This window comes from Leptodactylus fuscus, chromosome 6 (genome assembly GCF_031893055.1).
Source record: "Leptodactylus fuscus isolate aLepFus1 chromosome 6, aLepFus1.hap2, whole genome shotgun sequence".
Lineage (NCBI taxonomy): Eukaryota > Metazoa > Chordata > Amphibia > Anura > Leptodactylidae > Leptodactylus > Leptodactylus fuscus.
This window is the reverse complement of record NC_134270.1, coordinates 121,193,465-122,265,237: the sequence shown is the minus strand read 5'-3', so window position 1 is coordinate 122,265,237 and position 1,071,773 is coordinate 121,193,465. Positions and strand designations below refer to the sequence as shown.

The 1,071,773-nt window shown below is 43.4% G+C and overlaps 21 protein-coding genes and 3 long non-coding RNA genes across 36 annotated transcripts; 15 read left to right on the top strand and 9 right to left on the bottom strand.

The window, feature by feature from the left end:
* Positions 1–65,989: 65,989 nt before the first annotated feature.
* On the top strand, positions 65,990–88,487 carry LOC142210039 (NXPE family member 1-like). The gene is made up of 5 exons (XM_075279069.1): positions 65,990–65,998; positions 82,019–82,719; positions 84,782–84,843; positions 86,389–86,607; positions 87,949–88,487. Exons 1-5 carry the CDS (start codon positions 65,990–65,992, stop codon positions 88,485–88,487), a joined length of 1,530 nt encoding a protein of 509 aa, XP_075135170.1.
* Positions 88,488–140,538: 52,051 nt separating this feature from the next.
* On the top strand, positions 140,539–664,203 carry ZNF281 (zinc finger protein 281). The gene is made up of 15 exons (XM_075278252.1): positions 140,539–141,146; positions 151,321–151,449; positions 157,902–158,025; positions 158,836–158,919; positions 161,345–161,463; positions 163,391–165,009; positions 638,467–638,616; positions 648,944–649,044; positions 649,974–650,008; positions 650,150–650,339; positions 654,020–654,106; positions 655,269–655,456; positions 659,714–659,854; positions 660,682–660,904; positions 663,933–664,203. The coding sequence occupies exons 1-15, from the start codon at positions 140,814–140,816 to the stop codon at positions 664,139–664,141; spliced, it is 3,732 nt and encodes a 1,243-aa protein (XP_075134353.1). The 5' UTR covers positions 140,539–140,813; the 3' UTR covers positions 664,142–664,203.
* Positions 191,236–214,374, bottom strand: TMEM98 (transmembrane protein 98). Of its 3 annotated transcripts, none has more exons than XM_075278673.1 (7): positions 214,280–214,374; positions 202,050–202,228; positions 198,564–198,695; positions 197,763–197,796; positions 197,508–197,623; positions 193,014–193,073; positions 191,236–191,855 (listed from the first exon to the last, which is right to left on the bottom strand). In XM_075278673.1, exons 2-7 carry the CDS (start codon positions 202,178–202,180, stop codon positions 191,648–191,650), a joined length of 681 nt encoding a protein of 226 aa, XP_075134774.1. In that variant the 5' UTR covers positions 202,181–202,228; positions 214,280–214,374; the 3' UTR covers positions 191,236–191,647. The 3 variants fall into 3 exon arrangements, with proteins under 3 accessions (XP_075134774.1, XP_075134776.1, XP_075134775.1); XM_075278675.1 differs by lacking the exon at positions 214,280–214,374 and adding an exon at positions 213,416–213,505; XM_075278674.1 differs by lacking the exon at positions 214,280–214,374 and adding an exon at positions 211,387–211,445.
* Positions 291,182–306,100, top strand: LOC142209653 (beta-1,4 N-acetylgalactosaminyltransferase 2-like). The gene is made up of 5 exons (XM_075278676.1): positions 291,182–291,241; positions 294,098–294,285; positions 302,523–302,663; positions 304,040–304,262; positions 305,880–306,100. The coding sequence occupies exons 1-5, from the start codon at positions 291,214–291,216 to the stop codon at positions 306,089–306,091; spliced, it is 792 nt and encodes a 263-aa protein (XP_075134777.1). The 5' UTR covers positions 291,182–291,213; the 3' UTR covers positions 306,092–306,100.
* On the top strand, positions 318,385–456,759 carry LOC142209413 (uncharacterized). Its single transcript, XR_012716940.1, has 3 exons — positions 318,385–318,566; positions 386,143–386,312; positions 456,557–456,759. It is a non-coding gene; the product is annotated as an uncharacterized LOC142209413 (long non-coding RNA).
* Positions 345,337–361,759, top strand: LOC142209651 (uncharacterized). The gene is made up of 3 exons (XR_012716955.1): positions 345,337–345,439; positions 353,816–353,916; positions 361,722–361,759. It is a non-coding gene; the product is annotated as an uncharacterized LOC142209651 (long non-coding RNA).
* On the top strand, positions 365,996–373,844 carry LOC142209650 (beta-1,4 N-acetylgalactosaminyltransferase 2-like). The gene is made up of 5 exons (XM_075278672.1): positions 365,996–366,055; positions 368,915–369,102; positions 370,270–370,410; positions 371,786–372,008; positions 373,624–373,844. Exons 1-5 carry the CDS (start codon positions 366,028–366,030, stop codon positions 373,833–373,835), a joined length of 792 nt encoding a protein of 263 aa, XP_075134773.1. The 5' UTR covers positions 365,996–366,027; the 3' UTR covers positions 373,836–373,844.
* Positions 414,138–430,697, top strand: LOC142209415 (uncharacterized). The gene is made up of 3 exons (XR_012716941.1): positions 414,138–414,257; positions 422,751–422,851; positions 430,660–430,697. It is a non-coding gene; the product is annotated as an uncharacterized LOC142209415 (long non-coding RNA).
* Positions 434,909–444,327, top strand: LOC142209396 (beta-1,4 N-acetylgalactosaminyltransferase 2-like). Its single transcript, XM_075278385.1, has 5 exons — positions 434,909–434,990; positions 437,802–437,989; positions 439,160–439,300; positions 440,676–440,898; positions 444,107–444,327. The coding sequence occupies exons 1-5, from the start codon at positions 434,963–434,965 to the stop codon at positions 444,316–444,318; spliced, it is 792 nt and encodes a 263-aa protein (XP_075134486.1). The 5' UTR covers positions 434,909–434,962; the 3' UTR covers positions 444,319–444,327.
* On the top strand, positions 541,608–581,268 carry LOC142209138 (beta-1,4 N-acetylgalactosaminyltransferase 2-like). Its single transcript, XM_075278074.1, has 10 exons — positions 541,608–541,624; positions 542,001–542,144; positions 547,177–547,277; positions 555,154–555,188; positions 555,308–555,497; positions 561,737–561,823; positions 567,356–567,543; positions 576,908–577,048; positions 579,289–579,511; positions 581,057–581,268. The coding sequence occupies exons 1-10, from the start codon at positions 541,608–541,610 to the stop codon at positions 581,266–581,268; spliced, it is 1,338 nt and encodes a 445-aa protein (XP_075134175.1).
* A 2,853-nt stretch (positions 664,204–667,056) lies between the features above and the next one.
* LOC142209406 (lysozyme C-like) lies at positions 667,057–683,113 on the bottom strand. Its single transcript, XM_075278395.1, has 4 exons — positions 682,981–683,113; positions 682,473–682,622; positions 675,489–675,567; positions 667,057–667,117 (listed from the first exon to the last, which is right to left on the bottom strand). Exons 1-4 carry the CDS (start codon positions 683,111–683,113, stop codon positions 667,057–667,059), a joined length of 423 nt encoding a protein of 140 aa, XP_075134496.1.
* Positions 683,114–698,889: 15,776 nt separating this feature from the next.
* On the bottom strand, positions 698,890–704,167 carry GNGT2 (G protein subunit gamma transducin 2). The gene is made up of 2 exons (XM_075277178.1): positions 703,764–704,167; positions 698,890–699,226 (listed from the first exon to the last, which is right to left on the bottom strand). The coding sequence occupies exons 1-2, from the start codon at positions 703,845–703,847 to the stop codon at positions 699,101–699,103; spliced, it is 210 nt and encodes a 69-aa protein (XP_075133279.1). The 5' UTR covers positions 703,848–704,167; the 3' UTR covers positions 698,890–699,100.
* A 5,889-nt stretch (positions 704,168–710,056) lies between these two features.
* On the top strand, positions 710,057–736,431 carry LOC142210038 (uncharacterized). The gene is made up of 10 exons (XM_075279067.1): positions 710,057–710,243; positions 711,382–711,549; positions 713,714–713,890; positions 717,163–717,248; positions 718,794–718,862; positions 722,173–722,294; positions 723,608–723,718; positions 728,439–728,552; positions 729,919–730,017; positions 736,412–736,431. The coding sequence occupies exons 1-10, from the start codon at positions 710,088–710,090 to the stop codon at positions 736,429–736,431; spliced, it is 1,122 nt and encodes a 373-aa protein (XP_075135168.1). The 5' UTR covers positions 710,057–710,087.
* A 31,787-nt stretch (positions 736,432–768,218) lies between these two features.
* PHOSPHO1 (phosphoethanolamine/phosphocholine phosphatase 1) lies at positions 768,219–776,022 on the bottom strand. The gene is made up of 2 exons (XM_075277176.1): positions 775,955–776,022; positions 768,219–770,581 (listed from the first exon to the last, which is right to left on the bottom strand). The coding sequence occupies exon 2, from the start codon at positions 770,570–770,572 to the stop codon at positions 769,829–769,831; it is 744 nt and encodes a 247-aa protein (XP_075133277.1). The 5' UTR covers positions 770,573–770,581; positions 775,955–776,022; the 3' UTR covers positions 768,219–769,828.
* Positions 776,023–798,182: 22,160 nt separating this feature from the next.
* On the bottom strand, positions 798,183–828,853 carry ZNF652 (zinc finger protein 652). 2 transcript variants are annotated; one of them, XM_075277174.1, is made up of 7 exons: positions 828,655–828,853; positions 814,094–815,178; positions 811,327–811,353; positions 803,453–803,600; positions 802,300–802,415; positions 800,951–801,095; positions 798,183–799,202 (listed from the first exon to the last, which is right to left on the bottom strand). In XM_075277174.1, exons 2-7 carry the CDS (start codon positions 815,033–815,035, stop codon positions 798,688–798,690), a joined length of 1,893 nt encoding a protein of 630 aa, XP_075133275.1. In that variant the 5' UTR covers positions 815,036–815,178; positions 828,655–828,853; the 3' UTR covers positions 798,183–798,687. The 2 variants fall into 2 exon arrangements, with proteins under 2 accessions (XP_075133275.1, XP_075133276.1); XM_075277175.1 differs by lacking the exon at positions 811,327–811,353 and having other exon boundaries at positions 828,655–828,850.
* Positions 828,854–855,307: 26,454 nt separating this feature from the next.
* SLC25A39 (solute carrier family 25 member 39) lies at positions 855,308–867,856 on the top strand. Of its 2 annotated transcripts, XM_075277172.1 has the most exons (13): positions 855,308–855,413; positions 856,090–856,160; positions 856,397–856,523; positions 856,608–856,667; positions 858,142–858,192; positions 858,688–858,797; positions 859,843–859,910; positions 860,983–861,107; positions 861,190–861,363; positions 862,544–862,653; positions 865,098–865,173; positions 865,325–865,408; positions 865,492–867,856. In XM_075277172.1, the coding sequence occupies exons 3-13, from the start codon at positions 856,418–856,420 to the stop codon at positions 865,605–865,607; spliced, it is 1,080 nt and encodes a 359-aa protein (XP_075133273.1). In that variant the 5' UTR covers positions 855,308–855,413; positions 856,090–856,160; positions 856,397–856,417; the 3' UTR covers positions 865,608–867,856. The 2 variants fall into 2 exon arrangements, with proteins under 2 accessions (XP_075133273.1, XP_075133274.1); XM_075277173.1 differs by lacking the exon at positions 858,142–858,192.
* A 7,874-nt stretch (positions 867,857–875,730) lies between these two features.
* On the bottom strand, positions 875,731–890,209 carry RUNDC3A (RUN domain containing 3A). 2 transcript variants are annotated; one of them, XM_075277170.1, is made up of 11 exons: positions 889,916–890,209; positions 887,524–887,639; positions 886,754–886,887; positions 886,266–886,351; positions 885,699–885,788; positions 885,501–885,581; positions 882,823–882,988; positions 880,374–880,531; positions 879,518–879,655; positions 877,794–877,897; positions 875,731–876,491 (listed from the first exon to the last, which is right to left on the bottom strand). In XM_075277170.1, the coding sequence occupies exons 1-11, from the start codon at positions 890,020–890,022 to the stop codon at positions 876,349–876,351; spliced, it is 1,323 nt and encodes a 440-aa protein (XP_075133271.1). In that variant the 5' UTR covers positions 890,023–890,209; the 3' UTR covers positions 875,731–876,348. The 2 variants fall into 2 exon arrangements, with proteins under 2 accessions (XP_075133271.1, XP_075133272.1); XM_075277171.1 differs by lacking the exon at positions 879,518–879,655.
* Positions 890,210–899,359: 9,150 nt separating this feature from the next.
* Positions 899,360–933,035, top strand: SLC4A1 (solute carrier family 4 member 1 (Diego blood group)). Of its 2 annotated transcripts, XM_075278267.1 has the most exons (22): positions 899,360–899,464; positions 903,648–903,729; positions 904,041–904,122; positions 905,398–905,449; positions 905,885–905,982; positions 914,297–914,376; positions 919,101–919,281; positions 919,356–919,491; positions 919,972–920,059; positions 920,904–920,970; positions 921,156–921,340; positions 921,446–921,641; positions 921,826–922,029; positions 922,373–922,521; positions 922,649–922,843; positions 923,807–923,974; positions 924,679–924,768; positions 924,853–925,019; positions 925,798–926,039; positions 929,216–929,385; positions 930,684–930,857; positions 932,056–933,035. In XM_075278267.1, exons 2-22 carry the CDS (start codon positions 903,712–903,714, stop codon positions 932,134–932,136), a joined length of 2,823 nt encoding a protein of 940 aa, XP_075134368.1. In that variant the 5' UTR covers positions 899,360–899,464; positions 903,648–903,711; the 3' UTR covers positions 932,137–933,035. The 2 variants fall into 2 exon arrangements, with proteins under 2 accessions (XP_075134368.1, XP_075134369.1); XM_075278268.1 differs by lacking the exons at positions 905,398–905,449; positions 905,885–905,982.
* A 16,785-nt stretch (positions 933,036–949,820) lies between these two features.
* On the top strand, positions 949,821–963,704 carry UBTF (upstream binding transcription factor). Of its 3 annotated transcripts, none has more exons than XM_075277168.1 (20): positions 949,821–950,013; positions 955,512–955,611; positions 955,709–955,884; positions 956,397–956,480; positions 956,602–956,757; positions 956,889–956,953; positions 957,037–957,157; positions 957,240–957,350; positions 958,813–958,946; positions 959,268–959,409; positions 959,520–959,561; positions 959,647–959,754; positions 959,871–960,002; positions 960,090–960,200; positions 960,686–960,774; positions 961,004–961,193; positions 961,376–961,423; positions 961,516–961,584; positions 961,711–961,860; positions 961,950–963,704. In XM_075277168.1, the coding sequence occupies exons 2-20, from the start codon at positions 955,551–955,553 to the stop codon at positions 962,046–962,048; spliced, it is 2,088 nt and encodes a 695-aa protein (XP_075133269.1). In that variant the 5' UTR covers positions 949,821–950,013; positions 955,512–955,550; the 3' UTR covers positions 962,049–963,704. The 3 variants fall into 3 exon arrangements, with proteins under 3 accessions (XP_075133269.1, XP_075133268.1, XP_075133270.1); XM_075277167.1 differs by lacking the exon at positions 949,821–950,013 and adding an exon at positions 950,091–950,288; XM_075277169.1 differs by lacking the exon at positions 949,821–950,013 and adding an exon at positions 954,065–954,257.
* Positions 963,705–981,536: 17,832 nt separating this feature from the next.
* Positions 981,537–1,000,224, top strand: ATXN7L3 (ataxin 7 like 3). 5 transcript variants are annotated; one of them, XM_075278367.1, is made up of 12 exons: positions 981,537–981,754; positions 982,564–982,681; positions 985,548–985,680; positions 989,076–989,247; positions 989,578–989,696; positions 989,974–989,996; positions 991,601–991,646; positions 991,821–991,852; positions 992,102–992,173; positions 993,512–993,627; positions 994,493–994,626; positions 995,253–1,000,224. In XM_075278367.1, the coding sequence occupies exons 2-12, from the start codon at positions 982,631–982,633 to the stop codon at positions 995,393–995,395; spliced, it is 1,041 nt and encodes a 346-aa protein (XP_075134468.1). In that variant the 5' UTR covers positions 981,537–981,754; positions 982,564–982,630; the 3' UTR covers positions 995,396–1,000,224. The 5 variants fall into 5 exon arrangements, with proteins under 5 accessions (XP_075134468.1, XP_075134471.1, XP_075134470.1 ...); XM_075278370.1 differs by having other exon boundaries at positions 981,537–981,764; positions 989,578–989,675; positions 992,105–992,173; XM_075278369.1 differs by having other exon boundaries at positions 981,537–981,764; positions 989,578–989,675.
* A 3,793-nt stretch (positions 1,000,225–1,004,017) lies between these two features.
* Positions 1,004,018–1,014,633, bottom strand: TMUB2 (transmembrane and ubiquitin like domain containing 2). The gene is made up of 3 exons (XM_075278373.1): positions 1,014,535–1,014,633; positions 1,007,236–1,007,894; positions 1,004,018–1,005,478 (listed from the first exon to the last, which is right to left on the bottom strand). The coding sequence occupies exons 2-3, from the start codon at positions 1,007,883–1,007,885 to the stop codon at positions 1,005,115–1,005,117; spliced, it is 1,014 nt and encodes a 337-aa protein (XP_075134474.1). The 5' UTR covers positions 1,007,886–1,007,894; positions 1,014,535–1,014,633; the 3' UTR covers positions 1,004,018–1,005,114.
* A 46-nt stretch (positions 1,014,634–1,014,679) lies between these two features.
* On the top strand, positions 1,014,680–1,020,983 carry SPRTN (SprT-like N-terminal domain). Its single transcript, XM_075278314.1, has 5 exons — positions 1,014,680–1,015,033; positions 1,015,403–1,015,502; positions 1,016,756–1,016,884; positions 1,017,348–1,017,618; positions 1,020,151–1,020,983. The coding sequence occupies exons 1-5, from the start codon at positions 1,014,762–1,014,764 to the stop codon at positions 1,020,804–1,020,806; spliced, it is 1,428 nt and encodes a 475-aa protein (XP_075134415.1). The 5' UTR covers positions 1,014,680–1,014,761; the 3' UTR covers positions 1,020,807–1,020,983.
* On the bottom strand, positions 1,020,962–1,031,686 carry ASB16 (ankyrin repeat and SOCS box containing 16). Its single transcript, XM_075278317.1, has 5 exons — positions 1,031,329–1,031,686; positions 1,027,789–1,028,056; positions 1,026,445–1,026,937; positions 1,025,760–1,025,873; positions 1,020,962–1,024,770 (listed from the first exon to the last, which is right to left on the bottom strand). The coding sequence occupies exons 1-5, from the start codon at positions 1,031,654–1,031,656 to the stop codon at positions 1,024,585–1,024,587; spliced, it is 1,389 nt and encodes a 462-aa protein (XP_075134418.1). The 5' UTR covers positions 1,031,657–1,031,686; the 3' UTR covers positions 1,020,962–1,024,584.
* An 11,068-nt stretch (positions 1,031,687–1,042,754) lies between these two features.
* HROB (homologous recombination factor with OB-fold) lies at positions 1,042,755–1,055,160 on the bottom strand. The gene is made up of 10 exons (XM_075278288.1): positions 1,055,075–1,055,160; positions 1,052,566–1,052,619; positions 1,050,870–1,051,727; positions 1,048,550–1,048,633; positions 1,048,264–1,048,404; positions 1,048,067–1,048,175; positions 1,047,824–1,047,909; positions 1,046,755–1,046,856; positions 1,045,584–1,045,878; positions 1,042,755–1,044,015 (listed from the first exon to the last, which is right to left on the bottom strand). The coding sequence occupies exons 1-10, from the start codon at positions 1,055,075–1,055,077 to the stop codon at positions 1,043,975–1,043,977; spliced, it is 1,773 nt and encodes a 590-aa protein (XP_075134389.1). The 5' UTR covers positions 1,055,078–1,055,160; the 3' UTR covers positions 1,042,755–1,043,974.
* Between the last annotated feature and the right edge of the window lie 16,613 nt (positions 1,055,161–1,071,773).

Sequence of the window (1,071,773 nt, the reverse complement as noted above, 5' to 3'; positions counted from 1 at the left end):
TTTCTTCTTTCTTCCATATGTAAATGAGTTTTCAGACAGCACATGGGGTGTTCCCCTTTGCTCAAACAGCACAGGAGGCGTGCTGGAGAGAAATATCCTCAGCGGACATGCTGTGTTTTCAAAAGCTGTCTCATTTTTGTCACATTTTTGTAAATCGCATCTCAAATATACCAACATCATTTTCCGTATAGGTATAATTGAAGCAGAGTGTCCACATAGAAAACTTTGCGGACTTTCTGTGAAAATCACTGGTGGAAAAGAAATGTGCATCAAATCGTGAAAAATGAAAATGAAGCTTTTTCACAGATATATGCTATTTCACGCACAGATTGCGGCACTTCAATAGCCAAATCTCCAATTGTTATGCCGTATTTCCTGATATTGGAAAAACCCTACATGTGCCATTGTTTGGAAATACTGAAACTACTAAAGGGTTTAGAAATGGAAGATCACTATGTGCATTTTGGCCCTTTGGCAAATACAGAAGCTCTCAGGTAAAATTTAAGAATTGAATACAAAAATATGACCCCATTTTAGAAATTAGACCCTTAAAGAGTATACCCTGAAGGGAAATAGTGACCATTTTAAGCATAAGAGTGCTTCCCAAGAATTCATGTGTAAAGTGAAAGTTTTACTATATAAAGAAAGTTCAGTGCTTAATATGTCATACTCACTTTGTGTCAACATTAACACGCTCTGCTAAAATTTCAAGGCAGATTATCCCAAGTACAAAAAAGTTGTAGCCATAAACTACTATTTGGGCACACAGCAGGGCTCAGAAGGGAAGAAGGGCTGTAATCGCTTGTTTTTGGAGTGTAGATTTAGAGGGATTGGTTTTTGACACTAGTGTTGAGGGGTCCTGTATGGTAAGAACACAGTAAATTCCAGCCTACTTATTTCCTGACCTAGCTCATTGAATGTGTAAATAATCCAAAGTTCTGACACATGGCTGAAGGGCTGTTGGATCTATGCCATTAGGGTGTAGCTAGAACTTTTTGTTCCCAATTACTAATCCGGTTAAGGATCCCTTTGACCTGTTTTTGTGATTAAGATTGTGCTGGCTTACATAGCTACTCAAGCAGATAACAGCCAATTAAGGAAAAAAAAAATCTGCAGCGGTAGCAGCTGCCATCGGGCCCCCTAATGTACCGCTGCTACCCTGGTAGTCACCAGGGATGCAGTTATCCTTCCAATGTTTGGAGGAAGGGTCCCAACCTGTCTCAATAGAAGAATGGACCTCACAAGAAAAATGTGAACTTAATCAATGTTTTATTCACAGGTATATAGAGTAGAGTTACAGAGTTAACGTTTTCGGTCGTAGGAGACCTTCTTCAGACTCTACATAGGTAAAGAGTGCATAAAGATATAACCCAGTATTAATGCATATAATACAACACTGTGTAAATACAATCAAACAAAATTGTTCACCATTGCCAATATACATATATACAACAAGTAATGTAAGAAATATAAGTTTTGGCAGGTACATACTGTATAACAGGGTATATATTGTGTTCTATGGATCTTAGTCAAGGAATAGTACACTGAAAACAGGAGCATGGACACAAAGTGACATAACTTAAAGGGGTATTCCCATCACGCTTGTTCACCAACCTGCAGGCTGTGTGCTCTCTTCACTTCCTGGTTTTCTTGGCACATTGGTGGGCAGGGTTTCACTTGCTCTGCTATCTGCTATGTTTGCAGTCAGTAATGAGGGATTGGTTGTAAATGAATTACCACAGTATGAAACTGATGAAGAAGCTGATGTAGCAGAGCTGGATTTGGGTCAGTTTGTAATACATACAGAGGTACTGGACTCCCTATCTCAGCCCTTATCAGCCAAATTCAATTAAACCGACTGATAAGTGGAAGAGCAGGAGATAAGAGCCCAGAAATCCCGGAGCTTTTACCCCCTCTTACTCCCTCCCCTATATGAGGACAGGCTCGGACTGGCCCACCAATGTACCGGGGAATCCCCCGGTGGGCCCCCGAGCCCTGACTTAAAGTTTTGATTTTTACCAATGCAGATGCATTGGTCGGGGCCCGATCGGGATGGCCAGGGGCCCCAACCGGGCACCTGGCCAATGCATCTGCCTCCACACACAGGGGCCTCCATTAGCTGATGCTGAAGAAGTACACATCGGAGGACAACATGTGTATCTTCTTCAGCATCATCTAACGGTCGCTCCCTTCACTTACCTGCAGCTGCTATGCTGCTCTCCTGTGAGGTCTCCCCTGCTGCCCGCACTTCCTCCCTCTCTCCCCCTCCCCCCTCCTCCTCACACTGAGTCCTCTACATCGCAGCGTGTGGGGAGGACAGGAGCCGTCTGCTGAGTTCACTACTGCTGGAATAGGTGAGTAAACTCTTTTTGTAAAATCTGTATGTTTAATATGTACATTTGTGTAAAGTATGTGACTTGTATACTGTGTGAGTACTGTATGTTTGTATACAGGTATGTGTGAGTATATACAGTATGCTATAATAATGTGTGTGTGTGTGTATATATAGTATTCATACAAGTATATATATATGACTTATATGGTATATGAATGTATATAAATGTATATGTGCTATAGTATTGTATATATGGTATATGTATGAGGCCTGGTTCACATCTGCATTCGGTGATCTGTTTGGGGAGTCTGTATGGGAACCCCCTCCCCCTTCCCCCCGAACGGATTACCAAACGCATTAGCAAGCGGTGTGCAGTGAAAGTACGCGGACCCCATAGACTATAATGGGGTCCGTGTGCTTTCCACGCGGTGTCCGCATGAGTCATGTGGACAGGAAAGTAGATTGTGAAGTACTTTTCTGTCCGCATGTTCTATGCGGACACCGCACGGAAAGCACATGGACCCCATTATAGTCTATGTGTGCTTTCACTGCACACCGTCTGCTAATGCGTTCGGTAGTCTGTTTGGGAGGGTCCCCATGCGGACTCCCCAAATGCATTACTGAACGCAGTGAGTGCAATCCCATCCACACATTGCAGAAAATCACACACGGCGGACACACTGCAATTTCCAAAACTGTTGCGGTTTTGGAAATTGCAGCATGTCACTTATATCTACAGAAACACCTGCAGTTTCCCTATAGGTATAAGGCTAAGTTCACATGGGGTTTTTTGGTCCGGAACCTGAGGCGGAGGCCGCCTCAGGTTCCGGACCAAAAATCGGGTAGCCGCGACTGAATGCCGGTGCACTGCATCGGCATCCAGTCACACACTCTGCTCCAGATAAGGCCCAATAAATGGGCCTAGATGGGAGGAGGGAGTGTCTTCAGGCTGAATCGCGAGGCGAAATGACCTGAAGAATGAGCACCTCGCTTCTTTTTCTGGGAGCTGGAACAAACTGGCTCCCGGAAAAAAAAGAACTGACCGGCTCCCATTGATTTCAATGGGAGCCGTCTTTTTGGCCAGGATTTTGAGGCAGATACGGCCTCAAAATCCTGACCAAAAATCCCTGTGTGAACTTACCCTAAAGGAAACAAAGTCCTCAGAGGAAACCTCTGCAGAGTTTCTGCAATAAGCACTGCAGGAAAAACTGATGTGTTGCTGCCGGGGTTTTTCCCGCAGCGCTTTTTGCTTTGTCTTGCTACATGGGGCTTTAGGCTGACGCTAGGTTCACACTAGCGTTCGGCAGTCCGTTCTCAGCTTTCCGTCTTCTGCATGTAGAAGACAGAAAGCTGTCAGACCGGGTGCGGCGGTGTGCGTTTTATGCTCTCCGCTGCAAAACCGTTTTTTTTTAAAAATCGGACACAGAGTACTGCGTGTTCGACTCTGTGTCCGATTTTAAAAAATCGGTTTAATGGCGGAGAGCATAAAACGCTCACCGCCGCTCACAGCCGGACATCTTTCTCACCCATTCAAATGAATGGGTGAGGAGCCACCTGCAGGTTTCCATCTCCTGCCTCTGTTTTGTGCAGGAAATGGAAACCTGCAGAACGGAGACCAGGCGCAGATGTGAACGAGCCCTAAGGCTGAGTTCACACGGAGTTGTTTGGTCAGGAATCCACCTCAAAATCATCCTCCAAAAAAGCCTCCCAATAGAACTCTAACCCAATAGAACCAAATTCCTGACCAGAAAACTCTGTGTGAACTCAGCCTTATAGTATAATGCTCAGTCTATTGAGATAATAAGGATGAGGCCCAACAGTGAGACGCGGCTAAAAAAATAGCTGTGGAAAAAAATAGCGGCAAATCTCAATGTATTTTTTCCACAGTGTTTTTTTCCCCCGCACTTTCTCCCATTTGCGCAGCTGAAAGTACCCGGCCATGTTTTTAGAAGCGCTCACATTTTAGAGTTTGCGGCTCTTCCACATCTTTTTTCCTGCAGTGTGCGGATGAGGTAAATTTGATTATATTTCATTCACTTTGCTGTTTTTTTCTGTAGTAGCCGCAGACGTTGTGTTTCTGCAATGTGGGGTTTGAGGTATTTATGGCTTATCCAGAGTATAGGCCATAAAAAATGTTTAACCCTGGAAACCCCTTTAATATGCCCCACATATTTTAACATCCCCCTTCTGCACAATATATTAGCCCCATCACTGCTCCCACACAGTATAATGGCCCCATCACTGTATCCCATACATTATGGGGGACCAGTGAAGTGGCCATAAAATATTTGGCCCAGACAACCCCTTAAAACAGGTTGTCTATAAACTGGAGTGATCACTGCGGTGGCCGCCAGGGAGGTGTAAAAATATATATATATTTTTTTTTTTAAAAGAGCCTTCTCACCTGTCCCCAGCCCCCGTTGTCCCCGCCTGTGTTTGGTCTCATGGCCTCATTTCTGGAGTTCCTGTACCTAATTGGTCTCAGCGATCACATGAGGTGCAGGACTCCCAGCAAGTAGTGCCAGTACGAGACTGAATGGACACTGGCGGCAGACAACGGAGCGCCAAGGACAGATGAGTATTCTTTTTTTATTTATTTGTTTTTTATTTTACACCTCCCTCCCACCACATGAGTTGCTCCAATTCCTGGACAACCACTTTAAAGGATTTATCCATCTTTCTAATATTGATGGTCTGTCCTTAGGATAGGCCATCAATATTACATCTGCGATGATACAACAGCCAGGACCTCTGCAGATCAGCTTTTCCAGGACACTTCAGCTACAGGTAATGGTAACATTTCTAGGAGCCGTGCTGTTCACTTGCCATACAGGCTGTAGCAGTAGGTATATGTAGTGCACATGGTATAGTGCGTGAGTAGCATGGCTCCCAACATGTTATTACCTTTAACCGCCCTGTCTCGGTACCGCTGATCTGCAGGGTCCTGGTGGTGGGCCCCTAGAAACAATTCCACTGGTGGGCCCTAGACATCCCAGTCCGACCCTGTATGAGGAGCTCTGTTGCTTGTCTGTGGCAGAGACATATACAGCTCAGAGCTGCTCCCAGCACTCAGCACCTCCCTCCCCCCTCCCCCCGAGAGCAGGCAGCTACGTCACTTAGGGATTTTGCAGATAAGCTCAGAATGGGCCCCGTGGTTGGTCATGGAGACGCAGTGTAAACAATGAAGTGAATAAATTAAGACAGTTTTGATAAAGCAATGTATTTATAAAAAGTCTTATATCAACATAAACTAGCAGTGTAGATAGGATCCTTGTGATGGGACAGTTAGTCCGGTCAGTAGTGCAGCGCTGGTAGATATGTGCTTTTAACAGCAGTTGAAATGGCGCATGGAGTGACAGACTCCCGCCGCCATTTAAATGTAATTCGTGCAAGCCCGGGGTGGAAGTGGCGATGACCACTTCCGGTGATAGTAAGGGAAAGATACAGAAATAGTATGAGGGCATCTGGAGGGAGCTAGGGCACAGGCAGGGTGGTAAACCGCCGATCGCTGTATCCTGGATAGCGGTGAATACAGCGTATCAGTGTGAGGTCCATTCTTCTGCTGCCACCCTGGTAGTTACACTCTTGCCTGTAAAGGTGAAAAGAGTTTAGAGAAGTGACAGAAGTCAGGTAAAATTAAAATATATCTTATAAATGGGCTCAGCCTATGAGACTGATCATAAATAAAGACAGGAATGCTTTTATGTGTCTTTACCCCTCAAGCACCAAGGAATATTGTGTTACTCCTCCTTGTATTGAATCCGGAGGATAAACTGAGAGGTATTGAAAGAACAACCAAAGAAGATTGCAGAAGAATGGTCAACTGCTTGAGCAGCTCATTGAATGTGTGAATAACCCAAAGTTCTGAAACATGGCTGACAGGCTGCCATGTTATTGGTGCATATCTAAAACTTTTTGTTCCCAATTTCTAATCAGGTTATGGTTCCCCTATTACCTGTTTTGCTCTTGCCATTGACTTATCATCAAATTTGTGGATAAGATTGAGCTCCCATACATAGTTGGAACTGTTATATGGACTTTACTATGTTATTGTTGTGCATTCAGTGTTTTTTTATTATTGATACCTGACCGAAGATCTCTTACCTGCTATTATCTTTTTTTTTTCAGTGGATTTTCAGGCCAACTATTGTTGTGGATTAAGCCTATCTCGTTCCAGGAGAAGGTCGTTTGGGTATAAATAGTACATACTAATTACTAGAGATGAGCGAACAGTGTTCTATCGAACTCATGTTCGATCGGATATTAGGCTGTTCGGCATGTTCGAATCGAATCGAACACCGCGTGGTAAAGTGCGCCATTACTCGATTCCCCTCCCACCTTCCCTGGCGCCTTTTTTGCTCCAATAACAGCACAGGGTAGGTGGGACAGGAACTACGACACCGGTGACGTTGAAAAAAGTAGGCAAAACCCATTGGCTGCCGAAAACATGTGACCTCTAATTTAAAAGAACAGCGCCGCCCAGCTTCGCGTCATTCTGAGCTTGCAATTCACCGAGGACGGAGGTTTCCGTCCAGTTAGCTAGGGGTTAGATTCTGGGTAGGCAGGGACAGGCTAGGATAGGAAGGAGAAGACAACCAACAGCTCTTATAAGAGCTAAATTCCAGGGAGAAGCTTGTCAGTGTAACGTGGCACTGACGGGCTCAATCGCCGCAACCCAGCTTTCCCAGGATCCTGAATGGAATACACTGTCAGTGTATTCCCGTATACCCGATATATACCCCCGATACCCGTTCCAACGGTGTGCCCCCCCACCTTCACCCCAGAAATACCCTGCAAGTCCCCTAGCAATAGGATTGGGGCTATATACACCCACTATTTTGGCTACTGCCATATAGTGCCATTGTCTCACTGGGAATTCAAAGAATATATTGGGCTTACATATAACTTCAATTCCAGGGAGAAGCTTGTCAGTGTAACGTGGCACTGACGGGCTCAATCGCCGCAACCCAGCTTTCCCAGGATCCTGAATGGAACACACTGACAGTGTATTCCCGTATACCCCATATATACACCCCAAATCCCCGTTCCAACGGTGTGCCCCCCCACCTTCACCTCAGAAATACCCTGCAAGTCCCCTAGCAATAGAATTGGGGCTATATACACCCACAATTTTTGCTACTGGTATATAGTGCCATTGTCTGACTGGGAATTCAAAGAATATATTGGGGTGACGTGCACCCACAATTTTTGCTACTGCTATACAGTGCCATTGTCTCACTGGGAATTCAAAGAATATATGGGGGTTATGTGCACCCACAATTTTTAATACTGGTATACAGTGCCATTGTCTGACTGGGAATTCAAAGAATATATGGGGGTTACGTGCACCCACAATTTTTAATACTGCTATACAGTGCCATTGTCTGACTGGGAATTCAAAGAATATATGGGGGTTACGTGCACCCACAATTTTTAATACTGCTATACAGTTCCTTTGTCTCACTGGGAATTCAAAGAATATATGGGGGTTATGTGCACCCACAATTTTTAATACTGGTATACAGTGCCATTGTCTGACTGGGAATTCAAAGAATATATGGGGGTTATGTGCACCCACAATTTTTACTACTGGTATACAGTGCCATTGTCTGACTGGGAATTCAAAGAATATATGGGGGTTATGTGCACCCACAATTTTTAATACTGGTATATAGTGCCATTGTCTGACTGGGAATTCAAAGAATATATGGGGGTTACGTGCACCCACAATTTTTACTACTGGTATACAGTGCCATTGTCTCACTGGGAATTCAAAGAATATATGGGGGTTATGTGCACCCACAATTTTTACTACTGGTATACAGTGCCATTGTCTGACTGGGAATTCAAAGAATATATGGGGGTTATGTGCACCCACAATTTTTAATACTGGTATATAGTGCCATTGTCTGACTGGGAATTCAAAGAATATATGGGGGTTACGTGCACCCACAATTTTTACTACTGGTATACAGTGCCATTGTCTGACTGGGAATTCAAAGAATATATGGGGGTTACGTGCACCCACAATTTTTAATACTGCTATACAGTTCCATTGTCTCACTGGGAATTCAAAGAATATATGGGGGTTATGTGCACCCACAATTTTTAATACTGGTATACAGTGCCATTGTCTGACTGGGAATTCAAAGAATATATGGGGGTTACGTGCACCCACAATTTTTAATACTGCTATACAGTTCCATTGTCTCACTGGGAATTCAAAGAATATATGGGGGTTATGTGCACCCACAATTTTTAATACTGGTATATAGTGCCATTGTCTGACTGGGAATTCAAAGAATATATTGGGGTTATGTGCACCCACAATTTTTAATACTGGTATATAGTGCCATTGTCTGACTGGGAATTCAAAGAATATATGGGGGTTACGTGCACCCACAATTTTTGCTACTGCTATACAGTTCCATTGTCTCACTGGGAATTCAAAGAATATATGGGGGTTATGTGCACCCACAATTTTTAATACTGGTATACAGTGCCATTGTCTGACTGGGAATTCAAAGAATATATGGGGGTTACGTGCACCCACAATTTTTAATACTGCTATACAGTTCCTTTGTCTCACTGGGAATTCAAAGAATATATGGGGGTTATGTGCACCCACAATTTTTAATACTGGTATACAGTGCCATTGTCTGACTGGGAATTCAAAGAATATATGGGGGTTATGTGCACCCACAATTTTTAATACTGGTATACAGTGCCATTGTCTGACTGGGAATTCAAAGAATATATGGGGGTTATGTGCACCCACAATTTTTAATACTGGTATACAGTGCCATTGTCTGACTGGGAATTCAAAGAATATATTGGGGTTATGTGCACCCACAATTTTTACTACTGGTATATAGTGCCATTGTCTGACTGGGAATTCAAAGAATATATGGGGGTTATGTGCACCCACAATTTTTAATACTGGTATACAGTGCCATTGTCTGACTGGGAATTCAAAGAATATATTGGGGTTATGTGCACCCACAATTTTTACTACTGGTATATAGTGCCATTGTCTGACTGGGAATTCAAAGAATATATGGGGGTTATGTGCACCCACAATTTTTAATACTGGTATACAGTGCCATTGTCTGACTGGGAATTCAAAGAATATATTGGGGTTATGTGCACCCACAATTTTTACTACTGGTATATAGTGCCATTGTCTGACTGGGAATTCAAAGAATATATGGGGGTTATGTGCACCCACAATTTTTAATACTGGTATACAGTGCCATTGTCTGACTGGGAATTCAAAGAATATATGGGGGTTACGTGCACCCACAATTTTTAATACTGCTATACAGTTCCTTTGTCTCACTGGGAATTCAAAGAATATATGGGGGTTATGTGCACCCACAATTTTTACTACTGGTATACAGTGCCATTGTCTGACTGGGAATTCAAAGAATATATTGGGGTTATGTGCACCCACAATTTTTACTACTGGTATATAGTGCCATTGTCTGACTGGGAATTCAAAGAATATATGGGGGTTATGTGCACCCACAATTTTTACTACTGGTATACAGTGCCATTGTCTGACTGGGAATTCAAAGAATATATGGGGGTTACGTGCACCCACAATTTTTAATACTGCTATACAGTTCCTTTGTCTCACTGGGAATTCAAAGAATATATGGGGGTTATGTGCACCCACAATTTTTAATACTGGTATACAGTGCCATTGTCTGACTGGGAATTCAAAGAATATATGGGGGTTATGTGCACCCACAATTTTTAATACTGGTATACAGTGCCATTGTCTGACTGGGAATTCAAAGAATATATGGGGGTTATGTGCACCCACAATTTTTAATACTGGTATACAGTGCCATTGTCTGACTGGGAATTCAAAGAATATATTGGGGTTATGTGCACCCACAATTTTTACTACTGGTATATAGTGCCATTGTCTGACTGGGAATTCAAAGAATATATGGGGGTTATGTGCACCCACAATTTTTAATACTGGTATACAGTGCCATTGTCTGACTGGGAATTCAAAGAATATATTGGGGTTATGTGCACCCACAATTTTTACTACTGGTATACAGTGCCATTGTCTGACTGGGAATTCAAAGAATATATGGGGGTTACGTGCACCCACAATTTTTAATACTGCTATACAGTTCCTTTGTCTCACTGGGAATTCAAAGAATATATGGGGGTTATGTGCACCCACAATTTTTACTACTGGTATACAGTGCCATTGTCTGACTGGGAATTCAAAGAATATATTGGGGTTATGTGCACCCACAATTTTTACTACTGGTATACAGTGCCATTGTCTGACTGGGAATTCAAAGAATATATGGGGGTTACGTGCACCCACAATTTTTAATACTGCTATACAGTTCCTTTGTCTCACTGGGAATTCAAAGAATATATGGGGGTTATGTGCACCCACAATTTTTACTACTGGTATACAGTGCCATTGTCTGACTGGGAATTCAAAGAATATATTGGGGTTATGTGCACCCACAATTTTTACTACTGGTATACAGTGCCATTGTCTGACTGGGAATTCAAAGAATATATGGGGGTTACGTGCACCCACAATTTTTAATACTGCTATACAGTTCCTTTGTCTCACTGGGAATTCAAAGAATATATGGGGGTTATGTGCACCCACAATTTTTAATACTGGTATACAGTGCCATTGTCTGACTGGGAATTCAAAGAATATATTGGGGTTATGTGCACCCACAATTTTTAATACTGCTATACAGTTCCTTTGTCTCACTGGGAATTCAAAGAATATATGGGGGTTATGTGCACCCACAATTTTTAATACTGGTATACAGTGCCATTGTCTGACTGGGAATTCAAAGAATATATGGGGGTTATGTGCACCCACAATTTTTAATACTGGTATACAGTGCCATTGTCTCACTGGGAATTCCACAAATAATTTGGGGATTCATTCACCCTACATCTCAGGCTCTTGCCATATTCACCCAGGTTGTCAGTGCTGCACCAGCTCGTTCCCAGACAGCTCGGCCCGAAAAACACGTTACCTATATAGAGGATTTGGACAATGAAGACAACATGTTCTAAATCTAATGTCTGCACCTTCTCCAGAATTAAAATAAAGGCAGCGTTTAACTTTCAGATAGCACTGCACAAAGGAAGAGCTTATCAGCTTGTCTCATGACATGCTACTGAAAAGTTTCATTTGTGTATCTTAATGTAAATATAGTTGTATAAGCTTTTTGGGTTTTAGGCACTGCCAAGTTATTTATTACCACCCGCTCCCTTATAATGATGATGACGCCAAAGTCACTGTGGGTGTTCAGAGCTCACAGCTTTGGGTGACATTTGTCTTGCTCTCTGTCGGTACCAGCTGTCTTTTTGGATACCGTAAAGTTATGTTGACTTTATTAACAGCTATAGAAGCTTTAGCCAGGTTGTGACGGTGTGTAACCCTAACAACACTAAGTGGGATACACATTAATAGTCAGTCTATGTACGCTAAACGTATCACTGAAGTAATTTTTTTTCCCTCTCCCCTAATATAAGAAAGGAACAGACATTAGACCTAGACCGGGGTTCGAGGCTTGAAAAAATCCAGTATTATTTGTTCTTCATGATGTGAAATATGTGTTGAAAAGCAACCCAAGATGAAGTCAGCCATGTGTGCCAGTGTGTTACTTGGCATGCCTTTGCTGGCCCCAACTGTAAGGGTCACTCTCCATTTCCTCCATTTTCCACTCCCCTTCACACCATTTGTGGTGAAGCAATGGGATGCACTGAAGTGCACCCTCTAGCCTCGTGTGGGATAGGGACATCAGATGCCACTCCAACCCCCTCGTCTTCCTCCGCCAGCCAACGGTGCGAAGATGAGAGGAGTGTGCTCTGAATGTTTTCTGCCTAGCAGAGGCTAGTTCTCACTTACGAAAATGGCCCCACTTTGACCTGTATATCAGGCACAATGGTGTAGGTTTCAAAGAAACATGGCACCAACAAGTTGGAAAACGTGGGCCATGCGTGGACCGTGTTTGAGTCTGGCAAGCTCCAGATCTGCTACCAGGTTCCAGCCATTATCACAGGCGCAAAAATGCCAGGCCCCAGGTGTAGCAGGGAAAAAAAAATGCCATCTCAGCCAGGATGGCATCCCTGACCTCGGAGGCACTGTGCTGTCTGTCCCCCAAGCTGATCAGTTTCAGCACGGCCTACTGACATCTCCCCATGCCAGTGTTACAGTGTTTTCCGCTAGTAGCTGGGGTGGAGGTTGCAGCTTCGTAGGGTTTCAGTCTACTCCTGCCATGAATTTTGGCCTGGGAGAGGAGATAGGCCACCCCAGTTTGCACCCGGGGAACAGACTCCACCACATTCACCCTGCCTGTCATTAAAGATAAGCACTGCAGCATCCCTGACCACAGGCGCTTGTCCATGTGTCGGTGGTCAAGTGGACCTTGCAGCAAAGCGCAGAGCTCTGGGCCCGACTGATGTTATGGGACACATGCAGGCGCAAGGCAGAGACAGCACACCAAGAGAAGTAGTAACGGCTAGGCCCAGCATAGGGAGGTGCCCCAGCTGCCATCTGCTGACGGAAGGCCTGGGTCTCCAGAAGCATAAACAAACACCAACATCTCCAGGGCCAGCAGTTTATCGATGAGGCTGTTACAGGCTTGGGCATGGGGGTGGGTTGTATTGTACTTCTGCCTGCAATGAAAAGCTTGGGAAATGTGGAGTGGCTGGGAAGAGGCGCATGATGGTGCAGGCCAAAAGGGCGCATGAGGGTGAACTCCCCAATGTGTCAGAGATAGGTGTGTAGGTGTCCTTGCATCATATACTTGCACCATATTTGGCTTTGGAAGTTAATTTTGTGCCAAAAAGTGGTTAAGACAGCGATCCCTCAGCTACTCCCGTTACACTGTCTATTGAAGTTACCATCTGTGGAAGTGGACCACCATTTCTAAGATCCCAAAGGAAGCAGGCAAGAGATGTGCAGTTCAGAAAAAAAGATGAGAAAATAAGTTTAGGCTGTAGAGCACAGAGGGATCGGAGAGGACAGAGCTGGTGTCGGCCAGGTATTCCCACAACATGCGCCTATACTTGTCCCTCCTGGTGACACTAGGCCCCTGAGTGGCAGTAATTTGTCCAGGGGGGCCATTAACGTGTTCCAGACCTAGGAATAAGTCTTCCAACAGGGTAGAGTTTTGCATGCCTTTGCTTCTACCCACTGTTTTTGCTGCTTAGCTTCCCTCCACATCTACTCTGCTTTCACCCCTAAACATCACCCCAGTTTATGCCTTTGCTTCTACCCAGGTTTTTTGTTGATTTAGCTTCCCTCTACATCTACACTGCTTTAGCCCCTAGACATCACCCCTGTCCATGTGGGGTCGGTGGCCTCGTCATCCACCAACTCCTCTTCCAATTGCGCACTGCCCCCTTACTGCAAACCGCACATGACCACAGCTTGCCTTGATGGCAACTGTGTCTCATGATCCCCACTTAGGTCCAGACAAGTCGGTGGCGGGTCCAAAACCCCAAAATTGGAAGGAAATGGCAGATGCTGCAGTATTTCTAACACCTGTTCCTGGTGCTCGGGCCTGGTCTGTGTTGTACCCTGCACCCTGCTTAACGCATCTGCCATATCCGAAGTTGTGCTGAGCGCATGCTAATGTTTCGTGTCCAGTGCAATGGATGGGATGGGATTTCACATAAGTCTGCCACCCATGGCCACTCATGGTTGAGCAACTGAGGGAGTTGACTTTGACGAACCCGAGGGTTTTGGAGTTGGAACTACATCAAAGGTCTGTGCTGCTCACACACTCTGCTCAACACATGATATGTTTAGTGCCAGCAGTGTGGAGACGTCGCACAACAGCCGTTGTTCCAGCAGGTACAGGCGTTGTAGGAGTGCATAGAGGCTAGCAGCGGCAACTATACACTTTAAAAACTATCCGCACAAGCGCCACACTTTCACCAGTAGCTCAGGAACATTGGGGTACCTTTTTCAAAAGATTAGCAGCAATGAGTTAAAAACGTGGCCCAGGCATGGAATATGTTGCAGGCTGCCAAGCTACAGAGCCAATCCCAGGTTACGGCCATTATCACACATGACAACATGCCTGGGCCCAGGTGCAGTGGCAAAAACCACATTGCCGTCTCATCGAGGATGGCATGACTCACTTTGTAGGCAGTGTGCTGTCTGGCCCCCAAGCTGATGAGCTTCAGCACGGCCCGCTGACGTCTCCCCACACCAGTGTTGCAGCGTTTCCAGCTCGTAGCTGGGGTCAATTTAACAGCGGAGGAGGGTGGTGTTTCAGCCCTCCTCCCAGGAATGTTGTGTGGGGAGACAAGTCAGGCCACCACATTTTGCGACCCGGTCCACGCCTCAACTACATTCAACCACTGTGCCCAAATTGAAAGGTAGCGTCCCTGTCCGCATGCACTTGTCCATTCGTAACTGGTCACATGGAACTTTAGGGCTAAGCGCTGAATTTAGGGACCGCCTCATGTTTGGGGGAAAGTGCTGGTGTGGACGGCACAGTGCGGTGGCGCAGTAGACACTCTGCCCAAAAAGGGCAGAGTGTCCCCCAGCCGGGATTCCAACATCTCCTGGGCCAGATTTCTTGAGATGAGGCCGTTGAAGCCTTGGGCATGTGGGTGGGTTGCGCTGTACTTTAGCATGAAATGAAAGGCTTGGGAGATGGGGAGTTGCTGGGAAGAGGCGCATGATGGCGCGGGCAAAAGGAGAAATGGCAGGAAAAGGTGAGGATAAGGGTGAACTCCCCAAAGTGTCAGAGGCAGATGTGGAGGTGTCCTGGCTCCTGGTCTGGACTGCAGCGCCAGCCCTGTCAACAGTGGAAGAGGCAGTGGCCGCCAGGCCAAACGACGATTATCCTGCGCTTGCTCTCACCCACTGAGCCCAGGGCTTGCCTTCCAAATGATGGCACCCGCAAGAGGTGGTGAGATTCCTCTCCGCAGATCTCCAAACCATCTTGGACTTGCAAATTGCACTAAATTTGTCATGTAACTGACATGTATATGATGAGTCTATCCATTGTCTGTTCATTTTGGTGAAAGTCAGCCTGTCAGCTGACAGACAGCTGTGCTTGTCAGTGATGATGTCACCGGCTGCTTGTACCCCCAGTTTTTGCTGCTTAGCTTGCCTCCACATCCACACTGCTTTTGCCCCTACACATCACCCCTATCCATGCCTGTGCCTCTAGCCATAAGTCTGCCACCCATGGAAACTCATGGTGCAGAAAGTGAGGGAGCTGACTCTGAGGAACCCTTGGGTTTTGTAGCTGGTACTCCATCAAAGGTCTCTGCTGCTCACACACCCTGCTGAACATACGGTATCTAGGGTTAGAGCGTGTGGTGACCTCGCACAACAGTAGGTGCTTCAGGCAGATGTAGGCCTTGCTGGAGTGTATTGCGGCTAGCTCCAGGTACTGTAGACTTGGGAAAGTGGGTGTCCAAGTGCCGCACTTTCACCCTTAGCTCAGCTAATTTGGGGTATGTTTTTAAAAATCATTGCACCACTACATTGAACATGTGGGCCAGGCATGGAACGTGTTGGAGGCTGGCAAGCTCCAGAGCCCTCCAACAAGCTAAAAAACCTGGCCCCAGGGGCAGCGGGGATAAACAAATTGCCATCTCATCCAGGATGGCATCCCTGACCTCAGAGGCAGTGTGCTGTCCGTCTCCCAAGCTGATGAGCTTCAGCCCAGCCTGCTGACGTCTCCCCACACCAGTGTTGCAGCGTTTTCAGCTCGTAGCTGGGGTAAATCTAACAGCGGAGGAGGAGGAGGGTGGTGTTTCAGCCCTCCTCCCAGGAATGTTTTGTGGGGAAACAAGTCAGGAAAATTCTTGAAACGGGAGAGTTTTGCATCTTTGCCCTTGCTGCCTATGGACATCCCTTTGCCTCTAGCCACCATTTTCCCTGCTTTGCTTGCCTCCACATCCACACTGCTTTTGCCCCTAGACATCACCCCAGTCCATGCCTTAGCTTGTACCCCCAGTTTTTCCTGCTTAGCTTGCCTCCACATCCACACTGCTTTTGCCCCTAGACATCACCCCAGTCCATGCCTTAGCTTGTACCCCCAGTTTTTCCTGCTTAGCTTGCCTCCACATCCACACTGCTTTTGCCCCTAGACATCACCCCAGTCCATGCCTTAGCTTGTACCCCCAGTTTTTCCTGCTTAGCTTGCCTCCACATCCACACTGCTTTTGCCCCTAGACATCACCCCAGTCCATGCCTTAGCTTGTATCCCCAGTTTTTCCTGCTTAGCTTGCCTCCACATCCACACTGCTTTTGCCCCTAGACATCACCCCAGTCCATGCCTTAGCTTGTACCCCCAGTTTTTCCTGCTTAGCTTGCCTCCACATCCACACTGCTTTTGCCCCTAGACATCATCCCTATCCATGCCTCTTCCCCTAGCCATAACTCTGCCACCCCTGGAAACTCATGGTGCAGAAACTTTGGTTGCTGACTTTGAGGAACCCTTGGGTTTTGTAGATGGAACTCCATCAAAGGTCTGTGCAGCTCACACACCCTGCTCAAGATATGGTATTGTAGGGTTTCAGCGTGTGTGAATGACGGACAACAGCCTGTGTTTGGACAGATGTAGGCCTTGCTAGAGTGTTTTTAGGCTAGCAGCGACTCCTGTGCACTTGCAAAAGTGGGCGCACAAGCGCCGCATTTTCAACAGTAGCTTCGGTACATTTGGGTATGTTTTTAAAAAACTTTGCACCACTAGGTTAGACGTGGGCCAAACATGGAACGTGTTGGAGGCTGGCAAGCTCCAGAGCCGCTACCAGGTTCCAGCCATTATCACAGGCGTAAAAATGCCAGGCCCCAGGTGTAGCAGGGAAAAAAAAATGCCATCTCAGCCAGGATGGCATCCCTGACCTCGGAGGCACTGTGCTGTCTGTCCCCCAAGCTGATGAGCTTCAGCACCGCCTGCTGACGTCTCCCCACACCAGTGTTTTAGCGTTTGCCGCTAGTAGCTGTGGTGGAGGTTGCAGCGTCGTAGGGTTTCAGTCTACTCCTGCCATGAATTTTGGCCTGGGAGAGGAGATAGGCCACCCCAGTTTGCACCCGGGGAACAGACTCCACCACATTCACCCTGCCTGTCATTAAAGATAAGCACTGCAGCATCCCTGACCACAGGCGCTTGTCCAAGTGTCGGTGGTCAAGTGGACCTTGCAGCAAAGCGCGGAACTAAGGGCCCACCTGATGTTGAGTGACACGTGCTGGTGCAAGGCGGGGACGCCACACCGGGAGAAGTTGAGACGGCTAGGGACGGCATAGTGAGGTGCCACAGTTGCCATCAGGTCCGGGAAGGTGGGAGTTTCAACAAGCCGGAACGCCAACCTCTCCTGGGCCAGCAGTTTAGCGATGTTGGCGTTCTAGGCTTGCGTGGGTGGGTGGTTAGCGGTGTATTTCTGCCGGCGCTCCAATGTCTGAGAGATGGTGGGTTGTTGTAAAGAAGCGCCTGATGGTGCCTTTGATGGTGCAGGAGAAGGAGATAAGACAGAAACAGGGGAGGATGAGGGAGAAGTCAACAAAGTGGCGGAGGCAGATGAAGTGATGTCCTGGCTCGTCCTCTGGAGTGCATCGCCAGCACTGTGAGCAGAGGCAGTGGCATGAACGGCGGGCGACGTTTGTCCTGCCGTTGCTGCCTGCCACTGATTCCATTGCTTGGATTCCAAATGACGGTGCATTGAAGTGGTGGACAGGTTGCTCTTCTCAGGGCCCCTACTCGATTTCGAGAGGCAAATTGTGTAGACGACACTATATCTGTCCTCGGCGCATTCCTTGAAAAAACTCTACACCTTCAAGAAACGTGCCCTCGATGGGGGAGTTTTTCTGGGCTGGGTACAAAAGGGAACATCTTCGGACATTCCGGGTCTGGCCTGGCTTCGGCAAAGCAGCTGACCTCTGCCTCTGGACATGTCTCTGCCTCTAGCTACCCTTTTTGGTGCTGCACCTGCCTCAACATCCACACTACTTTCCCAGCTTGACATCTGCCTTGTCCAGGTGGGGTCGGTGTCCTCGTCGTCCACCACCTCCTCTTCCAACTCCTGTCTCGCCTCCTCCTCCTGCACAATGCGCATGTCAACTGGCTGCCCTGACAGCAACTGCGTCTCATCGTCGTCGATGAGGGTGGGTTTCTGGTCATCCGCCACCAAATCGACCGGAGATGGAATGGAGGAGACTCTAGTGTTTGAGCATCTGGACACAGATACTCGTCTGTTAGGTCCGTGGAATCGCGAAATGGAGGGGCAGGTTGCGGTACAGTCAAAGGAAGGGAGAACAGCTCTGGGGAGCAGGGACAGTTGGGGTTATTGTTCTGAGAAGATTGGGAATTTTGGGTGGAAGGAGGACAAGACTGTTGGGTAAGAGGAGGTAGAGGCTGACTGGCTGGTGGACAATGTGCTTTAAGCGTTATCCGACAGCCATTGCAAGACCTGTTCCTGGTTCTCGGGCCTACTAATCTTTGTACCATTCAGCCTAGTTAATGTGGAACTTTTGTGCAAAGCGCAGAACTTAGGGCCCGCCTGATGTTAAGGGACACACGCTGGTACAAGGCTCAACTCACCCTAAGTGCCAAAAACACTGCTGGTGCAAGGCTCTACTCATGCCAAGGGCCTCAATCTCTGCTGGTAGCTCAGCTTAAGGTCATGTAACTTTGTTTGGAAGGGCTCATGTTAAGGGCTAGAAAAGTGAATTTTGGAAGGTCTTACCACATCACACACACACACACACACACACACACACACACACACACACACACACACACACACACACACACACTCAAAATGACAGTTAAGGGTGAGGGCTTTTGGAATTCCCATTGCCTATTCCATTTGTGGTTGTCATGGGGAACGTGATTTAAAGGGGTGGTTGTTACTGTTTGTTGAGCTTAAATTGGGGTTTGTGTCCATCCATTTGGGGAGTAAAGAAGGTTTCCAGGTATTTTCCCACTTTGATAGAGGTTTTTTTGAATGTGGAAAGTGTGTAGTTGTTAGGCAGTGATGTTGGGGTAATAGAGGGTCTTTGGTGTGTTAGATGCCCCCAGGCATGCTTCCCCTGCTGTCCCAGTGTCATTCCAGAGGTGTTGGCATCATTTCCTGGGGTGTCATAGTGGACTTGGTGACCCTCCAGACACGGATTTGGGTTTCCCCCTTAACGAGTATCTGTTCCCCATAGACTATAATGGGGTTCGAAACCCGTTCGAACACACGAACATTGAGCGGCTGTTCGAATCGAATTTCGAACCTCGAACATTTTAGTGTTCGCTCATCTCTACTAATTACAGCTCTATTTTTACTAACATTATATTAAGATATTAAGTACAATTAACTATAGTACAGCATGGTTTGGAACCATCCTGACAGCAGAATGATTGGATTATTAAATGGGCGACCTAAACTGTTTGCTAGTTGTCACACCTCATCTTTCTGCTAATGCAATTCTTGACGTATCGCTATGACAGGAGACGGTTAAAATAGAAATTATTACCAGCCTACAGAGTTGCTGGTAATATTATTTTACCAAAGGCTCTAGCTTCCAAGGGCAAGAGGTGGTGACAGATGATATTTATTTGTATAAGAAATTCAGATGTTGCAAATGAAGGGCAAAGATAGCTTAAGAGAAGGACCAAGTATCGAAACTTTCCCGCAAGACGCGAGGAATAAAATGCAAGATTAGAATTAGAGATGAGCTAATCAATCTGTAACAAATACTTTGTGAGGAGAGCTGAAACTTTACTGATTCATCTCAGACTAACTAAAATGGCCACATCACATGTAACATAAGGTAGAAGAGCAGAGGAGGATCACATGGTCCCTGTGCCCTAGATGGGTTTCTGGCATCACCAGATAGCCTCTCAGCCAATCATGAGTGGTAGGTGGAGAGGTTGCTGTGGCGATGTCACATTTGAATGTGGGATGTTGCAGAAGAAGACATAGAACCATTTGGTAATACTCAAGCTAGGAGAAAGATGTGTTATAACTAGGGTTGAGTGATCGGGTCGGAAAAGATCGGATTCCGATCGACGATCGAGTAAATTTCACGATCGCGATCGGAATTCCGAACATGATCTTTTTAGGTTGAATCGAGATCGAAGATTATTTCCCACAATGCTTTGCTACTGGCCAAGCATTGTGGGAGAAGCTAACAATGTTAGCTAGGTCCCATAGGAATGAATGGATGGAGCCGACACACAGCCTTAACCCCGTGCGCGCCAGCTGCGTCCATTCATTCTAATGGGAGACTAGCTAAAATCTCTAGTAGCTACTTACCTGCACAGATCGCTGGTCCGGTCCCCGCTGTTCTCGGTCCTCTTCGCTTCGCTGCCCCCGTCTCCCAGGTTAGGGTTCCAAACCTAGGAAGAAGGCGGGGCTTGTTGCTTAGGAGAGTGTGGGCGGGTACTGGGAGGGGAGATGTCACCTGCCCACACTCTCCTAAGCACTCTTCCTAGGTCTGTAACACTAACCTGGGAGGCGGGGGCAGCAAGGCAAAGAGGACTGAGAACAGCGGGGACCGGACCAGCGATCTGTGCAGATAAGTGGACACCAGGGGGGACTAAGTAGCCAGAGGATTAAAAAAAAATCCTCTGGCTACTTAGTGATTTAAAAAAATCACTACACAGCATGGATTCTAACAATTAAAGCGTTCAATTTATAAATTCCATTCTGTGTAGTGAATAGGATCGTTTCTAAAATCCGATCTCCGATTAGTAAAAAAATCCCATAGACAATTTTATACACATAGGCAAAACTCAAAATCTGTAGTAGTCCGCTCTATACAAATCCACAGTTCTTGCCCGATTTGGGTAAAATTTGGCACGCCCCCTCTCCTCCCACAGGAGCAGAAAACTGTGCATGTTACATCTCGCTAGTGTTTCCCCATCATGAGATTGGGGCCCCCGAAGTTAGGCCCTGTACATATAATGGGGAAATTGAAATCTGTAGTAGCCCGCTCTATACAAATCCACAGTTCTCGCCCAATTTGGGTGAAATTTGGCACGCCCCTTGTCCACCCACAGGAGCAGAATACTGCACACATTAAATCTCTCTAGTGTCCCCCTGTCATGAGATTGAGGCCCCCAAAGTTAGGCCCTATACATATAATGGGGAAATGTGAAAGTGCTGAGGGGAAAACAACAGTTGTGACTGACAGGGACGGATTATAGCGATGGTGCCAAAGAGTCGCTGCTAAAGAGGCCGCAGCACCACACACAAACACCATATAAACATCACACAGACAACACACATACACTAACCTACAAGCACAACACCACACAAATGCCAAAACACAACACACCACACAAACACCAGACAACTCTAGACACACACAACACAAACACCATCCCACAAATACCACAACACCACTCCATAAATACCACATGCACACCATACACACGCGCACGCAAGGACCACACGCGCATGCAAACACACTCAGATGGATGCACACTATGCACATGAACAAACAGAGCACATGTGTACTCACACACAACTACCGCACGCATGGATATTTGCACTGCGCAAGCACAAACACATGAATCACATGCACACATACATTTACATGGACCGCACACATGCATGTACATACGCATACATACACATGGATCACATACGTGCACACACACACATACACGCACACTAACAAAACACGTCTGGTATCTTTAGTGGCTGCTTGCACACTACAGTATTTTTCACGGGCCTCCGGGCCATGGATTTGCCGATTCCATAGACTTCTTTGTCCACAAAGCTGTGAATTTTGCAGGCTCCATAGAATTCTATGGAACTGTAGAATCCACGGCCCGGAGACCCGTGAAAAATACTGTAGTGTCCAAGCAGCCTTACTGAGCAGCCATATTGGTCAGATGAAAACTGCCTGATAGTAAGATTGTCATTATTACTTACTATACAGGGAGCTTTCATCACTGAAGCTGCTGAGGTAAAGTGAAAGCTGAACTCTGATTGGTTGCTATGGGCAACTACACAAGTCTGCCCGTGATGTGGTTTTCATTACTGAGATGTGATCTCCTTCAGGTCATAGTAATACTGTGTGAGGGCTGCTCTGTATTACTATTCATCTTATTACATCTCTTATCAGTGTCAGGTGAATACTAAAGGGTCATAATACTAAGGACTGTTTTTTTAAAATGGCGCCCAAAAAATGACTATCCATTGGGCAAGTTCATACAAAAGCTAAGAACGCAAAATTGTGTCAAAGAGCTGAGACAAGTGAACAACGTGACTCGTAGCTTGAAAAGAACAGATGAGACAGGCTAAGGGTTGGTTCACACTAGTGCTTGTATTCTGTCCGCAAGGAGTCCGCATGGAGACCCCCCCGGACGGAATACCAATGCTAATGCAAGCGCTGTGCAGTTAAGCACACGGATCCCATAGACTATAATGGGCTCCGTGTCCTTGCCGCGCACTGCTCACACGAATGAATTGTGCGGGCAGTGCGCGGCAAGCACACGGAGCCCATTACAGTCCATGGACTCCGTGTGCTTAACTGCACAGCGCTTGCATTAGCGTTGGTATTCCGTCCGGGGGGGGGTCTCCATGCGGACTCCTTGCGGACAGAATACAAGCACTAGTGTGAACCAACCCTTAGCCTGTCTCATCTGTTCTTTTCAAGCTACGAGTCACGATGTTCACTTGCATTGGTATTCTGTCCGGGGGGGGGGGGGGTCTCCATGTGGACTCCTTGCGGACGGAGTACAAGCGCTAGTGTGAACCAACCCTAAATGTAAGGCAGCTGAGACATCAGAGCAATGGGAATGTCGTCTTCACAAGAATCGGATAAGGCAGGCTAAAGCAAGGAATATGGAAACATCTGAACAAAAGGATGAACTTTCTGAAAATGACCGCATATGACATATGCAACGTGTGCAAAGATGTAGGCAGGCTGACTTGAGTTTGGCAGCATTTCACTACAACCCAATGCAAGACTATAGGTCACATCAGAAAGTCATAATTGGCAAAATGGACATAATATGCAAACATTGTCAAGCAAAGAAGTTTAACTTGGAATCGCTTGGTATATGCTGCTCAGATGGCAAAGTCAGTTTGCCACCTATAGAGCAACCTGCTGAACCACTTCTTTCATACTTGTCAGGAACAACTCCCGAGTCCAAGCATTTTCTGCAAAATATTAAGAGATACAATTCATCTTTTCAGATGACATCTTTTGGTATGACAGCTGTACTCCAGGAAGCAGGATTTATGCCAACTTTTAAAGGGGCACTGGGAAAAGTAATTTTTAACTAATCACATACATGCATAGGCTTTAGAAATGCTATTTCACACCTACCTATAATATGTAGATTGCCTCAGTGGTTTCTGAATAAGTCTGTTTTTATTCATATGCTAATGAGCTTTGTACATATAATTGAACCAACAAAAACTTATGAAATTGCACGAAGCATCTCTCACTCGTTTTTCACCTCAACTAAGAGACCTTTTCACTATAATAATTACAACCTACGCACCTTCCAATCCCTGTGCGCTTTGGGACAAATACAAAGAATATCTTAGTGAAGATATTCTTAGAGTGCAAAGGAGAGTCAATTCAGACTTAGACTTAAATTTCACTGCTGAAATATTCTACAAAACCCTCTTGATATTAGATGAAAGGTACATATCTATCAATAGTAAAACTCTAATAGAATTTGGTTTACCAGTACCAAATCGACCAGACTTTGATATTATGAGCAGAGATATTCTCCAAGAAAAATTAAAAAATTTAGAAAAATGTAAAGAATTTGTCATATTAAATAAAGCTCTTTTGGTTGATGACCAAAGATGGGCCTATATGGCAATTATGACTCAGATTTCCAGTGGAAATGGGGCAATATTTTTCCTAGATTCACCAGGAGGTACTGGTAAAATATTTTTAATTAATTTGCTGCTTGATATTTACATTGACATTACCTTGGCTGTTGCATCATCTGGGATTGCGACCACTCTTTTAAAAGGAGGACGCACGGCTGATTCAGCACTAGGATTACCCATTAATCTAGCTGTAACATCCCTGCCTGTTCTGGTCTCTGCACCACCCTCTGCTTGCATGCTGCGGCACAGGAGGCGTGTGCAGTTTGATAACTTACTTAGAGTTTTTGGTTGCAGTGTCTGAACATTGTCCTATTCCTTCTCCGTGTTAATTGATTTTCCACCACACCTAAATTACTTCCTAATATCGGCTCAGCCGGATTGTATGCATGCCTGTCCTCTAGCATGTGGGGGTTGTGGGTGATTCATGGAACCAAATAACAAAAACCAGTTAGACAAGTAACCCAGTCGAAGGCTAGTGAGTCTATGTCAGGTGGATTTTATAGGTCAAATATTAGGGCCTTTTCCTGAGAGACTTACATATTTAGGACGTTATTACCACTCCATTCCACCTTTTAATATCTTCTATTATTGGTGGTAGTCAAACGGTGCCACTATTTTTTGGCCTTTTAAAATTACTAATAAAGGTCAAGTTTTAGTGCATTTCATTTTTTGGTTTGTTAGTTCCCAATCCGACTTGCATTTGCTATGACTATAAACAAAGTACAAGGTCAATCACTTAAAGTAGCCACCATTAATTTGAAGAGCCCGTGTTTTCTACATGGACAGTTGTACGTTGCTTGCTCTAGAGTAGGTATCTCCAAAAATCTTTTTATATATGCACCTGAAGGCAGTGGCGTAACTAGGAATGGCGGGGCCCCGTGGCGAACTTTTGACATGGCCCCCCCCCCCCTGACCGACACCGACGCCAAAGACCTCGACCGACCCCCTCCTACGCATTTCTGCGCGTTCTATTATGTCCAATTGTGGCCCCTTAACACAGTATTATCCCCCATAGTCGCCCCTGCACACAGTATTATCCCCCATAGTGGCCCCTGCACACAGTACTATGTCCCACTGTGGACACCCATAAACAATTATTATACTCTGGGGTCTTTTCAGACCCCAGAGTATAATAATCGGAGACCGCGGGGAATAAAAACATAAAAAACTACTGTTACTTACCTGTTCCCCGGCTCCTACGCGGTCTTCTCCGCTGCCTTCTGTGCTGCTGTCCCTGTTCAATTACATCGGACGTCACATGACCTGGGACTCAGACCGGGTTCATGTGACGTCAGAGACGTCAGAAAGGAGGCCTGACAGGATTGTGGAGGGGTAAATAACATGTTTTTTATGTTCCTTACCTCTCCCTGTCCGCCAATCATTATACTCAGGGGTCCGAGTATAATGATTATAATGATAGCAGCGGTAGCGGTTGTCACCGGGCCCCTAATGTCCCGGGCCCTGTGGCAACTGCCTCCGCTGCTATGGCGGTAGTTACGCCACTGCCTGAAGGTAAAACCAGAAGCATTGTTACCAAAAAGCACTGCAATAGATAGTTGTTTAATAGAGATGAGCGAGTAGAGAGTGCAGAGGGATCTACCCTATTCTCATTAGCACAAGGAAGTACAAGAAGCAATGGGATGAAACTAAAGGGAAAGAGATACAGATTAGACATTAGGAAAAACTTTCTGACAGTGAGGGTAGTGAGAGAGTGGAATAGGCTGCCACGGGAGGTGGTGGGCGCTCCATCAATGGAAATCTTCAAGCGGAATCTGGATAAACATATAGCTGGGATGATTTAGGAAAACCTGCACTTGCAGGGGGTTGGACCCGATGGCCCTTGAGGTCCCTTCCAACTCTACCATAAGAAAAAAAAAAAAAAAAGAGTACTGTTCGGATCAGCCGATCCGAACAGCATGCTCGCATAGAAATGAATGGACGTAGCCGGCAAGCGGGGGGTTAAGCAGCCGGTTGCCGTCAAAGCGGAAGTACCAGGTGCATCCATTCATTTCTATGGAGCGTGCTGTTCAGATCAGCTGATCCGAACAGTACTCGCTCATCTCTATTGTTTAACTGTAAACCAATTTTACTCTTTTGTCCGTGAACTACTTATAGATTACACTAGAGGGAGGGGGGAAGGTTTGCATTATGTTGTTAATTGGGTGTAAATGTTTTATACGTTTGTGTAAGGGGTATAAATTTAAATTTTTGATTAAAAAAAAATAGTTAAAAAAATAGTTCTAATAGTTTATACTACATAATATGTATTGAATATGTAAAATCAATAAAAATGTTGAATTAAAAAAAAGTTGTTCACATCAATGTTATGACAAATTAGTAAAATGCCAAAATAATAAAAAAATGTAAGTGGAAAAATGATTTACTGTAGCTCTGAAAATGTCAATTTCAGTGTGACACTGAAAATTTTACTTTAGGTAGCATAACTAACAATTTAACATATTTTCCGTGAGCGAAGCCGCGGGTATTCTACTAGTTAGACATAAGTCTCAGAGAGCTGGCTGTAACTTCCGCTTCCCACTGAATTAGGAGAGTTGGCAATCTAATTCTTTTGGCCGGTTGTACAGGGTTTCTCAAGCATATCGGTACTATTTTATTATCTATATATTTTTAAGACCCTGAATTTCATTACCATGACCTGACATAGTCCCTGTACACTTTAGTCAAGTTTTTAAAGACTTGTGTCATGGATAAGGACTGTTCAGTAACTGACAATTCATTCTCAGAAAATACTGTAGAGGCTTCATCTAGCCACTTGGGGTCAAAATCAGTTGATAAAAAAAACTGCTATTTTAGATTCTGATTATGGGCAGGATTCTCCTAGTAAATTCAGACAACTCTATCAAAGGGAATGTCACTCAAATTTAGATCATCACTGATTAGGAGTAACATAAAACTTAACTTTTAATTCTAAAAAATCTAAAATAGTGCTGATAAATCAAATAAAAACATGATCAATTATAGGGTGAAGACTAAAAAGACTATCACTTCCCTATATATAGGTTAAGGGGATATTGTCACTCCTTAGGGAGAGGCCACCATATAGGCCACCATATAGGTGTATGGAGACTTATTAAGCCATTGGCGCTCCACTGTGAGTGATCATGGGAAGAATATGCAAATCTGTCTCCCATGGTGTTAGTACAGGGAGACAGTGCCTCAGTCATGCAGCCCAATAGAGGGTGATCCCTTTAACATCATGCTCGACCTTCCCAGAGGCCTTGGCTGCAATGATGTGGGATTATTACCAAGTTAGTCTCTCAGCCGAGGACAGCTGTTTCGATCTGTTGGATCTCTTCAGCCCAGCGCAGAGAAGACTAACTTGGCAGAGGTGAGAGGCTTCTAGACCGGGTTAAGGGGATAGTGTCACTCCTTAGGAAGAGACCCCTATTTAGGTGTATGGAGACTTATTAAGCCATTGGCGCTCCACTGTGTTAAAGGGAGTGCCCTCTATTGGGCTGCATGACTAAGGCACTGTCTCCCTATACTAACACCATGGGAGACAGATTTGCATATTCTTCCCATGATCCCTCGCAGTTGCCGATCACGGAGAAAAGAAAGCTAGTGGTCTCCATAGACCACCATTGAAAGGGGCGGATTATGACGTAGATTCCGCTGTCAAAATCCGCCCCTTTAGCCCTGTGTGAACTAACCCTTAGGAGTTCTAGAATGTGTGCACAGCGTGTTTGCTACACATGCTGATATATAGACTTGCCAAAAAAACCACGAAAGTGTTTGTGCATGTGACTCACGGCTTTGAAGTGATGTGCGCAAGCTCAAAGTTACTATACACTCGTTTTCTGTATTGGATACCCTGCATCTGTCCGCGGGTAAACCGCCAGACAGTGTACATTGTCCCCAAACCAGCATCCTAAGTGTAGGGTGTTAATACTATCAGCATCCATTCATTAGTCATATGTATTCATAGCCAGGTGTTATATATTACTTCTATGACGGCTATGTCTTTGGCTTTTAAACTCTGCTGTAGAACAATAGCCTAAGTGGAATGAATAAACATAATTAATGGCATATAAATGTAAATAAAACACACACCCTTACCACAGAAACTAGAGTCATTAGGAAATGTGACAATTACATTCTATTACAGGCAACTCTAATACAAATACATTCTATTAAAAATACTACTATTACTACAATTAAAAATAGTGTAAGTGCTTTTGTAAGTGCTCCATTAATAATGGTTCGAGGTTACCTTTTCTCTTTAAATCCATAACTGTGATTTCAAGCAATTCAGGGTGATGTCCATAGAGCAAATCCCTCCTCTTGGGTCGAACAGGTTTGAGATATACAAATTAAACACACTTACCCCAAGAGGGCTAAATGAAGCCAAAGAGCTTGTCATCAGCCAGTGAACATCCATCTTTGAACATATTCCCGCTTTAAGCTCCCCCCTCTCTCCCCCACTCCCCCTATTTTCTATACCTACCTTCTGATACGTACTATATTAGGCATTCACTAGGGAAACAGCAGTCCTAAATGCAACAGTATAATTTGACACTGGCAAGAATTGTTTTAGGGTCACATACAATTGTATAATTAATGTGGCTCTTTCTTTTCCTAGTTCTTAATCGAGTATTAAGTGGCCATTTTATTTATTTATAACACATTTTATTTAAAACAGCATTTTTATTAGTAGTAATAGTAGTATTTTTAATAGAATGTATTTGTATCAGAGTTCCCTGTAATAGAATTTAATTGTCACATTTCCTAATGACTCTAGTGTCTGTGGTAAGGGTGTGTGTTTTATTTACCCTTATTTGCCGTTAATTATGTTTATTCACCCCACTTAGGCTATTGTTCTACAGCAGAGTTTAAAAGCCAAAGACATAGCCTTCATAGAAGTAAAATATAACACCTGGCTATGAATACATATGACTAATGAATGGATGCTGATAGTGTTAACACACTACGCTTAGGGTGCTGGTTTGGGGACAATGCACTGTCTGGTGGTTTACCCGCGGACAGATGCAGGGTATCCAATACAGAAAACGAGGGTATAGTAACTCTGAGCATGCACACAACACTTCAAAGCCACGAGTCATGTGTACAAGCACTTTCGCAGTCTTTTGGCAAGTCTATATTTCAGCATGTGTAGCAAACATGCTGTGCACACATTCTAGAACTCCTAAAGGTAAGAGAACTACTCCCTGACTCCACTGACATCTAGGGGATTAAAACTTGCTACCATTAAACTGTGGGGTCAGACAAGGATGTAGCCTGAGCCCAACACTCTTCAACATCTACATCAATGAACTGGCTACAGCCCTGGAGGCCTCACCAACCCCAGGCCTCACCCTGAACAACCGAGAGGTGAAGTTCCTGCTATATGTCGACGACCTCCTACTCCTGCCCCCCACCGAGAAAGACCTCCAAGAAAGCCTGTCAGTGCTGGAAAAATTCAGCACCACATGGGCTCTATCCATCAACCACAAGAAGACCAAAGTCATGGTATTTCAGAAGAAAGGGCCACAACAAAACCCCCACCACAATTCACACTGAATGGCTCCACACTGGAGAAAACCAACAGCTACACCTACCTGGGGCTGGAGCTCAGCCAATCAGGAAGCTTCAAAGCAGCAATAGAAACCCTGAAAGCAACAGTTTGCAGAACCTTATACGCCATCAGAAGACAACTGTACCACCTCAAACCACCGGTGAGGGTCTGGCTGAAAATATTTGACGCAGCTATCGCTCCGATCCTTATCTATGGCAGTGAGGTTTGGGCCCATCCACCTACCCAGACCAGCCAAAATGGGACTCTAGCCCAACAGAAATCTTCCACCTGGAGTTCTGCAAATACATGCTCCATGTCCATCACAATCCCTCCAACATGGCCTGCAGAGCAGAGCTAGGCAGACTTTCCCTATGGCTCACCATATAGAAAAGGGCGCTAGCTTTCCAGGAGCACATCCAGGGGAGCAACCCCGACTCCTACCACCACCAAGCATGACTATGCCACCTGAGCAAACCCGACACCCCCCAACCAAACAACAGCCAGCCACCAAACCAAAAACACCAACAGATGATAACCAAGGCCAAAATAAAGGCGACCACAGAGGCAAACAGAGAGCAGTACATTGAAGAATGGAGAAACAAAATAAATAACTCCAAGAAACTCACCATGTACCAATCCCTACAAAGGGACTACACCATGGCCACCTACCTGGAGAGAATACCCCACCCCAAACACAGACAAGCCCTGAGCCGGTACAGACTGAGCGCCCACAACCTAGAGATTGAAATGGGGTGACACAGGCAGATGTACAAGCCACGGGAGAACAGACTGTGCCAGCACTGTGACCAGGGGGTCCTAGAAGACGAGACCCACTTCCTGCTACACTGCACCAAATACTCAGCTGTGAGGGCCGTCTACTACCAAAGACTCTCTGCCCACATCCCAGATGTCACATTTGCAGACGAGAAGAGGAAACTCTACATCCTACTGGGAGAAGAAGAGGCCACTGTGGAGATCGCTGCCCAATAAGTGTCCAGCTGTCACCAAGCAAGAGGAAGATGAGACACATGGACTATCAAACCACCCATCCCCCATGGACTATTAAACCCTTCTAAGCCACCCCATCACCTGTCTACCCCATACCCACTGACACCCAAACGCCCCAAACAAGAACGAGGAGACCCTAAAAGACACTCAAACCCCCAACCCACGAACCCAGTACCCATCCCCCTCCACCACCCCCAACCTTCTTTTTGCTTTGATAATGTTGTTGTTTGTATCTTGTTAAGCCACTATTTGATATCTATTATTTACATAAGAGATAAGGTGAAACACATGTAAATAAGACTAATTAGGCAAAACAATCAGCACAGCCATACATTGAAACAAGAACTGATAAGATAAGATAAGAGAATCCTTTAATAGTCCCACAATGGGGAAATTTCAGTGATACAGTTTCATAGTATATAACAAGAGAGAAACACATACAAGCTCATGGCAGATAGAGAAATCCTAGGAATCATAGCAACTAAAAAGGAAAGAAACACAGACACACTGCAGGATCATTTAGTTCTCTGTGCGGAGTGATGTTAATAATACAGCCGAATGTGGTTGGAGGACACGAGGAGGGGGGTCACAGCATGTAGATATAACAAGCAGAAAAACATTTTGCAGAGGTGGGGGACATATGCAGCTATCATGATAACATGTGGCAGTTCATTTGGTAGGTAGTGAGATCTCATGCTCACAGCTGATAGTTTGGTATCTTGTATCAGCACTATTGTCCATTAACCACAAAAAATACCCCCAAATCTCTTTCATCACAAGCCCTCCTCCACCTCCTCCTCCTCCTCCTCTTCCTTTCTTCTTACCACTGTGCTCTACTGCCCAGAGAGGTCTGAGGCCATCCAGGTAGACAGGGTGCTGCTCTCTTGCCAAGCTACAACATATGCAAAAAAGGCTTAACAGTAAATAAACATCCAAAATTAATTAATAAAAATAATGTCTGAAACAGACAGGATGGTTTTAAATATAATAATAGCTCTTGCCAAGCTTCCATAACTCCTGGGGTAGGTGGGTGATGGTAGGTTCCCAGGTTGTAACAGAGTCCCACATGTCCACAGTAATAAAAAGAAATACCAGTCAGCTGTAGGCATCTTCACACATCAGCAATATACTCCAAAATCATCTCCTTGAAAGAAGAAGTCCGCATTTCCATGTAGGTTCTCCTCCATGCCTCATGGTGTCCATGCTGTCCTTAGCTGGGGGGGATGGTAACAGGCACATGTGTACACACAGAAAACCAGCTGAACCAGGTCTTGAGTCATTGTTCATGCTTTACAATAGAAACAAAATACTCCACAGGGTCTTCCATTCGATTTATAGTTGCTAATTCATAGTGCTAGTTTGCTTCGTTACAGGATTCTTGAAGATACAGACAAAAAGAGTGAGAAAGGAAAGATAAAAGTTGCTCCCAGCTTGGAGCCCTGTATCAGGCAACCAGCCACTCAGGGGGCGGCGCCAGGAAAAATGATGTTTGAACTAGCTTACCCTGTTGTGTGTATATGTTTGTATAGTGTGGAAACTTGTTTCTATCATTGTAAATACACTTTCTACTTACATTTAATGGGAAATACAGATAACAATAGAAACGGCCGCGCTTCTAGAAATTAAATATGAACAAATCCTTTTTTCCACTAGTGGAATGGTATAAACCCATACAACGTTCTATAGTAAGGATGGACGTGATCAGGTTTCTTTCACACCGTCTGGATAAGGCTGCGTTTTCGGTCGTTCGACTCCAGGTCAACTTGAATATAAGAATTTGTAACTAAGGGATATACCCCTAATTTTCGTGACCTACTCCGCGCTCGTTTACGGTGAAATGATGAATCGGTTTAGATATGTTAACCACTATTTTATTATTATTTTATCTGTAATAAAATAGTGGTTAACATATCTAAACCGATTCATCATTTCACTGTAAACGAGCGCGGAGTAGGTCACGAAAATTAGGGGTATATCCCTTAGTTACAAATTCTTATACTTACATTTAATGAAAATGGGGGAATACTGTAAATTTTGACAACAAGCTATAGTTCATCCCTATTTGTACCACATGATTTGTATTAATCCTTTATGCAAAAATATGAATTTTTATGTGAAGTATACTATTCATTGTTTGTATGATTCATTTTAATTTTACTTTTTATGTGTGTTATGTTTGCATTTTCAACTAGATCTGATGAAGGGGTGGTACTTGTGAGGTACCGGAGAACCCCGAAACGCGTCATCTTAAATAAATCTTTTTTATTTCCATACATCAGCGTACCAGAACTTATTTTTACTGAAGGGAGTGTGCTATTGATGTTTCTTGGGGGTATATCCCTCAATCACTGTCCTGTGATATTCTTCCCATGTTTCCTATAAATGTCATAGTCTCTTTCAGTTGCTTTGTGCAAGCCTCTATATGTTGAAAAGAGCACCTGCTGAGAGTAGCAATATACACTTAACAGCTGAGTGTTAGAAAATACTAGGTAAGCAAAACCTTACACATAAAGGTATTTTCTCTCAATGCTCAAAGATCATTAGTGTAAACCTCAATGAGCATAAAATATATAATCTATATATAAAAGCTCACTCTCAAATTCAACCAGTGAGCTCATTAAACATGTTCACCTAGTAGGGAGTGACCTTATTGTGTTCATACAGGGCACTCAAACTCTCAGACACAGTGTATATAATATCTGACACAGCTCTAGTTCCCTCAATGCGTTTCTCCCCCAAAGAACACATTCAGGGGTTCATCAGGAGGAAAGATAAGAGTGATAGGAGCTAGAAAAGGTAAGTATGCAGTTAAAACTGCAGTTCCCATATCCATGATGGTACTTAATTGGAAGCCGCTCTGCGCGGCGTCTACCACTTTCATTTAAACCCTCAGCCATGCTCCTGGTCCCACCCATAATGATGCAGCGCCTGTTGATTGGGTGCACCTCGTCAATTGCTCTTGCAGCGTCCAGGAGTCTCCATAGTAATACTGACATTTTGCTCACTACATCACAGCTCCCTGTGATCAAATGGATATATGACGTCTACGCTCAGTGCTAAAACGCTCCACAATAACAAACAGAAACCTACATATTCACAATTATGCATTAAGCTCCCATGCTAGCAGCAATATTTAGAACATCCCTAAAATTAACACATTCACAAAGGGTTAAAGGAGAAAATGCATCACACAGTTTCTTATGCAATTTGTCCCAGGCACATAAATACCCTACATATGGGTGTAAACTGAATTTTGGGCACTCAGGGGTGCATGGAAGAGAAGGAGCGACACTTGGTATTTGAAAATCAGATTTTTCTGGAATAGTTTTCAGGCGCCATGTCTCATTTGCAGAGCCCCTAGAGAACCAAAACAATGGAAACCCCATAAATTGACCCCATTTTGGAAACTGCACTGTTGACAGAATTTAACAAGGGGTATAGTGAGCATTTTGACCCCACAACTGTTTCACAGATTTTATTAACACTGGGATGTGTAAGTAAAAAATTACTGAAATGTCACTTTATCCCCAAAGTTTTCATTTTCACAAGGGGTTAAAGGAACGAAAGCACCCCACAGTTTGTTAAACAATTGCTCCTGAACACGGCAATACCCTATATGTGGTCCTAATCTGCTGTATGGGTACATGGTGGGCTCAGAATGGATAGAGCATTATTTGGCTTTTGAAGGGCAGATTTTGCTGGAATAGTTTTTGGGTGCCATGTCGCATTTGTAGAGCCCCTAGAGTACCAGAACAATATAAACCCCCAAAAAGTGACCCCATTTTGAAACTACACCTCTCACAGAACATATCAAGGGGTATAGTGAGCATTTTGACCCAACTGCCTTTTCACAGATTTTATTAACATTGGTACATGAAAATGAAAAATGACTTTCTTTCCAATAAACCGTCAGTTTAGCCCCAAATTTTTCATTTTCACAAGAGGATAAAGGAGAAAAGTACACCAAAGTTTGTTACACAATTGCTCCTGAATACAGGAATACTGAATACAATTATGTGGTTGTAAACTGCTGTATGGGTACATGGTGGGGCTCAGAATGGAAAGAGTGCTATTTGGTTTTTGGAGGGCATATTTTACTGGAATAGTTTTCAGGTGCCATGTCGCATTTGCAGAGCCCCTAAAGTACCAATACAATGGAAACCTCTCAAAAGTGACCCCATTTTGGAAATTACACTCCTCAAGGAATTTCTATAGGGGTATGGTGAGCATTTTGACCCTACAGCTGTTTCACAGATTCTATTAGTATTGGGATGTAAAAATAAAAAAATACTTTTTCCCAATAAACTGTCCATTTAGCACCATATTTTTAATTTTTACAAGGTGATAAAGAAGAAAAAACACCCCAGTGTTACACAATTTCTCCTGAACACAGAAATGCCCCATATGCGGTCATCATTTTCTGTATGGGCACATGGTGGGGCTCAGAATGGAAAGAGCACTATTTGGCTTTTGGAGGGCAGATGTGGCTGGAATAGTTTTCAGGTGCCATGTCAGAGCCCCTAAAGTACCAATACAATGGAAACCCCTCAAAAGTTACCCCATTTTAGAAACTAGCATCTAAGGTAACAGCTAACACCCACTCCTGATCACCGTCAAGGGGTCTCTGAAGTGCCGGCCGTATTTTTACTATCGGCCGGTCTTCAGAGACCATGACCAGTTAATGCTCCCCCAATATTTTCATACTGTCCTTCTTTGTAAATTATACCCCTTTATTAAAGGCCCCCTAATACCCAAAGGTCCAGTCTTAAATATAAATCCCACAGCTATAATATGTTTTATCCCACTCTCTATATAAATACCCAAAATGAAATAAGTAAACATGATACTCACCTATCTCCGATACGTCGAGGAGACACCTTTGTCGCTTCTCACTGAAAAAGTAAAATAATGTCTGTGTCATGGGTATCAATTCTTTTTCTAGTCAGCCTTTACTGCAGCTGCAAGTGCTTCTATTCAGTGGCCTACTTTACATGAAGGGGTTGTCCGATTAAAACACACAAACAAACAAACACAGAATAAGGGCAGGACATGAGAGGAAACTAAAAGTTATAAATATACCTGGCCTTTCAAATGTGTCCTGTTCCTGCAACTACATGTTGTTTATAGTGATAGATTACAATTACAGTGTTACAAATTACAGCAGTTGCCTGGCTCTAAATGCTTATAATTCGAGCTATACCTAAAGCTTTCTCATCCTCTACTTGCACTCCATTACCCCCTATTCACCTTATCAAAGGGGACTTTATTGACTGATGGATTACAGTTTCTAAATCTTAAACTGTTAACAGAAATACTTAAAGGTGTTGACCTTAAGGAATATCAATCAAACCAACACATTTCATCTATTTTATTTTGTAGCACTTTTTGTATTAAGTATTTTGATAATCGTGAAACTAGTTGGCACAAGACATTTTCAGCTATAGTTATGAAAGATTCAGTGGAAGAAGCATGGCCATTAGAGATGAGCGAACACTAAAATGTCCGAGGTTCGAAATCCGATTCGAACAGCCACACACTGTTCGAACGGATTTCGAATCCCATTACAGTCTATGGGGGGAAATGCTCATTTCAGGGGTACGCAAAATTCGATAACATTATACTTACCAAGTCCACGAGTGACGGTCGGGCTGGATTCTCCTTGAAGTCTTCTCCTGGTGCAGCGCCCCCCCGCGGCGTCTTCCGGCTGGAATTCACTCTGCCTAGGCATCGGGGCCTAGGCAGAGCCGACTGCGCATGCGCGGTCAGTTCTGCCCGGCCTGACGCCTGAGCAGAGCCGACTGCGCATGCGTGGGCATGCCCACGCATGCTCAGTCGGCTCTGCCTAGGCCGGATGCCTAGGCAGAGTGAATTCCAGCCGGAAGACGCCGCGGGGACGCTGCACGTAGAAGACTTCTAAAGGTAAGAGAAGAACCAGCGTTGATTGGCAGAATGTATAGCATTCTGCCAATCAACGCTGGTTCTGCATCGAACCTTAAACTTCGAACAGCTAGTAGTGTTCGATCGAGTACGAGCATTTCGAATACCGTAGTATTCGATCGAACACCTACTCGATCGAACACTACTCGCTCATCTCTAATGGCCATCCATTTGTAACTCAGAGCTTCTTCAACATGAACGATCATACCTATATCAATGATGAAACTGACAGACTTAGTGGAGGTGCTTACACCATCATTGTCATTGCTTTTTGGGTAACATTTTCGGCCCTTTCCTCTTGATCTGTTCATCAAAAGAATTTTCAGTATTTGCAAAGCCATTGAAAATTTATTTTTAAGAAGTCCAGAAACAAAAGTTATCATAAAATTAGAAAAAAAAACTGAGAAATAAATACTGATGATGAACAATTCAGTGATTTTCACAGACACGTTCAATATCTTGTGGTGAAGGAAATTTTCAGAGAACTTAATGTTGGTGTGATTGATGCTTGACCATAGCCTATGGATCATATAAATACCACCCACCCAAAATTATTATTAAGAGTCAAATCAATCTTTTCCTTTCTTATATTTGTTAAACTATATAGATAATTTACAAGTGCATCTCAATAAATTAGAATATCATCAAAAAGTTATTTGTTTTTTTTTGTAATTCAATTGAAAAAGTGAAACCCATATATTATATTGAGTCATTAAAAACAGAGTGAACTTTCTTATAGCCAAGGAAAACCCAAAAGTCATCTAAGAAAATTAGAATATAATATAAGACCAACTGTAAAAAAAAAATTATTTAACACAGATATGCTGGCCAAATGAAAAGTCTGTCCAGTAAATGCCATTAATAGAGATGAGCGAACAGTGAAATATTTGATATTCGTTATTCGTTTTGAATAGCCCCTCAATATTCGACTATTCAAACGAATATCGAACACCATTATAGTCTATGGGGAAAAAACATTCGTTTCAGGGGAACCCACAATTCAACTTAGGAGGGTCATCAAGTCCACTATGACACCTCAGGAAATGATGCCAACACCTCTGGAATGCAACTGGGACAGCAGGGCAAGCATTCCTGGGGGCATCTAACAAGCTCAAGTCACAGTTTTACCCCACCATCACAGCCTATCAACTACACACTTTCCACACTCAAAAAAACCTCTATGAAAATGGGAAAATACCTGGAAACCTTCTTTCCTCCCCAATTGGATGGACACAAACCCAAATTTTACGTTACAGAAATATTACCAAGCACCCCTTTAAATCACATTGCCCATGACAACCACAGATGGAATAGGCAATGGTAAATCCAACAGTACCCACCCTTAACTGTCATTGTGGATGTGTGTGTGTGTGTGTGTGTGTGTGTGTGATGTGGTAAGGCCTTCAAAAATTCACTTTTCTGGCCTTTAACGTGAGCCCTTCCAAATTAAGTTAGAGGCCCTTAAACTGAGCTACCAGCAGAGATTGAGGCCCTTTAGGTGACTTCAGCCTTTTATCAGCAGAGTTTTAGCCCCTTTAAAATTGTTAGCCCCTAAAACGGTGGTTCCAGAACCACTACTACCGGTATTGGTCCTCTAATATCGGACTCTACATTACCTCTACAGGGTTCTGATCAGGTGTTAATAGTCTAAACAACATGCTCCAGTACTTTAGGTGTAGATCAGTAACCACTTTCCCTTCCGACACCAGATTTAACCAAGCTTCACCATCATCATCCTGCTGAGATGGAGCCACTAAAGGAAACCTTGCCTTCCAAGGCATGTTCTGGAGCTGTGACTGAGCCAAATGTAAACACAGAGTCCTTTGGAACTGAACAAAATTCACCAGCAGTGTTTTTGGCCCTTAGGGTGAGTTGAGCCTTGCACCAGCAAGTGTCCTGTAACATCAGGTGGGCCCTAAGTTCTGCACTTAGCAAAAAGTTCCACTTGACCACCGATGCGTGGACAAGTGCATGCGGCCAGGGACGCTGCATCTCAATCACGGCACACTGGCTGAATGTAGTTGAGGCTGGGACCGGGTTGCACACTGTGGCGGCCTGCCTTGTCTCCCCATCCAATATTCCTGGCAGGAGTGCTGAAACACCACTCTCCTCCTCCTCTACCATTAAATCGACCCCACCTACGAGCTGGAAACGCTGCAACACTGGCGTGGGGAGACATTAGCAAGTTGTGCTGAAGCTCATAAGCTTGGGGGACAGACAGCACACTGCCTCCGAGGTGAGGGATGCCATCCTGGATGATATGGCAATGTGGTTGTCGCTGCTGCACCTGGGCCCAGGTATTGTTTCGTGTGTGATAATGGCCGGAACCTGTTAGCGGCTCTGGAGCTTGCCAGCCTCCAACACGGTCCATGCCTTGCTCACATTTTAACTTATTGGTGTAATGGTTTTTAAAAATGTACCCCAACTTATACGAGCTACTGGTTAAAGTGCGGCGCTTGTGCGCCCACTTTGGCAAGTCTACAGTAGCTGCTGCTAGCCTCAATACACTCCAGCAACGCCTACATCTGTCTGAAGCACCGGCTGTTGTGCGAGGTCACCACACGCTGAAACCCTAGATACCATATGTTGAGCAGGGTGTATGAGCAGCAGAGACCTTTGATGGAGTTCCATCTCCAAAACCCAAGGGTTCATCAAATTCAGCTTCCTCATTTTCTGCACCATGAGTGCCCATGGGTGGCAGACTTATGTGAAATCCTATCCCATCCTTTCCACTGGACACTTTACAAACTCACTAGAACCTCTATGAAAGTGGATAAATAATTGGAAACCTTCTTTCCTCTACATTAATATGGACAGAAACATAACTTTAAACCGAAAGAAACATTAGCATGCCCCTCCTTCCTCCCAACATGCCCAATCTTCCCAACAGAGTCATCCCACCCCTGCCCCCTCCCAGTATCTATTTTCGGGTCCTTCCCGAATCGCAGGAGCTACCAGACAACTTTGTGTGCCCTGATGCCCAAATACTAGAGCATCTGCAAATTCCTACCAATTTTGTGGTTGTGGACCCCGCAAGTGGCATTTCTGGGCCTCAGTGATGATGACGAGACACAGTTGCCATTAGGGCAAGCTGTGGTTATGTGCAGTTTGCAGTAAGAGGAGAGTGAGCAATTGGAAGAGGAGTTGGTGGACGACGAGGCCACCGACCCGACATGGACAGGGGTGATGTCTAGCGGGGAAAGCAGTGTAGATGTGGAGACAAGCGCAGCAGCAAAAAAGGTAGCTAGAGGCAGAGGCATGTCCAGAGGCAGCAAGGCCAAAGATTTTCTGTGTAATAGCCACTCGTGCAAAACTCGCCCATGTTGACAAACTTATGCGAGATCTTGCGTGTTTTTGAGGAGTCCACCAAGAGGGTCAGCTGTGACCACGCATTAGTGACGGTTACAATCCCGCTCCTGTGTGTGATGCAAAAAAACCCTCATCACCATCAGGGATAACACATTGTACGCTGAGGAGTCGGGCATAGGAGCAGAACCATTCCGACAAGGTAGTCAGTGCACAATCCTGTCCGCTTCACAGCGTATATGTAAGGATTGGAGTCAGGGTCAGGCAGTGCAAAGTGACACAGCTGGGAAAGCAACACTGTGCAACTAATGACAAAAGGGGTCGCAGGCCCTGCAGCTATAACTATGCTGTAATATCTGAGATGAGGCAGACCAATACACTTCCTAATTGAAGTGCGCCTACCACGGCTCCTAACCTTCTATCCGGCGGCTAGGATAAGGGGAGAGGAGGCCCTGAAAATCCTAGGGACTGGAGTCACGGGGGTCACACCTAAACAGAAAGCACAGTGTTACTGCAATGCAAAACAAAAGACTAAACAGCATGGAACCAGGGAGGACCACAAGTCCCAGCAAGACACAGAAGAGAAGGCGAGGTCAGACGAGCAAGAGGTCAAGCCAGGAGATATAATAAAGGTACCAAATCAAAAGACAAGGGATAGTCAAAAATACAAGCCGGGTCTAAAAACCAAGAAACATATGGAATACAAACAGACAGGGAATCAGACTGAGCAGGGGGACCAGGAAACACAAAGTGAATGGCTGGCAAGGATCCATGCCTGGGTGGAGTTTAAATAGCAGCAGAGAAACACACCTGATGGCTAACGGCATGGAGACTGAAGGCAAGGAAAAGATTAACCCTTAATGACCTAAGCACACCCAATAGAACTCCTAACACGTCTCCCAGGGAGACGCCGCGCAGCAAGGAGACCGCGGCGACTCCGTATCCTGACAGTATATTGATGAAGGAAGAGGAGAATGACAAAGTGGCAGATGATCTCATTGTCACACAGGAGGCTAGCAGCATCCCCTGGCCAAACTACCACCATTGATAGGCCTAGTGTCACCAGGAGGGACAAGTATAGGCGCATGTTGTGGGAGAACCTGGCCGACCACAGCCCTGTCCTCTGCGCCCTACACTTTGTGGGTCTACAAGTTGGATTTGTGGCTGGAACTTGCGTTATACGCCTTGGAGGTCCTTTTCTGCCCTGTCGCCAGCGTGCTATCAGAAAGGGTCTTCAGTGCAGCTGGTGGCATCATCACGGATAAGGACAGCTGGCTGTCAGCTGACAGTGCTGACCGACTGACTTTCATCAAAAAGAACAGCCAATGGATAGACCCATCATTTACATGTGCACCAGTGTTGAGCATCCCGACATGAAGTTTCATGTGTGTGCTCACCCTCTACAATTCCTCCTCCCCCTCATACTCCTCCACCATGAGCGTTGCACAATTCTGCTCCTACTAGGCTCAATCCATCCTGATTCCCCCCAACTCTGCTGGTTAGAAGCTCATTAGAAGTCATGCCAAGTAACACACTGGCACACATGGCTGACTTGAAGTCAGTGACTTCATGTTTGGTTGCTTTTCAAGAGATAAAGGCATAGTTCACATCATGGAGAACAAACAATACTGGATTTTTGCAATCCTTGACCTCTGGTATAAGTAAATAATCTCATCCTTTGTTCTGGTAGGGGAGAGGAAAAAAAATCACAAAAATGATATGTAGATATGGAGGTAAGCTAACCAGGAAAAAAGGTGGCTAGAGGCAGAGTCATGTCCAGAGGCACAGGACAGCTGCTTCACAGAAGCCAGGCCTGAGGCAACAAGGCCCAAGATGCTCCCTCTACTAGCCACCTGAGAGAAACTCCCCCATCTAGGCCACGTTCCTCGATGGTGTCAAGATTTTTCAATGTATACACAGAGGAAAAATTTAGTGCGGTTTGCACACTTTGCAAGTCTAAACTGAGTAGGGCCTCCGAAAAGAGCAACCTTACCACCTCTTGCATGCTCTTCCATTTGGAAGGCAAGCCCTGGGCTCAGTGGCAGAGAGCAAACACAGGACAATCATCGCCCGGCGTTGCCAACACTGCCTCTTCCACTATTGACAGTGCTGGTGCTGCAGTCCAGACCACCAGCCTGGACACCTCCACATCTGTCTCTGACACTTTGGGGAAAGCCTCTCTGAAAGCTTACTCCTGCGCTGCAACCTCGACCACACCTGCGACCTGTAAGTGCTTCAGCACTGGGGTGTGGAGACATCAGCAGGTCATGCTGAAGCTCATCAGCTTGGCCGACAGAAAAAAACACTTCTCCCCAGGTTAGGGATGCCATCGTCGATGAGACGGCAATGTGGTTTTTACCGCTGCACCTGGGCCCAGGCATGTTTGCGTATGTGATAATGGCCGGAACCTGGTAGCAGATCTGGAGCTTGCCAGACTCAAACACGGTCCACACATGGCCCACGTTTTTAACTTGTTGGTGCAAAGCTTCTTTGAAGCCTACATCTAGATATACTGTACATGTAAAACTGCGGCCATTTTAGTAAGTGAAAGGTAGCCTCTGCTAGGCTGAAAACTTACTGAGCCACTCTTCTACTTGTAACTGCATGATAGAACCTGCGTGTGTATGCTATCTTGAGTTAGAGATAGATTGGGGACCCTACATTTTAAGTTTATGCCCCATTCAGCTTCAGCCCATAAACAGAGATGTTATTTTGTGCCCATTAGTGCCAATTCAGCCGTGCCAACCCCAGGATTAATTCTTTTACCCCTCTTTTGTAGTTGTCACTTGCCCCAGCAGCGTATACCGTGTCAGGCCCACCATTCAACTTCAGCCCATAAACAGAGATGCTATTTTATATTTAGCTGTATACCACTTTTATTTGGGAGTGGAATACAATCAGGAAAGCTGGATTCAGCGTATATATACTGTACACACATTCTCTGTATACCACTTAGGTTTTTTGGGGTACACATCGAGGAAAGCTGGATTGAGCATATATAGCCTGACTTAATTGCTGTGTATCCCAGGTAGGTTTTGGGGGTACACACCATTAAAAATTGGATTGACCTTATATAGCCTGACTGAATTTCTGTGTATCCCACTTAGCTTTTGGGCGTACAGCATTAAAAACTGGTTTGATCATATATGGACTGACTGAATTGCTGTGTAACACACTTAGCTTTTGGGGGGTAGACCCTTAAAAATTGGATTGAGCTTATATAGCCTGACTTAATTGCTTTGTATCCCACTTAGTGTTTGGGGGTACAGCATTAAAAACTGGTTTGAGCATATATGGACTGACTGAATTGTTGTGTACCCCATGTAGGTTTTGGGGTTAAACACCGTGAAAAACTGGATTGAGGGTATATAGCCTGACTGAATTGCTGTGTATCCCACTTAACTTTTGGGGTACAGCATTAAAAACTGGTTTGAGCATATATGGACTGACTGAATTGTTGTGTATCCCAGGTAGGTTTTGGGGTTACACACCGTGAAAAACTGGATTGAGCGTGTATAGCCTGACTGAATTTCTGTGTATCCCACTTAGGTTTTGGGGGTACACACCGTGGATATCTGGATTAAGCGTACATAGCCTGACTGAATTTCTGTGTATCCCACCTACGTTTTGGGGGTACACACCATGGATATCTGGATTGAGCGTACATAGCTGGACCTAATTGCTGTGTATCCCTGTTAGTTTTCGGGGGGACACCCCATGGAAAGCTGGGTTCAGCGTATATAGCCTGACTGAATTGCTGTGTATCCCTGGTAGGTTTTGGGATTATACACCGTGAAACACTGGATTGAGAGTATATAGCCTGACTGAATTGCTGTCTATCCCACTTAGGTTTTGGGGGTACACACCGTGGATAGCTGGATTGAGCGTACATAGCCTGACTGAATTTCTGTCTATCCCACTTAGGTTTTGGGAGTACACACCGTGGATATCTGGATTGAGCGTACATAGCCGGACCTAATTGCTCTGTATACCTGTTAGTTTTCGGGGGGACACCCCATGGAAAGCTGGGTTCAGCGTATATAGCTGGACCTAATTGCTCTGTATCCCTGTTAGTTTTTGGGCTACACCCTGTGGAAAGCTGGGTTGAGCGTATTTAGCCAGACTTAATACTCTGTATCCCTGTTAGGTTTTTGGGGGGACACCGCCTGGAAAGCTGGTTTGAGCTTATATAGCCGGACTTAATGCTCTGTATCCCTGTTAGGTTTTTTGGGGGGACACCGCTTGGAAAGCTGGGTTGCACGTATATAGCCGGACTGAATTGCTCTGTATCCCTGTTAGTTTTTTGGGGGGGACACAATGGAAAGCTGGGTTGAGCGTATATAGCTGGACTGAATTTCTCTGTATGAAAAAAATAAGAAGAGATTGCTTGGCACTCACCAAAAGTAGCGTAAAAAGTTGAAACTTTATTGAAGAAGGTCCATACAAAGTTTAAAAGCGGGAGGAGGCAAGCTCAGCAACCGGGCGACAGCTGTTTCGTATACAAAATATACTTTTTCAAGCTTTTATAGCCGGACTGAATTTCTCTGTATCCCTGTTAGGTGTTTGGGGACACACACAGTGGAAAGCTAGGTTGAGCGTATCTAGCCAGACTGAATTGCTCTGTATCCCTGTTAGGTGTTTGGGAGGACACACAGTAGAAAGCTAGGTTGAGCGTATATAGCCGGTCTGAATTGCTCTGTATCCCTGTTAGGTGTTTGGGGACACATACAGTGGAAAGCTGGGTTGAGCGTATCTAGCCAGACTGAATTGCTCTGTATCCCTGTTAGGTGTTTGGGTACACACACAGTGGAAAGCTAGGTTGAGCATATATAGCCGGTCTGAATTGCTCTGTGTCCCTGTTAGGCGTTTTGGGGGGACACACAGTGGAAAGCTAGGTTGAGCGTATCTAGCCAGACTGAATTGCTCTGTATCCCTGTTAGGTGTTTGGGAGGACATCCCATGGAAAGCTGGGTGGAGCGTATCTAGCCGGACTGAATTGCTCTGTATCCCTGTTAGGTGTTTGGGTACACACACAGTGGAAAGCTAGGTTGAGCATATATAGCCGGTCTGAATTGCTCTGTGTCCCTGTTAGGCGTTTGGGGGGACACACAGTGGAAAGCTAGGTTGAGCGTATCTAGCCAGACTGAATTGCTCTGTATCCCTGTTAGGTGTTTGGGAGGACATCCCATGGAAAGCTGGGTGGAGCGTATCTAGCCGGACTGAATTGCTCTGTATTCCTGTTAGGTGTTTGGGGGGACACCCCGTGGAAAGCTGGGTTGAGCGTATATAGCTGGACCTAATTGCTCTGTAACCCTGTTAGTTTTCGGGGGGACACCCCATGGAAAGTTCGACTTCTCTCCCTGCAGTATAGCTCTGAAAAGAGCTGTTGTTTTTCTTCAGTTTTTCCCTGCCTACTAGAAGCTAATCCCTATCTAGCCCTCAGCAGCACGATTGTCCCTACGTCATCAAGCTGCAAAATGAAACGAAGATGGCGGCCGCTATTCTTATAAATTCAAGGTCACATGTTTTCGGCAGCCAATGGGTTTTTTCAATTCTTTTTCAATGCCTCTGTTGTCGTTGTTCCTGTCCCACCTCCTCTGCACAGTTTAAGGCTGCATTCACACAGAGTAACGCCAGGCGTCATTTGTGTGTAATTTGTGTGTCTTTTACGGCCGTCATAAAACGTTTACATAGAGTTCTATAGGAAAAGACGTCCGTAAATTTACGGCCGTCATTTACGGCCGTCATTACAATGACGGCCGTAAATGACGGCTGTAAATGACGGCCGTCTTTTCCTATAGAACTCTATGTAAACGTTTTATGACGGCCGTAAAAGACACACAAATTACACACAAATGACGCCTGGCGTTACTCTGTGTGAATGCAGCCTTATACTGCGTTTGCCGCGTGATATTCGATTGGAATCGAATACTTCAAATGGCCTGATATTCGATCGAATACCTATTCGATCGTACAGCGTTCGCTCATCTCTAGCCATTAATACTTGGTCGGGGCCCCTTTTGCATGAATGACAGCATCAATGCGGCAATGTGGCATGGAGGGATCAGCCTGTGACACTGCAGAGGTGTTATGGAAGCCCAGGTTGTATGATAGCAGCCTTCAGCTTGGCTGCATTGTTGGGTGTGGGGTCTCATCTTCCTCTTGACAATACCCCATTCTCTATGGGGTTAAGTTCAGGCAAGTTTGCAGGCCAATCAAGCACAGTGATACTGGGGTTATTAAAACAGGTATTGTTACTTTTGGCAGTGTGGACAGGTGCCAAGTCCTGTTAGAAAATGAAAATTCTATCTCCAAAAAGCTTGTTGGCAGAGGGAACTATGAAGTGCTCTAGAATTTCCTAGTAGACGGCTGCACTGACTCTGGTCTTGATAAAACAGTGGACCTACACCAGTAGATGACATGGCTCCCCAAACCATCAGTGATTGTGGAAACTTCACACTAGACCTCAAGCAGCTTGGATTGTGTACAGCAGCCTCTCCACTCTTCCTCCAGACTCTGGGACCTTCCAAATGAAATGCAAAATTTACTCTCATCTGAAAACACCTCTGACCACTGAGCAACAGTCCAGAACTTTTTGATGGTATTCTAATTTATTGAGATGTACTAGTATAAGAGAAAGAGATGAGATGTATTTATTATACAGAATTTATTAAGAAGATCTAATTACAGAAGAACATATATATACTGTATCTCCTACAAAGCTTTTCTCAGAATTGTGTCTGAGTCTGATCTGATCTGGTTATTTCTGGTGACTATATTTATTACAATCATTACCATTATCAGCATTCCTGATTTGTCATTAGCCTTCATTAAGTAGAATATTAACTCCTCCAAGATTGACATAAATCATGAGATGACACATTTTGGCAGCACCTATCTTAAATTTATAAATATTTAAGCAGAATTTAAGTTTATAATGTGTAAGCCGATGGCTGGTCAGGTAATGGAGGGGGTGTACATCTCACCCAGACTACTCAGGTAGGTGAGATGAGAAAACTCCAGAAGGAATGTTTGTTTTCAGCAGACAACTTTCGTCTGCTGAGCATTTTGGTAAATGCTCAGTATTGGGCTGGATTTTTAGGAATGACAGGTAGGTTGGTAGTGGGAACTCCACCCCCCTCCAGTCCACACTTTGGGGATATTCCGGCAGTGACTCAGCTGCAGAGAGTCTCCTCGTCAAGGAGGCTTAAGAAGTCAGCTCCAGCAGCAGATGTTGGCAGAGCTTGGCTGGAGAGCCAACAGAGAGGTCATATTTTTGGAGCTGTGTCTTGAGTGATTCTACTGGTTATTCTAGGTGAGGTAACCTATTCTATGTTTAGTTAGAGCCTAGCCGGGCAGGTATTTATTTTTGTATTGTTTCCTTTTGTTGCTGCACTACCTTTTTGAGTGAAAATAAACTCTACCTTTTATTTTGGACTAAAGATACTGGACTTTTGTGTATATGCCACCCCACCTAGCAACCCCAGAACCTGACAAATGTTATTACGCAATCTTAAAACGTAACTAAACTGTCATACAACTTGTGATTTTCTGGTGGTATTTGTGACATAAATATATTTTGTAATATAACAAATTATGGATCCTTTCTGTGAATCCTTGCATGTTTAACTCTTTTCCTTGCCTTGCCTTTCCTTATATTGAGAGCTGTTTTTGCCTCTCACTGAATGTTACTGCATATGGTGAACAGGCTGGATAAGTAGAAAAAATGATTGTAGGGGACGAACACTTCAAACAGTTATATCTGGGACAGTATAAAAGTTACAAACTTGCTTTTTGGTGCCATATGAAACAGGAGATTATTAGAGATGAGCAAACACAGTTCAATCGAATAGGTATTCGATTGAATAGGTATTTGATCGAATATCAGGTCTTTCAAGGTATTCATTTCCAATTGAATACCACGTGGCATACGCAGTAAAAATCCGTATCCCCTCCCACCTTCCCTGGCGTGTTTTTTGCACCGATAACTGTGCAGGTGAGGTGGGACAGGAACTATGACAACGTAGGCATTGAAATTTTTTTAAAAAAACCCATTGACTGCTGAAAACATGTGACCTCCCATTTATAAGAACAGCGGCCGCCATATTCGTCAGATTTGCGGTGAGAGTTAGGGAGAGAAACATATCTACTGAGGGCTAGAAAGGCATTAGCTTCTAGTAGGCAGGGAAAAACTGAAGAAAAACAACAGAGCTATATAATGCAGGGAGAGGAGTCAAGCTTTCCACGGGCTTTCCCCAAAAACACCTAACGGGGATACCGAGCAATTCAGTGCAGCTACATATGTTCAACACAGCTTTGCAGCTGCTGTCCCCCCAAAACAGGGAGACAGAATAATTCATTGCAGCTATATACATTTAACCCAGCTTTCCAAGCCGTCTCCCCCCCAAACACCTAACAGGGAGACAGAACAATTCAGTGCAGCTATATACGTTCAACCCAGCTTTACAGGCGGTGTGTAACCCCAAAACAGGGAAACAGAAAAAATCAGTGCTTTTCAGGCTGTGTGAAACCCCAAAACAGGGAAACAGAAAAAAATCAGTGCTTTTCGGGCTTCGGTTTTACGGCTTTCACTGTGCAGCCAAAATGACATGTCCCCTGTATTCTGTGTTTCGGTACGATTCCGGGGATACCAAATTTATATGGTTTTATTTACATTTTAACCCCTTAAAAAAATCTAAAACTGTGTTAAAAAATTTTTTTTTCTAAAAGTCGCCATATTCTGACAGCCGTAACTTTCTTATACTTCCGTGTATGGGGATGCATAGGGCGTCTTTTTTTGTGGGGCCGGGTGTACTTTTTAGTTCTGCCATTTTCGGGAAATACTTTTGCTTTGATCACTTTTTATTCAAATTTTTATCAGAATTAAAACAGTGAAAAAATGGCGGTTTGGCACTTTTGACTATTTTTCCCGCTACAGCATTTAACGTATTTTTATAAATTTGTAGAGCGGGCAATTTCGGACACAGGGATACCTAACATCTATGTGTTTCACAGTATTTAACTACTTTTATATGTGTTCTAGGGAAAGGGGGGTGATTTGAATTTTTAATACTTTTTTAAAAAATTTATTTTTTTAACTTTTTTAATTTTTATTTTTTTGTATTTATTAGACCCCCTAGTGGTCTTGAACCCCAGGGGGTCTGATCACTAATGGAATGCATTACAATGCTAATGCATTGCAATGCATTGCAAAAAATCATCATTTCTTTTGCAGGCTGGATAGAGCAGCCTGCAAAAGGAAATCACTGCAGACAAGCCGGGGAGCCTTTACAGGGCTCCTGGATGTCATGAAAACGTGACGTCGGCCCTGGAGCTTGCTCCAGGCGCCAGCGATCACCGGCAAAATGGCAGTGCCCATGCGCCGCCGGAAAATTGGTGCCTTTGGCGCCTTTGACCACGGCGGCAGAGAGGTTAATGCCTCTGATCGGTCCGGGGACTGATCGGAGGCATTACCGCTGGCTGTCTACTGTGTAACAGTAGCTCCCGGGCGGCCGCCATAGTTAAACACCCGACATGTGCCATACTAGTACGGCGGATGTCAGGAAAGAGTTAATATTGATCAATAAAAGTTGAGCTTTATTACAGATATTGATACATCCCTTTGCTTTTTCATTGTTATTTATCCAATTTTGACTACCAATTCATTTTATGTGAAAAAAGCAGTAACAAGCTGGGCTACTTTATTCCCTGGTAAAAAGGGGGGAAAAAATATGAAAAAGTACATATAACTGGCGAAATTATAATTTTTTTTTTAATTGATGGCCAAATTCAGCGAAGATCATTGAAAAGTGGGTTCAAAGTGGTCATATCAGCCCTAAATGAATTACATACGGTGTCTAGTGTAACATTTGTGTCTGTTCAGGTCACTGCGCCACCCTCTGCTCACATGCTGCGGTGCAGGAGATGTGTGTAGTTTAGGTCCTTGCTTAGAGTTTTTGGTTGCACTGTGTGAACACGGCTCTAGTTCTTTAATTGAATTTGCGCCACACCCGTCTTCTGCCCTTGTCTGCCTCTGTCCATGAAGTAGTTAAATTTGGTCTTGTCCTGTGATTGACAGCCTGCCTTCCTGTCAGGTCCAGGGAGGGTTCATCCTCCCCTATTTAGTCTTGGCTCACATTCACACTGGTGCCTGTTATTGCCTCATGCTTGCTGGCTTTCTCTTGCTGTTATTTTACTTGTATTCTTATCCTAACCTTGGCTTTCCCTATTGACTATTCTTTTGGACTTCCATTTGGCACTGCATTGCTCTACTGTTACCGAACCCTGGCTAGCTGACCTCCCTTTGTTGTTGTTTGTCTTGTCTGTATTTAGTGTGTCACATATATAAGAAGGGATCATCTCCAAGTTGCCGCCTATTACATAAGATAGGGCCTGGCAAGAGGAAGGGACAGTGGGGGGCTTCAGCTTAGGGCTCACTGTCTCTTGTGCCCCTTCCTCCAGGGTTCTCCAGCAGCTACTGGGGAATTGTCATCTAAGCAATTCCCTAACATCTAGTTTCCAAAATGGGGTCACTTTGGGGGGTTTCCCACTGTTGTGGTACCTCTTAGGCTCTGCAAATTCAACATGGTGTCTAAAAACTATCCTAAATAAATTGCTGCACCAAAATCCCTAAAGGTGCTCTTTTATTTTTGAGGACTATGTTTGAGTCACATTGCACATAAGGACCACATATGGAATATTTCTACAAACTGCAGAATCAGAGTAATAAATATTATGGTAGGTTTTGCTATTAACCTTCTTCTTTGTTACAGAAAAATCTGGTTTGAAATGGAAAATCTGACAATTTGCTACAATTTGTTTGCTACTAAATTTATAAGCCTTCTAACATCCTAGAAAAGTAAAAGGACATTGAAGAAACAATGCCAATATAAAGTAGACTTATGGTTAATGTTAATTATAAAGAATTTTGTGTGATATGACTGTCTGTGTATTTACCAGAATAACAGAAACTTTCAAAATTGATTGCTTTGGGGTATAACAGTCCGTGGGGTCTCATCTTCCTCTTAGTTGGTGACAGCTATATAAAAAATATATATATGATATATACAGTACAGACCTAAAGTTTGGACACACCTTCTCATTGAAAGAGTTTTCTGTATTTTCATGATTATGAAAATTGTAGATTCACACTGAAGGCATCAAATCTATGAAGTAACACGTGGAATTATATACTTAACAAAAAAGTGTGACACAACTGAAAATATGTCTTATATTCTAGGTTCTTCAAAGTAGCCACCTTTTGCTTTGATTACTGCATCTGAAAATATGATACACCACCATACACCACACCACCACCATATACACCGGTGCAAGACAGGACAATTCTTATGGGGACGCTACACAGACAGAAAATGAAATATGCCCGTGCGTATATATATATATATATATATATATATATATATATATATATATATATATATACACTCACCGGCCACTTTATTAGGTACACCTGTCCAACTGCTCGTTAACACTTAATTTCTAATCAGCCAATTACATGGCGGCAACTCAGTGCATTTAGGCATGTAGACATGGTCAAGACAATCTCCTGCAGTTCAAACCAAGCATCAGTATGGGGAAGAAAGGTGATTTGAGTGCCTTTGAACGTGGCATGGTTGTTGGTGCCAGAAGGGCTGGTCTGAGTATTTCAGAAACTGCTGATCTACTGGGATTTTCACGCACAACCATCTCTAGGGTTTACAGAGAATGGTCCGAAAAAGAAAAAACATCCAGTGAGCGGCAGTTCTGTGGGCGGAAATGCGTTGTTGATGCCAGAGGTCAGAGGAGAATGGCCAGACTGGTTCGAGCTGATAGAAAGGCAACAGTGACTCAAATAGCCACCCGTTACAACCAAGGTAGCCAGAAGAGCATCTCTGAACGCACAGTACGTCGAACTTTGAGGCAGATGGGCTACAGCAGCAGAAGACCACACCGGGTGCCACTCCTTTCAGCTAAGAACAGGAAACTGAGGCTACAATTTGCACAAGCTCATCGAAATTGGACAATTGAAGATTGGAAAAACGTTGCCTGGTCTGATGAGTCTCGATTTCTGCTGCGACATTCGGATGGTAGGGTCAGAATTTGGCGTCAACAACATGAAAGCATGGATCCATCCTGCCTTGTATCAACGGTTCAGGCTGGTGGTGGTGGTGTCATGGTGTGGGGAATATTTTCTTGGCACTCTTTGGGCCCCTTGGTACCAATTGAGCATCGTTGCAACGCCAAAGCCTACCTGAGTATTGTTGCTGACCATGTCCATCCCTTTATGACCACAATGTACCCAACATCTGATGGCTACTTTCAGCAGGATAATGCGCCATGTCATAAAGCTGGAATCATCTCAGACTGGTTTCTTGAACATGACAATGAGTTCACTGTACTCCAATGGCCTCCACAGTCACCAGATCTCAATCCAATAGAGCATCTTTGGGATGTGGTGGAATGGGAGATTCACATCATGGATGTGCAGCCGACAAATCTGCGGCAACTGTGTGATGTCATCATGTCAATATGGACCAAAATCTCTGAGGAATGCTTCCAGCACCTTGTTGAATCTATGCCACGAAGAATTGAGGCAGTTCTGAAGGCAAAAGGGGGTCCAACCCGTTACTAGCATGGTGTACCTAATAAAGTGGCCGGTGAGTGTATATATATATATATATATATATATATATATATATATATATATATATATATATATATATATTGTATTCATTTTTGATTGTTCATCAAATGTCTGGACACTGCATAATTTGTTATTGCTCATCTGATCTATTTTACTTAATATTGTCTAGCTTGTTAAAATTGTATAAGTATATAACAAATCTCTTCATTTATCTTAAGTGGCTGTACCCCTGCTTCACAAGTATATGTATATGTGAATAGTGTGTGTCCCAAAGATAACTTACCCTTTTTGTTATGGGGTCAGGACTTTGATACATTATGGGACTGTTCCATCTCAGCATTATTGTACCATATTTGTTGTACTGCGCTTTTCAAAAATCTTGAAAGAAATGTCCTTTCTAATGGAACTAGAACACATAGAAACCCTATAATTACTAACCTATAATGTACTATAATGAGCACCTCCCTTTCATTATTAATACATCATTCCTTCTATTTGCTTTCATACAGTACCTCTACTCCAGACTGAATACTTCATTCACATCTCATTAATAGGTAAGGGAACAGTTTTAATAGTTACTTATCAGATTATTGATTTATCAGATTATATATTATAGATTTTATGATACCATAACAAATTCTGCTAAATGATAAATTCAGCACTGCTATACTGTTACATTTCGGAACATACTAAAAGGCACGAAGAAAAAGAATGAAGAAAATGAATAACCAAAGTTATTCATTGCTTTAAATAGTAATACGAGTATAATGAATTTCTTGAATTTTGGAGAGATAAAATGGAGAGATTAGAAATGTATTTTATATGTATTTTATACTGGAACAAACACAAATGCCACATATATAGACTTGTAGTAAATCCCCCTGTGCTTTGTAGATGTGGAATGAACAGGTTATATGTTTAGATAATAGTGAAATGAACACATACTCCACATATACAGGCATATTATAAACTCCCTGTGCTTCATAGTTGTGAATTGTCCAGGTTAAATGCTTAGTATACAGAGAAAACAACATTTATTTCACATATACAGGCAAGTAGAAAAGTACCCATACTTTGTAAATGAAGAATGAACAGTATATATGTGTAGGTAATAGTGGAATGAACACATATTCCATATATATATATATATATATATAGTCATGTAGTTAATTCACTGGGAAACGTAGATGCTGAATGAAAAGGATATACTGTATGAAGGGGCGCACCACTAATGAGGCAGGTTGAGGCGGCCACCTCAGGCGGCGCTTTCGCAGGGGAGGCAATTTTACCTTTTTTTCTTTTTTTTTTTTAACTTTCTTTCTAAACTAGCCCAAGACAGGCCGCTCTGAAAACAAAATTGAGCAGACCTGTCCTGGTCTGGCTTAGACCTCTGTGTCTCAGCGAAGATGGTCATGATAACTTTTCAGACCCCGGAGTATAATAATCAGAGACTCAGGGGAGGTGAAGAAACATAAAAAACAACATTACTCATCTCTCCTGGATCTGATATTACTCCTAACAGGATTCGGGCCTTTATGGTAATATCCCAGACGTCACATGGACGGTCCTAAGAAAAGAGCACAGAGTATAAAAATAGTTAATAGGTAGGCTACAGTCTATCGTGCCACTGTGGGGCATAATAGAGGCTGCAGGGGCTGTGGGGCATAATACTGCGTGCAAGGGACAGTTATAAAAGCATTCATTAGGAGACATTATGAATGTCTGTGTTACAAACTTTACAGAGACAAGTCACTTCTGAAAGAAGTGGTCATGGTGGTCCAAAGGGGGAATAGATGGGAAATGTGAGCACATGTCTCCTGTAAGTTACAAAATGTTACTGCACTGGATTCAATGTAATGTTACCACTAGCCTCCCCCCTCCCCACTTCATAGAGGCTAGGTTCACCACAGACTGTATGTGTAGATTAGTGTAATCAACATATGGAATGAAAAGGTTATATGTAGAGATGAGCGAACACTAAAATGTTCGAGGTTCGAAATCCGATTTGAACAGCCGCTTACTGTTCGTGTGTTCGAACGGGTTTCAAACCCCATTATAGTCTATGGGAAACATATACTCGTTAAGGGGGAAACCCAAATCCGTCTCTGGAGGGTCACCAAGTCCACTATGACACCCCAGGAAATGATGCCAACACCTCTGGAATGACACTGGAACAGCAGGGGAAGCATGTCTGGGGGCATCTAACACACCCAAGACCCTCTATTACCCCACTATCACAGCCTAACAACTACACATTTTACACACTCAATACCACCTCTCAGACAGTGGAAAAACACCTTGAAACATGTGTATTTGGCCCTTGGAGTGAGGAGAGCCTGTCACCAGCATTGTATTGGGTACTTGGAGTGAGGAGAGCCTTGCACCAGCAGTGAATTTGGCCCTTGTAGTGAGTTGAGGTTGGCACCAGCATTGATTTTGAAAATCAGGGTGGATTGAGCCTCTAACCAGCAGAGTTGTGGGAAATTCATGGTGGAGGGAGCCTCTAACCAGCAGAGTTTTGGGAAATCAGGCTGGAGGGAGCCTCTAACCAGCACAGTTTTGGAAATTCATGGTGGAGGGAGCCTCTAACCAGCCGAGTTTTGGGAAATTCATGGTGGAGGGAGCCTCTAACCAGCAGAGTTTTGGGAAATCAGGGTGGAGGGAGCCTCTAAGCAGCAGAATTTTGTGAAATTCATGGTGGAGGTAGCCTCCAACCAGCAGAGTTTTGGGAAATTCATGGTGGAGGGAGCCTCTAACCAGCCGAGTTTTGGGAAATTCATGGTGGAGGGAGCCTCTAACCAGCAGAGTTTTGTGAAATTCATGGTGGAGGTAGCCTCCAACCAGCCGTGTTTTGGGAAATTCATGGTGGAGGGAGCCTCTAACCAGCCGAGTTTTGGGAAATCAGGGTGGAGGGAGCCTCTAACCAGCCGAGTTTTGGGAAATTCATGGTGGAGGGAGCCTCTAACCAGCAGAGTTGTGGGAAATCAGGGTGGAGGGAGCCTCTAACCAGCTGAGTTTTGTGAAATTCATGGTGGAGGTAGCCTCTAACCAGCAGAGTTGTGGGAAATTCATGGTGGAGGGAGTCTCTAACCAGCCGAGTTTTGTGAAATTCATGGTGGAGGGAGCCTCTAACCAGCAGAGTTGTGGGAAATCAGGGTGGAGGGACCCTTTAAGCAGCAGAGTTTTGGGAAATTCATGGTGGAGGGAGCCTCTAACCAGCAGAGTTGTGTGAAATCAGGGTGGAGGGAGTCTCTAACCAGCAGAGTTGTGGGAAATCAGGGTGGAGGGAGCCTCTAACCAGCAGAGTTTTGTGAAATTCATGGTGGAGGTAGCCTCCAACCAGCAGAGTTTTGGGAAATTCATGGTGGAGGGAGCCTCTAACCAGCAGACTTGTGGGAAATCAGGGTGGAGGTAGCCTCTAACCAGCAGAGTTTTTGGAAATCAGGGTGGAGGGAGCCTAGTAGGAGCAGAATTGTGCAACGCTTATGGTGGATGAGTATGAGGATGCGGAGGAGGAATTGGAGAGGTTGAGCACAGACATCGACTTTCATGTTGGGGTGCTTTACACAGGTGGGCACAAAAATGAAGGCTCTATCCAGTGGTGGTTCATTTTTATCAAAGTGAGTCGGTCGGCACTCTCAGCTGACAGCCTGCTGCGCTTGTCAGTGATGATGCCACCGGCTGCACTGAACACCCTCTCAGATAGGATGCTGGCGGCAGGACAGGACAGCACCTCCAAGGCATATAAGGTAAGTACAAGCCACCGGTCCAACTTCGACACCCAATATGTGTAGGGCGCAGAGGGATCGGAGAGGACAGGGCTGTGGTTGGAAAGGTATTCCCGCAACATGCGCCCATACTTCTCACGCCTGGTGGCACTATGACCCTCAGTGGCGGTACTTTGGCGAGGGGGTGCCATCAAGGTGTCCCAGACCTTAGACAGTGTGCCCCTTGTTTGTGTGAACCGGTGAGCACTTAGTCGCCTAGTGGAGGAACTGCCCTCCCTGCCGCCAACGTCACATGCTGGAAACATCTCCATCATATTCTGCACCAATTGCTTGTGGCAAGCATTGATGCGATTGGCCCTCCCCTCTACCGGAATAAAAGATGAGATGTTTTTTTTATACCGGGGGTCAAGGATAGCAAAGATCCAGTACTGGTTGTCCTCCATGATTTTGACAATACGCTTGTCAGTTGTAAAGCACCCCAACATGAACTCAGCCATGTCTGCCACAGTGTTAGTTGGCATGACTCCTCTGGCCCCACCGGAAAGTTCAATCTCCATTTCCTTCTCATCCTCCCTTTCTACCCATCCGTGCTGCAACAATGGGACGATTCGAAGTTGCCCGGAAGCCTCCTGTATCACCATCACATCATCGGACAACTCTTCTTCCTCCTCCTCCTCCATTAAACGCGATGAAGCGGACAGATGTGTGGACCTACTCTCCAGCTGTGACGGATCTGATGCTATCCCTGACTCCTCTGCGTGATCTGAGTTATCCCTGATGTCAATGAGGGATTCTCTCAGCACACACAAGAGCGGGATTGTAAGGCTCACCATTGCATCTTCAGAGCTCACCCTCCTTGTGGACTCCTCAAACACCCTTAGTATGTCACAAAGGTCTCTCATCCATGGCCACTCATGACTGAGAAACTGAGGCAGCTGACTTTTTGGCACCCTAGGGTTTTGTAGCTGGTATTCCATCAAAGGTCTCTGCTGCTCAACCACTCTACTCAACATCTGATAAGTTGAGTTCCAGCGTGTGTGGATGTCGCACAAAAGCCGGTGTTGTGGCACATGCAGGCGTTGCTGGAGTGATTTTAAGCTAGCAGCGGCTACTGTCGACTTGCGAAAGTGGGCGCACATGCGCCTTACTTTCACCAGTAGCTCCGGAACATTTGGGTAGCTCTTTAAAAAACGTTGCACCACTAGGTTGAAGATGTGGGCCTGGCATGAAACATGTTGGAGTCTGGCAAGCTCCAGAGCTGCTACCAGGTTCCGGCCGTTATCACAAACGACCATGCCTGGTCGTTCAGCGGCTCAAACCATATTGCCATCTCATCGAGGAGTTCATCCCTTACCTTGGAGGCAGTGTGCTGTCTGTCCCCCAAGCTGATCAGCTTTAGCACGGCCTGCTGACGTCTACCAATGCCAGTGCTGCAACATTTCCAACTCGTAGCTGGGGTCAATCTAACAGCGGTGGAGGAGGCGGTGGAGGGTGTTCTTCCCGTGTCCCTGCCAGGAATGTTAGGCGAGGAGACGAGGTACACCGGGCCAGTTTGGGAAGCAGTCCCAGCCTCAACTACATTCACCCAGTGTGCCGTCAGTGAAATGTAGCATCCCTGTCCGCATGCACTTGTCCACGCGTCAGTGGTCAAGTGGACCTTTGTGCAAAGTGCGGAACTAAGGGCCCGCCTGATGTTGAGTGACACGTGCTGGTGCAAGGCGGGAACGGCACACCGGGAGAAGTAGGGACGGCATAGCGAGGTGCCGCAGTTGCCATCAGGTCCAGGAAGGCAGGAGTTTCAACAAGCGGGAATGCCAACATCTCCTGGGCCAGCAGTTTAGCGATGTTGGCGTTCAAGGCTTGTGCGTGTGGGTGGTTAGCGGTGTATTTCTGCCGCCGCTCCAATGTCTGAGAGATGGTGGATTGTTGTAAAGAAGCGCCTGATGGTGCCTTTGATGGTGCAGGAGAAGAAGGTAAGACAGGAACAGGGGAGGATGAGGGAGAAGTCAACAAAGTGGCGGAGGCAAATGAAGTGGTGTCCTGGCTCGTCCTCTTGAGTGCATCGCCAGCACTGTGAGCAGTGGCAGAGGCGTGAACGGCAGGCGACGTTTGTCCTGCCGTTGCTGTCTGCCACTGATTCCAGTGCTTGGATTCCAAATGACGGCGCATTGAAGTGGTGGACAGGTTGCTCTTCTCAGAGCCCCTACTCAATTTCGAGAGGCAAATTGTGCAGACAACACTATATCTGTCCTCGGCGCATTCCTTGAAAAAACTCCACACCTTTGAGAAACGTGCCCTCGAGGTGGGAGTTTTTCGGGGCTGGGTACAAACTGGAACATCTTGGGAGATTCCGGGTGTGGCCTGGCTTCGCCTAAGCTGCTGACCTCTGCCTCTAGCTACTTTTTGGTGCTGCACCTGCCTCAACATCTACACTACTTTCCCCGCTTGACATCCCCCCTGTCCAGGTGGGGTCAGTGTCCTCGTCATCCACCACCTCCTCTTCCAACTCCTGTCTCACCTCCTCCTCCTGCACAATGCTCATGTCAACTGGCTGCCCTGACGGCAACTGTGTCTCATCGTCATCGATGAGGGTGGGTTGCTGGTCATCCGCCACCAAATCGACAGGAGATGGAGGAGGCTCCAGTGTTTGAGCATCTGGACACAGATACTTGTCTGTTAGCTCCGTGGAATCGCGAAATGGAGGGGCAGGTTGAGGGACAGTGAAAAGAACGGAGAACAGCTCCAGGGAGCTGGGAAAGTTGGGGTTATTGTTCTGGGAAGATTGGGAATTTTGGGAGGAAGGAGGACAAGACTGTTGGGTAGGAGGAGGAGAGGAGGTAGAGGCTGACTGGCTGGTGGACAATGTGCTGTAAGCGTTATCCAACAGTTATTGCAAGACCTGTTCCTGGTTCTCGGGCCTATTAAGGTTTGTACCATGCAGCCTAATTAATGTGGCAAGCAACCCTGGCACTGTGGAGCAGCGCAATGCTTGCTGCCCCACAAGAGTAGGCACAGGACACCCTGTGGCTTCACCGCTAACTTGCTACCCAGAAGCATTCCCCCCGACCTCGCCCACGGCCTCGTCCACGTCCCTTTCCGGGAGCCTTGCGCATTTTAATATGCTCTCCTTGCTTAAACACACTCAGAACCTGGGTGTATATGCCAATACCAATAAATTAAGGGTGTATGTAGGCCCCAATTTATTTGGTGGGATTAACACTCAGAACCTGGGTGTTTATGCGAATATCAACAAATTAAGGGGGGATGCAGGCCCCAATATATTTGGGGAATTAACACTCAAAAACTGGCACTATATGCCAATAGCAACAATTGAGGGTTGTATGAAGGCCCCAATATCTTTTTTGAATTAACAGTCAGAACCTGGCACTATATGCCAATAGCAAAAATTGAGGGTGGTATGAAAGCCCCAATATCTTTTTTGAAGTACCAGTCAGACCCTGGCACTATATGCCAATAGCAAGAATTGAGGGTGGTATGAAAGCCCCAATATATTTTTTCAATTACCAGTCAGACCCTGGCACTATATGCCAATAGCAAGAATTGAGGGTGGTATGAAAGCCTCAATATCTTTTTTGAATTACCAGTCAGACCCTGGCACTATATGCCAATAGCAAGAATTGAGAGTGGTATGAAAGCCCCAATATATTTCAGGAATTACCAGTCAGAACCTGGCACTATATGCCAATAGCAGCAAATGGAGGGTGTATGTAGCCCAAATTTTATTGTTAGGGGAATTACACACAGTGTATTCAAGTTATTTTCAGGGGTGGGGGTGGGGGTGCACACTGTTGGAACGTGGATTGGGGGTATATAGGGTATATGGGAATACACTTTCAGTGTATTCCATTCAGGATCCTCCATACTGTGGAAAGCTGGGTTGCGCAGATTGAACCTGTCAATGCCACGTTACAGTGATGGACACTGACAAGACACTGGAATGTAGCTCTTAAAAGAGCTGGTGGTTTTCTTCTTCTCTTTCCTATCCTATCCTATAAAAATCCAGCACGCCCAATGGTTGAAAATAAAATGTAACTTTTACTTCATAATAGTTAAAAACAGCAGAAGCTCCTTAGAGCATGGATCCAGAATAAAATCAACAGCCTACGCGTTTCGAGACTCATATCCAGGTCTCTTAGTCATGACTAAGAGACCTGGATATGAGTCTCGAAACGTGTAGGCAGTTGATTTTATTCTGGATCCATGCTCTAAGGAGCTTCTGCTGTTTTTAACTATTATGAAGTAAAAGTTACATTTTATTTTCAACCATTGGGCGTGCTGGATTTTTATATCATCTTTTTTCTCAATTGGATTTCATCCTAACGGTCGGATGTTCCATGCACCCCGCACTATACGATACCATCTGAACAACGCCTAGGGTAGAGCGATTTCCGTATTTTTGCATATCCTATCCTATCCTATCCCTGCCTACCAGAATATAATTCCTAACTCTATGGCCGCAGACCTCCGTCTGCGACCAAGTGTAAGCTCAGAATGACGCGAAGCTGGGCGGCGCTGTTCTTATGAATCAGAGGTCACATGTTTTCAGCAGCCAATGGGTTTTTAGTATTTTTTTCAATGTCCCTGTTGTCGTAGTTCCTGTCCCACCTCCCCTGCGCTGTTATTGGAGCAAAATAAGTGCCAGGGAAGGTGGGAGGGGAATCGAGTTTTTGCGCACTTTACCACGCGGTGTTCGATTCGATTCGAACATGGCAAACAGTGTGATATCTGATCGAACATGTGTTCGATAGAACACTGTTCGCTCATCTCTATTTGTCATCAGCTTCCCACCCTTGTCCCCATCAGCATACAAGAGTTTTTTTGTAATGCAGGTGGTGTTTTGCCGCCCTATAATTAAGGGCATCTAACAGTTTCTCTCTCAATTGAGACAATTCTGCCTGGGAAGACAACAGTCTAGATTTTTTGTTTAGGCGCTCAATAGCTGAGATGCAGCCGAAGAGGTCATCAATATTTTGACGTTGCCGTTTTGCCTTAGCTGCTAAGGAAATGAGGATCCCTCTAATATATGCTTTGTGAGTCTCCCAATGGATAAGGATGTAGCACATGGCAACATATCTTTAGACATAAATATATAGTCCAGTCTGTGATACGAACCATTGGGATTGGAAAAAAATGTTTAATCCTTGACTGTAGGATGCTGTAACCTGCAGACATCCACCAAGTTGAGATCCTGTAGAGAAGACTTTATCTTTTTCAGTGCTTTCTGGGAGAAGGACTGGTGGGTAGAAGATGAGTCAAGAGCACAGTTAAGGTGAGATGTTGAGATCACCGCCCAATATAACAGTACCTTCCGCGAAGAGATGCAAAGTCTAAAGTGCAGCCAGTAGCCAAGCAATTTGTCCTTTGTTGTCCTTTGTTATGCGCATATAAGTTGGCCAGTGTGAAAGTTCTAGCTGCTATGGTACCTTTAAGTAACATAATCCTGCCTTCCGAGTCAGAAAACTGCTGTTTACATTTACATTTACAAAGGTATATCCTTGCGTATCATGGTTGTGACTCCCTTGGAAGCAGAAGTTGGGTAAGGGTTGTGAAACCATTGAGAAAACTGCGACTTTGGGAGAGCAGGGATACAAGAGCCTTTGAAATGGGTTTCTTGTTTGTGGAACAACAATAATGTGTGATGTCTCTTCTGAGGGGAATTGAATCCCTTCACATTGAAGGAAGAACAAACCAGTTTGGCCATTGGATTGAGAAGAGGACAAGGGAGAGGAGAGAAGAAGAGAGGAAGGAGAGAAGGAGTACAAAGAGAAAAGAGAAACAGAAACAGAAAATTAAGAACAACAAATATGCACAAGCTTGATAAGCGGGTAACAATCAGTGCAAGAAATGTTAAAAACAACAAAAGCACTGATTATTATCAGTAATAACTAGGCAGCAAGGTCTGTGAACTGCCTAAGTCCCAATCAACTACAATATTTTTGTCAGCGAAGAACACAAATGAAGTAGTACAACAAGGGTGGAGTAGTGTCCAGATCAGCACAAGTCCAGTATTCACCAAAAACATAAACTGAGAGGAACGCATAACATGGTCTAACAGACGTACGTGTTCCTGGCGTGGTATACGTGCAGCCTCATGTATGAGAACAGTGACAAGAACCTATAAGTTCAATATGGATGATACATACACGTGTCTCCCAGGGTCTAACATCTATAAAAAGCAAACTGTATGTCAAATATATAGACAGTGTCCCATAACAACAACAAATTAAGAAAACTGAACTCAGGGACCTGATTCTTGGCGTGGTCTTCCTGATTAGTGAGAAAAAAGAAATCAATAGAGCGAGCCAAATCAAGACAGGCAGACTGGGTACATTCAAGCCATCTTAAACAGAGCTGTCCTAGGTGCTGGAGCGCTCATAGAGCTTGAGTAACATAGTGTTAAACATCTGATGTATAAGTGGGAGCTAGGAGAGGAGAGGGGGGAGCAGCGGTCACCCCGAGGCGTAAATACGTGTTTGGGTGTATGGCTCCAACAAACAAGTACCTCGGTAAATCAGCGACACTCAGAGAGAACCACCTTGTTGGGAGCGCAAAGCCCATAACCGACAGTGCAGCCGCTACCTCCAACTCCCACCCAACAGATCCATTCCCTACAAGAGTGGCAACCCAGAGAAGGCTATAAAACCTCAAATAGTATTGGCTGGATGCGCTGTTATTGCTCCCTAGTCTGAGCCAGCAACATCGTTTTATCCGTCTTTCAAAGCTTAACAGTTCTAATCCCACCAACGCAACAAGAACCAATCAATAAGAAACATAGGAGCTGGGAGGTTTAAGGGCTAGTTCACAAATTACATGTGGCTTATTTTGGTCCTGAAAAAAAAGCTTCCTTATTCAGAAGCTTTTTTTGGACCTTGCTGCGCTTTTAGGAGCTTTTGAAGAAGACTTTGAAGACAGAAGGTTTTCCGAAATGCATCACTTTTATATGAAGTTGTGAATAAACAAGAAATTTTAACTTTTCTTACAACGGCCGTGCTGGATTTCTTTTACTAATGTACTTACCTTTTTACTCCAAGCCGAGGGAAAAACATATCCGGGCAGAGCCAAAGTAAACACTAAAGTGGAAAGCTTGATGGAAAAAAGTAATCTGCAAGTGGGCTGAGTATTTCTTTTCCCTTTTCCCTATGCATGTGTTACTGTAGATCTAAGGCTGCCCGGGCAACTGTTTTCATGGGAACAAGCTTCGTCGAAGCTAGAGTACCAGGAGTGAACGTGGCAATGTAATCTGAGCCAACACACCCTGGGAGCACGGCGGGAGGAGAGAGCAAGGTAAGAAACAAACAGAGTTCAATAGTGTGCATAAATAAAGGGAGGGGGGAGAATGGGGGAATGGGAGAAGAAGAAAGGAAGGGTAGGAAAACATCGGGAAAAGAGAGAGGAGCCTGAAAGGGCAGGAAGACGAACACATAGGGCATGACGAAGACAAGACATTTCCCACCACCGCCAGTGGCCGTTAAGTCCTAAAGAAGACACGTTGGCAGCCATTTTACATCCAAGTAATAGCAGTAAACACCCCACAATACTATCTCAAAGAAAAGCATAATATTGTATAATTGTGTCCCACGAAAAAGTGAATGAAAAAAGTATGATAAGCATCACTAAGATCATAAATGATTCAAAACAGCACTTTAGTTACAAATGGTATATTACTCATGCTGACTACCCTGGTGAGAGGGGAGTGAGATGGCAATAGTAATCAGAAAGTGGTTAGAAACAAAAGAAGAGATGTATAATATGTCAGCATTAGTGATCTTTGGAAGATGTTGATGATTCCATCTGCTTCAGCAAGGATTTCCTTCCTTTAGGAGACTTGTACCTGCCAGGAGTGTGAGGCGAGTCCAGCTTACCGGTGGACATGGTCGGTAAAACAATCGGATCCTCTTGCACTGGCATCCAGGAGGGAAGGTCCATCAGGGGGATATCCAATATTTCCTAGAGGGGGTCCAGGTCCTTAGGGGAGTGAACATTGTACCATCTCCCATTTTTGAGTATAGAAATCCCGAAGGGAAAGAGCCAGGCATATCTCAAACCATTGGCTTTAAGCTGGTCCAGCAAGGGCTTTAGTAGGTGCTGCTTCTGTAATGTGGATGGCGCTAAGTCCTGAAAAATCCAAATTGGACAGCTCTCATATGAAAGGTCAGCACGATCTGTCGCAGCTCTGAGAAGTTCCACAGTATGGGCAGATAATAGAAGAGCACAAACAATGTCCCTCGGAGGTTCTTCAGCACTAGGCTTTGGACGGACAGCATGGTGTGCTCGTTCAATAGTCATTTTAGAGGCCGAGTCCTCTCCAACCAGGGAAGTAAAAATGTCAGAGGCAATTTTTGAAAGAAAGTCTTGGGAGTAAGTCACCAGCAGACCCTTGAAGATTCCTCCATTGGTTACAGTTCTTTGAGGTCCTCTATAACTAGGTAAGTGTTATTGAGGTGTGCTGCATGAGCTTTGATGTGCCCCAGCATAGTGGATGCTGCTTTCAGGGTTGCACTTTGACAGGTCTCAATCGTATCTACCCTGTGGGTAATACTTCTGCAGTCTGCTCGTAGCTCAGCTAGCTCATTCAAAACTGGGGCTAGCGCCTGTGAGAGAGCTTTTTTCCATAAACCCTTCGAGATAGGAGCTGGATTGCAAACCATCAGGGAGCTGTCTCCATCAGAGTCTGCGGCAGCTTCTCTGGCACCACCATTATCCTCCAGTGCCATCTTCTTAGAAAATACGTGTGAACTTGAAAGTTGCTTTTTTAAGAATTTCTGCATCGCTTCTTGCTGATGCAACAATCCCTTGGATTCCGGAGGGTCACTAGACTTGTCCTGTCCAGTTTTAACCATGTTCATGCATATAATTGCTGAAAATTGGTGAATAAGGAGACCCTTGTGACAGAGCTCACAGACTAAGCGTCCATCACATACCTCGGTCAGGCTCTTCCCCTGCAAGTTTTTTCAAGTCCATAATAAGTAGTTATTCATGGTGCAATGTTCCTTGACTAGAGGATGATTGTAGTGATTGTAGAGGATGATTGGAGTGAAAAAGGAAAGATAAAGATCGTTCTTAACTTGTAGCTACAGTAACAGGCTGCTACTCAAGCGGCGCCATCTTGGGAAAAAAATTAACACGCATGTAGTAAATTCCCAGTTCTTCATAAATGTGGAATGAGCAGACTATATTAGAAGTTTACAGTGAAAGCAACATATTCCACATATACAGGCATGTAGTAAATTTCCTGTGTTTTTAGATGCGGAAGTAACTGGTTATATGTGTTGTGTACATCAGAATCAATACATATTCCCCATATACAGGAATGTAGTAAATTCTCTGTGCTTCATAAATGTGAAATTAGCAGATTAAACGAGTAGGTATTCAAGGAAACACATATTCCACACATGTAGGTACATAGTACGTTCCTTGTGCTTCATAGACGTAGAATCAACATGTACGGGATCAGTCAGATTGGGCAATAGTTGGCTGGAGAGGACAGGTCAAAGAACGGTTTCTTAAGTATAGGTGTCACGGTGGCATGTTTGAAGGCAGAAGGGAAGGATCCATTGGTTAGGGATAGGTTGAAGAGATGTGTTAGGGCCGGAATAATGACTTCAGTGAGTTTGGGGATGAGATGTGACTGGATCGGGTCAAGCATGGAGGAGGTGAGGTGGGAAGCAGTTGGGTAGACTTGTTGCCGGTGGTGTAGGGAGAGACTCTCTCTGATGGTGTCAATTTTGCTTTTAAAATAAGAGACAAAGTCACCAGCTGAGATAAGTGACATTGGAGTGGGCACAGGAGGGTAGAATAGGGAGTTTCAGGTAGTGAATAGTTGTTTAGGGTTGCGGGATAGGGCAGATATGAGTGTGATGAAGTAGATCATCTGCCTTAGGGTTATGTTTGACTCAGAACTTCCCTTCACCACCTATATCCAATCACTTGCTTGCTCAAGTCATCTCCACCTCAAAAACATCTCCAGAATCCGCCCTTTCCTTACCACAGAAACATCAAACACAGAAACCACAGAAACACAACTACACATATAACCTGTTCATTCCACATCTACGAAGCACAGGGAGCTTGCTCTATGCCTATGTATATTGAATACGTGTGGATTCCACTGTAAACTACACATACGACCTGTTCATTCCATACCCAGGAATCACAGAAAATTTACTACATGCCTGTATATGTGAAATGTGTGTTCACTTTACTATGAACTACACATATAACCTTTTCATCTACATGGCACAGAAAATGACTATGTGTCTCTATACGTGGCGTATATCTTCAATTCCAGTATAAACTATATGTATAACCTATTCATTTTATGCAACCAGTTCACAAGAAACTCATTATATGAAACAATGAAAGCAATACCGCATGTCTGAACGCCACTTTGGTGTAGTTTGCTATAGAACTGAGCATACTGCTCAGTATACTCAATTCTCTAGCGAACTGCACCAAAATGGCCATTGGACATACACAGTACCACTTTGAACGGAGCGGTACTGCGCATGCAACAGCTGGAGCAAGAATGGAGAAGTCAGGGCGGTATAAGATGTCTGGAGGAGGAGGCCACACAGAGCACAAACAGTGGAGGGGCATTTTCAAAGGTATGACACGGGGAACGCCCAAGGTGCTCCGTGGGGCTGATTTACATATACAACTTTTTAGTTTTTAAACGAAACCTTGGGGTCAGTTGCATATGTTTAGATAAAAATGCATTTTATGAATGATAGAATCCCTTTAAAAAAGATATGCACAGGTCATTCAAAAGGACCACGTAACAAGAAGCAGCCAAAAAACACTGAGACCTTGGCGGAAACGAGTTTTCCTCTGCTGATTTTTTGCCTCTATTATATCTACAGTATATGGAAGATGCCAGTGTTTCCATAGGTATAATTGACATGCTGTGATTTGCAAAAAATTCAAGCATTTTTTAAATTGCAGAATTTCCACTACAGATTTTTTTTCTGCACCATTTTTTTTTAGCCAGAATCCCATCCCCTTTGCTTAATGTAAAATGCAGTGTTTTTTTTTTTTTCCACAGGGTTTCTGCCCTGGCCAAAATACTATGTTTTAGCAACGTGAGGCCCTGACCTAAAAGGAGATTATCTTTGAGCCAGTCAGGGATGTAACTGTGTGGCAGTGGTCACATTTGTTTTGTCTTGCCAGGCGTCCGATTTGGGAACTAACTTAATTTAGTGGACTGAAGTCTAAACTAATGTCGAGATTTGATCTGGGGTCTCATTAATGTAGGGTACAGGTTTGGGGTCTACTGAATATAGGGATTTAATCTGGAGATTAATTTCTTTTTGGGGCCTCATTTAGGGTTTAAATTTCTCTATGGGGTCTAGTATGGGGTGTTAATAAATTTTAAGTCTGGTCTGGAGTCTGAATTTAATTTGGGGTGTAGGGTCTGTTTTAGGGTTCTGGTCTATGCTCTAAATGAATGTAGATTTCTATCGAGCATTAGGATTCTTTACAAGGTCTAGCCTAGAGCCTGAATTTATTAAGGGGTTGGGGTCTGGGTTATGAATTACAGTAATTTAGATGCCTGTGACTACAATAATAGTAGGTTTTGGGTATCAAATTATTCTAGTGATCCAGGGTACGGAAAAATTTAGGGGTCTTGGATCTGAATTAATTTATAAGGCTGAATATAGTTTAGGAGATCATTTGTGGTTTAATATCTCATATGTCCTATACTGCATTTTTCTTACTTATGTGTCTGATGACTCTTGTAACTAACATTCATCTACAGAATTTATTATTAAGATCTAATAACAGAAAAATATATATATGCCTTACAGTGCTACTATGATGATTGATTCTGCGAAGTTCAAGATACTTGTGGGTATTGTATCCCTAACCATCATATTCATACTTTTTCTGATTTCTCGTCAGTTAAAACAGGTACTGTATCTTATTCCTGTCTACAAACCTCATTAAAGTGGTTGTCTGGGGGATCACTGATTATGTAGTGTGTGACAACCCCCAAGTGGCTCCACCCCCATCCTCCTTCCTGTGTTTTACAGGTAATTAATTACCTGTGGTATAGGAGCTGGATGACTATAGAAAAGCCAACCTCTTAACACAGGTAATAACTAGAGATGAGCGAGTAGTATTTGATCGAGTAGGTATTTGATTGAATACTACAGTATTCAAAATACTCGTACTCGATCGAATACTACTAGCTGTTCGAAGTTAAGATTCCATGCAGAACCAGCGTTGATTGGCAGAATGCTATACAATCTGCCAATCAACGCTGGTTCTTCTCTTACCTTTAGAAGTCTTCTCCCTTTGCAGCATTCTCACGTCCTCTTCTGGCTCTGAATTCACTCTGCTTAGGCATCGGGCCTGGGCAGAGCCGACTGTGCATGCCCGTGCTACAAGAAAATGGCTGCTTACACTGTAAGCAGCCATTTTCTTGTAGCGCGGGCATGCGCAGTCGGCTCTGCCCAGGCCCAATGCCTAGCAGAGTGAATTCAAGGCCGGAAGAGGACGCGGGGACGCTGCGCAGGGAGAAGAATCCAGCCCGACCCTCACTCATGGACTTGGTAAGTAGAATTTGATCGAATGTTGCGTACCCCTGAAACGAGCATTTCCCCCATAGACTATAATGGCGTTCGAAACCCATTCGAACAGTCGAATTTCGAACCTCGAACATTTTAGTGTTCGCTCATCTCTAGTAATAACCTGTGAGATTGAGGGAGGAAGGGGCATAGCGACCTGGGTGGAAAGGAAGGGAGGGGAGGGTGGACGCTTCAATCACATGACCCGGTGTAGTGATGTTGCCAGAACCGCTGGGTCTATCATCAGCCTGGGACTAGGTTAGTAAATTAATAAGTGAATATGGACTCAAGACTGTTTACATACATTTTGAGATTTCTACTTTTCAATGGACATGTATTTGCAGCACTTGTCTTGAATTCTTTAATCTTTAAACATCATTACACAATCTTAAAGATGTCAGGTGATGCCACCAGCACAAAGACAACTAACATGCCTCTGGTATCAGTACCATAAAAGTGAGCAGACTGAGTGTTAGAAGAATGCTACTGGACTAATGTCATATATGCACTGTCCCAGCACATAACATGGGGACGACTCTTAGGGTTTAATTTACTTCCACTCCTTCAAACAGGCCACAAATTGAGTATAATTCATATTCCAACGCAGTCTAAGCAACCCAGATACATGCTGCTTACCACCTTTCCACATCCGGGTCAATAGGTGCCCAATGCACAAGAACTCACTGCAATGGATCCATATTCACATACTGAACATAACAATAAAGTAAACACTTTAAAATAAAAGGGATCAGAGCCTGCCAAAATTACAAAAGAAGACAAAATCAACCTATCTACAACAAGCAAACTAATATAAAATAAATGGGAGAAAATAGCAGATGATGTAACTTAGTTCTGATTTGTTGGGGGTAGGAGGAAACGGGAACACACTCAGAGTTGGTTGACACCAATTTTTTGAGGCAGCCAAGTTTTATCATTTCAGCCCTTGGCCCAGGTTTTAGTGCCCTCCCCCACTTCTGAGTCATAAGGGGGCAAGTGCCATGAATATTAACTTATACCTTGTCTCTTAGCTCACCTATCTGTATGGGATAGGGGTGTTTAACTGGGATAGATAGGTAAAATAAAGGGTTGTTTTGTTACATCTCTATGTATTACATGCGGTTCTGTAAGTCAACAATAGAATTTGCCTGTCAAGGTATATATATGTGTATATATATATATATATATATATATATATATATATATATATATAATTTATAGTACTTTCATTACGTGCATGTCTCTCAAAACCAGTGTTCTCAGTGCTATTTCCGCATAAACAATTCTGGTTCAGTATGTCCCCATAAACAGTACTGGTAAAGTAGGCTCAGAGAACCAATATTAGAATACTGAGCTCCCACCAAAACAGAGCTACCGTAGTACCCCATAAACAGTACCAGCAGACTGCCCCTCAAATAATATGGCCAACATAGTGCCCCTAAAAAGAATAGAAAGTAAAAGAACCCCCACAAAACAGTGCCAGTAGACTGTCCTTTAACCCCTTCCCGACATGCGCCGTAATAGTACCTATGGCGACCGCTTTAAGCAGTAGACAGCCGGCTCTAATGCCTCCGATCGGTCCCCGGACCGATTGGAGGCATTAACCCCTCCGGCGCCGCGGTCAAAGGCGCCGGAGGCGCCATTTTCCCGGCGGCGCATGGGCGCCGCCATTTTGGCCGGGATCGCCGGCTCCTGGAGCATGCTCCAGGGCTGACGTCCCGTTGCCATGTCAGCCGGGAGCCTTGTACAGGCTCCCAGGCTTGTCTGCTAATCCTCTCTTTTGCAGGCTGGTCTATGCAGCCTGCAAAAGAAAGGATGCTTTTTTGCAATGCATTGCAATGCATTAGCATTGTAATGCATTGCATTAGTGATCAGACCCCCTGGGGTTCAACACCCCTAGGGGGTCTAATAAATGCAAAAAAAAAAAAAAAAAAGTTAAAAAAAATATTAAAAAATATAAAAAGAATTAAAAGTTCAAATCACCCCCCTTTCCCTAGAACACATATAAAAGTAGTTAAAAACTGTGAAACATATACATGTTAGGTATCCCCGCGTCCGAAATCGCCCGCTCTACAAATCTATAAAAATATTTTTCCTGTTCGGTAAACGCCATAGCGGGAAAAATAGTCGAAATTGCCAAACTGCAGTTTTTTCACTGTTTTGATTCTGATAAAAATTTGAATAAAAAGTGATCAAAGCAATAACATTTCCCGAAAATGGTAGAACTAAAAAGTACACCCGGCCCCACAAAAAAAGACGCCCTATGCATCCCTGTACACTTACGTATAAAAAAGTTACGGCCGTCGGAATATGGCGACTTTTAGAAAAAAAAAAATTTAACACAGTTTTGGAATTTTTTTTAGGGGTCAAAATATAAATAAAACCATATAAATTTGGTATCCCTGGAACCGTACCAAAACACAGAATATAGGGGACATGTCATTTTGGCTGCACAGTGAACGCCGTAAAACCAAAGCCCGTAAGAAAGTCGCAGAAATGCATTTTTTCTTCAAATCCACCCCATTCTGAATTTTTTTCCTGCTTCCCAGTACATTATATAGAATAATTAATGATAGCATCATGAAGAAAAATTTGTCCCGCAAAAATTAAGACCTCATATGGCTCTGGGAGCAGAGAAATAAAAAAGTTATGGGGTTTAGAAGGAGGGGAGTCAAAAACGAAAAACGAAAATCAAAAAATGCCATCGGCGGGAAGGGGTTAAAAGCAATACCACCAGCAGTGCCCCCTTTTAGAACAGTTCCTTCAAGTCGGTGGAAATATATATACCAACTCTAAAATGTTATTATTTTAAATATCAATAACACAATATATTACCGCAATCTATAGTAGCCCATAATTAAGAATAAAAAAATCTTCCATTTCAATTGCTAAATATTATATATCAGTCATTTATGCAGAAGTTACAGCTGGATCTGAAGTTTGGCTCACTAAAACCACAACCCTACTTCATGCAGTTCCAGAATTCAATACAATTCTGACTGGCTGCAAACACTACTAAGGGGGAGTTCACACGGAGTTACGTGCCGCGTGATGTGGCACGTAGACACCGCGGGACCCTTTGCGGGCCGTACACGCTCCCATTGATTTCAATGGGAGCGGGGATCGTATGCGCCGCGCTAGTTTGCGGCCGTGAATAAATGCACGGCCGCAAACTAGTGCGGCGCATACGATCCCCGCTCCCATTGAAAACAATGGGAGCGTGTACGGCCCGCAAAGGGTCCCGCGGCATCTACGTGCCACATCACGCAGCACGTAACTCTGTGTGAACTCCCCCTAAGATGACATATAATGCCTTCAGTTAGAAAATGCCATAACACTAGAGTCCCCCCTCCCCCCATCACGGGTGCGTTGACCTTAGATCACCACATATTCAGTTTAATATACTTTTTAGGGATTGGGCTGTGGACTGTTAAACTAAACTTACCACTAGACTATCATTCACTTACATTGTTGCAACAGAATTTCATCCAAGGGGTATAACATAAAATGCATGCCAAACTTGAGCCTACCTATCGTATATACTCGAGTATAAGCCTAGTTTTCAGCAGAGTTTTTGTGCTGAAAAAGACCCCCTCGGCTTACACTCGAGTGAGGCAAAAAATTATTATTATTTTTTATTTATTTTTTTTTTGGGGGGGGGATGCCTATGACCAGCCACAATAGTGTTGTATAGAATCTCCCATAAAATAGTAAAGAAAAGAAGAAAAAAATAAATAAATAATAAATAAAAGAATATAATAAAATATAATAAAAAATAAAATAAATAAAAGTTCTAAATCCCTCCTTTCCCTAGAATACATATAAAAGTACAAAATGACTGTGAAACATACACATTAGGTATCCCTGTGTCTGAAAGTGCCCGATCTACTGAATATAGGGGATCTGCAGTGCTCCTGTTCTGTCGGGATGGGGTTAATAGGAGCACTGCAGATCCCCTATATTCAGCCAGGCTGAATTCCAAGTGGGGGGAAAAAAACCCAGTCCTCAAGCTTAGGGAAGGGGCAGACAGACAACCAAAACACCCCCTCCCCTTCCCCAGCACCCAGCATCTACTGCACCCAAAAAACTCAAACCATTTTAATTTTTTAAATTTTCCAATAGCTGTTGCATTTCCCCCCTCCTTATACTCGAATCAATAAGTTTCCCCAGTTTTTTGTGGTAAAAATAAGGGCCTCAGCTTTATTCAGGTCGGCTTATACTCGAGTATATACAGCGGATTCAATATTCAGATATATTTTCAGATGTAGTTGGTAACCTCAGTATAATAATAACATATAATCCAACTTCTCTATAAATCAGGGTCGTATATTCACAAATGTACAGCACATTTCCAGAGATGCAGTTATAGGGGCTGGAGTGCTTGCTTTTGGAGTTTGGTGCAAGTACCACTAGCAAAACACTGTTTTTTGTTACCTAGCATTAAAATAGAGAACACAGGCAGTGAAATAATATATTTAGTTATAAGGGTTGTGTCTAATTTATGTGAATACAAATATAATTTGGGTGTAACATCAGAGGTTGGATTATAAGTGTTGAAATTATATTGAAATGTTCCTTGATGTAGGTAGAAGATAGTGATGATTTATCCAAATTGTAGCTGCATTTATAGTCAATTCATTATATCATGTGCAAAATATAGATAGCTGTGGTAGCAGGAGAAAAGCAATGTAACTCCTCAGATATGCCATAAAGGTGGATTCAACTGTAGGTGACACCTAGGATCATACTGAAGGGATGCTAGATGGGGAGAAAAATGGATCCCTTGATTTGGGTTGCTGCAGATGCATTTGGTGGATACTTGAAAAAAAACAAAAATAGTAAAAGGTAAGTAAAACACTCAGCATACCATACAGTACAAATATGCAAAAGATTTATTAATTAAATGACAAAACTACAAAAATAGCTAAAATCACAAATTTCAAAGAAGAATACAGCTGTACAAAAAGTACCAGGGTCAGCAAGAAAAACAGGCGGGCCCAACCATGTCTCCCTAAAAAGTAAGTATGTGTAATTAAACCCATGTGCAAGTAGTCATAGATAGTGATGAACGAACAATGTTCGATCGAATTGATATTTGATCGAATATCAGGCCGTTTGAGGTATTCGATTACAATTGAATACCACGAGGCAAACGTACTAAAAATTTGTAACCCCCCCACCTTCCCTGGTGCTTTTTTTGCACCAATAACTGCGCAGGGGAGGGAGGACAGGAACTACGACAACGGAGACATTGAGAAAAATTGAAAAAACCCATTGGCTGCCGAAATCAGGCGACCTCCAATTTATACGAATAGTGGATTTGTGAACTATGTGACTGTGAGACAGGGATAGATGTACAGGTAGGGTTAGCTAGGGATTACCTTTATTTAGGTGGGAATGTTACTCAAACAGCTCTTTGGGGCTCTATTTCGTCAGGATCCCTGTCAACTTGCGATATGTGGGAGCTTTTTCCCATAGGAAGGCATTGACCAGCGATCGGCCAATCAACGCTGGTTCTGCCGGAGAAGGCGGAGTCTAAGATCAGTTCACAGCTGTCTCCATTCTGGTCCGATCCCAGATGTAGCAGTGTTGAGCGCACAGCTCTGCTACACCGGAGATGTAGCAGAGCTGGCCATGCACTGAGCTCTGCTACATCCAGTGATGTAGCAGAGCTGAGTGTGCGCTGAGCTCTGCTACACTAGAGATATAGCAGAGCTGAGTGCCGGAGGAGGCGGAGTCTAAGATCGGTCCACAGTCCGATCTCAGATGTAGCAGTGTTGAGTAGAGATGAGCGAACAGTGAAATGTTCGAAGTTCGATTCGAGTAGCCACTCAATACTCGACTGTTCAATCGAACATCGAACCCCATTATAGTCTATGGGGAAAAATACTCAATTAGGGGGAAACCAATGTTCGACTCAGGAGGGTCACCAAGTCCACTATGACACCTCAGCAAATGATGACAACACCTCTGGAATGCAACTGGGACAGCAGGAGAAGCATGCCTGGGGACATCTAACAAGGCCAAGTCACAGTTTTACCCCAACATCACAGTCTATCAACTACACACTTTCCACACTCAAAAATCCCACTATGAAAGTGGAAAAAACCTGGAAACCTTTTTTTCTCCCCAATTGGATGGACAGAAACCCAAATTTTACTCTAATGAAACCTTAACAAGCACCCCTTTTAATCACGTTGCCCATGACAACCACAGATGGAATAGGCAATGGGAAATCCAACAGTACCCACCCTTAACTGTCATTGTGGATGTGTGTGTGATGTGGTAAGACCTTCCAAAATTCATTTTTCTGGCCCTTATTGTGAGCCCTTACAAATTAAGTTAGAGGCCCTTAAGCTGAGTTACCAGCAGAGATTGAGGCCCTTTAGGTGACTTCAGCCTCTTACCAGCAGAGTTTTAGGCCCTTTAACTTAGTTGAGCCTTGCACCAGCAGTGTTTTTGGCCCTTGGAATGAGTTGAGCCTCTAACCAGCAGAGTTTGGTGAAATCAGGGTGGATTCAGCCTCTAACCAGCAGAGTTTGGTGAAATCAGGGTTGATTCAGCTTCTACCAAGCAGAGTTTGTGGGACCCAGTCCCAGCCTCAACTACATTCACCCAGTGTGCCGTCAGTGAAATGTAGCGTCCCTGTCCGCATGCACTTGTCCCCGCGTCGGTGGTCAAGTGGACCTTTGTGCAAAGCGTGGAACTTACTGCCCGCCTGATGTTGAGTGACACGTGCTGGTGCAAGGCAGGGACGGCACACTGGCAGAAGTAGTGACGGCTAGGGACGGCATAGCGAGGTGTTGCACTTGCCATCAGGTCCCAGAAGGCCGGAGTTTCCACAAGCCGGAATGCCAACATCTCCTGGGCCAGAAGATTGGAGATGTGCGCGTTCAAGGCTTGCGCATGTGGGTGGTTAGCGCTGTATTTTTGCCTGCACTGAAATGTCTGAGAGACAGTGGGTTGCTTGGAGGAGGCGCATGATGGTGCAGGAGAAGGAGCTGAGACAGGAACAGGGGAGGATGAGGGAGAAGTCCCCAAAGTGGCGGAGCCAGAGGTTGTGGTGTCCTGGCTGGTGTTCTGGACTGCAGTGCCAGCACTGGCAACAGTGGGAGAGGCAGTGGTGGCAACGCCGGACGACGATTGTCCTGTGTTTGCTCTCTCCCACTGAGCCCAGTGCTTGGATTCCAAATGACGGGGCAAGGAAGTGGTCGAAACGTTGCTCTTTTCAGAGCCCCTACTCAGTTTCAAGTGGCAAATTGTGCAAACCGCACTATATTTGTCCTCCGCGCATTCCTTGAAAAATCTCCATACCGTCAAGGACCGTACCTTTGATGAGGAAGTTTTTCTGGGTTGGTTATGATAGGGAACATCTTGGGCCATTCTGGGTGTGGCCTGGCTTCGGCAAAGCAGCTGACCTCTACCTCTGGACATGCCTCTGCCTTTAGCTACCCTCTTTGGTGCTGCACCTCCCTCAACATCGTCACTGCTTTCCCCGCTTGACATCCCCCCTGTCCAGGTCGGGTCAGTGTCCTCCTTCTCCACCATCTCCTCTGCCAATTCCTCTCTCGCCTCCTCCTCCTGCACACCGCACATGGCAACAGGCTGCCCTGATGGCAACTGTGTCTCATCATCGTCACTGAGGGTGGGTTGCTGGTCAACCACCACAAAATCAACAGGAGATGGAGGAGACTCCAGTGCTTGGGCATCTGGACACAGAAAGTCGTCTGGTAGCTCCGTGGAATCGGGAAATGGAGGGACAGGGAGAGGGACAGTTAAAGGACCAGAGAATAACTCCTGGGAGCAAGGAAAGTTGGGATTACTCTTCTGGGAAGATTGTGCATTTTGGGAGGAAGGCTGAACAGAATGTTGTGTAGGAGGAGGAGTTGAGGTAGAGGCTGACTGGATGGTGGATAATGTGGTGGAAGCATTATCCGCCAGCCATTGTAACATATGTTCCTGGTGCTCGGGCCTACTTAGGTTTGCGCCCTGCACCCTACTTAATGTGGCTAGCAAGCCGGGGACTGTGGAGAAGCGCAATGCTTGCTTCCCCTGAGGAGTAGGCACAGAATACGCTGTGGCTTCACTGCGACCTTGTTCCCCAGCAGCATTCCCACACCCTGGCCTCACCCACGGCCTTGCCCACATCCCTACCGGTAGCCTTGCACATTTTTAGATGGTTTTGATGGTTTGGTGGGTACACACCGTGACAACCTGGATGAAGCGTATATAGCCTGAGAATTAAAATGTATATCCCACTGCTTTTTTGTGGGTACACACCGTGACAACCTGGATGAAGTGTATATAGCCTGAGAATTAAAATGTATATCCCACTGCTTTTTGGGGGGTACACACCGTGACAACCTGGATGAAGCGTATATATCCTGAGAATTAGAATGTATATCCCACTGATTTTTGGGGGGTACACACCGTGACAACCTGGATGAAGCGTATATATCCTGAGAATTAGAATGTATATCCCACTGCTTTTTGGGGGGTACACACCGTGACAACCTGGATGAAGCGTATATATCCTGAGAATTAGAATGTATACCCCACTGCTTCTTGGGGGGTACACACCGTGACAACCTGGATGAAGCATATATAGTGTATATGGGCTGAGAATTTCAGTGTATACCCCTTAGTTTCGGGGGGGGGGGGCTGGGTGAAACACACTGTTGAACCCTGGATTAAGCATATATAGGGTATATGGACATACAATTTCAGTGTATCACACTTAGCTTAATCCCCACCGCGGAAAGCTGGGTTGCGCAGATACAGCCTGGCTTAATTGCTGTGAATCCCACTTTAGCGTTTGTGGGTAGACACTGTACCAAGCTTGTTTCAGCTTCTCCCTTTAGTGTAGCTCTTAAAAGGGCTGTTGTGGTTCTTCTTCTTTGCTATTCCTGCCTAGCAGAATCTAAAACCTAACTAGCTCTCAGCAGATGTCTCTCTCTAACTAAGTGCAAGCACAAAATGAATTGGAGCTGATGCTGCCTGTTCATTTGAATCTGAGGTCATTTGTCCTCGGCAGCCATTGGCTTTTTCCTAGTTTTTTCAATGCGTCCATTGTCATAGTTCCTGTCCCTCCCCTGTGTTGTTATTGGTGCAGAAAAACACCAGGGAAGGTGGGAGGGGAATCGAACTTTACGTGCATTTTCAGCATGATGTCTGATCGAACATGTACTCGATCAAACGCTGTTCGCTCGTCTCTAGTGTTGAGCGCACAGCTCTGCTACACCGGGTGTAGCAGAGCTCAGTGCACACTCAGCTCTGCTACATCTCTGGTGTAGCAGAGCTCAGTGGACACTCAGCTCTGCTACATCTTTGGTGTAGTAGAGCTCAGTGCACACTCAGCTCTGTTACATCTCAAGTGTAGCAGAGCTGTGCGCTCAACACTGCTACATCTGAGATCAGACCAGAATGGAGACTGCTGTGGACCGATCTTAGACTCTGCCTCCTCTGGCAGAACCAGCGTTCATTGGCCGAATGCTGTACTCTGTATGGCATCCGGCCGATCAGCCTGGTCAATGCATTCCTATGGGAAAAAGTCAGCTCCCACATATCGCAAGCTGACAGGGATCCCGACGAGATAGTGGCATAATACAGGTACTTGGGCATGTTAGATGCCCCCAGACATGCTTCCCCCGCTGTCCCAGTTGCATTCCAGGGTGTTGGCATCATTTCCTGGGGTGTCATAGTGGACTTGGTGACTCTTATGAATCGAAGTGTGGCTTCCCCTGAAACGAAGCATTTTTCCCCATAGACTATAATGGGGTTTGATATTCGTTTGTATAGTCAAATATTGAGGGGCTATTCGAAACAAATATCGAATCTCGAATATTTCACTGTTCGTTCATCTCTAGTTATAGATATTACTTTATAAAGTGCCCAGATATTGTATGACAGCATATAGCAATAGGACAAGTGCCAATGTATTATAAAGTAAATATATATAAATAAACCCATAGGGCGAGTGCCATTACTATATAAGATAAATATATGTAAATACACCCATACACAAGTAAACCTGAATATCATGTATTCAGGTCTTTAAATCACTATATAGCATCAGATACCATAAGGGCAAAAGTCACAATACAATAGACATCAGATGCTCACATCCAGTCAATGTCTGGTCTACTAAAGCTGTGAGTTAAAGGGATAAGAAGCGTAGTATTACATACCCATAATATAACGCATCTCAGGGGACAGAGGGAAGAGGCAGCGTGCTGATCGCGCCCGACGTGCGTTTCGGCAGGAATCACCTTCGTCTGGGGATGGGGTTGGTGGATACTTGAAATCTCTCTCTAAAGGACAGTCTCTTACTAAATTTCAGTGTACTCTGTCTATTCTGTAGCCCAGCATGGTCAATACTCTGAGAACATGTTGTCAGACTCCACAATAGAGAGCTTTGCTAGCTCAAAAACTTCTCTCCCTGTTTAGGAAGCTTACTCCCTGTCTCAGGGCTGCAGCATAGTTGTAGTGTTCTCAGTAGTAGCTCTGCTCACATACCCAACCTCTAGACAGGGACGGCATTAGGGAGGGGATGGTAAACTGTGCAAATGCCCAGGGCCCCCATCACCACATGGACCCCCTGTGCCCTTCTGGACTTACCATAGAAATTGGTATTTTTTTTTTAGATGGGCAGAGTGGATGGGTGACACAGCAGAGAAAGAGGGAGACAAGCAATGTTCCTCGATCTTCTCTACATTCAGAAGGGAACGCAGAGCTGCTCTTACTCACAATGGTACAGTCATGTAACTGATAAAGCCAATCCCTAGGACTACTGAGAGCTACTTGACTTTGTAACTACATTGAAGAAGTTGCAACTCACTAAAAGCGATTTAAGATAAAATAAGATAATCCTTTAACTCTTTCCCGCCGATGGCACTTTTTGACTTTCTGACCAAGCTCGATTTTTCAAAACTGACATGTGTCACTTTATATGGCAATAACTTTGGAATGCTTTAACTTACCAAAGTGATTTTGAGAATGTTTTTTCGTAACACATTGTATTTCATGTTAGTAGTAAATTTTGGTTGATATGTTTTGTGTTTAGTTATGAAAAAATAGGAAATTTGGTGGAAATTTTGAAAAATATGCATTTTATAAAGTTTGAAATGATGTGCATTGCATACAGATAGTCAGACCGCCAAAATTATATCAAATCTCATGTCCCAGATCTCCGCTTTATGTCGACATCAAACTTTAGTCACCCTTTTATTTTTCACGACATTATAAGGTTTACAAGTGAAACAACGATATTCAAAATTTTCAAGAAATTTCCAAAACCCATTTTTTAAGAGATTAATCCAGTTATGAAGGGGTTTTGAAAGACCCTTGTATTAAACCCCCCCATAAATCACCCCATTTTCAAAACTGCACCCCTTAAATAAGCCAAAACAACATATACCAAGTATTTTAGTCCTATAAGTGCTTAACAGGAATTAAGACAAAATGGAGGTGAAACTTACACATTTGATTTTATTTTACTAATATTTTCGTTTAGCCCTAGAATTTGCAAATTCACAAGGGGTTAAAGGAGAAAACGCATCCCACAATTTATTATGCAAGTTCTCCGGGCTACCATAGTACCCCACTTGTGGGTGTAAACTAATATATGGACGCTCAGCGAGACGCAGAAGGGAAGGCGTGCCAAAGAGCTTTTAGAGGGCAGATCTAGCTGTGATCAGTTTCAGGAACCATGTCGCATTTACAAAGCCCTTGAGGAGTCAAAACAGTGGAAACCTCTAGAAAGTGACCCCATTTTAAAAACCGCACCCCTCAAAGAATTTATCAAGTGATGTAGTGAGCATTAGTAACCCTAGCTCCTATGACAGGGACGGGGAAGATGGGCATTCTGGGGGATCAGCGCCGGTGTCTTCTCTCTCATAAGCTCTAAATATGGGGTGTCCCCTGAAAACGCTCGCACAGCTTACACATTTCCTTCTAGTCGCAGCCACTTATGTCCTAATGAATTGGCGACTTTGGGGGTTTTTGTCTTCAGATTGTACAAGCTAGATTTTTATTTTTATCTTTTGGCAATGTGGCCATATGAGGGCTTGGTGTTTGCAGTATTAGATGTACTTTTCAATGCCACCATTTTGGTGTGCCTGTAACTTATTGACTACTCTTTATTAACTCTTTCTGGGTGGGATGAAAAAGGAAACATCAATTCTGGCATTGCTTTTTAGAATTTATTTTTTTTCCCGTGCAGCGTACAGCATAAGTAACATGTTACCTTTATTCTGCGGGTCGGTACGATTACGGCCATACCTCATTTATATGATTTTTTAATGCGTTGCTATTTGTGCAGAATAAGATTCAATTTAGGGAAAAAAATCAATTATTTTTGCATCGCCAGCTGGTTGAGGGTTTATTTTTTTGCGGGATGATCTCTGCTTTTTATTGGTACCATTTTGGTTTTCATCTGACCATTTGATTTCTTTTTATTGAACATTTTGTAAGGGAAAGGTGATGAATAATCATTATTTAGTTTTTCTCCGTTTTTTTTTTTTTTTTGACGTTCGCCGTTTGGGTTAAATAATGTTTTAATTTTATTGTTTAATTTTACACAGATGCCACACATCTGCTGAAAGTGGACACGTGATTAAGGCTAGGTTCACAACTGTGCCCTTCTCTGTTCGGGGTTTCTGTCTCCGGATCCACTTAAAAAATGTGGAGAGAAAAGTCCTGGAAGCATGGCCTTGTCGTCTGTCGTGTTTTTTTGATAATTTATCAAATTATTGGTCTGCTAAGTAGGCTATTAATAAAGGACAGAGTAAAATGTTACCAAAAAGTCTGGTAGACAACAGTATTTATTTATTTGGTAACAAAGAATACAGGTATACACATACACTTTTCTACTCCCCCCTGCCACACCATTCAGTTTTGTGCACCTTATCACTATACAGGGATTTAATACTGCTGCACGGAAGTAGAAACATCTACTTGACAGTCCACAAGTTACCTGCCAGCTACTAGCACAAATTCCTGTTTCGGGATTTAGATTTAGTTAAATTAAGAATATACAATAATGTGAGATGTTATTTTTCCTTTCGGCTAAATAACCTAAAGCTATAAACTCTTATAATTCTGTATTTTTAGGTTTCCCCAGCTAAAGTGCCTTTACCTAAACAGATCTTGAATTCTAAAGTTAAGCCCATCAACAGAATTATTCTTTCAGAAGATGAGCGTCTTGTCCTCAACAGGATATCTCAGATGATCCATACAGTGACTATTAAGGACACACATTTTGCATCAAGTGCTAAGAAGAGCAGGGCCATTATTCTAAACCCAAAAGAGAAGTACTGCTCTGGAGACAAGTTAATTATCCAAATTGATATGTTTGATTACTTGGGTAATAGGAAGACTTACGGAGGTGACTTCATACTAGCTAGGATATTCGATCCTACATTGAAGGCTGGAACCTCCGGACTGGTTGAAGACTTTAAGAATGGAACTTATTATGTCCACTTTACTTTATTTTGGGAAGGCAAAGTCTACATTTCCTTGTTACTTTACCATTCAAGTGAGGCGGCCTCGGCTCTATGGCGAGCCAGGGATAATGACTATGGTCTCATATATTTTGCTGGGACATTTGTGAATAGAAACAAGTCTGTAAAAAGTGAATGTGGGTTCAAGTTAAACACAGTAAAAGAGGTTTGTGAATACAAATCCATAAAGGATCACGAATCATTTTACTGCATCAAACAAGACAATTTTGACTGTGGTACATTAAGTATTCTCCAGTCCAACAACCGTGCAGACACATTCCTCAGGAGCATAGAGAAGCCGCTGTTTGAAAGGTAAAAAGTTGAAAAACATGTGACATATAGGTACGTACGTATATACGTAGTATATAATAGATTGCTACAGAATTATGAACAGTATGAAAAGTATGAACGAAGTGTTTGTATCCTTTATTTCCACACTTGCCTAAAACATTTTCTAGTTCTGTATGTATACAAAAGAACAGGTTCTGGAATATAAAGGCTGACAGTCCCATACAGTGCACTATATTTGGAAGAAATATGCTTCATTATATATATATGAACGGGACCTAATGTGGACCCCTTCTAGTAACCGTGACTCATTTTCATTAGTGACAAACTTATTCATTCTTGCCTTTCTCCTTTACCCTTGATTCACATCTACGTCAGTAATCCGTTGGTGGGAGTCCGCATGAGGACCCCCCCCCCCCCCCTGAACAGACTACTGAACGCATTTGCAAACAGTGTGCAGTGAAAGCACACGGACCCCATAGATTATAATGGAGTCCGTATGCTTGCCGCGCGTTGCCCACATGGAACATGCAGACAGAAAAGTAGATTGTGTAGTACTTTTCTGTCCGCATGTTCCCTGCGGAGATCTGATGAAAAGCACATGGACCCCATTATAGTCTATGGGGATCCGTGTGATTTCACTGCACACCACTTGTAAAAGCGCTCGGTAGTCCATTCGGGGGGGTCCCAATGTGGACTTTCCTGAACGGGAATGGGGAATTACCGACACAGATGTGAATGAGGCCTAACAGTGCTCCTTTAAGGTTGTTAAATTTGGTTGACTGTCCCTCTTTATTTTCTTAAGTTTAATAACAATGTCAATTTTATAAATTTTAGAATTTTTGGAGTGCTAGAAAAAGCTTTTACATTTGAGCATAAATTTTTGTTTGGGTACATTTTAGGACTGGAGTATAGATTTAGAGGGACTGACTTTTGCACATGGTCTTGTTTTTCCCCAGAAGTGCCAGTAAAGTGCAATTTTCTACGAAGGGATTACATTTTGGAAACTATATGCATCAAGGAATTTATATAGAAGCGTAATGAGCATTTTTATCTTTCAAGTCTTGCACTAATATTGTTTCCAGAAGTGAATTTATAGTGAAATTTAAAAATTGCAATTTTTACAGGTATATTCTATTTTGTTGCCAAATATATTCTATGGCAGTCAGTTCTGGTGTTTTTCCCTCACAAACTCTAAGCCTTGGTTGTACCCTGATGTATGCTTGGACAACTAAGCCCATATAACCTGAGGGGATGATGTTCCTGTGAGAAGAGGAATATCTGACTGAACTGCCTGGAGGGAGATGGTGGCAGAGATACACTCACTCATTTGCTAGAGACAGAATTTACTTAGTAAGGGACCCTTCACACTACGGATACACTGCCTGATTCTGAACGTTAAAACACGGTCAGAATCAGCGCGTATAAAGCAGATCCCATTCATTTCAATGGGAGACGGCATACAAGCGCTCCCCATTGAAATGAATGGGCTGCTTTTTACTCTGCGAGCACTCCCATTGAAGTGAATGGGAAGCGCTCACGTGTACGGCTCGCCGTGTGAAGGGGCCTGGCGCTCGGCTCAATCCGAGCCGTACATGCGTGCGCTTCCCATTCACTTCAATGGGAGTTCTCGCAGAGTAAAAAGCAGCCCATTCATTTCAATGGGGAGCGCTTGTATGCCGGCTCCCATTGAAATGAATGGGATCTGCTTTATACGCGCTGATTCTGACCGTGTTTTAATGTTCAGAATCAGGCAGCGTATCCGTAGTGTGAAGGGGCCCTAACAAGAAATGAACAGCAACCTTGAAACACAGGAGTCCCATAGTGGAACATTTTTCACTAATAATACAGTATAATTTGTAATGAGAGTAATTTACAATTATGAGTCACTGAGAGTTGGTGGCCATACTATATTATACTAACCAAGAACTCCCGTACACAGTATTTAAAAACAGGTTTCTAAACCTGATGATCCCTCTACTTATTACTAATAAAGACAGATATGTATATCCTACTAAATCTGATGTTTACCACAAATACAAAAATATTTTTCCATATAATTTAATATATTTTCTTATGTCTTCAGGGAAAATAGATCTATTGATATTCAAGGAGATTTTGAATACATCAATGTATCCACATGTACAGGTAACTTTTCTTTTACCTATGCTGACTGGTAGATATTAGCAGCAGCTGCAAATTTCCAATGTGGACACATGTAGTATACTAAGGAAATCATTCAAATAAGTGGGCTATGCCTTTAGCAATATGTTATGTATTAATTGTAATAACTCCATTTAATGACAGCTTGTGCAAATATTAATTCACCATACAATTCCACGTATGTCCCATTAGAGCTACTGTAGTAAGCACCGATGACCTAATGACATCATCAAGTCAGCTCATCAGTGACCATTTCACTTGGAACTTGCTGTTCAGCTGGCAGCATCCATTCCCATCCTCCTTATCTAGACCTACAGTAGCATCACTGTTTCACCTTATCCTTGCAATGGCTATCACTCCAGAGTCAATGACTTGATAGGAGGGAGTTTAGCTACATGTCAACGTATGCCTCACATACATAAGGAGGACAGAATAGTCTGAGTCTTTCAAATTTGGTCCCCCTCTTTTCAGATGATTTGGTTAATAGATGGTGGTCTAAAGTATTGTATCTACATGCCCTGATGTGGCACAAGGACATCATATTGAGGCTAGAGAGAGGACTGTCCTAATAGTGCACTTGGCATAGGCTTGCCCTAAACATATCTGAAATGTGTTGTTATCTGAAAGTGCTTTTCAAAAACCATTTTCACATTCTGTTAGAGACTTCTAGGTTGGAGAACGATCTTTTGTTCAGGATTTACATCCCTTCATCAGAGAGGAGAGGTGTTTCAAAGAAAATATCTTGCTCTGGAGGACCTATCCTGTAACACAACAGATATCTGTGCCACTTAAATGATGTGACTACTCCTGAGGGCATTGTCTAAGTGGTCCCCTGGATTTTATCCTTTAACCTCTGTATGTGGATCTGATCTTTGCTGCAAGGAACCCCTAAGTCAATACCTCAGGTGTAGTCTTCATTTAGTAGCAGCTGACCTAGATGGTTAACAAATGGCCAGACATGGACATGGTCAGAGGAAAAGTGAGCAGAGGTCAGTCAAGTGGCATAGGTTCAAATACAAGTTAAAAGGCAAAGGTCAGGAAATGGCAAACTCAAAAAACTACAGTGATGAACCTTTGCAAGGACTAGAAGCCTTACTGCTCAGGCTACTTACCATAAAGATACTGTAGGTGTCCTCATAGAACCCCGAATCATGGGTTAGTAGCCAGGGATTGGTTGCAGGCTGGGTACTCCAGAGTCTTGACCCTTAGGAACTAAATAGGGGTTCGAACAAGGGCACATTTTATGATCATTTTACTGTCAAGGGACCTTTCCAACAAGTAGTGTGACATGAAAAAAAAAATTAACATCAGTACCAAGAAATTACTATAAACTGGATGGCAGGAGCCTAGCCTGGATATCTCTGGCTTTAAAAGCTATAATTGGCCCTTCCACCTAATTACCAACTATTTCCCAAGTTAATATATGTATTGATGAAACCTTGTGTCTATATACACTGTAACACATTTATTGCTAAATATAGAAGAATGTAAAAGACTTTTAATCTGCTGCTGCCTTTTTCATTTCCACAGCTCCACCTGTACCTGTCTTACGTAATTGCACAATTGGAATGCAATATCCATTTCCAAGTGGTTATGTATTACAAAATAAGTGGAGACCTGTTTTCTGCAATATCCCCAACATTACCACCCAAGACCAGATGTATGCTTGTATGAAGGATAAGATGGTCTATTTGTATGGAGACTCAACTGTGCGACAATGGTTTGACTATTTAGCAAATGCACTAAAAGGTAATTTGATCCTATATCATAATCCACCTTTAACACGTTGATGAGTCTGTGCAACAATTTCATGAGCACCCCCACTTTAATTGTTATGATATAGGACAGGTATAGGATAGGCATAGGATCACTACATTCACCCCTGTTTGCCCTAATATGTATGTATTTTAGCTTAAATAGCATCTGAAATAAAGTTGAAAGACTTTCCTTTTTAAAGCACTGGGTTGCTCTTGGAGTGATGTGTGAAAAGACCATAGTATCACAAATAGCAAAACTAAAAGCTAAAGGATTGAAGAAAGCATGTCATGTTTTAGTCTTGTTACTACATACATGGATGTACATATTCACTGCACAAATGGCTGCAAATATACACATGTTCACTACAAACAAGAACACACATATGTGCACGCTCTTCACATACAGCGGCACACATACATGCAGACAAATACATATACACAATCACAATATACTGTACATAAACACACACGTGCACCACATTCCTATAGGCACACATCTAACATACATGGACCTAGATTAGCCTAATCTTAGGGTAAGACATTAATATCTGCTTTATGGAGGACTGACTCCCAGCATTCTTTGCAATAAACTGTATGAAAGAGCCATGACACTCTAGTCAGTGCATTGTTCTCATTCTTGGTGGTACAGACATGGCTGGGTACATTTCTCAGCTGATCTGCAAGGGTGTCAAGCGATGAACCCCAATTGATCAGATATTGATTGTCTATACTATTATTTGTTTGGTGAGTTCACAGAGGATTGAAAATATTAACAGGATCCTATCATTCAGATGGCATTTTTTGTCTCTAACACGTAGGAATAGCCTTAAGAAAGGCTGTCCGTCTCCTACCTTTAGATGTCTTCTCCGCGCCACCATTCTGTAGACATACCGGTTTTCGCCGGTATGCAAATGAGTTCTCTTGCAGCACTTGGGGCGGTCCCCAGCGCTCAAACAGCACTGGGGGCGTCCCTAATGCTGACAGGGAACTCTCCAGCGTCACTTCCATCTTCTTCAGGAACGTCGTCTTCCTGTGTCTTCTTCCGGCGGAGGTGGTGAAACTTGTAGGCCTCGGACCTCGGGCAGAGCTGACTGCGCATGCCCACAGGCCACAAGAAAATGGCCGCTTACTGTGTAGGCTCTGCCCGAGGTCCGAGGTATTTCTACGGAATGGTAGCACGGAGAAGACATCTAAAGGTAGGAGACGAATAGCCTTTCTTAAGGCTATTTCTACGTGTTAGGCACAAAAAATGCTATCTGAATGATAGGATCCCTTTAAGGGTTTAATGTCATCTCAGAAGTTCCCCCTGTTAAAAATTTCCATTTTCTGACAGGATTGAAGACCTTTAATCTCCACCGACCAGGTCTCTCTTCAAAGCTGTTTGCAGCAGATTATAAAAAAAATATTCTGATGTTCTATAAAAAGCACAGTCATCCTTATGTTGCATCGAATTTCTACTTTGTTAAAGATGATTCATATATTACCAACGACATTGACGGTTTAGCTGGAGGATCAGACTATGTGGTTGTCATCTCATTGGGTCAACACTTCAGGCCTTTCCCAATCCAACTCTTCATCCGGAGAGTTTTCAATGTACACAAAGCTGTGGAAAGACTCTTGTTGAGGAGTCCAGATACCAAGGTCATCATCAAAGTTGAGAACACCCGAGAATTGAATGTGGATGCGGAAAGGTTCAGTGACTTTCATGGCTACATCCAAACCTTGATTTTAAAGGAAGTTTTCAAAGATCTACCTGTTGGTACAGTTGATGCATGGGATATGACAATTGCCTTCAATTCATACAGTGTCCATCCATCAGCAACTGTAGTCGGCAGTCAAATATCCATGTTCCTGTCGTATATTTGTTCGTAACTAGAGATGAGCGAACACTAAAATGTTCGAGGTTCGAAATTCGATTCGAACAGCCGCTCACTGTTCGAGTGTTCGAATGGGTTTCGAACCCCATTATAGTCTATGGGGAACATAAACTCGTTAAGGGGGAAACCCAAATTCGTGTCTGGAGGGTCACCAAGTCCACTATGACACCCCAGGAAATGATACCAACACCCTGGAATGACACTGGGACAGCAGGGGAAGCATGTCTGGGGGCATAAAAGTCACTTTATTTCATGGAAATCCCTGTCAGTTTGCGATTTTCGCAAGCTAACTTTTCCCCATAGAAATGCATTGGCCAGTGCTGATTGGCCAGAGTACGGAACTCGACCAATCAGCGCTGGCTCTGCTGGAGGAGGCGGAGTCTAAGATCGCTCCACACCAGTCTCCATTCAGGTCCGACCTTAGACTCCGCCTCCTCCGGCAGAGCCAGCGCTGATTGGCCGAAGGCTGGCCAATGCATTCCTATGCGAATGCAGACTTAGCAGTGCTGAGTCAGTTTTGCTCAACTACACATCTGATGCACACTCGGCACTGCTACATCAGATGTAGCAATCTGATGTAGCAGAGCCGAGGGTGCACTAGAACCCCTGTGCAAACTCAGTTCACGCTAATAGAATGCATTGGCCAGCGCTGATTGGCCAATGCATTCTATTAGCCCGATGAAGTAGAGCTGAATGTGTGTGCTAAGCACACACATTCAGCACTGCTTCATCAAGCCAATACAATGCATTAGCCAGTGCTGATTGGCCAGAGTACGGAATTCGGCCAATCAGCGCTGGCCAATGCATTCTATTAGCCCGATGAAGTAGAGCTGAATGTGTGTGCTAAGCACACACATTCAGCACTGCTTCATCAAGCCAATACAATGCATTAGCCAGTGCTGATTGGCCAGAGTACGGAATTCGGCCAATCAGCGCTGGCTCTGCTGGAGGAGGCGGAGTCTAAGATCGCTCCACACCAGTCTCCATTCAGGTCCGACCTTAGACTCCGCCTCCTCCGGCAGAGCCAGCGCTGATTGGCCGAAGGCTGGCCAATGCATTCCTATGCGAATGCAGACTTAGCAGTGCTGAGTCAGTTTTGCTCAACTACACATCTGATGCACACTCGGCACTGCTACATCAGATGTAGCAATCTGATGTAGCAGAGCCGAGGGTGCACTAGAACCCCTGTGCAAACTCAGTTCACGCTAATAGAATGCATTGGCCAGCGCTGATTGGCCAATGCATTCTATTAGCCCGATGAAGTAGAGCTGAATGTGTGTGCTTAGCACACACATTCAGCACTGCTTCATCAAGCCAATACAATGCATTAGCCAGTGCTGATTGGCCAGAGTACGGAATTCGGCCAATCAGCGCTGGCCAATGCATTCTATTAGCCCGATGAAGTAGAGCTGAATGTGTGTGCTAAGCACACACATTCAGCACTGCTTCATCAAGCCAATACAATGCATTAGCCAGTGCTGATTGGCCAGAGTACGGAATTCGGCCAATCAGCGCTGGCTCTGCTGGAGGAGGCGGAGTCTAAGATCGCTCCACACCAGTCTCCATTCAGGTCCGACCTTAGACTCCGCCTCCTCCGGCAGAGCCAGCGCTGATTGGCCGAAGGCTGGCCAATGCATTCCTATGCGAATGCAGACTTAGCAGTGCTGAGTCAGTTTTGCTCAACTACACATCTGATGCACACTCGGCACTGCTACATCAGATGTAGCAATCTGATGTAGCAGAGCCGAGGGTGCACTAGAACCCCTGTGCAAACTCAGTTCACGCTAATAGAATGCATTGGCCAGCGCTGATTGGCCAATGCATTCTATTAGCCCGATGAAGTAGAGCTGAATGTGTGTGCTAAGCACACACATTCAGCACTGCTTCATCAAGCCAATACAATGCATTAGCCAGTGCTGATTGGCCAGAGTACGGAATTCGGCCAATCAGCGCTGGCCAATGCATTCTATTAGCCCGATGAAGTAGAGCTGAATGTGTGTGCTAAGCACACACATTCAGCACTGCTTCATCAAGCCAATACAATGCATTAGCCAGTGCTGATTGGCCAGAGTACGGAATTCGGCCAATCAGCGCTGGCTCTGCTGGAGGAGGCGGAGTCTAAGATCGCTCCACACCAGTCTCCATTCAGGTCCGACCTTAGACTCCGCCTCCTCCGGCAGAGCCAGCGCTGATTGGCCGAAGGCTGGCCAATGCATTCCTATGCGAATGCAGACTTAGCAGTGCTGAGTCAGTTTTGCTCAACTACACATCTGATGCACACTCGGCACTGCTACATCAGATGTAGCAATCTGATGTAGCAGAGCCGAGGGTGCACTAGAACCCCTGTGCAAACTCAGTTCACGCTAATAGAATGCATTGGCCAGCGCTGATTGGCCAATGCATTCTATTAGCCCGATGAAGTAGAGCTGAATGTGTGTGCTAAGCACACACATTCAGCACTGCTTCATCAAGCCAATACAATGCATTAGCCAGTGCTGATTGGCCAGAGTACGGAATTCGGCCAATCAGCGCTGGCCAATGCATTCTATTAGCCCGATGAAGTAGAGCTGAATGTGTGTGCTAAGCACACACATTCAGCACTGCTTCATCAAGCCAATACAATGCATTAGCCAGTGCTGATTGGCCAGAGTACGGAATTCGGCCAATCAGCGCTGGCTCTGCTGGAGGAGGCGGAGTCTAAGATCGCTCCACACCAGTCTCCATTCAGGTCCGACCTTAGACTCCGCCTCCTCCGGCAGAGCCAGCGCTGATTGGCCGAAGGCTGGCCAATGCATTCCTATGCGAATGCAGACTTAGCAGTGCTGAGTCAGTTTTGCTCAACTACACATCTGATGCACACTCGGCACTGCTACATCAGATGTAGCAATCTGATGTAGCAGAGCCGAGGGTGCACTAGAACCCCTGTGCAAACTCAGTTCACGCTAATAGAATGCATTGGCCAGCGCTGATTGGCCAATGCATTCTATTAGCCCGATGAAGTAGAGCTGAATGTGTGTGCTAAGCACACACATTCAGCACTGCTTCATCAAGCCAATACAATGCATTAGCCAGTGCTGATTGGCCAGAGTACGGAATTCGGCCAATCAGCGCTGGCCAATGCATTCTATTAGCCCGATGAAGTAGAGCTGAATGTGTGTGCTAAGCACACACATTCAGCACTGCTTCATCAAGCCAATACAATGCATTAGCCAGTGCTGATTGGCCAGAGTACGGAATTCGGCCAATCAGCGCTGGCCAATGCATTCTATTAGCCCGATGAAGTAGAGCTGAATGTGTGTGCTAAGCACACACATTCAGCACTGCTTCATCAAGCCAATACAATGCATTAGCCAGTGCTGATTGGCCAGAGTACGGAATTCGGCCAATCAGCGCTGGCTCTGCTGGAGGAGGCGGAGTCTAAGGTCGGACCTGAATGGAGACTGGTGTGGAGCGATCTTAGACTCCGCCTCCTCCAGCAGAGCCAGCGCTGATTGGCCGAATTCCGTACTCTGGCCAATCAGCACTGGCTAATGCATTGTATTGGCGTGATGAAGCAGTGCTGAATGTGTGTGCTTAGCACACACATTCAGCTCTACTTCATCGGGCTAATAGAATGCATTGGCCAGCGCTGATTGGCCGAATTCCGTACTCTGGCCAATCAGTGCTGGCCAATGCATTCTATTAGCCCGATGAAGTAGAGCTGAATGTGTGTGCTTAGCACACACATTCAGCTCTACTTCATCAGGCTAATAAAATACATTGGCCAATCAGCGCTGGCCAATGCATTCTATTAGCTTGATGAAGCAGAGTGTGCACAAGGGTTCAAGCGCACCCTCGGCTCTGATGTAGCAGAGCCGAGGCTGCACAAGGGTTCAAGCGCACCCTCGGCTCTGATGTAGGAGAGCCGAGGGTGCACTTGAACCCTTGTGCAGCCTCGGCTCTGCTACATCAGAGCCAAGGGTGCGCTTGAACCCTTGTGCACACTCTGCTTCATCAAGCTAATAGAATGCATTGGCCAGCGCTGATTGGCCAATGTATTCTATTAGCCTGATGAAGTAGAGCTGAATGTGTGTGCTAAGCACACACATTCAGCTCTACTTCATCGGGCTAATAGAATGCATTGGCCAGCGCTGATTGGCCAGAGTACGGAACTCGACCAATCAGCGCTGGCTCTGCTGGAGGAGGCGGAGTCTAAGATCGCTCCACACCAGTCTCCATTCAGGTCCGACCTTAGACTCCGCCTCCTCCAGCAGAGCCAGCGCTGATTGGCCGAATTCCGTACTCTGGCCAATCAGCACTGGCTAATGCATTGTATTGGCGTGATGAAGCAGTGCTGAATGTGTGTGCTTAGCACACACATTCAGCTCTACTTCATCGGGCTAATAGAATGCATTGGCCAATCAGCGCTGGCCAATGCATTCTATTAGCGTGAACTGAGTTTGCACAGGGGTTCTAGTGCACCCTCGGCTCTGCTACATCAGATTGCTACATCTGATGTAGCAGTGCCGAGTGTGCATCAGATGTGTAGTTGAGCAAAACTGACTCAGCACTGCTAAGTCTCTGCATTCGCATAGGAATGCATTGGCCAGCCTTCGGCCAATCAGCGCTGGCTCTGCCGGAGGAGGCGGAGTCTAAGGTCGGACCTGAATGGAGACTGGTGTGGAGCGATCTTAGACTCCGCCTCCTCCAGCAGAGCCAGCGCTGATTGGTCGAGTTCCGTACTCTGGCCAATCAGCGCTGGCCAATGCATTCTATTAGCCCGATGAAGTAGAGCTGAATGTGTGTGCTTAGCACACACATTCAGCTCTACTTCATCAGGCTAATAGAATACATTGGCCAATCAGCGCTGGCCAATGCATTCTATTAGCTTGATGAAGCAGAGTGTGCACAAGGGTTCAAGCGCACCCTCGGCTCTGATGTAGCAGAGCTGAGGGTGCACAAGGGTTCAAGTGCACCCTCGGCTCTCCTACATCAGAGCCGAGGGTGCGCTTGAACCCTTGTGCAGCCTCGGCTCTGCTACATCAGAGCCGAGGGTGCGCTTGAACCCTTGTGCACACTCTGCTTCATCAAGCTAATAGAATGCATTGGCCAGCACTGATTGGCCAGAGTACGGAATTCGGCCAATCAGCGCTGGCCAATGCATCCCTATGGGAAAAAGTTTATCTCACAAAAATCACAATTACACACCCGATAGAGCCCCAAAAAGTTATTTTTAATAACATTCCCCCCTAAATAAAGGTTATCCCTAGCTATCCCTGCCTGTACAGCTATCCCTGTCTCATAGTCACAAAGTTCACATTCTCATATGACCCGGATTTGAAATCCACTATTCGTCTAAAATGGAGGTCACCTGATTTCGGCAGCCAATGACTTTTTCCAATTTTTTTCAATGCCCCCAGTGTCGTAGTTCCTGTCCCACCTCCCCTGCGCTGTTATTGGTGCAAAAAAGGCGCCAGGGAAGGTGGGAGGGGAATCGAATTTTGGCGCACTTTACCACGTGGTGTTCGATTCGATTCGAACATGGCGAACACCCTGATATCCGATCGAACATGTGTTCGATAGAACACTGTTCGCTCATCTCTATTCGTAACATTTTTAAATGATTTTTCCCAATTAGAAAAATGGATTTGCTTTATTTCCAGAACTATTCTGGTCCTTTTCAACTAAGGATATGTTCATCTTGATACGCCACTAGGATAGGGATACACAGTGCAAGTTCGCTAGTTGCTAACCTGCTATGATATACAGTACCAGTGTAGTGAATGGGATTTAAACAAATCCTATCCACACACTGCAGAAAACAACTCAAAGAGCAAAGTGTCTTGCACCTTGGATTTTGAACCTGCAGCATGTCAATGTTTTTTTCTTCTTACTGGAGATTTTGAAAACTCAGCCAGGACCAAAATACGCCATTCCACGCCCCGTGTGAACGAGGCCTTAGAAGATAAAACAGAATTTATACTGTAGTATTTTTTCTACTTTACTGAAAAAGACCTGTCAGCTCCCCTATCTGTCTCATACATCTGTTCCAGTAAATACTGGTAAAATACTAAAGCTGTGGCATCTTTTTTTTTAAACTCTACAAAATGTGGCTTCCCCTGTAGTTGTTGTTAAAGGGGCTCTATCATTGGGAAAAGTCATTTTTAGCTAAGCACATACTTGCACAGCCTTTAGAAAGGCTATTCCACACCTACCTTTTATATGTAAATTGCCTCAGTAGTTTTTGAATAAGTCTGTTTTTATTTATATGCTAATTAGGCTCCTCCGTGCACTCCGGAAGTGTCTGCGTGCACTGTCTGCTCTATGTATGAGAGCAGAGAGGCTGCTGTGCTGATGACTCATCTCCCTGCTGTCACACACAGACTCTGATCACAGACACTTCCGATGCACGGAGGAGTCTAATTAGCGTATGAATAAAAACGGACTTATTCAGAAACTACTGAGGCAATTTACATACAAAATGTATGTGTAGAATAGCCTTTCTAAAGGCTATGCAAGTATGTGCTTAGCTAAAAATGACTTTTCCCAATGATAGAGCCCATTTAATAGGGTTGTCCAGGTCAGTCAGCGGCCTAAGGAAAGGAAACGGGACATCACTCACATGGACATCCATTTACCTGACATAGATAGGGATTGTCATAGTAGGACAACCATTTCTACCATTCATGGACATATAATTAACAATTCTGGAGTATTTATTCTTATAAAGTTGTGATACTGTGATAAAAAGTTGTGATATGGTTTGATACTCTTCCTTTTACTCTGTTATATTGAAATTTTTAACATTTTACAACTTTGCATCTGAAAATATACAGTATGATAAAAAAGAACAAGTTTCATCTGGATGAGTCATGAGGAACAACATCAGATATTAAATGAATAACTGTGTTACATTTCTCCATGTCAAAAGGGTACGTCAGCAATAATTGGAAAATGCCACACTGTGCAGTAACCCAACCCCAACTACCAACGCTCAATTGTCAGTTTTGCATAATACAGAGCTATAGGAAAATCCACATTGATCGAGCATTGACGGCACATGAAGTTTTTAGCAAAAAAATAAGACGTCAGAAGAGCTGAGAGATTCTCATTAGCTAAGGCCCCATGCAGCTTTTTTTGTTGCAGATTTTGCTGCGTTTTTTTTGAGCCAAAGCCAAGAATGACTTCAATAGGAATGAGAACTATATAGGAAGTTCTTATACTTCTCCATTCTGCTCATTCCACTCCTGGCTTTGGCTCAAAAAACCCCAACAAAATCTTCAACAAAAAAAGCTGTGTTTCCGCCACTGGGCAGAAACACAGAGTTTTTGGGGATTGCAGAAAAAAACACTGTGTTTTACAGTGTCAGCATAGTGAATGCAATTTTGTCTAATCCTACCCCACACTGTGGAAAAAAATGCTGCTGAAAAGCTGCATTTTTCAAAAATGTTTGCGTTTTTGAAAAACGCAGCATGTCAATTATAGTTGCGGAAATGCAGAGTTTCTCCATCCATAGATTTCTATGGAGAGTGTGAAAACCACACCAAAAACGCATCATGATAAATGTGTTGCGGAAGCTCCGCAGAAACGCCGCGGAAAAGCATCAAAATCCACAGACAAAGACTCACTGTTTTGCTTGTTTAAGGCTAAGGCCCCATGGGCCAGAATCACCGCGCTAAAGCGCTGCAGGAAAAACCGCGGTGTGAACGCATTGCGGTTCTTCCCGCAGTGCTTTGAACAGAAAGTTCACAGAGTTTTCCTCCGCGGAATTTCTGTTACAATTATATCTATGGGAAAGCCGCCGGCGTTTCCGTATACAGTCCTATGAAAAAGTTTGGGCACCCCTATTAATCTTAATCATTTTTAGTTCTAAATATTTTGGTATTTGCAACAGCCATTTCAGTTTGATATATCTAATAACTGATGGACACAGTAATATTTCAGGATTGAAATGAGGTTTATTGTACTAACAGAAAATGCGCAATATGCATTAAACCAAAATTTGACCGGTGCAAAAGTATGGGCACCTCAACAGAAAAGTGACATTAATATTTAGTACATCCTCCTTTTGCAAAGATAACAGCCTCTAGTCGCTTCCTGTAGCTTTTAATCAGTTCCTGGATCCTGGATAAAGGTATTTTGGACAAACAATTCAAGTTCAGTTAAGTTTGATGGTCGCCGAGCATGGACAGCCCGCTTCAAATCATCCCACAGATGTTCAATGATATTCAGGTCTGGGGACTGGGATGGCCATTCCAGAACATTGTAATTGTTCCTCTGCATGAATGCCTGAGGATTTGGAGCGGTGTTTTGGATCATTGTCTTGCTGAAATATCCATCCCCGGCGTAACTTCAACTTCGTCACTGATTCTTGAACATTATTCTCAAGAATCTGCTGATACTGAGTGGAATCCATGCGACCCTCAACTTTAACAAGATTCCCGATGCCGGCATTGGCCACACAGCCCCAAAGCATGATGGAACCTCCACCAAATTTTACAGTGGGTAGCAAGTGTTTTTCTTGGAATGCTGTTTCTTTTTGGATGCCATGCATAACGCCTTTTTTTATAACCAAACAACTCAATTTTTGTTTCCAAAATGAAGCTGCCTTGTCCAAATGTGCTTTTTCATACCTCAAGCAACTCTATTTGTGGCGTACGTGCAGAAACGGCTTCTTTCTCATCACTCTCCCATACAGCTTCTATTTGTGCAAAGTGCGCTGTGTAGTTGACCAATGCACAGTGACACCATCTGCAGCAAGATGATGCTGCAGCTCTTTGGAGGTGGTCTGTGGATTGTCCTTGACTGTTCTCACCATTCTTCTTCTCTGCCTTTCTGATATTTTTCTTGGCCTGCCACTTCTGGGCTTAACAAGAACTGTCCCTGTGGTCTTCCATTTCCTTACTATGTTCCTCACAGTGGAAACTGACAGGTTAAATCTCTGAGACAGCTTTTGTATCCTTCCGCTGAACAACTATGTTGAACAATCTTTGTTTTCAGATCATTTGAGAGTTGTTTTGAGTAGCCCATGATGCCACTCTTCAGAGGAGATTCAAATAGTAGAACAACTTGCAATTGGCCACCTTAAATACCTTTTCTCATGATTGGATACACCTGGCTATGAAGTTCAAAGCTCACTGAGGTTACAAAACCAATTTTGTGCTTCAGTAAGTCAGTAAAAAGTAGTTAGGAGTATTCAAATCAATAAAATGATAAGGGTGCCCATACTTTTGCACCGGTCAAATTTTGGTTTAATGCATATTGCGCATTTTCTGTTAGTACAATAAATCTCATTTCAATCCTGAAATATTACTGTGTCCATCAGTTATTAGATATATCAAACTGAAATGGCTGTTGCAAACACCAAAATATTTAGAACTAAAAATGATTAAGATTAATAGGGGTGCCCAAACTTTTTCATAGGACTGTATATAAGTGACATGCTGCGATTTTCAAAACCGCAACGGTTTTGGAAATTGCAGCGTGCCGTCGCCCCGATTTTTTCCACAAAATGGGCATGGGATTCGCATGAATCCCATCCACTTTGCAAGTACTGTAAAACACCACGATTTTTCCCGCGGTGTTTCCGCCACGGCCAAATCGCGGCATTTCTGGCCCGTAGGGCCCTGGCCTAAATAGCAGAGAACCATAATTCCTTAGGATTTTCAACATAGCCTTTCAATTACCTTTATCGCACATGAGAAACTCGAGCAAAAACGTGATGAAAAACTCAACAGAAAACTCATATGAATTTCCACAGCACAAAACAAAAATGCGAGGAAAAACACATGTACATACGCGTTTTTTTCCGTGACAGAAAATGCAGCGTTTTCTCTGCGGTTTTTTATGCTGCAATTTTTTGCTGCGTTTCTGCCCAGTGGGGCTTTAGCCTAAGGCTAAAGACCCAAGATACAGAAATGCTGTATTTTTTCCACCTGTAGAAACATAGGCGAATGAGATTCTGGCTAATTGCATCCACACATTGCATCCCACGCTGTTAATTATACCTGCAGAAACGCTTGCATTTTTTGATACAGGTTTAACAAGGAAAGAAAATCCACAGAGAGAAACGATGCAAAAAAATCTGCTGAAACAAAATGAGATGTGTTTCCTCTCAAAATCTGCAACAAAAAAGCTGCGTTTTCACAATGTGGGGCCTCAGAGTTAGACTAAGGCCCCATGGGCTGAAAATGCCACGCTAAAGCGCTACAAGAACAACCACGGCAGGAACATATTGCAGTACTTCCTGCTGTGCTTTGAACAGAAAGTTCACAGTTTTCCTCCATGGACTTTCTGTTACTATTATATCTATGGGAAAGCTGCCGGCGTTTCCGTAGATATAATTGACATGCTGCGATTTCCAAAAACGTGCCGGTTTTGGAAATCACAGCAGGTACGCTCTGTGGTTTTTCCTGCAATGTGGGCATGGGATTCACATGAATCCCATCAACTCTGCAGATACTGTAAAACGCCATGATTTTTCCACGGCGGCAAATCACAACTTTTCTGGCCCATGGGGTCCTGGCCTTAGGGTAACTTCATACGAGGTTTTATGGTCCGGAACTCCACCTCAGGTTCCGGACCAAAAACCGGGTAGCCGTGACTGAAAGCCAATGCACTGCACCGGCATCCAGCCGCACTCTCCACTCCAGATTAGGCCCAATGAATGGGCCTAGTCAGGAGGAGGGAGTGTCTTCAGGCCGAATCACGAGGTGAAACAGCTTGAAGAATGAGCATCTCGCTTCTTTTTCCGGGAGCCAGAAAAGAATGGCTCTGGGAAACAAGACCTGAGCGGCTGAGTGGCTGAACGTTACGTTATATTCTATGCACTACTCCCTCAAGTGAATAAATTGCTCTTTTTTACATAATTTTTCTTGTTTACGGAGTCTATTATGGATCTCATTTAACAGTTGGGACCAGTGCCGCACCTCCCATGAGGCGACCTGAAGCAAGCGCTTCAGGCGGCGCTATGTCAGGACCCCAGGGAGGGCGGCATTTTTGACTATCTAAGCCAGTCCAGGACAAGCTGTCCTGGACTGGCTTAGCACCGAGCGGTGGTTTGGGGAGGCCACTGAAGCAGCGCTGCTCCAGCAGCCTCCCCTCACACTCAGGCAGAGAGCAGGTCTTCTCCGTGCCTGCTCTCTGCCTGCGAACGGTGCTAAGCCCCGCCCCCTTCGCTCCGCCATGCCCCCTATGCTCCGCCACACCCCTACGGGGGTGGGGGGTGGCTTTCTGTAGTTCGCCTCGGGCGGCGAAAGGGGTAGGTTCACCCCTGGTTGGGACCCTACTCTGTACTAACTGGATGTGCAATCTATACCCTTTCCTAAATAAGTCAAGTACGTTAGACTCTAAAAACGAAACTCTTAGCTGTTATGGTAAGATGAAGTGGCAAAAAAGTAGAAAAACAGGGCACTCACCAGCCAATAGTAAAATTTAACAAACTTTAATTTTCATCCATAAAACAGGATTTTTGACAGCATTCACAATTGGGGATGGGTGAGATGGAATACAAAGGTTAATGAAGCGACGATCGTTTCGTGCTAAATGCACGAAAACTTGGGGGAAGCCCGATGAAGTGCATTTAGCACGAAACGATCGTCGCTTCATTAACCTTTGTATTCCATCTCACCCATCCCTGATTGTGAATGCTGTCAAAGTTCCTGTTTTATGGATGAAAATTTAAGTTTGTTAAATTTTACTATTGGCTGGTGAGTGCCCTATTTTTCTACTTTTTTTGCTATATGGGATTGTCACTAATTCTCTGCAAACAGTAAGCACCACCTGAATGCCTAGGCATCAGACCGGAGATCCATTTAGCCTGTGGTACAGCGTTGCTTGGTGTATGTTCACACTCACAGAACGGTGCCGCTGTTTTTGCACTTTTTTAGAACTGTAAGATGAAGTGTCCCCAAACCTTGCATCATGTTTTTAGCATAATTTAAAGGGCTATAAGGACCAACACAAAACCAAGGATCCCAACCCTATTGACCAGGTACTTGTTATGGCTGACAACCTTATTTTGTCATATAAATAAGAGAATCTCCTCTTTCATACAACACCAAAAAACAAGTTTGTATCTTTTAAAATGTCCCAGATATAACTATTTGCAAAGACCCTCCTCATCTCTTGTATTTTTTCTACATAGACAGCCCAGTACTCCATATGCAGTAACATTCAGTGAGAGACAGAAACGGCTCTCAATATAGAAGCAAGCGAAAGTGTGGAAAAATGCAGGGATTCACAGAAAGGATCTATGGCACAAATAATGGCAGAAAATCACAAGTTGTCTGATAGTTTAATAGCACCTTAAGATTGTGTAATGACATTATATACTTAAATGCTGCTTAAGTATTCATAAATTTAAGATAGGTGCTGCCAAAATGTGTCAGCTCATGATTTATGTCAATCTTGGAGGAGTTAATATTCTACTTAATGAAGGCTAATGACGAATCAGGAAAGTAATGATGGTAATAAATATACTCTACAGAAATAACCAGGTCAGATCAGACTCACATTTGGTATCCCTGTGTCCGAATGCCCCCGGTTCTATTTACATTGGTGAAATATTATATTATTAGGTTATTAAATATTTCACCAATTTTTTTTCCTTAAAATTTTTTTTTCCCTATTTTCCTCCTCTAAAACCTTAGTGCGTCTTATGGTCCGATGCGTCTTATAGTCCGAAAAATACGGTACCTAGATACTGCATCTAGTCCCTGGACGTCAGTAACTTCACTTTTCTGTAAGTGAAACGCAGATTAACTTCACCCACTTTTAATTCCTGACTGTGTGGTAACAGTAAAACCACAGCCAGGAATTAATGGGTGTCACACTTACCCCAAAGTGACAGCACTGGTGCAAGGGGACTGGATTTCGCTATAGTTGCAATGTTGGGCACAGTAATAGTTGGATACACACGTGTAACAGCAAGGCCCAGGCAGCATCCTTGTGCTGTACAGTGAGAGCTCCGCCTCCTGGGCTTTCCTCATCCCTCTCATTGGTGGGCAGAGGGCAGCCAGAATAGGGGGCGCATACTATACCTCAACTCTAGCAGAGAACTGAATAGACGCTCCGTCTTCATTTAATACACAAAGGTCCACTGCTGGCTCCCGTGACAGCAAAATATTCCACGCGTGCCACTCTTGGCAAGCGTGCCAGGGGTTGCCAACCCCTGATCTAGAGTATCTGGCAAGTCATATGAAGTGTTGTTAACTCTGTTACATCTGTATTTTAATGTTGCTTGGCAGATCCTACTCACTATAATGGGGTCTGTCCAGATTCCACCATGGTGTTTGCCATATTACAATATAAAATTTTGCTGAATGATATGCTATTTACATGATGAAATCTACTGATAGCAGTACATGTGAATTACTGATTCATAGTATAAATTATTACTTTTTATACCTTTGTATTTTAAAGTCTTGCTTCTGATTTAATGTTACATTTGTGTGAATTTTTATTGTGTGATTAAACTGTTATTTAGAGTGATATATATATAAGAATTTTATTGCACTTGATCTTGATTTGATAACTAGTTTCTCTTAATGGGTACACAAAACAGTAAATGCATCTATTATGTCAACATTTAATTGTGGTCATTCTGAATAAAACAATTTAAATACACCTTGGTTCAAAAAGCACAAGAGATTTTCCAGATGACTTTTCCTGATGACTTATTAAACAATGCCATCTCATGGTAACAAAGCATATTGCTTCTATGTACAGGGAGCTTGTCTATATGTATAGGATTTTAAGCCTATACAGTATGTTACAGGATCATTCCTAACCTAAACCATTGATGGCCTGCTGTGATTATATATATATATATATATATATATATATATATATATACAGTCCTATGAAAAAGTTTGGGCACCCCTATTAATCTTAATCATTTTTAGTTCTAAGTATTTTGGTGTTTGCAACAGCCATTTCAGTTTGATATATCTAATAACTGATGGACACAGTAATATTTCAGCATTGAAATGAGTTTTATTGTACTAACAGAAAATGCGCAATATGCATTAAACCAAAATTTGACCTGTGCAAAAGTATGGGCACCTCAACAGAAAAGTGACATTAATATTTAGTACATCCTCCTTTTGCCTCTAGTCGCTTCCTGTAGCTTTTCATCAGTTCCTGGATCCTGGATGAAGGTATTTTGGACCATTCCTCTTTACAAAACAATTCAAGTTCAGTTAGGTTTGATGGTCGCCGAGCATGGACAGCCCGCGTCAAATGATCTGAAAACAAAGATTGTTCAACATAGTTGTTCAGGGGAAGGATACAAAAAGTTGTCTCAGATATTTAATCTGTCAGTTTCCACTGTGAGGAACATTGTAAGGAAATGGAAGACCACAGGGACAGTTCTTGTTAAGCCCAGAAGTGGCAGGCCAAGAAAAATATCAGAAAGGCAGAGAAGAAGAATGGTGAGAACAGTCAAGGACAATCCACAGACCACTTCCAAAGAGCTGCAGCATCATCTTGCTGCAGATGGTGTCACTGTGCATCGGTCAACAATACAGCGCACTTTGCACAAGGAGAAGCTGTATGGGAGAATGATGAGAAAGAAGCCGTTTCTGCAAACACACCACAAACAGAGTCGCCTGAGGTATGCAAAAGCACATTTGGACAAGCCAGCTTTATTTTGGAAGAAGGTCCTGTGGACTGATGAAACAAAGATTGAGTTGTTTGGTTATACAAAAAGGCATTATGCATGGCGTTCAAAAAAAAACTGCATTCCAAGAAAAACACTTGCTACCCACTGTAAAATTTGGTGGAGGTTCCATCATGCTTTGGGGCTGTGTGGCCAATGCCGGCACCGGAATCTTGTTAAAGTTGAGGGTTGCATGGATTCCACTCAGTATCAGCAGATTCTTGAGAATAATGTTCAAGAATCAGTGATGAAGTTGAAGTTCCGCTGGGGATGGATATTTCAGCAAGACAATGATCCAAAACACCGCTCCAAATCGACTCAGGCATTCATGAAGAGGAACAATTACAATGTTCTGGAATGGCCATCCCAGTCCCCAGACCTGAATATCATTGAACATCTGTGGGATGATTTGAAGCGGGCTGTCCATGCTCGGCGACCATCTAACTTAACTGAACTTGAATTGTTTTGTAAAGAGGAATGGTCCAAAATACCTTCATCCAGGATCCAGGAACTGATTAAAAGTTACAGGAAGCGACTAGAGCAAAAGGAGGATGTACTAAATATTAATGTCACTTTTCTGTTGAGGTGCCCAGACTTTTGCACCGCTCAAATTTTGGTTTAATGCATATTGCACATTTTCTGTTAGTACAATAAACCTCATTTCAATCCTGAAATATTACTGTGTCCATCAGTTATCAGATATATCAAACTGAAATGGCTGCTGCAAACACCAAAATATTTAGAACTAAAAATAATTAGGATTAATAGGGGTGCCCAAACTTTTTCATAGGACTGTATATATATATATATATATATATATATATACAGTGCCATTCAAAAGTTTAGGGTCACTTAGAAATGTCCTTATTTTTGAAAGAAAAGCAGCTTTTTTCAATGAAGATAACATTAAATAAATCAGAAATACACTCTATACATTGTTAATGTAGTAAATGACTATTCTATTCTATTAGAGATGAGCGAGTAGTGAAATATTCGAGATTCGAGATTCTTTTCGAGTAGAGCCTCAATATTCGACTACTCGATCGAATAATGAATCCCATTATAGTCTACTAGCTGGTACCCGCGACTTCGTCTGCGGTGATTGTAGAAGTGGGTATAGACAGGCGTGGGTAAGGTTTTCGTACTGTGTATAAGGTATGGGATATGAAATGTAACTTTGTATCTTGTTTTTGCTGTAATTCAGAGAATACGTGAGACTTTTGTGTTGAAGTTAGTTTGTATTTGAGCTGCTATATATACGGTGTTGTGAGAAATTGTACATAGTGACTTTGGGACAGAAGTATTTGAAGTTAACCCTTTCCCGCCGATGGCATTTTTTGATTTTGGTTTTTCGTTTTGGACTCCCCTCGTTCTAAACCCCATCACTTTTTTTTTTCTCCACTCCCAGAGCCATATGAGGTCTTAATTTTTCCTGGGACAAATTTTTCTTCATGATGCCACCATTATTTATTCTATATAATGTACTGGGAAGCAGGTAAAAAATTCAGAATGGGGTGGATTTGAAGAAAAAATGCATTTCTGCGACTTTCTTACGGGCTTTGGTTTTACAGCATTCACTGTGCAACCAAAATGACATGTCCCCTGTATTCTGTGTTTCATTACGATTCCAGGGATACCAAATTTATATGGTTTTATTTAGATTTTGACCCCTTAAAAAAAATCCAAAACTGTGTTAAAAAAGTTTTTTTGAAAAGTCGCCATATTCCGACAGCTGTAACTTTTTTATACGTGCGTGTACGGGGATGTATAGGGCGTCTTTTTTTGCGGGACTGGGTGTACTTTGTAGTTCTACCATTTTCGGGAAATGCTATTGCTTTGATCACTTTTTATTCAAATTTTTATCAGAATCAAAACAGTGAAAAAACGGCGGTTTGACCATTTTTCCCGTTACGGCGTTTACCGAACAGGAAAAATATTTGTATAGCTTTGTAGAGCGGGCGATTTCGGACGCGGGAATACCTAACATGTATGTGTTTCACAGTATTTAACTACTTTTATATGTGTTCTAGGGAAAGGGGGGGTGATTTGAATTTTTAATCCTTTTTATTTTTTTTTACTGTTTTTTAAACTATTTTTTTGCATTTATTAGACCGCCTAGGGGTATTGACATGGGTGGGCGGTGTTGCGGATTGTCAGAGCGGTGGGGGTCGGCAAACATGGCTGCTCCGGAGCGTTAAAGAGAGCCTCCTGGAGTATCGTTAAGGTGAGGGGCAAAGTGGTAAAGTATATGTATATGTGATTGTGTGGGGTTAGGGGCGAGGTTGTAGAGGGCAATATGAATTTTGTGGCTTGCTATGGTCCAAAGTGTGTGAGATTGCAGAGATGGTGGTGTGAGTTTGGGTTTTGTGGGGGTCCTGGCACAAACGTATGCGTGCTATTGTGACGAAAAGTAGCCTATTGCGCAATCGCGTGTATTAACTATGTTTGTGGAAACTTTCAGCCAAATCGGTCAAGCGGGTTTTGCGTGAATGAGGAACAAACATCCAAACATCCAAACATCCAAACACACAAACTCAAACCCACAAATAATAGGATGGAAAAAAATGCTCTTTTCAAGGGAAACCACTATTCGACTAAGAAGAGTCACCAAGTCCACGAGTAGCAGGAGGAGAGTGTTTAGGAGGAGCGCTGTGCAGTTAAAGCGCACGGACCCCATTATAGTCTATGGGGACCGTGCGCTTTAACTGCACAGCTGCGCTGATAAAAAGTCAGCTCCCTTGTAACAGCAAGCTGCCAGCTCTCCTGACTAGCAAGGACGAGGCTGCTGCAGAACCAGCGTTGATTTGCCGCAGACTAGTCCTTGCTAGTCAGGAGAGCTGTCAGCTTGCTGTTACGAGCGAGCTTACTTTTTCTCATAGGAATGAATTGACCAGTGTTGATTGGCCAGTGTACAGCATTTGGCCAATCAACGCTGGTTCTGTCGGAGGCTCGTCTGGGAGGAGGCGGAGTCTAAGATCGGACCACAGCAGTCTCCATTGTGGTCCGATTTTAGACTCCACCTCCTCACAGACGAGCCTGCAGCAGGACCAGCGTTGATTGGCCGAATGCTGTACACTGGCCAATCAACACTGGTCAATTCATTCCTATGAGAAAGAGAGTCAGCTCCCTCATAACAGCAAGCTGACAGCTCTCCCAGCTAGCAAAGACGAGCCTGCGGCAAATCAACGCAGATTCTGCAGCAGGCTCATCCTTGCTAGTCGGGAGAGCTGGCAGTTTGCTGTTATGAGGGAGCTGACTCTCTTTCTCATAGGAATGAATTGACCAGCATTGATTGGTCAGCATTCGGCCAATCAATGCTGGTCCTGCTGGAGGCTCGTCTGTGAGGAGGCGGAGTCTAAAATTATACCACAATGGAGACTGCTGTGGTCCGATCTTAGACTCCGCCTCCTCACAGATGAGCCTCCGGCAGAAGCGGCGATGATTGGCCGAATGCCAATCAACACTGGTCTATTCATTCCTATGAGAAAACGTAAGCTTGCTCGTAACAGGAAGCTGACAGCTCTCCCAACTAGCAAGGACGAACCTGCTGCAGAACCAGCATTGATTTGCCGAATGCTATACACTGTATAGCATTCGGCCAATCAACGCTGGCTCTGAATCGAATATTTACTGCAAATAGCTAGTAGTATTCGATCGAGTAGGAATATTTTGAATACTGTAGTATTCGATCGAATACCTACTCGCTCATCTCTAATCTATATAGATGTATAGAGGCCAATTTCCAGCAAACATCACTCCAGTGTTCTAATGGTACATTGTGTTTGCTAACCGTGTAAGAAGGCTAATGGATGTTTAGAAAAACCTTGTGCAAATATGATAGCAAAGCTGAAAACAGTTTTGCTGGTTAGAGATGCTATAAAACTGACCTTCCTTTGAGCTAGTTGAAAATTTGGAGCATTACATTTGTTGGTTCGATTAAACTCTCAAAATGGCCAGAAAAAGAGAACTTTCATGTGAAACTCGACAGTCTATTCTTGAAATGAAGGCTATTCCATGCGAGAAATTGCCAAGAAACTGAAGATTTCCTACAACGGTGTGTACTATTCCCTTCAGAGGACAGTACAAACAGGCTCTGACCAGAGTAGAAAGAGAAGTGGGAGGCCCCGCTGCACAACTGAGCAACAAGGCAAGTACATTAGAGTCTCTAGTTTGAGAAATCGACGCCTTACAGATCCTCAACTGGCAGCTTCATTAAACAGTACCCGCAAAACGCCAGTGTATAGTATAGTATATATAGAGAGCTGGAGTGTAGCTATAGAGAGTGTAGCAGTAGTGGACACTACTGAGCCCTGAACACCGAAGATCCCTCTGCCCCATAGCACATACCACATTTCCAAATAGCACAGTGTTTGTAGGGACCCCATTAGAGATCAAAGTACAGACACATACAGATCACAGTAGGGACATATGCATTCATATGGGCCCAGACACACAATAACATTTTTTGCTGTGTGCCTTTGTCGTATCCAAGGATGCAAATGATGAAGCATGTCCTATATTTGTCCACATGTCACTACAAACAAGTGTAGATGATCCCTGTTTGTGGATGACTGTGAATTTGCAGTATTTGCAAGCAGTAAAAACCACTATGGTCGTGTGCAGTAAACCTTAGGCTTTACCCAATCCAGCTTTTCACCAGAACAGTTTTCCATTTACACAAAACTGTGAAAAGACTATTCCTAAGGGGTCTATATACTAGGGTCACTGACAAACTGGCAAAAATAGTGGTTGTCAAGTGAAACATGAGGAGGAAGCAGAAATCAAGAGAATAACCTGACCTGTGAACCAGACAGGCTTTGCATTAATCTCTTGCATCAGCCTCTCAGATAACCATAAGGAGCTGTGGGTGGAGAGGTCACTGATGATGTCACTATATAAGAATGCCAGTTTATGGAGAAGGTAGAAAGAGCAGAGGACAGCCTTGGCCAACAAGGACAAAAATCAAGAAAAATTGCATTACTACAGATAACCAAGATAGATATAGAAGAGGAGATTGTGGAGAGTGAAGAGAAGCGGATAAATTAAATAGACGTCATTAATTTGGACAGACAGATATTGAGAAAGATGGCAGGAGTCAGTGAAAGTCCAGGGGGCTCTGTCTGTGTAAAAGAAGTGACAATTATGTTACATTGCACAGCACTTTTTTTCTTCCCTTGAGTCATACGTTCTGTGCCAAAGCATTTTTTTTGTATTATCGTGCAGTTAAATGGATCCCATAGACTATGGGATGGTTCACATTAGCGCTTGCCTCTCGTCCGGAAGGAGTCTGCAGGAGGACCCCCCAGAACGGAATATCAGTGGAACTGCAAGAATCATTCGTGCGGGCAGTGCACTGCAAGAACTCTGAGCCCATTATATGCTATGGGGTCCGTGTGCTTAACTGTCCAGCGCTTGCAGTTGGGCTGATATTCCATTCGGGGGGGTCCTTCTGCGGACTCCCGGACGGGAGGTAAGTGCTAATGTGAACTGGCCCTTACTCGTCCTGAAGAACCAGCATTGATTGGCCGAATAATATACAGTATATAGCATTCGGCCAATCAACGCTGGTTCTGCAGCAGGCTCGTCTTTGCTAGTCAGGAGAGCTGGCAGCTTGCGGTTATGCGGGAGCTGACTTTTTCTCATAGGAATGCATTGACCAGCGTTCATTGGCCGAATGCTATACAGTGTATAGCATTCGGCCAATCAACGCTGGTTCTGCCAGAGGCTCGTCTGTGAGGAGGCGGAGTCTAAGATCGGTCCACAATGAAGAGCCTCCGGCAGAACCAGCGTTGATTGGCCGAATGCTGTACACTGTATAGCATTCGGCCAATCAACGATGGTCAATGCATTCCTATGAGAAAAAGTCAGCTCCCGCATAACCGCAAGCTGCCAGCTCTCCCGAATAGCAAAGACGAGCCTGCTGCAGAACCAGCGTTGATTGGCCAAATACTATACAGTTTATAGCATTTGGCCAATCAACGCTGGTTCTGAATCAAATCTTTACTTCGAATAGCAAATAGTATTCGATCGAGTACGAGTATTTCGAATACCATAGTATTCGATCGAATACCTACTCAATCGAATACTACTTGCTCATCTCTATTAACTAGTATCCAAAGCTGCCTACGTGTAGTACTAGATTCAGCCTCATATAAAGGCTAAACCTTCAGACAGCCAGAAAAGAATTAGGAGAGTTTTAAGAGTTAACTTTCCTCCTATATCAATTCCCCTTCGCAAATTCCCCCTCAATCATATTTCACCGATTCCCTCATATACTCATATGATACCATTCAGCTTCATAAGTATGTAACTGTGGTCGGCTAACTGGGGCAATTTGTTCTCTAAGAAGTGGAACTAAAACTCATGCAATACACTTCATGCAAACATACCGCGATCCAGCATTAATCACGGACTAGAACTAGGGACAGCTAAACTGGGGTAATTTTACTAGCTACAGAGCGATTCTATTGCTAAACAGACACACATATGTAACCCCCTCACAGGAGTTACTAATGGTTATTTGGCCATAGAAGTGCCTTACATGTTATGATAGATTGTATGTGTTGTTATGTTTATTCTGTATTCATTTGTGTAATGTTGATAAGCTATTGTTCTCTGGTTTCACTTGTCCTAGTGAGCTGTGGTCTCCATAGCAACACACACTATGGTGAGTGGATCTGTAGCTGGAACAGGAAATAGTCATAGCAGAGAAAGGAAGTAGTATTCTGTGGGCAGCTAGGGAAGGAGAAGGGTGGCAGTGGCCATCTTGTGTTTCAGATACTGTGTTGTGAGGATTGCCACAGCAACAGCAGGACAGAGAAGCTGTGACAGCGCCCCCATCACTATCAGTAAGAGGAGAGGATTACATCAGGCTAAGCAGAGCTATAACCCTGGCAGCCTGCACCGACCTCTACAAGGTAAATGAGCCCCTGCAGTAAACCAGAAGCTGGATCTGCAGACATCTTAGACTCTCTGCTAATACAGGGGAAGGTGTCAGCCAGCTACAAGCCACTGTGCCACAGCTCACTGCTACAGGACAAGTGACCCAGCAGATGCCTGTTACAATAAAGCAGTGAGCACTTCTACTGATCCTGGCCTGGACATTGCCTTCCTTGCAGCTAAGCCCTGGGCTAATGCTCTTTGTTGGAGTAGAGCACTGGCACCCACATCACTATCTCAGCCCAGGGACCAGCGGGTGTCTCAATACTCCAACTGGCGTCACATCTAACTGACTCTGCCTATTTCCCTGTGCACCTCTCCTGGGAGTTCTGGTGCCTATAAGGTCACCGTGACAGTCCAGCCTCCTGCACGGTTCTCCCGGGGTGGTCGCAGTTGGCGTCACGAACAGGATTGCTGTGCCATTGTAAAAAGAAGGGAGGCACTTGAGCTGCTGGCAGGAAAAAGGATCTGTGACTGCGACACTGTGCAGTATCGCCATCTTGGCCCTGCATCGCACGCTATACCTGAATCTACAGCACAGGCAACAGCAGGTGAGCCATGTACTGCCAGTATGTTTAGGAACAAAGAAAAAAGGGATTTTGTCAGTTTTAAACACCAAGGGTTCAGTAATGAGGAAGAGGGGTGTAGTGTTTCAGCCCCCACAGCTGCAGTAATGCCAATCACAATGCCTTATTACCCAGGCGTGCCATGGCTGCCACTCTATGTAGGCGAGCCAAATACCCTAAAGAACTTTAAAGAAAAGATGCAAGCAACTTTCAAAGTTTATCCCCTCACTGCTGAGCAGAATGTTGCTATGTTAATGGGTCAGATGGGAGGACTAGCCCTCCGTGAAGTTAAGTCCTGGGATGTTAAGGAGAAACAAACTGTTAAGCAAATTTTTGATAAACTGCGCGCCATATTTGAAACTAAGACTCTGTCAGAACTAAAAGCTCGGTTCTTTTGCCGCAAGCAGAACGCAGGTGAAAGTCTTAGAGACTATGCTCTGAGCTTGGATGAAGCTCTCCGCCAGGTTGCGCAACTAGATCCTCATGAGCTTCACAATTATGATTGCACGCTGAAGGAGCAATTCATCAAGGGTGCTACACCTGATGCAGTTAAAATGCAACTACGTATGCTTAACTCTCAAGACCCTGACCAACCCTTCAACCTATTTAAAGAGACAGCCATCCAAATCCTTAAAGTGGACACAATGCCAGAGGAGCAGCATAATGTGCCCTCAGCTTCTACAGCACCTCCGCCCTGTGTAATCCAACAACCCATTTCTCAGTGCGCACAGATCCAACCTTCTGACTCCAACCTTGAACTCCAAGGACAAATCGCTGAACTTTCAAAGAATCTAATTAAGCTTTGCAAAAAAGTGGATGACCTTCAGCTGACACCACCGAGGTCTCCCTCATCCCGGCACTGGCAGCGACCTTCGCCACGTCAGTATTCACGCAGACCGTTATTCCGACCCGGTCGCAGGGTCACGGACCAGTTTGATTCATCCGGAAGGCCCATCTGTCGAAGTTGTCATTTACCAGGACATGTTGAACGAGAATGCCAGTCTGTAAAACTAGGCCGTCCTGGGGCAGAGGACCTACCCCCAGGAGACAACCACCACCATGGTCCACTATCACCTGAATGGGGCCGACGTTTCATTGGAGACCGTCCTATCCTTTCCATCAATATGAACAACATCCCACTGACTGCTCTCTTGGATACGGGATCACAGACGACCACCATGCCCCTTGCCCAGTTTGAAAAATATTGGTCTTAAGATCAGCTACAACCATGCAATCCTCATGAGCAGGTGACTCTAATTGCCAGCAATGGACAAGAACTTAAACAGGTAGGATACTTCCTAGCCACCCTTAAGATTGGCAAAACCGAACTGAAGGATCAAGGGATTGTCATTGTGGACGTTGCCAAAGACAGAGACACTCCCTCCATCATCATTGGGACCAATGTCTTAGTTAATTGTTTTGATGAAGCCATTGCTGCCTTGTCTGACACTCTTCAAATAGCCGCTCCAAAAGAGAGACACATCTACCATAAGGCCATTAAGGTTTTGGTACAACAACAACAGGTCCAACTTTCCCAAGGTGAGATCGGAAAAGCTAGGGTGACTGACGCTAGACCCATCATCTTACCACCTGGTCATGTGATGATGGTCTGGTGCCGGGCCAGGTTTGGTGTCAAAGGCAGGGATTACTCCGTGCTCATCGAGTCAATGCCTACGGATCGTACAGTTATTGCTGCCCGTAGTTTGGCTAAGGTGACCCATGGACGAGTCCCTGTACAATTGTTGAATTTTGGGGATTCTAAAGTTACACTACCTCGGTATACAGTGGTTGCCAAATTATCCAGAGTTCAGGATGCCGATTGCCTCCAGAGAGTCCATTGTGAAGTTCAGACCACCAAATCACAACCCACAGATACCCCCACTGGGGAGCAAAAAGAATGGTGGCAAGAGATTCACCTTGGAACCCCTGAGACGCCTTCATCTCAGCTGGAAGGGGTATTGCGGGTAGTTCACGAATACGAACACATTTTCAGCAAGTCCCCTATGGACTTTGGGCATGTCACTGCAGTAGAACACACAATTCAAACTGGTGATCATCCTCCCATCAAGCAAAGACATAGGCCCATTCCCCCAGCACAATACCAACAAGTAAAAGGCTTACTCCAAAACATGAAGGATTCCGGTGTCATAAGGGACAGCCGAAGCCCTTGGGCTGCTCCCTTAGTGCTTGTCAAAAAGAAGGACGGTACTATTCGCCTTTGCGTGGATTACCGCAAATTGAATGATATCACCCACAAGGATGCGTATCCGCTGCCCCGGATAGAGGAGTCCCTTGCAGCTCTTCAGTCTGCAGCCTACTTCTCTGTTCTGGACCTTACCAGTGGATACTGGCAGGTCCCTATGTCCCCAGCTGATGCTGAAAAAACTGCCTTCACAACACCAATGGGTCTGTTTGAATTTGACCGGATGCCATTTGGGTTGTGCAATGCGCCTGCCACATTCCAACGGCTCATGGAGTTCTGTTTAGGTCATCTAAACTTTGAGTCTGTCCTGTTATATCTGGATGATATAATTGTTTACTCCAGGACATATGCAGAGCATTTGGATCACCTTGCGAGAGTGTTTGAGTCTTTGGATCGCTATGGTCTGAAACTCAAGCCTTCCAAATGCCATCTCCTAAAATCTGAAATCCAATACCTGGGACACATTGTGAGCGCTGATGGGGTGTCGCCAGATCCTCAGTACACTGAACGGATACGCGACTGGCCAACTCCTGAAACGGTAAAAGACATCCGTAGATTCCTTGGGTTCGCCGGTTATTACCGCCGATTTGTAAAAAACTTTGCCCGGATTGCTGCACCCTTACAGGCTGTACTGATAGGTCAGTCTACCACCCGATCTGGTAAGAGTCCAACTATCCAATGGACCCCTGAAATGCAAAAAGCATTTGAGGAGTTAAAAGCGGCCTTAGTCGGTCCAAATGTCCTTGCTTACCCTGATTACAGTAAACCGTTCATTCTGCAAACAGACGCAAGTAAAACTGGACTTGGTGCTGTCCTTTCCCAGAAACAAGAAGGTTTGATTAGACCCATTGCATTTGCCAGTCGTTCGCTTCGGGCAACTGAACGTAATGACTCTAACTATAGCTCCTTTAAGTTGGAGTTTCTGGCCTTGGTTTGGGCGGTTACCGAAAAATTCCATCATTATCTCACCGCCACTCCTTTTGTTGCATACACAGATAATAATCCTCTGACCCATCTTAGCACTGCCAAATTGGGAGCAATTGAGCAGCGTTGGGCTTCACGTCTTGCCAATTATCAGTTTACCTTAAAATTCCGTGCAGGGAGGGAGAATGTTAATGCTGACATTTTATCTCGGTTACCCCAAGAGTCAACTAATGACCTAGATGACCCTGACATATGGGAAGAAGTTGAACTCCCTGACTTCTATGACAAAGTCACTCAACGTGTTAACCAAAATGTCCGGACCAAATATTGTAACCTTCAGACCATGCGGGTTGAGTCCCTCCATCATATGGATTGGGAACAAGTCCAAAAACAAGATCCAACATTGCAAAGATTAAAAGACCTTTTAAAAGATTCAAATTCAATAGGTCCAGATAACAATGCAAGCCCTGAACTTCAAAATCTCTGGCGAGAGCGCGGTCGTTTAACCTATCTGCAGGGAAAACTGGTCCGCCGTTATGTAAATCCTCGTACCCATGAGCGAGTGTTTCAGATTGTGATACCAAGACAAGACGCTCCTTTGATCTTGGATGCGTACCATAATCAGTCAGGACATTTCAATGCCCAAAAGACAGAACGAACCATTAAGGATCGTTTCTACTGGGTGGGAATGCGCCCTCAAATTGAACAGTGGTGCCGGGATTGTGCACAATGTGCTTTGCGGAGAGGATCTAACCAACGGGCCCCTCTACAGGGCATTGTCACAGTCAGACCACTAGAGTTAGTAGCGCTTGACCACGTCAAGTTGACTCCAAGTCGGTCAGGTTACACTTATGCACTAACAATGATTGATCATTTTTCAAAATTCATGGTTGTAGTCCCAGTAAAAGATCTCACTGGTAAAACAGCAGCTCGGGAATTCCAAAGACATTTTGGGCGACCCTACGGTTATCCTGAAAAGATCCTTACTGATCAAGGTCCTGCATTTGAGTCAGAGCTTTTTCAAGAGTTCTGCAACCTCTATGGGTGTCAAAAGATCCGCACTACAGCCTACCATCCCCAGGGTAATGGGCTTTGTGAAAAAGCCAATCAAATCATTATCAACATGCTGAGAACAGTTGCCCGTGAAAAACGATCTGAGTGGCCAGAGCTATTGCCAGAGATCACTGAGATCTATAATAACACCAGACAGGATTCCACAGGGTACACTCCTGCATACCTCCTTAGAGGACAGTTAGGACAGCTCCCCGCTGATCACCAAATGGGAGTGATTACAGAGGTTAGGTCCCCACCTTTACCAAATGACACTTGGGTAGCAGAAAGACTAAGGGTTAATAGAGAACTTCAGGAACTTGTGTGTAAATCTCTGGACCAGGCTAGACACAAACAGGCTCTCCAGTATGACAAAGGAGCAAATGCTCAACCATTGCAACCTGGAGATAAGGTCCTAAAAAGGCGACATGTTAGGCATCATAAGTTAGAGGATCGTTGGGAAGACAACGCCTATGTTGTCCAAGAGGCACCACATGATAACTCTAAAGTGTGTAAAATTGTTCCAGAGGATGGAGAAGGTCCATCGCAGTTAGTGTCTCGAGATGATCTCAAAGTCTGTCCCTCCTGTTATACAAGTCCAAGAGTGACCCGTCGGCTACCGGCTACTCCACACGCTCTGTCACAACCAAGACGGATATTACCCTGTATACCCATTCCGGGTCAACATGGTACAGAATTAGGACTTGCTCTGGCTTCCCCTGATTTATACTTCTTTGTGAGACCTACGGTTACACCGTTGCAAAGAGAGACTCCTTCTGTGTCAAGGGAAACAAGTGACTCCATTTCCTTAGAGGACTTTGTATCAGAGACTCCGGATACTCAGGTACTCCCTGTTGAGAGAGAGGAGGCCTCAGAGCCTGAAACAATTTCTCAAAGGAGATCCCAAAGGGTAAACAAGGGTAAACCCTCAGTTCGCTACAGCCCTTAAAGGAGCATGCCAAGATCAGCCATAGTAGACTGTGCATTCCAGCTGATCATCTGCCTTGGAAACTTATCTTCACTTCAACAAATAAGCCATATACCTGGTGCCATAGTGGCGACACCATGCTTGGACTGCCCAAAGTTCTACCTCTATGTTTATTATTTGTTCCTAACCCATTTAACGTTTATTCCATTTACTTTGGACTATGGGATATTTAAGCCATTGACTGTTTTCTGTGTTATTGGTAGCCCGAGGACGTGCTACATTCAAGAAGGGAGGGATGTAACCCCCTCACAGGAGTTACTAATGGTTATTTGGCCATAGAAGTGCCTTACATGTTATGATAGATTGTATGTGTTGTTATGTTTATTCTGTATTCATTTGTGTAATGTTGATAAGCTATTGTTCTCTGGTTTCACTTGTCCTAGTGAGCTGTGGTCTCCATAGCAACACACACTATGGTGAGTGGATCTGTAGCTGGAACAGGAAATAGTCATAGCAAAGAAAGGAAGTAGTATTCTGTAAGAGCCAGGGAAGGAGAAGGGTGGCAGTGGCCATCTTGTGTTTCAGATACTGTGTTGTGAGGATTGCCACAGCAACAGCAGGACAGAGAAGCTGTGACAGCGCCCCCATCACTATCAGTAAGAGGAGAGGATTACATCAGGCTAAGCAGAGCTATAACCCTGGCAGCCTGCACCGACCTCTACAAGGTAAATGAGCCCCTGCAGTAGACCAGAAGCTGGATCTGCAGACATCTTAGACTCTCTGCTAATACAGGGGAAGGTGTCAGCCAGCTACAAGCCACTGTGCCACAGCTCACTGCTACAGGACAAGTGACCAGCAGATGCCTGTTACAATAAAGCAGTGAGCACTTCTACTGATCCTGGCCTGGACATTGCCTTCCTTGCAGCTAAGCCCTGGGCTAATGCTCTTTGTTGGAGTAGAGCACCGGCACCCACATCACCATCTCAGCCCAGGGACCAGCGGGTGTCTCAATACTCCAACTGGCGTCACATCTAACTGACTCTGCCTATTTCCCTGTGCACCTCTCCTGGGAGTTCTGGTGCCTATAAGGTCACCGTGACAGTCCAGCCTCCTGCACGGTTCTCCCGGGGTGGTCGCACATACAGCACACGGCATAGTATTCATCATTGTAACAAAGTTACCTGACGCGTTTCTACTGTATTACAGCTCATCAGAGGCATTAATGAACTTATTATCGGAGCGCAGTCACGGGCCTGGTCGGCTCAAATGGTAAGCCGCGAGTGGCGCTGAAAACAGAGGGAATATAAATACAAAGCTCCTCCCCTTAACATACGTCAGTCAGTGGGCAAGCCCAATGAACTCCGGGCATGTCCTCCGTGACATCACAGCATCCCGCCTCTAGAGGCGTATGGATAATTATGCCTAGTGATGCATAGCATCCTTCTCAACAGTCAGACCGCACATCGCAGAGAATACTGTATACTGGGAGAACTCAAGAAACGGAGGTGAGTATCATCAGGAACTTGTCCATGAGGCCGCTGCCATAATCAAAAAGTTATACCTGAACAACAGCAGTGCATGATGATAAAATCTGCACATGTAAATGATTGTAGGCTAAATAATACTACAGGATGGGTAACATTGTAACCATAATTAGCAGTGTGAAGATGTCAGAATTAATGAGTTCTTCATTGTCCAAAATGTCATTGTCTTACTGGAAGGTGAATCTCCTTCTCACTCTCAAGTCTTTTGCATCCACCAACTTTTCTTACAGGATTTCCCTGTATTTATACAGCAGAGTCCTTGCGCTAATGTCCGCGGTCAGTGCCTGCACTGATTGCGGGTCTCAAGACCTGAGCACCTGGTCACAGTTGAGTGAGGCACCATTTTGCTGCAGAAGACTAGATTTAGAAAAAAATTTTTTTCAAAGTTTTAGATCCTTGTTAAAGGGTTAAAATGTAAATAAAACTATATAAATTTGTTATCAGCGGATTTGTACCGAAACATAGAATACAGGTGGCGTGTCATTTTGGCTGCAGAGTGGTAATGAAGCCATAAGAAAATTGTACAATGTATTTTTTCTTCAATTCTGTCCCATTCTGCTTTTTTCTACTTTCCCAGTACATTGTACAGAATAATAAATGGTACCATTATGAACACAATTTGTCCTGCAAACATTAAGCCTCATATGGCTTTGTGAATGGAAAAAATAAAAAAGTTATGGGGTTTGGAAGACAGGGAGTCAAAAATGAAAATCGAAAAATATCTCCGGAGGGAAGGGGATAAAATATCTACCTATTGTGACAAGGCGACAGCAGAGTCCTGGAGTCCAGATATATCAGCCCCAGATTTCTGACATATTTGTGGTCCAGGGTGGATCTGGAGTAAGCCTCAGCCCAGGTGTAGTCGGCACAGTCTTACCAGTCTTGGGGGTAACAGGTCTGGGAGATGTTTGCAGCAGCTCCTCAGTGGCTCGGTACCGACCCACTAAACACACCAGCTGGTCTGCCATCATAGGTCCCTCTTGTCCAACCCAGTGCTGAAACTTAGGTGGAAGCGATCTGGTGTACTTATCCGAGTGCCCGCATTATCCGCCATATGTAGGGAAGTTAGCTCAGTAGAAGCAGTGGTGTGGACCCAAACAGTCAAGAAAGATACACAAAATATGCAGAAAACTGGTTTATTTGAAAAAAAAAAAAAAAAAAGGAAAATAAGTAAACCTTGACTTCAGACACAAAACAAAATACAGCCTTAACTTTAGGCCAAAAAAAAAAATAAAAAACTTGCTCGTCTGAGCAACTATCTTGACAGAACTGATAACCTAACTATAAGTGTGGCTTACTTCCAGCCACAAAAACAAAACAAGTACAATATTGTCTCACCAGACTCAGGGTTACAGGACAGAACCATACACCTTTTTTCACCTCATGGAATTGCACTGGAATGCAGGATCTGCAGCCTTTTTCTGGCCCCTTCCCATTAACAAGATGTATAGCGGTTGGAGAACAATACTTTCCCCAACCACTATTATGATGGTCTGAGGCCCCGGCCATTTTGGAAACTACACCCCTGAACAAATGTATGCAGGGGTACAGAGAGCATTTTTAACTGCCAAGTTTTAAATTTATTTATTTTACAGAAATGAATAGGAAGAAGATGATGAAAGGTAAAAATAGCAATTTTGCTTGGAATATGTCATTTCCGTACATAACATGTGCCCAGCATGTATCAGAGATGAATGCCCCAAAAGTTGTTGTGCCAGGGATAGCTGCTTAACAGATTTGGACTGTGTGCCTCTGCTAACACAAGCTGGTCACAACATATCCAGCACTGAAATAGTGCATGTAATGTCTCTGCCTGTTCGGGTTCCTTCACCACCCTCCGCTTGCATGCTGCAGCACAGGAGGCATGTTTAGTTATGATTCCTTGCTTTTGGTTCTTATTGCTCTGTCTGAACACTGCCCGATTTCCTCATCTTTGTAATTGATTTTCCACCACACCCATCTTCTTCTCTTTGGTTTCCCTCTGCTCCTCTAATAGTTAATCTTAGCCTTGCCTGTGCGATTGACAGCCTATCTGCCAATCAAGACTGGAGAAGGTTCTGGACTTCCTATAAACAGGTTATCTGCCCACACAGATTTTCTGACTATTGTGACTCTGTCCTGTGACTTTGTCATTGCTCTTATTGTACTGTAATTACTGATTTCTGACCTTTGGTTTCCCTTGTGACTTCTGTTAAGTATTGCGATTTGGTACTGCTGTGTCTCTCTGGCTTTGACCCTTGGCTTGCAACTCCTCTTCTTTGTTGTCCTGTTTCTTGTCCTGTTCTGTGTAACACTTATTCAGTGAAGGGACTGTCACCCAGTTGCCCTGCTACCATCTAGGATAGCTGAGGCAAGTAGGTAGGGATAGGGGGTGGGTCAAGTTTAGGGCTCACTGTCTCTGCCCTTCCTCCCTGGTTTCAGCAGCAGCACTAGGGAATTGCACAACTAGCAATGCCATTACAGCATATCTCTGGAAAAATTGCAATTTTCACTTTTCACTTTAAATTAATGCAACACTCAAGGATTAAAAATGCTTGCTACCACACTTGCTAAATCCCTTCAATCCATATGTGCTAAATCCCTTCAGTGGTGTAGTTTCCAAAACGGGGTCACATGTCTGCATATTCTACTTTACTGGCCATTCATTAGCTCTGAAAAAGTGATGTGACTTCCAAAAACCCAACTGTGCTACAAAAAACAAAATAGCGTCCCTCATGTTATGTGCCCAGTCGTGGCCAAATAGTAGTTTATACCTGTGTATGACGTTGTTAAGTATGCTATCCTGGGCACAACAGTGTCATACATGTGGGCATAAACTGCCATTAGGGCACACAGCAGAATGCAGATATGAAAGAGCGCTATGTGCTTTTGGAGTGCAGACTTAGATTGTTGGTTTTTGAACGCCATGTCATGTTTGTAGAGACCCTAAAATTGCCCCTACAAAATGCGGTCACTTCTTGGGGAATTCCAATTAACTGGCACTTCCTGGGCTCTGCAAAAACAACATAGTGTTTAGAAAAACCCTCTAACATTGTACTCCAAAAGCTTAAAAAGTACAGTGCTCCTTCCCTTCTCAGCTTTACTGTATGTCCAAGGAGCAGTTTACACCCACTTAAAAGTTTTAGAAGTGAATGTCTCTGATGACAGAAATTAGGCACTGAAATGGCATGATTTTATAAAAAGTTAATTTTCTCATTATACATTAATTTTTGGGACGCATTCTTGGGCTCAAAATGATAAAACCCATTGAGAAATTCCTTAAGGGTTTTAGTTTTAGTCACTTTTTGGGGCTTTCCACTGTACTGATACTTTATGGTCTCTGCAAATGCGACATGGCACCTGAAAACTATTCAAGCTGAATCTGCCCTCCGAAAGCTAAATAGACCTTTTTCCATTCTGAGCCCCAACATGTACATACAGCAGTTTACAACCACATATGGGCAATTCCCGTGTTCAGGAGAAATTGTGTAACAAACTGTGTGGAACTTTTTCTCCTTTATCCTCTTGTGAAAATGAGAACATTGAGGATAAAGTGACGTTTTAGTAATTTTTCATTTACACATCCCAATATTAATAAAACCTGTGAAACAGCTGTGGGGTCAAAATTCTTACTATACCCCTTGATAAATTCGGTGAGGGGTGTATTTTCCAAAATAGTGTCACTTTTTGGGGATAACATTATATTGGTACTCTAGGTACTTTGCAAATGAGACATGGCACCTGAAAACTATTCCAGCAAAATCTGGTTTTCAAACATCCAGTGTCGCTACTTCCCTTCCATGCGCTGCTGTGTGCCAAACATTAGTTTGCACCCACATGTATTTATGTGCTTGGGAAAAATTGCATAACAAACTGTCAGATGCATTTTTTTCCTTTAACACCCTGGGAATGTGTTAATTTTAGGGCTAAATAAATATTATGAAAAAAAAATGAAATGTCTAAATTTCACCTTCATATTGTTTCAATTCCTGTGTAATGCATAAAGAGTTAACAAACTTCCAAAATGCTGATCTGAATTATTTGAGGGGTGCAGTTTTGAAAATGGGGTGATTGATGGGGATTTCTAATATACAGGCCTTTATAATCCCTTTCAGAACTGAAGTTGTCCCTAAAAAATCAGCTCGGGGAATTTTCTTGTACATCTGGAAAATCGCTGTTACACTTGTAAGTCTTCTAATGTCCAAAATAAATTAATAGATGATTAATAGATGATGCCAATATAAAGCAGAGATATGGTAGATAATATTTAATAATGTACAGTGTTGGCCAAAAGTATTGGAACCCCTGCAAATCTGTCAGATAATACTCATTTTCTTCTAGAGAATGATTGCAATCACAAACTCTTTGGTATTATTATCTTCATTTAATTTGTCTTCAATGGAAAACTACAAAAAAAATTGTCAAAAAGCCAAATTAGATATAATTCCACACCAAACATTAAAAAGGGGGTGGACAAAAGTATTGGCACTGTTTGAAAAATCATGTGATGCTTCTCTAATTTATGTAATTAGCAGCACCTGTTACTTACCTGAGGCACCTAACAGGTGGTGGCAATAACTAAATCACACTTGCAGCCAGTTGAAATGGATTAAAGTTGACTCAACCTCTGTCCTGTGCCCTTGTGTGTACCACATTGAGCATGGAGAAAAGAAAGAAGACCAAAGAACTGTCTGAGGTCTTGAGAAGCAAAATTGTGAGGAAGCATGAGCAATCTCAAGGCTACAAGTCCATCTCCAAAAGACCTGAATGTTCCTGTGTCTACCGTGCGCAGTGTCATCAAGAAGTTTAAACCCCATGGCACTGTGGCTAACCTCCGTAGATGTGGACAGAAAAGAAAAATTGACGAGAGATTTCAATGCAAGATTGTGAGGATGGTGGATAAAGAACCTCGACTAACATCCAAACAAGTTCAAGCTGCCCTGCAGTCCAAGGGTACATCAGTGTCAACCCGTACTATCCGTCGGCGTCTGAATGAAAAGGGACTGTATGGTAGGAGACCCAGGAAGACCCCACTTCTTATCCAGAGACATAAAAAAGCCAGGCTGGAGTTTGCCAAAACTTACCTGAGAAAACCAAAAACGTTTTGGAAGAATGTTCTCTGGTCAGATGAGACAAAAGTAGAGCTTTTTGGGAAAAGGCATCAACATAGAGTTTACAGGGGGGAAAAAAAGAGGCCTTCAAAGAAAAGAACACGGTCCCTACAGTCAAACATGGCGGAGGTTCCCTGATGTTTTGGGGTTGCTTTGATGCCTCTGGCACTGGACTGCTTGACCGTGTGCATGGCATTATGAAGTCTGAAGATTACCAACAAATTTTGCAGCATAATGTAGGGCCCAGTGTGAGAAAGCTGGGGCTCCCTCAGAGGTCATGGGTCTTCCAGCAGGACAATGACCCAAAACACACTTCAAAAAGCACTAGAAAATGGTTTGAGAGAAAACACTGGAGATTTGTAAAGTGGCCAGCAATGAGTCCAGACCTGAATCCCATAGAACACCTGTGGAGAGATCTCAAAATGGCAGTTTGGAGAAGGCCCCCTTCACATCTCAGGGACCTGGAGCAGTTTGCCAAAGAAGAATGGTCTAAAATTCCAGCAGAGCATTGTAAGAAACTCATTGATGGTTACCGGAAGCGGTTGTTCGCAGTTATTTTGTCTAAAGGTTGTGCTACCAAGTATTAGGCTGAGGGGGCCAATACTTTTGCCCGGCCCATTTTTGGAGTTTTGTGTAAAATGATCAATGATTTGACTTTTTCTTTCATTCTCTTTTGTGTTTTTACATTGCAAAGCAAAATAAATGAAGATATTAATACCAAAGAGTTTGTGCTTGCAATCATTTTCTGGAAGAAAATGAGTATTATCGGACAGAATTGCAGGGGTGCCAATACTTTTGGCCAACACTGTATTTGGGTGGTATGACTATCTGCCTGAAAAGCAAAGCATTTCACATTTTTTCAACAAATTTTCTATTTATTTTTTTTAGAAATAAATATAAAAATATTGTTCAATGTTTACCACTAACATGAAGTACAATGTGTTATGAAAAAAATGAAGCTGTGTTCTTAAGATATTTTTAGGCTGTGCCCCCAAGGGGTCAAAGAAGACTGTCCACCACCTTCATTCCTTCAGTAGGTGCTTCTGTGACAGTTGAAATTTTTCCACTACTCCTCAGTATTCCCAGCCAATTATTTAAGTTTGTTTCAGCCCCACTGGACAGCTCTTCTGAAAACATTTTGTATGTTCTTCCTGTGTTTGTGTGGGTTTCCTTTAGGTACTCCCATATGCCAAAAATATACTGAGAGGTGAACTAACTTCCTGCAAAAGCAAATGATCCTTGTACATATTGGGGATGAGCACCTAAAAGGAAGCAACTAACTCTCCTTTGAGTCATTTGTTTTGTTTTTTTGTAGATTGTAAGCCCCACATAGGGCTCACAATGTACATTTTTCGCTATCAATACGTCTTTGGAATATTGGATGGAAATCGACACAAACACGGGCAGAACATACAAACTCCTTGCAGATGTTTTTTTTTACCCTTGGCGGGGTTTGAACCAGGGGCTCCAGTGCTGCAGTGCTACCCACTGAGCCACCATGCAGCCCCTGCTTTGAGTCATTTGTCTGAGAAAAGAGTGTTACAAATGTTTGTCATTGTCATAGTTTCAGCATAGTTATGCTCTCTGCTGTCTACCCCAACCCCGGACCACACACCTGACAGTAGAGAGCATGACTGTACTAAAACTAATAGGAATCATTGTTTAGGAATGGCAAGAGCTAGAGAAAAAAAACTCCAGCTGTGCTGGAATCAGTGGACTCAGCCTGTTGAAAGCTGCAAAGAGTTGTGTTGGTGGAGGTGGTGAAAGGTTGTAATACACTGGTTGGCCCTGGAGAATGTATATTGGACACCTCACATTTGCCCTCTCTATAGCAATTTTCAATCCACTGCTTGACCCTGGAGGCTGTATACAGTAATCCTCAATCTGTCACAAAAATTGCAACCCACTAGCAGACTTTAGAGATTATCATATCTTACTTGTAATATTATAAATGTGAAAGTTTGTATGTTTGTTACTCAATCACACAAAAACGGCTGAGCAGATTTGAATGAAATTTGGCACATAGATTGTTTGTAACCTCAATTAACACATACAGTAGGCTACTTTGTATCCCGGTAAATGACATAGCTTCACTGCTGTTATGAATTTATGTTCATACTAGCCTCTGCCTGCAACTTCTTCTGCGGATTGTTGGCATTCATGTTCTGCCTATATTCAGCAAATTACTGGCGTCGATGGTTTGCCTGCCCTGGCATTTCGGCAGCTCTCAAGCTGTCCTGCTGCTGAATTTGTTCCTCACACTGTGCCAGTGTGATTGTTCCAGCATGTCAGTAGCTCGCTGGGACGCCATATAACAAGCTGCTCTGGCGTTTTAACAGCTGTGAAGCTGACCTGCCGCTAAACTTGCTCCTTGCTGTCACGAACTGAATACACTGGGTCTTGAACCCATGACTTCCTGGCTATGTTCTGCAGCCTTATCCATTATACTATTTGGAATCCTGTTTGTTCTGTGCCTTGCCTGGTCTGGTCTCTTCTATTGAAGTAAGGGTTTATGAAGATCACCTGTTCTGTGGCCAATCACAGTTTAGCCCATCCTATATAAACTCACAGCTTACTCCATCCTGTGCCTGATTATTCTGGCTGTCTGCTCCTTGTTGCCCTGAACCTCACCACTGCTTTGCTGCTCCTGTGTACCGAACTTTGCAAACGTCTGACTACGGTTGATCTGCTCCTCCTGTGTACCGATTCCTGCAATGTCTGACTACGGCTAATCTACTACTCCTGTGTACCGAACTTTGCAAACGTCTGACTACGGATGATCTACTGCTCCTGTTTACCGATCTCTGCAAATGTCTGACCATGGTTTTTTCTACTTCTGAGGTACTTATTCTACATTCATTACTATTTAAGTACTGTACATTTGCCTCACCATTTGGACTCCAGATCTGATAACCTAGCATCGTTATATAATAATCAGGCACAACATGGAGGCCAGAGGGGCGGAGTCTACTTTGTCACAGCATGCATTCCAGATCTCAGAATTACATAACCTTGTATATAACCTTCAAGGACAATTAAATAAAGTGAAAAGTCAAGTCACTGAATTAGAAGGACAAGTACATGAATTGCGTGCAAATACTGCTGCTGGCAGTGCCACTTCTCAAGTTTACCAGATTCCACTACCAGAAAAATTTGGTGAAAAGAGACACTTGTACCGAGGATTCCTTAATCATTGCCAGATGATTTTTTTTCTACACATTCCTCTCAGTTCTCTACTGATAGGTCCAAAGTTGTGTTCATCATAGCCCTGCTAATGGACAATGCACAAGCATGGGCATCACCTTATTTAGAACAAGATGATGACATTTTGGACAATCTGAAGGACTTTCTTGCAGCAATGAACTTAGTATTTGATGACCCCAATTGTTGCACCACTGCTGAGAGGGCTGTGCGTGATCTTTTTTTTTTTTAATGTACATCATGCACCCCATTAAGGGATCACAATGTATTTTTTTTTTCTTTCCTATCAGTATGTTTTTTTATAGAATGGAAGGAAATCCATGCAAACACAGGGAGAACATACAAACTCCTTGCAGATGTTGGTCCTGGTGGGATTCAAACTCCAGGACTCCAGCACTTCAAGGTTGCAGTGCTAACCACTGGACCACCATGTTGCCCTGGCTCTGCGTGATCTTCGCCAGGGAAGACGCTCTGTTGCAGAATATGCTGCAGAGTTTTGGCACTGGGCTTCTGATGTTTCCTGGAACACCTCTGCACTAAAATGGCGGTTCTATGAAGGACTTTCTGAATCTGTTAAAGATGAACTTGTTAAAGTAGAACTTCCAGCTGACTTTGAGGAGTATATACGATTATGTGTCCGTATTGACCAAAGACTCCTGGAAAGGAAGCGAGAAAGATGAAGTTATTATGATGCAGGCACCTTCTCTCATTTACCAGAGGAACGGTTTCTCCCAAAGATGCAGACACCTTCTCAAATAGGTTCTGCCCCAGAACCTATGCAAGTAGATGTCATCTGGGAACCAATTTCGACCTCTGAAAAACGTTGTCGCCTTGCTGAAAGATTATGCCTTTATTGTGGACAACCTGGACATTATGTTCTTGACTGCCCTAAGAAACCTCAACGGGCACTTGTGGCAACTGAGATTTGACCAAATTTGGAGTCTTGTCCCCACTGTGCTTCTCTTAGTCTGGTGACACAGCCTCTGTTTTCCACCACATCTTGTCCTAACAATATGACATCTAACCGACCTCATTTCACCTTACCAGTTCAGCTTTCATATGGTTCCTACAAGTTGTCCACTACAGCAATGTTGGATTCCGGTGCAACTGGAAATTTTATGGACATTAAGTTTGCATTTGATAATCATATTGAGCACAGTGCAAGATCTTCACCAGTTGAATTAGTAACTGTTGATGGGTCACCTTTAAATTCTGGTCCTGTTACTCATGACACTACTGAACTGGACGTATTGATTGATCCTGGTCATCAGGAGAAGATTTATTTCTAGTTAATCTCTTCACCAAAATTTCCAGTAATTTTGGGCATACCATGGCTCAGCATCCACAATCCTTCAGTAGACTGGAAGGCAGGAAATGCAACTTTCACTTCTGAATATTGTCAACAAAATTGTCAACTGAAGCAGCCTATTCCTTCCCAGGTGGGAGCTACTGAAAGATCCAGCACTATCGCTGTCGAATTACCTGAACCTTATAAGGAATTTAAAGATGTTTGTGACAAAAGGAATGCCAACCAGCTACCTCCTCACCGCACGTATGATTGTCCTATTGAACTTTTACCAGGTGCATCCATACCTTATGGACGCATCTATCCACTTGCAGAGATGGAGCTGAAGGTCCTGGATGAGTACATCAAAGAAAATCTAGCCAAAGGATTTATACGGCATTCCACTTCTCCGGCAGGAGCACCTATATTCTTTGTACCAAAGAAAGACGGCACATTACGTCCTTGTATTGACTATGAGAACTAAATCAAATAACCGTAAAAAGTTGTTATCCTATTCCGCTTATTCCAGAGTTACTCAAGAGGTTAGGGTTAGCAAAGATCTTTACTAAGTTGGATCTACGAGGGGCATACAATCTTGTGCGTATACGAACTGGAGACGAGTGGAAGACAGTATTCCGAACACGCTACGACCATTTTGAATCCCTTGTTATGCCATTTGGACTTTGCGATGCCCCAGCAACTTTTCAACATTTTATTAAAGATGTCTTCCGAGATCTGCTGGATCAATTTGTGGTGGCGTGACATATTAATATACTTTGAGAACCTTGAAGAACATCGTAAGCAGGTTACTATGGTTTTGAGCCGTCTATGTAGTTTCTGACCGAGGGGTACAATTTACCTCAAAGTTCTGGAAGAGTTTTTGTGCCACTCTAGGAATTGAAGTGAACTTATCTTCTGCTTTTCATCCACAATCTAACGGGCAAACTGAGCGTACTAACCAAACCCTTGAACAGTATTTGCGGTGTTACATACTGTAAGTTATCTCCAGGATGATTGGGTTAATTTCCTTCCTACAGCGGAATTTGCTTATAACAACTCCCAGCATTCTTCTACATCACAGAGTTAATTTTATTGCCAATATGGGTTTCCATCCTACATTTATTCCCCATCTTCCAATTTCTTCTTCAGTTCCTGCTGTCACCGACAGACTGTCTACCTTGAAGCAAGTTCAAGAAAAATTGACAAACGCTCTGCATGAAGCTCAAGATCACTATAAGAAGACTGCTGATAGATATTGCAAGTCTTTTCCTTCCTTTGTTATAGGAGATAAGGTATGGCTCTCTACAAGAAACTTGAAGCTCAAGATACCTTCAGCCAAGCTAGGTCAGAAATTTATTGGACCATTTGAAATTGTGGCTCGTGATTGATCCGACATCTCAGCAGCTCGCTGGGATGGCATATAATGAGCGTGTTGTTGGCGCTGATGATCTGCCTGCTCTGGTGTTTCGGCAGCTGTCAAGCTGGCCTGCTGTTGAACTAGTTCCTCGCACTGTGCCTGTGATTGTTCCGGCATGTCAGCAGCTCGCTGGGACGCCATATAATGAGTGTGTTGTTGGAGTCGATGATCCCCCTCAGCTGCGCTTGAGGAGAACTGTGTGACTTCTGGCTAGCTTCATAGCTGTCGTTGTTTGCAACAAATTATATTTTCTTTTTCCAGGCATGTTTAAAATTGGCAAACTGCCAATTTGGATTAAAGGTGTTTGCCCATGTGAGTTTGTCAACATTGCCTGGAGCAGATCAGATAATATGCAAATACATGAACAATGAGGGTTAGCGTGTGTTTACACAGAGAGATAACAGCCCTGGCTTTCTCAGAACCTGAGATAAGAGCAGTGTAATATAGTATGTGAACATAAATTCATAACAGTCGTGCTATGTGTTAATCGAGGTTACAAACTAACTGTGCCAAATTTCATTCAAATCCGTTCAGCTGTTTTTGCGAAAATTGAAGAACAAACACACAAACATCCAAACTTTCACATTTATAATATTAGAAGGATACTATATTAAACTGCTCTTGACAGCAGATAATTGGAGTTTGCTGATAAAGCCAGTCCTGTTATCTTTCTATGTAAACACAAAGATAGCACTGAGTCCATTGTGTACAAGCATTTGCATATTATCTCATCTGCTCTAGTGCTGAGACACTGACATGAGAAAACCTCTTTAATCCAAATAGGTAGTTTGCCCAAGAAAAAGAGAATCTAATTTGTCGCAAAACTCTAAAACAAAGAGAGCTATGAAGGTAGCCAGAAGTCAACAGACTTCTCCGAAAGCACAGCTGATGAGGATTGAGAAAGCTAGGCATCAAGCGGCTCTTAGAGCAGCTGAAACACCGGAGCAGGCAGATTATCAATGCCAACAACACGCTCATTTGCGAGGACCAAGTTCAGCGGCAGGCCAGCTTGAGAGCTGCCGAAATGCTGGAGCAGCTGGATCATCAACGCCAACAACACGCTCATTATATGATGTCCCAGTGAGCTGATGAGATGCCAGAACAATCACAGGCACAGTGCAAGGAACGAGTTCAGTGGCAGGCCAGCTTGACAGCTGCTGGAGAAGGCGGATTACCAATGCCAACAACGCTCTCATTATATGGCATCCCAGCCAGCTGCTGAGATGCTGGAACAATCACAGGCGAGGAACAAGTTCAGCAGCAGGACAGCTTGATTTCTGCCAAAAATATAGGTGGATCATCAACAATAGGCAGATGAAGTCGCCGGCAGAGGCTAGTGTACTATAATACAAGATTATAAGAGATCTTTTCAGCCATATTTGTGGTCACTTAGAAATAATACATCATATCTTGTATGACCTTGTGTCTGTCACTGTCAATTATCTACTCAACTGACAACTGTAATCTGGTGTGCTATGGAGCTGGCAGCTGCAGCGGAACTCTTAGGAAGTTATTATTCAAACCGTCCAATCAGATGCTGCCAACTGGTTTATACCACTGGGTAAACTACTAAGATACGCTTAAGTCAAACCAATTTTTAATTCTTTGTGATTTTATTTAAGTAGCAAGATCTTATATTACATGTGCATATACAAAAAATTATTCTTACAGTTTATAGAATGCCCTAACAACTAGTGATGAGCGAACACCGTTCAATCGAATAGATATTCGATCGAATATCATAGCGTTCGGTGTATTCGTTCACAATCGAATACCAGGCCGCATATGCAGTAAAAATTCGTATCCCCCTCCCACCTATCCTGGCACGTTTTTTGCACCAATAACTGTGAGGAGGTGGGACAGGAACTATGACAATGGAGGCAGTGAAAAAATTTTGAAAAAAACCATTGGCTGCCGAAATCAGGTGACCTCCCATTTATAAGAACGGCCGCTTCCCTATTCGCCATTTTTGCGGCCAGAGATAGGGAGAGAAACATATCTGCTGAGGGCTAGATAGGGTTTAGCTTCAGATAGGCAGGGAAGAAGTAAAGAAGAAAACCAACAGCCCTTCTCAGAGCTATACACTATAAGGACATCAGTCCAGCTTTCCCAGGATGGTGGAAAACAGGGATACAGAACAGTTACAACTTCATATATAGCGGAGAAACAGCTTTCATTTTTGGCTGTCCGCACACAGAATAGTCGGAATCCACAGCAGTAACTAGTTCATATAGAGCTGAAAAAAGCCTTGAATTTTGGGGTGTCCTGAAAAATAGCAGCAATCCACTGCAGTTGCAAGTTCATATAGCTGAAAAAAAACCTTGAATTTTGGGGTGTCCTGAAAAATTTGAGTCTGGCAAGCTCCAGATCTGCTACCAGGTTCCAGCCATTATCACATACGCAAAAATGCCTGGCCCCAGGAGCAGCAGGGAAAAACACATTGCCATCTCAGCCAGGATGGCATCCCTGACCTAGGAGGCAGTGTGCTGTCTGTCCCCCAAGCTGATGAGCTTCAGCACGTCCTGCTGACATCTGCCCACACCGGAGTTACAGCGTTTCCAGCTTGTAGCTGGGGTGGAGGTTGCAGCGCAGTAGGCTTTCAGATAACTCCTGCCATGAATTTTGGGATGGGAGAGGAGATAGGCCACCACAGTTTGCACCCCGGTCCCAGACTCCACTACATTCACCCGGCCTGTCATTAAAGATAAGCAGCATCCCTGACCACAGGCGCTTGTTGATGCCTCTGGGTCAAAAGGCTTGGGCATGTGGATGGCTTGCACTGTACTTCTGCCTGCAATGAAATGCCTGGGAGATGGGGAGTGGCTGGGAAGAGGCGCATGATGGTGCAGGCCAAAAGGGTGGATGAGTGTGAACTCCCCAATGTGTCAGAGACAGATGTGTAGGAGTTCTTGCACCATACTTGGCTGGATTGGACTTTCATTTTGTGCCAAAAAGTGGTCAAGACAGCGATCCCTGAGCTAATCCCGTTACACCGTCCATTGCCAACTGCAGCACTGAAGTTACCATCTCTGGAAGTGGTACAACTTCTTTCTCTGCATTTAGCCATGCTCGATGCTATGCTAGCTGACTACACTTGGTTGCTCCAGGGTTCTCTTAATGCACATCGCAAAGGAGCATCAGATGTGTTTTTCAGCACTGAGGCCACCTCCTCTGAGATCCCAAAGGAACTTCACAAGATTTGTGTATTGCAGAAAAAGAGATGTGAAAATAAGTGTAGGGCACAGAGGGATCGGAGAGGACCGAGCTGGGGTCGGCCAGGTACTCCCACAACATGCGCCTATACTTGTCCCTCCTGGTGACACTAGGCCCCTCAGTAGCAGTAATTTGGCCAGGGGGGGGGGCCATTAACGTGTCCCAGACCTAGGAATAAGTCTTGTAACAGGGTAGAGTTTTGCATGAGTGGCCTTGCTGCCTCTGGACATCTGCCTCTGCTTCTAGCCACCTTTTTAGTTGCTTAGCTTGCCTCCACATCTACACTTTTTTGGCCCTAGACATCACCTCAGTCTATGCCTCTGCTTCTAGCCACCTTTTTTTTGTTGCTTAGCTTGCCTCCACATCTACACTGCTTTCCCCGCTACACATCACCCCTGTCCATGTCGGGTTGGTGGCCTCGTCATCCACCAACTCCTCTTCCAATTGCTCACTGTCCCTTTACTGCAAACCGCACATAACCACAGCTCGGGCCTGGTCTGCGTTGCACCCTGTTAACGCAGCTGCCATATCCGGAATTGTGATGAGCGCATGCTAATGTTTTGTGTCCGGTGGAAAGGATGGGATAGGATTTCACATAAGTCTGCCACCCATGGAAACTCATGGTGCAGATACTGAGGGAGCTGACTTTGATGAACCCTTGGGTTTTGGAGATGGAACTCCATCAAAGGTCTCTGCAGTTCATACTCCCTGCTCAACATATGGTTTCTAGGGTTTCCGCGTGTGGGGACGTCGCACAACAGCTGGTCTTCGGGCAGATGGAGGCGTTGCTGGAATGTTTTGAGGCTAGCAGTGGCTCCTGTAGACTTGCAAAAGTGGGCGCACAAGCGCCGCACTTTCACCAGTGGCTCGTGTACATTTGGGTATGTTTTCAAAAAACGTTGCACCACTAAGTTAGGCGTGAGCCAGGCGTAGAACGTGTTGGAGGCTGGCAAGCTCCAGAGCCGCTACCAGGTTCCTGCTGTTATCACACATGACAAACATGCCTGGCCCCAGGTGCAGCAGGGAAAAACACATTGCCATCTCAGCCAGGATGGCATCCCTGACCTCGGAGGCAGTGTGCTGTCTGTCCCCCAAGCTGATGAGCTTCAGCGCGGCCTGCCGCGTCCGTGGTCAAGTGGAACTTTGTGCAACTTAGCACAGAACTTAGGGCCCGCCTGATGTTACGGGACACGTGCTGGTGCAAGGCTCAACTAACCCGAAGGGCCAAAAACTAAATGTCTGCTGGTTAAAGGCTCAACTCATCCAAAGGGCCTAACATTCTGCTGCTGCAAGGCTCAACTCAATTAAAGCTGCAACATTTAGATGGTTTCTTTCCAAACCGAGGGTGATTCCTTTCGGTAAGATGTGATGGCTGTTTCCAGCCCTGATTATCCTGGTTGATCGTGTTCAGTAATGAGGCCAGCTCAGCATGAGGATCTTGTACATTAGGTTGTCCATGCCCACTAATGTGCATGAAGACTCGATCACAGTAAATGTCCTTATTTTTCTCCAATTCAATCTCTGAATGAACTGCTCTGAAAGATGGCCTAGGCACTGCAATGGCAATCACTGGGTTTTCCTGTTCTGGTTCCAAAGAATCTTGTGTCTTGCTTGAAAAAGAGACCATCTTAGTCTGACTGCTGGTGCTGCAGCATTTGGAGTTGGGTCTGTCAGCCTTGTGATGAACTCCTCATTCTGGATCCCTTTACTTTCAACAGTCTGTAAAGTCTTTTGACACTTTGAATTTTGTTCAGTTCCAAAGAACTCTGTGTTTAGATTTGGCTCAGTCGCAGCTCCAGGACATGCCTTGGAAGGCCAGGTTTCCTTTAGTGGCTCCATCTCAGTAGGAGGATGAGGATGATGATGAAGCTTTGTTAAATCTGGTGTTGGAAGGGAAAGTGGTTTCTGATCTACAGCTAAGGTACTGGAGCATGTTGTTTGGACTATTAACACCTGATCAGAACCCTGTAGAGGTAATGTAGAGTCCCATATTGGGTGTAAATTGAATTTTATTGAAATTTTCAAAAAAGAAACAAAATCACAGGACATTACAAGAATGCAAGATGAAAACGAACCAAGAGCAAATCTAATATCCTGAAAACAACAAAACAGTGCCCAAAGTGGGCTAAACAAGAGGTGCATGTGCCAGCAGCATGCAATTCTAAACAACTAAGAAGGAACATTTACAGACACAGCACGGCCCCAAGACTGAGACCAACACGACACAGAACCAAGGGAGGACAATACACCACAAGGACAGGAAACAATAGAAGAGGAAAACAACAACTGACATAGAAGTAAAAAATGAAAGAAGAAAGGGACAAAAACGCCCACAAACCCCAAAAAGGGGACCATCGGAAAAAAGGTTAAAGGGGTTGTCCCATCACAAGGATCCTATCTATACTGTTTGTTAATGTGGATGTAAGACTTTTCCTAAACACATTGCTTCAGCAAAACTGCTTTGTTTGTCCACTATCTTACTTTATTCAATTATTTATGGCCACAGCCCTGACTTAGCTGCTCATGAGTCAAGTGATGTATCTGCTGCTTGCAGGGGGGAGGGAGGAGGGGCTAAGTGCAGGGAGCGAGCCTGTGTTTCTAGCTATTCCTGTGTCTACACCACGTGACCTAGCTTCCTGTTAGCAGATAGAGGAGAGGAGCTGCTTGCATTTCTTCTGTTCTCCCACTTATCAGGTTAGCTAATTTAATTGTGTTCATTATGGCAGAGACAGGCAGTCTCTGTATGTAACACAGAATGGAGTTGCTGCTGCCTGTACTTCATAGTCCAATATGGGTGGGCGGAGTTACACGCGAATTTGGGGGCAGAGCTAAACGGCAGGTTGCGTGTGAAACCCCGCCCACCAAATGATGCACGAAACCAGGAAGAAAGAAGATTTTACAGCAGTAAAGACTGATGAGTATGTGAGGTGGGAATACCCCTTTAAGGGAAAAGGGAAGAGAACTCAGTCGAATCTTGGAACATGATCCAAGGCCGCCAGAGGGTCTCAAATTTAGATGAATCCACAAGGTCCTCCGCGACTGTAGCTTCCATCCTCCTAATGAGGAGGAATTCCTGGAGCCACTCTGACAAGGAGGGAACCACCGGTTAGCGCCAATGGCGTGGAATGACTGTTCTGGCGGCCGTTAGGAAATAGCGTAATAGGTCACCCTTGACCCTAGAAATCTTACCAGGGATAAGATAGAGGAGGGCCGTAGAGTCCCATATTAGAGGACCATTACCGGTAGTAGTGGTTTCAGCCAATTTTCCACCTTTGCGACCCTCTAAATAAAAGTTACCCCCAGAACTTGATGCCAAAATGTTATCAATTTCACAATCCAAATCAAGGTCAGTGTCTGGGTCTTCAGTCCAATCCACTGCATCAATCCAACACAATGAGAGTGATGGTTCTGGACCACCGTTTTAGGAGCTAAGAATTTTAAAGGGGCTAACATTCTGCTGGTGCAAGGCTCACCTCACCCAAAGGGCCTAAAACTCTGCAGGTAGAAGGCTGAAGTCACCTGAAGGGTCTCAATCTCTGCTGGTAGCTCAGCTTAAGGGCCTCTAACTTAATTTGGAAGTGCTCACGTTAAGGGCCATAAAAGTGAATTTTGGATGGTCTTATTTGTTTGAATAGTCGAATATTGAGCGGCTATTCGAAACGAATATCGAATATTTTACTGTTCGCTCATCTCTACTAACAACTTATCAACTTTAGCTGCTGAAAGTTGTTGTTTTCTTTACAAGTTATGAAGCTTCATTCCTTTCTTAGTCTTTTCATGCCCTACGGCATAAAAGGTTTTTATAGATTGTAGGTAGTTCATGCAAACTGGTGTATTTTTACCTTACAGTTATGATGTAAACACAGGACACATGATTTGTTGATGCTCCCTGTATCATTACCTCTACCAATTCAAGTTCTTAACATCTATGAACAGTAACCACTCCAATGATTCCAACGCAGTTGGAATATTTCTCTAGCCCCTACCATTCCTTAAAGGGGCTATATCACTAGATTTTCATGTTTTTAGCAAAAGATATGCCTGAATAGCCTTTAAATGGGGGAACAAGATCCTGGGGCAGAGATGGGGGGGCAAGATACTGGGGGCAGAGATGAGGGGACAAGATACTGGGGGAAGAGATGGGGGGACATGAATCTGGGGGAAGTGATGGAGGGGACATGAATCTGGGGGCAGAGATGGAGGGGACATGAATCTGGGGGCAGAGATGGGGGGACATGAATCTGGGGGAAGTGATGGAGGGGACATGAATCTGGGGGAAGTGATGGAGGGGACATGAATCTGGGGGAAGAGATGGGGGGACATGAATCTGGGGGAAGAGATGGGGGGGACATTAATCTGGGGGCAGAGATGGGGGACATGAATCTGGGGGCAGAAATGGGGGGACATGAAGCTGGGGCAGAGATGGAGGGAAGAAACTGGGGGCAGAGATGGGGGGGGAAGATACTGGGGGCAGAGATGGGGGACAAGATACTGGGGGCAGAGATGGGGGGGACAAGATACTGGGGGCAGAGATGGGGGGGACAAGATACTGGGGGCAGAGATGGGGGGGACAAGATACTGGGGCAGAGATGGGGGGGACAAGATACTGGGGGCAGGCCCGCTCTGGCCACAAGTAGAGGGGCGTTGGGGCCCACGGCCCGCGCTGCAGGTGGTTTGCGTAGGCATCAGGGGGCCGCCGCCGAAGTCACGGGTTATAACTAGTAAGATAATAATTATCCCACATTGCACATAGCATTTAAAAAAAGATTGTAGAACGTAACCATATATAACATTTGTAGACAATAAAGAATTAATATAAATATAAATCTTTAGAAATTCTGCAGTTTTAAAAATTTTCTCTAAACATCTTAGTGATGACAGCCTTTAGTTTTAATCAGTTGTCAATGTAAACGACCATGAATACAGTAATTCTATAATCTGGCACTTGGCAGAAATCCAGCCATGATTTCCTTATTGTAAACTGGTTATCAAATAGGGACACTACATGTATGAGAAGATAATCTGACCACAGTAAAGAGATCACAGCAGTTTTTTTGACAATCGCCAGTCCATAGAAAGTTCCTGCATAAATGGACGTATCCATTGGCAACCTATCAAAATACTGTCACCACTACAGTTTTGCTGTAGATGCATGGTTCCATGCATGGGGAACCGAGGCAGGCGAGTATATCTTTTATTATTTTTTGTTGCAAACTCTGGGAGACATTATAAATGTAATTTTACATTATAGGTGGAAAAATGGCATATTCTTAATTATATTTTATAATCTGTCATTTGTAATATAATATAACAACTTGCCATTTATAATATGCCACTCACAAAGTACCACATAAAATACCACTTATAATATGGCATTTTATAAGTGGAAAAGTGTTATATTATATTACAAAAGGCAGATTCTAAATTATAATTGATAATATGCCACTTATTGTATATATGACACATAAAATACCACAAATATTTTATTAGTCAGAGATGTCACCTATAAGTAACTAAATGTTTCCTGTCCTGTACTGACTTCTACAGAACCCTATTTACCACTATATGGTCACTGTATAGTGATAGTATTGGAATACCTACATAGGGAGCACACTTGGACAGGTTGGCCCCCACTGTGCTCAACCCTTAGCTACGCCTCTGGTCAAAAAGGATACTGTGTCGCCTTAAGGAAACTCCTTTGCAAGCCACCATGCATGCTCTACCAGCACTTCCGGAAAGGAAGAGAGACCCATCTGCAGTCAATATTGCCAGGTTTCTAGGTGTCGCTCACTGTTCTAGGTGCTATAAAACTGGAAATATAGCTATCTGTAGTGACCCTTCTACCTATTTGAATTAAAGGGGTTGTCGCATACTCGCTAGTCTTCGCTGCAGTAAATTCTTCTGTCTTCCGGCTTTGTTGCGTCATTGGTGGGCGGGGTTACATATGCAAAGCCAGTGGTGAGAAGTCGTTGCTTCTATGCCGCTGGCCCTGCGTGTGCGCTGCCGATGCATTAGGCATCGGGCATACAGCCTTCACAATGTAATACAGACCCGGCATCCGCTGTAATAGAGAGGCTGACGCCTGAGAGTGTAGACGCCGGCACAGGTGAAGCCAGCAGCGGCAGGACCGATGCTGCTATTCCGCTCCTCCGCTCCTCCGCCCCCCCCCCCTCCCCTCCGGAATAGCAGCATCGCTCCTGCCGCTGCTGGCTTCACCTGTGCCGGTGTCTACACTCCCCGGCATCCACCTCTCTATTACAGGGGATGCCGGGTCTGTATTGGTGGCCCCTTCCCTTCCCTTCCCCCAAAGTGTAAACTACCCCCCTCCAGGCTCGCTCCCGTGCACTTAGCCCCTCCTCCCTCCCCCCTCAGAGCAGCAGATACATCACATGACTTATGACCAGATAAGTCAAGGGATGTGTCCCAAAAAAATGAATAAAGTAAGATAGTGGACAAACAAAGCAGTTTTGCTGAAGCAATGTATTTAGGAAAAGTCTTACATTCACATTAACAAGCAGTATAGATAGGATCCTTGTGATGGGACAACCCCTTTAATACTGTTGGTGATGTAGTGATAAAACTACATATAACACAGTCACACATTTTATCATTTATTCTTATTAATACTGCCGGTGACATAGTGATACAACTACATATAATACTAAGTCATGTTATATAATTTATTGCTTTTAATATTGATACTGCTGGTGACATAGTGATACAAATACTTATAATATAGTTACACGGTATATCATTTATAGTTATTAATACTGCCGTGACATACTGATGCAACTACATATAATACAGTCATATTATATTATTTATTGTTATTAATACTGCTGGTGACGTAGTGATACAACTACATATAATATACTAAGTCATGTTATATAATTTATTGTTATTAATGCTCATGACGTGGTGATACAACTACATATAATACAGTCACATTACATCATTTATTGTTATTAATACTGCTGGTGATATAGTGATACAACTACTAGAGATGAGCGAGTACTATTCGAAACTCCCGTTTCGAATAGCACGCACCCATAGGAATGAATGGAAGCGGATGGCACGCAGACTTTGCCGGCGGCCGGCCGCTTAACCCCCTGCTGCGTTCCTTCATTCCTATGGGTGCGTGCTATTCAAAACGGGAGTTTCGAATAGTACTCACTCATCTCTAGCAACTACATATAATACAATCACATTATATCATTTATAGTTATTAATACTGCCGGTGACCTAGTGATACAAATACATACCTCGTATAATGCAGCCATATTATATAATTTATAGTTATTAATACTGCCGTGACATAGTGACACAAATACATGTAATACAGCCACATTATATCATTTATAGTTATTAATACTGCTGGTGACGTAGTGATACTACATATAATACAGTCACATTATATCATTTATTGTTGCTGCATTGTATACTGCTGGTGACGTAGTGATACAACTACATATAATACAGCCACATTATATCATTTATAGTTACTAATACTGCTGGTAACATAGTGATACTACATATAATATAGCCACATTATATCATTTATAGTTATTAATACTGCTGGTGACGTAGTGATACAACTACATATAATACAGTCACATTATATCATTTATTGTTATTAATACTGCTGGTAACATAGTGATACTACATATAATACAGCCACATTATATCATTTATTGTTATTAATACTGGCGTGACATAGTGATACTACATATAATACAGTTACATTATATCATTTATAGTTATTAATACTGCTGGTGACAGTGATACAACTACATATAATACAGTCACATTGTATCATTTATTGTTGCTGCACTGTATACTGCTGGTAACATAGTGATACAACTACATATAATACAGTCACGTTGTATCATTTATTGTTGCTGCATTGTATACTGCTGGTGACATAGTGATACAATTACATATAATACAGCCACATTATATCATTTATAGTTATTAATACTGCTGGTGACATAGTGATACAACTACATATAATACAGTTACATTATATCATTTATAGTTATTAATACTGCTGGTGACGTAATGATACAATTACATATAATACAGCCACATTTTATCATTTATAGTTATTAATACTGCTGGTGACATAGTGATACAACTACATATAATACAGTCACATTATATCATTTATTGTTGCTGCACTGTATACTGCTGGTGACATAGTGATACAATTACATATAATACAGCCACATTATATCATTTATAGTTATTAATACTGCTGGTGACATAGTGATACAACTACATATAATACAGTTACATTATATCATTTATAGTTATTAATACTGCTGGTGACGTAATGATACAATTACATATAATACAGCCACATTTTATCATTTATAGTTATTAATACTGCTGGTGACGTAATGATACAATTACATATAATACAGTTACATTATATCATTTATAGTTATTAATACTGCTGGTAATGTAGTGATACTACATATAATACAGCCACATTATATCATTTATAGTTATTAATACTGCTGGTGACATAATGATACAATTACATATAATACAGCCACATTATATCATTTATTGTCATTAATACTGCTGGTGACGTAGTGATACAACTACATATAATACAATCACATTGTATAAATTATTGTTGCTGCATTGTATACTTCTGTACAAATTCTGGAACCTGGAAATATCTGGTAAAAAAAAAAATGTTTAAGCATTGTCTGTCTAATTTCAGTAAAGAGTTCCCCCAGTAACCTAAGGTGGCAGCTTACAGACAAGAGCGGACTGCACTGAGCTGTACAGCGGATACAAATAACACAGGCTATAGACATGCAGGGTCCCTTTAAATAAAGCCATTCATAAGAAGACGTGACACGCTTGCGCAGATCTATTACCAATACCACACGGCAAGCACAACGATTTGCTGGAACGCGTTTGCGCAATAGTCCCTCAAATAACCACAGTACATGCGTAGTAGGCGTCGTGGAAATAGGCGCATGCGCGTTACAGAGGTTTCTGGGTTCTGGGCAAGCGCTGTGGGATGCTTTCTGATCCTCACGCCTGCGCAGAACGACTCTCCAACCGCTTCTATTGTGGAGCTTTCGGGCGTCGTGTTTCTTCAGTAGGCCGACGGTCAATGACTGTATTGTTTCCCGCCGAGAGCCCCTGGCGACCGGTATTGGGCTCAATGGAAGGAGAGAAGGCGATACTGTGAGAATGTGTGCGTGTGTGAAGACCTAGTCGGCTGCCTGGCCCGGTCCGTTACCTCAGAAGCCCCCGCTCTCTTTCAGCTCTTGTGTTTCACCTTCCCCGGGACACGACGAGCAATGGAGCCGACTTTCCCCCCCAGTATGCTCATGTTCAGCCACCTTCCGCCGGTCACTACCTTCGCCCGGCTAGGCTCAGAACTGCTACCGCCGCCTCCTCCTCCGCCACCACCGCCTCTTCTGCAGACTCCGGCCGACATGATACTGAAGAAAGAGCCAGGCTCGCCCCCTGTTCACACTGCTGACTTCTTGCAGAGCTTGACGGGTATCAAGCAAGAGAAGCTCGGCGAGCACGAACAGTATCATCAGTACTACGGAGAGAGACAGACCGAGATCGTGGAGGTGACGGTGGGAAGCCCGGCAATCCTGCCAGACTTGGGCCTCAGCAGAGAGGTGAGCTATTCTTCTTCTTATTATATAGCAGCCCTGTGATAGCAGCAGCCCCCGCACGGTAAGTCTCCCCGGTAACCCTCCCTCTCCATCCCCGCTCCACTCTGTTTGTAAACACAAAATGGAGGGAGACCTCTGACCATTCAGTGTGTCCTCAGGAACAATGGCCGCGGCACTGGCCGTGGGAAACTGCCCATTACCCAGATCCTTAGGTCAGATAGTCAGTCAGTAGAGCCATGTAAGCAAAGTGTTAGCCTCGTTGTGGTATATGGCTGCCATGTTTAACCAACGTGATCAGATGTTACCACAGTCTCTTACAACCCTACAGTATAGTACTGATCACTATGGGGGGCTTTTACTTCTCTTATACTTAATATTGTTGCACCCACTCCCCTTTTGAGTAGTTTGGACACAAAATATTTAATATTTTTAATAAGAAGCCATTGACACTGTTCCATAGAGTAGATTCCCAGGTAATTTGTGGTTGTAAATAAATGTACCTAGGTTCTGGGCTTTACATTATTATTATCATTAATATTAGTGGAATTTTTAGTGTAAATGATGTTTATTCAGATCAGAAGTACTGCTTGTTTAATGGGAAATCTTATAGATCAGTGATCACAAAAACTTCCTCTCTGAGGTTTGTAAAATTAGAAGTTCTGGTGACTGATGAGAGGAGTGACTTTGTAACCTCTTTGGCCGCATTTATTATTTTATGACCTTTTTTCTTTAGGTTTGTAAACAGTTGTGTCAGAAATTGTCCCACCCACACACCCCTTTCAAAAAGGGAGTGGTGAGGTGGTAGGGGCAGGACCATAGGCCGCTTTTTTTTTTTTGTATATACACCTATTATGTCCCTGATTTTGTTATAACCCTGCATTATGCAGTGAAGACTTCTGGGAAAGTCAGGCCTGATGTTCATGGTGCTTCCCATAGAGGGCGGCATAAGAGGCACTGTCTCCCTGTTTACAGCTTGGGAGACAGATTTGCATATTCTTCCCATGTTCCCTTACAGTGGAGCAACTATGGCTGTATTAGTCTCCACACACCTGAAAAGGTGGTCTCTCCCTAAGGATGGACGTTATCCCATAATAAGATATGATGCTAAAGCTGGCTATACACATAATGTGGTTTTTGGGCTTATAAGATTGGGTACTTAGTATAAGGCTGGATTGACGCCTGCACTCATTGCCCTTCTGTCCATCATTTCACAAAAAATGTAAGCACAACCTATGTTTTTAAGGCGGAAACCCAGCGGACCCCATTATAATATATGGGATTTGTGGGTAACAGCTTTTTTTTTTCTTTTTTTTTTTAAAGTGAATTAGGTTTTTGTTTGTGGGGTTCCCAAGTGGACCCCACAAACAGAAACCTAAACGCAGGTATTAAACCTAGTGTAAGATTGGTGGGGATCTGACCCATACAGATATTTGAAGAGATAGAAGTATATGAACAAGGGCTGCAGTATCATCATTGAAAACCATGAATTATTCCATACATCTTACATCCGCTCCACCCCTTTCTCTTTAATGGGTCTGAACTGATCAGAGATTCAGAAGCAGAATTTTTCTGCTTTACCAAATCCAATTCAAAATTGGAGATCTCAGGTGGAATCCGCCTTGTGATCGAGCAAAAAATGATTTGGAATGAAGTTGGTAGGCCAAACCAGCGACTGCAACTCCTTCCGAAATGACTGACAGCCATGGTCTTCTAGTGATTATATTCCTGTGACAGTATATATTCACCAAACTATTTGTCCAGACAATACATACATTAATATGAATTGTATAATGATTTTATTTTGAAGTTGTCTTTAAGACTAGGTTCACATCTTTGCCAGTCTCTTTATCATTTGGATCCCCCGGAGAGACAGACCACTGTTACACATGGACACTGCCTGACCCCATTGACTCTGATGGGGTCTGCCTCCTCAAAACTGAAACCAGTGCAGAAAAAAAAAATAGTCTTCAGTGCAGAGACTCCGGTCCAAATGTGAACTTAGCCTAACTTCCCATCACCCGAATATAATCTTTTTGGCAGGGCTGGACTATGTGAACAACGTCAAAATCTCAATTAATCGAACATTTGACCTCATTTACAATTAATCCATTTTAGGCCATGCCCCTTTTACGTGCCCCGCCATATAATTTTAGTTTTGGTTATTGATATATCAGCGATCCTGATTGGGTAATGTACAGTGAGTGACCTCCTATAGCTAATGGCTGTGAGAGTCAGGATGGTGTAGGTGCAAAATCATTGAAATTAATGGGGGCCACACGGTGGCTCAGTGGTTAGCACTGCAGCCTTACAGCGCTGGGGTCCTGGTGTTCAAATGTTCTCCCCGTATTTGCGTGGATTTCCATCTCATATTCCAAAAAGACATACTGATAGGGGAAAAAAATGTACATTGTGAACCCTATGTGGGGCTCACAATCTAGAAAAAAAAAAATCAATGAAATTAATAGTAAATAAAATGTGAGAGAGTTCCCATTGATTAATTGAGCCCACTCTTGGGTTTGTTTGTTTTGCCATTCATTGCCCAGCCGTAATTCTTATTAACATAAACACCACTGTTAACATCTTTGCCCATCTAAACAGTTCTTGTTACTCATAGCAGCCATAGACCATGTTTTAGGTTGTAGGCAACTCAGTCTCTGGGGTATTGAGCCAAATGTCTAATAATGTGGGCTGATATGTGTTCTTTATATGCATGTTCTTCATGGCTGCACTGTTTTTATACCATGAACCTGTAATTACCAACTATTATTTTGTCAGTGCAGTTTAGGCCTTAGGCCTACGCTAGCTATCTGTCATAAGACACCAGAAGCATTGCTCTAGGTTTTATGGTGCCTGTTTGAAGTAACAACCTCATTGTCCTCTGTACAGGTTTCAGCACTCAATAGAGATGCAGGATTTCACAGAAAGAAGCCAACATTTGTTAATGTAACTAGTTTTTTTTGTTAATGTGCAAATGTCCTCTTTGGAGCAATGGTGACACCCTCGTTGCTACAAAGAGCTCTTTTGCCTATTGACAACCTCAGTGAAATCCTGGCAACAAATGCACAGATTAAAAGGGGGGAAAAACTGCATTTGCTTCAGGTTGCTCTAATCTATCTGCAGGGCTGGGTTGATGTCTTAGGTTCTAGTTCTAGATCTACATGACGTTTACTTTTAGGGATTCCTGAAAGGTTCTCTCTAAACAAGATTTGTTTTGATTAGACTTATAAGTGGATTTCCCTCTCATGAGACCCCCCTACCCCTTCCCGTATTAGCCTGCGCTCATATATTACTTCATATGTCAAGCACAAATTGATTGTAACTCTTAAGGGTAAGTAATTTTGTCATTTGGTTTCATAAAAGCTATTTATTATGAGTGGTTTGTATGAGAATTATGGAAAACACCTAAGGCGCAGGCAGCCACATTGGCTTGTTTGTGCTTCTAGTTTCAGTGGTGTTTTCTTGTGCAGATAGCCCAGTTTTCATCCTTTATATTGAAGGTAGAAATCTGTGGCCAAACATGCAGCAGTAGTTGCGTGCTGTGTGCGCAAAATCTGCAGCACTCTTTACCTTACAGGGTGTGAATGACATCTGGTGATATCCACTACATGTAACCTTGGCCTAATGGGGTTTTCCAGGATATAGAAGACCTATCCTTGCCTGCCCACATCTGGCTAAATCATCAATCTCTAAAACCTGGAAATCTACTGGTTGGTGAAGCTTAGGTGATATATCCAGTAGCAGTATTTGGACGCTTGCTCTATCTTAGGCTTTGTTTACACACAACAGTTTTCCATGAGCACATGTGCCTCCCTACACTTAGCGGTTATCAGTGTGTGTAAATAGGAAAAAATTTGATGCCAAATGATGAACTTCATCTATAACCACATCTCATCCACTCATAGTGTGTGCATGAAAGGGAACATGTTGCAAGATAATTATTTTTTATTATGTTTTATTCCAGGTATATGCTTAAATATCCTTAAGGGTTTTTTAATAGGGTTCTTTAGTAGGGTTTTTAAAATGTTTCCATCTATGTTAAAAAAAAAAAAAAAAAAGAAGTAATTCTGTAGTTCTGACTAAGCCAATAAGAAGCAGCAGTCACCTCACTTATCAGGACACTGATCACAGATATCATGTATGTATAGATACGACACAGTGTCCACCAGTTACAGCTTATTATAACTTCCCAGTCTGCAGAAGTCACACACGACTCTCCCATAGAAGTCTATAGGGTCTGCTCCAGGTCATTGTGTCAGTGTCTATGGCCCCTGGTCCATCTCCTGGGGACGGGAAGTCACAAAACTGTTTTAGACTTTGTGGCAAGAGTTGAAATTGCAAGACTTTTAGGATTTTAAAATATGCATAACATTGAAAACTAAAAATGTCACCAATAAGTATTTCAAAAAAATAATCATGTTTTTATTTTAATCTCCTGGTGAAGCTTTCCCGTTAGAGGACCTGTTCAGTTTAGGCTAGTTTCACACTATTCATCCTAGAATCAAAACTGACATTTCATGAGCTTTCATGAAAGTTGAAATACATTCAAGGTCATGTTCTATCACTGTAGAAGCTTTCATACGTGGTGTCCTATAATATTTTTTTTCTGGGAGACACTTGGCTGCAACTTTGGAACATTTTTTTCAGGCACAAAGCGACAACAAATTTTAAAAGTGTATTACATGTTGGTCCTGAAATGAGACTAAATTGTCTGAAAAGTTAGTGGCCATTTTGAAGCTACCCGATTGATGGAAACTAACAATTCACTTTCCTCTTATATCCATAGTTGTGGTCTTAAAATGTCTGGTTATAAAACCACTTTCCATAAATGAATAGTACACATAAATATAATGAACTTTGTGCTGTATCTTATTAAAGGAATCTGTTTCCCTCTGCACTTATTAGGCTTCTCACCTCTTAATCTTCAGTCAGGCTTTGTTTACGAAGGAACAGTCTCTGTATTCAGCTCACACTTAGAACTCTATGGAGAGGGGAAGGAGGAGGCAGCAGCTACATAATTGCTTTACTGCCTTGTTCTGTAGTGGCAGCAGTTATCTGTGTGTTTTTTCCAGAAGCCACCTCCTCCCCTTTCCCTCTCCATAGACTAATATATATAAAAAGTGATTAAGCCTCATAAGTGGAGAAAGAAACCTATATTACAAAGTTCCTCATTATTCACCTGGGCAAGCTTGTGTTTTTTTTCTTGTTGTTTTTTTTTTTTTTTTTTTTTAACTGTAGATGTTTTTTTAAGGTAAGGGCTAGTTCACACGGGGACATGGAGGCTGATTTTGACAGCTGATTTTGCTTCAAAATCAGCCTCCATAAAATGTAGCCCTATGTGAATTGCTCACTTTTTTTTTTTCTGCTAGCTTACTGAAAAAATGAATTGGAGTCTATGGGGCGCTGAAAAAACCGCTAGCGGTTTTTGGTCGCTTATTTTTGCAGCTGTTTTGGCAAAAACAGCGACCGAAACCGCTAGCGGTTTTTTATCATGTACTTTTTTGTAGTACAAAAAAAAAAGCTTAAAAAAAACAGCGACCGAAAAAGTGTCAAAAACAGCGTCCAAAAAAAGCAACGCTGAAAAATCAGTGCCAAAATCAGCTAGGCTTTTTTCACTTGTGAACTAAGCCTAAGGAAGTAAACTTGAGAGGGTTATGACACAATAAAAAATGTTTATCCTTTATTCATGGGATAACACGATAAATTGTTAAAATGCTTGTGGTTTGACGATCTTGAGAGCGTTTTACTTTCATTGTAAATGTAGCTGTGGTGGATGCCGGCAGATCCTATCTTTACTTGAATGTGCACTGTGTAATACTTGACGCTCCCTGTATTGATATCAAACACTTACTACCAGAGTTATAGCTGGTTGCTGGGGGTCTCAGCAGGGTAGTGTCTTTACATTAGCTTATTGTCGGGACCCTCCTAACAAAGTAGGCAATCCTTTAATTGGGAAGACACTGGTGTGACAGTAGCATTTATTTGTCACAATAGGCACAGTACTTGGGTGCTGGTAACCATTGGCCAGTGTGAATGAGGGAGAAAACAAAATATAGAACTTTTGTTGCTCTTCATTGTCTGTCCACCTGGTACTGTTGTGCTGCAGATTTTCTGCTTGTGTGGGTGGAAAACCTAAAGTACCAGAAAAATGGATGAGAGAACAAATAATTTCATCCGCAGACTGCTGTGGAAACAAATCTGCAGTGGAACTTGGCCTGTGTTGTACATTTCATAAAGCTACCAAATTTGTCCTTTGCAATGCCTCTAGTGACATCCTCAGTGAGATCTGCACAACATGTGGATTTCGCTGCACATTCGTTGTGTGTTTGCAACAAAATCTGGAAAAGAAAATGTGTAGTGGTGGACATTCTCTAAAAATCTCGGTTGCGATCTCTATGTATAGTTGCTGTTTGTCAGCATTGTTGCCTGTAGCGTCGCTCCTTGTGAGTTGGGCGATGACGATAAGGGATAGCGGATTTAACTGCAATCGCACCTCAGATTCCAAGTATTGAGCAAAATGCGTTGTGGATATTTGGCAGGAGCTTGTGCAGTTTCGCTGAGATATCTGCCCAGTCTTAAGTACTCGCTGCTATACTTGCTGGTAACTTGACGATTTCTGAACGAAACAGCAAACATTTTCTCTGAAAGATCCAAACCTGTACTTCCAGTCCAATTTAATGTTTCTTCTGCAATCTTGAAAGCTGTGACTATACTAATACCGGAAATTCTGGTAAGGACCTGTCTAGAAGTCCAAGGCATAAGATGTATGTGAGTATGGCAAGTGTTATGGTCTTTTGGTTCATCAGCGACCTCCATTTTGTGTAGACAATGAATGTGAGAGATTTGGCACCAGTGACCTCTTGGAGGCAGCCATTTTGTGAGCTAAGCAAATATTCATGAGGCTTGAGCTCACACATTCATTAGAAATGGGTGACACCCACTGAGGCATTCTTTACCACCAGTTCACTTTTGGGAGCAGATGCCTTCTCATTGTTGGCCTGCCTTAAAGGTATTAAAGAGCCTTGAGCTCCCTTATTGTTCCTGCTACTTGTCTGATGTATATGGTTTATTTTGGCCAGTGCTTAGACTGGTCGTAGCACAGAGCTTCTCCCCTGACATTACATGGAAAAAATAATGGGTGCATTTCTCTTAAGCTGCTACCAAAACCACGCTTAGATGTGCGCCATTGTAAGACCTTCATGGTATTGCAAGGGGTATATACTTTTTGTTTAGAACATGGATAGTTGGCCAGTAAAGTATAGAAATACATTTGATACTGATAAAACAGATACCTTTTATTTTATAAACGCCACAGTATAAAAATTTTGTGAAATTCCAGAACATAGTTCCCTTAGGCTAAGGCCCCACGTGGTGTCCTGCAGCAAAAAGGTTTAATTAACATGCTGTGATTTCCAAAACCGTGCTGGTTTTGGAAATCGCGGTTTTCACTGCAAAGTGGCCTAGAGATTTGCTAGAATCTCATCTTCTTTGCTCTGACTGTAAAACGCTACATGGGGCCCCGGCCCGTTTTTTTTTTTTTTTTTTTTTTTTTTTTGTCTCTAAAATATTGATGACCTTTTCTTACGGTAAGCAATCACCATCAGTGATTTGGGGGAATGACTGCTGCAGCGTCTTCACAGCATATCGCTGTAAATTGTCTATTGGCATTGCAGGTCATCTGTAAATAGATCATGTGACTGAAGAACGTGACCCCTGCCACTTCACTCAACTGTGGGGTTCCTGGTGTTCAGACCTCTGTAGATCTAATATTTGTCAACTAATGTAAGGCTAACCTGCATGTTAGAATTGTGGGCTCACCAATTTCAGCGGGACCTGCCAAACCTCCTAGATTCAGGGCTAGTTCACACGAGGGAAGTTGGCAGCGGATTTTGACACGGAATCTGCCTCAAAATCCGCTGCTCCCACTCACTTCATTGGGAGCCGCTCGCTTCTTTTTTCCGCTAGCTAGTAGCGGAAAAAAGAAGCGAACGGTCCTATCTTGCCGTGGATTCCGTGGCTGAATCGGCCGCGGTGCGAGGCTCCGACCCATTCATTTGGGCCTAATTCATCATGGAATGACGCAATGCCAGTGCACTGCATCGGCATCCCGTTGCGGCAGCCGTAACTCCGTGTGAACTAACCCTAAAGTGACTTGTTTCTGTTTATTGCAAGTACTAACATGTAATTATTTCTATGCAAATGGTGAGGCTCTGTAAAGCAATGAATAGGATTCCTTAAAAATGTCATGGTTAAATGAATGCTATGTAGCGTTGGCATGGAAAGTAATGTACTTTTCGGACTCCGTTTTGTAGTCCTTATGGTGTGTGCTTGTCTGAGCCAGTGTTAAACTTTGTCTATAGGAAGTTTTAGCTGCTTCTCCAGTACAAGAATCTGCTCGCATTGCTGCGGGATACACAAATATCCATAGCAGGTGTGACGACATCTGAGAGTCTGGAAGCCATTGAATTATGCTGAGATAAATCTTGCCATCAAGACATTGTCTCTTGGGGCTTCTGCAAGTGAAACAAAGATTTCAATGGCTACCTCAAGCCAGCCCATTGTAAAGTGCCAAAGCTTTGTTCAGTCCATAAATCCCTTTTTTCAATCAGATTTGAGGCAGTCTGCGGCCTCCCACTGTGCTCCTCATAGAGATGGACAGAGTCTTATGTTGTCTGCTCATCACTTGAGAATAAACCCTGGGCATAAAGATATAGGGAAGTGTCACAAAGCACACAACTGTTTAATGACTCAGATTACAGTTTACTGGAAAACCCCTCTAAATTCAGAAGAGATGCAAATTAGAAAGGTCATCAATGTGATCTTTGCAGTCTGATGCTTTTCCTGGCAAAGCCATGTGCACAGACCGTCCTCGTCTTGTGTCAAAACTATAAAGTGAAATTTCTAGTGCAATCCCTAATCTCCAGATTAGAGAATAGGCATTGGAAGTCTCAAGTGCTGGTTCTGAGATTTAAAGGGGAATTCTGGCTAATTGCTTGATGGATATTTTTTTGGGGTGGTTGGTCACTATCCCTAAAACTAAAAAGGGGTATCCCAGTCCCTTGACTCAATCTGAAATGCCCCTACCCATCCTGCCCAAGTAACCATGACATGGAGGAGTGTGAATAGAGTGGCATTCTAGAATAACTTTGCATGCATTTCCAATAGATTACTATCATACGTCTATATGCACATCTGTACATGGACCGCTCTGAACTGTCCTTGTGATTTCTCCTTCATGTAAGCACATTTTCTCTGGGGCTCTGCTTGCATTTATGAAGATGCAGGTACAATGCTAAGGGTGGCTACATGGCTAGGTCTCCTCAACAACATATTGTTTGCCTAAGGTTTGTTCTTTAGGCAGGAGGGGCAGATTCTAGCCTGTAATGGTAAGTGATGTGTAAATAAATAAATAAAATTACTGAAGATTAATGAAAGTATTCTGGACTGTGAAGTAAGTATTGTTAAAGGGTTATCTGGTTTCTAACATTGATGTTATAGGTTATCAATATTAGAGCTGTGGGGCTCCGACACCTGGGAACCCCACAGGTCACTAGTACTGAGACAGAACGGTTTGCGATATTGTTTATAGACTGTGATCCACGTTGCTCACTTGTTATCCAAACTGTATCGATGACTGTGGATATTGCAGGCTGTCCCATTGAAATATTTGCGGCTTCGCTGTGATACACACACTCATTGCTACAGTTTTGTGGTGAGTGAGTGAGTGGCTGCTGGCTCGGTACCAGGACCGTATTGTCTTGGTACCGGTAACCTGACGGACCCCCACACATCTAATATTGATGGCCTATCTTAAACAGGTTGGCCACTTTCAGACCAATATTGACACACAAATGTACAATAAAAAGATATACAATTTTCCAATATGCTTTCTGTATCAATTCCTCACGGTTTTCTAGATCTCTGCTTGCTGTCATTCATTCTGTTACTTCTAGCGGATAAAACTGACCATGGTCAGTTTTAAGTCTCCCTAGTACATAATCTGTATCAGTCTGGTTACTTGTTTATGATTACATGCACCTTGTGTGGATAGTACCTGCTATATAACGTTTGCTCTTCAGGCCCTTCATGATACAACAGACTACATAGCCTTCCTTATACAAGATTATAGCTGTCAGCTCCATCCATATTGTAAGCTAATGGTACCCATATCTTCTCACAGCTTTTAATAAGACCTGAAAAAAATGGCTGCGATCCAAAACATGAAAGTCCATCCATGAAGAAGACAAGGCGTCCAAGCTCAGAAGTTCAGGAAGCAAAATCCAAACGCAGGCGGAGTGACTCCAGTAAAGTAAGAGCCTTTCTGTGCTCGTGTGTGCTTCCAGGATCTTTATTCCTCTTAAGTCGGGTGATACAGGATTGATGGCTCCCGGGTGCCAATGAAGAGATTTTCCTGAGGGTTAGTGAGAGCTGGTGTCATGGTGCCATCCCTCCTGTGTCATTTTAGACCTTCACTGAGACACTGAAGCAGACGGGCATGATTTTCTGATGGCAAAGCTCTAATCGGGGGGGGGGGGGGTTACAATCTTTTTGCTTGTCTGATTTGTGCTGTAAATGATTCTCCACTTTTATATAAAAATGGTGTAACACTGTTTTAGACTGGTCATAAAATGCAGCAGTGCCAAGGTAAATCAGCTCCTGCCCCATATGCTGTTCAATATTTGTCTCTTATTTGCTTGCAGTCTAGGTTTTGACCTCATATGAACTTATACGCTTTATATTTTCGCTTCCTGTCTGGGTCATTGTTCTGCCGGCTGAGAGGGAAGGGAGGGAGCTCAGTGATTGATGGCTGCCTCTTCACTTTACTGCACATGCTCAGTCAGCGTAGGCTCTCAGAGTATGAAATGTAGAGATCTCTTGCAGATTGCCGATCAATAGAAGCAGCCACCTCCACTGTGAGAGGGCAGAGTGCGCAGTGACGTTTTTTGTTTTGTCTTAGGATTTGTATTTTTTATTCAAAGCGCACAGAGCAAGGCTCTATTGCTGTCTCCAGGAGGCTCAGGCCTCTCATCACTGGTAGGTCCAAAAGATGTGATAAAAGTGCTGGAAAAAAAACAAAAGAATTAATGGTTTATTTTTGTCAACTAACAAAATGAAGCGAATGAACAAAAGAAAGATAAAACTAAATCACATCAATATTTGGTGTGACCTTCCTTTGCCTTCAAAATGGCATCAATTCTAGGTATATTTGGACAGTTTTTGCAGGAACTTGGCAGGGAGGGTGTTCCAAACATCTTAGAGATCAAAGCACAGCAGATCTGTGGATAAAGTCTTGCTCCAGTCCCTCTGTCTCCATGTAATCCCATACAGACGCTGTGCTGTCAGGGTTCTGACCACAGCTGGGCTGAGTGAAGGTGTGATTGGTGGTCTACAGCCCATTTTCTTAATTTGGAGCGTAAGAAATAGCCATCGTACTGCTCTGTATCTCTTGCGCTCCTGTTGAAATGATTGGGAGTGCTATCCACTATCAGTCATGCCTTCGTTCAACCTGTCTGTGGTCAGGCTGAATAATGCAGGACAGGGGCAAAGGACCCCCATTCTCAGGATCGTGTGAGTCTCTGCAATTAAACCCCCACCAATTGGGTATTTACCAGAGATGAGCGAATAGTATTTGAAACTCTAGTTTCGAATACCTCACGCCCATAGCAATGAATGGAAGCGGCCGAACACCAAGCGCCGGCTGCTTCCATTCATTCCTATGGAGTGAGTTATTTGAAACTAGAGTTTCAAATACTATTCGCTCATCTCTGGTAAATACCCAATTGGTGGGGGTTTAATTGCAGAGACTCACACGATCCTGAGAATGGGGGTCCTTTGCCCCTGTCCTGCATTATTCAGCCTGACCACAGACAGGTTGAACGAAGGCATGACTGATAGTGGATAGCACTCCCAATCATTTCAACAGGAGAGCAAGAGATACAGAGCAGTATGATGGCTATTTCTTGAAACTAGAGTTTCAAATACTATTTGCTCATCTCTAGTATTTACCCTTTAGCCTTTTTTTTTTCTTTTTGAGACATAGCTTCTATTTTTGCCAGATAATAGAATTAAACTATTAACACTATATTGCACTTTTTTTTCCCCCCTGAAAACTGCATGAATGATTTGGTATGAAAAGTAGAAGCGACCTCTGCCTCACCTATCACCATATATTGTTGTTCTAGTAATCACATGACATATGGTCTAGGCACATATAGACAATTGACATTAGACTTTGTATGTTATAAACATAACTTAGAGTAACAAGTGAAGTGCTTGCATGTTTGGTACCTTGGAGGCTTTATTTTTTGTCCTCTCTGTGATCTCTGTACCCGCAGCCTCAGCTCATGCTGTTTTTTCGTGTCTTAGGAACACTTAATAAATTATAAATTATGGCGATTTGTTGTCACTTAGTCAAGGTAGTCTGCTCCACAATCTTATCTGCTGCTTTGTCAATATTTATCAGCAGCTGATGTAAAGTCTGTGGCAGGAAAAAGCAGAGCACACACTCATGAGGTTTCCTATAGTTTACTTAGTGTTTGATCCCAAACTTTCAAGGTTGGAGTGATCCACAGCAATGTAACAGATGTCTGTACATACAGTGGGTGTCAATGAGCCTGTGTTTGCTATATCTAAAAGTACTTATTAGTAACACGTGCAAGTCCTTTTTGTCATAGGCCATCAAAAATAATTATAATATAAGTAGATGTTTACTTAATCTCATCTTGGGACAATTTTACTAAACTGGCCCCCAGAGGGACTTTCACCTGGCTTTACCAGTCTCCTCAGTAGTAAATATTCCCTAAACTGTAACGTATTCCCTATCTCCAATCTCCGTGACCCCCCCACCAGTCAGAAGTATAGAAGACAGGGTGCATGTCTGACTGCTGATTCATTGACTACTATAGGACCGATGCATTTTCTCTTTGAATGAAATGACTGTGTCCTTGCATGACTGGGGCTTCATTCACTTCTATGGGGCTGCCGGAAATTGAAGTCCTGGTAACCCCATTGCAATAAGTGGGAGCGTCAGTCACACAAGCATACTGGGACTGCTTTCGGCCCACATTCTCCTGATCACTGTTGTCCTGTTGGTAGGACCACCAGTGATTTGACACTTGTTCCTCTAACCTTCGGAAATGTAGAGTTGTTGGAGACTCCTTCCGAAGCTTAAAGACTCCTGCACAAGCAACCAAGTCACCACCCTTTTCTGTCCTTGCTAGACCGGAAGTGGTGACATTCCATTTGTGGTCCGTCACTGGCCTCACTAGTGACCTGTGTACAAACTAAATATGTCTGAGTGGCCTCAGCAGTAATGTCACTATTTTCAGACTGAAAATGGCAGTGACTAGGCTTGCAGTGCTGTTACGGAGAGCCTGTGAAAAGGTGAGTTGTGTTTTGTTTATTTCAGCCCTTCCTTAAAGTTTTTGGAGGAGTATGGAAATCTCTTTAATTTTCCAAACTGTAAGAAAGTAGTATGTGCACTCCTGGTGAGCTGTAATAGGCAGAGACTCTTACCTATAAACTACTGTTCAAAAGTTTGGGGTCACCCAGATAATTTTGTGTTTTCCATGAAAACTCACACTTTTATTTGTCAAATGAGTTGCAAAATGAATAGAAAATATAGTCAAGACTTTGACAAAGTTAGAAATAATGATTTTTAGTTGAAATAATGATTTTGTCCTTTTAAACTTTTACTTTAGTCAAAGAATGTTCCATTTGCAGCCTTGCAAACCTTTGGTATTCTAGCTGTTAATTTGCTCAGGTAATCTGGAAAAACTTCACCCCGTGCTTCCAGAAGCCCCTCCCACAAGTTGGATTGGCTTGATGGGCACTTTTTGCGTACCATACAGTCAAGCTTCTCTCACAACAGCTCAATGGGGTTGGAGATCATTGTCCTGTTGTAGCATGAAATTGGCTCTAACCAAGCACTGTCCACAGGGTATGGCATGGCATTGTAAAATGGAGTGATAGCCTTCCTTATTCAAAATCCCTTTTACCTTGTACAAATCTGCCACTTTACCAGCACCAAAGCAACCCCAGACCATCACATTACCTCCACCATGCTTGACAGATGGCGTCAGGCTCTTCCAGCATCTTTCTAGTTGTTCTGCATCTCACAAATGTTCTTCTGTGTGATCCAAAAACTTTGATTTGTCTGTCCATAACACTTTTTTCCAATCTTCCTCTGTCCAATATTTGTGTTCTTTTGCCCATATTAATCTTTTCCTTTTATTAGCCAGTCTCAGATATGGCTTTTCCTTTTCCACTGCCCTGAAGGCCAGCATCCCTGAGTCGCCTCTTCACTGTACTATACAGAAAAGGACCTATCCAACCAACTTCTACAGAAGTATCAAATGGATAAAAGGATCCGCACTTACCAACCGTAGTTCTTGTTTCATTCGTTTATTAAAGCCTCACACACAACGAGTTTCGAAACCAGAAGCTTCAGGTGTACAAAGGACAGTATTGCATAGATACTGAAACCAGCTTCCGGTTTAGAAACTCGTTGTGTGTGAGGTTTTAATAAACGAATGAAACAAGAACTACTGTTGGTAAGCGTGAATCCTTTTATCCATTTGATACTTCTGTAGAAGTTGGTTGGATAGGTCCTTTTCTGTATAGTACCATGCATACTTGCTTTCACGGTTAAGATCTGCCAGCTACTAGCCATTTTGTCTATGAAGTGATATTTGAGTGCTGTGATCATTTCACAGTGCTTAAAGGTGATTATATGTTGAATAATACTTTGTGGAATCGCTTTAAAAGGGTAATGTACAAGGTGCCGCGCGGTGCTCTCTCTTGTGACCTCTTCACTGTACACACTGGCGTTTTGCGGGTACTATTTAATGAAGCTGCCAGTTGGGGACCTGTGAGGCCTCAATTTCTCAAACTAGAGACTCTAATGTACTTGTCTTGTTGCTCAGTTGTGCAGCGGGGCCTCCCACTTCTTTGTACTCTGGTTAGAGCCTGTTTGTACTGTCCTCTGAAGGGAGTAGTACACACCATTGTAGGAAATCTTCAGTTTCTTGGCAATTTCTTTTGACCTTGGTTCATGCACTTTTTTAATATCCTGATACATAGTTTGCTTGAAATCGGCAATAACCAAAATGCAGATTGTTCCACGTGTAGCTTATCTGCATTGCTCCTCATGTTTGATCGTAGTATTAAATCTAGTGAAGTACTGCAAAACTTAGAATGAATAACAAGACAAAATTAGTCCCAAAACAGTTACATATTTCTGTTAGCTGGAACCCATTGTCTTAGTATTATATCCTTCCCTCTGATTTATTTATTTTATTGTCATGTTCACATATGTACTGGAGCCTCCAATTGGTGACTTTGTCACAGTGTGTGTCCAACATTGGCTGATGAAAAAGTCTTGCATCTTCAGTTTAAAAAAAAAAACTTACACCTGATGGATCCCATTATTGGTGAGACCTGGTTCACATCTGAGTTCGGTATTCAGTTTAGGGAGACTGCTTGGGGCTCCCCAAATGGAATACTGAACACATTAAAAAGCGGTTAGCTAAGAAGCCATACGTACCCCATAGACTATAAGGGGGTCTGTGTGTTTTCCACGTGGTGTCTGCGTGAATCGTGCGGAGAGAAGTATTGCAAGCAGCACTTTTTTTTCTCTGCATGATATGTGCGAAAAACACACGGACCCCGCTATAGTGTATGAGGTCCGTGTGATTTCTTAGCTAACAGCTTTTTAATGGGTTCGGTATTCCGAACGCAAATGTGAACTAGGCCTAACTGGGTCCGTCAGACCCTGTGTATGACCGCTGCTATATCGGTCTGTCTATCTGTTGTTGTGGTCCTGTAATGGATCAGAACAACTGAAAGGCCGACACTAGTGTGACTGTAGCGTCAGATTGGTTATATTTATTGCCGCATTTGCAGTCAGCTGGACGTGATGTTCCTGACAATTAGTCACAGTTGCCCAGAATGCTTAGCGTGACCTGACTCTGGACTGGCTACTTGTATGACTGGTTCAACCTGATGGCCATTTTGCTATTTTTAGATTTCATGACTAAAGAAAGTTGAGCTGTCTGGACAGATGCTTCTTTTAGTACATATGACCATATGCAGCATTGGAGAAAGACAGCAAATGAGGGTCTCAATTGGGGTCATTGAACCCAGGGAAGAGTAGACTACTTTGAATTGTTCATACTGAGTACTGGAATGGCTGTGGACACGGCACATCTTGTACAACCATGTCGTCTGTCTGGCTTTCAGCCCAAAAGCTATTGAATATTGACAGGCACTTTTTAGGGTTCACTGAACCCTATTTAAACTGAAAGAAAAATCAAATTCACGCAGTGATCATGGTGACGGCAGTGGACTGTAGGACTACAGCATGAATAGCTATGTGGACAAACCTTAAGACAAAAGACCATCCTTGAGTGAACTAAGTTTTTGTGTTATAAATAGATGTTTCAGTTCTATATGTGGCTCAGTCTATGACCATAAATAGAATGAAACTGATTCTTGTGGATTTTTTTGTTTCCCGCAGCACAGGCTATATTTTGTGCTCACCATTTTCCAGAGTTTACGGGAACCCTATTCACATGCTAGTGCAGTGTTGGCGGTTATGATGGGGATTATCCTGCAAGTGTGAACCGGTTTCTATAAAGTGTGTAAAGTGTTTTGAGTGTATGGGATGTTGTGACTTAACATTTTCACTCCTGACAGACTGCTTTATTGCTGTTCCTATATCCAAGTATTCAGCATCTAAATCTGCTGGACTTTCTTTTTCAGTCATTAAGTGGCGATGGTGAAGCTGCTAGCGTATCTCCAACTCATAAGCCTCATACATGTGAACACTGCAAATCTGCTTTTCGAAGTTCCTATCATCTGCGCAGACATGTACTCATACATACAGGTATGTCTTGTTGAGGTAAAATGAAAGCCTATATAACTATATTCCAGTCAGGTCTGCAGAGTATGGAATTGTCTGTGAAGTAGACTGTTTGCAGACACAAATTGTTTAAAGTTGCTAGCTTGTCTATTTTTATAACTGCACAAGTCTATGTATAGAAATCTAGTTTAAGCATGTCCGTAATGATCATTGGTAGTTTAATGTCTCAGATCTGTCTCTGCTAAGTCTGTCTGCCCCGCGGGTGTTTAGATAAAGCCTTTAATGGTTATTCAGAAAGGAGTGTGTGGTGCTCTGGCCACATGCAGCACATGGACAGTGAAGTGAGTGTTACTGATCCCTGCTACAACTACATGTGCGCTGGGAGCAGAAAAGATATGTTTGATATATGGAATAAGTGATGGATGGAGCCCTTTATGAATATTTATTTACTTTGCTTACTTATATCGCACCATCATATTCTTCAGATCTTCACAGAGATACTGTTAACACTGTCCCAAGTAAGGCTCACAATCTAAATTCCCTATCAATATGTCTATGGACTGTGGAGGAAACCCACACAAACACTGGGAGAACATACAATCTCCTTGCAGATGTTGTCCTTGGCTGTACAAGGCATCAGAACTAACTGAGCCACCGTGCGTATTTGAACCTCCATTTTCACTATTAAAATTAAAAAAAAACAAAAAAAAAAACCTCAGATAATGCAGGTTGTACTAGTTATACTTTCTGATTTAAAAGATGATCTTTAAGGCAGCAGGTTATGCAACTAAATTTCTGTCATGCAACAATTTTCTCTTTTTTATTTATTTATAGGTGAACGACCATTTCAATGCAGTCAATGCAATATGAGCTTCATACAGAAGTATTTGCTTCAGCGGCATGAAAAAATACATAGCGGTATGTATAATTGGCTGTCTTGTCTCTCTTTTCATTCAAAGCCATGTCTACTTATCAAGTGAGGCAAAAAAATATGTCTAAAACTCATAAAAATAAGTGGGATGCTTGGCATGTCCTGCAGCCTTTGGCACTTCTTGCCTAGCAAATTTCTCCCGCTATGTATTAAAAAGATGACAAGATTCAAATATTTTGTCCAGTTTATAGGTGACAATATATTTCATTCTGCATTAAAACTAAGGGTATGTTCACACTGTTGTATTAAGTAATGACTTTAAGCTAGACTCCGTCTCTAAATCTGCACCAAGTTCACTTCTGGTTTTACCTTGCATTGTATTTAGTTGGAGGCAGAGATCAAAGCAGGACACTGAAAAAAAAAGATGCATGAACTTGCTGCGGATTCTGTTTCTGATCAGCTGCAGAACCCGCTAGGTACTTTGCTGATTTAACCCCAGTTACAGAAAGCCGCCTCAAATTCATGTTCACTTTCTGCTCTGTAATTGTATCTAAAGGGTTCTGTTACACCAGTGATTCCCAATCGGGATGCCACGACAATCCGGTGGGGAGATGGCCGCATGACTAGTTTTAACTACATTGGCATTCTTTAGGGGGCCACTGGAGGGCATTATTTGTCAGGGGGACATTATTAGTTGTCAGGGGGCCACGGAAGAACATTATCACTTAACATTTTTAAAAAGAAAAAAAAACTGCTCTAGCTCTAAAAATGCTGCCATAATGCAGTTTTTGTAGTCATATCCTTTGTAATAAACCTTACGGGAGTCTGTCACCAGGACCTAGCTTGTCACGCATCCCCCATGAATTGGTTGGAGTCCCTGGAATCAGAAAGTGTTTCTCCCCTTATGGATCGGTACCTCTGTTTTCCCAATATTCAAATGAGCTCTTTGGAACAATGAGGGATTTGCAGTTGATCAAGAGAAGTGACAACTTGCTCTGAAATCTGCTTAATCTATCCTGGTCTCTCAAGACTGACTCGGTTCACAGAGGTATCTGATTTTAGTTGCATATAGAAGTTTATGAAGAAGGGAGGGAGAGCAAAGTTAGATGGTAGCATAGATCCAGGCACAGACATCATACTGCAGCTAGTAGTAAGGTTTTTGGGGGTTTTTTTTTCCTGAAGTAAAGTGCTTTATTCAACCACAGTACTGTCCAGTACCTCTGTATAATGTGGTGAAGGGTGTGTGCTAGAGAGCAGAATCTAGGTTTCCTATGGTGAATTCATAGCCGTTAATATCCACCTCCCAGCTTGGTAGGAAAACTGGGAAATGGAAATGGTGTCTAGTCTCCAGGAGAAATTACTGCTAAAAACGCAGAATACAAGTTGCCAGGGCTATGGAGTCCAAGTCAGGACCAATTTTGGGTGGGGCTAGAGAAAATAAAATGATCACATTTTGAAAATATTACACAATTATTATTTTTATACTTATTTAGGTGTATAGTTTTACATATTTATTTCATAAGAATTTAATCACTAGTTTTTTAAATGAATTAGAGACTCTTTACTTCTGATTGACCATTACTGTCAGCCATTCATGGAAGAGTCACTGGTTTGACTTAAAAATCCTACAGTCCTGACAAATTCTATAATAGACAAAAAAAAGTGTTACTCCTGTTTTCACACAGCAGCCTACCCTACATTGTCATCTTGTATTGTAGCTATGCTTTTAGACATCTGGTCACACACAAAATTACTAAAGAAAAACTCCACATCCGTATTGTTAAAATTGAAATCTACAACTCTGCTAGATCTGTAGTGTGACTGATATCAATGGTACCCTAGTGACCCCATTGACTTTCAGTGTAGTCCATTTTGACAACTTGAATAGCTCAGTTTACTGCGCTATTTTTGACACTGAATCTACTGCAGTTTCTGGCAGAGGTTCCAAATTCAACTTCCTGCACAAGTGTGTTCCAGTGCCTTAGCCTCTCCATCTTCACTATTATTATATCTGTGTTTCTTCACATGCAACAGACTGTTAGGGTCAACGCACACAGAGTTTTTTGGTGAGGAAAAAAATCTGCTTCAGGAATTAGGAAATGGATTTTTGGAGGCTTTACTAGTATTCCCCCCCACCCTCCAACACAATGTATGGACCTTTAAAAAAAAAAAAAAAAAAACCTCTCTATGGTGACTTGGGATGGATTCTGATGCAGATTCAGCATCAAAATCCTCACCAAAAAACTGTGTGCATTGACCCTTAGAGGAATTTCTGCCATTGAAAATTTCTTCCTTTAATTTGAATGGTGGGTGATTTTTGGTAGCAAGAATATGCAGGCCCAATTCCGATGAATGGAATGGGTGTCCCATCACAGGAATTTCTATTACTAAAAGCGAAAATGGTAGTATCTCTAATGTGACTGTCGGGAGTTTATTAGGTGAAATAGGATCAAGTTGTATATTTTGTTATAGGTGAGAAACCTTTTACCTGTGATCAGTGCAGCATGAAATTTATTCAGAAATACCACATGGAGCGACACAAGAGGACACACAGTGGGGAAAAGCCATACAAATGCGACACTTGTCAACAGGTATGTTTATAGCTTTTTAGCACCAACAAACTCCTCTAGTGCTGTACATTTTCCATGCGGGTCCAGTCTCTGCCCTCAGGACCATCTAGGGACACACAGGGCTGCTGTTTTACTGTGTTTTTGACGCTGGGGGAAAAAATGTTTTCCAGTTTTAGTAAGGGGGCGTTCACATTACCGTCTGTGTCCGACAGGTAGTGTCCGCTCCTGGTGTCCGCTTAAATCTGGCACGGACATTAGGAGCGGACACTAGCTGTGTCCGTGACACCTGTCATTCATTTAAATGGCGATCGGGTGTGTTCTTTTGCACTCCGTGCCTGTCCTTCACTGTCCGTTTGTAAAGATGTCCAACTTTTCAAGCGGACAGAAAAACCCGACATGTAGGTTTTGGTATGCTTTGGTATGATTCTGGGGATACCCACTTTATATAGTTCTACTGTATTTAAAAAAAAATAAAAAAAATAGAGATATATACAGTGTACAGTATATACTCTAGTATACGCCGAGCTTTTCAGCACAGTTTTTGTGCTGAAAAAGCCCCTTCTGCTTATACTCGAGTAAGCAAAAAAAAAATTTTTTTTTTTTTTTTCTTAGAGGGCCCCCCCTCTGAGAAAAAAAAAAAAAATTTGTGTCTATGACCAGCCGCAATATCAATGTATAGTATCTCCCATAAAAAAGTGGGGGAAAAAAAGCTTTAAAAAAAAAAGTTGTAAATCATTCCTTTCCCTAGAATACATACAAAAGTAGAAAGTTACTGTGAAACACATACACATTAGGTATCTCTGTGTCTGAAAGTGCCCGGTCTACTGAATATAGGGTACTGCAGTGCTCCTGTTCCGTCGGGAAGGGGTTAATCGGAGCATGCAGATACCCTATATTCAGCCAGGCTGAATTCGAAGTGGGGGGGAAAAAAAAACAGTCCTCAAGCTCAGGGTAGGGGCAGACAGACAACCAAAACAACCCTTCCCCTTTCCCAGCATCTACTGCACCCAAAAACTCCGACCATTTTAATTTTTTTAAATTTTCCAGTAGCTGCTGCATTTCCCCACTAGGCTTATACTTGAGTCAATAAATTTTCCCAGTTTTTTGTGGTAAAATTAGGTGTCTCGGCTTTTGCAGAGACAGGTGTACTTTTTAGTTATACCATTTTGGGGAATGTCTGTTGCTTTGATCACCTTTTTATTTAAATTTTTACTAGAGGCGATTCAGCACTTTTTTTTTTTTTTTTTTTGTCCCTGCTACAGCATTCACCATGTGGGAAAACTATTTTTGAGTTTGTAGGCGGCATTTTTGAACATAGGGATACCTAATGTGTGTGTTTCACAGTAAATTTCCGGCTGTCATAGGAACAGGTTGGCTCCTGCAATATCGCAGAGCGGGAGCCACCCTGCAACAACATGGGTATGGGGCCATTTTCTGTCTTTCAGTTGGGGGGGGGGGAGGGTGAAGGTAGTCCTGGCTGGCAGTACCCTCGGTAAGAGTGAATTCTGATTGTGGGCATTCATTCACTGTATTACTACTGTTTTTCTTTTAGGTGTTGCTTATGTTAAAGGGGTATTCCCACGTCGCATACTCACAAGTCTTCGATGCTGTAAATTCTTCTTTCTTCCGGCTTTGTTGCGTCATTGGTGGGCGGGGTTACATATGCAAAGCCAGCAGCGAGAAGTCGTCGCTTCTATGCCGCTGGCCCTGCGTGTGCGCTCCTGATGCAGTTAGGCATCGGACGTACAGCCTTCACAATGCAATACAGACCCGGCATCCGCTGTAATAGAGAGGCGGATGCCGGGGAGTGTAGACGCCGGCACAGGTGCCTGCAACATCGCTACGCTCCTGGAAAAGTCTTACATTCACATTAACAAGCAGTATAGATAGGATCCTTGTGATGGGACAACCCCTTTAATTTAACACAATTGTTTTTGTATTTTGACAGTACTTCTCAAGAACAGACAGGTTGCTGAAGCACAAAAGGACATGTGGTGAAAACATGAATAAAGGATCATTGGATCCTGGGTCATCAAATCCTGGTATGGATGGTTTGTCTGGCAACTTTGATTTATCTCAGGGAAATTCCAATTTTTCGGGGCGCAAAAAAGGCAAGTCAAGAAATGGTCCCTCTCATAAGGAGCATAAGCAAGGCAACAAACTGAATGAGGCTCATTTGGGAGCAAGTCTCGACATTCAGACTTATGCAGTAGATGTTCCAATCGTGTCTTCCAGTAGTGCTTCAGCCAGCACTGGCATTGAAGACTTGGATGCTAAGGGGCCAAAATTGGTGTTCAAGAAGGTCAACAGGAAACAAGTAGAGAAGAACAATCTCTCTTTGGAGTCTCAGTCTGCTAACATGGGTATTCATAAACTTTCAGATAAATCCAACAGTCCTCTGGATATGGTGGGAAATACCAATGTAGACACCCTGAACCTCCTTCAAAGTTCAACTAACAAAGGTTCTACGAGTAGCAACTATGATGACGCAGTACAGTTCCTGAAAAAGAGGAGATACTTACAGGCCTCCAGCAGCAACAATGCCTATTCTGTGAATGTTGGGCATATGGTAGCGCAACAGTCTGTCATTCAGTCTGTAGTTCCCAATGTTATGGACGGTGACAACCCACTAACGCTTATGGATTCCCAGGCACTGAATGTTGAAATCAAGAACTGTCATGACAAGTCTGTCATTCCTGATGAGGTTCTCCAGAGTATTTTGGATCACTACACTCATAAATCGGTTGTCCATCCTGACGTCTCTTTTAACATTGCAGAACATCATGTTGAACTTCAGCCGGCAGCAGACCATAGTGAACTGGTGCAGGAGGATAATGTCTGCTCAGACTCGTCTACACCAAATGATAAAGCAAACATGTTTCAGGAGTATTCTAAACACCTTCAGCAAGCGTTGGAACGAACAAGCCATACAACTTCATTCCCACTGGCAACGAATTTTCAATTTGTGAGCCTATCTTCATCTCTCGCCAATCATTCTCTCTTTCCCGACAAACAGATTTACACTACATCTCCTCTCGAGTGTGGGTTCAGTCAGTCGGTAACCTCAGTATTACCGTCCGCTCTGCCAAAGTCACACTTTGGCATGGTGGTGGGCCCCCAAACTGGCTTTTCCTTATCGCTGGAGACGCAGCAGTTGACTCCTTCACAAGAGTTGGCCGATCAGATAGACTCACAGAAAACCTTAGACACATCCTCCGGTTACCAGATTTCATCTCAGGAATTGAATGGGCAGAAGGATCATCAAAAGGGCCTGGAGTCCTCTTCAGGTTTCCACCTTCAACTTCACGATTTGGCCAGTACTTTAGAACAACACAAAGACGTCAGACATCAAGTCACTTGCCAGATTGAGAACTTTGCACAAGCATTTGGTTCTCAGTTTAAAGTTGGCAACAGGGTGCCAATCTCATTTAACACTAGCACTGATGGGGGAGTGGATCACAGGTTGAGGACTTCAACTCCAGAATTCTCAGGGTACACAAATTTGCTGTCTGACGTAAGTGAAGCAGGTAGTACAAGAGTCAAGACGTCAACTAGTCAAAGCTTCAGGTGAGGCTGTGAGCTTGCCAGACATTCGAGGTCTTTTAAACCATGGTGTATTTTTTATTTTGAGAACACTGCCATTTAGAATGTTTCTACACAATCGTAATAAGATTTATGTAATCTATGCCCTGTCAATGCAATTTTTTTTTTTTTTAAATGAAAAAGTGTTGTGATAGTTCAGCTTGTACCTAAACTTTTAATGAACAATTAGATAGTGGGGGAGGGACGGGGAACAGGGTAGCCAAACAGCGATATTGGGACAACTGCTCGGCAGTCAGTTGTCTTTGGTTCTTTTTTTTTGTTTGTTTGTTTTTTTCTTTTCAGATTTCCAGAGGGAAAGACAAAATGCCCATTGGCAGAGTATGGGGCTAAAAAAAAAAAAAAAGGAAGGTGATTTGCATATTATTGGACTCAGGAATGGGATTTTTGGGCTTAAAGGCACATAACGAATTAAATGAAGATCCCCTTTAAACCGTTTATTACCAGAATGACGTCATAACCTTCAGAATAGGTCACACCTGTAGCCTGTATTCCAATCTATATATTTAATATTCTCGGCAATAGCTTTAAATTAACAGACTTAAATTTACTATTGAGATTTTTTTTTTTTTTTTTGCAAATTATGTATGTACAGTGTTTATTTTTTTTTTTTTCCTTTTTGATATACCTCATTTTTTACTGTTCATGCAGCATTCAGGAACATGTATTTTGCAATATCATTGAAAATAATAAAAAGAAACCATTGTGTTCAAATTGTTTTATAGAAGTGTGCAAAATGTTATAAGTTGAATTTCAACAAAATGTTGCCTTTTGTAATAGACAAGCAAATGGCATTGGCTCAGCCACAACCACGAAAATGACCACGGCTACTCTGTAAGTGCAGAGCAGTTGTATTTCCACAGCCGAAATCCCCTGGTAGTGAAGCGGATAATGTGGCAAAGAGGAACGTACCCTAAGATTACCACGTTCAAGTGGGATCACTGAGCTTCAGACTTTAGTCTTTTACGTTGACTGATCATTTTTAGTGCCACACGCGAAAATTGAATTTCAATTGAAATGTGCCCTGATCTTCTAAAATGGGTGATAACCCTTTAAGAAATGGATTTTGAAAGGAAATTTGATGTCATGTGACCTTGAACTCTCAATAAAAGTGAATGCAAGTGGCTGATCCACTCCCGTAGTTGCTAACCGAGAGATGATGCACATGTATATGTGCGACCATTTACTTTGCTGCTTTCTTAAGCCTCCCAAGTGGCTTACAAGTCTAGAAAGCAGCATGGTACCTTTTTTTTTTTTTTCGTATTGAAATCTGGGAAAACAATCTAGGCTGTGTTGATATGGCCATATGCTTGGATAGAGTCCTTTCCTGTGTTCGTATATTTGAGATTCTCCTTCATCTACCTTGGGGTGGGTTGGCATGAGGGGTAGGCAGTTCTTGAATATGTTAAGGACCAATTTATTTTTTCTTTCTTTTTTTTTTTTGGGGGGGGGGGGGAGGGGGGAGTTGTGTATATGGAAGTGTTAACCTTTTTAGTCATTTTATTCCTGGAACAGTTGCCATGCATTGGGTTAGAAGGGGGCATTTGCTTGTTTACAGGTATTGGTTTACTAATCGGTGATGTTTCCATTCAGATTGCAAGGTGACCTTGACAATTTCTCTAAGTTGACACCTATTGATAAAAGCTGGTTTCGTAAGGCTGACATATGGCGGCCCAAACTTGTTAGGCCATATTGTTAGCTATGAGTATTGTCAGCTTATCTTATTAAATGCAGACTTTAGGTTTCTTGACCCTTTAATCATAACGTTGACCTCAGTATATGGGATCTCTCAGTGACTGACAGTCATTTTTTGTGATGTGAGGATGATACACACTACTACTTCATGGCAGTAGTGCTTGCGTCAGCTCTTAGGACCCCTTCACACGGAGTATACGCTCGCTGATTCTGAACGTGTAACACGTTCCGAATCAGCGGCATTAAAACAGATCCCATTGCTTTCTATGGGAGCCGGCATACGTGCGCTCCCCGTAGAAATGAATGGGCTGCTTTTTTCCCTATTGCTTTCAATGTGATACGCGGTGTTACACGTTCAGAATCAGCGAGTGTATACTCCGTGTGAAGGGGCCCTTACTACTTTCAGTAGTGCTTGTACTAAATTGCCTGCTGAGTTTTGAAGATCCCCAAAGCCTTTGCTTTATAATTAGATTTCTCCTCATGGAAGGTACAAACCTTTTGTCTGCTATTGAATTGGTAACTTTGTTTATCAAAATCTGTAACTTGAACTATTGTGATATTGTAGATGTTAATCTTTTGGGCCAAAACCTGTTTATTGATTTAAAAAAACAAACAAACAAAAAAAAAACACAAAAAAACAAAACTAAAAAAAATAACAAAACACAAAAACAAAAAAAAAATTCCTATTTTAGAACATGACACTGGAATTGGTAACCACTGTAAACAGTAAATGGACCTCAATAAAAAAATAGTTTGGGATTTGTGGAAGTATGTATATTTTTATGCTAAATGGGGTTTACTCACAACGTAATCATATTTACATCTCTTAGCCATTTCAGGCCCAGTTCACATCTGCATTCGGGTTTCTGTTCGGGATGCCCGCTTGGGGACCCCACAAACGGAAACTTATATGCATTAAAAAGCGGTTATCTGGAAAACCCACGGACCCAAAAGACTATATAATGGGGTCTGTGTAGTTTCCGTAAGAAACTTGCAGAGAGTAAAGTGCTTCTTGCACTTTACAGTCTATGTGGTCTGTGGGTTTTCCAGGTAACCGCTTTTTAAAGGGGCTCTATCAGCAAAATTCTGCTAATAGAGCCCCACATATGCGTGAATAGCCTTTTAAAAAGGCTATTCAGGCACCGTAAATGTTACATTAAATCCTGGTCCCGTTTTTAAATAAAAGCATTAAAACATATATGCAAAACTTACCTATCATGCACCATGGGCAGGGATAAACGATGCGACATCAGCTTCGGGCATACCTGCCTCTTCTGTCTTCTTGGAGTGACGCCCTCTGGTTCCGTGTCTTCCGGCTTCTTCTCTTTAAATCCCGTGCCTGCGTAGTAGCGTTTCCCTCCGAAACGCTACTGCGCAGGCTCACTCGCCATTTTACTTAATGGCAGTTCGCGAGTGAGCCTGCGCAGTAGTGCTTCAGAAGGATTTAAAGAGAAGAAGCAAGAAGACACGGAACCAGAGGGCGTTGCTCCAAGAAGACAGAAGAGGCAGGCGAGCCCGAAGCTGACGTCGCATCGTTTATCCCCGCCCATGGTGCATGATAGGTAAGTTTTGCATATATGTTTTAATACTTTTATTTAAAAACGGGACCGGGATTTAATGTAACATTTACGGTGCCTGAATAGCCTTTTTAAAAGGCTATTCACGCATATGTGGGGCTCTATTAGCAGAATTTTGCTGATAGAGCCCCTTTAATGCATATAAGTTTCCGTTCGGGGGTCCTCAAGCAGACTTCTCAAACAGAAACCTGAACGTTGATGGGAACCCAGGCCTAAGTTAAACATTTTTGCTAATTCTAAATATACAAATAAAAATTTTGCAGTTTTCAAGATTGTACCCATGAACATTGTTAGAGCGAATCTGTTGTCCTGATAGGTTGCCTGCGGAAGTAACCATGAATGCAGGAATTTTCTATGGTATGGGACTTGAGAGAAATGAGGCCATGAGTTCCTTATTGTGGCTACGTCATCAGGCAGAGACAGTGCATATATGAGAAAATAACCCGCTCACCGTAGTGGAAGTCCTGCTCGGGTTTCACAGTGTGGAAAATTCTTGCCTATATGGTTGTACCCATTGGCAATTGATTGAGATAAGACTGTTACCAGGGTATGTTTACACCGTGTTTTTTTTTTTTTGCAGGCGGTTTTTGATGTGGAATTTGCCTCAAAATCCTTATGAAAAAAAAAACACCTCCCATTCATTTCAATAGGAGTCTGTAGCAGTTTTTTCCTCTAGCAGATTTTTTTTCAGCTAGCAGGGTAAAAAAAAGCGACATGACCTATTTTCAGGCAGGTTCCACCTTGAAAAACCCATTGAAGTAAAAAAAAAAAAAAAAAAAAAAGTGACAAGTGTTTTTGATGCGTTTTTTTACAAAAACCGCTAGCTTTTTTTCTAGAGAAGTTTGTAGGTCCATACTGTGAGCTGTAGCAAAAAAAGCAACAAAAAAAACCAACACATCATGTCAAAAACCAGTTTCCTAACTTCTGAATCAAATTTTTCAGCCTGCAAAAAACACCATGTGAACAATACCCTAAAATGGTTAAAGAAAATCTTTAAAACTGCAACATTTTTAATTATTTATTTTTGCAGAAAATGTTTGCCTTTTTGTCTATAATTTTAAATATGGAAATGTTCATGGGAAAACTCAGTTAAGACTCAATATACTGGGCAAAGGCATTTGAACTCTGAGGCATATGCTGGTAGGTTATGACTCTAAAACTTCTGTAGGTGCCTGGTAAAAGACCACGTTGCAGAAACTGTCTTTGGCTGTTGCAGAAATGAAAAGAAAACCACATTTTACAGTAAAGGAACCTTCACACCGAGTTTACACTCGCTCATTCTGAAAGTAAAACTCGTTCAGAGTGAGCAGCGTAAAAAACAGATCCCATTGACTTGAATGAGTTTTCTGGGACTGGTAAGCTATCAATATCTGATCAGTGGAGGTCTGGCATGGCTGTGATCAGTCAATTGAAATAGCTGGTGACTAAACAAAGTTTAGCGCTGTACTCTTTAGTGGCTGTTCCTTGCACTTAAAGAGGACCTTTCACCATATCTGGGCACATGCAGTGTTATATACTGCCAGAAAGCTGACAGTGCGCTGAATTCAGCGCACTGTCGGCTTTCCCGATCCGTGCCCGGTGTAAAGCGCTATCGGTCCCGGTACCGTAGCGCTTTACAGTCAGAAGGGCGTTTCTGACCATTAGCCAGGAACGTCCTTCTGCCTCGCGGCGCCAATCGCGCTGTGCTGTGGAGCCGGGAGGAACGCCCCCTCCCTCTCCTGATAATGCTCGTCTACGGACAAGCTGTGTGAGCAGAGGGAGGGGGGAGTTCCTCCCGGCTCCACGGCACAGCGCGATTGGCGCCGCGAGGCAGAAGGACGTTCCTGGCTAATGGTCAGAAACGCCCTTCTGACCATAGAAGAGCTACGGTACCGGGCCGTAAGCTCTTCACACCGGGCACAGATCGGGAAAGCCGACAGTGCGCTGAATTCAGCGCACTGTCAGCTTTCTGGCAGTATATAACACTGCCTGTGCCCAAAAGTGGTGAAAGGTCCTCTTTAACCCTCATGAATTGAAGTGAATGGGGCTGAGCTGCAATGTCTCAGAGCCTGTATAAAATGTATAGAGTTGTGTCTGGTAAACAATGAAGGTTCCATTTAGTTACCTGATCAATGATGGGAAACCCAGAAAACTCCTTTTCAGCTAATCCAGCCATGTGCATGAGCCCTATTATTCACCAGCAAAGTACAGCTGCAATAGTTCAGCTTAAAAGGGTTCTCCATTTCCTTTTCTGAGGAAGTGACATTACATCCTTTGGTCAATATGGTCATGTCACAGCTCTGCACCATTCATTGGACTGAGTGATAATCTGACCGTGAGACCAACAGATATGTTCCTTCCTGAGAAGAGTGTGGAGCGCAGTATCATATCCCTGGATCACTCCTTTAGGCTGAGGCCCCACAGCAGAAACACAGCTTTTTTTCAATTTTTTTCGCTGTTGTGTGTTGCAAATTTTACTGCATTTTTTTTGTATTTGAGCCAAGGCCAAGAATAGCTATAAAAGGAACTGGAAATCTATAGGAAGTTCTTATCCTTCTTCCTTCTGCTCAATCCACTCCTGACTTCAGCTCAAAAAAACGCAACATAAAAGCTAAGTTTCCGCAACGTGGGGTCTTGGCCTAACAATATAAAATGGGTTGTCTGTAGTGCTACAGATTTTAAAAGTAAAGCCTTTGACAGAGTCTGCCTCATTGACGGCACCTTACAGGTTCTTCTAAAGCAGAGAGCTGTAGCAACGTTGCGTCTATTCTCATTGTTTTCTGTATCAAGAAGGAATAAATACGAGTTGGACTTTCCCACTTCTAATGTACCGTAATGTTACATTTTATTGGAGGCTGAAAACTGATCAGTATAGTCATGTAGCTCATTCTTTGTGTACTATATATTAAAGTGCACTTGCCTGTTACACAGTGCTGCACCAAGCATGTCCCCTTTTTTACATGTAGGATGTTCCCACCTAATTAAACTAGAGGGAGATCTTTTGATTCCTTACACTGATCAGGTGTCTGCAAAGCTCTGGTTAGAGGACACTTAATACATTTTTGTGGGGCTAGCTAGTTCTGGTCACCTGAGTGGCACTATACAATTGTTAACTGTATGGGATATATTTTAGTGATATATGCTCCCAGCACACCGAAATAGGGGATTGAAGGGGCTGCTGTACTCCATAGCAGGAGCATATCTGAATATTGTGTAGTGGTACTGCAGCTTTCTTCCATCCAAGTGCATTTTTATTGCCGTTACACAATGTATGGAGCTGGGATTGAAGCAGCTGCAGTGCCCCTACAGCTGAGGGTGTTGGGAGTAGGACCTTTGCTAATCTCATATTCACCTATTCTAAAAGAGCGGACATTAAAAGGATTTCCCAGTCCCTAATGCAAGTTTCAGGTTTCAAGGTGTCAGAAACTACTGGAGTGAATGAGGACGGAAGAACCTCTGCTTTTATTCAAGCAATTTTAGGAGAGCTGTAGCCTCATCCATGCAGCTCTGATCCTATTACTTGAATACAATTGGTCTGAGTTCACGCAGAGTCTTTTGGTCAGGAATCTGCCTCAAAATCAGCCTCCAAAAAAAGCCTCCCAATAGAGTTCTATTAATAGAGAGGCTGATTTTGAGGCAGATTCCTGACCAAAAGACTCTGCGTGAACTCAGCCTAAAGGGTAAGTTCACACAGAGGTTTTTGATCAGAATTTTGAAGCCGTATCCGCCTCAAAATCCTTACCAAAAAGACGGCTTCTATTGCAATCAATGGGAGCCGCTCAGGAGTTTTTTCCAGGAGCCGTTTGTTCCGGCTCCCGGGAAAAAAGAAGCGAGGTGCTCATTCTTCAGGCCGATTTGCCTCGCGATTCGGCCTGAAGACAAACCCTCCTCTGGACTAGGCCTATTCATTGGGCCTAATCCGGAGCAGAGTGTGCGACTGGATACCGGTGCAGTGCACCAACTTTCAGTTCTGGCTACCCCACTTTTGGACCGGAACCTGAGGCGGCCTCCACCTCAGGTTCTGATCCAAAAAACCCTGTCTGAACTTACCCTAACGGTCTATTCACACTGAGGAAAATAGTGAGAAATTTGGTGTGGAATTTCAGCGCTGAAAAAAAAGCCTCCCATTGACTTCAATGGGTTCCTTTTTCTCGCTGGCAGAAAAAGGAACCCATTGAAGTCAATGGGAGGCTTTTTTTTTTCCCCCCCCAGCACTGAAATTCCACACCAAATTCCTCAACATTTTCCTCCGTGTGAATGGAGCCTTTAGGGGCATCTACACAGAGTAAAGTGATAAGACCCATTGACTTCAATAGTTTCCGCGTGTTAAGCGGAACCCATTATAGTCAATGGGAGTCTTTTTTAACAGCGCTGATTCTGCGGCGAGTTATCATGGCAGAATCCACGCCACATTACTCCGTGTGAATGCCCCCTTAGGGAGCATTCACACTACGGAACGCCAGCGTGTATCACAGCCGTACACGCCGGCGTTACAGCAGGGCTGCCGGACACTTCCCATTCATTTCTATGGGAGCCGGCATGCGAGCGCTCCCCATAGAAATGAATGGAAAAAAGCAGTCCATTCATTTCTATGGGGAGCGCTCGCATGCCAGCTCCCATAGAAATGAATGGGAAGTGTCCGGCAGCCCTGCTGTAATGCCGGCGTGTACGGCTGTGATGCACGCTGGCGTTCCGTAGTGTGAATGCACCCTTAGGCTGCTTCCATTGCAGCTTCTGGAGAAGCTGATCTTTACAATGTCTTGGTGTCATACACTCACAGATGAGATACTGATGCCGTAGCTCTGCAGATGGGTCATCAATATGAAACTTGCCTAAGGTCCAGAAAACCTCTTTAATATAAAAGCTTCCCCAAGTCTCTCTTTAAGGATCACAAGACTCTAACGCTTAGAAGAGCTGTGTAAAAGGCAGGTACACCTTAATTCTAATGTCCATTTCAAACGGGTACATCATTTGAATCAGTATTATGGTGAATGTGTCTTTTTTTGTATTTTTGTATATACGTGTGTGAGAACATATGGGTTTGTCGTGCAATAAAACAGTTCAATATATTTTTTTTTTCTCTCCATGCAACAATATGCACAATTTTAACCTTTTTTTTTTTAATTTGTTTTTTCCTTTATTTTACCTGTGTCTACAAATCAGAAGAAAAAAAAATGCCACAATATAAAGCCATTTTATTGTAAGGATGCAAGTTGCTAATTTTAATTATTGCTGCTGCAACAAGTCAGGCCACATTCATACATGGTTGTGTCTTGGTTGTTTCAATTTCAACTTTTTTTTTTTTAATTAGTAAAGCAGCCACCATGTGAGATATGGCCTTGTTCATGTTAAAGATAATTTTCAGATGACTTGACTGTAGGTTTTTTTTGTTTTTTTTTGTTTTTTTCCCCCTCTGGCTTTTTTTATTTTCTTCGACAGTACAATCTTCTACGCAGTTGCGTTCCTTGAAAAAATAAAAAAAAATTGGGGCTGAACTTGTATTGTGTAGAAAACACACATTGTTAAAATAAAAAAAAAAAAAGTATTATTGCCTTTTACCATGATCATTATTTGCCTGTTTAACTTCATGATGTTTCTTTGTATGTAATGTTTATGGTCTATTTATACACTACAACAATGCAATGTGTGTTTTAAAATATCAAGAAAAAAAACTGCAAGTGTGCAAGATGTCTGAAATTTATCTCATCGGCCCGTTTTTATATATATTGATATAAATATATATATAGAGAGAGATGACGTTTACTATTGTTTTGAAAGATTCAGAACTTTGTCCACGTGCGCCAAATTCAAGAAATATTTTAATTGATTTAGCTTTGACTAGAAATACAGCATGGACAAGCAATATGTTACCATTACCTTTTTATTTTTGTTTTTTTAATATTTTAATTTGGACAAAGAAATAGAGAATATGGATTTATCTTCTGCTGTTGGGATTCCACGTTTACATAAAGCTGTTTTTTGGGAGGGAAATAATGAACTTTTTTTTATTATTTTTGAGAGGGGGGGTGTGGATCCTAAGTTAAAATAAAAAAAAAAATACTTTAAAGTTTGCTGTTTGGCTTCATTTTTTATTTTTTTTGCTGAGAAAATGCTCTGTATACAAGGTGATTTTGGAAATGCAGGTGAATGAGATTTATCCGGAATAGAAAACCTTCTCAAGTTTACACTCTCCTCATACTCATTGGGGCAAATTCATCAATCTATGCAGAGGGATGATATTGGGATGCACATTTGGTAAAAGGTCTTTTCTTATCCAAAAGGATAGTAACACATATTACTATCCATCTCACCTGTATGCTCACAACCAGTAAACTAAATGTTTTCAGTTTAATGGCTGTTTGCATACAGGTGAGATACATAGTAAGGGTGCATTCACACTGAGTAAACGCTGACTGATTCTAAAAGTGAAACACGTTCAGAATCAGCGCGTACAAAGCAGATCCCATTCATTTCAATGGCAGCCGGCATACGAGCGCTCCCCATTGAAATGAATGGGCTGCTTTTTTCCCTATTGGTGTCAATGTGATGTGCCCTCATATGGCTACATCACCAGAAAAGTCGCCAAATCATTAGGACACACCTAGCTGCGGCAGGAAAAGTATGTATATATGTATGTATGTTGTGAGAAGGTGACAGGCAGAGTGCTGGAGTCCAGATATATCAGCCCCCAGGTTTCTGACATATATGTGGTCCAGGGCGGATGTGGAGTAGGCCTCAGCCCAGGTGTAGAGCCTTGGCTCATTACTGGGATAGAAAAAGGCTGCAGCTCCTGCTTTACAGTGCAGTTCCCTGAGGCGAAAGGAGGTGAGTCTGTCCTGTAACCCTGAGTTTGGTGAGAGACTATTGCACTTGTTTTGTTCATGTGGCTGGAAGTAAGCCACACGTATAGTTAGCTTATCAGTTGTGTTTCGTTAGATGCTCAGACGAGCAGGTTTTTATTTTATTTTTGCCTGTAGTTAAGGCTGTATTTTGTTTTATTTTGTGCCTGAAGTCAAGGTTTATTTATTTTCCTGTTTGTTTTTTTTTTTCTAAAACCAGTTTGCTCCTTATTTTGTGTCCCTGTCTTGACTGTTTGGGTCTGCACCACTGCTTCTACTGAGCTACTTTACACACAATGGAGATAGATACATGGCTGTACACCATGGATTTAGAGCTTTATGAGGGAAGAGTCACCAGAAGTGACCTACCAATTATAGGAGCTAATGGGATAATTTTGAGAATGGGAAGAAATTCAGTGTTTGCGATGAACTCCGCATAGCTTACATATTCGCTTTTAACCATCTGCTGTGCATTCACATCTGGGATACTGATGCTCACTAAGCCCCTTGATAAATTCTTTGAGGGTTGCGGTTTCATAATGTGGTCACTCCCTATTCCAATTTATCGGCACCTCATAGGTTCGGCAAAGACGACATGGCATCTAATTGCCATAGCTCTAAATCTGTTCTCCAAAAGCCACATAGTAGTCTTTCACATCTGCTCCCTGCTGTGTGCCCAAACTGAAGTTCATGTGCACTTGTATGACTCTGTGGTACCCAGGGTAACATACTTAATGTCATCTGTGGGTGTAAACTGCTGTTTGGGCACAGAAGGGAAGGAGCGCTATTTGGTTTGGGGCACAGTTTTTGGACAGTTTGGTTATTGGACTCCATGAAATTTTGCAGAGCCTCTGAAATGCCAGTAAAGTGGAATATCCTAAAACTTGTCCCAATTACACCCCTGAAGGATTTTATCTGAGGGTACTGTGAACATTAACCCCCAAATGTTGCATTAATTTATTTTTGAGATAAGAATGTGGAAATGCTAATGAAAGATGAAAATAGCAATTCTTCCAATAATACATCTTTGTAGTGCATTACTATGTTGTGCCCAGCTTGTGACGAATACCCACTTAAGGCTGAGGCCTCAGAGCGGAAACGCAACTTCTTTTATTGTAGATTTTGTTGCGGTTTTTTGAGTCAAACCTATGAGTGGATTGAGCAGAAGGGAGAAGTATAAGAACTTCCTATATACTCTCCATTTCTTCTGTAGCCATTTTTGGCTTTGGCTCAAAAAAACGCAACAAAAGAATCTGCGTTTCCACACTGTGGGGCTTCAGCCTAACAGTTTTTAGAGTGTATCTGTTAATACAAGCTGGGTGCAGTTCATTAGGCCCTGAAATAGCGTGTCTCTTGGAAAAATTGCAGTTTTTGTTTTTCAGCTGCACATCTCTGGAAACTGTAATGTAATACTCAAGGGTTAAAAAATGCCTTCTATGTTGCTTGAGAAGTCCTTTGAGGGTTGTAGTTTGCAAAACAGGATCACTTTTTGGGGTTTCCATTGTTTTTATACCACAAATGAGACATATCACTAGAAAACTATTCCAGTAAAATCTGCCCTCAAGCCATGCACCTATACAGTAGATAATGACATATTGGGTATTGCTATGTTCAGAAATTGTGTAACTAAATGTTGGGTGTGATTTTTCTACTTTAACCACTTGTGAAAACAAAAAAATTGGTAACAAAGTTACATTTTAGTGATTTTTATTTTTCACGTCCCAGTGTTAATAAAATCTGTAAAACAGAGGTCAAAATGGTCACTAAACCTCATATAAATTCCTTGAGGGTGTATTTTGCCACTGTACTGCTAGTTTAGGGGCTCTGAAAATGAGACCTGACACCTGAAGACTATGCCAGCAAAATCTTCTTTTCAGATGCTTAGTGGCTCTCCTTCGTCTCTACACGCTGCCGTGTGCCCGAACATCGGTTTATATCCACATGTGGTGTTTTTGTATGCTCGGGAGAATTGCATAACAAATTTTGAGATGCATTTTCTCCTTTAAACTCCTTGTGAATGTAAATTTAACCTCCGTATTGTTTTAATTCCTGTGAAATGCATAAAATGTTAACAAACTTACCAAATGCGGTTTTGAATTATTTGAGGAGTGCAGTTTGGAAAATTTTCTTGTAAATCTGGAAAATTGCTTGTAAGCCTTCTAATCCCCAAAATAAATTAAAGGATTATTAAAAGGGAATGCCAATATATAGCAGATAGAGATGAGCGAACACTGTTCGGATCAGCCGATGCGAACACTGTTCGGATCAGCCGATCCGAACAGCACGCTGCCATAGAAGTGAATGGAAGTACCTGGCACGCAGACTTTGCCGGTGGCCGGTCGCTTAACCCCCCGCGTGCCGGCCGCATCCATTCATTTCTATGGGAGCGTGCTGTTCGGAACGGCTGTTCTGAACAGTGTTCGCTCATCTCTAATAGCAGAGAGATGGTAGACAATATTTGTTCATGTATTTGGTCGGTATGACTGTCTGAGAAGCAAAGCATTTTCACATTACACAGACTTTGTGTCCATGCAACAAAAAAAAAAAAAAAAAAGTTTTTCAGGCAGAGGGGCTGCATACGGACATCGGCGGTCACCTTTAAAAACCCATTCGAAGCTGACCGCCGACAAGCCGTCCCCTGTCCAGTTTTCCTGTGGTTTACGACGGAAACCCCGGTGAAGACAGCGGCAGTAGTGTAAACCCAGCCTAAGAAAGGATGATTTAGATAAATGCTGCTGCACACCATATAACGTGAAAAAGTGAAAAATTTGTTGATACACGTACGCCATGAATCAGCTTGTAAAGCATACAGTAAGCACTAGATCATTGTGGTAAACATATAACGTTTCGGTCATTATAGACCTTCCTCAGATAAGATCTAGGGATGAAATACCGTATTTTGCGGACTATAAGGCGCACCGGACTATAAGGCGCATTACCCATGAGCGCCTTATAGTCCTGCCTAGGTCCATATATAAGGCGCACCGGACTACAAGGCGCAGCGCTGTCCGGTGCGCCTTATATGATTGAAAGCGGCGGCCGGCAGACTTTGCCGACGGCTGCTTAACCCCCCGCGTGCCAGCCGCTTCTATTCATTTCAATGGAAGCGCTCGGCACACAAGGAGTTAAAGGGATTCTACCTTTAAAAGAACTTCCTTCTTGATCACGTCGGAATAGCCTTAAAAGACTATTCGTCTCTTACCTTTTTACCATAGCCAGCGCCGCCTTCTTCCGCAGCTCCGTCTCTGTCTTCTTTGGGCCTCATGGATGACGCATGCGCAGTCGGCTCTAACAGGCTCTCGCAGCCAGAGCCGACTGCGCATGCGTCATCCATGAGGCCCAAAGAAGACGACACGGAAGGCGCGAACACAGCTCAGGGAGAAGGCGGCGCTGGCTATGGGAAAGGTAAGAGACGAATAGCCTTTTTAAGGCTATTCCGACGTGGTTAGGGGGAAGAAGTTCTTTTAATGGTAGAATCTAGAGTTGAGCGAGTACTGTTCGGATGCTCTTGTGGGCTCTTGTGGGCCCTCTAATAGTAATAAAATAACCGGTTAAAATAATAAATTGACTACATATCATCACATTAACCACCTTTATTGGTTATTATGTATAATACCCAGTCATTATGCATACTAAAACATTTAACAAAGTCACATATATATATATATATATATATATATATACACACACACACACTCACCGGCCACTTTATTAGGTACACCATGCTAGTAATGGGTTGGACCCCCTTTTTGCCTTCAGAACTGCCTCAATTCTTCGTGGCATAGATTCAACAAGGTGCTGGAAGCATTCCTCAGAGATTTTGGTCCATATTGACATGATGGCATCACACAGTTGCCGCAGATTTGTCGGCTGCACATCCATGATGCGAATCTCCCGTTCCACCACATCCCAAAGATGCTCTATTGGATTGAGATCTGGTGACTGTGGAGGCCATTGGAGTACAGTGAACTCATTGTCATGTTCAAGAAACCAGTCTGAGATGATTCCAGCTTTATGACATGGCGCATTATCCTGCTGAAAGTAGCCATCAGATGTTGGGTACATTGTGGTCATAAAGGGATGGACATGGTCAGCAACAATACTCAGGTAGGCTTTGGCGTTGCAACGATGCTCAATTGGTACCAAGGGGCCCAAAGAGTGCCAAGAAAATATTCCCCACACCATGACACCACCACCACCAGCCTGAACCGTTGATACAAGGCAGGATGGATCCATGCTTTCATATTGTTGACGCCAAATTCTGACCCTACCATCCGAATGTCGCAGCAGAAATCAAGACTCATCAGACCAGGCAACGTCTTTCCAATCTTCAATTGTCCAATTTCGATGAGCTTGTGCAAATTGTAGCCTCAGTTTCCTGTTCTTAGCTGAAAGGAGTGGCACCCAGTGTGGTCTTCTGCTGCTGTAGCCCATCTGCCTCAAAGTTCGACGTACTGTGCGTTCAGAGATGCTCTTCTGGCTACCTTGGTTGTAACGGGTGGCTATTTGAGTCACTGTTGCCTTTCTATCAGCTCGAACCAGTCTGGCCATTCTCCTCTGACCTCTGGCATCAACAACGCATTTCCGCCCACAGAACTGCCGCTCACTGGATGTTTTTTCTTTTTCGGACCATTCTCTGTAAACCCTAGAGATGGTTGTGCGTGAAAATTCCAGTAGATCAGCAGTTTCTGAAATACTCAGACCAGCCCTTCTGGCACCAACAGCCATTCCACGTTCAAAGGCACTCAAATCACCTTTCTTCCCCATGCTGATGCTTGGTTAGAACTGCAGGAGATTGTCTTGACCATGTCTACATGCCTAAATGCACTGAGTTGCCGCCATGTGATTGGCTGATTAGAAATTAAGTGTGAACGAGCAGTTGGACAGGTGTACCTAATAAAGTGGCCGGTGAGTGTGTGTGTGTATATATATATATATATATATATATATATATATATATATGATATTTATTGGATCTGCTGTAAAAGAACAATGCTAGAAAGTACTAAGTAGCATAAAATGGGTGAAAGTCCCATGTTGCAGAAGCACCACATAAAAAAAAAAAAAAGATGCTGTGTTTTACAGAACTTGCAAAGTTGGATGGGATCCTGGCTAATCCTATCCACACACTTCAGAAAAAATCTGCAGTGGAAAAGCTGTGTTTTCAAAAAAATTCAATCAAAAATGCTGTGGAAAAAATGTAATTAATTTCCACCACATTTTTTTCTGTAGTGTATGGGGTTTTTTTGTGCTTTGAATGTTAGCAGGTCACAGCAAAAAAGCTATGTGGGAAAAACTATTTTTCCTGCATTGCTTTTCACAAAAAGTCAGCAGAGGTTTCCTCTGCAGATGTTCTGCTTTCATTATACCTGTAGAGAAACTGCCAGCATTTGCGTAGGTATACTTGACATGCTGCAATTCCCAAAACTGCAACGGTTTAGGAAATCGCAGCATTTCCGCTATGTGTATTTTTCTGCTATGTGTGATGGGATTTTGCAGTGACTGCAATACGTCACAGTCAAACCGTGGCATTTACATCACATGGGGACCATTCCTAAAAGTTCCAGGTATGATGATCAAATTAGTCCTCAGGAGAAGTGTATTGTTTATTTGATTTAGTACTTTTTGTTTAAGCCATTGAAGACTGCAGCTGCTTTTATCTACCAAAGGGAGGGTCAGTTTGTTTGCTTTTGTTTAAAAAAAAAATGCACAAGCTGTGCATAACAATCTGCAGACTGTGAGAATAGATTCACACATACTGTAATTATACACCAAATTTGCATCAAAGGCCTCACTCGCATCTTCCTTGTTATTCCGTCTGGGGGAATCCGCATGAAGTCAATAGACTATAATGGGGTCTGTGTGCTTGCCACCAGATCTCTGCAGGGATCATGCGGACAGGAAAGTAGGTCACAATCTACTTTCGTGTCCTCATGATTCGTGTGGGCAGCCCGCAGCAAGCACATGGACCCCATTATAGTCTATGGGGTCCGTGTGCTTTCACTGCACACCACTTTCAACTGCATTCGGTATTCTGTTTGGAGAAAATTCCATGTGGACTCCCCGAACGGAATACTGAACACGGATGTGAATGAAGGGTAAGACCATGCTTGATGTGGATTTTACCCTAACAGAAAGACAACTCACAGACCCAGATTTAATAATAAACAGTGCAATCTTAGACAAACAGTGTAAGATGATAAATTATTTTAAAGCTGAGGCCCCACGTATCAGGTCACAGCAAAAAAGGTTTCCTCTGCTGAATTTCTACTTCAATTATACCTATAGAAATAATTGATATGCTGTTATTTCTAAAACTGTGACATTAAAAATACTGCAGTGATGCGCCTGACTTAGCCTCTCAGCCAATAATATTGTAAGTGGAGGGTTTACAGTGCTGATGTCACATACATAAGATGCTAGGGGCAGGAAGCAGAGCCATTTTAGTGATAGACCAGCTCTGGGACAGACGTGTTATACATCACTTCATAATCCAATCCTATTTTATATTTCGAAATCAGCAACAACAGTTGCAAAAGACCTACAGAGTACCAGGAAGAGGAGAAGTATAACAAAATGTAGTTAGATTTTATCAACTACATGCAGATAGATTAGTCATAGGAGTGGAGGAATGGAGAATTTCTGCACTGTGCTGTGAGTCCACAAAATTCTGCAGATATTGTGCTGATAACCCTTTTATTGCCAATATAATTTTGTTAAGCCATTTTTTTAATAGAGCAGTTTGATATGTGACTGTCCACTGAGTGACTTACATTGTTTTTACTGACCATCCTGTAACTGTTAGTGAAAAAAACTTTTGTTAAAGGTTCTTTTTTTTTCGTTTAATACATACAAACTGCCATTCTGTTGGCAAAACATTGATGCAGCCTGTGCTAATCTGAAAAATCAGTAAAAAAAAAAAAAAAAAAAAAAGATACATGCACAGTGTGAGAAATGTTTTCATTCACTTTTTTAATTAAGTAGTGTCCAGTAAAATGATTGGAAAAAAAACAGGGCAGGGGCAAGGCTAAAGGAGGGGGAGGAAACACTCAGGCAAGCACTAACAATGAGAACTTCAGTGGCAACAGCAACACTACTTAGTGACACTGCCAGTAGCTACAGGATTGATGTACTTCCTGAGAATGAAGATGAAACTTTTGATTACTTAGCTCGCTCATCACAGTAACAGGAGAATATTGCATCTGAGAGTCTTGTCAGGCTTCTACATGTTGCTCCTCCTCTAATGTTTTAACACATAATTTACCATCAACCGTGTCGCCTTCATTTTCTTAATTGACATTGAATCCTGATAGTGATTTGGCACTTGCTGAAAAAGTTATTTTTTCTAGCATGAGTCTTCTTTCTCTTTTTGATGAGTTGATTGAGAATAGTCAGATTTTTTTTTTTTTCTAGTAGAGGAGGCAGATGTGAAAGAGAAAAGACATCATTGTTGGGGGTGTGCTACTGATAGTTGTTCTGGAGTTGGCACTAGGGAGAAATCTGAAGGTGGAAATATCAAGATGATAAGTCAGAAAAAAACATAGAAGACATTGCCTATGATTATTCTGTTGTGGATAGGACCTGGCAAACCATTCAGGGTGACATCAGAAGAAGAGGGTGGTGATAATAACAATTCTAGCCCATGTACAGCCGCAACATCCAAAAACCTGTATGAGGCAGACCTAGGGGAAAGCTTGCAGGGTGGGGGAAGTGGCAGACATGTTTCCACTGCTCCTGGTGCTGGCAATTTTTTTGTATATTGCCAAACTATAAATCCATGGCCATGTGCAAGATCTGGAAAGCAAAAACTTAGCTGTGTCCATGCAGGAACAAATGTAGGAACTACACCTCTAAATACTCACGTAAAAAGGCATCAACAGTTTATTTGGCAAAATAGAATTGGCAGAGAAACTGAGGAGACCTTCCTACTTCTGTTCCCTGTGATCTTCCTTATAGGCAGGTCACATCTACACCTCACATATGGTTGTCGTTATCATCATCACCAACTGTTTCTACTCCTCCTCCTCTTCCACACCAATGTCAGTCATCCATAAGGCAATGTGTATCCAGGAAACATCAATATGCACATTGTCATTCAGCAGTTTTGCAACTTTACTCACACCTTGCAAAGCTACTTGCTGTGCAGTCGCTGCTGTAATACTTCACCAGGGCTTCCATATCTCCTTTCTTGTTTCATGGGTGTAAGGTGAAGTGTTGCCATAAAGTTGTACAGCTAATGAGTAGTGTTGAGCGAACCCATCCAAGTTTGGGTTTGATGATTTTGGACGCACTTTGCCCAAAAGTTCACTTAGGGTACCCAAACTTGAAAAGCCTGGAAAAATTACTTTCTTTAAAATGAATTGGGCATGGATTTTCTACACACGACCGAAAAAAATCGGCCACTGTCTTCATTAATCATGTTCCATTTACTGTACTGATGATGCTGCCTGCTACTGCTACACAGCCAGACATCACTTCTTGCAGCCTGGTCCATCACATTATTTCATGCCGTACTTCCACTCATTTTACCACAGCTACCACCACTGCCATCACTCAGCCATACATGTTCTGGGGCCTGGTCCATCATATTAATGCTGCATCCCAGAGTGCTCCTACTTTTATTGTTTGTCTCTTGTGCACTCTGGGTTTTGTTTGTGTGTTCTGTGTACATATATACTGTTTGCAGCTTATTCCATTGTTATTCCCTGTAGTTCCCCCTTATGTTTCAAACTCCACGTTTGGTACAGCCCTGGCCTATCCCAGGCCACTTTTGTCTCCTGGGAAACCGTTAGAGCTCAGTCTAGTTCCTGACTAATCTAGAGTCTAGTGTCCAGTTCCAATAGTGGCAGGTTGCAGAGGAGTCAGTGCAAGAATTGAGCTTCAGCGCTTTCCATATAGCCCCTACAAGGAAGATTCAGCCCAAGGCTCATCTAGAGACAAAATGTAGAACTGTAAATACAGCCCAACTCATGTGTCCTTTAGTATCAACTTCCAATGCAGAAAATGACTGCATGGATCTTCACCCTCCGGCCAAGGGCAACAAAACAGAAGCAAGGGAAAAAGGAAGATCCAGCCATCCAAAAATAAAATTTAACTTTTATTGTTCCCATCCCAAATAAAAAGCGATCAAAGACACAATGTTACATGTCTTCAGAAAATGCAAAAACATCTTACGCGTTTCGGAACAGACTGTTCCTTAGTCATAGCATCCTCTAGAGACAGCCCTGAGCAAAGGAGTTCAGCTGTCAAGAGTTTGGACCTAGTGCCAGAAGGAAATGGCCCAACACCTTATACAAGGTAACCAGATCTCTGCCAGAACTACCCTGCACTACTGCCCCCAGTATTTACTGCTGGGAGGGGTGAAGAGAGGAGTTATAGTGGAGTTTAACCCTAGAGCCTTAAAATCCCTGGGAACCCTCCTAAGATCAAGGCTGGGGAGTTGGACAATGGAGAACTATAACCCCCATTTGGAGGCTGCTTTTTTTTTTTACATGTTGAATTGCTGAGTAAAGTGACACCCTGTTTCATCTGCACATCTGGCTGTCTGAGTCATTCGTGTATTACCATTAGGGCCCTTCTGACTTCCATCACTCCGGATCAGAGTAGAGAGGTCTCCTCTCCAACTAGAAGCATCCCTGGGGAAAAACTACTACCACAACCATAAGATAGTGCTTCAGGAACCCTCTCAGTGGTGTCTGGCCTAGGAGCAGAGCTGGGGAGAGTGGTTGAGTGTGCTGGTGGCACATCATCTGCACTATCACTCCCATCCTCGAGTTTACTCCATCTGGGCTGCGGCATTAAAACCATACTTTACTGCCTGCCACTTGTGGTGCCACAGCTATCACTGCTATGGCTCAGCTAGAGGTGACCTGTGGCCTGCCCCATCACATTGCCCTAAGTTTGATTGAAAAAGGTCCCTATGTCAAAGAAACCTGTGCCATTGCACCATTCAACAGCGCCATTCTGATTTCACTTCTGCTTGCATGAAGGGATCATTATTAATTTTTTTTTGTTTTGGACAGCAAATTTTTCATCACTTTTCAAGTGGCGCACTGCCATAAATTTGTCTCCCAAATAAGAAGCCTGTAGCACTTAGAAGTCAGCTAAATGGGCTAATTTTTATAGAACCATTGTGTTTTCTAACCGCCATCTGTGTCTAAAAAACCATTGGCAAGCAGCTTTTATTAAAAAAAAAAAAAAATTGGTAATTTATGGAGCTTTTTAATTGTTAAAATGCATAAAGCAAGTGGCAGCGCAGTGTATGGTTAAACTAGTAGTTGGTATCCACTACTTACCATCTGTTTTTCCATAGACATACATGTCACTTCACTTTGACATGACTTCAGATGTGTTTGCCTTGAAGAGCTAGAAATTGGATAGATAGGTTCCTAGGATACCTATGTTTTATGCCAATTTAAAGGGGTTGTCCCATCACAGGGATCCTGTCTATACTGCTAGTTTATGTGGATTTAAGACTTTTCCTAAATGCATTGCTTTATCAAAACTGCTTTGTTTGGCCGCTATCTTAATTTAATCACTTCATTGTTTACACTGTGTTTCTATGGCCCTTGGGATTATCTGCTCATTTGTCAAGTGATGTAGCTGCCTGCTCTCCAACCAATCCTGTGCAAGTGAAACCCCGCCCACCTATGTGCCGAGAGAAGCAGGAAATGAAGAAAGCACAACAGCCTGCAGGTTAGTGAACAAGCGTCATGGGAATACCCCTTTAAGGTCTGGTTCGTACCAAACTTATTTTACCTGAAATGAAACAATGAAACAAATCTTGTGAGGTTCACCCATGTCTAGTCATAACCACAGTAGTAAGGGCTGATACATGACCGCGCTGGTACACCTATTAGTTGTTTAACTATCAGTTAAAAAATAGGTTATGTCTGTTTTTCTGGCCTGATGTACCCGATACATGTCTATGGGGTCAGTTTAAAATATCTGTTTTTTGGGTGATGAATCAGTTTCACTAACACTAGGCTCACACCTCCGTTCGGCTTTCTGTTCCTTGAGTCCGCTTGGGGACTCGAGAAGCAGAAACCTAATACACTTAAAGAGCGGTTACCTGCAGACCACATATAATGGAGTCTACCAGCTTTCGAAAAAATGTGTAAAGAAAGGTCCTGCTTGTAGGACATTTTTCTCAGCATTTTTAAAGTGGAATGGGGGACAGAATCACCAAGCACGATTGTGAACCCACACTGATGAGTGGGTTGAGTAGAAAAAAAAGACACTCATCTGTTCTCACTGACAGTTAAAAACTGGTTCAAAATGAATGTAAAAAAACAAACCTGCTGAAAAGTGACAGATGTTGAAAAATGACAATTTCATACATTTTGGATGTCCATTTTTTTCACCTAAGTCTGGACCTTTTTGTGGCTTTTTTTGTGCTGCAATTTTCTGCCTCAAGGCCATGAGTGGAATTAAAAGTAATAGGAAATGTAAAGTGGGACACCACATAGGGGAGACATGCTGCAGATTTTCCAAGTTGAAAATCTCTGGCTATAACATTACCTTATATTTCAAAAGCAAGCAAGACAGAAGAATATGGGAAAATAAACTAATGATGACCTTTGACACACTCCAAGAGGGGGTTAAACCAGTCACACGATTTTATGTCGTTTTACAATAACTAGACACCACGTCACTGATTAAGGGATCATAAAACTCAGAGAACCTTCCTGTGAACTGACATATTTTTTTGGACTTATGTGTTTATTTGCTTGTACTGCTTTCCATCATTTGTGCATCAAACACTGTATTCCTGTATAAATGTGCTTACCTTCAGATATTGTGTTATACCAGCCTGATGAAGGAACCTTATAGCAGTCCCGAAAGCTTGCAATATGTTGTTAAAAAAGGTATCAACTAATGAGGACTCTCAATCTTCACATTATAACATTACCAGCAAAGTGTATATGATTTTATCTCATCCGTGCTGCTGAGAATATACATGTAAACTGACCTGTCCTAGCAATATATTATTGCTGAAAAATCCAACATGGCCTAGAGTCAGTGACTAATAAGAAGGCTCACTCTGCATGAGAACTGCAAGTTTATTACAGAAATATATACTTTACAATGCTGTATAATGTACATTGGAGTCTCTACCACTAATAAATGTAAACCGAGAAGTTACTTTGCCAGAGAGTAAAAGTGCAGATTTTATATATACAGATCCTAGATATAAATGCAGATTCTAAATATGTTTAACCTTAAAGGGGAAATCTGTTTTTATTTTTATATTGTTTATAGAACTTTATAAACTTTAGAACTATAGAAATCATACAATTTTCTAATCTACATGTATTTAAGATTCTGCTCACATACATGTATATCAGTGCAGACTTCTATCCGCACAATAGAATGGTATGGCCCATGAATTGGGATTGTTATTATTTTGTTAATAAAGTTAACAAAAAAAAAAAGTCTCTTGGACAGTTAACGAAATCCCAGGGGTCACATGAATGACGCCATATTTAGTCCATTTTTGTTCTCCAGATGTATTTCAGAGGGCCAAAAATGGACCATACCATTTGTTTTCTTTAGAGACAAACTACTGCATTGATAAAATAAAGATGTGTGAGCAAATTTAAATCTATGTATATTAGGAAAGTGAATGGTATAATGTTCTCTACACAATTTAACTCATAAAAACCAGAATACCGCTTTGAGATTTTAAGACCTTTCGTATTTCGAAGCCACATATTTACAAGACAATGTTAGATAGTAACGTTCATTGATATATAAATAGTTATAAGACGTAATGGTGGAAAAGGGATTGTCTAGAGTTAGAAAAAATGGTCTGCATTTTCTGCCACAAACCATCACTCTTCTTCATTGGCATTGGAGCTCATTGAAATGAAAGAATAATAATAATCTGCAATACCAGATATATTTCTTGTATGTGATCAGACCCTTTTATTACAATTTTGGACAACACCTTAAATTTAGACTAGGTCTACATGAGTACAATATCACAAAAAAGACACCTCTGCTAGTGGCCTGATTGCATTACAATGTCTCATGTAGACCAACAGTACTCTTAAAGGGGTTGTCCAACTCATTTGTATTATTTAATAGTGCTGCTAGTAGGGCAGTAAAAATAACAAACCAGTACTCATCTCTTACCGGACCTGAGCGCAGTTCATCTATTTAAAGGTTCCCTGCTGATATCAACAGTGATGTCCTGTTTGTGCGCCTCATTGGTGCCTTCTTCACAATCATGACCTCTTCACAATCATTATGTGACTGCTGTAAAGAGGTGACTGGCGAGGTGTGCGATTGACTACAGTGGTCGTCTGGCACAAGCAGCTGCTGTTGGAAACACAGGCCTGGCTAGACTTGAGTACTGGTTTCTTAGGGCCCCTTCACATGGCGTAAGTGCTCGGCTTATTCCGAACTGTACACGCGAGCGCTTCTAAACACTTACCATTCACTTCAATGGGAGTGCGCATAAAGCCGGCTTTACGAGCGCTCCCATTGAAGTGAATGGGAAGTGTTTAGAAGCGATCGCGTGTACGGCTCTGAATGAGCCGAGCGTTTACGCCGTGTGAAGGGGCCCTTATGTTAATGGCCCTACTAGCAGCATTGTTAATTAATTAAAAAAAAGTAAGTGAATCCATTTGTAGGGAAACCTAAATAATTATAATGAGAACATTAGCTTTGATTTATTGGGTAGGTTTTCTTTAGGCTAGGTTTACATCTGCTTTGGAGACTCTGCCACAGAATCCGCTGAAAATCAGCCAAGGAAAAATTCCTGAATGGAGGATATTTCTCTCCGCCAGTTTCAGTATAAAAATGGCAGAAACCCAATGGACACCCAGCGGACCCAATAATAAACTATGGGGTCTGTGGGTAACCACTGTTTTAGCGAACGGGCTCTCCGACATTCTGGTCCCCCAGCGGAAGTGTGAACCTAGCCTCACTAGTATAAAGTGATTACCATGGGATTCAGTGTGGGGGGAATGTGCAAACAACCACCCAGATCTACAGGTACTGCGTGGAGAACATTTTGTGAATGCTGGAGAGTATGCAGCTTGAAACATAGAAGGTAGTAAGCTCTGAGGTTCAGAGCTTGAAGGGCATGTACATTTTCACAACCATATATCTATTGCTTCAATACAACTGATAAAGATAAAGCAATGTTCTTGTGGGGTAGACAGCTAAGTAAAATCACTTTGTATGTGGAAATGTAATTAGAGAAGTCCTATTAACCTCACCGATCTCCACTACTCCCATTGCACTCTAGTCCCATGCCAGTCACTGTTTCTGAGCCTCCACCAATGGCATCTCCACACAGACGTGCTGCAGCATTGACTTTAGTGTTGGTGGCAAGCCAATGCTACATATCCACGCCGAGGAAGTACCAAAATTGGAGTGGAAGATCCAGGAACGTTTTTTCTTTTAGAAAATGGTGTAATTCTGAGCTGTGACACTGTCCGCTTCTGATATGACAGTGTCAGAGAACTCAGAATGACACCCTCTTGGCTGCTCCTGCCTGAGACCACCCACTTGCACATCAGACACCAAAAGTAGCTACACTGACTGTTTGACAATGGTAGATGCTAGAGAAAAAATTCCAACTGTGCCGGAAAGGGTGGAGTGCCTATTAACTGCCGAACTAGAGTTGGAGGTGGTGAAAGATCTGTTTTAATTGCTGCCTACTCTGGGCATAACAGCCCAGTGAGCAATTGTACTCGCTAAATGACAGCTATATCTGTATACATTTTGGTGCAAGAAATGCAGTTAGTCACTAATAAGGCAACCCACTGGACTTACAAGTGATATAGTTTTATGAGAAATTATTTGCAACAGGTAAGTATTGGGTATACCAATAGATGACAGTTAAACGCGCTCACTTGGGACAGAGATGATAGTTTAAATCAAAGATGAATGTTTATTATTACAGATATTTCAGATGACGCGTTTCGGGGTATAGGAGTCGCACAGGATGCTCCAACCCTTCATCAGATCTAAAAACATACAGGAAATTACACTAATAACTGCATCAGTATAAATTATTTAAAAATATATAAAATCATTTACTGAATATGAAATCTTAAAAAGACAAAAATGATGATCCATAGTTTCAAAGAGAGGAGGAGGGGGGTCTCTGTTTGTCAACAGTAAGTTATGCGTTAGATAAACATTACATGTTTTCCCTATATACATCTATATTCTATAATATGCAAGGGACATAGAATAGTGCTGATTTCCCTTCCATATTATAGTGTGAGCGCGTTTAACTGTCATCTATTGGTATACCCAATACTTACCTGTTGCATTCCCACCGACCTATGGTCGTCCAAGTGTAATGCTGCCAAACATATTCTGTGTACCAGTAAGGGCATACATATGCTCCTGTGATGTAAGAACCTGCTATTTCAAAGATCCAAGAGAAGCGCGGTTATTCTGGTCTATCCTACCAATACAATGCCATGAGAAATTATTTCGTATTCTTCACTCTGCTTAATAACCTGCGCCCCACAATCTGGATGATGATGTGACAGCTTCCACTTAACCAAGGGTGAACCTACCTGTTTCGCCGCCCGGGGCGGACGACAGAAAGCCACCCCCACCTCCCGGGAGGTGGGGGCGGAGGGGGCAGGGTGGAGTGAAGGGGGCGTGGCGGACAAGCGTTAGCAGGCAGAGAGCAGGCAGGGAGAGGACCTGCTCTCTGCCTGAGCGTGAGGGGAGGCCGCTGGAGCAGCACTGCGTACACAGGGCCTCCCCAATTCACTGCTTGGTGATGGTGACGCTAAGCCAGTCCAGTACAGCTTGTCCTGGACTGGCTTAGGTAAGCAAAAATGCCGCTCTCCCCGGGGCCCTGGCATAGCGCCGCCTGAAGCGGTTGCCTCATGGGAGGTACGGCGTTACATTTAAATACCATCAAAATTATTACTACTAAATTTTCTGCAATGATATATAGTATGGTAGCCAATAACCAACATTTCTGTGTTTGGTGGTGACATCACAGACCATATAAAAGCAGTACTTGGAACAACTTTTCTGAGTACAATATGGCATTTACTATGCTTAAGGATAATCTCAGATGGCGCGGTGCCTTGCCTGGGGGGAGCATTGCATGACCAATGAATCAACGAACACAGAGAAGAAAATCCCTCTGCCAGGCTTCACCCCCACAGGCCATACACTAAACATAACACAGTATATCTGTGCGGCTTGGTATCTATCACACCTACCCTAACAGCCATGGGTAAATATACTGGTCTCTGAATAATATATCCATGGCTGGGTGTCTATGTACTGCTAGCTGCCTGCATGAAGGGAGTATAGAAATGTGGGTAGAAGTAATTTGAGCAACCCCTTTAATTTTCTCCCCCCTTACTTGTCTAGACCAGAGCTATTCCAGCTACTTATATTTTTTAAAAGGACACTTTTCTATTCTCATTAGTCATATACTCTCCCAAAGTCTATGAGAAAGATCTGGATAGCCGAGACTATTGAAGTGAAACAATTGTGAAGTGTCATCCCCTCTCCAGATTACTAGATCGTAGACTGTTCTTGCAGAAAATTGTCTGCTCCTGTGATCACTCGTTCAGGTTCAGTTGCCATTGCAGCTTCTCTGAGAACTTGCATATGTTCCTCCGCTGCCGAAAGAGACTGATCGATCCAATCCATGCCAACCGCCAGATGACAGGCATTTTTTGTCACCAAAACCAGGTGGCTCACTGACAGCAGAAGAGCCGTTGTTCTGAAAATAGAAATACATAGTATGGACAAGTTCTAATAACTTGAGTTTTTGAAGATAATTTCCTCAAAATTGTGAACATAATTGTGATCTCCCATAAAAGGAAGTAAAGTCAATGCGGGGAATTTATGAATACAAAAATGTACATAGTTTTCTGATGTTTGCTTTAATAAATTTCATAGGACAAGATGTGCCAATTTTGCGCCTATAATCCGCCAATTGGGGGGCGGTTTCAGACATTATCAGGTGCAGTAAACACTCTTTATAGTTCCACTGCTGTCATTGTATTTGAAGGGATTCTACCATTAAAACCTTTTTTTTTTTTTTTTTGTGGATAAGATGTAGGAATAGCCTTTATAAAGGCTATTCGTCTCTTACCTTTAGACGTGGTCTCCGCTGCGCTGTTCCTTAGAAATACTGTTTTTTACCGGTATGTAAATGAGTTCTCCCGCAGCGATGGGGGCGGGCCCCACCGCTGCCAGAGAAGTGTCTCCAAGCGCCGCCTCCTTCTTCGTCCGCCGCGTCTTCTTCCGGCACAGGCTCGTAATTTCTAGCAGAGCAGGTGCACAGGCCACGGGAAAATGGCCACTAACAATACTGTGCAAGCGGCCACTTTCCCGTGACCTGTGCGCCTGCGCAGTCTGCTCTGCCCAAGGCCCGAGGCCTAGAAGTTACGAGCCTGCGCCGGAAGAAGACATTGAAGATGACGCTGCGGACGAAGAAGGAGGCGGCGCTTGGAGACACTTCTCTGGCAGCGGTGGGGATGCCCCCATCGCTGTTTGAGTGCTGGGGCCGGACCCCATCGCTGCAAGAGAACTCATTTGCATACCGGTAAAAACCGGTATTTCTAAGGAACGGCGCAGCGGAGACCACGTCCAAAGGTAAGAGACGAATAGCCTTTCTAAAGGCTATTCCGACGTCTTATCCACAAAAAAAAGGTTTTAGTGGTAGAATCCCTTTAACACGCATGCATTGGCATAAGTCTGAGCTCCCTAGGACATGCATTGACGTAAATTTGAATTCCCTTGGAGAAAATCTTCCCCAAACATTCAATAAAATAAGTATATATGACACATTGGAACATATACTTTCATTAAGGAGCCATGTTTTCCTAATCTAGAAATACCTCTTTAAAGATCAAAATATACTGTATATACATACCTTGCATCAAGTAGTTTCGGGTCTAGAGGTGGATACATAGAACGGACCACATCATCAACTCTAAAGGAACATAGCAAAATTAACAGGTTATGTCATTTATGTGTTACAAGCATAAGTCAAGTATTACAAGTATTGGCTTTAAATATATGACTCCTGGAACCATGATACAGTCATAGACACGAGCCTTAGGCCAAGGCCCCACGGGCCAGAAATGCCGCAATTTGCCCGTGGCGGAAACGCCGCGGGAAAAATTGCGGCGTTATACAGTAACTGCAAAGTGGATGGGATTCATGCGAATCCATGGCCACTTTGTGTTTAAAACCACAGCGTGGACATGCTGCGATTTCCAAAATCAGTGTGGTTTTGGAAATCGCAGCATTTCAATTATATCTACGGAAACGCCGGCGGCTTTCCCGTATATATAATTGTAACAGAAAATCCGCGAGGAAAATGCCACAAACTTTCTGTTAAAAGCGCTGTGGGAATAACTGCAATGCTTTTCCGCCATGGCCCATGGGACCTTAGCCTTAACCACTTCCGGACCGCCCATAGACTATATACGTCCGGGAAGTGGTTGCCTAGTTCTGACAGGACGTACCGGTACATCCAGTCAGAACACAGTAGCTGCATGGAGATCGTGCAGCTGCTTTCAATAGGAGCCGGCTGTAACTTCAGCCAGAGCTCCCAGAGAGAAGACAGGGCAGATTTATTACCTCCCCTGCCTTCTCGATCGCTGTGTATACAGCGCTCAATGAGCGCTGTATACACAGCTATGGACGCAGCCATAATTCAGCTGCCCTCTGACCCGGCGGACACGTGATCCGCCAGGATCAGAGTCTTACAAGAGCTGCTGAGTCCTACAGGACCCCAGATCAGCTCTATAAGGTGTGTATACAGTGTGCAGGAGGCTGTATTTCTCCTGTAACTGGGGTTAAATGTACCAGCCTCAGTTATAGGAGAAATCAGCCTCCCTAACAAAGAAATAAGTGATCAGATGTCCCCAAAGGTCTCTTATCACCTTATGGGGACACAATCTGGGAAAAAAATAAAATAAAAATATAATAAAAAAGTTTTTTTAAAAAATGTAAATAAAATAATAATAAAAAATAAATAAATAATATGCTAATAAAACGCCGTTATTAAAGGTTATAGCCGCCCCACCCCCGGCTACCCCATACAAAATAAAAATTACCGTAACGGAGAGGAAAAACTATATTATAAAGTTTTTCAGTGACACTTTGTGTTATTAAATTAAAAAATAAATAAATAAATTGAAAACCAGACACAATTTCCCTCCTATTTTGTTTATATTTTCCTGGATATAAAAAAAATTAAAACACATTCGAAAATAAAGATAACATAAAAATAAAGCCCTATGTGTCCCTGAAAAAAAGACGCAAAAATTAGTTGACTGAGACATACGGGAAAAATGTTACAGACCTCAAAACCGCACATACAAAATAAACCTAAAATGTGTCTGGTCCTGGACCACAAATTGGCCCGGTACTGAAGTGGTTAAAGAGGTATTCCTATGTTATATGCATAAAGTACACTATAAATATCTAATAGATGGGGCACCACCTTGGAGACCTGCATGTATCTCCATGGGGATCTTTCAACCCCTGTCGCTTCCAGGGAGCTGACTACTGTCTACCACATTCAGGTAGAAAATTAATGGAGAGGTGACCATGTGTGCAACTTTCTTTACTTCTATGGGATTTAAAGGGTGTCCTTCAACAGTAAATTCTTTGTAATTCTAATCCCAGTACTTTATACAGGTAATTCTCCAATGACACCCATAGGACACCCATAGAAGTCAATGGAAAGATTTGCTCATTTGCCTGGTCACTCTCCATTCATGCTTTATTGGAATACAGTAGGCAGCGGCTTCCTCACATGGAGTGTTATTAATACATTTTGTAATACACTTTATTAACAGTTTTTTTCCCCTTATTCTTTCTCTTGTTTCTCTATTACTGTGTACAGAGAAGGGGCTTGTGTAAAATGAGGGTGGGGGAGGATCATTTTATACAGTTATATTTCAGGAATTACAAAACGTAAAGACTTGCTTTTGGTGCCATATGAAAGAGGAGATTCTCTCCTTTCATATGACACTATGTTGCTCTATCTGAATTATTTCCATAGATATCACTAGATGAAAACACATTCTAGATTTTCCCATTGTAACTTTTGACCCTGCGCTTTGTCAGGTTTTGTAAGGTGAACTCTATTCAGGTAAATGAGAATGAGCTGTAATGCCTGACACAACCTAAGGACAAGAGTGGTGCTGTTTCTGGGAAAGAAGCAGACTTTTTTCTAAACTTGCACCACCCTTAATTCAAGGGTAGAAATCCGTATTTGCTATGATGTCATACTAAATGTTATAAATATACTGCACAAGTTTGAAATTACGACAATACGTCTTTTTTTTTATCTAGATTGTAATCCCCATATTGTGGCTTCTCTCTTTCATCTATTGTTTGGTAGAGCACACGCCCCAAGTCCATCACTGCAATATTATCCTTTTCAACAGAGTTGGCCAAGCTTTTTAAGTATGGAAACCATTGGAACCAAGTGACGAGGAAAAGGCACATGTGACCCTAGGAAACTTTCCTACAAATTCTTTGCACATTCCTCCTTAAAATGCCCTTTTGCACCATATTTGTGAATATTGCCACTGATAATTACTTTTTGCATTTACCCCACAGTCATGCCTTCATACATGATTGTGCTGCTTCCTTCTCTTCCCTCCTATGAGCTATCTTAGTCCCACCCAAGCTACTGACATGGAATGAGACCCACAAAAACAGACTGAAACCCCAAAGTCATAATCTGCAGTTTACCAATGTGAGATCCACTGGCAGATTACCATCTATTATCTGGCTGTCTCCTCTCCCACATGTATTACTCCACCTATGGCAGCCTGCATGTCTCCTCAAGGCACTAATATTAGCTTATTTACCCAGGGTAAGGTCAATACATCACCGCATTTGGAAAAAAGGAAGGAAGGAATGTGACCCTGTAACAATGGTGACCTCACAGCATGCTAAGAAGTCATGCTGAGAATTCCAGTATCCTCGCGGCAGGATAGAAACAGATTGCTTGTCTAGAAATTGCTCTTTGTTGTATTATATCAGTTTAAGGATTATTATACTGTAGTCATTTGGATCCAACCTATTTTACTGTATAAAAATTCTAATATCTTTATAGTGTTATATCTGTGTGTAGAATTTACATTTACCTAGAAATCCCAGTAGGCTAGGAAGCAGGAACTGTGTTGACTGAGCCACTCTGCATCTGAATAAAGCCTTTTAATTCTCTCAGTGCTGGTGACAATGCTAAGGCATACTGAGGTTTCATTGTGAATTCTCATGCATATTAGAGTAGCACAATAAACAGCCATCTTCATTGGGAGTCTTTGCCAGGTGTTCTGTCTGACTGCTAACACTGTAGAGTAATGGCCTCCAGCTGTTGCAAAACTACAACTTCCAGAATAGTTTGAGATATTCTTTTAAAGGTAATCCTAAAAGCTAAAGATTCTAAAAAAAGGAATTGTTCCATTAGGACAACCTATGCTCATACCTTATATGCCGCAAATGACTATGTAGTGTATGATTGCTACATATACATGGACAAAATTGTTGGTACCCATCATTTAATGAAAAAAAACCCCACAATGGTCACAGAAATAACTTTCTGGGGCTGCTTTGCTGCATCTGGTACAGGGTGTCTTGAATCTGTGCAGGGTACAATGAAATCTCAAGACTATCAAGGGATTCTAGAGAAAAATGTGCTGCCCAGTGTCAGAAAGCTTGGTCTCAGTTGCAGGTCATGGGTCTTGGAACAGGATAATGACCCAAAACACACAGCTAAAAACATCGAAGAATGACTAAGAAAAAAAACATTGGACTATTCTGAAGTGTCCTTCTATGAGCCCCGACCTAAATCCTATTGAGCATCTCTGGAAGGAGCTTAAACATGTCGTCTGGGAAAGGCACCCTTCAATCCCGAGACAGCTGGAGCAGTTTGCTCATGAGGAGTGGCCGAAATACCTGCTGAGAGGTGCAGAAGTCTCATTGACAGTTACAGGACTCATTTGATTCCAGCGATTGTCTTAAAAGGTTGTGCAACAAAATATTAAGTTAAGGGAACCATCATTTCTGTCCGGGCCTGTTTCATTAGTTTTATTTTTTTAAAAAAACAATTCTGTTGAAGCAAAAAGCAATGTCTGACTTTCATTTGCTCATTTTCCTAGAATTTTTTATTTATTATTACATATGTCAAATTCAAGTTATTTCTGTGATATTTCATTAAACGAGGGGTACCAACAATTTTATCCACGTCTGTATACACTTGGGTTCTTTCATAAACAACTCAATAGTAATATACAATATAATCTCTAATATCATGAGTCCCATCCCAGCTTTATTATGTGCCCATACATGGCCAAACAACACTCGAGCACCTGGCCTGACACTCCATAAAATTTCTTACCTTGGACTGATTCTTTTTGCGACTACAATGATGTCATTCAAGCTTGAGGGTGTTTTCATTTTAGCACCTGACCCCATAGTCATAGCAACTAGCTTTTCAGTCAGTGTATGGCATATCTAAAAAGAAAGAAGTCCTATTAAAAGAGTGCTTGTGCAGAACGTCTGTGGCAATTGAGTCCCTAACTGTGGCTTCTGCTTTCATGTTACTAGATTACCATTTAGTTTGGCAATTTTAATAAGGCTTTTGCATACATACCTTTAGAATCGAAATGCAGTGAGACACAAGGCCCCTGTGCAAAACAAAAAGGAAACAAATGTTGATTAAGTGATTCTTTATGAAACAATTTTTTTTAAATATTTTTTGCTTTTGTGGTATAGGGCCTTATATATATGCAGCGGGCCCAAATACGTACTTGAGACCCATTTCGTTAAAGGTGGGCAATGGAAGGTAATATTTCCATATAATTAACAGTTGCAAACTATAGAGAACCTCTCTAAAGTATTACCTAATACAGCCTGTCACACCGTAAATAAAAGTAGTGCGATAAACACATAAAAACACCCAAATAATATTAAGATTAAATAATACCTCCACTGCCATTAGGTACATTAATAACAAACCTCCACAAAAGTGTTCTGGAGAAGTCAATATGAAGGTAGTGTGGAGCAGTAGAGCAGCCTACATGGTGGTTGGTTGGGGCATCTTTTGGCTATGTTATAATTTGACCCTCAGAGTATACCGAGTATATGTAAATAGAAGTATCCTATCCCTATATAAGATGTGGTTATTTGAAAGCACCTACAGTTTTCTTGAGGGAGCTAGATACAACCCTTATTTGGCTCATTTATGCCCATAAATATATTTTCAAAAATTATAGAGAAACCTCCCTGAGACAACTCCCAAAACTGAAAAATGGTCTTTAAAGGAAAATGGTGCTCTTTAAGAAAAGATCAATATACATTAGTCTAGATACCAATTGGTCTTCTCAAAGAAGTAGTTTTTGTGGATGTTTTAGTGTAACTAAATGAATTAGGTTATATTGATTTGTAAACCTACGATGCGTCTTCAATCCAATCTTCATCTTCCAAAATTGCTTCAATTTGTGGGTTTGTGATCACGACATCGTCCAGTTCTAGTTCTGAAGGCTCAGATTGTGTTTCCATTGCTCCAATTAAATCCACAGTTGGCCTTTTAAGAACATAGAAATATATAAATGAATCTGGCTTTGCATTGAATGGATTTTCCAGGATGGTAATTCTTAGGACAGGCTTTTAATATTTTATAGGTGGAGGTCCTGACTCCTGACATCTCAATTGATTATCTGTATATAGACAAGACTAGTAGCTGCCTGTACCTGACATCTGGCCAGGCCCAGATGACTCCAGTGGACACCATATAGGAATGTAATACACTAAATAAATAGTATATAGCGGTGGCCAAAATTGTGAAAATGTTTTGAAATTTGTTACATTTTTCTACAGAATTTATTTCTGATCACAATACAAAAAAATTCAAATGTCTGCAATGAAAAAAAAAATTATAAAGATCGGCATATCGATTAGCTTCAAATCGTTGGTAGTCTGAATAAATGGCTTTACTGGTGTAAGGACTGAGAGGCAGGGGCGGATCCAGGGCCGGGCGAGCCGGGCAACCGCCCGGGGCCCCGCGCTTAGCGGGGCCCCGCGGCCCGGCCCTAACAAAATGGTCCCGGTCAGCCTCGGCATAGTCGGGCAAGTGCCGGGGCCCACAGAGCCTCTGGGGGCCCTGGCACTTGCCTGTCACGATTTCGATGGAATACATACGCGATGCAGGAGCTATGAGATCAGCTCCTGCTTTAAAGCTCCGGCCCGGCTTGCGTATGTAGGCGCAATGACGTCATCACATCACGCTTACACACGCAAGCCGGGCCGGAGCTAAGCAGGAGCTGAGATCACAGCTCCTGCATCGCGTATGTGACTGGAGAGAGGACGTCGGGGGAACGATGGAAGGTGAGTGATAGAAGGTGAGTGTAAGTGTTTGTTTTGTATTACATATTAAGGTGAAACGTAATGAAGGGGGCCCAATGAAACTGGGGGGAAAATGAAGGAAGGGGGCGACCGGCATGACACTGGGGAAGATGAAGGGGGGGGAGAACAGCATGACACTGGGGCAGATGGAGGGGGGAGAACAGCATGACACTGGGGCAGATGGAGGGGGGGAGAACAGCATGACACTGGGGCAGATAGAGGGGGGAGAACGGCATGACACTGGGGCAGATGGAGGGGGGGGAGAACAGCATGACACTGGGGCAGATGGAGGGGGGGAGAACATCATGACACTGGGGCAGATGAAGGGGGGAGAACGGCATGACACTGGGGCAGATGGAGGGGGAGAACGGCATGACACTGGGGCAGATGAAGGGGGGAGAACGGCATGACACTGGGGCAGATGAAGGGGGGAGAACGGCATGATACTGGGGCAGATGAAGGGGGAGAGAACAGCATGACACTGTGGCAAATGAAGGGGGGGAGAACGGCATGACACTGAGGCAGATGAAGGGGGGAGAATAGCATGACACTGGGGTGGATGGAGGGGGGAGAACAGCATGACACTGGGGCAGATGAAGGGGCGAGAACAGCATGACACTGGGGCAAATGAAGGGGGAGAGAACGGCATGACACTGGGGCAGATGAAGGGGGGAGAATGGCATGACACTGGGGCAGAGACGGGGGGGGACATGAAACTGTGGGCAGATAAAGGGGGAGAATGGCATGAAACTGGGGACAGAGATAGAGGGGGGACATGAAACTAGGGGTAGATGAAGGGTGTATATGAAAATGGGGAGAGATGGAGGGGGGACATATAATTTACGGGTGACTGCAGGAGGATTATACTATGTGGAATCACATGAAAAATTAATGAGAATGGGCGGAGTCAACATAAAAGTGGGCAGGGCCTAATTTGCTGCGGCGCACTGCGCGTAGGGCCCCGCCAAAGTCAATTGCCCAGGGCCCCGCAAACCCTGGATCCGCCACTGCTGAGAGGTTTATGAAGAGTCTGCGACTTCTTCAGAAATCTGTCTGATGTCTTTGTGCCACAATGGAAATCTACTCCAGGTAGAAACTGGCATAGATTTTTATTGTAAGTCACACCAGAAAATTGGAATGAGTTATAATATATTGGACATATTGGCCGATCCATGCCTTGCACCTTCCACATGCTCACAATGTGGCGGGTGATGCATGGAACAGGGCTTGAGATGCAAGTTTGGGACCTTCACCAAACCTACGCTTCAATATCATCAAAATACACCATCACTTGATCTTTTCTATGCAGATATTGCAAGGCTGGTTGGTGGGCTATCTGGAGTATAAGGAAATGAGGACACTAAAGAACAAAGTTATTGGGGGTAATGAAAGGAAGACACTCCATTTGATAGTGATGATGATGACGTGAAAACATATGAGCTACATAATATGGGGTAAATTTATTATCCTACCTAAGCCTGTTTTCTGGCATAGATAGGTGATATTGTGGCCCTTTCTTGCACCAAATGTGGAACACATTCTCTTTTCTGTGAATTGATAGCCACTCCTTGAATGTGGGTGAGACAGGGACGCCTCTGCCCAATATATTTATTATAACACATACCAGTAACCTGGCATGAGGAAATCTATGCAAGTTAACTTCTCTTTCAGTTGATACCGTATAGAAACTTTTACAAGTTTTCAATGAGCATGCAAAATTGCAAAATCTAAAAAAGAAGAGTCCACAATATGGACTGTGTAATGTGATCGCAATAAACTTATGTTTGCTGCAAGCTTATGTAGATCTCAACCATCAAATGGCCATCCCTACTGTACTATATTGTAGTTGGTATCCATGTCCAACCACAGTACAATCAGCAAACCCTATCTCCAGAGATATTTTGGTTATAGAAATTTATCTATTATGGAATTGCTTTTTATGCAGTTTCCTATTATGGACAGATGAAGCCTCTTAGCTCAGTGTAGATAGCCCAAACAAGACAAAAAAGGTAGGTGGTACTCCTACCAGACCCTATATAGGAACCAGGCTGTATCAGTATGGATAGTAAACCACTATATCCAGCCAGTGGTGGACAGACAGTAACACGTATTACCTAGCTGCCGGGCAACTAGACCTCAAAACATTTGTGATAGCTGTAGCCATGTATCTCATCTACAGCAGTGTTTTTCATCTGACCTATACTCTATACATAGAGAATAACTAGCCGATCTGTAAGAGTCCGACCACTGAGACTCCCTGTGATCACAAGACCATGGAATCTGCGTGTTCTGTATAAGAGGAAGATCATGCAATTGAGCTACTGTACTATTCATCTGGGAAGAATTGCAATCTTCAGCAGTCCCATAAAACTGAATGGAGTGGCGATGCACATGTTCAACCGGATGCTCCATTCATTTAGGACACACAGGTACCCTGTTCTCAAGATTGCCGACACAATCAAACTTTCACCTCTACTCCATGGACAAGGGACAGTTTGTTATTAACAGAAAACCCCTTTGAGGCTTTCACTCTTACTTGTTATTGTAGTGTGTAAGAAGATTTTTCGTTCGGCAGTAGCGTTGCCTGCAGACCACTACCAAGGCCACAAAGGAAGCCAGGAAAATAGTAGCCAGAACACCAATAGCTACAATTACCACAGTCTCCATCTCTTTGCTGGATGAGTAAGTCAGTCACATGGAATGATGTTCAATCATCTGTAATGTAAGAAAAAGTTATATTACTAAAGTTATCACTGAGCTGACAGCAAGGAAGGGGATAGGGGGCTTGGGATTGTTCAAACCAAAATTAGGAATATATAGGATGTGGAGCTTGTGGTTGGATTGGGGAAGATGATTCTGAAGTCCCACAATCTATTCAGAACATTTGTTGATCCATTTATTATGGTAATCTTTGTTGTTATTGTATACATGGGGCATACCATAAATAAGTAAGTTAGTCTAGTAAGTCTACTCTAGTAAGTTATTTGTGGATTAACCTATAAGAAATAGACCTCCAAATGTGGTTGTCTTCTGCTGAATGTTTTTGGTCCAATATTGTTTCAAGATTGGGGAACACAAAAGTTTCCTTTGTTAGGGAGATCCACATGACGCGGATGGAAAAAAAACAGCACATGTATTGGTTGAATTCCAAATACGGCTCACATGAGCTAACATACTTCAGTTCTGCCAAACCACATTCACGATCTAGCCAATACAGTGTTGGTCAAAAGTATTGGCACCCCTGCAATTCTGTCAGATAATACTCATTTTCATCCAGAAAATGGTTGCAAGCACAAACTCTTTGGTATTAATATCTTCATTTATTTTGCTTGCAATGAAAAAACACAAAAGAGAATGAAAAAAAAGTCAAATCATTGATCATTTTACACAAAACTCCAAAAATGGGCCGGACAAAAAGTATTGGCACCCTCAGCCTAATACTTGGTAGCACAACCTTTAGACAAAATAACTGCGAACAACCACATCATTGAGTTTCTTTATAGAGATGAGCGAACAGTGTTCTATCGAACACATGTTCGATCGGATATCAGGGTGTTCGCCATGTTCGAATCGAATCGAACACCACGTGGTAAAGTGCGCCAAAATTCGATTCCCCTCCCACCTTCCCTGGCGCCTTTTTTGCACCAATAACAGCGCAGGGGAGGTGGGACAGGAACTACGACACTGGGGGCATTGAAAAAAATTGGAAAAAGTCATTGGCTGCCGAAATCAGGTGACCTCCATTTTAGACGAATAGTGGATTTCAAATCCGGGTCATATGAGAATGTGAACTTTGTGACTATGAGACAGGGATAGCTGTACAGGCAGGGATAGCTAGGGATAACCTTTATTTAGGGGGGAATGTTATTAAAAATAACTTTTTGGGGCTCTATCGGGTGTGTAATTGTGATTTTTGTGAGATAAACTTTTTCCCATAGGGATGCATTGGCCAGCGCTGATTGGCCGAATTCCGTACTCTGGCCAATCAGTGCTGGCCAATGCATTCTATTAGCTTGATGAAGCAGAGTGTGCACAAGGGTTCAAGCGCACCCTCGGCTCTGATGTAGCAGAGCCGAGGCTGCACAAGGGTTCAAGCGCACCCTCGGCTCTGATGTAGGAGAGCCGAGGGTGCACTTGAACCCTTGTGCACCCTCAGCTCTGAAACATCAGAGCCGAGGGTGCGCTTGAACCCTTGTGCACACTCTGCTTCATCAAGCTAATAGAATGCATTGGCCAGCGCTGATTGGCCAATGTATTCTATTAGCCTGATGAAGTAGAGCTGAATGTGTGTGCTAAGCACACACATTCAGCTCTACTTCATCGGGCTAATAGAATGCATTGGCCAGCGCTGATTGGCCAGAGTACGGAACTCGACCAATCAGCGCTGGCTCTGCTGGAGGAGGCGGAGTCTAAGATCGCTCCACACCAGTCTCCATTCAGGTCCGACCTTAGACTCCGCCTCCTCCGGCAGAGCCAGCGCTGATTGGCCGAATTCCGTACTCTGGCCAATCAGCACTGGCTAATGCATTGTATTGGCTTGATGAAGCAGTGCTGAATGTGTGTGCTTAGCACACACATTCAGCTCTACTTCATCGGGCTAATAGAATGCATTGGCCAGCGCTGATTGGCCGAATTCCGTACTCTGGCCAATCAGCACTGGCTAATGCATTGTATTGGCTTGATGAAGCAGTGCTGAATGTGTGTGCTTAGCACACACATTCAGCTCTACTTCATCGGGCTAATAGAATGCATTGGCCAATCAGCGCTGGCCAATGCATTCTATTAGCGTGAACTGAGTTTGCACAGGGGTTCTAGTGCACCCTCGGCTCTGCTACATCAGATTGCTACATCTGATGTAGCAGTGCCGAGTGTGCATCAGATGTGTAGTTGAGCAAAACTGACTCAGCACTGCTAAGTCTGCATTCGCATAGGAATGCATTGGCCAGCCTTCGGCCAATCAGCGCTGGCTCTGCCGGAGGAGGCGGAGTCTAAGGTCGGACCTGAATGGAGACTGGTGTGGAGCGATCTTAGACTCCGCCTCCTCCAGCAGAGCCAGCGCTGATTGGCCGAATTCCGTACTCTGGCCAATCAGCACTGGCTAATGCATTGTATTGGCTTGATGAAGCAGTGCTGAATGTGTGTGCTTAGCACACACATTCAGCTCTACTTCATCGGGCTAATAGAATGCATTGGCCAGCGCTGATTGGCCGAATTCCGTACTCTGGCCAATCAGCACTGGCTAATGCATTGTATTGGCTTGATGAAGCAGTGCTGAATGTGTGTGCTTAGCACACACATTCAGCTCTACTTCATCGGGCTAATAGAATGCATTGGCCAATCAGCGCTGGCCAATGCATTCTATTAGCGTGAACTGAGTTTGCACAGGGGTTCTAGTGCACCCTCGGCTCTGCTACATCAGATTGCTACATCTGATGTAGCAGTGCCGAGTGTGCATCAGATGTGTAGTTGAGCAAAACTGACTCAGCACTGCTAAGTCTGCATTCGCATAGGAATGCATTGGCCAGCCTTCGGCCAATCAGCGCTGGCTCTGCCGGAGGAGGCGGAGTCTAAGGTCGGACCTGAATGGAGACTGGTGTGGAGCTATCTTAGACTCCGCCTCCTCCAGCAGAGCCAGCGCTGATTGGTCGAGTTCCGTACTCTGGCCAATCAGCACTGGCCAATGCATTTCTATGGGGAAAAGTTAGCTTGCGAAAATCGCAAACTGACAGGGATTTCCATGAAATAAAGTGACTTTTATGCCCCCAGACATGCTTCCCCTGCTGTCCCAGTGTCATTCCAGGGTGTTGGTATCATTTCCTGGGGTGTCATAGTGGACTTGGTGACCCTCCAGACACGAATTTGGGTTTCCCCCTTAACGAGTTTATGTTCCCCATAGACTATAATGGGGTTCGAAACCCATTCGAACACTCGAACAGTGAGCGGCTGTTCGAATCGAATTTCGAACCTCGAACATTTTAGTGTTCGCTCATCTCTATTTCTTTACAATGCTCTGCTGTAATTTTAGACCATTCTTCTTTGACAAACTGCTCCAGGTCCCTGAGATGTGAAGGGTGCCTTCTCCAAACTGCCATCGAGAGACCTCTCCACAGGTGTTCTATGGGATTCAGGTCTGGACTCATTGCTGACCACTTTAGAAGTCTCTCTCAAACCATTTTCTAGTGCTTTTTGAAGTGTGTTTTGGGTCATTGTCCTGCTGGAAGACCCATGACCTCTGAGGGAGCCCCAGCTTTCTCACACTGGGCCCTACATTATACTGCACAATGTGTTGGTAGTCTTCAGACTTCATAATGCCATGCACATGGTCAAGCAGTCCAGTGCCAGAGGCAGCAAAGCAACCCCAAAACATCAGGGAACCTCCGCCATGTTTGACTGTAGGGACAGTGTTCTTTTCTTTGAAGGCCTCTTTTTTTTCCCTGTAAACTCTATGTTGATGCCTTTTCCCAAAAAGCTCTACTTTTGTCTCATTTGACCAGCGAACATTCTTCCAAAATGTTTTTGGCTTTCTCAGGTAAGTTTTGGCAAACTCCAGCCTGGCTTTTTTATGTCTCTGGGTAAGAAGTGGGGTCGTCCTGGGTATCCTACCATACAGTCCCTTTTCATTCAGACGCCGACGGATAGTACGGGTTGACAGTGTTGTACCCTCGGACTGCAGGGCAGTTTGAACTTGTTTGGATGTTAGTCGAGTTTCTTTATCCACCATCTGCACAATCGTGCGTTGAAATCTCTCGTCAATTTTTCTTTTCCAGCCACATCTAGGGAGGTTAGCCACAGTGCCATGAGCTTTAAACTTCTTGATGACACTGCGCACGGTAGACACAGGAACATTCAGGTCTTTGGAGATGGACTTGTAGCCTTGAGATTGCTCATGCTTCCTCACAATTTTGCTTCTCAAGTCCTCAGACAGTTCTTTGGTCTTCTTTCTTTTCTCCATGCTCAATGTGGTACAAACAAGGACACAGGACAGAGGTTGAGTCAACTTTAATCCATTTCAACTGGATGCAAGTGTGATTTAGCTATTGCCACCACCTGTTAGGTGCCTCAGGTAAGTAACAGGTGCTGTTAATTACTCAAATTAGAGAAGCATCACATGATTTTCAAACAGTGCCAATACTTTTGTCCACCCCCTTTTTATGTTTGGTGTGGAATTATATCCAATTTGGCTTTTTAACAATTCTTTTTGTGGTTTTCCATTGAAGACAAATTAATTGAAGATAATAATACCAAAGAATTTGTGATTGCAATCATTTTCTGTAAGAAAATGAGTATTATCTGACAGAATTGCAGGGGTGCCAATACTTTTGGCCAACACTGTATATGGACCATTTTTCCCAGGTCAAACACATACAATAGTACACCCCAACAGATTTGTCATATTACCATTAGTTTCCTTTCAGAATCAACATTTCCTATAAGATACCATTCTGCAAAATACTCCCACCAATGGGGGTTGTTGATTGCAAACACGATTTCTTGATTTGCTCACACAAATGAGTAATTTACATAACAAATTCACACCTTGTTACACCCCCCAAAAAAAGTCTTAGGAGCAAAACTAAAGTTTAGACTACAAAATTCTAATTATTAAGAATTAAAATAAGTCTAATTATTGATTAAGGAGAGGTACCAAGCAGCCAGTAGAATATAAAATGGTGGAACTTTGCGAAGAAAACCTTATTTAATGCTGTCAGCATTGGCAAAATAATAATAATAATAATAATAATTTCACTACCCAAGAAGGGTGAAGGCTACAAGAAGATCAGCAAAGCTTTACTTATCAGGCAGAATACTGTAGCAAAAGTGATACAAAAATTTAACAAAGGTGGAATTGAAACCATCTCACAGAGACATCCAGGTTGTCCATGGAAGTTAACACCTAAACAGGAGCATCTTCTACTGAGACCGGTTGAAAAAAAATTGCTATCTGAGTTCACTGCAAATATCCAAACTGGGGTTAGTGTTTCCTGTGCCACAATATGGTGTACACTTGTACATAGGAATGGCATGCATGGGTGTCGTCTATGAAGGAAGCCTTTACTAAAGCCCATGCACAGAAAAACCCTTCTGCAATTTTCCAGTACCCATGCTGAAAACTGCTGAGACTCAGGAGTAATGAAGCCAAGATAAATGTTGTGTTCTGCAAATTATACAATAAATCTGATTTACATGTGGATTTGCACTGGCCGCCTTTTCATTTTGAGATATTTCCTCTGCCACATTGCTGATCTCTGTGTACTGTGTCCAGGATTCCTGTGACGTTCATGAGCACCCAGCTGCTGATTTCGTCCTTTGTTGAGACCTATCTTCTATGTTCACTATATGTTGTGGGTACCATAACGTTCAAAGGTGAGAGTACCCCCACCTTTTATTGTGTCCACAATCATTATGCATGATTATGTATCGTTTGGCGCTGTTTTCTTCTTTTCCAAGCATTCCGTGTCTAGACTTAGTGCTATCATTAAAAATCATGGAGGTCAGATAACGTACTACTAGATGTAGTTCTTGGTGTTAAGTTTATTCTTTTTTGCATCCACTAATTAATAAAACTGAAAATCTTGTAATCTGTTATATTATTTATTAACCTTACTTTCATGTTATGGGTTAAACAAATGTTCTATGAAACTCAGTATTGTCAAGGTTTTGGAAATTGTTCTTGTCTTCATTGAGATAATGATTAAAATCTTATTATTCAAGGCTGGTGTACTTATTTATGCTGAGCACTGTACACTTGAAACAGCCCCTAGTCTGTTGGGTGAGTCTGACTCAGATGTGCTTTCTTCTACTCGTGGTGCTAGTGATCTATGCATACTAAATGACAATGACGATAGAGAAAATGTCGCTCATGCCCCTTTGGAGAGCGATCCTTAGACAGGCCTACATAATAATAAATGAGAAACAATAGGGCAGCATCTTGATTTAACCTCCTTCCTTCATGGATTCTTTTGCAGCCCTCCTGGTTGCCTCTAGGCTTGTTGTTAGGCTCGGAGTATGAAAGCCAGAGGCCACATGAATACTGCATTTGACTTGAGCCATATTGTGGCCATTCTGGTAACAATGTACTGATCTCCAACCTTTGACTCTCCAGCCTATTTGCATATGTGACTCCTTGACACAATCAAAGCATTTACAATTCCGAGAACCTTGGAGTGCCACAAGTTGTAGATTACTGTGATATACTGATACTAGCTGTACTATAATAAATAAATACTATTTACTATTAATATGAAGTCATCATTAAAAATACCAAAAAAGCAGATTGAAACACTGTAAACCTCCAAATATGTTAACCCCCCCACCCCACATCTCCTACCTGAAATTTAAAAGTAACATTGGGAAAGTGGGTAGTCAAGGAAAAAATAAGCAAGTAGGGATTGCCCAAAGTAGAGAGCCCTTTATAAGCTTATGCAAGCAACCATATTATAGCACTAAACAACCTCGGAGTTACAAACTGCCCTAATACGCCACCCATAGAAGCCTATAGGATCTGAGGGACATGCCGCCCTAAGCAACATTTCTAGAGGAGAATATCTTTGTAATAGCATATAGCGGTACCATACATTGGTATACTTTGTGCATACAGTCATATACACTGCCTGGCCAAAAAAAAAGTCGCCTTGTGCAACAAGGTACCGTTCCACCCCTGATATAATTATGAACTGTTCATGTGAGGAATTTGCATATATTCTTGAATATATAATTGAGCTGTATCCTGTCAAGTGAAGATCATAATTAAAGGTGTGAAGCGATGTCTACCAACGGAAGAGCTACCAGAGGAAGAGATGTTAGTGCCTTCAAGAAGGGGCAAGTCATTGGATTGCATCAGGCCAACAAATCGACCAAGGAGATAGCCAAAGTAACTGGTATCGGACAGAGAACTGTTCAGTGTATCATACGAGCATGGCGAGATGGTGGAGAACCCCCCTCCAACCGTGGAAAGTGTGGGCGTAAGACTATACTTGAAACTTGAGGTCGTAGGTCCCTAAAGCGACTGGTGAAGAATAACCGCCGGAAAACCACCTTTGAGCTCAAACAGATGTTCAACTCGACGGAGCGACACATTTCGGAGCGAACAATGCGACGAGAACCCAAAGGAATGGGTCTCAACAGTTGTGTCGCCACACGAAAGCCATTGGTGACAGAGACCAACAGACGTCGGCGCCTGTCATTTGCAAGAGACCACAAGGATTGGACCCTAGAGCAGTGGAGAAAGGTCATGTGGTCAGATGAATCACGTTTCACATTGTTCCAGAGTGATGGTCGTGTCCGGGTGCAATGAGAAGCACACGAAACACTGGAATGTGCTGGAAAGGAACCTGCGCTGTCACTCACCACCCCCAACGAATCTGCGTAACCTGGGCTCCCTGATACTCGAGAATTGGATCAAAATCCCTGAGTCTACACTAAAGAACATTATAGACTCCATACCGAGACGGATGTGTGCTGTTATTCGTGCTCATGGTGGCCCAACTAAATATTAACACTAGCGACTTTTTTTTTGGCCAGGCAGTGTAGTGCAGAGCTGCAGGAACTATATATAAGTGCCTACAGCATGTACACAACTCTGCCATATCCATGTGACCTAAGAACATGGTAGCCAAATATTTGATTGTAATATACCAATAAGTAATGTAGATATGCAATAGAGTATGGAAGATAAAGCAAGTATTTTTTATATGAAAGGTAAAACTTACCTTTTATTAATAAATTTAGAAACGTAGGACAAAAGAAGAATGAGACATATAGGATAACAAATATTAGCATGAAGGAAAAGAGTCACTCGTAAAATATTGTCTCTAACTGTGATATATCTGGTACCCTAGATTAATCTATAGAAAAGTGGATTGTATAGATCAAGTACGATCAAATAAAAGAGTCATGTGTCGTGCGTGCGGAGTGGTGCAACAAATGGAAAAACAGGAGGGATCATGATAGATGAAGATTGTATACATCAGTCCTCTACAGTCGTCATGTAGAAAGTCATGGTCATGTCCTGGAGCATAAATATACAGCACGCACTTACCACTGAGATAATAGAGGAAAATACATAGAAATGATCTCATCTCGGCACAAACTATATGAGAGTTAAATAGAGGCTTATGTTGTAGTGTGATATTACTGCAAGAGGTCTCTTGTTATGGCATAGAGTGGTATACAGCCAGCTGTCACTGTACGCCATAAATAGGAGTAATCACACAGGCAGGACTGGGTGCGCTCTAATAAGAGTGTTCACCTAGCTCCGCTCCACACTCACTCACACAGACTTCTCAACTGAACCTTATAGAGATCGGTACAAAAATACTTCCCTTCATGCTAGAAAGAGTTAAAATTAAAAAGGTTCCCTATGCGTTTCACCAGTACCCTCACCAGTACTGGATCATCAGGGGAGAGAGAATCAGTCTGAGAGGTGAATGGCCGTGTTCTAGCCAGGGAGTGTGTCCATAACACGAGACCTCCTGTAGTAATATCACACTACAGCCTCTATTTAGGCATTGCATAGCTCGTGAAGTGAAGTTTTACTTTTTACATAAAAAATACCTGATTTATCTTAAATACTCTATTGCTTTTCTAAATTACTTTGAAGAATTTTTTGATAGAGATTTTGATTTAGGTTTGACCGCCTGCGTATAGATATCTATACAGTCCTTATCAGAGTTATTGATATGCCAATAAACCTGACATATCAATATAAGGCCTCCAGGCTGCTCTCCTACAACAGTGTCCTACAACAGACCACAAGTCTCTTTCCCTGTTCCCACCATTACTAGATCACAATTCTCATTTGCCTTATTTACCTTGTTACTGAGCATTAGCCAATGGCAATTGCGGATAATTTAATAAAATCTGGATTTTCTTACCTAGGTTCCGACATCGAGGCAGCGTTGTATGGATGCTTACTTCCTTGTAGGCCTCACACTGATACATAAGTGGGTAAACATTTCTTGCCTACGTTTGCCTTTTCCTCAATCATTAACAGATTCGGGGAGTGACCATTTACCATTCACGTAATCCATTCCAGCTATCAATTGCTCTCATTCCAGTGCAATATAATTGTAAGGTTCACTGTTCTAGAAAATGATGACTTACCGAGCTGGAAAATCGCCATATGTGGTAATACGCAATATTTTAGATAGCTTTATTGGAATAGGAATAAACTTTCTTATGCTTATTTTAATACATATATTAAAGTCAGTTGACTTTAAAAAAAACTCAGTGGGAAAAAAAGGCGATGCATTTCTGTCGCTGTCTTTTCCACAGCGCTTTTTGGCTGCAGCTCACGACATGAGGATTTAGGATGTATATTCACTAATTCTGAAATAGAAAACGCATAGTAATCAACCTGGAAAAGCTCCTTAAGGATAAGGCCCCACAGGATGTTCTGCTGCGGGAAAAACTGAGGCGGCAATGCATCGCAGTTCTAACAGCAGCGCTTTAGACAGAAAGTTCACAGAGTTTTCCTCCGCGGACTTTCTGTTACCATTATATCTATGGGAAGGTTGTCGGTGTTTCCGTAGATACAATTAACATGCTACGATTTCAAAAACTGCGCCGGTTTTGGAAATCTCAGCATGTTCGTGCTGCGGATTTTAACGCAAAGTGGGCATGGGATTCACATGAATCCCATCCACTTTGCTTTTACTGTATAATGCCGTGATTTTTCCTCCGTGGGTGAATCACGGCATTTCTGGCCGGTGGGGCCTCGGACTGAGTCTGATGCCCCACTTTGTGGAAACGCAGCTTTTTTGTTGCAGATTTTGCTGCGATTTCTTTTGAGCCAAAGCCATGAGTGTCTACAAATGGAATGGGAAATATATAGGAAGCTCTTATACTTCTCCCTTCTGCTCAATCCATTACTGGCCTTGGCTCAAAAAAACGCAGGAAAATCTGCAACAAAAAAAGCTGTGTTTCCGCAATGTGGAACTTCAGCCTAAATCTGCCTCTGATGGTTTTCAATGGGAGGAAGTGAATAATGCTTTTTTATGTACTACAAAAATAAAATATCCAGCCCTAACTTGCCATGGTTTCGGTGCTGGAAAAGACTAAATATTTTTTATAATTCCTGAATTATATTTTGCCAGTGGAAACATACCATAGGCAAAATGACATCTTCCAAAATCAATTTGTCACAGATCACTTTTACTGGAAGTTTCAGTTGTAGTGTATAATACACAGTAGTGTATAGTGTATACACTAATAATAGTGTAGTGTATAATACCATAAAGGGGCTCATTGGGAAAAGTCATTTTTAACTAATCACATATTTGCATAGGCTTTAGAAAGTCTATTCCACACTTATCTGTAGTATGTAGATTGCCTCAGTGGTTTCTGAATAAGTCCTTTTTTATTCATATGCTAATTAGACTGGTGCACGATGCATTGTGCACCCTCTTTGCTATTGTTTCTTTTGCACAGGCTCAGCTTCCTGTTTGCACATGCACATAGGAGATAATAGCAGAGACAAGTGCTGCTGGGAACTTCCTGTGCTGGCTGGAAGCTCATTAGCATTAGAGATGAGCGAACACTGTTCGGATCAGCCGTTCCGAACAGCACGCTCCCATAGAAATGAATGGAAGCACCTGGCACGTACACTTTGCCGGCGGCCGGTCGCTGTGCCAGGTGCTTCCATTCATTTCTATGGGAGCGTGCTGTTCGGAACGGCTGATCCGAACAGTGTTTGCTCATCTCTAATTAGCATATGAATAAAAACAGACTTATTCAGAAACCACTGAGGCAATCTACATACTAAAGGTAAGTGTGGAATAGCATTTCTAAAGGCTATGCAAGTATGTGATTAGTTAAAAATGACTTTTCCCAGTGATAGAGCCCCTTTAACTTTTTCAGAACCTCACAGAACACCCAAATCCTACATAACATCATAATGCACACCTCAGCTGCTGCAGACCTTCTTTTTGAAGTGAAGACTACTTCAAATCAATCCGTGCTGGACAAGAAAATTCCTTCTTCCAAAAGAGGTTCCTGACCAGCTGAGGTGTATACTATAAGGAATTATGTACCACTTACTATAAATTATAAAGAATTTTATGACCTAAATAAATGTATTCTATAGCCTGTCGCTTCATGCATTTATATCATCACAAGTACTCCTTAGTAACATAGAGTATTCTTATTATTTACAATTATGGGGGGGGAATCACATATATAATTCACATCAATTACTTTCCTGTGCTTCAACAAAAAAAAAATCAAAAACAAAAATGTAAAAAAAAAAAATCAATAATAGGATTAAAATTCCTGCTTTTTACAAAAGCTGGATTAGTCGGTCCTATTTTAAAGAGCCCACATTAATTTATGAACTACTTACTAAACATGGGAAAACATGTTTAGAAACTTATGCATCATACATTTGATAGCATTTGGTAAAAGATCGAAAACTGTGTGGGGGGGGGGGAATTATAATTTTCTGAGCAATTATAATGTTGAAATGTTTTGAAATATACCCAATATATAATAAAGTAATAAAAATGGGAAAATTCCAAAAATCGTTTCCCGAGCTTTATAGAACTTCACATATATGAAGTTCAAGAAGGAAAAACCAGACACGGAGAGATAAATCATAGCCCTTCCCCCCCATACCAGGCGTATCAAAGACATTAAACTCCCATTAAAATATCTTATACCTGATATAACATAGAGCATAATGTTCTGACCTTGGGGTATATATAGGGACTACATCTATAGGTAACTTTACTGCAGTGGGGTAATATAGGAAAGGTAGAAAAGAAACTTTACCTTTTGTTCTCAGTTTCCTCCATTCCCACATTCCTGCTCTTATCTGAGACTCTGGGAGTAAGAACACATTCCAGCCTGACAGATTGCAGAGAACCTGGCCCTGTGCATTATGGGATTCATTCGTGCACCCAGAGCGCAGACACACACAAAATGGGAATCATGTCATAAATAAATATACATATGTACATACTATGACATTCTTTTAATATGGTATAAATGGATGTATCAAATTTTTTGGACTATTGGAAGTTACTAGAATAGTATAAAGGATCAGTCTGACTCTCCGAGTTACATAGGCTATAGTTCTGTGCTGGATTATGAAGATTTTTCTATGCTAGGTTACAAGAATTATACTATACTAATATTGTTTGGTGTATGAATGTATGGATAAATAGATTTAGTGTATTGCTAAAAAATAAAGTAAATCTTCTCAACAAATTATGCTTGAGAATGAGGTCAATTATTTAATGCAATAGTCATTTCCAGTATGTTTTGCATTTAGATTTAAAGGGCCTAAGTAGAATTAGAAAAGCGTGGACAATTTTTGCACACCCCACAAACAATGTAGGGTCAGTTGGGGACGAAAATCTTTCATTTTCATAAGGGGTTAACCCCAACTGTAATAGTACGGTGTGGCTGCCTGGGTCTAAAGGCAAAGGCATCTTAGGGTTTTTTTTAATTTAATGCCCCTCATTGGCCCCTTGCGGCGTGTTCAGGGGGTGCCGATATGTATTGTCGGCAGCTTGGGGTCACTGGTGATAGGAGCCAGGAGCCCACATACCTGGTTGAGCCCACAGCAATGATATTGATTGCCATACACGTGTATAGCAGTGTATACTACACTGAACCAGAGCATCACTGGTTCAGATCTACTAGTGGGACATCACAAGAAAGTAAAATAAATAAATGAAGTGTATAAAAAAAAATTAAGAAACGAATAAAGCCCCCAAAATGCCCTCTTTTCTATATAAAATTAATTATATAAACCCCCAAAAAGTAATAAAACAATACATATTTGGTAGCGCCACATCTGTAACAACCAGTACAATAAAACTGAAACATGTGTTTAACCAAAATGTGTTAAAAAAAAAGAAGACATGAATAAAGCCCCCAAAATGCTCCCTTTTCTATATAAAATGAATTATATAAAAAAACACAAAAAATTTATAAAACAATACATATTTGTTATTGCCGCATTCGGAACAACCCTCACAATAATAATAAATAATAATAAATTTTATTTATATAGCGCCAACATATTCCGCAGCGCTGTACAATTTGTAGGGTTCAAATCCAGACAGAAAGATACATTACAAAGAAAGTCATTTCACACAATGGGACTGAGGGCCCTGCTCGCCAGAGCTTACAATCTATAAGGTATAGGGGGTGACACAAGAGGTAGCAGGGGCGGCATTGCTTATACAGAGGTCAGACACTTTTGTAATAGAGGTGACTGTCATTGCATAAACATAAGACTTTATGAGCAGTTGACAGTCGTGTCCTGTAACATGTGGATGGAGCTTGGACAGATAAAGTTCTCCTTAGATGACATCATATCATGTGGGGAAGTGTGGGAGCGGGGGCAGAGGAGGGTTAAGGGTTTATGTTAGACATTGTGATAGGCCTGTCTGAAAAGATGCGTCTTTAGTTTGCGTTTGAAACTGTAGAAATTGGGAGTTAATCTGATTGTCCGGGGTAGAGCATTCCAGAGAAGTGGTACAACTCGGGAGAAGTCTTGTATACGAGCGTGGGAGGTTCTGATAATAGAGGATGTAAGTGTTAGGTCATTGAGTGAACGGAGAACACGGGTTGGGCGGTAGGCAGAGATGAGGGAGGAAATATATGGAGGTGCAGCATTATGGAGAGCCTTGTGGATGAGAGTGATAACTTTATATTTTATTCTATAATGAATAGGCAGCCAGTGTAGTGACCGGCACAGACCAGAGGCATCGCTATAGCGTCTAGACTGATAGATGAGCCTGGCCACTGCATTCAGAATAGATTGTAGAGGGGAGAGTTTAGTGAGGGGAAGACCGATTAGTAAGGAGTTACAGTAGTCAAGGCGAGAATGAATCAGAGAGACAATAAGTGTCTTTAGTGCATCTCTGGTAAGGAAAGGGCATATTCTGGAGATGTTTTTGAGGTGGAGGTGACATGAACGTGCGAGAGATTCTATATGAGGGGTGAAGGAAAGGTCTGCATCAAACACGACCCCGAGGCAGCGGGCCTGCTGCCTAGGAGTTATAGTAAGGCCTGAGACTGCAATGGATATATAAGGGACAGATCTATTAGATGGTGGAAACAGTAGTAGCTCAGTCTTGGAGAGATTTAGTTTCAGATAGAGTGAGGACATGATATTTGAGACAGCAGAGAGACAGTTGCTGGTGTTCTGTATGAGTGCAGGGGTGATGTCCCGGGAAGATGTGTATAATTGGGTGTCATCAGCATAAAGATGGTACCTGAAGCCAAATCTGGCGATGGTTTGTCCAATGGGGGCTGTGTAGAGAGAAAAGAGCAGGGGGCCTAGGACCGAGCCCTGAGGAACCCCAACAGCAAGGGAAAGCGGGGAGGAAACAGAGCCCGCAAATGATACACTGAAAGTGCGGTCTGAGAGATAAGAGGAGAACCAGGAGAGCGCAGTGTCATTGAGGCCAACTGAGCGGAGCATAGTGAGGAGGAGATGATGGTCAACAGTGTCAAAGGCTGCAGAGAGGTCCAGTAGAATAAGAAGAGAGAAGTCACCATTGGATTTAGCCATTAGGAGATCATTGGAGACTTCTGTGAGAGCCGTTTCAGTAGAGTGCAGAGCACGGAAACCAGATTGTAAGGGGTCAAGCAGAGAGTTAGCAGAGAGATAGCGGATTAGACGAGAATAGACCAGGCGTTCCAAGAGTTTAGAGATGAAGGGGAGGTTAGAGACGGGTCGATAGTTAGCAGCACAGGATGGGTCCAGGGAGGGTTTTTTCAACAGCGGAGTAATAACAGCATGCTTGAAGGAGGATGGGAAGATTCCAGAAGAGAGAGAGAGGTTAAATATTTTAGTAAGGTAAGTTGTGACAGCAGGGGACAGAGATTGGAGAAGGTGTGAGGGGAAGGGATCACTACTGCAGGTTGTAGGGCGAGCTGAAGAAAGTAGTTGGGAGACTTCCTCTTCTGTAACAGGTTCAAAAGATGAGAATGGACAGGCTGAAGTGCGGTTCCATTTTGGAAACTATACCCCTGAAAGAATTTATCTAGGGGTATAGTGAGCATTTTTAACCCCCAAGTGTTGGTATAATTTATTTTTCAGACATGAATGTACAGCTGACGGTAAAAGGCAAAAAAATTTTCAGGGATACTTAATTTATGTGTGTAATGTGTTGTGCCCGGCTTGTTTCAGAAACAAATGCTTCAAAAGCTGTTTTGTCCGGGCTACCTACTTAACAGTTTTAGAAGTGGTTAAAGACTAAAAAGCACCCCACAGTTCAGTACACAATTTCCCCTGAACACTGCAATACCCCATATGTGGTTGTAAAAAGTTGTATGGGTACATGGCAGGGCTCAGAATGGAAACAGCGTTGTTTAGCCCTTGGAGGGCAGATTTTGCTGGAATAGTTTTCGATTGCAATGTTGCATTTGCAGAGCTCTGAAGTTACCAGTACAATGGAAAAAACCCCAAAAGTGACCCCATTTAGAAACTACACCCTCAAGGAATTTCTCAAGGGGTATTATCATTTTAAGTCCAAGAGAGCTTCCCAAAAATTAATGTTCAAAGTGAAAATCAGAATTCTTAAAGAAATATGCCACTTCAGTGCCCAATATGTTGTGCCCAGAGAAAAACACTCCTCAAACTTTTAGGTCAAAGCCCCACGTTGCAGAAACACAGCTTTTTTTGTTGCAGATTTTGCCGCGTTTTTTGACTCAAAGTCACGGAGTAAATAAAGCAGAAGCTAGAAGTATAAGAACTTCTTATATATTTCCCAATCCTTTTGCAGCCATTCTTGGCTTTTGTTCAAAAAACAGCAACAAAACCTGCAACAAAAAAAGCTGCGGTTCTGCAACATTGGGCCTCAGCCTTAAGTGGGTTACAGAAAAGTTATATATGTGGGCATAAACTTCTGTCTGGGAGCACAGCAGTACTCAGAAGGTGATGAGATGCACTTTTTAGCTTTTGGAGTATGGATTTAGAGGGACTGGTTTATGGACACGGTATTGTTTTTTAGAAACTACACCCTCAAGGAATTTCTCAAGGGGTATTATCATTTTAAGTCCAAGAGAGCTTCCCAAAAATTAATGTTCAAAGTGAAAATCAGAATTCTTAAAGAAATATGCCACTTCAGTGCCCAATATGTTGTGCCCAGAGAAAAACACTCCTCAAACTTTTAGGTCAAAGCCCCACGTTGCAGAAACACAGCTTTTTTTGTTGCAGATTTTGCCGCGTTTTTTGACTCAAAGTCAGGAGTAAATAAAGCAGAAGCTAGAAGTATAAGAACTTCTTATATATTTCCCAATCCTTTTGCAGCCATTCTTGGCTTTTGTTCAAAAAACAGCAACAAAACCTGCAACAAAAAAAGCTGCGGTTCTGCAACATTGGGCCTCAGCCTTAAGTGGGTTACAGAAAAGTTATATATGTGGGCATAAACTTCTGTCTGGGAGCACAGCAGTACTCAGAAGGTGATGAGATGCACTTTTTAGCTTTTGGAGTATGGATTTAGAGGGACTGGTTTATGGACACGGTATTGTTTTTGCAGAGCCCCAGAGGTGCCCGTAAAATGGAATTTCCCAAGAAGTAAAATTTTGGACTATCAAAAAACAACAATCTAGATCTGTGCTCCACATAGCAGTCCCAGGGATGAACCTACCCCTTTTGCCGCCCGAGGCGAACGACAGAAAGCTGCTCCCCCCCGGGGGTGGCTGAGCGAAGGGGGCGGGGTGAAATGAGGGGGTGGGGCTTAGCACCGTTCGCAGGCAGAGAGCAGGCACGGAGAGTACTTGCTCTCTGCCTGAGCGTGAGGGGAGGCTGCTGGAGCAGCGCTGCTTCAGTGGCCTCCCCAATCCACCGCTCGGTGCTAAGCCAGTCCAGGACAGCTTGTCCTGGACTGGCTTAGGAAAGGAAAAATGCCGCCCTCCCTGGGGCCCTGACATAGCGCTGCCTGAAGCGGTCGCTTCAGGTCGCCTCATGGGAGGTGCGGCGCTGAGCAGTCCTTCACATCTGCACCCTTCTGTGTGCCCAAATAGCAGTTTATGCTCACATGTATGTACCCAGGATAATGTACTTAACTTCATATGTGGGTATAAACAGCTGTTTGGGCACAGCCATGCACAGAGGGGAAGGAGCTCTGTTTGGCTTTTGGACATCATGCCACTTTTGCTTAGAGGCCATTCATCACAGCTGTCCAAGCGGTATGCACCAGTGTCCGCTATAGTGCCTTGAAAATACTGTTATTTATACAGTGGCTAATATGCTTTTACACCTTAGGGTGCTGCCTCTGATGAGCTGTGATCACTTTTACAGCAGAAATACATCAGGTGTGCATGTGGACTTAGTCAGATGTTATGAGGGAGTGCAATGTAAGCTCCTGAGTCAGTCGGTTAGCTAGACTAGTGGGCCGGTCTTTTACTGGCTAGGCAGTCCTAGTTTGTGGTGTTTGTGGGGGTATTTTAGTTATATTTGGGGATAGCGACTGTTTGAGACTAATGTTATTTTAAAGCCTTTTATACCTTACAACTGTTACTCATCCCCTCCCCCTTCCCTTTCTGCCCCTTTTCATCTAAAAAAGAGTGTGGTTGTGATTGTGGAGATATTTACACCTGCCAAAAACAGCTTCTAATGTGAAAAAGCCTCTAGTGTGTATAAACTATTCAGACTGGTTAGACTAGTGGGCCGGTCTTTTACTGGCTAGGCAGTCTCAGTTTGGGGTGTTTGTGGGGGGAATCGAAGTTATATTTGGAGATAGAGGCTGTTTGAGACAAATGTTATTCTAAAGCCTCCTATACCTTATAGCTGTTACTCATCTCCTCCTCCTTTCCTTTTCTGCCCCTTTTCATTATTTAAAAAGGATGTGGTTGTGGAGCTATTTACTGCTGCTAAAAATGGCTTCTAGTGTGAATAAGCCTTTAGTGTGAATAAGCTCCTGTAATTAGGCAATTCCTACTCGGACGTACCAATAAAGCTACTGGGATCTTCAAAGGGCTGTCCTTTCTGTAGGAGTTTGCATTGTCTGTGCCACATGCATAAGCCATTATATTTTTGGCCTATTATTTTTACTTCTTAATTAAAATCATCTATTTTTAAATGAATTATTTAAAGTAAATTTTTAGTGTACTCTGTTATTATTTTTTTTTTGTTTGTTTTTTGGCTTTTCACTTTTGCAGAGCCCCTACATTGGCAGTAAAGCAGAATCCACAGACATGTGACCCCATTTTGGAAACTACACCACTGAAGAGATTTATCAAGCAGCATAACAAACATTTTTAACTATTAAGTGTTGCATTAATTTAGTTTCCAGAAATGAATGCGCTGCTGAAAAGTGAAACCTGCAATTTTTCCAGAAATAAACCATTTTCATGCCTGATATGTAGCGCCCAGCTTGTGCCAGCTTGTGTCAATTGCCATTTTCATCTTTCACCATCAACCACACATACATGACTGAAAAATAAATGAATGCAACATTTGGGGTTAAAAATGTTCAGTGTACCCCTGGATGAATTCATTCAGGGGTGCAGTTTCTAAAATGGGGTCACATGCATCCAGGGAATTCCACTTTGCTGCCATTTCATTTTGCTGTATCTATAAATGAGAGTGTTTCTGCCCCCTCCCCAACCCCTCAACTGTTAGGCCCCACACTCTGAATTCTCTTGTGTACAAACACAGCAGGTAACACATATGTTGTTTGGACATAATATATTTTTTAAAGTGTTTATTAAAATTTAAGTCTTATTTTATCTTTAGTTATTCTCATTTGCCATTTCTGAGACCTATCCTCTACTTACTGGTAGAATTCCTTATACACATTAACTATACCTCTAGGAGAATATTTCGATTCATTAGTAAATGTGTGTTTAATAAAGGGAATTTTAATTTTCGGAAAGTTTTGCTTTACTTTAGAAGCTAGTAATGCAAGTAATGCAGGCTAGCATCCTGGTTTGTTGTCCTGGCTATAATACATGTTTTTACAATAAGAGATTATACAAGTGTAGTCACTCTTTGGATTGGTATTGTTTTTTGTTTTCCGGGTTTTTAATTCTTATCAGGGTATCCGCTATTTGTTTTTCCCTTTCTTTTTTTATATAAGTGCCCAATATTATAAAGGTTTCCCTGATATATATAGAAAAAGTGTTTGCTTCCGGAGTGTCATTAAATTGGAAATATTCTTTCAAATCTAGTTCTATATTTCGGCATGTTGATAGAAATTTGTTCTCCAGATAAAATCATTAGCCTTAGGGTATTGCTCCTTAATAGATATGAAAATTGGGGCAGAATCAGACCATTGTAATAAATCAATAGTAGTATTCTTTATTCTATCAAAGAGTGACATATCAATTATAAATATATCTACTCTAGAATACACATGCTGTCTAGATGCTCGCTGTAATCACTAGAGATGAGCGAGTAGTATTCGATCGAGTAGGTATTTGAACAAATACTACGGTATTCGAAATACTCGTACTCGATCGAATACTACTCCTATTCGCAGTAAAGATTCGATTCAGAACCAGCGTTGATTGGCCAAATACTATAGCATTTGGCCAATCAGCGCTGGTTCTGCAGCAGGCTCGTCTTTCCTAGTCGGGAGAGCTGGCAGCTTGCGTTATGGGGGATCTGACTTTTTCTCATAGGAATGCATTGACCAGCGTTGATTGGCCGAATGCTATACAGTGTACAGCATTCGGCCAATCAACGCTGGTTCTGCCGGAGGCTCGCCTGTGACGAGGCGGAGTCTAAGATCGGACCACAGCAGTCTCCATTGTGTATTCAGTGTATAGCATTCAGCCAATCAATGCTGGTTCTGCAGGAGGAATGCTGCAATACTATCCTGCGGGTCTATCATTCTCCCCGCGCCATGTCCTACTCCTTCCACTTTGCTTTTAGGGCCGGTTCACATTAGCCCTTGCCTCCCGTCCAGAAGGAATCCGCAGGAGGACTGCAAGCGCTGTGCAGTTAAAGCGCACGGACCCCATAGACTATAATGGGGTCCATGTGCTTGCCGCGCACTGCCTGCACAAATCATTTGTGCGGGCAGTGCGCTGCAAGCACACGGACCCCGTTATAGTCTATGGGGTCCATGCGCTTTAACTGCACAGTGCTCCTCCTCAACACTCCTCAATTGCACTTCGCTCCTCCTAAACACTCTCCTCCTGCTACTCATGGACTTGGTGACACTCCTTTAGTCAAATAGTGGTTTACCCTCAAACGAGCATTTTTTCCCATAGACTATAATGGGATTCGATATTCGATCGAGTAGTCGAATATTGAGGCTCTACTCGAAACGAATATTGAATCTCGAATATTTTGCTACTCACTCATCTCTAGTAATCACTAAATATTGAACAAACAATGTTACCATAAAAACGTTTGTACTGTAAGTGGCCGAGTAGTGCCGGAGGAAGTTGAGTCAAGATGGCGATCCGTGATGGTACTAAGATCTCCACACGTGACTAAAGATTCTTTTTGTATTTTTATAACTTTTTTTTTATCAATTTACTCAAGAAATGCTGTTGTTTAGTGTTGGGGGAATATAGATTGATTAGTGTATAGTGCGTATTGTTGATTATGCAGCCTACAATGATATAACCACTTTAAGGATCAACAATTTGATCTTGTATTTGCAGGACTAGTGAACAGTTGAATACGATTAGAGATGAGCGAACACTAAAATGTTCGAGGTTCGAAATTCGATTCGAACAGCCGCTCACTGTTCGAGTGTTCGAATGGGTTTCGAACCCCATTATAGTCTATGGGGAACATAAACTCGTTAAGGGGGAAACCCAAATTCGTGTCTGGAGGGTCACCAAGTCCACTATGACACCCCAGGAAATGATACCAACACCCTGGAATGACACTGGGACAGCAGGGGAAGCATGTCTGGGGGCATAAAAGTCACTTTATTTCATGGAAATCCCTGTCAGTTTGCGATTTTCGCAAGCTAACTTTTCCCCATAGAAATGCATTGGCCAGTGCTGATTGGCCAGAGTACGGAACTCGACCAATCAGCGCTGGCTCTGCTGGAGGAGGCGGAGTCTAAGATCGCTCCACACCAGTCTCCATTCAGGTCCGACCTTAGACTCCGCCTCCTCCCGCAGAGCCAGCGCTGATTGGCCGAAGGCTGGCCAATGCATTCCTATGCGAATGCAGAGACTTAGCAGTGCTGAGTCAGTTTTGCTCAACTACACATCTGATGCACACTCGGCACTGCTACATCAGATGTAGCAATCTGATGTAGCAGAGCCGAGGGTGCACTAGAACCCCTGTGCAATCTCAGTTCACACTAATAGAATGCATTGGCCAGCGCTGATTGGCCAATGCATTCTATTAGCCCGATGAAGTAGAGCTGAATGTGTGTGCTAAGCACACACATTCAGCACTGCTTCATCACGCCAATACAATGCATTAGCCAGTGCTGATTGGCCAGAGTACGGAATTCGGCCAATCAGCGCTGGCTCTGCTGGAGGAGGCGGAGTCTAAGGTCGGACCTGAATGGAGACTGGTGTGGAGCGATCTTAGACTCCGCCTCCTCCAGCAGAGCCAGCGCTGATTGGCCGAATTCCGTACTCTGGCCAATCAGCGCTGGCCAATGCATTCTATTAGCCCGATGAAGTAGAGCTGAATGTGTGTGCTTAGCACACACATTCAGCTCTACTTCATCAGGCTAATAGAATGCATTGGCCAATCAGCGCTGGCCAATGCATTCTATTAGCTTGATGAAGCAGAGTGTGCACAAGGGTTCAAGCGCACCCTCGGCTCTGATGTAGCAGAGCCGAGGGTGCACAAGGGTTCAAGTGCACCCTCGGCTCTCCTACATCAGAGCCGAGGGTGCGCTTGAACCCTTGTGCAGCCTCGGCTCTGCTACATCAGAGCCGAGGGTGCGCTTGAACCCTTGTGCACACTCTGCTTCATCAAGCTAATAGAGTGCATTGGCCAGCGCTGATTGGCCAGAGTACGGAATTCGGCCAATCAGCGCTGGCCAATGCATCCCTATGGGAAAAAGTTTATCTCACAAAAATCATAATTACACACCCGATAGAGCCCCAAAAAGTTATTTTTAATAACATTCCCCCCTAAATAAAGGTTATCCCTAGCTATCCCTGCCTGTACAGCTATCCCTGTCTCATAGTCACAAAGTTCACATTCTCATATGACCCGGATTTGAAATCCACTATTCGTCTAAAATGGAGGTCACCTGATTTCGGCAGCCAATGACTTTTTCCAATTTTTTTCAATGCCCCCGGTGTCGTAGTTCCTGTCCCACCTCCCCTGCGCTGTTATTGGTGCAAAAAAGGCGCCAGGGAAGGTGGGAGGGGAATCGAATTTTGGCGCACTTTACCACGCGGTGTTCGATTCGATTCGAACATGGCGAACACCCTGATATCCGATCGAACATGTGTTCGATAGAACACTGTTCGCTCATCTCTAAATACGATCAGAACTCTTTGCATTTTCTTGTTTAATTGGAAGATAATCACTGTTGAGTAATTTTTGTGTAAAATCTGTGGTGGAGCAGATATATGTCTCCTGGGGACACAATGGGGCACATTTATCAATCCAAGTCCAACACTTTTATGTCTACATTTGCGGCAAAATTCATAGTGCACAGCATTTACACCATATATATGAACAGTGTGCACCAGAAAGAAAATAAAAATGTGACAGGCTAGACATTTTTGAAAAATGTGCACCAGAATGGGCGTGGTTTAGAATGGGTGTGGTTTAGAATTGATGTGGTTTAGAATGGGCGTGGTTTAGAATGGGTGTGGTTTAGAAGTGTCTCACTTTTTGACACATTTATGAAACAGAAAAGAATAAATATGGTGCAGATTTCCTGTATAAAGAAAAGATAAGATATGATAATCCTTTAATAGTCCCACAATGGGAAAATTCAGTGTGATAAAGCATCATGGATAGTACAGTAGTATATAGCAAGAGAGAAACACATACAAGCTCATGGCGGATAGAGAGATACTAGGAGTCATATCAACTAAAAAGAAAGAACAAAAGACACACTGCAGGATCATTTAGTTCTCTGTTCGAAGTGATCTTGGTAATACAGCCAAGTTTAAAGTAGACCAAGTTTAAAATGGTTTAAAGAATTTCTGACAATTTACTTTGTGCAACAAAAGCTCTTGTTGTGCGCCACATTTGTCTTCTCAATAAGTGATAGATGAGTTATGTCTGTTTAAAGAGGACCTTTCATGTCCTCAGGCACATGTGGTTTTATATACCGCTAGAAATCTGACAGTGTGTTGAATTCAATGCACTGTTAGTAGAGATGAGCGAACACTAAAATGTTCGAGGTTCGAAATTCGATTCGAACAGCCGCTCACTGTTCGAGTGTTCGAATGGGTTTCGAACCCCATTATAGTCTATGGGGAACATAAACTCGTTAAGGGGGAAACCCAAATTCGTGTCTGGAGGGTCACCAAGTCCACTATGACACCCCAGGAAATGATACCAACACCCTGGAATGACACTGGGACAGCAGGGGAAGCATGTCTGGGGGCATAAAAGTCACTTTATTTCATGGAAATCCCTGTCAGTTTGCGATTTTCGCAAGCTAACTTTTCCCCATAGAAATGCATTGGCCAGTGCTGATTGGCCAGAGTACGGAACTCGACCAATCAGCGCTGGCTCTGCTGGAGGAGGCGGAGTCTAAGATCGCTCCACACCAGTCTCCATTCAGGTCCGACCTTAGACTCCGCCTCCTCCGGCAGAGCCAGCGCTGATTGGCCGAAGGCTGGCCAATGCATTCCTATGCGAATGCAGAGACTTAGCAGTGCTGAGTCAGTTTTGCTCAACTACACATCTGATGCACACTCGGCACTGCTACATCAGATGTAGCAATCTGATGTAGCAGAGCCGAGGGTGCACTAGAACCCCTGTGCAAACTCAGTTCACGCTAATAGAATGCATTGGCCAGCGCTGATTGGCCAATGCATTCTATTAGCCCGATGAAGTAGAGCTGAATGTGTGTGCTAAGCACACACATTCAGCTCTACTTCATCGGGCTAATAGAATGCATTGGCCAGCGCTGATTGGCCAGAGTACGGAACTCGACCAATCAGTGCTGGCTCTGCTGGAGGAGGCGGAGTCTAAGATCGCTCCACACCAGTCTCCATTCAGGTCCGACCTTAGACTCCGCCTCCTCCAGCAGAGCCAGCGCTGATTGGCCGAATTCCGTACTCTGGCCAATCAGCACTGGCTAATGCATTGTATTGGCGTGATGAAGCAGTGCTGAATGTGTGTGCTTAGCACACACATTCAGCTCTACTTCATCGGGCTAATAGAATGCATTGGCCAATCAGTGCTGGCCAATGCATTCTATTAGCTTGATGAAGCAGAGTGTGCACAAGGGTTCAAGCGCACCCTCGGCTCTGATGTAGCAGAGCCGAGGGTGCACAAGGGTTCAAGTGCACCCTCGGCTCTGCTACATCAGAGCCGAGGGTGCGCTTGAACCCTTGTGCACACTCTGCTTCATCAAGCTAATAGAATGCATTGGCCAGCGCTGATTGGCCAATGCATTCTATTAGCCCGATGAAGTAGAGCTGAATGTGTGTGCTAAGCACACACATTCAGCACTGCTTCATCACGCCAATACAATGCATTAGCCAGTGCTGATTGGCCAGAGTACGGAATTCGGCCAATCAGCGCTGGCTCTGCTGGAGGAGGCGGAGTCTAAGGTCGGACCTGAATGGAGACTGGTGTGGAGCGATCTTAGACTCCGCCTCCTCCAGCAGAGCCAGCGCTGATTGGTCGAGTTCCGTACTCTGGCCAATCAGCGTTGGCCAATGCATCCCTATGGGAAAAAGTTTATCTCACAAAAATCACAATTACACACCCGATAGAGCCCCAAAAAGTTATTTTTAATAACATTCCCCCCTAAATAAAGGTTATCCCTAGCTATCCCTGCCTGTACAGCTATCCCTGTCTCATAGTCACAAAGTTCACATTCTCATATGACCCGGATTTGAAATCCACTATTCGTCTAAAATGGAGGTCACCTGATTTCGGCAGCCAATGACTTTTTCCAATTTTTTTCAATGCCCCCGGTGTCGTAGTTCCTGTCCCACCTCCCCTGCGCTGTTATTGGTGCAAAAAAGGCGCCAGGGAAGGTGGGAGGGGAATCGAATTTTGGCGCACTTTACCACGCGGTGTTCGATTCGATTCGAACATGGCGAACACCCTGATATCCGATCGAACATGTGTTCGATAGAACACTGTTCGCTCATCTCTAACTGTTAGCTTTCCCGTTATGTGCCTCGGTGCTTGAGATACCAGTGCCGTTACCGAATCTGCACCCTGTCAGATGGGCGTTTCTGACAGTCTAGCTGCCCCCCTGACAGTACTCATGTACAGCTCTGTACTGTCAGACAGGGTGTTCCTTACCGCCCAGAGATGACGCTGAGCTGTGAAGAATGCCCCCCTGTACTACTCTATGGACAAGTACAGTCGAGAAGGAGGGGAGCTATTCAGTTATAACTGCACTGATATCTCCAGCTCTGGGACACGTAGCAGGAAAGCCGACTTATTTTGAAGTCCTCTAGTGTTAGTCAAGGTAATTTTAACCACCATTACTATTAGGTGAGTCTGTGCTACAGTATAGAGCTGTAGTTATCACTCTATAATACTTAGTGAGTAGCTTCTTCAGATTGTCCTCATGTCATCATGTACAACAGTAAGTATATTAGAGCATATATGAGTGAAATATGGTATTAATTTAGTCACTGAACTGCAATGTGAAACTTTTTTGGTGTATTTCATATAACAGAAACATCCCATGCGATAATGCCACTTATCTGATTATGTGTTTATTTGCTTGTACTGCTTTCCATCATTTGTGCATCAAACGCTCTATCCCTGTATAAATGTGCTTGCATTCAGCTATTGTGTTATACCAGCCTGATGAAGGGAACTTATAGAAGTTCTGAAAGCTCGCAATATGTCATCATTTTTTGTTAGCCATTAAAAAGGTATCAACTACTGAGGACTCTCAATCTTTACATTTCTAATCCCCATCAGTTTCTTTTTTTCTGGGACCATTCCAGATCCACTCTCCTATGAGATTGAAGGGGTGTAGTAGATTCTTGAGACAGTATTTCTTTTTAGCAGGATAGCAGTACCTCCTTCCCTTCAGCAATGGTGGATATAGGATGAATGTTTCCCACTTTGGTAACCAGAATCTTTGTTGGATAGCCCCATCTGTATGGGATATTATGCTGTCTCAGAAGCGTTGTACTTGGACAGAGATCCCTTCTTACTTGCAGAGTTGCGCTTGATTGATCCATAAGAAGTCTGATATTATTGTACTGAGTTTGTGATGGTTGGAGACTCCTGGATTCCATCACTAGACATTCTTTTTTATGGTAGAATGTATATCTTGATAGTACATCTCTGCGTATGGTGTCTGGAAGACTTTTTGGTTTGAAAATTCTGTGAGCTCTATCAATACAGAATTTTTATGGATATTAGGAAACAGCATTTTTAACTCTTGGATGTAAGTTCTTAATTGGGAAGTAGGTGTATTCCCTGGGATTCCTCTGAATTTTACATTGATCTCTGTCTTCAATATCTATGTCTTTCACTTGTAGCTTTTCACATTTCTCCTCCAAGTTGTTGAGTCCATGAGTTTATGTGCTAATACAAAGAAAGCCATCTTATTTTCAATATCTTTGACCTCAATAATGGACTTTTTCATTGGGAGATTTATTTTAGTAAAGTGTCGTTTAGTACACATACTGCTTTATCTCAGTGGTGAAAGAGGTCCCCCTTCTCGGACTGAAGGAGGAAGGGGGGGGCAGCTGGTGGTAACATTACATTGAATACAGTGCAGTAACATTTTGTGACTTAAAAGTCCTCAGAGTATAATAATAGTGGTAGTTGTTGGGAATCGCGGGCCCTTTCCTGCTCACAGCCACTTTTTCTCTCCTTTTCTGCATCCTATAGCAGAAGGGGAAGTGGAGGGCGGCTATGAGCAGGAACTGGGATAGGTAGGTAAATAGACCGTTACCTGCTGGGGATACTCCAGCAGGTAGTAGCCTATTAAAGAAAAAAAAAAAAGTTATCCTCACCTACCTGCGATCCCTTGATGCAGCTGCCACCAACTCCACTTTCATCGTCCACACATAAGAGGCATGATGACGTCTTAGCATCGCCACCTGAGCCAAGACGCAGAGGTCTAAGCCAGCTCAGGACAAGTCCACTCAACTTTGTTTTCAGAGCGGCCTGTCTTGGGCTGGTTTAGGGAAAAAAAATAGTAATTTTTTTTTTTTTAAAAAAAACTGTAAACATGCCATCCCCGATAGTGCCGCCTCACACCACCTCACTAGAGGTGCACCCTTGGTTGCCGGTTCAGTGTTACTTACCTGTTTATGTTGTTTGTGGACTCTCTCATCTTGGGGCAGAATTTTCAGTTTTTGCTATTGACCAGAGATTTGGATTCTGGGGAAGATATATCCAATGTGGATGTGGAGACCAAGGGGTCTGAAGGTGATTTGGAATGAGTTTGAAGTGGCGGCATGCTACATTCATCCTCTGCAAATTTGTGCATTATCATCCTAATTTCAGTCAGGGCTGAAGATGAAGATTGCCCTCTTGTCTGCACGTCAAAGGTATGAAGGGACATAGATTAATTTTCCTTTGCCAAATCTGTTGTGATTACCGGGGGCAGTTTTGGTTTAGTTACAGAGCACAGTTGTTTGTCTAAGGGGTCGTTCACATCTTCGCCCCGGAAATCAAGAGCTGGTGTGAACCCAGTGTTACCCTGCTTCATTCAGGCCATTAGATGCAGAGAAGTGGTCCTGGTTCAATGCATAATAATATTTAATAGGTTTGCTTGAGGTCTCGTTCACTAATCTCTTCCTGCCCGTGTTTATTACGCTAGGTTCACACCAGCGTTTGGTCTCCGTACTCAGGTTTCCATCTTCTGCCAGCAGAAGACAGAAACCTCAGACCAGCTCCGGCCGTGAAGCGTTTTATACTCTCCGCGGTGAAACCGTTTTTTTAAAACCGGACACAAATTCTTGCATGTCCGACTTTGTGTCCGGTTAACAAAAACGGTTTTGCTGCGGAGAGCATAAAACGCTCACCGGCGATCACGGCCGGACACTTTTCAAACCCATTCAAATTAATGAGCTTGAAAAATGCCAGCAAGTTTTTGTTTCCTGCCCAGTTTCGGGCAGGAAATGGAAACCTGTATAAACGGAGACCGGGTGCAGATGTGAACGAGCCCTTAGGGTTATTCCTGGCATCAGGAACAGGTTTTTGGGTAGTTGCTGACAGGTTTTGCTTGTTCTGTGGGGTTAGTTCAGATGGATCTTTGTGCTCATGCGGCCATTCAGTTAAGCAGACAATTCATGCCCCTCCTTATGGAGATTTCAAAGTGGATTTGGTCATTTAAAAAACTCTTTGTGAATGTATGCACGCTTACTGCTGGACGACTTGACATGGATGTTTCCTAAAGTTTTATTTTTACATTAAAATAGTCACTTGGAAAAAGGAACTGAAAGGTGATATTATCTCACTTGGATGTACAGGCCATGTCTTTTATTAAAATGTTGGTGCACTTCTGCCTCATTAACTTACTTTTTTGTTCATTCATTTGTATGTGGATTATCCATATTCCACTAATAAATGTCATGTTTATATGTGGAAAAATACAATTCTCCAATATAGTTCCTGTATCAACTCCTCATGTTTTTCTAGCTTTGCATGATGTAGTTGTTTACTTCATAGTTTGCTTCCAGTGGATAAAAACCAATTCATGGTGATGTAGTGGGCAGATCATGGCCATGTGATGATCACAAAGGTTCACAGCTTGTTACAACACGGTGGTCTGGTTACTGTGCTGCAACTGTATGCATCTCTATTAGAGATGAGCAAACAGTAAAATGTTTCGAGGTTCGATATTCGTTTCGAGTAGCCCCTCAATATTCGACTACTCGAATCGAATATCGAACCCTATTATAGTCTATGGGGGGAAAATGCTTGTTTCAGGGGTAGGCAACATTCGATCAAATTATACTTACCAAGTCCACGAGTGAGGGTCGGGCTGGATCCTCCGAGCAGTCTTCTCCTTACTCGCTCATCTCTAATCTCTATATCTATTACATGGCTATGGACTGATTTTTATCAATTTGAGGTAAACAATAAATCACAACACAAGCTAAATTACATTATTTATGTACAAAAATTGTAGATAAAGCGTACATGGACATAAATAAAATCGTCTTGATGCACAAGATCTGTCGGAGGGGTCAGACACAGACAGAATGATTCCAGTCTCCTAATCTAGCTCTCACTTCTTAATTAAATAAAGAGATCTTCTCCAGTCCTCCTAAGTACTAAATACTTTTTATACTGCTTTTGAGTCATCTAAGACTTTTGTACTTCAATAGTCCATCTGATTGAAGGCTTGAGGGTAAGACTACCTAAACCCCAAGGTCATGTGACCCCACTTCTTTGCTTTCTCTATGCTTTTACATGGCCGACAACACTTTAAACTGTTTGTGAAAATTGAACTCCAAGAAGCTCAGGTTTGCTCGAATCCAATCTTTTTTGGGGAAAAAAAAAAAAAGGTTAATTCCAAACCTGTTCACTTATGTCTAATCCATGGACTGTCTGATCTGTTAGTGGATTTTAATTCACATCTTGTAATACTTCTTGTAATACTTCTTGTAATACTGTACCCTTTCTCAGGGTACCCACATATTTGACATAACTTCTCAATAGAGATGAGCGAACACCATTCGAAACTCCCGTTTCGAATAGCACGCACCCATAGGAATGAATGGACGTAGCCGGCACAAAGGGGGTTAGGCGGCGGGCCGCCGGAAAGGTCTGCATGCCGGCCGGCTCCATTCATTCCTATGGGTGCGTGCTATTTGAAACGGTCGTTTCAAACAGTGTTCGCTCATCTCTACTTCTCAAGGTACATATAACCTCCTCTTGTACCCCTGGGGAATCTTCCAGCTAAAATTTCTCAACCACTTTAAATCCTTATACAGTCTACAATCATAATCAAATATATATATATATATATATATATGATATATAATAAATATGTTACATTTGTAAGGTGAACTTGTCTTTTCCAACAAATTACAATTTACAATTTTAATTAATATCTTTAAATCTCAAGCTATAGATTAAAGAATTCTCCAAGGGTGTGATAACATACAACAATATAAGGAACTTATCATAACTTTTTTTTATATGCGTAGGGTAAAGGGTTGAACCATTTTTGTAATAGTTTTTATTGGAAAATGTTGCCAATTTTTATCTACCATTTATTGACATCCACTGGTTGTCAGCCCTTAAAAGATGTAGGAGGAATGATGAGATGAGTGGGAGCCAGTGCTACAAGGTCTCTGCAATCTCATACAGCAGATTGGAGATTCCTTAGAGACAGTGGTGAGTTATGACCATGACAACCAAACACCCCTGCGGAGGGATATCCTGGGAGCTGTTTGGTTTCTGTAGTAGCCCGGGGCATTTTGAAGGCTCAGTATCATGTTTCCTCTGGCATGGCCCAAATGTATGAACTAGATTTTAGGGTATAAGATTTTACTCTGTTAGACTTGAGTGCAGGTGGGGACCCCTACTTTAGTTATTAGGAGTCCTACTAGGTTATTAGGAGTTGTGTGTGAGCTGTATTAAGCTGAAGGGCTGAATCTGCTGGACTCTTCTCAACTGAGCAAACCATTGCCAGAAGCTGAACTATTCCTGGGCGAGCAAACAAACTGAACTTTGAATGTGTATAAAGACTTTAAGGGCTTTATGTTTTGCTGCAGAGAGCACATCTATTTTGTTTGGACTCTGTCTGTTGCTGGAAAACCACCCTGTTTAATTTGACTGGCCATGTCACACCATACACTGCTTTACTATGGCATTGCAGTCTATGATATAAGCAATCGGATGAATTCTTGTTCAAGTCCTCCTGGGCTAAAAGAAAAAACAAAAATTCAATCACCATCCTTTCCTCATTAAAAAATAAATAAATAAATAAATAAATAAATAAATAAATAAATATATAAATAAACATTGTATCGCCACATCTGAAAATGCTTGAATTAGTAAAATATAAAAATGTTTCTCTATTTCGCCATTCATACTACAGGTTAAACAAAATCAAATTGCCAATTTTTTGGCAGTTTGCCAATAAAAAGTTTTCAAAACATCATACATTCCCCAAAATGGAATCAACAACTTGTCCTGCAAATAATGACTTACTCATCTCTAGAGAACTCTTCAAGAGTCCTAATTTATTTAATAGTATTGAAGTATGGAAAATACTGTATAAATTTGGCATCACCGTGGAGGTGGAGCAGTGTATCTACTGTCCGGTAAGTTAAACATCTGTGGCATGTAAAATATTTGAAGTTATTTTAAGAGATAGGAGAACTATAGGATATACACAGTATATAGCAACAACTTATGTCATAACTGATAACCAGTATGGATTCACAAAGAAATAGTCATGCCTAGCTCAAATGCTTAGCTTCTATAAGGAGATGAGTGCAAAACTGGATATTGGTCATGCAACTAATATGTTATATAAAGATTTTACAAAAGCACTTGATACTGTATCACACAACAGCCTTGTCTTAAATATTCAGATACAAAGACTAGTGTATGATATATGCACACAGGTAAGGAAGTTCTCAGGATATATACAGTCCTATGAAAAAGTTTGGGCACCCCTATTAATCTTAATCATTTTTAGTTCTAAATATTTTGGTATTTGCAACAGCCATTTCAGTTTGATATATCTAATAACTGATGGACACAGTAATATTTCAGGATTGAAATGAGGTTTATTGTACTAACAGAAAATGTGCAATATGCATTAAACCAAAATTTGACCGGTGCAAAAGTATGGGCACCTCAACAGAAAAGTGACATTAATATTTAGTAGATCCTCCTTTTGCAAAGATAACAGCCTCTAGTCGCTTCCTGTAGCTTTTAATCAGTTCCTGGATCCTGGATAAAGGTATTTTGGACAAACAATTCAAGTTCAGTTAAGTTAGATGGTCGCCGAGCATGGACAGCCCGCTTCCAATCATCCCACAGATGTTCAATGATATTCAGGTCTGGGGACTGGGATGGCCATTCCAGAACATTGTAATTGTTCCTCTGCATGAATGCCTGAGGATTTGGAGCGGTGTTTTGGATCATTGTCTTGCTGAAATATCCATCCCCGGCGTAACTTCAACTTCGTCACTGATTCTTGAACATTATTCTCAAGAATCTGCTGATACTGAGTGGAATCCATGCGACTCTCAACTTTAACAAGATTCCCGATGCCGGCATTGGCCACACAGCCCCAAAGCATGATGGAACCTCCACCAAATTTTACAGTGGGTAGCAAGTGTTTTTCTTGGAATGCTGTTTCTTTTTGGACGCCATGCATAACGCCTTTTTTTATAACCAAACAACTCAATCTTTGTTTCCAAAATGAAGCTGCCTTGTCCAAATGTGCTTTTTCATACCTCAGGCAACTCTATTTGTGGCGTACGTGCAGAAACGGCTTCTTTCTCATCACTCTCCCATACAGCTTCTCCTTGTGCAAAGTGCGCTGTATAGTTGACCGATGCACAGTGACACCATCTGCAGCAAGATGATGCTGCAGCTCTTTGGAGGTGGTCTTTGGATTGTCCTTGACTCTTCTCACCATTCTTCTTCTCTGCCTTTCTGATATTTTTCTTGGCCTGCCACTTCTGGGCTTAACAAGAACTGTCCCTGTGGTCTTCCATTTCCTTACTATGTTCCTCACAGTGGAAACTGACAGGTTAAATCTCTGAGACAACGTTTTGTATCCTTCCCCTGAACAACTATGTTGAACAATCTTTGTTTTCAGATCATTTGAGAGCGGGCTGTCCATGTTCGGCGACCATCTAACTTAACTGAACTTGAATTGTTTTGTAGAAAGAAATGGTCCAAAATACCTTCATCCAGGATCCAGGAACTGATTAAAAGCTACAGGAAGCAACTAGAGGCTGTTATCTTTGCAAAAGGAGGATGTACTAAATATTAATGTCACTTTTCTGTTGAGGTGCCCATATTTTTGCACCGGTCAAATTTTGGTTTAATGCATATTGCGCATTTTCTGTTAGTACAATAAACCTCATTTCAATCCTGAAATATTACTGTGTCCATCAGTTATTAGATATATCAAACTGAAATGGCTGCTGCAAACACCAAAATATTTAGAACTAAAAATGATTAAGATTAATAGGGGTGCCCAAACTTTTTCATAGGACTGTAAATCAAAGAGTAGTTGTAATGGGCTAAAGTCAGAAGTGGGATACCATAAGGATTGGTGTTTGAACCAATTCTCTTTAATTTCCTTATTAATGTCTTTGTGGAATGGGAAAAAAAAGTGTCAGCTTTTGCTGATGATAGAAAACTTTGTAAAATTTTAAAAATGAGCTAGATTATATAAGGGTAAAAAATATGCAAATCTATTCTCCAGGATGTATTTAGGAGAACAGTGCACTCTGTACGCCACCCTCTAGAGGGCAGCATCCTTAACATCATGCATGACTCAGTTATAAAGTCTAATTAACATGATGTGGATTTAATTGCCAAATTAGTATTTCTATTCCAAAAGGAACAGATTCTAGAACTAGATTATATAATATTACAGAAAGACCTTGATAAATAGGCAGTATGGATAAGAAACTGGTAGATGAAATTTAACAAATGTAAAGGAATGCAACAAGACTGCAGTAATCATATCGCCGTGTAGATAGTAAATAGAACGACATGGGGACAACAGAACAAGAGTAGGACTTGGGTGTTCGGATGTGAGATAAGAGGTTGCTCCAGGAATTTATTCTGATTTAGATGCGGGAAGGTATTTATCCCCTAATATGATGTAATTGGTATCTGCCTCATAGGGGTTTTTGTAGGTGCATAGGTTGAACTTTATCAACTTTATTAACTATGTAAATATATTATACTGAACTGCAGAAAAAAAGATAATATGTCATTTTTACCATATATTGAACACCGTAAAAGCAAAACCTGTAAGAAAATGGTGTCATTGAGAAGTAAAATTTGTCCCCAAAATAACAATCAATCCTATAGATCAGGGACTAGAAAAGGAAACATGTCACAGCTTTTGTAATGTGGAGAGTAAACAGCCAAAATGAAAGATGGCCGTGGTGTGAAGGGGTTAAGAAATTGCCTTGGAAGTTTATCCTTAGCAAGTATTAAAAGAGGAAAACCCTCCTTGGTTCTCCTTGTTACTCTGTCTGATACACTGACTTCCAGCGCTGATTCTTGAAAGCTTGACTCACTAGCTTGCAAAATGTACCTAGTTTTTCATGATTTCAACCACACATAACAGGAAATAATCTGAGCTTCACAGCACCATAAGTGAATAAAACTGGACCACACAAGCAAAAGAAAACAGCAGATTGATGAAGCCCAAATCCAACCTGAAAATCTCTACAAACATGTACATTGCACCTTGATAAACTCACGCTGGAGGTCACATGATCACATATTCAGCAGGTCTGGCTCAATAGTAAAAGAGGGCCTATTGTCGCCATCTTGTGGTGAATATAACAAAATGCATCTATGACCCATGAAGAGATCATTGCTCAACTGCTCAGTAAAGTCTGTTTAGATATTAGGCATCAGCCCATCTTTTAATAATAATTAGAAGTCTCAGATGAGCAAATTTCCAAAAAAATTCACTTCAGGTTCAATCAGCTGGAAATTCAGTCCATCTTCTTAAAATTGTCTAATTGCCTTGAAAAGTCCGTCTTGGCACGGTGTTAGCACTAGGATAAATATTATTGAGATTTATCAATCATGGGATGAAAATTAGTGATTGACTATTAATGTAGGATGTATAGTTTCTGCAGCACTGGCTGCCGGTCCCTGTCTAACTAACTTACTGACAGCGACTGACTGTTATTGCTCTACAATATCTATCAATTTATTGTAAATCTAAGTATCTGTCACGACCTGAATTCTGGTAATAAAAATGTGTATTTTTCTGGTGGGGATTTGATCCAGTGTTCTGTGGTCTTTAGGTGATTTCCTTGCCATTAGGCCATCTGTTTGTGCATTTGGTATTGGCCTTCAGAGTATTCTTGAGGTTCTCTGGAGCGAACCTCAGGTGTTGGTTGTTACCATTATCCTATGGGATGATTCTGGGGCCATTATTAGGAGGAGGGCTGGCTTCACTAGTTGCCAATTTTCGTGGTTATCACCACGGATTTGTGGCTCAGGGAGGAAGGATTGTTTTGGTAGTATTACAACTGACTAGGAAGTGGTGTGAGTGTTGCTTTGTGTGTGAGTCTGGTTTGTCCCTCCACACTTCTACTCTACCCTGTCCTTCAGTTCTGTTTGCCTGGCACTATCTGGTTGTTTGTGAGGTTTGGGTTCCAGTTTGTTTTGCCCCAGTCCTGTGTTAACCCTTTCCTCACCTCTCTACTGTCCCTCTCCTCATTTTCTTGTTGCGTATTGTGTTGTGCTGCGTGTCTGTTGTCCAGCACACCCAATCTGTTTGTTTTGTCTGCAGCTGCACCTTGGTTTCTGTATGGGTGACCACCTTAGTATCCCCAGTCCCTAACTCCCTTGTAGCTCTCACCCTATCTATCGGCTAGGCCTTCGTGTTAGAGAGCCAGGAGTTGTCGGGGCCAAGGCTAGCTTCGGAACAGCTGACCCGCACCCGCAGGCAGGGCCTAGCTAGCCGCCGTAGCGTCAGGGAAAGTCTCCTTCCCCTGTTTCCTTAGCGGTGCAATCTGCAATCCAGATTCTGGGTCTGGTCATAGACACGAACGTGAAAGTATCTTGTCAATCACTATAAAACACTCACTGACACTAAATCCACTCTCTACCCAGACCCTGTTTTTTACTATCTCTCAGGGGTGTTGTAATTTGTGGAGGGGCCGAATATAAGGGGGTGTTATACATGTGGGACCAAATAAGAGAAATGTTTGATCTGTGAATGGGGGGTCACGTGCTAATCAGGGAAGCCCCATCACACAACCAATGGGGGGAGCATGTACTTCTAATCAGGGAGACCACTTACATAGCCAAAGGCACCTATCTATAGTTTTCCTCAGGTAGCAAAGACGCTAGGGTCACCCCTGAATGCAATGTAATTAAATCTTGTTGACTTCAATAGGATAAGGATGTACTTACATTGCAAAGCGGCTATAACATAGGTGTAAATACTGAAGGGGTCGCGTTATACTGTATATCAGCAGAAATCCCAATTTTTTTACCCCCACTGATAAATCTCTTTGTTAATCAACCATGGTCCATTGTCCATAATCAACAATGATCCATTGTTTCTCAACAATGGTCCATTGTCTGTAATGAACAATAGACTATTGTTAATCAGCAATGGTCCATTGTCCATAATCAACAATGGTCCTTTAATAATCAACAATAGTCCATTGTCCATAATCAGCTATGGTCCATTGTTAACTAACAATGGTCCATTGTCCGTAATCAACAATGCTCCATTGTTACTCAACAATGGTCCATTGTCCATATTACACAATGGTCCATTGTTAAAAAACAATGGTCCATTAATTATCAACAATGGTCTATTGTTTTTAAGCCACAATGGTCCATCATTACTTAACAATGGTCCATTGTCCATATTCAACAATGGTCCATTGTTAATCAACAATGGTCCATTGTCCATAATCAACAATGGTCCATTGTTATCCAACAATGGTCCATTTTCTGTATTCGACAATGGTCCATTGTTAATCAACAATGGTCTATTGTTCATAATTAACAAGGGTCCATTGTCCGTAATAAACAATGGTCCATTTTCCATAATCAACAATGGTCCATTGTTATTCAACAATGGTCCATTGTTCTTATTCAACAATGGTCCATTGTTCTTATTCAACAACCGTCCATTGTTAATCAACAATAATCCATTGTTCATGCTCAACAATGGTCTATTATCCATAAACAACAACGGTCCATTGCTAATCAACAATGGTCCATTATCAAAAATCAACATAGCCATAGCCGCCGGGTGTCTACTGCTTTAAGCAGTAGACAACCGGCTCTAATGCCTCCGATCGGAGGCATTAACCCCTCCGGCGCCGCGGTCAAAGGCGCCGGAGGCGCCATTTTCCCGGCGGCGCATGGGCGCCGCCATTTTGCCCGAGATCGCTGCCTCCTGGAGCATGCTCCAGGGCCGACGTCCCATTGCCATGACAGCCGGGAGCCTGTACAAGGCTCCCAGGCTTGTCTGCAAATCCTCTCTTTTGCAGGCTGGTCTATGCAGCCTGCAAAAGAGAGGATGATTTTTTGCAATGCATTGCAATGCATTAGCATTGTAATGCATTGCATTAGTGATCAGACCCCCTGGGGTTCAACACCCCTAGGGGGTCTAATAAATGCAAAAAAAAAAAAAAAAAAGTAGAAAAAAATATAAAAAAATATAAAAAGTATTAAAAGTTCAAATCACCCCCCTTTCCCTAGAACACATATAAAAGTAGTTAAAAACTGTGAAACATATACATGTTAGGTATCCCCGCGTCCGAAATCGCCCGCTCTACAAATCTATAAAAATATTTTTCCTGTTTGGTAAACGCCGTAGCGGGAAAAATAGGCGAAAGTGCCAAACCACCGTTTTTTCACTGTTTTGATTCTGATAAAAATTTGAATAAAAAGTGATCAAAGCAATAACATTTCCCGAAAATGGTAGAACTAAAAAGTACACCCGGCCCCGCAAAAAAAAAAAACGCCCTATTCATCCCCGTACACTTACGTATAAAAAAGTTACGGCCATCGGAATATGGCGACTTTTAGAAAAAAATTTTTTTAACACAGTTTTGGAATTTTTTTTAGGGGTCAAAATGTAAATAAAACCATAGAAATTTGGTATCCCTGGAACTGTACCGAAACACAGAATACAGGGAACATGTCATTTTGGCTGCACAGTGAACGCCGTAAAACCAAAGCCCGTAAGAAAGTCGCAGAAATGCATTTTTTCTTCAAATCCACCCCATTCTGAATTTTTTTCCTGCTTCCCAGTACATTATATAGAATAATTAATGGTAGCATCATGAAGAAAAATTTGTCCCGCAAAAATTAAGACCTCATATGGCTCTGGGAGCGGAGAAATAAAAAAGTTATGGGGTTTAGAAGGAGGGGAGTCAAAAACGAAAAACGAAAATCAAAAAATGCCATCGGCGGGAAGGGGTTAATGAACAATGGTCCATTGTTCTTATTCAACAACCGTCCATTGTTAATCAACAATAATCCATTGTTAATCAACAATGGTCCATTAATAAGTAACAATGGTCTATTGTTTATAATCAACAATGGTCCATTGTTACTCAAAAACGATCCATTGTCCATATTCAAAAATGGTCGATTGTTAATCAACAATTGTTTATAATCCACAATGGTAAATAGTTAATTAACAATGGTCTATTGTCCATGGCGAGACAGGATTTTCCTATTTTGCTGCTTGCAGACTCTTGTGCTTGTCTCTTCTTTCTCACTAGTTTCCTTCTCACTTCTCCCTTCTACAAACTTGTATTCTCAGCTGAAACATGACCTTCAGCAGAGATTTCAGAGTGAAATTCAGTTGAACTAGAAGAAAAGAACCGGAGAAAGGAACATGTTCTCTTATAAAACATATTACGATGCTTCTTACTTTCACCTGAACTATTCATGTAAGCAAAGTTTGTAGAACATTTAGGGAGCAAAATAAATGCTGCTACATTGCTTTGTGTCAATCCAAACGAAATATGCTTGCATTTATTGCAGACTTTTCTTGCTGCCCACCAGTGGACATGTGTGTTTGCATGGATGCTAAACACTGTGCCCATAAAACTCTATGGCCCCATACATACACAGAAGGATTGCTTTCACAGACATATCTAAGAGGAAAACAACATTGCTGCTATATTATGGAGTGCATTACTTGCAAGCAGCAGAGATGTCTAATTGGGAGAGACCTCCACATGGGGGACTTGCTAATGGCAGCTCAGACCCCATACAGTAATATTAGACCCACGATATTAGTTACCAGTTAAATAAACTTAATATTTGGGGAATTTGTATTCATCCCCATTTAGGCTTCATATTAATTATTGAGAGAAGAATAGAGGATTTAAGAACAAATACCTTATGCTATCCTAGAAGCACCAGTGGCTCAGTCAGTATGGTTTGCATTTTTATGTCTGTGAGCACCGTGCTGTGAGTGCAAATCCTGCCTCGCCCTGATACAGGTATGCCTTAAGTTGCAGTAAATGTCAAAAAGCTGTCACCCTAGTGATAGTGATCGAGAACAGTGGAACTTACACGTCTGTAAGTGTGGGGAGATGAAGCTTAAAACCACACATAGTGACACACAGTGAAATAAGTACAGTGGAATGTCAAAAAGAAAAAACACTAGAGACACTTGTGAAAGACAACAGAACTTTTCTTCTGCTTGGAACTTAATTTTTATGGGAGCACTAGCCTCTGCCCACGACTTCATCTGCGGGTTGTTGGAGTGCCATCGATGGTTTGCCTGCTCCGGCGTTTCGGCAGCTCTTAAGCTGTCCTGCTGCTGGACTTGTTCCTCGCACCGTGCCTGTGATTCTTCTGGTATCTCAGAAGTTCACTGGGAAGCCATATAATGAGCGTGTTGTTGGCGTTGATGATCCGCATGCTCCAGTGTTTCGGCAGCTCTCAAGCTGGCTTGTCGCTGAATTCATTCCTCGCATCGTGCCCATGATTGTGTTGGCATCTCAGCAGATTGCTGGGAAGCCATATAATGACTGTGTTGTTGACGTTGATGATCTGCCTGCTCCGGTGTTTCGGCAACTCTCAAGTTGGCCTGCCGCTGAACTCATTCCTCGCGCTGTGCCCATGAATGTTGCGGCATCTCAGCACCTCGCTGCAACGCCATGTAATGGGCGTGTTGTTGGCATTGATGATCCACCTGCTCTGGCGTTTCGATAGCTCTCAAGTTGGTCTGGCACTGAAGTTGTGCTTCACGCCGTGCCTGTAATTGCTCCAGCATCTCATCAGCTCGCTGCGACACCATATAATGGATATATATAATGCATGTGTTGTTGGCGTTGATGATCCCCCCCAGTTTTGCTTGAGGAGAAGTTTGTGACAAGCTCTCGTTGTGACAAATTAGATTTTCTTTTTCTCTGCATGTTTAAAATTGACAAACTGCCAATTTGGATTAAAGGTGTTTGCCCATGTCACTTTGTCTGCACTGCCTGGAGCAGATCAGATAATATGCAAATGTGTGTACTCAAACCACTGAGGGTTAGCATGTGTTTACACAGAGAGATAACAGCCCTGGCTGAGATAAGTTGCTGTTGGAGCAGTGTAATATAGTATGTAAACATAAATTCCTAACAGTCATGAAGCCATGTCACTTATCAGAATAAAAAGTAGCCTATGATTTAATCGAGGTTACAAACTATATATGTGCCGAATTTCATTCAAATCCGTTCAGCCGTTTTTGCGTGATTGAAGAACAAACATCCAAACACACAAACTTATTAGTAGGATTAATAGGATAGGATATACTAGCTGCTGCTTTACAGATCAGTGGGGGTTACAGGGGTTACTGAATAATATAGTCATATCCTAGCATTCAGGGGTGTATCTACAGGGGGTGCAGAAGTAGCAATCGCTATTGGGCCCCGTAGCCTCAAGGGACCCAAAAACCTCTCCACAACATAAGAAGACACCAGTATTATAGATAGTACATTACAATTTTTTCACTGGGGCCTAGGTATTAGAGTGGCAGGAGTTGGAGAAGAGAATATAGTCTTTTTTTCCCCATCCCATTAACTGCTATTGGTCATTTTTTTTGTAAATCCTAGATACCCCAGGTAAATCTTTAGTGCATAGGAAAACTTCCCCTGACTGAAACCAGTACTGGGTTATTTTTCATTATTAGGGTACTCATTGCTTAACTGGTATATGTGGAAATGTATGTGAAAGAATCAGAACAATTCCTTGTATACAATGATTCTCATTGCAGCAATCAGTTTTCATGTTCTTACACTGGGTTCACACTAGTGTTCGATCTCCATTTTGTGGTTTCCGACTTCTGAAGACGGAAACCTGTCAGAGCAGGTCCGGCCGTGAGTGGTGGTGAGCGTTTTATGTTCTCTGCCGCGAAACCTGATTTTTTAAATCAGACACAGAGTACTGCATGTCCGACTCTGTGTCCGATTTTAAAAAACAGTTTCGCGGTGGAGAGCATAAAACGCTCACCGCCGCTCACGGCCGGTCAACTTTCAAACCCATTCAAATGAGTGGGTTTGAAAGAGTCCTGCAGGTTTCCGTATCCTGCCTCTGTTTTGTGAAGGAAACGGAAACCTGCAGAACGGAGACCGGGCGCAGATGTGAACGAGCCCTTAGCTGTATATCTGTACTCCTTATCCAATGAATCACTAAGAAGTAAGTAAAATTAAACAACACATCCTATTTACAATGCAGTTGAACATGTTGGAGGTTGAACCTCTGGTGGGCCCAAGGAAACCTTGTGTGAGTTTGCATTTAAGCTGGTCCTTCTTTAAAAAAAAAAAAAAATGTAAAAAACTGAATGTCTGAAGATCTGTTATTGAGGACTACTTTCTTGGTAGTAAATAGATAAACTGGAGCCATAGGGTATTGTGACATATAACTGCCAAAACCTTTCCTATTAAAACGATACAGTCGTGCCTCCGTGCAGAGCATCCTGTTCTTTATTGACATTCCCAGAATCCTTTATCACTTCTTACTGTTCAGGACGAACTTGACAAATCTTAATTCATCTCTGATTATGTTATGTAAGAAGCAATCTGCCTTACTGAATTAATACCAGGCTCCTCAAGGCTCATGGCATTGTACAGCTCAATGTGCTGGAGACTCTTGATTCTGATATGTTCAGCCCAACACGAAACAGACAGGAAATTCTTGACATACTGGTTTGATTAGAATGCTGAAATATATCTTGACGATTGACACATTGACTCACCCACCCAATTATTGTATTTTCTATAACCATGAACATGAAATATCCAAAGTATTCTGTTTAATTGCATAACAATATCTGTAGGCTATAAAAGTTAGTATTCATGTGATTGGCATACATTGTTTTTTTAAATAAACATATATATATATATATATATATATACTAGCTTCTTCCCTCTACTTCATCTGCGTGTTGTTGGAGTTGATGATCCACCTATATTCAGCAAATTACTCCCGTCGATGGTTCACCTGCTCTGGCATTTCGGCAGCTCTCAAGCTGTCCTGCTGCTGAACTCATTCCTTGCACCGTGCCTGTGATTGTTCTGGCAGCTCAGCAGCTCGCTGGGATGTCATATAATGAGCGTGTTGTTCACATTGATAAACTGCCTGCTCCCGCGTTTCGCCAGCTGTCAAACTGGCCTGCCACTGAACTTGCACCTCAAACCATGCCTGTGATTTTTATGGCATTTCAGCAGCTTGCTGGGATGCCATATAATGAGTCTGTTGTTGTCGTCGATGATCACCCTGAGCTCCGCTAGAGGAGAACTCTGTGACTTCTGGATACTTTCATAGCTCTTATTGTTTTAGAATTTTGCAACAAATTAGATTTTCTCCCCCCCCCCCCAGAGTCAGAGTTAGCTGTGACTGACTCAGAGTTAGCTGTGTGTTTACATAGAGAGATAAAAGGCAGCTCTGTTATCAGAAAAAGTGCAATTGGTGAGATAAGCTGCTGCAAGAGCAGTTTAATATAGTATATGAAAAAAATTCATAGCAGTCGTGAAGCCATGTCATATACCGGGATAAAAAGAAGCCTATGTTTTAATCAAGGTTACAAACTATCTATGTGCCAAATTTCATCCAAATCTGTTCAGCCATTTTTGTGTGATCGAGGAACAAACATCCAAATACAGAAATATACAAATATCCTGTTAGGACTGTGTGGCAGCTGTGGCCAAGATATTAGGGTCACGGCCTGTTCCACTGCGCAGTCCAGCATTCATAAGGTTAACTTCCCTTGCAGAAGCTGGGCGTGGTTGACTAGGGGGTGTCGGCTAATGGGCAGCTGGGCTGTTTACTTGGGACCGCCCCTTCCCTATTTAAGGAGGCTGGTCTGGACACCCAGCACTCTAAGATCAAATCTCTTTTGCAAACCTAAATTATATGTGTGTGGGTGCATGGGTTCCAGCCTGAACTATCTTAGTTGGCCTTAGATAGAATTACCCCTGAGATAGTAATATCTCTGTTAGTTTGTTGGCAGCTAGCTGCCTTGTGTGTTGTGTGGAACTGGTAGCACACACTGTTTAGTTGGTCTCTGTCTAGTCCAGGAGTTCTGGCTAGATAGTTTTGTTTGTTGTAACGGCTGCTCTGAGCTGCTCAGGTTTACTCTGTGATTTAACAGAGCATACCCGGTTAATGTAGTTATCTGCCAGTGACACTAACTGCCAGACCGTGTTCACACCAGTGTGTTTCAGCAGTTCAGAGTCCAGTAGGGCTCTGCAGGGTTTTTGTTTATTTAGTTTTTTTTTAATAAACCCTATATAACCATAACACATCTAAACTTTCACATTTATAATATTAGTAGGATATATATCTAATGTGAGAAGGTGACAGGCAAAGTGCTGAAGTAAGTTTCAGCCCCAGGTGTGGGTCATAAGGCTCATTATCGACACATAAAAGGTTGCAGAGCCTACACTTCAGGGTAGATCCAGGAAGTGAGGAGGTGGTTTGGGTCTGTCCTGCTTGTGCTTTTCGTGTGGCTGGAAGTAAGCCACATGCATAGTTAGGTTATAACGTCTGTTTAGTTAGCTGCTCGGATTAGCAGGAATTTGTTTTATATTTGCCTGAAGTTAAGGCTGTATTTTGTTTTGTTGTTTTGTGCCTGAAGTGAAGGTTTATTCATTTTTCCAATTTTTTGTAAATAAACCTGTGTGCTGCCATTTTTATGTCCCTGTTTTGACTGTTTGGGTCCACACCACCACCTCTACCGAGCTACCTTTCCCACATATGGTGCCTCAGATGGAGGACAAACCCAAGTTACACAGTGTTAAAGAGACATAGACTTATTTTTTTTTTGCTTTTCCTATGTTCTGGATGAAAGCTGCAGGAGAGGTTAAAAAAAGAGACCATCAGCAAGGAGGACTTTGTTAAACAGTTTGAGCAGGTCATCCTACAGCAGCAGCAAATGTTTTCACAGCAGCAAAAAGCCCGGATGGAAGCCAAGAGGCAACAACAGCAAATGCAAGCACAGTAACAGGAGATGAGCTTATGACAAATGGAGAAGCCAACACTGCTCAGCCAGGTTTTGGATGACCAGAGGATGGCAGTAGAGAGTACTGGTGTAAGAAAGACCCAGAGAGTACAGGTCGCTGCCCGAGCTGCTGTTCAGAGTACCCTGCAAAAGAGACATCCACTAACGATATGGAGGCATATTTTTGGGTCTTTGAGCTAGTTGCCGAGCAAGAGAAGCTGTCGAGAGATCAGTGGGCTGATGTAGTAGCACCTTTTCTCACTGGGGAGCCTCAGAAGCCTCTGTGAACAGGAGGCTAAGGACCAGTTGCACCATTGAACTTTCTCTGAGAGTCTCCTACCCCAGTTCCAGATGCATGATTTGATTTACCTGGTTAAGAAATAGCTGGAAGCTACTGTAGCACAGTAGCTGAGGAAGCTACTGCAGCACAGATGATGGAGAGGGTGGTACTTGACAAATACAGCAGATCGCAGGGCAATACGGTGGCTCAGTGGTTAGCACTGCAGCCTTGCGGCACTGGAGACCTGGGATCAAATCCTGCAATCAACAACATCTGCAAGTTTGTATGTTCTCCCTGTGTTTGCGTGGATTTCCTCCCATACTCCAAAGACATACTGATAGGAAAAAAATTACATTGTGAGCCCTATATGGAGCTCACAATCTGCATAAAAAAAAAATAATAATAATACACCAGGTCGCTTCCATCTATGGTTCAGCACGGGGTGGGACAAGCGAGACCTACAACAGCTGACCAGTTGGTGTGTTTAATGGAATGATACTGAGCCATTGAGGAGCTACTGCAGGCATCTCCAGGATCTACTAATCCCAAGCCGGGCCGGTTTTAGAAAAAGTGTGGCCCTGGCCAAAACTAAAAGTGGGGCCCCCATATCCTACCAGCACCATCATATTCAGTCATTTCAAAAGTCAAGGCTGCACTTTCAGGAGCAGTGATATAGTTTCGAAAGATCAGGAATACAAAAGAATTGTAAAGATATATATAGTTGTGAAACTGCTATGTGTGTACCGCTATACTGGGGAGAATTATTACCATACTATAAAGATAATTACCAGACAAAACACATCATGTATAGACCAACAACACCTCTGTACAAGGACCAGATAAAACACGACCTCCACAATGTGACGACCTCCAATACACAGCACCGCACCTCCCATAAGGCGACCTGAAACGACCGCTTCAGGCGGCGCTATGTCAGGGCCCCAAGGAGGGCGGCATTTTTGATTACCTAAGCCAATCCAGGACAAGCTGTCCTGGACTGGCTTAGCACCGAGCGGTGGATTGGGGAGGCCGCTGAAGAAGCGCTGCTCCAGCAGCCTCCCCTCATGCTCAGGCAGAGAGCAGGTCCTCTCACTGCCTGCTCTCTGCCTGCAAACGCCGCTAAGCCCCGCCCCTTTGCTTCACCACACCCCCTCGCGCTCCGCCACGCCCCCTCCTCCCAGGGGGACAGCCTTCTGTAGTTCGCCTCGGGCGGCGAAAGGAGCAGGTTCACCCCTGCCAATACATTGCATAGTGAATCAAAGACCATAGTTGTGCACTACACAGACTTCTATCCTAATAAACATCACATCAACTAAAAGGTTTTCTGGCCCCAAATTGATTCTTTTATACTGATAACCGATCCACAGGACAATTCATCTGTATTTCAGAATATAATCTGTCAGAGTTAAAGACCCGAGCCCCACACAGATCAGCTGTACTAGCAGCACCCTTACTAATCAAGTAATAGGAGTAGTGCTGTAATTACCCAGAACCACCACTATACAGAGGATGGCGCTGCTGTGCCAGTCCTATTATTTGAATAGTAGCGGTGCTGCATCCTGTCCACTGTAAGCTATCAGCACATGGAGGCCTCTATAACAGACAGACCCTGACAGTTCACATACTGAGGTCCTATTCTGTGGATCCTGTGGACAGGTTATCAGTATCAAAAATCAGTTTGTGGCTAGAAAACTCCTTTTAAAATAGTGATTTAATAATACTCTTTCCTGGCCTCAGTAATAACAAAACCCTTTTTTGCCCATATGCAATAGAAATCACCACCTTTGTATCGTCTTATGAGTTATTATAGCTCCCCCTTATAAATAATAGTCCCTGCTTATGAATAATAGTTCTACCTTACTAGTAATAGTTTGTTCTTACAAATAATACTCCTCCCCCCAAATCAGGAATAGTTTCCCATTATAAGTAATAAATCCTTCTTAAAAATAGCCCCCCTTATAAATAATAATTTCATTAATATTAATTCCTCCTTATTAACTGTAATTCTCCAGCTGGGCTTATTAATAGTTTCTCCTTATAAATAGCTTCCCTTATATATAATAGTGCCCCTAGTCTTATTAATAATAGTCCCTTCTTTTATATATAGCTCCCTTATTAATATTCCCCCACCCGGCCTTATTATTAATAGTTCCCCCAATAAATAATAGTTATTTATCCCTGTGTCTATCATATCATAGATCTACTGTGCACATGGAGATCTATGATAGAAACAGGGAGCTTCAGCCCCTGCTCTGTGTAGATCACTACTTAGAAGACGACGAAACACCTTGTAGTGACGTCATCACAGAGACAAGCCAATCACAAAGCAGTAGTGATATCATCACAGGTCTTGTGACACTAGCAGGGAAGAGACAGTTAGAGGCAGTGAAACAAAAGCAGGAGGAGGGACTTACAGACAAGAACCAAGAGAGGAGGGCGTGAACAGAGTATGACGTGAGGGGTGCACGGGAACGCCCACAGTGCATGGAGCACTCATTTATATATATGTTTAAAAGGTAATTCATTAAAGGGGTATTCCCACGTCACATACTCACCAGTCTTCACTGCTGTAAAATCTTCTTTCTTCCTGGTTTCTTGCGTCATTTGGTGGGCGGGGTTTCAATGCAACCTGCCGTTTAGCTCCGCCCAAAAATTGACATAAAGCTCCGCCCACTGCATAGCGTGATCCTATGGGGCGGCTGAAGGGCCTGTGATGTCATCAAAGGTCCTCTAACAACACTATATGCACAATATTGAACTATGAAGTACAGGCAGGAGCAATTGAATTAGGTAGCCTGATAACTGGGAGAACAGAAGATGTTCAGAAATGAAAGCAGCTCCTCTCCCCTATCTGATAGCAGGAAGGTCACGTGGTGTAGACACAGGAATAGCTAGATACACAGGCTCGCTCCCTACACTTAGCCCCTCCTCCCTCCCCCCTGAGAGCAGCAGATACATCACTTGACTTTTGAGCAGATAAGTCAAGGGCTGTGTCAACAATGAATTGAATAAAGTAAGATGGTGCACAAACAAAGCAGTTTTGCTGAAGTAGTGTATTTAGGAAAAGTCCTACATCCACATTAACAAGCAGTATAGATAGGATCCTTGTGATGGGACAACCCCTTTAAAATGGAGGAGAGGGGGGTCTTTTAACAAACAATTAGCAGGACTTGAATAGCCTTTTTAAAGGCTATTCAGACATATGTTTATATAAAATAGTGAAAATCCAGTGATAAAGCCTCTTTAAGTCCCAGTTGCATAATGTGATCATGTTGAGGGATATTCCTCTAGTTTGGGATAAGTGGAAAAAGCAGAAGCTGCCATGTCCTGAAAATGTAAATGTTGATAAAATGTTGCCTAAGGTTGATCCTGAATAGAGATGAGCGAGTCGAATACTATGGTATTTGAAATACTCGTACTCGATCGAGTACCACTCGCTGTTCGAATGTTAAAGTTAGATGCAGAACCAGCATTGATTGGCCGAATGCTATACAGTCGGCCAATCAACGCTGGTTCTTCTCCTACCTTTAGAAGTCTTCTCCGTGCAGCGTCCCCGCGGCGTCTTCCGGCTCTTCATTCACTCTGCCAGGCATTGGGCCTGGGCAGAGCCGACTGCGCATGTCCGCTTGTAGTGCGGGCATGAGCAATCGGCTCTGCCCAGGCCCGATGCCTGGCAGAGTGAATGAAGAGCCGGAAGATGCCGCAGGGACGCTGCAAGGAGAAGACTGCTCGGAGGATCCAGCCCGACCCTCACTTGTGGACTTGGTAAGTATAATTTGTTCGAATGTTGCCTACCCCTGAAACGAGCATTTTCCCCCCCCATAGACTATAATAGGGTTCAATATTCGATTCGAGTAGTCGAATATTGAGGGGCTACTCGAAACGAATATCGAACCTCGAACATTTTACTGTTCGCTCATCTCGAATCCTGAACCCTTTGTTCCTGGCAGGAAAACACCAGCTGTAGGGGTGACCCAAGAAGATAATAATTTTCCCCTGTCTGCATTAGCTGGTTTTGCTGAAGGTCAAGTGGGAGTTCCTGAGATGTTGGAGCTCAAGGTGTCCCTTGCCAATTTTAGGTTGATGCGCCATGGAAAAAACGGTATTTAGGTATACATGAAAAATTGATCCAATGTTAAGTAGGGACGTTTCGGTCCAATGACCTTCATCATGCCAGATCAATGTGTGAAGTACAACAAGCCTCCATGGAGGCTAAATACCGTTTTTCCCATGGCGCATCAACCTATGTTATCTTCATAATAAATGTATTTGTTTATTCATCACTAAATCAAGAGTGTGCAGCAGATAATTTCTTTTTTGGATACTGACAGGGTCGGAGGACCCATTTTCTGCTTGCACCTCAATCTAACATATGAGTGTGCGGTTCCATTGTTTTCTTACACCATGCCAATTTTAGGACTGCTCAAATGAGAGTTCCTAATCTGGCTCATGCCAGAGGAAACATAAAGGTGGTAAACGGTGAACCCCAGTATCCAGGGGATGATAAGGAGTTTGTCTATATGTCCATGAATCAGGACCTACTGTATAGGGTGAACCGAATACGGGGAGAAATTGATGAGCAATTGGTGGTGCCCTATCAAAGGACATAAGCATGTGTTAGGAGGACATGTGGGTTACAAAAAGACCAAAGAGCACATTCTACAGCATTTTTATTGACCAGGTATTGATAAGCATATCCAAGAGTATTGTAACTCCTGCCCAGAGTGTCAACTAACTGCTCCTGTGTCACACTTCAAGAGTCCTTTGGTACCCCTACCCATTTTAGAGGTACCATTTGAAAGAGTGGCCATGGCCTTATTAGGTCCTGTTATAAAGTCTGCTAGGTGGTATAAGTATATACTAGTTGTGTTAGATTACACTACACGATACCCTGAGGCCGTACCCTTGAGACATACTTCAGCTAAGTTAATTGCCAAGGAGCTCTTTTATATGTTCTCTCGGACAGGTATACCCAAGGAGATCCTGACTGACCAAGAGATTCCTTTCATGTATAAGGTAATGAAAGAAATGTGTAAACTCTTGCAAATTAAACACCTGCAAACCTCTATATATTACCCCCAGACAGATGGCCTAGGGAAGAGGTTCAATAAAACCCTTAAGGGCATGTTAAAGAGGGTGGTTAGCAATGACGGCAAAGATTGGGATTAACTACTGCCCTATTTAATGTTTGCAGTCTGAGAGGTACCTCAGTCCACCACAGGATTTTCCCCATTTGAATTGGTGTATAGTAGACACCCATGTGGTCGCCTTGACATAGCCAAGGAAACCTGGGAACAAGAGCAAACTCCTTACAGAAGTGTAATTGTGAGAGAAAAATAATAGATTATACAGTCACGTGCAGTTCTAGGCAGGCTAAATAAAAAACTTTGACATGTAGAAACTAGACCAACATCCTAGTAAGATAGTGACGCGCAGACCTAAAATTGCTGAGTAGGGTGGTAAAGTGGTAGTATGCAGATAAAACAGGAATAAAACATGTCATAGGTGATAAAAAAAACACATCCTTTTGCATATTATTATTAGTTACTTACAGACTTTTTGACAATATTCACAGACATCCAACCAAATGGTATCTATGGATGTATGAGCTAGGCTGATTGAGGAATAATTAGAGTATAAGGGCTCAAATACAGAAGGAATGCAAATGTAATAAGAAGTGTAGTCTTACCTCAAACGTAGTGTGCAATATGCATCCATTTACATGCATTTACACATGCATTTACAGTAGAATACTCATAGACCCTGTTTTTGCAAAAATACATATGCACTTGGGGATGCAATCAATTACATTATATGTATCTTTTTAGGCCTAGATATATTTTTATATATATTCTTATAGTTACATGTATTCTTTTTATCTGAACGTCTGTGTTAGAAATTATTTATTGGCCCTTGTTCATCTATTTATTTAATTATTTATTTTAGCTACCTCATTAAATCCATAGGACACCCTTAGGGTGCCTTCACATGGAGTTACACCAGGCTTGTAAAAATCCTCATTCACAGCCGTACACGCGAGCGCTGCGGAAGGCTTCCGAACACTTCCCATTCACTTCATGGGAGCGCTTGTAAAGCCGGCATTACGAGCACTCCCATTGAAGTGAATGGGAAGTGTTCGGGAGCCTTTCGCAGCGCTCGCGTGTACGGCCATGTGAAGGCAGCCTTAGAAAGTTTTTTTTTTTTAATGTAGATTGTGAGCCCCACATAGAGCTCACAATGTACATTTTTTCCCCATCAGTATGTCTTGTCTTGATATGTAGCGTACCTGTCTGCATGCACTTGTCCACGCGTCAGTGGTCAAGTGGACCTTAGTGCAAAGTGCGGAACTAAGGGCATGCTTGATGTTCCGCGACATGTGCTGGTGCAAGGCGGGGACAGCTAGAGACGACATAGTGAGGTGCTGCAGCTGCCATCAGGTCACGGAAGGCCTGAGTCTCCACAAGCCTGACCGGTAACATCTCCAGGGCCAGCAGTTTGGAGATGTGCCCGTTTAAGGTTTGGGCATATGGGTGGGTTGCACTATATTTTTGCCTGCGCTCAAATGCCTGGGAGATGGTGGGTTGCTGGTAAGAGGCACATGATGGTATAGGAGAAGGAGCGGAGGCAGGAAAAGGGGCAGTATACAGCATTCTTATCACCCCTATGGGACAGGTAAATAGAGTATACAAGTGGTGGAGAATTTGAGCCCTAAAAAGGGCTTTTGTGGAATTTCAGGAGCTTAGTGTATATACTAGTGGTGTATATACACTGTTGGAGTAGTTTAGCTCTGAAAAGAGGTGTTGGCAAAATTTTTCCTGCCTACCCAAGCCTAAATCCTCTCTAGCCCTCAGCACAACGTCTCTCCCTATCTAACGCCAAACCGCAAATGACACGAATATGGCTGACACTATTCTTATAAATCAGAGGTCACCTGATTTCACCAGCCAATGACTTTTCCCCATTTTTTTCGATGCCTACATTTTCCTGCTTCCTGTCCCACCTTCCCTGCACAGTTATTGGTGCATAAAAATCTCCAGGTAAGGTGTGAGGGGATTCGAATTTTCACTGCGTTTACCGCGTGGTATTCGATTGGAATTTAATATCTCGAATACCGTAATATTTGATCGAATACCTACTCGATCGAACGGTATTCGCTCATCTCTAAACAGAACCAATTCATCTTAACCATCCACATCGTTTATTCTTATTTTTAAGTTTATTATATCTTTTGCTGCCGTTAGCGCTCTATCAGTTCCTGGGTTTTCTATATATCCTTTCCAGGAGTGTAATTGAACATATTAATCTGATGCAGGACAGAATTGCAGTGGTAATGCCTATTGTTAAGGAAAATATGGAGCAGGTCCAAATGGCCCAGAGCCGAGTCTATAACAAAACGGCTAAACCTAAAAGCTTTAGTCCACGTGATCAGGTGTTGGTGTTGGTTCCCATGGTGGAAAGTAAATGGTAAGGGCCATATGAAATTAATGAAAGAGTATTCCAGCTGGGCGAGAGAAATTTACTAAAACTCTGGAAGCACAGGGAAGTGCTGATATTTGTAGGTACCCCTAGCAAGGTTACTACTGAAGGAGTAGGTTCTTCACCCAAGGTGCAAATAGCAGAGTCCCTGTCTAAGGCACAGAAACAGGAGTCACAAGAGTTGGTATGATGTATTTTCTGAATTGACTGGGCATACCAATGTGTTAGAACATGACATTGTTTATCCTTTACGAGGCACTTTAGCAAACCAGATACTTACAACAAAAACTTGTTTGGTCTGTCCTAGCAGGTTGGCCCTGACTCTCTTTCTCCCTTAGATTCCTCCCCACCCCACCCCCATGTGTTTTCTCCTGATCTCTCCTGACCACAAGATACATATACTGTTATCGATCTATTAATGTATGATATACGTCTTCATCAAGAGACGCCTGTCTTTAACAAATGTTTGTAATATTTCTGATATTATGGTCCTTCATGTGACCTTTTGTTCTCTTGTGTTCTATATTCTTTAAAATGTGACAATGCCGTTTGGTTTACATGGGGCTCCAGCAATGTTCCAGAGGTTGATGGACAGAGTCATTAAACCCCATTGAAGGTATGCTTCAGCTTACCTAGATGTTATTGTCATCTGTAGTCGTACTGGTTAACAGTTAACCCAAAAAAGTGTGCTTTGGGTCTGGAAGAGGCTCAATACCTTTGGTATATAATTGGAAGATTGATGGAATTGTGCACCAAACACCCTATTCCTGTATAAATGTGCTTGCCTTCAGATATTGTGTTATACCATGCCTGATGAAGGGACCTGAGAAGTCTCGAAAACTTGCAATATGTCATCATTTTTTGTTAGCCATTAAAAAAGGTATCAACTACTGAGGACTCTCAATCTTTACTTTTCATATCCACTGGCTTTGGTACAACAATATATTTTTTCTGGTACATTTGCTAGTAATACTGTAAATGTTCTGTGTTCAGTGAGGCTGGAGCACATGGGTGTGTTCTCCGAGCTGTTAGGCATACAAAGCTATTCAACTAGCAAACGTCTTCATACAATACATTAGTTACTTCAGGATCTTCTGAAGGACTCTAGCATTTGGAAAAATGATGGCACCTGGGAAGAAGTGTTTTACCTTTCTGATCATTATGGGAATTATCTTGATTGTGGAGATTTTTCGGCATGATGTTATAGGAAAGTTGTCCATAAGATACAGACAGCAAGAACTGGAGCCCATGGAGGACCTCAACAGGTGTGTGTATTATGTCTGAGTGGGGAAGGGGCTAAAATAAATGAGGCATAGTCTGCGCCCGACAGACAGATGGGGTGCTGGGCAGAAATATGCTGCAATTTTATTTTTGAGAATCTGAGGATTTTGGAATAACCTCTAAGGCTATGGATACACAGGATGGACACATATTCCAACCCCATGTGTTCCTGGATTTAGGGTTATTTTACTTCTCCAAGCTTTGATCTAGTTTTGTACAGGTGATCTTAGGCTAAGGCTAAATGATGACATGGATTGTACAACAAAAACTCCTACAGAAGTCACACAAGTCACACAGCTACTTGCTGTCACAACAATTTTTTAGAGCTGTGATTTGGCTGTAAAAATATAATCAAATCTCAGATATGTTGTATGTGAGTTTCAGGTGCGCACAACTTCCATTGTAATCTTTGGTAAAAAAAAAAAGTCATATGTGGCTTGTAACTTGCTACCAAAATCCAATTGGATTGTCTGTGTCTTTCATTTCACAGTCACATTCCAACCCCATGTGTTCCTGGATTTAGGGTTATTTTACTTCTCCAAGCTTTGATCTAGTTTTGTACAGGTGATCTTAGGCTAAGGCTACATGATGACATGGATTGTACAACAGATAGGAATTTGTGCTTGAGCAATTTTAATGCAACTTAAAGACAAACAACAAAAGTCACATTGTAGCCTTAGGCTTGCGCTGTATCCCGGGGTCCACATCTCATGTACATATGCATTCAGCATTTTTTTCGTGGACGATATATATATCCATTCATTTCCATGTCTACATTCAGATGTCAATTCTTTTTTTTTCATGGACTGTGGGAAAAAACGGGAGCAGGTTTGATTATTTTCACTGATGCAGGTAAATCACATACATGAAAGTCAATGTAAAAAAAAAAAAAAAAAAAAAAAAAAAAAGCTTATGACATCTATATGTCACCAATTACTCATGGACCCAGAGACAATGAAAGTATAGAATCTTGTTTCCTTATTCACACCTACTGATGTTCTGCTTCCTGTTTTATTGCTTTACTTTATATTACCGGTGTGTGCTGGGTTGGCAGTCAGGATTATCAGATTACTGGAAGTTGTGCAACTTTCCAAAATATTTGCTATACCAGTTCCTCACGGTTTTCTAGATTTCTGCTTGGCATCATTCATTCTGCTCACTTCTAGTGAATACAAATCAGCCCATGGTTATGCGATGAACACACAGTTGTGCCTGGTGATGACCTGTAAACCTGTGTGTTCATCACATGACCATGGACAACATTTTATACACTGGAAGTAAGCAGAATTCTGCAGCATTTTTTTCTGCAATGTGTGGACGGGATTAGAAGGAGTCTATCATTCAGACTTTTTTATTTTATTTTTAACTGATCCTATCTTCCTGTAGCCTTAAGGCCGGGTTCACACTGGGTTTTTTGTTCTGGAAACTGAGGCAGAGGCCACCTCAGTTTCCAGACCAAAAAACGGGTAGCTGCGACTTGATGCCAATGCAGTGTTATTAAGGAAGCATGTTATATTGTATTTGCATATGTTATAAGTAGAGATGAGCAAGTCGAAGTTGACGAAGTAAAATTCGATCTGAATTTCAGGAAATCTTTGATTTTCTAAGAAGCTGGATTTCCTCAAATCATTTTTTAAAGGGATCCTGTCTTTCAAACCCTTTTTTTTCTAATTAACACGTTGGAATAGCCTTAAGAAAGGCTATTCTTCTCCGTGCCGCTGTTCGCTTAAAATCCCGTTTTTTGTCGGTATGTAAATGAGTTCTCCCGCAGCACTGGGGGGCGGGCCCCAGCGCTCAAACAATACTGGGGGCGACCCTAATGCTGCCAGAGAACTCTGCAGCTCCGCCTCCATCTTTGTCTGGAGTTCTTCACTGCGTCTTTTTCCGGCAGTGGCTTGTAACTTCTTAGCCTTAGGCCTAGGGCAAGCCGACTATGTAATAATAGCAGAAGAATATTGAAACAGAACATGGTTCATTTGGGGTGGTTGCAACATCGATAATAGCAAAAATTGTACTACACATTGCAGTGCTCACTGCCGCTATACTGCTGCTCATTATTCATACCTGTGTGTTCAAGGTAGAACATTACAAGCCTTTTGCAGTGCAGTAGTGCAAAAACAAAAATGAATTTTTATCCAGTAAACTCTGTAATAATCTGTTATAAACAATGATAAGGACATCATACTAGGCGTTTATTACAGACCACCAGGACAGACAGAAGACATGGATGAGATTTTTTCACAGCAAATGACCACGCTCTCAAAGAAACATGAAATAGTGATCATGGGAGACTTCAATTACCCTGACATTCATTGGGAAACCCACACAGCCAAGAGTAAAGGCTCCATCAAATTTTTATCCTCTCTAGCAGACAACTTCATTGCCCAGCTAGTAGAAGAAAACACGAGAGGAACATCCATTTTGGACTTAGTCCTAACCAACAAAGAGCACATGGTTAAGGGACTACGGGTAGCAGGGACACTGGGATTCAGCGATCATGCTATACTTGAGTTTGGGGTTGCAAGAAGAAGAAGACCTGAGAAGACACAGACTTCAAGGCTCGACTTTAGCAGGGCAGACTTCAAGAGCCTGAAGGCAAGGGTTAGCAGAATTCCATGGTGCAAAATTCTTAAGCACAAAAATGCACATGAAGGGTGGGAAATCTTCCGTAGGGAAATCATTAAAGCACAGGAACTAACAATACCTAGAAGGAAGAAAAATGGGAAGCACCTAAAAATATCAGGATGGATGACCAAAAAATTACATAACCTGCTAAAAAGGAAAAAGGAAACATACAAAAAGTGGAAGATGGGAACTATACCTAAGGAAGAGTACACAGCAGTCTGCAGACTCTGCAAGACAAGCATCAAAGGAGCTAAGGCTGAACACGAATTGAAGCTTGCAAAAGAGGCAAAGAGTAAGGTAAAAGGATTTTGGGGATATGTTAAAAGCAAAAGAAAAGTGAAGGAGACCATTGGAGTCCTGAAGAATGACAAAGGAGAAACAGTTAACATGGTGGAACAGCAGGTGGAGCTACTAAATTCATATTTTGTATCCGTCTTCTCCCAAGAAACTAATGGAAATATCGACATTAATGGTGATGGAGATGAGGGGAAGGAGGACTCCAAGCTGACTATAAGCAAAGGTCTGGTAAGAGAGCACTTAGCCAAGTTACAGGAAACCAAGTCCCCAGGACCAGATGATTTACACCCTAGAGTCCTGAAAGAGATAGCAGAGGAAATAACAGAACCCCTTGCTATAATCTTCAGTAAGTCATGGGAAACAGGAGTGGTCCCTTTAGATTGGAAAAGGGCAAATGTTGTCCCCATCTACAAAAATGGGAAAAGGGACGATCCAGGAAATTAAAGGCCGGTAAGTCTGACTTCGATAGCAGGAAAAATCTTTGAGCAAATTGTCAAGGAACATTTACTTCGGTACCTGGATGGGAAGGCATTAATTAACCAGAGCCAGCACGGCTTTATGACCAATAAATCTTGTCAGACTAACCTGATTTCCTTCTACAACAAAATCACTGAATGGTTGGACCAAGGGAATGCCGTGGACATAGTATATCTTGACTTCAGTAAGGCATTTGATAAAGTATCACACAACCTTCTTATTGAAAAAATGATTAAGTATGGCTTTGACAAAAAATCAGTTAGGTGGATTCACAACTGGCTTAATGATCGGGCACAACGAGTAATACTAAATGGCTACACATCGAACTGGAAGAAAGTCAAAAGCGGGGTGCCGCAGGGCTCTGTTCTGGGCCCAGTACTTTTTAATATCTTTATAAATGATCTGGACGATGGAATTATTGGGGAACTCATAAAATTTGCAGATGATACGAAGATAGGAGGAATAGCCAACACTAGAGAGGAGAGAGAGTGTATTCAAAAGGACTTAGACACACTGGAACAATGGGCTGAGGCCAACAAAATGGTATTTAACAGGGACAAATGCAAAGTTCTACATCTGGGTAACAGAAATGTAAAAAACATATATAGTATGGGAGGAATAGAACTAAGTGATAGCATAGGGGAAAAGGACTTGGGCATAATAGTAGATCACAAATTCAACATGAGCCAACAGTGTGGTGCTGCTGCAAAAAAGGCTAATAAAATTCTGGGATGTATTAAGACAAGCATTGAATCTAGATGAAGAGAGGTCATTATTCCGCTGTACTCTTCCCTGGTCAGACCACACCTGGAATACTGTGTACAGTTCTGGGCGCCTCAATTCAAGAAAGACATCGATATATTGGAGCAAGTCCAGAGAAGAGCAACCAAAATGGTGGAAGGTCTGCAAACCATGTCCTATGAGGAGCGGCTAAAAGAACTGGGATTGTTTAGTTTGCAGAAGAGAAGGCTGAGGGGAGATTTAATAGCAGTCTACAAATATCTGAAAGGTAGTCACAGTGCAGAGGGATCTACCCTATTCTCATTAGCACAAGGAAGTACAAGAAGCAATGGGATGAAACTAAAGGGAAAGAGATACAGATTAGACATTAGGAAAAACTTTCTGACAGTGAGGGTAGTGAGAGAGTGGAATAGGCTGCCACGGGAGGTGGTGGGCGCTCCATCAATGGAAATCTTCAAGCGGAATCTGGATAAACATATAGCTGGGATGATTTAGGAAAACCTGCACTCGCAGGGGGTTGGACCCGATGGCCCTTGAGGTCCCTTCCAACTCTACCAAAAAGAAAAAAAAAAAAAAAATAACACCTTTTTAAAAGCGTTTATTAGTGGGGAAAGAAATAATGGGTTTATTCACCGTTTTCTTGAAAATATAAAATTACAGAGCATTTTACAGTACAGTAGTGGCAAAAAAAACATAATTCTTATCCAGTAATCTCCATGGGATATCCCACAGCAAAAAAGCGCTGCAGAAAAAACCACGGCAGCAACACATTATGGTTCTTCCGTTTATGTCCCATGGGGTCTCAGCCTTAAAGGTGTTTATTAGTAGGGAAACAAATAAGGGGCTTATTTGCTGTTCTCTTGACAGTATAAAATTACAGGCCTTTTTGCCCGTATTAACTTCCTTCGCAATTGCTTTTTTGATCTAAGATTATGTCAGACAGAGAAGTGACAGGCCATAAAAAAAAGAGGGTGCACTCATGGCCTAAATGTTTCTGGTGCAGGCACAGGTCACAGCAGAGTAAGGGGTCATGGCAGCAGGGTCATAAACAGAGGCATGAGCTCCCAGTGTCAGCTAGCAGCGGTGTCTTGACCAGCAACCCAACAGTTGCAGAACGGATGACTCGATCATCCACTTCATCCCAAGTCACATCAGACGCCCCCAGCCAAGAGTCAGTGAGTTCATGAGACACAACCCTTTGTTGGCATGGCCGGGAGCAGGCACTGTACCCTCACATGTCCTCAACCTGCCTCTGTCCTTTTCTGTTCCCTCAGCCAGTGAAGTTCTCTATGCTGTGTACTCAGATCTACTGTACAGTGAGGATGAGCTACTACAGGATAATCAGCAGCTCGTGCCCAGCCAAGATTTGGAGGAGACATCTGCTGCTTCCTCCGATAGGTAGGCAAGTAGAGATGAGGAGAGTGATTTGGGAGCTGGTGTTGCAAGCAGTAAGGCTCCTGGCTCAGAGGCCATTGAGGAGGACTACAGTGACCTGCAGACAGTAGTAGATGACGATGTAGCCAATCACAATTGGGAGCGAGGTGATGAAGGGGCTTCATCATCTTCAGGAAAAAAGGGTGGCAGCTTGCACATGAGGCAGCATCGGAGTCAGCAGGGTGGAGCAGTGGGAGGTCAGGAGCCAAACATGCCCGGAGTTGGCTACCTGCTTCACAGGAGCCTACCTGCCTGGAAAGCAGTGGTGCAGGGCAGTGGCGTAACTAGGAATGGCGGGGCCCTGTGGCGAACTTTTGACATGGCCCCCCCCCCAACCGACACCGAAGACCTCGACCGACCCCCTCCTCCGCACTTTATTATGTCCCTTAGTAAGCCCTGCACACAGTATTATGTCCCTTACTGGCCCCTGCACACAGTATTATCCCCCATAGTGGCCCCTGCAAAGACCCCCGAGTATAATGATAGTATTTGTGGGGCCCAGCCAGGATCGGCAAGTGAATAGGGACCCTAACGGCCTATTTAAAAAAAAAAAAAAAAAAACGCAGCGGTAGCGGCTGTCACCGGGCCTCCTAATGGCCCAGGCCCTGTGGCAGCCGCCTCCGCTGCCTCTATGGTAGTTACGCCCCTGGTGCAGGGGTTCACAGAGGTAGTGGAGGTAGAAGTCAGTTAGAATGTTGGGGGTAAAATTACCTATTCAGCGGTGCGGCAGTTTTTGATAAGGAAGGTGAACATGGCCATATGTGGAATCTGTGAGCAGAAGGTGAAGCATGGTCAGGGTGCCAATGTTGGCACCACTGTAGAGGGATGCAGCTGTGGATTCTAAGTCGTGTAGACGTAGGGTCCCAACCCGTAATCAATCATGTAATGATGGACGTCACAACAGCATGTGCAAAATGATTTTTTCATTTATTTATCACAAGTGCAGTTGTAGTAGAGCAAAATGTTTTTCGCTCATAACGAACTTCCTCAGACTCTACATGAAAATACAGAGTAGGTGACATTACAAATTGTGAAGGAAGTGCACAAACATATATACATATATTTACAGAATGCAGTCATGTCAGGAAAAGCAGGTAATACAACATTATCTTCTTGGAGGTGTACCGCATTTCTTAATCATATTCCTTGCGAGAAAACCAATTGTGATCAGGGTCCAGGGATGTACTGGTAAACATGGTAGGCATATCATCATGATGCATTGCAGGAGATATCTATCCATGCTAAGTTAAGTAAAGTGGCGCACAAAATCACAGAAATGGCAAAATAGTGACAACTTATGCATAAAATTGCATAAAAATTGGATGTGGCTATTTATAGGTACCGTACCTATAAACTACTGGCTATTTTTAGGTACGTCCGTACCTTTAAACTATTTATAGGTACCCATAGGTACCATACCTATAAACAACTGGCTATTTATAGGTACCCATAGGTACCATACCTATAAACAACTGGCTATTCATAGGTACCCATAGGTACCGTACCTATAAACGACTGGCTATTTATAGTTACTAGAGATGAGCGAACACCGTTCGATCGAATACATATTCGATCGAATATCAGGCCGTTTGAGGTATCCGATTACAATCGAATACCACGAGGCAAACGCAGTAAAAATTCGTATCCCCTCCCACCTTCCCTGGCGCGTTTTTTGCACCAATAACTGCGCAGGGGAGGTGGGACAGGAACTATGACAACAGAGGTAGTTAAAAAAAAATTTAAAAACCCATTGGCTGCCGAAATCAGGTGACCTCCAATTTAGACGAATGGTGGATTTAACATTCGATTAATTTGGGACTGTGAACTATGTGACTGTGAGACAGGGACAGATCTACAGGCAGGGTTAGCTAGGGATAACCTTTATTTAGGGGGGAATGTTACTTACCCAGCTCTTTGGGGCTCTATCTGGTCGGGATCCCTGTCAGCTTGCGATATGCGCGAGCTGACATTTTTCCCATAGGAATGCATTGACCAGCGTTGATTGGCCAGTGTACAGCACTCGGCCAATCAACGTTGGTTCTGCCTGAGGAGGCGGAGTCTAAAATCGGTCCACAGCAGTTTCCATTCTGGTCCGATTTTAGACTCCGCCAACAGAGTGTAGAGAAGTAGCAGAGATGAGTGTGCGCTGAGCTCTGTTACACCAGAGATGTGTGTGACAGGAGAAGTAGCTGGAGGGATGGTTGGCAGTAGTGCAGAGCTGTGTGTGTGACAGGAGGAGTAGCTGGAGGGATTGTTGGGTGCAGCAGAGCTGAGCTCTGCTTCATCTCCGGTGTCCAGAGTAGCCAAGCTGAGCGCACGGCTAGCTCTGCTTCATCTCGCCATAGGAATGCATTGATCAGCGTTGATTGGCCAGTGTACAGCATTCGGCCAATGAACACTAGTTCTGCCAGAGGAAGCGGAGTCTAAAATCGGACCAGAATGGAAACTGCTGTGGACCGATTTTAGACTCCGCCTCCTCAGGCAGAACCAGCGTTGATTGGCCGAATGCTGTACACTGGCCAATCAACGCTGGTCAATGCATTCCAGTGGCCTCCTGATGCTGCTGCCACCTCCACACTCTGTCACCAGGTCACTGTATGGCCTCTTAAGACTTCTGCCACATCCCCACTCTTTCACCGGGCCACTGTATGGCCTCCTAAATCTGCTGCTACCTCCACATTATATCACCTTGCTGCTGTCACCTCCACACTCTGTCAGCAGGTCACTGTATGAATTCCTAAGGCTGCTGCTACCTCCACAATATATCACCCAGCCACTTTGTAGCCTCCTCAAGCTGCTGCCACATCCCCACTCTTTCACGGGGCCACTGTATGGCCTCCTAAATCTGCTGCTACTCCCACAATATATCACCTTGCCACTATGTGGCCTCCTCAAGCTGCCGCCACATCCCAACTCTTTCACCGGATCACCGTATGGCCTCCTAAGGCTGCTACTGCCTCCACATTATGTCAATGGGCACTGTATGGCCTCCTTACGCTGCTACCACCTCCAAAATCCATTGCTGGGTACTTTATAGCCTCCTAAAGCTGCTTCAACCTCCACATTATGTCATCTTGACACACTGTGGCCTCCTCACACTGCTGCCACCTCAACATTATGTCATGATGTCTCTATGACACCCTCTCCACTCTGTCAGGGGGCTCTATTTGTATAAGGGTAAGTTCACACGATGTAACGTTGAGCGTGATCTGGCACGTATACGGCGTGTCAGAGTTTGCGCGCCGTAAAAGATCCCATTGATCTCAATGGGAGTTAAGAGCGTATACGCTATTTTACGGCCGCAACAAAATCACGGCCGCAAAATAGCACCGCGTGTACGGTACCGGCTCCCATTGAAAACAATGGGAGCGTATACGGCCCGCAAAAGATCCCGCGGTGTGTACGTACCAAATGACGAGTCACAATACTCCGTGTGAACCCGGCCTAAGAGTTTACTAGAACAGGTTCTGTAGACATTTGTGTGGAATGTGCAGATGAGGAAGTGACTTAGGAGTACATTCTTTCACGCTACAGTAGAATCTTGGGCCTCTGCATGATTCTATATATCTGACACTAACATCGATATGTAAGGCTGAATTTACAATTGAGTTAGTTGGTCAGCTGTGGCCCTGTAACTGGCCAAATAAGTGAAGTGTGCAGTGGGTCTAAGAGCGAAGCCTGTCATGTGCGTGTCATACTGACTTATATGACTGTATTATATAACTACCACAGCAGACTCCCTATGCATCTTACTGCAAGGCACAGTGTTCTACATCACTATACAGGCAGGCTTTCTGCAGCCAGGTAATATCTGTTTTTTAATGCTATTCGCCACAAATTATTTCACATGGAATCAAATCTTTCTGTGAAATCCAGCAAAGCAGCAGAATCAAATTTTTGAAAACTTTGCTCATCTCTAGTTATAACAGACCTGGGCAATGTATGGCCTGAGGGCCACATACGGCCCCCTGACTGCCTCTGTTCGGCCCACAAAGTTTGTGGGATAAAAGTAGATTCTGAATGTAAAGTCGGCCAAAGGACCTGTGATGATGTCATTGTCTTTTAGTTCACTAGGATAGGCTAAGGCTCGTTAGTGAGCGGAGCTACACGGGACAGTATGTTTGCTCTTAGGGAGCGTTCACACTACCGTCGGTGTCCGACAGGTAGTGTCCGCTGCTAATGTCCGTTCAAAATCTTGTGCGGACATTAGGAGCGGACACTAGCTGTCTCTGTGACATTTTTCATTGATTTAAATGGCGATCGGGTGCGTTCTTTTACAGTCCATGTCTGTCCTTAACTGTCCGTTCCCAAAGATATCCGACTTTTCAAGCGGACAGCAAAAACCTACATGTCGGGTTTTGCTAATGTCCGTGCAAGATTTTGAACGGACATTAGCAGCGGACACTACCTGTCGGACACAGACGGTAGTGTGAACACCCCCTTAGGGGGCATTCACACAGAGTAACGCCAGACGTGTATTACAGCCGTACACGCCGGCGTTACGGCAGACTGACGAAAACTTCCCATTCACTTCAATGGGAGCGCTCATAAACGCCGCTGTTACGAGCGTTCCCATTGAAGTGAATGGGCAGTGTTCGGCAGTCTGCCGTAACGCCAGCGTGTACGGCTGTGATACACGTCTGGCGTTACTCCGTGTGAATGCCCCCTTACACAGAAAAAGCAAGCAAGGGAATGGATTGATGGAAGATGAGGAGGACAGAAGATACAGGATGTGTGAGTAAGAGGAGGGAACTGGGGGCAGTTAAACTGAAGGCAGATATAGGGGAGGACATTAAACTGTGGGGGGTAGCTGGAGGGGGACATGTCTGCCTCTAGTTGCCCTCAGTTTAATGAACTTCTCCAGCTATCCCCACTGTTTAATGTTCCCCTCCAGCTGGAGAGGATCTTAATACTGTGGGACATTTGGAAGGGTATAATACATGGGGGCATATATTATTAGAGTGACTGTAGGAGGATTATACTTTGTGGGGCCACAAGGAAAAGTGATTGAGAATGGGCAGAGTTAGAAGTGGGTGGAGCTAAATTTGCCACAGCACGCATTGCCCTCTAGAACCACTTCAATGTCTCATGTGGCCCCATGGGAAAATTAATTGCCCACCCCTGAGTTATAAGGTATGACTTGTCCTGTGTGTTGTTATGGTAAATACATGTCACTTGAACTGGTGCAGGTCCTCTAGTAGTTTTTGCTTTGGAGATTTTTGGAAGCTAATTTGCACAGTGGCTCTTGACATGCAGAACCACAATAAAAAAAAGTGATGAATTCACAAATTACAAGCCCTCACACAACTCTTCTCTCTCTTTTTTTTTTTTTTTTTTCTTTGGCTTGTTTTCTTGTGGCTTTGGCTTGTTGGACTTTTGCACAAGGTTTTGGGGTCAGAATATGGAGAAACACAAGGCAATTTTCTTTATCCAAAGATTGTTTTACAACAGTGAAAAGGATACTATCATTAGAATCCCTTTTTTTCTAACTAGCACGTAGGAATAGCCTTAAGAAAAGCTACTCTGGCAGAGCCAACTGCACCTGTGCGCGGCCATTTTTCTGTGGCCGCTTACTACCGGAGCTCGCGTAAGTGGCCACAAAAAGATGGCCGCGGCCCACTGGCAGAGCCGACTGCACATGCTGTTTAAGCGCTGGGGCCTGCCCCCAGTGCTGCCGGAGAACTCATTTGCATAAAGACGGAAAACAGAATATTTACCGAACGGCGGCGCGGAGAAGACACCTAAAGATAGGAGAAGAATAGCCTTTCTTAAAGGGATTCTACCATAAAAAATCTTTTTTCTGTGGCTAACATGTCGGAATAGCCTTTAGAAAGGCTATTCGTCTCTTACCTTTAGATGGGATCTCCGCCGCGCCATTCCTTAGTAATGCCGGTTTTTACCGGTATGTAAATTAGTTTAGTTTAGTTCCGAGGCCGCAATTGCGCGCATGCGCAGTTGGCTCTACTAGTGTCTCAGTGGCAGAGCCAACTGCGCAGGTGTCAGAAGAAAGACGAAGAAAGAAGGGGAGGATCCAGCAGAAGATAGAGGCGGCGCAGGATCCTGTTCTCAGGCAGCGGTGGGGACTCCCTCATCGCATTTTCAGCGCTGGGGCCCGCCCCCATCGCTGCCAGAGAACTAATTTACATACCGGTAAAAACCGGTATTACTAAGAAACAGCGCGGTGGAGATCCCATCTAAAGGTAAGAGACGAATAGCCTTTCTAAAGGCTATTCCGACGTGTTAGCCACAGAAAAAAAGATTTTTAATGGTAGAATCCCTTTAAGGCTATTCCTACATGTTAGTTAGAAAAAAGGGATTCTAATGATCGATCCCTTTAAACATTCACAATAACTCCATATATTTGGTATTACCATCATACCCTTGTACATCACTGATTGGAAAGACCTAGATTGATCCTCCCAACAAAAGTATCCATTGGATATAAAATATAACCTTTATTGATTCATTAAAAAGGTATCGTACTTTAAAAAAATGCCAAAGGCATCTGTGGTGACTGAACACCACTGAGTAACGGTCAGTGTACTCTGAGACAATTACCTATATGGCAATTGTATCATTAGGGATACATATAGGACTCTGTCCCTTACAAGACCTGTCTCCCTCAACCAGAATAATAAGGGTGTTGCTGTTGCTCGGCTGATAAAACTGTTTTACAAAGGCTTGGGATAAACAAAGCAGTTCCTGCTCCTGGGTCCCCTGAGGATACTGACCTATCGTCACACCAACAGAGGCACACCAAAAACGGAGACTGCAACCAGCCCTATAATATCAGCCAACTTGCGAGTCACAGCAACCACCCCTCTTACTTAAACAGCCCAACGCGTTTCGTCTTTTGGACTCTTCAGGGGCTAGAAAATAGCATTGCGGCACTTAGCCGCTATTTGATGGGAGAAGAACGGTATATATTCTGACCGTCGGCAGGTCTGCATATGATATCAGCCTTGTACAACATAAATTTATGATGTCTTTAACCCTTTGCAAACATTCATCATACTATTATTGGGAAGTCTGGTATTTAAATATTGCAGCTACCATAGCCGTTGGATCTACCCTGTATTATTCCCTGGAGACCTAGCGGCAATGCTTGCGACCAGAGTCCGGAATGATTGCAGGCATTAACCCCCCTAATGCGTTGGTTAAACATGACCGAGGAGTCATTTTGGGGTAGATGGCTTGCCCCAGAACAAGACTCATTATATAAGTTTTATTACAGGTTGCGCTAGATAGCCTGTAATAGAACTATGGCCATTTTACAATGCATTGCATTGTATTAGCCTTGCATTACATTGTATTAGTGATCAGACTCCCTGTGATTCAATACCCCTAGTGTGACTAAAAATAGCAGTAAAAAAAAAGGTAAAACAAAATTAAAAATTCAAATCACGCTTCTTTCCCTAGAATTCATAAATAAAGTTAATACACATTAGGTTTCCCTGTATCCAAAAAGCTCCGGTCTACAAACTTCTTAATTTTTTCCCCATACAGTGAATGCTGTTGCAGGGGAAAAAAAAGTCCAAAGAGCCAAACCATTTTTTAGCTGTTTCGTCTCCAACAAAAATTTGTGAAAAATGTGATCCAAATAATACACATTTCCCATCCCATGCTGATATAAATACAAAGTACATCTGGCCTTGCAAAAAAAAGAGCTCCTATGCATAATATGCAACTCCAAGGATTTATTTTTTAAAAGTTTTAGCTTAATTTTGTAATGTTTTGGATTTTTTAAGTCATTAAAATGTAAGAAAAGCTATATAAATTTGGCATTGCCATAATTGTACCGATCCATAGAATACAGATGGCATGTCATTTTGGCTGCACCGTGAATGCCGTAAAAATACAGCCCGTAAGAATGTTGCGGGCAGGCACTTGTTCTCTAACTCCAACCGATTATGAATTTTTGTTCCAGCTTCCTAGTACATTGTATAGGAAACGACCATTACAAATTACAATTTGTTTTGCAAAAAGTATACCCATAGGCTGAGTTCATTGTTGACACAGCCCTTGACTTATCTGCTCAAAAGTCAAGTGATGTATCTGCCTGCTCTCAGGGGGGAGGGAGGAGGGGCTAAGTGCATGGGAGCGAGCCTGTGTTTCTAGCTATTCCTCTGTCTACACCACGTGACCTAGCTTCCTGCTATCAGATAGGGGAGAGGAGCTGCTTTCATTTCTTTTGTTCTCCCAGTTATCAGGCTAGCTAATTCAATTGTGTTCATTATGGCAGAGACAGGCAGTCTCTGTATGTAACACAGAATAGAGCTGCTGCTGCCTGTACTTCATAGTCCAATATTGGTGGGCGGAGCTACACACTATTTTAGGGGCGGAGCTAAACGGCAGGTTGCATGTGAAACCCCGCCCACCAAATGATGCAAGAAACCAGGAAGAAAGAAGATTTTACAGCAGTGAAGACTGGTGAGTATGCGACGTGGGAATACCCCTTTAATACAGACAGTGCACCCGCCATCTGGTGTCCATCTACATTCACCACCATGTGAAAAACATGTCAGATGCTTTCTTCTGTTATGTTTTAGAGAGCAACTTATACCATAGATACTTCAGGATGGTCAACAAGGTCAGTTTTCAAGTCAGTATTTCCTTAGACTTGGGATGTTCTGTTGTAAGAACATTTCCAAAATGCTCATGGATCATGGTGGACCTATATAGTGACTGGCAACATCTTCTGCATTTCTGAAAGGTCAAATCAGTCTCCAAACATGAAGTACCAACATTGGTGATTAGGGTTGAGTGATCAGGATTGGAAAAGATCGGATCCCGATTGGCGAATTTCATGATCGTGTTTGGATTTAAAAAATGATCCTGAAATCTCAAGATCGGCTCTACCCTAGAATATATAAACTCCTAAATAGGGTTGAGTGATTGGGATCAGGAAAGATCGGATCCCAATCAGTGATCAAGCAAATTTCTCGATTTGGATCGGGTGGAAAATGATCGGAAATCGGATTTTAAAAACGATCCTGAAATCTCAAGTTCGGCTCAACCCTATTGGTGATCCAATGTCAATAATCTACCGATGTCAATAATCTACAAATCTATCAATGTAAATATATACTTTATTTTTCAGGTATAAATTCACCTTCCAGAAGAACAAATGTACATGTCCCTCCAAGTCAAAGGGAGTTCAGAATCTCAAGGAAAATTTGCCAAAGGATGATCTAGATACAGCCCATGCCCGTCGAGAGAAGGAATATCAACAATACAAAAAACGGTAAATCATGGAATGGAGATTATCATCAAAATGTAATTAGAAGGCTTGTATGGGATTAAAAAAATATTACTGCTTTCACACATGGCTACGGATTGTATGAGACATTGTAGCTCATCCACATTCACTTCAATAGAGATGCAGTACCAGGCACAATCAGACAAATTTTCCTAATCTTGTACAATATAACACTTCAAACAATTTTTAATGATATTGTAATCAGAATAGAGGTCTTACTCAGTATAGTGTCAGGCTTAGGTAAACCTAGTGGTGGTCTGGGGGATGAACTTAACCTCTTCCCGACCAACCCATCGGCTGCAGAGCTCATCCTTGTACCTGCAGACAGTTAATTTAAAGGGTTGTCTGGGATAGCTATAAAACTCTACACTAATCTAAACACACTCCCCCACCTACTTTCTAAATTATATAATTAATCAAAAATGTATAGTTGTAAAGTCATGTGACTGCCCCAAGGACATTTTCTGATTCATGAAAAAAGACAAAGTCCAGCAACAGATGGTCCAGGTGAAAATTAAAACTTAGTTTTTAATAAAATTGGTAAAAATCCATAAAGGTGGCACCACCACCATCATGATTAAGAAGCTAAAGCTTTGAAACGCGTAGGTGTTTCCCTTTGTGTGTCTCGTCTCGTGCTGTTCACTACCATCATGTCTCTGTAAGTCTTCTCATCCATACATTTTGTATTTCTGGTGCCACCCTTATAGATTGCTGTGCTGTAGTGTGTGTGTAACCTTGTAGGGCATTTTCTAAACTTTCCAAAGATTCATTTCTTATTGCAGCTCCATTTTTATGAAAATCGCCACTTTATTATTTTGCAAATTAGCTGAAAAGGACTTTCAGGGTATGTCTTTTCCTGCTTGGACTTCCCACCCTTCACTCTAGAGGTTGCCCCTATCTACTGCCCAGCTCTGCCCCAATCACTTGAGAATGTATTTGCAGTAGATTAAGTGCCCCTAAAGCTCTTTAAGCTAATTTTCCTAGGAATAAAACACTGATTTTCATGACAAAGGAACTGCAATTCAGAATAAGAAAGGTATTTTTGGAAAGTGTAGAAGCCGCCCTACAAGGTGTTGTCATTTGTCTGATATTGATTTTCCTGCTGACAGACTCCCTTTAAAGATTTTCGCAAGAATTAAAGCAAAATAGTGTTTTGAATACTTTGAAAGGTGAAGTTTTTGAAATGTAGTGTTGTATGCAAGAATGTCTAATGTTTAGGCCTCCAAAACCAATTCAGAACTGAACTGGTCCTTTGAAAAGCAGGTTTTGTAAATTTTCTTAAAAATGTGAAAAATTGCTGCTAAATTTATAAGCCTTCTAACATCCAAAAAAAAAATAAAAGGCTGTGCAAAAAATGATGCCAACATAAAATAGACATTCGAGATTCGAGTAGCCGCTCAATACTCGACTGTTCGATCGAACATCGAACCCCATTATAGTCTATGGGAAATAAATACTCGTTTAGGGGGAAACCACTATTCGATTCAAGAGGCTCACCAAGTCCACTATGACACCTCAGGAAATGATGTGGACCGATCTTAGACTGCGCCTCCTCCGGCAGAACCAGCGTTGATTGGCCGAATGCTGTACTCTGTGTGGCATTCAGCCAATCAACGCTGGTCAATGCATTCCTATGCTGAGATTTAGCAGTGCTGGCCATGCGCTCAGCTACATCAGAGATGTATCAAGCTGAGCGCACGGCCAGCACTGCTACACCGGAGATGTGAACCCTGCTGCACACTCAGCTCTGCTGCATCAGAGATGTAGCAGAGCTGAGTGTGCGCTGAACCCTGCTGCACACTCAGCTCTGCTGCATCTCAGCAGCAGAGTTCAGCGCACACTCAGCTCTGCTTCATCTCCGGTGTAGCAGTGCTGAGCGCACGGCCAGCACTGCTACATCTCGGCATAGGAATGCATTGACCAGCATTGATTGGCCGAATGCCATACAGAGTACAGTAGTCGGCCAATCAACGCTGGTTCTGCCGGAGGAGGAGGAGTCTAAGATCGGTCCACAGCAGTCTCCATTCTGGTCCGATATTAGACTCCGCCTCCTCACAGATGAGTCTCCGGCAGAACCAGCGTTGATTGGCCGAATGCTGTACTCTGTATGGCATTCAGCCATTCAACGCTGGTCAATGCATTCCTATGGGAAAAAGTCAGCTTGCGCATATCGCAAGCTGACAGGGATCCCGACCAGATAGAGCCCCAAAGAGCTGGGTGAGTGACATTCCCACCTAAATAAAGCTAATTCCTAGCTAACCCTGCCAGTACATCTATCCCTGTCTCACAATCACATAGTTCACAGTCTCATATGAACCGGATATTAAATCCACTATTCGTATAAATTGGAGGTCACCTGATTTAGCTAGCCAATTACTTTTTCCAATTTTTTTTCAATGCCTCCGTTGTCGTAGTTCCTGTCCCACCTCCCCTGCGCAGTTATTGGTGCAAAAAAAAGTGCCAGGGAAGGTGGGAAGGGAATCGAATTTTTAATGAGTTTGCCACCTGGTGTATGACTTGAATTGAACATCTCGAACAGCCTGATATCCAATCGAACATGTACTCGATCGAACACTGTTCGCTCATTTCTAATCATTACCTATTGTATGTGGTTTGACTATCACATAGAATAGTCAAACGCATTTTTCCATTTTTTCTGAAAACTTTGGATATTTTTATAAATATCTTCTAAATGTATTGGTCAGACTTATCACTAACATACACAGAACCCCTGCAGATCAGCTGTATTGACACAGCGTGGCTAGAGGTAACAATGCCATGCTGCTCACCCGCCATACGATGTGTACCACTGCACTACCTAAAATCACCTCTACACTATGTATGACAAGCGAGCAGCGTGGATCCTGGAAACTGTTAACATTAACATGCCCATACAACTATAGTACCCACAACTGCAGTTATCAAGAAATTTGTAAGTGAGCAGCACCCAGCATGGAAACAATACTGGGAGCTTCATGTTCTGGTAAATATGTGATCTGCGGGTTCCTAGCAGTGTAACAGAGCTAAGAGATCAGTGGGAGTCTAACACCCTGAGCCCCTGCTATTAGACTGTTTGAAGGGACCATGATACTTTTGTGAGTAGCCTCACCCCTTCGCTATTTACATTGCACAAATCTGTTTTATAGTGACCGTGCAATGTAATTATAGCCTGTGATAATATCATGTCTACTATAAAACAGATGAGTGTGATGATATAAATAATAAAGGGGCCCGCACAGTGTAACATGCTTCACTGTAGCCCTCACACAGAATAATATGCTCCGTGGTGTCCCACACACAGTATAATATGCTATACAGTGGCCCCCACACAGTATACTATGCTCTACAGTGGTCCCTCACATTATAATATGCTCCACAGTGAGCCCACAAAGTATAATATGCTCCACAGTGGCCCCCACACAATATAATATGCTCCACAGTGGCTCTAACATAGTATAATATACTGCACAGTAGTCTCCACACAGTATAATATGCTCCACAGTGACCCTTCACAGTATAATATGCTCCACAGTGGCTTCCACACAGTAAAATATGCTTTACAGTGTCCCCACAGAGAAAAACATGCTCAACAGTGGCCTCACACAGTGTAATATGCTCCACAGTGCCCCCTCCCCACAGTATAATATGCTCCAACAGTGGCCCCCACACAATATAATGTGATTCGCAGTGGCCCCTACACAGTATAATGTGGATCAATATCTCTCCAGAACTCTTCCAACACCTCGTGGAGTCCATGACTCGTCATCTTGCTGAAGTTATCAGGGCTCGCGGAGGGGCAACCCGCTATTAACAGTGCATCCGGTACCTTCCCATGACTTTTGGTCACTCAGTGTATTAATGGTCCAAAGAATAAGGATAGTATTAAATTATTCTATTCAGACTAATCAATAAACTACCAAAAGGAATAGAAATATATAAAGTTAAAACATAACTTTTAATAAATATACATTAATATTATTAATTCTAAAAGGCCAGGGAGGAAAATCTATGAACCAATGTGTGCTGTGCAAACAATATGAAATTACACAGGCACGGCAGGCTCCATGATAATGAAACCAAAAACACTCACCAGTCAGATGATATTGCGTGTGGGACATAATAGAGCGCGCAGGAATGCGTAGGTGTCAAGAGTTCGCCATGGGGCCCCGCCATTCCTAGTTACGCCACTGTACGTGGGTATACACGTGACAGGGGGATTATTGTAGCAGAAAACATTTAATGCTGTGGTCATGTTTGACTGCAGCCTCTAAGAGGTTAAAAACCCACATTTGGAGCTAAGCTATGACCAGGGGTAAAGCCAGAGCACCACATGGCATAAACGGGAAAAAACAGCGTTTTATAGTCACTGCAAAGTGGATGGGGTTCTAGAGAATCCCATTCTAGATTCTAGAGAATACTAGGATTCTAGAGAATCCCGTCCACACACTGAGGTAAAATACGTTGGAGGACATGCTGCAATTTCCAAAACTGTTGCAGTTTTGGAAATTGCAGAATGTCAATTAAACATACGGAAATGCTGGTGGTTTCCCTATAGGTATAATGAAAGCAGAAAGTCTGTGAAAAGTGCTGCGGTATAAACTGCAATGTGTTGCCGCCTCAATTATTCCCACAGTGCTTTTTTGCTTCACAGCTGTTACAGATGAGGGGTATGCAGTTCCTTTAAGATTTAATGGATGATACGCCATCCTTCACTAAATCGGCTCTGTTCCGCTACTGGGAAAAAAGATTTGGGTGTTTTACTGTTACTCTGCAAGACTGGAATCTGAGAAGTGACACACTCCTCTTTGAAATGTAACAGACATATGGAAACAGCATTGAAAGTGACATTGCGTTGGTATCGTACTCCATCAATTTTACAGTTAGCATACCCCTCAGTTTCTGGGGAGTGTTGGAGGGGATGTGGTGGCAGAGGTACACTATTTCACATATTGTGGCAATACCCTATTTCCTCGTATTGGACCAAGGTGTTTACAGTGCTGTGAGAACTGTTTAACGTGCACGTGCACGTTTCCGGAATGTGGGGCCTTAGCCTAAGACAGTGGATAATAGGAACAGAAAAAAGTGGATAACTCACAAATACAGCCACTGGTCAGGCTTCACTACAAACATACTGTATCTAGGGTCCCAAACCTGGTCCTACCGTGCTTCTCTGAAAAAAAGACAGGGTCTTATTTTATATTTTGCTCAGAAAGATGGGTTAGGGCTAGGGTTGAGGGATCGGAAAAGATCGGATCCCAATCGGCAATCGAGTAAATTTCATGAACGCAATCAGGTTCCGATCCCGCCTAAAAAAGATCTGGAATGGAATTCCGATCCCGATTTCTCAACCATAGTTACCTGCACAGAACCGCTGTCGCTCCCCGGAGCTCCGGGCCGTTGTTCTCTGTCCTCTCCTCTCTCATTCACATGCCGTCAGAGCGCCATGCACGCCCCCTCCTCCCTAGGCTAGTGTTACTGATGCTGGGGGTAGTCGGGGCTTGTTGTGGCTTAGGAGAGTGTGGGTGGGTACAGGTAGGAGAGATGTGAGTGAGGGGTCAAAATGTACCAGCACAGTAGATTTCTTGTTTCTCTGTTTACTGGTACATATGGTACTGTAATGAAGTAAATAGTGAGTGTCTATTCATCTAGGAAAGCCGGATTGTCCAGAATAATCACAATCACCCAGACCCCCTTAGACCCAAGACAGTTAGAATAGTGCCAATGGTGGATGGCTCTCACACACATATCTACATCACTCTTGTAAAAGGCGTGTCACTGTCAGGCCCCTTGCCCTTCCATTCCACTGCAGCTTAGTGTAGAAGTTGGCTCCCCCTGGTGCCTGTAGGGGGAATATGCAAATATGTTTCCCAGGATGTAATTTAAAAAATGTTGAGTCTTCATTAGTTGATACCTTTTTTAATGGCTAACTAAAAATGATGACAGATTACAAGCTTTCAAGGCTCTAGGCCTCTTCCTTAGGCATAGTTTAAAAAGAATTTCTGAAGGACACATATTTATGCAAAAAGAGACACATGGGAATTTTTATATATATATATATATATATATATATATATATATATATATAATTTTTTTTTTTTTTCACATCCACTGGCTAACACGGTACAAAAATATTTTCTCCTTATACAGGCTGTAATTAGGAAAACAGTGCCTCTGTAAGTGACAGCATGCAGCTACAACTCCAAGAGTGGATTGAGAAGAAGGGAGAAGTGCAAGAAGCTTCCTCTAGAATCCTCATTCCTTATACCTATTCTTGGCTTTGGCTCAAAAAACGGAGCAAAATCTGAATTAAAAAAAAGCTGCATTTGCGCAAAGTGGAGCCATAGCCTTACAAATAGAGATGAGTGAATAGCGTTCAATTGAATTGATATTCGATCGAATATCAGGCTGTTCGAGGTGTTCGATTCCAATCGAACACCAGGTGGCAAACTCAATAAAATTAGATTCCCCTCCCACCTTCCGTGGCGCATTTTTTGCACCAATAATTGCGCAGGGGAGGTGGGACAGGAACTACGACAACGGAGGCAGTTAAAAAAAATTGAAAAAACCCATTGGCTGCCGAAAACATGTGACTTCCAATTTAGACGAATGGTGAATTTACCATTCGTTTAATTTGGAGCAGTGAACTATGTGACTGTGAGACAGGGACAGATCTACAGGCAGGGTTAGCTAGGGATAACCTTTATTTAGGGGGGAATGTCACTCACCCAGCTCTTTGGGGCTCTATCTTGTCAGAATCCCTGTCAGCTTGCGATATGCGCGAGCTGACATTTTCCCATAGGAATTCATTGACCAGCGTTGATTGGCCGAATGCCCGTACAGTGGCCAATCAACGCTGGTCAATGCATTTCTATGGCTCGGAACTACTAAAGGAAAACCTGAGCTGAGTGTGTTAGTACTACTAAGGAATAGCCGTGATGAGTGTGCAGTATGGGACAATACTGTGCGAGATTATCCTATTCACTACACAGCATGTACCTCACGCTGTGTAGTGATTAACCCCCCCCCCCACCCCACCGATGTCCGCTTACCTGCAGCTCCCTGCTCTTGGTCCACTTCGGTCCATGGTCCTAGTTTCAGAGCGCCCTGCCCCCCTCTCCCTGACTATTATTATAGAGAAAGCGGGGCTTAGGAGAGTGTGGGTGGGTACTGGGCGGGGATACTCCCCCCCACACTCTCCTAAGGAGAATACACAGAATGTAATCCAAAAATTGTTGGACCCCACACTGTGTAGTGATTAACCCCCTCCCTCCCTGGTGTCTGCTTACCTGCAGCTCTTTGCTCTTGGTCCAGTTCGGTCCATGATCCCGGTTTCAGAGCGCCATGCCCCCCTCTCCCGACTATTATTATAGAGAAGGCAGGGCTTAGGAGAGTGTGGGTGGGGAGACGTCTCCCTGCCCAGTACCCGCCCACACTCTCCTAAGCCCCGCCTTCTCTATAATAATAGTCGGGAGAGGGGGGCAGGGTGCTCTGAAACCGGGATCATGGACCGAACTGGACCAAGAGCAAAGAGCTGCAGGTAAGCGGACACCGGGGAGGGAGGGGATTAATCACTACACAGCATGGGGTCCAACAATTTTTGGACTACATTCTGTGTAGTGTATAGGATCATCTTTAAAATCCCAGCTCTGCTTCATCGCCCACTTAATACTGCACACTCAGCTCAACTATTCCGGATGTAGAAGAGCTGGACTGCTAACATCGGCCAGCTCTGCACTACACCCAACCATCCCTCCATCTACTCCTCCTGTCACACACATCTCGTATGTAGCAAAGCTCAGCACACACTCAGCTCTACTACATCTCTACAACAGAGTGTATAGATGTAGCAGAGCTGAGTGTGTGCTGAGTTCTGTTACACCACAGATGTGTGTGACAGGAGGAGAAGCTGGAGGGATGGTTGGGTGTAGTGCAGAGCTCTTTCATCTCCGGTGTCTGGAGTAGCTGGGCTAACCGCACAGGCTGTGCTATATCTCGCTATAGAAATGCATTGAACAGCGTTGATTGGCCACTGTACGGGCATTCGGCCAATCAACGCTGGTCAATGCATTCCTATGGGAAAAAGTCCGCTCCGGCATATCGCAAGCTGACAGGGGATCCCGACATAATAAAGGTACTTGATGCCCCCAGACATGCTTCCCCTGCTGTCCCAGTTGCATTCCAGGGTGTTGGCATCATTTTCTGGGGTGTCTTAGTGGACTTGGTGACACTCCTGAGTCGAATGGTGGGATCCCCTGTAGCGAAGCATTTTCTCCCATAGACTATAATGGGGTTCGATATTCGTTCGAATAGTCGAATATTGAGATGCTATTCGTAACGAATATCGAATCTCAAACATTTTACTGTTCGCTCATCTCTACTTACAAAGATTTATTTGGTTTGGAGAAACTCCATTTAATATAATACTTCTATATACTTTCTTCATAGAGAACACACTGAGAATATTTTGATAGCACCTCCAAACTCACCATTAGGATACCCCACACATGGAGTTCAAGTTTTGCCGCTTGATACAATAAACTTGCCAGGTGAGACAATTCAATATAAACTCTGCAGTACTGACAATATATTTTCTGTCATATGCATCTTAGGCACCAGGGAAAGTGCTGTAGATAGTGAAAAGCCCCTAGAACAAGTGCAAAACATGGTACAGACACACCAGGACATATTTACTAAAACAGTCTAGACAGCTTTCACCTGCATCAGATTTATCAGTGTCTAATACTCTTTGATAAATCTGGCTTGCAATAAGACTCTGGCTTGAAATTTTGGCAAATTTTAAGACATGTCCACTTTCCGCTGAGCACTGCGTTGGTAAAACACTTGATAAATGTGCCACAAGGCATGTTAGGGTTTTTAGCACTAATAACACCAGAATTCTGGCACGTGGAAACTTTTAGACAGAACACATTAGAAAGTGTTAAACTGCAGCAGATTTATGAAAGTGTCTAACGTTGCATGATAAATCTGGTATATTGTTAGACTGTATATATTACACCACTTATCAGATGGTCTAAAAACTTTTGGCGCATTTTTGGCACATGGTGTCACAACTTAGAACATGTCTTTTTCCAACAAGGCCGTGATCCTTTCCAATAAGTCAGGCCCCTTTCCACATCACAATAAGAGTCTAAAACGCGCTGTCTGTAAAAAGCGCTGTGGGAAAAACAACAAAGCGTTCCACCTTGGTTTTTCGCTCAGTGCATTTACGCTGCGGCCAACTACGTGGGGCCTTAACCTTAGGCTAAGTTCCTACGGGATGTCCCGCAGCAATAAAGCCCTGCGGGAAAAACTGCGGCGGGAACGCATTGCGGTTCTTCCCGCAGCACTTTAAGCAGAGAGTTCACAGAATTTTCCTCCATGGACTTTCTGTTACAATTATACCTATAGGGAATCCATTGTCATTTCCCTAGGTATAATTGACATGCTGCGATTACCAAAACCAAGCCAATTTTGGAGACCACAGCGTGAAACGCACAGCGGTGTTTACTGCAAGATGGGCATGGGATTCACTAGAATCCCATCCACTTTGTCCGTACTGTAAAATGCCTTGATTTTTCCTGTGGTGAACAAATCGCGGTGTTTCCGTCCCATGGGGTCCCAGCCTTAGTCAATTTTTTGGTGTAAGTTACACCAAAATTCTGGTGCATTTTGCTTTATAAAGCCCCCACATTTTGCTTAGTAAATCTGCCCTTACTTGCGACTTATTCCCGTTTTGCGTGGAAGAGGATGTGGTATCTTACCATTCTCTCATCACTTCACTTCCCAAAAACCTGGAATTCACCTTACACAGCTCTGCATGTTGAAATTTTAAAAAAGTACCAATACAATACAGTGGCTCAAATAATTAGCTTTTATTTTTCTGTAGATATTAAAACATGAAAAAGCCAAAAAAAATAATGATTTTGACATCACCATAATCGTAACCTGCAGAATAAGGCTAACGTCATTTTTTGTGCTTGTGAAACCCATAAAAATGAAACCTGTAAGAAAATGGAAGAATTTTTTTTCCGTTTTACTTCCAATGTCGCCCTATTTTGGAATTATTTAGGCTTCTCAGTACATTGTGCAGACTGTGCAGTGGAGTCCAGCTGTTGGAGTGTAAGCATCTCACATCATGAGCTCCTGACTTTCATCAAAGTAAAACCTTGTAATTGAGCTACCTGCAAGACGAAAACCAGGAAATATCGGTTCCATGGAAGACAGAACTAAGGGAGACTAAAAACATCCCAAGAGAAAAATGAAATAAGAACAGAAAAAGGATTTTAAAATACAAGAGAAGATTCCTACAGACTTCAGACTGGCTGAATGCAACAGAGAACATCACATCTGACCCCAGGATCCCACAAGGTAGGGCCATCACTTGGCTAATCCCATAAGCAAGTAGATTATCCTTCAGAAATAAGGAAATCGGGGACACCCTCAGAATTTGGGAACCTGGGAGATTACAATATGGAATTCTTAGATGAACTTGGTATGAGCTCTATAGCTAAGGATAAGACAGAGCCGAGAACAAGATCCCAGCACAGCAGGGGGTCAGTCATCCCAGAAAGTGTGAACGAAGCAATGGAGCCAACAGAAGACATTGACTGTAATGCTAAGTGCACTGTCTCTGTACACAGCGGGGGGCAGGCCACTCTACAGATTACATACACTGATAACATGAGTGCCAATGAAAAGAAAAACACAAAGAAACATCTCCTCAGAGCCCATGCTGAGACCCTGTTTGCTGACTACACATCAAACCAAAGAATGACCAACCTCATTATGCACACCGACCATATAAGAGCCTGGCAGCATGCAATATGTGAGTGCTACAAGAGTACAACAACAGAAGAGGCGACTACAGGCAAATAACAATCAGAATAAAAAACCCACAAGGGGCCGGCGAAGTGATTCTCACAACAACCATATTTTTTAATGGGACTTTAATGTTTCAGGGGAAAGAAGATAAGCTTCACCAGTGTATAGAAAAATTCCCAGAGATCAAGAATCTGGCACAACTAAACAAAAAGGAGACAGACACAGGACCACCCACTGACTCAGGTGAATTACTCGTGACCTCCCCCAACCCAAAAATCTCATCTGCCAGCACACAGACACAAGCCAGCAAGCCCTCCCCCGATCCCTCACACCTCTCACTAGAGTCCCTCACAGAGATTGTATCACGGCTGGAGAGAGATTTTACTATCCATAAACACAATTATAATAGAAACTGTAATGTCAACGAACTGTCCAGCATAAATGGCGACACAAAAGCCATTCACAAACTTATCCAGGAAAATACAAATCTGAAACAAGAGATAGCAGCCTGCCAGCAAGAGAATTCCAAACTATGGGATACAATGGCGCAGTGCCTACAGGAAATCACAGATCTAAAGGAAGAGTTATCAGGCCTGAAACTACAGACACAAGAGATAAGATCTAAGGAAGAGGGGGAGGAAAACAGAACAGACTCTGATCAAGGTATCAATAAGCCAGAAATGCCTCACACATCACAAGAAAGTCCAGAACTGCCCATCATCCCAGACATAGAGCCAGGGCAACCCCAAACAACGAAAACCTCAAACCCAGATATAGTCCTGATCATAGACTCTAATGGCAAGTACATTAATACAAGAAAGCTATTCCCACGGCAAAGAGTCAAGAAAATCCACAGCCCAACCATTGAAAAAGCCAATACCGTCATTTGCAAGCCTTTCTTCACTACCCCGAAACACATTGTCATACACACAGGCACAGAAGATCTCACTGACCAGCACCAACAGACAGCGGACCAACTGGTCCAACTAGCAGAGAAAGCAAAGCAACAGTTCCCAGACTGTAGTATCATCCTGTCATCTCTGCTCCTACGAGAAGACATCTCTGAAGCTACCATCATGGGGATCAACAAAGAGCTGGCGACCAGAATCAGACTAACATCAGGCATCGCCCTGGCACAACACCCCTCCATAGATAAGCGTCACCTATATAATGACAAACACCTCAATAAACATGGCGTCAGCCTTCTAGCAAAGGAATTCAAAGACTTAGTGCTCAACAGAGCCCCCGGGCCTAGACACCAAACAAAACAAAGAACCATGGAAATAATACCCGACAACCGCCAATATCCAAGACAAAACCCCCCAAAGAGGCCACCTATCAAGAAAAAGCCAACCAGAGCAACCCAGAGCACCGACATAGAGACAATAAAGAGAATAGAGCATGCGGTCACTACAATGGCCACAACAGCAATGCACATAAACCAATACCTGGCCACACTGCAACCAACCAAGAATCCAGCCCATCCTCTGCAGGACAGCTCATTACAAGGTTTACACACCGAAGATGAAATCACTAACTATCAGTAGTTGGAACATACAAGGGCTGAACGCCTCAGCCTTTGGATCTAAACCAAAAGATCCAGACTTCATAGACAGACTAAAAAACATAGACATCCAAATCCTCCTAGAGACATGGACCCGGGCAGAAGACGAGTCCCTAACGCCCATGGGCTACAAGGAATTCTCAGTGCCCGCCCAGAAAAATAAAACCACCAAACATGGCCGCCACTCAGGAGGCATACTAATATGGTACAAGGAGGCGCTCAAAGAACACGTAAAAGCTACCAAACGTGGAACTAATCACATGTGGATAAAAATAAGCAGCTCCATCTTCAGCGGCCAGCAGGACATCTATCTCTGTGCAGTATATATGCCCCCACCAGGGTCCCCCTACCACGACCCCGACACTTACGAGGTCCTACAAAGGGAAGCCGCCCATTTCCAACCCAAAGGCAGAGTACTAATATGCGGAGACCTGAATGCAAGGACAGGCACAGAGATAGACTACCTGCCCCCTGACGACAACCCACATACGCACGGTAGTGAGATCCACCACCCAGAACCCACACAGACAAGAAGAAACAGCCAAGATAGAATTGTCAACAAGAGTGGGAGACAACTGCTGAACATGTGCCGAAGCCTAGGACTGTACATAATAAACGCACGTGTCACAGGCGACTGCAGAGGATGCTTCACACTAAACTCTCAAGTGGGCAACAGCCATTACAGACGCAGACTTGTCAGACATTGAAGACTTCACAATCGCACCTGACTCCCATCTATCAGACCACAACCAGATCCTACTATACATGAGATCCATGAACAAAACACCCACACATGAGCCCCAACAGTCCGGCCTCTACAACTTACCAAGACATTTCAAATGGGCCAACCACCAGGCCATAGAATATACCAACGTAATCAACCGACCCGAAATTGACACTGCTCACAAACTTCCATACAAACACCTATCAGCCAGACCAACAGGGAGTCACCAGAGCTGTGAAGGATCTCAAGTACATCCTACAGACCACAGCAGAACTAGCAGGCCTGAAACGAACCAAACCAATAAGACAAACCAACAAACAGTCCCACAAATGGTTCGACAGCGACTGCAGAGCACTACACCATACCCTAGGAACAGCCTCCAACCAAAAACACAGGGACCCCAACAACACGGAGGTGAGGGAAGCCTACAACAATCTATGCAAGCAATACAAGGGCACCCTCAGAGAGAAGAAACAGAGGTACCTCTCCCACAAAATAGAGCAACTAGAGGACTCCCTCCAGGACAGCTCATTCTGGGAAACCTGGTACCACATGGGCACAAAACCCAAGAAAAACTCCCTCCACATCCAAAATGGCAATATCTGGCTCAACTACTTCAGAGGTCTCTACAAAAACATCCCAGAAGAAGAACTAACTCCAGAACAGCAACAGATAATCACCAAACTGAGGGACATGGAGAAAGTCATCAAAGACTTCCAGAACCCTCTGGACTCACCAATCACCATAAAAGATATACAGGAAAGAATTGCCCTGCTGAAAGGCAAAAAGGCCAGTGGCCCTGACGGCATCCTACCAGAGATAATCAAATACAGCCCTCCAGCAATACACGCGGCACTGGCAAAGCTATTCACCCTCGTGCTCAATGCTGGACACTTCCCCGAAGACTGGAACAAAGGGCTCATAACCCCCATCTACAAGAATGGGGACCAATACGACCCCAACAACTACAGAGGGATCTGCGTCAGCAGCACGCTGGGGAAACTGTTCAACAGCATCATCAATAACAGAATCCTCACCTTCCTCACACAACACGGGTTCCTCAGCAAGAGCCAAGCAGGGTTCATGCCTAACCACCGCACCACAGACCATATCTACACCCTGCACAGCCTCATCAAGACGCACGTCCACAACACCAGAAGAGGCAAGATATTCGCCTGCTTCGTAGACTTTAAGAAGGCGTTCGACTCAGTATGGCACCCAGGCCTACTCCTAAAACTCCTAGAGAGTGGAATAGGAGGAAGAACGTACAACGTCATCAAGAGCTCCTACACCGGAAACCAGTGCAGTGTGAAGGTGAATGGGAAAAGGACAGCATACTTCCAACAGGCCCGAGGGGTCAGACAAGGCTGTAGCCTGAGCCCAACGCTCTTCAACATCTACATCAATGAACTGGCTACAGCCCTGGAGGCCTCACCAACCCCAGGCCTCACCCTGAACGACCGGGAGGTGAAGTTCCTGCTATACGCCGACGACCTCCTACTCCTGGCCCCCACCGAGAAAGACCTCCAAGAAAGCCTGTCAGTGCTGGAAAAATTCAGCACCACATGGGCTCTACCCATCAACCACAAGAAGACCAAAGTCATGGTATTTCAGAAGAAGGGCCACAATAAAGCCTCCACCACCCCACAATTCACACTGAACGGCTCCACACTGGAGAAAACCAACAGCTACACCTACCTGGGGCTGGAGCTCAGCCAATCAGGAAGCTTCAAAGCAGCAATAGAAACCCTGAAAGCAAAATCCTGCAGAACCTTCTACGCCATCAGAAGACAACTGTACCACCTCAAACCACCGGTGAGGGTCTGGCTGAAGATATTTGACGCAGTCATCTACCCGATCCTTCTCTATGGCAGCGAGGTCTGGGGCCCAGCCACCTACCCAGACCAGTCAAAGTGGGATTCCAGCCCAACAGAGAACTTCCATCTGGAGTTCTGCAAATACATGCTCCAGGTCCATCGCAACACCTCCAACATGGCCTGCAGGGCAGAGCTAGGCAGACTCCTCCTATGGCTCACCATACAGAAGAGGGCGCTAGCTTTCCAGGCACACATCCAGGGGAGCAAGCCCGACTCCTACCACCACCAAGCATGGCTAAGCCACCTGAGCAAACCAAACACTCACCAACCAAACAGACAACCACCAAACCAAAAACACCAACAGATGATAACCAAGGCCGAAATAAAGGCGACCACAGAGGCAAACAGAGAGTGGTACATTGAAGAATGGAGAAACAAAATAAATAACTCCAAGAAACTCACCGTGTACCAATCCCTACAAAGGGACTACACCATGGCCACCTACCTGGAGAGAATACGCCACCCCAAGCACAGACAGACTCTGAGCCGGTACAGACTGAGCACCCACAACCTAGAGATAGAGACGGGGCGATACAGGCAGACGTACAAGCCACGGGAGAACAGACTGTGCCAGCACTGTGACCAGGGGTCCCTAGAAGACGAGACCCACTTCCTGCTACACTGCACCAAATACTCAGCTGTGAGGGCCGTCTACTACCAAAGACTCTCTGCCCACATCCCAGATTTCATATCTGCAGACGAGAAGAGGAAACTCTACATCCTACTGGGAGAAGAAGAGGCCACTGTGGAGATCGCTGCCCAATACGTGTCCAGCTGTCACCAAACAAGAGGAAGATGAGACTCCACGGACTGTTATATTTATCCCAATACATCCGCCCCACCCCACTCCAACCCCACCTCCAACCCCACCTCCCCATATAGCGGTCACCAACTAAGAGGAAGATGAGACTCCATGGACTGTTATAACCCAAACCACCCCCCCACCCCCCCATACCCACCACTCACCCACCTGAAACCAACTCCCCCCCCCCACCGCCCACTTTGCTAGCTTTGGCAATGCCAAATACCTATTCGGACATGCCAATAAAGCTTTTTTGATTTGATTTGATTTGACTAGTAAATGGTGCTATTATAAAATACAATTTGTCGCACAAAAAAAATAAGCCCTCACACATCTCTGTGAATGGAAAGATAAAAAGGTATTGCTTTTGGAAGGCAGATAGTAAAAAAAAAAAAGAACACAAAAACTGAAAAGCACCATGTCCTCATAGGGTAAAGTAAAACACAGGCCAGTCCTGTTTGGGACTCTTTGTGCAGAGTGTCTCAGTATATCATATACTTATGTTTCCTACCTCTATTTGTGGATAATCTGTATATATAATGGTTCTCTATTTTTTTTTTCAGGACTGCAGGTTAATGCAGATCTGCCAAAATATACGGTACAGTATCCAAAAGTCAAAAAGCAGAACAAAACTATTTGTATTCATCCTTCCATTTATGTGTCACTATAGTATATCTTTCTACATTATTTATCCATCCATGTCTTCCTCTGCTGCAGGTATCTCTTGAGGCATCTCTGGGAATCCTTGACACTCTAGTAAATATAAATGGGACAACAAAATGTCAGGTTCATGGCAAAGGAGCAAAAAATATGACTATAAGTACCAGCAACATCCGTATATTAAATCTCATTCTGAAGTCTATCACGTATACTAGCACAGTGTATGACATTGATAGTCTGGATATTGGTAAGATGTCACTAAAATCTACATCTTTTTGACTTTTAATTACTACTTGACTGCAGTGGCGTAAATAAGGTCTTGTGGGCTCCGATGCAAACTTTTCTCCTTGGCCCGCTACTTCCTCCCTAGAGCGAATTCTTTATAGTGATGGTTATGGGTTCTGCAGCGATATCTCAGATACTTGAAAGAGATACAGCTGTAGTACCTACATCTGCAGTTATCAAGAATACGGTGAGTGAGCAATGCAGCTCCTGGCATGTAAACAATACTAGGATAATATAATTTGCACCCCCACACAGTATTATGTGCTCGAGTGGCCTCCACACAATATTATATGCTCGAGAGTGGCTCCCACACAGTATTATATGGTCCGCAGTGGCCCTCACACAGTATTATGTGCTCCACAGTGGCCCCCACACACAGTATTACATGCTCTGCAGTGGTCCCACACAGTATTATGGGCTCCACAGTGGCCCGTTGCGACTAACTGGCACAGTGGGATAGAAGGCCCTGCCCGCAAGGGCATACAATCCATGAGGGAAGAGGGATACAGACAGAAGGTGAGGGGAGAGACTATTCAGATAGCGGTGTGGTGACAGTAGTGTTATTGGAACTTGGAGACCTTCCTGAATAGGTAAGTCTTCAGGACCTTCTTGAAGCTTGTGTCTTGGTAAGGACTTCCAGAGTATGGGGGATGCACTGGAGAAATCTTAAAGACGGTTGTATGAAGAGCAGATAAGAACAGAGTGGAGTAGAAGGTCTTTGGAAGATCTGAGGTTACGTGTGGGCAGGTAGCGGGAGATTAGGTCAGAGATATATGGAGGGGACAGGTTGTGGATGGCTTTATATGTCACCATTAGTATTTGGAACTCTATTCACTGGGGAATGGCTAACCAGTGAAGGGAATGGCAAAGGGCAGCAGTCAATGAAGAACAGGGATAGAGATGTATTAAGCGAGCAGCACAGTTTAAGGTGGACTGGAGGGGGACAAGAGTATTTGCAGGGAGACAATGGAGAAGGGTGTTACCGTAGTATAAGCGGAAGATAATGAGGGCATGAACTAGCATCTTTGTGGTTTCAGGGGTGAAGAAGGAGCGGATTTGATGGATGTTCTTGAGTTGGAGACGGCAAAAGGTGTTGAGGGTTTCTGTGTGCGATTTGGAGGATAGGTCAGAGTCCAGGGTTATCCCAAGGCAGGGGACCTGTGGGACAGGGGTAAGCGTGGTTGCATTAACTCTGATAGATGGTCAGGTAGGGGGGCCATACGGGGTGGGGCAAAGATGAGGAATTCTGTTTTCTCCATGTTCAGTTTGAGAAAGTGGGAGTGTCATCAGCATAGCAATTGTAGTTGGTGTAGATAGAGAACAAGAGGGGTCCTAGGATGGAAACTTGGGGGACACCTACAGAAAGAGGGCGTGGCGAGGAGGTGGTGCGCGAGTGTGAGATACCGAATGTGCGGTTGGTGAGGTATGAGGAGATCCAGGAAAGGGCCAGGTCTGAGATGCCAAAGGATGAGAGCATTTCTAACAAAAAGGAGTGGTTGACTGTGTCAAAGGCAGACAAGAGGTCAAGGAGGAGGAGGACAGAGGAGTGATGCTAGGCTTTGGCAGTTAGAAGGTCATTAGTGACTTCGGTTAGGGCAGTTTCTGTGGAGTGACGAGGTCTGAAGCCTGTCTGTAGTCTGTCAGAGAGCAAGTTGAACAAGATATAGGAGGATAGTTCAGAGGGAACATGTTGCTCAAGCAGTTTTGAGGCGATAGTTGGCTGGAGAGGACGGGTCGAGGGACAGTTTCTTAAGTATAGGAGTGATGGGGACATGTTTGAAGGCGGAGGGGAAGGATCCATTGGTTAGGGATAGTTGAAGAGATGAGTTAGGGCTGGAAAAATGACTTCAGACCCCAGAGTATAATAAGTAGAGTCTCAGGGGAAGCAATTAGAAATAAGAAACATTTATACTCACCTTGCCTGACCTCTCCTGGGCATCTTTGGTTTGTCCAGCTGTCTTTCCCATCCTCCTTGGTCATCGTCTCTTTGGCAACTGATGTTATGTGCCCCAGACGTCACTGCTGGGGCCTGTGATTAGATCTCAGCGGTCACCTGGGGCGCGCCATCATAATGACATCATCATGCCAATCACAGGCCCCAGAAGTGAGATCAGTCACTGGCCTGAAGAGTGTCAGACAGTATGCTGAGCTCAGGACAAGTGAGTATAAGTGTTTTTTTTTTTATTTATTTTTTGTCACCTTCCCTGGACTGGCATGCTTTGGAAAGGGGACCAGCTGGACCCCTTTCCATTAACAATAGGTAAACACACAAAAATTTCCTCATATTACATAGAGCATACACAACTTCCCAAAGAGAACAAACGGCCAAGACAAGAATAAACACAAAATAGTAAAAATATTATAATATTTATTTGAAAAATATTAAAATTTCATTTAGCAGGATAGATGTAATTAGCCAACATAAAACACAAACAACACCAGAGGACTAAACAGATAAGAATTAGTGTGAGCAATTAGCTAAATATATGAACAAATAGTCTGATCATGTACACAAATTGAATATCATGTACAGCTTCGGGCCCCCGACCAGTGCATCTGCTTTGGCAAAATGAGGACAGTCCGACCATGCGCAAGGGTAGCGGCTGTCGCTGAGCCCCTAATGTCCCGGGCCCTGTGGCAGCCGCTACCCCTGCTATCCCGGTAGTTACGCCACTGTAAGGAAGTATGAGAAACTTATTGTAAAGGAAGTCAGTAGGTCCAAAATATCTCCCAAAATAATACTAGTGCCATGTTGAGGCAGTTAATATTGGCAGATACATGCCACTGTGGCCACAAATTGATGCAAAGATAAGCATCTTTTTATAGATCTGAAAATCAGACTGTGCATGCACTTTGGTCAGGACCTGATTTGTCAAATTTATCTACAGACAACCCTGCTGCAGACAGAACTGAAAATATCAATCACAGTTAAAGGGGGCAATGGACAATTGAGCATTGGATAAAGCTGGTAAATCAGGTCCCACCCCCAGTGCACTTGCAGACTCATTAGCATATCCATAAAAAGATGATTATCTTAGCACTTCATCAGCTTTTGCCCAAAAAGATATGTTTCTTCTTCTATTAAAGGCCCCTACATAGCACATATACACATATATTTGTTTGTGAGGCATTAGGGCTAGTTCACACGGGCACAGAGGGGGCAGAGGAATCCACGTCATAATCAGCTCCCTCACAATGGTGGTCTATGGAGACCGCTAGTTTTCTTTTTTCCTCTAGCGGCATGTTGCCGCTACCAGAAAAAAGAAGCGAGCTGCCCTTTCTTCGGCTGTATTCACACAGAGTAACGCCAGGCTTTTTTTGTGTGTTTTTTGCACATAGTGCCGCGTAGCGCCGCGTATACGCCGCGTTAACGCCGGTCAACGCCACCGCAAAATAGCGCGGCGTTAACGCCGCGTATACGCGGCCTTAACGCGGCGCTACGCGGCCTTAACGCGGTGCTATGTGCAAAAAACACACAAAAAATGCCTGGCGTTACTCTGTGTGAATACAGCCTTCAGGCGGATTCCGCGGCTCATTGTCCCGTGGCGTCCGCTTCGCGGTAGCAACCTCCAGAGCCAGCCCATTCATTTGAGCCTACTCCGGAGGGGGAAACAGCGACTGTCGGAATCCACAACAGTCGTGGCAGGCGTATTTTGGCCAGAGAATGACGTGGCTCCCCACGTCACTCTCGCTGCCAAAATCCACCCTTCCGCTCCCCGTGTGTAGTTAGAGTTTAGCTGTGAATTATACTGAGATGTGGGGGGGGGGGGGGACGGGACAACAATACATAAAATAGGATCACACGTGATAACAGATTACTTCCAGCAGTCTTTAGGAATATATCTTTATGTTTTTGTTCTGCAGTGAAGTTTACTTTGAATGAACACACGGCTCAGATACCAATTTCAATTCGGCAGCCACCAATGCCACGCTTACATGACCCAGGAAAAGGTAATGTACATTAAAAACATAAACGTATTGTTTTTTTTATCAAAATATACCAGGCACCCAAACTGATCCCATCTTTTATGAGGAATACAGTGGATGATATGCCTATACCCCCAATTATCATCTGAATACAATGCATTTTGCATTTCATATTTTTGAAAAGAATAACATGCCATTCAAGGCAAAAATGTAGATGATAATCAAAGATGAATATTATAAACCACAGAAATTGGACTCATCATAAATAAAACAAAGAAAGTTTATTATGATTAATAAAAATATGCACAACAATAATTGACACAATACAAAGACATATAGGGGAACCAATGCTACCTCAAAAAAATGCACGTGGTAAATGTGTATGTGTGTACTAACAAGTGCAAATGACATGAAAAAGCAAAAAGCCGTATGATAGGGTATGGTAATGTAAATAAATAGCGTCAGTAGAGATGCAAAAATTACCATGCATGCAATAATGTGCAATAGAGTCATAGTGACTGAACTCTGCTCAAAAATGTATTGAAGCTAACCATACACCATAAACCTAAACAGCATAAGTTATGACATGTAAAAGACCACGTACCACGTGAAATCGCAATTTGCACTTGTCATTTGCACGTCATTTGCACTTGTTAGTACGCACATACACATTTACCACGTGCATTTTTGTGAGATAGCATTGGTTCCCCTATATGTCTTTGTATTGTGTCAATTTTTGTTGTGCATATTTTTATTAATCATAATAAAATGTCTTTGTTAAATTTATGATGAGTCCAATTTCTGTGGTTATTTCATATTTTTGGAATCAAGTCTGGGATTGGAGAACAAGCTTTGGATGCCTAAGGCTCATGGTGCCACCATCAGTACTTGAACTGAACTATGTGAACTACAGTAGTATGTGAACAATTTGTTTTCCAAATAAAGATTTTCTAGCGATCAGCTGATCATTTTATCTACTGTTATCACTAGAGATGAGCAAAGTTTTCAAAAATTCGATTCTGCTCCTTCGCCGGATTTCACAAAAAAAATTTGATTGTATCCAAATTTATTTCAGCGAATAGCATTAAGAAACAGCTATTTCCTGGATGCAAAGTGCCTGTATAGTGGTGTAGAACACCAAACCTTGCAGAACACACAAGGGGAGTCTGCTGTGGTAGTCAAACAATACAGTGAGTCAGTATGACACACATATGACAGACAGAGTGGGGAGTTGTGTGGCATAAATAGTACCCGCTCACGATGGTGGCTGTAGGAAGGAGCACTTGGCATCAGATGGGTGGCAGCATCAGAATAGTAACTGAGGCAGGTAGCCAGAAGAAACCTGTCTCTTTTGTCAAGGTTTGGGTGAGGCAGCATGAATTATTTAATCTGATGTATCAGGCATTGGTGGGTGGAAATCCTGGCTGGTTCACCTTCACAAAGGTCAAGTTTTGGGTGGACAGGCGAGTTCTTCTTAAGATAACTATGGCCCCCACCGCAATAAACATCCACTCCGATGCCACACTACTGGCCAGGAAGGACAGTTTTTCCGTGAGCAAACTCGGCCAGTTGCGGCCAGAAATGATGAGTGACAGGGTGTACTCCAAGTATTGCCACCACTTGCAGGTTCAGGTTCTGTCGTATGTCTAGCTGTTGGTGAGTAGTTTCTTCACTATGTGGGTGAAGAACGTTGCTCATCAGTGACTCTAAGCTCAGGCTGGTGCTGATGGACCTGGTACTGCTCCTGTCCCCCCCCCCACACACACACACACACACACACAGCTGCCATGGCAGTTCAAGGTGAGTGCTCAGGGACCCCCGGGTCGGACAAGCGAGAGGATGGATGATGGCGCATATAGGTAGCGGCCAACTTTCTACATAGGATGTCTCTATTGTAGTTCAGCTTGTTCTCTCTCTCAGCGGGTGCAAAAAAAAGACCCTCATTTTGACCAGTAGCGAGGGTCTAACATGGCGGAGAGCCAGTAGTCATCCCTCTTCCGAATGGTGACAATTCGACTGTCACTACACAAGCAAGTGAGCATGCATCGGGCCATTTGCTCAAGTAACTTGGAGGGACTCCCTGCATCGATCTTCACTGCATACTGCCACGGTGTGTCTTCCTCATCTCCCTCTTGCTGTTTCAGTTGCTTCTGCTCCTCCTCTCCTGTCAGCCATGTAGAAAAACCACCCATTTTGTTACACATTACTTATGCTCCAATGTCCTCCTTCTCTTCTTCCAGTTCAGCCCCCACAGGGCTCATGTGGCCGTGAGATGTAGGCGCCACATCTCCAGTCCCCTGAACAGACAGATTTAAAAGCATCTTTTCCAGGATATGAATCAGTGGAAAAATGTTGTTCTTCTTCTCGTCCTGGTGACTGACTAATAAAGTGGCCTCGTACTGACCCACAGAATACAGATAACATGTCACTTTTGCCACACAGTGAATGCTTTAACAGTTAAATCCATAAGAATTTGGAGCAAATGTATTTTTTTTTCCAATTCCACCTCATTCAGAATTTTTTTTCCATATTCCCAGTACATTGTATAGGATATTGAATGGTGCCATTACAAAGTACAATTGGTTTTGCAAACAATAAGCCATCATGTGACTCTTGGACTAAAAATTTTAAAAATTATGGCTCTTGGAATGGGGAGAGAGAAAAACGGAAATGCAAAAATGAAAATTAGCAGAGGCATGAAAGGGTTAATGTACCCAGCCCAATAACTGTACCACTCTTGTCTATGGATTGTGTCTTATACTACAGCTCTTCCTTATTGAGGAAAAGTGCTTACAAAGCTACTGTAATCTAGACAAGGGGATGTCCTGGTGAACCTACCTGTACACATAATGTTATATAACCTGATGCTTCTGTTTACAGAAAACAACATTAGTGACCTGGTCACCATCACCACCAAGACGTTTCTGCGCTACGACAAGCTGCGGGTTTTGTTAAAGAGCATACGTCAATATTATCCTGACATGAAGGTCATTGTGGCTGATGACAATGATACGCCTGAGAAGATTGACGACCCCAATGTAGAGCAATATATTATGCCATTTGCAAAGGTTTGTTCACATGCGGCCACTTATACATGTAATGATGTAGCTATAAAGTGCACAGATATAACATTCTTATCTGACTCCTGATCATATGTTTAAGGTATAGTTTGGACTTATATAGTCTGAAAGGAAATATTTCTCAGGTGAACAAATAACCTTGTCGTGATATTATAATGCGTGGGGCCACTGTGGAGCATATCATACTGTGTGGGGGCCACTGTACAGTATATCATATTGTGTGGGAGCCACTGTGGAGCATATTATTCCTTGTGGGGGATACAGTGAAGCATATTACAATTTTATAGCAGAAATGTAATCTTATCACAGGCTGTAATTACAATGCATGTTCAATATTAAGAAGATCTGTGCAGTGTAAACAGCAAAAGAGTGAAGATGCTCACAAAAGCACCATAGTCCCTTCAAACAGTTGATCAGCAGGTGCCCAGGGTGCTAGATCTACACTTAGCCCTTAGATCTGTTACACTGCTAGGACCCTGCAGATCAGATGTTTACCAGAACATGCAGCTCCCAGCATTGTTTCCATGCTGGGTGCTGCTGACTCACCTTATTTTTGATAACGGCAGTTGTGTGTACTATAGTTGCATGGGCCATGTTAATGTTAACAATTCTAGGAGCCACGATATTCGCTTGCCATACATAGTGTAGTGGTGGGTTTAGGTAGTGCAGTGGAGCACATCATATGGTGGTTGAGCAGCAGGGCATTGTTATTACCTGTAGCCTGTGTCGGTACAGCTGATTTGTATGGGTTCTGGCAATGGGCCCCTAGAGACAATTTTACTGGTGGGCCCTAGACATCCCAGTTCGACATTGGATCTACAACATGTAGTTATAGTCAGTGCTCTTGAGAAATGATAACTTCCAGCAGGCCCAGTGGCAGACACCCATGGAGCTACCTTTACATTCTTCATATGGGGTAACTCTTTTGTTATCACTGAGAACTGTTAGGTTCAGGCTATAAAAAATAACCAATAGATAGGATAAAAGACAAACAAATGTTAGATGAGATTTTCATCTATTGGTTCTGAATGTTCTATTCACTATATCCACAGATATCAGATATTATTTACTATATAAAATATATTTTGTATTTGACAAAGAGGGGCACAAAATGCTACCTTTAAACACACGAATTCTAACTAGCATAAAATATAACTTTTATTTTGATTAGCTAAAAATAATATAGCCAGGGCTATTAAAACAAACAAATAACAAACACACCAGCAGACGTGATTAGGACAACTCCCAATACACTCTTTCAGTATGTGTCCCCACAGACTGCTGGCGCAATTATATTGATTTAAATGAGCATCCAGGGAATAGTAAACTAACTCTCTGGCACATGCTAGTAAACACCACTTTATAGGTTCAAGAATAAGAGGTTGTTACTCTAGCTGCTGCCGTAGCTGTATAGGATAATCATCCCCCCATTACCCTGCTCTAATATCTTGCATAGAGCCCTGGAGCCTATTGACACTCATGCACACTTACACACATGCCACCCTATGTAAGCTAGGTGTGGCTTTTTTACAGATTAAGTGTGCATACCAAATGCTGGTCTTAGTAATTTACTGACATTTATGCTCTTTCACTATGTCCCTGCCTGTTCAAAATAAACTACAGGTATCCAGGTTTAAGATGCGCATAATAAAATCTCTCAACGCGTTTCAAAGTTAAACTTATCATCAGGAGAGGATGTAACAATCAAAAAAATAATAAAGATGTAGTTGCGGTTAAAACCGCATTTCCCGGTCCCTGATGGTGGGAGCCGGTACGGAGTGTCTGACGCTGACTGCTGCAGCGCTGGGGTTTAAATAGAGCCCAGACTGCTTCTAAGGATACGCCCCCTCGACATCATTCGGGTCTCCGCCAATCAGATTGCAGAGTCTCCGTGCGGAGGATAGCTCCTCCTTCTGTGGGCGTATGTTTGCCTCCGAAGCGTCCAAAATAAACAGCGCTGTTACTGTCTATGGAAGAGGAACCCGAAGGTAGGTATATATCATATCTGACAGATATTGGGAATGAATCGCTCCACACCAAAACCCTTTATTGCCATTGATACGCAAACACACAACTCCCTGCATTTATTGGCAGGTGAAAAAGATCGTGTAGCATATAGATAGGTCTGAAAAGTGGGCAATACCCTGCGTTTATTGACGGGTAAAACTACCCGTCTAGCATACATATTCATTTAGCGGAAGTTCAAAAGGAACCATGATAGGGGGACATTTCTGAGAATCAGTCCCATCATCACTTCAGTACACTATCGATGCGAATAAAAAATAAAAAATGTTTAATCTAATCATTTACAAGATTACTGCTACGGTAAAAGGACTTAATATGGAGTTAACCCTATCCCTACCATAGTGTACTAAGAAGAGCTATAGTGAAAGGACTTAATATGGAGTTAACCCTATCCTTACCATAGTGTACTAAGAGGGACAAGTGCCTCAAGACATGCCTTTCCCTCATTGTTCCTATTTCCTGGGTTTTTATAGGTTAGAGAAGATATCAAAATTAGTGGAGTATATCCAGCCCTACTGTCTATTTAGTCTCAAATAAATGGGGCAAAGGAAATTTGATCGTTAAGACCTTTTGGTCTTACACATTGGAATTTAAAGATCCACCTCGCCTCGTGTTGTAACAAAAGGCGATCCCAGTCACCTCCCCTTGTGGGTTCGGGTACATGTTCAATACCCTGAAACTTCAAAGTTTCAGGGTTGCCACCATGGTACTGCCACACGTGGTTCGATAAAGTTTTATCCTCTTTCCTGTTGATATAACCAATATGTTCCAACACTCTCTTTTTGAACTCACGTCGGGTCTTTCCGACATAGTTGAGTGGACACGGACATGTGACACAGTAGATCACTCCTGCCGTCCGGCAGTTGATAAATTGTCTCGTATCATAATGGATGTTAGTCGTTACGCACAGTACTTGATTCCCTTTCTGTATGTGTTCACATGCCTTACATGTACCACACTTGAATGTGCCGTGTGGAATACTGCGATTTAACCACGTTTTCTCAGGTGCAGCAGGTCTAAGATGGCTATGTATTAATAGGTCACGTAGGTTCCTGCCTCTCCTGTACGTGACACTAGGTCTTTCACTCACAAGGGGTCTAACCTCTGAATCCATTGTGAGAATGTCCCAATATGATCTTAAGATATCCAGTACATTCTTATATCCCCGGTCATAATTGCCTATTAATCTGACAATTTTATTGTCACTAATCGAACGTTGTTTTGGTGTAAGTAGTTCTGTTCTATCTCTACTCTTTGCATCTTTTCTTGCTTTGAGTAGTAATGGGTTAGGGTAACCTCGTTGCCTAAATCTGGCTCCTAATTCTTCTGATTTTTCTTCAAAGTCCTCCAGGTCCGAACAATTCCTGCGAACGCGCAGAAACTGTCCCTTGGGTATGCCTCTCCTCAGGGGTGCTGGGTGATAACTATCCCACCTGAGGAGAGAATTGGTCGCTGTATCTTTACGAAATAGGTTGGTTTTCAACTTGCCAGATTCGTCGACTGTGACAGTGATGTCTAGAAAGGTGATGGTGACCGGGTCTATAGTCGAGGTGAATCTCATGTTGATGTCATTATCATTCAACTTTTCCACAAAAGTGTTAAAGCTCTCCACTGTACCTGTCCACAGAATCAGCACGTCATCAATATAACGTAGCCAGAGCGAGATATATGGAGTCCATTGTTCGTGCTCTTCTGTAAAGACGAGGCGCTCCTCCCACCAGCCCAAAAATAAATTAGCATAAGTCGGGGCTGCAGAGCTCCCCATAGCGGTCCCCCGCTGCTGGTGGAAGAAGCGCCCGTCAAACGTAAAGTAGTTTCTAGTCAGCACGAATTCTAGGAGCTCCAAAATAAACTCGCCATGGTCTGTTAGCTGAGTTCTCCTACTCTGTAGGAAGTATCTAATCGCCGCACACCCCTTGTCATGCGGGATCGAACTATATAATGCTTCAACGTCTAGAGACGCTAGAAACGAACCTGGTGGAAGATGGACGTCCTGTAATTGTCTCAGGACGTCCATCGTGTCTTGGGCATAGGAGGAAAGAGATGACACGAAAGGGCGAAGCACCCTATCTAAATAGATGCCCGCCCCCTGCGTCAGTCCCCCTATGCCCGAGACAATGGGTCTTCCTTTAAGGGGAGATACCCCTTTGTGGAGCTTCGGAAGGCTGTAGAAAGTAGGCACAAGGGGCCTACTTTTATCAAGGGGTCCCCCGATCACACAGTATTTTTTACGGGGTCGGGGAGAACCAAATCCACCTCAGAAATAATAAAGAGCAATCCCCTTTGTGAAACACTAAATAGAACTAACGAAATGCAGGTGGTTAATCTTTCAAGCCATGAATTAACATCGGAGGAACATAATGTACTCAAAAAAGGCCTGTCATTTGTGCCAACAGTGCAATTTGACTTATTTTCATGGGTAAAGGACATTTCATTATTCACACGAAAGCTAAAATGGATGAAATACATGAACGCAATTAATAAGAAAAAATGTGAGGAGTTGGGGATAGACCCTGAGGATTTTGAAAATCTTAAACTGTTGGAAGAACTATGGAGGGAGGGGGAGGGCATAGAGGAGACAAAGTCACTCACAAGCCTCCAACCAAAGAGTACTAGCGCACCCCCGGTCTTTGAAAATAGCTCCATTGAAATCTTTGAACAGTTGGTGATCAGGGACCTGACTAGGGTAGAAACATCTGACCTAATGAAAGGCAACAACCTGACACGTACAGAAATGATGGCTCTAAAGGATCTATCAAATAACGATAAAATTGTTATTAAACCGTCAGATAAAGGCGGGAACGTTATATTGATGGATAGAGATACATACGTGAAAATGTGTTTGTCACTGTTAGAAGATCAAGAGACTTATCGAGTCCTTGATAGCAACCCTACAAGTATTTTCAAAAGGGAATTAGACTCCATCCTCAAAAGGGCCCTTGAAATTGGCCTCATTGACAAAAAAGAACTGGCGTTCATGGAAAATAGAACTCCCACTGTGCCTACTTTCTACAGCCTTCCGAAGCTCCACAAAGGGGTATCTCCCCTTAAAGGAAGACCCATTGTCTCGGGCATAGGGGGACTGACGCAGGGGGCGGGCATCTATTTAGATAGGGTGCTTCGCCCTTTCGTGTCATCTCTTTCCTCCTATGCCCGAGACACGATGGACGTCCTGAGACAATTACAGGACGTCCATCTTCCACCAGGTTCGTTTCTAGCGTCTCTAGACGTTGAAGCATTATATAGTTCGATCCCGCATGACAAGGGGTGTGCGGCGATTAGATACTTCCTACAGAGTAGGAGAACTCAGCTAACAGACCATGGCGAGTTTATTTTGGAGCTCCTAGAATTCGTGCTGACTAGAAACTACTTTACGTTTGACGGGCGCTTCTTCCACCAGCAGCGGGGGACCGCTATGGGGAGCTCTGCAGCCCCGACTTATGCTAATTTATTTTTGGGCTGGTGGGAGGAGCGCCTCGTCTTTACAGAAGAGCACGAACAATGGACTCCATATATCTCGCTCTGGCTACGTTATATTGATGACGTGCTGATTCTGTGGACAGGTACAGTGGAGAGCTTTAACACTTTTGTGGAAAAGTTGAATGATAATGACATCAACATGAGATTCACCTCGACTATAGACCCGGTCACCATCACCTTTCTAGACATCACTGTCACAGTCGACGAATCTGGCAAGTTGAAAACCAACCTATTTCGTAAAGATACAGCGACCAATTCTCTCCTCAGGTGGGATAGTTATCACCCAGCACCCCTGAGGAGAGGCATACCCAAGGGACAGTTTCTGCGCGTTCGCAGGAATTGTTCGGACCTGGAGGACTTTGAAGAAAAATCAGAAGAATTAGGAGCCAGATTTAGGCAACGAGGTTACCCTAACCCATTACTACTCAAAGCAAGAAAAGATGCAAAGAGTAGAGATAGAACAGAACTACTTACACCAAAACAACGTTCGATTAGTGACAATAAAATTGTCAGATTAATAGGCAATTATGACCGGGGATATAAGAATGTACTGGATATCTTAAGATCATATTGGGACATTCTCACAATGGATTCAGAGGTTAGACCCCTTGTGAGTGAAAGACCTAGTGTCACGTACAGGAGAGGCAGGAACCTACGTGACCTATTAATACATAGCCATCTTAGACCTGCTGCACCTGAGAAAACGTGGTTAAATCGCAGTATTCCACACGGCACATTCAAGTGTGGTACATGTAAGGCATGTGAACACATACAGAAAGGGAATCAAGTACTGTGCGTAACGACTAACATCCATTATGATACGAGACAATTTATCAACTGCCGGACGGCAGGAATGATCTACTGTGTCACATGTCCGTGTCCACTCAACTATGTCGGAAAGACCCGACGTGAGTTCAAAAAGAGAGTGTTGGAACATATTGGTTATATCAACAGGAAAGAGGATAAAACTTTATCGAACCACGTGTGGCAGTACCATGGTGGCAACCATTGAACATGTACCCGAACCCACAAGGGGAGGTGACTGGGATCGCCTTTTGTTACAACACGAGGCGAGGTGGATCTTTAAATTCCAATGTGTAAGACCAAAAGGTCTTAACGATCAAATTTCCTTTGCCCCATTTATTTGAGACTAAATAGACAGTAGGGCTGGATATACTCCACTAATTTTGATATCTTCTCTAACCTATAAAAACCCAGGAAATAGGAACAATGAGGGAAAGGCATGTCTTGAGGCACTTGTCCCTCTTAGTACACTATGGTAAGGATAGGGTTAACTCCATATTAAGTCCTTTCACTATAGCTCTTCTTAGTACACTATGGTAGGGATAGGGTTAACTCCATATTAAGTCCTTTCACTATAGCTCTTCTTAGTACACTATGGTAGGGATAGGGTTAACTCCATATTAAGTCCTTTTACCGTAGCAGTAATCTTGTAAATGATTAGATTAAACATTTTTTTATTTTTTATTCGCATCGATAGTGTACTGAAGTGATGATGGGACTGATTCTCAGAAATGTCCCCCTATCATGGTTCCTTTTGAACTTCCGCTAAATGAATATGTATGCTAGACGGGTATTTTTACCCGTCAATAAACGCAGGGTATTGCCCACTTTTCAGACCTATCTATATGCTACACGATCTTTTTCACCTGCCAATAAATGCAGGGAGTTGTGTGTTTGCGTATCAATGGCAATAAAGGGTTTTGGTGTGGAGCGATTCATTCCCAATATCTGTCAGATATGATATATACCTACCTTCGGGTTCCTCTTCCATAGACAGTAACAGCGCTGTTTATTTTGGACGCTTCGGAGGCAAACATACGCCCACAGAAGGAGGAGCTATCCTCCGCACGGAGACTCTGCAATCTGATTGGCGGAGACCCGAATGATGTCGAGGGGGCGTATCCTTAGAAGCAGTCTGGGCTCTATTTAAACCCCAGCGCTGCAGTAGTCAGCGTCAGACACTCCGTACCGGCTCCCACCATCAGGGACCGGGAAATGCGGTTTTAACCGCAACTACATCTTTATTATTTTTTTGATTGTTACATCCTCTCCTGATGATAAGTTTAACTTTGAAACGCGTTGAGAGATTTTATTATGCGCATCTTAAACCTGGATACCTGTAGTTTATTTTGAACAGGCAGGGACATAGTGAAAGAGCATAAATGTCAGTAAATTACTAAGACCAGCATTTGGTATGCACACTTAATCTGTAAAAAAGCCGCACCTAGCTTACATAGGGTGGCATGTGTGTAAGTGTGCATGAGTGTCAATAGGCTCCAGGGCTCTATGCAAGATATCAGAGCAGGGTAATGGGGGGATGATTATCCTATACAGCTACGGCAGCAGCTAGAGTAACAACCTCTTATTCTTGAACCTATAAAGTGGTGTTTACTAGCATGTGCCAGAGAGTTAGTTTACTATTCCCTGGATGCTCATTTAAATCAATATAATTGCGCCAGCAGTCTGTGGGGACACATACTGAAAGAGTGTATTGGGAGTTGTCCTAATCACGTCTGCTGGTGTGTTTGTTATTTGTTTGTTTTAATAGCCCTGGCTATATTATTTTTAGCTGATCAAAATAAAAGTTATATTTTATGCTAGTTAGAATTCGTGAAAATATATTTTGTACCATTTATGGAAAAACTGCTGGGTTCTGAAGTACAAAATGTAGTAACATTGACTATCTTCTTATGTAGGGATGGTTTGCAGGCAGGAATCTTGCTGTGTCTCAGGTGACAACCAAGTATTTCCTCTGGGTGGATGACGATTTTGTCTTTACCAATGAAACTATAATTGAAAAAATGGTGGATGTGCTTGAAGCAACTGACCTGGATCTGGTAAGAAGCTGAGAAACCTCTTCTAGGGTTTACAAATAACACGGCAATCAATGTAATAAAGACTACCTGAAGGGGGATGGACATACCGCACCGCCACCGATCAGCTGTATTCTGCATATTGATGACCAAGTGCAGCTGTTGTGTCCCTTATTTTTTTTTCTATTGTTTATGGACAGCTACACTAGAAATACAGGCTGAATACAGATCAGATCTCCCTAACAACACTTGTCAGTTCTGATAAATTAAAGTAAAAAACGTTAAAGGGGTTGTCCCATTACAAGGATCCTATCTATACTGCTTGTTAATGTGGATGTAAGACTTTTCCTAAATACATTGCTTCAGCAAAACTGCTTTGTTTGTCCACTATCTTACTTTATTCTTTTTTTTTTTTTTGACACATCCCTTGACTTATCTGGTCATAAGTCAAGTGATGTATCTGCTACTCTCAGGGGGGAGGGAGGAGGGGCTAAGTGCACGGGAGCGAGCCTGTGTATCTAGCTATTCCTGTGTCTGCAACACGTGACCTAGCTTCCTGTTAGCAGATAGAGGAGAGGAGCTGCTTTCATTTCTTCTGTTCTCCCAGTTATCAGGCTAGCTAATTCAGTTGTGTTCATTATGGCAGAGACAGGCAGTCTCTGTATGTAACACAGAATGGAGTTGCTGCTGCCTGTACTTCATAGTCCAATATGGGTGGGCGGAGCTACACATGAATTTGGGGGTGGAGCTAAACTGCAGGTTGCATGTGAAACCCCGCCCACCAAATGATGCAAGAAACCAGGAAGAAAGAAGATTTTACAGCAGTGAAGACTGGTGAGTATGCGAGGTGGGAATACCCCTTTAATAAAGTATATTTAAAAACTGTTCAGCGCACCCCTTACTACAGAATAGTTAAAGTTACACTTTAAGGATTGGTCATCATTAATATAAATGTTGGTTCTTTTTCTGAAATTAGTTACATTTTCTTGGTAGATCACTGCCTGTACACTGTTTTTTGCATCAATATTAGTGTGATTGGGGTCTGACTCCTGATGCCCACATTGCTCAGCTGACTGCTGTATCCCCCTCATTATTTACCAGACACAGCACCATATATTTGGTGAGGACTGTGTCTGATTGCAGTTAAACAATGAAAGGGAAACAGCGCCTCCAGTCTGTTAAATAATTGCAGTGTCTTCAGTCGGACCACCCACTCATCAGATATTGATGATCTACCCTAAGGATAAGTAATAAGTCTTATAGTGGCAGATAAGCCCCTTAGTTCTCACTACCAGTTGTGATGTTTCATGTCTCCCCCTCCATATTCCTATTTCCCCATATGTTACAAATCCTCAGCATGTTGCACTGACTAATGTTCATTCTGGTTGTCTTTTATGCAGGTGGGAGGTAATGTTGCCGGAAACTATTTTAGCTTTACGCTCCTTCTTAAAGAAGGGGGAAAGGATGGTGATTGTTTACACTGGAAGAAAGGAACTTACTATACAATCCCAGGCTTCCCTAACTGCGGCACGGCTGCTGGAGTAGTCAACTTCTTTCTAGCCCACACAGACCGAATTCTAGGTGTTGGATTTGACCCAAAACTAAGCCGAGTAGCACATACTGGTAATGGTCATATTTTATATACAATTAAGTATAACTCTAAGCACTAGAACACCCAGAAGGTGAACTGCAGTTTTTGGAGGCATCCATCTTATCACCAAGGGCACACCTATAGGAAGTGGAGGGGAAGGTTAAATTCAGGCCCTGACACCTGTAAAAGGCAAAAAGATCTATCAAATAAGAAGATTAGTATTGTAATAGTCACATAATAGGTGGAAGCCCTTTTTCAGATTTTTGAACTGGAGCCAAGAAACTTTACAAACTACCTCATACAGCCAAATGCATTACAGAATATCCTGCAGTATTCTCAGAGAAAACTGGTTACCATTAGTGGATAAATCACTATTTTCAAAAAAAAATATATATATATATATATATATATATATATATATATATATATATATATATATATATATATATTTTGATCCCATAGGAGTACACTGAAGAAGAATAGTCTGTACAGATTACCCAAATTGCTGGGCCAACTACATAAAAACATTAACTTAGTAACCTCTAGTCCTGAAAGTAGAATTCTAGCTATCCCAAATGCCTCTGCACTGGTAGGACACCTCACCATTTCTGATTTTAGCTACTTGGAAGGGCTCCCGTCCTATAAATACCAACATGATGTTGGACTGGGAAGTCTAGTGCCCACCAGTAAAATATATTCCAGGGGCCCCGATACAGTTGCATGCATATATTCCCTGACACTCATCTGCAAATTCCAAAAATGTCACCAATATAGATGTATTTTTCGGTAGTATATTGTGGTAAAGCCCTTTCCTCTGATTGTTTCTCTCCTGAGGTCCTGTCAGTAGCCAGCTGCCTTGCTTTTGCCTTGAACTAGATCCATTTTAGCATTTTGAGCGGGGACATATTCCCACACAACTGCAGACCTCAGTCAGCAGCAAGACTGTGCAAGAAAGGGGCCCCTACAGTGTGATGGAGAAGATGGGGCCCAGGGAGACCTAACTCTGCACCAAGATGTCATCTCAGTTATTCGGTGTTTCAGCCATATATGAAAATAAACTTCGTAGTTCGTTAAATAATATACACAATTGAGATGTTGTACAATGAATATCTGTATGAAGTATAGTTTGCCTAGTTGCCAATCCAGGGTGTGCTGGTGGCCCACCTGGCTCAGGGACCCTCTAAGGGATTTGACTCTTCAACTGTGGACCAGTCAGAGCCAGTACCCACCATTAGCTTCATAGATTTAACTTGCCAACACCGTACCTTTTAGATATTATTTGTATACTGCTACTAGACCTTTGGGGCCCATTACTATATTGGCCGCTGAGACATCTGGAGAATCCACTAGTTTTCTTGTCTTTTAAACCAGCCCTATTTGTAAATCCAACTGCAAATGGTCTATTCAGTGGTTTCTCCAACAATCAGAGTAGAAATAATCTTAACAGGTCTGGGTAAATATTAATGGGAATGGTCTTCAACCACTTGATTTTTTTTTAATCCTTCAAATATAATTCAATGCTTTAAAGTCCCATTAAGAAGTGAAATTACTAGATTATCCCACCACCACCACAAGGTCACGTGTGTTTTGCCTATTTCATTGCTTGGCATCCTATTGCCTTAATTTCTGTAATATTTTCGCACTTCCAGAGTTCTTCATAGATGGATTGGGACGCTTGAGAGTTGGAATCTGTAGTGATATTATTATTGGACACCAGCGTAAGGAAAAGCCAAAGGATAAAGAGTTACTGGAAAAATATAATAAGTACAAATTTTTCCGGAAAGGTAATGCTGACCAAGTGAGGTTTAAGCTAGGTCTGCTATACTTCAAGAATCGACTGAGCTGTTTCATCAAGGAATAAGGTCCCAACAAGAAGCATCTTCTTTGTGAATTTCTTATGTAATGATTATTCCGGAATCCTCCATAATTACTGCTTTCGGACATCTACTTGCTGTATACTGGCAGGCTTTCATGTATGTAGATATGTCAGTACCAGGGAATAGAGCAGTGATATGAAAACTTACTTCGTTCACTATGAAGGTTTAGACATCAATCATGGTACTGTGACGAGTGATGGTTTGATTCTGATAAACCATCTAATGCCTTTCTTTTTCCATACACCATTTGCAAATGTTAAAATGTGATAGTTACTATGATACTATTAAATTACATTAATAGATAAACTAGTAATTTATTTGAGTATTTGAACAATTCTTTTATATAGTTTATATTGGATTCTTACTACATACTGGTTATATGAAACATGTAAATGCACTTGTATATGTTTTTCTTACTGTGTTCTACTCTTTACTATGCCAAATATACATTTTGGTTCTAGATTGTATATTGACATCTGTTCCAGGGGAGGAGGAGGGAGGGAAGACGGTCAGCCTAAGCAACACAAACAACTCTCAATACAGAAACAAGGGAAAATAAATAAAAATACAGGATTTGACAGAAAGGATCCAAAATGCTTTAATAAAGTATATTACGAAATTTATTAAAGGGATCTTATCATTAAAACACATTTTTTTCTGGATAACACGTAGGAATAGCCTTAAGAAAGGCTATTCGTCTCCTACCTTTAGATGTCTTCTCCGCGCCGCTGTTCCGTAGAAATCGACAGTGACGGAGAATGCAGCGGAGTCGGGAGATAGGTAAGTAACAGTAGTTTGTTATGTTTGTATCCCTCTGGGTCTCCGATTATTATACTCTGGGGTCTGAAAAGACTTCAGAGTATAATAATTGTTCATGTGTGTCCATAATGGGACATAATACTGTGTACTGGGGCCAGTATGGGGACATAATACTGTGTACTGGGGCCAGTATGGGGACATAATACTGAGTGCAGGGGCAACAATGGGACATAATACTGTGTACTGGGGCCAGTATGGGGACATAATACTGTGTGCAGGGGCCAATATGGGGTATTATAGTGTGCGCGGAAATGCGCATGGGGGGGGGGGGCGTTAGGGGTCAGTTGGTCGAGGTCTTCAGCGTCGGTCGGGGGGGGGGGGGCATGTCAAAAGTTCGCCACGGGGCCCTGCTATTCCTAGTTACACCACTGACTAGGAATATTAACAATAAAACCTCCTTAAACTCCCCTTATATATATAGCCCCCTCCCCTTATAAGTTACCCTGAAATTTTTAAAAATAAACCCTGTTAGTAAATATCTGCCCCCCTTATCAGTAATAAAGTCATTTATTTTCTCAGAAAAATGATAAAGTTTTACTCACTTTCCCAGGCTCCCTGCTGCGTCCTGATGCTGAAGCCTCTCCCTGCTTGTAGACTCCAGAGAAGGATCTGTGATGACGTCACCACAGGCCCTTCTCTGTCTTCTATGTAGTGACGTCTATGTAGAGCAGGGACTACAGCGCCCTGTTCTATCACAGATGTCGATGGCCACAGTATTGTAACTAGGGCTCTCCTGATCCGGAGCACCAGACCAAACATGAGTGGGTAAGACTGCACCTACTACTGTGGGGGTTAGAAAGGTTGTGAGGGGATGATGCTCAGAGGGGGAAGAGGCAGCTGGGACTGTTAACTGTTAAGCCCAGGTCTCAGAATAGAGACTCATACTCAGTGGCGTAACTAGGAATGGCGGGGCCCCGTGGCGAACCTTTGACATGCCCCCCCCCCCAATAAACACGGACGCCGAAGACCTCGACCGACCCCCTCCTCTGCACTCTATTATGTCCCTTAGTAAGCCCTGCACACAGTATTATGTCCATTAGTGGCCCCTGCACACAGTATTATGTCCCTTAGTGGCCCCTGCACACAGTATTATCCCCCATAGTGGCCCCTGCACACAGTATTATCCCCCATAGTCGCCCCTGCACACAGTATTATGTCCCACTGTGGACACCCATAAACAATTATTATACTCTGGGGTCTTTTCAGACCCTAGAGTATAATAATCGGAGACCCGGGGGAATAAAAACATTAAAAAAAACAGTTGCTTACCTGTTCCCTGGCTCCTATGCTGTCTGCCGCCGCTCTCGTCCTAGACCGGGTTCATGTGACGTCAGAGACGTCAGACAAGTATGAAGGAGGACTGGCAGGATCGTGGAGAGGTAAGTAACAGTATTTTTTACGTTCCCTTACCTCTCCTAGTCCGCCGATCACTATACTCGGGGGTCTGCAAAGACCCCCGAGTATAATGATAGTGTTTGTGGGGCCCACAGTGTCACTTGCCGATCCCGTCCCTGCCAGGATCGGCAAGTAAATAGGGCCCGTAATAGCCTATTAAAAAAAAAAAACGCAGCGGTAGCGGCTGTCACCGGGCCCCCTAATGGCCTGGGCCCTGTGGCAGCCGCCTCCGCTGCCTCTACGCTAGTTATGCCTCTGCTCATACTGCCTCAGTTGTTGGCGGTGTCATGAACTGGGTCACGTTGCTGCATACTGTCCCCTGCAACCAGGTGGGTTTCCCTGTTTGTCCAACCCACTTGTTCGGCAGAAACTGCGATCGAACCACAGATGTGTACTGTGACTGTGGCAGGGCATGTTGTACTGGCTGTCTTTGACTCTGGGATCCTAGTAACCTTGGTGCACCATGATTTGGTCGAACCTGCACTGTACAATGGACAAACTATTGGGGTCTTGTGTATACGTGGTGAGACCAGAGAGAATCCTGTTACAGAGGTCACTATATAACTACCTCTGGCACCGCCTCCCACAAAGTGGGCATGGTTAAGTCTCTGTGGCATGATGTGATTATGGGGAGGGATTTTCCTCTATTTTGGGATATGTAGAAAAAGCAGAAGCTACTATTAGAGTTAGGCTTTAACTTTTGACAAGTTACCTGAGTAAACAGCAGTGTCTGTTAATTTCTTAGTTTAATGTCTATAAAAACAATGACAGGATACTGTGTAATACTGGTGATTCTCGGAATATTTGTGAAGCAACCTGTCCTTATAAAATTATATGCTGGGAAAAGAGGAATATAACTGTTTACCTGCCACTTCGCACATATGACAAATAACCGCAAACCTTGTGCATCCATATTTGGCTTATTTTGATATAACTTCATGTGACGTATGTATCCCGCATTCTGAGTGAATAAAGATTTGGTTCAGAGAGCCTACTCTAAGCCATTTTGAAACCCAACCTGTGTGTTTCTCTTTGCTCTCCGGCCGTGATACTGAGAGGAGTCTAGAATTCAGTTGGGGTAATTAGAAAAACCCTAACAGATTTTGGAGGCACTGCTGAGATCCCTGAAATCCTTCCTTATTTGACAACATCAGGAGCTTTCTGGAGGAAAGAGAAATTTCAAATCCATGTGGTAAGTAAGTGCATTAACCTGCTTTCTTTCTCTTTCTTGTATGAGAGCATCTTGGATCAAAGTGGAAAGAGACTAGTAAGGGAATCTCGAATTCTAAAGTCCTTCTCTGTTTGTTTGTTCGTGTGTGTTTGCACTTGTATTTCTGTAAAGTAGATTAAAAAAAGTGATTTGATTTAATTTATTGGAAATAGATAAGGATCACTTGGTGTGATGATTTGTGAACATTGTATGTGCACAGTATCTTTGGATCAGACCCCCTTTTGGGTGGTATACCACAAGAATTAAACCTATATTCTGACTTTCTATTCTGTCATGTTGATGTGATCAGAATAAACACAGCGAGTAGGCTGTGGTTGCTTTTAAAAAAAAGAAGTGTAGAACTTCCGTAAAAGTATGTGACAGTTTAATGATTAGATGCCTTGTTCATATGTTCAGTAACCCTTTTACTTCATGGGAGATCAAATAAGAGGGGATAATGGTATATGGATTTAGTTGTGGAAAACACAGCTCAGGGGTTAGCATGATGGGGCCAACATTGGAGGATATTTAATTGTCACGCAATACCTGGCAAAAGAACCAGAGGTAAACAGTGGTCACACATTTTATATTTTAAGTAAAAAAAATTGTACTATCCGCGGGACAGAAATGTATATCACAGTCCCTCATTCATTTACCCTTGAGCATGAGCACTGTGCATCTTGTTTGGAGCTCTTGGTTGGCTGCAGTTTCTGTTTTCTGTAGTGTTTTAAGTTTAATCTCCCTCTATTTCTGGTACATTTGCACTGATCCAAGGTGTAGGATAAGACATAGAGCTCCTCAAGAGAATTCTATAACTAGTCAGCCGTTCAGACTACAGGAGCTAGGTGCACTCCAGAGTAGAGAATTGCAGGATTATGGGTGCCCATAGGAGTAGGGACATGGCAAAGTGTGCAGTAGCCATGTATGTACCCTAAGAGGCTAGTTATGGAAAGGGAGGAGGAGTTTTCAATCGTAGGTGTTAAAAAGGTCTTTATGAAGGCAGGTAAGCTGAAAACAGGAGCCCTGGACTTAGTGAAGTGGGAGGAGTTTTAGAAGAATAATTAACATTGGATCAGGGCAAAGGGACTTGAGGCACAAGTTGATGCCTGGGTGTGAGTAGCAAGGGAGGTTGTGGCAGAGGAGGAGTAGGCGTTTCAAAGGAGGGTGCCATGGCTCAAACAAAATCCCCACGCATTCCCTCCTTTTCTATCTTCCTTCTTAGGGTCCATTCACACAGAGGAAAATGTTGAGGAATGAGGATTCTTTTGAAATTGTAGAAGACCATGTGACAAAAGTCAGAGAGCTTCAGGAACAAACCCGAAAAATAGCTAAGAATGCCTGGAATCCATTTAAAGCTTTGAGAATCAATTTTGGAGGTTGGGTATCAGGGCTCCTATTGCTATTAGTGCAGATCGTTGTAGGCATTATAATTTTGGCATTGCTTATTAAAATTGATACCCTTGAGACATACTTCAGCTAAGTTAATTGCCAAGGAGCTCTTTTATATGTTCTCTCGGACAGGTATACCCAAGGAGATCCTGACTGACCAAGGGACTCCTTTTAAATCCAAGGTAATGAAAGAAAGGTGTAAGCTCCTGCAAATTAAACACCTACGAACTTCTGTATATCACCCCCAGACAGATGGCCTAGGGGAGAGGTTCAATAGAACCCTTAAGGGCATATTAAAGAGGGTGGCTAGTAATGACGTCAAAGATTGGGATTACCTACTGCCCTATTTAATGTTTGCAATGCGGGAGGTACCTCAGTCCACCACAGGATTTTCCCCATTTCAATTGGTGTATAGTAGACACCCACGTGGTGTCTTGACATGACCAAGGAAACCTGGGAACAAGAGCAAACTCCTTACAGAAGTGTAATTGAACATATTACCCTGATGTAGGACAGAATTGCAGCGGTAGTGCGTATTGTTAAGAAACATGTTGGTGTTGGTTCCCACGGTGGAAAGTAAATTATTGGCCAAATGGAAAGGGCCATATGAAATTATTGAAAGAGTGGGAAAAATGAACTATAAGGTATACCAGCCAGGCTAGAGGAAACATGAACAAATATACCATAAAAATTTACTAAAATCCTGGAAGCACAGGGAAGTGCTGATGTTTGTAGGTACCCCTAGCAAGGTTACTACTGAAGGAGTAGGTTCTTCACCCCAGGTGCAAATAGCAGAGTCCCTGTCTAAGGCACAGAAACAGGAGTCACAAGAGTTGGCACAGAAAAATAATTATGTATTTTCTGAATTGCCTGGACATACCAATGTGTTAGAACATGACATTGTTTACCCTTTACAAGGCACTCGACGACACCGGACACTTACAACAAAAGCTTGTTTGGTCTGCCTATCAGGTTGGCCCTGATTCTCTTTCTCCCTTAGATTCCTCCCCACCCCACTACACTCCCATGTGTTTTTTTCTTACCTTTCCTGACCGCAAGATACGTATACTGTTATCGATTCACTAATGTATGATATACGTCTTCATTGAGAGATGCCTGTCTGTAACATTTCTGATACTGTGGTCGTTCTTGTGACCTTTTGTTCTGTTGTGTTCTATAATCTTTGAAAAATTCAATAACAATTAATGAAAAGAACATGACATTGTCACCGAGTCGCAGGTACGGGTTAATCTAAAACTGTACAGGGTACCTAAAGCTCGTAGACAAGCGATATGTGAGGAGGTCAAAGATATGTTGGCACTTGGGGCAATTCAGAAGTCCAAGAGTGACTGGTCTAATCCCATTATTTTGATTCCTATGCCAGATGGTACCATAAGGTTCTGTAATGAATTCTGTAAATTGAATGGTGTCAAAATTTGATGCCTACCTGATGCCCAGTTTCGATGAGATACATGCCAGGTATTTCTACACCCTCAAATTAACCAAAGGGTACTGGCTCACTAAAGAGGCCAGAGAAAAAACTGCATTTGTCACCCAGAGGGCTTGTTGCAATATCTGACAATGCCGTTTGGGTTACATGGGGCTCCAGCAACGTTCCAGAGGTTGATGGAAAGAGTCCTTAAAGCCCCATTGAAGGTATGCTTCAGCTTACCTAGATGACATTGTCATCTTTAGTCGTACTGGTTAACAGCCAACCCAAACAAGTGTGCTTTGGGTCTGGAAGAGGCCCGATACCTTTGGTATGTAATTGGAAGAGGGGTGATAAAACCCCAAGTTAACAAAGTGAAGGCCATTCAAAATTGGCCTTGGCCCTTTAATAAAAAACAAGAGCTTTTCTGGGAATTGTTGTCTATTACCATAGGTTCATTCCAAATTTTTCTACTATTGCAGCCCTGCTGACAGACATTACTAAGGGGACTAAGTCTGTCATGGTCAAATGGAGTGAAGAGGCTGAGGGGGCATTCCAAGAGTTGAAGACCATCCTCTGTAAACAGCCGCTTTTGGTCACACCTGACTTTACTAAGGAGTTTGTGGTTCAAACTAACACCTCTGATGTAGCGTTAGGCACAGTGCTGTCCCAAATGGTGGGTGGTGAAGAATACAAAGTCTCCTACCTAAGTAGGAAGCTTGCACCATCTGAAAGAAATTATAGCATTGTGGAGAGGGAGTGCTTAGCCATTAAGTGGGCCCTGGAATCTTTAAAGTACTATTTACTGGGCTGACACTTTAAATTGGTCACTGATCACTCCCCTCTTACTTGGATGTGCTGCGCGAAAGAGAGAGACGCCAGAGTTACCAGGTGGTTTCTGACGTTACAAAATTTTAAGTTCACAGTGGAACACAGGGCAGGCAAGCTGCAGGGAAATGCCAATGCTCTATCCAGGACCCATTGTATGTGGGATAAAAGTGTTCACACCTACAGGTCTGAACAAAGGGGGGGTATGTGAGAAGGTGACAGGTTATGTACTGGAGTCCCCCTATATCAGCCCCAGATTCCTGACTTATGTATAGTCCAGTAGGTTTCTGAAATAGGTTTCAGCCCCAGATGTGGGTCCTAAGGCTCATTACTGGCCCATAAAAGGTTGCAGAGCCTGCACTTCAGGGCAGATGCAAGAAGTGAGGAGATGGCTGGGTCTGTCCTGTAACCCTGAGTCCAGTGAGACTAATTTGTGCAGTGCGAGCCATGGATGCCGCAGCTGACTCAGTTGTGGAATCTGCATGAAGATAGGGCATGCCGCTTTTTTTTCCCGCTTTCCCATCGAAAGGAATGCGAGACGTTTTTGCAGGCAGATTTTGAAGCGGATTCCGTGTCAAAATCCACCTGCAAAATACTCCTTGTGAACATATCCTTTGTGTCCCTGTCTTGACTGTTTGAGTCCGCAGCAGTGCTTCTACCGAGCTACCTTCCCCACTCCATTTAAAGTGACATATGTTAGTTTTTAAAAATGAGGCCTCATCCTTTAGGGTCCATTCACACTGAGTTTTTTGGCGAGGATTTTGATGAGGAAAAAATCTGCTTCAGAATTAGGAAATGGCTTTTTCCTCCATCACAGTGTATAGACCTTGAAAAACCCGCTAGTGGTTTTTACCAATTCGGCACCCAAATCCGCAATGTGGATTTCCCGCCTCCCATTGACTGCGTTGGTTTTTGCAGGGGGAATCCACATGAAGGAAACTATATTTTCCGCTAGTGGAAAAAAAAAGCTAGCGGAACCCATAGGACTTTATGGGGAGGCATTTATTCCACATTGATTCTGACACAGATTCAGTGCCAAATTCCTCACCAAAAACTCAGTGTGTATGGCCCTTAGGGCTAGTTCACATGGGTTTTCCATATGTACACATTCCGTCGTGGCTGCCTTGACGGCAGTGCACTGGCATCCCTTCGTGGCATTCTGTGATGGATTAGGTCCAAATGAATGGGCCGGAGCCTTGCGCCGCGGATGACGAGATAGGGCAGCTCGCTTCTTTTTTCCACTACTAGCTAGTGTAAAAAAGAAGCAAGCAGCTCCCATTGAAGTCAATAGGAACAGCGATTTTTGAGGTGGATTCCATGTCAAAATCCGCTGCCAACTTGCCCCATGTGAACTAGCCCTAAGGCACTTTTGGGCCCAAACCTAACGGGCTTAAAGAACCACACCTAATGCATCATGCATTTTGGAAAAATATCAAAGATCCAAGAAGCACACCATGAGGCTACGGCCCCACAGGAACAATCATTGCGTGAACACATCGCAGTTCTTCCCGCAACGCTTTGAACAGAAAGTTCACAATGTTTTCTTCCGCGGACTTTCTGTTACAATTATATCTACGGGGAAGTCGCTGGCGTTTCCGTAGATATAATTGACATGCTGCGATTTTCAAAACCGCAACGGTTTTGGAAATTGCAGCATGTCTGCGCTGTGATTTTTTCCGCAAAGTGGGGATGGGATTCGCATGAATCCCATCCACTTTGCAAGTAGTGTAAAACGCCGCGATTGCTTCCGCCATGGACAAATTGCAGCGATTCTGGCCCATGGGGCTCTGGCCTGACTATGGAAAACTAGCGCTTTTAAAAACATGTTGTTTTTTTGTTTTGTTTTTTAAAAAGCATCATTTTAATTTAAGTTGTGGAATTACAAGCACTTTTCCTATATATTTAATAGCACGAGAACCCAATGAGAAATGATGCAGAACAAAAATTTACATATTTTTGCTAACTTTGCTGGGGTATTTTTTCTAAAAATACTATCGAAACCACCTATGAGGCAGTTTTTGCGACAATTTTTTCATGCATAAATACAAAACATAAGAATATGTTTACCCACGTGGCATATTCTGCTGACAGCCAAAAGTCAGTTTCAGGAAAATGTCCCCCGTATCGAAATACAGAAAAAACTGCAGTGGAAAAAATCTGCAAGACTTGTATGTGTCAATAATTATCATTTATTGCATCATTGTCTTATTCAATAAAATCCTGTTGTGACCTGAGAGCGCCGTCTTTCCATTTCATTGAAAACGCTAATAATTATCATTTGATTGTTCCAAAAATACATTAAGTCCTCGGAAAACACTGGCTCTCCTTCATAGGGCTTACCATGATATTTATTTTTTTATTTTTTTTTAACATTAAAGTTTATTGAAATTTTTCAAACAAATTTTAACACAATACACAAAAAGAAAAAGGCAAAAAACAAAAGGAAGAGGGGGGAGCACGGGGAATAGGTGAGAGGGCGCTGAAACGGAACAAGTCTCTGAGATGGGGAAAAAAAAAAAAAAAAAAGTCCAAAAGGCCGTTAACAGAAGCTGGGGAAGGAGAAGGGACCTAGAAGGGGGAAAGGAAGGTGCAGGACGGCTCTGGCACAGCAGAACCAATATATCAGTGCAAATAATACATCAGAACAAAGTGTGAGAGTCTGACGCAGCAGACTCAACAACTCAAAAACAAAAACAAAACAATAAAAAACAATACAATTTAAGAATAGAAGACAGAGCATAAACAATAAAAGATGTGAGTAATATTCCAGAACAATGAAAAACAAACAAAACAAACAAAGAGACATCAGACAGGAGACACAGAGGGAAAGAGGGAGCGGAAGTCAGCAGAATAATAGAAATGGTTCCAAAGGAGACAGGTCTGATGATGCCTGGAATCCTCTGGATGCAGTTCAGCAATCAAAGTCTCCATCGTGTGGATCGACAGAACCTAATTCAGCCAGGCGAGAAGGGAAGGGGGGGATGTGGACTTCCACAGCCTAGGGATAACCGAGCGAGCCGCCACTAACAAAAAGCCTAGGAGTCTGCAGGTAGGCTTGCGGAATTTCCTGGAAAATATGGAGAGGAGCAACGGAACTGGGTCATCCGCCAGATCGATACCTGTAACCTGCAAGATAACACTTCTGACTCCAGTCCAGAAGAGACGCAAAAGGGGACAGCCCCACCATATGTGGGCCATCACTCTAATTGTCTTGGATTGATGCAGTGGATTGGACTGAGGACCCAGACATTGACCTTGATTTTGATTGGGAAATTGATAACATTTTGGCATCAAGTCCTGGGGGTAACTTTTATTTAGAGGACCGCAAAGGTGGAGAATTGGCTGCAACCACTACTACCGGTAATGGTCCTCTAATATCGGACTCTACATTACCTCGGTGTTAATAGTCCAAACAACATGTACAGTACTTTAGCTGTAGATCAGAAACCACTTTCCCTTCCTACACCACATTTAACCAAGCTTCATCATCATCATCATCATCATCCTGCTGATATGGAGCCACTAAAGGAAACCTTGCCTTACAAGGCATGTTCTGGAGCTGTGACTGAGCCAAATCTAAACACAGAGTCCTTTGGAACTGAACAAAATTCACCAGCTGTGCTTTTGGCCCTTGGGGTGAGTTGAGCCTTGCACCAGCAGTGTTTTTGGCCCTTGGGGTGAGTTGAGCCTTGCACCAGCACGTGTCCCCTAACATCAGGCTGGCCCTAAGTTCTGCGCTTTGCACAAAGTTCCACTTGACCACTGACGCGTGGACAAGTGCATGCGGCTAGGGACGGTACATCTCAATCACGGCACACTGGCTGAATGTAGTTGAGGCTGGGACCGGGTCGCAAACTCTGGCGGCCTGCCTTGTCTCCCCATCCAATATTCCTGGCAGGAGTGCTGAAACACCATCCTCCTCCTCCTCCGCTGTTAAATCGACGCCAGCTACGAGCTGGAAATGTTGCAACACTGGTATGGGGAGACGTCAGAAGGCCGTGCTGAAGCTCATCAGCTTGGGGGACAGACAGCACACTGCCTCCGAGGTGAGGGATGCCATCCTGGATGATATTGCAATGTGGTTTTCGCCGCTGCAAATGGGCCCAGGCATTTTTTCGTGTGTGATAATGACCGGAACCTGGTAGCGGCTCTGGAGCTTGCCAGCCTCCAACACGATCCATGCCTGGCCCACGTTTTCAACTTATTGGTGCAACGGTTTTTAAAAACGTACCCCAATTTACACGAGCTACTGGTTAAAATGCGGTTCTTGTGCGCCCACTTTGGCAAGTCTACAGTAGCTGCTGCTAGCCTCAATACACTCCAGCAATGCCTACATCTGCCTGAAGCACTGGCTGTTGTGCGAGGTCACCACACGCTGAAACCCTAGATAACGTATGTTGAACAGGGTGTGTGAGCAGCAGAGACCTTTGATGGAGTTCCATCTCCAAAACCCAAAAGTTCATCAAAGTCAGCTCCTTCAGTTTCTGCACCATGAGTGCCCATGGGTGGAAGACTTATGTGAAATCTTATCCCATCCTTTCCACTGGACACTTTACAAACTCACTACAACCTGTATGAAAGTGGATAAATAATTGGAAACCTTCTTTCCGCTACATTAATAAGGACAGAAACATAACTTTAAACCGAAAGAAACATTAGCATGCGCTCATCACAATTCCTGATATGACAGTTGCGTTAAGCAGGGTGCAGGGTACAACGCAGACCAGGCCCGAGCACCAGGAACAGGTGTTATAATGGCTAGCAGATAATGCTTCCAGCTGCTTTTCTACCAGCCAGTCAGCCACTACCTGCAGTCGTGTTCATACCCAAGAGTCTGCCCCTCCTTCCTCTCAACATGCCCAATCTTCCAAACAGAGTCATCCCACCCTTGACCCCCCCCCAAGGATCTTTTACTGTCTCTCCCTCTGTTGAACCACTTCCTGAATCGCAGGAGCTACCAGACGACTTTGTGTGTCCTGATGCCCAAATACTGGAGCATCTGCCATTTCCTACCAATTTTGTGGTTGTGGACCCGCAACCGGCGTTTCTCGGCCTCAGTGATGATGATGAGACACTGTTGCTATCAGGGCAAGCTGTGGTTCCGTGCGGTTTGCAGTAAGAGGAGAGTGAGCAATTGGAAGAGGAGTTGGTGGACGATGAGGCCACCGACCCGACATGGACAGGGGTGATGTCTAGCGGGGAAAAGCGTAGATGTGGAGGCAAGCTAAGCAGGAAAAAAGGTGGATAGAGGCAGAGGCATGGGCAGGGGTGATGTCTAGGAGGGAAAGCAGTGTAGATGTGGAGGCAAGCTAAGCAGGAAAAAAGGTGGCTAGAGGCAGAGGCATGGACAGGGGTGATGTCTAGGGGAGAAATCAGTGTAGATGTGGAGGTAAATTCAGCAGCAAAAAAGGTGGCTAGAGGCAGAGGCATGTCCAGAGGCAGCAAGACCAAAGATTTTCTGCGTACTAGCCACTCGCCCATGTTGTCAGACTTATGCGAGATCTCTCAGTGTCTTTGAGGAGTCCACCAAGAGTGTCAGCTGTGATGACGCATTAGTGAGTGTAACAATCCCGCTCCTGTGTGTGATGCAAGAATCCCTCATCGCCATCAGGGATAACGCATTGTATGCTGAGGTATGCTATAGTCAGTGCACACTCCTGTCCGCTTCACAGCGTATATTGATGGAGGAAGAGGAGGAAGATGACGAAGCAGCAGATGATCTCATTGTCACACAGGAGGCTAGTGGCATCCCCTGGCCAAACTACCACCACTGAGGGGCCTAGTGTCACCAGGAGGGACAAGTATAGGCGCATTTTGCAGGAGTACCTGGCTGACCACAGCCCTGTCCTCTCTGATCCCTCTGCACCCTACAATTATTGAGTCTCCAAGTTGGATTTGTGGCTGGAACTTGCGCTATACACCTTGGAGGTCTTTTCCTGCCCTGCCGCCAGTGTGCTATCGGAAAGGGTCTTCAGTGCAGCCGGTCACATCTTCACAGATAAGCACAGTCGGCTGTCAGCTGACAGTGCTGACCGGCTGACTTTCATGAAAATGAACAGCCAATGGATAGACCAATCATTTTCATGTCCACCAGTGTTAAGCACCCCAACATGAAGTTTCATGTGTGTGCTCACCCTCTACAATTCCTCCTCCTCCTCACACTCCTCCACCATCAGCGTTGCACAATTCTGCTCCTACTAGGCTCAATCCACCCTGATTCCCCCCAACTCTGCTGGTTAGAAGCTCATTAGAAGTCATGCCAAGTAACACACTGGCACACATGGCTGACTTCATGTTGGGTTGCTTATCAAGAGACAAAGGCATAGTTCACATCATGGAGAGCAAACAATACTGGATTTTTGCAATCCTCGACCCCCGATATAAGTAAAAAAATCTCGTCCTTTGTTCTGGTAGGGGAGAGGAAAAAAAATCGCAAAAATGATAGGTAGATATGGAGGCAAGCTAAGCAGGAAAAAAGGTGGGTAGAAGCAGAGGCATGTCCAGAGGCACAGGACAGCTGTTTCACAGAAGCCAGGCCTGAGGCAGCAAGGCCCAAGATGTTCCCTCTTCTAGCCACCCGAGAGAAACTCCCCCATCGAGGCCATGTTCCTCGATGGTGTTAAGATTTTTCAATATATACACGGAGGACAAATTTAGTACACTTTGCAAGTCTAAACTGAGTAGGGGCTCTGAAAAGAGCAACCTTACCACTTCTTGCGTGCGCTTGGAAGGCAAGCCCTGGGCTCAGTGGGAGAGAGCAAACGCAGGACAATCGTCGCCCGGCGTTGCCGACACTGCCTCTTCCACTGTTTACAGTGCTGGTGCTGCAGTCCAGACCACCAGCCTGGACACCTCCACATCTGTCTCTGACACTTCAGAGAAAGCCTCTCAAAGCCTACTCCTGCGCTACAACTTCGACCACACCTGCAACCTGTAAGTGCTTCAGCACTGGGGTGTGGAGACGTCAGCAGTTCTTGCTGAAGCTCATCAGCTTGGCCGACAAAAAAACCACTTCCCCCGAGGTTAGGGATGCCATCGTCGATGAGACGATGTGGTTTTCCCCGCTGCACCTGGGCCTAGGCATGTTTGTGTATGTGATAATGACCGGAACCTGGTAGCAGATCTGGAGCTTGCCAGAATCAAACACAGTCCAACCATGGCCCACGTTTTTAACTTGTTGGTGCAAAGCTTCTTTGAAACCTACACCATTGTGCCTGATATACTGGTAAAAGTGCGTAAGTGAAAAGTAGCCTCTACTAGGATGAAAACTTACTGAGCCACTCTTCTACTTGTAACTGCATGATAGAACCTGCATGTGTATGTTCTCTTGAATTAGAGATAGATTGGGGCCCCTGCATTTTAAGTTTATGCCCCATTCAGCTTCAGCCCATAAACAGAGATGTTATTTTGTGCCCATTAGTGCCAATTCAGCCGTGCCACCCCAGGATTAATTCTTTTACCCCTCTTTTGTAGTTGTAACTTGCCCCAGCAGCGTATACCGTGTCAGGCCCACCATTCAGTTTCAGCCCATAAACAGAGATGCTATTTTATATTTAGCTATATTCCACTTATTTGGGAATACAACCAGGAAAGCTGGATTCAGCTTATATATACTGTACACAGATTTTCTGTATACCACTTAGGTTTTTGGGGGGTACACACCGAGGAAAGCTGGATTGAGCATATATAGCCTGACTTAATTGCTGTGTATCCCAGGTAGGTTTAAAAACTGGATTGAACGTATATAGCTTGACTGAATTGCTGTGTATCCCACTTATGTTTTTTGGGGGTACAGCATTAAAAACTGGATTGAGCTTATATGGACTGACGGATTTGCTGTATACTACTTAGCTTTTGGGGGGTACAGCCTTAAAAACTAGATTGACCGTATGTAGCCTGACTGAATTGCTGTGTATCACACTCAGGTTTTGGGGGGGATAGACCCTTAAAAACTGGATTGAGCGTATATAGCCTGAATGAATTGCTGTGTATCCCACTTAGCTTTTGGGGGGTACAGCATTAAAAACTGGATTGAGCGTATATAGCCTGACTGAATTGCTGTGTAACCCACTTTGGCGTTTGAGGGTAGACACTGTGGAAAGCTGGGTTGAGCGTATATAGCCTGACAATTGCTGTGTATCCCACTTTGGTGTTTGGGGGGACACACCGTACAAAGCTGGATTGAGCAAACATCGACTCCTCTCCCTGCAGTTGTTCTTCAGTTTTTCCCTGCCTAGCTGAAGCTAATCCCTATCTAGCCCTCAGCAGCACAACTGTCCCTACGTCTCCAAGCCACAAATTGAAACGAAGATGGCGGCCGCTTTTCTTATAAATCCGAGGTCACATGTTTTCGGCAGCCAATGGGTTTTTTCAATTTTTCTTCAATGCCTACGTTGTCGTAGTTCCTGTCCCACCTCGCCTGCACAGTTATTGGTGCAAAAAACGCGCCAAGGAAGGTGGGAGGGGATACGAATTTTTACTTCATTTGCCGCATGGTATTCGATTGGAATCGAATACCTCGAACAGCCTGATATTCGATCGAATACCAATTCGAATGAACGGCGTTCACTCATCTCTAATTATGACAATGGGGCGGGTTTTTGCACGCCGTTTGGCAGCTGCTACGCCAAGTGTGTCGGTTTTGACATGCTACATCAGGTTGGGAAAAGAGTTGAAGGGGGATTTGCAAGTTTGGGACTCCTTTTTGGATAGGTATAATGGTAGGTCTTTGTGGATGGAGGAGGTGGTAGAAGCTTATGATTGCGAACTGTATACAGATGCAGCAGGGAGTGGGGGATTCGGGCCTATTGTCAGGGAGTTGGTGTGTGGGGTCCTGGTCGGTGGAGTGGTTGACGGAGGGTTTTGTTCGCAATCTAGCATTGTTTGAATTGTTTCCAATTTTGGTGTCTGTTGTGTTGTGGGGGTGGACCTTTTCAGGAATAGGCGGATACGTTTTAACTGTGATAACTTGGGGGTGGTGATGGCCATCAATAAGTTGTCCACCTCTTCCCCCCGGTTGTTAGGGATTTGCAGAGATTAGTGTTGGAGTACTTATCTTTAAACGCGTGTGTTTTGGCTAAACATCTGCCAGGTGAAGCAAAATGATATAGCGGATTCACTTTCTCGTTCGCAGTGGGACTGTTTTCGACTGTTGGCGCCAGATGAGGATGAGGTGGGGAGACCGTGACCAAAGGAATTGTGGAGGCTTCTGTTCGTGCACTAGACGGTTTGGTTAGGTCATCACTGGTGCAGGGGACGTGGTCGGCGTATGAATCGGCTTGGGGGTTGTAGGAGGACTGCTTGGGGTTTTGGGGTGAAGGGATTGAGGATATGGAGATGGCGTTATTGTTGTGGGTTGGGCACTGTAGCGAATTGGGTTGATCAGTGGCAAGAATGAATAGATGCATGGCTGGGATAGCTTTTGCGTTTAGGAGTAGGGGGTGAGGGACGTTACTAAATGCTTTCTGGTGTGTCAGTCCTTAAGGGCTGGCATAGGGGCGGGAGCTTGGAGGACACACGTAGGCCGGTTTCGTTTCAACTGCTGTGTGACCTTGGGGAGGAGGTTTGTCTGTTTAGGGCAGCTTTTTCCCTGGGATTTTTTTGGGCCTTGCAAATTGGGGAATTGGCCCTCTCTTGATTCATGCAGTTGGGTCTTATTTGTCCCTTATTCAATTTGTTAGTGTATTCCGTTTATGTATGTGGTCTTTGGGGGTGGTGGATTCTGATTATAGTGGACATCCCTTCAGGATTGGTGCCGCTACAGAGATGGTTCGTAGAGGTTTGGGGTACGACATTTTCTTTCAGATGTGGAGCCTTGTTTAATATAGGTGATGGGTTATTCATTTTCTGGGGAGCTTTGAGGGTGGAGGTGCGGCTGGATGGGAGGCAGATAGGACTGGCACAGGAGGTTGCATCGGTCCATTGGTTGGGCCTCCGAGGTATGATGGGGAAGCAGTTGTTGCCGTAGTTTACCATTTTGTGAGATTGGACAGATCGCCTGATATTTTAGTGCTTCACCTTGTAAGCAACGACCTTGGGGTTAGGTCTTTTCGTGAATTGGTGGCGGATATCAAACATGATTGTCTTAGGCTTTGGGCGCTATGCCCGGGTATGATTACGGTCTGATATGATATAGTGCCGAGAAAATTTTGGAGGGATGCTCGTTCTGTAGAGCATCTCAATAAGGCTCATATTAAAGATAATCGGGCGATTGGGAGGTTTATGTTCAGGAATGGTCAGATGGTGGTGCGGCATGTGGAGAAAGGTGAGGGATCACCAGCGATCGTCATGACGGGGGGGGGTCTACGAAGATGGTGGAACAGGAAATTGATTGTGGTGGGGAGGGCCCCGTGGGAGGGGCTGGACTCCTCAGGACATTACGGATTGGTGGATGATTTGGTCTGGGGTTCTAAAAGGAAATTGAGCACCAAGGAACATTAACAATCTGCTGTCCCCGAGTTTTTACAACCGCTGAGGGCAATTGTCCTGGTACTAGTGGGATTAATGTATTTTGTTACAAAGGTTTGATGGATTATGGGCTTCGAGGACCTCCTACGTCGGTTATATGGATATGTTTACTGGAGGTTTAACGGGTTGGCAAGTTTAGTGCCTATGGGGTTAATTAGGGTTTAGTTATGGTTGGCACTTTAAAAGGTTCAATATATGGTAATTTATGTTAATGTAGGTTTACATAATAAAATGGCTGCTGTGGCCAATTAAATTCATTTCTGTCTCTTGTGTTTATTGCAAAGAACGATTTGCACATGCTCAAGTCAGGTGTATATTATATAGCAGTACTATGTATGTGTATGGTATAGTGATATAGTTACATTTTATGGGCAGAAATTATATTTTTGTTGAATTCTAGGTTTGTGTGTGTGTACCAATAAGGAAGGGAAATCACACTGAAAACGGAAGAAATGCCTAGCTACATTTATAGTATCTTTCTATACCATCTCACGTCTCTGTGTACTTTGTCCTACAAAAATGGTACAATTACTAGTAATAAATGTTTCGTGTTCAATCAGTCTGGGGCACATGGGTGTGTTCTCCGAGCTATCAGGCTTACAAAGCAATTGAACTAGCAAACGTCTTCACTATACATTAATTCCTTCAGGATCTTTGGAAGGATTCTAGCATTTGGAAAAATGAAGGCAATTAAGAAGAAGTTGTGTTTTACCTTTCTGATCATGATGGGAATTATCTTGATTGTAGTGATTTTTCAGCATGGTTTTACAGGGAAGTTCTCCATAAGATACAGCCAGCAAGACCAACCACCAATGTTATATGACGAGAGGAATGAAATGGAGCTGGAGGACCTCAGCAGGTGTGTGAATTATGTCTGAGTGGGGAAGGGGTTAAAATAAATGAGAAATAGTCTGCACCAGACAGACAGATGGGGTGCTGGGCAGAAATATGTTAAAATGTTATTTTGGAGAATCTCCTGTGCATTAAATTATGCAGGGAGTGGCGGGACTCTAATGAAACCTTTGCACTAGACTCACCAATGTACTAAAAAGGCCCTAGATGTGTTTGGTCTGTGGTCCATAAGTTTTTTACATCTGTAAAAAACAAATCAACTCTTTTGATTAAAGAAAAAAATTCTATATTTTTCAATGCTTTGGATCTGTGAAAAATAGGCAACGTTTTACACCCACTCAGGCTGGCTGTGTTGTGAAGTCACGTCAAGAAAAAAAACAAAAAACAAAACAAAACAAAAAAAAACAAAAAAAAAAAAAACACAGAGGCTGAATGGTGGCTCAGTGGTTAGCACTGCAGCCTTACAGCACTGGAATCCTGAGTTCAAATCTTGCCTAGGGCAACATCTGCAAGGAGTTTTTATGTTCTTCCAGTGTTTGCGTGGGTTTCCTCCTACACAAGACATACACCCACTGATAGTGAGGAAAAAAACCCCACAGTTAATGATTAGAGATGAGCGAGTAGTACTCGATCGAGTAGGTATTCGATCGAATACTACAGTATTCGAAATACTCGTACTCGATCGAGTACCACTCGCTGTTCGAATGTAAAAGTTCGATGCAGAACCAGCATTGATTGGCCGAATGCTATACAGTCGGCCAATCAATGCTAGTTCTTCTCCTACCTTTAGAAGTCTTCTCCGTACAGCTTCCCCACGGTGACTTCCGGCTCTTCATTCACTCTGCCAGGCATCGGGCCTGGGCAGAGCCGACTGCGCAAGTCTGCTTGTAGTGCGGGCATGCGCCGTCGGCTCTGCCCAGGCCCGATGGCAGAGTGAATGACGAGCCAGAAGATGTCACGGGGACATTGCAAGGAGAAGACTTCTCGGAGGATCCAGCCCGACCCTCACTCGTGGACTTGGTAAGTGTAATTTGTTCGAACGTTGCCTACCCCTGAAACAAGCATTTTCCCCCCATAGACTATAATAGGGTTCGATATTTGATTCGAGTAGTCGAATATTGAGGGGCTACTCGAAACGAATATCGAACCTCGAACATTTTACTGTTCGCTCATCTCTAGTAATGATCACACACAGTCGGCAGGCATCACTCCTGTTTTCACATGTAGCAGCTACTCCCTGTGATGATACAGACTGACTAATTTAGAAGACTTGCCACATCGACTGCCCAAACAGGTGTGAAATCCAGTGTTAGGCCAGTGTTAGGCTGGGGCCCCATGGACCAGAAATGCCGCAATTTCCCCGCAGCGGAGACGCTGCGGGAAAAATCGTGGCGTTGTACAGTGCAGGCAAAATGGATGGGATTCATGCGAATCCCATCCTCACTTTGTAGAAAAGATTGCAGCACGGACAAGCTGCTATTTGCAAAGCCATTGCGGCTTTGCAAATCACAGCATGTCAATTATATCTATGGAAACGCCGGTGGCAAAAAGACACGTGTTATACGAATATGCCAATGAACTCAATGGCTAACTACATTTTACACGTGTATTTTTACACGTGTAAGATGGACAGAATACACCGAGCGCATACAGAATATATGGGCGTAAACTCCGTGTGAAGGGGCCCTTAGAAGTGTAGGGAAGGGATAGGGAGGTATTTACAGAAGAATATTGAAGCAGAACATGGTTCATTTGGGGTGGCTGCAATGTCGGTAATAGCAAAAATTGTACTACACATTGTAGTGCTCACTGCCGCTATACTGCTGCTCATTATTCATACCTGTGTGCACAAGGTAGAACATTACAAGCATTTTGCAGTGCAGTACAGCAAATAACCTGAATTCTTATCCAGTAAACTCTGTAGTAATCTGTTATAACTAGGGTTGAGCGATCGGGATTGGAAATGTTCGGATTCCGATCAGTGATTGAGTAAATTTCACGATCGCGATCGGAATTCCGATGCCGATCTTTTCGGGCGGGATCGAGATCGGTGGTTATTTCCCACAATGCTTGTCTACTGGCCAATCATTGTGGGAAAAGCTTAGTACCCATAGGAATGAATGGAAGCGGCCGGCCGCTTAACCCCCTGTGTGCCGGCTGCGTCCATTCATTCCTATGGATTTACCGCAGCCTGCCATTGTTCTGCTTCGTCCCTGTTTTACCGTATACTCAGCTGAATATATGGTAAATCAGGGATGAAGCAGAAGAGTGGCAGGCTGCGGTAAATCACTGTGTACTGCGCTGCTGTGAGGATAACAATGCAAGTTCACGAATAGATAGATACTACTGTACATTGATTTGTCTATCTACTAGACAAGTCAATGTACAGTAGTATCTATCTACTCGTGAACTTCACTCAACTTACCTGCACAGAAGTGCTGCCGCTGCCCTCTTCTAGTCTGGTCCTCTCTCCTTCACATGCCTTCAGAGCGCCCCGCGCCCCTCCGCCTTCCTAGACTAGTATTATAGAGATGCTGGGAGACGGCGGGGCTTGTGGCTTAGGAGAGTGTACTGGGAGGGCGGGTACTGGGAGGGGAGACGTGAGTGATGCACTCACGTGTCCTCCTAAGCCACAACAAGCCCCACTTATTCCCATCATCTCTAACACTAGCCTAGGGAGGTGGCGGCGCTCTGAAGGCCTGTGAAGGAGAGACCGGACCGGAACAAGAAGAACTGGGAGCGGCAGTGGATCTGTGCAGGTAAGCGGACACCAGGGGGGATTTTTTTAATCACTACTCAGCTTGGAGTCCAAATATTGAAACAATTTTTGGACTCCATGCTGTGTAGTGAATAGGATGGTTTTTAAAATCCGATCTTCAATTATTAAAAAAATCCCATTGACTTGCATTGGGATCGGAATTGGGATCGGTTTCGAATGGAAAATAATCGGAAATCGGATTTTAAAAACGATCCTGAAATTTCAAGATCGGCTCAACCCTAGTTATAACTCCTATTTAAAAGAGTTTATTAGTGGGGAAAGAAATAATGAGTTTATTTGCCATTCTCTTGAAAATATAAAATTACAGGCCATTTTACAGTACAGTAGTGGCAAAAAAAACTATAATTCTTATCCAGTAATCTTCAGTTATCTGTTGTAATGCTTTTTGAGACTAAAGCCCTACGGGAAAAAGTGCTGCGGGAAAAACCGCAACGGCAGCACATTCTTCCCACAGCGCTTTAGACAGAAAGTTTGCGAAGTTCTCCTCTGCAGACTTTCTGTTACAATTATCTATGGGGAAACCGTCAGCATTTCGTAGGTATAATTGACATGCTGTGATTTACTAAACCGCGCCAGTTTTGGAAATCGTGGTGTGCTTGCACAGCAGTTTTTACCTCAAAGTGGGCATGGGATACACTAGAAATTGGAAGCAATTTGCCCTTACTGTAAAATGCTTCGATTTTTTCTGCGACGTTTCAACGGTGGGCAAATTGTGCCATTTACATCCCGTGGGGTCCCGGCCTTAAAGGTGTTTATTAGTAGGGAAACAAATAAGGGGCTTATTCGCTGTTCTCTTGACAGTATAAAATTACAGGCCTTTTTGCCCGTATTAACTTCCTTCGCAATTGCTTTTTTGATCTAAGATTATGTCAGACAGAGAAGTGACAGGCCATAAAAAAGTGAGGGTGCACTCATGGCCTAAATGTTTCTGTTGCAGGCACAGGTCACAGCAGAGTAAGCGGTCATGGCAGCAGGGTCATAAACAGAGACATGAGCTCCCAGTGTCAGCTAGCGGCGGTGTCTTGACCAGCAACCCAACAGTGGCAGAATGGTTGACTCGGTCATCCACTTCATCCCAAGTCACATCAGACGCCCCCAGCCAAGAGTCAGTGGGTTCATGAGACACAACCCTTTGTTGGCATGGCCGGGAGCAGGCACTGTACCCTCACATGTGCTCAACCTGCCTCTGTCCTTTTCTGTTCCCTCAGCCAGTGAAGTTCTCTATGCTGTGGACTCAGATCTACTGTACAGTGAGGGTGAGCTACTACAGGATAATCAGCAGCTCGTGCCCAGCCAAGATTTGGAGGAGACATCTGCTGCTTCCTCCGATAGGTAGGCAAGTAGAGATGAGGAGAGTGATTTGGGAGCTGGTGTAAGCAGTAAGGCTCCTGGCTCAGAGGCCATTGAGGAGGACTACAGTGACCTGCAGACAGCAGTAGATGATGATGTAGTCAATCGCAATTGGGAGCGAGGTGATGAAGGGGCTTCATCATCATCAGGAAAAGAGGTTGGCAGCTTGCACATGAGGCAGTGCTAGGAGTCAGCAGGGAGGAAGCAGTGGGAGGTCAGGAGCCAAACATGCCCGGAGTAGAATACCTGCTTCACAGGAGCCAAACATGCCCGGAAAGCAGTGGTGCAGGAATTCACAGAGGCAGTGGAAGTAGCAGTCAGTTAGTGTAGTGAATTGGGGGTAAAATTACTTATTCAGCGGTGCGGCAGTTTTTGGTAAGGGAGGTGAACATGGCCATGTGTGGAAAATGTGAGCAGAAGGTGAAGCATGGTCAGGGTGCCAATGTTGGCACCACTGTAGAGGGATGCAGCTGTGGATTCTAAGACATGTAGATGTAGGGTCCCAAACCTTAATCAATCATGTAATGATGGACGTCAAACCAGGATGTGCAAAATGATTTTTCCGTTTATTTATCACAAGTGCATTTGTAGTAGAGCAAAACGTTTTTCGGTCATAACGACCTTCCTCAGACTCTACATGAAAATACAGAATAGGTGACATTACAAATTGTGAAGGAAGTGCACAAACATATATACATATATTTACAGAATGCAGTCATGTCAGGAAAAGCAGGTAATACAACATTATCTTCTTGGAGGTGTACCACATTTCTTAATCTTATTCCTTGCGAGAAAACCAATTGTGATCAGGGTCCAGGGATGTACTGGTAAACATGGTAGGCATATCATTATGATGCATTGCAGGAGATATCTATCCATGCTAAGTTAAGTAAAGTATCGCACAAAATCACAGAAATGACAAAATAGTGACAACTCATGCATAAAATTGCATAACAAATATACATCTGGAGCATGTGAGGAATCAAATCAAAATTAAGATGGAGTAGAACAAGCAAAATTATCATACTATAGAATAGCGCCCAGCATCACCTCTTCCATCTCCGCCCATCTCCAGTTAGCAGTATCATCCCACCCGACTCTAAGCTGCTCCAAAACTGCTGATGCAAAATATTTTTTGACATCTGGGACTCCCACTCCCCCTTGAGACCAGGGCCTAGACATGACCTGAAATCGGACTCTGGACCTTTTGCCTTTAGACAGCATAGGCTTAGCAAAATTGGCTAAGAGGGAGAACACCTTAGACAACAGCAGAGAGTAGTTTACAGAGAACAAATTGGAGCTAGGGGACGTCAGGGTGATGCCTAGATATGTAATACAGTCGCCCTTCCACTGGTAAGGGAAGTTAAGTCGGAGGTCATCTCATAGGGAGGGTGGAATGAGAATAGGCAGAATTTGTGATTTGGAAGGATTTACTTTATAATAAGATACTTTTCCAAATTTTTCAAGGATGGTAGTAGCAGCCCGCAGAGAGGAAGCAGGGGAGGTCAGTGCTAAAATGACATCGTCTGCGTACAAACCTATTTTATGTTGTCTCTGGCCCACAGTGATGCCTCTGATGTCCCCATCCATTCTAATGAATTCCGCCAGCGGTTCCATCACTAAGGTGAAGATAATGGGGAAAGGGAGCAACCTTGGCGAGTGCCATTAAAAAAAGTGGAAGGATTCGGACAGGAAACCCGAGGACAGCACACGAGCAGATGAGTAGGAATATAAGGCCAATATTGCAAACTTAAAGGCAGGGCCTATGCCAAACTTATCTAGTAGGCTGTCCAGGTATTGCCAGTGAACCCTATCAAATGCCTTTTCAGTATCTAAGGCAAGGAGCAGGGACGGTGCCCCATCATGCTCCGCTTTTTGAATGAGGTCAATGAATCTGCGTGTGCCGTCCAGGGCCTACCCAAAACAAACCCCACCTGGTCAGGTTGAATCAGCTGAGGAAGGGGGTGCAGCAGGCGTTCAGCCAAGATTTTGGCATATATCTTAACATCCACATTCAATAGTGAAATAGGATGAAAGCTAACGGGTGTGGTAGGGGACTTGCCTGGTTTTGGGAGAGTAACAATAGAGGTAGTAAGTATCTCTTCTGGAAACCGCTGGTCCTCCGCGGCTCTCCTGAACACTCCCAAGGGATAGATGGATAAAATGTCAGAGAATTTCTTATAATAGATCCCGGAAAAACCATCGGGGCCCGGGGATTTTAATGGCTTCAATACAGAGATAGCCTCTTGCACTTCCAGTAAAGTGATGGTCGAAGCCAGAGACTGAGACTGCTCAGGAGAGAGGCGGGGAAGAGCCACTGATTGCAGAAACTCATCAATCTCCACTCTAGTGGGCTGATATGTTCCGGAGTCACTTCTAAGGTTATATAGGGAGGTGTAATAAGAACGAAACTGTTCAGCAATAAGATATGAGTCAATGACTTTATCTCCATGTTCATTCAACAGATAGGCTATGCGTGTCTTGGGCTGAATCTGTTTAATTCTCCTGGCCAGGAAAGCACTAGCCTTGTTGTTGTGCACATATGCATGGCACTGAAACCTTTTAAAAGCCAAATCCTGTTGGTAAGCCAGTAAAGGCCTCGTTCACACGGTGTAACGTGCCGCGTGATGTGGCACGTGTACGCCGCGTGACCCTTTGCGTGCTGTACACGCTCCCATTCATTTCAATGGGAGCAGGGATCGTATGCACCGCGCTAGTTTGCGGCCGTGAATAAATGCAGGAGCCGTCTGCTGAGTTCACTACTGCTGGAATAGGTGAGTAAACTCTTTTTGTAAAATCTGTATGTTTAATATGTATATATGTACATTTGTGTAAAGTATGTGACTTGTATACTGTGTGAGTACTGTATGTTTGTATACAGGTATGTGTGAGTATATACTGTATGCTATAATAATGTGTATGTATATATGTGTGTGTGTGTGTATATATAGTATTCATACAAGTATATATATGACTTATATGGTATATGAATGTATATAAATGTATATGTGCTATAGTATTGTATATATGTGAGTATATATGGTATATGTATAAGGCCTGGTTCACATCTGCGTTCGGTGATCTGTTTGGGGAGTCTGCATGGGAACCCCCTCCCCCTTCCCCCCGAACGGATTACCAAACGCATTAGCAAGCGGTGTGCAGTGAAAGTACGCGGACCCCATAGACTATAATGGGGTCCGTGTGCTTTCCACGCGGTGTCCGCATGAGTCATGTGGACAGGAAAGTAGATTGTAAAGTACTTTTCTGTCCGCATGTTCTATGCGGACACCGCACGGAAAGCACATGGACCCCATTATAGTCTATGTGTGCTTTCACTGCACACCGCTTGCTAATGCGTTCGGTAGTCTGTTTGGGAGGGTCTCCATGCGGACTCCCCGAATGCATTACTGAACGCAGTGAGTGCAATCCCATCCACACATTGCAGAAAAACACACATGGCGGACACACTGCAATTTCCAAAACTGTTGCGGTTTTGGAAATTGCAGCATGTCACTTATATCTACAGAAACACCTGCAGTTTCCCTATAGGAATAAGGCTAAGTTCACACGGGGTTTTTTGGTCCGGAACCTGAGGCGGAGGCCGCCTCAGGTTCCGGACCAAAAATCGGGTAGCCGCGACTGAATGCCGGTGCACTGCACCGGCCTCCAGTCACGCACTCTGCTCCAGATTAGGCCCAATAAATGGGCCTAGATGGGAGGAGGGAGTGTCTTCAGGCTGAATCGCGAGGCGAAACGACCTGAAGAACGAGCACCTCGCTTCTTTTTCTGGGAGTTGGAACAAACCGGCTCCCGGAAAAAAAAGAACTGACCGGCTCCCATTGATTTCAGTGGGAGCCGTCTTTTTGGTCAGGATTTTGAGGCAGATACGGCCTCAAAATCCTGACCAAAAATCCCAGCGTGAACTTACCCTAAAGGAAACAAAGTCCTCAGAGGAAACCTCTGCGGAGTTTCTGCAATAAGCACTGCAGGAAAAACTGATGTGTTGCTGCCGGGGTTTTTCCCGCAGCGCTTTTTGCTTTGTCTTGCTACATGGGGCTTTAGGCTGACGCTAGGTTCACACTAGCGTTCGGCAGTCCGTTCTCAGCTTTCCATCTTCTGCATGTAGAAGACAGAAAGCTGTCAGACCGGGTGCGGCGGTGTGCGTTTTATGCTCTCCGCCGCAAAACCGTTTTTTTTTTTAAATCGGACACAGAGTACTGCGTGTTCGACTCTGTGTCCGATTTTAAAAAATCGGTTTAATGGCGGAGAGCATAAAACGCTCACCGCCGCTCACCGCCGGACATCTTTCTCACCCATTCAAATGAATGGGTGAGGAGCCACCTGCAGGTTTCCATCTCCTGCCTCTGTTTTGTGCAGGAAATGGAAACCTGCAGAACGGAGACCAGGCGCAGATGTGAACGAGCCCTAAGGCTGAGTTCACACGGAGTTGTTTGCTCAGGAATCCACCTCAAAATCAGCCTCCAAAAAAGCCTCCCAATAGAACTCTAACCCAATAGAACCAAATTCCTGACCAGAAAACTCTGTGTGAACTCAGCCTTATAGTATAATGCTCAGTCTATTGAGATAATAAGGATGAGGCCCAACAGTGAGACGCGGCTAAAAAAAATAGCTGTGGAAAAAAATAGCGGCGAATCTCAATTTATTTTTTCCACAGTGTTTTTTTCCCCGCACTTTCTCCCAATTGCGCAGCTGAAAGTAACCGGCCATGTTTTTAGAAGCGCTCACATTTTAGAGTTTGTGGCTGTTCCACATCTTTTTTCCTGCAGTGTGCGGATGAGGTAAATTTGATTATATTTCATTCACTTTGCTGTTTTTTTCTGTAGTAGCCAAAGACGTTGTGTTTCTGCAATGTGGGGTTTGAGGTATTTATGGCTTATCCAGAGTATAAGCCATAAAAAAAGTTTAACCCTGGAAACCCCTTTAATATGCCCCACATATTTTAACATCCCCCTTCTGCACAATATATTAGCCCCATCACTGCTCCCACACAGTATAATGGCCCCATCACTGTATCCCATACATTATGGGGGACCAGTGAAGTGGCCATAAAATATTTGGCCCAGACAACCCCTTAAAACAGGTTGTCTATAAACTGGAGTGATCACTGTGGTGGCCGCCAGGGAGGTGTAAAAATATATATATATATTTTTTTTTTTTTAAAAAGAGCCTTCTCACCTGTCCCCAGCCCCCGTTGTCCCCGCCTGTGTTTGGTCTCATGGCCTCATTTCTGGAGTTCCTGTACCTAATTGGTCTCAGCGATCACATGAGGTGCAGGACTCCCAGCAAGTAGTGCCAGTACGAGACTGAATGGACACTGGTGGCGGACAACGGAGCACCAAGGACAGATGAGTATTCTTTTTTTATTTATTTGTTTTTTATTTTACACCTCCCTCCCACCACATGAGTTGCTCCAATTCCTGAACAACCACTTTAAAGGATTTATCCATCTTTATAATATTGATGGTCTGTCCTTAGGATAGGCCATCAATATTACATCTGCGATGATACAACAGCCAGGACCTCTGCAGATCAGCTTTTCCAGGACACTTCAGCTACGGGTAATGGTAACATTTCTAGGAGCCATGCTGTTCACTTGCCATACAGGCTGTAGCAGTAGGTATATGTAGTGCGCATGGTATAGGGGGTGAGTAGCATGGCTCCCAACATGTCATTACCTTTAACCGCCCTGTCTCGGTACCGCTGATCTGCAGGGTCCTGGCGGTGGGCCCCTAGAAACAATTCCACTGGTGGGCCCTAGACATCCCAGTCCGACCCTGACCAGGCAGTTAAAATCCCCCCCCAATGACTAGCATCCCTATAGCAAAAGTACGTATCTTAGTGAGTACAGACCTCCAGTATGACATTTTGGAATGGTTGGGGTTGGGGAGATACACTGTGACCAGGGTATACTTAACATTATTGACCGAGCAATTAATGCCAAGATATCGGCCTTTAGGGGCTCGCAGAACAGATTCCAATGTAAAGGCTGCCGAGTCTCGGATAGCTATAAGCACTCATTTACGTTTGGCAGTACAAGAAGCTTGGAAAATGTGAGGAAATTAGGAGTTTTTAAATTTGGAAGTGGGTTTCTTGGAGCATGAGGACATCGCATCGGAGATGACGTGCCTCCGTCTAGACCGAACTCCTTTTGTAGGGGCTATTCAAACCCCTAACGTTCAGGGAAGAGATGTGAAGTACCATTTTTAAAACTTAGAAAGGATAAAGCGGTACAGTGTAGCAGATACACATAAACCAATAGAGCCCTAGAGTCATGCAGAAATACAGAATCAAACTGAGCAGTATGCCAAATAGCATGTAAATACAGACAAAATAAGTAATACAAACTGAACATCTTGGTGTCAAAAACACTGAATAAGCTATGTAAGGGGAGAAAAGAATCAAACATCAGCTTATGCAATAGGAACACATGCAAATATGGTAAACAAATCACCCGGGCATGTCAACAGAGAAATCTGAGGGGCCTTGAATTTTCTCCATCAGCGTGGGCTAAGCCCTGGCTGTGAGCCGCCTGCAATCTGCCAGTCCTTGGACACATGTGAGAGATGGGCAGAATTCCCCACCTCAGGAGAGGGAGGGTTGTCAGAGATCAGGCGCCACTTACGCAGCAGAGACATCCCTGCGTCCACTGAAGGTATCGAGTTGATTGCTCCATCCTAGGGTACTAGAAGCTTGGTGGGGAAACTCCAGCGGTACCTGATGCCTTTGTCCCTAAGGATCCTGGTGATAGGTGCGAGGTCACGCCGTGCCTGCATGGTAGCTGCTGACAGGTCTGGATACAGAGAGATTGCTGAGAATGGAGCAAGGAGTGTACCACTCCTCCGAGCCTCTGTAAGGATAGAGTCCTTAAAGGGGCTCTATCAGCAAAATCATGCTGATAGAGCCCCACATATGCGTGAATAGCCTTTAAAAAGGCTATTCAGGCACCGCTAAAGCTATATTAAACTACCCCCTTCCCCCCCATTTTAAAATAAAACCCTAAAAAAGAATGTGATCTACTTACGCATTGTGCACGGTGGGCGGGCATTCAGGGTCCGCCGTCTTCTTCATCCACACCTCCTCTTCCTCCGATGTCCTCGGGTCCCGTCCTCCTCCGGCGCTCGTGAACTGACATTGATATAAAAAAAATGGCCTGGGCGCATGCGCAGTAGCATGCGGCTTCTGCTACGGCTACTATCCTGCTATCTCTGTCCCTCTCTTATCTGTGGTGCTGAAGAATGGGCACTGTGCTACTGAGTATGAGATGTATTGTGACACTCACAATTTCCATCTCATTTGGAAGCTAAATGTCTGAGCTTCAAAGTAAGGTAACATCTAGTGATCACATCGTTCCTATCTGCATAGAAACTGTCCTTACCTGTGTAAAGTGAGGAGCCCAGGAAGCAGTGTCACTAAGCACTTCCACCACATTCACTTATACTAACAGAATACCATTTATACACATACATATCCATTCACTTACACTAACAGAATACCATTTATACACGTACATACCCCTTTTTAAAATTCTTAGCACCTTACCCCTGTCCCTGATATACCGACCCCATTCCCCTTCTATTATCCAAACCCCCTATTTCCTATAACGTCTTTAAGTTAAGGGATTCTTCTTTAAATTTAAGCAATTATATACTGTTAAAAGTTAGTATTGCGTAGTGCACAAAGAACTCCACTTTGACAGTTTCCTGTATATATAGTTCAAACTGTCTCAGAGATTTAGTCTCAAAGCTGAACTTTTGTGTAATTTTTGCAAAAAATCAATGTTTGATAAAAAGTTGCATGAAGGTGTCTGTGAGTATAATAAGCTAGATCAGACCTGGGCAAAGTCCGGCCCTATCCAGCCCTCTGACTGATTCAGTCCGGCCCGCACAGCTCTGACTAGGGAGGCGTGTCTCGGGGGGCATGTCTAGGGGGCGTGTCTTAGTGCCGGCCGAAGATGGAGATGTGGAGCATGTCATAAAGTACTGAGAGATATAAGGTGAGCTGCAGGGTGGAGAGAGAGAGTGTGTGTGTGTCTATATGTGTGTCTGTCTATATGTGTGTCTGTCTGTCTATATGTGTGTCTGTCTATGTCTGTCTGTCTATGTGTCTGTCTATATGTGTGTGTGTGTGTGTGTGTGTGTGTGTGTGTGTGTGTGTGTGTGTCTATATGTGTCTGTCTATCTGTATGTGTGTGTCTCAGCAACCTAGGGGCAGAGATGGAAGGGGAATGGTATACTAGGGCAGAGATGGCAGATGGAGGGGGGGGACATGAAACTGGGGGAGAGATGGAGGGGGGGACATGAAATGGGGAAAATAAAGGGGGATATGAAACTGAGGGAGAAATGGAGGGGGGGGGCATGAAACTGGGGGTAGATGAAGAGGGCACTTAGACTGGGGGGACATTAAACCGTGGAGGAAGCTGTAGGGGGACCTGTCTGCCTCTAGTTGTCCCCAGTTTAATGTCACCCTCCAGCTACCCCTACGGTTTAATGTTTGCTTCCAGCTTCCCGATTTTAATGTCCCCCTCTAGTTGCCCCCAGTTTCATGTCCCGCTCCAGCTGTCAATTTATTGCCCCCCTCCAACTACCCCCACTGTTTAATGTCCCCCCTCCAGCTGCTCCAGTTTCATGTCCCCTCTAGTTTCCCCCAGTTTATACTGAGGCACCAGGTGAGGGACTTAGTACTGTGGGGCAGTTGGAAGGGAACATTACAATGTGGGGGCATATAGTGTACGGGTGACTGTAGGAGGATTATACTGTGTGGGGGCGCATGGAAAGATGATTGGGAATGGGCAGAGTCAAAGTAGAAGTGGGTGGAGCTAAATTTGCCGTGGCACGGCCCTCTAGCATAGTTTCAATTTCTTATGCGGCCCCATGGGAAAATTAATTGCCCACCCCTGAGCTAGATGGTATTTTTATGATCGTCAGGGTGTCTGCTGTTTGGAACTATATAGGTTTATGGGGTTTAGTCATTGATTGTAATGTCTATGGCATGTTTTATTCATGCTACTATTTTTTTTCACATTTAAGGCCAAAATCAAGATTTTAAGGTGCACTTTTTTAGGGTCTTAAAGGGAGTTCAGTCACATATATGTAGTATTGATGAAGTAAAGGCATCTTAGACTTTAGTATACTAAAGAAATTATGTCAGTATATCCCTGCATGTGGTAGAGTTTAGGTCAGAAATTTGGAATTTTGGATTTTTTTTTTTAAATAAAACTTTAACTCAAATGTATACAAGTATAATGTAGCATTCCAAGATAGAACTGTTCAAGCTATATTCCCCTGGCTCCCTGCTTTCAGAAAATATATTGGTATGGGGGTCTTTGACAAATATTTAATTTAGAAATATGCGTTTTATTCAGACATGTCAAAACTGCTCTGGCTACTGGAGATGCAAAATTTACAGAGACCCTTGGCAACGAAAAGGTTAAGTATACCACCCATGTGCAAGACATGCTAAAAATGGCAAGGAAACTTTGCATGCACTTCAGCCACTCGTACACTGCCAAGCACACCCTCCTTGGCTGCAGCGGCAAAACGGCCTCACATAGGATAGAGTGATAAGATAGGCTGATATGCGATGTTTCCACCTGTTGGAATTCAACCCTCCATATGTTCGACTGACCACCTAAAAAGATTGTGTTCGGAATTCCAATCGCGATCGTGAAATTTTCTCGATCGCCGATCGGAATCCGATCGCTCAACCCTAGTAGTTATGTATAGAAGCAAATACAGATAGATAGATAGATAGATAGGAGATAGATAGATAGATAGATAGGAGATAGATAGATAGATAGATAGATAGATAGATAGATAGGAGATAGATAGATAGATAGATAGGCTGCAAAATAACGGCCGCAAAATAACGCAGCATTTACGATCCACGCTCCCATTGAAATCAATGGGAGAGTATACGGCCCGCAAAATCTCACACGGCGTATACGTGCCACATCACGCGGCACGTTACTCCATGTGAACTCCCCCTTACAAGAGCTGCTGGGTCCTACAGGACCCAGATCAGCTCAGTAAGCTGCTGTGTATACAGTGTGCAGGAGGTTGGATTCCTCCTGCATCTTTGGTTAAATGTAGCAGCCTCAGTTATAGGAGAAATCAGCCTCCAGTACAAAAAAAAAAAAGTGATCAGATGTCCCCAAAGGTCTCTTATCACCTTATGGGGACACAATCTGAAAAAAAAATATATATATATATATATATAATAAAAAAGTTTTTTTAAAAAAAAGTAAATAAAATAATAATTAAAAAAAATTAATAATACGCTAATAAAACGCCGTTATTAAAGGTTATAGCCCCCCTCCCTACGACAACATACAAAATAAAAATTACCGTAACGGAGAGGAAAAACTATATTATAAAGTTTTTCAGTGATACTTTGTGTTATTAAATAAAAAAAAAAAAAAAAAAATTGAAAACCAGACACAATTTCCCTCCTATTTTGTTTATATTTTCCCCGATATAAAAAAAATTAAAACACATTTGAAAATAAAAACAACATAAAAATAAAGCCCTATGTGTCCCCGAAAAAAGTTGCAAAAATTAGTTGACTGTGACATACGAGAAAAATGTTACAGCCCTCAAAACCGCACATATAAAAAAAAAACGAAAATGTGTCTGGCCCTGGACCACAAATTTGCCCAATACTGAAGTGGTTAAGGAGCCTATTAAGGAAAAAAAAAACCGCAGGGGTAGCGGCTGTTGCCAGGCCCCTAATGTCCCGGGCCCTATGGTAGCTGCTACCACTGCTACCATGGTAGTTACGCCACTGACCTCCACATTATGTCAACAGGCACTGTATGGCCTCCTTACGCTGCTGCCACCTCCAAACTCTGTCGCTGGGCCCTATATACTCTCCTAAAGCTACTGCAACCTCCACATTATCTCATCTTGCCACACAATGGACTCCTCTGCTGCCACCTCAACATTATGTCATTATGTCACTATGACACCCTCTCCACTCTGTCAGGGGGCTCTACTTGTACAAGAGTTTACTAGAACAGGTTCTGTAGACATTTGTGTGGAATGTGCAGATGAGGAAGTGACTTAGGAATACATTCTTTCACGCTACAGTAGAATCTTGGGCCTCTGCATGATTCTATATATCTGACACTAACATTGATGTGTAAGGCTGAATTTACAATTGAGTTAGTTGGTCAGCTGTGGCCCTGTAACTGGCCAAATAAGTGAAGTGTGCAGTGGCTCTAAGAGCGAAGCCTGTCATGTGCGTGTCATACTGACTTACTGTATTATATAACTACCACAGCAGACTCCCTATGCATCTTACTGCAAGGCACAGTGTTCTACATCACTATACAGGCAGGCTTTCTGCAGCCAGGTAATATCTGTTTTTTAATGCTATTCGCCACAAATTATTTCACATGGAATCAAATCTTTCTGTGAAATCCAGCAAAGCAGCAGAATCAAATTTTTGAAAACTTTGCTCATCTCTAGTTATAACAGACCTGGGCAATGTATGGCCTGAGGGCCACATACGGCCCCCTGACTGCCTCTGTTCGGCCCACAAAGTTTGTGGGATAAAAGTAGATTCTGAATGTAAAGTCGGCCAAAGGACCTGTGATGATGTCATTGTCTTTTAGTTCACTAGGATAGGCTAAGGCTCGTTAGTGAGCGGAGCTACACGGGACAGTATGTTTGCTCTTAGGGAGCGTTCACACTACCGTCGGTGTCCGACAGGTAGTGTCCGCTGCTAATGTCCGTTCAAAATCTTGTGCGGACATTAGGAGCGGACACTAGCTGTCTCTGTGACATTTTTCATTGATTTAAATGGCGATCGGGTGCGTTCTTTTACAGTCCATGTCTGTCCTTAACTGTCCGTTCCCAAAGATATCCGACTTTTCAAGCGGACAGCAAAAACCTACATGTCGGGTTTTGCTAATGTCCGTGCAAGATTTTGAACGGACATTAGCAGCGGACACTACCTGTCGGACACAGACGGTAGTGTGAACACCCCCTTAGGGGGCATTCACACAGAGTAACGTCAGACGTGTATTACAGCCGTACACGCCGGCGTTACGGCAGACTGACGAAAACTTCCCATTCACTTCAATGGGAGCGCTCATAAACGCCGCTGTTACGAGCGTTCCCATTGAAGTGAATGGGCAGTGTTCGGCAGTCTGCCGTAACGTCAGCGTGTACGGCTGTGATACACGTCTGGCGTTACTCCGTGTGAATGCCCCCTTACACAGAAAAAGCAAGCAAGGGAATGGATTGATGGAAGATGAGGAGGACAGAAGATACAGGATGTGTGAGTAAGAGGAGGGAACTGGGGGCAGTTAAACTGAAGGCAGATATAGGGGAGGACATTAAACTGTGGGGGGTAGCTGGAGGGGGACATGTCTGCCTCTAGTTGCCCTCAGTTTAATGAACTTCTCCAGCTATCCCCACTGTTTAATGTTCCCCTCCAGCTGGAGAGGATCTTAATACTGTGGGACATTTGAAAGGGTATAATACATGGGGGCATATATTATTAGAGTGACTGTAGGAGGATTATACTTTGTGGGGCCACAAGGAAAAGTGATTGAGAATGGGCAGAGTTAGAAGTGGGTGGAGCTAAATTTGCCACAGCACGCATTGCCCTCTAGAACCACTTCAATGTCTCATGTGGCCCCATGGGAAAATTAATTGCCCACCCCTGAGTTATAAGGTATGACTTGTCCTGTGTGTTGTTATGGTAAATACATGTCACTTGAACTGGTGCAGGTCCTCTAGTAGTTTTTGCTTTGGAGATTTTTGGAAGCTAATTTGCACAGTGGCTCTTGACATGCAGAACCACAATAAAAAAAAGTGATGAATTCACAAATTACAAGCCCTCACACAACTCTTCTCTCTCTTTTTTTTTTTTTTTTTTTTTCTTTGGCTTGTTTTCTTGTGGCTTTGGCTTGTTGGACTTTTGCACAAGGTTTTGGGGTCAGAATATGGAGAAACACAAGGCAATTTTCTTTATCCAAAGATTGTTTTACAACAGTGAAAAGGATACTATCATTAGAATCCCTTTTTTTCTAACTAGCACGTAGGAATAGCCTTAAGAAAAGCTACTCTGGCAGAGCCAACTGCACCTGTGCGCGGCCATTTTTCTGTGGCCGCTTACTACCGGAGCTCGCGTAAGTGGCCACAAAAAGATGGCCGCGGCCCACTGGCAGAGCCGACTGCACATGCTGTTTAAGCGCTGGGGCCTGCCCCCAGTGCTGCCGGAGAACTCATTTGCATAAAGACGGAAAACAGAATATTTACCGAACGGCGGCGCGGAGAAGACACCTAAAGATAGGAGAAGAATAGCCTTTCTTAAAGGGATTCTACCATAAAAAATCTTTTTTCTGTGGCTAACACGTCGGAATAGCCTTTAGAAAGGCTATTCGTCTCTTACCTTTAGATGGGATCTCCGCCGCGCCATTCCTTAGTAATGCCGGTTTTTACCGGTATGTAAATTAGTTTAGTTTAGTTCCGAGGCCGCAATTGCGCGCATGCGCAGTTGGCTCTACTAGTGTCTCAGTGGCAGAGCCAACTGCGCAGGTGTCAGAAGAAAGACGAAGAAAGAAGGGGAGGATCCAGCAGAAGATAGAGGCGGCGCAGGATCCTGTTCTCAGGCAGCGGTGGGGACGCCCTCATCGCATTTTCAGCGCTGGGGCCCGCCCCCATCGCTGCCAGAGAACTAATTTACATACCGGTAAAAAACGGTATTACTAAGAAACAGCGCGGTGGAGATCCCATCTAAAGGTAAGAGACGAATAGCCTTTCTAAAGGCTATTCCGACGTGTTAGCCACAGAAAAAAAGATTTTTAATGGTAGAATCCCTTTAAGGCTATTCCTACATGTTAGTTAGAAAAAAGGGATTCTAATGATCGATCCCTTTAAACATTCACAATAACTCCATATATTTGGTATTACCATCATACCCTTGTACATCACTGATTGGAAAGACCTAGATTGATCCTCCCAACAAAAGTATCCATTGGATATAAAATATAACCTTTATTGATTCATTAAAAAGGTATCGTACTTTAAAAAAATGCCAAAGGCATCTGTGGTGACTGAACACCACTGAGTAACGGTCAGTGTACTCTGAGACAATTACCTATATGGCAATTGTATCATTAGGGATACATATAGGACTCTGTCCCTTACAAGACCTGTCTCCCTCAACCAGAATAATAAGGGTGTTGCTGTTGCTCGGCTGATAAAACTGTTTTACAAAGGCTTGGGATAAACAAAGCAGTTCCTGCTCCTGGGTCCCCTGAGGATACTGACCTATCGTCACACCAACAGAGGCACACCAAAAACGGAGACTGCAACCAGCCCTATAATATCAGCCAACTTGCGAGTCACAGCAACCACCCCTCTTACTTAAACAGCCCAACGCGTTTCGTCTTTTGGACTCTTCAGGGGCTAGAAAATAGCATTGCGGCACTTAGCCGCTATTTGATGGGAGAAGAACGGTATATATTCTGACCGTCGGCAGGTCCGCATATGATATCAGCCTTGTACAACATAAATTTATGATGTCTTTAACCCTTTGCAAACATTCATCATACTATTATTGGGAAGTCTGGTATTTAAATATTGCAGCTACCATAGCCGTTGGATCTACCCTGTATTATTCCCTGGAGACCTAGCGGCAATGCTTGCGACCAGAGTCCGGAATGATTGCAGGCATTAACCCCCCTAATGCGTTGGTTAAACATGACCGAGGAGTCATTTTGGGGTAGATGGCTTGCCCCAGAACAAGACTCATTATATAAGTTTTATTACAGGTTGCGCTAGATAGCCTGTAATAGAACTATGGCCATTTTACAATGCATTGCATTGTATTAGCCTTGCATTACATTGTATTAGTGATCAGACTCCCTGTGATTCAATACCCCTAGTGTGACTAAAAATAGCAGTAAAAAAAAAAGGTAAAACAAAATTAAAAATTCAAATCACGCTTCTTTCCCTAGAATTCATAAATAAAGTTAATACACATTAGGTTTCCCTGTATCCAAAAAGCTCCGGTCTACAAACTTCTTAATTTTTTCCCCATACAGTGAATGCTGTTGCAGGGGAAAAAAAAGTCCAAAGAGCCAAACCATTTTTTAGCTGTTTCGTCTCCAACAAAAATTTGTGAAAAATGTGATCCAAATAATACACATTTCCCATCCCATGCTGATATAAATACAAAGTACATCTGGCCTTGCAAAAAAAAGAGCTCCTATGCATAATATGCAACTCCAAGGATTTATTTTTTAAAAGTTTTAGCTTAATTTTGTAATGTTTTGGATTTTTTAAGTCATTAAAATGTAAGAAAAGCTATATAAATTTGTCATTGCCATAATTGTACCGATCCATAGAATACAGATGACATGTCATTTTGGCTGCACCGTGAATGCCGTAAAAATACAGCCCGTAAGAATGTTGCGGGCAGGCACTTGTTCTCTAATTCCAACCGATTATGAATTTTTGTTCCAGCTTCCTAGTGCATTGTATAGGAAACGACCATTACAAATTACAATTTGTTTTGCAAAAAGTATACCCATAGGCTGAGTTCATTGTTGACACAGCCCTTGACTTATCTGCTCAAAAGTCAAGTGATGTATCTGCCTGCTCTCAGGGGGGAGGGAGGAGGGGCTAAGTGCATGGGAGCGAGCCTGTGTTTCTAGCTATTCCTCTGTCTACACCACGTGACCTAGCTTCCTGCTATCAGATAGGGGAGAGGAGCTGCTTTAATTTCTTTTGTTCTCCCAGTTATCAGGCTAGCTAATTCAATTGTGTTCATTATGGCAGAGACAGGCAGTCTCTGTATGTAACACAGAATAGAGCTGCTGCTGCCTGTACTTCATAGTCCAATATGGGTGGGCGGAGCTACACACTATTTTAGGGGCGGAGCTAAACGGCAGGTTGCATGTGAAACCCCGCCCACCAAATGATGCAAGAAACCAGGAAGAAAGAAGATTTTACAGCAGTGAAGACTGGTGAGTATGCGACGTGGGAATACCCCTTTAATACAGACAGTGCACCCGCCATCTGGTGTCCATCTACATTCACCACCATGTGAAAAACATGTCAGATGCTTTCTTCTGTTATGTTTTAGAGAGCAACTTATACCATAGATACTTCAGGATGGTCAACAAGGTCAGTTTTCAAGTCAGTATTTCCTTAGACTTGGGATGTTCTGTTGTAAGAACATTTCCAAAATGCTCATGGATCATGGTGGACCTATATAGTGACTGGCAACATCTTCTGCATTTCTGAAAGGTCAAATCAGTCTCCAAACATGAAGTACCAACATTGGTGATTAGGGTTGAGTGATCAGGATTGGAAAAGATCGGATCCCGATTGGCGAATTTCATGATCGTGTTTGGATTTAAAAAATGATCCTGAAATCTCAAGATCGGCTCTACCCTAGAATATATAAACTCCTAAATAGGGTTGAGTGATTGGGATCAGGAAAGATCGGATCCCAATCAGTGATCAAGCAAATTTCTCGATTTGGATCGGGTGGAAAATGATCGGAAATCGGATTTTAAAAACGATCCTGAAATCTCAAGTTCGGCTCAACCCTATTGGTGATCCAATGTCAATAATCTACCGATGTCAATAATCTACAAATCTATCAATGTAAATATATACTTTATTTTTCAGGTATAAATTCACCTTCCAGAAGAACAAATGTACATGTCCCTCCAAGTCAAAGGGAGTTCAGAATCTCAAGGAAAATTTGCCAAAGGATGATCTAGATACAGCCCATGCCCGTCGAGAGAAGGAATATCAACAATACAAAAAACGGTAAATCATGGAATGGAGATTATCATCAAAATGTAATTAGAAGGCTTGTATGGGATTAAAAAAATATTACTGCTTTCACACATGGCTACGGATTGTATGAGACATTGTAGCTCATCCACATTCACTTCAATAGAGATGCAGTACCAGGCACAATCAGACAAATTTTCCTAATCTTGTACAATATAACACTTCAAACAATTTTTAATGACATTGTAATCAGAATAGAGGTCTTACTCAGTATAGTGTCAGGCTTAGGTAAACCTAGTGGTGGTCTGGGGGATGAACTTAACCTCTTCCCGACCAACCCATCGGCTGCAGAGCTCATCCTTGTACCTGCAGACAGTTAATTTAAAGGGTTGTCTGGGATAGCTATAAAACTCTACACTAATCTAAACACACTCCCCCACCTACTTTCTAAATTATATAATTAATCAAAAATGTATAGTTGTAAAGTCATGTGACTGCCCCAAGGACATTTTCTGATTCATGAAAAAAGACAAAGTCCAGCAACAGATGGTCCAGGTGAAAATTAAAACTTAGTTTTTAATAAAATTGGTAAAAATCCATAAAGGTGGCACCACCACCATCATGATTAAGAAGCTAAAGCTTTGAAACGCGTAGGTGTTTCCCTTTGTGTGTCTCGTCTCGTGCTGTTCACTACCATCATGTCTCTGTAAGTCTTCTCATCCATACATTTTGTATTTCTGGTGCCACCCTTATAGATTGCTGTGCTGTAGTGTGTGTGTAACCTTGTAGGGCATTTTCTAAACTTTCCAAAGATTCATTTCTTATTGCAGCTCCATTTTTATGAAAATCGCCACTTTATTATTTTGCAAATTAGCTGAAAAGGACTTTCAGGGTATGTCTTTTCCTGCTTGGACTTCCCACCCTTCACTCTAGAGTTTGCCCCTATCTACTGCCCAGCTCTGCCCCAATCACTTGAGAATGTATTTGCAGTAGATTAAGTGCCCCTAAAGCTCTTTAAGCTAATTTTCCTAGGAATAAAACACTGATTTTCATGACAAAGGAACTGCAATTCAGAATAAGAAAGGTATTTTTGGAAAGTGTAGAAGCCGCCCTACAAGGTGTTGTCATTTGTCTGATATTGATTTTCCTGCTGACAGACTCCCTTTAAAGATTTTCGCAAGAATTAAAGCAAAATAGTGTTTTGAATAGTTTGAAAGGTGAAGTTTTTGAAATGTAGTGTTGTATGCAAGAATGTCTAATGTTTAGGCCTCCAAAACCAATTCAGAACTGAACTGGTCCTTTGAAAAGCAGGTTTTGTAAATTTTCTTAAAAATGTGAAAAATTGCTGCTAAATTTATAAGCCTTCTAACATCCAAAAAAAAAATAAAAGGCTGTGCAAAAAATGATGCCAACATAAAATAGACATTCGAGATTCGAGTAGCCGCTCAATACTCGACTGTTCGATCGAACATCGAACCCCATTATAGTCTATGGGAAATAAATACTCGTTTAGGGGGAAACCACTATTCGACTCAAGAGGCTCACCAAGTCCACTATGACACCTCAGGAAATGATGTGGACCGATCTTAGACTGCGCCTCCTCCGGCAGAACCAGCGTTGATTGGCCGAATGCTGTACTCTGTGTGGCATTCAGCCAATCAACGCTGGTCAATGCATTCCTATGCTGAGATTTAGCAGTGCTGGCCATGCGCTCAGCTACATCAGAGATGTATCAAGTTGAGCGCACGGCCAGCACTGCTACACCGGAGATGTGAACCCTGCTGCACACTCAGCTCTGCTGCATCAGAGATGTAGCAGAGCTGAGTGTGCGCTGAACCCTGCTGCACACTCAGCTCTGCTGCATCTCAGCAGCAGAGTTCAGCGCACACTCAGCTCTGCTTCATCTCCGGTGTAGCAGTGCTGAGCGCACGGCCAGCACTGCTACATCTCGGCATAGGAATGCATTGACCAGCATTGATTGGCCGAATGCCATACAGAGTACAGTAGTCGGCCAATCAACGCTGGTTCTGCCGGAGGAGGAGGAGTCTAAGATCGGTCCACAGCAGTCTCCATTCTGGTCCGATATTAGACTCCGCCTCCTCACAGATGAGTCTCCGGCAGAACCAGCGTTGATTGGCCGAATGCTGTACTCTGTATGGCATTCAGCCATTCAACGCTGGTCAATGCATTCCTATGGGAAAAAGTCAGCTTGCGCATATCGCAAGCTGACAGGGATCCCGACCAGATAGAGCCCCAAAGAGCTGGGTGAGTGACATTCCCACCTAAATAAAGCTAATTCCTAGCTAACCCTGCCAGTACATCTATCCCTGTCTCACAATCACATAGTTCACAGTCTCATATGAACCGGATATTAAATCCACTATTCGTATAAATTGGAGGTCACCTGATTTAGCTAGCCAATTACTTTTTCCAATTTTTTTTCAATGCCTCCGTTGTCGTAGTTCCTGTCCCACCTCCCCTGCGCAGTTATTGGTGCAAAAAAAAGTGCCAGGGAAGGTGGGAGGGGAATCGAATTTTTAATGAGTTTGCCACCTGGTGTATGACTTGAATTGAACATCTCGAACAGCCTGATATCCAATCGAACATGTACTCGATCGAACACTGTTCGCTCATTTCTAATCATTACCTATTGTATGTGGTTTGACTATCACATAGAATAGTCAAACGCATTTTTCCATTTTTTCTGAAAACTTTGGATATTTTTATAAATATCTTCTAAATGTATTGGTCAGACTTATCACTAACATACACAGAACCCCTGCAGATCAGCTGTATTGACACAGCGTGGCTAGAGGTAACAATGCCATGCTGCTCACCCGCCATACGATGTGCACCACTGCACTACTTAAAATCACCTCTACACTATGTATGACAAGCGAGCAGCGTGGATCCTGGAAACTGTTAACATTAACATGCCCATACAACTATAGTACCCACAACTGCAGTTATCAAGAAATTTGTAAGTGAGCAGCACCCAGCATGGAAACAATACTGGGAGCTTCATGTTCTGGTAAATATGTGATCTGCGGGTTCCTAGCAGTGTAACAGAGCTAAGAGATCAGTGGGAGTCTAACACCCTGAGCCCCTGCTATTAGACTGTTTGAAGGGACCATGATACTTTTGTGAGTAGCCTCACCCCTTCGCTATTTACATTGCACAAATCTGTTTTATAGTGACCGTGCAATGTAATTATAGCCTGTGATAATATCATGTCTACTATAAAACAGATGAGTGTGATAATATAAATAATAAAGGGGCCCGCACAGTGTAACATGCTTCACTGTAGCCCTCACACAGAATAATATGCTCCGTGGTGTCCCACACACAGTATAATATGCTATACAGTGGCCCCCACACAGTATACTATGCTCTACAGTGGTCCCTCACATTATAATATGCTCCACAGTGAGCCCACAAAGTATAATATGCTCCACAGTGGCCCCCACACAATATAATATGCTCCACAGTGGCTCTAACATAGTATAATATACTGCACAGTAGTCTCCACACAGTATAATATGCTCCACAGTGACCCTTCACAGTATAATATGCTCCACAGTGGCTTCCACACAGTAAAATATGCTTTACAGTGTCCCCACAGAGAAAAACATGCTCAACAGTGGCCTCACACAGTGTAATATGCTCCACAGTGCCCCCTCCCCACAGTATAATATGCTCCAACAGTGGCCCCCACACAATATAATGTGATTCGCAGTGGCCCCTACACAGTATAATGTGGATCAATATCCCTCCAGAACTCTTCCAACACCTCGTGGAGTCCATGACTCGTCATCTTGCTGAAGTTATCAGGGCTCGCGGAGGGGCAACCCGCTATTAACAGTGCATCCGGTACCTTCCCATGACTTTTGGTCACTCAGTGTATTAATGGTCCAAAGAATAAGGATAGTATTAAATTATTCTATTCAGACTAATCAATAAACTACCAAAAGGAATAGAAATATATAAAGTTAAAACATAACTTTTAATAAATATACATTAATATTATTAATTCTAAAAGGCCAGGGAGGAAAATCTATGAACCAATGTGTGCTGTGCAAACAATATGAAATTACACAGGCACGGCAGGCTCCATGATAATGAAACCAAAAACACTCACCAGTCAGATGATATTGCGTGTGGGACATAATAGAGCGCGCAGGAATGCGTAGGTGTCAAGAGTTCGCCATGGGGCCCCGCTATTCCTAGTTACGCCACTGTACGTGGGTATACACGTGACAGGGGGATTATTGTAGCAGAAACCATTTAATGCTGTGGTCATGTTTGACTGCAGCCTCTAAGAGGTTAAAAACCCACATTTGGAGCTAAGCTACGACCAGGGGTAAAGCCAGAGCACCACATGGCATAAACGGGAAAAAACAGCGTTTTATAGTCACTGCAAAGTGGATGGGGTTCTAGAGAATCCCATTCTAGATTCTAGAGAATACTAGGATTCTAGAGAATCCCGTCCACACACTGAGGTAAAATACGTTGGAGGACATGCTGCAATTTCCAAAACTGTTGCAGTTTTGGAAATTGCAGAATGTCAATTAAACATACGGAAATGCTGGTGGTTTCCCTATAGGTATAATGAAAGCAGAAAGTCTGTGAAAAGTGCTGCGGTATAAACTGCAATGTGTTGCCGCCTCAATTATTCCCACAGTGCTTTTTTGCTTCACAGCTGTTACAGATGAGGGGTATGCAGTTCCTTTAAGATTTAATGGATGATACGCCATCCTTCACTAAATCGGCTCTGTTCCGCTACTGGGAAAAAAGATTTGGGTGTTTTACTGTTACTCTGCAAGACTGGAATCTGAGAAGTGACACACTCCTCTTTGAAATGTAACAGACATATGGAAACAGCATTGAAAGTGACATTGCGTTGGTATCGTACTCCATCAATTTTACAGTTAGCATACCCCTCAGTTTCTGGGGAGTGTTGGAGGGGATGTGGTGGCAGAGGTACACTATTTCACATATTGTGGCAATACCCTATTTCCTCGTATTGGACCAAGGTGTTTACAGTGCTGTGAGAACTGTTTAACGTGCACGTGCACGTTTCCGGAATGTGGGGCCTTAGCCTAAGACAGTGGATAATAGGAACAGAAAAAAGTGGATAACTCACAAATACAGCCACTGGTCAGGCTTCACTACAAACATACTGTATCTAGGGTCCCAAACCTGGTCCTACCGTGCTTCTCTGAAAAAAAGACAGGGTCTTATTTTATATTTTGCTCAGAAAGATGGGTTAGGGCTAGGGTTGAGGGATCGGAAAAGATCGGATCCCAATCGGCAATCGAGTAAATTTCATGAACGCAATCAGGTTCCGATCCCGCCTAAAAAAGATCTGGAATGGAATTCCGATCCCGATTTCTCAACCATAGTTACCTGCACAGAACCGCTGTCGCTCCCCGGAGCTCCGGGCCGTTGTTCTCTGTCCTCTCCTCTCTCATTCACATGCCGTCAGAGCGCCATGCACGCCCCCTCCTCCCTAGGCTAGTGTTACTGATGCTGGGGGTAGTCGGGGCTTGTTGTGGCTTAGGAGAGTGTGGGTGGGTACAGGTAGGAGAGATGTGAGTGAGGGGTCAAAATGTACCAGCACAGTAGATTTCTTGTTTCTCTGTTTACTGGTACATATGGTACTGTAATGAAGTAAATAGTGAGTGTCTATTCATCTAGGAAAGCCGGATTGTCCAGAATAATCACAATCACCCAGACCCCCTTAGACCCAAGACAGTTAGAATAGTGCCAATGGTGGATGGCTCTCACACACATATCTACATCACTCTTGTAAAAGGCGTGTCACTGTCAGGCCCCTTGCCCTTCCATTCCACTGCAGCTTAGTGTAGAAGTTGGCTCCCCCTGGTGCCTGTAGGGGGAATATGCAAATATGTTTCCCAGGATGTAATTTAAAAAATGTTGAGAGTCTTCATTAGTTGATACCTTTTTTAATGGCTAACTAAAAATGATGACAGATTACAAGCTTTCAAGGCTCTAGGCCTCTTCCTTAGGCATAGTTTAAAAAGAATTTCTGAAGGACACATATTTATGCAAAAAGAGACACATGGGAATTTATATATATATATATATATATATATATATATATATATATATATATATATATATATATAATTTTTTTTTTTTTTCACATCCACTGGCTAACACGGTACAAAAATATTTTCTCCTTATACAGGCTGTAATTAGGAAAACAGTGCCTCTGTAAGTGACAGCATGCAGCTACAACTCCAAGAGTGGATTGAGAAGAAGGGAGAAGTGCAAGAAGCTTCCTCTAGAATCCTCATTCCTTATACCTATTCTTGGCTTTGGCTCAAAAAACGGAGCAAAATCTGAATTAAAAAAAAGCTGCATTTGCGCAAAGTGGAGCCATAGCCTTACAAATAGAGATGAGTGAATGGCGTTCAATTGAATTGATATTCGATCGAATATCAGGCTGTTCGAGGTGTTCGATTCCAATCGAACACCAGGTGGCAAACTCAATAAAATTAGATTCCCCTCCCACCTTCCGTGGCGCATTTTTTGCACCAATAATTGCGCAGGGGAGGTGGGACAGGAACTACGACAACGGAGGCAGTTAAAAAAAATTGAAAAAACCCATTGGCTGCCGAAAACATGTGACTTCCAATTTAGACGAATGGTGAATTTACCATTCGTTTAATTTGGAGCAGTGAACTATGTGACTGTGAGACAGGGACAGATCTACAGGCAGGGTTAGCTAGGGATAACCTTTATTTATTTATTTACCTTTATTTCTATGGCTCGGAACTACTAAAGGAAAACCTGAGCTGAGTGTGTTAGTACTACTAAGGAATAGCCGTGATGAGTGTGCAGTATGGGACAATACTGTGCGAGATTATCCTATTCACTACACAGCATGTACCTCACGCTGTGTAGTGATTAACCCCCCCCCCACCCCACCGATGTCCGCTTACCTGCAGCTCCCTGCTCTTGGTCCACTTCGGTCCATGGTCCTAGTTTCAGAGCGCCCTGCCCCCCTCTCCCTGACTATTATTATAGAGAAAGCGGGGCTTAGGAGAGTGTGGGTGGGTACTGGGCGGAGATACTCCCCCCCACACTCTCCTAAGCCCCGTCTTCTCTATAATACTAGTCGGGAGAGGGGTGGGGCTTAGGAGAATACACAGAATGTAATCCAAAAATTGTTGGACCCCACACTGTGTAGTGATTAACCCCCTCCCTCCCTGGTGTCTGCTTACCTGCAGCTCTTTGCTCTTGGTCCAGTTCGGTCCATGATCCCGGTTTCAGAGCGCCCTGCCCCCCTCTCCCGACTATTATTATAGAGAAGGCAGGGCTTAGGAGAGTGTGGGTGGGGAGACGTCTCCCTGCCCAGTACCCGCCCACACTCTCCTAAGCCCCGCCTTCTCTATAATAATAGTCGGGAGAGGGGGGCAGGGTGCTCTGAAACCGGGATCATGGACCGAACTGGACCAAGAGCAAAGAGCTGCAGGTAAGCGGACACCGGGGAGGGAGGGGATTAATCACTACACAGCATGGGGTCCAACAATTTTTGGACTACATTCTGTGTAGTGTATAGGATCGTCTTTAAAATCCCAGCTCTGCTTCATCGCCCACTTAATACTGCACACTCAGCTCAACTATTCCGGATGTAGAAGAGCTGGACTGCTAACATCGGCCAGCTCTGCACTACACCCAACCATCCCTCCATCTACTCCTCCTGTCACACACATCTCGTATGTAGCAAAGCTCAGCACACACTCAGCTCTACTACATCTCTACAACAGAGTGTATAGATGTAGCAGAGCTGAGTGTGTGCTGAGTTCTGTTACACCACAGATGTGTGTGACAGGAGGAGGAGCTAGAGGGATGGTTGGGTGTAGTGCAGAGCTCTTTCATCTCCGGTGTCTGGAGTAGCTGGGCTAACCGCACAGGCTGTGCTATATCTCGCTATAGAAATGCATTGAACAGCGTTGATTGGCCACTGTACGGGCATTCGGCCAATCAACGCTGGTCAATGCATTCCTATGGGAAAAAGTCCGCTCCGGCATATCGCAAGCTGACAGGGGATCCCGACATAATAAAGGTACTTGATGCCCCCAGACATGCTTCCCCTGCTGTCCCAGTTGCATTCCAGGGTGTTGGCATCATTTTCTGGGGTGTCTTAGTGGACTTGGTGACACTCCTGAGTCGAATGGTGGGATCCCCTGTAGCGAAGCATTTTCTCCCATAGACTATAATGGGGTTCGATATTCGTTCGAATAGTCGAATATTGAGATGCTATTCGTAACGAATATCGAATCTCAAACATTTTACTGTTCGCTCATCTCTACTTACAAAGATTTATTTGGTTTGGAGAAACTCCATTTAATATGATACTTCTATATACTTTCTTCATAGAGAACACACTGAGAATATTTTGATAGCACCTCCAAACTCACCATTAGGATACCCCACACATGGAGTTCAAGTTTTGCCGCTTGATACAATAAACTTGCCAGGTGAGACAATTCAATATAAACTCTGCAGTACTGACAATATATTTTCTGTCATATGCATCTTAGGCACCAGGGAAAGTGCTGTAGATAGTGAAAAGCCCCTAGAACAAGTGCAAAACATGGTACAGACACACCAGGACATATTTACTAAAACAGTCTAGACAGCTTTCACCTGCATCAGATTTATCAGTGTCTAATACTCTTTGATAAATCTGGCTTGCAATAAGACTCTGGCTTGAAATTTTGGCAAATTTTAAGACATGTCCACTTTCCGCTGAGCACTGCGTTGGTAAAACACTTGATAAATGTGCCACAAGGCATGTTAGGGTTTTTAGCACTAATAACACCAGAATTCTGGCACGTGGAAACTTTTAGACAGAACACATTAGAAAGTGTTAAACTGCAGCAGATTTATGAAAGTGTCTAACGTTGCATGATAAATCTGGTATATTGTTAGACTGTATATATTACACCACTTATCAGATGGTCTAAAAACTTTTGGCGCATTTTTGGCACATGGTGTCACAACTTAGAACATGTCTTTTTCCAACAAGGCCGTGATCCTTTCCAATAAGTCAGGCCCCTTTCCACATCACAATAAGAGTCTAAAACGCGCTGTCTGTAAAAAGCGCTGTGGGAAAAACAACAAAGCGTTTCCACCTTGGTTTTTCGCTCAGTGCATTTACGCTGCGGCCAACTACGTGGGGCCTTAACCTTAGGCTAAGTTCCTACGGGATGTCCCGCAGCAATAAAGCCCTGCGGGAAAAACTGCGGCGGGAACGCATTGCGGTTCTTCCCGCAGCACTTTAAGCGGAGAGTTCACAGAATTTTCCTCCATGGACTTTCTGTTACAATTATACCTATAGGGAATCCATTGTCATTTCCCTAGGTATAATTGACATGCTGCGATTACCAAAACCAAGCCAATTTTGGAGACCACAGCGTGAAACGCACAGCGGTGTTTACTGCAAGATGGGCATGGGATTCACTAGAATCCCATCCACTTTGTCCGTACTGTAAAATGCCTTGATTTTTCCTGTGGTGAACAAATCGCGGTGTTTCCGTCCCATGGGGTCCCAGCCTTAGTCAATTTTTTGGTGTAAGTTACACCAAAATTCTGGTGCATTTTGCTTTATAAAGCCCCCACATTTTGCTTAGTAAATCTGCCCTTACTTGCGACTTATTCCCGTTTTGCGTGGAAGAGGATGTGGTATCTTACCATTCTCTCATCACTTCACTTCCCAAAAACCTGGAATTCACCTTACACAGCTCTGCATGTTGAAATTTTAAAAAAGTACCAATACAATACAGTGGCTCAAATAATTAGCTTTTATTTTTCTGTAGATATTAAAACATGAAAAAGCCAAAAAAAATAATGATTTTGACATCACCATAATCGTAACCTGCAGAATAAGGCTAACGTCATTTTTTGTGCTTGTGAAACCCATAAAAATGAAACCTGTAAGAAAATGGAAGAATTTTTTTTCCGTTTTACTTCCAATGTCGCCCTATTTTGGAATTATTTAGGCTTCTCAGTACATTGTGCAGACTGTGCAGTGGAGTCCAGCTGTTGGAGTGTAAGCATCTCACATCATGAGCTCCTGACTTTCATCAAAGTAAAACCTTGTAATTGAGCTACCTGCAAGACGAAAACCAGGAAATATCGGTTCCATGGAAGACAGAACTAAGGGAGACTAAAAACATCCCAAGAGAAAAATGAAATAAGAACAGAAAAAGGATTTTAAAATACAAGAGAAGATTCCTACAGACTTCAGACTGGCTGAATGCAACAGAGAACATCACATCTGACCCCAGGATCCCACAAGGTAGGGCCATCACTTGGCTAATCCCATAAGCAAGTAGATTATCCTTCAGAAATAAGGAAATCGGGGACACCCTCAGAATTTGGGAACCTGGGAGATTACAATATGGAATTCTTAGATGAACTTGGTATGAGCTCTATAGCTAAGGATAAGACAGAGCCGAGAACAAGATCCCAGCACAGCAGGGGGTCAGTCATCCCAGAAAGTGTGAACGAAGCAATGGAGCCAACAGAAGACATTGACTGTAATGCTAAGTGCACTGTCTCTGTACACAGCGGGGGGCAGGCCACTCTACAGATTACATACACTGATAACATGAGTGCCAATGAAAAGAAAAACACAAAGAAACATCTCCTCAAAGCCCATGCTGAGACCCTGTTTGCTGACTACACATCAAACCAAAGAATGACCAACCTCATTATGCACACCGACCATATAAGAGCCTGGCAGCATGCAATATGTGAGTGCTACAAGAGTACAACAACAGAAGAGGCGACTACAGGCAAATAACAATCAGAATAAAAAAACCCACAAGGGGCCGGCGAAGTGATTCTCACAACAACCATATTTTTTAATGGGACTTTAATGTTTCAGGGGAAAGAAGATAAGCTTCACCAGTGTATAGAAAAATTCCCAGAGATCAAGAATCTGGCACAACTAAACAAAAAGGAGACAGACACAGGACCACCCACTGACTCAGGTGAATTACTCGTGACCTCCCCCAACCCAAAAATCTCATCTGCCAGCACACAGACACAAGCCAGCAAGCCCTCCCCCGATCCCTCACACCTCTCACTAGAGTCCCTCACAGAGATTGTATCACGGCTGGAGAGAGATTTTACTATCCATAAACACAATTATAATAGAAACTGTAATGTCAACGAACTGTCCAGCATAAATGGCGACACAAAAGCCATTCACAAACTTATCCAGGAAAATACAAATCTGAAACAAGAGATAGCAGCCTGCCAGCAAGAGAATTCCAAACTATGGGATACAATGGCGCAGTGCCTACAGGAAATCACAGATCTAAAGGAAGAGTTATCAGGCCTGAAACTACAGACACAAGAGATAAGATCTAAGGAAGAGGGGGAGGAAAACAGAACAGACTCTGATCAAGGTATCAATAAGCCAGAAATGCCTCACACATCACAAGAAAGTCCAGAACTGCCCATCATCCCAGACATAGAGCCAGGGCAACCTCAAACAACGAAAACCTCAAACCCAGATATAGTCCTGATCATAGACTCTAATGGCAAGTACATTAATACAAGAAAGCTATTCCCACGGCAAAGAGTCAAGAAAATCCACAGCCCAACCATTGAAAAAGCCAATACCGTCATTTGCAAGCCTTTCTTCACTACCCCGAAACACATTGTCATACACACAGGCACAGAAGATCTCACTGACCAGCACCAACAGACAGCGGACCAACTGGTCCAACTAGCAGAGAAAGCAAAGCAACAGTTCCCAGACTGTAGTATCATCCTGTCATCTCTGCTCCTACGAGAAGACATCTCTGAAGCTACCATCATGGGGATCAACAAAGAGCTGGCGACCAGAATCAGACTAACATCAGGCATCGCCCTGGCACAACACCCCTCCATAGATAAGCGTCACCTATATAATGACAAACACCTCAATAAACATGGCGTCAGCCTTCTAGCAAAGGAATTCAAAGACTTAGTGCTCAACAGAGCCCCCGGGCCTAGACACCAAACAAAACAAAGAACCATGGAAATAATACCCGACAACCGCCAATATCCAAGACAAAACCCCCCAAAGAGGCCACCTATCAAGAAAAAGCCAACCAGAGCAACCCAGAGCACCGACATAGAGACAATAAAGAGAATAGAGCATGCGGTCACTACAATGGCCACAACAGCAATGCACATAAACCAATACCTGGCCACACTGCAACCAACCAAGAATCCAGCCCATCCTCTGCAGGACAGCTCATTACAAGGTTTACACACCGAAGATGAAATCACTAACTATCAGTAGTTGGAACATACAAGGGCTGAACGCCTCAGCCTTTGGATCTAAACCAAAAGATCCAGACTTCATAGACAGACTAAAAAACATAGACATCCAAATCCTCCTAGAGACATGGACCCGGGCAGAAGACGAGTCCCTAACGCCCATGGGCTACAAGGAATTCTCATTGCCCGCCCAGAAAAATAAAACCACCAAACATGGCCGCCACTCAGGAGGCATAGTAATATGGTACAAGGAGGCGCTCAAAGAACACGTAAAAGCTACCAAACGTGGAACTAATCACATGTGGATAAAAATAAGCAGCTCCATCTTCAGCGGCCAGCAGGACATCTATCTCTGTGCAGTATATATGCCCCCACCAGGGTCCCCCTACCACGACCCCGACACTTACGAGGTCCTACAAAGGGAAGCCGCCCATTTCCAACCCAAAGGCAGAGTACTAATATGCGGAGACCTGAATGCAAGGACAGGCACAGAGATAGACTACCTGCCCCCTGACGACAACCCACATACGCACGGTAGTGAGATCCACCACCCAGAACCCACACAGACAAGAAGAAACAGCCAAGATAGAATTGTCAACAAGAGTGGGAGACAACTGCTGAACATGTGCTGAAGCCTAGGACTGTACATAATAAACGGACGTGTCACAGGCGACTGCAGAGGATGCTTCACACTAAACTCTCAAGTGGGCAACAGCCATTACAGACGCAGACCTGTCAGACATTGAAGACTTCACAATCGCACCTGACTCCCATCTATCAGACCACAACCAGATCCTACTATACATGAGATCCATGAACAAAACACCCACACATGAGCCCCAACAGTCCGGCCTCTACAACTTACCAAGACATTTCAAATGGGCCAACCACCAGGCCATAGAATATACCAACGTAATCAACCGACCCGAAATTGACACTGCTCACAAACTTCCATACAAACACCTATCAGCCAGACCAACAGGGAGTCACCAGAGCTGTGAAGGATCTCAAGTACATCCTACAGACCACACCAGAACTAGCAGGCCTGAAACGAACCAAACCAATAAGACAAACCAACAAACAGTCCCACAAATGGTTCGACAGCGACTGCAGAGCACTACACCATACCCTAGGAACAGCCTCCAACCAAAAACACAGGGACCCCAACAACACGGAGGTGAGGGAAGCCTACAACAATCTATGCAAGCAATACAAGGGCACCCTCAGAGAGAAGAAACAGAGGTACCTCTCCCACAAAATAGAGCAACTAGAGGACTCCCTCCAGGACAGCTCATTCTGGGAAACCTGGTACCACATGGGCACAAAACCCAAGAAAAACTCCCTCCACATCCAAAATGGCAATATCTGGCTCAACTACTTCAGAGGTCTCTACAAAAACATCCCAGAAGAAGAACTAACTCCAGAACAGCAACAGATAATCACCAAACTGAGGGACATGGAGAAAGTCATCAAAGACTTCCAGAACCCTCTGGACTCACCAATCACCATAAAAGATATACAGGAAAGAATTGCCCTGCTGAAAGGCAAAAAGGCCAGTGGCCCTGACGGCATCCTACCAGAGATAATCAAATACAGCCCTCCAGCAATACACGCGGCACTGGCAAAGCTATTCACCCTCGTGCTCAATGCTGGACACTTCCCCGAAGACTGGAACAAAGGGCTCATAACCCCCATCTACAAGAATGGGGACCAATACGACCCCAACAACTACAGATGGATCTGCGTCAGCAGCACGCTGGGGAAACTGTTCAACAGCATCATCAATAACAGAATCCTCACCTTCCTCACACAACACGGGTTCCTCAGCAAGAGCCAAGCAGGGTTCATGCCTAACCACCGCACCACAGACCATATCTACACCCTGCACAGCCTCATCAAGACGCACGTCCACAACACCAGAAGAGGCAAGATATTCGCCTGCTTCGTAGACTTTAAGAAGGCGTTCGACTCAGTATGGCACCCAGGCCTACTCCTAAAACTCCTAGAGAGTGGAATAGGAGGAAGAACGTACAACGTCATCAAGAGCTCCTACACCGGAAACCAGTGCAGTGTGAAGGTGAATGGGAAAAGGACAGCATACTTCCAACAGGCCCGAGGGGTCAGACAAGGCTGTAGCCTGAGCCCAACGCTCTTCAACATCTACATCAATGAACTGGCTACAGCCCTGGAGGCCTCACCAACCCCAGGCCTCACCCTGAACGACCGGGAGGTGAAGTTCCTGCTATACGCCGATGACCTCCTACTCCTGGCCCCCACCGAGAAAGACCTCCAAGAAAGCCTGTCAGTGCTGGAAAAATTCAGCACCACATGGGCTCTACCCATCAACCACAAGAAGACCAAAGTCATGGTATTTCAGAAGAAGGGCCACAATAAAGCCTCCACCACCCCACAATTCACACTGAACGGCTCCACACTGGAGAAAACCAACAGCTACACCTACCTGGGGCTGGAGCTCAGCCAATCAGGAAGCTTCAAAGCAGCAATAGAAACCCTGAAAGCAAAATCCTGCAGAACCTTCTACGCCATCAGAAGACAACTGTACCACCTCAAACCACCGGTGAGGGTCTGGCTGAAGATATTTGACGCAGTCATCTACCCGATCCTTCTCTATGGCAGCGAGGTCTGGGGCCCAGCCACCTACCCAGACCAGTCAAAGTGGGATTCCAGCCCAACAGAGAACTTCCATCTGGAGTTCTGCAAATACATGCTCCAGGTCCATCGCAACACCTCCAACATGGCCTGCAGGGCAGAGCTAGGCAGACTCCTCCTATGGCTCACCATACAGAAGAGGGCGCTAGCTTTCCAGGCACACATCCAGGGGAGCAAGCCCGACTCCTACCACCACCAAGCATGGCTAAGCCACCTGAGCAAACCAAACACTCACCAACCAAACAGACAACCACCAAACCAAAAACACCAACAGATGATAACCAAGGCCGAAATAAAGGCGACCACAGAGGCAAACAGAGAGTGGTACATTGAAGAATGGAGAAACAAAATAAATAACTCCAAGAAACTCACCGTGTACCAATCCCTACAAAGGGACTACACCATGGCCACCTACCTGGAGAGAATACGCCACCCCAAGCACAGACAGACTCTGAGCCGGTACAGACTGAGCACCCACAACCTAGAGATAGAGACGGGGCGATACAGGCAGACGTACAAGCCACGGGAGAACAGACTGTGCCAGCACTGTGACCAGGGGTCCCTAGAAGACGAGACCCACTTCCTGCTACACTGCACCAAATACTCAGCTGTGAGGGCCGTCTACTACCAAAGACTCTCTGCCCACATCCCAGATTTCATATCTGCAGACGAGAAGAGGAAACTCTACATCCTACTGGGAGAAGAAGAGGCCACTGTGGAGATCGCTGCCCAATACGTGTCCAGCTGTCACCAAACAAGAGGAAGATGAGACTCCACGGACTGTTATATTTATCCCAATACATCCGCCCCACCCCACTCCAACCCCACCTCCAACCCCACCTCCCCATATAGCGGTCACCAACTAAGAGGAAGATGAGACTCCATGGACTGTTATAACCCAAACCACCCCCCCACCCCCCCATACCCACCACTCACCCACCTGAAACCAACTCCCCCCCCCCACCGCCCACTTTACTAGCTTTGGCAATGCCAAATACCTATTCGGACATGCCAATAAAGCTTTTTTGATTTGATTTGATTTGACTAGTAAATGGTGCTATTATAAAATACAATTTGTCGCACAAAAAAAATAAGCCCTCACACATCTCTGTGAATGGAAAGATAAAAAGGTATTGCTTTTGGAAGGCAGGGAGTAAAAAAAAAAGAACACAAAAACTGAAAAGCACCATGTCCTCATAGGGTAAAGTAAAACACAGGCCAGTCCTGTTTGGGACTCTTTGTGCAGAGTGTCTCAGTATATCATATACTTATGTTTCCTACCTCTATTTGTGGATAATCTGTGTATATAATGGTTCTCTATTTTTTTTTTCAGGACTGCAGGTTAATGCAGATCTGCCAAAATATACGGTACAGTATCCAAAAGTCAAAAAGCAGAACAAAACTATTTGTATTCATCCTTCCATTTATGTGTCACTATAGTATATCTTTCTACATTATTTATCCATCCATGTCTTCCTCTGCTGCAGGTATCTCTTGAGGCATCTCTGGGAATCCTTGACACTCTAGTAAATATAAATGGGACAACAAAATGTCAGGTTCATGGCAAAGGAGCAAAAAATATGACTATAAGTACCAGCAACATCCGTATATTAAATCTCATTCTGAAGTCTATCACGTATACTAGCACAGTGTATGACATTGATAGTCTGGATATTGGTAAGATGTCACTAAAATCTACATCTTTTTGACTTTTAATTACTACTTGACTGCAGTGGCGTAAATAAGGTCTTGTGGGCTCCGATGCAAACTTTTCTCCTTGGCCCGCTACTTCCTCCCTAGAGCGAATTCTTTATAGTGATGGTTATGGGTTCTGCAGCGATATCTCAGATACTTGAAAGAGATACAGCTGTAGTACCTACATCTGCAGTTATCAAGAATACGGTGAGTGAGCAATGCAGCTCCTGGCATGTAAACAATACTAGGATAATATAATTTGCACCCCCACACAGTATTATGTGCTCGAGTGGCCTCCACACAATATTATATGCTCGAGAGTGTCTCCCACACAGTATTATATGGTCCGCAGTGGCCCTCACACAGTATTATGTGCTCCACAGTGGCCCCCACACACAGTATTACATGCTCTGCAGTGGTCCCACACAGTATTATGGGCTCCACAGTGGCCCGTTGCGACTAACTGGCACAGTGGGATAGAAGGCCCTGCCCGCAAGGGCATACAATCCATGAGGGAAGAGGGATACAGACAGAAGGTGAGGGGAGAGACTATTCAGATAGCGGTGTGGTGACAGTAGTGTTATTGGAACTTGGAGACCTTCCTGAATAGGTAAGTCTTCAGGACCTTCTTGAAGCTTGTGTCTTGGTAAGGAGTTCCAGAGTATGGGGGATGCACTGGAGAAATCTTAAAGACGGTTGTATGAAGAGCAGATAAGAACAGAGTGGAGTAGAAGGTCTTTGGAAGATCTGAGGTTACGTGTGGGCAGGTAGCGGGAGATTAGGTCAGAGATATATGGAGGGGACAGGTTGTGGATGGCTTTATATGTCACCATTAGTATTTGGAACTCTATTCACTGGGGAATGGCTAACCAGTGAAGGGAATGGCAAAGGGCAGCAGTCAATGAAGAACAGGGATAGAGATGTATTAAGCGAGCAGCACAGTTTAAGGTGGACTGGAGGGGGACAAGAGTATTTGCAGGGAGACAATGGAGAAGGGTGTTACCGTAGTATAAGCGGAAGATAATGAGGGCATGAACTAGCATCTTTGTGGTTTCAGGGGTGAAGAAGGAGCGGATTTGATGGATGTTCTTGAGTTGGAGACGGCAAAAGGTGTTGAGGGTTTCTGTGTGCGATTTGGAGGATAGGTCAGAGTTCAGGGTTATCCCAAGGCAGGGGACCTGTGGGACAGGGGTAAGCGTGGTTGCATTAACTCTGATAGATGGTCAGGTAGGGGGGCCATACGGGGTGGGGCAAAGATGAGGAATTCTGTTTTCTCCATGTTCAGTTTGAGAAAGTGGGAGTGTCATCAGCATAGCAATTGTAGTTGGTGTAGATAGAGAACAAGAGGGGTCCTAGGATGGAAACTTGGGGGACACCTACAGAAAGAGGGCGTGGCGAGGAGGTGGTGCGCGAGTGTGAGATACCGAATGTGCGGTTGGTGAGGTATGAGGAGATCCAGGAAAGGGCCAGGTCTGAGATGCCAAAGGATGAGAGCATTTCTAACAAAAAGGAGTGGTTGACTGTGTCAAAGGCAGACAAGAGGTCAAGGAGGAGGAGGACAGAGGAGTGATGCTAGGCTTTGGCAGTTAGAAGGTCATTAGTGACTTCGGTTAGGGCAGTTTCTGTGGAGTGACGAGGTCTGAAGCCTGTCTGTAGTCTGTCAGAGAGCAAGTTGAACAAGATATAGGAGGATAGTTCAGAGGGAACATGTTGCTCAAGCAGTTTTGAGGCGATAGTTGGCTGGAGAGGACGGGTCGAGGGACAGTTTCTTAAGTATAGGAGTGATGGGGACATGTTTGAAGGCGGAGGGGAAGGATCCATTGGTTAGGGATAGTTGAAGAGATGAGTTAGGGCTGGAAAAATGACTTCAGACCCCAGAGTATAATAAGTAGAGTCTCAGGGGAAGCAATTAGAAATAAGAAACATTTATACTCACCTTGCCTGACCTCTCCTGGGCATCTTTGGTTTGTCCAGCTGTCTTTCCCATCCTCCTTGGTCATCGTCTCTTTGGCAACTGATGTTATGTGCCCCAGACGTCACTGCTGGGGCCTGTGATTAGATCTCAGCGGTCACCTGGGGCGCGCCATCATAATGACATCATCATGCCAATCACAGGCCCCAGAAGTGAGATCAGTCACTGGCCTGAAGAGTGTCAGACAGTATGCTGAGCTCAGGACAAGTGAGTATAAGTGTTTTTTTTTTATTTATTTTTTGTCACCTTCCCTGGACTGGCATGCTTTGGAAAGGGGACCAGCTGGACCCCTTTCCATTAACAATAGGTAAACACACAAAAATTTCCTCATATTACATAGAGCATACACAACTTCCCAAAGAGAACAAACGGCCAAGACAAGAATAAACACAAAATAGTAAAAATATTATAATATTTATTTGAAAAATATTAAAATTTCATTTAGCAGGATAGATGTAATTAGCCAACATAAAACACAAACAACACCAGAGGACTAAACAGATAAGAATTAGTGTGAGCAATTAGCTAAATATATGAACAAATAGTCTGATCATGTACACAAATTGAATATCATGTACAGCTTCGGGCCCCCGACCAGTGCATCTGCTTTGGCAAAATGAGGACAGTCCGACCATGCGCAAGGGTAGCGGCTGTCGCTGAGCCCCTAATGTCCCGGGCCCTGTGGCAGCCGCTACCCCTGCTATCCCGGTAGTTACGCCACTGTAAGGAAGTATGAGAAACTTATTGTAAAGGAAGTCAGTAGGTCCAAAATATCTCCCAAAATAATACTAGTGCCATGTTGAGGCAGTTAATATTGGCAGATACATGCCACTGTGGCCACAAATTGATGCAAAGATAAGCATCTTTTTATAGATCTGAAAATCAGACTGTGCATGCACTTTGGTCAGGACCTGATTTGTCAAATTTATCTACAGACAACCCTGCTGCAGACAGAACTGAAAATATCAATCACAGTTAAAGGGGGCAATGGACAATTGAGCATTGGATAAAGCTGGTAAATCAGGTCCCACCCCCAGTGCACTTGCAGACTCATTAGCATATCCATAAAAAGATGATTATCTTAGCACTTCATCAGCTTTTGCCCAAAAAGATATGTTTCTTCTTCTATTAAAGGCCCCTACATAGCACATATACACATATATTTGTTTGTGAGGCATTAGGGCTAGTTCACACGGGCACAGAGGGGGCAGAGGAATCCACGTCATAATCAGCTCCCTCACAATGGTGGTCTATGGAGACCGCTAGTTTTCTTTTTTCCTCTAGCGGCATGTTGCCGCTACCAGAAAAAAGAAGCGAGCTGCCCTTTCTTCGGCTGTATTCACACAGAGTAACGCCAGGCTTTTTTTGTGTGTTTTTTGCACATAGTGCCGCGTAGCGCCGCGTATACGCCGCGTTAACGCCGGTCAACGCCACCGCAAAATAGCGCGGCGTTAACGCCGCGTATACGCGGCCTTAACGCGGCGCTACGCGGCCTTAACGCGGTGCTATGTGCAAAAAACACACAAAAAATGCCTGGCGTTACTCTGTGTGAATACAGCCTTCAGGCGGATTCCGCGGCTCATTGTCCCGTGGCGTCCGCTTCGCGGTAGCAACCTCCAGAGCCAGCCCATTCATTTGAGCCTACTCCGGAGGGGGAAACAGCGACTGTCGGAATCCACAACAGTCGTGGCAGGCGTATTTTGGCCAGAGAATGACGTGGCTCCCCACGTCACTCTCGCTGCCAAAATCCACCCTTCCGCTCCCCGTGTGTAGTTAGAGTTTAGCTGTGAATTATACTGAGATGTGGGGGGGGGGGGGGGGGGGGGACAACAATACATAAAATAGGATCACACGTGATAACAGATTACTTCCAGCAGTCTTTAGGAATATATCTTTATGTTTTTGTTCTGCAGTGAAGTTTACTTTGAATGAACACACGGCTCAGATACCAATTTCAATTCGGCAGCCACCAATGCCACGCTTACATGACCCAGGAAAAGGTAATGTACATTAAAAACATAAACGTATTGTTTTTTTTATCAAAATATACCAGGCACCCAAACTGATCCCATCTTTTATGAGGAATACAGTGGATGATATGCCTATACCCCCAATTATCATCTGAATACAATGCATTTTGCATTTCATATTTTTGAAAAGAATAACATGCCATTCAAGGCAAAAATGTAGATGATAATCAAAGATGAATATTATAAACCACAGAAATTGGACTCATCATAAATAAAACAAAGAAAGTTTATTATGATTAATAAAAATATGCACAACAATAATTGACACAATACAAAGACATATAGGGGAACCAATGCTACCTCAAAAAAATGCACGTGGTAAATGTGTATGTGTGTACTAACAAGTGCAAATGACATGAAAAAGCAAAAAGCCGTATGATAGGGTATGGTAATGTAAATAAATAGCGTCAGTAGAGATGCAAAAATTACCATGCATGCAATAATGTGCAATAGAGTCATAGTGACTGAACTCTGCTCAAAAATGTATTGAAGCTAACCATACACCATAAACCTAAACAGCATAAGTTATGACATGTAAAAGACCACGTACCACGTGAAATCGCAATTTGCACTTGTCATTTGCACGTCATTTGCACTTGTTAGTACGCACATACACATTTACCACGTGCATTTTTGTGAGATAGCATTGGTTCCCCTATATGTCTTTGTATTGTGTCAATTTTTGTTGTGCATATTTTTATTAATCATAATAAAATGTCTTTGTTAAATTTATGATGAGTCCAATTTCTGTGGTTATTTCATATTTTTGGAATCAAGTCTGGGATTGGAGAACAAGCTTTGGATGCCTAAGGCTCATGGTGCCACCATCAGTACTTGAACTGAACTATGTGAACTACAGTAGTATGTGAACAATTTGTTTTCCAAATAAAGATTTTCTAGCGATCAGCTGATCATTTGTTCAATATCTACTGTTATCACTAGAGATGAGCAAAGTTTTCAAAAATTCGATTCTGCTCCTTCGCCGGATTTCACAAAAAAAATTTGATTGTATCCAAATTTATTTCAGCGAATAGCATTAAGAAACAGCTATTTCCTGGATGCAAAGTGCCTGTATAGTGGTGTAGAACACCAAACCTTGCAGAACACACAAGGGGAGTCTGCTGTGGTAGTCAAACAATACAGTGAGTCAGTATGACACACATATGACAGACAGAGTGGGGAGTTGTGTGGCATAAATAGTACCCGCTCACGATGGTGGCTGTAGGAAGGAGCACTTGGCATCAGATGGGTGGCAGCATCAGAATAGTAACTGAGGCAGGTAGCCAGAAGAAACCTGTCTCTTTTGTCAAGGTTTGGGTGAGGCAGCATGAATTATTTAATCTGATGTATCAGGCATTGGTGGGTGGAAATCCTGGCTGGTTCACCTTCACAAAGGTCAAGTTTTGGGTGGACAGGCGAGTTCTTCTTAAGATAACTATGGCCCCCACCGCAATAAACATCCACTCCGATGCCACACTACTGGCCAGGAAGGACAGTTTTTCCGTGAGCAAACTCGGCCAGTTGCGGCCAGAAATGATGAGTGACAGGGTGTACTCCAAGTATTGCCACCACTTGCAGGTTCAGGTTCTGTCGTATGTCTAGCTGTTGGTGAGTAGTTTCTTCACTATGTGGGTGAAGAACGTTGCTCATCAGTGACTCTAAGCTCAGGCTGGTGCTGATGGACCTGGTACTGCTCCTGTCCCCCCCCCCCCCCACACACACACACACACAGCTGCCATGGCAGTTCAAGGTGAGTGCTCAGGGACCCCCGGGTCGGACAAGCGAGAGGATGGATGATGGCGCATATAGGTAGCGGCCAACTTTCTACATAGGATGTCTCTATTGTAGTTCAGCTTGTTCTCTCTCTCAGCGGGTGCAAAAAAAAGACCCTCATTTTGACCAGTAGCGAGGGTCTAACATGGCGGAGAGCCAGTAGTCATCCCTCTTCCGAATGGTGACAATTCGACTGTCACTACACAAGCAAGTGAGCATGCATCGGGCCATTTGCTCAAGTAACTTGGAGGGACTCCCTGCATCGATCTTCACTGCATACTGCCACGGTGTGTCTTCCTCATCTCCCTCTTGTTGTTCAGGTTGCTCCTGCTCCTCCTCTCCTGTCAGCCATGTAGAAAAACCACCCATTTTGTTACACATTACTTATGCTCCAATGTCCTCCTCCTCTTCTTCCAGTTCAGCCCCCACAGGGCTCATGTGGCCGTGAGATGTAGGCGCCACATCTCCAGTCCCCTGAACAGACAGATTTAAAAGCATCTTTTCCAGGATATGAATCAGTGGAAAAATGTTGTTCTTCTTCTCGTCCTGGCGACTGACTAATAAAGTGGCCTCGTACTGACCCACAGAATACAGATAACATGTCACTTTTACCACACAGTGAATGCTTTAACAGTTAAATCCATAAGAATTTGGAGCAAATGTATTTTTTTTTCCAATTCCACCTCATTCAGAATTTTTTTTCCATATTCCCAGTACATTGTATAGGATATTGAATGGTGCCATTACGAAGTACAATTGGTTTTGCAAACAATAAGCCATCATGTGACTCTGGACTAAAAATTTTAAAAATTATGGCTCTTGGAATGGGGAGAGAGAAAAACGGAAATGCAAAAATGAAAATTAGCAGAGGCATGAAAGGGTTAATGTACCCAGCCCAATAACTGTACCACTCTTGTCTATGGATTGTGTCTTATACTACAGCTCTTCCTTATTGAGGAAAAGTGCTTACAAAGCTACTGTAATCTAGACAAGGGGATGTCCTGGTGAACCTACCTGTACACATAATGTTATATAACCTGATGCTTCTGTTTACAGAAAACAACATTAGTGACCTGGTCACCATCACCACCAAGACGTTTCTGCGCTACGACAAGCTGCGGGTTTTGTTAAAGAGCATACGTCAATATTATCCTGACATGAAGGTCATTGTGGCTGATGACAATGATACGCCTGAGAAGATTGACGACCCCAATGTAGAGCAATATATTATGCCATTTGCAAAGGTTTGTTCACATGCGGCCACTTATACATGTAATGATGTAGCTATAAAGTGCACAGATATAACATTCTTATCTGACTCCTGATCATATGTTTAAGGTATAGTTTGGACGTATATAGTCTGAAAGGAAATATTTCTCAGGTGAACAAATAACCTTGTCGTGATAGTATAATGTGTGGGGCCACTGTGGAGCATATCATACTGTGTGGGGGCCACTGTACAGTATATCATATTGTGTGGGAGCCACTGTGGAGCATATTATTCCTTGTGGGGGATACAGTGAAGCATATTACAATTTTATAGCAGAAATGTAATCTTATCACAGGCTGTAATTACAATGCATGTTCAATATTAAGAAGATCTGTGCAGTGTAAACAGCAAAAGAGTGAAGATGCTCACAAAAGCACCATAGTCCCTTCAAACAGTTGATCAGCAGGTGCCCAGGGTGCTAGATCTACACTTAGCCCTTAGATCTGTTACACTGCTAGGACCCTGCAGATCAGATGTTTACCAGAACATGCAGCTCCCAGCATTGTTTCCATGCTGGGTGCTGACTCACCTTATTTTTGATAACGGCAGTTGTGTGTACTATAGTTGCATGGGCCATGTTAATGTTAACAATTCTAGGAGCCACGATATTCGCTTGCCATACATAGTGTAGTGGTGGGTTTAGGTAGTGCAGTGGAGCACATCATATGGTGGTTGAGCAGCAGGGCATTGTTATTACCTGTAGCCTGTGTCGGTACAGCTGATTTGTATGGGTTCTGGCAATGGGCCCCTAGAGACAATTTTACTGGTGGGCCCTAGACATCCCAGTTCGACATTGGATCTACAACATGTAGTTATAGTCAGTGCTCTTGAGAAATGATAACTTCCAGCAGGCCCAGTGGCAGACACCCATGGAGTTACCTTTACATTCTTCATATGGGGTAACTCTTTTGTTATCACTGAGAACTGTTAGGTTCAGGCTATAAAAAATAACCAATAGATAGGATAAAAGACAAACAAATGTTAGATGAGATTTTCATCTATTGGTTCTGAATGTTCTATTCACTATATCCACAGATATCAGATATTATTTACTATATAAAATATATTTTGTACCATTTATGGAAAAACTGCTGGGTTCTGAAGTACAGAATGTAGTAACATTGACTATCTTCTTATGTAGGGATGGTTTGCAGGCAGGAATCTTGCTGTGTCTCAGGTGACAACCAAGTATTTCCTCTGGGTGGATGACGATTTTGTCTTTACCAATGAAACTATAATTGAAAAAATGGTGGATGTGCTTGAAGCAACTGACCTGGATCTGGTAAGAAGCTGAGAAACCTCTTCTAGGGTTTACAAATAACACGGCAATCAATGTAATAAAGACTACCTGAAGGGGGATGGACATACCGCACCGCCACCGATCAGCTGTATTCTGCATATTGATGACCAAGTGCAGCTGTTGTGTCCCTTATTTTTTTTTCTATTGTTTATGGACAGCTACACTAGAAATACAGGCTGAATACAGATCAGATCTCCCTAACAACACTTGTCAGTTCTGATAAATTAAAGTAAAAAACGTTAAAGGGGTTGTCCCATTACAAGGATCCTATCTATACTGCTTGTTAATGTGGATGTAAGACTTTTCCTAAATACATTGCTTCAGCAAAACTGCTTTGTTTGTCCACTATCTTACTTTATTCTTTTTTTTTTTTTGACACATCCCTTGACTTATCTGGTCATAAGTCAAGTGATGTATCTGCTACTCTCAGGGGGGAGGGAGGAGGGGCTAAGTGCACGGGAGCGAGCCTGTGTATCTAGCTATTCCTGTGTCTGCAACACGTGACCTAGCTTCCTGTTAGCAGATAGAGGAGAGGAGCTGCTTTCATTTCTTCTGTTCTCCCAGTTATCAGGCTAGCTAATTCAGTTGTGTTCATTATGGCAGAGACAGGCAGTCTCTGTATGTAACACAGAATGGAGTTGCTGCTGCCTGTACTTCATAGTCCAATATGGGTGGGCGGAGCTACACATGAATTTGGGGGCGGAGCTAAACTGCAGGTTGCATGTGAAACCCCGCCCACCAAATGATGCAAGAAACCAGGAAGAAAGAAGATTTTACAGCAGTGAAGACTGGTGAGTATGCGAGGTGGGAATACCCCTTTAATAAAGTATATTTAAAAACTGTTCAGCGCACCCCTTACTACAGAATAGTTAAAGTTACACTTTAAGGATTGGTCATCATTAATATAAATGTTGGTTCTTTTTCTGAAATTAGTTACATTTTCTTGGTAGATCACTGCCTGTACACTGTTTTTTGCATCAATATTAGTGTGATTGGGGTCTGACTCCTGATGCCCACATTGCTCAGCTGACTGCTGTATCCCCCTCATTATTTACCAGACACAGCACCATATATTTGGTGAGGACTGTGTCTGATTGCAGTTAAACAATGAAAGGGAAACAGCGCCTCCAGTCTGTTAAATAATTGCAGTGTCTTCAGTCGGACCACCCACTCATCAGATATTGATGATCTACCCTAAGGATAAGTAATAAGTCTTATAGTGGCAGATAAGCCCCTTAGTTCTCACTACCAGTTGTGATGTTTCATGTCTCCCCCTCCATATTCCTATTTCCCCATATGTTACAAATCCTCAGCATGTTGCACTGACTAATGTTCATTCTGGTTGTCTTTTATGCAGGTGGGAGGTAATGTTGCCGGAAACTATTTTAGCTTTACGCTCCTTCTTAAAGAAGGGGGAAAGGATGGTGATTGTTTACACTGGAAGAAAGGAACTTACTATACAATCCCAGGCTTCCCTAACTGCGGCACGGCTGCTGGAGTAGTCAACTTCTTTCTAGCCCACACAGACCGAATTCTAGGTGTTGGATTTGACCCAAAACTAAGCCGAGTAGCACATACTGGTAATGGTCATATTTTATATACAATTAAGTATAACTCTAAGCACTAGAACACCCAGAAGGTGAACTGCAGTTTTTGGAGGCATCCATCTTATCACCAAGGGCACACCTATAGGAAGTGGAGGGGAAGGTTAAATTCAGGCCCTGACACCTGTAAAAGGCAAAAAGATCTATCAAATAAGAAGATTAGTGTTGTAATAGTCACATAATAGGTGGAAGCCCTTTTTCAGATTTTTGAACTGGAGCCAAGAAACTTTACAAACTACCTCATACAGCCAAATGCATTACAGAATATCCTGCAGTATTTTCAGAGAAAACTGGTTACCATTAGTGGATAAATCACTATTTTCAAAAAAAAAAAAAAAAAATTATATATATATATATATATATATATATATATATATATATATATATATATTTTGATCCCATAGGAGTACACTGAAGAAGAATAGTCTGTACAGATTACCCAAATTGCTGGGCCAACTACATAAAAACATTAACTTAGTAACCTCTAGTCCTGAAAGTAGAATTCTAGCTATCCCAAATGCCTCTGCACTGGTAGGACACCTCACCATTTCTGATTTTAGCTACTTGGAAGGGCTCCCGTCCTATAAATACCAACATGATGTTGGACTGGGAAGTCTAGTGCCCACCAGTAAAATATATTCCAGGGGCCCCGATACAGTTGCATGCATATATTCCCTGACACTCATCTGCAAATTCCAAAAATGTCACCAATATAGATGTATTTTTCGGTAGTATATTGTGGTAAAGCCCTTTCCTCTGATTGTTTCTCTCCTGAGGTCCTGTCAGTAGCCAGCTGCCTTGCTTTTGCCTTGAACTAGATCCATTTTAGCATTTTGAGTGGGGACATATTCCCACACAACTGCAGACCTCAGTCAGCAGCAAGACTGTGCAAGAAAGGGGCCCCTACAGTGTGATGGAGAAGATGGGGCCCAGGGAGACCTAACTCTGCACCAAGATGTCATCTCAGTTATTCGGTGTTTCAGCCATATATGAAAATAAACTTCGTAGTTCGTTAAATAATATACACAATTGAGATGTTGTACAATGAATATCTGTATGAAGTATAGTTTGCCTAGTTGCCAATCCAGGGTGTGCTGGTGGCCCACCTGGCTCAGGGACCCTCTAAGGGATTTGACTCTTCAACTGTGGACCAGTCAGAGCCAGTACCCACCATTAGCTTCATGGATTTAACTTGCCAACACCGTACCTTTTAGATATTATTTGTATACTGCTACTAGACCTTTGGGGCCCATTACTATATTGGCCGCTGAGACATCTGGAGAATCCACTAGTTTTCTTGTCTTTTAGTCCAGCCCTATTTGTAAATCCAACTGCAAATGGTCTATTCAGTGGTTTCTCCAACAATCAGAGTAGAAATAATCTTAACAGGTCTGGGTAAATATTAATGGGAATGGTCTTCAACCACTTGATTTTTTTTTAATCCTTCAAATATAATTCAATGCTTTAAAGTCCCATTAAGAAGTGAAATTACTAGATTATCCCACCACCACCACAAGGTCACGTGTGTTTTGCCTATTTCATTGCTTGGCATCCTATTGCCTTAATTTCTGTAATATTTTCGCACTTCCAGAGTTCTTCATAGATGGATTGGGACGCTTGAGAGTTGGAATCTGTAGTGATATTATTATTGGACACCAGCGTAAGGAAAAGCCAAAGGATAAAGAGTTACTGGAAAAATATAATAAGTACAAATTTTTCCGGAAAGGTAATGCTGACCAAGTGAGGTTTAAGCTAGGTCTGCTATACTTCAAGAATCGACTGAGCTGTTTCATCAAGGAATAAGGTCCCAACAAGAAGCATCTTCTTTGTGCATTTCTTATGTAATGATTATTCCGGTATGATAACTCCATAATTACTGCTTTCGGACATCTACTTGCTGTATACTGGCAGGCTTTCATGTATGTAGATATGTCAGTACCAGGGAATAGAGCAGTGATATGAAAACTTACTTCGTTCACTATGAAGGTTTAGACATCAATCATGGTACTGTGACGAGTGATGGTTTGATTCTGATAAACCATCTAATGCCTTTCTTTTTCCATACACCATTTGCAAATGTTAAAATGTGATAGTTACTATGATACTATTAAATTACATTAATAGATAAACTAGTAATTTATTTGAGTATTTGAACAATTCTTTTATATAGTTTATATTGGATTCTTACTACATACTGGTTATATGAAACATGTAAATGCACTTGTATATGTTTTTCTTACTGTGTTCTACTCTTTACTATGCCAAATGTACATTTTGGTTCTAGATTGTATATTGACATCTGTTCCAGGGGAGGAGGAGGGAGGGAAGACGGTCAGCCTAAGCAACACAAACAACTCTCAATACAGAAACAAGGGAAAATAAATAAAAATACAGGATTTGACAGAAAGGATCCAAAATGCTTTAATAAAGTATATTACGAAATTTATTAAAGGGATCTTATCATTAAAACACATTTTTTTCTGGATAACACGTAGGAATAGCCTTAAGAAAGGCTATTCGTCTCCTACCTTTAGATGTCTTCTCCGCGCCGCTGTTCCGTAGAAATCGACAGTGACGGAGAATGCAGCGGAGTCGGGAGATAGGTAAGTAACAGTAGTTTGTTATGTTTGTATCCCTCTGGGTCTCCGATTATTATACTCTGGGGTCTGAAAAGACTTCAGAGTATAATAATTGTTCATGTGTGTCCATAATGGGACATAATACTGTGTACTGGGGCCAGTATGGGGACATAATACTGTGTACTGGGGCCAGTATGGGGACATAATACTGAGTGCAGGGGCAACAATGGGACATAATACTGTGTACTGGGGCCAGTATGGGGACATAATACTGTGTGCAGGGGCCAATATGGGGTATTATAGTGTGCGCGGAAATGCGCATGGGGGGGGGGGCGTTAGGGGTCAGTTGGTCGAGGTCTTCAGCGTCGGTCGGGGGGGGGGCATGTCAAAAGTTCGCCACGGGGCCCTGCTATTCCTAGTTACACCACTGACTAGGAATATTAACAATAAAACCTCCTTAAACTCCCCTTATATATATAGCCCCCTCCCCTTATAAATTACCCTGAAATTTTTAAAAATAAACCCTGTTAGTAAATATCTGCCCCCCTTATCAGTAATAAAGTCATTTATTTTCTCAGAAAAATGATAAAGTTTTACTCACTTTCCCAGGCTCCCTGCTGCGTCCTGATGCTGAAGCCTCTCCCTGCTTGTAGACTCCAGAGAAGGACCTATGATGACGTCACCACAGGCCCTTCTCTGTCTTCTATGTAGTGACGTCTATGTAGAGCAGGGACTACAGCGCCCTGTTCTATCACAGATGTCGATGGCCACAGTATTGTAACTAGGGCTCTCCTGATCCGGAGCACCAGACCAAACATGAGTGAGTAAGACTGCACCTACTACTGTGGGGGTTAGAAAGGTTGTGAGGGGATGATGCTCAGAGGGGGAAGAGGCAGCTGGGACTGTTAAGTGTTAAGCCCAGGTCTCAGAATAGAGACTCATACTCAGTGGCGTAACTAGGAATGGCGGGGCCCCGTGGCGAACTTTTGACATGCCCCCCCCCCCCCCAATAAACACGGACGCCGAAGACCTCGACCGACCCCCTCCTCTGCACTCTATTATGTCCCTTAGTAAGCCCTGCACACAGTATTATGTCCATTAGTGGCCCCTGCACACAGTATTATGTCCCTTAGTGGCCCCTGCACACAGTATTATCCCCCATAGTGGCCCCTGCACACAGTATTATCCCCCATAGTCGCCCATGCACACAGTATTATGTCCCACTGTGGACACCCATAAACAATTATTATACTCTGGGGTCTTTTCAGACCCTAGAGTATAATAATCGGAGACCCGGGGGAATAAAAACATTAAAAAAAACAGTTGCTTACCTGTTCCCCGGCTCCTATGCTGTCTGCCGCCGCTCTCGTCATAGACCGGGTTCATGTGACGTCAGAGACGTCAGACAAGTATGAAGGAGGACTGGCAGGATCGTGGAGAGGTAAGTAACAGTATTTTTTACGTTCCCTTACCTCTCCTAGTCCGCCGATCACTATACTCGGGGGTCTGCAAAGACCCCCGAGTATAATGATAGTGTTTGTGGGGCCCACGGTGTCACTTGCCGATCCCGTCCCTGCCAGGATCGGCAAGTAAATAGGGCCCGTAATAGCCTATTAAAAAAAAAAAAACGCAGCGGTAGCGGCTGTCACCGGGCCCCCTTATGGCCTGGGCCCTGTGGCAGCCGCCTCCGCTGCCTCTACGCTAGTTACGCCTCTGCTCATACTGCCTCAGTTGTTGGCGGTGTCATGAACTGGGTCACGTTGCTGCATACTGTCCCCTGCAACCAGGTGGGTTTCCCTGTTTGTCCAACCCACTTGTTCGGCAGAAACTGCGATGGAACCACAGATGTGTACTGTGACTGTGGCAGGGCATGTTGTACTGGCTGTCTTTGACTCTGGGATCCTAGTAACCTTGGTGCACCATGATTTGGTCGAACCTGCACTGTACAATGGACAAACTATTGGGGTCTTGTGTATACGTGGTGAGACCAGAGAGAATCCTGTTACAGAGGTCACTATATAACTACCTCTGGCACCGCCTCCCACAAAGTGGGCATGGTTAAGTCTCTGTGGCATGATGTGATTATGGGGAGGGATTTTCCTCTATTTTGGGATATGTAGAAAAAGCAGAAGCTACTATTAGAGTTAGGCTTTAACTTTTGACAAGTTACCTGAGTAAACAGCAGTGTCTGTTAATTTCTTAGTTTAATGTCTATAAAAACAATGACAGGATACTGTGTAATACTGGTGATTCTCGGAATATTTGTGAAGCAACCTGTCCTTATAAAATTATATGCTGGGAAAAGAGGAATATAACTGTTTATCTGCCACTTCGCACATATGACAAATAACCGCAAACCTTGTGCATCCATATTTGGCTTATTTTGATATAACTTCATGTGACGTATGTATCCCGCATTCTGAGTGAATAAAGATTTGGTTCAGAGAGCCTACTCTAAGCCATTTTGAAACCCAACCTGTGTGTTTCTCTTTGCTCTCCGGCCGTGATACTGAGAGGAGTCTAGAATTCAGTTGGGGTAATTAGAAAAACCCTAACAGATTTTGGAGGCACTGCTGAGATCCCTGAAATCCTTCCTTATTTGACAACATCAGGAGCTTTCTGGAGGAAAGAGAAATTTCAAATCCATGTGGTAAGTAAGTGCATTAACCTGCTTTCTTTCTCTTTCTTGTATGAGAGCATCTTGGATCAAAGTGGAAAGAGACTAGTAAGGGAATCTCGAATTCTAAAGTCCTTCTCTGTTTGTTTGTTCGTGTGTGTTTGCACTTGTATTTCTGTAAAGTAGATTAAAAAAAGTGATTTGATTTAATTTATTGGAAATAGATAAGGATCACTTGGTATGATGATTTGTGAACATTGTATGTGCACAGTATCTTTGGATCAGACCCCCTTTTGGGTGGTATACCACAAGAATTAAACCTATATTCTGACTTTCTATTCTGTCATGTTGATGTGATCAGAATAAACACAGCGAGTAGGCTGTGGTTGCTTTTAAAAAAAAGAAGTGTAGAACTTCCGTAAAAGTATGTGACAGTTTAATGATTAGATGCCTTGTTCATATGTTCAGTAACCCTTTTACTTCATGGGAGATCAAATAAGAGGGGATAATGGTATATGGATTCAGTTGTGGAAAACGCAGCTCAGGGGTTAGCATGATGGGGCCAACATTGGAGGATATTTAATTGTCACGCAATACCTGGCAAAAGAACCAGAGGTAAACAGTGGTCACACATTTTATATTTTAAGTAAAAAAAATTGTACTATCCGCGGGACAGAAATGTATATCACAGTCCCTCATTCATTTACCATTGAGCATGAGCACTGTGCATCTTGTTTGGAGCTCTTGGTTGGCTGCAGTTTCTGTTTTCTGTAGTGTTTTAAGTTTAATCTCCCTCTATTTCTGGTACATTTGCACTGATCCAAGGTGTAGGATAAGACATAGAGCTCCTCAAGAGAATTCTATAACTAGTCAGCAGTTCAGACTACAGGAGCTAGGTGCACTCCAGAGTAGAGAATTGCAGGATTATGGGTGCCCATAGGAGTAGGGACATGGCAAAGTGTGCAGTAGCCATGTATGTACCCTAAGAGGCTAGTTATGGAAAGGGAGGAGGAGTTTTCAATCGTAGGTGTTAAAAAGGTCTTTATGAAGGCAGGTAAGCTGAAAACAGGAGCCCTGGACTTAGTGAAGTGGGAGGAGTTTTAGAAGAATAATTAACATTGGATCAGGGCAAAGGGACTTGAGGCACAAGTTGATGCCTGGGTGTGAGTAGCAAGGGAGGTTGTGGCAGAGGAGGAGTAGGCGTTTCAAAGGAGGGTGCCATGGCTCAAACAAAATCCCCACGCATTCCCTCCTTTTCTATCTTCCTTCTTAGGGTCCATTCACACAGAGGAAAATGTTGAGGAATGAGGATTCTTTTGAAATTGTAGAAGACCATGTGACAAAAGTCAGAGAGCTTCAGGAACAAACCCGAAAAATAGCTAAGAATGCCTGGAATCCATTTAAAGCTTTGAGAATCAATTTTGGAGGTTGGGTATCAGGGCTCCTATTGCTATTAGTGCAGATCGTTGTAGGCATTATAATTTTGGCATTGCTTATTAAAATTGATACCCTTGAGACATACTTCAGCTAAGTTAATTGCCAAGGAGCTCTTTTATATGTTCTCTCGGACAGGTATACCCAAGGAGATCCTGACTGACCAAGGGACTCCTTTTAAATCCAAGGTAATGAAAGAAAGGTGTAAGCTCCTGCAAATTAAACACCTACGAACTTCTGTATATCACCCCCAGACAGATGGCCTAGGGGAGAGGTTCAATAGAACCCTTAAGGGCATATTAAAGAGGGTGGCTAGTAATGACGTCAAAGATTGGGATTACCTACTGCCCTATTTAATGTTTGCAATCCGGGAGGTACCTCAGTCCACCACAGGATTTTCCCCATTTCAATTGGTGTATAGTAGACACCCACGTGGTGTCTTGACATGACCAAGGAAACCTGGGAACAAGAGCAAACTCCTTACAGAAGTGTAATTGAACATATTACCCTGATGTAGGACAGAATTGCAGCGGTAGTGCGTATTGTTAAGAAACATGTTGGTGTTGGTTCCCACGGTGGAAAGTAAATTATTGGCCAAATGGAAAGGGCCATATGAAATTATTGAAAGAGTGGGAAAAATGAACTATAAGGTATACCAGCCAGGCTAGAGGAAACATGAACAAATATACCATAAAAATTTACTAAAATCCTGGAAGCACAGGGAAGTGCTGATGTTTGTAGGTACCCCTAGCAAGGTTACTACTGAAGGAGTAGGTTCTTCACCCCAGGTGCAAATAGCAGAGTCCCTGTCTAAGGCACAGAAACAGGAGTCACAAGAGTTGGCACAGAAAAATAATTATGTATTTTCTGAATTGCCTGGACATACCAATGTGTTAGAACATGACATTGTTTACCCTTTACAAGGCACTCGACGACACCGGACACTTACAACAAAAGCTTGTTTGGTCTGCCTATCAGGTTGGCCCTGATTCTCTTTCTCCCTTAGATTCCTCCCCACCCCACTACACTCCCATGTGTTTTTTTCTTACCTTTCCTGACCGCAAGATACGTATACTGTTATCGATTCACTAATGTATGATATACGTCTTAATTGAGAGATGCCTGTCTGTAACATTTCTGATACTGTGGTCGTTCTTGTGACCTTTTGTTCTGTTGTGTTCTATAATCTTTGAAAAATTCAATAACAATTAATGAAAAGAACATGACATTGTCACCGAGTCGCAGGTACGGGTTAATCTAAAACTGTACAGGGTACCTAAAGCTCGTAGACAAGCGATATGTGAGGAGGTCAAAGATATGTTGGCACTTGGGGCAATTCAGAAGTCCAAGAGTGACTGGTCTAATCCCATTATTTTGATTCCTATGCCAGATGGTACCATAAGGTTCTGTAATGAATTCTGTAAATTGAATGGTGTCAAAATTTGATGCCTACCTGATGCCCAGTTTCGATGAGATACATGCCAGGTATTTCTACACCCTCAAATTAACCAAAGGGTACTGGCTCACTAAAGAGGCCAGAGAAAAAACTGCATTTGTCACCCAGAGGGCTTGTTGCAATATCTGACAATGCCGTTTGGGTTACATGGGGCTCCAGCAACGTTCCAGAGGTTGATGGAAAGAGTCCTTAAAGCCCCATTGAAGGTATGCTTCAGCTTACCTAGATGACATTGTCATCTTTAGTCATACTGGTTAACAGCCAACCCAAACAAGTGTGCTTTGGGTCTGGAAGAGGCCCGATACGTTTGGTATGTAACTGGAAGAGGGGTGATAAAACCCCAAGTTAACAAAGTGAAGGCCATTCAAAATTGGCCTTGGCCCTTTAATAAAAAACAAGAGCTTTTCTGGGAATTGTTGTCTATTACCATAGGTTCATTCCAAATTTTTCTACTATTGCAGCCCTGCTGACAGACATTACTAAGGGGACTAAGTCTGTCATGGTCAAATGGAGTGAAGAGGCTGAGGGGGCATTCCAAGAGTTGAAGACCATCCTCTGTAAACAGCCGCTTTTGGTCACACCTGACTTTACTAAGGAGTTTGTGGTTCAAACTAACACCTCTGATGTAGCGTTAGGCACAGTGCTGTCCCAAATGGTGGGTGGTGAAGAACACAAAGTCTCCTACCTAAGTAGGAAGCTTGCACCATCTGAAAGAAATTATAGCATTGTGGAGAGGGAGTGCTTAGCCATTAAGTGGGCCCTGGAATCTTTAAAGTACTATTTACTGGGCTGACACTTTAAATTGGTCACTGATCACTCCCCTCTTACTTGGATGTGCTGCGCGAAAGAGAGAGACGCCAGAGTTACCAGGTGGTTTCTGACGTTACAAAATTTTAAGTTCACAGTGGAACACAGGGCAGGCAAGCTGCAGGGAAATGCCAATGCTCTATCCAGGACCCATTGTATGTGGGATAAAAGTGTTCACACCTACAGGTCTGAACAAAGGGGGGGTATGTGAGAAGGTGACAGGTTATGTACTGGAGTCCCCCTATATCAGCCCCAGATTCCTGACTTATGTATAGTCCAGTAGGTTTCTGAAATAGGTTTCAGCCCCAGATGTGGGTCCTAAGGCTCATTACTGGCCCATAAAAGGTTGCAGAGCCTGCACTTCAGGGCAGATGCAAGAAGTGAGGAGATGGCTGGGTCTGTCCTGTAACCCTGAGTCCAGTGAGACTAATTTGTGCAGTGCGAGCCATGGATGCCGCAGCTGACTCAGTTGTGGAATCTGCATGAAGATAGGGCATGCCGCTTTTTTTTCCCGCTTTCCCATCGAAAGGAATGCGAGACGTTTTTGCAGGCAGATTTTGAAGCGGATTCCGTGTCAAAATCCACCTGCAAAATACTCCTTGTGAACATATCCTTTGTGTCCCTGTCTTGACTGTTTGAGTCCGCAGCAGTGCTTCTACCGAGCTACCTTCCCCACTCCATTTAAAGTGACATATGTTAGTTTTTAAAAATGAGGCCTCATCCTTTAGGGTCCATTCACACTGAGTTTTTTGGCGAGGATTTTGATGAGGAAAAAATCTGCTTCAGAATTAGGAAATGGCTTTTTCCTCCATCACAGTGTATAGACCTTGAAAAACCCGCTAGTGGTTTTTACCAATTCGGCACCCAAATCCGCAATGTGGATTTCCCGCCTCCCATTGACTGCGTTGGTTTTTGCAGGCGGAATCCACATGAAGGAAACTATATTTTCCGCTAGTGGGAAAAAAAAGCTAGCGGAACCCATAGGACTTTATGGGGAGGCATTTATTCCACATTGATTCTGACACAGATTCAGTGCCAAATTCCTCACCAAAAACTCAGTGTGTATGGCCCTTAGGGCTAGTTCACATGGGTTTTCCATATGTACACATTCCGTCGTGGCTGCCTTGACGGCAGTGCACTGGCATCCCTTCGTGGCATTCTGTGATGGATTAGGTCCAAATGAATGGGCCGGAGCCTTGCGCCGCGGATGACGAGATAGGGCAGCTCGCTTCTTTTTTCCACTACTAGCTAGTGTAAAAAAGAAGCAAGCAGCTCCCATTGAAGTCAATAGGAACAGCGATTTTTGAGGTGGATTCCATGTCAAAATCCGCTGCCAACTTGCCCCATGTGAACTAGCCCTAAGGCACTTTTGGGCCCAAACCTAACGGGCTTAAAGAACCACACCTAATGCATCATGCATTTTGGAAAAATATCAAAGATCCAAGAAGCACACCATGAGGCTACGGCCCCACAGGAACAATCATTGCGTGAACACATCGCAGTTCTTCCCGCAACGCTTTGAACAGAAAGTTCACAATGTTTTCTTCCGCGGACTTTCTGTTACAATTATATCTACGGGGAAGCCGCTGGCGTTTCCGTAGATATAACTGACATGCTGCGATTTTCAAAACCGCAACGGTTTTGGAAATTGCAGCATGTCTGCGCTGTGATTTTTTCCGCAAAGTGGGGATGGGATTCGCATGAATCCCATCCACTTTGCAAGTAGTGTAAAACGCCGCGATTGCTTCCGCCATGGACAAATTGCAGCGATTCTGGCCCATGGGGCTCTGGCCTGACTATGGAAAACTAGCGCTTTTAAAAACGTGTTGTTTTTTTGTTTTGTTTTTTAAAAAGCATCATTTTAATTTAAGTTGTGGAATTACAAGCACTTTTCCTATATATTTAATAGCACGAGAACCCAATGAGAAATGATGCAGAACAAAAATTTACATATTTTTGCTAACTTTGCTGGGGTATTTTTTCTAAAAATACTATCGAAACCACCTATGAGGCAGTTTTTGCGACAATTTTTTCATGCATAAATACAAAACATAAGAATATGTTTACCCACGTGGCATATTCTGCTGACAGCCAAAAGTCAGTTTCAGGAAAATGTCCCCCGTATCGAAATACAGAAAAAACTGCAGTGGAAAAAATCTGCAAGACTTGTATGTGTCAATAATTATCATTTATTGCATCATTGTCTTATTCAATAAAATCCTGTTGTGACCTGAGAGCGCCGTCTTTCCATTTCATTGAAAACGCTAATAATTATCATTTGATTGTTCCAAAAATACATTAAGTCCTCGGAAAACACTGGCTCTCCTTCATAGGGCTTACCATGATATTTATTTATTTTTTTTTTTTTAACATTAAAGTTTATTGAAATTTTTCAAACAAATTTTAACACAATACACAAAAAGAAAAAGGCAAAAAACAAAAGGAAGAGGGGGGAGCACGGGGAATAGGTGAGAGGGCGCTGAAACGGAACAAGTCTCTGAGATGGGGAAAAAAAAAAAAAAAAAGTCCAAAAGGCCGTTAACAGAAGCTGGGGAAGGAGAAGGGACCTAGAAGGGGGAAAGGAAGGTGCAGGACGGCTCTGGCACAGCAGAACCAATATATCAGTGCAAATAATACATCAGAACAAAGTGTGAGAGTCTGACGCAGCAGACTCAACAACTCAAAAACAAAAACAAAACAATAAAAAACAATACAATTTAAGAATAGAAGACAGAGCATAAACAATAAAAGATGTGAGTAATATTCCAGAACAATGAAAAACAAACAAAACAAACAAAGAGACATCAGACAGGAGACACAGAGGGAAAGAGGGAGCGGAAGTCAGCAGAATAATAGAAATGGTTCCAAAGGAGACAGGTCTGATGATGCCTGGAATCCTCTGGATGCAGTTCAGCAATCAAAGTCTCCATCGTGTGGATCGACAGAACCTAATTCAGCCAGGCGAGAAGGGAAGGGGGGGATGTGGACTTCCACAGCCTAGGGATAACCGAGCGAGCCGCCACTAACAAAAAGCCTAGGAGTCTGCAGGTAGGCTTGCGGAATTTCCTGGAAAATATGGAGAGGAGCAACGGAACTGGGTCATCCGCCAGATCGATACCTGTAACCTGCAAGATAACACTTCTGACTCCAGTCCAGAAGAGACGCAAAAGGGGACAGCCCCACCATATGTGGGCCATCACTCTAATTGTCTTGGATTGATGCAGTGGATTGGACTGAGGACCCAGACATTGACCTTGATTTTGATTGGGAAATTGATAACATTTTGGCATCAAGTCCTGGGGGTAACTTTTATTTAGAGGACCGCAAAGGTGGAGAATTGGCTGCAACCACTACTACCGGTAATGGTCCTCTAATATCGGACTCTACATTACCTCGGTGTTAATAGTCCAAACAACATGTACAGTACTTTAGCTGTAGATCAGAAACCACTTTCCCTTCCTACACCACATTTAACCAAGTTTCATCATCATCATCATCATCATCCTGCTGATATGGAGCCACTAAAGGAAACCTTGCCTTACAAGGCATGTTCTGGAGCTGTGACTGAGCCAAATCTAAACACAGAGTCCTTTGGAACTGAACAAAATTCACCAGCTGTGCTTTTGGCCCTTGGGGTGAGTTGAGCCTTGCACCAGCAGTGTTTTTGGCCCTTGGGGTGAGTTGAGCCTTGCACCAGCACGTGTCCCCTAACATCAGGCTGGCCCTAAGTTCTGCGCTTTGCACAAAGTTCCACTTGACCACTGACGCGTGGACAAGTGCATGCGGCTAGGGACGGTACATCTCAATCACGGCACACTGGCTGAATGTAGTTGAGGCTGGGACCGGGTCGCAAACTCTGGCGGCCTGCCTTGTCTCCCCATCCAATATTCCTGGCAGGAGTGCTGAAACACCATCCTCCTCCTCCTCCGCTGTTAAATCGACCCCAGCTACGAGCTGGAAATGTTGCAACACTGGTATGGGGAGACGTCAGAAGGCCGTGCTGAAGCTCATCAGCTTGGGGGACAGACAGCACACTGCCTCCGAGGTGAGGGATGCCATCCTGGATGATATTGCAATGTGGTTTTCGCCGCTGCAAATGGGCCCAGGCATTTTTTCGTGTGTGATAATGACCGGAACCTGGTAGCGGCTCTGGAGCTTGCCAGCCTCCAACACGATCCATGCCTGGCCCACGTTTTCAACTTATTGGTGCAACGGTTTTTAAAAACGTACCCCAATTTACACGAGCTACTGGTTAAAATGCGGTTCTTGTGCGCCCACTTTGGCAAGTCTACAGTAGCTGCTGCTAGCCTCAATACACTCCAGCAATGCCTACATCTGCCTGAAGCACTGGCTGTTGTGCGAGGTCACCACACACTGAAACCCTAGATAACGTATGTTGAACAGGGTGTGTGAGCAGCAGAGACCTTTGATGGAGTTCCATCTCCAAAACCCAAAAGTTCATCAAAGTCAGCTCCCTCAGTTTCTGCACCATGAGTGCCCATGGGTGGAAGACTTATGTGAAATCTTATCCCATCCTTTCCACTGGACACTTTACAAACTCACTACAACCTGTATGAAAGTAGATAAATAATTGGAAACCTTCTTTCCGCTACATTAATAAGGACAGAAACATAACTTTAAACCGAAAGAAACATTAGCATGCGCTCATCACAATTCCTGATATGACAGTTGCGTTAAGCAGGGTGCAGGGTACAACGCAGACCAGGCCCGAGCACCAGGAACAGGTGTTATAATGGCTAGCAGATAATGCTTCCAGCTGCTTTTCTACCAGCCAGTCAGCCACTACCTGCAGTCGTGTTCATACCCAAGAGTCTGCCCCTCCTTCCTCTCAACATGCCCAATCTTCCAAACAGAGTCATCCCACCCTTGACCCCCCCCAAGGATCTTTTACTGTCTCTCCCTCTGTTGAACCACTTCCTGAATCGCAGGAGCTACCAGACGACTTTGTGTGTCCTGATGCCCAAATACTGGAGCATCTGCCATTTCCTACCAATTTTGTGGTTGTGGACCCGCAACCGGCGTTTCTCGGCCTCAGTGATGATGATGAGACACTGTTGCTATCAGGGCAAGCTGTGGTTCCGTGCGGTTTGCAGTAAGAGGAGAGTGAGCAATTGGAAGAGGAGTTGGTGGACGATGAGGCCACCGACCCGACATGGACAGGGGTGATGTCTAGCGGGGAAAAGCGTAGATGTGGAGGCAAGCTAAGCAGGAAAAAAGGTGGATAGAGGCAGAGGCATGGGCAGGGGTGATGTCTAGGAGGGAAAGCAGTGTAGATGTGGAGGCAAGCTAAGCAGGAAAAAAGGTGGCTAGAGGCAGAGGCATGGACAGGGGTGATGTCTAGGGGAGAAATCAGTGTAGATGTGGAGGTAAATTCAGCAGCAAAAAAGGTGGCTAGAGGCAGAGGCATGTCCAGAGGCAGCAAGACCAAAGATTTTCTGCGTACTAGCCACTCGCCCATGTTGTCAGACTTATGCGAGATCTCTCAGTGTCTTTGAGGAGTCCACCAAGAGTGTCAGCTGTGATGACGCATTAGTGAGTGTAACAATCCCGCTCCTGTGTGTGATGCAAGAATCCCTCATCGCCATCAGGGATAACGCATTGTATGCTGAGGTATGCTATAGTCAGTGCACACTCCTGTCCGCTTCACAGCGTATATTGATGGAGGAAGAGGAGGAAGATGACGAAGCAGCAGATGATCTCATTGTCACACAGGAGGCTAGTGGCATCCCCTGGCCAAACTACCACCACTGAGGGGCCTAGTGTCACCAGGAGGGACAAGTATAGGCGCATGTTGCAGGAGTACCTGGCTGACCACATCCCTGTCCTCTCTGATCCCTCTGCGCCCTACACTTATTGAGTCTCCAAGTTGGATTTGTGGCTGGAACTTGCGCTATACACCTTGGAGGTCTTTTCCTGCCCTGCCGCCAGTGTGCTATCGGAAAGGGTCTTCAGTGCAGCCGGTCACATCTTCACAGATAAGCACAGTCGGCTGTCAGCTGACAGTGCTGACCGGCTGACTTTCATGAAAATGAACAGCCAATGGATAGACCAATCATTTTCATGTCCACCAGTGTTAAGCACCCCAACATGAAGTTTCATGTGTGTGCTCACCCTCTACAATTCCTCCTCCTCCTCACACTCCTCCACCATCAGCGTTGCACAATTCTGCTCCTACTAGGCTCAATCCACCCTGATTCCCCCCAACTCTGCTGGTTAGAAGCTCATTAGAAGTCATGCCAAGTAACACACTGGCACACATGGCTGACTTCATGTTGGGTTGCTTTTCAAGAGACAAAGGCATAGTTCACATCATGGAGAGCAAACAATACTGGATTTTTGCAATCCTCGACCCCCGATATAAGTAAAAAAATCTCGTCCTTTGTTCTGGTAGGGGAGAGGAAAAAAAATCGCAAAAATGATAGGTAGATATGGAGGCAAGCTAAGCAGGAAAAAAGGTGGGTAGAAGCAGAGGCATGTCCAGAGGCACAGGACAGCTGTTTCACAGAAGCCAGGCCTGAGGCAGCAAGGCCCAAGATGTTCCCTCTTCTAGCCACCCGAGAGAAACTCCCCCATCGAGGCCACGTTCCTCGATGGTGTTGAGATTTTTCAATATATACACGGAGGACAAATTTAGTACACTTTGCAAGTCTAAACTGAGTAGGGGCTCTGAAAAGAGCAACCTTACCACTTCTTGCGTGCGCTTGGAAGGCAAGCCCTGGGCTCAGTGGGAGAGAGCAAACGCAGGACAATCGTCGCCCGGCATTGCCGACACTGCCTCTTCCACTGTTTACAGTGCTGGTGCTGCAGTCCAGACCACCAGCCTGGACACCTCCACATCTGTCTCTGACACTTCAGAGAAAGCCTCTCAAAGCCTACTCCTGCGCTACAACTTCGACCACACCTGCAACCTGTAAGTGCTTCAGCACTGGGGTGTGGAGACGTCAGCAGGTCTTGCTGAAGCTCATCAGCTTGGCCGACAAAAAAACCACTTCCCCCGAGGTTAGGGATGCCATCGTCGATGAGACGATGTGGTTTTCCCCGCTGCACCTGGGCCTAGGCATGTTTGTGTATGTGATAATGGCCGGAACCTGGTAGCAGATCTGGAGCTTGCCAGAATCAAACACAGTCCAACCATGGCCCACGTTTTTAACTTGTTGGTGCAAAGCTTCTTTGAAACCTACACCATTGTGCCTGATATACTGGTAAAAGTGCGTAAGTGAAAAGTAGCCTCTGCTAGGCTGAAAACTTACTGAGCCACTCTTCTACTTGTAACTGCATGATAGAACCTGCATGTGTATGTTCTCTTGAATTAGAGATAGATTGGGGCCCCTGCATTTTAAGTTTATGCCCCATTCAGCTTCAGCCCATAAACAGAGATGTTATTTTGTGCCCATTAGTGCCAATTCAGCCGTGCCACCCCAGGATTAATTCTTTTACCCCTCTTTTGTAGTTGTAACTTGCCCCAGCAGCGTATACCGTGTCAGGCCCACCATTCAGTTTCAGCCCATAAACAGAGATGCTATTTTATATTTAGCTATATTCCACTTATTTGGGAATACAACCAGGAAAGCTGGATTCAGCTTATATATACTGTACACAGATTTTCTGTATACCACTTAGGTTTTTGGGGGGTACACACCGAGGAAAGCTGGATTGAGCATATATAGCCTGACTTAATTGCTGTGTATCCCAGGTAGGTTTAAAAACTGGATTGAACGTATATAGCTTGACTGAATTGCTGTGTATCCCACTTATGTTTTTTGGGGGTACAGCATTAAAAACTGGATTGAGCTTATATGGACTGACGGATTTGCTGTATACTACTTAGCTTTTGGGGGGTATAGCCTTAAAAACTAGATTGACCGTATGTAGCCTGACTGAATTGCTGTGTATCACACTCAGGTTTTGGGGGGGTAGACCCTTAAAAACTGGATTGAGCGTATATAGCCTGAATGAATTGCTGTGTATCCCACTTAGCTTTTGGGGGGTACAGCATTAAAAACTGGATTGAGCGTATATAGCCTGACTGAATTGCTGTGTATCCCACTTTGGCGTTTGAGGGTAGACACTGTGGAAAGCTGGGTTGAGCGTATATAGCCTGACAATTGCTGTGTATCCCACTTTGGTGTTTGGGGGGACACACCGTACAAAGCTGGATTGAGCAAACATCGACTCCTCTCCCTGCAGTTGTTCTTCAGTTTTTCCCTGCCTAGCTGAAGCTAATCCCTATCTAGCCCTCAGCAGCACAACTGTCCCTACGTCTCCAAGCCACAAATTGAAACGAAGATGGCGGCCGCTTTTCTTATAAATCCGAGGTCACATGTTTTCGGCAGCCAATGGGTTTTTTCAATTTTTCTTCAATGCCTACGTTGTCGTAGTTCCTGTCCCACCTCGCCTGCACAGTTATTGGTGCAAAAAACGCGCCAAGGAAGGTGGGAGGGGATACGAATTTTTACTTCATTTGCCGCATGGTATTCGATTGGAATCGAATACCTCGAACAGCCTGATATTCGATCGAATACCAATTCGAATGAACGGCGTTCACTCATCTCTAATTATGACAATGGGGCGGGTTTTTGCACGCCGTTTGGCAGCTGCTACGCCAAGTGTGTCGGTTTTGACATGCTACATCAGGTTGGGAAAAGAGTTGAAGGGGGATTTGCAAGTTTGGGACTCCTTTTTGGATAGGTATAATGGTAGGTCTTTGTGGATGGAGGAGGTGGTAGAAGCTTATGATTGCGAACTGTATACAGATGCAGCAGGGAGTGGGGGATTCGGGCCTATTGTCAGGGAGTTGGTGTGTGGGGTCCTGGTCGGTGGAGTGGTTGACGGAGGGTTTTGTTCGCAATCTAGCATTGTTTGAATTGTTTCCAATTTTGGTGTCTGTTGTGTTGTGGGGGTGGACCTTTTCAGGAATAGGCGGATACGTTTTAACTGTGATAACTTGGGGGTGGTGATGGCCATCAATAAGTTGTCCACCTCTTCCCCCCGGTTGTTAGGGATTTGCAGAGATTAGTGTTGGAGTACTTATCTTTAAACGCGTGTGTTTTGGCTAAACATCTGCCAGGTGAAGCAAAATGATATAGCGGATTCACTTTCTCGTTCGCAGTGGGACTGTTTTCGACTGTTGGCGCCAGATGAGGATGAGGTGGGGAGACCGTGACCAAAGGAATTGTGGAGGCTTCTGTTCGTGCACTAGACGGTTTGGTTAGGTCATCACTGGTGCAGGGGACGTGGTCGGCGTATGAATCGGCTTGGGGGTTGTAGGAGGACTGCTTGGGGTTTTGGGGTGAAGGGATTGAGGATATGGAGATGGCGTTATTGTTGTGGGTTGGGCACTGTAGCGAATTGGGTTGATCAGTGGCAAGAATGAATAGATGCATGGCTGGGATAGCTTTTGCGTTTAGGAGTAGGGGGTGAGGGACGTTACTAAATGCTTTCTGGTGTGTCAGTCCTTAAGGGCTGGCATAGGGGCGGGATCTGGGAGGACACACGTAGGCCGGTTTCGTTTCAACTGCTGTGTGACCTTGGGGAGGAGGTTTGTCTGTTTAGGGCAGCTTTTTCCCTGGGATTTTTTGGGGCCTTGCAAATTGGGGAATTGGCCCTCTCTTGATTCATGCAGTTGGGTCTTATTTGTCCCTTATTCAATTTGTTAGTGTATTCCGTTTATGTATGTGGTCTTTGGGGGTGGTGGATTCTGATTATAGTGGACATCCCTTCAGGATTGGTGCCGCTACAGAGATGGTTCGTAGAGGTTTGGGGTACGACATTTTCTTTCAGATGTGGAGCCTTGTTTAATATAGGTGATGGGTTATTCATTTTCTGGGGAGCTTTGAGGGTGGAGGTGCGGCTGGATGGGAGGCAGATAGGACTGGCACAGGAGGTTGCATCGGTCCATTGGTTGGGCCTCCGAGGTATGATGGGGAAGCAGTTGTTGCCGTAGTTTACCATTTTGTGAGATTGGACAGATCGCCTGATATTTTAGTGCTTCACCTTGTAAGCAACGACCTTGGGGTTAGGTCTTTTCGTGAATTGGTGGCGGATATCAAACATGATTGTCTTAGGCTTTGGGCGCTATGCCCGGGTATGATTACGGTCTGATATGATATAGTGCCGAGAAAATTTTGGAGGGATGCTCGTTCTGTAGAGCATCTCAATAAGGCTCATATTAAAGATAATCGGGCGATTGGGAGGTTTATGTTCAGGAATGGTCAGATGGTGGTGCGGCATGTGGAGAAAGGTGAGGGATCACCAGCGATCGTCATGACGGGGGGGGGTCTACGAAGATGGTGGAACAGGAAATTGATTGTGGTGGGGAGGGCCCCGTGTGAGGGGCTGGACTCCTCAGGACATTACGGATTGGTGGATGATTTGGTCTGGGGTCCTAAAAGGAAATTGAGCACCAAGGAACATTAACAATCTGCTGTCCCCGAGTTTTTACAACCGCTGAGGGCAATTGTCCTGGTACTAGTGGGATTAATGTATTTTGTTACAAAGGTTTGATGGATTATGGGCTTCGAGGACCTCCTACGTCGGTTATATGGATATGTTTACTGGAGGTTTAACGGGTTGGCAAGTTTAGTGCCTATGGGGTTAATTGGGGTTTAGTTATGGTTGGCACTTTAAAAGGTTCAATATATGGTAATTTATGTTAATGTATGTTTACATAATAAAATGGCTGCTGTGGCCAATTAAATTCATTTCTGTCTCTTGTGTTTATTGCAAAGAACGATTTGCACATGCTCAAGTCAGGTGTATATTATATAGCAGTACTATGTATGTGTATGGTATAGTGATATAGTTACATTTTATGGGCAGAAATTATATTTTTGTTGAATTCTAGGTTTGTGTGTGTGTACCAATAAGGAAGGGAAATCACACTGAAAACGGAAGAAATGCCTAGCTACATTTATGGTATCTTTCTATACCATCTCACGTCTCTGTGTACTTTGTCCTACAAAAATGGTACAATTACTAGTAATAAATGTTTCGTGTTCAATCAGTCTGGGGCACATGGGTGTGTTCTCCGAGCTATCAGGCTTACAAAGCAATTGAACTAGCAAACGTCTTCACTATACATTAATTCCTTCAGGATCTTTGGAAGGATTCTAGCATTTGGAAAAATGAAGGCAATTAAGAAGAAGTTGTGTTTTACCTTTCTGATCATGATGGGAATTATCTTGATTGTAGTGATTTTTCAGCATGGTTTTACAGGGAAGTTCTCCATAAGATACAGCCAGCAAGACCAACCACCAATGTTATATGACGAGAGGAATGAAATGGAGCTGGAGGACCTCAGCAGGTGTGTGAATTATGTCTGAGTGGGGAAGGGGTTAAAATAAATGAGACATAGTCTGCACCAGACAGACAGATGGGGTGCTGGGCAGAAATATGTTAAAATGTTATTTTGGAGAATCTCCTGTGCATTAAATTATGCAGGGAGTGGCGGGACTCTAATGAAACCTTTGCACTAGACTCACCAATGTACTAAAAAGGCCCTAGATGTGTTTGGTCTGTGGTCCATAAGTTTTTTACATCTGTAAAAAACAAATCAACTCTTTTGATTAAAGAAAAAAATTCTATATTTTTCAATGCTTTGGATCTGTGAAAAATAGGCAACGTTTTACACCCACTCAGGCTGGCTGTGTTGTGAAGTCACGTCAAGAAAAAAAACAAAAAAAAAAAACAAAACAAAAAAAAAAAAAAAAAAAAAAAAAAAAACACAGAGGCTGAATGGTGGCTCAGTGGTTAGCACTGCAGCCTTACAGCACTGGAATCCTGAGTTCAAATCTTGCCTAGCGCAACATCTGCAAGGAGTTTTTATGTTCTTCCAGTGTTTGCGTGGGTTTCCTCCTACACAAGACATACACCCACTGATAGTGAGGAAAAAAACCCCACAGTTAATGATTAGAGATGAGCGAGTAGTACTCGATCGAGTAGGTATTCGATCGAATACTACAGTATTCGAAATACTCGTACTCGATCGAGTACCACTCGCTGTTCGAATGTAAAAGTTCGATGCAGAACCAGCATTGATTGGCCGAATGCTATACAGTCGGCCAATCAATGCTGGTTCTTCTCCTACCTTTAGAAGTCTTCTCCGTACAGCTTCCCCACGGTGACTTCCGGCTCTTCATTCACTCTGCCAGGCATCGGGCCTGGGCAGAGCCGACTGCGCAAGTCTGCTTGTAGTGCGGGCATGCGCCGTCGGCTCTGCCCAGGCCCGATGGCAGAGTGAATGACGAGCCGGAAGATGTCACGGGGACATTGCAAGGAGAAGACTTCTCGGAGGATCCAGCCCGACCCTCACTCGTGGACTTGGTAAGTGTAATTTGTTCGAACGTTGCCTACCCCTGAAACAAGCATTTTCCCCCCATAGACTATAATAGGGTTCGATATTTGATTCGAGTAGTCGAATATTGAGGGGCTACTCGAAACGAATATCGAACCTCGAACATTTTACTGTTCGCTCATCTCTAGTAATGATCACACACAGTCGGCAGGCATCACTCCTGTTTTCACATGTAGCAGCTACTCCCTGTGATGATACAGACTGACTAATTTAGAAGACTTGCCACATCGACTGCCCAAACAGGTGTGAAATCCAGTGTTAGGCCAGTGTTAGGCTGGGGCCCCATGGACCAGAAATGCCGCGATTTCCCCGCAGCGGAGACGCTGCGGGAAAAATCGTGGCGTTGTACAGTGCAGGCAAAATGGATGGGATTCATGCGAATCCCATCCTCACTTTGTAGAAAAGATTGCAGCACGGACAAGCTGCTATTTGCAAAGCCATTGCGGCTTTGCAAATCACAGCATGTCAATTATATCTATGGAAACGCCGGTGGCAAAAAGACACGTGTTATACGAATATGCCATTGAACTCAATGGCTAACTACATTTTACACGTGTATTTTTACACGTGTAAGATGGACAGAATACACCGAGTGCATACAGAATATATGGGCGTAAACTCCGTGTGAAGGGGCCCTTAGAAGTGTAGGGAAGGGATAGGGAGGTATTTACAGAAGAATATTGAAGCAGAACATGGTTCATTTGGGGTGGCTGCAATGTCGGTAATAGCAAAAATTGTACTACACATTGTAGTGCTCACTGCCGCTATACTGCTGCTCATTATTCATACCTGTGTGCACAAGGTAGAACATTACAAGCATTTTGCAGTGCAGTACAGCAAATAACCTGAATTCTTATCCAGTAAACTCTGTAGTAATCTGTTATAACTAGGGTTGAGCGATCGGGATTGGAAATGTTCGGATTCCGATCAGTGATTGAGTAAATTTCACGATCGCGATCGGAATTCCGATGCCGATCTTTTCGGGCGGGATCGAGATCGGTGGTTATTTCCCACAATGCTTGTCTACTGGCCAATCATTGTGGGAAAAGCTTAGTACCCATAGGAATGAATGGAAGCGGCCGGCCGCTTAACCCCCTGTGTGCCGGCTGCGTCCATTCATTCCTATGGATTTACCGCAGCCTGCCATTGTTCTGCTTCGTCCCTGTTTTACCGTATACTCAGCTGAATATATGGTAAATCAGGGATGAAGCAGAAGAGTGGCAGGCTGCGGTAAATCACTGTGTACTGCGCTGCTGTGAGGATAACAATGCAAGTTCACGAATAGATAGATACTACTGTACATTGATTTGTCTATCTACTAGACAAGTCAATGTACAGTAGTATCTATCTACTCGTGAACTTCACTCAACTTACCTGCACAGAAGTGCTGCCGCTGCCCTCTTCTAGTCTGGTCCTCTCTCCTTCACATGCCTTCAGAGCGCCCCGCGCCCCTCCGCCTTCCTAGACTAGTATTATAGAGATGCTGGGAGACGGCGGGGCTTGTGGCTTAGGAGAGTGTACTGGGAGGGCGGGTACTGGGAGGGGAGACGTGAGTGATGCACTCACGTGTCCTCCTAAGCCACAACAAGCCCCACTTATTCCCATCATCTCTAACACTAGCCTAGGGAGGTGGCGGCGCTCTGAAGACCTGTGAAGGAGAGACCGGACCGGAACAAGAAGAACTGGGAGCGGCAGTGGATCTGTGCAGGTAAGCGGACACCAGGGGGGATTTTTTTAATCACTACTCAGCTTGGAGTCCAAATATTGAAACAATTTTTGGACTCCATGCTGTGTAGTGAATAGGATGGTTTTTAAAATCCGATCTTCAATTATTAAAAAAATCCCATTGACTTGCATTGGGATCGGAATTGGGATCGGTTTCGAATGGAAAATAATCGGAAATCGGATTTTAAAAACGATCCTGAAATTTCAAGATCGGCTCAACCCTAGTTATAACTCCTATTTAAAAGAGTTTATTAGTGGGGAAAGAAATAATGAGTTTATTTGCCATTCTCTTGAAAATATAAAATTACAGGCCATTTTACAGTACAGTAGTGGCAAAAAAAACTATAATTCTTATCCAGTAATCTTCAGTTATCTGTTGTAATGCTTTTTGAGACTAAAGCCCTACGGGAAAAAGTGCTGCGGGAAAAACCGCAACGGCAGCACATTCTTCCCACAGCGCTTTAGACAGAAAGTTTGCGAAGTTCTCCTCTGCAGACTTTCTGTTACAATTATCTATGGGGAAACCGTCAGCATTTCGTAGGTATAATTGACATGCTGTGATTTACTAAACCGCGCCAGTTTTGGAAATCGTGGTGTGCTTGCACAGCAGTTTTTACCTCAAAGTGGGCATGGGATACACTAGAAATTGGAAGCAATTTGCCCTTACTGTAAAATGCTTCGATTTTTTCTGCGACGTTTCAACGGTGGGCAAATTGTGCCATTTACATCCCGTGGGGTCCCGGCCTTAAAGGTGTTTATTAGTAGGGAAACAAATAAGGGGCTTATTCGCTGTTCTCTTGACAGTATAAAATTACAGGCCTTTTTGCCCGTATTAACTTCCTTCGCAATTGCTTTTTTGATCTAAGATTATGTCAGACAGAGAAGTGACAGGCCATAAAAAAGTGAGGGTGCACTCATGGCCTAAATGTTTCTGTTGCAGGCACAGGTCACAGCAGAGTAAGCGGTCATGGCAGCAGGGTCATAAACAGAGACATGAGCTCCCAGTGTCAGCTAGCGGCGGTGTCTTGACCAGCAACCCAACAGTGGCAGAATGGTTGACTCGGTCATCCACTTCATCCCAAGTCACATCAGACGCCCCCAGCCAAGAGTCAGTGGGTTCATGAGACACAACCCTTTGTTGGCATGGCCGGGAGCAGGCACTGTACCCTCACATGTGCTCAACCTGCCTCTGTCCTTTTCTGTTCCCTCAGCCAGTGAAGTTCTCTATGCTGTGGACTCAGATCTACTGTACAGTGAGGGTGAGCTACTACAGGATAATCAGCAGCTCGTGCCCAGCCAAGATTTGGAGGAGACATCTGCTGCTTCCTCCGATAGGTAGGCAAGTAGAGATGAGGAGAGTGATTTGGGAGCTGGTGTAAGCAGTAAGGCTCCTGGCTCAGAGGCCATTGAGGAGGACTACAGTGACCTGCAGACAGCAGTAGATGATGATGTAGTCAATCGCAATTGGGAGCGAGGTGATGAAGGGGCTTCATCATCATCAGGAAAAGAGGTTGGCAGCTTGCACATGAGGCAGTGCTAGGAGTCAGCAGGGAGGAAGCAGTGGGAGGTCAGGAGCCAAACATGCCCGGAGTAGAATACCTGCTTCACAGGAGCCAAACATGCCCGGAAAGCAGTGGTGCAGGAATTCACAGAGGCAGTGGAAGTAGCAGTCAGTTAGTGTAGTGAATTGGGGGTAAAATTACTTATTCAGCGGTGCGGCAGTTTTTGGTAAGGGAGGTGAACATGGCCATGTGTGGAAAATGTGAGCAGAAGGTGAAGCATGGTCAGGGTGCCAATGTTGGCACCACTGTAGAGGGATGCAGCTGTGGATTCTAAGACATGTAGATGTAGGGTCCCAAACCTTAATCAATCATGTAATGATGGACGTCAAACCAGGATGTGCAAAATGATTTTTCCGTTTATTTATCACAAGTGCATTTGTAGTAGAGCAAAACGTTTTTCGGTCATAACGACCTTCCTCAGACTCTACATGAAAATACAGAATAGGTGACATTACAAATTGTGAAGGAAGTGCACAAACATATATACATATATTTACAGAATGCAGTCATGTCAGGAAAAGCAGGTAATACAACATTATCTTCTTGGAGGTGTACCACATTTCTTAATCTTATTCCTTGCGAGAAAACCAATTGTGATCAGGGTCCAGGGATGTACTGGTAAACATGGTAGGCATATCATTATGATGCATTGCAGGAGATATCTATCCATGCTAAGTTAAGTAAAGTATCGCACAAAATCACAGAAATGACAAAATAGTGACAACTCATGCATAAAATTGCATAACAAATATACATCTGGAGCATGTGAGGAATCAAATCAAAATTAAGATGGAGTAGAACAAGCAAAATTATCATACTATAGAATAGCGCCCAGCATCACCTCTTCCATCTCCGCCCATCTCCAGTTAGCAGTATCATCCCACCCGACTCTAAGCTGCTCCAAAACTGCTGATGCAAAATATTTTTTGACATCTGGGACTCCCACTCCCCCTTGAGACCAGGGCCTAGACATGACCTGAAATCGGACTCTGGACCTTTTGCCTTTAGACAGCATAGGCTTAGCAAAATTGGCTAAGAGGGAGAACACCTTAGACAACAGCAGAGAGTAGTTTACAGAGAACAAATTGGAGCTAGGGGACGTCAGGGTGATGCCTAGATATGTAATACAGTCGCCCTTCCACTGGTAAGGGAAGTTAAGTCGGAGGTCATCTCATAGGGAGGGTGGAATGAGAATAGGCAGAATTTGTGATTTGGAAGGATTTACTTTATAATAAGATACTTTTCCAAATTTTTCAAGGATGGTAGTAGCAGCCCGCAGAGAGGAAGCAGGGGAGGTCAGTGCTAAAATGACATCGTCTGCGTACAAACCTATTTTATGTTGTCTCTGGCCCACAGTGATGCCTCTGATGTCCCCATCCATTCTAATGAATTCCGCCAGCGGTTCCATCACTAAGGCGAAGATAATGGGGAAAGGGAGCAACCTTGGCGAGTGCCATTAAAAAAAGTGGAAGGATTCGGACAGGAAACCCGAGGACAGCACACGAGCAGATGAGTAGGAATATAAGGCCAATATTGCAAACTTAAAGGCAGGGCCTATGCCGAACTTATCTAGTAGGCTGTCCAGGTATTGCCAGTGAACCCTATCAAATGCCTTTTCAGTATCTAAGGCAAGGAGCAGGGACGGTGCCCCATCATGCTCCGCTTTTTGAATGAGGTCAATGAATCTGCGTGTGCCGTCCAGGGCCTACCCAAAACAAACCCCACCTGGTCAGGTTGAATCAGCTGAGGAAGGGGGTGCAGCAGGCGTTCAGCCAAGATTTTGGCATATATCTTAACATCCACATTCAATAGTGAAATAGGATGAAAGCTAGCGGGTGTGGTAGGGGACTTGCCTGGTTTTGGGAGAGTAACAATAGAGGTAGTAAGTATCTCTTCTGGAAACCGCTGGTCCTCCGCGGCTCTCCTGAACACTCCCAAGGGATAGATGGATAAAATGTCAGAGAATTTCTTATAATAGATCCCAGAAAAACCATCGGGGCCCGGGGATTTTAATGGCTTCAATACAGAGATAGCCTCTTGCACTTCCAGTAAAGTGATGGTCGAAGCCAGAGACTGAGACTGCTCAGGAGAGAGGCGGGGAAGAGCCACTGATTGCAGAAACTCATCAATCTCCACTCTAGTGGGCTGATATGTTCCGGAGTCACTTCTAAGGTTATATAGGGAGGTGTAATAAGAACAAAACTGTTCAGCAATAAGATGTGAGTCAATGACTTTATCTCCATGTTCATTCAACAGATAGGCTATGCGTGTCTTGGGCTGAATCTGTTTAATTCTCCTGGCCAGGAAAGCACTAGCTTTGTTGTTGTGCACATATGCATGGCACTGAAACCTTTTAAAAGCCAAATCCTGTTGGTAAGCCAGTAAAGGCCTCGTTCACACGGTGTAACGTGCCGCGTGATGTGGCACGTGTACGCCGCGTGACCCTTTGCGTGCTGTACACGCTCCCATTCATTTCAATGGGAGCAGGGATCGTATGCGCCGCGCTAGTTTGCGGCCGTGAATAAATGCACGGCCGCAAACTAGCGTGGCGCATACGATCCCCGCTCCCATTGAAATGAATGGGAGCGTGTACGGCACGCAAAGGGTCACGCGGCGTACACGTGCCACATCACGCGGCACGTTACACCGTGTGAACGAGGCCAAACTTTGCAACCATAGCTGGCATTTTCTAATCTCAGCGGAAGTGGCGGGAGTAGGATTGGAATTATTAGTCGCAGACAGAGAGGCCAAAGAATGGAGTAAAGCATTAACCTCTTTGGACCGCTCCTTCTTAGCTCTCGCACAGGCCTGTATAAGCACTCCTTGCATGTATGCCTTATGAGCGTTCCACAGGGTATGTAGGTCTGTAGCAGAGGGGGCATTAAGGGAAAAGTATTCCACTAGGGCCTCCCGAATGCGGCTACTGTAGGAAGGGTGATCTAGAATATATTCATTCAGACTCCACCAGGAAGGTAGTGCTGTAGTAAACTGTTCGCGGAGAGCCAGGGACACCGGGGCATGGTCTGACCAGGAGATCAGCCCAATGGAGGATGACTCCACCTGCATAAGACCAATTTTATCTGTCAAGAAGAAATCTATCCTGGAGTATGAGGAGGAGGAGGAGAAAAAGCTATAGTCCCTCTCGCTCCCATGCTGACACTTCCAGACATCATATAGCTCTTGTTCAAGCAGAGAGGAAGCTAGGGTAGGGGAATGTCTGCAGGGATTAGAAGTGTCCAGAGATATATCTACCAGGCACAGGCTCGGACTGGCCCACCGGTGTACCGGGGAATACCCCGGTGGGCCCCCGAGCCCTGACTTAAAGTTTTGATTTTTACCAATGCAGATGCATTGGTCGGGGCCCGATCGGGATGGCCAGGGGCCCCAACCGGGCACCTGGCCAATGCATCTGCCTCCACACACAGGGGCCCCATTAGCCGATGCTGAAGAAGTACACATTGGAGGACAACGTGTCTTTCTTCAGCATCAGCTAACGGTGGCTCCCTTCACTTACCTGCAGCTGCTATGCTGCTCTCCTGTGAGATCTCCCCTGCTGCCCGCACGCACTTCCTCCCCCTCCCCCTCACACTGAGTCCTCTTACATCGCAGCGTGTGGGGAGGACAGGAGCCGTCTGCTGAGTTCACTACTGCTGGAATAGGTGAGTAAACTCTTTTTGTAAAATCTGTATGTTTAATATGTATATATGTACATTTGTGTAAAGTATGTGACTTGTATACTGTGTGAGTACTGTATGTTTGTATACAGGTATGTGTGAGTATATACTGTATGCTATAATAATGTGTATGTATATATGTGTGTGTGTGTGTATATATAGTATTCATACAAGTATATATATGACTTATATGGTATATGAATGTATATAAATGTATATGTGCTATAGTATTGTATATATGTGAGTATATATGGTATATGTATAAGGCCTGGTTCACATCTGCATTCGGTGATCTGTTTGGGGAGTCTGCATGGGAACCCCCTCCCCCTTCCCCCCGAACGGATTACCAAACGCATTAGCAAGCGGTGTGCAGTGAAAGTACGCGGACCCCATAGACTATAATGGGGTCCGTGTGCTTTCCACGCGGTGTCCGCATGAGTCATGTGGACAGGAAAGTAGATTGTAAAGTACTTTTCTGTCCGCATGTTCTATGCGGACACCGCACGGAAAGCACATGGACCCCATTATAGTCTATGTGTGCTTTCACTGCACACCGCTTGCTAATGCGTTCGGTAGTCTGTTTGGGAGGGTCCCCATGCGGACTCCCCGAATGCATTACTGAACGCAGTGAGTGCAATCCCATCCACACATTGCAGAAAAACACACATGGCGGACACACTGCAATTTCCAAAACTGTTGCGGTTTTGGAAATTGCAGCATGTCACTTATATCTACAGAAACACCTGCAGTTTCCCTATAGGAATAAGGCTAAGTTCACACGGGGTTTTTTGGTCCGGAACCTGAGGCGGAGGCCGCCTCAGGTTCCGGACCAAAAATCGGGTAGCCGCGACTGAATGCCGGTGCACTGCACCGGCCTCCAGTCACGCACTCTGCTCCAGATAAGGCCCAATAAATGGGCCTAGATGGGAGGAGGGAGTGTCTTCAGGCTGAATCGCGAGGCGAAACGACCTGAAGAACGAGCACCTCGCTTCTTTTTCTGGGAGTTGGAACAAACCGGCTCCCGGAAAAAAAAGAACTGACCGGCTCCCATTGATTTCAGTGGGAGCCGTCTTTTTGGTCAGGATTTTGAGGCAGATACGGCCTCAAAATCCTGACCAAAAATCCCAGCGTGAACTTACCCTAAAGGAAACAAAGTCCTCAGAGGAAACCTCTGCGGAGTTTCTGCAATAAGCACTGCAGGAAAAACTGATGTGTTGCTGCCGGGGTTTTTCCCGCAGCGCTTTTTGCTTTGTCTTGCTACATGGGGCTTTAGGCTGACGCTAGGTTCACACTAGCGTTCGGCAGTCCGTTCTCAGCTTTCCGTCTTCTGCATGTAGAAGACAGAAAGCTGTCAGACCGGGTGCGGCGGTGTGCGTTTTATGCTCTCCGCCGCAAAACCGTTTTTTTTTTTAAATCGGACACAGAGTACTGCGTGTTCGACTCTGTGTCCGATTTTAAAAAATCGGTTTAATGGCGGAGAGCATAAAACGCTCACCGCCGCTCACCGCCGGACATCTTTCTCACCCATTCAAATGAATGGGTGAGGAGCCACCTGCAGGTTTCCATCTCCTGCCTCTGTTTTGTGCAGGAAATGGAAACCTGCAGAACGGAGACCAGGCGCAGATGTGAACGAGCCCTAAGGCTGAGTTCACACGGAGTTGTTTGCTCAGGAATCCACCTCAAAATCAGCCTCCAAAAAAGCCTCCCAATAGAACTCTAACCCAATAGAACCAAATTCCTGACCAGAAAACTCTGTGTGAACTCAGCCTTATAGTATAATGCTCAGTCTATTGAGATAATAAGGATGAGGCCCAACAGTGAGACGCGGCTAAAAAAAAATAGCTGTGGAAAAAAATAGCGGCGAATCTCAATTTATTTTTTCCACAGTGTTTTTTTCCCCGCACTTTCTCCCAATTGCGCAGCTGAAAGTAACCGGCCATGTTTTTAGAAGCGCTCACATTTTAGAGTTTGTGGCTGTTCCACATCTTTTTTCCTGCAGTGTGCGGATGAGGTAAATTTGATTATATTTCATTCACTTTGCTGTTTTTTTCTGTAGTAGCCAAAGACGTTGTGTTTCTGCAATGTGGGGTTTGAGGTATTTATGGCTTATCCAGAGTATAAGCCATAAAAAAAGTTTAACCCTGGAAACCCCTTTAATATGCCCCACATATTTTAACATCCCCCTTCTGCACAATATATTAGCCCCATCACTGCTCCCACACAGTATAATGGCCCCATCACTGTATCCCATACATTATGGGGGACCAGTGAAGTGGCCATAAAATATTTGGCCCAGACAACCCCTTAAAACAGGTTGTCTATAAACTGGAGTGATCACTGTGGTGGCCGCCAGGGAGGTGTAAAAATATATATATATATATTTTTTTTTTTAAAAAAGAGCCTTCTCACCTGTCCCCAGCCCCCGTTGTCCCCGCCTGTGTTTGGTCTCATGGCCTCATTTCTGGAGTTCCTGTACCTAATTGGTCTCAGCGATCACATGAGGTGCAGGACTCCCAGCAAGTAGTGCCAGTACGAGACTGAATGGACACTGGTGGCGGACAACGGAGCACCAAGGACAGATGAGTATTCTTTTTTTATTTATTTGTTTTTTATTTTACACCTCCCTCCCACCACATGAGTTGCTCCAATTCCTGAACAACCACTTTAAAGGATTTATCCATCTTTATAATATTGATGGTCTGTCCTTAGGATAGGCCATCAATATTACATCTGCGATGATACAACAGCCAGGACCTCTGCAGATCAGCTTTTCCAGGACACTTCAGCTACGGGTAATGGTAACATTTCTAGGAGCCATGCTGTTCACTTGCCATACAGGCTGTAGCAGTAGGTATATGTAGTGCGCATGGTATAGGGGGTGAGTAGCATGGCTCCCAACATGTTATTACCTTTAACCGCCCTGTCTCGGTACCGCTGATCTGCAGGGTCCTGGCGGTGGGCCCCTAGAAACAATTCCACTGGTGGGCCCTAGACATCCCAGTCCGACCCTGACCAGGCAGTTAAAATCCCCCCCCAATGACTAGCATCCCTATAGCAAAAGTACGTATCTTAGTGAGTACAGACCTCCAGTATGACATTTTGGAATGGTTGGGGTTGGGGAGATACACTGTGACCAGGGTATACTTAACATTATTGACCGAGCAATTAATGCCAAGATATCGGCCTTTAGGGGCTCGCAGAACAGATTCCAATGTAAAGGCTGCCGAGTCTCATTTACGTTTGGCAGTACAAGAAGCTTGGAAAATGTGAGGAAATTAGGAGTTTTTACATTTGGAAGTGGGTTTCTTGGAGCATGAGGACATCGCATCGGAGATGACGTGCCTCCGTCTAGACCGAACTCCTTTTGTAGGGGCTATTCAAACCCCTAACGTTCAGGGAAGAGATGTGAAGTACCATTTTTAAAACTTAGAAAGGATAAAGCGGTACAGTGTAGCAGATACACATAAACCAATAGAGCCCTAGAGTCATGCAGAAATACAGAATCAAACTGAGCAGTATGCCAAATAGCATGTAAATACAGACAAAATAAGTAATACAAACTGAACATCTTGGTGTCAAAAACACTGAATAAGCTATGTAAGGGGAGAAAAGAATCAAACATCAGCTTATGCAATAGGAACACATGCAAATATGGTAAACAAATCACCCGGGCATGTCAACAGAGAAATCTGAGGGGCCTTGAATTTTCTCCATCAGCATGGGCTAAGCCCTGGCTGTGAGCCGCCTGCAATCTGCCAGTCCTTGGACACATGTGAGAAATGGGCAGAATTCCCCACCTCAGGAGAGGGAGGGTTGTCAGAGATCAGGCGCCACTTACGCAGCAGAGACATCCCTGCGTCCACTGAAGGTATCGAGTTGATTACTCCATTCTAGGGCACTAGAAGCTTGGTGGGGAAACTCCAGCGGTACCTGATGCCTTTGTCCCTAAGGATCCTGGTGATAGGTGCGAGGTCACGCCGTGCCTGCATGGTAGCTGCTGACAGGTCTGGATACAGAGAGATTGCTGAGAATGGAGCAAGGAGTGTACCACTCCTCCGAGCCTCTATAAGGATAGAGTCCTTAAAGGGGCTCTATCAGCAAAATCATGCTGATAGAGCCCCACATATGCGTGAATAGCCTTTAAAAAGGCTATTCAGGCACCGCTAAAGCTATATTAAACTACCCCCCCCCCCCCCCGTTTTAAAATAAAACCCTAAAAAAGAATGTGATCTACTTACGCATTGTGCACGGTGGGCGGGCATTCAGGGTCCGCCGTCTTCTTCATCCACAGCTCCTCTTCCTCCGATGTCCTCGGGTCCCGTCCTCCTCCGGCGCTCGTGAACTGACATTGATATAAAAAAAATGGCCTGGGCGCATGCGCAGTAGCATGCGGCTTCTGCTACGGCTACTATCCTGCTATCTCTGTCCCTCTCTTATCTGTGGTGCTGAAGAATGGGCACTGTGCTACTGAGTATGAGATGTATTGTGACACTCACAATTTCCATCTCATTTGGAAGCTAAATGTCTGAGCTTCAAAGTAAGGTAACATCTAGTGATCACATCGTTCCTATCTGCATAGAAACTGTCCTTACCTGTGTAAAGTGAGGAGCCCAGGAAGCAGTGTCACTAAGCACTTCCACCACATTCACTTATACTAACAGAATACCATTTATACACATACATATCCATTCACTTACACTAACAGAATACCATTTATACACGTACATACCCCTTTTTAAAATTCTTAGCACCTTACCCCTGTCCCTGATATACCGACCCCACTCCCCTTCTATTATCCAAACCCCCTATTTCCTATAACGTCTTTAAGTTAAGGGATTCTTCTTTAAATTTAAGCAATTATATACTGTTAAAAGTTAGTATTGCGTAGTGCACAAAGAACTCCACTTTGACAGTTTCCTGTATATATAGTTCAAACTGTCTCAGAGATTTAGTCTCAAAGCTGAACTTTTGTGTAATTTTTGCAAAAAATCAATGTTTGATAAAAAGTTGCATGAAGGTGTCTGTGAGTATAATAAGCTAGATCAGACCTGGGCAAAGTCCGGCCCCCGGGCCATATCCAGCCCTCTGACTGATTCAGTCCGGCCCGCACAGCTCTGACTAGGGAGGTGTGTCTCGGGGGGCATGTCTAGGGGGCGTGTCTTAGTGCCGGCCGAAGATGGAGATGTGGAGCATGTCATAAAGTACTGAGAGATATAAGGTGAGCTGCAGGGTGGAGAGAGAAAGTGTGTGTGTGTCTATATGTGTGTGTCTATATGTGTGTGTGTCTATATGTGTGTCTGTCTATATGTGTGTCTGTCTGTCTATATGTGTGTCTGTCTATGTCTGTCTGTCTATGTGTCTGTCTATATGTGTGTGTGTGTGTGTGTGTGTGTGTGTGTGTGTCTATATGTGTCTGTCTATCTGTATGTGTGTGTCTCAGCAACCTAGGGGCAGAGATGGAAGGGGAATGGTATACTAGGGCAGAGATGGCAGATGGAGGGGGGGGACATGAAACTGGGGGAGAGATGGAGGGGGGGACATGAAATGGGGAAAATAAAGGGGGATATGAAACTGAGGGAGAAATGGAGGGGGGGGGCATAAAACTGGGGGTAGATGAAGAGGGCACTTAGACTGGGGGGACATTAAACCGTGGAGGAAGCTGTAGGGGGCCTGTCTGCCTCTAGTTGTCCCCAGTTTAATGTCACCCTCCAGCTACCCCTACGGTTTAATGTTTGCTTCCAGCTTCCCGATTTTAATGTCCCCCTCTAGTTGCCCCCAGTTTCATGTCCCGCTCCAGCTGTCAATTTATTGCCCCCCTCCAACTACCCCCACTGTTTAATGTCCCCCCTCCAGCTGCTCCAGTTTCATGTCCCCTCTAGTTTCCCCCAGTTTATACTGAGGCACCAGGTGAGGGACTTAGTACTGTGGGGCAGTTGGAAGGGAACATTACAATGTGGGGGCATATAGTGTACGGGTGACTGTAGGAGGATTATACTGTGTGGGGGCGCATGGAAAGATGATTGGGAATGGGCAGAGTCAAAGTAGAAGTGGGTGGAGCTAAATTTGCCGTGGCACGGCCCTCTAGCATAGTTTCAATTTCTTATGCGGCCCCATGGGAAAATTAATTGCCCACCCCTGAGCTAGATGGTATTTTTATGATCGTCAGGGTGTCTGCTGTTTGGAACTATATAGGTTTATGGGGTTTAGTCATTGATTGTAATGTCTATGGCATGTTTTATTCATGCTACTATTTTTTTTCACATTTAAGGCCAAAATCAAGATTTTAAGGTGCACTTTTTTAGGGTCTTAAAGGGAGTTCAGTCACATATATGTAGTATTGATGAAGTAAAGGCATCTTAGACTTTAGTATACTAAAGAAATTATGTCAGTATATCCCTGCATGTGGTAGAGTTTAGGTCAGAAATTTGGAATTTTGGATTTTTTTTTTTAAATAAAACTTTAACTCAAATGTATACAAGTATAATGTAGCATTCCAAGATAGAACTGTTCAAGCTATATTCCCCTGGCTCCCTGCTTTCAGAAAATATATTGGTATGGGGGTCTTTGACAAATATTTAATTTAGAAATATGCGTTTTATTCAGACATGTCAAAACTGCTCTGGCTACTGGAGATGCAAAATTTACAGAGACCCTTGGCAACGAAAAGGTTAAGTATACCACCCATGTGCAAGACATGCTAAAAATGGCAAGGAAACTTTGCATGCACTTCAGCCACTCGTACACTGCCAAGCACACCCTCCTTGGCTGCAGCGGCAAAACGGCCTCACATAGGATAGAGTGATAAGATAGGCTGATATGCGATGTTTCCACCTGTTGGAATTCAACCCTCCATATGTTCGACTGACCACCTAAAAAGATTGTGTTCGGAATTCCAATCGCGATCGTGAAATTTTCTCGATCGCCGATCGGAATCCGATCGCTCAACCCTAGTAGTTATGTATAGAAGCAAATACAGATAGATAGATAGATAGATAGATAGGAGATAGATAGATAGATAGATAGATAGATAGATAGGCTGCAAAATAACGGCCGCAAAATAACGCAGCATTTACGATCCACGCTCCCATTGAAATCAATGGGAGAGTATACGGCCCGCAAAATCTCACACGGCGTATACGTGCCACATCACGCGGCACGTTACTCCATGTGAACTCCCCCTTACAAGAGCTGCTGGGTCCTACAGGACCCAGATCAGCTCAGTAAGCTGCTGTGTATACAGTGTGCAGGAGGTTGGATTCCTCCTGCATCTTTGGTTAAATGTAGCAGCCTCAGTTATAGGAGAAATCAGCCTCCAGTACAAAAAAAAAAAAGTGATCAGATGTCCCCAAAGGTCTCTTATCACCTTATGGGGACACAATCTGAAAAAAAAAATATATATATATATATATATATATAATAAAAAAGTTTTTAAAAAAAAGTAAATAAAATAATAATTAAAAAAATTAATAATACGCTAATAAAACGCCGTTATTAAAGGTTATAGCCCCCCTCCCTACGACAACATACAAAATAAAAATTACCGTAACGGAGAGGAAAAACTATATTATAAAGTTTTTCAGTGATACTTTGTGTTATTAAATAAAAAAAAAAAAAAAAAAATTGAAAACCAGACACAATTTCCCTCCTATTTTGTTTATATTTTCCCCGATATAAAAAAAATTAAAACACATTTGAAAATAAAAACAACATAAAAATAAAGCCCTATGTGTCCCCGAAAAAAGTTGCAAAAATTAGTTGACTGTGACATACGAGAAAAATGTTACAGCCCTCAAAACCGCACATATAAAAAAAAAACGAAAATGTGTCTGGCCCTGGACCACAAATTTGCCCAATACTGAAGTGGTTAAGGAGCCTATTAAGGAAAAAAAAAACCGCAGGGGTAGCGGCTGTTGCCAGGCCCCTAATGTCCCGGGCCCTATGGTAGCTGCTACCACTGCTACCATGGTAGTTACGCCACTGACCTCCACATTATGTCAACAGGCACTGTATGGCCTCCTTACGCTGCTGCCACCTCCAAACTCCGTCGCTGGGCCCTATATACTCTCCTAAAGCTACTGCAACCTCCACATTATCTCATCTTGCCACACAATGGACTCCTCTGCTGCCACCTCAACATTATGTCATTATGTCACTATGACACCCTCTCCACTCTGTCAGGGGGCTCTACTTGTACAAGAGTTTACTAGAACAGGTTCTGTAGACATTTGTGTGGAATGTGCAGATGAGGAAGTGACTTAGGAATACATTCTTTCACGCTACAGTAGAATCTTGGGCTTCTGCATGGTTCTATATATCTGACACTAAGACACTAACATCGATATGTAAGGCTGAATTTACAATTGAGTTAGTTGGTCAGCTGTGGCCCTGTAACTGGCCAAATAAGTGAAGTGTGCAGTGGCTCTAAGAGCGAAGCCTGTCATGTGCGTGTCATACTGACTTACTGTATTATATAACTACCACAGCAGACTCCCTATGCATCTTACTGCAAGGCACAGTGTTCTACATCACTATACAGGCAGGCTTTCTGCAGCCAGGTAATATCTGTTTTTTAATGCTATTCGCCACAAATTATTTCACATGGAATCAAATCTTTCTGTGAAATCCAGCAAAGCAGCAGAATCAAATTTTTGAAAACTTTGCTCATCTCTAGTTATAACAGACCTGGGCAATGTATGGCCTGAGGGCCACATACGGCCCCCTGACTGCCTCTGTTCGGCCCACAAAGTTTGTAGGATAAAAGTAGATTCTGAATGTAAAGTCGGCCAAAGGACCTGTGATGATGTCATTGTCTTTTAGTTCACTAGGATAGGCTAAGGCTCGTTAGTGAGCGGAGCTACACGGGACAGTATGTTTGCTCTTAGGGAGCGTTCACACTACCGTCGGTGTCCGACAGGTAGTGTCCGCTGCTAATGTCCGTTCAAAATCTTGTGCGGACATTAGGAGCGGACACTAGCTGTCTCTGTGACATTTTTCATTGATTTAAATGGCGATCGGGTGCGTTCTTTTACAGTCCATGTCTGTCCTTAACTGTCCGTTCCCAAAGATATCCGACTTTTCAAGCGGACAGCAAAAACCTACATGTCGGGTTTTGCTAATGTCCGTGCAAGATTTTGAACGGACATTAGCAGCGGACACTACCTGTCGGACACAGACGGTAGTGTGAACACCCCCTTAGGGGGCATTCACACAGAGTAACGTCAGACGTGTATTACAGCCGTACACGCCGGCGTTACGGCAGACTGACGAAAACTTCCCATTCACTTCAATGGGAGCGCTCATAAACGCCGCTGTTACGAGCGTTCCCATTGAAGTGAATGGGCAGTGTTCGGCAGTCTGCCGTAACGCCAGCGTGTACGGCTGTGATACACGTCTGGCGTTACTCCGTGTGAATGCCCCCTTACACAGAAAAAGCAAGCAAGGGAATGGATTGATGGAAGATGAGGAGGACAGAAGATACAGGATGTGTGAGTAAGAGGAGGGAACTGGGGGCAGTTAAACTGAAGGCAGATATAGGGGAGGACATTAAACTGTGGGGGGTAGCTGGAGGGGGACATGTCTGCCTCTAGTTGCCCTCAGTTTAATGAACTTCTCCAGCTATCCCCACTGTTTAATGTTCCCCTCCAGCTGGAGAGGATCTTAATACTGTGGGACATTTGGAAGGGTATAATACATGGGGGCATATATTATTAGAGTGACTGTAGGAGGATTATACTTTGTGGGGCCACAAGGAAAAGTGATTGAGAATGGGCAGAGTTAGAAGTGGGTGGAGCTAAATTTGCCACAGCACGCATTGCCCTCTAGAACCACTTCAATGTCTCATGTGGCCCCATGGGAAAATTAATTGCCCACCCCTGAGTTATAAGGTATGACTTGTCCTGTGTGTTGTTATGGTAAATACATGTCACTTGAACTGGTGCAGGTCCTCTAGTAGTTTTTGCTTTGGAGATTTTTGGAAGCTAATTTGCACAGTGGCTCTTGACATGCAGAACCACAATAAAAAAAAGTGATGAATTCACAAATTACAAGCCCTCACACAACTCTTCTCTCTCTTTTTTTTTTTTTTTTTTTTCTTTGGCTTGTTTTCTTGTGGCTTTGGCTTGTTGGACTTTTGCACAAGGTTTTGGGGTCAGAATATGGAGAAACACAAGGCAATTTTCTTTATCCAAAGATTGTTTTACAACAGTGAAAAGGATACTATCATTAGAATCCCTTTTTTTCTAACTAGCACGTAGGAATAGCCTTAAGAAAAGCTACTCTGGCAGAGCCAACTGCACCTGTGCGCGGCCATTTTTCTGTGGCCGCTTACTACCGGAGCTCGCGTAAGTGGCCACAAAAAGATGGCCGCGGCCCACTGGCAGAGCCGACTGCACATGCTGTTTAAGCGCTGGGGCCTGCCCCCAGTGCTGCCGGAGAACTCATTTGCATAAAGACGGAAAACAGAATATTTACCGAACGGCGGCGCGGAGAAGACACCTAAAGATAGGAGAAGAATAGCCTTTCTTAAAGGGATTCTACCATAAAAAATCTTTTTTCTGTGGCTAACACGTCGGAATAGCCTTTAGAAAGGCTATTCGTCTCTTACCTTTAGATGGGATCTCCGCCGCGCCATTCCTTAGTAATGCCGGTTTTTACCGGTATGTAAATTAGTTTAGTTTAGTTCCGAGGCCGCAATTGCGCGCATGCGCAGTTGGCTCTACTAGTGTCTCAGTGGCAGAGCCAACTGCGCAGGTGTCAGAAGAAAGACGAAGAAAGAAGGGGAGGATCCAGCAGAAGATAGAGGCGGCGCAGGATCCTGTTCTCAGGCAGCGGTGGGGATGCCCTCATCGCATTTTCAGCGCTGGGGCCCGCCCCCATCGCTGCCAGAGAACTAATTTACATACCGGTAAAAACCGGTATTACTAAGAAACAGCGCGGTGGAGATCCCATCTAAAGGTAAGAGACGAATAGCCTTTCTAAAGGCTATTCCGACGTGTTAGCCACAGAAAAAAAGATTTTTAATGGTAGAATCCCTTTAAGGCTATTCCTACATGTTAGTTAGAAAAAAGGGATTCTAATGATCGATCCCTTTAAACATTCACAATAACTCCATATATTTGGTATTACCATCATACCCTTGTACATCACTGATTGGAAAGACCTAGATTGATCCTCCCAACAAAAGTATCCATTGGATATAAAATATAACCTTTATTGATTCATTAAAAAGGTATCGTACTTTAAAAAAATGCCAAAGGCATCTGTGGTGACTGAACACCACTGAGTAACGGTCAGTGTACTCTGAGACAATTACCTATATGGCAATTGTATCATTAGGGATACATATAGGACTCTGTCCCTTACAAGACCTGTCTCCCTCAACCAGAATAATAAGGGTGTTGCTGTTGCTCGGCTGATAAAACTGTTTTACAAAGGCTTGGGATAAACAAAGCAGTTCCTGCTCCTGGGTCCCCTGAGGATACTGACCTATCGTCACACCAACAGAGGCACACCAAAAACGGAGACTGCAACCAGCCCTATAATATCAGCCAACTTGCGAGTCACAGCAACCACCCCTCTTACTTAAACAGCCCAACGCGTTTCGTCTTTTGGACTCTTCAGGGGCTAGAAAATAGCATTGCGGCACTTAGCCGCTATTTGATGGGAGAAGAACGGTATATATTCTGACCGTCGGCAGGTCCGCATATGATATCAGCCTTGTACAACATAAATTTATGATGTCTTTAACCCTTTGCAAACATTCATCATACTATTATTGGGAAGTCTGGTATTTAAATATTGCAGCTACCATAGCCGTTGGATCTACCCTGTATTATTCCCTGGAGACCTAGCGGCAATGCTTGCGACCAGAGTCCGGAATGATTGCAGGCATTAACCCCCCTAATGCGTTGGTTAAACATGACCGAGGAGTCATTTTGGGGTAGATGGCTTGCCCCAGAACAAGACTCATTATATAAGTTTTATTACAGGTTGCGCTAGATAGCCTGTAATAGAACTATGGCCATTTTACAATGCATTGCATTGTATTAGCCTTGCATTACATTGTATTAGTGATCAGACTCCCTGTGATTCAATACCCCTAGTGTGACTAAAAATAGCAGTAAAAAAAAAAGGTAAAACAAAATTAAAAATTCAAATCACGCTTCTTTCCCTAGAATTCATAAATAAAGTTAATACACATTAGGTTTCCCTGTATCCAAAAAGCTCCGGTCTACAAACTTCTTAATTTTTTCCCCATACAGTGAATGCTGTTGCAGGGGAAAAAAAAGTCCAAAGAGCCAAACCATTTTTTAGCTGTTTCGTCTCCAACAAAAATTTGTGAAAAATGTGATCCAAATAATACACATTTCCCATCCCATGCTGATATAAATACAAAGTACATCTGGCCTTGCAAAAAAAAGAGCTCCTATGCATAATATGCAACTCCAAGGATTTATTTTTTAAAAGTTTTAGCTTAATTTTGTAATGTTTTGGATTTTTTAAGTCATTAAAATGTAAGAAAAGCTATATAAATTTGGCATTGCCATAATTGTACCGATCCATAGAATACAGATGACATGTCATTTTGGCTGCACCGTGAATGCCGTAAAAATACAGCCCGTAAGAATGTTGCGGGCAGGCACTTGTTCTCTAATTCCAACCGATTATGAATTTTTGTTCCAGCTTCCTAGTGCATTGTATAGGAAACGACCATTACAAATTACAATTTGTTTTGCAAAAAGTATACCCATAGGCTGAGTTCATTGTTGACACAGCCCTTGACTTATCTGCTCAAAAGTCAAGTGATGTATCTGCCTGCTCTCAGGGGGGAGGGAGGAGGGGCTAAGTGCATGGGAGCGAGCCTGTGTTTCTAGCTATTCCTCTGTCTACACCACGTGACCTAGCTTCCTGCTATCAGATAGGGGAGAGGAGCTGCTTTCATTTCTTTTGTTCTCCCAGTTATCAGGCTAGCTAATTCAATTGTGTTCATTATGGCAGAGACAGGCAGTCTCTGTATGTAACACAGAATAGAGCTGCTGCTGCCTGTACTTCATAGTCCAATATTGGTGGGCGGAGCTACACACTATTTTAGGGGCGGAGCTAAACGGCAGGTTGCATGTGAAACCCCGCCCACCAAATGATGCAAGAAACCAGGAAGAAAGAAGATTTTACAGCAGTGAAGACTGGTGAGTATGCGACGTGGGAATACCCCTTTAATACAGACAGTGCACCCGCCATCTGGTGTCCATCTACATTCACCACCATGTGAAAAACATGTCAGATGCTTTCTTCTGTTATGTTTTAGAGAGCAACTTATACCATAGATACTTCAGGATGGTCAACAAGGTCAGTTTTCAAGTCAGTATTTCCTTAGACTTGGGATGTTCTGTTGTAAGAACATTTCCAAAATGCTCATGGATCATGGTGGACCTATATAGTGACTGGCAACATCTTCTGCATTTCTGAAAGGTCAAATCAGTCTCCAAACATGAAGTACCAACATTGGTGATTAGGGTTGAGTGATCAGGATTGGAAAAGATCGGATCCCGATTGGCGAATTTCATGATCGTGTTTGGATTTAAAAAATGATCCTGAAATCTCAAGATCGGCTCTACCCTAGAATATATAAACTCCTAAATAGGGTTGAGTGATTGGGATCAGGAAAGATCGGATCCCAATCAGTGATCAAGCAAATTTCTCGATTTGGATCGGGTGGAAAATGATCGGAAATCGGATTTTAAAAACGATCCTGAAATCTCAAGTTCGGCTCAACCCTATTGGTGATCCAATGTCAATAATCTACCGATGTCAATAATCTACAAATCTATCAATGTAAATATATACTTTATTTTTCAGGTATAAATTCACCTTCCAGAAGAACAAATGTACATGTCCCTCCAAGTCAAAGGGAGTTCAGAATCTCAAGGAAAATTTGCCAAAGGATGATCTAGATACAGCCCATGCCCGTCGAGAGAAGGAATATCAACAATACAAAAAACGGTAAATCATGGAATGGAGATTATCATCAAAATGTAATTAGAAGGCTTGTATGGGATTAAAAAAATATTACTGCTTTCACACATGGCTACGGATTGTATGAGACATTGTAGCTCATCCACATTCACTTCAATAGAGATGCAGTACCAGGCACAATCAGACAAATTTTCCTAATCTTGTACAATATAACACTTCAAACAATTTTTAATGACATTGTAATCAGAATAGAGGTCTTACTCAGTATAGTGTCAGGCTTAGGTAAACCTAGTGGTGGTCTGGGGGATGAACTTAACCTCTTCCCGACCAACCCATCGGCTGCAGAGCTCATCCTTGTACCTGCAGACAGTTAATTTAAAGGGTTGTCTGGGATAGCTATAAAACTCTACACTAATCTAAACACACTCCCCCACCTACTTTCTAAATTATATAATTAATCAAAAATGTATAGTTGTAAAGTCATGTGACTGCCCCAAGGACATTTTCTGATTCATGAAAAAAGACAAAGTCCAGCAACAGATGGTCCAGGTGAAAATTAAAACTTAGTTTTTAATAAAATTGGTAAAAATCCATAAAGGTGGCACCACCACCATCATGATTAAGAAGCTAAAGCTTTGAAACGCGTAGGTGTTTCCCTTTGTGTGTCTCGTCTCGTGCTGTTCACTACCATCATGTGTCTGTAAGTCTTCTCATCCATACATTTTGTATTTCTGGTGCCACCCTTATAGATTGCTGTGCTGTAGTGTGTGTGTAACCTTGTAGGGCATTTTCTAAACTTTCCAAAGATTCATTTCTTATTGCAGCTCCATTTTTATGAAAATCGCCACTTTATTATTTTGCAAATTAGCTGAAAAGGACTTTCAGGGTATGTCTTTTCCTGCTTGGACTTCCCACCCTTCACTCTAGAGTTTGCCCCTATCTACTGCCCAGCTCTGCCCCAATCACTTGAGAATGTATTTGCAGTAGATTAAGTGCCCCTAAAGCTCTTTAAGCTAATTTTCCTAGGAATAAAACACTGATTTTCATGACAAAGGAACTGCAATTCAGAATAAGAAAGGTATTTTTGGAAAGTGTAGAAGCCGCCCTACAAGGTGTTGTCATTTGTCTGATATTGATTTTCCTGCTGACAGACTCCCTTTAAAGATTTTCGCAAGAATTAAAGCAAAATAGTGTTTTGAATACTTTGAAAGGTGAAGTTTTTGAAATGTAGTGTTGTATGCAAGAATGTCTAATGTTTAGGCCTCCAAAACCAATTCAGAACTGAACTGGTCCTTTGAAAAGCAGGTTTTGTAAATTTTCTTAAAAATGTGAAAAATTGCTGCTAAATTTATAAGCCTTCTAACATCCAAAAAAAAAATAAAAGGCTGTGCAAAAAATGATGCCAACATAAAATAGACATTCGAGATTCGAGTAGCCGCTCAATACTCGACTGTTCGATCGAACATCGAACCCCATTATAGTCTATGGGAAATAAATACTCGTTTAGGGGGAAACCACTATTCGACTCAAGAGGCTCACCAAGTCCACTATGACACCTCAGGAAATGATGTGGACCGATCTTAGACTGCGCCTCCTCCGGCAGAACCAGTGTTGATTGGCCGAATGCTGTACTCTGTGTGGCATTCAGCCAATCAACGCTGGTCAATGCATTCCTATGCTGAGATTTAGCAGTGCTGGCCATGCGCTCAGCTACATCAGAGATGTATCAAGCTGAGCGCACGGCCAGCACTGCTACACCGGAGATGTGAACCCTGCTGCACACTCAGCTCTGCTGCATCAGAGATGTAGCAGAGCTGAGTGTGCGCTGAACCCTGCTGCACACTCAGCTCTGCTGCATCTCAGCAGCAGAGTTCAGCGCACACTCAGCTCTGCTTCATCTCCGGTGTAGCAGTGCTGAGCGCACGGCCAGCACTGCTACATCTCGGCATAGGAATGCATTGACCAGCATTGATTGGCCGAATGCCATACAGAGTACAGTAGTCGGCCAATCAACGCTGGTTCTGCCGGAGGAGGAGGAGTCTAAGATCGGTCCACAGCAGTCTCCATTCTGGTCCGATATTAGGCTCCGCCTCCTCACAGATGAGTCTCCGGCAGAACCAGCGTTGATTGGCCGAATGCTGTACTCTGTATGGCATTCAGCCATTCAACGCTGGTCAATGCATTCCTATGGGAAAAAGTCAGCTTGCGCATATCGCAAGCTGACAGGGATCCCGACCAGATAGAGCCCCAAAGAGCTGGGTGAGTGACATTCCCACCTAAATAAAGCTAATTCCTAGCTAACCCTGCCAGTACATCTATCCCTGTCTCACAATCACATAGTTCACAGTCTCATATGAACCGGATATTAAATCCACTATTCGTATAAATTGGAGGTCACCTGATTTAGCTAGCCAATTACTTTTTCCAATTTTTTTTCAATGCCTCCGTTGTCGTAGTTCCTGTCCCACCTCCCCTGCGCAGTTATTGGTGCAAAAAAAAGTGCCAGGGAAGGTGGGAGGGGAATCGAATTTTTAATGAGTTTGCCACCTGGTGTATGACTTGAATTGAACATCTCGAACAGCCTGATATCCAATCGAACATGTACTCGATCGAACACTGTTCGCTCATTTCTAATCATTACCTATTGTATGTGGTTTGACTATCACATAGAATAGTCAAACGCATTTTTCCATTTTTTCTGAAAACTTTGGATATTTTTATAAATATCTTCTAAATGTATTTGTCAGACTTATCACTAACATACACAGAACCCCTGCAGATCAGCTGTATTGACACAGCGTGGCTAGAGGTAACAATGCCATGCTGCTCACCCGCCATACGATGTGTACCACTGCACTACCTAAAATCACCTCTACACTATGTATGACAAGCGAGCAGCGTGGATCCTGGAAACTGTTAACATTAACATGCCCATACAACTATAGTACCCACAACTGCAGTTATCAATAAATTTGTAAGTGAGCAGCACCCAGCATGGAAACAATACTGGGAGCTTCATGTTCTGGTAAATATGTGATCTGCGGGTTCCTAGCAGTGTAACAGAGCTAAGAGATCAGTGGGAGTCTAACACCCTGAGCCCCTGCTATTAGACTGTTTGAAGGGACCATGATACTTTTGTGAGTAGCCTCACCCCTTCGCTATTTACATTGCACAAATCTGTTTTATAGTGACCGTGCAATGTAATTGTAGCCTGTGATAATATCATGTCTACTATAAAACAGATGAGTGTGATAATATAAATAATAAAGGGGCCCGCACAGTGTAACATGCTTCACTGTAGCCCTCACACAGAATAATATGCTCCGTGGTGTCCCACACACAGTATAATATGCTATACAGTGGCCCCCACACAGTATACTATGCTCTACAGTGGTCCCTCACATTATAATATGCTCCACAGTGAGCCCACAAAGTATAATATGCTCCACAGTGGCCCCCACACAATATAATATGCTCCACAGTGGCTCTAACATAGTATAATATACTGCACAGTAGTCTCCACACAGTATAATATGCTCCACAGTGACCCTCCACAGTGGCTTCCACACAGTAAAATATGCTTTACAGTGTCCCCACAGAGAAAAACATGCTCAACAGTGGCCTCACACAGTGTAATATGCTCCACAGTGCCCCCTCCCCACAGTATAATATGCTCCAACAGTGGCCCCCACACAATATAATGTGATTCGCAGTGGCCCCTACACAGTATAATGTGGATCAATATCCCTCCAGAACTCTTCCAACACCTCGTGGAGTCCATGACTCGTCATCTTGCTGAAGTTATCAGGGCTCGCGGAGGGGCAACCCGCTATTAACAGTGCATCCGGTACCTTCCCATGACTTTTGGTCACTCAGTGTATTAATGGTCCAAAGAATAAGGATAGTATTAAATTATTCTATTCAGACTAATCAATAAACTACCAAAAGGAATAGAAATATATAAAGTTAAAACATAACTTTTAATAAATATACATTAATATTATTAATTCTAAAAGGCCAGGGAGGAAAATCTATGAACCAATGTGTGCTGTGCAAACAATATGAAATTACACAGGCACGGCAGGCTCCATGATAATGAAACCAAAAACACTCACCAGTCAGATGATATTGCGTGTGGGACATAATAGAGCGCGCAGGAATGCGTAGGTGTCAAGAGTTCGCCATGGGGCCCCGCCATTCCTAGTTACGCCACTGTACGTGGGTATACACGTGACAGGGGGATTATTGTAGCAGAAACCATTTAATGCTGTGGTCATGTTTGACTGCAGCCTCTAAGAGGTTAAAAACCCACATTTGGAGCTAAGCTACGACCAGGGGTAAAGCCAGAGCACCACATTGCATAAACGGGAAAAAACAGCGTTTTATAGTCACTGCAAAGTGGATGGGGTTCTAGAGAATCCCATTCTAGATTCTAGAGAATACTAGGATTCTAGAGAATCCCGTCCACACACTGAGGTAAAATACGTTGGAGGACATGCTGCAATTTCCAAAACTGTTGCAGTTTTGGAAATTGCAGAATGTCAATTAAACATACGGAAATGCTGGTGGTTTCCCTATAGGTATAATGAAAGCAGAAAGTCTGTGAAAAGTGCTGCGGTATAAACTGCAATGTGTTGCCGCCTCAATTATTCCCACAGTGCTTTTTTGCTTCACAGCTGTTACAGATGAGGGGTATGCAGTTCCTTTAAGATTTAATGGATGATACGCCATCCTTCACTAAATCGGCTCTGTTCCGCTACTGGGAAAAAAGATTTGGGTGTTTTACTGTTACTCTGCAAGACTGGAATCTGAGAAGTGACACACTCCTCTTTGAAATGTAACAGACATATGGAAACAGCATTGAAAGTGACATTGCGTTGGTATCGTACTCCATCAATTTTACAGTTAGCATACCCCTCAGTTTCTGGGGAGTGTTGGAGGGGATGTGGTGGCAGAGGTACACTATTTCACATATTGTGGCAATACCCTATTTCCTCGTATTGGACCAAGGTGTTTACAGTGCTGTGAGAACTGTTTAACGTGCACGTTTCCGGAATGTGGGGCCTTAGCCTAAGACAGTGGATAATAGGAACAGAAAAAAGTGGATAACTCACAAATACAGCCACTGGTCAGGCTTCACTACAAACATACTGTATCTAGGGTCCCAAACCTGGTCCTACTGTGCTTCTCTGAAAAAAAGACAGGGTCTTATTTTATATTTTGCTCAGAAAGATGGGTTAGGGCTAGGGTTGAGGGATCGGAAAAGATCGGATCCCAATCGGCAATCGAGTAAATTTCATGAACGCAATCAGGTTCCGATCCCGCCTAAAAAAGATCTGGAATGGAATTCCGATCCCGATTTCTCAACCATAGTTACCTGCACAGAACCGCTGTCGCTCCCCGGAGCTCCGGGCCGTTGTTCTCTGTCCTCTCCTCTCTCATTCACATGCCGTCAGAGCGCCATGCACGCCCCCTCCTCCCTAGGCTAGTGTTACTGATGCTGGGGGTAGTCGGGGCTTGTTGTGGCTTAGGAGAGTGTGGGTGGGTACAGGTAGGAGAGATGTGAGTGAGGGGTCAAAATGTACCAGCACAGTAGATTTCTTGTTTCTCTGTTTACTGGTACATATGGTACTGTAATGAAGTAAATAGTGAGTGTCTATTCATCTAGGAAAGCCGGATTGTCCAGAATAATCACAATCACCCAGACCCCCTTAGACCCAAGACAGTTAGAATAGTGCCAATGGTGGATGGCTCTCACACACATATCTACATCACTCTTGTAAAAGGCGTGTCACTGTCAGGCCCCTTGCCCTTCCATTCCACTGCAGCTTAGTGTAGAAGTTGGCTCCCCCTGGTGCCTGTAGGGGGAATATGCAAATATGTTTCCCAGGATGTAATTTAAAAAATGTTGAGAGTCTTCATTAGTTGATACCTTTTTTAATGGCTAACTAAAAATGATGACAGATTACAAGCTTTCAAGGCTCTAGGCCTCTTCCTTAGGCATAGTTTAAAAAGAATTTCTGAAGGACACATATTTATGCAAAAAGAGACACATGGGAATTTATATATATATATATATATATATATATATATATATATATATATATTTTTTTTTTTTTTTTTTTTTTTTTTCACATCCACTGGCTAACACGGTACAAAAATATTTTCTCCTTATACAGGCTGTAATTAGGAAAACAGTGCCTCTGTAAGTGACAGCATGCAGCTACAACTCCAAGAGTGGATTGAGAAGAAGGGAGAAGTGCAAGAAGCTTCCTCTAGAATCCTCATTCCTTATACCTATTCTTGGCTTTGGCTCAAAAAACGGAGCAAAATCTGAATTAAAAAAAAGCTGCATTTGCGCAAAGTGGAGCCATAGCCTTACAAATAGAGATGAGTGAATGGCGTTCAATTGAATTGATATTCGATCGAATATCAGGCTGTTCGAGGTGTTCGATTCCAATCGAACACCAGGTGGCAAACTCAATAAAATTAGATTCCCCTCCCACCTTCCGTGGCGCATTTTTTGCACCAATAATTGCGCAGGGGAGGTGGGACAGGAACTACGACAACGGAGGCAGTTAAAAAAAATTGAAAAAACCCATTGGCTGCCGAAAACATGTGACTTCCAATTTAGACGAATGGTGAATTTACCATTCGTTTAATTTGGAGCAGTGAATTATGTGACTGTGAGACAGGGACAGATCTACAGGCAGGGTTAGCTAGGGATAACCTTTATTTAGGGGGGAATGTCACTCACCCAGCTCTTTGGGGCTCTATCTTGTCAGAATCCCTGTCAGCTTGCGATATGCGCGAGCTGACATTTTCCCATAGGAATTCATTGACCAGCGTTGATTGGCCGAATGCCCGTACAGTGGCCAATCAACGCTGGTCAATGCATTTCTATGGCTCGGAACTACTAAAGGAAAACCTGAGCTGAGTGTGTTAGTACTACTAAGGAATAGCCGTGATGAGTGTGCAGTATGGGACAATACTGTGCGAGATTATCCTATTCACTACACAGCATGTACCTCACGCTGTGTAGTGATTAACCCCCCCCCACCCCACCGATGTCCGCTTACCTGCAGCTCCCTGCTCTTGGTCCACTTCGGTCCATGGTCCTAGTTTCAGAGCGCCCTGCCCCCCTCTCCCTGACTATTATTATAGAGAAAGCGGGGCTTAGGAGAGTGTGGGTGGGTACTGGGCGGGGATACTCCCCCCCACACTCTCCTAAGCCCTGTCTTCTCTATAATACTAGTCGGGAGAGGGGTGGGGCTTAGGAGAATACACAGAATGTAATCCAAAAATTGTTGGACCCCACACTGTGTAGTGATTAACCCCCTCCCTCCCTGGTGTCTGCTTACCTGCAGCTCTTTGCTCTTGGTCCAGTTCGGTCCATGATCCCGGTTTCAGAGCGCCCTGCCCCCCTCTCCCGACTATTATTATAGAGAAGGCAGGGCTTAGGAGAGTGTGGGTGGGGAGACGTCTCCCTGCCCAGTACCCGCCCACACTCTCCTAAGCCCCGCCTTCTCTATAATAATAGTCGGGAGAGGGGGGCAGGGTGCTCTGAAACCGGGATCATGGACCGAACTGGACCAAGAGCAAAGAGCTGCAGGTAAGCGGACACCGGGGAGGGAGGGGATTAATCACTACACAGCATGGGGTCCAACAATTTTTGGACTACATTCTGTGTAGTGTATAGGATCGTCTTTAAAATCCCAGCTCTGCTTCATCGCCCACTTAATACTGCACACTCAGCTCAACTATTCCGGATGTAGAAGAGCTGGACTGCTAACATCGGCCAGCTCTGCACTACACCCAACCATCCCTCCATCTACTCCTCCTGTCACACACATCTCGTATGTAGCAAAGCTCAGCACACACTCAGCTCTACTACATCTCTACAACAGAGTGTATAGATGTAGCAGAGCTGAGTGTGTGCTGAGTTCTGTTACACCACAGATGTGTGTGACAGGAGGAGGAGCTGGAGGGATGGTTGGGTGTAGTGCAGAGCTCTTTCATCTCCGGTGTCTGGAGTAGCTGGGCTAACCGCACAGGCTGTGCTATATCTCGCTATAGAAATGCATTGAACAGCGTTGATTGGCCACTGTACGGGCATTCGGCCAATCAACGCTGGTCAATGCATTCCTATGGGAAAAAGTCCGCTCCGGCATATCGCAAGCTGACAGGGGATCCCGACATAATAAAGGTACTTGATGCCCCCAGACATGCTTCCCCTGCTGTCCCAGTTGCATTCCAGGGTCTTGGCATCATTTTCTGGGGTGTCTTAGTGGACTTGGTGACACTCCTGAGTCGAATGGTGGGATCCCCTGTAGCGAAGCATTTTCTCCCATAGACTATAATGGGGTTCGATATTCGTTCGAATAGTCGAATATTGAGATGCTATTCGTAACGAATATCGAATCTCAAACATTTTACTGTTCGCTCATCTCTACTTACAAAGATTTATTTGGTTTGGAGAAACTCCATTTAATATGATACTTCTATATACTTTCTTCATAGAGAACACACTGAGAATATTTTGATAGCACCTCCAAACTCACCATTAGGATACCCCACACATGGAGTTCAAGTTTTGCCGCTTGATACAATAAACTTGCCAGGTGAGACAATTCAATATAAACTCTGCAGTACTGACAATATATTTTCTGTCATATGCATCTTAGGCACCAGGGAAAGTGCTGTAGATAGTGAAAAGCCCCTAGAACAAGTGCAAAACATGGTACAGACACACCAGGACATATTTACTAAAACAGTCTAGACAGCTTTCACCTGCATCAGATTTATCAGTGTCTAATACTCTTTGATAAATCTGGCTTGCAATAAGACTCTGGCTTGAAATTTTGGCAAATTTTAAGACATGTCCACTTTCCGCTGAGCACTGCGTTGGTAAAACACTTGATAAATGTGCCACAAGGCATGTTAGGGTTTTTAGCACTAATAACACCAGAATTCTGGCACGTGGAAACTTTTAGACAGAACACATTAGAAAGTGTTAAACTGCAGCAGATTTATGAAAGTGTCTAACGTTGCATGATAAATCTGGTATATTGTTAGACTGTATATATTACACCACTTATCAGATGGTCTAAAAACTTTTGGCGCATTTTTGGCACATGGTGTCACAACTTAGAACATGTCTTTTTCCAACAAGGCCGTGATCCTTTCCAATAAGTCAGGCCCCTTTCCACATCACAATAAGAGTCTAAAACGCGCTGTCTGTAAAAAGCGCTGTGGGAAAAACAACAAAGCGTTTCCACCTTGGTTTTTCGCTCAGTGCATTTACGCTGCGGCCAACTACGTGGGGCCTTAACCTTAGGCTAAGTTCCTACGGGATGTCCCGCAGCAATAAAGCCCTGCGGGAAAAACTGCGGCGGGAACGCATTGCGGTTCTTCCCGCAGCACTTTAAGCAGAGAGTTCACAGAATTTTCCTCCATGGACTTTCTGTTACAATTATACCTATAGGGAATCCATTGTCATTTCCCTAGGTATAATTGACATGCTGCGATTACCAAAACCAAGACAATTTTGGAGACCACAGCGTGAAACGCACAGCGGTGTTTACTGCAAGATGGGCATGGGATTCACTAGAATCCCATCCACTTTGTCCGTACTGTAAAATGCCTTGATTTTTCCTGTGGTGAACAAATCGCGGTGTTTCCGTCCCATGGGGTCCCAGCCTTAGTCAATTTTTTGGTGTAAGTTACACCAAAATTCTGGTGCATTTTGCTTTATAAAGCCCCCACATTTTGCTTAGTAAATCTGCCCTTACTTGCGACTTATTCCCGTTTTGCGTGGAAGAGGATGTGGTATCTTACCATTCTCTCATCACTTCACTTCCCAAAAACCTGGAATTCACCTTACACAGCTCTGCATGTTGAAATTTTAAAAAAGTACCAATACAATACAGTGGCTCAAATAATTAGCTTTTATTTTTCTGTAGATATTAAAACATGAAAAAGCCAAAAAAATAATGATTTTGACATCACCATAATCGTAACCTGCAGAATAAGGCTAACGTCATTTTTTGTGCTTGTGAAACCCATAAAAATGAAACCTGTAAGAAAATGGAAGAATTTTTTTTCCGTTTTACTTCCAATGTCGCCCTATTTTGGAATTATTTAGGCTTCTCAGTACATTGTGCAGACTGTGCAGTGGAGTCCAGCTGTTGGAGTGTAAGCATCTCACATCATGAGCTCCTGACTTTCATCAAAGTAAAACCTTGTAATTGAGCTACCTGCAAGACGAAAACCAGGAAATATCGGTTCCATGGAAGACAGAACTAAGGGAGACTAAAAACATCCCAAGAGAAAAATGAAATAAGAACAGAAAAAGGATTTTAAAATACAAGAGAAGATTCCTACAGACTTCAGACTGGCTGAATGCAACAGAGAACATCACATCTGACCCCAGGATCCCACAAGGTAGGGCCATCACTTGGCTAATCCCATAAGCAAGTAGATTATCCTTCAGAAATAAGGAAATCGGGGACACCCTCAGAATTTGGGAACCTGGGAGATTACAATATGGAATTCTTAGATGAACTTGGTATGAGCTCTATAGCTAAGGATAAGACAGAGCCGAGAACAAGATCCCAGCACAGCAGGGGGTCAGTCATCCCAGAAAGTGTGAACGAAGCAATGGAGCCAACAGAAGACATTGACTGTAATGCTAAGTGCACTGTCTCTGTACACAGCGGGGGGCAGGCCACTCTACAGATTACATACACTGATAACATGAGTGCCAATGAAAAGAAAAACACAAAGAAACATCTCCTCAGAGCCCATGCTGAGACCCTGTTTGCTGACTACACATCAAACCAAAGAATGACCAACCTCATTATGCACACCGACCATATAAGAGCCTGGCAGCATGCAATATGTGAGTGCTACAAGAGTACAACAACAGAAGAGGCGACTACAGGCAAATAACAATCAGAATAAAAAACCCACAAGGGGCCGGCGAAGTGATTCTCACAACAACCATATTTTTTAATGGGACTTTAATGTTTCAGGGGAAAGAAGATAAGCTTCACCAGTGTATAGAAAAATTCCCAGAGATCAAGAATCTGGCACAACTAAACAAAAAGGAGACAGACACAGGACCACCCACTGACTCAGGTGAATTACTCGTGACCTCCCCCAACCCAAAAATCTCATCTGCCAGCACACAGACACAAGCCAGCAAGCCCTCCCCCGATCCCTCACACCTCTCACTAGAGTCCCTCACAGAGATTGTATCACGGCTGGAGAGAGATTTTACTATCCATAAACACAATTATAATAGAAACTGTAATGTCAACGAACTGTCCAGCATAAATGGCGACACAAAAGCCATTCACAAACTTATCCAGGAAAATACAAATCTGAAACAAGAGATAGCAGCCTGCCAGCAAGAGAATTCCAAACTATGGGATACAATGGCGCAGTGCCTACAGGAAATCACAGATCTAAAGGAAGAGTTATCAGGCCTGAAACTACAGACACAAGAGATAAGATCTAAGGAAGAGGGGGAGGAAAACAGAACAGACTCTGATCAAGGTATCAATAAGCCAGAAATGCCTCACACATCACAAGAAAGTCCAGAACTGCCCATCATCCCAGACATAGAGCCAGGGCAACCCCAAACAACGAAAACCTCAAACCCAGATATAGTCCTGATCATAGACTCTAATGGCAAGTACATTAATACAAGAAAGCTATTCCCACGGCAAAGAGTCAAGAAAATCCACAGCCCAACCATTGAAAAAGCCAATACCGTCATTTGCAAGCCTTTCTTCACTACCCCGAAACACATTGTCATACACACAGGCACAGAAGATCTCACTGACCAGCACCAACAGACAGCGGACCAACTGGTCCAACTAGCAGAGAAAGCAAAGCAACAGTTCCCAGACTGTAGTATCATCCTGTCATCTCTGCTCCTACGAGAAGACATCTCTGAAGCTACCATCATGGGGATCAACAAAGAGCTGGCGACCAGAATCAGACTAACATCAGGCATCGCCCTGGCACAACACCCCTCCATAGATAAGCGTCACCTATATAATGACAAACACCTCAATAAACATGGCGTCAGCCTTCTAGCAAAGGAATTCAAAGACTTAGTGCTCAACAGAGCCCCCGGGCCTAGACACCAAACAAAACAAAGAACCATGGAAATAATACCCGACAACCGCCAATATCCAAGACAAAACCCCCCAAAGAGGCCACCTATCAAGAAAAAGCCAACCAGAGCAACCCAGAGCACCGACATAGAGACAATAAAGAGAATAGAGCATGCGGTCACTACAATGGCCACAACAGCAATGCACATAAACCAATACCTGGCCACACTGCAACCAACCAAGAATCTAGCCCATCCTCTGCAGGACAGCTCATTACAAGGTTTACACACCGAAGATGAAATCACTAACTATCAGTAGTTGGAACATACAAGGGCTGAACGCCTCAGCCTTTGGATCTAAACCAAAAGATCCAGACTTCATAGACAGACTAAAAAACATAGACATCCAAATCCTCCTAGAGACATGGACCCGGGCAGAAGACGAGTCCCTAACGCCCATGGGCTACAAGGAATTCTCAGTGCCCGCCCAGAAAAATAAAACCACCAAACATGGCCGCCACTCAGGAGGCATACTAATATGGTACAAGGAGGCGCTCAAAGAACACGTAAAAGCTACCAAACGTGGAACTAATCACATGTGGATAAAAATAAGCAGCTCCATCTTCAGCGGCCAGCAGGACATCTATCTCTGTGCAGTATATATGCCCCCACCAGGGTCCCCCTACCACGACCCCGACACTTACGAGGTCCTACAAAGGGAAGCCGCCCATTTCCAACCCAAAGGCAGAGTACTAATATGCGGAGACCTGAATGCAAGGACAGGCACAGAGATAGACTACCTGCCCCCTGACGACAACCCACATACGCACGGTAGTGAGATCCACCACCCAGAACCCACACAGACAAGAAGAAACTGCCAAGATAGAATTGTCAACAAGAGTGGGAGACAACTGCTGAACATGTGCCGAAGCCTAGGACTGTACATAATAAACGGACGTGTCACAGGCGACTGCAGAGGATGCTTCACACTAAACTCTCAAGTGGGCAACAGCCATTACAGACGCAGACCTGTCAGACATTGAAGACTTCACAATCGCACCTGACTCCCATCTATCAGACCACAACCAGATCCTACTATACATGAGATCCATGAACAAAACACCCACACATGAGCCCCAACAGTCCGGCCTCTACAACTTACCAAGACATTTCAAATGGGCCAACCACCAGGCCATAGAATATACCAACGTAATCAACCGACCCGAAATTGACACTGCTCACAAACTTCCATACAAACACCTATCAGCCAGACCAACAGGGAGTCACCAGAGCTGTGAAGGATCTCAAGTACATCCTACAGACCACAGCAGAACTAGCAGGCCTGAAACGAACCAAACCAATAAGACAAACCAACAAACAGTCCCACAAATGGTTCGACAGCGACTGCAGAGCACTACACCATACCCTAGGAACAGCCTCCAACCAAAAACACAGGGACCCCAACAACACGGAGGTGAGGGAAGCCTACAACAATCTATGCAAGCAATACAAGGGCACCCTCAGAGAGAAGAAACAGAGGTACCTCTCCCACAAAATAGAGCAACTAGAGGACTCCCTCCAGGACAGCTCATTCTGGGAAACCTGGTACCACATGGGCACAAAACCCAAGAAAAACTCCCTCCACATCCAAAATGGCAATATCTGGCTCAACTACTTCAGAGGTCTCTACAAAAACATCCCAGAAGAAGAACTAACTCCAGAACAGCAACAGATAATCACCAAACTGAGGGACATGGAGAAAGTCATCAAAGACTTCCAGAACCCTCTGGACTCACCAATCACCATAAAAGATATACAGGAAAGAATTGCCCTGCTGAAAGGCAAAAAGGCCAGTGGCCCTGACGGCATCCTACCAGAGATAATCAAATACAGCCCTCCAGCAATACACGCGGCACTGGCAAAGCTATTCACCCTCGTGCTCAATGCTGGACACTTCCCCGAAAACTGGAACAAAGGGCTCATAACCCCCATCTACAAGAATGGGGACCAATACGACCCCAACAACTACAGAGGGATCTGCGTCAGCAGCACGCTGGGGAAACTGTTCAACAGCATCATCAATAACAGAATCCTCACCTTCCTCACACAACACGGGTTCCTCAGCAAGAGCCAAGCAGGGTTCATGCCTAACCACCGCACCACAGACCATATCTACACCCTGCACAGCCTCATCAAGACGCACGTCCACAACACCAGAAGAGGCAAGATATTCGCCTGCTTCGTAGACTTTAAGAAGGCGTTCGACTCAGTATGGCACCCAGGCCTACTCCTAAAACTCCTAGAGAGTGGAATAGGAGGAAGAACGTACAACGTCATCAAGAGCTCCTACACCGGAAACCAGTGCAGTGTGAAGGTGAATGGGAAAAGGACAGCATACTTCCAACAGGCCCGAGGGGTCAGACAAGGCTGTAGCCTGAGCCCAACGCTCTTCAACATCTACATCAATGAACTGGCTACAGCCCTGGAGGCCTCACCAACCCCAGGCCTCACCCTGAACGACCGGGAGGTGAAGTTCCTGCTATACGCCGACGACCTCCTACTCCTGGCCCCCACCGAGAAAGACCTCCAAGAAAGCCTGTCAGTGCTGGAAAAATTCAGCACCACATGGGCTCTACCCATCAACCACAAGAAGACCAAAGTCATGGTATTTCAGAAGAAGGGCCACAATAAAGCCTCCACCACCCCACAATTCACACTGAACGGCTCCACACTGGAGAAAACCAACAGCTACACCTACCTGGGGCTGGAGCTCAGCCAATCAGGAAGCTTCAAAGCAGCAATAGAAACCCTGAAAGCAAAATCCTGCAGAACCTTCTACGCCATCAGAAGACAACTGTACCACCTCAAACCACCGGTGAGGGTCTGGCTGAAGATATTTGACGCAGTCATCTACCCGATCCTTCTCTATGGCAGCGAGGTCTGGGGCCCAGCCAACTACCCAGACCAGTCAAAGTGGGATTCCAGCCCAACAGAGAACTTCCATCTGGAGTTCTGCAAATACATGCTCCAGGTCCATCGCAACACCTCCAACATGGCCTGCAGGGCAGAGCTAGGCAGACTCCTCCTATGGCTCACCATACAGAAGAGGGCGCTAGCTTTCCAGGCACACATCCAGGGGAGCAAGCCCGACTCCTACCACCACCAAGCATGGCTAAGCCACCTGAGCAAACCAAACACTCACCAACCAAACAGACAACCACCAAACCAAAAACACCAACAGATGATAACCAAGGCCGAAATAAAGGCGACCACAGAGGCAAACAGAGAGTGGTACATTGAAGAATGGAGAAACAAAATAAATAACTCCAAGAAACTCACCGTGTACCAATCCCTACAAAGGGACTACACCATGGCCACCTACCTGGAGAGAATACGCCACCCCAAGCACAGACAGACTCTGAGCCGGTACAGACTGAGCACCCACAACCTAGAGATAGAGACGGGGCGATACAGGCAGACGTACAAGCCACGGGAGAACAGACTGTGCCAGCACTGTGACCAGGGGTCCCTAGAAGACGAGACCCACTTCCTGCTACACTGCACCAAATACTCAGCTGTGAGGGCCGTCTACTACCAAAGACTCTCTGCCCACATCCCAGATTTCATATCTGCAGACGAGAAGAGGAAACTCTACATCCTACTGGGAGAAGAAGAGGCCACTGTGGAGATCGCTGCCCAATACGTGTCCAGCTGTCACCAAACAAGAGGAAGATGAGACTCCACGGACTGTTATATTTATCCCAATACATCCGCCCCACCCCACTCCAACCCCACCTCCAACCCCACCTCCCCATATAGCGGTCACCAACTAAGAGGAAGATGAGACTCCATGGACTGTTATAACCCAAACCACCCCCCCCCCCACCCCCCCATACCCACCACTCACCCACCTGAAACCAACTCCCCCCCCCACCGCCCACTTTACTAGCTTTGGCAATGCCAAATACCTATTCGGACATGCCAATAAAGCTTTTTTGATTTGATTTGATTTGACTAGTAAATGGTGCTATTATAAAATACAATTTGTCGCACAAAAAAAATAAGCCCTCACACATCTCTGTGAATGGAAAGATAAAAAGGTATTGCTTTTGGAAGGCAGGGAGTAAAAAAAAAAAAGAACACAAAAACTGAAAAGCACCATGTCCTCATAGGGTAAAGTAAAACACAGGCCAGTCCTGTTTGGGACTCTTTGTGCAGAGTGTCTCAGTATATCATATACTTATGTTTCCTACCTCTATTTGTGGATAATCTGTATATATAATGGTTCTCTATTTTTTTTTTCAGGACTGCAGGTTAATGCAGATCTGCCAAAATATACGGTACAGTATCCAAAAGTCAAAAAGCAGAACAAAACTATTTGTATTCATCCTTCCATTTATGTGTCACTATAGTATATCTTTCTACATTATTTATCCATCCATGTCTTCCTCTGCTGCAGGTATCTCTTGAGGCATCTCTGGGAATCCTTGACACTCTAGTAAATATAAATGGGACAACAAAATGTCAGGTTCATGGCAAAGGAGCAAAAAATATGACTATAAGTACCAGCAACATCCGTATATTAAATCTCATTCTGAAGTCTATCACGTATACTAGCACAGTGTATGACATTGATAGTCTGGATATTGGTAAGATGTCACTAAAATCTACATCTTTTTGACTTTTAATTACTACTTGACTGCAGTGGCGTAAATAAGGTCTTGTGGGCTCCGATGCAAACTTTTCTCCTTGGCCCGCTACTTCCTCCCTAGAGCGAATTCTTTATAGTGATGGTTATGGGTTCTGCAGCGATATCTCAGATACTTGAAAGAGATACAGCTGTAGTACCTACATCTGCAGTTATCAAGAATACGGTGAGTGAGCAATGCAGCTCCTGGCATGTAAATACTAGGATAATATAATTTGCACCCCCACACAGTATTATGTGCTCGAGTGGCCTCCACACAATATTATATGCTCGAGAGTGGCTCCCACACAGTATTATATGGTCCGCAGTGGCCCTCACACAGTATTATGTGCTCCACAGTGGCCCCCACACACAGTATTACATGCTCTGCAGTGGTCCCACACAGTATTATGGGCTCCACAGTGGCCCGTTGCGACTAACTGGCACAGTGGGATAGAAGGCCCTGCCCGCAAGGGCATACAATCCATGAGGGAAGAGGGATACAGACAGAAGGTGAGGGGAGAGACTATTCAGATAGCGGTGTGGTGACAGTAGTGTTATTGGAACTTGGAGACCTTCCTGAATAGGTAAGTCTTCAGGACCTTCTTGAAGCTTGTGTCTTGGTAAGGACTTCCAGAGTATGGGGGATGCACTGGAGAAATCTTAAAGATGGTTGTATGAAGAGCAGATAAGAACAGAGTGGAGTAGAAGGTCTTTGGAAGATCTGAGGTTACGTGTGGGCAGGTAGCGGGAGATTAGGTCAGAGATATATGGAGGGGACAGGTTGTGGATGGCTTTATATGTCACCATTAGTATTTGGAACTCTATTCACTGGGGAATGGCTAACCAGTGAAGGGAATGGCAAAGGGCAGCAGTCAATGAAGAACAGGGATAGAGATGTATTAAGCGAGCAGCACAGTTTAAGGTGGACTGGAGGGGGACAAGAGTATTTGTAGGGAGACAATGGAGAAGGGTGTTACCGTAGTATAAGCGGAAGATAATGAGGGCATGAACTAGCATCTTTGTGGTTTCAGGGGTGAAGAAGGAGCGGATTTGATGGATGTTCTTGAGTTGGAGACGGCAAAAGGTGTTGAGGGTTTCTGTGTGCGATTTGGAGGATAGGTCAGAGTCCAGGGTTATCCCAAGGCAGGGGACCTGTGGGACAGGGGTAAGCGTGGTTGCATTAACTCTGATAGATGGTCAGGTAGGGGGGCCATACGGGGTGGGGCAAAGATGAGGAATTCTGTTTTCTCCATGTTCAGTTTGAGAAAGTGGGAGTGTCATCAGCATAGCAATTGTAGTTGGTGTAGATAGAGAACAAGAGGGGTCCTAGGATGGAAACTTGGGGGACACCTACAGAAAGAGGGCGTTGCGAGGAGGTGGTGCGCGAGTGTGAGATACCGAATGTGCAGTTGGTGAGGTATGAGGAGATCCAGGAAAGGGCCAGGTCTGAGATGCCAAAGGATGAGAGCATTTCTAACAAAAAGGAGTGGTTGACTGTGTCAAAGGCAGACAAGAGGTCAAGGAGGAGGAGGACAGAGGAGTGATGCTAGGCTTTGGCAGTTAGAAGGTCATTAGTGACTTCGGTTAGGGCAGTTTCTGTGGAGTGACGAGGTCTGAAGCCTGTCTGTAGTCTGTCAGAGAGCAAGTTGAACAAGATATAGGAGGATAGTTCAGAGGGAACATGCTGCTCAAGCAGTTTTGAGGCGATAGTTGGCTGGAGAGGACGGGTCGAGGGACAGTTTCTTAAGTATAGGAGTGATGGGGACATGTTTGAAGGCGGAGGGGAAGGATCCATTGGTTAGGGATAGTTGAAGAGATGAGTTAGGGCTGGAAAAATGACTTCAGACCCCAGAGTATAATAAGTAGAGTCTCAGGGGAAGCAATTAGAAATAAGAAACATTTATACTCACCTTGCCTGACCTCTCCTGGGCATCTTTGGTTTGTCCAGCTGTCTTTCCCATCCTCCTTGGTCATCGTCTCTTTGGCAACTGATGTTATGTGCCCCAGACGTCACTGCTGGGGCCTGTGATTAGATCTCAGCGGTCACCTGGGGCGCGCCATCATAATGACATCATCATGCCAATCACAGGCCCCAGAAGTGAGATCAGTCACTGGCCTGAAGAGTGTCAGACAGTATGCTGAGCTCAGGACAAGTGAGTATAAGTGTTTTTTTTTTTTATTTATTTTTTGTCACCTTCCCTGGACTGGCATGCTTTGGAAAGTGGACCAGCTGGACCCCTTTCCATTAACAATAGGTAAACACACAAAAATTTCCTCATATTACATAGAGCATACACAACTTCCCAAAGAGAACAAACGGCCAAGACAAGAATAAACACAAAATAGTAAAAATATTGTAATATTTATTTGAAAAATATTAAAATTTCATTTAGCAGGATAGATGTAATTAGCCAACATAAAACACAAACAACACCAGAGGACTAAACAGATAAGAATTAGTGTGAGCAATTAGCTAAATACATGAACAAATAGTCTGATCATGTACACAAATTGAATATCATGTACAGCTTCGGGCCCCCGACCAGTGCATCTGCTTTGGCAAAATGAGGACAGTCCGACCATGCGCAAGGGTAGCGGCTGTCGCTGAGCCCCTAATGTCCCGGGCCCTGTGGCAGCCGCTACCCCTGCTATCCCGGTAGTTACGCCACTGTAAGGAAGTATGAGAAACTTATTGTAAAGGAAGTCAGTAGGTCCAAAATATCTCCCAAAATAATACTAGTGCCATGTTGAGGCAGTTAATATTGGCAGATACATGCCACTGTGGCCACAAATTGATGCAAAGATAAGCATCTTTTTATAGATCTGAAAATCAGACTGTGCATGCACTTTGGTCAGGACCTGATTTGTCAAATTTATCTACAGACAACCCTGCTGCAGACAGAACTGAAAATATCAATCACAGTTAAAGGGGGCAATGGACAATTGAGCATTGGATAAAGCTGGTAAATCAGGTCCCACCCCCAGTGCACTTGCAGACTCATTAGCATATCCATAAAAAGATGATTATCTTAGCACTTCATCAGCTTTTGCCCAAAAAGATATGTTTCTTCTTCTATTAAAGGCCCCTACATAGCACATATACACATATATTTGTTTGTGAGGCATTAGGGCTAGTTCACACGGGCACAGAGGGGGCAGAGGAATCCACGTCATAATCAGCTCCCTCACAATGGTGGTCTATGGAGACCGCTAGTTTTCTTTTTTCCTCTAGCGGCATGTTGCCGCTACCAGAAAAAAGAAGCGAGCTGCCCTTTCTTCGGCTGTATTCACACAGAGTAACGCCAGGCTTTTTTTGTGTGTTTTTTGCACATAGTGCCGCGTAGCGCCGCGTATACGCCGCGTTAACGCCGGTCAACGCCACCGCAAAATAGCGCGGCGTTAACGCCGCGTATACGCGGCCTTAACGCGGCGCTACGCGGCCTTAACGCGGTGCTATGTGCAAAAAACACACAAAAAATGCCTGGCGTTACTCTGTGTGAATACAGCCTTCAGGCGGATTCCGCGGCTCATTGTCCCGTGGCGTCCGCTTCGCGGTAGCAACCTCCAGAGCCAGCCCATTCATTTGAGCCTACTCCGGAGGGGGAAACAGCGACTGTCGGAATCCACAACAGTCGTGGCAGGCGTATTTTGGCCAGAGAATGACGTGGCTCCCCACGTCACTCTCGCTGCCAAAATCCACCCTTCCGCTCCCCGTGTGTAGTTAGAGTTTAGCTGTGAATTATACTGAGATGTGTGTGGGGGGGGGGGGGGGACAACAATACATAAAATAGGATCACACGTGATAACAGATTACTTCCAGCAGTCTTTAGGAATATATCTTTATGTTTTTGTTCTGCAGTGAAGTTTACTTTGAATGAACACACGGCTCAGATACCAATTTCAATTCGGCAGCCACCAATGCCACGCTTACATGACCCAGGAAAAGGTAATGTACATTAAAAACATAAACGTATTGTTTTTTTTATCAAAATATACCAGGCACCCAAACTGATCCCATCTTTTTTGAGGAATACAGTGGATGATATGCCTATACCCCCAATTATCATCTGAATACAATGCATTTTGCATTTCATATTTTTGAAAAGAATAACATGCCATTCAAGGCAAAAATGTAGATGATAATCAAAAATGAATATTATAAACCACAGAAATTGGACTCATCATAAATAAAACAAAGAAAGTTTATTATGATTAATAAAAATATGCACAACAATAATTGACACAATACAAAGACATATAGGGGAACCAATGCTACCTCAAAAAAATGCACGTGGTAAATGTGTATGTGTGTACTAACAAGTGCAAATGACATGAAAAAGCAAAAAGCCGTATGATAGGGTATGGTAATGTAAATAAATAGCGTCAGTAGAGATGCAAAAATTACCATGCATGCAATAATGTGCAATAGAGTCATAGTGACTGAACTCTGCTCAAAAATGTATTGAAGCTAACCATACACCATAAACCTAAACAGCATAAGTTATGACATGTAAAAGACCACGTACCACGTGAAATCGCAATTTGCACTTGTCATTTGCACATGTCATTTGCACTTGTTAGTACGCACATACACATTTACCACGTGCATTTTTGTGAGATAGCATTGGTTCCCCTATATGTCTTTGTATTGTGTCAATTTTTGTTGTGCATATTTTTATTAATCATAATAAAATGTCTTTGTTAAATTTATGATGAGTCCAATTTCTGTGGTTATTTCATATTTTTGGAATCAAGTCTGGGATTGGAGAACAAGCTTTGGATGCCTAAGGCTCATGGTGCCACCATCAGTACTTGAACTGAACTATGTGAACTACAGTAGTATGTGAACAATTTGTTTTCCAAATAAAGATTTTCTAGCGATCAGCTGATCATTTGTTCAATATCTACTGTTATCACTAGAGATGAGCAAAGTTTTCAAAAATTCGATTCTGCTCCTTCGCCAGATTTCACAAAAAAAATTTGATTGTATCCAAATTTATTTCAGCGAATAGCATTAAGAAACAGCTATTTCCTGGATGCAAAGTGCCTGTATAGTGGTGTAGAACACCAAACCTTGCAGAACACACAAGGGGAGTCTGCTGTGGTAGTCAAACAATACAGTGAGTCAGTATGACACACATATGACAGACAGAGTGGGGAGTTGTGTGGCATAAATAGTACCCGCTCACGATGGTGGCTGTAGGAAGGAGCACTTGGCATCAGATGGGTGGCAGCATCAGAATAGTAACTGAGGCAGGTAGCCAGAAGAAACCTGTCTCTTTTGTCAAGGTTTGGGTGAGGCAGCATGAATTATTTAATCTGATGTATCAGGCATTGGTGGGTGGAAATCCTGGCTGGTTCACCTTCACAAAGGTCAAGTTTTGGGTGGACAGGCGAGTTCTTCTTAAGATAACTATGGCCCCCACCGCAATAAACATCCACTCCGATGCCACACTACTGGCCAGGAAGGACAGTTTTTCCGTGAGCAAACTCGGCCAGTTGCGGCCAGTAATGATGAGTGACAGGGTGTACTCCAAGTATTGCCACCACTTGCAGGTTCAGGTTCTGTCGTATGTCTAGCTGTTGGTGAGTAGTTTCTTCACTATGTGGGTGAAGAACGTTGCTCATCAGTGACTCTAGGCTCAGGCTGGTGCGGATGGACCTGGTACTGCTCCTGTCCCCCCCCCCCCCCCACACACACACACACAGCTGCCATGGCAGTTCAAGGTGAGTGCTCAGGGACCCCCGGGTCGGACAAGCGAGAGGATGGATGATGGCGCATATAGGTAGCGGCCAACTTTCTACATAGGATGTCTCTATTGTAGTTCAGCTTGTTCTCTCTCTCAGCGGGTGCAAAAAAAAGACCCTCATTTTGACCAGTAGCGACAATTCGACTGTCACTACACAAGCAAGTGAGCATGCATCGGGCCATTTGCTCAAGTAACTTGGAGGGACTCCCTGCATCGATCTTCACTGCATACTGCCACGGTGTGTCTTCCTCATCTCCCTCTTGCTGTTTCAGTTGCTTCTGCTCCTCCTCTCCTGTCAGCCATGTAGAAAAACCACCCATTTTGTTACACATTACTTATGCTCCAATGTCCTCCTTCTCTTCTTCCAGTTCAGCCCCCACAGGGCTCATGTGGCCGTGAGATGTAGGCGCCACATCTCCAGTCCCCTGAACAGACAGATTTAAAAGCATCTTTTCCAGGATATGAATCAGTGGAAAAATGTTGTTCTTCTTCTCGTCCTGGCGACTGACTAATAAAGTGGCCTCGTACTGACCCACAGAATACAGATAACATGTCACTTTTACCACACAGTGAATGCTTTAACAGTTAAATCCATAAGAATTTGGAGCAAATGTATTTTTTTTTCCAATTCCACCTCATTCAGAATTTTTTTTCCATATTCCCAGTACATTGTATAGGATATTGAATGGTGCCATTACGAAGTACAATTGGTTTTGCAAACAATAAGCCATCATGTGACTCTGGACTAAAAATTTTAAAAATTATGGCTCTTGGAATGGGGAGAGAGAAAAACGGAAATGCAAAAATGAAAATTAGCAGAGGCATGAAAGGGTTAATGTACCCAGCCCAATAACTGTACCACTCTTGTCTATGGATTGTGTCTTATACTACAGCTCTTCCTTATTGAGGAAAAGTGCTTACAAAGCTACTGTAATCTAGACAAGGGGATGTCCTGGTGAACCTACCTGTACACATAATGTTATATAACCTGATGCTTCTGTTTACAGAAAACAACATTAGTGACCTGGTCACCATCACCACCAAGACGTTTCTGCGCTACGACAAGCTGCGGGTTTTGTTAAAGAGCATACGTCAATATTATCCTGACATGAAGGTCATTGTGGCTGATGACAATGATACGCCTGAGAAGATTGACGACCCCAATGTAGAGCAATATATTATGCCATTTGCAAAGGTTTGTTCACATGCGGCCACTTATACATGTAATGATGTAGCTATAAAGTGCACAGATATAACATTCTTATCTGACTCCTGATCATATGTTTAAGGTATAGTTTGGACTTATATAGTCTGAAAGGAAATATTTCTCAGGTGAACAAATAACCTTGTCGTGATATTATAATGCGTGGGGCCACTGTGGAGCATATCATACTGTGTGGGGGCCACTGTACAGTATATCATATTGTGTGGGAGCCACTGTGGAGCATATTATTCCTTGTGGGGGATACAGTGAAGCATATTACAATTTTATAGCAGAAATGTAATCTTATCACAGGCTGTAATTACAATGCATGTTCAATATTAAGAAGATCTGTGCAGTGTAAACAGCAAAAGAGTGAAGATGCTCACAAAAGCACCATAGTCCCTTCAAACAGTTGATCAGCAGGTGCCCAGGGTGCTAGATCTACACTTAGCCCTTAGATCTGTTACACTGCTAGGACCCTGCAGATCAGATGTTTACCAGAACATGCAGCTCCCAGCATTGTTTCCATGCTGGGTGCTGCTGACTCACCTTATTTTTGATAACGGCAGTTGTGTGTACTATAGTTGCATGGGCCATGTTAATGTTAACAATTCTAGGAGCCACGATATTCGCTTGCCATACATAGTGTAGTGGTGGGTTTAGGTAGTGCAGTGGAGCACATCATATGGTGGTTGAGCAGCAGGGCATTGTTATTACCTGTAGCCTGTGTCGGTACAGCTGATTTGTATGGGTTCTGGCAATGGGCCCCTAGAGACAATTTTACTGGTGGGCCCTAGACATCCCAGTTCGACATTGGATCTACAACATGTAGTTATAGTCAGTGCTCTTGAGAAATGATAACTTCCAGCAGGCCCAGTGGCAGACACCCATGGAGCTACCTTTACATTCTTCATATGGGGTAACTCTTTTGTTATCACTGAGAACTGTTAGGTTCAGGCTATAAAAAATAACCAATAGATAGGATAAAAGACAAACAAATGTTAGATGAGATTTTCATCTATTGGTTCTGAATGTTCTATTCACTATATCCACAGATATCAGATATTATTTACTATATAAAATATATTTTGTACCATTTATGGAAAAACTGCTGGGTTCTGAAGTACAGAATGTAGTAACATTGACTATCTTCTTATGTAGGGATGGTTTGCAGGCAGGAATCTTGCTGTGTCTCAGGTGACAACCAAGTATTTCCTCTGGGTGGATGACGATTTTGTCTTTACCAATGAAACTATAATTGAAAAAATGGTGGATGTGCTTGAAGCAACTGACCTGGATCTGGTAAGAAGCTGAGAAACCTCTTCTAGGGTTTACAAATAACACGGCAATCAATGTAATAAAGACTACCTGAAGGGGGATGGACATACCGCACCGCCACCGATCAGCTGTATTCTGCATATTGATGACCAAGTGCAGCTGTTGTGTCCCTTATTTTTTTTTCTATTGTTTATGGACAGCTACACTAGAAATACAGGCTGAATACAGATCAGATCTCCCTAACAACACTTGTCAGTTCTGATAAATTAAAGTAAAAAACGTTAAAGGGGTTGTCCCATTACAAGGATCCTATCTATACTGCTTGTTAATGTGGATGTAAGACTTTTCCTAAATACATTGCTTCAGCAAAACTGCTTTGTTTGTCCACTATCTTACTTTATTCTTTTTTTTTTTTTGACACATCCCTTGACTTATCTGGTCATAAGTCAAGTGATGTATCTGCTACTCTCAGGGGGGAGGGAGGAGGGGCTAAGTGCACGGGAGCGAGCCTGTGTATCTAGCTATTCCTGTGTCTGCAACACGTGACCTAGCTTCCTGTTAGCAGATAGAGGAGAGGAGCTGCTTTCATTTCTTCTGTTCTCCCAGTTATCAGGCTAGCTAATTCAGTTGTGTTCATTATGGCAGAGACAGGCAGTCTCTGTATGTAACACAGAATGGAGTTGCTGCTGCCTGTACTTCATAGTCCAATATGGGTGGGCGGAGCTACACATGAATTTGGGGGCGGAGCTAAACTGCAGGTTGCATGTGAAACCCCGCCCACCAAATGATGCAAGAAACCAGGAAGAAAGAAGATTTTACAGCAGTGAAGACTGGTGAGTATGCGAGGTGGGAATACCCCTTTAATAAAGTATATTTAAAAACTGTTCAGCGCACCCCTTACTACAGAATAGTTAAAGTTACACTTTAAGGATTGGTCATCATTAATATAAATGTTGGTTCTTTTTCTGAAATTAGTTACATTTTCTTGGTAGATCACTGCCTGTACACTGTTTTTTGCATCAATATTAGTGTGATTGGGGTCTGACTCCTGATGCCCACATTGCTCAGCTGACTGCTGTATCCCCCTCATTATTTACCAGACACAGCACCATATATTTGGTGAGGACTGTGTCTGATTGCAGTTAAACAATGAAAGGGAAACAGCGCCTCCAGTCTGTTAAATAATTGCAGTGTCTTCAGTCGGACCACCCACTCATCAGATATTGATGATCTACCCTAAGGATAAGTAATAAGTCTTATAGTGGCAGATAAGCCCCTTAGTTCTCACTACCAGTTGTGATGTTTCATGTCTCCCCCTCCATATTCCTATTTCCCCATATGTTACAAATCCTCAGCATGTTGCACTGACTAATGTTCATTCTGGTTGTCTTTTATGCAGGTGGGAGGTAATGTTGCCGGAAACTATTTTAGCTTTACGCTCCTTCTTAAAGAAGGGGGAAAGGATGGTGATTGTTTACACTGGAAGAAAGGAACTTACTATACAATCCCAGGCTTCCCTAACTGCGGCACGGCTGCTGGAGTAGTCAACTTCTTTCTAGCCCACACAGACCGAATTCTAGGTGTTGGATTTGACCCAAAACTAAGCCGAGTAGCACATACTGGTAATGGTCATATTTTATATACAATTAAGTATAACTCTAAGCACTAGAACACCCAGAAGGTGAACTGCAGTTTTTGGAGGCATCCATCTTATCACCAAGGGCACACCTATAGGAAGTGGAGGGGAAGGTTAAATTCAGGCCCTGACACCTGTAAAAGGCAAAAAGATCTATCAAATAAGAAGATTAGTGTTGTAATAGTCACATAATAGGTGGAAGCCCTTTTTCAGATTTTTGAACTGGAGCCAAGAAACTTTACAAACTACCTCATACAGCCAAATGCATTACAGAATATCCTGCAGTATTCTCAGAGAAAACTGGTTACCATTAGTGGATAAATCACTATTTTAAAAAAAAAAAAAAAAAAAATTATATATATATATATATATATATATATATATATATATATATACAGTCCTATGAAAAAGTTTGGGCACCCCTATTAATCTTAATCATTTTTAGTTCTAAATATTTTGGTGTTTGCAACAGCCATTTCAGTTTGATATATCTAATAACTGATGGACACAGTAATATTTCAGGATTGAAATGAGGTTTATTGTACTAACAGAAAATGCGCAATATGCATTAAACCAAAATTTGACCGGTGCAAAAATATGGGCACCTCAACAGAAAAGTGACATTAATATTTAGTACATCCTCCTTTTGCAAAGATAACAGCCTCTAGTCGCTTCCTGTAGCTTTTAATCAGTTCCTGGATCCTGGATGAAGGTATTTTGGACCATTTCTTTCTACAAAACAATTCAAGTTCAGTTAAGTTTGATGGTCGCCGAACATGGACAGCCCGCTCTCAAATGATCTGAAAACAAAGATTGTTCAACATAGTTGTTCAGGGGAAGGATACAAAACGTTGTCTCAGAGATTTAACCTGTCAGTTTCCACTGTGAGGAACATAGTAAGGAAATGGAAGACCACAGGGACAGTTCTTGTTAAGCCCAGAAGTGGCAGGCCAAGAAAAATATCAGAAAGGCAGAGAAGAAGAATGGTGAGAACAGTCAAGGACAATCCACAGACCACCTCCAAAGAGCTGCAGCATCATCTTGCTGCAGATGGTGTCACTGTGCATCGGTCAACTATACAGCGCACTTTGCACAAATAGAAGCTGTATGGGAGAGTGATGAGAAAGAAGCCGTTTCTGCACGTGCGCCACAAATAGAGTTGCCTGAGGTATGAAAAAGCACATTTGGACAAGGCAGCTTCATTTTGGAAACAAAAATTGAGTTGTTTGGTTATAAAAAAAGGCGTTATGCATGGCGTCCAAAAAGAAACAGCATTCCAAGAAAAACACATGCTACCCACTGTAAAATTTGGTGGAGGTTCCATCATGCTTTGGGGCTGTGTGGCCAATGCCGGCATCGGGAATCTTGTTAAAGTTGAGGGTTGCATGGATTCCACTCAGTATCAGCAGATTCTTGAGAATAATGTTCAAGAATCAGTGACGAAGTTGAAGTTACGCCGGGGATGGATATTTCAGCAAGACAATGATCCAAAACACCGCTCCAAATCCTCAGGCATTCATGCAGAGGAACAATTACAATGTTCTGGAATGGCCATCCCAGTCCCCAGACCTGAATATCATTGAACATCTGTGGGATGATTTGAAGCGGGCTGTCCATGCTCGGCGACCATCTAACTTAACTGAACTTGAATTGTTTGTCCAAAATACCTTTATCCAGGATCCAGGAACTGATTAAAAGCTACAGGAAGCGACTAGAGGCTGTTATCTTTGCAAAAGGAGGATGTACTAAATATTAATGTCACTTTTCTGTTGAGGTGCCCATACTTTTGCACCGGTCAAATTTTGGTTTAATGCATATTGCGCATTTTCTGTTAGTACAATAAACCTCATTTCAATCCTGAAATATTACTGTGTCCATCAGTTATTAGATATATCAAACTGAAATGGCTGTTGCAAATACCAAAATATTTAGAACTAAAAATGATTAAGATTAATAGGGGTGCCCAAACTTTTTCATAGGACTGTATATATATATTTTGATCCCATAGGAGTACACTGAAGAAGAATAGTCTGTACAGATTACCCAAATTGCTGGGCCAACTACATAAAAACATTAACTTAGTAACCTCTAGTCCTGAAAGTAGAATTCTAGCTATCCCAAATGCCTCTGCACTGGTAGGACACCTCACCATTTCTGATTTTAGCTACTTGGAAGGGCTCCCGTCCTATAAATACCAACATGATGTTGGACTGGGAAGTCTAGTGCCCACCAGTAAAATATATTCCAGGGGCCCCGATACAGTTGCATGCATATATTCCCTGACACTCATCTGCAAATCCAAAAAATGTCACCAATATAGATGTATTTTTCGGTAGTATATTGTGGTAAAGCCCTTTCCTCTGATTGTTTCTCTCCTGAGGTCCTGTCAGTAGCCAGCTGCCTTGCTTTTGCCTTGAACTAGATCCATTTTAGCATTTTGAGTGGGGACATATTCCCACACAACTGCAGACCTCAGTCAGCAGCAAGACTGTGCAAGAAAGGGGCCCCTACAGTGTGATGGAGAAGATGGGGCCAGGGAGACCTAACTCTGCACCAAGATGTCATCTCAGTTATTCGGTGTTTCAGCCATATATGAAAATAAACTTCGTAGTTCGTTAAATAATATACACAATTGAGATGTTGTACAATGAATATCTGTATGAAGTATAGTTTGCCTAGTTGCCAATCCAGGGTGTGCTGGTGGCCCACCTGGCTCAGGGACCCTCTAAGGGATTTGACTCTTCAACTGTGGACCAGTCAGAGCCAGTACCCTCTATTAGCTTCAAGGATTTTACTTTCCAACACCGTACCTTTTAGATATTATTTGTATACTGCTACTAGACCTTTGGGGCCCATTACTATATTGGCCGCTGAGACATCTGGAGAATCCACTAGTTTTCTTGTCTTTTAGTCCAGCTCTATTTGTAAATCCAACTGCAAATGGTCTATTCAGTGGTTTCTCCAACAATCAGAGTAGAAATAATCTTAACAGGTCTGGGTAAATATTAATGGGAATGGTCTTCAACCACTTGTTTTTTTTTTAATCCTTCAAATATAATTCAATGCTTTAAAGTCCCATTAAGAAGTGAAATTACTAGATTATCCCACCACCACCACAAGGTCACGTGTGTTTTGCCTATTTCATTGCTTGGCATCCTATTGCCTTAATTTCTGTAATATTTTCGCACTTCCAGAGTTCTTCATAGATGGATTGGGACGCTTGAGAGTTGGAATCTGTAGTGATATTATTATTGGACACCAGCGTAAGGAAAAGCCAAAGGATAAAGAGTTACTGGAAAAATATAATAAGTACAAATTTTTCCGGAAAGGTAATGCTGACCAAGTGAGGTTTAAGCTAGGTCTGCTATACTTCAAGAATCGACTGAGCTGTTTCATCAAGGAATAAGGTCCCAACAAGAAGCATCTTCTTTGTGAATTTCTTATGTAATGATTATTCCGGAATCCTCCATAATTACTGCTTTCGGACATCTACTTGCTGTATACTGGCAGGCTTTCATGTATGTAGATATGTCAGTACCAGGGAATAGAGCAGTGATATGAAAACTTACTTCGTTCACTATGAAGGTTTAGACATCAATCATGGTACTGTGACGAGTGATGGTTTGATTCTGATAAACCATCTAATGCCTTTCTTTTTCCATACACCATTTGCAAATGTTAAAATGTGATAGTTACTATGATACTATTAAATTACATTAATAGATAAACTAGTAATTTATTTGAGTATTTGAACAATTCTTTTATATAGTTTATATTGGATTCTTACTACATACTGGTTATATGAAACATGTAAATGCACTTGTATATGTTTTTCTTACTGTGTTCTACTCTTTACTATGCCAAATGTACATTTTGGTTCTAGATTGTATATTGACATCTGTTCCAGGGGAGGAGGAGGGAGGGAAGACGGTCAGCCTAAGCAACACAAACAACTCTCAATACAGAAACAAGGGAAAATAAATAAAAATACAGGATTTGACAGAAAGGATCCAAAATGCTTTAATAAAGTATATTACGAAATTTATTAAAGGGATCTTATCATTAAAACACATTTTTTTCTGGATAACACGTAGGAATAGCCTTAAGAAAGGCTATTCGTCTCCTACCTTTAGATGTCTTCTCCGCGCCGCTGTTCCGTAGAAATCGACAGTGACGGAGAATGCAGCGGAGTCGGGAGATAGGTAAGTAACAGTAGTTTGTTATGTTTGTATCCCTCTGGGTCTCCGATTATTATACTCTGGGGTCTGAAAAGACTTCAGAGTATAATAATTGTTCGTGTGTGTCCATAATGGGACATAATACTGTGTACTGGGGCCAGTATGGGGACATAATACTGTGTACTGGGGCCAGTATGGGGACATAATACTGAGTGCAGGGGCAACAATGGGACATAATACTGTGTACTGGGGCCAGTATGGGGACATAATACTGTGTGCAGGGGCCAATATGGGGTATTATAGTGTGCGCGGAAATGCGCATGGGGGGGGGGGGGGCGTTAGGGGTCAGTTGGTCGAGGTCTTCAGCGTCGGTCGGGGGGGGGGGCATGTCAAAAGTTCGCCACGGGGCCCTGCTATTCCTAGTTACACCACTGACTAGGAATATTAACAATAAAACCTCCTTAAACTCCCCTTATATATATAGCCCCCTCCCCTTATAAGTTACCCTGAAATTTTTAAAAATAAACCCTGTTAGTAAATATCTGCCCCCCTTATCAGTAATAAAGTCATTTATTTTCTCAGAAAAATGATAAAGTTTTACTCACTTTCCCAGGCTCCCTGCTGCGTCCTGATGCTGAAGCCTCTCCCTGCTTGTAGACTCCAGAGAAGGATCTGTGATGACGTCACCACAGGCCCTTCTCTGTCTTCTATGTAGTGACGTCTATGTAGAGCAGGGACTACAGCGCCCTGTTCTATCACAGATGTCGATGGCCACAGTATTGTAACTAGGGCTCTCCTGATCCGGAGCACCAGACCAAACATGAGTGGGTAAGACTGCACCTACTACTGTGGGGGTTAGAAAGGTTGTGAGGGGATGATGCTCAGAGGGGGAAGAGGCAGCTGGGACTGTTAACTGTTAAGCCCAGGTCTCAGAATAGAGACTCATACTCAGTGGCGTAACTAGGAATGGCGGGGCCCCGTGGCGAACTTTTGACATGCCCCCCCCCCCCCATAAACACGGACGCCGAAGACCTCGACCGACCCCCTCCTCTGCACTCTATTATGTCCCTTAGTAAGCCCTGCACACAGTATTATGTCCATTAGTGGCCCCTGCACACAGTATTATGTCCCTTAGTGGCCCCTGCACACAGTATTATGTCCCACTGTGGACACCCATAAACAATTATTATACTCTGGGGTCTTTTCAGACCCTAGAGTATAATAATCGGAGACCCGGGGGAATAAAAACATTAAAAAAAACAGTTGCTTACCTGTTCCCCGGCTCCTATGCTGTCTGCCGCCGCTTTCGTCCTAGACCGGGTTCATGTGACGTCAGAGACGTCAGACAAGTATGAAGGAGGACTGGCAGGATCGTGGAGAGGTAAGTAACAGTATTTTTTACGTTCCCTTACCTCTCCTAGTCCGCCGATCACTATACTCGGGGGTCTGCAAAGACCCCCGAGTATAATGATAGTGTTTGTGGGGCCCACAGTGTCACTTGCCGATCCCGTCCCTGCCAGGATCGGCAAGTAAATAGGGCCCGTAATAGCCTATTAAAAAAAAAAAACACAGCGGTAGCGGCTGTCACCGGGCCCCCTAATGGCCTGGGCCCTGTGGCAGCCGCCTCCGCTGCCTCTACGCTAGTTATGCCTCTGCTCATACTGCCTCAGTTGTTGGCGGTGTCATGAACTGGGTCACGTTGCTGCATACTGTCCCCTGCAACCAGGTGGGTTTCCCTGTTTGTCCAACCCACTTGTTCGGCAGAAACTGCGATGGAACCACAGATGTGTACTGTGACTGTGGCAGGGCATGTTGTACTGGCTGTCTTTGACTCTGGGATCCTAGTAACCTTGGTGCACCATGATTTGGTCGAACCTGCACTGTACAATGGACAAACTATTGGGGTCTTGTGTATACGTGGTGAGACCAGAGAGAATCCTGTTACAGAGGTCACTATATAACTACCTCTGGCACCGCCTCCCACAAAGTGGGCATGGTTAAGTCTCTGTGGCATGATGTGATTATGGGGAGGGATTTTCCTCTATTTTGGGATATGTAGAAAAAGCAGAAGCTACTATTAGAGTTAGGCTTTAACTTTTGACAAGTTACCTGAGTAAACAGCAGTGTCTGTTAATTTCTTAGTTTAATGTCTATAAAAACAATGACAGGATACTGTGTAATACTGGTGATTCTCGGAATATTTGTGAAGCAACCTGTCCTTATAAAATTATATGCTGGGAAAAGAGGAATATAACTGTTTACCTGCCACTTCGCACATATGACAAATAACCGCAAACCTTGTGCATCCATATTTGGCTTATTTTGATATAACTTCATGTGACGTATGTATCCCGCATTCTGAGTGAATAAAGATTTGGTTCAGAGAGCCTACTCTAAGCCATTTTGAAACCCAACCTGTGTGTTTCTCTTTGCTCTCCGGCCGTGATACTGAGAGGAGTCTAGAATTCAGTTGGGGTAATTAGAAAAACCCTAACAGATTTTGGAGGCACTGCTGAGATCCCTGAAATCCTTCCTTATTTGACAACATCAGGAGCTTTCTGGAGGAAAGAGAAATTTCAAATCCATGTGGTAAGTAAGTGCATTAACCTGCTTTCTTTCTCTTTCTTGTATGAGAGCATCTTGGATCAAAGTGGAAAGAGACTAGTAAGGGAATCTCGAATTCTAAAGTCCTTCTCTGTTTGTTTGTTCGTGTGTGTTTGCACTTGTATTTCTGTAAAGTAGATTAAAAAAAGTGATTTGATTTAATTTATTGGAAATAGATAAGGATCACTTGGTGTGATGATTTGTGAACATTGTATGTGCACAGTATCTTTGGATCAGACCCCCTTTTGGGTGGTATACCACAAGAATTAAACCTATATTCTGACTTTCTATTCTGTCATGTTGATGTGATCAGAATAAACACAGCGAGTAGGCTGTGGTTGCTTTTAAAAAAAAGAAGTGTAGAACTTCCGTAAAAGTATGTGACAGTTTAATGATTAGATGCCTTGTTCATATGTTCAGTAACCCTTTTACTTCATGGGAGATCAAATAAGAGGGGATAATGGTATATGGATTCAGTTGTGGAAAACACAGCTCAGGGGTTAGCATGATGGGGCCAACATTGGAGGATATTTAATTGTCACGCAATACCTGGCAAAAGAACCAGAGGTAAACAGTGGTCACACATTTTATATTTTAAGTAAAAAAAATTGTACTATCCGCGGGACAGAAATGTATATCACAGTCCCTCATTCATTTACCCTTGAGCATGAGCACTGTGCATCTTGTTTGGAGCTCTTGGTTGGCTGCAGTTTCTGTTTTCTGTAGTGTTTTAAGTTTAATCTCCCTCTATTTCTGGTACATTTGCACTGATCCAAGGTGTAGGATAAGACATAGAGCTCCTCAAGAGAATTCTATAACTAGTCAGCAGTTCAGACTACAGGAGCTAGGTGCACTCCAGAGTAGAGAATTGCAGGATTATGGGTGCCCATAGGAGTAGGGACATGGCAAAGTGTGCAGTAGCCATGTATGTACCCTAAGAGGCTAGTTATGGAAAGGGAGGAGGAGTTTTCAATCGTAGGTGTTAAAAAGGTCTTTATGAAGGCAGGTAAGCTGAAAACAGGAGCCCTGGACTTAGTGAAGTGGGAGGAGTTTTAGAAGAATAATTAACATTGGATCAGGGCAAAGGGACTTGAGGCACAAGTTGATGCCTGGGTGTGAGTAGCAAGGGAGGTTGTGGCAGAGGAGGAGTAGGCGTTTCAAAGGAGGGTGCCATGGCTCAAACAAAATCCCCACGCATTCCCTCCTTTTCTATCTTCCTTCTTAGGGTCCATTCACACAGAGGAAAATGTTGAGGAATGAGGATTCTTTTGAAATTGTAGAAGACCATGTGACAAAAGTCAGAGAGCTTCAGGAACAAACCCGAAAAATAGCTAAGAATGCCTGGAATCCATTTAAAGCTTTGAGAATCAATTTTGGAGGTTGGGTATCAGGGCTCCTATTGCTATTAGTGCAGATCGTTGTAGGCATTATAATTTTGGCATTGCTTATTAAAATTGATACCCTTGAGACATACTTCAGCTAAGTTAATTGCCAAGGAGCTCTTTTATATGTTCTCTCGGACAGGTATACCCAAGGAGATCCTGACTGACCAAGGGACTCCTTTTAAATCCAAGGTAATGAAAGAAAGGTGTAAGCTCCTGCAAATTAAACACCTACGAACTTCTGTATATCACCCCCAGACAGATGGCCTAGGGGAGAGGTTCAATAGAACCCTTAAGGGCATATTAAAGAGGGTGGCTAGTAATGACGTCAAAGATTGGGATTACCTACTGCCCTATTTAATGTTTGCAATCCGGGAGGTACCTCAGTCCACCACAGGATTTTCCCCATTTCAATTGGTGTATAGTAGACACCCACGTGGTGTCTTGACATGACCAAGGAAACCTGGGAACAAGAGCAAACTCCTTACAGAAGTGTAATTGAACATATTACCCTGATGTAGGACAGAATTGCAGCGGTAGTGCGTATTGTTAAGAAACATGTTGGTGTTGGTTCCCACGGTGGAAAGTAAATTATTGGCCAAATGGAAAGGGCCATATGAAATTATTGAAAGAGTGGGAAAAATGAACTATAAGGTATACCAGCCAGGCTAGAGGAAACATGAACAAATATACCATAAAAATTTACTAAAATCCTGGAAGCACAGGGAAGTGCTGATGTTTGTAGGTACCCCTAGCAAGGTTACTACTGAAGGAGTAGGTTCTTCACCCCAGGTGCAAATAGCAGAGTCCCTGTCTAAGGCACAGAAACAGGAGTCACAAGAGTTGGCACAGAAAAATAATTATGTATTTTCTGAATTGCCTGGACATACCAATGTGTTAGAACATGACATTGTTTACCCTTTACAAGGCACTCGACGACACCGGACACTTACAACAAAAGCTTGTTTGGTCTGCCTATCAGGTTGGCCCTGATTCTCTTTCTCCCTTAGATTCCTCCCCACCCCACTACACTCCCATGTGTTTTTTTCTTACCTTTCCTGACCGCAAGATACGTATACTGTTATCGATTCACTAATGTATGATATACGTCTTCATTGAGAGATGCCTGTCTGTAACATTTCTGATACTGTGGTCGTTCTTGTGACCTTTTGTTCTGTTGTGTTCTATAATCTTTGAAAAATTCAATAACAATTAATGAAAAGAACATGACATTGTCACCGAGTCGCAGGTACGGGTTAATCTAAAACTGTACAGGGTACCTAAAGCTCGTAGACAAGCGATATGTGAGGAGGTCAAAGATATGTTGGCACTTGGAGCAATTCAGAAGTCCAAGAGTGACTGGTCTAATCCCATTATTTTGATTCCTATGCCAGATGGTACCATAAGGTTCTGTAATGAATTCTGTAAATTGAATGGTGTCAAAATTTGATGCCTACCTGATGCCCAGTTTCGATGAGATACATGCCAGGTATTTCTACACCCTCAAATTAACCAAAGGGTACTGGCTCACTAAAGAGGCCAGAGAAAAAACTGCATTTGTCACCCAGAGGGCTTGTTGCAATATCTGACAATGCCGTTTGGGTTACATGGGGCTCCAGCAACGTTCCAGAGGTTGATGGAAAGAGTCCTTAAAGCCCCATTGAAGGTATGCTTCAGCTTACCTAGATGACATTGTCATCTTTAGTCGTACTGGTTAACAGCCAACCCAAACAAGTGTGCTTTGGGTCTGGAAGAGGCCCGATACCTTTGGTATGTAACTGGAAGAGGGGTGATAAAACCCCAAGTTAACAAAGTGAAGGCCATTCAAAATTGGCCTTGGCCCTTTAATAAAAAACAAGAGCTTTTCTGGGAATTGTTGTCTATTACCATAGGTTCATTCCAAATTTTTCTACTATTGCAGCCCTGCTGACAGACATTACTAAGGGGACTAAGTCTGTCATGGTCAAATGGAGTGAAGAGGCTGAGGGGGCATTCCAAGAGTTGAAGACCATCCTCTGTAAACAGCCGCTTTTGGTCACACCTGACTTTACTAAGGAGTTTGTGGTTCAAACTAACACCTCTGATGTAGCGTTAGGCACAGTGCTGTCCCAAATGGTGGGTGGTGAAGAACACAAAGTCTCCTACCTAAGTAGGAAGCTTGCACCATCTGAAAGAAATTATAGCATTGTGGAGAGGGAGTGCTTAGCCATTAAGTGGGCCCTGGAATCTTTAAAGTACTATTTACTGGGCTGACACTTTAAATTGGTCACTGATCACTCCCCTCTTACTTGGATGTGCTGCGCGAAAGAGAGAGACGCCAGAGTTACCAGGTGGTTTCTGACGTTACAAAATTTTAAGTTCACAGTGGAACACAGGGCAGGCAAGCTGCAGGGAAATGCCAATGCTCTATCCAGGACCCATTGTATGTGGGATAAAAGTGTTCACACCTACAGGTCTGAACAAAGGGGGGGTATGTGAGAAGGTGACAGGTTATGTACTGGAGTCCCCCTATATCAGCCCCAGATTCCTGACTTATGTATAGTCCAGTAGGTTTCTGAAATAGGTTTCAGCCCCAGATGTGGGTCCTAAGGCTCATTACTGGCCCATAAAAGGTTGCAGAGCCTGCACTTCAGGGCAGATGCAAGAAGTGAGGAGATGGCTGGGTCTGTCCTGTAACCCTGAGTCCAGTGAGACTAATTTGTGCAGTGCGAGCCATGGATGCCGCAGCTGACTCAGTTGTGGAATCTGCAAGAAGATAGGGCATGCCGCTTTTTTTTCCCGCTTTCCCATCGAAAGGAATGCGAGACGTTTTTGCAGGCAGATTTTGAAGCGGATTCCGTGTCAAAATCCACCTGCAAAATACTCCTTGTGAACATATCCTTTGTGTCCCTGTCTTGACTGTTTGAGTCCGCAGCAGTGCTTCTACCGAGCTACCTTCCCCACTCCATTTAAAGTGACATATGTTAGTTTTTAAAAATGAGGCCTCATCCTTTAGGGTCCATTCACACTGAGTTTTTTGGCGAGGATTTTGATGAGGAAAAAATCTGCTTCAGAATTAGGAAATGGCTTTTTCCTCCATCACAGTGTATAGACCTTGAAAAACCCGCTAGTGGTTTTTACCAATTCGGCACCCAAATCCGCAATGTGGATTTCCCGCCTCCCATTGACTGCGTTGGTTTTTGCAGGGGGAATCCACATGAAGGAAACTATATTTTCCGCTAGTGGAAAAAAAAAGCTAGCGGAACCCATGGGACTTTATGGGGAGGCATTTATTCCACATTGATTCTGACACAGATTCAGTGCCAAATTCCTCACCAAAAACTCAGTGTGTATGGCCCTTAGGGCTAGTTCACATGGGTTTTCCATATGTACACATTCCGTCGTGGCTGCCTTGACGGCAGTGCACTGGCATCCCTTCGTGGCATTCTGTGATGGATTAGGTCCAAATGAATGGGCCGGAGCCTTGCGCCGCGGATGACGAGATAGGGCAGCTCGCTTCTTTTTTCCACTACTAGCTAGTGTAAAAAAGAAGCAAGCAGCTCCCATTGAAGTCAATAGGAACAGCGATTTTTGAGGTGGATTCCATGTCAAAATCCGCTGCCAACTTGCCCCATGTGAACTAGCCCTAAGGCACTTTTGGGCCCAAACCTAACGGGCTTAAAGAACCACACCTAATGCATCATGCATTTTGGAAAAATATCAAAGATCCAAGAAGCACACCATGAGGCTACGGCCCCACAGGAACAATCATTGCGTGAACACATCGCAGTTCTTCCCGCAACGCTTTGAACAGAAAGTTCACAATGTTTTCTTCCGCGGACTTTCTGTTACAATTATATCTACGGGGAAGCCGCTGGCGTTTCCGTAGATATAATTGACATGCTGCGATTTTCAAAACCGCAACGGTTTTGGAAATTGCAGCATGTCTGCGCTGTGATTTTTTCCGCAAAGTGGGGATGGGATTCGCATGAATCCCATCCACTTTGCAAGTAGTGTAAAACGCCGCGATTGCTTCCGCCATGGACAAATTACAGCGATTCTGGCCCATGGGGCTCTGGCCTGACTATGGAAAACTAGCGCTTTTAAAAACGTGTTGTTTTTTTGTTTTGTTTTTTAAAAAGCATCATTTTAATTTAAGTTGTGGAATTACAAGCACTTTTCCTATATATTTAATAGCACGAGAACCCAATGAGAAATGATGCAGAACAAAAATTTACATATTTTTGCTAACTTTGCTGGGGTATTTTTTCTAAAAATACTATCGAAACCACCTATGAGGCAGTTTTTGCGACAATTTTTTCATGCATAAATACAAAACATAAGAATATGTTTACCCACGTGGCATATTCTGCTGACAGCCAAAAGTCAGTTTCAGGAAAATGTCCCCCGTATCGAAATACAGAAAAAACTGCAGTGAAAAAAATCTGCAAGACTTGTATGTGTCAATAATTATCATTTATTGCATCATTGTCTTATTCAATAAAATCCTGTTGTGACCTGAGAGCGCCGTCTTTCCATTTCATTGAAAACGCTAATAATTATCATTTGATTGTTCCAAAAATACATTAAGTCCTCGGAAAACACTGGCTCTCCTTCATAGGGCTTACCATGATATTTATTTATTTATTTTTTTTTTAACATTAAAGTTTATTGAAATTTTTCAAACAAATTTTAACACAATACACAAAAAGAAAAAGGCAAAAAACAAAAGGAAGAGGGGGGAGCACGGGGAATAGGTGAGAGGGCGCTGAAACGGAACAAGTCTCTGAGATGGGGAAAAAAAAAAAAAAAAAAAGTCCAAAAGGCCGTTAACAGAAGCTGGGGAAGGAGAAGGGACCTAGAAGGGGGAAAGGAAGGTGCAGGACGGCTCTGGCACAGCAGAACCAATATATCAGTGCAAATAATACATCAGAACAAAGTGTGAGAGTCTGACGCAGCAGACTCAACAACTCAAAAACAAAAACAAAACAATAAAAAACAATACAATTTAAGAATAGAAGACAGAGCATAAACAATAAAAGATGTGAGTAATATTCCAGAACAATGAAAAACAAACAAAACAAACAAAGAGACATCAGACAGGAGACACAGAGGGAAAGAGGGAGCGGAAGTCAGCAGAATAATAGAAATGGTTCCAAAGGAGACAGGTCTGATGATGCCTGGAATCCTCTGGATGCAGTTCAGCAATCAAAGTCTCCATCGTGTGGATCGACAGAACCTAATTCAGCCAGGCGAGAAGGGAAGGGGGGGATGTGGACTTCCACAGCCTAGGGATAACCGAGCGAGCCGCCACTAACAAAAAGCCTAGGAGTCTGCAGGTAGGCTTGCGGAATTTCCTGGAAAATATGGAGAGGAGCAACGGAACTGGGTCATCCGCCAGATCGATACCTGTAACCTGCAAGATAACACTTCTGACTCGGGTCCAGAAGAGACGCAAAAGGGGACAGCCCCACCATATGTGGGCCATCACTCTAATTGTCTTGGATTGATGCAGTGGATTGGACTGAGGACCCAGACATTGACCTTGATTTTGATTGGGAAATTGATAACATTTTGGCATCAAGTCCTGGGGGTAACTTTTATTTAGAGGACCGCAAAGGTGGAGAATTGGCTGCAACCACTACTACCGGTAATGGTCCTCTAATATCGGACTCTACATTACCTCGGTGTTAATAGTCCAAACAACATGTACAGTACTTTAGCTGTAGATCAGAAACCACTTTCCCTTCCTACACCACATTTAACCAAGCTTCATCATCATCATCATCATCATCCTGCTGATATGGAGCCACTAAAGGAAACCTTGCCTTACAAGGCATGTTCTGGAGCTGTGACTGAGCCAAATCTAAACACAGAGTCCTTTGGAACTGAACAAAATTCACCAGCTGTGCTTTTGGCCCTTGGGGTGAGTTGAGCCTTGCACCAGCAGTGTTTTTGGCCCTTGGGGTGAGTTGAGCCTTGCACCAGCACGTGTCCCCTAACATCAGGCTGGCCCTAAGTTCTGCGCTTTGCACAAAGTTCCACTTGACCACTGACGCGTGGACAAGTGCATGCGGCTAGGGACGGTACATCTCAATCACGGCACACTGGCTGAATGTAGTTGAGGCTGGGACCGGGTCGCAAACTCTGGCGGCCTGCCTTGTCTCCCCATCCAATATTCCTGGCAGGAGTGCTGAAACACCATCCTCCTCCTCCTCCGCTGTTAAATCGACCCCAGCTACGAGCTGGAAATGTTGCAACACTGGTATGGGGAGACGTCAGAAGGCCATGCTGAAGCTCATCAGCTTGGGGGACAGACAGCACACTGCCTCCGAGGTGAGGGATGCCATCCTGGATGATATTGCAATGTGGTTTTCGCCGCTGCAAATGGGCCCAGGCATTTTTTCGTGTGTGATAATGACCGGAACCTGGTAGCGGCTCTGGAGCTTGCCAGCCTCCAACACGATCCATGCCTGGCCCACGTTTTCAACTTATTGGTGCAACGGTTTTTAAAAACGTACCCCAATTTACACGAGCTACTGGTTAAAATGCGGTTCTTGTGCGCCCACTTTGGCAAGTCTACAGTAGCTGCTGCTAGCCTCAATACACTCCAGCAATGCCTACATCTGCCTGAAGCACTGGCTGTTGTGCGAGGTCACCACACGCTGAAACCCTAGATAACGTATGTTGAACAGGGTGTGTGAGCAGCAGAGACCTTTGATGGAGTTCCATCTCCAAAACCCAAAAGTTCATCAAAGTCAGCTCCCTCAGTTTCTGCACCATGAGTGCCCATGGGTGGAAGACTTATGTGAAATCTTATCCCATCCTTTCCACTGGACACTTTACAAACTCACTACAACCTGTATGAAAGTGGATAAATAATTGGAAACCTTCTTTCCGCTACATTAATAAGGACAGAAACATAACTTTAAACCGAAAGAAACATTAGCATGCGCTCATCACAATTCCTGATATGACAGTTGCGTTAAGCAGGGTGCAGGGTACAACGCAGACCAGGCCCGAGCACCAGGAACAGGTGTTATAATGGCTAGCAGATAATGCTTCCAGCTGCTTTTCTACCAGCCAGTCAGCCACTACCTGCAGTCGTGTTCATACCCAAGAGTCTGCCCCTCCTTCCTCTCAACATGCCCAATCTTCCAAACAGAGTCATCCCACCCTTGACCCCCCCCAAGGATCTTTTACTGTCTCTCCCTCTGTTGAACCACTTCCTGAATCGCAGGAGCTACCAGACGACTTTGTGTGTCCTGATGTCCTGAGCATCTGCCATTTCCTACCAATTTTGTGGTTGTGGACCCGCAACCGGCGTTTCTCGGCCTCAGTGATGATGATGAGACACTGTTGCTATCAGGGCAAGCTGTGGTTCCGTGCGGTTTGCAGTAAGAGGAGAGTGAGCAATTGGAAGAGGAGTTGGTGGACGATGAGGCCACCGACCCGACATGGACAGGGGTGATGTCTAGCGGGGAAAAGCGTAGATGTGGAGGCAAGCTAAGCAGGAAAAAAGGTGGATAGAGGCAGAGGCATGGGCAGGGGTGATGTCTAGGAGGGAAAGCAGTGTAGATGTGGAGGCAAGCTAAGCAGGAAAAAAGGTGGCTAGAGGCAGAGGCATGGACAGGGGTGATGTCTAGGGGAGAAATCAGTGTAGATGTGGAGGTAAATTCAGCAGCAAAAAAGGTGGCTAGAGGCAGAGGCATGTCCAGAGGCAGCAAGACCAAAGATTTTCTGAGTACTAGCCACTCGCCCATGTTGTCAGACTTATGCGAGATCTCTCAGTGTCTTTGAGGAGTCCACCAAGAGTGTCAGCTGTGATGACGCATTAGTGAGTGTAACAATCCCGCTCCTGTGTGTGATGCAAGAATCCCTCATCGCCATCAGGGATAACGCATTGTATGCTGAGGTATGCTATAGTCAGTGCACACTCCTGTCCGCTTCACAGCGTATATTGATGGAGGAAGAGGAGGAAGATGACGAAGCAGCAGATGATCTCATTGTCACACAGGAGGCTAGTGGCATCCCCTGGCCAAACTACCACCACTGAGGGGCCTAGTGTCACCAGGAGGGACAAGTATAGGCGCATGTTGCAGGAGTACCTGGCTGACCACAGCCCTGTCCTCTCTGATCCCTCTGCGCCCTACACTTATTGAGTCTCCAAGTTGGATTTGTGGCTGGAACTTGCGCTATACACCTTGGAGGTCTTTTCCTGCCCTGCCGCCAGTGTGCTATCGGAAAGGGTCTTCAGTGCAGCCGGTCACATCTTCACAGATAAGCACAGTCGGCTGTCAGCTGACAGTGCTGACCGGCTGACTTTCATGAAAATGAACAGCCAATGGATAGACCAATCATTTTCATGTCCACCAGTGTTAAGCACCCCAACATGAAGTTTCATGTGTGTGCTCACCCTCTACAATTCCTCCTCCTCCTCACACTCCTCCACCATCAGCGTTGCACAATTCTGCTCCTACTAGGCTCAATCCACCCTGATTCCCCCCAACTCTGCTGGTTAGAAGCTCATTAGAAGTCATGCCAAGTAACACACTGGCACACATGGCTGACTTCATGTTGGGTTGCTTTTCAAGAGACAAAGGCATAGTTCACATCATGGAGAGCAAACAATACTGGATTTTTGCAATCCTCGACCCCCGATATAAGTAAAAAAATCTCGTCCTTTGTTCTGGTAGGGGAGAGGAAAAAAAATCGCAAAAATGATAGGTAGATATGGAGGCAAGCTAAGCAGGAAAAAAGGTGGGTAGAAGCAGAGGCATGTCCAGAGGCACAGGACAGCTGTTTCACAGAAGCCAGGCCTGAGGCAGCAAGGCCCAAGATGTTCCCTCTTCTAGCCACCCGAGAGAAACTCCCCCATCGAGGCCACGTTCCTCGATGGTGTTGAGATTTTTCAATATATACACGGAGGACAAATTTAGTACACTTTGCAAGTCTAAACTGAGTAGGGGCTCTGAAAAGAGCAACCTTACCACTTCTTGCATGCGCTTGGAAGGCAAGCCCTGGGCTCAGTGGGAGAGAGCAAACGCAGGACAATCGTTGCCCGGCGTTGCCGACACTGCCTCTTCCACTGTTTACAGTGCTGGTGCTGCAGTCCAGACCACCAGCCTGGACACCTCCACATCTGTCTCTGACACTTCAGAGAAAGCCTCTCAAAGCCTACTCCTGCGCTACAACTTCGACCACACCTGCAACCTGTAAGTGCTTCAGCACTGGGGTGTGGAGACGTCAGCAGGTCTTGCTGAAGCTCATCAGCTTGGCCGACAAAAAAACCACTTCCCCCGAGGTTAGGGATGCCATCGTCGATGAGACGATGTGGTTTTCCCCGCTGCACCTGGGCCTAGGCATGTTTGTGTATGTGATAATGGCCGGAACCTGGTAGCAGATCTGGAGCTTGCCAGAATCAAACACAGTCCAACCATGGCCCACGTTTTTAACTTGTTGGTGCAAAGCTTCTTTGAAACCTACACCATTGTGCCTGATATACTGGTAAAAGTGCGTAAGTGAAAAGTAGCCTCTACTAGGATGAAAACTTACTGAGCCACTCTTCTACTTGTAACTGCATGATAGAACCTGCATGTGTATGTTCTCTTGAATTAGAGATAGATTGGGGCCCCTGCATTTTAAGTTTATGCCCCATTCAGCTTCAGCCCATAAACAGAGATGTTATTTTGTGCCCATTAGTGCCAATTCAGCCGTGCCACCCCAGGATTAATTCTTTTACCCCTCTTTTGTAGTTGTAACTTGCCCCAGCAGCGTATACCGTGTCAGGCCCACCATTCAGTTTCAGCCCATAAACAGAGATGCTATTTTATATTTAGCTATATTCCACTTATTTGGGAATACAACCAGGAAAGCTGGATTCAGCTTATATATACTGTACACAGATTTTCTGTATACCACTTAGGTTTTTGGGGGGTACACACCGAGGAAAGCTGGATTGAGCATATATAGCCTGACTTAATTGCTGTGTATCCCAGGTAGGTTTAAAAACTGGATTGAACGTATATAGCTTGACTGAATTGCTGTGTATCCCACTTATGTTTTTTGGGGGTACAGCATTAAAAACTGGATTGAGCTTATATGGACTGACGGATTTGCTGTATACTACTTAGCTTTTGGGGGGTACAGCCTTAAAAACTAGATTGACCGTATGTAGCCTGACTGAATTGCTGTGTATCACACTCAGGTTTTGGGGGGGTAGACCCTTAAAAACTGGATTGAGCGTATATAGCCTGAATGAATTGCTGTGTATCCCACTTAGCTTTTGGGGGGTACAGCATTAAAAACTGGATTGAGCGTATATAGCCTGACTGAATTGCTGTGTATCCCACTTTGGCGTTTGAGGGTAGACACTGTGGAAAGCTGGGTTGAGCGTATATAGCCTGACAATTGCTGTGTATCCCACTTTGGTGTTTGGGGGGACACACCGTACAAAGCTGGATTGAGCAAACATCGACTCCTCTCCCTGCAGTTGTTCTTCAGTTTTTCCCTGCCTAGCTGAAGCTAATCCCTATCTAGCCCTCAGCAGCACAACTGTCCCTACGTCTCCAAGCCACAAATTGAAACGAAGATGGCGGCCGCTTTTCTTATAAATCCGAGGTCACATGTTTTCGGCAGCCAATGGGTTTTTTCAATTTTTCTTCAATGCCTACGTTGTCGTAGTTCCTGTCCCACCTCGCCTGCACAGTTATTGGTGCAAAAAACGCGCCAAGGAAGGTGGGAGGGGATACGAATTTTTACTTCATTTGCCGCATGGTATTCGATTGGAATCGAATACCTCGAACAGCCTGATATTCGATCGAATACCAATTCGAATGAACGGCGTTCACTCATCTCTAATTATGACAATGGGGCGGGTTTTTGCACGCCGTTTGGCAGCTGCTACGCCAAGTGTGTCGGTTTTGACATGCTACATCAGGTTGGGAAAAGAGTTGAAGGGGGATTTGCAAGTTTGGGACTCCTTTTTGGATAGGTATAATGGTAGGTCTTTGTGGATGGAGGAGGTGGTAGAAGCTTATGATTGCGAACTGTATACAGATGCAGCAGGGAGTGGGGGATTCGGGCCTATTGTCAGGGAGTTGGTGTGTGGGGTCCTGGTCGGTGGAGTGGTTGACGGAGGGTTTTGTTCGCAATCTAGCATTGTTTGAATTGTTTCCAATTTTGGTGTCTGTTGTGTTGTGGGGGTGGACCTTTTCAGGAATAGGCGGATACGTTTTAACTGTGATAACTTGGGGGTGGTGATGGCCATCAATAAGTTGTCCACCTCTTCCCCCCGGTTGTTAGGGATTTGCAGAGATTAGTGTTGGAGTACTTATCTTTAAACGCGTGTGTTTTGGCTAAACATCTGCCAGGTGAAGCAAAATGATATAGCGGATTCACTTTCTCGTTCGCAGTGGGACTGTTTTCGACTGTTGGCGCCAGATGAGGATGAGGTGGGGAGACCGTGACCAAAGGAATTGTGGAGGCTTCTGTTCGTGCACTAGACGGTTTGGTTAGGTCATCACTGGTGCAGGGGACGTGGTCGGCGTATGAATCGGCTTGGGGGTTGTAGGAGGACTGCTTGGGGTTTTGGGGTGAAGGGATTGAGGATATGGAGATGGCGTTATTGTTGTGGGTTGGGCACTGTAGCGAATTGGGTTGATCAGTGGCAAGAATGAATAGATGCATGGCTGGGATAGCTTTTGCGTTTAGGAGTAGGGGGTGAGGGACGTTACTAAATGCTTTCTGGTGTGTCAGTCCTTAAGGGCTGGCATAGGGGCGGGAGCTTGGAGGACACACGTAGGCCGGTTTCGTTTCAACTGCTGTGTGACCTTGGGGAGGAGGTTTGTCTGTTTAGGGCAGCTTTTTCCCTGGGATTTTTTGGGGCCTTGCAAATTGGGGAATTGGCCCTCTCTTGATTCATGCAGTTGGGTCTTATTTGTCCCTTATTCAATTTGTTAGTGTATTCCGTTTATGTATGTGGTCTTTGGGGGTGGTGGATTCTGATTATAGTGGACATCCCTTCAGGATTGGTGCCGCTACAGAGATGGTTCGTAGAGGTTTGGGGTACGACATTTTCTTTCAGATGTGGAGCCTTGTTTAATATAGGTGATGGGTTATTCATTTTCTGGGGAGCTTTGAGGGTGGAGGTGCGGCTGGATGGGAGGCAGATAGGACTGGCACAGGAGGTTGCATCGGTCCATTGGTTGGGCCTCCGAGGTATGATGGGGAAGCAGTTGTTGCCGTAGTTTACCATTTTGTGAGATTGGACAGATCGCCTGATATTTTAGTGCTTCACCTTGTAAGCAACGACCTTGGGGTTAGGTCTTTTCGTGAATTGGTGGCGGATATCAAACATGATTGTCTTAGGCTTTGGGCGCTATGCCCGGGTATGATTACGGTCTGATATGATATAGTGCCGAGAAAATTTTGGAGGGATGCTCGTTCTGTAGAGCATCTCAATAAGGCTCATATTAAAGATAATCGGGCGATTGGGAGGTTTATGTTCAGGAATGGTCAGATGGTGGTGCGGCATGTGGAGAAAGGTGAGGGATCACCAGCGATCGTCATGACGGGGGGGGGTCTACGAAGATGGTGGAACAGGAAATTGATTGTGGTGGGGAGGGCCCCGTGGGAGGGGCTGGACTCCTCAGGACATTACGGATTGGTGGATGATTTGGTCTGGGGTTCTAAAAGGAAATTGAGCACCAAGGAACATTAACAATCTGCTGTCCCCGAGTTTTTACAACCGCTGAGGGCAATTGTCCTGGTACTAGTGGGATTAATGTATTTTGTTACAAAGGTTTGATGGATTATGGGCTTCGAGGACCTCCTACGTCGGTTATATGGATATGTTTACTGGAGGTTTAACGGGTTGGCAAGTTTAGTGCCTATGGGGTTAATTGGGGTTTAGTTATGGTTGGCACTTTAAAAGGTTCAATATATGGTAATTTATGTTAATGTATGTTTACATAATAAAATGGCTGCTGTGGCCAATTAAATTCATTTCTGTCTCTTGTGTTTATTGCAAAGAACGATTTGCACATGCTCAAGTCAGGTGTATATTATATAGCAGTACTATGTATGTGTATGGTATAGTGATATAGTTACATTTTATGGGCAGAAATTATATTTTTGTTGAATTCTAGGTTTGTGTGTGTGTACCAATAAGGAAGGGAAATCACACTGAAAACGGAAGAAATGCCTAGCTACATTTATAGTATCTTTCTATACCATCTCACGTCTCTGTGTACTTTGTCCTACAAAAATGGTACAATTACTAGTAATAAATGTTTCGTGTTCAATCAGTCTGGGGCACATGGGTGTGTTCTCCGAGCTATCAGGCTTACAAAGCAATTGAACTAGCAAACGTCTTCACTATACATTAATTCCTTCAGGATCTTTGGAAGGATTCTAGCATTTGGAAAAATGAAGGCAATTAAGAAGAAGTTGTGTTTTACCTTTCTGATCATGATGGGAATTATCTTGATTGTAGTGATTTTTCAGCATGGTTTTACAGGGAAGTTCTCCATAAGATACAGCCAGCAAGACCAACCACCAATGTTATATGACGAGAGGAATGAAATGGAGCTGGAGGACCTCAGCAGGTGTGTGAATTATGTCTGAGTGGGGAAGGGGTTAAAATAAATGAGAAATAGTCTGCACCAGACAGACAGATGGGGTGCTGGGCAGAAATATGTTAAAATGTTATTTTGGAGAATCTCCTGTGCATTAAATTATGCAGGGAGTGGCGGGACTCTAATGAAACCTTTGCACTAGACTCACCAATGTACTAAAAAGGCCCTAGATGTGTTTGGTCTGTGGTCCATAAGTTTTTTACATCTGTAAAAAACAAATCAACTCTTTTGATTAAAGAAAAAAATTCTATATTTTTCAATGCTTTGGATCTGTGAAAAATAGGCAACGTTTTACACCCACTCAGGCTGGCTGTGTTGTGAAGTCACGTCAAGAAAAAAAACAAAAAAAAAAAACAAAACAAAAAAAAACAAAAAAAAAAACACAGAGGCTGAATGGTGGCTCAGTGGTTAGCACTGCAGCCTTACAGCACTGGAATCCTGAGTTCAAATCTTGCCTAGGGCAACATCTGCAAGGAGTTTTTATGTTCTTCCAGTGTTTGCGTGGGTTTCCTCCTACACAAGACATACACCCACTGATAGTGAGGAAAAAAACCCCACAGTTAATGATTAGAGATGAGCGAGTAGTACTCGATCGAGTAGGTATTCGATCGAATACTACAGTATTCGAAATACTCGTACTCGATCGAGTACCACTCGCTGTTCGAATGTAAAAGTTCGATGCAGAACCAGCATTGATTGGCCAAATGCTATACAGTCGGCCAATCAATGCTAGTTCTTCTCCTACCTTTAGAAGTCTTCTCCGTACAGCTTCCCCACGGTGACTTCCGGCTCTTCATTCACTCTGCCAGGCATCGGGCCTGGGCAGAGCCGACTGCGCAAGTCTGCTTGTAGTGCGGGCATGCGCCGTCGGCTCTGCCCAGGCCCGATGGCAGAGTGAATGACGAGCCGGAAGATGTCACGGGGACATTGCAAGGAGAAGACTTCTCGGAGGATCCAGCCCGACCCTCACTCGTGGACTTGGTAAGTGTAATTTGTTCGAACGTTGCCTACCCCTGAAACAAGCATTTTCCCCCCATAGACTATAATAGGGTTCGATATTTGATTCGAGTAGTCGAATATTGAGGGGCTACTCGAAACGAATATCGAACCTCGAACATTTTACTGTTCGCTCATCTCTAGTAATGATCACACACAGTCGGCAGGCATCACTCCTGTTTTCACATGTAGCAGCTACTCCCTGTGATGATACAGACTGACTAATTTAGAAGACTTGCCACATCGACTGCCCAAACAGGTGTGAAATCCAGTGTTAGGCCAGTGTTAGGCTGGGGCCCCATGGACCAGAAATGCCGCGATTTCCCCGCAGCGGAGACGCTGCGGGAAAAATCGTGGCGTTGTACAGTGCAGGCAAAATGGATGGGATTCATGCGAATCCCATCCTCACTTTGTAGAAAAGATTGCAGCACGGACAAGCTGCTATTTGCAAAGCCATTGCGGCTTTGCAAATCACAGCATGTCAATTATATCTATGGAAATGCCGGTGGCAAAAAGACACGTGTTATACGAATATTCCATTGAACTCAATGGCTAACTACATTTTACACGTGTATTTTTACACGTGTAAGATGGACAGAATACACCGAGTGCATACAGAATATATGGGCGTAAACTCCGTGTGAAGGGGCCCTTAGAAGTGTAGGGAAGGGATAGGGAGGTATTTACAGAAGAATATTGAAGCAGAACATGGTTCATTTGGGGTGGCTGCAATGTCGGTAATAGCAAAAATTGTACTACACATTGTAGTGCTCACTGCCGCTATACTGCTGCTCATTATTCATACCTGTGTGCACAAGGTAGAACATTACAAGCATTTTGCAGTGCAGTACAGCAAATAACCTGAATTCTTATCCAGTAAACTCTGTAGTAATCTGTTATAACTAGGGTTGAGCGATCGGGATTGGAAATGTTCGGATTCCGATCGGTGATTGAGTAAATTTCACGATCGCGATCGGAATTCCGATGCCGATCTTTTCGGGCGGGATCGAGATCGGTGGTTATTTCCCACAATGCTTGTCTACTGGCCAATCATTGTGGGAAAAGCTTAGTACCCATAGGAATGAATGGAAGCAGCCGGCCGCTTAACCCCCTGTGTGCCGGCTGCGTCCATTCATTCCTATGGATTTACCGCAGCCTGCCATTGTTCTGCTTCGTCCCTGTTTTACCGTATACTCAGCTGAATATATGGTAAATCAGGGATGAAGCAGAAGAGTGGCAGGCTGCGGTAAATCACTGTGTACTGCGCTGCTGTGAGGATAACAATGCAAGTTCCCGAATAGATAGATACTAGAGATGAGCGAACAGTGTTCTATCGAACACATGTTCGATCGTATATCAGGGTGTTCGCCATGTTCGAATCGAATCGAACACCACGTGGTAAAGTGCGCCAAAATTCGATTCCCCTCCCACCTTCCCTGGCGCCTTTTTTGCACCAATAACAGCGCAGGGGAGGTGGGACAGGAACTACGACACCGGGGGCATTGAAAAAAATTGGAAAAAGTCATTGGCTGCCGAAATCAGGTGACCTCCATTTTAGACGAATAGTGGATTTCAAATCCGGGTCATATGAGAATGTGAACTTTGTGACTATGAGACAGGGATAGCTGTACAGGCAGGGATAGCTAGGGATAACCTTTATTTAGGGGGGAATGTTATTAAAAATAACTTTTTGGGGCTCTATCGGGTGTGTAATTGTGATTTTTGTGAGATAAACTTTTTCCCATAGGGATGCATTGGCCAGCGCTGATTGGCCGAATTCCGTACTCTGGCCAATCAGTGCTGGCCAATGCATTCTATTAGCTTGATGAAGCAGAGTGTGCACAAGGGTTCAAGCGCACCCTCGGCTCTGATGTAGCAGAGCCGAGGGTGCACAAGGGTTCAAGTGCACCCTCGGCTCTCCTACATCAGAGCCGAGGGTGCGCTTGAACCCTTGTGCAGCCTCGGCTCTGCTACATCAGAGCCGAGGGTGCGCTTGAACCCTTGTGCACACTCTGCTTCATCAAGCTAATAGAATGCATTGGCCAGCGCTGATTGGCCAATGTATTCTATTAGCCTGATGAAGTAGAGCTGAATGTGTGTGCTAAGCACACACATTCAGCTCTACTTCATCGGGCTAATAGAATGCATTGGCCAGCGCTGATTGGCCAGAGTACGGAACTCGACCAATCAGCGCTGGCTCTGCTGGAGGAGGCGGAGTCTAAGATCGCTCCACACCAGTCTCCATTCAGGTCCGACCTTAGACTCCGCCTCCTCCGGCAGAGCCAGCGCTGATTGGCCGAAGGCTGGCCAATGCATTCCTATGCGAATGCAGAGACTTAGCAGTGCTGAGTCAGTTTTGCTCAACTACACATCTGATGCACACTCAGCACTGCTACATCAGATGTAGCAATCTGATGTAGCAGAGCCGAGGGTGCACTAGAACCCCTGTGCAAACTCAGTTCACGCTAATAGAATGCATTGGCCAGCGCTGATTGGCCAATGCATTCTATTAGCCCGATGAAGTAGAGCTGAATGTGTGTGCTAAGCACACACATTCAGCACTGCTTCATCACGCCAATACAATGCATTAGCCAGTGCTGATTGGCCAGAGTACGGAATTCGGCCAATCAGCGCTGGCTCTGCTGGAGGAGGCGGAGTCTAAGGTCGGACCTGAATGGAGACTGGTGTGGAGCGATCTTAGACTCCGCCTCCTCCAGCAGAGCCAGCGCTGATTGGTCGAGTTCCGTACTCTGGCCAATCAGCGCTGGCCAATGCATTCTATTAGCCCGATGAAGTAGAGCTGAATGTGTGTGCTTAGCACACACATTCAGCTCTACTTCATCAGGCTAATAGAATGCGCTGGCCAATGCATTCTATTAGCTTGATGAAGCAGAGTGTGCACAAGGGTTCAAGCGCACCCTCGGCTCTGATGTAGCAGAGCTGAGGGTGCACAAGGGTTCAAGTGCACCCTCGGCTCTCCTACATCAGAGCCGAGGGTGCGCTTGAACCCTTGTGCACACTCTGCTTCATCAAGCTAATAGAATGCATTGGCCAGCACTGATTGGCCAGAGTACGGAATTCGGCCAATCAGCGCTGGCCAATGCATTCTATTAGCCCGATGAAGTAGAGCTGAATGTGTGTGCTAAGCACACACATTCAGCACTGCTTCATCACGCCAATACAATGCATTAGCCAGTGCTGATTGGCCAGAGTACGGAATTCGGCCAATCAGCGCTGGCTCTGCTGGAGGAGGCGGAGTCTAAGATCGCTCCACACCAGTCTCCATTCAGGTCCGACCTTAGACTCCGCCTCCTCCAGCAGAGCCAGCGCTGATTGGCCGAATTCCGTACTCTGGCCAATCAGCACTGGCTAATGCATTGTATTGGCGTGATGAAGCAGTGCTGAATGAGTGTGCTTAGCACACACATTCAGCTCTACTTCATCGGGCTAATAGAATGCATTGGCCAATCAGCGCTGGCCAATGCATTCTATTAGCGTGAACTGAGTTTGCACAGGGGTTCTAGTGCACCCTCGGCTCTGCTACATCAGATTGCTACATCTGATGTAGCAGTGCCGAGTGTGCATCAGATGTGTAGTTGAGCAAAACTGACTCAGCACTGCTAAGTCTGCATTCGCATAGGAATGCAGTGGCCAGCCTTCGGCCAATCAGCGCTGGCTCTGCCGGAGGAGGCGGAGTCTAAGGTCGGACCTGAATGGAGACTGGTGTGGAGCGATCTTAGACTCCGCCTCCTCCAGCAGAGCCAGCGCTGATTGGTCGAGTTCCGTACTCTGGCCAATCAGCACTGGCCAATGCATTTCTATGGGGAAAAGTTAGCTTGCGAAAATCGCAAACTGACAGGGATTTCCATGAAATAAAGTGACTTTTATGCCCCCAGACATGCTTCCCCTGCTGTCCCAGTGTCATTCCAGGGTGTTGGTATCATTTCCTGGGGTGTCATAGTGGACTTGGTGACCCTCCAGACACGAATTTGGGTTTCCCCCTTAACGAGTTTATGTTCCCCATAGACTATAATGGGGTTCGAAACCCATTCGAACACTCGAACAGTGAGCGGCTGTTCGAATCGAATTTCGAACCTCGAACATTTTAGTGTTCGCTCATCTCTAATAGATACTACTGTACATTGATTTGTCTATCTACTAGACAAGTCAATGTACAGTAGTATCTATCTACTCGTGAACTTCACTCAACTTACCTGCACAGAAGTGCTGCCGCTGCCCTCTTCTAGTCTGGTCCTCTCTCCTTCACATGCCTTCAGAGCGCCCCGCGCCCCTCCGCCTCCCTAGACTAGTATTATAGAGATGCTGGGAGACGGCGGGGCTTGTGGCTTAGGAGAGTGTACTGGGAGGGCGGGTACTGGGAGGGGAGACGTGAGTGATGCACTCACGTGTCCTCCTAAGCCACAACAAGCCCCACTTATTCCCATCATCTCTAACACTAGCCTAGGGAGGTGGCGGCGCTCTGAAGGCCTGTGAAGGAGAGACCGGACCGGAACAAGAAGAACTGGGAGCGGCAGTGGATCTGTGCAGGTAAGCGGACACCAGGGGGGATTTTTTTAATCACTACTCAGCTTGGAGTCCAAATATTGAAACAATTTTTGGACTCCATGCTGTGTAGTGAATAGGATGGTTTTTTAAGATCCGATCTTCAATTATTAAAAAAATCCCATTGACTTGCATTGGGATCGGAATTGGGATCGGTTTCGAATGGAAAATAATCGGAAATCGGATTTTAAAAACGATCCTGAAATTTCAAGATCGGCACAACCCTAGTTATAACTCCTATTTAAAAGAGTTTATTAGTGGGGAAAGAAATAATGAGTTTATTTGCCATTCTCTTGAAAATATAAAATTACAGGCCATTTTACAGTACAGTAGTGGCAAAAAAAACTATAATTCTTATTCAGTTATCTGTTGTAATGCTTTTTGAGACTAAAGCCCTACGGGAAAAAGTGCTGCGGGAAAAACCGCAACGGCAGCACATTCTTCCCACAGCGCTTTAGACAGAAAGTTTGCGAAGTTCTCCTCTGCAGACTTTCTGTTACAATTATCTATGGGGAAACCGTCAGCATTTCGTAGGTATAATTGACATGCTGTGATTTACTAAACCGCGCCAGTTTTGGAAATCGTGGTGTGCTTGCACAGCAGTTTTTACCTCAAAGTGGGCATGGGATACACTAGAAATTGGAAGCAATTTGCCCTTACTGTAAAATGCTTCGATTTTTTCTGCGACGTTTCAACGGTGGGCAAATTGTGCCATTTACATCCCGTGGGGTCCCGGCCTTAAAGGTGTTTATTAGTAGGGAAACAAATAAGGGGCTTATTCGCTGTTCTCTTGACAGTATAAAATTACAGGCCTTTTTGCCCGTATTAACTTCCTTCGCAATTGCTTTTTTGATCTAAGATTATGTCAGACAGAGAAGTGACAGGCCATAAAAAAGTGAGGGTGCACTCATGGCCTAAATGTTTCTGTTGCAGGCACAGGTCACAGCAGAGTAAGCGGTCATGGCAGCAGGGTCATAAACAGAGACATGAGCTCCCAGTGTCAGCTAGCGGCGGTGTCTTGACCAGCAACCCAACAGTGGCAGAATGGTTGACTCGGTCATCCACTTCATCCCAAGTCACATCAGACGCCCCCAGCCAAGAGTCAGTGGGTTCATGAGACACAACCCTTTGTTGGCATGGCCGGGAGCAGGCACTGTACCCTCACATGTGCTCAACCTGCCTCTGTCCTTTTCTGTTCCCTCAGCCAGTGAAGTTCTCTATGCTGTGGACTCAGATCTACTGTACAGTGAGGGTGAGCTACTACAGGATAATCAGCAGCTCGTGCCCAGCCAAGATTTGGAGGAGACATCTGCTGCTTCCTCCGATAGGTAGGCAAGTAGAGATGAGGAGAGTGATTTGGGAGCTGGTGTAAGCAGTAAGGCTCCTGGCTCAGAGGCCATTGAGGAGGACTACAGTGACCTGCAGACAGCAGTAGATGATGATGTAGTCAATCGCAATTGGGAGCGAGGTGATGAAGGGGCTTCATCATCATCAGGAAAAGAGGTTGGCAGCTTGCACATGAGGCAGTGCTAGGAGTCAGCAGGGAGGAAGCAGTGGGAGGTCAGGAGTCAAACATGCCCAGAGTAGAATACCTGCTTCACAGGAGCCAAACATGCCCGGAAAGCAGTGGTGCAGGAATTCACAGAGGCAGTGGAAGTAGCAGTCAGTTAGTGTAGTGAATTGGGGGTAAAATTACTTATTCAGCGGTGCGGCAGTTTTTGGTAAGGGAGGTGAACATGGCCATGTGTGGAAAATGTGAGCAGAAGGTGAAGCATGGTCAGGGTGCCAATGTTGGCACCACTGTAGAGGGATGCAGCTGTGGATTCTAAGACATGTAGATGTAGGGTCCCAAACCTTAATCAATCATGTAATGATGGACGTCAAACCAGGATGTGCAAAATGATTTTTCCGTTTATTTATCACAAGTGCATTTGTAGTAGAGCAAAACGTTTTTCGGTCATAACGACCTTCCTCAGACTCTACATGAAAATACAGAATAGGTGACATTACAAATTGTGAAGGAAGTGCACAAACATATATACATATATTTACAGAATGCAGTCATGTCAGGAAAAGCAGGTAATACAACATTATCTTCTTGGAGGTGTACCACATTTCTTAATCTTATTCCTTGCGAGAAAACCAATTGTGATCAGGGTCCAGGGATGTACTGGTAAACATGGTAGGCATATCATTATGATGCATTGCAGGAGATATCTATCCATGCTAAGTTAAGTAAAGTATCGCACAAAATCACAGAAATGACAAAATAGTGACAACTCATGCATAAAATTGCATAACAAATATACATCTGGAGCATGTGAGGAATCAAATCAAAATTAAGATGGAGTAGAACAAGCAAAATTATCAAACTATAGAATAGCGCCCAGCATCACCTCTTCCATCTCCGCCCATCTCCAGTTAGCAGTATCATCCCACCCGACTCTAAGCTGCTCCAAAACTGCTGATGCAAAATATTTTTTGACATCTGGGACTCCCACTCCCCCTTGAGACCAGGGCCTAGACATGACCTGAAATCGGACTCTGGACCTTTTGCCTTTAGACAGCATAGGCTTAGCAAAATTGGCTAAGAGGGAGAACACCTTAGACAACAGCAGAGAGTAGTTTACAGAGAACAAATTGGAGCTAGGGGACGTCAGGGTGATGCCTAGATATGTAATACAGTCGCCCTTCCACTGGTAAGGGAAGTTGTCGGAGGTCATCTCATAGGGAGGGTGGAATGAGAATAGGCAGAATTTGTGATTTGGAAGGATTTACTTTATAATAAGATACTTTTCCAAATTTTTCAAGGATGGTAGTAGCAGCCCGCAGAGAGGAAGCAGGGGAGGTCAGTGCTAAAATGACATTGTCTGCGTACAAACCTATTTTATGTTGTCTCTGGCCCACAGTGATGCCTCTGATGTCCCCATCCATTCTAATGAATTCCGCCAGCGGTTCCATCACTAAGGCGAAGATAATGGGGAAAGGGAGCAACCTTGGCGAGTGCCATTAAAAAAAGTGGAAGGATTCGGACAGGAAACCCGAGGACAGCACACGAGCAGATGAGTAGGAATATAAGGCCAATATTGCAAACTTAAAGGCAGGGCCTATGCCGAACTTATCTAGTAGGCTGTCCAGGTATTGCCAGTGAACCCTATCAAATGCCTTTTCAGTATCTAAGGCAAGGAGCAGGGACGGTGCCCCATCATGCTCCGCTTTTTGAATGAGGTCAATGAATCTGCGTGTGCCGTCCAGGGCCTACCCAAAACAAACCCCACCTGGTCAGGTTGAATCAGCTGAGGAAGGGGGTGCAGCAGGCGTTCAGCCAAGATTTTGGCATATATCTTAACATCCACATTCAATAGTGAAATAGGATGAAAGCTAACGGGTGTGGTAGGGGACTTGCCTGGTTTTGGGAGAGTAACAATAGAGGTAGTAAGTATCTCTTCTGGAAACCGCTGGTCCTCCGCGGCTCTCCTGAACACTCCCAAGGGATAGATGGATAAAATGTCAGAGAATTTCTTATAATAGATCCCGGAAAAACCATCGGGGCCCGGGGATTTTAATGGCTTCAATACAGAGATAGCCTCTTGCACTTCCAGTAAAGTGATGGTCGAAGCCAGAGACTGAGACTGCTCAGGAGAGAGGCGGGGAAGAGCCACTGATTGCAGAAACTCATCAATCTCCACTCTAGTGGGCTGATATGTTCCGGAGTCACTTCTAAGGTTATATAGGGAGGTGTAATAAGAACGAAACTGTTCAGCAATAAGATGTGAGTCAATGACTTTATCTCCATGTTCATTCAACAGATAGGCTATGCGTGTCTTGGGCTGAATCTGTTTAATTCTCCTGGCCAGGAAAGCACTAGCTTTGTTGTTGTGCACATATGCATGGCACTGAAACCTTTTAAAAGCCAAATCCTGTTGGTAAGCCAGTAAAGGCCTCGTTCACACGGTGTAACGTGCCGCGTGATGTGGCACGTGTACACCGCGTGACCCTTTGCGTGCTGTACACGCTCCCATTCATTTCAATGGGAGCAGGGATCGTATGCTCCGCGCTAGTTTGCGGCCGTGAATAAATGCACGGCCGCAAACTAGCGTGGCGCATACGATCCCCGCTCCCATTGAAATGAATGGGAGCGTGTACGGCACGCAAAGGGTCACGCGGCGTACACGTGCCACATCACGCGGCACGTTACACCGTGTGAACGAGGCCAAACTTTGCAACCATAGCTGGCATTTTCTAATCTCAGCGGAAGTGGCGGGAGTAGGATTGGAATTATTAGTCGCAGACAGAGAGGCCAAAGAATGGAGTAAAGCATTAACCTCTTTGGACCGCTCCTTCTTAGCTCTCGCACAGGCCTGTATAAGCACTCCTTGCATGTATGCCTTATGAGCGTTCCACAGGGTATGTAGGTCTGTAGCAGAGGGGGCATTAAGGGAAAAGTATTCCACTAGGGCCTCCCGAATGCGGCTACTGTAGGAAGGGTGATCTAGAATATATTCATTCAGACTCCACCAGGAAGGTAGTGCTGTAGTAAACTGTTCGCGGAGAGCCAGGGACACCGGGGCATGGTCTGACCAGGAGATCAGCCCAATGGAGGATGACTCCACCTGCATAAGACCAATTTTATCTGTCAAGAAGAAATCTATCCTGGAGTATGAGGAGGAGGAGGAGAAAAAGCTATAGTCCCTCTCGCTCCCATGCTGACACTTCCAGACATCATATAGCTCTTGCTCAAGCAGAGAGGAAGCTAGGGTAGGGGAATGTCTGCAGGGATTAGAAGTGTCCAGAGATATATCTACCAGGCACAGGCTCGGACTGGCCCACCGGTGTACCGGGGAATACCCCGGTGGGCCCCCGAGCCCTGACTTAAAGTTTTGATTTTTACCAATGCAGATGCATTGGTCGGGGCCCGATCGGGATGGCCAGGGGCCCCAACCGGGCACCTGGCCAATGCATCTGCCTCCACACACAGGGGCCCCATTAGCCGATGCTGAAGAAGTACACATTGGAGGACAACGTGTCTTTCTTCAGCATCAGCTAACGGTGGCTCCCTTCACTTACCTGCAGCTGCTATGCTGCTCTCCTGTGAGATCTCCCCTGCTGCCCGCACGCACTTCCTCCCCCTCCCCCTCACACTGAGTCCTCTTACATCGCAGCGTGTGGGGAGGACAGGAGCCGTCTGCTGAGTTCACTACTGCTGGAATAGGTGAGTAAACTCTTTTTGTAAAATCTGTATGTTTAATATGTATATATGTACATTTGTGTAAAGTATGTGACTTGTATACTGTGTGAGTACTGTATGTTTGTATACAGGTATGTGTGAGTATATACTGTATGCTATAATAATGTGTATGTATATATGTGTGTGTGTGTGTGTATATATAGTATTCATACAAGTATATATATGACTTATATGGTATATGAATGTATATAAATGTATATGTGCTATAGTATTGTATATATGTGAGTATATATGGTATATGTATAAGGCCTGGTTCACATCTTTGTTCGGTGATCTGTTTGGGGAGTCTGCATGGGAACCCCCTCCCCCTTCCCCCCGAACGGATTACCAAACGCATTAGCAAGCGGTGTGCAGTGAAAGTACGCGGACCCCATAGACTATAATGGGGTCCGTGTGCTTTCCACGCGGTGTCCGCATGAGTCATGTGGACAGGAAAGTAGATTGTAAAGTACTTTTCTGTCCGCATGTTCTATGCGGACACCGCACGGAAAGCACATGGACCCCATTATAGTCTATGTGTGCTTTCACTGCACACCGCTTGCTAATGCGTTCGGTAGTCTGTTTGGGAGGGTCTCCATGCGGACTCCCCGAATGCATTACTGAACGCAGTGAGTGCAATCCCATCCACACATTGCAGAAAAACACACATGGCGGACACACTGCAATTTCCAAAACTGTTGCGGTTTTGGAAATTGCAGCATGTCACTTATATCTACAGAAACACCTGCAGTTTCCCTATAGGAATAAGGCTAAGTTCACACGGGGTTTTTTGGTCCGGAACCTGAGGCGGAGGCCGCCTCAGGTTCCGGACCAAAAATCGGGTAGCCGCGACTGAATGCCGGTGCACTGCACCGGCCTCCAGTCACGCACTCTGCTCCAGATTAGGCCCAATAAATGGGCCTAGATGGGAGGAGGGAGTGTCTTCAGGCTGAATCGCGAGGCGAAACGACCTGAAGAACGAGCACCTCGCTTCTTTTTCTGGGAGTTGGAACAAACCGGCTCCCGGAAAAAAAAGAACTGACCGGCTCCCATTGATTTCAGTGGGAGCCGTCTTTTTGGTCAGGATTTTGAGGCAGATACGGCCTCAAAATCCTGACCAAAAATCCCTGTGTGAACTTACCCTAAAGGAAACAAAGTCCTCAGAGGAAACCTCTGCAGAGTTTCTGCAATAAGCACTGCAGGAAAAACTGATGTGTTGCTGCCGGGGTTTTTCCCGCAGCGCTTTTTGCTTTGTCTTGCTACATGGGGCTTTAGGCTGACGCTAGGTTCACACTAGCGTTCGGCAGTCCGTTCTCAGCTTTCCGTCTTCTGCATGTAGAAGACAGAAAGCTGTCAGACCGGGTGCGGCGGTGTGCGTTTTATGCTCTCCGCCGCAAAACCGTTTTTTTTTTTAAATCGGACACAGAGTACTGCGTGTTCGACTCTGTGTCCGATTTTAAAAAATCGGTTTAATGGCGGAGAGCATAAAACGCTCACCGCCGCTCACTGCCGGACATCTTTCTCACCCATTCAAATGAATGGGTGAGGAGCCACCTGCAGGTTTCCATCTCCTGCCTCTGTTTTGTGCAGGAAATGGAAACCTGCAGAACGGAGACCAGGTGCAGATGTGAACGAGCCCTAAGGCTGAGTTCACACGGAGTTGTTTGCTCAGGAATCCACCTCAAAATCAGCCTCCAAAAAAGCCTCCCAATAGAACTCTAACCCAATAGAACCAAATTCCTGACCAGAAAACTCTGTGTGAACTCAGCCTTATAGTATAATGCTCAGTCTATTGAGATAATAAGGATGAGGCCCAACAGTGAGACGCGGCTAAAAAAAATAGCTGTGGAAAAAAATAGCGGCGAATCTCAATTTATTTTTTCCACAGTGTTTTTTTCCCCGCACTTTCTCCCAATTGCGCAGCTGAAAGTAACCGGCCATGTTTTTAGAAGCGCTCACATTTTAGAGTTTGTGGCTGTTCCACATCTTTTTTCCTGCAGTGTGCGGATGAGGTAAATTTGATTATATTTCATTCACTTTGCTGTTTTTTTCTGTAGTAGCCAAAGACGTTGTGTTTCTGCAATGTGGGGTTTGAGGTATTTATGGCTTATCCAGAGTATAAGCCATAAAAAAAGTTTAACCCTGGAAACCCCTTTAATATGCCCCACATATTTTAACATCCCCCTTCTGCACAATATATTAGCCCCATCACTGCTCCCACACAGTATAATGGCCCCATCACTGTATCCCATACATTATGGGGGACCAGTGAAGTGGCCATAAAATATTTGGCCCAGACAACCCCTTAAAACAGGTTGTCTATAAACTGGAGTGATCACTGTGGTGGCCGCCAGGGAGGTGTAAAAATATATATATATTTTTTTTTTTAAAAAAAAAGAGCCTTCTCACCTGTCCCCAGCCCCCGTTGTCCCCGCCTGTGTTTGGTCTCATGGCCTCATTTCTGGAGTTCCTGTACCTAATTGGTCTCAGCGATCACATGAGGTGCAGGACTCCCAGCAAGTAGTGCCAGTACGAGACTGAATGGACACTGGCGGCAGACAACGGAGCGCCAAGGACAGATGAGTATTCTTTTTTTATTTATTTGTTTTTTATTTTACACCTCCCTCCCACCACATGAGTTGCTCCAATTCCTGAACAACCACTTTAAAGGATTTATCCATCTTTATAATATTGATGGTCTGTCCTTAGGATAGGCCATCAATATTACATCTGCGATGATACAACAGCCAGGACCTCTGCAGATCAGCTTTTCCAGGACACTTCAGCTACGGGTAATGGTAACATTTCTAGGAGCCATGCTGTTCACTTGCCATACAGGCTGTAGCAGTAGGTATATGTAGTGCGCATGGTATAGGGGGTGAGTAGCATGGCTCCCAACATGTTATTACCTTTAACCGCCCTGTCTCGGTACCGCTGATCTGCAGGGTCCTGGCGGTGGGCCCCTAGAAACAATTCCACTGGTGGGCCCTAGACATCCCAGTCCGACCCTGACCAGGCAGTTAAAATCCCCCCCCCCAATGACTAGCATCCCTATAGCAAAAGTACGTATCTTAGTGAGTACAGACCTCCAGTATGACATTTTGGAATGGTTGGGGTTGGGGAGATACACTGTGACCAGGGTATACTTAACATTATTGACCGAGCAATTAATGCCAAGATATCGGCCTTTAGGGGCTCGCAGAACAGATTCCAATGTAAAGGCTGCCGAGTCTCGGATAGCTATAAGCACTCATTTACGTTTGGCAGTACAAGAAGCTTGGAAAATGTGAGGAAATTAGGAGTTTTTAAATTTGGAAGTGGGTTTCTTGGAGCATGAGGACATCGCATCGGAGATGACGTGCCTCCGTCTAGACCGAACTCCTTTTGTAGGGGCTATTCAAACCCCTAACGTTCAGGGAAGAGATGTGAAGTACCATTTTTAAAACTTAGAAAGGATAAAGCGGTACAGTGTAGCAGATACACATAAACCAATAGAGCCCTAGAGTCATGCAGAAATACAGAATCAAACTGAGCAGTATGCCAAATAGCATGTAAATACAGACAAAATAAGTAATACAAACTGAACATCTTGGTGTCAAAAACACTGAATAAGCTATGTAAGGGGAGAAAAGAATCAAACATCAGCTTATGCAATAGGAACACATGCAAATATGGTAAACAAATCACCCGGGCATGTCAACAGAGAAATCTGAGGGGCCTTGAATTTTCTCCATCAGCGTGGGCTAAGCCCTGGCTGTGAGCCGCCTGCAATCTGCCAGTCCTTGGACACATGTGAGAGATGGGCAGAATTCCCCACCTCAGGAGAGGGAGGGTTGTCAGAGATCAGGCGCCACTTACGCAGCAGAGACATCCCTGCGTCCACTGAAGGTATCGAGTTGATTACTCCATTCTAGGGCACTAGAAGCTTGGTGGGGAAACTCCAGCGGTACCTGATGCCTTTGTCCCTAAGGATCCTGGTGATAGGTGCGAGGTCACGCCGTGCCTGCATGGTAGCTGCTGACAGGTCTGGATACAGAGAGATTGCTGAGAATGGAGCAAGGAGTGTACCACTCCTCCGAGCCTCTGTAAGGATAGAGTCCTTAAAGGGGCTCTATCAGCAAAATCATGCTGATAGAGCCCCACATATGCGTGAATAGCCTTTAAAAAGGCTATTCAGGCACCGCTAAAGCTATATTAAACTACCCCCCCCCCCCCATTTTAAAATAAAACCCTAAAAAAGAATGTGATCTACTTACGCATTGTGCACGGTGGGCGGGCATTCAGGGTCCGCCGTCTTCTTCATCCACACCTCCTCTTCCTCCGATGTCCTCGGGTCCCGTCCTCCTCCGGCGCTCGTGAACTGACATTGATATAAAAAAAATGGCCTGGGCGCATGCGCAGTAGCATGCGGCTTCTGCTACGGCTACTATCCTGCTATCTCTGTCCCTCTCTTATCTGTGGTGCTGAAGAATGGGCACTGTGCTACTGAGTATGAGATGTATTGTGACACTCACAATTTCCATCTCATTTGGAAGCTAAATGTCTGAGCTTCAAAGTAAGGTAACATCTAGTGATCACATCGTTCCTATCTGCATAGAAACTGTCCTTACCTGTGTAAAGTGAGGAGCCCAGGAAGCAGTGTCACTAAGCACTTCCACCACATTCACTTATACTAACAGAATACCATTTATACACATACATATCCATTCACTTACACTAACAGAATACCATTTATACACGTACATACCCCTTTTTAAAATTCTTAGCACCTTACCCCTGTCCCTGATATACCGACCCCACTCCCCTTCTATTATCCAAACCCCCTATTTCCTATAACGTCTTTAAGTTAAGGGATTCTTCTTTAAATTTAAGCAATTATATACTGTTAAAAGTTAGTATTGCGTAGTGCACAAAGAACTCCACTTTGACAGTTTCCTGTATATATAGTTCAAACTGTCTCAGAGATTTAGTCTCAAAGCTGAACTTTTGTGTAATTTTTGCAAAAAATCAATGTTTGATAAAAAGTTGCATGAAGGTGTCTGTGAGTATAATAAGCTAGATCAGACCTGGGCAAAGTCCGGCCCCCGGGCCATATCCAGCCCTCTGACTGATTCAGTCCGGCCCGCACAGCTCTGACTAGGGAGGCGTGTCTCGGGGGGGGCATGTCTAGGGGGCGTGTCTTAGTGCCGGCCGAAGATGGAGATGTGGAGCATGTCATAAAGTACTGAGAGATATAAGGTGAGCTGCAGGGTGGAGAGAGAGAGTGTGTGTGTGTCTATATGTGTGTCTGTCTATATGTGTGTCTGTCTGTCTATATGTGTGTCTGTCTATGTCTGTCTGTCTATGTGTCTGTCTATATGTGTGTGTGTGTGTGTGTGTGTGTGTGTGTCTATATGTGTCTGTCTATCTGTATGTGTGTGTCTCAGCAACCTAGGGGCAGAGATGGAAGGGGAATGGTATACTAGGGCAGAGATGGCAGATGGAGGGGGGGGACATGAAACTGGGGGAGAGATGGAGGGGGGGACATGAAATGGGGAAAATAAAGGGGGATATGAAACTGAGGGAGAAATGGAGGGGGGGGGCATGAAACTGGGGGTAGATGAAGAGGGCACTTAGACTGGGGGGACATTAAACCATGGAGGAAGCTGTAGGGGGACCTGTCTGCCTCTAGTTGTCCCCAGTTTAATGTCACCCTCCAGCTACCCCTACGGTTTAATGTTTGCTTCCAGCTTCCCGATTTTAATGTCCCCCTCTAGTTGCCCCCAGTTTCATGTCCCGCTCCAGCTGTCAATTTATTGCCCCCCTCCAACTACCCCCACTGTTTAATGTCCCCCCTCCAGCTGCTCCAGTTTCATGTCCCCTCTAGTTTCCCCCAGTTTATACTGAGGCACCAGGTGAGGGACTTAGTACTGTGGGGCAGTTGGAAGGGAACATTACAATGTGGGGGCATATAGTGTACGGGTGACTGTAGGAGGATTATACTGTGTGGGGGCGCATGGAAAGATGATTGGGAATGGGCAGAGTCAAAGTAGAAGTGGGTGGAGCTAAATTTGCTGTGGCACGGCCCTCTAGCATAGTTTCAATTTCTTATGCGGCCCCATGGGAAAATTAATTGCCCACCCCTGAGCTAGATGATATTTTTATGATCGTCAGGGTGTCTGCTGTTTGGAACTATATAGGTTTATGGGGTTTAGTCATTGATTGTAATGTCTATGGCATGTTTTATTCATGCTACTATTTTTTTTCACATTTAAGGCCAAAATCAAGATTTTAAGGTGCACTTTTTTAGGGTCTTAAAGGGAGTTCAGTCACATATATGTAGTATTGATGAAGTAAAGGCATCTTAGACTTTAGTATACTAAAGAAATTATGTCAGTATATCCCTGCATGTGGTAGAGTTTAGGTCAGAAATTTGGAATTTTGGATTTTTTTTTTTTAAATAAAACTTTAACTCAAATGTATACAAGTATAATGTAGCATTCCAAGATAGAACTGTTCAAGCTATATTCCCCTGGCTCCCTGCTTTCAGAAAATATATTGGTATGGGGGTCTTTGACAAATATTTAATTTAGAAATATGCGTTTTATTCAGACATGTCAAAACTGCTCTGGCTACTGGAGATGCAAAATTTACAGAGACCCTTGGCAACGAAAAGGTTAAGTATACCACCCATGTGCAAGACATGCTAAAAATGGCAAGGAAACTTTGCATGCACTTCAGCCACTCGTACACTGCCAAGCACACCCTCCTTGGCTGCAGCGGCAAAACGGCCTCACATAGGATAGAGTGATAAGATAGGCTGATATGCGATGTTTCCACCTGTTGGAATTCAACCCTCCATATGTTCGACTGACCACCTAAAAAGATTGTGTTCGGAATTCCAATCGCAATCGTGAAATTTTCTCGATCGCCGATCGGAATCCGATCGCTCAACCCTAGTAGTTATGTATAGAAGCAAATACAGATAGATAGATAGATAGATAGATAGATAGATAGATAGATAGATAGATAGATAGGAGATAGATAGATAGATAGATAGATAGATAGATAGATAGATAGGCTGCAAAATAACGGCCGCAAAATAACGCAGCATTTACGATCCACGCTCCCATTGAAATCAATGGGAGAGTATACGGCCCGCAAAATCTCACACGGCGTATACGTGCCACATCACGCGGCACGTTACTCCATGTGAACTCCCCCTTACAAGAGCTGCTGGGTCCTACAGGACCCAGATCAGCTCAGTAAGCTGCTGTGTATACAGTGTGCAGGAGGTTGGATTCCTCCTGCATCTTTGGTTAAATGTAGCAGCCTCAGTTATAGGAGAAATCAGCCTCCAGTACAAAAAAAAAAAGTGATCAGATGTCCCCAAAGGTCTCTTATCACCTTATGGGGACACAATCTGAAAAAAAAAAAATATATATATAATAAAAAAGTTTTTAAAAAAAGTAAATAAAATAATAATTAAAAAAATTAATAATACGCTAATAAAACGCCGTTATTAAAGGTTATAGCCCCCCTCCCTACGACAACATACAAAATAAAAATTACCGTAACGGAGAGGAAAAACTATATTATAAAGTTTTTCAGTGATGCTTTGTGTTATTAAATAAAAAAAAAAAAAAAAAAAAAAAATTGAAAACCAGACACAATTTCCCTCCTATTTTGTTTATATTTTCCCCGATATAAAAAAAATTAAAACACATTTGAAAATAAAAACAACATAAAAATAAAGCCCTATGTGTCCCCGAAAAAAGTTGCAAAAATTAGTTGACTGTGACATACGAGAAAAATGTTACAGCCCTCAAAACCGCACATATAAAAAAAAAACGAAAATGTGTCTGGCCCTGGACCACAAATTTGCCCAATACTGAAGTGGTTAAGGAGCCTATTAAGGAAAAAAAAAACCGCAGGGGTAGCGGCTGTTGCCAGGCCCCTAATGTCCCGGGCCCTATGGTAGCTGCTACCACTGCTACCATGGTAGTTACGCCACTGACCTCCACATTATGTCAACAGGCACTGTATGGCCTCCTTACGCTGCTGCCACCTCCAAACTCCGTCGCTGGGCCCTATATACTCTCCTAAAGCTACTGCAACCTCCACATTATCTCATCTTGCCACACAATGGACTCCTCTGCTGCCACCTCAACATTATGTCATTATTAGAGATGAGCGAACAGTGTTCTATCGAACACATGTTCGATCGGATATCAGGGTGTTCGCCATGTTCGAATCGAATCGAACACCACGTGGTAAAGTGCGCCAAAATTTGATTCCCCTCCCACCTTCCCTGGCGCCTTTTTTGCACCAATAACAGCGCAGGGGAGGTGGGACAGGAACTACGACACTGGGGGCATTGAAAAAAATTGGAAAAAGTCATTGGCTGCCGAAATCAGGTGACCTCCATTTTAGACGAATAGTGGATTTCAAATCCGGGTCATATGAGAATGTGAACTTTGTGACTATGAGACAGGGATAGCTGTACAGGCAGGGATAGCTAGGGATAACCTTTATTTAGGGGGGAATGTTATTAAAAATAACTTTTTGGGGCTCTATCGGGTGTGTAATTGTGATTTTTGTGAGATAAACTTTTTCCCATAGGGATGCATTGGCCAGCGCTGATTGGCCGAATTCCGTACTCTGGCCAATCAGTGCTGGCCAATGCATTCTATTAGCTTGATGAAGCAGAGTGTGCACAAGGGTTCAAGCGCACCCTCGGCTCTGATGTAGCAGAGCCGAGGCTGCACAAGGGTTCAAGCGCACCCTCGGCTCTGATGTAGGAGAGCCGAGGGTGCACTTGAACCCTTGTGCACCCTCAGCTCTGCTACATCAGAGCCGAGGGTGCGCTTGAACCCTTGTGCACACTCTGCTTCATCAAGCTAATAGAATGCATTGGCCAGCGCTGATTGGCCAATGTATTCTGTTAGCCTGATGAAGTAGAGCTGAATGTGTGTGCTAAGCACACACATTCAGCTCTACTTCATCGGGCTAATAGAATGCATTGGCCAGCGCTGATTGGCCAGAGTACGGAACTCGACCAATCAGCGCTGGCTCTGCTGGAGGAGGCGGAGTCTAAGATCGCTCCACACCAGTCTCCATTCAGGTCCGACCTTAGACTCCGCCTCCTCCGGCAGAGCCAGCGCTGATTGGCCGAAGGCTGGCCAATGCATTCCTATGCGAATGCAGAGACTTAGCAGTGCTGAGTCAGTTTTGCTCAACTACACATCTGATGCACACTCGGCACTGCTACATCAGATGTAGCAATCTGATGTAGCAGAGCCGAGGGTGCACTAGAACCCCTGTGCAAACTCAGTTCACGCTAATAGAATGCATTGGCCAGCGCTGATTGGCCAATGCATTCTATTAGCCCGATGAAGTAGAGCTGAATGTGTGTGCTAAGCACACACATTCAGCACTGCTTCATCACGCCAATACAATGCATTAGCCAGTGCTGATTGGCCAGAGTACGGAATTCGGCCAATCAGCGCTGGCTCTGCTGGAGGAGGCGGAGTCTAAGGTCGGACCTGAATGGAGACTGGTGTGGAGCGATCTTAGACTCCGCCTCCTCCAGCAGAGCCAGCGCTGATTGGTCGAGTTCCGTACTCTGGCCAATCAGCGCTGGCCAATGCATTCTATTAGCCCGATGAAGTAGAGCTGAATGTGTGTGCTTAGCACACACATTCAGCTCTACTTCATCAGGCTAATAGAATACATTGGCCAATCAGCGCTGGCCAATGCATTCTATTAGCTTGATGAAGCAGAGTGTGCACAAGGGTTCAAGCGCACCCTCGGCTCTGATGTAGCAGAGCCGAGGCTGCACAAGGGTTCAAGTGCACCCTCGGCTCTCCTACATCAGAGCCGAGGGTGCGCTTGAACCCTTGTGCAGCCTCGGCTCTGCTACATCAGAGCCGAGGGTGCGCTTGAACCCTTGTGCACACTCTGCTTCATCAAGCTAATAGAATGCATTGGCCAGCACTGATTGGCCAGAGTACGGAATTCGGCCAATCAGCGCTGGCCAATGCATTCTATTAGCCCGATGAAGTAGAGCTGAATGTGTGTGCTAAGCACACACATTCAGCACTGCTTCATCACGCCAATACAATGCATTAGCCAGTGCTGATTGGCCAGAGTACGGAATTCGGCCAATCAGCGCTGGCTCTGCTGGAGGAGGCGGAGTCTAAGATCGCTCCACACCAGTCTCCATTCAGGTCCGACCTTAGACTCCGCCTCCTCCAGCAGAGCCAGCGCTGATTGGCCGAATTCCGTACTCTGGCCAATCAGCACTGGCTAATGCATTGTATTGGCTTGATGAAGCAGTGCTGAATGTGTGTGCTTAGCACACACATTCAGCTCTACTTCATCGGGCTAATAGAATGCATTGGCCAGCGCTGATTGGCCGAATTCCGTACTCTGGCCAATCAGCACTGGCTAATGCATTGTATTGGCTTGATGAAGCAGTGCTGAATGTGTGTGCTTAGCACACACATTCAGCTCTACTTCATCGGGCTAATAGAATGCATTGGCCAATCAGCGCTGGCCAATGCATTCTATTAGCGTGAACTGAGTTTGCACAGGGGTTCTAGTGCACCCTCGGCTCTGCTACATCAGATTGCTACATCTGATGTAGCAGTGCCGAGTGTGCATCAGATGTGTAGTTGAGCAAAACTGACTCAGCACTGCTAAGTCTGCATTCGCATAGGAATGCATTGGCCAGCCTTCGGCCAATCAGCGCTGGCTCTGCCGGAGGAGGCGGAGTCTAAGGTCGGACCTGAATGGAGACTGGTGTGGAGCTATCTTAGACTCCGCCTCCTCCAGCAGAGCCAGCGCTGATTGGTCGAGTTCCGTACTCTGGCCAATCAGCACTGGCCAATGCATTTCTATGGGGAAAAGTTAGCTTGCGAAAATCGCAAACTGACAGGGATTTCCATGAAATAAAGTGACTTTTATGCCCCCAGACATGCTTCCCCTGCTGTCCCAGTGTCATTCCAGGGTGTTGGTATCATTTCCTGGGGTGTCATAGTGGACTTGGTGACCCTCCAGACACGAATTTGGGTTTCCCCCTTAACGAGTTTATGTTCCCCATAGACTATAATGGGGTTCGAAACCCATTCGAACACTCGAACAGTGAGCGGCTGTTCGAATCGAATTTCGAACCTCGAACATTTTAGTGTTCGCTCATCTCTAGTCATTATGTCACTATGACACCCTCTCCACTCTGTCAGGGGGCTCTACTTGTACAAGAGTTTACTAGAACAGGTTCTGTAGACATCTGTGTGGAATGTGCAGATGAGGAAGTGACTTAGGAATACATTCTTTCACGCTACAGTAGAATCTTGGGCTTCTGCATGATTCTATATATCTGACACTAACATTGATGTGTAAGGCTGAATTTACAATTGAGTTAGTTGGTCAGTTGTGGCCCTGTAACTGGCCAAATAAGTGAAGTGTGCAGTGGTTCTAAGAGCGAAGCCTGTCATGTGCGTGTCATACTGACTTACTGTATTATTTAACTACCACAGCAGACTCCCTATGCATCTTACTGCAAGGCACAGTGTTCTACATCACTATACAGGCAGGCTTTCTGCAGCCAGGTAATATCTGTTTTTTAACCCCTTCCCGCCAATGGCATTTTTTGATTTTCGTTTTCATTTTTTGACTCCCCTCCTTCCAAATCCCATAACTTTTTATTTCCCCACTCTCAAAGCCATATGAGGTCTTAATGTTTGCAGGCCAAATTTTTCTTCATGATGCTACCATTAATTATTCTGTACAATGTACTTGGAAGCTGGAAAAAAATTCAGAATGGGGGGATTTTAAGAAAAAGTGCATTTGTGTGATTTTCTTACTGGATTAGTTGTTACGGCGTTCACTGTCCAGGGAAAATGACATGTCATCTGTATTCTATGTTTCGGTACAATTCTGGGGATACCAAATTTATATGGTTTTATTTACATTTTAACTCCTTGTAAGCCGATGGCTGGTCAGGTAATGGAGGGGGTGTACATCTCACCCAGACTACTAAGATGGGTGAGATGAGAAAACTCCAGAAAGAACATTTCTAGGATTGGGAGGATTGGTAGTGGGACCTGTCATTCCACCCCCCTCCAGTCCACATTTTGGGGATGTTCTGGCAGCGACTCAGCTGCAGAGAGTCTCCTCGTCAAGGAGGCTTAAGAAGTTGCTCCAGCAGCAACACTTTGGCAGAGCTTGGCTGGAGAGCCAACAGAGAGGTCATATTTTTGGAGCTGTGTCCTGAATGATTCTACTGGCTTTTGGATTTCTGTTATTCTAGGGGAGGTAACCTATTCTATGTTTAGTTAGAGCCTAGCCGGGCAGGTATTTATTTTTTTATTGTTTCCTTTTGTTGCTGCACTACCTTTTTTGAGTGAAAATAGACTCTACCTTTGTTTTGGACTAAAGAAACTGGACTTGTGTATCTATGCCACCCCATCTAGCAACCCCAGACCCTGACACCCTTAACAAAAATCCAAAACTGTGCCAATTTTTTTTTTTCTAAAAGTTGCCATATTCTGACAGCCGTAACTTTTTTATACTTGCGTGTAAGGGTGTCTTTTTTTGCGGGGCCGGGTGTACTTTTTAGTTATAGCATTTTGTGGAATTGTTATTGCTTTGATCACTTTTTATTCAAATTTTTTATCAGAGGCAAAACAGTGAAAAAATGGTGGTTTGGCACTTTTGACTTTTTTTCCTGCTACAGCGTTTACCGTACAGAAAAAATATTTTTATAGATTTGTAGAGCGGGGTTTTTTGGACACAGGGATACCTAATATGTATGTTTTTCACAGTATTTAACTACTTTTATATGTGTTCTAGGGAAAGGTGGGGTCATTTGAATTTTTAATACTTTTCAATTTTTTTTTTTTTTTTTCATTTATTAGACCCCCTAGGGCAGGGGTGCCCAATACGTCGATCGCGATCTACTGGTAGATCGCAAAGGACTTATGGGTCGATCGCGGGATGCAGGGATCCCCGGTGTCTGCTTGTTCACAGTGCAGGCTGAGAGTCATCTCCGGACACTGGCAGGTGGGGCTGCCGCAGCCCCAACCTGCCAATGTCCCGAGATAATCTCAGCCTGCGCTGTGAACAAACAGACACTGGGGAACCCTGGGCGGCCACAGAACGCCGCTGTCTCCTGCTCTCACGATCTGCCCAGCCCTGCCCACATGCCCGGCCCCACCCACAGACACACCCACCCTGCCCACAAGCCCGCCCGGTCCCACCCATAGGCCCGTCCCGGCCCCGCACACAGGCCTGCCCCCGGCCCCGCCCTAGTAGATCTTTTGCCTTGGTCAGCTAATAAAGTAGCTCACACGCTGAAAAAGTGTGAGCACCCCTGCCCAAGGTAGTCTTGAACCCCAGGGGGTTTGATCACTAATCTAATGCAGTAAATTGCTATTGCATTGCAATAAATCACTGCAGACAGGCCTGGGAGCCTTTACAAGGCTCCCGGCTATCATGTCAACGTGACTTCAGCCCTGGAGCTTGCCCATGCTCACCCATGCGCTGCCGGGAAAATGGCGCCTCAGTCAGCTGTGACCGAGGCACCCGAAGGGTTAATGCCCACGGTCGGTGTGGGCATTAGCACATGGTGTCTGCTGTATGTTATAGAAGACACCAGGCGGCTGTGATGGCCGCTGGACTCTCAGGCGGCCACCATAGTTGACAGCCGGCATCTGCCGTACTAGCAAGGTGGATGTCAGGAAGGGGTTAATGCTATTCGCCACAAATTATTTCACATAGAATCATATCTTTTTGTGAAATCCGGCAAAGCAACAGAATCGAATTTTTGAAAACTTTGCTCATCTCTAGTTATAAGGTATGACTTGCACTTGGGTGTTGCTTTGGTAAATACTAGAGATGAGCGAACACTAAAATGTTCGAGGTTCGAAATTCGATTCGAACAGCCGCTCACTGTTCGAGTGTTCGAATGGGTTTCGAACCCCATTATAGTCTATGGGGAACATAAACTCGTTAAGGGGGAAACCCAAATTCGTGTCTGGAGGGTCACCAAGTCCACTATGACACCCCAGGAAATGATACCAACACCCTGGAATGACACTGGGACAGCAGGGGAAGCATGTCTGGGGGCATAAAAGTCACTTTATTTCATGGAAATCCCTGTCAGTTTGCGATTTTCGCAAGCTAACTTTTCCCCATAGAAATGCATTGGCCAGTGCTGATTGGCCAGAGTACGGAACTCGACCAATCAGCGCTGGAGGAGGCGGAGTCTAAGATAGCTCCACACCAGTCTCCATTCAGGTCCGACCTTAGACTCCGCCTCCTCCGGCAGAGCCAGCGCTGATTGGCCGAAGGCTGGCCAATGCATTCCTATGCGAATGCAGACTTAGCAGTGCTGAGTCAGTTTTGCTCAACTACACATCTGATGCACACTCGGCACTGCTACATCAGATGTAGCAATCTGATGTAGCAGAGCCGAGGGTGCACTAGAACCCCTGTGCAAACTCAGTTCACGCTAATAGAATGCATTGGCCAGCGCTGATTGGCCAATGCATTCTATTAGCCCGATGAAGTAGAGCTGAATGTGTGTGCTAAGCACACACATTCAGCACTGCTTCATCAAGCCAATACAATGCATTAGCCAGTGCTGATTGGCCAGAGTACGGAATTCGGCCAATCAGCGCTGGCCAATGCATTCTATTAGCCCGATGAAGTAGAGCTGAATGTGTGTGCTAAGCACACACATTCAGCACTGCTTCATCAAGCCAATACAATGCATTAGCCAGTGCTGATTGGCCAGAGTACGGAATTCGGCCAATCAGCGCTGGCTCTGCTGGAGGAGGCGGAGTCTAAGATCGCTCCACACCAGTCTCCATTCAGGTCCGACCTTAGACTCCGCCTCCTCCGGCAGAGCCAGCGCTGATTGGCTGAAGGCTGGCCAATGCATTCCTATGCGAATGCAGACTTAGCAGTGCTGAGTCAGTTTTGCTCAACTACACATCTGATGCACACTCGGCACTGCTACATCAGATGTAGCAATCTGATGTAGCAGAGCCGAGGGTGCACTAGAACCCCTGTGCAAACTCAGTTCACGCTAATAGAATGCATTGGCCAGCGCTGATTGGCCAATGCATTCTATTAGCCCGATGAAGTAGAGCTGAATGTGTGTGCTAAGCACACACATTCAGCACTGCTTCATCAAGCCAATACAATGCATTAGCCAGTGCTGATTGGCCAGAGTACGGAATTCGGCCAATCAGCGCTGGCCAATGCATTCTATTAGCCCGATGAAGTAGAGCTGAATGTGTGTGCTAAGCACACACATTCAGCACTGCTTCATCAAGCCAATACAATGCATTAGCCAGTGCTGATTGGCCAGAGTACGGAATTCGGCCAATCAGCGCTGGCTCTGCTGGAGGAGGCGGAGTCTAAGGTCGGACCTGAATGGAGACTGGTGTGGAGCGATCTTAGACTCCGCCTCCTCCAGCAGAGCCAGCGCTGATTGGCCGAATTCCGTACTCTGGCCAATCAGCACTGGCTAATGCATTGTATTGGCGTGATGAAGCAGTGCTGAATGTGTGTGCTTAGCACACACATTCAGCTCTACTTCATCGGGCTAATAGAATGCATTGGCCAGCGCTGATTGGCCGAATTCCGTACTCTGGCCAATCAGTGCTGGCCAATGCATTCTATTAGCTTGATGAAGCAGAGTGTGCACAAGGGTTCAAGCGCACCCTCGGCTCTGATGTAGCAGAGCCGAGGCTGCACAAGGGTTCAAGCGCACCCTCGGCTCTGATGTAGGAGAGCCGAGGGTGCACTTGAACCCTTGTGCAGCCTCGGCTCTGCTACATCAGAGCCGAGGGTGCGCTTGAACCCTTGTGCACACTCTGCTTCATCAAGCTAATAGAATGCATTGGCCAGCGCTGATTGGCCAATGTATTCTATTAGCCTGATGAAGTAGAGCTGAATGTGTGTGCTAAGCACACACATTCAGCTCTACTTCATCGGGCTAATAGAATGCATTGGCCAGCGCTGATTGGCCAGAGTACGGAACTCGACCAATCAGCGCTGGCTCCGCTGGAGGAGGCGGAGTCTAAGATCGCTCCACACCAGTCTCCATTCAGGTCCGACCTTAGACTCCGCCTCCTCCAGCAGAGCCAGCGCTGATTGGCCGAATTCCGTACTCTGGCCAATCAGCACTGGCTAATGCATTGTATTGGCGTGATGAAGCAGTGCTGAATGTGTGTGCTTAGCACACACATTCAGCTCTACTTCATCGGGCTAATAGAATGCATTGGCCAATCAGCGCTGGCCAATGCATTCTATTAGCGTGAACTGAGTTTGCACAGGGGTTCTAGTGCACCCTCGGCTCTGCTACATCAGATTGCTACATCTGATGTAGCAGTGCCGAGTGTGCATCAGATGTGTAGTTGAGCAAAACTGACTCAGCACTGCTAAGTCTCTGCATTCGCATAGGAATGCATTGGCCAGCCTTCGGCCAATCAGCGCTGGCTCTGCCGGAGGAGGCGGAGTCTAAGGTCGGACCTGAATGGAGACTGGTGTGGAGCGATCTTAGACTCCGCCTCCTCCAGCAGAGCCAGCGCTGATTGGTCGAGTTCCGTACTCTGGCCAATCAGCGCTGGCCAATGCATTCTATTAGCCCGATGAAGTAGAGCTGAATGTGTGTGCTTAGCACACACATTCAGCTCTACTTCATCAGGCTAATAGAATACATTGGCCAATCAGCGCTGGCCAATGCATTCTATTAGCTTGATGAAGCAGAGTGTGCACAAGGGTTCAAGCGCACCCTCGGCTCTGATGTAGCAGAGCTGAGGGTGCACAAGGGTTCAAGTGCACCCTCGGCTCTCCTACATCAGAGCCGAGGGTGCGCTTGAACCCTTGTGCAGCCTCGGCTCTGCTACATCAGAGCCGAGGGTGTGCTTGAACCCTTGTGCACACTCTGCTTCATCAAGCTAATAGAATGCATTGGCCAGCACTGATTGGCCAGAGTACGGAATTCGGCCAATCAGCGCTGGCCAATGCATCCCTATGGGAAAAAGTTTATCTCACAAAAATCACAATTACACACCCGATAGAGCCCCAAAAAGTTATTTTTAATAACATTCCCCCCTAAATAAAGGTTATCCCTAGCTATCCCTGCCTGTACAGCTATCCCTGTCTCATAGTCACAAAGTTCACATTCTCATATGACCCGGATTTGAAATCCACTATTCGTCTAAAATGGAGGTCACCTGATTTCGGCAGCCAATGACTTTTTCCAATTTTTTTCAATGCCCCCAGTGTCGTAGTTCCTGTCCCACCTCCCCTGCGCTGTTATTGGTGCAAAAAAGGCGCCAGGGAAGGTGGGAGGGGAATCGAATTTTGGCGCACTTTACCACGTGGTGTTCGATTCGATTCGAACATGGCGAACACCCTGATATCCGATCGAACATGTGTTCGATAGAACACTGTTCGCTCATCTCTAGTAAATACATGTCACTTTAACTGGTGCAGGTCCTCTGTAGGTTTTGCTTTGGAGATTTTTGGAAGCTAATTTGCACAGTCGCTCTTGACATGCAGGACCACAATAAAAAAAAAACGTTTTACAATATAAATTTATGATGTCTTTAACCTTTTCCCAACATTCGGCATTCTATTATGGGGAAGGCTGGTATTTAAATATTGCAGCTGCCATAACCGTTAGGTCTACGCTGTATTATACCCGAGTCCGGAATGATTGCAGGCATTAGCCCCCTAATGCGTCGGTTAAACATGACCGAGGAGCCATTTTGGGGTAGATGGCTGGTAGATAGAACAAGACTCAGGGGTGATGATCCATTGTTGTGACAGCTGGAAAGTACAGATGAGCGAACACCGTTTGATCGAATAGGTATTTGATCGAATATCAGGCCATTCGATTCCAATCGAATACCAGGCCACAAACGCACTAAAAATTTGTATCCCCTCCCACCTTCCCTGGTGCTTTTTTTGCACCAATAACTGCACAGGGGAGGTGGGACAGGAACTACGACAACGTAGGAATTGAAAAAAAATTGGAAAACCCCATTGGCTGCCGAAAACATGTGACCTTTGATTCATAAGAATAGTGTCGGCCATCTTCGTCTCATTTTCGTTTTGGAGTGATAGGGAGAGCTTGGTCTCAGGGCGATACAGTGCTTTTAGCTTTGACTAGGCAGGAAAAATCAGCTCTTTTCAGAGCTACACATACAGTGAAACTGCAAATCATGCAGCAGGGTAGCAGCAGGGGACGTGGGTGAGGCTATCCAGCTGGGTATCCAGTACACAGTCCAGGTACTGGAGTGGGGCTGCCAGCAGTGCCCCTCGACAGTATGAGCAGGAGACATGGGCGAGGACATGTATATCCAGCTGGGTATCCAGTCCACAGTCGAGGTACTGGAGAGGGGCTGCCAGCAGTGCCCCTCGACAGTAGCAGCAGGGGACATGGGCACAGACGTGGATATCCAGCTGGGTATCCAGTCCACAGTCCAGGTACTGGAGAGGGGCTTCCAGCAGTGCCCCTCGACAGTATGAGCAGGAGACGTGGGCGAGGACGTGTATATCCAGCTGGGTATCCAGTCCACAGTTGAGGTACTGGAGAGGGGCTTCCAGCAGTGCCCCTCAACAGTATGAGCAGGGGACGTGGGCTAGGACGTGGAAGTGAATATCCAGCTGTGTATACACTCCACAGTCCAGGTACTGGAGAGGGGCTGCCAGCAGGGGATGTGGGCTAGGACGTGGAACTGGATATCCAGCTGTGAGCTGTGTATCCACTCTACAGTCCAGGTACTTGAGAGGGGCTGCCAGCAGGGGACCTCCTCCTCCCACAATCTCAGCCCCTTCTCCGTTATGTACTAATAGTCAAAAAACCTTAATTTTTTTTTTAATTTCAATTAATTTTTCATGGATACCACCCAAGGGCCTGCAAATTAATTTTTTAGGGCTCCAGCCCAAGGGCCTGCAAAATAATTTTTTAGGGCTCCCCCCAAAGGCCTGAAAATTAATGTTTTAGGGCTCACCCCCAAGGGCCTGAAATCTAATTTTTTAGGGGTCACCCCAAGGGCCAAAAAATAAAACACTACTGGTGCATGGCTCTAGTCACCCCAAGGGCCAAAAAATAAAACACTGCTGCTACAAGGCTCTAGTCACCCCAAGGGCCAAAAAAGAAAACACTGCTGCTACAAGGCTTTAGTCACCTGAAGGTCAAAAAACACTGTTTAAAGGCTTAACTCACCTCAACGGCCAAAAACACTGTATTTTAAAGGCTCTACTCACACCAAGGGACAAAAACACTACTTTTTAAAGGCTCTACTCACACCACGGGCCAAAAACTCTGCTGGCGCAAGGCTCTACTCACTCCAAGGGCCAATAACACTGCTGGTGCAAGGCTCTACTCACTCCAAGGGCCAAAAGCACTGCTTTTTAACCCCTTCCCGCCGATGGCATTTTTTGATTTTCGTTTTTCGTTTTTGACTCCCCTCCTTCTAAACCCCATAACTTTTTTATTTCTCCGCTCCCAGAGCCATATGAGGTTTTAATTTTTGCAGGACAAATTTTTCTTTATGATGCCACCATTAATTATTCTATATAATGTACTGGGAAGCAGGAAAAAAATTCAGAATAGGGTGGATTTGAAGAAAAAATGCATTTCTGCGACTTTCTTACGGGCTTTGGTTTTACGGCGTTCACTGCGCCCATGCGCCGCCAGGAAAATGGCATCTCCGGCGCCTTTGACCGTGGCGCCGGAGGGATTAATGCCTCCGATCGGTCCCCGGACCGATCGGAGGCATTAGATCCGGTTGTCTACTGCTTAAAGCAGTAGACACCTGGCGGCTATGGCGGCCGCCCGGCTCCCGGGCGGTCACCATAGTTACAGACCCGACACGCGCCGTACTATTACAGCGCATGTCGGGAAGGGGTTAAAGGCTCTATTCACCCCAAGGGCCAAAAAATAAAACACTGCTGCTACAAGGCTCTAGTCACCCCAAGGGCCAAAAATTAAAACACTGCTGCTACATTGCTCTAGTCACCTGAAGGTCAAAAACACTGTTTAAAGGCTTAACTCACCTCAAGGGCCAAAAACACTGTATTTTAAAGGCTCGACTCACAACAAAGGACAAAAACACTGCTTTTTAAAGGCTCTACTCACTCCAAGGGCCAAAAACTAAATCTCTGCTGTTTAAAGGCTCAACTCACCCAAAGGACCAACAAATCTCTGCTGGTGCAGGGCTGAATTAAGTTAAAGGGCCTAAAACTCTGCAGGTAAAAGGCTGAAGTCTCCTAAAGGGCCTCAATCTCTGCTGGTAGCTCAGCTTAAGGGCCTCTAACTTAATTTGGAAGGGCTCACGTTAAGGGCCATAAAAGTGAATTTTTGAAGGCCTTACCACATCACACACACACACACACACACACACACACACACACATACACAATGACAGTTCAGGGTGGGTACTGATGGATTTCCCATTGCCTATTCCATCTGTGGTTGTCATGGGCAACGTGATTTAAAGGGGTGCTTGGTAATGTTTGTTGAGCTTAAATTTGGGTTTGTGTCCATCCATTTGGGGAAGAAAGAAAGTTTCTAGGTATTCTCCCACTTTGATAGAGGTTTTTTGATTGTGGAAAGTGTGTAGTTGATAGGCTGTGATGTTGGGGTAAAACATTGACTTGGGCTTGTTAGATGCCCCCAGACATGCTTCCCCTGCTGTCCCAGTTGCTTTACAGGGTGTTGGCATCATTTCCTGGGGTGTGATAGTGGACTTGGTGACCCTCCTGAGTCGAATGGTAGGATCCCCTGAAACGAAGCTGTCACGGGATGGTTAGAGTCTATACTATAGGCAATGTGTAATATATATTTCATGTGGAATGTATTCTCTAACCTGTTGTATACATCAATGTGTAGTTGGCTGATTAGGGTCTAGTGTGTTAGCACATTGTATGCAAATACCTCTAACTAGTGAGGACAATGGGTGGAGATAATCTGATCGGTGTCTCCAAGAAGATGTTGGACGGTGCATTGTCCATAGTAGACAGGGAGTCTGCTCTCCTTGGTATAGGTGAGGGGGGAAGGATCTGTGACTCAGCCCTTCCCACCCACAGATATAGGAAGTAACAGTTTAGTATATAGATATAGCTAGCAGTTAGTATGAGTTAGCCGGCCTGTGCACAGCTCTGTAGAGAGCCAGGATTTAGTTACAGGACCAAGGAACCAAAGTTATCATTGGATTGTGACTTCTGTGGACTTATTGTTATTACGGTTGATGTGACCGCCGCCGGCTACTAACTTTGTGGATTACAATAAATTGCTGTTGTCTCCCGACCTCTTGCGTCCGTGTTGATTCAAAAGACCTTCCGGAGGAAGGACGTATACCTTTGCTCCGTTACAACTGGTTGGCAGCGGTGGGATCAACAGAGGACAGCGAGATGGACTACAGCAGCCCAGCGATTAATGGAGCCACAACCTCAGAATACAGGAACTGGACTATGGCAAGTCTAAAATTAAGGGCCCGGGAACTAAACCTGAGTTACCAGGGAAGAACGAAAGAGCAACTGATCGAGGCACTGGAGGAGATGACCCTGCATAGCGACCATGAGGAGGGCTGCCCCCAGGAGACTGGAGAGATACAGGAGTGGCAGGTACAGACCCAAAAGAGCAGATGGGTTGTTTTGTATGAGGAGGAATTGGCAGTGCTGGGGCTAGAAGCAACTGCAGAGCAAAGGAGTAGAGCATTACAGAGGGCTCAGGAAACGGAGAAGGAGGAACAGAGAATGGCGCATGAAAAGGAAAGAATGGCGCATGAAATGCGAATGGCTGAGATAACTATGAGGATTTATAATCAAACGTCGACCCCCAGCCCAACAGTGAGAGAACCACCATATGTCTCCCATAAACACTTCAAGACCTTTGAGGAAGCGGCTGGGGATGTTGATGGATATTTTCAGGACTTCGAACACCAGTGCCGCCTGATGGAAGTCCCAGAGAAGGATTGGGTCCGGTATCTGGTGGGGCACCTACGAGATGGGGCTGCGGAAGCTCTCAGAGCCATGGACCCTAGTGATCAGCGGGACTATGAGGCCATTAAAAGAGCGGTGCAGAAGTATTATGCAGTCACTCCAGAGACCTACCGAGTTCAGTTCCGCTCTTTATCTTACAATGGGGGAAGCTCCTTCCACATGTTCGCCCACAAGTTGAAGCAAGCATGCAAGCGCTGGCTAGAAGGAGAGGAGGCTGTCACAGTCGATAAGATCCTCCAAGTCATACTTAAGGAACAGTTCTTTTCCCAGTGCCCCGCTGAGATCCGTGAGTGGGTGCTGGAACGGAACCCAGCCACAGTGGAGCAAGCTGCTTCTCTTGCAGATGAGGGCCTGACCATCAAGCCGCAGTGGAAAAGGTTGTTTGCAGAGGAGCGGAAAACTACCACAATCCGCCAGACACCCTTCAGCCAGCCACCCACCTTTCGTGCCCGGCCTCAGGATTACAATTCCCCCTCTACCCTTGCCCCAGCCCATCGGCCTCCAGCTATGAACAACCCTGTCCCTAGACAACGACCTACTGGAAGAATGCTAGAGCGCAGATGTTTTGGTTGCGGGCGGCCTGGACATTTGCAAGCTAGTTGCCCTGTTAACATGGGGGCACGGGCCACCGTGGCATCTCGGCCTATTCACTACCTGGGAACCACCCCTAGGACAGAAAGTTTGGCCCCATTTCCAGATGACTCCATGAATGACCCATCTGTTCCACCTCCAGGGGTCTATGGGATTCAGCCTTCCGCCACACATCCTGCAAACCTTCAGCGGAAGCACTTGCAGGAGGTCCTACTGGATGGCCGAACAGTTGTTGGATTCCGGGACTTGGGAGCTTTCCTAACGGTAGCGGACCCCCGAGTTGTGCGACCCGAGGCCCTAGAGGAGGGCCCTGGCATTTCTATCAAGTTGGCAGGGGGTACTCAAAGACGTATTCCTAAAGCTACCGTGGAACTCGACTATGGTTATGGACCAAAACGATGCACAATTGGTGTGATGAGCGGGCTGCCGGCCGATGTTCTGTTAGGCAACGATGTTGGAAATCTACAGTGCCACTTTGTGGGAGCAGTAACCCGAAGCCAAGCTCAGAGAGATGCCAACATGGATCCACCGGATTTTCTGACAGATGCCAGCCCTTCAACCCTACAACTTTACCATTCAGTACCGCCGAGGGAGCCAACACCAGAACGCAGATGGGTTATCCCGGCAGGAGGACATATGACCTATAGAGACTGATGTGCATTCCCCAATTTACCTGTGTAGGCCAATTGTGTCATGCACATGTTTTGAGAGGGGGAGGGGTTGTCACGGGATGGTTAGAGTCTATACTATAGGCAATGTGTGATATATATTTCATGTGGAATGTATTCTCTAACCTGTTGTATACATCAATGTGTAGTTGGCTGATTAGGGTCTAGTGTGTTAGCACATTGTATGCAAATACCTCTAACTAGTGAGGACAATGGGTGGAGATAATCTGATCGGTGTCTCCAAGAAGATGTTGGACGGTGCATTGTCCATAGTAGACAGGGAGTCTGCTCTCCTTGGTATAGGTGAGGGGGGAAGGATCTGTGACTCAGCCCTTCCCACCCACAGATATAGGAAGTAACAGTTTAGTATATAGATATAGCTAGCAGTTAGTATGAGTTAGCCGGCCTGTGCACAGCTCTGTAGAGAGCCAGGATTTAGTTACAGGACCAAGGAACCAAAGCTATCATTGGATTGTGACTTCTGTGGACTTATTGTTATTACGGTTGATGTGACCGCCGCCGGCTACTAACTTTGTGGATTACAATAAATTGCTGTTGTCTCCCGACCTCTTGCGTCCGTGTTGATTCAAAAGACCTTCCGGAGGAAGGACGTATACCTTTGCTCCGTTACAGAAGCATTTTCTCCCATAGACTATAATGGGGTTCAATATTCATTTGAATAGTCGAATATTGAACGGCTATTCGAAACGAATATCGAATATTTTACTGTTCGCTCATCCCTACTGGAAACCTATTGAAGATTCCTAGCTTGTCATTATATAAGATTTATTACAGGTTGCACTAGATAGCCTGTAATAGTACTATGGCAATTTTACAATGTATTGCACTGTATTAGCCTTGCATTACGTTGTATTAGTGGTCAGACTTTCTGTGATTCAATACCCCTAGTGGGTCTAAAAATAGCAGTAAAAAAAAAAAAAAAGGGGGTAAAACAAAATTAAAAATTCAAATCACGCTTCTTTCCCTAGAATACATAAATAAAGTTAATACACATTAGGTTTTCCTGTATCCAAAAAGGTCCCGTCTACAAACTTCTAAATATTTTCCCCATACAGTGAATGATGTTGCAGGAAAAAAAAAAAGTCAAAAGAGTCAAACCATTTTTTAGCTGTTTTTTTTGTCTCCAACAAAAATTTGTGAAAAAAGTGATCCAAATAATACACATTTCCCATGTTGATATAAATACAAAGTACATCTGGCCTTGCAAAAAAAGATGCACAATATGCAACTCCAAGGATTTATTTTTTTTATAAGTTTTAGCTTAATTTTGTAACTTTTTGGATTTTTTAAGGCGTTAAAATGTAAGAAAAGCTATAGAAATTTGGCATTGCCATAATTGTACCGACCCATAGAATACCATAGAGTAAACCCATAGAATACCATAGAGTAAAGCTGTATCTAATCCTTCCCCGTGTAGTACTGTGTTTAGACTCAAGTATCTAATCCTTGTTGGTGTGGTACTGTGTGCAGATGCACATATCTAATCTTCCGGCGTGTGGTACTGTGTGCAGATGTGTGTATCTAATCCTCCCCCGTGTCGTATTGTGTGAAGAGGCATGTATCTAATCCTCTGGTAAGTGAAACTGTGTGCAGACGTGCATATCTAATCCTCTGGTGTGAGGTACTGCGTGCAGATGCGCGTATCTAATCCTCCCCAGTGTGGTACTGTGTGCTGAGACGTGTATCTAATTATCTGGCATGTGGTACTGTGTGCAGACGCACGTATCTAATCCTCCCCTGTGTGGTATTGTGTGAAGAGGCACGTATCTAATTCTACGGCATGTGGAACTGTGTGTAGACGCGCATATCTAATCCTACAGCATGTGGTACTGTATGCAGACGCGTGTATCTAATCCTATGGCGTGTATAAGGGTGCATTCACACTACGGAACGCCAGCGTGTATCAGAGCCGTACACGCCGGCGTTACAGCAGGGCTGCCGGACACTTCCCATTCATTTCTATGGGAGCCGGCATGCGAGCGCTCCCCATAGAAATGAATGGAAAAAAGCAGTCCATTCATTTCTATGGGGAGCGCTCGCATGCCGGCTCCCATAGAAATGAATGGGAAGTGTCCGGCAGCCCTGCTGTAACGCCGGCGTGTACGGCTCTGATACACGCTGGCGTTCCGTAGTGTGAATGCACCCTAACTGTGTGAAGACATGCGTATCTCATCGTCTCGCATGTGGAACTGTAAGCAGATGCACATATCTAATCCTACGGCATGTGGTACTGTGTGCAGACGTGCTTATCTAATCCTCTGGTGTGTGGAACTGTGTGCAGATGCGCGTATCTAATCCTCCCTTGTGTGGTATTGTGTGTAGACGCGCGTATCTAATCCTACGGCATGTGGTACAGTGTGCAGATGCGCATATCTAATCCTCTGGCGTGTGGTACTGTGTGCAGACGTGCAAATCTAATCCTCCCTGTGTGGTACTGTGTGCTGAGATGCATATCTAATTCTCTGGCTTGTGGTACTGTGTGCAGAGGCATGTATCTAATTTTCCAAAGTGTGGTACTGTATGCAGGCACACGTATCTAATCCTCCCCTGTGTGGTATTGTGTGAAGAGGCGTGTATCTAATCCTATGAAGTGTGGAACTGTGTTTAGACGCGTGTATCTAATCCTACGGCATGTGGTACTGTGTGCAGATGCGCGTATCTAATCCTCTGGCATGTGGTACTGTGTGCAGATGCGCGTATCTAATCCTCCCCCGTGTGGTACTGTGTGCTGAGAAGCGTATCTAATTCTCTGACTTGTGGTACTGTGTGCAGACACACATATCTAATCCTCCCCTGTGTGGTATTGTGTGAAGAGGCGCGTAGCTAATCCTATGGTGTGTGGAACTGTGTGTAGATGCACGTATCTAATCCTACGGCATGTGGTACTGTGTGCAGACGTGCATATCTTATGCTATGGTGTGTGGAACTGTATGCAGATGCGTGTATCCAATCCTTTGGCATGTGGTATTGTGTGCAGACGCATGTATCCAATCCCCCGGCGTGCGGTACTTTGTGCAGACGCGTGTATCAAATCCTTCAGTGTGTGGAACTGTGTGCAGAAGCGCGTATTTAATCCTCTGGTGTGTGGGACTCTGTGCGGACGCATGTATCTAATCCTCTGTGATACTGTGTGATACTGTGTGCTGATCTGTGTATCTAATCCTCTGATGCGTGTATCTCAGTTTGGATATCAGTGTTATATTGTGTATGTGGAGTGACCGTGTGTATTGCAGTTGGAATATGAGTGAAAGACTTGCAGGTTTGTATTGACTAAGGGGGGGGGGGGCACTGTGTTTGGAATGCTGTATCTCAGCAACACTACGTCCGAGTGAGTTGGAGTCTTGTCTTAAACCTTCCCAGATACCTGAAGTATCTCTGTACCAAATTTGGTGAAGATCGGTCCAGTCGTTTGGTTCGCATTAGAGAACAGACAGACAGACGGACAGACAGACAGACAGACAGAAATTCATAAATATACAACATACTATTATATATATAACTAGAGGGAGGACCCGGCTTCGCACAGGTATATTACATGTTATGTTTGTGCAGTGGCCCCATAAGAATTGTCCAGTTTTGCACTGGTGTATTTTGTATGTGGTTTGTGTGTATGTCCATAAGCGTCATGTGATTATGTGTATCTCATTTTGGATATCAGTGAAAAACCTGACGCGCATATTCAGGGTAGGGCGCATATACATGTGCGCACATAAATATGTGCGCGCATAAAAATGTGCGCACACATACAGAGTAGGGCGCATAAATATGTGCGCGCATAAATATGTGCGTGAATATACAGCGTAGTGCGCATAAATATATGCGCGCAAAAAATATGCGCGCATATACAGGGTAGGGCGCATAAATATGTGCGCGCATATACAGGGTAGGGCGCATAAATATGTGCGTGCATAAATATGTGCACGCATAAATATATATGTGCGCGCATACAGGTTAGGGCGCATATATATGTGCGTGCATAAATATGTGCACGCATATACAGGGTAGTGCGCATAAATATGTGCACGCATAAATATGTGCGCGCATAAATACGCACGCGCATATACAGGGTAGGGCGCATAAATATGTGCGCGGATAAATATGTGCGTGCATATACAGGGTAGGGCGCATAAATATGTGCGCGCATAAATATGTGCGCTCATATACAGGGTAGGGCAGATAAATATGTGCGCACATAAATATGTGCACGCATAAATATGTGCACGCATGTACAGGGTAGGGCGCATATACAGGGTAGGGCGCATATACAGGGTAGGGCGCATATATATGTGCGTGCATATACAAGGTAGTGCGCATAAATATGCGCGCGCATATACAGGGTAGGGCGCATAAATATGTGAGCGCATATACAGGGTAGGGCGCATAAATATGTGCATGCATAAATATGTGCACGCATAAATATATATGTGCGCGCATACAGGTTAGGGCGCATATATGTGAGCGCGCATAAATATGTGTGCGCGTATTCAGGGTAGGGCGCATATTCAGGGTAGGGCGCATATATATGTGCGCGCATAAATATGTGCACGCATATACAGGGTAGGGCGCATAAATATGTACGCGCATATACAGGTTAGGGCGCATAAATATGTGCATGCATAGATATGTGCACGCATAAATATATATGTGCGCGCATACAGGTTAGGGTGCATATATATGTGCGCGCATAAATATGTGTGCGCGTATTCAGGGTAGGGCACATATTCAGGGTAGGGCGCATATATATGTGCGCACATAAATATGTGTACGCATAAATATGTGCGCGCATAAATATGTACGCGCATATACAGGGTAGGGCGCATAAATATGTGCGCGCATAAATATGTGCGCGCATAAATATGTGCGCGCATATACAGGTTAGGGCGCATAAATATGTGCATGCATAGATATGTGCACGCATAAATATATATGTGCGCGCATACAGGTTAGGGCGCATAAATATGTGCACGCATAAATATGTGCACGCATGTACAGGGTAGGGCGCATATACAGGGTAGGGCGCATATATATGTGCGCGCATAAATATAAATGTGTGTGCGCATATACAGGGTAGGGCGCATAAATATGTGCACGCATAAATATGTGCGCGCATAAAAATGTGCGCACATATACAGAGTAGGGCGCATAAATATGTGCGTGCATATACAGGGTAGTGCGCATAAATATGTGCATGCATAAATATGTGCACGCATAAATATATATGTGCGCGCATACAGGTTAGGGCGCATATATATATGTGCGCACATAAACATGTCTGCGCGTATTCAGGGTAGGGCGCATATTCAGGGTAGGGCGCAGATATATGTGCACGCATAAATATGTGCACGCATATACAGGGTAGTGCGCATAAATATGTACGCGCATAAATATGCGCGCGCATATACAGGGTAGGGCGCATAAATATGTGCATGCATAAATATGTGCACGCATAAAAATATATGTGCGCGCATACAGGTTAGGGTGCATATATATGTGCGCGCATAAATATGTGTGCGCGTATTCAGGGTAGGGCACATATTCAGGGTAGGGCGCATATATATGTGCGCGCATAAATATGTGTACGCATAAATATGTGCGCGCATAAATATGTACGCGCATATACAGAGTAGGGCGCATAAATATGTGCGCGCATAAATATGTGCGCGCATAAATATGTGCGCGCATATACAGGGTAGGGCGCATAAATATGTGCGCGCATATACAGGGTAGGGCGCATAAATATGTGCGCGCATATACAGGGTAGGGCGCATATATTTGCGCACATAAATATGTGTGCGGATAAATATGCGCGCGCATATACAGGGTAGGGCGCATAAATATGTACGCGCATATACAGGTTAGGGCGCATAAATATGTGCATGCATAGATATGTGCACGCATAAATATATATGTGCGCGCATACAGGTTAGGGTGCATATATATGTGCGCGCATAAATATGTGTGCGCATATTCAGGGTAGGGCACATATTCAGGGTAGGGCGCATATATATGTGCGCACATAAATATGTGTACGCATAAATATGTGCGCGCATAAATATGTACGCGCATATACAGGGTAGGGCGCATAAATATGTGCGCGCATAAATATGTGCACGCATAAATATGTGCACGCATGTACAGGGTAGGGCGCATATACAGGGTAGGGCGCATATATATGTGCGCGCATAAATATAAATGTGTGTGCGCATATACAGGGTAGGGCGCATAAATATGTGCACGCATAAATATGTGCGCGCATAAAAATGTGCGCACATATACAGAGTAGGGCGCATAAATATGTGCGTGCATATACAGGGTAGTGCGCATAAATATGTGCATGCATAAATATGTGCACGCATAAATATATATGTGCGCGCATACAGGTTAGGGCGCATATATGTGAGCGCGCATAAATATGTGTGCGCGTATTCAGGGTAGGGCGCATATTCAGGGTAGGGCGCATATATATGTGCGCGCATAAATATGTGCACGCATATACAGGGTAGGGCGCATAAATATGTACGCGCATATACAGGTTAGGGCGCATAAATATGTGCATGCATAGATATGTGCACGCATAAATATATATGTGCGCGCATACAGGTTAGGGTGCATATATATGTGCGCGCATAAATATGTGTGCGCGTATTCAGGGTAGGGCACATATTCAGGGTAGGGCGCATATATATGTGCGCACATAAATATGTGTACGCATAAATATGTGCGCGCATAAATATGTACGCGCATATACAGGGTAGGGCGCATAAATATGTGCGCGCATAAATATGTGCGCGCATAAATATGTGCGCGCATATACAGGTTAGGGCGCATAAATATGTGCATGCATAGATATGTGCACGCATAAATATATATGTGCGCGCATACAGGTTAGGGCGCATAAATATGTGCACGCATAAATATGTGCACGCATGTACAGGGTAGGGCGCATATACAGGGTAGGGCGCATATATATGTGCGCGCATAAATATAAATGTGTGTGCGCATATACAGGGTAGGGCGCATAAATATGTGCACGCATAAATATGTGCGCGCATAAAAATGTGCGCACATATACAGAGTAGGGCGCATAAATATGTGCGTGCATATACAGGGTAGTGCGCATAAATATGTGCATGCATAAATATGTGCACGCATAAATATATATGTGCGCGCATACAGGTTAGGGCGCATATATATATGTGCGCACATAAACATGTCTGCGCGTATTCAGGGTAGGGCGCATATTCAGGGTAGGGCGCAGATATATGTGCACGCATAAATATGTGCACGCATATACAGGGTAGTGCGCATAAATATGTACGCGCATAAATATGCGCGCGCATATACAGGGTAGGGCGCATAAATATGTGCATGCATAAATATGTGCACGCATAAAAATATATGTGCGCGCATACAGGTTAGGGTGCATATATATGTGCGCGCATAAATATGTGTGCGCGTATTCAGGGTAGGGCACATATTCAGGGTAGGGCGCATATATATGTGCGCGCATAAATATGTGTACGCATAAATATGTGCGCGCATAAATATGTACGCGCATATACAGGGTAGGGCGCATAAATATGTGCGCGCATAAATATGTGCGCGCATAAATATGTGCGCGCATATACAGGGTAGGGCGCATAAATATGTGCGCGCATATACAGGGTAGGGCGCATAAATATGTGCGCGCATATACAGGGTAGGGCGCATATATTTGCGCACATAAATATGTGTGCGGATAAATATGCGCGCGCATATACAGGGTAGGGCGCATAAATATGTACGCGCATATACAGGTTAGGGCGCATAAATATGTGCATGCATAGATATGTGCACGCATAAATATATATGTGCGCGCATACAGGTTAGGGTGCATATATATGTGCGCGCATAAATATGTGTGCGCATATTCAGGGTAGGGCACATATTCAGGGTAGGGCGCATATATATGTGCGCACATAAATATGTGTACGCATAAATATGTGCGCGCATAAATATGTACGCGCATATACAGGGTAGGGCGCATAAATATGTGCGCGCATAAATATGTGCACGCATAAATATGTGCACGCATGTACAGGGTAGGGCGCATATACAGGGTAGGGCGCATATATATGTGCGCGCATAAATATAAATGTGTGTGCGCATATACAGGGTAGGGCGCATAAATATGTGCACGCATAAATATGTGCGCGCATAAAAATGTGCGCACATATACAGAGTAGGGCGCATAAATATGTGCGTGCATATACAGGGTAGTGCGCATAAATATGTGCATGCATAAATATGTGCACGCATAAATATATATGTGCGCGCATACAGGTTAGGGCGCATATATATATGTGCGCGCATAAACATGTGTGCGCGTATTCAGGGTAGGGCGCATATTCAGGGTAGGGCGCAGATATATGTGCACGCATAAATATGTGCACGCATATACAGGGTAGTGCGCATAAATATGTACGCGCATAAATATGCGCGCGCATATACAGGGTAGGGCGCATAAATATGTGCATGCATAAATATGTGCACGCATAAAAATATATGTGCGCGCATACAGGTTAGGGTGCATATATATGTGCGCGCATAAATATGTGTGCGCGTATTCAGGGTAGGGCACATATTCAGGGTAGGGCGCATATATATGTGCGCGCATAAATATGTGCACGCATAAATATGTGCGCGCATAAATATGTACGCGCATATACAGGGTAGGGCGCATAAATATGTGCGCGCATAAATATGTGCGCGCATAAATATGTGCGCGCATATACAGGGTAGGGCGCATAAATATGTGCGCGCATATACAGGGTAGGGCGCATAAATATGTGCGCGCATATACAGGGTAGGGCGCATAAATATGTGCATGCATAAATATGTGCACGCATAAATATATATGTGCGCGCATACAGGTTAGGGCGCATATATGTCTGCGCGCATAAATATGTGTGCGCGTATTCAGGGTAGGGCGCATATTCAGGGTAGGGCGCATATATATGTGCGCGCATAAATATGTGCACGCATATACAGGGTAGTGCGCATAAATATGTACGCGCGTATACAGGTTAGGGCGCATAAATATGTGCATGCATATACAGGGTAGGGCGCATAAATATGTGCATGCATAAATATGTGCACGCATAAATATAAATGTGCGCGCATACAGGTTAGGGCGCATATATGTGTGCGATATATGTGTGCGCGCATAAATATGTGCATGCATATACAGGGTAGGGCGCATAAATATGTAAGCGCATATACAGGTTAGGGCGCATAAATATGTGCATGCATATACAGGTTAGTGCGCATAAATATGTACGCGCATAAATATGTGCGCAAATATACAGGGTAGGGCGCATAAATATGTAAGCGCATATACAGGTTAGGGCGCATAAATATGTGCATGCATATACAGGGTAGGGCGCATAAATATGTGCATGCATAAATATGTGCACGCTAAAAATATAAATGTGCGCGCATACAGGTTAGGGCGCATATATGTGTGCGATATATGTGTGCGCGCATAAATATGTGCACGCATATACAGGGTAGGGCGCATAAATATGTGCGCGCATATACAGGGTAGGGCGCATAAATATGTACATGCATAAATATGTGCACGCATAAAAATATATGTGCGCACATACAGGTTAGGGTGCATATATATGTGCACGCATAAATATGTGTGCGCGTATTCAGGGTAGGGAACATATTCAGGGTAGGGCGCATATATATGTGCGCGCATAAATATGTGTACGCATAAATATGTGCGCGCATAAATATGTACGCGCATATACAGGGTAGTGCGCATAAATTTGTGTGCGCATAAATATGCATGCACATATACAGGGTAGGGCGCATAAATATGTGCGCGCATATACAGGGTAGGGCGCATATATTTGCGCACATAAATATGAGTGCGGATAAATATGCGCGCGCATATACAGGGTAGGGCGCATAAATATGTGCGCGCATAGACAGGGTAGGGCGCATAAATATGTGCATGCATAAATATGTGCACGCATATACAGGGTAGTGCGCATAAATATGTACGCGCATATACAGGTTAGGGCGCATAAATATGTGCATGCATATACAGGGTAGGGCGCATAAATATGTGCATGCATAAATATGTGCACGCATAAATATAAATGTGCGCGCATACAGGTTAGGGCGCATATATGTGTGCGATATATGTGTGCGCGCATAAATATGTGCATGCATATACAGGGTAGGGCGCATAAATATGTAAGCGCATATACAGGTTAGGGCGCATAAATATGTGCATGCATATACAGGTTAGTGCGCATAAATATGTACGCGCATAAATATGTGCGCAAATATACAGGGTAGGGCGCATAAATATGTAAGCGCATATACAGGTTAGGGCGCATAAATATGTGCATGCATATACAGGGTAGGGCGCATAAATATGTGCATGCATAAATATGTGCACGCATAAATATAAATGTGCGCGCATACAGGTTAGGGCGCATATATGTGTGCGATATATGTGTGCGCGCATAAATATGTGCACGCATATACAGGGTAGGGCGCATAAATATGTGCGCGCATATACAGGGTAGGGCGCATAAATATGTACATGCATAAATATGTGCACGCATAAAAATATATGTGCGCACATACAGGTTAGGGTGCATATATATGTGCACGCATAAATATGTGTGCGCGTATTCAGGGTAGGGAACATATTCAGGGTAGGGCGCATATATATGTGCGCGCATAAATATGTGTACGCATAAATATGTGCGCGCATAAATATGTACGCGCATATACAGGGTAGTGCGCATAAATTTGTGTGCGCATAAATATGCATGCACATATACAGGGTAGGGCGCATAAATATGTGCGCGCATATACAGGGTAGGGCGCATATATTTGCGCACATAAATATGAGTGCGGATAAATATGCGCGCGCATATACAGGGTAGGGCGCATAAATATGTGCGCGCATAGACAGGGTAGGGCGCATAAATATGTGCATGCATAAATATGTGCACGCATAAATATATATGTGCGCGCATACAGGTTAGGGCGCATATATGTCTGCGCGCATAAATATGTGTGCGCGTTTTCAGGGTAGGGCGCATATTCAGGGTAGGGCGCATATATATGTGCGCGCATAAATATGCGCGCGCATATACAGGGTAGAGCGCATAAATATGTACGCGCATATACAGGTTAGGGCGCATAAATATGTGCATGCATATACAGGGTAGGGCGCATAAATATGTGCATGCATAAATATGTGCACGCATAAATATAAATGTGCGTGCATACAGGTTAGGGCGCATATATGTGTGCGATATATGTGTGCGCGCATAAATATGTGTTGCGCGTATTCAGGGTAGGGCGCATATTCAGGGTAGGGCGCATATATATGTGCGCGCATAAATATGTGTACGCATAAATATGTGCGCGCATAAATATGTGCACGCATAAATATGTGCACGCATGTACAGTGTAGGGCGCATATATATGTGCGCGCATAAATATGTGCGCGCATAAATATAAATGTGTGCGCATATACAGGGTAGGGCGCATAAATATGTGCACGCATAAATATGTGCACGCATAAAAATGTGCGCACATATACAGAGTAGGGCGCATAAATATGTGCGTGCATATACAGGGTAGGGCGCATAAATATGTGCATGCATAAATATGTGCACGCATAAATATATATGTGCGCGCATACAGGTTAGGGCGCATATATATGTGCGCGCATAAATATGTGTGCGCGTATTCAGAGTAGAGTGCATATTCAGGGTAGGGCGCAGATATATGTGCGCGCATAAATATGTGCACGCATATACAGGGTAGTGCGCATAAATATGTACGCGCATAAATATGCGCGCGCATATACAGGGTAGGGCGCATAAATATGTGCACACATATACAGGGTAGGGCGCATAAATATGTGCATGCATAAATATGTGCATGCATAAATATATATGTGCACGCATACAGGTTAGGGTGCATATATATGGGCGCGCATAAATATGTGTGCGCGTATTCAGATTAGGGCACATATTCAGGGTAGGGCGCATATATATGTGCGCGCATAAATATGTGTATGCATAAATATGTGCGCGCATAAATATGTACGCGCATATACAGGGTAGGGCGCATAAATATGTACGCGCATAAATATGTGCGCGCATATACAGGGTAGTGCGCATAAATTTGTGCGCGCATAAATATGTGTGCGCATAAATATGCATGCGCATATACAGGGTAGGGCGCATAAAAATGTGCGCGCATATACAGGGTAGGGCGCATATATTTGCGCACATAAATATGTGTGCGGATAAATATGTGCGCGCATATACAGGGTAGGGCGCATAAATATGTGCGCGCAAAAGTATGTGCGTGCATATACAGGGTAGGGCGCATAAATATGTGCACGCATAAATATTTGCGCTCATATACAGGGTAGGGCAGATAAATATGTGCGCGCATAAATATGTGCACGCATGTACAGGGTAGGGCGCATATACAGGGTAGGGCACATATATATGTGCGCGTATAAATATGTGCGCGCATAAATATAAATGTGTGTGCGCATATACAGAGTAGGGCGCATAAATATGAGCGCGCATAAACATGTGCGCGCATAAACATGTGGGCGCATAAACATGTGCGCGCAAAAGTATGTGTGTGCATATACAGGGTAGGGCGCATAAATTTGTGCACGCATAAATATTTGCGCTCATATACAGGGTAGGGCAGATAAATATGTGCGCGCATAAATATGTGCACGCATAAATATGTGCACGCATGTACAGGGTAGGGCGCATATACAGGGTAGGGCACATATATATGTGCGCATAAATATGTGCGCGCATAAATATAAATGTGTGTGCGCATATACAGAGTAGGGCGCATAAATATGAGCGCGCATAAATATGAGCGCACATAAACATGTGCGCGCATAAACATGTGCGCGCATAAACATGTGCGCGCATAAACATGTGCGCGCAAAAATATGTGCGCGCATATACAGAGTAGGGCGCATAAATATGTGTGTGCATATACAGGGTAGTGCGAAAAAATATGTGCGCGCATAAATATGTGCGCGCATAAATATGTGCGCACATATACAGAGTAGGGCGCATAAATATGTGCGTGCATATACAGGGTAGGGCGCATAAAAATGTGCGCATATTCAGGGTAGGGCGCATAAATATGTGCATGCATAAATATGTGCACGCATAAATATATATGTGCGCGCATACAGGTTAGGGCGCATATATATGTGCGCGCATAAATATGCGCGCGCATATACAGGGTAGGTCGCATAAATATGTGCGCGCATATAGAGGGTAGGGCGCATTAATATGTGCATGCATAAATATGTGCACGCATAAATATATATGTGCGCGCATACAGGTTAGGGCGCATATATATGTGCGCGCATAAATATGTTTGCGCGTATTCAGGGTAGGGCGCATATTCAGGGTAGGGCGCAGATATATAGGCGCGCATAAATATGTGCACGCATATACAGGGTAGTGCGCATAAATATGTACGCGCATTAATATGCGCGCGCATATACAGGATAGGGCGCATAAATATGTGCGCGCATATACAGGGTAGGGCGCATAAATATGTGCATGCATTAATATGTGCACGCATAAATATATATGTGCGCACATACAGGTTAGGGTGCATATATATGGGCGCGCATAAATATGTGTGCGCGTATTCAGGGTAGGGCACATATTCAGGGTAGGGCGCATATATATGTGCGAGCATAAATATGTGTATGCATAAATATGTGCGCGCATAAATATGTACGCGCATATACGGGGTAGGGCGCATAAATATGTGCGCGCATAAATATGTGCGCGCATATACAGGGTAGGGCGCATAAATATGTGCGCGCATAAATATGTGCGCGCATATACAGGGTAGTGCGCATAAATTTGTGCGTGCATAAATATGTGTGCGCATAAATATGCATGCGCCTATACAGGGTAGGGCGCATAAATATTTGCGCGCATATACAGGGTAGGGCGCATAAATATGTGCGCGCATAAATATGTGCGCTCATATACAGGGTAGGGCACATAAATGTGTGCGCGCATGAATGTGTGCGCGCATAAATATGTGCGCGCATAAATATAAATGTACGCGCATACAGGGTTGGGTGCATATATATGTGCGTGCATATACAGCGTAGGGCACATAAATATGTGCGCATATACAGGGTAGTGCGCATAAATATGTGCGCGCAAAAATATGTGCGTGCATATACAAGGTAGGGCGCATAAATATGTGCACGCATAAATATGTGCGCTCATATACAGGGTAGGGCAGATAAATATGTGCGCGCATAAATATGTGCACGCATAAATATGTGCACGCATGTACAGGGTATGGCGCATATACAGGGTAGGGCGCATATATATGTGCGCGCATAAATATGTGCGTGCATAAATATAAATGTGTGTGCGCATGTACAGGGTAGGGCGCATAAATATGTGCGCGCATAAATATGTGCACGCATAAATATGTGCGTGCATAAATATGTGCGCGCATATACAGAGTAGGGCGCATAAATATGTGCGTGCATATACAGGGTAGTGCGCATAAATATGTGCGCGCATAAATATGTGCGCGCATAAAAATGTGCGCACATATACAGAGTAGGGCGCATAAATATGTGCGTGCATATACAGAGTAGGGCGCATAAATATGTGCGCATATTCAGGGTAGGGCGCATAAATATGTGCATGCATAAATATGTGTGCACGTACTCAGGGTAGGGCGCATATTCAGGGTAGGGCGCATATATATGTGCGCGCATAAATATGTGCACGCATATACAGGGTAGTGCGCATAAATATGTACGCGAATAAAAATGCGCGCGCATATACAGGGTAGGGCGCATAAATATGTGCGCATATTCAGGGTAGGGCGCATAAATATGTGCATGCATAAATATGTGCACGCATAAATATATATGTGCGCGCATACAGGTTAGGGTGCATATATATGGGCGCGCATAAATATGTGTGCGCGTATTCAGGGTAGGGCACATATTCAGGGTAGGGCGCATATATATGTGCGCGCATAAATATGTGCGCGGATAAATATGTACGCGCATATACAGGGTAGGGCGCATAAATATGTGCGTGCATAAATATGTACGCGCATAAATATGTGCACATATACAGGGTAGGGCACATAAATATGTGCGCGCATAAATATGTGCGCGCATATACAGGGTAGTGCGCATTAATTTGTGCACGCATAAATATGTGTGCGCATAAATATGCATGCGCATATACAGGGTAGGGCGCATAAATATGTGCGCGCATAAATATGTGCGCTCATATACAGGGTACGGCACATAAATGTGTGCGCGCATGAATGTGTGCGCGAATAAAAATGTGCGCGCATACAGTGTTGGGCGCATATATATGTGCGCGCATAAATATGTGTGCGTGTATATAGGGTAGTGCACATAAATATGTGCGCGCAAAAATATGTGCGTGCATATACAGGGTAGGGCGCATAAATATGTGCGCGCATAAATATGTGCACGCATATAAAGGGTAGGGCGCATAAATATGTGCACGCATATACAGGGTAGGGCGCATAAATATGTGTGCTCATAAATATGTGCGCTCATATACAGGGTAGGGCACACAAATGTGTGCGCGCATAAATATGTGCGCGCATAAATATAAATGTGCGCGCATACAGGGTAGGGCGCATATATATGTGCGCGCATAAATATGTGTTCGCGTATATAGGGTAGTGCGCATAAATATGCGCGCGCATAAATATGTGCATGCATGTACAGGGTAGTGCTCATAAATATGTGCGCGCATAAATATGCGCGCGCATATACAGGGTAGGTCGCATAAATATGTGCGCACATATACAGCGTAGAGCACATAAATATGTGCGCAAATACAGGGTAATGCGCATAAGTATGTGCGCGCAAAAATATGTGCGTGAATGTACAGGGTAGTGCGCATAAATATGCGCGCGCATATACAGGGTAGGGCGCATAAATATGTGCGCGCATAAATATGTGCACGCATATACAGGGTAGGGTGCATAAATATGTGCACGCATATACAGGGAAGGGCGCATAAATATGTGCGCGCATATACAGGGTAGGGCGCATAAATATGTGCGCGCATAAATATCTGCGTGAATACAGGGTAGAGCGCATAAATATGTGCGCGCATATACAGGGTAGAGCGCATAAATATGTGCGCACAAAAATATGTGCGCGCATATACAGCATAGGGCACATTAATATGTGTGCATATACAGGGTAGTGCGCATAAATATGTGCGCGCAAAAATATATGCGTGCATATACAGGGTAGGGCGCATATACAGGGTAGGGCGCATAAATATGTGCGCGCATATACAGGGTAGGGCACATAAATATGTGCGCGCATATACAGGGTAGTGCGCATAAATTTGTGCACACATAAATATGTGCGCGCATAAATATGCATGCGCATATACAGGGTAGGGTGCATAAATATGTGCGCACATAATTATGTGCACGCATATACAGGGTAGGGCGCATAAATATGTGCGCGCATATACAGGGTAGGGCGCATATATTTGCGCACATAAATATGTGTGCGGATAAATATGTGCGCGCATATACAGGGTAGGGCGCATAAATATGTGCGCGCATAAATATGTGCGCTCATACACAGGGTAGGGCACATAAATGTATGCGCGCATGAATGTGTGCGCGCATAAATATATGCGCGCATAAATATAAATGTGAGCGCATACAGGGTTGGGCGCATATATATGTGCGCGCATAAATATGTGTGCGTGTATACAGGGTAGTGCGCATAAATATATGCGAGCATAAATATGTGCGTGCATGTACAGGGTAGTGCGCATAAATATGTGCGCGCATAAATATGTGCGCGCATACAGGGTAGGGCGCATATATATGTGCGCGCATAAATATGTGTGCGCGTATACAGGGTAGTGCTCATAAATATGTGCGCGCAAAAATATGTGCGTGCATATACAGCGTAGGGCACATAAATATGTGCGCATATACAGGGTAGTGCGCATAAATATGTGCGCGCATAAATATGTGCGCTCATATACAGGGTAGGGCAGATAAATATGTGCGCGCATAAATATGTGCACGCATAAATATGTGCACGCATGTACAGGGTAGGGCACATATACAGGGTAGGACGCATATATATGTGCGTGCATAAATATGTGCGCGCATAAATGTACAGTCCTATGAAAAAGTTTGGGCACCCCTATTAATCTTAATCATTTTTAGTTCTAAATATTTTGGTGTTTGCAACAGCCATTTCAGTTTGATATATCTAATAACTGATGGACACAGTAATATTTCAGGATTGAAATGAGGTTTATTGTACTAACAGAAAATGTGCAATATGCATTAAACCAAAATTTGACCGGTGCAAAAGTATAGGCACCTCAACAGAAAAGTGACATTAATATTTAGTAGATCATAAATATGCGCGCGCATATACAGGGTAGGGCGCATAAATATGTGCATGCATAAATATGTGCACGCATAAATATATATGTGCGCGCATACAGGGTAGGGCGCATATATATGTGCGCGCATAAATAAGTGTGCGCGTATTCAGGGTAGGGCGCATATTCAGGGTAGGGCGCAGATATATGTGCGCGCATAAATATGTGCGTGCATATACAGGGTAGGGCGCATAAATATGTGCATGCATAAATATGTGCACGCATAAATATATATGTGCGCGCATACAGGTTAGGGCGCATATATATGTGCGCGCATAAATATGTGTGCGCGTATTCAGGGTAGGGCGCATATTCAGTGTAGGGCTCAGATATATGTGCGCGCATAAATATGTGCACGCATATACAGGGTAGTGCGCATAAATATGTACGCGCATAAATATGCGCGCGCATATACAGGGTAGGGCGCATAAATATGTGCACGCATATACAGGGTAGGGCGCATAAATATGTGCATGCATAAATATGTGCATGCATAAATATATATGTGCACGCATACAGGTTAGGGTGCATATATATGGGCGCGCATAAATATGTGTGCGCGTATTCAGGGTAGGGCACATATTCAGGGTAGGGCGCATATATATGTGCGCGCATAAATATGTGTACGCATAAATATGTGCGCGCATAAATATGTACGCGCATATACAGGGTAGGGCGCATAAATATGTACGCGCATAAATATGTGCGCGCATATACAGGGTAGTGCGCATAAATTTGTGCGCGCATAAATATTTGTGCGCATAAATATGCATGCGCATATACAGGGTAGGGCGCATAAAAATGTGCGCGCATATACAGGGTAGGGCGCATATATTTGCGCACATAAATATGTGTGCGGATAAATATGTGCGCGCATATACAGGGTAGGGCGCATAAATATGTGCGCGCATAAATATGTGCACGCATGTACAGTGTAGGGCGCATATATATGTGCGCGCATAAATATGTGTGTGCATAAATATAAATGTGTGTGCGCATACACAGGGTAGGGCGCATAAATATGTGCACGCATAAATATGTGCGCGCATAAAAATGTGCGCACATACAGGGTGGGGCGCATATATATGTGCGCGCATAAATATGTGTGCGCGTATTCAGGGTAGGGCGCATATTCAGGGTAGGGCGCAGATATATGTGCGCGCATAAATATGTGCGTGCATATACAGGGTAGTGCGCATAAATATGCGCGCGCATAAATATGCGCGCGCATAAATATGCGCGCGCATAAATATGCGCGCGCATAAATATGCGCGCGCATAAATATGCGCGCGCATATACAGGGTAGGGCGCATAAATATGTGCATGCATAAATATGTGCACGCATAAATATATATGTGCGCGCATACAGGTTAGGGCGCATATATATGTGCGCGCATAAATATGTGTGCGCGTATTCAGGGTAGGGCGCATATTCAGGGTAGGGCGCAGATATATGTGCGCGCATAAATATGTGCACGCATATACAGGGTAGTGCGCATAAATATGTACGCGCATAAATATGCGCGCGCATATACAGGGTAGGGCGCATAAATATGTGTACGCATATACAGGGTAGGGCGCATAAATATGTGCATGCATAAATATGTGCATGCATAAATATATATGTGCACGCATACAGGTTAGGGTGCATATATATGGGCGCGCATAAATATGTGTGCGCGTATTCAGGGTAGGGTACATATTCAGGGTAGGGCGCATATATATGTGCGCGCATAAATATGTGTACGCATAAATATGTGCGCGCATAAATATGTACGCGCATATACAGGGTAGGGCGCATAAATATGTACGCGCATAAATTTGTGCGCGCATAAATATGTGCGCGCATATACAGGGTAGTGCGCATAAATTTGTGCGCGCATAAATATGTGTGCGCATAAATATGAATGCGCATATACAGGGTAGGGCGCATAAAAATGTGCGCGCATATACAGGGTAGGGCGCATATATTTGCGCACATAAATATGTGTGCGGATAAATATGTGCGCGCATATACAGGGTAGGGCGCATAAATATGTGCGTGCATAAATATGAGCGCTCATATACAGGGTAGGGCACATAAATGTGTGCGCGCAAAAATATGTGCGCGCATAAATATAAATGTGCGCGCATACAGGGTTGGGCGCATATATATGTGCGCGCATTAATATGTGCGTGCATAAACAGCGTAGGGCACATAAATATGTGCGCATATACAGGGTAGTGCGCATAAATATGTGCGCGCAAAAGTATGTGCGTGCATATACAGGGTAGGGCGCATAAATATGTGCACGCATAAATATTTGCGCTCATATACAGGGTAGGGCAGATAAATATGTGCGCGCATAAATATGTGCAAGCATAAATATGTGCACGCATGTACAGGGTAGGGCGCATATACAAGGTAGGGCACATATATATGTGCGCGCATAAATATGTGCACGCATAAATATAAATGTGTGTGCGCATATACAGGGTAGGGCGCATAAACATGTGCGCGCATAAACATGTGCGCGCATAAACATGTGCGCGCATAAACATGTGCGCGCATATACAGAGTAGGGCGCATAAATATGTGCGTGCATATACAGGGTAGTGCGAAAAAATATGTGCGCGCATAAATATGTGCGTGCATAAATATGTGCGCTCATAAATATGTGCGCGCATAAATATGTGCGCACATATACAGAGTAGGGCGTATAAATATGTGCGTGCATATACAGGGTAGGGCGCATAAATATGTGCGCATATTCAGGGTAGGGCGCATAAATATGTGAATGCATAAATATGTGCACGCATAAATATATATGTGCGCGCATACAGGTTAGGGCGCGTATATATGTGCGTGCATAAATATGTGTGCACGTACTCAGGGTAGGGCGCATATTCAGGGTAGGGCGCATATATATGTGCGCGCATAAATATGTGCACGCATATACAGGGTAGTGCTCATAAATATGTGCGCGCATAAATATGCGCGCGCATATACAGGGTAGGGCGCATAAATATGTGCGCGCATATACAGGGTAGGGCGCATTAATATGTGCATGCATAAATATGTGCACGCATAAATATATATGTGCGCGCATACAGGTTAGGGCGCATATATATGTGCGCGCATAAATATGTGTGCGCGTATTCAGGGTAGGGCGCATATTCAGGGTAGGGCGCAGATATATAGCCGCGCATAAATATGTGCACGCATATACAGGGTAGTGCGCATAAATATTTACGCGCATAAATATGTACGCGCATATACAGGGTAGGGCGCATAAATATGTGCATGCATAAATATGTGCACGCATAAATATATATGTGCGAGCATACAGGTTAGGGTGCATATATATGGGCGCGCATAAATATGTGTGCGCGTATTCAGGGTAGGGCACATATTCAGGGTAGGGCGCATATATATGTGCGAGCATAAATATGTGTACACATAAATATGTGCGCACATAAATATGTACGCGCATATACAGGGTAGGGCGCATAAATATGTGCGCACATAAATATGTGCGCGCATATACAGGGTAGGGCGCATAAATATGTGCGCGCATAAATATGTGCGCGCATATACAGGGTAGTGCGCAGAAATTTGTCCGTGCATAAATATGTGTGCGCATAAATATGCATGCGCCTATACAGGGTAGGGCGCATAAATATGTGCGCGCATATACAGGGTAGGGCGCATAAATATGTGCGCGCATAAATATGTGCGCTCATATACAGGGTAGGGCACATAAATGTGTGCGCGCATAAATATGTGCGCGCATAAATATAAATGTACGCGCATACAGGGTTGGGTGCATATATATGTGCGCGCATATACAGCGTAGGGCACATAAATATGTGCGCATATACAGGGTAGTGCGCATAAATATGTGCGCGCAAAAATATGTGCGTGCATATACAAGGTAGGGCGCATAACTATGTGCACGCATAAATATGTGCGCTCATATACAGGGTAGGGCAGATAAATATGTGCGCGCATAAATATGTGCACGCATAAATATGTGCACGCATGTACAAGGTAGGGCGCATATACAGGGTAGGGCGCATATATATGTGCGCGCATAAATATGTGCGCGCATAAATATAAATGTGTGTGCGCATATACAGGGTAGGGTGCATAAATATGTGCGCGCATAAATATGTGCGCGCGTAAATATGTGCGCGCATAAATATGTGCGCGCATAAATATGTGCGCGCATAAATATGTGCGCGCATAAATATGTGCGCGCATATACAGAGTAGGGCGCATAAATATGTGCGTGGATATACAGGGTAGTGCGCATAAATATGTGCGCGCATAAATATGTGCGCACATATACAGAGTAGGGCGCATAAATATGTGCGTGCATATACAGGGTAGTGCGCATAAATATGCGCGCGCATAAATATGTGCGCGCATATACAGGGTAGGGCGCATAAATATATGCATGCATAAATAAGTGCACGCATAAATATATATGTGCGCGCATACAGGTTAGGGCGCATATATATGTGCGCGCATAAATATTTGTGCGCGTATTCAGGGTAGGGCGCATATTCAGGGTAGGGCGCAGATATATGTGCGCGCATAAATATGTGCACGCATATACAGGGTAGTGCGCATAAATATGTACGCACATAAATATGCGCGCGCATATACAGGGTAGGGCGCATAAATATGTGCATGCATAAATATGTGCATGCATAAATATATATGTGCACGCATACAGGTTAGGGTGCATATATATGGGCGCGCATAAATATGTGTGCGCGTATTTAGGGTAGGGCACATATTCAGGGTAGGGCGCATATATATGTGCGCGCATAAATATGTGTATGTATAAATATGTGCGCGCATAAATATGTACGCGCATATACAGGGTAGGGCGCATAAATATGTACGCGCATAAATATGTGCGCGCATAAATATGTGCGCGCATATACAGGGTAGTGCGCATAAATTTGTGCGCGCATAAATATGTGTGCGCATAAATATGCATGCGCATATACAAGGTAGGGCGCATAAATATGTGCGCGCATAAATATGTGCGCTCATATACAGGGTAAGGCACATAAATGTGTACGCGCAAAAATATGTGCGCGCATAAATATAAACGTGCGCGCATACAGGGTTGGGTGCATATATATGTGCGCGCATTAATATGTGCGTGCATATACAGCGTAGGGCACATAAATATGTGCGCATATACAGGTTAGTGCGCATAAATATGTGCGCGCAAAAGTATGTGCGTGCATATACAGGGTAGGGCGCATAAATATGTGCACGCATAAATATTTGCGCTCATATACAGGGTAGGGCAGATAAATATGTGCGCGCATAAATATGTGCACGCATAAATATGTGCACGCATGTACAGGGTAGGGCGCATATACAGGGTAGGGCACATATATATGTGCGCGCATAAATATGTGCGCGCATAAATATAAATGTGTGTGCGCATATACAGGGTAGGGCGCATAAACATGTGCGCGCATAAACATGTGCGCGCATAAACATGTGCGCGCATATACAGAGTAGGGCTTATAAATATGTGCGTGCATATACAGGGTAGGGCGCATAAATATGTGCGCATATTCAGGGTAGGGCGCATAAATATGTGAATGCATAAATATGTGCACGCATAAATATATATGTGCGCGCATACAGGTTAGGGCGCGTATATATGTGCGTGCATAAATATGTGTGCACGTACTCAGGGTAGGGCGCATATTCAGGATATGGCGCATATATATGTGCTCGCATAAATATGTGCACGCATATACAGGGTAGTGCTCATAAATATGTGCGCGCATAAATATGTGCGCGCATAAATATAAATGTGTGTGCGCATATACAGGGTAGGGCGCATAAATATGAGCGCGCATAAACATGTGCGCGCATAAACATGTGCGCGCATAAACATGTGCGCACATATACAGAGTAGGGCTTATAAATATGTGCGTGCATATACAGGGTAGGGCGCATAAATATGTGCGCATATTCAGGGTAGGGCGCATAAATATGTGAATGCATAAATATGTGCACGCATAAATATATATGTGCGCGCATACAGGTTAGGGCGCGTATATATGTGCGTGCATAAATATGTGTGCACGTACTCAGGGTAGGGCGCATATTCAGGATATGGCGCATATATATGTGCTCGCATAAATATGTGCACGCATATACAGGGTAGTGCTCATAAATATGTGCGCGCATAAATATGCGCGCGCATATACAGGGTAGGGCGCATAAATATGTGCGCGCATATACAGGGTAGGGCGCATTAATATGTGCATGCATAAATACAGTCCTATGAAAAAGTTTGGGCACCCCTATTAATCTTAATCATTTTTAGTTCTAAATATTTTGGTGTTTATAACAGCCATTTCCGTTTGATATATCTAATAACTGATGGACACAGTAATATTTCAGGATTGAAATGAGGTTTATTGTACTAACAGAAAATGTGCAATATGCATTAAACCAAAATTTGACCGGTGCAAAAGTATGGGCACCTCAACAGAAAAGTGACATTAATATTTAGTAGATCCTCCTTTTGCAAAGATAACAGCCTCTAGTCGCTTCCTGTAGCTTTTAATCAGTTCCTGGATCCTGGATAAAGGTATTTTGGACAAACAATTCAAGTTCAGTTAAGTTAGATGGTCGCCGAGCATGGACAGCCCGCTTCAAATCATCCCACAGATGTTCAATGATATTCAGGTCTGGGGACTGGGATGGCCATTCCAGAACATTGTAATTGTTCCTCTGCATGAATGCCTGAGGATTTGGAGCGGTGTTTTGGATCATTGTCTTGCTGAAATATCCATCCCCGGCGTAACTTCAACTTCGTCACTGATTCTTGAACATTATTCTCAAGAATCTGCTGATACTGAGTGGAATCCATGCGACTCTCAACTTTAACAAGATTCCCGATGCCGGCATTGGCCACACAGCCCCAAAGCATGATGGAACCTCCACCAAATTTTACAGTGGGTAGCATGTGTTTTTCTTGGAATGCTGTTTCTTTTTGGACGCCATGCATAACGCCTTTTTTTTTATAACCAAACAACTCAATTTTTGTTTCCAAAATGAAGCTGCCTTGCCCAAATGTGCTTTTTCATACCTCAGGCAACTCTATTTGTGGCGTACGTGCAGAAACGGCTTCTTTCTCATCACTCTCCCATACAGCTTCTATTTGTGCAAAGTGCGCTGTATAGTTGACCGATGCACAGTGACACCATCTGCAGCAAGATGATGCTGCAGCTCTTTGGAGGTGGTCTGTGGATTGTCCTTGACTGTTCTCACCATTCTTCTTCTCTGCCTTTCTGATATTTTTCTTGGCCTGCCACTTCTGGGCTTAACAAGAACTGTCCCTGTGGTCTTCCATTTCCTTACTATGTTCCTCACAGTGGAAACTGACAGGTTAAATCTCTGAGACAACTTTTTGTATCCTTCCCCTGAACAACTATGTTGAACAATCTTTGTTTTCAGATCATTTGAGAGTTGTTTTGAGTAGCCCATGATGCCACTCTTCAGAGGAGATTCAAATAGGAGATCAACTTGCAATTGGCCACCTTAAATACCTTTTCTTATGATTGGATACATCTGGCTATGAAGTTCAAAGCTCACTGAGGTTACAAAACCAATTTTGTGCTTCAGTAAGTCAGTAAAAAGTAGTTAGGGGAATTCAAATCAATAAAATGATAAGGGTGCCCATACTTTTGCACCGGTCAAATTTTGGTTTAATGCATATTGCACATTTTCTGTTAGTACAATAAACCTCATTTCAATCCTGAAATATTACTGTGTCCATCAGTTATTAGATATATCAAACTGAAATGGCTGTTGCAAACACCAAAATATTTAGAACAAAAAATGATTAAGATTAATAGGGGTGCCCAAACTTTTTCATAGGACTGTATGTGCACGCATAAATATATATGTGCGCGCATACAGGTTAGGGCGCATATATATGTGCGCGCATAAATATGTGTGCGCGTATTCAGGGTAGGGCGCATATTCAGGGTAGGGCGCAGATATATAGGCGCGCATAAATATGTGCACGCATATACAGGGTAGTGCGCATAAATATTTACGCGCATAAATATGTGCGCGCATATACAGGGTAGGGCGCATAAATATGTGCATGCATAAATATGTGCACGCATAAATATATATGTGCGAGCATACAGGTTAGGGTGCATATATATGGGCGCGCAAAAATATGTGTGCGCGTATTCAGGGTAGGGCACATATTCAGGGTAGGGCGCATATATATGTGCGAGCATAAATATGTGTACACATAAATATGTGCGCGCATAAATATGTACGCGCATATACAGGGTAGGGCGCATAAATATGTGCGCGCATAAATATGTGCGCGCATATACAGGGTAGGGCGCATAAATATGTGCGCGCATAAATATGTGCGCGCATATACAGGGTAGTGCGCATAAATTTGTCCGTGCATAAATATGTGTGCGCATAAATATACATGCGCCTATACAGGGTAGGGCGCATAAATATGTGCGCGCATATACAGGGTAGGGCGCATAAATATGTGCGCGCATAAATATGTGCGCTCATATACAGGGTAGGGCACATAAATGTGTGCGCGCATAAATATGTGCGCGCATAAATATAAATATACGCGCATACAGGGTTGGGCGCATATATATGTGCGCGCATATACAGCGTAGGGCACATAAATATGTGCGCATATACAGGGTAGTGCGCATAAATATGTGCGCGCAAAAATATGTGCGTGCATATACAAGGTAGGGCGCATAACTATGTGCACGCATAAATATGTGCGCTCATATACAGGGTAGGGCAGATAAATATGTGCGCGCATAAATACGTGCACGCATAAATATGTGCACGCATGTACAAGGTAGGGCGCATATACAGGGTAGGGCGCATATATATGTGCGCGCATAAATATGTGCGCGCATAAATATAAATGTGTGTGCGCATATACAGGGTAGGGTGCATAAATATGTGCGCGCATAAATATGTGCGCGCATAAATATGTGCGCGCATAAATATGTGCGCGCATAAATATGTGCGCGCATAAATATGTGCGCGCATAAATATGTGCGCGCATAAATATGTGCGCGCATAAATATGTGCGCGCATAAATATGTGCGCGCATATACAGAGTAGGGCGCATAAATATGTGCGTGGATATACAGGGTAGTGCGCATAAATATGTGCGCGCATAAATATGTGCGCGCATAAATATGTGCGCGCATAAAAATGTGCGCACATATACAGAGTAGGGCGCATAAATATGTGCGTGCATATACAGGGTAGTGCGCATAAATATGCGCGCGCATAAATATGTGCGCGCATATACAGGGTAGGGCGCATAAATATATGCATGCATAAATATGTGCACGCATAAATATATATGTGCGCGCATACAGGTTAGGGCGCATATATATGTGCGCGCATAAATATTTGTGCGCGTATTCAGGGTAGGGCGCATATTCAGGGTAGGGCGCAGATATATGTGCGCGCATAAATATGTGCACGCATATACAGGGTAGTGCGCATAAATATGTACGCACATAAATATGCGCGCGCATATACAGGGTAGGGCGCATAAATATGTGCACGCATATACAGGGTAGGGCGCATAAATATGTGCATGCATAAATATGTGCATGCATAAATATATATGTGCACGCATACAGGTTAGGGTGCATATATATGGGCGCGCATAAATATGTGTGCGCGTATTTAGGGTAGGGCACATATTCAGGGTAGGGCGTATATATATGTGCGCGCATAAATATGTGTACGCATGAATATGTGCGCGCATAAATATGTACGCGCATATACAGGGTAGGGCGCATAAATATGTGCGCGCATAAATATGTGCGCGCATATACAGGGTAGTGCGCATAAATTTGTGCGCGCATAAATATGTGTGCGCATAAATATGCATGCGCATATACAGGGTAGGGCGCATAAAAATCTGCGCGCATATACAGGGTAGGGCGCATATATTTGCGCACATAACTATGTGTGCGAATAAATATGTGCGCGCATATACAGGGTAGGGCGCATAAATATGTGCGCGCATAAATATGTGCGCTCATATACAGGGTAGGGCACATAAATGTGTACGCGCAAAAATATGTGCGCGCATAAATATAAACGTGCGCGCATACAGGGTTGGGCGCATATATATGTGCGCGCATTAATATGTGCGTGCATATACAGCGTAGGGCACATAAATATGTGCGCATATACAGGGTAGTGCGCATAAATATGTGCGCGCAAAAGTATGTGCGTGCATATACAGGGTAGGGCGCATAAATATGTGCACGCATAAATATTTGCGCTCATATACAGGGTAGGGCAGATAAATATGTGCGCGCATAAATATGTGCACGCATAAATATGTGCACGCATGTACAGGGTAGGGCGCATATACAGGGTAGGGCGCATAAATATGAGCGCGCATAAACATGTGCGCGCATAAACATGTGCGCGCATAAACATGTGCGCGCATAAACATGTGCGTGCATAAACATGTGCGCGCATAAACATGTGCGCGCATATACAGAGTAGGGCGCATAAATATGCGCGTGCATATACAGGGTAGTGCGAAAAAATATGTGCGCGCATATACAGGGTAGGGCGCATAAATATATGTATGCATAAATATGTGCACGCATAAATATATATGTGCGCGCATACAGGTTAGGGCGCATATATATGTGCGCGCATAAATATTTGTGCGCGTATTCAGGGTAGGGCGCATATTCAGGGTAGGGCGCAGATATATGTGCGCGCATAAATATGTGCACGCATATACAGGGTAGTGCGCATAAATATGTACGCACATAAATATGCGCGCGCATATACAGGGTAGGGCGCATAAATATGTGCACGCATATACAGGGTAGGGCGCATAAATATGTGCATGCATAAATATGTGCACGCATAAATATATATGTGCGCGCATACAGGTTAGGGCGCATATATATGTGCGCGCATAAATATTTGTGCGCGTATTCAGGGTAGGGTGCATATTCAGGGTAGGGCGCAGATATATGTGCGCGCATAAATATGTGCACGCATATACAGGGTAGTGCGCATAAATATGTACGCACATAAATATGCGCGCGCATATACAGGGTAGGGCGCATAAATATGTGCACGCATATACAGGGTAGGGCGCATAAATATGTGCATGCATAAATATGTGCATGCATAAATATATATGTGCACGCATACAGGTTAGGGTTCATATATATGGGCGCGCATAAATATGTGTGCGCGTATTTAGGGTAGGGCACATATTCAGGGTAGGGCGCATATATATGTGCGCGCATAAATATGTGTACGCATCAATATGTGCGCGCATAAATATGTACGCGCATATACAGGGTAGGGCGCATAAATATGTACGCGCATAAATATGTGCGCGCATAAATATGTGCGCGCATATACAGGGTAGTGCGCATAAATTTGTGCGCGCATAAATATGTGTGCGCATAAATATGCATGCGCATATACAGGGTAGGGCGCATAAAAATCTGCGCGCATATACAGGGTAGGGCGCATATATTTGCGCACATAACTATGTGTGCGAATAAATATGTGCGCGCATATACAGGGTAGGGCGCATAAATATGTGCGCGCATAAATATGTGCGCTCATATACAGGGTAGGGCACATAAATGTGTACGCGCAAAAATATGTGCGCGCATAAATATAAACGTGCGCGCATACAGGGTTGGGCGCATATATATGTGCGCGCATTAATATGTGCGTGCATATACAGCGTAGGGCGCATAAATATGTGCACGCATAAATATTTGCGCTCATATACAGGGTAGGGCAGATAAATATGTGCGCGCATAAATATGTGCACGCATAAATATGTGCACGCATGTACAGGGTAGGGCGCATATACAGGGTAGGGCGCATAAATATGAGCGCGCATAAACATGTGCGCGCATAAACATGTGCGCGCATAAACATGTGCGCGCATAAACATGTGCGTGCATAAACATGTGCGCGCATAAACATGTGCGCGCATATACAGAGTAGGGCGCATAAATATGTGCGTGCATATACAGGGTAGTGCGAAAAAATATGTGCGCGCATAAATATGTGCGCGCATAAATATGTGCGCGCATAAATATGTGCGCGCATAAATATGTGCGCACATATACAGAGTAGGGCGCATAAATATGTGCGTGCATATACAGGGTAGGGCGCATAAATATGTGCGCATATTCAAGGTAGGGCGCATAAATATGTGCATGCATAAATATGTGCACGCATAAATATATATGTGTGCGCATACAGGTTAGGGCGCATATATATGTGCGTGCATAAATATGTGTGCACGTACTCAGGGTAGGGCGCATATTCAGGGTAGGGCGCATATATATGTGCGCGCATAAATATGTGCACGCATATACAGGGTAGTGCTCATAAATATGTGCGCGCATAAATATGCGCGCGCATATACAGGGTAGGGCGCATAAATATGTGCGCGCATATACAGGGTAGGGCGCATTAATATGTGCATGCATAAATATGTGCACGCATAAATATATATGTGCGCGCATACAGGTTAGGGCGCATATATATGTGCGCGCATAAATATGTCTGCGCGTATTCAGGGGAGGGCGCATATTCAGGGTAGGGTGCAGATATATAGGCGCGCATAAATATGTGCACGCATATACAGGGTAGTGCGCATAAATATGTACGTGCATAAATTTGCGCGCGCATATACAGGGTAGGGCGCATAAATATGTGCGCGCATATACAGGGTAGGGCGCATAAATATGTGCATGCATAAATATGTGCACGCATAAATATATATGTGCGCGCATACAGGTTAGGGTGCATATATATGGGCGCGCATAAATATGTGTGCGCGTATTCAGGGTAGGGCACATTTTCAGGGTAGGGCGCATATATATGTGCGAGCATAAATATGTCTACGCATAAATATGTGCGCGCATAAATATGTACGCGCATATACAGGGTAGGGCGCATAAATATGTGCGCGCATAAATATGTGCGCGCAAATACAGGGTAGTGCGCATAAATTTGTGCGTGCATAAATATGTGTGCGCATAAATATGCATGCGCCTATACAGGGTAGGGCACATAAATATGTGCGCGCATATACAGGGTAGGGCGCATAAATATGTGCGCGCATAAATATGTGCGCTCATACACAGGGTAGGGTACATAAATGTGTGCGCGCATGAATGTGTGCGCGCATAAATATGTGCGCGCATAAATATGTGCACGCATATACAGAGTAGGGCGCATAAATATGTGCGTGCATATACAGGGTAGTGCGCATAAATATGTGCGCGCATAAATATGTGCGCGCAAAAATATGTGCGCGCATAAAAATGTGCGCACATATACAGAGTAGGGCGCATAAATATGTGCGTGCATTTACAGGGTAGGGCACATAAATATGTGCGCGCATATACAGGGTAGGGCGCATAAATATGTGCGCGCATATACAGGGTAGGGCGCATAAATATGTGCATACATAAATATGTGCACGCATAAATATATATGTGCGCGCATACAGGTTAGGGTGCATATATATGGGCGCGCATAAATATGTGTGCGCGTATTCAGGGTAGGGCACATTTTCAGGGTAGGGCGCATATATATGTGCGAGCATAAATATGTCTACGCATAAATATGTGCGCGCATAAATATGTACGCGCATATACAGGGTAGGGCGCATAAATATGTGCGCGCATAAATATGTACGCGCATATACAGGGTAGGGCGCATAAATATGTGCGCGCATAATTATGTGCGCGCATATACAGGGTAGTGCGCATAAATTTGTGCGTGCATAAATATGTGTGCGCATAAATATGCATGCGCCTATACAGGGTAGGGCACATAAATATGTGCGCGCATATACAGGGTAGGGCGCATAAATATGTGCGCGCATATATATGTGCGCTCATATACAGGGTAGGGCACATAAATGTGTGCGCGCATGAATGTCTGCGCGCATAAATATGTGCGCGCATAAATATAAATGTACGCGCATACAGGGTTGGGCGCATATATATGTGCGCGCATATACAGCGTAGGGCACATAAATATGTGCGCATATACAGGGTAGTGCGCATAAATATGTGCGCGCAAAAATATGTGCGTGCATATACAAGGTAGGGCGCATAAATATGTGCACGCATAAATATGTGCGCTCATACAGGGTAGGGCAGATAAATATGTGCGCGCATAAATATGTGCACACATAAATATGTGCACGCATGTACAGGATAGGGCGCATATACGGGGTAGGGCGCATATATATGTGCGCGCATAAATATGTGCGCGCATAAATATAAATGTGTGTGCGCATATACAGGGTAGGGCGCATAAATATGTGCGCGCATAAATATGTGCGCGCATAAATATGTGCGTGCATAAATATGTGCGCGCATATACAGAGTAGGGCGCATAAATATGTGCGTGCATATACAGGGTAGTGCGCATAAATATGTGCGCGCATAAATATGTGCGCGCATAAATATGTGCGCGCATAAAAATGTGCGCACATATACAGAGTAGGGCGCATAAATATGTGCGTGCATATACAGGGTAGGGCGCATAAATATGTGCGCATATTCAGGGTAGGGCGCATAAATATGTGCATGCATAAATATGTGCATGCATAAATATATATGTGCGCGCATACAGGTTAGGGCGCATATATATGTGCGTGCATAAATATGTGTGCACATACTCAGGGTAGGGCGCATATTCAGGGTAGGGCGCATATATATGTGCGCGCATAAATATGTGCACGCATATACAGGGTAAGGCTCATAAATATGTGCGCGCATATACAGGGTAGGGCGCATAAATATGTGCATGCATAAATATGTGCACACATAAATATATATGTGCGCGCATACAGGTTAGGGTGCATATATATGGGCGCGCATAAATATGTGTGCGCGTATTCAGGGTAGGGCACATATTCAGGGTAGGGCGCATATATATGTGCGCGCATAAATATGTGTTCGCATAAATATGTGCGCGGATAAATATGTGCGCGCATATACAGGGTAGGGCGCATAAATATGTACGCGCATAAATATGTACGCGCATATACAGGGTAGGGCACATAAATATGTGCGCGCATAAATATGTGCGCGCATATACAGGGTAGTGCGCATTAATTTGTGCGCGCATAAATATGTGTGCGCATAAATATGCATGCGCATATACAGGGTAGGGCGCATAAATATGTGCGCGCATATACAGGGTAGGGCGCATATATTTGCGCACAAAAATATGTGTGCGGATAAATATGTGCGCGCATATACAGGGTAGGGCGCATGAATATGTGCGCGCATAAATATGTGCGCTCATATACAGGGTACGGCACATAAATGTGTGCGCGCATGAATGTGTGCGCGCATAAAAATGTGCGCGCATACAGGGTTAGGTGCATATATATGTGCGCGCATAAATATGTGTGCGTGTATATAGGGTAGTGCACATAAATATGTGCGCGCAAAAATATGTGCGTGCATATACAGGGTAGGGCGCATAAATATGTGCGCGCATAAATATGTGCACGCATATAAAGGGTAGGGCGCATAAATATGTGCACGCATATACAGGGTAGGGCGCATAAATATGTGTGCGCATAAATATGTGCGCTCATATACAGGGTAGGGCACACAAATGTGTGCGCGCATAAATATGTGCGCGCATAAATATAAATGTGCGCGCATACAGGGTAGGGCGCATATATATGTGCGCGCATAAATATGTGTGCGCGTATATAGGGTAGTGCGCATAAACATGCGCGCGCATAAATATGTGCATGCATGTACAGGGTAGTGCGCATAAATATGTGCGCGCATAAATATGCGCGCGCATATACAGGGTAGGTCGCATAAATATGTGCGCGCATATACAGCGTAGAGCACATAAATATGTGCGCAAATACAGGGTAATGCGCATAAATATGTGCGCGCAAAAATATGTGCGTGAATGTACAGGGTAGTGCGCATAAATATGCGCGCGCATATACAGGGTAGGGCGCATAAATATGTGCGCGCATAAATATGTGCATGCATATACAGGGTAGGGTGCATAAATATGTACACGCATATACAGGGTAGGGCGCATAAATATGTGCGCGCATATACAGGGTAGGGCGCATAAATATGTGCACGCATAAATATGTGCGCGAATACATGGTAGAGCGCATAAATATGTGCGCGCATATACAGGGTAGAGCGCATAAATATGTGCGCACAAAAATATGTGCGCGCATATACAGCGTAGGGCACATAAATATGTGTGCATATACAGGGTAGTGCGCATAAATATGTGCGCACAAAAATATGTGCGTGCATATACAGGGTAGGGTGCATATACAGGGTAGGGCGCATAAATATGTGCGCGCATATACAGGGTAGGGCGCATAAATATGTGCGCGCATATACAGGGTAGTGCGCATAAATTTGTGCACACATAAATATGTGCGCGCATAAATATGCATGCGCATATACAGGGTAGGGTGCATAAAAATGTGCGCACATAATTATGTGCACGCATATACAGGGTAGGGCGCATATATTTGCGCACATAAATATGTGTGCGGATAAATATGTGCGCTTATACACAGGGTAGGGCACATAAATGTATGCGCGCATGAATGTGTGCGCGCATAAATATATGCGCGCATAAATATAAATGTGAGCGCATACAGGGTTGGGCGCATATATATGTGCGCGCATAAATATGTGTGCGTGTATACAGGGTAGTGCGCATAAATATATGCGAGCATAAATATGTGCGTGCATGTACAGGGTAGTGCGCATAAATATGTGCGCGCATAAATATGCGCGCATATACAGGGTAGGGCGCATAAATATGTGCGCGCATAAATATGTGCGCGCATACAGGGTTGGGCGCATATATATGTGCGTGGATATACAGCGTAGGGCACATAAATATGTGCGCATATACAGGGTAGCGCACATAAATATGTGCGCGCAAAAATATGTGCGTGCATATACAGGGTAGGGCGCATAAATATGTGCGCGCATAAATATGTGCACGCATATACAGGGTAGGGCGCATAAATATGTGCGCGCATAAATATGTGCGCACATAAACATAAATGTGCGCGCATACAGGGTAGGGCGCATATATATGTGCGCGCATAAATATGTGTGCGCGTATACAGGGAAGTGCGCATAAATATGTGCGCGCATAAATATGTGAGTGCATGTACAGGGTAGTGCGCATAAATATGTGCGCGCATATACAGGGTAGGGCGCATAAATATGTGCGCGCATATACAGCGTAGAGCACATAAATATGTGCGCAAATACAGGGTAATGCGCATAAATATGTGCGCGCAAAATTATGCGAACGCATATACAGGGTAGGGCGCATAAATATGTGCGCGCATAAATATGTGCACGCATATACAGGGTAGGGCGCATAAATATGTGCGCGCATATACAGGGTAGGGCACATAAATATGTGCGCGCATAAATATGTGCGCGCATATACAGGTTAGAGCGCAGAAATATGTGCGCGCATATACAGGGTAGGGCGCATAAATATGTGCGCACAAAAATATATTAGCGCATATACAGCGTAGGGCACATAAATATGTGTGCATATACAGGGTAGTACGCATAAATATGTGCGTGCATATACAGGGTAGGGCGCGTATACAGGGTAGGGCGCATAAATATGTGCGCGCATATACAGGGTAGGGCGCATAAATATGTGCGCGCATATACAGGGTAGTGCGCATAAATTTGTGCGCGCATAAATATGTGCGCGCATCAATATGCATGCGCATATACAGGGTAGGGCGCATAAATATGTGCGCACATAATTATGTGCACGCATATACAGGGTAGGGCGCATAAATATGTGCGCGCATATACAGGGTAGGGCGCATATATTTGCGCACATAAATATGTGTGCGGAGAAATATGTGCGCGCATATACAGGGTAGGGCGCATAAATATGTGCGCGCATAAATATGTGCGCTCATATACAGGGTAGGGCACATAAATATGTGCGCGCATGAATATATATGTGCTTGCATAAATATGTGTGCGTTTATACAGGGTAGTGCGCATAAATATATGCGCACATAAATATGTGCGTGCATGTACAGGGTAGTGCGCATAAATATGTGCACGCATAAATATGCGCGCGCATATACAGGGTAGGGCGCATAAATATGTGCGTGCATATACAGCGTAGGGCACATAAATATGTGTGCGCATAAATATGTGCGCTCATATACAGGGTAGGGCACATAAATGTGTGCGCGCATACAGGATAGGGCGCATATATATGTGCGCGCATAAATATGTGTGCGCGTATACAGGGTAGTGCGCATAAATATGTGCGCGCATATACAGCATAGGGCACATAAATATGTGCGCATATATAGGGTAGTGCGCATAAATATGTGCGCGCAAAAATATGTGCGTGCATATACAGGGTAGGGCGCATAAATATGTGCGCGCATAAATATGTGCGCTCATATACAGGGTAGGGCAGATAAATATGTGCGCGCATAAATATGTGCACGCATAAATATGTGCACGCATGTACAGGGTAGGGCACATATACAGGGTAGGGCGCATATATATGTGCGTGCATAAATATGTGCGCACATAAATATAAATGTGTGTGCGCATATACAGGGTAGGGCGCATAAATATGTGCGCGCATAAATATGTGCGTGCATATACAGAGTAGGGCGCATAAATATGTGCGCTCATATACAGGGTAGGGCACATATATATGTGCGCGCATAAATATGTGTGCGCGTATACAGGGTAGTGCGCATAGATATGTGCGCGCATAAATATTTGCGTGCATGTACAGGGTAGTGCGCATAAATATGTGCGCGCATAAATATGCGCGCGCATATACAGGGTAGGGCGCATAAATATGTGCGCGCATATACAGCGTAGAGCACATAAATATGTGCGCAAATACAGGGTAATGCGCATAAATATGTGCGCGCAAAAATATGTGCGTGCATGTAAAGGGTAGTGCGCATAAATATGTGCGCGCATAAATATGCGCGCGCATATACAGGGTAGGGCGCATAAATATGTGCGCGCATAAATATCTGCACGCATATACAGGGTAGGGTGCATAAATATGTGCACGCATATACAGGGTAGGGTGCATAAATATGTGCGCGCAAAAAATATGTGCGCGCATATACAGGGTAGGGCGCATAAATATGTGCGCGCATATAAAGGGTAGGGCGCATAAATATGTGCGAACAAAAATATGTGCGCGCATATACAGCGTAGGGCACATAAATATGTGTTCATATACAGGGTAGTGCGCATAAATATGTGCGCGCAAAAATATGTGCGTGCATATACAGGGTAGGGCGCATATACAGGGTAGGGCGCATAAATATGTGCACGCAAATACAGGGTAGGGCGCATAAATATGTGCGCGCATAAACAGGGTAGTGCGCATAAATTTGTGCGCGCATAAATATGTGCGCGCATAAATATGCATGCGCATTTACAGGTTAGGGCGCATAAATGTGTGCGCGCATGAATGTGTGCGTGCATAAATATGTGCGCGCATAAATATAAATGTGAGCGCATACAGGGTTGGGCGCATATATATGTGCGCGCATAAATATGTGCGTGCATGTACAGGGTAGTGCGCATAAATATGTGCGCGCATAAATATGCGCGAGCATATACAGGGTAGGGCGCATAAATATGTGCGCGCATATACAGCGTAGGGCACATAAATATGTGCGCACATAAATATGTGCGCTCATATACAGGGTAGGGCACATAAATGTGTGCGCGCATAAATATGTGCGCGCATAAATATTAATGTGCGCGCATACAGGGTAGGGCGCATATATATGTGCGCGCATAAATATGTGTGCGCGTATACAGGGTAGTGCGCATAAATATGTGCGCGCATATACAGCGTAGGGCACATAAATATGTGTGCATATACAGGGTAGTGCGCATAAATATGTGCGCGCAAAAATATGTGCGTGCATATACAGGGTAGGGCGCATAAATATGTGCACGCATAAATATGTGCGCTCATATACAGGGTAGGGCAGATAAATATGTGCGCGCATAAATATGTGCACGCATAAATATGTGCACGCATGTACAGGGTAGGGCACATATACAGGGTAGGGTGCATATATATGTGCGTGCATAAATATGTGCGCGCATAAATATAAATGTGTGTGTGCATATACAGGGTAGGTCGCATAAATATGTGCGCGCATAAATATGTGCGCGCATAAAAATGTGCGCACATATACAGAGTAGGGCGCATAAATATGTGCGTGCATATACAGGGTAGTGCGCATAAATATGTGCGCGCATAAATATGTGCGCGCATAAATATGTGCGCGCATAAATATAAATGTGCGCGCATACAGGTTAGGGCGTATATATACGTGCGCGCATAAATATGTGTGCGCGTATACAGGGTAGTGCGCATAAATATGTGCGCGCATAAATATGTGCGTGCATGTACAGGGTAGTGCGCATAAATATGTGCGTGCATAAATATGCGTGCGCATATACAGGGTAGGGCGCATAAATATGTGCGCGCATAAATATGTGCACGCATATACGGGGTAGGGCGCATAAATATGTGCATGCATATACAGGGTAGGGTGCATAAATATGTGCACGCATATACAGGGTAGGGCGCATAAATATGTGCGCGCATATACAGGTTAGGGCGCATAAATATGTGCGCGCATAAATATGTGCACGCATATACAGGGTAGGGCGCATAAATATGTGCATGCATATACAGGGTAGGGTGCATAAATCTGTGCGCGCATATACAGGGTAGGGCGCATAAATATGTGCGCCCATATACAGGGTAGGGCACATAAATGTGTGCGCGCATAAATATGTGCGCGCATAAATATAAATGCGCGCATACAGTGTAGGGCACATATATATGTGTGCGCATAAATATGTGTGCGCGTATACAGGGTAGTGCGCATAAATATGTGCGCGCATAAATAAGCGCGCGCATATACAGGGTAGGGCGCATAAATATGTGCGCGCATATGTAGCCTAGGGCACATAAATATGTGCGCATATACAGGGTAATGCGCATAAATATGTGCGCGCAAAAATATGTGCATGCATATACAGGGTAGGGTGCATAAATATGTGCGCGCATATACAGGGTAGGGCGCATAAATATGTGCGTGCATATACAGGGTAGGGCGCATAAATATGTGCACGCATATACAGGGTAGGGCGCATAAATATGTGCGCACAAAGATATGTGCGCGCATATACAGTGTAGGGCACATAAATATGTGTGCATATACAGGGTAGTGCGCATAAATATGTGCGCGCAAAAATATGTGTGTGCATATACAGGGTAGGGCACATATGCAGGGTAGGGCGCATAAATATGTGCGTCCATAAATATGTGCGCGCATAAATATGTGTGCGAATATATAGGGTAGGGTGCATAAATATGTGCGCGCATAAATATGTGCACGCATAAATATGTGCACGCATATACAGGGTTGGGCACATATATGTGCGCGCATAAATATGTGCGCGCATATACAGGGTAGGACGCATAAATATGTGCGCGCATAAATATGTGCGCGCATATACAGGGTAGGACGCATAAATATGTGCGCGCATAAATATGTGCGCGCATATACAGGGTAGTGCGCATAAATTTGTGCGTGCATAAATATGTGCGCACCTAAATATACATGCGCATATACAGGGTAGGGCGCATAAATATGTGCGCACATAATTATGTGCACGCATATACAGGGTAAGGCGCATAAATATGTGCGCGCATATACAGGGTAGGGCGCATATATTTGCGCACATAAATATGTGTGCGGATAAATATGTGCACGCATATACAGGGTAGGGCGCATAAATATGTGCGCGCATAAATATGTGCGCTCATATACAGGGTAGGGCACATAAATGTGTGCGCGCATGAATGTGTGCGCGCATAAATATGTGCGCGCATAAATATAAATGTGCGCGCATACAGGGTAGGGCGCATATATATGTGCGCGCATAAATATGTGTGCGCGTATACAGGGTAGTGCACATAAGTATATGCACGCATAAATATGTGCGTGCATGTACAGGGTAGTACGCATAAATATGTGCGCGCATAAATATGCGCGCGCATATACAGGGTAGGGCGCATAAATATGTGCGTGCATATAGAGCGTAAGGCACATAAATATGTGCGCATATACAGGGTAGTGCGCATAAATATGTGCGTGCAAAAATATGTGCGTGCATATACAGGGTAGGGCGCATAAATATGTGCGCGCATAAATATGTGCACGCATATACAGGGTAGGGCGCATAAATATGTGCACGCTTATACAGGGTAGGGTGCATAAATGTGTGCGCGCATAAATATGTGCACGCATAAATATAAATGTGCGTGCATACAGGGTAGGGCGCATATATATGTGCGCGCATAAATATGTGTGCGCATATACAGGGTAGTGTGCATAAATATGTGCGCGCATAAATGTGCGTGCATGTACAGGGTAGTGCGCATAAATATGTGCGCGCATATGCAGCGTAGGGCACATAAATATGTGCGCATATATAGGGTAATGCGCATAAATATGTGTGTGCAAAAATATGTGCGTGCATGTACAGGGTAGTGCGCATAAATATGTGCGCGCATAAATATGCGCGCGCATATACAGGGTAGGGCGCATAAATATGTGCGCGCATATACACGTAGGGCACATAAATATGTGCGCATATACAGGGTAATGCGCATAAATATGTGCGCGCAAAAATATGTGCGCGCATATACAGGGTAGGGCACATAAATATGTGCGCGCATAAATGTGTGCACGCATATACAGGGTAGGGCGCATAAATATGTGTGCGCATATACAGGGTAGGGCGCATAAATATGTGCGCACAAAAATATGTGCGTGCATGTACAGGGTAGGGCGCATATACAGGGTAGGGTGCATAAATATGTGCGCGCATAAATATGTGCACGCATAAATATGCGCGCGCATATACAGGGTAGTGCGCATAAATATGTGCGTGCAAAAATATGTGCGTGCATATACAGGGTAGGGCGCATAAATATGTGCGCGCATAAATATGTGCACGCATATACAGGGTAGGGCGCATAAATATGTGCACGCAGATACAGGGTAGGGCGCATAAATATGTGCGCGCATAAATATAAATGTGCGCGCATACAGGGTAGGGCGCATAAATATGTGCGCGCATAAATATGTGCACGCATATACGGGGTAGGGCGCATAAATATGTGCATGCATATACAGGGTAGGGTGCATAAATATGTGCACGCATATACAGGGTAGGGCGCATAAATATGTGCGCGCATATACAGGTTAGGGCGCATAAATATGTGCGCGCATAAATATGTGCACGCATATACAGGGTAGGGCGCATAAATATGTGCATGCATATACAGGGTAGGGTGCATAAATCTGTGCGCGCATATACAGGGTAGGGCGCATAAATATGTGCGCCCATATACAGGGTAGGGCACATAAATGTGTGCGCGCATAAATATGTGCGCGCATAAATATAAATGCGCGCATACAGTGTAGGGCACATATATATGTGTGCGCATAAATATGTGTGCGCGTATACAGGGTAGTGCGCATAAATATGTGCGCGCATAAATAAGCGCGCGCATATACAGGGTAGGGCGCATAAATATGTGCGCGCATATGTAGCCTAGGGCACATAAATATGTGCGCATATACAGGGTAATGCGCATAAATATGTGCGCGCAAAAATATGTGCATGCATATACAGGGTAGGGTGCATAAATATGTGCGCGCATATACAGGGTAGGGCGCATAAATATGTGCGTGCATATACAGGGTAGGGCGCATAAATATGTGCACGCATATACAGGGTAGGGCGCATAAATATGTGCGCACAAAGATATGTGCGCGCATATACAGTGTAGGGCACATAAATATGTGTGCATATACAGGGTAGTGCGCATAAATATGTGCGCGCAAAAATATGTGTGTGCATATACAGGGTAGGGCACATATGCAGGGTAGGGCGCATAAATATGTGCGTCCATAAATATGTGCGCGCATAAATATGTGTGCGAATATATAGGGTAGGGTGCATAAATATGTGCGCGCATAAATATGTGCACGCATAAATATGTGCACGCATATACAGGGTTGGGCACATATATGTGCGCGCATAAATATGTGCGCGCATATACAGGGTAGGACGCATAAATATGTGCGCGCATAAATATGTGCGCGCATATACAGGGTAGGACGCATAAATATGTGCGCGCATAAATATGTGCGCGCATATACAGGGTAGTGCGCATAAATTTGTGCGTGCATAAATATGTGCGCACCTAAATATACATGCGCATATACAGGGTAGGGCGCATAAATATGTGCGCACATAATTATGTGCACGCATATACAGGGTAAGGCGCATAAATATGTGCGCGCATATACAGGGTAGGGCGCATATATTTGCGCACATAAATATGTGTGCGGATAAATATGTGCACGCATATACAGGGTAGGGCGCATAAATATGTGCGCGCATAAATATGTGCGCTCATATACAGGGTAGGGCACATAAATGTGTGCGCGCATGAATGTGTGCGCGCATAAATATGTGCGCGCATAAATATAAATGTGCGCGCATACAGGGTAGGGCGCATATATATGTGCGCGCATAAATATGTGTGCGCGTATACAGGGTAGTGCACATAAGTATATGCACGCATAAATATGTGCGTGCATGTACAGGGTAGTACGCATAAATATGTGCGCGCATAAATATGCGCGCGCATATACAGGGTAGGGCGCATAAATATGTGCGTGCATATAGAGCGTAAGGCACATAAATATGTGCGCATATACAGGGTAGTGCGCATAAATATGTGCGTGCAAAAATATGTGCGTGCATATACAGGGTAGGGCGCATAAATATGTGCGCGCATAAATATGTGCACGCATATACAGGGTAGGGCGCATAAATATGTGCACGCTTATACAGGGTAGGGTGCATAAATGTGTGCGCGCATAAATATGTGCACGCATAAATATAAATGTGCGTGCATACAGGGTAGGGCGCATATATATGTGCGCGCATAAATATGTGTGCGCATATACAGGGTAGTGTGCATAAATATGTGCGCGCATAAATGTGCGTGCATGTACAGGGTAGTGCGCATAAATATGTGCGCGCATATGCAGCGTAGGGCACATAAATATGTGCGCATATATAGGGTAATGCGCATAAATATGTGTGTGCAAAAATATGTGCGTGCATGTACAGGGTAGTGCGCATAAATATGTGCGCGCATAAATATGCGCGCGCATATACAGGGTAGGGCGCATAAATATGTGCGCGCATATACACGTAGGGCACATAAATATGTGCGCATATACAGGGTAATGCGCATAAATATGTGCGCGCAAAAATATGTGCGCGCATATACAGGGTAGGGCACATAAATATGTGCGCGCATAAATGTGTGCACGCATATACAGGGTAGGGCGCATAAATATGTGTGCGCATATACAGGGTAGGGCGCATAAATATGTGCGCACAAAAATATGTGCGTGCATGTACAGGGTAGGGCGCATATACAGGGTAGGGTGCATAAATATGTGCGCGCATAAATATGTGCACGCATAAATATGCGCGCGCATATACAGGGTAGTGCGCATAAATATGTGCGTGCAAAAATATGTGCGTGCATATACAGGGTAGGGCGCATAAATATGTGCGCGCATAAATATGTGCACGCATATACAGGGTAGGGCGCATAAATATGTGCACGCAGATACAGGGTAGGGCGCATAAATATGTGCGCGCATAAATATGTGCGCTCATATACAGGGTAGGGCACATAAATGTGTGCGCGCATAAATATGTGCACGCATAAATATAAATGTGCGCGCATACAGGGTAGGGCGCATATATATGTGCGCGCATAAATATGTGTGCGCGTATACAGGGTAGTGCGCATAAATATGTGCGTGCATATACAGGGTAGGGCGCATAAATATGTTCGCGCATATGCAGCATAGGGCACATAAATATGTGCGCATATACAGGGTAATGCGCATAAATATGTGTGTGCAAAAATATGTGCGTGCATGTACAGGGTAGTGCGCATAAATATGTGCGCGCATAAATATGTGCGCGCATATACAGGGTAGGGCGCATAAATATGTGCGCGCATGTACACATAGGGCACATAAATATGTGCACATATACAAGGTAATGCGCATAAATATGTGCGTGCAAAAATATGTGCGTGCATATACAGGGTAGGGCGCATAAATATGTGCGCGCATAAATGTGTGCACGCATATACAGGGTAGGGCGCATAAAAATGTGCGCGCATATACAGGGTAGGGCGCATAAATATGTGCGCACAAAAATATGTGCGTGCATATACAGGGTAGGGCGCATATACAGCGTAGGGCGCATAAATATGTGCGCGCATAAATATGTGCGCTCATATACAGGGTAGGGCACATAAATGTGTACGCGCAAAAATATTTGCGCGCATAAATATAAACGTGCGCGCATACAGGGTTGGGCGCATATATATGTGCGCGCATTAATATATATTAATATATATATATATTAATATATTAATAATGAAGGAAACTTCTACTTTTTAGTTTCAGGTCCACAGTCCTTTTATCCTTTTCAATGGTCTTTTTATTGAATTGTAAAACAAGAAATAAAGTATTGCATTCACCTAGTCAAGTTAATCTAGGAAAAGGCAGCTGGCATTATACAGGCAATGAACTGAAAAGCCATTCTTCAGGAAAGTAAAACACTTTACTTAATAACTGATCACTTGAGATTGTTTCAACTTTTCCAGTTTTATGTCGAGAGCAAGGGTAGGTTCACACCATGTTATTACTGTCCATGATAGGATAAGAGCAATGGACATTAATTAATACAGACAGCGCACCTGCCATCTGGTGTCCATCTACATTCACCCCATGTGAAAAACATGTCAGATGCTTTCTTCTGTTATGTTTTAGAGAGCAAATTATACCATAGATACTTCAGGATGGTCAACAAATCAGTTTTCAAGTCAGTATTTCCTTAGACTTGGGATGTTCTGTTGTAAGAACATTTCCAAAATGCTCATGGATCATGGTGGACCTATATCGTGACTGGCAACATCTTCTGCATTTCTGAAAGGTCAAATCAGTCTCCAAACATGAAGTACCAACATTGGTGATTGATAGGGTTGAGCGATCAGGATTGGAAAAGATCAGATCCCGATTGGTGAATTTCACAATCGGGATCAGTTGGAAAATGATCGGAAATTGGATTTTAAAAATGATCCTGAAATCTCAAGATCGGCTCAACCGTAGAATACATAAACTCCTAAATAGGGTTGAGCGATCGGGATCGGGAAAGATCGGATCCCGATCAGCGATCAAGAAAATTTCACGATCGGGATCGGCTGGAAAATGAATGGAAATCGGATTTTAAAAACGATCCTGAAATCTCAAGATCGGCTCAACCCTATTGGTGGTCCAATGTCAATAATCTACCGATGTCAATAATCTACAAATCTACAAATGAAAATATATACTTTATTTTTCAGGTATGAATTCACCTTCCAGAAGAACAAATGTTCATGTTCCTCCAAGTCAAAGAGAGTTCAGAATCTCAAGGAAAATTTGCCAAAGGATGATCTAGATACAGCCCATGCCCGTCGAGAGAAGGAATATCAACAATACAAAAAACGGTAAATCATGGAATGGAGATTATCATCAAAATGTAATTAGAAGGCTTGTATGGGATCAAGAAAATATTACTGCTTTCACACATGGCCACAGATTGTATGAGACATTGTAGCTCATCCACATTCACTTCAATGGAGATGCAGTACCAGGCACAATCAGACAAATTTTCCTAATTTTGTACAATATAACACTTCAAACAATTTTTAATGACATTGTAATCAGAATAGAGGTCTTACTCAGTATAGTGTCAGGCTTAGGTAGGTCTAGTGGAAGTCTGGGGGATGAACTTAACCTCTTCCTGACCAACCCATTGGCTGCAGAGCTCATCCTTGTGCCTGCAGACCGTTAATTTAAAGGGGTTGTCCGGGATAGCTATAAAACCCTACACTAATATAAACACCCTCCCCCGCCTACTTTCTAAATTACATAATTAATCAAAAGTATGTAGTTGTAAAGTCATGTGACTGCCCCAAGGACATTTTCTGATCCGGTAACGACCTGTTTCTCCATTTCGGAAGCGGATCATCACTACTACTCCTCTCCACTCCATCATTCTTATCTATCTTCTTTCTGTCTAGCCTTCCTTCTCCATGAAAGGCTTCTCTTCCTTCCTTGTCGTTGGCACGCTCATGTTGGACAGAGCCAGAGTTCTGGCTTAGAGCTGAAGCCGACAGTACATCTCTATTGCGCAAGCTGGGAGCCTACTCAATAGAGATGAATTGAAGGCTATGGCACAGTGCTGCGCATTTCCTGCAGAAGGGAAACAGAAAGAAGACAGGTATAGTATAATAGGGTATGGGGGTGGACTGATTGAGCTGGGAAGGGATAGTAGTGTGAGGAATAGTTGGGGAAACAGGGAGGGGGTGTTAGAGAGGGAGGGGGAGGAATGAGAAGGAGATGAGTGACAGCCTACAACTACCAGAATGCATTGCAGCAGGAAACTACAACATGTAGACAAATGCAGAAGATGCTAGGCACACCCAGAAAAACCTAGAAATCACTCAAAACACTGTTAAAGTTATATGCGTGCACTTATTAACCCATTAATAGCACTAGCAGACCTTTAAAAAAATAATAAGAATTATTAAATATAATTGTTTTGCCCAGAAAACCCCTTTAAGGGCTGTTAGTAAATTGCATAGAAAGATAAGGATTGCTGTGCTGTAGTGTGTGTAACCTTGTAGGGCATTTTCTAAACTTTCCAAAAATTCCTTTCTTATTCTGCATTGCAGCTCCATTTTTATGAAAATCGCCACTTTATTCTTTCAGGGTATGTCTTCTCCTGCTTGGACTTCCCACCCTTCACTCTAGAGTTCGCCACTATCTACTGCCTAGCTCAGCCCCAATCACTTGAGTGACATCTACCACTTTATCACACTTTATCTGCAGTTAGGGTTGATAATCTAGAGCAGAGAGCAAAGTCTTTGCAGTAGATTAAGTGCCCCTAAAGCTCTTTCAGCTAATTTTCCTAAGAATAAAAAAAACTAACTTTTCATGACAAAGGAACTGCAATTTAGAATAAGAAAGGTATTTTTGGAAAGTGTAGAAGCCGCCCTACAAGGTGTTGTCATTTGTCTGATATTGATTTTCCTGCTACCAGACTCCCTTTAAGGATTTTCGCAAGAATTAAAGCAAAGTATTCATAAAAATGGTGTTTTGAATACTTTGAAAGGTGAAGTTTTTGAAATGTAGAGTTGTATGTAAGAATGTCTAATGTTTAGGCCTCCAAAACCAATTCAGAACTGAACTGGTCCTTTGAAAAGCAGGATTTGTAAATTTTCTTAAAAATTTGAAAAATTGTTGCTAAGTGTATGAGCCTTCTAACATCTGAAAAAAAAATAAAAGGCTGTGCAAAAATGATGGCAACATAAAATAGACATGTGATATTCTTTAATCATTACCTATTGTATGTGGTTTGACTATCACATAGAATAGTCAAACTAATGTTTCCATTTTTTCAGAAAACTTTGGATATTTTTATAAATATTTTCTAAATGTATTGGTCAGCACTAGAGATGAGCGAACACTAAAATGTTCGAGGTTCGAAATTCGATTCGAACAGCCGCTCACTGTTCGAGTGTTCGAATGGGTTTCGAACCCCATTATAGTCTATGGGGAACATAAACTCGTTAAGGGGGAAACCCAAATTCGTGTCTGGAGGGTCACCAAGTCCACTATGACACCCCAGGAAATGATACCAACACCCTGGAATGACACTGGGACAGCAGGGGAAGCATGTCTGGGGGCATAAAAGTCACTTTATTTCATGGAAATCCCTGTCAGTTTGCGATTTTCGCAAGCTAACTTTTCCCCATAGAAATGCATTGGCCAGTGCTGATTGGCCAGAGTACGGAACTCGACCAATCAGCGCTGGCTCTGCTGGAGGAGGCGGAGTCTAAGATAGCTCCACACCAGTCTCCATTCAGGTCCGACCTTAGACTCCGCCTCCTCCGGCAGAGCCAGCGCTGATTGGCCGAAGGCTGGCCAATGCATTCCTATGCGAATGCAGACTTAGCAGTGCTGAGTCAGTTTTGCTCAACTACACATCTGATGCACACTCGGCACTGCTACATCAGATGTAGCAATCTGATGTAGCAGAGCCGAGGGTGCACTAGAACCCCTGTGCAAACTCAGTTCACGCTAATAGAATGCATTGGCCAGCGCTGATTGGCCAATGCATTCTATTAGCCCGATGAAGTAGAGCTGAATGTGTGTGCTAAGCACACACATTCAGCACTGCTTCATCAAGCCAATACAATGCATTAGCCAGTGCTGATTGGCCAGAGTACGGAATTCGGCCAATCAGCGCTGGCTCTGCTGGAGGAGGCGGAGTCTAAGATCGCTCCACACCAGTCTCCATTCAGGTCCGACCTTAGACTCCGCCTCCTCCGGCAGAGCCAGCGCTGATTGGCCGAAGGCTGGCCAATGCATTCCTATGCGAATGCAGACTTAGCAGTGCTGAGTCAGTTTTGCTCAACTACACATCTGATGCACACTCAGCACTGCTACATCAGATGTAGCAATCTGATGTAGCAGAGCCGAGGGTGCACTAGAACCCCTGTGCAAACTCAGTTCACGCTAATAGAATGCATTGGCCAGCGCTGATTGGCCAATGCATTCTATTAGCCCGATGAAGTAGAGCTGAATGTGTGTGCTAAGCACACACATTCAGCACTGCTTCATCACGCCAATACAATGCATTAGCCAGTGCTGATTAGCCAGAGTACGGAATTCGGCCAATCAGCGCTGGCTCTGCTGGAGGAGGCGGAGTCTAAGGTCGGACCTGAATGGAGACTGGTGTGGAGCGATCTTAGACTCCGCCTCCTCCAGCAGAGCCAGCGCTGATTGGCCGAATTCCGTACTCTGGCCAATCAGCACTGGCTAATGCATTGTATTGGCGTGATGAAGCAGTGCTGAATGTGTGTGCTTAGCACACACATTCAGCTCTACTTCATCGGGCTAATAGAATGCATTGGCCAATCAGCGCTGGCCAATGCATTCTATTAGCGTGAACTGAGTTTGCACAGGGGTTCTAGTGCACCCTCGGCTCTGCTACATCAGATTGCTACATCTGATGTAGCAGTGCCGAGTGTGCATCAGATGTGTAGTTGAGCAAAACTGACTCAGCACTGCTAAGTCTCTGCATTCGCATAGGAATGCATTGGCCAGCCTTCGGCCAATCAGCGCTGGCTCTGCCGGAGGAGGCGGAGTCTAAGGTCGGACCTGAATGGAGACTGGTGTGGAGCGATCTTAGACTCCGCCTCCTCCAGCAGAGCCAGCGCTGATTGGTCGAGTTCCGTACTCTGGCCAATCAGCGCTGGCCAATGCATTCTATTAGCCCGATGAAGTAGAGCTGAATGTGTGTGCTTAGCACACACATTCAGCTCTACTTCATCAGGCTAATAGAATACATTGGCCAATCAGCGCTGGCCAATGCATTCTATTAGCTTGATGAAGCAGAGTGTGCACAAGGGTTCAAGCGCACCCTCGGCTCTGATGTAGCAGAGCTGAGGGTGCACAAGGGTTCAAGTGCACCCTCGGCTCTCCTACATCAGAGCCGAGGGTGCGCTTGAACCCTTGTGCAGCCTCGGCTCTGCTACATCAGAGCCGAGGGTGCGCTTGAACCCTTGTGCACACTCTGCTTCATCAAGCTAATAGAATGCATTGGCCAGCACTGATTGGCCAGAGTACGGAATTCGGCCAATCAGCGCTGGCCAATGCATCCCTATGGGAAAAAGTTTATCTCACAAAAATCACAATTACACACCCGATAGAGCCCCAAAAAGTTATTTTTAATAACATTCCCCCCTAAATAAAGGTTATCCCTAGCTATCCCTGCCTGTACAGCTATCCCTGTCTCATAGTCACAAAGTTCACATTCTCATATGACCCGGATTTGAAATCCACTATTCGTCTAAAATGGAGGTCACCTGATTTCGGCAGCCAATGACTTTTTCCAATTTTTTTCAATGCCCCCGGTGTCGTAGTTCCTGTCCCACCTCCCCTGCGCTGTTATTGGTGCAAAAAAGGCGCCAGGGAAGGTGGGAGGGGAATCGAATTTTGGCGCACTTTACCACGTGGTGTTCGATTCGATTCGAACATGGCGAACACCCTGATATCCGATCGAACATGTGTTCGATAGAACACTGTTCGCTCATCTCTAGTCAGCACTTATCACTTACATAACCAGAACCCCTACAGATCAGCTGTATCGACACAGCATGGCTAGAGGTAACAAAGCCGTGCTGCTCACCCGCCATACGATGTGCACCACTGCACTACTTAAAACCACCTCTACACTATGTATGGCAAGTGTGGATCCTGGATTTGTTAACATTAACATGCCCATACAACTATAGTACCCACAACATCCACAACTGCAGTTTTAAAGAAAATGGTGAGTGAGCAGCACCCAGCATGGAAACAATACTGGGATCTGCATGTTCTGGTAAAGTGGAGCCATAGCCTTACAAAGATTTATTTGGTTTGGAGAAACTCCATTTAATATGATACTTCTATATACTTTCTTCATAGAGAACACACTGAGAATATTTTGATAGCACCTCCAAACTTACCATTAGGATACCCCACACATGGAGTTCAAGTTTTGCCGCTTGATACAATAAACTTGCCAGGTGAGACAATTCAATATAAACTCTTCAGTACTGACAATATATTTTCCCTAGGTTTCTCTCATATGCATAGACACCAGGGAATCTGTTGTAGATAGTGAAAAGCCCGAGTGCAAAACATGGTACAGACACACCGGGGCAGATTTATTAAAACAGTCTAGACAGCATTCACCTGCATCAGATATCATTGTCTAATGCTCTTTGATAAATCTGGCTTGCAATAAGCCTCTGGCTTGCAATTTTGGCAAATTTTAAAGGGATTCTACCATTAAAAAACTTTTTTCTGTGGCTAACACGTCGGAATAGCCTTTAGAAAGGCTATTCGTCTCCTACCTTTAGATGGAGTCTCCACCGCGCCGTTCCTTAGTAATACCATTTTTTACTGGTATGTAAATTAGTTCTCTGGCAGCGATTAGGGCGTCCCCACCGCTGCACAAGAACAGGATCCTGCGCCGCCTCTGTCTTCTGCTGGATCCTCCCCTTCTTTCTTCAGCAGCGTCCCTCAGCGTCCCCCCATTATTTTTGAATTCCATCCTATTTTGGAATTATTTAGGCTTCCCAGTACATTGTACAGACTAGTTAAGGGTGCTATTTTAACCCCTTAACGACCGGCCCATAGTAAAATTACGTCGGCACTGACAGGTCCTTCCTGACTGCACTATAGTAAAATTACGTTGGGCAGTCAGGGAAGGATTCCCTGTCAGTGCCGACGTAATTGGAGCGGATCTTAGCTGTATCTGACAGCTAAGACCCAGCTCCGTAACCCCCCATCGGAGGGGGGCTCCGATGTTTTTTTTTTTAAAACCCCTTCAGTTCCATGATCAAACATGATCACGGAACTGAAGGGGTTCCGCTATGTTGCCGGTCAGATCAGCACCCCCCATAGCTTGATCGGGGGTGCCGATATGTAAAACATGCAGCCTGGGGTCTGGCCAGTGACCCCAGGCTGCCTAAACCCCCCCATTACCTGGTTGATCCTCCAGGTACTAAGGTAGCCAAGCGATGCCTCTGCATTGCTTGACTTCCTGTTACAGACTGGAGACACATGCATGCTGTGTCTCCAGTCTGTAACATTGATTCAGCAATAAAATCATTGCTGAATCAAGTGTCCTAAAAGGGACACATAAAAAAGTGAAAAAAAAATTAAAATAAATAAAGTGTTTGAAAAAAATGAATAGTTATAAAGCCCCAAAAATTCCCTTTTTTCTATAGAAAATGAATTATATTAAAAAAAAAACTAAAAATTAATAAAAACAATGCATATTTGGTATTGTTGCATCTGTAACAATCTGTACAATAAAACTGAAACAATATTTAATGTACACAGTGAACGTTGAAAAAAAAAATGGAAAAAACCGCCAGAAGTAGTGATTTTTCGCCATCTCACCTTAGAAAATCTCTCTATCTCTCTATATTATAAAAATGAATTCTTGTCTGTCTGTCTGTCTGTCCGTCTGTCTGTTCTCTAATGCAAACCAAATGACTGCACCGATCTTCACCAAATTTGGTACAGAGATACTTCAGGTATCCGGGAAGGTTTAAGACAAGACTCCAACTCGCTCGGACGTACTGTTGCTGAGATACAGCATTCCAAACACAATGCCCCCCCCCTCTAGCCAATACAAACCTGCAAGTCTTTCACTCATATTCCAACTGCAATACACACGGTCACTCCACATGCACAATACAACATTGATATCCAAACTGAGATACACGCATCAGAGGATTAGATAGACAGATCAGCACACAGTATCACATGCCAGAGGATTAGATACACGCGTCTGCACACAGTCCCACGCACCAGAGGATTAAATATGCGCTTCTTCACACAGTGCCACACACTGAAGGATTAGATACGTGCGTCTGCACACAGTACCACATGCCGTAGAATTAGATACGTGTGTCTACAGTTCCACATGCCAAAGAATTAGATACACACGTCTGCACACAGTACCAAATGCCGTAGGATTAGATACGCGCGTCTACACACAGTTCCACATGCTGTAAGATTAGATACGCACCTCTTCACACCTGCACACAGTACCACATGACCAAGGGTTAGATATGCGCGTCTGCACACAGTTACACACGCTGAAGGATTAGACACGTGTGTCTGCACAAAGTACCACATGGGGGAGGATTAGATATGCACCTCTTCACACAATACCACACAGGGAAGGATTAGATACGCACATCTGCACACAGTTCAACACGCTGGAGGATTAGATATGCATGTCTTCACATAGTACCACTGTCAGAGGATTAGATATGCACCTCTTCACACAATACCACACAGGGGAGGATTAGATATGCATATCTGCACACAGTTCAACACGCTGGAGGATTAGATACGCATGTCTTCACATAGTAACACCGCCAGAGGATTAGATACGCGCATCTACACACAGTATCATACAGGGGAGGATTAGATACGCACATCTGCACACAGTACCACACACCAGAGGATTGGATATGCACATCTACACACAGTTCCATACGCCAGAGGATTAGAAATGCACGTCTGCACACAGTACCACATGCCGTAGTATTAGATATGTGTGTCTGCACACAGTTTCACATGCTGGAGGATTAGATACGCACGTCTGCACACAGTTCCATATGCCAGAGGATTAGAAACGCACGTCTGCACACAGTACCATACGCTGGGGGATTGGATACGTGCATCTGCACACAGTTCCACACACCAGAGGATTAGATAAGCATGTCTGCACACAGTACCACATGCCGTAGAATTAGATAGGCAGGTCTGCTTACAGTTCCACACGCCATAGGATTAGATACACGTGTCTGCATACAGTACCACATGCTGCAGGATTAGATACGTGTGTCTACACACAGTTCCACATGCCGTAGGATTAGATACGCACCTCTTCACACAATACCACACAGGGGAGGATTAGATACGTGCGTCTGAACACTGTACCACACTTTGGAGGATTAGATACATGCCTCTACACACAGTACCACACGCCGAAGGATTAGATACGCGTCTCAGCACACAGTACCACACAGGGGAGAATTAGATACATGCCTCTGCACACAGTACCACACACCATAGGATTAGATACGCACGTCTGCACACAGTACCACATGCCGTAAGATTAGATATGCACGTCTGCACACAGTTCCACACACCATAGGATTAGATACGTGCCTCTTCACACGATACCACACGGGGGAGGATTAGATACACACATCTGCACACAGTACCACACGCCGGAGGATTAGATATGTGCATCTGCACACAGTACCACACCAACAAGGATTACATATTTGCGTCTAAACACAGTACTACATGGGGAAGGATTAGATACAGCTTTACTCAAGGTATCTATAAAAACTGATCACAGATTTTTCACTGATATTCAAAATGAGATACACATAATCACATGACGCTTATGGACATACACACAAACCACATACAAAATACACCAGTGCAAAATTGGACAATTCTTATGGGGCCACTACACAAACATAAAATGTAATATACCCGTGCGAAGCCGGGTCCTCCCTCTAGTATTACAAAAATGAATTCTTGTCTGACTGTCTGTCCGTCTGTCTGTTCTCTAATGCAAACCAAACGACTGTACCGATCTTCACCAAATTTGGTACAGAGATACTTCAGGTATCCGGGAAGGTTTAAGATGAGACTCCAACTCACTCAGACTGTAAGGATTGGAGTCAGGGTCAGGCAGTGCAAAGTGACACAGCTGGTAAAGCAACACTGTGCAACTAATGACAAAAGGGGTCGCAGGCCCTGCAGCTATAACTATGCTGTAATATCTGAGATGAGGCAGACCAATGCACTTCCTAATTGAAGTGCGCCTACCGCGACTCCTACACTTCTATCCGGCGGCTAGGATAAGGGGAGAGGAGGCCCTGAAAGTGCTAGGGACTGGAGTCACGGGGTCACACCTAAACAGAAAGCACAGTGTAAATGCAATGCCAAACAAAAGACTAAACAGCATGGAACCAGGGAGGACCACAAATCCCAGCAAGACACAGAAGAGAAGGCGAGGTCAGACGAGCAAGAGGTCAAGCCAGGAGATATAATAAAAGGTACCAAATCAAAAGACAAGGGATAGTCAAAAATACAAGCCGGGTATAAAAACCAAGAAATATATAGAATACAAACAGACAGGGAATCAGACTGAGCAGGGGGACCAGGAAACACAAGTGAATGGCTGGCAAGGATCCATGCCTGGGTGGGGATTAAATAGCAGCAGAAAAACACACCTGATGGCTAATGGCATGGAGACTGAAGACAAGGAAAAGATTAACCCTTAATGACCTAAGCACACCCAATAGAACTCCTAACACGCCTCCCAGGGAGACACCGCACAGCAAGAAGACCGCGGCGACTCCGTATCCTGACACAGACGTACTGTTGCTGAGATACAGCATTCCAAACACAATGCCCCCCATTAGCCAATACAAACCTGCAAGTCTTTCACTCATATTCCAACTGCAATACACACGGTCACTCCACATGCACAATCCAATACTGATATCCAAACTGAGATACACACATCAGAGGATTAGATACACATATCAGCACACAGTCCCACACACCAGAGGATTAAATATGCGCTTTTGCACACAGTTCCACACAATGAAGGATAAGATACATGCGTCTGCACACGGTTCCACATGCCGAAGGATTAGATACATGCATCTGCACACAGTACCACACGCCTGGGGATTGGATACATGAGTCTGCACACAGTACCTTATGCTAAAGGATTGGATACACGCTTCTGCACACAGTTCCACACACCAGAGCATAAGATATGCACGTCTGCACACAGTACCACATGCCGTAGGATGAGATACGCGTGTCTACACACAGTTCCACACTCCATAGGATTAGATACGTGCATCTGCACACAGTTGTACATGCCATAGGATTAGATACACGCGTCTACACACACTACCACATGCCGTAGGATTAGATGCGCGCATCTACACACAATTCCACATGCCGTAGGATTAGATACGCGCCTCTTCACACAATACCACACATGGGAGGATTAGATATGTGTGTCTGCACACAGTACCACACTTTGGAGGATTAGATACATGCCTCTGCACACAGTACCACAAGTCAGAGAATTAGATACGGGTCTCAGCACACAGTACCACACGGAGGAGGATTAGATACGCGCGTCTACACACAGTACCATATGCCAGAGGATTAGATACGCGCGTCTGCACACAGTACCACACGCTGTAGGATTAGATACGCGTGTCTACACACAGTTCCACACACCGTAGGATTAGATACGCGCCTCTTCACACAATACCACACAGGGGGGGATTAGATACGTGCATCTGCACACAGTACCACACAACCGAGGGTTAGATATGCGCGTCTGCACACAGTTCCACACACTGAAGGATTAGATACATGTGTCTGCACAAAGTACCACACGGGGAGGATTAGATACGCACCTCTTCACACAATACCACACAGTGGAGGATTAGATACGCACATCTGCACACAGTTCAACACGCTGGAGCATTAGATACGCATGTCTTCACATAGTACCACAGCCAAAGGGATTAGATACGCGCATCTACACACAGTACCACATGGGGAGGATTAGATACACACATCTGCACACAGTACCACTTGCCAGAGGATTGGATATGCACATCTGCACACAGTACCACATGCCATAGTATTAGATACATGCGTCTGCACACAGTACCATAGGCTGGGGGATTGGATTCATGCGTCTGCACACAATACTACATGCCAGAGGATTGGATACGTGCATCTGCACACAGTTCCACACACCAGAGGATTAGAGAAGCACGTCTGCACACAGTACCACATGCCATAGGATTATATACGCGCGTCTGCTTACAGTTCCACACGCCAGAGGATTAGATACGCACGTCTGCACAAAGTTGTACACACCATAGGATTAGATACACGCGTCTGCACACAGTACCACATGCTGTAGGATTAGATATGCACGTCTACACACAGTTCCACACGCCGTAGGATTAGATACACGCCTCTTCAAACAATAGCACACAGGGGAGGATTAGATATGTGCATCTGAACACAGTACCACACTTTGGAGGATTAGATATATGCCTCTGCACACAGTACCACACGCCAGAGAATTAGATACACGCCTCAGCACACAGTACCACAAAGAAGAGGATTAGATACGCGCATCTGCACACAGTACCACATGCCAGAGGATTACATACACTCATCTGCACACAGTTCTACACGCCAGAGGATTAGATACATGCGTCTTCACACAATACCACACACCGGAGGATTAGATACATACCACTGCACACAATACCACACAGGGGAGGATTAGATATGTGCCTCTGCACACAGTACTACATGCCAGAGTATTAGATACGCGCCACTGCACACAATACCACGTAGGTGAGGATTAGATACCTGCATCTGCACCCAGTACCACATGGGGCAGGATTAGATACATGCCTCTGCACACAATACCACACGCCAGAGAATTACATACGCATCTCAGCACACAGTACCACACAGGGGAGGATTATATACGCGTGTCTGCACCCAGTACCACACGCCAGAGGATTAGATACATGCATCTGCACATAGTACCACATGCCATAAAATTAGATACGTACGTCTGCACACAGTTTCCCTTGCGGGAGGATTAGATATGCGCCTCTTCACACAATACCACACCGGGGAGGATTAGATACGTGCATCTGCACACAGTACCACATGCTGGAGGATTAGATACACGCATCTGCACACAGTACCACATGCCAGAGGATTGGATATGCACATCTGCACACAGTTCCATACGCCAGAGGATTAGAAACGCACGTCTGCACCCAGTACCACATGCCGTAGTATTAGATATGTGTGTCTGCACACAGTTTCACACGCCGGAGGATTAGATATGCGCGTCTGCACACAGTACCATACGCCGGGGGATTGGATACATGCGTCTGCACACAATACCACATGCCAGAGGATTGGATATGCGCATCTTCACACAGTTGAACACACCAGAGGATTAAAAGAAGTGGGGTGTTATATATTTTGGGGTGTGTTTCTTCTTTTTGATGTGTTGTGTGCAAAATATCTTCCTTTAAAATGAAACATATTTGAAGAAAATGAAAAAAAAATTTTTTTCGTCATTTGTAATAATTCTTGCAAAACAATATTTGTTTGATCAAAATGCTCACTATACCCCTCAAAGAATACCTGAAGGGGTCTAGTTTTCCAAATTGGGTCATTTAATTGGAGTTTCTATCATTATGCCACCTATTCCTGTCTGCAAACATAGCTTGGTACAGGAAAAAATCACATACTCAAACTTTCCAAAATTTGCTTATAAACTTGATAAACTTCTAAATTGTCTAAATTACTCAAATATGCTAAAAGTATTTCAAATATGCTTGAAACACAAAAGGAACATTTTGAAATATATAACTACTAACTTTTTTGCCCTGTATTATTGTGTATATGTGAGATATCGCAGCTGAAAAACATTTGCGAGTTTTTTAATAAATTTACGCAAGTTATATCAGTCTAATTTTACCTTCTCAGTAAAGTACAACATATCACGAAAAAACAATATCAGAATCATTTTGATGTGCTATACTGTTACAGAATTATTCACTGATAAAGTCACACATGGCAAATTTCCAGGGAGTAAAAAAAACAACACAAAAACTGAAAAGTGCCTTGTTCTCATAGGGATAAAATAAAACACAGGCCAGTCCTGTTTGGAACTCTTTGTGCAGAGTGTCTCAGTATATCATATACTTATTTTTCCTACCTCTAATTGTGGATAATCTGTATATATAATGGTTCTCTATTTTTGTTTTTCAGGACTGCAGGTTAATGCAGATCTGCCAAAATATACGGTACAGTATCCAAAAGTCAAAAAGCAGAACAAAACTATTTGTATTCATCCTTCCATTTATGTGTCACTATAGTATATCTTTCTACAGTATTTATCCATCCATGTCTTCCTCTGCTGCAGGTATCTCTTGAGGCATCTTTGGGAATCCTTGACATTCTAGTAAATATATCTGGGATAACGAAATGTCAGGTTTATAGCAAAGGAGAAAAAAATCTGACTATAAGTACCAGCAACATTCGTATATTAAATCTCATTCTGAAGTCTATCACGTATACTAGCACAGTGTATGACATTGATAGTCTGGATATTGGTAAGATGTCACTAAAATCTACACTCATCGGCCACTTTATTAGGTACACCTGTCCAACTGCTCGTTAACACTTAATTTCTAATCAGCCAATCACATGGCGGCAACTCAGTGCATTTAGGCATGTAGACATGGTCAAGACAATCTCCTGCAGTTCAAACCGAGCATCAGTATGGGGAAGAAAGGTGATTTGAGTGCCTTTGAACGTGGCATGGTTGTTGGTGCCAGAAGGGCTGGTCTGAGTATTTCAGAAACTGCTGATCTACTGGGATTTTCACGCACAACCATCTCTAGGGTTTACAGAGAATGGTCCGAAAAAGAAAAAACATCCAGTGAGCGGCAGTTCTGTGGGCGGAAATGCGTTGTTGATGCCAGAGGTCAGAGGAGAATGGCCAGACTGGTTCGAGCTGATAGAAAGGCAACAGTGACTCAAATAGCCACCCGTTACAACCAAGGTAGCCAGAAGAGCATCTCTGAACGCACAGTACGTCGAACTTTGAGGCAGATGGGCTACAGCAGCAGAAGACCACACCAGGTGCCACTCCTTTCAGCTAAGAACAGGAAACTGAGGCTACAATTTGCACAAGCTCATCGAAATTGGACAATTGAAGATTGGAAAAACGTTGCCTGGTCTGATGAGTCTCGATTTCTGCTGCGACATTCGGATGGTAGGGTCAGAATTTGGCGTCAACAACATGAAAGCATGGATCCATCCTGCCTTGTATCAACGGTTCAGGCTGGTGGTGGTGGTGTCATGGTGTGGGGAATATTTTCTTGGCACTCTTTGGGCCCCTTGGTACCAATTGAGCATTGTTGCAACGCCAAAGCCTACCTGAGTATTGTTGCTGACCATGTCCATCCCTTTATGACCACAATGTACCCAACATCTGATGGCTACTTTCAGCAGGATAATGCACCATGTCATAAAGCTGGAATCATCTCAGACTGGTTTCTTGAACATGACAATGAGTTCACTGTACTCCAATGGCCTCCACAGTCACCAGATCTCAATCCAATAGAGCATCTTTGGGATGTGGTGGAACGGGAGATTCGCATCATGGATGTGCAGCCGACAAATCTGCGGTAACTGTGTGATGCCATCATGTCAATATGGACCAAAATCTCTGAGGAATGCTTCCAGCACCTTGTTGAATCTATGCCACAAAGAATTGAGGCAGTTCTGAAGGCAAAAGGGGGTCCAACCCGTTACTAGCATGGTGTACCTAATAAAGTGGCTGGTGAGTGTACATCTCTTTGACTTTTAATTACTACTTGGCTGCAGTGGCGTAACTAAGGTCTTGTGGGCTCCGGTGCAAACTTTTCTCCTTGGCCCGCTACTCCCTCCCTAGAGCGAATTCTTTATAGTGATGGTTATGGGTTCTGCAGTGATATCTCAGATACTTGAAAGAGATACAGCTGTAGTACCTACATCTGCAGTTATCAATAATACAGTGAGTGAGCAATGTAAACAATACTGGAATAATATAATATGCACCCCCACACAGTATTATGTGCTCCGCAGTGGCCCCTCACACAGTATTATCTGCTCCAGAGTGGCCCGTTGCGACTAACTGGCACAGTGGGATAGAAGGCCCTGCCCACAAGGGCTTGCAATCCATGAGGGAAGAGGGATAGAGACAGAAGGTGAGGGGAGAGGCTGTTCAGATAGTGGTCTGGTGACAGTAGTGTTATTGGAGTTTGGAGGCCTTCCTGAATAGGTGAGTCTTCAGGGTCTTCTTGAAACCTGTGATTGTGGGGGTCAGTCTTATGTGTCTTGGTAAGGAGTTCCAGAGTATGGGGGATGCACGGGAGAAATCTTAAAGACGGTTGTATGAAGAGCAGACAAGAACAGAGTGGAGTAGGAGGTCTTAGGAAGATCTGAGGTTACGTGTTGGCAGGTAGCAAGAGATCAGGTCAGAGATATATGGAGGGGACAGGTTGTGGATGGCTTTATATGTCAACGTTAGTATTTTGAACTCTATTCGCTTGGCAGTGGGCAACCAGTGAAGGGATTGGCAAAGGGAAGCAGCTGATGAAGAACGAGGGGAGAGGTGTATTAAGCGAACAGCACAGTTTAAGGTGGACTGGAGGGGGGCAAGAGTATTTGCAGGGAGGCCATGGAGAAAGGTGTTACAGTAGTGTAAGCGGGAGATAATGAGGGCATGAACTAGAAACTTTGTGGTTTCAGGGGTGAGAAAGGACCAGATTCGATGGATGTTCTTGAGTTGGAGGCAGCAAAAGGTGTTGAGGGTTTCTGTATGTGATTTGGAGGATAGGTCAGAGTCCAAAGTTATCCCAAGGCAGTGGAACTGTGGGACAGGGGTAAGGGTGGTTGCATTAACTCTGATAGATGGTCAGGTAGGGGGGCCATATGGGGTGGGGAAAAGATGACGAACTCTGTTTTCTCCATGTTCAGTTTGAGAAAGTGGGAGGAGAGAAAGGAGGCTACGGCCACTAGGCACTTTGGAACTTTGGCCAACAGAGAGGTAACCTCTGGTCCAGAGAGATATATTTGAGTGTCATCAGCATAGCAATGGTAGATGGTGTAGATGGAGAACAAGAGGGGTCCTAGGATGGAGCCTTGGGAGACACCTACAGAAAGAGGGCGTGGCGAGGAGGTGGTGCACGAGTGGGAGACACTGAATGTGTGCTTGGTGAGGCATGAGGAGATCCAGGAAAGGGCCAGGTCTGAAGTTCTGAAATGCCAAAGGATGAGAGCATTTCTAACAAAAGGGAGTGGTTGACTGTGTGAAAGGCACACGAGAGGTCAAGATGGAGGACAGAGTAGTGATGCTAGGCTTTGGCAGTTAGAAGGTCATTAGTGACTTCGGTTAGGGCAGTTTCTGTGGAGTGACGAGGTCTGTAGACTGTCTGTAGTCTGTTAGAGAGTAAGTTGGACTAGATATAGGAGGATAGTTCGGATTGGACATGTTGGTCAAGCAGTTTTGAGGTGATAGTTGGCTGGAGAGGACGGGTCGAGGGAGTGATGGAAGTATAGGAGTGATGTTGGCATGTTTGAAGGCAGAGGGGAAGGATCCATTGGTTAGGGATGGATGAAGAGATGAGTTAAGGTGGAAAAATGACTTCAGACCCCAGAGTATAATAACTGGAGTCTCAGGGGAAGCAATTAAAAATAAGGAACATTTATACTCACCTTGCCTGACCTCTCCTGGGCATCTTTGGTTTGTCCAGCTGTCTCCCATCCTCCTTGGTCATCGTCTCTTTGGCAACTGATGTTATGTGCCCCAAACATCACTGCTGGAGCTTGTGATTGGATCTCAGCGGTCACCTGGGGTGCGCCACCTGGGGCACGCCATCATAATGACGTCATCGCGCCAATCACAGGCCGCAGCAGTGAGGTCAGTCACCGGCCTGAAGAGTGTCCGAGAGTTTGCTGAGCTCAGGACGGGTGAGTATAAGTGTTTTTTTTTTTTTTTTCTGTCACCTTCCCTGGACTGGCATGCTTTGGAAATGGGACCAGCTGATATACAGTGGACAGAGCTTTCTGCTTCTGGCCCCGTATTGTGTACAGGACTGGTGCCAGAAGTAGCTCCATACAGCTGATCGGTCAGAGGGCTGGGTGTGGGCCCCCTACAGATCAGGCATTTATAGCCTATCCTGACGATAAACCATAGACAATTATGCCTGGACAACCCCTTTAACTTCCCCCCCAAATGCCTCAAACTTTAAAGAGGTTGTCCTGGGAGGTGAAAAACAAAGTACACATTAAAAAAAAAACAAAAAAAAAAACACACTCATCTGTTCCCAGTGCTCCGGTACTGCAGTTCTGCTGGTAGTTACATGCCGGACTGGACCTCGCTGGGAGACACTGAGAAAGGCAGACTTCCCCCTGCACACTCCGATCAGCAGTGTGCTTAAAAAAATAGAAAGTGTTTTTAAGGGCTCGTTCACATCTGCACCCGGGGTCTCCACTTTCAGGTTTCCATTTCCTGCCCGAAACTGAACAGGAGATGGAAACCTGCAGGCATTTTTCAAACCCATTCAAATGAATGGGTTTAAAAAGTGTGCGTCCGTAAGCGCTTGTGAGCGTTTTGTGCTCCCCACGGCAAATTTTTTTTTTTTTAACCAGACACAGAGTCGGACATGCAGGACTTTGTGTCTGGTTTAAAAAAAAAAAACAGTTTCGCCGCAGAGAGCATAAAACGCTCACCGGCGCTCACACCCGGACTCGAACCGACAGGTTTCGGTCTTCTGCATGCAATCTGCATGAAACCTCAGAATGGAGACCGGACGCTGGTGTGAACCCAGCGTTAGCTGTGTTTTGCTCAGTAGGGCCTAATCCTTAGTGGCCCCTGCACACAGTATGATGCCCCATAGTGGCCCCTGCACACAGTATTATGCCCCATAGTGGCCCCTGCACACAGTATTATGTCCCTCAGTGGCCCCTGCACACAGTATTATGTCCCTCAGTAGCCCCTGCACTCAGTATTATAACCCAGAGTGGCTCCTGCACACAGTATTATGCGCCATAGTAGCCCCTGCAAACAGTATTATGTCCCTCAGTGGCCCCTGCACACAGTATTATGTCCTTCAGTGGCCCCTGCACACAGTATTATCCCCCAGAGTGGCCCCTGCACACAGTATTATGCCCCATAGTGGCCCTTGCACACAGTATTATGTTATGTCCCATAGTGGCCCCTGCACACAGTATTATCCCCCATAGTGGCCCCTGCACACAGTATTATCCCCCATAGTGGCCCCTGCACCCAGTATTATCCCCCATAGTGGCCCCTGCACACAGTATTATGTCCCACTGTGGACACCCATAAACAATTATTATACTCTGGGGTCTTTTCAGACCCCAGAGTATAATAATCAGAGACCCAGGGGGAGAAAAACATTAAAAATAACTCTGTTACTCACCTATCTCCCGTCTCCTGCGCTGTCGGCCTCCGAAGTAGTCGCTCTTCAATGATGTCAGACGTCACATGACCCGGGACGCAGGCCCGGCTCATGTGACATTGGACGACTAGGCCTAAGCCTGCACGGATCGTGGAGAGGTAAGTAACAGTGTTTTTTATGTTTCTTACATCTCCCGGGCTGCCGATCATTATACTCGGGGGTCCGAATAGACCCCCCGAGTATAATGATAGCAGCGGTAGCGGCTGTCGCCGGGCCCCTAATGTCCCGGGCACTGTGGCAGATGCCTCCGCTGCTATGGCGGTAGTTATGACACTGCCTATACACATTAAAAAGCGGTGAGCAATGAAACCACACGGACCCCATAGACTATAATGGGATCCATGTGTTTACCATGCAGTGTCCGCATGAATCGTGTGGTGAAAAAAGTGCTGCAAGCAATACTTTTCTCTCCGCGTGATTCGTGTGGACACCGCGCCGAAAACACAAGGACCCCATTATTGTCTATGAGGTCCGTGTGGTTTCATTGTTCACTGCTTTTTAATGTGTATAGGTTTCTGTCCCGGGGGACCCCAAGCGGACTCCCCGAAAAGGAATACCAAACACAGACGTGAATCGGGCCTAATACATATAACATACATTTACACACATACATTCATATACATACACACACACACACCAATCTACAAACATACAGGACTCACACAGTATATCAGACACTTTACACAAATATACACACGTTAAATATACATATTTTACCCAAAAAATGTACTTACATTTAGCTGGATGCACTGGGTATGGAGCCTCATGTGCAGCTCCATCCTGTCTGGAGGTGAAAGCTCTGCTTCATTTACAGCAGCCGGCACACTTCCCCCTGCACACTCCGATCTGTGTGGGGGAGGGGCAGCACAGGTCCTGCTACATGATGGCAGGGAGCAGACACACACTCCCAGGGGCCCATTTTGGAACAGTCAGGATCCCGATCGGGCCCCTGAAGATCCCGATCGGGCCCCTGACAAATGCATTTAGATAAAACTAATAGTCAGGCTTGAGGCCCACTGGGGAATTCCCCAGTTCCCCGGCAGGCCAGTCCGACCCTGTTTCTGCTTCTATTAAAGGCCCCTATATAACACTAGCACATATATTTGTTTGTGAGGCATTACAAACCGGACAATATCCCTTTTAATGATGTGAAGCCTTAAGTATAGAAGATCCCCACCCCCTTCTGCGTAGTTATAGTTTAGCTGTGAATTATACTGAGATGGGAAGGGGGAGAACAACAATACATAAAATAGGATCACAAGTGATAACAGATTATTTTCGGCAGTCTTTAGGAATATATCTTTGTTTTTGTTCTACAGTGAAGTTTACTCTGAATGAACACACGGCTCAGATACCAATTTCAATTCGGCAGCCACCAATGCCACGCTTACATGACCCAGGAAAAGGTAATGTACATCAAAAACATAAACGTATTGTTTCTTTATCAAACTATACCAGGCACCCAAACTGATCCTATATTTTATGAGGAATAAGGTGAATGATATGCCTATACCCCCAATTATCATCTGCATACAGTGGATCTTGCATTTCATATTTTTGGAATCAAGTCTGGGATTGGAGAACAAGCTTTGGATGCCCAAGGCTTATGGTGCCACCTTCAGTACTTATCACAACAGACTGCATCCTATGTGAACAACGTGTTTTCCAAATAAAGATTCTCTAGCGATCAGCTGACCATTTGTTCAATATCCACTATTATCACTAGAGATGAGTGAAGTTTTCAAAAATTCGATTCTGCCCCTTCGCCGGATTTTTTAAAAAAAATGTGATTCTATCCGAACTAATAGCATTAAAAAACAGCTATTTCCTGGCTTCAAAGTGCCCGTATAGTGGTGTAGAACACCAAACCTTGCAGAACGCGTATGGGGAGTCTGCTGTGGTAGTCAAACAATACAGTGAGTCAGTATGACACACATGACAGGCTTCGCTCTTAGAACCACTGCACACTTCAAAATGGGGAGGTGGGTGGCACAAACAGTACCCGCTCACGATGGTGGCTGTAGGAAGGAGCACTTGGCATCCGATGTGTGGCATCCAGGGTTGCACTGGCCTGCCGGGGAACCGGGGAATTCCCTGGTAGGCCCTGGGCCCCGACTGTAAAATCCTCATTTTACTAATGCAGATACATTGGTCGGGGCCCCCAATCGAGCACCTGACCAATGCATCTGCATTTGCCTCAGCACACATGGCCTCCATTAGCTGATGCTGAAGCTCTACATGCTGTCCTCCCAATATATAGGGAAAGTATATATCGGAGGACAGCATGTGCAGCTTCAGCATCAGCTATAATGGCTGCTCGGAATCCTCTCACTGACCTGCTGCTCTCCTGTGAGGACCTGCTGTGCTGTCCGGACTTCCTTCCTTCCTCCCTCCCCCTCCCCCTCACAGTGAGTCGTCTCTCACATCGGAGCGTGTGGGGAAGACAGGAGCCGTCTGCTGCAATGGTGTGCTCTTCTGGAAAATGTAAGTATATTATGTTGGTAAAATCTGTCTATTTAATATGTATATACACTCACCGGCCACTTTATTAGGTACACCTGTCCAACTGCTCGTTAAACACTTAATTTCTAATCAGCCAATCACATGGCGGCAACTCAGTGCATTTAGGCATGTAGACATAGTCAAGACAATCTCCTGCAGTTCAAACCGAGCATCAGTATGGGGAAGAAAGGTGATTTGAGTGCCTTTGAACGTGGCATGGTTGTTGGTGCCAGAAGGGCTGGTCTGAGTATTTCAGAAACTGCTGATCTACTGGGATTTTCACGCACAACCATCTCTAGGGTTTACAGAGAATGGTCCGAAAAAGAAAAAACATCCAGTGAGCGGCAGTTCTGTGGGCGGAAATGCGTTGTTGATGCCAGAGGTCAGAGGAGAATGGCCAGACTGGTTCGAGCTGATAGAAAGGCAACAGTGACTCAAATAGCCACCCGTTACAACCAAGGTAGCCAGAAGAGCATCTCTGAACGCACAGTACGTCGAACTTTGAGGCAGATGGGCTACAGCAGCAGAAGACCACACTGGGTGCCACTCCTTTCAGCTAAGAACAGGAAACTGAGGCTACAATTTGCACAAGCTCATCGAAATTGGACAATTGAAGATTGGAAAAACGTTGCCTGGTCTGATGAGTCTCGATTTCTGCTGCGACATTCGGATGGTAGGGTCAGAATTTGGAATCAACAACATGAAAGCATGGATCCATCCTGCCTTGTATCAACGGTTCAGGCTGGTGGTGGTGGTGTCATGGTGTGGGGAATATTTTCTTGGCACTCTTTGGGCCCCTTGGTACCAATTGAGCATCGTTGCAACGCCAAAGCCTACCTGAGTATTGTTGCTGACCATGTCCATCCCTTTATGACCACAATGTACCCAACATCTGATGGCTACTTTCAGCAGGATAATGCGCCATGTCATAAAGCTGGAATCATCTCAGACTGGTTTCTTGAACATGACAATGAGTTCACTGTACTCCAATGGCCTCCACAGTCACCAGATCTCAATCCAATAGAGCATCTTTGGGATGTGGTGGAACGGGAGATTCGCATCATGGATGTGCAGCTGACAAATCTGCGGCAACTGTGTGATGCCATCATGTCAATATGGACCAAAATCTCTGAGGAATGCTTCCAGCACCTTGTTGAATTTATGCCACGAAGAATTGAGGCAGTTCTGAAGGCAAAAGGGGGTCCAACCCGTTACTAGCATGGTGTACCTAATAAAGTGGCCGGTGAGTGTATGTGTACATTTGTTTACTGTATGTGTCTTGTATATTGTGTGAGTACTGTATGTATGTATACAGGTATGTATACAGTATACTATAATAATATGTAGGAGTGAGTGTATGTATATATGTGAGTATATATAGTATTCATACATTCATATAAGTATATATATGACATATATGGTATATGAATGTATATGTGTGTATATATGCTATAATAATGTATATATGGTATATGTATAAGGCCTGGTTCACATCTGCGTTTGGTAATCAGTTCGGGGAGTCCGCATGGGGCCCCCCCGAATGAACTACGAATGCATTAGCAAGCGGTGTGCATTGAAAGCACATGGACCCCATAGATTATAATGGAGTCCATGTGCTTTCCGTGCGGTCTCTGTACAGAACATGTGGACAGGAAAGTAGATCATGAAGTACTTTTCTGTCCGCATGTTCCGTGTGGACACCGTACGGAAAGCACACAGACTCCATTATAATCTATGGGGTCCATGTGCTTTCACTGCACACAGCTTGCTAATGCGTTCAGTAGTCTGTTCGGGGGTCACCATGCGGACTCCCCAAATGGATTACTGAACGCAGATGTGAACCATGCCTGAGTGTGTAGGTATATAGTGTGTGCAGTCCCATCCACACATTGCAGAAAAATACACGCAGTAGAGGCATAAAAATAAAAAAACAAAAAAAAGTATACTCACCTGTCCCCAGCACCCCGTTGTCCCCCCGCCTGTGTCTGTTCGGTCTCACGGTCTCATTTCTGAAAATTCTTTACCTAACTAGTCTCAGCGATCACATGAGGTGCAGGACTCCCAGCAAGGAGGCGCCAGCACGAGACCGGTGACACTGGCAGCGCACAACGGAGCACTGGGGACAGGTGAGTATGCTTTTTTTATTTATTTGTTTTTATTTTACACTTCCCACCCGGGACATGAGTTGCTCCAATTCCTGGACAACCACTTTAAGGGCTAGTTCACACGGGGGAAGTTGGCAGCGGATTTTGAGGTGGAATCCGCCTCAAAATCCGCTGCCAAAAATGACTCCCAATGACTTCAATGGGAGCTGCTCGCTTCTTTTTTCCACTAATAGCTGCCCTATCTTGCGGCAGATTCCGCAGCTGAATCAGTCTCAGCATCTGCGGCACGAGGCTCCGGCCCATTCATTTGGGCCTTATCCGGAGCGGAATGCCACGACGGGATGCCTGGCATCTGCGACAGAATGTTCACATGCAGAGTTCATGTATCTCCGTGTGAACCAGCCCAAGGATTTATTCATCGTTCTAATATTGATGGTCTGTCCTTAGGATAAGCCATCAATATTACATCTGCGATGATACAACAGCCAGGACCTCTGCAGATCAGCCTTTTCCAGGACCAAGCAGCTACAGGGAATAGTAGCATTTCTAGGAGCCGCGCTGTTCACTTGTCATACAAGGTGTAGCAATACATTTAGGTAGTGCACATGGTATAGTGGGTGAGCAGCATGGCGCCCGACATGTTATTACCTTTAGCCGTCGTGTTTTGGTACCGCTCATCTGCAGGGTCCTGGCGGTGGGCCGCTAGAAACAATTCCACTGGTGGGCCCTAGACACCCCAGTCCGACCCTGGTGGCATCAGATGGGTGGCAGCATCAGAATAGTAACTGAGGCAGGTAGCCAGAAGAAACCTGTCTCTTTTGTCAAGATTTGGGTGAGGCAGCATGAATTATTTAATCTGATGTATCAGGCATTGGTGGAAATCCTGGCTGATCCATGCCTGATTCACCTTCACAAAGGTCAAATTTTGGGTGGACAGGCGTGTTCTTCTTGAGATAACTATGGCTCCCACTGCAATAAACACCCATTCTGATGCCACACTACTGGCCAGGAAGGACAGTTTTTCCAGGGCAAACTTGGCCAGTTGCAGCCACAAATGATGAGTGAAAGGGTGTACTCCAAGTATTACCACCACTTGCAGGTTCAGGTTCTGTTGTATGTCTAGCTGTTGGTGAGTAGTTTCTTCACTATGTGGGTGAAGAACGTTGCTCATCAGTGACTCTAGGCTCAGGCTGCTGCTGATGGACCTGATACTGCTCCTGCCACCCCCACCCCCCACAGCTGCCAGGTGAGTGCTCAGAGACCCCCTGGTCAGACAAGCGAGAGGATGGACGATGGCGCATGTAGGCAGTGGCCAACTTGCTACATAGGATGTCTCTACTGTAGTTCAGCTTGTTCTCTTCCTCTCAACGGGTGTAGAAAAGGCCCACATTTTGACCAGTTTGAGGGTCTAACATGGTGCAGAGCCAGTAGTCATCCCTCTTCCTAATGGTGACAATTCGGCTGTCATTACACAAGCAAGTGATCATGCATCGGGCACAAGTGACTTGGAAGGACTCCCTGCATCGATCTTCACTGCATACTGCAACGGTGTGTCTGGGTCATCTGCCTCATCTTCCTCATCTCCCTCTTGTTGTTCAGGTTGCTCCTGCTCCTCCTCTCCTGTCAGCCATGTAGAAAAACCACCCATTTTATTACACATTACTTATGCTCCAATGTCCTCCTCCTCTTCTTCCAGTTCAGCCCCCACAGGGCTCATGTGGCCGTGAGATGTAGGCGCCACATCTCCAGTCCCCTGAACAGACAGATTTAAAAGCATCTTTTCCAGGATATGAATCAGTGGAATAACGTTGTTCTTCTCGTCCTGGTGACTGACTAATAAAGTGGCCTCGTACTGACCCACAGAATACAGATAACATGTCACTTTTACCACACAGTGAATGCTTTGACAGTTGAATCCATAAGGATTTGGAGCAAATGCGTTTTTTTTCCAATTCCACCTCATTCAGAATTTTTTTTCCATATTCCCAGTACATTGTACAGGATATTGAATGGTGCCATTACAAAGTATAACTGGTTTTGCAAACAATAAGCCATTATGTGACTCTAGACTTAAAATTGAATAAATTATGGCTCTTGGAATGGGGAGAGGGAATAACGGAAATGCAAAAATGAAAATTTGCAAAGGCATGAAAGGGTTAATGTACCCAGCCCAATAACTGTACCACTCTTGTCTATGGATTGTGTCTTATACTGCAGCTCTTCCTTATTGAGGAAAAGTGCTTACAAAGCTACTGTAATCTAGACAAGGGGATGTCCTGGTGAACCTACCTGTACACATAATGTTATGTAACCTGATGCTTCTGTTTACAGAAAACAACATTAGTGACCTGGTCACCATCACCACCAAGACGTTTCTGCGCTACGACAAGCTGCGGGTTTTGTTAAAGAGCATACGTCAATATTATCCTGACATGAAGGTCATTGTGGCTGATGACAATGATACGCCTGAGAAGATTGACGACCCCAATGTAGAGCAATATATTATGCCATTTGCAAAGGTTTGTTCACATGCGGCCACTTATACATATAATGATGTAGCTATAGTAGGTGCAGGTGTAGTAATCTTATCTGACTCCCAATCGGAGGGGACCATGTGTTTAAGTTTTAGTTTGGACGTATATAGTCTGAAAGGAAATACTTCTCATACCAAAGAACAACCGCCAGGCGAGCAAATAAACATGTTGTGGGCCAGCGCTCTTATTGATATTATAATATGTGGGGCCACTTTGGAGCATATCATACTGTGTGGGAGCCACTGTACAGCATATCATACTGTGTGGGAGCCACTGTGGAGCATATCATACTGTGTGGGAGCCACTGCGGAGCATAACATACTGTGTAGGGGCCACTGTATAGCATATCATACTGTGTGAGAGCCACTGTACAGCATATCATACTGTGTGGGAACCACTGTGGAGCATATCATACTGTGTGGGAGCCACTGTACAGCATATCATACTGTGTGGGGGCCACTGTGGAGCATATCATACTGTGTGGGAGCCACTGTGGAGCATATCATACTGTGTGGGGGCCACTGTACAGCATATCATACCATAAATAATGTCGTGTATAAAGGCATTACAATCCCAATCGCAGTGTGTGAACTCACGGCAAATGGATCAATGGTGAATTTCAACCACAATTTCAACCGTAGGTACCTTGCATTAGATTTCTAAGATTGATAGACCTATTAATGTAAAAAGTGCTTTCCAATATTACCTGTACATATAATTATTCGTCACAGGTTTACAATTGAAAAAGCCCTTTATCTCATAGGGGCTTTGTGTGTTTGTGTCGGCCACATGTGGCCTTTCACGTGGTGCAGTATGTAAGTTTGCACTTAAGACCACATCTTTTTCCAACACAAACACACAAAGCCCCTATGAGATAAAGCGCTTTTTCAATTGTAACAGTAATTTCATTGTGTATGCCATTAAATGCACATCATGTGTTCACATGATGTGCATTTAATGGCATACACAATGAAATTATTGTATATAGTGTGTGTGTATTGTACATAGTGTACATAGTGTGTGTATATAAGTATTGTATATAGGCTGCACTATCCGCAACGTCAAAATACGCATAGCAGAGCACTTGTCTGATTGTTCAAAAGCAATTAATGACAATATGTCGGGAGTGTCAAAGCATTTTATTTTATGTCATCAAGGCAATACCTCATCTTTCAGATTTTTTGTTATAGATCAGGTAGATGCTAATATTAGGGGAGGTGATAGGAGGAAGCACCTCCTACGCCAAGAAGCATATTGGATCTGGAAACTCAATACCAGGTACCCGAATGGTCTTAACATTCGTCAGGACTTGTCATTGATTTATTGATTTTTCACCTTTATACCTGCTATGCATTTATACTTTGTGGTTGTGTATGCAACATATGATGTTTTTTAACATGTATCTGACTTGGAATCAAGAGAAAGAATTCATTAATAATTGTGTATAGTTAATACATGTATGGGAAATTGTGGAAAAAGCGCTCTTCATAATAAGTAACCTGCCAGATTTAGGAATCTAATGAAAGGCACACAATACCGTTACATAAGATGGAATCCATTGTTTACTCATTTGGACATATTCACATGTTGCGATTGGGGATATATGTTTTTACATGTCATGTTTTTCATGATATATACTTACCTTGGATTCTGGTACAGGTTGGTCCACTTATGCATTAAAGGGGCTCTATCAGCAAAATCATGCTGCTAGAGCCCCACATATGCGTGGATAGCCTTTAACCCCTTCCCGCCGATGGCACTTTTTGACTTCCTGACCAAGCTCGATTTTTCAAAACTGACATGTGTCACTTTATGTGGCAATAACTTTGGAACGCTTTAACTTACCAAAGTGATTTTGAGATTGTTTTTTCGTAACACATTGTACTTCATGTTAGTGGTAAATTTTGGTAGATATGTTTTGTGTTTAGTTATGAAAAAATAGGAAATTTGGTGGAAATTTTGAAAAATATGCATTTTATAAAGTTTGAAATGATGTGCATTGCATACAGATAGTCAGACCGCCAAAATTATATCATAAATCTCATGTCCCAGATCTCCGCTTTATGTCGGCATCGAACTATAGTCACCTTTTTATTTTTTACGGACATTAGAAGATTTACAAGTGAAACAACAATATTAAAAATTTTCAAGAAATTTCCAAAACCCATTTTTTAAGGGACTAATCCAGTTATGAAGGTTTTTTGAAAGACCCTTGTATTAAAGCCCCCCATAAATCACCCCATTTTCAAAACTGCACCCCTTAAATAAGCCAAAACAACATATACCTATTATTTTAACCCTATAAGTGCTTAGCAGGAATTAATACAAATTGGAGGTGAAATTTTCAAATTTGATTTTATTTCACTAATATTTTCGTTTAGCCCTAGAATTTGCACATTCACAAGGGGTTAAAGGAGAAAACGCATCCCACAATTTGTTAGGCAAGTTTTCCCGACTACCATAGTACCCCACTTGTGGGTGTAAACTAATATATGGACGCACAGCAAGACGCAGAAGGGAAGGCGCGCCAAAGAGCTTTTAGAGGGCAGATCTGGCTGTGATCAGTTTCAGGAACCATGTCGCATTTACAAAGCCCTTGAGGTGTCAAAACAGTGGAAACCTCTAGAAAGTGACCCCATTTTGAAAACCGCACCCCTCAAAGTATTTATCAAGTGATGTAGTAGCATTAGTAACCCCGAAGTGAATATGTAAGCTGTGCGGAGTAAATTGGGCACGCCAAATCCCATTCTATTTTCCCACTAGCTCCTATGACATGGATGGGGAAGAGGGGCATTCTGGGGATCAGCGCTGGTGTATTATCTCTCATAAGCTCTAAATATGGGGTGTCCCCTGAAAATGCTCGCACCGATTACACGTTTCCTTCTAGTCGCATCCACTTACGTTCTAATGATTTGACGACTTTTGGGGTTTTTGTCTTCACATTGTACAAGGTAGATTTTTATTTTTATTTTCTGGCAATGTGGCCATGTGAGGGCTTGGTGTTTGCGGTATTAGATGTACTTCTCAATGCCACCATTTTGGGGCCTGTAACTTATTGACTACATTTTATTAACTCTTTCTGGGTGGGATGTAAAAGAAAACATCAATTCTGGCATTGCTTTCTAGCATTTATTTTTTTCCCCGTGCAGAGTACAGCATAAGTAACATGTTACCTTTATTCTGCGGGTCGATGCCTCATTTATTTGATTTTTTAATGCGTTGCTATTCTGCAGAATACACTCTCACCAGAAAACGGTAAACTAACTGGATACTAAACTAGGGTAAAATATAACTTTTATTAGGGATATTAAAATATAAACTTTAAAATATTTTCTTTAAGGCTTCCCACATTGGACAAATGAGGATATAAATGTGACAGCTAGGAATGGGTTAAAGTTGCTAAACCCAGATGGAGTATACAGATGACTACCTCCCCTCTGGGATAACAAACTACCACCACGATGTCTATCCCCTCCGTTGATATTGTAGCAAACACCAGCAGCCAGCCTGGTAATGAATAGTATGAAACCAAGTATGAATGAATTTGGTTTCCCATTATTTAGATCCCGGAGAGGAGGGAAGAGATGGAAAGTCTGACAGTTCAGCTTGTGCCACATTTCTCACCCCGGGTTCAGGATATGCCAGGAAACTGAAGCGAGCACTATAAATATGGCAAGATCAGGGACCTCACAGACACCACCCACAATCCAGGCTACTGGCAAAAGCCTGTCCCTGGAGACCCGCTGTCAGAAAGAAACATACAGTATACGGTTACAGGTGGGGGAGCAAAATATTATAATCTGCAGATCTACAAGTGCTGGATGGTCCATCCCTATCAGTCAAATAACACACAAACATACACTGCAAAAAAAAATATTTCATAGATGGAGTCATGCCACACAAATAGCAACAAGGTTTAGGTTACAACTCCCCAGCAGGGTAAACACAGGAGGACGTTTCCAATGCTACATGCAGGGTGAAGATTGTGGTGATCAGGTAGGTGTTATCTTAGTTGGATCCTACCCGTATATTCTCATTCACCTCCCGCCCTCTCTGCTGGCTGCTCCTGGCTCTCCTATTAAACAATGCTGCTGAAGTGTTTGTTGTTCACACAGAATAAAATTCAATTTAGGGAAAAAAATCAATTATTTTTGCATCACCATCTTCTGAAAGGCGTAGCATTTTTATTTTTCGGTAGACAGAGCTGGTTGAGGGCTTATTTTTTGCGGGATGACCTCTGCTTTTTATTGGTACCATTTTGGTTTTCATCTGACCATTTGATTACTTTTTATTGAACATTTTGTAAGGGAAAGGTGGTGAATAATCATTTTGTGCGTTTTTCTACTTTTTTTTTTTACGCCATTCGCCATTCGGGTTAAATAATGTTTTAATTTGATTGTTCATGTTATTACGGACGCGGCGATACCAAATATGTAATGTTTTTTTCTATTTTTCTTTATTTTACATAGTAAAACATTTTATATGGGGAAAAAGGGATTTTTGGGGCTTTATTTATTTCTAATTTATTTTAAACTTATCTAAACTTTTTTATTTTTACTTTTTTATCACTTTTTTTTTCTGTCCCCATGGGGGGATTGAAGCAGTGATCGGCTGATCACTGCTTCACTATATGTATCTGCAATACACGTGTTACACGTGTATTGCAGAACACAGGAAGCTGTCAGCCGTCAGGTTCTGTGTGCGCACCATGCAGCCACAGTAATAATGTCCCGGCTGCGCCGTACTATAACTGACGATGTCGGGAAGGGGTTAAAAAGGCTATTCAGGCACCGTAAAAGTTATATTAAACTACCCCCCCCCCCCATTTTAAAATAAAACCCTAAAACAGAATGTGATAAACTTACCCATCGTGTACGGTGGGCGGGCATTCAGGGTGCGCCGTCCTCTTCATCCACGCCTCTTCTTCCTGCGATGTCCTCGGGTCCCGTCTTCCTCCGGCGCTCGCGAACTGACATTGCTAAAAAAAAAATGGCCTGGGCGCATGTGCAGTAGCCGTAGTAGAAGCAGCATGCTAATGCGCATGCGCCCAGGCCATTTTTTTTTTAGCAAAGCCCGCCCACCGTGCACAATGGGTAAGTTTATCACATTCTGTTTTAGGGTTTTATTTTAAAACGGGGGGGTAGTTTAATATAACATTTACGGTGCCTGAATAGCCTTTTCAAAGGCTATTCACTAGAGATGAGCGAACAGCGTTCTATCGAACACATGTTCGATCGGATATCAGGCTGTTCGAGATGTTCGATTCCATACGGACACCACGTGGCAAACTCCAAAAAATTTTTATTCCCCTCCCACCTTCCCTGGCGCTTTTTTTGCACCAATAACAGCGCAGGGGAGGTGGGACAGGAACTACGACAACGGGGGCATTGAAAAAAATCGGAAAAAGTCATTGGCTGCCGAAATCAGGTGACCCCCATTTTAGACGAATAGTGGATTTCAAATCCGGGTCATAGGAGACTGTGAACTTTGTGACTATGAGACAGGGATAGATGTACAGGCAGGGATAGCTAGGGATAATCTTTATTTATGTGGGAATGTTATTAAAAATAACTTTTTGGGGCTCTATCAGGTGTGTAATTGTGTTTTTTGTGAGATAAACTTTTTTCCCGTAGGAATGCATTGAGCAGCGTTGATTGGCCGAATGAGATACAGAAGACGTGCAGAGACTCAGCAGTGTTGAGCCAGTTCTGCTCAACTACACCGTGTGCCGGTCGGCTCTGCTGTGCGAGCTCGGCACACACTCAGCTCTGCATCACCGCTGGCATTGGCCAGCGTTGATTGGCCAGTATACAGAATCAGTATACAGAATCAGCAGAGCTGAGTGTGTGCCGAGCTCGCACAGCAGAGCCGACCGGCACACGGTGTAGTTGAGCAGAACTGGCTCAACACTGCTGAGTCTCTGCACAGCAGAGGTGAGTGTGTGCACTCGCTCAGCACGGCTGCATCACCGCATACCCATAGGAATGCATTGGCCAGCGTTGATTGGCCAGTCTCCAGCCAATCAGCGCTGGCTCTGCCAGAGGAGGTGGAGTCTAAGGTCGGACCTGAATGGAGACTGGTGTGGAGCGATCTTAGACTCCGCCTGCTCCGGCAGAGCCAGCGCTGATTGGCCGAACACTCGAACAGTGAGCGGCTGTTTGAATCGGATTTCGAACTTCGAACATTTGGGTGTTCGCTCATCTCTGCTATTCACGCATATGTGGGGCTCTAGCAGCATGATTTTGCTGATAGAGCCCCTTTAATATGGGTATTTCCATGCATATAAAATGGGTTAATTTAATCCTGGATTGGAGGACAGTTATTTTACAGACGAATAATTATATGTACAGGTAATAGTGGAAAGCGCTTTTTACATTAATAGGTCTAGCAATCTTAGTAATCTAATGCAGGGTACCTACGGTTGAAATAGTGGTTGAATTTCACCATTGAACCATTTGCCGTGAGTTCACACACTGCGATTAGGATTGTAATGCCTTTATACACAACATTATTTATGGTACGTACTTGCCTTGAATCCTATGAAAGATTGTCCATTTATATATTGTGCAAAGAACAAAGTAGTCAGCGGCACTACTGCAACAGCGCTCGTATTCACAATCTTGTTTCAGTATTGGCAAATCTTCCAGCTGTAACAGCCAAAAAACCATGGAATAAATAAAATCCCAGGGTGGTGCTCACTGTGAAAAAACCTAGACAGGCAGTGACATATGTGAAATGTAGAAAACAGGGCACTCACCCGGGTGAGTGCCCTGTTTTCTACATTTCACATTTATATATTGTTATAAGTATTTTTATGTAGATATGGCGTACTGTTTTACCTTTAGTTCGCTAAATGTATTTGTACATTTCCAGGATAGTTCCATATTATGACCACATAGTGGTGTAACATAAGGATGTTGACTACACGGTCTCAGTACCTTAGGTAGATGTATTTGCATATGTAATTGTTAACCCACTTCAGGTGTATTTGCTTTGCAATAGTATATAATGGTATCTTTATTTGTACTTTGCACGCTATGACTAAGGGATCATTCTTTAACGCCCGAAACGTGTAAGCTGTGCTTTTTTATGTCTGGATCCATGTTTGTGTAGAGGTTTTTAACTACTCTGTAAAAGTTAATTTTTATCTATTTTTGGCATGCTGGAGTAAATCTTTTTTTATGAGCATTGTCTTACCCCATATAGCAGTCCGGGGGTTTCTCCGTGCAGCTGTTCAAGATGTTCTATTCACTGGAAGATTTTTTCCTATGGTAGTATCAGCACATTCTTGTATTATTTCTACATATTTTTCCATGTGGGGGTTACAGTGAAGCATATTACAATGTGTGGGGCCGCTTCATTTTTTACATCACACCCTCATCTATTTTATAGCAGAAATGTAATATTATCACAGGCTGTAATTACAATTCATGCTGACTAGGGTTCAGCCGATCTTGAGATTTCAGGATTGTTTTTAAAATCCGATTTCTGATCATTTTCCATTCGTACCCAATCCCGATCCTAATGCAAGTCAATGGGATTTTTTTAATCGAAGATCGGTATTTTTAAAACAATCCTATTCACTACACAGCATGGAGTCCAAAAATTGTACGCTTTAATTTTTAGACTCCACGCTGTGTAGTGATTAAAATAAATTCTCTGGCTACTTAGTCCCCCCCTGGTGTCCACTTACCTGCACAGATCGCTGCCGCTCCCTGTTGTTCTCGCTCCTCTTCTCTCTCATTTACAGGCCTTCAGAGCGCCATGCGTGCTCCCACCTCCCTAGGCTAGTGTTAGAGATACTGGGAGTAGGCGGGGCTTGTTGTGGTTTAGGAGAGTGTGGGCGGGTACTGGGCGGGAAGATGTGAGTGCATCACTCACGTCTCCCCTCCCAGTACCTGCCCACACTTTAATAAACCACAAGCCCTGCCTTCTTCCTAGGACTGTAACACTAACCTGGGAGGCAGGGGTGCGCACGGCGCACTGAAGGCCTGTAAATGAGAGAGAACCGGACCGAGAAGAACGGGGAGCGGCAGCGGATCTGTGCAGGTAAGTGGACTATTTCGTTTCTAGTGGACTATACTATTCTGTTTCCTCCCTGCTGTGCCAGGAGGAAACAGAATAGTAGATACTATCTACTCTACATCTACATCTATCTACTGCTACATTCCCATTACTGTACATTGTAGTAGTAGTAGTAGATAGAGATGAGCGAGAACTATTCGAAACTGCCATTTCGAATAGCACGCTGTCATAGGAAAGAATGGACGCAGCTGGCGTGCAGGGAGTTAAGCGGCCGGACGCCAGTACAGGCTGTGTGCTGGCTGCATCCATTCATTCCTATGGGACCTAGCTAACATTGTTAGCTTTTCCCACAATGCTTGGCCAGTAGCAAAGCATTGTGTGAAATAACCTCCGACCTCGATCCCGCCTAAAAAGATTGGGATTGGAATTCCAATCGCGATCATGAAATTTACTCGATCGCCATTCGGAATCCGATCTTTTTGGATCCCGATTGCTCAACCCTAATGTTCACTATAAAGCAGATCTGTACAATGTAAATAGCAAAGGAGTGAAGATGCTCACAAAAGCACCGTAGTTCCTTCAAACAGTTGATCAGCAGGGACCCAGGGTGCTAGATACACACTTAGCTCTTAGATCTGTTACACTGGTAGGACCCCGCAGATCAGATGTTTACCAGAACATGCAGCTCCATGCTGGGTGATGCTGACTCACCTTATTTTTGATAACGGCAGTTGTGTGTACTATAGTTGCATGGGCCATGTTAATGTTAACAATTCCAGGAGCCACGATATTCGCTTGCCATACATAGTGTAGAGGTGGGTTTTGGAAGTGCAATTGTGCACATCATATGATGGGTGAGCAGCAGGGCATTGTTATTACCTGTAGCCTGTGTCGGTACAGCTGATTTGTATGGGTTCTGGCGATGGGCCCCTAGAGACAATTTTACTGGTGGGCCCTAGACATCCCAGTGCGATATTGGATCTACAACATGTAGTTATAGTCAGTGCTCTTGAGAAATGATAACTTCCAGCAGGCCCAGTGGCAGACACCCATGGAGTTACCTTTACATTCTTCATATGGGGTAACTCTTTTGTTATCACTGAGAACTGTTAGGTTCAGGCTATAAAAAATAACCGATAGGATAAAAGACAAATAAATGTTAGATGAGATTCTCATTTATTGGTTCTGAATGTTCTATTCACTATATCCACATATATCAGATATTATTATTTACTATATATAAAATATATTTTGTACCATTTATGGAAAAACTGCTGGGTTCTGAAGTACAGAATGTAGTAACATTGACTATCTTCTTATGTAGGGATGGTTTGCAGGCAGGAATCTTGCTGTGTCTCAGGTGACAACCAAGTATTTCCTCTGGGTGGATGACGATTTTGTCTTTACCAATGAAACTATAATTGAAAAAATGGTGGATGTGCTTGAAGCAACTGACCTGGATCTGGTAAGAAGCTGAGAAACCTCTTCTAGGCTTTACAAATAACACTGCAATCAATGTAATAAAGACTACTTGAAAGGGAAGGGACATACCGCACCGCCGCCGATCAGCTGTATTCTGCATATTGATGACCTATTTTCAAGTGCAGCTGTTGTGTCCCTTTTTTTTTCCTATTGTGTATGGACAGCTACACTAGAAATACAGGCTGAATACAGGACAGATCTCCCTAACAACACTTAGTTCTGATAAATGAAAGTATAAAACATTAATAACGTATATTTCAAAAATGTACACTGTTTTTTGCATCAATATTAGTGTGATTGGTGATTCCCACATTGCTCAGCTGACTGCTGTATCCCCCTCATTATTTACCAGACACAGCACCATATATTTGGTGAGGACTGTGCCTGGTGTGGCAGTTAAACAATGAAAGGGAAACAGCGCCTCCAGTCTGTTAAATAATTGCAGTGTCTTCAGTCGGACCACCCACTCATCAGATATTGATGATCTACCCTAAGGATAAGTAATAAGATAAGATAATCCTTTAATAGTCCCACCTTGGGGAAATTTCAGCGTGTTACAGCAGCATAGTAATACAGATACAGGATAATACAGAGTAATATGTTACAGACGTAGACACAGATAAGCTGAGAAGAGAAGATATACTAGGAGTCCATGGCAGCTAAGGAAAAACAGAAGAGAAAGAGGAAGACCTCATGGTCATCCTCATAATCATTAGTTCTCTGTGCGGAGAGCTCTTCGTTTGGTCTGATGTAGATTATACAGCCTGGTCGCGGTTGGAAGGAAGGACCTGCGATAGCGCTCCTTCTCACACTTGGGGTGAAGCAGACGGTCGCTTACAGTGCTGCCAAGTCCCATCAGGGTCCCATACATGGGGTGGGATTTGTTCTCCCGCATGGAGGTCACCACAGACAGTATCCTTCTGTCACCCACCACCTGTACTGGGTCCAAGGGGCTCCCCAGGACAGAGCTGGCCCTCCTGATCAGCCTGTCAAGTCTATTTCTGTCCCTGGTTGATATACTGCTTCCCCAGCAGGCCACACCGAAAAAGATGGCTGAGGCAACCACAGAGTTGAAGAAGGCCCTAAGAAGTGTCCCCTGGACTCCGAAGGCCCTCAGCCTCCTGAGCAGGTAGAGTCTGCTGTGGCCCTTTCTGTGCAGCGCCTCCAGGTGATCAGCCCAGTCTAGTTTATTATTGAGGAGCACGCCCAGATACTTATAGGTCCTGACTATCTCAATACATGTTCCTTGGATCTCCACCGGGGTCGGAGCACCTCTCCGTTTACTAAAGTCCACCACCATCTCCTTGGTCTTCCCAGCATTAATCCTGAGCTGGTTCTGCTGGCACCATTCAACAAAATCCCGGTTTAAGTCTCTGTATTCCCTATCATCGCCATCAGTGATAAGGCCGACTATAGCAGAGTCATCGGAGTACTTCTGTAAGTAACAGCTGGATGAGTTGTGCCTGAAGTCAGCAGTGTACAGTGTGAAGAGGAATGGGGCAAGAACTGTACCTTGAGGTGCCCCCGTATTACAGATCACAGTGTCAGACACACAGTCCTGGGCTCTCACATACTGAGGGCGGTTTGTCAGGTAGTCTAGGATCCAGTTGGACAGGTGATGGTCCACACCACCAAGGTTCAGCTTCTCCCTCAGTAGCCCTGGCTGAATGGTGTTGAACGCACTGGAGAAATCAAAGAACATTATTCTCACAGTGTTCCCGGGTTTCTCCAGGTGAGAGAGAGCTCTGTGAAGAAGGTGGATGATGGCGTCATCTACCCCAATGCCTGGCCGGTAGGCAAACTGGAGGGGGTCCAGAGCGGAGCTCACTAGGGGGCGTAGGTGTGTCAGGACCAGTCTCTCTAGGACCTTCATTAGGTGTGATGTCAGTGCGACAGGTCGGTAGTCATTGTAGCCCATCGGGTTGGGTTTCTTCGGGACTGGTACCACGCAAGATGTTTTCCACAGTTGAGGTACCACCCCCAGCTTCAGGCTCATATTGTACATGTGCGTTATAATACCACACAGCTGGTCACTGCACATTTTAAGAACTCTTGCGCTTATACCATACCATAATAAGTGTTATAGTGGCAGATAAGCCCCTTAGTTCGCACTACCAGTTGTGATGTTTCATGTCTCCCCCTCCATATTCCTATTTCCCCATTTGTTACCAATCCTCAGCATGTTGCACTGACTAATCTTCATTCTGGTTGTCTTTTATGCAGGTGGGAGGTAATGTTGCCGGAAACTATTTTAGCTTTACACTCTTTCTTAAAGAAGGTGGAAAGGATGGTGATTGTTTACACTGGAGGAAAGGAACTTACTATACAATCCCAGGCTTCCCTAACTGCGGCACGGCTGCTGGAGTAGTCAACTTCTTTCTAGCCCACACAGACCGAATTCTAGGTGTTGGATTTGACCCAAAATTAAGCCGAGTAGCACATACTGGTAATTGTCACATTTTATATACAATTAAGTATAACTTGAAGCACTAGAACACCCAGAAGGTGAACTGCAGTTTTTGAAGGCATCCATCTTATCACCAAGGGCACACCTATAGGCAGTGGAGGGGAAGGTTAAATTCAGTCCCTGACACCTGTACAAGGCAAAAAGATCTATCAAATAAGAAGATTAGTATTGTAATAGTCACATAATAGGTGGAGGACCTTTTTCAGATTTTGAACTGGAGCCAAGAAACTTTACAAACTACCTCATACAGCCAAATGCATTACAGAATATCCTCCAGTATTTTCAGAGAAAACTGGTCACCATTAGTGGCTAAATCACAATGTTTGATCCCATAGTAGTACACTGAAGAAGAATAGTCTGTACAGATTACCCAAATTGCTGGGCCAACTACACAAAAACATTAACTTAGTAACCTCTAGTCCTGAAAGTAGAATTCTAGCTATCCCAAATGCCTCTGCACTGGTAGGACACCTCACCATTTCTGATTTTAGCTACTTGGAAGGGCTCCCGTCCTATAAATACCAACACGATGTTGGATTAGGGAGTCTAGTGCCCACCAGTAAAATATATTCCAGGGACCCAGATACAGTTGCATGCATATATTGCCTGACACTCATCTGCAAATTCCAAAAAATGTCACCAATATAGATGTATTTTTCGGTAGTATATTGTGGTAAAGCCCTTGCCTCCGATTGTTTCTCTCCTGAGGTCCTGTCAGTAGCCAGCTGCCTTGCTTTTGCCTTGAACTAGATCCATTTTAGCATTTTGAGCGGGGACATATTCCCACACAGCTGCAGACCTCAGTCAGCAGTAAGACTGTGCAAGAATGGGGCCCCTACAGTGTGATGTAGAAGATGGGGCCCAGGAAGACCTAACTCTGCACCAAGATGTCATCTCAGTTATTCGGTGTTTCAGCCATATATGAAAATAAACTTCATAGTTCGTTAAATAATATACACAGTTGGGATGTTGTACAATGAGTATCTGTATGAAGTATAGTTTGCCTAGTTGCCAATCCAGGGTGTGCTGGTGGCCCACTTGGCTCAGGGACCCTCTAAGGGATTTGACTCTTCAACTGTGGACCAGTCAGAGCCAGTACCCACCATTAGCTTCATGGATTTAACTTGCCAACACCGTACCTTTTAGATATTATTTGTATACTGCTACTAGACCTTTGGGGCCCATTACTATATTGGCCGCTGAGACATCTGGAGAATCCACTAGTTTTCTTATCTTTTAGTCCAGCCCTATTTGTAAATCCAACTGCAAATGGTCTATTCAGTGGTTTCTCCAACAATCAGAGTAGAAATAATCTTAACAGGTCTTGGTAAATATTAATGGGAATGGTCTTCAACCACTTGATATTTTTTTTAATCCTTCAAATATAATTCAGTGCTTCAAAGTCCCATTAAGAAGTGAAATTACTAGATTATTCCACCACCCCCACAAGGTCACCTGTGTTTTGCTTATTTTATTGCTTGGTACCCTATTGACTTAATTTCTGTAATATTTTCGCACTTCCAGAGTTCTTCATAGATGGATTGGGACGCTTGAGAGTTGGAATCTGTAGTGATATTATTATTGGACACCAGCGTAAGGTAAAGCCAAAGGATAAAGAGTTACCGGAAAAATTTAATAAGTACAAATTTTTCCGGAAAAGTAATGCTGACCAAGTGAGGTTTAAGCTAGGTCTGCTATACTTCAAGAATCGACTGAGCTGTTTTATCAAGGAATAAGGTCCCAACAAGAAGCATCTTCTTTGTGAATTTCTTATCTAATGATTATTCAGGAATCCTCCATAATTACTGCTTTTGGACTTCTACTTGCTGTATACCAGCAGGCTTTCATGTATGTAGATATGTCAGTACCAGGGAATAGAGCAGTGATATGAAAACTTCCTTCATTCACTATGTAGGTTTATGGGAAGAATATGCAAATCTGTCTCCCAAGATGTAAACAGGGAGACAGTGCCTCTGTTATGCTGCCCTCTATGGTAGCATAACATAGGCACTGTCTCCCTGTTTACATCTTGGGAGACAGATTTGCATATTCTTCCCATGTTCCCATGACATTCCAATGTTCCCGTGACATTATCCCCATATGTAGGTTTAGACATCAACCATGGTACTGTGACGAATGATGGTTTGATTCTGATAAACCATCTAATGCCTTTCTTTTTCCATACACCATTTGCAAATGTTAAAATGTGATGGTTACTATAATACTATTAAATTACCACATTAATAGATAAACTAGTAATTTATTGCACTTTTTGAACAATTCTTTTACATAGTTTATATGGGATTCTTACTACATACTGGTTATATGAAGGTATGAAACATGTGAAACATGCATATACACTTGTGTATGTTTTTCTTACTGTGCATTTTGGTCCTAAGCAACAGAAACAGCTCTCAATATAGAAACAAGGGAAAAGAAATAATAATAAAGGATTTGACAGAAAGGATCCAAAATGCTTTAATAAAGCAAAATGTATTAATGGCATAAATGCTGTCAGAAAATTACAACTTATCCAAAAGCTTAGTTACACTTTAAGGCTGAGGCCCCACATTGCAGAAATGCAGCTTTTTTTGTTGCAGATTTTGTTGCGTTTTTTTTTAGCCAAAGCCAAGAATGGCTACAAATGGAATTGGAAATATATAGGAAGTTCTTATACTTCTAACTTCTGCTCAATCTAGTCCTGGTTTTGGCTCAAAAAAACGCAACAAAAAAAGCTGCATTTCCACAAGGTGGGGCCCTGGCCTAAGACTGGCTTTGTGTAATTCACTCTGCCATCTGCTGGACTAGAAAGAACATTGCATGGATGTATAGCACAGCAGTCAGCTTCCATTTATCTTATGAACAGACTAGCATCTGCCCGCGACTTCGCCAGAGGTTTAGAGTTGGTTATGATCCGCCGTGTGCCGCTACGTCCACTCCTGCGTGCGCCTGTCCCATTTGTTCCTCGCCTGTCCCCGTGGACTTTTTACCTACCGGCTGCTCCTGGCTCCCCGCAGCCACCCTCATCGCCCGCGCTCATGCCCCTTCACGCCCCGGCTGCCCTCTCTCTCCCATGGCCCCGGCCACACCCCTGCGGCACCCCCTGCGCCCCTATCCTTTCTGCGTCCCCCCTCCCCCACAGCACCCCAGACCCCCTCTCCCTCAGCACTTGGCACCCTGGGTCAACCTTCCCACCCCCCCTTTTTCTGCAGACCCCCCCTTCTATGGCCCCCACTTGTCGGGCACCCCCCAAAAAAAAAACCTGATTAGCCCCCTCCGCAAAATCCCTTAACTCCCCTGCCGGCACATGCACTGTCCCACTGCCGAATGACACGGTGTACTTACCATAGCTAAGCTGGAGGGTCGGGATGGCGCAAGACCAGTAAGCTGAGTGCGACATCGGGGACTGCGCGGGCTGCCGAGGACTTCCGGCGCTGCGGCCTAGGCTACAGCCGCAAAGTGGTGGCATCCTGGAAGATGTTGTGTACATCGGCAACGTGCGCATGAGCCTGCAAATACAGTGTAGTTGCTGTGGCAGACCAGGCGGTATCGCGGATCCTGATTGTGCTGGTTTTCGGCAAAGATGCCAGGTCCGGAGCATGGATGAGGTAGGCCGCTGGAGTAACCTTAACGTGAGCGGGGAAGTGTGAAAGCATATGTAAATATTATTGCCTGGGGTTAGGGGCTAGCCCGGAGGCGGCAGTAGGGAGTTTGTGGCTTGCTATGCTAAGAAGAGTGTGGGATTGCAGACCTGTTGCTATGAGTTCTGGTTTTCAGCAGCCCCTGCCAAGAACATATGTCCGTGATTGTTCCCGAAAAGTAGCCTTTCAATCCTGCCTATGAACTATGTTTGTGGAAAATTTCACGCGAATCGGTTGAGCGTTTTTTGCGTGATTGAGGAACAAACATCCAAACACACAATCGTCTAAACACACAAACTTTCACCTTTATAATATTAGTAGGATACAGATGAAGTCTTTCCGCACATATGTATTCTACAATGAAAACCGTCCCTTCTGTCGAGTTTCCATTTTGTTCAGAAAGAAAAAAATAATGCAGTTTACAGTGCCACTGGTGGGCCCTAGACATCCCAGTCTGACACTGTGGAGGGGTCACTCTGGTATAACATATTGCAACATAAGATCACAGGCTTCAGGAAGGCCCTGAAGACTCACCTATTCAGGAAGGCCTACAACCTCCAATAACACTATCACCGCACCGCCATCTGTACAGTCTCCCCCTCTCCTTCTGTCTCTACCCCCCTTCCCTCGTAGATTGTAAGCCCTCGCGGGCAGGACCCTCTACCCCACTGTGCCAGTCGGTCATTGTTAGCATTGTATCTACCTGTATAGTCTGTGTATTGTATGTAACCCCCAAATGTAAAGCACCATGGAATTAATGGTGCTATATAAATAAACAATAATAATAATAATAATAATAATAATTCTTTCATTATGGCATTTCATCTTCCACAAGAACAAAAGCTAGAGACTATCAAATTTCAACATGCCCGATCCTATTTTCCATAATGTCCACCATAGGCAGATGGTATAAATGCCCCTATACATATTAGATTGTCAGGCAATCCCACCAGTTAACTACATTATAGTAATAAGACCAAAGCACAGAGACCTGGGCTGCTAATACAGGACCTGGTAATAATTCTGATAACTTTACCAACATTCAGAGATCATTTGGATTTAGTCTGACAGCATGTATAACATGGAGATAACACATGCAAGTGGTCCGCAATACTCTGGTCCAGTTAAAATTTAACTTTTATTTTTCTTTAAAAGTCCATATCCATGTCCATAGTGCAATAACAAAAAATAGACAAAACAAAAACGCCAACGCGTTTCGAGGTACCCTCACCCCTCAGTCATGGCATGCCATGACTAAGGGGTGAGGGTACCTCGAAACGCGTTGGCGTTTTTTGTTTTGTCTATTTTTTGTTATTGCACTATGGACAAGGATATGGACTTTTAAAGAAAAATAAAAGTTAAATTTTAACTGGACCAGAGTATTGCGGACCACTTGCATGTGTTATCTCCATTGGAAGCTTTCTCCTTGAAGTCCGGGGAATCATCAGGTCGTGCACCCTTTGGTAACCGGGTTATGGTGAGTGGCAATGTGCACGTTTGTAATTTTTGTTATGTATAACATGGGACCTATATATTGGACATAAATATATTTAGGATACATGTCACAGGTGGGATGTTGTGTAGGTTAGGCTGACTTTCATCTGATGTGTATGACTAGTTAAGATGGTAGAGAGTATAGCTGCAGTATATAAACACCACAAAAGCATATGGCAGGTGTAACACTAAGGGTTTATTTACAAAACCGTGAAAAATGCTAAACTGACATGCACTATATTTGTCCATGAAAATGGCCATAGATGGTGGCATGTGAAAGATCCAAAGAAAATCATGGGGTTCTATAATGGCCATGTGAGACTGCCATCCCATGGCTATTATTTACTGCCAGGGTCTACAATCACAGCTATCCAATAGTCCTCCCATTGTTTGTTGCACATAAGCAACAAGGTAAGCAGCTTGCCATGTTCTGCCTTGGTGCTGTTATGGATGGATTGGGAAAAGGTCCGTTGAGGAGGAACTGGAAGAGATGTAGTCAAAGTATCAATAGTTTGGAATACACAATGTATATCACTACACAACAATAAAAAAACTTTCCACGGATATCTTGCTATAAATAATCGATCTTAGTCAATTTGAACATGCTGATTTTGAATATGCAAACCGTTTTTCTCTATGACCCTCCTTTCTTGAAATATCCACGATCTTAAATTTTATATTTCAATTACTTAAAAACATAAATGTAATTTTTGTGCAAAAACTTGTATTTTAAAAGTTATTGCTACATGAATTTTAAACATAAACATGAACGTGGCTATAGCTACTGATTTTATATATAAAATACATAATTATATGATAAAAAAATTCAGTTTGAAGTCTAATATCTGTAAAATATGTGGGTGGCATGCTCATTATGCTTTATCTTACTACAACTGAGTGCACTTTTGGGTTTCTGCTATAGGGCGGCTATAACTATAGGGTGAGGTTCCAGTCAGACCAATAGTCATTAGGGAATTGGTTCTGAATTAGGTACATAGTGTCTTAACAGCAATACCCACGGTCTAGTATTCCTCCTGACTCATTATTTGCATACCTCCCTCTAAATCTTACGTGTGTGGCCTTCTTCCTTGGGTCAAACCTTTTTGAGTGGTCCAGTTTATTACAAGCGACCTCCTGTACTTCTCACAACATCATCTGACTGGTGAGTTTAATGGTTTATTTTTCTTGGAGGCCACCATGCCTGTGTAATAGTTGTGTATTCTTACCACACACTGGGCCACTTGTTTCCCCTCCCCGCATTTTTTATATTGGTATTTATATTACATTTGTCTTTTAACTTATATTTATTAAAAGTTATGTTTTATTATTTAATAACTTCTATTCCAATTGGTGGTCTGCCTTAAAATAGTGTGAATAGTACTTGAGTGAACAGGTACCTTGATATCTATTGGATTTCATTCTGTAAAATATGTGCAAAAATTCGTTAAACATGTTCATGGTTTAAATTTATTGGCTGTGGACTTCCGCTTATACTGATGAGTTGACAAATCACACTGAAGCGTCCAACAGTAGTCTGCCAACATCACTTCACTCCACCAACCCTGATAGCGTGACTCCATCACCGAAATGCGCTTGCCATGTTTTGCCATACAAAAATAATCTGTTGAGTGATTGCTTTGCTCACGCCATATCATAGAAACTCCAAATGCCATGTGATTGCTTTTCTTTGCCTTCCTGATCCAACCATGCAAGATGCACGAACAAATCAAACAGATGAACTTTGGTGCCCACGACTTACCACAATCCACCTTCGATTCAAAGTACAGTTTGTATGCTTTCTTTACTAACAGCATGAAAGTCTTCCAACGTGACTTGTCTGTTAGAAAGACGCACACATAGCAAAAATGATCAGATGAATTTACGCATCTTCTGGTCGCCATATTTTTAACAAATCACCACATTAAAGGGGCTCTATCATTATGAAAAGTTCTTTTTAGCAAATCACATCCTTGCATAGCCTTTAGAAAGGCTATTCCACACCTACCTTTTGTATGTAAATATATATATATATATATATATATATATATATATATATACACTAGCTTTTACCCGCGACTTCGTCTGCGGTGATTTGAGAATTTGTCGGACACAGACGTGTGAAACTGTAAAAGTGCTTTAAAAAGTTTGGTGGGCTAGCAAATGTGGTGTGATGTGCAGTGCCGCACCTCCCATGAGGCGACCTGAAGCGAGCGCTTCAGGCGGCACTATGCCAGGGCCTCAGGGAGGGCGGCATTTTTGCTAATCTAAGCCAGTCCAGGACAACCTGTCCTGGACTGGCTTAGCACGGAGCAGTGGTTTGAGGAGGCCGCTGGAGCAGCGCTGCTCCAGCAGCCTCCCCACACGCTCAGGCAGAGCGCAGGCAGTCTCCGGGCCTGCTCTCTGCCGGCGAACGGCGCTAAGCCCCACCCCTCTGTTAAGCCACGCCCCTCCGCTAAGCCACGCCCTCGCTCCGCCCCCTCCCCGGAGGGGGGGGCGGCTTTCTGCACTTAGCCTCGGGCGGCGAAAGGGGAAGGATCACCCCTGGTGATGTGTTATATTGTGTATGTAGTGATACAGTCAATGTGATGTGTTGCATTGTGTATGTAGTGATACAGACAATGTGATGTGTTGTATTGTGTATGTAGTGATACAGACAATGTGATGTGTTGTATTGTGTATGTAGTGATACAGACAATGTGATGTGTTGTATTGTGTATGTAGTGATACAGACAATGTGATGTGTTGTATTGTGTATGTCGTGATACAGACAATGTGATGTGTTGTATTGTGTATGTCGTGATACAGACAATGTGATGTGTTGTATTGTGTATGTCGTGATACAGACAATGTGATGTGTTGTATTGTGTATGTCGTGATACAGACAATGTGATGTGTTGTATTGTGTATGTAGTGATACAGACAATGTGATGTGTTGTATTGTGTATGTAGTGATACAGACAATGTGATGTGTTGTATTGTGTATGTAGTGATACAGACAATGTGATGTGAGTAAGTAGAGTGAGGGCTACTCCTGAGGTGACAGTAAGGAGTGTGCAGGCAGGTTGAGGCAGGAAATGCCAGGCAGTGTGTGTGAGTCTATAGCTGGGGCTAGGAGTCCTGCTTTTGTGAGTCTCCTGCTAGGAAACCATGTTGTTTAGTGGCACCAAAAGTAGCCTGTGACTCAATCCTAAGGGAAAACTATGTTTGTGGAAAATTGCACGCAAATCCGTCCAGGCGTTTTAGTGTGATTGAGGAACAAACATCCAAACTCACAAACATCCAAACACACAAACTTTCACACTTGTAATATTAGTAGGATATATATATATATATATATATATATATATATATACACACACATACATACATACACACACATATACACACACACACACACATATAATAAATATATATATTATGTAATTCTGTATACTGTCAGAAGCTTGCAGTCCCATTTAAGCAAAATAAAAACATTTATTTGTCAATATCTTAACAATTTGACTTGATAGAGAAAAACTGTTTTCAGATTTGAAATCATCATAAAAAACTGCTTAAGAAACAGTTAATGACATTTTAGATATCCAGAGCGTGTTTTCCTGTGTATTTAACTATAAATTAGTCTTAAGGAAAATGGGAAATTTATTCAAACAATTCCTGCATATAATACAGCAGTCTTTTATATTGTGTCATACAGGGAAATGCCCAGCATGTATCTAATGATTAATGAAATGTAATTTCCCAGTTTATTATATGAGACAGTGCTATTCCAGTAACTTATCCAAGGTACTTTATAATTAACAATAATTTCATATTTTATTTTGATTTACATTAGTCAAAACTGGACATATTACTAATCTTGCCTTATCTGAAAATCTGAAAGAAGCTATCACCTTCTGCAAAATGGCCTTAGGTTGGCAACTTTCTTAGGCCCTTACTCAAGATTGGGCTGTGTAAATTGTTTTGTATATTTACTTGTGCTTTGTGCATCTTGTCATGCATGTGAAGATGTGTATCGAATATGCAGATGACCTTTTGTAGAGTAGGAAATAAGGTTAGGCTCCATTCAGATTAATTATTATTATTATTATTATTTTTACATCCAATTAGCAGATCCATTTAATAAATGCAAAAAAACAGCCTGTAAATGATTGGTCATCAGTTTAGATTTAAAAAAAAAAAACGTTATCGACTTCTGCTTGTGTTTAGATCATCTGTTAGCGTCCTTGTTTAGCATCCGCTAAATGGATTTGCTAATCGAATGTAAAAGATGTGACTTGGTGCAGATGAGAACCCAGCCTAGGGCTAAGTTCAGGCGGAGTATTTTGGACTGGAATCTGAGGCGGAGGCCGCCTCAGGTTCCAGTCCAAAATATGGGGTAGCCGTGACTGTCTGCTGGTGCACTGCACCGTCATCCAGTCGCGGCACTGCAATCCGGATTAGGCCCGAATGAATGGGCCTAGTTGGGAGTGTTTTAAGGCGGATTTGCGAGGCGCAATCCGCCTGAAGAATGAGCATGTCCAATCTTTTTTCCGGGAGCCAGAACAAACCGCTCCAGGAAAAAAGAAATGATTTCAATGGGAGCAGTCTTTTTGGTCAAGATTTTGAGGCAAATTCGACCTCAAAATCCTGACCAAAAAACTCCATTTGAACTCAGCCTTAGTTTGTTTTTTAAAATAAGGTGGCACAATGATTCTCCAAATGGGTGAAACCTAGTTGCTCGTATTGATTGTGCAGCAGGCAGTGCCCCTTTGTTGCCACTCAATATACGGTCTTCATGGGCTACTTTATGATGCCTTGTATCATTTTGCGTGAGAGCACGCTCATGTAAAGGGGACACTTTCCTACACCCCTGTTGCTACTGCTCCGACTATCCATCCACACGGTGCCATGCTACAGCCAAGTCTGTTATATTGATTAAAATTTACTCACCAAAATATTCATTGCCTGGAGTCGGTAAGCAGCACAATTAATTACACAAGGGTTTTAACCCCCCTAGGTACAACCAGAGAGACAGGTCCAGGAAATGAAGACTGGTGTCACAAATTCATTATGACCCTGACACCTGGTTACTGTAACTGTAGAGGGTTAGTGTAGCAAACTTAATTTTTGCCCCAGTTGCAAGAAAGTCTAGCTCCAGGTTTGAGTAAGGTAGTCTAAGTTTTTGGAGCTATATACAGGAATATTCTAGCTTTGGTCTCATTTTTCTTATTGGTTGTATGGTTTAACGTTGAGCATTTTTTAATTAATTTTTTCTAAAATAAACTGTTTAGCTTTTATAAACTGCCAATAAAATTCTCCCCGTCTGTTTATCCCAGACACTACAGCAGAAAAAAAATAAATAAATAAAAAATACAGATAGTAGTAGTCAGTGGCGTAACTAGGAATGGCGGGGCCCCGTGGCGAACTTTTGACATCCCCCCCCCCCCATCCCAACTGACGCCGAAGACCTCGACCGACCCCCTCCTCCGCACTCTATTATGTCCCTTACTGGCCCCTGCACACAGTATTAACCCCAATAGTGTCTCCTGCACACAGTATTAACCCCAATAGTGTCCCCTGCACACAGTATTAACCCCAATAGTGGCCCCTGCACACAGTATTAACCCCAATAGTGTCCCCTGCACACAGTATTAACCCCAATAGTGTCCCCTGCACACAGTATTAACCCCAATAGTGTCCCTCTGTGGACATCCATAAACAATTATTATACTCTGGGGTCTTTTCAGACCCCAGAGTATAATAATCGGAGACCCGGGGAATAAAAACATTTTTAAAAAAACCCACTGTTGCTTCTTACCTGTTCCCCGGCTCCTGTGCTGTGCTATCCTCCTGTGCTGACCAGCGCTCGCGTCCTTCGTTAATGACGTCGGACGTCACATAACCCGGGAAGCATGCCGGGTTCATGTGACGTCAGAGACGTCAGACAACAGTAGGACGGAGGCCTGGCAGGATCGCGGAGAGGTAAGTAACAGTTTTTTTATGTTTATTACCTCTCCCGATCCGCCGGTCATTATACTCGGGGGACTGCAAAGACCCCCGAGTATAATGATAGCCCCTGTGGGGCCCACGGTGTCACTTGCCGATCCCGGCCCAGCCAGGATCGGCAAGTGAATAGGGCCCGTAACAGCCTATTTAAAAAAAAAAAACGCAGCGGTAGCGGCTGTCACCGGGCCCCCTAATGGCCCGGGCCCTGTGGCAGCTGCTACTGCTGCTACCACAGTAGTTACGCCACTGGTAGTAGTGTCTAAAAATAGTGAGTGACGGCAGTGGCCTGCACTGCGGAACTATTCCATAGAATGCAGCATAATCATATTATTCTCTAATTTCTATCAGGAACTGTAAGTAACAAAGACCAGACATATCAGACAGCGAAATACCATTAATAAATTTTATTTTCTAATAATACCTGTTCTAACATTGAATAATGCATGCATTACTAGTAATAATCTAACCTGATTTTTATTGCAGATTCAAAGTTTCAACTATGCATATTTAATGTGAACAATCCTTCAGTAGTAGTGACGATCCATTTCTGGAAATGGGGACACTGGACAATCACAAAATATATACATTTTTTATTAATTAGGTTATTGGTTATGAGGTATTTTGTTGCATCATGACCCATTTTAGCCATGTCCCCTTTTTTCTTAGAGAATTCATCCATATTTATCATGTTCGAGGGGCCACTCAGTGGTCAACCTTGCAGCGCTGGAGTCCTGGTGTTCAAATCCCGCCAAGGGCAAAAAAAACATCTGCAAGGAGTTTGTATGTTCTCCCCGTGTTTGCATGGATTTCCATCCCATATTCCAAAAAGACATACTGATAGGGAAAAAAATGTACATTGTGAGCTCTATGTAGGGCTCACAATCTACATTAAAGAAAAAAAAATATTTAGCATGTTCAAAACTTTTATTCCAAAATAGATGTGCCAAGATGCACCATAAATGTGCTGCATTGCACCAAAGATGTGCCATGTTTACGCCTGTGTCTACTCCATAACCATAATAGTAAATCTGGGCTAGTATATCCATTTTAGCCAGTGTACAGTTATTAATAGGGTTGAGCCGATCTTGAGATTTCAGGATCGATTTTAAAACCCGATTTCCAATCATTTTCCATTCGAACCCGATCCCCATCCAAATTACAATCCTAATGTAAGTCAATGGGATTTTTTATTGATCAAAAATCAGATTTTAAAAGCGATCCTGTTCACTACACAGCGTGGAGTCCAAAAATGTTGGACTCTACGCTGTGTAGTGATTAAAAAATCCACCGGCAACTTAGTTCCCCCAAACACTTACCTGCACAGAACCGCTGCTGCCTCCTTTCCTGGTGTACGCCGCTCCCTGGAGCTCCAGGCGCTCCTAGTTTTGGCTAAAGAGAGTGTAGATGGGTACAGGGTACAGTGCATCACTCATGTATCCCCTCCCAGTACCCGCCCACGCTCTAAGCCACAAGCCCCGCCATCTTGCTAGGTCTGTAACACTAACCTGGGAGTTAGGGGCGTGCACGGACAGAGAAGAATGGGGAGCGACAGTGGATCTGTGCAGGTAAGTGGACTCTTCTGTTTCCTCTTTGCTGTGCCATATACTGGACTCTGCTACATCTGCATTACTGTACATTGACTTGTCTATCTACTCTTCTGCTTTGTCCCTGCTTTACCATATTCTCAGCTCTGCTACATCTGAGATCTACATTGCAGATCTCATATGTAGCAGACCTGAGTATACGGTAAAGCAGGGATAAAGCAGAAGAGTAGATAGACAAGTCAATTTACAGTAATGCACATGAAGCAGAGTCCAGTATACTCTTCTGTTTCCTCCCTGCTATGCTGTAGGAATGAATGGACGCAACCAGCGCGCAGGGGGGTTAAGCGGCCAGACGCCAACACAGGCTGTGTGCAGGCTGCATCCATTCATTCCTATGGGAGCGTGATATTTGAAAAGGCAGTTTCGAATAGTACTCGCTCATCTCTAGTAGCTAACATTGTTAGCTTTTCCCACCATACATGGCCAATAGCAAAGCATTGTGGGAAATAACCTCTGACCTCGATCCCGCCTAAAAATCCCTCAACCCTAGTTATTAACCTAAATATTAGATAGACCAAAAAAATCAATAATATAATGATAATATTAATATAAAATAGGATGAAATATAACCTCCAAGAGTATACTTCTTATAGCCAATAAGATTGCCTTTTCTGAAAGTCTGTACCAGGGTGCATTTATCTATTGGTAAGTATGGATATGCCAAACAGTCAGTATCAGGATGGTAAGGATCTTCATAGTCTAAACTTTGTATTATTTCTATATTCACACTGCGAAGGCTATGAGTCACTTCAGTTGTTGACTAATGACCAAAATATAAAGTTGCTACAAATTTCCATCCTTGTATTAAATACTGAATAAATTCATGTACTTCATGTATTTGTCACCAGACAAAGAATCAGCTGTATTGTGTGGGAAGAGGATCTCAGTAGCGGGTTTTAGATAGGACCATTTATTACCAGCACTGTCCTTTGATGAAATCCCTAGTTACAGAAATGACTTAATAACTTGGATTACAGGGGTTATTCAGGATTAGAAAAACATGGCTGATGTCCAGCTACATACATGTATCTAACATTGTAGCTCAATACCAGTGAAACAAATGTAGAGATTTGCTTCAAATTAGTATCCACACCCAACATAGTGGAGAATAAAGCTAGGTTCAGTTGGTGCAATTCTGTAACATTTTTGATTATTACTGTAACTTCATAGCAAGCATAATAAAACTTAAAAGGATCCTATCATTCAAACGCATTTTTTTATTACTAACACGTCAGAATAACCTTAAATTCTATGGAGTTCAGAGGGTACTGCGCCTGCTCACGTAAGCGGCCACAAAAAAATGGCCACCCGCATGTGAAGTCGACTCTGCCCGCAGCCCGCTGGCAGAACCGACTTGTGCAGGTTCTGAATTTTGACCAACCACGCGCCAGAAGAAGAAGATGAAGAGGCCATTGCAAACGAAGATGTAGGCGGCGCAGAAGAGAGTTCTCTCGCAGCATCGGGGACTCCTGAGTGCTGGGGCCCGCTCCCAGTGCTGCGAGAGAACTCATTTGCATACCGATTTCCTCCATCTGGGTTGTGTCACTAGGCCAGACTATATCCCTCTAGGCCATAATGTTATTGTTTCACTGGTTCTAACCCTGTCTCTAATTTGTTGAGAAGAGTGCAGATTTTTTTTTTTTTTTTTTTATTATACTGAGACAAAACTGCTGCTGCTTCCTCTTGTTGGAAAGTAAAGTACAGTGCTTACATAGAAACAAAAGCGTGGTAACCAGGGGTAACACTATTTAGGCTGGCTGGGTATGTAGGGTCACGTGGCAGATTATATACAGCCCTAGTGTTACTGGTGTCCCACAAACCTAAATTCCTCTGGAATACCCATGTGCGATGTGCAGGCCAATGACTTCTGGACACAAGGTTAGAGTCAACCTGGAAACAGTTCTTTACTGAAGGGTTGTGCATTAAACAACTGTAATCCAGACATAGATGTGCAGAGGAAAAGTGACTTCAGATGTAAGCACAGTCAGTGGTGCAGAAATTAAAGATACAGGTAAAAGGATTTTTTAAATGTGGACAAGCCAAGTGTCAAGTGTGCAAGTACGTAGAAAAAACTAAAAACATTCACCAGCACAAAAGAACGATAAAACATATTCCATCAATACACTACTCAATTGTAAGTCAGACTATGCAGTATATATGGTATCCTGTAATGCTTGCAGGGTTAAATATGTAGGCTGTACATCAAGGATGTTAAGGACCGGAATCTCAGAACACATCTATAGTAGCAGCAATGAAAGTTCAGTTAAAGTAACAGGAGTTTCTAAGCATTTCAGGGATACACATGGTGGAAATTTATTTTCGTTCAGCTTTTGTGCCATTGAACAGGTGATAAAACCTATCAGAGGTGGTAACTGGCAACATAAACTATATAGGAGAGAGGCTTATTGGATATTGCTATTAGGCACGAGATATCCTATGGGTATGAATCTCGAGACAGACCTACCATATTTGTATTAAAAGGTCTTGTTCTTAGATGAGGTATATGTTAAGTCTTGCATTGAATTCATAGCAGATGATAACGGAGATAAATGAAACAAGGAGTTTCTTAATACATTTAATTAAATAAACATTATCTGACTGCATTGTTTATATTGTATTATGTGATAATTAGAGATGAGCGAAAACTAGAGATGAGCGAGTAGTACTCGATCGAACACTACGGTATTCGAAATACTCGTACTTGATCGAGTACCACTCGCTATTCAAAAGTAAAAGTTCGATGCAGAACCAGCATTGATTGGCCGAATGCTATACAGTCGGCCAATCAACGCTGGTTCTTCTCCTACCTTTAGAAGTCTTCTCCGTGCAGCGTCCCCACGGCATCTTCCGGCTCTGAATTCACTCTGCCAGGCATCGGGCCAGGGCAGAGCGCAGTCGGCTCTGCCCAGGCATCGGGCCAGGGCAGAGCGCAGTCGGCTCTGCCCAGGCCCGATGCCTGGCAGAGTGAATTCAGAGCCGGAAGATGCCGTGGGGACGCTGCAAGGAGAAGACTTCTCGGAGGATCCAGCCCGACCCTCACTCGTGGACTTGGTAAGTATAATTTGATCGAATGTTGCCTACCCCTGAAACGAACATTTTCCCCCCATAGACTATAATAGGGTTCGATATTCGATTCAAGTAGTCGAATATTGAGTGGCTACTCGAAACGAATATCGAACATTTTACTGTTTGCTCATCTCTAGCGAATACCATTCGATTGAGTCGGTATTCGATCGAATATTACGGTATTCAAGATATTCGATTCCAATTGAATACCACGCGGTAAAGGCAGTAAAAATTTGAATCCCTCCCACCTTCCCTGGTGCTTTTTTTTGCGCCAATAACTGTGCAGGAAAGGTGGGACAGGATGCAGGAAAAAGTAGGCATCGAAAAAAAAATAGGAAAAAGTCATTGGCTGGCTAAATCAGGTGACCTCGGATTTATAAGAATAGTGTCAGCCATATTCGTGTCAGATGCAGTTTGGCGAGATAGGGAGAGACATCGTGATCAGGGTCAGAGAGAGATTTTAGCTTCTGCTAGGCAGGAAAACTGAAAACCAACAGCTTTTTTCAGAGCTAAAACTAGATAAAATGAATAGTCGAATATTGAGGGTCTACTCGAAACGAATATCAAATATTTCACTACTCACTCATCTCTAGTAATAATGAATATACTCCAGGGGGTGTATAATTTACATGTGGACAGAGGGTTATTATAGGTCTGAGCCCCTGTGTCATAAACACGTTTTCATCTTTAAATAATTTTTTTTTTTTTTTTTTTTTTAATAAATGTTAGATACAGTGTTGGCCAAAAGTATTGGCACCCCTGCAATTCTGTCAGATAATACTCATTTTCTTCAAGAGAATGAAAAAAAAAAAGTCAAATCATTGATCATTTTACGCAAAACTCCAAAAATGGGCCGGACAAAAGTATTGGCACCCTCAGTATCGGCACCCTCAGACCATTTTTCTTTGGCATACTGCTCCAGGTCCCTGAGATTTGAAGGGGGCCTTCTCCAAACTGCCATTTTGAGATCTCTCCACAGGTGTTCTATGGGATTCAGGTCTGGACTCATTGCTGGCCACTTTAGAAGTCTCCAGTGCTTTCTCTCAAACCATTTTCTAGTGCATTTTGAAGTGTGTTTTGGGTCATTGTCCTGCTGGAAGACCCATGACCTCTGAGGGAGACCCAGCTTTCTCACACTGGGCCCTACATTATGTTGCAAAATTTGTTAGTAGTCTTCAGACTTCATAATGCCATGCACACGGTCAAGCAGTCCAGTGCCAGAGGCAGCAACACAACCCCAAAGCCCCATGTTTGACTGTAGGGACCGTGTTCTTTTCATTGAAGGCCTCTTTTTTTCCCTGTAAACTCTGTGTTGATGCCTTTTCCTACTTTTGTCTCATCTGACCAGAGAACATTCTTCCAAAACGTTAGTTTTGGCAAACTCCAGCCTGGCTTTTTTATGTCTCTGGGTAAGAAGTGGGGTCTTCCTGGGTATCCTACCATACAGTCCCTTTTCATTCAGACGCTGACGGATAGTATGGGTTGACACTGTTGTACCCTCGGACTGCAGGGCAGCTTGAATTTGTTTGGATGTTAGTCGAGGTTCTTTATTCACCATCCGCACAATCTTGCGTTGAAATCTCTCGTCAATTTTTCTTTTCCGTCCACATCTAGGGAGGTTAGCCACAGTGCCATGGGCTTTAAACTTCTTTATGACACTGCGCACAGTAGACACAGGAACATTCAGTTCTTTGGAGATGGACTTGTAGCCTTGAGATTGCTCATGCTTCCTCACAATTTTGCTTCTCAAGTCCTCAGACAGTTCTTTGGTCTTCTTTCTTTTCTCCATGCTCAATGTGGTACACACAAGGACACAGGACAGAGGTTGAGTCAACTTTAATCCATTTCAACTGACTGCAAGTGTGATTTAGTTATTGCCACCACCTGTTAGGTGCCTCAGGTAAGTAACAGGTGCTGTTAATTACACAAATTAGAGAAGCATCACATGATTTTTCAAACAGTGCCAATACTTTTGTCCACCCCCTTTTCTATGTTTGGTGTGGAATTATATCCAAGTTGGCTTTTTGACAATTCTTTTTGTGGTTTTCCATTGAAGACAAATTAAATGAAGATAATAATACCATAGAATTTGTGATTGCAATCATTTTCTGGAAGAAAATGAGTATTATCTGACAGAATTGCAAGGGTTCCAATACTTTTGGCCAACACTGTATGTGTTTTCCATGTTTAGTTTTACCCTCTGGAGAATAGACATATCACATTAAAGACAAACTTTTTTCTTTTTAAAAAAACAGTTTTTCATCCGCAGTTTATGGTTTTTATTTAATGATCTTTATTCAAATTATATTTGTTTGTTGACCATTAAGATTATACATGAATTGGCTTGTACTGTATATATATGGTTTGTTTTTGCTCATTATATACATTATCTAGCATTGAGTTCTTTTAACAACTAACTGTAATTTCAATGTCCTCATATGACAGTTATTACTGTTTACCTGTATGCCAGCTGGTATCTGATCTGCGAGTAAATGCATGGAATCTCTTCTTTTATATCGATACATTCTTTCACTGCGCATGTGCACATTGTTTACACTATGCACAGGGTGCCATCTTAGTTAAGGGCATACAGGATATACAATGCATGCGCAGTCTAATGAATGGTGATCATCTTGAATACGGGCCATTAGTGGTGTCACACAATAATAAATAGTGGTGTGCAGCCATCTTTGTTTAGGTTTACTTACCCAACTCAAAAACGGTTATGTTGTTTTGATTGCTATGTTTGATATGTTTTTTATTGATATGATCTCTTTTTGTTTCAGGCAGATAATGAGATAATTATTTTGTTTAATCAGATTTGTGCAGGTGCAGTCTTTATTTTTAAACTTTAAGTAGCGCATTAGGAGTTCAGTTTGTTAGCTATGAGTAAGTGGAGTAAGTCCCTGAAACACGTAAGCTGCTCCTTTCCCCTGCATTTTATGGGATGATTTTTCTATGAACTTTGAAATCTTATCAAGTTGCACGCATGAAATAAAAGTTACTTTTTTTTTTATACTCAAAGTTGATGGCATGCTGGATTTTTATTTCTTTTTCCAAATGATTTTGCCCTAAGCTGAAAGGGTTTGTGCCATCTGTGCATCTATTGCTTTGATATACTGCAATGTCCATGGTTTTTCAGCAAGATTGCGTCTGGATACTGTGAGTAGGGTGTTCAGTACATTTTTTCCTTCAACTATTGAGGATGGTCATAGACCAGTCTCAATAGTAATATTCCTATGACAAGTCTGGGATCCTTGATAAGGCTCTTGACTGTCACAGAAACAGGTCTTCCAGAGAGCCACAGGGTGGCTCAGTGGTTAGCACTGCAGCTCTGCAGCGCTGGAGTCCTGGTGTTCAAATCCCACCATGGGCAAAAAAAAACATCTGCAAGGAGTTTGTATGTTCTCCCTGTGTTTCCATGGATTTCCATCCCATATTCAAAAAAAAAAAAAAAAAAAAGTGAAAAAATGTACATTGTGAAAAAAAGAAACAGGTCTGCCACTGCGATCTCACCACAAAGGAACTGGCCTGGAACTTGAATGCCCCCAATGCCAGCTTTTACACTCTAGGGGGGGCTTTGAAGTAGTAATTCCCGCGATCAGAGTGGATAAAATATGGTATATCTTTAATAAAGGTTGTGGCCAAAAGTTATTTTACCACCAGCCAAGTCCATGTCTTGTGTATTATAAAGGGTTAAGTTTTAGTTAAGTTGGGAAGTGTATCATAATCCCATGGTGCTCTTTACTTTCTAATGATATATAAGATAAGATACTCCTTTAATAGTCCCACAGTGGGGAAATTTCAGCATGTTACAGCAGCAAAGTAATACAGATACAGGATAATACACAGTAATATATTACAGACGTAGACACACATCTGCTGAGAAGAGAAGATATACTAGGAGTCCATAGCAGCTAAGGAACAGAAGAAAGAAGGAAGACTTCATAGTCATAATCATTAGTTCTCTGTGCGGAGTGATCTTCGCTTGATCTGATGTAGATTATACAGCCTGGTCGCGGTTGGAAGGAAGGACCTGTGATAGCGCTCCTTCTCATACTTGGGGTGAAGCAAACGGTCACTTACAGTGCTGCCAAGTGCCATCAAGGTCCCATACATGGGGTGGGATTTGTTCTCCCGCATGGAGGTCACCACGGGCAGTATTTTTCTATCACCCACCACGTGTACTGGGTCCAGGGGGCTCCCCAGGACAGAGCTGGCCCTCCTGATCAGCCTGTCAAGTCTATTTCTGTCCATGGTTGATATACTGCTCCCCCAGCAGGCCACACCGAAAAAGATGGCAGAAGCAACCACAGAGTTGAAAAGGGCTCTAAGAAGTGTCCCCTGGACTCCGAAGGCCCTCAGCCTTCTGAGCAGGTAGAGTCTGCTGTGGCTCTTTCTGTGCAGCGCCTCCAGGTGATCAGCCCAGTCTAGTTTATTATTGAGGAGCACACCCAGATACTTATAAGTCCTGACTATCTCAATACATGTCCCTTGGATTTCCACCGGGGTAGTAGCACTTCTCCATTTGCTAAAGTCCACCACCATCTCCTTGGTCTTCCCAGCATTAATCCTGAGGTGATTCTGCTGGCACCATTCAAATGAAAAAATTATTTTGTTTAGTATAAGGTTATGCACCAAAGTGAAACAAAATAAAGGTTGAAAAAGGTGCACTAAAATATAACTTTCATTGGTAAACTTAAAAGCCAAATAACCACACGATAAAATGGTCATGTATATGTAGGGCAATTGGGGATCTGTGTGTGAATGCTGCCCGAATTGCTCAAAACAATCTAGTGCAAATCCCTGATTGATAAGGTTGTGTCCCTCCGGACTTCTACCTCAGTAATAATTCTATTGCCAGAACCTACACTGAGGGGAACCTCTACACCTCCTTAATAGGATTCACACAGAAAAGACAAAGCACTCCTATACTGGATCAGCAGCTGCCTGATCCAGCACTAAAGCAATTAAGCCAGAGATGGTAATTAACTGGTTAAAATAACACACACACATCCATTAACACATCATGTACTAGCATGTATGGTCTATTGGAAACTGCCTGACGTGTTTCACCTGTTCTTGCCGGTTCTTCAGAGGCTACTAGATTCCCTAAATGACCTAATGCAGTGTCACCCAACTCATGGGTTAACACTGCGATAGCAGGTACGCTCCTAGTTAAGTTTGAGCGTCCGGCCGGCTGTGATGTATAGTGCTGTACTGTGTGAGCGGGGATGAACGCCCCCTCCCTCTGTTCACAGTATTCGTCCATAGACGAGTATTATCAGAAGGGGAGGGAGGCGTTCCTCCCCGGTCTCAGAGCACAGCGGTATTGGTGCTGCTTGTACAGAAGGACAGTCCTGACAGAGTGTCAGAAACACCCTTCTGACAGTGAAGAGCTACGGTACCGGAACCAATAGTTCTTTACCCGGGGCACAGATCGGGAAAGCCGACAGTGCGCTGAATTCAGCGCACTGTCGGCTTTCCAGCAGTATATAGAACTGCCTGGGCCCCAAACCATGAAAGGTCCTCTTTAACATTGGGGCAGCAAAATTAACAAAAAACATTTTTATTTTTTTTTTGTAACCCATCAAATTAGCCCCAAATTTCTCACTTTTACAAAAGGTTAAAAGAGAAAAAAAAAAACACCAAAATTCATTAGAAAATTTCTCCTGAACATGGGAATACCCCATATGTGATTGTAAACTGCTGTATGGGTATATGGCGACACTCAGAATGGAAAGAGCTCCATTTGGCTTTTGGAGGGCAGATTTGCTGGAACAGTTTTCAGGTACCACGTTGCATTTGCAGAGACCCTAAAGTTCTAGTACAATGGAAACCCCTCAAAAGTGACTCCATCTTAGAAACTACATCACTCAAGGAATTTCTTAAGGGGTATTATCATTTTGAGCCTAAGGCTAAAGCCTCACTTTATGGAAACGCAGCTTTTTTGTTTCAGATTTTGTTGCCTTTTTTTGAGCCAAGGCCAGCAGTGGATTGAGCAGAAGGGAGACGTATAAAAACTTCCTATATATTTTGCATTCCTTTTGTAGCTATTCTTGGCTTTGGCTCAAAAAACCGCAACAAAATCTGCAACAAAAAAAAAGGTGCGTTTCCGCAAGATGGGGCTTTAGGCTAAGGTCCCACGGGCCGGAAACGCTGCGCTAAAGCGCTGTGGGAACAACCGCAGCGTGAACGCAGTTCTTCCCGCAGCTCTTTGAACAGAAAGTTCACAGAGTTTTCCTCCGCGGCTTTCTGTTACAATTATATCTACGGGAAAGCTGCCGGCATTTCCATAGATATAATTGACATGCAGCGATTTTCAAAACCGCAACAGTTTTGGAAATTGAAGCATGTCCGTGCTGCGATTTTTTCCGCAAAGTGGGCATGGGATTTGCATGAATCCCATCCACTTTGCAAGTACTGTAAAACACCGAGATTTTTCCCGTGGCGTTTCTGCCGCGGGCAAATCACGGCGTTTCCGGCCTGTGGGACCCCAGCCTTAGCCTAAGGGTGTTTCAAAAAAATTAACATACAAAGCAAAAATTTACATTTTTAAAGAAATTTTGTAGGGGCAGTTTCAGGTCACTGCAAACATGATCTAGTGTCAAAAAAGCAACAATCTAAATCTGCGCTCCAAAAGTACATAATACTCCCCAACATTTGCACCATGCTGTGTGCTCAAACTGTAGTTTATGCTGCAGTTTGCCCGCAGTGGAAACACAGAGGAAAAAAAAAAAATCTGTGTTTTACAGTCACGGCAGTGCGGAAAAATACACCCTGCGCTATTATATCCAAAATCATTGTGGTTTTAGAAACTGCAGCATGTCAAATCTACTAAAACACCGGTGGTTTCCCTATAGGTATAACTGAAGCAGAAAGCATTGTAGGAAAAAATGCATGCATTGTCGCCTCATTTTTTGGACACTATGTGGGGCTTTAGCCTGAGACAGTTTTTGTGACAGTTTTTTCATGCAGAAATAGAAAACATAACAATTAGAGATGAACGAGTACTGTTCGGATCAGCCGATCCGAACAGCACGCACGCATTGAAATGAATGGACGTAGCCGGCACGCGGGTGGTTAAGCGGCCGGCCGGCGTCAAAGCGGAAGTACCAGGTGCTTCCATTCATTTCAATGCGTGCGTGCTGTTCGGATCGGCTGATCCGAACAGTACTCGCTCATCTCTAATAACAATATGTTCACACACGTGACATATTCTGTTGACAGCCAAAAGTCAGTTTCACTTTTATGGAGCGGGCCACCAAAACAACTCTACTAAGATGAATGAAATTAAATTTACTTTGCCGAAATCTGTTTCATGTGAAAGAACCCTGAGGCTAAGGCCTCGTTCCCACAGAGTAACGCGCCGCTCATTTAGACACGTAAACACGTGTCAGAGCGAGGCGCTTCAAAACAGAACCCATTGACTTCAATGGGTGCCAGCTTACGCGCACTACACTTTGAAATCAATGGGAGGCTTTATAACCCATTGATTTCAATTTATAGCACGCTTAAGTCGGCACCCATTAAAGTCAATGAGATCTGTTTTGAAGCACCTGTTTTGAAGTCGCCTCGCGATTCGGCCTGAAGACACTCCCTCCTCTGGACTAGGCCCATTCATTGGGCCTAATCTGGAGGAGAGTTCGCGGCTGGATACAGGTACAGTGCACCAGCTTTCAGTCGTAGCTACCCGGCTTTTGGTCCGGAACCCTGCAGGAAAAAAAATGTTGCAAAATTCTAGAGGTTTTTGCTCTTAGAATTATTTATTGAGTTCATTGAGCTGCATTTTGGGGGTAAGGTCTTATATTTTCTTTAAGAGAAAAAACAGGTATACTTTACTGCTGCTTCATTCAAATTCCTCTTCAGCACAGTGTGGTGACCCAGTGACAATTAGGGGTCCCAGAATTGGGGCCCTCATGAATCAGACATATACTACCTATTCTGTGGATATGTGACAATTGTAAATAGTGGGAAAACTATTTCCCATTACAACAGCTGGAACTTCTAAAAGGATCTTGTAGCCAGCTACATCTCTGGTCTGTGGTTGTTCCTTATATATCATCTCAGTGTACTTTGTCCTACAAAATGCTGGTACAATTGCTAGTAATAAATGTGTGTTCAGTGAGGCTGGAGCACATGGGTGTGTTCTCCGAGCTGTCAGGTATCAAAAGCAATTGAACTAACAAACGTCTTCATACAATACATTACTTCCTTCCTTTTGAAGATTTCTAGCATTTGGAAAAATTATGGCATCTTGGAAGAAGTTGTGTTTTACCTTTCTGATCACGATGGGAATGATCTTGATTGTAGTGATGTTTCAGCATGGCTTTACAGGAAAGTTCTCTACAAGACACAGCCAGCAAGACCAACCACCAATGTTATATGACGAGATGAGTGAGCTGGAGAACCTCAGCAGGTGTGTGAATTATGTCTGAGTGGGGAAGGATGTAAAGTAAATGAGACATAGTCTGCACCTGAAATAGAGATGCAGTACTGGGCAGAAATATAAAGCGATAATTTCATTTAGTAAAATCTGAGGATTTTGGATTTACCTCTAAGGTTATGGACACATAGGATGTGTCTGCTGTGGAGTCCACCCCATGTGTTCCTGTCTTTAGGGTTATTTTACATCTCCAAGCTTTGATTTAGTTTTATACAGGTGAACTTAGACTAAGGCTGCCTGACGACATGGGTTGCACAACAAAATGTCACACAAAAGTCACGCAGCTAACAGTTACTTCCTGCCACAAAAGTTTTTAGAGCTTTGATTTGGCTGAGATTTTTCTTATATTTTTACAGACATGTATGCGAGTTGCAGGTTATGTGGCATTCACACTTGTGCCTTCAAACTATTAGGTTGGGATGTTGTTCTTGAATAGCAAAGATTTTTTACATTCACAAAATGCAAACATGTACACCGTGAGGCTAAAGTCTGCGGAAAAGCGGCTAAACCGGTCTTTGCGCTGGATTGGTAGGCTTTCTGCCTTATAAGATTAATGGAATTTTATTTGATGTATTTTACATATTTGAGAGAGATCTTTTTCATCTTTTTTGAATATAGGCTTCTATAACACAAATGTAGTTTTATTCTGGTGGGATTTTTTGTTAATTTTTAAAGGGGATGTCCAGTTTCAGGCTCTATAATGAAAAATTATACAATTTTGAGATATACTTTCTGTTTCAACACCTCCTTCTTTAGATTTATGCTTGCCGTCATTAATTCTGCTCACTTCTAGTGGATAAAAATAAGTCCATGGTCGTGCGATGAACACACGATTGTGCAACTCATTACAGTCACAGCACAATAATCTGCCATTTAATGAGCTGTGCACCTGTGTGTTCATCGCATGACTATGGATTGTATATCACATGACTATGGATTGTATATCACATGACTATGGATTGATTATCACATGACCATGGATTGTTTATCACATAACCATGGATTGTATATCACATAACCATGGATTGTATATCATATAACCATGGATTGATTATCACATGACCATGGATTGTATATCACATGACGATGGACTGCTTTTTATACACTGGAAATAAGTAAAATTCTACAGATTTTTTTTCCCCACAATGTGTGGATGAGATTAACAAAAATCTTATTGACTTTGCTGCTACAGTAAAACGCTTAGTTTTTACTGCTGCATTTTTACAACGTGGGGCCTTGGCTTCAGGTAGCGGCCCCAGGTAGCAAACTGCAGATAAAATACTCAGCAGAAATGCATCACATTTTTTTTCCACAGCAATCTTCATTGTGTTTTTGATGCGTTTTCTCTCTGAGGCTTTTTTTCATCTAATAAATCTATATAAAACAGAAGGTAAAATTGACATACTGCCTTTTTGAAAAACTTTTTGCTTTTTTTCTGCAATGTGTGGATGGGATTGGCCAGAATCTCATTCACTTTCCTGGTACTGTAAAATGCTAATTCATTTTTTACTTCTGCTTTAATGTAATAGTGTAATGGAGCTTTTCACTGTAACAGAAGGATGGAAAGATGCAATTAAAAGCTTAATAAAAATGCCAGAGAAGCTGTGTACATGGAAATGACCTTCTGGACTGTGAGTGTGCATGCACACAGAGTAAAGCTCTGCTCATTCAAACACGTAAACACGTGTCAGAGTGACCGCTGTAAAACAGAATCCCATTGATTTCAATGGGTTCGTTCTTATGCACGCTACCCATTGAACTCAATGGGAGGCTTTTTTATCTATTGCTTTCAATGTGATATGCGCGTATCCAATGGGATTCTGTTTTACTGTGCTCACTCTGAAACGTGTTTACGTGTCAGAATGAGCAGCGTATTACTCCGTGTGAAAGCAGCTTGTCATTGACTTGTCATTTAGTCCCTTAGGGAGCATTCACACTACGTAACGCCAGCGTGTATCACAGCCGTACACGCCGGCGTTACAGCAGGGCTGCCGAACACTTCCCATTCATTTATATGGGAGCCGGCATGCGAGCGCTCCCCATAGAAATTAATGGGCTGCTTCTTTCACTGCGAGCAGTCCCATTGAAGTGAATGGGAAGTGCCGGCGTATACGGCAAGCTCTGCTCATGCTGAGCCGTACACGCCGGCACTTCCCATTCACTTCAATGGGACTGCTCGCAGTGAAAGAAGAAGCCCATTCATTTCTATGGGGAGCGCTCGTATGCCGGCTCCCATAGAAATGAATGGAGCTGCTTTATACGCCGCTTATTCTGAACGTGTTTTACATTCAGAATAAGCTTCAGTATACGTAGTGTGAATGCCCCCTTAGATGCCTCTGGCACCCCAGTAACAGCTTTTCCTTGTTGCTGAATCCAGTTCTAGCCTTAGATCAAAAGATTGCATTGGCCTTTTTCCCCAAAGAATTCTGTGTATGCAACCACCCTAAGGGTAAGTTCACACAGGTTTTTTTGGACCAGTCCAAAATAAGGGTAGCCGCAACTGAATGGCGGTGCACTGCACCAGCATCCAGACGCGCACTACACTCCGGATTAGGCCCAATGAAAATCAAAGGGAGACGGTCAGTTCTTTTTTCCAGGAGCTGGAACAAACGGCATCCCGGAAAAAGTAGTATTGAAATGCTTATTCTTTCAGAAGGATTCGCTTTGCGAGATCCACCTGAAGACACTCCCTCCCGACTAGGCCCATTCATTTGGGCCTAATCCGGAGTGGAGTGTGCAACTGGATGCCGGGGCACTGCACCGGCATCCAGTCGCAGCTACCCGTATTTTGGTCCAGAACCTGAGGAGGCCTCCACTTCAGGTTCCGGACCAAAAAACCCTGTGTGAACTTACACTTAAAATTTATGGTTCAGTGAAAAAAACAGACAGCGTGCAAACTCAATGCAAAGTATAGCAGGTTTTTGCCAAAAATGGTTGATTTGTTTGTGATTTTAAAAATGTGAAACATGAATGGACCAGATGGACCTCTGACACAACACACCCAGAAAATCAATATGTCTGTCAAGATTTGGTCCCAAGCCATGTAACTTTTAGCAGCTATTAGAGATGAGCGAACAGTGTTCTATCGAACTCATGTTCGATCGGATATTAGACTGTTCGGCATGTTCGAATCGAATCGAACATCGCGTGGTAAAGTGCGCCATTACTCGATTCCCCTCCCACCTTCCCTGGCGCCTTTTTTGCTCCAATAACAGCGCAGGGTAGGTGGGACAGGAACTACGACGCCGGTGACGTTGAAAAAAGTAGGCAAAACCCATTGGCTGCCGAAAACATGTGACCTCTAATTTAAAAGAACAGCGACGCCCAGCTTCGCGTCATTCTGAGCTTGCAATTCACCGGGGACGGAGGTTTCCGTTCAGTTAGCTAGGGCTTAGATTCTGGGTAGGCAGGGACAGGCTAGGATAGGAAGGAGAAGACAACCAACAGCTCTTATAAGAGCTAAATTCCAGGGAGAAGCTTGTCAGTGTAACGTGGCACTGACGGGCTCAATCGCCGCAACCCAGCTTTCCCAGGATCCTGAATGGAATACACTGACAGTGTATTCCTGTATACCCTATATATACCCCCGATACCCGTTCCAACGGTGTGCCCCCCCACCTTCACCCCAGAAATACACTGCAAGTCCCCTAGCAATAGAATTGGGGCTATATACACCCACTATTTTTGCTACTGCCATATAGTGCCAGTTTCTGACTGGTAATTCAAAGAATATATTGGGGTTATAAATACCCTCATTTCTTGCTACTGCCATATAGTGCCAGTTTCTGACTGGTAATTCAAAGAATATATTGGGGTTACGTGCACCCACAATTTTTGCTACTGGTATATAGTGCCATTGTCTGACTGGGAATTCAAAGAATATATTGGGGTTATAAATACCCTCATTTCTTGCTACTGGTATATAGTGCCATTGTCTGACTGGGAATTCAAAGAATATATTGGGGTTACAAATACCCTCATTTCTTGCTACTGGTATATAGTGCCATTGTCTGACTGGGAATTCAAAGAATATATTGGGGTTACAAATACCCTCATTTCTTGCTACTGGTATATAGTGCCAATGTCTGACTGGGAATTCAAAGAATATATTGGGGTTATAAATACCCTCATTTCTTGCTACTGGTATATAGTGCCATTGTCTGACTGGGAATTCAAAGAATATATTGGGGTTACAAATACCCTCATTTCTTGCTACTGGTATATAGTGCCATTGTCTGACTGGGAATTCAAAGAATATATTGGGGTTACAAATACCCTCATTTCTTGCTACTGGTATATAGTGCCATTGTCTGACTGGGAATTCAAAGAATATATTGGGGTTACAAATACCCTCATTTCTTGCTACTGGTATATAGTGCCATTGTCTGACTGGGAATTCAAAGAATATATTGGGGTTACAAATACCCTCATTTCTTGCTACTGGTATATAGTGCCATTGTCTGACTGGGAATTCAAAGAATATATTGGGGTTACAAATACCCTCATTTCTTGCTACTGCCATATAGTGCCAGTTTCTGACTGGTAATTCAAAGAATATATTGGGGTTATAAATACCCTCATTTCTTGCTACTGGTATATAGTGCCATTGTCTGACTGGGAATTCAAAGAATATATTGGGGTTATAAATACCCTCATTTCTTGCTACTGGTATATAGTGCCATTGTCTGACTGGGAATTCAAAGAATATATTGGGGTTACAAATACCCTCATTTCTTGCTACTGCCATATAGTGCCAGTTTCTGACTGGTAATTCAAAGAATATATTGGGGTTACGTGCACCCACAATTTTTGCTACTGGTATATAGTGCCATTGTCTGACTGGGAATTCAAAGAATATATTGGGGTTACAAATACCCTCATTTCTTGCTACTTGTATATAGTGCCAGTTTCTGACTGGTAATTCAAAGAATATATTGGGGTTACGTGCACCCACAATTTTTGCTACTGATATACAGTCCTATGAAAAAGTTTGGGCACCCCTATTAATCTTAATCATTTTTAGTTCTAAATATTTTGGTGTTTGCAACAGCCATTTCAGTTTGATATATCTAATAACTGATGGACACAGTAATATTTCAGGATTGAAATGAGGTTTATTGTACTAACAGAAAATGCGCAATATGCATTAAACCAAAATTTGACCGGTGCAAAAATATGGGCACCTCAACAGAAAAGTGACATTAATATTTAGTACATCCTCCTTTTGCAAAGATAACAGCCTCTAGTCGCTTCCTGTAGCTTTTAATCAGTTCCTGGATCCTGGATGAAGGTATTTTGGACCATTTCTTTCTACAAAACAATTCAAGTTCAGTTAAGTTTGATGGTCGCCGAACATGGACAGCCCGCTCTCAAATGATCTGAAAACAAAGATTGTTCAACATAGTTGTTCAGGGGAAGGATACAAAACGTTGTCTCAGAGATTTAACCTGTCAGTTTCCACTGTGAGGAACATAGTAAGGAAATGGAAGACCACAGGGACAGTTCTTGTTAAGCCCAGAAGTGGCAGGCCAAGAAAAATATCAGAAAGGCAGAGAAGAAGAATGGTGAGAACAGTCAAGGACAATCCACAGACCACCTCCAAAGAGCTGCAGCATCATCTTGCTGCAGATGGTGTCACTGTGCATCGGTCAACTATACAGCGCACTTTGCACAAATAGAAGCTGTATGGGAGAATGATGAGAAAGAAGCCGTTTCTGCACGTACGCCACAAATAGAGTTGCCTGAGGTATGAAAAAGCACATTTGGACAAGGCAGCTTCATTTTGGAAACAAAAATTGAGTTGTTTGGTTATAAAAAAAAAGGCGTTATGCATGGCGTCCAAAAAGAAACAGCATTCCAAGAAAAACACATGCTACCCACTGTAAAATTTGGTAGAGGTTCCATCATGCTTTGGGGCTGTGTGGCCAATGCCGGCATCGGGAATCTTGTTAAAGTTGAGGGTCGCATGGATTCCACTCAGTATCAGCAGATTCTTGAGAATAATGTTCAAGAATCAGTGACGAAGTTGAAGTTACGCCGGGGATGGATATTTCAGCAAGACAATGATCCAAAACAACGCTCCAAATCCTCAGGCATTCATGCAGAGGAACAATTACAATGTTCTGGAATGGCCATCCCAGTCCCCAGACCTGAATATCATTGAACATCTGTGGGATGATTTGAAGCGGGCTGTCCATGCTCGGCGACCATCAAACTTAACTGAACTTGAATTGTTTGTCCAAAATACCTTTATCCAGGATCCAGGAACTGATTAAAAGCTACAGGAAGCGACTAGAGGCTGTTATCTTTGCAAAAGGAGGATGTACTAAATATTAATGTCACTTTTCTGTTGAGGTGCCCATACTTTTGCACCGGTCAAATTTTGGTTTAATGCATATTGCGCATTTTCTGTTAGTACAATAAACCTCATTTCAATCCTGAAATATTACTGTGTCCATCAGTTATTAGATATATCAAACTGAAATGGCTGTTGCAAATACCAAAATATTTAGAACTAAAAATGATTAAGATTAATAGGGGTGCCCAAACTTTTTCATAGGACTGTATAGTGCCATTGTCTGACTGGGAATTCAAAGAATATATTGGGGTTACAAATACCCTCATTTCTTGCTACTGCCATATAGTGCCAGTTTCTGACTGGTAATTCAAAGAATATATTGGGGTTACGTGCACCCACAATTTTTGCTACTGGTATATAGTGCCATTGTCTGACTGGGAATTCAAAGAATATATTGGGGTTACAAATACCCTCATTTCTTGCTACTGCCATATAGTGCCAGTTTCTGACTGGTAATTCAAAGAATATATTGGGGTTACGTGCACCCACAATTTTTGCTACTGGTATATAGTGCCATTGTCTGACTGGGAATTCAAAGAATATATTGGGGTTATAAATACCCTCATTTCTTGCTACTGCCATATAGTGCCAGTTTCTGACTGGTAATTCAAAGAATATATTGGGGTTACGTGCACCCACAATTTTTGCTACTGGTATATAGTGCCATTGTCTGACTGGGAATTCAAAGAATATATTGGGGTTACAAATACCCTCATTTCTTGCTACTGCCATATAGTGCCAGTTTCTGACTGGTAATTCAAAGAATATATTGGGGTTATAAATACCCTCATTTCTTGCTACTGCCATATAGTGCCAGTTTCTGACTGGTAATTCAAAGAATATATTGGGGTTACGTGCACCCACAATTTTTGCTACTGGTATATAGTGCCATTGTCTGACTGGGAATTCAAAGAATATATTGGGGTTACAAATACCCTCATTTCTTGCTACTGCCATATAGTGCCAGTTTCTGACTGGTAATTCAAAGAATATATTGGGGTTACGTGCACCCACAATTTTTGCTACTGGTATATAGTGCCATTGTCTGACTGGGAATTAAAAGAATATATTGGGGTTACAAATACCCTCATTTCTTGCTACTGCCATATAGTGCCAGTTTCTGACTGGTAATTCAAAGAATATATTGGGGTTATAAATACCCTCATTTCTTGCTACTGCCATATAGTGCCAGTTTCTGACTGGTAATTCAAAGAATATATTGGGGTTACGTGCACCCACAATTTTTGCTACTGGTATATAGTGCCATTGTCTGACTGGGAATTCAAAGAATATATTGGGGTTACAAATACCCTCATTTCTTGCTACTGCCATATAGTGCCAGTTTCTGACTGGTAATTCAAAGAATATATTGGGGTTACGTTCACCCACAATTTTTGCTACTGGTATATAGTGCCATTGTCTGACTGGGAATTCAAAGAATATATTGGGGTTACAAATACCCTCATTTCTTGCTACTGCCATATAGTGCCAGTTTCTGACTGGTAATTCAAAGAATATATTGGGGTTATAAATACCCTCATTTCTTGCTACTGCCATATAGTGCCAGTTTCTGACTGGTAATTCAAAGAATATATTGGGGTTACGTGCACCCACAATTTTTGCTACTGGTATATAGTGCCATTGTCTGACTGGGAATTCAAAGAATATATTGGGGTTACAAATACCCTCATTTCTTGCTACTGCCATATAGTGCCAGTTTCTGACTGGTAATTCAAAGAATATATTGGGGTTACGTGCACCCACAATTTTTGCTACTGGTATATAGTGCCATTGTCTGACTGGGAATTCAAAGAATATATTGGGGTTACAAATATCCTCATTTCTTGCTACTGCCATATAGTGCCAGTTTCTGACTGGTAATTCAAAGAATATATTGGGGTTACGTGCACCCACAATTTTTGCTACTGGTATATAGTGCCATTGTCTGACTGGGAATTCAAAGAATATATTGGGGTTACAAATACCCTCATTTCTTGCTACTGCCATATAGTGCCAGTTTCTGACTGGTAATTCAAAGAATATATTGGGGTTACGTGCACCCACAATTTTTGCTACTGGTATATAGTGCCATTGTCTGACTGGGAATTCAAAGAATATATTGGGGTTACAAATACCCTCATTTCTTGCTACTGCCATATAGTGCCAGTTTCTGACTGGTAATTCAAAGAATATATTGGGGTTATAAATAGAGATGAGCGAACAGTGTTCTATCGAACTCATGTTCGACCGGATATTAGGCTGTTCGGCATGTTCGAATCGAATCGAACACCGCGTGGTAAAGTGCGCCATTACTCGATTCCCCTCCCACCTTCCCTGGCGCCTTTTTTGCTCCAATAACAGCGCAGGGTAGGTGGGACAGGAACTACGACACCGGTGACGTTGAGAAAAGTAGGCAAAACCCATTGGCTGCCGAAAACATGTGACCTCTAATTTAAAAGAACAGCGCCGCCCAGGTTCGCGTCATTCTGAGCTTGCAATTCACCGAGGACGGAGGTTTCCGTCCAGCTAGCTAGGGCTTAGATTCTGGGTAGGCAGGGACAGGCTAGGATAGGAAGGAGAAGACAACCAACAGCTCTTATAAGAGCTAAATTCCAGGGAGAAGCTTGTCAGTGTAACGTGGCACTGACGGGCTCAATCGCCGCAACCCAGCTTTCCCAGGATCCTGAATGGAATACACTGTCAGTGTATTCCCGTATACCCGATATATACCCCGATACCCGTTCCAACGGTGTGCCCCCCCACCTTCACCCCAGAAATACCCTGCAAGTCCCCTAGCAATAGAATTGGGGCTATATACACCCACAATTTTTACTACTGGTATACAGTGCCATTGTCTGACTGGGAATTCAAAGAATATATTGGGGTTATAAATACCCTCATTTCTTGCTACTGCCATATAGTGCCAGTTTCTGACTGGTAATTCAAAGAATATATTGGGGTTACGTGCACTCACAATTTTTACTACTGGTATACAGTGCCATTGTCTGACTGGGAATTCAAAGAATATATTGGGAATACAAATACCCTCATTTCTTGCTACTGCCATATAGTGCCAGTTTCTGACTGGTAATTCAAAGAATATATTGTGGTTACGTGCACCCACAATTTTTACTACTGGTATACAGTGCCATTGTCTGACTGGGAATTCAAAGAATATTTTGGGAATACAAATACCCTCATTTCTTGCTACTGCCATATAGTGCCAGTTTCTGACTGGTAATTCAAAGAATATATTGGGGTTACAAATACCCTCATTTCTTGCTACTGCCATATAGTGCCAGTTTCTGACTGGTAATTCAAAGAATATATTGGGGTTACGTGCACCCACAATTTTTGCTACTGGTATATAGTGCCATTGTCTGACTGGGAATTCAAAGAATATATTGGGGTTATAAATACCCTCATTTCTTGCTACTGCCATATAGTGCCAGTTTCTGACTGGTAATTCAAAGAATATATTGGGGTTACGTGCACCCACAATTTTTGCTACTGGTATATAGTGCCATTGTCTGACTGGGAATTCAAAGAATATATTGGGGTTACAAATACCCTCATTTCTTGCTACTGCCATATAGTGCCAGTTTCTGACTGGTAATTCAAAGAATATATTGGGGTTATAAATACCCTCATTTCTTGCTACTGCCATATAGTGCCAGTTTCTGACTGGTAATTCAAAGAATATATTGGGGTTACGTGCACCCACAATTTTTGCTACTGGTATATAGTGCCATTGTCTGACTGGGAATTCAAAGAATATATTGGGGTTACAAATACCCTCATTTCTTGCTACTGCCATATAGTGCCAGTTTCTGACTGGTAATTCAAAGAATATATTGGGGTTACGTGCACCCACAATTTTTGCTACTGGTATATAGTGCCATTGTCTGACTGGGAATTAAAAGAATATATTGGGGTTACAAATACCCTCATTTCTTGCTACTGCCATATAGTGCCAGTTTCTGACTGGTAATTCAAAGAATATATTGGGGTTATAAATACCCTCATTTCTTGCTACTGCCATATAGTGCCAGTTTCTGACTGGTAATTCAAAGAATATATTGGGGTTACGTGCACCCACAATTTTTGCTACTGGTATATAGTGCCATTGTCTGACTGGGAATTCAAAGAATATATTGGGGTTACAAATACCCTCATTTCTTGCTACTGCCATATAGTGCCAGTTTCTGACTGGTAATTCAAAGAATATATTGGGGTTACGTTCACCCACAATTTTTGCTACTGGTATATAGTGCCATTGTCTGACTGGGAATTCAAAGAATATATTGGGGTTACAAATACCCTCATTTCTTGCTACTGCCATATAGTGCCAGTTTCTGACTGGTAATTCAAAGAATATATTGGGGTTATAAATACCCTCATTTCTTGCTACTGCCATATAGTGCCAGTTTCTGACTGGTAATTCAAAGAATATATTGGGGTTACGTGCACCCACAATTTTTGCTACTGGTATATAGTGCCATTGTCTGACTGGGAATTCAAAGAATATATTGGGGTTACAAATACCCTCATTTCTTGCTACTGCCATATAGTGCCAGTTTCTGACTGGTAATTCAAAGAATATATTGGGGTTACGTGCACCCACAATTTTTGCTACTGGTATATAGTGCCATTGTCTGACTGGGAATTCAAAGAATATATTGGGGTTACAAATATCCTCATTTCTTGCTACTGCCATATAGTGCCAGTTTCTGACTGGTAATTCAAAGAATATATTGGGGTTACGTGCACCCACAATTTTTGCTACTGGTATATAGTGCCATTGTCTGACTGGGAATTCAAAGAATATATTGGGGTTACAAATACCCTCATTTCTTGCTACTGCCATATAGTGCCAGTTTCTGACTGGTAATTCAAAGAATATATTGGGGTTACGTGCACCCACAATTTTTGCTACTGGTATATAGTGCCATTGTCTGACTGGGAATTCAAAGAATATATTGGGGTTACAAATACCCTCATTTCTTGCTACTGCCATATAGTGCCAGTTTCTGACTGGTAATTCAAAGAATATATTGGGGTTACGTGCACCCACAATTTTTGCTACTGGTATATAGTGCCATTGTCTGACTGGAAATTCAAAGAATATATTGGGGTTACAAATACCCTCATTTCTTGCTACTGCCATATAGTGCCAGTTTCTGACTGGTAATTCAAAGAATATATTGGGGTTATAAATAGAGATGAGCGAACAGTGTTCTATCGAACTCATGTTCGATCGGATATTAGGCTGTTCGGCATGTTCGAATCGAATCGAACACCGCGTGGTAAAGTGCGCCATTACTCGATTCCCCTCCCACCTTCCCTGGCGCCTTTTTTGCTCCAATAACAGCGCAGGGTAGGTGGGACAGGAACTACGACACCGGTGACGTTGAGAAAAGTAGGCAAAACCCATTGGCTGCCGAAAACATGTGACCTCTAATTTAAAAGAACAGCGCCGCCCAGGTTCGCGTCATTCTGAGCTTGCAATTCACCGAGGACGGAGGTTTCCGTCCAGCTAGCTAGGGCTTAGATTCTGGGTAGGCAGGGACAGGCTAGGATAGGAAGGAGAAGACAACCAACAGCTCTTATAAGAGCTAAATTCCAGGGAGAAGCTTGTCAGTGTAACGTGGCACTGACGGGCTCAATCGCCGCAACCCAGCTTTCCCAGGATCCTGAATGGAATACACTGTCAGTGTATTCCCGTATACCCGATATATACCCCGATACCCGTTCCAACGGTGTGCCCCCCCACCTTCACCCCAGAAATACCCTGCAAGTCCCCTAGCAATAGAATTGGGGCTATATACACCCACAATTTTTACTACTGGTATACAGTGCCATTGTCTGACTGGGAATTCAAAGAATATATTGGGGTTATAAATACCCTCATTTCTTGCTACTGCCATATAGTGCCAGTTTCTGACTGGTAATTCAAAGAATATATTGGGGTTACGTGCACTCACAATTTTTACTACTGGTATACAGTGCCATTGTCTGACTGGGAATTCAAAGAATATATTGGGAATACAAATACCCTCATTTCTTGCTACTGCCATATAGTGCCAGTTTCTGACTGGTAATTCAAAGAATATATTGTGGTTACGTGCACCCACAATTTTTACTACTGGTATACAGTGCCATTGTCTGACTGGGAATTCAAAGAATATTTTGGGAATACAAATACCCTCATTTCTTGCTACTGCCATATAGTGCCAGTTTCTGACTGGTAATTCAAAGAATATATTGGGGTTACGTGCACCCACAATTTTTACTACTGGTATACAGTGCCATTGTCTGACTGGGAATTCAAAGAATATATTGGGAATACAAATACCCTCATTTCTTGCTACTGCCATATAGTGCCAGTGTCTGACTGGTAATTCAAAGAATATATTGTGGTTACGTGCACCCACAATTTTTACTACTGGTATACAGTGCCATTGTCTGACTGGGAATTCAAAGAATATATTGGGAATACAAATACCCTCATTTCTTGCTACTGCCATATAGTGCCAGTTTCTGACTGGTAATTCAAAGAATATATTGGGGTTACGTGCACCCACAATTTTTACTACTGGTATACAGTGCCATTGTCTGACTGGGAATTCAAAGAATATATTGGGGTTATAAATACCCTCATTTCTTGCTACTGCCATATAGTGCCAGTTTCTGACTGGTAATTCAAAGAATATATTGGGGTTACGTGCACCCACAATTTTTACTACTGGTATACAGTGCCATTGTCTGACTGGGAATTCAAAGAATATATTGGGGTTATAAATACCCTCATTTCTTGCTACTGCCATATAGTGCCAGTTTCTGACTGGTAATTCAAAGAATATATTGGGGTTACGTGCACCCACAATTTTTACTACTGGTATACAGTGCCATTGTCTGACTGGGAATTCAAAGAATATATTGGGAATACAAATACCCTCATTTCTTGCTACTGCCATATAGTGCCAGTTTCTGACTGGTAATTCAAAGAATATATTGGGGTTACGTGCACCCACAATTTTTACTACTGGTATACAGTGCCATTGTCTGACTGGGAATTCAAAGAATATATTGGGAATACAAATACCCTCATTTCTTGCTACTGCCATATAGTGCCAGTTTCTGACTGGTAATTCAAAGAATATATTGGGGTTACGTGCACCCACAATTTTTACTACTGGTATACAGTGCCATTGTCTGACTGGGAATTCAAAGAATATATTGGGAATACAAATACCCTCATTTCTTGCTACTGCCATATAGTGCCAGTTTCTGACTGGTAATTCAAAGAATATATTGTGGTTACGTGCACCCACAATTTTTACTACTGGTATACAGTGCCATTGTCTGACTGGGAATTCAAAGAATATATTGGGAATACAAATACCCTCATTTCTTGCTACTGCCATATAGTGCCAGTTTCTGACTGGTAATTCAAAGAATATATTGGGGTTACGTGCACCCACAATTTTTACTACTGGTATACAGTGCCATTGTCTGACTGGGAATTCAAAGAATATATTGGGAATACAAATACCCTCATTTCTTGCTACTGCCATATAGTGCCAGTTTCTGACTGGTAATTCAAAGAATATATTGGGGTTACGTGCACCCACAATTTTTACTACTGGTATACAGTGCCATTGTCTGACTGGGAATTCAAAGAATATATTGGGAATACAAATACCCTCATTTCTTGCTACTGCCATATAGTGCCAGTGTCTGACTGGGAATTCAAAGAATATATTGGGGTTACGTGCACCCACGATTTTTACTACTGGTATACAGTGCCATTGTCTGACTGGGAATTCAAAGAATATATTGGGAATACAAATACCCTCATTTCTTGCTACTGCCATATAGTGCCAGTGTCTGACTGGGAATTCAAAGAATATATTGGGGTTACGTGCACCCACAATTTTTACTACTGGTATACAGTGCCATTGTCTGACTGGGAATTCAAAGAATATATTGGGGTTATAAATACCCTCATTTCTTGCTAGCCATATAGTGCCAGTTTCTGACTGGTAATTCAAAGAATATATTGGGGTTACGTGCACCCACAATTTTTACGACTGGTATACAGTGCCATTGTCTGACTGGGAATTCAAAGAATATATTGGGAATACAAATACCCTCATTTCTTGCTACTGCCATATAGTGCCAGTGTCTGACTGGGAATTCAAAGAATATATTGGGATTACGTGCACCCACAATTTTTACTACTGTTATACAGTGCCATTGTCTGACTGGGAATTCAAAGAATATATTGGGAATACAAATACCCTCATTTCTTGCTACTGCCATATAGTGCCAGTGTCTGACTGGGAATTCAAAGAATATATTGGGATTACGTGCACCCACAATTTTTACTACTGGTATACAGTGCCATTGTCTGACTGGGAATTCAAAGAATATATTGGGAATACAAATACCCTCATTTCTTGCTACTGCCATATAGTGCCAGTTTCTGACTGGTAATTCAAAGAATATATTGGGGTTACGTGCACCCACAATTTTTACTACTGGTATACAGTGCTATTGTCTGACTGGGAATTCAAAGAATATATTGGGAATACAAATACCCTCATTTCTTGCTACTGCCATATAGTGCCTGTGTCTGACTGGGAATTCAAAGAATATATTGGGGTTACGTGCACCCACAATTTTTACTACTGGTATACAGTGCCAATTTCTAACTAGGAATTCAAAATGCGCAAGGCTCCCGGAAAGGGACGTGGACGAGGCCGTGGGCGAGGTCGGGGGAATGGTTCTGGGGAGCAAGGTAGCAGTGAAGCCACAGGGCGTCCCGTGCCTACTCCTGTGGGGCAGCAAGCATTGCGCCACTCCACAGTGCCAGGGTTGCTTGCCACATTAACTAAACTGCAGGGTACAAACCTTAGTAGGCCCGAGAACCAGGAACAGGTCTTGCAATGGCTGTCAGAGAACGCTTACAGCACATTGTCCAGCAGCCAGTCAGACTCTGCCTCCTCTCCTCCTATTACCCAACAGTCTTGTCTTCCTTCCTCCCAAAATTCCGAAGCTTTACAGAACAATAACCCAAACTGTCCCTGCTCCTCAGAGCTGTTCTCCGCTCCTTTCATTGTCCCTCAACCTGCCTCTCCACGTCACGATTCCACGAACCTAACAGAGGAGCATCTGTGTCCAGATGCTCAAACACTAGAGTCTCCTCCATCTCCGTTCGATTTGGTGGTGGATGACCAGCAACCCACCCTCATCGACGATGATGTGACGCAGTTGCCGTCAGGGCATCCAGTTGACCGGCGCATTGTGCGGGAGGAGGAGATGAGACAGGAGTTGGAAGAGGAAGTGGTGGATGATGAGGACACTGACCCGACCTGGACAGGGGGGATGTCAAGCGGGGAAAGTAGTGTGGATGTTGAGGCAGGTGCAGCACCAAAAAGGGTAGCTAGAGGCAGAGGCAGAGGTCAGCAGCTTAGGCGAAGCCAGGCCACACCCGGAATCTCCCAAGATGTTCCAGTTCGTACCCAGCCCCGAAAAACTCCCACCTCGAGGGCACGTTTCTCGAAGGTGTGGAGTTTTTTCAAGGAATGCGCCGAGGACAGATATAGTGTTGTCTGCACAATTTGCCTCTCGAAATTGATTAGGGGCTCTGAGAAGAGCAACCTGTCCACCACTTCAATGCGCCGTCATTTGGAATCCAAGCACTGGAATCAGTGGCAGGCAGCAACGGCAGGACAAAGGCCGCCTGCCGTTCACGCCACTGCCACTGCCTCTGCCACTGCCTCTGCCTCTGCCACTGCCACTGCTGACTGTGCTGGCGATGCACTTCAGAGGACGAGCCAGGACACCACTTCATCTGCCTCCGCCACTTTGTTGACTTCTACCTCATCCTCCCCTGGTCCTGTCTTATCTCCTTCTCCTGCACCATCAAAGGCACCATCAGGCGTTTCTTTACAACAACCCACCATCTCTCAGACATTGGAGCGGCGGCAGAAATACACTGCTAACCACCCACACGTGCAAGCCTTGAACGCCAACATCGCTAAACTGCTGGCCCAGGAGATGTTGGCGTTCCGGCTTGTTGAAACTCCCGCCTTCCTGGACCTGATGGCAACTGCGGCACCTCGCTATGCCGTCCCTAGCCGTCACTACTTCTCCTGGTGTGCCGTCCCCGCCTTGCACCAGCACGTGTCACTCAACATCAGGCGGGCCCTTAGTTCCGCGCTTTGCACAAAGGTCCACTTGACCACCGACGCGTGGACAAGTGCATGCGGACAGGGACGCTACATTTCACTGACGGCACACTGGGTGAATGTAGTTGAGGCTGGGACTGCTTCCCAAACTGGCCCGGTGTACCTCGTCTCCCCGCCTAACATTCCTGGCAGGGACACGAGAAGAACACCCCCCTCCTCCTCCTCCTCTACCGCCTCCTCCTCCGCCACCGCCTCCTCCTCCGCCACCGCCTCCTCCTCCGCTGTTAGATTGACCCCAGCTACGAGTTGGAAACGTTGCAGCACTGGCGTTGGTAGACGTCAGCAGGCTGTGCTGAAGCTGATCAGCTTGGGGGACAGACAGCACACTGCCTCCGAGGTGAGGGATGCCCTCCTCGATGAGACGGCAATATGGTTTGAGCCGCTGCACCTGGGCCCAGGCATGGTCGTTTGTGATAACGGCCGGAACCTGGTAGCAGCTCTGGAGCTTGCCGGACTCCAACATGTTCCATGCCTGGCCCACGTCTTCAACCTAGTGGTGCAACGTTTCCTAAAGAGCTACCCCAATGTTCCAGAGCTACTGGTGAAAGTGCGGCGCATGTGCGCCCACTTTCGCAAGTCGACAGTAGCCGCTGCTAGCTTAAAATCTCTCCAGCAACGCCTGCATGTGCCACAACACCGGCTTTTGTGCGACGTCCCCACACGCTGGAACTCAACGTTTCAGATGTTGAATAGAGTGGTTGAGCAGCAGAGACCTTTGATGGAATACCAGCTACAAAACCCTAGGGTGCCACAAAGTCAGCTGCCTCAGTTTCACATCCATGAGTGGCCATGGATGAGAGACCTTTGTGACATCCTACGGGTCTTTGAGGAGTCCACAAGGAGGGTGAGCTCTGAGGATGCGATGGTGAGCCTTACAATCCCGCTCTTGTGTGTTCTGAGAGAATCCCTGATTGACATCAGGGATAACTCAGATCACACAGAGGAGTTAGGGATAGCATCCGATCCGTCACAGCTGGAGAGTAGGTCCACACATCTGTCCGCTTCACTGCGTTTAATGGAGGAGGAGGAGGAGGAGGAGGAGGAAGAAGAGTTGTCCGATGATGTGATGGTGATACAGGAGGCTTCCGGGCAACTTCGAATCGTCCCATTGTTGCAGCGCGGATGGGTAGACATGGAGGATGAGGAGGAAATGGAGATTGAACTTTCCGGTGGGGCCAGAGGAGTCATGCCAACTAACACTGTGGCAGACATGGCTGAGTTCATGTTGGGGTGCTTTACAACCGACAAGCGTATTGTCAAAATCATGGAGGACAACCAGTACTGGATCTTTGCTATCCTTGACCCCCGGTATAAAAACAACATCTCGTCTTTTATTCCGGTAGAGGGGAGGGCCAATCGCATCAATGCTTGCCACAGGCAATTGGTGCAGAATATGATGGAGATGTTTCCAGCATGTGACGTTGGCGGCAGGGAGGGCAGTTCCTCCAGTAGGCAACCAAATTCTCACCGGTCCACACAAACGAGGGGCACACTGTCTAAGGTCTGGGACACCTTGATGGCACCCCCTCGCCAAAGTGCCGCCACGGAGGGTCCTAGTGTCACCAGGCGTGAGAAGTATAGGCGCATGTTGCGGGAATACCTTTCCGACCACAGCCCTGTCCTCTCCGACCCCTCTGCGCCCTACACGTATTGGGTGTCGAAGTTGGACCTGTGGCTTGAACTTGCCCTATATGCCTTGGAGGTGCTGTCCTGTCCTGCCGCCAGCGTCCTATCTGAGAGGGTGTTCAGTGCAGCCGGTGGCATCATCACTGACAAGCGCACCCGTCTGTCAGCTGAGAGTGCCGACCGGCTCACTTTGATAAAAATGAACCACCACTGGGTAGAGCCGTCATTTTTGTGCCCACCTGTGTAAAGCACCCCAACATGAAACTCCATGTCTGTACTCAACCTCTCCAATTCCTCCGCATCCTCATACTCATCCACCATAAGCGTTGCACAATTCTGCTAATACTAGGCTCCCTCCACCCTGATTTCCCCCAACTCTGCTGGTTAGAGGCTCCCTCCACCCTGATTTCCACCAACTCTGCTGGTTAGAGGCTCCCTCCACCATGAATTTGCCCAAACTGGGCTGGTTAGAGGCTCCCTCCACCATGAATTGGTCCAAACTGGGTTTTTTAGAGGCTCCCTCCACCATGAATTTGCCCAAACTGGGCTGGTTAGAGGCTCCCTCCACCATGAATTGGTCCAAACTGGGTTTTTTAGAGGCTCCCTCCACCATGAATTTGCCCAAACTGGGCTGGTTAGAGGCTCCCTCCACCATGAATTGGTCCAAACTGGGTTTTTTAGAGGCTCCCTCCACCATGAATTTGCCCACACTGGGCTGGTTAGAGGCTCCCTCCACCATGAATTGGTCCAAACTGGGGTTTTTAGAGGCTCCCTCCACCATGAATTTGCCCAAACTGGGGTGTTTAGAGGCTCCCTCCACCATGAATTTGCCCAAACTCTGCTGGTTAGAGGCTCAATCCACCCTGATTTTCAAAACAAATGTTGGTGCCAACCTCAACTTACTACAAGGGCCAAATTCACTGCTGGTGACAAGCTCTCCTCACTGCAAGTGCCAAATACACATGTTTCAAGGTGTTTTCCTACTGTCAGAGAGGTGGTATTGAGTGTGTAAAGTGTGTAGTTGTTAGGCTGTGATGTTGGGGTAATAGAGGGTCTTTGGTGTGTTAGATGCCCCCAGACATGCTTCCCCTGCTGTCCCAGTGTCATTCCAGAGGTGTTGGCATCATTTCCTGGGGTGTCATAGTGGACTTGGTGACCCTCCAGACACGGATTTGGGTTTCCCCCTTAACGAGTATCTGTTCCCCATAGACTATAATGGGGTTCGAAACCCGTTCGAACACATGAACATTGAGCGGCTGTTCGAATCGAATTTCGAACCTCGAACATTTTAGTGTTCGCTCATCTCTAGTTATAAATACCCTCATTTCTTGCTACTGCCATATAGTGCCAGTTTCTGACTGGTAATTCAAAGAATATATTGGGGTTATAAATACCCTCATTTCTTGCTACTGCCATATAGTGCCAGTTTCTGACTGGTAATTCAAAGAATATATTGGGGTTACGTGCACCCACAATTTTTGCTACTGGTATATAGTGCCATTGTCTGACTGGGAATTCAAAGAATATATTGGGGTTACAAATACCCTCATTTCTTGCTACTGCCATTTAGTGCCAGTTTCTGACTGGTAATTCAAAGAATATATTGGGGTTACGTGCACCCACAATTTTTGCTACTGGTATATAGTGCCATTGTCTGACTGGGAATTCAAAGAATATATTGGGGTTACAAATACCCTCATTTCTTGCTACTGCCATATAGTGCCAGTTTCTGACTGGTAATTCAAAGAATATATTGGGGTTATAAATACCCTCATTTCTTGCTACTGCCATATAGTGCCAGTTTCTGACTGGTAATTCAAAGAATATATTGGGGTTACGTGCACCCACAATTTTTGCTACTGGTATATAGTGCCATTGTCTGACTGGGAATTCAAAGAATATATTGGGGTTACAAATACCCTCATTTCTTGCTACTGCCATATAGTGCCAGTTTCTGACTGGTAATTCAAAGAATATATTGGGGTTACGTGCACCCACAATTTTTGCTACTGGTATATAGTGCCATTGTCTGACTGGGAATTCAAAGAATATATTGGGGTTACAAATACCCTCATTTCTTGCTACTGCCATATAGTGCCAGTTTCTGACTGGTAATTCAAAGAATATATTGGGGTTACGTGCACCCACAATTTTTGCTACTGGTATATAGTGCCAGTTTCTAACTGGGAATTCAAAATGCGCAAGGCTCCCAGAAAGGGACGTGGACGAGGCCGTGGGCGAGGTCAGGGGAATGGTTCTGGGGAGCAAGGTAGCAGTGAAGCCACAGGGCGTCCCGTGCCTACTCCTGTGGGGCAGCAAGCATTGCGCCACTCCACAGTGCCAGGGTTGCTTGCCACATTAACTAAACTGCAGGGTACAAACCTTAGTAGGCCCGAGAACCAGGAACAGGTCTTGCAATGGCTGTCAGAGAACGCTTACAGCACATTGTCCAGCAGCCAGTCAGACTCTGCCTCCTCTCCTCCTATTACCCAACAGTCTTGTCCTCCTTCCTCCCAAATTTCCCAAGCTTCACAGAACAATAACCCCAACTGTCCCTGCTCCTAAGAGCTGTTCTCCGCTCCTTTCATTGTCCCTCAACCTGCCCCTCCACGTCACGATTCCACGAACCTAACAGAGGAGCATCTGTGTCCAGATGCTCAAACACTAGAGTCTCCTCCATCTCCGTTCAATTTGGTGGTGGATGACCAGCAACCCACCCTCATCGACGATGATGTGACGCAGTTGCCGTCAGGGCATCCAGTTGACCGGCGCATTGTGCGGGAGGAGGAGATGAGACAGGAGTTGGAAGAGGAAGTGGTGGATGATGAGGACACTGACCCGACCTGGACAGGGGGGATGTCAAGTGGGGAAAGTAGTGTGGATGTTGAGGCAGGTGCAGCACCAAAAAGGGTAGCTAGAGGCAGAGGTCAGCAGCTTAGGCGAAGCCAGGCCACACCCGGAATCTCCCAAGATGTTCCAGTTCGTACCCAGCCCCGAAAAACTCCCACCTCGAGGGCACGTTTCTCGAAGGTGTGGAGTTTTTTCAAGGAATGCGCCGAGGACAGATATAGTGTTGTCTGCACAATTTGCCTCTCGAAATTGATTAGGGGCTCTGAGAAGAGCAACCTGTCCACCACTTCAATGCGCCGTCATTTGGAATCCAAGCACTGGAATCAGTGGCAGGCAGCAACGGCAGGACAAAGGCCACCTGCCGTTCACGCCACTGCCACTGCCTCTGCCTCTGCCACTGCCACTGCTGACTGTGCTGGCGATGCACTCCAGAGGACGAGCCAGGACACCACTTCATCTGCCTTCGCCACTTTGTTGACTTCTTCCTCATCCTCCCCTGTTCCTGTCTTATCTCCTTCTCCTGCACCATCAAAGGCACCATCAGGCGCTTCTTTACAACAACCCACCATCTCTCAGACATTGGAGCGGCGGCAGAAATACACTGCTAACCACCCACATGCGCAAGCCTTGAATGCCAACATCGCTAAACTGCTGGCCCAGGAGATGTTGGCGTTCCGGCTTGTTGAAACTCCCGCCTTCCTGGACCTGAAGGCAACTGCGGCACCTCGCTATGCCGTCCCTAGCCGTCACTACTTCTCCCGGTGTGCCGTCCCCGCCTTGCACCAGCACGTGTCACTCAACATCAGGCGGGCCCTTAGTTCCGCGCTTTGCACAAAGGTCCATTTGACCACCGACGCGTGGACAAGTGCATGCGGACAGGGACGCTACATTTCACTGACGGCACACTGGGTGAATGTAGTTGAGGCTGGGACTGCTTCCCAAACTGGCCCGGTGTACCTCGTCTCCCCGCCTAACATTCCTGGCAGGGACACGAGAAGAACACCCTCCTCCTCTACCGCCTCCTCCTCCGCCACCGCCTCCTCCTCCGCCACCGCCTCCTCCTCCGCTGTTAGATTGACCCCAGCTACGAGTTGGAAACGTTGCAGCACTGGCGTTGGTAGACGTCAGCAGGCTGTGCTGAAGCTGATCAGCTTGGGGGACAGACAGCACACTGCCTCCGAGGTGAGGGATGCCCTCCTCGATGAGACGGCAATATGGTTTGAGCCGCTGCACCTGGGCCCAGGCATGGTCGTTTGTGATAACGGCCGGAACCTGGTAGCAGCTCTGGAGCTTGCCGGACTCCAACATGTTCCATGCCGGGCCCACGTCTTCAACCTAGTGGTGCAACGTTTCCTAAAGAGCTACCCCAATGTTCCAGAGCTACTGGTGAAAGTGCGGCGCATGTGCGCCCACTTTCGCAAGTCGACAGTAGCCGCTGCTAGCTTAAAATCTCTCCAGCAACGCCTGCATGTGCCACAACACCGGCTTTTGTGCGACGTCCCCACACGCTGGAACTCAACGTTTCAGATGTTGAATAGAGTGGTTGAGCAGCAGAGACCTTTGATGGAATACCAGCTACAAAGCCCTAGGGTGCCACAAAGTCAGCTGCCTCAGTTTCACATCCATGAGTGGCCATGGATGAGAGACCTTTGTGACATCCTACGGGTGTTTGAGGAGTCCACAAGGAGGGTGAGCTCTGAGGATGCGATGGTGAGCCTTACAATCCCGCTCTTGTGTGTTCTGAGAGAATCCCTGATTGACATCAGGGATAACTCAGATCACACAGAGGAGTCAGGGATAGCATCCGATCCGTCACAGCTGGAGAGTAGGTCCACACATCTGTCCGCTTCATCGCGTTTAATGGAGGAGGAGGAGGAGGAGGAGGAAGAAGAGTTGTCCGATGATGTGATGGTGATACAGGAGGCTTCCGGGCAACTTCGAATCGTCCCATTGTTGCAGCGCGGATGGGTAGACATGGAGGATGAGGAGGAAATGGAGATTGAACTTTCCGGTGGGGCCAGAGGAGTCATGCCAACTAACACTGTGGCAGACATGGCTGAGTTCATGTTGGGGTGCTTTACAACCGACAAGCGTATTGTCAAAATCATGGAGGACAACCAGTACTGGATCTTTGCTATCCTTGACCCCCGGTATAAAAACAACATCTCGTCTTTTATTCCGGTAGAGGGAAGGGCCAATCGCATCAATGCTTGCCACAGGCAATTGGTGCAGAATATGATGGAGATGTTTCCAGCATGTGACGTTGGCGGCAGGGAGGGCAGTTCCTCCAGTAGGCGACCAAGTTCTCACCGGTCCACACAAACGAGGGGCACACTGTCTAAGGTCTGGGACACCTTGATGGCACCCCCTCGCCAAAGTGCCGCCACGGAGGGTCCTAGTGTCACCAGGCGTGAGAAGTATAGGCGCATGTTGCGGGAATACCTTTCCGACCACAGCCCTGTCCTCTCCGACCCCTCTGCGCCCTACACGTATTGGGTGTCGAAGTTGGACCTGTGGCTTGAACTTGCCCTATATGCCTTGGAGGTGCTGTCCTGTCCTGCCGCCAGCGTCCTATCTGAGAGGGTGTTCAGTGCAGCCGGTGGTATCATCACTGACAAGCGCACCCGTCTGTCAGCTGAGAGTGCCGACCGGCTCACTTTGATAAAAATGAACCACCACTGGATAGAGCCTTCATTTTTGTGCCCACCTGTGTAAAGCACCCCAATATGAAACTCCATGTCTGTACTCAACCTTTCCAATTCCTCCGCATCCTCATACTCATCCACCATAAGCGTTGCACAATTCTGCTAATACTAGGCTCCCTCCACCCTGATTTCCCCCAACTCTGCTGGTTAGAGGCTCCCTCCACCCTGATTTCCACCAACTCTGCTGGTTAGAGGCTCCCTCCACCCTGCTTTCCCACAACTCTGCTGGTTAGAGGCTCCCTCCACCATGAATTGGTCCAAACTGGGTTTTTTAGAGGCTCCCTCCACCATGAATTTGCCCAAACTGGGCTGTTTAGAGGCTCCCTCCACCATGAATTGGTCCAAATTGGGGTTTTTAGAGGCTCCCTCCACCATGAATTTGCCCAAACTGGGCTGTTTAGAGGCTCCCTCCACCATGAATTGGTCCAAACTGGGCTGGTTAGAGGCTCCCTCCACCATGAATTGGTCCAAACTGGGTTTTTTAGAGGCTCCCTCCACCATGAATTGGTCCAAACTGGGGTTTTTAGAGGCTCCCTCCACCATGAATTTGTCCAAACTGGGGTTTTTAGAGGCTCCCTCCACCATGAATTGGTCCAAACTGGGGTTTTTAGAGGCTCCCTCCACCATGAATTTGCCCAAACTGGGCTGTTTAGAGGCTCCCTCCACCATGAATTGGTCCAAACTGGGTTTTTTAGAGGCTCCCTCCACCATGAATTGGTCCAAACTGGGGTTTTTAGAGGCTCCCTCCACCATGAATTTGCCCAAACTGGGCTGTTTAGAGGCTCCCTCCACCATGAATTGGTCCAAACTGGGTTTTTTAGAGGCTCCCTCCACCATGAATTTGCCCAAACTGGGCTGTTTAGAGGCTCCCTCCACCATGAATTGGTCCAAATTGGGGTTTTTAGAGGCTCCCTCCACCATGAATTTGCCCAAACTGGGCTGTTTAGAGGCTCCCTCCACCATGAATTTGCCCAAATTGGGGTTTTTAGAGGCTCCCTCCACCATGAATTGGTCCAAACTGGGGTTTTTAGAGGCTCCCTCCACCATGAATTGGTCCAAACTGGGGTTTTTAGAGGCTCCCTCCACCATGAATTTGCCCAAACTGGGCTGTTTAGAGGCTCCCTCCACCATGAATTTGCCCAAACTGGGCTGTTTAGAGGCTCCCTCCACCATGAATTGGTCCAAACTGGGTTTTTTAGAGGCTCCCTCCACCATGAATTGATCCAAACTGGGGTTTTTAGAGGCTCCCTCCACCATGAATTGGTCCAAACTGGGGTTTTTAGAGGCTCCCTCCACCATGAATTTGCCCAAACTGGGCTGTTTAGAGGCTCCCTCCACCATGAATTTGCCCAAACTGGGCTGTTTAGAGGCTCCCTCCACCATGAATTTGCCCAAACTGGGCTGTTTAGAGGCTCCCTCCACCATGAATTGGTCCAAACTGGGTTTTTTAGAGGCTCCCTCCACCATGAATTGGTCCAAACTGGGGTTTTTAGAGGCTCCCTCCACCATGAATTGGTCCAAACTGGGGTTTTTAGAGGCTCCCTCCACCATGAATTGGTCCAAACTGGGGTTTTTAGAGGCTCCCTCCACCATGAATTTGCCCAAACTGGGCTGTTTAGAGGCTCCCTCCACCATGAATTGGTCCAAACTGGGTTTTTTAGAGGCTCCCTCCACCATGAATTGGTCCAAACTGGGGTTTTTAGAGGCTCCCTCCACCATGAATTTGCCCAAACTGGGCTGTTTAGAGGCTCCCTCCACCATGAATTGGTCCAAACTGGGTTTTTTAGAGGCTCCCTCCACCATGAATTTGCCCAAACTGGGCTGTTTAGAGGCTCCCTCCACCATGAATTGGTCCAAATTGGGGTTTTTAGAGGCTCCCTCCACCATGAATTTGCCCAAACTGGGCTGTTTAGAGGCTCCCTCCACCATGAATTTGCCCAAATTGGGGTTTTTAGAGGCTCCCTCCACCATGAATTGGTCCAAACTGGGGTTTTTAGAGGCTCCCTCCACCATGAATTGGTCCAAACTGGGGTTTTTAGAGGCTCCCTCCACCATGAATTTGCCCAAACTGGGCTGTTTAGAGGCTCCCTCCACCATGAATTTGCCCAAACTGGGCTGTTTAGAGGCTCCCTCCACCATGAATTGGTCCAAACTGGGTTTTTTAGAGGCTCCCTCCACCATGAATTGATCCAAACTGGGGTTTTTAGAGGCTCCCTCCACCATGAATTGGTCCAAACTGGGGTTTTTAGAGGCTCCCTCCACCATGAATTTGCCCAAACTGGGCTGTTTAGAGGCTCCCTCCACCATGAATTTGCCCAAACTGGGCTGTTTAGAGGCTCCCTCCACCATGAATTTGCCCAAACTGGGCTGTTTAGAGGCTCCCTCCACCATGAATTGGTCCAAACTGGGTTTTTTAGAGGCTCCCTCCACCATGAATTGGTCCAAACTGGGGTTTTTAGAGGCTCCCTCCACCATGAATTTGCCCAAACTGGGCTGTTTAGAGGCTCCCTCCACCATGAATTGGTCCAAACTGGGTTTTTTAGAGGCTCCCTCCACCATGAATTTGCCCAAACTGGGCTGTTTAGAGGCTCCCTCCACCATGAATTGGTCCAAATTGGGGGTTTTAGAGGCTCCCTCCACCATGAATTTGCCCAAACTGGGCTGTTTAGAGGCTCCCTCCACCATGAATTTGCCCAAACTGGGCTGTTTAGAGGCTCCCTCCACCATGAATTGGTCCAAACTGGGTTTTTTAGAGGCTCCCTCCACCATGAATTGATCCAAACTGGGGTTTTTAGAGGCTCCCTCCACCATGAATTGGTCCAAACTGGGGTTTTTAGAGGCTCCCTCCACCATGAATTTGCCCAAACTGGGCTGTTTAGAGGCTCCCTCCACCATGAATTTGCCCAAACTGGGCTGTTTAGAGGCTCCCTCCACCATGAATTGGTCCAAACTGGGTTTTTTAGAGGCTCCCTCCACCATGAATTGGTCCAAACTGGGGTTTTTAGAGGCTCCCTCCACCATGAATTTGCCCAAACTGGGCTGTTTAGAGGCTCCCTCCACCATGAATTGGTCCAAACTGGGTTTTTTAGAGGCTCCCTCCACCATGAATTTGCCCAAACTGGGCTGTTTAGAGGCTCCCTCCACCATGAATTGGTCCAAATTGGGGTTTTTAGAGGCTCCCTCCACCATGAATTTGCCCAAACTGGGCTGTTTAGAGGCTCCCTCCACCATGAATTGGTCCAAATTGGGGTTTTTAGAGGCTCCCTCCACCATGAATTGGTCCAAACTGGGGTTTTTAGAGGCTCCCTCCACCATGAATTGGTCCAAACTGGGGTTTTTAGAGGCTCCCTCCACCATGAATTTGCCCAAACTGGGCTGTTTAGAGGCTCCCTCCACCATGAATTTGCCCAAACTGGGCTGTTTAGAGGCTCCCTCCACCATGAATTGGTCCAAACTGGGTTTTTTAGAGGCTCCCTCCACCATGAATTGGTCCAAACTGGGGTTTTTAGAGGCTCCCTCCACCATGAATTTGCCCAAACTGGGCTGTTTAGAGGCTCCCTCCACCATGAATTGGTCCAAATTGGGGTTTTTAGAGGCTCCCTCCACCATGAATTTGCCCAAACTGGGCTGTTTAAAGGCTCCCTCCACCATGAATTGGTCCAAACTGGGTTTTTTAGAGGCTCCCTCCACCATGAATTGGTCCAAACTGGGGTTTTTAGAGGCTCCCTCCACCATGAATTTGCCCAAACTGGGCTGTTTAGAGGCTCCCTCCACCATGAATTGGTCCAAACTGGGTTTTTTAGAGGCTCCCTCCACCATGAATTTCCCAAAACTTGGCTGTTTAGGGGCTCCCTCCACCATTAATTGGTCCAAACTGGGGTTTTAGAGGCTCCCTCCACCATGAATTGGTCCAAACTGGGTTTTTTAGAGGCTCCCTCCACCATGAATTTGCCCAAACTGGGCTGTTTAGAGGCTCCCTCCACCATGAATTGGTCCAAATTGGGGGTTTTAGAGGCTCCCTCCATCATGAATTTGCCCAAACTGGGCTGTTTAGAGGCTCCCTCCACCATGAATTGGTCCAAACTGAGGTTTTTAGAGCCTCCCTCCACCATGAATTGGTCCAAACTGGGGTTTTTAGAGGCTCCCTCCACCATGAATTTGCCCAAACTGGGGTGTTTAGAGGCTCCCTCCACCATGAATTTGCCCAAACTCTGCTGGTTAGAGGCTCAATCCACCCTGATTTTCAAAACAAATGTTGGTGCCAACCTCAACTTACTACAAGGGCCAAATTCACTGCTGGTGACAGGCTCTCCTCACTGCAAGTGCCAAATACACATGTTTCAAGGTGTTTTCCTACTGTCAGAGAGGTGGTATTGAGTGTGTAAAGTGTGTAGTTGTTAGGCTGTGATGTTGGGGTAATAGAGGGTCTTTGGTGTGTTAGATGCCCCCAGACATGCTTCCCCTGCTGTCCCAGTGTCATTCCAGAGGTGTTGGCATCATTTCCTGTGGTGTCATAGTGGACTTGGTGACCCTCCAGACACGGATTTGGGTTTCCACCTTAACGAGTATATGTTCCCCATAGACTATAATGGGGTTCGAAACCCGTTCGAACACACGAACATTGAGCGGCTGTTCGAATCGAATTTCGAACCTCGAACATTTTAGTGTTCGCTCATCTCTAGCAGCTATCACTGAACTTTAAGCCTTAATACTTAACTATTACTAACATTAGAAATAGCAAACTTGGGCCAAAGTACTGATCAACTAATAAAGTAAATAAGTGGAAAAGCCAGGTATGGTGGCAGACCTATTGAGGGGCTTATTCACATATCAGTGATTTTCATTTGTGTTCTGTACATGTTTTCCATGGACAGCATATCGTGATGGAGCGCAGAGGGTGCTGTGCACCTAAGGCCCAGAAATCTTGTGGAAATTGCTGATTGGTGGGGGTCTAACTGTTGAGACCCCCCGCAGACACTGAGAACATGGAGTATTGTGAATGCAGCCGAGATGAAGGTAGCCAAACCCTTTGTGAATGCAGATATGCCCTCGCTTCCATTCACTTTAATAGATACATCAGAGATAGCCTAGAGACAACTGTCCATTCTTCTGAATCTTTGGAAGAATATACAGTATAGTGCTGTGCAAAAGTTTTAGGCATGACTGGGAAGAATACTGCAAAGTAAGAACATACAGTATTTAAAAATAAAAGTGTTAATAGTTTATTTTTGTCTACTAATAAAATAAATTAAATGAACAAAAGAGAAATCTCTTTTGTTTTGACCTTTGCCCTTTGGAGGAGGAGTCATGGAAGTAATGATGTCACCCCCACAGATATAGCCCTGATCTCAGGATCATCCAGTCTGTCTGGGATGACATGAAGAGATAGAAGGATTGGAGGAAGCCTATATCCATAAAAGATCTTTGCTTAGTTCTCCAATAGGGTTGAGCCGATCTTCAGATTTCAGGATTGTTTTTAAAATCCGATTTCTGATCATTTTCCATCTGAACCCGATCCCAATTCTGATCTTAATGCAATTCAATGGGATTTTTTTTAATGATAGAAGATCGGATTTTAAAAACGATCTTATTCACTACACAGCATGATGTCCAAAAATCGAATGCTTTTGAACGCTTTTAGGCACCATAGTGTTGATTATTGTTATGTTTTTCATCCAGACAGTGAATGACCATGAAATAGCCTTCCTTCAGAATATATTCCTTCAGAAAACACCATATACAGGACTCAGGCTTAAAAATGAATCCATTACAGAACTGGAAATTGACCCTTTGTACATCTTTATGGATTTTCCATGATTTTCACCCATGTTTCTTAAGTATTGCTGTGATGTTTCATTTTTTTTCTATTTCCATATACAGGGTAATAAGAAGGACCCTGATTTCCAAAGGTGACTATTGCTGTTATCTCTTGCACCACCAAGGCAATATAAATCATGTGGTGTCTACGGTATAACTCCATATACAGGGGAGATATTGTACGTACAGTAGAAGCATTTAGAAGAATCTTCATCACCTGTGTAGATATTCCATGACCAGACCATTTTCTCTGGTTCATGACTGGACATATTTAGGGTTTTCTAAGTTCCTGCTCTTTTGAAAGCTATAACTTTTTTATTTGTTCGGGAGTTTGGATCATTTTTTGCTTTATTTTGATTTGATTCTAATTTATTTATTTATTTATTTTAATATTTGTTAAAATGTAACAAAAATTGTAAAAGGGATAGTATCTGTTTTTCACATTTTCCAGTTATTTTAATAGCACAGAGTACTATTAAAGTATTTTTTTAAAATAGTATTTCCTGTCTTTTTTTAACACATTGTGCCCCCTACTCCCTTCCCATTTCCACATATTTTTTTTTTGCTGATCTCCCTTGTAACTGAGGATGATAAAGCCTCCTAGCACTCACTGCAGAGCCGATCTGGGTCCTATACGATGCAGTTCTTGCAGTTCCCCAATATCTGTCAATCACATGAGCACCAGGCGGGTTTCAGGAATCACAGGATCAGATTCAGGTTTCAGGGTTCACAGGATGCCTTGCTCAGGTTTTAGGTTGCACAAGATACAGGTAGGACATAAGTCATACCTCCCCATTTTCAAAGAAAAGAAAGAGGGACAAAATGTGCAAAGCTTCAAGTTTATCTCCACCCACTTTTACGTTAACTCCACTCATTCACATCCATTTTTCTTTGTGCCCCCACACAACATAATGCACCTACAGTCACCCTAACATGATATGCCCCCACATTATAATGTTCGACTCCAATTTCCCCACAGTATGAAGTTCTTCTACTTGTGCCCCAGCTTAAACTGAGGGCAAATACAGTCCTATGAAAAAGTTTGGGCACCCCTATTAATCTTAATCATTTTTAGTTCTAAATATTTTGGTATTTGCAACAGCCATTTCAGTTTGATATATCTAATAACTGATGGACACAGTAATATTTCAGGATTGAAATGAGGTTTATTGTACTAACAGAAAATGCGCAATATGCATTAAACCAAAATTTGACCGGTGCAAAAATATGAGCACCTCAACAGAAAAGTGACATTAATATTTAGTACATCCTCCTTTTGCAAAGATAACAGCCTCTAGTCGCTTCCTGTAGCTTTTAATCAGTTCCTGGATCCTGGATAAAGGTATTTTGGACAAACAATTCAAGTTCAGTTAAGTTTGATGGTCGCCGAGCATGGACAGCCCGCTTCAAATCATCCCACAGATGTTCAATGATATTCAGGTCTGGGGACTGGGATGGCCATTCCAGAACATTGTAATTGTTCCTCTGCATGAATGCCTGAGGATTTGGAGCGTTGTTTTGGATCATTGTCTTGCTGAAATATCCATCCCCGGCGTAACTTCAACTTCGTCACTGATTCTTGAACATTATTCTCAAGAATCTGCTGATACTGAGTGGAATCCATGCGACCCTCAACTTTAACAAGATTCCCGATGCCGGCATTGGCCACACAGCCTCAAAGCATGATGGAACCTCCACCAAATTTTACAGTGGGTAGCATGTGTTTTTCTTGGAATGCTGTTTCTTTTTGGACGCCATGCATAACGCCTTTTTTTATAACCAAACAACTCAATTTTTGTTTCCAAAATGAAGCTGCCTTGTCCAAATGTGCTTTTTCATACCTCAGGCAACTCTATTTGTGGCGTACGTGCAGAAACGGCTTCTTTCTCATCACTCTCCCATACAGCTTCTATTTGTGCAAAGTGCGCTGTATAGTTGACCGATGCACAGTGACACCATCTGCAGCAAGATGATGCTGCAGCTCTTTGGAGGTGGTCTGTGGATTGTCCTTGACTGTTCTCACCATTCTTCTTCTCTGCCTTTCTGATATTTTTCTTGACCTGCCACTTCTGGGCTTAACAAGAACTGTCCATGTGGTCTTCCATTTCCTTACTATGTTCCTCACAGTGGAAACTGACAGGTTAAATCTCTGAGACAACGTTTTGTATCCTTCCCCTGAACAACTATGTTGAACAATCTTTGTTTTCAGATCATTTGAGAGCGGGCTGTCCATGTTCGGCGACCATCAAACTTAACTGAACTTGAATTGTTTTGTAGAAAGAAATGGTCCAAAATACCTTCATCCAGGATCCAGGAACTGATTAAAAGCTACAGGAAGCGACTAGAGGCTGTTATCTTTGCAAAAGGAGGATGTACTAAATATTAATGTCACTTTTCTGTTGAGGTGCCCATATTTTTGCACCGGTCAAATTTTGGTTTAATGCATATTGCGCATTTTCTGTTAGTACAATAAACCTCATTTCAATCCTGAAATATTACTGTGTCCATCAGTTATTAGATATATCAAACTGAAATGGCTGTTGCAAACACCAAAATATTTAGAACTAAAAATGATTAAGATTAATAGGGGTGCCCAAACTTTTTCATAGGACTGTAGAGGGAGACATTAGGGAATAGAGGGAGTTTAGCCAAGAGGGTATGATCTTTGTTGCCACAGTTCATAGTAATGCTAGGTTCACACTAGCATTCACCTGTCTGTTCTGAGCTTTCCGTCTTCTGCATGCCAGAAGTCGGAAAGCTCAGACCGGATCCGGCTGTGGGCGGCGGTGAGCGTTTTATGCTCTCCGCCGCGAAACCGGATTTTTTAATCCGGACACAGAGTACTGCATGTCCGACTCTGTGTCTGGATTAAAAAACCCGGTTTCGCGGCGGAGAGCGCAAAACGCTCACTGCCGCTCACGGCCGGACAGCTTTCTCACCCATTCAAATGAATGGGTGAGAAAGACTCCTGCAAGTTTCCGTCTCCTGCCTCTGTTTTAGGCAGGAAACGGAAACCTGAACTACAGAGAGGAGAACGCTGATGTGAACGAGCCCTAACACTGGTGAGTATATAGTAGGAGGCGTTGCACCATGTGATTTGTTAAGTCTCTCAAATCCACCCAGGCCACCATCAACTAACGAACAGTTGAGAGGGAGGAATAGATCGCTAGGCGAGGCGTAAGGGATTGAATTTTAATTCTCTGAGCCCGTTCCCTAGCTACCCTATCCTTTTTTAAAGTTGTTGCCAAAACAATACAATGCGCTCGAATGATGGCCTTGTGTGCCTCCCATAAAACCGCGTCTAAAAAAACAGATTCCTTGGGGTTTTTTTGTAGCTGGTTAGAGAGGCACATCGAGGATTTGGGCATTTTAGGAAGAAGGCCTTTTAAGTAGGTACCCATTAAAGGGGTTGTCCAGTCACAATTATCCTATCTATAATGCTTGATAATGTGGATGTAAGACTTTTCCTAAATACACTGCTTCAGGAAAATTGCTTTGTTTGGCCACTATCTTACTTTATTTTTTTTCTGGCCACAGCCCTGACCTAGCTGCTCCTGAGTCAAGTGATGTTTCAGGATTCTCTCAGGGGGAGGGAGGAGGGGCTAAGTGCACGGGAGCGAGCCTGGAGGGGGGGGGGGTAGTTTACCCTTTGGGGGAAGGGGCCGCCAATGCAGGGTTAGATGCCGGCACAGGTGAAGCCAGCAACATCGCTATGCTTCTGCCCTGCATGAAGCCAGCAGCGGCAGAAGCGATGCTGCTATTCCGGGGGGGGGGGGGGGGGCAGAAGCATAGCGATGTTGCTGGCTTCACCTGTGCCGGCGTCTAACACTCCCTGGCATCCGCTGTAATAGAGAGGCGGATGCCGGGGACAGTTAGACGCCGGCACAGGTGAAGCCAGCAACATCGCTATGCTTCTGCCCTGCATGAAGCCAGCAGCGGCAGAAGCAATGCTGTTATTCCGCTCCGGGGTCACATATGCAAAGCCAAGCGGCGAGATGCCGCCGGCCCTGCGTGCGCGCTCATACACCAGTCTAGCCTTCACAATGCGAATACAGACCCGACACCCTGTCGGGTCTGTATTTGCACTGTGAAGGCTAGACTGGTGTATGAGCGCGCACGCAGGGCCGGCGGCATCTCGCCGCTTGGCTTTGCATATGTGACCCCGCCCACCAATGACGAAACAAAGCCGGAAGACAGAAGAATTCACAGAAACGAAGACTGGTAAGTATGCGACGTGGGACAACCCCTTTAACTCACCAGTGGCAACATCTGTGTGGGACGGGGACGCCAGAGAAGGCAGACTATCACTGAGGTGTGGTCCAACCAGAAAATAAGATGCCCCTCCACTCTGGTGACTAAGTGGAGGGTTAGAGTATTGCCAAAAAATAATCAATTGGATGAGAGAAAAACATGTAAGAACGAGTGTGAGGTTGTCCACTCGCCACAACTCATATAACGTATGAGATCTGATCACGCAGCGGAACTCTTTAGAAAGCTTAGGCTGAGAACCCTGTGGAGGTCTATCATCAAGGGATAGCCGGTCCACCCGTTTTGAGAAAATCATATTGAAATCTCTGTCTAATAACAAGGCCACATTAGAGTATGACCACAGCTGCTCAGGGCTCGGCGTAAAAGGACACTTGGTGGGTGTACAAGAGCTAGACATTGCAAACAATATCTGGCATGCCATGGAGAAGGTCCTCTAATATAATAAACCTGCCGTGAGGGTCTAGGTAGAAAGCAGTAACCGTAATGGAACAGGAAAATAGGATGGATACACCATCTGATAGTGAGGAGCAGAATAAGCAGTGGAGTATTACTGTCAGGCGAATTGTAAAGTACCTGATTGATCAAAGTGGGTTTCCTGGAGGAAGGCCACATCTGCCTGAAGGGACCGCAGTTCTAGCAAGAGGAGTCATCTTTTAATTTTGGAGCTCAGGTCCTTCACATTCAGTCTTCTGCATTTTTAAAAGGTCAAATCAGTCTCTAAAGATGGATTGCCAACATTGGTGATCCAATGTCAATAATCTACCAATGTCAATAATCTACAAAATCTACCATTGTAAATATATGATTTATTTTTCAGGTATGAATTCACTTTCCAAAAGAACAAATGTAAATGCCCCTCCAAGCCAAAGGGAGTAACTGTTCATAATCTCAAGGAATATTTGGCAAAGGATGATCTGGAAACAGCCCAAGCCCGTCGGGAGAAGGAGTATGAACACTACAAAAAACGGTAAATCATGGAACTGGATATTATATCACCAAAAAGTAATTAGAAGGCTTGTATGGGATTAAGAAAATATTACTACTTTCACACGTGGCCACAGATTGTATGAGACTGTAGCTCACCCTATTCACTTCAATGGAAATGCAATACCAGGCACAATCAACCAAATTTTCTAATTTTGTACAATATAACACTTCAGCCTATTTTTATTGACATTATAAATCGATTGATGGTCTTATTTGGTATAGGGTCAGGCCTAGGCAGGAGTGGTCTAGGGCAGGGGTCGGCAACCCCTGGCACGCGTGCCAAGAGTGGCACGTGAGGCATATTTTGCTGGCACGGCAGCCAGCCCGCAACTTTCATACACTAAATTGAGAGAGAACGTCCTTTCAGTGCTCTGGTAGAGCTGCGGTGTAGGACATGCCCCCTTCTCTCCCTGCCCACCAATCAGAGATGAGCCTCTCACTGCACAGGATAAGGGCTCCCTGGACCTGCTGTTACACGTGAGGAGGAGCTCCTGCCGTCTACAGCCCTGAGGAGGAGAGGAAGCTCCGGGGAGCAAAGTGAAAGCAAACACAACACCAGGTATGTGTGTGTTACTGACTATTCTTATTACTGTCAGGCATTTGGGGTTATTACTTTAGTTTTAGTAACTCCATGTGCCTCACATTAATAGCAGTTAACCCCATCATGTTCCTCACATTAACCCCTGTGTTGCTCACATAAGTGTTACTGATATGTGAGACATATGGAGGTACTAATAAAGGACCTATATAATGAAGATATTCACTTATTACCTCCATATGTCTCACATATCAGTGTCAATTATGTAAAGCACACAGGGGGTTAATGTGAGGGACATGATGGGGTTAACTGCTATTAATATGAGGCACATTGAGTTAACCTGCAATGCACATGACCAGACTCTTTATCTACAACTGTGGATAAAAGTACAGACCTATATATTTCAATTGACCCATATATACAGCCATTCTTTTTGTGGCAGTGTATCTGGGCCAAATTGAAGAGTTGAAAACTATTGAGCAGGTCCTATATCAGTCCTATGCGTCCCCTATATCTGTCCTATACAGCCCCTATATCTGTCTGCAATTCCAGCCCTGTCAATTCATTTTTAATGTATAGGTCAGTGAAAACCACATGCGTGCCACTTGTATGCAGGAGGCGTAAGGTTGAGGTCCCACGTTGCAAAAATGCAGCATTTTTGTTGCAGATTTTGATGCGGTTTATTTAAACCAAAGCTAAAAATGGCTACAGAAGGAATGGGAAATATATAGGGAGCTTCTTATACGTTTCCCTTCTGCTTAATCTACTCCTGGCTCAGGCTCAGAAGAACACAGCAAAATATGTAACAAAAAAGGCTGTGTTCCAACAACGTGGGGGCCTTAGGCTAAAGCCCCACGTTGCAGAAACAGCTTTTTTTCGTTGCAGATTTTGCTGTTTTTTTTGAGCCAAAGCCAGGAGTAGATTGAGCAGAAGGGAGACATATAAGAAGCTTCCTATATATTTCCCATTCGTTTTCTAGCCATTCTTGGCTTTGAAGGAAAAAACAACGCAGCTAAATCTGCAATAAAAAAGCTGCATTTTTGTAATGTGGGGCCTCAGTCTTAGTGAGATTCTATTGGGTGGTGACACTGTAACTAGATGCAATTATAGCCAAATCCAGTTCCTGGGCACCAGTGCATTCACTTTGTTGAAAGTGTGACACCCATTAATTCCTGGCTGGGGTTTTGCTGTTACTGCACCGCCAGGAACTAAAAGTGACAAATTAATCTGCGTTTCACTTAGGGAGCGTTCACACTACCGTCGGTGTCCGACAGCTAGTGTCCACTGCTAATGTCTGTTCAAAATCTTGTGTGAACATTAGCAGCGGACACTAGCTGTGTCTGTGACATTTTGCATTGATTTAAATGGACATCGGGTGCGTTCGTTTACTGTTCGTGGGTGTCCTTAAGTGTCCGTTCCCAAAGATGTCCGACTTTTCAAGCGGACAGAAAAACCTACATGTCGGGTTTTGCTGTCCGCTTGAAAAGTCGGACATCTTTGAGAACGGACAGTTAAGGACACCCACAGACAGTAAAAGAACGCACCCGGTGTCCGTTTAAATCAATGCAAAATGTCACGGACACAGCTAGTGTCCGATACTAATATCCGCACAAGATTTTGAACGGACATTAGCAGTGGACTCTAGCTGTCGGACACCGACGGTAGTGTGAACGCTCCCTTACAGAAAACTGAAGTTACTAACGGCCAAGGACTGGATGGAGCATCCAGGTACATTGTGTGTCAGCGCTCTACAGGTATGACCTTACTCTGCTCCCAGTCACATACATTACCACTAATTGTGGGTTACGCATGTACTTACATTGCTTCTAATGGAAAAGAACGTGTGTATCCAGGCAAATAGTGGTAAGTGCATGTGGCTGGGAGCGCAGTATGACAGCTCCCCTATGTTGTGGTTTGTGCTATATGACTTTAGTGTAGGTGTCGTCAGCTTTACAATTATTGACCGGCACTCCGAGGACCTCATCTTTGATTTTTTAATTTAAATCGGCACACCGAACAAAAAAGGTTGCCTACCCCTGGTCTAGGGGATGAATTTAACTGCTTCCTGTTCAACCCACATAAATTCACGGGCTACAAAGCTGAACCTTGTGTCTTCAGCCCATTAATTTAAGGGCTGCCCTAAAGCTGAACATTGCAACCTTAGTATTTGAGAGAAAATCATTGGGACCAGATGATGCTTGTAACTTTATATTTCCTCTCTCTCTGTCACATCTTCTCCTGGCACAGAGAGATATAGAATGCTGTGCTGAAAGTGCTCAAATAAGCCACTCCTAATCACCCCCCATAAAAAGCGTAGTGTAGGAAGGCATTTTTAGCTTATTTGAGGTATTTACTCTGTTGACCCCTAAAAGGAGTCTGTCAGCAAGAAAATTGGTATCAAACTAATGGCAGTACCTTGTAGGGCAGCTAATGAACTTTCCAAAGCTGCCATTCTTATTCTGTATTGCAGCTCAATTTTCATGAAAATTCACCATTTTATTCTTAGAAGAAGCTGCCCAACAAGGTGCTGTCTCTAGTCTGATTTGGATTTTACTGCTGACAGACTCCTTTTCTGTTCTTCACAACAGTTAAAACAAACTTTTTAAAGAGTGTTTGGAATACTTTTTGAAATGAAGTTTGTATGCGACAGTTTCTAATGTTTAGCCCTCCAACACCACTTCAGAACTGAATTGATACCTTAAAAAACAGGATTTTAAACAATTTTAACATTTTTTGCCAAACATACATCATAAATATAAGGCTGTGCAAAAAAACTATGTCTATTCTATTAAAGGATAAATATGTAAATTTTTAAATTTGGTAAATTATGTTAAACATCCTTACTTTACCAACACTGCAATGTTGATAAATATATATATATATATATATATATATATATATATATATATATATATATATATAGTAATATGAAGTGCAGGTAATTGTGGCTGTATTTGTGAGCTATACACTTGGTCATAAACTGTGTCATGTGACCGAACCTCAGATTCTTCAATTGACAGCATATTCCTGAATGTGTGTACAGTAAATCAATAGAGGGAGATTTTGCAATTGTTTAACAGATAAACTGTATTTTTGCCCTTTTAAGCCTTTTTTATTTTAAAATAAAATAGCATGCTTAAAAAATGTAAAGCTGGGATGAGATGGACAACAAAGACAGTTTTTCTATTGGACAGTTTCAGACAGTTTTTTGTTGGTCACATGACACAGCTGAGGAACAGAAAAAAGTGGATAACAAATACAGCCAGTTGTAAGGCAATTACCTTCACTACAGTTTACGACATACAACTTTCCGAGAATAGAAATTTCTTTGTGAGTTCTTCTGTAAAAAGAATCTTTCAACAAATATGGAGTCACTAAATTACCAATATGTCCTAAAGCAAACCTGATACTATGTATCCCAGCCATTTCTATGTTTAACCTCTTAACGACCGGCCCATAGGGAATCTACGTCGGCACTGACAGGTCCTTCCTGACTGCCCTATAGGAAAACTACGTCGGGCAGTCAGGGAAGGATTCCCTGTCAGTGCCGACGTAGTTGGAGCAAGTCTTAGCTATATCTTATAGCTAAGACCTTGCTCCATAACCCCCCATCGGAGGGGGCTCCGATGTTCTTTTTTTTAACCCCTTCAGTTCCGTGATCAAACATGATCACGGAACTGAAGCGGTTCCGTGATGGTGCCGGTCAGATCGGCACCCCCTGCAGCGAGATCGGGGGGTGCCGATATACAAAACATGCAGTCTGGGGTCTGGCCAGTGACCCCAGACTGCCTGAGCCCCCGTTACCTGGTTGATCCTGTCCCCAGTACTCAGGAAGCCAAGCGATGCGTCTACATCGCTTGGCTTCCTGTTACAGACTGGAGACACGTGCAGCCTGTCTCCTGTGTCTCCAGCCTGTAATACTGATTCAGCAATGAAATCATTGCTGAATCAAGTGTCCTAAAAGAGACACATAAAAAAGTGAAATAAAAAGTGAAAAATAAATAAAGCTTTTGAAAAAAATGAATAAAGTTATAAAGCCCCAAAAATCTCCTTTTTTCTATAGAAAATGAGTTATGTAAAAAAAAACAACTAAAAATTAATAAAAACAATACATATTTGGTATCGCCATGTCCGTAACAATCTGTACAATAAAACTGAAATAATATTTAATGTATACGGTAAACGTCGGGGGAAAAAAATGGAAAAAACCCGCCGGAAGTAGTGATTTTTTGCCATCTCACCTTAGAAAATATGCTATAAAAAGTGATCAAAAACTCATATGCACCCCACAATAGTACCAATAAAAAGCGCAGGTTGTCCCGCAAAAAATAAGCCCTCAACCAACACTGTCAACTGAGAAATAAAAATGTTACGCCTCTCAGAAGATGGCGATGCAAAAATCACTGATTTATGTCCCCAAATGTGTTTTTGTTCTGCAGACTTAGTATCGCATAAAAAAATACTATAAATGAGGTATCGCCGTAACCGTACTGACCCGCAGAATAAAGGACACATGTTACTTTTACTGTACGCTGCATGGCGCAAAATTTAAAAGGGAAAATTCAATGCCAGAATTGATTTTATTTTTTTAAATCCAGCAGAAAAAGAGTTAATAAAATGTATTCAATAGATTGTAGGCACCCAAAAATGGTGTCATTACAAAATACACCTCATCCCGCAAACAACAAGCCCTTATATGGCCACATCACCAGAAAAATAAAGAAAATATAGCATCTAACAATGTGAAGACAAAAACCCGCAAAAATCGCCAAATCATTAGAACACGACTGGCTGCGTCAGGAAGGGAATATATAAGCTGTGCGAGCGAATATCAGGGGACACCCCAGATTTACAGCTTATGAGGGAACAGACACCAGAAGTGACCCCCAAAGTGACTCCCCCAACCATAGGAGCTACTGGGACATAGTAGGGAATTTGGTGTCTGCAATGTCCTCTGCACAGCTTATATATTCACTCTTCGCCATCCGCTGTGCAGTCATGTCTGGGATACCAATACTCACTACACCCCCTGAGAAATTCTTTGAGTGCAGTTTCAAAATGGGGTCACTCCTTTGGGGAATCCACTTTTCTGGTACCTTACAGGCTCTACAAACATGACATGGCATCCAGATACCAAACATCTGAATCTGTACTCCAAAAGCCGCATCGCGCTCCTTCCCTTCTGCGCCCTGCTGTGTGCCCAAACTGCAGTTTATGCCACAGGTATGACACATGTATGACACTGGTGTACCCGTTATATCGGACGTAATGTCATATGTGGGTATTAACTGATATTAGGGCACAGCCGGGAACAGAAGGGAAGAAGGGTTATTGGGTTTTTGGAGCACAGACGGTTTGGTTTTTGGATGCCATGACACTTTTGTAGAGCTGAAACGCCAGTAAAGTGGAATCCCCTGATATGAGACCTTATTTTGGAAACTACACCCCTGAAGGATTTATTCAGGGGTACAAAGAGCATTTTTAACCCCCAAGTGTTGCTGTTAGAGTTAAGTCCTCCATCTTTGTATTTTGGCAGCCATCTTATACTCTTTCACATATAAACTGATTTTTCTGCTTAAGTCAAGGAGGCCCTTTGTTAGACTTTAAGGAATGTGATAATGAACGTTAATGCAGAGGTTGCTAATCCTTATCTCTCAAGGGCCTCATTTTGAGAAGATGCAGCTGACTTTGTATATCTCTTACCTCCTTTACATGATGTATGGACACATAACCGACAAAAGTATTAATTTTATGGTATCTGGGCACTCTGTCATATTTTATGGTTTATGAAGGTCACTTAGAGTTTGTATAGACAGGATCTATGTAGCTTATTGTTAATTAAGTTGGAACATGTCATCTTATCTCTTTTGCCATGATATACACATATAGACAGTCTGGGATGTTAGCTCACACATAAGTAGTTCAAATCCTTCTTTGTTTCATGGGAAAGTCCATCCCAGTGTGGAAAATTATAATGAGCCTCAGCCAATAGCCATGTGCCAGGCTTGTCTTATATCTCTATAACCAATTATGTTGTACCTGATTAGAATAGCCAAGCCAGCTCTTTGTCTGTAATGTATTTAAACTACCTTTTTCTTATAATAAAGCAGAACTCTTTTGATACACTACCATCTTGTGTTTAATCAGTTCTCCAGGCTTAATGAAAATGGCTGCAGGCCATCTAGGCCTGTTAATTAATTATCTAATTTGGAACTCTGCAACATACTCTTATGAGGACACTTTAATGTCCCCAACAGTTGCTATAACTTATTATCCATAAATGAATACGAAGCTGATTGTGAGAAGTGAAAATGACAATTTTTCCAGGAATCGGTCATTTCAGTGCGTAATATGTTGTGTCCGACTCGTATCAGAGATGAACACTCTGAAAACTGTTGTGTCCGGGATACCCTCTTACCAGTTTTTGGAGTGTCTCTGCTGACAGAAGTTGGGCACAACATATTGGGCACTAAAATGGCGAATCTCTGGAAAAATTTCATTTTTAACTTCTCATTATCATTTGCGATTTCATTTCTGGAAACTAAATAAATCCAACACTCAAGGGTTAAAAACGCTCGCTACGCCACTTGATAAATCCCATCAGTGGGCTAGTGTCCAAAATGGGGTGACGTCTGCGGATTCCACTTTATTGGCAATTCAGGGTCTTTGCAAAAGTGACGTCCAAAAACCAAACTGTGCTCCAAAAACCAAAATAGCGCTCCTTCCCTTCTGTCCCCGGCTGTGCCCAAACAGCCATTTCTACTCACATATGACATTAAGTACGTTATCCGGGGTACACCAGTGTCATACATGTCGGCATACACTGCCATTTGGGCACACAGCAGGGCGCAGATGTGAAGGAGCGATATGTGCTTTTGGAGTGCAGATTTAGGTTGTTGGTGTTTGGACACCGTATCACATTTGCAGAGACCCTAAAATTGCCCCTACAAAATGGGGTCACTTCTTAGGGAATTCCAGTTTACTGGAACCTCCAGGGCTCTGCAAAAACATCATGGTGCCCAGAGGGTCCCTCTACATCTGTACCCCAAAAGCTAAAAAGCGCAGTGCTCCTTCCCTTCTGAGCCCTGCTGAGTGCCCAAGCAGCAGTTTACACCCACATATATAATTTTTGCCCCATCGGGATGGCCCACTTAATAGTTTCAGGAGTGCAGGTCTCTGACAACACAAAGTGGGTGCAACGTATTGGGCACCGAAATGGCAGATTTCTTTCAAAATTTCAATTTTCATTTTGTACATTAATTTTTGGGAAGCATTTTTAGGCTCAAAATGATAATACCCCTTGATACATTCTTTGATGGGTGTAGTTTTTAAAATGGGGTCACTTTTGAGGGGTTTGCATTGTATTGATACTTTAGGGGCTCAGCAAATGCGACATGGCCCCTGAAAACTATTCCAGCAAAATCTGCTCTCCAAAACCCAAATAGCGCTCTTTCCATTCTGAGCCCCACCGTGTCCCCATACAGCAGATTATGGCCAAATATGAGGTATTGCCGTGTTCAGGAGAAATTGTGTAACAAACTGTGGAGGGCTTTTTCTCTTTTAACCCCTTGTGAAAATGAAAACTTTGGGGATAAAGGGACAGTTTAGTAATTTTTAACCTACACATCCCAAGGTTAGTAAAATCTGTGAAACGGCTATAAGGTCAAACTACTCACTATACCCCTCAATGAATACCTTAAGGGGTCTAGTTTATAAAATGGGGTCATTTATGGGGGGTTTTCAATTGTTTTGGTATTAAATCTTGTTTGAATGTGCAATGGGCCTGAAATATCTGCAAGCAAAATTTGTGTCTTGAAATTCAGTTGGTGCTCCCATCTCTTTGGGCCCTACCGTGCGTCCGTACATAAGATTAAGGCCACAAAGTGTACATTTTTGAACACGGGAGAAATGGGGCCATCTATTTTGGGGTGTTTTTCTTTATTTTCATGCCTTGTGTGTAAAAAAAAACTACCTTTAAAATGACTCTTTTGTGTAAAAAATATGAGAATTTTTTGTTTGACACAAATTCTTTTAAAACCTATGGGGTCAAAATACTCACTATACCCCTCAATGAATACCTCAAGGGGTCCAGTTTATAAAATGGTGTCATTTATGGGGGGGTTTCAATTGTTTAGGTAACTCAAATCTTGTTTGAATGCGCAATGGGCCTGAAACATTTAGAAGCAAAAATTGTGTCTTGAAATCCAGCTGGTGCTCCCTTCTTTTTGGGCCCTACCGTGCGTCTGTACATAGAATTAAGGCCACAAAGTGTACGTTTTTGAACACAGGAGAAATGGAGTAATCTACTTTGGAGTGTTTTTCTTCATTTTCATGTGTTATTTCCAAAAAAAAACTGCCTATAAAATGACACTTTTGTGTAAAAAAATATGATTTTTTTTTTGTTTGACGCAACATTTCTAAAAACTTATGGGGTAAAAGTACTCACTATACCCCTCAATGAATACCTTAAGGGGTCTAGTTTATAAAATGGGGTCATTTATGGGGGTTTTCAATTGCTTTGGTAACTGAAATCTTGTTCAAATGTGCAATGGGCCTAAAATATCTGCAAGTAAAATTTGTGTTTTGAAATCCATTTGGCCCTCCCTACCTCTTGGGCCCTACTGTATGTGCGTACATAGGACTAAGGCCACAAAGTGTACATTATTTAACACGGGAGAAGTAGGGTGATATATTTTGGGGTGTGTTTCTTCTTTTTGATGTGTTGTGTGCAAAAAAACTGGCTTTAAAATGACACATATTTGAAGAAAATTAAAATGTAATTTTTTTCATCATTTGTAATAATTCTTGCAAAATAATATTTGTTTGATCAAAATGCTCACTAAACCCCTCAAAGAATACCTGAAGGGGTCTAGTTTTACAAATTGGGTCATTTAATGGGAGTTTCTGTCATTATGCCACCAATTCCTGTCTGCAAACATTGCATGGTATAGGAAAAAATCACATACTCCAAATTTCCAAAATTTGCTTATAAACTTGATAAACTTGTAAATTGTCTAAGTTACTCAAATATGTTAAAATTATTTCAAATATGCTTGAAACACAAAAAGAACATTCGGAAGTATATAACTACTAATTTTTTTGCCCTGTATTATTATGCATATGTCAGATATCGCAGCTGAAAATGGAAAACATTTGAAAAAATTTCAAAATTTTCAGCATTTGCGAGTTTTTTAATAAATTTACACAAGTTATATCAGCCTAATTTTACCTTCTCAGTAAAGTACAACATGTCACGAAAAAACAATATCAAAATCGCTTGGATGCGCTATACTGTTACAGAATTATTCACTGATAAAATCACACAGGGCAAATTTCCAAAATTTGGCTTGGTCATTAAGGTCCAAAATAGGCTGGTCACTAAGGGGTTAATGATGGTTTAGTTGCAGGACTCCAGGACTGAACTCCAAGGGTGCATTCACATGGAGGAAAATGTTGAGGAATTTGGTGTGGAATTTTCCATGTGGAAAAAAAAGCCTCCTTTTGATTTCAATGGGTTCTGCTAGCTTTTTTTATTCCACTAGTGGCATTTGGTTTGTGCTGTAGTAGCTTAGAACAGTGCAGTGTAATCCTGTAACTTATTTGTACCTATTATTCTAATTACTACTATTAGCTATTAAAATGTTTGAGAGTTGTGGCTTGTAATCCCCTACAGAATAAAAGACTAAATAAACTCCTATATCTTTTTCAAGTTTTATTTGGTTTGGAGAAACTCCATTTAATATGATACTTCTATATACTTTCTTCATAGAGAACACACTGAGAATATTTTGATAGCACTTCCAAACTCACCATTAGGATACCCCACACACGGAGTTCAAGTTTTGCCGCTTGATACAATAAATTTGCCAGGTGAGACAACTCAATATTAACTGTTCAGTATTGACAATATATTTTCCCTAGGTTTATCTCATATGCATCTTAGGCACCAGGGAATGTGTGGTAGATAGTGAAAAGCTCGAGTGCAAAACATGGTACAGACACACCAGGACAGATTGACTAAAATAGACTAGACAGCATTCAACTACACCAGTGTCTAATGTTCTTTGATAAATCTGGCTTGGTTACACTGCCTAGTCTAACTTTACACCTACAGACTTTACTTATTACTTGTCTTAGACTAGGAGAAAAAAATGAGCCAAAATATTGGTGGATTTTCAGACATGTCCAATTTCCAATAAACACCACCCTTATTTGTAAAACACTCGATAAATGAGCTCACCCAAACAGGATTTCTTTCTGTTGTGCCAAAGAATGTTTGCGTTTATTTACAGACTTTAACCCCTTGCGGCATGCGCTGTACTATTATGGCGGATGTCAGGACTTTGCTGTTTTACAAGGAGAGATCACCTTCTGAAGGCTCCTAGACCTGCCCAAGTAATATATCTATTGTGACTTGTGGCAGGCTTCAATAATTATGCAGGGATTTTTCTACAGACTGCTACAGACTGCACTATGGTAGTTTTGCATTATATGGTGCAATGAATCTAATGACCTTAGGCTCAAGTTCCCTATAGAGGGCTAAAAAAAATTTAAATTTTATTATCAATTTGCCCTAAATTAAATATAAATATAGATAAACATAATACACTAGGCATCCCCAACCCCTTGAACTATTAATATATAAAACAATTATTCCATACAATTAACACCAACGCCAATATGTGTGTGTGTGTGTGTGTGTGTGTGTGTGTGTGTGTGTGTGTGTGTGTGTGTGTGATTATGTGTGTATATAATGTAATAATGTTTTATCTATTTCTGTCTCTCTTTTATTTTTTCAGGACTGCAGGTTAATGCAGATCTGCCAAAATATACGGTACAGTATCGAAAAGTCAAAAAGCAGAACAAAACTATCTGTCCTCACCCTATCTATATTCATCCTCCATCCTTCTATTTATGTGTCACTATAGTATCTCTTGCTACAGTATTTATCCATCCATGTCTTCCTCTGCTGCAGGTATCTCTTGAGGCATCTTTGGGAACCATGGACTTCCTTGTAAAAATATCTGGGACAACGAAATGTCAGGTTCATGGAAAAGGAGAAAAACATCTGACTATAAGTACCAGTAACATCCGTATATTAAATCTCATTCTGAAGTCTATCACGTATACTAGCACAGTGTATGACATTGATAGTCTGGATATTGGTAAGATGTCACTAAAAATCTACTATTTGACTTTATTAAGGTCTCAGTGACTTTTACTTACTACTTGTCTGGTTTGCACAGTAGTGTAGGAGACAGGGGCTGACCACATGGAATAGTAGAAGAAAGGCACTAATATGTGTCACCAGATAATCTTGGCACGTATTTAGAGAACTATGTATCTATCATTGATATACACTCACCGGCCACTTTATTAGGTACACCATGCTAGTAACGGGTTGGACCCCCTTTTGCCTTCAGAACTGCCTCAATTCTTCGTGGCATAGATTCAACAAGGTGCTGGAAGCATTCCTCAGAGATTTTGGTCCATATTGACATGATGGCATCACACAGTTGCCGCAGATTTGTCGGCTGCACATCCATGATGCGAATCTCCCGTTCCACCACATCCCAAAGATGCTCTATTGGATTGAGATCTGGTGACTGTGGAGGCCATTGGAGTACAGTGAACTCATTGTCATGTTCAAGAAACCAGTCTGAGATGATTCCAGCTTTATGACATGGCGCATTATCCTGCTGAAAGTAGCCATCAGATGTTGGGTACATTGTGGTCATAAAGGGATGGACATGGTCAGCAACAATACTCAGGTAGGCTTTGGCGTTGCAACGATGCTCAATTGGTACCAAGGGGCCCAAAGAGTGCCAAGAAAATATTCCCCACACCATGACACCACCACCACCAGCCTGAACCGTTGATACAAGGCAGGATGGATCCATGCTTTCATGTTGTTGACGCCAAATTCTGACCCTACCATCCGAATGTCGCAGCAGAAATCGAGACTCATCAGACCAGGCAACGTTTTTCCAATCTTCAATTGTCCAATTTCGATGAGCTTGTGCAAATTGTAGCCTCAGTTTCCTGTTCTTAGCTGAAAGGAGTGGCACCCGGTGTGGTCTTCTGCTGCTGTAGCCCATCTGCCTCAAAGTTGGACGTACTGTGCGTTCAGAGATGCTCTTCTGGCTACCTTGGTTGTAACGGGTGGCTATTTGAGTCACTGTTGCCTTTCTATCAGCTCGAACCAGTCTGGCCATTCTCCTCTGACCTCTGGCATCAACAACGCATTTCCGCCCACAGAACTGCCGCTCACTGGATGTTTTTTCTTTTTCGGACCATTCTCTGTAAACCCTAGAGATGGTTGTGCGTGAAAATCCCAGTAGATCAGCAGTTTCTGAAATACTCAGACCAGCCCTTCTGGCACCAACAACCATGCCACGTTCAAAGGCACTCAAATCACCTTTCTTCCCCATACTGATCCTCGGTTTGAACTGCAGGAGATTGTCTTGACCATGTCTACATGCCTAAATGCACTGAGTTGCCGCCATGTGATTGGCTGATTAGAAATTAAGTGTTAACGAGCAGTTGGACAGGTGTACCTAATAAAGTGGCCGGTGAGTGTAGTTAATGAATTATTAGAAACTTTGTAAAGGGAGTTTCCATGATGAGACAGTTAACCCCTTCCTACTCTGTGCCACAGTATTAGGGGGCATTCACAGTACCGTCAGTGTCCGACAGGTAGTGTCCGCTCCTAGTCTCTGTTCAAAATCTCGCACGGACATTAGGAGTGGACACTAGCTGTGTCCGTGACACTTTTCATTCATTTAAATGGCGATCGGGTGCGTTCTTTTAATGAATGAAAAGTGTCACGGACACAGCTAGTGTCCGCTCCTAATGTCCGTGCGAGATTTTGAACGGACACTAGGAGCGGACACTTACCTGTCGGACACTGACGGTAGTGTGAACGCTCCCTTACATCACGCTGACTGTGTAGTTAACATTCAGCACCGTAATAGTACAACACTGTAAATCTGGTAAATCAGGCCCAACCCCCAATGCACTTTCAGACTGATTAGCATATCTATAAAAAGATCATTATCTTTACATCATTTCATCACCTTGTGCCCACTGAGATATGTTTTTACTCCTATTAATGACATATATATTTGTTTGTGAGGCATTTCAGACCTGACAGTATCCCTTTAATGATATGAAGCCTTAAGTGTAGCAGATAGAAGGAGCTGATCCCCACCCTCCTCTGTGCAGTTCTAGTTTACATTGTTACATACTTAGTATGGTTGAAAAAAGACATATGTCTGTCAAGTTCAACCAGAGGATGCGAAGAGGCATGGCATTTTATACATTTCCATAAGCATCAATGCTATTTTGCTATAAAAAGGCATCTAATCCTCTAATGAAGCTGTTTGCTGTTGATGCTGTGACCAGCTCCTGGGGTAGGCTATTCCACAGATTCAAATTCCTTACACTGAAGGATCCTTGTCTGCTCTTTGGATTAAACATATTTTTCTTCAAACGGAGGGAGTGTCCCCTTGATTTTTGAATAGATTTTAAATGGAACACCTTTTTCCCATATTTCCTATATGGGCCATTTATAAATTTATAAAGTTTTATCACATCCCCCCCGTAAATGCCTGTTTTCCAGGATAAACAGATTTAACCCCCTTAGGCTGAGGCCATACGTTATGGAAATGTAGCTTTTTTTGTTGCAGATTTTGTTGCGGTTTTTTGAGCCAGAGCCAAGAATGACTTCTAAAGGAATGAACAATATATAGGAAGCTCTTATACTTCTGTCTTCTGCTCAATCCATTCCTGGCTTTGGCTCAAAAAACTGCAACAAAATCTGCAACAAAAAAAGCTGCACTTCCGCAACGTGGGTCCTTAGCCTAGGTTTCTCCTTATAACTGAGGTCCTCCATGACCATTATCAGTTTTGTGGCCCTCCATTGAAACTTTTCCAACTCTAAGACATCCTTTCTATGAACTGGTGCCAGAACTGAACTGCATAATCCAGGTGGGGTCATACCAATGACTTATAAAATGGTAATATTACAATCCTGTCCCATGAGTCCATACCCCTTATAATATATAACAATATCCTGCTGGCCTTAGAAACTGCTGACTGACATTGCATGCTGTAATTTAACCTATGGTCTGTAAGTACTCTCAGGTCCTTCTCCACCAGTGACTCTCCCAGATTTACTCCCCCATGGAAATATATCAGATTCACAGAAGGGAAAAGAGAACCTTAATCCATTAGGAAACTTGATAACACTTTAGCTTTATTTGTATTATTACAATAAGATACCAAAGATGGGAATGGTAAAGATTGGTGTTGTTTAGCCCTATTGACATATCATTCTACCATGTTTTGGCTTAGGGAGTGAGCTGAATATTGTAGGGAAAATCAGCCTGCATTATATCCTTCCTAATGCCACAATTCTCACAAGTATTTGAATAGTATAAATACAGTATTGTGGTGTGGTCTATACAGACACGTGCATTTTACTTACATCTTTGGTATTTTATTGTAATTCAAATAAAAGTGAAGTTTTATCAAGTTTCCTAATGTGTTAAGGTTCTTTTTTCCCTTCTGTGAATCTGTTGTTAATTAGGGACAAAGTATTGTTCTTTGAGCAGTGAATTGTAGGAAATATATCGTATGCAGATTATTTTTACCCAGATTTATCCACATTGAACCTCATTTGACACATGGATGCCCAAACACTCAGCCTGTCTAAATCTGTTTTTGAATTATACTGAGATGGAGGGGGGGTAGATGAACAACAAAACATAAAATAAGGTCACAAGTGATAACAGATTACTTCCGGCAGTCTTTAGGAATATATCTTTATGTTTTTGTTCTGCAGTGAAGTTTACTCTGAATGAACACACGGCTCAGATACCAATTTCAATTCGGCAGCCACCAATGCCACGCTTACATGACCCAGGAAAAGGTAATGTACCTTAAAAACATAAAAATGTGTTGTTTCTGTATCAAAATATACCAGGCACCCAAACTGATCCTATCTTTTATCAGGAATAATGTGGATGATATGCCTATAACCTCAATAATTATCTGAATACAGTACATCTTGCTTTCCATATTTTTGGAATCAAGTCTGGGATTGGATAACAAGCTGTGGATTTCCAGGTTCATGGTGGCCCCTTCAGTAGTGATAACCACAGTTTGCATCCCTCCAAAGCTGACCCTGCCATTCCTTCAGGAGTTTTCCCATGTGGACAAACCCACTAATTTATCACAAAGTGCCAACACAGCAATTTTACCTTAATGCTCTGTGGATCCACAATTGCGGACAATTACACACCCAAAAATATGGTCAGGTGAATGGAGCTTTACAGAACTTTCAATCATACAAGCATTTGGTAAAATTTTGAACAATTAATGTTCTCTATTTACATTGCACAGAATCTGTTTCATAGTGACCGTGCAGTGTTATTACAGCCTGTACTAATATCACTTGTCTTCTATAAAATAGATACTGTGTGATATAAATAATCAAGGACCGCCACTCAGTCTAATCTTCTTCACAGTGGTCCCCACACAGTATAAGCTGCTCCACAGTGGCCCCCACACATTATAATCTGCTGCAAAGTGACCCCCACACAGTACAATTTGCTCTACAGTGGCACCCACACAGTATAATCTGTTCCACAGATGGGTTCCCACAGAGAGGACTCTGAGTGCCACCTCTGGCATCCGTGCCATAGGTTCGCCATCACGGTCCTATAACATCCACTATAGAAGAAATATTGAATTACATGTTTTGCTTTCAATTGAATGTATGACCATGGTTGATCTGTGAATCCTCAAAGTAGGAGCTTCTGTTTGTAGTGCCTTTTCACGTTGAAAGAACCCAGTTTCTTAGGATATATTCAGGAATTGTGCTAATAAGACAACCCTTTAAAAATTGATCCATTAATATAGCTACTTCTTATCCAGTAATTGTGCCACTCTTGTCCATAGATTGTGTCTTATACTGCAGATCTTCCCTATTAATGAAAGAATGTACTAAGCTACTGTAGTCTAGTCAATGGAATGTCCTGCTGAACCACCTTCAAACTTAATATTATATAACCAGAAGCCTCTATTTACAGAACGGAAAATTAGTGACCTGGTCACCATCACCACCAAAACGTTTCTGCGCTATGACAAGCTGAGGATTTTGTTAAAGAGCATACGTCAATATTATCCTGACATGAAGGTCATTGTGGCTGATGACAATGATACGCCTGAGAAGATTGACGACCCCAATGTAGAGCAATATATTATGCCATTTGCAAAGGTTTGTTCATTTGCAGCTACTTATGCATGTAATGATATAGCTATAGTGGCAGGAGCATAACTATCGGTGTAGCAGCGGTAGCATAGAGTAACTCCAGCAGGTAGCGGGCCCTTTTTACTTACCGATCCTTGCTCCTGCTTATGGCTGCTGGAACTCCCCCTTCTGTGGAGGCGGCTGTGAGCTGGAATCGGTAAGTGAGACCCCTGAATATAATGATCGGAGTGCCAGGCTTCAGGCTACTTGGGTGACGTTCTAGACGTCCTTATGCGTCGTGTCGCAAGCCCCAGCTCAAGTGACTTCTAGTCCATCGTTGAAGATGGCTGACATCAACGGGGAGTGCACCGGAAACCAGGAGAGGTAAGTACAGTCCTATGAAAAAGTTTGGGCACCCCTATTAATCTTAATCATTTTTTGTTCTAAATATTTTGGTGTTTGCAACAGCCATTTCAGTTTGATATATCTAATAACTGATGGACACAGTAATATTTCAGGATTGAAATGAGGTTTATTGTACTAACAGAAAATGTGCAATATGCATTAAACCAAAATTTGACCGGTGCAAAAGTATGGGCACCCTTATCATTTTATTGATTTGAATTCCCCTAACTACTTTTTACTGACTTACTGAAGCACAAAATTGGTTTTGTAACCTCAGTGAGCTTTGAACTTCATAGCCAGATGTATCCAATCATAAGAAAAGGTATTTAAGGTGGCCAATTGCAAGTTGATCTCCTATTTGAATCTCCTCTGAAGAGTGGCATCATGGGCTACTCAAAACAACTCTCAAATGATCTGAAAACAAAGATTGTTCAACATAGTTGTTCAGGGGAATGATACAAAAAGTTGTCTCAGAGATTTAACCTGTCAGTTTCCACTGTGAGGAACATAGTAAGGAAATGGAAGACCACAGGGACAGTTCTTGTTAAGCCCAGAAGTGGCAGGCCAAGAAAAATATCAGAAAGGCAGAGAAGAAGAATGGTGAGAACAGTCAAGGACAATCCACAGACCACCTCCAAAGAGCTGCAGCATCATCTTGCTGCAGATGGTGTCACTGTGCATCGGTCAACTATACAGCGCACTTTGCACAAATAGAAGCTATATGGGAGAGTGATGAGAAAGAAGCCGTTTCTGCACGTACGCCACAAATAGAGTTGCCTGAGGTATGAAAAAGCACATTTGGACAAGTCAGCTTCATTTTGGAAACAAAAATTGAGTTGTTTGGTTATAAAAAAAGGCGTTATGCATGGCGTCCAAAAAGAAACAGCATTCCAAGAAAAACACATGCTACCCACTGTAAAATTTGGTGGAGGTTCCATCATGCTTTGGGGCTGTGTGGCCAATGCCGGCATCGGGAATCTTGTTAAAGTTGAGAGTCGCATGGATTCCACTCAGTATCAGCAGATTCTTGAGAATAATGTTCAAGAATCAGTGACGAAGTTGAAGTTACGCCGGGGATGGATATTTCAGCAAGACAATGATCCAAAACACCGCTCCAAATCCTCAGGCATTCATGCAGAGGAACAATTACAATGTTCTGGAATGGCCATCCCAGTCCCCAGACCTGAATATCATTGAACATCTGTGGGATGATTTGAAGCGGGCTGTCCATGCTCGGCGACCATCTAACTTAACTGAACTTGAATTGTTTGTCCAAAATACCTTTATCCAGGATCCAGGAACTGATTAAAAGCTACAGGAAGCGACTAGAGGCTGTTATCTTTGCAAAAGGAGGATCTACTAAATATTAATGTCACTTTTCTGTTGAGGTGCCCATACTTTTGCACCAGTCAAATTTTGGTTTAATGCATATTGCACATTTTCTGTTAGTACAATAAACCTCATTTCAATCCTGAAATATTACTGTGTCCATCAGTTATTAGATATATCAAACTGAAATGGCTGTTATAAACACCAAAATATTTAGAACTAAAAATGATTAAGATTAATAGGGGTGCCCAAACTTTTTCATAGGACTGTAAGGGCTCGTTCACATCTGCGTCGTCGGTCCTTATTGCAGGTTTCCGTTTCCTGCATAAAACAGATGCAGGAGACGGAAGCCTGCAGGAGACTTTCTCACCAATTCATTTGAATGGGTGAGAAAGCTGTCCGGCCGTGCGCGGCAGTGAGCGTTTTGCGCTCTCCGCCGCGAAACCGGGTTTTATAATCCGGACACAGAGTCGGACATGCAGTACTCTGTGTCCGGATAAAAAAATCCGGTTTCGCGGCGGAGAGCCTAAAACGCTCACCGCCGCGCACGGCCGGACCCGATCTATGGTTTCCGTCTTCTGCCATGCAGAAGACGGAAACCATAGTACGGAGACCCCAGACGCAGGTGTGAACCCAGCGTAACATTGTTTTTTATGTTTGTATCCTCCCTTGGGTCTCAGATTATTATACTCTGGGGTCAGTCAGTGGGCCTCATTTCAAAAGTTCACCACGAAGCCCTGCCATTCCTAGTTATGTCACTGTATAGTGGGCACAGATATAACAGTCTTATCTGACTCCTTATCAAAGGGGCCCATGGGACCATATGTTTCCATAGGGAACAACTGCCCTGTGTGTGGAGAAACACTGATTTATCTTGCACGCTTCTCTTATGAACCAGAAAAATAAATTACCAGAAAAGATGTATTAAATGTTTTTTTTCATACAGGATATTACACATATCTAGGACATTTGAATTGCAAAATGTACAGTATATAGGACTCCTTTGATCATGTCTTGAAATGAATACCTACTTTAGACCAAATTTCCTAAGAAAATACTGACCCTAGCACCCCAAAAAGAAATACAGACCCCAGACGGCCCCTCAAAATGCATACATAGGGAACCCAAGGAGACATAGATACTCAGCCCTTTGTTTTGTGCAGCCTGCTGTCCTTCTCACTGTCAAGTGTCCTGACACTGGCATCACAAGTCCTGAAGTGAAGAGGACCGCAGGAATAAGGAGAGATGAGTATTAAAGGGAACTGGTCATCAACATTTTCACCACTAAACAGACAGCAGTATCAGTTAGGGTATGACATATCCTTTTTAGCTTTCCCACAGTTATGTTAACATTACCTATATAAAATCACCTCAGAACCAGGGATACCAGCAGTTAAAGGAAGAATTGGGAATGGAGAACTGCAGATACAGCTTACATTCCTGGCTGTGTCTTTAACTGCCGATATATCCAGTTTTATAGCAACTAGAAGTACATCTTTAAAACAACACCAGGACCAAGGTTCTAGTTGTTATCGTGTCTTTTTCATAGAAAAATGGACAATTTTTAACATAAGGAGAAAATAATATTTCATATACTACTTGACAGTAGAGAAGAGTGAATACTATTCGATGGAATACCTCCCATGCATAGTTATTGGTGTACTCGGTTGAATACCACGTGGTAAACGTGGGAAATATTCGATTCCCCTCCAACCTTCCCTGGTGCTTTTTTTTTTACACCAATAACTATGCAGGGGAGGTATTCGATCAAAACTACTCGCTCATCTCTACTTGACAGTAATGTGGCTGTGGGTTTAGTCCAAGTATGGCACCTGGCATTCTAGATAAGATTCTGAAAGATTTGGTAAGTCTGTGCTATATGGACTTTTCCCAATATAATAGTAAATAAGTGAATGTTATCTTGTATATAGATCCTGTACAGCAAGTTGTAATCTGTTTGGTTTGCATTTAAGGGCTTGTTCACATCTGCGCCCGGTCTCCGTTCTGCAGGTTTCCGTGTCCTGCAAAAAACAGAGGCAGGATACGGAAACCTGCAGGACTCTTTCATACCCATTCATTTGAATGGGTTTGAAAGATGTGCGGCGGTGAGTGTTTTTTAAAAAAGTCGGACATGCAGTACTCTGTGTCCGGTTTTAAAAAAACGGTTTCGTGACAGAGCACATAAAACGCTCACCTCCGCTCACGGCCGGACTCGGTCAGTGGTTTCCGTCTTCTTGCATGCAGAAGACGGAAACCACAGAACGGAGTGCCGAACACTAGTGTGAACCTAGCGTTAGAAATACTTTTTATACCAAAGCACAAGAGCATTAGGATGTTTTAATAGATGTGTACAGTATATGGGATGAAGAGGGTCTTATTTGGGCCCCTCTGCCATATAAGAAAACAAAGATGAGATTCTCATTTATTGGTTCTGAATGTTCTATTCACTATATCCACAGATATCAGATATTATTTACTATATATAAAATATATTTTGTACCATTTATGGAAAAACTGCAATGTAGTAACATTGACTATCTTCTTATGTAGGGATGGTTTGCAGGCAGGAATCTTGCTGTGTCTCAGGTGACCACCAAGTATTTCCTCTGGGTGGATGACGATTTTGTCTTTACCAATGAAACTATAATTGAAAAAATGGTGGATGTGCTTGAAGCAACTGACCTGGATCTGGTAAGAAGCTGAGAAACCTCTTCTAGGGTTTACAAATAACATGGCAATCAATGTAATAAAGACTACCTGAAGGGGGATGGACATACCGCACCGCCACCGATCAGCTGTATTCTGCATATTGATGACCAAAATTTGTTTTCTTCTATTGTTAAGGGATAGCAACACTAGCAATACGGGGTGAATGCAGGATAGATCTCCCTAATAACACTTAGTTCTGATAAATGAAAGTATAAAACATTAATAAAGTATATTTCAAAAAAATGTTCAGTGCAGCCCTTACTACAGAATAGTTACAGTTACACTTTAAGGATTGGTCATTAATATAAACTTTGGTCCTTTTTCTGAAGTGAGTTACATTTTCTTGGTAGATCACTGCCTATACACTGTTTTTTGCATCAATATTAGTGTGATTGTGGTCTGACTCCTGATGCCCACATTGCTCAGCTGACTGCTGTATCCCCCTCATTATTTACCAGACACAGCACCATATATTTGGTGAGGACTGTGCCTAGAGTTGCAGTTAAACAATGAAATGGAAACAGCACCTTGAAGTCAATGGGAGGCTTTTTTCCTCAGCGCTGAAGTTTCACACCAAATTCCTCACCATTTTCCTCCATGTGAATGGACCCTTAGTCTGTCGAATAATTGCAGTGTCTTCAGTCGGACCACCCACTCATCAGATATTGATAGTGGCAGATAAGCCCCTTAGTTCGCACTACCAGTTGTGATGTTTCATGTCTCCCCCTCCATATTCCTATTTCCCCATATGTTAGTAATCCTCAGCATGTTGCACTGACTGATGTTCATTCTGGTTGTCTTTTATGCAGGTGGGAGGTGATGTTGCCGGAAACCATTTCAGCTTTACACTCATTTTTGAAGAAGGGGGAAAGGATGGTGATTGTTTACACTGGAAGAAAGGAACTTATCATACAATCCCAGGTTTCCCTCACTGCAGCATGTCTGGTGGAGTAGTCAACTTCTTTCTAGCCCACACAGACCGAATTTTAGGCGTTGGATTTGACCCAAAATTAAGCCGAGTAGCACATACTGGTAATTGTCACATTTTATATACAATTAGACCCAAAAGATGAACTGCAGTTTCTGGAGGCATCCACCTTATTACCAAGGGCACAGTTATAGCCTTCCTCCCAATTTTCAAAGGACACAAGGATGGAATATGTGGCACATATAGCAGACTGCAGCAAATTTAGCCTCACCCACTTCAACTTTGGTTCTGCCCCTTTATTATAATGTTTCTCTCTAATTTCTCCTACAGTATAACGTTCCTCTCCTGGTGCACCCACAGTTTAATGTCCCCTTCATCTTCCTCTAGCTGCCCTCACAATATTATGTCCCTATCCTGGTACCGACTAAATATAAAAAAACACCTGGAGGCTTCAGGGAGTCGCAAGCGCGATGTGAGTGACGTCATCACATTGTGCCTACAGCCCCTGGAGCACACATGGGCTGACAGCTCTTTGCTTCAACCTTGCATTCAACTGGAATATACAAGCCAGAATATACCTCCCACCAACCAGGACAGGACCCAGAATTCAAGATTATCCCACTGAATTTGAGACGGTTGGGAGGTATACTATAGGGAATGGAGAGATAGGTTGCATTCAGGTCCTGGTACCTTTGGAAACAAAAAGACCTGTCAACATAAGAACATCTGTCAAATAAGAACATTGGTATTAAAAAAGTTACATGATAGGAGGGGGCACTGTTTCAGATTTCAAACTGGAGTCAAGAAACTTTAGGAGTATTTAAATGCATTATAGAATATCCTCCAGTGTTCTAAGAGACAATTGGTTACCATTAGTGGATAAATCATCATCTTCCAAAAAATATATATAATCCCAAAGGAGTACACTGAGGAAGAAGGGTCTCTTCACACTCTATTCAGTGTGTCAACAGTATGTAGGAATAAACTGGGTAGTTTTTTCAATAATATACGCAGTTGAGATGCTGCACGATAAGTATCTATATGAAGTAAAGTTTGTCTAGTTTGCCATGCCAGGGTTAGCTGGTGGCCAACCTAGTTTAAAGGGATTCTACCATTAAAACATGTTTTTTCTAATGACCACGTTGGAATAGCCTTAAGAAAGGTAGGCTATCTCCTACCTTTTGATGTGGTCTCCGCCACGCCGGTCATCCGAAATACCGGTTTTTCCCGGTATGCTATTGAGTGTCCGGCAGCTGGAACAGTGTCCCCACTGTTGCTGGAACTGGGCAATCCAGCCACGCCTTCTTCCTGATCTCCCTCCTCCCCTTCTGTGTCCTCTTCTTTCGTCATCATGGGTGACGCATGCGCAGTCGGCTCTGGCAGCGAGACCCTGTTAGAGCGACTTTGCATACCGGCCGGCGGCCATATTTGCGAGGATGCAATTGCGCGCATGCGCAGTACATTCGGCTAAGTATTTGCCGAACAGAGTGTACTGCGCATGCTCAGTAAGGTCCGTACAGCCCTCTGACGCGCGAGTGAACTCATCCAGGCGTCAGAGGGCTGTACAGACCTTACTGAGCATGCGCAGTACACTCTGTTCGGCAAATACTTCACAGAGCGTACTGCGCATGCGCGCAATTGCAGCCTCGCAAATATGGCCGCTGGCCAGTATGCACAGTCGGCTCTAACAGGGTCTCGCTGCCAGAGCCGACTGCGCATGCGTCACCCATGACGACGAAAGAAGAGGACACCAAAGGGGAGGAGGAAGATCAGGAAGAAGGCGTGGCTGGATTGCCCAGTTCCAGCAACAGTGGGGACGCCTCCATCGGCGTATGAGCGCTGGGGCCCGCCTTCATTGCTGCCGGACACTCATTACATTAGCATACCGGGAAAAAACGGTATTTCTTAAGGCTTTTCCGACTTTGCCATTAGAAAAAAAACATGTTTTAATGGTAGAATCCCTTTAAGGACCGTCTGAGGGATTCGCCTGTTCACCTGTGGACCAGTCTGAGGTGGTACTCACTGTTACCCCTGTCCAACACACCTTTGGACAAAGGTATCATGAAATTATTTGTATAATGCTGCTAGAATTTTAGGGACCGTTACTGTGTTGGACATTGAAACAACAGAGGAATCCACTAATTTTCTTGTGGGTTAGTCCAGCCCTATTTGTAAATCCAACTGCAAATGGTATATTCAATGGTTTCTCCAATGATCAGAATAGAAAAATTCTTAATAGCTCTTGAAAAATATTAATGGGAATGGTCTTCAACTACCGTATATACTCGAGTGTAAGCCCAATTTTTCAGCCCAGTTTTTGTGCTGAAAAAGTCCCCCTCGGTTTATACTCGAGTCAGCAAAAAAAAAAAATTATTTATTTATTTATTTTTTTTAGGTGGGGGGGGGGGGAGTTATGACCAGCCACAATATGAATGTACAGAATTTCCCATAAAATAGTGCAAAAAAAAAAAATAGAAGTTCTAAATCACTCCTTTCCCTAAAATACATATAAAAGTAGAAAATGACTGTGAAACACATAGACACATACACATTAGGTATACCTGTGTCTGAAAGTGCCCAGTCTACTGAATATAAGGTATCTGCAGTGCTCCTGTTCCATTGGGAAGGGGTTAATAGAAGCACTGCAGATACCCTACATTCAGCCAGGCTGAATTCCAAGTGGGGGGAAGAAAAACCCCAGTCCTCAAGCTCAGGGAAGGGGCAGACAGACAACCAAAACACCCCCTCCCCTTTCCCAGCACCCAGCAACTACTGCACCCAAAAACTCCGACCATTTTAATTTTTGAAATTTTCCAGTAGCTACTGCATTTCCCCCCTAGGCTTATACTCGAGTCAATAAGTTTTCCCAGTTTTTTGTGGTAAAATTAGGGGCCTTGGCTTATATTCGGGTCGGCTTATACTCGAGTATATACGGTACTTGTTTTTTAAATCCTTCAAATGTAATTCAGTGCTCTAAAATCTCATTTAATCTCCAGCTACTCTAAATTACTACATATTATTTCCAATGACTAGATTATGCCACCACCAGCACCACTACTTCACCTGTATTTTGCTTATTTCATTGCTTGTTACTCTATTGCCTTCATTTCTGTAATATTTTCGCACTTCCAGAGTTTTTCATAGATGCATTGGGACGCTTGAGAATTGGATCCTGTAGTGATGTTACTGTTGGACACCAGAGTAAGAAAATACCAAAGGATAAAGAGTTACTGGAAAAATTTAATAAGTACAAATCTTTCCGGGAAAATACCGCTGACCAAGTGAGGTTTAAGCTAGGTCTGCTGTACTTCAAGAATCGACTGAGCTGTTTCATCAGGTGATAAGGTCCCAACAAGAAGCATCTTCTTTGCGAATTTCTTAGATTAAAATTCTAATCTAAAAATTATTCCAGAATCCTCCATAATTACTGCTTTTGGACATCTATCTGCAGTATACCATCAGGCTTTCCTGTTTGTAGATATGTCAGTACCAGGGAATGGATCAGTGATGTGAAAACTTCCTTCATTCGCTATGAAGGTTTAAACATCAACCATGGTACTGTGACGAGTGAAGGCTTGATCCTGATAACCCATCTAATGCCTTTCTTTTTCCATACACCATGTACAAATATTAAAGAATGATAGGTACTATGATACCATTTAAACATATTAAATTATAATAGAAATAGATAAATTAATAAATTTAGAAAAAATTTCACTTTTTGAACAATTGTTTTATATAGTTTATATGGGATTCTTAGGCGCTTACTACATACAGTTTATGTGAAAGATTATACTTCTAGGGAAATAGTTTTGTGAAATGTCTATAATGTATATGCACTTGTATGTGTTGTTTGTTTCTTACTATGTTCTGCTCTTTATTATACCTAATGTACATTTTGATTTTAGATTGTATATTGGCTCCTGTCCTGGGGGAAGACAGAGGGTCTCCTCTTAGCACTGACCCCTGTTTTGGTACATTGCAAAACTGACAAGCAAAGAGTAAAATAATTATTAACTTTCTTTCTTTGTTTATGAAACCCGGTCCAGAAGTTGGCACGTTTCTTAATAAATCTCCGGACTCCCCATTGTTATAACAGACAGTCACTTTAAAAATGAGAGATATTTTCCAATGATATGAAAAAGGATCTGGGATTCTAACAAGTGGGCATCTTCTACACCTAGAGGAAAGAAAGATTTTTCCAATAACATCGGAAGGGGTTCTTTACTATAAATCAGCAGAGAAGGAACTTTTTTCCCAGCAAATATTGGGGAATTTGCCGCCATGTTATTTTACTGTCCTGTATATATAAGAAAAAGAAAACCTATCCCAATATACGCTATCTATTATAATCTTACACCAATCCTGTGTAATATAATCAATTTACCCACCAAGAAGAAGCAAATACATAGAATAAGTGAAAAAACATTAATATATCTTTAGTTCATCTACCATAAAATACCCAAACCTTAGACACAGATGAGAAGACTAGAGATGAGCGAGTAGTGAAATATTTGAGATTCGATATTCGTTTTGAGTAGAGCCTCAATATTCGACTACTCGATCAAATATCAAATCCCATTATAGTCTATGGGAAAAAATGCTCGTTTCAAGGGAAACCACTATTCAAATAAAGGAGAGTCACCAAGTCCATGAGTAGCAGGAGGAGAGTGTTTAGGAGGAGCAAAGTGCAGTTAAAGCTCACGGAACCCATAGACTATGGGCCGGTTCACATTAGCGCTTGCCTTCCATCCGGAAGGAGTCCGCAGGAGGACCCTCCCGAACGGAATATCAGTGCAACTGCAAGCGCTGGACAGTTAAGCACACAGACCCCATAGCATATAATGGGCTCTGTGTGCTTGCAGCGCACTGCCCGCATGAATGATTCATGCAGGCAGTGTGCGGCAAGCACACGGAGCCCATTATATAATAATATAATTATATATATTATATATATTATCAGTGTTACTTTTCTGCCACACATCACATATAGTGCTTTGCATTTAGGCCAAAAAGGCCTGATCCTGCGGGTCCTATAAGATATCGTAACAGAGCATCAGAAGAGCCTCAGCTGTACATTCGACTATAAGCATAAGGCCTCAGTCTTCTATATTTGGTAGAACCAAAGACCATTGCTAGTCCTCTGACTTTTATTTCAATCATTTGTACCCCTTGTTTGCATCACAGGGAGCTGATAGAAGGAGCCCTGTCCCTTAAGAAACCATTTATATTCACTTCATTCATACATGTTTAGCAATCTGCGGCATCACCTTCCTGCTTATAACATGCAGGCACATGAAATATCTTACCCTGGCTCTACAATGCTCTGTCCCAGCTAAGTGTTATCATTTCGCCTGAGGTGGCAAAATAGAAACTCGCCATTCTATACCTGCTGCCATAATAACCTGCAGCCCCAGTCAGTGTTCTTATCATGGGTTCACACTATCTGTGTATGTTATTCATGTTCATTGGCGGTGGCTCATTACTCAATTGTTATGAATAGAGATGAGCGAGTAGTTTTTGATCAAATACCTCCCCTGCATAGTTATTGGTGTACTCAGTCAAATACCACGTGATAAACGCAGTAAAAATTCAATTCCCCTCCCACCTTTCCTGGCGCTTTTTTACACCAATAACTATGCAGGGGAAGTATTCGATTGAATACTACTCGCTCATCTCTAGTTCTGAACAGTTTAGGCTTCTTGTTCGGACTACTGGATGACAACAGAAGATCTCCAGAAATTACTCTAGGGTCTCTCACTCATGACGCAACCTCTTTCCTAAACAAAATATCCCCAGTGGCAAGTTGATCTTGAAACCCCCATGTTTGATGGGCAGGTAAAGCTGATTCTCCATGGGAACAGAAATAAGAGTGGCCGACCATGTAATATATGGAGAGACTAGGTCAACTAGTGGAAGATGTGCTATCGTTTAGAGGCTGTAGACTAAGCTGTAGGATGCGCGCTTTTAATATTCATATGACCAAAAAGGACATATAGGCACAACTTGTTTATATATGGTAACCCCTTTATGGCATCGTATTACTGAGAAGTTCTTATTAATGTAGCATCCAATGGAATATGGTAATAAACTGTCCAACACTATATGAATGCGGAAGAAAAACAACCTGTATGTCTCCATATAAAGTCAAAGGCACACAGTGTACAATTAGACTGCATAGACTACAGTAGGTAGTATTATTCTGTATACCTTTATTTTTAACACAGAAATTTATCACATCTTACACTTGTGATCACTAACATCCACTGGTAAATTTACTGTTATCTTTGCCTTCACATTTTGTTGGCCAGGCATACCTGAAATTCAAAAAAGAACAAAAATAAGTACAATAAAGAAGTCATTTTATGCAGTTCTAGACAAACTTATAGTGGTTAGTGCTTTAGATCATTTTTTCTTAAGCTGTGTTTGGAGAGAGTTGAATAGAGACATCTGGAGGAAGGGGAGTACAAGCATTCACTGATATTCTGACTGTGCAGCACTGCTGTCTGGATAGGGCTGGTCTGTTTTCCAGGATGTAATTAGGAAAACCTCTTTTTGCTACCTCTAGGATAGCCCCCTTAAACATCAGGCATGGCTTTTTCAGACAGCCTTATACCATGATGCAGGATTATTGCCAAACTATATCTATTCCAAAAGGAACAGACTCCCAACTGTGGACAGCGCTGTTTCGATCTGGTTGGATCTTGTCAGCACAGCGTAGGGAAACTAGTTTGGCTAGGTGAGAGACTAGTTTCCCAGGCTTTCCCCAACTACTATCATGGTGGTCTGAGGCCCTGGCCAGGCTTCACTCCCTGCGACCGCGATTGTTACACCACAGTTCCCTGTCGTCCTCAACAGCGGCACAATGTGGGGTATTTCTGCCCCTGTGTGCTGGTAGGACAGGCGGATATTTAATTAGCCAATCAAATGCGTGGCAGGCCCTATAAGAGGGCACAAGAACCTCCCCTCTGCGTGTTTTTTTCTGTCCTGTGTGGACAGAGGACAGGTGGGAGGACTTGTGTCCTCTTAGAGAAGCTCAGCAGGATCACTCACCTCCTGAGCGGTTGTTTTCTTCTTGTCACCTTCTGTGCCCTGCGGGGAGAAGGTGCTTGTTAGCCATGTGTGGCTACCCCCCTCCCCCCCTCTCCTCCGCTTCCCCCGCTCCTTGTGACTTACCTGACATTTTGGTGAGAGTCCGGGGACTCCGCATGCCGCCTCTGGTGGCCGCTGTAAGCGCGCACTTCCGGTTTCGCCGGAAGTATCATGGCGCCATGGCAACGGCCTGGCGCTGGCGGCCGCTCACTCAGGGGAGATTCAAGCCTTATTAAAGGCCGGAAAAGACGGGGAGATGTGGGGGTAAGTGCCTGGGTTAAGGGCCTCTTGGTGGGGGGGAATATATATCTTTGCAGACCCCTGATTACAGGAGTAGTTGTCTGGGCAGGTTGCCTCACCTGCTTTGATTGTGGCTCCGCCCACTTCCAGCCAGCCAGAATTAAGAGGCTGGCTGGCTTGGTGTCAGAGACCTTCCTGCAGTATGTGCTGAAGGCGTGCGATTGTGGTGTTCATTGATCTTGAACTCTTTGCCAGTTTGCAAACTTTATTCGGATACGTCACCTCGCTGTCCGGTCTACAAGACCTGGTAAGATCTACCCTTTTTTAAAGTTGGTATGATGTCATGGTGACAGTGCTGCATGGTCTATTATCTCTCTCTGTAGGATATGTCATCCTCTACTACCCCTCCTGGGGATGGTAGGAGGAAAACCTCTTCCAAGAGGAAACATCTTTCCTGCTTCGATTGCGACACACCACTCCCTGATGGTAGGTAGTGGCTTGAAAGGTTGTGCCCTGCGGGGTACTACTGGTCCTATAACTTGCCTATTTTCAGCTATGAGTGGGCCCGTTGTCGCTCTGTGGAGCCCTCTCCCAGAGATATGATGGCCTGGGTCAAGGAGATGGTGAGTTTGGGCATCGCTTGGGTAAATAGTTTTTCCCTTGCTTGTACTCTCCTTTTTGTTTTGCAGGATGATTCCCTCAAAGGGATCCATTGCACCTTGTCTCAGCTCACCAAGAGACCATGCTCTGAGCACCGTTCCTCGTCTCTTCCCCCCTTGGGACACCTGCGGGTGGCAGAGGATGATTCCTCCGAGGACGACTCAGTCATTTCCAGCAGACCTGCGTTCCATTATGAACAAACGGGCAGGCTGCTGAAGTCCATCCGGTCTACAGTGGGCTGAGATGTTGACGGGGAAGCCTCCACGTCTGCCTCTGGGGGACATATTGCCTTCCATGCGGACGCCACGCTGACCGACCTTATGGCGCAGCAGTGGAAACAGCCAGAGAAAGGACATTTGCTTTCCAGGATCTTCAAGAGTTTGTTTCCTGTTAACACTACCCAGTGGGATTCCTGGGGGCCTCCCCCGAAGGTGGATTTGGCCGTAGCAAAGCTGTCCCGCAGAACCCTGGTGCCCTTGGAAGATGATTCAAATCTTCAGGACCCTCTGGACCGTAGGGCGGACTCCGTTCTGAAGAAGGTCTACTCAGCTTCCTCCGCGCAAGCCTCTGTGGCCATAGCCTCCTCTACGGTTGGTGACTTTTTGCGCAACCGCTTAGCCGCCTTGGAGCGGGATATAGACTCGGGTGTAGACAGAGATGAGATTCTGGCCTCTATGAAAAGAGTTCATAGGGCTGCAGATTATTTGGCGGAATCCTCCCGCCATCAATTAAAAATCTCCGCCAAATCTATGGCGTTGTCTACTGCGGCCTGTAGACCCCTTTGGCTAAAGCCTTGGCGGGCAGATTTTGCGTCTAAAGCAGCTCTCTGTGCGCTCCCCTTTGAGCCGGGAAGGGTGTTTGGCCAAAGCTTAGACGCCATTATGGAGGGATTAGCTGAAGGTAGGGGAAGGTCCCTACCTCAAGCATCCAGGGGCAGACGTGCTCCCTCTAGAGGCAGAGGTTCTTCCTCTAATTATAGACACCCTTCCCAACAACGGCGTTCTAGATATCGCCCTAGGGGAGCTGGTCGTGGCGCTTCCAAGGAGGACACCAAGAGGAAGCCTGAGTTTTGACGTGGGGCAGCTCCCTGTGGCCCCCTTCCTGTGGGAGGACGTCTTTTCTCCTTTTCCAGAGCATGGTTCACCCATATCCAAGACCCATGGGTGTTGAAGATCATACAGCACGGGTATCACATCGACTTTCATCTTCCACCTCCAGATCGGTTCGTTTCCACCCAAACTCTTCCACCTTCTCAGCAGGCCAGTCTAGAAGCCTCGGTTGCCGAATATGTTACCAAGGGCGCCCTGGAGAAGGTACCAGCCTCAGACCACGGTCTGGGAGTCTACTCCCCCGTCTTTCTGGTCCCCAAGTTCACCGGGGGCTGGAGGATGATAATAGATCTGAGGTACCTCAATCGGTTTATCAGGAAGAGGTCATTTCGAATGGAAACCGTGGATTCCGTGGCTGTGTTTCTTCAGCCAGGAGAGGTGATGGTTACTCTCGATTTGAAGGACGCCTATCTACATGTCCCCATTGCTCATTTCCACAGGAAGTTCCTCAGGATTGCCGTCACTATGGCCGGCCACAGGGAGCACTATCAATTCACAGCTCTGCCATTCGGCATCACATCCGCCCCACTGGTATTCACCAAGGTGATTGCTCCGGTCGCTGCGGCCCTCAGACTTCAGGGTCTTTTCATCGTCCCTTATCTAGACGACTGGCTACTGAAAGCTCAGTCTCCTGCTGCCCTCCTCCAGCAGCTCAACCTTGCCATCAACTTCCTACAGGAGTTAGGATTATCAATTGGGAGAAGTCCGAAATCGTTCCATCCACCCGAAGAAAATTTCTCGGATTTATAGTGGATGCAGAAGCGATGCAGATCTTCCTCTCCAGTCCAAGGAAGGAAAGAATCCAAGCCAGTGCACGATTCCTATTGCGCACTCGGCAGGTAACCATGCGGATGGATCCGCCATGAGAGTCCTGGGCCTGATGTCATCCTCGGCCAGGGCGGTCCCTTGGGCTTTATGGCATTTGCATCCCCTGCAGATGGAAGTGTTGAGAACCTGGAACAGGTCTCCACGGGGATTGCACAAGAAGATCTGCCTTTCTCCCGCTACCCGTCTTTCCCTCAGATGGTGGATACACCTGAAAGACGGAAGGTCCACGGTCCCGACAGTGTGGACCCTGTTGACAACAGATGCATCCCAGTGGGGATGGGGAGCCCATTGTCAAGACAAAACTGTACAAGGACGATGGAGATGTCCGGAGCTGGGGTCATCCAATCTCAAGGAACTCAGAGCAGTGTACCTGGCCCTAGTACACTTTGCCCCAGAATTGAAAGGCAAGTCTGTCAAAATCCGGTCAGACAATATGACGATGGTAGTCTATATAAACAAACAAGGGGACACCAGGTCACCAACCTTGCTGAGAGAGACGAATCTCATATTTGCCTGGGCGGAGAAGAATCTGGTCCAGTTATCCGCTGTTCACATAAAGGGCTCCCTGAACATAGTAGCGGATCAGCTGAGTCGGGGTATTACCGTATCAGGAGAATGGTCTCTCAATCCAGACGTATTTCAACAGATCATCCAGAGATGGGGTCTCCCGGAGGTCGATCTTATGGCTACCCGACTCAACGCCAAGGTGGGGACCTTCTGCTCTCTGTACCAGGAGGACAATCCCTTGGCGGTGGATGCCCTGTCCATCCCATGGAGGTTCAGGCTGTTTTACATATTCCCTCCAATTCCAATCATACCGAAGGTATTGATAAAAATAAGACAGGACCAAGCCTCGGGAATAGCCATAATCCCGTTCTGGCCAAAAAGGGCTTGGTTTGCTCAGCTCATACAAATGAGTCAGGGCATATATTGGAGGCTTCCCCCACTCCCAGACCTGGCAACCCAAGGAGAGCTGAGATGCCAGGATCTGAGGAGACTCAACCTGACAGCCTGGAGGTTGACCAGTCCCTATTGAGAAATAGAGGACTGTCACAAGCCGTCTTGAAGACCCTATCCAGCGCCAGAGCAGATTCGACTAACAGGAACTACCGTCGAATAGGTAACATCTTTAATGCCTGGTGTCTGCAACATCAAGTGGACTCCACCGATCCCCCTACGGAGACGATCCTGGACTTCCTTCAAGACGGACTAGACAGAGGTCTTGCTGCGGCCACACTCAAGGTACACGTAGCGGCCCTGTCCGCCTATCTGGGGAGGCGTTTGTCTCAGGATTCCTTAGTGAGCACCTTTATTAAAGGGGCAACTAGGCTGAGACCGGTGGTAAACACCCCTGTCCACCAATGGGACCTTATTCCGGTCCTGAACGCCCTATGTGGCCAGCCATTTGAACCTCTGGAAGAGGTCTCCCTCAAGTCGTTAACCGGCAAAATGGCGCTGCTATTGGCAGTCACAACTGCCAAACGCGTTAGTGAACTACAAGCTTTGTCCGCTGAGGAGCCATATACCACCTTTTTCTCTGACCATGTACAGCTTAGGTTCCTCCCTGGGTTTCGTCCCAAGGTGCCATCTGCTGTAAACAGGAACCAACTGATTTCCCTTCCAGTATTTTTTCCGTTCCCTTCTTCTGCTGAAGAAGAAAGATGGCACAAGCTGGATGTGGTTAGATGCCTGCAGATCTACTTGCAGCGCACTCGCCCCTTTAGGTGGACTGAAAAACCTGTTGGTCAGCTACACAGGGAAAAACAAGGGCGCCAAAGCCGCCAAAGCTACAATATCCCGGTGGGTTACCGAGACTATTAGAGTCGCCTATACCGCCCAAGGGCTGTCGGCTCCATCTTTCCTTCATGCCCATTCAACCAGGGCAGTGTCCACTTCACGGGCAGAAAGAAGTGCTTTGTCTGTGGACCAAATATGTGCAGCTGCCTCTTGGGCATCTGAATCCACCTTCCATTCGGCATTACCGCCTGAAGGACCAAGTGGCAGATTCCACTGCCTTTGCCCAGACCGTTTTAAGTTCGGTCATGGGTTTGTCCCACCCATCTTGGGGACCTGCTTGCTATATCCCCACATTGTGCCGCTGTTGAGGACGACAGGGAACGAGTGATTATGAAGATAATCTTGTTTCCCTTAGTCCTAACAGCGGCACAAGATTTCCCACCCTGGGAATCATATCTTATGTATAAAACTGTATATAAATGTTATGGAGGTACTTTTGTATTTACACGCAGAGGGGAGGTTCTTGTGCCCTCTTATAGGGCCTGCCACGCATTTGATTGGCTAATTAAATATCCGCCTGTCCTACCAGCACACAGGGGCAGAAATACCCCACATTGTGCCGCTGTTAGGACTAAGGGAAACAAGATTATCTTCATAATCACTCGTTTCCTCGTGGACAGAAGCTAGCATACACTTTCTGGATGATCTTTACTACCATGATGACAGATCTAACGAGGAAATCCACAAAGAGGAATTTTGCAAATAAGAACATTTTTCAACTTACTGGTTTGAGTAACAGCTTTTCTAGGTAACTAAATAAATGTTTTGAATGTGATATTTTCCTCTAAAAACTCTCCTGCTATACCTACTCATGTACTTTAAAGGGAAAAAGATCTGAATACATTCTACCTAATACCCAACTCAACTACATGCTCAAACCACCAGGAGCTATATTTTAAAATAACTTAATGTGTATTTTGATCAATCTTAAATAGTTCACACGTGAAAAAAGCCTAGCTGATTTTGGCACTGGTTTTTCAGCGTCGCTTTTTTGGACACTGTTTTTTGCATTGGACGCTGTTTTTGACGCTGTTTTTGACACTGTTTTTGACGCTTTTTCGGTCACTGTTTTTTTGAAGCTTTTTTTTGCACTACAAAAAAGTACATGATAAAAAAACGCTAGCAGTTTCAGTCGCTGTTTTTGCCAAAACAGCTGCAAAAATAAGCGACCAAAAACCGCTAGCGTTTTTTTCAGCGCCCCATAGACTCCAATTCATTTTTTTCAGGCGTTAAACGCCTGAAGAAAGGTCATGTCGCTTCTTTTTCTGCTAGCAAGCTAGCAGAAAAAAAAAAAGCTGGCAATTCACATAGGGCTACATTTTATGGAGGCTGGTTTGGCCGCGAAATCAGCTGTCAAAATCAGCATCCATGTCCCCGTGTGAACTAGCCCAATTTTATTTTACTTTTGTTTAACATTTCATGACTTTTTTTCCAAATATTGTATACTCTATGTATTGTGTTTTTTCAGGCATTTCTTTAAAAAAAAATGCCATGGAAAAACTATGCGAGAAGGTAGTCTGCTCTCCTGTCTCCCCTCCACATTCCGGTTTCAAGGACAAGTTGGTGGGCTTAGTCTATATGATGTACAGGTCAGGCCAGAAGTATGCTCTAAGACTGTGCTTGTTTTGAATTGCACCCTGTTATTTCTGGATTTGCATACAGAGATGACAGAAACTCTGATCAAGCACTGTTTTAACCCTTATCAGGGTTCAGCAGCTAAGTGCACTTTGCAGAGCTGACAGAAACTCCATTAGCCAAAGAATTGCAGTGAAGAGAAGAGAATACAGGTGGCTTGGAAAGGGACTGATGTCACCAGCACAGTCACTGCTACCAGATAGCAGAGGCGCTCTGAAACCTAGGCAACAAGCTGTAAACACTGAGTAGACATATTCTGCAGTATCTGACAAATGTAGAAATATAGATAAAGCAATACATTGCGTAAAACACTTCAGTTAGCTTAAGCTACAACTTTCAAGATGATCCTGGAGGTATGACTGCTTTAATCATATTACGTTCTGGCATGAGATGATCAGAATAAGGGCCCTCTCACAATATCTACTTTTCTGTCCATGTGCTATCTGTGAGATAAACGGACAACACACGGACCCATTACAGTCAATTGGGCCTTTAGCACGTCTGTTGTTATTCAAGGACAGAGACACCCTGAGATAAAGAAAATTGTGACATGCACTATTGTTTTCTCATTTCACCAATCATCCTGGTCATTCATGTCTATGGGTCAGTTAAAAAAAAAAACAAAAAAAACAGACAGTGCACACATGTCATGCGTGTACTGTTCAGTTTTTACAGATACATTGCTAGAGTTATAGCAGGGACCATTAGGCAGGCTCTCTCCCATTAATTCAGGAGTACCCTGCCACTTCAAATAGATTGCAGGCAGTGCCTGATGTGAATGCAGAAGCTGCTCAGATATTTATATGCATAGCCAGCAGCTCCTGTTCCTCTGTACCCCTACCTAACACTTCAAGCTGATGGGGTTACTCAGTCACATTGACAGTAGGACTACTACTGTATGTAGCATTGGGTCGATATGCTGGTTCAGACTCCCTTTAATAACTCCTCAACAGGGCTGAAAAAGTGGCACATCTTTGGTACTAACAATGTCCAGAGGTGGCAGCTCTCATAGCGCAGGACTGTGTTGATGCTTATGAAGCAGTTTCATGGCTGAATGAACATCGGACACTTCATACAAGTGAGGATTATGCCAAGAATAAGTTAGGTGATGAGGCCATGTTTCAGACAACTCATACACAAAATTTCTGCTTATTCATGGAAGTATGGAAGCCAACACAGTAGTAGAGCTTGTGATGGTAACAATAGAAAAGGACAAAACACAAAAAAAGCATCAAGAGCTCCCCTGTTCCTGTTGCATGACTTGACTTGAATATTTTTTTCCACTGGTAAGTAGAAAATGTTATATATGCTGATATTATTTACATACCAAGCGGAAATTCCATCGGGATTCTTCAAAATCCTTGCAAAGCACTGTATGTCATCGATTAGGTTTTCGTCCAAAAGCTCTGAATTAAGGAGAAGAAACATTTTGTTATTGTAGTACATTTAAAAAATATATATTTAGGTTAGAATACGTTCAGTTCACGTTTTGGATGTAGCCAAAAGGAAGGCCAAAACATGATCTAAAAAAAAACCCTTTGAGGCTGGGGCCTAACGGGCCGGAAACTCTGCGATTTTACAGTATCTGCAAAGTGGATGGGATTCATGCGAATCCCATGCCCACGTTGCGTTTGAAACCACAGCACAGACACGCTGCAATTTCCAAAACCAGCATGGTCTAGGAAATCGCAGCATGTCAATTAGATCTATGGAAACGCCAGCGGCTTTTCCGTAGATATAATGGTAACAGAAAGTCCATTGAGGAAATCTCAGTGAACTTTCTGTTCAAAGCGCAGCGAGAAGAACGGCGATGCATTGCTTTACCGCTTTAGCACTGCGTATCATCCCGTGGGGCCTTAGCCTAACTCATTCAAGGACAGACCAAATGTCTGGGGAATCATCTCCCTTAAAGAGGTCAAGTCCTTGGGCACATGTGGTTTTATATATTGCTAGAAAGCAGGCAGTGAGCTGAATTCAGTGCACCGTTGACTTTCTCGTTATGTGCCCCAGGGCTGGAGATATCCTTGCCGTTATAATGGCAACAATCTCAGCCCACTGTCAGAAGGACATTCCTGACAGTCTAGCTGGGCTAGAATGGATCAGTTAAAAAAATAGACACATTAACATTAGTTAGTGAACATTGATGTCTACATTTTATTTTTAACGGACACCTTCATAACAGAATCCAACGGTAGTGTAAACACTGCCTAAGTTTGCAGACCCTGTAGCAGCTGCTATGACTGCTATGGTAGATCTCCTCCTCTAGCTATTGTACTGTACATTAACCGGTTAAGGACCAGGCCCAAAAGTATGTTAAAGACCAGGCCTTTTTTTTCAAAACTGACATGTGTCACTTTAAATGGCAATAACTTTGAGACGGTTTAACTTACACAAATGATTTTGAGATTGTTTTTTTCGTAACACATTATACTTCATGTTAGTGGTAAATATTAATCAATATTTTTGTATTTATTTATAAAAAAAAACTAGGAAATTTGATGGAAATTTGGAAAAAATTGCAGTTTTCAAAATGTGAAATTCTCTGCTTTTCAGGCAGATAGTCATACCACCCAAATACATGAATAAATATTATCTCCCATATCTCTGCTTTATATCGGCATCATCTTTTGATTGTCTTTTAATTTATTTTGGACGTTACAAGGCTTACAAGTGTAACAGCGATTTTCTAGATTTGCAAGAAAATTCTCCAAACCAATTTTTTAGGGACCGCTTCAGTTCTGTAAGGAATTATAAAGGCCTATATAATAGAAACCCCCATAAATCACCCCATTTTCAAAACTACACCCCTCAAATTATTCAAAACAGCATTTGGGATGTTTGTTAACCCTTTAAGTTTTTCATAAGAATAAACATAATTTTAGGTGCCATGTCGCATTAGCAGAGCCCCTAGAGTACCAATACAGTGGAAACCCCCTAAAAGTGACCCCATTTTGGAAACTACACCCCCCACAGAACATATGAAAGGGTATAGTGAGCATTTTGACCCTACAGCTGTTTCACAGATTTTATTAACATTGGGGCATGAAAATGAAAAATTACTTTTTTTCCAATAAACTGTCAATTTAGCCCCAAATTTTTCATTTTCACAAGAGGATAAAGGGGAAAAAGCTCCATAAAGTTCGTTAAACAATTTCTCCTGAACACGGAAATGCCCCATATGTGGTAATAATCTGCTGTATGGGAACATGGCGGGGCTCAGAATGGAAAGAGCGCTATTTGGCTTTTGAAGGACAGATTTTGCTGGAATATTTTTCAAGTCCCATGTCGCATTTGCAGAGCCCCTAAAATATCAATATAGTGGAAACCCCCTAAAAGTGACCCCATTTTGGAAACTACACCCCTCATAGAATTTATCTAGGGGTTTGGTGAGCATTTTGGCCTCACAGCTGTTTCACAGATTTTATTAACATTGGGACGTAAAAATGAAAAATTACTTTTTTTTCACAATGTATCGTCCATTTAGCGCCATATTTTTAATTTTGCAAGTAGTTAAAGAATTAAAAGCCCCCCACAGTTTGTTACAAATTTTCTCCTGAACACGGCAATACCCCATATGTGGCCATAATCTGCTGTATGGGTACATGGTGAGGCTCAGAATGGAAAGAGAGGTATTTGGATTTTGGAGGGCAGATGTGGCTGGAATAGTTTTGAGGGGCCATGTCACATTTGCTGAGCCCCTAAAGTACCAATACAATGGAAACCCCTCAAAAGTGACCCCATTTTATAAACTACACCTGTCATGGAATGAATCAAGGGGTATTATCATTTTGTGCCTAAAATGCTTCCAAAAAATGAATGTCCAAAATGAAAATTGAAATTTTGAAAGAAATATGCCATTTCGGTGCCCAATACGTTGCACCCACTTTGTGTTGTCAGAGACCTGCACTCCTAAAACTATTAAGGGGCCATCCCGAGGGGCAAAAAAATATATATGTGGGTGTAAACTGCTGCTTGGGTACACAGCAGGGCTCAGAAGGGAAGGAGCACTGCGCTTTTTAGCTTTTGGGGTACAGATTTAGAGGGACTTTCTGGGGGCCATGTTCCTTTTGGAGAGACCTGGAGGTAACTGTAAACCCCATTTTGTAGGGGCAAGTTTAGCGTCTCTGCAAAAGTGTCATGGCATCCAAAAACCAAACCATCTGTGCTCCAAAAACCCAATAACCCTTCTGTGTCCGTCTGTGCCCTAATATCAGTTTATAACCACTTATGACATTACGTACGTTATCCCGGGTACACCAGTGTCATACATGTGTCATAAACTGTAGTTTGGGCACACAGCAGGGCCCAGAAGGGAAGGAGCGCTATTTTGGTTTCTGGAGCACAGTTTGGTTTTTGGACGTCACTTTTGCAAAGCCCCTGAATTGTCAATAAAGCGGAATCCGCAGACATGTCACCCTATTTTGGACACTAGCCCACTGATGGGATTTATCAAATGGAGTAGCGAGAATTTTTAACCCTTGAGTGTTGCATTTATTTAGTTTCCAGAAATGAAATCGCAACTGATAATGAGAAGTTAAAAATGAAAAATTTCCAGAGATTCGCCATTTCAGTACCCGATATGTTGTGCCCAACTTATGTCAGCAGAGACACTCCAAAAACTGGTAAGCGGGTGGTATCCCGGGCACAACAGCTTTCAGAGCGTTCATCTCTGATACAAGTCGGACACAACATATTACGCACTGAAATGACGGGTTCCTGGAAAAATGGTCATTTTCACCTCTCACAATCAGCTTCGTATTCATTTATGGATAATAAGTTATAGCAAAACTTGGGGGTTAAAAATGCTGTCTGTACCCCTGGATAAATCCTTCAGGGGTGTAGTTTCCAAAATAGGGTCTCATATCAGGGGATTCCACTTTACTGGCGTTTCAGCTGTGCAAAAGTGTCATGGCATCCAAAAACCAAACCGTCTGCGCTCCAAAAACCCAATAACCCTTCTGTGTCTGGCTGTGCCCTAATATCAGTTTATTCCCACATATGACATTATGTCCGTTATCCGGTGTACACCAGTGTCATACATGTGGCATACATGTGGCATAAACTGCAGTTTGGGCGCACAGCAGGGCGCAGAAGGGAAGGAGCGCGATGAGGCTTTTGGAGTACAGATTCAGATGTTTGGTATCTGGACGCCATGTCATGTTTGTAGAGCCTGTAAGGTACCAGAAAAGTGGATTCCCCAAAGGAGTGACCCCATTTTGAAAACTGCACCCCTCAAAGAATTTCTCAGGGGGTGTAGTGAGTATTAGTATCCGGACGTGACTGCACAGCGGATGGCGAAGAGGGAATGTATAAGCGGTGCGGAAAACATTGCAGACACCAAATTCCCTACTATGTCCCAGTAGCTCCTATGATTGGGGGAGTCACTCTGGGGGTCACTTCTGGTGTCTGTTCCCTCATAAGCTGTAAATCTGGGGTGTCCCCTGATATTCGCTCACACTGCTTATACATTCCCTTCCTGACGCCGCCAGTTGTATTCTAATAATTTGGCGATTTTGGGGTTTTTTGTCTTCACATTGGTAGATGCTATATTTTCTTTATTCTTTTGGTGACGTGGCCATATAAGGGCTTGTTGTTTGCGGGATGAGATGTATTTTGTAATGACACCATTTTTGGGTGCCTACAACATACTGAATACATTTTATTAACTCTTTCTTGCTGGATTTAAAAAAAAAAAAAAAAAAAAAATCAGTCCTGGCATTGAGTTGTACCCTTTAAATTTTGCGCCATGCAAAATACAAGTATAAGTATACATGTAGCCTTTATTCTGCGGGTCAGTACGGTTACGGCGATACCTCATTTATAGTATTTTTTTATGCGATACTAATTCTGCAGAACAAAAACACATTTGGGGACATAAATCAGTGATTTTTGCATCGCCATCTTCTGAGAGGCGTAACATTTTTATTTTTCTGTTGACAGTGTTGGTTGAGGGCTTATTTTTTGCGGGACAACCTGCGCTTTTTATTGGTACTGTTGTGGGGTGCATATGATTTTTTGATCACTTTTTATAGCATATTTTGTAAGGTGATATGGTGAAAAATCATTACTTCCGGCGGGTTTTTTCTGTTTTTTTTTTTCAGATGTACACCGTATACATTAAATATTATTTCAGTTTTATTGTACAGGTAGTTACGGACGCGGCGATACCAAATATGCATTGTTTTTATAAATTTTTAGTACCTTTTTTTATATAATTCATTTTGTATAGAGAAAAAGGGATTTTTGGGCTTTATAACTTTATTACTTTTTTCATACACTTTTTTTTAACTTTTTTTTTTTTTAACTTTTTCATGTGTCCATTTAGGACACTTGAATCAGTTGATGCTTTGATGAAAGCACCAACTGATTCTGTATAGTAGCTTGCAAGACACGAGCAGGACATGAGCCTGCTCGTGTCCTGCAAGCAGCAGCGGAAGTGAGACACATCGCTCACTTCCTCCATCGGTCGGCAGGATCAACCAGGTATGTGGGGGCTCCGGTAGTCTGGGGTCACTGGCCAGACCCCAGACTACCTTCTACTGACATCGGCACCCCCCGATCTCGCCGCGGGGGGTGCCGATCAGCTTCAATCTGCGGCGGATCCCTTTCGATCGCGCCGTGATGTTTCACGGCAGGATCGAAAGGGTTAAAGCGTTCAGTCGGAACTGAGTCCGACTGAACGTTGTTGAGGGGGTGGTTAGGTGTCAGTAACACCTAACTCCTGCCCTCCCCCCGCCCACATTAACATTAGTTAGTGAACATTGATGTCTACATTTTATTTTTAACGGACACCTTCATAACAGAATCCAACGGTAGTGTAAACACTGCCTAAGTTTGCAGACCCTGTAGCAGCTGCTATGACTGCTATGGTAGATCTCCTCCTCTAGCTATTGTACTGTACATTAAGACGGGCTTTATGTATTTCACTCTGCCATCTGCTGGTGCAGCAAGAACATTACATGGATGTATAGCACAGCAGTCAGCTTCCATTTCCCTTATGAACAGATAATAGAGGAAGTCTTTCTGCTTGTATCAATCTTACAATGAAAACAGTTAGTCTCTTCTGTTGCGTTTCATTTTCATCAGTTGCGGGCTACAGTACCATTTTTTTCTGCCCAATAAAAGAAAATACAAAACCGAAAAAAATATATAATTTGCTGAATATATTTCTACATATAAATCATTGTGTTAAATTCAATGCTATCCCTAAGGCTGAAGCCCCACATGGCGTAAACCAGTGGTGGCGAACCTTTTTTGAGACCGAGTGCCCAAACTGTAACCCAAAACCCAATAAATTATCGCAGCGTGCCAACATGGCAATTTAACCTTAACACTCTGTGGATCCACAATTGCAGAACCCACAAATTAGTCGTGTGAATGGGGCTTTACAGAGCTTGTACTGAGAGGTAAAGGTCTGTATACAGTTCAATCTGCCCCGCAGTGGCCCCCACACACAGTGCAATCTGCCCCACATTGGCCCCCACACACAGTACAATCTGCCCCACAGTGGCCCCCATAAAGGATTATACTTGTATACTCTACAGCAGCCTCCCTCCCCACACAGCATGAAATGGTCCACAGTAGTCTCCTTTCCACACAGCATGAAATGGTCCACAGTAGTCCCCCTCCCCACACAGCATGAAATGGCCCTCAGTAGTCTCCTTTCCACACAGCATGAAATGGTCCACAGTAGCCCCCTTCTCAGACAGTAAACACACAAATATACTTACCTGAAGGGCTGCCGGGCATCCTTTCTCCTATTCACTGCGGGCGCTGATGACTTACGTCATCACGCCTGAGCTGGTGCAGAGGTCACACTCTGTAGTCAGTGTAGGCCGTGCATACCGTGCGGCCTACTCTGACAGCTTTCAGCTGGATGTGCATTTGCACAACCAGCTGAAAGCAGCGATCGCGCACTAGCTGGAAATCATGTACCGGATTCCCGTTAGTCAGCGATCTGGGCGACCGCACGCGTGCCAGCAGAAGGGGCTCTGCGTGCCCTCCCTGGCACGCGTGCCATAGGTTCGCCATCACTGGCGTAAACAGTCACTGCAAAGTGATACTATCCACACACTGCGGAAACATACACACAGTGGGTATGATGCGATTTCCAAAAACATTACGGTTTTGGGAATCACAGTATGTCAATTATACCTGGTAGATTCCCTATAGGTATAATGGAAGCAGAAAGGTTCCCTCTGCAGACTTTTTGTGAAAAGTGCAGCGTTTTTGCTGCAGCACTTTTTCGCTGTGACCACAGTCCTTTGCCAAAATTATATTTTCTCCCTACTTATCAGTAGTGAGCGCTTACCTGAGCATTGAACTCCACACAGATTCTTTCGTCCCACCGTTTTATTATCATCACACCAGTGGAGGCAGTTTATTTGGAATATGCCATACTCGGAAGCGCTTACATGAAGTGAATTGTCATAGCCACTAATGGCATTGATCAAGCACAGATCTGGAAGTAAAGGGTAAGTGCAGGGTCAATGCGCCATTACACAGAAAACACAGATCAACTGACTACCTGGTGAGCCTGTGGTGGGATTGTGCTGAGAAACGGGAGCCAATCTGAATAGTCAGAGCTCTGATGAGACAGAAGGTAGGTTTCAGGGCTGTAATTGTATCAAGGTAAGTGACTAAAGGTAGTTGTCCAAAGAATTCAAAGTGGATGACAATGGTTGCAACTTCATTCTCTCATTTCAACTGAGTAAAACAGCTTTGGAACATAAATTGCTGCTTCACATATGACACAGATTTATATAACAAGCATACTGTAATATAAAAGTAATTTATTGATCAGAAATAATAGTACTTACAGTCACCAAGCGTATAGTTCTTTATACCAACCACTCCTGCATTGTTTAATTCCTGGATCAGTTTACATTTGTCATAAATACAGTCACAGCCTAAGACGAACAGAGAGAATATGAAAACTCGCTGCATTCCCATGATGTTCTATGAGGAGGTTTGTGCCAGGAAGAAGCTACATGTATTTATATGCCATCTACAATTGAGCAACGTAAGGTGGAGCCAAGATGTTTCTCGTAAGGAGAATTATATTAATAATGCTCAGACTTATAATACCTTGCTATTTTAAGAATATAGTATGTGCAAATAATTATATGCTATATGTTACAATGTCTCATATGCTTACTGTACTAAACCATAACTCTATTAAAAACCTTGTATCTGCTGTAAAACCAGAATGATTTCTGCCCACAATTCCCCTTACATTCACAGGAGTCCTTGTACCTCAGATATAGGCAGCTGTTTGACAGGTTCAGGAACATTGGTTATCACTATTTTGACTCCTTGACCCATCACATTTTTTTCCGTAACATTTTTCATTTCATATTCCTCAGTGGACTTTCTGCCCTTATTATACCTATATGGAAAAGCCCAGTGTTTCCGCAGTATAATGGGCATGCCACGATTTTCAAAAACGTGGGAATTTCTGAAAACACACCTTTTCCACTGCAGATTTTTTTAATGGTTAAAGAGGTTGTGCATTTATGGCCTAAGTATGTAATGGATCAGGAGGGGGCCACACGGTGGCTCAGTGGTTAGTACTGCAGTCTTGCAGCGCTGGAGTCCTGGGTTCAAATCCTGCCAAGGGCAAAAAACCATCTGCAAGGAGTTTGTATGTTCTCCCTGTGTTTGTGTGGATTTCCACCCCATATTTCAAAGACATACTGATAGGGAAAAATGTACATTGTGAGCCCTATGTGGGGCTCATAACCTACATTTACAAAAAAAAAAAAAAAAAAAAAGTATGTAGTTGATAAGATCATCTGTTTCATGCCACTTCAGACACCGGTACTATACACTGCACAGAGTCAGAAGCTCTGTTTCCTGTATAGCGGCCCCGCAGCTTTACTGTGGCTCTGGTAACAATTGACTTCAATGGGAGCTGAGCTGCAGTACCAGCACCTTTTCACTATACAGGGCACAGACTTATCGGCTAATGGCTCCCTGGAGTGTATAGTATGGGAGTTGGAAGTAGCACAGATGAGATGATCCATGCCGGGCACAACTATTGGGCCCCCACCAATCAGATGATACATAAAAGTATCAGGACAATAACTTTAATATGCCGGTTGGCATTAAAAGCACTAGTGATAAAAGGGGATTATTTGTATTCCCCATATAGAGGCCTGGAGGTATCTCTGACACTAGTGGAGTGGGTGACATTATGAGGGGCACATTGAACAATAACAGGAGCTACATGGTGATTATACTGTTGGGGCATGGGGAAATCTATCTTGTAGTAAGGGACTGATTTGACCATATTGGGACCTGATATTTAATAATTCTATATGTGTAGAAATAATTTTTGTGCTGGGAAGGACATTTGTCCTGTTGCTTGTGCCAATGATCTTTAAAGTCCCCAGAAATGCCCCTGGAAATGCCAAAGATCAGCAGTACAGTGCACTGGATTGACAGAATGTGACAGTGTTGTAGGTGCAAAATGTTACCATTTGGGGCCCTACTTTTTAATTTTTAAAGTTAGCAATTATTGTCCACTTTTGACTTAATGTAAATCATCAAGCAAGTAAATCTTATTCAGATAAGATATGAAATAAATTATGGTTAATTACAAAGCACCTTGAATAGGTTATAGGCACTGACTCATATAATAAACTGGGGCATTTCCCTGTATGACACAATATAGTAACATAGGAGTGAATTATTTGCATAAATTTCCCATTTCCCATAAGACTCAATGATAGTTAAATATAAGTTGTGTATTACAAACCATTGACTCTTTAACCACATGTCTCTTCCAATTCATCCTCATTGGACATCTTCCCAATCCCGTCCACAACATCACCAAGGCAGAACATGGCTTACCTTGTTGCTTAGGTGCAATAAGCAAAGGGATGACTATTGGATAGCTGTGATGGTAGACGCTTTCTATAAAGGTAAAATAGGGGGTTTATAGGCCTCATGTATTGATATGCAGCAAAAAAAACAAAAAAAAATACTGCTGAAAACAATGATATTTTTTTTCCACAGTGGTTTTTATGGCATTTTTGCAGTTTACCTCTGCAGACTTTCTGCTCCTGTTAAGAATGGAAATGAATGCTTACATGAACATGACATGGTCAGAATCCTCCTGAAAATCAGCAGCAGATTCTGCCATGTTTACGTGCCTTAAGTAGGGACCGCGGGCATGCGCATTTGGCTTTGCCCTAGGCCTAGAAGTTTGAAGCCAACCCCCGGAAGAAGACGTGTCAAGACCCCGTTCCTGAAGAAGATAGAGGCGGCGCTGGAGAGCTCTCTTGAGGTATTGGGGAAGCCCCCAGTGCTATTTGATCACCGGGGCCCGCTCCCAGTGCTGCGAGAGAACTCATTTGCATACCGTCGGAAAACGGTATTTTAACCAAACGGCAGGGCGGTGAAGACAACGAAAGGTAGGAGATGAATAGCCTTTCTTAAGGCTATTCTGATGTTTTAGGGAGAAAAAAAAAAGTTTGTAATGGTAGAATCCCTTTAAGTTAAAAGTAGAGTTAGATAGACATCAAACCAACAACACACAGACGTATACTGTAAAGGACAAGCTTAGAATTTGTCACCATTTTTTTTATCCATGACCTTTCTTCTGATTCCTGGAAGTGGCATGTATTTGTCCAATATATCTGGTAGTTATTAGAGCTGCGAGGACAAGGACAATAATGGTCTTCATCTTGATGTGTCTTGGAGACAGATCAGGTCTATGTAATGTCCATAAAATAGACGTCACTACCTGTTCACACTATCAGTAAATGTAAACCCCTGATGCATGTGATGCTTATACTTTATTGTTTGGATTGTTTTAGCCTAGATTTAGGCTTCTTTTTGTTCTCACATAATCTAACAGGTCTTGCTTCAAAATTGGCAAAGGTTATATAGTATAAGTGTCCCAAAAAAGTTGTCGACGCTCCTACCTAATGGTGCTATGGATTTAGTGGTGAATATCCTGGCGTCAGGTTTCCGTTAAATAGTTGGTATGAGATGACAGAACATGGGAGTGAGACGTAACACCACACATGGTGTATAGACAAGAATGATGCTGTTCCTGGAGAAATGCTGAAGTAACACAATACAGCCATTATTACAGCCCCTATACATTTCATCCTTTGTATCTAGTCAGGAAATCTATTGTTGTGGTCTAGAAATTGTCAGAATGGGAGAACCTGGACCTTCTAGTGTGATATCCATTGGTCACCTTCCTGAGGTAATTAGATTTGGAGGGAAATGTTGTGTTGTGTATCTGGGCAGATGTTTGGTTGCAGTGACGGTCTGTGATTGGCTGCCACTGCAGCCAATGTCTAATAAGTCTCAGGGAAGGTTTTACCTAGTAACAGGTCATGATTGGCTGCCGGGGTCATTGAGGTGATATTAGTAGCTTTGCAAGCAAGCAAAAGTCTTCTCAAGCCCAAGTGTTTCTTCTTTCCATGTATCTGGTGACCTGATGGACTTCTTTGGTAGGCACAACTTTCTGCCACATGTGGTTCAACTCTATTGCTGGAGTTATGAATGGAATTGTATTGCAACCCTGAGGGTGCCACGACCATCACAAAAAATTTGAGCAATGTTCAACCTTTTTGAGATTAGAAGTCACAGTCAAGGCACCCACAAGGTTGTAATGCGACCCCATTCTCTAACATGAGTTAGTTACTGTGTGGCGCTTACAATAGCACAGGTCTGCAAAAGTTTTTGTCCTTTTTTTAAGAATCACATACTTCAAATCCCCAGATTATTTTTTTCATTAAATTTTTGGATGTGTACATTGTCACTTTATTGGGAAACACTGAAATAAAGATCGTCACTAGAGATGAGCGAACAGTATTCAATATTCAATATTCAGTATTCAATATTCGTTTCGAAGAGCCGCTCAATATTCGACTATTCGAACGAATATCAAACCCCATTATAGTCTATGGGGAAAAATGCTTCGCTTCAGGGGATCCCACCATTCAACTCAGGAGAGTCACCAAGTCCACTATCACACCTCAGCAAATGATGCCAACACCCTGGAAAGCAACTGGGACAGCAGGGGACATCTAACAAGGCCAAGTCATTTTGTTATGTTGGGATCCCTGTCAGCTTGCGATATGCGCAAGCTGACTTTTTCCCATAGGAATGCATTGACCAGAGTTGATTGGCCAGTGTACAGCATTCAGCCAATCAACGCTGGTTCTGCTGGAGGAGGCGGAGTCTAAGATCCGTTCACAGCAGTTTCTATTGTGGTCCGATCTCAGATGTAGCAGTGCTGACACAGTACTGTACATCGGAGATGAAGCAGGCTGGGCGTGCACTCTGCTTGGCTGCATCTCCGGAGTAGTTGAGCTGAGCGCACGGCCCAATGCATCAGAGCTGGCCGATGTAGCAGTCCGATGCAGCAGAATTGAGTGTGACGCACTCAGCTCTGCTGCATCGGACTGCTACATCGGCCAGTTCTGCTACATCTGCCAGCTCTTCTACATCGGGCCGTGCGCTCAGCTCAACTACTCCGTAGATGCAGCCAAGCAGAGCGCACGCCCAGCTTTGCTTCATCTCCGATGTACAGTACTGTGTCAGCACTGCTACATCTGAGATCGGACCACAATGGAAACTGCTTCACAGCAGCACCTATTTAATGGAATACCATGTTGGGATCTAGGGATGAGATCATGACCATGATCATGCTGGAGACAATAATTTAAAGGGATGCTATTTAAAGGGAACCATGCTGAGAACCACGATGTCTGTTTTATTAGTCCGAGGCTAGGCCTGGTTCTGTGTAATATGCTGAACCATCTTTATTTTGGGGAGCTGTATATGTTTGCTGACTGCATTAGACACTTTAACCTGTAGTCTATATACTTTTTCTTTCAGAGGATGGCCCCTATAAAAAATAAAAAAAAATAAAAAAAAAACATTTTCTGTGCAAATTTGGCTAGTTGGTCCTTTTTTGGTTTTTAAACCCTTTAAAAAACTTAATCAGAAAATACCCGTACATGCCATTTATCATTTCTCATCATCTGCTTATCTGTAGTTTGGATATTTGCCTAAACATTCCACATTTGTAACATGGGAGCGGAGCCAGGTCATAAATGCAGGACATTAATCTGCTTTATAGTAATTAGGTGAATTAGTCTACATGGACTTGGAACAGAAACAAGAGTAGGAGGGGACAAAGAAAGTGACACAATGCCATTGCAGGTGATATATAAGAAGCCTAAAGAATTGGTCTGCTTTTACAGCACCACTCTTGTCTACTGGTTATGTCTGGTATGGCAAATTAAAAAAAAAAAAAAAGCAGAATACATTTCCAATCTTGATAACCGCTTTATGGTCAAGAGTTGGGATAGAATTAGGCTTGGTTAAGGGGGTTGATTCTCCATTCACGATAGGTACATAGCTCTCCTATAGCAGCACTATAGGAGGAGAGAGCTGTAAGAAGGTTCAAGCCACTATACTCTCCTACAGGAGTTGCAAGAGGGGAGATGAGACAACCAGTATTAAGATAGGTAAGGTGGGGGAGGCTTCAATATATTTTATGTGGGTTAGCGTTCTTTCTATATGTGTGTGGGTTTCCTCTATTTTCTGGTTTCCTCCTCACTGCAAGTATATACTGGTAGCTTTAACCTAATAGGTTAAGTGTGTGTATTTCTGTGTTTCTATAAATAATACATATATTTCATATAGTGCACACTTATATTTTATATACAGACCGCTTCATGTCCTGGCCAAACTGCAGCAATCTGATGATGAATTCATATCGCACACCTACAAGTGCTTGTGCCTATAGCCCTGAATTTACTGAAACAACCAGCAAAGTAAAGAATGTGAGGAAGTAACACATGAATGCAGACTCAGTCTAGACTTATATGTGATTTGTAGCATATACAGGAAAACATAGGAACTGTAGACACAAAATCATGGCGATATTTAGGTAAAACTGTTTGGAAAGATGGGGTTTTTTTTCGTTTTTTTTAGATTCATCAGAAAACCAGAAATAGTTCTTATTTGATGTGATCTTTACATGTTACATGATATGGTATGATTATGTCTTTAGTATGTCATTGTATAGCTAGATATGTACCGTAATACTGTAATGTCTTATAAATGTAGTATACCTTAAGAAATCTAATCTGTGCATCCAGAAGGGGCTAACCCATACCTCCCAGCATGCATTAGATCATGACCCTTCACCTTAGGTAATTCGGTCATTAAGTGGTGACAGTAGACCAAGAGATAATACCTGTTAATTCAGTGCAAATGCAGAAATACAAGGAGATATTGCTCTGTTTTATTATAGATACCTTAAAAAAATCCAATTGTAAGTTAATTAGGGTTGATTGACATTCCCACTACACATCCCATCATCCTCGACTTTAATCCAATTATCAGAGTAGTCTCATTTTTTAGAATCTTACACACAAGCACAATTTACTCTATTGACTACAGCAGGATAAGTAAAGTTCATTGACTGGTTCCAGGGATCCGGTTCAGTGTGAGTGTCAGGACACAGAGCAGCCACCCTTCTCTTTAAAGGGGTTTTTATCTTCTGGTACACCTTTAATTAAGGGATCTTCTGTTGCTAGAGATTCAACATAGTTCTTCATTTCCTGGGCAGATTTAGAGATCTTCAAAGAAAGAAGAAAATAATTATTTTTCCAAATACAGGCCATGTCCATAAAATTACCATCCACCATTGAACCACAGTGGTCCATATGAACTGTCCTCAAAGACCACAAAGCCCAGACCACAGCACCTAGACCTGATCTCTCGGACCCCTGTACAGCAACCACTAATCTAAAACCTCAGATGGTGTTACCATTTACCCAAAGCCAAGATTAATGCCTTCTTTGACTGCCCATGCTTGAGATTATAAATTAGTGTACCGTCAGAAAGTCAGAGAAGGCCACCATGCCAAAAAATATCCTACTGTTGCAGAAAACCATATTGCCTTAATTTCTTCAAGAGTCGCTGAATATTTAAAGTGGTTGGCTAGGATTTTTTTAATTTAAATATCTGATCCTGTGGAGGTGGAGGACAACGGGCAGCCCCTGCACAGATCAATTCTATGACACAACTTCTGACATCTGTACTATAACACAACACAGACCCAGAAGCAGGTGGCTCCAGTTCTCGCATAGTTGCCAGGAGCCAGTACTGCAGCCCCGATCCAGTTTATTTCAGCCACTATACAGTGCATGGAGCCAGCTGCAGGTGTCGCAAGAATCCTTTAATGAGAGAAGGCAAACAAAAGCCATATTAGTTCTAGATAATAGTATCCCCTATATTGGCAGAGGGTGTGCATCATTTGTGAGGAAGCACCTACAGTACCTCTTCATAAATCAGGCATACCCTCCACTTGTCCGTGAGCCTGCACTGAAATTTACACCAGATTTCAGGGATCATGTACACCAGGCATAATAAACCCTGCCCTGATCACAGCATGCGCCTCGCCATGACTTCTTCCAAGAAAGTGATGAGGGCAGTGCAAATCTGCACAAATAAACATATCTGTGCAAGAAAACCAGTTTACAAGGCATGATAAATCTCCCTCAAGGTGTTATGTGCAGGGCGTAATCAGATGCTACATGACATATTAAAATTGTGAACTGACGTACTGACTTCCATAAGACTTATCTGATTTATAGTGACCTATATGATTGCAAAAGGTCTGTATTGAGGTCATAATGTTGCAAAACTGGAATATATGCCGGATACATGAATCCTTAAATGAGACTTACATTACACAATACACACTAAACATTAGGACTTTGGCTGTTACCCATTGCTTTACATATCTGTGTGACATGCACTAAGGTCACTGTCCTGGGAGGGGGGAGGAGGAGTTGTCGCCATCATATTTTATCAATGGTATGATCCCTATAACATGCAATGTAACCTTTCATTGTGATCTTGCCCTCTAATAATAATAATGAGACAATTGCTGGCCTTGCGCTATTGTCCACACCAGTGTGATAACTGCAATATTTCTTTTCACATAGATAGTGACATAGAAGATACACAAAGCCTGAGTAACACAAAATAGCAAGTAGGAAGTCAATCTCCTAGAGATTAAAAAAAAAAGTTGCCAAGTATGCTTAAAGGGATTCTACCATTAAACTACTTTTTTTTTTTCTAATTACCAGGTCAGAATAGCCTTAAGAAAGGCTATTCATCTCCTACCTTTAGACGTGGTCTCCGCAGCGCCGTTCCGTAGAAATACCGGTTTTAACCGGTATGCAAATGAGCTCTCCGCAGCAATGAGGGCGGTCCCCAGCGCTGAAAGGCCGATGAGCGCATCCCCATTGCTGCCCGAGAGCTCTTTCCTGCGCCACCTCCTTCTTCTTAGCAACTCCGCCTCTTCTGGCTTCTCTTGCTCTTGTAGTTCTATACAGGAGCATAGAGAGGCCACCCCAAAATGGCCGCCGGCTCCTGTATTGAACTGCAAGAGCGGCTACCCAAAAATGGCCGCCGGTGTGCCCTCATTGCTGCGGAGAGCTCATTTGCATACTGGTTAAAACCGTTATTTCTACGAAACGGCGTGGCGGAGACCACGTCTAAAGGTAGGTAGCCTTTCTTAAGGCTATTCCGACGTGGTGATTAGAAAAAAAAGTAGTTTAATGGTAGAATCCCTTTAAGTTCTCTACTTTAGATTTAGCTTTTTTTAACCCCCTTCTGGAAGTAGATCTGGAAGTAGAAATTGAGAAATTAGATAAAGAAATTCAGACTACTAAAGCAAAAAAATTCTCTCGAGATATAGAGGATTTTAAAAATAACAAGATATATCGGTGGCATAGAAATAATCAGACCAGACCTAGTAGATCTAATTCACGATCTATTTCCAGGTCAAATTCTGTTTCCTCTTTACTCTCTGACACAGAATGCAGTGGTTCATCTTTTTTAGGTGCTCGGGCGGGCCAAGGAGATATACAAACTTTAGGCGGAACATCCGAAAGCCCCCGAGCCCATACGTTCAAACGAAAAGTTCTGTCGAATTACACGAAAGACAAAAGAAGGAAGTACTAAAAGTTATTAACCTTTCTCGACATGAACTGAGTACATCTCAAATTGAAGTACTACAAAAAGGGTTAACGTTTGCACCAACAGGTAAATTTGATTGTTTTACAGCAATTAAAGATACTGAATTGTTTGCGCGTAGAGTATTATGGAAGAAGTTTTTTTGTCATAGCAATCGTAATCATATGCTTGATGGTAATCAATCTAATGATACTATGCTAAGTTATAGGAACGTTGCTTTAGAGAATAGGAATGCTACTTTGGAGAGTAGCGGTTTTTTGGGTAACGATGATATCGAGAGACAAGCCGCCTTTGATTTGGAATATCTCTTGGGCGAACAAAGTGATAATGTTGATCTTGATACACGGGAGAAACAGGCGATTGCGGATCTTGAGATGCTTTTAGATGAACAAAATGACAGTAAATTTGATACAGATAGTCATTTTGGTTCTGGTACCCTATCAAATATGGCTGTCTCTTTTGACACTGTTGAGCCTCCTCTGCATCTGCGTCGGCGCTCGCAACGTTCCCTCCCTTTGTCTTTTTGTCCTGCAGTAGAAATTTTCGTAAAATTAGTAAAAAAAGATCTTACTGATATACCGGAAGACATTCCGGAGCCAAATTTAAATTATCGACAAAGACAAGCGCTGCGAGAATTGCGTGAAATGAAGGATATTGTTATTAAACCTGCAGACAAGGGGGGGAACGTTGTGATCTGGCCGACGCGGATGTACGAGCATGAGGCATTTAGGCAGCTGAATAATAAAGTATGTTATAAGCGTCTTTCGGCTGATCCAACATCACGTTTTAAAACAGAGTTGGATCAAATACTTAATGATGCATGTGCCCAAGGCATTATTAGTGCTGAAATTATGCAGGGATTGGTGGTTGATTTTCCAAAGACAGCTACTCTATATCTTTTACCAAAGATACACAAAAATTGTGAAACTCCACCCGGGCGCCCGATTGTGTCCGGGATTGGAAGTCTATGTGAAAACATTTGTAGGTTTGTAGACCACTACTTACAAAGATGTGTTGAGACGTTGCCATCGTTTATTCGTGATACATCAGACATGTTACGTCATTTGGATGGGTTACATCTTGATCCAGATGCCGTTATGGTCACATGCGACGTCGAGTCCCTGTATACGTCGATATGCCACGACCACGGAGTGCGGGCATCTAGATTTTTTCTTAGTACATCTAATTTGGATCATTCTTTGGTTAATTTTATTTTGGAATTATTATCATTTGCCCTTACCCATAATTATTTTCTATTTAAGGACCGCCCCTTCCTGCAGCTCCAGGGAACCGCTATGGGGGCGACTTGCGCCCCCTCTTACGCCAATTTGTTCCTGGGGCTGTGGGAACGGGAGGTCCTCCCTTTTATTCCTGGTTTTGATGCCGTGCTCCAGTGGTCGAGGTATATCGACGATATATTTTTCATCTGGCAGGGCTCGACGTCGCAGTTGGAGGAGTTTTTGCACTCTTTGAATTCAAATGATTTGAACATTGGACTTACATGGGAATATAGTAGGAGTAAAGTTAACTTTCTAGATTTGACTATCACCTGTGACTCTGATGGTATCGTCTCTACCAACATTTTTAGGAAAAAAACATCGACGAACGCCCTCCTCCATGCCACTTCGTCTCATTATCATAAAATCAAGCAGGCAATTCCAACTGGTCAATTTTTGCGGCTGAAACGAATCTGCTCCAATGATGTTCAATTTGAAGAACAGGCCGCGGACCTGAAAAACCGTTTTAGAGATAGAGGGTACAGCAATAAAATCATTAAGAAGGGATACTTACGAGCCAAAAGTACATCGCGCAGCTCATTACTGGTAAGTAGGAGGGCTATGAAAGATAAAAATGAACAGGGTGGTCCACAATTACGTTTTATCACATCATATAATTCAAGATGGCGTGAGGTTCAGAATGTGGTGCAAAAACATTGGCCAATTTTATTGGCTGATGAGGATTTAGCATCACAACTAACAAAATATCCAAGCATTACTTGGAAACGATCACGGAATCTACGAGATATCCTCACAAATAGCCACTACATTCCACCCCCTGTTAATCTATTTGGATCCCGTGGACCGCGTAATGGTTTCTTTCCCTGTGGTAACTGCACAATGTGCATATATATGGTTAGAGCAGTTGAATTCTTTGACTCAAAACAAATGAGAAGCTATAAAATCAGACATTATATTTCGTGCAGTACTACTTCAGTTATCTATAAGGCCACGTGTCCATGTGGACTGATGTATATTGGGATGACTTCTAGGGCCCTTAAGGTCCGTATTTCAGAACATGTAAGTCGAATCCGAGCTGCGGCTTCAGCTCCTGAATTGGAAAAGCTACAAAGTGTTCCTAGACACTTTAAAGAACATCATGGTTGTAACCCTTGCGGTTTTAAGGTCAGTGGGATAGATCACGTGTCTTTGGGATCTAGGGGTGGTAATCTTAAAAAAGCTCTCTTACAAAGAGAAACACGTTGGATTGTTAACCTAAACACTATGTCCCCCTATGGACTAAATGAAGAACTAAATTTTGGATCTTTTTTATAAAATAATATACTGATAGGTAGTCGTTTTTTACGGCAGTTGTTGTTTTGTGTTTTATGATTGTTTTTTGTTTATGTTCTTATATTATTTTGTTTTTTTACAGTATGGTGAACAACAAAATTTTTTCTAGTTTCATCTTGAGTAGCCGATTTGATGGACTCTATATGGCCATTCAGCATATGGGAATTTCTCATTATGAACATCGACTATATTCCATCTATTATGACGATCGGTGTTTTTGAGCTCTTCCTGTACGATTCATATGGGGACTTTCATTTATCTCTATGCATCAATATGATGCCAATTGAGTAATGTGCTTTATATGATACGTGATACGTTATGTATTTGTGTATTTTATGTATATATATAAAAAAAATTTTTTACTATATTCTCCATTTTCATGCAATCATTTTTGGTAATAAATGAGTTATACATGGATGATATCTTATTTACTATGTACACATTAGAATATGAGCGATATGTTACTCATTTTACACATGACACAATTTTTAATTTTATATATATATTTATCACATATTTCACTTTTTACATTAAAAAAAAAAAAAAAAAAAAAAAAAAAAAAAACCTTTTTTCACATATATATTTTATTTGTAGTGATGCTTCTTTATTTTACTTTATCACTGCTAGTTTATTTGGTTATTCACTGTCTTAATTGGGTTATCCCTCTTAACACTGTTTTATTACATCTTGGTGTTTTAAATTTATGATAATGATGTTTGCACATATATATTGTGGCTGATCTGTGTGTTACTAGTATTCTTTTCTCATGTCTTCTTTGGATATGGGTGTAATTTTCATGTATACTTATGTATCCATATTATGTCATTTTGAATACATACCTTATTAATTACACCATCATTTTTGTTGATTGATGTATTCAGAACTATATTTCATTTCCAAAATGGTTTAGTTAGTTCCCTATGAAGTAAAATATAACATCTGTATAGTAATTATACTCCATATATGTAGTCAGCCTGAGGCTCCATTTAAGTCTTAACAAAATCCTGTTCACCTTGCCTTTTCTTTTCTTTTGTCTTTGTATCGCTACACTTACCTATTTTGATGAGGTGCGCGCTCCAGCTGCGCTCTGGTCTCCCGATCATGTGACCTGGTCCGTTGTGTGTGTCATGTGACCGGCACGTCATTGACGTTGCCGGCGCATGCGCACTGACGTTTTCCGGCTCCTCGGGACACCATCGCAGCTGCGGCGCGCCGATATTACTCATCACAGGTATATAAAGACGCTATCTGCCTTACAGTACTGTCACCTCCTGAGGAAGCCACAGTAGTGGTGAAACGCGTAGGGGTGGTCCGTCTACCTATCTGTTAGTATTCTATCGTGGCTGCTAGCTGACCTTTATTTGGAGACATGACTTCAGGTATTTGGCTGATTGCCTTATAGGAGCTATTTGTATTTTGTATGTATATAGCTTTGGCTGCATTGTAGTGTGATCACATACGTAATCTATATTCCCTATTGATGAGATTTATATTTATATAGTTTACCTCACACTTTATATACTGTAGCTGTCTCCTCCTATATGTCCTCAGATATTTATGCTATAATTACAAAATACTAGTCTACATTTATAGGGACATATTTTTGGATGGGTGCTTTTTGCCAACAGTATTTTTTGGTTGGCACTAATGTAGTTCTGCTATATTTATACTAGTGTTATTTTTGCTACTATACTTACCTTTATTTATCTTACATGGTCTAGCATAAGAACCCACGTTCTTTATTCTATGTGTCTATTTGTGTATGTCTTTGGCTTTAATTCAATCTGCCCTGCTGTACATTATTGTTTTTAATAATATGTTATTTAATGTGTAATAAAATATTTGATATTTTTTATATATATTGGTTGATTATTGTCTTCTTGTATTAGCTTGTGCTTTTTCCATGTGATATAGCCCTGTTGTAGAAAGGCTTTCCTTCTTCCAAGGAAAAGATTACATTCAGCGCCCTAGCCCAGTATGTATCTTCCTCACCAAGCCAAAGTGGCTTGTTGCACCCCCTGATATTTCCCAGTAAATCTCCTCTAGCTATGTCCCTCGCTTATACAGTATTGTCGCCCTTTGGTTTGCATTGGCTTACCATCTATAATATTTATAGCCGTTATAAGGTGCCCACTTTGGGTAAAACCATTGGAAGGTCCCCAAACTCATAAACTCATCACGGTATATCGTTCTGATTGGGCCTCAACAATTAGCTGCTATCTGGGGAACCTACAGTAGCAGCAATGCCCAGTTTTCCTGCAGCGCCACCACATGAAAAAGGAAACATTACACAGTAACAAATCAACTTAAAGGGAACCTGTCAGGCAAATTGGGGAACTACCAGGTTCTTATGGACTGGTAGTATTATAAATATCTCCATCTAAATCCTGAGCCTGAGGTGTACTGTCCCAGTTTCGTTGCAGAACTGTGCATATGCCAGGTGCACCATAGATAAGTCTGATGAGACTCATCAAACACATCTAAGTATAAAGACTTTTTTATCCTGGGCACAGACAGGCCTTCTATGGGGAATTTTGGGAAACAAAATCAATCAAAATCAATTTAAGTTGCCATACCAGACACAACCAGAGACAAATTTTTAGGGCTGTGTGAGCACCACACACCCTTCATTCTGCCGACCAGGGGGTTATGAATTAGGACTACCAGAAACAAATATTACATAAAAAAAAACACATATTTGCATAAAACTATTTGAATTCTGACTGATCCCATCCATATATCGCAGAAAAATATCCACAGCGGATATGCTGTGATTTCAAAAACGATTGCGTCAATTATACCATTTCAATTATAACTACAGAAATTTTCTGTATATGCGCAAAAAGCACTACAGAATGCAATGGGTTTCTGCCGTGGTCTTTTCCGCAGCAATTTTTGACTCCGGCTCGCTACGTGTGCCTTAGCCTTAGGCTCTGTAGTGTGAGGAGGGCGGTGTCAGACAGGAGCAGACAAGGGGGGTGATTCTGAGCTCTGACACTGGCTGTTTCTGATTGGTGATCTGAATCACACCTCCTGCCTGACGCCGCCCTTCTGACATTACAGAACTTAAATAGCACATCAGGCATCACAACTACTTGGCGCTTATTGCTCGGGAATGGTGGGGCTAGAGAGGAAATTCCAACTGTTCTGAAATCAGTTGAACGGAGCCTATTAAGAGATTCTAAGCACTAGAATTGGTGGAAGAGGTGAAAGGTCCTCCTTAATAGCAAGCTAACTTTATTTTATAAGTTAGAATGATCATGGCAAGACCAGAAATTTTTAACTACCTTTGCTGAATAAAACCAACCATGTAATACATATTATATATAGATAATAGCTTCTGTATAGTATATACCGTTTTTATATTCAAAAGTTTAATCTTTTATAGTCTATGTCATTAGGTCACACTGGTTTCCACAACATCTGAAGTGATTGACATAAATCTTAAAGTCTGTGGCAGCCAAGCTAAGAAGCCCCGATGAGATTACTTGAGACTTGTAGTTTAATATCAGGGTATCAGGACTTAGCCTGAGAAGTCCGTCTTAACCGAGTGATTAGTGACAGGGACTGTTCAATCCTCCCGTGACACAAGGAGAAATAAAAAAAGATCATGTAATCTCTGACATACTGAAACAAATTTACTGAAACAACCAGCAAAGTAAAGAATGTGAGGAAGTAACACATGAATGCAGACTCAGTCTAGACTTATATGTGATTTGTAGCATATACAGGAAAACATAGGAACTGTAGACACAAAATCATGGCGATATTTAGGTAAAACTGTTTGGAAAGATGGGTTTTTTTTTCGTTTTTTTTAGATTCATCAGAAAACCAGAAATAGTTCTTATTTGATGTGATCTTTACATGTTACATGATATGGTATGATTATGTCTTTAGTATGTCATTGTATAGCTAGATATGTACCGTAATACTGTAATGTCTTATAAATGTAGTATACCTTAAGAAATCTAATCTGTGCATCCAGAAGGGGCTAACCCATACCTCCCAGCATGCATTAGATCATGACCCTTCACCTTAGGTAATTCGGTCATTAAGTGGTGACAGTAGACCAAGAGATAATACCTGTTAATTCAGTGCAAATGCAGAAATACAAGGAGATATTGCTCTGTTTTATTATAGATACCTTAAAAAAATCCAATTGTAAGTTAATTAGGGTTGATTGACATTCCCACTACACATCCCATCATCCTCGACTTTAATCCAATTATCAGAGTAGTCTCATTTTTTAGAATCTTACACACAAGCACAATTTACTCTATTGACTACAGCAGGATAAGTAAAGTTCATTGACTGGTTCCAGGGATCCGGTTCAGTGTGAGTGTCAGGACACAGAGCAGCCACCCTTCTCTTTAAAGGGGTTTTTATCTTCTGGTACACCTTTAATTAAGGGATCTTCTGTTGCTAGAGATTCAACATAGTTCTTCATTTCCTGGGCAGATTTAGAGATCTTCAAAGAAAGAAGAAAATAATTATTTTTCCAAATACAGGCCATGTCCATAAAATTACCATCCACCATTGAACCACAGTGGTCCATATGAACTGTCCTCAAAGACCACAAAGCCCAGACCACAGCACCTAGACCTGATCTCTCGGACCCCTGTACAGCAACCACTAATCTAAAACCTCAGATGGTGTTACCATTTACCCAAAGCCAAGATTAATGCCTTCTTTGACTGCCCATGCTTGAGATTATAAATTAGTGTACCGTCAGAAAGTCAGAGAAGGCCACCATGCCAAAAAATATCCTACTGTTGCAGAAAACCATATTGCCTTAATTTCTTCAAGAGTCGCTGAATATTTAAAGTGGTTGGCTAGGATTTTTTTAATTTAAATATCTGATCCTGTGGAGGTGGAGGACAACGGGCAGCCCCTGCACAGATCAATTCTATGACACAACTTCTGACATCTGTACTATAACACAACACAGACCCAGAAGCAGGTGGCTCCAGTTCTCGCATAGTTGCCAGGAGCCAGTACTGCAGCCCCGATCCAGTTTATTTCAGCCACTATACAGTGCATGGAGCCAGCTGCAGGTGTCGCAAGAATCCTTTAATGAGAGAAGGCAAACAAAAGCCATATTAGTTCTAGATAATAGTATCCCCTATATTGGCAGAGGGTGTGCATCATTTGTGAGGAAGCACCTACAGTACCTCTTCATAAATCAGGCATACCCTCCACTTGTCCGTGAGCCTGCACTGAAATTTACACCAGATTTCAGGGATCATGTACACCAGGCATAATAAACCCTGCCCTGATCACAGCATGCGCCTCGCCATGACTTCTTCCAAGAAAGTGATGAGGGCAGTGCAAATCTGCACAAATAAACATATCTGTGCAAGAAAACCAGTTTACAAGGCATGATAAATCTCCCTCAAGGTGTTATGTGCAGGGCGTAATCAGATGCTACATGACATATTAAAATTGTGAACTGACGTACTGACTTCCATAAGACTTATCTGATTTATAGTGACCTATATGATTGCAAAAGGTCTGTATTGAGGTCATAATGTTGCAAAACTGGAATATATGCCGGATACATGAATCCTTAAATGAGACTTACATTACACAATACACACTAAACATTAGGACTTTGGCTGTTACCCATTGCTTTACATATCTGTGTGACATGCACTAAGGTCACTGTCCTGGGAGGGGGGAGGAGGAGTTGTCGCCATCATATTTTATCAATGGTATGATCCCTATAACATGCAATGTAACCTTTCATTGTGATCTTGCCCTCTAATAATAATAATGAGACAATTGCTGGCCTTGCGCTATTGTCCACACCAGTGTGATAACTGCAATATTTCTTTTCACATAGATAGTGACATAGAAGATACACAAAGCCTGAGTAACACAAAATAGCAAGTAGGAAGTCAATCTCCTAGAGATCTCAGCTTTAAAAAAAAGTTGCCAAGTATGCTTAAAGGGATTCTACCATTAAACTACTTTTTTTTTTTCTAATTACCAGGTCAGAATAGCCTTAAGAAAGGCTATTCATCTCCTACCTTTAGACGTGGTCTCCGCAGCGCCGTTCCGTAGAAATACCGGTTTTAACCGGTATGCAAATGAGCTCTCCGCAGCAATGAGGGCGGTCCCCAGCGCTGAAAGGCCGATGAGCGCATCCCCATTGCTGCCCGAGAGCTCTTTCCTGCGCCACCTCCTTCTTCTTAGCAACTCCGCCTCTTCTGGCTTCTCTTGCTCTTGTAGTTCTATACAGGAGCATAGAGAGGCCACCCCAAAATGGCCGCCGGCTCCTGTATTGAACTGCAAGAGCGGCTACCCAAAAATGGCCGCCGGTGTGCCCTCATTGCTGCGGAGAGCTCATTTGCATACTGGTTAAAACCGTTATTTCTACGAAACGGCGTGGCGGAGACCACGTCTAAAGGTAGGTAGCCTTTCTTAAGGCTATTCCGACGTGGTGATTAGAAAAAAAAGTAGTTTAATGGTAGAATCCCTTTAAGTTCTCTACTTTAGATTTAGCTTTTTTTAACCCCCTTCCTGACATCTACTCTACATGCACAGTGAATGTTGGGTGCTTATATATGGCTAAGACAGTATCATAGCCATTGGGTACACAGCACAGCAAAAATCCAAAAAGTCTATGAATGACAATGACTCTGATGTTAAATATCATCAAAATGTTGTATATACCCCAGAAAGGAACCAACAAACTACATAAAAAGCTCTTACACAACTTCATGCACAGGATGATATAAAAAAATGAATTTCAGAATATGACAATGCAAAGCAAATTCTTGCGAAGATTTTTTTTATATTTTCTTTAGAAATAGTAAAGCATAAAAAAATTCTATAAATTTGATATTACTGGAATCAACATTTTGACCCCAAAGTGAACGGTGTAAAAAAAAAAACTATACCAAGTAACAATAATAATTTTTTCGCCATTTTGCATTTGCCATTTTGTTATATCGAAAATGATAAAATGGAAAGTGGCTGTTGCAGGAAAGAGTTAGTCTATACTTCTCCCTTCTGCTCAATCCACTCCTGACTTTGCCTCAAAAAACCTCAATAAAATCTGCAACAAAAAAGCAGCTTTTCCACAATATGGGGCCTTAGTCTTAAAGAGAATGTATCACCTACTGACATATTCTTTTACTTTCTGTTTTAATTTTATGATACTTTTTTTTTCTATTTGATATTGCAGAAGTTTCTGTTAACAGCATTCAGAGACATACTTTACAGCATATGGACATAGGAAACTAGTGTATACAGAGGACTATAGCAGCCTGGAGACTGCAGACTGGAGCAGGACTGGAATAACCCAGCAGGTAACAGGCCCTATCTAGTTACTGATCACGGCCGCCTCTGCTTCCCCTTCTGCATCCCATATGACGTCACTGTGGCCCCTGGAGAGCCAAAGGAGAAGCAGATGTTGGATGAACCACAACAAATACTGCTATATTATACCATGGGGTCTGAAAAGACCCCAGAGTATAATCGGAAGCCACGAGGAGGTGAGTGAACATAAAAACAAGTATTACTCACCTCTCATGCACTCTGACATGACTCCCTGTAATTTTTGGGCTTCTTTTCTTCTGACATTGAAGCAGGCCGAAAGCAGCAGGGAGTAAGCCGGTAACCAGGAGAGGTAAGTATAATAAAAGTTTGTGGGTGGTCTACTCTGGGATATAATACTGTGTAGAGGAGCCAAAGTGGGACATAATACTGAGTGAAGGGGCCACTATGGGACATAATATTGTGTGGAAGGGCCACTATGGGACATTATGCTGTGTGTAGGGGCTGCTATGGGACATACAGTCTGGAGGCCACTTTGGGACATTATAGGGTGCTATACTATGTGGGGGCCAAGAAAGAGGGTGTTATGCAGTGGGGGGGAGGCCCAAGTCAAACATTTGCTGTGGAGCCCAGTTTTTGCTAGTTACGCAACTGCCCAGGGAAGAAGGTTTAATTCACTGTATAATGGTGCCCCCAGGGTACTGCAACCCTGTTCTTAATTAATAAGGAACAGAGCTGCTCCTGGCTCCATCCATCGCTATAGCTTGCGGTGCCCATAGGCAGCCAAATTAGCTGATCAGTGCGGAGTCTCGGTGTCAGAACATTTAATTTAGACAATATGTGATTTTATGAGGATACATAACCTCAATAAGCCTGTAAATTCCATATACAGTCTATTGTTTTTATTTTTTCACTTTTGCTGCCAATCAAGGTAAAACATGTGGAAATAAAAAGGCTTTTACTTCTAATACACCTTTGTCTATAGACATGTATAAGTGTATCAAAAATAATAATAATAATAATAATAATAATAATAATAGTCAGAACTGAGTTAGGCAAAGGAAAACATATATCAAGGTAGTTAGTGATACTCTGAAATACTCTGCGTTGCATAAATAATTTCTCACGTCATACTTCTACCTAAAACAACATTCAGTTATGCAATAAGGTATACAATCAGATATTCAGATACAATAAATAACAACATATGCAACAACAGAATTTATAAGACAAGAGAACATACAATTAAAAAGGGAAAATACAAAAGAACATACAAAATTACAAAATATGAGAGAACATACACCTACACAAAAAGTAACACACAAAAGGTCTTAATACACAAGATTTTACAAGAAACGAGATCATACAAGAGATATTCAGTACTGTACTAAAAACATACAGGTATATAAAATATCATAACACAAACATGCAACTATGAAAGGAACATAGAGCTAGAAAACATATAACTATACAAAAAAATACAACTGCACAAGAGAACATCACACAAGAGAACATATAGCTGCACAGGAGAATACAACACATGAATACATAACTGCATGCGAGAACAACTACACAATGCATATAATGTAAGAGCATACAACTACACAACATAAGATAATGGAGCGTACACATACACACACAGACCTAAAGACCTTACATATAAATTAGGAGATAGCTTCAATCGGAAATCATTTTGATGGGAAAAAAAAAATGTGATACGTTACCATCACTCTTTCCGTTTTGACCTCCTTCCGTAACTGCTCAACTTCCATCTTCAGAAGGTCTTTTTCTGTCATTTCCTGGGCCATTTCCTAATGCTATAAAAGCAACACAGAATATATAGTCCCCGATTTATATATGTATAAAAAAGGAACTATTGGTATTCACAACAGATCCCTGAGACTGTAACCTGTGATTGATGTTTGTGTAGTAGTCCCAATATAGGTCAGCACCCTATGATGTTCTTCAGAAGGTCTGTGTGAGGAAAACTCATGGATGCTTCTCAGAATATGGCATGTTGCAGTCCATCTAAATGTATGGAAATAATGTGGTTATCTGTATATAGAGAGGGTGCTTAGCCAGGCCCTACTATCTCCTCTCATGTCTCATCCCTCTCATTCAGGCGATATGGAGGACCACAGATGGAAGATCCAGTTTAATCCTAATCTGATAAAGGGCTTAGCATCTAACCTGCTTACAGCTCTGTGGGTATATACAGTATATACATCTATGTGTCAGATGAAGAAAAGAATTCTTGATGTCTATCATAGCCAAAGAGGTGTTCAGTAAAAAAACATTATTATTCATATGGGCCTTTCTCCGATATAGGTTATACATTTATTGGTAACATACGAGAGGCTATTTGTATCCCTTTATCCATCACAATTAATTGTATCCGCTCAGTTTCTGCTCATTAAACAAGCTGAAGCCATGTCTAGTCTGCTAAGCATTATTGTCTCTCTCCCCATTTAACAAGTATAATAACTAAGAACTGGGCCAAGGAGAATGGTGCCATTATTGTTATAGGCAGATTACTGATTGAGAAGATTTGATATCATTACTAGGTCATTAAAACATTGACAGGAGCTGATGTAAATCATATATTGACCTGGGAGCCAGGGAAGCTTTGAAATTCACCCAACTCCGCTTACCCATCAGTATTGTCAACCTGTGCAAGGCTCCTGGTTCCTCCTCTATCTTAGTACTGAAAGATAAGTTTAAAAAGTGTAAAGGACCATGGAATTAATGGTGCTATATAAATAAACAATAATAATTTAAAAAAAAGTATATAGTACCCTTCAACTCTACATGGCATGCACTTGAGATAAATAAATATTGGGTTATGCTTCCTAAGGTTAAAGGAGCGAGAACCAGGAGGTTATACTATACTGACATACAAGACCATCCATGACCTATACGTCCATACATCTCTGGCCTAATCTCCTGCCACCTCCTCACACGTAATCTATGATCCTCACAAGACCTTCTTTGCTCTTATCCACTCTTAACAAAACCACCTGTGCATTGCTATAGGCCTTGCTACCATGATGCATAAGACTGCCCCTCACAATCACAACCTTGAGGAGCAGCCTAAATATCCCACTTCTTTGGGAAAGCTTATAACCTACCATAACCCTGTTACATAGTTACATAGTAGATGAGGTTGGATAAAGATGTCAGCCCATCAAGTCCAACCTACAACCCATTACACATTCATTTGGATAGCTTGACCAACACCCGCTGTCCCTTTCGTTGTAAATGTTATGTTCTTGTCAACACCAACCTTCTTCCCATTGTACCAGTTGGTCACTTAGTTTATTGCGATAGTTTTTGTATTATGTATGAAAACCCTTTTCATATGTACAGTAATATGAAATTATTGATACTCCAAAAATAAATAATTCACATTTTTGATAAGGCTTGTAGGGCTGGGCAATTAATCGAAAAATAACCAAAATCAAAGGATATGTCACTAATAGAGATGAGCGAGTAGTGAAATATTCGAGATTCGATATTCGTTTCGAGTAGAGCCTCAATATTCGACTACTCGATCGAATATCAAATCCCATTATAGTCTATGGGAAAAAATGCTTGTTTCAGGGGAGACCACTATTGGACTAAAGGAGAGTCACCAAGTCCACGAGTAGCAGGAGGAGAGTATTTAGGAGGAGTAAAGTGCAGTTAAAGCGCCCGGACCCCATAGACTATAATGGATCTGTGTGCTTTAACTGCACAGCGCTTGCAGTTGCGCTGAGATTCCATTCGGGGGGGGGGGGGGTCTTCCTGCAGACTCCTTCCGGACGGGAGGCAAGCGCTAATGTGAACTTACTCGTCCTGCAGAACCAGCATTGATTGGCCGAATGCTATACAGTATATAGCATTCAGCCAATCAACGCTGGTTCTGCAGCAGGCTCTTCTTTGCTAGTCGGGAGAGCTGGCAGCTTGCGTTATGCAGGAGCTGACGTTTTCTCATAGGAATGCATTGACCAGTGTTGATTGGCCGAATGCTATACAGTGTACAGCATTCAGCCAATCAACGCTGGTTCTGCCAGGGGCTCGTTTGTGAGGAGGTGGAGTCTAAGATCGGTCCACAATGGAGACTGCTGTGGTCCAATCTTAGACTCCTCCTCCTCACAGACGAGCCGCCAGCAGAACCAGCATTGATTGGCTGAATGCTGTACACTGGCCAATCAACACTGGTCAATGCATTCCTATGAGAAAAAGTCATCTCCCGCATAACCACAAGCTGCCAGCTCTCCCGACTAGCAAAGTAGAGCCTGCTGCAGAACCAGCGTTGATTGGCCGAATGCTATACACTGTAAAGCATTCGGCCAATCAATGCTGGTTCTGAATCGAATCTTTACTGCAAATAGGGGTAGTATTCGAATGAGTACGAGTATTTCGAATACCATAGTATTCTATAGAATACCTACTCGATCGAATACTACTCGCTCATCTCTAGTCACTAACTGTACTTTATCTAATCAGGCTTTTGTGTATGTGAATATCCAAAGCCAATATTCAGTGGTGTGGCATATAAGTAGAGAACATGGCATGTAAAAAGTGGAGCATCCAAAAATATTTGTTCACTCTGTCAGTGACCAAATGCTTCATCCTTAGTGTGAGAAGAAGCGCTATCGGAAGTCTTTCCTCCCGCTGCGGTTAGGCTGTACAACCAACTCCAGGCTAAGCACAGATCACTCCATACAGAGAACTGAAAGATCCTGAAGTTTTGATATCCCTTCCACTATCTTCGTCCTTTATCTTTTTTTTATCTGAGCTTTTTGTATGTTGAATTCTTGTATTTTATTGTATTATCCATGCTGCTGTAACACATTGAATTTCCCCATGGTGGGACTATTAATGGATTTTCTTATCTTATTCTTCATAATCAAGGTAAAATGTTCAATTAATCATGATTTTTTATTTAAGTCATAATTGCCCAGCCCTAGGTAAGGGGTTATTGGCTATGTACATCCATGAAAGAGACAGAGGTCATCAGACCCTTCAATAGACATGGGCTCAATAATGGGTCTCAAAGGTCACAGAAAACATCCATGTTGGAAATAACTTGGATCCAATCACTTACCACTAGGCACTGTTTCTTATAGGATCCTTCACAAACAACCTATTTGTCACCATAACCCAGCATAGTAATACAGCCCTGCAAATAGATAGTTTATGTTCACCTGGTGTTTCCTTTTGTGAATCGCTGCCTCTGTTACAGAGATATCTCAGGTTTTATCAATATAGAAATTATGTCTTTTTTCTATGTTTTCTGGTCCTCGCATCCTGCGTCTGCATTCCACAATTCTGGAAATGAATGGAGCCTGTTCTCTCTTTTCCAGGATTCTTATGGTTGATGAGTTTATGTCCATGAAGAACCTCACACCTATACTGTACGACACAACTGAAGCATTCAATAATACATGATTGTATTGATTGGAGTTCCAACATTGTGGAGAGTACCAGTCGCTTCTTGGTTCTACGGCTCCTCCATGGGGTCAGGAAAATGCATTATGATTTCTATGGTTATAGATCCATCAATTACAGTTCTATGAAAAAGTTTGGGCACCCCTATTAATCTTAATCATTTTTAGTTCTAAATATTTTGGTGTTTGCAACAGCCATTTCAGTTTGATATATCTAATAACTGATGGACACAGTAATATTTCAGGATTGAAATGAGGTTTATTGTACTAACAGAAAATATGCAATATACATTAAACCAAAATTTGACCGGTGCAAAAGTATGGGCACCTCAACAGAAAAGTGACATTAATATTTAGTAGATCCTCCTTTTGCAAAGATAACAGCCTCTAGTCGCTTCCTGTAGCTTTTAATCAGTTCCTGGATCCTGGATGAAGGCATTTTGGACCATTCCTCATTACAGAACAATTCAAGTTTAGTTAAGTTTGATGGTCGCCGAGCATGGACAGCCCGCTTCATCCCACAGATGTTCAATGATATTCAGGTCTGGGGACTGGGATGGCCATTCCAGAACATTGTAATTGTTCCTCTGCATGAATGCCTGAGGATTTGGAGCGGTGTTTTGGATCATTGTCTTGCTAAAATATCCATCCCCGGCGTAACTTCAACTTCGTCACTGATTCTTGAACATTATTCGCAAGAATCTGCTGATACTGAGTGGAATCCATGCAACCCTCAACTTTAACAAGACTCCTGGTGCCGACATTGGCCACACAGCCCCAAGCATGATGGAACCTCCACCAAATTTTACAGTGGGTAGCAGGTGTTTTTCTTGGAATGCTGCTTTTTTTGGACGCCATGCATAACGCCTTTTTGTATGACCAAACAACTCAATCTTTGTTTCATCAGTCCACAGGACCTACTTCCAAAATGAAGCTGGCTTGTCCAAATGTACTTTTGCATACCTCAGGCGACTCTGTTTGTGGTGTACTTGCAGAAACGGCTTCTTTCTCATCACTCTCCCATACAGCTTCTCCTTATGCAAAGTGTGCTGTATTGTTGACCGATACACAGTGACACCATTTGCAGCAAGATGATGCTGCAGCTCTTTGGAGGTGGTCTGTGGATTGTCCTTGACTGTTCTCACCATTCTTCTTCTCTGCATTTCTGATATTTTTCTTGGCCTGCCACTTCTGGGCTTAACAAGAACTATCCCTGTGGTCTTCCATTTCCTTACTATGTTCCTCACAGTGGAAACTGACAGGTTAAATCTCTGAGACAACTTTTTGTATCCTTCCCCTGAACAACTATGTTGAACAATCTTTGTTTTCAGATCATTTGAGAGTGGGCTGTCCATGCTTGTCGACCATCAAACTTAACTGAACTTGAATTGTTTTGTAAAGAGGAATGGTCCAAAATACCTTCATCCAGGATCCAGGAACTGATTAAGAGCTACAGGAAGCGACTAGAGGCTGTTATCTTTGCAAAAGGAGGATGTACTAAATATTAATGTCACTTTTCTGTTGAGGTGCCCATGCTTTTGCACCGGTCAAATTTTGGTTTAATGCATATTGCGCATTTTCTGTTAGTACAATAAACCTCATTTCAATCCTGAAATATTACTGTGTCCATCAGTTATTAGATATATCAAACTGAAATGGCTGCTGCAAACACCAAAATATTTAGAACTAAAAATGATTAAGATTAATAGGGGTGCCCAAACTTTTTCATAGAACTGTATTTTCTGTTCCCCTCTGACAAGCCTCAGCTATGTGGTGTACCTGGGATGGCTATGGCCATTATCGGGGAGCCCAGACAATGCGGATAACAGGGCCGCCATCCAAAATCACATTCATTTATTTGATCCCTACGTCCCCCCTTTTTTTTCTTTCTTCTTCTTTCCTCCCTCTTCTTCTCTACCCCCTCTAACATCTCACTACACCTTTATAGAAAAGAGACTGAAAACTTGTCAGATTATAATAATATGAATTTCTTTAAGATCAAAATTAAAGAGCAGAGAATTGTTGGCGTTGTAGAAGCAAACAATATTTCATTACAACTTCTTTAAAAGTATGTTTAAAATTTTAGATGAAGAAGTTCTAGTCTTCTGCAACTAGCACATATAATGGAGACCAGTTAGTACACAACTTACCAATAGGACCTTTGGACCACTAAAGACTAAGTGGGTCTCAATATTAAAGACGCATCATTCCTTTTACTCCTAGCATATCATCTGTAAGGAAAAAAAACATGTGATCCAAGCCTGTCATCCATGGGAAAACTTTCAGTAGAAGCACAAGTGGTTGTAGAACATTGTCACACTAGCTTCCTATGGGTGGGTAGTTTTGACTTTTACTTCTCCATTCAAAGAAAGAACTAGTTCTCAAATGTAGACAATATCTATGTTGCAAAAGTAAAAACAATTCTGACCTATGAAATTTTGCTCTGTGAACATGTAACAAGAGCATGAAGCAATGACAGAAGAGAATGACATATACAAAGACTTTCGTGCAGGCGACACAGCATATTGTGGTTTCAAGTGAGGAAGTGTCTCAGAGGCACCGTCTGTTGTTCTCAGACTCACTGTTAAGATGCTTTGAAGGAGCTACAGTTGCAGCATGGCTGATTTGAAGAATAAGACTCCAGATGTCTCTACCTCAAGACATGAAATGGAAGACATCTACAGAGAGGTGTCTACAGCAAGGCAAGCCTTGAGGGACAGCTACCAGAACCTGCAAAATGTTGCTGATTACTGTGAGAAGAATTACATGGAGGTAGGAGGACAACAGATAATCATTGAATCCAGGGTTAAAGCCTAGGTTGGCACGAGGGTTTGAGTATGTTCAACAGATCAGGCTTGAAAAGTCTCTAGATCTTAGTGGTTTTACTGTGTATGGCTAGAAGAATCCAAGGGAAGAACTTGCAAGTTTATGGTTCTAGTTTCACTAATGCTGGTGTATGGGACAGAGTACACAGTGCATTACAAAATATTTCCATTCTAAAATTTTGAGGCACTTGTAGCTGCTGTAAATCTAAACCATTTCAAGATTATTGGGTACCATTCACTTTGTAGTAGAAAAACTAAAAAAAAATATTAAGTGCTGCAAGATATTGATTTATGTTGCAATTAAAAAATTTTGACCAAACAAAACAAAAATTTGCATCACAGAATGGCATTTTGTATCACAATATTTTATTCTGCACCATTACAAATGTTTTTACATTCCAGATCACTGTCTTATAAAGGTAATAGACTTCTTTAGAACATAAGGTGATTCGGAATGGACCTCACTAGTTATCTGATGTAAATGTGTCACTGTATAAGATCAATATGAGCTTAGCATATAGGTCGGGAAAGGGAAGATTCCAAACAATACGGTATAGATAAGCATGGTATTAGGTATATTAATCCAACATTTCCTGACATTTGGAGTAATATTTTGTAGAGGTCACTAATCTTTAGGTTTAGCATACCCTCCATATACACTTTTAAGAGATTTATTAGATGTGACAGCTACTAACACAGTATTACCATGCTGGCTCCATTATCTACAAAACCACCTGCCTTCTGTAGTCACCATTCATTTAGTAATTGTCTCCGTGTTAGTGATAAGCTGATCATAGGGATCCTTAGCGATTATTTGTAATTTGTGAAAAAAACCTAACTGCAAGTGTTCAACTTCCCTGCAGCTCCCCCAAAGGGCAAATAAAGAATTGCATAGGTCCCATTGAAAACAATAAGCTGCCAATGTAATGTGGAGATAGAGAAAGAGATATTTTTTGTAGCTGCTCTTCACATGTTTACTAATGATAAAGAAAGGTGACACATTGGGCTATATCCAACATATTCAAATTGTTATATTTTTTTGTTGAAACTTCACAAAACACTAATCTTATATTTTTTCCCTTCAGGCTCCTGACAAGCGTAAAGCTCTAGAGAGCACCATGTCCCTAGTCACACAGACACTGGCCAGTGTGGCTTGTCAAGTAGGAGTGGCTGCCCGCCATGTGTCAGACTTGTTGGAGGTTCAGAGTCTGATGTTGCAGAAGGAGGAAGTAAAAGTCCGATATATCTCACAGGTCAGTGACCATTAAAATAAATTTTAAAAAAATTAAAATATGATGTATGATGCTAAAACCATTTCTGCTTATTTTTAGTAATTATGCCTAATACATACCAGAGTGCAAGGGAGAGTGTCAGGATTGCCCACTTCTCTGCTGCAGGCTTCTAGTTCTTGAGGCTTGGTTCACATCTGCATTCGGTAGCCCATTCGGGAAGTCCGCTTGGGGATATAGTCTATGGGGTCTGTATGGTTTCTTAGCTAACCACTTTTTAATGCGCTCGGTATTCCATTCGGGGAGTCTCCAAGCGGACTCACCGAACGGAATACTGAACACAGATGTGAGCCAGGCCTGAGTCCTGCTGAACCACAATACATGGTAAAGAAGTGATGCACTCATGTCATCACAAATCCTTTAGCCCCTTTAGGTACAGATACTGCACTAAATACAGGGTGACCTTATAAGGGAAGTTTCTGTTTTGTGATCCCCATTTTGAGCAGCACTGTTTTATGATATTAGCAGATGCTACAGTAACTGGGCACACTTAGAGATGACTGATTTGTAAGTATCTCAGTGCCGGCTGCAGCATCAAATAATATCCTAAACTGACAGAGAGACAGGACTGGCATCTTCTTATTCACAATCTGTACTGCACATAAGGCATATGCCCCATCTGCTCCCTTGTAGATGTGTATATAAAAATGTAAAACATGTTCTAATAAAGCTCCATCAATTCATTACCATTTCAAAGATCTCTCCTTATTTCACTGAATGGGAGTTCATGTTATTTACCTTTCAGAGGCTAAGGCCCCACGTTGCAGAAACACGTTTTTTTTGTTGCATATTTAGTGCTGTTTTTGAGTCAAAGTCAGAACTGGATATAACAAAATGGAAATCTCAGGTAATTTTTTTAATATTTTTTATTCCTTCTCAAGCCACTCTTGACTTTGGATCAACAAACCACAGCAAAATCTACAACAAAAGCACTGCATTTCCGCAACACGGGACCTTAGCCAAAAGATGAAGGTCTGTCCTGGTCATTTGAAGATCACACAGAATGACAGGTTATCACAGTTTTTAGAGATCTCTCTTGTAAGGGTCCAGTCACACAGAGGAAAATGGCACTTTATTTGGAGCTGAATGGACCCTTACAAGAATTACGCATCGGCTACTATGTAGAATACTCCCCCCACTGATGAAAAGAGGGAAGTTATTCATAGGACATCAGAAATTTTAGTGTTACTATACAAGCACTGATACAAAGATAATAAAACTTAACAAAAACCCTTAAAAATGCTAAGAGGATATTTTCACCTGGAGCATCAATAATACAATCCCACAGGTTCAAAACAGGGGACCAGAATACATCACATTACCACTTAGTACACCACGGTAAGTAAAAAATGGTTCAATGTTACCCGTTCAGTGGTCTTAATATCAGTGTATCCCCCAAGTGGAAGTAGAGGAGACACAGGGCCTGGATGTCCCTAGGTGACTGCCCTATATCCCAATGACTCCCACCCTAACAAGGGCAGTCCCAAGCTGAACCTATGACGGAAACCCTAGCAGTCCCTACGCGGCGTTTCAGGGTGCCTTCACACCCATCATCAGGGGGACCTACCTCACCTTATGCTACTGGGGTTTACCAAAGCATATATATGTACCTTCTGTAGCACACCTATGCTTTCAGAGAAAGTTACTAACCTCTGGCACAGTGGTGCACAGAAGTACCGGGATCACAAATAGCAAAGTTTCTCTTTTTCTAACTAAACAATTTGTGGCAGTGGAACAGAGCGCGTAAACTCTGTGTGAAGCCTCCCTAATAGTGCTAAAGTACCAATATATTCATTTTGATAGTTATTTTGTTATTTTTACTGAACACTAAAAAATAACTGAAAAACAAAACTCAAAATCTATCATGAAATAGCTTTTTTCTGCACCCCCCACCTCTCTTATTCCCCAAAATATGACTAAACAACACTAATGCAAGCCTTTCCTCAAATAAAACAAGCACTCATGTGGAAAAGTAAAAAAAAAAAAAAAAAATTAGAATATAAAAATAAAAAAAAACTTTAAAAAGAAGTGATTGGTTTTTAAGGTTTAAAACAGCCCAGTCCTTAAGGGGTTAAAGGGAGGCACAAAGTCATTATTAATATAGAAATCTATTGCTTTATGTCTGCAGTTACTAGAAATCCATGTGGAGAAAGTAGCTCGCCAGAAGATTGGGAAGTTGACAACATCCAAGAAATTTCAGCACACTCAGAAAATCCAAAATGGGCAGAACAATAGACGCTTGGCCTCTTACACCAGAATGCCCATTAACTTCACATCTCTGGATAATACTGGTCATGGGTTCATGGTAAGAATTCTACTATACTACAAACTATTAGGAGAGGGGGCAAATGTTAAATGTGAACATGTGTCATATGACTGCAGGAGTCAATGGCTACAAAAAGAGTTCATGTTGGTCTGAGTGACACATTGTCAATGGCTGACCTCCGCAGTCAGATGATGTGATCATTGTAGCGAGCAGGTATTCTAATAAAAACTTACATTTTATATGGATGATACATGGCAAGTTGTAAAGTGGGTGTAAACTTGGCCAGTACCCCAATTTCATAGGGAACCAAACAAGCCCTCAAATATTTCCTACATTCATCATCTACTCCATTACTGCCATAGACCACCAGGGAATTTACAGCTATTCCTATCACTACACTAGACCACCATGGATTCTAGAATTACCAACTACCTAAAATGGTGAGGAGACCATTGTATATTTCAATATGAAGGCTAGTTCATACATTTCGCTTGGTCTTCAGCTTGTTTCACAGAATCTAGTATATAAACAATAGATAACGGATACATTTCCACGTATGTAGAGATACATACTTCATCCATGACTGCCATCAATTGGTTTCATAACTAAAAGAAACAGGCTCCATAAATTGATATAAATTGTGTAATACAATCTTACATCTATGGGAAACAGACAATATATCAGTGTCAGCGGTACAAATAGGCGCCATCCAGACCACAGCAGAAGCATTGAGTAATAGTGAAAAGGAGAAGTGGTTATAAAAAATATTTCCCAGCATTGAGTCTCAGACTTAAGACTCCCAAGTCAACATGAAAGGAACATTGGTGGGGTTGTTATCTGAAATGGTGCTAAGAAAAAGAAGCATACATAAAGGTTTCAAGCAGGTCATCACTTTTAATCATCCATATCACCATGCAATATACCTGGCACATGCAGGATCAGGCGGATAGGTAGCTGCTAGGGTTGAGCCAATCTTGAGATTTCAGGATCGTTTTTAAAATCCGATTTTTGATCATTTTCCAGCCGATCGCGATCGTGAAATTTGCTCGATCGCTGATTGGGATCCGACCTTTTCCGATCCTGATCACTCAACCCTAATATTAGCTTTTCCCACAATAATTGGCCACTAGCTAAGCATTGTGGGAAATAACCTCCGACGTCGATCCCGCCAGAAAAGATCGGGATTGGAATTCCGATCACGATCGTGAAATTTACTCGATCACTGATCGTAATCCCATCTTTTCTGATCCCGATCGCTCAACCCTAGTAGTTGCCTAAAGCACCATTATAGGCGTGTTAATAAAAATAAAAAAAAACAGTGCTTTATCTTTATATTGCTTTCTACAGCCAAACAGACAGTGGACACATGGACCTTATTTGTACCAAAGGTGTTTCCCCTATTGATGCTATGCCCAGTGAGGTGCCCAGTTTATTGAGAGCCGTCCATGCATTATAGGGATTCTCCATACTAGACATTTCCTTTTATTAGCTGCTCACAGGTTGTCTTGCTGCTGGGACTCACAGCAATAAACTGCAATGTGTGGAGTAACCAGCAGCAAGCATTCAGTTCCCCTGCAGTGCCACCATAGGGGAAATGAGTGCTACACACGTTATTTAAGTCAATGGATTATCCATATAACATGCAGACATTATGGCTCCTCCAGAGCATGAAATACTCTTTGGAGTTATACTCTTTACTCTATGGAAGATGGTCCTAAAATATCTATTAGAGAAGGAATGCTGTCACAAAAGTAACTGTAAAAGTGTCAGAGCGCATTTGTCCCAACCAACATTGCACTTCCCTAAATGCCCTGTAGTGTAAAATACACTTGTATTTTTGTCACTTGTATGCAGGCTTTTCTGCCTTTTAGCTAAGATCAAGTATAGTATCTGTTTTTAGTGGTTAGAAATCATCCCAACTAGTGGAAGAAGTATTGTGGACATATAGGTTCCCTCTTCTCCTGCAGCCCCAGTCCAACCTCTTCTTCTATGGAGGGTGATGCAATCAGTTGTTGGCTTCTTGGTCTACACTGGGGTAGAACCCAGGAGCAAGTATGGTTTCCCCGCGTTCCAACGAGAGAACATAGTCTATCTTCAATATTCTTAGGGCCCTTTGGCTCAGTTGGTTGGGTGGTTTGCTTTTAAGAGAAGGCTTGTGATAGGCAAAGTTCTTGTGCACTTCTTTGTATGGCACACCTACACTTTTGCCACTGGGGTGAGAGAAAGCATGATGGCAGGCTTTCAATAAATATAAATTATGTAGAAACAGATGGTTGGTGATAGTATGTTTCTTCATCCTGGTTTAGAGCAGTTCCTGCTGGCAGGAGGATCTCAGCATAAACTAGGCCATGGCTGCTGTAATCTGCAGACTCCTTCCAGACCAAAAGAAACTTAACACATCGCTTTTGATTTCTTTTGATCACAAGTTACTCAAAAGTCTTTTGCATTAAAGGAGTTGTATAACATTACAGAACCATGACGGCACTTTTTAGAAGCAATGTCAATTGGTTGTTTATGGCATTACATCTTCACTCACTTTAATGCTGGAAATGTTCTTGAAATACACATTGATATAGATCCAGTTTTCTTAGGGAGCATTCACACGGCGTAACGTCCCGCGAGATTTGGCACGTGTACGCCGCATGACCCTTTGCATGCCGTACACGCTCCCATTCATTTCAATGGGAGCGGGGAGCGTATGCGCTGCGCTAGTTTGCGGCCGTGCATTTATGGCTAGCATACAGACCAATTCATTTCTATGCTTCTATACACACATCCTTAGTTTTCATGAATCTGTGTGGTGCCATAATAACAAGCTGCAAAATATGGAGCAGGCCCAATTCCTTTTTTTTTTTTTTGTTTTTTTTTAATAATAATGGATCTCCTGTACTGAACATATACATTATTTGGAAAATGTTTAGTTCCTGGACTCAAGAATGTACACCAACCAAATATCAGAAGTAGGGGTCTTCTGAAGGAAGCCTCTGAGGATTCAAGGGGTATACAAAGAAGAGAATAGACTCCACAGCAAGAAGGAAATACTCCCCCTCAGTGTTGGTCATGCCACCATGTCCTCTTGGTAACAACCTCTTACCCATACCTTAGATAGATTCATAATCAAGATAACAATTCCTATGCGGAAGTTTAGTTGAGTTCTTCATGAGCCCCATAGAAGTTTCTGTGTTATATATTTGCACCAGGGCACATGAGGTTCAGGTTGTGTCTTTGGTGCCAGGGTTTAGGACTCCTGTTACGGTTTTATCACTGATTGTTCATACTATGAGTGACTTCTATTTCTTCTACTACTACAGGATTCTGACTCACAGTTATCTAGAACTGGAACTATGTCCCGCAAGATTAGCGTGAAAAACATGGGCCAGACACAGAGTACACTAGGGTAAGTAGGGTATGGCAAAGGCATCAATATCTATACATGAGAAATGTTATAGTGCATGCAGATGTATTATACTTAGTAATAGTAACATACAAATATTACAAAAGGGCCATACCTGGAGGAAACTGGCATCAGAAGCGGGAATTGTGGCAATATATTATGACATATGGACATCATAAAAAGGAAAGGAAATCCCACTCAACAGCCCTGTCTGTTAGGGTAGCTGCACTCAACCGAGTTTCACCCATGAATCTCAGTGCGTGTGAAGCGGCGTTCACACTGCCGCTGTTGTCCGCACCGGGGCGTCTGTGGTAAACCCCGGGGAAACCGGACAGCAGACGGCTTGCGAGCAGTCTGCTTTAAAACCCATTCAGTTTTCAAAGGTGACCGCCCGTGCGTGTTTTCAGCCTCTCCGTCTACTGTCCAGATTCCCCGGGGTTTACCACGGACGCCCCGGGGTGGACAGCAGTGGCAGTGTGAACACCGCTTAACACGGACTGAGATTCATGGGTGAAACTCGGTTGAGTGCAGCTACCCTAACAGACAGGGCTGTTGAGTCGGATTTTCTTTCCTTTTTATGATGTCCATATGTCATAATAGATTATAATACACCCCGGGTTGGACAGCAGCGGCATTGTGAACGCCACTTTAGTTAGATTTACCGGCTTGAACTTTATGCTGGGAGAGGAACTCCTAGCAGTATAGTTATGCAAGATGCCTTACTGTCCTCTACTGTAATTGGTACAAGACAGTATGTTACTGGGAGGCAGAGACTCCTACCATCAAGGATAAATAGAATGCTAGGAGTCCCACTCCCAGCATGAAGTTCAAGTAAGTAAATCTAGCTCGTTCACATCTGCACCCGGGGTCTCTGCTTTCCATTTCCTGCCCGAAACTGGGCAGGAGACGGAAACCTGCCGGCATTTTCAAACCCATTCATTTGAATGGGTTTGAAAAGTGTCTGGCCATGAGCACTGGTGAGCGTTTTGAGCTCTCCGTGGCAAAACTTTTTTTTTTTAACTGGACACAAAGTCGGACATGCAGGACTTTGTGTCTGGTTTAAAAAACCGGTTTCGCCGTGGAGAGCTCAAAACGCTCACCGGCGCTGACGGCAGGACACGGTCGCTGGTGTGAACCCAGTGTCACAAATGGACAGAGATTCAGGGATGAAACTCAGTCGTGTGTAGCTACCCTAACAGACAGGGTGAGGATCCACTGGAAGGAACATGTGGTATAATTTATGGCACTATAGAGCATACAATGGATAACTTACACACTATTGTTGGTACATATAATAGGTATTATTATGGCTGTATGTTATTGACAATGTTATGCTGCTGGCACAATTATAAACCTACTATTCCTTGAGCAAGTTCATATGAATCCAATTATATAGACACTATACTAGGAAAATATACTATGGGTATCTTCATGTGATTGAAACTATTATATCACCCCTATCATGACTGATGGCTGAAAAGAAGATAGTAACAAACAAGATTCAGTAATATAATTAGAATTCGGTAAATGAGGTTTCCCTTTTTACAGGAGAAGTTCTCGATCTAGGGAGCCCATAGCTCCTCCAATGGTTCCAGCAGAAAAGTTTCCTTGTCCAGTGTAAGTATAGAACATAGGCATAGCTCAAATCTGCACCATGGAATATCCATCTGAAATTGGTAGACAAAACAGTCCTGCACAGAAGACTTTTTCCTTTGCTAGTTTCAGTTACCTTCCCCTATATCTCCTCCTATTACTCCATATAACCTCTCTATATCTCCTCCTATTACTCCATATAATCTCTCCCTATATCTCCTCCTATTACTCCATATAACCTCTCTATATCTCCTCCTATTACTCCATATAACCTCTCTATATCTCCTCCTATTACTCCATATAACCTCTCTATATCTCCTCCTATTACTCCATATAACCTCTCTATATCTCCTCCTATTACTCCATATAACCTCTCTATATCTCCTCCTATTACTCCATATAACCTCTCTATATCTCCTCCTATTACTCCATATAACCTCTCCTTATATATCCTCTTATTAATCCATATAACCTCTCCCTATATCTCCTCCTATTACTCCATATAACCTCTCCCTATATCTCCCCCTATTACTCCATATAACCTCCCCCTATATCTCCTCCTATTACTCCATATATCCTCTCCCTATATCTCCTCCTATTACTCCATATATCCTCTCCCTATATCTCCTCCTATTACTCCATATATCCTCTCCCTATATCTCCTCCTATTACTCCATATATCCTCTCCCTATATCTCCTCCTATTACTCCATATAACCTCTCCCTATATCTCCTCCTATTACTCCATATATCCTCTCCCTATATCTCCCCCTATTACTCCATATAACCTCTCCCTATATCTCCTCCTATTACTCCATATAACCTCTCTCTATATCTCCTCCTATTACTCCATATAACCTCTCCCTATATCTCCTCCTATTACTCCATATAACCTCTCCCTATATCTCCTCCTATTACTCCATATAACCTCTCCCTATATCTCCTCCTATTACTCCATATAACCTCCCCCTATATCTCCCCTATTACTCCATATAACCTCTCTCTATATCTCCTCCTATTACTCCATATAACCTCTCCCTATATCTCCTCCTATTACTCCATATAACCTCTCCCTATATCTCCTCCTATTACTCCATATAACCTCCCCCTATATCTCCCCTATTACTCCATATAACCTCTCCCTATATCTCCTCCTATTACTCCATATAACCTCTCCCTATATCTCCTCCTATTACTCCATATAACCTCTCCCTATATCTCCCCCTATTACTCCATATACCCTCTCCCTATATCTCCTCCTATTACTCCATATAACCTCTCCCTATATCTCCCCCTATTACTCCATATAACCTATCCCTATAACTCCTCCTATTACTGCATATAACCTCTCTCTATATCTCCTCCTATTACTCCATATAACCTCTCCCTATATCTCCTCCTATTACTCCATATAACCTCTCCCTATATCTCCTCCTATTACTCCATATAACCTCTCCCTATATCTCCTCCTATTACTCCATATAACCTCCCCCTATATCTCCTCCTATTACTCCATATAACCTCTCCCTATATCTCCTCCTATTACTCCATATAACCTCCCCCTATATCTCCTCCTATTACTCCATATAACCTCTCCCTATATCTCCTCCTATTACTCCATATAACCTCTCCCTATATCTCCTCCTATCACTCCATATAACCTCTCCCTATATCTCCTCCTATTACTCCATATAACCTCTCCCTATATCTCCTCCTATTACTCCATATATCCTCTCCCTATATCTCCTCCTATTACTCCATATAACCTCTCCCTATAGCTCCTACTATTACTCCATATAACCTCTCCCTATATCTCCTCCTATTACTCCATATAACCTCTCTATATATCTCCTCCTATTACTCCATATAACCTCTCCCTATATCTCCTCCTATTACTCCATATAACCTCTCCCTATATCTCCTCCTGTTACTCCATATAACATCTCTATATCTCCTCCTATTACTCCATATAACCTCTCCCTATATCTCCCCCTATTACTCCATATAAACTTTCCCTATATCTCCCCCTATTACTCCATATAACATCTCCTTATATCTCCTCCTATTACTCCATATAACATCTCCCTATATCTCCTCCTATTACTCCATATAACCTCTCCCTATATCTCCTCCTATTACTCCATATAACCTCTCCCTATATCTCCTCCTATTACTCCATATATCCCCTCCCTATATCTCCTCCTATTACTCCATATAACCTCTCCCTATATCTCCTCCTATTACTCCATATAACCTCTCCCTATATCTCCTCCTATTACTCCATATAACCTCTCCCTATATCTCCTCCTATTACTCCATATAACCTCTCCTTATGTCTCCTCCTATTACTCCATATAACTTCTCCCTATATCTCCTCCTATTACTCCATATATCCTCTCCCTATATCTTCCCCTATTACTCCATATAACCTCTCCTTATGTCTCCTCCTATTACTCCATATAACCTCTCCCTATATCTCCTCCTATTACTCCATATAACCTCTCCCTATATCTCCTCCTATTACTCCATATATCCTCTCCCTATATCTCCTCCTATTACTCCATATAACCTCTCCCTATATCTCCTCCTATTACTCCATATAACCTCTCCCTATATCTCCTCCTATTACTCCATATAACCTCCCCCTATATCTCCTCCTATTACTCCATATAACCTCTCCCTATATCTCCTCCTATTACTCCATATAACCTCTCTCTATATCTCCTCCTATTACTCCATATAACCTCTCCCTATATCTCCTCCTATTACTCCATATAACCTCTCCCTATATCTCCTCCTATTACTCCATATAACCTCTCCCTATATCTCCTCCTATTACTCCATATAACCTCTCTCTCTATCTCCCCCTATTACTCCATATAACCCCTCCCTATGTCTCCCCCTATTACTCCATATAACCTCTCCCTATATCTCCTCCTATTACTCCATATAACATCTCCCTATATCTCCTCCTATTACTCCATATAACCTCTCCCTATATCTCCTCCTATTACTCCATATAACCTCTCCCTATATCTCCTCCTATCACTCCATATAACCTCTCCCTATATCTCCTCCTATTACTCCATATAACCTCTCCCTATATCTCCTCCTATTACTCCATATATCCTCTCCCTATATCTCCTCCTATTACTCCATATAACCTCTCCCTATATCTCCTCCTATTACTCCATATAACCTCTCTATATATCTCCTCCTATTACTCCATATAACCTCTCCCTATATCTTCTCCTATTACTCCATATAACCTCACCAAGAAAAATGTTTGTAACTATGTAAGCGACATACCATATATATTTCCTGTGCTACTACAGAACTCCAGGTACGACCTTCCCCAGTCCCCCTCATCCTGCTAGAATGAATGGTGAGACCCCTTTGTCCACACCAGAGGGATCGGCTCCTTCTCTCCTTCTGACACAACAATCGCTAGATACAGGTGAGTGGTGTATTAAAATATGTCATGTTACAACCATGTAAAATTGGTTTTAAAGATTCACTTTAGCAAAAAAGTTATTATTAAAAATAAAGTTGAGTCTATTATGCGCCATTTATAGATTATCTGCCATTGTGATTCCTTCTTTCCTTCTACTTTGATTCCCCTATAGCTTTCTCATAATACCTCTCATTATGCAGAGACAAACAGGGGAGAGTCAATTCACACTGCACTTGCTCTGTGACCTCTAAATAGAGGAAATGATAGAACAGTGACAGTAACCATTTGTCCTGTAACTTACACGGCATAACCTCAGCACTATTCGTACTCCTACTCCCTTACATTAGGCCGGATTAATATCTTCAGCAGGACTCTCTGCATTGGGGTGCACATTGAGAAACCACATGGTTAGGACTGGATGGGGAGGGGTCTGAAGGTTGCCAGAAGAGACTTGTTAGGGTCCATTCACACGGAGTGAACACACGCTCATTTTGGCTAAATACACGTGTAAAAATAAGACTCCCATTGACTTCAATGACATTTTTTTACACGTGTAAAAAAACACGTCAAAACACACGTCCAAAAAAACGTCAAAATACACGTGAAAAATGTCATTGAAGTCAATGGGAGTCTTATTTTTACACGTGTAATCTTTACACGTGTATTTTGCCAAAATGAGCTTGTGTTTACTCCGTGTGAATGGACCCTAAGTTGATCACACTGTAGTTTGAAGGAAGTCCTTGAAAGGGTTATCCAGGATATACAGTTTTGATCAAGGAGGCTGGGGAAGGTAAAAAAAATAAATAAATACTCCACCAGTCCCCTGCAGTCCAGTCCTGCTGCTCTCAGGATTTTGTTCTGGTCACCGGCAGATGTCTTCGCCGTCACGTGACCACTGAGACTAATCAGCAGCCTAAGGAATGGACACAGGACATCACAGGTGACGTATGTGAGTGATGTCTCGCTTCATTTCTTTAGGCCGCTGAGGCCAGTCACATGAGTCGGGGACTTCTGTTGGCCTCTAGACTTGGACAGTGTCAGGGGACACCAGAGCACAAGGGACAGGTGAGAATTTTTTTTATTATTATTACTTTTCACCTACCCTGGCCTTCATGTGAAAAACTGTATATCGTGGACAACCCTTTAATTTACTACTGGTACCCTACTGCCTCTCAGTATTTCAGTGTATCCACCTACAACCCAGAAACAGCATAAATACATGTATTGCCTGACTGTACTTATTGCTGTGTTTGTTTCAGTTACTATTTATTGCTATAAATATTTTTTATTTGACTTTCATTTCCTCCATTGTTCAGGCTCCAACTTCCCTGACCTGTATTCTCCGCCTTGCAATGACCTTCCTCCTCCTCCTCCTCCAGAGTGTGACTTGAATGGTTCACTGTGGCTCCCTGCTCCCATTATACAAGGTGTTTTAGCAACTTTCTTGTTTTATAAACTTACTAGTAGAATACCTGTGGCTTCGCTCGCGGAAAATATGTTAAATTATTGGTTGCGCTAAAGTAAAATTTTCAGTGTCACACTGAAATTGACATTTTCAGAGCTACAGTAAATATTTTTTTTCCACTTTAAATTTTTATTATTTTGGCATTTTACTAATTTGTCGTAACATTGATGTGAACTTTTTTTTTTTTTCATTTCAACATTTTTATTGATTTTACATATTCAATACATATTATGTAGTATAAACTATTACAACTATTTTTTAAACTATTTTTTATCAAAAATTTAAATTTATGCCCCTTACACAAACATATAAAACATTTACACCAGGGGTGTAACTACCGGGGTAGCAGCGGTAGCTGGGTAGCCCAGGACATTAAGGGGCCCAGCGACAGCCACTACTGCTGCGTTTTTGTTTTTTTTTTCTTAATAAGCCGTTACTGGCTGGAGTTACTCCAGACGGTAATAGGCCAAATTTACTTACCGATCCTAGCAGCGCCCGGAATCGGTAAGTGACACCGTGGGCTCCACAAACACTATTATTATACTCGAGGGTCTGAAAAGGAAATAGGTAAGGAAACATAAAAAACTGTGCTACCTCTCCGGGCAGGCTTCGGGCCTACTTGTGTGACATCCCTGACTGCACATGACCAGGGCCTGCGTCCTTTGCGTTCCGACACAGGCCCCCTGAGTCACGTGACGTCCCAGATGTCATTGAAGATGGCCGCCATCAGCACGAAACACAGCAAAACCAGGGATAGGTAAGTATCCCTCCTGGGTCTCCAATTATTATATTCTGGGGTCTGAGAAGTTTTATATATATATATATATATAAATAGCTTCCCATACAAAAACTGAGAAGCAATACTGAATACTATAAGGAAGAGAATTCAACAAAACCTAAGCTCTTCTAGCTGAGCTCTTCTATGGGAGCCTGCACACAGAGTTTACGCTCGCTCATTCTGAACGTAAAACTCGTTCAGAGTGAGCGGCGTAAAAAACAGATCCCATTGACTTGAATGGGAGCCGGCTAGGGTTGAGCCGATCTTGACTTTTCAGGATCGATTTTGAAATCCGATTTCTGATCATTTTTCATTCGAACCCGATCTCGATCCCAATGCAAGTCAATGGGATTTTTTTACTAATCGGAGATCGGATTTTAAAAACAATCCTATTCACTATACAGCATGGAATCTAACAATTGAACGCTTTAATTGTTAGAATCCACGCTGTGTAGTGATTTTTTTTATCACTAAGTAGCCAGAGGATTTTTTTTTAATCCTCTGGCTACTTAGTCCCCCCTGGTGTCCACTTACCTGCAGACATGGCTGGTCCTGGTGCCCGGTGTTCTCGTTCTTCTTCGCCTCGCTGCCCCCTGCCTCTCAGGTTAGGAGAGTGGGGGCAGGTACTGGGAGGGGAGATGTCACGTCTCCCCACCCTGTACCCGCCCACACTTTAAGCCACAAGGGCAGTGAGGCAAAGAAGAACAAGAACACCGGGCACTGGACCAGCCATCTCTGCAGGTAAGTAGCTACAAGAAATGTTAGAAAATGGAAAAATGGCAGCGCTCCAATATTTAGAAAAAGTGTGGATTTATTCCAAGCAGCGACGTTTCGGTTCTTATCTGAACCTTTCTCAAGCCTGAGAAAGGTTCAGATAAGAACCGAAACGTCGCTGCTTGGAATAAATCCACACTTTTTCTAAATATTGGAGTGCTGCCATTTTTCCATTTTCTATATAAAGTTGAAGATTAGCCACCTTCCAGTTTGGCTTTGCACCAGGTTTGTATGCTATGCTGCTTCTGCATTTTTTTCTACTACAAGAGATGTTAGCTAGTCTCCCATTAGAATGAATGGACGCAGCCGGCGCGCAGGGGGCTGAGGCTGTGTGCCGGCTACTTCCATTCATTCCTATGGAACTGCAGCGGAGCCTTCACACTGAGTATACATTCAGCTCAGAATGAGTAGAGCGTATACTCAGTGTGAAGGCTAACATTGTTAGCTTTTCCCACAATGCTTGGCCAGTAGCAAAGCATTGTGGGAAATAATCACCGATCTCGATCCCACTCGATCGTGTTCAGAATTCCAATCGCAATCGTGAAATTTTCTCAGTCGACGATCGGAATCCGATCTTTTCCGAACACGATTGCTCAACCCTAGTGCCGGAATACGCGCGTATCCCATTGAAAGCAAAAGGTAAAAAAGCCTCCCGTTGATTTCAATGGGGAGTACACGTATGCCGGCACTCATTCAAATCAATGGGATCTGTTTTCTACGCCGCTCACTCTGAATGAGTTTTACCTTCAGAATGAGCAAGCGTAAACTCCGTGTGCAGGCTCCCTGTTATGTGCAGCATTGTACTATTTCCGTGGAATGGCGCCATCTAGTGGAGAAATTATATATAACAGAACTCTTCATGATCATTGTATACAAATTGAAATAACTTGCAAAGTTTGCCACAGATTTTACCCAATGCATTGCAAAGGCTGAAATCTGTAGTGAAAATCCATAACACAAATTGATATGCTGATAATTTAACCCTTTCCCATCACAGCTATTTTTCAATCTTTGATTTTTGTTTTTTACTCTTCACCTTCCAAAAGCCATAACTTTTAAAATGTTTCCATTCATAGAACTGTTGAGGATCTACTTTTTGAAGGACAGATTGTACTTTATGGTGGAAAGATTTAATATTCTGTATGATGTACAGTGAAGCTGCAAACATTTCAGAATTCTGCGATTTCAGGGTTTTTATGGCATTCAATATGCAGCTAAAATGACATATTACCTATATTCTTCGGATTGCTACAATTATTTTGAGACCAAATTTATATAGTTTTTCTTATTTTCTTTAGATTTTCTTAAACATCAGCATTCCTTTTTTTTGAGTTCCCCTAGGGGATTTGAACCTGTGATCAATGAATCCTTTGTATCATAGACTGCAATAATGCTATATTGCAGTCTATGGGGAAACTGCTATTTCTTGCAGGTGGAACAGACTTTACCGCATTACCACTGGATCTCCACTGTATAAAACTCTACTTTTGAGCAGGAGCCATATTTAGAGATTCAACATCTGCCATAACAGTATAATGGGTGTTAGGAAGGGGTTAAAATCTATGCCACAGGTCAATAACTGGGGAACTTCCATACAAGTTATTCTTCCCTAAACCCAGCCGAAACAAAATTTGCAGAGTACTCACAATGTGTGAACATATCCAAAAATAGTCATACTAGCTTCTGCCCACGACCTCGTCTGCGGGTTGTTGTTGGCGATGAGGCGCTAATAATTAGCCAAATGTGGTTGGTGGTGATCCACCTGTGTCCGCGTGTCAGTTCTCCTACATCTGTGCATATGCCAAGCAGCCCCAGCTGTATGCATATCCGTATGGAGAGCAGAGCAAGCTGTGGTACCGCGCTGCCTCAGCTCGGCTACATCTGGAAATTTGGATCACAGGGGTTGTGTTGTGTGAGTGTCCTAGTAGCGTCTGTGTTAACAGTGTATACAGTAGTATATAGTGGTATATAGAATACATAGAGTGTATACAGTAGTACATAGTGGTATATAGTAGTATATACTGTAGAGTATATACAGTGTAAACTGCAGCATATAGTGGTATATAGAGTACATACAGTGTATACAGCAGTATATAGTGGTATATAGAGAACATACAGTCAGGGGTGAGCCTGCACCTTTCGCCGCCCGAGGCTAACTGCAGAAAGCCAACACACCCACCCCCCCACACCCCCGCCGGGAAGAGGGGGCGGAGCGGGGGCGTGGTCGAGCGGGTCGGGGCGTGGCCGAGTGAAGGGGCGGGGCTTAGCGCCGTTCGCCGGCAGAGAGTAGGCCCGGAGACTGCCTGCTCTCTGCCTGAGCGTGAGGGGAGGCTGCTGGAGCAGCGCTGTCTCCAGTGGCCTCCCCAAACCACCGCTCGGTGATAAGCCAGTCCAGGACAGCTTGTCCTGGACTGGCTTAGGTAATCAAAAATGCCGCCCTCCCTGAGGCCCTGGCATAGTGCCGCCTGAAGCGCTCGCTTCAGGTCGCCTCATGGGAGGTGCGGCACTGCATACAGTGTATACAGTAGTATATAGTGGTATATAGAGTACATACAGTGTATACAGCAGTATATTGTAGTATATAGAGTACATACAGTGTATACATTAGTATATAGAGTACATATGTGTACTCTGCCTGTGTGCTGGTAGGACAGATGGAATTTTTAATTTAAATACTTAATAGAACAGGCACACCCCTCTGTTATAAATAGGAGACCTATTTTTTCTACAGCTTTTTTTCTGCTGCTTTTCGCTAGGTTAAGGCCCCTTAATTGACAGACTCCCCTTAATCCATTTTCCCTTAATCCTAACATCAGCACCAGCTGCCCTCCCTATCATTTTTTTACAGTCTTTATAATTAACAGAGTGGGGGAGGTCTCTCTTCCCTATTTATAACAGAGGGGGATGTTTGTTTAATTATTTAAATTACAAATTCCATCTGTCCTATCAGCAGGCAGGGTTAGAAATTCCCCATTATTGTGCTGCTGGTTGGACTAAAGGAAAACAGATTCACAACGTAAATCATCACTTTTGAATGCAGTTAGCAATTTCAACACTTGATGGCAGTACAGACTTTTGTTTATTTATTTATTTGGTTGGTAATGCTGATTATGATAATTATCTTTTTTAGACAGCCCTAGTCTCAATAGTAAATTTCTAGAAGATACTGATGAATGTTTGCCGCCACCACCACCACCGGACATTGACAATGAAGAAAAACATTCATTATGGCCAATAGGAAATGGTATGGTATTAGAACTTTGATCTGGTCTCCTCTGGGTCCCAAAGATTAAGTGAATACACAATTTTATGCACAAATTGAGAATGTCACACTCGTTTTTATTATAGGACTAATGTAGTTTAGAACATTGGGGCACATTTTTTACCATGTCTAATAGAAAAACTGTCTTTGTTGCCGTAACCAGACTGAAGGTAAAGTTGTCACTTGGAGGAGACACTCCAATTCATTGCAATGGAGCGCTATAAATAGCTGATATGAAGCACCCAGCTACTGTATCTCCAGCACACCCATTGAAGTGAATGCGAACACAGGTTCATAGGTTTTCCAAGAGACACTTTTATATTCAGCCTCTGACTGCTAAACCCCCCAAGGATCCTGAAAATTGGGGGTGTCTTACTCCCTGAATGCAGCCACCGGAAAGACATGCTCTGCTCCCATTTACTTTAATGGGAGCCCCAGAGATGGCCAAAGTACATTACTCAGCTATCTCTGGTTCTCCCATTATAATGAATGAGAGTGAAGGCGTCTGTGTTAACTAGGGGGTCAGATGCTTTATCCAAAGCTGCATTGACATCAGGGGAAAAAGACCCCCATTCTCAGGATTGATGGGGTTCTCAACCCTCCACCCGATCAGTCATTTTTCCTCTATTCTGCGAACAGACATGCAGCTAGCATGGCTCTGACTGCTTTCTTATTATTCAGTTCATTGAGGCTGAAGTCACTGACTAATGAAGTAGGAGGGCAATAGCTAGGATCCTGCACCAGGGCGCACAGTGAGTGAGTAATAGGGCTCGAACCAATCCACCACAGCTCTAATGGAGCTGTGACCGGCCCCTGATGGCAGAACTGCATTGATGGCGGCCCGAATAGAGGATAAATATTGCTTGTGACTTAACCCCTCTAACCACTGAGAACTTACCCATATGGAGCTGGAGCCTTGTGTGGTGTAAATGCCGCAGTTTGTCCATCTAGCGAATCCCATCCACACATTGCAGAAGAATACGCACAGCGGAAATGCTGCGATTTTCAAAACCGCTTTTGGAAATTAAAGAATGTCAATTATTCCTATGCGTTGCGAGAAAAACTGCGATGTGTTTCCGCCATGGTTTTACCTGCAACACTTTTTCACTGTGGCCCGCTATGTGGGGACTTAGCCTAAAGGATTTTTCTGAAACACTGGTTATATTTAATGTGTATTTCAAAGGATTGTCCTATCATAACAATTTAACTCCTAAGCACAGAATTGGTGATATTGTGTCCTGGTGTTAGAACCCCCAACGAACTAATATTGGATATGTCATCAATATTTAATTATTATTATTATTATTTATTATGTATATAATTTATGACTGCATTTGTTCACTTGCAGGTTTTTCATCCTCAGTGCGCACACAACAGTCTGCTGACGACCTCCCACCTCCTCCTCCAGACTGTGAAATGTCACATGCATTTTGCCCAGTGGAGAATGGTAAGCCAAACATATATGCCAATATTTTAATTCAATATTGTATATAAATGAATGTTTGTGTCACCACTTATTGCAAATATGTTTATCTAATTTTTCATTTTTGCAAACAAATCTAATATACACAACTCTTGAAAATATGTATTGGGGCCACTAGATGTCAGTATAAGAATAGCAGTATCCAAGACACCTTTAGGTCAGTTGTCCTCAACCAGTAGTTCAGAAGCCACATATGGCTCAGGACCCCTATCGGTATGGCTCAAATGGAAGCCCTTATTTATGACTGGTTAAAATATGGTATAAATGCTGGCAATATTTATGTATCCAAACCTAATAACAGTGCCTATTTAGATAGCATAATATAATACCACTAGTATAATTACATGAAAATATCTGCAAATATTTGCAATTTGGTAATTTAGAACAAAAAGATGTTAAAATAGACATTCCTGGGTTTTATAATGGCCATGTGAATAAGGCCTTACTGTGGAATGATGTGACATGGCTGTTTTTCACAGACATTAGGCACTGTCATGTGAATCAGGTGTAAGGCTGCATTCAGGTGAACAGTTTAAACTGGGATTAGTCCGGAAGAATTGGTTTTATGTAATAGCATCCCTTCCAACCAACCCAGATTCAGCAGGACAGTCCCAGATTCCAGGACCTGTCCCACTGTCCTGGTCAGCAGGAAGTATGTCCCAGCTTCAACTCATCTGCGTCCGGAGGATACAGATGAGTTGAACACAATGGTGAAGCAGGAACCGTCCGCCCCCTGTTTCACCCCTCTGCCTCCTGTGTGTTCTGGCTGCAGGAGCTGTATTATGACGTTAGTCACATTGCGTCTGCAGATCCCTGAAGATTCTGGGAGCAGAAACTTCTACAGAGAAGCAGGGGAGCGAGGAGAGGCGAGTGTTTTTTTGTGAAACCTTGGGAACAGATGGGATATTAAACCGGGGGGGGGGGAGATGAAGAGGGATATTAAACTGGGGGGCAGATGGAGGAGGATATTAAACGGGGGGGGATGAAGAGGGATATTAAACTGGGGGGGCAGATGGAGAGGGACAATAAACTTTAGGGGCTGATGGATGGGGAACCTTAAACTGGGGGGGTACATGAATAGGGAAATTAATCTGAGAGGGAAGCTGGAGGGGGACATAAAACTGTGGGGTCGTTGGACAGGGCCATTAAACTGGGGGCAACTAGAGGGACCATTAAACTCTGGGGGTAGCTGGAGGGGGACATTAAACTGGAGTTTCTGGAGGAGGACATTACCACCTTCCTCCATAGACCCCATTGCTTTATATTAGTGTCTGATAGCGTTACATAGAGGTGTCTGTCACTTTGATGGGAAGAATAGTGTTGCATTATTCCAAATAAATCTGACCTGGTGACATTTATGCCCAATCACTGCATTGAGGTTACTTGGTTGAAACTTTTTTCACCAGGGATACTTCATTGAAAAATGTTGACAAATGCAAAATACATCCATAATTTTATCATACAATTCTATGATTGTGTAAAGTTAGTCATAGATTTAAGGCACTGTAACAGAACAGAAGAGCACGGACCCCTCCTGACACTTACAGGGTATCAGATACATTTTGTAATCAGATATTTTTTTATTGAGCAAAACCACCAACCAGTTTTCCATTTTCTGAGAAAGACATACATAACACACAGACATTAAAAAAAAAAAACGCAGTACAAATCAGAATACATAGTACATATTGGGTATAGTACCAGCTCATATACATATTCCCAATATATCAAACTTAACCAAGAACAGCAGACCCACTCGCCCCCACACTCAGATGTAGACATAGTGACCAACTGGAAGGTCACTGACCACAAGCTAAAATAGCAGAATCGAGTTGGACAAATTACAGGTATCATTCAATCCAGGACAACCCTATGGTATAACACACTTTCTGTCAGGAACACAGAACAGTTCAACAAACATACAGCTTGAAATAGATAATACCAGGTTATTATCATGGAACACCAAACATGGCCACCACTCCCAGTGGGAAGATCCGATCCCTCAGCAACACTTCTGTGGGGAGTCCCAGGGTACCCAGCCATACTCTCCACATGTCTTCATACTTGTGAGAGGCATTGCATTTAAGGTACAACCCTCGCTACAGGCATGTAATGATGTTCAACTATTTATCAATTTTTTAACCTTAGATGGACCAGGGTCTAACCAGTGTAGGACCAGCAATTTCCTGGCTTGATATAATATTCAGGAGATACCCAAATATCCCTGAGCCTCCATATCTACATCATCACCTAGTGGACCAAGGATTGTATTTAGTATACCCTATGAATGAGTTGCAATACTCTATTCCAATAAATGCCGATGACAGAAAAGTCCTACATCATAAGTAACAAATGGGCATCATTATGCTCACACCTTGGACATTTAGCATCTGTTCAGACTCCTATTTGGTAAAGCAGACAAGGGGTTTTATAGACTCTATGCAATAAATATAAATGGAAAAGTCTCTGGGCTTCAAGCCAAGGGGTCAAATCCAAGATGTCCTGCCATCGATCGTTTGGCCCCCACATCCCTAATCCATTTATTGCAGGATCTGTCAGAAAAAAAAAGTTTGTAGATAAACAGAAAGCAAATGTTGGTATATCAGGGAAATGAGACCCTTAGTTGTACTCTCAGACAGTACTGAATCAAGGGCAATATGAGAGCTTACCGATATCCCAGAGAGCCTGAGCTGCATAGTATACACATGACAGAGTGGTAGATATTACTTAAACCATCTATGGGGGTAAAGAGATCTCTGTATGGAGCTGCTCAAATATCTTAAACTCTTCCTGAACCAAATGCTTCACCAAGGGTATTCCTTTCACACACACACACCCCACCACCACCACCACTACCACCCCCCCCCCAACCTTGAAAGCCTGTGAGTTAATATAGGCTGGTGCCAGATCTGTGTATACTTATTACAACTAGTCGTCTCCAATAGGGTCTTTCCCTCGTCACAGACCTTATATAGTAATGCCAATGCATGAGGCACTGGACCTACATTTGGGCATCTCTCCACTTCCAATAAATACCCTGGGTATTTCCACCCAGCAACCTGGGCACATAACTTGCTCTCATTAACTTCATCGGTACCAATGACTCATTCAGTACCATGCTGAAATTATTTGATGGCAAAGGGGGGTTAGTAATTCACTTTTTTATGCCTAAAAATTGAAAATGTCTTGTCCCATTCCTGCCCTTTACCCGTGTTCTGTCTTGGGAGGTGCCCAGGGACCAGCGCCGCACCTCCCATGAGGCGACCTGAAGCGAGCGCTTCAGGCGGCGCTATGTCAGGACCCCAGGGAGGGCGGCATTTTTGATTGGCTTAGCACCAAGCGGTGGTTTGGGGAGGCCACTGGAGCAGCGCTGCTCCAGCAGCCTCCCCTCACGCTCAGGCAGAGAGCAGGTCCTCTCCGTGCCTGCTCTCTGCCTGCGAACGGCGCTAATCCCCGCACCGTTCGCTCGGCCACGCCCCTTCACGCGGCCACGCTCCTTCGCTCCGCCCCCTCCTCCGGGGGGCGGCTTTCTGTAGTTCGCCTCGGGCGGCGAAAGGGGTAGGTTCACCCCTGCCAGGGACATAGCTATAGGAAGAGCAAAGGAGACCCCAAAGGTCACTCTCCGAATAAAATAATCTACTATTCTAAATTGCACAAGATAGGCAGGTTACCCTTCACAGATTTCGCACTGGGGCCCAGGAGCTCCAAGTTATGCCTCTGAAGGTTCCACTTAGACATTCTCAGATGTAAAATATTAAGGTGTACTTTGTTCTAGTGATCTGCAGGGATCATAGCAGTTGATTCCACAAAACCCCTTTAACAACCAAGAGCATTAGAGCACAAATTTACCTTGAAAGTTAATTCATCCTATAGCATAAGGCCTTGTTCTGCATCGGTAATCCGTTTGGGGGAGTCCGCATGGGGACCCTCCAAAAAACACTATCGAACGCATTTGCAAGCACTGTGCAGAGAAAGCACACGGATCCCCATAGACTATAATGGAGTCCGTGTGCTTGCTGCGAGATCTCTGCAAGGAACATGTGGACAGGAAAGTACTTCACAATCTACTTTCCTGTCCGCATGAATCGTGGGGTCCGTGTGCTTTCACTGCACACCGTTTGTAAATGCGTTCGGTAGTCTGTTCGGGGGGTCCCCATGCGGACTCCCCTGTACCGAATACAAACGGAGATGTGAACCAAGAGTAACCTACTGATCAGAGCCTTTTTCCAGGCCATTACTACTTTCTGTAATACTGTAGCTGGGTTCAGATTTCTGTGTACGTGGTTAGTGAGACTATTCTCACTTTTGCAGAGTAATAGAGAGGAATGCATAGACTTACAGTATAGGCAGCGAAGATCATATTTCTAAGAAAAGTCATCAGGTTCTTCTTATGTAAAGTAACCCTGTGCACGTGACTTGTAGGAAACTGTCATAGAATGGAATATAATAAATAGTATCCAAATATAACTATCCAATAAAACTATATAGTGCCCACTTAACAACGTCACATATTTCCTGCCATTGAATACTCAAATGATAAGATACAGTGTTCACATAATACCACCGTGTAGTGCCATAATAATACTGCCACATATAGCAAGTACAATGGGAAACTGTTTTACTTATAATCTGTCAGGTGCCATACTACTACTACTACTAATAATAATAATACCTTCATTTTTTTTCTGTGTAATTTTACAGTTGATCTCATGAAGAGCTCTATTTCCTTGGATGATCTCCCTCCACCTCCTTCTGACTTGTAGACAACAGGCCTACTCAAAACTACAATGTAATGGTGGTACACACTGCAATTTTCCTGTTTTTGTAATGTCCCACCCAACTGCTTATCCATTGAATGGAGCTGCGACACAGACCTGGTTGTGTAGTCGTGTCAGACGCAAAATCACAAGACACTCTTATATACCGGAACCAAAATTTACTAATCTTGATTGGAAGTACACAAGCGATCAGCACAAAAGGTAAAGCGCACATTACCAAGTAACATCAGATACCTGGAGCTCACACATAGGAGTCAATGGGCATCACTCCTGTGGCCATTACAAGCACCACTTCTGTTCCCATAGAACGCTCCCTACACGCAGACTAAGCCTCTGGTTCCTTGCAATTTGATAGCTGCATCCTGGGACAGACTCTGCATACATACTGCTATCCACACCTTCTGAGTCCGGAAAAGCATGAAGGCTGCTTTTACAGAGGTTAGCATCACCACAACATAATCCTTTTGTCACACAGCATTGAGTACAGGATCATACCATGGGAGGCGTCCAAAACAACTCTTCACGTGATACTACACCTAGACGTAACCAATGTTCTACCACTCTACTTTGCATTACCAAGATGGATACAGTATATCTGGAGTCTGTCTTGTGTATGGCCATCCACTGTCTCCCACCTAAGGTTGATTTAACTAATAATGTTCACCTTCACATCTCTACAACCCATGTATGTGTCTGAAGATTTCCTCGCTGATAAAATATAACACGTTATATAACTGGGTGGTTGTTTCCATTATTAAGATCATATTATGGTGACTTACACAAATACAAACCTGCCTATTAGAGATGAGCGAACAGTAAAATATTCGATATTCGTTTCTAATAGCCCCTCAATATTCGACTATTCAAACGAATATCGAACCCCATTATAGTCTATGGGGAAAAAATGCTTGTTTCAGGGGATCCCACTCTTCGACTCAGGAGAGTCACCAAGTCCACTATCACACCCCAGGAAATGATGCCAACACCCTGGAATGCAACTGGGACAGCAGGGGAAGCATGCCTGGGGGCATCTAACATGCCCAAGTCACTGTATTACGTCGGGATCCCTGTCAGCTTGTGATATGCGGGAGCTGACTTTTTCCCATAGGAATGCATTGACCAGTGTTGATTGATTGATCAGCTCGGCTACACCAGAAATGCAGCCGAGCTGAGCGCACAGCCAGCACTGCTACACTGGGGATGAAGCAGAGCTGGCCGTGCGCTCAGCTCGGCTACTCCGGAGATGCAGCCGAGCTGAGCGCATGGCCAGCACTGCTACACCGGAGAACAGCTGAACCCTGCTGCACATTCAGCTCTGCTGCTATACACAATTCATATCCAGAAATGAGAATCAGACCTAGATTTCAACATGTTCAATTTTTTGGAAAATAAGATATTGCCTGAAACCCTGTTATTCTTTCTGACTCCACAGTAACATGCAGGAACTGTGCATGTTTATTGTGATGGGAGGAGAGAATACCCTGCTGCAGACCACTCCCGCAGTGGCTTATCATATCACCTGCAGAAACAAATGGGATGAGGCCTTCTGAAAATACCTAATTCCTCTGTCTCCCCAACAGGTTGGCAGTCAAGCACCTAAGGAAAGGACATATGATGTCACAGATGATGTGTGCGAGTGATGTCCCAGTTCCTTTACTTAGGCTGCTGAGGTTGCTGATTGGTCTTAGCGGTGACTTCTGCCAAAATAATACACCATAGCAGTAGGATAGGACTAAGGTGGGAGGCCTCAGAAACAGGTGAGTATGTATTTTTCACCTTCCCTGGCCTCATATAAAAAACAGGTTATTCTAGACAACCCCTTTAAGTTCAAATTCCCAACTGTGTTTTTAACTAGTGATATCTCATGATATATTTTATAGCTAGAACTCATTCTTGGCAGCATATCAAATTCTTTTTTAGGTGGTATATAATCAGAGGTGCAACTCTGCATATTTATAATAAAAATGTGTATGGACCTTCCCTAGTAACAGCTCTGTGGCTGGCTCATATTTTCAGCATCCTTCTTCAATCCTTGCTTACCATTGAAAACAATGGAAAACACATCCAGGACAGAATTTGGCACTGATTTTGAGATGGAATCCGCCTCAAATTCAAGGCCAAATTCTCACATGTCAACTGGTTCTAATTCTACTACCTCATCATTACAAATGGGCATAGACCTCAGCACAAGAAGAAATGGAAGAAGCCAATGCAAGAACTCATCTCAGTCTTTGAGATTGATTAGAAAGACAACAGGCCTCCAAAACAGCAATGTGCATAGTAATCCTCTAAACTGGGGGTATCTAAGGAAAGTCACGATGATGAAATCTGAGGACCTCATATCTAATATTAGACTTTCACTCATTGGTGAGCACTTCTCAGCATAGACTTCTTTATAAGTAACATTAATGATGTCTTTATGGAGCCAGTCCTCCACCATATGTGACTAGATGTACCTTACTAATAGGGGCATGCGTTGGGGCCGGCATAGATTAGTGTTCATTAGGCATGTGACAGAAGTGTATAGTTGGTCTTGCACTAGTCAGCATGGAATGAAAGCGTTTACACAAGACTTAAGGTGTGTTATATCAGAGCTAAGAACTGCCGGAGGCTCCAAATCCTGGGATGTTGTGTAACTGACTTGTATTCTGTAAAAGTGCTGAGCTGCTCAACTTTTTTTCCCCACTTGCTAATTATACTGCTTTTTCATCGTTATCTAACCAGTGACTCTGTATTGTCTTGGCATGCTGATGACTATGCATAGTGCTGTCACCTTGTGGCACTGAGGCTAGGGGGCAAATCCAACCAACACAACCATCTGTAGATTCTGCTTATATTGTTATACATAACACCCTTAATCCAAGCTTAGTTCTCTGTGTACTCTTTCTCATTGAGAGTCAATGATGTCCCCTTCCCCCTATTCCCATTAACAGCATGTACCATATAGCTGTATAGCCCACTGCAGAAACAGAAGTTTCCGATGACAATAAGTTAATCATATGATGATCGGCTGCCTCCAGTGATCACCTATGACCTGTGGGAAAACCATCAGCAGCTGGTCAGTTTCCCTGCAGGTCTACCATAGGGGAAATGAAGTATTACACAGTTCCCATCAAATCAATGGATTGTCCATTTAATATATAGATTTATCTAATCCTCAGTGAGATGAAGACCCCCGAATAGGGGACCTTCCACCATCAAATAGCAATCCCACATTTATTTTGCATGTAATATTCTAGATTTTGGAGATCTGCATTGCAGAGGAGTCTCCGAAGGTATTAGTTTATCCTACATATGATAAGTAGAGATGAGCAAATAGTAAAATATTTAATATTCGATTCGAATAGCCCCTCAATATTCGACTATTCGATCGAATATCGAATCCCGTTATAGTCTATGGGGAAAAAATATTAGTTTCAGGGGAAACCAATATTCGACTAAGGTGAGTCACCAAGTCCACAATGACACCCCAGGAAATGATGCTTTTTATTCAAATTTTTATCAGAATTAAAACAGTGAAAAAACGGCGGTTTGGCACTTTTGACTATTTTTCCTGCTACGGCGTTTACCGAACAGGAAAAATATTTTTATAGATTTGTAGAGCGGGCGATTTCGGACGTGGGGATACCTAACATGTATATGTTTCACAGTTTTTAACTACTTTTATATGTGTTCTAGGGAAAGGGGGGTGATTTGAACTTTTAATACTTTTTATATTTTTTTATATATTTTTTTATTTTTTTTTTATTTTTTTTTTGCATTTATTAGACCCCCTAGGGGTGTTGAACCCCAGGGGGTCTGATCACTAATGCAATGCATTACAATGCTAATGCATTGCAATGCATTGCAAAAAATCATCATCTCTTTTGCAGGCTGTATACACCAGCCTGCAAAAGAGAGAATTTGCAGACTGGCTGGGAGCCCTTAACAAGGCTCCCGGCTGTCATGGCAACGGGGGGTCGGCCCTGGAGCATGCTCCAGGAGCCGGCGATCTCTGCCAAAATGGCGGCGCCCATGCGCCGCCGGGAAGATGGCGCCTCCGGCGCCTTTGACAGCAGCGCCGGAGGGGTTAATGCCTCCGATCGGTCCGGGGACCGATCGGAGGCATTAAAGCCGGTTGTCTACTGCTTAAAGCAGTAGACACCCGGCGGCTATGACGGCCGCCCGGCTCCCGGGCGGTCGCCATAGTTACAGACCCGACACGCGCCGTACTATTACGGCGCATGTCGGGAAGGGGTTAACTGTCATTGTGTGTGTGATGTGGTGAGACCTCCAAAAATTACTTTTGTGGCCCTTGAGGTGAGAACTTCCAAATTAAGTTAGAGGCCCTTAAGTTGAAGCATACAAAAATTTACTTTTCAGGCCCTTGGAGTGAGCCCTCCCAAACTTAGCTTCAGGCCCTTGGGGTGAGGTGAGCCTTGTAACAGCAGAGTATTAGGCCCTCGAGGTGAGTTGAGCCTGGTAGGAGCAGAGTTTTAGGCCCTTGAGGTGAGTTGCGCACAAACCAGTATGTATACAAGCATACTGTATGGCAAGTATACACCGTATATATTTAGAGCGTATAGCAAGTATGGTATATACTGTATGGCAAGTATACACCTTGCTTCACACCCGTATAAGGACAGGTATATTGGGTGCACAAACCGATGTATACAAGTGTACTGTATGGCAAATATACACGGTATATACTGTATAGCAAGTACTGTATGTACTGTATACAAGTATATAAGGTGGTATGGAACTGGAGTCCTAAAAAGGGCTTTTGTGAAAATAATCTGTAAGAAGACTGTGTATACCGATGGTGTATATACACTCTTCAAGCAGTTTAGCTTTTATAAGAGATGTTGTTTTAATATTTCCTGCCTAACTGAAGCTATTTGCTAGCTAACCCTGAACAGAAGTCTCTCCCTGTCTAAATCCAAGTCGCATCTGAAACGAATCTCACAGCCACTATTCTTATAAATCGGAGGTCACCTGATTTCGCCAGCCGATGACTTTTTTCTTTTTTTTTTCGATGCCTACATTTTCCTACTTCCTTTCCCACCTCCCCTGCACAGTTATTGGTGCAAAAAAAGCACCAGGTAAGGTGGGAGGGGAATCGAAAATTTACATATTTTGAATACCTTAGTATTCGATCAAATACTATTTGCTCATCTCTAATGATAAATATATATACATCTACCCGTCAGGTTTGCTATTTCTTGGCAGTACACACAATATTTTCCACTAGTCACTCTCAGTTAGTGTTTTTAGATTGGTATTCACCGCGCCCAGGCTTAGGTGGAGGGTGCGCTGACGTAGTGTGAGATATACTGTAATGTAATGCCTGTGGAGTGAAGATAAGGGCAATAGATGTAGAGCATAAGAAGTCAACTTATTGGAGGAGAAAAAGCAATACCACAGATATCCTAATGACAAGAGTGGTGCTATTTCTGAAAGAAATGAGGCATGTTTTTCTAGTCACATATAGCCCTTAAATTACATTCACACACAATGAATAATGGCGGTATCAAATTCAATGTCAGTGAATGGGGCTATCTACATAGCTGTTATTTTGATGGTCCTTTGTCACAGACCATTGAAATATAAGCCATGTCCTAGTTTTACACATTTTCACAAATCACTAGATACACATGATTCGTGAAAATGGGTGTCCCTCAGGTATAAGACAACCGTGAAAAACTGGTTTGCACCTCAGTCATCTGAATGTAGCCTTACACTAAGTCAAGGCATGTAATGGTAAAGAAGCAAGAAGACGAAGGGCCAAGAATTCAGGATCACTGTTTTGGCAGCACATCTATAATATGGAATTAACACAAATTGGCGCACAATAGGGAATGTAATGGGTATCATCTATACTAGTGTATTGAGAAATTGTAGGTTTGTCATCTATAATATGGACTGGCATCATTCTGTCTATACTTGTATATTAGAATTGCATGAAAAGTAATTGTGTACTTGTAAGTAATAGAGCATGTACAGTATATACTGTCCTGGAGAAGGCAGGATAAGATGATATCAGACAAATCTCCTAGGGAAACAAATTACCAACCATATTAAAACCAATCATGTCCAAACTTGTGGCTGCCTCCATAGAAACTCATTGACGAAAAAATAATGAACTGAGCAAGAATTGAATTTTAAGTGTGACGCTTAGTTCACATCTGCGCTCAGGAAATCCGTTCCCCATTACACTTCATAAATGCAGGAAGAAAACAGCAGAAAACATGGCAGACCTCATTATAGTCTATTGGGTCCGTGGGTTTCAGTGGGTAATCACTTTTAACCCCTTAGCGACCCTTGACGTAACTGTACGTCATGGGTCGCATGGGGATGTATGGAGCGAGCTCACACGCTGAGCTCGCTCCATACAGGGCAGATGCCGGCTGTATCATACAGCCAGGACCTGCCAATAACAGCAGCGGTCGGTGCCCGAGCCGATCGCTGCTGTTAACCCTTTACACACTGCGGTCAAACGTGAACGTCACAAGAGGGCGGTGATCGGTTGCTATGACAGCCGGAAGCCTATTGAAGGCTTCCAGGCTTGTCTCTGCACTAGATCTATTAGACGATGCCAGAGGCATCGTCTAATAGAAGTGCTGCGATTTTCCTATTCACTGCAATACTGTAGTATTGCAGTGAATAGTATGAGCGATCAGACCCCCTAGGTTTCAAGGTACCTAAGGGGTCTGATCATAAATGTAACAGAAGAAAAAAAAAAGTTTTTAAAAGTATTAAAAAAATTAAAAAAATATAAAAGTTCAAATCACCCCCCTTTCCCTAGATTAGCTATAAAAGTAAATAAAGAACATTAAACATAAACATATTAGGTATCCCCGCGCTCCAAAATGCCCGAACTATTAGAATATTAAAACATTTATCCCGTACTGCGAACGGCGTAGCGGCAAAAAAAATAAAAACAGCCAAAAAGCGTTTTTTTCAACACTTTGCCTCCTATAAAAAATTGAATCAAAAGTGATCAAACCATCAGATCTTTCCCCAAATGGTATCAATAGAAACATCATCTTGTCCCACATAAAAAGACACCACAACCAGCTCCATACATGGAAATATGAAAAAGTTACAGGTGTTAGAACATGATGACACAAATTTTTTTTTCTATTTTGCAAAGTTTATCATTTTTTTTAAAAGTATCAAAACATTTCAAATACTATATAAATTTGGTATCACCGCGTTTGTACTGACACGTAGAACACAGGTAACATGTCATTTGTACCAAACAGTGAACGCTGTAAAAATTAAACCCATAAGAAAATGGACAAGTGCATTTTTTCTCCAATTGCACCTCATTCTGAATTTTTTTCCAGCTTCCCAGTACATTGCACAGCATATTGAATGATGCCATTACAAAGTACAATTTGTCCCGCAAACAATAAGCTATCATGTGACTCTGTGGACTGAAAAATGAAAAAGTTATGGCTCTTGAAATGTGAGGAGGGAAAAACGAAAATGCGAAACCAAAAAATGGCCTGGTCCTTAAGGGGTTAAAGTGGATTAGGCTTTCTATGTGGACCCAAAAAATGGAAACTCAAGTGCAGATGTGAACCTAACCTGAATGTAATGATAATATACCATATTAGACCAAGAAGTCACATCACATCAGCAGTTGGGCAGTGTATTGCTCCACAGCAGAAATAGGACTAAAATGCTCTATGCAAGGTCTCCATACTCGAGCCCAATTATTATCAGAACCTGGATATGTAGCAAACGATGATACAGTTCCAATAAGTAGCTGTCCAGGTTTCATATTCATGACATTACTGCAAATGAAGGCAACAGTTTCTGGCTGCCAATATCAAGACATGTAATGGGTGGCTTGACACTAAATTTCATTATGATAAGCATCTGGAAATGTTTCCAGCAGAAACAGGGGTGTATAATGAAGATTCCAGCTGCGTCTGGATGGCGGAGAAGCAAACTGTGAGAGCTGCTCAAATGGTCCTCTTTACTGAGGGTCTGATTTGACCGTCTGGAGTCTGTATGCCATGTGTGCATGCCCTCACATAACCCCCACACCTAACACCTTCTAAGGCCGGTTACAGCCAACTGTATTGCAATCGAGCTGTGAATTAAAAGCATGGACTTCACACGGGGAACACAGGGATGTCCCCGTGTGCTGCTCGTGCATGGACCGTGTTTCCTTGAAGCAACCTCGAAAGGGGACATGCTACTGTAGAGGCAATGTAGACAGGGACATTATAATATTTAAATCTATATATAACTCAAAATCTGTAGTAGTCTGCTCTATACAAATCCAGAGTTCTCGCCCGATTTGGGTGAAATTTGGCATGCCCCCTCTCCACCCACAGGAGCAGAATACTGCACACGTTACATCTCGCTAGCGTCCCCCCGTCATGAGATTGGGGCCCCTAAATTTAGGCCCTATGCATATAATGAGGAAAAGTGAAAGTGAAAGCGCTGAGGGGAAAACAGTTGTGACTGACAGGGACGGATTATAGCGATGGCGCCAAAGAGTCGCTGCTAAAGGGGCCGCACCACCACACACATCACACAAACATTTCCCCAAACACCATATAAACATCACATAGACAGCACACATGCACCAACCCACAAGCACAACACTACACAAATACCACAACACACCACATAAATACCACATGTACACCACACACGCACGAAAACACGCTCAGATGGATGCACACTACACACAAGGACGAACAGAGCATATGCGTACTCACACACAACTACCGCACACGTGGACACTTGCTCTGTGCACGCAGAAGCAGATGGATAACACGCGCACATACACACATACATATACACGGACCATACACGTACATTCACACACGCATACGTACACATGGATCACACACATGTACACACATGAATGAACTGACAAAACATGTCTAGTATCCTTAGTGGCTGCTTGCATATTGCAATATTTTTCACGGGCCTCCAGGCCATGGATTTGGCAGTTCCATAGACTTCTTTGTGCACAAAGCTGTGAATTTTGCAGGCTCCATAGAAGTCTATGGAGATGTAGAAACCACAGCCCGGCTGTAGTGTTACTGTAGTGTGCAAGCAGCCTTATTGAGCAGCAATATTGGTCAGGCGAAAACTGCCTGATAGTAAGATTGTCATTATTGCTTACTATACAGGGAGCTTTCATCACTGAAGCCCGACACTAGATAGTTGTGTAACTGTAAACCAATTTTACTTTTTTGTCCATGAACTACTTATAAATTACACTGGAGGGAGGGGGAAGGGTCACACTATGTTGTAAATTGGGTGTAAATCAGTGGCATAACTAGGAATGATGGGGCCAGGTGGCTAACTTTTGACATGCCCCCCCCATGCTGAAGACCCCAACTGACCCACCCGCATTCCTGCGATTATACCCCATAGTGGCCCCTGCACACAGTATTATACCCCATAGTGGCCCTGCACAAAGTATTATGCCCTATAGTAGCCCCTGCACACAGTATTATGCCTCATAATGGCCCCTTCACCCAGCATTATGCCCCATTGTGGCCCCTTCACCCAAGATTATGCCCCATTGTGGCCCCTTCACCCAGCATTATGCTCCACTGTGGACACCCATGAACAATTATTATTCTCTGGGGGCATTTCAGAACCCAGAGCATAATAATCGGAGACCCAGGAGGGATACAAACATAAAAAACACCGTTACTTACCTATCCCTGGCTTCGATGTACTTCCCTTTGATGGCGGCCATCTTCAATGACGTCCGGGACATCACGTAACCCAACGCAACACAAAGGACGCAGGCCCCGGTCATGTGAAGTCAGGGATATCACACAAGTAGGCAAGTGTGAGGTAAGAGGTAAGTAACATAGTTTTTTATGTTCTCTTACCTCTCCTGGGGCCTCCAGTCATTATACTCAGGGGTCTTTTCAGACCCTCAAGTATAATAATACTGTTTGTGGGGCCCGTGGTGACACTTACCAATCCCAGCCACTACCAGGATCGGTAAGTAAATAGGGCCTGTTACTGTCTGGAGTAACTCCAGCCAGTAACGGTCTATTAAAAAAAAAAAACGCAGCGGTAGTGGCTGTCACTGGGCCCCCTAATGGCCCGGGCCCTGTAGCAGTTGCTACCGCTGCTATCCCGGTAGTTACACCCCTGGTGTACATATTTTATATGTTTGTGTAATAGGCATGAATTTTAATTTTTGATAAAAAATAGTTCAAAAAAATAGTTGTAATAGTTTATACTACATAATATGTATTGAATACCGTATTTTTCGGACTATAAGACGCACTTTTTTTCCCCAAAATTTGGGGGGAAAAGAAGGGTGTGTCTTATAGTCCGAATGTGGCGCCTGGCATCCGCTGTAATAGAGAGGCGGAAGCCGGCAAGTGATAGACGCCGGCACAGGTTCCGAGGCCTGAGACATCGCTGCGCTGCCCTGCATGAAGCCAGCAGCGGGAGGAGTGCTGCTATTCCGCTCCTCCGTCCCCCCGCCGCTGGCTTCATGCAGGGCAGCGATGTCTCAGGCCCCGGCACCTGTGATGGCGTCTATCCCTCGCCGGAATCCGCCTCTCTAGTACAGCGTACAGCGGATGCCGGGTCTGGATTGGCGGCGCCTTCTCCCCCGGGGCCGGTCCCCACCGGCCCCGTACCTGTGAAGCTGCAGGCCGGCTCCTGCGCGGCGATATCGCAGGAGCCGACCTGTTCGGGTGACAGCCGGGAGCCTAATGAGGCTCCCGGGCCTGTCACTGCTATATTAGTATTGCGGCTGGGTCTGTGACCAGCCGTAATACTAATATACAGAATGTCCCATAGACGGCAATACAGTTGTATTGCCGTCTATGGGACTTGCAATCAAGTGACTGCAGGTTCAAGCCCCCGGGGGGGAATAAAATAGTAAAAAAAAAAAAAAAAGCTTTAAAAATATATAATAAAAATATGAAATAAATAAAAGTTCTAAATCACCTCCTGTCCCTAGAATATATATATAAAAGTAGAAAATGATATATCATAAACCACCGGGTTTTTTTTCAATAAAAGGTGATCTAAGAAATAGATATTCCCCAAAATGGTATAACTAAAAAGTACCTCTGGCCCCGCAAAAAAAAACACTCTATGCATCCCCGTACAGCTGCAGGGTCACCTGTCAATGTGGCCTTGCAGCTGTTGCAAAACTACAACTCCCATATATTAAATATTTTATTAGTTTTTGCTTCAAAATTTTTTTTCCCTATTTTCCTCCTCTAAAACCTAGGTGCGTCTTATAGTCCGACAAATATATATAAATATATATATAAAATAAATAAAAATGTTGAAACGAAAAAAAAAGTTGTTCACATCAATGTTACGACAAATTAGTAAAATGCCAAAATAATAAAAACTTAAAGTGGAAAAAAAGATTTACTGTAGCACTCTGAAGATGTCAATTTCAGTGTGACACTGAAAATTTTACTTTAGCTAGCATAACCAATAATTTAACATATTTTCTGTGAGCGAAGCCACAGGTATTCTACTAGTATCATATAAAATGTCACAGCTTCACAAAAAAGATTAGATGATTTTACAGGAAAATAGCATTGGTGTGCATGGAAATGTATAGTATGTCGTGCCCTCTACCATCCCCTTGTTGAACTTTATGGACATATGTCTTTTATTCAACTCTGCTTACTATATAACAATGTCTGAGGGGCCATCAGGGTGGGACAGGTTAATGTCTAATGACTCTTCAGAGGCATTTGACTGTGTGATGGGTCATTGTATTACATTGCAGCGGCATTATATTGCCCATATTGAACCCGTTCAGGCTAGGGTCCCACATAGCAGGCCACATTGATAAAGCACTGTGGGAAGCACCAGTGAAAGAACACTGTGGGATTTTCCTGCGATGCTTTTCACAGAAAGTCCTGCCTCAGTTATATCTATTGGGTTTCTGTAGGTATAAATGACATGCTGCGATTTCCAAATATGTGATGGTTTCCACTGCACTATTTTCTGCAATGTGTGGATGAAAGCCTATGCCTATGGGGCCCTGGCCCTGGCCTCAAGGTGGCCCGGTTAGATATTTCCATCTGACCATATTATGCATTCTTCAGACTGATATCCTCCAGAATCATAGTTGGCTTTTACAATGTCCTATGCCACTCTCGCATAATGCTTGCATTGTCATAATTTCAGCCTGCGACATAACATGTCATAAGGTTACCCAAAATAATTACTTCTAGTTTGGAAGTCATAAGGGGAAAAACATTACAATCTGATATGTGAAGATGAAAGATTAATTAAAAAAAAAAAAATACAACAAAGTCACCATTGTCGTCCTCTATTCCCTTATAATGTATCTGTAAAATTCATATTAGCCTATTAATATTCCAGTTCTTGGTTAGTATTTTACAATGTAGAATCAAACATGACATAGTGATGGTCACTTCTGCGTTAGAATCATAGGTGCAGAGGTAGCAGTTGTGCTCAGGTCCTGGTACCTAAAGGGATCCTCTGCTACATAAGGAAGACATGAGTATTATAACTGATACATGATAAGTACAGGCAGTGACAGATTTTACATTGGGGCCACCAGAGCACCTGTTCTCGTGTGTGGTCACCATCCATTGGAACCTATCAATCTTTATGTTAGGAGGTATTGCTAGATGGCAACAACAGGTAAAAACAAGTACACTGGCAGATGTGGCTCTACCCCATAACATTTGTGTACTGACTGGTAGAGAAATAAGATGAGTCCAATGAGCAGGGTGGGGGCTAGAGCCACAAATGGTCAATAAGAACTCAATTACTATCTAACATATTGCAACTAGTTTTATATTAGCCAAAATTATCAAGGCAAATGTCCTCTCCCAACTGAATGTTTATTTACCAGAAATCGACATTTAAGATAAGATAAGATATTCCTTTAATAGTCCCACAATGGGGAAATTTCAGTGATACAGTTTCATAGATGGTACAGTAGTATATAACAAGAGAGAAACACATAGAAGCTCATGGCAGATAGAGAAATCCTAGGAATCATAGCAACTAAAAAAGAAAGAAACACAGACACACTGCAGGATCATTTAGTTCTCTGTGCGGAGTGATGTTAATAATAATAATTATAATAATAATAATAATACAGCCGACTTGGTTGTAGGACACGAGGAGGGGGGTCACAGCATGTGGATATAACAAGCAGAAATTTTATGGTCCTATCATGAGATTAGATGAAACAGAAACAACTCCACTCACATCCATTGGCTGTACATGGTATTGCAGCTCAAACGTATTCACTTGAATAGGGCTAATCTGCAATACCAGTAATACCACAACATCATTGTGAGCAATTTTTTCTGGGGAAAAAACTGAGCAAAACTATTTGTATAATCTTTAACAAGACCACAAAAATGCACAGTTTGCCGTGAGAAGTCAATTAAAAGAAGAAAGTCACACATTCCACGTATCTTATTCCTATTAGGTGTCACCACACCCTGTTTAGTGAGTGCATTCTCAGAGGTTCTTTTATCCATCTTCATATGCACAGGTAACAGCCCCAAGAATCACTCACGCACCGGCATCAAAAGCAAGAAAGATCAGTCAAGTTCACTTTATGTTTTGAGTGTAAAGATTCTAGAGAAAACCAACAGCTACATCTACCTGGGGCTGGAGCTCAGCCAATCAGGAAGCTTCAAAGCAGCAGTAGAAACCCTGAAAGTAAAAGCCTGCAGAACCTTCTACGCCATCAGAAGACAACTGTACCACCTCAAACCACCGGTGAAGGTCTGGCTGAAGATATTTGACGCAGTCATCGCTCCAATCCTTCTCTATGGCAGTGAGGTTTGGGCCCATCCACCTACCCAGACCAGCCATAATGGGACTCTAACCCAACAGAGACCTTCCACCTGGAGTTCTGCAAATACCTGCTCCATGTCCACCGCAACACCCCCAACATGGCCTGCAGGGCAGAGCTAAGCAGACTTACCCTTTGGCTCACCATACAAAAGAGGGCGCTAGCTCTCCAGGTGCACATTCAGGGAAGCAACCCCGACTCCTACCACCACCAAGCCTGGCTGAGCCACAGAGACCTGAGCAAGCCAGACACCCTCCAAACAAACAACAGCCAACCACCAAACCAAAAACACCAGCAGATGTAACCAAGGCCAAAATAAAGGCGACCACAGAGGCAAACAGAGAGCAGTACATCGAAGAATGGAGAAACAAAATAAATAACTCCGAGAAACTCACTGTATACCAATGCCTACAAAGGGACTACACCATGGCCACCTACCTAGAGAGAATCCAAACAAACAAGTGCAATACACAGCCAGACTCTTGTAATAATATAATGGAGGCTCTGCAGCTGCACGGACACCGTCCTCCAGGCAAGGACAAAACTGCAAAAATATCCAAGTGTAAGGGCCCCTTCACACGGCACATACGCTCACTGCTTTGGAGCGTGTAAACGTTCCGTAGCAGCGGCGTCTAAAGCAGTTCCCATTGTTTTCTATGGGAGCCAGCATACGTGTGCTCCCCATAGAAATGAATGGAAAAAGCAGCCCATTCATTTCTATGGCGAGCGCGCGTCTGCCGGCTCCCATAGAAAACAATGCGATCTGCTTTTAGACGCCGCTGCTACGGAACGTTTACACGCTCCAAAGCAGTGAGCGTATCCGCCGTGTGAAGGGGCCCTAAAACTTGTATCCAGCATGAAGTGGTAAAGCCTCTAAAACATAACTTTTATTTCAGTAACAAATTGTCCATAAAACTTTGCTCACAACACGACATTTAAGCATAAAAATAAAGTCCAAGAGACATACCAAAAATGAGACGAAACACTCTCAACACGACATGAAGAACCGCTTACGCGTTTCAGGGTAACATTTTCCTCTCTGATCATACACCTGGCACTCTTAGCCTACATCTCCCCACTAAACACCCCAACTGTTGTAGAATTAATGAATTGCTCTTGCGTGATGCTCAACGTCTGGAATGGAATGCTAGCCAGGTCACAATAGTACTCATCTGGTGAAACTACCACCTGTTACACCCTTTCTGGCATGAAGTTCGTAGAGTCATCAAAACAGTCATTGGTGTTACGCTGCAGGATGACCCAGCCCCTCTCCTTCTCTCTATTTTTCTCCAAAAAATTCAAAAGAACATTGATAAACTGATTGGCTTCTTGCTAGTAGAGACCAGATCCTTCATACCCAGTTTGTGGAATTCCACTTCAACCCCGGCCATGTCAGATTGGCTCCAAGAGATTCTATATATAAATGGAGGATATGGTCGCGGAACTCAGGCTGGATGAGAGTGCTCACCAAAAAGTGTGATCTCTTGTGGAACATTTTTTATTACTCTGACACCATCCAGACATCATTCCTCACCCCTTCTTCCTAACCCCTCCTTTCCTGCCTTATTAGCTTACCTCTTATCATTCACACTCTGATTTCCACCCTACTACCTCCCTCATACGTGTCTCCATTTCCCCACCAGTAGCCTGTTTGTACTTTCTTGTCTGATGGCAGACATGCTCTAATGTTGGTTCCATCGCCTTATAGACCAATAACAGAACCTAGAATAGTGCTACCCGTAGAAAACTTAATTACCAAGAGTTTAGGACATGAAAAGACTTGTTAAAAGAACTCTCCAGTTTCCGTGAGGGGACCTTGTATGACTAAGGGATTCACAACAGTGAATGAAGACAAGAATTGTCCCCTTAGGCTCCGCAGTAGACATATTTCAAGTACTTATGCGTTATTCCTCTTATTCTCACTCTTCAAGAGGAGATTAACATGTAAAATGTCTCTCAATGATTCTGGTGCACCTTACGCCAGCGGGGGGAATTGATTATGACTGGCATAGGAAACACCTGTCTTATTAAATTCCTCCTACAGAGTTCATTTGTAGCCTTTAACCACGAAGACATATGCATAGAAGTATATACTAAACAGTATTAGGGTGCATTCACACTAAGTATACGCTGAGCTGATTCTGAACGTAAAACACGTTCAGAATCAGCGCGTATAAAGCAGATCCCATTCATTTCAATGAGAGCCGGCATACAAGCGCTCCCCATTGAAATGAATGGGCTGCTTTTTCCCCTATCGGTTTCAATGTGATACGTGCGTATGCCAGCTCCCATTTAAATAAATGGGATCTGCTTTGTACGCGCTGATTCTGAATGTGTTTTACGTTCAGAATCAGCTCAGCGTATACTTAGTGTGAATGCACCCTTAGATTATTATTCATGATAGTTTGTAAAATATATTTGATTTTTTGATATGCTGAAACAATAGACAAAACTTTACTTAGAAGTGTATTTCTTTATTGTACCAGTGTCAAGCAGGGAGTAATGTTATCAAATATGTCTAAAAAACCAAACTGTTCAGGCTATGGTTGGTTGTTCGTGTATATTGAAACCTGTAACTAGAGCAGCAGAGAGACAAAATATTAATGGGGTTGTTCTAGTTAAGGCATCCTCTTCTTCTAACTGCTTGGCATCCATATATTCTCCTGCAGTATTTAATGGTAGCCAGTCAAATTACTTGGCAACTGTGTTTTCCATGCAGGGCCAGGACAAGGCATTCTAGTTCCTCAGGCAGATAATGTAAACTTTACTCCATACTTTTTTATAATAGAATTATTTCAGAACAATAGTGACTGGGTCAGGGCGGGTTCACACCTGCGCCCAGTCTCCGCTTTGCTGGTTTCCGTCTTCTGCCCAAGAAACTGGACAGAAGACGGAAGCCAGCAGTCAGTTTTCAAACCCATTGACTTGAATGGGTTTGCAAAGTGACCGCCCATGAGCATTTTGTGCCTGTCCGCGGCGAAGCCGTTTTTTTTAACCGGACACAAAGTCGGAGATGCGGGACTTTATGTCCGGTTAAAAAAAATGGTTTTGCCGTGGAGAGGCAGAATACGCTCACGGGTGGACACTGACTGCTGGGTTTCCATCTCCTGTCCAGTTTCTCGGGCAAAAGACGGAAACCCACAAAGCGGAGACTGGGCGCAGGTGTGAACTCGCCCTCACTGGTAGAGAAGAGAAGGCATTTCTGAGTTCACCTAGTGCCCACTGTCCAGTAGTTTCACTCTCCTCCTCAGGCTCCAGCGCTGCCCACAGGCAGAAGCTGAGAAAGCAAGGATTCGGCCATATGGAATGACAGAGGTAGATTATACTGAATAGAAACTTAAAATTACATCCAGCATAAAGAACACAATGAGGGGGTGTTCACAATTGCGCCCGTTTCCACCTGAACGGTCTCCGTCTTATTTCCTTGCGAAACTGTACAGGGGAGGGCTACCCAGCGGTAAGCCGTTCCCTATGCAGTTTCTCCAGAGATTAGGACGGAAACCCCAAGGGCAGACACAGGTGCAAAGTGTGCACTGGCCATATATACAGAAAACACAGCTATTAGGAATCACATATCCAGCACATAAAACTATAGGAGTGGTACTGTGCACCACCCATATATACAAAATAACAGCAAATACTAAGAATTACACCCAGCATGCAGAACTAGAAAAGTGGCATTGTGCACCACTCATATATAATGAACAAGGGTAGGGAAACTTAATGATAATTATATATACAGGACAAATATAGAAACATAGAAGATTGATGGCAGAAAAGATCAACTGCCCCCATATTATTTCCTCTTCATCTTAGGATAGACCATTGTTTATTCCAGACATGAAAACATTTCCCATCCATATCCAATTGTAATCTGTTCTTAGACTCAACTACTCTTCACCACCACCCAACTAATTTCAGATTGTACCCCCTTGTTCTTTTGTATAGGTTTTTTATTATTTTATTTGTATTACATATACTTCCCTACTAAACCTTATCTATATCTTTTACATATTTAAAGGTTTCAATCATGTCCCCCTTCCCTTCTTTCCTCAACGAAATACAGATTCAATTCTTTAAATCTTTCCTTATAGGATTTCAGACTCTCCATCATTTTTATAGTGAGTCTAAAATACAGAACAAGTATAATTGTGCCTGGTCCATACAAACAAGGGTATTTCATGCTAGTGCCATACCTCCCAACTTTCAAAGGACAGAAAGAGGGACAAAATGTGTGAGGTGCATAGCAAAGAAGCTGCAATTTTAGCTCTACCCACTTCTAAATTGACTCCTCCCATTTTGAGCCATTTCTCTTTATGCTCCCCACACAATAACCCTAATATTATATGCCCTACATTATAATGTTCTCCTCAAATTGACCTGACAGTATGACGTTTCTCTCCTGATGCACCCACAGTTTAATGTCCCTTCCATCTGCCCCCACGGTTTAATGGGGACAACTAGAGGGGGACGTTAAACTGTGAAGTTAGCTGGTGGGGGACATTAAAGTGGAGCAACCGGAGGGGGATATTAAACCGTGGGGGCATCTGGAGGGGGACATTAAACTGTGGGGTTAGCTGGTGGGGGACATTAAATTGGGGCAACCAGAGGGGAACATTAAGCCGTGGGGGCAGCCGGAGGTGGACATTAAACTAGGGGTGACTAGAGGGGGACATTAACATGTTTCCCTCCAGTTGAACCAATTTAATTTCCCCCACCAGCTAGCCTCACAGTTTAATGACCCCCCTGTGGTTACCCTCAGTTTAATGTCCTCCTCCAGTTACCCCCATTTTAATGTTCTCCTCTAGCTTCCCCCTGGGTTTAATGTTCCCCTCCAGTTTCCCCCAGTTTAAGGACCCTGCCCTCCATCAGATGCCAGCAGAACCCAAAAGATCCTGTCTCCCTTGGTGCCAACGTCACCCCTATCCCACCTTAAACATCAATCCAATCCCCCAGACCCTCAAAGATACAGTCCCGTGTAAATACATTACTCCCCCCTCAGCCTCCTCCAACATGCAGTCCCATGCTAAACAATCCTCTGACTCCCCTTCCATCCTGCAGTCCCACAAAACATCTCACTGCTTTCTGCTTTCTGTTCTTTCATAGTACAGCACAGAGCTGTGATGGAAGAGACCCCGCCCTTCTCGCAGAGGCCCCACCACTTCCTGTGACATCACACCTATCCGAGTAGCTCCATCTAGACACATGGAGCACGCAGGGACACAGTGGTGAGGTTCGAGCTGTCTTCTCCTGCTTCACTACTGTATTCAACTCATCTGCGTCCTCTCCGGGACACACCTCCCCCCGACCGGGACTGCACGATATGACCCTGAATCCGTGACGGTTGGGAAGTATGCTAGTGTTGTGTAGACAAGCGTACCTCCCAACTTTCAAAGAACAGAAAGAGGGACAAAATGTGCAGCATGCTATGCACGCTGCAGCAAATTTATCTCTGCCCACCTTTACGTTGACTACGCTTATTTTTATTCATTTTTCATGTGCCCACACACAGTATAATTCTCCTACAGTCACCCGTACATTATATGTCCCCACATTATAATGTTCCCTTCCATGTGCCCCACAGTATTAAGTCCCTCTCCTGGTGCCCTAGTTTAAACTGGAGGAAACTAGAGGGGGACATGAAACTGGAGCAGCTGGAGGGTTTCATTAAATAGTCGGGGTAGTTGGAGGGGGACAATAACTTAATGGCAGCTGAAGTGGGACATTAAACTGGGGGCAACTAGAGGGGGACATTAAACTCAGGCAACTGGGATATTAAACCGTAGGGATAGCTGGAGGACGACATTAAAGTGGGGGCAACTAGAGGCAGACAGGTCCCCATCCAGCTACTCCCGCGATTTAATGCCCCCCCCTGAGTTGTCCCCAGTTTAATGTCCCCCTTAATATCCCACCAGTTTAAATGCCCCCTTCATCTACCCCCAGTGTCATGTCCCCCCTCCATCTCTGCCCCTAGTTTGATGCCCCCCCTTCATCTGCCCGTAGTTTCATCTGCCCCATTCATTATGTTCCCCCTCAATTTTCCCTCAAGGTTTAACACAAAAAACACTAATACTCACCATTCACTCGCTCCCCTGCCACTGTCTGCAGTCTTACTCATGAAGTTGTAGGCGCGATGTGATGACATCACTTACATCACACCTACAACTCCAGGAGCCACTCGCCTGTGTATCCAACTCATCTGTGTCCTCCGAACGCAGATGATTTCAAACCAGGACATACCTCCCGCCGAGCGGGACTGCAGGACACAACCCAGAATCCTGGACAGTTGGGAGGTATGCCACAAGAACATGGCCAGTGGACAGGAAACAGGGACACAGACGCTGGAACACACTCAAGTCTGGAGTTTATTCACTTTAGGTGCATAAACACAAACCTTGCCGGCTGAGAACTATTATACAAAAACGGTCCCTACCTATACAAGTGCCTGGCTGCCAGACTACTGCTCTGGTTAGTCAAATGGGTGGCACAGTTACATTGTTTGCAGGTACAGTTCACAAAGGACATCTTTCTCAGTGTACTGCCATACCATCTAGTTCTGAGACGCAGCCTATATCAAACCTTAATTAGTCACCTGACCTCCCTGCTGTGGGCTTCTACCACCACACCCTTTAACTGCCTGGCTGGAACATACCTGTTTTCCCAAACCACACCCTTCACTTTCTCACAATACATATACAATTTATTATTTTATGTATTATTTGAAAAATAAAAATTAGATAGCTGGCAGTCCGACTCCAATGATCACAAGAATGAGGAGATCCCTGACACCCCTTGCATGAATGGACCAGTAGTTCTCATAGGTGACCACTAGAGATGAGCGAGTAGTATTCCATCAAATACCTCCCCGGCATAGGCTTCCGTGTAAGCGACTGAACACCAAGGGGTTAAGCGCATTGAATATTGACAGGGAACCCCAGGAGGCTGCCTCAGGTTCCGATCCAAAAACTGGTTAGCCACGTCTGAAAGCCGGTGCACTGCACTGGCATCTAGCCGTGTACTCTGCTCCGGGTAGGCGCAATGAATGGGCCTAGTCCAGAGGAGGGAGTGTCTTCAGGCTGAATCGAGAGGCGACTCGGCCTGAAGAATGAGCATTTCACTTCACCTGAGCGGCTCCCATTGATTTCAATGGGAACCGTCTTTTTGGTCAGGGTTTTGAGGCGGATACGGAGAGTGAACTTACCCCTTACCTTACTGTGGATTTCCTATCTAGCCAACCTCTGATCTAAATGAGGACTTGTTGGTGAAGAGCTTATGGTCTTGGATCTGGCAGCTCAACGCCAGCAACTACCTGTTATCACTGGGGAGGTTGTGACCTTATCAGGACATGAGGTATTACATGGCCCTATTTTAAATAAATGGGTTCTGCTGAGTCTTTCAGAGCATAAGCTGCTTTTATCAGATGTCTCTGCTTTGGCTTAGAGATGAAGGTCTCAGTCTGCAGAATTTCCTCTATAATGTCCATATGGTTAATAGGGCATTTGGACTGAGAGAGTGGTCGAGTTGATACAACCCTCAACTCGAGGCTTGAGGCTCTTTTATTTAGTAGTTTTCCAAATAATGTGGAAAAAGAAAGCATTTTCTAACAACAACCTGTCTACTATAGTTCTCTGTTATCAGCTCTTCGTTCTATTAGATCAGGCTTATCTGGAATCCCATTCTGAAATTTTGTATATAGAGCAGTAGGTGACATTTAAAAGGTATATACCCATCTCCTGGATCATATTTAACGTTAAAGCTAACTAAAGTGTTTTACCCAATATATTGCTATATCTCTGATTATGTATCCTATATCTCCAGTTTATTGCGTAGGTTTTAGCCAATCTAGAAGCTGTGTCTGGGCTGGTGACATCAGTCATTATTCCTGGCCATTTCCATTATCTTCTCTGTATTATGATTAATGGGTATTGGTTTTGTCTGTTCTGTAAAGTGCAATTATGCAATTAGTCCCTAGAAAGGACTAGGCCAGTGCTAGATCAGAACCCCTGTTATCTCTGTATGTAAATACAGAGATAACAGTATGTAGTTAAACAAGTATAGTCTCAAAGTATGTGACTGGCCTGACCTATACATCACACATGTCTATAAAATTGTCATTGAGAAAGGAAAGTGGAGGGAAGAGGAGACAGGAAAGCAGGTGAAATCTTTGGATGGGAAAACCCTTTTAAAGAGGACCTTTCACCATATCCGGGCACAGGCAGTTCTATATACTGCCAGAAAGCTGACAGTGCGCTGAATTCAGCGCACTGTCGGCTTTCCCGATCCGTGCCCGGTGTAAAGCGCTATCGGTCCCGGTACCATAGCGCTTTACAGTCAGAAGGGCGTTTCTGACCATTAGCCAGAGACGTCCTTCTGCCTCGCGGCGCCAATCACGCTGTACTGTGGAGCGGGGAGGAACTCCCCCCTCCCGCTCCTGATAATGCTAGTCTATGGACGAGCTGTGTGAGCAGAGGGAGGGGGGCGTTCCTCCCCGCTCCACAGCACAGCGCGATTGGCGCCGCGAGGCAGAAGGACGTCTCTGGCTGATGGTCAGAAACGCCCTTCTGACCATAGAAGAGCTACGGTACCGGGCCGTAAGCTCTTCACACCGGGCACAGATCGGGAAAGCCGACAGTGCGCTGAATTCAGCGCACTGTCAGCTTTCTGGCAGTATATAGAACTGCCTGTGCCCGGATATGGTGAAAGGTCCTCTTTAAATATGTGTTAATACCTAGACAAGAACTAGTACCCAGATGTAGAAAATATGGATATAGTAAAAGAAAGTCCGGTTATCCAAATTATGATTGGTGGAGTGTTGACTGGTTGACAGCAGGTCCCAGGTCATTACCCTGGTCCCAGTGTACCAAGAACATTTCTCTTCTGTGAAATCTAGTCCAGAAAAAATTCTCATGTGTTATTCTAATCTCTTATGCAGAACGAACTCCAACATGTTTCCCCAGCCTGCTATAGACTGGCTCATCAGGGAGTATATGGCACGTGCTCACAGCGGTGGCTAAATGACAGCGGCACTCCACATTACCGCTCTGTGTGAATTACTGATGACAGGATGCCTGCCCTGCTCAAGGGGCCTACCTCATGCTATGGATCAAGGAGTAACTGATGGTCTTTGGGGTGGGCCCAATACTTCTCCACGCTAGATCTAGCCACTGGCTACTGGCAGGTGTTTGTCACCAAACAGAATCAGGCATGCCTTGACACTTATACTGATCCTGCTACCACACTAGATCGTGTCTGATGAAGGTCTAAGGACCGAAACGTCATATCCAATTGATCTAGCCTGTCTTTCTATGCCAATATTTTGCATTGTGTCAAAAGGCGTTAACTATATTGTAAAATAAATCTCTATATTCCTTTGATCACAAAATAGTGTGTGCAGCAAAATCTATTTCCACAGCAAATAACTGACACATATCAATTGTACAAGCAAGTACAGTCATACTTAAGATTGCTCCTATATTTCAGCAGATAACTTTGACCCCAGGGAATTTTGGGCCAACAGGTTAGAGCAGTAGAAAGAGCTGACCCAGTTTGCCGTAGGAGATTTATCCTGTGTTGCAGCTAAAGAAATTACTGCAAACACAGTCTCATTGACTTAAATCAAAGCCTGCAGATGATTGGTCGCCATTAACCCACTTCCTACAATGTAGTCATGGGTTGTGTAGAGAATTATGTAGTCGGGCAATTTGATGGTCAGACAAAAACTTTTATAGTCTTGTCAAAATGACCCTCTTGTCTCATAGCGGCTCTGTGGAATCCTCTGCTGGTAGCAATGTACAATGACCCCACCTTGTCTCTTTTACGGGTCAGGTTAACCCATGTGGACTACTCCTTGAACTATGACTTAGCCAACTGCAAGTCCATTTTATGTGTCTCACCCTTGGGGATCCAACCACATTGATCCCTTCTGCTCCCACAACTCTTCCTATGGCACCTCTTGTGAGGGCAGCAACCTGCCGTAGTCTTTTCCTGCCAGATGCCTAGAACGGATATATTTGACATCGAGGTTGTAGACATCTGATGGCATAACTAGATGTCATTCCAGGTAAGATCCACAATGCATGTTAATGCCAATCCCTTTTGTAGGCTTGAGCCAATTCTCCCGCAGTCATCAACATTTCAGCCATGCTTCTCCTCCATATCAAGCAATACTGTATAAGCGGCCATTTTCTTGTGGCCGGCGGGCATGCGCAGTCGACTTTTCCCTAGGCCCGAGGTCTACAAGTTTGAAGCCACCGCCGGATGAAAACTCGAAGAAGACCCGTTCCTGAAGAAGATGGAGGCGGCGCTGGAGAATTCTCTCACAGCATTGAGGACGCCCCCAGTGCTGTTTGAGCGCTGGGGCCCACCCCCAGTGCTGCAAGAGAACTAATTTGCATACTGATGAAAACTGGATTATATGTCGAATGATGTCACAGAGAAGAAATCTAAAGGTAGGAGAAGAATAGCCTTTCTTAAGGCTATTCCAACGTGGTAGGCAGAAAAAAAATCCCTTTAACAATATTACCCCTTCTTTTTGCCCCAAAACAGTAATAACAAGCTCTTCTGTTTCCTCCACACAATAAAAATGCCTATCTTTATTATTTTCCAGGGGACCCATAGGTGGGCATGTTTACTGTGTAGTGAGCCCCAAACAGTTCATTATGATGGTGTTGGGATAGAAAGGAAGTATTATTACGGTATAGAGATGGTGTATACCAATTCTGTGCGGTAACTGTACATCTTACTCACCACACATGAAAGATATTATCCTAAAAAGCGAAACTTTGCTTCTACATTCCCTTCCAAGTCACCTATCTCCTAGGCTACACAAGAGTGAAGCAGCCTTGGACAATCATACATTCACGCAAATAGCTGTCGCCACGTACCACTCATGGTAGATGAGACACTAAGACACACCAAACCACACACAAATAGCAAACAAAAGTGTAACAAGTTTGAGTGAATAAGCTCGTCAGACTTGCGGTAGCAGAGCCAAGGAAAATCTTATCAAATTTAAGATTTAATACACACAAAAACGTACAGTGCTTAACAAAAGATGTAAAAAGAACTCTATGACTAAAGAATAACTGAATTCATGTACATCATTGCTTTTTATGGATCTCTCACCCCAACCTACTTCCTGCAACCTCTCACCTGTGACTGGGATGTCATAATGACAATGTATGAAAGGGGTTTTCTAAAAAAACACTGCTTAAAATTATCAGCCGAACATTTTACAAGCATAAATAATTCCCAATTGTGCAGATTTAATGCTAGAAGTCTTTTCTCTTGATGAGTTGCCAATGGATATGACCATGAATGCAGAAATTTTCTATGGTCTGAGTCTTTTTTATTTTTGTGTGTTCATCAGCTGTTTCTTTTTATAAGACTTGCAGTTATTATTAAAGATAAAGTCTTTTCAGTGCTTGTCTGAAACACAGCCATGATTTTTTATTTGTGGCTGGGTTATCTTCTTATACATGTAATGTCCCTACCCGATAACCGGTCTGCAATAAGTAAAATCATGGCTGGGTTTCTGGCTAGTCCCAGGCCATAGAAAGTTCTTGCATTCATGGTTTTATCCTTCGGCAACCTATGAACATAAAACACTGTCAACCATAAGATGGTTAGAGGAAATCTTTAAAACTCTGTAAAATATTTAATTATTTATATATGCAAAAATGTTTAGCTTTTAATTGTCTACAAATATAAATATGGTTATGTTCATGGGAAAACCCCTTTAAACCCAGAGAGATAAGACAATTTTTACCCCATAACTGTTGGGGGTTACCACATATACGTATGAGATGTCTGTCAAGTGATGCCAAATGGTTTTAGAAATCCAGACATGCGAAACATGCAGATTGAATTATACTCTGTTCCCCAGATACATAAATTGTCCCACTTATTAATATTCCACATTGAGACTGTTAACGCCACTGCTGATTTAGGGGTCTCTGTCCATCTATGGCGCATGGATGATCATAAAATATAAATAGTCACATAGTTACATAGTGGATGAGGTTGGATGAAGACATCAGTGGCAGAAATGTCCTTAATTAATCAGGTTTTAATCAATCATGCTTTTAGACTGACCTCTGGAGTCGCAATGTCTGCCTCACTCCATCCACACTGCTTCGCTAATTAGATTGAGCACAAATGAATTAGCACCTAGGACTTCACCCTCTATAGATGGAGCCGTAGATTGCGCATTATAATTACTATTCAAATTACACAGGTGCCGGGCTGATACATTGTAGGAAAATCCTAGTACAATTATTAACACAAAGTTATAACATAACTAAACACATCTCATAACATGATATTATTTATCACAGGTGGTCTATTGCGGGAGCGTGCCCACATAAGTGTGCCACTATAAAGATGACCACTTAGTATTAAGTGACTGTAAAGACTCTTTTTATAGCCACTGATCAACATTCAAGTATCCCTGTTATAAACCTCTTCTTGCTTGGAATAGAGTTGCATGCTCTAAATGGCCTCATAGGGAATTGTCTTGATGCCCTAAAAAGAGCAATCCCCAATATTTAGACCAATATGAATTCCTACACTCTCTAAATATCCCCTAAATAGTGCTCTATGTTTCGCCAACTATTGCAATTCTCTTCAAGGAGCATTAGAATTAGCAAGAAGCTGGCGTGATGCATCATACAGTTAGGGTCAGAAATATTTGGACAGTGACACAAGTTTTGTTATTTTAGCTGTTTACTAAAACATGTTCAGAAATACAATTATATATATAATATGGGCTGAAAGTGCACACTCCCAGCTGCAATATGAGAGTTTCCACATCCACATCGGAGAAAGGGTTTAGGAATCATAGCTCTGTAATGCATAGCCTTCTCTTTTTCAAGGGACCAAAAGTAATTGGACAATGGACTCTAAGGGCTGCAATTAACTCTGAAGGCGTCTCCCTCGTAAACCTGTAATCAATGAAGTAGTTAAAAGGTCTGGGGTTGATTTCAGGTGTGTGGTTTTGCATTTGGAAGCTGTTGCTGTGACCAGACAACATGCGGTCAAAGGAACTCTCAATTGAGGTGAAGCAGAACATCCTGAGGCTGAAAAAAAAGAAAAAATCCATCAGAGAGATAGCAGACATGCTTGGAGTAGCAAAATCAACAGTTGGGTACATTCTAAGAAAAAAGGAATTGACTGGTGAGCTTGGGAACTCAAAAAGGCCTGGGCGTCCACGGATGACAACAGTGGTGGATGATCGCCGCATACTTTCTTTGGTCAAGAAGAACCCGTTCACAACATCAACTGAAGTCCAGAACACTCTCAGTGAAGTAGGTGTATCTGTCTCTAAGTCAACAGTAAAGAGAAGACTCCATGAAAATAAATACAAAGGGTTCACATCTAGATGCAAACCATTCATCAATTCCAAAAATAGACAGGCCAGAGTTAAATTTGCTGAAAAACACCTCAAGAAGCCAGCTCAGTTCTGGAAAAGTATTCTATGGACAGATGAGACAAAGATCAACCTGTACCAGAATGATGGGAAGAAAAAAGTTTGGAGAAGAAAGGGAACGGCACATGATCCAAGGCACACCACATCCTCTGTAAAACATGGTGGAGGCAACGTGATGGCATGGGCATGCATGGCTTTCAATGGCACTGGGTCACTTGTGTTTATTGATGACATAACAGCAGACAAGAGTAGCCGGATGAATTCTGAAGTGTACCGGGATATACTTTCAGCCCAGATTCAGCCAAATGCTGCCAATTTGATCGGACGGCGCTTCATAGTACAGATGGACAATGACCCCAAGCATACAGCCAAAGCTACCCAGGAGTTCATGAGTGCAAAAAAGTGGAACATTCTGCAATGGCCAAGTCAATCACCAGATCTTAACCCAATTGAGCATGCATTTCACTTGCTCAAATCCAGACTTAAGGCGGAAAGACCCACAAACAAGCAAGACCTGAAGGCTGCGGCTGTAAAGGCCTGGCAAAGCATTAAGAAGGAGGAAACCCAGCATTTGGTGATGTCCAGTGGCGTAACTACCACCATAGCAGCGGTAGCAGCTGCCACAGGGCCCGGGACATCAGGGGCCCGGTGACAGCTGCTACCGCTGCTATCATTATTCTCGGAGGTCTTTTCGGACCCCCGAGTATAATGATCGGGGCCCCCTGTTGGTGGAATACTTTCCACCAACAGGGGGCCCCGAAGCTTCAGCAACGGCTGAGACACAGGAGCTGCAGCTCTGGCTCCTGTCAGCGCTTCAGGATGCTCCCCCTCTCTCCCCCCCTCCCTTTCTCTGCTGTCCTCTGCCCACCAATGAGAGGAGGAGGCGGGGCTTATCCCTGCCGAGCTCCTGCCGTCTGCACTGGAGGAAGAAAGGAAGAAGGAAAGTGAAACTAAAGCTACACAGGTACGTACTGGGGTTACTTATTAATGTCAGGCATATGGGGTGATTACTTGTGTTTTAGTAACTCCATGTGCCTCATATTAATAGCAGTTAACCCCATCATCTCCCTCACATTAACCCCTGTTTGCCTCACCATAAGAGTTACTGATATGTGAGACATATGGGGGTAATAATAATGAAGATACTTTATTATTACCTCCATGTCTCTCACATATCAGTAACTCTTATGGTGAGGCTTACAGGGGTTAATGTGAGGGAGATGATGGGGTTAACTGCTATTAATATGAGGCACATGGAGTTACTAAATTGTAATGCACAGGGCCAGATTTTTTATCCACAATTTGTCCTGGTATAGCGGTCAGCGGGTGACGTGACAGTATTTAGTCCTGTAGGGGCCACTAAGGGACATAATACTGTGTGCAGTGGCCACTATTGGGTATAATACTGTGTGCAGGGGCCACTATTGGGTATAATACTGTGTGCAGGGGTCACTATGGGACATAATACTGTGTGCAGGGGCCACTATGGGGCATAATACTGTGTGCAGGGGCCACTATTGGGTATAATACTGTGTGCAGGGGCCACTATGGGACATAATACTGTGTGCAGGGGCCACTATTGGGTATAATACTGTGTGCAGGGGCCACTATGGAACATAATAGAGCGCGCAGGAATGCGTAGGAGGGACTCGGTCGAGATCTTCGGTGTCGGGGGGGCCCCATGTCAAAAGTTCGCCACGGGGCCCCGCCATTCCTAGTTACGCCACTGGTGATGTCCATGGGTTCCAGACTTAAGGCAGTGATTGCCTCCAAAGGATTCGCAACAAAATATTGAAAATAAAAATATTTTGTTTGGGTTATGTTTATTTGTCCAATTACTTTTGAGCTCCTAAAATGTGGAGTGTTTGTAAAGAAATGTGTACAATTCCTACATTTTCTATCAGATATTTTTGTTCAACCCTTCAAATTAAACGTTACAATCTGCACTTGAATTCTGTTGTAGAGGTTTCATTTCCAAACCAATGTGGTGGCATGCAGAGCCCAACTCGCGAAAATTGTGTCACTGTCCAAATATTTCTGGCCCTAACTGTACATCTGTGTATGTGAGGATCGCTGTACATTACAATTTGTCCCCACATACATAGATGTATAAGCGCTGTGCTGAAGGACAAGACTGAAGGCTAAATTGCAGTCTGAGGCTTCTGTAATAGATGGTCACCCCCTGACTACACCCCCTCTTTTTTCACGTGATGGCACTGCAGGTGCTTTCCTACCTCTACTTACCCCATCTGCCCTTTCCTACCCCTCATCGTGGCCCTGATTTAATTGTCTGCCAGATTGGAGTGTGTATTGTGTCGAAATTTGTCCATTATGACACAAGGACACAGGTTTTTGAGTTGGAACTACATATTTATCAGGATCAAAAAGTTTTGACAAGACCAAACCTTCTACTGGAACACAGGAATGACCAGTCTGAAGCTCTATATACATCTACCGTATATACTCGAGTATAAGCCGACCCAAATATAAGCCGAGGCTCCTAATTTTACCACAAAAAAACTGGGAAAACTTATTGACTTGAGTATAAGCCTAGGGGGAGAAATGCAGCAGCTACTGGAAAATTTCAAAAATTAAAATGTTCAGAGTTTTTGGGTGCAGTAGTTGCTGGGAAAGGGGAAGGGGGTGTTTTGGTTGTCTATCTGCCCCTTTCTTCAGCTTGAGGACTGTTTTTTCTTCCCCCACTTGGAATTCAGTCTGGCTGAATATAGGGTATCTGCAGTGCTTCTATTAACCCCTTCCTGAACAGGAGCACTGCAGATCCCCTATATTCAGTAGACTGGGCACTTTCAGACACAGGGATACCTAATGTGTATGTGTTTCACAGTCATTTTCTACTTTTATATGTATTCTAGGGAAAGGCGTGATTTACAACTTTTATTTATTTTTATTTTTTTTTTTAATCTTCTTTTATGCACTATTTTATGGGAGATTCTATACATTAATATTGTGGCTGGTCATAGACCCCCCCTCTCCTCCTAAAAAAAATAAAATAAAAATTTGTTTTTGCTGACTCGAGTATAAGCCAAGGGGGGCTTTTTCAGCTCAAAAACTGGGCTGAAAAATTCGGCTTATACTCGAGTATATACTTGCTGACTGTCTCCAATTTGATGGGATTGTGGTGAAACTTCTTAAATAAACTCAACAAATTCTGCTTGTCTCAAGTAAAATCTGTCAGAAACAGACAGGGTTTATGTAAACCCCACCCAAAACCAGGCTTAATGTGCTGACTAAAAGGCAAATCAAAGAAAGTACAACCATCAACAAGATGGGTTTAGATGAGTTCACAAAAATTATACGTATTGAGGGCCAAAAGATAAAGATAAGTCACTGTGCAAGTACTGGGTCTGTGGTCACAGCGGTCACTTCACTTTCGTCACAATTCCAAGGATCTCCAAGTGAATGGGTGATAAGACGTAAGATGCAGAAAGAGCCGGAGCTCAGAATAATTAGCCCCTTGAGGAAATTATGGCTGACAGGAAATTAGTCTTAGACAGCTACATCCTGCTCCACAAACCGAAGGTGAATGCAGAGTACAAAGAGTACAGGAGAGAGTTCACACACAGTTACTGCACATGGGAATACAAAGGTGAAGTCTATTTTGGTTAGAGAAACTCCCAGAAGACGAAAAAGAAACTTTTTAGAGAAAATCGCTCTCCAGATGTTTATTACATCCTAGTCGTCCATGTTACATGCTGAAATATACTTATACATATCTGTTATTTGTATACAGTCACATCACTTGTGAGAAAAGAGTTCATATGGCTTAAAGTACCGAAAAAAGGAAATCCCGGTGTTCTCCGTTATTGGACATTAGATGGAGTGAAGACAGACAGCAAATTATCACAAAAAACTAAAAGTTATAGGGACAGATCATATAGAGCTATAGTGGATCTCAGAAAAGATTCAATGGAGAAATAGGAGAAGATATAGGGAGAGGTTATATGGAGTAATAGGAGGAGATATAGGGAGAGGATATATGGAGTAATAGGAGGAGATATAGGGAGAGATTATATGGAGTAATAGGAGGAGATATAGGGAGAGGTTATATGGAGTAATAGGGGGAGATATAGGGAGAGGTTATATGGAGTAATAGAAGGAGATATAGGGAGAGGTTATATGGAGTAATAGGAGGAGATATAGGGAGAGGTTATATGGAGTAAGAGGAGGAGATATAAGGAGAGGTTATATGGAGTAATAGGAGGAGATATAGGGAGAGGTTATATGGAGTAATAGGAGGAGATATAGGGAGATGTTATATGGAGTAATAGCAGGAGATATAGGGAGAGGTTATATGGAGTAATAGGAGGAGATATAGGGAGAGGTTATATGGAGTAATAGGAGGAGATATAGGGAGAGGTTATATGGAGTAATAGGAGGAGATATAGGGAGAGGTTATATGGAGTAATAGGAGGAGATATAGGGAGAGGTTATATGGAGTAATAGGGGGAGATATAGGGAGAGGTTATATGGAGTAATAGGAGGAGATATAGGGAGAGGTTATATGGAGTAATAGGAGGAGATATAGGGAGAGGTTATATGGAGTAATAGGAGGAGATATAGGGAGAGGTTATATGGAGTAATAGGAGGAGATATAGGGAGAGGTTATATGGAGTAATAGAAGGAGATATAGGGAGAGGTTATATGGAGTAATAGGAGGAGATATAGGGAGAGGTTATATGGAGTAAGAGGAGGAGATATAAGGAGAGGTTATATGGAGTAATAGGAGGAGATATAGGGAGAGGTTATATGGAGTAATAGGAGGAGATATAGGGAGATGTTATATGGAGTAATAGGAGGAGATATAGGGAGAGTTTATATGGAGTAATAGGAGGAGATATAGGGAGAGGTTATATGGAGTAATAGGAGGAGATATAGGGAGATGTTATATGGAGTAATAGGAGGAGATATAGGGAGAGGTTATATGGAGTAATAGGAGGAGATATAGGGAGAGGTTATATGGAGTAATAGGGGGAGATTTAGAGAGAGGTTATATGGAGTAATAGGGGAGATTTAGAGAGAGGTTATATGAATGAATCCCTATTAATAAGCAATGTAACATATAGGGAGATGTTATATGGAGTAATAGGAGGAGATATAGGGAGAGGTTATATGGAGTAATAGGAGGAGATATAGGGAGAGGTTATATGGAGTAATAGGAGGAGATATAGGGAGAGGTTATATGGAGTAATAGGAGGAGATATAGGGAGAGGTTATATGGAGTAATAGGAGGAGATATAGGGAGAGGTTATATGGAGTAATAGGGGGAGATTTAGAGAGAGGTTATATGGAGTAATAGGGGAGATTTAGAGAGAGGTTATATGAATGAATCCCTATTAATAAGCAATGTAACATATAAACAGAAAATCTGAGCAAATTCTCCATGACTAGAATGTTTGGAATAAATACACTTATAGATTATTACATTTCCTGAGGACCATACACATCTTAAAACTTTACAACACACTTATATACTCAGGGAATAACTTCCTATAATGTTTTTGTGCCTTGGAAGTATTCAGTTGCTATTGTGGAGGAAATAGATGCATACCATGGTTGTCTTCATCGTGTACTTGTTGAGTGAATGAATATTTAGTGAATGATATCATTTTGTGCTTGTTGTATGTATAATGGCAGTGTACTTGTTTTAAGATGATAGTGCAAAATACTGCTGCACCCCTTCTTCCATATGCCGTAATAGGGCATATAAGGCAGACGTAACCCTTAAGGCAAAGTTTAAGAAACATTAACTTTGCTATGATTCTGGTAGTCATTTTAGTGTTGGATAATGATAAAGATGCTTATGCTTTATGATTCTGATGAACACAAGGCCATATTTGAATATCAATAAGTATAAGGCCCCATGCATAACTGAGTGTGCTTCCGACATGGGGTCAACTTTGCAGCTGAATGCACTCAAATGACATTCGGAGTGACATCTGAGTGCATTCCGTTATGCAATCACCTCTATGGGGGCTTCTGATCCATTGTGTTCCGATGCATGGATGGTTCTATCCTGCTCATTGTCATCGAATGGAAGCCCACATAGAGGTGAGGGCATCCGGTAATACACTCAGATGTCACTGTGATTATCATCAAAGTGCATTCCAATGCAAACTTGCCCCAACATCAAAAGCACACTCAATTGTGGGTATGGGGGGGGGCTTAAAAGTCTCATAAAGAAGTCATTATACCATCAGCTATCTTCCAATGGAGCACACTTTTTCGTCTTCTATTTGTACCATCCCATCTGTTTCACTTCTATTTGGAACCAAGTATTGGGGCCAAGACTTTTAGGGAAACTGGTGCCCCCTCAATAATAACAGCTCATACAATCTGGCTAAGGCCAGGCCTGATTACATAGGTAGCAAGTGACTGCCCCATCACCATTCTCCTTCAGAAGCCATCCCCTACTGCATTTTCCCATGGTCTACTTGGCTGTGTAGTTCTTTGTACCCGATTTACAGCTTTACTTGAACCAGGCTGAGTTGCAGTACCAGGCACAGCCCATAGATAATAATGGTGCCTTTTTTAGATTGTCTGGTAATCTCAGATAACCATTTTAATCACTTTTACTGAAACAGATACAATTTTACAAAAAAAGAGGTGTAAAAGTGTTTACTGTGCTCCCATAGGAGAGGCTCCTAGAATATATGCTGTAGTGACTATATTCTATGACTCTACTGTATATATAAGAAAATATTTATCTCTATGTAAGGCGACAATCTGTTGGAGAACCATTCAGTTCTACATTCTTAATCATGAATCCTGAAATTTAATAGTAAAATAATCTATTGCTTCTATGTCTTGTTCTATAATTATTGAGGGTGTTATCCCGTGATAAACGGATCACAATGTCCTGCGATCAGCCGGGATCTGTGGGTTAAATGTGGAGGAAGTGTCGAGTTTCCCTGCTGTGCCACCACATTACATCGCCCATTCCTGTCATTGTGGACTATCTGTGAAATTACAGACATGATGGGTCCTCCCAAGCCAGAGATACTCAATGTAGCTAATCTCTGCTCTAGATTATAGATGAAGGTAATGAATTTAGGACCCCTCCTCAGAATTCTTTATTATGGTATAGAAACCAGACAACCCCTTTGAACATTTGATCCATATTAAAATAACAAGAGCATATCTATTTAATGTGGAGTTCCAATGATACCTTAAAAAGGATAAAGCATAATCTACTCCTACTACATGCTGCTAAATCCAAATCTATTTCTGCTACGCTAATTCTTCCTATGATCCTGTAATGGATGTTGGCCTCATTGACCTATGGAAGAACTTCACACGAAATGATATCCAGAGTAGCATGTGCCTATCAATGGCTCCAGCTCATTTCCCCTACTGAGTCACCCCAGTGAGACAGCAGAACTTGACATATTTCCCTTCTTTGTCACAATTTTGAACATCCTTCTTGAATAGATTTGAGAGGTATATAGAAAATGCATTTTCATGCTTTAGCAATGCGCGAAAATGTTAAGACATCAAAAAATTATTTGTCTTTGTTCTTCAGAGAAGACAAATACATAGATAAGTCTCTCTACTGATAAGTGTACGAAAGAACAGTCCATAGTTCCTTGAGAAAACATTAGCATTATTGAACACTGGCATGTGAGGGACAACTCAAAAACCCTATGGAAGGGTTGTTGGAAGTTGACATAACTGCATAGTAGGACAGACTGTAGATACAAAGACACATCACAGTGCTCAGAGTCTTTGTTCTAACATAAAATGTTCTTCTTAGGACTTGTTCAGAAGCGCTTGTAGATACTGTGCAACCACATCAGCTGATTCCCAAGGAACTACTTTAGCTTTGAATGATCCTTTCTGTTTTTCTTCCATCTTTCTGATGAGTTTGTGCATTGGATAACTCTTTCTGGGGAAAGCAACATCAGTGGAAGAAAATATAACAGTTGGGCAAAAATCATTGGCTCCATCACCAACATATAAAAGGTTCTCGAACTTGACTCCTTCTTGGGCTCGTTCATTGAGGTATTCTGTCACTATCTTCCTCTTGCACATATTTGCCGGGCACTGAGGACAAGTATGGGAGTGATAAGGTCCTAGAGTCAAATATCCGCTCTTTTCTACACTGGTAGGGTTGCTAATAACCCTGCGGAAGAGAGAATGATGGCCATTCCTTTTTAAATTGCTTTCTATGCCGAACATATTAGCATCAGAAATAAGGATGATCTCAAACCGGTCTTGGTTCTTGGCTAAGAAGCGGAAAAGTGCAGGCATTCCGGGTGACAGGGGGATTTTTTCATACACAGTTTTGAGGTCGCTCACCTTCACTCCATTATCTCCAAGATATTTAAGCACTCTTTGCATGTACTGGTTATAATAGCCATCTTGGAAAGTTTCCCGTAACCAGTCCGGAAGCTCCTGTTCAGGTGCAACCTGCACCACTGAATCATCACTGTTCTCATTAACAATTGTCTCATCAAAGTCAAAAATAAGGAGGTACCTGTGGTTGGATGCCATCTTTGTTTCCTACAAGACAATGTCATAGTCAGTTAATTACATATGCAGAAACACAAAATATCAGACTGGCCCATCAGAGTACCAGGAGATTCTCCAGGGGCATAGACACTGACAAAATAATAGAACCAAAGTCAGGACATTAACCCTAACTGTAGGTGACTTTAGAGAGAATCATTTGTCACTATGGTGCTTCTTATACTTACAAATAACCTACAAGACCTTATTGAAAACACAGTTCTGTGTGTGTAATGACAGCTATACAGATTGCAAAGCATTTAATAGTTGTTGTACACATGTTCTGTATAAATAGAGGGAGGGATCCAGGGCCAATGGGGTATTTTCACTAGGTCCTACGGTAGTGGGGGCCCCCTTGGAACAATGGGACAGACCTTCAATCCCGGGCAGTGGATCCAGGCTGACCCAACTCCAACTCATCCATATCTGGAGGACACTGATGAGTTGAATACAATGGTTTCGGCCCATATCACTGCTCCCATTGTATCAATAGCAATATATGCAAGGTAGTGATGTCAATTACATCACTTCTAGTTGCTCTGTGAAGATTCTGAGGTGAACCAGACACAAAAGAAAGCAGCGGAATGCAGTAAGGTGAGTATTACGGGTTTTTTTCTTCATTATTTGTTTGATTCAATGAACTGGAGGTCAACTGGAGGGAGACAATGTATATTATGGGGGCATCTGGAGGGGAAAATTATACACTGACAGGGACAAGAAACTGTGGGGGCAACTAGAGGGGGACAATATGTACTGTGGGGGCAACTAAAGGGGTCACCCTAATATTATATAAAGTTTGGGGAGCCATTTAGGGGGACACGTTAATGTCTGAGGGGCCATAGGAGGACAGGTTAATGTCTGAAGTGCCCCTTGGGAGGAACAGGTTAATGTCTGAGGAGCCATGTTTGTGTACAGGTTAATGTTTGAAGGGCCACTGGGGGGACAGGTTAATGTGTGATGGACATTATATTATATGGAGCCACTATAGGGGCATTTGACTGCATGATGGGCCACTGAGAAACATTATGTTGTAAAGAGCCACTGAGCAGGCATTATATTATGTGGGAACCATTGAGGGAGCATTATAATTTGGGAGGGTCAGGCATGAAGTGGTGGTGATGGAGGGCATCCATTTACGAAACCTTTGCATTGGAACCACCAATGTGTTAAAATGGCCCTGGTGGGACCTCCAAATTGTCTCAGCTGCTGGAGACCAGGAACCTCAGATGGATACTGGTTGAATGTCATTTGTAAATGCAACTAGTAATAAGATACACAGAGGCACTCAGCCAGTCAATGTGACGGGAACAAGGTCACACATGCTGACAGTAAGCAGGTTCAATATTGCCTCTTTAAGCTTTGTAGTGATTGAATTCCTTTAGCATTGCTACATATTTAATACATGTGTTATATAACAAGTGCATCTGATGTGGTCTACTTTTGCAGTTGAAGTGATGCATTATGGTTAAAACTGGAGCTTCAAAGCAATCTATATAGGCACTAGTAGCAGTGCATGACATTACTGACACATGAAAGCACATTGCTGATATTGGTGAAGTCTGGCATCTCAAACATCGTGTGTTTCCAGAATGAAAAACTATTTGTGATGTTACAAACCTAACACAACAACCTTTGCTGTCTATAGTTATATATATATATATATATATATATATATATATATATATATATATATATATATAGTTATATGTGTATAGATACCTATATTGGCATTAATAAATGCAGAGCAGTTAAGTCCACCCACAAGCAGACCCAAACCTGCCTGGGAATGTCAACTTTAGGGCTAAAGTTTTATGAACCCCAGCCATTTTTGGGACAGTCTTTGTCTTTGGAAATCTGGGACAATCCCGGCTAATTTGGGACTTTTGGTAAGTGTGCATTTGGTGTCAGATTTTGAGCAATAGAAATCTCCAAGCATGCCACGTGGGTTCTTCAATATCAACTTCTTACATGTATCTATGCCATATCAGAAGTTTGTTATGACTGGATTGTGGGTTACAGGTTTAGGGTGCATTCACACTGAGTAAACGCTAGCTTATTCTGAACGTAAAACACGTTCAGAATAAGCGGCGTCTAAAGCAGCTCCATTCATTTCTATGGGAGCGGGGATACAAGCGCTCCCCATAGAAATGAATGGGCTGCTTCTTTCACTCCGTGCAGTCCCATTGAAGTGAATGGGGAGTGCCGGCGTATACGGCAAGCTCTGCTCATGCCGGAGCGTACACGCCGGCACTCCCCATTCACTTCAATGGGACTGCTCGCAGTGAAAGAAGCAGCCCATTCATTTCTATGGGGAGCGCTCGTATCCCCGCTCCCATAGAAATGAATGGAGCTGCTTTAGACGCCGCTTATTCTGAACGTGTTTTACGTTCAGAATAAGCTAGCGTTTACTCAGTGTGAATTCACCCTTAGAAACATGGTTCTTTCTTACAAAAACAGCACTGCACCTGTCCACAGGTTTTGTGTGATATTGCAACTAAGGCTTGGTTCACACATCAGTATGCCATCCATCCGTTTGAATTCAGTTTGAGACTTTAAAACGGACTGATGCACATACTGATTGGTTACTGACACCTTTTTATGCTGATAGCATTTATTATACGTCCTTATCTCTACTCTGTTTACAATTGTCTACTTTTAATCCCCTTATCTGTCCTCGGACAGTGTTTGCTATCAGCATAAAAAGGTGTCAGTATACAATCAGTATGTGCATCAGTCCAATTTTAGTCTCAAACTGAATTCAAACGGACAGATGGCATACTGATGTGTGAACCAAGCATAAGTCCCATTCCCTGCCAAAGGAGCTGATTTGCAAAGTCAGACATGACCTATGGACATTCATGATTATTTTGTTATCCTGAGCATGAAATGGAAGATATTGCATTTATTAAATGATGGATTAAAGGAATGTTATTATATACATTTTGGGACTTTTTAGGTGATTTTAATCGACGCTACCAGTGCTCCCAGCTATAGAGAAGTGTACATTTAGATTAACATTGTTCCAGAGAGCTAAATATAAGTTAATCGTATGCATGGACTGATGGGGTAATTATAGATCCAATAGTAAAAACAAGCAGAAACCTAGTCCGCAAGTTGCTGGGCAGAGCAGATGGGGATGCTAATGTAAAAATATGGGGCATTCATATCAATCACAACCTACTATAGCTTTATCAATCTTCCTTCTATCTCCAACATAGTTTTATGCATTTGTATATTTATTGTATTTGGTTAGCTTTTAGACAGATTCTACCAGCAGCAATGCAATGTCTATGACTGGTTCCATAGATTCAGGGTTGTATCGGATTACAAAAAAGAGTGAGGATTTTTCGCAGTAACAATAACCCTTGTAAATGAGTTACCGTATGTCAGAAATTTTTATCTCAACCCCACTTAAAGGGAATTTGTGTTCAGAAGCTCAATATCAACCAACCATAGTGCATTGCAGGGAAGCTAATGCTGAACACTACCAATACCTTTAGATAGTGTAATAGATGCATCATTCCTATGAAAAAGCCATTTTAAGAAATGTAAAAATGAGGCTCTAGTGCCATGGGCCGTGCCAGAGCATTCAAAGACTCTGTATTCAGGTTGATGTGTCCCAATTGTATTCATTGCTTCATCTGAATATGTATCTATTGGACTACTTAAAGGTAGCATAATGTTCCCCACAATGTACTGTGGTTGGATTGCTATATTATTGTCTGGTGACAGACTCTCTTGAATAAGACTGATAAATACCATACACAGCCCATGTACAATGATGGCACTCTTCCTGTAAAACAGACTTTTTTTCTAATCTAGCACAACCATTTTAGCGGACCATACACATTAAGTATCTGTATTCGATTTCATCAGGATCCTATGAGACTCTAATGCCAAAGGGGGCTTATCCAATGTATAAATTTAAGGGTATATCAAATATTTAATTTCACTTGTTAGTATATAATGCCACGAGGAATGACTGCATTAGTGTATATTTAGTGGTCATTACTCCCCTTTCTAACAATCCTAACTTGTTATGTAGCTAGGTGAACTATGTTCCCCCAAGTTCTGCATTTCCTATAATCAAGTATATATTGGACAGGTTGCTTCCTGACAATTCTATAGGCTCCCCTAAGCAATAGAATATGTTAACTCTCTTCTCTCACATCTCCCACTAGAGAATATTACACATACACCAATCAACACAGTGTATCCTTTTTCAGCAATTTGCACTAAAATAGCTCCTATGTAAGATGGAGCCAGTGGCGTTAGCCTTCACTCCCCATGCACATCACTGAGCCTTGGGCATCCATGACCATCTTGGCAGTTCACCAATTGTCCTTCCTTGGGTGACCATTGGTAGGGATACATCACTGCATACCACAAACTCCCCACAACACCTGCCATCTCAGAGATGATCTGACCCTGTTACTATTATGGCTGATCAGTGCATATATTCTGCCCAGTATCAGTAATGGAGCATCAATACAGGAGATGCAATAGAGCAGACTGGAGCTAGACGATCCCCCAGCTGGAGTCACCCATGTCCTCTAGTGCCTGCAGTGCTATTACTGCTTCCTAACATCTTGCCTGCTGCTGCTGCTGCTAGAAGGCAATTTTGGCTGCCTACCAACCCCATCCCCACCCCCCAAACCTATATTTAAAGGACACCCTACAGACTATAATTTTATACTCTTCCATACAATTCTTGGATGCTGATGGGATAAACCTCATGGTAAATGTATAAAAAAAAAAAAAAAAAAAACTATCACAAAGCCAAAGTAAATTTTAGAGCAATGACAGATGTAAATTCTAAGTTATTTTAACCCAAAATCTCTATGTGTATAGCTTCTAACAGCAATGTCCACTTCAAGGAGTAAAGGTAGGAAGGAGATAAAGTAATGGGGAAGGAGCAGGTCAGGAGATATTAACCAGTCCTGAGAAACCTGACAACAAACTTTGCTACAATGTTACATTTATGACAGTGTATAAAGTATCTGATCTGTAAACCCATTCCTATACAGCAGCTATGGTTATCATATGGTTGCACTCTATTCTCATTATACTAATTACTAAGGTCACAGCAATGCCGGCATCCTCCTCATGGACAAGTGTCACACACTAGAAACCATACTACACCCGCTGCAACTGCTCCTAATAAACAGGGCTTTTCCATCATAACATCCCTTATAAATTTAATGTACAATATTATCCCCCCCCCTCGAGTGGTTGCTCCCACTCCTTGCTTTGCCCTCTACAAGTTAACCCCCTTGCTACCCCCAGTGGTATCTCCCCTATCGGTGAATAACACGGGATGTCAGGACAGTCCATGTCACGCATGGGGAGGTTGCAGGATTATCTTACGTTGTTTTCTTGCCGGCTCGTCTCCTCGGTGGGTGGTTGGCTGATGTTCTCTCTGCTATCTCCTCCGATATTTTATATGAAGAGGAGAAGTGGCTGCATCGCATCGCATCGCGTCACATAGGAAGTAGCCAATAGGATGTCTAAGCGGCGATCAGAGGACGCCGCAAGAGGGAGGGGAGTCAGGCACCTCACGGCAACTAACCCCGCCCATTTCCATTCATAAGCGGCCATGTGGGCGGGAAGGGATGCGCCAAGGAACGCACACGTCTGATGGTCACGCCCATAATGTTAAGTAACCTTGAAGAACTGCTTATCTCCATGCTTCATGGATTCTTGGCTTATTTAAGGTTCTGTGTGTTTGTGATAGAGAATGCAAGTAAAAAAGTGACAGTAATGAAACACTGGGGCAGATGTCTTAGGACTGGTGACAGTATTACGCTATTGTATACCGGATTCTGTACTGACGTGGGATTCGCCAAATTAGAAAACGAATATTGCTTAATAAACTTTGTGTGTTGCCCGGGTACCAGAATCTGATGTCTGTGCCAGGTAGGAGCTGGCGTATGTGTCCAGTGTTATTTGTGGCAGTTTTATGCTGTTAGTCACAGTAAGGGTGCGTTCACACAGAGTTTTTTTGCAGGCAGATTTTGAGGCGGAATCCACCTCAAAATCCGCCTGCAAAAATGGCTTCCATTGACTTCAATGGGAGGCATTCGCTTTTTTTTTACCGCTAGCTAGTAGCAGAAAAGGAAGCAACATGAACTATCTTGTCACGGATTCCGCAGCTGAGTCAGCCACAGCATTGGCCTAATTCAATTCAGTCAGCCATTCATTCATTCGGGCCCAATCAGGAGAGGGATGCCACAACGGAATGCGGCTAGCCACTCCAAAAAACCACATGGCGGAAAAATTTTCCGTTGTATGAACATTTCTAGCGGTATATAAAACCGCATGTGCCCCAACTGATGAAAGGTCCTCTTTAAAGGGATTCTACCATTAAAACCCTTGTTTGTGGATAACACGTTGGAATAGCCTTTAGAAAGGCTATTTGTCTCTTACCTTTAGACGTGGTCTCCGCTGCACCGTTCCTTAGAAATACCGTTTTTTACCGGTATGCAAATGAATTCTCTCGCAGTGATGGAGGGCATCCCCACCGCTGCCAGAGAAGTGTCTCCAAGCGCCGCCTCCTTCTTCCTCCACAGCGTCATCTTCAATGTCTTTTTCCGGCGCAGGCTCGTAACTTCTAGGCCACGGGAAAATGGCCGCTAACAATACTGTGCAAGCGGCCATTTTCCCGTGATGTGTGTGCCTGCGCAGTCTGCTGTGCCTGAAGCCTAGAAGTTACGAGCCTGCGTCGGAAAAAGACACTGAAGATGACGCTGTGGAGATAGAAGGAGGCGGCGCTTGGAGACACTTCTCTGGCAGCGGTGGGGAAGCCCCCATCGCTGCGAAAGAACTCATTTGTATATCGGTAAAAACCGGTATTTCTAAGGAACAGCGCAGCAGAGACCACATCTACAGGTAAGAGATGAATAGCCTTTCTAAAGGCTATTCCGACATCTTATCCACAAAAAAAAGGGTTTTAATGGTAGAATCTCTTTAATGTTCATTAGACGTATGAAGACTGATCAGGTTTCTTCCTGTCTGGAGCAGGTTTTCCTGTTCATCTGCCCTCCCCCTCCAGGGCAGTGATCTGCAGAGATCTATGGTGACAGGCTCTCCAGGGCAGTGATCTTAAGGGATCTATGGTGACAGGCTCTTCAGGGCAGTGATCTTAAAGGATCTATGGTGACAGGCTCTCTTCCTTGCTCCTGTATAAAATGTGCATAGTCATTGTACAAGTGGCATCTGTGATATATATTGCTATCCGCAGACATGGCCTCAGATGATGTCAACACAACTAATTATTCTGTGCCTTGATTCCGTACCCAAGGTGATAGTAGGTATTGTATACCCATAGGAATGCTGTGACCCCTCTGCTCATCTTACAGGTTTCAAGATAATTATACTCCAAGTTTCACATGGCTACTAGAGAACAGCCGTTCCGAACAGCACGCTCACAGCACGCTCCCATAGAAATGAATGGAAGCGGCCGGCACGTGGGGGGTTAAGCGGCCAGCCGCTGGCAAAGCATGCGTGCCAGGTGCTTCCATTCATTTCTATGGGAGCGTGCTGTTCGGATCGGCTGATCCGAACAGTGTTCGCTCATCTCTAATGGCTGCCCATAACTCTGGGGCCCCTGCAGATGTACTGAACTGAAAGGGCTTTATGGTAATCTTGGTTTAGCACAATCACTGCAGGGTGGTGTGCCTCTAAGAGTTGCAGCCATAAAATAGGTCTTAAAGGGGTTATCCAGGCAAAAATGGACAACCCTTTTAATGTTTAAATCAGCTGGGGGAAGTGAAAAAAAAAAAAATCATACCTGTCCCCTTTGCTTCGGTGTTCTCCCGCGCATCCGCTTCTTCTGCTCTAGCGTCTTCTCCTGGGTCTCTTCTGGAGTTCTGCAGAAGCCACTGATTGGCGTCAGAGAGAGCACCCGTGATATCACAGGTAGTGAGATCATTGCAGTCCCTTTGCTGATTGGCCTCAGCAGTTACGTGACCATTGAGGCCAATCAGCAGCTTTAGTGGCACTGCGGAGGACGCTGCCAGAGCAGAAGAACTGGAACACGTGGAAGGACACTGGAGCAACGGGGACAGGTGAGTATGCTTTTTTTTTCCTGCCCCCAAGCTGATTTAAACGCTAAAAGGGTTGTCCATTTTTTCCTGAACAACCCCTTTAAGTCTGACATATTACAACCTAAAGGTGAGCAGGAATAGGCTCAAATTTGGCTGTGATTATAAAGATGTTAAATATCTTGACCGACAAAAACTCTTCTCAAAGTCCTGCAACCTTCTTCCTCACCGTTTAATTTAGTGCCACTCGATATCTGTCAAGTATTCCGTCAGTATTTTCCTCTCCCACGCTCCGTAAACATACTTAGCTTAATTGGCTTCCTATGAAATTAGCCCTAGAGCGTGTGTGTCTTAGATACAGAAGTCATGCCAGGAGCTGCACTGGGACTTACGTGACTTATGTGCACGCTAGATACTACATAGCAAACCATCATCTATCCACACTGGAGAAAAGGCCATAGCAGCCATGTGTACACAGGACAGGGGACAATAATAAAAATGTCCCCCCTTCAAAAGCAGCTTAGCAAAAGGACACCCCTCGCCAGTCTGTATGGCTACTGCTATTCCACCGTGATCTACAAGTAGTGCTATGAATGAGAATTAAACAAATCTCCTCCACGTGCTGGAGCTAAAACCTGCAACACAAAGCAACTTGCTTGGTTTTTTAATTAGGCCAGGGCTACACGCTGACTGTGCCCGAAACTCCTGGGGTTGCATTTTGACCTCGAAGGTGCTGCGACTTCAAGTTGCAAAAAAGTCAAGCAATGTCGACTTGAAGTTACAGTTGTAGCACCCTTGGGGTCACACTGCAAATACATTCACTACAATAGAATATTCTTTCAGCAAGTATTCTTGGACCTAGAAGATATATTGATTGTCAGTTGCATGGGCTATACTACTCAAAACAGGGGTCGGTAACCCCCAGCGCCAGGGTCGGCACCTCAGACATAATTTCCTGCCGCAGGACTCTGTCTGCTTTTATTTGCTGCTTAGACAGCAATCTCAATCTAATGGACTGCGTTTTTTTTTTCAGCTGAAAGCCATGGCCAGCGGAAAAGGTGGTCAGTGATAAGGCTCATACTGAAGTGTAAGAATATCAACTAAATAATTGCTTCGCATTATGGGTTACAGTATATAACTTTCAAGTAGCGGATCAACATCCTTACAAGTATTGCATGCTGCACTGTGGGGGCCACTGTAGAGCAAATTGTACTGTGTGTGTGGGAGGGGGGCACGGTGGAGCAAATTGTACTGTGTGGGGGCCCCTTCACTATTTATATCACACAGTATCTGTTTTATAGCAGACGTGATATTATTACAGGCTGTAATAACATTCACCTGTGTAACATGAAGATACTGCTGCATATTCATAGCGGTTCCCACTGATAGTCAAAGTGGTGAAATCCCTGCTATATAATTGACAAGGTTGAGGCATAAACAAATTAAGAAAATTTAGAAGTCAATGTTGAGGCAATTTTTTAGGAGTCAAAGGTTGAGGCAATGTCTGCTGCATGTGGTGCCCCTTGTACAATCTCATTGATTCGTCTGTTACTGCTGATTCCATACAAAGGTAAAATCCAGTTTTTCTGCCCAGTCACCTGTAGGCTATATTGTCAAAGCATCTTTTTTCGTTACAGATTTTAATGCCAAAATTAGCATGTAAACTGTGAGAAATCCACATCTCATTGACATCAATGGTGGATCACATTGCCATTCATATGCTTGCAGAGATTTCCATTGTAGATTTGATGTGAATGTCAAACAAGAAAAGGAAATGACTTGTAATTCTTTGAATTGGAATTCATGCTGGGTAGTCACATGTAGATTAGTCCTATTGAATGTAGATGACCCATGTGCCAAATGTGCCACATGATAAACTGCAATTGTGTAGCAGAAATGTGCTGCTTACCTTGAAAGGGGTAATCCAGATTTCACAATGGAGCACCACTGCAGTTCCCATAACCACTGCTACTAAAGGTATGCACACCCAAGGAAACAGATCACCCCAAATTATTTCTGGCACTCCATTATCAGGTCCCAATCCAGTTTCCATCATGTGCCAGGGCTCGCAGGGCCAGAACATTGCTGGTAAGGAACTGGTGATATATGTTACTGAGTGACGTCACCAATCTCTGTCCAGCAACCACTGAGGCAACTCAGCTTTGCCCTTTTAGCTATAATTTGTTCTCTTTGGAGACACCAGCAGAGTGATGTATGGATCCATAGAAAGAATCTATAGTCCGTAGTTTGCTCCACTTATGTCTCAGTGGAGAGTTAAAGGGCTTGTCCAGGGTTAGGCTATTTATTGCCCATCCTCAGGGGATGATCAGCTATATGGAGCTGCTTCCAACGCTCATTGAGTATAGACCATAAAAATACCAGATTGGTGAGGGACCGTTGTAACTACCAGGATAGCAGCGATAGCCGCTGCCACAGGGCCCGGAATATTAGGGGGCCCAGTGGGCCCCTGATGTGTTGTTTTTTGTTTATAGGTAAGCCATTACCTGCTGTAGTAACCCTAGCAGGTAATGGACCCTATTTACTTACCGATCCTCGCCCCTGCTCATGGCTGACTGCACTTCCCCTTCTGCGGATATGGCTGTGAACAGGACCGGGGATCAGTAAGTAAGGCCATGGGTCCACGAACCCCACATACACTGCTATCACTATACTCCAGGGTCTTTTCAGAATGATTACTGGGCTAAGCGAAGTGAGGGAACATAAAAAAACACTGTTACTTACCTCTCCTGGGGTCCAGATGACTTCAGGTCTGTGACCCAGGCCAGCGTCATTATGTGTCGGGACGCTGGCTTGGGTCTGGTGAAGTCTGGTCCAATGTTGAAGAGACGTACGTGGAGTGTGCCGGAGCCCAAGAGAGGTAAGTAACAGTGTTTTTTATGTTTGTATCCTCCCCTGGGTCTATGTTTATTATACTCTGGGGTAAATTCATGGGTAGTCCACAATGGGGCATAATACTGTGTTCAGGGGCTACTATTGTATATAATACTGTGTGTTATAGGGGCACTATGGGGCATGCAGGAATGCGGTTTGTGCGGTGGCCCATGTCAAATGTTCACCTTGGGACCCCACCATTCATAGTTAGTGTTTGCTGTGGCCTCTTCACCATTTACCAAGCACAACACCAAACATTGCATAGTGGCTTTGTTTGGTAATTAAACCCAGCCACACTCATCTGAATGGCAGTAGCAGCATGGCCATGTGACATCACTAGCCTGAGCTGTAGCTCACCAAAGTTCTGCAAGCTCTGGAAACAGCTGATCAGCAGGGTGCCTGAGTGGTAGATTTTACCAGTATAATACTGACGGTCTATCCTAGCTTATAGTCCCATGAATTCCATTAATTCTGTTTAGTAGAACTGAGCAGGACAGCCAGTACCTGGGTCCAAATTCTGAGGTCATTTAATAGTTATTCCTTAATTGGTTCTCTCTGCTCTTTCTTCTGCCTCTGGTTTTGTAAACTTCCATATTATATTGTGAAACCGTGATGTAAACAATTGGTGTTAAATAATGAGATATAAGATATCAGATTGATATCAGAGTGCTAGGACACATAAGCTTCATCTGTGACATTAATCTATACATCTTGCCCGTTACCCCCTATCTCTTATAGTGAAGCCGATATAATTTGACTTTTTCTCGACAATCATCAGATTTCGACTAAGGCTACATGGCAACTTTGTGCTAATGCAAGTGAATGTGGTTACTCCGCAATACAAAGGGTCCATAAACATTTTACAGTCACAACATGACCACACACATATGCTGAAATCTTTGGCTGCTCACTGGGTGTCACAGCCAATGTCACCGTGTAACTGTCGCCTTAAACACAGCTTAACTATTTCCATTTACACCAACTACAAAATGAATTATTGAAAGCATACTGTAGGTATTTACAGGGGCATATGGCACCAATTCCAGTCTCGAGTCGACATCCATGTGGTGTTAACACGTTCACATTTACAAACACTGCAAATTTTCCCCTTTCTTCTTTGCAAACTTCTACATGCACACCATGCCATTTTTCTTGGTAAAACATGAAAAAGTCCTAGTGTTGTGCAAATCCTTTTTATAGCCTCTGTTTTATGTGGGGTCTGCTGCTATTTGTGCTAGTATGGAATCAGGAGGGTAAATTATAGCACTGAGCATATTATTCTAGACCAGAAGGATCAGCTCGTCCTCACAAATCAGAGGGTGCGCCATGAAGAGTAGTGTACACAGAACCACCGACAGGGTAATGACAGGGAGCCCTGTGGTCACAGACAACCTGCCCCTCCATATCCACAGGAGTTATTTCAGTTACATCGGAGCTGGGGATCATTATATTGTCTGTAATTAGGATACAACCATGTGCCACATGGAGAGCAGGCAGTGAACCTAAAATAGTGTACGACGTGTGCACCGCCTCCCTATGGAAACATGCTTAAAGGGGGGTTTACAGGATTAGAAAACCATGGCCGCTTCTGCCAGAAACAGAGCCACTTCTGTCCAGTGTGACTAGTATTGCAGCCTAGTCTTATTAAAAATCACTGTATGTGGGATGCACTACTACACACAACCTGTGTACAGAGGTGGTGCACTACTTGGAAGAAAGTAGCACCCTTTGTATTTTAATTTTGGACAACCCCTTTAAACCATCAATTTAGTTTCATGTGACAACTGATAAAGATAGGAGGACCATACCAGACATCCCTATCTTCATGTATTCTATGGGCATGTCATAAATGTGACAATGGAAGGCCCAATATACTATGGAGTAGTGTTTATGTTTCCATTGTCTGAATAGTATGCTGTTCACCATGCCCTTTCTCCTGCTGATCTGCCTCAGTGTCAGTCTTCACTGCAGCTGTTATTATAAACTTGAGAGTCGTCAGTAGTTGATACCTTTTTTAATGGCTAACTAATAATGATGACAGATTACAACGTTTTGAAGCTCTCGGCTTCTTCTTCAGGTGATTTCTCAGATATACCTGAAGAAGAAGCCGAGAGCTTGATACCTTAAAAAAGGTATCAACTACTGAAGACTCAAGTTTTTTTTTGTGTTTTTTTTTAATATTTCCTACCCACTGGCTAACACAGTACAAAAACAAACATTTTCCTTATACTAAATGGCTGTTATTATAGTCATAAACCCATAATATCAGGATTAGCTGGTGACGCTGTGCTATGGTGTATTAATAATTAGAAAGCAATGCTCGGTCTATGGGTGTTATATATGTAGTTTCCTAGAAGAACTCTTCGACCCTGGAAGAAGTGACGTCATTGTCTCAGCACACAATAGGTAGTTGTTAGTGGAGATATGCAATCTTTGCTAAAGACACAATAGAGTACAAAAAAACATGAGTGGATTATGCAGAGAGCAGATCACTTCCAGGAGAAGAATGCTTCATAACCTTGGTATTCAGAGAAGTCTTCTGTTAGAGGATTATACAATCTTATTTATTTAGTCAGTGGTCTCCACCTTGTGGCTTTCAGGTGCTATAAACCTACCTGCATGCTGGGACAAGGAGCTACAGGCTGGGGAGGCCACACTGGGGTATATTATGGTGGTCATATAGGATGAGATGCGTTCACATGATCCTGGTACAGATATAGTGGAGTTACCCAAATTTCTGCAATTGGCTCCACTGTGCAGGATCTAAGACAATATTGGGTTTTATTGCCTTCTCTGATAAGACATCACAAAGCAGCAGCTTAACCAATTGTAGAAGTTCATTCTGTACTTTCTTTATGTACATTCTTCTAGGACAAACTTAGGTCTTTCTCATACCAGCCAAACCCATAAGAGGAGACACTGCGAGTCTGACATCTCATCAGTATGGCACCTTTTATTCCTGGTGTCTTGTGTATCTGTCATGTATGTTAAACTGGATTAACATTTTGTTCACAACCAGGGGCGTAACTACCGGGGTAGCAGCTGCCACAGGGCCCGGGACACTAGCATACCTCCCAACTTTTGAAGAACTGAAATTTAGCCCCGCCCACTTTTGTGTTGACTCTGCCCACTCGCTAATTTTTCATGTGCCCGCACAGTATAATCCTCCTACAGTCACCCGTAAATTATATGTCCCCCCTCTTTCTCTCCCCCAGTTTCATATACACCCTTCACCTGCCCCCAGTTTCATGTCCCCCTTCCATCTCTGCCCCCAATTTCATGTCCCCTCCATCTCTGCCCCCAGTGTCATGCCGTCCTCTCCATCTCTGCCCCCAGTGTCATGCCGTCCTCTCCATCTCTGCCCCCAGTGTCATGCTGTCCTCTCCTTCATCTGCCCCCAGTGTCATGCCGTCCTCTCCTTCATCTGCCCCCAGATTCACGTTCCACCTCCACATTAAACTTACCTTCTCCTCCACTCCCTCGACACTCTCTGCGTGTCTCTCTCGCTGACACATATACGCCGCTGCCGCCGGCTCCTGGCTTGTAGACGTGTCCTCTGGACGCAGATCTGAGTTGAAATTGGGACATACCTCCCTCCAACCGGGACCGCGGGACATGTCACCCAAATCGTGAATGTCCCGCGGAAATCGGGACGGTTGGGAGGTATGCACTAGGGGGCCAGTGACAGCTGCTATCGCTACAGATTTTTTGATTTTTTTTTTTAAATAGGCCATTACCGGCTGGTGTAACTCCAGCATGTAACAGGCCCTATTTACTGTAGCGCCGGGGGCTGCCTGAAGATGGAGAGGAGCTGCCTCCTCCACAGTCCATCTTTTAACAGTAGTAAAGCTAGCAATTGCTGCCTTTACTACTGCACCCAAGCAGGGGCCGCCTGCTGTCCGGGCCCCTGCTGCCTCCCAGCACTTGCATAGTGACAGCGGGCAGGAGAAACTTTTGTCTCCTGCCCTGTCCCAAGCCCTGTGCCAGCATCTATACTAGTAGATTGAAGGACCTGAGACATGACGTCATCATGACATCATCAAAGGTCCTTTAATCTACTAACATACACTCACCGGCCACTTTATTAGGTACACCTGTCCAACTGCTCGTTAACACTTAATTTCTAATCAGCCAATCACATGGCGGCAACTCAGTGCATTTAGGCATGTAGACATGGTCAAGACAATCTCCTGCAGTTCAAACCGAGCCTCAGTATGGGGAAGAAAGGTGATTTGAGTGTCTTTGAACGTGGCATGGTTGTTGGTGCCAGAAGGGCTGGTCTGAGTATTTCAGAAACTGCTGATCTACTGGGATTTTCACGCACAACCATCTCTAGGGTTTACAGAGAATGGTCCGAAAAAGAAAAAACATCCAGTGAGCGGCAGTTCTGTGGGCGGAAATGCGTTGTTGATGCCAGAGGTCAGAGGAGAATGGCCAGACTGGTTCGAGCTGATAGAAAGGCAACAGTGACTCAAATAGCCACCCGTTACAACCAAGGTAGCCAGAAGAGCATCTCTGAACGCACAGTACGTCGAACTTTGAGGCAGATGGGCTACAGCAGCAGAAGACCACACCGGGTGCCACTCCTTTCAGCTAAGAACAGGAAACTGAGGCTACAATTTGCACAAGCTCATCGAAATTGGACAATTGAAGATTGGAAAAACGTTGCCTGGTCTGATGAGTCTCGATTTCTGCTGCGACATTCGGATGGTAGGGTCAGAATTTGGCGTCAACAACATGAAAGCATGGATCCATCCTGCCTTGTATCAACGGTTCAGGCTGGTGGTGGTGGTGTCATGGTGTGGGGAATATTTTCTTGGCACTCTTTGGGCCCCTTGGTACCAATTGAGCATCGTTGCAACGCCAAAGCCTACCTGAGTATTGTTGCTGACCATGTTCATCCCTTTATGACCACAATGTACCCAACATCTGATGGCTACTTTCAGCAGGATAATGCGCCATGTCATAAAGCTGGAATCATCTCAGACTGGTTTCTTGAACATGACAATGAGTTCACTGTACTCCAATGGCCTCCACAGTCACCAGATCTCAATCCAATAGAGCATCTTTGGGATGTGGTGGAACGGGAGATTCGCATCATGGATGTGCAGCCGACAAATCTGCGGCAACTGTGTGATGCCATCATGTCAATATGGAGCAAAATCTCTGAGGAATGCTTCCAGCACCTTGTTGAATCTATGCCACGAAGAATTGAGGCAGTTCTGAAGGCAAAAAGGGGTCCAACCCGTTACTAGCATGGTGTACCTAATAAAGTGGCCGGTGAGTGTAGACTCAGTGTCTTTTGTGGCCGGAGCTACCCGGTTTGTACAGGTCAGTGTACAATGGGGGGAATGGGTTATAGGCTGTGAGAAAGAGGGGTACATGGGTGTGCAGGCTGTGTGTGAGAAAGTCTGCACCCCCATTCCATCAAGCACATAGAAACACAGTCCACAGCCTCTGCTCCCAAAAAGATTCACAACTGCACGCATATCGTCTTCCGGGCAAGGACACAAATCATGAACGAATCATATGCAAAAAAAAAGGGAGGAGGGGGGGTATCCAGCACGATGTAGTCTTGCATTTAAAATATAACTTTTATTAAAGGAATAAATAGTCCATAAAAACTAATTCTTCACAGATCTGAGTTGAAACTGGGACATACCTCCCTCCAACCGGGACGCGGGACAGGACACCGAAATCGTGAATGTCCCACGGAAATCAGGATGGTTGGGAGGTATGCCATTCCTTCCTTTCTCACATACAGCCTGCACACCCATGTACCCCTCTTACTCACAGTCTGCACCCCCCCATTCCGCCCTATGTGAGCAAGAGGAGGGAATGGGCGTGCAGGCTGTGTGTGAGCAAAGAGGGTGACCTGGGGGCGCAGGCTGTGTGTGAGAAAGAAGGGGGAATGGGGGTGCAGGCTGTGGGTGAGCAAGAGTGTGGTGGAATGGGGGGTTCCCCCCTCTAGATCACCCTCTTGCTCACACATAGCTTGCACCACCATTTCCCCTCTTGCTTATACACACCCTGCACCCCACATCACCCTATAATTCACAAACAGCCTGCACACCCATGTACCCCTCTTGGAGGGGGCTCCATGTCAAAAGTTCACCACGGGGCCCCGCCATTCCTAGTTACGCCACTGTTCACAACCATTAGCCGACAATAATCTATTAATAAAATGTCAGAATGTTCAGTGTGTGACGCCTTCTATAAAGTGAACAGAGGCATCCAGTCTATTTCATGCTCGGTGCAACTAGCAATTTCATGGGAGAGGGAGTGGTGAGCCACCTAATGGATATTTACCACGAGCAAATGCTTCAGGCAGCGTAGGTCTCCTTTATATAGAATATAATTTCCCTACTCAAAAAAAGTTAACATGAATAATATTGTAAAATATAGTCATGAGAAAAACCAAGTACACCCATCTCTGAATTCTACAATTTTACTTATCAGGACATAATAATTTATAGAAAAGGAAACTGGTCTTTACAAGGTCTTAAAATTAGGTAAATTCAAGATAAACAACAAGTCATAGCAGATTCCACCATCTCTTTATTTAACCCCTTAACAACCAGACCATAGTAAAATTACACCGGGCAGTCAGGATAGGTTTTAACCCTATCAGTGCCGAAATTCACCGAGTTTTCAGCTAACTATGTTAGCTGACAACCTGGTGAACATCCGTGGGCCAGCCATTACCCGACCCCAGTCCGGCAATCGTCACTATTCATTGAATAGTGACGGCTGCCATCTTGGAAGGCCTTGCGGCCGGAGGAGAGAAGGACCTTGCTGTCAACTGCCTCAACCCCCCCCCCCCCCCCCCCCCCCCGTGACGCAAAACCTGTGACGCCCCCAGTGCTGCAAGAGAACTCATTTGCATACAGACAAAAACCGAGATTTCTACCAAATGGCAGCGCGGAGAAGAATCTAAAGGTAGAAGAATAGCCTTTCTTAAAGAGGAACGTTTATCAGTTGGGCACATGCGGTTTTATATACCGCTGGAAAGCCGACAGGGCGCTGAATGCAGCGCACTATCAGCTTTCACCATCTGTGCCCCCAGTGAAGAGCTGTCTGTGCCGATACTGCAGCTTTTCACTGTCAGAAGGGCGTTCCTGACAGTCAGTCTATAGCGTAGTACTGTGAGAGCGGTGAGGAACGCCCCCTCCCCTCCTGATAGTACTCGTCCATAGACGAGTACTGGAGGGGGGTCTTCCCCCCCGCTCACACAGTACTGCACTATAGACTGACTGTCAGGAACGCCCTTCTGACAGTGAAAAGCTGCAGCGCTATTGAGCAAGGGAGAAGTGGGGTGATATATTTTGGGGTGTGTTTCTTCATTTTTATGTGATATGTGCAAAAAAACTGCCTTTAAAATGACAATTTTGTGTAAAAAAAAATATGAACATTTTTTGTTTGAGGCAAATTTTTTGAAAACCTATGTGGTCAAAATACTCACTATACCCCATAATGAATACTTTAAGGAGTCTAGTTTATAAAATGGTGTCATTTATGGGGGGGGGGGGTTAGTTGTTTTGATAACTCAAGGACATAGGATTAAGGCCACAATGTGTACATTTTTGAACACGGGAGAAATGGGGTCATCTATTTTGGGGTGTTTTTCTTCATTTTCATGTGTTATGTACAAAAAAAAAACTGCCTATAAAATGACACTGTGTAAAAAAAATTTTTTATTTTTTTGTTTGATGGAAATTTTCTCAAAACCTATGTGGTCAAAATACTCAGTATACCCCTCAATGAATACCTTAAGGGGTCTAAACTATAAAATGGTGTCATTTATGGCAGTTTTCAAATGCTTTGGTAACTCAAATCTTATTCGAATGTGCAATGGGCCTAAAATATCTGCAAGCAAAATTTGCGTTTTGCAATCCAGTCGGCGCCCCAGCCTAATGTTTTCCATTTGTAAAAAACAGTAGAATGATGGACTTCAAATAGTTTGGAAGAGGCCTTATAACCCTTTTCAGATTGATGGGCAGGAACAATTGATTTTCTGAGATTACTATTGGTGTCTTTCCTCTTTGACATTGTGTTAACACGTGGGTGAATGGTCCAGACCAGCAAACTGCTAGGACTTCTGTTGTCATTCATGTGGTCAACACTTACCGATTACCAGCTTAGGCTCCATATACAGGAATGCTCTTGTGCAAGGAGCCAACATACCCAATATTGTTTATAAGTTTAACCAGGCAGAAGAATGTTGTGGGAGAATTTAAGGCTTTAAGAGTATAGGTGGCTACAGACAGCCAGCGGCTGTTGCCCAAACACTATTCCTCCCGACATTCCCATACCTGTGCATGCTCAGCTCAGGTAAGAGTGTATGTCGTCTCAGTGAGGAAAGGGGAAGAAGCTTCTGTCAGTTTTGAGACCAAATCCCAATGTTCCCTGAGATTTGCCAACAAACTACAACACAACAGATCATCTAGTTGCACCAAAATTTGTAGATTCCTTCGTGTAATGTGTATGTTCTTTTTAAGGCATACCTTCTTAGGGTCCATTTCTATGCGAGCGTGCTGTTCGGATCGGCTGATCCGAACAGTACTCGCTCATCTCTAACTGTAAACACTGCGTTTTTTGCCACAGAGTTTCCATAGCAGCATAAGCGCTGTGTTGTTGTAATGTGGGGCTTCAGCCGTAAAATATTTAAGCGGCTGATAAATTTGCCCCAAGTACAGGATGAATGCAGCTTACTAGTACACATTGCAGAGCTGATCTGGGTCTTCTGTGTGTCAACTGTTCCTAAGCCAGCAAGGCCTAAGTTAATGGAGAAAGGAAAAAGAACAAAAAAAAAAAAAAATCAAACTATACAAAACCTGTGATGTCCTAGGTTTGTGTAGGTCCTTACTATTGGTCATAAGGATACCCAATTTCAGTGTATTGCATGTCACTTCATATGATTTAACACCATGAATTTGAAATGCTAAATCTGTAGAAATATATAACTGGCTAATACAAGAAATATGGAGAGAAAAAAAAAAAAAAGCGCTGTTTCATGTAAAATGTCCTTAAAAGACAAGATGACATTCCTTGTATCTGGAGGAGAAAAGCAATCAAATATGATGGCTTCTTCATTGTAAGGACTGTAAATCTGTGGAATAGCCTACCCCAGGAGCTGGTCACTGCAGCAACAGCATCAAAAACAACATAGACGCCTTTGCATAGAATGCTTATTTCTTTCACTCATTCCTTAAGTCATGGTCTTTCCCATCCCTTGGCTGAAATTGGACACATGTCCTTTTTTAATTGTATTAACTATAATTAGTAATGATGAAGTGATGAAGGATTGATCAGCATGGCAAGGCGGAGGTTCCAACTTGTCAAAACTTCCAAAAAAAACAACAAAAAAACCACACACACAACAAAAAACCTCCCCATCACCCTTCATTTTTCATGACAAGTAGAGATGAGCGAATACCGTTCCATCGAATAGGTATTCAATCGAATAGTAAGGTATTTGTGATATTCGATTCCAATACACTATGCACTAAAATTTTTTATCCCCTCCCACCTTCCCTGGCGCTTTTTTTGCACCAATAACTGTGCAGGGGAGGTGGGACAGGAAGCAGGAAAACGTAGGCATCGAAAAAAAATAGGAAAAAGTCATTGGCTGGCTAAATCAGGTGACCTCGGATTCATAAGAATAGTGTCAGCCATATTTGTCTCAGTTGGAGAGATGGGGACAGAGATCTGCTGAGGGTCAGATAGCGATTAGCTTCTGTTAGGCAGGAAAACTGAACAACAACAGCTCTTTTCAGAGCTATACTGCAGGGAGAGGAGATATACACCTCTAGTATATTGATTCAACCTGCCAAAATATCCCAAAAGCCCTTTTTCCCCAACCACTGGTATACAGTATATACTGGTCCCATAAGGGTAAGCAGAAACCTGTATACTCACATAGGGTATATAGGATCCCATATACGCTCAATCCAGCTTTCCTTGGTGTATACCCCCCAAAAACCCAAAGTGGTATACAGCAAATCCATCAGGCCATATAATGTACGCTCAATCCAGCTTTCCTCGGTGTATACACCATAAAATTAGCATTAATACACATCTCAAAATGCGTAAGCTAGTGCAAAGGGACGAGGACGGGGGCGTGGAAATGCGTCTGGGGAGCAAGGTAGCGGTCAAGCTACAGCACATCCCGTGCCTACTCCTCAGGGGAAGCAAGCATTGCGTTTCTCCACAATCCCCGGCTTGATGGCAACATTAAGCAGGGTGCAGGGTACCACACTAACCAGGCCCGAGCACCAGGTGTTACAATGGCTAGTGGATAATGCTTTCAGCACCTTATCCACCAGCCAGTCAGCCACTACCTCAAGTCCTCCTCCTACCCAAGTCTGGTCCTCCTTCCTCCCAACATGCACAATCTTGGAGCCTAACATTCTGCTGGTTAAAGACTCTACTCACCCAAAGGGCCTAACATTCTGCTGCTGCAAGGCTCAACTCAAGTAAAGCTGCAACATTTAGATGGCTTCTTTCCAAACCGAGGGTGATTCCTTTCGGTAAGATGTGATGGCGGTTTCCAGCCCTGATTATCCTGGTTGATCGTGTTCAGTAATGAGGCCAGCTCAGCATGAGGATCTTGTACATTAGGTTGTCCATGCCCACTAATATATATGAAGATTCGATCACAGTAAATGTCCTTATTTTTCTCCAATTCAATCTCTGAATGAACTGCTTTGAAGGATGGCCTAGGCACTGCAATGGCAATCACTGGGTTTTCCTCTTCTGGTTCCAAAGAATCTTGTGTCTTACTTGAAAAAGAGACCATCTTAGTCTGACTGCTGGTTGCTGGTGCTGCAGCATTTGGAGTTGGGTCTGTCAGCCTTGTGATGAATTACACACATCCACAATGACAGGTCAGGGTGGGTACTGTTGGATTTCCTATTGCCAATTCCATCTGTGGTTGTCATGGGCAACGTGATTTAAAGGGGTGCTTGGTAATGTGTCTTTAGCTTAAAATTTGAATTTCTGTCCATACAATTGGGGAGGAAAGAAGGTTTCCAGGTATTTTCCCACTTTGATAGAGGTTTTTTTGAGTGTGTAAAGTGTGTAGTTGTTAGGCTGTGATGTTGGGGTAATACAGTGACTTGGGCTTGTTAGATGCCCCCAGACATGCTTCCCCTGCTGTCCCAGTTGCATTCCAGAGGTTTTTTCATAATTTCCTGAGGTGTGATAGTGGACTTGGTGACTCTCCTGAATCAAATAGTGGTTTCCCCTGAAACGAACATTTTTTTTCCCCCCATAGACTATAATGGGGTTCGATATTGGTTCGAATAGTCGAATATTTCACTGTTCGCTCATCTCTAATGACAAGAATCAATACATGTTTCACAAGGTGAATGCTTTATAATGAATAGTATAAATACATGTATTAGAGCTTCTCTAATGATGTACATATCATGTACATAGCAAGAACGTTATACAGAATTACCAAAACATTTTCTTTTAAAGTCTGACCAAACTTTCCAACAACTTTAGCTTTTTCAGGCATTGTTTGTGTTAATAAAGTATATTACAAATTGTATTAACACATTTTGGCTCCTTTCTGTAAAATCCTGCATTTCTTTATTCTTCCATTTGCTTCTGCATTGAGAGGTGTATATGGCTTCTCGCTGTGTACAGCGTACATGCTTGTGTGTAGTGGAGAAAATGAGAGGAGGGGGTAATAGTTTTCTCAACCAGTGCTATCTCTGGAAACATAGAATCCCCTCATAGAAGCTTTATGAGCCCCTCCACCAGCCTAATCTTCTCTTCATTACACACAACCCCTTACACAGCGAGAGGCAGCGGACATCTCCCAATACAGAAACAAGGGAAAAAATAAAGAAATGGAGGAAGGAACAAAAAGGGATTAAAAGCATATTTTACAAGATGAATTTATGATAACAATACTGCCAGAAAGCCAAATGTAGTTAGAAAGTTTAGATACACTTTAGTGTGTTTAGATACACTACAGTGAAAATTGAATGCTAAAAAAAATATAGTTGTCCTCGCTGTTGATCATAACTGAGAAGCAGGGCTTAAAGGGGTTGTCCACTTTTAGACCAATATTGAAGGATCTATGTGTTATTGTGTGCATAATAAAAAGTTGTACAATTTTCCAATATACTTTCTGTATCAATTCCCCCATTTGTAAGATTTATGCTTGCTGTCAATCACTCTTACTTCCATTGAAAGCAAATCAGTCCATAGTCATGTGATGTACACAGAGGTGCCGTCACAGCACAATAATAGACATCTGCCTGACAAGGAGCTGTGCACCGGTGTGTCCATCACATGACCATGGACCGTATATATCACATGACCAACACCTGATTTTTATCCATTGGGTGTAAGCAGAATGATTGACAGCAAGCAGAGGTCTAGAAAACTGAGGAATTGTTACAGAAAGTATATTGGAAAATTGTACATTATACACACTATAACATTGGTCTCTCAATATTGGTATAAAAGTGGTCAACCCCTTTAAGGAACAATCTTTTTACCCAATTGCAGACAAAAAGGACATCAGGGAGGGTTAAGGGCTGGCCAGTTGTTCCCATCCAGATGCCAGAAGTGAGGGGAGGGAGGGGGGAAGAAGAGGAGCACCTTGGCCGAGCTCCTGAAACACAAACAGATTGAGGCTGCGTTCACATGGAATTTGTTCAGGAATCTGCCTCAAAATTCTGACCAAAAAACGTCTCACTATACAGTCCTATGTCTTTTTCTTTTCTGCTAGTGGATTTTCTGTTAGCAGAAATAAGAAGCGACGTCCATTCTTCAGGCGGATTCTGCCTCAGGAAATCAATACATGTTAATGGAAGGCAGAAAAACCACTAGCGTTTTTTGGCGTGTTTTTGGCCAAAAAAACACCTCCCATTGACTTTAAATGATTTTTTTCAGGCAGAAACACCTGAAGACGCTTAAAAAAAACCTCAAACATGCATCATATATTTTCATGAAGCGGATTTTTCCTGACCAAAAAACTCAGTGTGAACACAGCCTGACATATTTCTCTAGTTTAATTGTAATAGACAAAAAGACTGATCAAGGAAAGAGATGAAGGAAGGAAGCATTTGAGGTGGTTTTTTTTTTTTTGTGCTTTGCCATTGTTTCTTCTCTGTAACAGTAACATAAACTTGATTTGGGCAGTGGTTGGAAGAGCCAAACAGCATATATCCAACCGGAATGCCAGTCACTCTCATACCCCCCCCCATTAAGTAAACAGGATGGCCAGAAATAAGGGGCTACTTTATTTTCCAGAGACATAAAGCTGGACACAGCTCATGGACAAGGGCGCTGCTGCCTACAGAAAGCAAGTACGTCCCTTTTGTGAATAGGTTATTGAAAGACTATTTTATTTGGATACCTCAACAGTGGAGTCTGTTCTGCCTGAGCTTTCAGGCGATGTCACACTGTAAGGTTACAACATAGTGAGGATTGTGAGCTTTATATGCAGCAGGTAATCTTGGTTGCATTTTGATATCACACCAGAACCACTATGTAAGTAGTAAAGAAAAAATATTTAGAGATACAGCTATTTTAAGTGACCCCTGAAAACTATTTTATTAAAAAAAAAAATAAAAAAAAAAAATGAAACAACAAATCACAAGAAACCTAATCCATATGCTGAAGGAAAACTTCATTCACAGTGGTGCAGAACTGAAATCCACAAGTTAAATTTTGCTGCAAATTTCCACCTCAGGCAGAATCCAGAGGTTTTTCGATTTTAGGCAGTGGGGGATGCACAGTATAAAAAGAAATACCCCTCCTCTAATAAGATAAAAATGCCAGATAAGTGCTTTGGCGGAGAAGCTGTCCAAAATTAGACTCACACTTTATAATGCTGTGATTTATAACACAAAGAACTCTCTTTAGGCTGAGGCCCCACATTGCAGCTTCTTTTGTTGCAGATTTTGCGTCGGTTTTTTTTAAGCCAGTCAGGACTGGATTGAGAAGAAGGGAGAAGTATAAGAGATTCTATATATTTCTCATTCCTTTTGTAACCACTCCTAGGTTTGGCTTAAAAAAGCGCAGCAAAATCTGCAACAAAAGAAGCTACGTTTCTGCAGCATAGGTCCTCACTAAGCCTTAGGGCTCCACGTTGCAGATTCTGCTGTGGTTTTTTGAGCCAAAGCCAAGAATAGCTACAAAAGGAAAGGGACATATATAGGAAGCTCTTATACTTCTACCTGCTGCTCAGTACACTGCTGCTTTCGGCTCAAAAAAAAAAAAAAACACAGCAAATTCTGCAACAATAAAATGACTGTCAATGAGATGACTGTATTCTTCTAGGGAAGGGGGAATCCATTTCCACATTCAGTTGCAACAATGAGCTGAAAAAGGATTCCTCGTGCCAAGTATTACCGTATTTTTCGGACTATAAGACGCACCTAGGTTTTAGAGGAGTAAAATAGGGGAAAAAAATTTTGAAGCAAAAAATGGTAAAATATTTAATAAATGGGAGTTGTAGTTTTGCAACAGCTGCAAGGCCACATTGACAGGTGACCCTGCAGCTGTACGGGGACGCATAGAGCGTTTTTTTTGCGGGGTCAGATGTACTTTTTAGTTATACGATTTTGGGGAATGTCTATTGCTTAGATCACCTTTTATTTAAATCAGAGGCAAAACGGTGAAAAAAAACCTGGCGGTTTGGCACTTTTGATTTTGACGTTCACTGTACAGGAAAACTATTAGTAGACCAGGCATTTTCGGACACAGGGATACCTAATGTGTAGGTGTTTGACATATGATTTTCTACTTTTAGAAAAGCCCCGGGGGCTTGAACCTGCAGTCATTTGATTGCAAGTCCCATATTACTATTATGGCTGGTCATAGACTAGCTGCAATGGTAATATAGCAATGACAGGCCTGGGAGCCTTCAGTAGGCTCCCGGCTGTCACCCGAACAGGTCAGCTTCTGCAATATCGCCACACAGGAGCCGGCCTGCAACTTTACAGGTATGGGGCCAATACAGACCCGGCATCCGCTGTAATAGAAAGGTGGATGCCAGTGAGGGTTAGACGCCGACACAGGTGCCGGGGCCTGCGACATAGCTACGCTCCTGCCCTGCAGGAATCCAGCAGCGGCAGGAGCGATGCTGCTATTCCAGGGGGCGGAATAGCAGCATCGCTCCTGCCACTGCTGGCTTCTTGCAGGGTAGGAGCGTAGCGATGTTGCAGGCCCCGGCACCTGTGTTGGTGTCTAACCCTCACTGGCATCCACCTTTCTATTACAGCGGATGCCGGGTCTGTATTGGCAGCCACATTCGGACTATAAGATGCCCCCTTCTTTTCCCCCCAAATTTGGGGAAAAAAAGCACGTCTTATAATCCGAAAAATACAGTATTCCGTTTGGCTGGATTTTAGACCTCAACCCCAACGAAAGGTGACTTCTTACTCTATTGTGAGGCATGACAACTTTAGAAAACAAATGTGGTTTAAATCAGATTATTGCACGAGCGAATGAGTAAAAATTATACTCCATCTCCACTATTAAGCCCTTTATTATCAATGCTGCAATATTGCCTGATAACTAATATATTAGAATAGAAATTCACACAATCCAGTTCATACCACCCGTGAGAAACAACAACTTCAACCAGCCCGGGGTGTTGTCTGGCCCTGGGTCATTTGTATTCTTCCCAAATGTATGCCAGTACTTTACTACGTATACCTCACTTATCAAAAAACAGAGAGGTAAACTGTCCTTGCTTCCCACCACAACCAAACAGAGCCTAGCTTTCATCTATAAAAATGTAGAAAAATGAAACCTCTGCTGTGATTGGTTGCTACAGAAAAAAAAAGACCAGGGATTTTTCCTATAAATAAAGCCCAGGTTGTGACAGGACAAAACCCACAAATCCATCCCGATAAGTCTTGTAACTACAACTTCATATTATCATGGGACCTGTTCACTTATGTAACAGCAAGGAGAAATTGGATTCTCCCATTAAAGTGCTTGGTACATTAGAGTTTTATTTAAACACATATTTATCAGTGGTCATTGAAGACAAGTGGAAAGGAAGGATTTTATTAGAAAACTGTTGATTTTTAACATTGACTAAAAGGGAAAAAATAAAAAAAACTTTAAAGGTGCAGTGTCACTTTGCCAACATAGGTGCACAGTCAATGAACGTGTAATGTAATATAGGCATGAAACCAATGTGCCAACCAGAAAAAAAAAAACATGAAAAATAATTATAATTTAGACAAAATGGCAGAATATGAAGAAAAGGGAAAGGATAAATGTACAGGTACAAAAAAGTTTACTATAGGAACCTAGCAAACTGAACTGCACCTTTAAAGGTTAAAAAAAGAAAAAAAAAAAAAGAAAAAAAAACCCTAAATGCACACCACTTTTACAAGTTGGGACGGGAAGGCATATGAAATTTCTCCTCCTTGGAAGATTATTTAAAAAAAAAAAGAAAAAGAAAAAAAAAAAAAGGTGGGAGATATTGGGCATAACTACACAAAATAAAAATTACACATTTTTGTTGAAATACATTAGACTAGGTTCAGCCTATACAAAAAAAAATCCTCTAAAATAATCCTGGTAGTAAAATAATACATATGGGAGTGCCATCTAAGCTCTCAGATGTGACGGCATACCTTCCTGCTTAACATGAAGAGTGAAAGGAGCAAAAAAAAAAATTTATTTTTTTTAATGCTTTAAGGAAATTGTCAGTTTCAGACATTAGTATACAATAGGGAAAGAAAATACCCTAAAGTTCCTTCTCCTCCTTCCCAGAGTCGTTTGGATTCCATCACTCTGGGCAATTTATCTCGGTCAGAGTCAAGTTAAATTTCTTAACTTGTTTAAGCCTGCCAGGTAGAGTGCCCAAAAGGCTCTCCTCCTCTGTGGTGCCACCTGGAGGGTCAGGCTGTAGATGCGGTCATGACAATTTATAGGTTAAAATAATGCTTGAGCTGTGGTGAATGAGTCAGCCACCCCCAATGGGACAACACTGCTCTATGCTACAGTCAGTTCCCAAAAACAGGGCAGCGCTCCGTTTTTGTTTCTTGTGACAGCACTCCAGCAGTTTACAAGGGCCACGCACGTTGCTGCAGCCTAGCCAAGTTCTGTTCACATCAGACCTACGATGGGGCTCCAACCCCAGGTTAGGCTGGCACTGCTACTTGGAGCCTGCCACTGGCATTAATGATGTTGAGTAGCGCTGGTCTTCTCTGCCAGGTGCCGTAGGAAACTATCATCGGTCTGTCCACGGTGGTTCAATGCCTCGCTTTTAAAGAGAGCCGGGGGTGGAGGAAGATGTGGAACAGGAGGTACTGCCAGGTGATGTGTATGGGAGTGCGGATGCAAATGGAGATGGGAAAATGGATGAGGGATGGGTCGAGGAGGCAAGGAACTCAAGGTATTAAGGTTAAGAGGTGGTGTTGGACTGCTGGGTGGCACATGGGCTGTAGCGAGGTTGGTGACACCTTGTGAGGGGTTGTTAAGAGCAATCTGCAAGGCTGGTGGAACACCCACTGGACTGGTGACCCTGAAGCACTTCTCTTTGTGAGCCTTAAGCATGTTGGAGAAACGGAAGCGCATACCACACACATCACATGGGTAAGGCTTTTCTCCCGTGTGGGTCCTACGATGACGCTTCATATTTGGGCGGCTGGTAAAGCTCTTGCCACAGATTTCACAGATAAAGGGTTTCTCTCCTACAAGAAAAGTAAACATCAGTTAACAACCATACAATGGGCATTATGCACACATTAAGCTCCCCCTGGTGGTGACTACAGGCGGTGTTATTGTCTGAAGGATTTGGAACACTACATTAGAAAAACTGAGCCTGAATAGTTACAAAGTTACATTAATAAATTAATCTTCATGTAGCATGTGCACGTGGTATGGCATGTCAGCTAAAGGTTGCCTCAGCAGTTCAGGGTGAAGGAGGATCTCTCCATCTCTATAGCCTCTTCTCCATTACACGTCTTATACATATATTGCCCTTGACATAATGACAGTGGCTGTACAGTTCATCTATGCTGTGACAAACACTTTAATATCCTGATAACACAAGAACTGCTATAATATGCTCAAATATACTGACAGATACATGAAGAAAAGCAGACAAGAACAAATAGACAGCTCCAAGGAACACTGCAGAGACTTATATTATAATATCCCATGAAGTGGTTGAACATTTCAATTTATTTTTTTTAATATATACTTAAAGGGGCTCTATCATTGGGAAAACACATTTTTAACTGAGCACATATTTGCATAGCCTTTAGAAAGGCTGTTCCAGAGATACCTTTTATTTGTTAATCCTCTCAGCCATTTTTTGAATTAGCCCGCTTTTATAGATATCCCAATTAGCCTCCAGGGTGCACTGCGGAAGTTCACTGAGCATTGTGAGTTGGGTGTTATCAGTGGGAAGTGAGGGCAGAGAAGGCTACTGCTGACTCATCAGTCTTCTCCTGCCCTCACCTCTCCCTGCACACAATGCTCACAGAACTTCCGGTGCTTGTTGCTGGCTAATTAGCATATCAATAAAAGCTAATTCAAAAACGGTTGGGAGGATTAATAAATAAAAGGCATGTCTGGAATAGCCTTTCTAAAGGCTATGCAAATATATGCTTAGTTAAAAATGAGTTTTCTCAATGATAGAATCCCTTTAATACTACTGTCAGTGGGGCCATAAACATAAAACAGTACTTTCCCTCATCCCCCATTTTCCAGCACTGTCAGCCCTGTTTGTCTGTATGCAGGTATGTTGCTGATATCACCCGTGACCACCTGTTTGTGCGAGGGCACCTCTGCAGCCAATCACAGGCCTCAGTGGTGACCTCTTCATAAACACCACTTGACTGCATTGATGTGCTGTTTGTGAAGAGGTCACTCATGATGCCTATGACTGTGCCAGGTGACTGCTGCAGCAAACAGCTCAGGGACCTGGATACAGATGAATGGAGCTGCACTGCCGGTTTGTCATGTTTTTCACCCCACTAACAGCAATATTTATAATAATTTAAAAAAAAAATGAAACAGAGAACCCTTTTAACATTTGATGTGGGGAAAATAAGTCCGCACTTGCTCTAATGAAGAATTGCACTGAATTTACACAATGGGTCTCTTAGTTCAGATTGATAAAGGGGATTCTCTGCCTTCTAACAATATACACTTACAGAGCACTAATAATGTGGACTGGTATAAAAAGAGAACCCAGTAAACAGGTTTTCCTGATAAACATTCATTATAAGAACCTGATCACTAGGACACCCCAAATCACAAGAATGCTCCATTCACTTCTACAGAACTGATGAGAAGCTACAGTCTGCTGTGTCCATCAGTCCCACAGAAGAGAATTATGTGGCGGTCACACATACATACTACTGCTTTAGCCTCATGATTGGTGGGTCATGAAAAAAAACACAGAGAGCACAAGAGTGAAATGGGTACATACCAGTGTGCGTCTTCATGTGCTCATCAAAATACTGCTTCATGTTGAAGTCTTTACCACACCATTGGCACATGAACTGCTTGTGTCCAATATGGATGCTCATGTGTGAACGCAACTGGTACTTGTACTGGAACCGCTCGTCACAGTTCTAGAAACAGGAGAGAGGGCTGCTGACTTAGAGGTTAACAATAGAGTACAGTGCACATTGCTTCTAATGTGTGGAGAAGGTTTTAACTGCAAGTCACAGTGGGGCAGATAAATTAATAAAAATGCAGCATAATTCTGGTATATGCTCCAAAAATCTGGTACATACACTTGACCCCTGATATTCATGTGTGTTTTAGGCACTTTGTGTGGCCCAATCAACAGGTGAGCAGGGTTAGCTGGAAAGGGACGTTATTTAAGATCCAACGCCTTCCATCAAAAAATGAGTCAACATCTTGGTGCTTTTTTTGGTTGGAAATTAAGTCAACTAGTAAGTGATACAAAGTTAGACTAAAAAGTCCAAAAGAATTAAAAGGGGGCTCTATCATTGGGAAAAGTCATTTTTAGCTAAGCATATACTTGCATAGCCTTTAGAAAGGCTATTTCACATATACAGTACATTTTGTATGTAAATTGCCTCAGTGGTTTTTGAATGAGCACCAGAAGTGTCTGTGAGCACGGTCTGCTATTCTCTGCTATGTGTGTGAGAGTAGAGAGGCTGCTGCTGCTGAGGAATCATCTCCCTGCTCTCACACACATAGAGAATAGCAGACGGTGATCACAGACACTTCCGGAGTGGGCGCTGGAGCCTAATTAGCATATCAATAAAAACGGGCTCATTCAAAAACTACGGCAATTTACATACAATAGGTATGTGTGGAATAGCCTTTCTAAAGGCTATGCAAATATGTGCTTAGCTAAAAGTGACTTTTCCAATAATAGAGCCCCTTTAACAGTATTAGGACTCTAGGGAATATCTAGCACAGTTTAAGACCGACTAGTCTAAGTGTCTAAGTTAGACAGTATACGTTTATCTGCCCCAGCATCTTGCTAGGTAATTGGGCAACACCATATGAAAATACATTTGTTAACAATACTGCCTATCGATTAACCTTATTGTGCTATATGTCCAAATGACAACTATAAGTGACTCTGCACGCATAACAATAGGGACCTAAATGACAGCAAAGCTAGTGCTACACAATGATGTTCTCTGCACCACATTAAGATTGCAAATGCTGCAGCACTAGTCGCAACTATATATACTAAATGCAGTTGTGCAGGAATAAAGCAGTAGTAGTGAGATGCTGTAATCTTATGCTGTGTGACTGTGTAGTCACAGGCTGCACTGAATCTGTATTTCTCACCTCACATCTGAATGGCTTCTCTCCAGAGTGCTGTAGAGAGTGAACCTTTAAAGACATGCTTCTCTTGAATGACTTGCCGCACGTTTCACAGGTGAATGGCATATCTTTCGTGTGAGCTGTGTGTAAAGGAGAGAAATTAGATAAAGATGTAAATCTTGAAACGGCTCAATGAGTGTTTTTCTATATATAAGAAAAAAATTGCATCTTATAATTAAAAAAAAAAAAATGATGGCTGCCTGGGCCTTGCAGTAGTGAAATGTTTCAGTCTGCATTATATTACGATTGAATGAATATGGCTTTGGCCAAGTTATGTATTGTCCGGGGTCTAACTTAGCAGTAAACCCATTAAAATAACCTCGATGTAGTGTGTTAATAGTCACAAAGAGCTTTCAGTGACAGCACACAAATCATCTGATACAATCCGTGCAACGTGGCACATGCTGGCATCTGCTCTGAATAGCTCAAGCATGCTGCATCTGTATCAACTGCATCTTTATTAGCTGTAGCCATCGCCACCTAGTGGTCCACATATAATCTGCAAGCTTTAAGTCATTTTTCTTTTGCTGTATTGATTAGACTAGTATTTCACAACCTTTTCATTCAGGACAACTCTGGAAAATAAAAATTCCTCAGGGTACCCCAGGCTAACAGCTTATAAAAGTAGAAAACCTCACCAAATACCACATCACAGCGGCATACAGATTATTAAATGCAGTTAAATAGCTAAATGTAAACTATCCTATAATACACACTGAACCCTCCCACCCACCATAGAAAATCTTTCACCACAACCCATCCTCATGTCATCTTAGTAGCCTATCACTTAGTATAATGCTCTCCTCCGGTGGTCCCCACACAAGTAAGAAAGTAAGATTTTCCACAAGGCTCTGTACAAATCTTCAGCTCCATACAGCAGGCCCAGTACTAGCCACAGCATGGATGATCTAGCAGGAAGATGAAGACTTCTTGCTTCACCCTAGTAGTGCACTTTGTGTCCTGAGGACACAGACAGAACCGACATTGAGACATGTGGTTATCTTACCACTGGAGTGCCATGGAAATCCTGGCAAGTTTTCGCTGCACCCAAGATGGGAAAGGCTGAATTAGAAGATGCAATCTATTTTAAGAGGCGTGTGGACGTTCTAGAACCTACCAACAAGATGCTTGCGGACGTGTGCCATTGTGTAGAATTTCTTCTCACAGATCTCACAGGAGAATTTCTTTTCAGCGTAGCCATGGACGATCTTGATGTGCTCATGGAGGGACCAGAGCTTCTTAAACGTTTTGTTACATGTGATGCACTGTGGAGAAGAGGAGAAATGTGAATGACTGTAGGTCCAGGACTGTCCTATATACAACATTTAGTACAGAGAAGGTAAGAAAAGCAGCAACATTGAGACATTATATAAGTGTATATATATATATATATATATATATATATATATATATATATATATATACACACACACACACACACACACACACATATCCTTTAGACTGGGGTCACACATGAATTCACGGCAGGTTAGCCGCAAATCGCTGGACCTGTTAGACTGCAAAATACTGTAAAATTTAAACCAATCAATAGACAATAGAATTTATATAATCCATGCACACAGAGTGGAATAAAACCCACAGCATAAAGTGTTTTTCACTGAGAGTTTGGAACCGGTCAGCTATTGCAGTGGATTCTGCAGCAGTTTTCATTCTTTGCAATGCCAAAATTATAAACTGCTTGAGCTGCAGGGACGTCCCACAGCAGACAGCCTTAAATGATATGGATTTTGCTTTATATGAAACCCATTATTAACCCATCAAAGGGAACCTCATGACTCTAGCACTGTAAATGATAGAGGTGGAGGGCTACTGTAAATGGCCTTGTTTTGTAAAAGATAGAGAGCACGGCTGTGAAATTCATCATATTCATTCAATGTATTCGCCATTTCAAAGAATTGGGATTCAGATGTTATCACACTTGTGAAATTGCTGCTATCTCTGCTATGGAGTCTGATATATTCCATGCAGGCTTTGTCCTGCTGCTGTGACCACGACTAACAGTTTCTTCTTCACTATAGGTAATAGTTGGATGGTAGGACGAGGAAGCTGGCATCACATATATCGAATTCTTCTCACTGGGCCGGCTAACTAAACTTTTTTTTTAGTTTCTTTAACATATTACAATCGAGATTAAAATCAAGACTCACTCTTAAACCTAACAAAAAATGAGATTTAATGCCACAAATTCCCAGGACCTAGAAGTGAGTAAAGATGTCAGAGGTAACACTGCATGGTGCCCTTGGCTATCAGCTGTCATCTGCAGGGAATCCTGGAAGAAATTGTTCCATTTCACTTGCAGCTCACAGAAACCTCCACTGATCAGATGGAAAGGAAAAGCTTGTGGATGATCCTGCTTATAGTCATAGGACCCTCCTAATAGATAAAGGATAATTCCAAGTGGATAAGCACAATAAGGAGGACCTTTCACTATCCCGTAATAGGCGCCACGCCACTGATTCTGATGCAGTAAGATATGTTTCTCTAGCTCCCACTATACCTGAGCACTGACTGCTCACTCAGAACAGCGGGGTCTAGAGTATACATTCCAACTGTACCGGAATTATGAGGGTGGCGCCTATTAAGGTGGTAAAGGTCCGCTAAAGTATACCAACCTTTCAACAAACTATGCATTAGTCAATAATACACTAACAGCAATAATAGGAACACTATTTTTGCCCAATATATGGCTTATATGCTACTTTAGCCGATTTCCTCTAGGGCATATGCTCTATTATGTTCTGTAACCCAGTCAGAAAACACAGACTGTCCATAAAGTACCTGCCATTTACCTGAATAGCAGTAAGATAATGCTACATTTCCCTTACAATGGATGCTGTCGGGGAAATGCCTGGTCATAAATGACTTACTCTGGGTTGTCTTTATTAGATAAGCCCTGTACAACTATGAGGCATCCACCACTGATAAGTTTGCCCATGAATAAAAATTCTCTCCACTCACAGGAAAAAGGGATAAGTAGTGGAGTGGTGAGGGCCTGTCTCATGGTACACCCACTGATCAGGGGTTCAAGGGACATCCAATCATCATGACTGGTAGGGGTCCCAGCCGCTAGACTGCCATTTATCAACACTACATCTGCCACCCAGCAGACAGGTAGTAAGTTGTAATCGTGGGCAAACCGTTTAACACATCAGTGATCTATGGCTTAGAAGAGGTTTCTGATCTCAGAATCAATAGCTCCTGGAAATTACAGCCAGCTGGAGAAGGATACCTACGAGTACATATCGGACTACTACAGGGCAATACTAAAGTATACAGCAGAATTGGTTAATCCATCATAGGATCACTAGAACAGATTAAATAATAATACAGACCTGTCTAACAATGGAGAACAAAAGATTCTTAGAGACCCCACTGACTATATAGGGGTCTGTTGGGTTTCCATTTCTTTCTCACAGACAACTCCGGAGTCAGACTTGTGGGACCTTTTACATCAGCGATTTCACACAGACTCTGCATAGGACAGACTCTGACGCAGATGTGAAGATAGTCTGTTATAAATGCACTACATAGAAGTAATGTATTTGGACCATTAACCACTCCTCGACACCTGCCGTACCATTTCAGCAGATGTCTGGTCTTTAAAGATGATGGCAAAGCGGCCACCATAGCTACTGGTTCTCCGCTAAATTCTACAGCAGAGGTCCGAAGCGAATTCCCATAAACATTTGAATAAACAGTGATCAAAACATCAGACATTCCCCAAAACTGTAAATAACTAAAAAGTACATCTAGACATCTAGACCCGCAAAAAAAAAAAATCCTTGGAATCGTACGGGAGACCCGTCATGCCGTAAAAACCAAGCTCATAAGAAAGTTGCATAAACGCAATTTTCTTCAATTTCACTCCATTCTAATAATTTTTTTCCAGTTTCCCAGGAATTCCTACAGAATAATAAATAATACCATTATGAAGGACAACATGTCCCTCAAACATTAAGCCGTCATATGGCTCTGTAAACGGAAAAATAAGTTATGAAGTTTGAAAGGTGGAGAGTCAAAAAAGAAAATCAAAAAATGCCTGCAGCGGGGTAGGGGTTAACCTGCAACATATTATGACATTACTATAATTCTTCAATAAATAAAAAAAAATTCATACAGAATGCTATCAGATTACCTATTTTCAAGCACCACTTTATTCTATAGGCGGTCTCTGGTACTACAAGTCAGACCTATTTACTTTGCTTTAAACTACAAGAAAATGACTGGACAAAATAGGCGTTTATTCCTAATCTAACACTACTGGATGTAACCTGTGCAAGTCCTGAGGAGTCTAAGGGCTAGTTCACACGTGGGGCAAGAGGGGGCGGTTTTTGCATAATCCGCCTCAAAATCCACTCCCTCGCAACAGAGGTCTATGTAGACTGCTAGTGTTCTTTTTCCCGCTAGCGGTTTGTTCCCGCGAGCTGCCCTTTCTTCAGGCAGATTCCGTGGCTGATTCAGCGACCGGCAGCCGCGACGGAATGGGCACATGCGGAATCCCCGTGTGAACTAGCCCTAATACTGAGGCTGCATGTTGAAGAAAAGCTGGGGTTTTTTGTTGCAGATTTTGTGGCTTTCTTTCAGCCAAAGCCAAGAGAGGATTGGCCAGAAGAAGGAAGAGTTATTTGCTTCCTTTGCATTTCCCATTACTTTGCCTCAAAGGAAAGGAAAAAAAAAGAAAAAAAGCAGCAATATCCAGATAAAAAAAGCCGCTTTTCCAGAACATGTAGCCTAAATTAGTGGTCCAAAAGCTCCATCCTAGAGGCCACACAGAATTACGAGATCTCTACACAAACACCAAGTATAAAACAGCAAAAGTCATTCTCTTAGAGAAAACTTGCTAACAAGCATCCAATTACCAAGGTCCCACAGGAATAAGTTAATGGTCCATGTCTGCCATTTATCTAAGCACTTTCTCAGGGACTATGCAGTTACATAAATACCTTGTCAGCAGACACTTAAATAATAGGGAGCTATACTACAGATGTGCGCTTACAGAGTCTGCTTAAAACACAACCTCACTAGATCCTTATACATCCAATTTAAGTTGGGGAAGCCTAGGGATTTTTAGCAGGGCTGGACACTCAATTGAATTTTTTTTATTTTTACCTTTACCTCTGCAAGGAGCTAAAGGGGATGTCAGGCCCGAATTGATTATTCGTACTGATTATCTATCCACAGATCAATTTTTGATCTGTGGGGATGTGATAACCAAAGCCCACACAGATCAGCTGCTCTGGCAGCCTCTAGTCATGGGAAGCTGCTAGTGCATGCAGCCTGTTTCTATTCAAGTAACAGGAGCCTTGCTGCAATTCCCCAGAACCACCACTATGCAGTGCATGAGGCTGCTGTGAAACTCCTGTTACTTGTATAGTCCCATCCACTAGCAGCTGGCAGAACAGCTGATTTGTGCAGGTCAAAGAGGAGGAGTTGGCTGTTACACATCACAAAGCGTTTGTGTCAGCAGCTCCAAAGAGTCATGTAGTGCCATATAACATGGACTGCGAGTGCGCAATCCATATTATACTGTGCAAGGGGCCACTTTGTAACATATACTTTGTGGGGGCCACTGTGGAACATTTACTGTTCATGGACCACTGTGGAGCATATTATACTGTGCGGGGGCCACTGTGGAGCATATTATATTGTTCGCGAGCCACTGTGGAGCATATTATACTGTTCGCGGGCCACTGTGGAGCATATTATACTGTATGGGCTCCACTATGGAATGTATTATACTTTGTGGGGGTCACTGTGGAGCATATTATACTGTTCGCGGGCCACTGTGGAGCATATTATACTGTGCGAGCTCCACTATGGAATGTATTATACTTTGTGGGGGCCACTGTAGAACATATTATACAGTTCACGGGCCATTGTGAAGCACATTAAACTGCTCATGGGCCACTGTGGAGCACATTATACGGATTTCACAGAGGTGGATTGACTTGGAGTTGTGTTGTTTAAGTCTTCCTTTTATTTTTTTGAGCAGTATATATATACCAAATGCCAAAAAAAACATGAAGAATTCATTGTTGTCTTGAAGCTTTCTCTGTGTGACTGTAATGATGACATACAGAAGTGATTACAATATTACAGACAAAGGAGAAGGTTACTGACTGAGTGAGGACTATGATTCTAAAGATAGCTGCTGAAGGTGTCGTGGGCAGGCTAGCTACAAAAACAGGGAAGGGGAGTGTGTGAGAGAGGGAGGTGGTGTGAATCAGCTCCGAGTAAAGCACAATGCATCAATAATCATAAGAAAACAGATTAGGAAGATCTCCATGTAAATAAATGCAGAATATGCAAGGAGCTCAGAGGGAAACCCAGAAGTCACTCAAAACACTGCTATATGTATTTGGTTGCACTTAATACCCTGTTAATAACACTAACAGACCTTTTTGAAAAAATATTTTTTGCCTGGAAAATCCCTTTAAGCAGTTATTTTAATGGAAAACATGTAATGCCTGGTGGTGGAGCTGCAAGGAAACAGAACACTTGCTGTCAGGTGGCCCTTACAACCGATCATGACAAGGTAAATAAGGGGCCAGCCAGCCAGATGTATAGTAACCTCTATGTCCCGCAGTCTCTTTACCTGGTAAAAGCCCAAAGTCAAAAAGTATAGCAAATGGGTTGTGCCATCAATACAAATGACATCAACTAAATTATATATGCATTTTACAGTAACTTTGTAAAGTATCAATTACAAACCATTTCTGAAACAATAGAATTGTCTGCTCAAAATGTCAAGGTATGTCATGGTAGTGAGGCTTTGTTAGTCACACGTGCACAGTACAATACAGTACAGCTTCTGCTGTATCCTAAGTAAGAGAAGCAGAGATATAATTTATTAGGCTGGATACAGACTATCCCATGCTTTTCAGTGAAAAAGCACACATCCTGATATAGACTCCAAGCAGTCAGGAGAAAAAAAAAATAGATAAGCACCCACCTTTCTGTGCTGCTCTTCCACTTATCAAGAACAAGACAAGAATGAAGGTTCAGGATGGACTAGCTTTTCCCTAATTGTTTGAAGTCTATATCAGGATATCTACATTTACATTACTGCTGCCCATGCTGGAGTTTCTTTCAAAGATGCCTAGCCTAAGGCCGGTCTTACACTACCGTAATGATTTTACGCTCCGTAAGTTTCTGATCACCAACATAGACACTGCAGATGCCTGTAAACTGCCGCACTGCCATCATTCACGGCCATTACGGACATGTTCTATAAATTGAGGACCACGGTTGCGGCTCGGCCACACCACAGATAAAATATCCGTGTATTGGTGTAAGAGGCTGCATTGACAATAATGTGTCCGCAATTGAAAACCCTCAATTGCGGACCATTTGCGGACTTACATTACGGCCGTGTAAGACCAGCCTAAATTATATCCATGCTTCTTTTACTGACGAAACAACATGAACTGTACTGTAGTCTTCTGTAGTGTGTGATACCAGCTCACCCACAAAAACCGCTCCAGGTGATGGACGACAATAATCTCAAATCTATGCATGGAATTAGAAACTTCAGACTCCAAGTAAACACAATAATAGAATAGATAATAACAATAGATGGAAGATCCAGCGTGGCAGCCAATACAGTTGACTTTAAAAAAAAATTTTAACCACTTCAGTACCAGGCCAATTTGTGGTCCAGGACCAGACACATTTTAGGTTTATTATGTATGTGCGGTTTTGAGGTCTGTAAAATTTTTCTCGTATGTCTCAGTCAACTAATTTTTGCGTCTTTTTTCGGGGACACATAGGGCTTTATTTTTATGTTATTTTTATTTTCAAATGTGTTTTAATTTTTTTTATATCCGGGAAAATATAAACAAAATAGGAGGGAAATTGTGTCTGGTTTTCAATTTATTATTTTTTTTATTTAATAACACAAAGGGTCACTGAAAAACTTTATAAAATAGTTTTTCCTCTCTGTTACAGTAATTTTTATTTTGTATGGTGTTGTCGGGGGTGGGGCTACAACCTTTAATAACGGCGTTTTATTAGCGTATTAATTATTTTTTTATTTTATTTACGTTTTTTTAAAAACTTTTTTATTATATTTTTATTTTATTTTTTTTCCAGATTGTGTCCCCATAAGGTGATAAGAGACCTTTGGGGACATCTGATCACTTATTTTTTTGTACTTGAGGCTGATTTCTCCTATAACTGGGGCTGGTACATTTAACCCCAGATGCAGTTGGAATCCAGCCTCCTGCACACTGTATATACAGCTTACTGAGCTGATCTGGGGTCCTGTAGGACCCAGCAGCTTTTGCAAGACTCTGCTCCCGGCGGATCACGGATCACCTGTCTGCTGGGTCAGAGGGCAGCTGAATTATGGCAGCGTCCATAGCTGTGTATACAGTATACAGCGCTCATTGAGCGCTGTACAGGATCGAGATAGCAGGGGAGGTAATAAATCTTCCCTGCCATCTCTCTGGGAGCTCTGGCTGAAGTTACAGCTGGCTCCCATTGAAATCAGCTGCATGATCTCCGTGCAGCTGCTGTGTTCTGACTGGACGTACAGGTACGTCCTGTCAGAACAAGGCAACCACTTCCCGGACGTATATAGTCTATGGGCGGTCAGGAAGTGGTTAAAAAAAAGGCACAGCCAAGAACGGCACACGCAGAACTCTTTTACCACCAGGATGAGTGATAGCACAAAGAAAAATTGATTATTTTGCAGTATTTTTTTTATTTTTTTTTTTAACATCAATACTTTACTAAGTTTCTCTAAAATGCATATTCAATTTATTGCCATTTGTATCAATAGACAAGCCTCTTTAATAACATGGTTATCTGAAATTCAGCAGCCATTTACAAATCGTTTATAACATCCCATTGAAACGTACAGGAAAAGTATCTCATAAGATCAGGAAATGGTGAACTGTTAAAATAAGAGTAAATGCAAATGAATATCCTGGTGGTCCCCCGCGGCCATCTCCATGCGCCATTACTCACCATCTTTTTGGCCATATTACAGGAACCCTGTTTGAAGGAAAGAAGTTTTACATATGCAGTTGTGGGAATGACCTTAACATAAATAAATATCTGCGATGAAGGTTAGTGAGTCACATGTTCAAGATCATATATAAAATGTATCACAATACGATTAGAAAACAACAACACCCTTTAACAGGAACCAGTCTATTTTACAGGTCCCAAACATATAAGTTACAGTTTACATACAGAATTTCTCCCTCTGTAATAACATTACGTATCCCATACTGGTCATGAGCTTATAGTCCATACACACATTCACAGTTCTGCTGGCTGTCATGGGAAACAGGTAAGACAGTCGGCCCTCACAGTACATGTGTGTGACTTAATCTTTACTTGGGATAGTGTTATTTGCTCAAATGCAAATAACTAAGACAAGCCCCATGCAGACCCTAAGTCAGCAAGGAATGCTAGAAGACCTGAGCACTGAAGCCAGCTGAACTGTAAATGCAGCTCTGGAGTAGTAGGGCTACTTACAGAGTTACTGAAATTTCTATGTACAATAATTTTACATGTAAACAGTAACATGGTGAACATTCACTTAAGGCTCTGTTTATACCATATTTTTGTACACAACACGTGAGTAGTATACGTCAACATATACCTCCAATCTGTCCAAAGATCCGTTTCTACCCAGTGTACGTCAAAAGAGTTTACATAAGAATAGCATTTTTTAGTCAAAGAATATTAAAAGTGTAGTCTAACACAGTTTCCCATGCAGGGGACAGCATAAAGGTTATTTTCCATTATTTACAGTGGGAGCAAATATTGACGTACTGTAGAATACATCAGAGTTCCCAATAGAGGTATACATCTAGCGAGCCTCTTAACACACACATCTGGCATAGACTGAAGTTGGCAAGTGACAGAACCTTAAATTCTAATTCCATTTTTTCTTTTGCTATCGTGTTGGGGAGTTTGTTGAAGAGGTTTGTAAAATACTTAATTAAGCTAACTTTCTTCTAATAGAAAACAGGCTGTAAAGTTCCCACTATAAATGCCCTACCTAGTTAATCCCTGCCAGAGAATACCACCGGTACTCAATACAACATGTAGAGCTGTAGCCAACGGGGTGTGTGTGGGGGTCATTTCAAATGGCCTAGGTATCACCTGAACACTGAGATTCTCAGCGTTCATATGTCATATGCTGTCAAGACTGCAGCTCTATGTAGAAGAAAAACGGAGATACCATTAGTTAAAAACAATGTCGGGAATGTGATTTTTATATGCAGGAAGAACTGCTGTATATAAAGCTTAAATTCTTGACCGTGTTTTTAACTAGTAATAAGTAAGCAGAGAGAGTGCTATTTGAAGTGACCATTCCCATCTTTGGCAATATAAATGTGTACTGATTTTCTCTGGTAGCAGTTCAGTTAAAGAGTGGCTAGGGAGAATTTTAGAGCTGGTTTTCTATTAAAGAGGACCTTTCATGGTTTGGGGCACAGGCAGTTCTATATACTGCTGGAAAGCCGACAGTGCACTGAATTCAGCGCACTGTCGGCTTTCCCGATCTGTGCCCCGGGTAAAGAACTATCGGTCCCGGTACCCTAGCTCCTTACAGTCAGAAGGGCGTTCCTGACAATCTGTCAGGTACGTCCTTCTTCAAAGCAGCGCCTATCGCGCGGTGCTGTGTGAGCGGGGAGGAACTCCCCCTCCATCTGCTCACAGTGCTCGTCCATCGACGAGTATTATCAGAAGGGGAGGGGGCATTCCTCCCCGCTCACACAGCACCGCGCGATAGGCGCTGCTTTGAAGAAGGACGTACCTGACAGATTGTCAGGAACGCTCTTCTGACTGTAAGGAGCTACGGTACCGGGTACCGATAGCTCTTTACCCGGGGCACAGATCGGGAAAACCGACAGTGAATTCAGCGCACTGTCAGCTTTCCAGCAGTATATAGAACTGCATGTGCCCCAAACCATGAAAGGTCCTCTTTAAACGTTTCATAGGTTAATTAAGTATCTTGTAAAAATGTTCATCAAAAAACCACCCCCAAAACAAAAAAAATCTGAAATAAAATTGGAGTTACACTTTAATGAGAGCTACTGCAGACCTGTGCTCATTCCAGTGCTGTCAAGAGTCACGTGTCAGATTCCCACCAAAGTGATATTGATGGCCTATCATAAGGTCCGATGGCATTTCATCACAAGGATACATGCAAACAAGAATGAATCTGAGACACATTTTCTAGATGGGTTTTGCTGCATTTCCGCAACAAAATCCACTTGTGTTACAGACAGATTTTGTTGCAGATTTGACAAAAAATCTATATGGTCATACATGCAAAAATTTTGAACTAAGGACTAAAGTCTGATCGTTCAGTGAAATATTGGTCCAGGTTGTAAATACTGGCTCCACTGCCTGCATGAGAGATTGAAGCAAACTACAATGTTGAACAGCTCATCCAGGATATAGAAGCATGGGCATCAAATCAACTGAATTTCTTTTACCACTTGCTCAAGTCGCCCGAACAGAGTGATAGGAAAATTCTTGTATAATTTATATGCCAAGAAAATCTCCTATCGGAACAGAAGATGCCATTTGGACAAGTTACAAAACGTCATAGAAATTTCCAGTTGATTTTGGCTTCCCACCATTGCTTCATCTGCTCTAAAATGACCTTCGTTCTTCTGTAGCTCTACAAAAAAAAAGCCTTAAGTAAAGCCCTAACGGCAGGCTACAGCGCAAGCATTAGTCGTGTAAATATGTCACGTTATAGGAGACATACCTGAATGTTCTTCTCACAGTCCGTCTGAAGATGAAGCGACAACTCGCTCTCTAAGACAAACTTCTTGCCACACTTATCACAAATCTGCATCCGCCGATGTGTAACATTCATGTGCTTTTCCAAATACCATCGTGTGTTGAATACACGTGGACATTTGTCACAAGTAAGGGTCTCCTTCTCCTCACTCTTTCCCTTGTCTGTGGGAGATTTAGGCTCTTTGGGTGTTTTCTTCTTCCGTTTTGGAGCTTCACCACTTGTAACTTGTTCATTATTAGGATTGTTGGCCAGCGCAGCTCCATCACTGACCAACATGTTGGAGTTCTCAGTTTTTTGGTCCTGGTTAACATGTTCCATATTGGTCGGATCACCAGCAGGACGAGATTCGTTTTCGTCATCCTCATTGCTGTCCTGGTCGTCGTCCCCAGAGTCACCTGCATCCTCATCACTACTAGTCTTCATGTGTGAAGGGTCCTTGCCAACACCTTTTTCTCCTTTGGAGACATTTAAGGTTTGGTTATTAAGGTTCACCTCTACAATTATTTGCTCTCTTTTGTAATTCACATCATCCTCATCTTCTTCCTCATCATCGTCGTCATCATCATCGTCGTCGTCATCATCGTCATCCTCTGATTCTCCAGAATTTTGTCTTTCACCTTTAACAGGTCGAACCTCGTTGGCTGGTTTACTATCCCGGAAAAAGGGTTGCTGCTCAGGTTTAGTGTCCATCATAACAGGATAAGGTCCACTTGTTTCTCTTTTGAATTGCTTATTTGATAAGTCAAGTTCTTGACTTGTATGGTAAAATGGAGGTGGAACACTAACTCGCAATGGATCATCTAGTCCCATCCCAGTAACATCAGCAGGGCGAACGTCCAGTAATTTTTGGCAGGAGTTGGCGGCTTGACCCATTGGGTCAGGCTGAAGGTTTGAAGGACGCAACATATCTTAATATTGAAAGGATTACTGTAAAGTTTATGAAAAGATGTTCATAAGACACTGAGTAGTTTTTATCTTTTGTTTTTATTTTTTAGTATTCCAGGGATACAGGGTCACAACTACATCTTAAGATCCACTGAAAGGTTTGCCTGAAAATATAAAAAATAGTATTTAATAGAGTTTAGATTCAATAAAGAACAATTCACTTTTAAAAGTCACAATGTAGTTCAAATGTTTTCCCAAAAAAGGTGGAGGTCTGTTTCTGTTTGGGTTTTTTTACCCCCAAAAAACTACTGTCGTCCACAATATGCATCTGGTATATATGCAGTAATATGTTCAAGCAGTTGATCTTTGGGGGTCCTGGGTGTCAGAGCCATACTCATATTGTTGACCTATGGAAAGAACAGGTCATCAATATTTAAGTCTTGGAAAACCCCTTTAAGAGCAGACAGAATAAGACCAGAGAAGTTAAAGGGAGTCTGTCAGCAACGAAAAAAATTATTAAACCAGACCCAGTACCTTAAAGAGTTCGCAGAACTGTGAGCTCAGTGATAGAATTTGTTTATAGAACATATTCTCAATTTTAACAAAAAACATTAGTTTTTTTTTTAATCCCATGCAGATGAAATAAAAAGTGCATGTTCTGGGCCAGGGCATGTTCTGGGGCAGATAAGCATTGCAGCAAGCTCTTCCTTAAGCTTAATACCCCTCCCAGCAACAGTGCCGTAGTCTAAACTTTCCCCTGCATGCTCCAAATGCACTCTTAGCTCACTTGCAGAAGAATAAAAAGATTTTTGTCAAAATTAAGCGGCCATTATAGACACAAATTATAGGGCTGGTGTAAATGTTTTTGTGCTAACAGACTCTCTTTAAGCTTCTTTTTCCTGGCTACTCAATGAACTGCCAAGTCATTGCAGAATATTGACAATGGCATCATGGTATCTGGCTCTTGTAAGACCTTCTTCTGTCACATCACATTATTCTCATGATTTCTCCCATGCACCACCATCATCTAGAAGTCACTATCCCAGCACATCAAACTCTCTCCCGCTACCCAAACTTTCAAAAGAAGCTTAACAAGACATCTTTTGAGAAACACTTGCATCCTGCAGTAAGACAACCCTGCCTTCACTATATAACATAGAACAGGCTTCTAACCGCAGATACTGCTCTTTTCTCATCATGGGCAGGGCTCCCTCTCCTTGTGTATCAGTCTCATTTAATAAGTCCAGGTTGCTTTATAGTTTATTGATGTAAAGTATATAGGCTACCTGTACATCATTTAATGGCCTCCAAACTCTCTATTGTTCCTCGCTGCATGACCACATAGGAGGAGGAATGGAGCAGTGGTCAAGCATGTGCGGTGTCTCTCCGTTTGTTCTTGTTTTACATAGATGTCTATGTAAACAAATGGCCGTCTGTTTTCTGCACCCATTTTGTGCATCCGTTAAAAGGATGTGCTCTATGGATGAAAAAAACCCATCAACTATACTAACACTAGGGCTGTGCATTTGAAGAAAATCCATCAGGGCGATTACGACACTAAACCATCCACAGGTCCTTATGGAACGCGAGTTTAGTGTGTACTTCCTTGGTTTCAATGAAGACCTGCGCAGACGCCAGGAGCACCAGAGAAGAGTCCGGTGAGAGTCAGCAGACTCATCTCTGGGCAAATATAAGGAATTTTTTTTCTTCCTAAATTACAGATGGATGTAAAATAGGGCAATTTGGACCACTAAACCCAAGGTCTATGACAGATGTATTTCAATGGGCTTTTTAGACCTGGTGACAGGTGTCCATTAACGCTGAATACATGGGTCAAGGGATGCCGACAATTCTGACCACCTTGCAGAATTCTGTACATATTTCCAGTCACTACCCCATTAAACCTGTAGACAATCATTTGGCATCTCTGAAGGTTATGACAGGATCATTTATCACTCGCTACTCATGAATGTACATTTGCTGATTTATGCTACTGTGCAACTGCAGAACTGGCAGCTGTAGCGGGAAAGGGGGCTGGGTGCATCAGTCTGTGAAAAAGCTGATTATTAAGAAAAAATATCACAAAAGAAGCAGTCATTCTTCACAGAAACGCTATCAGTCCATGGAGACAAGTCATGTGAGAGAAACCAGCCTATAGCAGGCAGGGTGAGCATCCCTCGGCCTGGTAAGACCCAGATTGATAAATGCAGCTGTATGAACAAGGCAGGCTTATGTGGTGATGTAGCCCTACCACATATCTTTATTAAGAATATACGCGCTCTCTCTCTCTCTCTCATACTCTATATACGATATAGATCTATCACACACACACACCCCCAGTGTAGTACTAATGGACTATCCTTAGGATACGACATCAAATATTAGCTCTGTGTTGTTTCTGAACAAAGCAGCTCCTAGTCATTGTTACATGCCAGTAGCCCCGCTGACCACTAGCTGAATATACACCAGTACTGCAGATATATCGGATCATCATATCTATCTATTCTTACAGCATCAGCGCATCATAAGGTCTGTCAGTATAGATACAATATTACTACTGCATCTTATGTCTCTCAGTACATTTACTATATTACTACACCATCAAGTCATGTCAGTTTATAAACAGTATTCCTACAGCATCATCTCTGTCAATGAACATATAGTATTACCACATTATGTCTGCCACTGTATATAGACCCTTATTTACAATGGTACCTCACGATCAGGTCTATCAGAGTGTATACAGTATTACTACAGCATCATATCACATGAGTACAGTATTACCACACCATCAAGTGTCTTTATATAGTCTTTTAATACATTAGTATCTCACCATCGTGTCTCTGTGCATATATACATTATTACTGTCACTATTACATCACCATGAATGTTAACGTATACACAGTATACAGCATCATCCCGTTATCATTTCTATTAGTATATACAGTATTTCTAAAGCATCATGTCTGTTGGTGTATTCACACTATTGGAAAAACCATCATCATCTAAATCATCAACATACTTGTCAGATTATATACAGTGTTATTACAGCATCATCTCATCAGGTCTGTTGTGCTACACGCACACGAACAAAGTCCATAGGAAAGCGGCACAAGGAAGATATGCCACTAAAGACATTGATTTCATGCAGTGAGCCCAGGCCGCAAAACGGACAGGAATTGAACCTGTTCTGTTTTTAGCTCTGAGGCTCACATCCCCATACACGTATGAGAGCAGCAGTATTTTAAATACAAGTAAAATGGAAAATTGTATGATTTTCCATTCTACAGACAAATAAATGAACCACCGAGCTGCCACTGTATGGATGCCACGCAGCTAAAATCTTCACCAACACGCAGTTCTGACCAAGAAACTGCATAGTTTCAAAGTGAATGCCAACAACCACACAGTTCTGCAGGTAAGTTACAGGTAAAGCATCCCTTAAAAAAAGGATATTCCTAAACTATCATGCACACTTATTTGCATGTTCGGCATCCTCCATTATATGATATAGGTCCAAGAAGCCTGGCACTAACACCACAGCCAAAATGTTCCACTGGCTGTGAGGACAATAATTACTGGTGAGCATTATCTAGAACTGTCATCACGAAATATCATATTTAAAAGAAACAACAACAAAAAAAAAAAAAACAACAACAACATAACTGTTCCATGTAACAAACATAACTGCCTGGCAACTTGTGCAGCCACACTCTGGAAGGAGAAGAATGAGGATATATTCACACAGGAAGATTCATTGCAGCTGAATCCGAATAGGGACTGCGCATCTTTACAAACATTGCACAAACAATTTTTTTGCAAAGATTTCTGCAACAAATCTGTTGTGTGCTAACTTGTGTATTTTGCATGAATCCTGTGCAGCTTATTTGCCACACAAAGGAAGCATTGGGTGACGTGATTCGATGGGTTGGAGACTCACTTTGATGAACTGATGTGAAGAGGTAAATGGATTTTCTTATTGGGTTCTGTGGACAAGACAGGCACGTCGATTCATTTATCTCTAGACAATCTATCAAATTACCCACCCATACACCACGTACTGCTCAGAACCTGCCAATGTATGAGGAGATATTCAAATCTTCAGAGGTGCACAGTATCACTAAAATTAGGTGATCTAAGGTTTCTCGTTGCTCAAAAAAAGGAGTAACACAAACTTGTAGCTGTAGTATTGATAAGACGTTCTTGTGATGTATCTAAGTCGCATCTTAGTGTATGTGGTCAGCAAGACAAAGGAGTATTACAGGACTTCTATTCCTTAGGAAATGCCTTCAATATCTGACTGGTGAGGGTCAGTCTCCCATTAGGTGAACTACACGGCAGCCATTATCCAGGCACAGCCCTGACTGGTATTATACCTCAGAATTGGATATTTCACAGCACTCAACTAAATGACGGAGTGGACGCTTTCAGCTTCACTGAAGAACTGCACCGTCCCAGGAGCACCAGTGAAGAGTCTGAGACTGACCTCTAGGTAAGACATGGGGATTTAGTGTCCCAAAGTGCCCAGTTTAAATCCATCCATTTTCTAAGCACATATGAATGGTTTATTGTCTTAAATTGGTTCTCAAGTGCTGTAGAACGTCCTATACTAATGTTCATCTGTGAAATTTCGTTTTCTGATACCAAATTACACCACGGACTGCTGAACATCCCAAACGTGCATGTTATTGCAGCTCACTTCTATTTACAAGAAGGACCATATGGGAAAAATTGCACCTAAGCCCTCATACGTGGCAGGACCAAGGGGCCGTTCACACTACCGTCATTGTCCGACAGGTAGTGTCCGCTGCTAGTGTCCATTCAAAATCTTGCACGGACACTAGCAGCGGACACTAGCTGTGTCCGTGACATTTTTCATTCATTTAAATGGCGATCGGGTGCGTTCTTTTGCACTCCGTGCCTGTCCTTAACTGTCCGTTCGTAAAGATGCCCGACTTTTCAAGCGGACAGCAAAACCCGACTATCATTTTAGTTTTTCTTTTTATTCCAGTGTTTATACCTGTGTCACAGGGGGAGAAGACTTTATAACTGAATGCAAAAGTTACAAAGGTTGTGTGCCAAGGGGAATTAACCAAGAAATATACACTGCTGCCTTATACTAAAGATCTGGAAAGGAACTATAAGCAAATGTATGGGATTGCTGGAGTGTTAGCTCCTCTCATCCTGAGTACAGTACATGGAAGATTTAGAGCCTTGATAAGACGGTGAAAGATGAAGCTTTCTGTATTCTTCACCTTTTTGATTTGGTTGGCTGTAAGTGCAGATGTGAAGCTGGTGTCCAAAAGCAAATCAGAAACCCCAGTTCATTGCACTTGAGAAAGGGCAATCGTATGCCTGAAACGTGTTGTGTGTCCGAACTAATAAACGATTGAAATTTATTGGACGAGTGGAGCGCAGATCCTTCTTTTGGTCCATCTATTTATTGTTCTCAACCATGGGTGACGGAATATCTGCTGCTATTATCCACCCAGGGAGGGAGCCCCCTGTGATTGGTTCCTAGGCGCTTTAAGTAGTTGTGAATTTCTCACAACTTCTCCAGGTGAGAGTCCCATGCACTACCAAATTGTCATCTCTCACCTGTAATACTATACCACACTAGATACGGCTCGGTGCTGTTCTTTCTTTCTTTTTGTTTCAAGATAATAAAGTCAGGCAGATACCGGCCCTACTGCATATTACCTAACTAGGCCACGAACACAGTAGCTGATACGTTCCTGCTTAGAAGACGCTTCCACTTCCACCTTGCAACGTATCCTTCATCTATTACACACATGGTTGGTAACCTGCATCCTCCCCTCTTTGTCCTACAAAAGATTCGTTATTTACACATTCCTGGCCAAAGTATTGCAGGACACGGAGACCTGAAATAGCTCTGCACATTTATAGAAAAACTGAAAATACACACCTGAGACTTACAATTATCCCCAACCATTGGCACAGGTGTCACACGGACAATAAGGCTTTTGTGCAAATGCTGAAAACAGCATGGTTGGGACAGGTATAGGTATATATTATTACCTCCTCCAAGCACAAAGAGATTTACAATAAAAACATCTACAGCCACCCAAAACGCACTGGAAACTTCAGAATCTGTACAGCAAGGCAATTGTGCCTGCAAAATGGAACCCAACCTCAATATATTCAGATTACCATCAATTGCTACAGTGGGCAACAGGGCTGTATTGCTCCGGACTTTTTGGCCCCACATAGCGAAAAAGTTGCCGCAAAAACAGCAGTCTGTTACAGTACCTGCAAAGTGGACGGTACTCTGGCTAACCCCATGCGAACATGGCAGAAAAATATCTGCAGCAGACATGCCAAGATTCCAAAAACCGGCCCATTTTCTGCAGGAAAAACTGCAGCAAGAAGCCACAGCTAAAACCACCTGAAATCAGATGGGGTTTTTTGCTGCTCACTTTTAGGTTTTTCTGCAGCCCTCCTATGTCTTTTAAGCTGTACACTGCATTGGGGGAAATCATCAGAAATAAGTGACATGCTGCATTTTTTTTACAATCTACAGCACAACGTACTTTGGCTAGGTTCACACATGGGTATGGTAACTCAAAAGAGACCCTGTCAGCTTAAAAGGCCTATGGACCCCATATACTATAATGTGGTCTACCAGGTTTTTGCCGATTTTAGGCAGAATCTGCAGAGAAGTCTCCTACGGAGACTCTAACGCAGATGTAAATCCAGCCTTACCTAAATCCCATCAGCAGCGCTGCTACAGTACAGTAACCTCTCTGAACCAACCCCCAAAGTTTGCACACAAAAATTGTTTTTTTCCGTTAGTTTTTTTATTTACAGGGGTGGTCCTCTCAAAGAAAAAAAGTATACACAATACAGAATAAAAGGGGCTAATGGGAGTCAGGAGACAGGTATCACATCAGGATATCACACAGTACCACGTATCACATCAGGATATCACACAGTACCAGGTATCACATCAGGATATCACATAGTACCCCAAATCGACCCCACCACCACCACTCCCCCCCCCCCCCCCCCCACACACACACACACATTACTAGCTTTGGCAATGCCAAATATCTATTCGGACGTGCCAATAAAGCCTGTTTGATTTGATCTATACCTTGTATCACATCAGGATATCACACAGTACCAGGTATCACATCAGGATATCACACAGTACCAGGTATCACATCAGGATATCACACAGTACCAGGTATCACATCAGGATATCACACAGTACCACGTATCACATCAGGATATCATACAGAACCACGTATCACATCAGGATATCACACAGAACCAGGTATCACATCAGGATATCACACAGAACCAGGTATCACATCAGGATATCACACAGTACCAGGTATCACAGCAGGATATCACACAGTACCAGGTATCACATCAGGATATCACACAGTACCAGGTATCACATCAGGATATCACACAGAACCAGGTATCACATCAGGATATCACACAGTACCAGGTATCACATCAGGATATTACACAGTACCAGGTATCACAGCAGGATATCACACAGTACCAGGTATCACAGCAGGATATCACACAGTACCAGGTATCACATCAGGATATCACACAGTACCAGGTATCACATCAGGATATCACACAGTACCAGGTATCACATCAGGATATCACACAGTACCAGGTATCACAGCAGTATATTACACAGTACCAGGTATCACAGAAGTATATTATACAGTAAAAAGTAGCAGCAGTCACCGATGTCCGCTCCAACTCAATCAAACTCTCTGGGACTGCCAAGTATAGCAAAGCACAGTGTTCAGCAATCTCTAGCAAACCCAAAGAGTTGAATAGGGGGCATCAGACATGCAATACCGCTGTTCCATTCAGGTGGGGTGGGGGAGACACACAGTTCTGTTCCTGAAAACTGTGCAGGTCTCTGCAGTTGGGCCCCCAGCTAGCAAGCATTTATTATCCATTAAATGGATGGATAGGTGATAAATGTTGTTCATGGGAGGAAAAAAAAACAAAACAGGCCCTAAACAAAAAAAAAATAAAAATCAGGAATTACCTTGAGTTTACAAATGGACAAAACATTCCACAAGCTGATGTGTTCAATGACCCAGTAATAAACCCTTCACATACATCAGTAGTGTCACATTTCTACTCTTGTCAAATATACAATTAATCTGAAACTGCATCCCAAAAAACTATAGAGGAGTCATGAGCTCAGGAAAGAAGGCAAATGTATGGAGCTGAGCTGCAATACCAGGTAAAACCCTCTGACAAGGCGGCGCTCCTTACGGTCTTCATTCCTGATCTCTCTCACTAACACAGACTAGAAGTGCCATCCAATAATTGAGATGGATATGACTGCCATCACTACTTGCATTGAAACATGGCCAACATCTTCTGAAGAGGCAGCCCCTGCAAGCGGAGGACTCAACTTCATGCTGTAAATGTTTCATTTCCAAAAGGAATCAAACTTCATGTCTATCTACATGTTATCAGTGTGAATATAAACCTAACTATGCAGACATCTATTTTTTTCTAGCACTACATGTAATAAGACCCAGAAGACAAGGTAAAACTACCTGAGGAAAGGGAGGTGGCGATGGATCTCTGGGGTTACAAATAAACAAAATAACTCCTCAGACACACACACAAAGTACAAAGACCGTTTTGTGAACCATTCGTTTTACATGGCTTATAAACAGATATGTATTCTTTACACAAGAAAATTCCAGTTATGAGAAAAGTCACCAAAAACTTGGAGTGTAAAGAAGAAAGCTTTAAAGCAGTGTATTAAGAATGAGAGATAAGAGACAGACTGCTGTGTCAATGCCTTGTGCAGCACAGGCCATGCTGGGACATACAGTGCACTTTATACAACTACAGTGCAGGTGGCATTCACATGTGACATGATGAACAAATGACCTCCAACAGAATGTATTTTAGAAGCCAGAGTTGGTCACTTTGGACTCAGCCCTGCATGACAGAGAACAAGATTTCCTCCAAAACCAGTATAAGCCTCTATATAAGCTGCGGATAGTATTGTGCCTTTAGTGGGTGCGATTGCTAGAAGTGCTGCACTGTAATTACACTTAGGGTCGGTTCACACAGCAGACGTTTTTCCACCTCAGCTTTCTCTCAAAATTATGGCTATGTGGAATCTACAAGGGAAAGCTTAGGCAGAGCTTCAGCGTTCCGCTGCGGGCATGCTCTCCGATTATCCTCAGACACAATGGGTCAGCTACAAAATCCATGGCAAGATCAAGCCAGGAAATTCCTTATTCAGCGCCTGTCACTGGCTGGAACTCACCATAAAATCAGCTCCAAATTCCTGTGCGTGATCCTAAAGAACACTGAGCACACATTATAGGGGCTTATTACACATTCTTTATTGAATATTTATTTGTCCAAATGGTCATCTTTCAAGCAAAAAAAAAAAGTCATGACAAAAGCAATTTCCTGTTCTGGGGCTCCCCAGATACCAGTGGCCCCTCCACACTCCACATGACACACCAGAAATGGCTGCTTAGCCAATCATTGGCCATGGAGGGTCAAGTATACGGTTTCTGATGAACTCAATGGGCAATAATTGCACATCCAGGGGGACCTGGAATTACAGACACCAGCGGGAATCTGGAAAGTGTCAGAATACGTGATGGGGGGGATTGGGAATCAGTGAGGTGTTACTTCATTTTGTTATGCCAATATAAGCCATTTAAAAAATTTACCAGTGGGACAATCCCTACAAAGGGGCCCGTTTTGTGATAAATTCCCTTTAAAAGTAAGGCCACTCATACAGACAAGGCTGTGGATTTTACTCTCAGATTTGCAGGCAGAAAATCCACTGTGAAATACAGTTTCAGCAAAATAGATGCAATTTCATGGGAAACAGAGGGAAATAAAGGTTATCTATCTCATCTTCATTTTTACATGGTAAGAGAGAAACTGAGGCAGAAAAGTTCCTCTTCAGCACACTTTGACATTAATATTCTTTTTGTTTCATAGGATAGGGGACAAGTATCAGATTACTGGAGGGGTTCAACCACGGGGTCACCCAGGAATCAGAAGAATGGGTGAATGAGAGTCTCCCATGCCTCGTCCTTATGAATGTAGTGCCAGTGGGCTTGTGCAATCAGCACTCCATTTACTGCCACGTACACAAGCAGTGACGTTCCACTGATTATCGGTCCCCCGTTCTCCTGATCACAAGGGAACCAGGCGGTTAGAACCCCAATGATCCAACATTTGCCCAATATCTTGTGGATACCCCTTTGCAATGCCTGTATACAGAGAAAGGTAAACCCAACACACTGATTTCAATTGGACCAGCTGAGAAAATCTACAGTTTATAGGGGTATGACAATTCTCCTCAACAGCAGATGTTAAGGGAAAAACATTTTGTTCCCATAAGAAGCAGGCTCAATAGGAATGGCTGTTTGCCCAGGGAGCTACAGAGGGTTTGGATGAGGGTGGTTGAAGTTGCAAGAGAGGCTTTGTAGGTTTACTGGTCCTTTAATACATACAAGAAACTGAATACTATGTAAAAGTTAAACATCTTGTCGGAAAGAAGGAGTGTCTAGTATTTGTTTCCAATGTTTTTCCATATCCTTCTTATGGCTCCTACAGACAGTACATCTCTAGATGTTGTCGCTCCTTGACATCTAATGCCAGCATTATAACCGTGAGAGACAACGGAGAGCAGACTATGAAGGACACATTTATTCCTATAGTTGTTTAGCAGCATCATAAATAGGTAGAGGTGAAGCATGAATACATATACAGCTCCTCACCTGTAATTCCAGGCCGGACTGCAATGCAAACATATGTAAATACCAGGGCTGAGCATGTATTGTGTACGCAGATTTACTGCCTTGATGAAAATACAGGTCCAGTATGCACTGACCTACCTCTAAAATTAAAGGAACACTGGGCAGAACTTCTACACAACCTGAGGGAGTAGCCCAAAAGTGTCTCTTTTGAGTTCTTTGCATCTCTGTGTCACCAGGAATATCACAGTGTCAGTTTTGCCTGAGTTTCTAAATAATACGGAAAAAAAAAGACACTTCAACTGCACACACCTACCAATGTAATAGTGACCTACTAATGTAATAGTGACCTACCAATGCAATAGTGACCTACCAATGCAATAGTGACCTACCAATGTAATAATGAATACATGGGGCAACTGAATGACTCTTCTCCTTACACTGGGTTCACACCAGTGCCCGATCTACGTTTTCAGTTTTCCGTCTTCTGCCGGTAGAAGACGCAAACCTGTCAGACAGTGTCCGGCCGTGAGCGTATTGTGCTCTCTGCGGCGAAACCGGTTATTTTTTAACCGGATACAAAGTCCTGCATGTCCGACTTTATGTCCGGTTAAAAAGAAACTGGTTTCACCGCGGAGAGCACAAAACACTCACCGGCGCCCATGGCCGGACACTTTTCAAACCCATTCAAATGAATGGGTTTGAAAAATGACTGCAGGTTTCCGTCTCCTGATCAGTTTCGGCCAGGAAACGGAAACCTGCATAATGGAGAGCCTGGGCGCAGATGTGAACGAGCCCTTACTGGGCTACATGCAGCTCCTGCATACTTCCATCAACATACAGTATTCAAAATCTGTGGGCACCATTTTGGGGGGCAGTACAGTGGGTATGAGTGTACCCACTATTTACATGTTAGAAGGACATCTTAAAGTACAAGCTGCATATTTTCTGTCCGCAAACTTGTGCAAAAGATGGCTTGTGCATTACGTTGTCAGCTAAACATTTTTCACACTCCACAGAAAAAAAAAAAACATACGCAAAGGAAATCAACCTTCAGGGCAGAATCTAAATCCACAGCATGTCAATTTATACTGCAGATTTTTACCCTTGAAATGTATTGTTTGAATGCACCTAAAATCCACAGAAAAATCTATGATAAGTCCCATGTAAGTCCTGATTCACATCTGCGTTCAGGCCACTCCGTTTACCTATCCACATGAAAGCTGCACTTTTCTCTCCGCATTTTTCATGCAGAAACCACACGGACCCCATTATAGTCTATGAGGTCCGCAGGTATCCTTGGGTAGCCTTTATTTATGCAGAGGTTTCCCGAATGCAGATGTGAATCGGGCCTGACACAAGGGGGGGGGGTCGGAACCTTGCAGATGGAGCGGTCTTCTAAAATGAAATCAAGTCATTTACAAGCCTCATAGCTTTCTTCTGGCATTTATTTGGTCCATGTGACCAATGAATATTTCATGAACAGTCTAACCTGTGATTGTGCTCCGTTCAAAGAAAATGACGCTGGTCATTCTGGTGTACAGTAAAGTGACAATTAGTACATAGGATATAATTAAAGGATCATATACAGACAGGAGAAAAGCTAATGACAAATAATCTGAATATTAAAATTCAATTACAATTCTGGGCATTGTTGACACTTCTTCATTACACTCAAATTGTAATTTGCACAGTCTTGTTTTACAGTCATTTCTACCAATGGTCTGCAAGCTGTGGGAAAACTACAAGGTCCAGAATGCTCTGCCATTGAAGGACTGTCAATGTATGCTGGAGGTTATAGTCCTACCAGAGACAGCTACAGGAAATAAACTGTAGATTCCTATACACTACACAAAGGAGCAGTAGGGACACAACACTATACACTAGCATTTAGGGTAACAGAGCTATGATCCCAAGCTTGTATTATTTCTGTTGCTCTGTTTCATCATAGGCGAGAAACACCGAAAATAACAGACCCCCACTGTCTATAATAGTATCAGTCATTTCAATTTGCTTTGCTATATTTACTGGCATCTTTGAGGGACGCTACTAATGCCTATATGAACAAAGCCTAAGACTGGAAATGCTCATGAGATATTTACCGGCATATCCAGCTTATTTTAGAAGCATATTAAGGGTATGATTGGATTCTCGGCAGATTTTACTGTATCCAGCTAGATCTGCAGATAAATATCTGATGTGTATGGTCAGTTTTAGTCAGGAATGAGCCTGCGCCATCAGTCAATAAGTGGATCTACCACGATTATCTATTACAAGTAGATAGCAGCCACTTTTTAAATCGCTGGCAAGATCACAAACCAGATAGTTCCCAAATAAGCGCCCCCTCCCATGTAAAAGTGACAGCCCATAATTTAGACATAGTACGCAAACTGACTAGTAGCGCGCCATTCTTTACACCTAAAAATGGCACACAAATGACAACAAGACACATAGTTGTGTCATGTCCAGTATGGTCACACTGATAACAAAAACACACATGTGAAATAATAGTACAAGGGGTAGGGGTCTGCAATGATAAATGTATCAGGCACAACTTCTCACCAGATAAATTGTTATTATCCCTATAGTTAATATGAGGAGGTGGGCTAGATAAGTGATGGCAGAAAGCAGCTATGAATTGCCCCTCCCTAGGCCACGGCCTGCTAGAGATGTGAGCCCTCACATTAGTAATGCACAGCACTCCTGGCCACCATGGCCTGCAGATTTTGATATCATACACACTTATTGTGGCCTAGCCCCTCAGGCCTGCTCTGTGCAGTCACTTTCCAATCACTATCTGGCTCTGTCTAGGCCTCGGCCTGAGGTTTCCACCTCACATAATACACTAGGCCTGCATTTCCCGCCCGGCTCCTTCTCTGTCTCACTCACCCTCCCTCCCGGGTTGTCTCGGTCCATGGCTCCCGGGAAGCTTCCTTCCTGTCCTCCTCCTCCTCCGCCGTTCACGTCACAACACCGAGCGCCCCCTTCTGTGCGCGCTCCCGGTGTCGCGCAGCTACGTGGCCGCTGCCCGCTCCGTGTCGGGGGCGCGCCTTGCCTTGGCTCAGGACCAAGGAAAAACTCTACGCATGCGCGCCGAGAGGGGGGCGTTACACAGTGCGCATGTCCTCAGCCTAGGACGAAGCCAAAGACACTTGCGCTGAGTTTGATAAGCAGATAACGCGCATGCGCTTCTCATGCACGCGCCTGGTAGAGTTAAGTTCACGCATGCGCTACATGGCTACAATGGAAAACGCATGCGTGTGCCGGGTCAGTGGGTTGAGTGATATGACCGTACTATAGATCACCGGTGATAAAATATTTCTTGAACCCCGTCTCTACTCATGGATCCATTTTGGGTTAGCACAATAATATGTTACACGCTATCGTTTATGGTCTTCAAGAAGATGGCCGCAATTGTAAACGATTGGGAGCGAAGTCGTGACTGAGTCAATGAAGTGCACTTCACATACAATGTTTAAAGCATGCGCAGAGAAAGCAACATCACACAATGGATACAGGGACGTATAGGCACCTTTGTCATTAGTGACCAGTAGAGCGCATGCGTTAAGGAGAGGCGGGCTTTAGTTCTGAATCTAGAGCCCTGTTTAACCCTTTGTGTGAAAACTGGAACTTAAAGAGACAGCGGCAATACAGATATGGAACAAATATTTTATTTTAGGATTCTTAAACTCTAAATATTCCGTGCTGATATATCTTTATAGACATCACAGATTCCTATTAACACAACAAAGCTATAATTATATATTATAATAATCTGCCAGAAATACACTAGAGGGAGCTCAAGAGCATGTCATTTATTGCTGTTTTTCATACAAGCTGTATGCAACCTTATACCACGAGCTCCACCTAGTGGTGGCTGCTGCCAGGAAGAATTTTTTAAATGTAAAACAACATGACCTGTACATGATCACAGTCATCTCTATGAGGCTAAGGCTAGGCACCTCGGGGGCACCAATATAATTCTTTATTGCAAACTCCATCATATAGCTCAGGAAAAAAATGTGCAGCATGGTGGAAAAATGACACACCGTATTATGACGAACACTGAGGTCTGTTGGTGTCTCTCAGTTGATGCATCTAGCCAGGGGTGCCATTAGAAATTTTGAGACCCAAACACAACAAAACCAATTATGGCCCTGGGGAGGCGGATTGGGGCTAGGACCATTGGGGATGGTTTGTTATTATTACGGTTACATTTATAGCGCCATCATATTTTGCAGCACTTTTACAGACTATCATTACTTTCCACTAAAATCTTGCAGAATTACTGTGTGGAAAATTTGTAGCATTTTGCAGCAGCAGCAAAGCGTCATTCACATTCCCGTGATTTCAATGGTCCGGAACAAAAATAGAGAAGATATGGGCAGTATAGGATGTCTGGAGGAGGAGGGCATACGGATTACAAGTAATGGAGGGGTGTTTCTGAGGTATGATGTGGGGGTGCTCAGAGGCCCTGGGGAACGCCCAGGGTGCTCGGTGAGCCTCATTTACATATACTATTTCTTCGTTTTTCCAAGAAACCAGGGGGTCATTTACAGGACTAGGTGTAGCACCTGAACAGCCTTTTTAAAGGCTATTCAGGCACATGTTTAACTGAAAAGGGTTTTCTGAATGATAGAATTCCTTTCACTAACCTAAGGCCCATGCAAAATTAAGTTTATGACATGAACTAGGCCCATGTTCACAAATCATAAATATGGGCTAATTTATTTTATCAGTGACCATGCACAGCCTTCTATAAGTAACAATGGGAAGTAGAATCTTTTTATCATGTTTGGACCAGGCCCCTTAGAGCAGTACCATCTGTACTATCCTGATGGCGGCCTCGGACCTGGCATTGACATCATTTTTAGTTTTCTGTCCCTATGATAGATTAGAAAATTGGAAGTATGACCAGAAAGGAGGATCATTTATCTAGATTTCAGTGGGTGCCATGTAATACCGCCAATGACATTCTAGTGTAATCCTCCTATATGATTGCCTACGTCATTGACAGCGCCGCACCTCCCATGAGGCGACCTGAAGCAACCGCTTCAGGCGGCGCTATGTCAGGACCCCAGGGAGGGCGGCATTTTTGATTACCTAAGCCAGTCCAGGACAAGCTGTCCTGGACTGGCTTAGCACCGAGCGGTGGATTGGGGAGGCCGCTGGAGCAGCGCTGCTCCAGCAGCCTCCCCTTACGCTCAGGCAGAGAGCAGGTCCTCTTCGTGCCTGCTCTCTGCCTGTGAACGGCACTAAGCCCCACCCCCTTCGTTTCACCACGCCCCCTTCAATCCGCCACGCCCCCTCCTCGGAGGGGGGGGGGCGGCTTTCTGTAGTTCGCCTCGGGCGGCGAAAGGGGTAGGTTCACCCCTGGTCATTGAATATATGTGTAGTTAGGATACATTTACATGTCCGCTGCTGATTATCCAGCTCCTGAGTAGTCCTGAGATTCCTGGACAACCACTTTAAATATATTAGAAACTAGACAATAGTGACATGGTGAATGTGATCATTTGTGCTTGAAACTCTTTTAATATTCAATATTTTATATGACACCTAAACCATTGATACAATTTTGCAGAGCAACCTTTCCCCCAACCCTGACCCAGTTTCCCTGCTTTATTAGAGCCCATGCATTGTACTCCAGTCAGAAGCCAATGGGAGAATCAATGCAAAGAAATACATAAGGGACAGAAAAAGGATTTCAGCGCAGTATTTCATGGAAAGGGGCCAGAATCTGTTAATAAAGTATATTACAACAGTTATTGCTTTCACAAAATCTACCAGAAAAACCTTGTTTGAAAGTTTAGTTACACTTTAAATACATCTCATCCACTTTGCTGCTATTGTACATCAGACTAGTTCAGGGTCGCTTTAACCATAGGGCCAATAGTGCACTTGCATCAGGCCCTATGGTAGCGGGGGCTCTTTTGGACAGCGGGACAGTCCTACATTTGCTGTCCAGGGCAGTGGGTCCAAGCTACCTCAACTCATCAGCATCTTCTGGACGCCGATGAGTTGAAGCCAGTGATGAAGTCGGGAGCTGTCCATTACCTGCTTCATCATCGGTGTTCTGGGAGCAGAAGGCGCGATGTAGTGATGTCACTTATATCGCACCTGTTGTTCCTAGAAGACTCTAGGACCAAAGAGGTGTGAACGGGGGTGGGGGGGGGGGGGGTGGGCAGGGAACGGTGAGTATTAAAGTTGTTTATTTTTTTCTATACACACTGCTCAAAAAAATAAAGAGAACACTCAAATAACACATCCCAGCTCTGTATAAATTAAATATTCTCATTGAATACTTCGTTCTGTAGAAAGTTGAATGTGATGACAAAATCACACAAAAATCATCAATGGAAATCAAATTTATTAACCAATAGAGGCCTGGATTTGGAGTCACCCCCAAAATTAAAGTGGAAAACACACTACAGGCTGATCCAACTTTGATGTAATGTCTTTATAACATGTCAAAATGAGGCTCAATAGTGTGTATGGCCTCCACGTCCCTGTATGACCTCCCTACAATGCCTGGGCATGCTCCTGATGAGGTTGCACATGGTCTCCTTAGGGATCTCCTCCCAGACCTGGACTAAAGCAACTGCCAACTCCTGGACAGTCTATGGTGCAACGTGACGTTGGAGGATGGAGTGATGTCGTATTACGCAAGGAAACCACCTCAGGATAGCGAGTAGTGTAATCTAAGACAACCAGAATATATTGGTGACCTCTAGCTGACTTGACTGTTGGACCGACCAAGTCCATACCAATCCTTTCAAAAGGCACTTCAATGATGGGCAGGGGAACCAAGGGACTACGGAAATGTGGGGCTGGGGCATGTACCTGACAGGACGCACAGTAGTCCTTCACTTCCCTGTACATGCCTGGCCAATAAAATCTTTGGAGAATCCTCTGCTGTGTTTTCTCCGCCCCTAGGTGTCCCCCAAACACATGATTATGGGCCATATCAAGTACCATACGGCAGTATGGCTTTGGTATAAGAAGCTGCTCCACAATTTCCCCATTACTTTTTGCAACCCGATGCAAGAGGTCATTATTCATAGCAAAATGTGGAAATTGGTGGTCAGCATCAGGTTCCTGAGGCACATTGTTAACAACTGTCACATTATCACGAGCATTAGCAAGAGTGAAATCTCTCAACTGTGCAGTACCAAAATTGTCTGGTGAAATTTCTAATTCAGGTATATTGGGCTCAGGAGCTGGAGAAGAGGCATCATCTTCCTCTCCAGCTAGGACCTGTAATGGAAAGGTGTCTCCCTCCTCATGCACTTTGGGCGTAGGCAGGGTTTCCACATTTGGCTGTGTGGTTGTACCTTTTCCCCACAAATCCCAAAATCACATTATGCATAAGTCTTTTTACAACACCCACTTCATAATAAACAGATCCTACTATAGTTTCTATTGTGACCTTGGATATGGGGTAGTCCTTAGTATCCCCATGGATGCAAATAACACTCATATGTTTGTCCAAGGTAAATTCCCCAGCTATCAAGCTGACATGCACCAGAGTGACCAGGCTACCAGAGTCCAACAACGCCTGGACAGAATGGCCATTCACCACAACTTGGCAGACCTGAGGCCCAGTCTCTAGTCCCGGTGCCGCAGTACAGACAGGTCTGGCAAATAATGATTGATGCCTACCAGCGTCACAGTCCATTGGCTCAGAGGTGAATGGGCACTGGGCAGCAATATGTCCCCGCTCATGGCATCTCCAACATTGTACCAGCCCTGGTTTCTCCAGCAGAGAGTCCCTTCTTGAGCTGGTGGACTGCCTAGAAAACACATCTCGAGCTCTTTTCCCTCCGCCCTCAAATATCGGAACAGTCTTACCGAGAGGTGCCCTCCACCGGGTTTTCCTGGGGGATGGTCGCACTGTAGGGTAATCATGGAGTTCAGTCGCCAGGTACTTCTCCAGAACGCTGACGAGCTGGTTGGCATCTTTGGGGTCTCCATGTCCAACCCAGTGCTGCAAAGCAGGAGGAAGAGCTCTGGTAAACCAGTCTAGGACCACCTTCTCCACCATCTTTGCAGGGGTACAGGTGTCTGGTTACAGCCACTTTTTCACCAGGTGAATCAGGTTGTACATCTGGGATCTGGCAGGCTTGTCCATCTGGTAGCTCCATGTATGTACCGGCCGGGCACAGACAACAGTGGTTACCACCAGCTGAGCAAGAATTTCCGCCTTTCGTTTTCATAGTCCTGGACATCTTGCTGGTAGAGGTCATAATAGGCCTTCTGGGGTTCACCGGTCAAATAGGATGCAATGACATCTTCCCAGTCAGAAGCTAGCAGTTTCTCCCGTGAGGCCACTCTCTCAAACACAGTCAGAAAGGCCTCCACATCATCATCTGGGGTCATCTTTTGCAAAGCTCTTTGCACAGCCGGCTTCTCATCTCTGTGCTCCACAGGTCTTTGCGGGCTAGTGACAGCAGTCTCTTTAAGCAAATGATTCATTTGTTGTTGCTGCACATTGGACTGTACAAGATGCTTCAGTATCTCCTGCATAGTCTGGGTCTGTATAGCGGCAGCAGCTTTCACCCAGGACATGAAAAATTTTTTTTTCTCCAGCAAGGAGTGGACGTGTTGCTGCCCCTAGCAACCACTGTATGCCCGCATCCTCCCCCAATTGTCAGGGTCTGGGGTTGCTAGGTGGGGTGGCATAGACACAAAAGTCCAGTTTCTTTAGTCCAAAACAAAAGTAGAGTTTATTTTCACTTAAAAAGGTAGTGCAGCAACAAAAGGAAACAATACAAAAATAAATACCTGCCCGGCTAGGCTCTAACTAAACATAGAATAGGTTACCTCACCTAGAATAACAGAAATCCAAAAGCCAGTAGAATCATTCAGGACACAGCTCCAAAAATATGACCTCTCTGTCAGATCTCCAGCCAAGCTCTGCCAACGTCTGCTGCTGGAGCTGACTTCTTAAGCCTCCCTTGATGAGCAGACTCTCTGCAGCTGAGTCGCTGCCAGAACATCCCCAAAGTGTGGACTGGAGGGGGGTGGAATGACAGGTCCCACCACCAACCTACCTGTCATTCCTAAAAATCCAGCCCAGTAACCAGAACTCTGAAATAACCCTTAGCAAACAATAGTTATCTGCTGAGAAACATTCTTTCTGGAGTTTTCTCATCTCATCCACCTGAGCAGTCTGGGTGAGATGTACACCCCCTCCATTACCTGACCAGCCATCGGCTTACAATTGCTTCAGGAATTCTGTGTCAAATCCCACATTAAATTCCGCATTAGCCAGGTGGTATTTTTCTGCTTTCCATGCACTTCAATCAGACTTTTCAGGGTGAATCCACCTGACGATTCAGCATGATGCTTAATATTTGCACTAGCTGAAAAAATCACTTTCAAAGGACAGGAAGAGGAATGGAATGTGCGGAACGCATAGCGCACCGTAGCACATTTAACTCTACCCACTTCTACTTCAATCCGTCCATTCCTATTCATTTCTGTTTATGCCTTAACACAGTATAATGCCCATACAGTCAAATAACATGATATGCGCTCACATTATAATGTACCCCTTCAATTGCCCCTACAGTATAAAGTTCCTTTTCTGGTGCACCCCCAGTTTAATGTCACCCTCCAGCTACCCCCACAGTTTAACGTACCCATCCTGTTTCTTGTAAAAAAATTCCTTTTATCCCCATGCAAATAAGCAGAAAAGGGCTTTAGTGGCGTTGCTTTCCATCAATAGACTTCATTATCTGCTGCTGCTAACTGCTGCTCAGCTCAACCCTGTACATCTCTAATGATGTCACACTGCACCCAGAAGTGAAGGAAGCTTTCTTCAGATGGGGTCAGTGTATCATCATCAGACGTGCTCAGTACAGTTAGTGGGCGTTGTTGATCAGCAGTTAGCAGCAGGAGATACCGTGTTTCCCCGAAAGTAAGACAGTGTCTTACATTCTTTTTACCCCGAAAGTCCCACTATGTCTTACTTTCGGGTACGTCTTAGCCGACCTCCCTAAAACCCCTGCTACGTCTTACTATCGGGGGTGTCTTACTATCGGGGAAACATGGTAGTAAAACCCATTGATGGAAAGCAACACTCCTGAAGCCCTTTTCTGTTCATCTGCATAAGGATAAAAGGATGATTTTAAAAAGAATAGTGCAGCAGTCCTGAGTAAGAAATACAGAATTGAAAACTGTGCTGACATCCCTACAAGATGTGGTTAAACTGTGATTAGTTTATATCTCAATTTTGTGCTGACAGACTCCCTTTAATGTCTCCATTCAGCTTTCACCACTGTTTAACCCTCTTCCTGCTCAGCACCATGCTATTACATCGCGCTAAGCATTAAGTTAACACTCAGCATCGTAATAGAGCTGTGCCCATGGCATTATTCTCGGCTCTTGGCTCTGTTACACAGCTGAGAGCCGGGTACAGCTACCCCATTAACCCTCAGTCAGAGTTCCACTCAGATTGAAGGTTTTAACTCCTTGGATGCTGTGGTCAAATATGGCCGCGGCATTCAAGGGGTTGCGCAATAATAATGGCACCCCCCACAGCAAGATCGGGAGCTGACGATATCTATTATTTGAAGCCCGGGGTCTAGCCAGTGACCCCAGGCTGCCTGGATCCACCAATACCTGATTGATCCTGCCGAGATGCAGGAAGTCAACCTATGTGCCTGCATAGGCTGATTTCCTCTATAGACTGCAATACATGTGTATGCTCAAGTATTGCCGTCTATAGTAGTGAACCAGCGATTAGTGCATCGCTGGTTCAGGTGTCCTAGTGGAAAATATGAAAAAAGTTTTTTTAAAAAGTGCAAAAAAAATTGAATAAAGTATGTGAATTAAATAAATAAATCAATAAAGCCCCAAAATGCCCATTTCCAATGAATTATATAAAAACAACCTAAAAATGTATAAAAACAATGTATATTTGGTATCGCTGCATCTGTAACAATCTGTACAATAACCTACACAGTGAATGTCGGGAAAAAAAAAAAAAAAAAAAAACCCACCAGAAGTAATGATTTCTCGCCGTCTCACCCTACATAATATGCTATAAAAAGTGATCAAAAAGTCATTTGTATTTCAAAACAGTACCAATAAAAAGCACAGGTTGTCTTACAAAAATAAGCCCTAAATCAATGCTGTAAACCAAAAAATAAAAATGTTACGCCTCTCAGAAGATTATGATGCAAAAATAATTGATTTATTTCCCCAAACGGACCTTTGTTCTGTAAAATTAGTGACACATAAAAAAAACAATATACACATGTGGACAAAATTGTTGGCCCCCTCATTTAATGAAAGAAACCCACAATGGTGACAGAAATAACTTGTATCTGGCAAAAGTAATAATAACTAAAAACTCTATGAAACTGAACAAATGAAAGTCAGACATTGCTTTTTGCTTCAACAGAATTTTTAAAAAAATAAAACTTATGAAACAGGCCCGGACAGAAATGATGGTTCCCTTAACTTAATATTTTGTTGCACAACCTTTTGAGGCAATTGCTGCGATCAAACGATTCCTGTAACTGTCAATGAGACTTCTGCCCCTCTCAGCAGGTATTTTGGCCCACTGCTCATGAGCAAACTGTTCCAGTTGTCTCGGGTATGAAAGGTACCTTTTCCAGACGCCATGTTTCAGCTCCTTCCAAAGATGCTCAATAGGATTTAGGTCAGGGCTCATAGAAGGACACTTCAGAATAGTCTAATGTTTTCCTCTTAGCCATTCTTGGGTGTTCTTAGCTGTGTGGTTTTGGGTCATTATCCTGTTGTAAAACCCATACCTGCAACTGAGACCAAGCTTTCTGACACTGGGCAGCACATTTCTCTCTAGAATCCATTGATTGTCTTAAGATTTCATTGTACCCTGCACAGATTCAAGACACAATGTGCCAGATGTAGCAAAGCAGCCCCAGGACATAACAGAGCCTCCTCCATGTTTCACAGTAGGGACAATGTTCTTTTCAAGATATTCTTCATTTCTTCTGTCTGGGAACATAGAATTGATGTGCCTTGCCAAAAAGTTTGATTTTTGTCTCATCTGTCCATAGAACATTCTCCCAGAAGCTCTGTGGCTTGTCAACAATTTGTAATTACCGTAACTATTATTTTTGTCAGATTCAAGTTATTTCTGTGACCATTGTGTGTTTTTCTTTCATAAATGAGGGGTACCAACAATTTTGTCCATGTGTGTAAATGAGGTATCACCGTAATCATCCCGACCCACAGGTTAAGGGAGCCTTCACACGGAGTAACGCCAAGCTCATTGTGTGCTTATGCGAGGGTGGCGTTTACGTCGCGTTTACGCAGTGTTTTTTTTTTACTATGAGCGTATACGCCATAGTAAAGAATTGTGTTTTTTTGGTATGTTTTCTTTTTTTAATCCACCAAAAAAATTAACAAAATTAATTCTATAAGTTATAGGCACCCAAAAATGTGCCCTGCTGTGTGCACAATCTGCAGTTTATGCCACATGTATGACACTGGTGTACCCAGGATAAAGTACTTAATGTCATATGAGGGTATAAACTGATAATTAGGCACACAACCAGGTACAGAAGGAAAGGAGCGCTATTTGGTTTTTTGGAGTACAGATTTAGACGGTTTGGTTTTTAGATGCCATGACACTTTTGCAGAGCTCCTGAAATGTCAATAAAGTGGAATCCCTTGACATATGACCCCATTTTGGAAACTACAACCCTTAAGGGATTTATACAGAGGTACAGTGATCATTTTAACCCCTAAGTATTACTATACTTTATTTTCCAGAAATGAATACGCAGACGCTGGTGAAAGGTGAAAATGGCTATTTTTCCAGGAACACTTTATTTAGTTGCGTATTATGTTGTGCTCAACTTGTATCAGAGACAAATGCTCCATAAGCTGTTACGCTCGGGATACCCACTTAACAGTTTTTTGGAGTGTGTGTCTCTGCTGACAGAAGCTGGGCAATACATGTCGAGCACTGAAATGGTGTACCTATGGAAAAATTGAAGTTTTCACTTTTCATTATCAGCTGCACATTTATTTCTGTAAATTAAATTAATGCAACACTCAAGGGTTAAAAATGCTCACTACTGCTCTTGATAAATCCTTTCAGTGCTGTAGTTTCCAAAATAGGGTGACATGTCTGCGGATTCCACTTTACTAGCAATTCAGTGGCTCTGCAAAAGTAGCATAACGGCCAAAAACCAAACTGTGTTCCAAAAACCTTTCCTTCTCTTCTGTGCTGGCTGTGCCCAAACAGCTGTTTATACCAAACACAAAACAAAATGGCGTCCTGAAAGTCCCGCTAAATCTTTACTCCAAAAGCTAAAAAAAAGCAGTTCTCCATTCCTTCTGAGCTCTGCTGTGTGCCCAAGCAGCAGTTTACGTCCACATATACAACTTTTTAGTACATGGGATAGCCCACTTAATAGTTTTACAAGTATGTGTCTCTGATGGCAAAAAGTGGGCCTAATGTCGGGCACTGAAATAACATATATGATTCGAAAATTGCAATTCTCCTTCTGTACCATTTGCTGTGCAGTACCATTTGTGGAAAAGCCTAGTGAGTCAAAATGCTCACTGTACCCCTAGACGAATACCTTAAAGACGACCTTTCACCATATCTGGGCACAGGCAGTGTTATATACTGCCAGAAAGCTGACAGTGCGCTGAATTCAGCGCACTGTCGGCTTTCCCGATCTGTGCCCAGTGTAAAGCGCTATCGGTCCCGGTACCGTAGCGCTTTACAGTCAGAAGGGCGTTTCTGACCATTAGCCAGGAACGTCCTTCTGCCTCGCGGCGCCAATCGCGCTGTACTGTGGAGCGGGGAGGAACTCCCCCCTCCCTCCCTGATAATGCTAGTCTACGGACAAGCTGTGTGAGCAGAGGGAGGGGGCGTTCCTCCCGGCTCCACAGCACAGTGCGATAGGCGCCGCGAGGCAGAAGGACGTCTCTGGCTAATGGTCAGAAACGCCCTTCTGACCATAGAAGAGCTACGGTACCGGGCCGTAAGCTCTTCACACCGGGCACAGATCGGGAAAGCCGACAGTGCGCTAAATTCAGCGCACTGTCAGCTTTCCAGCAGTATATAACACTGCATGTGCCCGGATATGGTGAAAGGTCCTCTTTAAGGGATAGCGTATTTAAAATAGGGTAACTTCTTTGGGGTCTCAACTGTACTGGTACCTCAGGGGCATTACCTACATTCCTTAGTGGAAATGCATTTCTGCTGCCAAATCCATGGTCCTTTGTAAGTGAAACACTGCCCACCTATGTGCCGAGAAAAGCAGGAAGTGAAGTGAGCACAACAACCTGCAGGTTAGTGAACAAGCATCATGGAAATACCCCTTTAAGTTTTGTTTTGCCCTGTGATTGACAGCCTGCCTTTCTGTCAGGTTCAGGGCGGGTTCTTCCTCCCTATTTATTCTTGGTTCGCATTCACATTGTTGCTTGCTATTTCCTCGTGCTTGCTGGCATTTTCTCTTGCTGTTTTGTTACTTGTATTCTTAATCCTGACCTCTGGCTTTCCCTATTGACTATTCTTTTGGACTTCGATTTGGCACCTCATTTCTCTACTGTTACCGAACCCTAGCTAGTTGACCTCCCTTTGTTGTTGTTTGTCTTGTCTGCGTTTTGTGTGTCACATATATAGGAAAGGAACGTCTTCTAGTTGCTGCCTATTACATAGGATAGGGCCTGGCAAGAGGAAGGGACAGTGGGGGGCTTCAGCTTAGGGCTCACTGTCTCTTGAACCCCTTCCTCCAGGGTTCTCCAGCAGCTACTCGGGAACTGTCATCTACGCACTGGGGAACTTCTGTCTGCATTTCCCTAACATCTAGTTTCCAAAATGAGATCACTTTGGGGGGTTTTCCACTGTTGTAGTACCTCTAAGGCTCTGCAAATGTGACATGGTACCTTTAAACCATTCCAGTAAAATCAGAGCGCCAAAAGACAAATAAAGCTCCTTTGCTTCTGAGCCCTCCTCTGTGCCCAAACAGCTGTTCTTGACCACATTTGGGGCTTGGCTGTACTCAGGAAAAATTGTGTAACACGATAGGCTACATTATTTCCTGGTAAAAGGGAAAAAAATTATTAAAAAGTACATATAACTGGAGAAATTATCATTTTTTCCAATTGATTCAGATACGTGGACCAGTTAGAGACAGACAGGTGGTCTGTCCCAAGAGAACTGGAATCCAAAATGGACTTGGTTAAGCTCAGTGTGAGCCAGACTGGTGAGAAGAAACCTCAGTAGAGTATCTTGCCTCATTAGATTAGTGAGCGTTCAAGAAGTGAGGTATTGCCCTGTGTGGGGGCTAGGCTGTTTGTTATTTTCTGTTCCTGTTATAAGCTGAATAAAGCCACTTATTTTGGATTGCATCACCTGATTTGCTGTTTATTTGGCACCCAGCGCCACCAACACCTCTGTAAATCCAGGAACACTGCTACCTTTGATGCTAAATTACCCCCAATTGTCACAGTGTTTAAACAATATCCTAATGAAATCACTGCACCAAAATCTATCAAGGTGCTCTTTCATGTTTGAGTCAAGTTTCAAGGAAGGGCCACATAAGGGATATTTCTACAAACTGCAAAATCAGATTAATAACAATTATGGTAGGTTTTGCTGTTAACCCCGTCTTTGTTAACAGCAGAGAGATGTCAACTGGTCTTGGGTAGGAACTCTACTTACGGTATAACCACTTATGGATCCCCACTTAGGGTTGCTTACCAAAATGGTTAACCTTCACCTTCTAACAAATAGGCAGTAATACCAACTCTCCTCACTTTCAGGCTCGTCTTCACATCCAGGCGCAGTGGGATCTTTCAAAGTCTGTATTGTAGTTCGGCTTCACTGGCACCCCACATTATGTGTGCTAACCTGGGGACACATCCCTTTGACAATTGTTTCTTGTTTAAATTTGTCATGCGACTAAAACAAATGTGAATTGTTTAACCTGAATAAAATTTCTTAGGCTGCCAGTGTGGTGATGGAAGGCTGTTATAAGTTTGGAAAATAGTCCAGGGTCAATGGTCTACTTAAAAGAGTTGTCCCTGATTTCTTTATTTACGGACAATCCTTATGATAGTCCCAAAAGAGCTGATCAGTGAAGGGCCAACAGCCATCCCCAGCATGGTGTTTGGAGGTGCGTCTAACGTATCCTATTAAAATTATAAATGTGAAAGTTTGTGTGTTTGGATGTTTGTTCCTCAATCACACAAAAAAGGCTGAATGGATTTGAATGAAATTTGGCACACAGATAGTTTGTAACCTCAATTAACACCAAGGCTACTTTTTATCCTAGTAAATGACATGGCTTCACGACTGTTATGAATTTATGTTCACATACTATATTACTCTGCTCTTGGCAGCACCTTATCACAGGTTCTGATAAAGCCAGGTCTGTTATTTCTCTCTGTAAACACTCAGCTAACCCTCAGTGCATTCTGTACATGCATTTGCATATTATCTGATCGGCTCCAGGCAACATGCTGACACACTGGATGGGAAAACATCTGTAATCCAAATTGACAGTTTGCTACTTTTGAACATGCCAGGAAAAAGAAAATCTAATTTGTTGCAAAATTCTAAAACAACGACAGCTATGAAGGTAGCCACAAGTCACAGAGCTCTCCTCAAGCAGAGCTGAGGGGGATCATCAATTTGACGAATTGCCTGTAATGAAGGTTCTTGTGACCTAGGAAATCTTGGCAGCAAAAACATGAGGTTAAACAAGAGACCTTGGTCCTTTCTATAGTACAGGAGTGCCCAATACGTCGATCGCGATCTACCAGTAGATCGCAATGGACGTATGGGTCGATCGTGGCTTGCAGCCAGGGATCCCCAGTGTCTGCTTGTTCACAGTGCAGGCTGAGAGTCGACTCTCAGCCTGTGCTGTGCACAGGCACTCCCAACACTTGCAGGCCACTCTTAGGGATGGAGGGGGCCGGGGTGCTGCTTGTTCACAGCGCAGGCTGAGAGTCATCTACGGACACTGGTAGGCGGGGCTGCCGCAGCCCCAGCCTGCCAGTGTCCAGAGATAACTCAGCCTGCGCTGTGAGCAAGCAGACAGCGGGGATGCCTATGCGGCCACAGAACTCCGCTGTCTCCTGCTCTCACGCTCCGCAAGGCCCCGCCCACATGCCCGGCCCCACCCACAGAACGCCCCATCCTGCCCACAGGTCCGCTCGGCCCCGCCCACTGGCCCACCCCGGCCACGCCCACAAGAAGTGGGTAGTAGATCTTTCAACTTGGTCATGTAATACAGTAGCTCACACACTGACAAAGTGTGAGCACCCCTGCTATAGTACTATGAATTATCACACAGCAATACACTTTCATTTTGTTTTTATAGCCCTTTTTGTATATAGCAGATACCAGAGGGCAAACACACACAGTGATCAGAGTCTGGGGCCCAGGCAGACTACCAGGAGAAAGGATTGTTTGATTCACTGACAAGCAAGAGCAACTCCCACATTTACCTTGTGCACTATCTAGACGCAGGTGACATCATCAAGACACACCCCTGTCTCTGTCTGGAACATTCCAAGTGCTTAAAGGAATTCAATCATTAAAATGCAATTTTTCTCCCTAGCACGTAGGAATAGCCTTAAAGGGGTATTCCCATCTACATAATTAGTTTTTAATTTGTAGATGATTAAAAGTTAAACATTTTTGCAAATGTAAATAATTAAAAATTCTGCAGAGTTTTAAAGATTTTCTCTAACTTTCTTAGTGGTGACAGTCTGTTATCTTGATTGGTTGCCATGGATACGACCACTAATGCAGAAACTTTCTAAGGTCAGAAAATCAGCCATGATGTCCTTATTGTGGCCGGGATATGTTCTCATACATGTAGTGTCCCCTGCCTGATAACCCGGCTACAATAAGAAAATCATAGCTGGGTTCCTGACAAGTCCTAGACCATAGGTCGTATCCATGGCAACCGATCAAGACAAAAAAACTGTCACCCCTAAGAAAGTTAGAGAAAATCTTTAAAACTCTGCAGAATTTTTAATTTTGTTATATTTGCAAAAATGTTTAATTTTTAATTATCTACAAATATAGATGTGATTATGTACATGGGAATACCCCTTTAAGAAAGGCTATTCTTCTCCTACCATGAGATGTCTTCTCGGTGCCGCCATTCAGTTGAAATCCCAGTTTTCTTCAGTATGCAAATGAGTTCTCTCGCAGAACTGAGGTCTGTCCCCAGCACTCAAACAGCACTGGGGGCGTCCCTAATGCTGCGAGAGAAAGCTCCAGTGACGCCTCTATCTTTGCGCGGAACAGCCTCTCTCTGCGTCTTCTTCCGGCGCTGGCTTCAAACTTCTAGGCATGCGCGGTCGGCTCTGCCATTGGGCCTTGGGCAGAGCCGACTGTGCATGCCCGTGGTGTAAGCGGCCATTTTCTTGTAGCTGCTTACACAGTATAAGCGGTCATAAGAAAATGGCCGCGGGCACCCGCAGTCGGCTCTGCCTGAGGCCCGACGGTAGAGCCAACTGTGCATACCTTGAAGTTTGAAGCCAGTGTCGGAAGAAGACGCAGGGAGAGGCTGTTCCAGGCGAAGATAGAAGCAGCGCTGGAGATTTCTCTCACAGCATTGCGGACGCTTTAAGGTCTGTTTGAGCACTGGGGACCACCCCCAGTGCTGCGAAAGAACTTAATTATTATTAATAACTAGCTGGTACCCGCGACTTCGTCTCCGGTGATTGTAGAAGTGGGTATATACAGGAGCGGGTAAGGTTTTCGTACTGTGTATAAGGTATGGGATATGAAATGTAACTTTGTATGTTGTTGTTGCTGTAATTCAGAGAATACGTGAGACTTTTGTGTTGGATGTAATTTGTATTTGAGCTGCTATACGGTGTTGGTATAAACTGTACATAGTGTGTTTGGGACAGAGGTATTTGAAGTTAATATACTTCGATATACGACATTGTATGCTTTGTTATTTTCTGCCAGTAGTGTGTTGACATTTTTTTGTTTGTAAAAGTTGCCATATTCTGACAGCAGTCACTTTTTTATTTGTCTGTGTCGGGGGATGTGTTTTTTTGCGGGGCCGGGTGTAGTTTTTAGTTGTTGCATTTTTGGGAAATGCTATTGGTTTGATCACTTTTGATTGATATTTGTATGATAATGAAAATAGTGAAAAAACAGCGGTTTTGGACTTTTCAGTATGTTTGCTGCTACGGTGTTAAGCGTCCAGGCAAAATATTTGTATAGCTTTGTAGAGCAGGCGATTTCGGACACAGGGATACCTAACATGTATGTGTTTCACAGTATTTAACTACTTTTATATGTGTTCTAGGGAAAGGGGGGTGATTTGAATTTGTAATACTTTTTATTTTTTATTTTATTTTTTTTTCCATTTTTTTTGTTTTTGTTTTTGCATTTATTAGACGGCCTAGGGGTATTGACATGGGTGGGCGGTTTCGCGGATTGTCAGAGCGGTGGAGGTCGGCAAACATGGCTGCTCCGGAGCGTTAAAGAGAGCCTCCTGGAGTATCGTTAAGGTGAGGGGCAAAGTGGTAAAGTATATGTATATGAGATTGTGTGGGGTTAGGGGTGAGGCTGTAGAGGGTAATATGAATTTTGGGACTTGCTATGGTCCAAAGTGTGTGAGATTGCAGAGATGGTGGTGTGAGTTTGGGTTTTGTGGGGGTCCTGGCACAAATGTATGTGCGCTATTGTAACGAAAAGTAGCCTATTGCGCAATCGGGTGTATTAACTATGTTTGTGGAAACTTTCAGCCAAATTGGTCGAGCGGGTTTTGCGTGATTGAGGAACAAACATCCGAACATCCAAACTCACAAACTAATAAATTTTATTTATATAGCACCAACATATTCCGCAGCGCTGTACAATTTGTAGGGTTCAAATACAGACAGAAAGATACATTACAAAGAAAGACATTTCACACAATGGGACTGAGGGCCCTGCTCACAAGAGCTTACAATCTATGAGTTAGAGGGGGTGACACAAGGGGTAGCAGGGGCGGCATTGCTTATACAGAGGTCAGACACTTTTGTAATAGAGGTTATTGTCATTACATAAACATAAGACTTTATGAGCCGTCAATTGCATACAGAAGAAAACTGTGATTTCTACCGAACAGCGGCGCGGAAAAGACAAAAGATAGGAGAAGAATAGCCTTTCTTAAGTGTGTGTTGAGGAGAAAAAAAATGCATTTTAATGATTGAATCCCTTTAACAGACAAAAATGTGGTGTCACAACGACCATTATACGTCTTGCCATTAACACTCATCTTCATTTGCACTGGAGCCATATCATCTTTAGTGCGGAATCCCGGTTCTGTTTGAGATCCAGTTACTTCCGGGTTTGAACATGGAGATTTAGTGATGAGCACTTTAATATTGGCTTTGATGTGGCAACAAGAATTTTTCAGCAGGTTAATGCTTTCCCAGGGGTGAACATAGCCTCTCTGCTGCCTGTGCCGAACTATAGAAAGGCCCCCCCCCAAAAAAATAAATAAAAAGATACGCAACCCCAGCCATCTTTGGTTGCATGATGGGGCCCCTTAATTAGGACACCCCCCCACTGGCAAATCAAGAAGTCCCCCACTTAGTATAACACCCCCACACGGTTTATGACCACTTTTTAAATCCCATATGCGGCATATGACCCCTTTTTTGACATCCCAGCCACCCAGTTTATGACAGGGCTTTTCTTTATGCGTATTTTAAGTGGAATGGGGGCCAGAGACCCCGAACACTAGTGTGAACTGACCGTAAATTGAATGATTTTCCACACTAAACTTATCTTTTTGCTCTAATATTTTATTCACATATATATATATATATATATATATATATATATATATATATATATATATCATCATTATAAATATATACATAAAGTTTCACTAGATTCAACTGCTTCTCGGTGAGTGATTTTTTTTTTGTCATTGAGTAGAAGTATATATATCTATATATAATGTTACTCACGTCTCTTATGTGATTAGAGCTCAAAACATTAGAATGCACAAAACATTATATTATTGTAGGTAACATGTCTATTAACTTGTTAACATACTGTACTGTATATCAGTGCACTTTACTTCTGTGAGGAAGCTGCTTCTTATTTCTCATCCACCACCAGGGGGAGACTGAGCCTTCTACACACTAAGCAATAGTTGATACTTTTTTGTCACAGAGGCCCAAGTATTTTAGTTACGATACCTTTATTGACTAACACGCTACTACACTATTATTCCCTGCACACACTAAGTAAAAGCAGCTTCCACTTAATTCACAAATCTATAAGGATATTCTTTGCAAGGAATGTACAACCCCAATAACAAAAAAGTTGGGACTCTGTGTAAAATGTAAAGAAAAGAATAAGGAAATGATTTGGAAATCTCCTCTACCCATGTTTTACTCACAATACAGCACGGAACACATATCTGAAGGTCAATATTAGGACGGCTGGGGCCTCCACTGTCCAGTACCGGGATTTCTGCTTCTTTGGCGCTGGGGTAGGTCGGAGGCCTCCGCTTGAGTGTGCAGAGATTCTGGTTTCCCCCTAGCGCTGGAACCGGCACTTCCGGGGTCAGGGGGGGTCAGTGGCAGGCCTGAGGCTATTTAGGCTTCATTTTGGTTTCGGACCGTTGCTGCTTATTCGTTTTCCCTGCGGTATCAGCTCCCCTAGCAACGAGCCCTCCAGTTCCGTCTCCTTTCCTGCTACCTCCTGCCTCTTTTCCTGCACCTGGATTTCCTTGGATGTGTATGACCCGGCTTGCTTTACAGACCTCTCCTCCGTGATCCTGATTTTGGCACCTTCCTGACCTACTGTGACCTTTGGCTTCCTCCTGACCTCCCTTTTGGATCCTGATTTGGCTACTCCGTTGACCTCCTATGACCTGGCTTCCCTGACTACGCTTCTGCCTCTGCCTTCTGCTACCACATGACCTCCAGTTATCAACTCGGCTTGTTTGATCACGCATTTGCTCCTTGGGTATCTGCACGTATTCCCTGGATTACCCTCCTGCGCATCTGAACTCCAGTCCATCCCGCTCATTTGGACTTCACTCGAAGGTTGGTGTCTGGGTTCTTCTGAGTCCTCTTACTTGGGGTTCGCTGGGTGTGGTGCTGTCTGGGAGGTTGCGGATCTGGGCCTCAGACTTTTACCAAGTCCAACTCCACCATCAGGAGCTCTGGTGAAGAACTCCGGGGCCTGGTTCCTCTCCAGTTAGGAGAGCGTAGAACACCCAGAACCGTTTTTGCCTCAGCACTTGAGGATTCTAGTTGCCCAGGACTTACGCCCAGGACTTACAGAGTTATTTGTTGCATCAGGTTCCTAACAGTCAAAGTTAGACATTTAGAAATTAATGGCAACAACGCATCTCAAAAAAGTTGCAATGGGGTTAATAAAAGGCTGAAAAACTAAGTGGAACTTTCCCGTAATGTGCCCCCCGAGGTGGAGATATCGTTGCTGTTACCGATCTCAGCCCACTGTCAGAAGAACCTTCCTTTCAGTTGTTAGGGACATCAAGTAGTCCTCATAATAGAGTATGTTGCACAGTTCCAAATTAGATATCAGGCCTGGACAAGTCACACACACAACTGATGGTGTATCAAGTGAGTTCTAATTTAATGGTGCAAAAAGGTAGTTTAAATACAGTACAGACAAAAGCAAGTTGGACTATTCTAATAACATAACATGGTTGGCATAACATGATTGGTTGTAGAGTTATAACATAAACCTGGCACATGATTATTGACTAAGGCCTAATGTAATCTGCATCTCATTATTACTTTCCAAACTGGGATGGACTTTGTCCTTAAAGAATGAAAGATTATGTATGATAATTAGAGATGAGCAAACACTGTTCAGATCAGCCGATCTGAACAGCACGCTCCTATAGAAATGAATGGAAGCACCTGTGACGCCGGCCGGCCGCCGGCAAAGTCAGCGTCACAGGTGCTTCCATTCATTTCTATGGGAGCGTGCTGTTCGGATCGGCTGATTTGAACAGTGTTCGCTCATCTCTAATGATAATCTGTTTTCCCTTAGCCCAAACAGCAGCACAACTGGGGTACTCCTGCCCCTATGAGCTGTTAGGACAGGTGGAACTTTTAATTACCTAACAGCTTTTGACCCCTATAAGAGGCCGGAAGACCTACTCCCCCTTGTGTTAGTAGCAAGTATAATAAATAAGTACAAGTTATGCAAATAACACAGATAGTACAATAGTACAATAATACAGCATAGGGAGGGAGCCTTGGGCTAAGGGAAATCAGATTATCATACATAATCTTTCATTCCCCCTATGCCCAACAGCAGCTCAACTGGGGATTTAGCAAGTATAGCTTTACCCTAGGGTGGGTGATCCTGGCAGGCTGATGCTAAGAGTGTCCAAACACTGTAGAGTCCGCCGTCCGCCAGTCCGAGACCCTGTAGAACCGTAGCTAGGTCCCACGTAGGGATAGGAGGCTGCACTTGAGGGCAAAGCCTAGCAGCCCCTCTTAGAAATTGTTTGATTAGAGGATCTAGTGATAACCTGTTCTCCAGGAGAGTGGACAGAGCTGCAACTTGAACCTTCAGGGTAGCGGGTGCCAGCCCTCTTTCCAGGCCGTCTTGTAGAAATTCCAAGACTGCATCCCTGTTAGGGTCAGGCTGGTTACTCGTACACCAGTTTCGGAATATTCAGGCGACCCTCTGGTAGCTCTGGTTAGTTGATTCTGCTCTTGAGTGCGCCAGCGTCCTTAGCACTCTCTGAGACAATCCTCTTTTGCCCCCTATAGGCTGGTTAACCTCCAGGCAGTTAGGTTGAATTTGTCCAGGCCTTGGCAAGGCCGACTGTTCCGGATTACCAGCTTCTGCACTGGTGGAAGCCTCCAGTAGTTCCCCCGACTCATAGGAATGAAGTCGGCGAACCATGCCCTTTTTGGCCAGAACGGCATGTTCCCTATTGCCGATGTCTGGTCCTGCCTGGGTTTCGTCAATACCTTCGGATTCATCGGAATGGGAGAAAAAACATTTACCAGTTTGAGCCTCAAATGTATTGACAGGGCATCCAACGCCAAAGGGTTGTCCTCCCGGTACAGGGAGCGAAACCTTTCTACTCTGGCGTTGTAATAGGTGGCCATCAGATCCACCTCGGGGAGACCCCACCTCTTGAAGAGATAGTGAAAGGTACTCTGGTGTAGGGACCATTCGCCTGAGGTAGCCAACCTTTTGCTGAGTTGGTCCACTAGGATGTTTAGGCAACCTGGGATCTGAACCGCCGACAGCTGGGAGATATTCTGCTCTGTCCAGGCGAAAATCCAAATGATGACTTGTAGAAGGGAGGGGAACCTGGTTTCCCCCTGTTTGATGATGTGGCAGACTGTCGTCAGGTTGTCCGTCCGACCCTTGACCGTCTTCTTCCACGGAAGTGATGCAAGTGTCAGAAGTGCCCAGCAAACTGCCATAAGCTCTCGCCAGCTGGATGAGCGCGTTCTCTCCAGGTAATTCCAGGTGCCTTGTACCGGGGTCTCCCCCAGATGAGCTCCCCATCCAGTGAGGGAGGCATCTGTTGTCAACAGGGTCCAGGTAAACGGGCCCACTGGGCTAGTGATTGCCGGGTGCTGATGGTTACCTGGAAAGGCTTTTATAGTCCTGAAGGACAGTGATTCCAGACTCTCAAGATCTCATTGTGTAGTGAGCCCTTGCGCCACCGGGCCCAGGGAACTTCTTCTTTGGGGGCGGACATCAAACCTAGGGCCTTCATGGCTCTCGTGACCGTGACCTTCCTGGTAACGGAGAGATGATGAACCGCACACGCAATCTTCCCCTGCAAGGGGTGGGCCAAAAGATCATCATGGTGAGAGAGTCCTTGGTAAATCCCCGGAACTGGATCCGTGCTGGTGGAATCACCCCTAGCTTTGGAAAGACTATTAGCCAGCCAAGCTGGCTCAACCAAGCAACTACGGTCTGAACCTGCGTGGTAAGGACCTCCTTGGATTGGGCTCTGAGAAGCTAGTCGTCCAGATAAGGGACTCTGAAGATTCCTTGAAGGCGAAGGGTGGTAGTGACCGGAGCTATTACCTTTAAGAAGGTATGGTGGGCTGAAGATTTGCCGCATGGGAGGGTGGAGCATTGAAGATGCCACATATTTCCGTCTAGATGTACAGCCACTCATAGAAACTTCCTGTGCGCAATGAAGTTGGGAGCGTGCAGATCTGTGTCTCTCAAGTCCAGAGTGATAAAAAGATCTCCGGGCCCTAGAAGGGCTAACACTGACTTGATGGCTTCCATGCGGACCTGAATTCAGTGGATGAGCTGATTCAGGCTTCTCAGATCGGTGATCATTCGCCATCTGTCTAGTGTCCTGGGTACCAAGAAGAACGGAAAACCGAAACCCTGGCACTGTACTGCTTGAGGGACGGGCTCTAGGTCGGCTCCTTCTAGATGAAGTTGTTTGGTGCCCTGAAAAGGGCGAGTTGTTACACAATTGCTCGCGGGGGGGGCGGGGGGGGGGGGCAGTGAAATCTATTCCGTACCTGCTCTGGATAGCTGAGATGACCCAGAGATCTTGCATGAACTGGCGTCGGGCATCTAGATGATGAGGAGGACGCCCGCCTACCACTGGAGGACCTGAGACGTGGGGGGCTTAGTCAGAGGCCCTTCTTGCGTTTGCAGGAGATGCCCCGCCCCCTACCTCTGGACTGGGGACCAGCGCGCCTCTGACCTCTAAGGCCCCTAGAGGAGGATTCGCGGCCTCGAAAGGAAGCCCTTCTCCTTTTGGGCAGCAGTGGGAGATTTTTTATTTTTGTGTCGGCCAGGTTTTCCATAATTTTATCAAGCTCCCTGCCGAAGAGCCTCCTCGGCTCGAATGGAAGCGCACAGAGCCCAAATTTTGAGGTATTGTCCACCCTCCACGGCTTCAGCCATAATGGATGCCTGGCTACTGTGGAGAGGGCCATCGCCTTTGAAGCTAGCCTTGTCTACATCCGTGAGGCCTCTGCTAGGTGGTCCACCATTAAATTTATGTCGGACATAGCCGACAAGAGGTCGTCACAGTGGACCCGTGTCTATATCCCTAGATAGGGACACCAGCTCAGCCCGCAGGCCTGAGACCACCTCATTGGCTGCAATAGCTACTGAGGCCTGAGAGGAGGCAGTGGAGTATGCCAGTCTTAGGGACCCCTCCACACGGCGGTCCAATGGGTCCCGCAGGCTTGAGCCATCCTCTGGGGGAAGTACTGTTCGGCGGCACAGTATCGCCACTGCGATGTCCACTTTGGGTGGCGGACCCCAGATACCTTGCTGGGACTCTGTTACCGGGAAGAGTGCTCTAAAGTGGGCAGATGGTGCAAAGGCTCTCTCTGGGGGCCTCCAGTCTCCTTCCATGACGCGGACCAAGTCCGAATTGGTTCTAAACGTCTTCGACCTGCGGCTAGGTCCCTCGCTGGCTTCACGGTCTCTGGGCCTAATGGCCTTAAAGAGCCTACTCATTTTTTCCAGAGGAAAAATCTCTTTTTCTGTCTCCTCTATGTCCTCGTCCGAGGACTCCAACTCCACCGATATGTAATCTTTCTAAGGAGGGGAGGGGAGGGAGGGCTCGGCCACATCTAGCCGGGGCCTCTTTACCAGATGAGAAAGGGTGTCATCCACCTTTCTCATGGACTGGGAGACAAAGTCATTAACTCATGAGACTACCTCTCTAATAGGGGTAGCCTCCGAGGGGGGCCTACAGCCTTGACAGAATCTGTACTCGCAGGCATCTGGGAGGGGGATTCTGCATTTGGCGCAGGCCAGATATTTTCTTTTTGAAGTGGTCTTCCTTCGCGGCAGGGCTGCAAGAAAAAGAGCACAGTGAGTGGAGTCCAGGCTGTGGAAAGGCCCCCAATTCTTAGCCCTTTCACCCTCTGTTCTGGGTTTAGGACTGCATATTCGCTCCCCTTTCCAGGTGACGACGAGGAAGACATACTGAAAAAGAGGAGAGAACACACACAGATGCAATAAGGAAGGTCCTCTTATTCCTAGAAGTAACCCCCCCAGCCCCTCCCCCTCCACCAAACCTTTTACAGAAGGGAAATCCAAACTTGACAGAGGATCAGGCTTCTGAGGCGCAGCTCTCAGAAACAATGCCTGCAACCGAAGCGACAAGCAAAGCTAACTGGTGGAGGGAGGTTTAAATAGGGGACTTGTGGAAGTGGGGAGGACCTGTATACACCCTCATGCAGACTCCTCTGTTTGATAAAGAAACGGTGCTCCCCTCCGATCTACCCACCGGAGGGGGCACTCTGATATGGGAAAGACTCTCCGTTTTCTTCCATTCTTTTTTTTTCTTCAAACACTCGCAGCCACGGCCAGACTGGACACGCGGTCTGCGCATGTGCGGCAAACCCGAAAGTGGTCCTCGGCGCGGCCAGAACCCTGCTACCGCAGAGTGGTTCCTAGGGCCGCCCTGGGGAAGTAAAGTTCCCCACAGCATCCGGCGCCCAGCAGTGCCGAGCGCTGACCGATCAAATGCCCGAGAGACGTCCCTGCCCGTCACCAGGAGGAGAAGGCAGCCATCTCAGCCCTGGCCAGCGCAGCAGGAGGAGAGGATCAGCCACGCATCCAGTAGGTAAGTAGAGGGGGGCAGAGGGGAGCACCTCTCCCCCAACCACCTGTCCTGTCCCACAGGACAGAAAAAAACACAAGGGGGAGTAGGTCTTCTGGGGTCTTATAGAGGTCAAAAGCTGTTAGGTAATTAAAAATTCCACCTGTCCTAACAGCTCATAGGGGCAGGAATACACCAGTTGTGCTGCTGTTGGGCATAGGGGGAAAGAAAGCTTCAAAATACTTAGGTGTAAACTAACATCTCACACTATGTCTATATGTATATATCATGGCAAGATAGATAAGATTACATGCTGGTGCCAATCAACTCCAACCTTGAACATAACGAATAATAGGCTACATAAACTCCGTCTACACACTCTACACACTTTAAGTGTACACATAAAGGAGATAAGAGATATACAAATAGCCAACTGCATCTTGAAAAGATGAGACCCTTGAGATAGAGAGAGATAAGAATTCGTCCACACAGCACTCCTTACCACCCAAAGGGGCCTCTTAGACTTTAAACAGACATACTTATACAGTTTATATGAAAAAGGTTACAAGATGGCTGACAAAATACAAAGATGTTGGACTTAACTCTAACACAGTCTAGCTGGGCTGTGAGGACCCCCCCCCCCCCCCCCCCCCATAGTACTTGTCTGTAGCTTTGAACTGTTAGAGGGGGCATTCTTTACTGCCAAGTAAGAAGGGTGAGCTGTGAGGAATGCACCCCCCCACACAATAGTACTCGTCCATAGCTCTCTGTATTGTAAAAGGCCTGTTCCTTACCACCCAGCGATGATGGTGAGCTGCAAGGAATACCCCCCCCCCCAGTACTAATCTATGGACGAGTACAGTCAGAGGGGGCGTTCTTCACAACTTAGTGTCATCGCTGCGTGGTAAGGAATGGCCCTTTGACAGTGAGCAGACAACGGTAATGGCACCGGCCCCAGGGCACATAACGGGAAAGCCAACAGTATGCTGAATTTGGCGCACTGTCGGTTTTCTAGCGGTATATAAAACCGCATATGTTCTACTGTGAATGAAATATGCTTGGCTTAGTTCACAGGCAATTACATGAGTGCATATTCCGTTGCGGCTGCCGCGACGGAATGTCGGTGCAGTGCATGGCATCCCATCGCGGCTTTCTGCTCCGGATTAGGCCCAAATGAATGGGCCCAGTGCGGAGGGGGCTGTCGCGAGGCGCCTAAAGAAATGGCAGCTCGTTTCTTCTTTCTGCTAGTGGCAACATGCCGCTAGTGAAAAAAAGAACGCTAGCCGCCTATATAGACCAGCATTGTGAGGCGGCGGATTATGACGTGGATTCTGCGCCAAAACCCGCCCCCTCTTGCTCCATGTGAATGGGGCCTGATATCAGATTTCTAAATCTCTTTTTTTTTTTTTACATTTCACAACTCTTTGGACTTGGGGTTGTATATAAGTCATTTCTAGTATTTCAATAGGATTAGGCCCACATTTGGCAATAAGTATACCAGTCTTTATACACAGGAACAGCCATAGGTCACAGTTGTGTTGTATTTTTTTACTGCATTTCCATGAAAGTCTCAATATGGCTGCCACGTGTGACTAGAGCCGTATGATTCATGCACTGCAGCTGGCACAGGGGACACCGCAGCTGGCAGTGATGCCATGGTGACTGGCAGTGGGAGCTGTAATGTACATAGTAGTGCTATAAGTGTGTCCCTTCATGCTGTTCCAGTAATGGGGATAGTGACCTCATTTGTTCTCCTCATCTCTCCATTTGCAGACATGCCCGGCTCTGCCCATGACTCTATGTGCAGTCACTGAGAACTAGGTGAAAGGTGACGTCGTCTCCCTGTGGCCTCCAGTCGCTTCTCCTCTCTCGGTGCATGCTGGGAAGGCCTCGGCGAGGAGTGGGCGTGGCTTATACTTGATTGACACGCTCTCCTGCCTGCTGCGTATTAGTAGCTCCATTGCTCCGCCCAGATGGGCGCGGCTTAGTCTGAGTGACATGTTGTTGTGCTCAGAAACCGGTTTGGCCCAGTAGGGAGCTGGTGGATTGCGGGATGTGGCTCCTAAGATGCTGGGATCTGGGACCCCAACGTGGAAGGGGCCGCAGGTGAGACCTTAGTGGATCATGTGTGTGTCTATGGTGTGCTGTCATCACAGACGCGTGTGTAGAAGTTTAAGGTGAGATCATGTATGATCGCCGCTGTCCACATGTGTCCTGTCAACATCCTGTCTATAGCAGGAGCGGTGTCTGTGCTGTATATGTGAGCTGTACATGTGAGCTGTATATCTGGGGGCCTGTAGCTGGGGTAAAGCTAGTCTCCCAGCATTGACTGACAGCTGTCAGGGCATGCTGGGAGTTATAGTTCCACACAAGACAGGTTGAGTCATTGAGTTTTGTATATTGTTATCATTGGTATATATTTCAGGAACATAGAATGTAGTTAAGCAAAGTACAATATTTGGTTGTATATATATATATATATATATATATATATATATATATATATATATATGTGTGTATGTATATGTTTAGTATATTCGCAGATGTATAATATATATAGCATATTCCATGTGGTTACGCACTGTGTGGCCGTGTGGTTTATGTAAAATTACAATTTTTGTAACCTATTACATATATACAGTAAATTATGTGATTATCTAACCAGTCCCATGTAACATGCTCAGAAAAGCGGATTAATGGCGGCACGCCTACGCATGTATGTCTTTATGTAAGGTGTTTATACAACGATTAACATGCATCAATGAACATGTGTTCCCTACAGTCACTGTGAAGATGCTGCTTATCGTTTATCCTCCAGCAGGGGGAGACTGTGAGCCTCCCATCAGGCACCAGGTAAGTGGAGCCAGTATTACTGGGGTGTAAGTACTAGAGAATAGATTGCCAGTTCAGCTCCGTTATCAGTGCAGTGTAATGGTGGTCACGCCTGCCCCAGGGTGTGAACAGATAAGGGAGAGGCGGGGAAGCGGCATTGAAGGTTCTGGGTACAGGAGAATGTAATTTATTTCTTCTGCTTTCTCTCCTTTTTTTTTTCTTTACATATTCATTTACTTTTTAAAAATTTCTTCTAGGTTCCCCCTGAAGTCTAAATCATGGCAGGGATGGCAGTGGAGGACGCCAACATCCTCCGATGTGGGATCACCCCACTGCAGCAAATCATGGCCTCAGGAACTGGCGCTCTTCTCACCTCACTTTTTGGTATAGTCCACCTGTGATGTAATAGTGGTCATGGATGGTGGTGACTTGTGATTGCCCCAACTCATATACTTTGTCATCTTGTAGTGACACCCCTTGATGTTGTGAAGATCCGGCTGCAGACACAGAAGAAACCATTCTCTAAAGGTAGTGTCCCCTCCATGTTCTGATTTGACTTTGCTCTTACTAACCTGCCATGAATAGTTGTATACTAATGCTACATGTGCTTCTAATGCTTTCTAATGGAATAATCCTCTTTATACATTTTCTGCAGTCACTCAAGGCAGGGACTGGGCATAATACAAAGCAATAGATACAATAGGAAGTGACCACAAGATAGTATGTGTCCTTATAGAGGTGCTTCAGTCACAAAAAGTTACCCCCTATCCACATAGGTGGGGATCAGTGTACTTTTGGCTACCACTGAACAGGGAAGTGCATTTTCAACCACCAACTTTGTTCAAATTGGGGTACAAAACACCCCAGTTTTTATGATTGAATAATTAAAGGGGCTGTCTGATGTCATAACTGTCACTTGTTGAAGGTCTCTCAGACTGAGACATCAGGGATTCTGTGCCGACCTCACTAGGGCTACAAGGGATACCATAGTCTCAATACAAGCATTGCAGGAATCTTCCAGTTTTCCATAAATAGGAAAAAAGAATCTTCCCAGTAATAACAGTTAGCTCCAATCTACAGCTGATAAATGTTTGAAGTGGAGAGGTGGTCCAAAAACTGGAACCCCCCACTGATTGTGAAAAAGGGAGGCAGCTCAACCCCATTTTTACTTTGGAATAGGACTGATCTGCAAACATGGCACGTGATGTATTAGACCCCACTGATAAGATATTGATGACCTAAAGATAGATCATTAATGCATAACTCCCAGAAAATGCCTTTAAGATCCTTTGCAAGCGGACTTTGCACAGATGTCAGTTCAGCATGGTCAGACAAGTTTCTATCTTCTGATAGGTCATCAATAGTAGATCAGCAAGGATCCAACACCCTGGATCCCTGCAGATCGGCAGCACGGCTCCTAGTAATGTTTACATACTGGGGGCCACGCTTCTTACTTGCCATACAATGTGTAGCGGTGGCTTTAGGTATTGCAGCACTACCCCATACAAGTCTATGGGACAGCGCTTCCATTATATCTTCCACAGTATTTAAAGAAAAAAAACCTTTATACATTCCCTATACCTGTACTTCTGCAAGTATAAAGGTTTGTTTTTTACTGCAGGGAAGGGTAAGATTATAATGGCGCTGTATACCCGTGGGATATATACCTGACAGGTTCCCTTTAAAGGAGCACTACAAGTTAGTTGGATCCAAGTTTTGCTCACATGTCTTGCATTACCTTTTCACTACTTGCTTTACCTTCACTACTAATATGCGGCTGCCCTGCCAATAACATAGCTACATAACATACGTATATGTTATATTAACACGTTGAGCTGTTCTGCATTGTCATGAGACTTCCTGAGCTTCCTCCTGCCCTTGTCACAGCTATTACTGCACTCCTTGTGAGCACTATGTATGTCTGTATGTATTTGTAGCCACGGAATACAAATCACATATACAGTTGTGTTCTGATTCCTCATATGTTCCTCTTGTGTTGCAGTAATGTCTGTAAAGTCTCTTCCCCGGGCACCCCCCTTGCGCCACCCCACATGTGAGTACACAAAGCTTGACCCTGTAGCTCTGGGTAAATTTTCGTGGGTTTTTTTTCAGTTGCTCTTTGGACGTTTACTTTGAGAATTTGTGTTCTGCATGTTGTTGGCCTCAGTGTATTCCCTAAGTCATAGTTATGGGATGGTAGATGTTTGATGTGCTCCTATTTTGCTTTTGGATGAGTTTACATTAGCCCCCCTGTATGCCTGAGATACATGTAAATCTGCTATTTCATATGTACTGTCCCTGTCATCTCAGTATTTGGGGACTGAAATGTAACAGTCATATTTACTTATGGTGTACAACCCCTAACTAGTCATGATGGGGTTACCCTTCTCATGTGCCTGCTTATGGCTCTGCTCATCTTTGCCATGTGCACTAAAACTGCTTAAAAGCTTTAGCCCATTTACTAACACATTGTGTTCCGTCAGTATAGCATGCATTGTTCTGTTATTCTCCACGTGTCTTACCCAGATCCTTTTTGTAATCCACTCAGGGCGCTGTTTCCTGTACTGTAATGGTCTAATGGATCATCTATTTGTGTGCCAGCATGCTACAGCTTGTAGTACCTGGTATCGAGCACCAACCCACTTCCATGGCACACTGGTAGGTGTCAAAATAGGGTATGGCTATTGTATTGAAACTAAACTATACTGTGAACGATACTGTAAATTGTTCATGATGACCCTATCTATAGCTGGCTATACGGCTCCATCAGATCTCATATCTTATGCCTGGTTCACCTCTACGTTTGCGGTCTGCTCACCTCTTGTCAATGTGTTCGGTATTCCGTTCGGGGGGTCTCCATGCAGACCCCCAACTGGATTACCAAACGCAGATGTGAACCAGGTATTAACCATTATACAGTTATGTCCTAAACTGCTAGTTGTATTCATTTGAAGAGCTCAACGGAAAAATGGCCTAAGTCCACATTTTGTCATATTTCAAATTATTACCTAGAAAGCTTCTTTGTACCTCGTTCTATGCATTGGGTTTACAAGGTACCTAGGATTAATGACCTAAGTCCATATATTTCAATGCAGAAGAATTTACATTCAATGGAATAATGGCCTAAGTCCAATACAAACTTACTTACTTCACTCTCGTTGGTCATTTTTTCATTGAAATCGTGACTTCCGGTCTGTTGTTTATATTAGTGTAAAAACTTTGTCTTATTGTTTAAAAGGCTCTAAATCGACTTTTGCACATATTTAGCGCCGAAAAGGGAGGCAGGTAATTATTATTCTTCATTGTTTAATAATAGTAGTAATTAATTAATAATATTAAATAAATAATATTTATACATGAAGCTGCAATTTTTTTAATAAATAATACAATTTATGATTAGGATTAACGGTGTTCATTAGCTGATTACATTGGATAGATATATTCCACAATAATGCCCGTTTGCTTTAGGCTAAAACTTTAAACTTCATTTTTCTCACAATATTGATTTTTGGACTTAGGCCATTTTTCCGTTGAGCTCTTCATTTCTATTGAATCCCAAACAGCAGGAGAGGCAAGAAAAATCCATTGTCACTGAAGTCGCCTCTTATCTGTACTTTCCATCAACTAGTCTCAGTTCTGGTCTATATCATTGATATATAATTAATATATAGTTAATATTTATATAATTTTTTTTTCTTTTCAGGACGCTTTTGTGAAGATAACCCGTTATGAGGGTTTAACATCACTATGGAGTGGCCTCCCACCTACATTGTAAGTACAAGGTTTACTTTGGGTCAGACCTATACACTGTTTTATGTGTAGTGTACAGTCTGACAGGTAGTTTGATCATCATCATCATCATCAAGTAGAGGATCCCTGTGTCATATTCTGCCCTATCAGGCCTGTACTAGGCATAACACAGTGGCCCAGATTTACTAATAGTTAATCAATGTACCTTCAGATAGGTAATCTGAAAATGAACCAGATTTATCACAGTAGCTGATGCAGCATGATAAATCCAGTGTACCTTCAGGGGGCGTTCAGGCAACTGATATGATCGTCTGTAGCTGTCACCTGTCATAGTATGTGAGTAATGAACATTAAGGGTATTAGAGTGACAAATCCAGAGTGAGCCCCCTCCATCTGCATCCATGCCCATTATAATCCGAATTCGAGTCCGAATTTTACAATGCAATTTGGGAGCATTTAATCCACGTGTCCTTTTTCCAAAAAAGCTTACCCACATGGATAGAAAGTCATAAAAAATTTAGCTTAAACTAGATGTTTAAAATTATTGTCAGTGTCTGGTCGTACCAACAAGAGTAAATGTGGGCCAGTTTTTCAGTTTTGCCTTGTGTATTCCTTTGTTGCACATGAATCTGTACTTAAACTAAAAGCCTAGAACTAAACCATTATGGAATAGCAGGAATGTACGATGTACAGAGGTCTGTAAGTTATCTCCTATAGGATTTTTCCATTGGCTTCACTTATAATATTGATTGACATTGTAAATCATTTGTGAAAATAAACGTTCTTGTGAGCAAAGTACTTTCTCCAAGTACAATGTATTTAATTGTATAAGTATAGATAATAAATATCAATTAAGACTCCTTATTGCCATTAGTCTCTTGAGTAATAAAAGTGTCATGATAAACAGTGCATTGTGTATAAACACTTTGTATCTCAGATCTGAGTATGTGCCATGTTATATGACTTGCATTATTTCTGCTGGCAACAGGAAAAGACACTTTGTCCCTGTGGACCATATGTACAGTGTTTTTCTGCAGTCATATCTTGCAGGTAATATATCCCCAGGTGACACTCTCTCTGTCTCCCTCTACAGGGTGATGGCTGTGCCTGCAACCATTATTTACTTCACCTGTTACGATCAGCTAAGGGATTTTCTCTGTTACAACATGGGATACAGCGGCAGTCACATCCCTCTTATTGCTGGAGCACTTGCTCGCTGTAAGTTACCTTACTTTAGATTTGTTTTGTTTGTTTTTTAATCTTGATATTTCATGTGATAACTTTGTATCATCTGTTCTAGTGGGTGCAGTGACAGTCATCAGTCCTTTGGAGCTGATCCGCACAAAACTGCAATCTCGACAGCTTTCGTACATTGAGCTAGGAGCCTGTCTGCGATCTGCTGTGTCTCAGGGTGGATGGCTGTCACTTTGGAAGGGATGGGGACCTACAGTGCTGAGAGATGTCCCATTTTCAGGTAACCTACAGAAAAACAAACAAACCCTATCACTCCATGTAACCTTTCTTTATATTTCCTCCTATTACTCCATATAACCTCTCCCTATATCTCCTCCTATTACTCCATATAACCTCTCCCTATATCCCCTCCTATTACTCCATATAACCTCTCCCTATATCTCCTCCTATTACTCCATATACCCTCTCCCTATATCCCCTCCTATTACTCCATATAACCTCTCCCTATATCTCCTGCTATTACTCCATATATCCTCTCCCTATATCTCCTCCTATTACTCCATATAACATCTCCCTATATCTCCTCCTATTACTCCATATAACCTCTGCCTATATCTTCTCCTATTACTCCATATAACCTCTCCCTATATATCCTCCTATTACACCATATAACCTCTCCCTATATCTCCTCCTATTACTCCATATAACATCTCCCTATATCTCCTCCTATTACTCCATATAACCTCTCCCTATATCTCCTCCTATTACTCCATATAACCTCTCCCTATATCTCATCCTATTACTCCATATAACCCCTCCCTATATCTCCTCCTATTACTCCATATAACCTCTCCCTATATCTCATCCTATTACTCCATATAACCTCTATATCTCCTCCTATTACTCCATATATCCTCTCCCTATATCTCCTCCTATTACTCCATATAACCTGTCCCTATATCTCCTCCTATTACACCATATAACCTCTCCCTATATATCCTCCTATTACACCATATAACCTCTCCCTATATCTCCTCATATTACTCCATATACCCTCTCCCTATATATCGTCCTATTACTCCATATAACCTCTCCCTATATCTCCTCCTATTACCCCATATATCCTCTCCCTATATCTCCTCCTATTATTCCATATAATCTCTCCCTATATCTCCTCCTATTACTCCATATAACCTCTCCCTATATCTCCTCCTATTACCCCATATATCCTCTCCCTATATCTCCCTCTATTACTCCATATAACCTCTCCCTATATCTCTTCCTATTACTCCATATACCCTCTCCCTATATCTCCTCCTATTACTCCATATAACCTCTCCCTATATCTCCTCCTATTACCCCATATATCCTCTCCCTATATATCCACCTATTATAACCTCTGCTTATATCTCCCCATATTTATCCATATGTACATATAAAGTATATTCTTTTCTCCGTAGCCCTGTATTGGTTTAATTATGAGCTTGTGAAGAAGAAGCTCAATGACACTTGGGGGACATCAGAGGGCCAGTTTCTGATCAGCTTCACATCAGGGGCCTTATCTGGAGCTGTAAGTTATTATTCTCTTTTTTTTGTTCCTGTCAGTGATGTGTATTATCATTCCCACACATATGGCCTGACTATTATGCTACTTGCCAAATTAAAGTGTACCTCTGGTTATTAAACAACTTTCAAGTCACTGTAGGGCTGTATAATTGTTTGTTTAGTCTTATCTCTATCTCTCCTTTTCCTCAAGCAATCTCTGTCTCATGAATCACCAGAGTAAGTCATGGCAGGACAACCCCTACAATTGTATTGTGCGACCCATGATAGAACTGGTAGCAGGCCAGTCCATACAGTGAAGTGTAGTCCAGTAGGGCAAGATTTCTGTGAAGAAGCATAATCCTGAGACTAAGATAGATGAATGACTTTCCAGGCTATATTTACATATCACATAGTATCCTTCAGAAGGGCTGGCCGCAGTCTCAGCTTCTCTCTTTTATAGGGATCCTTCTCTGTATCAATTGAAGTGCTATACTTAGCCAGGCTACAGCAGTTCTTCCAGGGTTCCTCTTGATCTCACTGGGCAGGGCATCTTCTTTCTGTATCCTTTACGGTCCTGGCCTCAGCTTTAGCTGCCATTCAGGTTTACATCCAGGGCTATTTCTTCATACATCTGCATGGTCCTTTGGTTGGGCGACAATTTGGGTAGATTCTAGATTTCCTCTGAGAAGAGAAGGATGCAAACCCCACAGGGATCATCTCCAGCACATTCACAATTAGACACACATGTAAAGCCAAGAAGTGTTAAAAGCTTCATCTTCTAATCTCGAAGGGGGTTCACTTAGAGCAACCAAGCTAGGGTGTAGATAAGCAAAGTAAGGGGAGTTCACACAGAGTTACGTGCCGCGAGATTTGGCACGTGTACGCCGCGTGACGCTTTGCGTGCCGTACACGCTCCCGTTCATTTCAATGGGAGCGGGGATCGTATGCGCCGCGCTAGTTTGCGGCCGTGCATTTATTCACGGCCGCAATCTAGCGCGGCACATACGATCCCCGCTCCCATTGAAATGAATGGGAGCGTGTACGGCACGCAAAGGGTCACGCGGCGTACACGTGCCAAATCTCGCGGCACGTAACTCCGTGTGAACTCCCCCTAAGATTTAATTACCTTCCCCCGTTGTGTTACATTCCAGGCTGTGCTCATCAAATACTACAGGCTCTTCATCCAGCTAATTGTGAGGGTCCAAGTTGTTAGACCCCACTGATCACATACGGATGACCTAATCTAAAGATAGGTCGTCAATAAGTAAGTCCCGGAAAATCCCTTTAAGACTGAAGCCCCAAGATGCAGAAACACAGTTTGTTTTTTTTTGTTTTGTTTTTTGCTACTGAATTTGCTGCATTTTTTTTTTTTTGTGCCAAAGCCAGGAGTGGATTGTGAAGAAAAGAAAAGTGTAAGAACTTCCTATTTATATTTCCCATTCCTATTGAAGTCATTCTTGGCTTTAGCTCAAAAAACCCACAGCCAAATCTGCAACAAAAAAAAGCTGTGTTTTTGCATTGTGGGGCCTCAGCCTAATGGTGCTTTGCAGGCTAAAAATATTACCAACCTCTCCTAAGCTTAGTTGCATTGACGTTCAGCCGCTACACAGAAAACTGAGACACCTGCTTCCTGTTCCATTTGCATCAGTTGCAGAGAACAGATGATAGGTGGCGGTCCCTGGGCATTGGACCCTCACAGTCTGATATTTATGACCGGTCTTAAAGTTAGGTAGTTAATAATTTTAGCCCAGAAAACCCCTTTAAGTGAGACTTGATCTGTCTGTGAGGCTGAATGCAGATTCTGTTAGTCAGTAGTGAAAGGGGTTGTCCGCGTCTAAAAAAAAATAAATATATTTTTAATTAGACCCGGGGAGGTGAGAAAAAAAAACCCATCATGCCTGTCCCTGGTGCTCTGTCCTTCCAGTATGTCCACTTCTGTTACTCGGCTGTCTTCTGCGGAAGTTCATGCCTGCTGTGACGTCCCACTCCCTTCCACCGATGGGCCTTAGTGGGCACGTGACTGCTACGGCCAAGCAGCGGTCTAAGGATGGGACCTGGCGACATCACAGCCGGCATGGACTTCCGCAAAAGCAGAAGACAGCTGAGCAGTAGGACCAGACAGCGGGGACTTCTGCTGGAAGAAACCAACAGAGCTGCAGGGCCAGACCGCACTGGGGACAGGTGAGTAGGGTTTTTTTTTCCAACCTCACCCAGCCTAATTAAATTTTTTAACTTTAGCCTGGACAGCCCCTTTAAGGTGACTAGTGTCCTCATTTAAGAGATATAAGATATATTCCAACATTTCTTCTATTGACTTGTATTACTCATTTATGGGAAGTTTTTCTTTTTTTGCTTGGGCTACACATTAAGCATGTGAGGTTTATATGTATGACCTATGTGTTATTCTGTGCAGTTCTTACCGTACTGCAATTTTCCTGTCCACTATTACATTGTCTTCTCTTGTCATAGGTGGCAGCCATCCTCACTCTGCCATTTGATGTAGTGAAAACTCACAGACAGATTGAACTTGGAGACTTAGAAATAGGTAAGAGATGGTAAAGTAACTAGCGAAATGTGACTGTCATTTAATAACCTAAGGGGCGGAAGTTTAACCCGAGCCTAGTCCCTTCTTATAGTAGTATTCATCCCAATTTATTCTTGTTAAACTTTAATATTACCTCTCATAACTTGCATAGGACCATCAAAGCGACAGAGATCTTCCACTTGGCGGGCCATGCGCACCATAAAGGCAGAATCTGGAACCCGTGGACTGTTTGCAGGTGACCTACATCAATCCAATGAACCACTTTTATTTCTTCTCATTTCTTTCTCATAAGATGTTCTTTAATCTTTCCTTCCATAGGGTTCATGCCAAGAGTCATCAAGGTTGCCCCGGCATGCGCTATAATGATCAGCTCTTATGAATTTGGGAAGAATTTTTTCCAAAAGAGGAACCAGGAAAAATTTCAAAGTCTGTGAAGTTCTTACAAAATCACAGCCAAACAAATTCTTGCTCTTAACTTTTAGCACCTAAGTCCGAATTTAGGAGTACCATAGAATATGCGGTGGACCATACCCAGGCTGATTTTGTGGACCACAAAGTACCTATCTACAATCCAAGATTAGTTATTGCTCCACTTAAACCAGGATAAGTGTAAGCTGAAAACCTACCATGGTAAAGTCTTAACCACTTGCTTTTTCTCACAACTAGCTAAGAACATGGATAGCATCTGTCACATGTATTTTGTATGTTCATTAGAGGGATGGGCAATGGACCTCATGCTCTCTAATGTTCTGAACACATAGATGTCATTTCATAGGCCCTAAGTACACCCAAGTTTTATGATCTTCCCATTGAAATGGCTATTAGTTTGAGCTTTTTCAGATCTATATCATTGGGGACACGTCACTATGGTCGTGTCCTGTGAAGAACCTTCAGATGTGGATTAGTACAAACCTAGTTGTAATTCGTAGAGCCAATGATATATCCACTGGCCTGCTTTAATGCATATCTGAAGCTTTTTGAGTTTTGTTCTTCCAGGCGATGGGAATATTCCTTTTTAAAAGGGACTCCAAGGCTTATTATTAGGTTCTCTTCACTTTTAAGTGTCTGTCAAGCACCAGGATAGATTTCACAGCCACCCTTGATAGCAATCCCTCTGAAAATGGGTCATGTCGTACTATACCAAAGATCATACCCTAGACCTCAAGCCTTGATATGTTCATTTTGAGCAGCACTGTATTCGTCATGTGACCATGAAGGATCAAGCATTGACCTTTGAGCCCTTAAAGGTATGTAGGTGGAACCTGGTGCCTACAAACCACCTAATTTGAGACTTGGACCCACCATTGTGTGCTAAGATCAGGTGGATGATGCTTAAAGCATGGATAAGCCTGGAGGACCAGGCAGAAGAAGACTTTGGTTTGCTGTACAAGAATGGGTGCAGCAGCTATATGTTTTGAGAGGGAGCTGAAAGCAGAGATGTTGGACTGTAAGTTTAGAAGGAGACTTGAAATCAGAGACTGAAACATTGGACCTGACATAAAATAGCTCTGTTTGAAAGTCTTCTTAAGTCTAAGCTTGTTCCTTGGTCACCTCCTCAAGAAACCCCTGCCCCGTCGTGAATGGCACTGGAGCAACACATACATGGAGATGTCCTCTGAAGTGCCTATACACCTGTAAGAAGTTTTCTTCAGTTGGTGCTGCCCCATCTTGAAGGTAGCGGAACAAGAGAGGGGCTTCTCGTTCTTTCATCATGGTTGGACTTCTTTGTTTTTCCTGTTTGTCGTTTTAGTATATTTTTGTACTGTACCTGTGCAGTCTTCATGGATAGAAATGCGTTGTTGCTTTTGTTTTTTGTTTTTTTTTCTTTAGTGTTTTTTTTACAATAGCTAAAGTTGCAGTCTATGTTGTCATCCTTGGTGACCACTATGTTAACTTGAGAGGTGTTTTTCCTTACCCCAGGAGCTTTTTAGAACATTTATCATAGTCAACAGTTGCCAATTAGAAAGGGTTATTGGGTCCAAGTCAAGTCCCAGTAGTTGTCCCCAATATCAATGCACTTGACAACTACGTAAAAGCTTTAGATTCCGTTTTGTTGTAATGGACTGTATTCTCATGGTTGCTGGTTCATCCTCTAAGGTTAGGGAGGTTGTTTGGGGAGTTAAATTTACTTCCCTTTGGCAGTTTCTTCATCGTGGACCTGGAGGGTTCAGACTGGTTCCAATCCCTGGTCACATAATCGGAACCAGCAACCGTCGCTTGGGTTGCACTGCCCTCTCTCCTGTCTGCACAGGTAGTTATCTGTACTATAGGGGGTGGCAGATGGTAGTAAAGCCAACCCCCATAGCACAAGGAATTACCTGTACATACAGGAGAGGAGGGCTGGCCTGGAGTGATTCAGGGGGCAGGGTCGGTTCTAATCATGTGACCCTGGGTCCAGCACGAAGAAACTGAGGAAGGAAAGTAAAATTATTTCACCAGACAAACCCTTTAACATCTCTGGTCTCCATTGCATCACGGTAAAAGTAGAACAAATGGAATGTGAGGTTTTAGTGTGTTTTCACACAGAGTTTTACAGGAAAATGTTACCATTTTTGAGCTATAACAAGAAGTGGATCCAACCGGAAGAAAAAGAACTTTGTATTCCCTTCCCTTTGAATCCACTTACGGAAAAGTGCCAGAAAAACTAGAGCTTTTTTTTTTTTTTTCCCAAAAAAATGTTGTCTAGGGGCCCCTTCACACGGCGTAAGCGCTCGGCTCATTCCAAGCCGTACACGCGAGCGCTTCTAAACATTTCCCATTCACTTCAACGGGAGCGTGCATAAAGCCGGCTTTACGAGCGCTCCCATTGAAGTGAATGGGAAGTGTTTAGAAGCGCTCGCGTGTACGGCTCGGAATGAGCCGAGCGCTTACGCCGTGTGAAGGGGCCCTGAAACCACCTTTATAGTGAGAGAATCCAATGTCACATTGGGAATATTGGTTACTGCTGCTTGAATATTTGCTCCATTATAGACTTCTGCATTATGACTTATAAAGATGAATTGACTGTTTGGCTGAGGGTTCATGAGGGGGGAAGGTGACATTGATGACGTTTGAGTCACAATAAAATTGTGGGATGACTGCAGAACAAGCTCAGTGATTCCCTATGGGAAATTAAGTCAGGCATGACCATAGGTAAAGGTCTGATCTGAGCAACTAAAATGTTGTTGTGCAGCCCTGACTTACGTTGGTCCTGTCAGCTCTCATAACATGTCTGTATTAATAAATGATTGCATTCTCCAATCCTGGAACATCTCGTCTTGGAACACTTCATTGTGCCACACCTCTGTCATTGCTATTGTAGACCTATGGATAAAGTGACAGCTGGGCGTTACCACGCATTTTACCAAAGTGGCGTGTCCCTATACACTAACACCATGTGATCAGTGCAGACTATAGAAGACTATTGGGGCATGCCTTGTTGACTAAGGAAATGGTCACCTCTAGCTGTTACTGTAGTTGTACATTCCAGGAGGAATAACAGAGGAATAAGACAATGTAGAGTTCTAAGAAAAGATACTTCAGCGTTATTTATTGGGAAATTCAAGTCTTTATTTCAACATGTTAGGAGAGGAAATACATGAAAATGGAGCAATGAATGACTTTCCAAGCCCGTCAGTGGTTCTAGGAACAAAATGGACTGCAACTTTACTTAAAGGGAAATCTAACCCTTTCACTGCCAACATTGCAGGCATGTACGGCAAAGAAAGGTCTGAACTGCTGAGCGGTTGTTACTTATATACACCACCATATGGTTGTTCCTGTGGTATGGCAAGGAATGGGTTACAGCATCAGTTACAGATACTCAGGGGGTCATCTCAAGCAACAAACCACATTCTATTTCAGGTAGGAGTTGCAGTGGATTCAGTCATTTTATTGGCTCGGTCATCCCCTGCCGCTAGGATTTTTGGTAAGACCTCATTCAGGTGGATGTAGTATGGTCACTAGACCTGGCCTGACCACAGACCTAAGTGACCCAAACTGACAGCATTCTTATCTAGGTTTATTAGATTCAAGGATGAGCTTTATGGCCATGGTCATCTGAATGAGGCTGTACCCTCAGTGGTGTTAGTATGTTTTAAGGCAACAAGATGGCTACCCCGCTGGCTTAAATAGGACCTCTCGCCAACTCTTCTAAGTCCAGCCCTTAGTATAATTTAAATGGGTGCTTCTCCATTGATTCCAGAACAGTTGGAATTCATTTTCTTGACCCCTCCGTTCCTGAGCAATCTCAGGAATAGTGGGAGGGAGAGGAAAAAAATTCCAACTGTGCCGGAATGAGTAGAGCGGAGCCTGTTAACAGATGCCAAGAACTGGAGATGGTGGAGGTGGCGAAAGGTCCTCTTTAGCATTAACCTCTGGTCAGTTTGTTTTTTTGTCTGTTGGTTTCTATGTAAGATTTAGCTAAGGTAGAATTTGCTCCTTTAACACATTGAGTCGTGATATATATTTACCTGGTTAGGGGAATACATTCTCTTCTTCTCCTTTATTTTCTGAAGTAGCATTGCACAGAGAGTAGGAGAGTAAATATATAGATTTTCCTATTCATTTCTGGTTGTACAATAAATTATGCATAGGGTCAAATAATGTGTGCGCTGGGGTTATATAGGAGCAAATGATATATTAGCTATAGGTAGGCATTGGTTTCATTACAGAATCTTTCCTTGGCTCACTATATAAATTGCTAGACCACTGTTTTGTTCCACAGGAGTTCAGACGCAAGATGCGATGGTGTGTAGTCATGATATACACTGTTAATAAACTGCATTTGATGCATGAATTTCACTTTGTGGCATCATCATTGTGCAAGCATGACATAAAAACACAAAAGATGTTATTTTTACCAATGTTTTCTTCACCAATCCTCTTTTGAGGCTTCCCAGTTTCCTTCTCTAAATCCTATTTCCTCTTGAAACACAATGGGGCAAATGTATTAAGATTGGCGTATCGTGCAAACAGCCCAACTGGTCCAGAGACCTGAGAGATTTATGAAGAGCTGCAGCTTCTTCATGAAATTGGTCAGAAGGCCCAGCCCCAGAATGGAAATCTATGCCAGGAACGAACTAGTCTAGATTCCCATCCTAAACAATGCCAGAAACCGATTTTAATGAATTAGCCAGGCCGAGGCATTCCTGACTCACAACGCCCATATTTGCAGAATGGGCCAAGTGAGAACCTGCTCAAGGCTAAGGCCTATGTGGCGACCCGCAGCATAAAAAGAAATGGCTTCTGACAAAGTTCAGAGTTTTCACAGACTTTCTGCTTCAATCATACCTATAGAAATCACCAGCGTTTTGTTAGCCCTCGTTCACATCTACTTTTGTATTCTGTCCGGGGAAAGTCCGCATGGAGACTCCCTGACCTGAATACAAATGCAATTGCAAGCGTTGTGCTGTAAAAGCACACGGACTATAATGGGGTCCGTGTGCTGACTGCACAAATCATGTGGACAGGAAAGTAGATGGCGAACTAGTTTCCTGTCCGCACGATGCCTGTGGAGATCTGGCGGTAAGCAAACAGACCCCATTATAGTCTATTGGGTCCGTGTGCTTTTACTGCACCAGCGCTTGCACTTGTGTTTGGTATTCCGTTCGGGGGGCTCCCCTAGGCGGAATTCAAACGCAGATGTGAACGAACCCTGAGGGATAACTGATATAGGATGAGATAATCCTTTAATAATCCCACCATGGGGAAATTCAGTGTGTTACAGCAGCATGGATAATACAGTTATATATTACAAGAAAGAACACATACAAGCTCATAGTAGATAGAGAAGATAATAAGGCTCCGTTCCCACGGAGTAATGTGCCGCTCATTCTGACACGTAAACAGGTGTCAGAGTGAGGGCTGTAAAACAGAATCCCATAGACGTCAATGGGTGCGGTTTTACACGTGCTACAGACTGAAATCAATGGGTTAAAAAGCCTCCCATTGATTTCAATGTGTAGCGCGCGTAAGACAGCACCCATTGAAGTCAATGGGATTCTGTTTTACAGCCCTCACTCTGACACGTGTCAGAGTGAGCAACGCGTTACTCCGTGGGAACAGAGCCTAAGAGTCATAGTAACTAATAAGTAAAGACTTTAGAATCATTTAGTTCTCTGTGCGGAGTGATCTTCGCTTAGCCTGATGTTGATTATATAGTCTGATCGCGGTTCGGAGAAAAGACCTTCAATAACTCTTCCTTCTCACACTTGGGATGAAGCACTCAGTCGCTGACAGTACTGCCCAGTGCCATCACGGTCTCATACATGGGGTGGGATTTGTTCTCCAGCATGGAGCTCACCACGGACAGTATCCTTCTGTCACCCACCACCTGTACTGGGTCCAGAGGGCTCCCTAGAACATAGCTGGCCCTTCTAACCAGTCTGTCGCTGCCTGTTCCCAGTGTATAAGTCGGGCTAGGATTTGCTAGAGGAAAACTCTGCGAACTTTCTGAGAAAAGCGGCACAGGAAAAAAAATAGCAATGCTGAATTTACTGAAACAGTGTGGGTCTTGACTCTGAAAAGAGTTTGTATGTACTCTGGTTTCCTCCCACACTCCAAATACAAACTGAAGGTGAATTTACATTTAGTCCTACATGAGACAGTGTTAACAATCTCTCTAAAGTGCTGCAAAACATGATGACGCTATATAAGCTAAATAAATATTGATGCTCTATCCTAATAATAACCTCCATTTAGCAGCAGATGTGAAAAAACAATAGATACCCACAGACCGCACACTGTCCACAAATAAGCAGGGAGGAGCGCTGTTAGTGATCATCGTGAACAACGCGTGTCTGCAAAATATGGACACGTGAATGAAGCCTGACATACACATTAGATTTTAGACTGCCATTGCTTGTCTGAAATAAACTGTGGTTTGTTGTTCATAAGGCCAATTGTTCCAAACACTTGTACAACCAGGAATCTTCCAAGGAGCGTTCCCAGACACTTGGAAAATTAACAGATGAAAGTCATGCCAGTGAAGTACTGAAAACAGGAAAAGACGGACACTTTTTAGGTGTGTTAAGGCCCCGTTCACACGGGGCAAGAGGGGGTGGATTTTGGTGCGGAATCCATGTCATAATCCGCCCCCTCACAATGGTGGTCTATGTAGACCGCTAGCATTCTGCCCAAGCTGCCCTTTCTTCAGGCGGATTCCGCGTCTATGCCGTGGTGTCCACTTCGCGACAGCACCCTCCGGACTAGGCCCATTCATTTGTGCCTAATCCAGAGTGTAAAGCCACGACAGGATGCCATGCACTGCACCGGCAACCCGTTGCGGCAGCCACGACGGAATATGCCACGCGTATTTGCGTGTGAACTTAGCCTAATAGTACAAACTCATTCTCACAATAGAAAAATCTTCTATAGGTCTGTCAGCCTAGACCATACACATCAGATAGATTAAAAAAATAATAATAATTGAATGACAGGTTTTACCAAACTTTTTTCCAGCTTATTTCTTCATAAGAGGTTGTTGCTAGTGCTGGGCACCATGCTTTAAACTGCAGCCTTACTTGTACGTATTAGATGTTGTATAGAAGCCCATTGGGAAGTCAGTCTTAAGAGCATCAAGAAGAATTTACTATATCGCCATTGTTTTTTTTAAAGCCAGATAGTGAAATAACACTTTTTTATGTTTTATTCTATTTTTTGTACATTATTTTATATTGGCGGAGCTTCTCACAATATTTAGGGACATGTTTTACAGCACAGTCATGGCCATAGGCAGGCCTAAACTGGAGCAGACGCTGTATAGGAGAGTTTTCTTGACACCAGGTGGCGTAATTATCGCGGTTGCAGGGAATGACAAACTGATAATGGAAAGGGGCTCTGGCATATTGCTGGGCCCCTTTCCAATGGATGCCAGCCCAGGGGAGGAGACTTAAAATAATAACTCCTTATATTCACCTCTCCTGAGCTCAGCATCCTCTCCGACGCTCTTCCATCATGTGACTGAGGCCTGTGATTAGGCTCCAGCGGTCACCTGGGGTGCGGCGGTGTAATGACGTCAGTGTGCCCCACGTGATTGCTGAGGCCCACTTACAGGCCTCAGCAGTGAAGTCTGAAGTGGGCCGAAGGTGCTGTGACAGCAGGATGGAGCCAGGATGCCCAGGAAAGGTGAGTATAAGTTTTTGTTATTTTTAATTACCCTTCCTGGGCCTCCGATTATTATACTCTGGGATCTGCTGAAAGTCTTTGTAGAGTTTATATGTCAGTTTTAGCAAATGACACATTTGACAACTTATCATTGCTTTCTTTGTTCTGCTATCAGCTAGTTTACACTTACAGAAAGATAACAGGGAACATAGACTCTGCTGTTTCAACAGGCACAGGATGTGTAAAGGGCATGCACAATTGTGAAATCATTCCTGCTGATAGAGCCTGCAGGTCCAATAACAGAAGCAAATATTGAATCGGCTTTATATGTAGTTTTCTTATCTACAAGAATTGGCTGGATAGGATGTACACCTAACACACAGAGGGAAGAAAACTGTCTCTGCACTGCCACCTATAGCAGACGACCAGGAATGTCAATCTCAATGGAGTCTACTGTATTCCAGAGTCACACGTTTAGTGGAGCCAGAAGGAAGTTATTATTAATAATTATTATCAAGAACTCTATGAATCCCTTCATGCACTTCCTTTTAAAGGGGTTGTCCCATGGAAAAAAAGAAAAACCTTGCTGAACCCCCACATGTTTTTTTTTTACTTAACACAGATGAACTCTCACATTTCCTGAGTGTTGGGAGAGACCAGGAACCATCAGGACATTAGTGAGGTATTGCTTTTCTTTAGAAATTTTGTTATGTCACACTAATATATTTTTTTGTTTTTTTGCTTTAAACAAAATTATCTTCTATAGAATCCTTGTAGAGTATTTTCACATTATGACAAAAGATACAGCTCATATAATTACGGCAGTTATCTTTGTCGTGGAGCCTTCTCTAGAAGGTTGAGGCCCCACGTTGCAGAAACGCAGCTTTATTTGTTGCAGATCTTAGGGTGCATTCACACGGAGTAAAATGGAGTGTAATTTGGAGCGTTTACGGAGCATATACGGAGCGTTTACGGAGCGTTTACGTAAACGCTCCATATACGCTCCGTAAACGCTCCAAATTACACTCAATTTTACTTCGTGTGAATGCACCCTTACTGCGTTTTTTTTTTAGCCAAAGTCAGGAGTGAATTGAGCAGAAGGTAAAAGGAGAACTATATATTTCCCGTTCCTTTTGCAGCCATTCTTGACTTTGGCTCAAAAGAACGCAGCAAAATCTGTGTTTCTGCAATGTGGGGCTTTAACCTAAAACGGAGGTCTACACATTCAGTGTGTGGCCCCACTGCAGTTTCAGGGCTGTTTTTGGCACAAGTAGGATAGAGTAGGAACCTTTGTTCCCATGAACTGGGAGAAAAAAATTGATACCGACTTCCATTGTAATCAATATTATAATCAAAATGTTTGCACCAAAGATTAACAAAACCTAAAGCTGTGCCATCAGCTCCATTTCTAGAGGACCACTCATACACAGTATATAGACGTTATACTAAGTGGAGAATAGGCTGAGCTGCCAGACCTACTGCAGCCTGAAGTTTGGAAGAGGACCACAATATAAAAGAGTGATGTGTAAGGACATAGGGGTTTAGAGTTAGCAGTTGTACCTGGGTTTTGGTATCTGCGGGGGCACAACTTCTCCTTACCCCATAGTCGCAGACATTGCATAGTTATTGTCTGAGTATGCAGCATTTATGGCCTGTCTACAGCCCTGTGTACACTGATGTATTGTGGCTTCAGTGCTCATTAGAGATTTATATTTAGCATCAATTAGTGCTTGGATCTTGTCAGAGTAATGAAATAGAAGGAACTGGTTTAGTGTGGTTCTCTAAATGTATAGGCTGCATACACAGCTATGATATAAAAGGTGTGACTTATGTCTTAGATCACTGCACGGTGGCTCAGTGGTTAGCACTGCAGCCTTGCAGCACTGGAGTCCTGGTTTCAAATCCTGCCAAGAACAATATCTGCAAGGAGTTTGTATGTTCTCCCCGTGTTTGTGTGGGTTTCCTCCGGGTACTCCGGTTTCCTCCCACACTTCAAAGACATACTGGTAGGGAATGTAAATTGTGAGCCCTATATGGGACAGTAACTGTCATTGTCTGTAAAGCGCTGCGGAATATGATGGCGCTATAAAAATAAGCGTAATAAATAAATAAATTCTCCTAAACCTGTGCTCTCCAGCTGATGTAAAACTACAACTCCCAGTAATAAGTTGGACTCCTGTCTGTGCTTGGATTTCCATTTTTCTGTTCTGGTAGAGAATATACACCATCATGGTCGAATGGACCTCATTGACTATAATGGGAGCCATCAGTTTGGTATCTGCCTATAGTTTGTTTCGCCCTATACAATGGAATCGGCAATGCAGACTCCTTACAATGCCTCCGATATAGGTTCTGTCCCAATAGTCACAGCTTTGTATATTTGTACACCATATCTTGTAAATGGCCCACCCATAATTGTATGACGTGATCTGTATACTTGACCATAATCCTACCACTTAGGTTCAACCCCAAAACACCAACTAACTTCAAAGACACAGTTTATCAGTTTAATGAACAGAGTTGCACAGCATCCTCTGGAAAAGGCAGTTTTCATGACAACCACAGTTTTGTACCAGTGGTACGATACACAACATATGATGAATGTCGAAGATGAAGGAACCAAACCAACTTCTGCCCTCATGGGGTTCATGAGTTGAAGGTCTCCAACTGGTCCATGAGAGTGAGGGAGAAATTTTGGGGTCAAACATTTTCTAGAAGGTTGAGCAGTGGATAAAGTTATGGAAGTTGTATCATATTGGTGCCAAACTTATAAAATTATTGGATTTACAGAGTCTCCATCCAGGTTGTGATAGGTCAAGACTCAAGTTGTCTCAAGGAAAGGTGCAAAGAAATGGACATCCTTGAATATATTCATCTTCTGTTGGCTTGTGGATTAGGAGTTGTGTGCTATTCTATAGGTCCTTCTTATACGATTAATATTCATTTTCAGAAAGTGGCATGATAAAGGTTGGAGGTCCTAGCTGAGCCCGTGCGTATACATGGGAACATGTAATGGTATATTGAATCTGACTTGGGCTTCTTATCTTGTGGCCGGTTAATAATGTGATAGAAATGTCTAGCAGGAAAGTCTCAGCTGGGGCTCCCAGCAGGACTTGTCTCGCTGCTATTACTGACAAGGCATTCATTGGATTTCAGGCTTGGCAAAGATTTACAGCTGGGAATAGATGCCAAAGATCCGCAGAGACCCAACATTGATGGGGTGGGGTCCTTACCTGAGGACAAAAAGCTTGAGTTAGTCAAACATCTATAATGTCTCCAGAGACAGCAGCGTATAGTTCATATAAGCGTACTTGACACCAAAATGCAAATCAATTAGCATTGGGGGGTACTGTGACAATGAAGCCTTTGTCGTGGGTGAAAAGTGGTAGTACAACCACTAAAGTTTGAAGGTCAGACCCTTCAGAGCTCATTCACATGACCGGACCGATTTCTTGGGCCGAGTACTAGCCATTGTACTAATGGCCAACGGGCAGCACCATAGACTTTAAAGGATCTACAGTATTTACAAGATGTTTAAGATCCAAGGAAAAAAACTGACACTTATTTTTTTCAGGCCAAATCCACAGATCCTCCTATAAACTCATGTCTACAAGGAATCTGTGAAATAGGATTACCGTAACCCGTGAAAAAGTACTTAGCCGAGTGGAGGGCCTTATCATCTTGCTTAGTAAATTACCTTTAATTAAAATTTATTTCCCTTCCCAGACTACTTTACTTATCCCTGGCAATAGAAGATATGTTAATCTCCCAGCAATGGCAAAATACTAACTCAATAGTAATACCCAACAATCCTGCCAGGCATGCTGGTAAGTGTAGTTTTATAAAGGCTTGAGAACCAAAGGCTTGGAGAATGCTGCCCGAGATGGACAGTAACCATGCTGTGCCTATTAGATAGCCTGTGAAACAATCTTGGGGCTTCTATGGAACATAACACTATTGTTACCTGAATGGAGTTATACAAGATATTGCTTTAACCACCAGTATAGAGAAATACATCCTCCTCAGGATGAAAATGGAATATTACGTCATACTAGATGGTATACTTTTGCTATGCGAGGAGCACACTGGGAATTTGCTCAGTTAGATGGAACTATATTTTGTCCAAGTGCCAATAATGGCAGTATGTAAACACAGGGTTAACTTAAAGCTCCCATGTCCTGATGCAAAATCCATAGCAGAGCCCCAGAAAAAGTCACCAATCAGTCATAGTACTAGTGTCCTCAGATGAGTCAGAGGTGCTAGGATGTGACTGCAACCTGTACACCCCTATAGCAGTGTTCTCTAACCTGTGCCTAGACAGCTGTTGCAAACCTACAACTCCTATGCCCCAGGTTGTGGCTGTCATGGCATGCTGGGAATTATACAGTAATATTGCAACAGACGAAGAAGCACAGATTGGAGAACAATGCTTTATAGAAACACTCGGTGTATATATCTGCATTACTTAGACTTACAGTGGACTGTTGCATAAGCACCATTGGCCATATTTCTCAGAAGACTATAACACTTCTTACCAATAGGACCCCAGGGTTCTCCATCCTGTTTTGCTTCTCCCCTTTGGGACTCAGAGCTCAGACTGAGCTCAGCAGACAGATGTTCTGTGCTCAGGTAGCTGTGCCTGCAGAGAAGAATATACACAATGTCAGCCTCGGACATAGTTATTGTAATGCAGACAGTGGGCAGGTGGCTAAGCGGAGGTCACTCTGCACAGAAAACTAAATGATCCTGATGTCTTTCTTTTCCTTTACTTTCTATGACACCGAGTATCTTTTTTATCTGCTATGAGCTTGTATGTGTTCTTTCTTGTAACATATTACTGTATTATCATGTTGCTGTAACACACTGAATTTCCCCATGGTGGAACTATTAAAGGATTATCTCATCTCATCTTCACACTTGGTAGAGTTTACACTTGTGTATCCTGCAGTCTCTGTTCCCGAACATTAAGGATTGTCCAGTTTGGACAACCATTTTTCAAACAGTAGGTCCTCTGCAGACAATCTGATATCATAGAGATCCTGTGACAGGGTGAGACAGGGCATCATGAGAGGAGGTAGTAAAGGGGTGGCTTTTTTTTATTCCATAAACATACCAGCGCTTTCCACAGGTTAAGAGTAGAGAAGAAAAAAAAGTAAATAGCCATATTTTATCTAATCTTGCACAACACCTTTAATTTTCTCTCCTTTATCACTGAACTTGGTAAGGTCGGATCATTTTAAGGATGCTTCAGATTTACAAATGTCAGCTAGAAGGCTCAGTGAGTTCAGAGCATTCTTCACATGTAGTATGAATTTTCTGTACCACCACATCCTCCTTCCACAGAGAACAGATGTTAAATGGAGAAGCTGTACTCTACTAACTTTACCAGTCTCACAGCATTGAAAGGACCGCCATTCTATTCAAACAAGGAGGATGCAGGACCCCATATTCAATGGAGCACGCAATGGTCAGACCTCCACCAATAAGACACTTTGTCACAATCCTGTGGATAGGGGATCAGTTTTGTTTGCGATACAACCCCTTTAAATAGTCTCTCATGATCCCTTGCAAAAGCAGCAAAGCTTTGAATCCATCAGTGGACTTAAAGCGAACAAAGAAGATGGAGTGAGATTTATTGCAGAAGACTAGGAGTAGATACGCCAGTCAAGGAAGCTACTAAAAGGGGCGAGACCATGGAAACCTCTCACTCATTATATTGAAGTTGTTTGTGACTACTGCAGATCCCAAACAGTATCTTTTTATGTATAGCAGCTACCGAGCTATTCTGATATAGGACATTGACATTTCCGTAAGCTGCAGCATAAATATCTATTAGATGGGGTCCCAGAATGGTAAGTAATGGTAACTGCATTGATACCCCTTCTGCTTTTCATGGGCATCATTATTTGTTAGCTTGATATGATATGGTTCATGGAGCAACCATTTTTCCAATAAGTCATTCATGTTGTACCCAAATCTGTAAATACTATTGATCAGGATGCTCTTTTAAGTATCTGATCCTAAAAGCCAGTAAAATAAATGTCCAATAATACAAACATCTAAGTAAGGTTTGATCCCACATAAATATGGTCTACAGCATTGAGACAAGTCACAAAACGACAAACAGAAAAGGCAATGTAAAAGTGGAAGATTCCTTTAAATGAGTCAGTTTGTGATGCGTTAACATCAGGACATGAGAAATATGGTGCATACTTAACGAACGTTCAGACTAAAGATGTCTTGTGGTGTTGTGTCTTACCTCCTGTACAGCGAGGGCTTAACAGATGTCTCGTTATCATTAAGGGTGCCCAGGGAGGGCCACTGGTTTACCAGAGGGGCCCCAATGCTTGAGTTGAACTGTTTGATGGGGGCATTTTCAGAAGGGAGTAGCCCAGTGCTGGAATTACAGGGAAAGAATGCTCTAGTTATGAAATGCCACAGTGTATGATAGGTATGTCTGGTAGGGACTGGCAAATGTTGCCTTTATCCAAGTGTAGACCCTACATCATTAGGTGCCCTCTGTCAGTATGCCCATATTAGTTATGACTTCCCACAATGTTATGTATATGCCCCCTTCCCCTTTGGGAAGAATCCATATCAAACTTACTTATTTCCTATAGGAGATTCCATTGTCATGGTTGATGTGATGTTTTTGGAAGGTTTTTATTACAAAGCAACATTCAATGCTTCAAGTGTGTGCACTTTATTTTTCCATGCCCCTGTGTATAGTCACGGTGTGTGGATAAAGATGGGATGTCCATTGGGGGTTTAGTGGTAGGTTTGGATGTACACAGATATTAGTTTGTGGTAGATAGGCATGTCGTCCTTATTATGAACTTGTGCTGGACCCCTGAGCCCAGATATCACAACAGTTCAGTCTGTGCCATCTTAGGGCTCAGTGTGCTATGAATATGTCCCACGGACAAGGGTCTTTCTGACACACATGGCTTAGGAAAAAAGTGCCATGCGAGATGTTGGATGACTTTAGATTAGACAGGACATGTGGTCAATGTATGGTTTCTTTGAAGAGCATCTGGCCAGGGCTAAGGTCACAACTCATGGTTAGATATTCACTCCTCACTAATACAATGAGGTCCATGTGCTTTCTCACTCACAGCTGTTCCTGCAGTTCGAGGATGACTCCCTCCAGCTGGTGCTTTTCTTGAAGACTTTGTTCCGCTTGCTCGGTGAGTCTCTGAGTCAGCCTCTTATTCTCAGCTTCTAGATTCTTTAGCTGAGACTCTCGCAAACGGACGAGCTCCTCCAGATACCCCTGTGGAGATAACACAACAAGGAGGATATAATACATACTTTGAATTTGCGCTAGAATGACTAAATAATCCTTTTGGAAAATTTTCCTGCCCAATAGAAAAATGGGCAAAAAGTCCAAAAGACATCATGAATCCAGTTGTATTCACAAGCTAAATCAACCTTTGCCCACCTAACCTATCCTGACAAGCTCCTTTAAGTGTACCACTGCTGAGAGTACAAGCTGCACTGAAAGGAGTTTGTCAATCACGTTAGGTGGATTGTCAGGTTGAGATGGAGTTTAACTCCTGAATGCACTGGACTTATGAGTTCTTCTACTCTCTGTATCAGTATTTCTCCCAACTATGTTAAACTCCTGAGACTCCTATCAAATATTTTTTCACCAAGAGTAAAAAAAAGCGATCTAAGGATGCAGATCATGTTTCATGAAGGTATGCTGTCATCTTCCGAACCAGAGTTTTGCATCCCCCTGGCAGGTTTCCAAAGCACGTATGTTGGGAATTGCTGCTCTTGATGGTTTCATAAAATTCTTACATTAAAACAGGTTTATAGTGAATAAAACATTGATGACCTATCCTAAGATAGGCTACGACTAAGGAATACTACTTCCGAAACGCGTCAACCAGGATGCTCTTCTTATTCAATGGGGATCACTTTTGCCATCTGAACATATCTTTGTCTAATTTTTAAATGGACTAAATAAAATTTGGATTTTTATATTCATGGTTGCTGTACTCTGCTTCGACTTTGCTATTTTGGATACATTCTGGGCCGTCAGAACTCCTCTAGTCCGTGCACCCGGTTTCACTGCATGGATTGTGAGTTTTTCTCAAGAATTATACATATTTTTTAACTTTTTTTTGCAAGTGGACTGTGTTTTTCCCTCTGTCCTTACCCCTCAGCTGTTGATATCCTAAGATAGGTCATCAATATCAGATTGGCATGGAACTGACACCCAGGACCCCTACAGATCAGCTGAGGAAAGTGGCAGTGGTGCTCCTTAAGTGTGGCTTCCATATCATAGACCATATGATACCACATGGCCTGTTTGTAGTGTAGTGTAGTGTAGTATTATACAACGTACAGCACTGTGCTTGTCAAGTAGTATAGAGGCTGTTCTCATCTGAATGCTGTCAAACCCCACGGATCTGATAATAATCACCTATCGTAAACACTTTTACACGGAGTCTGTCAGTAGGAAAACATTGGTTGTAAATTAAACCCTTAGTGTTGGATGCTTCAGATTGTTCGTAACAATCCTTCTTTATGGGCATCTGATGCTCATAGTTTGAGAAGTTCTGCTTTTTATAAATATGAACAGAATTTCCAAGTGCTACTATGGCCATTTCTTCAGATGCAAGTGCCCATAAGCAGTGGCACAGCCTGGGAAGCTAGTGCTGCTCTTGCCTTATATGAGAACATAGGGTTTATGGAGTGAGCACATATTACAATGGAGTCATGACTATAAACTGGAAAATATCATCACATCATTGACTACTTCTGTGCAAGGGGTACATAAAAACCCTCACTTCATTATCTTCAAGGAAAATCAACCAATCTACCTCCCACCTCCCAGACGTATATACATAAGAAGACATTAGTCATCCTCATCTGCTGATGCACTTCCAGTAATGTGAGAACACACTCATTAGATCATCTACCTCATACAGGACACTGTACATCAGTCATCACTACACAGCGCTTTATAGCAGGTTCTTCTCATTGATTTGTCTTCAGATTAACTAAAGTCTCTATTGATCATATAATGAGATGGAAAAGTAAAAGTGTTACAGATCAGAAGGCTGCTTCCCGAGTACAACCGTAACGGAAGGAAGAAGAAAATCCATAAACACGAAAAGCAAAAAACTCCAATATTCCAGGCATATGTTCACCAGAAAATGCCATTTTAAAGATGCATTAACAAATTGGGAAATACCTGCTCAGCAATTTGCTTATTCAGTTCACAGTTTCTATGTACACTACACACTAACCTAAAATATGAAAAAAATACATTAAATTGATATCTGACAGTCGGCTGTCACTGTGGCTCTGGCTTCAGCCACCAGTTATTACTGCCAGGGCAAGTTGCATGCAGGCATAGATTTATCCTGCAGCATGAAAATTGTACAATGGGCCAAGTCCATCAATGCAAGAACTGCTCTTGTTTAGTGGATATTCACTCTAAGATTTGGGTTCAACATGAGTGATCCCCCTCTATTATATCAATGTCCTAAAGGGGCATATGGAACACGGAAGGGGAGGGGGGTATCACTGATTATATTTTACATCACCTACCTTTTGTGCATAGACAATACGAAATTTCTGTTCCATCTTACGCCATTTGCTATACCAACTCTCCTCATCTGTGAGAAGTGGCAAATAGGGATGTTCTGGAGAGCTATCTTCACTGCTACTGCCACCCACACTCTCTCGATCTTCTTCTTCACTCAGGTAGTCATAGCTGGGAAGAGAAGGGTAAGTAAGAGTGGGACCAAGAAGAAACTTCATTTCAGTTGAATAAAAAGTCTTTCAGCTATAGACAAGAACTTATAGACCTCACAATGTGATCAATGCAGCAGCGACTTAGAGGGATTGTCCACAGATCATTTATAAAGGCTTAGAGTGGCATAAAAACCCAAAAGCGGTAATACTCACCTTTATCTATCCTCTGACGCTGCCAGGGTCCTCACCAGTCTCTGCTTCACGATCTCTCTGTACACAATAATTACTGAGCATCCAATTAATGGCTGAGGCTGGTGACTGCTGTGGTCATTGACTGGTGGAACAGACCTTTTCTGTACATTGACCAGGAGAGTGTCAACAGTGGGGGATTGGTGGAGGTAAACAGGACTGTATTTATGCCACTCTGAGCCTTTTTTAACAATTTATTCATGGCACCTTTGGAGACTGCTTAATGGTAATGGTTCATCCACTGCCAACCTCCATTCTCAGATCACAAGAACAGAGTGTTCCATTCACAACAACAAAAGTCTTATCATTACATGTCCATTGGAATCATGGCAATGACACATTTCCATCTCATTAAAATGGATGGGACTGAGCTGCAGCATGGTCATGTGACCAACCAACATGAGACTGCGGTCACTTCCTGAGAAGAAGAAAGCAGCCATATTTTTGAAGTCCTGTAAAGCCCTAAACTTAATGGGACTGCTGACCACCACTCAGTCCTATGAAGTGTGATTAGAGAACAAGGGTCCCAGTGATTAGACCCCTAGGGATCAGTGACCTGCAGACAGTTTAATTTATGGGAAAACCCCTTTAATAAATCTGAGACATGAAACCTGCAGAATGTAGGGAATCATTAATAAATTGTCATATTGCATGTTTGGTGAACAGTCAAAGATCACAAAGGATTCTTGCAGAAAACGATGAGTGGCAAATGGATAGACTGGATAGATTGCTTCTGCTGCTTCACTGTGTATAGGTAAAACTAATTTAGAGGGATTGTATACTAATCATGGTTGCTGTCTTGTCCATGGGTTGTGTAAGTCAATGGGGTCAACTGGGCTCCATGTGTAATTGCTATTACAGCGGTCAGACTGTTGTTCTGGTCTTCTGACTGACTAGAACAATAGGAAAGAGATGCTAGTGTGACTGTCAGTGGAAATCTGCAAATGGTGTCTCCCAGCACGAGTACAGACTCTGAAGTTGTTCTTAATAAAACTTAGCTTTTATTATTTTTTTTAGCATACAGCTGGTTAAAATTACATTAGTGGCGGTGGGGTCGGTAGACCAAAGCTTTTGTCTACCGACCCCACCACCACTAATGTAATTTTAACCAGCTGTATGCTAAAAAATAATAAATGCTACGTTTTATTAAGAACAACTTCGGAGTCTGTACTTGTGCTGGGAGACACCATTTGCAGTTTTCCATTGAGGACAAGTTATCTACGGGGATAACATCCCTTGCGTCAGCGACTCCTGGGTGACGCTCACCGTTTCAAGACTACGGGGTATGTAAGTGTTTTTTGGTCTCATTTTGGATTGCAAGCACTGCATTCATATTTTTTTGGGCTGTCTGTCCTTGTTTTGTATTGTCAGTGGAAATGCCTAACATGGCCCACATATACCAATGTTACCTATAACACAACAGTTATTCGAGCCCCACTCAACCAAGACTACATTTGGCAGGTTCACAACTTGAAAGTCTCAAGATCATTTTGGTATCACTAAGGAATAATGCACAAAGTGATGCCACAATACAGAAATAATACAAATAGGAATGCCACAGTAAAAATGATCATATTTACATTATTATCACCATAATGAGATAATATACACAGCTACCTCACAGTCCAAGAATAGTGCACACAGTGATGTCACACAATAGTGTGTCATAGTACAGAGATAATGTACATGGTGAGGTCAAAGCACATACTGACGCCCCAATGATAGTGGGATAACATGTGGTGGTCCCAAAGCAATGATTGATCACTTAGTTGTAGAGCCACATAGCAGCTTTAATGCCCATGTAAGAGTAATGCCATTTTTGGACAACAGTAGCCAGGCCTTTCAATCGCATACAACCCATTTAAAGGGAACCAGTCATATGGAAAATACTGTTCAATGTGCAGGCAGCATGTTATAGAGCAGGAACAGAACAGATGTGCAGCTTTTAGGAAATAGATTCAGTATAACTTGTCATTTATCCATTGAAATATCTGCTTCTCTAGGTTACAAAGTAAAGGAGGTGATCCTTTCAGTGACTGACATATATTCACAGTCATAGAGTGTGGGCTGTCAATCACTGATAGGATTGGTTCCTTGAAGTCTCAACCTAGAAAGAACAAAGAGTTCAACAGACATGACAAGTTATATTGTAAGTTTTTTTCTGCAAAACTCTATAATCAACTTCTGCGGATTGAACAACATTTTCATGTCAAGTTCCCTTTAAATCAGCAGACGTACATATTTGCACAACCGCATCCAACAAGTCTGCCCTTTACACTCACCTCTGTGTGAACTTCAAGTATGGGGTATAGTCTATGACTGCTGGAGTCTTTCCATCAATGCCTTCTCCCTTCAAACAAAAGCTGCAAGGTAGTATAAGATCCAAGTTAGACTTTGTATTCAGAAAGGCTTTTGAAATGAATGGGAAGAATATTTTACCCTTAGAAGGTTTTCCAGGTTCCCTTAGATGGTATTTTTACCTGAAGTCAATGGCACTCAGGCCTATCAGCATCCCTGTGAGTACCGACGACTCTTCACGCAGTAAGATGGCTCCATCGTCATAAAATCTCCTGAAAAAGTAAGTGTCCCTGTCACTTGCCTGACTGGTCATCCAAGGTCACAATTCAATGTCATCTGGTTTATTACAGAGGGTCTACATTATGAAGGCCAGTGTACTGTCCCTTTAAAATATGAATTTTCTTTTCTAATGTGCATTGAAATAATATGGATGCAGTCTAGTAAAACAAAAATATGAAGTTGGCTTTTCCAGCTTTAGAAGTAGTAGAGACCATATCAACTAAGAGTCATAAGACAGAGTTATCCCATAATTATCTATAGCACATGGAAAGAGACCTATGTGGAGATCTTGTATTGAAGGGGCTTCAGGTAACGCCCCCTGTAGTAACCCTGAATTATGATGTTATGCGTGCCTTAGGTATCCATAAACTTAAAAGCAATTTTTACAGCCTGACATCAAAACATGGTATTCCATTGTATTTATTTCTTTAAATAAAGTACAGTTATTATAAAATGAGTTTGTTGCTCACCTGGTGGTCCTGGTGTCTCTTAATGCTGTCACTATGTACTCTGAAAGTCTCTTCTCCATAAGTGCCAGACGGATCCAAGCTCGTCCCTACAATAAAACATAGCATAAACAGAAACTGCCAAAAGTGATTGTGCACCTTTATCAGCCCCTCCTTACTACACAGTGTATTTATACATTTCTGCCTAATCTAGGGCAGAAGGAGTTTAGTGACCCACTTTGGTCATCAATATATTAGCATTGTGTGTGCAGATTCTCCGGTGTACTTCTATGAGATGCATGCTCTTTCTGCCTCCTGCTTGTAAGAAATAATAGGAAGAAACCTATCACAAGCAAAGAAAACAGGCTGAAGCTGCATCACATAGGATGCCCAGAGACTCTGGGACAGTGTAGGACTCAGAAAAAAGCAAGTACAGTATTATGAGACTCCATCTCCTCTGTCTGGAACCAAGGGGTATAACATTACATGTACATTCTTACACCACTACTGACCTTTGCTCTTGATGTGCTAATGTTCTCCATATTCTCAATACTGCTGATGCAGTTATTGGGTACTTTACTGCAAGCAATGCGGATATAATCCCAGAATCCTCTTTGCCCATCTGTGCTAAACCAGCTAACATGGCCTATAAATGAACAAATATGTTATCAATACAACATTGTACATAGTTTACACTAAATATGCACAGGGCAAAAAATGTTGTACACAAGCACCACAAAGAGAAAAAAAAGTCTGCCTTGTTTAGTATTGCACAATAGTGTCTAAACTTGGATAATACCTTTAAGTCAGGGTGTAGTTATAAGTTATAAGGGGTGCAGAAGTAGCAATTGCTAAAAGGCCCAGGTGACTGAGCGGGCTCATTAGCCCTTCTGCTTCTTAGGGCAACTAGATATTATTATATGTGGCACATGATAGGTAGGGCCCTGTTACAGACTATGCATTGAGAACCAAGAACCTTAAGCTATTGGCATTTGCCTTCAAGGCTAGAAAGTCCACAGTTCGTGAGCCATGCCACAACTTCAGTGTTCCATTTGGGTATTCAAAGTAACCTTGAAAACACTGCAAAAAGTCCAGTTGTTGGATTTTGTTTCATAGTTGCAATGTAGCTTGTTCAAAAGTGACACTTAAGATTCCATAAAGTAAAATACGGGCCAGCCAATAGTCACTAAGTAGGAGCAAGTCATTGGGATAAACAACAGTTATATGACTGACCGCTATTGAACGTCTATGGGCAGCTTTCTTCTCTTTCCTCAGCTCTCACCTTTGAAGCGGTGACTTAGGATATGTTCCAAAATTGCAGCAAAGTTCACAAACTCTTCGGAGGAATCATCAATAGGTTCTGCTGTATATTTCTCCAGGAGAGTCTTCACTGAGAACCTGGGTGAACAGGTATAAAATAATAGGGTTAATAATAAGTGGGCAATGGCAGCAGAATTATTACATTATCAGGATGATGCAAAGTCACATAATTAGAGGAAATTTGCCACTAAAATATAGCAGAAGGGGCACAAGCACTCTCCCAACAGCACTGCCACTTCATTCTACAGCAATGGTGGGCAGGAGATCCTTACAGTAGAATATCCAATAAATAGACATTGATGGCCTATCACAATAACAAGCCATCAAGTTCATAAAAGAAGCCTACCACCTCCTCCAAACATATTCAACAGCCACCACCATTTTACAGAGCATATTACAGTGATATTAAACATAGCTCCTATGTATGCACCTTTTTGTAGGTTTGTAGAAACACAACTTTGAAGTCTGATGTAAATGAGGCAATTGGTGCACTGGAAGTAGGCCTTCAGTTTCCAGGAGGCAGTTGGTGCAGTGGAGGTGGGCCTTCAGCTTCCAGGAGGCAGTTGTACACTGGAGGTAGGCCTTCAGCTTCCTGGAGGCAGTTGTACACTGGAGGTAGGCCTTCAGCTTCCTGGAGGCAGTTGTACACTGGAGGTAGGCCTTTAGGTTCCTGGAGGCAGTTGGTGCAGTGGAGGTGGGCCTTCAGCTTCCAGGAGGCAGTTGTACACTGGAGGTAGGCCTTCAGCTTCCTGGAGGCAGTTGGTGCACTGGAGGTGGGCCTTCAGCTTCCTGAAGGCAGTTGGTGCACTGGAGGTGGGCCTTCAGGTTCCTGAAGGCAGTTGGTGCACTGGAGGTGGGCCTTCAGATTCCTGGAGACAGTTGGTGAACTGGAGGTGGGCCTACAGCTTCCTGGAGGCAGTTGGTGCACTGGAGGTGGGCCTTCAGCTTCCTGGAGGCAGTTGGTGCATGGGATATGGATTTGGGGGGGTGAGGGGAATGGTCTCCTATCCCAGGGACTGCTGCTCAAGCATGATGGGTGCATCCTACTTGAGAATTGTCCCAGGGATAAAAACCCACCCTCCTCTCCATTGTACCAACCTCATTTGCAAATTACTTCAATGTTGTTTTACTCCAAATCTACAAAAAGAGACCTAAATAACAAAGGCATATTGTAATTTATCTGTAATACAGCTGAATATGTTTGGAGAGGTGGTAGATTCCCTTTAAGTCACATGGTAACTTCAAAAGGGAGTCTACCACTGCTATGGTCTCCTAACCTACAGGGTACAAATGTACTCTCTGGGAACACTTCAACTCATTCAAAAGAACCAGAAGTGGGGTCCTTTAAGACTGTTTCCACTACTTTGCTTAGGAAAACTGTCCCTGGGAAAAATAAATAAGTGACCATTATTTAAAGTATACCCAAAATTATACAGGTATATACTGAACTAAAGAACTGCACAGAGATAGAGGTACAAACTACCGCACACATGAGAAGCGATTCCTATAGAAGGTCATTGGCTCAATCCATAGAAATAAGCACACGATATGCACACAAAGCTGTTTGCTCTGGAATTTTTGTATTAAAATCCACATGTCGGGTTCTCCAATCCAAAGTACAGGGGTCTGTGACATATTCCTGAGATCCAGCTAGAACAGACAGCGGACAATGCGGTGCGAGGCGATTTGAGACCCACACGCTCCATTTAGATCTTAATGTACAATCGATACTAAGAATATGTAGTTGCATAACCAAAGCGATTTGATAGTCATTAAAGGTGTATATTTTATATTAAAGGTGTATGTTCTGTATTTAATGTTCACCATTGTTGTATATACCGGAATTGTAGTGATATTGAATACAAGTATATTAGACAATCACTAAGAATGCAATTGCTTAACATACATGTGACAGTGTTCCAGATATGCGGAGTCAGTGCATGTTCTAGCATAGGGTTAATGACTACTTCCTCCATTTTCACACCCTATAAATATCCATATACTCTAAATCTGGCAGCACAGCTTATCATTAAGTCACTCAATATGTAGTTGTGATGTCACTTCCTGTTACCGTTGTACATGCATTCCCATACACCGCCAGCCTCTGTCCTTCCCTTCAATGATGATATCCTGTGAAAATTGTTGCAACCACATTTCATTAACCCTCTATTATCCTCACTCCTCCAATCCCATCTACTAATATGAATCACAAAGCTGGTCTCTGCAGGACCCTTCCTCTATTCACTCACACTTACTAGTGCCAATACCCCATCCAGGGTTCTCAATACCAAAAGCCATTTTTACTATCCTTTAACCCTCCACCCCTTGCTGGCCTACTAATTTAAATGTCATACCTGCACACAGTGAGAAGATTCTTTCTCTCCACAGCAATGTTCCTTGAAGAAGCCTTCTTAGATGGCAAGCCTAAAGCCATGGCCGACTGAATGAAGCTCGGTTCCATGCAAAGCTGAAGAACCAGGCTCTCAATCCCCACAAAGGCTGCTCCCAACCACCGGCAGGCCTGCAGGCTTCTCCCTACCAGCCTGGACCCCTCCCCACCTCCTCCTGCAGGCCTGTGGCTCTCTGCCCCCTCCTATGGGCTAGCAGGATGGATGGAGCAGAGCTCAGGAAGGCTGGGGAGAGGCTGCTCTCCGTGGTGCTGAAGCTGAGGCTGCCAGTGACGTCACCAGGCCTGGAAAAAAGGAGGGGGAGGGGGAGTTCAGGTTATAGTGATGGAGGGGAGGACACAATGGAGCCAGCAATGACAGGAGAGAGCACCGCACAGAAGACATGTGGACGAAGGCCATATAACAAGAGTATTTCTGATGGAGGACAGAGGACTGTATACATCACTGAAGGAGAGATTCTATGGAGTAATAGGAAGAGATATAAAGAGATGTAATAAAATAATAAAAATTATAATAATACATTTTATTTATATAGAGCTAACATATTCCGCAGAGCTGTACAATTCGTAGGCTTCAAATACAGACAAAAAGATACATTACAGAGAAATGGGACTGAGAGCCCTGCTCGCAAGAGCTTACAATCTAAGAGGTAGAGGGGGTGACAGATGAGGTAGCAGGGGCGGCAATGCAGGTTATATGGAGATATAGGGGCAGGTTATATAGAATAATAGGAGGAGATATAGGGAGATGTTATATGGAGTAATAGGAGGAGATATAGAGAGAGGTTATACGGAGTAATAGGAGGAGATATAGGGAGAGGTTATATGGAGTAATAGGAGGAGATATAGGGAGATGTTATATGGAGTAATAGGAGGAGATATAAGGAGATGTTATATGGAGTAATAGGAGGAGATATAGGGAGAGGTTATATGGAGTAATAGGAGGAGATATAGGGAGAGGTTATATGGAGTAATAGGAGGAGATATAGGGAGATGTTATATGGAGTAATAGGAGGAGATATAGGGAGAGGTTATATGGAGTAATAGGAGGAGATATAGGGAGATGTTATATGGAGTAATAGGAGGAGATATAGGGAGAGGTTATATGGAGTAATAGGAGGAGATATAGGGAGTGGTTATATGGAGTAATAGGAGGAGATATAGGGAGAAGTTATATGGAGTAATTGGGGAAGGTATAGGGAGAGGTTATATGGAGTAATAGGAGGAGATATAGGGAGAGGATATATGGAGTAATAGGAGGAGATATATACAGAGATGTTATATGGAGTAATAGGAAGAGCTATAGGGACAGGTTATCATATAATAGACATGTAACACATAGTTAATAACAGTAAGTACTTTAGAGCTATTTCACTGCTTTCGATAATTCTGCAGGCAGGAGCTGATGCTGGGTACGCCCTTGGGCCAGCTGGCTGACCTTGATAACATACAGACATAGCATTTTGAGCATCCAATGGGGATTTCTAGTTGGTGTTTAAACCTACCAATTACTGTACAGCCAACCACTGGACAGTATTCAGACTATTACGGATCTCTGTGTTACATAACAGTTTTTCACATTTGTACGTCAATTTTACAAGAACTACCTGGAGATCAGCTATACATAATGGGATGTTTGCTGTAACGTCTAATGACCTTGGAGTACCATAAAAATGCATAAAGAATTGTGCAGAAAAGCATAATACATTTTCTGTCTCTGCTAAACTTTCCTCTTGTACAGCTTTTAGTACAACCAGCCTGACCTCAATCAAGGCTTTTTCAAGATTAAAAAAAAAATAAAAAATCTGTGTCACCCTAGTTCTGCTATAGCATCTCAGAATAATATGCATGAACATTGCAATACCAGTTGTGGCCTAGGGACAAGAATGGCACTATTTTCTTTTCCCCTAATCTGACACGGCTCTTATAGGATGTGACTTTTTTATCCATATTGTCCTTTGATTGGTCTTTTCATTCTCCTACATAAACCCCAATACTGCCGACAACTGGATATACAGCAAGTGGGTTTCTTAGCAAAAAGAGATTAAAAATTTTGACAAACATGCACTGGAGGGGGAGGGGAAGGCATGCATTTACAACTAACCAGTACATTAAAATGATCCCCCCCATACAGTGGCTGGCCCTCCATCTCTGCCCTCATACAGAGGCAATTATTAGTACCGTACTTCCCTCACTGCCCTCGTCGCACCTCTGTGAAGGTATGGGAGGTATTGGCAAGAGGCAAGTACTGCACCTACCATTCACACAGGATTAATGTGACCTGCGGCCTACAAGTCAGAAAGTGGTAGGGCAGGAAGCCTATGGCTTCCAACTCCGTCAGTTTCAGAATCAAGTCGGAGTCCCTCTACTCCCTGTCTGGTCTTTTTAAACCAGCAAACCAGCAGGACCAGGGGTAACCCACAAGCCGCAGGCGACAGCCTCGGGGGCTTTGTGTTTGAGACCCCTACTTTAAGCCACCGTGGGTGACGGCACATCTGTAGGAGCTACAGTACTTCTTATAATGTCAGATAATTGTCTGCAGGGAATGTGCTCAGCAATTTCTTTGCCGGGTGATGACTGGGAGGGGTAGCACATACTGAAGCAGCAGAAATAGCTTAGTCACTTAACAGCGCTAGGTTCTTTAGTGTTAATATCAGCACATGACAGATGCCGACAGCTACGTTCAATACCAACATGCTGCATGAAGCAGGAGGAGGAAGGTGCTGTTGGATATAGCGTTTACCCACAATGTCAGCGTATACAGATACACTAATAGTGCTGTATCCAATCCCCCTCAGTTCTACAGTCTAAGTATATACAAACATCACTATCTGTCGGCCGCAAAATTACGGGCGCGAAATAACGCGGCGTATACGCTCGTAACTGCCATTGAAATCAATGGGATCTTTTTGAGCGCGCAAAATGCTGACACACGTAGACGTGCCAGCTTGCGCTCCATTTTACATTGTGTGAACGCACCCTGACTTTGGTTTCGACAGTGTTCATGCAATCAAAGATCTGTGTGTTGCTTTGCAAATTCTTTATGTCTGTAAGCGAATACAGTTCCATTGTGACCTAAATGGTGCTTCGGCTGTGACTACTTGTGATAAGAAAAAAAAATCTAGCAGTCCTACATTTCTTTGCAACTTGAAGACGCAGTCACAGCACCCTTAAGGTTGCATTTGGACTCTATGCACTTACAAGTCATGGCCAAAGTCACCATGTAGCTCTAGGCTAAAAGTGCACCTGTTGCCTGTATTTTCTTAATAGTTTTTTTTTCTTTTTCACTTAATATTAGCCACACCAGTTTATTTGGACAATAATATCCAAGAATTAGCTGTATATTATGTAGAAGGCAAACAATAACTCAGCTGTAAGCTAGGCTGGCTTGGAATCAAACAGCTTGTGGAAAAGCTCAAAGCAATATCGCCAATTTAAGGTCAGTATTTTTATCCTCACTATACTGGGGGCCAAAATAAGGGGGGTGCCACATGATATACTGGATACAGCTATAGCCACCTCTAGTCCCTATTGGGGGTCAGACATGATTTATGCAAAATGAGCTGAAAATGTCCTTTACGGCTAAAGGGGAGACCTTAGGCACCAATTCCAGAGACTAGCTGGAGTATTTGCAACTGTTTGTAGAAAAATAAGGCCCCACCCCTGATGCACGAGCAGACTGATTTACATATCCATAAAATGATTATCTTTGCATTGCTTCATTGGATTGTAGTCCCAAAATTATTTTCCTTCTATTAAAAGGCCACTACATGGCACAATTATTGATTTTGGGGGTATATTGGACCTAACAGACTCCCTTTATGGCCAATTGCAGGTGAATTGAATAACATGTGATTTGCCAGGGGGGGGGGGTCTTCAGTAGTAGGATTTTTTTTCTGGCTGCAATTATCAGGACATATCCCAGATAGGGATCATTAGTGCCAGATTAGTGAGGATTTGACACCCAACACCCCCACTACTTAGCAGCTGATACATAGAGAATGGAGCAGAGAGCAGACCGCTCTGTTCTCTACACAGTGAGCACAGGTTGACGAATGGAAACTTATCTGCAGTTATTCAGTCTCACCACTTCACTATTATTTAGGGACATTGAGCACCCTCAAGTCTGATTATCTTTTGCCCCCCCAAAAAAACACCCAAAAGTGGTCCAAGGAAGGACAACTGGTGAACTGGCAACAGGGTCTTTGGCATCCAAGACCCACTAATGCACCTGGAGCAAAGCCCATCAGGTCCAATCCCACGGACATGTTACTGAAGCTCAATTGCTTTAATAAAGGTAATTCTGGCTAGGATAGAAGTCAGAAAACACATGGGCAGATTAAATCCAGATATCTTAAAATTACTAATATAACCGATAGTTCCGCTATATAGTACAAATGGTTCCACCATATACCCTAAACAGTGCAAATGAAAAAATGTCAATATGCATAGGGTATAAATATATGTTTTTTTACAAGTGAAGGATAAGTAGTAAGTGTATGGTAACCCTTCAGGTACACACAATATATAACAAATCTGCCATTGCGCTCATTGTGAATTTGCTGTGAATGTGCTGCTGTTATCTCCTTCTGCATTGTAAAGGCTGTAAGAAGCTTTAACAGAAATCCATGACATAGGTCAGTTCTTTATTTTACAGAGTAAATGAATGAGATCTGTTTAAGTCTCATCCACTTTGCTGGTACTGTACAATTCGGTGGATTAGTCACCAGCAAACCCTGGGTGGTTAATCTGCTGTATGTGCTTATCCGGATGCGCTGCAGATTTTCCATCCACATTTGCTCGATAGAAAATCTGCAACATATTGCCGTAGTTATAAAACGGTTGAGTTTCAACAGAAGCTATGCATATACTGCATGGGAATTTACTAAACCATATATGCCTGTTTTCATGCGTAGATAGATGTAGATCTGGTACATTTTAGCACATGGCTCTTTCTCATGCCAAAGATGGACCACATTTTTCCTTCTGCCCCCCACTCACCACAGAGTGCCTCAGCTCTACAGAAAGCTGGCACAAGTTGGATGTGAACTGACTGCAAATTTGTCTGGATTTTGCAGCGAAATCTGTTTTGGAAAATTGAAGGTGTGGGGGTACCATTACTGCAGTAACCAGATGAAGAAGACAATAACATGGACAGGATTGGGCATACATAAAATCTCGATAGATTGATGCAAAATAGATGGACACAAAAACATACATTTGTGTTTTAGTAGATATTAGGAGTTTTTAGCACAAGCCATGAGGTTTTGCAAATTGAGGAAGTAGCAGGTATCACCAAGATCTGCAAATGATAGCATTTTCAAGCACTTAGCTCCAATCTTTGGCATGTCTGAGGGGCATAAAAGCCAGACTGAAAGCATAGTATTTTTTAGCCACATGAAACCACAAAAAATGGATCAAGGGGTGCATCCCATTCATCATCATATCAGTTATCACATATTGCTGCAAACTGAGAAGGACAGAATCCTTGAATAAAGAGACCTTGATTTATCGCTTTATATTCCTAGGCCAGGATGTGACCACTATTCGATGTTCCGGTGGTTGGGAGAACAAAGCTGAACTGGAATGACAAGAGGTGCCCAGACCGATTATTGTCTGATTGGAAGAATGGCACCTAGATATCCACTCTGTACTGCAAGTGAAATTGGACATCACATCCAAAACTCTAAGGTATTATACAGTGTCTACACAAAATCAGAAGGCAATTGCACAACATTGGGTTACGAACCAGACATCCAACTAAAGGTGATCCGTTGATCTCACACCACCACTCTTAAAGGCTATCATGGTGCACAGAAAGAGGCTGGAAAGGAAGTCTATCCTCTTCAGAGAGGAGAATCTTATGCAATGATGGCTGGAGATTGGTCTGGAAATGTTGTGTACAATGCCATGAAGAGGCCATCACAAATTATCATCACACTGATCCTGCTCCTGAAATTATGGTGTGGGGTGCTTAATATATTTGGAACTGGACACCTCTAGTCTTCAATTCAAGTATACAAACAGCTTGGCATTACATTGATTTGGTCATGGAACCAGTGGTACTGCCATTTTTTCAAAGTGTCCCAGGAGTCATTGTTTAACAGGGAAATGAGAGGCCACATGTTGTCTGTACTACTGTGAGTAGCCTGTGTCGACATGGCAAGGACACACGAGGAATTTACCACAGATTTGGGGATTCATCTTCATTTTCCACCGTATAAGCTTACCCTAAATGTGCTACCCATGGCTTGCAGAGTCTCCGCTCTTGACCTCCCAGATGTGTTTGATGAGAAATATTGGTCAGCAATTGCAAAAGGGATTTCCAGCAGACAGACAATCTTGAGGATTTGTTTGCCTAAGTGCATTTAGAGCACCATTAATAATCATTCCTCACACAACCATTAATCTCATTAATAGTATGCCAAGGCATGAGTTTCTGCGTGTGGGGCTCATACTCAATACTGAATAAACTGATACATATTGTTTCCTTTTGTAAATTATTTGCATCATTAACTTGTCCGGCGATTTCTATAATTCCAGAACATTTCCTTATTAGTGTTACAATTTCAATGTTGAGAAATATAACAATTTCCTACTAGATTACATTATAAGGAGAATTTCAGTCCAGTGTGGCAACTATACATTTATAAATTATTAAACATGACTCTTTGCAGAAATATGATAAAACATGGCATGGACACCATTCTAAGGATGAAGAAGTACACAGCGGCAATGTGGAGCTGAGGAGACATTGCAGGATGCCGGTTAGTAGACATTGAAGCCGTTTTGGTTTGCTTTCCTTTGGTTCTTTTTACTATGTATATAAATGGCCATAGTCTTTGCATGGTATTCTAACATTCAGACTCAACAGGACACAATTATTAAAGGGGCTCTATCATTGGGAAAAGTCATTTTTAACTAAGCACATACTTGCATAGCATTTAGAAGGGCTATTCCACACATATCTTTTGTATGTAAATCGCCTCAGTAGTTTTTGAATGAGCCGTTTTTATTCATATGCTAATTAGCCTCCAGCATGCACCCGGAAGTCTCATTGTGCACCCTCTGCTATTCTCTCCTATGGGTGTGTACAGCACAGGCTTCAGCAGCTGCTGATAACTCATCTCCCTGCTCGCACATACGCATAGGAGAGAATAGCAGAGAGGGTGCACGATGAGAACTTCTTGTGCTGGCTGGAAGCTAATTAGCATATGAATAAAAACAGGCTCATTCAAAAATTACTGAGGGGATTAACATACTAAAGGTTGGTGTGAAATAGCCTTTCTAAAGGCTATACAAGTATGTGCTTAAAAATGACTTTTCCCAATGATAGAGCCCCTTTAAGTTACTTCTGCCTTTTTTTGGCCTGAATTTCGTCTTTTTGCAGTATTTTTCTACCCTTGCTTTGTTTATGAAGCATTTGCGCCTTTTTTTCCAGATGTTACGCTACCCTCGCCACTTTTGCTTTTTGTTGGAAAAGGGGGACATGGCCTAAATGGAGATCCTATTCACCGTGTATTTATGTCCTACGTATTTTTAAAGAGGATCTATCACCTTCTGGGGCACATATGGTGTAATACACCACTAGAAAGCAGACAGTGCGCTGAGTGGACGAGTACTGTCAGGAGGGGAGGGAGGCGTTCCTCCCCGCTCACACAATACAGCGCAATAGACGCTACTGTGAGGAAGGGCGTTCCTGACAGACTGTCAAAAACGCCCTTCTGACAGTGAAGAGCTACGGTACCGGCACCGATAGCAGACTTTTTATAATCCTGGACATCCCCTTTAAGTCGAAGAAATACCTAGTATTTTATGAATTCTTGGAGAATAGAACAGCTGTCGAGAAGTGGATGTATTAAAAGAACAACTTACCATATCTCATGTTCTTTTAGGATTGCTGCACCCTGTATTACTATATGTGTTGTAGCATCCATGTTCAGATAGTATAACATACAATATTCTATGGAAAACTATTAACTATTGGTTACAATACACTGGTTCCTATTCCCAGTAATACATGAATAGAGGTTCTATAGATCATCTGATCTTCCATTTGGCAATCAAGATTCTCCATGACATACTCTAAATTTTCAATAGAGCATAAAGAATTCCCCTTTACTTTCTTCCATTGTGTTATTGGTTGACCTACTCTTTCATATTGTTCATAGTTGCCATCTTGCCTCCATCTTTCTTATTGCTCTGGGCCTCCATCCATCTAGTTGCTGGTTGTTCCTCTCACTCCATTTTGCTTGTCAATGTTCTCTCCATTGTTTCCATTTCTCTTCTTGCTGGTTACCACCTTATCTCCATCCATCTTGTTTCTGCTTTCCCAATGGTCTTCATACCTCATCTTGGTTTCCACCTTGTCTCCATTCCTGTTGTTACTAATAGGCCCCAAATCTCCATCTGGTTACTCCCTTGGCACTAAGAAGAATTATTCTGGTTACTTGTGTTTCATGTAACAGACTTGGGCTTGACAAGCAACACTTTTCTCTCCGCATTTTTAGTGCGGAATCCGAAACTAAGCCACACGGACCCCATTATAGTCTAAGGGGTCTGCGGGCTTCCTAAGGTAACCACTTTTTTTTTTAAAGGGGATTAGGTTAGAAACCCAGATGCAGATATGAACCTAGCCTAAGTTTGATTTGACCAAAGGTCCAATCGTTTGAACCTCTTAGTATCATTAACACTGAAAATACTTGTGAAAGTGATCCAGCTCTATTATTTCTATGGAGTGTGCAGAAGGAGGACGTGTGCACAGGTGATCACAGACAATGCCTAGATCTATAATTCATGGGCTGTTTTAGTAGAAAGATCCTAAATGTTGAAGGTTCAGCTCCGTTTCATCACAAGGCCTATGAAGATGGAGTGCAAGTATGTGAAGAAAACAGGGATAAATATTGATCCAGAGGGACAAATTTTAAGGGGTAATAGAGGTTGTTGGAGATGAAATGTATTTCTTCATCTAATTGTATGGTAGTCAGCAAAAACTTCTGAGAAATCAGTTTTGAAGATTGAATTAAACAGACTTTAAGGAACTTAAGGTATGAATTGAAGACATTAAGATAAAAATATACTTAGGACATATCTTATGCCCACATAAAAGCATACTTGGCCAACACTATATATTAACCAGATGATGCAGAACTTGCATTTATGCCCCTTTAAGTTTTCTAGTATTATTGGTCAGTAAAGTCCATAACCGTCCAACTAGATCTCCAGAGCCTCTCAAAATTACATACTTCCCTGAGGGCAAAAAAATTGCCGATAGTGCCTCAAATTTAAGTAGCGGCCATTGGGGAACAGAGCACAGAAGAGGAGGGGCAGAAAGGTGGAGGTTTGAGGGAGCTGTATGTATGTGGAGATAAGGCTCACTTTTGGCCGAGGGAGGAGGCTTAGTGACTTTGGTGACTCAGGGTTTTGGAACAAACAGTTGGTCCCAGGAGAGCAAGACCCGAAGTGGGACAGGAACCTGCAAAGACTGGAGATCCAGGTAGGCTCCATAGGGTGGGGGTATTGGGCCATCAGGAAATATAGGGGTGGAAATGATCGACCACACTATTAGAAAGTCTAAAAATATAATAGATAAAGGTGATGTATTAATATATGATATGGTCGGTGGGGTCAGTTGTAAATATGCACAATGCAGTTAAAGAAACATTAAAATCTACATGTTTCTTGACCAGATCTCCTTAAAAACTGGTCAGACTTTCATTCTATATAGCATATTGTAGGTATATTTCTTGTCAAAAATGTGAGAGAATCCAGTAAGAGTAGAGAAGTGACTAAACTGCAAGGTCTGGGGTAGGATCAAACATTCACAATCTGTGGCATACATTTGTGTCCATGGTTTCTTGTGTATTTTCTTGGTTGTTCTATAACAATCATCTAAAACTTGTTATTAATGGTGTAGATAATTTATAGCATGTCTGATAACTCCAACCATCTGTACAAATTTCCAATGGTGGGATCTGTTCTTCTAGTACAAGACTAATCACTGCTATTAATGGGTTTTCCCACCAGAAGCACTGATGAAATTATAGTTAGGATGGGTCACTGACCAATGGGACCCTCATAATGCTTAGAACTCAGATGTGTGTCAATTTACTGTGTCTGGCGGTCTGCAATACCGCCTCTACATTCTAGGAATTAGAGATGGTCGCAACAGTTGGACCTTAAGAGTCTAATGTTGGGAAACCACTTTAAATAATAGTCTCATTGACATATCATATAATCTGATAAAGACATTTATAATATTTATATATCCATATGTAAGATCTAAGGTAATGTAAATTATTATCCTCCTGCCGCACACGTCACTGAGAAGGTTTGCCGCTCTAATTTAAATGATGCGCCGATCATACATTGGACTCTTCTCTCCACCCAGATAAGCTGACCTTGCTAACTGCACATAGACTCTGCTTAGTGACTTAGTCAGATATAGTGGTGTGCAAAGTCTGGGACCCGGTGATAGCAGCCAAGATCTATGCATATGTAAGATTTTGGCTGGTATAGTGCTGATGGGCTAGAATATTAACAATGACTAGAGAATGAAGAGCATGCAAAAGTTCTCCATTGACTCTTCAACCATACTGGCTGTGAGTCTAAGGGCCCGTTCCCACGGAGTAACGCTGCGCTCATTCTGACTCGTAAACACGTGCCAGAGTGACCACTTCTAAACAAAATCTCATTGACTTCAATGGGTTCTGTTTAACGTGCGTAACACATTGAAATCAATGGGTTAAAATGTGTAATGCGCGCATAAGACGGAACCCATTGAAGTCAATGGGATTCTGTTTTGAAGCGCTCACTCTGACACGTGTCAGAGTGAGCGCAGCGTTACTCCGTGGGAACAGACCCTTAAATGATACCTTGCTGGCGGGCAGCTTTAAAACCTATACATTTGAATGGGTTTTTAAAGGTGACCACCGGTGTCCATATGCAGCCTCTCTGCCTGGAAACCATCTTTTTTTTCCATGTACACAAAGTCATGCATGCAGGACTTTGTGTCCACCCCCCCCCCCCCCCCCCAAAAAAAAAAAAAAAAAAAAAAAAAAAAGTTTCCAGCTGGAGAGGCTGCATATGGACACCGGCGGTCACCGTTAAAAACCCATTCAAATGAATAGGTTTTGAAGCTGACCGCCGGCAAGCCATCCCCTGTCCAGTTTCCCTGGGGTTTAGTAGGGAGACCCTGGGGCGGACAGCGGCGGTAGTGTGAACACCCCTTTACAAATTAGATTCTTGCTTAAAGGGTTATCCTGTGTTCTCATGTACGTAATCATATCAATTTTTGTAGAATTAAAAGTTAAGCATTTTTGCAAATATCAGTAGTCAAAAATTCTGTCAAGTTTTAAAGATTTTCCCTATCTTAGTGGTGACATCTGCTGTCTTGATCAGTTGCCAATGGATATGGCCACGAATGCAGAAACTTTCTGTGGTCTGGGACTTGTCAGGAACCCAGCCATGATTTTCTTATTGTATCTGGGTTATCAGGCAGGGACACTACATGTATGAGAAGATATCCCGGCCACAATAAGGAAATCATGGCTGATTTTTTGACCTTAGAAAGTTCCTGCATTCATGGTCGTATCCACTGGCAACTGATCAAGACAACAAGACTGTGACCACAAGATGTTTAGAGAAAAGCTTGAAAAGTCTGCAAAATGTTGTATTACTTATATTTGCAAATATTATTAACTTTTAATTATCTAGAAATTTATAAATGGTTATGTTCGTGGGCATACCCCTTTAACTCCAAATTAACTTAACAGTTGTGTGAAAGATATTGTAAAAAAAACTATGTTTTTTTTTCCCTGCCAGAAACAGTGCCCCTTGTGCTTGCAGGCCAAGTCAGGTATTACAGCTTAGTCTTATTAAAGCCCCATGAAGGGAGTTGTGGAAAAAGTACCCCTTTCTATAACCCTGTCAGTACTATCATCATCAAGCATAAAATTCTATAGAATTAAGACTGGTTGTTTGGTTTCGCTACCTTAGTCATGTTTCTTATTGCCTTGTGCCTACATTTCTTTGAACTAGGCTTGAATCAAAAATTTAAAAAAACTTTTTTTCTTTATGTCTCATCCTAGATGTGGCTAGGGATTTTGTGCTAATTTTACATGTAATACATTCAATCACTAGGGTCCATATAATGGGTTCAGGAAACTGTACACATTCTATTAGATCTGACCATTTTAGGGTTCTACGGTAATCTAGGTTGGGTTTCGTAGAACCAAGAGTGAGTTTTAGTGTCTCTTTGTGCCCAAAGAGAATTAAGCTTCACATGACAGTGAATATTGGCTATGCAATGTCCATTTTTTTAACAAATGTCACATGGCGGCCTTAAATTCAGTGTCAGTGAATGCGGACTAGTAACACAACAGCTATTTTGCCATTCGATTGTCACGGACCATCAAAATATAGATCATATCCATTTTGTCAGTTTTCACAGATCCCACTATACTATGGAGGATCGTGAAAATGGCTGCCCTTCAGTGGTCTGAATGTAGTCTTGGTCCTCCCTTGTGACAACCAAATAAATCGCCCAAAAGGGTCCATATGAGCTGTTGAGGTGGTTACCTATGACCTCATACCTTGTACCACAGCTAGACATCTTAATTCAGATGATGACTAAAGGGGAAAATTGGATAAGGCAATGCTAGTGTTGACGTGAGAGTTGGGTGTGGCGGGGATTCCTTCTCCATCCATATCTTTAGTGCCACGTAGTAGGGAGTTCCCCATTACTAGAATGTCTTATCAGCTATAACAGAGAAGGGTCTTGAGAATCCAGTGCTGAATATGAAGCAAACATTTATGAAAAAAAACATAAGTGTCGCATGAGAAAATATTCATGACATCAGGAATCCCTTAGAATATAGGGCCAAGATGAACCAAGGCAGAAATAACAGGAACTAAATGTATGCAAGTTCTAAAACTTCTACATAGAATTTACTTACAGATTATTACTATTATCTGTTATATTTTACATCCAAAAATTTTTCTTATACTGAAAATAAGTCATAGGCTGTTTAATGCTTCAGAGCTACATTCATAATTCTGCAGCATCCATCACGGATATCTCTCTACACCTCTTGTTATATGAACGTCTGTCTAAAGTTTGTTCTATATCAGGAGTAGGCAACCTTCGGCACTCCAACTGTTGTAAGACTACAACTCCCAGCAGGCATACTTGCTCTACTGTTCTTGGGACGCCTATGAAAGTGAATGGAGCATGTTGGGAGTTGTAGTTTCACAGCACCTGGAGTGCTGAAGGTTGCTGATTTATGTTCTATACAGTTATACATTTTGGAAAGCACTCACTTTACACCAGACTACTTAGCCTTACTCTAAAACAGGGTTCAAAGATAGAAATACCCTTTAGCCCAGAAAAAAATTGTGGTGTATTACAGTGCATTAGTATCAGCCACAGGTGTGAATGGCGCCCATCCATATCCCAAAGGATATTTCAGAGAAGAGCAAGAACAGAGACAGAGACACCATAGTCAAGCTGCACTAAGAACTAAGTCTGATAGATAAACATATAGTCAAAAATAATCATTACTGGGTGGTAAATCCTATTTGATAAAGCTAAAGCTATTATTTTGAGTAAAGGTTAATTAAGGGTTCAGGAAAACATATCGGGCTTATAGCTTGTTATTACTATTGCCCTTTCTGTCCAGGTCTCAGTCCTTGTGTTATGGTCACCAGTCCCTGGAGCAGGCAGGGAATTAACCATTGGACAACATGACATCTAAAGGAGAGGTAAGATCAATATAATGTAATGATACACACCAAAAAATACATACAGGCACCAGAGAAGTATATCTATAAAGGGGGACCAAAGGACCCACCGATTTCAAGCCACCCCTTTGTGCACCACGACAGCCTTATCTTATACCCTACATTGACCAATGAGTGGTCTACTGAATTCAGCCTCAGAACATTTCACATTGACACAGTAACCATTTATCTTTCCATACCTAACCCAACCCAAGGCTCTGGCCTGTAATACAGGGGATATTCTAAAAAGGAATTATTTGGTTAACACTTTTTATTCTGCCATTTTCTTAAAGTTCAACTATGATAAAGACTTGGAAGAAGCCCTGGATACTACAGGCTTTGAGGATCTAGAGGAAACCATAGGTAGCGGTGACCGTAAGTAGCAAGTCCACATAGAATAACATACAGACAAAATAGAAATTAAACGTCTGGGCTTTAAGAGAACTAAAAGTTATTGCACAGCATTGGCTGCCAATTATTATTATTTTTTATCTAAATAGGTTCTGTACCAATTCATTTCTTTATATATCTTTACAGTGTTTGGAGCTCTGATTTTTTTTTCTAATAAAATTCTGACTGTTTGCTGTTACCACTGGGGAAGGGGGGAAGGGAAGGGCGATTACCGGTAACGGTTTAATTTTGCATTCTATTGTATTAACTTATGCAGTAGGCTCTTAGGCTCCCCCTAGTGCTGACTACTGGTAACTAGAATTTAAAAATAAATACACCCCTGACTTTAGCTCAAAAAATGCAGCAAAATCTGCAACAAAGGAAGCAGCTTTTCTGCAAAGTGCAACTTCAGAGTGAGAATATGCCAGAAATCTCTAAGGGAGGAAGACCTTTTCAAATATTGAAGTTGCATGTAAGTCGTAAGGGTTACAACAAAATTTAGGCTTGATTCACATCTACGTATGGGTTTCCATTTGGGGGGGGGGGGGGGGGGGGTTGCATGTAGTGTTTGGTAATGCAGATCAGCCCCACTCTGCAATACCAAATACAACCTGTGTGTGCCTGTGCAAAGGGGGTGTTTTGAGATGGTAAGCAAAATTCATAATTTCGTAATAGCAACAAAATTTTCTTTATACTTTGCTGCAAGATAAACTGAACAGTTAGGGTATGTTCACACAGTGGTAAATGAAGAGGAAATTCCTCTTCATTTTCCGCCGCCGGCATTTTCACATTGGTTAGCCGCGACGGGATGCCGATGTAGTGCCTCAGCATTCTGTTGCGGCATCCCACTCCTGATTAGGCCTGGATGAATGAGCCTAATCAGGAGGAGTCTCGAGCCGCGGAATCTGCCACAAGATTGAGAAGGACGCTTCTTTTTTCCGCATCCTGCTGTGATGTCTGCCTCCCATTGAAAACAATGGGAGATGAATTCCAGGAGGAATCTGCCCTGGATTTGGGAGTAAAATCTGCCCCCAAATCCGCAGAAAATTCCTCCGTGTGAACACAGCCTATTAAGTTTTCTGAAATGCGGGTTTTACATCATATGACTATATAGTCATTGTTAGTGGAGATAGACTCAGGTACCACCCTGACAGTTAGCTCTCCTACCTGGATTCGTATACTTGAGTGTTGCCCAGACACATTTCTGTCACTGGTTCTCAGGATCAGGACTTAATATAGTATAGTCTTTGCTTTATGTAGGACAAAGGCATGAAATGGAGAAGAGGATGTCAAAACTTTACAAATATCTTAGGTGAGTTGGCACGTCATTGTAAAAATAGTAATACAAAAACATCCATCCAGTTGGTGGCCTTGGAAACTAAAACAGGAAAGTCTAATCTACAATAGTTACTAGGGCCCCCTCGCCTGGACTTCATGTTTGTCTACCAAGATTGCCACATAATCCTCCCTTTTTCCCAAAAAAATTATCACTGACAGAATTTCATAACGCTCTTCGTATGTTTGACCTAACCGGTCATCCATAGTCACCACAACCAGTGGAAATACAATACTTCTTAGTACCCCGTTTTTCTTAACCCTATTGCAGGCATAATTTTTAGACTTTGTAGAGAGTATTACTAGTTACATTAAATATTGTATAATTCCCATAAAATAGATGGGTGTGGGGGGGAAGCCAAATACGAGATATTACAATCTCCCGCTCTCCTTCTGCGAGTCTGTTTTTCAGACAGTCGACAGATTGGAGGATCCGTGGATCATATGATCTGGAAAGGAGGAGGCAGATGGAAGACAGAGGGAAGGGAGGAAGATACCATGGGAGAAGAAGTAGGTGGCTTCCATCATTTGGTTCTATATCCGCAGTGCAGGTTAAAGGGGTTTCTCGCAAATATAAGCATATTTAAATTCATAGGCAATTAAAAGTTAAAGGGGTTGCGCCATTGTAGATGTCGTCCTTTGGATAAGGGATAAGTGTCCAATCATTGGGTTCCCCACTGATCAAAAGGAAAGTCTCCCTAAGGCCTCCCTGTGATTGGAGCACCAGTGCACTTCCAAGACAGGAGCCCTATTCACTTCTATGGGGCTGTGAGCAGTTAATGGAGCATTGGTGGCTTTACAGGGACATGTGGTTCCCTGTCTTCCCGAACATTGTCGAGTCAGTGATTCCACACTTATTCCCTATTCTGTAAATAAAGTAAATACAAATTTTGCAGCCTTCGCTAAGGCCCCACGTTGCCTGATCGCATTGCAGTTCTTTCCGCAGCACTTTTAAGAGAAAGTTCACGGAGTTTTCCTCTGCGGACTTTCTCTTAACATTATATCTACGGGAAAGCCGCTGGCGTTTCCGTAGATATAATTGACATGCTGCGATTTGCAAAGCCGCAACGGCTTGCAAATCGCAGCGTGTTCACGCTGCGATTTCTTCCGCAAAGTGGGGATGGGATTCGTATGAATCCCATCGACTTTGCCTGCACAGTACAACGCCACGATTTTTCCCGCAGTGTCTCCGCTGCGGGCAAATCGCGGCATTTACGTCCCGTGGGGCCTCGGTCTTATAAAGATTTTCGCTAACCATCTTGGTGATGAAAGTCTGTGGTCCTGGTCAGTTGGTAATGGATATGACTATGGATTCCTTATTGTCAACAGATTTTCAGGCAGGGACAAAGCTCATCTGTGGGAAAAGAAACCTTGTGACAATAAGGAAATCATGGCAAATGCCAGACCACAAAAAGTTCCTGAATTCATGGTTGTATCCATTGTCACCACACAGGATTAGAAAGGGAAATTAAAAAAAATCTTTAAAATTATACAAAATTCTTAATTATATTTGAAAAATGTTTAACTTTTAATGGTCTACAAAAGTAAAATGGTTATGTTTATGGTAAAAAAAAAACAACCCTCTTTACGTCTCTCCCGAGCCTCAGCTTCCTTTGCATTATATTAGTAGATGGTGTTTGTTATAGGTTCATAGTTAAATTGTAAATGCCACCACATTAAACAGTGTTGCCCCAACAAGCTTTGAGCTATAATCCTATTAAAATAGGAACTCAATGTTAGAAGTTACAGGTACCTGAGCCCATGCCATTACTATTGCAGGTATAACGTTACATTATCAAGATATAGCAATAAATTAGTTTAGATGAACTAGTCAGGTGGACCCAAAAATCACAGCAAAATGCCAAATACATGACCTGGCATTACATGGTTGCTCTTTATCTAGGTGGATTACCTAAAAACTGGCCAAAAACCCAATGCCAATATATAGGCTCAGTAAACTTTACCAGAACCCAGACTGGCGTAGATTTCCATACTGGCATTCATGAGTGAGCCTGAAATATTAAGAGACCTGACATTTATGCACAGGTTATGCTGGATGGCGTAGAAACTACCAGTCTTAAGGCTAAGACCCCACGTGGCATCCAACAGCAAAAAAGTGCTGCAGGAAAAACTGCGGCAACAACGCATCGCGGTTCCTCCTGCAGCGCTTTAGACAAAGTTTTCAGAGGTTTCTTCTGCGATCTTTGTGTTTCAATTATACCTATAGGGAAACTGCCAGCATTTCTTTAAGTACAATTGACATGCTGCGATTTCCTACACCGCGCCGATTTTGGAAATCGCTACATGTCCACACTGCAGTTTTTACTGCAAAGTGGGCGAGGGATTTACTAGAATCCCATCTACTTTGCTCTGACTGAAAAACACCGCATTTCTTTCCATTTACACCATGTGGGGCCCCAGCCTAATACGTTCGCCCCATAGTTTTTACGCAGATTCCATATAGATCGGCTGAATAAAAGCTTATATATATAGTAGAATAGATGGTTATACGATACAAGAATAAATACATTATAAGAATAGTTCATATCTATCCCTTAAAGGATGAATGGCAGCACAAACATTCCCTCTGGCCCTGGTTATCAGATCTATGAATAGTATATAAATACACCACATCAAGCGTGCTTTCCTTCTTATATACTGTATGTGTATACACAAAGCCTGTTTATACAGAGGACATACACTACAGTCCAATGATTTTACAAGCTGTCTTCAGGTAACAGGACAGGTAATGGATGGCCAGGGCAAAGCTCAGGTGAATCATTTACACTAGCATTCGGCTTTCCATTCTTCGGGTCCGCTTGGGAACCCAAAAAACGGAAAGCTAGTCCGATTATCCAAGCTTCTCCCAACCCTATTATATCAGCAGCTCTATAAGGTAATCCATATGTATGCAGGCAGCGATAGGTGCAGGCATTAGGTTTGCTCCACACAATTGGGATGTCGTATGTACATCTGTTATGTTGCAGCTAATGTAGGAGGTGGAGCAGGCAAATGTATTCAATGCATATCATCCCCTGTTATTGCAAGGGTTAAAGGTCCTTTGACTGCCTATTTTAGCCTTCTGCCTTTTCATTATTATCTACCGGGTTCTACAGTAATAATAATAGTAATAGTGCAGTAATAATGTGACTTGCGAAGCATGCAGATTGTAATGGGGTAGACTGAATACTCTGTATGTATCTATGAGCAGTGCAAGCTTAACATGTATTACCTAGATTCAAACTGGATTCCTAAGGTGTATTTGTATTTAGGTTTTGAGGTGCAATTTTTGAAGTATAGAGATGCTCTTTTTCCACTTCACTCCTGGTTTTGGCTTCAAAAACCTGAATGTGAAAACACGCCCTTAACCGTCATTGGCTCCATCGTCAAAAATGGCCAAGTGACAACCATTATACGGACATTTTTTAAGAATACATTGATTATAACGGGGATATTCGCACAGCTGCATTTTAATAGTCCATTTTAATGGAACTTCAAAAACTAGAACATCCCATATTCGTTCATTTTCATGGATCCTAAATAGACAAGTCTATGAGGGATCTGTGAAAACAGTTGCCCAACAGATACCAAATTTTCATGAAAAAACAAAAACTGTTTCATCCATTTTTATCCACAATCGAATGTGGCTTTATAGCCATAACATACATGAGTTCAGTTTTGCCAGATGTATTCAACATAAGAAAATAACACATATCCCTATTCATTTCTTGAAGTGAGCCAGGACATGAAATGGACCTGTTCTAAAATTTGGCTCTGGGCTTTTGAACCCCTATATGGGGCTGACAGAAATAACATGTCGGTGATCTAGTCATTAAAGAAAATGGCTATCACACGGGCAAAGTCCACAGTTGTTTGCATGGAGCCTAAATTATCAGAGGCTCCAGGTGGGTAATTACAGGGTCTACTGAGATTTTAGCCACACCTAAGCCCTGGAGCCAGAGGGTCCCAAGATTTCCTCCTGACCAATAAGAGGAGACCAATACTGTGAAAGACACCTGAAGCTTGGAGGCCTGGTTACAGATTTTGCAGTGGGGTCCAAGAGTTTCAAGTTGTTACAAGCACCAATGTAGTCTCCATTGTCGTGCTGCACCCCACTGTGCCATTCCAACATTCAGAAGGGTTGCAAATAGAGAAAAAAAAAAGCATCACATACCTTAGAAATTAGTATCTATATGATCCCTGAGTATTCAACTCAACTAGACCTACAGAGAATCTTCTGGCTGAAACGCTGTCTGGTTCCATGCATAGCGATGGGTGGAGTGAAGGTTTGTAGTCCTTGGTGTCCTTAATTAATGCAGTTTATTAAAGATGCAAAATTGTGGGGCATGTTCACATGTTCAGGTTTTTAATTCAGTTTTTGAAAGCAAACTCGGGAGTGGTGTTTAAAAAAAAAAAAAAAAAAAAAAAAAAAAAAGTAGCATCTGTCCTTTATTTTTCTCCTTTTGTACCTGATTTTGGCATTAACTGCAATATAAAGCCCAAAATAGAACCTGCATGTGTGAACACAAGCTATTGCTTTCTCTTACACATTGAAATGTTTCCTTTGAGGCGCATCAAATAACTACATCAAAAATTGCATCTAACCCATATTCCAAAGACATACTGATAGGGAAAAATGTACATTGTGAGTTATATGTGGGGCTCACAATCTACATTTAAAAAACAAAACAAAAAAAGCCTTCATCTAACAATGGCATGCAGATTTACCTTGATTTTGCAATGCTATATATTTTACAGGTGGAACACTTCTGTTTTCTTGGAAAAATCATGCGGGCAATATCACAAAACCGTTGCAGCCTTAACAGCAATATCTGAACACACCCTAAGGCCTATGCCCCACATTGCGGAAATGTAGCTTCTTTTTGTTACAGATTTTTCTGTGTTTAAGCCAAGGCCAGGAGTGGATTGAGTAGAAGGCAGAAGTATAAGAGCTTTCTATATATTTCCCAGGTCTTTTGTAGCCATTCTTGGCTTTGGGTCAGAAAACGCAGCAAAATCTGCAACAAAAAAAAAGCTGCAACGTGGGGCCTAAGGCTAAGGTCTCATGCAGCAAATAGCTGACAAATAAAAAAAAAAAAAAAAAAAAAAAAAAACTGTGGAAATGGTTTTTCGCAGAAAGTCCACAGAATTTTCCACCGTTTCTGTAGGTATAACTGACCTGCTGTGATTTGTAGGAACCACAAATGTTTTTGAAATTGCAGCATTTCCACTGCACTTTTTTTTTTTTTTTTTTTTTTTTTTCTTCCTGCAATGTGTGGGGAATAGCCAGAATCCCATTTACTTTAAGTAATGCAAAATGCAATGTCTTTCAACACCACTTGCTTGCAAAGTTGGAACCCGGTCTTATGTATCACTAACCTTTGCCTGCACTTCGTCTGTGGGTTGTTGGCGTCGATGATCCACCTATATTCAGCAAATTGCTGCAGTTGATGGTTTGCCTGCACCGCCATTTCGGCAGCTCTTAAGCTGTCCTGCTGCTGAACTTGTTCCTCATACCATGCCTGTGATTGTTTCGGCAGCTCAATGGGACACCATATAATGAGCGTATTGTTGGCGTTGATGATCTGCCTACTCCGGTGTTTTGGCAGCTCTCATGCTGTCCTGCTGCTGACCTCATTCCTCGTGCTGTGCCCGTGATAATTCTGGCAGCTCGCTGGGACGCCATATAATGAGCGTGTTATTGGTATCAATGATATGCCTGCTTTGGCGTTTTGGCAGCTATTAAGATGGCCTACTGCTGAACTCATTCCTTGCGTGGTGCCCGTGATTGTTCCAGCATCTCAGCAACTCACTGGGAAGCCATGTAATGAGTGGGTTGTTGGCGTCGATGATCCCCCTGAGCTCCACTTGAGGAGAACTGTGTGACTTCTGGCTTCCTTCATAGCTCTCATTGTTTAAGAATTTTGCAACATACTAGATTTTCTTTTTCCCGCCATGTTTAAAAGTAGCAAACTACCAATTTGTATTAAAGGTGTTTTCCCATCCAGTGTTTCAGCACTGCCTGGAGCAGATCAGATAATATGCATATTCACAATCCACTGAGGGTTAGCGAGTGTTACATAGAGAGATAACAGACCTGACTGTATCAGAACCCGAGTTAAGCCGCTGCAAGAGCAGCATAATATAGTATGTGAACATAAATTTATAAGTCATGAAGCCATGTTTAGTGGGATAAAAAGTAGCCTATGTGTTACTCAAGGTTACAAACTATCTATGTGCCAAATTTCATCCAAATCCATTCAGCCGTTTTTGCATGATTGAAGAGCAAACATCCTTTATAATATTAGTAGGATACACCACTACCATAGACATATCATTATGATAGAAACCATGATAGCACTTAAAGAGGACCTATCACCACCTGGGGCACATGCGGTTTTATATACCACTAGAAAGCCGACAGTGTGTTGAATTTAGCACACTGTCGGCTTTCACGATCTGTGCCCCCGATGAAGAGCTATCAGTGCCGGTACAGTAGCTCTTCACCGTCTGAAGGGCGTTTGATAGTCTGTCAGGAACGCCTTCCCTCACAGCAGCGCCTATTGCGCTGTACTTAGAGAGCGGTGAGGCCCCTCCCTCTGCTTACAGTACTTGACCATAGACTAGTACGGGGGGCATTCCTCCCCGCTCCCACAGCACAGTGCTATAGGCGCTGCTGTGAGGTTGGGCGTTCCTGACTGTCAGAAACGCCCTTCTGACGATGAAGAGCTTCGGTACTGACACTTATAGCTCTTCACTGGGGGCACAGATCGTGAAAGCCGACAGTGCACTGAATTCAGCGCACTGTCGGCTTTCTAGCGGTATATAAAACCGCATGTGACCCAAATGATGAAAGGTCCTCTTTAAGGGTTAACAACCAACGAAAGTCTACTTGGCAATTTATACATGTGTGCATGCCCCCAAAATATTGCCCAATATTGAATATTTCTGCTATCACAGGTAGCGATCCGCATGTAGTATTTGACTATGGAGCCCACTGTGGTCTGGTGCAGTATTTTGCAATAGCTACAAGGTTCTTCCAACTTTATTTTCCCCCATAGACTATATGAATGTTGTGGTAGTCCCAAGATTGTACATTGTCATTTTTGGGTGTTCCCCATAATGCTCTTGTCATAAGTTAATACTACATTAACCAAGTATTACGATTTTCCATTGACCCACAGTGTAATTTTACAGTTCAATATTTTATATTCCCAATGTCATGTTGTAGAGGTAACAGAATAGAAGAAACAGTGCCACTCATGTCCATTGGTTGTGTCTGGTATTGCAGAGCAGTATCCTACAAGTGCCTGATATGCAAAGCCATAAGGCAATGATTTAGTGCACTAAATTTATTTGCAGAGCTATGTAAAACCTCTCATGATGTGTGATGGATTGGTGGATCAGCAGTGCCAAATGACAAACTCCGCACTCCTACATCTGCGATATATAGCACTGCTCTATCTATCTATCTATCTATCTATCTATCTATCCTAAAGGAGGCTCAAGATTTAACTTATCAGTCAAGTAGGGCTTTGTATGAAGGGTGAAAGAGTGAAACTCATCCACTTTACCTTAAGTGTTTACAGTCAGCAGAGGTGAATTGCTGGGTAATTTAGTGTAAATACAGGCGGGATGAGTGGCAGCATAACCTGGTTATTGGAACAACTCAGAGATATCTACCGATTGGTCAGGACTTTGCAGAAGAATGGGTGTCCCCAAATAAAAGATGCAAAGTGTCACCCTGTCTTCTTCGTCGCATCTCCTCTGAAGATGCTGGACAGGTGAGATGAGGGGATTCGTTTCTTTCTCTAGAGCGAGCTATTTATCTATCATCTATATATCTATATATCGATCTCATTGAATCCTTGTAGGATGAGTTGACTAAATTTTAGATTTACCAGACAAAACCAAAGCAATTTTTTTTCTTTCCAGAAGTCTAGATTGACCTATTGAATACCTTGTAAAATCTGCCCATAAATTCCAGTGCCATCTGGTTTAAGTCTTGAAGCCCCGTGGATAATATTTTCCAGAGTACCGTCCACCTTTTTGTTCTTCAGTTTTTTTACTGCCATCTTCAAGATTATATAATTCCATCCACCTTGTTCATGTTTGTCCTCACTGTGACTGTAGATGAGATAAATATTATCTAATCTCAATGGTTTTCTACATTACTAGTTATTGGTCAACCCCAACCACTTTAAGAAGTTAGAGCAGTTTCCATTTTTTTTCTCCATCATGGTAAAATACAAAGTTATAGTAGTCAATGGAGACAATGTTTTATAAAGGGACCCCATTCTAGTGACTGGTTGGGGCCCCACCATTTGGATCCCCACAATCATCCATCCATCCATCGATTGGGTAATAAATGCCATCAATGGCGAAATTCCAGCTTAGCATTTTTAGGCATACCTACAGAACGCCTCTGGGACCCTCACCTGTCAGGAGAACAGAGGTCTCTTAATGCCTATTTTCCAAGCGGAGACAATAGTGCCGCCACATAAAGGCACTGTGGAGAGTAGTTAGCTACGGTTGGTTTATGCCAAGCATTTCAGGAGACCCCAATAGCTGAGGATCCTAGTTGTTCTCTCCTTTTCTTTTACATGAAGGTCACTTTGATGATTAACAAACCAACCAGTCCTCAACCTATGAGACTTCTTCTCCCAGCACGCTGTTACCTTTTTATCCTTACAATGTAACATTTGCTTAAAAGAATCTTCTGTCCATGTTGGATTCTGAATTTTGCTTTAGTTTGTGGTCAAATGTTGAAGAAATTGTGAGTTTTGTGAAAAGGCATCTAATCCAAGAATTGTATCTCTTCTAGATTCACCTCCTGAAACTCCCATCGAGCTCTTTCCTCTTGCGGCTCCATCCTTTATCCCACCCAGTCGAGGAGCAGACGAGGTAAGACTTTCAGATACACTCATCCCTTTATGGCTGACGTCTATCATTGTGTCTATAGATTAATGTGAATAACACAATTCTATGTATTTAGCCTAAAGAAGTGTAAAATTTTGTGTTGACTTATTTCTTGATATAACATAGACCTCCGACTGCCCGGCCCTGACATAGTTAAAGTGAGAACTTAGAATACTAGTTAGAGTGGTGATACAAAAGGTACTTGAGGCAGCTCTAGTCGCATCCGGTTCATGGCCATCGGTGCTTTCACCTCTCTAAGTGAAATACAGATTAATTCCAGCTGTACATAACCACTTTCCAGAGAGTAACCGCAAAACCAAAATGTAATGAGTTTACAACGTGAAAACATGAGCGGCCTAGGGACTGGATGCAGCTATAGTGACATCTCGGTACATTGAGCATCACCAACCTTACAACAGAAGATCAATGAATAAAAACTGTACATTAAGTTCCTAAACTCGTTCTTGCATTTGCTCCAGGCCTGCAGTTCATAAGTTTACCTAATCTGGCCAGACAACCAACTCTGCTCTCTCCATCTAACAAACCTGTGAAAACCATCATGTCTAAATCCTTGTCTCGTAATACTTTTATGCGTTGCTATAACCTTTCTGTCATCCCTCTCCGTCACCTTTATGTAGGGTGTGTGTAGGAATGGCAATATGTTTACAGATAACACAGCTCCTTGTAGAGTCGTTCATCTTCTTTAGACAAGAGCCAGACCAGGCCGCCTGACTTCTGCAGGCACCAGCAGTTCTAGAGGAGTTAATTCTCTCCAGTAAGGCAGTTCCTACTTGCAGAAGCCTGGATGTCTTTGTCCTTTTAAAAATCTAGAAAGATGTAGCAGTGCCGGGTTTAGGACAAATTACGTAACAATGTCACATCAGTAATTTTCCATAGGACTGCAAGTTAACCTACTGTTACCTTCACCCAGAGTTACCACTGAACACACAAGAAACTTTTCAAGGTGAAAGCCAACTATAAATGATCTGGCTTGAATTCTCATTGGATTCTAGTATAAATTAGCTGTGCGATCCTAGAGCGCACCAGAGCACCTTGGACACCCCACAGACACTTCAGTAACTGGACTCTATCATAGAGAATTCTATGTAAAACTCCACTGATCTATGGCCCTCTTATTGGGGATGATTTAGAGGGGTATCCCCCTTAAATCACAAATCCAGCACTATGGCTGACCTATTTTTTTGTGGGGCAGTAAGGTTGACACATGAGATCTTTCTGCTGGTAAGAGCTTGGTACTCAAGAACAGATCTCAGGCTCTGCAGCCGATGTGTTTCTAAAAATAAGCTGCAAACATTGACACCAACGCATAGGATTGAGACAGTTTCCTATGGAAACTGTCAGCACATCGACTCTGCCTAAACTTATTAGAAGTGCAATTCACCTTTAAATTTTAGCATATGCTCAATCGGACCATAAGGGTCACAACAGCAGGAGATGAGTGTTCTGACTCTGTTGGCGAAAGTGACCTGTTCCAATGTGAGACTGCCTTATCAGGGGGTACACAAAGTAACCGTAGTAAAAACACCTCACCCCTAAATATTCTAGAAGTATAAGGGACTATGAATTACCTGGCAGACAGATCCTTGGACAAATGAGGAATAGGAGTGAACTTCAAGTCACCTCCTCTTTGTTTCTGTCTTTAGCAATAAATTTAATCCATAGTTAGCATGGATCAAGATTCTGTTCGTGTCAAATCTGTAATAGTCCCATATCTGCCATGTGCCCTTTATATTACTGCTGTCGGGCATCGCTACCTCTGCTCACCCTATATCTGCCGCTACCACTTTGTATTCTTGTATCACGGATACACATAGACCCAAGTCACTAGACCGTCCTGTGACGTGTTTCTTGGGACATCTGTTTTAAATTTCTGCTTACATTTCACATCTAGTTTACCTTGTGGAACTGTGAAAATATCAGAATACTTAGGTCGAAACTCATAGAAACCTGACCCACTGACTACTAACCAGTCTATTCAGTACATCGCTGTTTTACATTACATGTGCCCCCTGGCCAGAAAAATATGCCAAGGTCAAAAACCCTGTGCCCTGTATTGGGTCAATTAAAGTAAAAGTCGACCTTCAATCTGAGTCAAATCGATGCCATAACATGAATTGTCCATCTTTAAAGTAGACCATCCAACAGTTCTGTCACTTTTTTTTTTTTTTTTACTGATGTCCGCTCACTCCAATGTAGATCCTCAGACAATTCTATTAGTTTTATATATGTCCCCCCCCCACACCACCACCATTGCTGACACTGCAGCACATTTGGATGTGGAGGACTGTACTGTTCACCCAGATCTTCCTGGTGGAAGCATAGAATACTAGAGTTAGAAGACAATTATAATGCAATGTGCTCAGGTTTCCTCTGGTATTGCAACGTTGACACAAATGAGCATGAGCTGCGATACTGGACACTAGAGGAGCATCGCTTCTGCTGCCAATGGCGCACATCCCTTTAAGATCTCTATTAGTGATTGATTGTGTGCTGAATATTCAGCATTTTCACAGAAGGCAAAGATATGTCATCACAATAAAATTTCCAGTAAATGTGACCTTGATTTGTCCTCTTCTATTGGGTTGTAAAATTCCACAACGCTATGTTTTTTGCAACCCCTATGGGAACTGTAATTGTCACCTAACTTTCCCAGAAAAAGGTCAATTTTAGGCAGAATTCTATTAATTTCATGTCACCTTTGTCATACTATGTCATATGATCCTTAAAGGGGCTGTTTGCTTTAAGAGGCAGATTTTCAAATCCCCCTATGAGGTAAAAAACAAACAAACCCTGTCATTTGGGATCATTAAGATTTACTGGAGGAGAGAACAACTACCCTGACTCTGGAGGACCCAATGCGTTATATGGATGACCCACTGACTTCAATAGGCACCATGTAATGCTTCACTTCCACCATGGTGGCGCTGCAAGTGAACACTTGCTTTTATGTTTTCCTGCAAATTACATCTGATGAAGGGGGGGGGGGGGGTCCTATTGGCAAGGTAACTGGGGTTCATTTTATTTTCAGAGGACCCCTCTAACATAAAGGGATTGTTAAAAGTGAAGAACCCCTTAATAGAAACAATTTAGTAGAGTTGTAGTGTATGACACCGCTGTACACCTCACACCACCCGCATTACCACACATATAGGATAGTACGAACACATTGATTTTCAGGTTTAGCCAGAAAATCTGTGCACACTTACAACCTTCCTTCCCCCTGTCCTTTTCCAACACCACTTTGAATCTTGCATTAAAACACTAGTTATCTTACCAAGAATTTGCAGGGCACAGACTTTCTTCCCAATCTCTCTATTCTGATTCTCAAGGATCTATGGGTAAGATATGCAATGATGGAAGGGGATGAGGGGGGTGGAATGCTAAAGTGTGCGTAGCGTGTGCCATAATGACTTTATATAGACAAGTCATGTTTATATATACACAATTGATGGGGATGTTTATAGTAGTTATATGTATTGTCTATATACAGATATAAAAGCTTGGCGCGTAGTGTATGTACAATAAACAGTCATTGAATGATTCCTTATCATGTAGATCTATATCATTTAGGTTTGTAAATTACCTATTTTACTCATAATTTAATGTAAAGACACTAATATATATATATATATATATATATATATATATATATATTATTCAGATGTAGCAGAGCTAAATTTACATTGGTATGTATCGGATAGTTTATTAGTTGTACATTATGTCTTATGGAAATCTACAGAGTACACCCCCTAATAGCAAAAATGAGCTGTCAAACACAACACCAGTTCAGCACTGCTACATCTGTAAGTAGATACAGTTATGTCCGTATATTAGGAGATAAGCTGAGAAGAGGTGATCTGGATGCTTCTTTTCTTCATGTTCTTGTCAGGTTATTTTCTAAGACAAGGGTCCATAACTTTCTTGATCATCGTTCTCTCTAGTTTTTCTAGGTATGTGTTATGACCTGTGTGGAGGGTATTGTACTAAGGTCAGGATAATCTGTGAAATGACCTATTGGGATGTTGTATTCATGTATGTGTGTATATATATATATATATATATATATATATATATATATATATATATATATATATATTATTCTTAAATCTATAATTATAGGGATCCCTATGATTATTAAAACCTAATATTTATTGTTATAGTTAAAATATTAAGATATTAGCCCTGTAATTACCCTAGGCCCCAAAGCAAAACTCCCGCCTTAACAAATATGATCCGACAACTGTCCCTATTGACCCCCACTTAATTTTCCTCCAGACAGATGTTTCGTACCCATTTAGTGGTTGCTCTTCAGGGATTTGTTGGAGACAAGAAACACTGATAGTCCTGGCAGTGAACAGCTCAAATCTGATGTCAGGAGGAGCTTTGTGTCGTCTCACAGTCTCCAACAAATTCCCTGAACAGCACCTACTAACTGGGTATGAAACGCGTCAGGTTAGAATTAAATGGGGTTTAAGAGGGACAGCTGTGGAACTGTCCTTGTTATGTCTTGCTTTAGAGGCTGAACCTATACTTTGGTAAATGCCATTAAATTGTCTTCCTGGTCTATCTAGAGGATGAATGACTTTTCCATCCCCACTTCATAGCTATACCTTTTTCACTGTAACATGAATAGTATTATCCTTTTTAGATACAGAATGTGCAAATTTTTGACCTACTCTTTTCATTAGACTTACGTGGAGTTACAAGAGTTGGTCATGGATAACACCAATGAACTGCACTGGGTGGAGGCAGCCCGTTGGCTGAAGAATGAAGAAGACTACCAACAAGACTTAAAGCAATGGGGAAAACCCCATCTGTCCTACCTCACCTTTAATAGTCTTCTGGAGCTACGTCAGACCTTGAAAAATGGTGAGGGCTTATCCACTATTGAACTTTGAATAACAATGAATTGTACTCTCTCCTAAACACAGTTTTCTTTGCAGGAACCGTGATTCTTGACCTTGCTGAAAAGACTCTTCCAGGAATCGCTAGCCAAGTCGTTGACCAGTTGATTTATGAAGGGCATGTTAAGCCTGACAACAGAGAAGAAGTCCTGAGAGCTCTTCTACTTAGACACAGGTAATATTAAACACAGCCGATGCCATAATTCCTTCATGTATCATAGTGTCTCAATATATTGGATGGAAGGAGTAATTGTCAAGTTTAGTAAAAGATTCACATCAGCCTCATCTAACCAAGTCACATCTTATGTGAAATTGTGTAATTTTAAATTCTACCAAACCTCATGATAGAAAAGTCCCCTAAATAATGTCCTTAATGTATTACATTTAATGTACAAATAAAGAAGTAAGGAAAGGGCAACATGATGGCTCAGTGGTTAGCACTAGAGCCTTGCAGTGCTGGAGTCCTGGGTTCAAATCCTGCCAGAGACATCTGCAAGGAGTTCGTATGTTCTCCCCATGTTTGCGTGGATTTTCCTCCCATATTCTAAAGACTTACTGATAGGAAAAAATGTACATTGTGAGCCCTATATGGGGCTCACAATCTATAAATAAAATAAACAAGGATTTTAAGTGATAAGCGTCTCATTTTATTCAGCCGTCCTGATGAAGATGGATCTAAGGGAGACCCTGAAAGTGGACAAGCTCTTATGCATCAAGTAGAGATGAAAACTCTTTCAGAGAAGGTAAGAAAAGGTCACAGAGATCTGAAACATCACTCCAATAACTGGGCTTCAATGTAAAATATGTAGCCGGGCCCAAAACTCCATGTATTATTTATATTAAAGGGAGTCTACCACCTTTACCAAGCATTGTTAACGGGGAACACCGTATTACAGGGCGCATTATAGTAACAAACAACATACCTTTGTTATGTGTGTCTCTTTTGTAGATTTGGAGAAAGACAACTTTGAAATGTTATAGCCGAAGCTAACAAAACAATAGCCACCTACAGCTTTTATAGTACCCTTGGGTAGAGTGAGCTGCAGACATGGTCAACTTGTAACATGACCATTTACGGTACAAGAATTTGAAGAAATTCTTATCTACTGAGCAATAGACATACATCCAGACAAAACTACAGCTTGACCCTCCTGCAGTGTACAAGAAACATATAGAACCATGTCTTATCACATCAATAAGACACTATGATTTCATGCATGAACGAACATGTCCTATTATAGAGATAGACTCTCTTTAATGGTGTCTTATGTGGAAAAGAACCTTTGAATGGAAATAGAAGGGGTTTAAAGGGTGAACCAAATGACAGGTCTTGGTAAACCAGGTAAAAGGTTTTCTTCTATGTATGCCACTGAGCTCATCCCATTATCAGTTTACATTATCTGTCCTATTACAACATGTGCCCCCACACCTACATATTATGTTATATAATCTAGTGTCATCTAGATTGGAAAATTCATTTTCTTCTCATGAAGCCAATAGGGTTTTATATGAAAAAGATACAGTAACGCTTGTATTTCTACATTGAGCAAAATATATTTTTTTATTTTGTATCCTCAAACTTGATAGGAACCCCTAAAAGGACATTTGACAGAACAAGTACCAGAAAATGCAGAAGCCTCTGTGGTTATGATGGGTAAGTACATGTGCCGAGATGGATTCCCCTGTACATACGACTCAATAAATGGATTTGTAGACGTTTTGATTTCACTTACTATGTGGTTAATTGTTGGTTTTCTTTCTCTTTTTCACCACTTCCATGTACATAATACCATTCCTTCTTCAAGCTTCCTCTCATCCATACTCATTTCAACTCCACAGGTAGCGCTCCTTTCTTGGAAACTCCAACACTCTGTTTTGTGCGCCTCAAAGAAGCTGTTCTCCTTGAATCAGTCCTTGAAGTTTCCTTGCCTGTTAGGTTCCTCTTCATTATCCTTGGCCCTAAAGATAGCTACAAGAGCTACCATGAAGTTGGAAGGGCGGTGTCCACTATGATGGCTGAAAGGGTATGTAGTACTATAGGAGATGCTTATTTTGAGGCTGTCTCTAAGAACTGGCATTGGCTATTTACTTCTACTTACTGATCTTGGGTTCCTTATTTGGTTCCTCAGGTCTTCCGAACTGAAATGTACTTGGCTGGTGGGCGCCAAGATATCTTGCATGCTTTGGATGAGTTCTTAGATTGTAGTATCGTCTTGCCTCCCAGTGACTCTACCAATGAGCAGTTACTTAAGGAACTGCTACCGGTCCAACAAAATCTGCTGAGAAGGAGATATCAGGAAATTAAGGTGGTGCCAGGGCACAAAGGTAAGGGTCACATGTTGCACCTATAACATCACTAAATATCTGATTAAAGGAAAGTGAGTTGTCCACTTTAAATCTTTTCTTCATTTCCGATTTGTGTTCCTTTAATCAGAAGATACATTTTGCTTTTCCATTGGAGGAAATTTAAGTTGTTTGTTACTGATCTATCATCTCATGTATTCCATAGATGACAAACCAAAAGCAGAACCACCTGAAGATCCTTTGAAAAGAACCGGCAAGCCATTTGGGGGTCTTGTGCGTGACATCAAAAGGCGTTATCCAAAGTATCTCAGCGATATCAAAGATGCTCTTAACCCCCAGTGCCTGGCCGCTGTCATCTTCATCTACTTTGCTGCCCTTTCTCCTGCTATCACGTTTGGTGGCCTTATGGGTGAGTATATGTACTAACACCACAAAGTGCATATTCTACATTACCAGTTGAAGAGGGTTTTCTGGTTAGATATATTGAGGACATATTATAAGGATAAGTCATCAATATCATATTGGTGAGGGTCTTACACCTGGTATCTCCACCACTCAGATTTTCACATTACCCTCTATTATGGAAATCAACAGAGAGAACAGAGGTGGAACTATATTCTTAGTAGTTGAGAGAAGTCCCTTCAGCTCCACTCCCTTTCAAGTGATCCAGAGTTGTGGTTTTGTAGCTTCTCTATTAGTTCAGCTAGCAGTAAAGGCTTCACTATATAACATGTACTTTTTTTTTTTCTCAGCTCAGAAGACCAAATACTGGATGGGAGTTCCCGAACTTATGGTCTCCACAGCCATCCAAGGCATTGTCTTTTGTCTTCTGGGTGCTCAGCCTTTGCTCATTCTTGGATTCTCAGGACCTCTCCTTGTGTTTGAAGAATCTTTCTTTAATGTAAGTTTTGATTTCCATCCTTGGATGTTAGTATACAGTTATACAATTTTGGAAAACACCTATGCCATCCACCAACAAATTTGTATAAGTTTCTTTAGAGAGAAAGTTATATTATCTTGTCTTTCAGTTCTGTGAAGGTCAAGGCATCGAATACATTGTGGCACGTGTTTGGATTGGATTCTGGTTGATTCTCATTGTTGTCCTGGTGGTGGCCTTTGAAGGCAGTTTCCTGGTCCGTTTCATATCCCGATATACACAGGAGATCTTCGCCTTTCTTATCTCGCTTATCTTCATTTACGAGACATTTTCTAATTTGGCCAAGGTAAGTATTGATGATGATGGAAAGCCAAGCAAATCTGCAGTAGGTTTTATAAATGATCAGATACATGGAGCTAACTTCCATTGGTCCATCATAATTTGATGTTACTTTGGACATGGATTGATTCCCAGTAGATAGGGCCTAGTTAGACTAATAGTATGATCTATGTCCAGTTCACCATATTAGGGCTCAGTGGTCCTGGCTGGGAGGCTACTTGCTAATCATTTTACAATGAAGACCAAGGAGTAGTAAGCTCTGTCATTAAATCAAGCTCCTTCCCTTTTGGTATCTCACCTGAAAATGGAGCTAACCAAGTGGTAAAAGACCGTTTGTCTGCTAGATTTCTGCAATACTAATGACAATGGTCTATGGCTTTAACAAAATGTTTTAATAACTAGTAATTAAAATGGTGTCCTCTATGAATAAGACCTCTTTTTTTACAAGGGTCCCTGGATGATTTATTTGATCATATATTGTATCCCTGCCAGGACCACCAATATTGAGCTGTGACATGCACTCGGACAGCAAGTGTTTAGTTCTCCTGCAATGCCACCTCAGGTGGAATGAGACATAATGTCCATTATAGAGGACCTCTCACCAGTTCTCAAAAGCATGTCTCATCTCATGAGCATTTTGATGGTTTACTTTAGCCAAATACCAGCAACTGCTTATGTAAGTTAGGGTATATTAGCCAAATGGGCAGTAACATTGTGATTTCCCTAAGGGCAGTGCCTCTGTGCGCTGGGTGTCATGTAGTGTTATCGTTCATTCGGCTTGCATAACCTAATCTGCATCAACATTAAGAGCTTATACCTCTGGATTGACTGAACCACCAAAATGCCAAGAGTGACAGCACCTATGAGGTGGGGCTTATTACTATTTATTATATTACCATCATCATATGGGCACTCTGTTTCTTTAGGGTGTGTGTGTATATATTTATATTGTATTTGCATTTTATTTCAGATTTTCTTCGCTCATCCACTCAAGGCTCATTACAATGAATCGACTGTTCATATTCCAAGTGAACCCCAGCCGAACACTGCTCTCCTGTCATTGGTGCTGATGTCTGGAGCTTTCTTCATTGCTTACTTCCTGCGTCAGTTCAAGAACAGCAGCTTCTTCCCTGGAAAAGTAAAAATTTTTGTTGTCCTGATAAATTTTGTATAATATGTCAAGGGCTTTCACAGAAGGAGACCTATATATAAAATTGAAAATGGTCAGAAATGTGACTCTTCTCAATCGGGAATACAAGGGTCTTTTGTTCTTGTGATTGTGGGAACCCCAGTGCGCCCCCCCCCCAAATTTGATAAGTTGTAAATTCGTTCCACCCCTTTAACTCAAAGTATGATAGAGATGTGGTAAGTCCTTTATTCTAGATAGGCTTGCTAGAATTTTTCTCAAACTGTTTTCAGAAGGTGGAAATGTAATTCATTGTTATAGCTATGGATCTAACTGCCCTATGAGTTGTTCGCAGCTTCACTTACATTTAGGGCCCAGGTGACCCACCATCATTCCCTTAGCTATTGCCTCTATGGAGGCTGTCACTCAGGGAGGCAAGTTTCCTCCCTTTGTTTTCTAAAGTCACTTTGCCACTTTATGGTACCAGGGCTGCTCTTTTCAGAGTGGGTGTTCAGCTATATATACTTATGTTAGAGGCAAGCACAAAACTAAGCTATTCCATAATATAAATATGCCTCCCTTTATTGATATATAGGGTACTACAATATACTGTACATTCTGAGTGGATGTCATCATTAGGACATTCCAGATGAGACCCACATGAAAGTCACTGGCCACACTCATTCCACTGCTAACCTTCAATATTCACTTTACAGCTTCGTCGTATCATTGGAGATTTCGGTGTCCCTATAGCAATCCTCATCATGGTGACAATTGACTTTTTAATCAAAGATACATACACAAAGGTCAGTTGACTCTCATCACTATAACAGATTATATATAACCTCTTCATACACACTACTTACATATTTGTTTTTATTGATTTTCAGAAACTTGCCCTCCCCAAAGGTATTAGTGTCTCCCGTCCTGCAGACCGTGATTGGTTCATCTCACCCATGGGGCTACGTAATCCTTTCCCTATCGGGATGATGTTTGGCTGTGGTATCCCAGCAGTACTAGTCTTCATCCTGATCTTTATGGAATCTCAGATTACCACGTAAGCATTTTTCATAACTATACATGTCTGGTTTTTCTGTCCGCTTGAAAAGTCGGACATCTTTACATGCGGACAGTAAAGGAAGGACACGGAGTGCAAAAGAACGCACCCAATCGCCATTTAAATGAATGACAGGTGTCACGGACACAGCTAGTGCCAGATTTTGAGCGGACACTACCTGTCGGACACAGACGGTAGTGTGAATGCCCCCTAATTCTTTATATAAACCCATATTTTTGTATCATGTTCTGTATTGTCAGTGGTCAATGCCAAATAAATGACTGTGACCAGTGTTGTACCTAAAATCTTGAGGGCCCCTGTGCAATCTTTTGTCCAGGCCCCCTACCTCATTGCTACAGTGAATTCTTGATAGTGATGGTTATGGGTGCTAAGGAATTTAAGCAACCTTAGTGTGGTTAGGGTAATCTGTGGGTCTCCTTGGATTATGGGCCAGATGGAAGATGCAATGTCAATACTGATGCCAGTGTTTATGGGTCCCTTAAGGCTCCTGGGCCCTGGTGCAACTGCACCCCCTCTAGTTATCCCCTAACTGTGACAAAATTTTGTTCATAATTGAAGGGTTTTGCTTTGTGTCATGGGCTATGTCTCCTATTACAGCTTAGTCCCATTCACTTCACACAAGTTCTAGATTTACACTGCTGCTGGTCAAAACTACCATAGATCCTTGAATAGTATTTATGCATACAGAAAGGTTATCATCTTTTCTACAGTATGTATAATACACTTGTTCAGTTTCTGACTTTGCTTTATTTTTCAGGCTTATCGTCAGCAAACCGGAAAGAAAAGCCGTGAAAGGTTCTGGATTCCACTTGGATCTTCTGCTGATTGTGGGCATGGGGGGCATATGTGCACTTTTTGGAATGCCCTGGCTAAGTGCCACCACAGTCCGTACAGTCAGCCATGCCAATGCTCTTACTGTCATGTCCAAGGGAGGAAAACCTGAAATAGAGCGGGTTATTGAGCAACGTATCAGTGGTCTGCTGGTGGCTGTTCTTGTTGGTATGTATGTTTCTGTCCATATGAATATTTATATGCTCCAAATACATAATTCTTCAGCTGAGAGGTCAGAGATGGAGCAATGGTCTTAGTGGAGCTCTAAGAAGATGTCACAGTTGAATAGATATAGTTATTGAACACTGGCTCACACATTTTTTTTTTTTTAGAACAAAAGTCTAGATCCTCTATACAACAGGGGTGCCATCTCTTTAAGGATTGCCCTAATATCTGGAAGCAAGAGTACAATAACACTTATTACATGAAATGTTTGGGTTGGTAAAGTAGAGGCTCTGTAGTCCTAAGCCTTACTTCCTCCTCGCTACTAAGGCTGGGTTCACACTGCTGTAGGTGGCCGACAGCTAGTGTCCATAGCTAATGTCCGCTCAAGATTTTAGTAACGGACACTAGCTGTCGGCCACCTGGGGTAAATCTCTTGCTGGTTGGGTGCACACTCTGAGCAGGCTTCAGGAGTCTCATAGCATTAAAGGCAGTAACTCTGCACACAAAGCCTACTTCCTATTGGTGATAAAACTTATTATTACACTGAGAATATACAAACCCCATATAGATGTCGCTCTGGACTGGCTTTGAGCCTAGAATAACAGCAGTGCATGCCAACAGTGCTAATAACCACCATTAGTGCCACCATGCTGCCCACACAGAAGAGACATAGGACTCATGGAGAAACACAAGCTGCAGGGCATTAGCACAGGAGCAGTGATGGTTCTCCATTCGAAAGGTCTATGTACCCCCCCCCCCTCCCCCAACCACTACCACCAACTGTTACAAGTAGGTGTAGCAATCAGAGGTCTTGAAACCCTCGAGCTTCTGGTAAAGTATATAACAGGGCCCCATACCTATTATGTGCCATTTTTAATATTGTTACATGGAGCATAGGGGCCTTCATGTCCCTCTTGGGCATCAGGGCTGAATGTGGCTGCTATCCCTGAGTGGCCTTACTAAAATAATGCTTTTCTCTATAAGTAAGGAAGTGTCCACATCTTTGTTGTGTAATCTCTTATTCTGGTCAGTTGTAGGAGTAGAAGGATGGATTAAATATCTAATCATGGATAACAAAGGATCTTGAGGGACGCCTGTTCAGTATCTGCTGTAAAATAGTTTGTTGGGTACCCACAATTTTAGATGGACTCTGTGGCAGACAGACTCATATGTGAGTGTAGCCATTGGTCAATACCCCATGTAATAAAAATAACACTTAATGGGTTGTCTCAATAAGACAACTACTTTCCAGGTACCCTGTTAGTTCATTTGGATGTTGGAAGCCCCTATCTGGGGCATCCCCCTCTATTAGCCAGGGACTAGCTTTATAAAGGTGTTTTTAAGGGTTTGGACTTGGGTCTTTACAGCCAGCAGGGAAACTCATTCATCTAACTAAAAATGCCCTTGCCATCAATGACCAAGCAATTGGGGACATGTGCCAAATGCCAAGGAGTGCCGACAAGCCACTCTGTCTTGACTAGGGTATTTAACCAAAGATTTTAAGTCATAAGATGTGTACCCAAAACTGAAAATAATTCAAAATTGAATGGGTTTAGTACTCTTAAAAAATAACTCTTATTAATCTCAATTTAAAAACTTGAGACAAACACCTCTAACAATAGGTGCTTTTAACATAACTGGGCTACATAGGACGACGGTTGCAAAAGACAAGGTGTAGTGCGGTGTAAAATAGACCACTAAAGGTAAACCCCTTCCTACCCGTCTAGTCCTGACCTCACACCACCTATATATGAGCTAGGTGGATACCATCAACTCAACCAAAGTTTCTAAGCACTATGGTCCTTAATCACAAGCTCCAGATGTCTGAATTCTGAGTGGCTGTTGTAGGCAGCAAGACCGCCGCTTGTAATACATGTACATGTATATAAATGAAGTGCACACTACAAGCATATGAGCGAAATATCTGTAGTCCTGTGTATATAACATCTACATATCCTTACCCACATGTGTGCACTACCCAGCAGTATCCACTTTCTGTACCATCCTCATAATGTCATAAATCACATCCTGTCCATTGCTACAAAGCAGTGACCTCCTGTCCTCACATTTCATTGCCTCTGACAACAAACAAGATGAGCCGGCATTGACCCTGGGGGTAAATATAGTGGAAATATAGCAACAAGGATGGGGGAGGATAGAGAAAAATGGGTCAGACACTGAAATGAAGGACAGAGAATATGAGATGCATACAGGAGGAAGGCCATAGCCACACATACATAGAATGATGAACAAAACTTGCTGTTACTTCGAGTAATGTAATACAGCGTAATATAAGAACATTTTTTTTAATAAAAATCTTGTGTAAAAAAAAATGCACTGATATTTCAGAGATAAATATAACAATTTTTAAGATTATAGTCTACAAATTCCGACATTCAAATAAAAAGCTATGGCCAGCAAGACACACTAGCCAATATACAGTATGCACCCTTGTGTTATACCCGACATATGTATACATGTATCAGCTGATCAAAGTCTATGGCAGAACTGTTCAGGAATTGTATATCCGCATTTGTCCATTTGATGATGCTATATCTGGTTCTGATATGTATGAGGTGCTTAGCCTTTCATTTAGACCTCCTTCCAGTTTTAAGCCTCCTGCACACAACCATGTGCATTGTCAGTATACTAGACATGGGTTTCACAGCTAGCAAACTGACCCATTCATCTCTATGGCCCCATAAACACAAAAGTGTATTTTTACAGGCCAGTGTATGGGGCCGTGAGCCTGGGGTAAAACTCAGCACAGGTCCTATTCCTGTCTGTTTTGCGGCCTGTGCTCACTGACATCAGTGAATAGGCCAGTGGAGGCATGGGTGGTATACAGATGTCATCCATGTGCCGTTTCATTATGGCCTGGCTACACAGTCATGTACATATGGCCTAAGATGTGACATGTACATATGTTGTATGTATTGGTATTTTCTGCATGGTTGCACTCAGTACATGACTCCATATATAACAAAAACTAATAGAATGTAACTTATCATTGTAAAATATTTACATAATGTGATATAAAGTAACAAAATGGAATATACTGTAACTGTCAGGTTCAGACTGGCCTTATCCCCGAGTACTAGAGGATCTATCTGGTGAGTTGTAATACTGCTGCCATACTGAGCAATTCTCATCTGTTTTTTGTTTTTTTTTCTCTACAGGTGTCTCCATACTGATGGAACCAGTTCTGTCTCTTATTCCACTGGCTGTTTTGTTTGGTATTTTCTTATACATGGGTGTCACCTCACTTAATGGAATACAACTTTTCGATCGCGTCCTACTCACCTTAAAACCACCAAAATATCACCCCAAAGAACCCTATGTAACACGGGTGAGTGATGGCGGGAGAACATTTTCTAGACTTGTATAGTGGATAATCCCCTCTATATGAAAATACCAGTATTCCCAGGGGACATGATAAATAGGGGTGGGGCTCTGTTACAGACTTTTCATTAGATAGCTTCACAATATGCATCTGACCATGGATGGTGATCAAAATTGCTAATGGCAGTAGACAAAGGCATAACAATGAAGCAGGGAATAGAATCTCTTTAATGAAATCTCCCAATTGTCTATCATTGGGAAAACTCAATTTAACTAAGCATATATTTACATAGCTTTTAGAAAGGCTATTCCAGACATACCTTTTATTTGTTAATCATCTCATCTGTTTTTGAATTAGCCTGTGTTTATTGATATGCCAACAACGAGCCCCAGAAGTTCAGTGAGCACTGTCTGCTGTGTGTAAACAGGGGGGAGGATTCTGCTGCTGATGAGAACTCATCAGCCTCCCTGCTCTCACCTCCCCCCGTGTACAAATATCACTCAGTGCTCACTGAGACTTCTAGTGCTCCGAGGTGGCTAATTAGCAGATCAATAAAAGCAGGCTAATTCAAAAACAGTTGAGAGGATTAACAAATAAAAGGTATGTGTGTAATAGCCTTTCTAAAGGCTATGCAAATATATGCTTAGGTAAAAATTAGTTTTCCTAATAATAGAATACCTTTAAGGCTGGTATTTTAGGAACCAGTCTAAATTGAGGAACATCCAGTGTCAATGGGAGAACGGATTAAGAAGCTCTGGATCAGCCTCAGATGTTTTGGTTCCTGCCCCTCGGTCGGTAAACGTGGCAAGTAAGGCGTAGATAGATCAATGTGATGCATTTATGGCACAAGGTGCACCACAACTACTCTCATCTAAACCAATATTTTTTTTTTAATGTAGACTGTGAGCCCCATATAGGGATCACAATGTACATCCCCCCCCCCCCCAAATTTAAGTATGTCTTTGTAGAAAGGGAGGAAATGCATGCAAACACGGGAAGAACATACAAACTCCTTGCAGATGTTGTTCCTGGCAGGTTCGAACCTAGGACTCCAGCGCTACAAGGCTGTGCTAACCACTGAGCCACCGTTTTGCCCCTTAAACCAATTTTCTAGCAGACGGAATAGAAAATTTCTCCCAATAAGTAAAAATATAGAAGGTGGTTGGACATCATATGTAACATTGGCGATTAAAGGGGATGTTTCTTTTTTCCCCCCAGAGGCACCACTAGAGGGGAAAGAGAGTTTAGCACCATGCTGCTGTATGGACAGTGGTAATGATATGCTTTATTTTTTTTTTTTGCAGGTTAAGACTTGGCGTATGCACGTATTCACACTGATTCAGGTGATATGCCTGGCTGCTTTGTTTGTTATTATGTTCACTCCTGCATCACTGGCTCTTCCTTTTGTCCTCATCCTCACCGTACCAGTCCGCATCTATATCCTGCCTCGTATCTTCACAAGCTTGGAGCTCAAATGTGTAAGTATTCAAGGACGTCTAAATTGTATAATGAGCAAAAGGTATTAAAAGTATTCACCTTTTTCGTCACCGAGTAACACTGTGTCTATAGTTGGGGTTACGCATGTCTTTTAGAATTACATTATATAATTTTGACCACAACCACACAGCACTATAACCATCTTTGTGAGCAGCTTTGTGTTGTGGCTCTCCACAATGGCAAAATACAAAACTGTTCAGTATAGTCATGATATGGATTCTTCTTGGCGCCATTGTTAGTAGTCTTCACTGCCACCTTTACATTACACATGGTGAAACAATACTGATTTACATACATAGAGGCTAAAAACAGAGGAGAGCATTTTCACCTATGTCAACATCATAGTTTGCCTGTAGCCAAAACTTGCCTTGGTCATATGTATATGCTTAGCACCAGCAAAAACTATCAGGTTTATGTATCCCTGTTGACATGCTTAGAGACCAAAGGGACATTCACTGGGCCACCATATGTTGGTGTACTGGGGGGAAAAGTATGAAATAGCATAAATGTTATTTAATACACCAGTATCTAGTAATGAAACATTTTACTGTGCAGTATGTTTTTTAGCAGCTATTTGAGAGCCTGATGCCATTGTATGACACCCATGATACATATATGATATCGGGTATATGTTGGGAGCTTTCCTCAGCATTCACTATATTTCCCAGAAGCGTATGCAGGTGTAAGGAGGGTTCAACCAGATATTATGCGCAGATATGTGTATGGCTGGCTTAAGCCATGCGTCTGTAGACTCCCATCCTATCTTCTATTGACCCAACTTTATCTCTGAAGATTATACAAAATTACAACAGCAAGATGGATGTTGTTGTCCTTAGCATATAGATGCAAGCACATCTACATGTAGATGGATAAATTGAAGCTTCTTGGCCCTAATGCAAAATTTGAGCCCCCCACTTACTATGTACCAAGTATAATACTGGTGTCGGGTTGTAGAGAGGCCCTTGGATCCCTTCAAGATCCAGAGCTTACTAGTATTTGCTAGGTTTTGCACCCCCTATTCCTTTGCCTAAATGGCCTTGTAGTTGTTGATGCAGGTTTACTCACCGTTTAGCCTCAGAAATCTCAAAATCGTCTGTGACCATTGACTTATATTCTGCTTATATATGAATGCTTACCATCACGGTCACTGTACTCATACGTGCCTTTAATATCCTTTAGCTTGACGCAGATGGTGCATCAGTAAGTCTGGAAGAAGAAGAAGGCCAAGACGTCTACGATGAAGTTCAGATGCCTGTTTAACCCAGCCGAATATCTAGAAATTTAGAACATACATAATGCTGCCATTATAAATAACATATTATAGGAACATAGTCTTTTGCTAAAAGACCAGCTGTAGAACCAATGGGATCATGTGATACAAGTATTGAGAACCTCCGCGTTCTCCTGCCATAACTATGCAACTTATTTTCTGACCATGAATGTTTTTTAAGATGTTTTTTAGTGCACTGTTTTCCAAAGAAAATAGTTTTAGCTTTTTACAAATTCCTTTTTATCACTTTCTTATTGAAAATACTCTTATTAACTTAGAGGCCTTACGAGATTAGAAAAAACATGGCTGCTTTGTCTGAAACCGCTCCTGTATTGTCAATAGGATGCTTCCAGTTTTGCAACGGACATAAGTTTCTAGAAAAACATGGCCATTAAAAAAAAAAAAAAAAAAAAAAATCTATTTAGTTATAATTTTACCTTTTCAGTCATTTCTCTGCTTTTAGTTTTAACTTAAAGGAACAACGTGCAAAAAAAAAAATTAAAAAAAAATCCACTGTTATGCCTAATACAGGGTGTCTAGGGTTAGGGCATGACACAGGGAGACCAAAAAAGAAACTTTATGCTCCACCCCCCTCGATGCCCAATACCAGGCATAACACAGTAGTTCAGTTCTGTCTAGAGATTTCCTTTAAGGCTAATTCGCTTTGCTTTATGAAAAATAAAAATAAAAATCTGTAAATATGCTTAAAAATAATATATTAGGTATAATTAATAATATTTTCCTCTCCAGAACAAAGCCTGTTTAATAATGAACTGAAGATAACAAAGTATTTTAAAAATGATCGCAAAAAAACACACACAAAAAAACCCAGAATCTTTATTTGAACGTAAGGAATGTGGTGTTTGAATAAATTGAATCATCCATTTTGTATTTTGTTTATGTGTTTTTCGTAAGAGAAATGTTTTATTGGCAATTTGATGCTTTGCAGAACTGGATATTATAATATCTGAAAAATTATTTTATATAAATAATTAAATATATTACTAAAACCTCTATGTTCTTTCTCTTTTTATTTATTTTTTTTAACCCATTCCCGCCGATGGCATTTTTTTGATTTTCGTTTTTGACTCCCCTCCTTCTAAACCCCATAACTTTTTTTATTTCTCCGCTCCCAGAGCCATATGAGGTCTTAATTTTTGCGGGACAAATTTTTCTTCATGATGCCACCATTAGTTATTCTATATAATGTACTGGGAAGCTGGAAAAAAATTCAGAATGGGGTGGATTTGAAGAAAAAATGCAATTCTGCGACTTTCTTACGGGCTTTGGTTTTACGGCGTTCACTGTGCAGCCAAAATGACAAGTCCCCTGTATTCTGTGTTTCGGTACGGTTCCAGGGATACCAAATTTATATGGTTTTATTTACATTTTGACCCCTTAAAAAAAAAAATCCAAAACTGTTAAAAAATTTTTTCTAAAAGTCGCCATATTCCGACAGCTGTAACTTTTTTTTTATACGTCAGTATATGGGGATGCATAGGGCGTCTTTTTTGGCGGGGCCGGGTGTATTTTTTAGTTCTACCATATTCGGGAAATGTTATTGCTTTGATCACTTTTTATTAAAATTATCAGAATCAAAACAGTGAAAAAACGGCGGTTTGGCACTTTTGACTATTTTTCCCGCTATGGTGTTTACCGAACAGGAAAAATATTTTTATAGATTTGTAGAGTGGGCGATTTCGGACATGGGGATACCTAACATGTATGTGTTTCACAGTTTTTAACTACTTTTATGTGTTCTAGGTAAAGGGGGGTGATTTGAATATTTATTTTTTTGCATTTATTAGACCCCCTAGGTCTAGGTCATAGACCAGCCTGCAAAAGAAGGAACTTGCAGACAAGCCTGGGAGCCTTGTAAAGGATCCCGGCTGTCATGCCAACGTGACGTCTGCCCTGGAGCATGCTCCAGGAGCCGGCGATCACTGGCAAAATGGCGGTGCCCATGCACCGCCGGGAAAATGGTGCCTCCGGCGCCTTTGACCGTGCGCCAGAGGGATTAATGCCTCCGATCGGTCCGGGGACCGATCGGAGGCATTAGAGCTGGTTGTCTACTGCTTAAAGCTGCAAGACTCAAGCTGCAAACTGAGCATAAATTACACCCTGCAACACAGTCCAGATACCCCAGATACATGCTGCGAATATCCATTGTGTTTTAGACCAGCTGGTACCCAACGCAAAACCACGGTCTGGTTCTAGCACTCAGAAGGCCAAACGCACTTTAAACAACAATGGCTCCATAGAGCATACAGGGATTAACATTAAAGTAAACATTTCAAAGTAAACAGTGTTAACTTTTACAAGTTCAGTGCGTACAAAAACTTACCGTATATACTCGAGTATAAGCCGACCCGAATATAAGCCGAGGTCTCTAATTTTACCACAATAAACTGGGAAAACTTATTGACTCGAGTATAAGCCGGGAGGTGGGATGGTCGGAGTTTTTGGGTGCAGTAGATGCTTGGGATGGGGAGGGGGATGTTTTGGTTGTCTGTCTGCCCCTTCCCTGAGCTTGAGGACTAACCCCCCCACCCCCCACTTGGAACTCAGTCTGGCTGAATATAGGGTATCTATCCCGACGGAACAGGAGCACTGCAGATACCCTATATTCAGTAGACCAGGCACTTTCAGACACAGGGATACCTAATGTGTATATGTTTCATAGTAATTTTCTACTTTTGTGTGTATTCTAGGGAAAGGAGTGATTTTACAACTTTAAAAAAAAAATATATATATATATATATATATTAAAGCTGCTTTTTTTCCCCACTATTTTATGGGAGATTCTATACATTGATATTGCGGCTGGTCATAGACCCCCCCCCCCCCCCCCTCCAAAAAAAAGTTTTTTTTTTTTGTTTTTTTTTTCTGACTCGAGTATAAGCCAAGGGGGGCTTTTTCAGCTGAAAAATTCGGCTTATACTCGAGTATATACATAATACATATGACTACACAAGCAAATGTACAGGCTACAGTCCTTTTGATTCCCTAGAGGCCTGAAGGAAACCAGGTGCCCACACTCAGATTTGGTTGACCCTCACTCTGGTTTCAGAGTTACCCTTCTGGTTCATTATTCTAATCCTTTCTTAATAAGAATAGATTAATAAGGGGGTGTCCCATGAATATTAAGGGGGTTGTCTGGGATAAAATGAAATTTTACAGTGTTGGTCAAAAGTATTGGCACCCCTGCAATTCTGTCAGATTATACTCGTGTTCTTACAGAAAATGATTGCAAGCACAAACTCTTTGGTATTAATATCTTCATTTATTTTGCTTGCAATAAAAAAAAAAAACACAAAAGAGAATGGAAAAAAAATGTCAAATCATTGATCACTTTACACAAAACTCCAAAAATGGGCCGGACAAAAGTATTGGCACCCTCAGCCTAATACTTGGTAGCACAACCTTTAGACAAAATAACTGCGACAACCGCTTCTGGTAACCATCAATGAGTTTCTTACAATGCTCTGCTGGAATTTTAGACCATTCTTCTTTGGCAAACTGCTGCAGGTCCCTGAGATGTGAAGGGGGCCTTCTCCAAACTGCCATCAAGAGATCTCTCCACAGGTGTGCTATGGGATTCAGGGCTGGACTCATTGCTGGCCACTTTACAAGTCTCCAGTGCTTTCTCTCAAACCATTTTCTAATGCTTTTTGAACTGTGTTTTGGGTCATTGTCCTGCTGGAAGACCCATGACCTCTGAGGGAGACCCAGCTTTCTCACACTGGGCCCTACATTATGCTGCATAATTTGTTGGTAGTCTTCAGACTTCATAATGCCATGCACACGGTCAAGCAGTCCAGTGCCAGAGGCAGCAAAGCAACCCCAAAACATCAGGGAACCTCCGCCATGTTTGACTGTAGGGACCGTGTTCTTTTCTTTGAAGGCCTCTTTTTTTTTTTTCCTGTAAACTCTATGTTGATGCCTTTTCCCAAAAAGCTCTAAAGAAAATGAGAATTATCTGACAGAATTGCTGGGGTGCCAATACTTTTGACCAACACTGTACCCTTAACTATAGAACCTCCCCCCGCCTAACTTCTAACTTTAAAAAAAAAAAAAGTATAATTATCGAGATTGCCTGGGAGGTCATGTGACCATCCTAGGTACATTTTCTGGTGACATTCCGTTTCCTGTTTTTGGAAAAAGAACGTCACAATAATACACATGCTAAACACAATGCTCTATGACTGCCTTACTATCCTCAATGTCAATGTCCCCTGTGCAAGCCAAAATGCCATCAATATCCTCATTCCAGTCATAATGCCCCAAAATCTTTTATCCTGGCTACTACTTAATGCCCCATAACAAGAAAAATGCATCACGACTGCCAAATCCTCTCCACGGCAGCCTTAAATCTCTTCATGCACAAATATGAGAACAGGTCCCACATGCAAAACATCCTCATGACAGCTGAAATTTCACAGACATATGCAAGCCATAATGCCCCCACGACAAGTATAATGCTGTATGGCAACCACAATATCCTAAATGCCGCTAAGCCAGCCACAATGTCTTTATGGTCTGTAAGTAAATCATGTCAATGACCTCATGCTGATAACATAGCAATTTGCTAGTCAGAATGCACTTAGTGCCCCCATACAAACCACAATTCTTCCATGCCAGTCACAACACCTCAATGACAAACACAAAGGTCTATAAAAACAACAATGGGGCAGAGTTCATAACCCCAAAGGCGGCAGAGGGTACGTCTCATATCTGACACAAGTGAAAGAAGTTTATAGCTGTTGTAGATTTCCCACATCATTTACTCCAGATTTCTACACACCCTCTGTTATGCCCTCATCATTTCCCTTTTTGTGCCTTGTATGCCAAAAAACTGTTTTCCATACTGCTCAAAATACCACGTTTCCAGCAACAATTGATATGCATCACAATACCCCATAAAAGCTACAATACTGCATGACACCTAAAACTGCCCTCACTGCTCCTAATGTTACAATGATTTGATACCTGGAGAGGCAACCACAATGACAACATTGTCCCGATGCCTGTCACAATGCCCTCAGAGCCCACTATGCCTACTACAATTCTTGCACACTAAGCACAATATCACTAATGGCAGCAAAGCAACCCCAAAACATCAGGGAATCTCCGCCATGTTTGACTGTAGGGACTGTGTTCTTTTCTTTGAAGGCCTCCTTTTTTTTTCCTGTAAACTATATGTTGATGTCTTTTCCTACTTTTGTATCATCTGACCAGAGAACATTCTTCCAAAACGTTTTTGGCTTTCTAAGGTAAGTTTTGGCAAACTCCAGCCTGGCTTTTTTATGTCTCTGGATAAGAAGTGGGGTCTTCCTGGGTCTCCTACCATACAGTCCCTTTTCATTTAGACGCCGACGGATAGTACGGGTTGACACTGTTGTACCCTCGGACTGCAGGGCAGCTTGAACTTGTTTGGATGTCAGTCGAGGTTCTTTATCCACCATCCGCACAATCTTGTGTTGAAATCTCTTGTCAATTTTTCTTTTCCAGCCACATCTAGGGAGGTTAGCCATAGTGTCATGGGCTTTAAACTTCTTGATGACACTGCACATGGTAGGCACAGGAACATTCAGGTCTTTGGAGATGGACTTGTAGCCTTGAGATTGCTCATGCTTCCTCACAATTTTGCTTCTCAAGTCCTCAGACAATTCTTTGGTCTTCTTTCTTTTCTCCATGCTCAATGTGGTACACACAAGGACACAGGATAGAGGTTGAGTCAACTTTAATCCTTTTCAATTGGCTGCAAGTGTGATTTAGTTATTGCCACCACCTGTTAGGTGCTTCAGGTAAGTAACAGGTGCTGTTAATTACACAAATTAGAGAAAACTCACATGATTTTTCAAACAGTGCCAATACTTTTGTCCACCCCCTTTTTTATGTTTGGTGTGGAATTATATCCAATTTGGCTTTTTGACAATTCTTTTTGTGGTTTTCCATTGAAGACAAATTAAATGAAGATAATACCAAAGAATTTGTGATTGCAATCATTTTCTTGAAGAAAATGAGTATTATCTGACAGAATTGCAGGGGTGCCAATACTTTTGGCCAACACTGTACCAACCCCAAAGTCCTCATACTACTCTCAATGATTTCATGACTTCTACAATGCCTTAAATATCCCACTTTAAGTCTTCATTACTCAATGCTGTCAAAAGCACTTATACCAGTGACAATATCCCTATACCAAACACAAATGCCTATGACAATATCGATGTACCCAGTGCTCTTTATGACCAGCCAAAATGCTCTCAAAAACCCAGTGGCAGTCATAATGCCCCCCCCCTCCACCAACAGGCCCAATGCCTATTTTGCCACACAATGCCCTATTTCACCCACAATGCTCTCCATGCCAGTCTTTTCTCACCCAATGCTCTAAATGTCAATCGTAATGCCTCCATAACAAGAACAGTTCCCTCGTGCAAAATGCATTCATGACAAACCACAATTCCAACAACAGTTCATATGCATGCCACAATTTCGTATGACAGTTACAATATTGCAGGACATCCACAATGCCTTCAGTGACTATAAGTCTACCACAATTCCTTCTTGACCTGAAAGCAAACCATAATTTCCTATTAAACCTACAATATCCGCAATACCCACCTCTAGGACCCCATGTCAACAACTTAGCCTCCTTGCCACTTACAATGTACGTATGTCAAGCGTATGTCAGGCACAATATCATATATGCCAGTTACAATGCCCCTAAAACATTCTCTATGCTACAATATACCCATGCCACCCTAATAGCCTATAAGACAATCACATTGTTATTAATCCCAACATGCCACCTACAACACCTCAAGGCTATAATGACTATATGTCCCTATCACAATTCCCCACACCAGCCATATTACACCAGCCATACTCTTCACCATACCACTCATATTACTACATTTCCATAAACAGTTCATATGTAAACTACAATGCCTCTATGATAGCTACAATGATGTTTGACATCCAAAATGCCTTTATGCCTTGTATGCCAACCCTAATTTCCCATTACAGTTTGTATGACCTTAATGCCTACCATATTCACTCTATGATGACAACACTACCCCCATCCCTATCACAATGCACTCACTGTCTCATATATCAATGACAGTACTTCCATGTCAGTCAGCACCTCAATGACAGCCACAGAGTAACTGGAATGTCCTCAATGTTCCTATGCCAGTAATAATAACTCCATCTCAGCCATGTCTCGCCATTTTACTTAATGGCAGTTCGCGGGTGAGCCTGCGCAGTAGCGCTTCGGAGGGAAGCACTACTACGCAGGCGCGGGATTTGAAGAGAAGAAGTCGAAAGAAGACACGGAACCAGAGGGCGTCACTACAAGAAGACAGAAGAGGGAGGCATGCCCGAAGCTGACGTCACATCGTGCATCCCCGCCCATGGTGCATGTTCGGTAAGTTTTGCATATATGTTTTTATGCTTTTATTTAAAAACGGGACTGGGAGTTAATATAACATTTACAGTGCATTTAAAGGCTATTCACACATATGTGGGGCTCTATTAGCATAATTTTGCTGATAGAGCCCCTTTAAGAAAGTAGAAATCCTTTTTGATTACTACATTGAAGGCTGAAACTGATGATATGATTGCTGGGGAAGGGCAGGGGCTAGAGAAACAATTCCCAGTGTAGTGGCACCCATTAAAGGGTGCAAATAGTTCCAGTTGCTAGACGAGGTGAAATGTCCTTTTTAAGCTATGGCCCTTTCTGGCATAACATACCCATTTCCCTGTTAAACCATGGCTCTTCTCAGGTGGGGAGGAAAAAGTGTCTAAAACAAATAATAAATGTGTCGTATAATGTGTTGGTTGGGTTTATTAGGTTTTTGCCACAAATTAAGCCAGAATTTTGACACATTTCACTTAGTAAATCTACCCCAGTTTTTTTTTATGTGAAATATATGTAACCTAATCATGTCTCTACATTACATACATTAGCAAGATGTGTGTGCACAACAACCTAAAAAATTAATCTACTGTGGCTTCATACGTCATATGTGCATACACATAGATACAGTATAATATAACCAGTTCTGAACATATGTACAATATATTGATTATTATCATTACATGGTGACCGTATAGTGGTACATATCAGCTCTACACAAGGCTCTGCAGACGATTTAGGTGAATACGGGGTAGTAACATTCAGTGACTTACCAGTGACCTCTCTGACTAGTTGTTCACATTTCCTGCCTCTTTCATCTGGACCGCCATGACCACATCTTCCAGTCTCTGTAAAGTTTGCAGCACACACATTTTAAGCTCCTCACTTTTCCAGGCACCTGACCCACATTGTCCTTACCTGCACACCCATCCTAATGCTACCCCCAATTATAAACTATAATACCCCATAATGAATAATATGCCCAAGTGCATCTTTAAATTAATAACTTCCCTGTGTACCCCCTGTAAATACTGCCCCTTATTAGTAATGCTCCAGACATTTCCTAATTAAAAGATAAACAAACTGTAAAAAAAATTAGTAGGGTTCCAATACCCGGAACCCCCAGGATCAGCTGTTTGAAGGAACTGTGATACTTGTGTAAGTGCCGTGACCGCTTCTCTGTTTACATAGTGTTATTCATTTCATAGTGGCCATGTCATGTAACTACAGCCTCGTCCTATACATGTCTATGTGACAAGACTGTAATTACATCACACGGTCACTATAAACAGACAGCGTGTGATATAAACAGGTGCCATAGCCCCTCATACAGCTGAGCAGTGGGGAGTCACTGATCTCTTATTGATGATTTATTCTGAGGATAGATCATAAATAAAAATGAGTTGGAAAATTCCTTTACGCCGGGGCCCCACATGGAGCAAAAAAGCGCTGCAGGGAAAACTGCGGCAGTGACACATCGCATTTCTTCCCGTAGCCCTTTGAACAGAAAGTCTTCAGATTTCCTCTGCGGACTTTCTGCTTCAATTATATCAAAACTGACGGCGTTTCCATAGGTATGCTGCGATTTCCAAACCCGCAACTGTGTGTAAATTACCACAAAATGGGGATGGGGCCCAATGTAGCGAAAACAATACGGGAAAAAAACCTGGCATTTTACAGTTCTAACAAATCCTATCCACACATTATGGAAAAATACTTGCAGCAGACACACTGCGACTTGCAAAACCTTTGCGATTTTGGAAATCGCATCATGCCAATTATACCTACAAAAAACTGGTGGTTTCCCTATAGGTATAATGGAAACAGAAAGTCTGCAGAGGAAACCTCTTCTGACCTTCTGTGAAAAGCGTGGAGGGAAAAACCACAATGCGTTACTGCCGCGGTTTTTCCTGCAGCGCTTTTTTTGCTGTGGCCTGCTACTTGGGGCCTTAGTCTTAATAAAGCCCAAGTGTCACCTTAATTAAATTAATTGCCCGTTCATACTATGCCCCTGATTCTCCATGACATAAATACTGCACCCCCTTATATAAAGGACCACCCCCTTATGTTCATAATGCCTCCTAATATAAACAATGCCCCCCTTATGAGCCCTAATATAAATAACCTCCCCCCTTGTACTCATAATGCCTCCTAATAACCCTTATATAAATGAACCCCCTTATGTTCATATTTCCCCCTCCTAACCACCCCTTATACTATTAATATACTCACAACTAAAACAAACTGCGCATTATACCAAGACGAGATTACTCCTCTAACCCCAGGGCAAAAAGCAAGCAGTGAGGAAGGTTTCAGAAAATCCGTCAGAAGAGCCTGTGTCTGAGCTCCAGTGGTGTGTTAACAGAGTCTCAGCCACTAAAATCACTAGGGCTGTGGGGTGTCAGACCCCCACCAATCTGATATTGATGACCTATTCTACGGAAAGCCCATGAAGAATTTTTTCTGGATTGCATGTAAACAGACGCCAGGTGGATCTCTGGATCACTGGGACAGGTGAATATGCATCGGTTTTACTTTTATGCTGTTTGCAGGTTTTTAAGAAACTGAACTATCCATTTTGGACCCCCTAAGACTCAGGTGCTAATGAACCCCTCAAGTTGCGCTTCAGGTCAAAAGTCACTTCTCCTATGCAACTCTACGAGAACCTGGATGTAATGTTCTCAAAGACTTACATAGACTTGCATGATTTCTTGTTTCTTTGTGAATAGGTAGGTCAGTCTACAGATCACATGACCAGCCAGGGGACCCTTTCTGAGGCTGAATACAGTGAGTTATATGCCAGGTTAGTGAACTCACACATCCTGTACTAAATTAGAAATAATATTCTCCTGAGTCGTGCGTAAGTTATCAATGTATTATACTGAGGGATTTCTCAGTATTATTCTTCTTTTACCAGAGTTGAAGCCAAACTTTTTTTTCCTCAGAGTAGGGTTCGGTTCACTGCTTTTACTCTATATCTGAATACATAAAAGTGGATTTTGGCGCTGTCCTGAAAACCGCAAACTATGCCCCAGTTGCATCCATCTAGCTATGCCCCTGCTTTTACAAGGAATTTACTAGTAACAATAGCAGAGCACACAAATCCACAAGTAGCTATGATGTCAAGTTTGTATGAAATCATTTGAGGGCTGAAAGAAATGGTTTATGGAGCAGGGATTCTATGACTACAGGTTACCCATTTTTGCAAGTAACACCTTTTCACTGGCTCTTAAATTGGTTTTCTAGACATTTGGTATTGATGACCTTCCCTAAGAATAAGTCATCAATATCAAATATTAGGGTGATTTAGCGAGACCCTGGCACTGGGACTATATTGGAAGAAGACAGCTCTGTACACTGTATAATTGTAGTTCCATGTTACAACATCTCAACTCCTTTTCACTCGAGTAGAATCTGGGCTGCACAGTGTAGGGAGCTTTCTGCTTCTAGCTACATAGATAGCATAGCAATGAAAATAAGGCTGCAATCAACCTTGAATAGGATTTATACCTACTCTCAGTCCCAACCAAGACTGGGCAGAATGAATATTAATTTAAGGCCGGGGGCCCCACATAGCGTAAACTCTGTGGATTGGCCGTGGTGAAAACACTACAGTCCCTGGAAAGTGCAGCGGAAATGCTGAGATTTCCAAAACCATTGTGGTGTAATTGAAACAGAAATTCAGCAGGAGAAACCTATCCAGACTTTCTTAGAAAAGCGTTGCAGGAAAAAATGCAAAGCATTGCAGTCGCTGTTTTTACTGCAACACTATATGCTGTGGCCCGCCATGTGGGGCATTAGCCTAAAGGGGTTTTCTAATCACAATTTCAGTTGCCGGGACCACACAGTGGCTCATTAGTTAGCACTGCAGCCTTGCAGTGCTGGAGTCCTGGTGTTCAAATCCCACCAAGGGCAAAAAAACATGTGCAAGGAGTTTGTATGTTCTTCCCGTGTTTGCTTGGATTTCCATCCCATATTCCAAAGACATACTGATAGGGAAAAATGTACATTGTGAGCTCTGTGTGGGGCTCACTATCTACATAAAAAAAATTTTTAAAAAAGGATTTCCGTTGCCCTCTTATCTCCTCTCCCTCCACTTCCTGATTTTCAGCTCATTCTAGCAAGGATTATAGAGCCAGCATCTGCCGTGTATGGAGAAGTCTCATCTCCATACACCTGCGCATGAATAATCATGTACGTTATCTGAGTTTGTGTCAAGGGGCCATTCATTCTGATGGCCTACTATGCAACTAAATGCAAATATTACCTTCCTACCATTCATTAATTCATAAAACTGCACTCTTTTTTTCAGTCTTAGTCTGTTACCTAGCCCTGCCCATTTCTGTCCCGTAGCTTAAACAAAATAATAAAATAGATTTTAACAAATATACGTCTGGAGGAGCGCAGTTCATCTACTACTCATACCCCATCTGGATTTGGACCCGGTCCTTTCTACATTTCTATCCCGTGGCCCTCTCAGTAGCCTGCAGAACCACTCTTGCATTAAATTAGGGCCCCCTTAACTCTGTTTAGAAGATGATTGGTGATAATAAGTAGATGAGGCCAAGGAGGAAGGATGGTGATTGGCGTGCCTCTGTGCGGAGATGTCATCTTAGCCACCCAATACATCAATATATGGGTAGTTTGTCAGATATTCTGCCTACTTTATTATAAAGGAACAAAGGCTGTATGTAGTGCAGTGAGTGTACTGCGCCATGCACCACTCTTGCAGGAGTTAGGGGTCTAGGGGCGCACTAACCTCTTTGGGTCAGGGTACCACCAGGGGACTCACCTGTCCATCCGTGGGCCAGTTCAAGTCTTTGTACTAGCACAGTAGATGAGATTTTACAAAATTGCATCCACATACTCAAATTACAGGGTTCCAACTCATGCCATGTCAATTTATGATGTGCATTTACCTTGTGGTTTTCAACCTTTTTAACAAACATAAGCACCATCTCTTCATTCAGAGTCACAGGTCAGCATCACCCCCCAACTCACTGAGAGGTATCCACATTTGGAGCCGGCTTCTTTATTAATATCCATTTGCCGATTGCTCCACCGCGGTGAATGCACAGTAATGTCTCTGTGCTCGGCGTGTCATCCTCTAAAGTACAGTACTAGTCCCTCTACTCGCTGAATATGGCAACAGTATTGCACTGCATACTCTTTGTTTTCTCTGGCATCATGGGTTCTGGTTTTACAGGATCTGTGATGATTTATACACCTGTCAAGTTTATACTTTATTTACTTCACTCATTTTTCTGAGGATTGCGCAAGGGCGGTAGCATTGAAAGAAGCCAAGCTGGAATAGCAGGGAATTTCCTGTCTGTGCCACGATTTAAATTTTTAGGGCCCTTTTAAACAAATTATTCTTCTGCCTTAGTGTAGGCGGCACACAGACCTATTAACGTGAATTGAGTCATTCACACATCCGTTCTTTTTAGGAGCAATGTAAAAAAAAAATCAAGGTGTGCACTGATTTTTTTCTACTTTCAAATCTATGGATGCAAATCTATGGATCCATGAAAAAAATCCAACAGCAAACAGATGTCACCCATGTGCTGTCCATATTGCATTCACATTCACAGATTCATTGCTAGGAGATGTTGAGAAATAAAGAAGACAGCAGCTATTTTATTTTTGTATCTGACAGTGGCACATGGATCAGACTCAGATCAAAATGGAAATACACCGGGATGTACAACGTCCATTTTTTTAATAGCCAGCAAAAAAAATCTTTTGTGTGAAAGCAGCCTTATTCTCATGACACAGTTGTTAAGAATAGGGCCAGAGCCTCCGCAACGCTATGAGGAGGTTGCCGACCCTCTCTTTCCTGCGCTCCTGAGTCCCCTGCTTCCAGGTCTCAGGAGGCAGGCCGGAATCTCCGCAGCGATGTTGTGCAGGAGTTGCTGGTCTCCTCTTCAGCCAGACAGGGGACTTCTGGTTTTCAGGCTAGCGGTAGGCCGAAGCCTTTTGTCAGGGTCTGGGGTTGCTAGGTGGGGTGGCATAGACACACAAGTCCACTTTATTTAGTCCAAAACAAAGGTAGAGTTTATTTTCACTCAAAAAGACAGGGCAGCAACAAAAGGAAACAATACAAAAATAAATCCCTGCCCGGCTAGGCTCTAACTAAACATAGACTAGGTTACCTCACCTAGAATAACAGAAATCAAAAGCCAGTTGAGTCATTCAGGACACAGCTCCAAAAATATGACCTCTCTCTCTTTCCCTCTCCAGCCAAGCTCTGCCCCCATTCTGCTGCTGGAGCTGACTTCTTAAGCTCCCTTAATGAGCAGACTCTCTGCAGCTGAGTTGCTGCCGGAACATCCCCAAAGTGTGGACTGGAGGGGGTGGAATGACAGGTCTCACTACCAACCTACCTGCCATTCCTAAAAATCCTGCCCAGTACTGAGCATTTACCAAACTGCTCAGCAGACGAAAGTTGTCTGCTGAGAACAAACATTCCTTCTGGAGTTTTCTCATCTCACCCACCTGTGAAGGATCTCGCCTGGCCAAAGCCACTTTGACCCAGCCTCTAACTCTTTGACAGTCTCCTACAGAGTCAGCTTGTCTGCTAAAAGGTGATAGCAAGGCTCTCAGTCCACTGATCCCAGACACCCCCTGTTAAGAATAACAAAGTTAGCACAATCATGACAATGCCCAGGTTGAGACAAAGGGATGAGCCAAGCTACCTCCAGGGATGAATTAGGCTTGGACAATTGGACACTATCTCTGGAATCTTGCTAATCAGGTCTAGTAAATTAACAGGGTAAAAGGGAAATATATCTGAGAAGGCAGTGAAACAAAACCCATAACTCTGGGCCATTCATCACACCACCTTAATAGTCTGGGTGAGATGTACACCCCCTCCATTACCTGACCAGCCATCGGCTTACACTTTATAAGGATGGCTTCAGACCGCTGCTGGCTATTCAGTGTTCCTTATGTCCTGATAGTAAGCGTTTCTCCTGTTCTTATTACCTGTACTCTGACCCCTTGCCTTGACATCTGACTCTGCCTTTTGCCTCCTGATTTATATACTGTGACTGCTCCTGTTTATGACCCTGGCTTGCCTTTAGACCCCTGCTTCATGAACACTGTTTTTGTACTGCTCTACCGCTCCTGTTACCAACTCGGCCTGCCTGACCTTCCCTTTGGATTTCCCACTGTACTGCGCTGCCCTCATGTTCACGACCTGGACCGTTTGACTACGCTTGACTCTCTGCTACCACCTGCCGCTGCCTTCTGGTTCCTTGGCACTGTACTGCTTCCAGAAATATCTGCTGGTAAGAGTCTCGGTGTCTGGTTCTACTGTGATTTGTGGTGCTCTGTGTGTTTGACGTTTCCTGACCCGTAACGCTCTGCCCATCAGTACCACCAAGTCCATCCCCACCATCTAGGGCTCTGGTGAACACCACTGTGGGGTTGGAGTTGGTGTGGTGCAGGGGGTGTTGGGACACACACCACCGTGTTAACCATTTTGATCAATGTATCTAGTGCTGGTTCTCACTCAGAACTGCATCTCCTACTTAACAACAGTAAGGCTAGTTTTACACTTGTCACTTTGCCAATCCGTATAAGAAAATAACAGATTGGTGAAAACACGGATGCAAAGGGTTACAGAGCACATTCCATGGTCTTTTTTGACAGATAAGTCAATGGGTGTCCATCAAAAAAACTGTCTGTTTTTAACAAATTTGTTTTTTTCACCCTTTTTCATTCTGTGCAGAGAATAAAGAAGGAAAGACAGAATGCAAAACTATCAAAATCTACCAGCGGATATTAATCTGGTTGTATTTTGTATAAACCTCAATGTTAAAAAAAATGGATTTGTATCCTTATTTTTTTCTCCATCCAAAAGAGCAGATACCCAAGGAAAATGGTACAAACGCACACCTGAGGATGGTTTTGAAAACCCATTGAATTCAATGTGTTTTCTAATGAATCCTTCCAAATCAGTTTTTGAGCATTTTTAGACGGTTACGAAAACTGATTTCATTGGGAGAGCCAATGCTGATGTGAATCCAGCCTAACTTGTTTTACTTGGTGGAATAATGTGAATGCCCTGCAGATGGCGCTGCACAAGTAGACTAGTGTGCTTTTGTATGGGCTGGACTTGTAGAGCAACAGATAGAACATTGGCTGCTAGAGATAGATGTTTGTATACAGTATACACTGGGTATGATCAGGGGGTGGAGAGCTGCAAGCGGAGGGGGGGGGAGAGCTATAAATTATGGGCTGACAGGAAAGACACATGAGCAGGATTATAGACACAGTATATACCTACAAAAACAAACATTTTCCTTATATACCTACAGAGATAGTATACATATGTTTATTGGATTATCCTTTACAATCCCACTGTCACAGACCAGAAAAGTGATGTATCTTCACTGGCATACTCCATACAGCACTAGGGGCTTAGCAATGCAAAAGCTGTAACTGGCATCTTGTTATGTGGCAGAGAAATCTTTGTGCCACCACAGGTACCAGGGTTACCTCTGCACCCCTATAGTTGATACCAGTGCATGGATTGTATTCGCTATTAAATTTTGGGAAGAGTAAGAGTCACCCACAACAATTGTAGGAGGATTCTGAAAGTGGTTACTAGATGCAGATGATGCCTCTTATCACATGGAAAACGTTATGATCAGACCTAAACGTAAGCTTCGCCCTGCTAGGGCATGTTGGCAGGAACTAGGTTCCTTTGCCTGGTCTGGAGTGTGGTGATGCCCTACAGATGGCCAGGGTGGCACTTTTACTGTTAGGATTATTAGAGTTGTGGCTGGCACTGCTGTTAGGGGCAACTGTTTGGTTGTTATATCCTGGCACTGATGCTGACACGAATATTGGAATATTGAAGTAGACACTTATGGGAGAACTATAGCTGCCACTTTGGGACTGACACTGATACCAGGGCACTGATATTGGCACACAGAAGGGACAATAGTAGGCACATAACAGCGCACTGAAGCTAATACCTTTATGGGGACACTGTTTCTGCTACTGACGTTGAGACATTGAAGCTGACACTGTTAGGGGAGATTTGATGGAACTTATGTCCTGGCACTGATGCTGACACTCTGATGAGTGAAATAAATTTGGGACTCTGAAGTTGACACTGTTATGAGAACACAATAGCTGGCACTGAAGAAGACAGTTATACGGGCTGGCACTGGTTCAACAGCACTTTGGTTTGCTCAGACATTGGGGCACTGAAGTTGGCAAATAGTGGCACACTAAAGCAAATAGTGCAAGTGGGGACTGCGACTGATTCAGCCATTGAAGCTGATGCATGTAATAGGCTACTGAGGGTGACACTGATATACACTTATACTATAACACTTATTGGGGTGCTGTGGTTGAGCCATTGAAGCTGATGCATGTAATAGGCTACTGAGGGTGACACTGATATACACAGCACTGTTATGGGGGCGCTATGACTGCAACTGATTCATCCATTGAAGCTGATGCATGTAATAGGCTACTGAGGGTGACTGATATACACAGCACTGTTACAGGCACTTTGGCTGCTACTGATTGAGACATTAAAGCTGATGTTTTATTAGGATGCGGAGACTGACACTGATATTTGACACAACACTTATTGGGGTGCTGATCTGTGGCTGGTATTGAGTAAGATAATAAAGTTTTATTAGGATTCTGAGGCTGACACTGACATTTGACACAGCAATGTCATAGGGGTAATTAAGAGTCATGGTCTGCACCCGGTACTATAGTAGGGAAGGGGGTGCAGTGCAGGCTGATGTGGGTGGCAGGGGCACAGAATCATCACTGTCGTTACAGCGCCCTCATCTGTCATCGTCTCCTCCCGTCACCGCCTCTCTGACGCTTCCAGTAGTAAAGGTGGAGCCGAGACCGAGCAGAAGGAATAAGAAGCAACCGGAGCCGGCGGCTGATAGTGCCCGCCATGACATAATAAACCAGTTTACCCCCGGTGCTGTGTATGATCCCCGGCTCCGCGCCCCGTGTCTGCCCCTGTCATGGAGCCGGGTGTGCGCCCAGGTTCCGCGCCCCGTCTTATGTGTGCAGTGATTCGGGTCCCCAGCTGGACATGCAGCCGGGTGTTGTGGATGTGATGCCCGGCTCCATGCCCAGTGTGTGCCCCGTCCTGTGTGTGCAGTGATCCGGGGTCTCCCTCTATACATGGCGGCTGCCTGGATGGATGGATGACTGTGAGGCGGGCGGTGAGAGGGAGGGAGGGAGCTGGGCAGCAGCTGGAGCCTGTGACGGGGCGAGGACGGAGGGCGCCCGACTGATTGGAAGGCAGTGCAGGCACGGAGAGCAGTGGAGGCGGGGGAAGTGCGAGCTCTCTGCGGGGACTGAGACGAGTCCACGCCCGGGGCCAGCGCTGCAGATCTGGCCGTCATTCAAACGCCGCTCCTCGGTATTCGAACAGGAGGACTCGCATAGCGCACAGGTGAGAACCGGACACCCCCCTCCTCGGAGCCTGCGGGGCCCCCCTGCCGGGCAGTGTGAGGGAGACGCGGCTGCAGCGTGAGGAGGAGGCGGCTCCCCGCTCTCTGTCTGCCCGCTCCTGCTGCAGCGACGCTGGGCGGGGAGAAGGAGCAGGCAGCGCCCCCCCTCCCCCGGAGCTCTCGCCATTACCCAGGGGCTGCTGCAGCTGCTTTGTCTCCGAGAGTCGGACGCTGAGATCCGGCTGCACCTTTTGTCCTTGTAGGAAGATAGGAGCGGGTAAGTGTTGGGGGCGACACCGGCATTCGGATACTGGGAACCGGTGAGAGCTGAACGGATGAACCGGAGGACACAACGAGCTCATGGGGTTCTCCGCACATGGCGGGGTGGGGTGACCGCTGCTGGGAGCCGCGAAGCTGTGATCATCGAGGTCACCTCCAGGGACCGGGCGTAGCCGCCTGCTCGTACCCGGGTCTCATGCACCTTTTCCGGGCACGCTTCCCGCCTTGCCCCGGTCCCGATCACACGCTGAATTTTTGCGTGGATCGGGCGATTTGCGTAATTATATCGCTTAAGGGAAACATATTACTTTTTTTTTTTTATTTTTTTTCTATAATTTTCGAACGGTTTTCTGAGTGGGAGTAGCGGGGACCGGATTGTCTATAGTAGTGCGGCTGGGTAGGGCTGATCGGTCGCCGCAGAGCTCGGCTGTGGTCGGGCACAGTCGGCGGCTCCCCTCCTCCTCCTGCAGCTGCTGCCCCGGGAGCCTCTTGTTTTTCTCGGCCAGCCTGCTAGTTCCGCGCTGGGTCTGGTGAGGTCGCTCTCCTCCGAGTGTCTGGCGGCTCCTCCTCCTCCCTGCGGCCGGAAGGTGAGGCTAGCAGCTCGTGGAGAACAAGAAGGTCGGTGGAGCCGCAGCTCAGAGCCAGTAGCCGCGTTACCTAAGAACAGTCAGCAGCTCCAGGCGGGAGGAAGGGAGACCGGCACCACGTGGTCACACAGCCCGGGCTGCAGTGCAGGAGAGCTGGGGAGACGCGAGGGGGCGTCCAGTGCAGGGAACCGGAGGAGACACGTGGTGTGCTGCGGGAGACATTGTAGGCAGCAGGGTTACTGGTGAGTGCTGGGGAAGACCGGGAACAATGTTCTAGTGAACAGGCGCTGGTTTTGGGGTGACTGTCTAACGGGCTCCGGTGCTTTGAATCTATGGCCGGAGTGACTGCCGATGACTTGGAGCCACGTGGGGTAAGGTAGGACGATGCGGAGACGATGGGAAGTGTCCGCTGCTCAGGTACCGGGGATACATCCAGGACCCCGGGGTCATAATGCTGATCTCTACTGAGGCTGGAGGCCTCAATCAGGTCATCGGGCGACTGAGGGGACCGACAGTAACACGGTATACAGCAGCTCGATGCGGGTGGTCACGGGGAGACTTAGACGATCTGCGACGCACCGTACCCGGTCAGGAGACTGGAGATCCGCCCTGCACTGCTGTGTTCCGGATCCCGTCTCCTCCCGGTGCGGGGCGGGTACTAAGGCTAGAGAAGGCGGCGGCGGGGGCCCCCTGCAGGCGGAGGCTCACTGACCTCGGCCTGCCCTTGTACAGAGAGGGGGGTCCCCGGGAAATGTACGGCGACCGCACTGCATAGGACTGGAACAGGGGCACATTGCTATAGCTCACTGTATATTATACTGTAGCAGGAGCACTTATAGATCACTGTATAGTAACCTGGAGTAGGGGGGTACATACCTATAGCTCACTGTATAGTAACCTAGAGTAGGGGGGGCACATACATATAGATCACTGTATAGTAACCTGGAGTAGGGGGGTACATACCTATAGCTCACTGTATAGTAACCTAGAGTAGGGGGGGGCACATACATATAGCTCACTGTATAGTAACCTGGAGTAGGGGGGTACATACATATAGCTTACTGTATATTATGCTGGAGTAGGGGGCACATACATATAGCTCACTGTATATTATATTGGAGTAGGGGGCACATACATATAGATCACTGTATTATAGTGGAGCAGGGGGGAACATACATATAGCTCACGGTATATTATACTGGAGCAGGGGGCACTTATAGTTCACTGTATTATACGGGAGTAGGGGGGCACATACATATAGATCACTGTATTATACTGGAGTAGAGGTGCACATATATATATAGATCACTGTATATTATACTGGAGTAGGGGGCACATATATATAGATCACTGTATATTATATTGGAGTAGGGCGGCACATACATATAGATCACTATTATATTGGAGTAGGGGGCACATACATATGGCTCGCTTTATTATACTGGGGCGGGGGACACATACATATAGATCACTGTAGTAATAATAATATACTGGAGCAGGAGGCACATACATATAGATTACTGTATATTATACTGGAGTAGGGGGCACTTACATATAGATCACTGTATATTATACTGGAGCAGGAGGCACATACATATAGATCACTGTATATTATACTGGAGCAGGAGGCACATACATATAGATCACTGTATATTATACTGGAGTAGGGGGCACTTACATATAGATCACTGTATATTATACTGGAGCAGGAGGCACATACATATAGATCACTGTATATTATACTGGAGTAGGGGGCACTTACATATAGATCACTGTATATTATACTGGAGCAGGAGGCACATACATATAGATTACTGTATATTATACTGGAGTAGGGGGCACATACATATAGATCACTGTATATTATACTGGAGTAGGGGGCACTTACATATAGATCACTGTATATTATACTGGAGCAGGGGGCACATACATATAGATCACTGTATATTATACTGGAGTAGGGGGCACTTACATATAGATCACTGTATATTATACTGGAGTAGAGGTGCACACATATATATAGATCACTGTATATTTATACTAGGGCAGGGTGCACTGATAGCTCACTGTATATTATACTGGAGCAGGGGGCACATACATATAGATCACTATATTATACTGGAGTAGGGGGCACATACATATAGATCACTGTATATTATACTGGAGTAGGGGGCACATACATATAGATCACTGTAGTAATAATAATATACTGGAGTAGGGGGCACATACATATAGATCACTGTATATTATACTGGAGTAGGGGGCACATACATATAGATCACTGTATATTATACTGGAGTAGGGGGCACTTACATATAGATCACTGTATATTATACTGGAGCAGGGGGCACATACATATAGATCACTGTATATTGTACTGGAGTAGGGGGCACTTACATATAGATCACTGTATATTATACTGGAGTAGAGGTGCACACATATATATAGATCACTGTATATTTATACTAGGGCAGGGTGCACTGATAGCTCACTGTATATTATACTGGAGCAGGGGGCACATACATATAGATCACTATATTATACTGGAGTAGGGGGCACATACATATAGATCACTGTATATTATACTGGAGTAGGGGGCACATACATATAGATCACTGTAGTAATAATAATATACTGGAGTAGGGGGCACATACATATAGATCACTGTATATTATACTGGAGTAGGGGGCACATACATATAGATCACTGTATATTATACTGGAGTAGGGGGCACTTACATATAGATCACTGTATATTATACTGGAGCAAGGGGCACATACATATAGATCACTGTATATTATACTGGAGCAGGGGGCACATACATATAGATCACTGTATATTATACTGGAGTAGGGGGCACATACATATAGATCACTGTATATTATACTGGAGTAGGGGGCACATACATATAGATCACTGTATATTATACTGGAGTAGGGGGCACATACATATAGATCACTGTATACTATTCTGGAGCAGGGGGCACATACATATAGATCACTATTATATCGGAGTAGGGGGCATATACATATAGATCACTGTATACTATTCTGGAGCAGGGGGCACATACATATAGATCACTATTATATCGGAGTAGGGGGCATATACATATGGCTCGGTTTATTATACAGGGGCGGGGGGCGCACACTTAGAGTGGGAGGTGAGGCTAGCAGCGCGTGGATCAGTCGCAGCTCAGAGCCAGTAGCCGCGTTACCTAAGAACAGTCAGCAGCTCCAGGCGGGAGGAAGGGAGACCGGCACCACGTGGTCACACAGCCCGGGCTGCAGTGCAGGAGAGCTGGAGAGAGGGGGCGTCCAGTGCAGGGAAACGGAGGAGACACGTGGTGTGCTGCGGGGACATTGTGGGCAGCAGGGTTACTGGTGAGTGGCGAGGAAGACTGATGACATTATTCCGATGGAACAGGCGCTAGTTTGGGGATGGTTTTCTAACAGGCTCCGCTGTATTGGATCTATGGCCGGAGTGATTGCCGATGACTTCCAGCCACGTGGTGTAAAGTAACTTATCTATTAGGAAAAACATCCTGTAGCGCCACCTAGTGTGGATAGCGTCTTATTATTCCATATTCAATGTTGGGACATATACTTAGAGCTGACTTTGTATTTTGCTGGAACATAGGGGCACATATACACAGCTCAGTGTGTATCACACTTAGATTACACCCACTGTATACAATATAGATACCAGACACAGTAAGGTAAATGCATGTGCGCCCAGCTTTCAGCAGACCCCTGCCTAGTATATAGGGATCCAGGGCAATGTATATTATATAGATGCTTGGTCTGTGGGAGCAAGGGGCACATACCTATATATATATATATATATATATATATATATATATATATATATATCCTCGAATCGCTTCTAGTCACTTAAATGTGGACAGTTGATAAACTTTTCTTTTTTTTCTTTTTTTTTTTTTTGCAATACTTGCCATGCAAGTCCATTCACTCATATGAGTGAATGAATAACCGGATGGCTCAGGAATCCTTCATTATACATCGGGTGTCATGGCCAATATTGCCGTATAGGCCTAGTCTAAAGGCCTGATATCAAAAGTTTAGCTTTGTGGTTTGGTCTTGGTAACTGGATATAAAACAACTCTTGACGGAAAGTTATATAAATGTCTGCGCACGACTTGTAGCTTTCCACTGATTGTCCACCATACAATGCCAGATAGGTCTGGTTTTCTGATTTATCTTTTTTTAATACCTTTGTTCCCAGAAAGATAAGAGGCGCCAGAGTATTGTAGCCTTATTGTCATGGGTGTGAATACCTGGGCTTATAACTGTTCGCCACGTTGTCTGATGTGCACCTATTGTAGGGCATGTTTTCTGTTCTCCAACAAGCTGGCACAGCAGGGGGTATGAGGTTTCCTTGTAGAATATTAAGCTTATCTTTCTGTATTGGTTGAAAATTTAATACTATAAATAGTACCTAAGAATCCACCTACACACTATAATACATAGCAACACATACCCTTATTGTACCTGTATAGGGAGCTGCACCTCAGGGGTAGGGGTATAACGGGCTCCATATTACTTATGTTCTTAATGGAAGATAGCATCATGATATGCCTTTATTTCCCTTCTAACTTGGAAACTGCCATCTTACAGAGTCTCCTGGCCTGGTGATAAGGATTTGCCTCCTAGATAATGAACGGATCAGCTGGCGACGAACAAATCAACACCAGTATGACTGCCCCAAGTGATCAAGGTAAGAAGAGGGGGCTTTGGCTATGACCTTCAGCTCTTCTTTCAGGAAGACTTTTTCTTTCCAACCTCATACCATTCTTTGTCTCAATTTCTTGCAGATCAATGGTCTCAGGATGACATGCTCACTCTCCTGGAAACCATGAAGTCCATCCTGCCTAGTCAGGACAGCTCTAAGTTCAAAACCACGGAGTCTCATCTGGACTGGAACAAGCTGGCTTTCAAGAGTTATACCGGACCCATGTGTCGTCAAAAATGGACCGAGATATCAAATGAGGTAAGATGTACAGCTGATGTAATTCATAGTCTACACTTGCCATACTATGGCTAATGCCAATTGGCATGTAATCTGAAATTTATAACAACATGGAGATTACTAGTATCCTGGATTATGATGGACCCATATTTGGAACCGTTTAGAATCTTAAAGTTGTTATGCTATTAGATGCCACCGAGAGACGATTATATTTCACTATAGAGTAAATTTGACACAGCACTCCAGCAGAGGGCAGCCTTGTACTCTCTACATGACCTTGCGTGATACCAGTGATGTGGCCAAAAAAATAGTTTGACACGGTGGTGAAACCATGCTATTATCAAGAAAATGGCCAAAATAAAGTAGATAATGAAAATAAAACGCAACATTTATTATGAGAATTAAATCCTAGACATATATCCATCTTGGCCATTTTCTTGACATTATTACTTTTCTAGTGGAGTCTACTTGTTATGATGGACGATACGCTCTGCAGTTGACTACCCAACGTTGCTAACTCTGTATCTCTTTAGGTCAGGAAGTTTCGCACTCTCACAGAAATTATCCTAGATGCAGAAGAACATGTGAAGAATCCATATAAAGGAAAGAAATTGAAGGTCCGTAATGGTATAGGTCATCAAACTCTGGACTGATGTTGATTTGTCCAAATGCCATGTGACATGGCTCTTGTAGTCATATTAACCAGCTTGTTGTCCTTCCTTTAATATCACTTTACAGAAACATCCAGAATTTCCCAAGAAGCCCCTCACACCATATTTTCGCTTCTTCATGGAGAAGAGGGCCAAATACGCTAAGTTGCATCCGGAGATGAGCAATCTTGATCTTACCAAGATCCTGTCCAAAAAGTATAAAGAATTACCAGACAAAAAGAAGGTATTTTGAGGTTCCTAAATGGGGGCAGTTGAGTGGACAGGGTAGATAAACCTCACAGAACTGAGAGGAAAAACAATAATATATGGTTTCTCTGTGGTTTGACCTAAATGTCTATCCTATTCCCTTTCCAGACAAAATATATCCTGGATTTCCAAAAGGAAAAACAGGATTTTGAGAGGAACCTCGCAAAATTTAGGTGAGTTATGTGGACATATCTCCTAATAGTTAAAGATTTTTTTCCATCAATTGCTTGTATCTGATCCTCCCTAATGTTCACAGAGAGGAGCATCCAGACCTCATGCAGGCTACAAAGAAATCTGATGTCCCTGAAAAACCCAAGACTCCCCAACAGCTGTGGTACAATCATGAGAGAAAGGTCTACCTTAAAATTAAGCCTGATGTAAGTACAAGAGCTTAAAGCATGTTTTCCATTTTTAGGGACATTAGTATGTTAGATAGTTACACTACTGCTGTCTTTCCAGGCCAGTACAAAAGACGTGAAGGACGCCCTGGGAAAACAGTGGTCGCAACTCTCAGATAAGAAGCGTCTCAAGTGGATCCATAAAGCGCTGGAACATCGCAAGCAATATGAGGTGATGGGTCCCACACTCCTAGCATAGCTAATTCCTAATGTTCAGATGACTCTGAAAGGTATCTTGTAATAAATCAGGGGACTCCCAAATGCTCACATAATGCTACTGCCCCTCCACTATGGGTTCACATAATGCAATTCATTGAAGCTCTAGTTTCATATAGTATCATATAGTTATCATTTAGTATCACATAGTTTCATCTAGTATCATATATGTAAGGCTGAAGGGTCACATGGTGAGTATTTCAAAGTTTCACAGTAACGTCCAATATTCTAGCTTCAAGAATCAGGGTCAGGGAAAACTTGGCTGCTTCCTTCTAAAACAATATCGCACATACCCATGGCTTGTATGTGCCATTGCAGCTGAACTGACAAAACCAAAAATTGGAAAGTCCTATACCCATAGGCAAAAGGTAAGTATTAATAGAGTAAACTTTATTATTCACTAGTTTAAAAGAGGTAAATAATCCAAATAATTGCTCTTAAAATAAATATACTGTGCGCATATTAACTTCTCCCAATTTCCCATCTCTTGAGACAAAGCAGTTTTATTATATTTTGTTAATCACTACTTGTCTGGATGGTAATGGGATATAGTGCTCAAGCCCCACTTCACATCAATTGTCCCATAGACTTGGAGACTTTGTATAGCCTGTTTCAAAGACCAATATTCTCCAAAGCTACATCACACTTTCCTCCCTATCTGTTCCAATCTTAACTAGGGTGATTGTGGTAGACTGAGGCAATCTTATCTATGAGTAAACTAGCTCCAATCTCCCTGCTATCAGCATTAGGATCTCCCTCAAACAATAAGAGAGGTCCCTTCCAGTGTGCAGGAGATAGAAAACAAACAGGTTTCCAGGTTATACTATCTATAACCACCATTCATCAGAGGTGTGAATTAGCTTCATGTTCAAGCATTTAGAAGACCTATTTTGTTTGTTTCCCCCTTGGCACTAGCATTGTGAGACATACAGAGATAACTGGTTCTGATCAAGCACTGTCCTCATCAGGGCTCAGCACCTGAGTGCACTTTGCAGAGCTGACAGAAGGATCCATTAGTTGTCAGCCACAATGAAAATAATAGAGTTGAACAGGGCCTGATGTCACAAGCTTGACCACCTCTGCAGTCTAACAGCAATGGTGGTCTAAAACCTATGCAACAAGCTGTAATCACCGAGAAGACATAATCTGGCAAATGGGGCAAAATAGAGAAGGCAATGTATTGGATGAAATAATTCAGTTAGCTTAAGCTAAAACTTTAAATCTGATTCTGAAGATGCGAATATTCCCTTTAAAGTGAAAAGAACAATCTTTGGACAAGTGTGGTTAGGTTTTTTGGGGAGGGGGGGTGCCATGGTTTTCAACTCCCAAAGATGGATTCATATGGAAATAGAATGATGATAGTATTATATCCACGTTCCTCTTCTCTGTTTTCTAACATCTCATGTAACCCCCAACAGCACATAATGCGGGAGTATATACAGAAACATCCTGAAATGAACCTTTCTGAGGAGGGCATGACACGCTCCACCCTCACTAAAGCCGAGCGCCAGCTTAAAGACAAGTTTGATGGACGGCCAACCAAGCCACCCCCGTAAGTTGTGTCTCAGCTTATTTATTGGAGTGTCTGGAGGTGCCTTCAGATACGATGGCGTTTATGTAATAAGAAAAACTCTGCTACTTCCAGAAACCGTACTGCTATTGTCCACAGGCCTGGTCTCATATTGAAGGCCTAACACCTGAACTGCACCACCAAACATAGCCTATGTACAAGAGTGACGTTGTTTGTGGATAACTTAAATTATTTTGTAGATTATATTATTGGAATTTTGCCCAAAAATAGAAACTTTGCATATCGATTAAGTTAGTTGTGTCTGACTGTCGTCCCTAACTTATTGATGATTGTAACCCTCAGAAACAGCTACTCCATGTACTGTGCAGAACTAATGGCCAACATGAAGGATGTTCCCAGCACAGAGCGCATGGTCATTTGTAGTCAGCGGTGGAAGCTTCTCTCGCAAAAGGAAAAGGATGCTTACCACAAAAAATGCGAACAGGTACCAATCATGTTAGCTATGATCTATAGAAGCTGCTCTAGCCATCTCTAATCTCTGCAGCTATATTTATCTACTATGATATCCAACCTTTCTTAATATAATTTTTGCAGAAAAAGAAAGAATATGAAGTCGAGTTAATGCGTTTTCTTGAGGTGAGTCTTGTACTAGTGATGATAAATAATAGATAGGGCATGCCGGTGGAGCAAGCAGCTGATCTTCTTCATCTTACTTGTCTAGAGCCTCCCAGAAGAGGAACAGAAGAGGGTTCTCTCAGAAGAAAAGATGGTGGGCATGAACAAAAAAAGTAACCAGGCATCGAAGGGGACTGCACAGGATGCTTCTAAGGTGGGCTTATCTCTTACCTCTCCTCAGCACCTTTAGCTTGCTCTGGTTAGTTATCGCTACATGATCTTTTCACTCTTAACCTTTTCAATGAGTTACAAATATGACTTCCTTGGCAGGCAAAGAGCAAATCTAGCCAAGCAGAAAAGAAGAAGGCAGCAGATGAACGAGGAAAACTCCCAGAAACTCCAAAAACCGCTGAAGAAATCTGGCAACAAAGTGTGATTGGTGACTACCTTGCCCGGTTTAAGGTAAGGAGAGAAGCTGGTCAAAGTGTTTGTCTGGTTACTGTGATGGGCTGTTTGTTCTTACCATGTGGGCTTTACATTACTCTTTAGAATGACAGAGCTAAAGCTCTCAAGTGCATGGAATCCACATGGATGAACATGGAGAAGAAGGAAAAGATTATGTGGATTAAAAAAGCAGCAGAAGATCAGAAACGATACGAGGTAACTTAAAAAAAAACCAAACTCATATAGCCTGTAGATGATGAAAGATTGACTATACTAGACCCCTTCCTATAGATCTGCTTATGGTGGTAAAGTTTAGGGGAGTTGTAAAATATTGCTGCTATAGAGATTATATATGGTATTGCAGCTCTGCTCCATGCACTTTAATGGTCCACATAAAACCAGGTGTGGAGCCGTCTATAACCCTGGGCAACCCTTTAAATAGGATATCAATGTAAAGGAAAAAAAAAATTAAAAACCTCTTTAAGCCGGGTCCACACATTGCAGAAAATCTACTTTGTCAAATTTTGCTTTTTGGGGTTTTCTTTTCTTTTGTTTTTGTGACTGAACGAATAAATCTGCAAGAAATCTGTGTAGCTTTTCTGCACCGTGATCTCAGCCTCCAAGCTTGTGTGCTTTTATGCCAGCTGCTAGTTAGACTGCCATATCTGGATTATCTGTCAATGCTTTGCTTTCCTTTTCAGAGAGAGCTAAGTGACATGAGATCTCCAGCTCCTACAGCAGGTCCTTTAAAGAAGATGAAGTTCCAAGGAGAGCCTAAGAAAGCCCCAATGTAAGTGTGTAAGCCACAAGTTCTCAACCACAGATAAAAACTTCTGGTTCACTTTTTGCTGCTGCTCTACTCTGCCAAGTTTCCAGTATTGTGTGTTTGGTTAACCTGGTTGGGCCCAGAGCCACATCTGGTGTGACTACAGATGTCCACAAGCGTCCACTGTAGTCATGCAGTCACATGACTAAGTTTTCTTCTATGCTCATACATATTGTGGTTTTTTTATATCTAGGAATGGTTACCAGAAGTTCTCACAAGAGCTCCTCTCAAATGGAGAGCTAAATCATCTCCCACTAAAAGAACGCATGGTAGAGATTGGCAGCCGCTGGCAGCGGATTTCGCCCAGTCAGAAGGAATATTACAAGAAGCTGGCAGAAGATCAGCAGAGAGTCTACCGTATGCAACTTGAAACATGGATGAAGGTGAATTGCTAATATTACTAAAGATTTGTACTCTTGACTCTCTATGTTAGGACCACACCCTGTGATGCCATGTACTTGCATGATCAAGGGGTTCTCTTCCCCATCACCTCTGGATAGTGCTGGGTTGTTGCCTTTTTATGCACGTCTTCCTGGTTATAATTTTGTTCTCTTTTGCTTTCTAGGGTCTATCATCTCAGGACCGGGCTGCTTACAGAGAGCAGACATCAAATGTAAGTTTCACTTTATCATCTAGATAGGTTTTTCTTTTGGGTTGTGAATGGTTTGGCAATGATTAAGCGATTTCTTCATATTTGTCTTACAGAAGCGCAAGAGTACAACAAAACTCAAGGCTCCCAGTCCGAAATCCAAAGCAACAGCACAGAGCAAATCTGTAAGTGACCATTATTATACTGTCACTCTTAACTTAGGTCATGTAGACTTCAGGTAGATCTTTGGCCAAATGCTGGAAGAATTTATGACCAGTTTAACTTGAGCTGCTTTTCATCCTTTCTTCCAGGATGATGATGAGGATGACGATGATGATGATGACGATGACGACGATGATGATGAGGAGGAGGAAGATGATGACGAAGACAAAGAAGAGTCCTCTGATGGTGATTCCTCTGAATCTAGCAGTGAAGAAGACAGTGAAGAAGAAGGAGAAGAAGTAAGTTCAACCATGCATGATTGTTTGAAGACGTGCCTGTGTCCAACCAGCCCATTTATCTTCATGTCCCTTCCCTTGTACTCTTTCAGAATGAAGATGAGGAGGAGGATGATGAAGATGATAATGAATCAGGATCCAGTTCGTCGTCTTCGTCTTCGGCAGACTCTTCAGATTCTGACTCTAACTGAAGTCCAACTGCCAGCTGTGAAAATGGGTGATAACAATGCAGAGCTGACATTTTATGGGCGCCTGCCCCAAATATTTGACTCGATGCATTTTTTTTTTCTTTTTCTCTTTACAATTTATGAGGAAACTGACTTCACGGATACTCAAAGTTAAGGCAGCCATTTTATTCCCCAAAGCACTATTCATAAAGCTCCTGGGCGTTACGTTGATGGACTACTTTGTATTTGGTTAGGTCTACAAAAAGGCTGCCTTTTCTGTGCATGGGGTAATAACTTTTTCAGGGCTGTAATGGTCTCATAGGGCAACTTGTTAGCGAGTGACTCGTCACCATATATAGGCTATGCTGTACAGTCGGTATTAGTACCGTGAACCTTTTTATGGCCATGTTTTGACTTAGGGGGGAAAAACGCAGTGCTTTCCCAGACTGACGTTTTTTGTTTTTTTTTTCAGGTTTTTTTTTGTTGTTGTTGTTGTTAAACTCCCTGTTACACCATCTGCCCACTTGCTTTTCTGCTGTATGCAGCCTGTTTCGTCTTATACTGTATTGCCCCCATTACCTATACTGGTAAACACTGGGCTGTGTAATAGTTTATCCTCCTCCATTTAGATGTCTTAGGCCTGCAAGTGTAAATGGAGACCGAGGCCGATGTGCTTCCATGGTAACAGACTATAGACATTCTCTATGTATTCTGATCCTGCGTTCATACTCCTTTCCATCTGTCTCTGACTCCTTGATGACGTATATTTAGTAGATGACCGTGAAGTAGGCGGCAGATGTAGGGGCTAAGACTGCAGGATCGGACTACACAGGGCTTCTTGCCATGGAGACACAGCTCTGCATAGTGGCTTCAGATACAAAATGGTAGAACAATAATGAAGACTATTCACAAAGGTTCTTCATCTTGTTGTGAAGGTATACATGTCCTTAAATTTGTTTTAGGTTGTGACTCTTGAAATTCAATGGCGGCAATGCACACCTCAAGAGAGATGGGGGTGCATCCCAACCAACCGTTGCCTTTAGTCATCCAATCTGTCTCCGACTCTTCATCCTAGAACCCGTTTTTGGTTTATTATATGCTTCGGTTCACAGCAGGAAAGCAAGGGGTTATGAGATGCCAAATACATGCTGTAAAGTGCAACTGTTGTCTACAGGTTGTTTGGCCATTTTGATCCTAATAATTTTGAGGCATCATAAAACAAAATGGCTGCTTCGAAGTATGTTCGTGAAGACAAAGACATATTCCAACTTCATTCTCACACTTGGAATAGTAAATATGCTTTGTTTTTGTTTTTTTGTTTTTTTTTTTACATTTTTAATTCAGCTTATTTTAGTGTGTTGTTAACTTAGCCATTTTTTTTTTCTCCCTCCGTTTAAGTGGGAGTCTGTCTTATGAAACAAACAAAAAAAAAAGCCCTATGAGTAACTTTGTATTACTTTTTTTTTTTTTTTCTTCTTTTGCAAAAGTTTCTTTTTTGGGGGGGAAATGTAGATTCTTACTGTGTGCGGTAGACGCATGGTGAGAGGCAAAACGCTTAGTGCATTTTTAGCACTATAAAACAAAATAGGATGATGATGCGTTACACAAAAATAAAAAAAAGACATAAAACAAATTAAGACCTTTTTTCCTATATGGACAATGTTTAAACACAGATGCTTTTTGTAGGTTAAATTGAAAATAAGAAAAAAAATGTGTTTTGTAACAGATTCATTGGTTTAGTGTAGACAGTTTAAAAGAAATAATGTGCGTTCTCATTATTTTTGTTTTGTACAAAACGGGGAGGGGGGGGCAGTTTTCTGTTTACTCTGGAAAAAATAAAACTAAAATTTAGGGATTAGTGTGTTTGAATTCTTTTTATTTTTAATAAAATGTTCATGTATTTTGGTATCGTATTCCCTGTAGTATATTCATAGCATCCTCCTAGAAAACTACAGACTGCAGTCGTGTCCAAAGCGGTCTGAATTCCAAAGCTATATTGATTCAAAATGATACGAATAGTCTTCACAGCCTGCTTACTATCTCTACCTGCAACATTTATATATGCCAGAAATTGTGATGATTCATATTTACTACTTACTTACAATATCTGATTGATGGGGATCCTACTCCTGCCACAACTGTGCTCAGATCAACCAAGTTAGCCTAGATGCGCACAAAAGAGGAGCAAACGACCGTGAAAAAAAAATTCACCTTTCATTCTTGTACCCATTTTCACAGTTTCAGTGTATGGAAGTATGTGTGTGAAAATGGTTAAAAATAGAAAATTACCAATACTTTGACAGTCTGTGGGAACAGACCGTCGTGTGAATAGCCCTCGTTCCCTGACTGAACTTACTGCTGCCAGTATTCACTGTTTGAATGTATCCAAAAAAAGAAAAAGACATGGCCCGCACATCCCAATCTTATACATTGATCTAGTGCTTCTCAGAAAATTCTACAATACTGAACATGAGGTTCTTAGTATACATATTGATCAAGGTGTATAAGCCCACTAGCCACTTCATGGCGACCTCTTTATAGTGGATCCCTACTCTACCGGGTGCGGTGCTGTACAGCAACCGCCATAACCGAAACCTAGTGGTTCAGCAACACCCCTGCCACCAGACCAAGCCCCCAGGCTCTGGGTCGCATCACCCCACGGGCACAGCACCACATGAGCAGCAGACACCATGTGAACAGCGCCGCATCCAGTAGACTAGGGACCCACTATAAGGAGGTCGCCGTGAAGTGGCTAGTGGGCTTGTACACTTTGATCAGTATGTATACCAAGAACCTCATGTTCAGTATTGTAGAATTTGCTGAAGAAGCACTAGATCAATGTATAAGATTAGAATGTGCGGTCCATGCCTTTTTCTTTTTTTGAATACATACTATTTGAATGTAGCTTTATACTTGGCAACAATGAAATAAGGAAAGGATCACCAGGATATGACCTATTGTTTAAATCCCATTTTTATATTAAACAAATTTTTAAGAATTTTTGGAAATAACTTGTGATGATTCTAATTTCATATATCTATATTTAGAAAGGAAAAAAAAATCCTAAATATCTTGCAATTCCAAATCTTGCCACTAACTCTAAAATAGTTTGTAACTTCTTTTCTCCTATACACAGACCATGGGCTGGAGAAGACCCTATAGACCAGGGGTCAGCAATAGAGATCAGTGAGTAGTATTCGATCAAATTCCTCGCTCCCACAGGAATGCGTGTAAGCGGCCGAACAGCAAGGGGTTAAGCGCAGTGAACATTCACTGCGCTTAACCCCTTGCTGTTCGGCCGCTTACACGCATTCCTGTGGCAGCGAGGAATTCGATCGAATACTACTCGCTCGTCTCTAGTCGGCAACCTTCGGCACTCCAGTTGGTGTGAAACTGCAACTCCCAACATGCTCCATTCACTTTCATGGGAGTTCCAAGAACAGCAAAGCAAGTATGCATGCTGGGAGTTGTAATTTTACAATAGCTGGAGTGTTTACCTATCCCTGCTATAGACTTTCATGGGAGAGTTTTCCAGGCATGGTCTGAGACCTCTGTAAAGGAACCCTCAGCATATTATCCAGCCTAGTGCAGAATTTCTAGGCTTTTTTTATTATTTAAATAACGTTGGAAACATTTAAAAATCTCACCAAAGATTATTTAAAAATATTTTTGACATAATAAAAAAATAAATAAATAAAAAAGGTCACTTTTTGGTGACTCATTCTCTTAAATCCCACACTAGGAATATCCACCACATTTCGTGGACTGATTCCTGGGATTGTCATTTGGCATATAAATGAAAGGGTCTCTATGTTGTCTACTAGTGCAGTTGGTTGTGGCCATGGCTGATTTGGTGTGAATTGCAGTATGAGGTACAGCCACATGATATATAGCACTGTGCTTGGGTAAATAACCTAGTGCAACTGTAAAATACCAGAATATCAAGATTGAGGAAAGCTATTAGGCTATGGCATAAAACGCTCACCAGCGCACACGGCCGGAGACTTTTAAAGCCTATTCAAATGAATGGGTTTGAAAGATGCCGGCAGGTTTCCATCTACTGCCCCTGTTTTGTGCAGGAATCGGAAACCTGCAGAACAGAGTACAGGCGCAGATGTGAAGGATCCCTTACAGTGTGGAGACTTAACGGGTGTTATTACATGGTCTTTCTGCCACAGCATGGCTGCATTCAGTGCCCGGTGCCTTCACTTAAGTAAGAAACCCTGATTAATTATGGACTATTTCCACTAAGTGGCCGCACGGTAAGAGACTGACCTCAGTCTGTAATGAGAAATAGCTCATAATTAATCAGGGTTTCACTTCTGTGGCTCACATAGCGCTTTTTTTTTTTTTTTTTTTTTTTTTCTCTGCTCCTATTCAAGTAATGGCGGTGGTGCCAGGGAACTGCAGCCCTGCTCCTATTACATGAATAAGAGCAAACTGTTTCCTCTCCTCGTCCATTGCAGTAGCTTCCATTGTCGACCGGAACAGCTGATATGTGCAGAGTCCAGACATCAGACCCCCATGGATCAAATACTGATGACCTATCCTGCGGATATGGCTTGAATATGAAGCATACATTGGGGTACAGAAAAATCTGGCATTCAGTAAAAAAGTGCTAGGTAAACCTAAGTGAAACTGGGGGCAGCCATAGCACTGACTTCAGCTTTTGACTTCCTGACACCTGGAGATGGTCCATGGGTCATAGACACAATAGTCTAGGGCAGACCCTATTGACTTCTATGGGAGAGTTTTTGCTAGACATGTTTTGGGACCTCTGTAGAGGTCACTGCACAGAGAGGGGTTAGGTCTTTTGCTGCCATGGTAAATCTGTACCTTATATCTAACTGCTTTGATGACGCAATTGCATGTAAGAGGTTAAATTGCCTGGATCGGTGTTATTGCTGATCGTAGCAGTTGCAGCAGGAGCCCAAGTGTGTGTAATTGGCCGCCTGCTGCTGACCTTGCAGGTACAGTGGTAGGACTTGTGCTATCCCCATGATAGATGTATCAGTCATTCAGCACTTACTGCCCCTCGATCTTGATGGACATATTAATCATGGAGCAATAAGGGGTTAAATAAATCAAAACACAAATTTATTAGGGAGAGCTCATTTTGGTGCCTTTGGATTCAAGGAAAGAAAAAAAAGAGCCTTCCTTATCCTACAGGCAGTACACAATTGGATTTCAGAAATAATGGGGGTAACCGTAAGCTGTAACTGCACTAGATCGCACTTGTCTGAGATAAATCCAATATTGGCAAGACCAGGACCAGGTTTCTGCCTTGCAAGGAGTATGTTTCAAGTCATAACAGTAAATGATAGTATTCTTAATCCTTCTAGCTAAGGAGGCCTTGCTACCCTTCTGGTCCTTTCCAGAGCCTTTGAATGGAAGTTTACTGATCCTCCTGTTAGAATTCCTAAGTTTATCCAAAGAATATGCAAATCTGTTTACCATGATGTTAATATAGGGAGACAGTGCCTCAGTCATGCAGCCCACTAGGGGGCACTCCCTTTAACATCATGCCCAACCTTCCCAGAGGCCTTTGCTGCAATGATATGGGATTTTACCAAGTCAGTCTCTCAGCCGAGGATAGCTGTTTCGATCTGTTTGGATCTCTTCAGCCCGGCACAAAGACTGACTTGGCAGAGGTGAGAGGCTTCTAGACCAGGTTAAGGGGATATTGTCACTCCTTAGGGAGAGACCACCGTATAGGTGTGTGGAGACTTATTAAGCCATGTGCGCTCCACTGTGAGGGATCATGGGAAGAATATGCAAATCTGCCTCTCATGATGTTAGTCTTCTCTGAGCCAGGCTGAAGAGATCCAAACAGATCGAATCAGTCAATCAATCAATCAATCTTTCCTCGGCTGAAAGACTGACTTAGTAAAAGCTCACATCATTGCAGCAAAGGCCTCTGGGAAGGTCGAGCATAATGTTAAAGGAAGTGCCCCCTAGTGGGCTGCATGACTGAGGTACTGTCTCCCTATATTAACATCATGGGAGACAGATTTGTGTATTCTTCCCATGATCCCTCACAGTGGAGTACAAATGGCTTAATAAGTCTCCACACACCTACAGTGTTGGCCAAAAGTATTGGCACCCCTGCAATTCTGTCAGATAATACTCATTTTCTTCCAGAAAATAATTGCAATCACAAATTCTTTGGTATTATTATCTTCATTTAATTTGTCTTCAATGAAAAACCACAAAAAAAATTGTCAAAAAGCTTGTTACCCAACCAAGATCGGGAACAAAGGGGAGAGCTGAATCGGGGAAAAGCAGCCTACACACACGTATAGTTTTTTTTTTCTTTTAAATGTAGATTGTGAGCCCCACATAGAGCTCACAATGTATATTTTTTTTCCCTATCAGTATGTCTTTTTGGAACATGGGATGGAAATCCATGCAAACACAGGGAGAACATACAAATTCCTTGCAGATGGTTTTTTTTTGCCCTTGGTGGGATTTGAACACCAGGACTGCAGCGCTGCAAGGCTGCAGTGCTAACCACTGAGCCACCGTGTGGCCCCTACTATACAACAACTTTAAGAAACCAGGGGGAATATGAATAGGCTTAGCCTGAAGAAGGTACAACAGGTGAGGCATTACGTTCATCTTATAAATAATGCAGTGCCCAAACCATGTGTACCTGGGCAATGTCCGGCCTGGGGGCCACATCCAGCCCTCTGACTGCTTCTATGCGGCCTGCATAGCCAGTTGAAGTTTTTTCAAGGACCTGTGATGATGTGATCACAGCCTATCACCAGGATAGGCTATGACTCATTAGTGGGCAGAGCCACACGGGACTGTGTGCTTTCTGCAAGCTGCCGACAATGGAGGCTGCTGGATGATAAAGAGAGAAGAGACAGCATGTGTGAGCAAGAGGGGGAAACTAGGGGCAGATGTAGGGGGGCAGTTAAACTGAATGCACATGGAGAGGAGACATTAAACTAGTAGGGGGAAGATGTTCAAGGACCTGTGACAATGTCATCACAGCCTATCACCAGGATAGGCTATGACTCGTTAGTGGGCATCGGGACTGTGTGATTGATGCAAGCTGACAGCAATGGAGGCTGCTGGATGATAAAGAGAGAAGAGACAGCATGTGTGAGCAAGAGAGAGGAACTAGGGGCAGATGTAGGGGGGCAGTTAAACTGAATGCACATGGAGGGGCGACATTAAACTAGTGGGCAGATGGAGGGTGAAATTAAACTGGGGCAGCTGGAGGAGGATATTAAACCGTGGGGGGTAGCTGGAGGGGGACATGTCTGCCTCTAGTTGCCACCAGTTTAATGTCCCCCTCCAGCTGCCCCAGTTTAATGTCCCCTCTAGTTTCTGCTAGTTTATACTGGGGCACCAGGAGAGGGACTTAAAGGGGTATTCCCACGTTGCATACTCACCAGTCTTCGTTGCTGTACAATCTTCTGTCTTCCTGCGTTGTTGCATCATTGGTGGACGGGGTTACGTATGCAAAGCCAGCGGCGAGATGCCGCTGGCCCTGCGTGCACGCTCATAGACCAGTCTAGCCTTCACAATGCGAATACAGACCCGGCATCCGTCTCTCTCTATTACAGCGGATGCCGGGTCTGTATTGGCATTGTGAAGGCTAGACTGGTCTCACCATCTATGAGCGTGCACGAAGGACCAGAAGCATCTCACAGCTAACTTTGCATATATGAATACAGACCGGGCATCTACTGTAATAGAGAGGCGGATGCCGGGGACGGTTAGACGCCGGCACAGATGACAGATGCCTGGAGCATCGCTATGCTCCTGCCCTGCATGAAGCCGCCAGCAGCGGCAGGAGCGATGCTGCTATTCCGCTCCATAATAATTGTCCAGGGCCAAGGACACGCCTGCATGCTCAATTGCTTACGCAGTGACAGCCAAATTGTCACTATTCGGCAGAGGGATGAATACTGGATCTCCACCATGTTAGACCTTCACTACCAGGCAGTGGCGTAACTAGGAATGGCGGGGCCCCGTGGCGAACTTTGACATGGGCCCCCCCCCCCAACCGACGCCGAAGACCTGGACTGACCCCCTCCTCCGCACTCTATTATGTCCCTTAGTAAGCCCTGCACACAGTATTATGTCCCTTAGTGGCCCCTGCACACAGTATTATGTCCCTTAGTGGCCCCTGCACACAGTATTATGTCCCTTAGTGGCCCCTGCACACAGTATTATGTCCCATAGTGGCCCTGCACACAGTATTATAGCCCATAGTGGCCCCTGTACACAATATTATAGCCCATAGTGGCCCCTGCACACAGTATTATGTCCCATAGTGGCCCTGCACACAGTATTATAGCCCATAGTGTCCCCTGTACACAGTATTATAGCCCATAGTGGCCCCTGCACACAGTATTATAGCCCATAGTGTCCCCTGCACATACTAGTATGCCCCACAGTGGCCCCTACACACAGTATTATCCCACATAGTGGCCCCTGCACACAGTATTATAGCCCATAGTGGACACCCATAAACAATTATTATACTCTGGGGTCTTTTCAGACCCCAGAGTATAATAATCGGAGACCCAGGGGAATAAAAACATAAAAAATTACTGTTACTTACCTGTCCCCTGGCTCCTACGCTGTCCTGTCCGCTGTCGGCCCTCTTCTATGACGTCGGACGTCACATGACCCGGGAAGCAGGCCAGGTTCATGTGATGTCAGAGACGTCAGACAAGTAGGATGAAGGCCTGGCAGGATCGTGGAGAGATAACAGTGATTTTTACGTTCCCTTACCTCTCCCGGGCCTCCGGTCATTATACCCGGGGGTCTGCAAAGACCCCCGAGTATAATGATAGTCTTTGTGGGGCCCGCGGTGTCACTTACCGATCCCGGCCCAGACAGGATCTGCAAGTAAATAGGGCCCGTAACAGCCTATTAAAAAAAAAAAAAAACACAGCGGTAGCGGCTGTCACCGGGCCCCCTAATGGCCCGGGCCCTGTGGCAGCCGCCTCCGCTGCCTCTATGGTAGTTACGCCACTGCTACCAGGGAAAAATGGGGGCCTTTTTTACACCCGCTGAGTTGGAAGACAAACTGAACTACTATAGGGACATGCTATGTAGCAAGTTGGCCGCTGCCTATCTGCACCATCGTCCATCCTCTCGCATGTCTGACCGGGGGGCTCTGAGCACTCAACTTACCCTGGCATAGCAGCTGTGGGAGGGGGTGGCGGTGTCAGAAGCAGAAAGGGCTCCATCAGTAGCAGCCTGAGCCTAGTGTCGCTGATGAGCAGCTTTCTTCACCCACATAGTGAAGAAGCTGCAAATCAGCAGAACTAGTATGGTTGAAATGTCAAAGTACATGCAAATACATAACATATTGATACAAACTATGGCATACGGGTTGAAATGACGACACACGAAAATGGAGACAAAACAAAGGTACCTGGGGTGATATGAGCAATTATCAAAGAGTTATTTACCTGAGAATCCACCGTAAATGGATCCATTGTGCACAAAAGTCGCCAGACTGCTGAACAAGAGCAGGTCAGGATCACCGAACTGTCACAGCATCACAGAAGATTTGCGCATGGGTTGTAACTATGTAGTGACATCATTTTTTGGGGGGTAGGGGGTGTGTGTTGTTTTTTGCGGATCCGCAGAAAAACAGGTGCACACGGAGCCACACGGATGCACTTTGTGGATGGGCACGGCTGTCTGCGGAATGAGTTTTTACAGTGAAATTTGTGTTGCGGATCTGCAAATTGCAGACCGTAAAAACCACTACGGTCGTGTAAGACCAGCCTAAGCTCAACTTAGGTTCCAATTGCATATTCATGGTTTATCTAGAACTGTTTTATTGGATGATAACATGTCCGCCATGCATTTATAATTAAAAATTGTACAGCATCAAATAAAAGAACAGCCCCTGTAAGAATTGGCATCAAGCTATGCACGGCTCGCTGCGTCTCTCTCGGTGTCAAAACCCGCGCGGGCAGTTCACGTGTGAACTAGCCCTTAGACGCACCTAGGTTTTAGAGGAGGAAAATAGGGGGAAAAAAATTTGAAGCAAAAAATGGTAAAATATTTAATATATGGGAGTTGTAGTTTTGCAACAGCTGCAAGGCCACATTGACAGGTGACCCTGCAGCTGTACGGGGACGCATAGAGTGTTTGTTTTGCGCGGCCAGATGTACTTTTTAGTTATACCATTTTGAGGAATGTCTATTGCTTAGATCACCTTTTATTTAAGTCAGAGGCAAAACGGTGAAAAAAACCCCAGCGGTTTGGACTTTTGATTTTGACGTTCACCGTACAGGAAAACTATTAGTAGACCGGGCATTTTCGGACACAGGGATACCTAATGTGTATGTGTTTGACATGATTTTCTACTTTTATATGTATTCTAGGGAGAGGAGGTGATTTAGAACTTTTATTTATTTCATTTTTTAACTATATATCTTTAAAGCTTTTTTTTAACTATTTCATTAGCCCCCCCCCCCTCCCTCAGTCATGAACCTGCAGTCATTTGATTGCAAATCCCACAGCCATTTTCTGTCTAAGACTGATAGAGTAAGGCCGGGGGCCCCGGGGGCTGGAAGCGCAACTGTTTTACAGTAACTGCAAAGTGGATGGGATTCTTGCAAATCCCATGCCCACTTTGCAGTAAAAACCGCAACACGGACATGCTGCGATTTCCAAAGCCGGTGCTGTTTTGGAAATCGCAGCATGTCAATTATATCTATGGAAACGGCGGCGGTTTCCCCGTAGATATACCGTATTTTTCGGACTATAAGACGCACTTTTTTCCCCAAAAATTTTGGGGGAAAAGAAGGGTGTGTCTTATAGTCCGAATGTGGCCGCAATACAGACCCAGCATCCGCTGTATTGCCGTCTATGGGACATTCTGTATATTACTATTACAGCTGGTCAGAGACTAACCGCAATGGTAATATAGCAATGACAGGCCTGGGAGCCTTCAGTAGGCTGCCGGCTGTCATGCGAACAGGTCGGCTCCTGCCATATTGCCACGTAGGAGCCGGCCTGCAACTTTACAGGTATAGGGCTGGTGGGGACCAGCCCCGGGGGGGGGGGGTAGTTTACACTTTGAGGGGAAGAGGCCGCCAATACAGACCCGGCATCCGCTGTAATAGAAAGGCGGATGCCGGGGAGGGTTAGACGCCGGCACATGTACCGGGGCCTGCAACATCGCTATGCTCCTGCCCTGCAGGAAGCCAGCAGTGGCAGGAGCGATGCTGCTATTCCGGGGGGGAGGCGACGACGGAGGAGCAGAATAGCAGCATCGCTCCTGCCGCTGCTGGCTTCCTGCAGGGCAGGAGTGTAGCGATGTTGCAGGCCCCGGTACATGTGCCGGCATCTAACCCTCCCCAGCATCCACCTTTCTATTACAGCGGATGCCGAGTCTGTATTGCGGCCACATTCGGACTATAAGACGCACCCTTCTTTTCCCCCCAAATTTTGGGGGAAAAAAGTGCGTCTTATAGTCCGAAAAATACGGTATATCTACGGGGAAGCCGCCGCCGTTTCCATAGATATAATTGACATGCTGCAATTTCCAAAACAGCACCGGCTTTGGAAATCGCAGCATGCCTGTGTTGCGGTTTTTACTGCAAAGTGGGCATGGGATTTGCAAGAATCCCATCCACTTTGCAGTTACTGTACAACAGTTGCGCTTCCAGCCCCTGGGGCTCCCCGCCTTACTCTATCAGTCTCAGATAGAAAATGGCTTAAAGAGAACCTGCCGACATAAAAATTAAGTCTAATCTGCAGACATCATGTTCTAGAGCAGCAGGAGCTGACATTGTGGGATTCAGTATAACCTGTCACATATTCATTTACAGTCCTATGAAAATGTTTGGGCACCCCTATTAATGTTAATCATTTTTAGTTCTAAATATTTTGGTATTTGCAACAGCCATTTCAGTTTGATATATCTAATAACTGATGGACACAGTAATATTTCAGGATTGAAATGAGGTTTATTGTACTAACAGAAAATGCGCAATATGCATTAAACCAAAATTTGATCGGTGCAAAAGTATGCGCACCTCAACAGAAAAGTGACATTAATATTTAGTAGATCCTCCTTTTGCAAAGATAACAGCCTCTGGTCGCTTCCTGTAGCTTTTAAACAGTTCCTGGATCCTGGATAAAGGTATTTTGGACAAACAATTCAAGTTCAGTTAAGTTAGATGGTCGCCGAGCATGGACAGCCCGCTTCAAATCATCCCACAGATGTTCAATGATATTCAGGTCTGGGGACTGGGATGGCCATTCCAGAACATTGTAATTGTTCCTCTGCATGAATGCCTGAGGATTTGGAGCGGTGTTTTGGATCATTGTCTTGCTGAAATATCCATCCCCGGCGTAACTTCAACTTCGTCACTGATTCTTGAACATTATTCTCAAGAATCTGCTGATACTGAGTGGAATCCATGCGACCCTCAACTTTAACAAGATTCCCGATGCCGGCATTGGCCACACAGCCCCAAAGCATGATGGAACCTCCACCAAATTTTACAGTGGGTAGCATGTGTTTTTCTTGGAATGCTGTTTCTTTTTGGACGCCATGCATAACGCCTTTTTTTATAACCAAACAACTCAATTTTTGTTTCCAAAATGAATCTGCCTTGTCCAAATGTGCTTTTTCATACCTCAGGCAACTCTATTTGTGGCGTACGTGCAGAAACGGCTTCTTTCTCATCACTCTCCCATACAGCTTCTATTTGTGCAAAGTGCGCTGTATAGTTGACCGATGCACAGTGACACCATCTGCAGCAAGATGATGCTGCAGCTCTTTGGAGGTGGTCTGTGGATTGTCCTTGACTGTTCTCACCATTCTTCTTCTCTGCCTTTCTGATATTTTTCTTGGCCTGCCACTTCTGGGCTTAACAAGAACTGTCCCTGTGGTCTTCCATTTCCTTACTATGTTCCTCACAGTGGAAACTGACAGGTTAAATCTCTGAGACAGCTTTTTGTATCCTTCCGCTGAACAACTATGTTGAACAATCTTTGTTTTCAGATCATTTGAGAGTTGTTTTGAGTAGCCCATGATGCCACTCTTCAGAGGAGATTCAAATAGTAGAACAACTTGCAATTGGCCACCTTAAATACCTTTTCTCATGATTGGATACATCTGGCTATGAAGTTCAAAGCTCACTGAGGTTACAAAACCAATTTTGTGCTTCAGTAAGTCAGTAAAAAGTAGTTAGGAGTATTCAAATCAATAAAATGATAAGGGTGCCCATACTTTTGCACCGGTCAAATTTTGGTTTAATGCATATTGCGCATTTTCTGTTAGTACAATTAACCTCATTTCAATCCTGAAATATTACTGTGTCCATCAGTTATTAGATATATCAAACTGAAATGGCTGTTGCAAACACCAAAATATTTAGAACTAAAAATGATTAAGATTAATAGGGGTGCCCAAACTTTTTCATAGGACTGTATATCTCTGCTCTTTCTATATTTAGAAACAAGACCGCCTCCTATCAATGAATATCTCTGTATGCAAAGTCATAGTGGGAAGGTTGTCAATCATTCACTGGATTCAATGGGGCAGATTTACGAAGATTGGCATTATCAACTGTGCGCCTGGAGGGAAACTTATGCCAGCTCATAGTTGGTGTAGATTTCCAGCATCATTTATTTTAGTTTTTGGGGAAAGTGGTGAGGGCGGCACAAAAAAGATTGCAAATGTTTTGAGCAATAAATAATAAATCTGCCCCTATTACTCCTTCTAAGGCTGCATTCACACTGAGTAACGCTGGCGTTTTTTGTGCTTATTTTTGCACATAGCTCCGCGTTAACGCCGCGTATACGCCGCGTTAATGCGGCGCTATGTGCAAAAATAAGCACAAAAAACGCCAGCGTTACTCAGTGTGAATGCAGCCTAAGTATATAAAGTACAGTGCTATAAATGGATAAGTGACAGGTCATACTGAATCCTATCCCAGAAACCTATACATTAATATGCTCAGCACCTTCAGCTTTCTAACACGCTACCTGCAGATTGTACAAGTTTCATGGTGACAGATTTCTTTCCATTCTAGATGGAAATCTCCAATAGTCACATCTAGAAAAAGTCCATAAGTGCCGAAACCATACCCTGCACAGCCAGAATGGAAAGATGACCACAGCTGATATGTTTTTGTCTATGATCTTCATAACCACATGCATTATGAGAGGAATGGGTCGAAAAACATACACAAATATATCACGCAGCACTTTCCGAACAACACTTCGGGTTGATCTGTCAGATTGAAGGAGCAAAATCTGTTGCGTTTGACAATTTAGGCTATGGACATCACGTCCATCTGTTCTGAAAGCATCAACAAGGTGGTATTTTCCTGTCTTCCATTCACATCAATGGGGGTTATCAGGAAGAATCCACCTGAAGATCGAGAATGATGCTTATATTTTTGCACTAGCATTAGCTGAAAACATGAGAATCTGCCTCCCATTGAAATGAATGGGGGATGATTGTAGGCAGAACTTGGAGCTGATTTTGAAACGGAATCCACCTCAAATTCAGCCATGTAGACATATACTAATAATTATCAACAGAATTTCCTAAGGATAGTCCATCAATATCATCGTACCAGTTTACTCAACACCATTATGGCCAACATGATAGGGACTCGGTAGTGATGAATGAGCCCCTTCACATCATCCTCTTGGATACTCTGAATTTAATCAGCGACATAGTTCAGGTGCCTATCTAGAAGCCTAAAACCAGAAGAGATTGAAATTGAAATATTGTGGACGTGTGAATGAGGCCTAACTGCGTAGGTACATACCTTTGTTGTTTCAAAGTACTTTGTTAAGCATGATGCACATGGCTGTGTCTGTCTGATAGTAACTAATGACCATGTGATGCCCGCTTTTGAAATGGCCATACAAAGCCATTATAGAACCCATGAATTTCATAGCATCTATTCACATTGTACTTTGCCATTTTGACAGACAAAGATAGTGCATTTCAGTTATTATGAAGGCCATGAAAAACAGACCGTCATAAAAACAGCCATGTGAACATACAGATTCAATTCAATGTGTTGTCAAAATGGCTGCATGGCGAATGTTGGAAAAACGATTGTCACAAGGCCGTTTTTCGTGATTGTGTGAATAGGCCCTTAAAGGGGTTTTCCCATCTCCCTGTTTCAGCAGCTTTGCCTGCTGTCTCTTATTCTCACTTCTTGTATCCCACCACAACTCCCAGCTTGCTGAACAGGATACTATGAAGTATCACAACACTTATGGTTAATAGAAATCTAATATAAATGCAGATCAGATAATATGCACATGCTTGTAGAGAACAGACTTAGTGTTATCTGTGTGTATACATAGAGAGATAACAGACATGGCTTTATAAGCAAACTGCAATTAGCTGAACTGATTGTCCTGCAGGCAGAGATGTAGATAACAGTGAGAGTAGTGAGTGACATCACTTTTCCTGGAGAAACTTGTGAACTTGGAGGAATAAGTTCACATAGCAGGAAAACAAAGCAGCATTGCAAAACCAATATTTTTTAGGAAAAATCTTTCATTTTCATAAGCTACCAGTATAGATTCCTTGAGATGGCAATACCCCATTAAGATACAAATTAATTGTTCAGTGTACCCAGGATCCGGCCTAGCCTGCTAAATCGCCGTTTTCTTTGTTTTTTGATACAATCGTTTCTGTTAAGATTTTAGATATACAAACGTGCTATGTAAAACAAATATTACAGCAATAATGATACAGTAGATTGTACTTATACATATCCATTGTACTGTGTAGTCAAATAGTTTAAATGAAAAAGACAAAATGGAAAGAAATTATTATTAGGTATAGTAACTCACTATGGAGGTATTGGCTTCATTGTGCTATTAGAAACAGACAATACTATAAGTCATAAGATAATCCTTTAATAGTCCCACCATGGTGATACTCAGTGTGTTACTGGATAATACAGTAATATATTACAGGACATTACACATACAAGCTCATAGCAGATAGATAACATACCAGGAGTCATAACAACTAAGAAGAGAAGAAAGACTCCAGGATCATTTAGTTCTCTGTGTGGAGTGATCTTCGCTTGGCCTGATGTAGATTATACAGCCTGACCGCGATTGGGAGGAAGGACCTCCGATAGCTCCTTCTCACACTTGGGGTGAAGCAGTCGGTCACTGACAGTACTGCCCAGTGCTATCACCGTCTCATACATGGGGTGGGAGTTGTTCTCCAGCATGGAGCTCACCACGGACAGTATCCTTCTGTCACCCACCACCTGTACTGGGTCCAGAGGGCTCCGCAGGACAGAGCTGGCCCTTCTAATCAGTCTGTCAGGTCTATTTCTGTCCCTGGCCACTACCTCCCCAGCAGGCCACACTGAAGAAGATGAAAAGGGCCATAAAAAGTGGCTCCTGGGTTCCAAAGGCCCTCAGCCTCCTGAGCAGGTAGAGTTTGCTGTGACCCTTTCTGTGCAACACATTCAGGTGATCTAATGATGCTCCGTTATATTAACCCCTGGTACTAATAATGCCCCTAATAGCCCTTATATAAATACATTATTATGGTGAGCTGCTGAAAGGGCTGGAATGACGTCATCCCAGGTCCTACAGCGTGCCAGGTCCTGCAGCGAATTGAACCGTGAGAAGCACCAGGTACGGGAGTGAATTGCAGTGGTGTACGGGAATTCTATGTAGCCTATCGTTCAATCTGGGACCCAAGGTATGTATGTGTGCATTTTCAGACAAATCCGTTCGCCCGTGTAGGTGTGATTGAGGAACAAACATCCAAACACACAAACATCCAAATACTTATAATATTAGTAGGATTAGTAGGATCTACTGCCTCCATAGACATAAAGTCCTATGAAAAAGTTTGGGCACCCCTATTAATCTTAATCATTTTTTGTTCTAAATATTTTGGTGTTTGCAACAGCCATTTCAGTTTGATATATCTAATAACTGATGGACACAGTAATATTTCAGGATTGAAATGAGGTTTATTGTACTAACAGAAAATGTGCAATATGCATTAAACCAAAATTTGACCGGTGCAAAAGTATGGGCACCCTTATCATTTTATTGATTTGAATTCCCCTAACTACTTTTTACTGACTTACTGAAGCACAAAATTGGTTTTGTAACCTCAGTGAGCTTTGAACTTCATAGCCAGATGTATCCAATCATAAGAAAAGGTATTTAAGGTGGCCAATTGCAAGTTGATCTCCTATTTGAATCTCCTCTGAAGAGTGGCATCATGGGCTACTCAAAACAACTCTCAAATGATCTGAAAACAAAGATTGTTCAACATAGTTGTTCAGGGGAAGGATACAAAAGGTTGTCTCAGAGATTTAACCTGTCAGTTTCCACTGTGAGGAACATAGTAAGGAAATGGAAGACCACAGGGACAATTCTTGTTAAGCCCAGAAGTGGCAGGCCAAGAAAAATATCAGAAAGGCAGAGAAGAAGAATGGTGAGAACAGTCAAGGACAATCCACAGACCACCTCCAAAGAGCTGCAGCATCATCTTGCTGCAGATGGTGTCACTGTGCATCGGTCAACTATACAGCGCACTTTGCACAAATAGAGGCTGTATGGGAGAGTGATGAGAAAGAAGCCGTTTCTGCACGTACGCCACAAATAGAGTTGCCTGAGGTATGAAAAAGCACATTTGGACAAGGCAGCTTCATTTTGGAAACAAAAATTGAGTTGTTTGGTTATAAAAAAAAGGCGTTATGCATGGCGTCCAAAAAGAAACAGCATTCCAAGAAAAACACATGCTACCCACTGTAAAATTTGGTGGAGGTTCCATCATGCTTTGGGGCTGTGTGGCCAATGCCGGCATCGGGAATCTTGTTAAAGTTGAGAGTCGCATGGATTCCACTCAGTATCAGCAGATTCTTGAGAATAATGTTCAAGAATCAGTGACGAAGTTGAAGTTACGCCGGGGATGGATATTTCAGCAAGACAATGATCCAAAACACCGCTCCAAATCGACTCAGGCATTCATGCAGAGGAACAATTACAATGTTCTGGAATGGCCATCCCAGTCCCCAGACCTGAATATCATTGAACATCTGTGGGATGATTTGAAGCGGGCTGTCCATGCTCGGCGACCATCTAACTTAACTGAACTTGAATTGTTTGTCCAAAATACCTTTATCCAGGATCCAGGAACTGATTAAAAGCTACAGGAAGCGACTAGAGGCTGTTATCTTTGCAAAAGGAGGATGTACTAAATATTAATGTCACTTTTCTGTTGAGGTGCCCATACTTTTGCACCGGTCAAATTTTGGTTTAATGCATATTGCGCATTTTCTGTTAGTACAATAAACCTCATTTCAATCCTGAAATATTACTGTGTCCATCAGTTATTAGATATATCAAACTGAAATGGCTGTTATAAATACCAAAATATTTAGAACTAAAAATGATTAAGATTAATAGGGGTGCCCAAACTTTTTCATAGGACTGTACATAGTGGCTCTGCTGTTACATACAGTCTCTTGCCCCCATAGACATACATAGTGGCTCTGCTGTTACATACAGTCTCTTGCCCCCATAGACATACATAGTGGCTCTGCCCATACATAGCCAAGGACAACATCTGTAAGGGGTTTGTATGTTCCTGGTTTGTGTACGTTTCTTCTGGGTGCTCCAGTTTCCTCCCACATTTCAAAGAAATACTGATAGGGAATGTATTGTGAACCCTATATGGAACAGTGACCGCCGATGTTTGTAAATTGTTGTGGGATGGCACTATATATACGTCAGGGCTTGGTAACACCAGCACTTGTACTCCGTACAGGGATTCCGTTCCCCTCTCCGCATTTTCGCTGCAAGCAGCACTTTTCTCTCCACATTTTCTTTTCTCTCCGCATTTTTCGCCCTCTTTGGACGGATAATGAACGGAAACCACACGGACCCCATTATAGTCTATGGGGTCTGTGGGTTTCTGTGGCTAACTTCTTTTTTTAAGCGGATTAGGTTTCCATTTGGAGTGTCCCCAAGCGGACTCCCCGAACAGAAACCCAAACGCTGATGTGAACCTGGCCAATGTCTGTTTGGGGATTCTGTACCCCATTCTTCCCTCCAGCGCCCCCTGGGGCTCTGGCGCACTCCTACTCTGCTCCGATTTCTACTGTCACGAGGTTGTCTCAGGAGCTCTGGGGTCCTAACGACCACAGATGACATCCACAGGGGCCACATGTGACCTGTTTGTTTGAGACCTCAGTTGGAGACAGATTTGCTTTTCAGGAATCTAGAAAAGCTGAGTGGCAACATCTAAGGAGGCTTTAATGCCATATTAGCAGTCACCCACCAGTAATACAAAGACAAGGCTAAAGAGAACTGCCAGAACTTTACTGGTAACTTCTAGATTCCAGGTGAAGAGATTTAAAGGAACAGCTCATGGACAAGCGCCTGTGTGACCATTACCACACTGAGTGCCCCTGTCAGTCTCAATGCCCTGTCTCCATGACAACACCCCATCACCACCGCCCCCTTCTGCCTCCTACCCCGACACTTCCCCGCACTCGGATTGGTTGGCTCACTTTCTCCCTAGTGCTGCAGTTTCCTCCCGCAGTGGATGGATCGCCGAACATGGATGTTGATGCTGCTGTTTACGGTCACGCCCAGAGGGGCGTGGCTTCTCGCTCGATGCGCTCAGCCGGTGATTGAGTCCGCCTGGTAAGGTAAAATGGCGGATGGTGCTATTAGGTGCTGAGGAGACCGGACAGACGAGGCAGACGGGGGTAATGCTGGGTATGAACAATGAGATGGCTGCTAGCGACACGTCGTATACATGGCTCTCAGCTGCGGCTGTATGTGTGATGGCTGTAGGCTGCTGTGTATGTGAGGAGTGAGTGCTCTACTTCCATAGCAGTGTGTATTGTGCAATGCCCTGGTATTTAGCGGTTACTGGTCTATAGACTGGCAGCACAGGGACATGGAGGATAGCCCAGCATGGGAGTTAGCCATCAGCTTGAACCATGTGCCATTTACATAGTCTATCACATTGCAGGAGGACTGCAAAGCCCAGCCAGTCATGATAGTTGTTTGCTGAGATTTGTAGTTCCATAGCCTCTGAATAGCAACCTAGTGGCAGCCTCTGTGGCTTCGTCTGGTAGCCCTGTGACTACTCGCTGACCCAAGTCACATGTTGGCATTTCTGTCACATGGTTGTCAGGGTTTTATACCTTTTGGAAGTCAATGGGATTGTACTGGAACTAAAATCTGGTCTGTGGCAAATTGTGTGAGTGATGTTTATTGTCCTCTATGTACATGTTGCTGAATCTATCAAAATGGAGAACACTGTGTAAAACATTTGTCGCAACGAATGGCATACTGGACGCGCTCCTGTTCTTTATGCGACCTCATGACCATTGTCCGTCGCAGCGAGATGTTTAGCCCGGACCGTTTAATGCATAATTTATTCAGATCTATCATATATGGCGTACTTATTTATTTATTTTGGGGAAGGGAGGTTGGGGTGTTTATAATTGTGTCTCAGAGGACTCTACCTTGTGATCACTATATCCTCTTTGTTTTTATTGTATTACAGATAGGGGGCAGCCTCTGCCCGTCTTCTGCCTGGCCAGGCATCATCATCCCCTAAGTTCTGGACGCAAATGAGAATGGAAGACATGTCTCTGTCTGGCCTGGATAACAGTAAACTGGAGGTGAGTAGGGTTCAGGAAAACGCGTTTTGTCTCACACAACCGTTGAATTCCGTTATGAAGGTGTCAGATCTTAATGTGTCTGATTTTTTTTTTTTTTTTTTTTAACTCATCCATTTAATGAAAAAAGGACACAATAGCGGCAGTTACTGTCAGTGTCCTTTTTTTTTTGTTTGTTTCTGCTTTCTGAGCATGCGCAGAAAAAAACGGACACAATGTTGAAAAAATAACGAACTCTTGCTGTCCATCAAGAATCCACTTTTTCAAACTGACACAAAAGTCCTGCATGTAGGATTTTTAGGATTTCTGACAGATTGGGTGTAAATGGACACAAGGTAAAATCCCATTGAAATGAATGGATGTTTTACTGGATTACTGACGGTTCAGCTAGTGTCCGTTGCTAAAATCTTGTAATGACAATAGCTACGGACACTGCTGACGGTCACCAACGGCAGTATGAACGCCTCATAAGCCTGTTATTGGAGGCATATGTCAGGATGATCTCTCAATATTTACCTCCAACATAAAACCCTATATTCACTGTTAAAAATAGGGTCTGCACTGTATATGTTTTTTTAGCAATAGCTCTCGGTATAGGAATGTACAATGTGCTCTACATTTCTATAGAAATGCTAAAAAGGTATGCTGATTGATACCACCAGAGGCCAAAAAGAACACACTGTTGTCCTTTATTAGGTGTATAGATCCCTGTGTTACAACAGATACATTGAGCTTTTTATGGTGTATACACATACGTTAGGCTCAAACGAATGTGCACACAATCCAACACTTAATGGGTGGAGGTTTATCAAGACTGACTTTTTTTTTTTTTTTACCATCCTATCCTTCCTATCCTCCTATTGTTTGGATGTTTGTTACTCTTTCACCGAAAAACGGCTGAACGGATTTGGATGAAATTTGGCACATAGATAGTTTGTAGCCTCGATTAAAACTTAGGCTTCTTTTTATCCTGATAAATGACATGGCTTCACGAATGACATGGCTTCACGACTGTGAACATAAATTCATAGCAGTCGTGAAACCATGTCATTTATCGGGATAAAAAGTAGCCTATGGTTTAATCGAGGTTAAAATCTATCTATGTGCCAAATTTCATCCAAATACAGAAAGTCAGAAGCAGACTCTGGAGGCAGCATGTTCGGACACTGACTTGGGAAATCATCTTTAATACAAATTGGCAGTTTCCCAATTTGAAACATGTCACAGAAACGAAAATCTAATTTGTTGCAAATTTCCAAAAAAAAACAGAGCTATGAAGGTAGCCAGAAGTCAACAGACTTCTGCTCAAGCGGCTGAGGAGGATTCAGCAAGCTAGGCGTCAAGAGGTTCTTAGAGCAGCCGAAACGCTGGAGCAGACGGATCATCGACCCCCAACAACACGCTCACTATATGGCATCCCAGCGAGATGCCGAAACAATCACAGGCACGACGCAAGGAACATGTTGAGCGGCAGACCAGCTTGAGAGCTGCTGAAACGCCAGAGCAGACAGATTATCGACTCCAACAATACGCTCGTTATATGGTGTCCCAGCGTGCTGCTGAGATGCCAGAACAATCACAGACACTGCACCAGGAACAAGTTCAGCGGCAGGACACCTTGACAGCTGCTGAAACACCGGTGCAGGCGGATCATCGACGGCAGCAATTTGCTGAATATAGGCGGGTCATCAATGCCAACAACACACAGACGAAGTCGTGGGCAGAGGCTAGTATCTTGCTAATCCCTCTGCTGCTAGAGGATTAGCCTGATTCATGGCAAAGCACAGGCCTCGTCATAAATCATGCCGGACAATACACATACATCACTCGTAGCTGTCGCCAAAGTGGTGTAATTGATAATGAATATGGTGGCATTGATGGCCCCGGTTTCACATGCCATAGTCTTTAGTTGCTTTATGAATCTGCACCACTGGGTGTAACCTGGGGGCTACATACTAGCAGGATTTTATACAAGCTATCATGACCCGGTGAGCTAACTATTCCATTATTATCAATGGAAACCTACCTAAAATATAATATACACAGTGGTGCACACCTACTGCTGTGGTTGCCCTTCATGAGTTACAGTAAGCACAGTGTTGTAACCACTGTTCACTTATGTGGTACCCAAATTGGTTGATACCCAGATATAACTATAATCGAGAAGCGACTGAACATTTCCCACCACCTTACAACAATTCTGCGTGGTGTCTTATTGGTTATTATGGGCGCTTGGTTTGCAGGTTAAGACTAATTTTACTGGTGCAATCATTAACAATCAGATGTAATATATTGAATTGCAGGAATATCACATGTTGGCGTATTTACAACCAGAATGTCCTGCTATTGTCACTGTCCAACAAAGCCTCTATGCAGACTTGCACTTGCTAATTCTGTGGGGGTCTTACTTTCTGCAGTGACTTCATTTCCATCACAAACAAGACAGACAGTCTCACAGATGACTCCCATTGTGACCAGTGATTGCATCTACTACTGACAATAGATGATGTCACAGCTTGTCTCCTCCCCCTCCCCGTATAACCAATATCTAGAAAACTCTCCAATAGACCTCAATGAGTCGACTATAAGTCTATTGTTATTTATGGCCATGATTATGCCATAAAGCACATCACTAAATGCTGTTCACAGAGCAAATGACAAGCTCAGGCAAGATGGCAACCCACATAATCATGTACAGAAGATGGAATTAAAAAATCTATAATTACAAAATAAAACCAGATTTAAAAAATGTCACTGGGTACGCCTTCTGAACCACCAGGCCTCTGCAGGGAGATATATTATTATCTATATGTACCTGGCTTCTATACTTATGTGCTTCTTACTCCTACTCATTCATGGTCTTTCTTAGGCTCTGGCTCATGACATATACACAGATCTGGTGGAGGACACATGTCTCGGGCTGAGTTTTGAAGTCCATAGAGCTGTAAAGTGTGGCTACTTCTTACTGGATGAGACCGACCCTGAAAGTATGAAGGATTTTGGTATGTAATTGCTTTCTCTGTGTATGTATTATATATGTCTTATCTGCATTACTATTAAAAGGCCTTTCCCAGATGGGACATTTATTTCATAGCCAAAGGATATGTCATGAATAACTGATAGGTGTGTCTCCCAGAGGTGGGACTTGCACCTACCTGTCTCATGGCTGATATGCTATGACAGAGGTGGTCATACATGTATGTTTCTCTCCATTCACTTCTATGGGAAATAAAAAAAAAAAAAAAAAAATCTTCTACACTGGAATCTGTTTTGTGCCGTGGTTGAAAGTTCCTATTCTCAAGGTAGTTTACATTCACTGTGGTTGGACTTGCATTTAGTTTACATGTATGGTATATTAAGAGAATATCCCACCAGATATTTTTAGATTAGGGATCCTGTTTTTCTTAGCCGGATCAGGGGTCCTAGGCAAACAGTAGCCTTTGCTTTACATAGGCTGTAATTATTATCAGTCAGCCTCCTGTAAAGCAAAGGCTACTATTTGCCTAGGACCCCTAATCTTAACATACCATACATGTAAACTAAATGCATATCCATTTATTTCATGGTTGACTATTCATTTTTGTGTGTGACCTAACATTACATTTCTCCTGCAACAGCTGCCTAAAGCTTTCCTTGGTGAATACAAGTGATACCTGGGAGTGTCAGCGACTAGACCTGCAGAAGTGATTTGACCTAGGGCAGGTCTAGACTTTGGATGTATTCTCATGTTTATTTGTTATTTATTTATTTTTTTCTTTATCCAGCAAAATAACTATTTCCTCTCTCAAATAGTGGTATGGAAGAGTCCTAATGCCTTTGACTTGTCCGTGGGTGCTATTCTAGCTTTTTAATGGTGCGGCTAAATTGAGAAGGTTGCTGGGAGTTATAGCATGCTATGTATAGGAGACAAAGCAGTAGTTCAAGAAGCCGATCAGTAGCTTCTGATGTGTTGTACCGACAATTGTCATTTAACCCTTTCCCTGCTGAGGACGTCAGCTCTACGTCCTCCCAGGGTAGCACTTCGGTAGCGGAGGACGTAGATAATACGTTCTCCCCACTAATGCCGATATCTCTGGACTGCCTAAACATATCTTGATGCTTTGAAATTCAAATTAAAGATGAGAATCATGATAGAATTTAGTTTTGGAGCAATTTTCTGTTGAAAACGCTATTTGGCATTGGGATCCAACTGCAGATCTCAATTCCCGACTGCATTTCAACAGTGAATCACTCCAAAACTTTAAGTTCTATCATCAAGTTCTTGGTATCATTTTAAAGATGAGATTTTCCTCTTTAAAAAGAATTTTAAAGCATCAAGATATCTTAATTCAGCCCAGAGATATAGGGCTTTAAATTGTGTCCCCCCCCCCTCCTGTCTCTGAAGCATTAGTGAACTGTAGCAGAAGGGGAGGGGAGAGGAGCAGCTTGCAGTGTGCACAGTGATAATGAATGATCTTCATTGTCTGTGCTAACCTGTATGTGACACCAGGACTCTTCTGTCTCTATTAACCCTTCTCCTGCCAATCAGAGTGCATACTATACTTTTGCTCTCTGAATGTCACATACAAGAGCTTTACTAGTGGGGTATTCTTATGTAATACCCTCTAAACCTAACCAGAAAGTTTATTGGTGCTGTGACCCAGACGTTTACCATTGTCCAGGTTGCAGCGCCAAAAAAAAGTCGCACCAAACACATACACAACACATACAAAGTCATGAATAAAGTTTACATTTCACCCAATCCCTGTCCTGTCCATACCTGAGATTTCTGCAGTAAAATACATCTCTAGTGATGTCCGTTACACGCTAAAATAATACTAATAATGATTATCGCTAGAGATGAACATATAGGTTGCTAAAATTTTTATACAGGGATGGAAAATAATATTTTTATGTAAAGTCCTATTTAATTTGGATGCACAAAATGGGATGGCGCATTTCTGCGATTTTGGCGATTCTTTAACACCCGCCCCTGTAAATATATACATGTGTGGTATGTATGAAATCCTCACATATTGCAGTTTTATGGATAGTACATTTTGTTTGCAGAAAGGCATTACTTGAGCCGCACTTTAGTGGCAAATTTGAATTTTTGTGCAATTTTTGCTTGTAATCTCTGTTTGCATGAAGGTGGTTGTATATATGAACTATTAAATTGTGTTTTTATATACGGTATGCTGTGTAATATGAAAAATGTTAGATTTTGGTATCACAGTCACAGTTTGGTAGGTGCAGTATAGATTTTTAACATATTAGTGAATAACAGCAAAATCCTGCTTGTCTTCTGTATCAGTGTTTTTGGGAGTCCGAGCTCTTGTTGTAGTTGATGTTTGCGGTACATATCGTATATATACACATTGTATACACCATAAGCTATTATTTTAAATGCATTTTGTATATGAATGTGAGATTGAACATGAGTTTTAGGTGCAAATATGTGTTTTAGCGCATTTTTTCAAAAAATTTATTGTGTTTGTCATAAAGTTGCATGAAGGTGGATGTGGCTATTACTGACCCATTAAGACATTTGTAATCTTCAGGTTGTCTACTTTCAAAAAATATATAGGGTTTAGGGATTCACTTACTTTTCATGGTGTGTAATCCCTACATTTTATAGGATGATACTTTTTTTTTTTTTTTTAATATTTCCAGCTTCAAAGCAGATTTTTGTTCCTTCTAGTTCTGGTGATTTTCTGAAGACTCGTGCATGCGGGTGTAGGCCTTAGTGATATGAATGACCTCTGCACATGTTGAACTCTTATTTTTAGGAGGTTTGGTGCATATAATTTTTTGTTTGGTTTCCGCTTTTAACAACTAATATACATTTATTTGCATTTTTTCATAAAACATTCACTTTAAATCAAAAGTGCATGACGGTGCCTGTTCATGTACAGTGCCAAGTGGCATTCTGACAATGCTGCAGGTGTCTACTTTAAGAAAATATATAGGTATGGGGGGTTGGATGATTTTTTTAATGTTGCAATTTAGGTTTGATTTGTCCATCTCAAAACTGTGAAAATTGCTCTGGCTACTGGAGGTGCAAAATTTCCAGAGACCCTTGGCTGTGAAAGGGTTAAGTAGGTGTTTTCTAGGACTAGTACATTGATGACCTATTCTCATTAGTATATAGGTCCTGGAAAAACCATTCATTGGGCCCCAAAGAATCTGTTTGAGGCAGTGTCCTAATAATAAAGCCTCCAACAAAGAATAGAAAGTCTCTAGTACAGAAAGAGAAATTCTGAAGCAATTGAAAATGGAGGACTATATAATGGATTTTCCTGTTCATGTAATATATGCACGGCTAGTGTGAACATCTTTCCTATATACTATATTCCAGTAGACCGGCCTCTGCCTTTGTTGATTTGTTTTCAGTTGCTCCTTTCCTTTATTCTTGCAGAAATCATTGATCAGCCGGGTGTGGACATCTTTGGCCAGGTCTACAATCAATGGAAGAGCAAAGAATGTGTATGCCCCAATTGTAATCGGAGTATAGCAGCCTCCCGCTTCGCCCCCCACCTAGAGAAATGTTTAGGAATGGGCAGAAACAGCAGTCGCATTGCTAATCGAAGGTGAGTGGCACAAAGAGGGGGGTGTTGTTTTTTTTTTTCTCTTCATTTCACACAGTTCCCTCCACCATGCACATTGAGAAGCAGGGAACGCTCTGAAAAGAGAAGCAAGGGAAACAGTAAAAAAAATAATGCAGGATTTCACAGAAAGGGGCAAATACTTTGCTAATAAAGTATATTACAGAATTTATTAATACCACAAATCCTGCCAGAAAATCCAAAGGAGTCTGAATAGTTCCACTTTAATGGCAGAAATAGGAGCTTGTACCTCCAGGGTAGGTCTCCTTTTAATGACTATAGATTAATGATGATATATCTGTAACTGATTTCCAGGATTGCAAGCAGCAACAATATGAATAAGTCCGAGAGCGACCAGGAAGACAATGATGATGTCAATGATAATGACTGGTCATATGGATCAGAGAAGAAAGGTGCGTTTAGTCAGTCCGGAGGTAACTAATGTGCTGTGTTTTATTACTATACTGCTTTTCTGTGTCTCATTTATTGGCCTAAATTAAATATTATCATCTTTTTCTCCTCCTTTTTTTTTTTTTTTTTTTTTTTCTTCTCTCTCATATTTTCATTCCATCTGTCTTCCCTTGTATTGTTTCACCTGCTAAATCTTTCTACTCCATTCACATTGCTCTTCTTTCATGCACTGTTCTATTCTACTTCCCTGCCTTATTCTGCACCACTACTTTATTCTTTTATATCTGTTTCCATCTGTAGCAAAGAAGAGAAAATCAGAAAAGGTAAGAGATGATCCTCCTCTGTATCACTTTTAACTATCTTATTAAATATTTAATCTTGAGTAGGAGGAAATGGACACGCCATACAAATCCTATACGCTGTATTATGCCTAGTGCATGGCCTGAGGGTGCGAAGCATAAGAATTCAGAACCTTTGTGTTATGCTTCACCCCCTTATACATGGATATTGACTTGGCTTTGCCTGGAGTGTTCCTTTAAAGGATTTATTGATATTGATGAGGTGTCATGATGAGATGGGTGGGGCTCTGACACGCAGTAGAATGCTTATCAATCCGCTGTTTGCAGCAGCCTCCAGCATTGGGGCTATACAGTGTGCAGAGCCAGAAGCATAAGGCTTGACCCCTGGCCGCGCTGGAGTACTGCAGCTCACTTGAATTTTAATGTCTTGTGGTTTTGCTATGGCAGTTTGCAGAGGAACACTCTGCAGCATATTCCTGAGAAAATCTGTACTGTACTCATCCTGTGGTGTCAAGTTCCTAAAGTGCATTTAAAGGGGCTCTATCACTGGGAAAAGTCATTTTTAACTAATCACATCCTTGCATAGCCTTTAGAAAGTCTATTCCACACCTACTTTTAGTAGTAAAAGCAATATATGTTTCATTACTGGTTCCCCCAGCTATCATCATAACAGTGGTCCCCAAGTTCTGGTGAGGCATGTGCGCACATGATTCACTATTATGGGATGATGGAGCACTGCACTCTGCTATCTCTATCAGTCCCATAGAAGTGAATAGAGTGGCAGTGCACTACCACTCCATTCACCTAGGACTCTGCAACCTCCCTTCACGTGTTTGCCGCAATCTAAAACTTAAAAGTCTTCTTCAGGATAGAGAATAAGTTTTGTTAGTGGAAAATCCCTTGAGGCCGGGGCCCCACATAGCATAAATGCCACGATTGTGCCACAGCAAAAAAACACAGTCTCTGCAAAGTGGATGGGATTCTGGCTAATCCTATCCACACGTTGCCGAAAATAATCTACAGCAGAAATGCTCCCATTTTTGCAAATCGCAGCATCTCAATTATGTCTACGAAAACACTGGCAGTTTACCTATCTGTATAATGGAAGCAGATCGTCTGCAAAGCTTTCCTTTCTGTGAAAAGTGCTGCGGAAAAAAATGCAATACGTTTCTGCTGCAGTTTTTCTCGCAGCCCGCTGTATGGGGCCTTAGATTTAAACCGGTTTGCAGTATAAGGGGGAGTTCACACGGAGTTACGTGCCACGTGATGTGGCACGTAGACGCCGCGGGACCCTTTGCAGGCCGTACACGCTCCCATTGATTTCAATGGGAGCGGGGATCGTATGCGCCGCGCTAGTTTGCGGCCGTGCATTTATTCACGGCCGCAAACTAGCGCGGCGCATACGATCTTTGCTCCCATTGAAATCAATAGGCGCGTGTACGGCCCGCAAAGGGTCCCGCGGCGTCTACGTGCCACATCACGCGGCACGTAACTCCGTGTGAACTCCCCCTAAGAATCTGTTACTCTTCAGCCAACGATCCCCATTCAATGACTTATTTATTGGTGTGTAAGATAGACGTTGCTGTTGATACTCCATTAATATAGCCATCATTTCATTGATTTTCCAGAATCCAAACTCTCCTCGAAGGTCAAAATCTATAAAACACAAAAATGGTAAGTTGTACATTTAGAAGACGCAAGAACCATTGCCTTTGCCATGTTATACGAGTCTTGGTGTTTCAGTGTGTTTATATTCCTGGGGTGGGGAGGGGGTGATATTTATTTCCTGTGGATGCAGCATAGTGTTTGTTATGATCTGTTCACTTCATTCTCTTCCAATTCTTCTAGGAGACCTTTCTGTACCCACGGACCCATTTAAGGTATGTTTGTATGATTCCTGGAAAACAAAATTTGTAGACTCTGCCACTCATTTTATCTATCTATCTATCTATCTATCTATCTATCTATCTATCTATCTATCTATCTATCTGTCTGTCTGTCTGTCTGTCTGTCTGTCTGTCTATCTATCTACTAATCCATTCTTTTTATGAATTGGCATCTGCCAAAATGACCTGAGATCTCATAGCAGAGTATTGTTCCGATGGTCATATATGTTGTTATCTCCACAGCAGTACAGTAGTAGTTCAGGAATTAGCTACGAAAATCTGGGTCCAGAAGAATTACATACACTTCTAACTACGGTAAGTGTATCAACCCCTTTATCTGCCTCTCCTCTCCTTTGTTTTCCTTTGTTTTACAATGCCTGCTATACATAGTGTTACTACACATCTGTTGGCATATGTAATGTATAACATCCTGTAAAGTAGCATTATTTAAAGAGGGCCTGTCACGGCTCCTAGTTTAAGTTTTAGTAAATTCTTGTGTTGCCCATGAAATAACATAACATCTTTTCTTAGAATTCCGTGTTCTGTGGTTCCTCCGTTATTCTTCATGGAAACATGAATAAGCTGGTGTTGACATTGCCCTTATTAAAGGGATGTGTCCCTTCATAGTCTATGATCAGCACTGATTGGATAGTTTCATAGTGTTAAGAGAGAGCTGGAATCACCCAGTTGTTCACTTATGCAAACATTTTCAGGAAGAATAACAGAGGAACAGCACAACACAGAGTTTTAAGAAAGGAATACTTCATAATAGTAAAAGTATAGGGTATATAAGTATTTATGAAGACAAATCAGAGGAGCAGGTTGAAAGCACGTTCCTGTTACTATGTTGTGTACAGGGCTTTGCGTGCTTTTTATCAAGTGGTTTCCACATAGGTCTGTTCAATTAGGAGAGGGACATCTACAGTAGTCTGTTCTCTCCCACTTTCTGATATAATAAGGGTTTTTGGCTTTCAGGAATTCAGCAGAAGTGTTCACCTTCCTTCCAAGACAGCTAAATTGTCCTCCATATGAATGAGGCTTTATAGAACGACAGCAGACTTGCTTTGTTAGATATTCCCAGTATTATTACGGTTGGCTGTAGCTTAAGCATCATATACTGTTGACGCTGGGTTTACACTAGTGCCTGGACTCCATTCTGTGCTTTCCGTCTTCTGCATGCAGAAGACGGAAACCTGTCAGTGCAGGTCCAGACATGAGCGCCGGTGAGTGTTTTATGCTCTCCACCACAAAACCTTTCTTTTTTAAATCGGACACAGAGTACTGCATGTCCGACTCTGACCAGTTTAAAAAAAACCCGGTTTCGCGGTGGAGAGCATAAAACGCTCACGGCCGGACACCTTTCAAACCCATTCAAATGAATGGGTATGAAAGAGTCCTGCAGATTTCCATCTCCTGCTCTGTTTTGTGCAGGAAACAGAAACTTGTATGAACGGAGACCGGGCGCAGATGTGAACGAGCCCTGAGCGGCAAACCTGAGGCCACCTTTTACTGCTTGTTACTAAGACAAGCGTTGGGTGTGGCACTACAAGCAAAATCATGCCCAACTCTTGTTCTTCAAGAATACAGAAAACACAAGTGTGTAGCCACCATCAACAATCTTATCAACACTGTGTATCTTCTTTTCCCTCTTAGCAATGTGGTGTAATATCCGAACATACCAAAAAGATGTGCACCAGGTCTTTACGCTGCCCCCAACACACTGATGACCAGCGGAGGGCAGTCAGGGTTTACCTCCTTGGATCCTCAGCGTAAGTGATTCTGTATGGACCTGCAATAAAATGGTTAAAATTGTCCATAATCCTAGTATGACTGGAGAGGGAAAATGAAGAAAGAATGGTTTGTTTTAGGTCCTTACCGTGCTCCGTAGTTTCATGTTGCAGTTGCTCCTAGCACTGTTGGGCGGCCTCACACCCATCTCTGAGGCCTTCCTTGACATTAGGCTTTGTTCACATGACATTTGGACTATACACTTAAAGATGAAAAAATCCTTTGTAATATTATAGGGTTTTACTCCTGAACATTGCCATAATTAAATTTGTAGACAATTCAAAAGTAACCATTTTTGGAAATAGAAATAACTTTACATTTTTCAGCGTTTTAAAGATTTTTTTTCTCTCATCATGTTAGTGGTGGTTGTCGTCTTTGGCCTTGATGGGTTGCCAGTGGATATGACCATGAACGCAGGAATAGCAGGATAGATTGAATCAGCAGCTCTGTAAATGCAATGTCTGGCACAGCAACATCCGTATACACATGGCTGTATGTGGTAATGCAACTCAGGACTGTTCACATGAATGGGTTTAGCTGCAGTACCAGGTACAGACTTCTCTGTGCCAGATACAACAGTGACTCTTTTGATTGTGGGGCCCGAACTCCTAATACATAGATGACCTATCTAAGTTTAAGTAATAATAATACTTCTGTGCATTATAGTTGTGCATGTTACAGAAGACATCATCTCTGGATACCACACACATGCTCCCAAACCTGTGCCTTAGTAGTACTGTAGTGTGGGGATTTATCATATATAGACAGATCAGAGCTATGCCCCTTATATGATGCGTACAGAGCCTTGGACCACTGATCACATCCTTCTCATCCTTTGTAACGCAGTTCTCTCCCAGAGCCTGACGGCAGTACAGATAATGACAGCTTTGACGTGGTGGAAGGACAGGCGCTGATGAGTCGATTGCCGTGGGATGGATCATCTGATATCTCTCCATCTGATTCCGCCTCCTCCAAAGCCAGTAAGAGGTTTATTCAGTAGGCCAAGTGACATGTGTGAGCAGATATCAGCTTAAAGGAATACTCTACTTTTAACAAACAATTTATACTGTACACATTTTAATACTGATGAATTTCTTTAACAACATTTACTCTATCCCTTAAATGTAGAGTAGACCTAGGGCTAAACTTTGCTGCTCTTGTTTTATACTGGTCTTGAGTTATAAGATTGTTTGTCTCCTCTTCTCAGTTCATGCATAAAGCAAAATTAATGATTTTGCTGGCTTCCTGTTCCTAGGAAGCTCCAATGTAAGGTATACATATCTAAGATGTAATGTCACATGACTGACAGCATAGTGGAGACAGACTGCTGACTGTTTCCAAAGGCAACCAGTAGAAATGCTATGAATGAAAACGACATGAAATGACTCAATCAGCACAAAATCAATAAAGCAAAATACATAGATACAAATAGAGAGAGATAGTGATATATATTAGTAATGTTAGAGTAAGTGAGATCTTGATAGAAGATGTGAGGGATTATAATGGATTACTTCGCTACTTTCAGAAACTCTGCACACTCCTCTCTATTCCTGGGTTGTGTGTGATATTACAACTCTGTTCTTTGTCCTTCTTATCTCACACTTAGGTACAAATAACTCTGATACACGGAAACCCAAGAAGAAAAAGCCAAGTCACATAAACATCAGTAGTGCAGGGGGAGCCAGCAAAAAGAAGAAACCCAAAGCCCCTGCACCCCTAACACCAGGAATGTACAGTGAACTCAACTGAACACAAGAGACGTTACCGTGTCATGGATCCAATGGCTGTGGACCTGTGTCTACATGGGCTGTTACCTCTGCCTGCTTAGCCCACTGGCTGCAAATGGTTAATACCAGGCTCATTCCTCCCCACCCCCCGGTGAATAACCCTCTTACTGTGAAAAAAAACAAACAAAACCTGTTCTATATCAATAAGAAACGTAATGCCTTATCTGAGGCAGTTTACTCCTTCCCACCATTTCTGGCGTCTTTGCGTGCTGCCATGTTCTGTATGCTGCATCTGTGCTGCCTGGCTGCCAATGATGTCATGTGTGGTGTCAGAACTATAATAGGAGTGTGTGGGCGGGGAGGGGGCTTCACAACCATTGGGAGGATAAAATGGAGTCCTTGCCGAGACTACAATTCTGCCTATTCCTGAAGTGTTAGACCCCTGCTGCTGAGTTGACTAGAAACTCGGGGTCTTTCAGTGGATAACTGGACTTTGCGTAACACAACGGGACTTCAGCTTGCCCGTGCTAGAACTCTCATCTCTGGAACTTTCTGGAATGTGAGACCGTAAACTTGAAGATTTTTCAAAGAAACAAAAAAAAGAGAAAAAAAAACAAACATGACATTAAAAAAAAAAAACCACGTGTGACCTCATCACTTCTGAGACAAAGAAGTGCTTTAGGTGTTTGGGTGCAGGCCCCAACACAACCCCAAGGGGGCGACCAAGTGTTTCTGCCTCTGGCAGGTGAAGGGTAGAAGGATATCTTGCACGTATTAAAAATTCACACTAAGTATTTCCTTGCAAGCAGATCTGCTTCATTGTAAATGTATATATAGTGGGAGCATTTGTCACATTACTGTGTTTGGGTTAAGAGCGTCAGGTAAGGGCACAGGGACTTCAGGACAGCAGCAGGTTTGTTCCTCAGGTGAAGCAGATGCGTGTCAGGTGACAGTGTTCACACAGGAGATTATATTGCACTTGTACTCAGTGTTGTTTTGGCGGCAGCACAGGAAGTCTCTGGAACTGGTACACAACATTTGTGTGATGGGGAGGAGGTGGCCATTGTGCTGTCAGTCATTGTATCCATGAGTGTTCACGTCAATCCTAGCAGGCAGCTGAGACGTCATTGTCTGACATAACCTGACGGCTAGAGGCTCAGCCATATACAGTAAAGCTGTTCTCAATCCCGACCTGTTAGAAAAGTCCCTTATCAATAATGTGATCACTGTAGTACAGGACATGACCTCCAGAGCAAGAGCCACTCTATATCTCATTATATAAAAATCCTGAACGGCATCCCCACACACCTCTGCTACCTAATCTGAAAATGTTGGTTTGGTTTTTTTTTAAATATTATATATAGGCCAGAGATTACTTTTAACTCTCTTTTTGCTTTTTTTAATGGACACATGGTCCCCATAGTGTTAAGAAAACAAGAGTCTGGTAACTTCCATAGACAATAGTTTATCTTTGGGCTGTGTAGAGACCTGTCTAATGGTCTGCTTACAGGGGTTTTCTAGGACTATGATATTTTAGCTCCACTTCCTCTGCTGAGGTGATGACATAATGTCTATTGGATGAATGGTCATGCTGCTTGGTAAGTAGTAAAGAGGCCACTGCAATCAATGTCATAGTCCTGGAAAATCCCTTTAAACATGACCTTTCACCCCTCCACTTTGCATCCTTTAATAAGTAGCGATCCACTGATTCCGGCACACTTGGGCTTTATATGCCGATTAGGCCCTGTACTGTCAATTTAGTGGAAGCCGGCTCTCTAGACCGGGTCAGGGCTCGCTCCCAAGCCCTATGCCTGCCCCGTCTGAGACCACCTACCTGACAGTAAGACCACCTGGTATACTGGACAGCATAGCCACGTACACCCATTCCATAGGGAATAACTGGGGCTGTAGAATCCACTTACTGGATTAGCGCTTATTAATGGATGCACAGGACTAAAGTTGGTGGAGATGGTGAAAGGTCCTCTTTAAAGAAGGCCTGCTCAATTTTAAAAAGCCCCTTTTGGAGAAAGATGCTGCACTATTGGGTGACACTGATGAAAACCTTTCCTGATCCGATTTTTATTTTAATCAGGTTTTATCCTATAGCTTTGTTGACTAAACTCGCTATATCAATGTCTCCATCCTAGTGCGCCTGTAAATGTAACTATGGGTGGAAATAATGATCTGATAAATGACATCAGCACAGGAAATGTCCTCTGAACTCATCAGTAGTGCAGCCTCCATCTGGTTGTAGTACTGGCCAGGACTATATCCATACAGATCACTACTCCCCATGTAGTCCAGCATCCGCCCACAACTAACAATACTATTAATCCTTACAAGATAAGTGCCGACATCTGCCCCTTGTACCCCTGCCCCCATTACTTTGGCTGCAGGTGGCTAATAGTGGACCATGACTGGTTGCCATGGGAACTACTCCATATGTCCCTTGGGGTAGTATTGATAAATGTCCCTACAGGGTCAGGAACCTGCATGATGCTCGCATTCATCGCACATTCAGTGATGCAACCCAGAGCAATCCTGTCCTCATGCCAACGTGGAAGAGGATATTCCTGAGCCTTCTAAAATGTAGATGTCCTTAGTGCACACTGTGCCCTGGCATGAGAATGGTACAGTGTAAGCCAGGCGGCCCTATAATATGCTCCTGCGTGACTGTGCCCAGTATCTGCTCTCCAGCTGAATGGGATATACAAGCATGGCTGTGTACTCAGCTGTCCGGTTCAGTGGAGCTATGCTAGTGCCTGCTAGGTTAACCCTTTGTGTTTAAAGTGAACTTGTCTCTTACTGGGTCCACTTTACATGGTTAAGCTGTGTGTTGATGTATTATGTGCCAAAATTAGAATCCGGTCCTATTGGAAGGAAGCCGACTATATGGTTGCAGCCATATGTCATCCTTTGGCTGATACATCCATATTTTCATGTGATTATGGCTATGGGCTTCAGTGCTGCAATATTTGACTTCTTTAAAGGAAATGTTCACCCATAGACAATTTTAATTTTTAATATTCTGCACTGAACAATTTCCTGGATTTTAAGAGCTGTATTTCTTCAATGAGCTCCGCATCCCCTGCATAGACATAGACCAGGTGTCAGCAACCCCTCTGGCACTCTAGCTGCTATGAAACTACAACTCCTATCATGCTCCATTCACTTCCATGGGAGTTTCAAGAACAGCAGAGCAAGTATGCATGCTGGGAGTTGTTGTTTTACAAAAGCTGGAGTGCCAAAGGTTGCCTACCCCTGCCATAGAGAAAGTGTAATATAATTCTGTTGTCTACATCTTGCCCATGACGCAGTAGCACTCCCTCTAGTGGTGGCTGCAGATAGACAATGCTCCCACCTAGTACTTTGTGCTGAGGATTTGGAACTCTGTATAACGGAAAAATGATCCAAAAACTATATTAAAAAAAGAATAGGCCAGAATTATAGTCCTAAAAACTTAAGACAGTATATAGGGAAATGTATACAATTTTTGCACTATGTGTTTGCCCACAACACTTTTTGGAAACTCCTTTTAAAATGTTGATGGTGAGCAGTTCCTATAATGTGTTATGTTACAAGAGGCTGGTATAGACACTGCAGCCTATGGCATCTTACATATGTGTAGGTAGCAGGTAATGCTCATCATCCATATAAACCCTATGTCCACCATTTATTCTTCATATATAGAATTCAGCTCCATAGAGGAGTGAAGAGCCTATCTTTACCCCCGGAGCTGTATTCACAATTCTGCTGGTTGATAACTTGTCAGACACCCCTTACCTCTTGGGTGAGTACCGATAGTGCAATGTTTTATCCTGTACTGCATTTTGGGAGTGTTTTATTAGGTGCCTGGTGTCTCCACAGTAAGCTCTGACCCAGAACGGAATTGAAACTCCAGTTGACTTTGATGTAGATTAATGTGTAAAGCTTTAGGAGGGGTTGTCCAGCAGGAAAAAAGTAAAATGGGCTCACAATGGGTTTAAAAACAAAAAATATATACTTTGCCAGCCCCTACTTTGTGGTCTTATCACACAGCAAGTGGTTCTTGAGGTGGTCACTGTTACGGGCAGGCATTTCCTGTGTGACAAGTGCCAGGTGAATAGGATAAGGGGAGTATCGCTACCTTTATGTCTTTAACCCCTTGATAGCCTATTTTTAACAACATTTTCCCCACTTTAGAACTCCTTTACTACATTATATATGCTGTAGTTCTTATGTTATAAATGAAAATGTGCCTTTAAAAGGACAGTGAGCTACATGTATAAAATATACAGCCAGAACTGGTATCCTGTGCTCCTATCTACCCCATCCGAGCTGGCATAGGCCATGTTTACCAAGGTCACCACGAGCTGCCACCTGCTTCAGTTCAACTGGAGGATGCAGATGGAAAATATCTTGTTACTGCTGGCAACCAGGTTTAGTAAAATATAGCCGGCTTCTTCCATAAACCACATCTCGCATACAACTCTTGAATAGGTGTGAAGCAGTTTCTGGAAGAAGGTAGCCATGTTTTTCTACTTTTTTTTTTATTTTATTTTTTAACACATTTAAAATAGGAAAACTGAATTTTGCCCCCTGACAGCCTGCAACAAAAATGGACTCAGTGCATATAGTGCCACAATGGCTTGCATTAAATCTGGGCATGCACAGTGGCCACTTGTTTCTTCTGTGGAACTGACAGCTGGTTCTAACCAATAGGACATGTTTGCAGGTCATTATACGTGGTTATCAGACTGTAAGATATAATTCATGTACTGTATATAAGGGGATCCATTCACCTATCCTGCACCTCCTGAGGAATAGGATGATGCATATATGACTCTGTAAATTGTATGTGTAATAAAACAGTGTGACAATTCTCTGCTAGTATTACCATTTCTTTTCTATTATTGACTATACCACATGTAGCTTGTACTAGCACTGAAGGATATTGGTTTGGCGTCTTTACCTCTCTCATGTTCAGTCCTTGAATTCCCTTGTCCTTTCTCCTCCAGATTCAGGATCCGTACACCGTGCTTTACCAATATACATTTTGGAAAAGGTCTTTGACCAGACACTAAGTTCTCATAAAAGCAATGCCAGAGAGGTTTTATTGAGAGCTGTTATATGCAGGGTTGTCTATACAGAGCCAATTCCAAGTAAACCAGAAGGGTTGCCACTTTGGATGAGACTGGGATAGAAAATGACTAGAACAAAAGATCCCTACAAGTTAGTTAAAGTTATGCATTTTAGTGTCATGTGAAGTGTAACACAGTGGAAGATATAGGGGCAACAGACTACTGACGAATATCGGGTCAGTAGTTTTTCTCCATATATAGGTCCCAGTATAGTCGCTTTATATATGACAATCATATGACTGACAACTTAAATGAATAATCAGAAGAGCTTCTCTAATAGCTGGAAAACCTCCTGGCACTGGTCAGATTTTAGTGACCGTTACATGTGGCACTTTGAAGGAGCTCTACGATTGGGAAAAGTCATTTTTAGCTAAGCACATACATGCATAGCCTTTAGAAAGGCTATTCCACACCTACATTTTGTATGCTAATTTGCCTCCTCTGTGCATCCGGAAGTGTCTGTGATCACTGTCTGCTAGTCTCTGTGTATGAGAGCAGAGAGATGAGGCATCAGCACAGCAGCCTGTGCTGTACACACACATAGAGAATAGCAGAGAAGAGTGCACGGTGAGACTTCCGGTGCACGGAGAAGGCTAATTCGCATGTGAATAAAAACTGACTTATTCAAACACTACTGAGGCGATTTACATACAAAAGATGTGTGTGAAATAGGCTCTCAAGTATGTGCTTAGCTATAAATGACTCTTCCCAAAGATAGAGCCCCTTTAAGATGAAAGGTCATCTTTCCTGTTAATAGCTACTGCTCCTCCGATTCCAGCACAATCTCTCTTCTGAACACAGACCTGAAGTTCTTTACCAAAATTTTGTACAAAAGATTGAAATGCTTGGCTTTGTCCCCTGCCGCCAAGGCTGCAATAATACCAGAAGGGCTGTGGACCTGGTGGAGGTGGCCAAAAACTCATTCACCCCAGCCCTTAACTTAAGTCTAGACGCTGAGAAGGCTTTTGACCGTTTGGACTGGTCATTTATTCAGGCCACTTTGTTCGTGTTTGGGTTCTCGGGTCCATTCCTCACTGCTATTAGAGCCCTTTATTCCTCCCCCTCGGCAGCGGTCAAGCTCCCTCACACTTCCTCTCCCTCCTTCCCCATCCGTAACGGTACCAGTCAGGGATGCCCCCTCTCTCCCCTGATTTTCGCCTTGTGCATAGAGCCACTGGCGGCTAAGATCCACCAGGATCCAGACGTTAAGGGTATACTGGTTCGGGATAAGGAATTCAAAGTATCTCTCTTTGCGGATGATGTCCTTTCTCTTTCTTTCCCCCATACCACTCTCCCTAATCTTCTGCGTCAGCTTCATACCTTTAGCGACTTCTCTGGTTATAAGGTGAACCCCTCTAAGACTGAGGTCCTCTCTCTCAATATTCCTACACCCACTCTCTCACTACTCCAGGCTAATTTTGAATTCCAGTGGTGGTGTTCTTTTATCCGCTATCTGGGGGTCCAGATTACCTCCTCCTATTCAGCTCTCTACTTGGCGAATTACCCGCGCCTATTCCGCGACCTTAGATCCCTTCTCGATAAATGGCGAACCCTCCCCGTATACCTGTTGGGTAGGATCGCCACTGTCAAGATGACCCTTCTCCCAAAACTCATTATTTTGAGACCCGTCCCGATTGCTGAACTTCGTGGTTTGCAGAAGGCCATCTTCCACTTCATGGGGCAGGCTAGGTGTCATTGTATCCCGCACTTGGTTATGCTGGCAGGCAGGGAGTGTGGGGGTCTGACTGCCCCAGACCTGTTGCACTACTATTGGGCTTCCCATCTGTGTTGTATCCCATTTTGGGCCACTGTCCTGGCTTACACCAGGTGGGTAGAGACTGAAAAACTCTGGTTGGCTCCCATGCATCCCAATGCTTTCCTCTGGGTGGCCTTCCCCCTCTCCTTACTTATTGGGCCCCATCCGTTTTACCTGCTCCGTCTGGTCGGCCTGAAAGACCAGATTTTCTCTAATGTCTCTGCGGTCATTGATGGTCTCCATTCTCTATAACCCCCTTCTACCCACTAGCTTGTCTTCCGATATGGTCCGGGTGTGGTCTAAGGCGGGTACATTCTGCATTGCTGATATGATAGATCTGGTGTCCTTGGAGCTCAGGCCCTTTGATTACTTTGTGGCTAATGTAGGTCGCCCCAAGGCCGAATGGTTCCACTATTTTCAGGTTGTTCACTTCGTCCGATCTCTCCATAAATCCTCCAGGGTCTTTCTTCCCACAGCCTTCGAGAAAATTTGCAGGGCAGGCACCTCTACTGCAGCCTTTATCTCCTCTGTTTACCGGCTTCTCTCTAGTCAGGTGCTTGGCTCCCCCATCCGACATCGTTATATGTCTAAATGGGAGGATACTTTGGGTGTAATTATTGCCCCGGGACAGTGGCAGATTGTTTGGTCGCGAGCTCAGAAATCCTCCCAGTATGTTAACTTCAGGGAATCGCAATTTAAACTTTTGATGCATTGGTACCACACGCCAGCTCTCCTCCATTCGCTGAACCCTGCTCTTCCCATGGGGTTCTGGCGCCACAGTACTGCTGTGTACACCCTGTATCACATTTTTTGGACTTGCCCCCTCATACTGGGCTTTTGGCAAGAAGTTAGAGTGTTGACAGACTCCCTTTTCCTTCAAGGAGTTCCCATAGACCCCCCCCTCACTTATATTTTGAATCTCCCGCCCAGGCACCTTGGCCGCAAGACCTCCAGATTGTTTCTATACCTCTGCACCGCAGCTAAGACCCTTATTGCTAAGCATTGGAGGAACCCCACTCCCCCCACTGGTACAGAACTCTTGGCCTGCATCAAGGATGTACAAAGTCTTGAATTTCTGACGGCCAGCCTCAATAACACATTGGAGACCTTTGACTTCATTTGGTCCCCTTGGGATGCCTATTGCGCCCTGCAAGGCATGTGACCTAGTATTCCCCCTCATCCCTCCTTTCTTCCCCTCCATCTTTATGCATCTGTGTCCCCCAGTATTCTTGTTTTTTTACAGCTTCTTCCTAATACGGTTCTTTATGTTGGTACCTGATGCGGGATTGGTGATGTGGCCTCTCCCTTTTCTTTGTATTCTCCTTTGCAATTGTTTTCTTATTTGTCATGTTAAAAAAAATTCAATAATAATACAGTTAAATAAAAAAAAAAAAAGACTAATATAGAAAACACCTTAATAAATTCCTTCCATATATTGTAGACCAGGAGTCCTCAAACTGCGGCCCGTGGGCCACATGCGGCCCGCCAAGCACTTCTGTCTGGCCCCGCCGGCAGGCGTGCATTTATAATGAAGCTCCTGGAGAGCTCAGGCCAGGCCATGGAGCGCACTTCACTTTACCTATTGGAGGGCACCGCTCCCGATGTCTGTGCGACCTGCTCTGCCTCCGGCCCACTGTTTAAAAAGTTTGAGGACCCCTGTTGTAGACACTCACTTAGTACAGGAACTGTAGGTCAACAAAAGAATGCCCAAGCAAGACAACCCAGGTAAATAAGGCTCTCGACCCTCAAATCCAGTATATGATGAAGCAAAATTATTTTATTCATTCATATATTAACCCTGTAAATTTAGATTTAAAATAGGATGGAAGGAATCAAACCCGTTCCCCTCCGCCCTTGTCCTCCCCTCCATAGAATCAGTTACTGTAGGGGATGACGCAACCATCTAAAAAGTAAAGCTCTCATTTCTTGTCTTTCGTGGAAACATCTACAGGTCTCCCCTTTGTGTCACTCCATCAACAATACAGCACAGATAAATAAAGTACAAGATCGGATTGTAAGACGATTCAAAGACAAACTCCAGATCGTGATACTAAAAATCACAAAGCTTTAAAGACGACCCCAACCAATGTGCAGATAATCCCTGAAGGACATGTGGTACGTCAACCGATGACGATTACCAGGGGGTGTAGAGCCTTATAGTTGACATATTCTCCCATATTTTGTAAAAAGTACTCTCAATGAGATGAGGTGCAGATAGATACTGCTAAAATAAAGAGTGTGGCTCCTAAAAGAGTGCATCACGACATGCACACAATTCCCTAAATCTGTGGTTTGCCCAACTTCAACATGCATCATCCGAATTTCATACAATATGTGGAAAAGAACAAGATCTTCTGAGAGATCAAGTGTGAGGGCCATATATTATAGTCTAAACTTGACTCTTAAGGTGGCACATTAGAATAGACGGTATAAATATTGCTTTATGACCAGCATTCCACCTTTACAGGAGCTGTAGATTTACTAGAATATGACCCCTTCCTTCTGGAGCTGGTATCATGAATGGTTCCATATTCTAAGGGACAATGTCTGCTAGATAGAAAACCTTGCTCCTTTCTCTATAGCACAACGATGACCTCAATGCCTGCATTGCGTCTTAAAGGTTTTGGGGTGATGCTGTATGGCATAATATGGACCGGTTAAGGTCTATAGGGATACATCGGGGCACCATGACGACAACAGGCGTATCTGATACCGCACAATAATTTTATACTGCATAAAATCATACTCAGTACTGCCGGATTAAGTCTGATTAAGGTACTGATACAGAATACATAGCAGAGGCATTCTTGGTTTGTCCCACCTACCCAATAGTCCAATCTTCCTGTACCCTCACTGCACAGTCTCTTATCGTCCATACATGCCAAAGACCAAAAAGCTGAAGAATACAGTGACCCCCACCAAAGAGACAGTGGCTGGAGCCGTGAAAAACTGACGATAGTTGATCCGGAAATACCATATCAGTGCCAACATGACCACAAAGACTGGGATCATCAGGTTCCCAATGGGTGGTGAGAGGCCACCATGCTCCTGGGAAGTCCCTCCTGATTCAGGTCCTACTGGGGAGGAGGACACTGTGGCCTGAGAACGGTGGCAGTGGATAACACAGTTGTCTGTGATGTGGAGGGAGCGCAAGGTCTGGGTGGAATCATGAAGAAGTTGTCCCTGGAAGATGAGCTTCATCTGGGGCTCCTGACCAGGGAAGTATTTACTGATGAGAGAAGACGGACACGTTTAAGAAAAAAGTAGAACACATTATTCAACATACAAAACAAGGTCCTCTACATCTTCACTGTGCCCTGATCAGACCGGTTATCATAGTTTTGCTGTAGGGCCAAACGACACAGATGCATGTTTGGCCTTATAGGTAACCTCAGGTTGTGTCGTGCCCCACCCCATAGGTAAAGATGCGTAAGCTGTGCCCATCCTCTTCACCAGCCATTAAAGCAGACCACCACTTTCTATGTATTTACACCAGGTTTCTTTTGCCATACTTTTCTAGTACTCATCTAATTTTTCAGTTGTCTCATCCGCTCCCTCAAACCTCCCTGGTAAGCACAGCAGTACTCATCCTTACCCAGTTATGGAAGCCCCCCCACAAGTACTAAGTAGACACAGCAGATCCCTCCCACCCCCAGTAGTCAAAGCAGTATAACCATCTGCTACCACTCAGTAGTCACCCCACCTTTCCATTCCCCTGGAGTTATAACAATGCCTAGTAGGACTAACAGCATGCCCCTCCTGACTGTGGTCACAACATCCCCAGAGTGGTCAGTCACAGTTGTCCCCCTCACCTTCTCTCACAGCCAATGTGTCTCACACTTCACTCATACTCCATGATGCACCTTTTTTGCCAACTAGCCAATGGTGGAAGGGCACAATCTCTAAAGCTTTTAACATCTGCAGTCTGGCTACTGGAGTTTGTCCAGGCCCGATTTAACCCGAGCCATCTTCACAAGTAAAGACTCACACCTTTATCTGGATGCCTTTCATAACATCTGGTCTGACAACATTTTTCAGACGTCAGCAGGAAACTTGCACCTCTACAACAAACCTACATATCTATATAGTAAAGATACAGTGAAAACATGACAATAATGGCTTTGCCAGTCTACCATAAAAACAAAGGGACATGATGTAACCAGCTCACCATGCATTGTGAAGACCACAAGATGACCACATACATGTGACCCTTTAAAGAGGCGGTGAAGGTCCACAGTTTACAGTGACATCTTCTGGCAACATCTTTTTGCTGTAGCAGACACTAAATGCCACTTATACAAGAACTAAATGCCTCCAGCCAATCCTGGCTGTTAACCCTTTACACCATAGCATGATAAAAAGGTACTTCTCCCTTTGATCAGATCACTGGGCTTCCCAAGAACCCAACTGGAGACTAGAGGGATCTAGATGGACCTCCAAACACCACTGAAGAAAAAAAAAAATTCAATTACCCCACATAAAGCAAGGCTTCATAGTGCCATGTCAATAAACGACTACATATAGGGTTTAGTTAGTTTGCCTCACATTTCAGCAACCCCATCTTGTCATGAGGGGGGTTGTCTCACTAAAGACAATAAGATGGGGAAAAGTGTCAGACTGATTGGACTCCCAGGAATCACAAGAACAGGGACCTGCAAGTTTCACTGTAATGTGAGTGTCTGGCTACCACAGCAATCTCTAGTAGCCGTATAGATGTAACTGGGGCTATGAATGTGCCCCACCAATCTATTCAAAAGAGCCCTTAGGAGAAGCTGTAGGTAACCACATTTAAGGTGGTTTGGGGCCTGGTCATTAATCACTTAAGAAAGCAAATTATTATTTATCCCTAACTACATGTCCAACCTATTTCTCGCCAACCGTTGCACAACCTCCCCCTCCATAACATGAAAACTGTCAGAACATACTAGGAGTTGTGGTTATGCAAAAGCAGAGGTGTACTTTAAGAACCAGACAAGATTTTCTCACCTTTTCAATGTCCCAATGGTGTCATCAGGCCTCACCAAAGCCAGTTCTTCAGTTTCATTCAGAAACTTGAGCCTCACGGTGATCATTCCTTCTTCAGGCTGGGTCTGCTCCGGAACTGTGGCAGACTTTTTCCTCCATTCATGATCTCTGCCTATGCTTCGCTGCCTGATAAGATTACCCTGCGCTTTATCTTCATCTTCTTCTGGACTTTTACTTTGAGCTACTCCCTGAGAACTGTCCTGAGCTGCAGCATCATCTTCTCCCTGCACTTCCTCCTCCTCCTCACCCACAGGGGGCACCGGCTGACCACGCTTAGGCACTCCTTGGATATCCAGCATCTGATCAAGGGTGGAATTCTCAGAGTCTGTATCTTGCTCACCTCCTTGGCCTTGCTCCCCTTCTTCTGGTTTCTCCACTTGAGGCTCCACAGGCCTAGGCGGTTCTGGACTTGGGGGCACAGGATTACTAAGTCCTATAAGAGGTTCTCTACGTCCGGCGGGTATCAGACTACCGAGTAGAGGGTCATTGCCTTCAGCTACATACGTGGACAGCCATGCCAAAATCAGTGCTAGGAGTAAAATAAAAATTCCCACTACAACAGTCACCTCATCGCCAAGCCCCTCTATCATGGTGGGCGGGGGCGACTCCATGCCCGTGTCCTATGGAGAAAAGAGAAAATTATTAGTATTGAATCAAACCTTTTATTTAACATTTACATCAGAAAACTCCAGATTACCTTAAAGTCAATCTTTAACATTATACAGGCACCATGCCACATTTGCATATAGTCAGCTGGGACACGTATCCAAACCTTAAACTAGTTCCATTGGTGCCAAAATGCCATTCAAGCCACGTCACATTCTTACTGCCCAAGGAGCTTCCAGAATCAGCGTTCATCATAGACAAGCCAAGGACAATGATGGACACCCATTGAAATTAATAAGTCTCCAATGATTTTTTTTGGCTATTTGCAGTTCTTCAGGCTCTATCTACTGGACTCTTCTACCCAATACGGCGTGGTAAAGGGGGTTGTATACTTTTTTTTTTTTTTTTTTTTAAATCAGAAACAGAACTCTTCTTGTTCATAAGATACATATTGCAAGCTGGTATATCTTATACATCAGATAAGTTACAAGAGTCTGACCTCTGAAGGCTCCAGGAGCAACAATTAAGAAAGCCATTAAGATGTATGGGACTGATGCAGACACTGGAGCACTGCTCTCAGTCACTGTCGTAGCTATAGGAGGTGCAGAGGTAACAATTGCTACTGCAGCCTGAGGGGGTGGAAAGACCTCTCTTCAACACCTTTATCATCATTAGCCCATGGCACATGGGGGCCCCATGCCAGGTTTTACATTGGGACCCAGGAGCTTCAAGTCACGTCTCTGCACTTGGCTAACTTTAGCAATCTCAATGTCAATAGAGCAGTGGTGTACATTCATGATCATTGCTTCATTCCAATAAGAAATACGGGACCCCTGTTCTCTTCATGGGTGGGAGGGGAATTGATCCCACATTCCTGATCACGCGCCCCTAGGGGCATCTAAACACTACAAAAGGCAAAGCATGCACTTGTGAAATTTTCCCCTCTCACACAGCGGCTGCTGAACGTGGCACATAATGTAGGTCAGAGTAACCTACTCAATGAAGTCAGAGCTATTATTTCTTTATGAGGAGGCAGATAACATCACAGACAGTCCTGGCACTGATAAACAGTGCACCTCACATAACCCCACACATCGGGCCAGTCACAACATGCTATGGAAATAGCCCTATACTGGATTAGCAGCAATTTACAAGATGCTGTTTCTTTTGGTTTTGGTATTTTTTAAAGCAGTAGGTCCACAGGCTTTATTCCATAGCATAGGGGTGTCAAAACATGAGCACCATTATCACAAATGCCAGTTCTGGTACATACATAAACTACATGGAGAAAAGAATCATCTTCAAATGTAGGTGTTTCAGTCCGTGGCAGTGCCACAGATATATAAAATCCAGCACCTAGCCATAACATAAGCGTTTGGGAAAGAATGATTTGTTCTAAAGATCTCACTTGTAGTAGGAGGTCACCACTGCTACAAGACCATTAGTGAAGTTATTTCCCTTCTATCCTACCATTATGTGTGGTATGTATGCCCCCTATGGTGAGCCCATGCCACCTATTCTGAGAATACCCCCGGCATCAGGTCAAAATTCAGATCTATTCCATTAACCCCAAATTCTTCCCTTCTTAATCTCACAACTTTCAGTATGGGGAATAAATCATTCCAACTTCTTCTCCATATCCTAGTTAATTTCATCTTTCACCTTCCCATGCTGCAATGCTAAAATAACATGGACAACCCCTTTAAGGGTTCTCAAAAATAAGGAGGGGTGGAGTGCATATTCCATAGACACAGTCACAAGTAAGCCAGCAGAGCTCAGTACAAGCAGTTATTGGATGACATGGGGCAAGAGAGACCTTGGCCTAAATCGCTTAAAATGGACAAGGACTCTGCATGCATATGGAAAAGGAACATCAATTCAGGCCCAAAGTGGTAGAGCATGTACCGTGTCAGGGTTAGGCTGCCAAGTGCATAAAAGTCACCAACATTCTGCCGACAAATTGAGTGCCAAAACGCCTCTTACAACAACATCAGCACAGAAACTACGCGCCAGCAGCTTCATGTAAACCTTACATCAACAAGTACAATGCCAGGCATCGGTTGGAATGGTCTGAAGCAGCGAAAACAAGTCTGTGGAGTGAAGTATTACAATTCACTCTCTGGCAATCCAATGGATCAGGCCGATTTGGCAAATGCCAGGAGAAAGTTACCTGCCTAACTGTATTGTGCCAACTGTCATTTGGTAGAGGAGAGATATTGCTTGGGGTTGTTTTTCAGGGGGTTGTCCTTAACTCCTTCCCTTAGTAAAGACAAATCTTAATGCTTAATGGAGTGGTCCAAGAAAACAAAAAACAAAACACACACACACACCTTTAACTTTCACAACAGTAGGGGGAAGGGGATTTCATACTCGCCTGTCCCCGATGTGCCAGTGTCCTCCCAGTTCTTCTACTCTGACAGTTTCATCCAGGTCTCTTCCCGAGCTCTGCTGAAGATGGTAACTGGCCTCAGTGGTCACATGACCAGAGCATTGGGGACAGGAGAGTAGGATACAAACACACACACACTTCTTTCTTTTCCCCACTGCCCCCAGCAGATTTAAAAGTTAAAAGTGGTTGTCCATTCTTTTCCCCCTGGACAACCCCTTTAAAGCATACCATGAAGACATCTTGGACAACTGTATGCTTTCAACAATGCGGGAACAGTTTGGGAAAGGGCATTTTCTGTTCCAGCATGACTGTGCCCCAGAGCACAAAGCAGGGTTCACAAAAGCATGGTTGGACAAGTTTAGTGTGCGAGAATTTGTCTGCCCCGCACACAGCCCTGACCTCAACTTCAAAAACTTTGGGATGAACCAGGACAGGGAGTGAGCCGGACCCTCTCCTAACATGTTCATCACATAACCATGAAGAGAGAGTGTATATATATATATATATATATATATATATATATATATATATATATATATATATATATATATATTATATACACACACACTAATAATGTCTATCTATATCACAGAGCTATGGTAACTATGCCTGAGGAAGAGGCCTAGAAGTCTTGAAAGCTTGCAATCTGTCATCATTTTAGTTAGCCATAGAAAAAAAAAAAAAAAAAAGCTACTTAACATTTTGAATACTTCATATCCACTGGCTAACACAGTACAAAGATATTTTTCCTTATAGGACTATGGACTGATTTTTACCCTTTGAAAGTAAACAAAGAATGACAACAAGCAGATGTCTAGACAATCACAATGACTCGGTACAGAGTGTATACTGGAAATTCTTTTTCATTATACAGACGACAAAACATTTATATGCTGAAACTTGAAAAATCCTTTAACAACCTTGTACGGATCTAATATATCTATAACCAGCCAGCATGGTGACTCCACTGGGTTCTGGGTTGTTTGCATGGGATTCCTGCAGGTACTCCAATTGCCTCCAACTCCTATCACAACACATCCAATTGTTATTTTACTGACTTCTATAACGCCATCATATTCCACAGCACTTTACAGATATCATCAACACTGTCCCATATAGGATTCAATCTAAATTCCCTATCAGTAGGTCTTTGGAGTATGGCAGGAAACCCACACATACACAGGGAGAATAGAAACTCCTTGTAGATGTCCTCAGCTGGATATAAACCTATGACTCAGTCGCTGCAAGGCAACAGTGCGGAGCCAAAATAGTCAACCTTGGACTCCATCTGACCCGTTTTTTGTTCATTTCCATCTTTTATGCTGCAAAGAATAGTAGTTGCCCAGGTAGAGAAGCTACAGTGTATAATGTTTTTGGCTAGGGTCACATCTGCACTCGTTGCACGGTCGCGGTGGGGGGAGGACTTTAGATGCAGAGAGAAAAGCCCTGCAAGGAAACTGGCCAAAAAGCCGGCGGACCCCTCCTACTCCCCAATTTAGTCTATGCAGTCTCCGGGTAACCACTTTTTAAGCAGATTGGGTTTCTATTTTTCAGACACCCAAACTGCAGGTGTGAACCTAGCATTAGCAGGACTACTTTAGTTTGGGGACACATCAACTCAGACTCCAACTCCTGCTCTGACCAACTAATTCATTTAAAAGAATAAAAATAAATAACTAGTATAAACCACCACACACCCCTGAATTTCTATTAAGTAAATACGTAACAAACAGCATCTAATTCAATTCTAATTTTTTTTTATTTTTTTTATTTATTTTTTTTTTTTTGGGGGGGGGGGGGGGGGGCACTTCTTCACACCACCCAAAATTGGTGCTGAGTTCAACTCCACAGCCCTACAGCTGCCCAGAAAATGTCTGAAAGCCACATTTTATATACAACTCATAACATGGCAGATGGGGAATGATGGGTTTTGGATCTTCACACTAACTGTGGTACCCCCCTACAGGCAAAGATTCCTGTATACACATTGACAACAAAAAACACACCCGAAGAGTTGTTGGTAACGAATGAAACATCATTACATTCACTAGTGATTGCAATATTAGCACAAGGAGGCTCCAGTACCCTGCTGAGCCACTTCTAACTTGGATACAAGATGAAATAGTTAGGCATAATGACATGAATTTTCCCCACACATATTGCAGTTGGGCTTGTAGAACCTGCACACTTGTAGCCCGTGGAGACTGGCGCTCCAACTGGTCTACAGTGTTCAATCTAGTGACTGGGAAGGGCCAAGGAAGTGTTGCAATCTGCCAGGCACATTCCTGTGAAACCCTTCATGTGTGTGGACGAGCATTATCCTGCCGAGAAATGCCAGTTAGAAGCTCTACCATGACGGGTAACACTTCTCACCACAGGATATCCTGTACATATCGCTGAGGGTGTCCTTCATATCACTACAGTCACAAGATGGCTCCCCAGATCATCAGACCAGTACTTGGGGCAATGTGACACTCCACAGCAAAGACCAGATTGAAGCGCTCACCATCAGGGCTCCATACTTGAACCTGAATCACCAGATTCCAAACACAACCTGAATTCTTTGCTGAAGGCGATACAGTTTCACGCCATAGCAGCATAGCTTTATTGAACCAAACACCACGCAAATAAAGGCAATGGAGGCTGGCCGACAACGACAGGACACAAAGTGGGCACCATGACACCACATTTCCTTCTGCTAAAAGGGGTATTCTGGCAAAAATATATAAAGGTTTGCTAGTGTTATTAATGGGTTATCCTTAGCAGTATTTTGAGTGATTTCTGGGTTTCTCTGAGAGTACCTAGCATCTTCTGCATTTGTTTACTGGGGTGTGTAGCTTCTTGCTGCAATGCATTCTGGTAGTTGTAGGCTCTCACTATCTCCAGCTCACTCACCCCCACCCACCAACCCTTCCTAGATATTCCTCACACTGCTAGCCTTCCCTAACTCACTCAGCCCACCCCACTCACACTATTATACTTTACCTGTCTCCTTTCAGTCTTCCTTCTGCTGGGAACATACAGCGATGTGCCCATAGCCTTCAATACTTCTCTATTGCACATGCCTCCAGCTTGCACAATAGAGATACATTGCCAGCTTCAGCAATATCAATACACGTGCCGATGTCATTGGAGGAGGAGTCGTACCCCAACTAAGGAAACCCAGACAGGAAGAAGATGGGTAAGTGTGATGGAGAGGGAGTAGTAGTGACAATCCATTTCCAGAAATGGGGAAACGGATAGTCAAAAAAAAAAAATGCCCTTTGGCGTGGTCAAATGACCGCCCCAGGAATATGGGTAAACAGGCATTTTTAATTAATAATGTAATTAAAAAGTAGGAGGGTGTTTAGATTAGTGTGGAGTTTTAGGGTTATCCCGGACAGTCCCTTTAAGCATCTGGAAGTGGTCTGGGCAGAGACAGTCATCTAATGAAGGTGCCACCCGTGTCTGGATGGTGGACAAGAAAACAGTGGGAACTGCTTGTGTTTGTTGGTGGATCAAACAATCCTCTGTATTGGCAATTTATGTGGTCCTTCTGGAGTTTGTCACCTTGCATGAATGCTCTTAAGTAGTCACAGCGCCAAACAGTCTGGATAGTGAGCCATTCCTTGAAACAACCACCTGGCTTCTCCAAGTCCAGTAATAGCCCCTAATCTAAGGCAATCAACTAGGCAAAACCTCTGTAAGTGCATTGTAGAGGCACCTCTAGCTGTCAACAATATCTCACCAAGAGGTACACTACCCAAAAGGAGCCTTTTGCCAGCACTGTTACTCCCTGTTGTGGCACAACTCATTGTCTATTAAAACTAATGCAACCCAACATTTTAGGGTTTTTTTAGCCTATAAGTGTATATTGATGACGTCCTCAACAATGGATGGAAACCACTGACGGATTATTGGGGTGCTCTATGTCCATGCCACTATATGTAATAATATGCCAGTGATCATCCCTGCCACAGCAATAACATATGGAATAAGGATTCTAAGAAAGCAGAAAACCAACAAAACACATTTCTATTGGTCACTTGCAGACACCACAGGTGAAACACTTGTCTATAAGCTCCATAGCCCCCATTAGGGCTGTCCGTGTACTGAGCCTCCCCCGTACAGCGCCATATAAACTACGGAGCCCTGTATATTTGTATTAGCGGGGCTCCACGGCACACAGCGCCATGTTTACTATGACATAAGAGCCGCTGACACGTCCTCACAGCACAGCTATGAAGTCATCCGCACACTCCTCATAACAAAATGACGTCACTCACCGCCGGCCACCGCTGGGGTCCTGACAGTCCCAATCCAGACCACCCGACACAGGAAGGCGTGGCGTCAGCTAGACTGCGACCGAGAGGGCGTGTCTACGTGACATCACCAGTGAGAGCCGGAAGTTATCAAGCGCTGTCCCGGGGTCATGTGACCAGAGAGGGCGGGGCGAGCGGCTCCCGTCAATCAATGCTGAAGCCGTTGTGGAGTTTGTTATGGCGGATGAATAATGGACGCGGATTTGCTTCTGGCTATACAGCTGCAGGAGCAGTATGACCGGGAAGAGGCCGGGGAGAGGCGGCGGGATCAGGGCTCCAGGGACAAGGCGTCCAGCAGTCATGGCAGCACCGCCCAACCCCCCCTTATGGCAGTGGTGGACCCGTCCTGGGAGCTGCTGGACCCCAATCCTAATATCCATGAGTTATTCCTACAGTTCAATGAGATGTTCTTCTGGGGGAAGCTGATGGGGGTGGAGGTGAAGTGGAGTCACAGGATGACACTGTAAGATCTATAGTCTCTACATCTCCCTGAATGCAATGCAGCCCTATGTCTCTCTGTATAGTAGATGTCTCTGTGTATAGTAGACGCGGATTTGCTGTAGATGTCTCTGTAGATGTTTCTGTGTATAATAGATGTCTCTGTGTACTGTATAGTAGTTGTCTCTCTGTATATTAGATGGCTCCTTGTATAGTAGATGTCTCTGTGTATAGCAGCTGTCTCTGTATAGTAGATGACATGGCGCTTTTTCCTATACTCCAGGGATTATACATCAGTTCCCGGAGCCCCTGTTAACCTGTTCCTGCCTATTCTTCATATTACACTGCACTGACTAAGTGGTGACGTGTAACGTGTCCTGTATCTTCTCTCCAGATGTGCCGGAGTCTGTTCTTATGAAGGACGTGGAGGCTTATGCTCTATACGGCTCAGTAAACCTCTCCTGATGCTCCGACCCAGGAAAGATCTTGTAGAAGTAAGTGTCCTGATGGTACTCTGTTATCAGGTCCTGTGTACAGATCTTCTAGTCATTGTGATTGACATCTAGCGATATAGTGATCCGCTGGACCCACACAATAACATACGTAGCCAAATTGCCGCCAAGACTGACTCGGATCAGTGGATCTCCTTACAGACTGGATAGATAAGTGTATGCTGTGACTACTTTACTTACTAATCCCTGGAGTTCTAAATCTTCTGTTCCTCCGCACCACATATCTGTGGTAACAAAAAGTCTTAATGGAGCGGCGGTGAAATATGTGTCCACGTGAGTGTTCCTATTAGTTGCATGGACTTTGAATAGAACTACAGCATGCGTGGTAAAGTAGGTAATGTAAAATGGTGAAGAAAAAACTTACTTACCGACATCTGGTCCTTCCTTCGAATGACGTGTCTCACTATTCCCTCCAGGGCCAGAAGTGCTAAGGCTCACTTGACTTCTGCGGCTTCAGTGGTCACATAGAGTACCGTTGTCGTTACTGCTGATAAGCCTCGGCACTTACGGGGCAGCCAGTAGTGATATTCACTTACAACCTGGGTTTTATACCACCCATGATTTGTATGCTGGAAAACCCCTTTAAGGCCAAGCCCCATATTGCTGAAAAGCTGCTTTTTTTGCTGTGGTTATTTTGAGCCAAAGACAGGTGTGGATTGAGTAGAAAGGAGAAGGAGAACAACTTCCTATATAGGTCCCATTCTTTTGGTAGCCACACCTGGGTTTGGCTTGAAAAAACACAACAAATCCTGCAACAAAAATCAACTTTTTTGCAGTGTGGGGCCTCAGCCTAAAAGTTTTTTCTACTGGTCTGGACTTTCCTGGTATATTAGGATATGTTTATGGTGATTCCAATTTGGAATCTGCCTCCTTGTGGTTTCCACAACAAATATACACATCCATGTGTCATCCATGATTTTCACTGACTCATAACAATCACAAGTATAAAACCTACTCTATATTTTTCAGCTCATTTCTACTTCCTGGACAGATCTTTGTATGGGGCCATAGATATGTATGGGTCTGTACGTTTATCCGCAATTGCGGATAAAAAAAATACGGTCGTGTGCACGAGGCTTTAGAATTTCTTCAGTTTCAGTGTACTATCCAGTAACGTAGAATATTCCAGCCACTAGTGCTAAGGGAATAGAACAATTCTATTTACAATGGGAGTTATGTATCAGTAAGGCACTAATGTTGATGATTTTTTTTTCCGGCTTCCTTTTCCATCGCAGACGCTGCTCCATGAGATGATTCACGCCCTTCTATTTGTTACCGACAATAATAAAGACCATGATGGGCATGGGCCAGAGTTCCACAAACACATGAATCGTATAAATGGCCTAACTGGTGCTAAAATATCGGTAAGCATGTCAGTACTCCCTCTGAAAGGTGGATTATAGATAAGAAATCGGGGTATACAAAAGGAAGTGATGGTTAAAGCTGTTTCCCTTTGGTCCTCAGTCTTCTGAAGTAGCATTAACCACCCCAGACTGCCATAGATGTACCTGTTAATCACTTTAATACTCAATACCAGCACAGATTATACCGTTACACTCTGCTGCCACTATTGTGTATGCGTGGCACTCAACTGGTACTGTTTATTTTACTGACTATGATTGGTGCAGTTACTGGGAACCTTCCGATGGTGCTGTCATCTGGGGTACTCTGGCTAATTTAGTAGGTGTCGTATATAGGCTATAGGTATTTAGGATCTTTTGACATCTCCCCTAGTGATTTCTCTTGTTTTGCACGTTTAGGACAGCAATGGCGCTAAGCATACCTCATTAACCATATATAAATGTTATATTTGTTCTGTGTGACCAGGTATTTCACAGTTTTCATGATGAGGTAGAAGAATACAGAAAACATTGGTGGTTATGTAATGGACCCTGTCGGCAAAGGCCTCCTTATTATGGCTATGTGAAGCGTGCAATGAACAGAGCTCCATCCAAGCTTGATCCATGGTGGGCCGACCATCAGAGGTCATGTGGAGGCACATATATAAAAGTGAAGGAGCCAGAGAAGAAACCTGGTAAAGACAAGAAGACGGAGGATTCTTCTGAAGTGCTGACTAGTAATATCCCACAAATAAAAGGTATTGCAGCATCCTATTAATATTATAAATGTGAAAGTTTGTGAGTTTGGATGTTTGTGGGTTTGTGTGTTCGGATGTTTGTTAGTCAATCACGCAAAACCCGCTTGACCGATTTGGCTGAAATTTTCCACAAACATAGTTAATACACCCCATTGTGCAATAGGCTACTTTTCGTCACAATAGCGCACATACGTTTTTCCCAGGACCCCCACAAACCCCAAACTCACATCACTATCTCTGCAATCTCACACACTTTGGACCCCGATTTGGCTGAAATTTTCCACAAACATAGTCCCTACACTCGATTGCGCAATAGGCTACTTTTCGTCACAATAGCGCACATACGTTTTTCCCAGGACCCCCACAAATCCCAAACTCACATCACTATCTCTGCAATCTCACACACTTTGGACCATAGCAAGCCACAAAATTCATATTACCCCCTACAGCAGAGGTCAGCAACCCCTGGCACACATGCCAAGAGTGGCACTCCTGCCATATTTCACTGGCACGCCAGCAGCACAGGACCTGCAAGAGTTAAATGAAGTCTCTGCTAGAGCTGAGGCATAAGGACACTCCCCTTTGAGAGATGTGCAGGAAACCCAGGGGGTGGAGCTTAGTCGCTCAAGTCTCTGCCTGCTATAGTGATAGCTCCTGCCGAAGCTGCTAGCAAACTGAAAGTAAGAAACACACAGCTCCCTTCCTTTACTTCCTATTCTCATTAATGTCAGGCATGGGGTTATTAGTTTAGTGTTAGTAACTCCATGTACCTCACATTAATAGGAATAAACCCCATCATGTCCCTCATATTAACCCCTGTGTGCCCCATATAAAGGTTACTAATATGTGAGACATATGGAGGTACTAATAAAAGACCTCAGTAATGAAGATACTTAATTATTACCTCCAAGTCTCTCACATATCAGTAACTAGAGATGAGCGAGTACTGTTGGGATCAGCCAATCTGAACAGCACGCTCCATAGAAATGAATGGATGCACCTGGTACTTCCGCTTGGACGTAGCCAGCGCGCTTAACCCCCCGCGTGCCGGCTACGTCCATTCATTTCTATGCGAGCGTGCTGTTCGGATCGGCTGATCCCCACAGTACTCGCTCATCTCTATCAGTAACTCTTACACAGGGGTTAATGTGAATTACAGCAACAACAAGATACACAGTTACATTACATATCCCATACCTTATACACAGTACGAAAACCTTATCCGCGCCTGTATATACACACTGCTACAATCACCGCAGACGAAGTCGCGGGTACCAGCTAGTACATCATAAAAGCAAAAATGAGTACTTGCTCCCTTTAGTCTTGCGTCATCCTTTTTTTTTTTTTTTTTTTTTACTGTCCTTTCCTATCCAAGTGGCCTAACACACCACTAAATTTACACTCCCTTTTCCTTTTAATTTCTCCTCTTCTCATTCTGATTTAAATAGGATCTTTCATATCTTCATGCATATGCAACTTTATATACCGTTAGAAAACCGACAGTTTGCTGAATTCAAGTGCACCGTCGGCTGTCCTGGTATGGGCTGGAGATATTGGTGCCGTTAATTTCAGCACCAATCTCTCCCCACTGTCAGATGGGTGCTCCTGACAATCTAGTGTCATCTCTGGGCTGTGAGGAATACATCCCTCCTGACTATACTCTTCCATAGTCTTATACTGGGGAAGGTGTCCCCCAGAGTTCAGCGCCATCACTGGGTAGTAAGGAACACCCCGTCTCACAGTACAAGGCTATTTTAGAGTATTGTAAGGGGGATGCTTGCCTCACAGCCCAGAGATGACAATAGAGTGTCAGGAAAGCACCAGTATCTCCAGCCCTGGGACACATAGCGGGAAAGCCGACAATGTGCTGAAATGCGCACTATCCGCTTTTTAGCGGTATATAAAGCCACATATACTTGAGGACATAAAAAGTCCTCTTTAAAGGGACTTTGTTTCCAGAACCCACCATATCAATCCAGCCTGACAGGTAGTTTAGGGTCATCTGAATCAAGCAGTGTTTTCTCCTATCTATCTGCAGGCTGGGTTGATATGCTGAGTTCTGATGGTCGACTCCCTTTAAATGTGTGAATGAGGCAGAATATTTCTGGGCTTTTGCATAGCAACAGTCCAGGACTATGCTATATGACCAGCACATATCTCCATAGCCACAAGTATTTTGCTGTGCCAGTAGACGATGTCTGGCTATTGCCATGCAGTGATCTCTGCTTCTCCCTGCAGTGGGTTGGAGTTTACATACTGACTGTGACATACATACAACAATGTAGTGCATTGTCTGCAGGCTCTCCTAGACCTTTCTCTAACAACTGTCTCACATTTTGGAAAGATTCTATAGCTTTTGATGTAATCTCACCACATGTGACGCCTAAGCAAGGCCTTAAGGCATATGTGTTTAATATATTTTTGATTTGAGGTGGCCATGTCATGGTGGTGTATCAGTAAGGGTGGATCTTGGTCTTTTGATGAATGTACTTATTATATATGTCATGTAGCATAATATTTTCCTTTCTCCAGGAAAACCAAATGGAGGCGACATACGTTCGTTTTTCCCATTTAGTGGCACCGGTCACAGGCTTGGCGAGTCCAGTCAAGTATCTGTCCTGATGAAGGTCCATAATGTCCCTCCATCCTCCAGTAAAGCCTTCTCAAACTCTCATATAAAGCCAGCTCATACCATCAGTGCCTTGTCCTCCATTACCAACAAGGGCATCAACCCAAGATCCAAACTGCCCAAAGTTTCTGTGGCAAACACCAAAGCATACAAGAACATCGATGGATCCCCAATAAGACTGCCTGTAAATGGCAAAAACATGCCTAAACCATCAGGATCAAATCTTGGTCCTCTTGTTGGCTTTACCCAGAAGCGGCTCTCATTTACAGTACCCACCTCCTCTCAAGGTGCACCATCTACCTCACAGGGATCTAGTCATGATGAAAGTCAAGACCGACCTCCAAAAAGACCACGGCTGGACACCAAAACCCTGAAGGACAATATCCCAGGAGGCAACTCCTTTAGGGAAGAACCAGTCATAGTTATAGATAGTTCTTCATCAGCTAACCCCACAGCCAACCAGAACAGTCAGGGTAAGATGGTGAACTGCCCTGTTTGTGGGGTAAAGGTTCTAGAAGCCAAAATCAACGACCATCTGGACAGGTGCTTAAATAGCTAATATTGAGGAGTTCTGTTACCACTTATCGTGAGGGTGTCCTGTGTTTTCTTCCTCTTTCCTTGATAATCTCAGGGATATTCAGGCCATTTCCACACTACTGCTACTTAATACCGTAATGTTGTCTATATCTTGGACCACTGAAAAAGTGCCGGAAATAACAAGTGGGGAGGATTTTATTGACCCTTTATTGTACAGTTGTTATTAATAGCTTTGTATTATTCATGTTACATATAAAAACCAATAAGCTTGCCAAGTATCGACACTACAGTGTGCATAAATTGCACAGAATCCAAGTCCTTGAGTCATCGACCCTATCTGTCAGATCTCACAAATCAGCCATTTATTACTTGTGACTGACAATGAATATGGCTGCCATGAAAGGTTGAACAGGATTAGAAAAACATGGCTGCTTTCTTGCAGAAGTAGCTTCATACTTTTCTACAGGTTATGTGTGGTATTGCTACTCAGCTTTTTTGAAGTGAATTGGGTAATGCTGCAGTACTGCATACAACCTGTGGACAAGTGTGGCACTGTTTCCTAATTTTTTACAGAGCTATTCCAGCTGTTGTCATTTATCTCTTAAAATGAGGAACCCCACTGTGGTAGTAACTCCGCTCTTTCTATACCTCCTGTTGACTTTAGAGGGCAGCATATATCTACTAGTCAATGCAGATGTGCTGTGTAGAGACTGGGGAGTCTTGGTGGTTGAACCCCCACAATTGTAATCTTTAGTATCCATCTTGAGCATAGGCGATACATGTTCACAGTTGGAATAGCCCTCTAAGGACTTTGATCAGTTTTCTCAGATCGCTCAGGATTATAAGTAACTTACATCAATCAGTCAGTTTGCACATTCTATATGGACAGATCAGGGGAATTGATTCACACATCTCTCCCTGTTGCATCCCTCATGCTGACCTACAGGGTATCACTTGGCTTCCTTAGACTCAAGGACAATAAGGGCTTATATTTAGAGATTTTTACCTTAGGGGTAAGTGTTCTTTATTCACCGACCAATCATATCTTGCTTTTATTAATCATTCGTCTTTGGGCAGTATGGTATTCTCTTACATAATAATGTTCCTACAAATATTGGGTGCAGGACATTCACACTGAGGACTCTGCTTCATAATCATCTTACATATGGAGCTGTCGTTTATTTTCTTCAAACAGCGCCACTCTTATCTGTAGGAGGTACCTGGTATTACAGCTCCCATTTACTGAGTTGCAATACCAGACAATTCTTATGGATAAGAGTGGTGCTGTATATCTTTCACCCTCAATGTCCAGCTTTACTTTGCAGGCTGAGAGAGGATTTGTCCCAGAATTATCTTGATGTGAGACGATGTTTGGTTTTATCTTTTCTATGTTAAGTTAAAAAAAAAGTTTGTTTTAATATTAAAAGATAACTTTTATGCTGCTCAATGTTTTAAACAATAAATAGAACTGAAGAATATTTGTGTTTTGTATCTTTTTATGTAACTTTATAGGAGCTTTTGTCACATGTTAAAGGGGTATTCTGGTCATTACTGGTTATCCCCTATCTAGGGAACCCCTCTGATCAAAGGATGGAAGATCCCATGTGCTCCATATGAATGAAGCAACAGATTGCAGATACACAGGACCATTCAGTCTTATATTACTGACGCTCCATTCATAAGGGGCCTATGAGACCCTACTTCTTGTGATCAGTGGAGGTCCCAGCAGTGGGATCTCACCATTCAACTTATCCCCTATCCTTTAATTAATTTGTAGCAATCAGAATTCCCCTAATGTCAATGCAAGTTGTGTTGTGAGGATGGAAAGAAATAATTGGATGTGGCCATAAATGTCTATGTGCTGATTTTGTATCCAGTAGTGCCACTCTGCAGCAAAGCTGGACCTGGTAGTCTGCCATACTGGCCAATTTCCAGTGGTCCGGCAGCTGTCTCACAGCATCTGCTTCACTAATGATGCCAGCCCTGCATTGTCAGTGCAGCTTCTGTGACTACAAGGGCTCAAGGACCTGCTGTGACAATATGGTCACATAACCATGAGTGCATAGGTCCTTTACCCTATAGTTCAGTTGGATTTTGGAGATGTCAGGGCGGATACTTGGGCTGGCAATTATAACCTAAATCAATCACCATTAATTGAACATGTTTCCTCGGCGCTGATTATTTAGGACACTCCCCTTTTTACAAACCACTCCCCTGATTTATACGCCACACCATAACCACTGCCTTTTGGTTTCGGTTAATCACATAACATCAATCCTAATTGGATAACGTACAGTTAGTATGTGGGCTTTTAGGGTCCACACGAAAAAAAGCCTCCCATTGACTTCAATGGATTCCTTTTTGTGTGTGTACATTCTCTACAATTACAAAAGCTACACATAACTATTCCTAGTTTTAACAATATTTCCTTTTACGCCTCCTGTAACATTTAGTTTTTGGGAAAGTCCAATCACTTTGCTTAGACTTGTACATGAGTCTGCTGTAAGTAATGGGTGACAGCATCTCTATATAGTGTCAGTACACATCACACTGCAGTTTATCTAAACATGTTGCATCTGCCGCCTTCTTTTATAAGGATATGTACATGTTACAAAGCAAAGCATTTATCATAACTACCTCTTGTGTCACCCCCTCTACCTCATAGATTGTAAGCTCTTTTGAGCAGGGCCCTCAGTCCCATTGTGTGAAATGACGTTCTTTGTTATGTATGTCTGTATCTGAACCCTATAAATTGTACAGCGCTGCGGAATATGTTGGCGCTATATAAATAAAATGTATTATTATTATTATAACCTATGCAAAATCCTTGATAGCTTCATGTCCATTGCTGTGAGCATTTCAGACCACAGTCCTGGATTGCAGTCCCCGTACTTATGGTGTTAGTTGAACATAACAAGATGTACAGTATATGGAGGAAAGTTTTGTGATACCATTCCTAGGCCTCATTTACACTTCACAATTCGCGGTCATGTAAGGTCTGTACTATTTATCACAGCAGCTAATCCTGGATGGTAAATCTGAAGTATCTTTAGACTGTCACAATGTGCATGGTTGGGTGAATTTGACTGACCCGCACATAGCCCTGACCTCAAACCCCTTTGGGATGAACTAGAACAGAGATTGTGAGTCATGTCCTCTTGGCCAACATCAGTGTCTTCTTACCTTGCAAATGCTCTTCTGGATAAATGGCAAATATCCCCATAGACACACTCCAAAATGCTATAGAAAGACTTTCCAGAAAAATGGAAGCTGTGTTAGCTGCAAAGGGGAACAATCTCCATATATTAATGTCTATAGATAAAGAATGGGATGTCATAAAAGAAAACCCGTGTAGGCACCCCAATACTTTTGTTCATATAGTGCCCGTAAAATTATCTCGAAATTTTGACAGTATTTGTAGGACCTTCTTGCATCAGTTAATCTGAACATAAATCCCTGCAATGTAAAGTATGTGGGAGACAACCTGAGTCTCTAATAAGACACGGCCATCGTTCCATAATAATGTTCCATAACACTCCATCAGAGTAAAGGTAAAGTAAGCAGTGCCACAACCCAGTAACAATTTCTAAATCCATAACCCATATGAGATAACACGTTACCATTAACCTACCTTTTCCTATAAAAGAAAGCGATGGGGATGGGAAAAGATAACCCATTCACCAATAGGTTTTTTTTTTTCGCTTCTATCCTTAAGATGTTGCAGTAATAGTTGCACTTTTGAACATTACAGCGTCCCCTTGTGGATAGTTCCCTGTAAAAATGCACCTAATTGACAAAGTTTAGTGGAGGAGGCCTTCTGGATGCAGCAGGAGGTACGCAGTGAGTGCAGCTGGTAGTTTCAGGCCTGGAATTGCTTTATTGCACTGCCCGTTATGTAGCTTCCTCAGTGTGCAACGGGCGAGGTGCTGAAGACGACGAGGTTGATTTGTGACTTGCAAAACTGACTCATAAAAGGTGAGATGTTCCTGCAAACAGAAAAGATGTGTTGTTCAGCACTTAATTCTGGGATATAACATGAATTGGAAAAACGGAACCCATTGAAGTCAATGGGAGGGTTTTTTTGAGCGCGGATTCTGACGCGGATTCCGTGCTAGAATCCGCGCCAAATTCCTCCATGTGAATGGACCCTCCCAGTGTTTGATGCTGAATGATAAGTCTGGTGTATTTTAGGTTGTCCAGTCTAGGGTTTATACCACCGGCTTACTTAGTGCCAGAATTTTGGCAAGATTGGGTTGTACATTGTTATAAATTAAGCCATGTCCCTTGTCAAACTATTCTTTAAAAATGGTCTAACCAAAATCGAGCTATTTCTAGAATTCAGGTACAGCAAGCAGAGAAAATCCTCCCCACCCCATTATGTGGCCATAGTTCTCAGGCCCGGTTCACATCTGCGTTCGGGTCATTTCGTTCCCTCCTCCATATGAAAAATGTGAAGAAAAAAGTCCAGCAAGCAGCACTTTTCTCTCCACATTTTTTGTGCGGACACCGCACGGATCTCATTATAGTCTATGGGGTCCGCGGGTTTCCTTTAATAACCGCTTTTTTTATGCAGATTAGGTTTCCATTTGGGGGGTCCCCAAGCGGACTTCCCAAACGGAAACCCATGTGCAGATGTGAACCGGGCCTTAAACTTTGTCTGAGAAAGCAGGTCGCAACCAGTTTGGAAGGCTCTATATGCCAGACACTTTCTGCCTAGAAGACCCTGCAGCTGCGTGAGCAGGATAAGATCAGGAGGGATTTTGCAGCAAACAAGAATGTTCAATTACAGTAGGCCGATCATATGACCACAAGTGAGAGCATGGTAAGCTCAGGAGATAAAATGGCACGTCACTTTTATGCTGCCACTGCTGTTTTGCTCAGTATAATTTATGTAATGACTACATTAGACTTTCAGCAGTTGGCACCCTGGCACCTGCCATGTTAGCAAAATGTAAGTAAAACATGTCTTCCTTACCTCCCATATTTCAGTGGGCACGGCTTCTACCCAAAAATTTCCTGGAGGAATTCGGTCATATGAGTTGAGAAGAATCTCAAAAGCCAAAGGTGAAGCAGCACAGCATCGCCACATCTGTGGGCACAGAATAGATCCGAGATTTACACGTCTATATGTTTATTTGCAGATAAGGTCTGATGTTCATTCATCCTTTTATTAGAAATTACAGCAAATTTCTCATATTTCTGCCAATGACTAGTAATAGGGAAGAAATCGCCAAACTCTGGTATGACTGGCATTGTCCTACCAGGTACTAGTGGTATATATGGATTTTGTGCCACCACCACTCTCACCTTGAAGATGGTAGACAGTAATAACCAATGGAGTCAAAAATACCAGGTAAAATGTATTCAGTTCATGGGTGAAAGGGAATATATGCCAAAGATATAGGACTTCAAGGACTAGGCATGGTTAGCATACAAAGGGGTGACAAATTGGTTCAAGAGTTATGGCAAGACCACAGACCCTCCTGACATTGAATTTAGCATGTCCAAAATACATGTACAGATGGGCAAAACTGACGCATTTTTCATTGTTCTTTACAGTATCCCAATCTGTGGTTTTTCATAGACTAAATGTAAATAATTTTATTAAGGGACCTACAATAAGTGAATAGATGAAGTTGGAAAAGACGGCCTACACTCACCTTAACGTTAGGAGATGCCGCACCATGGTTGAGTAGAGTCTGTACCAACTGATGGGGCTGGCATTCAGGATAATCTGTGCACACCTGCAAAGCACAGTCCAGGGGAGTGTACCCAGCACTATTTGTCACTTTAACAGATGCCCCATGAGCCAAAAGCATCTGCACCAGCCTAAGATGGCAATTGGAACTGGCATTGTGGAGGGGTCCATGGCCCTTCTTCCCTGGCATCCCAGAATCACCCCCAGCTTTCAGGAGCATTTCTGCCACCCTCAAATAACGAGCAAAGTGTTGAGGGGAATCACAAGCAGCGCACGCTGCATTGAGGGGTGTTTCACCCTCCCGATTGCGGGCACATGGGTCAGCACCAAGCTTTAGGTACAATGCCACATGTTCTTCCAGGCCTCGTACAGCAGCCACATGTAGTGGGGTAGCACGGGTATAATGGCAGGGAAGGCTGACAAGAGCACCGTAGTCCAAGAGTAATTTTGCACACCTGAAATGAAACATGTAGAATAGCATTTAGCAGGTACATGTATATTACATGTACATATTTATAGTACCTTATACATTGCTTCTAAGGGAGAATAACTCCATAACACTGCATCTGATAGAATATGGCATCGTACCAAACTGGACACCTTGCAACTAAAATAGCTGCAAGTGATGTTTTTATGCCACCCTCGCGCCTATTCTCAAAGCAGGTGAGCCATGTGGGCAGCCATCAGATGCAGCACATTCACTATCATATCAGCCACTTTTCAGGAATCAGGAGTAGATTGACCAAAGGTAGAAGTATAAGAAGCTTCCTATATATTTCCTATTCCTCTTGTAGCCATTCTTGGCTTTGGCTCAAAAAACTGCAACAAAATCTGCAACAAAAATGCTGCGTTTCCGCAACGTGGGGCCTTGGCCTAAGGGCTTATTCACATGTCAACTTTTAGTTTATTTTCAATTTCTGTAGTTATTCCATTTTTCATGTCTGTGATAAATGGATGAACTTTTTTGATAATTTGCATATTTTTCTATGTTTCTGGATCCATAGGCCATATTGGGTGTCTGCGGTCTGCAGAACAGACCAAACTAGAGCATGTCTCAGTTCTTTTTCCATGCCTCGTGGATCCACTAAGAACAGATAAGCCTTTAGAATACTACTAGTCCAACGGACCACATATAAGTCCAATGATGTCTATCAATAATGATCATATATGAGTAGATAATACCCAAACAAGTATTGCACCAAATTGACTATAATGTCTCCACAAACATGGATGCTCTAGTAATGCTATGGTCCATGATAAATTACAATTGTCATTCATGCTTCATCATCCTATATTGGATACCTACTCCAGTGTTTCCTTGGTGGTACACAGATGGAGAGGTGCTTGGCCGTCTTCACTCTGTAGATTGGGGTCGGCTCCCCGACTCAGTAACAGTTGCGTACACTCGGTTTGGTGACACTCGCAGGAATCATGAAGAGCACCACGTCCACCCGCTAGAGAGTTGGGGTTTGCTCCACGGAATATCAAATGGCGCACACATTCAGAATACCCCCGACTGGCAGTGATGCGCAGTGGACTGGTGTGTGACCTCTTCGGGGTCAATGAAAAGAGCCCTGTGAAGAGAGTAAGCAAATATCAATATTATATGGAGGAAGGACAATAAAACAGCTTGTAGGTTATGTGGTCATATTATAGTCACACAATATGGCCTCCTTGCATTTCTACCATAGGATCACAAGTCTATAGCATTAGGTACTGCCGATCATTCTTGAAGGACTTGTACAGGAGTAGAAACTCATGTTACAAATATATATGTATATATAGATAGACAGGTGTGGTATTCTTATGAAAGAAAGAAGCTATTCTCATCCTGGACAACCCGTATCCAGAAGATCTGGACAGGAGGACAAGTAAGTATGATGGGGTGGGCGGTGGGGTTAGTATAGGTAATGTTCTGTTTCTGGAAACTGGAAAACGGAATGTCACTGGAAAATCTTATGTTTAGTTTAGAATAGAAGTATCATTTTATTCCAGACAACTCCTTTAATACCCTCCTTGCCTGCATTTAAAAACCAAACCTTTATACTTACCTAGAGATGAGTCTAATGAATCTCATGGGACTCATCTCTGGTGCTCCCAGCGCATGCACTGTTCACTTCAGTGAAGCTGGAGGTGTACACCCCAGCTTCACTAAACATGCGCCTGAGGTCCCACTAAAGCCGAGGTGTACTCCTCTGGCATTACTGAAGAACTGCACTGGTGTGGGGAGTACAGAAGAATAGAGATGAGCGAGTACTATTCGAAATGGCCGTTTGGAATAGCACGCACCTACAGCAATGAATGGAAGCGGCTGGCATGCAGACTTTGTGTGCCGGCTGCGTCCATTCATTCCTATGGGTGCGTGCTATTTTAAACAGGAGTTTCGAATAGTACTTGCTCATCTCTACAGAAGAAGGGGCGAATGTAAAGGTGTTTTTTATTTTCATTATGGGTATAGATGCATTTACAACAGGGTGATTTGACACTAAACCTCTGGTCCATAAAGACCTGTGGGTGATTTAAAGGGGTTTTCCCATCTCAGTGTTTCAACAGTTTGCCTGCAGTCTCTTCTTCTCACTTCCTGTATTTCTCTCCCCCCCCCTCCCTCTTGCTGAAAGGGCTTGAAAAGAATCACAGTACTTCTGCAAATCAGATAATATGCAGATGCTTGTACAGAATGGACTCAGTGTTATCTGTGTGTTTACTTAAAGAGATAACAGACTGGGCTTTATCAGCAAACTGCAATTAGCTGATTGTCCTGACAGCAAGAGCAGTGAGAGAGTGACGTCACTTGTCTTATAGGTCCGTGGTTATAGCAGCTCTGTGTAAACAATGGGACGAATAAGGTCACATAGCAGGCAAACAAAGCAGCATTTCTAAAGCAATATTTAGGAAAAGTCTTCAATTTACATAAGATACCAGTATAGATAGGATATTTGAGATGGGACAACCCCTTTAATGTCCCAAATCACCCAGTGACAGTTTCCCTTTAATACAGTTATGTGTCGCACATTTGCACTTTGCCAGTACACCAGAGGTCTCCATTTGATGGCTAATAGCCTACAGGTGACAAGAGCTACTTATTACTGCAATTAAAAAAAAAAGCACCTAAAACCGTGCCGTGTAAAACCAGCCTCATCTGCTTACTTAACTTTAATGGGATGTTATACAGTCTATGCCCTACTCAGAGAAGAATGTTTTTTGGCACACCCCTGCCTCATTGATCTGTGGCACAAGTCTCATTTCACAACTTCTATTGCCTCATACTATAATGTTTTTGTCGTATGTTTTCTTGACTCCACAGCAGTAGAAGTAAAAGCAGCCTGACTCAATGTTTTGCCCATGGTCATCAGCCATGTTACAGCCAAATCCTATATGTGTTTAGGTCTTGAGTGCTTAATCTCAGATTTGTCATCACTTGTTGATATATAGTTATAAATGGTGCTAATATTAAAAATTGTCATTATGTCTATGCCAGAGCTATATGGAGGCACATGAAGTCTTTTTGGCTCTGTATTAGGGCCCCTTCACATGGCTGATACGCTGGCTGCTTTAGAACGTGTAAACATTCCGTAGCAGCGGCGTCTAAGGGTGCATTTATTCACGGCCGCAAACTAGCGCGGCGCATACGATCCCTGCTCCCATTGAAATGAATGGGAGCGTGTACAGCACGCAAAGGGTCACGCGGCGTACACGTGCCACATCACGCGGCACGTTACACTGTGTGAATGCACCCTAAAGCAGATCGCATTGTTTTCTATGGGAGCCGGCAGACGCGCGCTCGCCATAGAAATGAATGGGCTGCTTTTTCCATTCATTTCTATGGGGAGTGCACGTATGCCGGCTCCCATAGAAAACAATGGGAACTGCTTTAGACGCCGCTGCTACAGAACGTTTACACGTTCTAAAGCAGCCAGCGTATCAGCCGTGTGAAGGGGCCCTTACTCTATCAGTGTTCCTACATTTGTGGTTTCAGCTCCCAATGGCGTTGTGGAAGCTCTAGTTGTGCAAACTCTGGAGAGCCCTAAATTGAGAATCACAGTTCCATGTGGTGAGATCTATGAACCTCATATGAAATTGGAGGCATAAGGCAGTACATAGGGCACAGTAAAAGTCTGTGGATATCTAATGACTGTTTTGTTCAATGTTTTTTGTTTTTTTTTTAACTTAAAGGGGTTTCCAGGATTTGGAGTAAATCTTGGACAATCCCACCCACAGTGTGGAGAAGCAGAAGAAAATAATGTTACATTTTATAGTTCCAGCAAAGTGAATGAGATTCTGTTTAATCCCATTCACACTTTGCAGAAAGAAAACACTTGTACCAACTTTTTAACTGCATTGTACAACGTGGGGCTTTAGCCTAAAGCACATTTCTATGTCAGTTTGTAATGTAATGGCCTTTACCATACAGGTGAAATGTAACATGTGCTACTCAGTACTGCCATTAAACTACATGCAGTTCTTTAGTAAAATAACATCAGTCTAAACACAGCCTTATGGCCCTGCACAACTTAGTAATTTGGTTGGATGCTCAGTTGCTATATACACTCCTCGATCTAAGTGTGAATTCACACATGGCAGGTTTCTTGTAGAAACCTGTACTTGCCACCTAAGCAATCCAATTCAGATGAATGGGACTGGTTTTTAATCAAATATGCGTCTATCTATCTATCTATCTATCTATCTATCTATCTATCTATCCATCAGTATTGTTGCCTCCAGCTCAGTGTCTGGATATCTTCCAGTGTCCTTGCAGTTGGTGTTTGTTTCTGGTCATGATGACATCTGCTCAGAGTATTTAACCCTTCCTATCCAATGCAGAACAAAACATTCCATAGACTCTCACCCATTTCCGGAGACCACTGGAGCTCCTCACTGACTGTCTCCACTAACACTTCTGCTGAACCATCTTCTTTGAATATCCCCTTAATCCTATCCAAATCTCCTGTGTAGAGGGCATTATGAATGGCAGTATCCCGGCAATATTGGCGTCTTCGGTTGGCAGCTGGGAATGAAGGCCGGCTGTCAGGGAGGAATCTCCGGGTGAGACATTGACTTCTTACTGCCCTTCTTCGTTCCGCATCCTCCAGCTGTTCTCGCTGCTCCTGTAGGGATCTTAGGGTGGCAGCTGAGTAGGGGAAGGTCTCTTTGGCCATTTTATATGATTTCTTCATGCTCTTCCAGTTCTGGAACCCACAACTTCATTGCACAGAGAGTCAGTGAGAGAGAGGAACGCTGTCCTATTTATAACCCAAGGATCTCTGCTTCTACACATGGTAAACATATTTTTGCAGTGTCACCTTCCTGAATTTAATTATGGGGCGCTTGTCCCTATCAGGCCCCTTATTCATTGTGTTGCCACCATGACATGCACAAATCCAAAAAGTTTTAGAGCATATACAATACAGTACAGTAAAAATAAAACTTGTTGAATTGCCATCATTTAGTCCTAGGAAAAGGGAGAAAACCCCAACATATGAACATCATACAATGGCTATCCTGCTCACAGTCTTCCTCTATTCAGTCTACAGTTACAAGACCCACTCTATTGACTTTTGGCTACCTGCTTAAGCTTTTGTTGTTTTAGAATTTTGAGACAAATTAGATTTTTTTCCCCGTTATTATGTGTGTTTTCCACATTCATAATATTAGTAGGATTATGTTCTCCACCTATTAGGCTGTTCTCATTCTCCTTCCTTTCACTCAGATTGTTATCTGTACAGAATCTGCCTCTGTACTCAGTTTAACATATAGAAGTCTATGGAGAGGGAGGCTGCTGCAGATTCACTGCCTCATTCTGTGCACTGGTACAGCTTCATCTTTATCTCCTACAGTGTAGCAGAGCTTAGCAGCTGCAATTATTTGTGTTGTTTCCAGCAACCTGCTTCTCCTTCCTCCTCTCTCCATAGACATCTGTGTAAAAAGTAACTTTGCCTGATAAACAGAGAAAGATACATATTAATTATGTATATCAAAGTTCCTTATATACATTTATCATGTAATAAATTCACATGATTTTTTTTGTGCACACAATAATTCAGATTATATAAAAATAAAATGCAAATGGTGATTTGCAGCCCAAAGTAAATGGGACTCCATAAAACACTTAGGTTAGATCCATATTAGTCCAGGGGGCACTCCTTAGGGCCTTCTTCAACTCTGTGGTAGCATCAGCCATCTTCTTCGGAGTGGCCTGCTCGTGGAGTAGCATATCAACCAGGGACAGAAATAGACTTGACAGGCTGGTTAGAAGGGGCAGCTCTGTCCTGGAGAGCCCCCTGGACCCAGTACAGGTGGTGGGTGACAGAAGGATACTGTCCATGGAGAGCTCCATGCTGGAGAACAACTCCCATCCCATATATAGACTGTGAAAGCACTGGGCAGTACTGTAAGTGACAGACTGCTTCACTCCAAGTGTGAGAAGGAGCTATCGGAGGCCCTTCCTCCCAACCGCGGTCAGGCTGTATAATCTACATCAGACCAAGCGAAGATCACTCCGCACAGAGAACTAAATGATCCTGATGTCCTAGTTGCTATGACTCCTAGTATCTGTTCTATCTGCTATGAGCTTGTATGTGTTCTTTCTTGTAATATATTACTGTATTATCCATGCTGCTGTAACACACTGAATTTCCCCATGATGAGACTATTAAAGGATTATCTCTTATTACAGCACTAACTTATCAGCTGCAACAGGAAATTGTGTCAGGCAAAAAGTACCGGTCTAGAAATAGTCAGAACACTTTAGAGGAGCCGTGCCATGTGAACGTAGAAATAGAAGCTGATATAGTGTTACTGCGCGAGATGGCCAAGCTGTTGGCCTGCATTCTAGGATCAAGAACTTGAGTGTCCTCATAGATATGCTGTGCCCCTATGTGCCCCTATAGATAGATATCCCTCTCTATTCACATATATAAAGCGAGTACACCCCTCACATTTTTGTAATTATTTCATTATATATTTTCATGGGACAACCTGAATATATGACACTGATACATTCGACTGCAGTTAGTGTACAGCTTATATATACAGTGTCCATATTAGGACATCCTCAGATATCAGAGTCAAACATCAGATTAATGCTAGTTTACAGCTCTGATACCTGACTTCTGACATCTGATTTGTCTGACACCTGACTGTGATACCTGACTCTGACACCTGACCCTGATACCTGACTCTGACACCTGACCCTGATACCTGACTCTGACACCTGACCCTGATACCTGACTCTGACACCTGACTCTGATACCTGACTTTGACACCTGACTCTGACAACTGACACCTGACTCTGATACCTGACTTTGATACCTGACTCTGACACCTGACTCTGACAACTGACACCTGACTCTGACACCTGACAACTGACTCTGATACCTGACTCTGACACCTGACTTCTCACTCCGTCAGAGATCAGACTCAGGCATCACATACAAGCCAGCACATACACTATGCCTCCCAATGATTGGCCAGGATTACAGAGCCCCCTGCTGACACTCAGGAGTAGAAGATACAGTGTATATAGGAGCTGCAGGCTGAGAATCTCAGATGAGACCTGATACCTGACTTGTGACTCCTTCATAGATCAGACTCAGACATCACATACAAGCCAGCACATACACTATACCTGCTAATGATTGGCCAGGATTACAGAGCCCCCTGCAGGAGTAGAAGATACAGTGTATATAGCAGCTGCAGACTGAGAAACTCAGATGAGACCTGATACCTGACTTGTGACTCTTTCAGAAGTCAGACTCAGACATCACATACAAGCCAGCACATACAATGGTGGAAACTTATCAAGTGAAATGCTCCAGAATTCTAGTATCATTTTCACCAAATACACCCTGTAACATGTTGGGCACCACATTTATCAAGTGTTTTAAATACTTTTAAAACTTGTGAAAAAAGGGGCGTAGACTCACAGTAAAGGGGCGGGACCTACAACATTGTGCTACAAAAATTCACCAATAAGCTCCAAAGAACCTCAACTAATCTTCCATAGGAGACCCTGCTGCAGATTTTACCAAAAAATCATCAGAGAGAAAAGTCCTGCACAAAGTAGAGGAGGAGTAGAGCTGATTGGATGAGACTCTTGCAGTAATTGTCATTGACAGCATCTCCACCAATCAGAGCTTCTGAGGGAGGAACGTTCCAGACTTCAGCAGCTTTATGAAGTTCCCTCCCTCAGAAGCTCTGATTGGTGGAGATGCTGTCAATGACAATTACTGCAAGAGTCTCATCCAATCAGCTCTACTGTGATGTGATGTCTGAGTCTGATCTATGAAGGAGTCACAAGTCAGGTATCAGGTCTCATCTGAGTTTCTCAGCCTGCAGCTGCTATATACACTGTATCTTCTACTCCTGCAGGGGGCTCTGTAATCCTGGCCAATCATTAGCAGGTATAGTGTATGTGCTGGCTTGTATGTGATGTCTGAGTCTGATCTATGAAGGAGTCACAAGTCAGGTATCAGGTCTCATCTGAGTTTCCCAGCCTGCAGCTCCTATATACACTGTATCTTCTACTCCTGAGTGTCAGCAGGGGGCTCTGTAATCCTGGCCAATCATTGGGAGGCATAGTGTATGTGCTGGCTTGTATGTGATGCCTGAGTCTGATCTCTGACGGAGTGAGAAGTCAGGTGTCAGAGTCAGGTATCAGAGTCAGTTGTCAGGTGTCAGAGTCAGGTGTCAGGTGTCAGAGTCAGGTGTCAGAGTCAGGTGTCAAAGTCAGGTGTCAGAGTCAGGTGTCAGAGTCAGGTATCAGGGTCAGGTGTCAGAGTCAGGTATCAGGGTCAGGTGTCAGAGTCAGGTATCAGTGTCAAGTATCAGTGTCAGGTGTCAGAGTCAGGTGTCAAGGTCAGGTATCAGGGTCAGGTATCAGGGTCAGGTGTCAGAGTCAGGTATCAGAGTCAGGTGTCAGACAAATCAGATGTCAGAAGTCAGGTATCAGAGCTGTAAACTAGCATTAATCTGATGTTTGACTCTGATATCTGAGGATGTCCTAATATGGACACTGTAAATATGGACACTGTATATATAGCAGTGTAAATTTGGTGTGCCATCAAAATCACTCAACACACAGGCATTAATGTCTAAACCCCTGGCAAAAAAAAAAAAAGGGGAGTACAAGTAGCTCTTTTCCCTCCTCAGTGTCTTGCGGGTTGTTAGTATTACAAGGTCAGGTATGAATCAGGAGTAGATGTCTTAAATTTGGTGTTATCACTCGCATACTGGTCACTGGAAGTTCAACAGGGCTCCTCATGGCAAAGAACTCGCTGAGAATCTGAAAAAAGAGTTGTTGCTCTACATAAAGATTGCCTAGACTATAAGAAGATTGCCAACACCCTGAAACTGAGGTCAAGCACAATGGCCAAGACCTTACCCTTACTGTGGTTTAACAAAACAGGTTCCACTCTGAACAGGCCTCACCATGGTCAGCGTCAAATCCAGAGGTTGTCTTTGTAAAATAGACATATGGCTGTCGCCAGCATTGCAGCAGAGGTTAAAGGGGTCGGGGGTCAGCCTGTCCGTGCTCAGATAATACACCGCACACTGCATCAAATTGGTCTGCATGGCTGTCATCCCAGAAGGAAGCTTCTAAAGATGATGAACAAGAGAGCCCGCAAACAGTTTGCTGAAGACAAGCAGACTCAGGGCAGGTTCACATCTGCGCCTAGTCTCTGCTTTGTGGGTTTCCGTCTTCTGCTGACAGGAGACAGAAACCCGGCAGTCAGTGTCCGCCCGTAAGCTTCTTCTGGTCTCCACGGCGAATCTGTTTTGTTTTTTTTTAAACCGAACACAAAGTCCTGCATGTTCGACTTTGTGTCCAGTTAAAAAAAAAACAGTTTTGCCACGGAGGCCAGAAGACGCTCACGGGCGGACACTTTGCAAACACATTCAAATGAATGGGCTTGAAAACTGACTGCTGGTTTCCGTCTCCTGTCCAGTTTCACGGGCCGAAGACGGACACCTGAAAGCAGAGACTGGGCGCAGGTGTGAACCTGCCCTAAGTACATGGATTACTGGAACCATGTCCCGTGGTCTGATGAGGCCAAGATAATCTTATTTAGTTCAGATAGTGCCAATTGTGTATGGTGGAAACCAGGTGAAGAGTACAAAGGCAAGTGTGCCTTGCCTAGACTCAAGCATGGCGGTGAGAGTGTCATGGTTTGGGGCTGCATGAGTTCTGATGGCTGAACTGGCCAAGCATGTCTCCAGACCTAAACTCTATTGAGCGTCTGTGGGGCATCCTCATAGAGAAGGTAGAGGAGCGCAATGTCTCTAACATTCACCAGCTTCGTGATGTCATCATGGAGGAGTGGAAGAGGGGTGTACTCACTTTTTTTGCCAGGGGGTTTAGACATTAATAGCTGTGTGTGAGTGATTTTGATGGCACGCCAAATTTACACTGTTAGGGTCAGTTCACATGTGAACTGCCCGCGCGGGTTTTGACACCGAGAGAGACGCGGTGAGCCGCGTCTCTCTCTCTTGTCAAAACCCGCCTGCCGCGACCATCGCGGTCGCGGCTTTCCCCTCCGCTGTCGGCTCAAATGAATGAGCCGACATAGGAGGGAGCTGCTGGGGGCTGAGCCTGCGCAGCTTCCGCCTGAAGAAAGGGCATGTCCTTTCTTTTCTAGCGAAAAAAAAGAGCCCGGTGGTCTACATAGACCACCATTGTAAAGGGGCGGATTTTGAAGCGAAATCCGTTGTCAAAATCCGCCCCTTTGTTCACGTGTGAACTAGCCCTTATACGAGCTGTACACTGACTACTTTACATTATATCATAGTGTCATCTTCAGTATTGACCCATGAAAATATTTCATGAAATAATTACAAAAATGTGAGGGGTGTGCAAACTTATGTATTTATATAAAATAGCCAGGATCAAGGTTATAAAGAATTTTAAGCAGAAGACCAAAAGTACTTCTAGCCACTGCCCCAGGTAGTCACTAGATTCATTTCCAATGAGGTATTGGTATTACATTGCCTGCTCATGTAAGTGTGGAAAAGAAAGGCCATTCCTCTGCAAAAAATACAACATTGCATGTTACTTTTCTAGAGGAAAGGTCCAGGAGACAGCTCCTTTAAACAGCTAATCAAAAATCTGTATAGACACATGGAAGAAGGCTGAGAGAACTTCTCAGGGTGCAGAGGGGATGCTCATACTGAGTGTACAAAGGGCCTATTCCAAAATGTTCCCCAGATTACGATCAGGGACCAAAAGCAGAAAGCACCACCACAACAAAAGTGTAACCAAGGCTTTCTTTTCATTACCTTGCCCAGCTCTATACAGCACCTTTGTTTTGTTGCTGCTGGGATTTGCTCTGGGTGGGATTACCAATGTTAAGGACTACACTTTTCAATAATTCTGCCGGCACCTGCAAACCCCTAAATTAGAATTGGACAGTGCTGTAGTTATTCATTGTCTACTTTGCTATTCTTTTGCCTACTGACAATTATTTGCTACCTAGCATGTGCAACATGATCCCTCCAGAGAGTGCTAGGGTGGGCGTAAAGCCAGGAAGCAGTTGACATCTGGTAACCACGTGTTGGGGAACTCGCACAAGCAAGAGAAAAACACCAGGAGTATGGTCATATGATTGTATGTGAGACCAGATTACAGAGCCATCTCAGCTCCAGACACTACATTACTGATCATTCTTACTGCAGGTGAACCATTTCCACATAATTTTTTTTTAAAGACTCTTTGATATATTTTTTTACAATAAAATTGCTTCAGCAGCAAAGAGAACAACTATAGAGAACACTTTCCATGTAAACAATGCTATATGATACAGGGAGCATATAGTCAAAAGCCCCTCACCCCTAATCAGAGGTACACAGTAAACCCTTAAAATAGAGACCCCTGACTAGTCACAAAGTTATGCCTCCCTGGCTGTCAAACTCTAGTTGCTAACTACTACCCTGTTTCGGCAAAACTAAGCCCTACCCCCAAAATGCGCCCTAACTTGATTTTGCAGGGTTTTTGGAGTAGGCTTGATATATAAGCCCTCCTCCAAAAATAAGACCTAGTTACAGTCAGCATCTCCCACGTTAGGTCATGTGAAATAACATCACAGAGACAAATAGGCATACCGTAGTGCCCAACTGTCCTGGACAAGTGCCCGCTACCTCCCACCACACCATGGCAAAACCAGCTCATCGGTCCCGGGTCCCATTGGAGTGTCCTGCTCCCAAATCCGTCCTGATGTCTGGTCATGTAGGTTTGGATACCTACATGACCAGACATCAGGTACCAACCCTGCTCGTTCCCATACATGCAGCCACTCCACTACTGCCTGAAAAATAAGACCTACCCCGAAAGTAAGCCCTAGTCCTTTTCTCAGAGAAAAAAAATATTATAAGACCCTGTCTTATTTTCACAGAAACACAGTATGGAGCTGTCCCTACTCCTAAGCATTAGCTGGTTGTTTAGTGAGCATGTAGCAGTAACAGCACTAAAGAGTTTGTTTCATGTCCTCTAAGGTTGGGAGTGTAATATACCACAGCAATAAAGACTGTGCTCTAAATTCAGAGCATTTATAGCTTTACCAGTATCTTCCCCTGTTACAGAGATATTGGTGCTATTAGTCTCGGCTATTGAGATCATTGGGGCCGGCCTCAGCACTCAGCGTCATCACTGGGGGGTGAGGAATGCCCCCTTCACAGTGCAAGTCTATGGTTGCACTCCCTACCTTAGGACATGAAATTTCCTCTTTAAAGGGAGTCTTTCAGTAGTTATATCATGACTAGCCTCTGCCCGCGACTTCATCTGCGGGTTGTTGGCGTTTATGATCCGCCTGTATTCAGCAAATTGCTGCCATCAATGATTTGCCTGCTCCGGCATTTCTCAATTTCTCAAGCTGTCCTGTTGCTGCCCTTGTTCCTCACACCGTGCCTGTGATTGTTCTGGCATCTCAACAGCTCGCTGGGACGCCACATAATGAGCGTACTGTTGGTGTTGATGATCTGCCTGCTCCGGCGTTTTGACAACTGTTAAGCTGGCCTGCTGCTGAACTCCTTCCTTGCGCTGTGCCCATGACTTTTGCTGTATCTCAGCAGCTCGCTGAGACGCCATATAATGAGTGTGTTGTTGGCGTTGATGATCCGCATGCTCTGGCGTTTTGGCAGCTCTCAAGCTGGCCTGCCGCTGAACTTGTTTCTTGCACTGTGCCTGTGATTGTGCCGGCATCTCAGCAGCTCGCTGGAACATCATATAATGAACGTGTTGTTGGCGTTGATGATCTGCCTTCTCTGGCGTTTCTGCAGCTGTCAAGCTGGCCTGCCTCTGAACTCATTCCTGGAGCTGTGCCTGTGATTGTTCCAGGATCTCTGCAACTCGCTGGGATGCCATATAATGAGTGTGTTGTTGGCGCCGATGATCCCTGTCAGCTCCGATTGAGGAGACTTCTGTGACTTCTGGCTCCTTCATAGCTCTCGTTGTTTGTGACAAATTAAGATTTTCTTTTCCAAGCATGTTGAAAATTGGCAAACTGCAAATTTGGATGAAAGGTGTTGGTATTAGCGTAGCATGTCTCCACATTCGAAAAACGCGTTTTACTTAAAAAATATCGTATGATTTTGCTAAAAAAAACTCATAGTAAAGGGAACTGACAAGCAATTTCAGCAATGATGTTGCGAAACGGAGTCTCGATGCTGCAGTCTCCACCAGTATTCGTAAATATTTGGATCCAAAGCCATGTATTGCGTTGTTACGAAGCCTGATATTTATACCTACTCTGCAATTTTGCAATGTGGAGAATGACAAGGGACCCCCAGGCTTGCTTGGGGGACACATGGCGGCATGGTACCCCAAAATGTGTGGTAAATTAATAAAATATACTTTTTCTCCTCAGGTTCACTCAGGGAAGTAAAGATAGTGTAAGCTGTGCACTGTAATTCAAATTTCCCGCCTTTTTTCACTTACCTCAGCTGATGTGTAGTTCAGGGTCAAAGGTCATCACTAGGCAGATTTCACTGGTTCTTCTGGAAGATGTGGAGAATGTGGAGACATACTGCACTAATACCAAAGGTGTTTTCCCATGTCAGTTTTTCAGCAGTGCCTGGAGCAGATCAGATAATATGCTAATGCCTGAACACAAACCACTGAGGGTTAGCGTGTGTTTACACAGAGAGATAACAGCCCTGGCTTTCTAAGAAGCGGAGATAAGAAAAGTATAATATAGTATGTGAACAAAAATTCATAACAGTCGTGAAGCCATGTCATTTACCAGGATAAAAAGTAGCCTATATTTTAATCGAGGTTACAATCTATGTGTGCCAAATTTCATTGAAATCCGTTCAGCCGTTTTTGTGTGATTGAGGAACAAACACGCAAACTTTCACATTTATAATATTAAGTAGGATAGGATAAACCTTAATCTGGTACCTAGTAGAGGTAAGGCTATAATTTCCAAATATGCCTGTCATTCAGCTTTGGAACCCCATTTTCATATAAATCCTTGATTATTCATGCAGATGATGGTGGGTTTAGCTGTTAGTTTATCTGAGCTTTGGTCGCAGTTCTAGATTCCCGTCATAGCACTTTCCACTCATTTTCATATGAATCTAATAGCGATTTTTATAAAAATAGACCTCCAAAGCGGAATAACAGGTGTATGTGGAAAGTGTAGAGTCACCTCTACGATATACTGGGATTAGGTTTATAACCAATTAACAGCTGGCAGACTCCCTATAAATGGCAATGAAGTGCTCTTTTAAGGGTGTTGTGGCGAGGGGCACTACAATACAGCTTATAGCCAGGTTAAGGTTTAGGCAAGTCCAGAAGTGATGGCCGTTGTAGAATTACTCTGTGAGCTTGTGCAGGCTGCACTGCCTAAACATACTGAAATACTAGGTGTTACTAAACTCCACATACCCTACCCTGTCCTCCCCTCATTCAGTCCAAGAATGGTTTGAACTTACTGAATTCCCAACAATGGTCATGTTGGTGGGGGGTTGTATGGGTGGCTGGTGTTCCCTGTTCTAGCAGTCAGACTATGACTGATCTAACACCTATCCTTATCCAGTCATTAGATGATACATGTTAACCATGTTATATCCCAGGGTTAGGGAACCTTTGGCTCTCCAGCTGCTGTGAAACTACAACTCCCATCATGCTCCATTCACTTCCATGGGAGTTCCCAGAACAGCAGAGCCAGTATGCATGCTGGGAGTTGTAGTTTTGCAACAGCTGGAGAGACATACGTTCCCTACCCCTGTTATATCCCTTTAAGTCTTCACAGCCTAATAATAATAGCATCACTACAGTGGTATCACCGGCATCACAATAAAGCTCCCTCAACAGACTAGATAAATCCAAAGCAAAACTGGCATCGACTCTAGAAATAGTGCAACTTTATATAGCCATGATGTAGTCACATCCCTGTTCCCACAGGCGCCTTCATAAACCCCCAGATGTACATGAATACTCATATGAATGCCGAATGCTGCAGACTACAAGGGTTAATAAAGTAGAGTGTCATACCTATACTAGGAGGCCCTTCTGTCATCATATGGGTAATTTCCCCTTTTATACTAATAACAGTAGTGTATCTGTGACTATGGATATATCTACAGAATCAGGGCTGGATTTCACTATGGACATAGTGACAGGGCTGTGGGTAAGTCAGGACTGGCTTTGGTAGAAGTCAGGCCCGGTTCACATCTGCGCATGGGTTTCCGTTTAGGGAGTCCGCTTGGGGATCCCCCTTCCTGAATGAAAACCTAATCCGCAAAAAAAGGAGTTACCTAAGGAAACCCCCGGACCCATAGACTACTGTATATTGGGGTCCATGTAGTTTCGGCACAAAAAATGCAGAGAGAAAAATGCTGCTTACATGGAATGGCCCAAACACAGATGTGAACCGGACCTCAGAGAAAAAAAATGACACTTTCTCCTACTCAGATCACCAAATCCTACCGTAGGGACAAACCTTTACTGTCAACCCAGGTCACTGGACCCATGGTGCTCCTCCAGTAAAGCTCACTCCCTATCCTATAAACATGTGGATCATTAATTCTCAAGGACAGACTCCTCCACCGTCACCTTACAGGCATCTTACATCTTACCCCCTCCTTTTTCTTAATGGACCACCATCCAGTCCGTTGGGCTTTAATAAAACCGGACTATACCCCATTGTGGAAAAGCAGTGTTTTGGCCATTGTGAAAAGACAGCGGGGAAAAAAATACACAGTTCAGCAAAGGGAATTAAATTTTATGTAATTTTGTACAATAAAATAAAAAAAAAAAATCAGACATTGTTCAGTGTTCTTTCCTCATAATCTGAAACATCTCTGCTTGCTGTCATATAATAGGAACCTTCATGGTTTACTTTCACTGGTCATGTGATGTTCACACAGATGCTCAGTTCCTTACAACAGACAACTCTCATAGGGTGGTAGCAGACAATTTAGCCCCGTCAAGTCCCCATTGCTTCCACTTCATAGTAAGTAAAGTACAGCTTTCTTTCAGCAGGATATCATTATAGGCTGTGTAGTTTTGCTGTTATCACACAGCCTATAATAATATCCAGCTGAAATGAATCTGTGTGTCACTTACTTTTAAGTATAAGCCCTGGCGGCTGCGGACTGGATGTGGTAGGTACACGGTGGGTCACTGCCCATAATGGTACGGTGCCGACATCTGCACATACGTGATCATCACATCCACCAGGAATAAATAAGCAAGAAGGAAGCAAGAAACATTTATATTCATTTGGTAACAAACAGGATTTATTTAATTAAACTGATATATACCGCATTGTGGAAACACAGAGGGACAAAATACTGAATTTTACAGTTGGAGCAAAGAGATTGAGAGTTTATTTCATGTTACTCCCCTATGGCATAAAAAAAGGCAGTGTCTTAAAATAATTGTTCATTATTTGTAATTGAGATAAAGAGTTCAATTGATTGTGATTTAGGTTAGGATCACCCAGCCCTATGGTGTAGCGTGTAGACCAATTGTAGGATGTTACCATCTCCCCCCATACATGGCTCCTCAAATTGTTACAATAACATTTCTTTCTGTTCAAAATAATTCATTTTATTATAAGAGCCCATACAAAAAATCAAACAAACAAAACAAACAAACAAAACAAGCAACAAGAACATGTATACAAAAGTCCTGACTCTTGCCATTTACCATCCCCCACACTCAAATTACTAGCATTTGAATGCAGATGATCACTTTACTAAACACATGGGAAACAAAAGTGCTAGTTCTGTATCTTTTCAGTCCACGTCACTGTGGATATATATACCAGCTCTGCTCTCACCATCCAGATACCATGTAACAGAATGATGGTAAGGGGGTAGGCTCCAGTAAATCGAGCTTTGTTATCGCCATAATCTGAGGAAGTTTTCAGCCTTGTAGCACGTTCTTTTAGTTTTATTTATTTGCAAGTCCCATCAGCCATTGCATCAAAAGGTTCTGGTCAATGCGAGAATACTAGTGAGGTCTCATTTTGAGGCTCTGGTATGACAGCCACATTTTATTCGTCTGGAAGGTCACAGAGCAGCGAGTCAAGGTCATCTGTGGAAAAAACGGAAAAAAAAATTATATAAAAAGATGTATTGGAAGATTATTGCGAGTTGAATACTGATGATCTACGCTTAGAATAGGTTACCAAAAACCTGATCAGCTTGGTCTAAGCAGCAGTGGCAGATGGCTGATCTGTACGGGTCCTGGGTGTAAAACCCCCATTGATCAGATATTGAAGACCTACAGTATTCTATTGATAGCTCATCAGTATTCAATTGTTGTAAAACCTCTTTAACTATGCTAACACTAGAGCATACATATTCAGTTTAGTCACCTCTTTCACCTACAATAAGTACTGCAATAGACTACATGAAACTTCCCTTTAAAGGGTTGCATGCCAGACATGGATTTATCAAAATAAATAGACTCCCTCATGTCCACAAGCTGTATCTGATTTTGAAGCAGGGAGTACGATTAAAGGGGTTGTCCAGTTCCAGCAAGTAAATATTATTTGTATAATGCAAAGTTATACAATTTCCCAATATACTTTCTGTATCAATTTCTCATCATGGTGTTTTAGATCTCTGCTTGCTGCCATTCATCATTTACTTCCAGTACAAAAAAATCAGTCCATGGTCATGTGATGTACAGTCCATAGTCATGTGATGTACAGTCCATGGTCATGTGATGTACAGTCCATGGTCATGTGATGTACAGTCCATGGTCATGTGATGTACAGTCCATGGTCATGTGATGTACAGTCCATGGTCATGTGATGTACAGTCCATGGTCATGTGATGTACAGTCCATGGTCATGTGATGTACAGTCCATGGTCATGTGATATACAGTCCATGGTCATGTGACATACAAACAGGTGCACAGCTCGTTAGAAGGCAAAGCTCTGATTACGATGACTGTAACGAGCTGTGCACCTGTGTGTTCATCACATGACCATGGACTTATTTTTATCCAATGAAAATAAAAGAATGACAGCAAGCAGAGATCTAGAAAACTGTGAGGAACTGATCCAGAAGGTATATAGGAAAATTGTACAACTTCTCATTATACAAACAATAACATTTATTTGGATATATAAGGGCTAGTTAACACGGGGGCAATGAGGCAGATTTTGACAGCGGATTTAGCCTCAAAATCTGCCTCCTTTAAATGGTGGTCTATGGAGACTGCTAACTTTTTCGTTTTTCTGCTAGCAGTTTTTTGCTGCTAGCAGAAAAAAGAAGCGACATGACCTTTCTTCAGGCGGATTCTGCCTGAGGAAAGCAATAGAAGTGAATGGGTGGAGAAAAACGCCTAGCGTTTTTTTTTTTTTGCAAAAAAACACGACCGAAAACGCCTAGCGTTTTTTTTACAGTCCATTCACCTTAGGGGAGGGAAAAACTGCCTGGTGTTTTCTGAAGCAGTTTTTACCAAAAACTGCTCCAGAAACATCTACAAAAAAACGCCTCAAGGTCAAAAAACCGCTTCCTAATTAGGAATCAGTTTTTTTCTGGACCAAAATAAGCTAGGCAGTTTTTACGTGTGAACTAGCCCTTATGGAGAAATGTGGTGCTGTTTAAAGACGAGTAAATGTCAAAACAAGACCAATGATTTTACTCACCCAAATCCCAGTCTGGTTGTGAGGTTTCTGGCTGCTCTTTACTGAATGGGTGAGGAGTTGTTGGTTGGGTATTTTTTGACGGTGTACTGTTGGTGGATGTAGGAGATCCTGCATGGTGAGAACTTCTTGAGGATGAATGAGATACTGTTAGTTGGGAGGCACAAGCATGTGTTGTGCTGGGTAGAGAGGAATGGGATGTCTGCAGAGTACTATGCTGACTTGTGCTGGATGAGGAGTGAGGTGGTGACCTCGACTGGTTGCTGTTCAAATCCACCTTATCATCTGGTACAGGCACCTGCATGTAAAAAGGTGCAGTAATGTTACACTTCTATAAAAATGACACTATTTGATCTTAGAACCCTGCATTGATGTGTTCTTCAATTATTGCCTCCAGAAATATACATTTGATTAATCACATATAAAATGACAACTAAGTGCCACCATTCATTTTGTTTCCTTCCACAGTCTCAGACCCGGTTCACATCTGCCTCCTGCTTGCAGGACTTTTCACTCCATAAGTTTCTCTCGTAAACCACACGGACCCCATTATAGTCTATGGGGTCCGAATGTTTTCCCAGGTAACCACTTTTCTATGCGTATAAGTTTCCGTTCAGCACTGGCTGGACAGTGTTACATGGCCATGCGACTTGTCTCGATAACAAGGTCCAGGACTAATAAAGCAGAAACCTCAAAGCAAATAAAGTTCTAAAATAAGGTTGCTCCAGAAAAGTCATTTAAGTGTGGCATAGACATATTTAGTAAAACAATAACCTCAGAAGAACAATGTGCGAAGACACAATAGTGGCTATTATTTTATATGTAAGTAGTAATGGAAAGTCATTGCTCACAATCCTTTACACAAATCAATAGTACAGCATGTGCACATGTCCAGCTGCTTTATTGCATTGTGCATGTTCCATCTCTGATTTTCAGTTCTCCCTATATCTCCTATATATGCCACACAGAAAGTAGAGGAGTCTCCTCCCCAATACATTCAAAAGCAGCTGTAGGATCATATAGGACATTACAGAATAGTGACCAGCCCTTTCGGTGAGATGTAAATTTCAGTTATGTCCCTAAAGATATTTTATATACAGCAACGTCTACAATAACATGGGGATTTAACAGCTTCAAGCATAGTCCCTAACCAACATGATCACATATTCCTTACCCCGCTCTGCACACCTTCTTCCAGAGGAGGATAGATTTTTACTAAGTTGCTCGGTGTCACATTAAGATAATGATTACGATGTGATGGTGAGAACACGCCAACCTGTGAAGGCAAAAACAGAAAAAATCGTGACCACTGTAAGAAATGGATATACAAAGTATATTAGCACATTGCATAGCTTTACATTGTACAATGAACAAGCTTTACTTGCTTGTTTTACTTCAGCAACTAATGCCTAAGTGATCTATGAAATTTGGATTTTATGATGTATTAAATAGCACATGAAAAGGTAGAGTAAACCAAAACCCTAATATCCACCTTTAGCCCCCCTGTTCTACCAGTGCGGGGCCTCCTCACCCCAAGGACCCCATGATAGTCGACACTCTGCCTCTGTAGTACATCCTTCCTTACCTGCTGTAATTTTTTTTATCAAATCTTTATTTAAGAATTGGCAAACAGCAAAGAGAAACATGTAACATACAGCAATTATGAAGGAGCCGCACGATGGCGACATCCAGACTGAGCCAACAAATTTTTAGCACATTTTTATTAAGGAACGGAGGAATATGAGGATGGGGAGGGAGGGGGGAAAGAGGGAGAACTAGAAAGAGGGGGATAGAAGGGAGGAAGAAGGAGGAGGGGAAGGAAACCACTACAACAGTGTTACGCCATTCATTTGAGTTTTGCAAACTTAATCCAGGGAGACCAGGTCTTGAGGAAAGTGGCATGTTTGCCCGAGGCCCAGCTCGAAATCTCTTCAAATCTGCACACTTGGTTTACTCCGGCCACCCCTTCAGAGTGGGTTGGGGAAGTAGTCTGTAACCACTTCTGAGGTTTAAGGAACTTAGCAACAGCAATGAGTTGAGTCTTCAAATCACGTTTAGACGGGGTGAGTTGCGCATCGGGCAAAGCAAGTGCAATATGATGGAAAGATAGCTGAGACCTGGCACAGCAAATGGACTTAAGTGAAGCCTCAACCGCTCTCCAGAACTCATTCAGGGCTGGGCAGGACCAGCAAATGTGTTATAGAGAACCGGTCCCCTGACCACAGTGCCAGCATAGAAATTACCTGCTGTAATAACAGGACGCTCCCAATCTTCAGTTCACTTTCTCGCTCCTCTAGTAGCAAATGATGGACAGTGCCTTGAATCTCTCCTAGAGAAGAGCAAATATCTTTGTATTCAATGTAAAATGACCAAAAAAACCAAGGAGAAATCTGTATGAGGAACTTATGGCTGACAGAGGTAAGCAGTATACCAAAGGCACAGAGTAAGACACTGTAGAAGAACGGGAAGGGTAGTGTTCTCATTACCTGTTGGGTCTCTGAACACTGCACTAGCATCTCCATTGGCTGGGGTTAATGTCTTAAGAGACACCGCCATTCGTGGGACCTTGTTCCTTGGGAGTTGCTTGAGAGCTGCCTGTAAATATGGGGTGAGCAAAGATAATGCAGATCAAGTTATATTAGTTTATCCAAAGGCCTGAATACGGTAAAGGAACTACTGTCACCTTGCGCAGCACCATGACCACACTGTACGTTCGGAGGAAGCAGGCAGGGTTGTTTTCATCCAATGACAGCTCAGCTTTCATAGCAGCCCAGGGACCTCTAATAAACTTGTCTTCTATTGGCTGCTGTGTGGATACCCCTTCCTGCAGGCAAGTGAAACCATGAGCCTGTGTACTATAGCTGAACTAATGTAAGAAAAATAAAAATGGATGGCTGCTGCACAGAGATACTATACATAGATAGGAAAGAATACATGGCCGGCCAAGCTGCTGCAAAATAAATGTCTACCTTATTATGTAGCTTAGCACGTGCCCCATGGCTCGGGGTGTGAGGAGTGGACACCAGGATATCATCCAGCCCTCTGCCGCTTCCCTAGGAACAGATGGAAATGTAAAGTTTATTCAAGGACAAAAGTACTGTACCAAGTCATATGACATTAAATTATCAGGTTACAGTCCTGGCATTATCACTTCTACCAGCAGATGGCAGACCAGATCGCTGGCACTAGTGGAGCCAGTTTTTAAAGAACCGTCCATTACTCTGCAGTCACTGCCTGTTTGCGAATGTTGCGAAAAGTGAATATTACTAGAATTTGTATGAGAAATAGTAACATTTTTAACTCTCTGTCTGACTTTTTAAAATAATTGTTCCCAAAGTGGGTGTCGGAAAACCCTAGGGTTCATTGGTGACTTTTATGGGTACCTGCAGACTTACCAGTAATAGTGCCTGGTTTGTGATTTTTTTTTTCTTAAACTGTGCATGTACAGACACTATTAGGATGGGAAGTTAACCAAGTAAGGAATTTCTTAAAGTACTTTCCTGTTGACTAGCTATGTTGCTTCAAGTCCTCCACAGTAGGTGTCCATGTCCTTAAAAGTGTGCTCCGCTACTTAAATACTGATGACCTATCCTTAGAAGAGGTCATCAATATCATTAGGAAAGGGGTCCGACACCTATGCTGAGCAGTTTATGTAAGCGGCTGTGGCACAATGCTGTATATTGTGTAAAGCAATGGGAGAGAGCTGCAGACTATTCACAGCCTCTACACAATGTATGGTACTGTGCCTGCGGACCTTCAATCAACTGATTGGTAGAGGTGCCACAAGTTGCCCTCCACTGGTCTAATATTCACAACTTATTAAAGGGAGTCTATCATCAAAGAGAAACATATTTAACCAGCTACACACTTAGGTAGGCCAGGATTACATGAGTATAACACCTTTTTCACCATGAAAATTCGTATCTCCTCTGCTAGTGTATTAACTGATTTCAGAACATGCAAATAAGCACCAAGAATGGCCCTGTAGCTCCAAAATGTTACATCCAATACTGCCCAGGAATGCCCTCCTTAACCCTTTTGTTCTTTGAGTGACAGGACCAGGGAGCTAAGCTTAACTCTTACCTGCCCTGTCGCTCAAAAAGTTTGGAGCAATGGTACTGCCCTTGGTGCTCCTGATTGGTCATTTGCTTATTCTAGGTAAAAAAAAAAAAAAAAAAAAAAAAAGGATATCCTTGCAATGGAAGCTCCCTTAAAGATATTTAGAAATATAGTTTGAGATTGCGCACACATAGGAGAGAGCACTTCACCCACTTGTTAAATGACATTTTAGCACCTGTGTCCACCTATACCACAGGTATGTGCGACTACCACTTGTGGTAAGAATCTACCACATAATCAGACCTCACAACTTCTGCCACTAGAGAGGAAACTTCTCAAATCCAAGTATTTGGCTGGCACTTGAAATGTTGAAGATGTCTGGACGACAGCCTGGTCAACAGCTCTCACTCCTGACATAGGTAAGGTGCGGAATGACATACTACTGCTGTACAGATGGGACTACTGAATAGACAGGGGAGCCAATGACACTCATTGCCATGTTCTAGTACATTTAGCACATACATTACGCAAAACATATAAGAGATCATCATATTAAAAATTCATATAAAATAGGCCAACATAACCTATATTAAAAGGGTTGTGCAAGATTAGAAAACATGGCTGAGTTCTGTTTCTCAAGAAGTGACAATTTCCTTTGGTCACATGACCATGCCGCAGTTTACTTTCCTTCCATTGAGGCGCCATGTAGCCAACGGTCATGAGGTCACTTCCTAAAAAGAAGAAAGCAGCCATGTTTTCTAATCCTGCACAACCCAATTAAACTAGTAATGGAATGCTACAGATAAAACGCTGTGTGTTATGCTTAGTGCAAGACATTGGAGGTTCTATCTTTTGAGTTTATTTGGATTGTTGTCATACTCCACCCCCACAGACCCTGCACTACACATTGCAATGTGTATCCTTTTTGTCTGCTGGTTCAACTGCTGGGATACCTATGATAATGAGACTGGGTGGAAGGGGGGGGGGGGAGGTCTCATGTCCCACAAATATTTCTCCCACTACTTGAACTGAGAAGTGGTCGATCACAAGCACCCATAGTTGTTTCAATTCTATGCACCATTTATGCGGTGGAAGTGCAAGAGATACCTGTCCATATCATTATAAGTCCAGGCATTCAGACCACCATTTAGACACTGTTCTGTGGATAGGTGATAAATCGCACCTTAGGACACAGGCTATAACACACAGTTCTTCCAATGAATAGATTACCTGCTGTGGAAGGAGCCCTGCTGGCCCTGGAAATCTCCTCTCCTTGGATGGAGGTGTCTCCCATGGCAAATTCTTTGGGGTCTTATTAGCTGCTGTCATAAGCTGTATAAGATGATTGGTTACTACTGGCGTTTGCAGAGTAGTGGGTGGGTTTGGGCGTGGAGATGATAGGGGGGTTCTTGATACTTGGTGAGAGTTGGTTGGTCCAATCTGGTATATGCTTGTTGAGACTGATGCACTGGGTGACATATTGGAACGTGGATTTGCAGAATTTAAGGGGTTAATGAAGGTTCCAGCTCTCACAGGGGTAACAGGCTGGGATTTCACACCGGGCCTTAAACAAGGCCTTTTAGCAGTAGGGCCTGGAGACTGACATGGTCCTTTTTCACCACCACTTAGATGAACACTGTGATTTATGGGATAGTTGGCAATGAAATGTGATTGCTGTGACTGTGCAGTGATGTCGCTTAGACAATGTCTGTCTCCTACATCCTGGATACTTCGAGATGGCCGCAACTGAAATGAAGAATTATTTGGTTCTTTTCCACTTTTCTGTGAAGTCTGGTTAACTTGCCTGAGGAGCAAATGAGGTTCTGGAGCTGGACACTGATGTTTAGACACCTCTGCCTCCAGTTCGCTGCACAGAGACAATAGTTCATCATCATCCACATCCTGGGCAGAGGAAGCACTTGGCGTCTCCAGAGAGTTCAAAGTCGCTTGCTGCACAGGTAGGGGTTTTGTATAGTTCGACTCTTTTCTAGTCACGGAGTCTTCAATAGTGGTTTTAGGGATCGGTCTGAGACGGACAGAAGTGGACCCATGGTTGGACACTGTACCTTCAGATACAGACAGGAACTCCTGCAAAAATATGGATGATGTAAATAACAATACTTCAGACAACACAATCTTCTTTAAATGTCTAATATGCAGGGATTGAGTATTTCGTACTGCCACCTATTTGGAATATCGTGACGCTTTCACCTATGTTTTCCCATGTGGTAGAAGGCTCATGGTAGCCATATCCAGAACATTACTGGATACAGACAAAGAAGCTTAATATATTTATGCCATGCCTCTACAATATATTTATGGTATACATGTCTAAAATGTGAATACCCCTATAAAAGATGACTCATAGATATCATTAGGCTTTGTCCACATCTTGGTTTTTGTTTCATGCTTATTGGGGTTTCACAGTCAGATAAAATTGATAGTTTCTCCTCAGGATAGCCTATGAATATTACATTGGTGGGGGTCTGACTCTTGAAGGGACCGTAGTACTCATCCTTGCAGAATGTCGTCACAGTCCATAGCAGCGGAAAGTAATATGACTTGAGCCTAGACTATAATGGGTCCATTAGGTTTTCATCTCCATGTTACTAGACAATATGGTGCAGCGTGCTCTAAAAAAATGCCACGAAGATGAGAATGTACCCTAAAACACAGTCCCTGAAAAGTGACAAAAGCATACAAATCAGCTGATGTAAGGCTCCATTGCAGATTCCCTATAAAATTGTGGATGAAAAGGTCCTACATGCAGGATTTTTTGCCTGGTCAAATTAGAGCTGTGGAGTGCTATACACAAACCTTTCTCCAGTGCCATCTGTCTGTAATGGGGACTAGGCAATGATACTGCACACACATTTAGTGAGCCGAAGCACAAAAACCTATATATCACAATGGTGACTACTATTACCTCATCATCAAAATCTTCAGACCCGGAGCAGAAGAGGTTCTGAAAATGTAAAGCCTGGAATAGACAAAAAAAGTCTTAATAAGAAATGAACATAAAACATGAAGGCGAATCCACAGATCAGTGGTCTGAAAACTGCAGAATTTTAGCTCTTGTGAAACTACAACTCCCAGCATGCACTGAAAGCTTCAGGAGTCTGACAGTGGCTTGTCCTCATCTCAGAATATAATTTGCAATTAACTTTATTTAGTCAGTCAAAAACAGCAGCTGTTGGGTTGAGGTGGGGAATCCCTTTATCCCTCATATATATATAGTTATTACTTGCAATTCTGCAGCTAAAATTAACACTACCTCCCTCTCTCACTCACTCCCCCTCCCTCCCTGTTTCCCTAGCTAGCCCGCCCACTACTAGCCCTTCCCAACTAACTAACTCAACCCATCCCATCATACATACCTTCTTCATGTCCAGATCTTCTGGGCACAGGATATCCCTTCCTTCTGGGGGACCAGCTCCTCCTCTTCTTGACGTCTGTGCAATAGAGACAGAGTGTCACAATGCGCTGTAGCCGGTAATCTGACTCTATCGCATAGGCGGCCCACAGATGTCAAGAAGAGGAGTAAGTGATGTCCAATGCCCAGAAGATCCGAAAAGGAAGACAGATAAGTATGATACGGTGGGTTAGAATAGGTGATGTTCCGTTTACAGAAATGGGGAAACATAACATCACTGGAAAATGTGTCTGGAGTGGTCATATGACTACCTTGCAATCTAGGCAAATATAGATTTTTTTGTAAACTAAACGTGTTAGGTAGGCAGGGGGAAGGTGTTTAGCTTACAGTAGAAATATCATTTTACTCCAGACAACCCCTTTAATGGGGTTTTCCCACAAACTTAGCCATATTTAAGTTTGTAGATAATAGATGGTTTATCATGTTAGCAAATATGAATAAATTCAAAATAGCAAATTTTTAAACATTTTATCGTGGTGATAGCCTGTTGTTTTGATCAGGTGCCTATGGATACAATCATGAATGCAGGAATTTCCTATGCTGTGTGGCACGTGTGAGAAACCCAGTCAGGGTGGGCTCACACCAGTGTCCAATCTCTGTTATTCAGGTTTCCGTTTTCTGTCGGCAGAAGACGCAAACTGGCATTCAGTGTCCGCCGGTGAGCGAAACCGATTTTTAATTTTTTTTTTTAACAGGACACAAAGTCTTGCATGTCCGACTTTGTGTCCGGTTAAAAAAAAACAAAAAAAACGGTTTTGCCGCGGAAAGCAGAAGACGCTCACAGGCGAACAATTTTCAAACCCATTCAAATGAATGGGTTTGAAAACTGCTTGCTGGTATCCGTCTCCTGTCCAGTTTCTCGGGCAGGAAACGGAAACCTGCATAACGGAGATCGAGTGCTGGTGTGAACCTGGCCTCAAATTTCCTTTTGGACAGGTTATCAAGCAGAGACACTACATGTATGAGATGATAACCAGGTCACAATAAGACCATATCCACTGGCAACCTATCAAGACAAAAGATTGTCATCACTGAGATGGGAAACTCTTTAAAACTCTGAAAGAAAAAAATAAATAAATATATATTTGCAGAATGGTATATGGTTATGGAAATACTCCTATAGGCTAACGCTAAGTTCACACTAGCGTTCGAGTCTCCGTATGAGACTTTGTCCTGCATTATGGGGTTTTATTTTATATATATTTTTTAAAACTCCCTCGGCCTCAGCAGATTTAGTCTAATTCCTATAAGGACAAGCAGCTAAGTGCCCCAAATATAGTCATATAGTTAGTATGGATGAAAAGTAAATATGATCGGGGGGGGAGAATAGACTTAAAGGGGTTATCCACAATATATCCTTTTTATATCAGAAAAAGGGGTGTGGTTAAAATGTGTAGGAATAACCCACTTAAACTAATATGTGATGTTAGGTTCACTTCTGCGCACGGGTCTCAGTTGTTTGGGTTGCCCAGGGAAGCTGGATCGCTAAAACCCGCAGACCCCATAGAATATAATGGGAACCACCTTTTTTATACCAAAACCTATGGAGAGAAAAGTCCTCTGTGGTTTCTCCAACAGAGACTTCGGCGCAGATGTAAACTTAGCCTGAATGGGATTTTTTGTTGCAAAATCGTACTGCAAAATAGACCACTGCTAAACCGGAGCGAAACACCTGACAGTACATTTAGGATACTTTAGGGGAGCCAGATTTTCTTTGCCATTCGACATAATAATAAATCTGGCGCAGGTTACAACATTGTTGTGGTAGAATTCTTAGACATTTTTAGTTTATTCCCCCCACTGTGAGTCCATGACATTTAAACAAGGGAACAGCTAAGGGAGACAAGACTTCTATACATTCACATAGTAGTTAATGTGACTTTTATGGTCACGACATGCTGTGACTTGTAGTGCCTACACAACGCTACTAGTTACCTATACAGAAAAGAAGTGCTACGTTGTGACAGTAAATAACCATAGAGAAGACAGAAAGAAAATTCACCATATTTCACAGGCACAAACTGCCACAGCATCAGGCAAACATCCAGCGACTTCTCCAGCGTTGTGAGATCCCCGAGACAGTATCCGGGTGCACATGTCCGGCATTTGGAACGCACACTTCCGGTATTTGGAAGGCAAAACTTTCTTGCCGTGAGACTCAAAACTTTGACGTTTGGCTCCGCCTCTTTTCCATATTAGTCCATAGAGTGACTCTTTAGTCTCCTCCCTCTATGTGATGGACGTGTGAGCTACTACACAAGATTGGCTTTTCTTCTTATTGTTCCCCAAGTTCAGTGCAGAACATATACCTGGAGTTATTGCTAATCCATGTAGTAGATGCCCTTAAGATATATGAAAATCAGAGGTTCTGGGGGTGGATATGGAGTACAGCCTTAAAGGTTTGGTGGAATAAGGCTAGGGTGCATGGTGACATTGGCTGCAATTCTCATAGTGTGACCAAAGATGGTGCCCTGTGACTCCTTCACTAATGTAAGTAAATGGAGTGACATTGCAACTCCAAGCGTAGTACATTCAGTAGTGCTTGTTCTTTTTATGACTTAAAGTCATGGTCACAACAGTCTTGGGGTCACAATGTGACTGTATTCACGTACATTAGTGAGTGAAGGAGTCACAAGGTGACCTGTCGATCTTTGGTCAAGCGACAAGATTTGCAGCCAGCGTCGTTGTGTAGATCTAGACTTATTTGTGGACTTTACTAGAATGTGTCAACACTTAAAGGGTTATCCTACTTTCACCAAAAAAGCGAATTACAAAATCATACGTCTCAGATCCCCAGATGGTCCAGCGCAGAAGTTCCCTAACTCCATCTAGACAGAATGCCTTGAATGCCTCCATAGACCGAATGATAATCCTTATCAATATGAACAACTTTCAGACCTTTGAAGCAGGTCCGTCTCCTATGTACGGGCGGCATATTATAACGACAGGTCTGCTTGAACATTTCCAAATATATGATATTTCTGTAATATCGAAGTAAAAAAAGATCACCCTTTGCTTTGGCTTCTAGTACTTGGCGCCCCCATAGTACATGGTCCCCTAATTATTTGAAATTTTCCTTTCCATGAATGCCTTGTAACTGGTGTTTTATACTTTTAATGAGGCAAAGGTACTGGTACATTATGTATTTCTAGGGACTGCCTATTTCACATAGAGCAAAAGCAACCACATGTTGTAACTATCCACATAATGAAAAGACCACACCAATTGGCCTGTGTGATAGCGCCCTTCTACAATGATCTGTCATTACTCTATATATTGCCCTGTCCTACCAGAGGCATAATGTGAAGCTCCTGGGCCCTATTGTAAATCCATAACAGGGCCCACTGTCTACTATGTGTCATTTATAGTACTATGTGGCAGAGAATCTTTTAGATTCCCTCGGGCACCAGGATCTGGGTTTACACTGGAACCTCTGGACCCCATATGCCCCTATGTGTTACCATAATGTATGTTGTGCCATAAGCATAATGTATTCCAGTGGCAGTTTCCCAGAGCCTTGATGGGATCAGAGCCTTGTCTCCATTTCTAAGAAGCTCTAGAAACATTGGCATATTTGTATGACTGATATAGACCCTTACCTCCTAATGTATATTAATAATTCTAACTTTACAGGGGTATACTGGCCATAGACATTTCTAGCATATCCATATAGCACCCTCTTAAACAATCCTGCCCTGATTTCCCTAGGATGATCTAGTTATTTTTCCATCACTGCGAGTCTGGAATGCTTTTTTTTTTCCTAGAATTCGTAGTGCAGGCTCCATGGATTAGTAGGATTAGTGGTAGCATTAACCTGCCTGTATGGTTACAGTGTGTGAGGATAATCTCTTTGTGGGACAGTTATAATACGACTCATGAACAGATGTAAGGTATGCAGGAAACAATAGCTGTACTTATCATTATTCCTCTTAGCAGCCTCTCTTCATATGCCTAAAGTTTATTTGCTGACTTCTATTATAGAAGGTCAAGTCGTGGACAATTGGCACTATTAGGCTGGTTTCAGACAGCTATACTACAGCAACATTTTAGGGCCATATTATTTTAGGACTACCAGCATTTTAGCTGAACTGTTTTAAGATCAACATTGAACCTTATGGTCATCTGAGTTTGTCTCAGTAGAATTATATAAGGTCAGGTACTGCAACAATAATATAGACCCGAGGGTTATGGTCACACCTGCGTTCTGTAACCGTTTGGGGATTGTGTCCTAAAAGCAGGTCTTTTCTCTCCGCATTTTTCAGGTGGAAACCAAGTGAAAACAGCGCAGGTGTGAACCTAGTGTAAAATGTATCCAAACATCATGCTCCACCTCCATTTTAATAAAAAGTAGTACAAATTAAAAAGTATAAAAATTACTTCCTGCTCTGACATTTTGCTAAAATCTATCAGTGCAAATAAAATTTATCAGTCAAGCCTGGTTCACATTTGCATTTGGTATTCTGTTCGGGAGTCTGCTTGGGGAGCCCCAGAATGGAATACCGAACGCATTGACAAGTGGTGAGCTTATGAATGCACATGGACCCCATAGACTTTACTGGAGTCTGTGTGTTTTCTGCACAGTCTCCGCACGAGTCGTGGAGAGGAAAGTAGTTCATGAAGTACTTTCTTCTCCGCATGACTCGTGCAGACAGCGCGCGTAAAACACACGGACCCCATTATAGTCTATGGGGTCCATATGCTTTCATTGCTCACCGCTTGTCAATGCGTTCGGTATTCCGTTCTGGGGGTCCCCAAGCTGACTCCCCTAACAGAATACCGAACGCAGATGTGAACCAGGCCTCACTCTAGCTCACACTATGCCTGGGGTGAATTTGCATCAGGATATCCGCAGCAGACATCCTCTAGATGACCTGGACGCAAAAAACTAGACAAAACCAGATGCTTCTTGCCACAGCTTTCAGCTACAATTGAAAACCATGGGTGATCATGCTACATGTTCAAAATCCATAGAACAAAAAAATTCTGTTTCCTTCAGTGTCTGGATGGGATATGTTAAATCTCATCCACTGCACTGCTAATATCCTGTATATCGCAGTGGTGCCATGCATTCCTCCACAGCTAAGGTTAAGTTGACATCTGCATCGGAGACTCCGTCCATTGCAGAAATCTGTTAAAACCATCGGAGACTACGGGTTAACCTAACTCCACAAGTGATGCCATATTGTTAGGCGGTCTATCTGCTGGGACCCTTACCCCTTCATCCTGGTGCTGTGTATGGCATTTCAGCAATCAATTCACTGGGTTGTTATTGGTGATGATAATAACCGGGGACTCCATTATAAAAAGGTGTTTTCTGTATAGCAGGAGCATAGTCACAAATGACTTTGTGCTGACATATACTTTTGGTGGATCCTTTTTAAATGTGAGCTGTGCAGACACTTGTGACTAGTCTTTGCACACTCTGTCTGAAGATGCAAGTGTGTCTGGGTAGAGTGCGTAGCACTAAGGATCTGGGACACTTAAGCTGTGAAGTCTTGTGCCCCTGAAGACGTGCTGCAGATATTTTGCAATAGTGAGTACATACCAACATTCCTGATTGCAAAACCACTATATGCACAAGGATTCTTAAAAAAGGTTCAAGAGTACAACTTTCTTAAAATGCATCTCAACTTTTAACATTACAATATAAAGGGGTTGTTTGATGATGACAACCCCTGACTAAATGCCCTATTTAAGATCTACTGAGTTTTGGGGTGATAGTTAATATTAAATTAACAATAATAGCAACTGGAACGTTAAGGCTGAGGCCTCACATTGCAGAAACGCAGCTTTTTTTTGTTGCAGATTTTGCTGGGTTTTTGAGCCAAAGGTCAGAATGGATTGAGCAGAAGGAAGAAGTATAAGGCTAAGGCCCCACTGGGCGGAAACGCAGTGATAAAGCACTGTGGGAAGAACCGCTGCGTGATTGCTTTGCGGTTCTTTCCGCAGCGCTTTTAAGAGAAAGTTCACAGAGTTTTCCTCCGCAGACTTTCTCTTAACATTATATCAACGGGAAAGCCACCAGCGTTTCCGTAGATATAATTGACATGCTGCGATTTGCAAAGCCGCAACGGCTTTGCAAATCGCAGTGTGTCTGCACTGCGTTTTTTTCCACAAAGTGGGCATGGGATTCACATGAATCCCATCCCCTTTGCTTGCACTGTACAATGCCGCAATTTTTCCCGCAGCGTCTCTGCTGCGGGCAAATCGCGGCGTTTATGTCCCGTGGGGCCCCAGCCTTAGTGTGTCTTAGGTATTTCCCATTTATTTTAAGATAAGATAATCCTTTAATAGTCCCACTGTGGGGAAATTTCAGCATGTTACAGCAGCATAGTAATACAGATACAGGATAATACACAGTAATATATTACGGAAGTAGATACACATATGCTGAGAAGAGAAGATATACTAGGAGTCCAAAGCAGCTAATGAACAGAAGAAGAAAGAAGGAAGACTTCATAATCGTTAGTTTTCTATACGGAGTGATCTTCGCTTGGACTGATATAGCTATTTTGTAGCTATTCTTGGCTTTGGCTCAAAAAAACGCAGGAAAATCTGCAATGTGGAGCCTCATTCTCAAAGGGGATTTATTAATGGTGCAGGGAAATATAATAAAAGGTTAGCTAACTAAGGGACAGGAATACAGAGAAGGATATAGGTAGAGGGTTGTATTGGAAGTGGCTAACTAAAGCTAGGTTCACACTAGTGTTTGTTCGTCTCCATCTAGGAATCAGCTTAAATTAATAGAGAAAGAAGTTCTACTTTCAGGACTTTTCTCTCCGCCAATTCCAGTTTAAAATTGGTGGAAACTTGATAGACTACATTATAATCTATGTGGTCTGCAGGTCACCACTTTTTAAAGCGGACATGTTTTCCATCTTTCGAGTCCCCATGCGGACTTGAAGGGCAGAAACCTGAAGCTAGTGCGAACCTAGCCTAAGGGTCCATTCACACAGAGGAAAATGGTGAGGAATTTGTTGTGGAATTTCAGCACTGACTTTAATGGGTTCCATTTTCTGCCACCATTTTCCTCCGTGTGAATGGACAATAACTGTATAAGTATATTCTTACATACCAGTCACACACACACATAGCCCATATAGTGTCAATTACTAGAACCAGGGCCGGCGTCAGCGCACGGCATAGTCGGGCAAGTGCCGGGGCCCACAGAGCCTCTGGGGGCCCCCCGGCACTTGCCTGTCACAATTTCAGCTCATCGGCGTCCGTCCGCCGATGAGCTGGAATACATACGTGATGCAGGAGCTGTGAGATCAGCTCCTGCTTTAAAGCTCCGGCCCGGCTTGCGTGTGTAGGCGCGATGACGTCATCACATCACGCTTACACACGCAAGCCGGGCCGTAGCTAAGCAGGAGCTGAACTCACAGCTCCTGCATCACGTATGTGACTGGAGTGAGAGAGAGGAGCGTCGGGGGAACGATTGAAGGTGATTTATAGAAGGTGAGTGTAAGTGTTTGTTTTGTATTACATATTAAGGTGGAACATAATAAAGGGGGCCTATGAAACTGGGGGGCAAATGAAGGGGAGGGGGGGAACGGCATGACACTGGGGAAGATGAAGGGGGGGAGAACAGCATGACACTGGGGCAGATGGAGGGGGTGGGGAGAGAACGGCATGGAACTGGGGACAGAGATGGAGGGGGCCCAATGAAACTGAGGGGGCAAATGAAGGGGAGGGGGGGGGGAACGGCATGACACTGGGGAAGATGAAGGGGGTGGGGAGAGAACGGCATGAAACTGGGGACAGAGATGGAGGGGGCCCAATGAAACTGAAGGGGCAAATGAAGGGGAGGGGGGGAACGGCATGACACTGGGGCAGAGACGGGGGACATGAAACTGTGGGCAGATGAAGGGGGAGAATGTGATGAAACTGGGGACAGAGATGGAGGGGGGACATGAAACTGGGGGCAGAGGAAGGGTGTATATGAAACTGGGGGAGAGATGGAGGGGGGGCATATAATTTACAGGTGACTGTAGGAGGATTATACTGTGTGGGAGCACATAATAAATGAATGAGAATGGGTGGAATCAACATAAAAGTGGGTGGAGCCAAATTTGCAGCGGCGCGCATTTTGCCCCTCTTTCTACTCTTTAAAAGATTGGGAGGTATGGCGTTGGTGACGCCACACTCCTACATGACGTCACTCGCTTCATCTGCAACGCACAGTGTCTCGACTCCCCCACCTCCTTTACAAGGGGGCCCACTGAGGCTCTGTCGCCCAAGGGCCCATAAAAACCTGGAGCCGGCCCTGACTGGAACACTTCCAAAATACCTGGGAATCAATTAGCACAGTCCCTATACAGTTTGCAGACCATGAGGTATAGGTCAATCCCTTCCTGTAGGTGGCAGCTTTGAGTCCAGAGCTATTCTTCTTGAAAGGTTCAAATAGATTTGCAGCAGTCCTTAGCCTCCCCCAGATCTGGGAGCATCCCTAAGGGGTAAGCCTACATCTTTATTACTTGTTCTGCAAGCCATATTAACCCTTGATCATAAGAAGAGTTGCTCAAATATTTACAGCACAATTTTTGCTTTTGTACTGCACAGACTGTTAGTTGAGGTCAGGAGTCTAAAACATGTTGGGTTTCCACCACCCTATTAGGACAAATGGAAGTCATAAAGGGGAATTCTCGGTCAGGTATTACAGACATTAATTTGCATGAAGAAGTATGCATGTATGTCCACACTTTTGCCACTGAAGTTTATGGAGTTAAGTTGTAGAAGCAGGGATGGGAAGGGTTACTTAGTGAAAAGCTAATGTAGACAGCTACCTTGCTGTCATCCGGAATCCAAACCATATAGGATCATGATTTTGCATAGAACAGAATGCATTCAGAACTGCAGACCTTTCTCCTGCCAGTTTTCTCTGCTGGTTGCATGGCATTTAATAGTCTGACATAAGATACAATCATTTGTAAGTTCTGAAGCCCGGCTAAGCCCCTTCTTCAAATGCAGAATACGCCAGTGTGAGAGCCTATTTCTTCTGTACTGTGAGTCAGACTCTGCAGTGAGTCACCACCAAATGGGCGAGCGTCAAGACCTCTGCTCAGGACATGAGAAGAATGTGTAATGCAGGCACTGCCATTGTTTGTGTCCCTACATAGACTGGCGGCTTCACATGTACCAACATTATGCACCTCTGTCAATAGGAATTGTAGGTTATGGTGATCCTCATAAACATAGATAATGCAAATAGTGAACTATAGAACAAGCCCACCAGAGGATATGATGAAGGGGCCCTGTCAAAATAATGCCGATAGGGTCCTGTAGAAGGAAATTCATCTGGAGTGCACTTCTATTATGTCAAATGTCTCCCATTGATGGTTTACAGATCACACAGAGCAAAGGATTGTTCCATTACAGACACTTATTCCCTGTCCACAAAATACAGGGTGTCACATTGCTAGGAGATTGGGGATTGCAAGTCCCTCTGCATCCTCCCTGCGAATGAAGCACCAGTGCGCTTGTATGATCAGTGCTTCATTCATTGCTAACAATCCTCAGCAGCCCTGACAACCTCATAGAAGTGAATGGAGCACTAGTCACACAAGCGCTGATACTTTATTCACAAAAAAAAAAAATGCATGGGGACTTTCAATCTCCTGTTCTACTGATCACTGGGCGATTGGTTGGACCTTCAGCAATGTGCTGCTTCCCCCTATACTGTAGATATAGGATTAGTGTCTGTAAGGGGACAACCCCTTTAAGTTAGCTATAGACATTGAAGGGGTTATTCGCTATCTAAGATTGATGGATGCTCACTCTCTGTACAAGCTGCACTGCAGTGGTACTGTAGTACTAGGCAGTGGCGTAACTAAAGTCTTGTGAGCCCTGGTGCAATCTTTTGTCTGGGGCTCCTACCTCATCCCTACATCTAATTCTTGATAGTGATGGTTATGGGGACTAAGGAGTTTAATAAACCTTAGTGTGGTTAGGGTAATCTGTGGGTCTCCTTAATTTATGGGCCAGATAGAAGCTGCAATCTCAATACTGATGCCAGCACTTATGGGCCCCCTAAGGCCCCTGGTGCGACTGCACCCTCTGCACCCCCTCAAGTTACACCCCTGGTGCTAGGTACTAAGCTCTACCCCATAGACTTCAATGGGGCAGGTCTGCAGTGCCTACAATCAACCCTAAAATTTGTATGGCAAGTGATCTTCGGGGATCCTGGGTGTGTTTCTAATACTGATATATCTTACAAACCAGATAACCCCTTTAAATTATTGTTAGACAAACCAGCCGAATTTGGCGTGACCAGATGACTTTCCCCCAAAGGCAGATGGAAAGAAAAAGGTTCTTGGATTTTCACTTGCCTGATCTTTTGTTCTGAGGGCAGCACCAGACTGTAGTATAGAAATACTGTAAAGGCTACAATAAACTACATAGTGATGAGATAATACCCACTATGTGCCAGCGTCTCAGCCCATGGCATATGTGGCAGCTTATCTGACGACACACGGAGCTAGAAAGCCCCATGTCATGTTAGCATATCCTATCATAGCATGCTGTGCTGCCTGCTGTGATCCGCAGCCTCACTATGCTCCATGGATTATGTTGTAAAGAAAAATATGATTTCATGTTGGCAGCAACTCTATTGAACAAGATCTCCCCCTTGGAGGCTCAGCCCTCCGCTCTCCTCTTTTCTCACATTCCCTCCTTTTCCAGCAGGACTGGGCGTTTCATGAGAGAGAAAAATACTGTTCCGGTTGCCATGGAAACCAGCTCTCGGACTCAGCAAGTTCCCAGAACCTTCTGCGGTGGGATAGACAAGAGTGTGAGTGAAAATAGTAGAAAAGGAACAAGAAAAAAATTCTATAAAAAAAACCAGCAGCACAGGCTTCTGGGGAAAAGTCTGTAAAAAGCATCAGCTCCTCAATACCAAGGCGAGATTTTCTTTCCATATACGTGTGTATGGATCCGGTGTAATGGCATCAATGCCTATATAATAAAGGGATAAATCGATACAGAACCTGCCATTGATGGCAACTTGTGAATGACTGTAGTCTAGAGATTTAAAGGAGACATGACCTTTTTGTATCAGGGGCTACTGCCTCCTCCGTTTTCCTGGCAGGAAGCTACAGCAGAGAAGCCGACGTCTAATATCAAATATTACTTTTATGGCTGATCCTGGGCAATAGCTGCAGGTGCTTTGTATGTAATGGTCAATGAGCTGAGTGCAATCTAGGATACAATATAAGAAATATCCTAGTTTAAATGGCATCTCGAAAGTAGGGACAGGATGTTGGATTTCGAGGATTCTCTACAAGGAAGGCTGCGACATAAGCTATTGTATAGGTATACAGGGGCGCACATCCATATATCTAATGTATAATTTTATTGGCTATAGAAATTAATAGCACCAGCTTGATTTTGCCGGGTTTTTGGAGTAAGTTTGAAATATAAACCCCATTCCAAAAATAAGCCCTAGTTACAGTTAGCACCTCCAGCGTTAGGTCATGTAACGTAATGTCATGGAGACAGACAATATCTTGGAGATGGAGAGTATCTCCCAACCTTCCTGGACAAGTGCCCCATTACCTCTCACTATGACATGGCAAAACCTGTTCACCTGGTCCTGAATCCCACTCCAAAATTCCGCTTCCTGCCCCCCACGAGTCCGCCCACTATGTTGTGGGCTTGGCTACCTACATGACCAGACATCAGGTGCCACGCCTACTCACTCCTACAGACACTACAGTACCTACCCCTTAGCAAAAAGGAGAGGAGATAGAGAGGGCATGGTCCTACTGCCACAAAAAGAGACTAGAGATAGAGAATGCCAGTAATGTGAATTTCTACAAGATTCAACCAGAGCTCTGTTGAAAAATAAGACCTACCCCGAAAATAAGCCCTAACTCTTTTTTTCAGAGGAAAAAATAATATAATACCCTGCCTTATTTTTGGAAAACCATGGCATTACAAAAAGAAGAAAAGGAAAGGCAGTTTTTCCCTCAAAATGTATTTAGTTTCAGGTTCGGGTGGCTCAGGTTCAAGATTTGTATTGGGTCAAACAAGTTCAGTACAATCGACACCTTAAAATATAGTGTAGAATATTTCCAGGGTTCCTAGAAACCTATCTATCCATTTTTGGCTCTACAAAGCTGAGTTCAGATGGGGTTTTTTTGGTCAGGATTTTGAGGCGGAATCTGCTTCAAAATCCTGACCAAAAAAACCTGGCTCCCTATTGAAATCAATGGGAGCCGGTCAGTTTTTTTTTCCACGAGCGGTTTGTTCCGGCTCCCGGAAAAAAGAAGCGACATGCTCATTCTTCAGCCTCGGACACCCACCCAAAGACAGTCCCTCCCGCCTAGGCCCATTCATTTGGGCTTAATCCGGAGTGGAGAGCTGCAACTGGATGCCGCTGCACTGCACCGGAATCCATTAGCGCTTACCGTTTTTTTAGTCCGGAATCTGAGACAGCCTCCACCTCAAATTCCAGACCAAAAAACTCAGTTTGAACTCAGCCTAAGGCAATCACATTGAAGTTATTTCAAAGTGAAGTGACAAGTCTATGGAGAAATGGATGGTAAGCAGCGGATACAAACTCTGAGATGCAATCAGGGCTGCCATCAGGAATTTTGGGGCCCCATACAGCCTGAGTGTCTGGGCCCCCCTCGCCATTTTAAAACTACCTTATTTTGCGTCATACCAATTCTGTATTACATTTCCCTTTATTTAGCAGCATTACAAGGCTTAATCAGATTCTATTTGGAGGTAAAATCTGCTCCGTGTGACAGCGCCTATAGAGAGCCAACACCATTTATAAGAGCCCGCCTAATAAATCCTCAGGGCTTATTCACATTGCGTTTTTTGGCCTCCCTTGCCGGGATCCATTGGTAACCAGTCAGAATCCGCTGTCAACTTATCCCTGCACGAAGAACTGACCATTAAAAAAAAAATGGGGACCTGCAGTTCTCCGTGCAGGGATAAGTGGGGAGCTGATTGTGACTGGTTACCAACGTATCCCGGCAAGGGAGGCCAAAAATGCAACATGAACACTCCTTTAAAGTGAAAGTCCCACCCCCAAACAGGCTGCGATGCTAGTAGCATAGCAGCCTACATCATTATTAATACAAAGCACCCAGACCTGTGGAGATATTGTGTGCTTTGTAGTTCTCCAGCTAAAAACTTATATATTATTGCCCCAGTTCCCTCTCCGCAGTGCCGCACACCCGATGCCCCAACAATCCCCCCCCCCCCCCTTCTAACATCTTTCCATTGCCCCCTGTACCCATACCTCCCAACTTTTGAAGAACCAAAAGAGGGACAAATTGTGCGGCGTGCTTTGCGCACCGCGGCAAATTTAGCCCCACACACTTTCATGTTGACTCATTCTCATTAATTTTTCATGTGCCCGCACACAGTATAATCCTCCTACAGTCACCCGTACATTATATGTACCCCCTCTATCTCTCCCCCAGCTTCATATACACCCTTCATCTGCCCCCAGTTTCATGCCTCCCCCTCCATTTCTGCCCCCAGATTCATGTCCCCTCCATCTCTGCCCCCAGATTCATGTCCCCTCCATCTCTGCCCCAGATTCATGTTCCCTCCATCTCTGCCCCCAGATTCATGTCCCCTCCATCTCTGCCCCCAGATTCATGTCCCCTCCATCTCTGCCCCCATATTCATGTCCCCTCCATCTCTGCCCCATATTCATGTCCCCTCCATCTCTGCCCCCAGTGTCATGTCCCTCCATCTCTGCCCCCAGATTCATGTCCCCTCCATCTCTGCCCCCAGATTCATGTCCCCTCCATCTCTGCCCCCAGATTCATGTCCCCTCCATCTCTGCCCCCAGATTCATGTCCCCTCCATCTCTGCCCCATATTCATGTCCCCTCCATCTCTGCCCCCATATTCATGTCCCCTCCATCTCTGCCCCATATTCATGTCCCCTCCATCTCTGCCCCCATATTCATGTCCCCTCCATCTCTGCCCCCAGATTCATGTCCCCTCCATCTCTGCCCCCAGTGTCATGCCATCCTCTCCATCTCTGCCCCCAGATTCATGTCTCCACATCTCTGCCCCCAGATTCATGTCCCCCCATCTCTGCCCCCAGTGTCATGCCGTCCTGTCCATCTCTGCCCCCAGTGTCATGCCGTCCTCTTCATCTCTGCCCCCAGTGTCATGCCGTCCTCTCCTTCATCTGCCCCCAGTTTCACGTTCCACCTCAGCGTACACAACATTACATTTACCTTCTCCTTCGTTCCCTCGCAGCTCTCTGCGCGCCTCTCTCTCACTGGAGCACAGTTGTAGAAGCGATGTGACGTCATCACATCGCGTCTACAAGCCAGTAGCAGCGGCGGCAGCGAGGAGCTGACACAGGTCAGCTCCTCGCTGCAGCCGCATATGTGTCAGCGAGAGAGGCACGCAGCGGCGAAGCGAGGAGCTGACCTGTGTCAGCTCCTCGCTTCGCCGGCTACTGGCTTATAGATGCGATGTGATTACATCGCGTCTACAAGCCAGTAGCGGCGGCGGCGAAGCGAGGAGCTGACACAAGTCAGCTCCTCGCTTCAGCCGCATATGTGTCAGCGAGAGAGGCGCGCAGCGGCGAAGCGAGGAGCTGACCTGTGTCAACTCCTTGCTTCAGCCGCGTATGTCTTCAACTCAGATCTGCGTCCTCTGGATGCAGATCTGAGTTGAGATAGGACATACAATGACTGCTACGGGCGCCAGGGGGCCGGCACACGGTGGCGGGCCAAAACCGGGCCCCCCCCATTTTTCAATTTGGCCGGGCCCCTGACGCCAGTAGCGGTAGTACTGGCCTATCGGCGGCCCTGGATGCAATGGTATTGTAAAAAAAATTAGCCCGTTCTGATGACTTGTAAGGGTTACAGGCTTATTATTTGGGAGACAAATTTGTGGTTGTGAGTCTAGCTGGCAAGTGATGAAAAGTTGGCTTTTCAAAAGAAAATAAAAAAGAAAAAATGATCCGTTTATGGGAGTAAATGTGAAATAATTTTTTTTTTCATGCCAACAGTGTGATATAGTGGAATGTGAGGGACCAGCCTGACTGAGTAGTGGTAGGCAGCTGTGGCAACATGTGTGGCAACATGTGTGGCAGGGCATGCAATATGATGGATCAGCAATGTCATCATTATCTTTCCTGATTTTTTTGTGACACATTATGGCCATGCACACCTTCGTAATTTCCACCTTCGGATTTCACCCTAGCTCAAGCACTAGAATGACTACCAGTAGTAAAAGAAAAAATATGTCCTTGTACCGTGTTAGCCAGTGGATATGAAATGAAAGAAATTTTTTGAGAGAAGTCCTCAGTAGTTGATACCTTTTTTAATGGCTAACTTAAAAAGTTTTTTGATGGCATATCGAGCTTTCGAGACTCTATAGAGGTCTCTTCATCAGGATGGTATAACACAATTTCTGAAGGTAGGCATATATATACACAGAGAAATGGATTGTTAGATGCAAAATAGATGGAGAACAGAACACCATGTAAATAAACAGTTTAAAAAAACATATATATCAGTTCACAGGAAAGTTCTCTGGGTTTGTAGTTTCTTTGATCAGTGACGTGTAGTCTAGTGGTTGTAAAACGTCATAAAACCCTGGGCCTGGTTTAAACCCCTCTGAAGCGTGTTAAAGTTCATCATAAGTTTAACCTCCCATATGAGGCGATCCTTTCTGTTTCTGAAATTCCCTCTCAGTACCAGGATCTTCATATCCTGGGCCATATTGTGATTTTCATTGCAGAAGTGTTTTGGCACAGGGAGGTCCATTCTCTGTTCTCTAATCGTATGTCTGTGTGAGTTCATCCTCATCCTAAGTGACTGTCCTGTCTCACCTACATACAGTACCAGTAGTAGTACTACATACCCTGCCAGTACCACCTCCATCACCAACACTCATGTCTTCCGCCTCTGCTTGCACACAATGCTGTCTGTTCTCATTTAGCTCATGAAAAAGAGGAATCCAACTGTTCTGACTACGAGAAATAGATTTCTCAGCAGGTGCCACATCACTACAGAACACCCAGAAGTCTGACTCAAGATCACATCACTCTCTGAATGCAATACATGCATAAGTAATCAAAAACTTATTTATTCTCAGGGAACACAACAATCCTGCGTCTGCTGGCATTGCTATCAAGCCCAGAAGTAGTGATGCTGTTCCACTCACATTATTATCGGTAGTACTTGGACTTCCTGCCCTCCTCGTTTTACCTGTCTCCGTTTTTTTTCTCCCCAGACATTATATTACTTCACATACTACTGACGTTGGGTTCACAGCAGCATCTGGACTCCGTTCTCAGGTTTCCGTCTTCTGCAGGCAGAAGATGGAAACCTGTCAGACCGTGTCTGGCTGTGAGCTCTCCTGTGCTCTCCTGCATGTCCGACTTTGTGTCCGGGTAAAAAAAACGGTTCTGCCGCAGAGAGCAAAAAACGCTCACCGGCGCTCACGGCCGGATATTTTTCAAACCCATTCATTTGAATGGGTTTGAAAAATGCCTGCAGGTTTCTGTCTCCTGCCCAGTTTCGGGCAGGAAACGGAAACCTGAAAGCAGAGACCCTGGGCGCAGATGTGAACGAGCCCTTAACTATAGTGATTGGCAAGTTTTGTTTTTCTTTTTACAAACAAATATTTCAAGAAAAGTCAGCTTTAAATAACAACAGAGGTTTTTTTTAAAAAAATATATATATATATATATATATATATATATTTTCGTAGGATGCAATACTGTATATATGTGCAGCAAAAAAAAAAAAAAGCTTAAAGGGGTTGGCCACTTTCAGACCAATATTGAGAGACAAATGTTATTTTTTGTATAATAAAGATACAATTTCCCAATATACTTTCTGTATCAATTCCTCATGGTTTTCTGGATCTCTGCTTGTTGTCATTCATTCTACTTGCCTGTAGTGGATGAAATTATGACTGTGGTCATGTGATATACAGTCCATGGTCATGTGATGATCACACAGGTACACAGCTTGGTACCAGGCAGATGTCTGATTACTGTGCTGTGACAACGAGCTGTGCACCTGTGTGCTCATCACATGACCATGGACTGTACATCACATGACCACAGTCATAATTTCATCCACTACAGGCAAGTAGAATGAATGACAACAAGCAGAGATCCAGAAAACCATGAGGAATTGATACAGAAAGTATATTGGGAAATTGTACAACTTTTTATTACACAAACCATAACATTTGTCTATCAGTATTGGTCTGAAAGTGGCCAAACACTTTTAACGAAATATATTTTTTTTTTTTAAGATTAACATCACTCTGTATACTTGGTGAGCGGAGTAGAAAAAAAACAAGTTTTTTTTTTAGATTAGCGCAGGCTAGATTGTATATTGTATGAACACAACAACAAATAAAACACTTAAATAACAGGGTTTTTTTTCAGATTTGCTCAAGTGGAATAAAAAAAAAAAGAAAGAAAAGAATTAAACTGGTGCCCAGAAAAGCCCTTAACAAAAGATATTGTCACTAACAGGAATATTTTGTTAGTAAAAACTATGTGTAGGTTAAGGCACCATATTGTGGAAACGCAGCGTTTTTTGTTGCAGATTTAGATTTATTTATTTATTTATTTATTTTTTTAAGCCAATGCCAAGAATGGCTAGAAAAGAAATGGAAAATATCTAGGAAATATGTATGCGTCTACCTTTTGCTCAATCCATTCCTGGCTTTGCCTCAAAAACCCGCAATAAAATTTGCAAGAAAAAAGCCGCACTTCCGCAACGTGAGGTCTCAGCCTAATAGGGGTTATCCAGCTTCCAAAAATGATCGGCAAATATATCCACAGCATTACATCCACATCATTATCCACAGCATTATATCCACAGCAATACATCCACATCTCACAGAGTGAGAGCAGGCAGATGCATCATGGGAACTGTAGTTTCTTCACAGATTCACTGCATGGAAATAACAGTGATACAAGGAGTCTCAAGTAAAATAAAGCCCAAAAAAATGGCTGCACAAAGAACAATGACTATTTAGCACTGTTGTGGATATACAGTATTTGCAGATAATTTTGTAAGCTGGATAACCCCATAAAAGACTGTGTAGATAGATGAAACTGCTCTATTGCACAACCGAATTAAACATATTTAGATTATTGGTTTACTGACCCATTTGTGTGCCTGTAATTCTGTATTACAGCAGAATGCAGCGGTCTCCAGCTCAAACAGGACCACAGCTATCCCTTGCTCCTATCTATTGATTTCTATCACTAATCTGCATGTATAATTGCTCGAATCTGATTGAATTCTCCTATTCCATCCATTGGTTGCAAGCTTTTTAGAACTACGCACTGTATGATTAAGTGAGATGAATCACAGATCCTTCCCTATCTCCACCATTACTGCAACTAGCGTCTAATGATGCTTGCAGTCCCTTATACATTGTATACAACATTAGTATTTTAAGGTGTCCACTTACAACTGTCTATTGGCTGAAAGGTTGTCAGCTGATGTCAGGTAGTGCTATAATATCACACACTGAGTCAGTGACACACATGTTCATCTACTCGAGCATGTGGTGGTGTCCATTTTAGATCTTCTGAGACAAATCGCCATTTGTTTGACCCAAATATACCAAATAAATGATTGGGTATATTTGGGTCAAACCTAGTTCGCAACAAAGCATTTTGCCTACCTCTACTAAAAAGCAAGTAAAAATTGCTATTACAATAATGGCAATGTCCAG

Excerpts from the sequence above, each read along its gene's own strand:
- LOC142209650 (XM_075278672.1), top strand. The coding sequence starts at position 366,028 with ATGCCACGCTTACATGACCCAGGAAAAG. Across the intron at positions 369,103-370,269 it reads ATATTATGCCATTTGCAAAG|GGATGGTTTGCAGGCAGGAA; the intron begins GTTTGTTCACAT and ends CTTCTTATGTAG. Across the intron at positions 370,411-371,785 it reads AAGCAACTGACCTGGATCTG|GTGGGAGGTAATGTTGCCGG; the intron begins GTAAGAAGCTGA and ends TCTTTTATGCAG.
- ZNF652 (XM_075277174.1), bottom strand. The coding sequence starts at position 815,035 with ATGTTGCGTCCTTCAAACCTTCAGCCTGACCCAATGGGTCAAGCCGCC. Across the intron at positions 803,601-811,326 it reads GTAATATGGCCAAAAAGATG|TGCATCACATGTAACAAAAC; the intron begins GTGAGTAATGGC and ends TCTTCTCCACAG. Across the intron at positions 802,416-803,452 it reads CGTCCGCAAGCATCTTGTTG|CTCACACGAAAGATATGCCA; the intron begins GTAGGTTCTAGA and ends CTTTACACACAG.
- LOC142210038 (XM_075279067.1), top strand. The coding sequence starts at position 710,088 with ATGGCTGATTTGAAGAATAAGACTCCAGATGTCTCTACCTCAAGACAT. Across the intron at positions 710,244-711,381 it reads GTGAGAAGAATTACATGGAG|GCTCCTGACAAGCGTAAAGC; the intron begins GTAGGAGGACAA and ends TTTTCCCTTCAG. Across the intron at positions 717,249-718,793 it reads CAGACACAGAGTACACTAGG|GAGAAGTTCTCGATCTAGGG; the intron begins GTAAGTAGGGTA and ends CCCTTTTTACAG.
- HROB (XM_075278288.1), bottom strand. Across the intron at positions 1,048,405-1,048,549 it reads GTGCTAAGCTACATAATAAG|GAAGGGGTATCCACACAGCA; the intron begins GTAGACATTTAT and ends ACTTGCCTGCAG. Across the intron at positions 1,046,857-1,047,823 it reads GCGTCCTGTTATTACAGCAG|GTTGGCGTGTTCTCACCATC; the intron begins GTAATTTCTATG and ends TTGCCTTCACAG.
- SPRTN (XM_075278314.1), top strand. The coding sequence starts at position 1,014,762 with ATGGACGCGGATTTGCTTCTGGCTATACAGCTGCAGGAGCAGTATGAC. Across the intron at positions 1,015,034-1,015,402 it reads TGGAGTCACAGGATGACACT|ATGTGCCGGAGTCTGTTCTT; the intron begins GTAAGATCTATA and ends TCTTCTCTCCAG. Across the intron at positions 1,017,619-1,020,150 it reads TAATATCCCACAAATAAAAG|GAAAACCAAATGGAGGCGAC; the intron begins GTATTGCAGCAT and ends TCCTTTCTCCAG.
- UBTF (XM_075277168.1), top strand. The coding sequence starts at position 955,551 with ATGAACGGATCAGCTGGCGACGAACAAATCAACACCAGTATGACTGCC. Across the intron at positions 956,481-956,601 it reads ATAAAGGAAAGAAATTGAAG|AAACATCCAGAATTTCCCAA; the intron begins GTCCGTAATGGT and ends ATCACTTTACAG. Across the intron at positions 959,562-959,646 it reads AGTTAATGCGTTTTCTTGAG|AGCCTCCCAGAAGAGGAACA; the intron begins GTGAGTCTTGTA and ends TTACTTGTCTAG.
- ASB16 (XM_075278317.1), bottom strand. The coding sequence starts at position 1,031,656 with ATGAAGAAATCATATAAAATGGCCAAAGAGACCTTCCCCTACTCAGCT. Across the intron at positions 1,026,938-1,027,788 it reads ACCACCAAGGAAACACTGGA|GTGTGCAAAATTACTCTTGG; the intron begins GTAGGTATCCAA and ends GTTTCATTTCAG. Across the intron at positions 1,025,874-1,026,444 it reads CGGCATCTCCTAACGTTAAG|ATGTGGCGATGCTGTGCTGC; the intron begins GTGAGTGTAGGC and ends CTGTGCCCACAG.
- TMEM98 (XM_075278673.1), bottom strand. The coding sequence starts at position 202,180 with ATGGAGACTGTGGTAATTGTAGCTATTGGTGTTCTGGCTACTATTTTC. Across the intron at positions 197,797-198,563 it reads GATTGGATTGAAGACGCATC|GGGCCTTGTGTCTCACTGCA; the intron begins GTAGGTTTACAA and ends TGTTTTGCACAG. Across the intron at positions 197,624-197,762 it reads ACTGCATTTCGATTCTAAAG|ATATGCCATACACTGACTGA; the intron begins GTATGTATGCAA and ends CTTTCTTTTTAG.
- LOC142209138 (XM_075278074.1), top strand. Across the intron at positions 547,278-555,153 it reads TGATACAATAAACTTGCCAG|GACTGCAGGTTAATGCAGAT; the intron begins GTGAGACAATTC and ends TTTGTTTTTCAG. Across the intron at positions 555,498-561,736 it reads CATTGATAGTCTGGATATTG|TGAAGTTTACTCTGAATGAA; the intron begins GTAAGATGTCAC and ends TTTGTTCTACAG.
- PHOSPHO1 (XM_075277176.1), bottom strand. The coding sequence starts at position 770,572 with ATGGCATCCAACCACAGGTACCTCCTTATTTTTGACTTTGATGAGACA.
- ATXN7L3 (XM_075278367.1), top strand. The coding sequence starts at position 982,631 with ATGAGAATGGAAGACATGTCTCTGTCTGGCCTGGATAACAGTAAACTG. Across the intron at positions 985,681-989,075 it reads TGAAAGTATGAAGGATTTTG|AAATCATTGATCAGCCGGGT; the intron begins GTATGTAATTGC and ends TTATTCTTGCAG. Across the intron at positions 991,647-991,820 it reads ATCTATAAAACACAAAAATG|GAGACCTTTCTGTACCCACG; the intron begins GTAAGTTGTACA and ends CAATTCTTCTAG.
- TMUB2 (XM_075278373.1), bottom strand. The coding sequence starts at position 1,007,885 with ATGGAGTCGCCCCCGCCCACCATGATAGAGGGGCTTGGCGATGAGGTG. Across the intron at positions 1,005,479-1,007,235 it reads ACCATTGGGACATTGAAAAG|TAAATACTTCCCTGGTCAGG; the intron begins GTGAGAAAATCT and ends TTCTCTCATCAG.
- LOC142210039 (XM_075279069.1), top strand. Across the intron at positions 82,720-84,781 it reads GAGAAGCCGCTGTTTGAAAG|GGAAAATAGATCTATTGATA; the intron begins GTAAAAAGTTGA and ends TTATGTCTTCAG. Across the intron at positions 84,844-86,388 it reads CAATGTATCCACATGTACAG|CTCCACCTGTACCTGTCTTA; the intron begins GTAACTTTTCTT and ends TCATTTCCACAG.
- LOC142209396 (XM_075278385.1), top strand. The coding sequence starts at position 434,963 with ATGCCACGCTTACATGACCCAGGAAAAG. Across the intron at positions 434,991-437,801 it reads CTTACATGACCCAGGAAAAG|AAAACAACATTAGTGACCTG; the intron begins GTAATGTACATT and ends TTCTGTTTACAG. Across the intron at positions 439,301-440,675 it reads AAGCAACTGACCTGGATCTG|GTGGGAGGTAATGTTGCCGG; the intron begins GTAAGAAGCTGA and ends TCTTTTATGCAG.
- SLC25A39 (XM_075277172.1), top strand. The coding sequence starts at position 856,418 with ATGGCAGGGATGGCAGTGGAGGACGCCAACATCCTCCGATGTGGGATC. Across the intron at positions 858,193-858,687 it reads CCCCTTGCGCCACCCCACAT|GGCGCTGTTTCCTGTACTGT; the intron begins GTGAGTACACAA and ends TAATCCACTCAG. Across the intron at positions 865,409-865,491 it reads AACCCGTGGACTGTTTGCAG|GGTTCATGCCAAGAGTCATC; the intron begins GTGACCTACATC and ends TTCCTTCCATAG.
- ZNF281 (XM_075278252.1), top strand. The coding sequence starts at position 140,814 with ATGGAGCCGACTTTCCCCCCCAGTATGCTCATGTTCAGCCACCTTCCG. Across the intron at positions 141,147-151,320 it reads ACTTGGGCCTCAGCAGAGAG|CTTTTAATAAGACCTGAAAA; the intron begins GTGAGCTATTCT and ends ATCTTCTCACAG. Across the intron at positions 638,617-648,943 it reads TATGAACACTACAAAAAACG|AGAACACACTGAGAATATTT; the intron begins GTAAATCATGGA and ends CTTTCTTCATAG.
- GNGT2 (XM_075277178.1), bottom strand. The coding sequence starts at position 703,847 with ATGGCCCAGGAAATGACAGAAAAAGACCTTCTGAAGATGGAAGTTGAG. Across the intron at positions 699,227-703,763 it reads TCAAAACGGAAAGAGTGATG|ATCTCTAAATCTGCCCAGGA; the intron begins GTAACGTATCAC and ends CTTTCTTTGAAG.
- RUNDC3A (XM_075277170.1), bottom strand. The coding sequence starts at position 890,022 with ATGGAACCGAGCTTCATTCAGTCGGCCATGGCTTTAGGCTTGCCATCT. Across the intron at positions 885,789-886,265 it reads AGAGACACCAGGACCACCAG|GAGATTTTATGACGATGGAG; the intron begins GTGAGCAACAAA and ends TTACTTTTTCAG. Across the intron at positions 885,582-885,698 it reads CTGAGTGCCATTGACTTCAG|CTTTTGTTTGAAGGGAGAAG; the intron begins GTAAAAATACCA and ends ACTACCTTGCAG.
- LOC142209653 (XM_075278676.1), top strand. The coding sequence starts at position 291,214 with ATGCCACGCTTACATGACCCAGGAAAAG. Across the intron at positions 291,242-294,097 it reads CTTACATGACCCAGGAAAAG|AAAACAACATTAGTGACCTG; the intron begins GTAATGTACATT and ends TTCTGTTTACAG. Across the intron at positions 302,664-304,039 it reads AAGCAACTGACCTGGATCTG|GTGGGAGGTAATGTTGCCGG; the intron begins GTAAGAAGCTGA and ends TCTTTTATGCAG.
- SLC4A1 (XM_075278267.1), top strand. Across the intron at positions 919,282-919,355 it reads ACGTCAGACCTTGAAAAATG|GAACCGTGATTCTTGACCTT; the intron begins GTGAGGGCTTAT and ends TTTTCTTTGCAG. Across the intron at positions 923,975-924,678 it reads GCAGCTTCTTCCCTGGAAAA|CTTCGTCGTATCATTGGAGA; the intron begins GTAAAAATTTTT and ends TTCACTTTACAG.
- LOC142209406 (XM_075278395.1), bottom strand. The coding sequence starts at position 683,113 with ATGGGAATGCAGCGAGTTTTCATATTCTCTCTGTTCGTCTTAGGCTGT. Across the intron at positions 675,568-682,472 it reads GTGTGGAGTTCAATGCTCAG|AGCTTTTGGACGAAAACCTA; the intron begins GTAAGCGCTCAC and ends TCCTTAATTCAG. Across the intron at positions 667,118-675,488 it reads CCCGATGGAATTTCCGCTTG|GTATGCCTGGCCAACAAAAT; the intron begins GTATGTAAATAA and ends TTTGAATTTCAG.